Genomic DNA, 1153433 nt, shown 5'->3' with positions numbered 1-1153433 from the left:
TCCACAAGCGCTCCCACCTCAAGCACTCCCCTAGCCCCTCAAGCACTCCCCTATCTCCTCAAGTACTCCCATTTCCCCTTAAGCACTCTCATTTCCCCTTAAGTGCTCCGATCTCCCCTCAAACACTCCAATCTCCCATCAAGCGCTCTCACCTCCCCCAAGCACTCCCATCTCCCCTCAAATTATCCCATCTCTCCCAAACACTCCCCTCAAGCACTCCCATCTCCCCTCAAGCACTCCCATCTCCCCTCAAGCACTCCCATGTCCCCTCAAGCACTGCCATCTACCCTAAAATACTGCCATCTCCCCTAAAGCACTGCCATCTCCCCTGAAGCACTCCCATCTCCCCTCAAGCACTCCAATTAAGCACTCCTATCTCCCCTAAAGCTCTCCCCTACCCCTTCAAGCACTCCCATCAAGCACTCACATCTCCCCTCAAGCACTGCATCTCCCCTCAAGCACTCCCATCTCCCCTCAAGCACTCCAATTAAGCACTCCTGTCTCCCCTCAAGCTCTCCCCTGCCCCTTCAAGCACTCCCGTCAAGCACTCACATCTCCCCTCAAGCACTGCATCTCCCCTCAAGCACCCCCATCTCCTCTCAAGCACTCCCAGATCCCCTCAAGCACTCCCATCTCCCCTCAAGCACTGCCATCTCCTCTCAAGCACTCCCATCTCCCCCCTAGCACTCCCATCTCTCCCAAGCACTCCCATCTCCCCTCAAGCAAACCCATCTCCCCTCAATCACCTCAAGCACCCCATATCCCCTCAAGCCCTCCCATCTCCCCTCAAGCACTGCCATCTCCCCTCACATACTCCCATCTCCCCCAAACACTCCCATCTCCCCTCAAGCACTCACATCTACCCTCAAGTACGCCCATCTCCCCTCAAGTACGCCCATCTCCCCTCAAGCACTCCCCTCTCCCCTTACAGCACTGCCATCTCCCCTCAAGCACTCCAATTAAGCACTCCTATCTCCCCTCAAGCTCTCCCCTACCCCTTCAAGCACTCCCATCAAGCACTCACATCTCCCCTCAAGCACTGCATCTCCCCTCAAGCACTTCCATCTCCCCTCAAGCACTGCCATCTCCCCTCAAGTGCTGCCATCTCCCCTAAAGCACTGCCATCTCCCCTCAAGCACTCCCATCTCCCCTCAAGCACTCCTATCTCCCCTCAAACACTCCCATTAAGCACTCCTAGCTCCCCTCAAGCTCTCCCCTACCCCCTCAAGCACTCCCATCAAGCACTCACATCTCCCCTCAAGCACTGCATCTCCCCTCAAGCACTTCCATCTCCCCTCAAGCACTGCCATCTCCCCTCAACTGCTGCCATCTCCCCTAAAGCACTCCTATTAAGCACTCCTAGCTCCCCTCAAGCTCTCCCCTACCCCCTCAAGCACTCCCATCAAGCACTCTCATCTCCCCTCAAGCGCTCCAATCTCCCCTCAAGGGTTACCATATCCCCCCAAGCGCCTCCCATCTCCCCTCAAGCACGCCCATCTGTCCACAAGCGCTCCCACCTAAAGCACTCCCCTAGCCCCTCAAGCACTCCCCTATCTCCTCAAGTACTCCCATTTCCCCTTAAGCACTCTCATTTCCCCTTAAGTGATCCGATCTCCCCTCAAACACTCCAATCTCCCATCAAGCGCTCTCACCTCCCCCAAGCACTCCCATCTCCCCTCAAATTATCCCATCTCTCCCAAACACTCCCCTCAAGCACTCCCATCTCCCCTCAAGCACTCCCATCTCCCCTCAAGCACTCCCATGTCCCCTCAAGCACTGCATCTCTCCTCAAGCACTGCTATCTCCCCTCAAGCACTGCCATCTCCCTTCAAGTACTCCCATCTCCCCCAAAGGACTCCCATCTCCCCTGAAGCATTCCCATCTACCTTCAATCACTCACATCTCCCCTCAAGCACTACCATCTCCCCTCAAGCACTCCCCTCTCTCCTTACAGCACTGCCACCTCCCTTCAAGCACTCCCATCTCCCCTCAAGCACTCCCATCGCCTCTCAAGCACTGCCATATCCCCTCAAGCGCTAACATCTCCCCTAAAGCACTGCCATCTCCCCTCAAGCACTCCAATCTCCCCTCAAGCACTCCCTATCCCCTCAAGCACTCCGATCTCCCCCCAAGCACTCCCATCTCCCCTCAAGCACTCCCATCACCCCTCAAGCAGCCCATCACACCTCAAGCACTCCCATCTCCCCTCAATCACCTCAAGCACCGCCATCTCCCCTCAAGCACTGTCATCTCCCCTCAAGCTCTCCCATCTCCCCTCAAGCACTGCCATCTCCCCTCAAGCACCCCCCACTCCCCTCAAGCACTCCCATCTCCCCTCAAGCACTGCCATCTCCCCTCAAGCACTGCCATCTCCCCTCAAGCACTCCCATCTCCCCTCAAGCACTCCCTATCCCCTCAAGCACTCCAATCTTGCCACAGGTACTGCCATCTCCCCTCAAGCACTCCCTATCCCCTCAAGCACTCCCATCTCACCCAAGCACTCCCATCTCCCCATAAGCACTCCCATCACCCCTCAAGCAGCCCATCTCCCCTCAAGCACTCCCATCTCCCCTCAAACACTCCCATTAAGCACTCCTAGCTCCCCTCAAGCTCTCCCCTACCCCCTCAAGCACTCCCATCAAGCACTCTCATCTCCACTCAAGCGCTCCAATCTCCCCTCAAGGGCTACCATATACCCCCAAGCGCCTCCCATCTCCCCTCAAGCATGCCCATCTCTCCACAAGCGCTCCCACCTCAAGCACTCCCCTATCCCCTCAAGCACTCCCCTATCTCCTCAAGTACTCCCATTTCCCCTTAAGCACTCTCATTTCCCCTTAAGTGCTCCGATCTTCCCTCAAACACTCCAATCTCCCATCAAGCGCTCTCACCTCCCCCAAGCACTCCCATCTCCCCTCAAGCACTCCCATCTCTCCTCAACCATTCCCATCTCCCCTCAAGCACTCCCATCTCCCCTCAATCCCCTCAAGCACCCCATCTCCCCTCAAGCACTGTCATCTCCCCTCAAGCTCTCCCATCTCCCCTCAAGCACTGCCATCTCCCCTCAAGCACCCCCCACCCCCCTCAAGCACTCCCATCTCCCCTAAAGCACTCCCATCTCCCCTCAAGCACTGTCATATCCCCTCAAGCACTCCCATCTCCCCTCAAGCACCGTCATCTCCCCTCAAGCACTCCCATCTCCCCTCAAGCACTGCCTTCGCCCAATAAATACTCCCATCTCCCCTCAAGTACTCCCATCTCCCCTCAAGAACTGCCATCTCCCCTCAAGTACTTCCATCTCCCCTCAAGAACTGCCATGGCCCCTCGAGCACTCCAATCTCCCCTCAAGCACTCCCATCTCCCCTCAAGCACTGCCATCTCCCCTCAAGCACTGCTATCTCCCCATAAGCACTGCCATCTCCTCTCAAGCACTCCCATCTCTCCTCAAGCATCCCCTATCACCTCAAGCACTCCCATCTCACCTCAAGCACTGCCATCTCCCCTCAAGCACTCCCCTATCCCCTCAAGCACTCCCATCTCTCCTCAAGCACTGCCATCTCCCCTCAAGCACTCCCTTCTCCCCTCAAGCACTCCCTATCCCCTCAAGCACTCCCATCTCGCCTCAAGTACTGCCATCTCCCCTCAAGCACTCCCTATCCCCTCAAGCACTCCCATCTCCCCCCAAGCACTCCCACCTCCCCTCAAGCACTCCCATCTCCCCTCAAGCAGCCCATCTCCCCTCAAGCACTCCCATCTCCCCTCAAGCAATCTCTTCTCCCCTCAAGCAATGCCATCTCCCCTCAAGTTATCCCATCTCCCCAAACACTCTCATCTCCCCTCAAGCACTCCCATCTCCGCTCAAGCACTGCCATCTCCCCCAAGCACTGCATCTCCCCTCAAACACTCCCAGCTTCCCTCAAGCACTCCCATCTCCCCCAAGCACTTCCATCTCCCCCCAAGCACTCCCATCTCCCCTCAAGCACTCCCATCTCCCCTCAATCCCCTCAAGCACCCCATATCCCCCCAAGCACTCCCATCTCCCCTCAAGCACTCCCACCTCCCCTCAAGCACTGCCATCTCCCCTCACATACTCCCCTCTACCCTTACAGCACTGCCATCTCCCCTCAAGCACTCCAATCTCCCCTCAACCACTGCCATCTCCCCTCAAGTACTCCCATCTCCCTCCAAGCACTGCCATCTCCCTTCAAGCACTCCCATCTCCCCTCAAGCACTGTCATTTCCCCTAAAGCACTGCCATCTCCCCTAAAGCACTGCCATCTCCCCTCAAGCACTCCCATCTCCCCTCAAGCACTCCCAATAAGCACTCCTATCTCCCCTCAAGCTCTCCCCTACCCCCTCAAGCACTCCCATCAAGCACTCTCATCTCCTCTCAAGCGCTCCAATCTCCCCTCAAGGGCTCCCATCTCCCCCCAAGCGCCTCCCATCTCCCCTCGAGCACTCCCATCTCTCCTCAAGCGCTCCCACCTCAAGCACTCCCCTATCCCCTCAAGCACTCCCCTATCTCCTCAAGTACTCCCATTTCCCCTCAAGCACCCTCATCTCCCCTTAAGTGCTCCAATCTCCCCTCAAACACTCCCATCTCCACTCAAGCACTGTCATCTCCCCTCATGTACTCCCATCTCCCCCCAAGCACTGCCATCTCCCTTCAAGCACTCCCATCTCCCCTCAAGCACTCCCATCCCCCCTCAAGAACTGCCATCTCCCCTAAAACACTGCCATCTCCCCTCAAGCACTCCCACCAAGCACTCCCATTTCCCCTCAAGCACTGCAATTCCCCTCAAGCACTCCCATCTCCCCTCAAGCACTCCCAGCTCGCCTTAAGCACTCCCATCTCCCCTAAAGCATTGTCATCTCCCCTCAAGCACTGTCAACTCCTCTCAAGCACTCCCGTCTCCCCTCAAGCACTGTCATCTCCCCTCAAGCACTCCCATCTCCCCTCAAGCACTGCCATCGCCCAACAAGTACTCCCATCTCCCCTCAAGTACTCACATCTCCCCTCAAGAACTGCCATCGCCCCTCAAGCACTTCAATCTCCCCTCTAGCACTCCCATGTTCCCTCAAGCACTGCCATATCCCCTCAAGCACTGCTATCACCCCTAAAGCACTGCCATCTCCCTTCAAGTACTCCCATCTCCCCAAGCACTCCCATCTTCCCTCAAGCATTCCCATCTACCCTCAAGCACTCCCATCTCCCCTCAAGCACTACCATCTCCCCTCAAGCACTCCCCTCTCCCCTTACAGCACTGCCATCTCCCCTCAAGCGCTCCCATCTCCCCCAAGCACTGCCATCTCCCTTCAACCATTCCCATCTCCCCTCAAGCACTCCCATCTCCTCTCAAGCACTGCCATATCCCCTCAAGCACTGCCATCTCCCCTAAAGCACTCCCATTTCCCCTCAAGCACTCTCATCTCCCCTCAAGCTCTCCAATCTCCCCTCAAGGGCTCCCATCTCCCCCCAAGCACCTCCCATCTCCCCTCAAGCACTCCCATCTCCCCATAAGCACCCCCACCTCAAGCACTCCCCTATCCCCTCAAGCACTCCCCTATCTCCTCAAGTACTCCCATTTCCCCTCAAGCACTCTCATCTCCCCTTAAGTGCTCCAATCTCCCCTGAAGTACTCCCATCTCCCCCCAAGCACTGCCATCTCCCTTCAAGCACTCCCATCTCCCCTCAAGCACTCCAATTAAGCACTCCTATCTCCCCTCAAGCTCTCCCCTACCCATTCAAGCACTCCTATCAAGCACGCACATCTCCCCCCAAGCACTGCATCTCCCCTCAAGCACTCCCATCTCCCCTCAAGCACTCCAATTAAGCACTCCTATCTCCCTCAAGCTCTCCCCTGCCCCTTCAAGCACTCCTGTCAAGCACTCACATCTCCCCTCAAGCACTGCATCTCCCCTCAAGCACCCCATCTCCCCTCAAGCACTCCCAGATCTCCTCAAGCACTCCCATCTCCCCTCAAGCACTGCCATCTCCTCTCAAGCACTCCCATCTCCCCCCAAGCACTCCCATCTCCCCCAAGCACTCCCATCTCCCCTCAAGCACTCCCCCCTCCCCTCAATCACCTCAAGCACCCCATCTCCCCCCAAGCACTCCCATCTCCCCTCAAGCACTCCCATCTCCCCTCAAGCACTCCCATCTCCCCTCACATACTCCCATCTCCCCCAAGCACTCCCATCTCCCCCCAAGCACTCCCATCTACCCTCAAGTACACCCATCTCCCCTCAGGCACTGTCATCTCCCCTCAAGCACTCCCCTCTCCCCTTACAGCACTGCCATCTCCCTTCAAGCACTCCCATCTCCCCTCAAGCACTCCCATCTCCCCTCAAGCACTGCCATCTCCCCTCAAGTGCTGCCATCTCCCCTAAAGCACTGCCATCTCCCCTCAAGCACTCCCATCTCCCCTCAAGCACTCCCATTAAGCACTCTTAGCTCGCCTCAAGCTCTCCCCTACCCCCTCAAGCACTCACATCAAGCACTCTCATCTCCCCTCAAGTGCTCCAATCTCCCCTCAAGGGCTGCCATCTCCCCCCAAGCGCCTCCCATCTCCCCTCAAACACTCCCATCTCTCCTCAAGCGCTCCCAACTCAAGCACTCCCCTGTCCCTCAAGCACTCCCCTATCTCCTCAAGTACTCCCATTTCCCCTCAAGCACTCTCATCTCCCCTTAAGTGCTCCAATCTCCCCTCAAACACTCCAATATCCCCTCAAGCACTCTCACCTCCCCCAAGCACTCCCATCTCCCCTCAAGCACTCCCATCTCTCCTCAAGCACTCCCATCTCCCCTCAAATTCTCCCATCTCCCCTCAAGCACTCCCATCTCTCCTCAAGCACTCCCATCTCCCTTCAAATTCTCCCATCTCCCCTCAAGCACTCCCATCTCCCCTCAAGGATTCCTCATGCATACCCATCTCCTCCTCTTAAGCACTCCCATCTCCCCTCAAGTGCTCCTGTTAGGGTGATTTCTTGGGGTCGGCAGACCTCCAGCTCTCGGAAGGCCCTAACTCCTTCCACATCCCAAAGAAGTAGAGGGTCCACACAAGAGCAATTAGTATCTGTTTCACTTTGAGCATGTGAATGCCTGCTCATGATGTCAATCTGCTCAAGATGTCACGCCCGAGTATGTTTAATGGTGCTTGCTTTCAGTACAACAATGGCAGAGATAAACCGTGATCTCCGTCAGATAAGGAGATGTTATCAGTAAATGGAACCACTCCTCGAGCCCCAGAAAATCCCTGAGTGTGCATGGCATCGCCTGACAATTTAAAATTCCCCTCCCTGATACATGACCTAGTGGCCCCTGTGTCAACTAGGAAAGAGACTGTCTTGTCACCTATCCCCACCTTTATGTGTGGTTCCTCCGCAGGTTTAGGTGTTACCGACAGTATGGGACACAACAAGGTAGTCTGTAGGCTGTCCTATTGGGGGTATAATGATTGTCCGTTACTCGTGTAGGGGTTATGTCTCATGATCGTCTCTCCTACCACTTGTGTAATTGGTACTGTTGTGTCCATTGGTTGTTGTGAATTGCCTTGTAGTTGTGTTAGTTATTGCACTGTGTGGACATGTTGTTGTTGTACCGTCACCATTTGCTGCTGTGCCTGTTGTTGGGCAGGTTGGTGTTGTTGCACCTGTTGTGCATTAGGCATTGCGGGTGTGTGCTGTTGTGGCTGTGGCATGTTATATTGCTGTCTCATCTGCACCCGGCCAGTTTGTTGGGCGTTTTGTTGGTAGCATCCACTTGGTCCCCCTTGGTAGCCCTGTTGTCCTTGTTCGCCCCATCCCGGTTGTGCTAGCCTTGTCCTGCATGTGCGTGATATGTGTCCTACCAGCCCACATGCCCAGCATGTGGGCGTTTCCCGTGCCTGCCATGGAAATGCCTCTGTGCCGTCCCTGTATCCCTGTGGTCCTTGTTGGGGGTAGCCTCGGAAACCCTCCGCCCGAGTTTTGTGCCAGTGGCCCAAATCCCTACCTCTGTTAGACCTTTCTCTCCCTCTAGAGTGGTTTGTGTAGCCATTGCCCATGGTCATGTAACCTCCCCCATGTGTTGTGTGTATTGTTGCTGTGCTGTGTATGGGGGCGGAGGTGGTAGTTGTTGGGGCAGGGGCTGTAGTGTTTGTTGCGATATGGCTGTCTGCGCCTGTGGGGTAGAGCTTGTTATGAGTGCTCGCTCTAGGGCCTATTTTGATAGTTTCTTCGGAACCAGTTTTGCCTCGTCTGCATTCATGTCTTCCACTTTCTGTTTCATCTTTTCTTGCCATAGTCTACAGTGGTGTACTATAGTCAGTTGATTCTCTGGCCATGCCTTCGCTTCCTTCCCCACCAATATTTTCAATTGTCGTTGCACGGGTTCTGGGAGTCCCTGTATCAATCTATGATAAAAAAATAGCTCATGTTTTGTCCCAAAGCGCCACTTCTCCTGGATTTCTTGGATGTAATTAACTGGATTCTCATTGTCTCGCATCTTGCGTGACGTAATTGCCCCTATAGCTGACATGTCGGGGTACTGTAACCTTAATGCCTGCCATACCGCGTGTCTACAGTTTGCAAATGGTGACCCATCATGCAAGGTGTTATGTATAGTCACTCTAGGGAACCCAGCCCTCTTCCAGAGGTCATCTGCAGCATCACCCAAAATTGAAATCAAGAGGCCCTTCACGTCGCCCACTGCCAGCCTATGCCCTGCGGTCAATTTTTCCATTTCGTATATCCATTTCCCTGCCCCTCCACTCAGGAAGGGCAGTCTGCACTCAACGTTCTCCCTGTCTGCATGCTTCCAAGGTACATATTGTGGCATTGTCCCTCCCCTTTCCAATAAGGGCATCTGTGTGTATTCCGGCATCTCCTCCGGTGTGTGTTTATACTGTGTAGTTTGTATGTGTTCCGTGTCATCCTCCATATCGGACAACCCATCAGGGAGGTCTATTCTGTTGTGTGCATGAGTCGTGTTTCCTGTTCCCCTGTGCGCCCCCGTTGGCACAAATGTCCCTTGATGTGCGCTACCACTGACCCCTCCCTTCTGCGCCCCGGAAGATCTCTGAGTCTGTTGACATATGGAGTATGTGTGGCTGACGGTGTTGTTGTCTGCAGTTCTTCCTCCCTCCGCGTGTTTGTACCCTCCTGTCCTGTCACTTTCCCTTCTTGTGTTCTGCATTCCCATGACTTTCCTGTGCTTGTATGTGTGATGTAGAATTTGCTGAGCCCCTCCCCGTTTACATCGCCTGGTTTTCTGCACGTTTCTTCCTCATCCTCATCACTGCAGAACCCCCCTGAGAATGTAAGCTTCACGCGCGGGCGTGAGCCTCGTATTCTAACTGTTTCCAAATCTATGTCCGCGAACTTACCCGCGTCTTCGGTATCCGCCCCTACCCTGTTTTCTGCCACTAATTTACTAACGTGTTTACTTACCCTATTCCCCATGTCCCTTCCATCTCCCTTCCGAGCTCGTTCACCTGGCCACTCGTCCTGTTGTTCCATGTCCTCCCTGACCCTACTTAGTTCCCTCATTATTGCATCACTCCCTTCGCTTAGGGCCTTCGCATCCCGATCCCTTGCACTCTGGTCTTCACTGCCCCTTGCTAGTATGCTGTCTATTATCCGTCCCTCTTCGTACTTCTGTGCGCTCTCTGACATGATCTTTTTCTTCCAGAACACCATTTCTCTGTCAGCCTCCTCCGACTCTTCTTCCCTTCTTCTATTCTCCCGCTGTTCCATACGCACTGCCCCTTCTGTAATGCCCTGTGCGAGTGCTTCCTCCCGCTCCCTTTCTTCTTTCCCTTTTTGCCCTAGTTCTATCCTTTCCCCTCTTTCCCGCTTTAGCTGTACCTGTCTCTCTAGTTCCTTTAGCTCAAGCTGTTTGATGAGCATGTTTCTCCTTTCCTTTAGTTCTGCTATCTTTGCCTCCAATCTCGCTTCCTCCTCCTTCGTTAACTTCTCTTCCTCTCTGTTACTTACCTCTTTCTCCTTTCGTGCTTGTTCTGCTTCCAATCCTTCTGTTACCTTGGTTGCCCCCTCCTCTTTCCCTGTGGTCGTCCCCTGTAACTTTAATAGTACCTGTGCTGCTATACATTCATCCGGCCCTACCCCTGCTAACTCAAGCTGTGCTTTTCTTATGTCGCTGTCATCCACCTGTGTCCCTTTCATACCTATTGTGCCCTTGTTAGGTGGGGTGTTTCGGTAGTGCCCTCCCGGGATGTACAGTGGTGGGTTGTATGTAGGGTTTGAATATCCTTCTGCCGCTGTCAACTCTCGGGGCTCGGCTGCTTCCTTTAATTCTCTCATTGGGTACAATCCCTCGTCCTCCTCCTAACTCTCCTCAGCGTTGTCTGGGACACCGCTGGAAGGGGCATGAGGCAGAGCGCACCCCTCTCCCTCACCATCCTTTACTTCTTGCACGCTCATCATCCCTGGGCCATATCCCTGAAACATTTTCCAAAGCTGAAAAATGTCTAAAGAGTTTGCCAATTTCTTCCCCTTGTATGTATTGTGTAGGTATGCTAGCAATGAATGTTGATTTTCCTTGCAAAAACTACCATTAGACGGCCAAGCAATTCGTATTCTTTCGTCGGTACCCTTAGTCCATTCGACGCTGTACTTTTCTATCCTATCTGTGTAGGTGGGCAAAGTTTTACAAATATATTGGAGTGGTGTTGTCAATGTGCGGCACCCAAGCTGGGTCCTTCCCCCATAGTACGTCATTTTCAATACCTACAACCTTTACCTGGCCCCTAATTGGGGACTTTCGACTCTCCGCTGTCAGCAGGAAAGAAAAAAAATGTGCGTTATATCCTGTTAATTGCCTATTATTGCCAGTGTCTATCTTTCTGTTGTCATGCACTGGGCTGCCGTCCTCTGACACGCCCCTCTGTGCTTCTAGGGCCCCCTTCGGCCCATGGCATGCAAGGTCCCCTGCGACCCCACGCCCGGCGCGGCGTGCTCTTGGGCCACCCTGCCCTTTCAGGGTAGCCGCTGCTCGGCACTCCCTTGTTACTGTTCGAGCCCCTCCTCTCCTGTACTCCCTCACAACCTGCGCTGCGTAGCCTCGTACCGTACCGCCCACACGGGTGGCACCGCTACCCAGAACACCCCCCTCAAGGACATGCTGGCGTTCTCCATGCGCGGCCGCCTGCTCACCTGCACCCCATCTTAGCAGTTGGCTGCGGCTCCAATCTTACATGAAAAACGATATGTCCTATGCAATACTCTATGGGTGATGTCACCAACTGGCCACAAAAAGACTTACAAACATGTTACGTGTGCCAATTTCCCCGTAATAAAACCCCACAATCCCCACAGCTGTCTTCCCATTGCACCTGGAGTGGAGTATATGTCATCAATCACCTTTCTTAATATAGATGCGTCTGCACCCGCTGCATCGCCTCGCGTGTGATATATTCCCTCACTGGAGGAACTTAACCAGCCAACTATCTTCTGCAATCTGAGAGAGACTCTAGCTACCTACTGCGGGAATCCGTAATCTATTCACCAAGCTCAAACACTCAATTAATAGGAAATCCTCATCTACTCATCAAACTACAAAGCCGACTCGTAGATAAACCACACCCCCATACATGTGTTTGCTATCCAGACCAATCAGCGCGGCACTCAGTCCAACACGTGAGGACCAGTGGCCCCACCCAATATGCTCATCAACACAAGAATGGACTGCCTCAGCTCCGTTCCCTACTACAATTCACGTACCGATCACCACTGATACACCAAATTTTGTGACAATGTAAAACCACCCGTCACCCTAATTACAATTCCTCCCCCACCCGCACAACACAATATAGCTTGTTGTGTGGTCCATACTCACATTAGGCTCACATCTGCTGGTGCCGCTCGGCTGCAGACACCCCTTCCAATCGGCTCGCCTCTTCCCTTCTCCTGGACTGCGTCTGGACACTCGCCAACTGCGGGCAGGATCATTTTGAAGCCAGCTCCTGACAACCAATCTCCAGTTGCGCTGTCCGGTTGTGTCGCAGTTCCGTGATGGTCCTGCAGTCCTCCAAGGGGGCAACGGCAGAGGAGGCTGCGCTGCCAGGCCACCTTATCACAGATGATCTCGCTGGGGCCTCCAATGTGTTAGGGTGATTTCTTGGGATAGGCAGAACGGTACCTGCGGACCTCCAGCTCTCAGAAGGCCCTAACTCCTTCCGCTTCCAAAGAAGTAGAGGGTCCACACAAGAGCAATTAGTTACTGCTGTTTATTAGAAGAAACAAGTAGGGACAAATTCATGGAGCGTAGGTTCCAGGCAACTTCTCATCCGAGTCAGGCTCGTAGGCCCGTTTTCTACCTACAGGACATAATAATGTGCGTCACCTGGGAAAGCTCTTCCCCAAACCTATCGCCACTTGTTGGTTCCCCGAGTGGTAGGTTCGGTATAGGACTAATAGTGAAAGGTGTTATTGGTGGATCAGAGGTCAGGTGGTACGCTTGGTTCGTCCCCAAATATTGCTCCACAGAAAGTGATACATGGAGAGGTTTAGTGATTGGTTATGTAGTATTGTCGTCAGTGGTTAGCCCCCCGTGTCCTGGATGGTCCATCAGTGAGCCCCCAAGCCTGGGACCATCTTTATTCCCAGCCTGCGATGTACCTGGTGCTGGCAACAAAGTATGACTATGTGTCAGTGTGAGACAATGGACAGGTTCTGCTGATGCCGTTAGAGTGCTCCTTTCCCAGCGCTCACTGTGTATGGGTTGTTACAACCTTGTTGTAACTGTGGTCCCAAACGTGGGACACCAGTGCTTCTCCAGTCTCCGGGTATTGGCATTATGTCAGTTTGGCCCGGTCACGTGTTAGGAGAACATTGCTGAGGCAGAATTACGATGATTTGGTTTGTATTTCGCTTTGGATAGTCATGGCAGTGGCGAGTGTCACCTTGGCTTGGTGAGCCCGGAATGTGGATTGCAAAAATGCGACCTGGCTGAGATGGCTCCTGCCAGGTACTGGCCTGCGTGCTTAGCATCTTGTAGCTCCGGGGTCTCTGCGGGCCGTCTCCGGCCTGTCCATTTTTGTCCTGAGGCCTACTTCGGCTTGTGCTGTGGGTCCGACATAACATCCGTAGGGTAGGGGAGGGGGGTGTGGTGCTTAGTGCGGTCCCTTTGCTTCAGTCTATCTATAGAGTCCCGTCGACAGGGTTAGTAGCATAAAACCTCTGCAAGCATATACACAAACTCTTCCGGTGTCTTGTGTTTCTGCGATGGGGTCTATGACCTATGTGGAAAATAATAACGATGCAACGTCTGTGTGTGTGTGTGCAGTCCGCTAACTCATAGGCCTGAACATGTTCTTCGTGTAAATTGGTGTGTGAGTGATCCAGGTGTGCGTCGGCACATATATTTTCTGTCTAACGTGGCTATGTAGTCATGGCATCTCTAATGATGGCAGCTTTAGTTTGTCAGGGCATTTAGTTGAGCTGGGCCATGTAATCGCTTCCAGCTCCATCTTGGTTCCCGTTGCGCATCTTGGGCGGGATGCGGCCTGTTGTGAGAGGGCCTGGCTTCGCAGATGGGGCATGGTTGCGATGTGTGTTGGCGTTCGGGGCAGTGGGCAGAGGTGCAACCTTGTGCAGCCGGTAGTTCTTTAGCCGTGATGTCATCTTCCGAATGGGAGGCTTGTCCTGAGGGAAGGGACACTCCTATTTCTCCTCTTCACTCCCATCTCCCCTCAAGCACTCCCCTATCCTTTCAAGCACTCCCATCTCCCCTCAAGCGCTTCCATCTCCACTCAAGTGCTCCCATTTCCCCTCAAGCACTCCCATATCCCCTCAAGCGCTTCCATCTCCCCTCAAGTGCTCCCATCTCCCCTCAAGCGCTTCCATCTCCACTCAAGTGCTCCCATTTCCCCTCAAGCACTCCCATATCCCCTCAAGTGCTTCCATCTCCCCTCAAGTGCTCCCATCTCCCCTCAAGCACTTCCATCTCCCCTCAAGCACTCCCATCTCCCCTCAAGCGCTTCCATCTCCACTTAAGTGCTCCCATTTCCCCTCAAGCACTCCCATATCCCCTCAAGCACTCTTCAAGCACACCCATCTCCCCTCAAGCACTCCCATCTCCCCTCAAGCACTGCCATCTTCCCTCAAACACTGCAAGCACTCCCATCTCCCCTCAAGCACTGCCATCTCCCCTCAAGCACTGCCATCTCCTCTCAAGTACTCCCATCTCCCCTCAAGTACCCCCATCGCCCCTCAAGCACTGCCATTGCCCCTCAAGTACTCCCATCTCCCATCAAGTACTCCCATCGCCCCTCAAGCACTAACATCGCCCCTCAAGTACTCCCATCTCCCCTCAAGCACTCCCATCTCCCCTCAAGTACTGCCATCTCCCCTCAAGTATTCCCATCTCCCCTCAAGCACTCCCATCTCCCCTCAAGCACTCCCATCTCTCCTCAAGCACTCCTCAAGCACGCCCCTCTCCTCTCAAGCACTCCCATCTCCCCTCAAGTACTCCCATTTCCCCTCAAGCACTGCCATCTCCCCTAAAGTACTCCCAGCTCCCCTCAAGCACTGCCATCGCCCCTCAAGCACTCCCATCTCCCCTCAAGCACTGCCATCTCCCCTCAAGTACTCCCATCTCCCCTCAAGCACTCCCCTCTCCCCTCAAGCACTCCAATCTCCCCTCAAGCCCTTCCATCTCCCCTCAAGCACTCCCTTGTGCACCCCCTCCGGATCTGGGCCTGTCGTGGGTGACCTCCCTCATCCTGGACCGAACCTCCCAGGTCAAACTTGGGTCGTTTTTCTCCACCTCCTCTCTATCCACACGTGGTGCCCCCCAGGGCTCTAACTTCTCACTCTAGCTCTTCAATGTCTACCTGGCCCCTATGGCCCACCTTATCCCTACCTTCCCCTCTAAGTTTCACTGTTATGCTGATGACACCCAGCTCTCCTTCAGGCTCCCCTCAGCCTCATATCTTCTCTCCCTCCTTCCTGACTGTCTATCTGCGATTCAGGAGGGGCTCACCTTCACCAATCTCTACCTTAATGCCAGTATGACTGAGATCCTTCTCATTAGGACCCCTGCTCCCGCTTTCCCTCTCTCACTCTGGCCGCCCCCCATGGGCCCTCTTCCTACGCCTTCCTGTGAGGCAAAAAACCTTGGTGTGATCTTTGACTCCACTCTCTCCTTCTCTCCTCACATCACAGACCTTGCCAAGAAGGCCCACTACGAGCTGCACCTCCTCAGAGGTATTCTTCCTTTTCTCACTTTCCCCCAGAAGCTCACTGTCTCCAGAGCCCTGGTATTCTCTAGGCTGGTCTACTGCAACAGCCTCTTTCTCAAGCTGCCTTTTTCAGTTCCATGTGTTAATATCCCCACAAATATATCGTGATACAAAAATATCGCCATATTTTTGCTGTGATATTGAGCCATGGACCCTGCGGGGGACACCCCGGCAAACCCCGCATTATTTTTAAATGTGCGGGGGACACCCCCGCAACCCACCGCTCCCACAAATGATTCCCCCCAAAAATATTGCCTATGGCGAGACAAATGACCATATGTACGGCGATATTTTCGGTGGGTATAATATGTACGGATACCCCTTTTTCTACTCTACGCCCTCTGCAACTCATCCAGAACAGGACTGCAAGACTTATCCTTGACTTCAAGCCCAGGGACTGTATCTTTCCACCCCTGAAATCTCTCCACTGGCTCCCGGTGGCTGCAAGGATCAAGTTCAGGACCCTCTGCATTGTCCACAAGGATAGCTTTCTGGGGCCGGGGCCCGCACTACATCCAACTCTCTGTTCCTAAACACCTTCCTTCTCGAGCCCTTTGCTCAGCTACCTCCAACCCTCTGAAGGTAAGAAGCTTCTCCAGGCAGAGATAGGGGGGTAGATCTCTATCCCCTGCAGGTACCTCCCTGTGGAATGGCATTCCTGCCCCTCTGAGACTTGAGCCAGACCACCTGAAGTTTCAGAAGCAGCTCAAGACCATCCTTTTCGCTTCTGCTTTTTCTCTCTCTCTCTTTCTCTCTCTCTCTCTCTCTCTCTCTCTCTCTCTCTCTCTCCCCTGCTGACCTAGCTGTCTGTTGCACTGACTGGTTGCTTGGCTAACCTCAGAGTCTCACTGGGTACCAGGCTCCTCCATAATCTGTCTCCCCTGCACTGCCTCCGGTCCTCCGTGCACTTAGGGGCTGTACCAGAAACCCACAGTCCCCTGCCTCCTTGTACTTACCCAGAGCCGTGCTGCCCTGGCTGCACTTTCCCCTTTGCCCCACCCCACGGCACTTCTCCTCTCCCTCACCCCTGCACTTTGTGTATCGCACTTACATGATCTGAATGAGACAATGCCTAGTAAGATCAATTGTTTTGTCCTCCCTCTGTCTTCTCTCCCTTGTCTTGTCGCGCCTAGAAACACTTTGGTACAAGCACTTTATAAATGACTTATCATATCATAATGCTTCGCATGTTTTTCAGGAGACAAGTATAAAAAAAAACTCTGAATGTAAAACACAGTCGGAACGATTTGAGCGTATGGCTCTTTGGAAGGTGAATCAGGTAATGGATGGGATTACACCAGAATAATTAAACACCAGAGTCCAAATAACCGAACCAACTCAAGAAGATGGCAAAGTACTGTTTTATTAACAATTATCAGGGAGGTTAGAACGAACATCAACGGAAGTACGCTCAGTCTCTCAATGATCTCCACAAAAAATACAATTTGTATACCTGAATATACATTAGAGTGATGTCATAGTTATTGGCTGTCCTTTATCAGGTGGACAACTTATGCCTACCTCGTAACACATGTCACTTTAGAAACATTCGGTACACAGTTTTTCATTAGTCTACACGCTATAAGGTCCTTCGTTATACAGACTAAAAGAATTGGTTGGCACACGTGTGCCATTTTTGGAACATTCGGTTCATTTAGCAGCACCTAAGCCCAGACCCAGGTCCAAGGAGTTAAGGCATTTATTTATTTATTTGAATTTATAAAGCGGCCAGTGGCCCTGAGGCATCGTGGCGCTGTTACAGAATATTCACTTAATACAAGATGGCAGATATGACAGAAGCAGTGATACAAAGTAGCACCGATGATACATAGGCAGTAATATATGTTAATGACAGTTGGTGTTCCATGGTTACAGAGGAACAATGTAGGATACTGTACCCAATTAGCCCAGCATTTCTCATCACCCATGCCTTCTGCCAGGAAATTGTCTTTGTACTTGGCCTTGTAGAGTATCCTCATCTTTGGGAATGCACGGGAGTGAGGGCACTCGCTATCGTTTCTGGAACTTCAAGTTCAAGCTCTATTTCCATCCTGGGCTCACGACAGGAGACCACGGTCTTGTCCATTTTGCAGCCTTTAAATGCGCCCTGGAATGAAATGTGTGGGTTTGCGTAATGAGATGCGTGGACATGTAATTACATTTCTGGAATGTTCTGATGCCAGCCACATGGTCCTGGTACCGGCTAAAGCCAACATCCAGAATGCTGACGCTCTGCTGCACGCGACCACTCTCTGGGCCTAAGTCACACAGAGTATGTTTTCAGGCACAGATGTACTTGCGGCTACAAGGTGGTCACGTGCCATCTGTGTATATTTCACAAAGCAAAATAATTAGGGCATCTGTGGCCAGTTGCATTGAAAATTGGTGTGCACAAATAGTGCTGCAACTGCAACTTTATAGGCGGGAGGGCGAATATGACATTAAAGCACACTTTGCATATACACAATGAGTGTCTCTGGGGGAGTGATGATGGACAGTTAAGGCAAATGAGGGACAGGCCTGCAAACACACCTGGGGCAACTTGATTTACAAACAAGTGCAAGAACCACATGTCTGAGATCATGTGTCCCTGTTCCCTCCTAATGTAAGCCTAGGGATGCCATTTGGGTGTCACCAGGGGTCGCAACTGAGACCCTTGAGGTCTCCCTTGCTGTCCCTGTGGTGTCCCTTGCTATCCATAAAAAAATGTTTTACAAAAAACTTTTTTTTATATAAGCTCCTGGGCTGTGGCCAGCGCCATGTGGCTCTTTGTTTCTGCAGAGGCTGGCTTTGTTGTTCAGGCCGCTTTCAAAAAAATAAAAAACAGGGAGTTGCACAAGTCTAACACTCTGAGCAGTCACCCTAAATAAGAAATAATAGGAATAACAAATAATTTGTCTTTCTGGAATTCTATATAATATTTGCTAGACTCATTAAAAGTTTATTTCAAGCATTCTTCAGGGGGTGAGTCCCTGATTTAGTCTTTTCCTAAACACCTCAACTCAGCCTTTCATCCTTCTGATTTCGATAAATGAGTACCAACACAGGTTGGGTGATATTGGGTGTATATTTGTTCTATATAAAGTACTTAAGCGTAACTGCTTTATAATAACACATCATTATTATTTGGCCTTGGACGTCTGCATGCATTCACAATAATTTGCTAAAATGGGCCTATACGCGCTGATACATATGGTGATCCATTCTTGTATGAAATGCATATCACATTACAGTGATATCGTAACCATATGTTTTGTAGTGTACTTAGGAACAATGCTGTCATGGCCCTTCCTGTTTTGTCAAGGGGTGAAAGGTTGTGTTTCATTGCTTCCCGTGATGTCACTCCGGGGCTTGGTCAAATGACATCACTTCCGGTGATGACATCAGAGGTCAAGGGTCGTGTGATATCACTTCCGCTACTCCTGGTATTTTGGTGAAAATGACGTCCCTGTGTGAGCCGCATTTGTAACCTAGCAGTGCTTTGAATGGAAAAAAAAGTAGTTCAGGTACTCGCCAGACTAGGCTTTAAGTGGACTGGGGCTCAACAGTGGCAAGCATGTGTGGACTGTCACATTTACATCTCTCTCCATCCCACTCAACTCTGCTCCCTAGTCATGTTCTCACCCTCTCCTTCGCCGCTCTCTCTGTAAGCAGCTGCCTGGGCCTCGGTTACCTGGCACACTGCACAATAACATGGCTTCAAACATGCTCATTAAACAAGTGGCTCTGCAGAGTGTACTCAGGGCACCAGGCAATGCATGGGTTATTGGTAACAAATTCAAAAATGTTTTTCAACCATAGCAGTACTGATGTCAAAGTCATCACCCTGCACCCAGAGCACTTCTGTGCACATTTGAACCCAAGAGAGCTCCCCGGAAAAGGGAAGCTCCAGTGGCACTAGACACACCCAAAAAACACAAACTTAAGGGAAAGTGAAATATCAGTTACTTGAAATGACCAGTACTACCAATCCACAGCAGCTGTCTCAGCTCCAATGGAAACACCCCATTATTACTGGGTATGGTAAGCAGCTGAAAAGACCTCCCACTTTTCCCTCTCATACACATGAACAAGCATTGGCAATGCCAAACGTTTGGGCTGTTGTGTTGGCATGGGAAAGGCACTTGGTGGTATTTCTCTCTTTCTTTTATTTATTGGGCATTTATAATGCGCCTATACACAATGTGCCTCAAGGCGCATCAAGACAGGCGGGAGGGGGGGCAGGGGTGACAAAAACAAAAACGGCCTTACTGGGCTTTGTGACATCCGGATTGTGCAAGTGCAGTAACAAGAAGTGCAGGGAGATGAGAGGGGGGAGTGCAGGTCAGGGCGGAAGGGCCCCTCTGGGATAAGCGAGTGCCAGGGAAGACCAGGTGGGCAAAGCCAGGGGAATGCAAAGAGCGCAGGGGAAATCAGGTGCTCGTGCTAGGTGTGAGGCAGGGGGCTGGAAGGGCTCAGGGGGAGCAGGCCAGGCCAGGCTAGTGCAGGGGGAAGGGGTTGGGGTGTCAGGGGTAGACTGGACAAGGACGGCCTTGTGCCGGGGAAGATACTGGAGGAACCAGGCAGTCAGTCAAGTGGCAGACGGGGAAATTAGCTGGGATGGGGAAGAGGGAAGGAGGAAGAGAAAAGGAAGGTCTTGAGAAGCTTCCGGAACTTAAGGAGATCTGGCTCAAGTCTGAGAGCGACAGGGAGGCCATGCCAGAGGAAGGCACCTGTGGAGGACAGAGATTTACCCCCCACGTTCTGCTTTCTAAAGTGCCTGATCTGCAGAGAGTTGGAAGTGGAAGACCGAAGGGCTCTAGCAAGAAGGTATTTAGGGAGAGAGAGTTGGATGTGGCGGGGTCCCAGACTTGTGGATGATGCAAAGGGTCCTGAACTTGATCATTGCAGCAACTGGAAGCCAGTGGAGAGATTTTAGGGCTGGAGCGATGCGGTCCCTGGGCTTGAGGCCGAGGATATGCCTCGCAGTCCTGTTCTGGATTAGTTGAATGGGCGAAGGGAGGAGTTAGACAGATTGAGGAAGTCAAGCCTGTGAGGACCAGAGCTCTTGAGACATTGGGCCTCATTACAAATCAGGCGGCCCGGAAATAACGGTGGCGGTAAACCCGCCGCCACTGTTGTTTCCGGACCGCCTGATCCCGACTCCTGCAGGCGGGAGGTGATGTATCCCCATTCCCATTGAGTCCCATGGGACTCAATGGGAATGGGGATTAACACCATTCCGCCTCCGTGATTCCCGGAAAACTGGGGTTGTAATGCCCCGGTAATTCCGGGAATCACGGAGGCGGAATGGTAATACGAGTCCGGCGGTAACCAGGTGGTTTTACCGCCTCGGTTACCGCCGGACTCGTAATGAGGTCCATTGAGTTTCTAGGGAAAGGTGAGGAAAGGGAGAAAGCCTCTAATGAGGTGCAGCTGAACGTGGGCCTTCTTGGCAAGGTCTGTGATGTGAGAAGAGAAGGAGAAAGAGGAGTCGAAGATGACGCCAAGATTTTTTTGCCGCATAGGAGGGTGCAGGGAGGGGTCCCATGGAGGGTAGCCAGAGTGTGGGAGGGAAGGAGGAAGCAGGAGTCCCAATGAGAAGGATCTCTGTCTTATTGGCATTAAGGCAGAGATTGTTAGCAGTGCACCATGCTTGAATAGCAGAAAGGCAGTCAGAATGAGAGAGAAAGAGGAAGCAGAGGAGGTAAGCTTGAAGGAGGGCTGCATGCCACCTGCATAACACTGGAAGTTAGGAGAGAAGGTGGAGATCAAATGGGCTAGGGGGCCGGGTAGATGTTGAAGAGCCAAGGCAAGAGGATAGAGCCCAGAAGGACACAGCACGTGGCGAGTGAGCTGGAGGAGAGAAAAGGGCCCCGTTGATTCTGGGAAGGTCGGTCAGAGAGGAAGGAAGTCAACCAGTTCAGAGCCAGGTCTGTGATGCCAAGGTTATCACAGAGCCGATTTATAAGGGTGGCATGATTGACCTTATCAAAGGAAGAGGAAAGCTCAAGAAGGGTGAGAACGGAAGGAGTGATAGAATCGAGATTAGGGAGCAAGTCTTCACGGGTGTTCAGGGGTGCAGTTTACCTGCCTCTGGCAGCACTGAGTTTTCTGGAAGACACACGGGACCCCACACTCTAGGTTAGGGTATTAATGTAACAATTGATCACGGAAAGACATCCAGAGGATACAATTTGAAAATAGGTATAAAGGGATTTTATTAAACCTGATACAATTTAAATATATGACTCAAATCATGATTTTAATCTGCACTTAAGGCAACAATTTACATAGCAGGAAAAAACTTTAAGAACACATCTATATAATAAAATACATCCTATTCAATCGTACAGCCATTCATCGACATCCAAACATCAACCATCCAACTATTCATACAAAACTCCAAGGGATACAAAATATATCAAATCTATAAAAGACCATGACATATAATTCATCAATTGGATTATTTATAGAAAGAATGTGAAGCCAAAATGCCTGGCCACAGTAGGTAATCAAGGTGGCCAGACAATTGAGATGGGTCACAAAAATCTTCAACCACGGCCTCATCTCAAGTTTCTCTTACCGGTTTCGACGTAATACTCTATTATAGTGACGTCTAATTGTATCCTCTGGATGTCTTTCCGTGATCAACTGGTAGCACTGAAGCCAGATTGATGGCCATGGAGACAATCAACAGATTTAGTGTGGTTGTTAAGCTGGGGGATGGCCAGCTACTCCAAGCGTTTGCCCAGGAAGGGGGTAATGGAAATAGGGCGGTAGTTAGCTGCACAGGAAGGGTCGGCAGAAGACTTTTTGAGGAGCTGGTGCTCAAGGGAGTGCTTGAGGAGTAGCGGGAAGGATCCAGTGGCAAAGGAGTGATTGCAGTAATCAGCCAAGGCTGGAGCGAGGGAGACAATGTTGTCCTTGATAGTTCGGGAGGAGCAGGGGAGCACCTGTTTGGATGAGACTTTCATAGAGCGGACTTGTCTTGAAACTGCATCAGGTGATAAGGGAGAGAAAGAGGCGAGTAGGAGGCCAGGGAGTAGGGGGGGCCAAGGGAGGCCTGAGAGTGGATGAGGGAGAAGGGAGTGGTGTAGAGGAGAGCGAGGACGGGATTTCCTGAGTTTTAGTGATGAAGTGAGGGGCCAGTGCAAAGGGCCAAGGATGGAAAAGGAGAAGTGGAGACTGCAGTAGGATGGGCATGTTTCTTGCAGATTTGGAAAAGTTCTGCTGTGTTGTTAGTGGCCCCAGACATGCAGGCTTGGATATAGGCCCTGTTCTTTAAGCAGATGGAGAGTCTATATTGCCTTTGGAGCAGGCGGCAGGACAGTTTGTCAGAGGATGTGCACAATGCCTGCCACTTACACTCAGCAGCTCTGCACTTGCATTTCAGAGAGGCCAGGTCGGAGACATACCAGGTGTTGCGCTTGGAGGCAGGCCTCATGCTGATCCTCATGACAGGGGCAAGGATGTCGAGAGTGTTGGAGATGTAGAGTTGTAGGTTAGTAAGGGATGTGTGAGAGTCAGAGGAGGGAGTTGGGGGGAATGAAGGTTGCAGCAAAAGAAGCAACTGACACTTGCTTCATAGGTCAAATGACTGTCGAAGGAGACTGGCAGTGCAGGCGGGGGCTTAACCGGAGGACCATGGAGGCCCAGGTGAGAGGAAAGGAGGGTATGATCAGTCCAGGAGAGAGGAGTAGTGAGAGGGTTGGAGGTGGGGATATAAGAAGACATGAGAGCATCCAAGGTGTGTCCAGGGGGAGGAATGGAGAGGGAAAGAGTGTCACAGAGTTTGCAGAAGAGTCCAGGGCCTGCATCAGGGGAGTTAAGGTGAATATTTAAGTCTCTGAGGAGGACCCGCTTGGAGGTGGAGGCCAGGAGAGAGGAGGTGAGGGCAAATCACTCTGAGAGGAAGAGGGAGAACGGGCCAGGTGGCCTGTAGATGGTGGCCAGAGTCAGCGAGAGAATAGGAGAGAGACCAAGAATGCAGATGAGGCATAAGAAGGAGGAGTAAGACCAAGAGGGTATGATAGTAGCAGGGACCCATTCAGGAAAAATCAGGGCCACTCCACCTCCAGACCGAATTGGCCTCGGCTTGGAGAGGATCTTGTAGCCCTCTGGGAGGAAAGTGTCAAAACTCGTGACAGAGCTGGCCGTGAACCATGTCTCGGTGAGAGCGAGGATTTCGATGTCGCGATCTTCAAGGAGGTGGCAAATGTCAGAGGAGTGTTTGACAGAAGAGCGGGAATTGAGGGTAGCTAAGTGGAGCTGGTTGCCACTTTTGAAGGTCTTCCGAGGAGGGTACAGGGATGTGGTACACCTGTCGGTGGTGGCAGAGGGAACAGAGGAGAGGCAGAAGAAGGAGTGGCAGGAAAAAAGAGGATGTTGATGAGAGACAGAAGCCGCCTATCAAGAGGAAAGAGGTTGGGCTGAGAGCCGTGGACCATGACAGTGCCATTTAGGTAGACATTAATGATGGCCCTAGAGGGAAGGAAATATGCCAAGAGTACTTCCCAATGGGTGCCACCACTAATGGGAGAGGGAGGGAAAGGGGAGAGCAATGAGACCATCCAGGAATCCAAAGGTCTGGAGAGCAAATACCAAAGAGGATGTCGGTTACAGTCTGCCTGGAAGAAGTGTTGACATAGGTGTCAATGATGAGCATTCCTGGATTGGAGACCAGAAGATCTTTCTAGAACTTTTTTCTTCCAGACAGCGAATGAGCGATAGGATAGGTGATAGAGTAGCAGTTAGAGAAGATAGGGGTGGTTGAAAGCACCATGGATGGAGGGTGCAGAGAGAAGGAGGAGAGGGAGAGAGGGAGAAACTGAAGTGCACAGGATCAAACTACAATACAAAGCAGGGCAACAGTCTAGTAAAAACACCTGGATTTGACTTTCCTAGATAGAGGGGAAAAGCCTAATTTTCAAAAACAAAAGCAAATGCAAAAACACTCAGCTTTGACTTTCCAAGATAGAGGGAACTAGACCCAAGGCTAACTATGACAGTTAACCTCATGCCAGATGTGGATTACATACAACAGCAAAGTGCAGCAGACATCACTCTTAGCTAATAGGAGTAATAAGAGACGAGGGACAGTTAAATAGGGAGCAGCAATAGATGTTCCCACTGCCACACACCTTCCTTACCTTGTCAGTCACTGTTGGTTGACAGCTGCGCTGCATGCTCCCATGGCAAACACAGGCAAACACAGTCTGGAGCTGCTACGGTGGGAGCTGCCCATAGCTTTGGGGCCCTTTGTCGCTGGGAGCTGCATGGGCACTGGGGCTGCTCTGAGTGCAATAGTTAACAAGGGCCTAATGGCCAATTGGGGTCGGGCGGGCAGAGGGAGGGAGCAGGAGGAGGCACTAGAGTGGGGGCAAGCCTAACTAATGCAAGCTGCAAGGCTTCAAATTGTGATTTAGCCTTTTAAACAATTAAGTCGGAAAGATGACAAATTACCTTTAAGCGAACAACACAAGCAGAACGCTCAGTCCCTTACCGTGTGCTCAGGCCAGCAAATGAATTACACGGCACTGAGCACTACGGTGTAGTTCAAACCAGGAAGCAAGACACTGGCCAGTGCCTAATCGGGGTTAACGCCAAGCAGAGCGAGGGAGCCGGAGGAGGCACAAGGGGGAACGGGAGAGAAGCTGCACTAATGCGAGCTGCGAGACGGCAAGTTGTAATTGAACTTTTTGAACAGTTAGGCAACAAAGTGGACATATTACTTTTAAGCGAACAACACAAGGAGAACGCTCAGCCCCTTACCGTGTGCTCAGGCCAGCAGATTACTAACACTGCACTGAGCACCATGATGTAGTTCAAACCAGGAAGCAAGACACAGACCAGTGCCTGATCGTGGTCGGGAGCGGGCAGAGGGAGGGAGCAGCAGGAGGCACAAGGGGGAGGGAGCCTGTCTAATGCAGGCCGCAAGGCAGCAAGTTTTGATTTAACTTTTTAAATAATCAAGGCAGTAAGATAGACAAATTACCTTTAAGCGAACAACACAAGCAAAATGCTCAGCCCCTTACCGTGTGCTCAGGCCAGCCGATCTCAAACCAGGAAGCAAGACACAGGCCAGTGGCCAGAGGGTGAGAGAAGGAGGCGTATTAACTGCCAATGGGCACCATTTTGCACCTGCTACCATCAATGGATGGTAGCAGGTGCAAAATGGTGCCAGTTCCTGGGCATCTAATATCAGTGCCTGGTAAATGCTTAATACTTACACACAAGCCAAAACTGTTGACTTTGCCAATGCATGTTTTTAACAGGACTTCAGTGAACGACACTTATAGCGTTTATACATCAAGTGGCTGGCGGCAGACCTGGTTAAGAAATTTGTATTGCACAAGTAGCAGGTTTACAACTCCAATTAATTTGTAATTGTGTTTATTTTGTATTTATTAAGCGCTATACGAGTCTTCACATCACAGTACAATAAAAATGAACACAGTGACAATTAACCAAGAAACTAAAGGAGATGGACTTTAAGAGCAGAACCAAAAAGCCAATAAGAAGAAATAGAGCAAAGAGAAAGTGGGAGTGCGCTATAATGAAGAGGGGGAGTACAGAAAATGAATGAAATCGAGAATGGGCACATTGGGGTTGAAGGACAGCTAAGGGAAAAAGCGACTGAGAGCAGCGTGTACGAGAGGGGAAATAGAAGGACCCCGGGGAAGAGAGGTAGTGAGAGGAAAGACCATACGCGGATTTAAAAACCATACAAAGAAAATTGAATTTAAGATGATAATGAAAAGAAAGTCAACTCAGGGAAGATAACGAAGAAGAAATTGAATCACGGATCGCTAGAGAACAGAGAAGACGAATAGAAGAGATGAAGGCAGACTTAAGAGGAGTAAGACGGGCAGCCTGCAGGCCAAAGAGAATTCAGGACCAATAGCAAAGCTGGGAAAAGACGAGGGAAGAAATAAGTAGTTTAGCTGCACTGAAGGTAAGAAAGGGCCTTGGCTTACAAATAGTAAAAAGGTGGGCCTGGCAGGAACGTGAAAGTAAGGTGATATGGAGAGACAAGGAAAGTGAGTAAATAAAGACCCAGATTATGGGCAGAAGAAGACATAGATAGCAGAGAGAGAGGGAAGGAAATAGGATCAGGGGGAAGGGGAGGAGGAATAGTAGTAGTAGGATAGAAAAGAACTTCCCTTTTGGAAGAATTTAGAAAAAGATATTGGTCGGACATCTAAGATTTGATAGCCAGGAGACAATATGTTAGAGTATCATGAATAGTGAGGGGAAAAGAAGAGAAGGATAGAAATAGTTGGGTGTTGTCAGCATAGAAATGGCGAGACAACCCAAAATGAAGAAATAATTGAGGCAAGAGGAGAGGTATAAAGAGAAAAAAGGAATGGGCCCAATACTGAGCCTTGAGGAACACCATATTGAAGAGGGAAAATAGAAGAAGATTTACCAGCCCAAGAAACTGAATAAGTATGGTTCGGCAGATATGATTGAAACCAGAGAAGAACAGAACCAGAAAACCCAAAGGAAGAAAGAGAGGACAGAAGCAATGAGCGATCGACTGTGTCGAAAGCAGCAGATGAATCCAAAAGAATTAATAAAGTAGAGCCGAATGTAGAGAATCACAGACTGAAAGAAGTGTGGTCTCAGTAGAATGGTGAGAATGAAAGCCAGATTTGAAATGAGGTAGAATAGAATTAGCAGAAATAAAAAGCAAAACATGAGAATAAATAAGACGCTTCAAGAGCTTGGAAAGATATGGAAGAAGAGATATGGCCCTAAAGTTAGAGGGAAGAGAGGGGTCATGAGAAGGCTTTCTCAAGATGGGAAGAACAGTAGCATTCTTAAATGATGTAGGAAAACTTGAAGAAAGAAGAACGATATTAAAAAGAAAAGCAAGGTGGGACAGCAGAGAGGGATACACCCTAGTTATAAGCGAAGAGTGTATGGGATGTGAAGGAGCCCCACCAGGATGGGCTCTAGCCAAAAGAAGTGCAGTATTAGAAGTAGAAAGAGGAAGAAAAGAAGATAAGACAGTACATTACGGCAGGAAAGGAAGAACACAAGGTGAAGAAGGGACAATAGCAAAGCGAAGAAGAGCAACATTCAAAGAAAAGTAAAAGGCAAAATTAGAAGCCGAGAGGGAGAGAAAAGAGTAGGATCAGGAGTTGGAGGAGAAAGTATACGAGTATACGAGTGTCATGATTCCTGCCCCACATGTCCCCAGCCCTCCAAGATGTCAGGCTGGAGCCAGGCCACGGTCACCTACATGGCCCTCAGGGGCCTCTCCATCCCTCCAAAGACCCACTTGGAGTCAGACTTGGCGCTTGTGGCACCAGACTCACTCACTCCCATAGGATAACATTGGGGATTGGACTTGTAGTGCATTGATGGGGACAAGATGGATGCCCCCACATATTTCGGTTCCCAGAACTGCATATGTGGTCTAGTCTTTTGGGTGTGGTTCAGCCCAGAGAAACCTGGGATACCCAGAGACTATTTAAGCCACACCCAGGCTGAGAAACATTCTTTGCATTTTCTGCACCTGCAGTGTGACACTCACCGTGTTTTCGGATCGGTCTCCAGTAGGCCTGCATCTTTCTTCTGCGCTCAGCTCCTGCAAGAACAAGAACACCGTTAGGAACAGCAGTACCTTGCCACGCTTCTGCCCATCATTCATTGCTCCTTCTGTTCTGCGGGCATCTTCGGCGGTGTCATTCCCATCCCGGCACGCCGCTTCCCAAGGAAAAGGGAAAAGAACAGAAAAAAGGCATTAGTAAGCTGTAGTGATACACGAAATTGATCAGGGCTTTAGATGACAGCATTAGCCGCTGAAAGCCAATAGTGTATTCAAAGTATGTGCTAAAAATGCTGACAGTAGTCTGTTGTAGCACTTCCATTATGCAGTAGTGAGCTACAAGGAATATGCAGGCCTAGTATGAGATAGGTCAAATTAAGCATTGTTGATAGACAGGCAGGGAGGGCCCCTAGCCATGTAGCTAATAGGTTTTTGGAGTGTTTGGAACATCATGGCACCTATATAGCGCTTAGATAGCCAGTCTTAAGCGCTATAAACACTAAGCTATGAGTGCATGCCTTTTAGAGCTTGCAGATGGGGTTAATACATCCCTGCTTCCCTTAGAATATTCAGCCTCACTAACGTTAGCCCTGGCTCCAAGCTAATCTTCCTTTTCTCTGGGAAGGTACTGATAAGACATTCCTCAGCCAGCGCAGATGGGAACAAGGGAGGGGGTAGGAGCGAGCAGGGAGCATCTCAGAGAGAGCTGGGTTTTTTCCATGAACCAGCCTCACAGAGAAAGTTCTGGAACTATGCGTCATGGTGACTGACAGCAAGAGAGTATAAAGTATCCATGCACACATGGGATCAGGGGGAGATCGCCTGTGGACTTGATTCGTGCAGAAACAGTTGCCCGGCATTGGCTCATACGGTGTCCTTCAGCATTGTCCTCTGAGCGGGGCTTGTTTACAGCTAGCTTATGAGGGCCCAAGGTCTCCCCAGTGCTGCTTAAAGGGACATAAGACTGTGTTTCTCTATGTTTCTCTATATTTCTCTATGTTTCTCTATGTTTATCTAAGTTCCATGTTCCACTATATTTTGCATTGCTCTTTGTTTTATGCTTTGTAATATTCTCTAACTTGAATCACTGCTTAGAATAAATATGCTAATAACACTTTGAGGGTGTCATTTGTCACTAGCATGAGATCACTGCTCAGCACAATAGAACCTGTATTTTGGGCTGAATTGGGTATTTTTGCTCTCAAAGGGCTGGCCCCGAGGAAGATTTTGCCCAATATCAAGACATAAGCATTCTGCAAATCTTTGCTTATTTTTAAATACTGTACGAGCTTCAAACGCTTACCTGAATCCCAGCCGCAAAGAGGGAAAAGACACTCCAGGTTAGCGTGGAAACATCTAGAAGCACATACCACGCTTACCCACCGCATTTGTTCTTCATAACCGGCATCCACGCTGAAAACGTTGCGGCACCTAAAAGACACAGAAAAAGAACTCAGTTCAATGCAAATACAAAAGGGGTGCATCGCGCATCGCGCTCTCACTCACCTTCAGCGCTACTCATCTCAGCAGCACGCCGCCATCCCCGGACGCCGGCATTCATCTAAGGAAGGAAAGGAACGAAGTTAGAGAACTGTTCAAAAGACTCATTATACTTACCTGTCGGGCTCTTGCCAGTGAAGTAACTAGGCAGCAACGAGCCCGCATCAATCAACGCGCCCCTGCACTGAAAGCAGGACGGAGAGCACACTTTCCAAGAAAACAAGGTGAGCTGTGGATCAAAGGGAAGGGTTGGACCCCGGGGAAGAAGGGGTTCAAGCACACAGAGACAATAGGGAGTTAAACTCTACCAATCCTGTGTTTCAGGCCCAGTCACCAGTCGAATAGCCTCCAAGGAAGGGTTCGAGGTCGTAAGAGGTCATAACAGGATGAGTGACGTCCCCGTGGATACCAGGTGAGCGTTACAACGAGACAAATTAAGTCATTAACTCTCAGAAGACCGCTTTGAAAAAATACTGGTAGGCACCTCGAGTGCAAAGTTTGCTGTTAAGGCTTGATTAAAGTGAGCTTGATTAAAGTTCCCACGAGAGGAACTGGGTGGGAATGGCCATAGGGATAAGCATTTCTCCCTGGCTGTACTCGATTGCAAAGGTTTCGGCTTATAGGTGGCACAGGGTATGCCAGAGCCTCAGAAAGAGTAGGACCAAAACCAGAAACTCTTCATGGTCGACAGAAGTTAATTTCTAATTTATTTAACAGGTTCCTCGGATATGAAAGAAATATTTCATGCCATAAGGAAGGGAGATGATAAGTAATGGAAACACACTCCAGAAAATATATTAAAATCATATTTTCTCAAGTCCAGATAGACATATTATGGAATAAGAGCTCTGTACCACACTGTTGAAGTTATGATATGATATGGCATTTATAATGCGCCTATACACAAGTATTTCAAGGCGTGACAAGGCAAGGGAGGAGAAACATAGGGAAGACAGAGACAGCGATCCTACTATGCCAGGTGATATTCAGCTTGCACAAGTGCAGGGGAGGGGGAAGGGGGAAAGGTGCAGGAGGAAAGGAGAGAAGGCAGTGCAGTACATGGGATAACAGTAAAATAAATTAAGACAATAAATATTAAATAAATGTGTAGCCATCTGATGACAAGTGCAAGGGCAAGTGCAGACATCAGGTGTCAAGTGCTAGTAGGGGCTGTAGGGATACACAAACAGTCCCCGAGTGCAAGGGTTGCCAGGGGGGCAGTGCAGGTGTGCAACTGGCGGCGAGGTGATCTGGGCCAGAGATCAGAGGGTAGCCAGGTAACCAGTGCAGTTTTAGAATCAGCCAGGAGATCAGCAGGTCAGAGGAGGAGAGAAAGCAGAAGCAAAGAGGAAGGTTTTAAGGTGCTTCCGGAACTAGAGATGGTTCTCCTCAAGTTTCAGAGAGGCAGGGAGGCTGTTCCAGAGGGAGGCCCCAGCAGAAGAAAGAGATCTACCACCAACTCGCTGCTTGGAGAAGCGACTGACCCTGAGGGAGTTGTAGGCGGATGAGCGAAGAGCTAAAAAAGAAAGATATTTAGGAAGAAAGAGTTGAAGGTATTGAGGCCCCAGGCCCCAGAAGGCCTTGTGGACAATGCAGAGGGTTTTGAACTTAATCCTCGCAGCCACTGGGAGCCACTGCAGAGATTTCAGTCCTGGAGAGATACGGTGCCTGGGCTTGAGGCCAAGGACAGGTCTTGCAGTCCTGTTATGGATGAGTTGCAGCGGGCAGAGAGTAGAGGCAGGCAGATTTAGAAAGAGGCTGCTGCAGTAGTCCAGCCTGGAGAGAACCAGAGCTCTGTAGACAGTGACCTTCTGGGGGAAGGAGAGGAAAGGAAGAATAACTCTGAGGAGGTGCAGCTGGTAGTGTGACCTCTTAGAAACATCAGAGATATGAGGAGAGAAGGAAAGTGTGGAGCCGAAGATGACCCTGAGGTTTTTAGCCTCACAGGTGGAAGCAGGAAGAGGGCCAAGAGAGGCTGGCCAGAGAGTGACAGGAAAGGAGGGAGCAGGTGTGCCGATGAGGAGAATCACAGTCTTACTGGCATTGAGACAGAGATCACTGGCGGCACACCACTCCTAGATGGTGGACAGTCAGAGATGAGAGAAGGAGAAGAGGTAGCAGAAGGGAGCCTGAAAATGAGTTTAGTGTCATCCGGTTAGCACTGACAGTTGGGGCAGAGAGCAGCAATGTGGTGGGCAAGAAGTGCCAAGTATTGGTTGAACAGCCAGGGAGAGAGGTTAGACCCCTGGGGAACACCACAGGTAGAGATAGAGATAGAGGAGAGAAAGGACGCAAGCTGGACCTGGGCGGGTCGATCAGAGAGGAAGGAGGTCAGCCAAGCCAGGGCCTGATCAGTGATACCCAGGTTATCACGGAGTCGGTTGAGCAGGATGTCATGGTTGACCATGTCAAAGGCAGAAGAGAGATCAAGTAGGACGAGGACACAGGGGGTGTTGGAAACAAGGTTAGAGAACAGGTCTTCGCGGATGTTCAGGAGAACAGTTTCTGTGCTTCTGGCAGCAGATTCAGAGTGAAGATTAAGCTGGGAGATGGGGCGCTTTTCCAGGAGTTTGCCTAGGAAAGTAGTGATGGAGATTGGACGATAGTTAACCAGCAGGAAGGGTTAGCAGAGGGTTTCTTAAGAAGAGGGCGCACAAGGGAGTGCTTCAGGAGGGAGGGGAAGACTCCAGTGGCGAAGTAGTGGTTGCAGAAGTCAGCCAGAACAGGAGCCAGGGTGTCAATGTGGTCCTTGATGGTTTTGGAGGAACAGGGGTAAACCTGTTTTGACAAGACTTTTATAGATTGGACTTGTCTAGAAATCTCGTCTGAGGAGAACAGGGGAAAGTCAGAGAAGGAGGGAGGAGAGGTGGCTGAAGAAGGGCAAGAAGAAGAGCAGGGAGTAGAGGGAGGACGTTGAAGGAAGAGTGAGAGGACAGGATGTCCTGAGTTTTAGAGATGAAAAGATATCCTAGTTATCCTAGTTAAGAAGTAAATCCTTGCTTTATTCTGGGTGCGTTTTGGATGCCCGCATAACAGCAAACGGGGAATGTGTCCGAAGCACAAATGATGGGTTTTGCAGCTTTGCCCCCTTAGAAAAGAAGGATCAAGTCATGTATTTCACAAAGATGATTCGCGTATTTTGGGAGGACGGAGCGGGTATAGCGTTGGTGTGCAGCCCGCTGGCAGTGAATGTCGCTGTGTGTCCCATGAAATTCTAGTGAAATCAGAAGCTTCTGACACTTTGTAATTGTAATTGGTTATTTATAACATGCTTAATACCCAGAGGTTTCTAAGCGTGGACCAGGGTCGACCCTGTGTTGCTCCATGTCGTTTTATTTCCAAGGCTAGAATATTGCCCCTAAGCTATCCTCCCAAGACAAACCCATAAATAAGCAAAAGTGACTTGTGGTGCTTCTTGTGCAACTGCACCACTGGCAACAAGCAGTGACGTGTCCAGGGCGCTGCCTGTGGTGGCATGTGCTACCCCTCGAATCTGATTGGTCACCCCTGGTGCCACAGATTATCCAAAACTATGACCATCATGTCAATGTGTGTGCGCTCGTACTTCATGCCATCCCTGTATAAGTCAGTGCCCCACTTGGGCCACCCCAGTCAAAAGAGTCTGGACATGCCACTGGCAACAAGACTCACCAGCACGCGTCTAGGATGACATTACTCAGCCCGGACAGTCCAGCAACAGAACACAGAGCAATTTTCTTACTCAATCCCAGCAAACTCTGCTAATTCTCAGCATACTGAGAATTTCGAGAAATAACAATAATGAAATGTGGTGCATACCACGCTCTGCCAGGGTATCAGAGCTAAACCTGGACACCTGTGCAATGGGACACATGCCATACCGTCCATTGATTCATAGAGAAAACGCAAACACCCCTCTGGAGCTGCTTATTCATATGGCAGATGAGGTCCTGTATCATCATGCCACTAGACAAGGACCTTCCCTGCAGCCCCTACTACAGAGTGGAACGTTTGCGCTGCGGAAAGAGACTGAAGCCTCTTCAAAATGTCTGCCCGCGAGGGAAAGGAGTCCCTAGCAACTGAAGATCCTAACACTATCGCCGCCGCTGGCCCGGATTGGCAGGCTGTTCCAAAAGGTTATGAAATGTGCTTCCATTGGCCGTCAGGTGAAGCTGGTGTCAAACAAAGGCCGTGAGCAAAGGCCTTATCTGATCTCTGCCACTCCGCTGCAAGGCCACTACACAAGGACCTTCCCAGGGGCACTGGAGTGCCAGCCTGCAGCTCCTACTACAGAGTGAAACTTTCGCGCTGCGGAAAGAGACTGAAGCCTCTTCAAAATGTCTGCCCACGAGGGAACTGTGTCCCTAGCAACTGAAGATCACAACAATATCACCGCCGCTGGCCGGATTGGCGGCTGCTGCACAAGTAATGAAATGTGCTTCCACTGGCCGGCAGGCGAAGCCGGCATCAAGCGAAGGCCATGAGCAAAGGCCTTATGTGCTCTCTGCCGCTCTCCGCTGCTCGGTGTTGCCGTCTGCCGCCAGTCCACTCGGCGCAGCCAGCTTGCAAGGTAAGAGGCCCCCTGTCGCAAGATGTGCAGAGACACCATCCTCACAGGCTGCTGGAGTCTCCCCGGATACCAAGCCCCACGAGTCAGTCTCCCTCCCACAGGATACCAGGCTAGCACGTCTCCCTGCGTGGACCATCCCCACCTCCGTACCTCCTTCCATATGTCCCACCACGCCCGCAACTGGTGGCCATGCTTGAGGTTCAGCAACTCATCAGCAGCATTCAGCCGCCCACAGTTCCATGAGGCTCGCCACCACACGCCCATGTGCAATCCCACAAAGCCGGATGAACCAGCACACCTGTAAACCCTTGCAATCCTCCCATGACCAACTGAAGCTGATGTCCATACGAAGCAGGTTAAGGAAATCTCTGCTTCTTTCCCGTACCGAAAAAGCAGAATACCCGCCACACAGTCATGCTCCACCAATATGGTTCAATCCGCTCATCGCCCCCAGCAACCTGCCTCACTATCATGACGACCCCAACTGGTGTCCAGCCAAGAACGACCTTCCAAAAACATGCTGACGTGGTGTCCGCCGCACTCACGGTCTCCCGCAAGACACCCGTGCATGATGTTACTCCCGCGTCCACCCCGGCGACCAGCCACACAAGGGTCACCAATAGGGTGGCCAACTGTCCCGGATTTCGGGGGATTGTCCCGCAATTAGGACTCTGTCCCGTTTGCAGAGTGGCTGTGTGGGCCGCAGGTTGTCCCGACCTTTGTCGGTACAACCTGCCTCCAGCACAGCCACTCTGCAAACGGAAGTGGCCATGGACACAGCACGGTGCTGCTGCCTGCTGCTTTCTTTCTCCGGGCGGCTCTGCAGCCCTGGCTCCTTTTGAGCCTACAGGTCGAGCTGTAACGCGTGACACCTGTCTTCATTCAAATGCTAATGGTTTGTTCCTGGGGTCGTGATGGTCATGTTTGCAGTTAAAAAACGTAACTATCACCTCCCAACGACAAACCATTTGCATTTCAATTAAGCCAGGAATTAAGAGCCATTATAAAAATGTACATTTAAAAAGGGGCGGGCCAAACGTGAATTACGTTGTGACGTCATCACCGCCTTGTGGGCAAGTGTCCCGTGAAATACTATCAAAGAGTTGGCCACCCTAGTCACCAAACCACCTGCATCAACCATAAAGATCGCAGGGAGCCAACCCTTCTCCATACCTCCCCAACTCCCTCCTAACCTGCATCCTGAGTCAGGACCCACGAGGAAGCTTCTCGACCCATTCACCGCATAGGCTGCACTCACTACCAAACACGATAATACAAGGCACTCCTCTTCTTTATCTCCATCGACTGCTGAACTGTGTACCAATGTGCACGCAAATGCCCACATTGCTACATTACACTCACCAATGACACTATCACCGTATGCTGATTCCTGGTCTGCCCGACTTTCGCCCATTTGTGCCCCTGACAATTGTCGATCTTGCCATGTCTGCACCTGCTAATGCCCATGACTCTGCTATGTAGGCATCTGTGCCACCACCAACTGTTGAATCGGACGCGGGCCACCCATCCATTGGCCACACCCATCTCCTCACTAAACCAGTCAAACCCACAACCCCACCTCTCAGCTGCGCCCTCATCATTGCTCGATCGCTCCGGGCCCATGCCTTGGATGCACATGACCTAGCCACAATCTTGATCTCCTAATAATTACCGAAACCGGGCTCCATGAAGCTTCCGGCCCAGCCCTAACCCTAGCAATCCCTCCTGGATACACAATTTTCAGGCAAGACGGCCCCCACCTAAAAGGAAGTGGGGTTGCTCTCATAGCTAAAGAGTCCATGCCGATAAGAGAGGTGGACAGTGAATTTGGGAACAACAGCGACTACCTTCTCCTCAAGGTCAACTCCTCCCCTACCTGCACCATTTCCCTACACATCGTCTACTGCCCTCCAGGACCAGTCACAAACTTCCAAAATACCCTCACACACACCCTGTTCAACAATCTAAAAAAATCCACTAAGGACATCCTCCTAGCAGACCTCAACCTCATCACAACTGCCCTCTCACTATCACCGACATCTCTCCCATTTCTTGGTCAGACCACCATGCCATCGTCTTTGATCTGAACACCGCCAATTGGACCCCCAAGCTAGAGACTCCCCTCCCCCTGCCCTCACAAGGAGCTCCCGTCAGCTCACCAAAGAGAGGCTCACACCATACCTCTCAGTGCCTGCCCTCATAACCCATTTGCCAGGGACCCTGAAACTCTTGCACGTACATTCAACACCATCATCACCCAAGCCATAGACGCCATTGCCCCACTCACCCTAAGGAAAACCAAGCGCACTAAGCACACCAATGCCTGGTTCTCCCCTGAGCTTCTTGAGCTATGCACGAGAGAAAGGGCAGCTCTCTCCTCCTGGAAAGCCAACCTCAGTGACTCATCCAAACAGAGCATTCCAAAATATTTCTAAAGAATACAAATCAGCCATAATCAGAGCCAAAGCCACCTCCTTCAACAATAGGAAAGCCAATGCGAAGTCAGCCACCAAAGAAATCTTCACCTTTCTCATGGAGCTTGAAACACCCACTCCCCCTCCCCCCACCAACTCTCACCAAGGACGAAGACTGGTGCAACAGCATCCAACCCGCCATGCTAGACAAACTTAACACCTTTTGAAGCAAAATCCTCGCCCACCAACAATCCCTCAACCACCATATAGCTTACCTCCAAAACAACACCCCCTGTGACTCCCCTTCCTTCGCCTTTAAGGAAGTTAATGAGCAGGAAGTCATCTCCCTCCTTAAATCCATCAAACCGTCCAATTGTAAAGGGGACACCTGCCCTGCTCAACTCATTAAAGAGTGCGCTTCAACCCTTGCCCCTTTCTTAACGGCTTTTATCAACGCCTCCTTCACCACTGGCCACATGCCAACCTGCCTTGGGTATGCTGTCATGATGCCCGCTCCCGGGGAGCCGGTTCAAGCCCTGCTTCCCTGAAAGCGGACATCCAGTCCCCAAGGAAGGACCCAGCAACCCCATATAGGGGCCCTTTGGACAGTGTCCTGGCGCCTATGGCGCCAGGCTCATAAAAGACATCAGTCCTGGCGCCTGGGCGCCAGGCTCATTATGGGAGTGCTTGGGTGCACTTACCTGATGCAGACCATGCTGCAGGATCCCGGCCTCCTTGAGGCCTGAAAGGAACTACTTTACCTGTGGGACTAATTTACCATCCGGGCGTGGTCGGGGAAGGATACATACCTTATTGGAGGAAGGATACATACCTGGAACTTCTTCCAAGGCTATTTAAACCCCACCCGAACAGCCACACGTGCTTCGCGTTGTTCTGCATCTAGCAGCTGGACGCTCACCGTGTCTGCTCCTGCATCCTGACTTCTGCCACGCCTGCCAGCAGCCTGAATCACCTGCAAAGGAAGAGAAGAAGAGAACAGAAAAAGGAAAAGTCCTTACCTGCTAAAACCGCATCCCAGAGACATCTCGCCGACAATCCTGAAAAGGAAGACTTTTATTTAAAAGCTCATCGCGTTGATCGCTGCAGCGCCGCATTCCACTCACCTTTACAGGGCGCCTCCATGTTCAGCAGTGATCATCCGGATTCGCAGTCACGCCCCAGCGCCTTGGGAGAAAAAGACCAGAACAAAAGGTGAGAGAGAGAAGGGAATAAGGAAAGCTAAATCTCCATGTTAAGACTTACCTGTTGATTCATTCCCTCTTCATTTCGGGTCCGCGCCGCATCCTGGCATTTCCGGACCCCGGCCCCTAAGGGGAAAAAGAGACATCAGCATTAATGAGCGAGTGAAAAGACATTACCAAAAAAACACTCATTAAAGACTTAACTCATTTCTACAAGGATTTCACCTCTCATCTCGGGTCGGTGCCTGTTCCCCGGCATTCCGTACCCCCAGCCCCTATGGGGAAAAAGACACTAGCATTAGTACATTAATGCATGGACACAAGGGGAACCTCTTATCAAAAACTTACCTGGAAGCCAAGCAAGTTTGGTTTTCACCAATCCGAAAATCCAGTGAAGTAACTGGATACCAACGCGCCCCTGCATCAGAAGCAGGATGGAGAGCTCGTCCTTCCAGACCCTAAGGTGAGACGCTACGAGGAATCACAGAAGGGTTTCGAGGAGGGTGAGAGGGGAAAGTGGGAGGCCGATTGCATTACCCCGCAGACAGTTAATCCCCTATTTTTGCCTACAGAAGGATACTTCTGCGAGCCAGACAAGCCAGATTTGGGGGCCCGGTCCAGTCCGTCTTCCGAACCCTGCGCATCACCTTAGAAGAGGTCACAGCAGCGCGAACCAGGCCAACGCCTCCGTGGGAGTCAGGTGAGCGTTACAGAACGCGAAGCCTTGCTACAAATTCCCACCCAGGCGCTATGGAAAGTTCTGAGACTGATCAGTTGGCCCAATTACTGGGGGAATTACGGGCCGAAGTGCATGCCGCTCGTCAAGAGACTAATTCCCTCAGGAGGGAATTAATATCATCAAAGGAAAGAACTGATGACCTGGCCAGACAGCTTTTGCAAGGTCAAGCTGGGCAAACTCCTCTACCCGGTTCCGGAGGGAACCCCGCTCCTGTAGTTTCCAGTAACCCTGTGCAGATTAATCTACCTGTAAACATGCCGCTGGCCCCACCCGAACGCTTTGCTGGGGACCCCAAACGATTCGCCGTATTCATGAATCAGTGTCGTTTGCACTTCCTATGCAGACCTGGGGCCTTCCCTAATGATCAGACCAAGGTAGCCTTTGTATTGTCATATCTCAGCGGCTGCGCTGCCGATTGGTCAGTTCCACTGGTTACTCAAGATGACCCGATTCTCTGTGATTTTCAAAGGTTTCAAGCAAGCATGGAGGGGTTATTTGCTTGACACTCTCAGGGGCAGGCTCTGGATGATGAACTTCTATCCCTGCGACAGGGCAATCAGGACCTCCTATCCTATATTGCAACTTTTAATAGACTAATTGTGGAAACGGGATGGCCAGAGGATAAAAGAGTCACGTTGTTTTATCGAGGCCTATGCGGAGAACTTAAAGGATAGTTCCGGGACTTTTTTTTATTGTCCCTACGGTTCGGCCATGTGTTTTTAAGCATAAATCGGTAGATCGTAGAAAACTTTCCTATGGACCTTACCCGACTTTTCGTCCATTAACCCACTCGAAATCAGCCGCCATTTTGTGATAATCCTATCACTTGCCGCATCGCCCTGGCTGGCCTGCTTCTGCGGCACTAAATCAAATCCCCCGCCCCTGAGCCTGTCATCAGCAGACTGGTACCGCCCATTTCCCAACGCCAAAGCACGTTTCGTGTCAACAATCGCTGCGCCTCAGCTAATGAAGTGTCGCCATGGAAATGGCAGGACGCCTCTTTGCTCAATAAGTATAAACACACCGTTTCACAACACACAGCAGCAGATTTTCGATTCCATTACTCTCTCTTTGTTACTTTGAGTATTCTGTGACTCGTTTCTGTGCTCTGGTCAGCTACCTTCGCCGCTTCTAGGCCTTGTGAACACCTGTACCATCTCTGTAAATTATTTTACTTTCTTTACCACACAATGGCTACAATAATGCCGTATATGTACGAGCCCGAGTACACCGAGGAGGAACTACTGGAAAGGCGAAAACGATGGGGATTCGGACGGCAGTTGGGAGGACCAGTCAACGGATGAAGAGCCTGGACCATGTCGCATGGACGGCGTCTCCACCTGGTGCACGTGCAATCGGTGCGAGCTAATGCCAACTGAGGAGGAGAATTGCTGCTGCCGTGAAAATTCCGGGTGCTTGGCCTACATTTCGGAAGGCGAGCCAAGTCCGCAATGCATCGCCGAGCTGCCAGAGTTCAGGGAAGCCTGCCTCTCACGGACCGTGTTGAGGATGATGATGGTGCTTATGCACGAACTTCGCGGCACTGTTCGTCCGCGTAATCCGAGTAACGAGTAAGTATACTCTGGTTGTGATGTCAGTGATGCCACCTGGTTCCATATTGTGCATTTTCTAGATAGAATTTTTTTCAAAGCAGAATGACATTTTTTACCTGAATCGACATTGATAAGAAAGTTTTGTCATTTTAATACAGTTTGCATCTTTCTTTTTCACAGGTGGTACAGGCTGGTGGCCTATCATTGCTTCACTTGGTGGCTTCACGGGAGGCTCGGACACCGCGTTCGGAGAGTAATACCTGCCTGTGCGGTACTTGCCATTAGACAACATTTCCCCAGCGACAGTGGACAATACCGCGGATTTTCCCTGGATGTGCTGCAACCGGAACTTTACAATGTGTAATGTTTATTATTTATGTTCAATTGAAATTAAGATCTAAAATAAAACCCAACATATATTTTAACAATGGTTGTTACCACACCACTTTGTTCAAGCGTTGGCAATAAAAGGCTGTTGGATTTTATTGATACAAAACATGGTTATAGGTAAATAATCAATATGGTTGATCATAATAAATCATCCTTTTGGGCACCGGGTACAGAGATGACCCCCTCTGGCCCGTGCCGCCTAGCCACCACAGGCAAGCCTGCTGCTGACTAACTGCCTAGGCATCCAGCGTCTCCAGGGTGAACTGCACCCATATATTCTCCTGGGAGGTTGAGGTATTTATAAACTCACCACCCTGCCTTCCATGTACTAGATCCTGCAGCCTGCCTCTTACATGCAGTTAGATGGCCTCTCCTTGGTGAGGCCCTGCAGCAAACGAGTCTTGTCTGCACGACCACCGCCCCAATCCACCCCCCCGCCCTATCAAAGGCAGTTCGCACCGGGGTACTTGCGCTGGCAAGTGGAGCTGTCAGGGAGCGATAAAGGCCAAGAGGTGCCAAAGACCATGTACACTTCAAAGTGGTCTATAGAGCATGGGTTGTTGTTCCCATGTCTACCTCCAGACCCCGTGTCTCCTGCCAAGCATCCCCCCTCACGCTGGACGCCCCCCTGCAATCCACATAAGTGTGTCTCCATTCACGAGTCTTCCTGTGTCTTGTCTGCACGACCACCGCCACAATCCACCACCCCCCGCCCTATCAAAGGCAGTTCGCACCGGGGTACTTGTGCTGGCAAGTGGAGCTGTCAGGGAGCGATAAAGGCCAAGAGGTGCCAAAGACCATGTACACTTCAAAGTGGTCTATAGAGCATGGGTTGTTGTTCCCATGTCTACCTCCAGACCCCGTGTCTCCTGCCAAGCATCCCCCCTCACGCTGGACGCCCCCCTGCAAACCGCATAATGCCACGACATATACACGTCATTCACAAACACACCCCTGTTTCGAATTCTTTATAACCCACTTCATATTTCTAATGAGAACTTCTTTGCGCTTTGCTAGTCAACCCGTGAAGGTGCTGGTTATCTGCTCTTCGTCTCTGTGAACTTCCGTGACCACTTCGAGGAAACTCGTCAGTTTGCAACCTGTGAACTGCTCCCTGTTCTACGACAAGAAACTACTCTGATCCCTGCATCTAACTGTTTGTTCGTCAAGGTAAGGCCATGTACCATAATCATTTTGCGTCCAATTTTTTAATTTATATCTATTTGCTAGTAGTCATCAAATTGCATCCATGTTTTCTTTTCGTTGAAGACAGTACATGCAAGGAACTAGTCACATGTTCTGAGTTTAGTCAAATTATTTTTCTATTTTTTTAAAGTTATTCAAATACTTATCCGCATGTGAATAACGTGTATAGTTCCAAGAACCAAAACGAACCTTGCATTGAACCTTTTATGTGTCATTTAATTTTTTAACACATTGGTATTCATAGAGAATTGTTGATCTTTACTTTTCAGAACTTTCCACAATGCCTGCCTGTTCCATTGGCGGTTGCCCTTCGAAGACCCATAAAAAATCTGAAGGTACTATAATGCATGTTTTCCCTAAAACAATAGATCAGATAAGAGAATGGGTCCGATATTGCGGATATCCACCGTCTGAGCTTGAAAGTAGAGTCCTAGAAGTCTTTGCGGACAAGAGGGGTGATCGATACCGCATCTGCAGCAGGCACTTTAGCTCAGACATGTACTCCACATCATTGCTAATAAAGAAGAACACACCGCGAGTGAAGCGAAAATTGCTCTCAACCGCTATTCCCACTCTATTCGTCCACATCCCTCCACTGGTGAGTCAAGTTTATGTATTTATCTCTCGGCCTTGCGGTAGTGTGTAGCATTAGCTAACAATAATTTCCCCATTTATGTATCCACTCAATATGAAGGCGGAAGATTCTCCATCCGTGTCGTTATTGCAGTCATCAGCCACTTCAAGCGCCTATCGGGTAATCTTACTTAGCTATTCTGCCACTGACTTGTTTTAGGCATGTAAATCAATAGTTTTAATTTATCGTGTGATTATTTTACCTAATGGTACACCCTTGTACTCGTCCTCTAGTCTTTGTTTTCAGTTATAATTATTGTTATCCAAAATAATGCAAGTACTGTCTTTCAGGGAGATGCTGAGGAGTCCAACGCATTGACGACAACCGTTGATGTCACTCAGATGCTCGAGGTACGGTTCCGGACAGTTCCATCGATGTAGATCATCAGATCTTGCATTCTTGTAGCGTGATTGTTACACACAATGTTTCTTTCGTTTTTAGCCATTGATATGTCCTTCTGTCGTCGCCCTCCTATGTGTCTTCTTTTTTCAATATTGTGTTCATTACTAATGAAAGTCCTATGTTTCAGGGAGTCGATGGAGCATTAGTCCAAGAAGAAGGGGGAGCATGCAGTTACGGGTCGGCGCAACAGCTTGCAGAAGTGTGCACCGCAGTTACATCGTCCCTTGATGTTCTTATGCATTTCGAGGTATGGATACTGACAGTTCGATCAAGCGAAATCATATGACGTGATTACATCCGCTATACTTCCTTCTTTATTAACGCAAGTACTATGTTTCAGGGAGATGACGGAGCTTCTTCTACAAGAACATCACCCCTAGTAGTTGATGCAGATCTCTGGGTGGTGACACTTCCAACGATCGAGCAAATCGAATCATATTTAGATATCCATTATTTATTTTAGACAACTGATCATTTGTGCAGGTCTATTTAGATGAGCCGTTGACGCCTGCACAAAGTTTATGTTCTTTTTAACAAAATAGAAAACCATACTAATGCAATTACTGTGTTTCAGGGAGTAACTGAAGCATCATCTTCAATAATATCATCAATGGAAGTCTATGAGGAGTCCGAGGTATGGATCTTGACAGTTCCATCTAACTAGATCAACAATGCGTGAATAATTGTCGTTTGAATGTTCTACACAAAGCGTTCATTCGTGTTTTGCTATTGAGATGTACGTGGGTATTGGTCCCCAAGTACATTTTGTGTTTTCAATATTATTATACATACTAATGAAAGTTCTATGTTTCAGGGAGTCGATGGAGCGTCAGTGCGTGATGGATGTGCTTATCATGAAAATATAGTCGTTGCAGCGCAAGAGGAAGTGGAGACATGCACACACGAGTCGGAGCAACAGCGTCCTGATGTTGAAGTTCGAGGCAAGAAAGTTTCAAAGAAAAGAAAGCAAAAGAAGGTTAGTGTCCTGGTCACTATATTATGTTGTTTTTCACTGTTAATAGTTCAATACTGTAAGTTGTGTTTAAACTGAACATCCCTTTTCCAATCTGTCCTCTAGTTGCGAGTGGGTGTACGAACTAGATCTACACAGACAGTGAAGCGAACGAGAGATGTTGCTTGTCAAACCTTTTGGCAGGGACTTAAGACTGGAGATGCATCGTGCCAATCGGAAGAATATGAAGTGATTGACAACGGAGCTATACCACCACCAGCCATTGATAGTGAATGTCCTCCTGGTAGTTCGGATGCAGTCGGAGATCAATTCACAGAATCCACACCCGCAAAAACTAAGACCGCGAGAAAGTTGAAGAAATTGTTTTATTCACCCATCGCCGGAGAAGGAACAGATGTTGCAATGGAAGAGAATGAAGTGGACGACAATGAAACACCATCAATATCACTGAACATAGCGGAAGATGATATCAGAGATTCTACCTTTCATGTGAGTGACATGTCCTCAATGTTACAGGCCGAACCAGCTGGGATGCAGAGTGACAGTATAAGGAAAGAGGCCAAATTCATTGTATTCGATAGTTGTTTGATTGATATTATTATTCGGATGAAATGTGGGCATTCGGTTGGTGGGGAAGTATGTGGGGAGCCATTGATTAATGTGACTCGTGCTATTCGAGGCACTAACCTTAAAATACATGCCACCTGTACAAAATATCATCCTTTCTCATGGTCTGCACAACCCATGCTGGGGCAACTGCCAGCAGGCAATCTACTTTGTGCAGCGGCTGCACTTTTTAGTGGTTCAAGTTTTAAAAAGTTAGAGTCTTTCTTTCAGTTTGTGGGAATCCATTTCATTGCGAAAACTCAGTTCTACAAATACCAAACCGATTATCTATTTCCAGCCATTAGCGAAGCTTGGAGAATGGAAAAAATGTCTATTGATAGTACATTCGCGGGCAAACGGTTCAGGCTAGCCGGTGATGGACAGTGCGACAGCCCAGGATTTTCAGCCAAGTACTGCACCTACCGCTTTCAGGACATGGAAAGTAAGAAAATTGTGAGTTCGGTGGTCGTGCAGGTGTCACAAAGTACATCCTCAGTGGCCATGGAGAAAGTTGGCTTTGTAGCATCATTGCAAGAACTACAATCGCGGGGAATGGTGATCGACCTGATAGCCACGGACAGACACGTTTCAATTGCCAAGACAATGAGGGAAGAGTACAAAAATATAAATCACCAATTTGGCGTTTGGCATCTTGCAAAAACAATCAATAAAAAAATGTCGGCTGCAGGTAAAAAAAAAGATATGCAAGGTATTTCACAGTGCTCCAAGTCAATCAGCAACCATCTTTGGTGGAGCTCAAAAACATGTGGAGGGTCGTTGGAAATTCTACTGGAAAAATGGCGGTCAGTAATGCTACACTGTAGCAACGTTCACCGCTGGACCACAAACCAACATTTCCACAATTGTGAACATGGCCATTTGTCCACAGAGGAGGCACGGAAGAAGAAGTGGTTGATTCCTTCATCACCCACTCACCACGCCATTGAAAAGATTGTATTTGATAAAACTATAACAAGGGATTTGAGGGGACTCACAGAATTCTGCCACACAGGAGATTTGGAGGTGTTCCACAATATGTGCCTAAAGTACAGGCCAAAACGATTGCATTTTGGCATGGAGGGCATGATAAATCGGACTCTTCTAGCGGTCTTGGCACATAACCATAATGTTGGCCGTCAACAAAGTAGGACGACCGGAACTTTAGGGACGCTTCGCTACAATAAGGCCTTCACTAAAAGAAGTAAACAATGGGTGATCAAACCAGTGTTTCAGGATATGCAATATGAGTTTATTGAGAGACTTATTGTTGATGTCCTAGATAGGCACATACATGGAGTTGTGAACGAACCTGTGCAGGGGACAACTGCATTGCCACCCAACATTGCCTCTGTTCCATGTCCACCTAAAGCAGAGCTCATTGAGAAATACACATCACGGTTTAAATGATTGTAATTTGATTGTCTGTTCTCTCGAGTCTCCTCATGTTGCAGGCCCATTGAATATGTGTATCTATGTAATGTGTAAATAAAAGTGATTGCTCAGTGTACATGCAATGTGTCTATCCAACCTTGTTCATTTGCGCATTAAATTAAACCAAACAGTAATATAAATCATTTTTCAAAAAATATAGAATGTCTCCGTATTTATGGTTCTCTGGGGCTGCAAATGCACGCAGACAAAATGCAAAGATGGAGTGTAAATTTCAAGTCCTGTGAGATGGCCTTACACTGAATGTAGCTAACTAGGAATGTGTGCTCGTTCAAAGTGAAGGTCAGCTGCTTTGATTTTTTGCTGGGTGCCGGAATGGCCCACGACTCAGTATAAGGTTCTATTGTTATTTGACCTTGACAGGCCGGGACCATCCCGAAAGACTTCTTTTTGGGGGTGTGGTGCAATAACATAAACGATAATGAATATAATTTCAGAAACGAAAGCCATTTAATGTTCGTTCATTAGAAGAAATAACGTCGGCATAGAAGGAGTGGTATTTCGGGGCTGCCCTACGCACAGACACAATGGAAAATGCAAATGTAATGTAAGTAACTCTTTATATGAGTTTATACCGCAATTTAATTACTATACAGTAGCTTTAAAGACGGGTTAAGTTGTACTTGTTCGTTCTATGTGGCATATTGTTTCGTACCGCGCACTATCTTGAGGAGAACCATCTCCTTTTACGGAAGCACCTCAAAACCTTCCTCTTTGCTTCTGCTTTCTCTCTCCCTCTCCCCTGCTACAACTTGTCCACTGTCTGCGACCTCGGTCCTGGGCCCTTCCACTCTCCACCTGCACTGCCTCCCTGTCAACCCCTGCACTGGGGGACTGTCTCAGTATCCTACAGCCCCCCCTTGACGTATAATACCCAGTTGCACTGTCCTAGCTATGAAATAATTTCCCGACCTAATATATAAAATGAATAATTTTAATAAAGATCTGATGGTGAGACTAATTTAATTTTTTATGTTTTTAAAACAGGTACATCCTTCATTATTGTATGTGTCACGAGTACCAGACACCGGCGGATGGCTTCTACAACCGCCAGTTGCTTCTCCGCGTGAACAACGTTACCACCCTGACCATTTTATGGGACAATCGCCAAGTACAAGTATGCCCTTACGCGGTACTAACGGCTAGATGCAACATACAGACCGTTGTGGTGGCATAGTGCCTCGTTGTTGGAACAGCCATGCGATTATCAGTGCGACCGAAGAGCTTATTTTATCGTAAACCAACACCCTGTGTACTGCACACGAACATCGCTTGCCTCAAGACAAACTATTTTGGATCGAGAGCAAAGAAAAATGCAAATCGCTGAATATTCTCTAAACATTTGATGTCCTATAAATGTACTTTACCAAATTTACAATCTTGCGGTTTGATTTAAAAGTACAGTTTCATATTCCGAATTGTGGCGCGCTGTGTTGTGAGCTGATCTGTGTTGGTTTCCGGGTTCTGTGTGGAGTCGCGTTTGCCTACGCAGCACAGTCACGTCACGGAGAGAGGTGGGGAATATGAATGTTTTGATAAAGTCTGTTTCAGGGGCGGGGGATTTGATTTAGTGCCACAAAAGCAGGTGAGCCAGGTCGATGGGGGGAAATGATAGGATTATCACAAAATGGTGGATGATTTCGAGTGCGTTAATGGACGAAAGGTCGGGTAAGGTCCATAGGAAAGTTTTCTACGATCTACCGATTTATGCTTAAAAACACATGGTCGAACCGTAGGGGCAATAAAAAAAAAGTCCCGGAACTATCCTTTAAAGATGTCTTGGCCCAAGTTGTAAATCCGCCCCAAGAATGCACAGAGTATATAGACTTAGTGGTCCAATTGGATCACAGACTTCAAAACAGAAAAGCAGATCGGTCCAGGTTTGAGACCCGGGTGTTGGTCAAGACCCATGCTAATCCCAAGGGAGTTGATGTCTCTGAGCCTATGCAAATTGGAGGGGTTAAAGGACCCTTAACTCAAAAGGAACGTGAAAGGAGGCGGCAGTTAAAATTATGTCTTTATTGTGGGAATTCTGGACACTTTCTACGAGATTGCCTGGCAAAACCGCCCCGAAAGGCGGTAGGAGCCGCTGATAAAAACCATGAAGACTCTGTTTCGGGAAACGACTCCGCCCGACAAGTGTAGGGGTCCGCTTGCCGAGCTTGAAAACTAACTCTCAGACCTCGCATTTCATTGTGCCAATGGTTCTCGTAGATCCAGAACAGCCTAAGCGGTTGCATGCAATAAAGGCATACATCGATAGTGGGGCTATTGGAAATATTGGAAACTATGTGGATCGTGAATTGGTCTCTAGGATTAACCTCCCTCTCCGTCCTAAAACCAGCAAAGATGTCATCACCACAGTCGATGGAACTGAAATTGCCTCTGGACCGGTAACACATTCCACTACTGAGGTGACTCTTATTGGTCCCGACGGCCATCGGGAGGGTGTTGTGTTTGATGAAATCAAGGCTCCACAGTTTCAGGTTATTCTTGGAATCCCTTGGTTAGAGACACATAATCCTCGAATTGATTGGCGAGCTAAGAGAATAACCTTCCCGGATTGTACACAAACCTGCTACCCAGAAAACCTGAAGATTAATCTAGCATCTGTAACCTCTGCCTCCATGCAACTACCTCCGGAATACCAAGACTTTCAGGACGTCTTCCAAAAGGAACAGGCCAACACGTTACCTCCTCACAGATCGTACGATTGCCAAATCGATCTGGTGCCCGGTGCACAACCCCCTTGTAGCAGGATTTATGCCCTTACCGAACCTGAGAATCTGCATTTGAGACAATATTTGGATCAATACCTAGCTAATGGTTTTATTCGCCCGTCAAAGTCCCCGGCATCCTCGGCTTTGTTCTTCGTGCCCAAGAAAGAAGGCGACCTTAGAACTTGTATCGATTACCGCGCATTGAACCAGATAACGCTTAAAAACCGTTATCCTCTGCCTCTGATCCCTGAACTCCTTGACCAGGTGAAGGACGCTTGCATATACACCAAATTAGATCTCCGGGGGGCTTATCATCTGGTACGAGTAAAAGAAGGCGACGAATGGAAAACTGCCTTCCGTACTAAATACGGATTATTCGAGTACCAGATGATGCCTTTCGGATTGTGTAATGCGCCGGCTGCCTTCAAATACTTCATGAATGATGTCCTTCGGGAACTCATCGATGTTTGTGTTGTCGTATATATCAATGACATTCTGGTGTACTCCTCTTCAGAATCTGATCACAGAAAACACGTCAGGGCAGTACTTGAAAAACTGCGCCAACAAAAATTATTTGCTAAATTGGAGAAATGTGTTTTCCATACCACAGAAGTCGAGTTTCTAGGTTTCATCCTGACACCCAAAGGAGTCCGAATGGACTCAAGAAAAGTGGATGCCATCCTCAAATGGCCATCACCTAGCTCTGTAAAAGGGGTTCAAAGCATGCTCGGCTTTGCCAATTTCTATCGCAGGTTTATCCCGGAATTTTCACGCGTGGTACAACCCATTACTGCACTCTTGAGGAAAAATAAACTTTTTGAATGGTCTGAAGAAGCCGAGCAGGCCTTTCAGGATTTAAAAGCTAAGTTTACCTCCGCACCTATATTGAAACACCCGCGTCCAGATCTCCCTTATGTCGTCGAGACTGGCGCATCCAGCCTAGCCATGGGAGCTGTCCTGTCCCAAAGAGATCCCGAAACCAAACAACTGCATCCCGTAGCATTTTGGTCCAGAAAATTCTCGGCACCCGAGGTTAATTATGCAATCACGGACAAAGAACTGTTAGCCATTAAGTCTGCTTTTAAAGCCTGGCGGCATTATCTGCTTGGCGCTCGACATACCATCACAGTGATCACTGATCACCGGAATTTACAGTATTTGAAAACCGCCAAGGCTCAGTCATCACGGCAGCTCCGATGGGCTTTGTTTTTCGCTGAATTTGATTTCGTGATTACCTATCGACCTGGCTGCAAGAATGGCAAAGCAGACGCCTTATCCCGATTTGGAATGGGAGAATCTGATACAAACTCAGAACCAGTACCAATAATTCCCGAACAGAGGATTCTAGGCATGACTTCGTTACAGACGCTTGAAGACATTCAAGCCAGAGTGAAACAACTCCTGGATCCTACAACCTTACAGGATTGGATACAAAAGGGATCAGACTTTACCATAGATAATGGTTTACCTTATTTCCAAGGACGCTTATTCCTGCCACATAAGGAATTACACGAACTAGTCATTTCCGGTTATCATGATACATTAATAGAGGGACACCCCGGTATTGCCAAGACAGAGGAAAAGGTGAAACGACAATTTTGGTGGCCCTCTTGGCGAAAAGATGTTAAATCTTTTGTGATGTCCTGTGGTGTTTGCGCCCAAAATAAAAGTAAAAAGAAAAGACCAGCCGGTCTCCTTCAACCTCTACACATACCGCGAGCACCCTGGCACACCCTATCAATGGATTTTATTACGGACCTGCCTCCTTGTTCGGGGTACAATACTATTCTGGTAATTGTGGATTTGTTTTCCAAAATGGCCCACTTTATTCCTTTGAAAGGTTTACCTTCAGCTTCTGTCCTAGCCAAAGAATTCCTCGAAAATATTGTTCGGCTACATGGATTCCCATCTATACTAATCTCTGACCGGGGAAGCCAATTCATTTCCCACTTCTGGCGCAAATGTTGTCAAATGGCGCAGATTGACGTAAGATTATCGACCAGTCACCACCCTCAGACCGATGGTCAGACCGAGAGGACAAATCAGACCCTTGAGCAGTACTTACGGTGTATGTTACAGCAATCTGAAAGCAACTGGAAAGACATTCTTTGGATAGCCGAATACGCATATAATAATTCGGTACACTCTGGAACTGGCCACAGTCCTTTTTATACTTTGTTTGGGCATCACCCTCAAACCTCAAACCTTGACTCACCTTAGAACCTCGGAATGCCTGCAGTTGAACATCTGCATTCTATAATTACCCAAGCCTTTAAAGAGGCAACTACACATTTAAAACAAGCCAAGAGAAAATACAAGGAGAATTCTGATTTACATCGGAGTGAAGCACCTCCGTATCAGATTGGGGATCAAATGTGGTTAGCTCCCAGATATTTACCACTCAAAGGGCCTCGAACTTTTAACCCAAAATATCTGGGACCTTATTCTATTACGGCAATAATTAACCCAGTGGCTGTTAAACTTGATTTACCAGCTAGTATGCAAATTCACCCTGTTTTTCATGTGTCACTTCTGAAACCAGTGGTACCCGGAACCCGACTACTCAAACCTCCAGAACCTATTCTAATAGATGGGGAGCCCGAATTCGAAGTGAAGAACATTTTAGACTAAAAAATGTTTAGGTCAAAACTGTTCTACCTAATTGATTGGAAGGGGTACGGACCTCAGGAGAGGTCGTGGGAACCCAGCGACCATGTGCATGCACCTCGATTAGTCAGGAAATTCCACCGACTCTTCCCAGACAAACCAAAACCCCCGGAGGGAACAACCTTGGGAGGGGCCTTGGGGGGGAGTGCTGTCATGATGCCCGCTCCCGGGGAGCCGGTTCAAGCCCTGCATCCCCGAAAGCGGACATCCAGTCCCCAAGGAAGGACCCAGCAACCCCATATAGGGGCCCTTTGGACAGTGTCCTGGCGCCTGTGGCGCCAGACTCATAAAAGACATCAGTCCTGGCGCCATGGGCGCCAGGCTCATTATGGGAGTGCTTGGGTGCACTTACCTGATGCAGACCATGCTGCAGGATCCTGGCCTCCTTGAGGCCTGAAAGGAACTACTTTACCTGTGGGACTAATTTACCATCCGGGCGTGGTCGGGGAAGGATACATACCTGATTGGAGGAAGGATACATACCTGGAACTTCTTCCAAGGCTATTTAAACCCCACCCGAACAGCCACACGTGCTTCGCGTTTTTCTGCATCTAGCAGCTGGACGCTCACCGTGTCTGCTCCTGCATCCTGACTTCTGCCACGCCTGCCAGCATCCTGAATCACCTGCAAAGGAAGAGAAGAAGAGAACATAAGAATGAAAAGTCCTTACCTGCTAAAACCACATCCCGGAGACATCTCGCCGACAATCCTGAAAAGGAAGACTTTTATTTAAAAGCTCATTGTGTCGATCGCTGCAGCGCCGCATTCCACTCACCTTTACAGGGCGCCTCCATGTTCAGCAGCGATCATCCGGATCCGCAGTCACGCCCCAGCGCCTAGGGAGAAAAAGACCAAACCAAAAGGTGAGAGAGAGAAGGGAATAAGGAAAGCTAAATCTCCATGTTAAGACTTACCTGCTGATTCATTCCCTCTCCATTTCGGGTCCGCGCCGCATCCTGGCATTTCCGGACCCCGGCCCCTAAGGGGAAAAAGAGACATCAGCGTTAATGAGCGAATGAAAAGACATTACCAAAAAACGCTCATTAAAGACTTACCTGATTTCTACAAGGATTTCACCTCTCATCTCGGGTCGGTGCCTGTTCCCCGGCATTCCGTACCCCGGCCCCTATGGGGAAAAAGACACTAGCATTAGTACATTAATGCATGGACCCAAGGGGAACCTCTCATCAAAAACTTACCTGGAAGCCAAGCAAGTTTGGTTCTCACCAATCCGAAAATCCAGTGAAGTAACTGGATACCAACGCGCCCCTGCATCAGAAGCAGGATGGAGAGCTTGTCCTTCCAGACCCTAAGGTGAGACGCTACGAGGAATCACAGAAGGGTTTCGAGGAGGGTGAGAGGGGAAAGTGGGAGGCCGATTGCATTACCCCGCAGACAGTTAATCCCCTATTTTCGCCTACAGAAGGATACTTCTGCGAGCCAGACAAGCCAGATTTGGGGGCCCGATCCAGTCCGTCTTCCGAACCCTGCCCATCACCTTAGAAGAGGTCACAGCAGCGCGAACCAGGCCAGCGCCTCCGTGGGAGTCAGGTGAGTGTTACATATGCCCTCTCCTAAAGAAACCATCGCTCGACCCAACCAACCCAGGGAACTAAAGACCTATCACCACAGTCCCTTTTCTCTTAAAAATCCTTGACAAAGCAGCCTATCTGCAAGTACAAAAATTCCTCGAAGCTAACAACCTTCTCGGTCTCTGGCAGTCAGGCTTCCGTCCAGGTCACGGCACCGAAACCACACTATTAGACATCAAAAATCAAATGGCTGACATCAGAGACTTGGGCAAACCAGCCCTTCTTCTGCTCCTAGACCTGTCAGCGGCCTTTGATTTGGTGGACCACAAAACCCTTTGCCATCATCCCTCCTCTGCTGTAAATTTCTCACCTAAGGCTACAGCTTGAATCACCACCTTTCTCCAAGAAAAAGTTATGAATGTTTTTTTCTGACCAAGCCTGCGCCCACCCAAGCACAGTACTGCGCTTCAGTTAAAAGATGCCAGCCCAAATGCTGGCTACCCACACTCTGCACAGCGCTCCAAAGTGCTGCACTAATGTTAAAAGATGCCAGCCCAAACGCTGCCTACCCACACCTTGTACAGCGCTCAACAGTACTGCGCTACTGTTAAAAGATGCCAGCCCAAACGCTAGCTACCCACACCCTGTACAGCGCTCCATAGTACTGTGCTACTGTTAAAAGATGCCAGCCCAAAGGTTGGCTACCCACACCCTGTACAGTGATCCACAGTGCTGCGCTACTGTTAAAAGATGCCAGCCAAGCGCTGGCTACCCACACCCTGTACAGTGCTCCACAGTACTGCGTTACTGTTAAAAGATGCCAGCCCAAACGATGGCTACGCACACTCTGTACAGCGTTCCACAGTACTGCCCTACTATTAAAAGATGCCAGCCCAAATGCTGGCTACCCACACCCTGTACAGCGCTCCACAGTACTGCACTGTTAAAAGACGCCAGCCCAAACGCTGGCAACCAACACCCTGTACAGCGCTCCAAAGCGCTGCGCAACTGTTCAAAGACGCCAGCCCAAATGCTGGCTACTCACACCTTATACAGCCCTCAACAGTACTGCGCTACTGTTAAAAGATGCCAGCCCAAACGCTGGCTACCCACACCCTGTACAGCGCTCCACAGTACTGCGCTATTGTTAAAAGATGCCAGCCCAAATGCTGGCTACCCACGCCTTGTACAGCGCTCCAAAGTACAGCACTGTTAAAAGACGCCAGCCCAAATGCTGGCTAACAACAACCTGTACAGCGCTCATCAGTACTGCGCTTCTGTTAAAAGACGCCAGCCCAAACGTTGGCTACCCACACCTTGTACAGCGCTCAACAGTACTGCGCTACTGTAAAATGAGGCCAGACTAAATGCTGGCTACCTACACCCTGTACAGCGCTCCACAGTACTGCGCTACTGTTAAAAGATGCCAGCCCAAATGCTGGCTACCCACACCCTGTACAGCGCTCCACAGTACAGCACTGTTAAAAGACGCCAGCCCAAACGCTGGCTACCAACACCCTGTACAGTGCTCATCAGTACTGAGCTACTGTTAAAAGACGCCAGCCCAAACGTTGGCTACCCACACCTTGTACAGCGCTCAACAGTACTGCGCTACTGTTAAATGATGCCAGCCTAAATGCTGGCTACCCCACACCCTGTACAGCGCTCCCCAGTACTGAGCTACTGTTAAAAGATGCCAGCCCAAACGCTGGCTAGTACTGCGCTAGTGTTAAAGACGCCAGCCCAAACGCTTTCTACCCACACCATGTACAGCGCTCCACAGTACTGCAATGTAAAAAGACGCCAGCCCAAATGTTGGCTACCCACACCCTGTACAGCGCTCTGCTGCTCTCGAGCTAGGTCTGCACTTTAATCAAATAAAAAATGTAATCCAGGGAAGAGCGAAATTGCAGCCGACAAAAGACGGATGCAAATAATCCTGAGAGGTTCAAAAACAAGGTTTGATTTGATATATTTAATAACACTTTCAACAACTTGAGCCTTTCTTAATCCGCGTTAACAATTAAACTCTGAACTGTGCATGACTAAGAACAATGCAAAATTAAAAACATTATTAAAATGTACCCATTAGACACATTTCAAATGCTATCACATATTTACGACATTAATTGTGACGATGACATGGATGAGTGCGATATAAACAAAAGCCATCTACTCAGGCAGTTGCCGACCACTCAAGCAATTACCGGAAACTCAGGCAGACAGTTCCTGCTCCCAGACAGTTATCGGCCACTGAAGCAGTTACTGGCCACACAGGCAGTTATTGGCCACTCAGGTAGTTACCGGCCACTCAGGCAGTTACCGGCCACTTAGGCAGTTAGTTACTGGCCATTCGGGTAGTTACTGGCCCACTCAGATAGTTACCGGCCACTCAGGCAGTAACCGGCCACTGAGACTGTTACCGGCCACTTAGACCGTTACCTGCCACTCAGACAGTTACTGGCCATTCAAGCAGTTACGGGCCACTCAAGCAGTTACTAGCCACTCAAGCAGTTACTAGCCACTCAGGCACTTACCAGCCACTCAGGCAGTTAATTACTGGCCACTCAGGCAGTTTCTGGCCTACTCATGCAGTGACTGGCCACTCAGACAGTTATCAGCCACTCAGGCAGTTACGAGCCACTGAAGCAGTTACCTGACACTCTAGCAGTTACTGGCCACACAGGCAGTTACTGGCCGCTCAGGCAGTTAGTTACCGACCACTCAGATGTTACCAGCCATTCAGGCAGTTACTGGCCACTGGGGCAGTTACCAGCCACGCAAAATGTTACAGGCCACTCAAGCAGTTACTAGCCACTCAGGCACTTACCGGACACTCAGGCAGTTAATTACTGGCCACTTTTCTAAAGAATACAAATCACTCATAATCAGAGCCAAAGCCACCTCCTTCAACAATAGGAAAGCCAACGCGAAGTCAGCCACCAAAGAAATCTTCACCATTGTCAAGGAGCTGGAAACACCCACTCCCCCACCCCCCGCCAACTCTCACCAAGGAGGAAGACTGGTGCAACAGCATCCAATCCGCCATGCTAGACAAATTTAACACCCTTTGAAGCAAAATCCTCGCCCACCAACAATCCCTCAACCACCATATAGCTTACCTCCAAAACAACATCCCCTGTGACTCCCCTTCCTTCGCCTTTAAGGAAGTTAACGAGCAGGAAGTCATCTCCCTCCTTAAGTCCATCAAACCTTCCAATTGTAAAGGAGACGCCTGCCCTGCTCAACTCATTAAAGAGTGCGCTTCAAACCTTGCCCCTTTCTTAACGGCTTTTATCAACGCTTCCTTCACCATTGGCCACGTGCCAACCTACCATGGGTATGCCCTCTCCTAAAGAAACCATTGCTCGACCCAACCAACCCAGGGAACTACAGACCTATCACCACAGTCCCTTTTCTCTTAAAAATCCTTGACAAAGTAGTCTATCTGCAAGTACAAAAATTCCTCGAAGCTAACAACCTTCTCGGTCTCCGGCAGTCAGGCTTCCGTCCAGGTCACGGCACCGAAACCACACTATTAGACATCAAAAATCAAATGGCTGACATCAGAGACTCGGGCAAACCAACCCTTCTTCTGCTCCTAGACCTGTCAGCGGCCTTTGATTTGGTGGACCACAAAACCCTTTGCCATCATCCCTCCTCTGCTGTAAACTTCTCACCTAAGGCTACAGCTAGAATCACCACCTTTCTCCAAGAAAAAGTTATGAATGTTTTGTTCTGACGAAGCCTGCGCCCACCCGAGCCTCATCAGATGCCGAGTCCCACAGGGCTCTTGTATCTCCCCGACCCTGTACAACATTTATTTTCACAAGGCCACTGTTCAACATCCTTGACACACTAGGCATCACATACACCAAATATGCTGATGACACTCAGGTCCTCATCCCCCTCACCGGCGATTATGAGTCTGATACGGAAACCCTCAATTCCGTCTAGTTACGAGCCACTCCAATATTTACTGGCCACTCGGGCAGTTAATTGCCACTGAAGCAGTTACCTGACACTCTAGCAGTTACTGGCCACACAGGCAGTTACTGGCCGCTCAGGCAGTTAGTTACCGGCCACTCAGATGTTACCAGCCATTCAGGCAGTTACTGGCCACTCAGGCAGTTACCAGCCACTCAAACAGTTACGGGCCACTTAAGCAGTTACTAGCCACTCAGGCACTTACCGGCCACTCAGGTAGTTTCTGGCCTACTCAGGCAGTTACCAGCCACTCAGATAATTACTGCCACTCTAGCAGTTACTGGCCACTGAAGCAGTTACCGGACACTCAAGCAGTTACTGGCCACACAGAAATTACCGGCCGCTCAGGCAGTTAGTTACCGGCCACTCAGGCAGCTAGTTTACGGCCATTCAGGCAGTTACTGGCCACTCATGTAGTTAGTTACTGACCATTCAGGCAGTTACCGGCCAATCAAGCAGTTACTAGACACGCTGACAGTTACCGGCCCCTCAGGCAGTTAATTACTAGCGAATTAGGCCATCTCTGGCCCACTCAGGCAGTGACTGGCCACTCAGACAGTTATCGGCCACTTAGTCATTTTATCGGCCACTCAGGCAGTTACCGGCCACACAAGCAGTTATTTATTTATTCATTTATTTATATAGCACACTAGCAGTCCACGGGCATCGAGGCGCTGTTGCATAAGATTGTCTTAGTTACAAGAGATTGTCATAGTTACATTATGATGCTTGGCTCTTGGTTACAGTGAGCATGATACAATTCCCATGAAGGTACAGAGAGTCAGGCTAGAGAGTGCAATATTAAACGTGATTGGTTAGATGAACAAAATGGTTTTATTTAGCTTCCTAAAGGCTAAATGAGATTCAACATTTCTAACCTGGGGGGTTAAGGCGTTCCAATGAGTCGCTGCCAAAACTGGGAAAGTAGAGCCTCCTGCACGCACTCTGCGTGTTATAGGAATGGAGATCGTATTGGTATTGGCCATTCTTGTAGGTCTAGTAGGAACCGACTTCACATCTCTTTGAGCCAGGTACAATGGTGCCCTGCCCGGTTGTGGACACATTTATGTGTTAGAGCAAGAGCCTTGAAGACTACCCTCTCTTTAATGGGGAGCCAGTGAACCTGCTTCCTAGTTCCAGATATGTGTTCCCTTTTGGAGATCCCGGTGGCAGCCCTCAGGGCATTATTCTGGACCGTCTGAAGTTTGGTAATGTTCTTAATGCACATCCCCAAAAAGAGGGCATTGCAATAGTCCAGCCTAGATCCAACAATTGCTCTTGCAATGGTGAGACAGTTTTGTTCGGAAAGAAAATGTCTGGCTGCGTTTATCAGTTTGGAGTGGTAGGCGGAGGTCGATGCAATGGCGTTGACCTGCCTACTCATAGAGAGGTCTGAGTCCAGGTAGACTCCAAGGGTCTTTACAGCTTGTGATACAGGGATTGACGAGTGGTCAATACTAAAGGAGCTGTATTGTTTGTCCAGTTTCCTGAGGGTGGCAGGAGATCCAATTAGCAGAAGCTTGGTTTTGCAACTGTTAAGGCATAACCAGTTTTCTGCCATCCATGTCTGTATGGTGGAATAAATGGACCCAATGGTAGCCATATCGGCTTCATAGTCACCCATAAGGGGAATGAGGACCTGAGTAGCATCAGCAAAATTAGTATATGTGATGCCCGAGGCATCCAGGATGTGGAACAGTGGCTTGGTAAGGAGGTTGTACAGGGTGGGTGAGATGCAGGAGCCCTGTGGGACACCACATTTATGAAGCTATGTTGGGTAAAGGCTGAGTCAGAGAAGACTTTCATAACCCTTTCCTGGAGAAACAAGGTGATCCAAGCAATGGCTGAAGGGAAGAAATTAGCAGCAGAGGAGAGATGGTGGCAAAGGGTTTTATGATAACTGCCTGAGTGGCCACTCAGGCAGTTACTGGCCAGTGAAACAGTTACCGGACAATGAAACAGTTACCGGACAATCAAACAGTTACCGGTCGCTCAGGCAGTTACTGGCCACTCAGGCAGTTAGTTACTGGCCACTCAGGCAGTTACCGGCCACTCGAGCAGTTACCGGCTACTCAAGCAGTTACCGGCCACTCAAGCAGTTAGTTGCTGGCCACTCAGGCAGTTAGTTGCTGGCCACTCAGGCAGTTTAGTTGCTGGCCACTCAGTCAGTTACTGGCCATTCAGGCAGTTTGTGGCCATTCAGGCAGTTAGTTGCTGGCCACTTAAGCAATTACTGGCCACTCAGGCAGTTACCGGCCACTCAGGCAGTTAGTTACTGGCCACTCAAGCAGTTACCGGCCACTAAAGCAGTGAGCGGCCACTCAAGAAGTTACTGGCCACTCAAGCAGTTAGTAGCTGGCCACTCAGTCAGTTGGTTACTGGCCACTCAGTCAGTTAGTTACTGGCCACTCAGTCAGTTTGTGGCCATTCAGGCAGTTAGTTGCTGGCCACTTAAGCAATAACTGGCCACTCAGGCCGTTACCAGCCACTCAGGCAGTTACTGACCACTCAGGCAGTTGCCAGCCACTCAGGCAGTTACTGACCAATCAGGCAGTTAGTGGCCATTTAGGCATTTAGTGGTCATTCAGACAGATACCAGCCACTCAAGCAATTACCGCCCACTCATGCAGTTGCTGGCCTACTCAGGCAGTTAGTGGCCATTCAGACAGTTACCGGCCACTCAACTGGCCACTCAGGCAGTTAGTTACCGGCCACTCAGGCAGTTACTGGCCACTCAAGCAGTTACTGGCCACTCTGGTTGTTAGTTGTTGGCCACTCGGGCAGTTACTGGCCACTCAGGCACTTTGTGGCCACTCAGGCAGTTAGTTGCTGGCCACTCAAGCAATTACTGGCCACTCAGGCAGTTACCGGCCACTCAGGTAGTTAATTACTGGCCACTCAGGCCCATTTCTGGCCTACTCAGGCAGTTACTGGCCACTCAGACAGTTGCTGGCCACTCAGACAGTTACTGACCAATCAGGCAGTTAGTGGCCATTTAGGCATTTAGTGGCCATTCAGACAGATACCAGCCACTCAAGCAATTACCGCCCACTCATGCAGTTGCTGGCCTACTCATGCAGTTATTGGCCATTCAGACAGTTACCGGCCACTCAAGCAATTACTGGCCACTCAGGCAGTTACTGGCCACTCAGGCAGTTAGTTACTGGCCACTCAGGCAGTGGCTGGCCGACTTAGGCAATTACCGACCACTCATGCAGGTAGTTACTGGCCACTCAGGCAGTTGCTGGCCTACTTAAGCAATTACAGGCCACTCGGGCAGTTACCGGCCACTCAGGCAGTTGGTTACCGGCCACTCAAGCAGATACTGGCCACTGAAGCAGTTACTGGCCACTCAAGCAGTTACTGGCCACTCAAGCAGTTAGTTGTTGGCCACTCAGGCAGTTACTGGCCACTTAGGCACTTTGTGGCCATTCAGGCAGTTAGTTGCTGGCCACTCAGGCAGTTAGTTACTGGCCACTCAGGCAGTGGCTGGCCAACTTAGGCAATTACCGACCACTCATGCAGTTAGTTACTGGCCACTCAGGCAGTTGCTGGCCTACTTAAGCAATTACAGGCCACTCGGGCAGTTACCGGCCACTCAGGCAGTTGGTTACCAGCCACTCAAGCAGATACTGGCCACTCAAGCAGTTACTGGCCACTCAAGCAGTTACTGGCCACTCAAGCAGTTAGTTGTTGGCCACTCAGGCAGTTACTGGCCACTTAGGCACTTTGTGGCCATTCAGGCAGTTAGTTGCTGGCCACTTAAGCAATAACTGGCCACTCAGGCCGTTACCAGCCACTCAGGCAGTTACTGACCACTCAGGCAGTTGCCAGCCACTCAGGCAGTTACTGACCAATCAGGCAGTTAGTGGCCATTTAGGCATTTAGTGGTCATTCAGACAGATACCAGCCACTCAAGCAATTACCGCCCACTCATGCAGTTGCTGGCCTACTCAGGCAGTTAGTGGCCATTCAGACAGTTACCGGCCACTCAACTGGCCACTCAGGCAGTTAGTTACCGGCCACTCAGGCAGTTACTGGCCACTCAAGCAGTTACTGGCCACTCTGGTTGTTAGTTGTTGGCCACTCGGGCAGTTACTGGCCACTCAGGCACTTTGTGGCCACTCAGGCAGTTAGTTGCTGGCCACTCAAGCAATTACTGGCCACTCAGGCAGTTACCGGCCACTCAGGTAGTTAATTACTGGCCACTCAGGCCCATTTCTGGCCTACTCAGGCAGTTACTGGCCACTCAGACAGTTGCTGGCCACTCAGACAGTTACTGACCAATCAGGCAGTTAGTGGCCATTTAGGCATTTAGTGGCCATTCAGACAGATACCAGCCACTCAAGCAATTACCGCCCACTCATGCAGTTGCTGGCCTACTCATGCAGTTATTGGCCATTCAGACAGTTACCGGCCACTCAAGCAATTACTGGCCACTCAGGCAGTTACTGGCCACTCAGGCAGTTAGTTACTGGCCACTCAGGCAGTGGCTGGCCGACTTAGGCAATTACCGACCACTCATGCAGGTAGTTACTGGCCACTCAGGCAGTTGCTGGCCTACTTAAGCAATTACAGGCCACTCGGGCAGTTACCGGCCACTCAGGCAGTTGGTTACCGGCCACTCAAGCAGATACTGGCCACTGAAGCAGTTACTGGCCACTCAAGCAGTTACTGGCCACTCAAGCAGTTAGTTGTTGGCCACTCAGGCAGTTACTGGCCACTTAGGCACTTTGTGGCCATTCAGGCAGTTAGTTGCTGGCCACTCAGGCAGTTAGTTACTGGCCACTCAGGCAGTGGCTGGCCAACTTAGGCAATTACCGACCACTCATGCAGTTAGTTACTGGCCACTCAGGCAGTTGCTGGCCTACTTAAGCAATTACAGGCCACTCGGGCAGTTACCGGCCACTCAGGCAGTTGGTTACCAGCCACTCAAGCAGATACTGGCCACTCAAGCAGTTACTGGCCACTCAAGCAGTTACTGGCCACTCAAGCAGTTAGTTGTTGGCCACTCAGGCAGTTACTGGCCACTTAGGCACTTTGTGGCCATTCAGGCAGTTAGTTGCTGGCCACTCAGGCAGTTACTGGCCACTCAGGCAGTTACTGGCCACTCAGGCAAGCAGTTACTGGCCATTCAGGCAGTTGCTGGCCTACTCAGGCAGTTGCCGGCCTACTCAGGCAGTTGCCGGACACTGAAGCAGTTACTGACCACTCAGGCAGTTAGCGGCCATTCAGGCAGTTAGTGGCCATTCAGACAATTACCAGCCACTCAAGCAATTACCGCCCACTTAGGCAGTTGCTGGTCTTGTCAGGCAGTTGCTGGCCTACTCAGGCAGTTGTTGGCCTACTCAGACAGTTGCCCTCTATTCAGGCAGTTGCCGGCCACTCAGACAGTTACCGGCCACTCAAGCAATTACTGACCATTCAGGCAGTTACTGGCCACTCAGGCAGTTAGTTACTGGCCACTCAGGCAGTGGCTGGCCTAATTAGGCAATTACCGGCCACTCAAGCAGTTAGTTACTGGCCACTCAGGCAGTTGTTGGCCGAGTCAGGCAATTACTGTCCACTCAGGCAGTTAGTTACTGGCCACTCAGGTAGGAAACTGAGACCTTTCATTATGCAGCTGGGTAGGGGTGTTATATTGATCGCTATTCCCATGCAGTCCCCGTGTCCGGCTTAGGAAACCCTCATCCCAACGAGTTTGTAAGATTTTCAAATGTGCTTTCTTTCAGAGTACTTGTCCCCCTGAATTCTCCGTGTAGACATGGCACTGATTAACCAACCTTCCCACCCACTAACCAGCTGCCCACGCTCCCTCTTTCCACCTTACACTACCTACTGCAACCAGCAATCACAAACACAGCAGCAGCATGGGTGCACACACAGTGCTTCATCACACACTCGACCCTCGTCACTAAATCACTTAATCAACCCAGAGCACAACCCCCAGACGCACACATGTTTTCATTGTAAAACTCTTTAGAATACAAGAGAGCAAAACACCACCTGGGGCTCTCCTATGGCAAAACAAACCACTTGTTCCGCAGCCCAACACACCTAGAAATCCACTAGCTCACTAGCCGTGGGTACAAACGAGCTGTCGCTTTTACACCTTAGTTTTGGCATCTTGCCTTTCCCTCTGTTTCCACAAACCTGGCCCATCTATTTTGCATAAGCACAGAGGCATAGACAGGGTAGGGCCAGAGCGGGCAAGGCACGCCCAAAATGTGCAAATGGCCAATCAGCAGCAGCGCAGCGTGGGCATTTCCAGATGTTAATTCCACTGCGGTGGGCCCAACTACATTATCTCCAGGCCCCACTTGTTAGACAAGCCTGGCTAGGCCTCTGTGAACATCAAGAGCTATATAAAACCCCACACAATAATCAGAGTTCACCTTCACAGAGAATCGGAGTAGGGCCTTCCCTGACAGCACGAACCTCCAGAGTGTGTGCAGTGGAGGCCAGAGTGCTGCATGCAGATGTGCCCCTCCCCCCCACGGGGGCAGATCGGTTTTGTACGATCGGATAGAAAAAAAACGACCGACCGTACAAAACGACCGAAAAATGCTACCACCAAAGGTTCGAACCTTTGGTGGTAGCATTGCAGGTAAGTTAAAAAAAAAAATAAAAAAATGTGCGGGCTGCAGGGGTGTCCCCCGCATCACCCCGATCACTATACTGTGTGGCATAGTGAGCGGGGTGTTGCCGGGGACACCCCCGCAGCACATCTGCTAAAAAAAATAATTAAAAAAACAAAACGGGGGCTGCAGGGTTTTCCCCCGCAACACCCGCTCACTATACTCCACAGTATAGTGAGCGGGGGTGCAGCCCCCACAGAATGTAAGTGTGATCGCATGAGAAAGGTGAAAGGTGAGAACTTTTGGTAGATCGCACCTTTCCCATGCAAACATTCGGGCTGCGACAAAATCAGCCGCAACCAGATCACTTAGAATCTTTCTGGACGCCAGAGAGAAACGCCTTCCACGATTCCCCAATGGACACAGCACCCTATGTATATAGTGCAGACTCCGGCAATGTGGGTTATTACTGAGTATTATGGAAGCCTTCTCCACAACCTTGGCCTCCTTAGAGGGTCACAGTACAGCGGTACATTCTAATAATAATGTGGTGATTGTTACAGCGCTTCCTCTAGTTTCTAAGCGCTGTAGTAAGCAATGTCACCAGCATTACCCGCTCATGGTACTCAATGTATCCATCTCTGAGTCGGCCCAAGTGCAGTGTCAAAGCCATGCCGCGTCGCCCTGTCCCCAAGCGAGCGTGTTGCGATGGCGCTATCCACCCAGAACAGATGAAGGAAGCGCTTTGCTTATCCTGTGATCCTGGCATCGCAGCACTTGGGGACCCTAGGGTTATGCATTATTGAAATAGAAATTCTCATGTGGAGTCCCCGTTAGCCCGGGTTGCTGATAGGAAGGGCTAGAGCCACGCCACCTGCTGTGCTTTCCCAACACAAAATGCCGAATTCACAACTTCTACACACCCTGCGGAATTTCTAAAATGCCTCCAAACATTCTGAAAATGTCATCTTTAGTTTTCTGACACTCATTATAATCACCTATGCCAGTTTGTGATATCTGATGCCCCCATCGCCGGTGCCCAATGCCCACAATCATTTAAACAAGAGCACCCCCTGTAAGCGCTTGATTTTAATCAGGAGTCGCTATAAGGAGATAGGCGATGGTATTGAATAGGATTTTTAGCAACATATTACAATTTTAATGAAGCTTACATGCTGTTTTCTTGATGCAACGTTTGGAAATGGAGGCCACTACATTCTGAGGGGAGTGGCCTTTGGGTTTGAAAAAACGCAGGGATTGCGGCTTCAAATAAAAAATGCTCTTTCTAAGGCTTTCCTGGCTGATAACTTGAGGCCGGTTCCCCATTTGCCTGAAGAGGCTGCTTTCCACCTGGCCACGGGAGTCCGTGGGGTCCTGGCCCTCTGCCCGCTAACGGGGGGTCGCGAGTGCATTGCGCTGCGCGTGCCAGATGTGAGCGGGAAGAAGGAAACATCTGTGAGCGTGGTGCATTGTGGGTAGCGATGGGCCTGCAGGAACGGAGGGGCTGATGTGCTCCGGGTTCACAGAGCTGGATACTTCGGCGCAGAAACACAGCACCGCCGTGTTCTGTGTTCTGCGGCCAAACGCACGGCAGGGGGCGAGGGCCGCAGAGACGGAACGCGCGAAGCAAAACAGCATCTTTTCAACCTTTCCTGAAAATGTGTTGGGGTGGCCTGGAGGGGTTCAAGGAGAAACAGAGTTCCCTGGAACCTTCGAACACAGCCGCTCGCAGTGTGTGTGCAACATACAGACTTTATTAAATATTTAGCGAATCAGGGCCCAGATTACTGTAACTCTGGACCCGTGCAAGTGCACACATTGTTGAAGTACAAAAAAAACACATTCTTTCAATGCATATTTGCACGAGGGCAATGTTTGTCCTACTGTTAGTGCAGAACGCCACTAACAGTACAACAAACATTGCCATGGAAAAAACAATGTATTGAAAGAACACGTCTTTTGCACTGGGGGCATTTTCCTCCTAGTGCTAATATTACTCTGTTCTGTGACAAGTGCCCTGATGTCCACCTGTCCATGGTGCAGAGTTAAGGAATTGCTTGCCAAGTGGCGTGTACCAGGGCGGTGGCGGCAGAGGTTGCACGGTCTATGGACCATCTAGTCTAATACAACCTGGAGTGGTTATCTAAGCACTATATCCAGTATCTGGGCCCTCACGAGCAGAGGTGACACAGTGGGGGAGGGGAAACCATAAGGTGCCTAGGCATCTGCCTAGTGCGCCAGCAGCAGACGGGCATCAGGCGGCATGAATGGAGCACTAAACACATCAAATCTGGTCCCATTGCAAAGAAAGGGGGCAACGCAGCACATTGTCCAGAGCGCCAACATCCGAGCCCTGGTCCCGAGAACAAGAAAGAGGCCGCTTGGTGCCTCTTGGTCAGGGGTCTGCAGATGTTTTGGACTTTGACTCCCATGATCCCTCACCATTGACCATGCTGGTTAGGGCTGGTGGGATTTGTAGTTCAAAACATTTGGCGAGCCAATGATCGCTGACCCCTGCTCTAGGGGGTATGCTCTCTGGCTCACCTGTGCGCAGCTCAAGGTGCAAGTCTTTACCCCTTGACCTGAGCGGCCCAACACTATCTACAAACGTTTTTCTTTATGTAAATTTGAGCCACACGGAGGAGAGATTTATAAATGGAGTCAGGGCTTTGAAATTAATTTGCCTTTCTCCATGTGACCAATTCCACCTTTTCAGCACGGAGGACCTCAAGTCGAGGGTGCACGCGGGGGATGGAGTCCAGCCACTTTTTTTCAGAGGGTGGACTCAGTAGCCCCCAGCTAAAATGAGAAACATTGAATGTCCTGCTTGAATTTATGAACTAAAGCCGACCTCGTCAGGTTTGTAGGCCGGACACTTCACCACTGAACTATAGAACCTGATGAAAATAGAAAACAACTCCAGGTGAAATGTCCCATTTCGGTACTGCAGCTGCCAGGGAAAACATTTGTATTGGTTCTTGTCGTTCTAAAACATGCACACCTTTTAACGTTTTCAAAAAAACGATTAGAAGAACATAGCCTCTCTTGGTTTTGTGTGTGTGTTGATTTTATGAAAGGCAAATGCCATTTGTCCTCAGCAATTTGGTTGCTTATGCAAAGCCAATTTGATGAGCTGTGCATATTTGGTACACCGTCCAATACACCGATATTTCAACGCGAAAACTCATCATTGTTTGTAGGGGGGTTAAAAAAAATATATAGATGGGGTGTGGGTGTTCAGGGATAGTTAAATAATTAAAGGGGATGGGGGTTGCGGGGGAATCCCCCCAAAAAAACAAACACAAAAAAAGATGAGTTTTTGCGTTCAAATATCAACAGAGAAAAACCCATTGTTGTTTCATCCCGCGATGAAATGACATGGAACCGCATATTTTACCTCGATAGGCTAATTTCCGGCGACGTCACTTCCCATTGCGTTTGTTGATGAGTCCCTCCACTGTAACTCTTAGGACTTGAGCCATGAAAGAGGCGATTGATAGGCTCTCGCCTTGCTGTGCAAGTCACAATCCACGGTGGAGGCGTTGTACTGAAGCCATTGCACAGGTTTGTGTATACGTCACAGCATAAGGCGTAAATATGATCTGGGTTTGAGCGGTGAGAAGTCTTGCTACATGGGTTCAGTGGCTTTCAGATTGCAAGGGCAGGACGTGTCCTAGCCACCGAAGCTCGTAGGTAGCCTGAGTCACCAATTCCGTGTGTGTGTCAGCCCTTATGATACTGTTTCTATCCAGAGTGCGTTTTCCTTGTGTGTGACATCTGAGCAACATCATGGAATGTAACCATGCACTGAAGCTTGGCAATCTGGCAGACATATTGAAGGGAAGCGTTGGGAATGTTCCATATTTCCTGTACTGTCAATATCTTGCCACTGAGACATTCCACAGTACTGCACTCAGTAGGGTGACCAGGCGTCTGGTTTGCCGCGACTGTCCCAGTGTTTTCCGCTTGGTTGGTCCTGGTGTCCTGAGAGTTTTTAAAGTTTTAAAACCCTGTCCTGGGATTGGAGAGATGAGTGGCTACAGCCCTAGTTTTTGCCAGGAACCGACTGACAAATCCCAAAATCAGCCAGGCGCCTCTCTCCCTGATTGCTTTTCATGCCCCCATTTCCTCCCTATACCATCCTGGCCTCTCTCTGCCAATGATAGTTCCATGTCTGTTATAAGCCCCCGGAGGCCAAACCCCACATAGAAGTAAGACTACAGTTTTATCTGAGTCCTATTTGTGTTTTCGTTCTTCTTTTGTGTTTATGTCCGCTAAAAATGAAGTCATTCTTCTATGTCTATCGCCCGCCCGTTTATACTTTTTAAAAAATCTGGTCACCCTAGCACTCAGAGGCCTGATATATGGGGTGACCAGATGTCCCGGTTTTGCAGGGACTGTCTCGGTATTTGGTGCTCTGTCCCACTTTCTCAAAATTATGTTTCCATTGTAAAATGCAATGGTCACGGTTTTTGGTTGTAGGTCTTCATAGCTGGCAGCAATTTCGCTCAGAAGAAATGCTGCATTTTACAACTTAAGATGGTGTTAGTTTGTGATAAATTAATTATAATATTTATTTATTTATTTAGTTTTATAGAGCGCACTGCAGCCCAAAGGCATCGAAGTGCTGTATCAGAGCTCGAGAAGACTTGATTAAGGGTTACAAAGAAGTCGCCCTATGAAAGACTTGGTACAATTCAGAGTAGAATGTTACATAGATACAGCGATACATGTTTACACAATCAAACAAAGAGTCTTGTTTTGATGCCCTTGCGAAAGGCGAGTGTGAGTCAATGAGCGAGATGTGAGGGGGTAGTGAGTTCCAGTGGCTGGTAGCCATTGTGGGGAAACTGGAACCGCCTGCATGAGCTTTGCATGTTCTGGGAATGGATAGCAAGTTACAATAAGGAATTCTGGAGGGCCTGAGGATGATGGGTTTGGTGATTCTTTCGGCAAGGTAGAGGGGGCTGGCCATGGAGACACTTGTGTGTGAGGGCAAGAGCTTTGATAATGATCTTTTCCCTGACTGGTAGCCAGTGGGCATGTCCTCTGACCTCTGAGATGTGATCTCTATGTGAGTGGAAAACAAGAAATGGTGCCTCAGAATCTCGCCGAGACACAAATAGGTGCACTGCTAATACAGTAAATACTGCAAAAGTATTCGTTTTTATAAGTAAATATAATTAGATGTCAAACACATAAATCAAAAACATATATTGTTGTACTTCATAAATCAAATGATTCATAAAACTCTATATAAACACTTTCAAAGAGTAAACATTCACATAAAAAAACATAAAAAAACAATTCAATTCAACCTATTTTGAATAGTAAACACTGTTCAAAGTCACAGTGATATACAACATCAAACAAGTCAATGTATAAGGTAATTGCAATAGTCAATCGATGCTCAAATTTTCTCGGATTCCTTATAACTGTCAGGATATCTGGACCAGGAGTTTTGCTATAGATGTTTATTTGCACATGCTCCCCTAGTCTTGTTACTACGCGTTTCGGGCTAAATGCCCTTCTTCAGGTATTAGATATCGTTTCTTCCTATGATTAAATAAGAAAAATAAGTCTTGTCAATATATATTAGTACGGACTATATTCGTAATTATATTTGAAATCTAAAGAGATGTAAGTTTTACTAGACTTCCATACACTAACCTGTGTCTTCTATACTCTTCAACCAGGTCAATGCTCTGTTGCCTGTTGGGGGTGGCTAGCCACCCTAAAAACAAATCAATGTTTTAGGATTTAGTTCAGAGATTAACCCCAAGGCTCCATATTTTAACAAAAAAATGAATTTTCTGCACACTGTACGGGATCTGAGGCGGGACATTACGCAAAAGAGCGCGGTGTCATGCACGGTAAACAGATCCCACCATGGTGCAAGCTCTCAGTGAAATTATTTGTAATATAATGCTTTCAACCCGGGGCTCACCTCTTGTTGTTTGTCGAGCCCTTAAAGGGATATGTTGGCTTGGCCAGGTACTTCTGTGAGTTTATGGAAACTCCAACTGTGAGAGAGATATATTTAAAGGTGTCACCTTCCTGGGTTCAATTAATCTAGGTCAATCATTCAAAAAAAGAGATTATTTAAGAAGTCGCACAGAAAACATACCTGCACGGAATTCAAATCGGATCCCTGGCTTTATTTGTGGGATTATCTGCGTGTAGAAAGTGACGCTAGTGCCGTTCTGTCCAGATCTTGGCAAACTTTTTCAATCCCTATTTAGAGTGCAAGTAACGTATTGTTAATCTACTTGGAGCGGTACGCTTCTACAGAAGTTGCTGCAAAAAGTAGTTTGCAGTTAAACTTTACCTGATATTTCTAACTGCAGAAAATGCCATGTGTCCTCGCGTCGCTCGAGTCCGCTGTTCCTCTGCGCTTCCGCGATGTTATTACAAAAACTACTACAGTCCCCCGGTAGCCATGTAACGGTAAGCCGTGCCGCTTCACTTATTGCTGCCCGGAAGAAACACACTCTTTCCAGATTAGTTACCAGAGACTAGACATGTCTCCATGCTTCCGCTATGCTCCTAAATCAACACCATCTTGGAAAGAAAAATGGCGACCGCCCTCTCACGAGACACGTTCACAAGTACTTGTAAACCTGTCACTGTTTACCCGTGCGCTTCATGAATGATTATCAATCATATTACCAAGGCTTACAGTTCAAAAGCCCCTTTATTCCATCAATAGATGCCGATGTTCGAAAATAAAGTTAAAATTAAAAATCCTCTCTTAAGAAATCCCTTATCTCATTAAATTCAATTACGTGGCAGGGGGAACCTATGCATGTATTGTTGGTTAAATAAACACTCCATAACTCAATGATCCATATACCATTGACATCATCATATCTTACTAACAAGTCCCTAGGTATTCTTCGTCAGTCATAGTTGTTCTTTGATACATATGATGCCATACTATTCACAAGCCAATTCTTTAACACTCTATCATAGTGGCAAAGTGTCACTACCACTTGTCAACAGATCTTATTTGTTGTTGGACATTGCCTGGGTTTCTCATGAATTTCATAATCCTACTACAACATATTACACAATAAATAAGACCAAAAGGGTGTACATAAAATCATAACAAACAGTATCGGGATTTACAAAAAACAGTATAGATCCCATTCAAGATTCATTCCCCTCGGGTACATTGAGCCTAAACGTTCGATCCAATATGTCTCTCTCTGTTGTAGGAGTTTTTGGAGGTTCCCACCACATCTGGGTAATACCACATGTTCAAGAATGACAAATTGCAATTGAGCCACAGAATGTTTCAAGTCTTTAAAGTGTTGTGCAACTGGGGATTTCACTGAACCTGTCCTCACATTGGATTTATGTTCGACCCATCTTTGTTTAGCTTTTCTGCCCGTGAGGCCCACATAATATAGTCCACATGGGCATCTTATCCCATATATGACACTCATTGTGTCACACGTTGTAGTATGCCTAAGGGAGATCTTTTTACCATTGTGTGGGTGATGTATATAGTTGCCTTTAATGATGTTATGGCAACAACTGCAGTTATTACAGGGTAAGGTACCCCTGAATCTCATTGGTTTAACTTTTTGATATCCAAAGTCCAATTTTGTTAAATGATCTTTAATTGATTTACTTTTACTGTATGCGAACATAGGTGTAGGCGGGAAGAGTTCCTGCAATTTTGGATCCATAGTTAAAGTCTCCCAGTTTCTTTTGATAATTTTCTTGATTTGGTGGCTTTGTTGTGAATATGTGGTTACGAATACCACCTTCTCCTCCTCTACTCTTCTGTTCGTCTGTAGTGTGTCCAATCTGGACATCCCCTTTACTCTTGTCAGGTCCTGTTGAATACGCATAGGATCATATCCCCTCAGAAGGAACTTCTTTGTGAGGTCATTGGCTTTCTTATCAAATTCATCTTCTTCAGATACTATCCGCCTGTACCTCAGAGGTTGGCTCAGTGGTATGCTCTCAACTGTGTTCTTTGGATGAAAACTTGATCCCAAAAGTAAACTGTTTCTATCCGTTTGTTTTGTGTAAACGGTTGTCGCCAATCTATTACCCTCAAGGTAAACTAAAACATCCAGAAACTCTAGTGCTGTAGTACTGGTTTTATGGGTAAACTGAATCCTTGATGTCAGGTTATTCATGTATTCAAAAAAGTTCTGTAATTCCAGTTCAGTTCCGGACCAGATACCAAAAAGGTCATCAATGTATCTGACATAGAATTTCAAATGCTTCTTCCATAATTGGTTATTGAGTACCCTTGTCTCTTCCAGATATCCTATGTATACGTTAGCATAACTCGGGGCCATTGCTGCACCCATGGACGTGCCAGAAATTTGAACAAAGTATCGTCCTTCAAACATGAAAAAATTATTATTCAGTACAATTGTGAGTAACTGTATTACAAATAGCTCATCGCTGTGTATTTCATCATGGTTACTCAATAGTGCCCATTCCATAGCTTCAATCCCTGATTGGTGTGTAATATTAGTATACAGACTGGTCACATCCATTGAGAAAAGTATATCTGTGTTTGGTGCAAAGTCCACTGATTGAAGTTTCACTAAAAAGTGATTAGTATCTTTAACATATGAGAGACTGCTTTTTGAGCTAACGGTTGGATGATCTTGGCAGATGGCAGAAGGTTCACTGCGATTACAGATCACAAACCCCTCCTGCCAATCTTCATGGGCACATCCTCGCACCCACCGGCCAGAATAGCCAAATGGCTGCTACATCTCCAACAGTACAATTTTGAGTTGGCATATCAGCCGGGAAGCGGAAACACGGCAGACTTCCTCTCAAGACACCCTCGAGCGGCGACGCCACAGGAAGTTCAGATAGCCGAAGAGACCGAGGAACATATCTGCCAGGTGGTGGGGGCCATGAGGCCAAAGGCTGTCATCATCGATGACATTGCAGATGAAACACACAAGGACCTGTGTTGCGACCCGGTAAAGGATGCCATCATCTCAGGCGACTGGAGGTCCTTCATGAAGAACACCCACAACAGGACAGCAGAAGCAAAGGTGTTCCTCACAGGGATGTTCACCATACGACAGGACCTGTCGATCACAGAGCAAGGATTGCTGCTCAGGGAAATCGTATCATCATCCCGCCGTGCCTGCAGGACAGAATAGTGGCGCTCGCCCATGAAGGCCACCAAGGGATGGCTCGGACGAAGGCTCGAATCCGACACCGAGTGTGGTTTCCACATATAGATGTAAAGGTGGAAAGGCTAGTCAACACCTGTCTACCATGCCTGATAACCGGAGCCCCACCTGATCCAGAACCAATCCAGTCAGTGGAACGAGGTTCTGGCAGATGGGACGCAATAAGCATCGACTTTTGTAAACTGCAAGAAGGCCTGTACCTCCTGGTAGCCATTGATGATCACTCCCAATATCCAGAAGTCGAGGTGGTTGAATCCACGGCAGCAAAGGTGGTCATCCCGGCCATCGAGAAGATGTTTGCAATGCATGGACTGCCCACTACGATCAAGAGTGACAACGGCGCACCCTTCCAAGGGGAGGAGTTCAAACACTACCTGCAAGAACTTAATATCCGGTATCATCACATCATGCCAAGGTGGCCCCAGGTGAATGGGGATGTGGAACGGTTCATGAGAACAATTAACAAAGTGCTGAGGTTATCAAGAGCAAATCCCAGTCTGTGGAAAGTTGACCTCTACCGTTTTCTGCGAAACTACAGGGTCATCCCGCACTGCACGACTGGTGTCCCGCCCGCTGACCTCATGTTCGGCACCGCCATAAAGTCTTCCATTCCACATCACCCCAGCAGAAGCCCGGACAGATTCGACAATGAGCGCACCGAAAGAAGGAAAACAGGTGCCAATGCCCACAAGAGTGCCAAGAGGAGGTCAAAACCATCCAACCATCAGGTGGGCGACCAGGTGGTCATGCTGCGGAACCCGAAAAAGTCCAAGTTGGACTCCCGCTATGAGTCTCACCCATGGACTGTCAGCGAGACACAAGGGACCATGATAACTGTGCAAAGAGGACACCGTCAGGTGACACGAAATGCGTTGTGGTTCAAGGCTGTGCCACGCAACCTATGGACTGATGGGGACTGTCCCCAAGAAGATGAAGAATCCCAGCTGATTGAAGACGAACCCACTAACTTTCAGGGTGAAGAAGAAGCGAGTGACAGAACGTGGGAGCAGTGGAGCGAACCGGACATGGGTGAGCCGGAGATGGAAGGTGAGAGACCCGATGAGACAGTGGGGCCCAGCTCCAGGGGTGGGAGATATGGCCTAAGAACCGCCACCAAGCCGCCAGCTCGGCTCAAAGACTATGTGTGGTAGTTTGCCCCCCGAGGACTCTAAAAGCGGAAAGCACCTGGATTGTATTTTCAAGCATTTGCATAGCTGATGATGTGTGTGGTTAAATGTTAAGTTATAATAAAGGAGGAATGTTATATCTGCCCTGCGTCCCGCAACGCGGTGACACAGGGCGTCTTAATAAAAGCCCCGCCCCTGCGCATGGGAGGCAGTTCCGGCCCAAGACTCCAACAACGTGTGGCGTGTGTCATTTCCCTCTGGCCGGAGCTGCGCTACCGCGGCCTACTTCAGAGGCCTTCAACGTTCTGCCTCCGCGCGGAGCCAGAACGTAACACCGGCTGAAAGGAGAGCCTCGTTTGCAGATTCCCTGCGGGGGGGGGGGGGGGCGGCAGAGAAGGCCACGACATGTAGGTTCCCCTCCCAGATTAGGGGAGACTCAGACTGTAGGGGTTAACTTGCTGTAAAAGATGCCAGGGACATTCTGGTGGTTCGGGACGTTTGAGCCAGGGTGAAGCGAGCCCACAGGAATGTCGAGGGAGCCAGAGAACCCCGTTATTTTCAACCGCCCAGGCTTCCCCGCTATGAGTTGTTGAAACATTTCAATAAAAGACCCTGAATCTATTATCTTTGTGGATTTCTGAGGCCATCTCTGACCACATGCTCAACAAACCTTATATGTCAGTTTTATGTACGTTTAATTACTTTTAATCTTTATATAGGGACACATATGTTTTAGAATTCAACATTTGGATCTACATTTCCAGCTTTTCTTGGAGGAGGCCCCCCACCCCCAAGACCCTACTTAGATGGGTTAGTCTTGCTCGCTGCATTCGCTGGCACCGTGCAACATGGGGACACCTTGGTTCCCAGTCCAGACCTCCTGCTCACACGATGGAGGCTGCCTGTCATCGCTTCCTTTGGTGTCTGACCACAGTTACGTCATGGTATTCGTTAAAGGATCATTTGAGATGATTGGTTCATGGACACTACGGTGGAATGCTGTGAGCTGCAGCGTTATAGGTCATTGCGGTATATCTGCCGAGATACCACCTTATGGAATTACCGTTACCGCCACTTGGGCCGGCAGTATTTCTGCTGGAATACAAGTGGTGGTAGGCGTTGTTAGTCCCCATTAATTGGAGTCCATAGGACTCCATGGGGGATTTCAGTGGTAATTCCACCAGCAGTAATTCTGAAGAAATTGCCTTTTTTTGGCAGAAAGGTGACAGATTTACCTCCAACTCTGCCAAACTAATAGTTGGGCGGTGCGGTAATGCATAGGCAATGGAATTATTGACACATTTTTACAGCACCGCCCAACATTACGTTTTATGACTTGACTCACGAGCGCAAGAAACATACCATACACGGTACATAGCCACACATTCAGCAGTACTGATCAATGGAAGCTCCTGGGCTGTGGCCAGCACCATGTGGCTCTTTGTTTCTGAAGTGGTTGGCTTTCTTGTTCAGGCCTCTTAAAAAAACAGGGAGCTCCACAAGTGTAACACATTGAGCAGTGACCCCAATTAAGAAAGAATAGGAATAACAAATCGTATCTTTCTGTAATTCTATGCAATAATTGCTGGACTCATTAAAGGTTTATTTCAGGATCACTTCAGGCGGGTAGTCACTGATTTAGACTCTTCTTAAACACCTAAAATTCACAATGCTGACAAAAACGTGCAAAAAGCATTTAAAGTAGAATAAGTATTAATTTCGGAATATGTATTTTGCTTTTCGCAGGTTACATTCATAGCATGCTTTTTTCTGTCATTGTCTCTGTTACGATCATCACAACACATTCAATCTCAGTGTTCTCGGTCATGGACAAAATCCTTATCCGTCAAAGCTTGTGTACAGTGTAGAAATATTTGACCATAGCACATCAAGTGGCCCTTGATTTTTATTGTGCCACAATGAATGCTTTGTTGTAATGTGTATATCTTTCCCATCTCCCTGGCATGCTGTTCAGGATGTTTGTTTGCATGTAGGAGGTAACGAGTGCCCAGAGTACGGGATGCCGTGTGAGTGCGCTGCTTTCCCTGCACTACTCTGAATTCTTTCATACACAGTTATGAACCCTCCCAATGGTATGTATTTTGGCAACTTCTGAAGCTTGAAAAGTAGATCCACGCAGACTTGACATGCAGCCAACTTTGCACCAGACCTGCAGATGAACTGGCCTGCTGTTAAATCTCAGGTACCAGTTTATTGGTATCCACTGCAGAGTGTCATTTACTTTCTGACTTTGAGAACATTCAGACACGTAATGGCTCCTTTTAGTATAGCCGGTAAGATGGTTCAGTGGGTTGAGCTCTCGCTGCCGCAATGTGTGTGGGTGATCTGCAGGGTAGAATCCCGGCAGGGCAAACTCATCATTTCATCCATCTGAGGTCGATAAATGACTACCAACACAGGTTGGGTGATATTGTGTCTATATTTACTCTATATAAAGCGCTTAAGCGTAAATGCTACAAAATAACACGTCATTATCATTTGGTCATGGAGGTCTGCTTGCATTCACAGTAACTTTGCAATATGGGCCTATACACACTGATATTAACGATACATATGGTGGTCCATTCTTGGGTGTCCAGTCCAAGGGTCGAAAACAAAAGGATCTAATACAATAGTTGAGAGTCAAAAGGACTGGGAAAAAAAGGGTTGAATACCTTTTTTAAAATATATATATTTTTTTGGTTTCTGTTTAGGGAAAAAAAGTGTTTTTTATACGAAAAATAGGTGTTTGGGGGGACACCCCCACAAAAAGAAAAAAGCATTCAACCTTTTTTTTTTAGGTCCTTTTGACTTGAAACTATTGCATTTCGATCCTTTGGATTCGATCCTTTCACCTATAACCCCATTCTTGTATGAAATATATATCGCATTAGTGATATAACATATTTTTCGTAGTGTACTTAGGAACGATGCTATGTGATGCTACTTCCTGTTTTGTCAAGAGGTGAAAGGTCGTGTTTCATCGCTTCTTGTGATGTCATTTCGGGGTGGGGTCAAATGATATCACTTCCTGTGATGTCATCCGAGGTTAAGGCTCGTGTGATGTCACTTCCGCTACCCCTGGCATTATGGTGAAATGACATCCCTAAAAAAGTGATTATTTCCACATTTTGTTGATAGAAAAAGGAGCAAAAAAAGATGTCTACGGCGCTGAGCGTCTGCACCACTGATGCCCGTTAGAGGAAGATGGTCGCCGCCGGCTACTGGCAGAGGTTGAGCGCCGTTTGATGAGGTGGAACTTTATTTCGGGTCATGGTCAGCAAAAACTACAGCGGCTTTGCAACAATAAATCCAATTTTGGGCCTTGAAATGTGAAATTGCCTAAAAGGCATTCTGTGGCCACTCTGCTTCGGCTGAAAGATGCTCATTGTGCAGAAGTCCTCAAATTGGGCGTGAAATGAAATGCCCGCAGGGGTGAAAGCAGCACTGCACTAGAGAAAGGGGATTTGAGTTCATGTGAATGCCGTCTCTGACATCCATCCGTAGGACTCATTCAAAATCACAGAATGAGGGCAATACCTCAAAAAATAGGAAAAGGAAAATCAGAATGAAAGAACTGAGCAGCAATTTCACCACCAGCTAAAACTTGATATTTGACAACTCGGGTAAGGTTAGAGGGTCGCAAACAATTACATATGTGTTGTTCGTGGCTTTTCTAAAGTGCAATATACTCTTGTTGGCAACACAAAATGTCTCCCGTGTACATCAAATCCAGCACTGTTGTGCACTGTTGAACAGTGTCTGTCACCTTTTGACCTCACAGCGGCCATAGTGGTCACCAGTCCTGCAAGGGTATTCTCTTGACTTCCGCCCGAGTAAAGAAAGGGGAAGCTCAAAAGTGCTGCACATCCTGGACTTTTATTTGGGTGGCGGGTGCATGCATTTTTGGGACAGTGGCGAAGTTTCGGCTACAAGGGCACATTTGCAGCAATTGGAATGAGAGGGGCGCGAGCGTCGCTGTGCCTGAGGTCCAAGCACTCGCTTCATCACCGGTTACTATGCGCGTGGAGTCTCTGGGGCCACGTGTCAGACTAGTGACCTATCCACTGCACTTTTTAAGGAGTGTAACTCGATAAACAGGGTTGGGTCTATTTGACCTAATCACATTTGATCTAATTTATTTGACCCTTTCTTCGGTCTAAATCAACCTAATCTATACCCTTACGCACCCCATATATATATTTAATTAAATTTGACCAAAAAAGGTCAACACAAATTCAATCAAATGTTTCAGGTCAAATTTTTTAAGGTCAATTTTGCTAATACCGATAAACAGACCACAATGACTGACTGCCAATTAATCACTCCCAAAAAGGGCGGGTCATTTTATTAAACCAACTGGGTACAAAGGTTGCCTGTAAGCCGGATGTCTGCAACGCAGACACTTAGCGTTCTAACATCCCTCTTCATCCATAAAAAATGTTACTCCACGCGATAAAGCCTTGCTTCATCATTGAATAACCTCACATGTCGAGGGTGGTCTCCGATCTTCTTGTAGGGCCGGGAGACCCTCTTGCCCCTGCATCTGGTCTGAGCTCTGGCTCTGGAGGAGGGTCTTCTGCCACCATGAATGCATGTCCTCGTTCTTCAGCTAGGATAGACCATTGTCTGGGCGTCAGTTTCAGGCTCGGGTATGTCGACATTAGAGTCGGGAGATCCATCCTCCGGCGCTTGCAGAACCAATTTCTGTTTCACGTTATCCTGCTGACTCCTTGGTTTCCAGCGATCATGGAACGTTTTGCGACAGTAACTTCCCACGGGATCGCCTGAAATAGGAGGCTCAATGTGTGGTAAGGGGTTCGGTTATGGATCAGCCAGTCAACTGTCCTTCAAATTCCTCCTCCTGCTTTCTTTCTGGCTTGCATCCCTCTATTGTTGGCAAACCACTTCTGTATCCATGGCAGGGGCTGGTCTGGACATGCACTATTGCAGATGGAACATTTCGGCTGAGAGGCCCTTCTGCCGGGGCCACACCTGTGGAGGAGGGACGGGTTGCCCTGTAGGCCAAGCAGGCCCAGCTTCAGGAATCTTCATCTGGGTGGGTCAGGTTTGTGATCAGGGGAGCCCAACTTCCATTGGCTGTGGGTGTAGGAGTACCCTCAAAAAGTGCTGCTGTGAAGCCTGATTTCTCAGATCCGTGATCCAGCCACAAATTTCTTCCTGGATCTGGAAAAATCCATTTGCACCCAGTTTTGACTGTTATACTGCTTTAAAAGGAGCATAAGCCTGAATTCAAACCCAGGTTGCTAGGACCAGGGGTGGTACATTGAGCTGAAAGACTACTTGAATGTCTGATAAAGATGCTTTTAGGATTGCACTCTGTGGCAGATTTAAGGGAAAGGGGTTCTTGGGCAAAGCTGCCAGATGGCCCTGGGTATGTGGGGTATGGGTGCAGAGCTTATGGCGCACAAGTTAATTCCTCTCGCATGTACAACATATGTTACATGCCTTTTGAGTTGTCTTCTTCTAGTATTGCAGCTCTGTGTTTAGAGGTAGGACATTGGCTGTGAACAGTCTGTTCACCTCACCAGGTTCAGGTTGTGCTGATATAAAGTGATGTTTACAGGTTCACTCAATTTGTTCAGTTGGGAAATCTGATCTCTGCTTATCCCTTCCAAAATTCCAGGCTCTCCAGTGCCCCTTTCACAGTCCTCTGCTCTCGCCTTCCACCTGATCTTCCCTTCCAAAATGCCAGGCTCTCCAGTGCCCCTTTCACAGTCTTCTGCTCTCTTCTTCCACCTCATCACCCCTTCCAAAATCCCAGGCTCTCCAGTGCCCCTTTCACAGTCCTCTGCTCTCGCCTTCCACCTGATCATCCCTTCCAAGGTCCCAGGCTCTCCAGTGCCCCTTTCACAGTCTTCTGCTCTTGTCTTCCACCTGATCATCCCTTCCAAAATGCCAGGCTCTCCAGTGCCCCTTTCACAGTCCTCTGCTCTCGCCTTCCACCTGATCTTCCCTTCCAAAATCCCAGGCTCTCCAGTGCCCCTTTCACAGTCTTCTGCTCTCGCCTTCCACCTGATCTTCCCTTCCAAAATCACAGGCTCTTCAGTGCCCCTTTCACAGTCTTCTGCTCTCGCCTTCCACCTGAATCACTTCCAAACTCCCAGGCTCTCCAGTGCCCCTTTCACAGTCTTCTGCTCTCGCCTTCCACCTGAATCACTTCCAAACTCCCAGGCTCTCCAGTGCCCCTTTCACAGTCTTCTGCTCTCGCCTTCCACCTGAATCACTTCCAAACTCCCAGGCTCTCCAGTGCCCCTTTCACGGTCTTCTGCCCTTGCCTGCCACCTGATCTTCCCTTCCAAAATCCCATGCTCTCCAGTGCCCCTTTCACAGTCTTCTGCTCTCGCCTTCAACCTGATCATCCCTTCCAAAATCCCAGGCTCTCCAGTGCCTCTTTCACAGTCCTCTGCTCTCACCTTCCACCTGATCATCCCTTCCAAAATCCCAGGCTCTCCAGTGCCCCTTTCACAGTCTTCTGCTCTCACCTTCCACCTGATCATCCTTTTGTGCACTAGGACCCCAACCGGCCCATAAAGCTGGGGGTTGCCCAATAGCACTTTAAGATAAGGCAGCAGCACCTGTGAGATGGATGGGGATGCAGATTAATACTCTAGCATCAAATCAATAACAACAACTCAATGGTTTGGCAAAGGGAGTCTGTTTAATGACAAGTACAAAAAACGGGGAGTTCATGAACATCAGCTATTGCTTGATCTTCCTTCTCGCTTCAACAACTCCAACAAACATCATAAAAACACATAATTTATACTAAAAACTCGTCATCACTGACATGTAACGCCTAAACTGTTGCATACAATTCTATTGGTTAGTGGAAGGTAACTTTAATATAGGTGTTATATCTGTATATGGTAACTGAGTCAGGGGATTGGATAAACAGTGTCAGGTGAGGCATCTAAGCCCTTCCTTCAAAATGGCTACTGTGGACGTCACTAAAAGTATGACATCTCATTGGTTCTACTAACTATAGGACCCTAGATTAGTTGGTCCACTATGATTGGGTTGGCACCAACCCCACTCATACTTTTCCACTAGCTTAGCAGCGTGCAGAATAGTCGGCCAGGTGCAGGGTGCCCGCCTGCTCCCCCAGCCTTCCTCCAATTATTGCTACAATCAATCATCACCTCAGTGGTCATGTGTCAATTATTTCTTGGTGGTTGGCTATGAGACTGCATCTATGTCTGGAAAAGTTCAGATATCTGTGCATGACACAATGCCACGCATAGGTTTGGAAGCTTCATCTCTTCTCGCTTGGCTGGTCACATGATTCAGACACCGTGAAATTGTCTCATTGTTCATGCAATTGGTGTATTTGATTTAGTTTTGCCCACCACCTGCTTTCTGCGGCTTATATTGACCACTCTGAACAGGATATTCTGTTCTTTGCTTCATTCATTCTAGCTACTGTTGGTCTATTTCAGCCAATACGACCATGGCTTCTTGGCACGACTTGCATGTGTCTGAGTTTCTCTCTGCCTTTAGTTTTTCGATTTACGTGCCGAGGGGCTCCTCTCCTGAGACCTTTAGTAACCTTTGGTGGATTCTGCTCTTGTGCATAGTGGAAATATACTTATATAAAATGCTCCTTTTTGAGGTAGATATGTAATGGTTGGCTCTTGCGGCAATCTATCTTACTACTAAGCATAGCAAGCCGCATGATTTCCTTAGCTTTCTTGCGGTTCCAAGCATATGTACACATGTAAACTGGCTGAATATCTTCATCGTGCTCAGGGCATAAGCTTCTTACATTTGACATTGTTATTTCACTTTAGGTTCATGATGTCCCTTATCCATGGTGTTTCATCTCTTCTTGTCATTCTCAGGCCGTCATATCTTCTATATGTGAGTCAGTCCGGGTTCTTGTGACGTCAACATTCGTCTTCCTTCAGTATTTTTTTAGCTTCTTCAGTGACTATGCTCTGACATTCTTCATTTTGTTTTATTTATCGATATGGCTTTCTCAATGGATACCTTACTGTCCAGGTTTTCTTAGGCGTCTGTACTTCAACATGTGCTGTTCCTTTGATAGGTACAGGGCAGAGCCCCACTGCGGCTCTCTGCTGGTTTATTTGCTCATCATACGTCATATATTTCGGCGTGAAAGTTCCTGGTACTTCAAAATGAACGATTTGAGTATGGGTCGTGCTTGGGACCTCCTCTACACTCCCCACCCTCTGGGCAATTCATCAACCACTTTCACTTCTTTTGTATCCGTCTTTCCTGCATCCTCTGTATTAATTTTTACTGCATCTTCTGGGTCCACACATGAAGGTCTGAAGAAATGTCTCTTTGGGGTCCATATTTTTATGACTCCTTTAAAGCTTCCTGCTGTTCTCACGTGTTCATCTTTGTTCCATGTCATTAGTTGACATTGTCCATTTGGGCTGCAATAGATAAATCTTCCCACATAGTTTCTGTGTTTCCTTGGATACTGAAACTTGGTTCCTTCTGGCGCATGAATGTTGGCTTTCAGAAAGTCTCTTATTTCTTCATCAGTCAGGTCTTTGGGCTTCCATCCTGGTTCGACATCAATCATGATCTTCATCCCTATGGCCTTTTTCACAGTTTTCTGGCACTGAGAGATTATTATCTTTATAACACAGAATCCGAGCAGTATCATCACTAGCAGGGCTCCCAGAAACTTTAATGTATCTGCCATCCATTGTCGAACCCATTAGAATAGTGCTCCAAACCAACTGTCATCGTCCACTTCGTCAGTTTCATCAATCATTTGATTCTGTAGTTTTTTCAGCATACCTATGGCCTCTGTCAATGTTCCATTTTCTTCCTTGTTAGAAGGTATAAATGTGCAACATGATTATCGAATTTTTGCACAAACACCTCCATCCATAGCTGTGATCATGTCAAGGACATATCTGTTCTGGAGAGTCATTAGTCGGATTGCCCTTAACTCTTCCTTGATTGCGTTGAATCCTTTTATGGTCGTGTTGATGGTTTGCAGTAACTCCCATCTGGTTATCTGCAACCATTTAGCATTTGCTCCAACTTGAACTCTTGGCATAAAGATTGTCGTGAACACTGATGAGGTTAGGCTGAATAGTCTGTGTTCATACGGGATTGCATGAAAAGCTTCTTCTAATTTAGCCAAAAAGTAATTCCTTCTCTTTATTCTATTCATCAGTTCCACAGATCTCCTTTTCCTCAGGTGAGCATCTGCTTTCGGGGAACGGTCAATATTCAACTCACTTTTTGGAATCACTAATGCTGGAACATGGACATTCACTATTGTGCATATACCTCCCCAGTTTCTCGGCAGTCTGATATACGCTTTGGATCCACATGCCCAATAATGATTCATGATGTCATGCGCCGCCAACGTTGGGGTATATGGTCGCGGTCGAGACTGGGCTGCCATTAGCCGCCCATCACGTCCCACCATGCACCTTTAGCAGCAGTCTAGTTGTTTCCGCGGCGTCCGCCGTGGTACGCCTTTTTCTTTCTGTCCCACCCGGAAGTCTGCGCGTTGCAACCTTTTCACGTCAGGCTCCGGGTGAGACGCTTGTAGTTTTCTCCGTCCCGTGTTTTCTTCGTTCCTCCTCCACCTGCCTTCCTTACCTGTTTTTTCCCTTTGTTTTTTGTTTTCTGCTGTTTTCCCTCCTTCGGACTCCCTATGTTTTTCCCTCTTCCTGCCCCTTTCTCTGTTTAGTTTCCCAGTACCTGTTTTTTTTTCCTCCTTTAGTTTTTTCACGGCTGCCGTCACCTCTGTGCCTTCTATCATACTTGGCACATCCCTACGTACTGGACCTTCATACTTGGCACATCCCTACGTACTGAACCAACATACACCACAGTGGATTGGGTTTTTTTTATGCCATCAGGCTTTTTCCCCCAATTGGCTTGCTCCGGCAGAGAGGCCCCCACTAGACCTCTTTGTACTAGGTCAGGGTGGCTTCCTTCCGGGGTAGGCCCTATCCTCCGACAAAAAAAACGGCTTGGTGGAAGAAGAGACTTGAACAGCCCGAGGTAACCAACGCCACAGGTGAGGAGGAGGTTGGAGGGTTGGAGTTAGAAGAGGAAGAGGGTAACTCGGAGGTTGGCTCTGACAGTTTGCAACGCCCAGAAAGAACCATGGCTACCCCAGAACAGCTTCAAGAGCTGGTTCAAGCAGTTCAGGGCATGAGTGTTGAACTGCAGAATGTCAAAGCTGAAAATGCTGCACTAAGACAGATGATTACGGCTCGAGAATCAAGGGAGACCGATCTCCCCCCCATGTCTTTGTCTTCTGGTAAATATGACGGATCGCCGAAACGCCTGAAGGAGTTTCGCGAATCCTGCGCTATTGATTTTGCCTTTCGCCCACATACTTTTGCCAGCGCTCATACCAAGGTGGGGTTTATGATCTCGAATTTAACAGGTAATGCCCTGGCCTGGGCCTCCTCACTGGTGACCAGCAACAATCCGGTACTCCATGACCATGACGCCTTTGTCACCTTGTTGAAGCAGACTTTTGAACAGACTGAGATAACTCATGTGGCCGCAGAAGAGCTGCTAGACGTACAGCAGGGCAGTAGTGATCTCAGGACCTATATCTCGTCCTTTTAACGCCTAGCGGCTGAGGCCAGGTGGCCGGAACAGGCACAATTTACAATCTTCCGCCACGGCCTCAAAGAAGAATTGAAGGACGAACTGGCTCGCATAGCGCTACCTACCTCTCTATCAGATTTGATGTCTATAGCACTTCAGATAGAATTTCGCCTCAGCGAGCGACGGGCTGAAAGACGAAAGCTTCGCACCCCAGTCAACTCACCCTCCTCTGGAACCCCTCCTCATCAACAGCGCTCGGCATTATGCAAGGAAGAACCCATGCAGATAGGAGCCGCAAGAGCCCCGTTAACTCCTGAAGAACGAAGAAGACGGCGAGACACGGGACTCTGTATGTACTGCGGGTCAAATGCTCATCTCCTGCGCAATTGTCCAGAGGTCCCTCCTCGTAGGACGGGAAACAACAAACCTCGGAACTGAAGGGGACAGGTTTCCGAGGTATATCTCATTGTCCCTATGTAACCTTAGCAGTCACTCCTCAATTAGATACTATGGACTCTCATTTGATGGTAGTATCTCTACAGCTACAAACTCCTACCAGAAAGCTAACAACCCTAGCCCTCCTTGATTGCGGTGCTGCTGGAGTTTTTATGGACACCGTATGGGCTGATCGACAAGGACTCCCTTTAGTTCAGCGCGAGGATGCCCAGAAGGTAGAAGGAGTTGATGGGACCCCACTATCCTCTGGTCCTATAACTCACACTACAGAACCACTCACCGTGGTTATCCAACATCATACTGAACACTTGAAATTTGATCTCATTCGAGCAGCCCACTTCCCCGTCATACTGGGTATCCCATGGTTGAGAAGGCACAACCCCTCCATAGATTGGTACAGGAACACCATAACCTTTGAGTCTGGATTCTGTAAGGAGTACTGTATGCCTCACCGGTCGCAGGAAGTAGTGAAGGTCCTCTCACCAGAGTCAACCGCCACTTGTGACATCTGTTGCATTCCATCTGAATTAGAAGAGTTCCACGAAGTCTTCGTTAATAGAACCGTATTGGAGTTGCCCCCGCATCGTCCTGAGGACTGTGCCATAGAACTCTCCCAAGATGTATTAGTCCCATTCGGGGGGATGTTTCCGCTGTCTCTCACAGAGAAAGAAGCTCTACGAAAGTACTTGGACGCCCACATGGCCAACGGATTTATCCGACCTTCAAGATCTCCCGCAGGGGCCCCGTTGTTTTTCATCCCCAAGCGCGATTCCGCTGAGTTGAGACCTTGCATCGATTATCGGGGTCTCAACAAGGTCACGATAAGAGACAGGTATCCTATGCCTCTCATCGCCGACATCCTGGAGGCAGTGCAAGGTGCCACCATCTTTTCCAAGCTAGACCTGCGTAGTGCTTACCATCTTCTCTGAATACGCGAGGGAGATGAATGGAAGACGGCATTCCGAACACCTTTTGGGCTCTTCGAATATCGGGTCATTCCCTTTGGCTTAGTGAATGCCCCAGCTATATTTCAGCGCTTCATGGATCGATTGTTCTCAGATGTCCTTTTCATCTATGCGGTAGTCTACTTAGATGACATCCTGATTTTTTCTCGATCCTTACAAGAACACGACCAGCATCTTCGAACCATATTAGATCGCCTTCGGACCAACCGCCTTATTGTGAACCCCGAGAAGTGTGTTTTCAAGACCAACTCAATTTCCAATCTGGGATATATACTATCTAAGGAAGGAATTTCTATGGATCCAAGGAAGGTATCTGCCATACTGCAATGGCCCACACCCACCTCTTTGAAGGAAGTTCAATTGTTCCTTGGTTTGACAAATTTCTACAGGAAATTCATCAGTCATTTTTCTCGGATAGTGTTACCAATAACGGCTTTACTCAAGAAAGAAGCCGGTTCTTTTTTTTGTACTGACCAGGCGAACAACACTTTTGAGCAATTAAAGAAGTTGTTTTGTACTGCTCCAGTGCTTTGTCAACCCGATCAGGCTAAACCGTTTGTAGTGGAGGCCGACGCCTCCGCCGAAGCATTGGGGGCCGTGTTACTACAGGAACATCAGGGAATTGAGTACCCGGTGGCCTATCTCTCTAAGACCTTGTCGGTGAGTCAGAAGAATTATTCAGTTATTGAGAAGGAACTGTTAGCGCTCAAGACGGCCTGCGAGGAGTGGAGACACTGGCTACAAGGTAGCGCATCACCCTTCATTATGCGTACCGATCATAAGAATTTGAAGGTACTCCGGGGGATGGATTGTATCAATTCTAGACAAGCACGATGGGCGCACTTCTTTAGTCAATATGACTTTATCATAACTTACATCCCTGGTTCCCAAAATGGCTTCGCCGACGCACTCTCCCGGCGGAATTCCCCAGGGGCGTGTGCCACTCCGCCAGCAGAAGACCTTATCCCCCGCAATAGGATAGTGGGTATCATATCGACATTCCTGCAAGAGGTGAAATCTGCTACCAAGGGGGGTATGGAAGACCTGTTACCTCCAAATAAGAGACAAGATCTAAGAAGGACAGGAGGGCTCTTATGGTACAAAAAGAAGTTGTTTGTTCCCACGCGAGCCTTGCGATTGAAGTTTCTGGGTTGGTGTCACGTCCATGTGACAGCCGGTCACCGAGGACAGAAGGGCACTTTGGAGTTAGTGGCCCTCATTACGACCCTGGCGGAATCCGGAAAACGATGGCGGAAATGCAATACCGCCATCGAATAGCGCTCGGTGCGACTATGACCCGTCACCGCAAAGTACGATGCCATTAGCGACACCGTAGTGAACGCCAACGCCAACTGCACCAAGCACGCGCGCGCGCGCGCCATGCCAAACCGTAAACACCACCATGGCGCAAGGGTACGCCAATTCAGACCCTAGCGGACATGTACCTAACGCCATCAAGCATGGCGGAATGCACCATTCCGCCATGGTGAGAAGTACGGCATCGCGAATCAACCGTAAACGGCCCCACTGAGTGCCCGTACACCGCTCCCTGCCCACAAAGTACAACTCCCCGTAGGTGCAATGAAGTCACAATGCAACCATTGAAATGTACAAGTCACCCATGCATGCCAACAAACAAAAGAAACACAACAGGGGCCAATGGGAGCTGCAGGGCACAGATGGCACGAATACAGAAGCCATCCCAATGGACATGACCACAGTCCCCCACCAAGAAACGCACGCAAACACAGGCACCTGTGACCAGCAATATTCCGAAAATCACATCATTCCACCAGTCCACCTGGCTGACCGGCATCTGTTACACAAAACCCAATCCCCCGCCCCTGAGCATGACAACATTCAAACTGTCATATTGGCAGCCCCCATCCCTGACCTCACGGGCTTCGTAGGCAAACGCGCCCAGTACAGTACCACGCAACTAAACTCCGAAGCTGGAACCCAGTGCAGATCTCCTCACAATACATCGCCCCCCAAATAGGCATATGCCACATCACTTGCAAAGAAGAACGCTACACGGGCCAAATCAGAATAGAAATTTAATGCACATCAAAATCACCAAGCCCATACAGCCATCAGGCCATGAACTCCAAAACACATTTCACCATTGTGGGCTGCATCCGCAAGAAATGACCAGCCACTACTTGTGTGACGCCCTGTTCCCTCATGGTACACAGAGCCACATTCACGTACGAAAAGGCAACATGGAAGCGCACAGAACCGCAGGGCCGTCCCAATGGGGAGGCACTAGTCCAGCTGAAAGGCCGAAATGTTGCTCCGAGCCACCAGTACTGCGTAAGGGCATGTGGCCCATTGGCGATCGTCCCATAAGATCGTAATGCTGCTCCACTGATTAACACGAAGCAGCAGGTGTCGGGAGTAAAACCCATCTGCAGGAGTGGCATACAGATGGCAGTGGCAAAAGGGGAGGAGATACCTGTCAACCAAAAGAAAAGAAAAAGAACAGAATGGCCATCAGTACTACATTCCAACAACTCACTGCAATGATCACACTAAATCCACAGCCACATGCATGCTAGCCCACTCCAAAGGTCCATCACCACCCCAAAACCACTTGCGACTCATAACTATCTATATCGAGGTGTAAACACCATCACAAACGAGTGTACCTGTGCATGCGTCTGTGAATACAGAATCCATCTGATGGGATTGTTAACGTGCATGGACACAAGTGTCTGAAGGCGCGTCGAGACAGGGAGGGCTCAACAAGGCCAGATAGACGATGGTCCCACTATGGCAGCCCTGCATCACATAGCGCAGGGGAGGCGGACAGATTCCAAGAAGCCCTGTACATGGCAAACTCTGTATCAAATCATCTGCCCATGCATCCATTCATCATTCCCTCATCCCGGTATTAAAACGCCTGAATATTTACTCACATAACATTAGAAATATCCATTGAGTCTGTGCGTTATGCAGCCTGCAAAATCCACAGTGCCCCAGCCCGTAATTCCAGTGTAGTGAAGTAACATGTATTTGGGAACGTCCGGCCTCATCGCCCACGTCGCTATTGCGCATCCCAAACCATTCATATCAATCATTGCATTCTCGCCATGGCCCCTGTCTCAAGGACATTGTACAATAGTACGTTATATTTGCAGTCAGACCTGTGGGCATTTCCTCGCCGCTAGCTGAAAACCGAAAGCGCCGCCCTCCGAATTCCTCATTTGCAACATCACGTCGAAAAGGCATCTGTGGCCGCTTGAAATCACAAATTAATCCATCTAGTGCGGCTGTGTGTGAAAATGGCAACTGCCTTCACTCACAAATGGCACGCCCCGCCCGTCGGTGAACCTCGGTACAGTGATGCATGAGGGTCCACCGTTACTCGAGTACTACGTTCCACTGACCCTTCACAACTCTGTTCGCGACTGCACAGATAGTATGTGAAACAATGGGACCACAGCAGAATGAACATATCAACCAATGTTACACGGCCATCGGGTACAAATACATGATTGCAATAGCAAGATGCCATTCCACGAATTGCAGCGTTGTGCGCGGGACGTGCTCGGCCAAAGGGGAGAGCAGTTTGCACAGGTGGAATGAATCACCACAGGTGGAGGCCATTCAGCCTGAAAACACATAAATTGCACAGGCAGTCTCCTCCCACAACCACACCGAAATGCTACCGGCAGGACTCGCGATGTTGGCCCTGGGGGACCTGATAGCACTGCAAGTACTCCAACTCCAAGAAGAAGACGAACACCAACTACAACCGGCCGCACGGAGGAGACGCAGGAGGAGGAGGAGGCCAAGGCAGGGCCAGCAAGGGCCGCCAGCACAGCCACTACCACCACGCAGGCAGCCCGCAATCCCACGCCTCCGAGCACATCCGTTCAACCTCACTGATGAGCAGATCCACACCCTCTACCGTCTGGACCGGGACACCATAGCCGCCATTGTGGACATGACACAGGCTGACCTTGTCAGCATGATAGACAGCCCAACCGCCATCCCACCCCTACTGAAGGTGGTGTCTGTACTACACTTCCTGGCCACAGGCACCTACCAGCACACAGTCGGACAGTTGCATGGCATTTCTCAGCCACTGTTCTCACGGACACTATTGCAAGTGCTCGATGCCCTCCTGCAGCACGCAGACGACTACATCTCCCTACCACGCTCGGAGCAGGAAATTACCAACACAAAAGTGGGATTCCATGCACTTGCCGGCATACCTGGTTGCATTGGTGCCATCGACTGCACCCATGTGGAATTGGTCGTCCCACATGCCATGGAGGCCCAGTACCGCAACCGAAAACAATTTCATTCTCTGAATGTACAAATGGTGTGTGACTCCAACAGGATCATTACACATTGTTGTGCCCGATTCCCTGGATCAACCCATGATTCAATGGTCTTGAGGAACTCTACAATACCACGCTACATGGAGCGACACGCAGGGAACAGATCCTGGCTACTCGGTGAGTCTCATTACATGCATGATAATGTGGGGTATGTGATTCGGCAATGACCTGGCAGGAAGGGGGGGGGTGTGCGTACGTAGCAATGGCATTCCACATCATACGTTTCTCGTCCACATACAGGTGATGCTGGATATCCACTGAAGAGATGGCTCCTCACACCAGTCCGGAACCCACGGGACCAGCATGAGGAGGACTACAACCATGCCCACTCACGTACCCGTGTAGTCATTGAACAGGCATTCGGCCTACTGAAGGGTCGTTTCCGCTGCCTCAGCAGGTCTGGCGGGGCACTCCTGTACCGCCATGAGAAGGTTGCAAAGATGGTGATGGCATGTGTCATGCTCCACAACATGTGCGTACGTAGAAATGTGCCCATGCCCCCTGACGCAGAACTGCAAGCACCTGATGATGGTCATGATGAGGGTGGGGATGTGGCAGCACCTCAAGGAGTCTGCGAGGCACCGGAGGGCCGTGACATTCGTCAGCATCTCATTGATGTATGCTTCTAGCACTCACGCCTGGTGGCTGATACATGGACACGGGACTCGTGGCACTGTGTGTCTGGGACATGCACAATATGGACTGTATGCCTATGATGGCCTAGTACACAAAGATCAATGTCCACACATCTCATTGGTTGATCGTGCACTTTTTATGGCATATGTGATATCATGTTGTACACCCTATCGACCCGCCACCCAAGTGAGCCCAACACACCCCCTCCACCCTCCTACCTCCCCCCCGAACACCAGTGTCCAAAGATGCTCATTGTCAGTGGGCAGTCGCTATTGCAAGCCCCCTCTGCGGGTATCAGGGGCACCCCTGCCTGTGGAGCGCAGGTTCCTCCCAGATCTACGTTGGGGGCTGCCCTGGACGGAACTTGCAACGGATGATGTCTCTGCCTGCTCACGTCCATGCATGTCCCTAAGGGTTTGCGAGAGCTCAGTGAGCACACGGCGCACTGCGGCAAGTTCGGCACATACGTCCTTGGACGTCGCATGCAGTTCCCCCCTCAGGCTCTCGGTGCTTCTCTCCATTTGGACTCTCAAGCTCTCGGTGCTACTCTCCATTTGTGCCCTTAGTGTCTCTGTACTCCTCTCCATTTCTGCCCTAAGTGTCTCAGTTGATGTTTCTATGTCTGCCTTAGTGCCCCCACATTCATCGGCATGGTCCTTGAGGAGCGTGGCCAGTTGCTGCTGTTGCACGATTAACTGGTCGAGGGACTGTTGCCTCTGCTGGGCCATGGCCATTTGCGGGGGTGTCACAGAGGGGCTGTTGTCCTCATGTTGCCCTGCCACAGGGCTTGTGGGGGATGGCCAGTCGTCGTCTTGTGGGTGCCCCTGCGTGGTATCCTCATGTTGTACGGGATGGGACAGACAGGGGGATTGGGACAGGTCATGGATGGATCTGACTTCGACATCCCCGTCTTCTGTGTCGGAGCATGCTGCCATCAATGGGGTGTCACCTATGGTGCTGCTGCCACCGGAGGCAGTGCCTTCTGTGGCATCCGTTGGGGGGACCTGTGGTGGTGGTGTTGTGGGCATGCTGGCTGCTGGGGTGCCTGTTGATGTTCCCTCCTCTGTGCTGCCACCTGATTTGTGCTGCTGCCGTGTCTTGATGCGTGCAGCTGAGGTGGAGGGTCTTTGGCCGTTGGTCTTGGCCCTCTTTGCAGGTGTGCTGGTAGGGGTGTCCTGAAGCTCGTCGTTTGGATCGGACCCTGTGGTGGAGTAAAGGAGGGCGAGGGTTATTGATGGGTCTGTGGGAATTGGAATGGCATTGTATCACATGCATTGGGGTGGTACCTGAGGGTGATTTGGGTCGGGGCCTTGGAGGTGCTTTCATTTGTGTGTGGAGTGAGGGTGCAGTTGTTTGGCAGCCAGCAGTTAGGGTGTGCCTGCTGCACGTGTAGTGCGTGTTTTAGGGTTTTTTAATTATTTATGTATTTATTGTGGGTTTTAACGTGCGCTATCAGGCCGATGTGTGTGGCCGTTCTCCTGGACATGTGTTTCTGTTGCACTATGTGGACGCATGGTACTTCACATGGATAGACTTTGTGGATTTGGCATTGTTTTATTTGGGCCACCTACCTGAATCTTCGGATGTCTGCACTCCTTTCTCCATCCCTCCGACTCCCTCTATGCTCTCCATTCCGATGGTGGAGGCACAGATTTCTTCCCAGGGGGTCAACTTGATGGGTGATTCAGGACCTCCCCCGGTGGCTGTGGCAATGTTGCGGTTGGCAGAGAGTATGCTGCGGACGCGTATCCGCAGGTCGTCCCATCGCTTACGGCATTGCTGTGGGGTGCGGGGTGCGGTCCCCACCGCACTTACCCGCTGTGCCACCAGAGCCCATATGGCCTTCTTGTTTGCAAGTGCCGTCCTGGTCATTTGCGTGCAGAAGACGACGGCAGCATTCTCCTGGAGGGTCTCTGTTAGCACGGTGAGTTCCTCACGGGAGAAGTGGACCTGCCGCTTGCGGTCGCACGCTTTCTTCGCTACTTTTCCCATTTTTCTTGGTTTCGCTAGGGTGGATGACGGGTTGGGGTGTGTCTCAGGGTAGTGATTTTAGTGGTTGTGTGGTTTTAGTGGTTTTATAGGTGTACGGCGGGATGTTTCCCGTTCCGGGCCCATGTTTTAACTTCCGTTTCCGTATATTTCCGGTCACCGTACTTTCCGGTAGGCGCACACTGCGGTGTCCGCTGTGATGGGTGGCGGTATTGCACCTAGGGCGCCGTACGGCGGCGGTGTGGGCCGTTTTGGGGTCATTTCCGCCATCGCGGACTTTGCACTTCCGCCATGCCGTGGTGCTCGTGCCCGATGGGTCGGAATGGGCCGCACTTTGCTCCTTCGTGCAATGGCGGAAACGCTATTTACGCTGTGGCGATCCGGTCAGTCACTTTCCGCCAGGGTCGTAATGAGGGCCAGTGTCTCATACTTTCTTTTGGCCCTCTTTGTCTGAGGATGTCAGGAAGTATTGTAAGGCTGCCCAGTCTGCGTGCAAAGCAAGGTCTCTGTAAGTAAACCATTGGGATTACTAGAACAACCTGAAACACCATCGCGACCATGGTCCCTTATCTCAATGGACTTTATAGTGGACTTGCCCGTTTCCCAGGGCTATACTTGTCTCATGGTCACAGTTGACTCTTTCACTAAGTTAGCCCATTTCTCCCCTTTGGTTGGAATCCCTACTGCCCCGATGTTAGCTGAGGTATTCCTCAGGGATATATTCAGATTACATGGACTCCCTGAAAGGATCATTTCTGATAGGGGGAGTCAGTTCACTTCTCGATTCTGGACAGCCTTGTGTCATCGCTTAGAGATTAACAGAGCACTGTCTTCGGGGTTTCATCCCCAGACCAATGGCCAAACTGAACGGCTTAATGCCACTTTAGAGCAATATCTGAGGTGTTACATCAATCGTCACCAAGACAATTGGGTATCCCTTCTGCCCACCGCGGAATTCGCCTATAACAATTCTGTTCACACAGCTACCAACCTTAGCCCCTTTTTCTGTACTTACGGGGTTCATCCCTGGGGAATTCTTCCCTTATTCGGTTCCCCTACCAACATACCCTCAATTGAGTCTACATTAGCAGACATCTCCACCGCCCATAAGAGCGCCCAGATCAGTTTGGCCTCGGCTAGGGAAAGGTATAAGACGCAAGCCGACCATCACCGTCAGCCCTGTCCCCTGTGGAAAGAAGGTGACCACGTATGGCTATCCACTAAGTACCTGCCTCATTGGCTACACCCTACAAAATTGTCCCCCCATTTCGTGGGCCTGTTCAAGATCACACAAAGGATAAATCCAGTAACCTTTAAACTCAGGCTTCCCAAGTACATGCGACACATACACCCAGTTTTCCATTCTTCTCTCCTACGCTCTGCTGATCCCAATATCCCCAAGAACAGAAATCTACACCTCCCTACGGTTCCCGCCCCTATTCCGGAAGAATACGAAGTTTCCCACATTAGGGATTCCAGATTTAGAAAGGGAAGACTGGAATATCTAGTGGCCTGGAAGGGATATCCCCGTTCTGAGGATTCCTGGGAACCGGGGTCCTTTGTTCATGCCCCCCTTCTCACCCAGAGGTTCCATCGTTTTCACCCAGGTAAGCCTGGGTGGTCCAGGTATAGAAGGGGGCATACTGTCATGCGCCGCCAACGTTGGGGTATATGGTCGCGGTGTAGACTGGGCTGCCATTAGCCGCCCATCACGTCCCACCGCGCACCTTTAGCAGCAGTCTAGTTGTTTCCGCGGCGTCTACCGCGGTACGCCTTTTTCTTTCTGTCCCACCCAGAAGTCTGCGCATTGCAACCCTTTCGCGTCAGGCTCCGGGTGAGACGCTTGTAGTTTTCTCCGTCCCGTGTTTTCTTCGTTCCTCCTCCGCCTGCCTTCCTTACCTGTTTTTTCCCTTTGTTATTTGTTTTCTGCTCTTTTCCCTCCTTTGGACTCCCTGTGTTTTTCCCTCTTCCTGCCCCTTTCTCTGTTTAGTTTCCCAGTACCTGTTTTTTTTTTCCTCCTTTTTTTCCTCCTTTAGTTTTTTCACGGCTGCCGTCACCTCTGTGCCTTCTATCATACTTGGCACATCCCTACGTACTGGACCTTCATACTTGGCACATCCCTAAGTACTGAACCTACATACACCACAGTGGATTGGGTTTTTTTATGCCATCAGGCTTTTTCCCCCAATTGGCTTGCTCCGGCAGAGAGGCCCCCACTAGACCTCTTTGTACTAGGTCAGGATGGCTTCCTTCCGGGGTAGGCCCTATCCTCCGACAAAAAAATCGGCTTGGTGGAAGAAGAGACTTGAACAGCCCGAGGTAACCAACACCACATGTGAGGAGGAGGTTGGAGGGTTGGAGTTAGAAGAGGAAGAGGGTAACTCGGAGGTTGGCTCTGACACTTGATCACTGCAGTACCATGTACCACCATTCCTGGAGCGTCAAAAACTTGTCCACAGTTTTGATTCTCCCCCATTTTTCTTGTACCATTATTCCTGAAGCAGAATTTTTGGGCTTTCCAGTGGCACTATCTGCAAGGGTCCTCCCCTGTCTTCGACCCATGTCAGTAATTTAGCAAGTTCTGGTCATAATGGCTTGCATCCATTTCGCACTATGTTGATGGTGGGCTCGTAGGGACCGAAGACAATCCATGCTCTGCAGATCACCACTCCTTTCTCCTATCGTCTGGTGAAAGCACTGTTCCCCAAATTTGCATTTGACCTCTGTACTTCCATTTTCTGGCTTCTTCTGGAGTTTTTACTTGGACGTTTAGTTTTTGATTTGCCTCTCTTCTGATCTCCACTCCTTTGACTCCAGGCTTCTCGTATCTGATCACAAAGTGCGTTGTCTTTCCGTTGTTCATTGTAATTATTGTCCTGGACATAATCGTCTTCATTTGGATCAGTTGTTTCGGTTGCCCATTACAGTGAGGCTGCACTTCCCATGAACTGGCCTCTGCTATTGCACATTGCTACGTGTGATAGACAGTGTGCTGTCTGGATATCAATTTCTACAGCTACAAAGATCTTTGACTTTCCCATGCTGTAAGGTAGGAGTGCACAAACAAAGCATTCCTCCTCTGAATTCCGTCTTCCAACTTCTTTCATATGCTGGTACCATGTTATTTCCCAAGTGTGCTGTGCTGTCCAAGTAGTCATTTAGTTCACTGTCATCTCTTTGTATGCTTCTCTTGATTCTCAAGGTTTTCATGTAGTTTGCTATCACTACATCCTTGAACACATCTGTATGGCTTCTTCTTGCTGGAGGATTCTCAGGTATCCCAATCCATGGTGCAGCCATCTTCATCTGTGCTAGTCGAGTAGAAGAAAGTCTGGCAATTCTTTCCTTGTCCTCTTGTATTTTCCTGGCTCTGGTTATGAACGACCACATTGATTCTGCTATCATCTCTGCTTGTGAGATTTTATCTCGGCTTGCACTTGCCTCTCTCAGTGCTGGATCAGGGGTGCTTATCAATGCTGGCTCAGTTGGCTTCTTCTCCATCTCCTTTTGTCTCTTTAACAGTTGAGCTTTCTCCATTTGTCTTTTCATTTCACTTGTAGGATAGCTTCTCATCGTCGGTTGTCCAACCTTCTGCCCTTCTTTGGCCTGCGGTTCTGTAATTATTGACACTAGACCTGGTATGTGTGCACTCATCATTTGTGTGTGTGTGGTTGTCAGTAACATTATTTCATTCTTACTCTGTAGACCCTCTCTCTGGCTTGTCAACTTGTTTGTCACTGCACGTGTGTCATTGCCAATCACATCCATTTCACGTTCACTCACTCACTTTGTCAGTCCTTCGAGGAACTGGGATCACTATAAAGGGTCTGGGTGCTTTTGTGGGTGTCATGCGTACATCATTAGACGGGTGCACTGGAATCGGAACACTTTGTACACCAACGAAAAATGCAGTTTGAATCGTTTGTGGCAGTAAAACAACGATGCATACAATGCATAAATGCCCCCTGTAGATTAGGCGGCAGCACTTAGTTCTGGAGCAATAAGCACATCTCTCTTCCTGAGGGATGACGATGCTGCTGCTTTGATTTCCCATCTCTATCATCTAAGGAAAAAAGACTAACTTTTATATATTATATGCAACAATATCTCTGGATTCTGATGTCTTTGCTTGTCGGTTGCACATACTGGAACAATTGTCCTCCTTTGCCTGGACAATGGATTGTCTATTCTCTCTGGATACAGTTCCGTTTTCTATAATCAAATAAAATGTCAATTAAGGCAATAAGTTCAGCAAGTCCTTTTTCACAGTACGTGTTCAAAATACACATGCTTCCAGTCTGTTCCTCTTATCGGTTTCACTCCGGAAGACATGTTGTGTCCTTGGTAGTATAAATAAGTGTGAAGTCTCTGGCAATACTTTCTCGATCTGTCCCTCGGCGGAAAGTCTTACAGTCTCCTCCGGAAATTCTGATGATGATTAGAAAGTTCAACCTGCATCACAATACCATGCAAGAGCATGCTCATCTGTGTAGAGTTTGCTGGGTCTCTGATGAAAGTGACGACGTCAACAACGGCGGGCCTACCCACAAGTTCTGGAAAGTCCTCAATTAGCTGAAAGAAAACATTGCTAGCCAATCTGCTATCTTTTGGTGACAGGGACATTTGTCTAGTCCTTGCTAAATTCTGGAACTGCTCGGTACTCAGTGTGAGCAGCTTCTGTGATCTCAATGGGTGTGAAGAGCAACCTGAATTATGATTCCGTTCAGGATTATACTGAAATGTTCTGTGTTTGCTGGATCTCGAAGAAATGTCACAACGTCAGCGCGTCTCCCAACAAGATCTGGACAGTTTTCAATTAAGCTAAAGAATAGTACGCTGACAAGCCTATTCGCTTCTTCTTCTGCTTGGGATATTTGTTTTTTCCTCTTTGTACTCCGGAAGCAGGAGGAACTGCTCGTAGATCACGGCTAAAGGGTGACCAAAGTAATGGATCGACGTCACTGAAATAAATCAAAAGAAGAAATAAAAGGACCCCTTCCACCAGATTGGTGGATGGGTCCCAGGACGTTTCGGCTTTCAGTGGGTCACAGCCTTCTTCATGGAGCCAAGGTAAGGTATCGCCTTTCACATGACTGGGTCCTAGGTGGAGGCCCAATGGCTAAATACGTATGGGGCCCGGTATGATCCTCACGGCATTTCGAGACACAGCTTCATTACATGCTGGTTCCAGCTCCCGAACACACACGCTGACAACGACTCATGTATCCTACAGCCTGCAGATTCTTCCAAGCAGTTCGCAGCGACACCGCACTAGACGCTTCCAGCACGAATTTTGAAAACTCCAATTTCCCTGAACAGATGAGATGAGGATCATACCGGGCCCCATACGTATTTAGCCATAGGGCCTCCACCTAGGACCCAGTCATGTGAAATGGGATACCTTACCTTGGCTTCTTTTGATTTATTTCAGTGACGTCGATCCATTACTTTGGTCACCCGTTAGCCTGGCTATGTTAGACCTATCCAAGGTTATCATTTTAGAGGAATATCAAAGTCATTTTAGCTCTAATTTGGGTTAGGAAAACGTGTTTAATCCTGACTAAAATTTCATGTCGTATAATGAGGAGAAAAGAAGGCATTAGAAACAGTTTGTATACATGTCTCTCTCCAGAGTAGCCATTATGCAGCATACTCATGTATTTGATTGTTTGATTCCATGCAATGTTTGTCGTTTAGTTCCTATTCATTTTTGATTGCTAAATGTGTTGAAGGACTGCACCCTTCTATATTGTATTTGCATAAAACAAATGCTTGAATAGATGAGGGCAGCAACTTAATAAAAGCTGTACCTCCCCTCAAAAAGAGGAAAAAGTAAGCGCATGTGTATTAGTATTGTCTTTTATGTATGCAAACAAAGGGGGGTCTGGGAATCTCTCTACCAGCACGAACACAGCCCAATGACCTGTTCTTGGGTGAATAACCCCTGGGAGAGACTCTACCAAGTCTTTAGCTCACTGTCCTTTTCACAGAGAAGAAATTTCCCCGCATATCAGCCTTTGTCCTGCCCGGGGGCAGTCCAGCGCCGAAATGCTAGGCAATTCTCCTCTGAACAAGAGTACCATCAGTAACCCCATACACGTGTTTCAGCCTTGTTGGGCATCATCAGTGAGGTGAAACTGTTGCCTCTCTAGGAACAGTGAGCAAGGGGTCCACGTCTGGATTGCCCTGTTAACTTAGGGTGAAACCCAAAGTTAATGTATGCAAACAAAGGGGGGTCTGGGAATCTCTCTACCAGCACGAACACAGCCCAATGACCTGTTCTTGGGTGAATAACCCCTGGTAGAGACTCTACCAAGTCTTTAGCTCACTGTCCTTTTCACAGAGAAGAAATTTCCCCGCATATCAGCCTTTGTCCTGCCCGGGGGCAGTCCAGCGCCGAAATGCTAGGCAATTCTCCCCTGAACAAGAGTACCATCAGTAACCCCATACACGTGTTTCAGCCTTGTTGGGCATCATCAGTGAGGTGAAACTGTTGCCTCTCTAGGAACAGTGAGCAAGGGGTCCATGTCTGGATTGCCCTGTTAACTTAGGGTGAAACCCAAAATTAATGTATGCAAACAAAGGGGGGTCTGGGAATCTCTCTACCAGCACGAACACAGCCCAATGACCTGTTCTTGGGTGAATAACCCCTGGGAGAGACTGTACCAAGTCTTTAGCTCACTGTCCTTTAAACAGAGAAGAAATTTCCCCGCATATCAGCCTTTGTCCTGCCCGGGGGCAGTCCAGCGCCGAAATGCTAGGCAATTCTCCCCTGAACAAGAGTACCATCAGTAACCCCATACACGTGTTTCAGTCTTGTTGGGCATCATCAGTGAGGTGAAACTGTTGCCTCTCTAGGAACAGTGAGCAAGGGGTCCACGTCTGGATTGCCCTGTTAACTTAGGGTGAAACCCAAAGTTAATGTCTGCAAACAATGGGGGGTCTGGGAATCTCTCTACCAGCACAAACACAGCCCAATGACCTGTTCTTGGGTGAATAACCCCTGGGAGAGACTCTACCAAGTCTTTAGCTCACTGTCCTTTTCACAGAGAAGAAATTTCCCCGCATATCAGCCTTTGTCCTGCCCGGGGGCAGTCCAGCGCCGAAATGCTAGGCAATTCTCCCCTGAACAAGAGTACCATCAGTAACCCCATACACGTGTTTCAGCCTTGTTGGGCATCATCAGTGAGGTGAAACTGTTGCCACTCTAGGAACAGTGAGCAAGGGGTCCACGTCTGGATTGCCCTGTTAACTTAGGGTGAAACCCAAAGTTAATGTATGCAAACAAAGGGGGGTCTGTGAATCTCTCTACCAGCACGAACACAGCCCAATGACCTGTTCTTGGGTGAATAACCCCTGGGAGAGACTCTACCAAGTCTTTAGCTCACTGTCCTTTTCACAGAGAAGAAATTTCCCCGCATATCAGCCTTTGTCCTGCCCGGGGGCAGTCCAGCGCCGAAATGCTAGGCAATTCTCCCCTGAACAAGAGTACCATCAGTAACCCCATACACGTGTTTCAGCCTTGTTGGGCATCATCAGTGAGGTGAAACTGTTGCCTCTCTAGGAACAGTGAGCAAGGGGTCCACGTCTGGATTGCCCTGTTAACTTAGGGTGAAACCCAAAGTTAATGTATGCAAACAAAGGGGGGTCTGGGAATCTCTCTACCAGCACGAACACAGCCCAATGACCTGTTCTTGGGTGAATAACCCCTGGGAGAGACTCTACCAAGTCTTTAGCTCACTGTCCTTTTCACAGAGAAGAAATTTCCCCGCATATCAGCCTTTGTCCTGCCCGGGGGCAGTCCAGCGCCGAAATGCTAGGCAATTCTCCCCTGAACAAGAGTACCATCAGTAACCCCATACACGTGTTTCAGCCTTGTTGGGCATCATCAGTGAGGTGAAACTGTTGCCTCTCTAGGAACAGTGAGCAAGGGGTCCACGTCTGGATTGCCCTGTTAACTTAGGGTGAAACCCAAAGTTAATGTATGCAAACAAAGGGGGCTCTGGGAATCTCTCTACCAGCACAAACACAGCCCAATGACCTGTTCTTGGGTGAATAACCCCTGGGAGAGACTCTACCAAGTCTTTAGCTCACTGTCCTTTTCACAGAGAAGAAATTTCCCCGCATATCAGCCTTTGTCCTGCCCGGGGGCAGTCCAGCGCCGAAATGCTAGGCAATTCTCCCCTGAACAAGAGTACCATAAGTAACCCCATACACGTGTTTCAGCCTTGTTGGGCATCATCAGTGAGGTGAAACTGTTGCCTCTCTAGGAACAGTGAGCAAGGGGTCCATGTCTGGATTGCCCTGTTAACTTAGGGTGAAACCCAAAATTAATGTATGCAAACAAAGGGGGGTCTGGGAATCTCTCTACCAGCACAAACACAGCCCAATGACCTGTTCTTGGGTGAATAACCCCTGGGAGAGACTGTACCAAGTCTTAAGCTCACTGTCCTTTTCACAGAGAAGAAATGTCCCCGCATATCAGCCTTTGTCCTGCCCGGGGGCAGTCCAGCGCCGAAATGCTAGGCAGTAACCCCATACACGTGTTTCAGCCTTGTTGGGCATCATCAGTGAGGTGAAACTGTTGCCTCTCTTCACCCAAGAACAGGTCATTGGGCTGTGTCCGTGCTGGTAGAGAGATTCCCAGACCCCCCTTTGTTTGCATGCATTAACTTTGGGTTTCACCCTAAGTTAACAGGGCAATCCAGACGTGGACCCCTTGCTCACTGTTCTTAGAGAGGCAACAGTTTCACCTCACTGATGATGCCCAACAAGGCTGAAACACGTGTATGGGGTAACTGATGGTACTCTTGTTCAGAGGAGAATTGCCTATCATTTTGGCGCTGGACTGCCCCTGGGCAGGACAAAGGCTGATATGCGGGGACATTTCTTCTCTGTGAAAAGGGCAGTGAGCTAAAGACTTGGTAGAGTCTCTCCCAGGGGTTATTCACCCAAGAACAGGTCATTGGGCTGTGTCCGTGCTGGTAGAGAGATTCCCAGACCCCCCTTTGTTTGCATGCATTAACTTTGGGTTTCACCCTAAGTTAACAGGGCAATCCAGACGTGGACCCCTTGCTCACTGTTCTTAGAGAGGCAACAGTTTCACCTCACTGATGATGCCCAACAAGGCTGAAACACGTGTATGGGGTTACTGATGGTACTCTTGTTCAGAGGAGAATTGCCTAGCATTTCGGCGCTGGACTGCCCCTGGGCAGGACAAAGGCTGATATGCGGGGAAATTTCTTCTCTGTGAAAAGGGCAGTGAGCTAAAGACTTGGTAGAGTCTCTCCCAGGGGTTATTCACCCAAGAACAGGTCATTGGGCTGTGTCCGTGCTGGTAGAGAGATTCCCAGACCCCCCTTTGTTTGTCTTTTATGTACACCTACCTATGGATACGCATAAATAAGGCCACAAATAGGTAGTTAATACACAACAGATTTTATTTGCATTTGAATAAGTTGCAATTAGCTTAGACTGTTACAGCCAGGACAATACCTCCTTTTTTACACATTTATTTATAGCCCTTAGTCCTGGTTTTGTATTGGGCACTCCCTCCTGTTAAAATCGTGATCAAAATGTGCCATATCCTTTTCTTAACAAGGCTTCAGTGTGCCTCAGTCCAAAGTTCAAAGTTAATGACCTATGTTGTGGCTTATGCATGCAATTCTCTTCTTCACCCTGCAACTAGGATGCACAGAGTGTCCATTTTTTATGTCCGTACCCCCTTTTTTATTTTGCCTAGAGGGAATGTCCAAAATTAAGCCACAACCTTGCACAAATGTTCTTTGACTTTGCTTTGCTGGTGATGCGTCCTTCTTCCTCGTCATGGATCTCGTCTGCACGTGCTGTGGTGCTTCCCCGTCATCTGTAGTCTCTGCGCGTTGGGGTCGCGGATGGCGGCGGCCTTCTCCGATGTCGACTTGATGTCACCCAGGAAGATCGAAGATCTTCTTCCTTGTAGAGAAACAGAGGGTGGGTGAGGCGCACACTCTAATCCCCAGTGTTGAATACCTGCTGCATTTCAAGTTGCTGTTCTCCTCCAAGCACTTTCATGTCTCTAACAATCTTTAGGGAGGCTGTCTTTTCAGATGTTACAAATTAATCTCAGTTGGTCTCAAGGAATTCTGGTAGCTGTAGTCTGTTTTTGGTGACCAGGAACCAACTCCCCTCCGAAAGCACAATTTTTTCCTGGTGGGGGGAGGTGGGAAAACCAATGATGTGGCTCTCCTGGGTAGGGCATTGTGACCCCGGTGACGCTGCCTCTAACCACTGCCTCTAAAGCCCGGCACTTCTGAACCAATATGTAGAGAAACAGAGGGTGGTTGAGGCGCACACTCTAGTTCCCAGTGTTGAATACCTGCTGCATTTCAAGTTGCTGTTCTCCTCCAAGCTCTTCCATGTCTCTAACAATCTTCAGGGAGGCTGTCTTTTCAGATGTTACAAATTAATCTCAATTGGTCTCAAAGAATTCTGGTAGCTGTAGTGTGTTTTTGGTAACCAGGAACCAACTCCCCTCCAAAAGCATAGTCTGTTTTTGGTAACCAGGAACCGACTCCCCTCCAAAAGCACAATTTATTCCTGGTGGGGGGAGGGGGGAAAACCAATGACGTGGCTCTCCTGGGTAGGGCATGGTGACCCTGGTGCTGCTGCATCTAACCCCTGCCTCTAAAGCCCGGGACTTCTGAAACAATATGTAGAGAAACAGAGGGTGGGTGAGGCGTGCACTCTAGTTCCCAGTGTTGAATAACTGCTGCATTTCAAGTTGCTGTTCTCCTCCAAGCGCTTTCATGTCTCTAACAATCTTCAGGGAGGCTGTCTTTTCAGATGTTACAAATTAATCTCAATTGGTCTCAAGGAATACTTGTAGCTGTAGTCTGTTTTTGGTAACCAGGAACCAACTCCTCTCCAAAAGCACAATTGCTTCCTGGTGGGGGGAGGGGGGAAAACCAATGATGTGGCTCTCCTGGGTAGGGCATGGTGACCCCGGTGTTGCTGCCTCTAACCGCTGCCTCTAAAGCCCGGGACTTCAGAACCAATATGTAGAGAAACAGAGGGTGGGTGAGGCGTGCACTCTAGTTCCCAGTGTTGAATACCTGCTGCATTTCAAGTTGCTGTTCTCCTCCAAGAGCTTTCATGTCTCTAACAATCTTCAGGGAGGCTGTCTTTTCAGATGTTACAAATTAATCTCAATTGCACTCAAGTAATTCTGGTAGCTGTAGTCTGTTTTTGGTAACCAGGAACCAACTCCCCTCCAAAAGCACACTTTTTTCCTGGTGGGGGGAGGGGGAAAAACCAATGATGTGGCTCACCTGGGTAGGGCATGGTGACACCAGTGTCGCTGCCTCTAACCGCTGCCTCTAAAGCCCGGGACTTCTGAACCAATATGTAGAGAAACAGAGGGTGGGTGAGGCACGCACTTTAGGTCCCATTGTTGAATACCTGCTGCATTTCAAGTTGCTGTTCTCCTCCAAGTGCTTTCATGTCTCTTACAATATTCAGGGAGGCTGTTATTTCAGATGTTACAAATTAATCTCAATTGGTCTCAAGGAATTCTGGTAGCTGTAGTCTGTTTTTGGTAGCCAGGAACCAACTCCTCTCCAAAAGCACAATTTATCCTGGTGGGGGGAGGGGAAACCCAATGATGTGGCTCTCCTGGGTAGGGCATGGTGACCCCAGTGCCGCTGCCTCTAACCGCTGCCTCTAAAGCCTAGGACCTCTGAACCAATATGTAGAGAAACAGAGGGTGGGTGAGCCGCACACTCTAGTTCCCAGTGTTCAATACCTGCTGCATTTCAAGTTGCTGTTCTCCTCCAAGCGCTTTCATGTCTCTAACAATCTTCAGGGAGGCTGTCTTTTCAGATGTTACAAATTAATCTCAATTGCACTCAAGTAATTCTGGTAGCTGTAATCTGTTTTTGGTAACCAGGAACCAACTCCCCTCCAAAAGCACAATTCTTTCCTGGTGGGGGAGGGGAGAAAACCAATGATGTGGCTCTCCTTGGTACGGCATGGTGACCCCGTTGCCGCTGCCTCTAACCGCTGCCTCTAAAGCTTCCTTGTAGCTTGACTGCTGAGGGAATGACGTCTTCCACTGTGAAGGGTATGTTGAACCTTGGCTCGTCCCACTTCTTTCTCGTGTGATTTTTCACCAGGACCGTGTTTCCCGGAAAGATTGATGGTACACATAAACTCGGAATTGAGTTTGCAGTAGTATCTCCTTCTGTGTTCTGTGCTGCCCTGCACCCTTTTGTCATCGCTGCAGCTGTCCTGAAATTACAGTAAGACAATATGTCATGGTATTCAAGTAATTTTACATTTCAGACCCTAAGATTTCTCCTGTTGGCTGGGCATCACATCTAGCGCTATCTCTGGGTGTCAGTGGAGTGTGCAACCTTCTGCCTGTTGCTATTTCATGCCGCTTAAAATGATGGTCATAACCAGGCTGGTTTCTGAGTGCGTACAGTGCCAATGGAAGGCAGTGTAGCTATCCCTTCTTTCGAGTAAGCTTCAACTTGGCTATCCTTTCCTTTAACAAGCCGTTGAGCTTCTCACATATTCCATTACCTTGCGGGTGATACACAGATGAGAACTTGTGCTTTATACCAAGCAGCAAGCTGATCTGCTCAAATACTGCGTTTACAAAGCGAGGACCATTGTCTGACCTCATGACCTCACATACTCCCCACCTGGGAAATACCCCTCTCACCAGAAATTTGGCCACACAGGTAGAGTCTGGGTGTGTACATGGACCTGCTTCTATCCATCTACAGAATGGACACACCACAACAATTACATACCTTTACCCGTTACATACTTGAATCATATCGACATAATCGACATGCAAGTGCTGAAAAGGTGCATTGGGCTTTGGGATGAATCTTCTAATTACTCTTAGTGTATGCCCAGCCGTGAACTGTTGGCAGATTATACAGTTCATCATAAAAAATGCAACACGTTCTGCTAATTTCCGTATAAACCAGTCTTCAGCGATTGTTGCTGATAGATCCTCTTTTGACATGTGCGCTGGATAATGCAATTGTTCCAATGCTAATTTTAACAGGGCTATAGGCATTACTGGTTTACCAGTGCTGTCTTGTTGCCACAAGCTTTTGGAGGGGTTTAAAGAACACCCTCGCCGCTTGCAGAGGTTCTTTTCCTCCTGTGGTGCTTCCCCTTGGAGTTCCATTAACTGGGTTTGCCCCATGTTACTATAACCCTCAGGTTCACTTCGTGCAACAATCATTTTTTCATTTACATCAGTTATTTCCACATCCATTATAGTTTCGCCCTTGGATGCCATACACTTGGCCCCTGTGTCAGCTGCTTGATTTCCTCGTGAGATAAAAATCTGTCCCCTTCGTGTGGGCGGCGCATTTCACGACCGCTGTGCCCACTGGGAGCTGTAGTGCCTTAATGAGCCTATCCAATAGGGCTGCGTGCTGCACTGTACTGCCGTCCGCTTGGAGGTAGCCCCTCCTTTTCCAATAGGCCTGCGTGCACTGTAGACATCACATAGGCGGAGTCACTATACACCGTCACTTCCTGGTCTGCGTGATTCTCGATAGCGAGGATCAACGCCAATAATTCTGCAGCCTGTGATGAATAATGAGATGGTAATCGTGCATTAATGAGTACTCGAAATTCTCCATTTGCTGTGTGCTTCACCAGAGCAGTGTCTGTGTACCTTTGCCCATCATTTTGATTGTTTTATCGAGGAACCGCCAACGAAGACAATTTCCCCTCCTGCCAATGCATTTTCTTTCACTCTGGGAATTTCATCATAGAATTATTCATAGTTTGCGCAGTCATGGTTCGGCTCTCCTTCAGTGACTAGTTCTGCTATGAACATAGCTGGGTTCACTATCTTACATTGAATTATCTTAATTGATGGATTCAATATGATCACTTCATAAGCAGAAGCTTTCTGAGATGTCAATGTACCCTTTGGTTTTTCTAGAACAGCAAATAGTGCGTGCTCGACGAACAACGTCATGGAGCATCCCATCACAATGGTTGTAGCTTTCTCTATGGTGAACGCTGCGGCAGCTAAACTTTGTTCACAAGGGAAGTGGCCTCTCATCACTGGGTCCAAATTCCCACTGTAGTATGCCAGGGGCTTGTACCCCAATGTGGTTCTCTGTGTGAGTACTGCTGTCATAACGGTGCCATTCGTGTGTGAAAACAGGTAGAATTCCTCTGCATAATTGGGAATCCCTAGAACTGGTGCCATGCAAATGGCTCTCTTGAGTTCAGTAAACCCTTCTTCCATGGTCTCAGACTATTCAATTTTTTATTTTGTCACCTGTGCCTTCTTTAGGGCCTGTGACAAGGGCTTGGTATATGAGCTGTAGTCAAAGACCCATGCCCTGACATAATTGCAAAGACCTAGAAATTGCTGCATCTATTTTATCACGTGTGGCTTGGCTGTGTTCAGTATGGCTTCAGCCCTTTCAGGGGTAAAACTTTTCCCCATCATGCGAGATCAGCTGGCCTATGTACAGCACTTCTTGCTGACGATATTGTAACTTTTCTTTGTCAACTTTATATTCTTTCTCAGCCAGTATAGTCAAAGGCTGAATAGAATCGTGTCTGCAACTTTCCTCTGTCGTGCTGCAAATTATGATGTCATCCACATATTGCTAGACAACACTCTCTAATGCAACACTGCTTAAATCCATCTGCAGGACTTTGTTGAAAATTGAAGGAGACTCACAGTACCCCTGGGGTAACCTCATGCTTTTCAGATGCATCTGTCTGAACGTAAATGACGTCAAATCTTGTGAGTCTTTGTGCAATGGGATCGAGAAAAATTGATTTTTCAAGTCAATCACTGTGAAATATTGTGCCTCAACAGGTATATTACATAGGATTGTGGCCGGTTTAGGGACTAGAGGGAACTCGGCCTCTACAATATCATTTATTGGGCATAAATCTTGAATTAGTCTCCACGATCTTCCCTTTGATTTTTTAATTGGATAAACCGCGGTGTTGCATGATGACTCTGATGTCACAAAGATGCCCTGTTCCATTATAGCAGAAATTGTCTTGAAAATTCCTTCATCTGCTTCCCTAGACATGGGATATTGTCGTGCCTTGGGCAACATTTCTCCTGGTTCCAATTTAATCCTCACTTCTCCGACTCCTTTCAATAGGCCTACGTCATAGGCGCCTGTGGTCCACACTGAGACAGCCACCTGGGCCATGAGCTCATCAAAATATTCAGTACGGTTCTGTGCCAGCATCATTCCTTGGGGCACTTCTCTTTTGATCATCCTCACCCAAAAAATGAGATTTACCTGAACTGTTGGTTCCTCAACATCTGTTTGTTCGTCAAACAGATCATCATCAGTGACGTCAGTCAATCTGTACCCTTCCTCAATGGCGATTACTGTGCACCATTGTCTGCCTTCATCATCACAACCATCAATCAAAGCCATTTTCCCTCGCACTATGTCTGTGTGTATCATCAAGGGAAATACTTGTCCCTTTTCCTCGTGCATAGGTATTCTTGGCCTGAATAGAAACTCATCTAGGGTTCTCATGGTTTTGTCTGCAAGGCCTGGTAGGCCTGCTATTAGTATGCGTATCCCATACGCAAATATTTCTGGTTCCAATGGGATAGCACTCATAGCTGTTTGTCCCGCGTATGCGCTAATCATTTCGCATACGTTCAAATAATGCATTCCTGGAGTTGAACATGTTATGCTCTTCTCCGTGAACAAGATTGTCATGTTTAACTTCGTCATTAGGTCTCGTCCCAAAATATTTACTGGGGTTTGCCTTGAATATAGCAGTGGCACGTTCATGTCACATTCTCCTATAGAGACTGGAAGTTCATTTGTAAAAGGAACACAACTTGTTGCTCCTGTGAAGCCCTGAGTATTTATGGCATCGCCGGACAAGGAAAACTTGCCTTCACGTATACACGAGCGTGTTGCACCTGTGTCGACTTGTAAGGAATAATCTTTATCCCCTATAATGACATATACCCTTGGTTCCTCTTGAAGGTTAGGTGTCACTGATAGGATAGAACACATCAGGTTTCCCAGTGAGCTGTCCTAGTCCATATATAACTTTGTCCCATGCTGCGTGTATGGACTTCCTCCATCACCAGTGTTAGCTCTCATTCCAGAGCTCATGGCCTGTCCTGCACTTGTTATCTGTGATAGTTGCATCGGCGACTGTTGAGACTTTCCTTGCGGAACATTTATCAAGTTCTGAGGTTGCAAGCTTTGCTGTGCTCCTGGCGCTTGCTGTTGCACCGTGTGATTCTGTGCAACTCCATTTCCTCCTTGCTGTAAAACACAGGTGGATTCACCATCCCTACTCTTGTTCCTTGGTCCTTTTGCAGAACACTCTAGTGTTTATTTCGTATGACCCATAGACAGATGTGTTTTTTATGTCATTAGGATTTGACAAAACATTTAATTGCCAGAACGAATTAGGGCAAGCCTCTTCTCATATATCCCCTAACCCTAGATAAGCGGCACACCAGCCTAATTTAGAATCAGACACCACATGAGGGACTAGAGAGAATGGGCGGAGAGCAAGGTATGATTATGGACCAGGGTATTCACAATTACCATTATTAGAGAAAGTTGGTGAAAGGCCACAATATATTAAATGGCCACAAATGGATAAAGACAATTTAAAATGTAAATTAATGAGTTAACATCCACTGCAGGAAAGTGGATTAATGAGTTACAGAAAATGACATCAGGAATGACGTTAGCCATAGGTGACATAAAAGGCCTGTTAGCAGCTATTCTAGGGGAGAGTGCTGAAGATAGTTGGGAGCAAGCAGGATTCACAGGTGTGACTGCACAAAATACGACACATGATTGAGCACCATTTAATAATTGCAGAACAGATATACGACAGGCGCTCAGAGTACAATATCCCAATACATCAGATATGGGTGTGATTATGACTAGGAAAATGAGAGCGGATCAAGACCCTGTGGCCATTATTGAAGATATTCAAGAGAAATGGCGTCTTGAGATGATAGAACTGTGGGATAAAATGGTAGCATTATTTTAGCAAATTTTCTGTCAGGGACTGCCTGAACCAATGTAACGGCAGATGAAGAAACAGGTGGGAATGGAAGTGAAACCATGGCCAGAAATACAGTTCACGGTTGTGCCTCATTGCTGATTGTTACAGGAGAAGAATAAGAAAGCGGAAGTGGTGCGCAAGTGGTGTTGTTGGTGTTGCCGGAGGAGCCGATGGAGCCAAGTCTGGAAAATCCTTCCAACTCTAAATCTATTACACAGAGGAGCTGCACTATGGGAGAAAGGCGCCGAGCGATGAGCGACCCGAAAGACCACGAAGCTGAATTAAGGATCAAAACCAGACAACAGGTAAGGCAGCACCTTGCCTCTTGTCCAGCTCCTCAGCTCTCCCTATTGCCCTCAACACGGCAAAGAAATATTGCTCCCCCCTAAAACAATCTCGCCTCCCCTTCTCTAACAGAACTCTAGACAAAAGTGAGAAGGATCGGATGTCGGCACCCTCGGAAGAGGTGGCTGATCTTCCACCCACCGGTACCCCAGACCGCAGGGAGGAATTCTTATCCCCTTCTTATTCACCCCAAATGCCAGGAAAAAAGGAGTTGATAGAAGGAGGGAAACAGCAACGGGATGTCCAGCCCCAACAGACATCAAGTGACTGGGAGGGGGAGAGACCGGAGGTCACTATAGACCCTCCGCTCCACAAGTGATAGTGGAGATGATTCAATCCTGTATAATGGACTTGACCAAGGAAGGTCTGTCGCCGACGACCGACCGCAAAACTAATGGGCTAGAGTGTTGGCCAGTAGAGGAGTCTAGTACCTCCTCAAGTCCCCCTGAGCAGACAAACGCTCCGATAGACCCTGCCGACAAGAAAGAAACGAGGACACCACAGGGAACTCCGATTCCCTCTATCAACGTAGAAGATCCCTGAGACCTGCTTCATCCCATTACACCCCACCTTCCCTCACTATTACAAACCAAAACACCCCATGATGCTATCCTGGGTGCAGAAAGTGAAGGGGAAGGTGAAACTCGACACTAGGCAACCGCAGTAGCCTCTACATCACCGCACATCCAAGATGAAGCTAAAGTTTCTGAGCTTCTTCAGTTAACTGGGAATCAGCGGAATTTAAGCAAGCTACCGGAAAGAGGGGGCTCGCCCGCAGAAAGCTCTATGGGTGTATGTAGCATAGGCGATTTAAGTACCATTAAGATTCTGGACTGGCAGGAGGAAGCTTGGTAAGATATGTTTGACTCAGCCAAAACTCCTGCACCTACAGACTTGATAAAGGTTTCTGCTAAGGAGGGACTAGAAAGACGACCTGAAAAAGGAAGCTGGAAGGGAACTCCACACATATCCAGCATTGATAATGAGGATTCAAATCCAACAGTCCCTCCATCCCTGGCTCCCCGTAGAGGGCCACAAAACACAGTGTCACCCCCACAGAGTAATTCAACTCTAGCTAACAAGCTAATTCAAGATATCTCGAATTTCACAGGCAAAATCGTGAGTGAAAAAAATAGAAGCCTTGCATTCATTATGGGAAAAATTGCAGCATTAGATGGAGAAGTTACATTGAATCTCCATCCTAAGAACGTAAATAGAAACGGAGAAAGAGTCTCGGACAGTGAAGGGAAAAAGCAGGGGGATACACTTAGTGAGACTGCACCCCGAGAGGAAAAAGAGCCACACCAAGTGATGACTGATGAGCTCTCATTAAGAAAAATAACCAAGCTTTGTAGCAAAGGAAGAAGGGACGATTTCATCCATACCCAGAATGTTGTGATGGCAGCGCTAAACATCAACATTGCTCCCTTCCTTAAGCTATATCAGACAATCAACAATTCCGTAAACTCAGCCTACGCACTGAATCTAAATACGAATGAGCAGTTAAACAAACTCGTAACTTTGTGAAAAGACTGGATGCAAGACTTGAGAAGGAATCAGACTTACATTGCCAATGCAAAATCTCCTATGTGATCTGGCTCGTCAAGACTCAAATGACAAACAGCTACTTATGGAGGCTATCTTGGAAGATCGCAAGTGGATTAGGAAGACCAAAGCGCAAAAAGCCTCGTTTATGGCGATGCCGCATGGCAATCAGTTTCGCACACCCATATTTACACATTCTGACGACAAGCCAGCTACTGGACCCGTGATAAAGAATGCCCCGAAATGCACTGCGGGACCTTTGGTGTTGGGGAGGGGACTAACAGGCTCCAGGAAGGTCAAATCGAACTGTAACATAAATCCAGAACAAAATGAGCCAAAACAAAGCTATACAATGTTCCAAGACCCAAACCACCTGATCCAGTTGGAGGCAACAAACACGGAACCCTTTCCATCTCAAGTCCACCAAGGAAACCTTCAAAAGAGAACAAAAAACAGCCAACTAAACAAAAAGCAAATGGCTCTAGAGCCTTTCTAAGGAACATACAAACACCCCCACGAGAAGAACTGATACCACCAGCAAAGAAACCGAGCAGAGAAATGAAAGTAAGTCAAATGTCTCATGAGCAGTCCTCACTGGAATCAACCCCTGATAGAAGGAATGATCAGGACTCTGCATCTGTAGTGGATCTGGATACCTCTGACTGCTTGAGTGATCTCATCGAAATTATTAAAAACAACCAAGTGGAGGACTCGTGGGAAAACATCAGTAAGACAGACTGCCAAGTCATAGACAAATACTGTAACCCAGTGGGCAAAAAGGAAAGAATGCCAACAGACAAAAATACTTTGGGTAAGAACGAGAAAAGGACAATAGACCCAAAGAAGTGTACACAGATTAAAACAATGCTGAGGAAGGACCGAAAGATAAGTGACCTCCTACGTCAAATGGAGGACAAAAGAAGACCCTGACCTCCAGCCCAAATCGATATCCAAAGGCCATCCGTTTGGATTGATGATGGGCTTCTACCGCACACAAAAACTCAGGACCTACTAAGACGCCTGGAAGACCGAAGACAACAAAGATGCCAGGATCAAACAGAAGCCTCAAGGCAGACAAGTCGGATCGAGAAGGAGCAATCTAGATCAACAAAAAGACCTGTAGCCTGGCTCACTCGACTGGACTCTACAAGAGAAAAGAACTTAAAAACCTTCAAATTAAAATTAGAAAGGATCGCAAAAGATCATAAGAGGATCCTTCTGAACAAAGAAAATACACTAACTCTGATAGAAGATACCAGGCTAAGGACCTCTCATGAGCTCGACAAGATAAAGCTATCCATAAAGAAAAATCAGCCCATTCAAACTCATCGAAGTATCTACCAAAAGATCCATCAAACTCCCAATCCAGCAAAAATCAATGAACGAAAGAAGTCCGTACGGAGAGGTCTGATAAACAAGACCAGAGGGGAGATTGCCATAAACCTGTTGACAGTATACTGACAAAGCTAAGGTATACAGTCAACAATTCTAGATCAAAAGCGAAATAATCAGTCCAAGGAGGTATTAAACTGGTATATAATGAAAAGGGCTCAGGAACGTCAAATACCCGGTCGGGAAAAAAAAGCATTAGAGCACACAGGAAGGAGCCGAGCGAAGATCACTCCTGGCTTCATGGAATACCAGGGGTTTCGCCATTTATACTCAGGAGAAAGTGACTTCCTAGGAGAGTTCTTAATAATATGTGTGCAAGAGTCCTGGTTGGGAACTAGCCCTCTTTGTGAGGGATATCAAGCCTTTATCAACCCTGCTATCAAATGTCCTCTGGGTAGGCCTTGTAACGGACTTCTGACTCTAATTAAAGATGACTCTGATCTCCAGGTAATGGACCATCAAACGCCCAATCCATATGTCCAGATACTAAAACTGGTCAAAAATAGAGGGAGGCAGGAGACCAGACTCCTCTTAATCAATACATATTGGAGTGGCCATGACTGTGAAACGGACAAGTATCTGAGAGACATCATGGAATCTATAGACAAGTCCATGCTCGAAGAAAAAAATCAATTGATCCTAATTTGCGGTGATTTGAATCTGAGGCTCTTGGACAAAAAGGGCCACCTAAAACGAAGATCACATCTGGAAACTAATGAAAAAAGATGGATTACGGAAATGAATATCAGAGAAATTACAATCTTAAAAGGACAAACACAGGGCGATCTACCAGGAGCGGACACCTGGTTCTGTAATTTAAAGAGTGCCTTCCTAGACTAATGCTTTGTGGCTGGAAACACATTAACGTGGATAAAATCATTTACTGTAAAGAAACAGATAATCAGTGACCATGCACTGCTGAAGTGGAACTCCTGTGGAAGACCATTGAGGTGAACGAAGAAAATATATGCCCAATAGAACTATCATGGGGCAGGAACAGGCTACGAATCAAGGCACTTGCCATCCCCAAATTAGTGGCTCACCTGGGTGATAACATCAAGAGTAATAGCAATGCGGTGAAATATAGATGGTTGCTAAAGGAGTTCGAAGTCAAGAGGGACTCAAATAAAGTTACAACAATCGCAAGAAAACATGCATGTAACATAGACTTGGTGAAGAGGAGGAGGGAACACCGTGCTGATCTCCAAAGAATTCGGCAAAGTAACTTATCCGACAAAGAAGATAGAGTGAGGCAAAGTAAACAACTATATAAGAACTGGTTGAAATCCTCTAAGATCTGGAGGGCACACGCAGATGTGGAGCAAATGCTAGCAGCGATTAGCACCTGTAATGCACGGTCCCTTTGGGATATCATAAACAAAGGGGAAGATTTCCAGCCGGCCTTAACTTCTAATCAAGTCTCAAAGGAAGATTGGGTGAAACACTACACAACCCTCTTTCAAGCAACCAAAGTTACAAAGCCTACCCTGAAGAAGTGTAACCCGTCCCCCTGGGTTATTGAAATAGACTGTGAGGACATTTTATCAAGAATTAAACAACTGAGTTCCTCGAGAGCTGCGGGCCCGGGCGGCATTTTCAACTATATGCTCAAAGAAAAGGGAGAAGCATGGACTGACTTCATCCTTCCACTCTTCCAACAGATTGTGCGAACCAGAACTATCCCGCAAACCTGGAAGGAAGCCCTGATAGTTCCCATCTTTAAGAAAGGAGACCGTAAAAACCCTAGGAACTACAGGCCAATTGCCCTCCTAGACTCTATTGGGAAGCTTTTCTCCTCGATCTTGCTAAGAAACCTCAAAAGCTGGGCCATTAAGCCAGGTATACTGGATAGATGGCAGACTGCGTTCATTACCGTGGTTGGCACTTCTCTGAACCTGTTTCTCTTAAACTTGTTGAGGTTACGTGCATTGGTCTCAAAAGGGAACATGTACCTGGGATTTATAGATGTCGAACAGACCTCTGATGCAGTCAGTAGAGATCTCCTGTGGACAAAACTAAAAAAATGGAACTGCCCAGAAGACTGCCTGGAAGCAATAAAATCACTCTATACAAATACAACAATACAAATAATTGTTTCAAATGGAGGCGATACAATCGAGAAGATCTGGACCTTTAAGGGCATCAAGCAAGTCTGCGCCTTATCCCCCTTCCTATTTGCCCTTTATCTGGCGATTATAAAAGAATCCCAGGAAAAAAGTACGAGCATTTCCCCCGAAGCTAGAAGGCACCGACATATCCTGGGTCCTATATGGAGACGATGTTGTCTTTATTGACCAAACTGCTATAGGGCTCCAGAGACGAATTACGGAGTTTAAGAACTACCTGGACTGAAACATAATGAAAATCAATATAGATAAATCAATGATTCTGATCAAGAAAACTGCTCTAGGTGCTAAGAAAAAAATGTCACTTTTCACTTGGACAATTGAAAACCAGGCTTTGCAAATAGTTGATACAACAACCTACCTCGGGGTCAGAATCAATAAAAATATCAATGAACAGGCACAATACAACGTTATCAGGGAAAGAATAACCAAACTTACAAACCAGGGGAGAGCCCTGCATGGGAGATATGGAACTTACTCCATGGTCCCAATCATCTCCTTTTATAAACAAAAGGTCGTGCCTGTCCTGACCCACGGAGCGCAATCATTCTTAAACATGCCTTGGGAATCATGGGCTAAATTGGAGGCATATTTTTGGTGAAAAATCCTGAGAATCCTGATCTGTCTGCCAGTTGCAACAATTAGACATGAGTTAAGACTTCAATCCATGTTCTCGATAGTATTATGGAAGACAATCTCCTTCTATCGCATATGCATACTGGACAGCCCGCCAATCCCTTTTGAGATACTATCAAACCAAGGGGTGAATAAGGGGGACAAATTCCTACAGACTTGGAAACAGAAGTGCAGCAATCCACTACTGCATTATAACATCCAAATAGAGACGCTCAAAGATAATCCGGATAAGGCTAAGAAACTCCTTAGAGAGCAGGGCTGGATCGAAAACGACTCCCTGAAGGCACAAAACAATCATTGTCATAATATTATTAGGGAAAAGAAAAAATGTAATCACCCCCCCCGTACTTGACAAGATTTCCATCATCTCGCTACAGGGACCTGCTCCCGTCGAGGGAAGTGCAGTTACAAAGAAGACAGGTCACACTGCAAGACGCTAGTTGCCGCTTCTGTAAAAACCATGAAATCTTTGAAACAACTAGACACTTGACAATGTCCTGCCCACAACTAGTACAACTAAGGAGCAAGTACCTGGAGGGTAACACTGCTGCACTCGATGTAACTATGGAAGAGGAGTGGTGGGTGCGACTTTTGACGGTAGATAAAGTTGGCCAGACATTGAATGCCCTTAAGCTGGTGGAGCGAGTATTCACATCGCTTACGGAGGTAGATGAACTGAGAAGTGATGAACGAACTAGGCCAGGAAGAGACCACTTAAAGATGACCACTTAAAGATGTCCGAATATAAGAACGGACGCACACATTTTTGTATGTTAAAGGTTGACATTTTTGTTTAACCAATAAAACTAAAAAATAAAATTAAAAAAAATAAGAAGAAAGCTGAGAGCAAAAAGCAGGAGGAAGTGAAGTTAGTTCTGAAAAAGTTATCAAAATTACTCATTGAGTGAGCGGTATTGACGAGTAATGAGGGTGTGATGACACAGGAGATGCGACTAGAGCAGCAAAATAATGCACTGTACCCCACAGATCAGGGTGTGTACAATTCTTGGCCAAGAGGAAGCAGGAACAGGCTGAGAGGAGGAGGATGAGGTGGATTTCAGAACCCTCAGCGAGGAGGATTTAATGGCAGACAACCGCAGCAATGTTGGAATTGTGGGAGAATGGGATACATAGCCAGAAATTGTAGAAACAGAGGAGGCATGCATCAAAATTGGCAAGCTCCACGAGGGGGGATGGGCTAAGCTCCACGATCTAATACAGAACCACAGGAGTATTATGCCCAAGATCACATGCAAACACAGACATGTAAGCCGCAACCACAGCAAAAACAGCAGGCGCCATTGCAAATGCAATCACCACAAGGGCAACTTCAGGAAGTGCCTATGCAAACACAACAATTACAAACCCAACAAGTGCAGACACAACAGGCCATGATACCACAATGCAATATGAATGCAGGAATCCAGCAAGCACCTGCACCCAAATTAAGGAGCTTGGCAGTGGTAGGAGCAAATCCTTTCACAAGTATAGGGATGAATTTATATCCACAATAGGGCAGCCCACAGAGCAACCTGATGTGTTCAGTACTATCTGTGACACCAGACCCCCAAGAGGAACCAAGGGTCAAGGTGACGATAGGTGACAAGACATTTTAATTTCTTGTCGACACTGGAGCAACTCATTCCTGTGTCCGTGAGGGAAAATATTCAATGTCAGGTATTGCCATGACTGCACAGGGATTCTCTGGGGTGATCAGATTAGTTCCTTCCACAGACAAATTACCAATATCTATAGGAGAACACGATGTGTCAATGCATTATTATATTCTAAGCAGACGCCAGTGAACATATTAGGGCGACGAAACTGAACAAGATCATAATCTTTACTGATGAAGGAATAGTGTGTTCTACTCCAGGGATACATTATATGAGTGTGAGAGAGCTTATATTAGCCTTCACAGGCCAGAAGGCATTATGAGGAGTTCCTTTAGACTCAGAAGTATTTTTGTATGGATTGACTGTTCTATTATCATGGTTACCCAGCTTGATAGGTAAACTATTAAGAATACCTGATGAGTTTGTGTTTAGACCAGAAATAGCCATGGATGATGAAGAAGAGGTCTTGTCTACACGACAGATGATTTCTCACGAAGGGAGGAAAGTGACACCTGAGAGAGCAGAAGCAACTATGAAGAATTCAGAACCTAAAATGAGAGAAATGCAACAGTTTTTAGGCCTATGTAACTACTGTAGGGCCTGGGTTTTTGTTTAAAATACATATATTGAACCACTTTTAAAAGGACTTAAAGAAGCACAGGTTAGTAAGAGTAAAATAACATGGACAGAGGAGATGACTGAAGGATTTCAAGAATTAAAAAAGGCTATTAGTACGGCCCCTGTGTTAGGAATTCCAGATTATCATGAAGAAATGTATTTATTTTCCCATTCAAATGGAGAAGTCATGACAGCGGTCCTCACACAGAAAATGACATTAGGACATGGACATAAACCATTGGCCTACTGTAGCGGGATTTTAGATCCAGTTGTGAAAGGGCATTATCCCTGTGAGCAATCTTTAGCTGCTGCTACATTCGTGACTGAAAAAGCTTCAAGTATAACGATGGGGTGTTCAGTAACACTATTTGTAAAGCATGCATTATTTGCAATTTTACAGAAACCAAAACTACATTAACTACACAAAGAGCATCAGGATACGAGGTAATTTTTTTGACTCCTGCGAACAAAATTGTTAGATGCAAGACAGTGAACCCAGCAACATTTGTAGGAGGACCAGTAGGGGAGGGTGAGTATGTACATGATTGCACAATGTATACTTAATACTATGATGATATTCCCCAAGCTAGAGAAAATGGTCTTGGGAGGGGGGAAGTACTCTTTATTGATGTTTCTTCTTAAATTGACAAAACCACTGGCAAAAGGTATACTGGATCAGTGTTAGTAAAGATGAACCAGGAGGGTCAATTTGAGCTAGTGGCAAGTACGGGATTGCCTTCGCATTACTCAGCACAGGCTGCAGAATTAGTGGCACTTATCGCCACACTTCAGAGATTTAAAGATGAGGAAGTGCTGGTGTACTGTGACTCAGACTGTGTGATGTCAACTGTACACGCAGGTTTCTCACGTTGGAAATGGAAGGCCTTCCTCCATACAGACGGCACTCCAGTGCAACATGCGGCCCTATAGGATAAACTTATTGAAGCTATAGCACTCCCATTGACACTCAGTCATAAAATGCACAGCGCATTCTAAGAGGGCAGATAAAATTTCCTGCGGATGCAAAGCTGCAGATTTAGAAGCCGAAAAGGCAGCCTATTTCAAATCCATTTCTAATTTTGAAATAGAAAGTGTTAAATAAATAGCAGGACGATGCATGTTGGTAAACAAGGGTTTAAACATGCTGTCTATTGTCCAGTTAATTGAAATACAAGGTCGAGTCCTACAAGAAGAGACGGATTTATGGAGGAAACAGGGGTGTTTGTTATCCCCCAAAGAGGACATTTCGAGGCAGGATAGTACTGGAAAGCCAGTTATGTCTCTAGCATTAATGAGGGTAGCACTGGAGCAGCTTCACTACCCCTTGTATACAACTTGAGTTAGTCTTGCTGCTACAATTGCAGAAGATTGGTTTTTACCAAATATGTTGGAGCATGTGCCACAGTTGATTGTATATTGCAATGTGTGCCAGAAATGTACTGCAGGGCACACTTTGTGAACATTGAGTGGAACAATCCCCAGACTCAATGGTCCACTTCAGCACCAACAGAAAGATTATGTGGATATCCTGCAGACATGCAACGACTGCAGATATATGCTGGCCGTGGTATGTCCTTTCTCTAGAAGGAATGAGGCAGGTCCATGCATGCACCCTGATGCCACATGTGCCATCCAGTTCCTTGTGCGTCAGGTGTTTCCAAGATGGGGTGTGTGCGTGGTCTTGCGGTCTGACAATGGACCGCATTTCGTAGGCATTAAGCACATGTTTTCCTCAGCTTACCATCCAGAGGTGAATAGCATCTGTAAGAGATTAAATTAACTATTAAAAGAGAGAATTGCAAAAATAATAATGACTTTAAGGAACGGATGGCCACATTGCCTACCGCTTGCTTTATATGCTCGAAGAAATCAGCTCGGCTCAGATCACCATAAAACTCCTCATGAGTTGGTGACTGGATTCTGCATTAGAACCCCCCCTTGTCCACCAACCAGGTTAAAAACTGATGCCCATAGTGTAGCAAAGTGTCAACAGGTCAAGAACCGAAGGGAGGTGTCAAATGGTCAAGGTGTCTCAACAGGTCAAGAACCAAAGGGAGGTGACAAAGACAGTCAGCCCATTGATTCAGAGGATTTATTGAAGAAACCCAGTTTGTATCCAGGGAGCAGGTGCTGGTACAGAGGTGTGTATGCACTTGTAGTAGGCCCCATTTTGAAGGACCATATGAGGTGGAAGAGGTTACCAAGTTAAAAGGAAGAAGTTGCACAACATCAAACCATATAAAGAAGCAACCCATACCCCTCCTGCAGCTATCAACGGTGAAGCAAGAGAACAAGTTCTGAGCATTCAGACCTGTTCAATGGCCAAGAGCAAAGACAAGGAGAATGAAGAGCACAGAAGCACTTTAAATTAAGGACCAATATCTTTCAACATTTGATAAGGAATAAATAGACTTGCAGTTATCCTGGAACATTTTAGATAGGCTCAAAAGACAATGGGGCTCATTACGAGTCTGTTGGTAGCTGTGCAGGCAGAACCGGCAGGCTGCCGCCAGACCCGTATTGAATTTTCAGTGGTCCGGTAAATCCGGCACCAGCAATTCTGTGAATCCCCATTCCTGTGGAGTGCCATAGGACTCCATGGGAATGGGGACCACGGAATCACTGGCACCATGTCGTAATGGTGCCAGTGTTTCGATGCATCTATGGTGTTCTGCCCGCCAGGTCAGACCTGGTGGGCGGGACGGCACCCGCCCACAGAACTCGTAGTTTGCTGGTCTGGAAAACGGTGCTGGTACGGTTCTTCCGGCACTGTTCGTTCCGGACCTGCAAACTTGTAATGAGGACCAATGTTTTAACGTACCGGAGCGGAAAGAAATGAAGCACACTTCATCTCTTATATTACCTATTGTAATAACATTAAACTCATTCTTGTATGCTGTTTTCACATATATACTACAGTCTTATACAGCTTTAGTAAGAGGGCATGTGAATATCGTAACGTTTCCCGGCAGCCGTAAGAATAATCACATCATTTTCAGAATGATTCGAGCAATTATCTTGAAGTTCTTGATCTAAATTTGTGATCCATAAACAATTAGAGTTATATACTCGGAGTCAAAACAAAATCAGGAGGTTTCAGAGAAAAATTGATGAGTTTTCATGGAATAATAATTGTGATATAATTTTGTATTATGATTTGTCTTTTCCTCCTGATTATTATGTCATTTAGACATGTTATGTAAAACAATACAGATATGGTGGGTGACAATGAAACATTTACTATCGTCCCCAATAAAAGTACGGATAGCATTTTTTATAATATTATGAGGCACCTATTTCGATTGAAAGGGGATGTTGGGGAGGATCATGAAGATACATTTCTTCATAATTTGGCTCATTTAAAAAATAATTTATGGGATCTGCACATGAAGGAGGTGGGAGAGAGAACATCAGATGAAAGCTGCTATGTTTGTTCCTTAATACGGTAAGCCATGAACACAGCAAGGACTTTTTCTGCCAAAGAAATGTCTGCACATGATGCAAAATGTATCAGTTATCTAGCAGAGTGTACTACCAGAGGGAAATTTGAAAGAAAATGGGCAACTTTACAATAGCAATCAAGAGGAACATTTCCATATGAAGATACTTATGTGAAAACAAAAAGAATGGAAAGTGGGATGGGGTGGACAAGTTAAAAACATATGTATCCATCCCAAATTGGAGAACGAATAAAAATCGTTGAGAGGAAGAGGATGGACCGCTCAAATATGACTGAAATCTCAGGAGAACCAGGATGCTGGGAGAGATCATAGCTATTAGTGTATGGGTGTGTTGCCACCAGTACCAGATGGGAAGAAGGACTATTATCTTGCCTTTCCCATTTATTGAAGAAGGAACCAGTAAGAATAGTGCAAATAGTGAATGAGAGATACCTAGAGTCATGGGTCAAATACTCTAAGTTGCTAACGTGAGTCGAAAAGGAAGCAGGACCAAAATCTATAATACCACTAAAGAATGCAATAACAAGCTTCAAGAATGAAGGCATGGTTCTAGTTGATGAAAATAAAGGATGTGTACACACAATCGAGGTCCCAGGAATTAAAGGAGTAACTGCAGTACTGATGGACCTATTTTGGGCCTGTGGATCCAGAGATTACATGCAGTTGCCTAAGAATTTGGGAGGATTATGTTCTATTGTACTAATACATGTTCCAGCATTAGTGATTCTCCAAAGTGACCTCAATATTGATGGATTTCCCCAAAGTAATGAACACCAGAGAAGGAAGAGGTCGCTCATTCTTCGCTGGCTGAAAAGGGAGAACTATTTCTCATCAAAATCAATGAAGGCTTATGAAAGTATCCCAGATGAGCATAAACTGTCCAGTAAGACAGCAATGATAATGGCATCTATATTCATGCCAGGACTCCAGACCATAGTGCGGGCCAAGTGGCTGCAGATCACCAGGTGTGAGCTGTTACAGATGATTAATGCAATAATAAAATGATTTAATGCAATCAGAGAAGAATTGAGAGACATCATGCCGATGACTCTCCAGAGCAGGTGTGTCTTGGACCTAATTACAGCAATGGAATAAGGGGCGTGTGCGCCAAGGTTGGGCCTTCTTGCTGTACATTCACAATATCCCATGATGGAAAAAATGGAACCCTGATAGAAGCAGTAACTATGTTGACCACTCTGCATACAAAGATGGAAGATGAAGCTGATGAGACAGCAGCAGATGACTGGTTTTCACTTCTGTTGTCATGGATTCCAACCTGACTGGCGAATGCTTTCAAAATACTTGGGGCAATACTAGTGTTGGTATTGCTAGGATTTTGTCTTGTAGGGATCATCTTGGGCCAGTGCCAGAAGACAGCCAAGAAAGCCATTGGGATGAAGATAATGATTGATATAGATGCCGGAGCCGGTGAACAAGGCAAAATGAGGAAAGTAGCCATGAGAACATAAAGAAGAGTCCTCTAGCAGCTCCAGGAATTAAGTTTTATTTCCCCAAGGATCATTAAAAAAAATGTAGGATGGTGGATATTCTGTCCACAATCAGTAGAATGCTGTCACATGACCTGGAGTGTGGATGAACATATAAAGAATGCAGGTCACCTGAGGGGGGTGACAAAGATATGGATCCCTAAGAAACAACAGTATGAAGAGAAGATGAAGGAGATTGAAGAGGAGAATATGGTCCAGGATTCGACCAGAGGGGGAAATGTAGAGGAGCAGGTGGATGTGTTTCCCCTTGCTCCCGCCACCTCACCGCAATCATATTGGAACAGCAGGAGAAGACCTATATGTGGAACCCAATGTGTTGTCCCTATACCACTTAGAGTGTATGAGAAACGATATGCACTCAGGCAACCATACCGAATGTACCCTTGTACTAAACGAGCGGACGGATGTAAGCACGCACCAGTGGACATCATGGAGCGCTGAGTGAAATCTGACATGGGCAGAGTGATGTCATGAAGCAGATATATGAAGACATACTGAAAAGATATGAAAATACTTAAGAGTAACGATGCAACTGAAGTGACAAGAGAAACATGCATGAAATGATAAAGTAATCATATATAGAAAGAAGATAAAGTAACTTGCTGACCAATAAGTGTAAATATGCAGTAATGCAAGGTAGATGAGACATAGAGAAGCTTGCTATAGAGGAAAATATAACATGGCATGGACGCCCACAATAGGAAGATGGACGTCGGCTCATGTCAAGACTCATTTCAGCTATCTCAGAGACAGACCAGGGATGCAGAGTCACTAGGCTCTGGAAAACAGCTTTGTGTGCAAAAGAAAGAGGAGTCTGTGTTGGCTTGGGATCAACAGTGCTAGTTTTAGGTATAATTGCAAGGAACAAGGGGAGGCAGATGGATAAGCTGTCTACGTAAAATACATATTTCTCTTAGATTAAATAAGAAGAAATCATTTGCAAGAGCAAAGAATTGGACAATTAACAATGGATAAGGTCTATGCAAGATGGACTGAGCAAGTCACTAGGGGCCAAAAGAAGCACGAACACCCAGTATAAGTAAACCAAATAGCAGTAAATAGGAGGTAAAAATGGAAAAATGTGTGGTCTCCCCACGCGTGATTCAGAAGTCGAAAACAAGGGCTATTCATTAAGCTTCAGATTAAGATAGTGATGTGCTTACACTCCCTCAAATGTTCCAGAATAGAGAGCAGGCTACAAGGTCAACTACAGACGGGAAACTGTGGCTCATGGCCGGACTGATGAGAGATAACTCATCACATAAGGACCGACACATCAGCACGAATACTTATCATATATGTTGTAATATACGACCAAATGCAATATTTGTAACAACAGTATGATTTCTTGTAGTATTCATAATGTGTCAACAACCGCTATCATGTGTACCATGTAACTAAGTTATTGCAAGTAACAGCGCCTCAATGCCCCTGGGCTGCTTGCGCGCTATATAAATATAAATAAATAAATAAATAACTGATTAACTGGGAAAGTGGGGAGTAATCTGACGTGATTCAAGCATCTGGGTTTTGGTTACCCTATGTGCTGCTATCCAAGCCTGAAAGTCCAAGGTTGGGTGAGAATGCCAACCAATCAGAGGGTCTATGGGGCAACATGCTATACAATTTTGCATTGACCAATCTGCTGCCATTTTCTCTGCTATGATCAGCATATACGCGTTTAGAGGTAGTTTGGGGCATGCCTTACATATAAGGGGCAGCTAATAAAGTACTTACCGATATGAATACTATAGGTACATATGATCCCTTGACCAATCCTTCCTGTTAATAGGTATTGTAATTTTCCACATAGTATGATGTCATAGATGACGCATATTTGGATATATAACCTCTATATAATCAAGTTTGTGTGTGAGTGTGCAAGCATCAGTCCGATGTCTGCTAGTTTGCCCTGCTTTAATAAATTGAGAATAAAGTAGTATTTTGCCAAATTTTGTGAGTCCCTCCAGTTATTTGGTCTGAGACTAATGTTGGTAATTCCATCTAGCACAAGAGACGCATCAAGGTGCTTGAGCACAGTGTAATAATTGGCTTACACTTAAAGCGGTAAAGCTGGCAGACTATACTACCTCAAGCACTTCCTAACTCTCCCTATTCTGACTAGTTAGTGTTTTAAAGTGAATTTGGGGCAAGTACCTTGCAGACACTGTGTTAGATGTGATGTTTTCTTTCATGCTCACTCTTTCATCTCCCTCGTATGTTGCACTCTTTGCACTCCCTCTCTGCTCCTTCCACCTTTTCTCTCTATTCCTCTCTTGCGCTCCTCCAATGTCTTTCACACTTATTATATATAAACTCTCTTGGTACCGCTTCCACCCTTTGATATTACCACTCCTCATCCCTCCAAATTACTACTCTCACACTACCTCCTCTTCCCAAACAACTACTACTCTTTGCACACTATTACTCCGCCTCCCACAGTCCTACTCCTCCTCTCATACTATTACTCCAACTACAACTCCCACCTTCACACTGCCCTACTCCACCCACTTCTTTCTGGAAACACTCTTCTTTCACTCAGTATCATACACTTCACATTCACTCCTTACACTAACTCACCTGACCACACTCACTACACTAACGTGCACATTCACACTGCAGTACCACTTGTTTTCAACAATCAACACCCCCACCTGATCTAGAAAATACATTCACTGTCCACTGCTCCTTCCTTCCTCCTGCTGGTCTCTTGCTCAACCATCTCCTCATCCTCTGACCTCACCTGAATAACCCACACTTCCTGCTTCCTCTAGGGGTCTGTAATGCCCACCCATGTGCTTGTATTGGACGCCTGACTGTGGCCAAAAATACTCTGGGCCTCATTACGACCCTGGAGGTAACCATGCCGCTTTTTGCGGCATGGCTACCCGGGTCCCGCGAGCAGACCTCGTAATGAGGCGGTAGGGGGTTAATGGGGCAGGCAGCTCTACCGGCCCCGTTAACCCCCTACCGCCAGGGTTGTAATGAGGCCCTCTGTCTTCCCCACCCAGGAGCTGTTACAACATACAAAATGTATAACTGGCAGGTTAAGTCCCTCCCATTTTCTCCATGCAGGCCGGACGCAGAAATATCAATGGCAGCCCGGGAAGCTGATTGTCCCAGTTTGTATTAGAGGGCTGGTACCTGACAACCCGAAGGTAAGTTCCTCTTTGGTGTGCGTCTGTGCCCTTCTTTGGAGTCATTGGTGGTTTGGTGGAACGCTGTTAGTGGCAGGGTGTTCTGGGTGGAACCTGGAATTGCAAGGCAACTCAAGGCTCTACTGCATACTGTCCGCTCTGCTCGCATGCTTATAACAAGGTGCACCGGACGAATCAGGAGACTTGTTATTGCTGCTTGGATCTGGTCGCTTAACGCTTCTTGGAGAGTGGATGTCATTGGAGTTGATCAATCATGGAACCGCACCCCCTTATTTTTTCAATCAAAAAGGGATTATTTTCCTCAATTCTACTATTTAATTGGATGGAAAATGCCCAGCATCACTATTTTCACATTCATCCTTTTTCTACCTAACTTCAAAGCACTATCCTTAATCCTTTAAAACAAAAGCGATGCTGTTATTTCTAATGTGGGGTAATGCTTAAGAAACTAAACTTGTAGGTTCTGCTCTGAGCGTAGGCCTTAGAGATTTTTTTTTAGCAGACTTATGAAATTAAAACTACTGAAATATGAAACTTTCTGAAGATTTCTGTAGCAATGGCGGAGAGTAATGAACAAAGGTTCTTGCGCGCATCCCTTACGATAGGAAAATGGCGGAGATTGCTCATGTTAGACAGCCATGCCCATGGCAGGATACTCTTCTGACTGGCTGTCCTAATAGTCCTTCATCTGTTTCAATGATAAATGGCTCGTGAAGGCTTGCCTTGCCAATTTGCATTATATATCTATAGCCAAAGGCACTTACTGTATCTGGTACGTTTTGTCCTTCTGCTGCATAGGCCATGGCCTCTCATATGAGCTTAATGAAAGGTTTATAAAGCACTCTTGAAAAAAATTTCACTTGGAGAGTTCCAGAAGGAATCGTTTTTTTATACCGAGTGCGGCAGACTTCTCGCTGGCAAAGGATAACAAGTGTTTTCAGAAACGTTTTAATTAGCAGGCACAACAGGTTTTTAATGCCTGTCATTAAATCTCAACATTAGCGTATTAACACAAAGAGGGCCTCATTTACAAAAATCTTTTCAGTGGAACTTTCTCATGTTAAAACATTCGTGTAAATCAGGCCCAAAACATCTATGTATTATGAAAAGGACCAAAGAGACGAAGAGGTAGCTTATCTGTGTGAGAGCCAGCAATTCCCGTTTTAATTCACAGATGGGGGGAATATCAATGTTCAGACTGAGGGGAGTAGCCACGCAGTCACCACTGCACCCCAGTGAGGGGGGTATCACCATGCCGCCGATTCAAGGAGAGTGAGCAACAGAGGCCGTCTCCCTAGATGGAAATCACATCAAAACTGTAGTCAGCACTCTGGGAGGAGTCGCTAATGAGATTTTGTCAGTGTGATGAATCAGCTTCCGGGGCACCAGAGGCCCAGGGATGAATATCGGTTTCTAAACGATCAATCAGCCCCACACCTCTAGTACACCAGAAGGGATCCGAACAGATTGGAAACACAAGCAAAATGTAAACCTCCTTGTCCAATTTTGGTAACATGGACGGAACGGCAGGCTTATCTTCGAAAGGTTGTGGATCGTTGGTTAGTTGCAACACAGCGAAAATACAGTTATTACCCAATGATAAAAGCAACTGTCCAGCAAAGGTTGTATAAAAATATCTACTTTATCATTATCACAACAGACAGTTCTAGCACACCATGAAATAAAACCCACCCTGTAAAGGAATGCAAAGCACAGTTTCATAGAAGGAAAAGGGATGCACTCTGGATACCGACAGGAGGGTAGTTGGTATAATAATTAATCGCAATAGTTCAAGGATACTTGGTTTCAACACAACTGGAGCAATGGATCGTAAAATGTCACTAGGGGCCTTCGTAGGGACCAGGGAGACAGAAACAAAATATACCTTGTGCTGTAGGTGTTCTTGGTGCTCGACAGGGTCAAGTCGGTTTCAGGGCACTTTGCAGCTTCTGCGACAGAGTTCAAGATGGGCAACAGCAACGGGTATTAGGTGGCAGGCAGTTTGGGGAGCGAAGCTGTACGGACGGCAGTAGGCTGGCCGTCACAGTTGCTCGGGGTCAGGTATCATTGTCTCAGTGCTGGTTGGCGGGTCTGAAGAACTGTTCAAGACGTCTCGGACAGCTTTAGCGACTGCGACATAACAGTCAGCGGTGCAGTCGGTTGCTACTCAAGGGCCTCGACCAGCTCAGTCGGTAGATGCTCGTCAATGCACTCCGCCTACCTTCTTCACTGACCTTGCGTTGTCCATTAAGGCAGACAGCCTAAAGCTGAGGAGAGTTTTGCAGGCACCGGCCTTGTCCTTGGTTTATTTCAGAGACTCTCTGGCACTTCCCACCTAGGAAGCTTGCTGCAGAGCCTAGCGGGGCACACCGTGTGCTTGTTGGGTACCGGTTCTGGAGCTGCTGTAGGGTCCTCTGTATTCATTATCTCCCTTACTTCCCTGCGAGATGTTTAGGGGAGGGATCATTCTTTGTACTTCTGGCAAAGCCTTCAGATGATCTGCCAAAAGAGGGGTTCAGGCCTCTTTTAAAGCTAAATGGGCCAAAGGAATGGATGCAGGCTAAGCCTACGTTTATGAACCAATCCTGGGTCCCCACCAATAATCTCAAGTATGCACGAGGTCATAACCAGAGTGCTTTTCAACAGAAAATATAATGGGGTGAAAACATGTAATACTAAGTCCCAGGAGGATAGCTCAGTGGCAACGTGCGCGCCTTGGAAGCAAGACGACACAAAGCAACACAGGTTCAATCCCCGGGTCCGGGCTTAGAAACCTCTGGGTGTTTAAGCGCCACCTCGATGCCCGTGGGCTGTGTGAGCACTTTAAAAATGCTAAAAAAAATAAAAAAAATAAGTCCCAGCATCTTTCTGTCTATTGTGGATCAAAGTGTCCCTCTGGTTAATGGAGCTCTTGGTGGTTCCTGATTAAAGCGGCAGGTCTTCCTTGAAGCTGTAGCGATACCAGACTTTCCGGCTCTGCCAAACCAAATACTGGTACTTTCTGAATGAGGTCCCCCTCCGTGGATGACTATTGTAAAACACAGTCCCAGACATGACATTTCACTATCAATCAATAGTGAAGGCGGGAGCTGGCATCAGGTTGACACAGTGCATTTGAATGGGTGTTGGGGTTTCCTGTCCCCTTTGTTAGCCTCTGCAGCCAGGCCCCATGTGGACCTGATTGAATTAAACTCTGATTAGTATGTGAATGCTGCCACCAGCTACATGGCTCAACAAAAGGACAGGGCAAACCATGGAGCCTTTGTTAGCTAATTAGGCTGGCCATGGCATGGTGAAGGATTGACCCTCTTCCTTCTGGAGATGCATCATGTACTCCACCTGTCAGATCCCAACTAAATATGACAGGGGGGGGACTGCGCCTGTAGGCTGTGTCCACCCAGAGTACACAGGTCTATGCGTATGTCATGTGGTGAGCATAGGAAAATGTGTGCGGATTAGCCCCACACATTTTCCGGAGGTTGATATAACATCATTCAATTTAATTTTAAAAAAGCACAGGCGAGCGCGCATCCACTGTGCGGACGGTCGAATTCCTCCCAGTCAGGTAGTGCAAGCCCACACTCTGTGCTGGCAGCTGCGTGCCTACTGCCGCCGCTCCCTGCCAGGGACATCATTTGGGGGTGGGGATCCCCCTCTGCTGCCCCTATACCTGTCCTTGCTACCCCTGAGCCACTGGACAAAGAGGCAGTGCCAAGAGCAGATATCTGTGTTGCACCTGAAAAAGCCGGTTGTAAAGGCAGCTAAATGTGCCACAGCTTTTTTCACATGGAATCTAGATCTCGTTAGCTGGATTAATAACAGAGATGCAGGACAAACCATGAAGCCACCCTCACTAACAGGCTGGCAGTCCATTAGTGAAGAATGCCTGAATGGCATACCCAGTACTGTAGCAACAGGAAGGGGTTGGGGGCTAGGTCTAGCTAGCTGGGAATGGGTAAGAGCAGCCTGCAGTACTCAGTGACAGCACAGCATGTACACAAATCTCATCAGTGTTTCTCGTTGTCTGCTTTGCACATCCTGTGAGCCACTGGGCCTGTGATGAGAGGGGTGCGCCCCAGTGGCTTCTACCACTAATCCTGCCTGTGCACCGTTTGACCTGATCCAGATGTGCCAGACCTGCATCACAGGCCCACTGTAGATAGATGCAAGGTGAGATAATTAAGTTACATGAAGTTGCCCTCCGCCTTTGAAGTAAACCATCCGTTGCTTCCCCAAGCAACAACAAAGAGGATGCAGTGCAACATGGGTTCAGTTCCCGTTGCAGTGCTTAGAAAAAGGAGGAGGCTGGCATTATGCAAGATATAAAGGACCAAAGAAAATAAATAATAAAAAGGGCCTCTCCTATGGGTAATGTCATTGATGTCATCGATCTGATGCTGCTGTTTACATTTTAAAAGAAAAAGAGAAACTGCAATTAATGTGACCTGCAACACATTCCTCCCATCTATCTCCCATGTAACAAAAAAACAGTGGGTTACTTACCAAATAAGCAAAACAGAAAGGTGATGGCTGGAAGGTTTCAAATCATTCGCAACCATTGGCACAGCTGTGTGCAGCCCTCCAGACCATCGTTTTTCTGGTTGGACTTGTTTTGGTCAGTTGCTGTTTCCAGTCTGTGGCCAAACACTTGCCAGGCCCGGATGTCTGCGCTTTGGGGTTTAGGCCTCTTCGAGATGCTCTGTCTGTTTAAAGCTTAGCCGCAGTGATGTACACTAGTCCAGATTGTTGTGCTGTACATCTGCTTACATTTACAGTAATTTGGTAATATGGGCCTATACACATTGAAAATAACGCTACATATGGTGATCCATATGCTGATCCACCTTCAGCAACCCCCACCCTCGTTCTCTTCCTTTCCTCTTTTCTCCCCTGATGAGGTGGCTAGACAAGTCCAATCTATGAATGCCTTGTCAGTTCTTCTCAAAACATCAAGGACCACATTGATACCCTCGCTCCCGCCCTTGCCAATTTTTGCAACCTCTCCTTTGCCTCAGGATCCTTCCCCTCCCTTGTGCATCCTCTTCTCAAAAAACCCACAGCTGATCCTTCTTGTCCGGCTAACTATCGCCCAATTTCCATTACTCCGTTTCTGGATAAACTCCTGGAAAAGCAGGCCATCTCTCAGCTTAACCTTCATTCCAATTCAATTGGCTCTCTCTATGACCATCATTCAGGCTTCAGAGCTGCCAGAAGCACAGAAACTGCTCTCCTGAAAATCTGTGAAGATCTATTCTCCAACCTTGACTCTAACATTCCCTCTGTCCTTATCCTACTCGATTTCTCTTCTGCCTTCAACACATTCAACCATATCACCCTGTTCAACCATCTCTGTGATAACCTGGGTATCACCGATCAGGCTCTGGCCTGGCTGACCTCTTTCCTCTCTGATCGACCCTTGCAGGTCCAACTTGGGTCCTTCCTATCATCTATCTCCCTCTCTACCTGTGGTGTTCCCCAGGGATCTAACCTCTCACCCTGACTTTTCAACCAATACCTGGCAACTCTCGCCCACTCCATTGCAATTTTATGCTCAAATTTCCAGTGCTATGCTGATGGCACTCAACTGATTTTCGGGCTGCCCTCGGCCACCTCCTCTTCTTCACTCATCTCTGATTGCCTAACTGCCGTTCAAGATTGGTGTGTTGCCAGCGATCTTTGTCTAAATGCCAACAAGACTGAGATCCTCCTCATAAGTACACATTCACCATCTTTTCCCCTCACTCTCTGGCCAGCCTCCCTTGCCCCTGCTCCGACCCCTACCTGGGAGGCTAAGAACCTCAGGGTCATCTTCGACTTCACACTTTCCTTCTCCGCCCACATCACTGATGTACCTAAAAAGTCAAACTTCATACTGCGCCTCCTCAGAGGTACTCCGGCTTTCCTCTCCTACCCCCAGAAGCTCACTGTCTCCCAAGCTCTGGTTCTCGCTAGGTTGGACTATTGTTACAGCCTCTTTCTAAATCTACCTGCCTCTACTCTCCACCTACAACTAATCCAGAACAGGACTGCAAGACTTGTCCTTGGCCTCAAGCCCTGGGATAGTATCTCTTCAGCTCTGAAATCCCTTCATTGGCTCCCAGTGGATGCAAGGATTAAATTCAAAACCCTCTGCATTGTCCACAAGGCTTTCTGGGGCCTGGGTCCAAAATACCTTCAACTGTCCCTCTGTAAATACCTCCCCACTCGAGCTCTTCGCTCCTCTACCTCTAACTCCCTCGGGGTCAGTCGTTTTTCAAAGAAACAAGCTGGGGTAAGATCTCTATCTTCAGCTGGGGCCTCCCTTTGGAGCAGCCTCCCTGCCACTCTGAAACTTGAGGAGAACCATCAGCAGTTCTGAAAGCACCTCAAAACCTTCCTCTTTGCTTCTGCTTTGGCCCCCCTTCTCCCCTGCTGATCTGTTTCTCTCTTGGCACTGTGCACCTGGCCACCCTCTGTCCTCCAGGCCCAGGTACCTGCTCACCCTGCCACCCTCCTGCACTGCCTCCAGGCCACCCCTTGCACTGGTGTCTGTCTCTGTACCCATACAGTCCCCCACCTCTTTTCTTTTCTTTCTGCACTTATCAGACATACCCTGTCTGCTAAAGCCAGCACTGGCCACTTGCTGGCTGCACTACCACTGTTTACTGCCTTTATTATTATTTTTTTTTCATTTTTTTATTATTATTTATATGTTTCTCCTCTGCGCCGCACTTTCCACTTCTCCCCCCTTTCCATGCACTTTTCCCCTCTTCCCTTTCCCATACACTTGCGGGTTCTCAATGTCAATGGGCCTAGTAAGATTGTTGTTTTGTTCTCCCCTGTTCCCCTCCCTTGCCTCGTCGCGCTCTGAAACACTTGTGTATGAGCGCGATATAAATAAAATATCATATCCATTCTTGTATGAAATGTATATCATATTCCAGTGATACCGTAACCATGATATGATATGATATGTTCTTTATAACTCGCTTAATACCCAGAGGTTTCAAAGCGCGGACCCGGGGATCGAACCTGTGGTGCTCCATGTCGTCTTGCTTCCAAGTCGAGCACGTTGCCCCTGAGCTATCCTCCCGAGACCATATTTTTCTTAGTGTGCTGAGGAACAATGTTATGTGATGCACTTCCTGTTTTGTCAAGTGGTGAAAGGTCCTGTGCCATCACTTCCCATGATGTCACTTGGGGTGGGGTCAAATTACATCACTTCCTGTGTTGTCACCAGAGGTCAAGGGTCATGTGATGGCATTTCCTCTAACCCTGGCATTTAGGTGAAATGACATCCCTACTCCCCGCCTTCATAGCCTACTCCTATTTGTGGTGTATAAGGTTCTGCTGTATTCAGTTATAGTGCCTCATTATGGGTCTGGCGGTCTGGTAAAAATGTCGGAAAAAATGCTGGTATTACTGGCTCCGGCATTTTTACCGGACCAGCTCACTCTGAGTCTGCCTGTAGGGGCAGTGAACTACCGGCAGGCCTGCCTGGAGTTGAGGCCCCTAACGGCAGAGAAAGGACTGAATCATTGGCACCGTTGACAACAGTGCTGGTGATTCAGTAGGTCGCATCACATGGAGTCTACAGGACTCCATGAAATGTGAATTTACAGCCGTTGCGGCACCCGTAATATCCTGGTAACACCGAGATATTGGGTGTCGCTAATAGTAAGGTGAGTTTGCCGGTAACCCGCCGGTAGTGCAGGCAGGATACTGGCAAACTCGTAATGAGGACCATAGTCCCTGTACATCTCTGGAGCTCTTTTCTCCCGAGTGCGTTCCCTGGGGCTTTGTCTGACCATTGTCTTTTCTCTTTCCTCCACCACCTCAGGAGCTTCTCGCTTGCAGCTCTTTCTCATTCTCTTGCCGGGTATCCTGCCAGAATTACCAGCGGGATACAGGCAAACATATAATGACCCCCAGAGGCCTCAAGACTTTGAGAGAACACAAAAAGCAAAATCCACAGAAATACAGAGCTGTGCAGAGCCCAGACAGTAGCTGGCAATCAGTGCCAATGTTAGAAGGAGATAGGGAGGATGGGAATGGCAGAATAAAGGCATGAGATAGCATTTCCCAAGACGCAAGCAGGATATTCCAGAATTACTTAAAGGTTATAAGAATACAACCAGTGTTTGTTTACCAGGTGCAGTAAAATAGCAAGCTAACAAACTCCATGAAGAATAACTCAAGGCCCTTGTGGAAATAGAAAACACGATACACACGTTAATATTAGCTAAAATCCCAATACATAGGAGCTAATTCCATTTTATTCACGGTCCTCTAAGACATGATTTATAATTGAAAAACACTGGATATTCATTTACGGCCAGCATAAAATAGGACACCGGAAAGACTCCCTAACACACAGACATAAGCCTATTTGCAAGGTCAAGTACAACGTGATTGCCTGGTCTCAGCCTGAGGATGAGGGATGGTATGTTCTTTAAATGAACAAAGGACAGGCAAGGGGCTCTCTCCCACTACACCCTATCTGGCTCATATCTTTACAACTTGTTAAGTGTCCAAGGGTGGTTAGTACAATGCCAACCTATCACAATCCCTAGTGTCATGGTGCTCATTGAGTCATGTGCCAACCATCCCCTTAACGAAGACATAATGTAGTCTTACCTTTTTCAAAATAAGAAGCCATCAGATATGTCTTGCCCAATTAAATGCTTAACCCTTATATGATCTATATGTAGCCATACATATATTAACCAATCTCTGTAGGTTTTTGTAACTGTGATTATGTTATGATGTCAGTGATGAAGCGTTCTTAGTAGTTAAACTACTAGGAGCATGTCGAAAGTAACCTCTAAAGTACGTTTAGCCATCACATGTATCCTGGGTCACTGTTCAGAATGTAGAAAATGGATCTAACCTCTCACTCTGCATGCATAGGGAAACTAGCCGAAAGCACGGCCACCGACCTGCACGCATCAGCCATCATACACCACTTGAAGACACTTTGCACAACACCTCTGCCATAAGAATGCAATTACAGTTCACAACACAAATTCGATAAGTAGCTGCACACATAATGTCTCTCCCGCTCTCACATACCCCTCTAGACCACTTATCACTACCAATCCACATGCCAGCTCAACATGGGTGACTTGCAGGGACTTGGCCACCCCTCATATGGTACTGGCCAATATGTACACATGCATACTAGCACTCCTCAAATTTCTTCCCATACCTGGACTCTGGTCCCCCCCAAGGGCGTTCAACCTACAGCACGTTGTGACCATACGAATGGTGGATGACGTCATACAAATGACGCATTACATTACATTAAATTGCATATGCAAATTAATGGTCATTGTCTCTTCACAAATACTGAGTTCACTCCTTGTGATGTCATTTCCTGTATTTTCACTTACAGTGATGTCTATATATTTGCAAATAACTGTAAACATAACTACAACATAACCTATTTCAGCATTCTGGTTTACACACAGTTCTTTGCATAGTTCATATCTGTTTCCCATTGTCCAACCCGTTCATGTCTTTCATATTTGTTCCTTTTGACCCTTAATTCAGCCTTAGTTCGTTATAGTAAGAAAACCTTTCAGGTAGCATACTTTTGTCATCTTGCAGCATTCCCATGGAACAAAATCCCTCACATGAAAATGATAATTAGTTTAATGTACGTAGTAACCACATCATGGATTATAGCCTCATAAGTATTGGCAGAATTGTACTACAGGCCTCTATAGCCTTTCTAGTCATCACCATTCACTGGTAGTTACATTTTCTGCACACCAAAAGGAAGTAGACGATGTTGCATTCATGTTACAAGAAGACTACAGGGACAGAAGAGGGGCATGCATCTATGGCCCTTCTGCCTGAACTATTATTAGTTTCAGTAAATTAAACCTAGTTTTAGGAAAGAGTCAGCTGTGTTACTTCTGTTGAATTTGACTTGATGCACGTAATCCGTTCATTTCTTTGGTTGAGTTGGTGGGAATGGAGTGGGGGAGGGGCCGCAAGTCTATCTGTACCCGGCCCCAAAAACTGTTAAGATGGCCCTGCACCCAGTCATGCCTGAGTAAAGGCCCGAGGCCCAAAACACATTGCGCTCTCTGCCCCCCCAGTTTATTATTGTCATAAAATACCACAAATTCCAGAGAGGAAAAGAAATGAAAAAAAGAAAATGAAAACCTGCATCACGGCTTGTTTCACCATCCTTACTACACTCGAACACCTCTAGTCCCTTTTTAGTCTTCATTACCTAACCATAATGAAGACTGAAAAGAGACCACTGGGCCGGACCTGGACCAGAAACAAAGAGAAAGAACGTGACACTGTACGTTTTCTTTCTTATCTCTTGTTTTTTTTTTTTTTTAAAGTGTAGAGACATCATGAACCCTGCACATACGTGCGACTTGGCAAACGTCACATAAGGGGGCGGGACCCAGAGAGGGAGGTGCACTTAATGTGCAGTCAACGTCCAAAAACAGAAATGGATAGACACAGAGCTTCCGGCTCTCTCTTGAGCACTAAGCGCTTTGAAACACATTGTTTATAGGTGCTATATAAATAAACTATCATATCATATCAATTATGCATAGTGCTTTTCCAAATCGCTTGAATAAAGACAGGTTCACGTGCAAGATGGATGGGCTTATTTATTGACTGTAGCAGAACCTTATGCACCACAATTTGGTATCAGGGGCATCAATGCCTCACTTAGGCATCCTACAATGCTGCAGAGAGCAGAAGTGCAAAGGAGAGGGAAAAGAAATGAAATGTCACAGCAAGTAACGGCGCACCCAACATACCTACACCTAGCATGCCGTGGCAGCAATGTTCTGCAAAGCTTTAAAGTCAGGGTTTTAAGTGGGTCAGGGCTAGCTGCAGCAAAGCCCTGGCAGTCTCCAAAAAGGGCTCACCAACTTGGGCCCTGCTGGGACTCACCTCTGACTAGCCCCAGATTAGCAGACCCCTCAGGCAGACCATTTAGGCGAGCGCTACATGGTTAATGTGCTGCCTGCAGTTGTCAGCACTTTAGATTCGAAAAAAGAAGAGGCATTGAATCCGAAGCACTGACACTTGCAGGCGGCCTTTTAACCATGCATTGTTTTGGCTAGATGGGCTGCCCGCTGGGTGCTTCACTCTTTACGTAGAAACAAAAGGAGAGGCCGGGTAACCCAGCCCTCCTTGTGGTTCTGATTAAAGACCCAGCACCTAGCAGGCAGCCCTTTTTCACTCAAGCAGTCACGTGGTTAAAGGGTTGCATGCAGGGGTAAGTGAGAGCTGGGACGCACTGGTGTCATACATTTGGTGCTCCCGACCTCTCCTTTTGTTACTAAATCACAGGGCCCATGATTTGGAATAAAAAGGAGGGGGTGGGCGCACCAAAGGTAATAATGCCAGTGCACCCCAGCTCTCCTGCTCTTACTGGGCTCCCATAGGTGAGGGTGGGAGCTCTAATTAGGGGGCGTGGTCTAAGTACGCCAACATGTACCTAGGCCACGCCCTCAACTAAAGTCTTTCTCAATTTAGCCTCCACTTAAAGCACTGTTTAAAGTATATATGGAGGTATGTGGAACGCAAGAGTCCTGTGAAAAAGGAAAATATGCAATATTGCTGAATGCATGAGGCGGTAGAAGGGAAGAGTATATTTCAGACCCTGCCAACTGAAAAAGGAAAACAAAAAAGTGATGGCTGGAAGGTTTTGAATGCATCCTAACCTCTGGCATTGCTCTGGGCAACCCTCCAGACCATCCTTCTTTGCTTACCAAGCCATTACAAAAGGGAAAAGACTGTATTCAAATCAAACTTGGTCCCACCCCAAAAGGGGCAGTCCAGCCCAAACTGATAGGTCACATCCCTTCTGCACGAGAGGTTTCGGCCTTGTTGGAGCTCATCAGTGAGGAGTAGCTTGGGTCTCTAGGCCCAGCAGGCACGGGACCCACGTCTGGGAACAAGGCCGAAACATGTTTGGGGATGCCTGTGGTCTCGTGCAGAAGGGATGTGACCTAGCAGTTCGGGCTGGACTGCCCCTTTTGGGGTGGGACCAAGCCTGATGTGCATATGGTGTTTCCCATTTTGTAATGGCTCGGCAGGCGAAAAGGGTTGGCCAGAGCAATGCCAGAGGTTGAGCTGTATTCTAAACCTTCCAGCCATCATCGCTTTTGTTTTGCTATAATCATCCCGAGTGGGACGGGTATGCCCAGACATGGGTCCCTTGCCTGCTGGGCCTAGAGACCCAAGCTACTTCTCACTGATGAGGCCAAACGAGGCTGAAACATGTTTGGGGGTGCTTGTAGTCTCGTGCAGAAGGGATGTGACCTAGCAGTTCAGGCTGGACTGCCACTTCTCGGGCAGGACTAAGCCTGATTTGCATATGGTCTTTCCCCTTTTGTAATGGCTCGGAAGACAAAGAACGATGGTCTGCAGGGTTGCCCAGGGCAATGCCAGTGGTTAAGATTAATTCTAAACCTTCCAGCCATCACCTCTTTTGTTTTGCAAATGAAAAAGGAAGCAATGGTTTGGATGTAGACAGATACATATGAAGAAGAGCTGAAAAGACAGAGCAACAGGTTGGCAGCAAGAGCAATAAATTAAGACACAGAGTGCGTAACTTTCAGAGGAGACAAGGACAAAATGAACCTTACTATGGCTATCTCACAGCAGTGAGAGAGCTAGCAAAGAACTGCCGACTTGGGGAAATGCGAGACACCAAGTTGAGACTCTGGTTAGTGGTGGGCCGCCGGAGTGCCAAAATGCAAGGAAAGATGTTGAAATACAAGACTCCTACAATGGAAGAAATAATAATGACAGCACAATGTAGAGAGTGCAGAAGCAGGTGCATTACATAAGGAGAGAGCGCCAAGGCGGAGCATTTGGAAGGAGATAATGCGAGTAAACAAAGTAAGATTGAAATGAGCAATGAGAGAAGAAAAACATGAAGAGAAGACCAAGATAGTGAAGAAGAAGATATCCATGAAGAAGCAGACAAAGAAGAGATTCAGCTGTGAGATGCGAAACCAGATGGCTAACAGCAAAGAATGCTAGCACTAGAAAGAAAGTGTACCAAAGGCCAGAGAATAGGGCTATGCAAAAATGTGCAAGAGCACGACGCTGAAACACGTAGAGCAAGAAAGTGACAACAGTTCAGAAGAAGAAAGTGAAAAAAGTGTGTCAGAATACTGAAGGTGAAAATCAAGAAAGAAAAAAACATGAGGGGGAGAACCCCATATTGCAAAGATAACATAGTTGAGAAACCCATACCCACCATGGCAGATCAAGATCAGATCATATGCTGATATCCAAAGAACTGTACAAAGAACTGTGGAAAGAAGGAGACAGAAAACTCCACAGGTCAAAGATGAACCCAGGGGTATACATGGGCAAAGAGGGAAAGCAGGCACATGAGGTATTCAATTCAAAGACAAGCAAGTGAGAGACCAGGAGTGTGTCACAGAAAAGGTTGACGTCCTGGTAGGGTGGCAACACCAAGCCAACCTGAACATAACATTAGATCCAAATGCAGAGGAGCAAGTCATGGTGGAAGAGCTGGAAGGAATAATGGCAGAACATGCCAAAGTTTTCACTCCCTTCATAGGAACATTGAAGGGGTACATGCATGAAATTAAGATGAGAAGTAGCAGTACCAGTCAAACAAAAGGTCATACCAGTTCCTACAACTGCAGGCAAAGAGCTGTGCATGCTCATTGAAAACATGCTAGTAGATGGGATGGTAGAGGCAGTAGAGGCTTCTGAATGGCTGAGCCCCATAGTAGTCGCAAGGAAGAATGGATCCAGCAAACTGAGAATGTGCATAGATCTCAGTGCTCTGAACCAAGAGGAGGTGTGCAACTACTTCCCGTTACCCAACATCAAGGGGATAATACTGTCAACTACAAGATGCCAAAGTGTTTTCAAAACTAGATATCACTAGTGGTTACCACCCAATGAAACTGCACCCCAAATCAAAGCATTTAATGGCTTTCATTAGGCCATTCAGTGAATAGCAGAACAGTCGGGTGTGTTTGGGTTATGTTCAGACATCTCTAAATTCCAAAGAATAAAGACGCTGAAGTTACAAGACACAGAGAAGGAGAAGTCGTTCCAAGACCTTAATTCATGGTGCATTTAAAGAGGAACATAACACAGTCTTGAGTGAAGTAGTGAAGAGTCTGTGGAGACTGGATTCCACTTGAAGAACCAGTGCATATTCAAAAAAAAGAGATTGGACTTCCTGGGGTACTCAATCTCAGCCAAAGGAATAACACACAAGGAAAGCCTAGTAAATGGCATAGAGGAAGAACCACAGCAAGCCAATGAGGAGCAATGAAAACCTTACATAGGAAGGGCAAAGCACTACGTCAGATTTGCAGAAGGATTATCAATGACAACAGAGAGCTAAGAAAATGTATGAGAAAAGGAGAGCCGTGTGATCGGTCAGACCAGTGGGGGGGGGCGCATTCTAGGGGATAAAAAGAGCTATTGTGAATGAACTAAATCTGAAGCTATCGACGCAAGAGGCAAAACCACAACAGCAGTTGATTTCAGTGCATATGGATGGGGGGTGAGGCTGATGACAAGTGGAAAAGGAAAAATGCACATTGTATAATTTGCATCAAAAGCATGGGCAGAAACAGAACAGCAGTACTCTGTCATTGAGAGAGAAATGTTAACGTGCACATGGGCAGTTAACCCCTCCAGGAGATTTGTGTGGGTTAGGAGATGGACCACAAACCATTAGTAAACATACTGGGACCAATAAACACTGGGAGTCGGAACACCCACACCGACGCGGCTAGCATCAAACATGCAAGAGTACCATTTTCAGATTGAGAATATGGTTTGATCTGTTTGGTACTACTGTTGCAGAATATTTATGGACCAAAGTCAAAGTTATTCATGAAAAGATGATCTATAGCGTGGACATGGAAGAAACCCTATTGAATTTGTCAAGTGAAGGACTGGCCCGTGAATGTATATTCCAACATATGAGCCACCGTAGTGTTGGGGGTTACTTGATCGCGTACCCCAAGAATTGGCAGATTGTCAAATATCTTGCATAAAATGTAATATTGTAACTTCCTGGGAAGTGCTTGGGTGATGGATGGAAATTCCGAGGCACCTGCGCTGTTGTGGATTATGCGGGGTGGAGTGGCGGGATCTTGAGACTGTTCAACAGTTGGTGTTGGGATGTGAAGCATTGGACCATCTAAGAAGACCCACTTTACCAGCATGTGGTTTTGTCTCTTGCCAGCCTTAACATTTGTAAAATATGAGCTGATTATTTTGAAGGCACTGATGTTGGGGCTGATTTCTCATTTTACATAAAGGTGGGGAAAGATTGAATCTGTTTTTAAATGTCACTGAAATATCGATTTATTTTTTATCATTATTCTGTTTAATGGATTTATGCCTTTTGGTTGTACAAAAAGCTGTTATTTAGCTGTGTTGTGCTATTTTAATAAAATAATAGATTGAGAGCAGAGAATGGTGGCAGGGTCACCAGGTGGACTGTCTATCAAGGGTGCTGGTAAAAGGTAAGACACAGATGGCACATATTTGAAGGAAGAATGTGTGGTAGTCAAGGTAACCAATAGAAGCTGGGCAGTAACTCGACAAGAATGCCATTACGAGCAAAAGGTGATAGAATTCAGAGAAATAGGATAGCCCAGGGGAAAGTCACTTCCTAACAAAACGCAGAATTACTGGAGCGTATCAACAGAAATGCATGGTCACCGTGGTCTTGTGATGAGAGTGGAAGTGATAATACCCCTAGTACACTCAAAAGAACAATCATACATCTAGGGCATGAAGGACACATGGAAACCACTGTGACAAAGCGTAAGGTACAAAGACAACGCTGGTAGCCCTTGATGGACCCCGGAATAGAGAGAGAAGTAGCACATTGCTGTGAATGGCCTTTGGTTAGGGTGGGTGGCCGCTCGCCTCGTTTTTTAAAAATGAAACTTAATAATGCAATATCAACCTCTGGAAAATTTGTGGGGCTAATCCGCGCACATTTTAAGACGAGCCCAAAAGTCCCAAAAGTCCCAAGTATGCCAGAGGAACTGAAATAAATCCAAACCAGACTCAATGATGAAATAGAGAAAGCGCAAAGCAAAACCCAGCTTTATTATCATCCAAATAAAGCAGGGACAGCATTCAAGCATTACATAACGTGCAAAGTTACCATCAACATTCTTCTAGATTCCACAACTGGCTGTACTCCACGTTCTTCCAGATTCAAACCTTGGCTAACCTTCTTCATTTTGCTTAGAATCTGTATGATATGACATGATAGGTTATACGCGGACCCGGTGATTGAACCTGTGGTGCTCTGTGTCGTTTATCCTCCTGTATCCATGCTAGATGCCTCAATTAACTTAGAATCCATAACGACTATTCTGCTGTCACCTACATTCAGTGCAAAGGCTACATTCTAAGTCCACCTGGAAATAATATTGTGGCAGCATTCGGCAAGGACCTGGAATAAAGTGTTGGCTACTTTACACTAGTGCCTAGAATCAGGTCTAGAAATCAGTCTTTAAAGTTGTACAATCCATATGACAGTTGGTAGAGATCGCAAATGATCTCATGTCAGCAGTGGCATAAACCAGAGCTGGCTTCCAGATGCACATCGCAATGCATCCTGGTACTTGTAATCCTGTATTTTTAAAGGTGAACAGAAAGTCCAAATATTGTTCTAAACATGTCTATTAAAGAATATATTTTGAAACTCTATTTCAGCATATTTGTAACAAACAATAGTGCATGAAGTAGTGATACTTGGGTGGAAAAGTCGATAGTAGTGTGTCTGCCACTGCCTTTGTCATTAGGATTATAGCTTCCAAATACACTTTGTAACTTGTTCATCCTCCTTGCTTAATGGAATGAGTAGCTCTTTAGCCAAGTGGTTACATGCAGCTGGAGCCCCCCAACATCTGCAATACTGTTTGAGTGATAATAACTGATGTGGTGGAGGCACCCTGGCTCTTGCACCTGAAAGCGCTCACACAGCTCCAAAAGGCAACTGAAATCTGCATCTTCTCTCAAGGCAATTCAATCTCTCGCTCCTTTCGAAACTGTCAAGTGCATTTATGTGATGTCAGATTGCTCTTTCGGAACTTTACATTTTCTTCAGATAATGCAGAATCTAATTTTTAACATATTTCTATAAGGATGTATGTATCTGTCAGGTTGCTACATTATATATTTTTAAAAATTAGACTGATGCTGAGAAGATGTATGGTCAAGTGCCTAAATTGTAGATTTGGCTCAAACCCCAGCATCGTTACTTAACTAAAGTGTGTGACCTTGGGCAAATTATTGTCTGTCACCCAGCCATATCTGCCAAACTTGTCTGTAGAAGTGATTCAGTTTACAGTGAATGCTTTTGGAAAAAGCCACACTCAACATTTAACATACATAATTAACTTAGACGGACCTAAGAAGAGCATGTGTATTAAAGACAACACATTGTAGTTATTACCTGGCAAAGGAACGTAACTTGTTGTTATGTATAATGTGCTTCAGATGCATTGCCTCATTCAACAATCTTGCCTTCAGAAGTCAATGTCACCAAGGCATTGACTTTCAATCAGCACATACTTGCCCTTGCCCGTCTGCACCATGCCAGTTAATCTTTTAGCAGCAAACACTGTCATGAGGGCAGGCATGGAAATCAAAGAGCAACTGATGGACTGGATTTCAGCCATTCTGCTAGTGCTCTGGCACACCGCTGGTGGTGATCGTAGAGAAGCAGAGGGGGAGGAACATTGGCAAAGAGAAGGCGAGATAAACAGACATTGGGAGGATAGACAAGGAGGTTAAGACATAATAAGAGCAGGAGGGATTGAACAGGAAGGGAGAGAGAAAGCTATAGAGTGAGAAAGGGTGAGAGAAAGAGAGGGAGTGGGAGTGAGTAGGAGCGTGAGAGCGAGAGAGCGCGAGTGATAGGGAGGGTGAGAGAGGCAGAGAGAGGCGCCATTCAATAGAGAGTGGAGACAGACGTTAAAGATAATGAAGGAGAATCGGGGGGTCAGAAAAAAGGGACAAGAAAGGTGCGCAGGAAGAGCGAGGCAAACGGGATGAGGAAAAATAAGGAACAGTGAAAATGAGGCAAAGACAACAGAGAGCGCATACAACAGAAGTGGCAGTCAAAGACGGCAGACAACAGAGAGGGCACAGGTTCCAAAGGTGAGGAAGAAAATGAAGGAAGGAGTAAACACCCAGAGATATTGTAGGAAGATGCAGAGACTGTCACGGACAATGGGGGGGACGGGACACAAAGACACAAGATAAGTGAAGGGCAAAGAGGCAGGAGGCAAAGTCAAAGAAGGAGATCAGGGGTCTGGAGACAGGAGAGACAGAGCATATGGGAAAGTGATGGTGAGCCAATAATGGAAAGATGACCAGGCAGGTGGAAGACAAGGTGGGCTAGAAAGAAGTGCCACACTTCTAAAAGAGAAGTGACATAGTAGGGGAGAAACACCGAGGAGGCGGGTGGAGGGCTGAGAGATCTGAAAGGTGTGGCAGGAGTGTGAAAGAGCAGAGCAAGTGGGTACGTTTGTGAGAAAGGTTGGAGAGAGGTGGGTGGGAGATTATGGGCTGAGAAATGAAGGTGGAAATGGGGCTGTGAAAGAGGTTGCGTTGTTAGAAAGGTTATCTCTTATTATCTCCACTTCTTTTTGCGTCAGTGATGAAAACCCAGGAATGCACATTTACGGGGAAACACAGAAAGGAACACACAAGCCTCACTGAAATATTCATAAGCGTTCAGTGTTCTGTTCTGCAATTGAATACCAGGGCAAATGGGACACTCCTTCCAGTTTAGGAAGCTACACGTGACCCATGTTCAATGCAAACCTTCCCTAGACTCCAGGGATTACTATAATGCTTCCCAGACATCCTATAGGGCACAGCAGACAGTGGAAAATCAGAGAGAGTGGGGGCAGTGGTGCAGCTATTTAGGGTGCGCCAACTAAAATAGGATGCTTTGTGAAATCCACACCTATCAGACCTCTGTGAGGAGATAACATGAGGAAAAATACAGCTACATGCAGTACACAAGAGGCACTAACATAGTCAGACTTCGACAAGTGAGTTCTATTCAGTTTAACAGCCTAAAACAGATAAAAAGCTGACTCTGACTACCCGGGAATCAAACTGTTCTTACACAGTACACACCTATATCTCTCTTTAGAGCTTTTATCTGTGTGGTCTATCACAGAGAATAGAAAACTTTGCACCAAAAACCAAGGATGATTAAGTGTTATTTATATAGCGCTTTCAGCAAAGCGCTTTACATAGAACATATTTACATACAGTATAGGATAAAGGCTGAGTTGGCCTTTCCAGGATTGGAACCTGCGACGTTCAGATCACACATAGATTGCAGCAGCAAGCACTCAACCGGCTGAGCTATCTTATCGACAAATAGGTTTCTGAGTTCATAAATGGCACAGGCATATATTGCCATGGCTTGGGGACTCAGTTTCCAACAACATGTAGGCATCCTTAGCGATCGAATTACACATAATACTATTTGATTTTGTAACTTTTGTTTTTATCGGCTGCAAAATGTCATCGTAAAAACTATTCTGCTAAATATGGGTCAACCGTGTACGGCTCTTTTTTAAAATAAGCCCCCAATCCCAGCCCAGGCCCCAGTTGGAAGTGAGGCCCCAATCCCAGCTCAGGCACCAGATGGAAGTGAGGCCCCAATCCCAGCCCAGGCCCAGGCCGAGACCCGAAGTGAGGCCTCAATCCCAGCCAAGGCTCCAGTTGGAAGTGAGGCCTCAATCCCAGCTCAGGCTCCAGGCCCGAAGTGAGGCCCCAATCCCAGCTCAGGCCCAGACCCGAAGTGAGGCCCCAATCCCAGCTCAGGCCCAGACCCGAAGTGAGGCCCCAATCCCAGCTCAGGCCCAGGCCCGAAGTGAGGCCCCAATCCCAGCCCAGGCTCCAGGCCCGAAGTGAGGCCCCAATCCCAGCTCAGGCCCCAGGCCCGAAGTGAGGCCCCAATCCCAGCTCAGGCCCCAGGTCCAAAGTGAGGCCCCAATCCCAGCCCAGGCTCTAGGCCCGAAGTGAGGCCTCAATTCCAGTTCAAGCCCCAGGCTGCAGTGAGGCCCCAATCCCAGCGCAGGCCTCAGGCTCGAAGTGAGGCCCCAACCCCAGCCCAGGCCCCAGATGGAAGTGAGGCCCCAATCCCAGCCCAGGCCCCAGATGGAAGTGAGGCCCCAATCCCAGCTCAGGCCCCAGGCCCGAAGTGAGGCCTCAATTCCAGTTCAAGTCCCAGGCTGCAGTGAGGCCCCAATCCCAGCGCAGGCCTCAGGCTCGAAGTGAGGCCCCAATCCCAGTCCAGGCCCCAGGACGAAGTGAGGCCCCAATCCCAGCCCAGGCCCCAGGCTGAAGTGAGGCCCCAATCCCAGCCCAGGCCCCAGGCTGAAGTGAGGCCCCAATCCCAGCCCAGGCCCCAGTTGGAAGTGAGGCCCCAATCCCAGCTCAGGCACCAGATGGAAGTGAGGCCCCAACCCCAGCCCAGGCCCAGGCCGACACCCGAAGTGAGGCCCCAATCCCAGCCCAGGCCCCAGATGGAAGTGAGGCCCCAATCCCAGCTCAGGCCCCAGGCCCGAAGTGGGCCCCAATCCCAGCTCAGGCCCCAGGCCCGAAGTGAGGCCCCAATCCCAGCTCAGGCACCAGATGGAAGTGAGGCCCCAACCCCAGCCCAGGCCCCAGATGGAAGTGAGCCCCCAATCCCAGCCCAGGCCCCAGATGGAAGTGAGGCCCCAATCCCAGCTCAGGCACCAGATGGAAGTGAGGCCCCAATCCCAGCTCAGGCACCAGATGGAAGTGAGGCCCTAATCCCAGCCCAGGCCCCAGATGGAAGTGAGGCCCCAATCTCAGCCCAGTCCCCAGGCCCGAAGTGGGCCCCAATCCAAGCTCAGGCCCTAGGCCCGAAGTGAGGCCCCAATCCCAGCTCAGGCCCCAGGTCCAAAGTGAGGCGCCAATCCCAGTCCAGGCCCCAGGACGAAGTGAGGTCCCAATTCCTGCTCAGGCCCCAGGCTGAAGTGAGTCCCCAATCCCAGCTCAGGCCCATGGCCGAAGTGAGGCCAGAATGCCAGCTCAGGCCCCAATTCCATCCCAGGCCAAATTGAGGCCCCAATCCCAGCTCAGGCACCAAATCCGAAGTGAGGCACCAATCCCAGCTCAGGCCCCAGGCCCGAAGTGGGCCCCAATCCAAGCTCAGGCCCTAGGCCCGAAGTGAGGCCCCAATCCCAGCTCAGGCCCCAGGTCCAAAGTGAGGCGCCAATCCCAGTCCAGGCCCCAGGACGAAGTGAGGTCCCAATTCCTGCTCAGGCCCCAGGCTGAAGTGAGTCCCCAATCCCAGCTCAGGCACCAGATGGAAGTGAGGCCCCAATCCCAGCTCAGGCCCCAGGCCCGAAGTGGGCCCCAATCCAAGCTCAGGCCCTAGGCCCGAAGTGAGGCCCCAATCCCAGCTCAGGCCACAGGTCCAAAGTGAGGCGCCAATCCCAGTCCAGGCCCCAGGACGAAGTGAGGTCCCAATTCCTGCTCAGGCCCCAGGCTGAAGTGAGTCCCCAATCCCAGCTCAGGCCCATGGCCGAAGTGAGGCCCCAATCCCAGCTCAGGCACCAGGCCCGAAGTGAGGCCTCAATCCCAGCTCAGGCACCAGGCCGAAGTGAGGCCAGAATGCCAGCTCAGGCCCCAATTCCATCCCAGGCCAAATTGAGGCCCCAATCCCAGCTCAGGCACCAAATCCGAAGTGAGGCACCAATCCCAGATCAGCCCGAAGTGAGGCCCCAATCACAGCTGAAGCCCAGGGCCGAAGTGAGGCCCCAATCCCAACTCAGGCCCTAGGCCCGAAGTGAGACCCCCATTCCAGCCCAAGCCCCAGGACTAAGAGAGGCCCCATCCCAGCCCAGGCACCAGGCCTAAGTGCCTGTAAAGAAAAAAAAAGAAGCTAATCCGGAGATCTATGGTCTGTGCTATTTTACCAACTGCAGGGCAAGCAAAGCTAATGCTTGTAGAAGTTAAGCCCATAAAGGAAGCCCTGTCACTGAGCCCGCCAGTGAATTCCGACTCGCCAGGTACCGTGTGCTGCTTGCTGCCTCATAATGAAAAAGGAGCTGAATACTGGGCAAACAAATGACAACTACATTTTGCAATGGAGTATGGCAAGTATTTGGAACCCCTCCATCCTCTTGGATTTGCTGACAAATGCCCCCCCCCACCCCCCAGCGTGTTTCCCCTCCCATAAAGATGTGGGTGATCGCTTACTGGGTGGGATAGCCTGTCTTCCAGTAACGGGAACGATATGGAATGAAACCTTTGTCAACCCTCTACCATTAAGCAGAGGTTTTCCAAGCCACCACAACCAGGCAACGTCATCCATGAGCTTCATTGAATGAATTTATATTTCTAGCTGGCTGCTAATGGGAGCAAGGCAAGGCAAGCCAGGAGTAAAGCAGTTCCATATTAAATGACTTCAGCTTCAAACTTTAGGGAAATGCCCTGTATTTCAAAATGTGACCCAAAGCTCAAGACATGATGATTTAGTCAACCCAATTATCCGAAAACAGGACCATTGCGACCGTTGAGCAGAAGTCACCCCGTGCGCCTGTTGTTGATGGCAGCCGCCATGTGGAACGAGTGTCCAATCGGAGCAAGATTCTTAGAGTCGCTCCTTGGCCCGTGCAGGCGAGACCCGCAGCATGACGCTGCCGCCTAAGGCTGCTCTGTGTTTCTAGCGGGAGTCTTAGAGTCGCTCCTAGGGCCGTGCAGGCGAGACCCGCAGCATGACGCTGCCACCTAAGGCTGCTCTGTGGTTCTCGCGGGAGTATTAGAGTCGCTCCTAGGGCCGTGCAGGCGAGACCCGCAGCATGACGCTGCCGCCTAAGGCTGCTCTGTGGTTATAGCAGGAGTCTTAGAGTCGCTCCTAGGGCCATGCAGGCGAGACCCGCAGCATGACGCTGCCGCCTAAGGCTGCTCTGTGGTTCTAGCGGGAGTCTTAGAGTCGCTCCTAGGGCCGTGCAGGCGAGACCTGCAGCATGACGCTGCCACCTAAGGCTGCTCTGTGTTTCTAGCGGGAGTCTTAGAGTCGCTCCTAGGGCCGTGCAGGCGAGACCTGCAGCATGACGCTGCCGCCCTAGGCTGCTCTGTGGTTCTAGCAGGAGTCTTAGAGTCGCTCCTAGGGCCATGCAGGCGAGACCCGCAGCATGACGCTGCCGTCTAAGGCTGCTCTGTGGTTCTAGCGGGAGTCTTAGAGTCGCTCCTAGGGCCGTGCAGGCGAGACCTGCAGCATGACGCTGCCACCAAGGCTGCTCTGTGTTTCTAGCGGGAGTCTTAGAGTCGCTCCTAGGGCCGTGCAGGCGAGACCTGCAGCATGACGCTGCCGCCCTAGGCTGCTCTGTGGTTCTAGCAGGAGTCTTAGAGTCGCTCCTAGGGCCATGCAGGCGAGACCTGCAGCATGACGCTGCCGCCTAAGGCTGCTCTGTGGTTCTAGCAGGAGTCTTAGAGTCGCTCCTAGGGCCATGCAGGCGAGACCTGCAGCATGACGCTGCCGCCTAAGGCTGCTCTGTGTTTCTAGCGTGCGTCTTAGAGGCGCTCTTAGGCCCTTCAGGTGAGACTTGCAGCATGACGCTGCCACCCTAGGCTGCTCTGTGGTTCTAGCAGGAGTCTTAGAGTCGCTCCTAGGGCCATGCAGGCGAGACCCGCAGCATGACGCTGCCGTCTAAGGCTGCTCTGTGTTTCTAGCGGGAGTCTTAGAGTCGCTCCTAGGGCCGTGCAGGCGAGACCTGCAGCATGACGCTGCCGCCCTAGGCTGCTCTGTGGTTCTAGCAGGAGTCTTAGAGTCGCTCCTAGGGCCATGCAGGCGAGACCTGCAGCATGACGCTGCCGCCTAAGGCTGCTCTGTGTTTCTAGCAGGAGCCTTAGAGTCACTCCTCGGGCCATGCAGGCAAGACCTGCAGTATGACGCTACTGCCTAAGGCTGCTCTGTGTTTGTAGGCGGATTTTTAAAGTCACTCCTAGGGCCATGCAGGCGAGACCTGTAGCATGACGCTGCCGCCTAAGGCTGCTCTGTTGTTCTAGTGGGAGTCTTAGAGTCGCTCCTAGGGCTGTGCAGGTGAGACCAGCAGCATGACGCTGCTGCCCTAGGCTGCTCTGTGGTTCTAGCAGGAGTCTTAGAGTCGCTCCTAGGGCCATGCAGACGAGACCTGCATCATGATGCTGCCGCCTAAGGCCGCTCTGTGTTTCTAGCGTGCGTCTTAGAGGCGCTCTTAGGCCCTTCAGGTGAGACTTGCAGCATGACGCTAATACCTAAGGCTGCTCTGTGTTTCTAGCAGGAGTCTTAGAGTCACTCCTAGGGCCTGCAGGCGAGACCAGCAGCATGACGCTGCCGCCTAAGGCTGCTCTGTGGTTTTAGCGGGAGTCTTAGAGTCGCTGCTAGGGCCGTGCAGGCGAGACCTGCAGCATGACGCTGCCGCCTAAGGCTGCTCTGTGGATCTAGCAGGAGTCTTAGAGTCGCTCCTAGGGCCATGCAGGCGAGACCTGCAGCATAACACTGCCGCCTAAGGCTGCTTTGTGGTTCTAGCAGGAGCCTTAGAGTCACTCCTAGGGCTATGCAGGCGAGACCTGCAGTATGACGCTGCTGCCTAAGGCTGCTCTATGGTTCTAGAGGGGGTCTTAGAGTCGCTCCTGGGGCCATGCAGGCGAGACCTGCAGCAAGACGCTGCCGCCTAAGGCTGCTCTGTGTTTCTAGCAGTAGCCTCAGAGCTGCTCCTAGGGCCGTGCAGGCGAGACTGCGTGGTACTGTCACCTAAGGCTGCTCTGTGTTTCTAGCAGTAGTCTCAGAGCTGCTCCTAAGGCCGTGCAGGCGAGACCTGCAGCATGACGCTGCTGCCTAAGGTTGCTCTGTGGTTCTAGCGGGAGTCCTAGAGTCGCTCCTAGGGCCATGCAGACGAGACCTGCAGCATGACGCTGCCGCCTAAGGCTGCTCTGTGGTTCTAGCAGGAGTCTTAGAGTCGCTCCTAGGGCCATGCAGGCGAGACCTGCAGCATGATGCTGCCACCTAAGGCTGCTCTGTGGTTCTAGCAGGGGTCTTAGAGTCGCTCCTGGGGCCATGCAGGCGAGACCTGCAGCATGACGCTGCCGCCTAAGGCTGCTCTGTGTTTGTAGGCAGATTCTTAAAGTCACTCCTAGGGCCATGCAGGTGAGACCTGCAGCATGACACTGCCACCGAAGGCTGCTCTGTGTTTCTAGCAATAGTCTCAGGGCTGCTCCTAGGGCCGTGCAGGCGAGACCTGCAGCATGACGCTGCCACCTAAGGCTGCTCTGTGGTTCTAGCGGGAGTCTTAGAGTTGCTCCTAGGGCCGTGCAGGCGAGACCTGCAGCATGACGCTGCCGCCCTAGGCTGCTCTGTGGTTCTAGCAGGAGTCTTAGAGTCGCTCCTAGGGCCATGCAGGCGAGACCTGCAGCATGACGCTGCCGCCTAAGGCTGCTCTGTGGTTCTAGCAGGAGTCTTAGAGTCGCTCGTAGGGCCATGCAGGCGAGACCTGCAGCATGACGCTGCTGCCTAAGGCTGGTCTGTGGTTCTAGCAGGAGTCTTAGAGTCGCTCCTAGGGCCATGCAGGCGAGACCTGCAGCATGACACTGCCGCCTAAGGCTGCTCTGTGGTTCTAGCGGGAGTCTTAGAGTCGCTCCTAGGGCCGTGCAGGCAAGACCTGCAGCATGACGCTGCCACCCTAGGCTGCTCTGTGGTTCTAGCAGGAGTCTTAGAGTCGCTCCTAGGGCCATGCAGGCGAGACCTGCAGCATGACGCTGCCGCCTAAGGCTGCTCTGTGGTTCTAGCAGTAGCAGGAGTCTTAGAGTCGCTCCTAGGGCCATGCAGGCGAGACCTGCAGCATGACGCTGCTACCTAAGGCTGCTCTGTGGTTCTAGCGGGGGTCTTAGAGTCGCTCCTGGGGCCATGCAGGCGAGACCTGCAGCATGACGCTGCCGCCTAAGGCTGTTCTGTGTTTGTAGGTGGATTCTTAAAGTCACTCCTAGGGCCATGCAGGCAAGACCTGCAGCATGACACTGCCACCGAAGGCTGCTCTGTGTTTCTAGCAGTAGTCTCAGAGCTGCTCCTAGGGCCGTGCAGGCGAGACCTGCAGCATGACGCTGCCACCTAAGGCTGCTCTGTGTTTCTAGCAGTAGTCTCAGAGCTGCTCCTAGGGCCGTGCAGGCGAGACCTGCAGCATGACGCTGCCGCCCTAGGCTGCTCTGTGGTTCTAGCAGGAGTCTTAGAGTCGCTCCTAGGGCCATGCAGACGAGACCTGTAGCATGACGCTGCCGCCTAAGGCTGCTCTGTGTTTCTTGCGTGCGTCTTAGAGGCGCTTTTAGGCCCTTCAGGTGAGACTTGCAGCATGACGCTGCCACTAAGGCTGCTCTGTGTTTCTAGCAGGAGTCTTAGAGTCGCTCCTAGGGCTGTGCAGGCGAGACCAGCAGCATGACGCTGCCGCCTAAGGCTGCTCTGTGGTTCTAGCAGGAGTCTTAGAGTCGCTCCTAGGGCCATGCAGGCGAGACCTGCAGCATGACGTTGCCGCCTAAGGCTGCTCTGTGGTTCTAGCAGGAGTCTTAGAGTCGCTCCTAGGGCCATGCAGGCGAGACTTGCAGCATGACGCTGCCGCCTAAGGCTGCTCTGTGGTTCTAGCGGGAGTCTTAGAGTCGCTCCTAGGGCTGTGCAGGCGAGACCAGCAGCATGACGCTGCCGCCTAAGGCTGCTCTGTGGTTCTAGCAGGAGTCTTAGAGTCGCTCCTAGGGCCATGCAGGCGAGACCTGCAGCATGACGTTGCCGCCTAAGGCTGCTCTGTGGTTCTAGCAGGAGTCTTAGAGTCGCTCCAAGGGCCATGCAGGCGAGACTTGCAGCATGACGCTGCCGCCTAAGGCTGCACTATGTTTCTAGCCGGCATTTTAGAGGCGCTCCTAGGGCCATGCAGGCGAGACCTGTAGCATGACGCTGCCACCTAAGGCGGCTCTGTTGTTCTAGCGGGAGTCTTAGAGTCGCTCCTAGGGCTGTGCAGGTGAGACCAGCAGCATGACGCTGCTGCCCTAGGCTGCTCTGTGGTACTAGCAGGAGTCTTAGAGTCGCTCCTAGGACCATGCAGGCGAGACCTGCAGCATGACGCTGCCGCCTAAATCTGCTCTGTGGTTCTAGAAGGAGTCTTAGAGTCGCTCCTAGGGTCATGCAGGCGAGACCTGCAGCATGATGCTGTCGCCTAAGGCTGCTCTGTGTTTCTCGCGTGCGTCTTAGAGGCGCTCTTAGACCCTTCAGGTGAGACTTGCAGCATGACGCTGCCACCTAAGGCTGCTCTGTGTTTCTAGCAGGAGTCTTAGAGTCACTCCTAGGGCCGTGCAGGCGAGACCTGCAGCATGACGCTGCCGCCTAAGGCTGCTCTGTGGTTCTAGCAGGAGTCTTAGAGTCGCTCCTAGGGCCATGCAGGCGAGACCTGCAGCATAACACTGCCGCCTAAGGCTGCTTTGTGGTTCTAGCAGGAGTCTTAGAGTCGCTCCTAGGGCCATGCAGGCGAGACCTGAAGCATGACGCTGCCGCCTAAGGCTGCTCTGTGGTTCTAGCAGGAGTCTTAGAGTCGCTCCTAGGGCCATGCAGGCGAGACCTGCAGCATGACACTGCCACCATAGGCTGCTCTGTGGTTCTAGCAGGAGTCTTATAGTCGCTCCTAGGGCCATGCAGGCGAGACCTGCAGCATGACGCTGCCGCCTAAGGCTGCTCTGTGGTTCTAGCAGGAGTCTTAGAGTCGCTCCTAGGGCCATGCAGGCGAGACCTGCAGCATGACGCTGCCACCATAGGCTGCTCTGTGGTTCTAGCAGGAGTCTTAGAGTCGCTCCTAGGGCCATGCAGGCGAGACCTGCAGCATGACGCTGCCGCCTAAGGCTGCTCTGTGGTTCTAGCAGTAGCAGGAGTCTTAGAGTCGCTCCTAGGGCCATGCAGGCGAGACCTGCAGCATGACGCTGCTACCTAAGGCTGCTCTGTGGTTCTAGCGGGGGTCTTAGAGTCACTCCTGTGGCCATGCAGGCGAGACCTGCAGCATGACGCTGCCGCCTAAGGCTGCTCTGTGTTTGTAGGTGGATTCTTAAAGTCACTCCTAGGGCCATGCAGTCAAGACCTGCAGCATGACACTGCCACCGAAGGCTGCTCTGTGTTTCTAGCAGTAGTCTCAGAGCTGCTCCTAGGGCCGTGCAGGCGAGACCTGCAGCATGACGCTGCCACCTAAGGCTGCTCTGTGGTTCTAGCAGGAGTCTTAGAGTTGCTCCTAGGGCCGTGCAGGCGAGACCTGCAGCATAACGCTGCCGCCCTAGGCTGCTCTGTGGTTCTAGCAAGAGTCTTAGAGTCGCTCCTAGGGCCATGCACGCGAGACCTGCAGCATGACGCTGCCGCCTAAGGCTGCTCTGTCGTTCTAGCAGGAGTCTTAGAGTCGCTCCTAGGGCCATGCAGGCGAGACCTGCAGCATGACGCTGCCGCCTAAGGCTGCTCTGTGGTTCTAGCAGTAGCAGGAGTCTTAGAGTCGCTCCTAGGGCCATGCAGGCGAGACCTGCAGCATGACGCTGCTACCTAAGGCTGCTCTGTGGTTCTAGCGGGGGTCTTAGAGTCGCTCCTGTGGCCATGCAGGCGAGACCTGCAGCATGACGCTGCCGCCTAAGGCTGCTCTGTGTTTGTAGGTGGATTCTTAAAGTCACTCCTAGGGCCATGCAGGCAAGACCTGCAGCATGACACTGCCACCGAAGGCTGCTCTGTGTTTCTAGCAGTAGTCTCAGAGCTGCTCCTAGGGCCGTGCAGGCGAGACCTGCAGCATGACGCTGCCACCTAAGGCTGCTCTGTGGTTCTAGCAGGAGTCTTAGAGTTGCTCCTAGGGCCGTGCAGGCGAGACCTGCAGCATGACGCTGCCGCCCTAGGCTGCTCTGTGGTTCTAGCAGGAGTCTTAGAGTCGCTCCTAGGGCCATGCAGACGAGACCTGCAGCATGACGCTGCCGCCCTAGGCTGCTCTGTGGTTCTAGCAGGAGTCTTAGAGTCGCTCCTAGGGCCATGCAGGCGAGACCTGCAGCATGACGCTGCCGCCTAAGGCTGCTCTGTCGTTCTAGCAGGAGTCTTAGAGTCGCTCCTAGGGCCATGCAGACGAGACCTGCAGCATGACGCTGCCGCCTAAGGCTGCTCTGTGTTTCTAGCGTGCGTCTTAGAGGCGCTTTTAGGCCCTTCAGGTGAGACTTGCAGCATGACGCTGCCACCTAAGGCTGCTCTGTGTTTCTAGCAGGAGTCTTAGAGTCACTCCTAGGGCTGTGCAGGCGAGACCTGCAGCATGACGCTGCCCCCTAAGGCTGCTCTGTGGTTCTAGCGGGAGTCTTAGAGTCGCTCCTAGAGCTGTGCAGGCGAGACCAGCAGCATGACGCTGCCGCCTAAGGCTGCTCTGTGGTTCTAGCAGGAGTCTTAGAGTCGCTCCTAGGGCCATGCAGGTGAGACCTGCAGCATGACGTAGCCGCCTAAGGCTGCTTTGAGGTTCTAGCAGGAGTCTTAGAGTCGCTCCTAGGGCCATGCAGGCGAGACTTGCAGCATGACGCTGCCGCCTAAGGCTGCACTGTGTTTCTAGCCGGCGTTTTAGAGGCGCTCCCAGGGCCATGCAGGCGAGACCTGTAGCATGACGCTGCCCCCTAAGGCTGCTCTGTGGTTCTAGCAGGAGTCTTAGAGTCGCTCCTAGGGCCATGCAGGCGAGACCTGCAGCATAACACTGCCGCCTAAGGCTGCTCTGTGGTTCTAGCAGGAGTCTTAGAGTCGCTCCTAGGGCCATGCAGGCGAGACCTGCAGCATGACGCTGCCACCATAGGCTGCTCTGTGGTTCTAGCAGGAGTCTTAGAGTCGCTCCTAGGGCCATGCAGGCGAGACCTGCAGCATGACGCTGCCGCCTAAGGCTGCTCTGTGGTTCTAGCAGTAGCAGGAGTCTTAGAGTCGCTCCTAGGGCCATGCAGGCGAGACCTGCAGCATGACGCTGCCACCATAGGCTGCTCTGTGGTTCTAGCAGGAGTCTTAGAGTCGCTCCTAGGGCCATGCAGGCGAGACCTGCAGCATGACGCTGCCGCCTAAGGCTGCTCTGTGGTTCTAGCAGTAGCAGGAGTCTTAGAGTCGCTCCTAGGGCCATGCAGGCGAGACCTGCAGCATGACGCTGCTACCTAAGGCTGCTCTGTGGTTCTAGCGGGGGTCTTAGAGTCACTCCTGTGGCCATGCAGGCGAGACCTGCAGCATGACGCTGCCGCCTAAGGCTGCTCTGTGTTTGTAGGTGGATTCTTAAAGTCACTCCTAGGGCCATGCAGTCAAGACCTGCAGCATGACACTGCCACCGAAGGCTGCTCTGTGTTTCTAGCAGTAGTCTCAGAGCTGCTCCTAGGGCCGTGCAGGCGAGACCTGCAGCATGACGCTGCCACCTAAGGCTGCTCTGTGGTTCTAGCAGGAGTCTTAGAGTTGCTCCTAGGGCCGTGCAGGCGAGACCTGCAGCATAACGCTGCCGCCCTAGGCTGCTCTGTGGTTCTAGCAGGAGTCTTAGAGTTGCTCCTAGGGCCGTGCAGGCGAGACCTGCAGCATAACGCTGCCGCCCTAGGCTGCTCTGTGGTTCTAGCAGGAGTCTTAGAGTCGCTCCTAGGGCCATGCACGCGAGACCTGCAGCATGACGCTGCCGCCTAAGGCTGCTCTGTCGTTCTAGCAGGAGTCTTAGAGTCGCTCCTAGGGCCATGCAGGCGAGACCTGCAGCATGACGCTGCCGCCTAAGGCTGCTCTGTGGTTCTAGCAGTAGCAGGAGTCTTACAGTCGCTCCTAGGGCCATGCAGGCGAGACCTGCAGCATGACGCTGCTACCTAAGGCTGCTCTGTGGTTCTAGCGGGGGTCTTAGAGTCGCTCCTGTGGCCATGCAGGCGAGACCTGCAGCATGACGCTGCCGCCTAAGGCTGCTCTGTGTTTGTAGGTGGATTCTTAAAGTCACTCCTAGGGCCATGCAGGCAAGACCTGCAGCATGACACTGCCACCGAAGGCTGCTCTGTGTTTCTAGCAGTAGTCTCAGAGCTGCTCCTAGGGCCGTGCAGGCGAGACCTGCAGCATGACGCTGCCACCTAAGGCTGCTCTGTGGTTCTAGCAGGAGTCTTAGAGTTGCTCCTAGGGCCGTGCAGGCGAGACCTGCAGCATGACGCTGCCGCCCTAGGCTGCTCTGTGGTTCTAGCAGGAGTCTTAGAGTCGCTCCTAGGGCCATGCAGACGAGACCTGCAGCATGACGCTGCCGCCCTAGGCTGCTCTGTGGTTCTAGCAGGAGTCTTAGAGTCGCTCCTAGGGCCATGCAGGCGAGACCTGCAGCATGACGCTGCCGCCTAAGGCTGCTCTGTGTTTCTAGCGTGCGTCTTAGAGGCGCTTTTAGGCCCTTCAGGTGAGACTTGCAGCATGACGCTGCCACCTAAGGCTGCTCTGTGTTTCTAGCAGGAGTCTTAGAGTCACTCCTAGGGCTGTGCAGGCGAGACCTGCAGCATGACGCTGCCCCCTAAGGCTGCTCTGTGGTTCTAGCGGGAGTCTTAGAGTCGCTCCTAGAGCTGTGCAGGCGAGACCAGCAGCATGACGCTGCCGCCTAAGGCTGCTCTGTGGTTCTAGCAGGAGTCTTAGAGTCGCTCCTAGGGCCATGCAGGTGAGACCTGCAGCATGACGTAGCCGCCTAAGGCTGCTTTGTGGTTCTAGCAGGAGTCTTAGAGTCGCTCCTAGGGCCATGCAGGCGAGACTTGCAGCATGACGCTGCCGCCTAAGGCTGCACTGTGTTTCTAGCCGGCGTTTTAGAGGCGCTCCTAGGGCCATGCAGGCGAGACCTGTAGCATGACGCTGCCCCCTAAGGCTGCTCTGTGGTTCTAGCAGGAGTCTTAGAGTCGCTCCTAGGGCCATGCAGGCGAGACCTGCAGCATAACACTGCCGCCTAAGGCTGCTCTGTGGTTCTAGCAGGAGTCTTAGAGTCGCTCCTAGGGCCATGCAGGCGAGACCTGCAGCATGACGCTGCCACCATAGGCTGCTCTGTGGTTCTAGCAGGAGTCTTAGAGTCGCTCCTAGGGCCATGCAGGCGAAACCTGCAGCATGACGCTGCCGCCTAAGGCTGCTCTGTGGTTCTAGCAGTAGCAGGAGTCTTAGAGTCGCTCCTAGGGCCATGCAGGCGAGACCTGCAGCATGACGCTGCTACCTAAGGCTGCTCTGTGGTTCTAGCGGGGGTCTTAGAGTCACTCCTGTGGCCATGCAGGCGAGACCTGCAGCATGACGCTGCCGCCTAAGGCTGCTCTGTGTTTGTAGGTGGATTCTTAAAGTCACTCCTAGGGCCATGCAGTCAAGACCTGCAGCATGACACTGCCACCGAAGGCTGCTCTGTGTTTCTAGCAGTAGTCTCAGAGCTGCTCCTAGGGCCGTGCAGGCGAGACCTGCAGCATGACGCTGCCACCTAAGGCTGCTCTGTGGTTCTAGCAGGAGTCTTAGAGTTGCTCCTAGGGCCGTGCAGGCGAGACCTGCAGCATAACGCTGCCGCCCTAGGCTGCTCTGTGGTTCTAGCAGGAGTCTTAGAGTCGCTCCTAGGGCCATGCACGCGAGACCTGCAGCATGACGCTGCCGCCTAAGGCTGCTCTGTCGTTCTAGCAGGAGTCTTAGAGTCGCTCCTAGGGCCATGCAGGCGAGACCTGCAGCATGACGCTGCCGCCTAAGGCTGCTCTGTGGTTCTAGCAGTAGCAGGAGTCTTAGAGTCGCTCCTAGGGCCATGCAGGCGAGACCTGCAGCATGACGCTGCTACCTAAGGCTGCTCTGTGGTTCTAGCGGGGGTCTTAGAGTCGCTCCTGTGGCCATGCAGGCGAGACCTGCAGCATGACGCTGCCGCCTAAGGCTGCTCTGTGTTTGTAGGTGGATTCTTAAAGTCACTCCTAGGGCCATGCAGGCAAGACCTGCAGCATGACACTGCCACCGAAGGCTGCTCTGTGTTTCTAGCAGTAGTCTCAGAGCTGCTCCTAGGGCCGTGCAGGCGAGACCTGCAGCATGACGCTGCCACCTAAGGCTGCTCTGTGGTTCTAGCAGGAGTCTTAGAGTTGCTCCTAGGGCCGTGCAGGCGAGACCTGCAGCATGACGCTGCCGCCCTAGGCTGCTCTGTGGTTCTAGCAGGAGTCTTAGAGTCGCTCCTAGGGCCATGCAGACGAGACCTGCAGCATGACGCTGCCGCCCTAGGCTGCTCTGTGGTTCTAGCAGGAGTCTTAGAGTCGCTCCTAGGGCCATGCAGGCGAGACCTGCAGCATGACGCTGCCGCCTAAGGCTGCTCTGTCGTTCTAGCAGGAGTCTTAGAGTCGCTCCTAGGGCCATGCAGACGAGACCTGCAGCATGACGCTGCCGCCTAAGGCTGCTCTGTGTTTCTAGAGTGCGTCTTAGAGGCGCTTTTAGGCCCTTCAGGTGAGACTTGCAGCATGACGCTGCCACCTAAGGCTGCTCTGTGTTTCTAGCAGGAGTCTTAGAGTCACTCCTAGGGCTGTGCAGGCGAGACCTGCAGCATGACGCTGCCCCCTAAGGCTGCTCTGTGGTTCTAGCAGGAGTCTTAGAGTCGCTCCTAGGGCCATGCAGGCGAGACCTGCAGCATAACACTGCCGCCTAAGGCTGCTCTGTGGTTCTAGCAGGAGTCTTAGAGTCGCTCCTAGGGCCATGCAGGCGAGACCTGCAGCATGACGCTGCCACCATAGGCTGCTCTGTGGTTCTAGCAGGAGTCTTAGAGTCGCTCCTAGGGCCATGCAGGCGAGACCTGCAGCATGACGCTGCCGCCTAAGGCTGCTCTGTGGTTCTAGCAGTAGCAGGAGTCTTAGAGTCGCTCCTAGGGCCATGCAGGCGAGACCTGCAGCATGACGCTGCCACCATAGGCTGCTCTGTGGTTCTAGCAGGAGTCTTAGAGTCGCTCCTAGGGCCATGCAGGCGAGACCTGCAGCATGACGCTGCCGCCTAAGGCTGCTCTGTGGTTCTAGCAGTAGCAGGAGTCTTAGAGTCGCTCCTAGGGCCATGCAGGCGAGACCTGCAGCATGACGCTGCTACCTAAGGCTGCTCTGTGGTTCTAGCGGGGGTCTTAGAGTCACTCCTGTGGCCATGCAGGCGAGACCTGCAGCATGACGCTGCCGCCTAAGGCTGCTCTGTGTTTGTAGGTGGATTCTTAAAGTCACTCCTAGGGCCATGCAGTCAAGACCTGCAGCATGACACTGCCACCGAAGGCTGCTCTGTGTTTCTAGCAGTAGTCTCAGAGCTGCTCCTAGGGCCGTGCAGGCGAGACCTGCAGCATGACGCTGCCACCTAAGGCTGCTCTGTGGTTCTAGCAGGAGTCTTAGAGTTGCTCCTAGGGCCGTGCAGGCGAGACCTGCAGCATAACGCTGCCGCCCTAGGCTGCTCTGTGGTTCTAGCAGGAGTCTTAGAGTTGCTCCTAGGGCCGTGCAGGCGAGACCTGCAGCATAACGCTGCCGCCCTAGGCTGCTCTGTGGTTCTAGCAGGAGTCTTAGAGTCGCTCCTAGGGCCATGCACGCGAGACCTGCAGCATGACGCTGCCGCCTAAGGCTGCTCTGTCGTTCTAGCAGGAGTCTTAGAGTCGCTCCTAGGGCCATGCAGGCGAGACCTGCAGCATGACCCTGCCGCCTAAGGCTGCTCTGTGGTTCTAGCAGTAGCAGGAGTCTTACAGTCGCTCCTAGGGCCATGCAGGCGAGACCTGCAGCATGACGCTGCTACCTAAGGCTGCTCTGTGGTTCTAGCGGGGGTCTTAGAGTCGCTCCTGTGGCCATGCAGGCGAGACCTGCAGCATGACGCTGCCGCCTAAGGCTGCTCTGTGTTTGTAGGTGGATTCTTAAAGTCACTCCTAGGGCCATGCAGGCAAGACCTGCAGCATGACACTGCCACCGAAGGCTGCTCTGTGTTTCTAGCAGTAGTCTCAGAGCTGCTCCTAGGGCCGTGCAGGCGAGACCTGCAGCATGACGCTGCCACCTAAGGCTGCTCTGTGGTTCTAGCAGGAGTCTTAGAGTTGCTCCTAGGGCCGTGCAGGCGAGACCTGCAGCATGACGCTGCCGCCCTAGGCTGCTCTGTGGTTCTAGCAGGAGTCTTAGAGTCGCTCCTAGGGCCATGCAGACGAGACCTGCAGCATGACGCTGCCGCCCTAGGCTGCTCTGTGGTTCTAGCAGGAGTCTTAGAGTCGCTCCTAGGGCCATGCAGGCGAGACCTGCAGCATGACGCTGCCGCCTAAGGCTGCTCTGTGTTTCTAGCGTGCGTCTTAGAGGCGCTTTTAGGCCCTTCAGGTGAGACTTGCAGCATGACGCTGCCACCTAAGGCTGCTCTGTGTTTCTAGCAGGAGTCTTAGAGTCACTCCTAGGGCTGTGCAGGTGAGACCTGCAGCATGACGCTGCCCCCTAAGGCTGCTCTGTGGTTCTAGCGGGAGTCTTAGAGTCGCTCCTAGAGCTGTGCAGGCGAGACCAGCAGCATGACGCTGCCGCCTAAGGCTGCTCTGTGATTCTAGCAGGAGTCTTAGAGTCGCTCCTAGGGCCATGCAGGTGAGACCTGCAGCATGACGTAGCCGCCTAAGGCTGCTTTGTGGTTCTAGCAGGAGTCTTAGAGTCGCTCCTAGGGCCATGCAGGCGAGACTTGCAGCATGACGCTGCCGCCTAAGGCTGCACTGTGTTTCTAGCCGGCGTTTTAGAGGCGCTCCTAGGGCCATGCAGGCGAGACCTGTAGCATGACGCTGCCCCCTAAGGCTGCTCTGTGGTTCTAGCAGGAGTCTTAGAGTCGCTCCTAGGGCCATGCAGGCGAGACCTGCAGCATAACACTGCCGCCTAAGGCTGCTCTGTGGTTCTAGCAGGAGTCTTAGAGTCGCTCCTAGGGCCATGCAGGCGAGACCTGCAGCATGACGCTGCCACCATAGGCTGCTCTGTGGTTCTAGCAGGAGTCTTAGAGTCGCTCCTAGGGCCATGCAGGCGAAACCTGCAGCATGACGCTGCCGCCTAAGGCTGCTCTGTGGTTCTAGCAGTAGCAGGAGTCTTAGAGTCGCTCCTAGGGCCATGCAGGCGAGACCTGCAGCATGACGCTGCTACCTAAGGCTGCTCTGTGGTTCTAGCGGGGGTCTTAGAGTCACTCCTGTGGCCATGCAGGCGAGACCTGCAGCATGACGCTGCCGCCTAAGGCTGCTCTGTGTTTGTAGGTGGATTCTTAAAGTCACTCCTAGGGCCATGCAGTCAAGACCTGCAGCATGACACTGCCACCGAAGGCTGCTCTGTGTTTCTAGCAGTAGTCTCAGAGCTGCTCCTAGGGCCGTGCAGGCGAGACTTGCAGCATGACGCTGCCACCTAAGGCTGCTCTGTGGTTCTAGCAGGAGTCTTAGAGTTGCTCCTAGGGCCGTGCAGGCGAGACCTGCAGCATAACGCTGCCGCCCTAGGCTGCTCTGTGGTTCTAGCAGGAGTCTTAGAGTCGCTCCTAGGGCCATGCACGCGAGACCTGCAGCATGACGCTGCCGCCTAAGGCTGCTCTGTCGTTCTAGCAGGAGTCTTAGAGTCGCTCCTAGGGCCATGCAGGCGAGACCTGCAGCATGACGCTGCCGCCTAAGGCTGCTCTGTGGTTCTAGCAGTAGCAGGAGTCTTAGAGTCGCTCCTAGGGCCATGCAGGCGAGACCTGCAGCATGACGCTGCTACCTAAGGCTGCTCTGTGGTTCTAGCGGGGGTCTTAGAGTCGCTCCTGTGGCCATGCAGGCGAGACCTGCAGCATGACGCTGCCGCCTAAGGCTGCTCTGTGTTTGTAGGTGGATTCTTAAAGTCACTCTTAGGGCCATGCAGGCAAGACCTGCAGCATGACACTGCCACCGAAGGCTGCTCTGTGTTTCTAGCAGTAGTCTCAGAGCTGCTCCTAGGGCCGTGCAGGCGAGACCTGCAGCATGACGCTGCCACCTAAGGCTGCTCTGTGGTTCTAGCAGGAGTCTTAGAGTTGCTCCTAGGGCCGTGCAGGCGAGACCTGCAGCATGACGCTGCCGCCCTAGGCTGCTCTGTGGTTCTAGCAGGAGTCTTAGAGTCGCTCCTAGGGCCATGCAGACGAGACCTGCAGCATGACGATGCCGCCCTAGGCTGCTCTGTGGTTCTAGCAGGAGTCTTAGAGTCGCTCCTAGGGCCATGCAGGCGAGACCTGCAGCATGACGCTGCCGCCTAAGGCTGCTCTGTCGTTCTAGCAGGAGTCTTAGAGTCACTCCTAGGGCCATGCAGACGAGACCTGCAGCATGACGCTGCCGCCTAAGGCTGCTCTGTGTTTCTAGCGTGCGTCTTAGAGGCGCTTTTAGGCCCTTCAGGTGAGACTTGCAGCATGACGCTGCCACCTAAGGCTGCTCTGTGTTTCTAGCAGGAGTCTTAGAGTCACTCCTAGGGCTGTGCAGGCGAGACCTGCAGCATGACGCTGCCCCCTAAGGCTGCTCTGTGGTTCTAGCGGGAGTCTTAGAGTCGCTCCTAGAGCTGTGCAGGCGAGACCAGCAGCATGACGCTGCCGCCTAAGGCTGCTCTGTGGTTCTAGCAGGAGTCTTAGAGTCGCTCCTAGGGCCATGCAGGTGAGACCTGCAGCATGACGTTGCCGCCTAAGGCTGCTTTGTGGTTCTAGCAGGAGTCTTAGAGTCGCTCCTAGGGCCATGCAGGCGAGACTTGCAGCATGACGCTGCCGCCTAAGGCTGCACTGTGTTTCTAGCCGGCGTTTTAGAGGCGCTCCTAGGGCCATGCAGGCGAGACCTGTAGCATGACGCTGCCCCCTAAGGCTGCTCTGTGGTTCTAGCAGGAGTCTTAGAGTCGCTCCTAGGGCCATGCAGGCGAGACCTGCAGCATAACACTGCCGCCTAAGGCTGCTTTGTGGTTCTAGCAGGAGTCTTAGAGTCGCTCCTAGGGCCATGCACGCGAGACCTGAAGCATGACGTTGCCGCCTAAGGCTGCTTTGTGGTTCTAGCAGGAGTCTTAGAGTCGTTCCTAGGGCCATGCAGGCGAGACTTGCAGCATGACGCTGCCACCTAAGGCTGCTCTGTGTTTCTAGCAGGAGTCTTAGAGTCACTCCTAGGGCCGTGCAGGCGAGACCTGCAGCATGACGCTGCCGCCTAAGGCTGCTCTGTGGTTCTAGCAGGAGTCTTAGAGTCGCTCCTAGGGCCATGCAGGCGAGACCTGCAGCATAACACTGCTGCCTAAGGCTGCTTTGTGGTTCTAGCAGGAGTCTTAGAGTCGCTCCTAGGGCCATGCAGGCGAGACCTGAAGCATGACGCTGCCGCCTAAGGCTGCTCTGTGGTTCTAGCAGGAGTCTTAGAGTCGCTCCTAGGGCCTGCAGGCGAGACCAGCAGCATGACGCTGCCGCCTAAGGCTGCTCTGTGGTTCTAGCGGGAGTCTTAGAGTCGCTGCTAGGGCCGTGCAGGCGAGACCTGCAGCATGACGCTGCCGCCTAAGGCTGCTCTGTGGATCTAGCAGGAGTCTTAGAGTCGCTCCTAGGGCCATGCAGGCGAGACCTGCAGCATAACACTGCCGCCTAAGGCTGCTTTGTGGTTCTAGCAGGAGCCTTAGAGTCACTCCTAGGGCTATGCAGGCGAGACCTGCAGTATGACGCTGCTGCCTAAGGCTGCTCTATGGTTCTAGAGGGGGTCTTAGAGTCGCTCCTGGGGCCATGCAGGCGAGACCTGCAGCAAGACGCTGCCGCCTAAGGCTGCTCTGTGTTTCTAGCAGTAGCCTCAGAGCTGCTCCTAGGGCCGTGCAGGCGAGACTGCGTGGTACTGTCACCTAAGGCTGCTCTGTGTTTCTAGCAGTAGTCTCAGAGCTGCTCCTAAGCCCGTGCAGGCGAGACCTGCAGCATGACGCTGCTGCCTAAGGTTGCTCTGTGGTTCTAGCGGGAGTCCTAGAGTCGCTCCTAGGGCCATGCAGGCGAGACCTGCAGCATGACGCTGCCGCCTAAGGCTGCTCTGTGGTTCTAGCAGGAGTCTTAGAGTCGCTCCTAGGGCCATGCAGGCGAGACCTGCAGCATGATGCTGCCACCTAAGGCTGCTCTGTGGTTCTAGCAGGGGTCTTAGAGTCGCTCCTGGGGCCATGCAGGCGAGACCTGCAGCATGACGCTGCCGCCTAAGGCTGCTCTGTGTTTGTAGGCAGATTCTTAAAGTCACTCCTAGGGCCATGCAGGTGAGACCTGCAGCATGACACTGCCACCGAAGGCTGCTCTGTGTTTCTAGCAATAGTCTCAGGGCTGCTCCTAGGGCCGTGCAGGCGAGACCTGCAGCATGACGCTGCCACCTAAGGCTGCTCTGTGGTTCTAGCGGGAGTCTTAGAGTTGCTCCTAGGGCCGTGCAGGCGAGACCTGCAGCATGACGCTGCCGCCCTAGGCTGCTCTGTGGTTCTAGCAGGAGTCTTAGAGTCGCTCCTAGGGCCATGCAGGCGAGACCTGCAGCATGACGCTGCCGCCTAAGGCTGCTCTGTGGTTCTAGCAGGAGTCTTAGAGTCGCTCGTAGGGCCATGCAGGCGAGACCTGCAGCATGACGCTGCTGCCTAAGGCTGGTCTGTGGTTCTAGCAGGAGTCTTAGAGTCGCTCCTAGGGCCATGCAGGCGAGACCTGCAGCATGACACTGCCGCCTAAGGCTGCTCTGTGGTTCTAGCGGGAGTCTTAGAGTCGCTCCTAGGGCCGTGCAGGCAAGACCTGCAGCATGACGCTGCCACCCTAGGCTGCTCTGTGGTTCTAGCAGGAGTCTTAGAGTCGCTCCTAGGGCCATGCAGGCGAGACCTGCAGCATGACGCTGCCGCCTAAGGCTGCTCTGTGGTTCTAGCAGTAGCAGGAGTCTTAGAGTCGCTCCTAGGGCCATGCAGGCGAGACCTGCAGCATGACGCTGCTACCTAAGGCTGCTCTGTGGTTCTAGCGGGGGTCTTAGAGTCGCTCCTGGGGCCATGCAGGCGAGACCTGCAGCATGACGCTGCCGCCTAAGGCTGTTCTGTGTTTGTAGGTGGATTCTTAAAGTCACTCCTAGGGCCATGCAGGCAAGACCTGCAGCATGACACTGCCACCGAAGGCTGCTCTGTGTTTCTAGCAGTAGTCTCAGAGCTGCTCCTAGGGCCGTGCAGGCGAGACCTGCAGCATGACGCTGCCACCTAAGGCTGCTCTGTGTTTCTAGCAGTAGTCTCAGAGCTGCTCCTAGGGCCGTGCAGGCGAGACCTGCAGCATGACGCTGCCGCCCTAGGCTGCTCTGTGGTTCTAGCAGGAGTCTTAGAGTCGCTCCTAGGGCCATGCAGACGAGACCTGTAGCATGACGCTGCCGCCTAAGGCTGCTCTGTGTTTCTTGCGTGCGTCTTAGAGGCGCTTTTAGGCCCTTCAGGTGAGACTTGCAGCATGACGCTGCCACTAAGGCTGCTCTGTGTTTCTAGCAGGAGTCTTAGAGTCGCTCCTAGGGCTGTGCAGGCGAGACCAGCAGCATGACGCTGCCGCCTAAGGCTGCTCTGTGGTTCTAGCAGGAGTCTTAGAGTCGCTCCTAGGGCCATGCAGGCGAGACCTGCAGCATGACGTTGCCGCCTAAGGCTGCTCTGTGGTTCTAGCAGGAGTCTTAGAGTCGCTCCTAGGGCCATGCAGGCGAGACTTGCAGCATGACGCTGCCGCCTAAGGCTGCTCTGTGGTTCTAGCGGGAGTCTTAGAGTCGCTCCTAGGGCTGTGCAGGCGAGACCAGCAGCATGACGCTGCCGCCTAAGGCTGCTCTGTGGTTCTAGCAGGAGTCTTAGAGTCGCTCCTAGGGCCATGCAGGCGAGACCTGCAGCATGACGTTGCCGCCTAAGGCTGCTCTGTGGTTCTAGCAGGAGTCTTAGAGTCGCTCCTAGGGCCATGCAGGCGAGACTTGCAGCATGACGCTGCCGCCTAAGGCTGCACTATGTTTCTAGCCGGCGTTTTAGAGGCGCTCCTAGGGCCATGCAGGCGAGACCTGTAGCATGACGCTGCCACCTAAGGCGGCTCTGTTGTTCTAGCGGGAGTCTTAGAGTCGCTCCTAGGGCTGTGCAGGTGAGACCAGCAGCATGACGCTGCTGCCCTAGGCTGCTCTGTGGTACTAGCAGGAGTCTTAGAGTCGCTCCTAGGACCATGCAGGCGAGACCTGCAGCATGACGCTGCCGCCTAAATCTGCTCTGTGGTTCTAGAAGGAGTCTTAGAGTCGCTCCTAGGGTCATGCAGGCGAGACCTGCAGCATGATGCTGTCGCCTAAGGCTGCTCTGTGTTTCTCGCGTGCGTCTTAGAGGCGCTCTTAGACCCTTCAGGTGAGACTTGCAGCATGACGCTGCCACCTAAGGCTGCTCTGTGTTTCTAGCAGGAGTCTTAGAGTCACTCCTAGGGCCGTGCAGGCGAGACCTGCAGCATGACGCTGCCGCCTAAGGCTGCTCTGTGGTTCTAGCAGGAGTCTTAGAGTCGCTCCTAGGGCCATGCAGGCGAGACCTGCAGCATAACACTGCCGCCTAAGGCTGCTTTGTGGTTCTAGCAGGAGTCTTAGAGTCGCTCCTAGGGCCATGCAGGCGAGACCTGAAGCATGACGCTGCCGCCTAAGGCTGCTCTGTGGTTCTAGCAGGAGTCTTAGAGTCGCTCCTAGGGCCATGCAGGCGAGACCTGCAGCATGACACTGCCACCATAGGCTGCTCTGTGGTTCTAGCAGGAGTCTTATAGTCGCTCCTAGGGCCATGCAGGCGAGACCTGCAGCATGACGCTGCCGCCTAAGGCTGCTCTGTGGTTCTAGCAGGAGTCTTAGAGTCGCTCCTAGGGCCATGCAGGCGAGACCTGCAGCATGACGCTGCCACCATAGGCTGCTCTGTGGTTCTAGCAGGAGTCTTAGAGTCGCTCCTAGGGCCATGCAGGCGAGACCTGCAGCATGACGCTGCCGCCTAAGGCTGCTCTGTGGTTCTAGCAGTAGCAGGAGTCTTAGAGTCGCTCCTAGGGCCATGCAGGCGAGACCTGCAGCATGACGCTGCTACCTAAGGCTGCTCTGTGGTTCTAGCGGGGGTCTTAGAGTCACTCCTGTGGCCATGCAGGCGAGACCTGCAGCATGACGCTGCCGCCTAAGGCTGCTCTGTGTTTGTAGGTGGATTCTTAAAGTCACTCCTAGGGCCATGCAGTCAAGACCTGCAGCATGACACTGCCACCGAAGGCTGCTCTGTGTTTCTAGCAGTAGTCTCAGAGCTGCTCCTAGGGCCGTGCAGGCGAGACCTGCAGCATGACGCTGCCACCTAAGGCTGCTCTGTGGTTCTAGCAGGAGTCTTAGAGTTGCTCCTAGGGCCGTGCAGGCGAGACCTGCAGCATAACGCTGCCGCCCTAGGCTGCTCTGTGGTTCTAGCAAGAGTCTTAGAGTCGCTCCTAGGGCCATGCACGCGAGACCTGCAGCATGACGCTGCCGCCTAAGGCTGCTCTGTCGTTCTAGCAGGAGTCTTAGAGTCGCTCCTAGGGCCATGCAGGCGAGACCTGCAGCATGACGCTGCCGCCTAAGGCTGCTCTGTGGTTCTAGCAGTAGCAGGAGTCTTAGAGTCGCTCCTAGGGCCATGCAGGCGAGACCTGCAGCATGACGCTGCTACCTAAGGCTGCTCTGTGGTTCTAGCGGGGGTGTTAGAGTCGCTCCTGTGGCCATGCAGGCGAGACCTGCAGCATGACGCTGCCGCCTAAGGCTGCTCTGTGTTTGTAGGTGGATTCTTAAAGTCACTCCTAGGGCCATGCAGGCAAGACCTGCAGCATGACACTGCCACCGAAGGCTGCTCTGTGTTTCTAGCAGTAGTCTCAGAGCTGCTCCTAGGGCCGTGCAGGCGAGACCTGCAGCATGACGCTGCCACCTAAGGCTGCTCTGTGGTTCTAGCAGGAGTCTTAGAGTTGCTCCTAGGGCCGTGCAGGCGAGACCTGCAGCATGACGCTGCCGCCCTAGGCTGCTCTGTGGTTCTAGCAGGAGTCTTAGAGTCGCTCCTAGGGCCATGCAGACGAGACCTGCAGCATGACGCTGCCGCCCTAGGCTGCTCTGTGGTTCTAGCAGGAGTCTTAGAGTCGCTCCTAGGGCCATGCAGGCGAGACCTGCAGCATGACGCTGCCGCCTAAGGCTGCTCTGTCGTTCTAGCAGGAGTCTTAGAGTCGCTCCTAGGGCCATGCAGACGAGACCTGCAGCATGACGCTGCCGCCTAAGGCTGCTCTGTGTTTCTAGCGTGCGTCTTAGAGGCGCTTTTAGGCCCTTCAGGTGAGACTTGCAGCATGACGCTGCCACCTAAGGCTGCTCTGTGTTTCTAGCAGGAGTCTTAGAGTCACTCCTAGGGCTGTGCAGGCGAGACCTGCAGCATGACGCTGCCCCCTAAGGCTGCTCTGTGGTTCTAGCGGGAGTCTTAGAGTCGCTCCTAGAGCTGTGCAGGCGAGACCAGCAGCATGACGCTGCCGCCTAAGGCTGCTCTGTGGTTCTAGCAGGAGTCTTAGAGTCGCTCCTAGGGCCATGCAGGTGAGACCTGCAGCATGACGTAGCCGCCTAAGGCTGCTTTGAGGTTCTAGCAGGAGTCTTAGAGTCGCTCCTAGGGCCATGCAGGCGAGACTTGTAGCATGACGCTGCCGCCTAAGGCTGCACTGTGTTTCTAGCCGGCGTTTTAGAGGCGCTCCCAGGGCCATGCAGGCGAGACCTGTAGCATGACGCTGCCCCCTAAGGCTGCTCTGTGGTTCTAGCAGGAGTCTTAGAGTCGCTCCTAGGGCCATGCAGGCGAGACCTGCAGCATAACACTGCCGCCTAAGGCTGCTCTGTGGTTCTAGCAGGAGTCTTAGAGTCGCTCCTAGGGCCATGCAGGCGAGACCTGCAGCATGACGCTGCCACCATAGGCTGCTCTGTGGTTCTAGCAGGAGTCTTAGAGTCGCTCCTAGGGCCATGCAGGCGAGACCTGCAGCATGACGCTGCCGCCTAAGGCTGCTCTGTGGTTCTAGCAGTAGCAGGAGTCTTAGAGTCGCTCCTAGGGCCATGCAGGCGAGACCTGCAGCATGACGCTGCCACCATAGGCTGCTCTGTGGTTCTAGCAGGAGTCTTAGAGTCGCTCCTAGGGCCATGCAGGCGAGACCTGCAGCATGACGCTGCCGCCTAAGGCTGCTCTGTGGTTCTAGCAGTAGCAGGAGTCTTAGAGTCGCTCCTAGGGCCATGCAGGCGAGACCTGCAGCATGACGCTGCTACCTAAGGCTGCTCTGTGGTTCTAGCGGGGGTCTTAGAGTCACTCCTGTGGCCATGCAGGCGAGACCTGCAGCATGATGCTGCCGCCTAAGGCTGCTCTGTGTTTGTAGGTGGATTCTTAAAGTCACTCCTAGGGCCATGCAGTCAAGACCTGCAGCATGACACTGCCACCGAAGGCTGCTCTGTGTTTCTAGCAGTAGTCTCAGAGCTGCTCCTAGGGCCGTGCAGGCGAGACCTGCAGCATGACGCTGCCACCTAAGGCTGCTCTGTGGTTCTAGCAGGAGTCTTAGAGTTGCTCCTAGGGCCGTGCAGGCGAGACCTGCAGCATAACGCTGCCGCCCTAGGCTGCTCTGTGGTTCTAGCAGGAGTCTTAGAGTTGCTCCTAGGGCCGTGCAGGCGAGACCTGCAGCATAACGCTGCCGCCCTAGGCTGCTCTGTGGTTCTAGCAGGAGTCTTAGAGTCGCTCCTAGGGCCATGCACGCGAGACCTGCAGCATGACGCTGCCGCCTAAGGCTGCTCTGTCGTTCTAGCAGGAGTCTTAGAGTCGCTCCTAGGGCCATGCAGGCGAGACCTGCAGCATGACGCTGCCGCCTAAGGCTGCTCTGTGGTTCTAGCAGTAGCAGGAGTCTTACAGTCGCTCCTAGGGCCATGCAGGCGAGACCTGCAGCATGACGCTGCTACCTAAGGCTGCTCTGTGGTTCTAGCGGGGGTCTTAGAGTCGCTCCTGTGGCCATGCAGGCGAGACCTGCAGCATGACGCTGCCGCCTAAGGCTGCTCTGTGTTTGTAGGTGGATTCTTAAAGTCACTCCTAGGGCCATGCAGGCAAGACCTGCAGCATGACACTGCCACCGAAGGCTGCTCTGTGTTTCTAGCAGTAGTCTCAGAGCTGCTCCTAGGGCCGTGCAGGCGAGACCTGCAGCATGACGCTGCCACCTAAGGCTGCTCTGTGGTTCTAGCAGGAGTCTTAGAGTTGCTCCTAGGGCCGTGCAGGCGAGACCTGCAGCATGACGCTGCCGCCCTAGGCTGCTCTGTGGTTCTAGCAGGAGTCTTAGAGTCGCTCCTAGGGCCATGCAGACGAGACCTGTAGCATGACGCTGCCGCCCTAGGCTGCTCTGTGGTTCTAGCAGGAGTCTTAGAGTCGCTCCTAGGGCCATGCAGGCGAGACCTGCAGCATGACGCTGCCGCCTAAGGCTGCTCTGTGTTTCTAGCGTGCGTCTTAGAGGCGCTTTTAGGCCCTTCAGGTGAGACTTGCAGCATGACGCTGCCACCTAAGGCTGCTCTGTGTTTCTAGCAGGAGTCTTAGAGTCACTCCTAGGGCTGTGCAGGCGAGACCTGCAGCATGACGCTGCCCCCTAAGGCTGCTCTGTGGTTCTAGCGGGAGTCTTAGAGTCGCTCCTAGAGCTGTGCAGGCGAGACCAGCAGCATGACGCTGCCGCCTAAGGCTGCTCTGTGGTTCTAGCAGGAGTCTTAGAGTCGCTCCTAGGGCCATGCAGGTGAGACCTGCAGCATGACGTAGCCGCCTAAGGCTGCTTTGTGGTTCTAGCAGGAGTCTTAGAGTCGCTCCTAGGGCCATGCAGGCGAGACTTGCAGCATGACGCTGCCGCCTAAGGCTGCACTGTGTTTCTAGCCGGCGTTTTAGAGGCGCTCCTAGGGCCATGCAGGCGAGACCTGTAGCATGACGCTGCCCCCTAAGGCTGCTCTGTGGTTCTAGCAGGAGTCTTAGAGTCGCTCCTAGGGCCATGCAGGCGAGACCTGCAGCATAACACTGCCGCCTAAGGCTGCTCTGTGGTTCTAGCAGGAGTCTTAGAGTCGCTCCTAGGGCCATGCAGGCGAGACCTGCAGCATGACGCTGCCACCATAGGCTGCTCTGTGGTTCTAGCAGGAGTCTTAGAGTCGCTCCTAGGGCCATGCAGGCGAAACCTGCAGCATGACGCTGCCGCCTAAGGCTGCTCTGTGGTTCTAGCAGTAGCAGGAGTCTTAGAGTCGCTCCTAGGGCCATGCAGGCGAGACCTGCAGCATGACGCTGCTACCTAAGGCTGCTCTGTGGTTCTAGCGGGGGTCTTAGAGTCACTCCTGTGGCCATGCAGGCGAGACCTGCAGCATGACGCTGCCGCCTAAGGCTGCTCTGTGTTTGTAGGTGGATTCTTAAAGTCACTCCTAGGGCCATGCAGTCAAGACCTGCAGCATGACACTGCCACCGAAGGATGCTCTGTGTTTCTAGCAGTAGTCTCAGAGCTGCTCCTAGGGCCGTGCAGGCGAGACCTGCAGCATGACGCTGCCACCTAAGGCTGCTCTGTGGTTCTAGCAGGAGTCTTAGAGTTGCTCCTAGGGCCGTGCAGGCGAGACCTGCAGCATAACGCTGCCGCCCTAGGCTGCTCTGTGGTTCTAGCAGGAGTCTTAGAGTCGCTCCTAGGGCCATGCACGCGAGACCTGCAGCATGACGCTGCCGCCTAAGGCTGCTCTGTCGTTCTAGCAGGAGTCTTAGAGTCGCTCCTAGGGCCATGCAGGCGAGACCTGCAGCATGACGCTGCCGCCTAAGGCTGCTCTGTGGTTCTAGCAGTAGCAGGAGTCTTAGAGTCGCTCCTAGGGCCATGCAGGCGAGACCTGCAGCATGACGCTGCTACCTAAGGCTGCTCTGTGGTTCTAGCGGGGGTCTTAGAGTCGCTCCTGTGGCCATGCAGGCGAGACCTGCAGCATGACGCTGCCGCCTAAGGCTGCTCTGTGTTTGTAGGTGGATTCTTAAAGTCACTCCTAGGGCCATGCAGGCAAGACCTGCAGCATGACACTGCCACCGAAGGCTGCTCTGTGTTTCTAGCAGTAGTCTCAGAGCTGCTCCTAGGGCCGTGCAGGCGAGACCTGCAGCATGACGCTGCCACCTAAGGCTGCTCTGTGGTTCTAGCAGGAGTCTTAGAGTTGCTCCTAGGGCCGTGCAGGCGAGACCTGCAGCATGACGCTGCCGCCCTAGGCTGCTCTGTGGTTCTAGCAGGAGTCTTAGAGTCGCTCCTAGGGCCATGCAGACGAGACCTGCAGCATGACGCTGCCGCCCTAGGCTGCTCTGTGGTTCTAGCAGGAGTCTTAGAGTCACTCCTAGGGCTGTGCAGGCGAGACCTGCAGCATGACGCTGCCCCCTAAGGCTGCTCTGTGGTTCTAGCGGGAGTCTTAGAGTCGCTCCTAGAGCTGTGCAGGCGAGACCAGCAGCATGACGCTGCCGCCTAAGGCTGCTCTGTGGTTCTAGCAGGAGTCTTAGAGTCGCTCCTAGGGCCATGCAGGTGAGACCTGCAGCATGACGTAGCCGCCTAAGGCTGCTTTGAGGTTCTAGCAGGAGTCTTAGAGTCGCTCCTAGGGCCATGCAGGCGAGACTTGCAGCATGACGCTGCCGCCTAAGGCTGCACTGTGTTTCTAGCCGGCGTTTTAGAGGCGCTCCCAGGGCCATGCAGGCGAGACCTGTAGCATGACGCTGCCCCCTAAGGCTGCTCTGTGGTTCTAGCAGGAGTCTTAGAGTCGCTCCTAGGGCCATGCAGGCGAGACCTGCAGCATAACACTGCCGCCTAAGGCTGCTCTGTGGTTCTAGCAGGAGTCTTAGAGTCGCTCCTAGGGCCATGCAGGCGAGACCTGCAGCATGACGCTGCCACCATAGGCTGCTCTGTGGTTCTAGCAGGAGTCTTAGAGTCGCTCCTAGGGCCATGCAGGCGAGACCTGCAGCATGACGCTGCCGCCTAAGGCTGCTCTGTGGTTCTAGCAGTAGCAGGAGTCTTAGAGTCGCTCCTAGGGCCATGCAGGCGAGACCTGCAGCATGACGCTGCCACCATAGGCTGCTCTGTGGTTCTAGCAGGAGTCTTAGAGTCGCTCCTAGGGCCATGCAGGCGAGACCTGCAGCATGACGCTGCCGCCTAAGGCTGCTCTGTGGTTCTAGCAGTAGCAGGAGTCTTAGAGTCGCTCCTAGGGCCATGCAGGCGAGACCTGCAGCATGACGCTGCTACCTAAGGCTGCTCTGTGGTTCTAGCGGGGGTCTTAGAGTCACTCCTGTGGCCATGCAGGCGAGACCTGCAGCATGACGCTGCCGCCTAAGGCTGCTCTGTGTTTGTAGGTGGATTCTTAAAGTCACTCCTAGGGCCATGCAGTCAAGACCTGCAGCATGACACTGCCACCGAAGGCTGCTCTGTGTTTCTAGCAGTAGTCTCAGAGCTGCTCCTAGGGCCGTGCAGGCGAGACCTGCAGCATGACGCTGCCACCTAAGGCTGCTCTGTGGTTCTAGCAGGAGTCTTAGAGTTGCTCCTAGGGCCGTGCAGGCGAGACCTGCAGCATAACGCTGCCGCCCTAGGCTGCTCTGTGGTTCTAGCAGGAGTCTTAGAGTTGCTCCTAGGGCCGTGCAGGCGAGACCTGCAGCATAACGCTGCCGCCCTAGGCTGCTCTGTGGTTCTAGCAGGAGTCTTAGAGTCGCTCCTAGGGCCATGCACGCGAGACCTGCAGCATGACGCTGCCGCCTAAGGCTGCTCTGTCGTTCTAGCAGGAGTCTTAGAGTCGCTCCTAGGGCCATGCAGGCGAGACCTGCAGCATGACGCTGCCGCCTAAGGCTGCTCTGTGGTTCTAGCAGTAGCAGGAGTCTTACAGTCGCTCCTAGGGCCATGCAGGCGAGACCTGCAGCATGACGCTGCTACCTAAGGCTGCTCTGTGGTTCTAGCGGGGGTCTTAGAGTCGCTCCTGTGGCCATGCAGGCGAGACCTGCAGCATGACGCTGCCGCCTAAGGCTGCTCTGTGTTTGTAGGTGGATTCTTAAAGTCACTCCTAGGGCCATGCAGGCAAGACCTGCAGCATGACACTGCCACCGAAGGCTGCTCTGTGTTTCTAGCAGTAGTCTCAGAGCTGCTCCTAGGGCCGTGCAGGCGAGACCTGCAGCATGACGCTGCCACCTAAGGCTGCTCTGTGGTTCTAGCAGGAGTCTTAGAGTTGCTCCTAGGGCCGTGCAGGCGAGACCTGCAGCATGACGCTGCCGCCCTAGGCTGCTCTGTGGTTCTAGCAGAAGTCTTAGAGTCGCTCCTAGGGCCATGCAGACGAGACCTGCAGCATGACGCTGCCGCCCTAGGCTGCTCTGTGGTTCTAGCAGGAGTCTTAGAGTCGCTCCTAGGGCCATGCAGGCGAGACCTGCAGCATGACGCTGCCGCCTAAGGCTGCTCTGTGTTTCTAGCGTGCGTCTTAGAGGCGCTTTTAGGCCCTTCAGGTGAGACTTGCAGCATGACGCTGCCACCTAAGGCTGCTCTGTGTTTCTAGCAGGAGTCTTAGAGTCACTCCTAGGGCTGTGCAGGCGAGACCTGCAGCATGACGCTGCCCCCTAAGGCTGCTCTGTGGTTCTAGCGGGAGTCTTAGAGTCGCTCCTAGAGCTGTGCAGGCGAGACCAGCAGCATGACGCTGCCGCCTAAGGCTGCTCTGTGGTTCTAGCAGGAGTCTTAGAGTCGCTCCTAGGGCCATGCAGGTGAGACCTGCAGCATGACGTAGCCGCCTAAGGCTGCTTTGTGGTTCTAGCAGGAGTCTTAGAGTCGCTCCTAGGGCCATGCAGGCGAGACTTGCAGCATGACGCTGCCGCCTAAGGCTGCACTGTGTTTCTAGCCGGCGTTTTAGAGGCGCTCCTAGGGCCATGCAGGCGAGACCTGTAGCATGACGCTGCCCCCTAAGGCTGCTCTGTGGTTCTAGCAGGAGTCTTAGAGTCGCTCCTAGGGCCATGCAGGCGAGACCTGCAGCATAACACTGCCGCCTAAGGCTGCTCTGTGGTTCTAGCAGGAGTCTTAGAGTCGCTCCTAGGGCCATGCAGGCGAGACCTGCAGCATGACGCTGCCACCATAGGCTGCTCTGTGGTTCTAGCAGGAGTCTTAGAGTCGCTCCTAGGGCCATGCAGGCGAAACCTGCAGCATGACGCTGCCGCCTAAGGCTGCTCTGTGGTTCTAGCAGTAGCAGGAGTCTTAGAGTCGCTCCTAGGGCCATGCAGGCGAGACCTGCAGCATGACGCTGCTACCTAAGGCTGCTCTGTGGTTCTAGCGGGGGTCTTAGAGTCACTCCTGTGGCCATGCAGGCGAGACCTGCAGCATGACGCTGCCGCCTAAGGCTGCTCTGTGTTTGTAGGTGGATTCTTAAAGTCACTCCTAGGGCCATGCAGTCAAGACCTGCAGCATGACACTGCCACCGAAGGCTGCTCTGTGTTTCTAGCAGTAGTCTCAGAGCTGCTCCTAGGGCCGTGCAGGCGAGACCTGCAGCATGACGCTGCCACCTAAGGCTGCTCTGTGGTTCTAGCAGGAGTCTTAGAGTTGCTCCTAGGGCCGTGCAGGCGAGACCTGCAGCATAACGCTGCCGCCCTAGGCTGCTCTGTGGTTCTAGCAGGAGTCTTAGAGTCGCTCCTAGGGCCATGCACGCGAGACCTGCAGCATGACGCTGCCGCCTAAGGCTGCTCTGTCGTTCTAGCAGGAGTCTTAGAGTCGCTCCTAGGGCCATGCAGGCGAGACCTGCAGCATGACGCTGCCGCCTAAGGCTGCTCTGTGGTTCTAGCAGTAGCAGGAGTCTTAGAGTCGCTCCTAGGGCCATGCAGGCGAGACCTGCAGCATGACGCTGCTACCTAAGGCTGCTCTGTGGTTCTAGCGGGGGTCTTAGAGTCGCTCCTGTGGCCATGCAGGCGAGACCTGCAGCATGACGCTGCCGCCTAAGGCTGCTCTGTGTTTGTAGGTGGATTCTTAAAGTCACTCCTAGGGCCATGCAGGCAAGACCTGCAGCATGACACTGCCACCGAAGGCTGCTCTGTGTTTCTAGCAGTAGTCTCAGAGCTGCTCCTAGGGCCGTGCAGGCGAGACCTGCAGCATGACGCTGCCACCTAAGGCTGCTCTGTGGTTCTAGCAGGAGTCTTAGAGTTGCTCCTAGGGCCGTGCAGGCGAGACCTGCAGCATGACGCTGCCGCCCTAGGCTGCTCTGTGGTTCTAGCAGGAGTCTTAGAGTCGCTCCTAGGGCCATGCAGACGAGACCTGCAGCATGACGCTGCCGCCCTAGGCTGCTCTGTGGTTCTAGCAGGAGTCTTAGAGTCGCTCCTAGGGCCATGCAGGCGAGACCTGCAGCATGACGCTGCCGCCTAAGGCTGCTCTGTCGTTCTAGCAGGAGTCTTAGAGTCGCTCCTAGGGCCATGCAGACGAGACCTGCAGCATGACGCTGCCGCCTAAGGCTGCTCTGTGTTTCTAGCGTGCGTCTTAGAGGCGCTTTTAGGCCCTTCAGGTGAGACTTGCAGCATGACGCTGCCACCTAAGGCTGCTCTGTGTTTCTAGCAGGAGTCTTAGAGTCACTCCTAGGGCTGTGCAGGCGAGACCTGCAGCATGACGCTGCCCCCTAAGGCTGCTCTGTGGTTCTAGCAGGAGTCTTAGAGTCGCTCCTAGGGCCATGCAGGCGAGACCTGCAGCATAACACTGCCGCCTAAGGCTGCTCTGTGGTTCTAGCAGGAGTCTTAGAGTCGCTCCTAGGGCCATGCAGGCGAGACCTGCAGCATGACGCTGCCACCATAGGCTGCTCTGTGGTTCTAGCAGGAGTCTTAGAGTCGCTCCTAGGGCCATGCAGGCGAGACCTGCAGCATGACGCTGCCGCCTAAGGCTGCTCTGTGGTTCTAGCAGTAGCAGGAGTCTTAGAGTCGCTCCTAGGGCCATGCAGGCGAGACCTGCAGCATGACGCTGCCACCATAGGCTGCTCTGTGGTTCTAGCAGGAGTCTTAGAGTCGCTCCTAGGGCCATGCAGGCGAGACCTGCAGCATGACGCTGCCGCCTAAGGCTGCTCTGTGGTTCTAGCAGTAGCAGGAGTCTTAGAGTCGCTCCTAGGGCCATGCAGGCGAGACCTGCAGCATGACGCTGCTACCTAAGGCTGTTCTGTGGTTCTAGCGGGGGTCTTAGAGTCACTCCTGTGGCCATGCAGGCGAGACCTGCAGCATGACGCTGCCGCCTAAGGCTGCTCTGTGTTTGTAGGTGGATTCTTAAAGTCACTCCTAGGGCCATGCAGTCAAGACCTGCAGCATGACACTGCCACCGAAGGCTGCTCTGTGTTTCTAGCAGTAGTCTCAGAGCTGCTCCTAGGGCCGTGCAGGCGAGACCTGCAGCATGACGCTGCCACCTAAGGCTGCTCTGTGGTTCTAGCAGGAGTCTTAGAGTTGCTCCTAGGGCCGTGCAGGCGAGACCTGCAGCATAACGCTGCCGCCCTAGGCTGCTCTGTGGTTCTAGCAGGAGTCTTAGAGTTGCTCCTAGGGCCGTGCAGGCGAGACCTGCAGCATAACGCTGCCGCCCTAGGCTGCTCTGTGGTTCTAGCAGGAGTCTTAGAGTCGCTCCTAGGGCCATGCACGCGAGACCTGCAGCATGACGCTGCCGCCTAAGGCTGCTCTGTCGTTCTAGCAGGAGTCTTAGAGTCGCTCCTAGGGCCATGCAGGCGAGACCTGCAGCATGACGCTGCCGCCTAAGGCTGCTCTGTGGTTCTAGCAGTAGCAGGAGTCTTACAGTCGCTCCTAGGGCCATGCAGGCGAGACCTGCAGCATGACGCTGCTACCTAAGGCTGCTCTGTGGTTCTAGCGGGGGTCTTAGAGTCGCTCCTGTGGCCATGCAGGCGAGACCTGCAGCATGACGCTGCCGCCTAAGGCTGCTCTGTGTTTGTAGGTGGATTCTTAAAGTCACTCCTAGGGCCATGCAGGCAAGACCTGCAGCATGACACTGCCACCGAAGGCTGCTCTGTGTTTCTAGCAGTAGTCTCAGAGCTGCTCCTAGGGCCGTGCAGGCGAGACCTGCAGCATGACGCTGCCACCTAAGGCTGCTCTGTGGTTCTATCAGGAGTCTTAGAGTCGCTCCTAGGGCCATGCAGACGAGACCTGCAGCATGACGCTGCCGCCCTAGGCTGCTCTGTGGTTCTAGCAGGAGTCTTAGAGTCGCTCCTAGGGCCATGCAGGCGAGACCTGCAGCATGACGCTGCCGCCTAAGGCTGCTCTGTGTTTGTAGGTGGATTCTTAAAGTCACTCCTAGGGCCATGCAGGCAAGACCTGCAGCATGACACTGCCACCGAAGGCTGCTCTGTGTTTCTAGCAGTAGTCTTAGAGTTGCTCCTAGGGCCGTGCAGGCGAGACCTGCAGCATGACGCTGCCGCCCTAGGCTGCTCTGTGGTTCTAGCAGGAGTCTTAGAGTCGCTCCTAGGGCCATGCAGACGAGACCTGCAGCATGACGCTGCCGCCCTAGGCTGCTCTGTGGTTCTAGCAGGAGTCTTAGAGTCGCTCCTAGGGCCATGCAGGCGAGACCTGCAGCATGACGCTGCCGCCTAAGGCTGCTCTGTGTTTCTAGCGTGCGTCTTAGAGGCGCTTTTAGGCCCTTCAGGTGAGACTTGCAGCATGACGCTGCCACCTAAGGCTGCTCTGTGTTTCTAGCAGGAGTCTTAGAGTCACTCCTAGGGCTGTGCAGGCGAGACCTGCAGCATGACGCTGCCCCCTAAGGCTGCTCTGTGGTTCTAGCGGGAGTCTTAGAGTCGCTCCTAGATTGTGCAGGCGAGACCAGCAGCATGACGCTGCCGCCTAAGGCTGCTCTGTGGTTCTAGCAGGAGTCTTAGAGTCGCTCCTAGGGCCATGCAGGTGAGACCTGCAGCATGACGTAGCCGCCTAAGGCTGCTTTGTGGTTCTAGCAGGAGTCTTAGAGTCGCTCCTAGGGCCATGCAGGCGAGACTTGCAGCATGACGCTGCCGCCTAAGGCTGCACTGTGTTTCTAGCCGGCGTTTTAGAGGCGCTCCTAGGGCCATGCAGGCGAGACCTGTAGCATGACGCTGCCCCCTAAGGCTGCTCTGTGGTTCTAGCAGGAGTCTTAGAGTCGCTCCTAGGGCCATGCAGGCGAGACCTGCAGCATAACACTGCCGCCTAAGGCTGCTCTGTGGTTCTAGCAGGAGTCTTAGAGTCGCTCCTAGGGCCATGCAGGCGAGACCTGCAGCATGACGCTGCCACCATAGGCTGCTCTGTGGTTCTAGCAGGAGTCTTAGAGTCGCTCCTAGGGCCATGCAGGCGAAACCTGCAGCATGACGCTGCCGCCTAAGGCTGCTCTGTGGTTCTAGCAGTAGCAGGAGTCTTAGAGTCGCTCCTAGGGCCATGCAGGCGAGACCTGCAGCATGACGCTGCTACCTAAGGCTGCTCTGTGGTTCTAGCGGGGGTCTTAGAGTCACTCCTGTGGCCATGCAGGCGAGACCTGCAGCATGACGCTGCCGCCTAAGGCTGCTCTGTGTTTGTAGGTGGATTCTTAAAGTCACTCCTAGGGCCATGCAGTCAAGACCTGCAGCATGACACTGCCACCGAAGGCTGCTCTGTGTTTCTAGCAGTAGTCTCAGAGCTGCTCCTAGGGCCGTGCAGGCGAGACCTGCAGCATGACGCTGCCACCTAAGGCTGCTCTGTGGTTCTAGCAGGAGTCTTAGAGTTGCTCCTAGGGCCGTGCAGGCGAGACCTGCAGCATAACGCTGCCGCCCTAGGCTGCTCTGTGGTTCTAGCAGGAGTCTTAGAGTCGCTCCTAGGGCCATGCACGCGAGACCTGCAGCATGACGCTGCCGCCTAAGGCTGCTCTGTCGTTCTAGCAGGAGTCTTAGAGTCGCTCCTAGGGCCATGCAGGCGAGACCTGCAGCATGACGCTGCCGCCTAAGGCTGCTCTGTGGTTCTAGCAGTAGCAGGAGTCTTAGAGTCGCTCCTAGGGCCATGCAGGCGAGACCTGCAGCATGACGCTGCTACCTAAGGCTGCTCTGTGGTTCTAGCGGGGGTCTTAGAGTCGCTCCTGTGGCCATGCAGGCGAGACCTGCAGCATGACGCTGCCGCCTAAGGCTGCTCTGTGTTTGTAGGTGGATTCTTAAAGTCACTCCTAGGGCCATGCAGGCAAGACCTGCAGCATGACACTGCCACCGAAGGCTGCTCTGTGTTTCTAGCAGTAGTCTCAGAGCTGCTCCTAGGGCCGTGCAGGCGAGACCTGCAGCATGACGCTGCCACCTAAGGCTGCTCTGTGGTTCTAGCAGGAGTCTTAGAGTTGCTCCTAGGGCCGTGCAGGCGAGACCTGCAGCATGACGCTGCCGCCCTAGGCTGCTCTGTGGTTCTAGCAGGAGTCTTAGAGTCGCTCCTAGGGCCATGCAGACGAGACCTGCAGCATGACGCTGCCGCCCTAGGCTGCTCTGTGGTTCTAGCAGGAGTCTTAGAGTCGCTCCTAGGGCCATGCAGGCGAGACCTGCAGCATGACGCTGCCGCCTAAGGCTGCTCTGTCGTTCTAGCAGGAGTCTTAGAGTCGCTCCTAGGGCCATGCAGACGAGACCTGCAGCATGACGCTGCCGCCTAAGGCTGCTCTGTGTTTCTAGCGTGCGTCTTAGAGGCGCTTTTAGGCCCTTCAGGTGAGACTTGCAGCATGACGCTGCCACCTAAGGCTGCTCTGTGTTTCTAGCAGGAGTCTTAGAGTCACTCCTAGGGCTGTGCAGGCGAGACCTGCAGCATGACGCTGCCCCCTAAGGCTGCTCTGTGGTTCTAGCGGGAGTCTTAGAGTCGCTCCTAGAGCTGTGCAGGCGAGACCAGCAGCATGACGCTGCCGCCTAATGCTGCTCTGTGGTTCTAGCAGGAGTCTTAGAGTCGCTCCTAGGGCCATGCAGGTGAGACCTGCAGCATGACGTTGCCGCCTAAGGCTGCTTTGTGGTTCTAGCAGGAGTCTTAGAGTCGCTCCTAGGGCCATGCAGGCGAGACTTGCAGCATGACGCTGCCGCCTAAGGCTGCACTGTGTTTCTAGCCGGCGTTTTAGAGGCGCTCCTAGGGCCATGCAGGCGAGACCTGTAGCATGACGCTGCCCCCTAAGGCTGCTCTGTGGTTCTAGCAGGAGTCTTAGAGTCGCTCCTAGGGCCATGCAGGCGAGACCTGCAGCATAACACTGCCGCCTAAGGCTGCTTTGTGGTTCTAGCAGGAGTCTTAGAGTCGCTCCTAGGGCCATGCACGCGAGACCTGAAGCATGACGTTGCCGCCTAAGGCTGCTTTGTGGTTCTAGCAGGAGTCTTAGAGTCGTTCCTAGGGCCATGCAGGCGAGACTTGCAGCATGACGCTGCCACCTAAGGCTGCTCTGTGTTTCTAGCAGGAGTCTTAGAGTCACTCCTAGGGCCGTGCAGGCGAGACCTGCAGCATGACGCTGCCGCCTAAGGCTGCTCTGTGGTTCTAGCAGGAGTCTTAGAGTCGCTCCTAGGGCCATGCAGGCGAGACCTGCAGCATAACACTGCTGCCTAAGGCTGCTTTGTGGTTCTAGCAGGAGTCTTAGAGTCGCTCCTAGGGCCATGCAGGCGAGACCTGAAGCATGACGCTGCCGCCTAAGGCTGCTCTGTGGTTCTAGCAGGAGTCTTAGAGTCGCTCCTAGGGCCATGCAGGCGAGACCTGCAGCATGACACTGCCACCATAGGCTGCTCTGTGGTTCTAGCAGGAGTCTTAGAGTCGCTCCTAGGGCCATGCAGGCGAGACCTGCAGCATGACGCTGCCGCCTAAGGCTGCTCTGTGGTTCTAGCAGGAGTCTTAGAGTCGCTCCTAGGGCCATGCAGGCGAGACCTGCAGCATGACGCTGCCACCATAGGCTGCTCTGTGGTTCTAGCAGGAGTCTTAGAGTCGCTCCTAGGGCCATGCAGGCGAGACCTGCAGCATGACGCTGCCGCCTAAGGCTGCTCTGTGGTTCTAGCAGTAGCAGGAGTCTTAGAGTCGCTCCTAGGGCCATGCAGGTGAAACCTGCAGCATGACGCTGCTACCTAAGGCTGCTCTGTGGTTCTAGCGGGGGTCTTAGAGTCGCTCCTGTGGCCATGCAGGCGAGACCTGCAGCATGACGCTGCCGCCTAAGGCTGCTCTGTGTTTGTAGGTGGATTCTTAAAGTCACTCCTAGGGCCATGCAGGCAAGACCTGCAGCATGACACTGCCATCGAAGGCTGCTCTGTGTTTCTAGCAGTAGTCTCAGAGCTGCTCCTAGGGCCGTGCAGGCGAGACCTGCAGCATGACGCTGCCACCTAAGGCTGCTCTGTGGTTCTAGCAGGAGTCTTAGAGTTGCTCTTAGGGCCGTGCAGGCGAGACGTGCAGCATGACGCTGCCGCCCTAGGCTGCTCTGTGGTTCTAGCAGGAGTCTTAGAGTCGCTCCTAGGGCCATGCAGACGAGACCTGCAGCATGACGCTGCTGCCCTAGGCTGCTCTGTGGTTCTAGCAGGAGTCTTAGAGTCGCTCCTAGGGCCATGCAGGCGAGACCTGCAGCATGACGCTGCCGCCTAAGGCTGCTCTGTCGTTCTAGCAGGAGTCTTAGAGTCGCTCCTAGGGCCATGCAGACGAGACCTGCAGCATGACGCTGCCGCCTAAGGCTGCTCTGTGTTTCTAGCGTGCGTCTTAGAGGCGCTTTTAGGCCCTTCAGGTGAGACTTGCAGCATGACGCTGCCACCTAAGGCTGCTCTGTGTTTCTAGCAGGAGTCTTAGAGTCACTCCTAGGGCTGTGCAGGCGAGACCTGCAGCATGACGCTGCCCCCTAAGGCTGCTCTGTGGTTCTAGCGGGAGTCTTAGAGTCGCTCCTAGAGCTGTGCAGGCGAGACCAGCAGCATGACGCTGCCGCCTAAGGCTGCTCTGTGGTTCTAGCAGGAGTCTTAGAGTCGCTCCTAGGGCCATGCAGGTGAGACCTGCAGCATGACGTTGCCGCCTAAGGCTGCTTTGTGGTTCTAGCAGGAGTCTTAGAGTCGCTCCTAGGGCCATGCAGGCGAGACTTGCAGCATGACGCTGCCGCCTAAGGCTGCACTGTGTTTCTAGCCGGCGTTTTAGAGGCGCTCCTAGGGCCATGCAGGCGAGACCTGTAGCATGACGCTGCCGCCTAAATCTGCTCTGTGGTTCTAGCAGGAGTCTTAGAGTCGCTCCTAGGGCCATGCAGGTGAGACCTGCAGCATGATGCTGCCGCCTAGGGCTGCTCTGTGTTTCTAGCGTGCGTCTTAGAGGCGCTCTTAGGCCCTTCAGGTGAGACTTGCAGCATGACGCTGCCACCTAAGGCTGCTCTGTGTTTCTAGCAGGAGTCTTAGAGTCACTCCTAGGGCCGTGCAGGCGAGACCTGCAGCATGACGCTGCCGTCTAAGGCTGCTCTGTGGTTCTAGCAGGAGTCTTAGAGTCGCTCCTAGGGCCATGCAGGCGAGACCTGCAGCATAACACTGCCGCCTAAGGCTGCTTTGTGGTTCTAGCAGGAGCCTTAGAGTCACTCCAAGGGCTATGCAGGCGAGACCTGCAGTATGACGCTGCTGCCTAAGGCTGCTCTATGGTTCTAGAGGGAGTCTTAGAGTTGCTCCTGGGGCCATGCAGGCGAGACCTGCAGCAAGACGCTGCCGCCTAAGGGTGCTCTATGTTTCTAGCAGTAGTCTCAGAGCTGCTCCTAGGGCCGTGCAGGCGAGACCTGCAGCATGACGCTGGCGCCTAAGGCTGCTCTGTGTTTCTAGCGGGAGTCTTAGAGTCGCTCCTAGGGCCGTGCAGGCGAGACCTGCAGCATGACGCTGCCGCCTAAGGCTGCTCTGTGGTTCTAGCGGGAGTCCTAGAGTCGCTCCTAGGGCCGTGCAGGCGAGACCTGCCGCCTGACGCTGCCGCCTACGGCTGCTCTGTGGTTCTAGTAGGAGTCTTAGAGTCGCTCCTAGGGCCATGCAGGCGAGACTTGCAGCATGACGCTGCCGCCTAAGGCTGCACTGTGTTTCTAGCCGGCGTTTTAGAGGCGCTCCTAGGGCCATGCAGGCGAGACCTGCAGCATGATGCTGCTACCTAAGGCTGCTCTGTGGTTCTAGCAGGGGTTTTAGAGTCGCTCCTAGGGCCATGCAATCGAGACTTGCAGCATGACGCTGCCACCTAAGGCTGCTCTGTGTTTCTCTCCCTACTGATCCATATAGCGAAGGCTAGTTTTGCTCAATTACCGATTTACAGCCTCTGCGTCTGAAAGGAAGAGAAGGCTACTGTCATCCATATCAGTTATTGAGGCCAACTGCCAGTAAAATACCTCCCTAAAAAGCTGGTATTACGGTTTGACGCGCCCATCATGAAGACCGGACCCCTATGATCATTGCAAGATTCACTCCGGAGGAGGAGAAGATGGGAGAATTTTGGAGAAGGAAGGGGTTACTCCGTTGCCTTTCACCCTTATGAGGATGGTGGTGGTGATATGATGATGGTGATGCTATGATGATGATGATGATATCATGATATGATGATGATGATATCATGATGATATTGATGATTATGATATGATGACATGAAGATGATATGATGATGATACAATGATGATATTGATGATGATATAATGATGATATTGGCGATATGGATGATGATGATATCATGATATGATGATGATATGAAGATATGATATTATGATATTGGTGATGATATGATGGTAATATGAAAATGATTTGATGATGATATAATGATATTGATGATGATGAAATGATATGAAGATGATATAAGATGATGATGATATTGATGAAGATATGATGATGATATGGATGATGATATGATTATATGATATTGATGATGATGATATCATGATATTGATGATGAAATGATATGGATGATGATGATGATACTGATGATAATGATATTTACTTGCATAATAGAATAAAGAGATGGTATGAGTGCAGCCCTGTGGGCTTGCCCCCGCTCCATTATCATTAAATAATTTGGTGTTAGGCACCAAAAGTGGGGAGGGAATGTTGGACTTCTAGCAATTCACCATCTCCAATAGGACTTTGGCTCTCGTGTCTGCTTAAAAAGAAATGTGTACCCACCAACCCTTAACCACCAGCAAAATGCCAGGAGTGTTGTTGGTAGAGAGTGACCAACCCTCATACAGGGGAAAGTATTCCATAGAACCTGTAAATCGCGATGGTCATGGAAGAGGACAGTCAATGCCTGAGGCGGCTGAGGATAGGCGCGGATGTACCCACAGAGATGATGTTGGGAAATGTTGCTCCGCACCCATGCCACAGATCCTTCTTGAAGCCCACCCAATGTGGCATGATCGGCTTTCCTCTCATTATCCAGGACCCCACCTGTCTCCACCTCCTGTGGTGTGGGTCCTCAGTGAGATAGCGCTACGGTGTGGAACGTTTAGCGTGGCCGATGAGGGAAGACGTTTTTCCCCATTGTGATCAAGGACATGTGATGCATGGAAATACAGTCAGGTCATGATCACGCATTGCGTGCTGTGCATTCAACAACATGTAGACATGTAGGGCACTCTTTGCTAACTGTGGTTAAGAGTGTATAATTCTCAGTGGGTTGAAGCTATGCTTGTCCGAGCCTGGCTATAGGTGAGGAGAAGCACATACTTGCCTGAACTCTACCGGCCAGTCCCGGGAGACAGAAAATATAGGGATGTCTGGTCGAGGGGATGGGCCTATGAGTACGTGCTGCGAAAGGGATGAGCAGCCTCTAACAGGTCGAAATACTATTGAAACCTAATGGCTTAAAATGGTGTCTTCAATAAGCGAGAACACCTCCTTTGTTAGGATTGTGACGAGGAAGAGGGATGAGGGGGCAATAATAGACAATTTTATGAGCTCTGAGGAAGACCTTGTTTAGGTCGAAACACGTGTCCGCTTTTTTTGAACAATGCATTTGGCTAAATTGTAATCATATTAGGCTATGTGCCTTAAGGAGTTTTTTCAGTACAGCACTTGGGAGGAAGTGGATGTATAGGGAGATTAAGAGAGCATTTACTGTAACTAAGACGTTATCTTGTAACAGTGCCTCGATGCTCCCGGGCTGTGTGCGCGCTATATAAATGCAAATGAATAGATAAATAAATGGGTCTTAGCTTTCTGGTAGAACTGACTCTCGGTTAGCCTTGCTGGTTTCTGCGGTGTGCACCTGATAACCGACTGACTCTATCACCGCCCGAGCGGCCTATCAGATCTACCCCAAATAACTGCACGGTTCTGCGCCAAACCTAGAAGCCCAGCCCTTCCCTGCTTCCAGTGGCACCGGCCTGGTTCTCTTGGTCTCCGGCCCCCAGAGGAATGCCACCGCTTGCCCGCGCACCGGAAGCTGTGCTATGCTGATGTCGGGTCACCTGAGGTAGCGGAGCTGCAGAACAGCGCCGGGCCCATGAAACCCTGGAAAACCAGCCGGAGTCGCAGCGAGACGTGTTCAGCTGAGACAGAGGAAAAGGCGGGAAGGCAGCTCCCAAGGAATGGAATTCGTGTGCGGCGCAATGCAGTGACGTCACGCTCTGTTTATCACATGCGAGGCGTTTTGCTGATGTTTTAACTGGTGCCTCTGCTTGAGATGCATGGGAAAACACCTGACTATGTTAGCGAAGGCCAGTGAGCTGCAACGCTAAGCAAAGCTTCCTTTCATTTCGTGTCACCAGGAGAACACCTGTTCACATGGGAGCATTTATTTAATGAAGGTTTAATGCAGGTATGCCCTTTTGGGATTGCAGACGCACCATTCCAGCTAGGCTGTACTACACTGCTGACTGCCTTTAAACAAGGCGAAGCTGACAGGAGGCTTCTCTGGTCTTCTGCAAAGATGTGAGCGGGGAACATTAATGGCCGCAAACACTACCTGGACGTTAGCACATGACAAATCACGTGATCGGCTCGGGGGGCGTTTGGGTTTATAAGCCTAGGGAAATAGGGGTTTGGGGTAACCCACCAAATAAAAACAAAAACAAATGTTCAGTAGTTTTTGGGTATTTCAGTTACGTTTAAAATATGTTTTCGTTATTTCATTTTTCGTTAAGATCACATGGAACCCCCTAAGGAGGTGTCGGACCGAGCTGCTACTCCTCGTTGCAGGCCGCATCACTGCTGCCACCGCTGACCTTCCATTGCACCTCACACCACCCCTGAGTCCAGTCGATCACCTGACCCGTCACGTGTTAACATCCAGGAAGTGTCTTTGGCCAGGACTGATCCCCACTCACTTCTTCACAGAAGAACAGCAATAACCCGGGCATTTGTCCATATTTGTACCAACATGCTTGCTCATTCCATTCGCCCCTTTCGAAACCCGACCAAGGAAAACGGTGCAGAATGAGACATTCTTTCTTTGTTTCATAAAAGGCCGTAGATTTATTTTCACAACATTCTTTATAACTACCAAACTCTAAACACTGCAAACAAACTTTGTGAAAATAGTTCTGAACGCGCGGCGACCAGCCGACTGCTCCGTGTCCAAACCTTGCTTCCCCTTTCCCAACCAAGTCTACTGTAGGCCAAACCTCCCCCAACCATTCTTGTCCGAGCCCGGCCTGCCCTTGCAGATGTTACTGGGCTGGGGAGTGCCATTTTGTCGGGGAAGCCGAGCCCTCATCGATACCTCAAGCGCCCTTGCCACTTAGACCACGAAGGGGTGCTGGTCGCGAGAAGAGCGAAAACCCTTTGCGCTTTTCCATGGCTCGTTAGTAATCTGTATCTTGCCAATGGTGACAAAAACACTGCCACGTCAAAGGTGGGTCCACGCCCACCGTGGCTCCCCCTTCCTTTTCTTATAATTCCAGCAGTTTAGTGCATGCATTCCAAAATAACAGATCCATGCCTGCTGATCACATAGTATTCCGTGGATTTTAAACTGATCAGACCATGCTTGACCTGCGGGAAACCTCTGTCCCTGCAGAACTTAGCCATTGCCTGTTTAATTTCCTCCTTGATTTCTCCACTGCAGAATGGCTTTCTGCGCCCCTCTATTCATGCCTCAGAATGATCTCGGACCAGATGATCTCTGTGTCGCCCAACTGCGAGGACAATTCCTGTAAAGTGAACATCATTTCCATCATCAATGACCCCCTACCCAAGCTTGTCAGGTCATTGCCACCCAGATGGATGATCAATACGTCGGGCCTGTGCTGCTTGCCCAACAATTTGTCAATGTGCCCCTGCAACTGTGCCCATCTCATCTCGGGCACCCCATGCCACCAGATCTGGTACTCGCCAGCGGTCATCCTCGCTCTTTCTGCCGTCCAGCTGGCCCCGGCCCTAGACATGAATGAATGCCCCACTACCCAAATGGACTGTCTCCTCCTTTGGACTGTTGTTAATTGGAAGGGGGTGAGAAGGTGGTCATTAATACTACATTTTGTCTGGCCTTATGTACCTCCTGAAACAACCCGACTTCCAACCCCCAATTTTCATGATAGCCTCAGGCCCCATGCCCAGCTCGGCTGCTGATGTAGCTGCCCCGATTCTAAAGGAGTGAGTACCAAACATTCCTCCTGTTGCCCCCATTCCTTTCAAAGCCATATCCATCACGCTCCTGAACTGGAACCTGCTCAGGGCCGACCCATCCCTGTGCAAGAATAGGGGTGACCCCGCACCCGCCTGTTGCCTCTCCTGTAGGTAAGTTGACAGCCCCGCTACTGGGCACACTGTGCTCCCCTGTATGCTATAAAGAGTGACTGTCCTCCCCTTTCCCCTCTGATCGGTCTTGGATTTCCTTAGAGAAATGCACACCCGCTCCTTTGATAACTGCACCTCCTCCAACCTTAAAAAACCATAGCCCCGTCCCTCTCTATTCTCCGGAACCAGCTTGCATACACTGAAGGCTCCAAAGAAGGCCAAGGAAACGGCAGCCGTGAACAAAACCCTCTCCCCTTTTTACGGCAGACTGTATGCAGGGTTTCTATTAAACCGTGCAATTTCACAATATCAATGGGCTGCCTTGCGTCAGGCTTTTCTCTGTTTGCTTTGCCCAACCCTTCATTGTCTTTGCGATGTAATGTTCCTTGGTAGGATCAGGTCCCCCCCCCAAGCTGGTAGTAATGAGCTATTGCAAAAAAGGGTAGCAGGCGCCCCTCTCTCAAAAGAACACGGCATGATAACCTGTTCAGTGGTTATTAACCACTTTGAGAGTTCGCAGCCATCTGCTTTTTGCTCACTGTACCTTTCACAGATGGGAAATATCCATTTGCATATCAGTCTTTTTCCCGCCCACATGCGCAGTCCAGCACCGAAATGCTATGGCAATTCCTCTCTGAACAAGAGTACCAACAGCAACCCCATACATGTGTTTCAGCCTTGTTGGGCCTCATCAGTGAGGTGAAGCTGCGCCTCTCTGAGCACAGTGAGCAGGGAGTCCACGTCTGGTTGCCCCCAAGTAACTTAGGGTGACCAACCCCAAGTTCCTTTCAAAAATTCAAAAAAGGTAGCAGGCGTCCCTCTCTCGAAAAGAACGCGGCATGATAACCTATTCAGTGGTTATTAACCACTTTGAGAGTTCGCAGCCATCTGCTTTGTGCTCACTGTACCTTTCACAGATGTGAAATACCCATTTGCATATCATTCTTTGTCCTGCCCACATGGGCAGTCCAGCATCGAAATGCTATGGCAATTCCTCTCCGAGCAAGAGTACCAACAGCAACCCCATACACGTGTTTCAGCCTTGTTGGGCCTCATCAGTGAAGTGAAGCTGCGCCTTTCTGAGCACAGTGAGCAGAGAGTCCACGTCTGGTTGCCCCCAGGTAACTTAGGGTGACTAACCCCAAGTGCTTCCAAAAATGCAAAAAAGGTAGCAGTCGCCCCTCTCTTGAAAAGAACACGGCATGATAACCTGTTCAGTGGTTATTAACCACTTTGAGAGTTCGCAGCCATCTGCTTTTTATGAGCTATTGCAGCCAAATGATAAGACATCCAGGATCTGGTTATACCAGACCGCCATCCCCATCCAAGAAAGGCACGTACTCACGCTCCCCTTTGCCCTTCCGTCAAAATGTCTTCTTGAAAGGCCCGGAAATTCACCCAGCACCCCCTGTACCTCCTTGCTATACCCAGGGCGAGGGCCACGGGGATTAGATAGCTCAGATTACCCCAATCATGCCCCACCACTGTACCTTAAACAGGGCCATCCTCTTGCTCGCCTCTGGACAGTTCCCCCGAAATTTCTCCTACTGCAAACGAGAGAGAGAGTTAACCACCACATTATTTACTCCTGGAATGACATGCCCTTACCTCAGTGTTTAATTTGAGCAAGTTTGTTGTCAGCTCCCTCAGTAACCTCAGTACCCTCACATTGCTGGACTTGCCTTGATTAATGATTTGGACCACTGCCAGGTCATCTGACCACAGAATCACCCTCCTATTTGCTAATGACTTTCCCCAAAGCTTGAAAGCACCAACGATAGGAAACAGCTCCAGCAGGGTGATGTCCCTGGTAATTCCCTGCTAATGCCATGCTTCCGGCCAGGCATGCCTGCACCAGTCGCTATCCAGAATGGCCCCAAATCCTTGTGCGCCAGAAGAGTCAGCAAAAAGCTTGAGTTTCTTGCTAGTGGCCCACTGCTCCCGCCACAGTAGTACCCCATTGAACTCATCCAGGAAACCATCCCACATTTTGAGATCCTCCGTGACCTCCGCCCCCAGCCGCACATGCTGGGAAGCGTGTTGCACCCCTACAGTTTTGAGCTCAATGCTCCTGGCAAACACTTTCCCTGCCGCAATCACTTACCCGTAAAGTTAAAGTTCTCTGCCAATGATTGCAGCTCCCTCAGGGTGGCCTTACTCCTTCCCCTCAATTCCCTGATTGTCTCTTTATGCTTCACTACTTTGTCCTTCTGCAATCTACACTTTCTTTCCACAGTGTCTATCTCTATTTCCAGGAATGTAAGCCTTGTGAGTGGGCCCACTGTCTTCCCCTTTGCCAAGGGGACCCCCATCTCATCCATCAATGACTGGAACCTGCCCATGAGCACCCCACATTCATCTCTCCCTTCTTTCCCAATGAACAAGAAGTCGTTGTGGTAATGCATTAGCACCCTGCCCTGGGCCCTCTGCTTCAATGCATACTCAAGAAAGGTACTGAACTTTTCAAAATAGGTGCAAGAAGAGTCCTTTACATTGAAACCCAGCAAATGGTAGCCATACTTGCTAATCGGCAGTAGCCTGAAGGTTGACTCAATGTCGGCATTTTTTGCCTAAAACCCCTGCCATACTTTAAGCAAGCATCGCCGCCATAAGTCAGGTATGCGGTATGGACGTACTGCTCATATGCAAATAATGCCCCCCGCATCCTGAGGGAACTGTTCTATCATGATGGATGCCAGCATCCTGAAAGCCGCCAACCAATTGTTGATGTTCTCTTCTACCTTGGCCTTCTCCCTGTCCTTCTTCTCCCTCTCCTTTTCTGATAATGTGCATAAGCCCAACCCCACAGACTCCATATCTAGCAGGGAAAGGTTCTCAAAGAACTCCTTCTGCCAAATCCTCTCCTTGTAGGCCAAAGGAGTGTGCCATACGAAAGAGTTCCCAGCTGCCCGTACTGGAGCAAAGCCCAGCATTGGCCTGCCGTACTGCGTGGCATTACCCCACCCAATACCCTGCCCATGGCTGCCTTCTGGTGTTGCTATAGCCTGCTGCAGCTGGCTACCCTCCCCAATGGATGTTTACCTGGGCAGTGAGGTGGCTTGACTCATGATCATGGGGGTCAGAACACCCCCAAACCCACCAATCTCTGAACCTCACCTTGCTGATGCACGGCCTCAGCATTCCTTCCCACTTGATTGAATGCATTCACATTTCTGCACAACATTTGACAATTCCCCCCATTTCCCCATACTTGCAAGCACTGCATAAACATACCTTTCAGCTGTTCCAAGGATGCGGGTCCCTCTACTGCCACCACCGCCGAGCTGGCCACAGGCGTGCTGGGTGCACTGCTGCTACACCTTGCAACCTCCGCCGGCAAGGCCGCCGGATTGGCAACCGGCCCCTGCTCTCTCCCCCTGCCTCTTACACTGGCTGCTTTTCGCTTCTTGGCAGCCTCCGTCTGCTGTCTAATGGCCTTGGCCTTGGCGGTCATCATCCTCTTCCTCTTGGCTGCTGGTTCCTCCTCCTTGCTGGGCCTGCTGTCGTCCTCCTCTTAGGCCTGGAGCTCCTGCATAGCCTCCTCCGCTGAAAAGTTAGAAAACAATAGTGGCGACTGTGACCTGTTGCTTGGCTCTGCTGCTTCCCCATCTAGCTGTGTTGCCATCTTGTGCAACCAATTCAGTCCAAGTTTGGCGGCTACCATCCGTGCCATCCTGACAAATTGCTCCAAGTCTTTATCAGGGCAGAAGAACCCTGGAGTGCCCTGACCTGGTGTTGACATCTTCCTTGTTGCAGCGGCCTCCATGCACATGCACTGCAAGGGATTGACTAGTTGCAGCAGCCCTCCGGGCGCACACACTGCTTAGTTGAGGCTGCCTGTAATATAACTTGCTGATTCCTTGATTGCAGCTGACTGCTTGTGTTTATGGTGTCCTGGCTTGATGCAGCGGCCCACGCACAGCTCAATTGGTAATACTTCAACCAATTTAACTGACCCACAACATTTTTTGCTTTTGTCTGCCAGTTTGTGTCCGTGTTCTACAATCAATGATACAATTATTTCACCCTTACGTGGCCCAAGTTAGCCGTGCTCACCCCGAGATCTCTTAATTGTCAAATTTCGCCCCGGCCCGGATTGCACAAGATTCCAACAATATGCCAATGTCACCCGGTGTTTCACCCTTCAGTGGCCCGGACTGCTCCAGATGCAAACAATATTAGAAATGTCCCCCTGCACAATCAGTCTTTTACCCTTAAGCGGCCTGGGTTGCAGCCTTGTAAGTACTTACAACTGCACTAGTCTTCCGCCGAAGCGGCCGCCCTCCAACGATGCCGCGTTGCTGTGGCAAGGGGCCAGGTTGTCAGGTGCGCTCTCTCTCCCTCCTTCTCCCTCACTCAACTCTCAGCGCTGTTGTCCTCGGTGCCACCGACCGCTCCTCCTTCAGCAGCTCCTGCCCTACACTGCTGCTTCTCCGGCACCGTCCTCGCAAGCTTCCGTGGCTCTCCTTTGCTCGCCTCGCAGATCCTCCTCCAGCACTGCAATTCTGGTACCTCGATGCCTCCCGGCATACGCACCGCGGCTCCTCCTCAAATCTAGCGCACAGCTGCTCACGACTCCTTTCCCAGCTGGGCCAGATTCCTGAAACGCTCTTAAGTTGCTTCAAAGTAAAATAAAACAAAACGAAACTGGTCCTCCTTCCACGAACGTCCGGCGGCGTCCTTCTGCTGCAATGTCAACAAAACAAAACTGGTCCTCCTTCCACAAGCGTCCGGCGGCGTCCTTCTGCTGCAATGTCCCAGTGGCCCAAACCCGGCATCTAATATGCCCCCTGGCCCGCCCCTTACTTTTATCCTCTTTTGCTGGCATTTTCACCCATTTGGTGGGGTTTCAGCCCCTCGGGATTCCCGGGCTTGCCTGCACTCCTCCCCCTTACCCAGGAAAGGACACTGCCCCGTTATTTGGGCGCCACCTCCATTTCTTTTGTTGTCACCTCCAAAGAAGAGTGCTGGCCGCAGACACTACCTGGATGTTAACACATGACAAATCACATGATCAGCTCGGCTGGAGGAAGGGGGGCGGTATCCAGTGATAATAACAACAAAATAGTAACGAACAACATTTATAACAAATAATTTTTACCAAAAAAATACTGAATGTATTTAATATATATATATGGGTGTAGGGTAAGGGATTAAAATGGGTGGGGAGGGGTTTGGGGTGGGTATATAAACCTAGGGAAATGGGGGCTTCGGTGTGACCCACCAAATAAAAACATAAACAAATGTTCAGTATTTTTTGGGTATTTCAGGTACGTTGAAAATATTTTTGTTATTCTATTGTTCATTAAAATCACATGGAACCCCCTGAGGAGGTGTCAGACCAAGCTGCTACTCCTCGTTGCAGGCTGCATAACTGCTGCCACCACTGACCATTCATTGCACCTCACACCCCCCCCTGAGTCGAGTCGAACACCTGACCCGTCACGTGTTAACACCCAGGAAGTGTCTTTGGTCAGGACTGATCCCCACTCACTTCTTCGCAGAAGAACAGCAAAGCATGCTGTCAGCCGCTCCACAGAGGTGTTGGACCTGAGGTGCTGCTCCCTGTTGCCAGCCAAATCACAGCCACAGTCCTTCACTTGTCCTGCCAACCATCACCGAGCTGATCACATGTTCCTTCATGTGTTAACACCCAGGAAGTGCATACATGCCAACCTTTTAGATCCCTTGGGAGGGAGATTTCAGCATGAAAATCGGGAGCATGACACTTCCCTACTGAATTGCACTGGGGTTAGGGGTATTTTAGGCGGGATACAGTATAAAATAGCAAGATTGGCGACCACCAGTGGGCACAGCAGCATGGAAGCCTGATTGCCAAGCTCCCTAGCAACCTCTGGCGAAAAGCGAATCACAGGCGGTTTGCCCAGCCCGCAAAGAGCCCGGACTAATGGGCCGATACACGGAGGGACCTGGACTCTGACAGCCCCAACCAGAATCTGAATCAGCCATATAGAAACTAAGCACGCGACTCATATATCAACCCCCTTGACAACTGCTGAGGCTTCCATCAGAAGAGCGCGGTGCTCCAGATGAGTCACCTGGGGGCGCTCCGACCAGCGAGGAAAGACCCGACGCTGGAAGCAAGGATTGACTCCCTTAAACAGCGGAGGTTCTTGTCAAACGGGAAATCATATTATACCCTCTAGATCGTGTGTATATATATATATATATTGGCCTAGGCCAAGTCGCTCTGCGAGGAAATTCGTGTTGCAAGGTCCTGGCCTTAGATCTGTGTAAGCTGCCATTTTAGGTTCATCCGCCATTTTAGATTCTCTCTCTAAAGTCACCCTGTGTTCTAAGATGGTGGACAGTCTCGTTTTGAATGTAACATGGCCGTCTTCACCTCTGTGTGCAAGTTAATGTGTAAACTGCCTGCAGGCCAAATGTTAGGGTCATGTACTGAGACCTTGTCCTTTGTTGATCTCTGTATAAAGGATTAACTGTACCAACAAGATTAATCCATGAGCGTATATCGTGCACAATACTGTTTGAGCATCTTATGTGAACACTTGTTTTACAAATTGTATAAAGTTATGTGCAGAGGCTCAACGCGAAATCCAGAGACACACTGTTGCTATTGTAACTTGTTTGTTAAGGATAACCCCTAAACGTATAGTTGTATAAATTAGAAGCGAACTCGGCATGAACCCTAGATCCAAGATTCATTAACCTGTAAGGGGGTTGGACAACATGTTTTGGAGTGTATAAAAGGTGCGACTATTCTGATGTACAGCCCCACTCACTTCCCACACCGAACGGGCTGGTATTCGCTGTGGTGAACTGAGGGCCTGATAGCTATCTGATACTTTGTTTCTTTGAAAACTGTTCAGTAACTTTGAATAAAGATCTGTGTATCTTTATAACCTGCGTTTGGTGTATTTCCTTTTGAAGGTACTCAGCCTCGATATCTTCTTTTGCTTTCACAGATGGCGCCCGAATAGGGACCCTCAAGATTGATGCCAGCTCATTGAAGGTTGACGAGGCTATCGGACTGGGATCGGACGGTGACAAAAGGGGCCCCTTTCTGAATGAGAAGTGACACCTCAGCAGCGCTGCACGGCCCGATCCCTGGATGGTGAGCATGCGGTCCGAGTCGGCATCTTGACGAGGGTCCACATATCGAGGCGGGCAGATTTGCCGAAATCACCAACCACGAGGTAAAATTTGTTAGAAAAACTTTGAAATCCAATTGGACCTCCTTAGGCTTGATCAGGTGAGTCGTGACCGATTCTTAAGTATCCTGATAATTTGTTTTGGAGCATTGCACTCGCGAGTACAATTATTTATCAGGTAACACCAGTACTCTGACATGCCTGGGAAATTGTCTGCCTGCTTTAGGGCATTATTTCGCAGTGACAGACAATCTTTGGATTTTAAATGTCCGGAGCCACAGGAGGGGTCGCCGGCTTATACTATGTACTGAAAGCATGGCATTGGTAGTATGGTGTTTAATGATATTTGGCACAGACAAACTAGACATGCTTCCGAACTTCAGTGGCCAATCAATGGTAGTTTTGAAATTCCTCGTATTGAATTTATATTATTAAAGAAAAAGGCTAGACCTGCAGCATTTGACGTATTACAGAATTGGAAGAAAGAAGCTTTGCAGCAGCTTAAGAATAGAGAAGAACATGCGTGTCGTCATAAGACGAACGCCGAAAAAGTGTTGTTGTATGACCAAGATAAACAGTCCGAGTCGGCAGGAATATGGATAGGGCTTTCTCACTTGGTATCCAGAAAATCTATCCTTCTAAAGACTTTCATGTTTCCGACGAACTTATCGATAAATTGTTAAATGAACAAAGGCCTGGTGCCACTGCGCCACCTCTGTATGTTCCTCTTCCTGCTGCTTTGCCTCTCCCTGCTGTTGTTCCTCCTCCTGCGCCTCCTCTTGCTCCTATCATTCCTGCTGTCGTTCCTCTTCCTGCAGTCGTTGGTCCTCCTTTTGTTGCTGCTCCTCCGCCTGCCCCTCCACCTGCTCCTCCGCTCTTTCCTGTTTTACCAGTGATAACACCTCTGTTGAACATGCCTACTCTCTCTCTCTTCCAAGTGGTCCTGCACCGCTTGTAGTAGATCAGGGTGCGGGATCGAGGATTGTCACTCGCAATACTGTACCTCCAGAGAAGAAACGTGAATTGATTGAGTGGGCTAAGTATTGTATGGAGAAGGATGATCAAGCTAATGTTTTTGCCACACTTTCTAGTATGGACAATTTTTCTGAGAAGAATGTTTTTATTGAGGGATTAGGGATCCATTTGTGTGTAATGTGGGACAGATTAAACAATACAGATCTCCCACAAGGGTTGAGGGATCTGAACACCTTAGCGTTCCCTAGAGACACTGCAGAGAAGGTACAAGAACATGTTGAGAGGGTACTTGAGTATAGAAAAGAGTTGGAAAGGTTACAGAATAAGGATGAGGATGGAGATAGTCCGGACATTATGTATGTACAGAAACGGTTCATTCCTTGTCGTAAATCGACAAGTGAGGAAACGCGAATTTGTGCGAAAGACGCAATTAGATGGATCTCAGACTCGTCGATAACTCCAGTTGAAGTATATGACACGTGTAGTCAGTATACGCCAGAAATGCAGAGGAAAGTGATACAGGTAATGGTAGAATACCTACAGGATGAGTGTGTAAAAAGAAAGATTAGTTGTCCCGCAGAGTTATTAAGTATTTACAAGAGAGCTTTTTCATTTGACACTTCTTCGGCTGCTTTAGCGCTCGATTTGGCTCTGTTGCTTAGTAAGCGTTCGGAGTTGCCTACTTCTCAGTTGCCTATGAGAGAGGTTCCTCTGACATTTGTCCCAAAAGTTGAGATCCCCGCTAATGTTGTAGCGGGTACAGCTGCTCAGGAAATACCTGCACATTATGTGTCTCAGTTCGTTCACGTCCCGTTCTCAAGACAGAAAGTGAACACCATTAGACAATCTATTCCTGACATTAGGAAAAATCCGACAGGGTTCTATAAAGAAATAGAATCTGTTTTGCAATCCTCAGTATTCACTTTAAGTGATATTGATCTGTTATTCCCCGTACTCCTGCCCGTAGATTTGTGGAAACAGGTTAGGACTATAGATGACGTACCAAGGTTAGGAGATACATGGGCTAACATAATTAGACTCGATGGAGAAAGGCCAGATGGTGAAAGACTGCCTCAGGTGATACTAACTTTGCCTGACAGAATAGTTGCAAAATTGAAAACTATAATTCCTGAGAAGAGAATTATTTGGGACAAGCTTACCGCCTGTGTCCAAGGGAAGTCTGAGGGTGCTACCGAGTTCTTTAATCGGTTCGAACAGATATTCTCGGATTTCAGTGGACAAGATTTAGGTACAGAGTCTGGGAAAAGATTATTTGTAGACAGATTTGTGTGTGGATTGTTGCCAGACATCCAGTCCCAAATTATGTCTTCTGAGAGCGCTTGGCAGGCGAAGTCGCAATCAGAAGTACTGCACATGGCTCAGTACTATGAGAATCGTGTCAATAATGAAAAAGAAAGAGTTTTAAAGAGAAAAGGTGATTTAAAGACAAAGGTATTGTTACAGCAAATAGTTAGAGGCCCTAGAGGGGGAAATTCACAGTTTAGAGGTCTGTATGTTCCACAAGAAAATGTGCCCTTGGGTCCTGTAAACATTAACCAGTGTGCCTATTGTAGGCAAGAGGGTCATTGGCGTGCACAATGCCCGATCCTCCGACAGAGGTCAAATAACACATTTGGGAATATGGGTAGACGACCCAGAGGTCGCCTGGGTGTAGGGGGCCCTAGTAGAGGTCAGTTTTCACAAGATTCAAAGCAACCTTTTTCACAGGATAATCAGGCACCAAGTGTGGATACTAGAAACATATTTGACCATCCTTCTGCCGCTTCCTCTCTGAAGAACTTCCTTTTGACGACATTCTGTTTCGTTAGGATTGCCCGCCTATTCCCGTTGATCAGAAAGGACCCTATGTTTAAATGTTAGTGGGAAATAGGAAACATCTATTCTTGATAGATACAGGGGCACAAAAGTGTTCCATTGATCATTCTCGGGTTCCAAACATTCCACTGTCAGGGCAAACCAATGTTTCTGTAGAGTTTTCTGGCACACCAGTTGTCTGTCCGGTTTCCTCGTCGGTACCTATTTCTTTGGGTCCGTTTACGGACCATTGTCCATTCCTTTTGACTTCGAATTGTGGAGAGAATTTGCTGGGGTTGAACCTGTTCAAGGAATTAAATGCGGTAATTAATTGTTCCTCTGATGGAGTGCGTTTGACGATTTCACCACAGCAACTTTCTGTCTCTAAATCCTTGACTAGACCTTTGCCGCTGGAATTTAGTGATGTTCTGGAGTGTTTATGGGCAGTAGACAACAATGATGTCGGTGTTTTGCAAATTGAGCCTGTTAAAATAGTCTTGAAACATGGAATAAAGCTGCCATGTATTCCACAATATAAGATTTCAGTTGATGGGGAGCAAGCTTTGAAATGCATTGTCTCCGATTTGGTACATCGAGGGATGATTGAGGAAATTGCAGGTAGTTTGTGCAATAGTCTGATTTTTCCTGTGTACAAAAAAGGCGATAATGCAATTCGTTTCCGTTTCATAATTGATTTACGTGCCATCAATAAGATTGTCGCTCCACAATTTCCAATTGTGCCTGATGTGACAACGATATTAACTATGATCCCGGCTTCAGCTACTCACTTTAGTCTTGTGGATATAAAGAATGCTTTCTTTAGTATTCCTATACACAAGGACAGTAGTAGATACCTGTTCGCGTTCACCTTAGGGGGACGTTCCTTCACATTTACCCGTGCACCGCAAGGTTACACGGAAAGTCCTAGCATCTACAGTAGGGCCCTGAAAGAACAACTTGATACCCTTGAATTGCCCTCTACTTGTGCACTGCTTCAATATGTTGATGACTTGCTTTTAGCTGCTGACTCAGATAGTGCTTGTAAGGAGGGCACTGTGTTGTTGCTTATTCACCTGGCTAAACATGGACATAAAGCTTCACTTAAGAAATTGCAATATTGTTGCCAGGAGGTCGCCTATTTAGGCTATCTCCTGCCAAAGGAGGGAAGAAGATTGACGCCTGAACGGATAAAACTCATTTCTAGCATGTCTGTTCCAAATACACCGAAAGAAGTTAGAGCCTTGACAGGAATGGCTTCTTAAAGTAGGCAGTGGATCCCCAACTTTTCGTTAACGATCAAGCCGATGTTGGCTCTGATGAAGAAGGGCATTTATTTGCCATTGCCGTGGAACATGGAGCACCAGCGTGCATTTGATTTTCTTAAGACTGCATTGTGCTCGGCACCGGTTTTGGGCACACCAAATTATGAAAAGGCCTTTGTGTTGTTTGTGCATGAATGTGATGGATGTGCTTTGGCTGTATTAATGCAGGAACATGGAGGGAAGAATAGGCCGTGCGGTCACTTTTCTTCTGCCCCTGATCCTGTAGCATGCGCTTTGCCAAGATGTTTGAGAGCTGTTGCTGCTGCTGCTGCATCTGTAAAACAGAGTGAGGGAATGGTCCTAGGCCATGCTTTAACCCTGATGATACCTCACTCTGTAGATGTTCTACTAAACAGAACTCAAACGCAACACCTCACTTCCGCACGGTTGACAAGATATGAATTGATCTTGTTTGAACCACACATCCAAATTAAGAGGTGTTGTGTTCTTAATCCGGCTGAACTCTTACCTTTTCTGCAAGGTACTGCTTGCAGTGACGAAGAGTCACATGACTGTCTTTACACTACCGAACAAGAGACAAAGGCCCTCATTGCAACTCAGGCGTTAAGGGTTTAACGGCGCCGTCGGCGCCGTTAACCCTTAACGCCTGATTACAAATGTCCCTTTGCGGGTTGGTGTTTAACGCCTGCTTTTAGCAGGCGTTAAAAATCCAACCCGCAAAGGGACTTTGGAGCTAATTACGGCACCGTCATTTACGGTGCCGTAATTAGCGCCTTCCCAATTCCCATTATGCCCTATGGGGCAAAAATGGGAATGGGGAAGGGCAAATGGTGAATGGGGAATTACCGCCCCACTCACCTTGGTCCTCCGCCAAGGTTGTAATGAGGGTCAAAGGGTAGAATTGATCTAAAAGATACTCCTTTGAACAATCCACAAGGGGAGCTGTTTTGCAATGGCTCCTGCTTCAAACATCCGGATGGTACATCCACAGCTGCTTATGCAATCACTACATTGAGCACGGTTGTGGAAACCAAGAGAATCACGCATAACTCTGTGCAGGCTGCAGAGATTATAGCATTGACCCGAGCTTGCGAACTTTCCGAAGGGCTTCCCATGAATATATACACTGACAGTCAGTATGCCTTTGGGGTGGTTCACAACTTTGGGAGACTTTGGTCAGAAAGAGGGTTCTTAACTTCACATGGTACAAAGATCCAGCATGGCTCCCTGATAGTACGGCTGCTCTCAGCGCTTGCACTCCCTACTCAGCTGGCTATTGTAAAATGTGCAGCGCATCAGAAGATTGTCGATGATGTAGGAAAAGGGAATGCTTTTGCTGACCAGATAGCTAAACAGACTGCCACTGATCTCTCTTCAGACATGTATACTTCAAGGGAAGCCACAAATGTCTGTGCTATGGATGAGGGTATCGATTCCGTGAGGGATATCCAAGCCGATGCCACATTAGAAGAGTCTAACAAATGGGCTGAGGGCTTGGGGAAACTTGACGATGATGGGTGTTGGGTTGACAGAGTTGAAGGGAAATGGCTACTTCCTGACACGTATATTTTGATGATGGTTGTTATGGCTCATGGTCCCACACATATATGTGCCCGCAAGATTACAAAAATGTTGGAAAATGTATGGGTGAATGACAAAATCTCTTAGGTAGCTGAACGTTTTGTCCAAAACTGCATGATCTGTTTACAGCATAATGTGGTTAACGGGAACGCCAACTCCTAGGGGAGGTTTTGGTACACCTTCTGTCCCCTTCGAGGTTATACACTTTGATTTTATTGAAATGGAACGATGTAATAACTTGAAGTACGTGCTAGTCGTTATTTGTGCTTTTAGCAAATGGGTTGAGGCTTTTCCTGTTAAAGACGCTACAGTCATGACTACGGCAAAGACTATGTTAAAAGAATATTTCCCAAGGTTCGGGCTACCAAGAGTCATCTGGTCGGACAATGGTCCACATTTTATTGCTGCTGTAATTCTGCAGATATGTGTGGGATTACAGATCAATAAATGGTTCCATTCGGCCAGACATGCTCAGAGTGCCGGACTAGTAGAAAGTCACAACGGCATCATCAAAAACAAGCTTGCTAAGATGTGTGCCGGCACCAAACTAAAATGGCCGGACGCCTTACAGATCGTGTTGTTATCTATGCGTACAACCCCTCAAACTAAGACTGGGCTCTCTCCCTTTGAGGTGGTTATGGGGAGGCCTGCTAATATCCTGAACCTTCCGAAAAGTCGTTCTCTGCGAAATGTAGAAAATGTACTTCTTTCAGATTACTGTAGCCAGTTGACTAAAAACTTTTATTTGATTTATCACCAGGTGCAATAGGATTTACCTGTACGATATGAGGGCCCTGGTCACAGCATATGGCCAGGTGACTCGGTGGCGGGGCCCCTTCCAAGTCCTGCTGGTCACGCAGATGGCGGTGCGGGTGACTGGCTGGAAAAATTGGATCCATGCGACGCACACCAAGAAGATTCCACACCCAGTGCCATACGATACAGAAGAAACAGAACCCCTCATCAGTACTGCAACCAACGATCCCGAAGCAGTAAACAGCATCGAGAGTGCATCAGAGACTCTCCCTGAGCCTGTGGGGGCTGGGGAAACAGCCATTTTGCCTCCACACTCTCCAACAGTTTTGTTTCCGGATGTCACAAGTCTCTCCCCTTCTCACCTGTCTTTCCTGTTTGCTTGCGACCATCCTTTGTGGCTTCTTCTGCACGATCCGGGATTTGTATAAGCCTGCATGTGGGTCTTCGGATTCCAGCATGCTTTGTTCAGATTGTCCAGGAAGGAACCAGGAAGGAACAATGTCCGCACGTGGAGGCACGGAACCCGTGGCTCGTGCCGGGCGAAAATCCAGGAAAGTTTTGGGTAAGATGTGGGATGAAAGGAAAAGGAGGAGGAAAACAAGGAACCAGGAATAGAGATCAGGAAAACAGCCCCGAGCGAACTCCGGCAGCACATGTCCAGCTACGGCGAGCAGTAGCGTTGAGACACGCGGAGCCACGGGGGTGTGGCTGTTTTGTAGTACGTAGAGCGTGTAACGCAAAGACTGGTAAGCAGCGTGCCGCATCAAGCGGCCATGTTGGAAGGATTACTGAGTCCAATCCATGATGTGTCAGGGACCACGAAGTCCAGAAGGGACGCAGACGGCAGTTCATGACACCGGAAGCTGTTGTTCCGGATCTTGCATCCTCTCTTGTTCTTGTACGTCGCTTCCAACGGGAAGTGATGACACATTGTTCTCAGATCACTCAGTACCAGGAAGCACGAGGTACGATCTGCGACCTAGGAAATAGACCTACTGCACGGTTCGGCTGTGCGATCGAGGAAAATCAGCAAGGACTTGCCTTTTTGGCCCAATCTATTGTCTATACGTGGATTCTGTTGGCTAGGGTTTGTGGAAGGACTAAGAAGACGCTCTGCCTGGAGGTCGCCAGCTAAAAACATTGGCGTATTTGTTTGAAAATTACAATGCCTGCCACCTCTACCGCTCGTACAGGACTGATAAGTGAACGTGGGACCAGCTGCGAAAAAGGACAGTCTGTTTGTTTTGTTTTTTTGTTTTATTCGTATTGATATAGTGCACAACAGCCCAAGGACATCTGTAACATGGGCCCCGAAAACGTACTACTGTTTTTTGATAATGTTAATTGGTTTTATAATAGTCATTGTTTTAGGCTTCTGGTATCTAGAAGAAGTACATCCGCTTGAGAATTTGTTACCGACTGAAAATGTACCTACTGTTTCTACTCCTTTCGTGCATCTGCACACTCTATCTCCTAGGGATTCTCAGCATAGACAGAGATATCACAACAACACGCTATTACTCATCATGAATGCTACACATGCTATCCTTAATAAATCCAACTGTTGGGTCTGCTCACATTTACCGCAACAAAGGGATAAGGGGCTAGGTTGGTATATTCATCCTTTACCTTTGACAACTGCATGTTATGCGTCTCTTAGAGCACTATTCTTTGGTCGTTGGAATGATACCATCTCAGGGAACTTCGATGGGACTAATTTTAATCAGTTTGAAAAACGTGTTTTGATTCCCTTGGGATGCTCGCTTTTCGCAAATAGGAGTAAGCTCAACGTTGCTTCTATTAGGCCTTCTGATAGACTGTCGCGTCCTTTCCAATCTTTGATTTCCTTTAAAATGGCTCCTATAGGCAATAAGGATGCCACGCCTCCTTCTTACACTGTTAACCATAGCCCCGATTCAGTTTCTTTCTGCATACAGAGGAATGGTACTCGGTCAATGGGTGATTTTAAAGGTTGCGCCAACGTTGCGAATTTGACTGGGGAAGACAGACCTTTGTATGTAGGCGAACCTGTCTACTTTGTTTGCGGCAATGTAGCATTTCCATGGTTACCCAGGGATTGGCGGGGAACTTGTTATTTAGGGATCCTGTTACCTGGGGTATTCATAGCCAGTACTGTAGAGGTTTCAAAGTCTCGTCCACGGCGGGAAGAGAATGGTGACACTCCAGCACAAGTTCTGTGATATGATATGATATGATATGGCATTTGTAACGCGCCTATACACAAGTGTTTCAAGGCGCGACGAGGCAAGGGGGGCAACAAAGCGATACAGACAACGATCCTACTAGGCCAGGTGTCATTCAGATCGCGCAAGTGCAAGGGTAGAGGGGAAAGGGAGAAGTGCAAGGGGGAAAGGGAGAGGGGGAAAGTGCATTACAGGGTCAAAAGCATACAGGAAATAACAAGGGCCAGCTAGTGGCAGTGCGAGTAAGTGCAGATAAGTGCTGGGAAGGGGGGCTGTGGGATAAAGACACAGTCCCGCAGTGCAGGGGGTGCCAGGGAGGCAGTGCAGGGGAGAGTGGCTGGGCCAAGGACCGAGAAAGGCGAGTGGCCCAGTTGCAGATTCAGTGCAGTTTCAGTAACTTTAGCAGGGGAGAGGGGGAGAGAAAGCGGTGGCAAAGAGAAAGGTTTTGAGGTGCTTCCGGAACCGGAGATGGTTCTCCTCAAGTTCCATAGGGAGGCCCCTGCAGCGGAGAGAGATCTGCCACCAACTCGTTGTTTGGAGAAGCGGCTGACCCTGAGGGAGTTGGAGGCGGATGAGCAAAGAGCTTGAGAAGGAAGATATTTAGGAAGAGAGAGTTGAAGGTATTTTGGCCCAAGTCCCCAGAAGGCCTTGTGGACAATGCAGAGGGTTTTGAACTTGATCCTTGCAGTCACTGGGAGCCAGTGTAGTCATTTCAGTCCTGGAGAGATACGGTCCCTGGGCTTGAAGCCAAGGACAAGTCTCGCAGTCCTTTTCTGGGAGACGCAGTGAAATCCTTTGTGCCATTTTGTCGACAAATACTGAACTCAGAGGATATCAGGAGACTAGCGAGAGTACTGGAGAGAACCATCAACCGGACCACTGATATACTGTATAATATGACTCTAGAACAGAAAGCAATAAAGTTAGTAGCACTTCAGAACTGGATGGCATTAGATGTCATCCTGGCTGAACGTGGAGGGGTATGTAAATTAGTGGGGTCCACTTGCTGCGTTTTCGTGCCAGATTCCTCCCCAACTATCTTCAAGGCAATACAGTATCTGCATGTCCTAAGTTCAGAAGTGCATGTTCCCGAGGGAAACTGGGATCTTAGCGCTTGGTTCTGGGACTTCTTGCGATCTTAGTGTTAGAAGGTACTTTCGGTCTTGCTGATCATTTTGGGAATTCTGTTGTTCCTTTGTTGCTGTATACATTGTCTTCCTGGTATATGTTCGATGCTAGGGGGAGGTTGCGCACAGGAGATGGGTACGTTAGGACGCAAGGTATACGCCCCAGACAAAAACTCCAATGAATATGTTCTGAAAGAAATTCTGGTAACCGATCTAATGGCAATATATATCTCCGATGGTGATTCAGGGTGTGTGGACATTGAGACATGGAATTATTCGTAAAGTGATTAGAAGTAGTTTAGCGCTTGGCATAGGCCAAAAGGAGGGTTTGTCGAACGGGAAATCATATTATACCCTCTAGATCGTGTGCATATATGTATATATATTGGCCTAGGCCAAGTCGCTCTGCGAGGAAATTCACGTTGCAAGGTCCTGATCTTAGATCTTTGTAAGCCGCCATTTTAGGTTCATCCGCCATTTTAGATTCTCTCTCTAAAGTCACCCTGTGTTCTAAGATGGTGGACAGTGTCGTTTTGAATGTAACATGGCCGTCTTGACCTCTGTGTGCAAGTTAATGTGTAAACTGCCTGAAGGCCAAATGTTAGGGTCATGTACTGAGACCTTTTCCTTTGTTGACCTGTGCATAAAGGATTACCTATACCAACGAGATTAATCCATGAACGTATATCGTGCACAATACTGTTTGAGCATTTTATGTGAACACTTGTTTTACTATATTGTATAAAGTTATGTGCAGAGGCTCAACGTGAAATCCGAAGACACACTGTTGCTATTGTAACTTGTTTGCGAATATGTTAAGGATAACCCCTAAATGTATAGCTGCATAAATTAGAAGCGGACTCGGCATGAACCCTAGATCCAAGAGGCATTAACTTGCAAGTGGGTTGGACATCATGTTTTCGAGTGTATAAAAGGTGCAACTATTCTGATGTACAGCCCCACTCACTTCCCACACTGAACGGGCTGGTATTCGATGTGGTGAACTGAGGGCCTGATAGCTATCCGATACTTTGTTTCTTTGAAAACTGTTCAGATCTTTATCTGTGTATCTTTATAACCTGCGTTTGGTGTATTTCCTTCTGAAGGTACTCAGCCTCGATATCTTCTTTTGCTTTAACATTCTGAGTCCTACACTCTGGGACCATAAACCCCTCTTACCTGGGACTCCAACGGAAAAGGAGATCTAAATAATACCGGGACCTGATCTGGACCAGAATGCTGTGAGTGGTGTCTGCAGCGAACACCGGCGAATGTAAGCGCCTGAACGCTTCCCTGTGAAAGGGCATAGCCGGTTAAAGGGGTACTCTCGGGCAGCCCCGTGGAAAGACAAGCGCCAACACAGCACCGCAGGAGCGGTACAGAGAGGAGCAGCAGCCAGATCTGGAAAAGAGCGAGGAATTTGCGCCAGGTGCAGAGGAACCACAGAGTCTGATGGGAAGTACCTACGGAGACCAGGCCAAACAGCTGTGCACCCCGAGACATCCCAGGGCTCTGCAATTAATGGTGGAGTAAAATCAGAGCCCGCGTGGCGGCATAGTGCTCTCAGCCAGCCCCCCCTCGCACAGTGGAGTAAACGACACAGAGAGCTAACGAGCGCCCAGAGACTAGGAGCCCACCCGCCACACAGGAACAACCACACCACGAACTGCGTATCATGGGCCAGGATCCTTACTGTATTAGCTAAGCAGCGGGCCCTCCAGCACAGGACCTCAAAATGCACGCAAGCAGCCCGCACCCTCCCGCGCACCCCTTGCCTGAAGGGTGGTGCTCCAGACCTGTCGAGGTGTCCTACAGCCCCAGGGGATGTCCAGCAGAATCTGGCAGCAGACACGCTCTATTAGCCAGGTAAGGAGTGGGGGAACACCAAGATTGGCCAACGGATTAAAGACCTTGTCATAACGGCCTCAAAGGTGTAGTAAGCCAAACTGTACTGAATCGCTCCCGTAAAAAACTCCCTGATGCTGGAATCAGCCTCCTGGCAACAAAAGGGGAATGTAAAATAGAGGAAAGCCATGGAACTCACAAAGGCAAGAACCCCTTGCTAGCCCCTATATCCCGACCTCTGGGAGATGCGCGCACTGGCCCGGAGATAGGGCTTACCTTGAGTGACATTTCACCTAGCAGGGACAAGGGAGAGGGCCTTGCAACTGGCATCCCTACCTGTAAGGTAACCGGTTTTCCATTAGGGGGTAGACATCATACAGTCACGCTGAGGGTAATAAAAGCAGCGGCCAAGTGACTCATCTCTGGAGTTTCTAGAAAAGCTGCAAAGAGACACCTCCACCGGAAGTAGCCTAGTGGACACACACCAAATTCAGAGCTGGATGTACACACTTGACCAGAAGTCTCCCACATATCCTCTTACCCATAAAACAGGCAAATAGAACTCCTCATATGGTGTAAATGAGCAGTAGTTGGGAAACCAGGCTCCACATCACTAAACCATACTGGCAACGGCAGGTCAAGGACTACAGCTGTGACAGGGGCCTCCCAGGGTGTGAGCAGGAAATCCTTGGGAAGGAGTCAATACACGGGAGCATATTTATAACCAGAATGAGGGAAGCCAAAGCCACAGCCCTGCATGCAGCCTACCACCGCTACCTCCTCAGTCGCGAAATTACAGAAATACAGGCGAGAACCTGCACAAATGGCCGCTCCCCCCTCCCAACACCAAAGCCAAGTGGAACCACGAACTGGGGTGTGGGGTGAATCAGGCAGGATGGGATGCCAGATACAGAGCAGTATGGAATATAAGATGCACAACTGCAGGATATTAGTACAATGGCATCTAACCCCTCAACGTTTAGCAAAAATGTACCATGGCATTTCCCCCTACTGCTGGCGAGGGTGCAGACAGGTTTGCACATATTGGCATCCGTGGTGGGACTGCCCCCAGATCCATCTGTTCTGGAAAGAGATCCTGGGGCGGAGACACACAATCAAGGGCATTGAAAGGGACTTAGAACCCCTCCTGGTTCTATTTGGAGTGGAACACATCGAGGACAGATACACGCTCCTTCCACACATGCCAAGAAATGTGTTATTGGCAGCCCGTGTCTGTGTCACGATAAAATGGAAAGCATCCTCCCTCCCCACAAAAGCAGAATGGCTGGAAAAGGGCGAAAGAAATATACGAAATGGAAAGCCTTCCAGCTGTTGTGAAGTAGTCAAACACCCATATAGACCAGCAATGGCCCCCGTTCCTCCAATTCTACAGGGAAGGACAAGCCCCCCAGTTACAGCCACAGTTCTGTGACAGCATCAACCTTCTCACATATGTCACACTGTTAGTTAGCTGATCACAAAAGTCCCAGTGTGCAACGACTTGCTTCAGCTCCCCTCAGTACAGCACCCCAGATGATGCTAACATAAGAAACTGACCCCCGCATCATCCTCCCACAAAAAAAATCGAAGCTCCTCATCGTTGATGAAGCCAAGCAACCTTGATGTTCTCTGAACTCCACCATACTCAGCTAATATGATCACTGATCCTTCTGGCCAGACCCGGGGAGGGAGAGGGAAGGGGGGAGGGGATAGGGTATGGGCTATCTGTCTCACTTACTTTTTCTTTCTTCCTTTATCCTTTTTTGCGATTCTCTCTCTACCCCCCTCCTCATTCCCCCCCGCCACCACTCTCTCTAGGCTTTATGAGAGGTAGGGGTACTTTCCTTATATCTGTCTTCTTGAAAAAGGAAAATGTTCATGTGATCACATTGTTCAACATGCAAAGTGTTTTGGTTATCTTTTCTCTAGAGCCCCTCGGCCAATGTAAGTCTTGATCACAATAAAAATAGATTTTTTTTTTTAAAAGCAAGATTCTTTACAAGTAAATTGGGAGTCTCCGCCTAAATCGGGAGGGTTGGCATGTATGGAAGGAAGGTGGCCCCGAGCCCACATTGCAATATCCTTTTGTGAGAAGCAGCACATTTGAAAAGGGGAGTGATTATTGGTAGATGGCTTCAGAAAGCAATGAGTGGGTGATTGGAGTGACTACTGTCGGCTGCATCGCCTCTAATAAGCGCTAATGGTGGGTAATTGGAAAGGTGAGGGGTGCATAACAAGCAGCAGGCCGTTTGAAACAATAACTACAAGCAGGTGACCTTTAACATGTCTTTGTAGCAACTAGAACTGTTAAGCTCTACGCCCAAGTGCCTACATGTCATACTGATTTAAAATCCTGCACTTAAATCACAGTGAGATTCAATGATTTGTCAAAAATCACACACTTGGTTATCTCCTAAAATTGGGGTTAATTGGAAGCGATTCACTCGTTATATCCCCTCTCGCTCTCTCCGTTCGGTTTCTTCTTGCTGTGTCCCCGTCCCCTGTATCCGGCGTGCCCGTTTCGGAGCTCGGTCCTTCTCGGTCTGTGCTGCACAGTTATGGAACCTGCTTCCCCTTTCTTTGCGTCAGGACGCTCTTTCCTTTCGTCGCCAACTCAAGACCCTACTCTTCCCCTCTAATTAAATTTGGTGCTTTCTTTGCCTCATTTTTCTTTGCTAACCTAGAACTCTCTTTGCCTAGCGCCATGATGCCCTTGTTGGTGAATGCTGCGCTTTACAAATACCTTAACATAACATCACATTCAGTTCATGTTGTATGTAATCAAACAACCGATTGTGGATCCTAGAATATAGTGCAGCATCTACACAGCCGAAGAGGATGCCTTGTGCAGAGTGAAAAGGTGCTCTTTGATGAGACCTGTTTGCCATCCACAGAAGCCTCTCTTGTCTGCAAATGTGTTGCTCACCCTGAAGATTTTGGTTGCATTTCCAGGGCCTTTGCTGCACGTTCAGAGGAGTTCCAGTAATGATACAAATGCACTTCCGGTCTATAAAGGATGTTGAGCTTCCAATGGAGGGTAACATGATAAAAGAATAGATTATGCGGCAGCGAAGACTTTAGCGGCAGCAAAAACATCGAGAATATTCTATGTGTACATGAACAAAAACATCCGATGTTGAAAATTCATAATGTGTGTACAATATTCTTTTCTATGCTGTTGATTTAATACTTGTAAGTACTTTATAAATTAATAAAACCTGCTTTTGTTTATATTGGCAGGAGTTGAAATGCTGGACTGGCGTTTGAGGCACGGGGCCACGTATCCCAGTATTTCGCCTTGGGTGCTACATTGTCTAGACAAGGGTGGCTGCAATCGCTGACAGCACGCACCCTTGTGGTGCCCCTCAATCCTGCGTGCAAAGATTTGGTGCTGGTTGAAAGGCACTAATTGTGTACAGTAGCCCGGTCTGATTTTATTTCCATGCTAGGTTCCACATTGTAGGGAGAGGGGAGTAGCAATGGCCAGACCGGTCCTTGGAACCCCATGCCTTTCTCCAATGTCCCCTCTGGGCAGAGACTGCACCGACCTCTGGGTGGGGGTAGAGGAAAAAGCCCCCCACGTGTTGATTACATTATGGAACACTTGCCATGGGCAGAGCATTGGAAGATGTGCCAGGCTGCTCTCTTGTGCTCGCAGACTTCAAATCCGCTGCTGCAAAAGGGAAAGGACCAGAAAACAAGCCTTCTCTGCCTACGCCCCAAGACTATGGAACCTCCTCCCCGTCAGCATCAGACTCGCCCCCACGCTCCTACAATTCAGAAAAGAATTCAAGACCCACCTCTTCCAGGAGTCTCTCCTCCTCAACACCTCGGCCATCACGTCACCCCTCGCACCCGCCGTCCACCCTGTACAGCTGCGCTCCTCTGTATCCTACCCGCCACTGTATATCTGTTCTGTTGTTACCTCTGATAAGTGCTCTGTTATGCATCTGTACTGTTGTTACCTCTGTAAAGTGCTCTGTTATGCATCTGTTCTGTTGTTACCTCTGATAAGTGCTCTGTTATGCATCTGTACTGTTGTTACCTCTGTAAAGTGCTCTGTTATGCATCTGTACTGTTGTTACCTCTGTAAAGTGCTCTGTTATGCATCTGTTCTGTTGTTACCTCTGTAAAGTGCTCTGTTATGCATCTGTACTGTTGTTACCTCTGATAAGTGCTCTGTTATGCATCTGTACTGTTGTTACCTCTGTAAAGTGCTCTGTTATGCATCTGTTCTGTTGTTACCTCTGCTAAGTGCTCTGATATGCATCTGTACTGTTGTTACCTCTGATAAGTGCTCTGTTATGCATCTGTACTGTTGTTACCTCTGTAAAGTGCTCTGTTATGCATCTGTACTGTTGTTACCTCTGTAAAGTGCTCTGTTATGCATCTGTTCTGTTGTTACCTCTGCTAAGTGCTCTGATATGCATCTGTTCTGTTGTTACCTCTGATAAGTGCTCTGTTATGCATCTGTACTGTTGTTACCTCTGTAAAGTGCTCTGTTATGCATCTGTACTGTTGTTACCTCTGTAAAGTGCTCTGTTATGCATCTGTACTGTTGTTACCTCTGTAAAGTGCTCTGTTATGCATCTGTTCTGTTGTTACCTCTGATAAGTGCTCTGTTATGCATCTGTACTGTTGTTACCTCTGTAAAGTGCTCTGTTATGCATCTGTACTGCTGCACACCTCTGTAAAGTGCTCTGTTATGCATCTGTACTGTTGTTACCTCTGATAAGTGCTCTGTTATGCATCTGTACTGTTGTTACCTCTGTAAAGTGCTCTGTTATGCATCTGTTCTGTTGTTACCTCTGCTAAGTGCTCTGATATGCATCTGTACTGTTGTTACCTCTGATAAGTGCTCTGTTATGCATCTGTACTGTTGTTACCTCTGTAAAGTGCTCTGTTATGCATCTGTACTGTTGTTACCTCTGTAAAGTGCTCTGTTATGCATCTGTTCTGTTGTTACCTCTGATAAGTGCTCTGTTATGCATCTGTACTGTTGTTACCTCTGTAAAGTTCTCTGTTATGCATCTGTACTGCTGCACACCTCTGTAAAGTGCTCTGTTATGCATCTGTACTGTTGTTACCTCTGATAAGTGCTCTGTTATGCATCTGTACTGTTGTTACCTCTGTAAAGTGCTCTGTTATGCATCTGTTCTGTTGTTACCTCTGCTAAGTGCTCTGATATGCATCTGTACTGTTGTTACCTCTGATAAGTGCTCTGTTATGCATCTGTACTGTTGTTACCTCTGTAAAGTGCTCTGTTATGCATCTGTACTGTTGTTACCTCTGTAAAGTGCTCTGTTATGCATCTGTTCTGTTGTTACCTCTGCTAAGTGCTCTGATATGCATCTGTTCTGTTGTTACCTCTGATAAGTGCTCTGTTATGCATCTGTACTGTTGTTACCTCTGTAAAGTGCTCTGTTATGCATCTGTACTGTTGTTACCTCTGTAAAGTGCTCTGTTATGCATCTGTACTGTTGTTACCTCTGTAAAGTGCTCTGTTATGCATCTGTTCTGTTGTTACCTCTGATAAGTGCTCTGTTATGCATCTGTACTGTTGTTACCTCTGTAAAGTGCTCTGTTATGCATCTGTACTGTTGTTACCTCTGTAAAGTGCTCTGTTATGCATCTGTTCTGTTGTTACCTCTGATAAGTGCTCTGTTATGCATCTGTACTGTTGTTACCTCTGTAAAGTGCTCTGTTATGCATCTGTACTGCTGCACACCTCTGTAAAGTGCTCCTATGCTTCTCGAAGATTGGTCCGCGCTCAATAAATACCATAATAATGATAATAATAATAATAGCAGAAATAGCTGTCTTTTTATAGCATGTATATGTTTTAAGCAGTTCTGCAGCAAACACTTTAACCACCAATGAATGACGCGTGGGAGAAACCCTATTCTCTCATTAGTTGCAGCTCTGTTAAGTGTTAATGTTTGCAGTTTTAATCTGTTCCTCCTTCAAAGTAAGGTGCAGGAGGGTGTCAAACAATTCCTAAAAACAGGTGACTTTATCACACATGCTCTTCTGGGCTGTGCCTGTATATCCTGAAAGCATAAAAGCCTACAAGCCTGTGTGCAGCAATTTTCACTTTTTGTGATGCCTGGTTCGAGACAATATTGACTTCTGACGATGAAATGGGCTCAGTATGAAGGAGCAAGTTCACATGTGCATTGGTCTTCAGAGATCACTAGAGGTATAGAGGCATCTCTGTGCATCCCACGAGTATATGCTTAACTTAAATATACAGCAGAGCTGACTCTGCCTATTATCCTTCTGTAGTTGATAAAATGAGTACTCCTCAGGGGGTTATTTGCAAAGTCTGCCATTTACCATGATGTGTAGAAGCCAAAGCGCGATAACAAAGAGTTGGCAAAAACAAATCATTATTGTTCAAGAGGATTGTGCCACGTAGAGGATAAACATTAGACTGAAAGGATGAACCCGGGCATATGATGGATGGACACTGGAAGGTAATGATGAACCTCGGCATAGGAAGATTTTCCTGGAATATGGCGGATGCTCATTGGGACATAAGGCTGAAACTAGGCATATGGAGGTGTCACTGGCATATGACGAATGTACAGTAGAACATAAGTCTTAACCTAGGTGTACAAAGGATGTTTGAGGTTCTTCCTGGTATATGATGGCTGTACATTACAACACAAGGCTGCAACTAGGCATGTGAAGGTGGTCCTGGCATATGATGGGTGTGCATTGGAACAGAAGGCTGGACCTGGGCATATGGAGGTGTTCCTGCCAAATAGGGGGCAGACAATGGGAGATAAGGCTGAACATGGGCACATGAAGCTGTTTCTGGAATATGGTAGATGTGCATTGAAAAATAAAGCTGAAACTGGGCATATGGAAGTGTTCCTGTCAGATAGGGGTTACATGTTGGAAGATAAGGCTCAACCTGGGCATATGAAGGTGGTCCTGACATATGATGGATGTACAAGGAAATACAATGCTGAACATGGGCAGTTGAAGGTGCTCCTGCCATATAGGGGGTGAACGTTGAAAGATAAAGCTGAACCTGGGCATATGAAGGTGCTCCTGCCATATAGGGGGTGAACGTTGGAAGATACGGCTTAACCTGGGCATATGAAGGTGTTCCTGGAATGTGCTAAATGTGCATTGAAAGAAAAAGCTAAACCTGGGCATATGAAGGTGTTCCTGCCATATAGGGGGTGGACATTGGAAGATAAATCTGAACCTGGGCATATGAAGGTGTTCCTGGCATATGATGGCTATACGTTGAAAGATAAAGCTGAACCTGGGCACATGAAGGTGTTCCTGTCATATAGGGATTCGGGATTGGAAGTTAAGGGTGAACCTGGGCATATGAAGGTGTTCCTGGAACATGGTTGATATGCAGTGAAAGATAAATCTGAACCTGGGCATATGAAGGTGTTCCTGGCATATGATGGATATACGTTGAAAGATAAAGCTGAACCTGGGCATATGAAGGTGTTCCTGTCATATAGGGGGTGAACATTGGAAGATAAGCCTGAACAGGGGCATATGAATTGTTTCATGTCATATAGGGGGTGGACATTGGAAGATAAGGCTGAACCTGGGCATATGAAGGTGTTCCTGTCATATAGGGGGTGGACATTGGAAGATAAGGCTGATCCTGGGCATATGAAGGTGTTCCTGTCATATAGGGGGTGGACATTGGAAGATGAGGCTAAACCTGGGCATATGAAGGTGTTCCTGCAATATGGTTGATATGCAGTGAAAGATAAATCTGAACCTGGGCATATGTAGGTGTTCCTGGCATATGATGGCTATACGTTGAAAGATAAAGCTGCACCTGGGCACATGAAGGTGTTCCTGTCATATAGGGATTCTGGATTGGAAGTTAAGGCTGAACCTGGGCATATGAAGGTGTTCCTGTCATATAGGGGGTGAACATTGGAAGATAAGCCTGAACAGGGGCATATGAAGGGTTTCATGTCATATAGGGGGTGGACATTGGAAGATAAGGCTGAACCTGGGCATTTGAAGGTGTTTCTGCCATATAGGGGGTGAGCTTTGGATGATACAGCTGACCCTGGGCATATGAAGGTGTTCCTGGCATATGATGGATATACATTGGAAGATAAGGCTGAACCTGGACACATGAAGGTGTTCCTGGAACATGGTATATATGCATTGAAAGATAAAGCTGAACCTGGACACATGAAGGTGGTCCTGGAACATGGCATATATGCATTGAAAGATAAAGATGGACCTGGGCATATGAAGGTGTTCCTGTCATATAGGGGGTGGACATTGGAAGATGAGGCTGAACCTGGACACATGAAGGTGGTCCTGGAACATGGTATATATGCATTGAAAGATAAAGATGGACCTGGGCAGATGAAGGTGTTCCTGTCATATAGGGATTGGGGATTGGAAGTTAAGGCTGTACCTGGGCATAAGAAGGTTTTTCTTGGCATATGGTGGATATACATTGGAAGATGAGGCTGAACCTGGGCATATGAAGGTGTTTCTGTCATATAGGGGGTGAACATTGGTTCCTGACATGGGCCTATAAAGGTGCCCCTGGCATATATGGTGGTACAAGGGTATAGGGCATTTCCATTAGTAAATGACTTAATGCAAATGGTTGTCAATGTTTGTGGGAACTCCTGAGCGGGATTAGATAATCACTCAGAAGAGCTTGTTAAGTTATCCTTTGAGTCCCTCAAAAAACGGTGCCCAACGAATCCCCTGCTTCTGGGGGAGGGAGGCATTATATGGCCAATCCCGATGGGGGCAGGCATTTTGCGCATTTCCCCGGGCCTGCTTGCTTCTTTGATGGGTGCATGTGACGAAGGGAATTCTCTCCCCTGCACCAGAATCCCCCAGGCATGTGAGGCAATGCCCCTTTTGGGAGCAAAGTCAGTAACCGCGCATGGCATGTTACAGTGGGGGTCGTGCCAATGACCATTGTCCTGGCCACAGAATTTGGATAAAATAGCCCTGGGCCTCCAAATTGATCTTTTGCCAGCCATGTTCAGTGCAGCTGGCAGCTCTTGGGAGGCTGGCATGAAGCTGGCATGAAGCTCTGCGTTCCATTTTAAGTCCAGGGAGATGGACACGAATTCTACGCTCCTCCATTTAAGCATACAGTGTGCAGGCATGTTCTCTGCATAGTTAAGGAACATTTGCCTAACTATGTCCATCAGTGTGAACATACAGAAGGCTGCTAGATTCAAAGTTATGTGCTATCCAGGGAAATATGGAAGCATTTTACGTGTGGAGGTTTTGATCAATTCATACATTCTTGGTTTAGTAGTAAAGCTCCCAATCACTGTTTCTCCGTTTTGAGGCGCCATACAAAATGTTGTTAGATCTCGAAAGTCGGGGATACACAAATATCCATCTGAGCTACATACCAGGCCAAATTGGCCCTGCTGAGTTCAACTATGTGATCTTCACGGTAGGCAGAATTCTACGCAGCAGGTGCATGAACCCGCCATGCTAAATATTAGCAGCCCGTTAATGCTCGACTTCCCCTCTCTGCTCAAGCAAGGCCAACAGACTTCATTCTCCGACTCGAGGCATAATCACAGCCATTTCCAGGTCACTTGCCACTGCGAGCCCCCGGGGGCCGGGAATTAATCCAGCACCTTTCAAGCTGTGTTCCTCCAGCTCTTTCTTAGATGTGTCTGCAGACTTTTGCCCCCGCGCCGATCGATTTCCCAGCGTGCCTCCTTCCTCGCATCAGCTACTAGACTGACAGCCTGTTGTGCTTCTCGTGCAGGCCTCCCAGGTTGCCTTCGGTCTGTGTGTGAAATTAACACGGTTGCTCTGGGACATGTTTATTGACCAGGAGACGCTGCTGGGGATTGTATGGGCAATTATGCACTTTGACAGCACTTTAGCATGAAGCGCGTCCAAGCCTTTCCTCGCCCTGTGGTCTCTTCTCCTTGAAGCAGCTCAGCATCGTTCCAGGCCTTGAGAATAATGTGCACAGCAGCACAGCTCTGCTCAAGGAGCGAATCAGACGCTGGCATCAGATTGGGTCTGTGTCAAACGCATTAGCACACCTCTGAGCAAAGAAATTTCTCTGCAGCTGTGCTCCTTAATAATTTTTTCTGTGCAATACATTTAAATAGTGCATCTTATTCTCCACTGAAGTGTCTTGGAGCTCAGCCACTTAAATTCACTGGAAAACACAGCGACCTGTCGCTTTCAGGCAGGCTGATTCAGGCTCAGTCAAGGGGAGCAGGGTTTTATTTCTGAAATTTCAACAGATTGTCCCTAACTCTAATACTGCACGCTGTCACCACTGGAGTGGTCCCCTGGCGCTCTGGCGGATCTGAAAAGCAAAAGTGTAGGGTAAGTTAGTAGGAATGAGCGGGAAAAAGCGCAAGAGAGCTGTGATGTGCTGCTGGTAGCTTCAGTCCGGTTGACACCGTTCGCTGAATGTAGGAGTGATTTTTTGATCGGTAGTTGTCATGTGCCGTTGTGCGCGGCAATGTAAGGTTTGTTTTGTTGTTTCAGTGTTGTGAAGTGCTTGCGTTTTTTTGTGAAATATAGGTATGGCTGTGTTTTGTTTAGAGTTTGAGAGGTGTAAACAGCGGGATGAGTTTCTTGGTGGGTTGGTTAGTGGTGGTGCTCCATCGTACCGCCTCCATTTTGGCCACCTCTGCTACGCGTCCCTACCAGTGTTGTGTATTTTGGTGTGCTAGAGGAGGGTTCTCCCTCCTATATTCTGTGTAGGGTTGTCTGCAGGGCTATTTAGTGGTGATGCCTCCTCCACACCTTCCCCCCTTGTTCAGACTGATGGATGGCTACACCGCTTTGGCCCCTGGCATAACCTGGTGTGCCGCCGTCATCACCTTCCTGGGCTCCTTGGGCAAGAGGGACCTCTTCCCTGTGCCCTTTAGCTACCTGTGCCCTGCGCTTTATCTTCTCGGTCGCCACTCTTTCCCCTTCAACTCTTATGCCCTCTGTTTGTGGTTCAACCTAGGACGCTCCCATCTCTCCCGTTAGCCTACAGTAGGGCACTCCATGGGAACCCGGGTCTCCCTTCCACTCAGAAGTCTCTCCAACTCCCTGCACTTGTCGTGGAATGGGACGTGTGGCTATTCTTCACAATTATATCTAAGTCTGGTGCATGGCTAAACTTCCTAATTCTCTCTAAGTGTCATGCATGGTTAATCTTCACAGCTCTATCTAGAAGTGATGCATGGTTAATTTTCACAATTCTATCTAAGTCTGACACATGGCTAAACTTCATAATTCTGTGTAAGTGTGATGCATGCACAATCTTCCAATTTCACTCTAAGTGTGAGACATGGCTAAACTTCACAATTCTAAGTGTGATGCATGGTTAATCTTCACATTTCAAAGTGTGGCACATAGGTTAATCTTCACCTGGACAGAGGGTGACCTACAAAATTAGAGCCACACCAGTAAATGCAAAACACCTAGATTTGAGATATATGGATAGAGGGGGAATGCTCATGTATGGGACACAAAAGTAAAATAAAACCACCTAAATGTTGGTACACAGACGAGACAGAAATAATATTTACTAGCTGGCTAATTTTGGTATGCTATGTTATGTAGGTAAGAAGAGTGGCAGGGCTTTTTGCAATACACTGATTGCTGCACTCCACACCCACACCACATTTACCTTGTCAGTCGCTGCTGGTTGACAGCTGGCTACTAGCTTCTCAAGTGAACACTGGCAAACAGAAACTGGAGCTGCTTCTTCGGGAGCTGCCCTTTGCCTTGGGGCCCTTGGTTAAAGGGGCTGCACAGGCAAGGCTGGCCTGGAAGGGCCTCTGAAGTACAGCTGTTCCAGTCACATGTGTGTCACGGACTGAGAATCAAATGGGCAAAGAGGCACCTGACTGTTTCATCCAATGGCAAGGGGTAGGGTGAGGAGAGAAAAAGAAGCCATAAACAAACAAAATACTATACCACAGAGGCTGCATACCCTAGATGTAGACAAGCCCAAAAAACAGGGTGGGAGTCAACAAAAAACACAAAATAAACCCCACAGAAAACCACAGACTGGGCAGAAAATGATTGTAAAATACACACAAATCCCTCCACAGGCCAAAAACAGATTGAAATCAATGTAAAACTACTCACTGAGCATCAACCAGGCCACAAGTCTGATTTTCAGGTGGTCACCCTGCAGGATGCATCTGGATTACAGTCAGTAAGGCAAGGGGAAATGGCTGCCAGGAACAGAGGCAAAGAGACACCTGATGTTTCAGTCAATTGCAATAGGGTAGGGTGGGGAGAGTAAAAAAAAAGAGACAGCATATCCTAGATGCATACCAGCTCAGAAAACATGGTGGGAGTCAACAAAAACAAACCCCACAGAAAACCACAAACCAGGCAGAAAATGATTGCAAATGTCAGAATGCACCAAAGTATCAACTGAAAAGGATACAATATTCAAAAGGATACAGGAGGTAGGGTCTTCCGGATCCCTGTTCACCCGACTTGATAGTCGTGAAGTCAACAAAGACCTTCCAAATGATACAACCCTCTGGCTGATAAAACAGGCAGAGCGATGGATCACTGGAAAGGGCGTGGGTAAGGTATAGTAATCCAGCCTAGGACAAATTAAAGTATCATGAATAACTGCTCCAACCTGAGTATGATGAGTTAGATAATGACAGGAATGATCACACTGACCTGTATCTCTGGGTAGAACAATCCAGAAGTCTCTTGATGGATTTGAAATGAAGAACAAAACGACAGGGAAGGGAAAATTAGTAAGGGAGACTTATCCCGGACGGAACGAGGCTCACGCTAGATACGGGTTGAATTCACCACAGGATAGCGTCCAAAGTTCAGTTCAAAGTCACTTCCAATAATCCTTGAAAGGCTTCCTTCCCACTTAGGGATCAATCCTTCTGTTAATTCCACAGATGCAGGAGTTAGAAGAAAATAGCGTTTGAAGACAACGTGAGCGTGTGGATTTACACGCGGGCAGGAATCGCGCAGCCTGGGCCAGCCGCGTGTGAAGACAACGTGCGCGTGTGGATTTACACGCGGGCAGGGTTCGCGCAGCCTTGGCCAGCCGCACTTGAAGACGAAGAGCGCGTGTGGATTTTACACGCGGGCAGGATTCACGCAGCCTGGGCCGGCCGCACTTGAAGACGAAGAGCGCGTGTGGATGTTACACGCGGGCAGGATTTACGCAGCCTTGGCCAGCCGCGTATGAAGACAAAGAGCGCGTGTGGATTTTACACGCGGGCAGGATTCACGCAGCCTGGGCCGGCCGCACTTGAAGACGAAGAGCGCGTGTGGATTTTACACGCGGGCAGGATTCACGCAGCCTTGGCCAGCCGCGTATGAAGACAAAGAGCGCGTGTGGATTTTACATGCGGGCAGGATTCACGCAGCCTTGGCCAGCCGCGTATGAAGACAAAGAGCGCGTGTGGATTTTACACGCGGGCAGGATTCACGCAGCCTTGGCCAGCCGCGTATGAAGACAAAGAGCGCGTGTGGATTTTACACGCGGGCAGGATTCACGCAGCCTTGGCCAGCCGCGTGTGAAGACAAGGAGCGCGTGTGGATTATCACGCGAAGGGATAGCTCCAGGAATCAGCGTGTGGCGGAACACACGCTATCGAAGGCCCAAAAGTAGCTGTAGGAATATACCAGGATGTAGATCAGAGGTTCAGCTACACGACGCCAATAGAGACGATCAGAAGCAGCGAGTGAAGTTTCTACGCTGCTTAAATACGTGATACCGTAGTTCACGTGACGAAGCAAAAGTCACGTGAAGTTAGCGACGTGAAAAGTGTAAACGTCGTTTTCCCGGTAACGTATCGAATAGCCTCCATTTGGAGTAGAACGGTCTAGCTGTTCTACGAGCGTAGCGTCCAGCATGCATGACAGTGCCATCCCCCAAAGGGACAACCTCTCCCCTTCTTGTGTGGAAGCGCTTCAATAAAGCAGGAGCATGAATGTTGGAAAGAGGTTCCCAGGACCTATCTTCGGGTCCATAGCCCTTCCAGTCCACCAGATAATATGGTCTACCAGAACGGAGTTTCATATCCAGTATGTCTTGTACCTCGTATTCATCAGACCCCCGCACAGAAACAGCAACAGGCCGTACCGGCAGTCTAGTAGTGTCAGAGAATGGCTTGATGAGCGAGACGTGGAATACAGGATGCACCCGCCATCGTTGTGGCAAAGCCAGACGTACAGCAGCAGGATTAAGAACATGGAGCACAACATACGGACCGATGAATCTAGGCAACAATTTCTTTTTGCCCGGAATTCTTAAGTTCTTAGTGGATAGCCAGACTTTCATCCCAGCCTTATAGACAGGTGCGGATACCCTATGAGCATCGGCATAGAACTTGTCATGTCGTTTGGCCTGCTCCAATTGCTGCTTCACCTTTCTTTGTAATCTCTTCAGATCACGAAGCGTACGGCCTGCGGCAGGCGTGTCCAGGGATAGACCGGAATCTAGCGGTATTGATCGGGGGTGTTGTCCATAGAGAGCATAGAACGGTGAAGTGCCTATGGCACTATGATAAGAGTTGTTATAGGCGAATTCAGCCGCCGGCAGTACCGTGAGCCAATCCGATTGGTATTGCAAACACAGACACCGCAGATATTGTTCCATAGTACAATTGACCCTTTCAGTCTGTCCGTCGGTTTGAGGATGATAAGCGCTGGACATTCTATCATCAATTAGTAATGCAGATGTTAAGGCTCTCCAAAAGCGTGACGCAAACTGCGAGCCCCTGTCAGTAATGATTACTGATGGTAGACCAAAGAAACGGAATATATGTTGGATGAATAGATCAGCCAGAACAGTAGCAGTTGGTAAACCAATACAAGGAATAAATAGGGCCAATTTAGTGAAATAATCCACTACGACCCATAGGGTATCATATCCCTGATTTGGGGGGAGTTCCACCACAAAGTCCATAGATATCATGTCCCATGGTTTGGTAGGGACAGGCAGGGATTGGAGTAAGCCCACTGGTTTACCAGGAGTATTTTTACATTGGATACATACAGAACAAGAAGATACGTAGTTTATAACGTCTTTTGCCATGGATGGCCACCAGCACCACCTTTTGAGCAGGTCCAGTGTTTTTTTCTGTCCAGGATGGGCTGCAATCAAGGAATCATGATTCCATTTGAGGGCTTTATTCCGCATTGAAGGAGTTGATAGATAAAGCACCCCCTGTGTGAATGGTAAACCGTTATGCACGTCTAGATTCATATCCTGGACTACTTGTGGATTATTTTTTACCCACTCTTGTATTTCGGTTTTTAAGGACGGTTGAACCGAACAACCACAAATCACATGATCTGCCAACAGCTGGATCTGTACTTGTTTTTCTTCCTGCGCCTCTTTACTCATACGGGACAAAGCGTCCGACTTTACATGTTCTCGGGCAGGACGATAGGTGACCTGGAAATCGTATTGGGCAAAAAAGACATGCCATCTGGCCTGACGGGCCGTAAGGCATTTCATGGATTTGAATGCTTGGAGATTTCTATGGTCAGAGTACACCAACACCTGTTGTTTGGCCCCAAGAAGATGATGACGCCATTCTCGGAAGGCATCTTTGATAGCCAGTAGTTCCCGCTCAGTAACGGTGTAGTTCCGTTCATATGAGGTGAGTTTACGAGAGAAGAAAGCCACTGGGTGTTCCTCCTTGGTTTCAGTGCAGACTTGTGAGAGCACTGCGCCAATAGCGACACTGGATGCATCCGCTTCAACGACAAACTGGCGATCAGGATCCGGATGTTGAAGCACGGGTGCAGTGGTAAATGCTTCCTTCAGTTTTTCGAATGCTGCTTGGGCATGTTGGTTCCAACAGAAAGGTACTTTGGAACTAGTTAAAGCCGTCAAAGGAGCTACTGTTTTGGAAAAGGAATGGATGAATCTGCGATAGAAATTCGCAAAGCCCAAGAAAGACTGTAGCGACTTGACGTTATGTGGAATTGGCCAATTCAAGACGGCCTTTACCTTGGAACGACTCATTCGAGCACCTAGATTGGTAATGTCGTAACCAAGGAATTCCACTTCCTGCGAATGAAAGACACATTTTTCGGCTTTCACATAAAGGTGGTTCTCCCTAAGTCTTTGTAGGACTGTAGAAACATGTCTGACGTGTTCCGATAGAGATGAGGAGTAAATCAAAATGTCGTCCAGATAGACAACCACAAATCGGTCCATGATGTCTCTGAATATATCATTCATGAAGAATTGAAATGTGGCGGGAGCATTGCACAGACCAAAAGGCATCACCAAATATTCGTAAAGACCATACCGTGTCTTAAAAGCGGTCTTCCATTCGTCGCCTTCACGAATGCGAACCAAATTGTATGCACCTCGCAAGTCCAGTTTGGTGAAGTAACTGGAAGTGCCTAACTGATCCAACAGCACGTTTATTAGTGGTAAGGGGTATTGGTTTTTGATGGTGATATCATTAAGTGCCCTGTAATCAATGCATGGTCTGAGGTCTCCCTCTTTCTTAGGAACAAAGAATAGAGGAGATGCAGCAGGAGATTGCGAGGGTCGTATAAAGCCCGTGGCTAGCGCCTTGTCAATGTATTCCTTTAACACGACATCTTCTTTAGGTGTTAAAGAATAAACACGGCCTGTAGGAATTTTGGCACCCGGAATCAATTCGATAGGACAGTCGTACTGTCGATGAGGAGGTAATTGTTCTGCCTGGCCTTTATCAAAGACATCAGCATAATCAGCGTATTCGCATGGTATGATATTGTCGCATTGATGTACAACGCTGATAGTAGAATCCTCCACCACAGAGGCCAATATGTGTTGTTTATTTGACACCTCCTGACTGGTAAAGCAATGTTCGTTGCAATGAGTCGAAGGATATTGGAGCGATCCCGAAACCCAGTCAACAGTAGGATTGTGAAGGGTTAACCATGCAAGACCAAGTATGATCTCGTACTGCGGAGCAGCAATAACATCGAAGACGATTTCTTCTGAATGGTTATTTGATAACGTCATCCGAACAGGTACCGTCTCCTGGGTTACCATACCAGAAGTTAACACAGATCCGTCCACGGTATTCACCGTTTCAGGTTTTTTTTTGTTTACTAGGGGTAAGGAACGGATCTTGGCATAGGTGATGTCTATATAATTGCTGGTGGCTCCAGAATCAACCATGGCCTTGGAAACCACTTCTCGCTCATCACAATGTAACGTCACCTGAACTATTACAGGTGCATGTTTAGGAATGGTACTGGAGTCCGATGAAACACTCGACATAGGGACTCCTGCTAATGTCGAGTTTTGGCGTTTCCCGCACGCTTGACGGGTTTTTTAGGACATGTTGCCAATAAATGCTCGGAAGAACCACAATACATACATAAGTGGTTTTTTCTTCGGTTCTCCCGTTCTGCATTGGACAATCGGCCTCTCACGGCGCCTATTTGCATGGGTTCAGGGTCGTTAGAGATGACTGCTGGTGTCTCTGACCGCCCCGAGACTGGCATGAAGGGCTTTTTCTCTCCCTTTCGAGCATTCCTTCGGGCGTCGATTTGTAGAACCAAATCGAGCAGCTCTGGGAAACCCGTAGGAACCACAGGAACAGTAGATAAGGCGTCTTTCAGTTCTTCAGAAAGACCCTTGTAAAAAACAGCCGTTTTCTTGCTGTCAGGCCATTGGGTTTCCGCCGTCAGTTGATTGAACCGGGCGACGTAAGACATAAGGGGTTGGCTGCCCTGTTGTAGGTTAAGCAACTCTAAATCTGTGGCTTGAGTAGAGTAACGCATGTCAAAGACTTTACTCATAGCAGTCAAGAGATCGTCACAATCGTACAACAAAGGGCTATTAGTTTCCAACAAAGGGTTAGCCCAAGCAGCAGCCGTGCCCCCTAAATGGGAAAGCACGAAGGCTGCTTTTGTGGTTAGGTCAGGAAAAGATGTAGGACGGCAAAGGAAATGGAGTCGGCACTGGTTTACAAAGGTTCTGTAGGTTTTGGGATCACCCGTGAACCTTTCTGGAGGGGCCAAGGGAAACTGAGTGGGCATAACCACGTTAATAGTCTCCTGTGGGGGTGCCGTAATCCCAGATCCGGATGCGGTAGCCATCGGCGCTTGTGTTCCCTGAGGACTACCATGTAGGGCGTCTTGCATAACGTCCATACGGTGCCGTAACATGTCCTGTGCAGTAACCATTTCGTTTCTCAAATCGTGGATCAACTGTGTCAAAACAGTTAAAGGATCCGTACCCTCCATGGCTTCTGATTCTGTCAGAATGCACCAAAGTATCAACTGAAAAGGATACAATATTCAAAAGGATACAGGAGGTAGGGTCTTCCGGATCCCTGTTCACCCGACTTGATAGTCGTGAAGTCAACAAAGACCTTCCAAATGATACAACCCTCTGGCTGATAAAACAGGCAGAGCGATGGATCACTGGAAAGGGCGTGGGTAAGGTATAGTAATCCAGCCTAGGACAAATTAAAGTATCATGAATAACTGCTCCAACCTGAGTATGATGAGTTAGATAATGACAGGAATGATCACACTGACCTGTATCTCTGGGTAGAACAATCCAGAAGTCTCTTGATGGATTTGAAATGAAGAACAAAACGACAGGGAAGGGAAAATTAGTAAGGGAGACTTATCCCGGACGGAACGAGGCTCACGCTAGATACGGGTTGAATTCACCACAGGATAGCGTCCAAAGTTCAGTTCAAAGTCACTTCCAATAATCCTTGAAAGGCTTCCTTCCCACTTAGGGATCAATCCTTCTGTTAATTCCACAGATGCAGGAGTTAGAAGAAAATAGCGTTTGAAGACAACGTGAGCGTGTGGATTTACACGCGGGCAGGAATCGCGCAGCCTGGGCCAGCCGCGTGTGAAGACAACGTGCGCGTGTGGATTTACACGCGGGCAGGGTTCGCGCAGCCTTGGCCAGCCGCACTTGAAGACGAAGAGCGCGTGTGGATTTTACACGCGGGCAGGATTCACGCAGCCTGGGCCGGCCGCACTTGAAGACGAAGAGCGCGTGTGGATGTTACACGCGGGCAGGATTTACGCAGCCTTGGCCAGCCGCGTATGAAGACAAAGAGCGCATGTGGATTTTACACGCGGGCAGGATTCACGCAGCCTGGGCCGGCCGCACTTGAAGACGAAGAGCGCGTGTGGATTTTACACGCGGGCAGGATTCACGCAGCCTTGGCCAGCCGCGTATGAAGACAAAGAGCGCGTGTGGATTTTACACGCGGGCAGGATTCACGCAGCCTTGGCCAGCCGCGTATGAAGACAAAGAGCGCGTGTGGATTTTACACGCGGGCAGGATTCACGCAGCCTTGGCCAGCCGCGTATGAAGACAAAGAGCGCGTGTGGATTTTACACGCGGGCAGGATTCACGCAGCCTTGGCCAGCCGCGTGTGAAGACAAGGAGCGAGTGTGGATTATCACGCGAAGGGATAGCTCCAGGAATCAGCGTGTGGCGGAACACACGCTATCGAAGGCCCAAAAGTAGCTGTAGGAATATACCAGGATGTAGATCAGAGGTTCAGCTACACGACGCCAATAGAGACGATCAGAAGCAGCGAGTGAAGTTTCTACGCTGCTTAAATACGTGATACCGTAGTTCACGTGACGAAGCAAAAGTCACGTGAAGTTAGCGACGTGAAAAGTGTAAACGTCGTTTTCCCGGTAACGTATCGAATAGCCTCCATTTGGAGTAGAACGGTCTAGCTGTTCCACGAGCGTAGCGTCCAGCATGCATGACAGCAAAATACACACAAATACCTCCACAAAGGAACCTTAACTAGGCCAAAAACGAATTGAAATCAATGTAAAACTACTCACTGAGCATCAACATGTCCCTGCAGGATGCATCTGAATTACAGACCTATATGCTAGTGCAGGGGGTTCCATAGACGATCTGCCTGCTATCAGATGGCTCTGCCCCTACCCTGACAAAATCAACTTTTGAGATAAAGCTAAGGTTCATTGTGGAATTTCTCGTTCCAGGAGAGGGGATGAACCTCTCCAATTTGTTATGCACATGACATTGTGACACTAACATTACCTGGTTTATGGTAAGCGCCCTGAGACTCTCATGATCTAGAGCTCTATCGGCATCTGCTTCATTGATGTACTGCACACCTATATGAATGGGGCGCGCTTTCGCCCACATCAAGATGGTGGCCATTGGCTCTTGCGCAAAACTGCCATGGCAACCATTATATACAAGAGAAAGGCAGCCCCACGCTTATGCGTCGGACGGTTGATTCTCTACTTTCGCTGCAAGGTGAATGTTCGCCCTGCTGATCTCTTTATTATGTATCTGCCGTTGTGCAGATGTTCCTGAAGTCCAGCACGTGTGCCGATTTTGACGATGACAACACAAGTGTGATGGAGAGACGCTCTGGTGTCCCTTCATAGTTACACGACTACATGTTGCTATGGGAAGTTTCTGAATATTGGTTAATAGGAGCACAACACCATAGATTGAAACGCGGCGAGGTCTGTGTGCTTGGGATATCTGGGTGCCTGGGTGGGAAGTCCCTAGAAATGTCCTCATGAGTCACGTTGTTGGTACCTCTCACTCCCCCATAGGAGGGTTAGTTTGGAGCTTTTCATCAGTGCGGCATACCGCACGCAATACGCACTGTACCTGCTACATTCTTTTTAGAGTAATATTAAGTGACTTGGTCTTGTAAGTGACCATAGCTGCATCCAGCTATGAATATTTGTCGATCTACTCTCCTTCTATATAGGCGGGATTGTCATACAGAAATACTCTGATGTTTGGAGCCCCTGGTGACTCCCTAAAGCACATGGGTGACTGAAGGTTTAAATGGTGTGCTCAATGCACATGAGGCTGGTTTAGAGGTCCTAGTGGCCGGATGTTAATTGACAGTGAGTTTTCCCTAAATTCGGTTCTTACACCCTATCTTTTCCTCCACATAGGGTACTGGGTATCCTCAAGTTCGACATAACTCTGTTGCCGGACACAGTGAAGCACTACGGTCCTGTGAGCCGGATCCTACTACCTGACAACTTTTTGTTGCTAAGCCACGAGGTTGGTGGTCCACTCAATATTATATGTGATTTAGTTGTGTTTAAATTATAAACCCTTAGTGATTGTATTTTTTGGTATTTTTGTTACTTTTTAGAAACAAGAATTGGGGTACACTCTAAAGAGTTGGAACGAATAGCAACCATAGCCCTGAGGATGGATTCTGTAGTAATCCGAAACGCGCTGGCAACTGCTTGAACTCAATGGTGCTGTTTGGAATTGTCTAAATGGACTTTTGATGATTCCCTAAAAAAAAGTTCTAGTGTGGATGTTGTAAACACTAGCTTTTTGGAAATTGTTTTGAAGATGTTCTTCATTTCTTTTTGAAACATTTTGCAATTAATGATTCCTTGTTTTGAGTTTCTTTGTAAAGTGGAATTTAGAGATTCCAGTAACAAGCGTGGAGTACCTTTTGGACTCACTATTGTACTTCTCATGTTTTACTTTTCTGTATTAAAAATACGTTTGCTGTATATCTACGCTCTTCTTTGAAAGTCATTACAGTAAAAACATTGACCTAAATGTTAGCTTCCCAATTGCACCACTGAAACATACCCACTCTCTGCTTGAGAGTAATGCCTATTGATTGCTTGTGTAACATTTGTTCTCTAAAATAAATTGACTAGGTCAGAGTCAATACTCCCCTACACATATCCCACCATTGGGTTGGCTGGGTGGATAGACTCTTGAGTGATATCTGGGATATCTTCCCTCTTGGAGTGCATATGGGACTACCATGTGGCAACATGCGGTTTCGTTTTTCTATTCTCCAATTTGTTTCCCAGGAAATGGGACCTGCCTGAATAAAGATCCTTGGTAACCACACACAAACAACACGTTGTGATTTATTCTCTGTCTAACAGGTCACCATGTAATCTAGCAAAGGCTGAGGACAAATGGTCCCCGTGCATCAAGGTGGCAAAGGAGTCTGGCTGCGAGTTCTGAACTCGTTGCAGCCTTGCAATCTGCTAGTCGGGGAGCCCAACTGCAGAGCACTGCCATAGTCTAGCTTTGATGAGACCGATGCATTGACCATAGTCACCTTTGCTGATGCAGGGAAATATTTGAAGATACTGCAAAGAAGCATATGCTGAAAAACGCCAGCCTTGCCACAGATTTTAGTTGTGCAGATAAAGGGAACGTGGCACCCATTCTGACAACCTCGATCCAAGGTCGCATTAGGGCAAGGACCCAAACAAGAAAGCCTGAATTATTCAGAACAAACAGGGGATTTATTAGCTGAAATCTACAGCTCGTTGATTTTAGGGCCATTTAGTTTGAATCTTCTTGCACACATTGAAATTGCCAATGGCAGAAAAGCAAGTTTGAATATTCATTTTTCGGAGGTGATTTTTGACGTCAAGCCGGTTCAGGATTTGTGTATTGTCAGCATAGGTGTAAAAACAAACACCAACATATTCCACCAAATCTACCACTTTTGAAGCACACCATTTAAACCTTAAGTGTGATAAGCCAGAAATCAATATGATCAGAAGTGGTACCTCGCCTGCATCTGCTACACTACGTGGGTCGTCGAAACCCCCAGCTAGTGATGATTCTGTCCCCACACCTGGGTGGAAACCTACCTCGTGGCTGTGCAATAAATTGCTGAAATTCTGCAAAATTGTCAATTTCCGAGGGAGCAATTTTCTCACATAATTTTACCTGAGAGGAGAGTAGGGAAATGGGTTTGAAATTTGAGGAAAACCTGGGTTCAAAGAAGGGTTCTTCGAAAGTGGTTTAATCACTGTCCTTGTCTGGGATTAGGCTGGAATGTTAAGACAATTTTAGGGTGCAGCACACATCTGTGTTAATCACAGATGTTTGTAATTTTAAAAAACTGGCTGCGTAAAGGTGTGTGGAAAAAATGATACCTTATTTGGTTTAATTAGTTTTGTCAACTCTGAATCAGTTCGACTGCAGGGATGTGCAACCTGCGGCTCTCACTTGTTTTGGACTACAGCTCCTATGGTCCCTCACTATTGAATATGCTGGCTAGGGCTGGTGAGAGTTGTAGTCCAAAACATCTGCAGTTGCAAAAGTTACAGATCTCTGGGTTGCGGTTACACACTCAGTCGCGGGGCCCAGGAAATGACAGTCTTTTAATGAACAGAGAGGTCATGATCAAGAGCAGGTACATTGATGGCCAACTCAGTACTTAATAAATCAGTTTAACGGGGGAAGAATTTAGCGAGGGATACGGGGGTCGGTCGTGAGTTTGATGGAGATCGGATGATGAAGCTTATTAAGGAGGTGAAAGGCTTCCTTGAAGGATTTTCATTTCACTCTGATCTGACAGTGCTGAACTTCATAACCAGTCCAAGAGGTACAAAAAGAGGAGGACATGGATAGAAAACTCAAGTGGAGTGTGTGTCTTCATAGCCGGTCTACATAAGAAGAGTTGTAATTGTAATTGGTTATCTATAACACGCTTACTACCCAGAGGTTTCTAAGCGCAGACACCGGGATCAAACCAATGTTGCTCTGTCTTGTCTTGCTTCAAGACAAGCGCGTTGCCCCTGAACTATCCTCCCGAGACAAGAGTTCTAGGACAGACTGAACCCCTAGCGGACTGATATATGCCTACTTCTGGAATATATATGCAGCGTTTCAGGTAATCCCCAAGGCAACCAAATTCCAACATTTGGAGTTAGAAAGTGGTAGTCATTTCCAAAGATGCGCATGACCACCAAACGAGACCGGGCATTTGCCAACCTTGCCGCAGTGACTTCCAAATGGCTTCTCAGCTACATGGCCCTTTTGCTAATACCCCTTGACCAGACCTCACCAAGTTCTCTCCCACCCTTGTCTGCTTGGGTGCTGCTAGGTCTGGAAAATATCCGGGGCTATGCTAATGTGAGGACTGTCATTACTCTGGGCTAGCTAGGCTTTTGGTTGAATCCCCTGAGCTTCTATAAAGACCTGGGGCTATAATAATAATAATAATAATTTGGCATTTATATAGCGCTACGAACCCTCAGGTATCTGAGCGCTACTTATTATTACCCACGGTGTGTGGTGCTCTTTTATCGACCTCGGAAGGATGAAAGGCTGAGTTTGGCCCTGCCGGGATTTGAACCTGCGTTAGCAAACTCTGCACGGATGTCAAAGCGAGCGCTCTACTCGCTGTGCCACTTGACCGGCTATAGCCCCCTCAAACCCTTTGGCAACGCCTCTGCTTGTCTGACGTGTACTTTTGTACATTAGAGTAGCCATATGACAAGACCCCCATTAACTATAGCCTCCAGAGATCATGTGGGTATTGGCTTGAACCCTAGCCTGGCTCTAAGGATACCCACTAACTCAGGGAAACAAAGGCACACACCTTATCGCCTGTTCCTACGGTATTCGGTCAAACAACCTTTTTTAAAAAAAGGAACCAAAAAAAAGATTTAGAAAGACCGCTCTGTGACCGCTCAAAGCAGTCTTTCGAAATTGAACTGTCAGCCCCTGCAACGCACACGAGTGCGCGCAGAGGCTGACAGGAATGCCAGGACCAGGAAGTGGCCATGAGGGAGAACGGGTAAGTTCATGTGTCCATGTGTGTTTGTGTGTGTAGTGTGCATGTTTTTTTAGTGTAATTGTGGGGGGTTTTGGGAAGGGAGGGAGGCGGCAGGGGCAGAAGGAGGGGGGTCTAGCAGGTGAAACTACCCATTTTATTATTAAATGAGACAAGAGAGGGTGGGGGCAGGGGTGGGGTGAAGAAATGTTCTTTTTTCTATTTTTGTAGGCTGCCTAAAAGTGGCTGAAAAAATCTGTCTTTTGGTTAGGCAGCCTACAAAAATTGAAAAAAAATCACAGAACCCTTTCTACTGAGTCTCTAGCGTTCACAACAAGCACTGGCAAAGCCAAACATTTTGGCTTTTATGTAGGCATGGGATACGCATTTGCCAGGCAATGCCATAATGGTACTACCTGGCCATAAGATGGCAAAAGCTGGAAACTGGTGTGATTACCTGGGCATATATATTGTCAGTGCTTAGAAAGTAACTATTTTATGGAGACATAAACTGTTGTTTTTGCCAATGCTTGTTTAGTCTTAGGAACAGATATTTTTATCAAACTGTATGTATTTGTAAGCTTTTATGATCTTGTGCTGAAATAAAGCAATTTTAACTGACTCAGAAAGCATTCTGAGCATTCTGATTGGTTGAGAAGAAGTCGATAATGTAATCCATTTGCTGATTGGGCAATAATCCATGATGCCGTGACCTGTACTGGGTGTTAACAGCCCGCAGCTAAACAGAGAGGACCCTCTCCCTCTCTTGCTCTCTTTCCAGCTCTCTCACTTCTCCACACCACTCTCCTCCCCATTTTCTCCCCATTCCACCACATCTCTCTTTCACCCACATCTTCCCCCTTTCCTCCATTCTTTCATTCTCCTTGCTCCCCCTTCTCTCGTTCCGCGCTCGCTCCTTCAGTCACTTTTCCCCTCATTCAACACAAGCACGTCCCATTGTCCTCCTCCGCCCTCACTCTACGTCTACGCTGACTGCGCCTTCCAATATGCGCACATCGCGCCCATTGTGTCAGCTCTAGGGGACGCGTCTGCGGAGCTGAAGGCGCAATTGATACAAAAGGTGACCATTTTATGGATTAGTGTTGGCTCTCTGAGGGCTTTGATGACTTCTATTCAACATGGCGATTCTCCGCCGCTCACGCACACCAGAGAGTTTAGCTTGTGAATTGCGAAGAAATGGAAAAAATAAAATCAAGGCGCGTCTTGCTACGGCTGATGACAGTGGAAAGGACACGAAGTCTCCATGAAATGTTCTCTTTCCTAAGAATGAGTGCTTTTAGCTCACTGTACTTTTCACAAAGGAGGAATACCCATTTGCATATCAGTCTTTGTCTCGCCCACAAGAGCAGTCCAGCACCGAAATGCCAGGCAAACCTCCTTTGCCTCTCTGATTCTTTTGATTGTTTAAGGGACTTAGGTTTAGTCACCCTAAGTTTCCTCGGGTCATCCAGACGTGGACCCCTTGCTCACTGTGCTCAGAGAGACAAAGCTTCACCTCACTGATGAGGCCCAACAAGGCTGAAACACGTCTATGGGGTTGCTGATGGTACTCTTGTTCAGAAGGGAATTGCCATAGCATTTCGGTGCTGGACTGCCCATGTGGGCGGGACAAAGACTGATATGCAAATGGATATTTCCCATCTGTGAAAGGTACAGTGAGCTAAAGTGTGGCTGCTGACTCTCCAGCGGGTACCTTCCCAAAGAACAGGTCAATGCCGTTTTCGTTCTCGCAGAGGAGCGCCTATGGACTATTTTTTGATTATCTTATCGGATCAGCTTTGCGTGGCAGGCCGGTTGCTACCCTTAAGTCCTGGCTAAATCTGCACTGTCAGTCACCGTCTGCAGCTGGTAGCGACTCTGCTCTGCCTCTGCCCTCGCTTGTGGCGTACTGGCTCCAAGTGCCAGCAACAAACGGTAGCCTGTGTGGGCACTAAGGTGAAGCCCCAGCAGGCATAAAAAGATATTGACCTTTCCCTGTATCCGGTTTCTCAGTCAAGCTGGTGGTTGTGATGGAATTCAAACCCCACACGCCGGAAGCAGAGACAGAGAGTGGTGAAGGGAGGCGGCTTGTGTCAGGCTAATCCTTACTAAGCAGGACATGTTTTCAAACCCCGCCCAAACAGACAAATTCTATCTCAAGACCGGAGGCTTCCTATTATGCATTAATCCTCTTTATCTACTCGTCCAGCAACACAGATATGGACACTTTAAGAAACTGATCCCGTCCTGTTCATAGCACAGGGGCAATTCACTGGTTTTGGAAGCAAGACTATGCAGAGCAACAGAGGTTCGAATCCCAGATCCGCATTTAGAAACTGAACTCAGGTATGGTACTAGGTGTGTTATAAAAAAACTGTTCAATAAACAGTTGTTTTGAAAAGAAACAGCTTTGTAAGAACATAAAACAGCTCCGTAACGAGCTGGGTCTATGACTTTGTATTACCCAATTACATCCAACCACACTTCATAAAATTCTGTGCCATTAGTCCCTCTTCCTTCTTCTTTGTTGCTCGTCACAGCAGATAATTACTCTTCATTTTCGTGACATCGCAATGTTCATGCGTGTTGATTTATCGGACTGGTTTACTTATGGGTGTAATTTTATAGCAGGGTGTTTTTCAAGTTTACCAGATTTTCTTCGGCATTCTGCGTGTAGGAATCCACTCCCGGTTTAGCAAACGCTGTTCCTTTCTAGCGTAGAGGCTTTAGATTGCCAGCAAAGCTCCGGTATTAAGGCCGCTTTGCTGCGAGTCCCGCACACAGCACCACCGCGGAGCACGTCGTTTTTACAAACGATGGTGGGAGAACCTCGCTCATGGGGGAAGCTCTACTTCTTTCCGGTGTTGTAGTAGGTCCAGGTGCAACACCGGCTGATGATAACTGAGACCTTCGTTCATGGGGGTTCTCTGGGGTTCATGTATCGCGCAGGTTCCTATTAGTGACGCACCTCTTTAATCCTTTCACGCTAGCAACATCTTCCCAAGGGGAGGCCCACCGTGTCAATAAATCCCTCACTCTATTTACGACATCCAGCAGTGCTCCAGTAACCCGTATTCCCTTATTACTTTAATGAAAATACTCAGGAATTAGTGATTCAATATGCACATGTCAGGTGCCCTTTTGTGGAAAATTAAAGTAACCCTTCAGGGGTAAAGTAGGGCTACATCGCCAGTCCTCTCCTTGCTGCTTGCAAGTGTTACACCAAAGAAGTTGAGCGAATAGGATAGACGTGATTTCACCGAATCCACTTCACCTAAAGGAGAAAACGTCACATTTATTTTTCTTGGAATATTTTTTTTAGTATGTGGGGGAGGCCCCCTGCCCTCTCCATGCTTCCACATACCATATCCTATCCCCTTACCCCACCTCCATCTATTTTTTAAAATGTACCTACTTACCCAACCAATTGGATTCGATGAAATCTACGGTATCGGCGCAAATATGCACTCTGCTTGGTTGCATGTCTCTGCATACATTACATGTCATTTTAAGATGCTATTATATCCTTCCCCTTCTAAATAATCTTCCACTCAAATAATGGACTACAAAACGCTACACTCATTGTGCACTGATCTGCTCAGGAGCCTGACACGCTTTAATAATGGGATAAGGCGACTCCTATTGGCTGTGAACTGGTCACACCTTCTGCCTGCTTGGAAATTGCAGGCTATCAATAGAACAGCCACTGTTGTTCAGGTTATTAAACTGCATCTTTGGCAGATTCAACACTTGACAGTATTCCTGGAAAAGGAGTCCGTTGTCCCATTCTGAAATATATGCATGCACTGCTCCTGCCTAATGACCATACCGACTACATGCTACATCATCGGATGATTCACTAATAGCCTTATGCTTTATTCAGCGTATCAACAACCCCACGCATGTCAAAGGACGCACTCTTGACTGGTTAGATGACTTCAATTACGATACCGCAATCAAGTCTATCACTCCCTGCTTATGGTCGGACCACTACATCATCGCATTCTCAATGCCCCTGGGCTTGCACACCAAAATTCCAGCCAAGCGTGTAACGCCTTCAGTGGGTCGCAGTTCTAGGAAACTTACTAGAGAAAATCTTCTACCCTTCCTTGAGGCCCTTAACCCTGAATCCTTGACTGTATCGAATCCTCAGACCTTAGTGGATATCTACACCAGCACACCATCTGTTGACAGCAGTGCCCCGCTAGTCCCAACAAAAGCACAGTAGACCCAGGATCTTTTAAACCTGAAAACTAAAACAAGACTAGCAGAATCTAGTTGGAAAAACACCCTCAAGCAGAAATTCACTGACCTGTCCTTACAAGCCATAATAAGGTTCAAAGCCGCCACCTTCAACACCAGAATAGCCAATGCTAACTCAGACACGAGGGAATTATTTGCCATCCTTAGGGAATTGGAAGCCCCAGTCCCTCCAACCTCCACCCTTAACAAAGACTCTGTTTGGTACACCAGTATACAGAATGCTATGTTGGAAAGAATCTACTTACCAAGCAAACGAGCCTTAAACACTCCAACCAGGACCCCTATCCAACAACTCCATCACTCCCAACATCCCTGGGACCCCTTTATTTAGCTTCAATAAAAGAACTATCCAAGACACCTTAGAAATTCTAAAACATCTAAAGCCCTCAAGATGTAAAAGGGATTTCTGCCCAGCAACGCTCATCAAAGATTGCGCGTAATCTCTGGCTCTGCTGATCAGCGCATTCATCAACTCCTCCTGCGCAACAGGCATTATTCCTTCCAGCCTCAAAGAAGCCTCGGTTCTAACCCTATTGAAAAAACCTTCTCTCGACCCAACCCTCCTGAACAACTACAGACCCATCAGCACAGTACCATTCCTACTGAAGGCCTGATTCATGGAGCATTTTCTAATGAGATTGTGCCATTGTAAAACACTTCTGTGAATCAGGCACTAAATATTCTTGATAGAGCTACTTATCTCCAGATCCAACCACATCTAGAATCAAACCACATCCTAGGCCACAAACCCAGCACTCTTAGACCTCAAGAACCAGATGGATGAGATCAGAGACGAGGGAAAACCCACACTGCTGCTCCTGCTAGATCTACCGGCTGCATTTGACCTAGTTGACCATACAATACTATGCCACCACCTCAACTCCGCAGCCGCCTTTTCTCCAGAAGCGCCATCACGGATAACCTCATCCCTTGAGGGCAGAATAATGAAGGTGTTCTCTGAAAATGTTTGTGCAGCGCCCTGCCCGATTAGTTGTGGAGTCCCCAAGGGTCGTGTGTCTCACCAACACTTTAAACATCTTTTCTAAGCCTCTATTCGACCTCCTGGACTCACAAGGCATAGCGTACCCCAACTACGCTGACGACGTGCAAATTCTCCTCTCTCTCTCTCGCTGTTAACTATCCCAATGACATAATCCTACTAAACTCTACATATGACACCATCCAAGCCGGGATGGCAATCCACGGCCTCGGCCTCAATGACGAGAAGACTGAACCTCTTCTTGTGGGGGCCCTCGCAGTACTAAAAATGCTTGACCCTAAATACTTGGCCTTCACAATTGACGGCATCATGATCTCAGTCTCATCTGAGGTAAAAACTCTCAGGATTTACCTAGATGCGACCCTCTCCCTATCCCTACAAGTAAACGCAATTTCATCCTCAGCAGCACACTCTACTAAACGTCTCATTGCCGCCAGACCCTTTCTCTCGGTAGATAGCTGCCCAACTATTGCCCGGGCAGTAGTAGACGCGAGGCTAGACTACTGCAATGCCCTTTTCGCTGACACTTCTTCCCACAACATACAAAAACTCCAAATGATCGAAAATAATGCCATACATGCTGCTTTGAACCTGCCAAGGTCTGAACACGCATCTGACGCCCATAAAGCTGTACATTGGCTCCCTCTCTGGCAAACAATCCTATTCAAGACGCTGACCATCACACACAGATGCATCTCTAAACCCCCCCCCCTACTTGTCCCAAAGATTGTTAAGTAACAGGCCCACTAGATCTCCCTACACCCATAGACTTGTACAGCCCAAATTCAAGCATGCTAAAGCTGGGAGCTCTAGCTTCCTGTCACTGCCGCTAAACTGTGGAACTTGTTCCGTCCTACTGGGCCTTCGATGAGCCCTCAAAACCTGGCTGTTTGCTTAAAACCAATTGTTCTAACCCGCCTACATTATGTGTTCACCGTTCACCTATCTCTGTAAGCTATGTTATCCTGAGTATATAAGAACAACTGCCTTCGGGCTAAATGTATTGGTACCAAGCGCCCTGATGCCTGAGGGTGTGTGCGCGCTATATACATGTAAAAATAAATAAGCAAATACATAAGATGAAGGCTTCACTATGTGAGGTAGTCTCAGGGGCAATATGGTTGTCACCTGCCCATGGCCACCATCCTGCTTGGATGCAATGCTTTCTCTATATACTCGTGGCTATGCACGTGTCCGCTTGTGTGTGTGTGTGTGTGTGTGTGTGTGTGTGTGTGTGTGAATATAGAGCTAAAGGTATAGGTTGAGTTATCAGAGTGTTTTCTATTTTATCATGAATTACTAGGAGAGCAGGACCTGTTCCTTTTTGAGTGCCTGTTGGTTACACATGTATCCCTTCCCTCACCTCCCTGATCATTGTAATGTCATGGGATTTTTCAAGTCCAGTCACATGGGGATTACACAATAGGGATTTCTTTTGGTTTTGAATAAAACAGACATTGTAGTTGATAGCCACAAGTGGTAACATAGTGGGGAGGAGCTGCTCACTGTTTTATGAGAAATAAACTCAGATGTCTGGGAGTGCCTCATTTTGGTGTTGCGGGATCGCACTTGTGCCACGAGCATTGACTGGATGTGGCATAATGTTCTTCTAGCCTGAGAGGGGTTTCTTCTCCCTGTTATTGCCCATTACTTTCTTACAGTAGTTAAGGTTAATCACCAGAGCTTTATTTTCTGTTAAGGACTGCACACATGATCAACCATCCCAAGTAACAGGGCGTTGAGGGAGTAGGCTACTGTTTATAACCGTGTGGCGTCCACTCCCACTAACAGAGGACGTTAAGGTGGGTATGTGAGAGATACAGGTGTTCTGATGTTTAATTGTAGTATATTGCATAGTTGCTCCTCAATATTGTTTTTTTCTCTACCCCAGTGGATAGAATGGTAGTCTTGCCTTTATTTTTTCTGTTATTAAGAGGATGATTTTGTTGCATGCCAATGTCTTCTTTCCAGGTGCACAGTGTTTGATTTGCTCTCGTCTGTCCACAGCTGTACTGGTGTTTTATGGGCATTGTCATTGGGGTCTTTTGCCCTACATCCCCCTTACTATCCCTGGACAGTTTCAGTGGATATAAACATACGTTGGTCCAGTAACATGATTTCCACCTCCTGTAAGTGACCAGAAACAACTGTCTGGGCGATGCTGTCCCATTTCCATCTATTTATATTCATTGAGTAGGCTTTCCCGTTTGTACCAACCCAGCTGGGTTATCAGAGACAATGTTGCTAGAATGTGTTTACTGGTTTCATTATAGTCCTACGTCACAGGATTTGCAGAGACGTATCGGCTGTAGCTCATGGTTTACCCACAAACTCATGAAGCAGGACTTTGCGAGATGGCTCTGAACTTGCATAATAGGAAGCGTCCCATCTTGACATAGAATGGCTAATCCCCTCACTATCGTAAGTGAGGGTTTAGATTCTATTAAAGACACAGAGGCGAGTATTATCCCTCCCTCCCGGGTTGCTAGCATCTTGTTCATTCTGGTGATATGTTGAGATAGAGGTTTGTAGTTGCACTGGTAATGCTACCTTATAACCTGTCACATGATATTTCCCTTCCCCGCTTGCATTTTCCCACTGGCCTGGTCTGTTGGTGTAAACATTGTTGTTTTCCCATTGCTTCAGAAGTTGATCTCTCTCCCCGTTTGCTGCCTATGAGTAGTTGTAGAGGTGTTTTCTGTGTTTCGCCACTCCCAATTGGTCATTCCCAATCCCTTCCACTGCAATGGGTAGTAGCTTTCTCAGAGTCCTGTTCTCATGTCACCAGCTGGTGGCGTCCCTTGGGACGTTGGTACAATAAGAGGTATTAACTTGGTAGGTACGGGTTAACATGACCAGATAAAACCTGTGCGGTGTTGAGAGCCACATAGTGGGTGAGCAAGTTATTCCCCCCAACTCCACTTACCGCGACTCTGACGCCTGCTCGGTGCATTTCAGAGAGTCATCCGGCAGGGTGCCTTCTCGGCACGAGCCGTGTCTGGACTGACGAACCAGTCGTACACATCCACTGGCAAAGATTACATGATTCATTTATCATGATATACTATTGCCAGAGATTTCGTTACTGCCTGAGAGTGAACTCAGGATCAGTCCATGCACAGGTGTTCGTTAATAGTACGGTTCAGGAAACACATCTGTTCCTTCTCTACAGGGATAACTTTAGGATGGTAGGTACCCTTTTTTTAGTGTCCAGATTTTGGTAAGTTGACTTCAATCACCTCTTTCTTTCATCCCAGGTGATGCTTTGCCTAACACAGATGATCCTCGGTTCATGATCCTCAATGTGACATCATTTAATACTTGGTTTCAGCTCCATCCTTCGTATGCAAGATATAGAGGGGACACTTAGGTCTAACTACTCTTCTGCCCCCCTTCCCTGTCCTTTCCTTTCAGAATTGCTTTGATTTGGAAGTTTAACTCATCTTTCCTGTAAGCCGTCTTCCTAGGTCCTAGAGACCTTTTCAGGTTCAGGCAATTTGTTGTAAGGAATTCATCATTTTCAAGTACTCGTTTTCCTTTTTCCATTTGGATTGGGCTGTCTATCTAAGTATACATGTGGTTCATTTAATTATGGGGGATCTAGGTTATGTCCTAAGGGTTGCAATGTGCGCAAATCGTTAGACAAGTGTATTCTGAGAGGTGCCCCTGGTCCCCGTGAAGGCAGTCTTCTGGGAGCCTTCCTTTGCCGATATCCTTCCACCTAGGAGGGTAGCTTTCCATACTTTAGGACCTCGGCCAGTCCTTCTATAAAAGTCCCTGCAGGGAATCTCAACACCTCCTGTTATACGGTTATTCTCATTTTAACAGGGAAGAATAGTACATTTGAATTTTGCAATATGTTGTCCTGTCCACCAGGTTTGGCCTTACCCTGGTCACTAAGCTGCAGGACAATTCTTTCCTCGCGGGGCTAGCATGTTTTTTTGCATCTTATACCCACCGACGGGTTTTCTGTCTAGCACACAGATCCCAGGGTAACCATCTTTGGGCTTTGTGTGTTCTTTTAAAGGAGCTGTCTGAGCCATACAGACTGTAATGATCTACAACCTTTGGATAAATTAATTGGTGTCCTACCATAAATGTGAATGTAGATTCCCCCTTGCAAGTGTATGATGCTAAAATGACTGCCATCCCTCTTTCCCCTCACACTCCCCCCCCACAACTCTGTGCGTGCGCGAGCTCAATGACACCTGGCCTAGTAGGATCATTGTCTCTGTCCTCCCTCTGTTCCCCCTTCCTTGCCTCATCGCGCCTTGAAACACTTGTCTATAGGCGCGTTATAAATGCCATATCATATCAGTGTCCCCTGCAGTTATGCAATGTTCAGATAGTTGCTTACTGTACATTTGGGTGCACGATAATAAAGCGTGTGCTCGCTGTACTTGTCACCCACTGGGTTATTTTCTTCTATCCTCACTCAGGTACCAATGGAGAACAGACGGCCTGAAACCTCTGCTTTACCTATCAGTGAGGAACGAGTTGGAGAGTGGTCTTCCTACCAGTGACTGTCAAGATGGCTAGGGGTCTTGGAGAAAGTTTTCTTGGACTTCACATGCGATGTTGGAAGAACAGTGACTGATATCATGTGGTCAGGGGGGGTTGAGCATCTCTTTCCTGTGGACCTTGATGTGGAGATTGTTTCAAAGTAAATGCTTCTGTTCCGAGAATTAATAAAGAAGGAAGAGGGACTAATAACACAACCTTTTATGAAGTGTGATTGGCTGTGATTGGTTAATACAAAGGTCATATTAAAAAAAGAAACAATTAAAAAAATAACAAAAATGCAAAGGACATGGAGCCAGCTCGTTATGGGGGTCTTTCTGTTCTTACAAAGCTGTTTCTTTTAAAAACAAATGTTTCTCAAAGTGTACATTTCCCTGCTGCTGGGCGAGGAGATCGAGAAGATTAATGCATAATGCTTGACTCTGTGTCTTTAATAGAATCTAAACCCCCCACTCACGATAGTGATGCAGATAGGCCACTGTATAACACTGTTTCTTTGCATGCTGCAGCGGGCTCCGAAATGAAGAACTAGAGCAAGGGGAACACCAGATGGGCGCGTTCAGGAAAGTGTGTTTACATATGTGTGTGAGGGAGAGAGCGAGAGACAGGCAAGAGAAAGAGAGGTGGTTGTGCTTTTGTATGCCAGACATGTGTGAGAGAGAAGGAGTCTTGAGCACAACATGGGCCAAGGAGCTGGCACAGAGCAACATTAGAGGCAGGACTGGGCGCTGATATTGACAGGGGTAAACATGGGCTCTGTTAGAGTTGTGAGGGAAATACTAGTCACTGAGAGAAGCATGTAGCCAATGATGGGTTGCAAGAGCAACATGGAGGCAGAATTGGGCCCGGAGAGGGACCCGTGGGGGCGAACGGGTCCCAGAGAGTGACTGAAGCCAAACCCTTGCCCTGAAAGAACCTAAGGGCAATGTCTGGTCCCTGTGGAAGGCACAGGGGCAGAACAAGGTCCTGAGATCAGCATGTGGGTAGAACTGAGCTCTAAGAAGGATAATGCAGCAGAAACGAGTCATAGGTGTTCTATAATGGGCGCGGAGTGTAGCACTTGGCAGTGCAGTTTCTAGCCAACTTAGTGCCTAGGGTGAAACACCAGAATGCACCCCCCCCTGACTGGCACTCCCAAACTACACCTCTGTGTCGTGCGACAAACCCCTCCTCAATATGAATAAATAATTGCTATATAAATACAGCTGGTTTCATTACATTGTAATGCAAATGCTTTACAGAACAATTCTACAGAATTAGGATTCTACTTAGATCCCTCCCTCACCCTAGCTAAACAAGTGAACGCCACCATGTCCGGCACCTCCTACACTTGTAAGCTGATCAACTCCTGCAAACCCTTCCTCTCGCCCGACAGCTGCATCACCCTGGCAAGAGCACTAGTGCTAACTAGACTGGACTACTGTAACACACTCTACTCAGGCACTTCGTCGTACAACATCCACAAACTCCAGGTCCTTCAGAATAACGCCATCAGAGCAGCGCTCAATATTACCAGAACAGCACACATTTCAGAAACCAGACAGAAACTCCTTTGGCTACCCATTCAAGAACGTATCTGGTTCAAAATGCTCACACTGACACGCAAATGCCTCCACCGGGTAGCCCCTATCTACCTGGCAGACAAAATCTCTACAATGCAATCAGCCAGACCTACGAGAGCAGCCTACAAGCACCTCCTCGTCACCCCCAAATTCAAGCGTCAAAAAGCAGGTGGCAGCAGCTTCCCGTCAATGGCCAGCAAACTTTGGAACGCCTTGCCCATCCATCTCAGAGCCCAGGACGTCTTTTGGATCTTCCGCAAACAGCTTAAAACACACCTCTTCACACCCACACTGTGCAACTAACACATTTCATGGGTGCCCCACTTAGTCCATACCACTGTTCTAAACGCACCATTGAGATTTCTGTTAAATATTATAAAGGTGTGTAATGTAAAATAATGTAAAATACCACTATAAATGTAAAGTATTGTAAAATTGTGAATTTGACTGTATAACTGCAACCTGAGTAACAATTGTGATGTTTCCATGTAAGCAAGCGCACAGATGCCTTTGGGCTTGGGCGCTGTACAAGCAACCAAAATAAATAAATAAATGTTAATGTGAAAACACAGCTGTTGCTGCCCAAGTAAATAGGCTTTCTGTCACCTGCTCTTAGGGAAGGCCTTGCCTGAGTGCAGTTTCAAACTGGCCATGCTGGCACACTGTTGTGTGACCAGCCTACCAGGGTCTGAGGGCCCACTGACCACTTGCCCTGTTTTGTAGGTGTTCTGTTCGTACCGCCTCATTTGTATTTCGCAAGGGGAAATACTAGACTAACCATATGAATTATTTTATGATGGAGGGTTATCATTCAAAGCTAGACAGTCTGCTACACTCTTATTATGCTCTTTCAAAGTACCTCTATGAGAGTGGGAAAGGGGACAAATAGCACTGGTGAGGGTCCCTGTCTGCTTTGTATTAAATCACAGAGTATTTCAGGACTATAACAGTCATCAGAGCTCTCTATATTGGATAAACAGGTCTGTGATAAAAGGATTGTATGTGTGAATCTCTAAATTCATAACAGATGCATGGCTTGGTTCTCACATTACGGTTCACAATACTCACCCTAACATTAAAATGTTTGTAACCATGAACTATACATACTCATTTGGATAACTTAAGTTTTTGGATGTGAGTATTAAATGCCTGCAAAATCAGCCACTCAAATGGGGTACAAGGGCTCTTTTGCTTCTTGTTTCGGAAGAATTTTAGATGAGGAAGGGCTTGGTCTCAGTGTGAGCATGCCCAACCCCAATACAGAAACAGCTTTTGGGAATTATATCTATAGACCGGACAGAATACCGTAGAAGAGAGATCCAATAAATAACGCCCAGAAAGGCTGCACAGAAAGGATTGTATCTCTTACAAACTTTAGCCTCACCAGTAATAAGCCGATGAAGCGTTTTTAAACAAAATGGCTTCTAATGCATGGTAAAAGGTTCACAGTTCCTCAGTCATGACCTCCTCACTATTACGCAGGGCTCAGGGGTTATAGCTACAAAAAAGAGCAGGTCTGTGCTTTATCTAACAGAGCTAACATTAGCATTTCTTATTAGTGCTGGCCTGCAGCTAGCGAGAATCATGGCGTGGCAGTGTAGAAAGGGCGTTTGGCATAGTGGATGTACAATTTGAGGCAACTTCTTTGATTGCTTTATGCGTTTCAGCGTGGGCACATTATGGCATGCTCGTCAGAGCCAGGTACACAAATCGTTTCAGTATGTTATTGTATGGACATTGGACACATGAGACAAAAGAGGCATATGTGCTGTTACACACGGAAGCGCCACATTGCCACCATTAAGCAATAAAGTGGTGGCTTGTGCATCACACAAAACATTACTGCACACATCACTGCATTGATTTGCCATGGACTACTGTTTCTATGGTGACACACAATAAACTCTACTTTCCTAATCAAGGTGCCAAGTGACATTGAGTTGCCATCTGGTGTGCGCACTAGGCAGTGGCTGGCCTGTTTAGACAATTAAAAGACCTTTGATGCTGAGTGGATGCATTTAGTCCATGTCCCAAAGCAGCCACTAGAATACTTAATCAAGAAAATTAGAGTTAACCTTCCCAGGGATGCGCCATATATAGTAATATATATATATTTTTTTAAAAAATTTGGTGTGTCAAATAAAGAGACATGAAAATAAAGAAAACAGTTCAAAACTTTTTCTGTGTGGCACGTTCATTCTCTTTGAAGAATGCATAGGTTTGGTCAGCTAAGTGATACTTGTGCTGGCCTGGTGAATACAAATACCCCATGTTCAGTTCTTACCACTGAAATGTTAAGCACATACTGTGTAAACACAATGCTTGTTAGAGGAGCCATCAATTATAAATTGCCCCACTTGAAAGGCTATCAACACAAAGAATGAGGGGCACACGCTGTGTGACTCCAGAGCATCTCATGTTTAGAATATGAATTCCTCGGTTTGCATATTCTGAACGTATCCCACTCATCCACAAGTACTGTGCAATGTCACAATTTAGAAACTTTTTCACTCACCTCCTCGACTCCACATGAACAAAAACAGGCTTTAAATCCATTTCAATATCTGACTAATTCACATACTTTTTAGACGTACTGACACAATTGACTTAAACCACAGTTAACATATAACATAGATTTGCTCAATTTCTAGCTGCACCCCCACCCTGATCTAAATCACACTAGCCTATTCTGCTCCCCACTCACACTCTCTGCCCCCATTCCCTGAGCCCCTTTTGACTGACCTCCAAAGGAGTTATGCACACAAGAAAAGAATTTGCTAATATCTCCCGAGTCTATTCATTATACCATGCCGCGAGGGCCTAACCCTGGGCATTTTCTCTTCCTGGGCCATTTCCATCTTGGGCCAGGTAAGCGTGTGTGCGTGTTGTGTTCCTGCCCCTCCATAGCACCATCTTGGGGCTGCGAGCCCCTCACTGCCTCCCAATACCTGTGGCAGCTTCCTCCCATTTGTCCCGCCTCCCGCGACCTCCCCCTGGCTTACCTCCCCCCTTGTGCTTCCTAGCCCGCCCCATGAGCCTGATTGGCCAGGTGATTGGCTGGGTGATTACTCAAACTCACTGACCCTGGGCAGCCCTCTGCCCGGCAGTCCCTTTGGCTAAGGGCCCCAAGGCAAAGGGCGGCTCCTACAATGGCGGCTCCAAACAGTGTTGTCAGGTGTCCGCAGAGGGGGAAGCCAATGAAGCCAGCAGTTAACAGACACCAAAGAAAACTTTAAGTGTGATATGGGTGGGGTGTAGAGCAATTACTCTACACCAGAAAGCCCCCACCACTCTACCTTACCTTTCCAAAACATAGACTGCCATAGACTTAGCCCATGCATACTTAGAAAGTTTTGTGACCATCAGCTGCATTTCATCCATGATAGTATTTGAAATGTTGCCCTGCTCTGCATCCTAGCATACTAGCCAATGTTAACAAGTGTCAAAGCAGGAGGGAATTGGGGATGCCAGCCTGTGTCGCATCTAGATAGGTTTGTTATTGACGGCATCTGGCTACTTGGATGGAATTAGGAACGTTTAGCATACACCACACTAGATAGAACTCTGATTGAAATGTTAGAAATGTGAATGTAGGCATGCGCCGCACTTAGAATTCTTAGCTTTGGCCAGCCTCACACCTCGATGCGATTATGAATGTTAGCAAGCACCATACTTAGATGAAACTGTAAATGTTAGCATGTGCCACACTTAGAATTGAGAACATTAGCCTGCGCCGTATCTAGATAGGATTGTGAATGTTAGCGTGTGCCACACTTAGACGGAATTCCTAACTTTGCCCTGTGTTGCATCTCGATAGATTTGTGAATGTTAGCATATGCCACAACTAGATGGAACTAGAATGTTAGCATGTTCCACACTTAGAATTGAGAACATTAGCCTGCGCCGTAGCTAGATACGATTGTGAATGTTAGCGTGTGGCACACTTAGACGGAATTCTTAACTCTAGCCTGCGTCGCATCTAGATAGGATTATGAATGTTAGCATGTCCCACACTTAGACGGAATTCCCATCTTTGCCCTGCGTCGCATCTAGATAGAATTGTGAATGTTAGCATATGCCACACCTAGATGGAACTTGGATGTTAGCATGTGCCACACTTAGAATTGAGAACATTAGCCTGCGCCGTACCTAGATAGGATTGTGAAGGTTAGCAAGTGCCACAATTAGACGGAATTATGTAGGTTAGCAATTGCTACACTAAGACAGAACTGTGAATGCTTCCATGTTAAATGTGATATAACCCACTAACCAATATAAACTCAAACTCCCTGCATACTCATCTAAAAAAAACTCACACAACCATCTCTCGCGCAACAAGCTTCACGCACTTCACCACACTGCAACAACACATAAGCCTCACCAACAGCACACGCGGACTGACACCAATCCAATACTCGCGCCAAAGCTCAGCACCCAGTGTCTACCGAGTTGAAGCTGCCAACAGTACACCACTACTCTCACTATCCTAGTCCCTCTTCACCTTACTAACCCATCCCACCTTCTCGTTTACAGATCCGCCAGAGCGCCTGGGGACCAATTCCGTTGGTGACGGTGCGCTATATAAGTACCTTTAACATAACATAACAAGTCAGCAGAGGAGCACCCACCGGCACAGCAGGCTGCTAAATCTTTTGTCCAGCAAGATCAGAGTAAGCTTTCTGGTTGGCTCTCTTACTGCGCCCCCCTACTGACCTATTTAGTTCTGCACACTGGGCCGTTGCCCGCTCCACCTGGACCAAAAAATGGGGCTGGCACTGGGGCAAAACTGTGCTCTGAGAGCAACAACGATCAGAACTGGGCCATCAGGGGGGCATGAGGACAGGAACAGCCCTAAGAGCGAGATGGATGCAAAACTGGGCCGTAACAGCATTATTGGTTTGGAACTGGGCCCTGATATCGTCACTGGGGGAGAATTGGGTCTTTAAAGTGAAATGGGGTAGCACTGTGCCCTGAGAGTGTAATAAGGGCAGATCTGGAGACATTTTTGGGTGACATATAAGTGTGATGTAAAGTGGTTCTATTTAGGAACCAGATTGGAAGTACCCAGGTCTCGAGTTCCGATCTGCTTTCAATGGGTTTGGTGGAATAACGTGGGAGTATGTGTCCAAAGGGGAGAGCCAAAGATCTGCTAGAATACAACACTTTGAGTCTGGTCAGCTCAGTGGTCGAAGTGCGCGGGATCGGTTGAGAGCGGTGCTCCTCTACTTTTTTAAATTACCTTTTACAGCTCCTATACTTTTTTTATTTTAAAAATAAACCTTTCCGGAATGGTTTCGTTTTAAAATTAAAGTGTAGGAAGAAATTGAAACTGAACGTTCCCTTAAACAGCAGGTGCAAGTGTTGGGGGTGTGTATGGTGTGTGGGAGGGGATGTGGTGATGGGGTTTGTGGGGAGTGGGTGCAGGCCAGCAGGGAACATAGTTCCACTACTTCTTTTCGTACACTTCGACCACTGGGTCAGCTGGTGGTGTGGGTGGAGTGTAATAGGGCTAAAGAGGAGAGCTTAGTCACAGATCAATTAGTGCTGATGTGCTAACAGCTAGGCATCTGGCGGCCGTCTCTGGGGGATTTGTATGTGTAATGTACGGTGCTTGAAGATCTTGAAGGGGAGCCAGTTAGTTAAGAGGGGAGTCGTTATTGCTCGACAAAACCGCCTTGTGTCTTCCCAGCACTCATACCACTGCCCTCTTGCAGACCAGTTCACATTTAACTTTCTCACATTGGCAATGTCAATCTCTCTCTCGCTCTCTCTCTCCCTCTCTCTCTCTCAATCTCTCTCTCTCTCTTTCTCTCTCTCTCTCTCCCCCTCTCTCTCTCTTTCTTTCTCTCTCGCTCTCTCTCTCTGTCTCTCTCTCTCTCTCTCTTTCTCTCTCTCTCTCTCTCTCTCTCTCTCTCTCTCTCTCAATATCTCTCTCTCTCTCTCCCTCTCTCAATCTCTCTCTCTTTCTCTCTCTCTCTCTGTCTCTCTCTTTCGCTCTCCCTCTCTCAATCTCTCTCTCTCTCTCTCTGTCTCTCTCTCTCTCATAGATACATTGTACCCTATGGACGACAAGGATCGGTGGATTGGCAGATAAGGAAAGGGGTGCAGTCTGAAAACACTACTCAATACCATAAGCCACATGCTCAGGATTATGGGGGGCAAGAGCCTTTGCTTCGGAGGAAAGGCTGCTTGAAATATGAGGCGCCTAGACACCCTTTCACATGTATTCAGGTTCACTCTAACTTGCTCAGGTGCTGCTCGCAGTGGCCAGCCCTGGCTTTTGCTTGTCGGGGGAATAACAGTTGGGGCAGCCAACAGCATTTTTATAGCGTTTCTCAGGCGATCGGGTTGGAGGCCAGAATCCTGGGTGGTTTATCGTAGAGGTCTGCACGCGTACGATTCCTCTCACAGAAGGCACACAGCCAGAGGCCAACGTGAAATTCACCTCATCGCCCCCTGCCAACCACTCCACAGCTTCTGAGGCAGAGCCACAGCCGTATAGGGGGTCCCTCGCAATTAAATGATTGGCAGGGCAGATAAAGGAGCTGGCTGAATTCCTTGAAGAGTGGTACGAAGATAAATGAACCATCCCCAGGCCTAAGGGGCTGCTGCAGGACGGTGAGAAGGCTGCTAACCGCGAAAGAAAAGGTTTGGGTGTGGGGGGCATGGGATGATCAGTCTGGAATCTGGAATTTGCAAACTCTATGGACCCTTGTTCTGTGATGGTTTCTGCGCACGCCCCTTGGAAAGCTTTGCGAAGCAGCTACATGATGAAACCAGGGCAAAGCAGGTCTGCACTGTTCATCTTATTTTAAGGGCAGTCCTTTCAGGGATAGGAAGGGGCTGTCAGAGATTATCATATGCACAAGTTGCAACCTGTGTCCACTTCTAGAGCCTGGAATGTGGTGGTGCTGACTGATTTGTGCCCTAATATTTACACTTTTACACAATTTGGTAAGATTTCTGGGATGAGTGTCGGAATATTGTGTTAGCATAGTTTTGAAACTAGTTTCACAAGGTCCAAAAAGACCTATCGTAACCCTCTTCCCTTTAAAGGGGCATGCAAGGTACATTTAAAATAAATAAATAAATAAATAGTACAGCCTCGTATCGCCCGGGCTGCACCTTTGTTAGAAGAGACCCCCGCGCGTGCACCACACGGGGGACCCTACAGAGGAAAACAATGGTGCACGTTTTTAAGGCAAGAGTGCAGCGCCATTATTACAGTTGAAACAACCCTGGGGGTCGCTCAGCTCAGTGCCCTACAAAGTTAATACCCGGTTGATCCTGACCCACAGTGCCACATGGCCAGGTAGGGCGTTGTGCTCCTGGAGTCAATGTCGCAGCCAGGGCTCTGTATATCCAGACGACACCCCATTGCCAGGAGAAGTGCCACATCATCATTCAGTGCTGCGGCCCGACTCAACAACGAGGTGCACCGTCGCCAGTAGGGGCACCCCTACGTACATCACTGCTATGGGCTTGGTTCTTCAGTGCACAGTATTTCCCGTGTGGAGGGTGTGGTGTCTGGCTCGGGGGCACCCAGGCCAGACAGACAGTTGCTACGGGCACCCGTCAAGAGAGATTATGATGCGGTCACACGGCTTCCAGATAACAGGGGGAACACCCAGTTATGATTGGGATCATGCGATCAGACAGTCCCTGGCTCCGTGGGCACATGGGCCAGGAGAGACACACAGGCTGTGGTCACGCAGCGACATCCTGTAGGGGACAGAGTTGCCACGCAGGGGGTCTGCCATTATGAAGAGCTCTGCAGGGCAGGCCCTCTGCCTTGAAGGCACGCTGGTGCAGCGCGGCAGGAACACACAGCAGGCAGGAGTCTGGTGGAACCGACTCACGAGTGGGAAACAACTCGTCCCTTTTATTGGGATGATCACATGGTGCACGCACACGTGACACCACACGAGCCCTCAGCAGGGACTCATTATTTCTTAAAGGGGGAGTACACCATGCTCCTCCTTTTTCATAACAAATGAAACCAAGACAAGTGCCACTGGACAATAAATTGACAGTCACGATCAGGCATTCTTGGACCACTTAAGAATCATAACACCAAACAATGACCACGTACATGGGCACTCAACACATGTACTGAGCAATCTGTACAAATATTGAGGGTGAAAGTCGTGGTGCAAGGAACTGCTGGTGGCATGTTGGCAGTTCCACCACACTCAGAAACAGAACAGAACAGAAACTTCAACCACTGACTGACATCACAGTCAGCTACTGGCACCATATGGAGCATGCCGACAGTCTGCAGGAGAACAGCTTCACACACGTACCCTTAATGAGACCACCAAGTGCCAAGGACGAGTAGGCTCGTCCTTTTTACATAGACTTGCATAATAGACTGGCACTTAAGGAGTTAAGCATCTAAATAACACGCACGCTTACAGCATCAACATACATTTTTACTGAGTCCTCTTTAAGCATTTGCAGAGCTGCAGGAAAACCAGTTCACACTTGCACTAGTATCAGTCCAGGACAGTTGACAACACAGTTCAGGAGCCGGCAAAGCCGCACCCGGGGGCACCATCGGCCTAGTATATTGATGCCAGGGCAGAGCAGAGACAACACACTGGTGGCAGGGTGCCTGGGGCCACTTATTACACTCCCTGCATGCAATGGTCGTTGGCATGACACTGCCGGCAGCGGAGGGTACGCAAGCACTCACACTGAGCTGCAACCCTCATGTGCTTCTGCACTGGGCATGTGCCAGTTCAGTTCTTCCTTTCCCTTTTGCAAAACTCCTGGGGCAGAACACACACCCCTCCTTTTCCCAACGCTCTACGCAGCGAACATCTATCTCTTTTCTTCCCTTTTCTGACAATCACCGCCACTTGGCCCGGGCACACATGGAGAGTGCGGAACGGCATGGCAAGTGCAGGGGTGTACTGCCGCGGGTGTGGTGCCCACTTCTGTAAGGTGAGTGCGGGCGGCCACGCAATGTCATTACCTTTCCCTCATTGCTCAGAATCAGAGCGCACACTGCTCACCGCCCAGCCATACGGATTCATTCAGGGAGGGCTCACCTCCTAATACCAGCAGCAAACACGGACAGCCACGCAACATCTTTTCTGTTTTCTTTTTTCCCGAACCAGAGCACTTTCACATTCACCGCTGGTTGGCCTGGAGTCCCTGGGGACTGCTGGCATGGCGAACTGCAGGCTGGCAGCCAGGCCGCGCCTTCTTAGCACACAGCTCTGACCCGGAGCACATGGAACATGGCACTCTTTAAGCGCTGGCATGGCAGATAGCAGACACGCACTGCCACCGGCATGTGGCGTATTTAGGCTATCTGCTACCCTAGAACCAGCAAATTGCACGCAACCCCCTAACTTTACTCCATCCTTTGCCGACTCTCCCCTTCTTATCTTAAAGACATAGGGCCTCATTACACGGAGGGCGGTGAACCATGGCGCTATTAGCGCCATGGTTCATGCCGGTAAAATACCGGCACCGCCTTTTGTGGAAAGGGGAATTACCGCCCTATTCCAAGGTTGGCGGGGCGGTAATTCCCCCTTCCAACATTGCCCTTCCCCATTCCCATTTTTGCCCCATAGAGCTCTATGGGAATGGGGAAGGCGCTAATTACGGTACCGCAAATTGCGGTACCGTAATTAGCTCCACTGGTCCCTTTGCGGGTTGGTTTTTAACGCCTGCAAAAAGCAGGCGTTAAATTCCCCAACCCGCAAAGGGACATCGTAGTAAGGCGGTAAGGATTTACCGGTAAAATGCCGGTACCGGTAAACCCTTACCGCCATCCGTGTAATGAGGCCCATAGAAACATAAATGTTAAATTGGATTGAAAGACATGTTATGCTAACCCCTCTTTCTGTGACCATTGTGTTGTGCAGGCATCGTTCAGAGCCACTCCCTTACTCACTAACTCAAGCCCATCACACCTGTACAGCCTCTTACACTTACAACCTTCCCAACCGCACCTATAATCCCACTACACAATCACACCGCGCTCTATTCATCTCTGTAATCACATCCACACACCAATGCACAATACAAGCACATACATTCCCAAACTTTCAAACCCAAACTTTCTTTTTTCCCAACACACAGAACAGAATGCCTACTAAAAACCAACTCTGTAAAAGACAAAGAAAAAATAGAGCAGATAAGAATAAAAGCAAGCCGCATAGTCATCCACCTCTAAAACTATTTATAGAAAACATTCAACCAAAACAGCTAGCAACCTCACTCAACGTTACTAAACCAGCCACCACTAAAACAAAGTAAGGCCCCTCTTGCAATAAACTAAAAGTAAAAAAAGATGTACAAACAAAAGCAGACCTGCTAATGAACCTAACACTATATCTACCAATGTTAACATAGCCACAGTTAAACTTTCAAAAACAATAATTTTACAAAAGAATGTCCACCATGGACTCACGATCTACCCTTAAAAACTACTGCATATGACTAATCCTTGAAGCTCTAATTGACAGCGCATATCTACTAATGAGAAAGTTGTTTAGATTGATTTTAAACAGAAGGAAACCACTAAGTAAATGAATCAATACATTACCAAAAGTACTTCTAAATATGTGCAGTTTCAATGTAGAGACCTTTTCAAACTTTTGTGAATGTGAATGCATTCACAAAAGCAGCACAAAACCATATTTCAATGAAGAGGCTTATAAACAAAAACAAAAAAAAAAACAATTGCCATAGACAGTAATGGCCGAGGGTATGAAATGTTAGAAGACATCATTATGGAAAAAGAAACCCTTATATGAAAAAAAAACTTCCCCAACAAACTTTCAACCAAATGTTCCTTTTGCCCAAACAAACCATCCAGTGTACAAATGGACATGCAGCTCAATATGTTACATATGCCAACAATCCTTCAAATCTTTACAAAAATTCTTCAATCACTATGTGAAAATAAAAGACAAAAGTAGAATGAACACTTTATTACAAACCATAGACTCCTGCCCAGTGCGCAGCCACACTGGACTGCAAGGGCATTCATTAGCCTTCATTTCAAGAACTGCTTGCAAAAGCACCTTCCAGCACATCAAAATGTTAGTAATACACCATTCCACAATACAAAATCATGTGCATAGAGTGTACTATGCAAAATGTCCTGCTCTAGAACTTCCAAATTTAAATAACATTCTCCTACATGGAACAGCCAAAGAACTCCTTCGAGAAATAGAACACATCCAAAGTAAATGTTTTGGAACTAAAGTTGACTTTTAAAATTCATTAACTTCGGAAAACATTAGCAACAACCTCACAAACACCAACCTCCTACCAAACACATACAAAAAAGAAATAGCTAAGCTTCAAAACACATTTGCTGAAATACCAGACCATGCATGTGTCTGTTGTCGTAGAACTTTTTATAAAAAGAGCACAAAAATTGTAGACATGGCCTACAATATAGAGGACAATGAGGAATCCCAATAGTTCTAATTAACTTTATATCTAACAACGGAAAATAGATACAAAATAACTGACCCCTCAATAGTTTGCACATACTGCAATACAAAGCTTGACAATAACCAAATGCCACCACGTGCTATCAGTGATAATTTAGAGATATTCCCACTTCCAAGGGCTCTACAGCAACATAACTTGTATGAGATCATTATAATACAAACATTATTTCAATCTATAATACGCCTTCAAGCAAAAAAAAAATAAATAGCCAAATTGCCTCCTTCCGAGCTGCTAAAAAGAATTTGTGGCAAAGTATTATATTTCCCATTAGATTTTAAAGAAAATGAAGGATCTCTAGGGGTATAAAGGCCAGTAGATCATGTCTACCAACAAAAGACAAAATAAAGTGGCAACAACTAGTCGACTTAAACAAAGATAGACAAGCCCTACAATATCTAAAAGAAAACAATGAATACTACAAAGATATAAACATAGAGGAACACTTAAGAGAAACCACCCAAATAATTCACAGTTCACCAGCAACTGGCCAATTTGAATGTGTAGATCCTGTTACTGCAGCCAACATTTTAGACCAGTATACAATTCACCCACTACACTCCAAAGACACCATAGAAGATGAATTAGGAACATATTAAAGGCATAAAGCCAAAGGCTCTCCAATGAGCATATGGGAGAAAAGTGTAGAAGCATATTCTTTCCCTCTACTCTTTCCTACCGGAAAAGGAGGAAGATATGATGAAAGATCCACACAAATTACTGCGTCAGAATATCGCTCTTTACAAATGTATTCTGAAGACCCCAGATTCAGACAAAATGTAGAATACATTTTCCACTTCCTATTAAAAAATGAACTAGCAACTCTGTGTTACTGAGTTGCACACACATTAAAAACAGGCCCTCATTTTTTTTAAACATATCTTCTACCCAACTGCTTCAAAAGATAAAAGACAAAGATGAAGTTTTGCAGTTAAGTATCACAAATATGTTGGCAAACATGCGTGGTACAAAAGAATACTGGTTCCGACGTCACGCGGGTGTATGTTGTATGCTAAGGAACCTAGGCCCACCCACATCGTTTGTTACTTTAAGATGTCCCGAAAAGGCATGGGATGATTTGCATTGTGCACTGCAGACCAAAATAAAGAGGGAATATATATAAAAACACCAGGAGAACTCTGTTCTCTTGACTCTGTCAATGTATCAAGTTACTTTCACCATTGCTTCATTGAATGCTGCACTTCATCTGCAATAAAACTGCCCCTCCACTCGGAGAAGTGGAACACTTCTTTTGGAGAAAAGAATATCAATCCAGAAGAGCACCACACATCCACATGCTTTTGTGGATAAAAGATGCTCCCAAAGGTGGACAAGACAGTGATGCCACTGTTTTACAGTTTATTGAAAAATGCATTACCTGCAACATCCTTTCAGAAACCACACATAGCGACCTATGTACACAAATCTTACGCTTCCAAAAACGTTAGTATGGAAAATACTGCCGACGTAGATATAGAAACAAGGGTAAATACTATACCAAATGTCGCTTTGGTTTCCCTGGACCAGTTTGTGCAAAAGGACATGTAAATACCTTGATGTCTTCTGTTAGACACAGTGTACAAGGCAAACCCCCTAAAAACGCATACAACATGAAAAGGGATGAAGCATCCAAGTACATCAATGATTAAAATGCAATCATTGCTCTCTTTTTGAATGCAAATATAGACATACAATACATTGCAGACAATTCCACTGCAGTTGCAAGATGTGTCACAGCCTACCTCACCAAAGCTGAGAAAACAGAGCTAAAAGACTTCTGGGATGACAAATCATCTGACAAAACATTGTCACAAAAATTGTACAGCTTCGGTATACAGATGCTTTCCCATAGAGAATGCAGATGCTACGAAGCTGCAGACCGTTTAACAGGTACAGCCTTATATGGCAAATCTGAACACATTTGTCTGGCTAATCCTTGGTCCAGCTTCATCCCGGAAAAGAGTACTAAACTCCTACCAAGAGATAGAAGCAATAGCCACAAATGAACCCAAAAGCCAGGACATTTTAAAAAACTATTTAATTGACATATACTAACAAACAGATGTACTACTTCAGAAAACATGTGCTTGTGCGACATAGGCCAAAACTACTCTTCCAAAAACAATGTCACACCAGTTTAGACAACTGGTAAATATTCAGTCTCAACTTGTGAAGTAAGCCTAGCCAAACTTTCCAACCCCAGCCTAGTTAATAATATAAAGTTATCATATTACAGGGCCCTACTACAGCTTTTTTAACCATGGAGAAAAGAAGAAGAACTATTAGGTGAGCATTACTCATTTGAAGTTGCATTCAAAGCAAACATAGCAAATGAAAGCAGTATAACAAATGTCAGTTTCAAACAATACAAGCAAATGTGGGACAATGAACACCAACAAGAGGAAGAAATCGAAGCTCTACTAGATAAAGACACTCCTGAGCACAGTGAACCTCCCCTTACAGGAAGCCAAGAACCACTTGGGGAACCCCTAATTCCATATGAAGCAGAAATAGCCATGACTGAGGTCGAAAATACCATTAATCAATCTAAACAATCGGAAGAAGTCTGGTCAGTGCTCAAATCTTACAGCTAAATGATGAGCATCTCACCATTCATCTAGAAGTCACTGAAGCAATTGAACATGGTTTCAAACATGAAACTACAACTTGTAGCTGTAAAGATCATAAACCTCTGCTCCTTTTGTAAGTGGTGAAGCTGGTTCTGGTAAAACATTCTTAATTAAAATAATCAGCACACTTGTACAATAATTAACAAACAACAACCGTCCCACTGTTGTAACAGCCCACGCATATTTAGCTGCCTACAACATAGGAGGTGTAACAGTACACTGACTACTGCTCCTCCCAGTGGAACACCAAAACACATTAGAATACTACAAATTATCAGTAGACGCTGCTACTGAAGTACATAGCATACTGAAACAAATGAAGGTGCACCTAATGGATGATGTAAGCATGGTTTCCAACCTCATGGTGGCTTAATTCATCTCTGAAGGCAAGAAGTCCTAAAAACTGACTACGAATAACTGTTTGGAGGAAAACACGTTATTGTTTTTGGCTACCTCCTACAGTTAACACCAGTAAAAGGTCAACCTATTGTCAAAACATTAGGACACAAACAATCCCATCATACACTCAGCAACATTGGAAATGTCAATCTCTGACAACAGTTTTGCTCTAGTCATCTAAATGAAATCATGCGTCAGTCTGCAGATCTCAACTATGCTAACATTTTAAAAAGCTTAAGAACTGGTCTGCTTTAAAAAGATGCAAAATCCACCCTAAATACTAGCCTAATTCATGAACTACATGGGCATAACACATCTGCTCCTGATGTCATGGAACAATTAACTCAACAAAATATAAAATGCATGTCCTTAATGCCAACCCTTGCAAGCTGTAGTCAATTCAACGATACAATGTTGAAAAAAGAAATGCAACCCATACTGCATATCAGATCCACAGACCAACTAGATGTGCATGCCATGGCACTCCCTATGTGTCAACAAGCAACAGCACAACTAAATAGCTACGACAAATGCATCTCCAACACAGCTGGATTAGAAAAAGTATTAAGTAATTCTAAAAAGTAACCTTGACGTAGAACAAGGTTTAGTCAATAGAGAAATTGGTACAGTTGTTGGCTTTCAAACATATCCACATGACAACAACATTCAGTTTGTCATCATCCACTTTGACAAATTTGCAGAAGTTAAAATAACAGGCTGCACAATAGCATGTTGCCTTCTTTTCAAAGACATCTACGAAGGCAGAGAACAATTCTCTCTATGTCTTGCATATTCTGTCACTATTCATAAATCGCAAGGTCTAACCTTAGATCACGCATTGATTGACATTGGTTGCACACAGTCTATAAAGAAGGTATGAGTTACGTAGCACTTTCACGTCTGCGTACACTCAGTGGTCTATTCCTAGCTAACTTTGATGCAAGCAAAGTCAACGCTGACATTCGTTGTATCATGGAATACAACAGGCTACGTGCACTGTACACCCCCATCTAGATATGTATCCTGTACCTCAATAAATGAAACCTTTAAAAATAAAACTAATACAAACAGAACCTATCTGTTACTCACAGCCTGTAGGACTGGCCGGGGCATTGAGAGGAAGGAACACCAAATGGACCGGAAACCTTCTGTCACTGCTGAGTATGGTCCAGAAAAGGACCCCTCAGACCGGACTGCCTCTCTTGAGGCGGCTCTTTAAGATAATGGACCCCCTTGACTGTGTAATAATAGAACAGGCAGGTTGGTGTATTACCCAAAAGAGAGGGGAGAAACCACACCGCCACACCAAGCTGCAAAAAACACAAGATACAGATTAGAGGCAATAAATCAGAACATAAGGGAATGATGGAAATCTAGGATGTGAGCGAGTACCTGAAAAGAGGATTGGCAGCTATTAGTTTAGGAGGAATTCTAAAGAAAAGAAAGAAAAGAAAAGGCTCAAATTGGAAGTTCTAGTTAGGTGGTTAATATTGATAGGAAAGTAAGGAGAAGGTCTTACCCCCTTATGAATGAAAGGTGGTCCAAAGAAAACACAACGGAGGTATAAAATAATAAACAGGGAAGGTTAGTAGAGGTTAGCTTCCCGAACGGCACGAGGGTCGCAACTAGATTCAGTATGGTGCAAGGAATCAGCAGAGCGTCCAGCTTGCACAATGAGGTATCCACAAAGTCTATTCACAGAATACTGCATTATGTTAAGAAGACAAGTCACAATGGATGAAAATATCTTACCGTAATGAGTAAGAACTGTAATCAGGAAACAAAGGAAGCGGTAATCCGGGCAATGCTTGAATTGTAAACAGAAGAACCGGATCAACAAGTGTAACGTAATACACAACCAGCGGGAAGGAGAGACGTAGTCAAATACGGGCCAGACAACAGGCAGGTCAGAAAACATTCCGAGGTCGGGCTTCAGGTAAACTTGCAAGAAGGAGAAAAACTGGCCGTAAAGGATAACACAAGGCAGGTCCAGGGGCGTTCCGAAATCGAGTCAACAGCCGGTAATTCCAAAGGCAGACAACGGGCGCGCGAGATGCAATTCTGATAACAAGTCCGGGGTCAGGTACAGGAATAATCCAAGAGAGTACACACGAACGATGGCGAAAATAGCAACGCTAATTAGAAGTGCTGTGTCTTGCGCGACGTGTGTTTTTATTTGGCCGAAGGAGCGTCAGAGTCAGCTGATTAGGAGACGCCGCTTGTTCCTGCAGTGTGGTTTCCCTGCCAACCGCCAGCGTCTCCAGAACGGGGAAGCAAGAAAGGACACCCGACCTCTTTGAAATCGGGAGCGCCGTGAATCGAGCAAAGCCGCTCAGTGCCCATGTGTAACAGCATCCGCTCCCGCAAGAGGTCAGGCGAGTGGATGTGCGACAAGGGCTCCCAAGTCCTTTCCTCCGGGCCATAGACTTTCCAATCAACCAAATAATACAAAGAACTTCTATAGATCTTGATATCCAAGATCCGGGTGGCCTCGAATTCCTCTTCCCCGTCCACCAAAACAGGTGCTGGACAGACCTGTAGGCGGGTGTCGGGCGGACAGGGTTTCAACAGAGACACATGACCCACCGGGTGAACCCGCCATGAGGCTGGCAAAGATAGGCGTACCGCCACAGGATTAATCAGCGCCGATACCCGAAAAGGACCCACAAAACGAGGTAAGAGAGACCTTTTGCCAGGAATGCGTAAATGACGCGAAGACAGCCACACTGACATGCCCACTGTATATATCAGAGCAGGGGTGCGATGAGCATCCGCAAACCTCTTGGCCCGCAACTGGGCCCGTAACAAATGCCCCCGCACATCCTTATGCAACTGATCCATGTCCCGCACACAAATTTGAGCTGCCGAGTTGTCAATGGGCAACGTGGGATCCAGCGGCAGAGAGCGGGGATGAAAGCCATTCAAGGCATAGAAGGGTGAGACCCTAGTTGCAGAATGCATGGAATTATTATGGGCAAATTCTGCCTGAGGCAGGGCAGCCAGCCAAGTACGTTGGTATTGCAGGCATAAGCAGCGCAAATATTGCTCCATAGTGGAATTGGTACTTTCTGTAAGGCCATCGGTCTGAGGATGGTGAGAGAAGGAATACCTGCCATCAACAAGCAAAGAAGCGGTGAGTGCCCTCCAGAAGTGCGAAGTAAACTGGGATTCCCTATCGGAGATTAATATTGATGGAAGTCCAAAACGCTTGAAGATGTTGGTCACAAACAATTCCGCCAGAGCAGAAGCCGTTGGAAGACCAGTACATGGAATGAAAACGGTGTACCGGGTGAAATAATCTATAACCACCAAAATTGTGTCGAAGCCTTTGATCCTAGGCAATTCAACCACAAAGTCCATGGCAATCATTTGCCAGGGTCTGTAAGGAACCGGAAGCGGGTGTAACAACCCCATAGGTTTTGACCTGGACAACTTACATTGGGCACAAATAGAACAAGAGGCCAGATAGTCAATGACGTTGCGTGTCATGGAAGGCCACCAGGACCATCTACGCAAAGACTCAATGGTTTTCTGTTGACCAGGATGTGCTGCTACCGCTGAGTCATGAGACCATTGAAGAACAAGGGTGCGTGCTCGGCCTGGTGGAAGATAGATCCTTCCTTTGAAGTAGGGCAGCCCATGAAGTATTTCAAGCTCGTAATCTGAGATCGCTGTTGGATTGGATGTAACCCATTCTTCCAGCATAGCCCACAAAGAAGGTTGAACAGCGCATCCACATACCACATTGTCCTGTAGCAAAGGAGTTGGTTCAGGACAGTGCCGCAGAGTATTCACTGGTAATCGAGACAAAGCATCTGCTGCCGCCTGCAGAGGCGCAGGACAATATGTAATGGAAAAGTGAAATTGTGAAAAGAACAAATGCCATCGAGCCCTTCGTGCGGTCAGGCACTTCAAAGATTTGAAGGCCAAGAGACTTCTGTGATCCGAGTAGACCGTGACTGGATGTTTGGCTCCCAACAGGTGATGTCTCCACTCGACGAAGGCCTCTTTGATGGCCAGAAGTTCCCTTTCGGTAATAGCATAATTTTGTTTGTAGGTTATGAGCTTCCTCGAAAAGTAAGCTACCGGGTGGATGTGTCCGGACTGAGGACAAGCCTGAGACAGAACAGCACCAATAGCAAAACCTGATGCGTCCGCTTCAATGAAGAAGGGTAGATCCGGATTCGGATGTTGAGAACAGGGGCAGATGTAAAAGCAGCTTTCAGCCTTTCAAGTGCCATCTGGGCTTTCTCAGACCAGTGAAAGGAAACTTAGAACTGGTTAGAGCAGTAAGCGGGGCCGCCAGAGAAGAGAAGGAATGGATAAAGCACTGATAGAAATTCACAAACCCTAGGAAGGATTGCAAAGTCTTGACGGAATTTGGGACCGGCCATTTCAATACTGCCTTGACCTTAGAGGAACTCATTCGAATACCCTGGCTAGTGATGTCGAATCCAAGAAACTCAACTTCCTAAGTGTGAAACACGCATTTCTCCAGTTTGACAAAGAGCTGGTTTTCACAGAGCCGTTGGAGAACAGTGGAGACGTGTTTTATGTGTTCAGTGAGGGATGGAGAATAGATGAGGATATCATCTAAGTATATGACGACATATTGATCAAGGATGTCACGGAACACATCGTTCATGAACGCTTGAAAGGTAGCCGGGGCTTTGAAGAGACCAAAAGACATCACTAGATACTTGAAAAGGCCAAAACGAGTCTTGAATGCGATCTTCCACTGGTCTCCACTTCTGATGCGCACCAGGTTATACGCCCCGCGTAGATCCAGTTTAGAGAATTACTTAGTCTGACCCAATTGATCCAGCAACACCGAAATCAAGGGAAGAGGGTACTGATTTCTTACAGTTACCGCATTCAGGGCCCTGTAATCAATACAAGGCCTAAGGTACCCTTCCTTTTTAGGTACAAAAAAGAGGGGTGAGGCCGCCGGAGAGGTCGACGGACGTATGAAACCCATGGTTAAGGCCTTGTCTAGATATTCTTTAAGTGCTTTGTCTTCCTGTAGAGACAATGAATAGACTCTGCCCGAGGGTATTTTAGCGCCCGGAACCAACTCAATAGGGCAGTCGTAAATGCGATGAGGAGGCAGGGTCTCAGCCTTTTTTTTGTCAAACACGTCAGAAAAGGACGAGTACTCCCGAGGTATCTGTGGAGTGCTCTCGACCGACAATGCTCTGACAGAAGGTGAAAGAGTCGCCAACAATCGACTAGTAGAGCTAGAGGCAACCTCATGTGAAGTAAAACACTGACTGTTACAGAAGGCAGAAGGGAATTGGATAACCCCCAATGCCCAATCAATATGGGCGTTATGCAACAGTAACCACGGTATTCCCAGAATAATTCTGTAGGCTGGGGCTTTGATCACATCGAAGGTGATCACTTCAGAATGACCGTCCTCAGTGCTCATAGTTAATGGTTCGGTTTGCTGGGCTACCATTCCAGAGAACAATGCAGAACCGTCAACAGCAGAAACCGACTCGGGTTGGGGTTTAGCCGCCAATGTCACCCCAAAAGTTTTGGCATACTCATGGTCAATATAGTTGCCAGTGGCACCTGAATCTATGACCACGGAGGCGGAAAAGGACATGCCCAGAACCGTAGCAAAGGTAGCTGACAAGTGAAACAAGGAAGGAGGACTAACAATGCTTGAGTCCAGGGCAGATTTTCCCGACAAAGGGACTCGATCTATTGTCGGGACCTGGCATTTCCCGCCTTCCTCTTGGGTCTTTTGGTACAGTCAGGTAAGAGATGGTCTGCCGATCCACAATACATGCAGAGATTGTTTTTCCTGCGATGTTCTCATTGAGGGGGAGTTAAGGGACCCCTAATGGTGCCAATTTGCATGGGTTCCGGAGTGGACTGCATTGAAGGTATTGGTTCTGAGACCACAGGAGGTAGCGTGGGTCTCTTTTCACCCTTCCTTTCCGCTCTTCGAGCGTCGATTTGAAGCACCAAATCCAGTAGATCACTAAAACCGGTACGGACTACTGGAACGGTAGACAGAGTGTCTTTTAGCTCCTCGGAGAGGCCTTGGTAGAAGACCGCTGATCTCTTTTCTTCCGGCCAGTCGGTTTCAGCAGTCAACTAATTGAACCGGGCCAAGTATGCGAGGAGAGTGGTAGACCCTGACTGAGTTTGAAAAGTTTGAGGTCAGAAGCTTGGGTGGTATAGCGGGTATCAAACACTTTACTCATGGCGGAGAGGAGGGCACCGCAATTATAAAGAACATGGCTGTTAGATTCCAGAAGAGGGTTAGCCCAAGCGGCTGCTCTACCCCCCAAATTTGATAACCCAAAAGCAGCCTTGGTGGTGGACGTAGGACATGATGAAGGCCAACATAGAAAGTGAAGTTTGCACTGGTTAACAATAGTGCGGTATTGTTTAGGGTCCCCGGTAAAGCGCTCTGGACGAGCAAGGGGAAATGGAGTAGAGACCACTACTGGATGTGGGTCTTGAGTAGCACCAGGAAACCCTGAACCAGAAGCAGATGAGATTGTTGCTCCTGCCCCCTGTGCAGCAGATGACATTACCAGGCCTTGTAAATCATCCACCCTTTGACGAAGAGAGTCTTGAGCAGAAATCATATCTGCCCTTAAATCAGACATCATCTGCATCAATTGGGCTAGAGTGTCAGAAGGTTCCATTGGTGACCGTATATGTGGCTTCTAATTCTGTTACTCACCGCCTGTAGGACTGGCCGGGGCGTTGAGAGGAAGGAACACCAAATGGACCGGAACCTTCTGTCACTGCTGAGTATAGTCCAGAAAAGGACCCCTCAGACCGGACTGCCTCTCTTGAGGCGGCTCTTTAAGATAATGGACCCCCTTGACTGTGTAATAATAGAACAGGCAGGTTGGTGTATTACCCAAAAGAGCGGGGAGAAACCACACCGCCACACCAAGCTGCAAAAAACACAAGATACAGATTAGAGGCAATAAATCAGAACATAAGGGAATGATGGAAATCTAGGGTGTGAGCGAGTACCTGAAAAGAGGATTGGCAGCTATTAGTTTAGGAGGAATTCTAAAGAAAAGAAAGAAAAGAAAAGGCTCAAATTGGAAGTTCTAGTTAGGTGGCTAATATTGATAGGAAAGTAAGGAGAAGGTCTTACCCCTTTATGAATGAAAGGAGGTCCAAAGAGAACACAAGACGGAGGTATAAAATAATAAACAGGGAAGGTTAGTAGAGGGTAGCTTCCCGAACGGCACGAGGGTCGCAACTAAATTCGGGATGGTGCAAGGAATCAGCAGAGCGTCCATCTTATACAATGAGGTATCCACAAAGTCTATTCACAGAAAACTGCAGTATGTTAAGAAGACAAGTCACAATGGATGAAAATATCTTACTGTAATGAGTAAGAACTGTAATCAGGAAACAGAGGAAGCGGTAATCCAGCCAATGCTTGAATTGTAAACAGAAGAACCGGATCAACAAGTGTAACGTAATACACAACCAGCGGGAAGGAGAGACATAGTCAAATACGGGCGCAACAACAGGCAGGTCAGAAAGCGTTCCGAGGTCGGGCTTCAGGTAAACTTGCAAGAAGGAGAAAAACTGGCCGTAAAGGATAACACAAGGCAGGTCCAGGGGCATTCCGAAGTCGAGTCAACAGCCGGTAATTCCAAAGGCAGACAAGGGGCGCGCGAGATGCAATTCCGATAACAAGTCAGGGGTCAGGTACAGGAATAATCCATGAGAGTACACACGAACGATGCCGAAAATAGCAATGCTAATTAGACGCGCTGTGTCTTGCGCGACGTGTGTTTTTATTTGGCCGAAGGAGCGTCAGAGTCAGCTGATTAGAAGACACTGCTTGTTCCTGTGGTTTGTTTCCCTGCCAACCGCCAGCGTCTCCAGAACGGGGAAGCAAGAAAGGACACCCGACCTCTTTGAAATCGGGAGCGCCGTGAAATGAGCAAAGCCACTCGGTGCCCATGTGTAACACTATAGCAGATCTCCCAGCAATACCGCTAAAGAAACACAGAACAACTTCTGCTCCATCCAATAATACAACCACAAGACTGTCTAATCCAAGAACAACTGCACGTCCATCAGAATACAAAGAGACAAATGTCTGTTCTCAAAAAACAAACTGCAGGCCCATCAAAGCATACAGAGGCACAACTCTCTAGTCTGTTTTAATTCAGCAACACAACTGGAGTAAATTGTTATGCAAATGTAGCCATCAATCTTCTCTTAAAATTACCACCAATTGTTCAAAACATTTACTTAAACTGCTCAGACCAGTTGTGTTTGCAAATGCTCGTCATTCATTGAAATGCCACAAATAATCCTGACAGCACTTACAGTGTCTCAGGTATAAGGCAAGAATTGGACTACTGTACAGGAATTGTACATTTTACCATAAACGCACAGGAAGATCCACAATAATTCCTAATGTACTTACTATAAGTTCTAGAAAACAAAAACATCCCTATAAATGAAATCGTCTAGATTTCATACATGTGGAGACATACATGTACTCTCTGCAACTATGTTTCACAAGCACACATCCCACAGGAACGATTTGTGTATGTATCCATGCCAAATTGTGAATCCATTCCATTTTACCAGCTTCTGCAGAATGCAAATCATAGCATATAATGCCCTTTTTGTAATTCAATCGTTCCAGCATCCAAATAAACTCACATGGCCAATATGTGATACTAATGCTTCTAATGTGCAGTACAGATGGAACCAAAAATAACTGTAAGCTTATTAGCTTCACACACTGCCTAGTATCTCTTGGCCAGAAAACATTCACAACAGTGGGCATAATCTACTACACTGGTGCCACAACCACTTCAGGCCACTATACTGCATATGTCAAAAAATAAGTGGTTGGTTTGGATGTAACAACACTTCCGTTACTCCAAAACATAGGCTACCAGAAAATGTAACAAATACCTACTTAATATTCCTTCTACATCTAAAAAACACAACAGTACTACTAAAACCCAAGACAGTTAGAATACGACAACAGGTATCTAACTACTTCTAAAATACCCTTCATTGCAATACACTTCAAATATGTCATCGCAGTTATTGTTACGGGAAAGCTTCTTGTAAAGTCCATGCTACCACACAACTCTATTCTGTCACATGTACATTCTTTAAAACTATGTAAATTAGTAGGGATTTTTTGAATCCACTATGGATTTTTTCCCAATGACCCAATGATCATTTCATGTCAATAAAACAACAGTGTAGCACCCACTAATGTTGTACCAAACATAGTACATAGAATGTAAAATGTATGAGGGTCAAACAATTACATCTATATGTAAAACTGTATGCAATTAAAGGTTTTAAACTATCCTGCTTAACAAATTATACTGTTTTCACAGCAAAAGAAGCAGAGATTCCAGCTGTGTTACCATATTCAACTAAGTCCCCATATAAAGTATTATCCTATTTATTATCTTCACAAAGAAACTAATACATATTCCATAAGCACTATTCTCAATTATACTACATTCATAAACACCATATACACTACAATTACATCTGTCCACCATATTACAAATACTGTGTGCTCCCCCTGCAATAACTATCATTATTATACACATATTACTAAAGTGTGCGTGGCCAGTGGGCAGATTATTGAGGTCATGGTCTACCGCCTACTTTGTTAAAAGTATTCTATGGTTAAGTTGCACTAATAAAAACCTATGAAATTCAGTGACAAATGTTTGTTAAAGGCAAAGTATGGTTACAGGTAAAACCAAAGCCCCCCAGAAATTCATGTTATGGTAAGCTAAGCAACCATACCTCGCGCCACCACCGTGATCTGCTAAGACTAACAACCAGGACATCAAAGATAACATCACACATGTCATTAATGACATCACTAATGACATCATATATGAAATTAATTTTAATGAAAAGTCCCTACGAGGGGTTGTGTTCATAATGGTGGTAACAAGATGTCAGGGATGATCGGGAGTCATGTCATGAAGTACTTAATGTATTAAAGAACGTACTCATCTAAACAAAACATTATATTGGAGTGGTGTTGTTAATACAGGAACCTAATCATACATACACATAAGCAATGGCTGAAGCATTCACCATAGAAGTAAACTATTTTTAATCTGGTAATTTTGGATGGTAAAATAATGATTGCTACCATATCAGAGTTTTGAGTAATGTTAAACATGGAATAAATAGCTAACAATTCAAGACTTACTACACACATGTTGTTAGTACAAACAATACATATGAAGACTCCCTTCAATGTTGCCCCCTCTTGTCAGAATCCCACCAAACCTTGCAAAAACATTCATATCTGGGTCTAAAATCGTTTTTTCAAACTTTTGTGCAGATTCGTCAAACAGCACCAAATTTATAAGCCTTTCAAATATTTTGGGACCCCCCCTCTAATTTTGCACCCCTCTTGGTGAAACAGTACCAAACGTTGTGGAAACAGTCAAGGTCAGGTCTACAAATGACAGTGCAAAATTACATGCAGTTTTATTGAGTGGTGCCAAGTTATAAGCCATCAAAACACTGCATTTCACCTACCCTGTAATGCAGAAATGTGCATGATGTCCCCGAACATCTGAGATGTTGGCAGACTTCGGAGAAGAAAAAACACCCGATGTTTGGCTTGTTATGGCCATATCCCATCCCATCCTCATCACCTCTCACCTCCCCAGAGGTTGTTTCATTTGTTTGACAAATGCAATGTTGTGTTTTTTAATATGTTTTAACAGTGATGTCCGCAGACTACGGGCGCTGTGTGCGAATCCAATATGGCGTTCCTTTCAAAAGTTTTGACACGCTCATGTTTTAATTGCCCAAGCAGCGGACATATATGATGTCCGTGAACTTCATGCTGCTGTTTGATTGGTCCATGGGGTGTCAGCGGACTCCGAATCAGGAGATGAGTCCTCGGATGGGACCCAGATATTACTAATTTTTTCCCCCTACTTTTCGCCCATTTTTAAAAAAAACTACTGCACGGTTGTACATCAAATTTGCAAAAGCACGCTTTCGGGACCAATCCGTTGCTCCTCGTGCAAGTTTGGTGCAAATCCGTCCAGTGGTTTGTGCTGTAGGAGCAGGGAAAAATGGTGTTCGATTGTGTCTTTGAGGATTTCAAACATTTTGGAACCCCCCCTGTAACTTTGCCCCCCCCCTGTGATGAAACCGCAAAAAACGTTGCAGAATTGAACCGAGGAGTTATATACTTTTTTTGCAATGTTTGGTGAGGGTTCGACCGGGGGTTAGGGGGTGGCAAAGTTATAAGCCGCCCAAAATGTGCTCTAGAAATGCTCTTTCTATGAGTTAAGCACTTTTCCTATAACTAGAGGGTCGCGACAACAGGCTCTGTAATATATATATTCAATATGAAATGCTGATATCATTACAATTATTTTCTTTTGTGTGTAACACTATCCAAAAACCATAGACAGGCCTGATGGCAGGAGAGGAATAACATCATTGTATGGCATGTTACTACATGCTTTCACATGTGCATATTTACATGCAATCTATGCACCAGCGAACAGTGCAATATGCCCTTTGTTGTTACCGTTGACCATGAGGCATGAAGGCGCCGGCTTCATGCCCCATTTACCCCACTAAGCTCCATCAGCTTTTGCAGTTTCGCTATTTCACTGAATTGAACTCTGAGGAATTACACGAGAAAGTGGCAACTTTTTCATCATATTTCTACATATGTATCGTATTGATAGATGGATGCAAACAATCACAGCAACATAGCAAACCCCCCCACACACCTGGGGCCAGATTACAGAAACGTTGCACTGGTGCAAGTGCAAATTTGCACGGTATGAGCACAAGGGCAAAGTTTGCTCTATTTTTTGAAAGACTGTGACACATTGGCAAACCATTGCACTGCAACATGAGCGATTTGGCATATTAAAAGCACCAGGGCAAAAATTGCTCTAGTGCAAAAAAAGATGCTTTTTCACTGCATTTTTGCACCAGGGCAAAGTTTACGTAGTGATAATACGGAATGGTGTGGAATGGTATTAGCACTCGGGCAAACTTTGCCCTGGTGCAAAAATGTATCTTTTTTGCATTTGGGCAATTGCTGCCCTGTTGCTTTTAATATGCCAAACGGCACTTGTTGCAGTGCAATGGTTTTCTAATGTGTCCCAATGTTTTAAAATATAGGCCGATATTTGCCCTAGCGCTAATACCGTGCAACTTTGCCCTTGCACTGGTGCAAAGTTTCTGTAATCTGGCCCTTGATCGGTAAGGACTAGAGCGCTGCAGTCAAAATTTCCAAGGTGTGTCGGCGCAATAAAAGTCGCTTGAGATCAAACTTTTTAATATCAGGTAACTCCTCAGTCGGCCCCTCCCAGCTCTGCATAAGCAGGTCTTACGAAGCTAAATATGTCACTGAGATTTTTCAATTCGCTTTGATATATAAATAATTTCTGGCGCTGCCTGTCCCCAAGCAGGATTAGCAGTCTGCGAGCCAGGGCAGGGTACGGTGGCCTGTGGGTGCCGTAAAATATGCATTATCCAATAACTGTGAAAAGACATTCGAGGGCAGCCGGAGCCTGTAGGGAGGACGAGCAGCACAGTGGGGGCGGGGGTGGGCAATGAGGCCAGATATGCTGACACTGTCTGAACACGATGCGCAGGACAGTGGGAGGCACAGTCATCTTGGCTGGGCATTGTGGGGCTCGTCTCCCGCACCACAGACATGCTATACATGTGTGTGTAAAAGGTTGCTTTAATGTGACAGGCCATAAGCTTACAACACGATGCTAACCTGACTTGCAGCCTAAACAAACCATCGCCCTAACAGCAAGCCTCATGATGACCGCCCCTAGATTAGCCACCGCCCCCACCCTGTTGGAGTACTGTAGAGAGTTGTTCCAGAGTCTTTGCGGCCCTTCAGGGTTGGTAGTATTGGGGCCTGGTGGGTTAGGGTGACTTAGGCAGGAGACTTCTCCAGTGTTGGGGCTGTTAGGTTCAGCTCAACGGAGAAGCAGCGCACTCGTGTTGTGCGGCTGGTGTGTTCGGCTCCGGGCACTCAGTGAGTGCAGCGGAGTGCAGGCCGACCCATTTTTCGCATTGGGGCAGGGCCGAGGGGCTCCCCTGGACGTTACCAAACCAAAACTGAAAATAAAGAAATACATTAAATAAAAAATATAGAGTGTTCATTGGGGAGCTGATATCGGGAGTGGGGTTTTCTTTCTTCCTCTCAACCTCCCCTGGGGTGCTAGCATAGGACCCTCCATGGTGTCAGGACGGAATGTAACGGGCTTCAGTCCACAGAGCAGTGGTCAGGCCCCTGCGAGGGGTGGTGGCATAAGGACTTCCTTGTCTGTTTCAGGTGCGTTGCGTCCGTGCCCAGCAGGGGGCAGCAGGTCCTGTGCAGGCCTTTTCCTGTCACTTCGTTGGCTGGCGGCGGGGACCTGTGCGTGCAGGCGATGGGTTATTAGGAGGGTATGAGTTTACTAGGGGGTATTTATATGCATCTATATTAGGTATATACACATATATTTGGGAGGTCAGAAGAAGAGGGGGGATATTCCGTGGAGAGCGTCCAGGGGGCGAGGGCCCTTACAGGGTCAGGTGGGCATTGGGGCTCATGGGCACTAGGGGGCAAAGGAGTAAGGGGAAAACAGTTTGCAGCGGGGGCATGGCAGATAGCAGTGGGAGGAGCGAGAAAGTGGGAAGAGGGGTTGATATAGGTGAACAAGGAGAAGGGGCAGTGGGGGAAGATCCCAGCACAAGAGCGCATGGGTAAGGGGTGGGACACCATCCTCATTGGCTAGCCTCAGTGCGGGTGGAGCTAGGGCAGCTAACCCGAGGACGGAAAGTGGACAGCGGAGAGGGTGCGGTACGGCCTCCATGGCAGCAGAAGGAGGGTTAAAGGGTGGGACGCCCTTACCTGTATGCACAGTCTGGCCGGTCCCTCAAACGGCTCCCTCTGGCAGAGGATGCAGGAACATTGGGGTGGACGCCCCACGCTGGGATGAAGCGGCGGAGCAACCAGAACCGAGACGTGTGGGTGAACAGGACTGGTATACGGCAAGGGAGAGGGATTGGGGAGAGGAGGGTTGTATGTGTGAGAAGGGGCTCATGGGGAATGGGAGTAATTGGAGAGTATCGAAGAAAGAGAAGTAGTGGAGCAGGAGCTGGTGGGGAGAGAGGACAGGAGCAGGGATGTGTTAAGGAAGAGAAGGGGGAGGGTTGGCCTAGGTGTCAAGCTAATAACCAGAGTAAGTCTGCTGATGTGTTTTATGCCCACAGCAGGAGTCCTGTCGCAGGAACAGAAAGGATGATAGGAGGTGGTCCAACTAGGATGGTGCAGATTGAGGGGGCGGCATGGTCGCTAAGCGGTGAACATGGTAGAGAATGGTCAGCAGTCTGCGTAAGGTTGGGGGTGAGGAGGGGGTCTCAGGGAAGAGGGGAGAGGATCAGGCGTGGGGCAGGGGAGGGTGCACTGGTATGTATGGGGGTAAATGGGCAAAACACAGTGGAAGTACAAACAGACCAAGTAACCCAAGAGAAAGGTGGCAGACGAAAGATGGGGAGGAAAAGAAGGAGGAAGGCAAGGGTCAGGAGAAAGTAAAGAACATACCTTAGATGGGCATAACTAAACCATTAGGTGCACATCTAACGCCGTCAACGAAAGAAGAAATATGGAATGGGGATTTTGTTGACATTTTAAAGCTGCTGCATAGAGAGGTGTGGGTGAAGAAATTGTCCAAGGGGGAGGGGGAGGAGCTGGCACCAAGACCCAGGGTATCGGTGTCTATTGAGAATTGGACATCAGTATTTATTATGTACGCCAGCATATTTTGCAAGAAGTATCCAGAGGGGAGTGTAGTGCTTTTTAAGTCCATGGACGTCATTTGTGAGTTTTGGGGGGTTTGCGTGGGTGAGATTTGATGAGGAGTTTAGAGCAAGGCTGGGAGAAAAGCAGAGTGCAGTGTGTGGGGAAATTGATACGGATCTATGGCTACAATGGATGGCTACAACACGTCCGGCTCCAGCATTGCAAACGGCAATAGGCTTGCACGTGCCCTATTGGGGTGGAGGCAACCATCATCAGCGTGCTGGGCCTTCAATAAAAAGGCTTCTTTCAGGGCAATTTGTAAAATTAGACACAAGAGCAGCAATGTTACTCGTTTTGCGGCAGGAGACAGGGGTAGGGGAAGGGGTGCTGGCAGAGGTGTTATGGGAAAAGGCTCGAAGAGTGGAGAAATGGCTGAATTTCTATCCGGATAGAATAAGTGGAGCACCGTTTTCAGGAGGGATTAAGATTGGGGTATCAAGGCCCTAGGTTGAGAAAATGAGCAGAGAATTTAACATCAGCGAAATAGCGACCAGAGATAGATGAAAGGAAACTGGCAAAAGAAGTTACTGAACGGAGAGTTGTGGGCTGATTCAGGGAGTTGGAAGGGGATTTGGTAGTGTCACCACAGGGGTTGTGCCAAAGGAGACAGAAGGGGAAGTCAGTGAACTACTTCATTGTGGAAGAGGATTACACTGTGTCATTCACCAGTGTTGACCAGGCAATTGAGCTAGTAAGGGAGAGTGGCCCTGTAGCGCTCATGGTCAAAAGTGACATTAGATCTTCTTTTAGCGTACTGCTGGTGCATCCATTGGATTAGTGGCTACTTGGCATGCAGTTTGAAGACCAAGTATTAGTTGACAAGGCACTGCCCATGTGGTGTGCAATATCATGAGCTCTATTGAGTGATTTTGCTTATTTCTGCAATGGTGTTTTTCTTACTGGTTGTGTTCCCAAAGGGTGTTACATTATTTGAACGATTTTCTTTATCGGAGAACCTGGGAAGGAGGAGTACAAGGATATTTGGACTGTGTTTGAAGGGTTAATAAAGGAGTTGGGAGTTCCCCTGGCAGAGGAGAAAGCAGAAGGGCCAGCAACATTGATAACATTGATAGAGCTGACTTTGGTGAAGATGACATCCCGCTTGCCTGAGGACAAAGTCGGCAAGTTGGTGGTGATGTTACAGAGCGCAATAAGATGGAGGACGATGGTGTTGAAGGATATGCAGAAATTGCTGGGTCACTTGAATTTGTCATGCAGGCTCTTTGCTCTGGGATGCATCGTTTTGCAGGAATATGGAGCATTCCCTTTCAGGGGCTAAGCAACTGCACCTCAGAGAAGATTTCACTGCGTGGTTACAGTTTTTGGAGAGTTTCAATGTTGTGTTCATGTGGCTCCCAGGTGACCCATTGTCTTGGGAGGTGCATTTATTTTCGGGTGAATCAAGGGTGGTAGATTTTGGGGTGTACTGGTTAGGGAGGTGGTGCACAGAGGCGCGGCCAGGCCAGTGTCGGAGAGGGGGCAGGAGTATAGCATTTTTGGAATTTTTTCCACTGATGGTGACATTGGCACTGTGGGGGAGTGAACTTGAAAACAAAAACGTGTATTTTAATGAGGACAACAAAGCAATAGTGGAGATGGTGAACAAGCAGTCCTGCAGGGATGAGAGGGCGTCCAGACTATTAAGGGAGTTTGTGTTGCAGTGCTTTCAGCACAATATGTTGTTTAGAGCGAGGCATGCCCACAGAAGAGTAATGGCATTGTGATGCTTTGTTTCCTTCACAGTGGCAGAGGTTCACGGAATAAGGTACCTCCTTTAGTTATCTTCACAAACAATGCTTGCAGGTTGAGCACACATATTAGTTTGACAAGATGTTAGCTGCTACTAGACGCAGACTCTGATTTCCAATTCTTCTTTTCACTACGCGGAGCGATTTGTTTTTGCCCTCCTAGCAACTGGGTACTATTGATCCTGTGAGGAAGGGAGTTCCCAAACAAACCCATGAACCCCTCAGGGGGTTTACTTACCTTGAGCAGAGAGGGTATGTTTACAATTACTTGATGGTACTACACTCGAAATCGAGAGGGTTCATTTCACTAACTGGGTTAAGGTGTCCTCTCTCTTCTCTTCTGTCGGTGTAGGTAACACTAGGGAGTGCATTATTTCATTACTTCCCCCTTTTTCTTTTTCACAATCTCACATGAACATGGTAATGGGACTGTCTCAAGTCAAAGAGGTGACAATAGGTACACTAAGCACTCCATGTCGGTTCTTAACTAAATCCTCAGGGGTCACCCAAAAACTCTTCTTTCTTGGTCCTGAAGAAGGCGAAACTTCAATTGGCAATACCGCTGAAACATACAGCCCCATGTGAATGATTTAAGGACATATCAGAGAGGCTGCACAGCTCCTGTGACCCATATTGAGCTGGCGGTAGACCCCCAAGCCCATGAGGCAGCACTGGAAGTGCTACAGGTTGATTATGTTTAGTTAGACAGAGAGCTCTGTTTTGTACTTGGCAGGCTACCTTGGAGATTTGGGTATCTGCATCGGATTCCTACCTGTGGCATCGATTGCCATCAAGTATGATGAGGATAGTCCTCTCACTTTTGGGGCTTGGATATTTATGTGTGTTTACGTGGAACTTTGCAGTGCATTGTTCTGAACATAGTTGGATCATTAAATGTTGCAACAATATAAACACGTGTGATTCACACGCACAGTGATATGTATGTCTATGATGTATGCTCATATGTTTTAAAAGTCTAAGAATGAATGTAGAATAAAATATCCTCTTTCCATGTGCAAAGCGACTATTAATAATACATCCAGAGGAGATGTGCTGCTATATTCTTGCCTAGCTTTTAATCTCAATAACTAGGAAGCGATATATGCATTTGAATATCGACATTGAGTTAAAAAATAGGAATTCATTTCCGTTTAGAAATGTCTCTCCTGTGTGTTATTCCTGGCTAAATTACCCGGTCCGAGACAGAGTAGGGGTTCACCCTCACGCAGATTATAAATGATATGAGGTTCTGTGGGTTGGCACCGGAAGTGCATCAAGAAGGGCAGCAGGTCCAATGGACTTGTGGAGGCTAGGAGATCGGGAACTCTGCAAGGAGTGGAGAAGTCATTCGTTGCAAGTTCAAGGGCAATTTACAAGAGAGCAGGGTTGGAATTTGTAATGGGGGGCGTGTAGTTGGGCTGGGAGAGTGGATTTGGGGGGGGGAGACATGGGGCCATGGCCAACTATATCAGAAACTTGATTGAGAAAGGTTTGTCAAAGGCAACTATAGCATGGATAGCATTTCTTGGGAAATCTATGGTGGGAAATCATAGTGTTGGTAGAAATTAGTTCAGAGATTAGGACTAAGAGGTCGAAAACAGACCGGCAGAGCAGAGAGATTTGGGTTGAACTGGGCAGTGGGGGGTCGGCAGAATTGCGCCCGGTGAAAGTAGGGTGAGCATGGGAGGAGCAAAGTGGCCCATATGTGGGCCCTGTTTTTAGGCACAAGAAAGGGGAAGGAGTAACTGCAGGGCAGTTTGTGGGGTAATAAGGAAAGCTCTTGCAGCTTTGCTGGAGGAGGGGAGAGCATTTGGAACACATTGATTCAGGATAGGAGCGGTATGGGGGGGGAGAGAATGAGGATGAGTGAACAGGACATTAAGAGATTGGGGTGCTGGAAATCAGGGAAATACAGAATTTATATTGAGGACCTGGGTAAAGGGCAGAAGGGAGGGTAAGAGGCAGGGATGTGGGGGATTAGGGCGTAGATCTCACAATCTTCTTTTTTCGTTGATGTGGCAGGGAATGGAGAGGTTCCTCAGATTTGGATTTGCAGCCACTCTATGCTGAAATGGGCATGTAAACAAGCGGGGAACAGGGTGCATTGGACGCAGTTGGAGTGCAGCTATAATGATGTGCTGGTAAAACGGTCAGGATTGGGCTGTTAAGGGTGGGACCAATTGTTGCCCACGATGACGGGGCTGTGGAATAATAATGGTGAGCCGGCGGCAGTAGTGATTCACGTTGGGGAGAATGATCTTGTGAAAGAACCACGGGTGGCGCTAATAAAGAAAAGAAAAAGGGACATAAGGTTTTTGAGGAAGGACTGGCCTGAGGTTAAGCTATATTTAACAAAGCGGTTGCCAAGGGGAGTGTGGAGGGGGGCGTTTAGAGAAGGGCAGTAGAGGAAACAAGGAGGACGATTAAAAGGGCGCTAGAGAAATTCGGCTTGGTTTTGGGGGTGCACACGCTGAAGCATCCAGATATTGGCTATGAAGGGTTTCACATGTTCATAGAAGACGGTGTTCACATGACCATGACAGAGGAGTGGATAGTACATGGTGGACATTAGGCTGGCAGTGGAGGAGGTTTTGAAGGGTTTGAAGTGACGTTGGGAAAGGGGTGGGGCAGAAAGAACACCTCTGGGAAGGGTTTTCCTATACACTGGGGACTCAGTCCTTTGAAGGGTGGTTGGGGGAAGCCCACAGGGTTATTAGCACCATAAAGGAGGGGGCGAGCGCTGTTGGGATGACAGGCTAGCCCGGGGGTACAAGAATGGGGACGAGTTTTGGAAGAAGGACGGGTGTTGGCTCTGGGAGAGGATGGAGAGAAAGGTGGGAAGGATGCTGGGGGAAATTGTAGGGGGAAGGGAGGGATGAGCGGAGGCCTAAGGGAATGTTAATGAATTCATTGTATTGATATGCTATAATTGGCGCATTTGTTCATGGTTTGGTAGTCTGTAAGGCCAATGAGCCAGGTTAGTGTGGTTTTGTAAGCAGTGGCCTGTCACATTAAAGCAACCTGTTCCACTAAATGCGAGTCTGGATGTCTTGCGCACTGTAGCCCGATGATAAATTATAATATACATCCATAGACACATCACTTGGCATTCCTTTCGCTTGCGAAAGTTTACAGTTTGGTCTTGCACTTTTTTCGAATCGACCAATTTTGTATACATATACAAGTGGGGGTAGGGCAGTAGATGGGGGAGATAGGCAGGGACGGAGGATGTGAAGGAACTCCTGCCTCATGTAAAAAAAAATGTTTAAACGGTTGAATTCAGGTCGACAAAAAGTGGACAACCAAACTGCAGACTTTCAAAAGAGAGTCTTTGAAAATGCGTAGAGTCCTGCACTCAGCAAAACACCTTCTTAGGTGTATTCCTGACCACCTGCAAAGCTGCCCCTTACTGACTGACCTCCACTGCCTGTTAACCATCAAAATGGCTGGATCCTCCTCCCTCCCTCACCACTGTCACACTTATGTGCAGGGCGTGGGTAGAACCATGCCTCCCTAGAACCTTCATCTCCCGCTCTACTTACTCTTTGTGCCTGCTCTGGGGTTGGGCTATTTTCTCCTCCCCTTAGGGCCCAGTCCCACTTTCCTATCCATAGGCTACAACCCCACTCACCCCACCTTCCACGCACTCTCCTCACTGTCACCTAAATCCTCCTACATTTCAGACATCCTTGCAGACCCCAACTCACACTGTCCACTGACACCATGCTCCAACTCCACTCAGAACTTCCAATCCTTACATGTGTTGAGTATTTAGTAAGGTATTTACATCCTTATTTAATTCTTTTCTTCCTGGTTTTCTCCTCTAAAGGTCTTGAATAACTAGAACAATTCCACACCATGAAATAATTAGGTAATACGCCCCAAGCAGAAAGGACATTACGGCTTCAGCCAATGCCCCAAGGCCTATAGTTACAGGCCCGAGCGAAGCGAGGGCCTAAACATTGGCACCGGGCATTACCTGAAGCCATAATGCACCCCATGCTCTGGGTTTATTGCTATTAGTACTCCAGCCCGTGAGACTGGTGTACTGAAAGCATTTTTTTTTCAGTTGGGAAACGCTCCAGTGTTTTGCAACTGAAAAAAAAATGCCCACCTTGGAAGGGGAAACGTAGTCTGTTCTCCTTTTCTTTCCATGGTGGCCATTAAACATATATTTTTTAAAGTAAACAAACAAAATGGCCGCCACGGAATGGGAGAAGGGACCAGTCCCTTCCCCCTTTCCATGGCAGCTATTCAAAAAATAGGAAGAATTCTACCAAAAAATTGCTGCCATAGAAAGGAGAGAAGGGACTATGTGTATTCCCTTCTTCCTTTCCATGGTGGTCTGTTGCAGATAGGGAGCTTACGCACTGGGGACAGAAGTGTCCCCAGCACGTCCACTCCTGAAATGGATAGAAAAGAAGGTAAGTGGGGGTGGGGGGATTTAAGGGAAATATGTGGATGGGGGAATGGGGGAGATGGGTGAGGGGAGACCACTTACTTTGTTCCCTGTCGGGGAAGATGGCAGCCTCCAGCCGTGAGGAGGCTCAGGGTGGGCAGGATTACCGGCTGGTAAACCCTCCATTCCGAGCCTCCTCATTGGCTGGGAGGCTGCCACCCCTCCCCCCCAACTGGTTACTAATTGCCCCTATATGCAGAAGGCACGCCAAGCCCTGCCTCACCTACTACCTAAACATCACTTCCCTTGCAGGCATCAACATTTCTAGGAGCTAGTTGGCTCACGCATGTAGCCCAGAACAGCCTGGTCATCCTGACACCAACCAGAGGCCACCCCTCACTCCCCAATACATCCACATGTCAACATACTCATGTGGCAGCAACTGTGTGTGCTTCGGGGTGTGCAAGTGAAGCATCAGAGCACCCCCAGAAGACAGCCAATTCACAACAGTACATATAAAAAGGACAAAACAACATAGATTGCACCCCATGTGGGGGCCACATCTGCAGCACAGCACACACCTGCTTCTTCCCCAGAGATGGCACCTCCTCACCGGGCACTGCCCGATATCCATGAGCTGCCCTTTGCTCCTGCTCATGGGATCCTTCCTGATCCCTGCCGGTTGATCCTGCTATAACACCCGGTGTGTACAGCATGGCTCTGTTCACTTTCCTTCTCTACCTATCAATATCCTCTGGTTCTTGGCCCATTTCATACTCTCCCGGCTAGGAACGCTGGCAACACCCCTCTTGTATTTTCTTATTGGTCCCTCCTCAGCCATCGTTCCTTTTATTTGCCCTTAAAATAACTGTTTTCTTTACAGGTAATTTGCCTCTAAGAGTAATACTGACAGGCCTCATCTTCTTCCCCAAAACCAGACCATTTTACCAAGACACGGACAGCGTGACTCATTGGCTTCCCCAAAACCAGACCATCTTACCAAGACATGGACAGCGTGACTCACTGTCTTCCCCCAAAACCAGACCATCTTACCAAGACATGGACAGCGTGACTCACTGGCTTCCCCCAAAACCAGACCATTTTACCAAGACATGGACATAGTGACTCACTGGCTTCCCCCAAAACCAGACCATCTTACCAAGACATGAACAGCGTGACTCACTGTCTTCCCCCAAAACCAGACCATCTTACCAAGACATGGACAGCGTGACTCACTGTCTTCCCCCAAAACCAGACCATCTTACCAAGACATTGATAGCGTGACTCACTGGCTTCCCCAAAACCAGACCATCTTACCAAGACATGGACAGCGTGACTCACTGTCTTCCCCCAAAACCAGACCATCTTACCAAGACATGGACAGCGTGACTCACTGTCTTCCCCCAAAACCAGACCATTTTACCAAGACATGGACAGCGTGACTCACTGTCTTCCCCCAAAACCAGACCATCTTCCCAAGACATGGACAGCGTGACTCACTGTCTTCCCCCAAAACCAGACCATCTTACCAAGACATGGACAGCGTGACTCACTGTCTTCCCCCAAAACCAGACCATTTTACCAAGACATGGACAGCGTGACTCACTGTCTTCCCCCAAAACCAGACCATCTTACCAAGACATGGACAGCGTGACTCACTGTCTTCCCCAAAACCAGACCATCTTACCAAGACATGGACAGCGTGACTCACTGTCTTCCCCCAAAACCAGACCATTTTACCAAGACATGAACAGCGTGACTCACTGGCTTCCCCAAAACCAGACCATCTTACCAAGACATGGACAGCGTGACTCACTGTCTTCCCCCAAAACCAGACCATTTTACCAAGACATGGACAGCGTGACTCACTGTCTTCCCCCAAAACCAGACCATTTTACCAAGACATGGACAGCGTGACTCACTGTCTTCCCCCAAAACCAGACCATTTTACCAAGACATGGGGCCTCATTCCGAGTATGGCGGTAAGGGATAGCGGCCACCGGTAACGAGACCGGTGGCGGTGATCCCTTACCGCCATACTCCGAGTTCCCTCTGCGCGCTCGCCCTTAACGCCTGCTTTGAGCAGGTGTTAAAGTCGAGGGCGCAAAGGGGCCTCCAAGCCAATAACGGTGACCGTAATGAACGGTGACCGTTATTTGCATCTTCCCCATTCCCATTGAGCCCTATGGGGGCTCATTTGGGAATGGGGAAGAGCCTTGGTGAATGGGGAATTACCGCCCCGCCAACCTTGGAATGGGGCGGTAATTCCGCCATCCACCAAGGCGCTGCCGGTCCGGGTACGGCGTCAACCAAGGCGTTAATAGCGCCATTGGTTAGCGCCTACTCGGAATGAGGCCCATGGACAGCGTGGCTCACTGTCTTCCCCCAAAACCAGACCATCTTACCAAGACATGGACAGCGTGACTCACTGTCTTCCCTCAAAACCAGACCATTTTACCAAGACATGGACAGCGTGACTCACTGGCTTCCCCAAAACCAGACCATCTTACCAAGACATGGACAGCGTGATTCACTGTCTTCCCCCAAAAACAGATCATCTCACCAAGGCATGGACAGCGTGATTCACTGTCTTCCCCCCAAAACAGATCATCTTGCCAAGGCATGGGCAGCGTGACTCACTGTCTTCCCCCAAAATCAGACCATCTTACCAAGACATGGACAGCGTGACTCACTGTCTACCCCCAAACCCAGACCATTTTACCAAGACATGGACAGCGTGACTCACTGGCTTCCCCAAAAACAGACCATCTTACCAAGACATGGACAGCGTGATTCACTGTCTTCCCCCAAAAACAGATCATCTTACCAAGGCATGGACAGCGTGACTCACTGTCTTCCCCCCAAAACAGATCATTTTACCAAGGCATGGGCAGCGTGACTCACTGTCTTCCCCCAAAATCAGACCATTTTACCAAGACATGGACAGCGTGACTCACTGTCTTCCCCCAAAACCAGACCATTTTACCAAGACAAGGACAGAGTGACTCACTGGCTTCCCCAAAACCAGACCATTTTACCAAGACATGGACAGCGTGATTCACTGTCTTCCCCCCAAAACAGATCATCTTACTAAGACATGGGCAGCATGACTCACTGTCTTCCCCCAAAACCAGACCATTTTACCAAGACATGGACAGCGTGACTCACTGGCTTCCCCAAAACCAGACCATCTTACCAATACATGGACAGCGTGATTCACTGTTTTCCCCCCAAAACAGATCATCTTACCACGACATGGGCAGCGTGACTCACTGGCATCCCCAAAACCAGACCATTTTACCAAGACAGGGACAGCGTGATTCACTGTCTTCCCCCAAAACCAGACCATTTTAGCAAGACATGGACAGCGTGACTCACTGTCTTCCCCCAAAACCAGACCATCTTACCAAGACATGGACAGCGTGATTCACTGTCTCCCTTACCAATGGCCACCATGTACTACCCGCCGGTTGTCCCATTGCCGGGCTCTAGGCCTGTTATTCCCATGCACATCCGCTGGACCTGCAAGAGAAAGTGAAACATTTCAGGTAAGGAGCGGGGGAGGAGTGTAAGGCAAATAAAGGGACGTGGCATCGGACATGATAACAAGAATTCCACAGCTCCCCTGCAGTGTTCACCTTACCAAAAACTTGTAATTCATGCAGGCGCTGAACGCAACCCCCTCCCATACCTCTCCTTAGGTTTCCCAAAACATGTCGAGCCTTCAACATGGCAACCTTTGACCTCCCACACTGTTCCCCTCTATTCACCTAGATCCCGCTCGGAGGACCCTAAAAAACATCCCCAATCCCTTTCCCACATCATGCCACCTCAGCCTTCACCCCACTGTGTGTCCACTGCTTCAGATACCCTCAACAACACAACACTTGCCACCTGAAACACAGACCGGACAATCGAACCTCTACCAGCTGTGCGCCCACCACGAGCAAGCGGCCCGTAAGTGCTCTCATCAGCAGGACCTCAGCCCTCTCCTACCCCCTTCCCTTGCACCGCACTCCCTCCTCCACCGTCAAGTGACTCCCAGTTACAAAATGCTGGCCAGTAAAGACATGCCCACCATTGCCATGCCATTGGTGCTTGGGCAACATCTTCCCCACCAATGGCCAAGGAAGCTCGGGCACACAATTCGGTTCTATGCTGTTTCATCCCCACAGTTTTTAAAGTGCACCGGTTGGTTGTTCCAATTTCAGCTTGGCCCTATAACCGTCTTATTCATTCATATAGTGGCTCGGTCCCCCATAACCCACCGGCCCACCCACTCTCTCCTTTCCCTCATCCCTGCATACCCTCGCCCTCCCAATCCATGTCTATCGATTATGTCGAGGTGATCAAATTGTCACGACCAAACAGTTCACTACAACATGTGTGTAGATGAAACCACTGCCGATCCCACAATTCCCGCAGTTGGTCATTGGCACAGGCACCCCCTGCCTTTTCTTTTTAATAATACGGCCCCCGCCAAGGACTGCGACAGTGATTGCCCAATCACCGCAAAGCTCTCTTTCATCCACGTCCCAACTCTTCTTTGGAGACCCTGTCTGCAACTTGCAGACTCAAGGCCGCTCCACGTCCTCTCTCCATGTGAGCAGGACGCATTACTTTCATCCAAACATATTGCTTTCCTGCCCGCCCTCTTTTTCCCCTCCTCCACTACCGTCTCTCTCTTTCCTGTTTCCCCTTCCCCTGACATCAGATTTACCCCCAGGGTCCCTACATTGAAAGCGGTGGTCAGTCGCTACTGCCACTCTCTGCAGCGTTACTCTGCCCTAACCAAGCCCCCACCCCCACCCACCCACATGTTATACCAACACGTGCATGTACTGTGCATAATAATTATATGGTCATTGTGTTCTGTCCACAGTCCAGGTCCCCACCTGGCCCAGCACCTGCTCACTTATCAATGTGACTTGCTGTAGCGCACCCTTCAGAAGAATTGTGCCGCTCTCAGCTAGTGTCCTGTTTCATTGCAGTGTTCGCTTTACTGCCCAATAAATACAAATACTGCACGAGGATAAAAAAAAGAAAATTATATTTATACAGTGCTTTGATCCAAAGAGCTTTACATAGTACATATTTACTTACATACATTATTAATAACAATAATAAGGAATGGCCAATATGGTCAGGGACGTCATTTGGGGGTTGCTAGGGGTCGCACCTGCGACCCATGTGGTCTCAGGTGCAACGCCGGCGGTCTCACTTGCGACCCTTATTATAATAATTTTTTAACACAAAAATAAAAACAGAAGCTCTGGCCAGCGCCATGCGGCTCTCTGTTTCTGGAGTTGGGCATCAGCTACTGTCTCAGTTCGCAAGGTACATTAATTGACGCGTGGGTTCGTATCTCGTAAGTGTATTGCAGTTTCTTTTTGTATTTCCTGTATAAAGATCAAATACTTGACCAATTGCAGACACGAACGGCGAGAGAGAAGTAGTGTTCTACAGAAAATAAACACTTACAGCATTGAGAAAAAAAAAAGAGGTTGAGCCATCGGTAGACGGCTGCGGAAAGAGTACAGGGAATAGGAAGAACCCTCCCCTTACATGGAAGACATTATATTTGCAAAAATAAAGAAAGCAGCGCTCCACTGCATATAAGAAATTAATTTGTAAGAACTAAGAAGCTCAATTCTGACTGCTTAAGAAAACAGTGTCTGTGCGAGAACATCACTGAAGGGGTTCTGTGTTTTTTTTTCGCAATTTTCAAGAAATACGCTTGTCCTGAAGATGGCCATAACGCAAAGGAAAGCCGCTAAGGATAGCGTCTAATGTATTTTTGAAGGCCGAAACATATGTAGACAACTCCATTGGTTTTGAATTTGAAAAACCTTATATAACTGGAGACCAGAATAAAGGCCCCTATAAAAAAAAGATCTTGAGGGGCCATAACAGAACAGAATTCCATATCAGTTGAATCTACTCTCATACCTCTGTTGTGAAAGTGCAGATAGCTAATTGAAGCGTACAGAAGAACTGTGCCACGTACTAACCCCACTTTTGGTAAAATATTTGTACAAGTTGTTGATGATTCATAAAAGCTCACAATGCTTTACTAACAAGGAGGGGGGTTACAAATTCTGCTACAGATATTATATGACCCCGGTCCAAATCAACAGAGCCAACCCAGCGCTATCGGATCACTGTTGGCGAGGGTACGTCACTCCAGGATCTCTATTTCACATGGCATGGACCTGCCCAAAGGCGGAGACATACTGGAGGCAGGTGATTAAACACATCAAAGACATCACTGGACTCACTATACTTTGGGATCCGGGGATTATTCTCCTAGGGGAAACAGGGGGCGGAGCACTGCCAATCTCAGGTAACTTACCTCGATTGTGTACGCACTTACTCCTCGCAGCGAAAATCGCCATGGCCCGCCTGTGGAAACATGTGGAAAGACCCTCAATAGCTTTCTGGTGGTCCAAATTCTGGGACCTTGCAGTGGCAGAAAAGGTAACCGCGATCTGAAACAATTTTCTCACCAAAACCATGAACATCTAGGATCCTTTCATAGACTTTGCAGCGAGGTTCCCGGCTCTGTCCAGAAGACCACCACTAACTAGGTGGTTACAAAGCAGCCCCCTCTATTGACCAACCTATATTCCCCATTTCCACCCCATCTGCAGCGGTTGCCACCTCCACCAAACTCAAATGTCACATCGAACAACGGAGGTCGGCCTAACGCCAACTAACTCCTTACCCTCCCCAAAAACTTTTGATGCTGGATGTTGCTGTTACTGAACACAATGCTGTCGTTGATGTCTGATTGATATGCATATTCTAACAAAATGTTGTTATGAAAAAAAAACGTGCCTTGTGGAAAGTGCATATGAAGAACCTTAATTGTTTTTATGTTGTTGCTTTAGAATATGAATACAATTTGTTTTAATTTGAAAGAGTTTGGAAAAACATGTGCCATTGATCGACTGGTCTAGCGATAATGAAAATCTGAGGAATTGACCGAAATTAAGCGGATTTAGAGAGGAGTAATTGTTTTCACTTTCTCATTGTTCCATATATACCCTTACCGGTGTGAAACCCTTCCCTGTAAAACAAAAATTGGGAAGAACCCAGATAGTATTACCACTACTTTCCTGTAGAACTCCACACCACTGACGTGGTTAAGCCTTGGGCACAGTCACACTACCCGTTGGAGAGCAGAGGGTATATTAAGAAGGCGTGGTTTCCTCTGGTAACATCATGTACTCCGGACCAGTGTGTTGTGGAAGCTTAGATACCATCAAAGTCACATGGTAATATTGGGCAGCCCTGTGGCATTGGGTCAACTGAATCGGAATTGTCTAAAAGGATAATGCTTGGATCAGGTAGATTTGGGGTAATGGCAAGAAAGATTGTTAACAACTTGGAAGGACAGCATGCAGAGGAACAAACAGAGGGAGAGACAGAAGCAGACTCAAGGAGAAGAGTGGGCTGTCTGAATGCACAGTGCCATCACAATCGATACATTGTGCAAAGGTCCCAGGGAGGAGTGTTAGTTCTCCATGAGATCCAAGCGGAGCCCCCATCCGCGAAGCGAACTGAAGCTGTGAGTTCAGAAAATAACTATAAATCCTGTGTTTGCCCCAATATTTGTGTGCCAGTTGTTATGGAAATGGGACTACCAATCACAGGCAAACAATACTTAGAGAAATCTCCCATGCTTTTCAAATGGCTGCCATTGTTCACGGCTTGCTGAGACAAGCTGTCCCGTCCACGGGTGCAGCCCAGCGTTTAGCAGCAGGGGGAAAGTGCACACTGTAACTTGTGCACCTGTGCACATTAAACAACCATGGGATTATGGGTCAACAACTTCACTGCACTGTGCACAATCCAGGAAGCCCCCCATGCTACTCTCCAGAACATGAAGGAGACATGGTCCTTTCTTTGTCCACTTTAATGATCTGCGACTTTGGCACTCGCGTCGCTTCGTGCTTAGAAACGCACTAGGCATGTATGGAAACATGGCTATGGTCTGCATTTTAAATACTTCTGCAGTTTCTACAGCGAGCAGGACAGCACAAATATGAAAGACTATCGTACATTAACGGCGATGAGCCACCCATTCTAATGGGAGGTCTACGCTTCCGGCACTCGCTAAAAAAAAGGTAACGGTTACATCCATGAGTCTTGATGCTAGAATGACAGGCGGAACACGGTAGCACCGCACACAGAAGGGGGTACCATTACTACTGCAGGAAGTCTGCCAACCATATTCTTATGCGGCTCACGTGCAAAACACTACTCATAGACCCCCCCTGCTGTGTATGCGCAAGGCAAAGATTGTGTACTGCCACACAGTGTTGGAATGTAGGAGTGCGGAGTGGGGAAGGGCCCACATCAAGTGGAAGGGAACTTCTTGGAATGCCACAATTGACCCTATACCAAGTGCACGCCAGCCTCCAGCAAAGGTTGCCTGGCAACACCCCTTTAATGAAATCCCTGTGCCCTCACATGTGTTTCTGTTGCAGGCATGGCCAACCACTCTCCAAATCCTTCTGACAGACAGGAGCCTCTGAGATAACAATGACTGACCTTGGAAAACGTAAAGGGGAAGTTTACTCAAAAATTGTATTGTCTCAAAAGATGGGCCATAATCAAAAATATATATTAAACATATTTTCAAAGAAAGTTCCTATGTAGAATTTTTAGGAAATGAGGCTCAAAGTTTCACATGGGGCATCCATTTTGTGAAATGAAGCAGCCTCCCTTGTTCATATTAATGCTCTGCTCTAGCAGCAATAATCAAGAAAAAGCGCCCTACTGGGAGCTTTTGCTTACTTCTGCCAGAGAGCAGAGCTTAGCATAAAGAGACAAGGCCTCCACAGTAATTGCCTTGACTTTCATTTGCTGTTTTCGGTGCTCCCCAAGCCCAGGGAAGCACAGAAAATGTAAAATGAAAGGCACAGCGTACACTTATAAATGCTTCGCCGGCTGCCGGCTGAGTTTTCATAATTTCTGTGACTTTCTTTTCTAGTTTCCCGAGCACGGGAAACTGAAAACTAAAGTCGCTGCAATTATGAATACTCAGCCGGCGGCCAGCAAAGTATTTTCTTTTTAAGTCTACCCGGCTGCCCCACTCTCGGGGGAGCCTGGGAGGCTTAAAACAAAAGATGCAACAATTATAAATACAACGCCGCTGTATTTATGATTGCTGTGCCTTTCTTTTTAAGTCTTTCTGGCTTCCATGAGCCAGGGAGCCAAGAAGACTTAAAACAGAAAGCCACAGCAATCATAAATACACCAATGTGGTATTTATAATTGCCAGTACTTTCACTTTAAGTCTCCGGGGCTCCGGCTTGGGGTAGCTCGGGGGACTTGAAATGAAAGGCATGGCAAACATAAATAAAACAATGTCATATTTATAATTGCCTGGACTTTTGCTTTAAGTTTCTCATGCTCTCCCAGCTCAGGGGAGCACGGGAAAGCAGGAAAAAGGAAAATAAGAAGCACTTACCAGCAGCACAGGACAGGGAGGAGCCTGACAGCATTCGCTGCTCTATGGCTGTAATAAGCAAAATCTCCCACTAGGGGGCTTTTGCTTCATTATTGCCGCAAGAGCAGAGCTAAACACAAGCACAAGAGGCGCATTCATTTCACAAAATGGATACCTTCTAGTGCTTGAAATTTTGGACGTTGAGCCTCATTACCTCCAAATTTTACTTAGGAACTTTCTTAAAAATATTATGGCCCATCTTTTGAGACAATGGGCCTCATCACGACTTGGGCGGTAACGGTAACGCTATTAGCGCGGGCGGTATTAGCCCTACCGCCGAACTCCCCCGCGCTAATAGCGCCGGATCACGAGTTCGGTGCTAATGTAAGTCCCCATTCCCCACTGAGCCCATTCGGGAATGCTCCATTCCCCATTGGGCTTAATGGGGAATCTTCGCACTAATACCGCTGGCGGATTTACCGCTGGCGGTAATAGCACAAATTTTCAGCGGATTTCCCCCCAGCTCAGAGCAGGGGCGAAATCCGCCAAAGCCCTGATTCGGCGAACCCTTAAATCTGGCGGTAATAGCGCTACCACTGGATTTAAGGGTTACCGCCAAAGTCGTGATGAGGCCCAATATCATTTTTGAGTGAACTTCACCTTTAAAGTAAACAAAGCTTAAAAGGTGTAAGAGTTGTTTGTATAAATGCATGAGCTTTTTTTCAAATTGTGTGTGTTTCCCCAATGTGTGTTTTTTGTTGTGTTGTTCATACATTGAAATACAATTCCCAGTGCCTGTGTTGTTCTATCTCGTTTCCGTTTACGCCCTCCTTTCCATTTCTTGATTTCTGCGATTTCATTTAATTTGTAAACACAACCGGTTCTGGGTCTGCTGGGTAAATACCGGTTACAGCATAATTCCTTATCCATTTGGTTCGCTTCGGCACATCAGCTGGGGGAATAAGTGGTCGTGTTCACATCATACATGTTTGCTTTGCGAGGTGCCAAACGGCAGGGGACATGCATTCCCAGGCAGTCCTTTGTTGGCTGTTTCTAAGCGTAACTGCTTGGCCAAGAGCCAGAGGCCAGTGAAAACGTGCACATGCTTCCCTGAGCCTGTATTGCATCTGAAGAGCGCAGTTTGAGTTAGAATCTCACAGGTACCTCCCAATGCGGTCACAGGATCAATCTATCCGTCTGATGTTTCTTTTTCTGTTCGTGTGGTTTAGGGCTGACACTCCTCCCGAATCGGGTGCACGGGGCCATAACAGAGCACGGTATGCCACCATCTTTGCTGGCAGGTAACCTTCCCCTGAGGCTTTGTGTCTTTGCATGGACATGTGGTATGGGAGAGGCACTTGTGCAGTGAGGAGTGGCCTCCCTCTCTTCCTGGTGTTCTGGGGAACAGGCATGGGGAACTTGTGTGGCAAGGGCAGGACTCCATCCCATGCCTGTACTCCTTGGGACGGGCACAAGGTGCGAGGGAAGCGATTGTGTGATGAGGTGCTAACTCCATACCAGGCTGGAGACCTGTCTGTGCACTGTCACAGTGGGAAGGCAGTGCATATCCTTTGCGGGACCTCAGTCTCGAGTCTAGTGAGCCTCACCTGTGCAGTTGGGGGAGGGTCTGTATGACCCCTCTTACGTTGGTGAAAACCTGAGAAGGATGCCAGGCTGAACACACTGGTCTACTTACCTTTATCCTGACCCCCTGATGAGACAAGCAGCCTCATCATGAGTTGGGTGGTAACCCTTAAATGCGGCGGTAACGCTATTACTGCCGCATTTAAGGGTCCGCTCAATCACGAGTTAGGCAGCATTTACACCGAGCTCCAATCTGGAGGTAAATGCACTGTAAACATTCCCATTTTCTGGCGCAATTAGCGTTGCGCTATTAGCACACGCTAATTGCGCTGAAAATTCCACATTGGGTACAAAGGAAGCAATGGGGAATTACAGTCACCGCCCAACCCTTGATCTGGTGCTAATAGTGAAGCACCGGATGGCGGTAACGCTATTAGTGAGGGCAGTAACCTGGCGGTAATACTGTCGGTTTACGGCCCAACTCATGATGAGGCCCAAAGTCTTCAATGACCTGAGGGGGGTGATTTTTCAAAGTGTTTCTCACGCTGCACGCATCTAAGAAAAAGGGATCAATCTGTGCCACGTCTGTGATGGGCCAAGGCAAAACAGGCAAAGGTTGTGCGAGTCATCAGAGTACAACCCGTACAACATTTTAACCCTTTGGGCATGAGAAACACAGTTTTTTTTACCCAATTTGAGCCTCCCTCTGTGCCTCAGTTCTTATATATGGAAGAAATGAGAGTGCCTGGAAACGCAGGTGTTAGATGCATCTGAAGGTTCTGTGTCATCACTTCTCGTGATGTCACTTGTGGGTGGGGTCAAATGGCATCACTTCATGTGATGTCATCAGAGGTGAAGGGTTGGGTGATGTCACTTCCGCTTACCCCTGGCATTTTGGTAAAATGATGTTCCTGAAGAGGGTGTCCTGTCTAGCGGAGTGAGAAGTGGTCCAAAGCATGGTCCAAAGGTCAGCATAGAATGTGGCCCAGCCAGTCAAAGCTGGAGTGGTGAGCCAGCCTGCAGGCGGTGGGTCAGGATCGCATGTACTCAGCATAGTGCAACCCTGTGCAGTGCACACATATGTGTGGTGTTTCATACAAGCTTTGTTAGTTACCATCCCTCTAAATGACAATTTCCGCTCCAGCATTCTCCTAAAATGTGTGCTCTTTTTTCTGTGATAAATCTACAATTAGATTGTACCTAGTCTTTCTTTAACTGCTGTGAATTGCTATTTAACATGGCTTTCACGCCCTGGCGGCTGGCCGGACATGGACGGTAATGGTATAGGGCTGAGGGCTGTTACCAGCCATGTCCAACCCCTGCCAGGGCATGAAAGCCATTCGCACCCCGGGGTTTATCCGGGTGTGAATGGCATTCTATTTTTCACCCTGGGAGATTTGTGCTGCTTGTGCAGCCAATCTCCTGAGGGGGCAGAAAAAATTAAAACGTTTTGGCCACCGCCATAGGGAAAAAGGGCATTTCCATGACAGTCACCGGAGAGGGCGGTGAGGCAGACTGGAGCTTAAAGCTCCAGTCCCCCAGGTACGTGCGGAGGGTTGGAGGGGGTGGGGCTGAGGTTTTGTTTGGTTTGGGTGGGGTGGTTAGGTTGGGGAGGCAACAAGTAGAGGCTCCCTGTTGCCTCCACACATTAAAAAGACTAAAAACCAATGGCGCCATCTGGGGAAGGGCCTCGGGTGGCTGGAACAGCGGGTGGAGAATGTATATTCTAGCCCCCTATTCTGGCAAGCTGATTGGCCAATGGCCCATCCCTGCGTGCAAATGCGTTATCCAATCCAGAGAGATACTGTGCCTTACAAATTTGGCCCATGCTACCCTTTCATTTTCAGAAGAAACTCTGAAATAAAGTGCAATCAGATGGTACCTCCTGTTGCAATGCACGTTCAGGTCCCATGTCCCCCCAAATGATTTACATTGAGGCAAATAATGTGCAAGGAAATGCGTACGCATGACTGCTGGGGGCGTGGGGCACCCAATGCGGGCATAACAAATGTAGTGTTTTTAAATAGTCATGGAAACGTCGGTAGGACCCAGCATAGGGCAGGAGTAATGTTAGAGAATAAGAGGGTAAATGTAGTGTATAGCAAAGTAAACGTAGGTCCTGGTCCGCGCCATCGGAAATACCAAGGTACCACCATATTTAGAGCGAGGCCTAGGTTTTGCCGCAAGCCATGGTGAAAGTAGCAGCATGACATGGCAATGAGTTTCCAATCATTTTCTCATCCCAAGCCCCAGCAGGGGAACCGCACATAGAGGTCGATAGGCAAGACATATAAAATACAATTGTCTCGTGTTACAGGACTGCGAAACCCGAAAGGAATGTGAATGCCCGTGCACAGACAGGATAAGCACATGCGAGCCGGGCAGAGGTTTCAAAATGCCAAAGGCCCAGTCTGGATTTAGGAACCTAGCAATCCCCAGAATAATGACCATCCCCTTTGATCTGCTAGATGCCCACAAACGAGATTCCTAAATCCTTCAGAATGTGGCTAATTAGTGGGGTCTCCAAGAGGCCCATGAGAAGCTCCCAGGAACGGCAGACGACAAGGGGGAGCCAGGAGTGAAACATCCTGTGATTTGTTCCATGAGGAGCGTGAGGTGAGGCCAACAAATGTAGTCCTGCGACGGGGAGGCATGATGTGGGCGACATGTGTCTGGGATCAAGAGTCGCTCTTATTTATTCTAAAGGGTCAATTTGACCTCAAGAGTATCCGCTGAGCTCATGTTAAGGACCAGGTACACGCCATGTGACTATGCCCACAGGGAGGGTATAATATCATGCAATCCTCCAATCAAGTAGCGGAGAACCCAGTTGACGGAGTAGAAGACAATTGGCCTCATTACGACGAAGGTGGTAGAGGGTTAACGGTGCTGGTACAGCTGCCGGCACCGTTAACCCTCTACCGCCTCATTACGAGGTCTGCTTGTGGGTCCCGCTAAGGATGTCTGGTAAAACCAGGCTTTTTTAGCAGAACCCGCTAGCATCCTCCCCATTCCCATTGAGCCCTATGGGGGCTCAATGGGAATGGGGATGTACCGGGTCCGGGTCCCAGGAAAGGGAATTACCGGGCCCTCCAAGGTTGGAACGGGCCAGTAATTCCCTATATCTGGAACCCGGACCCGGTAACCGGTATGGGGGTAGCTAGGCTGCTAAAAGCGGCATGGCTACCTCCATATTCGTAATGAGGCCCAATGTGTTACAGGGTTGGGGCAGTTCTAGATGTGGCCAATCAATCAAGGGACTATAGGAGACTGATAGTATGTATATAGGTGGCAGCCAATAAGGGAAGTGGGATAACACTGTATATTGTCTACGACACAAGTAACGTCTATTTGCTATTTAACTGTCTGCATTCACTGAACTAACCCGGTGACCTCATTGGCAGTTGGGTTCTTTGGCACCCTCTGTCACTTTCTTCCATTCGGTATACAGAATAAATCTTGTTTTCCTTGCAAAGAGGCGCACCAAGCTTTTTTTGTTAGAGGATTGTTTTTTTCTTGGTTTGGTTGTCTGGAGGATTACCTTACAAAATTGGTGACCCCACCGCGATCCCAGCATCTCTGCAGAGAGAGAGGATCCCTGGATGCACATCCAGAGGGACTGCACCCACCTGCAGCAACCAGCCCCATTGTGCACAAATCAAAGAGGTTTACAGTAGCTGCTTTGTCTGAATTCCTGTCTGCTCTTTGGAGTGGGGTGCCACTCCAGGATTGTGCAGGCCTTTGTTGGGACCACATACCAGAGGAACTCAAGAGAACATGTAGATGTAAGTGCACCTTTGTAGTTGAAAACAATACGTGTGGGGTATGAGTGTGTGTGTTGGAGAAGTATGGAGTCAAGTGTTGGCGTGGTGACAGCGGTGCGATTGTGGACTGCAAAGACCACATGTGATGGTGTATTTTTTTACTTTTCTTTTTTCTTATACGGAGTAAAGAGGAACAGGCTCCTTACTGACTGAGGGAAGAAGACAGCGCTGTGTTATTTAAGAGGTATAAAGGTAGAGGCTCTGTCTATTGAGTGGGCATGGAATCTCCCCAGCCAAAGTAAAGGGGGCATGAGAAGTACTAAATCATACTCTATCGTTCATAAAGCTCTTAAAACACAGCTCTTCTCCTAACCTGCACCCGCTCACACTCATCCCACAGACCTGTAAATATTATCAGCACTCTCCTCACCAACATGCATGATACTATTTCTCTTCTATGTAACTGACCTATTGCTCTCATAACTGACATAATCAGCTAACTGTATGACAAAGTGCGCTTCCTTGACTTGTACCTGCAATGCTGCCTCAATGCCACTGTGTTGTTTATGCACTCTACAAATGAAATAAATAAATAAATAAACAAACAAAGTAGCCTGAGTAGATGCTCCATTTGGGCCTGGGATCTCCCGGCCTGATATAAATTGCCAAAGAGGAGGAAATATTTGAGTAAGATAACAGCCATTATTGCCTAAGCCAAAGAAAGGCCATTAGAAATAAAACAGGATACCATTTCCCTAATAGTCTACAAAGAAGGAGATTTCCTGAAAGGGAAGATGACAACCAGCATTGCCTAAGCCAAAAAAGGGCAATTATAAGTAGAAGGGGAAACAGCTTTCCTAAAGAGAGAAACTTGAACAAGAGGCATTACCAGTAGTTAGCTTGTGGATAGGCACATTATAAATGCCATATCATATCAAATCCTATCAACCCAAAGGTGGCAGGAGAGAAGCCATCCTTATAGAAATTATCAAGGGGTAGAGGAACATAACCTGCATTGCATGTGGTAAATAAATCAGTGGAACAAACAGCATCAATGTGTATTGTACCCATATGGAAGAAGTTGTGAATCCTAATATGTCAAATGAAAGACTTTTGCTGTGAAAATAGCTTTGCGTTGTGTTTGAAGCAGAACTTGGCTATTGAAAAGAACTTTCTGGATTTGAACTTTGGTTTGGAAAATCCTGAACTAATCCTGGGGAAAGGGATCAGACCCCTGGTCACAAGGCTACCTGTTTGCAGAGTTTTTGTTTGAACATGCCTGTTATGTTATTGAGTTTAACCAGCCATATGATACCTGTATGATTTTGTTGTATGTATAAGTGTAAGGGACAGATACATTTTGATATTAGAGTGTTTTCCTTTATTCTTAGATTAACGGACAGGGTAATCCTTGTTAGGTTAGGGAAAGTGAGGCGTTTATCCAACCTTTATTTTTTAATAAAATAGCTACTGGTGAAAAACCTTTATCTACTTGTCCGCCTCGCATTTCAGATCCCTCACAATACCCACCACAGCAACCTAGTTCACGGTTATTTATTTGAAGAATGCTTTCTTCTCTGTCCAATTGCACCTTGATTCTCAATACCTCATTGTGTTTACCTATGGGGGAGGGGGATTCCAACACACTCATTAACCACAAGGGTACTGTGAGCCCCACAGTATTTTTAACAGGTTTTTGCATCAGGATCTGGGCAACATATATGTGCTGAGTATCATTATTCAGTACGCTGATGATTTTCTAGTGTGCAGCACCAATGAGCAGCAGTGCAGGGAGGACTCCATTACATTGTTGAGATTACTGGCCGAGCTGCAGTATTATCAGCAAGAAGTATTGCATTTAGGACAGCTAATTTCTGTTAATAGCAAAAAGGTAACCCCAGAGCATGCTGCAGCACTGTGCAGAACCCCCGACCAGTGACGGTTAAAGACATGCAACTGTTTCTGGGTTATTGTAATTGCTGAAGGGCCTGGATATTTGACCACACTACATACACACGACCATTACAGTAAGCACTCAACGAGGCCCAGAACACTAAGAGTATCTCTACATGGACGGAGGAATGATCACTAGTTTCCAAGAATTGAAGGATGTAATTGCTACTGCCTCAATGTTTGCAACACCTGACTATGAGTTTTATCTCTTTTCATACTAAAACAGGCAAATGATGACAGCTGTTGTGACACCGAAGAGTACTATTGGCCACAAATCCTTAGAGTACTACAGCGGCATGTTGGACTTAGTAATGCAAGGCCAGTTTCCCTGTGAACAGGCTCTGGCTGCAGTGCCTTTTCCCATCGGGAAGTCTGACTCTATTATGATGGGATGTTCAATAACACTGTGAACTGGATGATCTCCAAACAGCCCTTTAAGATGAGTAGCAGTACCCTCAAGATAGATGGGAATGTAGATTCATACTCATGCATCAAATAATTAAGACAACTCATTAGGTTGGCAAAGTGAGTCCGTTTAATAACAAGTTCATAAAACAGGGAGTACAACGAACATCAGCAATCGCTCGATCTTCTCGCTCTCTTTACTTTTAGAAAAAACACAATATTTATAGCAAAAACTTGTCATTGCTGATGTACAACCTGCGCACATACTAACGTCATCCTACGTGGCAATCTTAAAAACCTACCATGCAATGTGATTGGTTATAGGAAGGTAACTTAACATAGGTGCTATATCTGTATATGGTAACAGGGAGAGGGGATTGGATAATAAGTGTCAGATGGGGCAACTAAGCCCTCCCTTCAAAATGGCCACTATGAACGTCACTAAAGGTATAACGTCCCATTGGCTCTACTCACTATATGAATTTAGATTACATGATTGGGTTGGCATCAACCCCACTCATACTTTTCCACCTACGTCTAGCAGCACACAGAAAGAACATCCAGGTGCAGAGAAGCTCGTCTGCACCCCAGCTTCCTACCAATTATGCTACAATCAATCACCAACTCAGTGATCATGTGTCAATTACTGCTTTGTAGTTTGGCCTCGTGTCTATTCTGTGCTCTGAGAATTGGTAAGGAGTACGGGTGGGGATCCATGCGTAGGTGTGAATGTTTCTTTCTTTCAGCCTGCCTTTGTCATGTGACTGGACACCGTGAAATCGGCTTTTCTCCGTGCCTTTTCGTATCTTTGATTTAATTCTACCAGTTCTCTGACATCTGTGGCTTATCTTGACTTTTCTGAGCAGGATCCTCTGTTCTCTTCTCTCCTTAATTGTATCCACTCTTGGCTTATTCCAGCCATATAAAACCTCGGCTTCTTGGCATGGTCATCCTTAGCTGAGTTTTGCTCTGTCTTGATTCTCGATTTTCTTACTGTGACACACCCCGACACACTCCATCTAAGGCCTTATGTAACCTTTGTTCAATTCTGCTCATATGTGTAGTGGACTTGCATTCATACATAAAGTGCTTCTTGAGCTATATACTTGTAAACCTTGGCGCTTGACGCAATCTATCGACTATTAAGCTTAAGCAAGCTTCACAATTTCTTTGCCTCTTGCACTCACTTGCATCTGTACACGTTTAAATGAACTATCATGTATGTGGCATAAGTTTCTTCATTTTGACATACACTTCTTCACCTTGGGCTCAAGATGTCACTTATCCATGGTATCATCTTTATATTTCGTCTCTTGTCAGTATGCTTAGGCAGTTATATCTTCTATATGTGCGTCAGTCCAATTTCTTATGACGTCACCATTCATCTTCCTTCATTATCTTCTTTGCTTCTTCGGGTATTTTATTCAAACAACCGTCATATTGTTTAGAATGTAGGTATGGCTTTTTTTAATGGATACCTTACTGACCAGGTTTTCTTAGGTGTCGGTGTATTAATAGGTGCTGTGATCCTGATAGGTACTGGGCAGAGCCCATGTGCTGCTGTCTGCTGATTTAACTGGTCTTCATATGTCACATACTTTGGTGTGAACTCAATAGGTAATGGGAGGGGGGTAACTGGAGTGGGGACGATACTCGACACTTCCTCTTCAACTGTATGTAATGCATGCAGTATTTGCTATCCTAGAAAGGTCCAAATCCACACTGGCGACACAGTCAGTGGGTCTCATCACGAGTTGGGCTGTAGTCCTTAAATGCGGTGGTAACGGTATTACCGCGGCATTTAAGGGCTGGCCCTATCACGAGTTGGGCGCTAAATCGGCTGTTTTACCTCCAGCTTTTTTCTGGAGGTTAAAATCCCTGTTTTCGGCTGTATTACAGCCGGCTGTATTAGCACACAGTATTAGCACCGAAAATTCCCCATTGGATCCAATGGACCCATTCAGGAATGGAGATTTACCGTTAAGGCCCAACCCGTGATCCGGTGGTAATACCGCCGGACCGGTCGGCGCTAGGGCTATTACAGTCGGCGGTATTACAGCCGGGAATACAGCCCAACTTGCGATGAGTCCCAGTGTCTGCATACAAAATAATACTGTCAATCCATTCCTATTGTACGGTGTAAGACAGTAAACCCAGTCACATTTATAACTGAACCGATCACTGATGCTGATGACGTGCACGACTTTGTCACATATGAGGGTCCTGACGATGATATACCAAAAGCTAGGGACTCTGCTCTTGAGAATGGCATGGTACTCTTTGTTGATGGTTCAACAACCATTCATCAGGAGACAGGTAAGAGACACACATGTGTTGCAGTAGTAAGTCTAGTGGATGGAGAATATGAAGTGCTAGTGAAGAAAAGGTTACCCAAGCACTATCCAGCCCAAGCTGCAGAGCTTATTGCTCTGATAGAAGCGTCCCAAGGGTGGCGTTTTGCCAATTACTCTGTTTCAGCGTATGTTACCACTATCATTCACTCAGGGTTGGCACAATGGCGGAGGAGTGGGTTATGGAGGGCAGATGGATCCCCAGTGCAACAAGCTGCTCTTTTGGAGAGACTAATATATGCTATTTTGTGGCATACACTTGTCACAGTAGTCAAGTGTGCCACCCATAATAACAACACAGACCCAATCTCTCTTGGTAATAAAGCAGCAGACCAGGCAGCCAAGTTAGCTGCCTATCTCCCAGTATCGATATCGCAGAGTACCCACAAGTAGTTAGCATACAGCTACAATTGGAAGTTCCCTATACTGCTGTACCAGTCACCCAAGTTATTGAGTTGCAGGGGCAGGCACCTAAGGATGAAGAGTTCTTATGGCAGAAAAGGGGGTGTGAACAATCTCCCACTGATTTTATATGGAGGCAGGTTATCAAAGGTAAGGTGGTAATGCCCCAGGAGTTGCTGAAGGTGGCTTTGGAACACTGCTGCAAGGAACTCATGGTGACAACAGTAAATACAGATGCAAGTGATCACATTTCAAGGGTGGTTATTAAACAGTATAATGGGGGAGAAAAATGCCTAATCCAAACCTAAATCTAAGATGGGAGCAGGCTACGACCATCAAATAATAATAAGGCAGTCCTAGTGGTGTCTTCTCAAATAAAAAGAGCCTATACTAAATAACGAACTATTGCCAATCCTTACAACTAAATTACAAGAAAAGAAAGAAGTGCTCACCAAATGATAAATCAGGATGGTAGGGCTGGGGTATCCCTTCCCCACGTTTTTAGCACAGGACAAGGCAGGACCTTCTGGGGATAAGTCTCTTTCCTGAAAAGTCTCTTACATTAGAAGGCCTGCTGTACCATAAAAAATAAACAAACAAAAGTTCCTTTGGTAATCTTTAATATTGGGTGATTGCTCTTTACCTCTTGCAACACCCTCAGCCGTGCTCTTATCCTTCTTGTAAAGTTTGCCTCCTTCAATCGGGTTCACTATGGTCTTTCACTCAAAATCGTACCATTCAAACAATCTCAATGTCCTTTTGAACAATTATCCATTGTGGACATCTCTCAGCCGGGTTCACACTTATCACAATGCTCACAGGTATTTCCCTGTTTACCCTCAATTCACAGACACCCCTCTGTCGGGTCCACATTTGCCAGTTTTACAGTTCGATCAGTTTTCTCCAATATTTCAAAGACTTTGGAGTGTACGAGGGGTTTTGCTCAACCCTCATAGGACCACTTTAAACACTTCACTTCAGCCTCTCTTAAGGCCTCTTGGCTTTTGTAGTTTCAACAAAAAAAACACAACCGAAAAAGGCTTCAGTTGGAGTCCTTCGAATGAGCGTCCGTGAAGCCTGACCACTCTGCTTCTGAACCTTTTTCTGGGGTTTCTTTAAAGTTTATTTACACAAGTTCTTTGTTCAACAAGGTCACCGCCTGCAACCTTGTTCCCAGCACAGTTTGGTTTTGTTATCTGCTTCTTCGACTCGCCGGGTGTGATGAACTGTCAGATTTTTCTGGTCTTGGGAGTGAAGGATGGCACCATGGCCGTAAGCACTTGCCCCCCCCTTTGGCTATCAGCACGGGGGAGCCCCATGTGCCGTTGACACATTTCACACCACACACTAGCGGGACTTCCCGGTCTTCCGATTGCCCTTTCAGAGGCTTCGCAGGTTTGAGTTGAAAAGGTTAAGGGCAGTTACCCCTTCATCGTCCATCCAGTTCTCGCCGCCTTTATCCTCTGTTTGAACTGCCGGTCTGGTGTAGCTGTTTTCTTGTGCGTTTGGTCTTGCTCAAAGTGTGCTCTTGTGCTCTGCCTTTTATCCCTGTTGGGAAGGGAAAGTGCCAATCAGGTCTGCATTGTTATTGTAAATTGTCTGACTCTGCCTGACCCTTGTGTTCAGACATGCCAGGCTCTGGTGTTAATCTGTTGTCTTTCACGGTGTAGGAAAGTGTTTGTGTCTGGTAGAATGGGGAAAAGGGGTTAGAAGGAAGGGGGTACCACGTCTTGCCCATCGGTGTCCCACAATCAACTCCCTGAAGACCCCCATCCAGGTGATCCTCCCCACTAGTCCACCCCCAGGAACTGGATCCAATAGTGATGGCCATGTCCTGGCCACCTGGATGATAGATCTCCAGGGACTAGCGGGTGAAACACCTTCAGATTTCTCACATACCCTTGCCCTATGTGATGCAGCCGCATTTGCTTCACAAGGGAACCATAGAAGGAAGTTTACATTCCCCTGGTCTTTTCCTTTTCGGAGTTCCACAGTGAAGCAGTAGGGTTGTAGGTCTAGAAACCATAGCACGACCAGAGGATTGGAATCTTTGTGTTGGCTAATCCAAATTAGGGGCGAGTGGTCTGTAACTAGTGTGAATAGGTATTATCTAAGATGGATAGTGGCCCACTTGATGACCAGGGCCTCTAGTTCCAACACGAAGTAATTCTCTTCACGTGAGAAGGCTTGCAACTTGCAAATAGGATAGGGTGTTCTAATCTGTTGCAAACCTGGGACAGTACTGCTCCTAAGCCTACAAGGGAGGTGTCTATCTGTAATATAAACTCTTTAGAGAAGTGTACTACCTTCAGGATTGAGTTCTGGCACTGGGTTTGTTTTAGAGAATATCATCCTCGTCATTCCATTGAAGTTTCTGAGGTTTGGCATTCTTGAGTCTGTCTGTCAGCCTAGCTGTTTTGTCTGAAAAGTTAGCGATAAACCTAAAGAAATATCCTATTAACCTGAGAAAGGCTCCAAGATCTCTTTTGGTCTTTGGTGTGGGTGTATCTATGACAGCTTTCGTCTTCTCATGTTGAGGCTGTACACTCTCATTCCCTACAAAGAAGCCAAGGTATTTTACAGCTGACCAGGCTAGTCTGCATTTGGATGAATTGGCAGTTTGGTGGGCCTCTCTGAGGACTTTAATGATGGTATAAAGATACAAGAGATGGTCTTCCCAGGTCTTAATACAAATGATGATCTTGCCACTTTAAGCCCCACAGAAATCAGAATAGGGTTGCAGGATTTCATCCATGAGGTGCTGGAACATGGCTGGCATGCTGTGTGAGCCAAAAGGGAGGACAATTGAAACAGTCCTAGGGGCGCTGAAAATGCAGTCTTTTCCTTATCTGGCCCGTTTACTGGAACTTGGCAGTACCCTTTTTTTAAATCTAGGGTGGATAAAAAGGTGGCTGCTCCGAGTTCATCAATTAGGTCATTGATGCATGGCATGGGATAGGCATCAAAGTCAGAAATGGCATTAACTTGACGGAAATCTTTACAGAATCTTAAGGAACGTTCATAATGGGGCATTCTCAAGTAATGTTTTAAACATGGAGCAAACTTGGGTAGTGGATAAAGGCACATGGCACTGGACGTCTTGAGTGATAAATTGGGTTGAGAAGGAAACAGAGTACGACCAGTATAAAGGGGATGTACTGGATACAATGGCTGATGTGCACCATCCAGAATTGACTAATCTATGGTATAGTCGCATGCGCTCAGTGTGGAAGCAGAGGTCAAATGGGAGCTGCAGTGTCTGCTCTCTCATCTGCCATGCAGCAGGGGCACCCAAAATGTTAATACTCGAGGAGATGCACCCTCAGGAAGCCCAGTGATTGGTTCATTTGGCACTGTGTCAGTTTGGAGTAAGTTCAAGGGGCACGATGTACAAGTTGCACTGATGAATAAAAACGAAAAGAAGTGTGCAAAGAACTGAAAAGACCCGGGGTACAAAGTGCACCCACTGCTAAGAGTGAACAGACTGTTGTACGGCTCAAACAGATGGGAGCAGGCAGTAGTGCACTACACAGCAGGGTGGTTGGCAGGGTTCAAAGAAGACGTAATATGGACCATCAACAAGAACTGTCTTCCTATATGGTCCAGGTATCTCTTGAAATTAACATGGTCCGAGGCCAAAGAAGCTCCAGTGAGAGTTCAAATAGTGGATGAATACAAATTCTGTTTTCGTGGGCATGGAACTGTTCGAGTGGGAGCCAAGAGCAAATGTAATAAGACATTGTATATCGCTGATTTCAGCAAGGGTACTGCAGTCCTGATGGACGTCTTCTGGGTGTGCGGTCAGCGGGCAGACATGCATCTCCTACCATCAATGAGAGGCACATGTTCGTTAAAGACTTTGCATTCAGCCATCCTTGTGCTTCCTGAGGCCCACCAGACCATAGCACGTAGGTCTGTCACAACACTGTTCAAAAGGCCCCAGTTGCAACCCCCACACGGGAAGAGAAAGAAGCACTCACTGAGAAAATGGCAGAAGATATCCAATTATTTGAGAGTCCCTAAAACTGCTGAAAGAAATTCCAGGCAAATACGGCCTGCATTCCAAAACAGAGGTATTCTGTTACCAGGGGTTTAGCCCACAGCTAACGCCAAGTGGATACTGGTAATGAAGTGGGAAATGATCCAGCTGGAGAATGATATGGAGCAATGGCTGAACACGATCAAGACTGAGCTGCACGCAAACCGGTTGATGACTCTCCAGAACTAGTATGCCCTGGACGTGTTAACAGCCATGGAAGGGGGCATATGTAAACTAATTGGACTGTCATGTTGCACATACTTCTCCCCAAACAATGCAGAAAACGGGTCCCTGTCACAAATCATAGGGGCCCTTCAGAAGCTAAAGACCAGCATCGAAACTGAAGCAGGAGTGGAAGCTGAAGATTGGTTCGATACACTGTTCTCGTGGGTGCCAACATGGCGCGGAGCTGTGGTGAAGATATTGGTTCCTATCATGGTGATCTTGCTGGTGATGTTCTGCACGTGGCAAATGATACTCAGGTGCTGCATAAAGACACTCCCAAAAAGTGCCATGATGATGGTCTCAATAGGGACAGGTAGAGCTCCTCTCAGTACAAAGAAGGAGCATGCTCAAATAGATGATTCACAAAAAAAGCACATGGTGAGAGTAAAAGAATCTATACATCCCTCAGGAACCTTAACTTCACCCCCACCATACCCAGAAAATGATGTAGAGCTCTAGGTTTACCTAGCTCGAGATAGCGACTAACTTAATCTCACATATACCCGGAGAAGAATGCCCGAAATGGGGATAGTTTACGTCACGTGTGCAGGGTGTGGGTACCCAAGGATGACAATTATCGAGCATGAGAAGCAGCGGTGTTGGTTAATGGAGAATAAACTAAAGGGGGGAATGTTGGGATGCATGTTCAGGACCCATATACCACCAAATGATTTATATTGAGGCAAATATAATAATGTGCGAGGAAATGCATGTGCCTGAATGCAGGGTGGTGGGGCAAACAATGCAGGCATAACAAATTGAGTGTTTTTAAATATTCATGGAAACGTGGGTAGGCCCCAGCATAGGGCAGGAGTAATGTTAGAGTATAAGAAGGGAAATGTAGTGCATAACAACTTAAACCTAGGTCCTGGTCCCTGCCGCGAGAAATACTAAGGTACCACCATATTTAGAGCTATGGCAAAAGTACCAGCGTGACATGACAATGAGTTTCCAATTATTTTCCCATCCAGAGTCCCAGCAGGGTAACCGCACGTAGCAACGAGAGGCTGCACACATAAAATACAATTGTCTCGTGGCCTGCAAAACCTAAAAGTAATGTGAATGGCTGTACACATACAAGGCTGCACCAGTCCCTGAAGGACCAGCCCATGGAAGCTGGGGCAGAGGTTTCGAGCTGTCAAACATCCGGTGTGGATTTAGGATGCTAGCACCCGCCCTGAATGATGACCATTCCTTTTGAGCTGCCAGATGCTTTCAAAGAAGATCCCTAAATCGTTCAGAATGTGGCAGATTAGTGGGGTCTCCAAGAGGCCCAGGAGGAGCATCTAGAAAGGACTGCCGGCAAGGTGGGAGCCAGGAGTGAATCATCCTGTTATTTGTACTACGAGGAGCGCAAGGTGAGGCCAACAAATGTAGTCTTGTGACAGGGAAACATGATGGGGGCGCCCGTGTGTCTGGGATCAAGAGACACTCTTATTTATTGTAAAGGGCCCATTTGATCTCAAGAGTATCCGCTGAGCTCATGTTAATGACTAGGTACATGCCATGTGACTATTCTCATAGAGAGGGTACCATATCACGCAACCCTCCAATCAAATAGTAGTGAACCCAGGTGACGGAGTACAAGACCACGTGTTATAGGATCAGGGTGGTTCTAGATGTGGCCAATTGGTCAAGGGACTATAGGAGACTGGTAGCATGTATATAGGTGGTAGCCAATGAGGGTGGTGGGATAACACTGTATATTGTTTGTGTCACAAGTGACCACTATTTGCTATTTAACTGTCTGCACTGTCTGCATTCATTGAACTAACCTGGTGGGCTCTGTGGCAGTTCGGCTCTATGGCACCCTCTGACACCTTTTGCCTTTCGGTATACAGAATAAATCCGGTTTTCGTTGCAAAGAGGTGCACCAAGCTCTTTTCCGTACAGTGTTTTTTTTGTTGAATGGTTGTCTAGAAAGGCAGAGACCCTCATTGTAGCGTCCCCAGGATGTTCCCACCGGGAAGCGAAATCACAGATTTCAATTGAAATACAATAAATGGTTGTTGCAGAATAAAATCATAAATAGCAACATGCCCTTTAAGCATAAGCTGCTTTCGTGCGTGTTATGCTTCAGCGCCTCCGTGACAGAATGACTCATCTACCGGGCTAACGCTCAGGGCGGCTTTGGAATTGATGTTCTGTTCCTTTACTGTATTCAATGCAATGGAACTGGGAAGTACGTGTACCGATATTTTTGGAATAATGAAAACAGTTTTTGCAACTCATGTCCTATATCCAGTGATTAATTTGCGGGGTGCGTGAAAGGGAAGAGCCCCGGGACTTTTTTCTGATCACCCGCACTTATTGTCTCAGACTCAGTTAAAAAAAATCAAGTTGCCAAAACTACAAACAATGATGGAACTGTCAGTAAGTCTTAGTTCAGAACAGTGTAGAGCCCTGCCGGTGCTGCTGTGCTAGTGACACAGTTTCATAAATGAGAATGTGCTGCCAGGTGGCAGCGGTGGGCGCCCAATCCAGCACAATGATCTGATTAGCTCAACTGGACTTAGGTGGCACTCGGCTGCTACAATAACTGGCAGCTCTGCTGCAGCCTGGTGGCTGGCTCACAAGTGTGGTGGGGGCAGCAGCCAGGCAGATGCCGTACCGGGTGTATCTCACTAGTTAAGGGGGGTAGACAGGCATGCAGGTGTACATGTGCCAGTGCCAGTGTGACTGGCAGGGGCAATCAAGGATCACATGAAGGCACTTGTTAAGCAGGACACTTATCCTTTTTCTTCTGGTATACAGTCAACATGGGGGGCACCAATGGGCAAGCCAGTTAAGAGAAGAAAGTTAAGACAATAAAATCATGATGATGATTTTTATTTATTTATTTTGTGTGCTATGTTATGTAAGTTTGCTTGGCATTTGTAGATCGCACATCTGCCAGGGGTCGTGCACACATCATCCCCACTGAGGACTTTCAGCTGCAACCACAAACATGTTGACACAGTGGCAGGCAACAGTGGGCGGGCACAGGCCGGATAGACTAGAACCTCAGAGTTATTTACAAACTAAGCGCTGCCTGTAGCCTGGTCTCTGCGTATCTCTTCTGAACGATGGGGCATGGACAAGGGACCACATGCCTGCCTAAGCGGAATCCCACACTGGCCTTTGATCAGGGAAAGGATCCACTCAAAAGTCATGTGATTGGACAGTGGTACTCAAACTTTTTGACACAATTGGAGCACCCCCCTCATCCCCCGCGGGGGGTGCCAGCCCCACAGTTTGAAGTTCTCTGCAACGGGGGATTGGCCTCCTTTTTTGTGAACCAACGTTCATCCCAACCAGCCTGTCGTAAGCCTCCATTCCTGCCACCAAGGAAGGATATCTCAGGGGCAAGGCGTTTGTCTTGAACGCATGACAACGCACCACAACACAGGTTCGAATCCTGATCCACGCTTAGAAACCGCTGGCTGGTATTAAGCGAGTTATAAAAGAACAATTATAATTGTATTGGACACTTGCTTCTTCATGGCTGTGGTTGGAGGAGGCACTATTTTTCTCTCTCTAGGGAGTTCCCCTCTTGTGTTCTCAATCTATTAAGAGCCAAATGACCTTTAGGGAGATTCAGACGCTTCCTTCTTCACCTGGTTAGACTAGTGTGCCCCTTCTTCACCTGGTTAGACTAGTGTGCCCCTTCTTCACCTGGTTAGACTAGTGCGGCCCCTTCTTCACCTTGTTAGACTAGTGCGCCCCCTTCTTCACCTGGTTAGACTAGTGCGGCCCCTTCTTCACCTGGTTAGACTAGTGCGGCCCCTTCTTCACCTGGTTAGACTAGTGCGGCCCCTTCTTCACCTGGTTAGACTAGTGTGGCCCCTTCTTCACCTGGTTAGACTAGTGCGGCCCCTTCTTCACCTGGTTAGACTAGTGCGGCCCTGGTTAGACTAGTGTGGCCCCTTTTTCACCTGGTTAGACTAGTGCGGCCCCTTCTTCACCTGGTTAGACTAGTGCGGCCCCTTCTTCACCTGGTTAGACTAGTGCGGCCCTGGTTAGACTAGTGTGGCCCCTTCTTCACCTGGTTAGACTAGTGCGGCCCCTTCTTCACCTGGTTAGACTAGTCCGGCCCCTTCTTCACCTGGTTAGACTAGCGCGGCCCTGGTTAGACTAGTGTGGCCCCTTCTTCACCTGGTTAGACTAGTGCGGCCCCTTCTTCACCTGGTTAGACTAGTGCGGCCCCTTCTTCACCTGGTTAGACTAGTGCGGCCCCTTCTTCACCTGGTTAGACTAGTGTGGCCCCTTCTTCACCTTGTTAGATTAGTGTGGCCCTGGTTAGACTAGTGTGGCCCCTTCTTCACCTGGTTAGACTGGTGCGGCCCTTTCTTCACCTGGTTAGACTAGTGCGGCCCCTTCTTCCCCTGGTTAGACTAGTGCGGCCTGGTTCGACTAGTGTGGCCCCTTCTTCACCTGGTTAGACTAGTGCGGCCCCTTCTTCACCTGGTTAGACTAGTGCGGCCCCTTCTTCACGTGGTTAGACTAGTGTGGCCCCTTCTTCACCTGGTTAGACTAGTGCAGCCCCTTCTTCACCTGGTTAGACTAGTGAGGCCCCTTCTTCACCTGGTTAGACTAGTGCGGCCCCTTCTTCACCTGGTTAGACTAGTGCGGCCCCTTATTCACCTTGTTAGACTAGTACGGCCCCTTCTTCACCTGGTTGGACTAGTACGGACCCTTCTTCACCTTGTTAGACTAGTGTGCCCCTTCTTCACCTAGTTAGACTAGTGCGGCCCCTTCTTCACCTGGTTGAACTAGTACGGCCCCTTCTTCACCTCGTTAGACTAGTACAGACCCTTCTTCACCTTCTTAGACTAGTGTGCCCCTTCATCACCTAGTTAGACCAGTGCGGCCCCTTCTTCACCTTGTTAGAGTTAGACTAGTGCGGCCCCTTCTTCACCTGGTTAGACTAGTGCGGCCCCTTCTTCACCTGGTTACACTACTGCAGCCCCTTCTTCACCTGGTTAGACTAGTGCGGCCCCTTCTTCACCTTGTTAGACTAGTGCTGCCCCTTCTTCACCTGGTTAGATTAGTGCGGCCCCTTCTTCACCTGGTTAGACTAGTGCGGCCCCTTCTTCACCTTGTTAGACTAGTGCGGCCCCTTCTTCACCTGGTTAGACTAGTGCGACCCCTTCTTCACCTGTTTAGACTAGTACGGCCCCTTCTTCACCTGGTTAGACTAGTACAGTTCCTTCTTCACCTTGTTAGACTAGTGTGGCCCCTTCTTCACCTAGTTAGTCTAGTGTGGCCCCTTCTTCACCTGGTTAGACTAGTGCGGCCCCTTCTTCACCTGGTTAGACTAGTGTGGCCCCTTCTTCACCTGGTTAGACTAGTGCGGCCCCTTCTTCTCCTGGTTAGACTAGTGCGGCCCCTTCTTCACCTGGTTAGACTAGTGCGGCCCCTTCTTCACCTGGTTAGACTAGTGCGGCCCCTTCTTCACCTTGTTAGACTAGTGCGGCCCCTTCTTCACCTGGTTAGACTAGTGCAGCCCCTTCATCACCTTGTTAGACTAGTGTGGCCCCTTCTTCACCTGGTTAGACTAGTGCAGACCTTTCTTTTTCCAGTTGTGCCACAGTGTGCCAGGCCGTCTTACTGCAGCATTCTTTTTTCTCTTACCTTTTTCGGCCCTGGGACACAAAGAGTTGGCCCGGGGGACTCCAAAAAGGGGGCAGGAGCAGATATAGCAAGCTGAGGGGGCGGGGGCATGAGAATAATGCCGCTGTCAAATGACCATGAGACACGCCATAGCGCCAAGACACCACCGATGGTGTGCATTGGTCACCAGTGAGGTGACAGTGGTGGTCCTCTCTTCTCCTCCCACTTCTTTAAAAAGTAAAAAGTAGCACTCCATGAGGGGCAAAGGAGCGTCGCCTTCAATAAACTATGACTGCAAACGTTTGCGAAAGGTCTTTAGTCACCAAGGCCAGGAGCATCACACAAGTTACCTAAATTAAAGAGAAGAAAACACGAGAATACAAAGGTAAAATCAAGGTGTCGTGAAAGGGTGGGATAATACTCATTGCTGTGTCTTTAATAACATCACAACCTTCTCCCAAGAAAAGTAATCATTTTATTGCAAGAGCAAAAGTGCATATAATAGACATTTCAAGCACAACATTATTAAGCACACTGCAAATTGGTGTGTAATATACAAGTTATGATGACAATCAGTCGTGAGAAAAGTGTAACTTTACTGAAGCAAACAGTAAACACGAATTGCACCAAGCAACTGAGTGAAGCTGAGAAGGCTGACTCGTTCTCATCTCCATGATGAGGTGGGGAATTACAAAATACAATATGGCGCTCGTATGCCTGGTAGGTGTGGTGTGTGACCCTCCCAAGTGTGCTGCCCTTTTAATGTGAAATGTCCCTTCCATGTGTATTACCCTTTTAGCTAATAAAAGGGCCCCCTGCAGGCACGTGCATCTGAACAGCTACAGACTCACAAAGGGGAACGACTGAGTCCGTCTCTCATTTAGGCCTGCAGGCCCACACTGTGTGAGGACGGGCCTACAGGCCATGATGCTGTGGGGCCCTCCTGCCAGCAAGGTGGCAAGGGTCTGCATGGTCAGGGTATGGCCTGCCCTGCCCCACCTAAGACCGGGTGTTTCCTGGCAACTCCCTGAGGCACTGGACCTCCAGGGTGCTGGTGTCCCATATCACTCATAGGGGCCGGGTTGATGCCAATAGCTGGACCCCCTAACAATGGCAACAAAGGCGAGGAACCCCGTGGTGTAGTCGGTTGCCCGCAGGGAAAGGAGGAGAAGGTGGCATCCATCGCCGCGAGAAGTGAAATGAGGGAGTGAGCTGTTCCCCACTGGGGGGAAAGAAGCGGCTGGACCGGTATCACCACCTAGCTTGGCAGTAGCGCTCCACCTGGTGGAGGAGGGAGTCCCACTGTGCAACCATCGTCACCCCGGCCGCGGCCCTCAAGGAGGGTGCTTGTGCTGCTGGTGTGGATGTGAACCTGCAGCCCCTGAGGCATCCGTTGTCCCCGCAGCATTCACTGCCACGTCAATAGAGGTACTCCCACAGGAGGGAAGAATGGGCCCGGCTCCATCACTGGAGCTCCCAAGGAAAAGGAAGAGGGTGTGTGTCAAGCCTGCCCCACAAGCCTGCCCCGGCCAAAGCTCTGGGAAGGACTTGGGCCACTGGTAGTGCAGTGCGGTAGGAGAACCGCTCAAGGCCGGTGCCCCAGCAAACCCCGGGCCGGGCGGTGAGAGTCGGCTGCGCCTCAGCGCAGTGGAAATGGGTGGGCCCCCTAACAGTGATCCTGGGCCGCCCGGCGATGGAATTGAAGGGGCTCCATGTCAGAGCGAATCAGGAGGAACACCCGGACCCGAAAGGCGGTGAGCTGTCACAACAAAGTGTTCCAAGTCAGAGCATGCACAGGAGAATGTTCAGACCCCTGAGCCCATCGGTGGTGGAAAGAAACGAAGCTCCCCATGCCGGAGCACTGAACATACAATGGAGATGAGCTTCTGAAGACACCCGGGCCCAGCTGGTGGTGAAAGCTAAAAAAGGCTCCATGTCCGAGAAGCGAAAAGGCAAGGAGCTCGCTTTTCATGGGGTACGCCGGAGGCAGGGCAGGAGAGAACTGGGACATCACCTGCCCAATTGGAAGAAGGACTGGGCAGGATTACTGCTCCATCAACAGTAGCGACTCCTACCTGGAGGAGGAAAAGGAATGGCCCGGACACCCGTCACCTGTGTCTGACCAACCAACGGCATGCGCCCCTGACACCCGCCACCAAGAGGAAGTGCAACAGGCAAGTGAGGGTTGCAGCTCTGCACAAGTGCTTGTGCGCTCTCCTGTACCACTGTAATAAAGTAACACTCCTACCTGTGGGAGCGTGACCAAGAAAAAGGGGGGTGAGTAACATGTTGTCACCCCATGCCCTGCCTACATCATGTGGCACAGCCTAGACGCGCTGCTACCCACCTCTCGCTGCCTGCCCCAACATGAAGGGGCTAAGTTGATGTGGCTCCTGGTACCCCCAGGTGCGGCTTTTCCGGTTTGTGAACTGTACCACCAACGGACCTGGAACCGTGGCAATGACTATCCTGAACGGATACTGAAGCAAAGTGAACTGGTCTCCTGCAATTCTACAAGGGCTCAGAGAAGACGCAGTAAACATGTGTTTAGATGCTGTGAGCCTGCATGTAGCTTATGTGCTTTAAGTGGTCCCAGTTAAATGGATGTGAAGCTGTGCTCCATAGTTTGTAGGCATGCTTTAAATGGTGCCAGCAGCGAACAACAACGTCATTCAGATGTGGAAGTCCCACTTACCCCAGGTTAATAAAGGGTCTTGTGAGAGGTGGTACAACTGCCAACATTCCACTGGCCATTCGCCAACCACGGCTGTAACCTGCTGATTATATTTAAGTGTGTTGATATGTGTCTTATGTCTTTTTAGCGGTTATTTTCAAACCATTTTCCCTCACATACATTTGTAGAGTGTCCAGTTGTCTCTGTAGACCAACACATGAGCTGGAGTTGTTTAGGATCTGGCTTAATTACCAAGATCCATATATAAATGTGGTCATGGTACATGACTCAAACGCCTTACCTTTCCTGGACTTAACAATAAGGAAGAACACAGAAGGTAAACTAGAAAAAACCCTGATTTGGAAACCGACAAAAACACCTTGCTACATTTTGAGAGCTATCACCGAGTCAATTTAAGAACAAATCTACCATATGGTGAGTTTTTACAGGTTAGAAGGAATTGCTCTACAGTACAACACTATGAAGAGCACGCAGAAGATCTAACTGCATGCTTGAAGCAAAGGGGTTACCCACGGAGGGTGGTTAAGAATGCAAGGAAAAGAGAGAGGAATACACCACGGCAAGTATGTCTAAGGAAACAAACGAAACCGATTCAGGAAAGGATCACATGTGTGACGACATATAGTCCGATTCGCAATGCCATAAAGAAGAGCATTTAAAAAAATGGTCCCCTGGTTAACACACCAGGCTTTAACCCAATAAGACCAAGGTTTGCTTTCAAGAACACTAAGAACTTAAAACAAATGCTTGTGCACACCTTTGAAGAACGAATTTACAACAATGAGCGACATACCAACCTATGGGGCCTACTACCGGTAGTGGGACATTTTAAATGTGGCCAGTGCTCAGTTTGTGGACTCACCAGCAATATGAAGACCATTGCTCTTAAAAACATCAAATGGGAGGTCAAAGAGTTTACAAACTGTAAAACTACGTGGGCTGTATATGGGATTAATTGTCCATGTGGCCTTATTTATATTGGAAAGACCAAGAGGGAAATTCGACAATGAATATGTGAACATAGATCTTGCTTAAAAAACAAAGTAGCGGACAAACCGATGGTGGACCACTATGTCACCAAGAAGCACAGTCACACAGACCTACATTGGTTTGTGATACAGCCAGTTAAAGCAACACAAAGAGGGAGAGACAGGGATCTGGCACTAAGGAAATTACAGCAGAAATGGATACAGAAACTGGACAGTGTAAGGGACGGTCTAAACACAAACATAGAATGGGGCCTGTTCTTTTGAATCAGGAATAGGGTGGCGACTGACTTTTGATAAACAAGCTAGCACTGCTACTCATTAAGTCTAGCCAAAAACTGGAAGAACCCAGGGAATTCTGATACCTGATATTGTATATAAGGTCGACGATATAAATGGTAAGGTGAGTTGTAAGAGACATCACAAGTATCAACAGCAAGGATAACAACAGGAATAGGGGGGCAGTAGTGTCTAACACATAAATAATGAAGATCCTAACTCGGAAGTTAACTCATACGTTTTTGGAAAATTGAACACAATGGGCCTCATTAGGACCCTGGCGGAGAGGGTATTACGCCAGCGTAGTGCATGGCGTACCTCTCCGCCATACTACGAGTTCCCGTAGCGCCATGGAGGTTTTCTCCGCCTGGTTTTACCAGCCGGAGAAAACCATGGCGCTACGGGACCTCGTTGTTAATTACGCCACCGTATTTTACGGTGGCGTAATTAACTCCTTCCCCACTCCCATTATACCCTATGGGGCGAAAATGGGAATGGGGAAGGGCAGAATGGGGATTGGGGATTTACCGCTCCGCCGAGGTCGGAATGGGGCGGTAAATCCGCCAACCCCCATGGCGCTATCGGCGGCTTTCCGCCATGCTTCGCGGTGCATTTAGCACCGCGAAGTCCGCCTGGGTCGTAATGAGGCCCAATATGAAGATCTTGATGACAACATGCATATATAAGGGTTAACAAAAAAATTATTTATAATAACTGTACGAAGTGTACTAATAGAAAGGGAGACTGAGAATTCGAAGGAGTAGGAACATCCACAGAAAAATTGAAAAAACATAAAAGTGATAGATCCAAAAGAATGAAAGGCCAGAACCCCCTATTTGAAACACATCAAGTTGGGGCATATACAGTAACAATGCAGATTACACTAGGGTTCAAAACGGGGAACTACTGATCCTAAAATGGTCACTGAGTGAGACAACAGTCCTTTGTCTATTTCCATCCTGCATGGCATCTCAGATGAACATTTTGAAAAGAAAGACCAGTGGTTCTGAAACATATAAATAATATGAAAATGGTAGGCCCTGGACCATGCACAATTGTACTGGTAGTACATTGGGGTAGGCATGTTAGAATGGCGCAGAGTTAATTTGAGAACAAAGTTCAGCCCTCTTTTCTAACAGAAATAACTGACCTAAAAATGGCCACCAAGAGTGACATACAGTTCGATAAACAGGGGAGAAGGTCCTCTCTCCATTTCGATTGCACGAAAGCCTTCCATGTAAAAATAAACATGGCAAGAAGAGGCGAGCGGTGATGGCAGAGCAGACAGAGGAAGGATACTTGTTGCAGGAGTTGCCGGGTACAAGGACGGTAAGGGACCTACCGCCTCGATGTTTGTTTAGCCTTGTTTTCTTGGATTCAAGGACAGTTAATTGCAGGGAGATAGTAGCATTGAAAGGACTTTGCAATCTTTGGAGACAGAATGACTAAGAGACGGGATATCCCGTTGTTGGAACAGGGACATGAGAGATTTATAAACTTAGACTCATGATCTGATAATAAAAGGGTAAAAGCCCATTACGTTGATACATTGCATAGGGCATTTTGCTTGTAGAATAAAATAAAAAAAGACAAAGGGCCTCGTTCTGACCTTACCGGTCCGGAAACAATGGTCTCGGTAAGCTTTCCGGCACTGTTGTTTCTAGACTGGCAAAGTACAAGTCTGCCGGGCAGGTGCCCTCCAGTCCGGCAGGTCAGACTTGCATGGTGGAACGGCACCCTCGCGCACAAAGTTTCACGGAAGCACCGGCACCATTATTAATGGTGCCAGTGTTTCCGCGGTCCCCACTTCCATGGAGTCCTATGGGACTCTATAGGAATGGGGAACAACATTTTATCGGCACCTGACTTCCCGGCCGCTGGGGTTGTAATCCTCAGTGTTAACGGCAAGTCAGGTGCCGGTAACTGTTTACGGGTCCGGCGGCAACTGGCCAGTATTACTGCAACGGTTACCGCAGGATCCGTAATTAGGCCCAATGTCAGATATTTGTCTTATAGGTGTGCGGAAAGAACTTGGGAAAGAAAAATTCTGGTGACAAACTGTAACCACACGCACAAGGCCTGCGCATAGCGGTCAGAGGTAAAATCTATATAATGATATAAACAAAGTGCGAAATGAAGACTTCTGATGAAAATATACATATAAAGTTTGGGAGGTTTCCCTGATTAGGCCTTTGTGATTTACCACATGAAGAAACGCTCTAAAATTACAAGTAACAGGAGAAAGGGGTAGTCTGTGATTCCTGTGAGTATAGTGTGGATCTTGTCAGAAGATCAAGCGCCATTTCCTGGTACGTGGCCTGGCTTCTGCCTCACCGCACAGTTCATCTTGAAGCATTATGTGGGATAGTTCTAATTACAAGAGATCAGTGGAACCCCCTGAATGAGTGGGGTAGGCTTCAGTCGGAGCAGCTGTGTGGCCCCTTCAGACGGCTGCAGTAAAGAACAAATACCCTCAACATTTCCACCTGAATAGGTGTTGCAGAGGCACCGTCCAGTTGCCGGCTCTGGCTATTACATAGGTTTGCCTCTGCAGTCCAGCTTCTGCAGATGGTTGGAAGGGAGTTGGGGATGGGACTGACCATATTTCAGGCACTGTAGGCATGGGTACAGTGGGGGCAGGTCTTCTGGGGGCATACTTAATGCCACTTCTAGTTCCTTGTATTGGCTCTGGTTCGAGGTGGGGGAAACAGCGTGGATATGTGGACTCGTTTCCATCTGATGAATGTTTCTCAGGGAACAGGTGTGCATTGTACTCCACATGCCCAGCAGGCTGGAGGGGCTGGGGCCTGCACACCCTGTGCAAAGTTGCCATTGGGTAGCTGCCTTGCTTCACAAATGGTACACTTGGCATTACGGGCGGCTGGCATCACTACACACAGCTGTGTCATCTGTGAATATTAAAATGGCGGATGCGCAGGACACCATATTTCCAGACACACAAAAACAACAATGCAAAAGCTCAGGACATTACTGCCTAATGCAACACTTCTTGATTGTTCAGGCTGTTACTTTTTAGGCCATGGGAGCAGCAGGCTGACTTTTGTATGCAGACGTATGAACTGCTAGGCCACATGCCTGCTGTATGGCCCATCAGACTAATAAAGATCTCTTGATCTAAGGAAGGGTATACTGTTGTTATGGAGGACAAATTGTTGCACCCAGAGCATACAGCTTATTGCTGTGAGGGTTTACGACTGTTGCCTCACGGGCACACCAATTATTACCATGGTGGTATATCACCGGCTGTGCCAAGTCCCTCGGGTTCCACATCGACAAACACCTCTCCATCAAGACACACATAGCTAAGAAAACTCAGACAGCTTAGTATCAGCTCTCCCTCCTATGGAAAGTGGAGCCCTTCCCCCCTCCGGACAGCTCTAGATCCACAGTTCAAGCACAGGTCTTATCCCACCTGGATAGAGCAATGCACTCCTCGAAGTCCTCCCGTTGTCATCCTTTGTGCCCCTTAAAAGTGTCCCACACGCAGCCACATATCTCATCAAGGGTCTAAGAAGATACGACCACATCACCCCAGCCCTCATCGACCTTCACTGGCTCCCACTGCACGCACAAATCACCTTCAAGTCTTGCTGCATCATCTATAAGGAGGTCGCCCTCAAGTCACCCAGCTACCTCACAGAGAAATTCAGTATCTGCGGTGCACTGCCCACCACCAGAAGCCAGGACAGGTGCACATTTGAAATCTGCTGCTGCAAAAAGGAAAGGAACAGAAAACAAGCCTTCTCTGCTTATGCCCCAAGACTATGGAACCTCCTCCCCGTCAGCAACAAACTCGTCCCCAGACTCCTATAATTCAGAAAAGAACTCAAGAGCCACCTCTTCAAGGAGTCTGTCCCCCTCAACACCTAAGCCATCACGTTGCCCCTCATGCCACCTGGCTCACTAGACGCTGTTGGCCCCTATCCTCCCTGCCACCCGTTACAGCTGTACTCCTCCTCTGTGCCCCTCTGTATCCTACCCCCGCAGTATGTATGTTCTATTGTTACCTCTGAAAGGCGCACCGTTATGTATCTGTATTGCTTTATTCCTCCGTAAAGTGCTCCTATGCTTCTCAAAGCTAGGTCCGCGCTCAATAAATACCATAATAATAATAATAATAATAATACATTGTTGCTCTGTTTGATAGTTTCTCGCTTTGAGGGTATACAGATTGTTGCCTGAGGGTATATCCATTGTTCCGCTTTTGGATATATTTCTGCTTTGACGGTCTACCGATTGTTGCTCTGATAGACCAATTGTTACTCCAAGGGCATACTGATTTTTGCTCTCAGGGTATTTCAATTGTTGCCTCGAGGGTACATCGATTGTTGCTCTGAAGTTATATCAATTGTTGCTCTGATGGATGATTGTTACTCAAAGGGCATATTGATTGTTGCTGTGAGGGTATACCAATTGTTGCCTGAAGGTATATCGATTGGTGTTCTTTTCGATGGAGGGTCTACCAATTGTTCTGAAGAAGCAATTGTTACCCCGAGGGCATACCGATTATGACTCTGAGGGTATACCATTTATTTCATCGAGGATACCCCGATTGTTGCTTTGGGGATATACTGATTGCTACTCTGATGGACCGATTGTTACACCAGGGCATACTGATTGCTGCTGTGAGGGTATAATGTATGTTACCTGATAGTATAGCGATCGTTGCTTTGAGGGTATACCAATTGTTGCCCCTCAAGAGTACATCAATTGTTACTCTGAGGGTACATCAATTGTTGCTCTGATGGACTGATAGTTTCCTAATTGGCATACTGATTGTTGCTGTGAGGCTATACTGATTTTTACCCACGAAGATATTGATTGTTGCTCTGTTGGGTGGATTGTTGCTTTGAGGGTAATCCAATTGTTTCTCTGATAGACCAATTGCTACTTCAAATGTTTACTGGTTCAGGGTATATTGTTTGTTGCCTCAAAGGCCCATAGATTGGTACTATGAGGGTATATTGATTGTCACTCTGAAGGATAGATTATTGCTTTCAGGGTATGCCCGTTGTTCTGATGGACTGATTGTTGCTCTGAGGGCATAACAGGTTATTGGGTTGTATACCATGCCCTGGCACCATTTGCATGGGCTCTTGGCGTGATGGGATCTGCAGGAAAAGTGTGTATTTACATAGCGCCTTCATCCAAAGCCCTGAACAGAATTTCAAGCACTACAAATAAAAGTAAAATGACAATATAAATATAGAAAAAAGTTGACAATCCATTAACTATGAAGTAACTCTAATAGTAACACAATAAGACCAAAAACAGCATCATGTGGGAAAGCACTGTGCAAACAACAGACTTGAAGAAGCTTCTGGAACTGATTTAAGTTCGAGCAGGAGCGAATGTCCAGGGGAAGAGCGCTCCATGTTTTGGGAATAAGGAGTTGGAAGGAACAAAAATGGGAATAAGCTCAATGGGGGCATTGAACAGGAAGGAAGGATTGTGAGTCAGAGCGAAGAATCCTAGGAGGATGACCTAAAGGATCCAAGACCCAGAGGTAAGTAACCAGGAGCCAAAAAGGAACCCATTTAAAAATCATACAGAAAAAGGACCCACATCTTGAAGTAACAGGTTGCCAGCATGAATGGGCTAAAGAAGGGGAGATCCTAGATGTGGAATTCAAACAAAACAGAATTCTAACAGTTGCAAGTGAGGCAGGATGAAGGGAAGACCCATATGTACAGAGAGCAGCAGTGATTGAGAAGCAATAGAACAATGGTTTGCAGTAGAACTTGGAGGAAGAAAAATTAAAGAAATGAAAGATTGTCTTGAAGTTATAGAGTTGAAAATGGCAGGACTGAAGCACAGAAGCATTTGGGACCGAAAAAGAAGAGGAAGAATCAAAAATGAAACCCAAGTTACAGGAATGAGGCCCAAATGAGAGTTGGGCTGGAGGAAAGGAAATAGAAGGCAAAATAGATGGGGAGCAGGACCAAACTAAATCTCTGTCTTCTTAGGGTTAAGACGAAGAACACGGGGGACACCCAGGATTTAACAGCCAGGAGACACACACAGAAAGAAACTGATTATGAGAATCAGTAAATGATGGGCCTGGAACCCATGTGATCAAATCAACAAAGCCAGCGGTGAGGCATATAAAGTAAAAAGAAGAAGATCAAGAACTGAAGGAGAGGACCCAGGAGTGACCTTCTAGGAACACTAGGAGAAAGAGGACTCAGAACTGAACCTCTAGGAACACTAGGAGGAAGAAGACCCAGGACTGAACCTCTAGGAACAGCAAGAGGAAGAAGAACCAGGGCTGAACCTCTAGGAACACTAAGAGGAGGAGGACCCAGGACTGAACCTCTAGGAGCACCAGGAGGAGGACCAATGACTGAACCTCTAGGAACATAAGGAGGAAGACAACTCAGAACTGAACCTCTAGGAACACCAGGCAGAAGAAGACCCAGGACTGAACCTCTAGGAACAGCAAGAGGATGAAGACCCAGGTGTTATGCTCACCTGGATCCCACAGGGGCGTCGATCGGACCCGGACAGCTGCGGTCTCCACCAACATGATGCGTAGTGCCGAGATGACTGTCTGGACTGGCCCGCCTAATCTCGTCTGCTTGATCCGTAGAAGTATTCTCCTGCAAGTGGAGAAAGGGATTTAGCCACCCGTGGATTTTAGTGATGTCCCCCTCCCACTATTCTCTTTCTCCCCTCTTGTTACTTCCGATATGCCCTTTTAGTTACCTCACCTTATGTTTTTAAATGGTGAGCTCTCCATCCTGCATGGCATGCAGGGGCGCGTAGATACCAGTTACTTCGCTGGTTTGAAGGTGCTGGAGGAGTTCCGGAGGAATATTGACTCCAGGGTTTATAAAGTTCAAAGAGTTCAATATGTCCGATGATCACTCTTATTCCATTCCCTTGTTGAATTGCAACCGGTTCAAAAGAATATTGCCTGGAGACAGCTGCTGGCGTTCAGGTAAGAGTCTGTATTACCCAACACTGTCCGGTAAAAGTTGCATGAGTTTAACTTGTTGTTTTCTCCCTTTATAGGTGCGGCAAATGAAGATGAGGCGTATTAAAGGGTAATGCCTCCGGTGGTAAATTGGTGGTAAATTGAATCCTGTGGTGGGTAGTTGAAAAAATCAAAGGGGGCCCTGATATTCAAAATTGCCTCCTTAGAAGGGAGTCAAGGTGGATTCATCGCCTTGACACCTATCACAAGGGCCTAAACGAGATTTTTCAACCTTTAATTTAACCTACATTCTCTAGTAGGGCGGCTGCATTTGTCAACTCCCCGCTCCCAGATCTAGATATGGACATGGGCGTAACGCTTGTGGTTCTTAGATCAGAATTTTTCTCTAGGAACACCAAGAGGAAGAGCACCAAGGACTGAACCTCTAGGAACACCAGGAGGAAGAGGGCCCATGACTAAACCTCTAGGAACACTAAGAGGAAGAGGACCAAGGACTGAACCACTAGAAACACCATGAGGATGAGGACCCAGGACTGAACTTCTAGGAACACCAGGAAGAAGAGAACCCAGGACTGGACCTCTAAAATCACCAGAAGGAAGAGGAGCAAGGACTGAACCTCTGGGAACACCTGAAGGAAGAAGACCCAGTTTTGAACCTCTAGGAACACCAGGAGGATGAGGAAGCAGGGTTGAACCTATAGGAACACCTTGAGGGTGAGGACCCAGGACTGCACCTCTAGGAAAACCAGGAGGAAGAAGACCCAGGACAGAACCTCTAGGACCACCAGGAAGAAGCGTACCCTGGACTGAACCTCTAGAAACGCCAGGACGAATAAGATCCATGACTAATCCTCTGGAAACACCAGGATGAAGAGGACCCAGGCCTGAACTTCGAGGAACACTAGGAGGAAGAAAACTCATGGCTGCACTTATAGGGACACCAGGAGGAAGAAGACCCATGACTGAACCTCTAGGAACACCAGGAGGAAGAGGACCCAGGACTGAACCTCTAGGAACACCAGGAAGAAGAGAACCCAGGACTGGACCTCTAAAAACACCAGAAGGAAGAGGAGCAAGGACTGAACCTCTGGGAACAACTGAAGGAAGAAGACCCACTATTGAACCTCTAGGAACACCAGGAGGATGAGGAAGAAGGGTTGAACCTCTAGGAGCACCTTGAGGGTGAGGACCCAGGACTGCACCTCTAGGAACACCAGGAGGAAGACGACCCAGGACAGAACCTCTAGACCACCAGGAAGAAGCGTCCCCTGGACTGAACCTCTAGAAACACCAGGACGAATAAGATCCATGACTAAACCTCTAGAAACACCAGGATGAAGAGGACCCAGGCCTGAACACCAGGAGGAAGAAGACCCATGGCTGCACTCATAGGAACACCAGTAGGAAGAAGACCCCATGACTGAACCTCTAGGAACACCAGGAGGAAGAGGACCCAGGATTGAATCTCTAGGAACACCGGGAGGAAGAGGACCCAGGCCTGAAACTCTACGACCACCAGGAGGAAGAGGACCCAGGACTAAACCTCTAAGAACACCAAGAGGACCAAGGACTGAACCACTAGGAACATCAGGAAGAAGAACACCCATGACTGAACCTCTAGGAACATCAGGAAAAAGAGGACCAAGGGTTGAACCTCTAAGAACACCAGGAATGAGAGGGATCAGGACTGAACCTCTAGAAACACATGGAGGAATAGGACCAATGACTGAACCTCTCGGAACACCAAGAAGAAGAGGACCCAGTACTGAACCTCTTGAAACACCAGGAGGAAGAGGACCCAAGACTGAACCTCTAGGAAGACCAGGAGGAACAAGACCCAGGGCTGAACCTTTAGGGACACCCGATGGAGGAGGACCCAGGACTGAACCTCTAGGACCACCAGGACGAAGAAGACCTAGGGATGAACCTCTAGGAACACCTGGAGGAAGAGGACCCATGATTGAAACTCTAGAAACACCAGAAAGAAGAGGACCCAGGACTGAACATCTAGGACCACCAAGAGGAAGAAGACCCAGGACTGAACAACTAGGAAAACAAGGAGGAAGAGGGCCCAGGACTGAACCTCTAGGACCACCCAGAGGAAGAGGACAAAGGAATGATCCTCTAGGAACACCAGGAGGAATATAACCCAGGACTGAACCTCTAGGAACACCAAGAGGGAGAGGACCGAGGACTGAACCTCTAGGAACATCAGGAGGAAGAGGGCCCATGACTAAACCTCTAGGAACACTAAGAGGAAGAGGACCAAGAACTGAAGCACTAGAAACACCAGGAGGAAGAGGACCCGTGACTGAACCTCTAGGAACACCAGGAAGAAGAGGACCCAGGACTAAACCTCTAGAAACACCAGAAAGAAGAGGAGCAAGGACTGAACCTCTGGGAACACCAGAAGGAAGAGGACCCAGTATTGAACCTCTAGGAACACCAGGAGGATGAGGAAGCAGGGTTGTACCTCTAGGAACACCATGGGGGAGAGAACCCAGGACTGAACTTCTAGGAACACCACGAGGAAGAAGACCCAGGACAGAACCTCTAGGAATACCAGGAAGAAGAGTACCCTGGACTGAACCTCTAGAAACACCAGGACGAATAAGATCCATGACTAAACCTCTAGAAACACCAGGAGGAAGAGGACCCAGGACTGAACATCGAGGAACACCAGGAGGAAGATGACCCATGGCGGCACCTATAGGAACACCAGGGGGAAGAAGACCCATGAATGAACCGCTAGGAACACGCGGATGAAGAGGACCCAGGATTGAATCTCTAGGAACACCAGAAGGAAGTGGACCCAGGCCTGAACCTCTACGACCACCGGGAGTATGAAGACCCAGGGCTGAACCTCTAGGACCACCCAGAGAAAAAGGACCCAGGACTAAACCTCTAAGAACGCCAAGAGGAAGAGGACCAAGGACTGAACCACTAGGAACATCAGGAGGAAGAACAACCCTTAACTGAACCTCTAGGAACACCAGGAAAAGAGGACCCAGTACTGAACCTCTAGAAACACCAAGAGGAAGAGGACCAAGGGCCAAACCTCTAAGAACACCAGGAGGAGGAGAACCCAGTACTGAACCTCTAGAAACACCAGGAGGAAGAGTGCCAAGAACTGAACCTCTAAGAACACCAGGTGGAAGAGGGCCCCAGACTATACGTCTTGGAACACCAGGAGGAAAAGGACTTAGGATTGAACATCTGGGAACACCAGGAAAGAAAGGGATCAGGACGGAACCTCTAGAAACACATGGAGGAAGAGGACCAATGACTGAACCTCTAGGAACACCACGTGGAAGTAGACCAAGGACTGAATCTCTAGGAACACCAGGAGGAAGAAGACCAAAGACAGAACCTCTTGGAACACTAGGCGAAAGAGGACCCAGAACTAACCCTCTCGAAACACCAGGAGGAAGAGGACCAAGGACTGAACCTCTAGGAACACTAGGCGAAAGAGGCCCAAGAACTAACCCTCTTGAAACACCAGGAGGAAGAGGACCAAGGACTGAACCTCTAGGAACACTAGGCGAAAGAGGACCGATAACTAACCCTCTCGAAACACCAGGAGGAAGAGGACCAAGGGCTGAACCTCTAGGAACATCGGGAGGAAGATGATCAGAGCCAGAAGAAAAAACTTTGCAAGAAACAATGAAGGAACGATTGTTCAAATAACAAGAATACCACTGACAAGTTAAACCAGAAATCCCCAAATATGGCAGTCTAGAGAGGTGATCCACAGCATCAAAGTCAGTATTGAGAGATCAAAAACAACCAGAATAGATGACAATGTAAGATTTGTAGCATGAAGAATATAAGTACAGACTGATAAAGAGCTCTCTCAGTGGAGCATTCTGGATTAAAAAACAGATTGAAAAGAAGGGAAATGATTATGTGAATTAAGAAAACATGTGAGCAACAAATAAACAATATGTTCCAAACATTTAGGTAAATAAGCGTGATGAGGTTCACCACAATAACCACTCCGGAGGCTTCAGGTCATGATTCAATTGTGTTTATTTGGAGTATTACAACCACATTGGCTGATCAATAGTGTTGAGGATTTTTAGGGCCAACCGAGACTTTGAAGAATTTGGCACCTCGGCCATCCCTCTCTAACTCAATTCCCGCTGGTCTCACCAGACCCTCCCCTACACTGGGTCCCATGATGTTCTCCCCCCAACTCTACTATCCCTCCAATGTTACTCTCCACCTTCCTACCTCCACCCTTTGATGTTACTTCACTTTCTACTCCTTATCTCACTACTACTACCACTCGACTCCCCCTCCACTTTATTTTCTACTCCCTCCTTCCTCCTACTCTACCTTCTTGCTACTACTGCCTCCCCTCTATTACTACAACCTCCCCACTCTTACCACTGCTCCTACTCCATTACTGCTTATCACCTACCACTACTGCCTCTCCCTACTGCTACTCCCTCTCTCCCGCTACTACTACTTCTCTACAACTACGACTACTAGCTCCTCTCTCTCTCTCTCTCACTACCACCCTCTACTACCACAACTTCCACTACTGCCTACTATTACCTCCTCTTACTCCTACTCTACTCCCATTACACTCACTCCTCACTCCCAGGCACAAACACTCCACAGACCCCCCTCTCCACACTCCTTCAACACTCTTTTTCTCTGGTCTCTTGGATGTTCTCCTCCATCTCCTGTCCTCCCCCAACTAAGTCACCCCATTGCATTCCCAAACTACCTTTAATATTCCCCCCTCCCAGGATTGGTCCCTTACCATAGCCAATGACTTACCTGATCTCCAGGGGGTGTGGCAGGGGAGGGCTGGGAGTGTGTAAGCTCCGCCCCATTTCATGTGGTGAGGCTGCTTTTCTAATATGAGTCACACCATGGGCCATAGGAAGAAGTAGCCCCAGATTATCAGGGCATATTTCTATATCTTTTAATGTAAAGGAACTCCCTGGTGGTTTAGTGGGTTTACTTTCCTTATGCGTGGGCTCTATCTGAGGATCCCTGCTGGAGCCATGCTCAACATCAAGCCACAGTACCAGCTTACCGCCAGTGGCGTAGCTACTGTGGGGCCAGGGGGGCACTGGACTCCCCTGCAAAACGGTGTGCCCGCCTGTGTGTCCCCCTACCCAGGGACAGGTGAAGGCCTGCCCTGGGAGTGTTGCCAAGTCCGCTTAAAATGGGCTTGTTGACTTTGCAGCAAAGCCCATTACATCTCGCAGCTGAAGAGGGTTCCTTAACTGGCCTTCACGCAGCCCTACCCTATATCCTAACAGCTGGCTCACCTAGTAGTGGGTGTAAACTTAAGAAATATTTAAAGTCACACAAGAAAGCTTACTTTTTCAAGGTTAGTAATTAAGTCTACTATTTTAACATGGAAAAATCAGATTGCTTCATAGGGAGAGTTAAATGTTCTTAAAATGTTGCACAACAAGCTGGATGTTTGTAATACATGTAATCATTATCCTAGTGAATTTGCTGCAAAATATTTTTTAGTGATTCCTAAAGTGAGAGCTGCATAAAAGGAAGGGTTTTTTCGGGCTTTATTTTGCATTCTGTGAATTCAATTTTTCCTTTCAGGATGTGGAAAATAAATTTACAACAATATTCTTTTGGCTTAACATGTTTCACTAAGGATTTACATATTGTAAGTTTACTTTAATTTGAGATTTTGCAAGTAAACTATCAGAACTCTCAAGCTTCAAGTGGCCAGGCATGAGAAGGCAATGCAGTCCTGTTTTCCCCCTCTGGATCCTGGGACTTGTATTTTTTCGAACCCATTCGAAATATAGGAAAACTGCATGTCTCACAATTACATGCATAAACAGGACTGGGTCGCCTTCTCACGCATGGCCATGGGAAACTTGAGCACTCTGCTCTATCAGGCAGTATTATTGTATGTTTTGAAATCCAAAATGTACATATGTGTAGCAAGTTGAGCTTGAAAGTTGTGTTCAAATGCCTAAACAGTAGATTGGGTTAAAATCCTAGTTTTACTGTTTAACCAAAGTGTGTGATCCTGGGCAAGTAATGCAATCTCTTCAAGTATAGTGGACTGATCTCAGCAAAGCCAACAATGATTTCTTCCTCTATTGCTGCCAGGCACCAAACTGGCATGGACCATCCATAGTAGGGCCTCACAGGAGAATGAGTGAACATGTCGCTATGTCCTGTTATGCCATGTCATGGCCCTACAGGAGAATGAGTGAAACATGTCGCTATGTCCTGTTATGCCATGTCATGGCACTACAGGAGAATGAGTGAAACATTTTGCTATGCCCTGCTATGCCACGTTATTCAGTTTTGTATAGACTAATGAAGAAGCAGGGCAAGGTTGCTTTTTTGCAATGTCGATGTGTTCATGATCTGAAAGGGATTATTCTCTGTGGTGTGCAACTTTTATATATTTAGTGTGTTGTCTGATATGATAGGTTATTTATAACGCGCTTAATACCCAGAGGTTTCTAAGCGCGGCCACGGGGATCAAACCTGTGTTACTCCATGTCGCCTTGCTTCCAGGCGAGCACGTTACCCATGAGCTGTCCTCCCGAGCAGTTGGTAATGTGTGCTCCAGGTTGGTAACTTAAATAGTTTATCTGATGATTGGGTCTGTTTGTGTGGTGTTTAGGGGTGTGGGGAGCTGCATTGGTGTATCTGTGGTAGGTTAGTGTGCTAATAAGGTATTTTCTGCAGGTGCTATGTGTTCTATTGTGTAATTCGTATTGATTCAATGAGGAGTAGTATGTGAAGAGGGGTTGTTTGTTAGAGGGTGTAGAATTATTTGCTGGTAGTTACTGTTACCATACATTGCTCAACAGACCACCTGATAAGAACTGGCAGCAAACCTTTTTCACGTTGGAAAGATCACTGTTAGGCTTGTGTTCGGGCCTCTGGCTGTTGAGGAGGCAGGATGCCAGGTGTGGGGCTTGCGTTCTGGTGGTGGGGCAGCAGAATGGCAGGTATGGGGCCTGGGTAATGGGGACACATAGACTTGTGTTCTAGGTGTTGGGGAGCTGCCAGGTATGGGGCCTGGGCTCTGGTCATGGGAAGGCAGGATACCTGCTATGCAGCCTGGGCTCTGATTCGGGGGGTGGAAGGATGACAGGTATGTGGCCTGGACCCTGGGTGGTGGGGGTTTAAAGGATGCCAGGTATGGTGCTTGGGTTCTGGGGAGGCAGGATGCCAGGGCCTGGGCTCTGCATGGTGGGGGTAGGATGCCAGGTAAGGGGTCTGGGCTGTGGCGGTAATGAGGTAGGATGCCAGGTATGGTGCTTGGGTTCTGGGGAGGCAGGATGCCAGGTATGGGGTCTGGGCTCTGGGAGGCATGGTGCCAGGGGCCTGGGCTCTGCATGGTGGGGGTAGAAGGATACCAGGTAAGGGGTCTGGGTTCTGGTGGTAGGGAGGCAGACTGCCAGGTATGGAGCCTGGGCTCTGGGGAGGCAAGGTGCCAGGGGCCTGGGCTCTGCATGGTGGGGGTAGGATGCCAGGTAAGGGGTCTGGGCTGTGGCAGTAACGAGGCAGGATGCCAGGTTGGTGCTTGGGTTCTGGGGAGGCAGGATGCCAGGTATGGGGTTTGGGCTCTGGTGGTGGGGAGGCAGAATGCCAGGTATGGAGCCTGGGCTCTGGGGAGTCATGGTGCCAGGGGCCTGGGCTCTGCATGGTGGGGGTAGAAGGATACCAGGTAAGGGGTCTGGGTTCTGGTGGTGGGGAGGCAGAATGCCAGGTATTCAGCCTGGGCTCTGGGGAGGCAAGGTGCCAGGGGCTGGGCTCTGCATGGTGGGGGTAGGATGCCAGGTAAGGGGTCTGGGCTGTGGCAGTAACGAGGCAGGATGCCAGGTATGGTGCTTGGGTTCTGGGGAGGCAGGATGCCAGGTATGGGGCCTGGGCTCTGGGAGGCATGGTGCCACGGGCCTGGTCTCTGCATGGTGGGGGTAGAAGGATACCAGATAAGGGGTCTGGGTTCTGGTGGTGGGGAGGCAGAATACCAGGTATGGAGCCTGGGCTCTGGGGAGGCAGGGTTCCAGGGGCCTGGGCTCTGCATGGTGGAGGTAGAAGGATACCAGGTAAGGGGTCTGGGTTCTGGTGGTGGGGAGGCAGAATGCCAGGCATGGAGCCTGGGCTCTGGGGAGGCAAGGTGCCAGGGGGATGGGCTCTGCATGGTGGGGGTAGGATGCCAGGTAAGGGGTCTGGGCTGTGGCAGTAACGAGGCAGGATACCAGGTATGGTGCTTGGGTTCTGGGGAGGCAGGATGCCAGGTATGGGGTCTGGGCTCTGGGAGGCATGGTGCCAGGGGCCTGGGCTCTGCATGGTGGGGGTAGAAGGATACCAGGTAAGGGGTCTGGGTTCTGGTGGTGGGGAGGCAGAATGCCAGGTATGGAGCCTGGGCTCTGGGGAGGCAAGGTGGGTCTGGGTTCTGGTGGTGGGGAGGCAGAATGCCAGGTATGGAGCCTGGGCTCTGGGGAGGCAAGGTGCCAGGGGGCTGGGCTCTGCATGGTGAGGGTAGGATGCCAGGTAAGGGGTCTGGGCTGTGGCAGTAACGAGGCAGGATGCCAGGTATGGTGCTTGGGTTCTGGGGAGGCAGGATGCCAGGTATGGGGCCTGGACTCTGGGAGGCATGGTGCCAGGGGCCTGGGCTCTGCATGGTGGGGGTAGAAGGATACCAGATAAGGGGTCTGGGTTCTGGTGGTGGGGAGGCAGAATACCAGGTATGGAGCCTGGGCTCTGGGGAGGCAGGGTGCCAGGGGCCTGGGCTCTGCATGGTGGAGGTAGAAGGATACCAGGTAAGGGGTCTGGGTTCTGGTGATGGGGAGGCAGTATGCCAGGTATGGAGCCTGGGCTCTGGGGAGGCAAGGTGCCAGGGGCCTGGGCTCTGCATGGTGGGGGTAGGATGCCAGGTAAGGGGTCTGGGCTGTGGCAGTAACGAGGCAGGATGCCAGGTATGGTGCTTGGGTTCTGGGGAGGCAGGATGCCAGGTATGGGGTCTGGGCTCTGGTGTTGGGGAGGCAGAATGCCAGGTATGGAGCCTGGGCTCTGGGGAGGCATGGTGCCAGGGGCCTGGGCTCTGCATGGTGGGGGTAGAAGGATACCAGGTAAGGGGTCTGGGTTCTGGTGGTGGGGAGGCAGAATGCCAGGTATGGAGCCTGGGCTCTGGGGAGGCAAGGTGCCAGGGGGCTGGGCTCTGCATGGTGGGGGTAGGATGCCAGGTAAGGGGTCTGGGCTGTGGCAGTAACGAGGCAGGATGCCAGGTATGGTGCTTGGGTTCTGGGGAGGCAGGATGCCAGGTATGGGGCCTGGGCTCTGGGAGGCAGGGTGCCAGGGGCCTGGGCTCTGCATGGTGGGGGTAGAAGGATGCCAGGTAAGGGGTCTGGGTTCTGGTGGTGGGGAGGCAGAATACCAGGTATGGAGCCTGTGCTCTGGGGAGGCAGGGTGCCAGGGGCCTGGGCTCTGCATGGTGGAGGTAAGATCAGTGGAGTCGCTAGCAGGGTGTTTGGGGGGGCCGGGGCCCGCCCTGTGAAACCCTGTCCCCCGCTTGTGCCACCCCTACCTAAGACGGGCAGTGAACATGTTCTCCCCCTACTTTTGTCTGTGCCCCCTACTTTTGTCTTTGACCCCCTCTGTGCCCCTCCTAAATTTGATTCCTGGCGATGCCACTGGGTAGGATGCCAGGTAAGGGGTCTGGGCTGTGGCGGTAATGAGGCAGGATGCCAGGTATGGTGCTTGGGTTCTGGGGAGGCAGGATGCCAGGTATTGGGTCTGGGCTCTGGGAGGCAGTGTGCCAGGGGGCTGGGCTCTTCATGGTGGGGGTAGAAGGATGCCAGGTATGGGGCCTGGGTTCTGGAGGTGGGGAGCCAGGATGGCAGGTATGGGGCCTGGGCTCTGGTGGTAGGGAGGCAGAATGTCAGGTATGTTGCTTGGGTTCTGGTGGTGGGGAGGCAGGATACCAGGTATGGGGCCTAGGCTCTGGGAGGCCGGGTGCCAGGGGCCTGGGATCTGCATGGTGGGGGTAGAAGGAGACCAGGTAAGGGGCCTGGGTTCTGGTGGTAGGGAGGCAGAATGCCAGGTATGGGGCCTGAGTGTAACGCTCACCTGGTATCCACGGGGACGTCACTCAGCCTGTTCTGACCTCTTACGACCTTGAACCCTTCCCTGGAGTCTACTCGACTGGAGACTGGGCCTTGTTTTCTTGGAAAGTGTGCTCTCCTTCCTGTTTTCAGTGCAGGGGCGTGTTGATTGATGCAGGCTCGTTGCTGCCTAGTTACTTCACTGGAAAGAGTCCGACAGGTAAGTATAATGAGTCTTTTGAACAGTTCTCTAACTTTGTTCCTTTTCTTCCTTAGATGATGGCCGGCGTCCGGGAATGACGACGTGCTGCTGAGATGAGTAGCGCTGAAGGTGAGTGAGAGCGCGATGCGACCCTTGTATTGAACTGAGTTCTTTTTCTGTGTCTTTTAGGTGCCGCGACGTTTTCAGCGTGGATGCCGGTTATGAAGAAGAAATGCAGTGAGTAAGCACGGTATGCAGCGCCTCTAGATGTTTCCACGCTAACCTGGAGTGTCTTTTCCCTCTTGCAGATGGATGAGAAGTTCCGGAGACAGAGCTCCCCCAGAGCGGCTGGGATTCAGGTAAGCGTTTGAAGCTCGTACAGTCTTTAAAAATAAGCGAAGATTTGCTGAATGCTTACTAATGCCTTTTTTCTGTTCTTTTCCCTTTTCCTTAGGAAGCAGCGTGCCGGGATGGGAATGACACCGCCGAAGATCAGAGGTCGAACTGGGCGGGAGCGGTGCTCCTATACTTTTTATTTTTAAGTTTTACCGTTCCTATACTTTTATTTTAAAAAGAAACCGTTCTGGAACGGTTTAGTTTTAAAATAAAAGTGTAGGGAGAAGTTGAAGCTTGAACTTCAGTGCACTGCACTGAACATTCCCTTAAATAACAGCTGTGTTTGTTTGGGGGTTTGGATTGTGTGTGGGTGGGGCGCAGCGATGGGGTTTGTGGAGAGCGGGCAAGACCGGCAGGTAACATAGCTCCACTACTTCTTTTCGTACACTTCGACCACCGCCGAAGATGCCTGCAGAACAGAAGGAGCGATAAATGATGGGCAGAAGTGCCGCAAGGTACGGCTGTTCCTAACAGTGTTCTCGTTCTTGCAGGAACTGAGCGCAGAAGAAAGATGCAGTTCTACTACTGGCAACCGATCCAAACACAGTGAGTGTCACGCTGCAGGTGCAGAAAACACAAAGCATGTTTCTCAGCCTGGGCGTGGCTTAAATAGTCTCTGGGTATCCCAGGTGTCTCTGGGCTGAACCACACCCAAAAGACTAGACTGCACATGCAGTTCAGGGAACCGAAATATGTGGGGGCATCCATCTTGTCCCCATCAATGCACTACAAGTCCAATCCCCAATGTTATCCTATGGGAGTGAGTGAGTCTGGTGCCACAAGCGCCAGGTCTGACTCCAAGTGAGTCTTTGGAGGGATGGAGAGGCCCTTGAGGGCCATGTAGGTGACCGTGGCCTGGCTCCAGCCTGACATCTTGGAGGGCTGGGGACATGTGGGGCAGGAATCATGACACTGAGCTCTGGTGGATGGGGGACAGGATGCCAGGAATAGGGCCTGGGTTCTGGGTGGTGCGAGGAAGTATGCCAGGTGTGGGCACGTGTCCATTTGCAAAAGCATACTAATAGCCCTTTTAAAGGCGACCCCCCCCTGCTTTTGCCTGTGGCCCCTTCTGTGCCCCCCGTAAATACATTTGATTCCTGGAGGCGCCACTACTAGCCACTCCCTGGCGGCGGTCCATATAAGACTGGCTCTGCCCCCACCTCCTGGCCTGGAGCAGCTGCACACGTCCCCCTCCTCAGTGGTGTTCATTGGAGCTTGCTGGGCCGGGTTGGCTTGTGTGGCCTGGTCTCCCTGCGTCCTGCTGCAACTTCTCTGCAGCACCCTGCTGCAGGGCAGACGTCTCCTCCCCACCAGTCACCCCCCCCCCAACCCCAGTCACCCCACATAGCCGAAACCACGCCCCTGTCACCTAAGGAGGGAGGAATGGAATGAATAAAGGAATGAGGGTAGCAACCTGAATAGGATCAGGAAGTCTACCAGACCATAGAGAGAGATTGAAAAGTAGCGCAAGGGTTAACTCAGGTCTAATCAAAGAAGCAGGAGGAGGGTCAGGAGCAGATGCAGGAGGATGAGAGGGGAAGTAGAGAACACATCACTTTCTCAGCCAGAAGGGCAAAGGCCATTGGATGCAGAAACGAACACCTCCGAGGGACTTAATGATCACCTAATACCTTGAAACTATTTTGAAATAATTGGCAAAGTCCTCAGATACAAAACTAGAAGTAAAAGAAATGGGCAGTAGAGGGGAAAGGTGAACATTTTATTCAGAGAAGAAAAAAGATGCCTGTAGAAGAGGCCTGAGACTGAGCAAGGAAGCGATACGACCAACTTGCTCAAGTGAATTAGAATAAAGAAGTGTAGAGAGAGACTGGCAATTAGCACCAGATGTGACTGTCATCCATCTACCTGGGCCCTGAGAAGCAAGATGCCAGACAGCTTGGGATGGGGGGCTCCCTTTAGGGGAGAAAGCTTGCAAGCCTGGTGGGGGCACTGACATATGTTTATGGTACGCATCCTCGCCCCCAAAAACGTGGCAAAGGGCTGCTTTTTCCACTTGAAATCGAGGAGACGCGCTTCCTGGATTGTCAAGGAAAGGGGTGCTGTTTTTTCCTCCCTCTGCGTGTTTTCGGTGTTTATGGTTGGAGGGGTCACATACCATTTAAAAAGTGAATCCACGTGTGCATCCTCCGTAATAATGTGTACATTTCACCCGAATTCAAAAGCCACGCTTCTTATTTTAATGGCTGTCCCTGAAAATGATGCCACATGCCCACTCCAGCAGGGGGCGCACGATTATGCGCATGCGCTGCCATCCTCAGAAAAAGCACCAGCTTAACCATGTGTACCACAAGTGTATGCCCTCCTCCTTTAATACTTCTGGGTGAAAGCACCGTGAAAATGTCTGCCTCATCAAGCACCCCAAGTGCACAAAAGCCCACCTCCTCAAACCGCCTACCCCCCTTTGAAACCGGCCCCCTTCCGCTCTTAATCACTTCTCTTGAGACCCGGGTCTATAGCCCCCTCAGCCCCCCCCCCCCCACACACGCCCCCATTCCCCTAGCAACGCCTCTTATATCCCACATAAAACGCGTGTCACTACACAAACCCACACCCTCACCATACCCTCCCCGCCAGAATTCACTCAACCATTGCGCCATCCATGTATATTTCGGGGGGGGGGGGGGGCAGGGGGAATGCCGGTCCTATGGGTCAAAGGTAAGTGCAGATCGGGGTGCATGCCCCTGGCTGGGGTGTCTAAGAATGCTGACAGTCCGGAGAAAGTTGCAAGTTTCGTGGGGTCTGAGGAGCACCGCGGGTCATGCGGGGGCCAGTGTGGCAAGATGCATGCCCCCGGGCCCCTCCCGAGTTTCGTATGGCAGGCCTGAGGAGACGCAGCTTCTGGTGGTAGGGTGGGGGTGGGGGATGGGGGTGGTGGCAGGGCGTGGTTCTTCTACCCTCTACTGGGGCACTGCCTGGCTGTGCTCACAGACTCAGGCATGCACTGCGCTTTATTGGCGCACCACCTGCAGCCGGCTAATGGAGGAGAACAGAAGAGTCTATCCCAGAGAAGAGGCGCCCCGTACGGTACTCGCGACGATAGCTCAGCAGCAACGTGCTCACCTTGGAAGCAAGGCGACGCTGAGCAACACAGGTTCCATCCCCGGGTCCTCGCTTAGAAACTTCTGGGAATTAAGCGCATTATAAATAACCTATCATATCATATCACTCTGACCTGCCCAGGTGGTGTGCCTTCGCCTTCACTATGTTTACAGTCGTATCCAGTCGCCAAAGACCCTCATTGATGGACAGACCCCTGACTCCACATTGGGGTTCAGTGGCTGCTCATTGAATCACCCCTGTTTATGGGCATATAGTATACAGGCAAAGATAGAGACAATGCAAGCCAGGAACCCATCATTTCCACATGCCAGTTCCTGCTTTGGTTGCCCCATATCCTGGCCACCTTTCTGATGAGTGGTTGTGTGGAGGAAGCATTTGTGATGTTGAAAGTGCAGTACTTGTTTCGTCAATGAGGTAAGCTTACATTTCTACTGGCAAGGGAAGCTTGCAATTCTACTGCCCATGTATCCCTGCTGTAAGGGAAGCTGGCACATCTGCGTCCCAGCTGTACCTAAACAAGGTGCGATTGAAGCTTGCACTCCTTATGCCAATGTCTGTTGGGTGGGTGCTTTTTGTGTGTTCGGGGGCCGTCCGTCGGCCGTTACACAAGCATACATCCACACGCACCCATGCATGCATAGAACACACGCCGGAGACGTGTGATGGCTCCGGTCTCCGGCGCAAACTGCCGGGCACCGCCTTTATTCTTCAAACGCGCATGCGCGAGCTCCGTAGAGGCTCGCGCATGCGTACCTCGTGTACGCAGTACACAACATCCCTCCTTTTCCCCAGAAACAAACAATTAACAATTAACTGCAGAAACAACAACAATTAACAATTAACTGCAGAAAGACAACCTGGTTCCTTCTTCGGATTTACGACGACAGATTTCCCCGCCTATGGTGCAGAGTCCATGATAAAGTCTCGGAACCTCTGTGGAAGTCGTCGTCCGGCCCTGCTCGGGTATCGTGGTGCCGCATCACCAGGGGCCTCCGATGTCTCGGGATCTGCAGGTGGAGTGGCTTCCTCCGTCCCGGTCTCTTCCCCTTGTTCCGGGACCTGTTCTGCTGTTGCCTCGCCACCAGCGGCCTTGATGCGCTTGAAGAATGACACATTTCTGGTGATGGTTCCTCTGGCATTGGCTGCGGTGACCATTGTACCTTTCACGTTTGTTACACCCAGTGGTTGGGTCTCGTAAGTTGTCGACAACTTTCCTTCTGCTCTTCTGTTTCGTACCAACACGGTATCTCCAACTGCAATCTGTTTTTCCGGCAGTCTTCTCCGCGCTGTTTCATTATCGTTTCTCCATGACCTTTCTAACTGTACTTGGTCATTGTCGATCACTCCTGGTTGTCTCCCTTCTGATTCAGGTATGAGTCCTCTTGGGATCCTCTTGAAAAGTGCTTCCGCAGGGGCTATTCCAGTTGATCGATGAGGTGTTGTGCGATACTCCCGGAGAAATTCGAATACATTTCGTCGGAGGTCTTCACCTCCATTTTCGGATATGCGAAACACCTTCTTTAGTGTGCGCATGAAACACTCTACTTCTCCATTGGCTCTTGGCCATAGTGGGGTAACTTTTCAGTGTTTTATCCCTCTCTCTTCACAGTATCGAGCAAACGATTGCCCTTGAAAAGGTGACCCATTGTCAGAACATAACTCGATGGGAAAACCGTGGGTAGCAAATATCTTGTCCATGGCCAGGGTGGTGTGGTTGGTGGCCTGGGACTCGACCAGTTCCACCTCTGGATATCGGGACCACTGGTCAGTTACTACTAGGAAGTGTAGTTCTCTTCTGGTAGAGCCAAAGTCGGCATGTACTGTCCCCAGGGTAAATCACTCCTTGTCATGGTCTGAATCGCTGGTCCTTTCTCCGCCGGGCTCGTGGCTTGGCACGGGATGCATGCCCTCACAAAATCTTCCACTCTCTTTTCCAATTCGGGGAACCAGACTTTGAGTCGGAGACGTGCCTTCATTCTGGTCATCCCTTGGTGTCCGTTGTGTGCCAGCTGAAGGACCTTCGGCACGAGTGACCTGGGGATCACAATCCGGTGCCCTCTCAGCAGGAGACCATCGGCAGTTACTAACAGTTCGTGTCGTGCACTCCAGAGCAATTGCAAATCCCTTTGCGTTTCTGCATGTCTCTGGGCATTGTTCAAGAGGAGCTCCCGCCATGCTCCTGTGGCTACCGCACCTTTCACTCTCAGAAATGCTTCATCCGAGTTCGATTCGTTGGCAATTTCTTGTCTTGTCAAGGCAATGGGAAGTGCGGACTCGACGACCATGTGAATGGTGTCCACACAATTTGCAACCTCCGTAGTATCTCTGGATCGTCCTGCGCCGGGGTGATGAGACAAATAGTCTGCAGGGTTGTGCGTACCTGGGCGGTATACCAGCTTCACCCCGTACTCCATGAGGGATAGCATCCACCTTTCTATCCGAGGTGGCGGTTTGGAAGAAGCGCCTGCCAGAATGGGAATTAGGGGCTTATGGTCCGTCACCACTACAACAGGTTTCCCCAGGATATATAGTCTAAAATGTTTACAGCCCCATAGTATTGCGAGGGCTTCGTGTTCAATTTGAGAGTATCTTCTCTCTGTGTCTGTGAGTGCCTTGCTGGCGTATGCAACGGGTCGCATGGATCCCTGTTGATCTGCCTGCATGAGAACCGCCCCAAGTCCCACTGGACTGGCATCCACTATAATTTCAGACTCCCGGGCTGGGTTGAAATATGCCATGGTATCTTGTTCAGACAGAGCATCCTTGATGGCCGTGAATGCTCTCTGTTCCTTTCCAGTCCACGTCCATGCCACTTCATTCCTAGTGAGCGCTCTCAGGGGTTCAGAAAGGGATGCTAAATCTCGAATAAAACGCCCACAATAGTTCACCATCCCTAAAAAGCTGCGGACTTCTGCCGGGGACGTGGGAGGTGACGCCTCTCGAATGTCTTTCACCTTCTCAGGATCTGGGGATATGCTTCCCGCATGGAAGACAAATCCAAAAAACTCTAGGCTGTCCTTCAGGAATTCGCACTTTTCTTGGTGCAGCGTCAGCCCGAGGCTGTGGAGTCTGTGAAAAGTGTTTTCCAGACGCTTGATATGCTCTGCTTCAGATTTGGCAAAAACTAGGATATCGTCTGACATGTTTATCACTCCTTTTAGTCCGGACAGAGCCCCCCTGATAGCATTTTGGAAGACTTCTGCCGCCAAGGATATTCCAAAACTGAGTCTTTTATATTGATGCAGTCCTTCGTGGGTTGTAAAGGTCGTAATATATCTAGACTCTGGGTGGAGCTCCAACTGGTGGTAACCTGCTCTCAGGTCTAGTTTCGAAAAGAATTTCGCACCCTGAAGTTCTCCAACAATGTCGTCTAGAGTGGGAGTGAGATGACGTTCTCTTTTTATAGCCAGATTAAGAAGTCTCATGTCTACGCAAATGTGTACAGCCACAGGCTGTTTGGGCTTTGGGGCCACTACAATTGGAGAGACCCACGGGGTGGGTCCTTCCACTTTTTCAATGATGTCTCGTTCCACTAAGTCTTGCAGCTCCTTTTCCACCTGAGCCCTCAGATGAAACGGTATGCGACGATGTTTCAGCTCCGTTGGTCTGACTGACTCATCAATGTGGAGCCTTATTGGCTCAGCCTTCAGTTTCCCTATGCCTCTGAAGAGCCTCTCAAAGCGTGTCAGCAGGCTGTCCAGATCTGTATGATATACAGCAAAAGTGAAATGAACAAGGTTGAGTGCTTCAGATGCCGCACAGCTTAAAAGAGAGTGCGGGCTTACGCTGGTAACAAAAACCTCGCTTTGATGCTGTTCTGGTCATGGGTCACTGGGGCTACGAATACCCCTTGGATGGGTAGGGGAGTATCTTCACCAAAAGCGTATATTTGAGTCTTGGAGGGCGACAGGGTTGGTGGGCCTGCAAGTGCGTTGTAATGTCTGTCCGCCAGTACGCAGACTGAAGCTTCCGTTTCGATGAGGACTGGAGTGGGAATTTCTCCAATGTCTACAGTACATATGGGTCTTCGTCGAGTTCCAGGGCCATTTGCGATGCTGGAAATGAAGACAATTTCTTCCTCCTCTTCTTCCTCTTCTTCGGCAATGTGTAGGTCATGCACGTCCTGTTCAAGGGATGATATGCCCCTCACGGTGTGAGCGCCACCTCTACCGGCCCTCTCTGGTTCTCTACTTGCTGCCACGGGTATGGCGGCCCTACACATTCTAGCGTAATGCCCAGGTATCCCACACCTGCCGCATGTTCGTGATTTGGCTGAGCATTCACCTCTGTGTGGGAGGTCATATCCACAGTAAGAGCACGACTGAGGGGTACCTGATGTCGTGGGTCCTTCTCCCCTCTTCGGTGTCCATCTGGCCTTCCCAGGTGTGAAACGTCCGACTGCAAGTGCCTCCTCCTCATTCTTGGGATGCGTGGCTGCGTCCATTTTCGATCCTCTGGCCTCCGCCACTTCGTACGCTCTTCCCATGTCTAGGATTTGCCGGAGAGTCAGCCCTGGTTCCCTCAGGACTTGCCTCCTGAGTTTTCCTGAGCAGCATCCTTCCAGCAATTGGTTACGGACCATTTCCTCATCGTTGACCCACCTGCAGGAGCTCGCTAGGTGTCTCAAACGGGCACAAAACTGGTCCAGTGACTCTTCGCTCCATTGTTTTTTCTGCCCCCATGACGAACCTGTCGAAGTCAACATTCGCTAAGGGTAGGAAGTGATCCCGAAGTGCTTGTTCGACAGCGTCATATGTCGCCACTGGAATGTCGAGGGAGTCATATATTTTCTGGACTTCAGTGCCTGCGGAGTACATCATGATGGCGATCTTTGCCTCGTCCTCTGTCTCCCCCGAGGCTCTGAACATCATTTCCAGTCTTTTGACCCATATGAGCCATTTTGGCCAAGTTTCGATGGGGCCCCGTGGTATCAAATTCAGGCATGGGAGCCAGAGTGGTGCGCACTCTGCGTGGTATTGGGGCTACGGCGCCCTCATCATCTGTTTCTTCACCCATCACAATAGGTACTCACAGTATTTTCTTGGCAAGTTGATGGGTGATCCGGCTCCCAACTGTGGCAGTCTTCCTGCTGGCTCTTCTGCCACTTCCTGTGTCACAGCCCTGCACCAGCTGGGCTGTGGAGTGTCCAAAAATTGTTGCAGCTGCTTGCAACGGGCATATGGCGCAGGAGCACCCAAAACAGGCCGCAACCACTGCGTGTGTTGTAGTGAACGAGCACTCAAAATGGCCGCCGGCTGTTAGAGCGGGTCCGCGACTGCGGAGTTGTATTCCGTTTCGCCGATGTCGTCGGAAACGGGAAGACAGCTCTGATCCCGCCTCGTCGGCAGTTTTGTGTGTTCGGGGGCCGTCCGTCGGCCGTTACACAAGCATACATCCACACGCACCCATGCATGCATAGAACACACGCCGGAGACGTGTCATGGCTCCGGTCTCCGGCGCGAACTGCCGGGCACCGCCTTTATTCTTCAAACGCGCATGCGCGAGCTCCGTAGAGGCTCGCGCATGCGTACCGCGTGTACACAGTACACAACAGTGCTCGCCCTTCTGCTGCCTATGTGGTCCCTGCTCTTTTGTGTAAGGAAATCTTATGCTGGTGATGCAGGGGCTGTCCCTTGTTGTGTGAATATGACTGGTGTCCGCCTGCCCAGGAACACGTGATGCACTCTTACTGTAGTTTAGCAACTCCATGCGATACTATGACACGATTATGCTTTCCGTGCCCTATCCTTGCAGGGGTTCTGAGTGTGAACAGCCCTGGGGGATTCTGGATCTAAACATGTCAGAGCAGGCCAGTCGTGTTCCCTTTGCAGTGGCTGTCAATGGAGGCCTAAGTTACAGCTCTCAAGTGGATCCCTCTGAATGAGGAGGGCTGGCCTTTGCAGACCACTCGATCCTTCGATCATTATATCCGGTGGGCAGTGTGATATGTCTCGGAGGTGACCATGAAGCCCGGAGCTAAAGTCCTCCTGCTGGACTTCCACTAGTATTCTCTGTGGGACTAATCTGCACGGATGACATTTTAATCGAGATTAAAAGGGCAAGGCTTCATAGAAAGACAGGAGGAGATGGAAGTTGTGGGGGAGAGGGAGGTAAGAGATTCGAGGTTCGGATGGAAGAAGAGGGTAGGTCTGGGGAGCTGGGCAAGGCTTCATAGAAAGACAGGAGGAGATGGAAGTTGTGGGGGAGAGGGAGGTAAGAGATTCGAGGTTCGGATGGAAGAAGAGGGTAGGTCTGGGGAGCTGGGCAAGGCTTCATAGAAAGACAGGAAGAGATGGAAGTTGTGGGGGAGAGGGAGGTAAGAAATTCGAGGTTCGGATGGAAGAAGAGGGTAGGTCTGGGGAGCTGGGCAAGGCTTCATAGAAAGACAGGAAGAGATGGAAGTTGTGGGGGGGAGGGAGGTAAGAGATTCGAGGTTCGAATTGAAGAAGAGGGTAGGTCTGGGGAGCATTGTCACAAATTAAGGGGCATTAGGCAAAGATGCGAAACAAGTATTGAGGGCTGAAAGACAAAAGAATGAGGCGAGGGGTTTAGCAAGGAACAGGATGGTGAGGGAGTGGTTATAAGAGTTAGTGGGCGAGAGTGGAAGAGGGGATGGTGTGCGCAAGAGGATTGGAAGGGAGCTGGTGAAAGAGAGTACACAGGGGTGCCAAAGAAGTAGACTCGCCAACATCACCCAGAATAGTCGGCAATGCTTTGTAATTTTATTGTTAAGAAAGGAAGAGAGTTCGGGAAGGGTGGTGTGGCAAGGCTGGTGTGGAAGTAGAGAGGTGTGGCACCTGAGGGAGGGGGGCAGCTGGAGGCATGCAAGGAAACAAGGGGAGTGAGATATGTGTTGGGGAGAAGGAATAAAAAGGGTGGCAAAAGCGAAGAGAGGGTGGCAAGAGAAAACAGGATGGGTGGGACACAGGTGAGCAGAAGTGAGGAACCTAGGAGTTTTGGCGACTGCCAGAGGTTGGAGAGAGGATGCGAGTAGATGGAAGAAAAGGGTGGCGGGAAATGTAGCATGCACCAAGAAGGGAGGGTGACTGATATGACGAAATGGAGAGAAAGAGAATGACTACACTTAAATGGAGGAGGTGATAAGTGATATGTTGAGACTCACCCATCACACCCTGAAAACGGCACCTCCGGCAGGCTTATTCCATGACCAGTGAGTGAAGGGAGGTGTCTGGGCGCATCATTAATTGGAGGGGGGGTTAATTCCAAGGTGGTGTCCCCAAGGTTATCACTGTGTGCTTGGGTTGGCTTAGTGCATGGTGAGTCCAGAAGGCGGCGTGCTACACAAAAGCACATAGTTAAACGAACAAGACCTGCCTTTTCCTCCTGCACTGAGGTTAGACAGTGGTTGTATTAGGAGGAAAAAGCAGGTGTTTAAAAGGCTCTTCCTGCAGAGTGAGGGTGGGAGAGCCATGCTGTGCCCTGTGTGCAAGCCAGTCAGCACATTTAGATTCCGTTCCAGACCAGTACCAGGACACTCCTACCCTCTCTTGCCAGGGTTGGGATGGATTGCTAGTTGCACTTGCTTCTTTGCTGAAACATGAGGGCACTTTGAGGCCGCATACTCTGTGGGACTATTGGAGGGTGCAGCTCACCTGGCGAGCCAAAGGTAGCTCCTGATAGTTGCTGGTATCAAACGAACTAGGCTATTGAAGGCTAGACGCCGGCGCTACATAGCTCCCTGCTCCCCTCAATTCCGAACCCCGTGTCAGGGTTTAATTGTTAGCTGTGCCAATGTATGGATTCCCTTGTGTTGTATATTGTTAGGTTGATTTAGAAAATGACTACCTACTTATGTATCCTCGAATAACCAACATATGAAACCTTTGCATGTAATTCACATTCCATTTATTCATAGGGCCAAATGTAAAGTTCCCTGCTAACACCTGCCACTTTCTCAGCCAGGCAAAAATTATCACACCCTGTAGATACAGATTGTATTGCACAAATTCTCACTTTAAAGCAGTTTACCAAATACAATAAAGTGGAACCATTTGTGCAGTTTTGTATTCCTATGTAAGGCCCAGTCTATGGAAAACCAAAGGTGAACACAGTTTTCAGTGGGACAAAACCAATGCAATAAATTAGACATTAGTAGGCAAAACATAGGGATATGTGTTTAGCCAAGAGGACATTATTGGGCTGAGGCTCCCGATCCCATCTAGAAGGGAAAATGACACAGGCCCCGCGCCGCATGAAATGCGGGACGATAGAGGGTCTGGGAGTTTAGACGCAGGGTGGGGCAAAACGGCACGAAAGCGTGGGGAGGGGCGTCCGAATAGCGCCATAGGAAACAAAAGCCCAGGAAAGGCAGGAAACAGCACCTGGGTAGGTGCGAATTGTAACAGCAAGGGGTCAGGGGGGGGGCAACCCAGCCACCTCCAGGAAGGAACAAAAGGCCGGGGGGGTATAAGTAAGCCTGGAAAAGGAGAGCACCTGGGTAGGTGCGAATTGTAACAGCAAGGGGTCAGGGGGTGTAACCCGGCCACCCCCAGGAAGGAACAAAAGGCCAGGGGGGTATAAGTAAGCCTGGAAAAGGAGAGGCGGCACAAACCAGGTAAGAGCTCACCTCTCTCGGGTAGGCCCTTGGTACCTGGAGAAAGGGAAGGAAAACCGTTTGCCACCCAACCCACCCTACAAGAAAAACGGAAGAAGAGGGGTGCAGGCAGGAGCCAGTACGCCGAGTACTCTCTCGGTACACGGTCCAAAAAAGAAGGAGCAAGCAGAAGTAGGAACGCCGAGTACTCTTTCGGTACACAGTCCAAGACATGTCGTAGGTGGCATGTGCCCAGGAACGAAGGCCCAGGGATAACAAGGACGACTCAGGAGGAGCCTTGGGCAACTTCGGGACTGGACACAATGTGCCCAAAAGCATATGGCAGTGTAATTATTTTGTTGTGTTGTATTTTCTGTAAGAAAATAAAATGCCTACGGCCTACAACTTTTCCATACACATAAGTTGTCTGTGATCCATTACTTAGGTAGGGATCTGGTAAGAGAAGCAAAGTGAACCCACACTACTCAGCCTATGCACATGCCTATATCACACTCAAAAATGACACTTTTCAGTAAAAGGAATCAAAGGAAAGGAGGCTGGTAGGCCTATCAGTAAGACCAATCTGTATATTACTAAGAAAAGGGAATCTTAAAGAATAATTGGTGGCAATCTGCATCTCCAAGCATAAGGGTGGTGGAACGGACGCTACCCTCCGGCTCCTTGTTTTTGGAAATAAGGGTGGGGCGGTAAAATTAAGGTTCAAAAACAAGGAAAGGAGGTGTTTTCAAAAAATGGGGTCGAGCATGGGTACAACGTTAGGCCGAGAGTGCCACCACTGGGCTTGCAAGCGACATACTGAGTCATGAGACGCATGGAGAGCTGAATGCAAGCCACCCACAGGAGAAGGAACACAGCATGCGTGCAGATCAGAAGAATCCGGGCTCTGCGTACAGGCGGGGGGGTTGTGTGGGGTTGTCAGGCACACTTACCGTACCTCCCGCCACATAAATGCTTTCGGTTTCCATAGTGCGAGGCAACGTGGGCTGGGAGGGACTGTGGGATGCATGGTGCGAGGGGTGGGGTGGGGTGGGGTGGAGGTGCCGATGCAGTCTGTGGGGGGCTTAGTAGATGTGCGTTGCATGGTGCAGAGTAGCAATTTGAGCTGGTTAGTGAGGGATACATGCAGTCGAGACTTTAGGTATCATAACTAATGCAACAGTGCTAGCATTCTAGTGGAGGAACCACCGTGGGCAGCACCTATGCATAAAGTTAGTGGTGGGACACCCAGGAGCAACATTAAGGGTGGGGGAATGACTGCCAGCAGAGTTACAATGGGGAAGACCTAGGCATAATGTTACAGTGGTGGGACACTCAGGGGCAACACGAAGGGTGGGGAAATGCCTGGCATCAGAGTTACAGTGGGCCAACACCTAGGCATAAAGTTAGTGGTGGGACACCCAGGAACATTAAAGGTGTGGAAATGCCTGGCAGCAGAGTTACAGTGGGGCAACACCTAGGCATAAATTTACAGTGGTCGGACACCAAGGAACATTAAGGGTGTGGAAATGCCTGGCAGCAGAGTTACAGCGTGGAAACACCCAGGCATAAAGTTACTGGTGGGACACCCAGGAGCAACATTAAGGGTGCGGAAATGCCTGGCAGCAGTTACAGTGGGGCAACACTGTGGAATAAAGTTAGTGGTGGGACACCCAGGAGCAACATTAAGGGTGTGGAAATGCCTGGCAGCAATTACAGTGGGACAACACTGTGGCATAGCGTTAGTGGTGGGACACCCAGGAGCAACATTAAGGGTGTGTAAATGCCTGGCAGCAGAGTTGCAGTGGGGCAACACCTAGGCATAAAGTTAGTGGTGGGGCACCGTGGAGCAACATTAAGGGTGTGGAAATGCCTGGCAGCAGAGTTGCAGTGGGGCAACACTGTGGCATAGCATTACTGGTGGGACACCATGGAGCAACATTAAGGGTGTGGAAATGCCTGGCAGCAGAGTTGCAGTGGGGCAACTTTGTGTCATATCGTTAGTGGTGGGACACCCAGGAGCAGCATTAAGGGTGTGGAAATGCCTGGCAGCAGTTACAGTGGGGCAACACTGTGGCATAGTGTTAGTGGTGGGACACCCAGGAGCAACATTAAGGGTGTGGAAATGCCTGGCAGCAATTACAGTGGGACACCACTGTGGCATAGCGTTAGTGGTGGGACACCCAGGAGCAACATTAAGGGTGTGTAAATGCCTGGCAGCAGAGTTGCAGTGGGGCAACACCTAGGCATAAAGTTAGTGGTGGGACACCGTGGAGCAACATTAAGGGTGTGGAAATGGCTGGCAGCAGAGTTGCAGTGGGGCAACACTGTGGCATAGCATTACTGGTGGGACACCATGGAGCAACATTAAGGGTGTGGAAATGCCTGGCAGCAGAGTTGCAGTGGGGCAACACCTAGGCATAAAGTTAGTGGTGGGACACCGTGGAGCAACATTAAGGGTGTGGAAATGCCTGGCAGCAGTTACAGTGGGGCAACACTGTGGCATAGTGTTAGTGGTGGGACGGTGGGACACCGTGGAGCAACATTAAGGGTGTGGAAATGCCTGGCAGCAGAGTTGCAGTGGGGCAACACTGTGGCATAGCATTACTGGTGGGACACCGTGGAGCAACATTAAGGGTGTGGAAATGCCTGGCAGCAGTTACAGTGGGGCAACACTGTGGCATAGCGTTACTGGTGGGACACCATGGAGCAACATTAAGGGTGTGGAAATGCCTGGCAGCAGAGCTGCAATGGGGAACCTCTCCCAGGGGCCACTTACCTCCTCACTCTGCAGCAGGCCCCTCGAGGCGCTTCTTTGCAGCGTCTATCATTGTGCAGGTGCCAGGGGAGCCTCTTGAAGCTGATATTCTGCTTGTGATAGGGTTGATCCCTCGGGGGGATTTGCAGTGGACCCTACTGGGGGGGGGGGGCTCAAGGCCGTGGTGCATTGGCTGGATCTGTGCACCTGTGCCACAGTGAGGGTGAACCCTCAAGGTGTAGTTTTGCTTTTGGGGGTACACTCATTTCTGATCTGTGGGTACACTCATTGCCACGCAAGTATTTAAGGTGCTTTGACTCACACATGTTCACCATGTCCTGATACTGGCGTGCGGGGGGCGGGGGCGCTTGCTTCACAGTACCTAAGGGCTGGGAATGCTGGTTTAGGTTTGGGGGTTTGAGATCATGTTATCAGCACCCCCACTCGGAAAGGGCACCCAATGCCACTGGACAGCGGTGTGCACCTTTCTTTCTATGGCAAGGGTCTGACACGTCACCTTAAAGTATAGGGCGACACCAACGACATGTGTCTGCTGAGCCTTTTGGTGCAGAGGCCATGGGTCCTAGCAACCAGTGCCTGGCGCTCTTTTTGAAGTGTTGTCAGCAGAAACGTAGAAGGTGATTGGCACCCTATTGGTAACTAAGTGTAATAGTCCCCCCCCCCCCCCGCCCCGCCCCGCCCCGCCCCGCCCCAACCCCCAGCGTCCCATTGATGGATGCCCTCCTGAGAAGGTGTTTCCAGGTGAAGGTTAGGCGGCCTGAGTTTGGGGGCAGTGCAGGCAAATCAAGGAGCCTCTGGGGAGCTCTTGTACTGGGAACCCCACTCTGGACGGAACCCTTGGCATAAAATACCAGTGTCGGGACCGCATGAAGCACCATGAAAGTTCTACTATGCAGTCTCTGACCCGGGTCATGTCCAGCCACTCCGGTTCCTACAACCATTCCGGGAGCACACACACTCCCCCCCTGCACGTGGTCCCCGGGTGTGAGGGTGGGGTGCTCACCGTGAAGAGCGGCGTGCGTGTGTTGGCTCAGGGATGTGTGTGTGACGAGATGGGCACCTGGGCTGCTGTTTGCAGGCACTCGGCAGCAGCACTGCCCTGCAAAGATGCCAGGTCGGGGAACCTCTCCTGCCACAGCCCCTGGTGTCTTGCACCAATGGATTTGTGTATCTGTATTTTATTGAATTTGTATATATGACAGGAATTAGACTGACAGTAATCATAGATTAGGATCATGTGATATGATAGGATATTTATAACGCGCTTAATACCCAGAGGTTTCTAAGCGCAGACCCGGGGATCGAACCCGTGTTGCTCCGTGATATCTTGCTTCCAAGGCGAGCACGTTGCCCCTGAGCTATCTTTCCGATGTCAATGAAAGTAAATGTCTTTTCAGGGCAGCACGGAGAAGGGGAAAAGAGGTAGCAGAGAACATAGTGCAAGGAAGAAAGGGAGTGGAAGATCGGGAGTGGAAGATCGGGAAAGGAAGAGGATGTAACTTGTGCGGGCAGACTGCCGGCAGTAAAACTTCTCGCCCCCGTTTTGACCGTTCATTGAAAACGGGACCTGAGCAATTTTTGGCCCCCATCTCCATGGTTAAGGGTGAACCCCCGAGGACACAGATACTTGAACGTGAGGAGCGGGGGACACCCCCGCAACCCCCACTCCTCATGTTCAAGTAAAACGGTCAAAAAGTAAAACAGTCAAAAGTAAGACCTATAATTAGGTCAAAATGACCCAATGACCAAACGTAAAGGGTCAGATTGGGTGATTCCAAAGAGGATAGGGAGCAGAGGATGGGCAGAGGGAGATAGGGAGAGGAAGATGGGGAGAGGAAGATAGGGAGAGGAAGCTAGGGAGAGGAAGATGGGGAGAGCAAGATAGGGAGAGGAAGATGGGGAGAGGAAGATGAGGAGATGAAGATGGGGAGAGGAAGATGGGGAGAGGAAGATGGGGAGAGCAAGATAGGGAGAGGAAGATGGGGAGATGAAGATCGGGAGAGGAAGATAGGGAGAGGAAGATGGGGAGAGGAAGATGGGGAGAGGAAGATAGGGAGAGCAAGATGGGGAGAGGAAGATAGGGAGAGGAAGATGGGGAGAGGAAGATGGGGAGAGCAAGATAGGGAGAGGGAGATAGGGAGAGGAAGATGGGGAGAGGAAGATAGGGAGAGGGAGATAGGGAGCGGAAGATGGGGAGAGCGAGATAGGGAGCGGAAGATAGGGAGCGGAAGATTGGGAGAGCAAGATAGGGAGAGGAAGATTGGGAGAGGGAGATAGGGAGCGGAAGATGGGGAGAGGAAGATAGGGAGCGGAAGATGGGGAGAGGAAGATAGGGAGCGGAAGATAGGGAGCGGAAGATTGGGAGAGCAAGATAGGGAGAGGAAGATAGGGAGAGGGAGATAGGGAGCGGAAGATGGGGAGAGGAAGATAGGGAGCGGAAGATGGGGAGAGGAAGATAGGGAGCGGAAGATGGGGAGAGGGAGATAGGGAGAGGGAGATAGGGAGCGGAAGATGGGGAGAGCAAGATAGGGAGAGGAAGATAGGGAGAGGGAGATAGGGAGCGGAAGATAGGGAGAGCAAGATAGGGAGAGGAAGATGGGGAGAGGAAGATAGGGAGAGGGAGATAGGGAGCGGAAGATGGGGAGAGCGAGATAGGGAGCGGAAGATAGGGAGCGGAAGATTGGGAGAGGAAGATAGGGAGAGGAAGATAGGGAGAGGAAGATGGGGAGAGGAAGATGGGGAGAGGAAGATAGGGAGAGGAAGATGGGGAGAGGAAGATGGGGAGAGGAAGATAGGGAGAGGGAGATAGGGAGAGGAAGATGGGGAGAGGAAGATAGGGAGAGGGAGATAGGGAGCGGAAGATGGGGAGAGCGAGATAGGGAGCGGAAGATAGGGAGCGGAAGATTGGGAGAGCAAGATAGGGAGAGGAAGATAGGGAGAGGGAGATAGGGAGCGGAAGATGGGGAGAGGAAGATAGGGAGCGGAAGATGGGGAGAGGAAGATAGGGAGCGGAAGATAGGGAGCGGAAGATTGGGAGAGCAAGATAGGGAGAGGAAGATAGGGAGAGGGAGATAGGGAGCGGAAGATGGGGAGAGGAAGATAGGGAGCGGAAGATGGGGAGAGGGAGATAGGGAGAGGGAGATAGGGAGCGGAAGATGGGGAGAGCAAGATAGGGAGAGGAAGATAGGGAGAGGGAGATAGGGAGCGGAAGATGGGGAGAGGAAGATAGGGAGAGGGAGATAGGGAGCGGAAGATGGGGAGAGCGAGATAGGGAGCGGAAGATAGGGAGCGGAAGATTGGGAGAGCAAGATAGGGAGAGGAAGATAGGGAGCAGAAGATTGGGAGAGGAAGATAGGGAGAGGAAGATGGGGAGAGGAAGATAGGGAGAGGAAGATGGGGAGAGGAAGATAGGGAGAGGAAGATGGGGAGAGGAAAATAGGGAGCAGAAGATAGGGAGCAGAAGATGGGAGCGGAAGATGGGGAGAGGAAGATAGGGAGCGGAAGATTGGGAGAGGAAAATAGGGAGCAGAAGATAGGGAGCAGAAGATGGGAGCGGAAGATGGGGAGAGGAAGATAGGGAGAGGAAGATGGGTAGAGGGAGATAGGGAGCGGAAGATAGGGAGCAGAAAATAGGGAGCAGAAGATAGGGAGCGGAAGATAGGGAGCAGAAAATAGGGAGCAGAAGATAGGGAGCGGAAGATGGGAGCAGAAGGTGGGACCAGAAGATAGGGAGCGGAAGATGGGAGCAGAAGGTGGGAGCAGAAGATAGGGAGCGGAAGATAGGGAGCGGAAGATTGGGAGAGCAAGATAGGGAGAGGAAGATAGGGAGAGGAAGCTAGGGAGAGGAAGATGGGGTGAGGAAGATAGGGAGAGGGAGATAGGGAGAGGAAGATGGGGTGAGGAAGATAGGGAGAGGAAGCTAGGGAGAGGAAGATGGGGAGAGGAAGATAGGGAGAGGAAGATGGGAAGAGGAAGATGGGGAGAGGAAGATGGGGAGAGGAAAATAGGGAGCAGAAGATAGGGAGCAGAAGATGGGAGCGGAAGATTGGGAGAGCAAGATAGGGAGAGGAAGATAGGGAGAGGAAGATAGGGAGAGCAAAATACGGAGAGGAAGATGGGGAGAGGGAGATAGGGAGTGGAAGATGGGGAGAGCGAGATAGGGAGTGGAAGATAGAGAGAGGAAGATTGGGAGAGCAAGATAGGGAGAGGAAGATAGGGAGAGGAAAATAGGGAGAGGAAAATAGGGAGAGGAAGATGGGGAGAGGAAGATGGGGAGAGGGAGATGGGGAGAGGAAGATGGGGAGAGGGAGATAGGGAGCGGAAGATAGGGAGCAGAAAATAAGGAGCAGAAGATAAGGAGCGGAAGATGGGAGCGGAAGATGGGGAGAGCAAGATAGGGAGCGGAAGATAGGGAGCGGAAGATTGGGAGCGGAAGATTGGGAGAGCAAGATAGGGAGAGGAAGATGGGTAGAGGGAGATAGGGAGCGGAAGATAGGGAGCAGAAAATAGGGAGCAGAAGATAGGGAGCGGAAGATAGGGAGCAGAAAATAGGGAGCAGAAGATAGGGAGCGGAAGATGGGAGCAGAAGATAGGGAGCGGAAGATGGGAGCAGAAGGTGGGGAGCGGAAGATGGGGAGAGCGAGATAGGGAGCGGAAGATAGGGAGCGGAAGATGGGGAGTGCGAGATAGGGAGTGGAACATAGGGAGAGGAAAATAGGGAGTGGAAGATGGGGAGAGCGAGGGAGCTCGAGAGTTAAGGAGCAAGTAATGAAAAAAAATCAGAACCAGGATGAAGCACGTGGGGTTTAGGGGCAGAGATGGGTACAGTGTTGGGATGGGAGAACGGGTAGAGGTGTAGAAAGAGACAAGAGAGGCAGGATACAAAGGGGTGATACGAGAAGGCAAAATAGAAATCAGGAGTCAAACAAGAGAAGGAAAGCAGAGCATAGCTGAGGGGTGATACAGGGATGAGTGAGGGGAGGGAACACAAGACGAAAATGCAAGAAAGTGTTCCTCCATGAAGGAGGAACACTTTACTTACAAACACAATATTCTAATGAAGAAAGAATGTGACGTAGGGACATGAAAGCTTCTGCTTTTGCATGAGCCTGATTTATGGCTTGACAACAGCCTTAGCAACCATCAGGAATGCAGGGCAGCCCTAGCAACCATCAGGAATGCATGGCAGCCACATGCAGCGGCTTCTCATCCCAGCAGCGCTGGTTTAGCATGAGATAAAAAGGAGCAAAATTACGGTACCTTTGAGATGCCGTTAAACTCCACTGCACTCTTTTTCCCTTTATGAACAATGCATTTCCTAGACCGCAGCACCACTTTTCTAGTTTAATGAAAGTTTAAGAAAACGTTCTTAAATTAGAAAAGTGGCAGTATTTTAAGAAATACTCGCTATGTCACTGCAGCACACGTTTCCCCCACAACGTGGGATTTGAGCAGCTTTTGCTGCTGGAAAGCATGACATCTTCCCTCCAATATTTCCACCCACCTCAGAATGATGGTGCTGGAAACTGGAGGGGAGAATGTCGTATTTCTGCACACTTTTTATCACAAGCTCAGAATCGGACCCTGAGTGGAGCGGGCCAAGATGGGAGGTCAGAAGGCCACAAGAAGCGAGGAGCAGTAGTCAGGTTGGGAAAAGACAAGAGAGAAAAGAAGACGTTTAGTACGTTTTAGGGTTAATTATTGATAGCGGAAGTGATTAGTCCATGCAGACGCCCAGAGTTCTGGTGGACCATGGCTCAGGCTATGTGTCTAATGTTTCAGGAAAAAGGGTATACTTCAGTGGAGCTGGCATCTGTGCATGGGGGGTACAATGTGAACTTGGAGTGAACTGAGGCAGAGCGTCCAGGGTGGATGACTAACCCCCCTAGCACATTTCTCTCCCCCCTCTACCCTATTGACACCACTAGGCCCACCTCTCTGGTAACTCCCTCCAAAATAGGACCCTGGAAAAGGGACGCAGGGATAGTGTGGACCTCCATTGACTGCTAGAAGCAGCTTATCGATAGGCAAAGCCTTGACGTGCTGACCGTGCCTGCTGCATAAGAGTGATAGGTGGTGAGCACCCATGGGTGCTTGATTACTATAAGCGGCGGAGTAGTACTCTCGTAGTGTCCCCAGACTCTGCGCCGTAATACCGAGCGTAGGCCCCAGGCCTGGCAGAGAGAGCATAAGACAGCAGGTCCCATCCAGGCGCTCTCAATCTCAGTCTCTCTTGCTCTGTCTCTCTCTCTCTCAGTTCAGTAGTGTCCCCAACTCCCCGGTATTCCTGTGCCAGAAAAACGTCTACTCCCTTTCGCCGGGTGACTGGCAGGAAGCTCGCACCGCTAGTGAAAGGGCCAAAAGCTCTTACCCAATGGCTGCTGCTGTGACGTCAATGAGTGCCCTCCCACTTCCTGCTGACCTTCCAGTCAGGGAAACAGCAGCTGGTATGAGTCAGCAACCGAGGAATCCAATGATACTAACGAAGAACATTTTACCGAAAAAATACCAAATGTTTTAGAAATATATATATGGGGATGGGGTAAGGGGTTAAAATGGGTGGGGAAGGGGTTGGAGTGGGGTTATAAACAAAAGGGAAACATGAGGTGTTGGGGGAAACCCCCAAATTGAAAAAGAAAATTCTGTATTCTTTCACTAAAAATGGTTTGTTAAAATGTTTTCGTCATTTATTGATTCATTAATAACACAATGAACCAACCAGCGGGTGTCATGAGTGACTGTGTTAGGTCTCCAATCCCCAGAGGATGTGATTGGCACTGGTTCATGGCCACAGGATAGGGATGGATGGATGGGATTTATGAAGTGCAAACCCAGCTGGAAAGCAACAGAGCAATGTGATAGAGGATGCACCCCCAGGGTTAAAAGAAACGGTGGAGGGGTCCCCTAGGAGCTGGGATGGATGGATGGGGGAGCACGGGACTTCTCTGGGGGTTGAAGCTCCTTTAACACCAGAAACCATCTCCTGTGGCACAGGAGGCTTGCCACTCTCTCGCCATCCTCTGGAGGGCTTGAAGAGGCTGGCATCCACACTAAGGAGGCCCTAACTCTACCAGGTTGCTTTGCCCTCAGCAGCTGCCTGCCCTGTCCCAGGCGTCCCAAGCATATTGGGTGCTCATATGGGAACCCATCAGCCAATTTTGCAGCTGGAGGCTCATATACTAGGGGAGTGCCACCATCACCATGGCGTGCTTAGTGCACAAGGACATTTACGAAGCTATGTGGATAGCTCGCCGTACTCCAATGCTTGTCAACTCATGATCACCTTTACTACATGCATACTGGGATATACCTGCCCCCCGCTCCTCCAACTTGTTCCAGGCTGAGGATCAAAGGCAGTTTACTGCTCCTCTCTTGGCAGAGCGGAGAACTGCCCAAGGCACTCCAAGCTCTCCTGGGATACACCAGGATTACTAAAGAGGCGTGTCCCTACTAAGATGCAGTGATTGTGGCCTAGGCCGCAGGCTAGAGCCATTCAGCAGTCTGCACCTCCACATGGCCGACCAAGAGTTGAGATGAGTCCAAGCACCACTCTAAGGTAAATCTGGATCCCTGGAAGCCAACCTGGGCGAGCTTCCAACCCCACAGAACAGTCATGAAATGAAAGATATGGAGGCTTGGCGGGAAACAGCCTCCCTGGCTTTTCCCCAGCCCTGCATTCCTGCAGCCCTGCAGGAACACTATGGCTGATATGCGCACCGCATGCACCTGCCTAGTCTGCTGAGACCTGAGGGTATGTATTCTCACTCCTAGCCCCCTCGGATCCTCTGCGCAGGTGGGCAGGCAAAGGCCATTGCTCTTGGGTCTGGACCCTGGGGGCAGAGAAGCGAGGGAGGATCACCTGGGTGGAGGATCCTTGGGGACTGGGAGTGGGGTGCACTTGGGCGAGACATGGTATCCCCCTTTCCCTATTGACAACCAACCCAACCCTTCCTCAACCTTCATAGGCTGTCATAAGCCAGTTCCCCTCATTTCTCCTCAATTGACGCTTGACAGTACTCGGATGAGAAAAAGGCAACTAGTGTTGAAGGAGTATTGACAGCAACTTGTGTAAAAGCTACAAACTATAGGAACAAATATTTGAAACAACATTCACTGAACTGTGGAACTTAAAATATAGAAGACATGGATACTTTGTATTTGAACTGTGTTTCTCAAATCTTGGGCAAGGGAAACCCGAGTCCAAGCCCAGAGTTCTGCTTAAGACTATCTTGTTTTATGTCAAAGGAAGGTAATTTTGAGACCTTTGCGGAATTGTTTTTTCACTTTGGGAAGGGAGCTGAAAGGAAGCTGCGAGCTGGAAGAAGCTCAGACATTTGTGCTAAACACTGTTTTCTTTTGGTTGCTGACATCCTTACACATTGTATAGATTAGTTGTGAGGGCATGTATAGGTTTTGGACACAGACAGATTCCTAAGTTGAACTCTTTGACTCAGACATTCCTTCATTTTATTTAGGTAAGGAAATCCATCCTTAGTATAGGGAAAGTTAGGCCTTTAAACATCCTGACTTTAAGTTAATAAAGTATTTGATTTTTGACTTCTGAATTGGTTCTCAGTGTCTTGCTTCTTGGCACCTTAACACGGGTCACTTCAGAGTGACTAAGGCATCAGACTGATTGCACAATTTTACTGGCCGCATTCTGCATAAAAGTTAAGGAATTTGTCCAGTCCTGCCCGACTTCTCAAGGTTCTGGAGAGTGATGTGGTGCTACAAAGGCCCACTTAATTCCACTACCCGTGGTTGGGCGGCCTTTCGAGAGAATAGGCATGGATATTGTGGGTCCTTTGGATCCTCAAACCAGCTCAGGGAAAAGATACATCTTGGTGGTGGTAGACCACGCCACTAGGTACCCTGAGGTTGCAAAGGCTATGACTGGGATATTCTCCCATGTTGGATTCCCCAAGGAAGTCGTTTCTGACAGGGTATCAAACTTCATATCCACATACATGAAGGCTGTGTGGGAAGAGTGTGCAGTCACCTACCGGTTCTCTATATCCTTCCATTCACAAATGGGCTTTGTGAGCGGTTCAACAAAACCCTGAAAGTCATGATAGGTGGCTTGGAAGAGCACCTGAGGAGAACATGGGATATTCTCCTGCCATTCTTTCTGTTCGCCTACAGGGAGGTGCCACAGAACGGAGTGGGGTTTAGCCCCTTTGAGCTTCAGTTTGGACACTCTGTACAAGGTCCCTTCAGTCTACTGAAAGAGAGATGAGAGTGCAACCACTCGTTCCCCACGCGAGATGTGGTGCACTATGTACTTGGCCTTCGGTCTAGAATAACAAAGTACATGGAACAGTCGATGAAAAACCTAAAGGCCAGTCAGGAGCTGATAAAGCACTGTCTTGACCAGAAGGCCACAGTGATAGTCTATTCTCCAGGCCAGTGGGTGTGGATTATGGAGCCTGTCAAACCCAGTGCCCTTCAGGACAAGTGGACTGGGCCATACTGTGTGCTGGAAAAGGTCAGTGCAGTGAATGATCACATTGATGTAAAAAGACCTAAACAGATGTGCAGGGTCTTTCATATCAACCAGTTAAAATTCTAGAATAGCCGGGATGACTTGGTCATGGCATTAGTGAATGGCGGAGAGACTGAGAAGCAAACCGATCCCCTCCCAGACGTCCTGCACACTGAAGCCACAGATCGGTCAGTTGAAATTGTCAACCTTGTAATAGACCTGTCAGGACAGCAACTGACAGACTATCACAGTTTACTGGGACAGTTTGCGGGTCTGTTTTTGATGACTTCAGGTCACGCAGATTGGTTCACCCATGATGTGGACACTGGAGACAGTAAGCTGGTGAAGAGAAGGATTCACCGGATGTCCGATAAGGTCAGGGACACCATCAAGGAGGACATTTCCAAGATGTTCTCCCTAGGAGTGATAGAGCCTCCCACAGCCGCTGGGCTAGCCCAGTGGTACTGGTCCCTAAAGAAACCAGTGGTGGGAAGGCTGAAGTCTGCTTTGTATGGACTACAAGGGGCTCAGTTCTGTCCTTGGGCAGATGAACTCATTCACAAGCTCGGCATTGCCAAGTACATGAGAACCTTTCGACCTCACGGCGGGGTATTGGCAGGTTGGCTTGAAAGATGGAACGAGAGAGAGGTCAGCATTCTCAAGCCCAGAATGACATTCCTAGTTCACTGTGATGCCCTTTGGATTGAAGAATGCCCCTGCCACTTTTCAATGGATGTTTAACCAGGTTTTGTCTGGTCTGTAAAACTTCATTGTCATCTATTTAGACGACATCACTGTGTTCAGTCACACCTGGGAGAATCACTTATCCCACCTGAAACAAGTGCTTCAGGTGCTGCAGAACGCAGGTCTGACGATCAAGGCCAGGAAGTGCCAGATAGCACAGGGCACCGTGACTTACCTAGGCCACCTGGTCAGTGGAGGTAAGAAACAACCTTTCGAAGCAACGGTATAAGCTGTAAAGGATTGGGATATCCCCACCACACTGACACTGGTGTGAGCCTTTCTAGGTTTTACCAGTACTACCATTCGTTCATCAAGGGGTATGGGACCATTGCCATGCCCCTAAATTATATAATTTCCAGGAAAATGCTGAAGAAGGTAACTTGCACCCCACCTGTCAAACCTCCTTTCAGGGTTTAAAGGATGGATTGTGCAGGGCCAGAGTTCTGAAAGTGCAAGACTATGACAAGGAGTTCATTATCCAGACAGACGTCTGCAATTTTGAGACTGGAGCAGTGTTAGCGCAGCTGAATTCTCAAGGGTTAGAGCAACCTGTCGTCTAAATTAGCCGTCATTGAAAAAGAGGCTTACACAGTCGTGTGGGCCATAAAGAAGCTGAAACCCTACATCTTTGGGTCGCACTTTACAATCCAGATAGACCACCGGCCTTTTTGATGGTTAATGGCCATGCAAGGGGAGAACCCTAAACTTTTGCGTTGGGCCATATCCCTACAGGGAATAGATATGGACATCAAGCACAAGCCAGATTCCCAGCATGGCAGATGGCCTCAGCCGGTACTTTTGCCTTAATGATAAACTGAGGCCCTTAGTAGTGTGGAGGTTCACATGTTGAGGCTGAGGGGCATGTGAGGAATTCGACCACCTGCACGGTGGGTCTGCACCCGCATGGGCTTTTAAAATTTGAATAATGAAATTGAATGATGGCAGATTAACCTCCAGAAAATGTGTGGGGCTAATCCACACACATTTTCCTATGCTCACTGCACGACATATGCATAGACCCATGTAATCTGGGTGGACACAGCCTAGAGATGCAGTGACCCCTTTCATATTTATTTGGGATCTGACAGGTCGAGTACACAATGCATCTCCAGAAGGGGGAGGAACAAACCTCCCCCCTGCCATGGCCAGCCTAATCAACTAACAAAGGCTCCATGGATCTGTGCCCTGTCCTTTTGTTGAGCCCTTTAGCTGGAGGCAGCATTCACATACTAATCAGAGTTTAATTCAAACCGGCCCACATGGGGCCTGGCTGTAGATGCTAACATAGGAGACAGGAAACCCCAACACCCTTTTATGTGGAACTGTGTCAACCTGATGCCAGCTCCCACCCTTAGTATCGATTGACAGTGAAATGTAATGTCTGGGACTGCATGTTTACAGTAGTCTTCCCGACGGGGGACCCCATTCAGTAAGTACGAGTGTGGTTTGGCTGAGCCAGAAAGCCTGGTCCCGTTGCAGCTTCAAGGGAGATATGCCGCTTTAATCAGGAACCGCAGAGGGCTCCATTAACCAGAGCAACCTTTTTACCCACAACAGACAGGAAGATGGGTGGAACTTGGTAATACATGTATTTCATCCCTTTACCTTTTTTGTTACAGAGCACTCTGGTTATGACCTCATGCATACTTGAGATTGTTGGTGGGGACTGTGAGAAATGCATGGTATCAAGAGATGACACAGACAACAGATTTCAAGTTTCAAAGAATGTTTTATTTAAATGTCAGGATGGAGTAAGGCTTAACTTGCCCCATGGTAGGGATTTCTCCTGCCTAAAAGAAAACTAAGGGAAGTCTGTCTGTGTAAAACAATCTATGCTTATCCTCACATCTAGAGCAAATATGGTGTGGGGTTTTAGCCAACAAATGAGTGCACAAAAATAAAGTCTCAGCAGTTCTTAGCTTCAGAGTTCTTCTTGGGTTCCATTCCACAAGTTCAATGCAGTCTAGTTCACACAAAACAGATTCTTCTTCGGTCTGTGAGAAACCAAAGGGTGTCTCACTGACTAGTCCCTTGGGATCTGTCATCCAGGTGGCCAGGGCACGGCCATTGCTGTTGGATCCAGACCCATGGGGTGGACCAGTGCAGGAGGTTCACCTGGATGGGGCGTCCCTGGGGAGTGGAAGTTGGACACACAGATGAAAGACGTGGTGTCCCTACGCCCATTTCCCTGTAGAACACCCTCATTCTAGATAATATTGTGGAACCTTATCCCCCCCTTTCCTACACACACTCTGCTGCATGGACAAAGCGCTTCAGAGAAAGACAGACTCACACACAACCAGTCTGTTTGACATGTCCCAATATCAGGGTCAGGCAGAGTCAGGCACTTAATCTTGATGACTCGCACCTGAATCCTGTTTCCTTTGTCCACTGGGATAAAAGGCAGAGCATGAGAGCACCTGAGAGGCAAGGCAAGAAATACGAGCAGAACCAGCAAAGCGGCAGGAGAACAACTCCTGTGAAATTGGAGTGACTATGGAATCAGGGCAGAAGGGGCCAAGAAGTGAGAGAAGGGCTGGGTCCGGCCAGCTGCAAAGTGAAGGTCGCACAGACTTTTCAAAGAAAACATCCCTGCTAATGCACACGGTGAAAGCAGGCTCTCCTTCGGGTGAACGATGGATTTGTGAGGAGGCACGCCGTGCTGTGCCGATAGCCTTGGCTTCAAGGAAACGCTGGATGAATGGTATCAGGCACTACTGGTGAGTGAACGATGAGACCGGCTGGCATTATCGAGTGAAAGATACCAAAGCATTTGATGAGGCTTGCAGGGTTTCGTGAAACCGCAAGTGAAAGTACATTGTAGCCAGAACAATGAATGCAGAAGCTGTGCATGTCATAGAAACCGTGAGGGAAGCCTGCAACATTGTGCATGTGTTTAAGACTGAAATATGCTAAGAATAACGGAGTGGTCCGGTAATAGAATATTACATTCTCAAAAGGTTGCGCTTCCTGAGTGAAACTGTTAGATTGAAAGTAAGATGCCACACCAAAAATCTGTTTAAAAAGACATTAAGACTTCCGGAGTGTTATAAGATAGTAGAAATGATGAAGTTAACAAGCTGTGAATCATAGGCAATAATGAACCCGGCAGAGGGATGCCAAATGAAAGCAAGGGAAAGTGAATCACACATTTTGTTAAAGTGACTTAACCGTGATGTAAAACAAAGGTGAACCCAACGAAGGGGGTATCACGAGGAAGCAAGGGAAGAGGAGAATCTCGCGTGGTGAGAGCTTGGGAAAGTTTTGTGATGCCAAGCAAAAGTCATTGATTCGAGGGATCCTGCCTTTTCTGAAGAAACTGCTTCCTGATATCTATAGGCCCAAGGGGGGATCACAGTCATGCCCCTGTTCCACCTTGTCCCGTGATGTAACGTGGAGAAGGGAGTGCACTAGTTCAGCAGTCCTGAACTATTTAAACCCTTATGGACATTTCAGTTTGTACTACACTCTTTTGTTATACATATCATTGTTCTGCACCCTTTCCTTATATAGATTAAGGATTTGGAAATAGGTTTTTTAGTATAGGCCACAAGGACAGCGTTTTCTTTATTTTGAAGGTTGTAGCTTGCTCCCATCTTAGATTTAGGCTTAGCTTAGGAATGTTTCTCACCTTTAAACTGTTTCATAAACACCCTTAGATTATACTCCTTGTGTCTGTCGTGCTTCTGATAACCATGCCTTCCTTGCATATTGTGTCAGAGTGCGATATGACTCCATTGATAAAAATTGAGAACCCATGTTAGTGATAGTTATACCACCATAGGGGGGAAACAGAATGATTGAAATTAACGATTCCAATCACATTTTTACCCTTAAAGAAATCTTGTGTGTCCAATTACATATCCCAGTTAACCGACAATCCTTATTTTTCAAAGCTCAGGTCCTTTTGGATACTCTATTGGTCTCAAACTATAACATCCAGCAGTGGTATCGGATAGTCCTAAGAATCAGACCATATCAGGACTTTATTAGACCCGGCGCATTAAGTCCTTCCTTTCCTGAACCTTTTTTCTTTGGGGCTAACCCTACCATGAACCACAGAAAACTTGACATAGAAATTAACCAAGCTAGAACTTCTCCTGCTCAAGACGTAGACTCAGAAGAGTCGGACGATTTTGAGACCTTCTCAGAAAAGGTTGAACTTTTTTTCTGAATCCAGAACACCTCTGGGGAAACCTTTAACCCTTCCAAATAGGGGGGCGTGGCTAGGCAGCCATGGAATAGGCTGCCTCTCCTGAGGGCTCTGTGATCCGAAAAACGATCCGTGGAAGCGCGTGCAGCCTGACTGCAGAGTCCAGTCCCAAAAGAGCACCAAATGTGCTTAAACGTGCAGAGACCGAGAAACACGAACCAGCTGGAGGATTGGAACAGTGTGGCAGGAGATATGATACTTTGTATCTGGGGTCACGAGCCGTGAAACCGACAACAAGATGGCGGTGACCCGAGACAAACTGACCCTCTGAAGTGACAATAGCAGCAGAGGAGCGGGCCGCCGAGAAAGAAGGAGCCGGCACGTCGCTGTGGGGAGCTTGTCAGCTGTAACAGCGTTACAGCACTGGCCCGTGAGCAGACAGGAACACGTTGTGAAAAGACCCGCAGCGTGAAGCCGGCAGCACTGGCTGCACGGAACTGCTGGAGGAGCATTCAGAGGCCCCCTGCCGTGTGCATTTTGTATACGCGCTGCGGGTGGAGGACGGCCCGGCGTGTGGAGCTGCGGGTCCGGCCCCAGAGGTCCGGGCGGAACAGAAGCAATCCGATGGTTGGCCACCCCAGGAGTAAGACTGCCCATAAGTGTGGGGAGCGCACGCACACAGGCATAAGGCGGCGACATTTGTGAGGACACCAGCGGGACCTGAGCTTGCGGTCCTGCCATGGTGGGTGCATCGCCACGGAAGTGTAGCCGGAGCTGAGAGCCCCACTGCACAACATACCTGGCAGGACAAAACAGCCCTAGTGGGACAACACGCACACGGCCTGGGGCGGTAACTTTATCTGGAAGCTGCAGGGGCAGCTTAACACAGTGGAGGTGGAAGAGCAGAGCACTCCTTGCAGTGCACAAACAACGGACTGCAGGGAAAACAGTGCAAGCAATACCGAAAACAAGCCACAGCACAATAGACAGGCCTAGCAACGGTGTGACCTCAACAGGGGAGCCCGTGGGCCAAACCCCAAGTGACTCAGGGTAACCCCAGGAGGCGAAGGCAACATAATGCACGCTATGTGAAGGAGACACTCCAGGCAGGGTTGAAGGAGGAACGGAGAAACCTTCAGCGAGCAGCAAGACTGCAACTTAAAGGCTGCCCCACATATTGCCAAGAGACACCAGGCCTGAGACTAGCCTGCCCCCAAATAAGGGTAGACTGGTGGTAGGACCGCATGAAGTAAACAGCCACACGCTAATGATTGGCAGACACTGCATCTTATGGAGAGGCTGTGCAGGGATCACTGAGGCCAGAGTCCGCAATTGAGAAGAGTTGTAGCCAAGAACTGGACACCAGAAGTACCTAAGCGCATCAAGGGGAAGTGCGCACATACAGATTTATGCACACCAGGCATGTGATCAGTCCCCAGCAGGGACGTACCCGAATCATGCAAAAGTGAGGCGGGGAGCATTATTATCAGGAGCCCGCGGCGGAGGGAGTGAAGCAGCGCAACGCTACGAGAACCGAGGCGATAAGGCATACGGTGACGCCCACACAATGGCCCAAAAGGGAAGCAAAAGCAGAGTGAAACAGTCGACAATGGACATATTCACCAAAGCACAGCAGCCCCCAATTACGGCAACACAGGGCTTGACCACGACGTAAGAGAGTGCGAGCTCGCCAAGAGACGATGAACGGATCCTCGCAGCTATCACAGAACTAAAATCCTCGTGGGGGACGGCGATGGCTGAACTGAAAGAGGCACTGGAATCGAAGATAAATACTGTGGGAATTGATGTCACTTTACTAAGGGAAGATGTGAGGGCATTGGCAGGCCAAACAAGTGGCTTGGAGAGTGACGTTAAGACAAATACAGAGGTTAGCACCGCCAATACAAGAGAGGTCCATATATTGAAACAACAGGTGGACAAGCTGGAAAACCGAGCAGAAGAAGCGGAGGGATGCGCGAGACGCAGTGACATACGAGTGGAAGGCCTACCGGAAGGAGAAGAAGGCACGGACCCCAGGGATTACGTCGAGAACATGAAACTCCAAGAAATAGGAGCTGATAAACTCTCACAGGGGTTCACGGTTGAACGGGCACACAGGGCCCAGACGAGAAGACCTCAACCAGGGGCCCTGCCCCGCGCCATCATTACCAAAATATTGAACTATAGAGTCCGAGAAAAGATCCTAGAATTTTTCCGGAAAGGCGGAACAATAACTTGAGCGTCAGCAACGATCATGGCCTACCCGGATTACATCATGTTAGTACAGAGACAGCGATACAACTACGTGGCAGTCAAAAGAAGATTGTACAAAGCTGGGTTGAAATATATGATCCTCTACCCAGCGAAATTGAAAGTCTTGCACAAAGGTAAAGCCCACTTTTTCGAGACCCCAGAGGAAGCGGCAAACTGGCTGGACACACAAGGGTGCCAAGAGACGGAGGAAGACCAGGACCGAGAGACACAGGCTAAGTGACCCGACAACATGGGGGCTAAAGGTGGGGGAGAGAGACATTGCAGGGGTAAAAAACGTAGAGATGGTTAAGGTTGGGGGTAGAAGAGGGGGAACCACCTGTTATACACGCTCACCAAGTGAACAATGTGGACTGGAATATAGAGGCGAGTAGATTAGACACGTAATGCACAGCGCGGCGACTCATAGTTATGTCGGAGCCGCAGGACACATTTGTTCTATCCCCATTAGGTGTATTAGTAGGTGCGCTGATAGGGCAGCATCTCCCAACTGGGTCCCAAGTACAGGCAGTGCAGAGAAAGGGGCCAGATGTGGGGGAGCCTGAGATCCAGGGATGGAGCTGAGCAACAGTTGGGAGGGGAATGGGAGGTTGGGAAGTTGGGAGTTCAGTTGGGGTTGGGAAAGGTGGAGGGAGGGAGGTGGGGGAAAGGGCAGTTGGGCGGGAGGGGGGAGGTGAGGGAGTTTGGGAGTTTGAAGTGATAGTGGTTAGGGAACAAGCATGCACCCGCGCGCCTCTGCGCATAACCCAGATTACGCATTCTCGGGCTAATGATCATGGAGTGAGAGATGGGGGAAAGGACTGGTAGGGCGATGGGTGACCTCAGAATAATAACCTGGAATGTCAGGGGCCTCAACTCCTACTTGAAGAGAAATAAAGTGATGATGTACCTGAGGAGGCAAAAAATAGACATAGCCCTGCTGCAAGAGACTCACCTCACCAAGGAGAAACAGGAGGTAATTAAAAAAAGGTGGAAAGGCACTACTATAGATGCAACATATTCAGCATATGCTAGGGGGGTGATCATTTGGGTGGCACCACAGGTGCCTTTCCAGATATTACAGACCATGGTGGAACCAGATGGGAGGATGGTAGCGCTCCGAGGGCTGTTGGAGAATAGGGAACTAAGCATTATAAACACATATTCCCCCAACCAAGATACAGTGGCCAACTATAAAATGTTATATAAAAAAATTAGCCCCCTTACGGGTGGGGCGATCATGTGAGGGGGGCTTCAATTGTACGCTAGACCCCAAACTAGACAGCTCGGATATGGAATTAGATAAACCTACCCCCGCAGCGAGAGCGTTACGGGCCCTTCTGAGAGACTTTGGGCTTGATGATATCTGAGGAGGCAGCACCCGACAGCAAGACCCTACTCACACTATGAGGCCCCATCTAACTTATATATGAGGCTGGATTATGTGTTCACCACCCCCGGAATAGCGGGAGAAATAGCGAGCTCAGAATACAAAGCCAGGATATTATCAGACCACTCCCCTTTGGTCCTGGAGTGGCGACACCAGCCCCCAAGAGCCAGAATTCCAACATGGAGACTTAGAGCTGAGGCACTGAGGGACACCACATTCCGAGAGGATCTACGGGAAGAGATAATAAGCTATTTCGAGCACAGCACGGGAAGTTTGGAATCGGAGGGATCCCTATGGGAGGCCTTCAGGGTGATAATAAGAGGAGCGGCCATATCTAAATCTAAAGGGCTTCAGGGGGGTATAGAGCGGGAGCTGCACGATATATAAAAGAGGCTGGAAATAATAATGGGAAAAGAGGGGACCTCGCAGGAGCAAGCGGTCGGGGTGAGCCAGTTGCAATTGGCTGGCGGGGAGCTATGGGAGAGGTTAAGCAACCTGAATTACAAGAAATATATCGAACGACAACAGTCTGGAGGGGATAAACCGGGGAGTCTACTAGCATGGCTAATTAAAAACGAGGCACCAAGGCCCGCCATTAGAGAAATAGTGGGAGAGGCGGGACAAGTCTGGAATACCCAGGAAACGGTGAACGAGAACTTCCTTAGATTTTATAAACAGATCTACTCAGACAAGGGGGAGAACATGGAGAAGGAAATGCAGGAGATCCTGGAAGACATAGGATTGCCCAAACTAAGTGCAGAGGATAGAGAGAACTTAGACGCTCCAGTTACACTGGAGGAACTGGAAGCAGTGGTGATGCATCTACCCACTTGCAAAGCTCCAGGTACGGATGGGCTCCCCAGCGAGTTTTATAAAACATATAGACAGGAGATCCTTCCCCCGCTACTGGCAATGCTGAATGAGGCATATGAGAAAGGGAGACTGCCGGAACCTCTGAGAGAGGCGGTAATCATTCCCCTCCTTAAACCAGACAAGCCCAGTGCAGATTGTGGGTCGTATAGACCGCTATCCATGCTGAACCAAGACAGCAAAAGCCTTACAGCAGTACTCGCAAATAGACTCAAGCTGGTGATAAACAAACTAATACACCCATATCTGATAACCATAGGAGGCTCCACCACATCATAGAGCAGACAGAGGGCGACCCAAATGAAATAGCAGTAGTCTCGCTAGATGCAGTCAAGGCCTTTGACTCGGTTCGGTGGCCATGGCTGATGGCGGCTTTAAAGGAATATGTGATGGGACCTGGGTACTTGCGATGGGTGAAAATGCTCTATAGTTCCCCCACAGCTAGAGTAAAAACGGGAGCGATCATCTCAGAGAGATGGCAAATAAGCAGAGGCACGAGACAAGGGTGCCCATGGTCTCCGATGCTGTACATCCTCGCACTTGAGGCACTAGCAATCTATCTAAGACAGCAATACAGTGAGGTAGGGGTGCGCACCAAAGGGGGACCGCACTTGATATCATCATATGCAGACAATATGCTCCCGTATCTGCGTTACCCGGAGGAGAACCTACATTACATCCTAGAAGTGATGGATCGCTATGCGGCTCTATCAGAAATAACGGTCCACCCCAAGAAATCGAGCATGTTCCCCCTGGGTAGATACAGAGGCATACCACAGACACCCTACCCACCCTTCAGATAGCCTGGCAGATCAAAAAGTTCAGATACCTGGGGATCAGCATTTACCATACGGTGGCGGCGGAGCACAAGCACAATACAGAGAAAGCAGAGGAGGGTGTCAAGGACAGCATGGAGTTCTGGGCAAAGCTCCCCCTAGCCATGGTAGGGAGGGCGGCCCTGTTGAAAATGGTGGTCATACCTAGACCATTGCACTTCTTCACTAACATCCCATACATGGTGCCCAGGTGCTTTTTCACTAAAATACACAGCATGTGCAGAGGTTTCTTGTGGCACAACACAAGAAACAGAGTGGCCCTGTGGAAACTGCAGAAAACGTACGACAGAGGGGGGATACATTTACCAAACTTTGAGATATACCACCTAGTGCCGCAATTACAATACATAGCCAGGTGGCTGGCGGAGGACGAGACAGCAGAATCCAGGCTGCTGAAGGATGAGAGTGCCCCATACTTCCTACGAGAACTAATATGGCTGCCCAAGTCAGAGATGCAGGGTAAGCCGAGATTGGAAACACTGGGCTGGGAGGTCTGGCACAAGGGGTGCCGGACCATAGGAGGCCCGACCCCGTGCTCCCCGCAGGTGCCACTCGTGGCGCTATGTTGAGCAGATGACCAACTAAGAAAAGCGATCCGGAAATATTGGGAGCCAGTGGGCCTAGCTACCCTAGGGGATATCTGGCAGGAGGGGGAGGCTATGGATTTCGAAACAATAATGGACGGAACTGGAGTACAAGCGGGACAGCAGATCACATATAGAAGAATAGTCAAAAGGGTGGAAGAAACGTGGTCCAAAATAGAGCTAGCGGAGTCACCGGATACTGCCATTGAAACGATGTATGACATCTCGGAGGGAGGGCATGAAATATCCAGAATATACGAATTAACTATGTCAAGAGTGGGAAAGGAGCCGCTCAAATTGCCGCGGGATTGGGAGGAGAAGGCGGAAGAGGCCATGCAAGATGGGCAATGGGAGAGGGCCTAAAGATATCACAAGAAGATGTCCAGAAATGCCAGGTTGACAAGGGGGGTCCTGGGAGGCTCTCTGCCAGACATTAGTCCTGGTTACGAGAGACATACCCAGAGTCTTTAGCTCACTATCTTTCACAGAGAAGAAATATCCCAAACATATCAGTCTTTGTCCTGCCCTGGGGCAGTCCAGCACCGAAATGCTAGGCAATTCTCCTCTGAACAAGAGTACCAACAGCATCCCCAGACACGTGTTTCGGTCTGGTTGGACCTCATCAGTAGGGAGGAGCTGTGCCTCTCTAAGAATAGTGAGCAAGGGGTCCACGTCTGGATTCCCCTAGTAACTTAGGGTGAGACCCAAAGTTACTTGAATATGCAAATTGACAAGGGGGGTCCTGGGAGTCTCTCTGCCAGACATTAGTCCTGGTTACGAGAGACTTACCCAGAGTCTTTAGCTCACTATCTTTCACAGAGAAGAAATATCCCAAACATATCAGTCTTTTTTTCCTGCCCTGGGGCAGTCCAGCACAGAAATGCCAGGCAATTCTCCTCTGAACAAGAGTACCAACTCCCAGGACCCCTCTTGTTAATTTGCAGAAATGCCAGGTTACAACAGATCCAACTATATGTCACCCACAGAGCATACATGACCCCCCAAATTATAGCAAAATTCGGAACGCAGAGGCACAAAAATGCCCCAAGTGTGGAGAGGAGGGAGCAGGGATGATCAACATGTTCTGGGCGTGCCCGGAGGTTGGGAAGTTCTGGGGGAAATTAAACACAAGCTATCTGATAAGGGAATTAAACTAGACGTGGACTCCATATGGGCATGCATGCTGGGGGGTTTCACCAGGCTGCGTAACTTGAGACACGTATGTAAACTCAAAGACATAGCATACATCCTGGGCAAGAGGAGGATTGCCATGAGCTGGAAAGCCGCTCATTGACCTAGACTAGAGATGTGGTGGAAGGACCTCTTAAAGTGGGCAGATGCAGAGACAGTGGCGTGGTACGAGGCGGCAAACAGGGGGGAGGGGGAGGAAGTGGGACCATTGATAGAATGGAGACAAATGATAGCCTCGTTGCATGGGTACACTCCAAGTAACCCCAGTGATGATGACCTGCCCGAGAACCAGGAAGAGAACTGATCCTGAGCAACGAGAGCCAGAGGTACAGGTGGGGAGAGCTCGAGTTAATGGGGAAGAGAGGGGGGAGGACATTAAGGAGAAAACATGTAAGGAATGCTATGATGCTTGTAACTGAAAATGTCGGGAGTGTAATTTATGTTTTGTTTGTTATAAAAATCAATAAAATTACTTTTTTTTTAAAAAAAAACCTTCCAAAGAGATGGCCGACCTAGATGCCCTCATAACCCACTTGGCTGCCCATCAGATGCTGGTGGAAGCACTTCTACAAGAGAACTTGACAAAATGAGTTGAACTACAAGCTTGTCACGCCTCCCGACTAGTCAACCCCACCCCAGATCCAGTAGCGCTTTTCCATCACGGCGTTTGCGCCATTTATTACAGCATCGAGCCGCTGGTAGCCCCGGTTAACCATGCTGGAAGCTGTTTGGCATGTTGCCATGGCAGTGTGGTGCTTACACAAGACGCACTCTGACAGCACCGCATTCCAGAGCCCTTCACGGTCACGTGATGTGGAACTTGGCATCGCCTGGACAACGCTGTATCACAGGCACCCATAAATCTGAGCCTATCACGCCGTCGGATGCTTCTGATTGAAGTTACTCCGTGTTCTTTGTTCCTGTTTCCGTGACTCTTATTGCTTGATATACTGCTGCCGACCTTGCCTGTTTCTGGAGTTTACTTGTCTCCGTCTTTTTTCCTGTCATTGTCAGCCTCCTTGTTACGACCATTGGCCTATCCCCGGATTCCTCCTGCTTGCTGTTTATGTCTTGGATCCTGACCGCACGTTGATGACCACAGCCCGCATTGGACTTCGCTGCTGCTTTCTCTTGGTGGACGATTCCACACCGCCGCTGTTGCAGTAAGTTACCTCCCACTTCTCCCCACTGTTACCTATCCAGGGAATTCCCTGTTTGCTTACCAGTGTGTGTAGCTTTCGCTCTAATTGGACTACCTTCTTTGCTATGCACTTTTACCTGTGCTCTCAGCCTACGTTGGCAGCTCCTGTTGCTTTCCTTCTACATTGCCTCTGCTCTCCTCTCCACTTCCTCTGCTGAACACTGCCTGATTCCCCTCACACTGTACCTGTGCACTTGACTTTTGGACGTCCTGCAGTATCATACTACGTGCATCAACCCGACCCTAGTGCGTCCCTCATGTCGTACGGGATAGTCTCTAACTACCCTTCCCCTTCCTCGTTCCCTTCTTCCGTCTACTCCACCTGGACCCTAAATTCGGACAACTGAACCAGCTAAGGTGAAATGCCATACCAATTTAGCTTCCAGAGATTTGGAACATTGGGTGGGGGGAGGACAGGGGTAGCCCACGGTCCCTTCTAATACTTACCTTGTCTTCTCAGAGATCGTTCCCAGAAGGAGAACCCTTCGAGTCCTTAACCGTAGTCCTGGATACATCCACATCCAGGTTAGTGAATCTCGCTACGGGGGTTACAGTGATCTATCTTAGAAGATTACTGACCTGTACCTCCTCTTTGCTTTCAGCCTGACATTCCGGTGGTCTTAAACCCACGCCCTTTCGGTGATTTGCTCCTCTAGCTATCCTTACATAACAGCTAGTGAGGTGAATCACTGGGAAGGTCTTTTTTTCTACTAAAAGGAGACCCGAGTCCCTCGGAGCTCAGGCGCCATAACGACATGAGCAACCGCTGACTCCTGCGCATTCTAATAGAAACCATCACTCGGACGGAGTAACCTTCCTTGGTGAGTACTCTGTGTAACCTACCTTACTGCATAGTGACAAAGCTAGAGCTCTACTACTACAGGGGGTACTCCAGCCTTATCAGGAAGGTGAAGATTTAGGGAATTTTTTCCTTAATTTTGAAAGACTGGTCAAACAGCTGGGATGGGAGGAAAATCTAAAGAAATGTTATTTGGGGCCCCTCCTAAAGGGAGAATGGCAAACTACCTACCAATTACTTAACCTAACCATAGGGGCTACCTTTATATCTATAAAAGAAGGTCTTCTCAGAAGAGTCGGGCAGACTAGAATTTGTACTGCTAGTAGTTACGAAATATCAGACTTAATCCTGCTTAAATGCCCCTTGAACTTGGAGAGCGAATTAAAAACACTACCTCTTTATGGATTAACAATAAAACCATCAAAGAATTAATAGAGATGATTATGCTAGAATAATGTATCAACTCTCTACCTCCTTATTTACAAAAAACGTCCTACAGCTAAACACACACACTCTCACATTATCCATTGAAATGGCCCAAAACCATTCGGATGCAGTGAAGCATTTTCAATTTATGCACCGAAGTGAAGAGCTAAAAGATCAGAAACCCATACACCGCTCCTAAACCACAATCATGGATAGAGGGGGAAGGTGTTCCAAATTCAGAGAGTGGGACCCCGAAGAAAAACCAGCAGGCAAGAGATCTGATCGAAGGGGTAGAGAAGAAGCTAAAAAGAAAGAAGTAAAAGGGGTGAAACCATCAGCTCTCCATATGTTTCTCCTGTAGGGAAACAGGCCATCTAACTAGACACTACGCCAAAAATATCAAAGAGGAACCTATGGAGATTGGATGTATAAAAGGTGATGAGTGGGACGGCCCAGAGTGAGATATTGAAACTCTTAGTATGTGTTTGTGTCAAACTTCAGTTGACTTCTCATGTGAGAATGTCCTGGTGAATGGGAGGTCGTTGAGAGCCCTGCTCGATTGAGGTAGCCGCCAAACGGCCATAAGGGCTGATCCAATTTCTACCCTAGATCTAGAAAATGCATTCCTAGTAAGAATTACATGTGTGCACAGGGATAATGAGATTTATACCAAAATGCCCGTGCACATTAATGTTCGAGGATAATCTAGAATAGTACCGTTTGCAGTTGTCCCGGGACTCCCTAAAGAAGTCATCTTGGGCAGAGACGTTCCCCACTTTTTCCACCCTTCAGAAAGAGATACCTAGTTCCTCTAGAGATTTTCTACCTCAGAAAAATTGGCAGAACGATCACTATCTTCAAGACTCTCCAGTGTGGGACTGGACAGAGACAGATTCTTATGACCCTGTACTCTATCAAGGGTTGACTCAGGAATGCACAGAACCGATTCTCCACCCCACAATCTATAGGGTACACCCAAGAGACTAATATGAACAGAGTACTTCAGCAACACCAAAACAAAGTTATGAGAGACCCCGTAGACATATCTATCCTTCGTTTCCCCCAGAATCCAATGGGAGTATGACACTGGAGGAAACCAGGTATGTCTACCTCGCAAAGAGGAAGGGTATGTGAGAAACCAAAGGGTGTCTCACCGACTAGTACTTGGGATCTGTCATCCAGGTGGCCGGGGCACGGCCATCACTGTTGGATCCAGACCCCAGGGGTGGACCAGTGGGGGAGGATCACCTGGATAGGGAGTCCCTGGGGAGTCGGAGCTGGGCACCCGGAGGAAAGATACTGTATCCCTACACCGATTTCCCTGTAGAACACCATCATTCTATGTACTATCTAGGAACCTTATCCTCCCCACTTTCCTACACACACTCTGCTGCACGGACAAAGCCTTCTTGTACACAACCAGTCCGTTTGACATGTCACAATATCAGGGTCAGGCAGAGTCAGGCACTTAATCTTGATGACTCGCACCCGAATCCTGTTCTCTTTCCTCAGTGGGATAAAAGGCAGAGCATGAGAGCACCTGAGAGGCAAGGCGAGAAAGGCGACCAGAACCAGCAAAGCGGCAGGAGATCAGATCCCATGAAATTGGAGCGACTATGGAAGCAGGGTAGAAGGGGCCAAGAAGTGAAAGAAGGGCCGTGGTCCAGCCAGCTGCAGAGTGAAGGTTGTGCAGACTTTTCAAAGGAAACCTCCCTGCTAATGCACAAGGTGAGGGGGCCCTCCTTCGGGTGAACCACCGAGTTGGGAGGAGGCGAGCTGTACTTTGCCAATAGCCTTGGCTTCCAAGGAAATGCTAGACGAATGGTATTGAGCACTACCGGTGAGTGAACTATGAGACCAGCTGGCGTTATCGAGTGAAAGACACCAAAGCGTTTGATGACGCTTTCAGGGTTTCGTGAAACCGTTAGCGAAAGTACATTGTAACCAGAAAAATGGATGCAGAAGCTAAGCAAGTCATTGAAAACCGCAAGGGAAGCCTGCAAATTACAAATGTGTTTAAGATAGGGTGACCAGACGTCCCGGTTTTCCCGGGACAGTCTGGGGAAATCACCCTCTGTCCTGGGGTCCCGGGAGTTTTTTCATTTTAGAAACCTCCTCTGGGGTTTGCAGGGTTGGGTGGCTACGGTAATTAGAATTTTACTTTTTTTTCACAACACTTTCAGAATTTTGAAGTTGGAGCATTGGCTCGAAGCCCCAACCTCTTAGGTACAAGTCCCAACACTTACTGACTGTGCCACAGAGACTGGCTTTGAAACAAGTGTACAGCAAACCATGTTATATCCATTAGAGAAAATGTCTGTCTCGGATTAACATGCCAAGATTCACAGACAAAACTGCATAAATGAGATCATATACAGTTTATAGAAATAGAAGTGCTGAAAATATGATTGTGTGGTGGTTGCAGGGGCGTGTTGGGGGAGAGGCGGTAATTGGTGGGCTGCGATGGGATAGTCCCTCTTTTATGTTGTTGGTCGTCCCGGTTTTTCGTTTTTGGAAATCTGGTCACCTTAGTTTAAGACTGAAATATGTTAAAAATAACGGCGTGATCCGGTAATAGAATATTAACTTCTCGAAAGGCTTGGCATCCAGAGTGGAACTATTAGATTGAAAGTAAGATAACTGGAAAGACTGTGATTACCAGACAGCCTTAGGAGAGGCCAACCCAAGTAAAAGAAAGTCAAAGTGGTCATACAAAGATGCAAGCAAAATCCACGTACAATCAAAAGTCTTTGACAAGTGGGCAACGAAGTGAACCATTGTACAGTAAAGCTAGGTGAACTATGTTATAAAGTGTGAACCTGATGGTGGGATGGCAACAAAGTGAAGGGGAGCTAATCCTGCATTGTGATGGAGTTGCAAAGGCAAGTTTGAACCCGATGGAGGGATGCCGAGAGAGCGAGGGGAGCAAATCCTGCTTTGTGATAAAGTTGCAAAGGAAAGTGTGAACCACAAGGAGGGATGCCGAGAGAGAGAGAGAGGGGAGTGAATCCCGCATTGTGATGAAGTTGCAATGGCAAGTTTGAACCTGACGGAGGGATGCTGAGAGAGCGAGGGTAGCAAATCCTGCATTGTGATCAAGTTGCAAAGGCAGGTGTGAACCCGATGGAGGGCTGCCACACCAAATATCTGTTTAAAAAGATATTAAGACTTCCGCCGTCTTATAAGCTAGTAGAGCTGAAGTTAATAAGCTGTGATTCTAAGGCAATAATGAACCCGACGGAGGGATGCCAAATGAAAGCAAGGGAAAGTGAATCCCGCATTTTGTTAAAGTGACTGAACAGTGGTGTAAAAACTAAGGTGAACCCAACAAAGGCGGTATTATGAGGAAGCCAGGGAAGAGGGGAATCCCGCATGGTGAGAGCTTGGGAAAGTCTTGTGATGCCAAGCAAAATACATTGATTCGAGGGATCCTGCCTTTTCTGATGAAACTGCTTCCGGATATCTATAGGCCCAAGGGGGGCTCACAGTCATGCCACTGTTCTGCCTTGTCCCGTGATGTAACGTGGGGAAGGGAGTACACTAGTTCAGCAGACCTGAACTATCGAGACCCTTATGGACATTTCAGTTTGTACTACACTCTTTGGTTATACATATCATTGTTCTGCACCCTTTCCTTATATAGATTAAGGATTTGGCAATAGTTTTTTTTAGAATAGGCCACAAGGACAGCGTTTTCTTTATTTTGATGGTTGTAGCTTGCTCCCATCTTATATTTAGGTTTGGATTAGGCATGTTCTAACCCTTAAACTGTTTAATAACACCCTTAGATTATAGTGCTTGTGTCTGTCGTGCTTCTGATAACCATGTCTTCCTTACAGTTCCCATCTCCAAGTTCAATATAGCACAGTTCACACAAAAAGGCGGTCTTGAGGTTCCCTTCCCCAAGACAGTGTTGCTTAGTTCTTTCAATTCTTAGGATTCCCTTCCCCAAGAATTCACTGCAACGCTTATACTGCTTTCATCGACTCAATGTTCAGTATAAGAAAACAAGGTCTACTTGATCCGCCTTCTGACTGGCTTACCAATTGTTTCACAGTTCTTCATGAATCCTTTCCAGTATCCTTCGCTTCTTACCATTTAGGGCTCTCTGGTCGAGGCGCAGTTGTCAGACCACACGGTCCACCCATTACGGGTCAGCCAACCAGGAACCCTCAGCTTCTCCTTGACTTGATTTGTGATGTCTGTGGACTTCACAGTGGGGAACTCCCTGGTCTTGGCGCAGTTGTCAGAGCACGCAGTCCACCCATTACAGGTCGCGCAACTATGTGTTCCCTTAACTTTGTTTGGCCCCTTTTTAGGCTCTTCTGCCTCAGGCTTCTGTCGACTCACACTTGTATGCACTTTAGTTATGTGTAACACTCTTCTGGGAATGTGACACTCTTCTGCATCAGTCTTTTGTTTTACCGTAGACTTATGGGGTTTTCTCACACTGATTGTTAGAATACTTAAATGATTGCTCGATATTCCATATGCTTTCATTTTGCCCACAGTGCTGCTTACATACAGTCTGACATTCAGTGAGTCTGTTTGACTTCAAATGTTCGGTCAATGTTTATATGCTGTGATCTTACTTAAATAGCACTTTCCATTCATGTCAGTGTTCAATAGACTCAATTAGTAGTTTCAATTCACTTCAGTATTCAATATAGGTCACATACACTTGGACCGTCACTTGCCTGCAGTCCCGGCAGCACGACGGTCTCTTTGTGTCCTCTGGCACTCACCAGAACCTGGTGTTCCTCCACCGGCTGCTACTGTTGGTATCGCTCGCATCCTCTGCAGCAGGGAAGCAGACCACCACGTTCGCTGGGCACGTCCCAACTGTACTTCCCGGCTTCACAATAGGCGCAGACCGGTCTCCCTTGAACATGGCTGCTTTTGCAGCTCCAGCTGCCTCCAGGTGCTTGGTATGTTCGGCGTCTCTCTCTCTCTCTCTCCCTCTCTTCAGTTTGGCAGCCTCAGCTGTCCGCCTTCCAGTTCGAAGGTTCCAGTTGCAGCACCCACCAGCTGCCAGTCCCCCGGCATCGAGGTAGGTGTCCAGACTTCTGAGTCTCTTCCAAACACGGCGGGTCACCTTCTCGTTCTCCTTCTCCTCTTGTATACACCTGTGCCCTATTAAGGGGCCTCAGGTGTGGGTTGCTGGCTTGTCTTGTCTGACCATACTTAATCCAATCAATGGGACATGCCTGTCCTTCAGTATTGGATGTCTTCGTACCCCTCTTCTTCGTCCCAGTACTAGAGTGGTGTTTCTAATAGGAAGTGTGTATTCCTCTTCTCAGTACTTGGTGGGTGCTTACAGGGTAAGACAGGGCATAAATGAAAGCAACACATGAAGGTTAAGTGAGGAGAGGGTAAGTCAGGGTTAGGGGAGGGGATACCATGTCTCGCCATCCTGCCCTCTCTCCCCAATCCCCAAGGACCCTCCACCCAGGTGATCCTCCCTCGCATGTCCAGCCCCAGGGTTGGGATCCAAAAGCGATGGCCCTTCCCTGGCCACCTACACAGAAGATCCCTGGGGAGCGGTTGTGAGGGTACCTTCAGTTTTCTCACATGGCCCAGGATTGGTTCATTTAGGTAGGTGTAGCCTACACCAATCCCTGTGGCTTATTTGGCTTTTGTCGGATCATCTGAAGGCTTCACCAGAAGCAGAAATATGAACTCATCATTGGACCCTGGCTGAAGGTACACTCTGCCTTACATCTTCCACCAGTGAAGGAAGGCCAGGACCTCCAAGAGGGCAAGATCCCTCCCCTAAACATCTCCCAGGGAAGATACAGAGATACCAAGCCCAGAGGACCCTCCAGCACCTCCAGAACCGGTACCCAGCCAGCACACCGCGTGCCCTGCTAGGCTCTGCAGCAAGCTTACTAGGTTGAAAGTGCCAGAGAGTCTCTGAACCAAACCAAGGACAAGGCAGCTGCCTGCAACACTCTGCTCAACTTTGGGCTGTCCACCTTAAAGGATGACGCAAGCCCAGTAAAGAAGCTAGGAGCAGAGCACTGACAAGCAGCTACCGACGTCTGCCTTAAAGGACATTTTCGAGCCCGTCGAGCGTCTTGAGTTGCAACCAACTGCACCACTGACTGTTGTTACACTACAGTTGTTAAAGCCGTCCGAGGCATCTCGACTAGTGCCTCAAAACTGCCAACCAGAACTGTGACAATGATTTCTGACCCCGAGCTGTTGTGTAGGCCAGCCTGCAGCCGTCTGTCCAGCTTCGCTCGCCGAACAGCTGTCTCCCATCTTGAACTCTGTTGCAGAAGCTGCAAAGTGCCTTGAAACTGATGCAACACTGTCAAGCACCAAGAACTCCTACAGCCCAAGGTACATTCGTGGTTCGGTCCCCCTGGTCCTTCTCCAAAGGCCCCTGGTGACATTTTACGACCCACTGCTCCTTTTGTGTTCAAACCAAGTATCCTTGAACTATTCAGATGAATTACTATACCGACTACCCTCCTATGAAACTGTCTGTCCTCTGCATTCCTTAACTGGGTGGGTTAAGGAACACTATTTTGTAGTGTGCCAGAACTGACTGTTGTGATCATAATTAAGTAGAAATGTGTATACAACCTTGACTGGACTGGCCCTTTTATCATTGGGTAATAATTATTTTTGCTATGTTCCAACTAACCAATGATCCACGACCTTTCACGGATAAGCCTGCCGTTCCACCCACGTTACCAAAATTCAACAAGGAGGTTTATAATTTGCTTGTGTTTCCAATCTGTTCAGATCCCTTCTGGTTTACTAGAGATATGTGCTTATTGATGGTTTAGAAACCAATATTCATCCCTGGACCAGTGGTGGTACAGAAGTAGATTTGTCACACAGTGACATTGCCTTTTTTTTTACTGGAATTATGGGCAAAACCAACATAATGAGTTTTCTTATGAGGGTACTGACCTACATTGGTGCAGTCAGTATGGACATGTTGCCTTACAGTAGAATGACATTTTTAACTGCCAGTATGGACAAACCCATCATGGTGAGTGTTTTTACATGGTTATAATTGCCTACATTGGTGAACCCAATATGGAGATTTGCATGGCATTTCTATTTTCACTAGGATTATAGGCAAAACCATCTTGAAGAGTATTGTTGAGTGGTGATGCTGATCTACATTAGGGCAGCCAGTATGAACATGTTTTTTAAACTGGTATGGCATTCATGGGCGTCATTACAAGTTTGCCGTTAGCCTTGCCGCTAAAACTGGCAGGCTGGCGCCAAACTTGTGAATTTTTCCAGTCTCTGGCAGTGGGGAAATACAGGGCCATTACAACCCTGGCAGACCCTGTATTTCCCCATTGCAGGGGCAGGAAATGTGTACTCCCCATGGGGAGGCCAGTAGCACCGGCACCATTCAGAATGGTGCCGGTGCTACCGGCAGTGTCTGCACGCGGGTGCTGGCATGCCTGCCAGGTCAGACCTGGCGGGCGGGAAGGCACCCGCGAGCAGAACTCGTAATTTGCCGGTCCGAGAACAACGGTACCAGCAAGCTTACCAGTACCGTTGTTACCGGACCCGAAAACTCATAATGAGGCCCATTATGAGTGTTCTTACACTGCAATATTGGCCCACATTGGTGCAGGCTGTATGGACAGGTTTTCTTGCAGTGGTATGGCATTTATAACCAACCAACATTATGAGTGTTCTTACACTGCAATATTGGCCCACATTGGTGCAGGCAGTATGGACAGGTTTTCTTACAGTGGTATGGCACATTTTACTGGCATCATCAGCCAAGCAAACAGGGGTATGTCTTATGTAGGAATATTGCCATACATTAGGAAAGCCAGCAGGGGCATGTTTTCTTACGGTGTAATTACTAGTTTTATGGGCAAAGCAATATGTGTATATTCTTATATGGAAATACTGGCATATATTGGTGAAGCCAGCGTGGACATGTATGGTCGTAGCAAGCTTGTTGGAAATGTGTTGGAAAATGCTCCTGTCACACTTTTGGTGATTTGATATCTATTGGATTTTTAAATGTGTTACACTACAAAACTGATTGAAAACGGTGTGGCTTTTTGCCTGATTTTTCACAGAAAATATGCTGTAAAGCATACCATTTTAGCCCATTAGCAAAAAACAAAAATCTCTCTGGGACAATCCCAGATCCCACCTTAATTTCGGACTCCATCGCTAGGCTCAGGCGCTTTCGCATATTCATGGGAAGTGTTGATGCTCCTCCTATTAAAAATCGTCGCCAGATGCCACTGGAAGCCGTGCAGATCTCCGAACTGCACTTCAGTGAAAGATTAGTTATGTAGGTCTGTGCGCTTAATGTAACTTATGTCAATGCCCAGAGGGTCACAGGATAAAATTCAGATGGGAGCCACTGGGCTGTACCTGTTCCAAGATTGATCAAAAGAGAATTCTTCACAAGGTTAATAGAGACAGCTAGTAGCGCCTAGAAATGATAAAGTCTCATGTTCGCGCTATAATAATGTCCAGTGTCATTATTTGAAGAGGTACGGGTTTGAATCTCTTCGGAAATGTAACACTGGCAGCCTCTGGCAGCAGCCGCCATCTCCAGCTCCTCGACACTCCCAAAGCGCCGCTTTCTTTCCTTCCCCATTTTCAACGCTATTCAAATTGCTGCATCCGGAAAAACAAAAGCAGCAGAGAGTGAGCGGGGGACAGAGAGTCCCCTTCGCTTGAGAGATGCGAAGAGCGCCTGTTCCTTCCACGCTAATTACATCTTCAGTGGGAGCCGGAGAACATCAGGCCGCGCGTCCTTCCCTGATGAGCAGCTCAGGCGCGCCTCTGCAGGCCGCTGGCTCCAAGAGTGGAGGGCAGCACAAGTCTTTGAAACTGGGGATTTTAATGTAATCATTTTCTGCTACAGAGAACTGAATAAAGTGCCTGGGGCTCATTACGGGTTTAGCCATATTTCCACATAAATACCGCCAACCCGTACACACATCAGGCCTCATTCCAAGTTTGATGGTATTCTGGCGGTAAATCGGCTGGAATACCAGCAAACGGAATTGCTGTAACCAGCACTTGTCTCCCGGAATTACCAGCAGATTACAAGTGGCGGTAAGGGCGGTAAATCCCCATTCCATGGAGTCTGTTAATATCGGCCGGTAATATGGGAGGTTTTTGCCAGTGGGGGTCAGATTTACCTCCAGCTAACCTTAACCCCTGCTGGCAAAGTTGTAATTGGCCGACTGGAATTCAAACCTGTGTTGCTCTGCTTCCAAGACAATGGGCCTCATTACAAGTACTCCGGTCCGGAATTAACACTGCCGATAAAACCATACCAGCACCGTTTCCATGTCCGTCCAATCATGACCCGCGGCCCCGGTAATAGCACCACCCTCAACCGCCACCGCGGAAATAGGGGTCCCGTTAAGTCCATCTGCACGGAAACCCCTCCGTTACCGTCAACACGAAACACCGTGAGCATCACAACTAGCGCGGACACGGAAATACCGGCAAAAAAATGGCGTAAATACCGTGATCACGGTAGCGGAACCGCCGCCACCGCGAACATGGCGTTATACACTGCCTGCTGAACTGAATCAGGGTACAGGTGCACCAAATCCGCCCAGCTGGACCTAGAAGGCCACTGGGAGCCTACAAAAGGGCCACACCCAGCCCAACACAACATAGAACCATGCAGGCAGCAGGTCTAGTAGCACTGGGACTGGGCCTACTCAACCAACAGGTAGCACTGCACATGGTGGCAGTAATGGCGCAGAGGAGGAGGCGTAGGCGGAGGAGGCGCAGGCGGCAACCAGCCAACCCTGCAGCTATGGCAAACCCCATTGCCCAGCCAGCCCGACCCCGCCGCCAGCCAGCAATACCACGCATCAGGGCCTCACCCTGGAACCTCACCCCAGGACAGATCCACACACTATACCGGCTGGACCGTGCAACAATCCTGCACATCACCGCCATGATTGAGGATAACATCAGCAGCCAAATTGACACCCCCACCGCCATCCCCCCCCTCTTGAAGGTTGTCTCAGTACTGCATTTCCTTGGCACTGGCACCTATCAACACACGGTTGGTGAGCTGCACGGCATATCACAACCCTGTTTCTCAAAAATCCTGGTACAGGTACTGGATGCCCTGTTGCGCCATGTGTCGGAACACGTAGCCCTTCCCCGCACCCTCCCCGAGGTCATTGCCACCAAGTTGGCCTTCCATGCCATAGCAGGCATGCCAAATTGCTTAGGCGCAGTTGACTGCACCCACGTTGAGCTGACAGTACCACAAGCAATTGAGGCAGTGTTCCGCAATAGGAAACAGTATCACTCACTGAATGTACAGATGGTATGTGATGCCACGCTACTGATTACACACTGCTGCGCACGTTTCCCAGGCTCATCACATGACTCAATGGTACTGCGGAATTCCACGTTGCCACGGTACATGGAACGCTATGCCGGACAAAGCACATGGCTATTGGGTGAGTACAGCTGACGATGCTACAGCCCTGTCGAAGTGGTGTGTGTGTGTCCAGGCCAATGAGCATTGTGAGTGTGCCGCTGTGACCGCACATGCATCACCCCCCTTCCATCTACCAAATACACAGCGGATGCCAAACATCATGAAGGAAGACATGACAGGGCACCACAATGTGCCCGTGCACACGCTGGCACAGCCAATCCCGTCACTGTCCCATGAACCTTGTGCCACTGCAGACACCCACCCTCAATTGAAACACTGCCTCAAAAGGCACGAGAGGTGTGTAAATGAGACGACGTGTATTTACTACTTCCGTACAGTGAAGTCACTCTGCCATGTGTGGACAGCACTGCACCGTGACATGCACACAAACAAATGTTACCCCCAGGGCACAGTAAACATGCAAGTTAATGTGTAGGCCCATATCCAGTTAGCGACATACATCGTGATGCCCAAAACATACCTCCATACACTGCATGGTACATATGCATGAATGAATGATGATACAAGAATGCACAGCAGCAGATGAGGACATGATGCCACAAACACTGACATGTTCCCCCATCTACATCCCATGTAGGTGATGCGGGATATGCACTCACGCCATGGATGATGACACCTGTACGGAGACCAAGGAACAGGCATGAAGAGGCATACAATAGGGCACATATCCGCACACGTGGAATGATTGAGAGGACATTCGGACTGCTGAAGGCCCGTTTCCGCTGTCTGAGCAGATCTGGCGGATCACTGCTGTACAGCCCAGTGAAGACGGGTAAAATCACGCTCGTATGTGCCATGCTGCACAATATATGCCTGCGCAGGAACATCCCAATGCCACCAGACGCAGATGAGGAAGATGGGGATGGGGATGGAGATGGCGATGGCGATGGCGATGGAGATGGGGATGGGATGGCACCGCCTCCCCCTGGGGGTCCACATGACGGCCAGAGAGCACGGGATGCCCTGATTCGCATTTACTTTTGAGTCACAGCACATTCACAGAAATGCACGAACATGGTGACGACAATGAATTAATAGTTGCACTGCAAAATAAATGATCAATGTCCACACATGTATGTCTTGATTCGAAATGGTGATGTATTGATGTAATAACAACAGGGAAGGAGGTGCATTGGTTAGGGAAGCTGTACACCCGGGGCCACCCACCACCCAAACGTGCCCACCCCTCTCACACCCTTGTAGTCCACATGTGTCCTGCACTGCCCCACACACATGCCATCACTTCTGTGTGCGCTTCTGTGCCTGTGCAACCTTGCCCGAGGGACCCGTTAGCCTACTCGAGCGCCTCCTTGGACTGGCAGTAGTGGAGCTGGATGGGGTGGTTGTGTTTGATTGCGCAGAATCTGGGATTGAGGGCATCCGTGCCAGATTTGCCTGTTGGCCAACCAACATGGCCTCTACAAGCCTGGAGGTGTGGTCGTTGCCCTCCCGCACATGGCGTGCAAGGGTTACTATAGTGCTCGCAAAGCTTCCGATGGACCTCGACAGGCGACGCACTGAGGCGCTGTAGCTCTCCCTCTGCAGCCTGGATTCCTCTAGCTGCCTCTCCACCAGCTGGGTGATGGTAGCCTGCTGCTCCTCCATCCGCTGCATGCGGGCATTCAGTTCGGCCATGGATGGGGTGGGCGACCTCATGGGACTCCTCAGTGATGTGGGGCTGAACTCCAGCTCATGGAAGGAGCCCAGGTCTTCCAATGTGGCCATCTCCCCCTGTGGCCCCGTTTCAGAGTGCTCTTGCGGAGCACTGTAATCACTGCAGGCCGCCCCCTCTGCAGTGCTGCTGCCTTCGGTGTTGTGTTGGGTGGCCATGATAGGTTCCCGTGGCACCTGTCTAGACTCAGGCAGTGTGGAGACGGTGGGGATGTCGGTGGTGGTGGTGGGCGGCACATCTGTAGTGGCTGGTAATGTGGCCAGAGGTGCAGAACTGCCGGCAGCATCCTCCTGTGTGGTGGCGGTGGCTTGTGTACTTGCCGGTGCAGATTGGCTGGCCTGTTGTGCAGTATCACTGTCACTTGAAACGGCTGTGGGGACACAAAGGGCATGCAATTAGTGTTGTTGTGGTGGCAGATGGGTGCATCACATGCGTCATTAAGATTGTACATTGAATAGTGTTAGTCACATGCATCTGATTGCTGGTGTATGCATTCTGTGATATTGGTTGCCATACGGATCATGATGGGTCCTTTGGCCCACACATGCACTGCCTGGGCAGGGGGTTGTTAATGGGTCCTTTGGCCCACACATGCACTGCCTGGGGGGGGTTGTTAATGGGTCCTTTGGCCCAGTACTCACAACTGCATATTTTCATGTGGCATTCATGTTTGGGCACTTACCGGCATCTGCAGGTGGGCTCACTCCTGCCTCAGCCTCCCCGATCCCATGGATTCCCTCTAGGTGGAGGACGCTGCTGCAACGCTCCTCCCATGCTTGCAGCCTCAGTGGGGAAGGGGGTCCTCCGCCTGTCCCACTGCTGCGTTGGCGGTGCGTGGAAATGAGGTTGCGTACCCTCAGCCTCAGGTCGTCCCACCGCTTGTGGCAGTCCTTCACGCTCCTCACTGTCACGCCCACAGCGGTGCACTTGCGTGCAGCTTCGGCCCACACCTCCTTCCTCCGCTGCTGTGTGGCACGCCGTTGGTCGGCGCTGAACAGCATCTCTGCATTGTCCACAATGTGCTCCACCAAGACGGTTAGCTCCGCCTCGCTGAAGCGCTGTTTGCGCTGCCTCTGAGCAGGAATCCTGGCAGACATGCTGGTGGTCCCTTTTGGCTTCTCAGAGTTAGGATTGTGCTTGTGCTGACTCTGGATGGCAATGGATTGTGCTTTTATATGATGGCCGCCTCTCTGTTTCCTGTTTTGGCGATCATGGTATTTCCGGTTCTGTGTCTGTGGCGGCGGAGGCGGACACGGGTTTTGCACCACTTGTGGCTGCGTTATTTCCATTTCCGTGGGGTTTTCCGTGACGGCGGTAACAACGTTTCCGAGTCCGTGTGGTGCGCACGACCGACAGCGTGTAATCGGACGGTTTTTCTGCAAACTTGCGGACACGGAAACGTTTTTACCGCCGTCACGGATTTTGCACGGTCCCGGACTGGCAGGTTGTAATGAGGCCCAATGTTGCCCCTAAGCTATCCTCCCGAGCCTGATTTTAGCAGAATATTATCAGCTCTTACATAACTCCCACTTCAAACCTATAGGATAGGGTATGAATTCAATAAGTATTTGGGTGTCATATAAGTTCTTATAAAGTTTGTATTATTGTTCCCAAAATCACACTAATTTCTAACAAGTAAGTCTATAAACTACTTATATACGTAACTTCTTGTTACCACCAGCGTTACCCTTAATTTGTGTGAAGGGTTTACCACCAGATTGAAGTTATTTCCAATTCCTAGAGTCCCCGGGGGACATGGACGAATTACCACACGTGGTAATTTCACCTGCAGCTATTTGTCCGGGTTCTGCTGGTTAAGCAGAGGAGATGCATCGCCTCCATTTTATTTCAGGACTCATAATTCAGTGCTGCAGAAAAGTGGCAGCAGCAAAATGACTGTCACTTAACTGCCACCTTTTTCCACACAGCCAAACTTGAGAGAATTGCCTTCAATGATTGATGCAGTGTTGCGCCCGATTAATAGCGCACACTATGGCTAAGCCACGAAGCCAGGCAAGTACTTCAACAAGGCACACCCCCAGAATCGTAAACCTGGAGGTGCAAGGCCTTCTACCAGGGGCCTCCAGGGTGGGGAGAAGAAGCAGGTGACTCTTCCTTAGTGAGGTCGTCCCTGGGCCCCTTACCTGAAAGAAGGGCTCCAGAAAAGATTTTTAAGTGGGAATATTTTGCAACCTGTTTTTTGATGTTAGGAGTAATTGTTTTGGCGGCATAAACTTGATATGCACCCGGGAAGTGCTATTAGCCAATCAGGTGGCTGGAACAAAGGGTGAGAATATACATTCTCCGTCCACTGTTCCAGCCAACCAAGGCCCTTTTCCACGTGGCGGCATCTTTTATTTTCTGAATGTGGGGAGGCAACAGGGAGCCTCTCCCTGTTGCCTTCTCCCTGTTGCCTTCCCACCCCCCGTAACAAACCCAACCCCTTCTCCACCCCCTTACTCCCTCCCCACTTATCTGCTTGACTGGCTCCGGTCCCAGCGCTCGTCCCGCTCGCAGCTGCCATAGAAACAGAAAATGTGCATTGCTGAGCTCCATCATTCCAGAATGAGCAAAACACTATCCAGTCTTTGGTACTATTTTGTAATAAATGTGTACATAGAAATGTGCTGCTATAGAAATAGAAAAGGAACTTAGTCCCTTTTCCCTATGATGGTGGCCATCTTTTTATTTGACTTTTCTTTGGGAGATTGGCTGTGCAAGACACGCCAGTCTCCCGAGGGCAAAAAGAAAACCTTAGAACCCCGGATAAACCCTGGGGTGCGAATTACTTTCACCCACTATGGGGTGCGTGGGCATGGCCTTCAACAGCCCCCAGACCTCGTAGAGGCCCTTGCAGGTGGGCCGTGAGGGGCTACAGGGGCCGTAAAGGCCATGCAGCCCCCCTCCACGGCGCGGGTGGAAGCCATATATTGTTTTGTAATCAATGCACCTTTACTACTGTGTATTTACACTAGTTAAAGGTGCATTTTTACCTTAATATTCCTTTTCCTGTCTGGCAATATGAGAGCCTCTCGCTGGGATACTGACATGCTGGGAACTCTGATCAAACCTATCCGTGGTGCTGTGTGAATGGAAGCAGAGGGCAGGCTCCAATGTGCCCATTAGTCACTATGTTTTGGTCAGAGTATTTCCCTGATTTTAGTAAAAGTGCCCTGTGCGTCCTTTCGTTATCTGCAGGGATTGCTGAAAGTGAAAGCCTCTCTCTGTATGTCACCTCAAAAGTGACAGGTGACCACGCCCCCACGTGACTGCAGCCCACAATGGCCTGTGCCCAATACCTGACAACAACCTCAGAGTCAGGCCTGCGCCCTCTCCCTGACAGCAACCTCAGAGCCAGGCCTGCGCCCGATCCCTGATAACAACCTCAGAGTCAGGCCTGTGCCCGATCCCTGACAACAACCTCAGAATAAAACCTGCACCCGATCCCTGACAACAACCTCAGAGTCAGGCCTGCGCCCAATCCCTGGCAACAACCTCAGAATAAAACCTGCGCCCGATCCCTGGCAACAACCTCAGAATAAAAACTGCGCCCGATCCCTGACAACAACCTCAGAATAAAACCTGCGCCCGATCCCTGACAACAACCTCAGAGTCAGGCCTGTGCCCAATCCCTGGCAACAACCTCAGAATAAAACCTGCGCCCGATCCCTGGCAACAACCTCAGAATAAAACCTGAGCCCGATCCCTGACAACAACCTCAGAATAAAACCTGCGCCCGATCCCTGACAACAACCTCAGAGTCAGCTGTGCCCAATCCCTGACGACAACCTCAGAATAAAACCTGCGCCCGATCCCTGACAACAACCTCAGAGTCAGGCCTGCGCCCAATCCCTGGCAACAACCTCAGAATAAAACCTGCGCCCGATCCCTGGCAACAACCTCAGAATAAAACCTGCGCCCGATCCCTGACAACAACCTCAGAGTCAGGCCTGCGCCCGATCCCTGGCAACAACCTCAGAATAAAACCTGCGCCCGATCCCTGACAACAACCTCAGAGTCAGGCCTGTGCCCAATCCCTGACGACAACCTCAAAATAAAACCTGCGCCCGATCCCTGACAACAACCTCAGAGTCAGGCCTGCGCCCGATCCCTGGCAACAACCTCAGAATAAAACCTGTGCCCAATCCCTGACAACAACCTCAGAATAAAACCTGCGCCCGATCCCTGACAACAACCTCAGAGTCAGGCCTTCGCCCGATCCCTGGCAACAACCTCAGAATAAAACCTGCGCCCGATCCCTGACAACAACCTCAGAGTCAGGCCTGTGCCCAATCCCTGATGACAACCTCAGAATAAAACCTGCTCCCGATCCCTGACGACAACCTCAGAATAAAACCTGCGCCCGATCCCTGACAACAACCTCAGAGTCAGGCCTATGCCTGATCCCTGACAACAACCTCAGAATAAAACCTGCGCCCGATCCCTGACAACAACCTCAGAATCAGGCCTGCACACTATCCCTGACAACAACCTCAGAGTCAGGCCTGAGTCCGATCCTTGACAAAAACCTCATAATCAGACCCAAGCCCTATTTCTGACAGCACCCTCAGATTCAGGCCTTAGCCCTATACCTGACAACACCTTCAGAATCAGGCCTATGCCCTATTCCTGACAACTCCCCAGAATAAGCCAAATCCCCATCCCTGACAGCACCCTCAGAATCAGGCCCACACTGAATCACTGAAAACTTCCAAAGAATCAGACCTAAACCCTCCCCCTGACAACTCCCTCAGAATGAGGCCTGATCCCAATTCCTGAAAACACCCTCAGAATCAGGCCTACGCCCTCTCCCTTATAACTCCCTCAGAACGAGGTCTGAGCCCTTTTCCGGACAACACCCTCAAAATCAGACCTAAGCCCTCTCCCTGACAACTCCCTCAGAATGAAGCCTGAGCCCTATTTCTGACAGCACCCTCAGGATTGGGCCTATGCCCTCTCTCTGCCAACTCCCTCAGAATGCGGTCCAAGCCCTTTCCCCGACAGCACCCTCAGAATCAGGCCTACTCCCTCTGCCTTACAACTCCCTCAAAATGAGGTCTGAGCCCTTTCCCAGACAACACCCTCAGAATCAGACCTAAGCCCTCTCCCTGACAGCTCCCTCAGAACCAGGCCTGAGCCCTAATTCTGACAACACCCTCAGAATCAGACCTAAGCCCTCTCCCTGACAACTCCATCAGAATCAGGCATGAGCCCACTACCAGACAACTCTCTGTATTGACCCCTTTATTTTTACGGGGTTCAGTTGCTTTCAAACAGGTTAAACATATAAAAATCCCACACCTACGCAAGTAGACTGAAAACCTGCTCCAATACAATGTTCCTGCAAGCACCACCCCTAAGATCAGGGTTGTCCAATTCCTGGCCCCGAGGGCTGGAAACATTGTCAGATTTATTTAGGACACCCCTCATTAATATTCACAAGACACATTTGCATGCAGGTTAACCCCTGCAAGGTCCCGTGGGCCTCCAGTGAGTTGTACATTTTATTTTCTTTATTTTAAAATTGTTCGCGCTCCGAGCGTGTTGTACTCCCTCCCTCCTCCCTCCCCCTGCAGCCACTTCCTGGTCCTCCACTCCCTCCACACCCGCTCCCCTCTAGTTCCTCTCCTCCTACTGGGTGTCTTCTGTCTTATTACTGACCTTCCTGGGCAGCCCCCCTGCCCGGCAGCCCCCTCGGCTAAGGGCCCCTTAGGCAAAGGGCGGCTCCTACGGTTGCGGCTCCTGTTGTGTCTCCAGGTGTCCACAGGGGACGCCAGGCACCAGTAATCACCATTGTTAGCTCCACCTGTTCTCCCGGCCCACCCCGCCTACACCCGTGTTACTTAACACGCCTTGTACCAACATTTATTGTTGTTTGTTTCACTGTGGTGAACTAGGCCTTTTTTCCCCCCCTCTCAGGATTCTCAAACTTAGCTGGCTTCTCCCTGGTTCCATATTGAGCACTGCGAGATCTTTAACCCTGAGAGTCTGTCCTACTGCACAACTGGATTGCCGCTCGCTATCTTGTCCATTTGCTCTCGTCTCTCATCCCCCCTCCCTCCCTTCCCCCCTCCTCTCCCACCTATTCTATGGTGCTCTCTATCTCGCCTATCTTCTCTAACTGCTTCTCCGTTGACTATCCTGCTCTCCTCACTAAATCTGGTGGAAAAAGTTTAAAAAAGACATCCTGGTCTCCAACGCAGGCCTCCCTATCGCTGACACCTACACCAGTGCCTCCTCCAAGGAAACTCTCACCGACATCCTCTTTGTCGTTCCTTCGCCAAACCTATGGACCTTTCATATGGTCTCTGTGCTCGCTCCTTTCTCCTCTTCTCCCATTAATGGTGGGACCCTTTGGGATGTCCTCTTGGCCTCCTTCCACTCCTCTAAGGCCATCATTAATGTCTACTCTAATGGGACCGTCTTGGTCCAAGTCCCTCAGGCTAACCTTCACCTCTTTGACAGACGTTTCCTGTGCCTCATCAACTTCCTTTCTTCTCCTGCTGTCCCCCCTCCTCTGTCCTCGGCTACCTTGCCCTCCCCCTCCCTCTCTGTCCCCTCTTGTGCTCCTTCTACACCTCCGCGGGGCGTACCTCTGATCTGTTCCCCTCCCCGGAAGTCCTTCAAGTCCTTCTCCACATTGCCACTCTTAACTCTCGCTCTGCTGTCAAACATTCCACTGATATCTGCCGCCTTCTTGAGGCACTGACCTCAATGTCCTTGGTCTCACTGAGACATGGTTCTCGGCCAGCTCTGTCACCAGCTTTGACATACTCCTACCTGACGGCTACAAGATCCTCTCCGTGCCCAGGCCCAACCGTGGTGGGGATGTTGCCCTTATCTTCCCTGAGTGGATTCCTGCCTCTGTCACTCCTACGCAGACCTACTCCTCTTTTGAATGCCTTGTCTGCCGACTCTCTCTCTCTTCTAGCCATTCCCTTACTGTTGCTACTATCTATCGGCCACCTGGTCAGATTTCTTCCTTCCTCTCCGAGTGGGCGGACCTCTCCTCCTCATTCTTTTTTTTTAATAAAGTATTTTATTATTATCATAGTATTACAACAATCACAAAAACAAAAACAATCAACATAAGGACTATCATGGTCAGTCTGAATCAACAAAGGCAGTACACATATCAGCTGTGGTCAAGAGTCTTCCTTAGTACATATATCGGCGTGTAGTACATAATACCCATTGCACGCTCCCCAGCATGCAGGAGGGAGTCTTAGATCGCTTCTTCTTCCCACCTATCCCAAATTTTCGAGGCTTTGTTGGGACAACCCCTTGCCAAGTAGATCCTATGCTCCATCATGGCGCACACGTCCATATTCAGTTTCCATTGATCCATTGTCGGGGGGTCAGGGGCTTCCCATTTCTGCGCTATATTACGCTTGACCAGCCCTGCTGCCGTGTGTAAGAGCAATCTCTCCCACTTGTTGGCTTCGATTTCATTAGGTATTCCCAGGAGTAGGGCTTTTGGGTCCAGTGGTATGGTCCGACCCAGGACCCTGGAGAGCTCCCCACAGCGTGCATTCCAAAAGGCTTGTATCCGGGGACATGCCCACAAGATGTGAAAGAAGGTTCCCTCCTCCTCCCCGCAGCGGAGACAGTTTGGGTTTAGGGCCCTTTTCCAGCCGTATAGTCGCGTCCTGGGGTAGTATACCCGGTGCAGTATCTTCAACTGCACCAGTCGGAGCCTAGAGGAGATAGCAATTTCTCGAGGGTGCATGAGGACTTGTATCCAGTCCTCCGGATCTATTTCTCCCACATCCGCTTCCCATTTCGCCTTGAGCTCATTCAGTTCGGGGGTAGCAAAGGAGGATATGGCGTTATATAAGATGGAAGTGCATTTGGTGGGGATATAGGTTGGTAGGATGTTGCGCTCTATGGGGGTGTAGTCCGGCAGCCTTGTGTCAGCTGTTAAGTGGGTTCGTAAAGTGTGGGCTAGTTGTATGTAATGATACCGTTCCGTACTTGGGATCTGGAAGTGTGACTGTAGATCTTCAAATGAGGCCAGTTTCCCATTTGTGAGCATATCCCCCACTCGCGTGACCCCTGCTTTCATCCAGTTGGGCTATGGCTCTAGTTCACGGGACGCAGCTAGATTATTATTTTGCCAGAGAGGTTGTGCGATGGTAACTTTATTATCCCACCCAACGAACCGGTGTGCCTGTCTCCAGACCATAGTGAGGTGCGTTGTAGTTGTGGGTGGGGGGGTTCTCGGGAGGGGCTGATAAAGAATGGTCAGCGGGTCTGCATTCTGTATAGTGGCCATCTCAGCGCGAATGTGAAGTAGGTCCCGATTCCCGTGAAGCAGATCGTTAACCACAGCCAATTGTGATGCCCAATAGTAGGTTTGGAGACGGGGACTCCCACTCCCCCCTCCCAGATCGATCTCTGAAGGGTGGTTAACGCTATTCGTGGTTGACCTCCCCCCCATATAAGGTCCCTAAGAAGTGTCTCTGCTAGGTGAAACTCTGAGTCTGGAATTCTATGTGGGGCATTTTGAAGGACAAAGAGGAATCTGGGAAGAGTCATCATTTTAAAGAGTGCCGCTCTACCCATAAGGGTCAGGGGGAGAAGTTTCCAGTGTTGGACATCGATAATGAACCGGTCTGTGATCGGTCGGAGATTGTGTTCTACATAGCTTGTCAGGTCCCCGGATATCCAGATTCCCAAGTATCGAAAGCCTTGTCGTTCAACTCAGTACGGGCACTCCTGGGGGATGACCTGCTCTCCACCCTTCACAGGGAAGAAAACTGATTTATCCCAATTGATTCTGAGTCCGCAAAATTTACCAAAGCGGATGAGCAGCTGTGTTACGATGGGACAGGATCGAGGCGGGTCTCCCAGGTATATAAGGAGGTCGTCTGCATAAAGAGATGTACGGTCCTCATAGCCCTCTGGCCAACTAAACCCGGTCCAGGCTGTGTTTTGGCAAAGCCAAATAGCGAGTGGTTCGATTGCAAGGGCAAACAAAAGGGGGGAGAGCGGGCATCCTTGCCGCGTACCTCGGCCCAAGGGGAAGGATCGAGAGGACCATCCATTTACGCTTACCTCCGCTTGGATGTTAGTATAGAGTAATTGTACCCATCCTATAAAGACTTCCCCAAATCCCATACGGCGCATAATCTCCCAAAGGCTATCCCATCGAATTGAATCGAATGCTTTTTCAAAATCGATTGCCAGCAGGGCCAAAGGTCCGATTATAATCGGAGATCTCTCCATTGCCAAATGGAGACGGCGTAGATTCATCCGGGTCGATTTGTGGGGCAGAAATCCGCATTGGTCCGGGTGAATCAGGGTGGATGTAAACAGTTGTAACCGGTTCGCCAGGAGTTTTGCGAGGACCTTGGCCTCTCCATTAATCAATGATATAGGTCTGTAGGAAGCACATTTGTGTAGAGGTTTGTCAGGTTTGCGTATGACCACGATGGTCGCTTTACATAGGTCTGGTGGGAGAGTCCCTTGTTCCCTGGCGGCAAGAAACATTCTGTGCAGGGGGGCCGCCATTTTGTCTGCTCCTAGCTTTTGCCAGGTTTCAACAGGGAATCCGTTCGGGCCCGGTGTTTTCCCCGACTGGAGCTGAGATAGTGCCTCTGAAATCTCGGCCTCTGATATGGCGGAGTCCAGATGCTCCCTCTGCTGCACGGAGAGCTTCGGCAACGATAGTTCGGCTAAGAGGGATGGGTCTAGTGGAGAGGCTGGGGCTCGGTACAAGTCTGCGTAGAACATCGAGAAGGCCTCAGCAATCTCAGCGTCAGAGTGATAGCTGTCGCCCTGTGGTGTGACTATTTCCCGGACATGGCGTTGTCCTTCGTCTCTCTTCTGCAGGCAGGCGAGCATTTTGTCCGCTTTGTCCCCTAGTTCGTATATTCTCGCTTTAGCCTGCCAATGGCCTGCTTAGCGCCATCCATTGCTCTGTTCCGAAGACGCTCTTGGGCGCGTTGGAGGGAACGATGGGTGTCAGGCGTGGGGTCGGAAATATGTTTAGTCTCCCTGTCACTCACTTCCTTCTCGGCATCTATTATCTTTTGGAGCCGGGTGTTCCTTTTATGTGTCGTCCAGGAGAGGATGTCGCCCCTAAGCACTGCTTTGTTTGCCTCCCATACTGTCATGGGGTTATCTACCGATCCTTCATTAATTTAATTTCGAAGTATTCGGCGGATATTTCCTCTAGGCGATCTATCAGCTCCGGGAACCCCAGGTAGTAGCTATTAAGTCTCCACGTTCTGGGGGGGAGGGCGCCCTGCATACATATTTCCATCGAGAACGGTGAATGGTCCAAGATGCCCCGAGGGAGCACTCCTCCTCATTCTTGGCCTCAACCACTCAACTCCTCTTTCTTGGAGACTTCAACATCCACCTGGATGCCTCCTGTCCCCCATCCGGACAATTTCGCGACCTCTGCGACTCTCTCTCACTCTGCATTCTCCCGTCTGGCCCAACTCATTCTGCAGGGCACATTCTCGATGCTCTGATCTCCTCTGACCTTCCCCTCTCTGTCCCTCTCTCCACTCCTCTCTCCTGGAGTGATCACTTTCTCCTATCCGCCCTCCTCACCCTTCCTTGCCCTCAGGCCAAGCCACTTCATCACTGCCACCCACCTTCGCGGTCATCCGACCCATGAAGCGCGTGTCAGTTGAGGCTTTCGCCGCCACCTTCTCATCCCCCTCCCCCTTCAGCTGACTCCCACCCTGACACAGCCCTCTCCACTGTCCACTCTGCCAGATCTGATACTCTTGATATCCTTGCCCCTGTCATGAGAATCCACCTGAAGCCTAAAGCCAAGTGTAACTCCTGGTATGACTCAGATCTCGTCAACCTAAAACGCAAGTGCAGGGTGGCCGAGAGGAAATGGCGTGCTTCATGTTCATCCCCTGACAAACTGGCCTGCCACCTGCTCCAAAGGCAATACCAGCTCTTCGTTCTCACCAAGAAGAGAGCCCATATCCAAGTCTGCATCTCTGCGGCATCTAACAACTTGGCTTAACTCTTTAAAATCTGCAAGGAACTGGCCAACCCTGCCGCAGTCTCTACCTCTCCTGTCCCCTCTCAGGCCCTCTGCAGGCACTGGCTTCTCACTTCATTTCAAAAACTCAGGACATCCTGTCCTCACTCTCCTCTTATCACCTCCCTCCCTCTATTCCCTGCTCTTCTTCTGGCCCTTCTGCAGCCACCCCTCCTCCCTCCTTCTCTGCCTTTCCCATTTTCTCTGCTGACAAGGTTTCCAGACAAGTCGATCTATGAAACTCTCGTCGAAACAGGTTCACCCCTGTTCCTCCAAAACTATCAAGGACCACATCGACTCCCTGGCTCCTGCCCTGCCTGACTTCTGCAATCACTCCTTTGCCACTGGAGTCTTCCCCTACCCCCTTAAGCACTCCCTTGTGAACCCTCTTCTTAAGAAACCCTCTTCCGACCCCTCCTGCCTGGCTAACTATCGCCCAATCTCCATCACTCCCTTCCTGGGCAAGCTCCTGGAGAAACTGGCCATCTCCCAGCTTAATCTCCATGCTGAATCTGTGGGTTGTCTTCATGACCATCAGTCTGGCTTCAGAGCTGCCAGAAGCATGGAAACTGCTCTCCTGAATATCTGTGAAGACCTGCTCTCCAACCTTGACTCTAACACTCCGTGTGTTCTCATCTTGCTGGATCTCTCTTCTGCCTTTGATGCTGTCAACCATGCCATCCTGCTCAACCGTCTCCGTGATAACCTGGGTATCACTGGTCAGGCTCTGGCGTGGCTGACTTCTTTCCTCTCCAATCGACCCTCCCAGGTCCAACTTGGGTCCTTCCTCTCTGATATGTTTTTCTCTACCTGTGGTGTCCCCCAGGGATCTAACCTGTCTCCCTGGCTGTTAAACCAATACCTGGCACTCCTCACCCACCGTATCGCCGCTCTCTGCCCCAACTTTCAGTGCTATGCGGATGATACCCAGCTCATTTTCAGGCTACCCTCAGCCTCCTCCTCTCCTTCCCTCATCTCTGATTGTCTGTCTGCTATCCAGGAGTGGTGTGCCGCCAATGACCTCTGCTTTAATGCCAGAAAGACCGTTATTCTACTCATCAGCACACCCACTCCCTCCTTCCCTGCAGCTCTCTGGCCGGCCTCTCTTGGCCCTCTTCCTGCTCCTGCCTGCCAGGCAAAAAACCTTGGGGTAATCTTTGACTCCACACTCTCCTTCTCTCCTCACATTTCTGACGTCTCAAAGAAGTCACACTACCAGCTGCACCTCCTCAGAGGTATTCTTCCTTTCCTCTCCTTCCCCCAGAAGCTCACTGTCTCCTGAGCGCTGGTTCTCTCTAAGCAGGACTACTGTAACAGCCTCTATCTAAATCTGTCTGCCTCTACTCTCCTCCCTCTGCAACTCATCCAGAACAGGACTGCAAGACTTGTCCTTGGCCTCAAGCCCAGGGATCGTAGCTCTTCAGGACTGAAATCTCTGCACTGGCTCCCAGTGGCTGCGAGGATTAAGTTCAAAACCCTCTGCATTGTCCACAAGGCCTTCTGAGGTCTGGAGCCAAAATACCTCCAACTCTCTCTTCCTAAATATCTTCCTTCTCGAGCTCTTCGCTCATCCGCCTCCAACTCCCTCAGGGTCAGCCGCTTCTCCAAGCAACGAGTTGGGGTAGATCCCTCTCCGCGGCAGGGTCCTCCCTCTGGAACAGCCTTCCTGTCTCCCTGAAACTTGAGGAGAACCATCTCCGGTTCCGGAAGCACCTCAAAACCTTCCTCTTTGCTTCTGCTTTCTCTCCCCCTCCCCCCTGCTAAATTCCTGATTCAAACTGCACTGAATCTGCATTCGGCCAGTCTCACTGATCTCGGTCCCTGGCCCAGCCACTTGCCCCCTGGACTGCCTCCCTGGCAACCCCTGCACTACGGGACTGTCTCTGCATCCCTACAGCCCCCCTCCCAGCATTTGTCTGCATTTACCTTGCACTTGCCACCAGCTGGCCCTTTATTATTTATCTTGTTATTCTACTACCCCTGTACTGCACTTTCCCCTCTCCCTTTCCCCTTGCACTTTCTCTTCCCATGCACTTGCGCGATCTGAATGACACCTGGCCTAGTAAGATTGTTATCTCTGTCTTCTCTCTGTTCCCCCTCCCATGTCTCGTCGCACCTTGAAACACTTGTGTATAGGCGCGTTACAAATGCCATATCATATCATACAATGATTCTAAATGCATGCACATTTTCTCTCATGAATATTAATGAGGGATATCCTGAAAACCTGTCAGGATTATGGCCCTCGAGGCCTGGAGTTGGAGAACCCTGCCTTTAAATGTGAAAGCCCACCCTGAGCAGAATTTCCCAATTTCAAAGCCAAAACCTCATGTGTTTGGCCAACAGCATGAGCAAAAAACATTCTGGAAGAATTAATTTTACCAGGACACCCAGACAAAAGGGTTAACAGGAACTCCCTAAAGCCAATGTATGATCATCATGTCCTGTCCAATATTCCCTTTTTAAATTATTTTTTTTTCTCCATATTTGTCCCCTTCATCCTCCGACTCGTTGGCAAGTTTTCTCTTTGGGGTCGGCGGCCACGCAAATCTATGTAACACTTTCTGCAAACTGAGGGCCTCCCATTACTGGAGGGAGCCTTTTAAATACCTTGTGTGAGACTATAAATGATAACCTCCAGGCCTCAGCGCCATCCATACCATTGTATACGGAGGATGTGGCCCACATTGGCCTCAATGTATGTACATGCAGTAGCAGTGAAACAGACTTGACCCTCCTTCTCATTAATATGCACCTTGACATTGCAATAATACTCGTATTCACTATACTGATAATGGATGCTTTAATGTTTTATGGGAGTGTTTTATTTGTTGTGTACTGTAATGTATGTTGTATTTCAATTTAAATGTGGGTACATTTTGTTAAATGTTGATATTGTATTAACCAGATACAAAATAAATAAATACATTAATTTATAAATAATACTCCTACGAATAATGGGCTGGGAAACATCGCACCTCGATGTCTTGGTAGAAACAAGTTTTGCCCAGATACTTTCTACAGAAAAGATGTATTCAATGGCATTACAATAAATCAGCCTGGCTGCATCAGTGCACAGTTACATTCCTTGCATGTGGATTCTTCTGATCGTTGCACAGGTTTTAGACTAGCCACTAGCCCGCCTCATCCAGAGTTGATCCAGTCACAACCCATCAGACCTATTGGGGTAGCGTAGGGGGCGACAGGGGTTTGTAATGTTTTCTTAAATGGCTAAATAGATATGAGCGAGCCTCCTTCGTGTCCAAGAACTTGTCATGTGATCGAGCCACGGTGTGAAGACTCCAGCAGTCCCTCCCTACATCTTGCCTCCCCAAGCCACTGCCTGAGGGGTTATGAGGGCTACTGTAACTGTGGTCTTTGAGTGAACTTTAAAATCTCTGAAAATAGCTTTGCATTCAAGCAAAGGAACTTGATTTTCTTTCACCAATTTTAAAATCTCTGCACTAGCTTCCTTTTACAATCATGTTTGCTTTTTAATTTAGGCGGTCAAACGTTCAAAGCTCTACTGACTAGGCTACCCTGCCTGTATTGCACCCAAGCTTCAATTATCGAGAAGATTTTAATATAATCTAAACCAAGAAAAAAAGGTTCTCATTATCCTCGAAATCATGAAAGCACAGACTTGGAGAAAGGCATTTTGACTGGCTGCTCCAACCTTTTGGAACAGCTTGCCAATGGTCATCGCACTGCTCCCACCTTCCTGCAATTTGGAAAGTGTCTGAAAACTCATCTTTTTCCAAAATGAAATGCTGTTATTCTTTTAAGTTTTGATTACATAATGTTCTAGATTGTTCTTATTAGCTGCTGTTAAGGTGGCCCCAAGATCCCAAATAGGCCAGAGGAATCGGAATCAGGCCAAATCAGACTCAATGATGGAGTATACTTAGTGTACAGCAAAAAAAAAAAAAAAGCTCGGACAGCATACAAACATTGACATCTGGAGAATTGTGGAAGGGGAAAGTGACCAAAATGGGATGCGCTCAAACTTTCTTTTGATGTGAGTAGTTTGCTGCTGCAAATACTACACAGGAGATACCCCTAACTACCTCCAGTGGTTATTGACATAGGATTGGTGGGTGTGTAGTACTACTGCGCAAGGGACACCAAGTTCAAATTCTCAAGTCGCAATATTATACAGTGTTCAAAGGAATGACCATCCAGATTTGTGAATGGAGATTTTTAATTGTGTTTTCAGCCGACACGTGTTTCAACCCAAGGGGTCGTCCTCAAGGCAAGAAGTAATGGGGATAAATCCCTCTACAGAAACAGTTACTGCATGGTTCCAGGAATACAACTGGGTGTCTCCTAGACTCTAACCAATTGGGTGCGCTGTGTGGCCCCCATGGATTCAACGAAATTGGTCTTTCAAAGGGTTCAGTGAGATGATTCAGTTGTAGAGTCAATAGTAGGCATCAATACCTGTGGTCGTCTATATATGGGTTAAATGCCCAAATACTGCAGGAGCGTGTGGTCCTGGCCACTGCTGCAGTGTGAATCTGGTCGCTCTCGACATGCTTATCGAAACAAATTGTTTAAGTACTACAAATGCGTCATCAATGACGCCATAACATGATATCAGCATACAGAAGTTATGGGGGCTAGGGATTGGTTAAAGTATCTGATGGATTCACCTGGAACCACCACTATAGCGATAAAGGTAAAAATACATCATCTCTTCCGTCAAGTGGTTGAATGGCGTGCTACTTGATGGGCGGCATGACACTAAGGATTTTGATAGGTTGCCATATTGCTAACCAACCTTGGACACTTGACAGGTCGTAAAGCTGTGAGCCAGGGGGTAGAGTAGGTGGAGAGAGGCCCTTGGAACGTTATTGCTTCAATTAAGAGGTACCATCCCTGATTCTCAGGCCATGAGACTGGGAAATCGCTTTGCACTTGTCCTTGTGTGGCGTCTCGTGTCAATGTGTGTGTGTAGGGAGTATTGCAGGTGTTCTATCTATGTTTGTTTCTAATGAATAGCCAATGTTCTCCCATTATGGGCCAAGTGTGATGGGACCATAGTAGTAGTGGAAAGGGCCCCCCCTGTTGCGCAATATTAAACATTGACAGGTGGACAGACCCCCTACCTCTGCTCTTAGTCCCCGCCCCCTTTGATGTGCTTTGATATAAACTTAATATAAATTTCATATACATTTGATATTTAAAAAAAATTGATATCGAATGTATATCAAATGTATTTTGGCTATAAAGTGTTTTATAATTTATATCAGTTTTGATATAAAGTGAATATACATTTTATATAAAATCTATATAAAGATGGGAGAGGTTGGGAGTGGCGCTCGCCAATTTTGCTTGGCCGAGCACCAAGAGCAAAGTGAGCTCTAAAGACAGGGACTGTGAATCTAGGGTGTCGCCGGAGTGATGCAGTGATGACCACATCGAGGGGTTCTACCTCAGGGGTGATAGGAAGCCGAAATACATTTGATATCAAATTGATAAGCCCCCACATTTCTGATAACAATTTTATTGAACCCCAATCATTTTTAAATGAACTTTATAGGAAGCAGGAAATACCAAGCAATTTTGATATATTTTTAATATAAAAATGTATTTACACATATTTTTGGATACCTACATTTATATAAATCAATATTAAAAATCACATTTTTGATATGGAGGTTTATATAAAACATAATATTAAAATCATATTTTCAATATAGAAATGCATATGAAAAAAATTGTATTGATGTACAAAATTCATTACAATTTTTTATATAAACGTCCCCGAAAATGATGATATAAAAAATGTTTGATATGAATTTTGATATAAAAATGTACACCCGTCTTATATAAACTGGTTTTGATACAGAGTGTAAATAATGAAAAGCAGTTTACTTTATAAGTAAAGTGTGCTTCCCAGAGCATGTACAAAAGTCAAGCTATTGTTTACTATATTAAGACAAATGTTTGAAAGGAGTTTGTAGCATCATCTGTGAAAATAGAAAAAGGCCAGCATCTGGAACAGCAGCAGATACTCTGTGTCTTAATTAACAACGTGTGATTAAAAACATAGAAACGGTTTCTCTACCCGTATCGGATTGCTGATCCCCACCACATCCTAGCGTTACACCTAGATGAATTTAAAGGTAGAGACGGCAGGGACGCTGTGAAATAGTAAGGGGTTTGAAACCTAGAGGACAATGCTTCACACTTAAAAACTGTTGTGGCATCCGACACACCCCATCACTGCCAGTTGAGGTTCAATACCATTATTTATAGCGTTCCATGATTGATCCCTGGTTGCTGCGCTGTCCCAAATGTATAACCCCCTTGTGACAACAGAGCAGCGGATTCCATGGCAGTTCCTTGGGCCTGCATCCATAAGCCTAGACACCCCGCGTGACGCCGCTTACCGAGCTCCATTAAGAAATTAAAAAAAACAATCTCCATCTTTGAACTGCCCCAGCCGTTCACCCATATTAAGTGACACCATAGGACATTCTGAAACTGGGGGCAGACCCCCATCATCCCTTGGGTCTTGCTGGCTCAAGAAACAGATGGGGAATGTTACGTTAGATTAATCAATCACCATAAATCCAATGGCTGCCGGTTGTTGGTTGCCACAATCCACATTCAGAAACTCTGCTGTCTGTGCCGTCCATCTGTTGGTGTACACAATGTCACTAAAATATAAGAAAAAAAATAGAGTCAGTATAAAGCATCTTTTACACAGTGAGCATCAGCGCATTACACTATTCACCAACAATATTACAAATGTAGCACCACACAATGTGTTGCAATGTCAGCGTCAACATACTTAAGCCATTGCAACAACCAAGTACAGGGCCCCTAAGAAATTAAAATTTCAATCTATTTATATGAAATAAGCTCCTTTGCACCACTCCATCAAAGGTGTGATATCTGGCAAAAATGTGAGTTGCACAGTGCCTGATCTGCCAAAATTGGGCATTCGCATTGCACGCATTGTCAAGATTGCATAAAACACTGCAAAAGTTAGAACCATATTTTAAAAGTCCTTGTACGTTTCTACTTCACAATTGTGTTTTAAAGCAGACCTTGCAATTTGCACATGTAAAGATGTGGGGCAACACTCTGCGCTTCCCTTGTAGACAGAGATAAGACACATTTTGTTTTACTTTGTGCCGCTGTGCATTCAGAATAAAATGCAGCGCCTACTTGAAAGTACAAGACGAATCCGGAACAATCTAAAACATGCACTGGCACAGTCGATAAATACATAACACATCCACAAACATATCAAGTAAGATGTAGCACCCTGACCCTCGCCACCCTTAAAAATCTATCATGCCGACAGTTTGTACAAAATAAATCTCGGGCTATAGCCTTTGTGCGACATGTGTGATCTTTGGCAAAAACTCAAATACTCAAATACCCAAATACTAACTTCACATTGCACACATATATTTCATCAACTTTATCGGCACTATGAAGCTGAGACAAGGCATTGTGGGCGTGCAAATATGTCACATCACAAAATGACAAGTATACCAAAAGTGGGGTCAGAGTCTACTTAATGTTTGATTTAAGGTTTGGAATGGCAATAAGGGCTGCGGGTTCCAAGCTTTAATTTTGAAGTGTCTGAATGATTGTGTAGTGGTGCTATAAACACTAAACACTTACAAAAACCTCTACACATTTTCAACTTCTTACAAAGCGCTGTAGTCAACATCTCAAAAACAGTTCTCAAACATAAGCTCTGTGTCAATGTGATACCACACACACACAGAAATAAATTCTGGCGCTACCAAAATATATATGCACTATCCTAATTAATATGCAAAACCGCAGAGCATCTTAAGCAAACTATACTTTTTCAAACACGTCATGAAACGCATATAGCTGTTTAGATTAAAAATGCACAGCCTGTCTCAAAAAGGACCTGTCTCAGAAAGGGCCTGCCTCATGTCCTCTCTCAAAAAGGACTTCCCATCGATAAATACAGTGACAAAAAGCCATATCAAGCTTGAATATAACCTCATAAATTGTAAAAACCACAGACACAATACATTAAAGTATTGAATAACAGTACTAGAACATGTGTTCCACGCATAGAAATAGAATCTGACATGCCCAATATCTATGCACTATCCTAGGCGACATGCAAAACCACAGAGCATTCTAAGCAAACTATACATTTTCAAACAGGTCATTGAAAGTACATCGCTGTTTAGTTTAAAATTGTCCGGCCTTTCTCAAAAAGGGACTGTCTCAGAAAAGGCCTGCATCATGGCCTGTCTCAAAAAGGACTGCCTATTGAAAAATACAGTAAAAAGGCTTATCAAGCTTGAATAAAGCCACATACATTGTAAAAAACCATAAAAACAATACACCAAAGTATTGAAATATCGACCAAACTCACCTTTTTGCTGTTGTTGAAATAAAACTCTGAATACACAGCAGGCCCAGATTCCAATCAGCTGGCTTTGCAGGAGTTCTCCCAGTGTATGAAACTTATAAGGGAATAGGGGTCTCAATCCCCTCTTCCGAACCACAGAAGCCAAATAGATTGACCCCTCCCACCGTAGTTGGCACGGGCGCATGAAAACTGATATCACAGGAAGCCACGTGGCAGCCAATGGGGGGAAGATGGAGTTAGGGAAAAGGGGATGGAGTGACAAAGGAAAGGAGGGGAACATACACAAGCAAATACATACAATACAGCAATATTCCTGAACCTGTACCTCTATTTCCTGAACACCTAGCCTGACCTCCTATACCTGTAATGACCTTGCTACATACGAACCATAGGAGCTCTCTAAACTCCACTTTGCACCTCACAGAACATAAGCGGATAACCTAGAACATGGACTTTGGACATAACATAGGGCTTGAACATAACGTAGGACTTGGACAGTCATTTCTTGAACACACATAGATTGGCTTACAAGCTAAATGGCACAAACAAAGGGGTGTCCCTTTTTATGAAGACACGAGACACATGGCCCGTCGGGCACAATGAAGCCACAAACAATGATTTAGGAAAAAAGACACACAAGAACATGCCCTTGCACTGTGTGGACCCATACGTGTGCTTTGAATAGTCTCTATATCTTTCCCAGTGCCCTGTTTTATCCGTTCAGAGCTTTATAGCATGTTTTCTCCACATGGCGTGTCTAATGATTGGCATATATCTTAGGACGTGTTACATCACACACCCACTGTCGCATTTAAGTAATCAATTAATAAACAAAGTAAGCATATAGCAACTCCAGAATATGAACACTGGGGTCAAAAACACTTAACTGATGGTCCGGATGCCTCACAAGGACATCCGGACCCTGAAGAGTGATGCCCGAAGCTTTTGGGAGCCCGCTTCACCGCCGCGGCCTGTGTTTATTCAGCTGTTTGTCACCGTCGCAGCCCGGGGAAGCTCCATCAGTCCTTCGGCATCTGAGAATTTCCGCATGCCTGCTCCTAAACTGCCACCGCCCGTGCTGAGAATCATTAATTACCTGCACCAAGGCACGGGCGGCGGCGAGGCTTAACAGTTGCTGCTAATGAGCAGCTGTTGTAGCGCGCGATAGGAGAACTACACACTTCCCAACGCCTCATGGGAAATGTAGTTTATCGCCTCTTGCAAAGCAAGAAGCGCCAACCTGTGCCTTTCCTCAGATTCCTGACACAGTGTTTACAGACACATGATCAAATCCAGCCGGAAAGCAAGGCACCCCCGGGCAGAGCTGCAATCACCTCTTCCAAGTCAATTAGCTGCCACTGCAGGGGATCTTCAGACAGGTGTTCTGACACTGGGGTTGCCACTAACCCTGCTTCAGTCAAAGAACCCCTTTTAAATGGATGAAAGCTCAATGTTGTTTAATTATCAACAATGCAGAGATTTATGTATTCCTTTTTAGTTTTCAGAAATGGGTTTCTTATCAACAGAAGCAGAGCATTCTATTTCATGCATACTGCTTCCTATGTGTTATAGCAACATCCGAAATTAAGTTCAGCTTGCAGCTACTTCCTGTGCCGACCTTCAGTCATAAGTTAAAAATAGTTTTGCTAAAGACCATTAGTTTTAGTTGGTAAACATTGTTCATGTGTTTTCACATGGACGGTTTGTATATACAGCTGGCACAAACACACTGTATTCCGACACTCTAAATATAAACCCGATCTGTGCTTTCTGCCGATGCGGCTATTTTAATTGTTATTGGTTATTTATAATGAGCTTAATACCCAGAGACTTCTAAGCACGGACCCGGGGTCTTAAACCTGTGTTGCTATGTGTTGCCATGCTTCAATGGCGGGCGTGTTGCCGCTGAGCTATCCTCCTGAGTGCCTCTTGCTAGAATATCTCTCTATGAGTCACCACATTCCTAGGATTCACCAGGCCTTGTTGTGATATAAAACCCCTGCAGTGTTGATTCACAGGTCTTTGCCGGGTCGCAGAGGGACTCATGTATGCCACCCATGAGATGCTGTAGACCCCTTAGAAACAATAGTTTGACTTTTGTATGGGCTCTGGGAAGCACACTTTACATATAAAGTAAACTGCTTTTCATTATTTACACTCTGAATCAAAGCCAGTTCATATAAGATTGGTACACATTTTTATATCAACATTGATATCAAAAACGTTTGATAACATTTTTCAGGGAAGTTTTTATAACTAACTTAAATGAATATTCTATAACAAAACATATAGATGTTTATAGAATGTTCTATATTGAAAAATATCTTTAATATTTTTTATATAACATTCCATATCAAAAATATGATTTTTAATATTGCTTTTTATATAAATGTATATATCCACACTTTTTAAAATTAAACAGGTACTAAATTACTTGATATCATTTTCTGCTTCCTGATTGGGTTCAATAAAATTGCTATCCAAAACTTTTGGGGGCTTATCAATTTGATATAAAATGTATCCCCGCTTCCTATCACCCCCGGGCAGAACCCCTCTGTGAGTTCATCACTGCATCATGCTGCAAAACCCTACATTCAGAGTCCCTGTCTTTAGAGCTGATTTCGCTCTCAGTGCTCGACTGAGCAACATCGGCGAGCATTGCTCCCAGCCGCTCCCATCTATATATAGATTTTATATAAAATGTATATTCACTTTATATCAAAACTGATATAAATTATAAAACACTTCATAGCCAATATACATTTGATATAAAATCGATATCCAACATTTTTTATATCCTTTGTATACTAAAAGGTTTATATCAAAGCACATCAAAAGGGGGTAGGACGAATACCTGTTGATTAGAAAGCAGGACAGTGGCTATGCAAGTCAAAATAAGGAGTGTGTAATCACTGGCCTGCCGAATCATATAGCCCTGAAAAAGGATAGCACTGGATGGTCAGGGCCATACCCATTCACCAACAGGGCAAAGCTATAATTAGTTGGAAAGCTGATGTGGTGTGTATGGAAGCCAGAGGTGAGGCCTTGGTGGAGCTGCTGCAGGTGCAGATAATGGTGGGAGTAGCAAATAGTTCAGACAGCATTAGTGCCAGTCTGCATATGCTTTCTTAATGTGGCATGGCATTTGTTACTTGGCACCAAGGGTAAAGCAAATACAGTGAGTGTCATGACATAGGTAGACTGGCCTACACTAGTAGTTCCATGCTGCATTTATTTTCTTAATGTGGCATGGCATTTTTGCATCAAGGGTAAAGCAAATATCAGTGTTATTATGTGTCCAGACTGGCCTACATTGGTGGATCCAGTTGTGATGCTGGAAATGCATCAGAGGGACAGGGCCTCTGAATCCTTGTCCTTTACTGCTTTTTATCGTGTGTTCTGTCATGTTTTCTGCCCAGGAGTCCATGTGGGACTCCTGGCAGTGCAGCTCTCGCTTTTGGTTTGGTGAACAGACCCATGGGATACCCTTATGGCACCCATGGGTAGGGGTACAACCCTGTACCTCTAGTGTATGTTTTTGGGCACCTGTGGGTGGCCCACAGAGCAGGGTATGGGCTGGTGGCAGCTCCATGCTGAATTTGACAGGTGCTCTGGGTGTCCTCCATTTTGGGATACCCAGGCCCTGCCATTGGGATCAGTTGATTCCTGATAGGAAACAAGATGGCCCCTGTGGCCTCTTGCTTTCTATTGCCTGTTACCTTGTTCCCCAAAGTCCTGGGAAGCCCTGACTCTGTCCCTTCCCCCTGACTGGCTGTTGGGTGGAAGTTCCATATATGGTGTTGTTGTGAAGGCCCAGCTAGACTGACTGGAGCCTTCCCAGTGACTGTATGTTGTGGGTACCTCCTGTGGGTGGGACCTGGGTGAATGGAGTGTGTGACCAATATACACTCCTTGTTGTGGTTGTCTGGTTTCTGGCATGAGAGACAAAGACTGAGACAGCCCTGCCCGAAACTGGCCTGAATGCAGTGTGTAGTGTTGAATGGCTGGGTACTTGTCCCAATCCACATTCCTTGATGTGAGTGTCTGAAAGGGAGGAGTGTGGCCTGAATGCACTGTGTGCCTGATTGGATGACTGACTGCATGAATGCCCTTCTGTATGATTGGCTGCTGAGTGTGTGCCAGCAGTGTGGATGAGAGACAGAATAGTATATCTGGGGACCTCTCACCACTGATAATAGGTTCAGAAAGGTTCAGAAGCATTCAGAAGCGTTCTGGAGTTGAGTCTCCACTCTAAGAGTAACTGGAACTGCTGATCCTCGACGTCCAGCTGGAAGAAGAAGACTTGCTGTTGCATTTGCTTCGACCGATACGAAGGCTGCCGAAATCGTCAAAGACTGACCCGAGAGAGGACCTGGTAAGGCGCCCTCTTCCCGTGCTCCGAGGGACCATCGAGCACCGCTCCATCTTCGCCGAAGCGCCCTGGAAGACAGACCCTCGAAAGGCTGCCGACCCGATACGGGACCGCCGAGGAGATCGAAGTGAAGCACCCGGACATCACCGCCGTCGAAGTCCATTGCCGTCGACCAGGGTTCGCAGGTTTGTGTAACCGCTGGAGGCCCGTCGAAGTTGTGTTGCCCAGCCGTGGGGACCACTTGACGCCGTGCCGCCGACGACCGGAGCCGCCCGCTCCTTTGCCTAAGAACATTCGAATCGAAGGACTCCCTCGTCCGCACCGTCGACCGCTTTATCCTGCCGGAGAAAGTCGAGGATGACCAATGCGCCGAGGAGAAACCTGCCGGTGGGTTTCCCGCCACCCGAAGACCACAAAGACTCGAACGACTCGACGCCCTTGCTGGGCCTCCGTCTCCACAGTCTTTGCGGTCCAGAACTATTGTCACCGAGGTGCCCCGCACGCCTCTGCCTTGCAGGACGCCGACGCTCCGACGCCGACGAGCACCGCTCGGACGAAGCTGCCGCCTCATCGACGCCGTTCTACCCTGTTTGTTGTCGGACGTTCGACGCCCCGTGTCTCCCGCTTGAAAGGGAAGGTATTCAAGAAGGGCCGTCGATTCCCTGACGCCGAACGCCGAGTTCCTCGACGGACGTTCAACGCCCCGTGTCTCCCGCTTGAAAGGGAAGGCATTCAAGAAGGGCCGTCGATTCCCCGTCGCCGAACGCCGAGTTCCTCGACGCTTCTCGACGCCTCTCGACGATCCGTGACTCCCGCTTGAAAGGGGGTCGCTCAAGAAGGTTCTGTCGACGCCTCTTCGAAGAACTCGACTCCACCAGGTACATTGGGGGGGTAAAAACATTATAGGAGGGAATAAGACTTGCAGAACAATATATGGACTGGGCTTGTGCTATATCTTTATTTTACAGGTTGCCCAGGTGGGGGGATCTCCACACAGAACTGTGTCTAGTGGTAGGGGCCAGTATTCTGCCTATTGCTCAACCATCTTATTTTCTCTCCTCTCTCTATTGCTGGTTGCACTCTATTGATCTGTGTGACATTGTTACAGTATTGTTGATGCACTTTAATGAGATCTAATACAAAGTGTGGTACCACTTTAGAATTGTATATATTTGCCATTGTTGATTTTCCTAAGTACAAAGTGAGTTATTATGATAAGTGTACATGACCTTGAATATTGATTATATAAAGACTGTGTTCTAACCAATACAGTGTGTGGACATTCCTTTGTGGGGGCTTGGGGACTACACTGTACTTAAGAACCAGCCTGCATCACCTCCTGAGAAGCTAGGCCTTGATTGCTCGTCCATTGCTACCGTAATAGAGAATCTTGGCTGGGGTCTTCTGTGCCTCTCTTCTACCATATAGAGAGCAGAAATACAGACACCCCCTACCAGTCTTTACAGCTGGTGGCAGCGGTGGGATGCTTATGGTTTTAAGAATCAGTGTATAACCGTGCCACTTACAAAATATCTGCACTTTATTAAATTAAGGTTTAGTTGTGTACAAGATAACTGCATTACAAACAATGGAGTCTATTGCAAATGGCAAATTGACTCGGATGAGCTTGGAGGCTCTCCAGAGTGCTTGTGAAGCCAGGGAGTTAGACTTTGTGGATAAGTCTAGGGCTGAGCTGTTAGCTGCCCTGGTGGACTACCAGACTGATGGTGAAACTCTTGATGAGGGGGGGAATGCAACCAATGAGGACTCTGCCCCTGGGGTTTCTGCTGAATCTGTTTCTGGGACTGCCGTCATTCCTGCTGCCTCTGTTCCAAACCCCAGCAATTCCTTGGAGCTTGAGTTATTAAGGATGAAATTGGCCTTTCAATACCGCAAGTTGGAAATAGATGCTGAACTTAAGAAAGAGGAGTTGGCTCAACAAGTGGAGCTCAAGAATAGGGATCTTGAACTCAGAAATAAGGACCTTGAACTCAAGAGCCAGGACACTGAATGTCAGAGAATCCAGCTAGAGAAAGCTAGAGTGGAGACTTCAGCTAAAACCAGTGAGAGTGTCAGGTCCCCAGCCACCAAGTTTATGAAAGATTTGGTTGGTGTATTTGTGGAGGGTTCAGATATCCTCCAATGGATTGAAGCGTTTGAAATGGCTTGTGCGATTCATGATGTTGATAAAAGAGATTGGGCTAAGTGTTTGTTAAGCAGAGTGCCTCAAACTGGATATGACTGTATTCTGAAGCTGAGTGTGGAAGAAAGGGGTCAGTATGAGTGTATGAAGTCTGCTTTGATTGCCAAGTTTGGCAAGACACCTACCCAATACCTTAGAAGGTTCAGGGATTTTAAGAAAAGAGAGAATGTGTCTTGGGTTGACTGGGTGAGTGCCGCGCACATGAACATGATGGGGTGGATCGATGGATACAAGGTTAAGACTTTTGTTGAATTGTCCCACCTCTTGTTTTTTGAGCATTTTTCTGAAGCCTGTTCACCAGAGCTGCGTCAGTATGTGGCTGACCAGAACATTTTGGACCCCTTTAAGCTGGCTAGGTTGGCTGACAAGTGGGTCTCCCAACGGGTGTCCCCTAAGGACTCCAGTGGGAAGGACAAGGACAAAGAAAAGGGGGCCTCTCAGAAAGCTGAGGAGTCCCACAAGCAGTCACAGTCGGGTAAACCTAAACCTTCCTCTCCCAAGACCCAAAAATCTAGTGGGGATAAGTCATCTGTGGGTGGGAATAAGAGTAGTGGTCCACCTGCTGCACAGCAGGCTCCCAGTGGTTCCAGTACCGTACCCCGCACTCCTGGCGCTTGTTGGGACTGTGGGGCTCTGGATCACAAAAGGGGTGACTCCAAGTGTAAAGGTAAGGCACTTGGAGTACAGGCTGTCAGCCTGACCTACCCTTACCCCGTGTCTGAGGTGGAGGCCACTGTCCTCCCCTCCTCTACCGGGATCACATTTGGTGCTCCAGTAGAGATTTCCTTAGTGTCCCTTGGGGCCTGGGACCAGTATGCAGAAGTACTGGCGACTATCCCACAGAACACCCGTAGGTTTTTGAGAAGTGTCCTCCTGAATGGCCAGACTTCTACTGGTTTGAGAGACACTGGGGCAAGAATGACAGTGGTGGACAGGACCCTGCTCAAGCCAGAGGACTATGTAGGTGCTCCTCTGAGAACCACCAGGTTAGCTGGTGGGCCTCCCAAATTATCGCCTGTAGCCTTAGTCACACTCATGATTGGAGACAAGACAGCAAAGCTTCCTGTCCTGGTTCAGGACAATGTCCCTGCTAACATTCTGTTAGGAAATGATCTAGTAGAGTTGGGGTTGATCTCGGATGGTCTTCCCATGACTGCTGCTGCAGTCACTAGGTCACAGGTGACACCGGGTCTGGCTGTGAGTCAGGTACCCGAGCCAAAGGCGAGGCCTAAGGCAAGAAGAAGGAAGACCAAGAAGGCCACCTCTGTGGAGGGAACACCTTCTCTTCCTGCTGTTCCGACAGCACCCATTGGGATCCATGCTCCGGACGGGCTGGGTCCAGTGGAAAACCCAAACTCAACTCCTTTGGGAGAAGAGACAGAAGACTCTCCTGTGGGAGAGGTTCTCAACCCAGAGGATCATCCCGACCTTCAATGCTTGTTAGCTGAAGGGGGACCCTCCCGGGCAGACTTCTGTAAGGGACAGAGAGAGTGCCACTCTCTCTCTCTCTCGAGGGACTGAGGAAACAGGCCCTGTCCCAGGCACAAGGAGAAGTGCCTAGGACGTTCCGGATTTATTGGGAGGGTGAGCTCCTTGTTAGTGAGCCCACTAAGCCTGAACCTGGTGCCCTCAAGAGGTTGGTGGTACCCCAGGTTTACAGGCCCTTCCTACTGCAGTTGGCGCATGAGGTGCCCTTGGCTGGTCATCTTGGGACCAAGAAGACTAAGCAGAGGCTCTCTGCCCATTTCTACTGGCCACGGGTGGTAGTAGAGGTGGAGTCCCACTGCAGGACCTGCCCAACTTGTCAGTTGTCTGGCAAGACTGAAGGCAGTGTCATTGCCCCACTGCAGCCATTGCCAGTGGTTGGCCCACCATTTGAGAGGGTGGGCATCGACATCGTCGGTCCCCTTGACCCTCCCACTTCAGGTGGACATCGGTTCATCCTGGTCTTGGTAGATCATGCCACCAGGTACCCTGAGGCAATACCCCTTCGGACTGTTACTGCCAAGGTGGTTGCCAGGGCTCTCCTGGGCATTTTCACCCGTGTTGGATTCCCCAAGGAGGTTGTCTCTGACAGAGGATCCAACTTCATGTCTAGTTACATGAAAACCATGTGGAAAGAGTGTGGGGTAACCTACAAGTTCTCCACCTCTTACCACCCCCAGACCAATGGTCTGGTTGAGAGATTTAATAAAACTCTCAAGAGCATGTTAGGGGCTTTGGAAGAACCCCTAAGGAGGAAATGGGATCTCCTCCTGCCAAGCCTGCTGTTTGCCCAGAGAGGTACCTCAAGAGGGTGTTGGTTTCAGCCCCTTTGAGTTACTCTTTGGACATCCCGTGAGGGGGCCCCTCGCCTTGATCAGAGAAGGCTTGGAAGCCACCCCTCCAGGTCCCGCCAAGCAAGTGGGGGACTATGTGTTAGGCCTCAGACGGAGGATGACACAGATGATGGGTCAGGCAACAGCAAATCTCAAGGCCAGCCAGGAATTGAATAAGTACTGGCATGACCTTAAAGCCTTGCAAGTGGATTGGACTCCGGGACAGGAAATCCTTGTGATGGAGCCTACCAAGCCTAGAGCTTTGGCAGACAAGTGGACTGGACCCTTCAGGATCATCTCCAAGATGGGCGAAGTCAATTATCTGGTTGACATGGGAGCCTCTGGGGTAGCCCCTCAGATATTCCATGTCAACCGGCTCAAGCCTTTCCACCAGCGAGCAGAAGTCTCATGTCTCTTGCTAGCTTCAGGGCAACAAGAGGATGAGAGTGAGCCCCTTCCTGATTTGCTGCATAGAAACCCTCAGGATGGCTCAGTGGAGGGAGTACATCTCTCTCCGCATTTGACAACAGAGCAACAGAGGGCCTGCAGGGCTTTGCTCCAACAGTATGCCTCTCTGTTTTCACTGACACCAGGCCTTACACCGTGGTGTAGGCATGAAATTGACACTGGTGACAGTGTGCCTGTCAAAAGCAGGTGCTACCGTATGTCAGATACCATCAAGAACCACATCCAGGCTGAGGTCGCCAAGATGTTGGATCTGGGTGTTATTGAACCCTCAACCAGTCCCTGGTCCAGTCCAGTGGTCCTTGTCCCCAAGGCAAGCTCCCAGGCGGGTACCAAGGATTGGAGGTTCTGTGTGGACTACCGAGGAGTCAATGGCGTCACCAAAACTGACGCGCACCCATTGCCCAGGGTTGATGAGCTCGTGGACACCATAGGTGCTGCCAAATTTGTGAGCACCTTTGACCTTACCTCAGGCTATTGGCAAATAGCTCTGACGGACCATGCCAAGGAAAAGACGGCCTTCTCAACACCTGAGGGACTCTACCAGTTTAGGGTCATGCCTTTTGGGTTGAAGAATGCCCCTGCCACCTTCCAGATATTGGTCAACCATGCGCTCAGTGGGCTGGAAGCCTTTTGTGTGGCTTACTTAGATGACATTGCCGTCTACAGTTCCACCTGGGAAGAGCATTTGACACATCTGGATAAGGTGTTGCAGGCCTTGAAAAGGGCTAACCTCACTATCAAGGCCACCAAGTGCCAGATAGCTAAGGGGAAAGTTACCTATCTTGGTCATGAGGTAGGAGGGGGTCAAATCCAACCTCTCTCCAGTAAAGTACAGGATGTACAGAACTGGGAGACTCCCACTACTCAAACCCAGGTGAGAGCCTTTTTGGGCCTCACTGGGTACTATCGCAATTTCATGGCAGACTATGGAACCATAGCTGCACCCCTGACAGCTCTAACCTCACCCAAACAGCGTAGGAAGTTTAATTGGACCGAAGACTGTCAGAGGGCCTTTGATGGCTTGAAAGAAAGTCTGTGTAGGGCACCTGTGTTGTGTGCGCCTGACTACAGCCGACCCTTTATCGTCCAGACGGATGCCTGCGACACCGGAATTGGAGCTGTCTTGTCCCAGTTAGATGACACAGGTGCGAGAACATCCTATCATATTCATCAGTAGACAACTCAAGGGTAGAGAACTTAGGTGGGCTACTGTTGAAAAGGAGTGTTTTAGCATAGTTTGGAGCCTTAGGCGTTTTAGGCCCTACCTTACGGGGTCTACCTTCAAGGTCCAAACAGATCATAAGCCCCTGAAGTGGCTTATGCAGATGAAGGGTGAGAATCCAAAATTGCTCAGGTGGTCCATTAGCCTGCAAGGGCTAGACTTCACCATAGAGCACAGACCAGGGAAGAGTCACGATAATGCAGATGGCCTTTCCAGAAGGTATGTTGACCGTCTGGATGAGGGTGTCTATCCCGTGGGAGATTAGACACCCCACACCTCAGTCTGGGGGGGGCGACTGTGATGCTGGAAATGCATCAGAGGGACAGGGCCTCTGAATCCTTGTACTTTACTGCTTTTTATCGTGTGTTCTGTCATGTTTTCTGCCCAGGAGTCCATGTGGGACTCCTGGCAGTGCAGCTCTCGCTTTTGGTTTGGTGAACAGACCCATGGGATACCCTTATGACACCCATGGGTAGGGGTACAACCCTGTACCTCTAGTGTATGTTTTTGGGCACCTGTGGGTGGCCCACAGAGCAGGGTATGGGCTGGTGGCAGCTCCATGCTGAATTTGACAGGTGCTCTGGGTGTCCTCCATTTTGGGATACCCAGGCCCTGCCATTGGGATCAGTTGATTCCTGATAGGAAACAAGATGGCCCCTGTGGCCTCTTGCTTTCTATTGCCTGTTACCTTGTTTCCCAAAGTCCTGGGAAGCCCTGACTCTGTCCCTTCCCCCTGACTGGCTGTTGGGTGGAAGTTCCATATATGGTGTTGTTGTGAAGGCCCAGCTAGACTGACTGGAGCCTTCCCAGTGACTGTATGTTGTGGGTACCTCCTGTGGGTGGGACCTGGGTGAATGGAGTGTGTGACCAATATACACTCCTTGTTGTGGTTGTCTGGTTTCTGGCATGGGAGACAAAGACTGAGACAGCCCTGCCCGAAACTGGCCTGAATGCAGTGTGTAGTGTTGAATGGCTGGGTACTTGTCCCAATCCACATTCCTTGTTGTGAGTGTCTGAAAGGGAGGAGTGTGGCCTGAATGCACTGTGTGCCTGATTGGCTGACTGACTGCATGAATGCCCTTCTGCATGATTGGCTGCTGAGTGTGTGCCAGCAGTGTGGATGAGAGACAGAATAGTATATCTGGGGACCTCTCACCACTGGTAATAGGTTCAGAAAGGTTCAGAAGCGTTCAGAAGCGTTCTGGAGTTGAGTCTCCACTCTAAGAGTAACTGGAACTGCTGATCCTCGACATCCAGCTGGAAGAAGACTTGCTGTTGCATTTGCTTCGACCGATCCGAAGGCTGCCGAAATCGTCGAAGACTGACCCGAGAGAGGACCTGGTAAGGCGCCCTCTTCCCGTGCTCCGAGGGACCATCGAGCACCGCTCCATCTTCGCCGAAGCGCCCTGGAAGACAGACCCTCGAAAGGCTGCCGACCCGAGACGGGACCGCCGAGGAGATCGAAGTGAAGCACCCAGACATCGCCGCCGTTGAAGTCCATTGCCGTCGACCAGGGTTCGCAGGTTTGTGTAACCGCTGGAGGCCCGTCGAAGTTGTGTTGCCCAGCAGTGGGGACCACTTGACGCCGTGCCGCCGACGACCGGAGCCGCCCGCTCCTTTGCCTAAGAACATTCGAATCGAAGGACTCCCTCGTCCGCACCGTCGACCGCTTTATCCTGCCGGAGAAAGTCGAGGATGACCAACGCGCCGAGGAGAAACCTGCCGGTGGGTTTCCCGCCACCCGAAGACCACAAAGACTCGAACGACTCGACGCCCTTGCTGGGCCTCCGTCTCCACAATCTTTGCGGTCCAGAACTATTGTCACCAAGATGCCCCGCACACCTCTGCCTTGCAGGACGCCGACGCTCCGACGCCGATGAGCACCGCTCGGACAAAGCTGCAGCCTCATCGACGCCGTTCTACCCTGTTTGTTGTCGGACGTTCGACGCCCCTTGTCTCCCGCTTGAAAGGGAAGACATTCAAGAAGGGCCGTCGATTCCCCGACGCCGAACGCCGAGTTCCTCGACGCTTCTCGATGCCTCTCGACGATCCGTGACTCCCGCTTGAAAGGGGGTCGCTCAAGAAGGATCTGTCGACGCCTCTTCGAAGAACTCGACTCCACCAGGTACATTGGGGGGGTAAAAACATTATAGGAGGGAATAAGACTTGCAGAACAATATATGGACTGGGCTTGTGCTATATCTTTATTTTACAGGTTGCCCAGGTGGGGGGATCTCCACACAGAACTGTGTCTAGTGGTAGGGGCTAGTATTCTGCCTATTGCTCAACCATCTTATTTTCTCTCCTCTCTCTATTGCTGGTTTCACTCTATTGATCTGTGTGACATTGTTACAGTATTGTTGATGCACTTTAATGAGATCTAATACAAAGTGTGGTACCACTTTAGAATTGTATATATTTGCCATTGTTGATTTTCCTAAGTACAAAGTGAGTTATTATGATAAGTGTACATGACCTTGAATATTGATTATATAAAGACTGTGTTCTAACCAATACAGTGTGTGGACATTCCTTTGTGGGGGCTTGGGGACTACACTGTACTTAAGAACCAGCCTGCATCACCTCCTGAGAAGCTAGGCCTTGATTGCTCGTCCAGTGCTACCGTAATAGAGAATCTTGGCTGGGGTCTTCTGTGCCTCTCTTCTACCATATAGAGAGCAGAAGTACAGACACCCCCTACCAGTCTTTACACCAGTCTGGCCATCTATTAATATTGTGTCATTACATTTTTTTACTGGGCAATACGGGCAAAAGCATACATAAGTGTGATTACGTGGTACACTGGCCTATGTTGGTGCAGCCAGTCTGGATATTCTTTTTTCCGTGAGATGGCATTTATTTACTGGCTGTGAGTCCTTATATGTTAATACTGGCATATTTTGGCACAGCCTGCATGGACATGTATGTGCACAGCCAGCAGGAAAATATGTTATATACTGGCATATGTTGTGGGTAAACTGCATCATGAACATGCATTGGAAAATGGTCCTGTGCACTGTTGGTAGCTTGCATCTATTGTTTTTTTTTCATGTGCTACAATACAAAACCAACGGCAAACTTTGTCGTAGAAAGTGCTGTAAAATGCGCCATTTTAACCCATTATTACAAAACTGTTCTTGGGTGAGGGGAATCCCCCAGAACCAACACTGCACTCTGTCGCACCCTCAAATTCTGCGCAAACATTGATGCCCCTACAGTACAAAAATTCACCACAGCCACTGAACATCACCTCCTGTCACTGTGTATGATGTGTGCTTTCATGCACACGCAGCAGGCACCTTAATGCTGGCGTCATGCATCGGATGCCGTCATGAGGTTTTATATAGATATTCATGATGACACTCTTCAGTAGAGGAACAGGACTTTGCTTCACTTGATTTGCAGTCCATGTAATACCCCAAATTAGGGTTCCATAAAGTGAAGGGGAGATTCCTCATGTCTTCTGTTAGCGCCGCTGCCATTGGCCCATTGCTACAAATTTTAAGGGGGGCCTCACCAAATTGTTTGCACCTGGCCTCACCACACCCGGTGACAGCCATGCCCCATGCAGAATTCCACTGGGCCTGGTGCAGTCCTGGATTGACAGCCTCATAAATCGACTTGCCCCACTCTAGAATGTGGATGCTCCATTTTGTACTGTGGCAAATCCACACCCACATACTGTGCACACGTGAATGTGTTGTGGCATGAGCATTGTGTTACTACGAGACAATGGGCCTCATTACACGGTAGGCGGAGAACCATGGCGCAATTAGCGCCATGGTTCATGCCGGTAAAATACCGGCACCGCCTTGGTGGAAAGGGGAATTACCGCCCCAATCCAAGGTTGGAGAGGCGGTAATTCCCCCTTCCACCATTGCCCTTCCCCATTCCCATTTTTGCCCCGTAGGGCATAATGGGAATGGGGAAGGCTGTAATTACGGCACCGCAAATTGCGGTACCGTAATTAGCTCCCTGGGTCCCTTTGCGGGTTGATTTTTAGCACCTGCAAAAAGCAGGCGTTAAAATCCCCAACCCGCAAAGGGACCTCGTAGTAAGGTGGTAAGGATTTACCGGTACCGGTAAAATATCGGTACCGGTAAACCCTTACCGCCTACCGTGTAATGAGGCCCAATGACACGTGCTGGCATGCTGTGCGCATTTGCCTCTTGAACCACCTCAGAGCTGTGCTGGGTGGTACATGTGAAACTGCAGCATGATGAGAAGTGCCCTGAGACTTTCTTTGTGCGCGCCTGTGTGTGTAGGTTGATGGGTGTGTGTGTGTGCTGTAATACTAGACACCTTGCAGATTTCTGCGGTTACAAGGGTTAGAGACAGAGTATATAGCCATACATGTGCATTAATAACACCTGTGCCAACAGCAGTTTTGGGGGGTTTCTACTTGGTGCATGAAACAGAGTGAGTGGGTCACAAACGTGCCACATGTGATTATCTGCTATCAGCGCCATGGTTCATGCCGGTAAAATACCGGCACCGCCTTGGCGGAAAGGGGAATTACCGCCCCATTCCAAGGTTGGCGGGGCGGTAATTCCCCCTTCCACCATTGCCCTTCCCCATTCCCATTATTGCCCCATAGGGCTCAATGGGAATGGGGAAGGCGCAAATTGCGGTACCGTAATTAGCTCCCTGGGTCCCTTTGCGGGTTGGTTTTTAACGCCTGCAAAAAGACCTCGTAGTAAGGCGGTAAGGATTTACCGGTACCGGTATTTTACAATGGCACAAGCGCAATGATGTGCAGTATGGGAAGCAGCTACAGGACCTTTGACCTTGGTGCATGTCACTGTTGGGTACAGGTTTTAGCATGCAATGGGAATGTACCAGTGCATCATAATGTACTCGAGCAAAGTGGACACCATCCCTCTAAGATGCTGCCGCCCCCTTGACCCCCCAGCCTTATCTGCAGTCACCACCAGGAGGACAGGACTATAATGATCAAGCTGGCCTAAGGCACCACAAGGATGCCACAAGGACGGTTACCAGGACCTATTGCTGGAGAGGCAGGTCTGTGTATGGTTTTAGAAAAACATGTAAGAAAAATTGACTAATTTCCTTTTTTATCAACCTCTGTTGTTGCGGATATACACCATTTTGTTTCTTAAAATGTCCTGCCATTTTGGAAAGGGTCAGACTGAGATCAAAAGCCATGACCCGTTTCTTCTGGAAGCACCAGGGTGATGTGTCATTTTGCATGCTGGCCACTTAGTGGTTGGCAGCGCTCCTAAACGCCACCCATTGGTTAAGCCTGCTGATCAGGGCAAGGGAATCATTCTATGTCCAAGATATGCAACAACACCTTTAATTCTCTCATGGCCTGACTTGTCCTTAGGCAAATAAGGTAAAGACTGGGGAAATCGCTGTCACAACTTGCTTTTGCACTTTGTCAAAAAGTGTAAATGCCGCCTGCCATTTACATAAGGCTGGCAGCAATTACAATGGTTTCCTACTGTCACTGCGTGCTTTTAGCAGGTGTAGAAAGCAGGTGGATTCCGTGGTACCATTAGTTTTACATCACAACGTAAATCTCAGGGTGGCGTAAAACCCCTGAGGCATTACGGTGCGGGGAGGAATACGCAGCGGAAATTTTTTTTTTTCCGTTCCGTGCCCCTCTTCCGGCCCCAAATGGTTTTAACATCCCACAGAGTAAACAATTAAGGAGTAAACCACCTGCGCATTGGTATTACATCTTACCTTTACACTCCGAGGACCCAGGAAAGACCACGTATGAGCTCTGCTACTAAGTGAATCTATTAGAAAAATCCTGCCAGTAGGGTCTGTGACTCAGTGACTAATGCTTCCACTACAGGGGCCTCGTTTGACCTCATGGTCACCGGTTTCAATCCCAGCAGGTCCCATTTCCTGGCACGCCATCACCTATCTACCCGTCCATGCGAACCCTTCCTCCTGCACACCTGCACAGAGGTGTCGCAGGGCGGGGGTTGAGGGGCTATAGCCCTGGGTCTTTTGGTTGTAGCCCTGGATAGAAGCTTAAGGGTGAAAACGAAATGGCTAGCTAGCCCTGACTCCCGACAGTTCCGGCATTACCTAGCTCCGAGTCCCGACAGTTCCGACATTAGCTAGCTCCGAGTCCCGACAGGTCCGACATTAGCTAGCTCCGAGTCCCGACAGATCCGACATTAGCTAGCTACGAGTCCCGACAGTTCCGACATTAGCTAGCTCCAAGTCCCGACAGGTCCGACATTGGCTATCTCCGAGTCCCGACAGATCCGACATTAGCTATCTCCGAGTCCCGACAGTCCCGACATTAGCTAGCTCCGAGTCCGACAGTTCCGACATTAGCTAGCTCCGAGTCCTGACAGGTCCGACATTAGCTATCTCCGAGTCCTGACAGTTCCGACATTAGCTATCTCCGAGTCCTGACAGTTCCGACATTAGCTAGCTCCGAGTCCCCACAGTTCCGACATTATGGAGTCCCGACAGGTCCGACAATAGCTATCTCCGAGTCCCGACAGTTCCGACATTAGCATCAGAGGTCTAGACAGGGTAGGGCCTGGGCGAGCAAGGCCCACCCAAAATCTATAAATGCCAACTCTGCAGTGCAGTGTGGGCATTTACAGATGTTAATGTGACTGTGGTGGGGCCAACTAGATTAGATAAAGGCCCCACTTGTTAGACAATACTGGCCACGCCTCTGATTAGCGTAACCCCAGATCTTTTCCAGACCTATCAACACCCGTACCCCTAGTTGTGTTAGGTTATAGAGCTTTTATGCTGTGCCTCTCATTTCCATATAAGTCTTCAAGTGCACCATAAAAGTGCTGTCACGCCATTTATTATGCAAAGGAAGTGCATGTTGACAACTTACCTTAACCCCTAATATCCTTGTGCCTTTTCCTTGACTCATATAAATGTATCTAGGGCGGCGCTTGTGTTTCTGCAGCAGGCGCCATGTCCGGCTGGGCTGCGCTTGTGTTTCTGCAGCAGGCGCCATGTCAGGCTGGGCGGCGCTTGTTTTTCTGCAGCAGGCGCCATGTCAGGCTGATCGCCGCTTGTTCTTCTGCAGTTGGCGCCATGTCAGGCTGAGTGGCACTTGTGTTTCTGCAGCGAGCGCCATGTCGCGCCATTTCAGGCTCGGCAGCGCTTGTGTTTCTGCAGCGGGCGCCATGTCAGGCTGGTTGACGCTTGTTCTTCTGCAGCGGGCGCCATGTAAGGCTGATCGTCGTTTGTGTTTCTGCAGCAGGCACCATGTCAGGCTGGGCGGCGCTTGTTCTTCTGCAGCAGGCGCCATGTCAGGCTGAGCGGAGCTTGTTCTTCTGCAGCAGGCGCCATGTCAGGCTGATCGGCGTTTGTGTTTCTGCAGCAGGCACCATGTCAGGCTGGGCAGCGCTTGTTCTTCTGCAGCAGGCGCCATGTCAGGCTGAGCGGAGCTTGTTCTTCTGCAGCGGGCACCATGTCAGGCTGGGCGGCGCTTGTGTTTCTACAGTGGGCGCTATGTCGCACCATGTCAGGCTGGGCAGCGCTTGTGTTTCTGCAGCGGGCGCCATGTCAGGCTGGGCGGCGCTTGTGTTTCTGGAGCGGGCGCCATGTCAGGCTGAGTGGCACTTGTGTTTCTGCAGCGGGCGCCATGTTGCGCCATATCAGGCTGGGCAGTGCTTGTGTTTCTGCAGCAGGCGCCATGTCAGGCTGAGCGGCGCTTGTTCTTCTGCAGCGGGCGCCATGTCGCGCCATGTCAGGCTGGCTGGTGCTTGTGTTTCTGCAGCGGGCGCCATGTCGTGCCATTTCAGGCTAGGCAGCACTTGTGTTTCTGCAGCGGGCGCCATGTCGCGCCATGTTAGGCTGGGCGGCGCTTGTGTTTTTCCAGCGGGCGCCATGTCAGGCTGGGCAGCGCTTGTGTTTCTGCAGCAGGCGCCAAGTCAGGCTGAGCGGCGCTTGTTCTTCTGCAGCGGGCTCCATGTCAGGCTGGGCAGCACTTGTGTTTTTCCAGCGGGCACCATGTCAGGCTGGGCAGCGCTTGTGTTTCTGCAGCATGCGCCATGTCAGGCTGAGCAGCGCTTGTTCTTCTGCAGCAGGCGCCATGTCAGGCTGGGCAGCACTTGTGTTTCTGCAGCGGGCGCCATGTCGCGCCATGTTAGGCTGGCCGGCGTTTGTGTTTTTCGAGCGGGCGCCATGTTAGGCTGGGCAGGGCTTGTGTTTCTGCAGCAGGCGCCATGCAAGGCTTGACAACGCTTGTGTTTCTGCAGCGGGCGCCATGTCAGGCTGGGCGGCGCTTGTGTTTCTGCAGCAGGCACCATGTCAGGCTTGACGTCGCTTGTGTTTCTGCAGCGGGCGCCATGTCAGGCTGGGCGGCGCTTGTTCATCTGCAGCAGGCGCCATGTCAGGCTGATCGGCGCTTGTTCTTCTGCAGCGGGCGCCATGTCAGGCTGGGCAGCGCTTGTGTTTCTGCAGCGGGCGCCATGTCGCGCCATGTCAGGCTGGCTTGTTCTTCTGCAGCAGGCGCCATGTCAGGCTGAGCAGCGCTTGTTCTTCTGCAGCGTGCGCCATGTCAGGCTGGGCGGCGCTTTTGTTTCTGCAGCAGGCGCCATGTCAGGCTTGACGGCGCTTGTGTTTCTGCAGCGGGCGCCATGTCAGGCTGGGCGGCGCTTGTTCTTCTGCAGCGGGCGCCATGTCAGGCCGGGCGGCGCTTGTGTTTCTGCAGAGAGCGCCATGTCGCGCCATTTCAGGCTGGGCAGCGCTTGTGTTTCTGCAGCGGACGCCATGTCAGGCTGGTCGACGCTTGTTCTTCTGCAGCGGGCGCCATGTCAGGCTGATCGGCGTTTGTGTTTCTGCAGCAGGCACCATGTCAGGCTGGGCAGCGCTTGTTCTTCTGCTGCAGGCGCCATGTCAGGCTGAGCGGAGCTTGTTCTTCTGCAGCAGGCGCCATGTCAGGCTGATCGGCGTTTGTGTTTCTGCAGCAGGCACCATGTCAGGCTGGGCAGCGCTTGTTCTTCTGCAGCAGGCGCCATGTCAGGCTGAGCGGAGCTTGTTCTTCTGCAGCGGGCGCCATGTCAGGCTGGGCGGCGCTTGTGTTTCTACAGTGGGCGCTATGTCGCACCATGTCAGGCTGGGCAGCGCTTGTGTTTCTGCAGCGGGCGCCATGTCAGGCTGGGCGGCGCTTGTGTTTCTGCAGCGGGCGCCATGTCAGGCTGGGCGGCGCTTGTGTTTCTGCAGCGGGCGCCATGTCACGCCATGTCAGGCTGGGCAGCGCTTTTGTTTCTGCAGCGGGCGCCATGTCGCGTCATGTCAGGCTGGGCAGCACTTGTGTTTCTGCATCGGGCGCCATCAGCCTGAGCTCTGCTTTCGGTGCTTTGGTTTAGTCCTGCCTCTCCCACCCTCGCTGAGCTCGAAGTCCCCCGCGGCATCTGTGAACAGTGAGCCGCCGTGCCCATACCAGTGCGCTGGCTGGCTGGCAGGCCTCCCCCGCGGCCTGGCATATGGGCGCCTTTGCATGCCGTCTCCGCAGAGCCTCGCGTTACCACCTTGTCAAGCCTCGCGCAACACTCTGCCCCTGAAACCACTCGCAGACAGACTTTTGGAGGGCTGCTGCTCGGGGAGCCCACTGAGAGCTCGCCGAAAATGAGACGGTTCTTATTCCGAGCCCTAAAAAAAAATTCCTTTCGCTGCATTAAAAAAAAAACATCAAACTTTACTGCAGATTCCGAACTACGCTTCTGCAGCAGCAACACAGTAGGAGGCATTCGGAGATTGGTACCAAAGTAGAGGGTTTAATTAACCTCAAACATCTAGCCGGAGGCAAACCCTCTCCCTTGCCTCCAAAAATCGGCGGATTTATCTTAATGAAATTACCACGAGTGGCAAATCTGACAAATCCCCAGGCAGACTAATGTGGACTCAAAAGGGCCTTGCCCACACTCGTACCCCGGCAGTGAACCCCCAGGCCGGCTGGCCATAACAGTAAACCAGTTACGCTGTAATTCTGTAGAAACATCACAAATATACCACAAAACTCTTAGCAAACCCCAATATAGAAGCCCCCCTGTCTAGGAGCTCGTCGTCGTCTGCAACAGTCTTATGGTCCAGTCTGCTGGCCCCTGGTTTTTTCTACCCCCGAAAGATGGCGGTGAAGTTGTTCTGAGAATGTCCCGTTGTACACTCAGGGCGCGCCATTGACTGAGCCACGACAAGCCGAGGACTCTTAGTTTTTCAACAGTTCTGCACAGGGCTCGAGTGGAGGGTGCACGCGGGTGGACGGAGTCCCCCCACTTTTTTCAGAGGGTACCTTAATATGCTTATTTCTGGCAATGCCACATGCCACATTCTGCAATGCCCAGTCCCCGCACTTTTCTTTTTAGGACTCGACCCCTATGCACAACCACCTTGGTTGTCTCGCAGGGATCTAGAAAGGTATGTGAGGCAGGGACGCTACTCGCACATCTCAGGAAAGTGGGAGTAACGGCACCCGTGAGTGAAGCTGGCAGCTGTCTAGCACGGGCATAAACTATACGCATATAACAGCAGGGTCGCCCCTTTCATTTGCCGGGGCGTTGCAGAACATGGTTGCAGAGCTTGATGTATAGGTTCCGCTATGTAACTAGAAGCCTTGCTCTAGTGTCAGCTTTTCTGTACATTATCTGGGGGGGAGGGGGAGGGGGTAGTGCTGCTCAAGAGAAGCCTTAGCGGCCATAGCGCCCTGGGCGCCAAAAAAAAGATTAGGGGCCCTCCCTCAAGGGCACCACTGGTCATGGGGGACGCCACATCTTTCAATAGGCACGGATGTTTCGCGCCAGCTCCCTATTGTTATTAAATGCGATCCACTCCCGAGAGCGGAGCACATTTAATTTCAATAGGGCATCTGCCACCCCGCATTCTCCCACCACCTTGAAAGACTCCCCCGATCTGGCGTGGTGGGGGGCTGATGGCAGTGCGCCCCGGGCAGTCGCCAGGGTGGCCCACCACTAAGGCGGGCCCTAGTCCTGCTATTTAGGATTCTGGGTGTTGGGGCATATCTGCTGCCACAGCGATGGGCCAAAAGACCACCCAACGCAAACTTCACTTTCATACAATTCCAAATGCCTTTAAAATGAGCCATGAGCACCGACACATTCAGATGGGCCCTCTATACAGCAGTACAATGACTCACTGAAAGGGTCGGAGAGCCAAACTGGTATATGCCATGTTTTTGTTACTGGGACTCATGCCATGCACGGCTGGCACTGGCATGACCCTCTGCCGGATCTGAAAGCGAGGGGGTCGGAGGAAGGCAGGGTTATTGGGGAGGGAAGGAAAATGCAAGATAGCTGCAGTTCGGAGGTACTTGTCTACTGTATGCCGGTGTGTTCATAGGGCGACTGTGTCGAGGGCACAGAGGTATTTGTGCCCATTTGGGATCCTTGTGTGACATAGAGGCTACGGTGCATTGGCCAGCGCAGTGGTATGTAGGCTTATTGTGGAGGTGAGTCGTGCTCATTCATAGCTATAGGAGGCGGATTGTAAATTGCTATATACTACTGGCACAGCTGATCAGTGCCACAATGTTTGTGCTGTGACGTCAGCGTGGTTCCTAAACAAGAGCATAGGCCTCATTACAAGTGAGGCGTTATGGGGTTAACGGCGCCGGTAAAGGTGCCGGTGCCGTTAACCCCGTACCGCCTCATTACGAGGTCCCCTTGCGGGACCTGCTCTGATGTCTGGTCAGATCAGACGTCCTTTGCGGGTCCCGCGAGGGGACCAGCATGCTAACAATGGGCCCGTCATTAATGGGCCCGTTGTTACCATGCTCCCCATTCCCATTGAGCCCTATGCGGGCTCAAATGGGAATGGGGATGGTCCGGGTTCCCTGAATGGGGAAATCCCGGGCCCTCCATGGTCGGAATGGCCTGGTATTTCCCCATTCTGGGACCACGGACCCGGACCCGAGTTTGGAGACAGCCATGCCCTTATTGTCAAGGAAGGGATCATCTTTAAAAAACTTTATTCATCAAACACAGATGCCTGTCCAACTCCGACCAGCCTTACCTATCTCAAAGATTCCAGAAAGCCCAGTCCACTAGACCTATACGACTGGCTTAAACCCACAGATTTGTCCAACCTAAGTTCAAACGGGTGAGAAGTGAGGGCGCAAGCTTCCATTCTGTGGCAGGAAAACCAGTGTAACTCTCTCCCTCCACACTTAAGAGCTGAACAATCCTACTGGACCTTTAGAAGGGCTTTGAAAGCCTGATTGTTCACCTAAGCCTTTACCTGACTTTACCCGACCTTTTCCATCTATAATTGTACTTGACCGTAACTGGTTGTAACAGCGCCTTAATGCCTAAGGGTTTTGTGTGCTTAATAAATGTAAAAATAAATACATAAGATAGCCATGCTCCCTTTTGGACATCACAGGGTCTGGGCACGTCAGTCAGATGGTCACCAGCTTTCATTCCTCATCTGGCTCTCCTTTAGAATCAAGGCCTAGTCAGCTGTTGGCCTCCCCAGTTTGTCTCTCCCTGGCAAAGGTTAAGGCCTCTACACCCAAGATGGTTTTAGGTAGCTGTCTCAGGATACCCCCAGGTGGGTTAAGGGCATTACTCCTTCAAGATGTTTAGCAGCTCTCCCTTTTCTCCTTCTCTGTGTTTCCTTGTCTGTCCCCTCTCTGCATAGAGCAAGTGCTTTTTAATCCCAAGCCCCTCCCACAAGATAAGATCAGGAGAAGTCAACTTATTAGCCTCAAATTTCCCTAGGACCACTACAGTGCTCCCCTCCTTCCAAGGTTCCACCCCTGTCTGCCTGTAGGCCCGGGGAGTTCCATGATTGAAGTGAAGTGGAGAGGAATACACCTTCTATCGTTTACATTTTTTTAGCTAGCTGCATTTTTCCACTCAAAAAGTCCCACCATGGCAAATTTTAGTAACTGACTGATACATGCCACAATACATAGATATTAATGTTCCCCTAACCATTACACATCTGTGGAGGTTACTTTCATTTTGGCACATTATAGTATGGGCGTGCTATGGTTTTTCACCCTTAATTCAAGCACTAACATTGTTGGGAATATGAAACTTCATACTCAAATAACTAACTTAACTGGCCAGTAGCCCCCCGACTTTCAGACTTCTAAAACCTTTGGGGGAACTGGAAACACTTTTAAGGTTGCCACTGGGTTATAAATAATCAAATTCAGATACAACTGCCATCAACACTGTTGCCTTGACAGAAGCTTTCAAATGAGATCTGTCAGGAGTCTTTTAGTATTATTATCACAAAGTTATTTAATGCAGGGTCATTTTCAATGAAAGTCAATGATCATATACCTATACATATAAGTAACAGTTTCATTTTTGGTTCTTGGTCTCATTTCCCTGAAAGCATGCGGTTCAGAGGCTCTCCAGTCTCTGGCTGAATGCTGATTGAAGGCTGCGGTAAATACATTAGCCCTTTAATCTTAGAGCACCATTAGGCTGTAGAGATTGCTATCCTGCAGCAGAAGATGCACCTCTGCCTTCTGACATCATGAGGCCATGCTGGCATTTTCCATTTTGTCCTTGTAATCCCTGATTACCCTGAAACCTCTCTCCTCTTCAGTGTCTTACTCAGGGTTCAGAGGGGAGCCTGAACCCTCTCTCCTCTTCATTGTCTGTTTCAGGTTTCAGAGAGGACCTGAACCCTCTCTCCTCTTCAGTGTCTGCCTTAGGTTTCAGAAGGGACCCTGAACGCTCTCTCCTCTCCAGTGCCTGTCTCGGGTTTCAGAGGGGAACCTGAACACTCTCTTCTCTTCAGTGTCTGTCTCAGGTTTCAGAGAGGACCTGAACCCTCTCTCCTCTTCAGTGTCTGCCTTAGGTTTCAGAGGGGACCCTGAATGCTCTCTCCTCTCCAGTGCTTGTCTCAGGTTTCAGAGGGGAACCTGAACACTCTCTTCTCTTCAGTGTCTGTCTCAGGTTTCAGAGGTGACCCCGAACCCTCTCTCCTCTTCAGGGTCTGTCTCAGGTTTCAGAGGGGACCCTGAATCCTCTCTCCTCTTCACTGTCTGCTTCCGATTTTTAGAGGGTATCCTGGACCCTCTCTCCTCTTCAATGTATTGAAGGTTTCAGAGGGGACCCTGGATCCTCTTTCCTGCTCAGTGTCTGCCTCAGGTTTCAGAGGGGTTTCTGTAAACTTTCTTCTTTTCAGTGCCTCCTTCAGGATTCAGGGGGAACCTGAACCCTCTCTCCACTTCAGTGTCTTCTTCTGGTTTCTGAGGGGACCCTGAACCCGCTCTTCTCTTCAGTGTCTGCCTCAGGTTTTGGAGGGGACCCTGAACCCTCACTCCTCTTCAGTGTCTGCCTCAGGTTTCGGAGGGCACCCTGAACCCTCTCTCCTCTCCATTGTCTGCTTCAGGTTTCAGAGGGGACCCTAAACCTCTCTCCTCTTCAGTGTCTTACTCAGGTTTGAGAGGGGACCCTGAACCTCTCTCCTCTTCAGTGTCTGCCCAAGGTTTCAGAGGGGACCCTGAATCCTTTCTCCTATTCAGTGTCTGTCTCAGGTTTCAGAGGGGGCCCTGAACCCTCCCTCCTCTGCAATGTCTGCCTCAGGTTTCAGGGGTGACACAGAACACTCTCTCCTCTGCAATGTCTGCCTCAGGTTTCAGAGGTGACACAGAACCCTCCCTCGTCTGCAATGTCTGCCTCAGGTTTCAGAGGGGAACCTGAAAGCTCTCTCCTCTCCAGTGTCTGTCTCAGGTTTCAGAGGGGAACCTGAACACTCTCTTCTTTTCAGTGTCTGTCTCAGGTTTCAGAGAGGACCTGAACCCTCTCTCCTCTTCAGTGTCTGCCTCAGGTTTCAGAGGTGACACAGAACCCTCCCTCCTCTGCAATGTCTGCCTCAGGTTTCAGCAGAACACACGATAAAAAGCAGTATGGGCTGGTGGCAGCTCCATGCTGAATTTGACAGGTGCTCTGGGTGTCCTCCATTTTGGGATACCCAGGCCCTGCCATTGGGATCAGTTGATTCCTGATAGGAAACAAGATGGCCCCTGTGGCCTCTTGCTTTCTATTGCCTGTTACCTTGTTCCCCAAAGTCCTGGGAAGCCCTGACTCTGTCCCTTCCCCCTGACTGGCTGTTGGGTGGAAGTTCCATATATGGTGTTGTTGTGAAGGCCCAGCTAGACTGACTGGAGCCTTCCCAGTGACTGTATGTTGTGGGTACCTCCTGTGGGTGGGACCTGGGTGAATGGAGTGTGTGACCAATATACACTCCTTGTTGTGGTTGTCTGGTTTCTGGCATGAGAGACAAAGACTGAGACAGCCCTGCCCGAAACTGGCCTGAATGCAGTGTGTAGTGTTGAATGGCTGGGTACTTGTCCCAATCCACATTCCTTGATGTGAGTGTCTGAAAGGGAGGAGTGTGGCCTGAATGCACTGTGTGCCTGATTGGCTGACTGACTGCATGAATGCCCTTCTGTATGATTGGCTGCTGAGTGTGTGCCAGCAGTGTGGATGAGAGACAGAATAGTATATCTGGGGACCTCTCACCACTGATAATAGGTTCAGAAAGGTTCAGAAGCATTCAGAAGCGTTCTGGAGTTGAGTCTCCACTCTAAGAGTAACTGGAACTGCTGATCCTCGACGTCCAGCTGGAAGAAGAAGACTTGCTGTTGCATTTGCTTCGACCGATACGAAGGCTGCCGAAATCGTCAAAGACTGACCCGAGAGAGGACCTGGTAAGGCGCCCTCTTCCCGTGCTCCGAGGGACCATCGAGCACCGCTCCATCTTCGCCGAAGCGCCCTGGAAGACAGACCCTCGAAAGGCTGCCGACCCGATACGGGACCGCCGAGGAGATCGAAGTGAAGCACCCGGACATCACCGCCGTCGAAGTCCATTGCCGTCGACCAGGGTTCGCAGGTTTGTGTAACCGCTGGAGGCCCGTCGAAGTTGTGTTGCCCAGCCGTGGGGACCACTTGACGCCGTGCCGCCGACGACCGGAGCCGCCCGCTCCTTTGCCTAAGAACATTCGAATCGAAGGACTCCCTCGTCCGCACCGTCGACCGCTTTATCCTGCCGGCGAAAGTCGAGGATGACCAACGCGCCGAGGAGAAACCTGCCGGTGGGTTTCCCGCCACCCGAAGACCACAAAGACTCGAACGACTCGACGCCCTTGCTGGGCCTCCGTCTCCACAGTCTTTGCGGTCCAGAACTATTGTCACCGAGGTGCCCCGCACGCCTCTGCCTTGCAGGACGCCGACGCTCCGACGCCGACGAGCACCGCTCGGACGAAGCTGCCGCCTCATCGACGCCGTTCTACCCTGTTTGTTGTCGGACGTTCGACGCCCCGTGTCTCCCGCTTGAAAGGGAAGGTATTCAAGAAGGGCCGTCGATTCCCTGACGCCGAACGCCGAGTTCCTCGACGGACGTTCAACGCCCCGTGTCTCCCGCTTGAAAGGGAAGGCATTCAAGAAGGGCCGTCGATTCCCCGTCGCCGAACGCCGAGTTCCTCGACGCTTCTCGACGCCTCTCGACGATCCGTGACTCCCGCTTGAAAGGGGGTCGCTCAAGAAGGATCTGTCGACGCCTCTTCGAAGAACTCGACTCCACCAGGTACATTGGGGGGGTAAAAACATTATAGGAGGGAATAAGACTTGCAGAACAATATATGGACTGGGCTTGTGCTATATCTTTATTTTACAGGTTGCCCAGGTGGGGGGATCTCCACACAGAACTGTGTCTAGTGGTAGGGGCCAGTATTCTGCCTATTGCTCAACCATCTTATTTTCTCTCCTCTCTCTATTGCTGGTTGCACTCTATTGATCTGTGTGACATTGTTACAGTATTGTTGATGCACTTTAATGAGATCTAATACAAAGTGTGGTACCACTTTAGAATTGTATATATTTGCCATTGTTGATTTTCCTAAGTACAAAGTGAGTTATTATGATAAGTGTACATGACCTTGAATATTGATTATATAAAGACTGTGTTCTAACCAATACAGTGTGTGGACATTCCTTTGTGGGGGCTTGGGGACTACACTGTACTTAAGAACCAGCCTGCATCACCTCCTGAGAAGCTAGGCCTTGATTGCTCGTCCATTGCTACCGTAATAGAGAATCTTGGCTGGGGTCTTCTGTGCCTCTCTTCTACCATATAGAGAGCAGAAGTACAGACACCCCCTACCAGTCTTTACAGCTGGTGGCAGCGGTGGGATGCTTATGGTTTTAAGAATCAGTGTATAACCGTGCCACTTACAAAATATCTGCACTTTATTAAATTAAGGTTTAGTTGTGTACAAGATAACTGCATTACAAACAATGGAGTCTATTGCAAATGGCAAATTGACTCGGATGAGCTTGGAGGCTCTCCAGAGTGCTTGTGAAGCCAGGGAGTTAGACTTTGTGGATAAGTCTAGGGCTGAGCTGTTAGCTGCCCTGGTGGACTACCAGACTGATGGTGAAACTCTTGATGAGGGGGGGAATGCAACCAATGAGGACTCTGCCCCTGGGGTTTCTGCTGAATCTGTTTCTGGGACTGCCGTCATTCCTGCTGCCTCTGTTCCAAACCCCAGCAATTCCTTGGAGCTTGAGTTATTAAGGATGAAATTGGCCTTTCAATACCGCAAGTTGGAAATAGATGCTGAACTTAAGAAAGAGGAGTTGGCTCAACAAGTGGAGCTCAAGAATAGGGATCTTGAACTCAGAAATAAGGACCTTGAACTCAAGAGCCAGGACACTGAATGTCAGAGAATCCAGCTAGAGAAAGCTAGAGTGGAGACTTCAGCTAAAACCAGTGAGAGTGTCAGGTCCCCAGCCACCAAGTTTATGAAAGATTTGGTTGGTGTATTTGTGGAGGGTTCAGATATCCTCCAATGGATTGAAGCGTTTGAAATGGCTTGTGCGATTCATGATGTTGATAAAAGAGATTGGGCTAAGTGTTTGTTAAGCAGAGTGCCTCAAACTGGATATGACTGTATTCTGAAGCTGAGTGTGGAAGAAAGGGGTCAGTATGAGTGTATGAAGTCTGCTTTGATTGCCAAGTTTGGCAAGACACCTACCCAATACCTTAGAACGTTCAGGGATTTTAAGAAAAGAGAGAATGTGTCTTGGGTTGACTGGGTGAGTGCCGCGCACATGAACATGATGGGGTGGATCGATGGATACAAGGTTAAGACTTTTGTTGAATTGTCCCACCTCTTGTTTTTTGAGCATTTTTCTGAAGCCTGTTCACCAGAGCTGCGTCAGTATGTGGCTGACCAGAACATTTTGGACCCCTTTAAGCTGGCTAGGTTGGCTGACAAGTGGGTCTCCCAACGGGTGTCCCCTAAGGACTCCAGTGGGAAGGACAAGGACAAAGAAAAGGGGGCCTCTCAGAAAGCTGAGGAGTCCCACAAGCAGTCACAGTCGGGTAAACCTAAACCTTCCTCTCCCAAGACCCAAAAATCTAGTGGGGATAAGTCATCTGTGGGTGGGAATAAGAGTAGTGGTCCACCTGCTGCACAGCAGGCTCCCAGTGGTTCCAGTACCGTACCCCGCACTCCTGGCGCTTGTTGGGACTGTGGGGCTCTGGATCACAAAAGGGGTGACTCCAAGTGTAAAGGTAAGGCACTTGGAGCACAGGCTGTCAGCCTGACCTACCCTTACCCCGTGTCTGAGGTGGAGGCCACTGTCCTCCCCTCCTCTACCGGGATCACATTTGGTGCTCCAGTAGAGATTTCCTTAGTGTCCCTTGGGGCCTGGGACCAGTATGCAGAAGTACTGGCGACTATCCCACAGAACACCCGTAGGTTTTTGAGAAGTGTCCTCTTGAATGGCCAGACTTCTACTGGTTTGAGAGACACTGGGGCAAGAATGACAGTGGTGGACAGGACCCTGCTCAAGCCAGAGGACTATGTAGGTGCTCCTCTGAGAACCACCAGGTTAGCTGGTGGGCCTCCCAAATTATCGCCTGTAGCCTTAGTCACACTCATGATTGGAGACAAGACAGCAAAGCTTCCTGTCCTGGTTCAGGACAATGTCCCTGCTAACATTCTGTTAGGAAATGATCTAGTAGAGTTGGGGTTGATCTCGGATGGTTTTCCCATGACTGCTGCTGCAGTCACTAGGTCACAGGTGACACCGGGTCTGGCTGTGAGTCAGGTACCCGAGCCAAAGGCGAGGCCTAAGGCAAGAAGAAGGAAGACCAAGAAGGCCACCTCTGTGGAGGGAACACCTTCTCTTCCTGCTGTTCCGACAGCACCCATTGGGATCCATGCTCCGGACGGGCTGGGTCCAGTGGAAAACCCAAACTCAACTCCTGTGGGAGAAGAGACAGAAGACTCTCCTGTGGGAGAGGTTCTCAACCCGGAGGATCATCCCGACCTTCAATGCTTGTTAGCTGAAGGGGGACCCTCCCGGGCAGACTTCTGTAAGGGACAGAGAGAGTGCCACTCTCTCTCTCGAGGGACTGAGGAAACAGGCCCTGTCCCAGGCACAAGGAGAAGTGCCTAGGACGTTCCGGATTTATTGGGAGGGTGAGCTCCTTGTTAGTGAGCCCACTAAGCCTGAACCTGGTGCCCTCAATAGGTTGGTGGTACCCCAGGTTTACAGGCCCTTCCTACTGCAGTTGGCGCATGAGGTGCCCTTGGCTGGTCATCTTGGGACCAAGAAGACTAAGCAGAGGCTCTCTGCCCATTTCTACTGGCCACGGGTGGTAGTAGAGGTGGAGTCCCACTGCAGGACCTGCCCAACTTGTCAGTTGTCTGGCAAGACTGAAGGCAGTGTCATTGCCCCACTGCAGCCATTGCCAGTGGTTGGCCCACCATTTGAGAGGGTGGGCATCGACATCGTCGGTCCCCTTGACCCTCCCACTTCAGGTGGACATCGGTTCATCCTGGTCTTGGTAGATCATGCCACCAGGTACCCTGAGGCAATACCCCTTCGGACTGTTACTGCCAAGGTGGTTGCCAGGGCTCTCCTGGGCATTTTCACCCATGTTGGATTCCCCAAGGAGGTTGTCTCAGACAGAGGATCCAACTTCATGTCTAGTTACATGAAAACCATGTGGAAAGAGTGTGGGGTAACCTACAAGTTCTCCACCTCTTACCACCCCCAGACCAATGGTCTGGTTGAGAGATTTAATAAAACTCTCAAGAGCATGTTAGGGGCTTTGGAAGAACCCCTAAGGAGGAAATGGGATCTCCTCCTGCCAAGCCTGCTGTTTGCCCAGAGAGGTACCTCAAGAGGGTGTTGGTTTCAGCCCCTTTGAGTTACTCTTTGGACATCCCGTGAGGGGGCCCCTCGCCTTGATCAGAGAAGGCTTGGAAGCCACCCCTCCAGGTCCCGCCAAGCAAGTGGGGGACTATGTGTTAGGCCTCAGACGGAGGATGACACAGATGATGGGTCAGGCAACAGCAAATCTCAAGGCCAGCCAGGAATTGAATAAGTACTGGCATGACCTTAAAGCCTTGCAAGTGGATTGGACTCCGGGACAGGAAATCCTTGTGATGGAGCCTACCAAGCCTAGAGCTTTGGCAGACAAGTGGACTGGACCCTTCAGGATCATCTCCAAGATGGGCGAAGTCAATTATCTGGTTGACATGGGAGCCTCTGGGGTAGCCCCTCAGATATTCCATGTCAACCGGCTCAAGCCTTTCCACCAGCGAGCAGAAGTCTCATGTCTCTTGCTAGCTTCAGGGCAACAAGAGGATGAGAGTGAGCCCCTTCCTGATTTGCTGCATAGAAACCCTCAGGATGGCTCAGTGGAGGGAGTACATCTCTCTCCGCATTTGACAACAGAGCAACAGAGGGCCTGCAGGGCTTTGCTCCAACAGTATGCTTCTCTGTTTTCACTGACGCCAGGCCTTACACCGTGGTGTAGGCATGAAATTGACACTGGTGACAGTGTGCCTGTCAAAAGCAGGTGCTACCGTATGTCAGATACCATCAAGAACCACATCCAGGCTGAGGTCGCCAAGATGTTGGATCTGGGTGTTATTGAACCCTCAACCAGTCCCTGGTCCAGTCCAGTGGTCCTTGTCCCCAAGGCAAGCTCCCAGGCGGGTACCAAGGATTGGAGGTTCTGTGTGGACTACCGAGGAGTCAATGGCGTCACCAAAACTGACGCGCACCCATTGCCCAGGGTTGATGAGCTCGTGGACACCATAGGTGCTGCCAAATTTGTGAGCACCTTTGACCTTACCTCAGGCTATTGGCAAATAGCTCTGACGGACCATGCCAAGGAAAAGACGGCCTTCTCAACACCTGAGGGACTCTACCAGTTTAGGGTCATGCCTTTTGGGTTGAAGAATGCCCCTGCCACCTTCCAGATATTGGTCAACCATGCGCTCAGTGGGCTGGAAGCCTTTTGTGTGGCTTACTTAGATGACATTGCCGTCTACAGTTCCACCTGGGAAGAGCATTTGACACATCTGGATAAGGTGTTGCAGGCCTTGAAAAGGGCTAACCTCACTATCAAGGCCACCAAGTGCCAGATAGCTAAGGGGAAAGTTACCTATCTTGGTCATGAGGTAGGAGGGGGTCAAATCCAACCTCTCTCCAGTAAAGTACAGGATGTACAGAACTGGGAGACTCCCACTACTCAAACCCAGGTGAGAGCCTTTTTGGGCCTCACTGGGTACTATCACAATTTCATGGCAGACTATGGAACCATAGCTGCACCCCTGACAGCTCTAACCTCACCCAAACAGCGTAGGAAGTTTAATTGGACCGAAGACTGTCAGCGGGCCTTTGATGGCTTGAAAGAAAGTCTGTGTAGGGCACCTGTGTTGTGTGCGCCTGACTACAGCCGACCCTTTATCGTCCAGACGGATGCCTGCGACACCGGAATTGGAGCTGTCTTGTCCCAGTTAGATGACACAGGTGCGAGAACATCCTATCATATTCATCAGTAGACAACTCAAGGGTAGAGAACTTAGGTGGGCTACTGTTGAAAAGGAGTGTTTTAGCATAGTTTGGAGCCTTAGGCGTTTTAGGCCCTACCTTACGGGGTCTACCTTCAAGGTCCAAACAGATCATAAGCCCCTGAAGTGGCTTATGCAGATGAAGGGTGAGAATCCAAAATTGCTCAGGTGGTCCATTAGCCTGCAAGGGCTAGACTTCACCATAGAGCACAGACCAGGGAAGAGTCACGATAATGCAGATGGCCTTTCCAGAAGGTATGTTGACCGTCTGGATGAGGGTGTCTATCCCGTGGGAGATTAGACACCCCACACCTCAGTCTGGGGGGGGGCGACTGTGATGCTGGAAATGCATCAGAGGGACAGGGCCTCTGAATCCTTGTACTTTACTGCTTTTTATCGTGTGTTCTGTCATGTTTTCTGCCCAGGAGTCCATGTGGGACTCCTGGCAGTGCAGCTCTCGCTTTTGGTTTGGTGAACAGACCCATGGGATACCCTTATGACACCCATGGGTAGGGGTACAACCCTGTACCTCTAGTGTATGTTTTTGGGCACCTGTGGGTGGCCCACAGAGCAGGGTATGGGCTGGTGGCAGCTCCATGCTGAATTTGACAGGTGCTCTGGGTGTCCTCCATTTTGGGATACCCAGGCCCTGCCATTGGGATCAGTTGATTCCTGATAGGAAACAAGATGGCCCCTGTGGCCTCTTGCTTTCTATTGCCTGTTACCTTGTTTCCCAAAGTCCTGGGAAGCCCTGACTCTGTCCCTTCCCCCTGACTGGCTGTTGGGTGGAAGTTCCACATATGGTGTTGTTGTGAAGGCCCAGCTAGACTGACTGGAGCCTTCCCAGTGACTGTATGTTGTGGGTACCTCCTGTGGGTGGGACCTGGGTGAATGGAGTGTGTGACCAATATACACTCCTTGTTGTGGTTGTCTGGTTTCTGGCATGGGAGACAAAGACTGAGACAGCCCTGCCCGAAAATGGCCTGAATGCAGTGTGTAGTGTTGAATGGCTGGGTACTTGTCCCAATCCACATTCCTTGTTGTGAGTGTCTGAAAGGGAGGAGTGTGGCCTGAATGCACTGTGTGCCTGATTGGCTGACTGACTGCATGAATGCCCTTCTGCATGATTGGCTGCTGAGTGTGTGCCAGCAGTGTGGATGAGAGACAGAATAGTATATCTGGGGACCTCTCACCACTGGTAATAGGTTCAGAAAGGTTCAGAAGCGTTCAGAAGCGTTCTGGAGTTGAGTCTCCACTCTAAGAGTAACTGGAACTGCTGATCCTCGACATCCAGCTGGAAGAAGACTTGCTGTTGCATTTGCTTCGACCGATCCGAAGGCTGCCGAAATCGTCGAAGACTGACCCGAGAGAGGACCTGGTAAGGCGCCCTCTTCCCGTGCTCCGAGGGACCATCGAGCACCGCTCCATCTTCGCCGAAGCGCCCTGGAAGACAGACCCTCGAAAGGCTGCCGACCCGAGACGGGACCGCCGAGGAGATCGAAGTGAAGCACCCAGACATCGCCGCCGTTGAAGTCCATTGCCGTCGACCAGGGTTCGCAGGTTTGTGTAACCGCTGGAGGCCCGTCGAAGTTGTGTTGCCCAGCAGTGGGGACCACTTGACGCCGTGCCGCCGACGACCGGAGCCGCCCGCTCCTTTGCCTAAGAACATTCGAATCGAAGGACTCCCTCGTCCGCACCGTCGACCGCTTTATCCTGCCGGAGAAAGTCGAGGATGACCAACGCGCCGAGGAGAAACCTGCCGGTGGGTTTCCCGCCACCCGAAGACCACAAAGACTCGAACGACTCGACGCCCTTGCTGGGCCTCCGTCTCCACAATCTTTGCGGTCCAGAACTATTGTCACCAAGATGCCCCGCACACCTCTGCCTTGCAGGACGCCGACGCTCCGACGCCGATGAGCACCGCTCGGACAAAGCTGCCGCCTCATCGACGCCGTTCTACCCTGTTTGTTGTCGGACGTTCGACGCCCCTTGTCTCCCGCTTGAAAGGGAAGACATTCAAGAAGGGCCGTCGATTCCCCGACGCCGAACGCCGAGTTCCTCGACGCTTCTCGATGCCTCTCGACGATCCGTGACTCCCGCTTGAAAGGGGGTCGCTCAAGAAGGATCTGTCGACGCCTCTTCGAAGAACTCGACTCCACCAGGTACATTGGGGGGGTAAAAACATTATAGGAGGGAATAAGACTTGCAGAACAATATATGGACTGGGCTTGTGCTATATCTTTATTTTACAGGTTGCCCAGGTGGGGGGATCTCCACACAGAACTGTGTCTAGTGGTAGGGGCCAGTATTCTGCCTATTGCTCAACCATCTTATTTTCTCTCCTCTCTCTATTGCTGGTTTCACTCTATTGATCTGTGTGACATTGTTACAGTATTGTTGATGCACTTTAATGAGATCTAATACAAAGTGTGGTACCACTTTAGAATTGTATATATTTGCCATTGTTGATTTTCCTAAGTACAAAGTGAGTTATTATGATAAGTGTACATGACCTTGAATATTGATTATATAAAGACTGTGTTCTAACCAATACAGTGTGTGGACATTCCTTTGTGGGGGCTTGGGGACTACACTGTACTTAAGAACCAGCCTGCATCTCCTCCTGAGAAGCTAGGCCTTGATTGCTCGTCCAGTGCTACCGTAATAGAGAATCTTGGCTGGGGTCTTCTGTGCCTCTCTTCTACCATATAGAGAGCAGAAGTACAGACACCCCCTACCAGTCTTTACACCAGTCTGGCCATCTATTAATATTGTGTCATTACATTTTTTTACTGGGCAATACGGGCAAAAGCATACATAAGTGTGATTACGTGGTACACTGGCCTATGTTGGTGCAGCCAGTCTGGATATTCTTTTTTCCGTGAGATGGCATTTATTTACTGGCTGTGAGTCCTTATATGTTAATACTGGCATATTTTGGCACAGCCTGCATGGACATGTATGTGCACAGCCAGCAGGAAAATATGTTATATACTGGCATATGTTGTGGGTAAACTGCATCATGAACATGCATTGGAAAATGGTCCTGTGCACTGTTGGTAGCTTGCATCTATTGTTTTTTTTTCATGTGCTACAATACAAAACCAACGACAAACTTTGTCGTAGAAAGTGCTGTAAAATGCGCCATTTTAACCCATTATTACAAAACTGTTCTTGGGTGAGGGGAATCCCCCAGAACCAACACTGCACTCTGTCGCACCCTCAAATTCTGCGCAAACATTGATGCCCCTACAGTACAAAAATTCACCACAGCCACTGAACATCACCTCCTGTCACTGTGTATGATGTGTGCTTTCATGCACACGCAGCAGGCACCTTAATGCTGGCGTCATGCATCGGATGCCGTCATGAGGTTTTATATAGATATTCATGATGACACTCTTCAGTAGAGGAACAGGACTTTGCTTCACTTGATTTGCAGTCCATGTAATACCCCAAATTAGGGTTCCATAAAGTGAAGGGGAGATTCCTCATGCCTTCTGTTAGCGCCGCTGCCATTGGCCCATTGCTACAAATTTTAAGGGGGGCCTCACCAAATTGTTTGCACCTGGCCTCACCACACCCGGTGACAGCCATGCCCCATGCAGAATTCCACTGGGCCTGGTGCAGTCCTGGATTGACAGCCTCATAAATCGACTTGCCCCACTCTAGAATGTGGATGCTCCATTTTGTACTGTGGCAAATCCACACCCACATACTGTGCACACGTGAATGTGTTGTGGCATGAGCATTGTGTTACTACGAGACAATGGGCCTCATTACACGGTAGGCGGAGAACCATGGCGCAATTAGCGCCATGGTTCATGCCGGTAAAATACCGGCACCGCCTTGGTGGAAAGGGGAATTACCGCCCCAATCCAAGGTTGGAGAGGCGGTAATTCCCCCTTCCACCATTGCCCTTCCCCATTCCCATTTTTGCCCCGTAGGGCATAATGGGAATGGGGAAGGCTGTAATTACGGCACCGCAAATTGCGGTACCGTAATTAGCTCCCTGGGTCCCTTTGCGGGTTGATTTTTAGCACCTGCAAAAAGCAGGCGTTAAAATCCCCAACCCGCAAAGGGACCTCGTAGTAAGGTGGTAAGGATTTACCGGTACCGGTAAAATATCGGTACCGGTAAACCCTTACCGCCTACCGTGTAATGAGGCCCAATGACACGTGCTGGCATGCTGTGCGCATTTGCCTCTTGAACCACCTCAGAGCTGTGCTGGGTGGTACATGTGAAACTGCAGCATGATGAGAAGTGCCCTGAGACTTTCTTTGTGCGCGCCTGTGTGTGTAGGTTGATGGGTGTGTGTGTGTGCTGTAATACTAGACACCTTGCAGATTTCTGCGGTTACAAGGGTTAGAGACAGAGTATATAGCCATACATGTGCATTAATAACACCTGTGCCAACAGCAGTTTTGGGGGGTTTCTACTTGGTGCATGAAACAGAGTGAGTGGGTCACAAACGTGCCACATGTAATTATCTGCTATCAGCGCCATGGTTCATGCCGGTAAAATACCGGCACCCCCTTGGCGGAAAGGGGAATTACCGCCCCATTCCAAGGTTGGCGGGGCGGTAATTCCCCCTTCCACCATTGCCCTTCCCCATTCCCATTATTGCCCCATAGGGCTCAATGGGAATGGGGAAGGCGCAAATTGCGGTACCGTAATTAGCTCCCTGGGTCCCTTTGCGGGTTGGTTTTTAACGCCTGCAAAAAGACCTCGTAGTAAGGCGGTAAGGATTTACCGGTACCGGTATTTTACAATGGCACAAGCGCAATGATGTGCAGTATGGGAAGCAGCTACAGGACCTTTGACCTTGGTGCATGTCACTGTTGGGTACAGGTTTTAGCATGCAATGGGAATGTACCAGTGCATCATAATGTACTCGAGCAAAGTGGACACCATCCCTCTAAGATGCTGCCGCCCCCTTGACCCCCCAGCCTTATCTGCAGTCACCACCAGGAGGACAGGACTATAATGATCAAGCTGGCCTAAGGCACCAGAAGGATGCCACAAGGACGGTTACCAGGACCTATTGCTGGAGAGGCAGGTCTGTGTATGGTTTTAGAAAAACATGTAAGAAAAATTGACTAATTTCCTTTTTTATCAACCTCTGTTGTTGCGGATATACACCATTTTGTTTCTTAAAATGTCCTGCCATTTTGGAAAGGGTCAGACTGAGATCAAAAGCCATGACCCGTTTCTTCTGGAAGCACCAGGGTGATGTGTCATTTTGCATGCTGGCCACTTAGTGGTTGGCAGCGCTCCTAAACGCCACCCATTGGTTAATGTTCTGACTTGAGTGTCGTGTAGACCGATGAGACCTCCGTCCCCAAGTGACGCACAGGGGAACTAAATAGAAACCCGCTGTACGACCTTTGAGGCCACAGGTGAGAGATGTCTTCTCGGATCCACGGAGCCTCTTGGAACACCGATGCTGCTGTCAAGAAGGAATGAGGTTAAGTACCAGGCAAGCACAATACAATGAGGTAAACAAGTAACTAAAGTGTCTTACCTATCTGGTGTAATGGAGACCCAGGTGACCTAGTAGGGAGGTTCGAGGCTCATTAGATGCGGCGATCACTGGAATGGTAGAACCGCAGGTTCAGCGTGGATGAAGAGTAGCCACCTGTGGGAGTCAGGGCTTGACTTGAATCCCCAGTAGGGAAAAGGCGTAGAAGATCAGCAAGGTACCAAGGGATGATCCAAAGACAAGTCGAGGTGCAGTCCAAATATCCGGCAACAGGTAAAGAGTTCCAAGCAAAAGTACCAAGGGGTGTCCGAGGGAGTCCGAGATAGAGTTCCGTGATCAAGGTAACAAGGAGCAAGTTGTAACGCCAAACAGTGTCCGAAGCCAGCTGAGAAGCAATGAGCGTTCTGTCTCTCAGACCTTTATACTGATCGCCCCTGGGTCACGTGACTTCTCTGGATCATGTGACGTCCGCCAAGATCACATGGGGAACGCCGTAGTGTATCACGTGACTGGCGTGAGGACGTAAGGCCGCCCTTTCTGCTATACGTTCTCCAAGGCAGTTGCCAATGCAGAAAGGGTTGCAATCGAGCCCGTACACTGGTACGGAGTTTTCGGTTCTGTGGATTCACCGAATCACTTGAGCCTCGAAGCTTGGGAGGAGATGTTGGGGGAATGTGGGCAGTGTTCTGATGTGTCGTGGCCTGGTGTGCAGAGGATCGCCTAACATAGCCCCCCCCCAATGGCCCACGACCCCGTGGGCAGGACGGATGATCCCTATGGAAGCGGGCTACCAACCGCGGGGCGTTCAAATCAGATGCGGAAACCCACGAACGCTCCTCCGGGCCGTAACCCGTCCAATCCACCAGATACTGGAGCCTACCCCTAAACCACCTAGAACCCAAAATTGCCGACACCTCAAAAACATCAGGAGAGGTCAAGGACACCGGCGCAACAGGGGTACGAAGACGGACTGAGTCGGGACAGGGTTTGAGGAGGGAGACATGAAACACAGGATGGATACGCCAAGAGCTGGGGAGTACTAAACGGAAAGCCACCGGATTAACAACCTGTGAGATCACATACGGCCCGACAAAGCGAGGCAGCAACTTTCGACAACCCACTAGGCGAAGATGCCGGGAAGATAACCAGACCCTAGAACCCACCACCAGAGGGGGAGCAGCACGACGCTTGCCATCCACACGGGCCTTCATAGAGGCCTTTGCTTCAGTGAGATGAACCACTGTACTTGCATGAATAGCCGAAAGATCCCTAAGACATGTCGTGGCCGCAGGATTCAAAGAACCAGAGGCATCAGGGACCGGCAAAACCTTGGGATGTTGACCATAGAGGGCGTAAAAAGGAGAATAACCAGTAGCTGAATGAGCCGCGTTGTTATACGCGAACTCTGCAAGTCGCAAAACGGCCAACCAAGAGGACTGATGTTGCAATATGAGGCAACGAAGGTATTGTTCCATCGATTGATTCGTCCTTTCGGTCTGGCCATCGGTCTCCGGATGATAGGCCGAAGAATACCTCGTATCGATGCCCAACAGTTTCGTCAAGGACCTCCAAAACCGAGAGGTGAACTGTGAACCTCGATCGGAAACAATGACCGAAGGGAGGCCGAATAGCATAAACACATGTTCAAAGAACAAGTCCGCCAAGACAGGGGCCGAAGGGATACCCCTACAAGGAACAAAACGGGCCATTTTAGTGAACGTGTCCACCACTACCCAGACGGTGTCAAAGCCTTTGGACTTGGGGAGATCGGTAACGAAATCCATTGTTAACGTATGCCAGGGCCTGGGAGGTACCGGAAGCGGAAGCAACAATCCAACCGGTCGACCCCTTTGATGTTTAGCCTGAGCACATAACGCACAAGATCTGACATAACACTCTACATCGCGCTTCATAGAAGGCCACCAACACCAACGCTTGAGAAGATCCAAAGTGCGCTCTTGTCCGGGATGGGCATTAAAGGGAGCGTCATGAGACCACTCAAGGGCTAGATTACGTGTATCAGGTGTAGGAAGAAACAGGCGTTCATGTACGAAAGGTAAACCATCAGAATATACAGGATCCCATTCTCGCAACTGGTCAGAATGATTGCTAGTCCAGGACCGGATCGAATCTAATAGTGACAATGAGGGTGTACAGAGACAAATCACATGGCTTTTACCGAGAACAGTGTCGGGGAATGTAGGCAACTGGACCCCTCCCGGGGAACGTGACAAGGCATCCGCCTTCCCATGTGAAGTGCCAGGACGGTGCATGATATGGAAATCAAAGGCGGAAAAGAAAAGATGCCATCGGACCTGTCTGCTATTGATGCATTTCAAAGAAGCCAGATCCTGTAGGTTCCGATGATCGGAGTATACCGTGACGGGATGCCTAGCCCCCAGAAGATGATGACGCCAGACACGGAAAGCATCCATGACAGCCAAGAGTTCTTTCTCCGTGACGGTATAATGAGACTCAGTACTGGAAAACTTACGGGAATGATATGCAACTGGATGTAATTTGCCTGTATTTGGACATGTTTGTGATAATACCGCACCGAGGGCAAAGGAAGAGGCATCCGCCTCTACTATGAACGGAAGATCAGGATTAGGATGTTGGAGTACCGGTGCGGTAGTAAAGGCGGTTTTCAAAGCCTCAAAAGCCTCCTGCTGTTCTCTCTGCCATTGATAAGATACCTGAGGACTAGTCAGGGCCGTAAGCGGGGCTACAATTGTGGAAAAGGAAGAAATGAAACGTCTGTAGAAGTTGGCGAACCCTAAAAAAGCCTGCAAGGATTTGAGTGTACGAGGTACTGGCCAATCTAATACTGCTTTGACCTTAGATTCATTCATGGATAACGCCCCAGGGGTGATGTGAAAACCCAAAAACTCGACCGTTGTCTTATGGAACTGACATTTCTCAGGTTTGGCAAACAAGGAATGTTCTCTCAAACGGGTCAATATTTCTCGGACATGATTCACGTGTTCATCAAGATCACGAGAAAAGATTAGGATATCGTCCAAGTACACAACCATATATACATCCAGTATATCCCTGAATATGTCGTTCATGAATCGTTGGAAAGTGGCCGGGGCGTTACATAGGCCAAAGGGCATGACCAGATATTCGTACAAGCCATACCGAGTGCAGAAAGCGGTCTTCCACTCGTCTCCCTCGCGGACGCGTACTAAGTTGTATGCGCCGCGTAGGTCAAGCTTAGTGAAAACGGAAGCGTGTGTTAAATGGTCTAGAAGTGGAGTGATTAACGCGATGGGATACCTATCCTTTTTAGTGATAGCGTTAAGACGCCGATAATCTACACAAGGGCGTAAATCCCCCTCCTTCTTGGGTACAAAGAAGATAGGACTTGCCGCGGGTGAAGTGGAGGGGCGGATGTGTCCTAATCGTAGGGCGTTCTGTACATAGTCTTTCAACGCCAGTTCCTCCGAAGGGGACAAAGAATAGATCCTGCCCGAAGGAATATTGGAATCGGGAAGCAGTTCGATTGGGCAGTCATATGGTCTGTGTGGAGGGAGTACCTCAGACGAGCCCCGGTCGAACACTGATTCGAATTCACTGTATTCTGGCGGAATCCCAGATACCAACCCCCCAACAGTATGTGTATGCACAAGCTCCGGATCGTCGACAGTCAGTGTGAGTTGGGCTAAGGCCCCCAAGGCCCGGGAAGGTGTGTCAGGGGCTTGATGGACCGGAAGACAATAATTCTGACAGATATCAGACTCAAAGACTACAGTACCTGACTGCCAATTGATCAATGGATTATGTTCATGTAACCATGGAATCCCTAGGATGATGCCGAATTGGGGTGTGGTGATCAAATCAAAACTCAGGGTTTCGGTGTGTACTTCTTGTATGGTTAACAAGAGGGGTGCGGTTTGCTGTCTGACAGGACCAGAAACCAGTGCAGAGCCATCTACGGCTTGGACATGTTCCGGTCGAGTTTTCACCACTAAAGGTAGGTTGAGGGAATGGGCCAAATCAATATCTATGTAATTACCGGTGGCACCTGAATCAATAACGATATTGACTGCATGAAGAAGGCCTGTAGAGGGACATAGGGTAGCCTTTACAGAAATGGGTTGAACACGAGTAAAGGCAAGGGAGGTAACCGGAGAAGATGACGGAACACTCGACCTGTTCTCCGGTTCTGAGGTCGAGCCGTCCTAAAAACCTGACTCTTCCTGGGCCGTCGAGGACAATCTTTCACGAAATGTCCAGTGGTACCACAATAAAAGCATGCATTATCCACCCTTCTACGTTCTCTCTCAGATGTTGTAATAGGACTGCGTAACCCTCCCACTTGCATAGGTTCTTCGGTACTGGAAGCAGGAGTGCCAACAAGAGTGGGAGAGGAAGTGGCCCCCAATTCAGCTCTACGCTCCGATCGTCGTGCATCTACCTGCAAGACCAGATCAACCAATTCCTGATACTGAGTAGGCATAGAAGGGATCACTGCTAATGCATCTTTCATGGTGTTACTCAACCCCCTATAGAAAACCACCGCCCTCTTGTTTTCTGGCCATGATGTTTCCGCAACTAGCTGATTGAATCGGGTGATGTAATCTATCAGAGACCTTTTACCCTGAGTCAATTCCAACAACTCCAAATCCCTAGACTGTACCTTGTGTCGGGTATCGAATACTCGGGCCATTTCTAGGACTAACAAATCAAAGTCATAAAGAACTGGGCTATTGTTCTCTAACAGGGGATTAGCCCAAGCAGCTGCTGTTCCGGCCAAATGGGAAAGGGCGAAGGCAGCTTTAGCAGTGGTGGTGGAAAAAGCCAAAGGTCTGCATAGGAAATGTAACTTGCACTGATTAATAAAGGTTCTGAACTTCTTGGGATCCCCTTGATAGCGTTCAGGAGCAGCTAGGGGGGAAGGGGTTGGGAGTATCATCGGAGTTGGGACTACAGGAGCAGTAACGGGAGAGGGTGTAGTGGAGGAGCTGGTATCGCCAAACTCAGGGTCTGCAGGAAGGGAATGTTGAACACTTTGTATGGAATCTAACCTTTGATGGATCACAGTGTTTGCGGCGGCCATATCTGCCCTTAATATTGTAATTGCCTGAACCAAAGCAGCTATGGGTTCATCCGTGGATCCCTGCATCGTCTGACACGACTATACGGCTTCTCAGTCTGTTCTGACTTGAGTGTCGTGTAGACCGATGAGACCTCCGTCCCCAAGTGACGCACAGGGGAACTAAATAGAAACCCGCTGTACGACCTTTGAGGCCACAGGTGAGAGATGTCTTCTCGGATCCACGGAGCCTCTTGGAACACCGATGCTGCTGTCAAGAAGGAATGAGGTTAAGTACCAGGCAAGCACAATACAATGAGGTAAACAAGTAACTAAAGTGTCTTACCTATCTGGTGTAATGGAGACCCAGGTGACCTAGTAGGGAGGTTCGAGGCTCATTAGATGCGGCGATCACTGGAATGGTAGAACCGCAGGTTCAGCGTGGATGAAGAGTAGCCACCTGTGGGAGTCAGGGCTTGACTTGAATCCCCAGTAGGGAAAAGGCGTAGAAGATCAGCAAGGTACCAAGGGATGATCCAAAGACAAGTCGAGGTGCAGTCCAAATATCCGGCAACAGGTAAAGAGTTCCAAGCAAAAGTACCAAGGGGTGTCCGAGGGAGTCCGAGATAGAGTTCCGTGATCAAGGTAACAAGGAGCAAGTTGTAACGCCAAACAGTGTCCGAAGCCAGCTGAGAAGCAATGAGCGTTCTGTCTCTCAGACCTTTATACTGATCGCCCCTGGGTCACGTGACTTCTCTGGATCATGTGACGTCCGCCAAGATCACATGGGGAACGCCGTAGTGTATCACGTGACTGGCGTGAGGACGTAAGGCCGCCCTTTCTGCTATACGTTCTCCAAGGCAGTTGCCAATGCAGAAAGGGTTGCAATCGAGCCCGTACACTGGTACGGAGTTTTCGGTTCTGTGGATTCACCGAATCACTTGAGCCTCGAAGCTTGGGAGGAGATGTTGGGGGAATGTGGGCAGTGTTCTGATGTGTCGTGGCCTGGTGTGCAGAGGATCGCCTAACAGTTAAGCCTGCTGATCAGGGCAAGGGAATCATTCTATGTCCAAGATATGCAACAACACCTTTAATTCTCTCATGGCCTGACTTGTCCTTAGGCAAATAAGGTAAAGACTGGGGAAATCGCTGTCACAACTTGCTTTTGCACTTTGTCAAAAAGTGTAAATGCCGCCTGCCATTTACATAAGGCTGGCAGCAATTACAATGGTTTCCTACTGTCACTGCGTGCTTTTAGCAGGTGTAGAAAGCAGGTGGATTCCGTGGTACCATTAGTTTTACATCACAACGTAAATCTCAGGGTGGCGTAAAACCCCTGAGGCATTACGGTGCGGGGAGGAATACGCAGCGGAAATTTTTTTTTTTCCGTTCCGTGCCCCTCTTCCGGCCCCAAATGGTTTTAACATCCCACAGAGTAAACAATTAAGGAGTAAACCACCTGCGCATTGGTATTACATCTTATCTTTACACTCCGAGGACCCAGGAAAGACCACGTATGAGCTCTGCTACTAAGTGAATCTATTAGAAAAATCCTGCCAGTAGGGTCTGTGACTCAGTGACTAATGCTTCCACTACAGGGGCCTCGTTTGACCTCATGGTCACCGGTTTCAATCCCAGCAGGTCCCATTTCCTGGCACGCCATCACCTATCTACCCGTCCATGCGAACCCTTCCTCCTGCACACCTGCACAGAGGTGTCGCAGGGCGGGGGTTGAGGGACTATAGCCCTGGGTCTTTTGGTTGTAGCCCTGGATAGAAGCTTAAGGGTGAAAACGAAATGGCTAGCTAGCCCTGACTCCCGACAGTTCCGGCATTACCTAGCTCCGAGTCCCGACAGTTCCGACATTAGCTAGCTCCGAGTCCCGACAGGTCCGACATTAGCTAGCTCCGAGTCCCGACAGATCCGACATTAGCTAGCTACGAGTCCCGACAGTTCCGACATTAGCTAGCTCCAAGTCCCGACAGGTCCGACATTGGCTATCTCCGAGTCCCGACAGATCCGACATTAGCTATCTCCGAGTCCCGACAGTCCCGACAGTCCCGACATTAGCTAGCTCCGAGTCCGACAGTTCCGACATTAGCTAGCTCCGAGTCCTGACAGGTCCGACATTAGCTATCTCCGAGTCCTGACAGTTCCGACATTAGCTATCTCCGAGTCCTGACAGTTCCGACATTAGCTAGCTCCGAGTCCCCACAGTTCCGACATTAGGGAGTCCCGACAGGTCCGACAATAGCTATCTCCGAGTCCCGACAGTTCCGACATTAGCATCAGAGGTCTAGACAGGGTAGGGCCTGGGCGAGCAAGGCCCACCCAAAATCTATAAATGCCAACTCTGCAGTGCAGTGTGGGCATTTACAGATGTTAATGTGACTGTGGTGGGGCCAACTAGATTAGATAAAGGCCCCACTTGTTAGACAATACTGGCCACGCCTCTGATTAGCGTAACCCCAGATCTTTTCCAGACCTATCAACACCCGTACCCCTAGTTGTGTTAGGTTATAGAGCTTTTATGCTGTGCCTCTCATTTCCATATAAGTCTTCAAGTGCACCATAAAAGTGCTGTCACACCATTTATTATGCAAAGGAAGTGCATGTTGACAACTTACCTTAACCCCTAATATCCTTGTGCCTTTTCCTTGACTTATATAAATGTATCTAGGGCGGCGCTTGTGTTTCTGCAGCAGGCGCCATGTCCGGCTGGGCTGCGCTTGTGTTTCTGCAGCAGGCGCCATGTCAGGCTGGGCGGCGCTTGTTTTTCTGCAGCAGGCGCCATGTCAGGCTGATCGCCGCTTGTTCTTCTGCAGTTGGCGCCATGTCAGGCTGAGTGGCACTTGTGTTTCTGCAGCGAGCGCCATGTCGCGCCATTTCAGGCTGGGCAGCGCTTGTGTTTCTGCAGCGGGCGCCATGTCAGGCTGGTTGACGCTTGTTCTTCTGCAGCGGGCGCCATGTAAGGCTGATCGTCGTTTGTGTTTCTGCAGCAGGCACCATGTCAGGCTGGGCGGCGCTTGTTCTTCTGCAGCAGGCGCCATGTCAGGCTGAGCGGAGCTTGTTCTTCTGCAGCAGGCGCCATGTCAGGCTGATCGGCGTTTGTGTTTCTGCAGCAGGCACCATGTCAGGCTGGGCAGCGCTTGTTCTTCTGCAGCAGGCGCCATGTCAGGCTGAGCGGAGCTTGTTCTTCTGCAGCGGGCACCATGTCAGGCTGGGCGGCGCTTGTGTTTCTACAGTGGGCGCTATGTCGCACCATGTCAGGCTGGGCAGCGCTTGTGTTTCTGCAGCGGGCGCCATGTCAGGCTGGGCGGCGCTTGTGTTTCTGCAGCGGGCGCCATGTCAGGCTTAGTGGCACTTGTGTTTCTGCAGCGGGCGCCATGTTGCGCCATATCAGGCTGGGCAGTGCTTGTGTTTCTGCAGCAGGCGCCATGTCAGGCTGAGCGGCGCTTGTTCTTCTGCAGCGGGCGCCATGTCGCGCCATGTCAGGCTGGCTGGTGCTTGTGTTTCTGCAGCGGGCGCCATGTCGTGCCATTTCAGGCTGGGCAGCACTTGTGTTTCTGCAGCGGGCGCCATGTCGCGCCATGTTAGGCTGGGCGGCGCTTGTGTTTTTCCAGCGGGCGCCATGTCAGGCTGGGCAGCGCTTGTGTTTCTGCAGCAGGCGCCAAGTCAGGCTGAGCGGCGCTTGTTCTTCTGCAGCGGGCTCCATGTCAGGCTGGGCAGCACTTGTGTTTTTCCAGCGGGCACCATGTCAGGCTGGGCAGCGCTTGTGTTTCTGCAGCATGCGCCATGTCAGGCTGAGCAGCGCTTGTTCTTCTGCAGCAGGCGCCATGTCAGGCTGGGCAGCACTTGTGTTTCTGCAGCGGGCGCCATGTCGCGCCATGTTAGGCTGGCCGGCGTTTGTGTTTTTCGAGCGGGCGCCATGTTAGGCTGGGCAGGGCTTGTGTTTCTGCAGCAGGCGCCATGCAAGGCTTGACAACGCTTGTGTTTCTGCAGCGGGCGCCATGTCAGGCTGGGCGGCGCTTGTGTTTCTGCAGCAGGCACCATGTCAGGCTTGACGTCGCTTGTGTTTCTGCAGCGGGCGCCATGTCAGGCTGGGCGGCGCTTGTTCATCTGCAGCAGGCGCCATGTCAGGCTGATCGGCGCTTGTTCTTCTGCAGCGGGCGCCATGTCAGGCTGGGCAGCGCTTGTGTTTCTGCAGCGGGCGCCATGTCGCGCCATGTCAGGCTGGCTTGTTCTTCTGCAGCAGGCGCCATGTCAGGCTGAGCAGCGCTTGTTCTTCTGCAGCGTGCGCCATGTCAGGCTGGGCGGCGCTTTTGTTTCTGCAGCAGGCGCCATGTCAGGCTTGACGGCGCTTGTGTTTCTGCAGCGGGCGCCATGTCAGGCTGGGCGGTGCTTGTTCTTCTGCATCGGGCGCCATGTCAGGCCGGGCGGCGCTTGTGTTTCTGCAGAGAGCGCCACGTCGCGCCATTTCAGGCTGGGCAGCGCTTGTGTTTCTGCAGCGGACGCCATGTCAGGCTGGTCGACGCTTGTTCTTCTGCAGCGGGCGCCATGTCAGGCTGATCGGCGTTTGTGTTTCTGCAGCAGGCACCATGTCAGGCTGGGCAGCGCTTGTTCTTCTGCTGCAGGCGCCATGTCAGGCTGAGCGGAGCTTGTTCTTCTGCAGCAGGCGCCATGTCAGGCTGATCGGCGTTTGTGTTTCTGCAGCAGGCACCATGTCAGGCTGGGCAGCGCTTGTTCTTCTGCAGCAGGCGCCATGTCAGGCTGAGCGGAGCTTGTTCTTCTGCAGCGGGCGCCATGTCAGGCTGGGCGGCGCTTGTGTTTCTACAGTGGGCGCTATGTCGCACCATGTCAGGCTGGGCAGCGCTTGTGTTTCTGCAGCGGGCGCCATGTCAGGCTGGGCAGCGCTTGTTCTTCTGCAGCAGGCGCCATGTCAGGCTGAGCGGAGCTTGTTCTTCTGCAGCGGGCGCCATGTCAGGCTGGGCGGCGCTTGTGTTTCTACAGTGGGCGCTATGTCGCACCATGTCAGGCTGGGCAGCGCTTGTGTTTCTGCAGCGGGCGCCATGTCAGGCTGGGCGGCGCTTGTGTTTCTGCAGCGGGCGCCATGTCAGGCTGGGCGGCGCTTGTGTTTCTGCAGCGGGCGCCATGTCGCGCCATGTCAGGCTGGGCGGCGCTTGTTCTTCTGCAGCGGGCGCCATGTCAGGCCGGGCGGCACTTTTGTTTCTGCAGCGGGCGCCATGTCAGGCTGGGCGGCGCTTGTGTTTCTACAGTGGGCGCTATGTCGCACCATGTCAGGCTGGGCAGCGCTTGTGTTTCTGCAGCGGGCGCCATGTCAGGCTGGGCGGCGCTTGTGTTTCTGCAGCGGGCGCCATGTCAGGCTGGGCGGCGCTTGTGTTTCTGCAGCGGGCGCCATGTCACGCCATGTCAGGCTGGGCAGCGCTTTTGTTTCTGCAGCGGGCGCCATGTCGCGCCATGTCAGGCTGGGCAGCACTTGTGTTTCTGCAGCGGGCGCCATCAGCCTGAGCTCTGCTTTCGGTGCTTTGGTTTAGTCCTGCCTCTCCCCCCCTCGCTGAGCTCGAAGTCCCCCGCGGCATCTGTGAACAGTGAGCCGCCGTGCCCATACCAGTGCGCTGGCTGGCTGGCAGGCCTCCCCCGCGGCCTGGCATATGGGCGCCTTTGCATGCCGTCTCCGCAGAGCCTCGCGTTACCACCTTGTCAAGCCTCGCGCAACACTCTGCCCCTGAAACCACTCGCAGACAGACTTTTGGAGGGCTGCTGCTCGGGGAGCCCACTGAGAGCTCGCCGAAAATGAGACGGTTCTTATTCCCAGCCCTAAAAAAAATTCCTTTCGCTGCATTAAAAAAAAACCATCAAACTTTACTGCAGATTCCGAACTACGCTTCTGCAGCAGCAACACAGTAGGAGGCATTCGGAGATTGGTACCAAAGTAGAGGGTTTAATTAACCTCAAACATCTAGCCGGAGGCAAACCCTCTCCCTTGCCTCCAAAAATCTGCGGATTTATCTTAATGGAATTACCACGAGTGGCAAATCTGACAAATCCCCAGGCAGACTAATGGGGACTCAACAGGGCCTTGCCCACACTCGTACCCCGGCAGTGAACCCCCAGGCCGGCTGGCCATAACAGTAAACCAGTTACGCTGTAATTCTGTAGAAACATCACAAATATACCACAAAACTCTTAGCAAGCCCCAATATAGAAGCCCCCCTGTCTAGGAGCTCGTCGTCGTCTGCAACAGTCTTATGGTCCCGTCTGCTGGCCCCTGGTTTTTTCTACCCCCGAAAGATGACGGTGAAGTTGTTCTGAGAATGTCCCGTTGTACACTCAGGGCGCGCCATTGACTGAGCCACAAGCCGAGGACTCCTATTTTTTCAACAGTTCTGCACAGGGCTCGAGTGGAGGGTGCACGCGGGTGGACGGAGTCCCCCCACTTTTTTCAGAGGGTACCTTAATATGCTTATTTCTGGCAATGCCACATGCCACATTCTGCAATGCCCAGTCCCCGCACTTTTCTTTTTAGGGCTCGACCCCTATGCACAACCACCTTGGTTGTCTCGCAGGGATCTAGAAAGGTATGTGAGGCAGGGACGCTACTCGCACATCTCAGGAAAGTGGGAGTAACGGCACCCGTGAGTGAAGCTGGCAGCTGTCTAGCACGGGCATAAACTATACGCATATAACAGCAGGGTCGCCCCTTTCATTTGCCGGGGCGTTGCAGAACATGGTTGCTGAGCTTGATGTATAGGTTCCGCTATGTAACTAGAAGCCTTGCTCCAGTGTCAGCTTTTCTGTACATTATCTGGGGGGGAGGGGGAGGGGGTAGTGCTGCTCAAGAGAAGCCTTAGCGGCCATAGCGCCCTGGGCGCCAAAAAAAAGATTAGGGGCCCTCCCTCAAGGGCACCACTGGTCATGGGGGACGCCACATCTTTCAATAGGCACGGATGTTTCGCGCCAGCTCCCTATTGTTATTAAATGCGATCCACTCCCGAGAGCGGAGCACATTTAATTTCAATAGGGCATCTGCCACCCCGCATTCTCCCACCACCTTGAAAGACTCCCCCGATCTGGCGTGGTGGGGGGCTGATGGCAGTGCGCCCCGGGCAGTCGCCAGGGTGGCCCACCACTAAGGCGGGCCCTAGTCCTGCTATTTAGGATTCTGGGTGTTGGGGCATATCTGCTGCCACAGCGTTGGGCCAAAAGACCACCCAACGCAAACTTCACTTTCATACAATTCCAAATGCCTTTAAAATGAGCCATGAGCACCGACACATTCAGATGGGCCCTCTATACAGCAGTACAATGACTCACTGAAAGGGTCGGAGGGCCAAACTGGTATATGCCATGTTTTTGTTACTGGGACTCATGCCATGCACCGCTGACACTGGCATGACCCTCTGCCGGATCTGAAAGCGAGGGGGTCGGAGGAAGGCAGGGTTATTGGGGAGGGAAGGAAAATGCAAGATAGCTGCAGTTCGGAGGTACTTGTCTACCGTATGCCGGTGTGTTCATAGGGCGACTGTGTCGAGGGCACAGAGGTATTTGTGCCCATTTGGGATCCTTGTGTGACATAGAGGCTACGGTGCATTGGCCAGCGCAGTGGTATGTAGGCTTATTGTGGAGGTGAGTCGTGCTCATTCATAGCTATAGGAGGCGGATTGTAAATTGCTATATACTACTGGCACAGCTGATCAGTGCCACAATGTTTGTGCTGTGACGTCAGCGTGGTTCCTAAACAAGAGCATAGGCCTCATTACAAGTGAGGCGTTATGGGGTTAACGGCGCCGGTAAAGGTGCCGGTGCCGTTAACCCCGTACCGCCTCATTACGAGGTCCCCTTGCGGGACCTGCTCTGATGTCTGGTCAGATCAGACGTCCTTTGCGGGTCCCGCGAGGGGACCAGCATGCTAACAATGGGCCCGTCATTAATGGCCCCGTTGTTACCATGCTCCCCATTCCCATTGAGCCCTATGCAGGCTCAAATGGGAATGGGGATGGTCCGGGTTCCCTGAATGGGGAAATCCCGGGCCCTCCATGGTCGGAATGGCCCGGTATTTCCCCATTCTGGGACCACGGACCCGGACCCGAGTTTGGAGACAGCCATGCCCTTATTGTCAAGGAAGGGATCATCTTTAAAACTTTATTCATCAAACACAGATGCCTGTCCAACTCCGACCAGCCTTACCTATCTCAAAGATTCCAGAAAGCCCAGTCCACTAGACCTATACGACTGGCTTAAACCCACAGATTTGTCCAACCTAAGTTCAAACGGGTGAGAAGTGAGGGCGTAAGCTTCTACTCTGTGGCAGGAAAACCAGTGTAACTCTCTCCCTCCCCACTTAAGAGCTGAACAATCCTACTGGACCTTTAGAAGGGCTTTGAAAACCTGATTGTTCACCTAAGCCTTTACCTGACTTTACCTGACCTTTTCCATCTATAATTGTACTTGACCGTAACTGGTTGTAACAGCGCCTTAATGCCTAAGGGTTTTGTGTGCTTAATAAATGTAAAAATAAATACATAAGATAGCCATGCTCCCTTTTGGACATCACAGGGTCTGGGCACGTCAGTCAGATGGTCACCAGCTTTCATTCCTCATCTGGCTCTCCTTTAGAATCAAGGCCTAGTCAGCTGTTGGCCTCCCCAGTTTGTCTCTCCCTGGCAAAGGTTAAGGCCTCTACACCCAAGATGGTTTTAGGTAGCTGTCTCAGGATACCCCCAGGTGGGTTAAGGGCATTACTCCTTCAAGATGTTTAGCAGCTCTCCCTTTTCTCCTTCTCTGTGTTTCCTTGTCTGTCCCCTCTCTGCATAGAGCAAGTGCTTTTTAATCCCAAGCCCCTCCCACAAGATAAGATCAGGAGAAGTCAACTTATTAGCCTCAAATTTCCCTAGGACCACTACAGTGCTCCCCTCCTTCCAAGGTTCCACCCCTGTCTGCCAATAGGCCCGGGGAGTTCCATGATTGAAGTGAAGTGGAGAGGATTACACCTTCTATCGTTTACATTTTTTTAGCTGCATTTTTCCACTCAAAAAGTCCCACCATGGCAAATTTTAGTAACTGACTGATACATGCCACAATACATAGATATTAATGTTCCCCTAACCATTACACATCTGTGGAGGTTACTTTCATTTTGGCACATTAGAGTATGGGCGTGCTATGGTTTTTCACCCTTAATTCAAGCACTAACATTGTTGGGAATATGAAACTTCATACTCAAATAACTAACTTAACTGGCCAGTAGCCCCCCGACTTTCAGACTTCTAAAACCTTTGGGGGAACTAGAAACACTTTTAAGGTTGCCACTGGGTTATAAATAATCAAATTCAGATACAACTGCCATCAACACTGTTGCCTTGACAGAAGCTTTCAAATGAGATCTGTCAGGAGTCTTTTAGTATTATTATCACAAAGTTATTTAATGCAGGGTCATTTTCAATGAAAGTCAATGATCATATACCTATACATATAAGTAACAGTTTCATTTTTTGGTTCTTGGTCTCATTTCCCTGAAAGCATGTGGTTCAGAGGCTCTCCAGTCTCTGGCTGAATGCTGATTGAAGGCTGCGGTAAATACATTAGCCCTTTAATCTTAGAGCACCATTAGGCTGTAGAGATTGCTATCCTGCAGCAGAAGATGCACCTCTGCCTTCTGACATCATGAGGCCATGCTGGCAATTTCCATTTTGTCCTTGTAATCCCTGATTACCCTGAAACCTCTCTCCTCTTCAGTTTCTTACTCAGGGTTCAGAGGGGAGCCTGAACCCTCTCTCCTCTTCATTGTCTGTTTCAGGTTTCAGAGAGGACCTGAACCCTCTCTCCTCTTCAGTGTCTGCCTTAGGTTTCAGAGGGGACCCTGAACGCTCTCTCCTCTCCAGTGCCTGTCTCGGGTTTCAGAGGGGAACCTGAACACTCTCTTCTCTTCAGTGTCTGTCTCAGGTTTCAGAGAGGACCTGAACCCTCTCTCCTCTTCACTGTCTGCTTCCGGTTTTAGAGGGTATCCTGGACCCTCTCTCCTCTTCAATGTATTGAAGGTTTCAGAGGGGACCCTGGATCCTCTTTCCTGCTCAGTGTCTGCCTCAGGTTTCAGAGGGGTTTCTGTAAACTTTCTTCTTTTCAGTGCCTCCTTCAGGATTCAGGGGGAACCTGAACCCTCTCTCCACTTCAGTGTCTTCTTCTGGTTTCTGAAGGGACCCTGAACCCGCTCTTCTCTTCAGTGTCTGCCTCAGGTTTTGGAGGGGACCCTGAACCCTCACTCCTCTTCAGTGTCTGCCTCAGGTTTCGGAGGGCACCCTGAACCCTCTCTCCTCTCCATTGTCTGCTTCAGGTTTCAGAGGGGACCCTAAACCTCTCTCCTCTTCAGTGTCTTACTCAGGTTTGAGAGGGGACCCTAAACCTCTCTCCTCTTCAGTGTCTGCCCCAGGTTTCAGAGGGGACCCTGAATCCTTTCTCCTCTGCAATGTCTGCCTCAGGTTTCAGAGGTGACACAGAACACTCTCTCCTCTGCAATGTCTGCCTCAGGTTTCAGAGGTGACATAGAACCCTCCCTCCTCTGCAATGTCTTCCTCAGGTTTCAGAGGGGAACCTGAACGCTCTCTCCTCTCCAGTGTCTGTCTCAGGTTTCAGAGGGGAACCTGAACACTCTCTTCTTTTCAGTGTCTGTCTCAGGTTTCAGAGGTGACACAGAACCCTCCCTCCTCTGCAATGTCTGCCTCAGGTTTCAGAGGTGACACAGAACCCTCCCTCCTCTGCAATGTCTGCCTTAGGTTTCAGAGGTGACACAGAACCCTCCCTCCTCTGCAATGTCTTCCTCAGGTTTCAGAGGGGAACCTGAACGCTCTCTCCTCTCCAGTGTCTGTCTCAGGTTTCAGAGGGGAACCTGAACACTCTCTTCTTTTCAGTGTCTGTCTCAGGTTTCAGAGGTGACACAGAACCCTCCCTCCTCTTCAGTGTCTGCCTCAGGTTTCAGAGGTGACACAGAACCCTCCCTCCTCTGCAATGTCTGCCTCAGGTTTCAGAGGTGACACAGAACCCTCCCTCCTCTGCAATGTCTGCCTTAGGTTTCAGAGGGGAACCAGAACGTTCTCTCCTCTCCAGTGTCTGTCTCAGGTTTCAGAGAGGACCTGAACCCTCTCTCCTCTTCAGTGTCTGCCTCAGGTTTCAGAGGTGACACAGAACCCTCCCTCCTCTGCAATGTCTGCCTCAGGTTTCAGAGGTGACACAGAACCCTCCCTCCTCTGCAATGTCTGCCTCAGGTTTCAGAGGGGAACCAGAACGTTCTCTCCTCTCCAGTGTCTGTCTCAGGTTTCAGAGGGGAACCTGAACACTCTCTTCTTTTCAGTGTCTGTCTCAGGTTTCAGAGAGGACCTGAACCCTCTCTCCTCTTCAGTGTCTGCCTTAGGTTTCAGAGGGGACCCTGAACGCTCTCTCCTCTCCAGTGCCTGTCTCAGGTTTCAGAGGGGAACCTGAACACTCTCTTCTCTTCAGTGTCTGTCTCAGGTTTCAGAGGTGACCCTGAACCCTCTCTCCTCTTCAGTGTCTGTCTCAGGTTTCAGAGGAGACCCTGAACCCTCTCTCCTCTTCACTGTCTGCTTCCGGTTTTAGAGGGTATCCCGGACCCTCTCTCCTCTTCAATGTATTGAAGGTTTCAGAGGGGACCCTGGACCCTCTTTCCTGTTCAGTGTCTGCCTCAGGTTTCAGAGGGGTTTCTCTAAACTTTCTTCTTTTCAGTGCCTCATTCAGGATTCAAGGGGAACCTGAACCCTCTCTCCACTTCAGTGTCTTCTTCTGGTTTCTGAGGGGACCCTACACCGCTCTTCTCTTCAGTGTCTGCCTCAGGTTTTGGAGGGGACCCTGAACCCTCACTCCTCTTCAGTGTCTGCTTCAGGTTTCAGAGGGGACCCTAAACCTCTCTCCTCTTCAGTGTCTTACTCAGGTTTTAGAGGGGACCCTGAATCCTTTCTCCTCTTCAGTGTCTGTCTCAGGTTTCAGAGGGGGCCCTGAACCCTCCCTCCTCTGCAATGTCTGCCTCAGGTTTCAGAGAGGACCCTAAACCCTCTCTCCTCTTTAGTGCCTGTCTCAGGTTTCAGAGGGGATCCTGAACCATCTCTCCCCTTCAGGGTCTGCTTCAGGTTTCAGGGGGGACCCCAAACCCTCTCTCCTCTTCAGTGTCTGCTTCAGGTTTCAGAGGGGACCATGGACCCTCTCTCCTCTTCAATGTCTGCCTCAGGTTTCAGAGGGGACCATGGACCCTCTCTTCTCTTCAATGTCTGCCTCAGGTTTCAGAGGGGACCCTGGACCCTCTCTCCTGTCCAGTGTCCGCTTCAGGTTTTGGAGGGGTTTCTGGAATCTCTCTCCACTTCAGTGTCTGCTTCCGGTTGCAGAGGGACCCTGAACCCTCTCTCCTCTGCAATGCCTGCTTCAGGTATCAGAGGGGATTCTGGACCCTCTCGACCCGTCAATGTCTGATTCAGGTTTCAGAGGGGACCCTGAACCCTCTCCTCTCTTCAGTGTCTGATCAGGTTTCAGAGGAGACCCTGAACCCTCTCTTCTCTTCAGTGTCTGATCAAGTTTCAGAGCGGACCCTGAACCCTCTTTCCCCTCAGTGTCTTGTTCAGGTTCCAGAGGGGACCCTGAACCCTCTTTCCCCTTCAGTGTCTTGTGCAGGTTTCAGAGGGGACACTGAACCCTCTCTTCTCTTCAATGCCTGCTTCAGGTATCAGAGGGGACCCTGAACACTCTCTTTTCTCCATTGTCTTACTCAGGTTTCAGAGGTGACCCTGAACCCGCTCTCCCATGCAATGTCTGCTACAGGTTTCATTGGGGATCCTGTATCCTCTTTCCTCTGCAATGTCTGCTACAGGTTTCGGAGGGGACCCTGAACCCTCTTTCCCCGTCAGTGTCTTGTTCAGGTTCCAGAGGGGACCCTGAACCCTCTTTCCCCTTCAGTGTCTTGTGCAGGTTTCAGAGGGGACACTGAACCCTCTCTTCTCTTCAATGCCTGCTTCAGGTATCAGAGGGGACCCTGAACACTCTCTCTTCTCCATTGTCTTACTCAGGTTTCAGAGGTGACCCTGAACCCGCTCTCCCATGCAATGTCTGCTACAGGTTTCATTGGGGATCCTGTATCCTCTTTCCTCTGCAATGTCTGCTACAGGTTTCGGAGGGGACCCTGAACCATGCTGTCCCAAGATTCCAACTTTTACATGGTTACCTTGATCTTCATGACCCTGAATCTGGGAGGAGTTGGCTCGTGTGCCAAGTATAAGTATGAAGGAGGATTGCTCTCTCTCCCGGACTAAGTTCTATGAACCTGCATGTCACTCATCCTCAGTGCTTAGGTCCCAGCCATCCCTCATCCCTCTCTGAACTCCATTTCCTCCCTGCCCTGTGCTCCTTTCTTCTCTGTCACCTGAACAAGGCCCACCAGGCCTGCTGGAACCTTCTTGGGCTACCTGCTGGTAGGGCCACTCTCGCAACCTTCTTCATCTGTCTCCACCCTCCTTCTGCTCTCTACCACCCCCCACCCCTTTATTTTCCTCCAACTCATCACCCTCCTCCTGTGCCCCTCCTCCTTTCTTTCCCTCTGAGCATCTGCTGTTGGTTTATAGCTTCCTCCGGTCTTACTACTACCATCTCCTCTTTTCAACACCACCACCGCCAACCTTCTTTCTCCAACCATCACGTGATGTTACCCCCTCCTCCTATTGTTCCCACCTCCTAATTAATTATCCAACAGCCTTCTGATGTTCCCAGCTCTTTCTTAGTTCTCCTATCACCTACTTCTGCATTCTCTTCAACCTCCTACGTGTACCCTCTGCGAAGGCCATAATGCGTATATCCTATATGTCTTAGTAGAAGCCCAGCACACTCAAGGGCCTGTTCACCCATGACAAAGGCATGATTCAACATGTTGGTAATTCCAATGCATAAGTAACTGTAATAAGGACAATGGGACAGAGCGAGTCATTTACTTCTAACGAACTGTATACTGCGAACTCCGTGATAAAGGGGTCAAAAGGACCAAAAAGTGCATTTAAGAAAAAGATACATTGATCCTAAGTTAAATGAAATATGTGTTTAACAGATAAAGACAATATAAAATCTAGAATGTTGTCCAACATGAAACTAATCTACGAGGTCAAGGAGGAACCCTGATGGGACTTACCAATGGGGTCTGGTAATGATATTGAAGAGGCACAAGAGAAGCTGTTTACTTCCTCCAATTACACAGTCATGAAATGCAAACTCCTAGTAAGAAGGTATTCTCGCAAATTACTTTTGATGAGCAGGAAATAGATGGAATGAGGATCCTGTCACTTACTGGTACCTTGGATTGGTGTCTGTAGCAACCAGTTCATGTTGAAACCAAGAATGGGAGATTATTGAGGTGCTTGGATGTCTCATTGAAGTCAGGGAACCCCGAATAGGTGTCTGTGATGTTGAAAAGACAGACAAAGAAATCAGCAACTCCAAAGAGGAGGTTAAGGCCAGACATTATGACTATGGCAGTATAATATGGTATTTGTTGTCACTGTTAGGATTTGGAGAGTGGGAACACTGAATGCACTTATGGTGGTAAGAATCACGGTGTGACGAGCCAACCTACCCCCCTAAACCCCCTCCCGCACCCACCGCCCCACCGCCGCACCCACCCAGGCCAGCCACCCATCAGAAGTCAGAACAATCCTGCAGCTACAAAAAATATAGAACTAAGAAAAAACAGACCAGAAAACACCCCTTTCTCCATCTTAGTGCAGTGCTAACGTGCAGCAACGAGCAAAGGAATGACACTATGTGCTCACAATGGCCCTTCCTCGCCTGCTCCCACTCCTCAAGACAGCACTCACGATGGGCAATAAGAGAGAGAAATGAGGCAACCGTAGCCGTGCCCGAAGGGGGTATTTACGTGCAACCTTACGATACAGAAAGGGGTAACATGCACCCAACCCCAGAGGCAGTGCTCTAACAAAACACACGACACGTGCTTTTAAAGTGCGTGTGACCTCCTAGGGAATGCCTGGGGACAGAGGCGGATCACTGCTCCGCAGGGCTCTTTTAGGGAAATGGGGAACACAGGCTCGCGCATCAGTGCAGGGGTCCCATGTAGCTATAAGAAAGTGGGGTTATAACAGCGCCCCCACATTCTTCTCTTACCGCAATCAAAAAGAGAAATGACCTAAAAAGGCACCCCCCGCCCCTCAGCTCCACGCAGCACTGGGAAAGAAAAGTGAGTACAACCTAAATGCCCTTCAAGGCAGTGCACCTGTGCAGCAACACGAAAGAGAAAGCAGGGAAATGTACCCGCCCCTTGTGGCAGTGTCCCTGGGCATCAGTAAGAAAAACATTAAGAAAACCATGGCCTCCCATGAAGACAGCTCTCCCGTAGAGCAAGAAGAAAGGGAAGGCAACAAGGGTACCCACCCCTCAAGGCAGTGTTCCCATACTGCAGCACGTAACTGAATGTGGCTTTCATGCCCCAGCGGCGGGCCGGACATGGAATTTAACTAGGGTGACCAGATTTAAAAAGCAATAAACCGGGACAAGGCAACTAACATAAAGGTAGGACTAACTCTTGAAAGTGGCTGTCAAGGCACTACGCTTCAGTAGCGGTTGGAGGAGAAGGGGATTTAAGAGTTACTGTTCAAATAAACACATATTATAATTAACATATCACAAACTAACAGTATCTTAAATTGAAAAATGCAGTATTTCTTCTGTGCGAGATTGTGCTTTCCTGCCTGCCAGCTAAGAAGACCTACTACCAAAAAAACGGGGAACACTGCAGTTTCCAATGGAAACATAATCTTGAGAAAGGGGGACAGAGCACCACATTCCGAGGCAGTCCTGGTAAAATCGGGACATCTGGTCACCCTAGATTTAGCGTTTTTCTAGCCTGAGATTTGTAGGCCTGAGGGAAGCGAGGGCCTCAGCTTGGGCTGCTGGCCGTTAAATCCCATGTCCGCCCCGCCGATGGGGCGTGAAAGCTATTTGCACCCGGGATGTACAAGGGTGCGAATATTTTTCATTTTTGTTTCCTTCTGACGGGAGATGAGCTCAGTGCGAGCCCATCTCTCACCGGAGGAAAAAAAATGTACAAATAAATGGCCACCGCCATAAAAATAGAAAAAGGATTTGCTCCCTTTTCGGATGACGGCAGCCATGGAAAACATGCTCCAGAATGGTCACCGTCATCCGAAAAAGGACATAGTCCCTTTTCTATGTTAATGGCGGCCATTTTTTTTGACATTTTTGTTTTCACCTCAGGCAGTGGATGCCGAATCGCGCTGGGAAAGGCGGATTGTGATTGGTCAATCAGCCTTTACAGGGTCCGAATGCCCAGCTCCAAGGCAGAGGACCCCTACAGCCCCAAGAAAGATAAATGACAGTCCATATTAAAATTACTCTTTCCCTTCTGAGGGAAACACTCTCTCCCTGCTGGGTGCTACTTTTTGCAGTAGATGCAGTAAAGTGCACAGCACCAAATGTGCAGCCAGTTCTGTTATGCTTCTGTGGCAGCTGACTGCGTACATAATGACTGCGTCCTAAGGGTGTGCTATTGACATTAAAAGCAATAGGGGAATACCGTAAATACCGTGATGGTCTTCCTCATTGCGGGCGAGCATTGCCACTGTTAGGAGGCTGCATGTTGGAGTGCGGGATGTGGGCAGGTGAACGCAGATATGTTGTTCATTTTAAACATAAACAACTATTTTTAAGCAATTGCCTAATAGCAAAGATTGTTCTGCCTCGCCTATCTGGTATGAATTCGAGTTCCAGGACTAGTTTTGGCCTTAAAGACAAGGACTATTCCTTATCTGGGGTGGACTTGCTTTACAATTGGTTTTGCAAGCAAATGTGCTTGTTATGTGGGTGGGACTTCCATCAAGCCTTGGGTGGACTGGGCTTCCCCAGAGCCACCTTGAATATTGCATAACACCGACCACTATCCCCGCCAGCCAATCTGCTGGTGTGTCATTGAGACGTTGGGAGTTGGGGCTAGTGACCAGTTGAGTTGTTGTTTTGTGTTGTTTTCCCCATCTGTCTGTCTTAGCATCATCACAGATACCAAATGGGTCTTTCCCAGATTGGATAAAATATTCAAATATCATATGCCACTTTCCTTAATAATCTATCAAGTCTCGGTTCAATATTGCCTGATTGCTGTGGATATGTCTCTAATACCATTGCCCTCTTTTGGCCCATTTTCTAGCAGGGACAACCCTGTCCACTGGTTTCTGTGAAAAGGCCTTCTTGCTAAGATATTGGCATGATAAGTGACCAACTACAGAAGCTCTACTTGTTACCTGGGTATTGCACAGGTGGGTTAATGCTGGGCAGGGTGATCTTGACCAAAGATTACATTTGATTGGCGACATGTGATATATTGAACTGGACAGCACTTCCTGTTTGTGCAGCTGCAGTGTTCCTTTTCCTGTTTCTCTGGTTTTAAACACTTTTCTTGTATTCAAGGCGCTTTACATGGCCAGCATCCAGTCCCTCATATTTGCACTCACAGCCCAAGTCTGTGTGCTGGTGCAGACATTTCAATGGTACATATTTGGAAGTTATAACAAGGATGAAAAAAGATGGCATTGTGTGAGTGTGTGTGTGTGTGTGTTTGTATTGGGTGCAAAAGCTGCACCAAATACACACGGGCAGTGGATGGTTGCCAGAGTTATACTGTAATAAAGTCTTTAAGATGCCAGCATTACATTGTTCAAGCTTTTTGATAACGGGACAGCCTAGAGAAAAGGTGAGCAGCAGGAGTGTGTGAAGACTTGCCAGCAAAGCTACCCATACAGGCCTAGGGTCTCCAGCTCTTCTGTGAAAATAGCATTCCTTGCTGCTCTACCACTAGAACATGACTGCAAAGGTTCCATTTCTACTGGGAAATAGCAACTATAGTCTCCAGCTCTGTCGGGAAAATATATGGGGCCTCATTACGAGTTTGGAGGTAGCCATGGTGCTATTAGCACCATGGCTGCTTCCAAACCGGGCTCCATTACTGGGTTCATGCAATGGGGACTTACCGGCTCATTCCGACATAGGAGGACCTGGAAATTCCTCCTTGCAGGAACCATTCCCCATTCCCATTTGACCCCCCATAGGGCTCAATGGGAATGGGGAGGGAGGTAATAACGGGCACATTACAAGTGGCCTCTTCTGGTTTTACCAGATGTCTGATCCGGGTCCCGCAAAGGGAACCTCGTAATCGGCGCTCCCGTAATGAAGGGGGCCGGTCCCGTACCGGCCCCCTTCATTCCGTCAGCGCCAGGGTTGTAATGAGGCCCATGGTCTTCATCCAGGTTTATGTATCGGCAAAGGGGAACAAAAAATGAAGGTTAAAGTGGGTCTTTGAGGGTAATCCTCAGCAGGTGAAGGAATAACATCAAGTTGTGAAAAAGGGACTACTATACAGGAGTGGGGGAATGAACCCAGCTGCCTTGGCAGCCATCATTGCCCTATTATATGGCAAGGAGTTGGGGGCAGTATTAGGGTCCCTCCCTAGTAGCAATGGAATATAATGAATGTGGGTGACACAGGGAAGGCGAAGGAGGGGGACTCACTGGAGTCCCCTCTGTCAAGGCCTAAGAGAGAAAATTGAGCTCCCAGGGTGGCTTTTCCCACTGCTAAAAAGAGGAAGGGGGTAGGACAGTGGCTGCCCCCACACCGAGGGTAGTGAGTGGGCCACCTGTCCCCATGCAGGCAGCAGGTAGTGGGAGTGGGGCAGCTAACGCCTGCAATACCAGAGCAGAGGACGTTGGGGGACAGGAGCCTCATATAGCCAATACACTACTGCCAGCTACAGCTAGGACAAGCGGGCTCCTGGGGGACGAACAATGGTCAGGAGACGAGCTTCAGGTGGGGAAACTCATCAACTGGTCCTCAAGGAGGTGGGATGGGTTACCTCCCCCCCCACCCCAGAGAATTATGGAAATTGGCAGGGGGGCCTTCAACACGGCTGGGCAGCTCCAGGCAGGTCAGACTGGCCCCAGGAACAACACCTGAGGGGGAAGCATGGCCCAAAGGAGCATACCATGGGGGGGTCAACTCCGGCCCACTGGGGGCTGCAGGAGGGGCATGCAACTCCATGGGAGCAGCGATGACTACACAGGGCAGTGCAGGATAGCCAAGAACGGGTGAAACCCCACTGGTGAGGGGGATTGTGCAAAATAATGAAGGGGGGAAAAGACAGCAGGTACAACGTATGCAGGCGTGGGAACCATGCTCGGGGGTGGGAGGGTGGGCAGGCAGGGCAAGCCTCTGCCCCAATACAGGCGGCAGTACCAGGTGTGCTTACCTGGCATGTGCTCTGGAAACAAAGGAAACTATATGGAAAGAGATATATATTGACATATTCTCACTCCTAGATTATAGAATGGTAGATTCATCCGAACACACGCAGCCACCCAATCCTGCCCGAAGCCCGCCAATTCTTCTGCTTGCCAACTCTTCCCACCAATCGTCACCCACCCCCTCCCTCCCCAGCTTCCTCTCTCTCCACCACTACCCCCTCCACCCCAACACCGAGACCAACCTCACATGCAGATGTGAACTTTATCCTATTTAATGCCCGATCCGTAGCAAAAAACAGATTCTCCATCTTTGACCTTCTCACCTCTGACAATCCAGACCTGGTTTTCATCACCGAAACTTGGTTCTCTGACGACTTTGCTCCAATCGCCAGTGAAGCCTTCCCCCCGGACTACTCCCTCATCCCACTGAACCGTCCCTCTAAAGGTGGGGGAGTCGCATTCGTCTACAAGTCCCTCTTCCACGCCTCAATTATCGACAACCAACCTTCCATTCCCTCCTGCGAATCACTCCTCGTTAAACTATCCCTCTCCCCGTGGCTCTCGCACAGCTTCCTAATAATCTACAGGCCCCCAGGCTACGATAGACAATTCGCAAACAACCTCTGTGACTCAATTGCCACCCTTCAACTAAACCATCCCAACCTCACCCTTCTTGGAGACTTCAACATATGGCTTGGCATCCCCACCAACCCTATGACACACTCTCTGGTTGATGGCTTAGACACAATTAACCTTCAACCCCACATAAATGGCCTGACTCACTATAATGGACATACTCTTGATGCTATCTTTAGCTCCAACACCCGGATTAATTTAAACCCCCCACCCCCATCATCTGGTCCGATCACTTCATTCTCTCTTTCACCATTCACTCACCCGACCCCACTCCCGTACTCGAATCTGAACCACCAAATCTACGCAAATGCTGGAAAAAACGAATAATCGTCCCGGACCTAGCCAACGCACTCCTCCAATCTCCACCACCTACCTGCCAACTGACTAATCAACGAACCCCCGATGCCTTTGACTCATGGCTCAATGCATCTCTGATGCGGCTCACACCCCCTTGTAAACCATCATCCCGCCGTGGCCTTTCCCCCAGATGGTTCACTCCTGAGTTGAAGACCACTAAACAACTATATAAATACCTAGAACGCAAATGGCAGAAAGACAAAACCAAGGAGAACAGGGCCATCTTGGCCCGTCACTTCTATCAGTACAAGGCCGAAATCCGGAAAGCAAAAATAGCCCACTACAACTCCCGAATCCTAAACTGCAAAAACCCAAGCAAGGAACTCCACAAAATCATCTCTGAATTCACCAAACCGGCTTGCACCGCGACTGTCCCGACCCCCTCACAATCACTGTGCAACTCACTCTCCCTCCACTTTTACACCACGGCTCTCGAAAGAACAAATACTCTGGCCACCAAACTGGCTCTCTTACATCCACCAGGCAATACTCCCCACTTAGAGGCCAGCCCACCAGCTGCGACCCCCACGCAACCAACGTTCGAAGCCTTTAGTCCAATATCACCAGAACAATTTCTCAAACTTCTATCTGCCCGCAAACCATCTGGCTCCCCGCTGGACCCCTGCCCGGCCACAACCCTCAAAGAAATTTTCGCTTCCACCTGCGCAGGAGAACACGCAAGATCCATCATAAATGCCTCCCTTTCCTCTGGTATCTTTCCCGATGCATTCAAAACGGTTCATGTCAAACCACTAATTAAAAAACCTTCCCTCGACCCTCTCCAGCCCAAAAACTACCGTCCAATCTCAAACAACAGATTCCTTGCAAAACTCATTGACCGAACCGCCTACTCCCAACTAAATGCCTTTGTTGAAGCCAACAATCTCCTAGACCCTGCACAATCAGGTTTCAGAGCCCGTCACGGAACCGAAACCACCCTAACCTCAATCTGGGATGACCTTAAAATGACGGCAGACTCCGCGGGATGCGCGGCACTAATCCTTCTTGAACTTTCCGCCGCCTTTGACACAATCAATCACTCAATCCTCCTAGACCGCCTCCACTCCCTAGGAATTTGTGGAACTGCTCTTGAATGGATAGCTTCATTACTCAAAGATAGGTACCAAATAACGATACTCTCCACCTATACCTCCCAAGCCCGACCAGTCGACACGGGAGTCCCACAAGGAGCATGCCTATCTGCCCTCCTGTTCAATCTCTACTTGATCACCCTCCCTCCAATAGCTCGTTCACACAACATCCTGTGTTACAACTACGCCGAAGACACTCAACTAATTCTAAAACTAATGACCTCAAACCCCAACTCCCGACCTGACCTGGCCTGCTGCCTCCTCGACATAGAGCTCTGGATGACCCAAAGTCACCTCCTGTTAAACCACTCCAAAACGGAAATCATGGTATGTGGCAACTCCGAGCTTCTTCCGCAACCACTACCCTGGCCACCCGCCATGGGCAGCTCACTGACCCTCTGTAAATCAATGAAAAATCTTGGATGCATCCTTGGCTCTGACCTAACACTCTCGCGCCAAGTCAACAATGTCTCAAAATCCTGCCACTACCACCTTAAAACCCCTAGGCGCATCTTTCCATGTCTCTCCTTTCCTAACAGACTCTCTGCGGTCCAATCAAAAGTTATGTCAAGACTGGACTATGAAAACCCCCTATACCTCGGAATACACGCGTACCAACTGAATAAACTCCAAAGGGCACAAAACGCGGCAGCCAAATTGCTACTTGCGCTCGGCCCAAGAGACCACATCTCCCCAGTCCTTAAGACACTGCACTGGCTTCCAGTGGCCCGAAGGGTGACTTTCAAAACCTTATGCATCTCCCATTGAGCACTGCATAAAACCGGACCTCAATATCTTCAAAACAAACTAAAACCCTATCACCCCCCTCGGACCCTAAGATCAAGCTCAGCCAGCCTCCTAGTCATACCTAAGACAAACTCAGTCAGATAAGGCAGATCATCATTCTCAGCCTTGGCCCCCACCCTGTGGAACTCACTCCCACCCCACATCCGCCAAACTGAGGATTTAACATCTTTCCGCAAACTGCTGAAAATCTGACTCTTCCCCTAAAACCAACCGGTAACCAAAATAACCCAAACGGACAAACAGCATCTCAATGACACCAAACCAACAACTACCTGAGGTGAGAAATGGACAGCTAATAACCCCGAATATAAACTAGAAAGACAAACAGAATTAAACGAGTAAAGTAGATCAAAACAGTGAAGTGGATAATAAGAATAAATCATAATGAAACAGTAAGGAGTTGTAAACTGCTGTAATGCACATAATGCATGAGGAGGGAACGAAATTAATGGCGTCGATGAATTAGTTAGAATGGATGAAGCGTGTTGAAACAGATGAATGCACTGAATGAAATGAATGCATGAGTGGAAGAACAGATGACTATATAGATTGAATAAGTGTGTATATAGAATGAGTACGTACATCGGATAAGTGTATAGAATGGATGAACATGTTACGCGGCTGAGTGTGTAGAGTGGTTGAGTGTAAACAGTTGAATGCACTGAGTGGAAGAATGCATGAGTGGAGGAACAGATGACTACATAGGTCGAATGAGTGTGTAAATTGAATGAGTATGTAGATCGGATGAAGGTATAGAATGAATGAACATGTTAAGCGAATGAGCGTGTAGAGTGTTTGGGTATGTAGATCGGACGAGTGCGTGTGGCGGATGAGGGCATAAATACAGAGAAACGAATGTAGAACTGATGATTGTACAGAACGTATGAGCCTGTAGAGTGGAGGAGCGTGTAGAGTGGAGGAGCGTGTAGAGCGGATGAGCGTGTAGATGAGGTCATAGAGCGGACGAGGTTATAGAGCGGACGAGGTTAGAGAGTGGATGAGGTTAGAGAGCGGATGAGGTTAGAGAGCGGATGAGGTTAGAGAGCGGATGAAGTTAGAGAGCAAATGAGTGTAGAGAACAAATGAGTGTAGAGAGCAAATTAATTTATAGAACAGGATTACTGCATATTAACGAATGACTCTAAGGGGTTGATGAGTGCATACTAATGTTGAATGCGGGGAAAGCATGAGTGCATAGAGCGGATGAGTGTGCAGAGCTGGTGAGTGCAGGGAGCTGGTGAGTGCGGGGAGTGGGTGAATGCGGGGAGCGGGTGACTGCGCACGATGGGTGAATGAGAAGTACAGGCGCAGACAGGGTGCATGCGAGGAGCAGACTGGAGTGCATGCGTGGGGCAGTCTGGAGCGCGGAGGGCAGATTGGAATGCATGAGTGCGTCGAGCAGACCGGAGTGTGTAGCACTGACGGACGCATGGAATGAATAAAAGTCCGTTGAGCAGACTGGAGCGCATAGAACTGCGTGACATACATAGTATGGTCTGGAACGCAGAGAACGTTTGAAAGAGCATGTAACCCATCATATCACACCCCACGCTTACTCTCTTCTTTACACCACCACTCAACTAGAACACAGAGATACTATGACACCATTCAGTATAACTTCTCATACCAACACCTCCCGCTCACTCCCCATCACTCTAAGTAAACACTGCTGGTTACACACCCTCCAGCCAGGCATTCGCCTCAGGCCTAACGCAGCCACAGTCGGTCTGGATAAATCCTGCCAGAATGAACACATACCCCTGATCTCAACCACCACACCTACCGCTAAGAAGCAGCTATTTAACGAATACCGCACCAGCTGCACACATACCCGGTGCGCACACGCGCCGTTGACTCTCCCTACTCTCTCTACTGACCTAAACTTCGGTTCCAAAGGGCGTTCAACCTACCAGCACCTTCAGACCATACCAATGGTATATAAGGCGCTATATAAGTGCAAAATAACATAACATAACATAACATAACATAACATAACATAGATGAAAGTAAGGAGGGTAAGAGTGAGGGGAAAGAACTAATTATTTGTGGAAAGATCTCTTGCCAACTGGGTAACTGGGTTTGCAATATTTACAGCCATATTTCCGGAAGAATGTCCTGAGCTGCATCAATAGCTGTGGTTGTACCCCCTTTTGGTTTTGACAATGTATAATGATTGTTTATTTGGCACTTGGTTGGTATATGATGAGAGATTTAGGAGTGCAAAAGCAGGAAATGTTATATTGGACTGGGGTTGTAGGGCCACAGATTTGTGGGCAATTTGCATCCCTGCACGACTATCCAGCAGCAAATGTTTCTCAGCTGCGAGGCTCAGCCCTATCGGGGCGGCGAGAGAGGTGGGGACAGATAAGGGGCATGTTGGGCATACAACAAATCCTCTTGTGCGAGGCCGTTCTGTACATTCAAGCATGTGTGCTCATTCTGCGTGATGTCGGGGCATGGGGAAGCCAAATGCATCAAACTTAGCAAGGAGCACAAATAGGAGCGGGTCGCGGGGTTCCACTGGCGGGCCTACCCTCGCCCATGCTTGTGGATGGGTTGAGGGCTTGGGCAATCGGGTACCCAGGTGGAGGAGACGCAATATTGTTAGTGGAAGGATTTTCACAGGGTTTCTGGATACCCAGAGGTCGGCCCGGACACAACCAATGATATTGATGGACAAAGTGGCCAGGGAGAGTACATTGGAAGGTTTGCAGGTCCATTCGCTTCACCACCACTGAGGGGGCTGGTTTGTTCCCCCATGGGCATTGTTCCAAAAAAGGAACCAGAGAAGAATAGGTTGATCCATAACTGCTCAGTTCCAAAGGGGGCTTCAGTAGATGCTGCTATCAATGAGGACCGGTGTTCGGTGAGGTACCCCTCTTTTGATTCCGCAATAACACGGTTTCAGGTGGATGGGGAGGGGGGCGTTGCTGGCAAAAGCAGACATCAAGGCAGGCTTACGGCTCCTGACGGTTCACCCAGAAGACGATCATTCACTGGGGTTTCAGGTGGAAGGGAAAATCTATTATGACAAGTGCTTGTCTCATGTGGTTACTTCAAGACGTTCACTACGTTTCTGGAATGGGTGACAAAGAAGGAATGTAAGGGGGCACATGTCCTACATTACTGGATGATTTCCTCTTTATGGGGCAAAGAGGTACAGATGAATGCAAAAAGGCGCTAAAAACATTTCAGGCGCAGGCTGAAAAAATGGGGGTACCACTGGCAGAAGAGAAGACAGAGAGCCCCACTAGTTTTATGTGTTTTCTGGGCATTGAAATTGACTGTGCAATGGCTGAATGCCGCCTTCCGGGGGATAAGGTGCGAGGCTAGGTAGCCACTTGTCTGGGGGCTAAGAAGGTGACTTTGGGGCAGCTTTAGAGTCTGGTGGGACAACTGAACTTTGCACGCAGAATTATTACTATTGGGAGACCCTTCTCTCGGTCCATCGCAGGGGCTATGTCAGGGCTGACAAAAACCCTTCACCACACTGGGCTGTCTAAAGAGCAAAAGCAGGACCCAATAGTGTGGGATACTTTTTTGAAGGATTTCAACGGAATACAGGTTTGGCCAAAGGAAATGGGGAACAACAGCCAGTTGGGCTTGTTCACTGACGCATTATTGAGTGTAGCATTCAGGGACGTCCTGGGCAAAAAATTGTGTGCCAACAGTAGCCGACAGCTGGAAGGAGGAGGCCTGTGCAGAAACATAACAATTTGAGCTTTTTCCAATAATAGTGGCATTAACTATCTGGGGTGATGGGTTGAGGGGCAGAGATGTCGTTTTTTGGGCAGACAGTATGTTTGCTCAATCAACACCCAGAGGGCGGCTTGCCCAATGGGGCTGAGATTACTGCGATCAGTGGTACTGTGTTTAAAAGGAATATGCGCTTTCAGCCTAAGCATGTACCAGGTGTACTTAATAATGCGGCTGATGCTTTGTCCCATTTCAAACTACAGGAGCTCCAGCGATGGCTACAAGGGGAGGATCTAGGAATGTCTTCATTCCAGAGGCACTATGGGAACTTGGTACCCAGAATTAGCCTCTATAATAGGGGTGTCAGTGTCGCAAAAGACTCAGGCCCCGATTCTCATCAAGGTGTTGAGTACCGAAAAGGATCTTCAAAGGGTTAACAACCTTTTCGGTACTTAAGACCTATTCTGAAGGTGGCGCATTCTTCTGAAGTCGGAAGGAATGCGCCACTTTCAGAATACATGTGGCGGTTGCTAGGATGGGTTGGAAACCAATTTAGCAACCTCCACATTTGTAAACTGGCTTTTTGGAAGCCTATTCTTGTGGCACTCCTCCAGTTTAATATGTGCGCTAAACTAGCGCACATATACGGTACCCTTTTGGTGCTGTTAAACTGGAGGAGTGCCACAAGAAGCCTTGTTTGGTGTAAATGGAAGTGTCCAAATACACCCGTGTTGTATATGGACACTTTCCTGTACACCAAAGTAAGCAGCTTCAACATCCTGCAATGTTGAAGCTGCTCGCTTTGGTGTATCGGCAGCATTTTAGTTAAATAACGATTCCCTCGTTATTTAACGAAAATGCTGCTCAGATTCTTCAATCCGCCTGTTTCCATTAGAAACAGGCGGATTACAGCGAAATAACTGTCGTGCTTTGCGAAGACGCCCAGGCCCACATGAGAATAGCAGTGGTGCCTGGGCGTCAAGAAATGGTGCGGTGAGTCGTGCTATTTAGGACGCTCACTGCGCCAAGATGAGAATCGGGCCCTCAGAGGGCTCACGAAAGAGCGTTTGGGGGAATTCAGGGAATTATGTGAGGGACAGGGTCTGGAAGACATTTTCCATAGAAATGCAATGGTAAAATTCCTAGTTCTGCCGCATACAGAGGGGATAACAATGGGGGTGGCCAGAACAAAGATGGCGACCATCGGGTTTTTTGCAGGATTGCAAGGAAGGTCCCCGCCATCTGCCGATTTTGTCAATAAAGAAGGCATTATGGGGCCGGAAGAGGACAGCAATAGTACGGGACTGGCGGAGATATGCAGAGACGATTGGGAAATTGCTCTGTTCAGGGCTGTCTTTGTCACAGCATTTTGTGGTGCTTTCAGGATTGGGGAGCTGGTGGAAGCCGCCACAACCAACCTTGTGAGAGGGCTGGCCAGGGATGACTTGTCATTTGCAAGGGACGGACTGACCCACATATGCTCGAAGGAAGTCAAAAACGGATCAGGAGGGAAAAGGGGCCAGGGTGACCATGTTGGTACATGCCATAGCAGACAACTGCCCCAAGGGGAGGTTACGGATATACCTGGGATTCAGGGGGGGGGCAGGTAGGGCTGCTGTTTGTACACATGGATAGGTTGTGCCTGTCCAGGTACCAGTTCAGGAAGATTTTTCAGAAAGAACTGGAAAAAGCAAGACTTGGGGGGTGGGGGGTGGGTGTTATTTGTCCCGCACTCTTTCGGAATTGGGACAGCCACCATGGCCGCAGGTTATGGGTACGGTGAAGGACAGATCAAGGCAAAGGTGTGTTGAAAATCTCATGCTTATAAGAGCTACATCAGGTCACACCTATTGTGTTAGAACAGCGAGGGGGAGAGCAAGGGAGATGATTATGTTAAAAGAAAGGTAAACAAGTAGGTGGTTTGCCATGAGATGGCTAACGTTTTGTTCTTTTGTTAATTTTTGACGAAGGAGATGGCAAAACCGGTTGTGTGGCCCGTAGAACACTCTTTCATAAGGAGGATGGAGGCGAGGCTGCTGGATGTCATGACACTCTTTGATACCCACTGGAGTTATCGCAGGGGGTCGCAAGTGGGCCAGATGCCTTCATTGGTGGAAGGATGGATGATCTTGTACATTGGGGGTACGGATCTGATGTGGCTGGGAAGAAAGGAGGTGATCAGGAATGTGTTGTCCGTACTTTGCTGGTTGGGACGGGCTCGCCCTGTGGCAGTGCTCACCTGTTCCCAGATTATCCCTAGATTGCACGCCCATTAAACATGTCGGCACAAAAACCTAACACTGATCTGGCTTGGATGGCCACGAGCCGGGAACTTGGCAACTCTACAACATGCATTTATCCCCGCATGCGACGGAAATGGTACTGCACAATATTTTCAGTAATAATAAGAACATTTGTGCATTTTGGGGAAGGGGGTCATGGACCGGTGGGTCCGTGCCCCTGTGGCAGGTGGGGGAGGACCATGGGGACACTGAGACGCCTTTCTGGGGGTCTCCGGAGTGGGAATGAGGCACAGCACCCAGCGGGCAGCTGGGCCATGTGAGAAAGGGGGCTGCTTCACAGTAATGACTACTGAGTAGGGCATGGTGGGGAGGGGACAGGGCCTCACCACCCTGTGGCACCCCGGCAGGGTGTAGAACCATGGGGAATTACCCAATCCGACCATTTCGAATTGATCGTATGGTACATCTGTCCGAATTCGACCAGTACCATTCGATCGATTCAAAACGATCTGATTGGGTAATCATTACCAAACATGGGGAGCAAGAGTTGCGGGGGCGTCCCCACTCCCTATGTTTGGGAGTGATGGCCTTTGGGGGTAGCAGGGGTGTCCCCCACTTCTGGAGGATTGGAGGCAGGGGATGGGGAAAAAAGAAAAGTGGACGGATGCGACGCACGTAGGAGGGATGGAACTGACGCTGCAGGGTCAGAAGATAAGCGGATGCCAAAAAGCTAAGTAGGGGGTCGGTGGGGGGATGTTTTGGGGGATGTGGGAGGTTTAAGTTTAGCCAGATTTGGCCGTGGCAAAATTGTCTTCACTGAAAAATTGACCACGGTCAATTAACGGTTTATATTTGAAAATTGCCACAGTTTTGGGGGGCATTTATGTATGCTGTGATAGGAAAATGTGCTGGTTTGGCATCCAAAGAGATACTTGTGTAGTGTGCTCAGCCCACTGCTTTGGCAGTGACATAGTGTGCAGACGTCTGTCACTGGGGTCAAGCAATGACCATGCAGAAATATTGAGATTTTCTGACAGATTATTAGCTGCTGGTAAAAATCAGATGCTTGGTATCTCAGAGGCTGAGAGACGTGAGGCAGAGAAAGTCACAAGTGCCATGGATGTTCCCTGACTGTGGGCGCTCACATGGATCTGTGCTGACAAAGAACTGAAAGAAATCACAGTGGTGGGCCCATAAGAATCGATTCCAAAGGGTTTGGAAGAAGTGTAACTGTGCCCCTCTCTCTGGTGCAAGGGGCAGCTGAAATCAATGTGGGGAGCTGATGGGAACAAGGGGAAAAGGATACAAAGCAGAGAATCAGGATTGCATTTGTAACATGCAAATGCAATCATGATAAAGCCATGCCCATGTTCAGGTGGGCAAAGGGAGGTTCCTGCCCTCATTGACCCCGAGGCATCTGGGCCTAGGGCTGACTCTCTGCAGCCATCAATCGCTGCAGAGCACTTTCCCAAAGTTGAAGGGTGACAAACTGAAGTTTGAAATTAGGTGCAAAGCAAACACCTGTGGGTGACTCGTTTCTGTGAAGTCCTTCATGGGTTCAGGTGAACTGCATTTCCTGCAATCAGGCATGTTGGAGTTGTAGCCTGATGGTGGCACTTACTGTATTTTGGGGTGGAAATCTGCACCCCCTAAAATGGAAACTGTAGTCTCGGGGGGAGGGGCGGGGAGGGGGATCTGCCTCCTTGGCTTTCTATTGAATGGTTTCGGGTTTTGTGTTCTCTGTTTGTACTATTGTGTTGAGGATAACGGTTCCCACTCAGAGACTAGGTTCCTATCAGGAAGAGCACAGGGGGAGAGCTCTGCTCCTGTGTGTGTTATTTGTTGTCTTGCATTTTAAGCATAAAGAGAGAAAGAGAGTGGAACAGGGCCTCCTCTTAAAATACATATTTTTTAACACCCCAACATTTAAAACGGGAAGTGATTAACTAGAGACACAGCTGTGTAAGAGGGACAAATAAGTGATTGTGAATGTTGGTGGGAAAGTCCTGTAAAATGCGTTAATATTGTTTGATTTCCACACGCTGGTGTCCATATTGTGCGTTTTGTTTCACTTTGTGTCTTTTGTAGCTAGAAGTAAAATCGAGTATCCTGTGTCACAAGCACTTGACCAATGATGAGCGTGGGCATCAAGATGAAGGCTGTTTAATACCTCAACAGCTGTAACTGGTAATAAAGCCCTAGCTTTGGAAATATTGTTTTTTGAATTTAAAACAGTATATTTTTATACTGGGGCACTTCTGTCATTTACTAGTGTTGCCATTGCTAGGATTCTGTCTTATAAGGATCATTTTAGGACAAACCAAGAAGACGGCCAAGAAAGCTATAGGGATGAAGATAATGATCGATATGAATGGGGAACATATAGCATAGACACGACATCACCTATGAGAACCTGAAGAAGAGTTTGCTGGCACACCCAGGGTTGACGTTTTATTAGCCAAAGTATCATAAGAACTATATTGGACATTGGGAATTCTGCCAACTGACTGGAGAATGCTGTCACACGACCTGGAGTGTGCATGAGCATCTAAAGAATGCCGGTGACCTAAGCGGGGTGACAAAAGTATGGATTGCAAAGAAGCCAAAGTATGAAAAGAAGGTGAAGAAGATAAAAGAAGAGTAGGAGGTGGTTGAGGATTCAACCGGGGGGGAATGTAGAAGAGCAGGTGGACACATCATCCTCAGCTCCCGCACCCTCACCTCCATCATCCTGAATCCTGCATTGTGTGTCGCAGATACCCAGGGCCCTCCTGCATCAATAATCAAGGTGGGGAGAAGCAGCAGCCGCTGTGGTACCATCCTTGGCTCCAAAAACAAAGCAGCGTCCTAGAAATCAACACAGCCAGTGATTTTGGGAGACCAATACAACACCGGTCTGTGTTGAAGCCAAGGTTGCAAGCAGCAACATTTTATGGCGAGCGCTGGAACGAATATTGTTAAAATGCGTGTGATAAGAGACACAAGTAAAATTGAACTTCTGACGAGTGATTGAACTTTAAAAGCAAGATATAATACGTTTGACAGAGTGGTCCGGCACCGCGTGGGTGTTCAATCGAAGGTCTCTATAAATTATCCAGCTGAGAATTGGCAAAAGTGAAAGCGAGAAAAAGATTATATCAAGAAGAGAATGAGTACTTGTGAATTGAAGTGTTCCTGTGATGGGTCGAGTAAAATCCAGCACACAGTCGAAAGTCTTTGATTTTGATGAAGTAAAGATAGTTTGGAAAAGTAGATACATTTGGTCCCAGCCCGGCAGAGGGAGACCAATTGAAGGTTTTGTGTTAAAGTGGGTCTTAGACCAGCGCAGGGGGACCCGGGGTGAACAGTAAATCACCTGAGAGGTTGTATATGTGAAATCCGAAGAAGAAAGGAACTTTATTTTTTGTTGTGTTACATCAGGCCCTCTGAAATAAGAGACTTGGAATGGCAAAGAGACTTTGGCGCAGAAGGCCCCGATGTCGAGGTTTTGAACCGCATCCTCGTGCTAGAGAAACGAGTGAGTGTGCTAAGCTCAAGTGTGCCACCTTGTCCCATGCTGAAAACGTGCGTAAGGGAAGCCAACGGCTGGAATATGCTGACATAATATTTCTTGAACACTTTTCTTTTGCATGACATTGTTTCCTGCACTATTTGTATTTAGAAGTAAGGATTGTCAATGGGTTTATTAGTATGGGCCCTTTTATTTTGACAGAGATTTGACTAGGACTTCGTTATTATTATTTGATGGTTGTAGCTTGCTCCCATCTTTAGATTTAGGATTAGATAGGCATTTTTCAAACCCAATTGAAGTGCAATAAACACCCTTGAACTGTGATCACTTGTGTCGTTCTTACTGTTTTATACCAAGCCTTCCTTACACCCGGTACTGAGAGGTTGGAAGGATGCCTGCCCACACCATTGGGTATCAAAGAGCTCTAAGCGAAATATGATGAGAGTAGAGTGACGTAATGAGGGAAAGAGACGAAGACACTCTGAAACAATATGCAAATACTTAAAGGATAAAGATGTAACTGAAGTTATAAGAGAAACATATATGAAGAAATCATATATACAAAGAAAATAAGTAACTAAATGAGTAGTGAATGTAAATGTATGCAGAAACACAAGGTAGCTGAGACATATAGAAGCCTGCTGCAGAAGACAACATAACGTGGCTAAGGCGGCCATGATGGGAATATGGACTCTGGACTTGTGTTAAAACCAATCAAGCAACCTCAGAGACAGACCAGGGCTGCAGAGGCAGGAGATGCTGGAAAAACAGCTTTGTGCAAGGAATAAAGAGGAGTCTATTGGCCTGGGATCAAGGATGCCACACCAAGGAATAATTGCAAGGCACATAGGGAATCAAAAGAATAAGCCATGGACGTAAGACATATTTCTCTTTGATTAAGCAAAGAAGAAAACATCTGCAAGTGCCAAGTATTAGACAATTAAAGATGTGAAAAGCATATGCAAGGTGGAGTGATCAAGTCTCTGGAGACCAAGAGGAGTAATGACACCCAAATTAATTAAACCAAATAGCAGTAAATAAAAGGTTGAAATTGACAAAATTGTGGTCTCCTCACACGTGACTCAGAAGTTGAAAACAAGGGCTATTCATGAAGCTCTATACTAAGATAATGGCGTACCTACGCTCCCTTGAATGTCCAAGAACAGAGAACAGGCTTCAGGGTCAACTATAAAGAAAAAGCCTTGGCTTGGGGGCACACTGATGAGAGATGATGGACTAATTGGGGAAGTGGGTAGTAGTCTGACTTTGCTCCCTGCACCTGATTTTCGTTTTGCTTACGTCCTCTAACAAGCCGAAAGTCCAAGGTTGGGAGAGAATACCATCCAATCAGAAGGCCTATGTAGCAGCATGCTATACAATGTTGCACAGGCCAAACCACTGCTGTTATTCTGCTATAATCTGTATTATACGCACTTAGAGGTGATTTGAGTTATGCCTAATAGATAAGGGGCATTCAGTAATACTTCTAATCCTTATATGATATATAGGTACACATGTTCCCTTAACCAATCCCTCCCTGCAATAGGTTTTACAGTTTGCCACAAAGGATGATGTCATAGGTGACGTACATCGAGGTTTAAACCTTTGTGCAATCATAATTGAAGTGTGAGAGCTTGGACTACAGTTTGTTGTTCGCCAGATTACCGTACTTTATTTGAGCTGCCAATAAAGTAGTAATTTGCCATATTCTTCGAGTCTTCCCAGTTATTTGGGTCTGAGATCATTATTGGTAATCCCATCTAGCACAAGAGACGCTTCAAGGTGCTAGAGCACATATTAGCCATGCATAAAAGTAGTTTACTTAGAGACATGGATTTAGAAGATTTCTTGCAAAAGTCAGGAAAGAGTATCCCTTGAAATAACAATTACTCAATGGGGAGGTTTTGTTTCAACATATGCATGCAACCCATGTCAACAAACGCCGGAGACGGCATCAGGGCCTTTCAACTTTTTCAAATTAAAGGGGCCTCGAGCCTCAGGGGGCCAACAGCAACTTCCCCCATGTTGCCAGTCATCATTCTTGTCACACAGCAATATATTTATTTCTCTATTTTCGTTCTGGGGCTTAAAATAAACACTGCGGAGCGTTGGCATTGCAAGCTGCGTTTTCCCATCCCATGGGAGATACAGAAGTGTTATCACCTCATTGTCTTCTAGCACTGGTTCTTCCACATCAGCCACTTGCTGACAAAGAAGGGTTTAGAGCTCATCAGTGGGCATTTAGTGTTTAAGCTCCCTGCTGGCTGGCCGTCTCGTGATAATCGGCAGCTTTTAAACTCATCTTTGTCACCATTGTAATGAATGCACCCCACGGTGTCTCAGTCTTTTTCCGCTCTAAGCAGGGGGCCCCCAACCATCATGTTGAAATGGACCCCACACATCTTCAGCAAGGCCTGACAAACCCCCATATGCAGACTTTTGCGCCAACAGGGGTTTTTGGACAGTCGGCTCATCACTGCACATTAATGATAACAAATTGCTGTGTCTGTGCTTACAGATGTCTGATTTCCCACCTCCTTCTCCAGCAGCTCCATCTGGTAGGACTGACATTCACTCATTGGAGTTCATTCATTGGAATGTCTGTCAGAGATCTATGATATATTTCTCAATGAAACCATCAGGCCAACTGCGTGCTGCCTGAAAGTCTGAAGCTCATAAGACATAAGGATAGGTGGTTCAGTTGCCTCTGTCCCATAGGGAGGGGCCTGGGATAGCACATGCTACCCCGGGAATCTGACTGGCCAACCCAGGTGCCATCTCACTATATTATGTGTGTGTGTGGGTGTGCGCACGCGCACACACTCGTACTTCATGCCACCCCTGCATAAGTCAGTCGCTCACTTGGGCCACCCCAGTCAAAAGATTCTGGACACGCCACTGCTCTGTCCGTGACCGGTTTCAGGAACTTCACGCCAAAATTATGAAGATAGAAGCAAGCCAATTATTGCTAACACCCAAAGACATGGCTACTGTCCAACTAAAGCAACAGCAAACTTTGATCATTCCTTCACGTGGTGGGAGTCCTGGTAGCATAAGTTCACGTGCATGTTAATTTTAGGATAAGGTCAGCCAGTTCCACTTTACACCGCAAGAGGGAGCCAGTGCATCACGATTAAAAAGAGGCTCGGTGTGAGTGTTTTATTTTTTCACAATTCATATTTCTATTAGAAGGAACATATGTTCCTGTCAACATCAGCAGAGATTTAACTGATTTAATTTCATTGATCTTCTATAAAGCCTCTATGCGAGTGCCCACGTTTCGACCGATGTGTTGCTTGTCTTGCTTCCAAGAAAATCACTTTGCCTTTGAGCTATTCTCCAGGACCAAAAATCCATGAACCTAGCTGTGAAGCGCCTGGGAGGTGACAGTCCCAAGTGTTACAGCTGGGTCCAGGTGTGGCAGAGGAGCTGGGTTGGGTTAGGATGGCAGATTGGGGGTGGAACGGGGGGGGGCAGAAAATTGGACTGGAGCGATCAGAGATTGGTGAAATGTTCTTTGAAGAGTATGGTCCTCAGATCCGCCCTGAAGTTTATGATGGGGGATCTGTGCTGTAAACTTCCAGAGACAGGGTGCTGATCACCCCAGGAGGGCGGCAGCGGGTGAGAAGCTTGGTCAGATTCCTAATGCACAGGCCCAGGTAGTGCCTCGCCTCCTGATACCATGTTCTAGAGCTATAATTGGCCAGGCCTGCTCAGTGGAGTAACTTTGCTGAAAATGTTGGGGGGGACACCATGATAACTGAAAGAAAGGGCCGGGGTGGAGTGGGCAGTCGTTGGCACTGAGGGATAAGAATAAACTACTACACAACAAGAGTCCATTGCCGACGTGCTCAGTTATAACTTTTAGAATACTGATGGGTATCTTTAAAATTCAATTCTAAAGACACGCCAGTCTTCTGAAACTTATAACACCACAGTTAGTCTTTAGAATTCACTGCATCGACAACAGAAAAAAGCCTGCTCCACCTTTACCTAAAGCGGGTCTGCAAGCAGGCTGAAGGGAGCTGGTGTTTGATTATTGCCACCAAGGCACTGACTCAAACATGCAAATAGACATAATATAGAATGGATGCCTGCAAGATTTTAAAACAGCGCATTAGGTTGCTTATTATGATTTCATTAATTACTTGCAACATCTTTTATTTGATTTGTTTTAGATGAAGCAACACTTTGCACAAACAGTGTGTAACCCTGATTATTTGCATTTTATTTTATGTATAGAGCAGTAAACGTCAAAGTATTTAACAAGTCTCGGGAGGATAGCTCAGGGGAAACATGCTCGCCTTGGAAGCAAGATGACCCGGAGCAACACAGGTTCGATCCCCGGATCCCTGCTTAGAAACCTCTGGGTATTAAGCGCGTTATAAATAACCAATTATAAAAAATTAAAATTATCAGAAGTAAATACTTCTTGTACTTCAGCCAGTGCAGGAACGTAAAGAATGTTGCTGTACTAGGCATTCTTGAATTCTGGCATGGAAATACATATTTTCCCTCTAAGGTCTTGGACCTGCTATGGTGGGGTTTGCATAGCCAAATGACTGTCCAATATCCACTTTATTCCTAAGGGCTTTTTCTATAAACCAGCAGGCGAGGACAATGCTACTCGATTAGGTACAGGCTTGGCTACAGACCGTTCCAGACCACTTTGGGTAAAGATAGGATGTCAGCTGGCACTTCCACACGTTCTGGGGGACTGTCACTGGGTGTTTTGCTCCAGATCTCACAATGTCGAGTGATCTCACAATTTTGAGTAGATTTAATTGTCTAAGGGATTTGAAGGAGATTGACTGGCAGGAGGCCCAACTTAAAGATGGTCTGCCACTGGTGGCCCTTTAAAGAACCAACGGTAACCAAATGCATAGTGAAGGCTCAGAATTTGCTGGGGGGACTGAGGCGGGCTTAATGATTTAAAGGGGAGTGCTATTCATATCGCAAAGCCCATTTCCAAATGACCCTAGCACCTGCTGACCGATGTCTCGGGATGATATCTCACAACACAGGTTCTATCCCCGGGTCCACACTTAAAAACCTCTGAACAGACAGACAGCCCGAACCACGAAGGACATGAGCCCACAATTCTCTAAGCAGAACCCCCTGAGCTGAGAAAGGTGCATACCGGAGCTTGCCAAATGATTAAGGGTCGAAAGATTGCACATGGTGCATTCTTACAAGGAGGCTCAGAGTGAACTCAGGACCAAACATACATCACACATGAGGGAAAGATCCAGAGTGGAGGTCATGCAAGAAGCCACATGGACACAGTGATAGATTCCACTCATGAAAGATGGCTGCTCCATGCATGCACATACACACAACACGAGTGGGCAGATGTGAACAACACTTACACCAAATAGAGCTGGTGCACACATTAAATCACTAGACAATGCCCAACGCAGGCCTATTGTACATGCAAAGATATAAACATTAAAGCTCACACACATTAACGATACATGTCGTTCTCACAGAAATGCTTACACACACAGTCCGGGATGCACGGTTAAGACGACTCCCATCCACACACCGTCATACAATGGCACCCACTGTCCAGCACATACAAACGGACAAAGCCAGTAAAGGCAAAGGGCATTCATGGAATTTTATGCACGGTTCAAAGTGACTTTGCACTGCCAACACAAACCCTGATCCATGGAACTGAGCTAAGTTTATTTTTGCAGGGCAAAGTCAGTTCAAAGTCATTTTTGGAGTACAAAAAGAACTTTGCACTGACTTTGCTCTGCAAAAATACATTTTGCACAGTTCCATGAATCAGGGTTTGTGTCGGCAGTGCAAAGTCACTTTGAACCGTGCAAAAAATTCCATGAATGGGGCCCAAAGCTCCTTCACACACACAGAGTACAGCACAGACGGGTTGACACACACAAGGTAAAGAAAAAATGGCCTAAAAACACATGGTCCTGCTCACACGTCCTCTCAGAACTTTACAGACATGCTCGGAAAACTTAACACACACTCCAGGACAGTCTCAGTGAAGTCAAAGCATCACAGGTGCAGTCCTACACACAGTCTCAGAGTGCATGGCTGACAGACTCAAGTAAAGCCACAGCTCGTTCACTTTGAGAACCCCATACACACCTGAAACACGGACACGCACTACCAAGGACAGACAGACAGACACACACACAAGAGGGCTTACTGCAGACACACACATCAGACAACAATGAACCTCAACACATTTGAGACAAAGCGAAACTCACTAGACAGCCCACTCGCAAACACATGGGACAGGCAGGCATGTTGACTTGCCCTGACAGGTGCGTGCACCAGCACACAGATTAAACAGGCGGGAATGCAGACAACTAAACACAACACATGTTAATCTGTTCACTCGCAAAAATCACTTGTTGGCAGATCACACTGGGTGTCAGGGGTGATGTGCGATGTGCAGGTCATAACAATACCCCAATTTGTCTCACACCCCATCCAGACAACACCAAAGAGGCATTCTGGAGACCCTGTTTTTGATGCTTAATGACGAAGATGCAGTGATGGGTAAAAGGAAGGGGGTTCTTTATTTTAATATAAAGGGTCTCTCCAGTAAATGGTGTCACGACAGGTCAAAACGCAACAAGATGAATTCAAATAAAGGAAAATGGTGGTTGGGGGTGGCGACTTTTCACTATCTACGCCCACGTCTAAAAGGAATATTCCCTGCACCCCAGGGGACTTGAAGCCTGCCGAATACAACATTTCGCCTTTTATTTTAAGGCAACAAGTGAATGCATGCAACCTTCAACAAACTGATACATTGTGCCAACTTTAGTTCAAATGAAAAGGACGAGGACTGCAGGGCCTTTTCTCACAGCATCAAGGGTTTGTGGGTGTTTAAAGTTTCAAGTGATGACGAGCAGAGGAGATGCAGAACTCTGGACTGAAGGGCCAGACCATTCGGGAGCGTTGGGGGGGGGGTGGGAGGGGTGTGGGGGAGACTAGGTCAGGGTAACAGGCAGCTGAAAGATGAAGGCTGCACATCTGGCACACTGGACTCAGAGACAGGCCTAGCTCAGAAAACCTGAAAGAGGCGATGTGCAGTTTGAGGCAGCTCTGTGCTTCGCCTCTCCAGCTCCACGGGCTCCCCCTCGTCTCCCCAGTCACTGGCCCTCCTGCCAAAAGATGGGGGTGCAAAAAGGCATGCCACAAAAGTTGGGGGGGGACAAAACCCCCTGTTCCCCCCTATAATTACGCCCATGGGCCTGCTGCTTACTTCCCATCGATTCTGCGGGAGCGTAGTTCTCAATACCTGTCGTTAATCTTAAGGGCCCAGAGGATTTCAGTTTATTTTAAAGAACTGTACACATTTTGTTTTGTGTCAAAGAGTGAAATTAATTTCTATACAGCACATATGATAATGATTCCCGTCTAGGCACTTGCAAAGATTGACAGGATTGTTTGGTGCTGTTGAACGATGCGGACTTCGAGCATTCAGGGTTTACATCGCCCAGGCCACTGCTGTGGCCTAACTGACCCAGTGTTAGGTGCTGACCGGGACAGTATCGGAAACTTAAACTAAAAGGTCCAAAGGGTGGTGTGCGTCCTAGGGGAGGACTCGCTACTGCTTTATCTTGTCGTGCTTTCAAACACTTCAGAAAGTGCTAACCAATGCATTTAAAAAGGTGTTTGTAATGCTTTGGAAGCTCCACCGAGACTTGCTCAAGGCTGGAATTGAATTTGCACTTTGGTTTTCGGAGTTCCTTTGGGATCTAGCGGAACTCCCCGGCAGACAGGATTGGATCCCAAATCTGTCCCGCAGCTTCAAGCAAATAGCATATTCTTCGGTAGGCCAATCAGTCATTGAATCACGCCGCAAGATTCAGCGGGCTGCGGGGTGGGTGTGGCAGCACTCTGAGAGGGCCTCATCCCTTCCACCTTCTCTACATGGGGCTGTAGAACCAGCGATTTAGAGGGCAAGCCCACAACTTGTGGTTTAGAGGAGGTTTAGTAGGTTTCGTAGGAATTTGGGGATTGGTCTGCACAGTGCATTTTGGCCTGTATTTGCCCCTATGCATGTGTGCATGTGTATTTGGCCTCCTGCGTCATCTTCCCTTGTAACCCTTACATTTCCTCATTAAAATACACCCAAAATGTGTTCTGTGTCCTTTCACCTACTCTTTTTGAAAACGTTTAAAGCAGCAGGCAAAATAGGCCTCTTTCCCTCTTCTGTTCCTAACAGCATGTGGGTGGTTGTTCTACTAGGACCATGTGCGACTTTGGGAGGTTTAATGGCAGCCCAAGGAGCAAATTAACAGAAAGGCCTCTGTTAGGCCCTAATGTGCTGAAATACTTTATTTTCATGGAAAGGCACAGTGGCAGAATGAAAAGCCAGCCTCCAAACTTTAACACAGCCAATGTGCCTAGTGAATTCAAGCTGTGTGTATGTCTGCAGTTGAAATATGGAATATGCGGGGGGAAAACAAGACTGCAGAAAGGAACTGGAAAGCCACATTGTTTGTGAGCTGGCAACCAAAATGAACAGCAGCATTTTACTTGCATATGCCACACAGGGTTGGACTGGGACAAGAAATAGGCCCAGACACTCAAATAAAAGTGGCCCACCCCTCGCCTCAAAAAGATGGCCCACCCCTCACCTCACGACCCTTGACCTCTGTCATTTGACCCCACCCCAAAGGGACATCTAGGGAAGCGATGAAACACGACCTTTCGCCTCTTGACAAAACAGGAAGTGGCATAAAATAGCATTGTTCCTAAGTACACTACAAAAAATATGGTTATGATTTCACTAATGTGATATACATTTCATACAAGAATGGACCACCATATGTACCATTAATATTTGTGTGTATAAATCCATATTGTCAAATTACTGTGAATGCAAGCAGACGTCCAAGGCCAAATGATAATGTTATTGTATAGCACTTACGCTTAAGATCTTTTTTTATAGAACAAATAATCATACAATATCACCCAGCCTGTGTTGGTACTCATTTATCAACCTCAGAAGGATGAAAGGCTGAGATGGCCTTGGTGGGATTCGAACCTGCAGATCACACAAACATCGCAGCAGCGAGCTCTCAACCCACTGAGCTATCATATTGGCTATAGTAAAATGAGCAATTATTCTGTAGTGGATACCATTAAACTGGTAGCTGAGATTTAACAGCAGACTAGTTAAGTTCATCTGCAGGTCTGGTGCAAAGTTGGCCGCATGTCAAGCCTGCATGCATCCACTTTCGAGCTTCAGAGGTTGGAAAAATAGGGAAAGCAGTGCACTCAAAGGGCATCCCATACTCTAAGTACTCATTACCTGATACATGCAAACAAACATCTTGATCAGCATGCCATGGGAAAGATAGACACATTACAACAAAGCATTAATTGTGGCAGTCGTGGGCAGAAACCGTCCCCACTCCCCAGGGGTCAATCTGACCCTGCTGCTACATTAAAAAGGCCATTTCTAAATAAAGCGATATACACTTTAAGATTGGGCCTTGCATGTGATGCAGCTGAGATAATAAACACATGGGGTTAGAATTTACCTTGCCAAAAATGAACATGTCATGATGGGAAAGGAACATTGTTGGTTTTATGCAAGTATATTAAGAATAAACAGAAGTCCTCATGTGCCCAAAAAAATTTAACTTTCCCAGATATAAGTGTCTGTTACTAGAAGCATAAATGTAAGTTTCTATTTCCTGAAAGATGACCTCAAGTTTCAGCTGCAGACGACATGACTTTACGTTTCTATTTCCTGAGAAGGGCTGTGTCTGTTCAGAACACTCGAGCAATGAGCAAGGGATTTAATGAGAGACTGTTCTCTCAGATAAGCAATAAAAGGACCATTAGCCCCAAACAGAAAGGCTAGTAAACAATGAGGCCAGATAGCATGGAAACGATGCTCAAACAAGAACAGAAACTTAAATAGTGAAATGGAACTCAGAATTATATGTCTGTAAATATGTGGTCATAGGTTCATACTAGGAATTACATTTTCCTAATTTACATTTTCCTAATTAACCTTTGAACCGTACTACTTACAGAATTGGGACAAGTATCATTTTGAAGCTTATTATGAGCATGTGATATTCGCTGAATGTGACTCAGAAACAGACTTTTGGAAACCCTGTTACAACCTAAAATTCATTTCTAGCTCCCCAGAAAATGTTATGAAGCCAAAGGTTGGGGAGCTGGTGGCTTATTGAGCAGATATCGGTGTCGAAAATGTCAGGTTGATAACTGTTATAATTGTTATGCAAAGTGCTAAAAATTGGGATTTGAACCTGCAACCTCCTGCCAGGGCAGGAGTCATCTTGATAGGTCTGGCATGAGTAGGGGAATCGGAACATATATACGTTTTTATGTTTATTTGTAAAACCTACATTTTTGTCACTTAGGACTTTTTCAGTGCAAAATGACATGTGTAAAAAAAATGAAAACACCAGTAGGTGTGTTCCTCCCATCAATTCAACTTCATAACTCCAAGGGGCCTGTAGGCAGAGAGGGGATGGACCTTTGGGGAGGAGAAGGGAATAAAAGTCCAATGAAAAGACAGAAGCCATAAACTGGCCCATTCTGCAATTTAATATTTTGGAGGTGTGGCGTCAATGTTAAAAAGTGGCTGCACAAGCCAGACAGGGAGAACTGGCTTAAAATCATCTGGGTGAAATACTGAAATAAAGTGGCAGAATGTAACCTTGCCAGGACAGCTGCCTACACATTATCCAGGTGCAACTATTGAAAGCTGGATGGAGATTTTACATTGCAATGGAGACTGCAATTGGGAAGGGCTAAAAGCTGACTGGGCCTGTGACCAAGGAGACACAAATAAAGGGATGAATGCTGGAGGCTATCCATGACCGAAGTACCTGACCAGATGTGTTTGCTTCTCCAAGAGAGGGTCCTGAGTGCCAAACTCAGAGGAATCCAATCAAAGTAGCGTGTCCAACAGAACCAACTGTGGGGGATTTGTTGGATTTAATACCTTCCCCTTAGTTAATGGGTGGGGGTATGGAAGCAGACCCTTAGTATATTTGATAAATAATAATTAAATGTATCCCCCCCCTGAGTGGAAGAAATTCCAATGAACAGGGTATTTGACCCATGTTCTTTCTCAATAGAGGGGCTCCCACATTAGTTTGCAATTTTTTAAATCTTGGGGTTTCACCATAAGTAACCGGGGGTAATCCAGACATGGACCCCTTGCTCACTGTGCCTTAGAGATGCTCAGCTTCACCTCACTGAGGAGGCCCAACAAGGCTGTGACACATGTCTGTGGTCGCTGATGGTACTCTTGTTCAGAGGAGAGTTGCTAGGTCTTTCAGGGCAGGACTGCCCTTATGGATGGGACAAAGACTGATATGAAAATGGATATTTCTCCTCTGTGAAGGGTGCAGTGAGCTGAAACGTGGTTGTAGACCCTCCTGAGTAGAGCAAATTCCATAGAACAGGGTATTTGACCATATTCATTCTCAATAGAGGGGCTCCCACACTACTTTGTAATAGTATCAAAAGTGTGCTGTAATTTCAAAACCACTAGCATTTTCCAGTGTTCAGGGAAACTAAACATACAAAGTGCACTGTGTGAAATTGCTTTGCAAACTGAAAATGTTGTAATTGATTTAAATCTGAACCTTATCAAGGGAGTGCTAATACTCATAATCTGGTAATGTTCCAAGGTATGATTTCATTTTGATGAAAAAGGGGTTTGTGGGGCAAGACCGTGGAGCAGTTTATTTATTTAGCCTGTGTTCTGTGGACAAAAGTGAAATTCAACAGTAACATCCCCAAAAGGGAGTGGCTGTATTGAAGCTTTGTTTTGGGCCACTGGGAAGGTGGCGTGTGTATCATTCAGTGCAAATATTCATTGAACCTTTTATTTAATAAACATACAGGGGGTCATTACAAGGTGGGCGGTAAGGGATACCGGGCACCGGTAAGGAGACCGGTGCCGGTAATCCCTTACCGCCCGATTCTGAGGTCCCTTAGCGGGAGCCTCAAAGAACATGTGGTCTGACCACATGTCCTTAACAGGTCCCGCTAAGGGACCAGGGCGCTAATAACGGTACCGCAAATTGCGGTACCGTTATTAGCTACTTCCCCATTCCCATTGAGCCCTATGGGGGCTCAAATGGGAATGGGGAATAGTTTGTTCAATGGGGATTTACCGGTCCCCCCAGGGCCGGAATGCACTGGTAAGTCCCCATTGAACAAGACCGGTGCCGGACCCGGTATTGGAGGCAGCCATGGCGCAAATAGCGACATGGCTGCCTCCAATCTCAGAATGAGGCCCATAGTCTTTCTGTACTTATTGGTGGCACAGGGGGAGGCATCAACGTGGCTCTATATGAGTCATAGACAGGGCTGGGCTTCAACAAATTAAATTATCTATTGTGTGAAGCCTTGATTGGGGGTGGGGCAGGAACTTCCCATGTTATGGGTGGTCTCTCAATATATTGTTACAACATGTCCCATTTCCGTGCCTTGCCTGTCACTCCAAAAAATGAAGTACAGAGAATATAAACATTGCACTCTGTATCCCTGCTGTTTCATGAGACCTAAAAAGACATCCTATTGATTTGTGAACCTTCCCATTTTAGTCAAATTCCTTTACGTGTCTTAGAACCCAGTGTGTGCAAGCCAATCACTTGCGTTTATTCTAATTGCAGCGCTGGTTCAAGGTGGGCTCAGGGGGTGTGGCCACACAAGCCCACCGCCGCAGGGCAGCAAATAAAGGGCACCTTGCCTCCAGCTCAGTGTCATGGAAACGTAAGTATCGGTCTGGCCCAGCATCTATTAAATAAGCACACAGCGCCGGGTGCAACCCTTAACACACACTTTACAAGAACATCAAGGGGCTCAGTTCTGTTGTTCGGCTGATAATTGATGCCATGAACTCTGAGGGCTTCACATCCAAGCTCACTTCCCGTGCCATGTCGATCGGGTTCCATATCGACAAACGCCTCTCCTTCAAGAGTCACATAGCTAAGAAAACTCAGCCAGCTTAGTATCAGCTCTCCCTCCTGCGGAAAGTCAAGGCCTTCCTCCAACCGGACAGCTCTAGAACCACAGTTTAAGCAGTGGTCCTATACCACCTGGATGGGGCAATGCTCTCCTCAAAGGCCTCCCATCGTCCTTCCTTGTGCCCCTGAGAAGTGTCCTACACACGGCTGCACACCTCATCAAGGTTTGACGCATATAAAACCACATCATCCTGGCCCTCATCGACCTTCACTGGCTCCCACTGCATGCACAAATCACCTTCAAGTCTTGCTGCATCATAAATAAGGCAGTCGCCCTCAAGCCACCCAGCTACCTCACAGTGAAACTCAGCATCTCTGGCAGACAGCACACCACCAGAATCCAGGACACGTGCAGACTTGAAAACCACTGCTGCAAAAAGGAAAGGATGAGAAAACTAACCTTCTCTGCCTACGCCTCAAGACTATGGAACCTCCTCCCTGTCAGCATCAGACTCGCCCCCACGCTCCCACAATTCAGAAAAGAACTCAAGACCCACCTCTTCAAGCAGTCTCTCCTCCTCAACACCCAGGCCACCTGACTAGCTAGATACCACCCACTCCTCTCCTCCCCACCACTGGGTACAGCTGTAACCCTCATCTGTGCCCCTCTAAATCCTACGCCCCACTGTATATCTGTTCTGTTGTCACCTCTGAAAAGTGTTCTGTTATGCACCTGTATTGTATACCTCTGAAGAGCGCTCTGTTGCTTATTTCGAGTCCCCTGCTGTTCTGCATTTGTAGTGGGTTGGTGCAATTAGTGACAGAGTCCTCCCTGCCCCCCCAAACAGACACTTTCATCGTTAGGGTACAGGCGGCACCTTCCTAAAGCATACCTGTGAAAGTAGGATGGCAGGTTAACATGTCGGCTGCCGAGATCTCCGCTCCACCTGCAGTTCACGCATTGCCCGAACCGCAGTAATATAGCTTGGTGGATTCATGCACCTGTGACTGAGATCTTCACAGGCTGGAGTGAGAATGTTGACGAGGGTGGGGCAGGGTGGGGAGGGCGCCGGCAGACCTGTGGCCAGCACTGTCTCAGTGTCTAGGTTGTTGGCCCTGGATAAGAAGGAAGGCAATAACATGATAGACCGGTCAGGGATTTGGAGACTGCCTTCATGCGAGACAAGGACAGCCATTGCCGGGTGGAGGAATGGGGGGTCCATTAAGTTCATCGGCCCCGGGGTGGGGGGGGCAGTCCCCTTTGCCCAGAGCAGGGTTTTCTAAAATGGGAGAACCATTGGCGGAAAGCTGAAGAAGCTGAGAGGAGACCCAGCTCATTAAGGGTTGGTCACTGCTACGGGGCGAGTTAGAGGAGAGGGAAGGGCTAGCAAAAAGGGAGGGGTTGCCCCTGCCCCAGGAGGAGCTGGGGCAACAGGCAGGGCTGTTGAGCTGCGCACATTTTACTGCGTTGCCTGTGGCATTTGCAGCTCTTGGACCAGAGCACAATTAAAATGATGCTGTCTACCACAGTTTGATAACCCAGGAGGTGTATTTATATAACATGTAAGGGGTGAGTGGAGCATGCTGACCTGTTTGTATCTTGGTATTCTGGTACTTGTAGTTTTGTCGTCCCTTAAAAGGAAACGTGACAGCTCAGGGTGTGCTATTCTGAGGTTTTACACTAAAGTGGGCTCAATTGAGTCAATATCGGATGTCAAGCAAGTTTTAAAGGTTAAAGTTGTGTTCACTAAGGCACTCCAGTGTGCCAGTGTGTTATGTCAGCCATAATCCACGTGAGGACGGGTATTAGCAACAGAACATGTGAGGCAAATTGGGCCTGCGAGTGGAGTAACACTAGAACATTAATGAACGTTTCACATTTAAATGTTCTTTGGCATCAAATGATGAACCAATTGAACTGAATTGGTGGTAGTCATGGCGCTATTAGCGCCATGACTAGCACCAATAACGGTACCGCCGCCGACTTGGTGATATGGGGACTTACCGGTCCATCCCGATATTAGCGGGCCCGTTAAGTGCCCATTTGTAAAGCCATTCCCCATTCCCATTTGGGAAGGGGAAAGCGTCAATAACGGTACCGCAAATTGCGGTGCCGTTATTGACCCCGGTATCCCTTAATGGGTCCCGTCCATAGCGCCTGGTAAAACCAGACGTTAAGGGAGGGACCTGCAAAGGGACCTCGGAATAGGGCGCAAAGGGGTTACCGGCACCGGTGTCATTACTGGTGCCCGATATCCCTTTGCGCCCAGGTCGTAATGGCAATAAGCAACTTGCTGCAGCGGTAAGGTCCCTTGCGCAGGGGAAGTCTCCGCTCTTTCCGGGCTTGACATGTTTATATAGGTTTTCGCCAGGTCGCTCTCTTCCTGGTCTCATGGTGCACTCTGGCGGTCAGTAACAGAACTGCAGGCATGCCCATTATGTCAAGCTCTGCATTGGTCAGGCAGTACAGACCTTAGGGCACCCAGAAGCCATGTCTCACCTCAAAGGAACCCCTCAAAAAACTGTCCGTTAAATGACATATTTACGGCAAAGGCGTTACTGTTAAAGTGTCGAAAGGCAGGCCACACCGAGTTAGCATTTATGTTTCTTTAATGTACACAGTAAACTATTCATTATTAGAACCCGGCGAGGGCGCAATCATAATGAAAGAGCCATTCTGATTGGCCCTCGCCAAGTCATTACCAGGCCGGGAATCCCTCTGTCGGGATTTCACAGCCTTTGTCCCCGGCGGGGGGCGTGGCAGCCCCTCGGCCAATGAGGATGCTCGAAGCGGGACCATAACTGCTCCAAGCCTCTGCACGGCGGAGAGGCTACCTTCGCCCCCCGCCGGGGACAGAGGTGAGCCTTTTTTTCCCTCTTTTCTCCCTCAGCCCACCTCCCTGCCCTCGCCACCCCACTTACCTTCTATGCCTTGGTCCCCGGCAGGAGATGATGGCAGCCTCCTGCCGTGTGGAGCTTCGTTAAGGCCCTCGCTTCGCTCGTGCCTATAACTATGGCCCTGGGGCATTACCTGAGTCGGTAATGCCCCCGCCATTCGGGGCATATTGCTTTATTAATGTATGGAAGTTTTAATGTAAAACACAACATGCATCTAAGAACATATTGTCTTGATGGGACAGAGTGGTATGCACAGAACACAAACTTAACTCAGAAATTCAAATGTTATTGTCTTTATTCAGTTTTCAGGGAGGCTTCCGGCTGGTCTTCAGGGTTCATTGTGACCCACATTTCTCCAGGGCTCTCAGGCAAGTCTTTCTCATTAAAGTTTCTTTCAATGAGGATGTTAGTCCCACCAGCCCTTGCCCCCAACCATCTTCCTGCATATGTACCACTTGCTTCTCCGCCTCTCATGGGGCAGGTTACGGCACTTTACATTTTTCCATCACGCCTTCATTTTTATCCTTATCCCACCTTTGCTAGCACAGGGGTTCTGGGCTTTCCTTCTTCTCACTTTTTGTAGGGGTGAGGGGAGGGGGCGCACATCCTAGTATCGTCTTAGTGCTTTCTGCGGCTTGTAGGCTTTAGTACCTTTGTGACTTCTCGGAGGCACTTAGGATTAAGTGCTTCTTACTGTTCACTGCACTTCTTAGACTCAGGTCCTGCATCACCGCACATGGTCAAAGGCTTCTAGGATCCAAGTTTTGCTCTGAACCTTAAGAAACCTTTCTTCTTCGTAAATCTTACCTCAGCAGCCTCCATGAGTTCTTGGGTCAGTCATTAGATATGGAACAAAGTACCTGCTCGTGCGGGTTATAAGGATGTGGCAAGAGACTTAGGAGGCCTGTGAGCAAGTAGAGGAACGAGGCTTGAGGCTGAGTTCCTCTATAAGGTCACCAAGCGCGGAGGTGACTTGCATGAGCCTTTTAGGTATCATAGGAGATATGTTATTGCCTATAATAGATGGCCATACAATGTCATCCTCGTTACCTCCCGGCATCTTGCTTAAATGCATTGTAAGAGATCTTCCAGTTGCTGAGAGATGTAATCAATGCAAGATCTGTTTGGATTATTACAAAAATAATAATATGCAATATATGTGTTGCAGTTAAATAGTTTAAGCAGTTTAATACAATGCACTTGAAAAGTTTTGTGTTTTAAAATAAGCAACAGCATGCAGTTCCTTACCCTCTTGTGTTAAATTCCAAAAGTGCACAAAATAAACATATTACCATAAGCAGTTCCTTATCCGTTAATGGCTGTAAAGTGCACAGAAAGAGATTTTACAAGGAAATGATTTCATTCATTGATTGATTGATTGATTGATGTATAGAGTGCTTTACACCAAAGTGCTGCATTGCTCATCACAGCTTTGATGTGTTGCTGCAGAGATGCTGGAATTGTGTTCTGCGTTGGCTCAAGCTACAGGCATTATGCCACAGCTGAAGCGTAATAACTTATTACAGGGCTGTAGTGATGCCAGGACTGGCCTGTAATGGGAAAACGATGCACACGCCTTTATACTGGCATGTCAGGCTGCCATAAACCCGGACTAGTTCATCCTCTAGGTAGGTCCTTCCTCTGGTCCCCTTCACTGGGAATGGTGCCTTCAAAATGGGTCATCCCCTCAGCTCTAGGAGAACAGGAACTTCACAAGGGGCCTCTGACAGCTTGTCTCTGACTCCTTGTCCTTGAAGGCACTGGCCAGGGGTCAGCCATTTTCCCTGCTCCACATATTCCCGAGGCCAGTCTTCTGCCAGCAAGTGGTGCCTTTCCGTGGACAATGGAAACAATTTAGGACTGGCCCTTGAATGCCGGGAAGGCTGCCAGTAAGCTTGGCGCAAGCAGCCGCTTCGCTACCATTGAACATTTTAAAGTCCATTGCAAAAGGTGTGACTACCCAGAGACTGGCAAACTCAAAGCTGTTATTTTATGCTCCTAATGATGTAGCCTTTTCTTTGACGATGTTGTTGTTGACATATTTTATTTATGTGCTGATCTGCACATTGCCGCGATTCCCCTGGACTGGGAAATGTAAAAAGCATTTGCCTGTCACTGTTCCGTGAGAGCTGGTGAACGTTTGCATCCTTCCAAATGCTTTCCGGGCCTGTTGATGCTTTTTGTGGCTGCTTTGAACATTATATGTTGGCCTTTGCCCGCTGGCATACTAGACTAGATACCCTCATGCCTGAGCCACCAATCCTTTCCCATGGAAAAAACCTATACCCATCTGACCTGCAGCATTTATATTATTAATTTATAAGCATCACAGGGAGGGAAATGCATTTTTTGCACAAAAACGCATACAGAATTTACCATTGATAACAGAGCGGAGGACATGTGTCCTTTACAATGAGATGATAGAATGTGCCTTGAAGACCAGATGTTTCCAGGGAAGGAGAAACCCCAAACCGTGGCCAAGGACAGGGCAGAATGAGGTTGGAACGGGGTGGTGGAAGAAGTGCTGTAGGGTTTTCCATGAAGGGTAGGAAGAGAGGAAAACAAGGTGATGTAGTAACATTCAGTGCTAGGAAACAGGTTCTACAGAAAGCGTTGAAGTTGTATTTAAATCGTGGTAGAGGTGGAGTATTGATTGATATTTTATTTCTATCGCGCTCATACACAAGTGTTTCAGAGCGCGACAAGGCAAGGGAGGGGAACAGGGGAGAACAAAACAGCGATCTTACTAGGCCCAGTGACATTGAGAACGCGCAAGTGCATGGGAGAGGGGGGAGGGGAAAAGTCCATGGAAGGGGGGAGAGGTGGAAAGTGCGAAGCAGAGGAGAAACAGATAAATAACAATAAATAAATAATAAAGGCAACAAACAGTGGTAATGCAGCCAGCAATTTGCAAGTGCTAGGTTTAAGGCAGCAGACAGGGTAGGTCTGATAAGTGCAGGAAGAAAAAGGGGGGGCTGAATGGGTACAGATACAGACCCCAGTGCAAGGGGTGGCCCGGAGGCAGTGCGGGAGGGTGGCAGGATGAGCAGGTACCTGGGCACAAAAGACAGAGGGTGGCCAGGTGCACGGTGCCAAGAGAACACAGATCAGCAGGGGAGAGGGGGAGCAAAGGCAGAAGAAAAGAGGAAGGTCTTCAGGTACTTCTGGAACCGGAGATGGTTCTCCTCAAGTTTTAGAGTGGCAGGGAGGCTGTTCCAGAGGGATGCCCCAGCCGAAGACAGAGATCTACCCCCAGCTCGTTTCTTAGAAAAACGACTGACCCTGAGTGATTTGAGGTAGAGGAGCGAAGAGCTCGAGAGGGGAGGTATTTGCAGAGGGATAGCTGAAGGTATTTTGGACCCAGGCCCCAGAAAGCCTTGTGGACAATGCAGAGGGTTTTGAATTTAATCCTTGCATCCACTGGGAGCCAGTGGAGAGATTTCAGAGCTGGAGAGATACGATCCCAGGGCTTGAGGCCAAGGACAAGTCTCGCAGTCCTGTTCTGGATTAGTTGCAGAGGGCAGAGAGTAGAGGCAGGTAGATTTAGAAGGAGGCTGTTACAATAATCTAAGCTAGAGAGAACCAGAGCTTGAGATACAATGAGCTTCTGGGGGAAGGAGAGAAAAGGAAGAGTACCTCTGAGAAGGTGCAGTCGGAAATTTGACTTTTTAGAGACCTCAGAGATGTGGGCGGAGAAGGAAAAGGGTGGAGTCAAAGATGACCCCGAGGTTCTTAGCCTCGCAGGTGGGGATAGGAGGAGGGCCAAGGGAGGCCGGCCAGAGAGTGAGGGGGAAGGATGGTGAAGGTGTAGGAGTAGAACCGAGAGGTAGTGTAAGAGCATTCCAGAGAAGGGGAGCAAGGAGAGCGAGAGAGCAGAAACCAGAGGGAGCACAGGGAGCTCGAGTGGTGGCAAGGATGTGAGCTGAGGATGATCTGAATGAGCGAGGGGGAGAGTAGGGAGTAAGATGAGCGGATTGATAGGGTGGGGCGAGTCCATGGATAGATTTGAAGATGATGAGAAGAAGTTTATACTTAGCCCTTTGTTTCATAGATAGCTAGACAATCTGGCAACGGGCAGAGGATTCAGAGGTAAAGCGAGAAAGTTCAAAAAGTGTGCCAACCATGAAGTTGATGACTTTGTCTAGAGGTGAAAAAGCATAGTTGGGAAGGCCAAAGAGGAGCCTGGCACAGTAGTCAGATCAAGAAAGAACTAAAGAGGGGGATCAGCTGTTTAGCAGTATCAAAAGGTAGAAGATGACAGACTTTTCTGATATTGAGGAGGTTGAGTCTTCCTGCAGTGGCAGATTTGGAGATGAAGAACGAGAAGTTGTGTGATGGGTTGTAGATGACACCAAGGTTACGAGTGGAAGTGGAGTAAGGAAGGTAGGCAGGAGAGGAGAGAAGAAGAGGAGTAGAGGGCGGGGTAGCCTGTTTGGCTGGGAAGTAGAGAAAGTCAGTCATAGTGGAGTTGAGCATGAGCAAGTGAGGCGCCACCCAATATTTGATGGCAGAGAGACAGTTCAACATTTTTGAGAACAGCTTGTCAGATAAGGAGTGAAAGGAGAAGAAGAGAGTGTCGTCAAGCGAAGAGTTGATAGGAGGAGCGGTAAGTGGAGATTAGGGCGCCAAGAGCTGAAGTATAGAGAGTGACGAGAAGTGGACCAAGGACAGACCCAAGGGGAACTCCATGAGTAAGGGGGTGAGTAGGGAGGTAAGGCTGTTGCAGGACACCTGTGTCTAGGGGCAAAATGACTTCACGCTCCAAAACACTCACTTATCCAAAAATAATGGAGCGGACCAAAATGCACAAAGAATCTGCTTTAATTACTTGATTCATAAAGTAATTCATCCAGAAGAAGTTACAAGATGTTCTCAAAAAGTGACTGTTATATCAGGGGTTATAAACCAAACACAATACAATGGCATAATTCTAAAAAAATAATATTGCAGCCTGCTGATTGAATATTAGGATGCAAATACCTGTATTATTCTATATATTATAAATGATTATTGGTCAATCCCTAATCTCTGGATCCACTCTGGTCCTTCCCCCTAGATGAGACGTCACTTTAAAAACATCATCAGGACCATTTTTGATTGGCTGGCACCACAATTTGCTGACACTATTACAAAACTGGTGCACCATTGGTCAGTTGTTACTCATATTGCCCCGAATGCTGCACTTATCCACAACAACCCAATTATATTTTAATGTGCAGGGCGAGATCGAAACATTACAGCGGGCATAAATAACAAACTTACTCCCATTTCGCTTTCTTACGCTGGGCCCCAATGTCCCAGACAGCTTGCTAGCCTTGGAGAGTTTGTCATGTCCTCCCTCGCAGCACATACTGTCGCTTGCAGGTGCATGATATAATTGAATCAGAATGGTTACTTTATGGTGGTGCGGGGCCAATGTGCAAGGCCTATTTCTCTCATTTATTAATCTTGCTAGCTACAGTGTATTCTGTGTGCACACTAACCCTCTTCTACCATGGGGGGGAGGGCGCTGTGTATTCATCCTGCTAGAGTATCTTTGGCAATGTTACTGTGAGCAGCTGGCGATCAAAGCTTTGTGTGTTTTACTCTGCCATCAATAGAAACAAACTAATTGCTGCATATGTAGGCTGAAACCCTGGGATGGCTAATTTATGCAGTTTCAGCTCCCTATCGCGTCCTGCCATCGTTCTGAACCTTACATCCTCAGCCTTTCAGACACTGCCGTGAACCAACAGAATCTATATTCAGAAATGTAACCTGCTGTGTATTGTTTGCTAGGAATCCTGCAGGGCCTTGCTCACTGAGAATGTCAATCCTCTTGTCCTGTTCAATATTCTCGTATGTACCTTACCCAGCTACGCCTGCTGCCATTTCCTACATTCCATCTTGGTGGAATCAGCCACCCCACACTCCCTGTATCATAACACTACTTCCATACAGTGGGGCAAAAAGAACTCTATCCTACTTGTGTTATATTTCGCTAAACAATCATGGCTGCTGTAGCAAACTATTCCAACGTCCTTATTCTATATGTCCTTTCTCGTTGGGGCATGACCTTGTGCATCACTGGTCTTATCTGTACCATCACAAAGGTATGAAGCAAACCAAGCGAGGGTCTTATCTCTGATGTGAAGCAGAGATAGTGTAGAGAGAAGGTCAGAATGGTCAACAGTATCGAAGGCAGCAGAGAGGTCGAGAAGAATAAGACTAGATGAAAGGTTTGGGTGCCGAGTGGAAAGGATGAAGTTGCTGACATTGAGGAGAGCTGTCTCAGTAGAATGAAGAGGTCGGAAGCCAGATTGAAGAGGGGCCCGCCGGTTGTGAGTGTCAAGGAACTCAGTGATTTGAATGAATACTACTCGCTCTAGGTTTTTGGAATAGTGAGGTAGAAGAGAGACAGGGCAAAGTTGGCAGGAGTGCCAAAGTTGGCAGGAGAGTTAGGATCTAGAGCAGGTTTCTTAAGGAGAGGGATGACAGTAGCTGTCTTAAGGGAAAAAAGGAAAAAGTGGCCTTGTCAAGAGGGGGTAGGATGATGTGGAGCAACACTGGGAGCTGTGTGCTTCACAATGTCTAGGGACAGTGGGGGTACAGGAAGCGTTAGCCTTGAGGGATAGCGAAATAGTCTCATCGGGGTTGGTGGGGGCAAAGGAAGACATAGTAGAGGGAGAGGAGGGTAGGGGTGGCAGAGCAATGTGAGCAGGAGGAGGGGATAGAAGATGATTAGCAGGGGTAGAAGAGATGGAGGTGGGTTTAGGAGGTGAGAGGATTGAGGTGAGAGATTTTTTAAGGTGCCTAGGTTGGGAGGATTGAGACGAAATGAGAGGGATGGAAGTCACGTTTGGCAGAGTCAAGAGTAGAGCAATAGTTTTGAAGAGCAATGAGATAGAGTTGGAGATCAGAGGAGTGACTAGACCTTTGCCAAGTGTGAAGTTTTTTCCGCATTGTTTTCAAGGTGTGGGTGAGAGGTGCAATCCAGGGCTGTGGAGAGGAGAAATTAGGAGTGAGTGAAGTGTGATGAATCCAATGGTGTAATCACTCCGTTCGCAGCAGTGCCCTCGCCCCATGTGGCCAGGGGACGACAGCCGCTACCCGATCCTGAACCTGGGGTGGCTATATGAGGGGGGAATAAGATAGGGGGAGGCATCCCTCTGGGGAGTGACATGACATCATTGGACGAGACATGGTGTAATGCATTTAAAAATGTTTACTTCTTTGATTCCAATATGGAGTCTAGATGAAATGCCTTGTGGTAACACAAGTGAACATTTGACTCCAAGCTGAAATAAAAGTCAATTTCTGAGCATAGTCTGCGTTTGCTGAAGCCATGGAAAGAGAGCTTGTTTTTATTTTCAGACCAAGTTTGTTGTGCAGTCCACAAGAAGCCAAAGGCAAGGCTTGGCGGCTCTCATGAGAAACCAGGAGTTGTTTACAAAGCAGTGAGGTTCGATGGCTGCACCGGCCGAGCAGCTGCGTAATTTTACTGACAGTGAACTTCTCTGAAAAAATACTAGGTTGGCATTAGAGTGAAAGACATCAGACAGACATCAAAGTAAAATCAAGGCACTCTCTTCTGAACTTCGGCTGGGCGGACAGAAACAGACGTGCTCCTTCAGCCTGTACCCGTTGCAGAGTGGCTTTCTTCCAACCTGGGGTTTCCAGTGAAGTGCTTGGCAGAGATGAGGTGTTTTAGAGGTGCTCTAACAGTGAAGTATTCCTGCTTTATTTCTATCTGTATTTTGCTTTTGTAACATTTATAAGAGATAATATAAAGGGCCAGATAAGCGCCTATTTCAAGATCTAAATGGAGTGTGAATGTATTCTTGTGTTCCAAAATCCACATTGCCTTCCTGCCTTATTAAGGGCATTGGGGAACCCCATAAGTGCAGAATATATCTAAATTAATGAGATTGGGGAGTGAAAAACACAGTATCCCCCTTTTTTCTTTTGAGGATACCACATTCATTCCCAGTGCCTTTTGGTTTATTGTCATACCCCCCCGCCCTCCCCGTCCACCTAGGAAGACTCATGAAAGCACCTTCCCATACTCTGTATACAAGTCATCAAGAACTGACTTCTATTTTCCTAAATACGAAAGTACTGGGATGAAAAAGATGAGCCGAGTAATGAAGATCACTGGAGGCCAAGACCACAAGCTGCACTCTAGTTGTTGTGTCATTCCTGATGCCGGGAGATTTAAACTGGGAAACCAGTTGACAAGCAGATGCTGGCTGGAGAACGCAAGCCCTCTCGGTATTGACCAAGGGACTGCAGCGCTGGTGCGAGGTCCGTGGTACCAATCAGCTCACTGAAGAGGCCAAGGAGAGCTGACAGAGGGGTACGGTACACTGCGAGGATGCCCATAACAGGAAAAAGGCTCCAGAGTGTCCGTACGTACCGTGAAGCAGCCACCACACTGCACAAGCCTGGAGAGACACCCAGCAGACAAGCTGGAGCTGCGAGAGATGCAGAAGCTAAAGCGCAGAGGCGGCAGAAGGGAGCAGAATGCCAAATAAGCCACCACAGGCATACCGCAGAAGAACCTACATGCGCAATCAAGAACTGATGAGTCCACCAAGGGAAGCAGGGACATCAGAGCGCATTGGCAACCATGCCAAAAGCAAATAATGATGAATGCAATATATAAGAAAGAAAGTGCAAGTGAATGTCACTTAAACAGACAGAACAAAGCAAATATAAAATACTTTCAAGTTTGTAAATGTTTAAAGTGCATAGATGAAAAATGTCGTGGCAAGAGCATATACCAGGCAGATTCAAATTACAAGAGAAAAGCCCTTGCAAGAGAAAATACATGGCATATTTAAGTCACAAAAGGAAAGCCCTGGCAATAGTATACCAGGCGGTTGCAAGTTTGTTCATATAAGAAGGACCTGGCAGGAGAGTATACCAGGCAGTTGCAATTGTGTTCATTGAAGAAAGCCCTGGCAGGAGAGTATACCAGGCAGTTGCAAGTGTGGTCATATTAGAAAGTCCTGGCAGGAGAGTTTACCCAGAAAGTTGCAAGTGTGTTGAAACAAGAAAGCCCTGGAAGGGAAGCACACCAGGCATGTACAAGTTGAACAGTGTACGAAGAATACATCACCTAAAGAGGTCCCGAGAAGGATACATAAGGACTATTAAAAGGCTGTGTTAAAACATATTGAAAAGGAGTGAAAACCTGGCAGGAGGGCAGAAGAGTACACCAAGATACAGACTAACAGCTAAGTTGTTTTGTGTACCAGTTGTGTTGTTGATCAAGAGGATCTTAAGGACATAATATTCTTGGAAGTATAAAACAGAGTGAAGAGAAATCCTGGGGAAAGGAATCACCCTCTGGAGCAAGAAACTCTATCCTTCTGGAACTTTTGTGCTGGAGTTACATATTTCCTTTCTGAACATGTGTGCACTACTACTCAAAGCCAAATAAATGTTCCCTTTCACCTTAGAGTTGATTTTTTGAATGTGACCACCAGAATAGTACTTTGGACACAGGACGGTTTTGCTTTGGAATTCTGACATCTGACTGACCCTTAGTTTTGTTTGAGGCGGGGAAACACGTCTTAGTGCCGGGACAGAGAGGTATTTTCCAACCTCCCTTTTGTTTGTCAATAAAAGTTATTGGCCAAAACCATGAACCCCCTGTGTTCGCGTCTCATTCCTGGCTCCTCACAATAGTAAGAGGGTAACAGAGCTTAATGATCAGCGTTAACATTTGTGAATGGAATGCGGGTTCAGCATAGTATTACTTCACTAATAAATGTTCATTCACACTTACCGAGAAATAAAAATATTTTGAAAGTAAAATATTTCTTAAATCGTTATTGCGTTATATTTATCAGCCTATTAATAGACTCTGCTTCATTATATTTATTGTCATAATATTTGTTGTTCCGTGCACCATTCAAAATCTTGCTAAAGGTTGTATTATTTATTTATTTTTTTAAACGTCCCTAGGTTATTGGTCTTTTAATCATCCCCGGTAAAAACACCTTTTCAAATAAATAACAGAACTTCAATTTACTTTACAAAAATAACGTGGAAGCGGTTTTATCATGAATAAGCTCATATCACATAGTTTCTCTGTCATGTTGCGCCATCTAGTGAACTTTTATGGCCTAACAAGACAGTTAAACAATCTGTAGGATCTCATTTCCCCACATATTGTCATTAAAACCTGTCACAGGCGGTAAAGCCCCAGTGATCCTGATGGGTGATTTTAATCTCTGGGCAAATGTGCCCACAGATAGGGTCATTCAGTCCTTGGTGGCTGTTCTTGCTGCCATTGGCTATGTAGAACAAGTCTCTGAGCCTCTGCATATCGGGGCCATATCCTAGATTGAGTTCTGCTACATAGAGTTTCTGCTTTTATTCCAGCCATCAAGCTACCCCCTGGTCCGACCACTCCCAGCTCACTTTCTCCATCACATTGCCCGCTGCGTCGGCGAGAGTTGATGCCAACCCTAGACAATCGATTAGGGTCAGATTGTTTAAAAAACGTACGCCTCAGAGGTTGTCACAAGAGCTTGAAAATAGACAGGGAAATATGCAGAACTTTGATAGCTTGGCGGCCATCGCAGCCCATATGAAATCTACTCTTGAGTCAATCATTGAGGATCTTGCCCCTCTTACCTCTAGGCCAGGGGTGCACAACTGATTTTGACAGAGGGCCGAAAGTACCTTACATGAGGGTTATAGTGGGCCGAAAAGTAAATGTGGGCGGGGCGGTAGGCGGGGCGTGGCAGGAGGCTTTTTAAACCCCCAATTTGTACTAAACACATGGAAAAAGAATGTTTTTGAGGGGTAACGATTTTTATTTGCATTTCAAACTTACATTTTGTACTACACATTTTCCATTGTTACAATTTATTTCTATTTAGTTATTGTATCTCGCATGTTTAATTAACTTATATATATTTTATTGACCCTAGATTGGACATGCCATTATTTTGGACTGCTACAGTTTGCTATTTGGGTTGCCCAAGAGGAGTATGGCCTTCGTTGAGTCAGGTTTCCTCAAAAAGCCAAAGATGAACATCTCCTAACTGTGCCTGTTTTAGCTTTATTATTGGGTTCACTCTTGGAGTGCAACACTATGCCCCATGTCCCTCACCCCCAACCAAACACTATGCCCCATGTCCCTCACCCCCAACCAAACACTATGCCCCATGGCCCCCTTACACCCAACCAAACACAATGCCCTATGGCCCCCTCACCCCCAACCAAACACTATGCCCCATGGCCCCCTCACCCCCAACCAAACACTGTGCCCCATGTCCCTCACCCCCAACCAAACACAATGCCCCATGGCACCCTCACCCCCAACCAAACACTATGCCCCAGGGCCCCCTTACCCCCAACCAAACACTATGCCCCATGTCCCTCACCCCCAACCAAACACTATGCCCCATGTCCCTCACCCCAACCAAACACTATGCTCCATGGCCCCCTCACCCCAACCAAACACTATGCCCCATGGGCCCCTCATCCCCAACCAAACACTATGCCCCATGGCCCCCTTACACCCAATCAAACATTATGCCCCATTGCACCCTCACCCCCAACCAAACACTATGCCCCATGGCCCCCTTACCCACAACCAAACACTATGCCCCATGGCCCCCTCACCCTCAACCAAACACTATGCCCCATGTCCCTCACCCCCAACCAACCACTATGCCCCATGGCCCCCTTACACCCAACCAAACACAATGCCCCATGGCACCCTCACCCCCAACCAAACACTATGCCCCAGGGCCCCCTTACCCCCAACCAAACACTATGCCCCATGTCCCTCACCCCCAACCAAACACTATGCCCCATGTCCCTCACCCCAACCAAACACTATGCCCCATGGCCCTCTCACCCCCAACCAAACAATGTCCCATGGCCCCCTCACCCCCAACCAAACACTATGCCCCATGGCCCCCTCACCCCCAACCAAACACTATGCTCCATGGCCCCCTCACCCCAACCAAACACTATGCCCCATGGGCCCCTCATCCCCAACCAAACACTATGCCCCATGGCCCCCTTACACCCAATCAAACATTATGCCCCATTGCACCCTCACCCCCAACCAAACACTATGCCCCATGGCCCCCTTACCCACAACCAAACACTATGCCCCATGGCCCCCTCACCCTCAACCAAACACTATGCCCCATGTCCCTCACCCCCAACCAAACACTATGCCCCCTGGCCCCCTCACCCCCAACCAAACACTGTGCCCCATGTCCCTCACACCCAACCAAACACAATGCCCCATGGCACCCTCACCCCCAACCAAACACTATGCCCCAGGGCCCCCTTACCCCCAACCAAACACTATGTCCCTCACCCCCAACCAAACACTATGCCCCATGTCCCTCACCCCAACCAAACACTATGCCCCATGGCCCTCTCACCCCCAACCAAACAATGTCCCATGGCCCCCTCACCCCCAACCAAACACTATGCCCCATGGCCCCCTCACCCCCAACCAAACACTATGCTCCATGGCCCCCTCACCCCAACCAAACACTATGCCCCATGGGCCCCTCATCCCCAACCAAACACTATGCCCCATGGCCCCCTTACACCCAATCAAACATTATGCCCCATTGCACCCTCACCCCCAACCAAACACTATGCCCCATGGCCCCCTTACCCACAACCAAACACTATGCCCCATGGCCCCCTCACCCTCAACCAAACACTATGCCCCATGTCCCTCACCCCCAACCAAACACTATGCCCCATGGCCCCCTTTCACCCAACCAAAAATTATGCCCCATGGCACCCTCACCCCCAACCAAACACTATGCCCCATGGCCTCCTCACCCCCAACCAAACCCCCCACCCCATGGCCCCCTCACCCCCAACCAAACCCCCCACCCCCCCAAATCAGCACACACAACCAGCAACAATACAGACACGAACCCCCACCCCCCAACTCAGCATACACACAAACATGCACCCATAAAGACCCAAACCCCCCCAAACCCCCCAACTCAGCACACACACAAACATGCACCCATAAAGACCCGAACCCCCCACTCCCCCAACTCCAAACCCCCCACCCCCCAACTCAGCACACTCACTCTCAAGCATGCACCCATACAGACCCGAACCCCCCACCCCCCAACTCAGCACACACACAAACATGCACCCACACAGACCCGAATCCCCACCCCCCAACTCAGCACACAAAAAACATTCAAATCAAAACATTCATACACATCCGACAACCCCCCCACCCCCGCATCTCAACATACACTCAAAATACATTCAAACACAAACATTCATACACATCCGACACACCCCCACCCCCACATCTCAACATACACACAAAAAACATTAAAATCCAAACATTCATACACATCCGACACCCCCCCACCCCCGCATCTCAACATACACACAAGATACATTCAAATCCAAACATTCATACACATCCGACACACACCCCCCACCCCAACATACACACACAAACATAAAGCAAAACAAACCTGACACACAAACACAAACAGACCACTTACCGGAGACGTGCTGGAAGGCAGGTAAGCGGCAGGTAAACTGGAACACTGGAATCCTACTACGGCTGGCGTGGTCCAAGGCTGAAATGCCTTCCAGCATCAAGCCTTATGGACCACGCCAGCCGTAGTGCTGGCCCTCCATTGGTGCAGCACACATGCATTACGTGGCTCGTAGGAGCGACGTGGTGCGTGTGTGTGCTGAGCCAATGAGCGCCAGTGTTTTGTCCGGCCCGGAAGACCACAAAGACTTTCCTAATGGAGGGCGGCTGCGGGCCGCCCTCCATTAGGAAAGTCTTTGTGGCTCGCGGGCCGGACAAAAGAGCATGGCGGGCCGAAACTCGCCCGCGGGCCATATGTTGTGCACCCATGCTCTAGGCGTATTAAGCCAGAAACCTTGACTAAGCCTTTGTTTAATGAGGATATTCTTATCCTCAGGCATGGTAGGCGAGCAGCAGAGCGCGCTTGGCGGAAGCAACCGTCTCCAGCGCTTTTGGCCGTGTATAAATGCGCAGTTAAAAAATTCAAGGCCATTGTTATTCTCGCTAAATCCTCATACTACAATAAACAAATTCGCGAAGTCGAGTTCAAAAGAGCTGTTCTCTATCCTTCGGGACTTTAATTCCAACACAGAGACTAATATCAAGGCACCGCAAGACTCTACATGGTGTCAAACGATACATGGCGGCTTTTCCACGAAAGTTGCCTCTCATTTGGAGGTTAGTGCCTCATCTCTGACTAATGGCACGCAGGCTGCAACGATTTCAGCACTCTCGCAGGTGTCTTGTTCTTCTGGCAATGGTTCCTTATCTCAACAACCTAGCTCTAGTTGACGTTACCAGCAGTTTCACAACTGGTTTCTGCTCCGCTGGTCGTCATTCCAGAGTCTTCCACCCCTAAAATGTCTTCTTCCTTCACCCCCTGCACAGTGGCTGAAGTAACCAAGATTATTCTTGATATGAAGCCAAGTACATGCAAGGGTGATGCCTGTCCTTCCAGGCTATTGGTGCAGTGCCTCGATACTATTGACCCTTGGGTGACCAAACTGATTAATCAGTCTTTCCTTGAGGGTCGGGTACCAATGGATCTCAAAGAAGCATGGATCACAAAGCTTCTTAAGAAGGACAATCTTGACCCGCTTCTGCCCAAACACTACCGCCTGATCACGAACGTTCCATTCTTGCTAAAGATGATGGATCGGGTGGCTTACCTTCAATTACAAAGATTCATCAAGGAAAATTCCATCCTGGGGCCTCGCCAAATCAATCCGGCTATTGTGCCAGACACGCCACTGAGACAGCCATGATTGATTTAAAGTCCAACCTGGAGGCCATTATCGATTGCGGTCATCCAGCACTCCTTATGTTGCTGGGTCTCTCGGCCGCTTTCCATTCAGTCGACCACGAGCTATTGGCAGCCAGGCTCCAATCCCTGGTTGGCTGTACTGACTTAACTACACAATGGTTGGTCTCCTTTCTAGGCCCTCGTAATTCTTGCGTTGTTATTCACGATGCCCCATCCTCTCCCGCTCTTAACACGGGGTGTTCCTCAGGGTCCCTCCCTGTCACCGACACTTTTCAATATATATATTCTTCCTTTGCTTTTGCTGCTCAATGACCTGGGTGTCCTGTATACTAATTATGCTGATGACACCCAGGTCATCCTTGAACTGTCGGGCGTGTATTCTGTGGACTCAGATACTACTAATGCCATCTACACTTTCATTCATTCCTGGATGACTCAGAACTCCATGGCCTTGAAGACAGATAAAACGGAGATTCTTATCGCCGCCTCTAGCCATATGCTAAAAATCTCTCTTCTGAATATACAGCATTCTTGATTTCTAACGTGTCTATTCCCGTGGTTCAGACCGTTAAAATGCTTGGTGTTACCATTGATGCAGAACTTACCATGAGACCTCATGTGGCCAAGACCCGTGCCTCATGCGGTTGGATTAATAGGCTGCTTGGCTCTTTGCATCCTTTTTTGTCTGTTAGCAATATGTCCATCCTAGCCTCGGCGTTGGTCAACTCAAGGCTAGATTACTGTAACAGTCTCTTAGCAGGCACCGCTCCATCCAACATGCCCACCCTTCAGATTACACAAAATGGCACGGTCAGAGCAGTGCTGCGTCTTCCAAGACGGCATTCTATTACTGAAGCCAGACAAAAGCTGCACTGAGTGCCCATCAAGCGCCAGATTTCTTTCAAGATCCTTACACTTACTTTTAAGTGTTTGAACGCTGAAGCCCCCAGCTACCTCACTGAGCGCATTCAGCGCTACGTACCGGCACAACCCCTTAGGTCACTGGAACAGGCTGGGCTTAGGCAGCCCAGATTCCCACCTTGCCAAATTTGGGAAAACAGGTTTGATGTTGTGGCCCCTGTTATGTCCATTTCACTTGTTGACTTCAAAAAGAAGCTGAAGACCTTTCTCTTTACGGCCCCTTAGAGTTTCATCTTATGTTCTGGATTCCTGCGCTCTCTTTTTTTGACTGTCTGTCTGTTCTATGTTTTGTGTGTGCCCTTGAGGCCTACGGGCGATTTGGCGTGTTAAGAAGAATTGAAATAAATAAATAAATAAATACATCAGTTTAATGTATTAGATGTATATAATTGTTTTCATTTACGGGGGGTGGTCCACCCCACTTACTGCCCCTTCCCTCCCCACAAACCCGCCACTCTACACCTTTACTTTAGAAGGGTATCTGGGAATATTGTCACTGTGAAACATTTCAATATGACTTTTTTTTCTAAACGAAATTTAAACAAAACTTTTTTTTTTGCTCTCTGTTTTTCAAAACGAAGTTTTCCCCAACAAAAATATAACTGTGTGCAGCATGCCTACACGTTACATGCCGTTTTAATTTACGTACCTTTTACAAACTATTGAAAACCTTAATTTCCCCTCTCCAAACCACTTGCACTTCCAGGGAGCCTCGCCAGTTCTATGTCACTGGCCCCACACGCTTCACGAGGAGCCTCACTCATTCCCCTGTCACTCACCCCAGACACAGCAATTACACCTTCTCCATTCCTGCCTCAGTGACCTCGTGTGCTTCTGTCGTGTCGCACGTGTTCCGACATCAATGAGGAAATGATAAATACATCACAGGCCCTTATTCACTGCAATGGACCCCCTCTTGCTCCTACAGGATTGGACGTATACATGTCACTCGATCCTCACTCATTTCCAGCATACTCACTATCCACATTTAAGTGGAGTGTCACTGAGGTCCCATTGCTGGCCTCTTACTCTGCAGTAGACTCACTTTTCACATAATGGCTGACCTCGGTGGAGGCACACTCATTTCCCACTCAGTGGAGGCACACTCATTTCCCACTTCTGACCTCATACAATTCAATAGTCGCGTGCATTTTGCACCGCCGGTCTCCCACAGTTCAAATTCAGTCTCACTCATTACCATGCCACTGATTGCATGCACTTCAACAGAGTCCCTCATCTTTACAGCAAGGGCCTCATGGAGTCAGACTCGTTAGCACAGCATTGCCCTCATACATCTAAACATGTCTAGTAACTTGACGCTCACCCTTGCCCATGTCTCTGCTCTCCTGCACTCCAGTGAGCTTTGCATATTTCTGCATTCTTGTGTGAGCTTTGCATATTTCTGCATTCTTGTGTGAGCTTTGCATATTTCTGCATTATTGACTTCATACACTTCACTAGAGTCACTCTCAATCCCTGCAAATGAGTCACTGAGTCTGCCACTATCTTGTATCCCTGACCTGAGAGTATTAAACCATGCTGTTTCTCAACTGTTAGCACCCTGGAAAGCATGCTGGGGTGCAAATAGCTATGAACCCCCATGTGTGTGGACATTATCAGCTTTTTGCTGTTAAAAGCTCCCGCGGGCGTCTTGAATGACAAAAGGCACCATTAGGCCCCCACCACGCCAGCTCGGGGGAGTCTTTCAAGGGATCCCCCGAGCTGGCGTAGTGTTAGAAGGCGTGGCAGGCGCCTCATTGTCATTAAATGCCCCTGCGGCGGTGGAGTGCATACAACAACGATAGGGTGCCCTACTCATATCATCACCTCTCCTCGCTGGAGTGAGGAGGTTAAAAAAAAAAGGGGGGGCCCTCCTGGCCCGACCCCCTGTTGAAAAGGGTCGTGCGGTGGGTGAGGGGGGGTGCCAATTCGCCCAGAGCGCTTCTGCCCTTAAGGCCGGCCCTGAATGTGAGGGTCCGAAATGGAGAGTTTCATCCCCCTCTCCTGTCTCCTCACTCTCACCCCTTACCACACCTATACACCTCGCCTTGCCAGACGGCCTGACCACGAAACAGAGCGAACAGAATGAGAGAACACCGACACTCACACATACACTCGTCTTTGCCCATAAACTCAGACCTGGAATTTTAGCTGCTACAAACCAGGCCAACTCACACTAACACCCAAGATTTGCAAGAGGCCTCAACGCCTGTCCACCTAAGCCAATGAGCCCAGGTTAGGGTGTTGGAGAAGCTGCAACGCTGCCCCACTCCCCACCTGCCCAACTTGCAACTGTAGGGTGATGAAGGGGTATCGAGGGTGGGGGGGGCTGAAATCACACAGAGAAAATGGAAACAATACAAGTCTTTCATGTAAGCAATGTCTGGTACTTATACCTGTGGAAGCTAGTACTGTAACCATCCTGATTAAGAAAAAGCGCCCAGAAGCCAAAGAAGGAAAGAATGAGAGAGAGAAAGAAAGGAGATAGGGAGGGGGGAGTGGTAGCACCCATGTGACAGCTTCTTGCCGTCTGAGCTCGAATTGAGTGTCACAGCAGAGTGATGACTGCTGCCTCAAAGTGGGAGGGCCTCAGCCCTGACAAGCCCAAGCCTGGCACTGCCCATGTCGGGAATACAGGTAGAATCCATCAGTAGCCACCCACATTCTCTCGTCCACCAGTGTCTCACGCGTGGGCATACACCATTGTTTTCCTTTTCAGTGGAGCCCAGGCCCCCGCCCCATGTCATTTCCCCCCTTCCATTGGGCCAAGCACCCCCATTCTCCAGCACCCTCACTGAAACCCCACACCACATTATTAATCCCCCAGTCCTACATTTACCTGTTTTGCCGTTCTTCTGCACGTGCTCCCTTCAGATGGCCCCATGGAAATAGAAAAGGGACTTACATGCTGCAAACAGACCTGGACATTTTTGATTGATGACACAAATGTGTCCCATTTATGGACAAGTCTTTCAATGTTTGGCAAGTGGCGGATACTAACAATGCCATTGTTGGTTTTGCAGCAACCACCAAAAAACTCACCATTTAAGCATTCTCCCAATTAAAAACAATTCATAAAATTGTAGCTGTCCGGATTCTGTCTTGTAGTGAAAGTTACTCAAAATGCATTGTTTTTTGTGTTTTTTTGTTATGTGTAAAGCACTTCCACCAAAGCGCTTAGGGAAAAAAGGTAGACTAATCCAAAGAAAACGAGAATGAAAATATAAAATTGTAAGGATGACACATAAGCTGATCGAATAAAAGACATTTAAGGAGAGAACGGAACATATCAAGAGGGGGGAAGCACGAGGCCGAGGTGGAAGACAGAGAGAAACCAAAGAAACAAGATACTGAGGAGCCACGAGGGCGCTTGGAAACAATCCAGAAGAAATGGAAAAGGAGTTGGGAGTCAAAAGTAAGCCAGCCGATGATCCAAGAGAGGGATGAATACAAGTACGAGGAACTGATGCCATCCAGGTCAAGGGCCATGTGACATCACGTCCTGTGATGTCATTGGGTGCGTGATGTCACTTCCTAGCAGAATTATAAATGGAGCAGAGAGGAGAAAGCTGATAGGCGGGCAGACTAAATAGGAGAGCCGAGCCGTAGTCCAGACGTGAGAAAATAAAAGAGAGAAGAAGCTCAGTAGCATGAAAGGAAAGGAAAGAGTGAGCTCGGCACTAGCAATATGCGTGTGGAAGGAAATAGTGGGACCAAAGGGGACACCGAGATTCCTTCTGGAGCCAGAGAAGGGGATAGACTAGAGCAGGGGTCTCCAAACTTTACGTTAGTAAGAGCTACTTGGAGTCAAAGGCCAGAAGTCGAGAGCTACTAGCAAGAACATTCGGGATCAGATGTTCATAAGCAAGGGACCGGTGCTCTGTGATCTGGTGTGTAGCTTGAAACAGCAACTCGGATGGTGTCACTCAGATGCTCATCTGTCAGACGGGTGCAACATTTTGATTTGAGGAAGTTCTGCTATGAAAAGGCAGCTTCACAGAGACAGTTGAAGCCAAATAGAGAAGTCCCTTTTAATGCTGTGCAAATGTTACTGAACTGTACTGCTTGCAATCACCAAGGCTCCAGAAATTGGTGTGAGATTGTTGACACATTTGTGTAAGCACACAAGGCCCTGGTGCTGTGGGAGTAACGAGGCACACGAGGGCTCAGTTCTGCCAGAGTGAACGGAGCCCACATGGTCCTGATTTTGTCTGCACCAGGTCAGGTGTTTGCAAGGACAGAGCGCCGGGTATTATCGCCCGGTCAGCTCTACTTAACTTTGATTGATGAAGGCAATGGGCCGGCAAGCGCTGGCTGTGGCCTAAGTCCGGACGCTGCAACAGACCGGCAGCAAGCAGAGGGATCACTCGGAGTGAGGCAGTCCAGGTGCTGCTGGAGTCGAGGTGAGGAAGTGACGTGTTGGTGCCCTGCTCCACGATTGGCAGCAACGGGTTGGAAATGCCCGACTGAGAGAAGCTGCCTGCCCATGCTCCCCCATCAGAAAGTACAGCACAACACCATTAAGTTAACAAGTCATCATTAGTGAATGTGCGCGGTACGTTCTGAATGGAGGGGCCGGGCCTGGGAGAACAGGAGTTAGTGTGTTTTTCTTCTTTTGTTAAGTTATGAGTTAACAAGCACTGCAGTGCTTATTTTTGTCTCTGATGGGAGCGAGTGACTGGTAATCTTCAGGCGAGCCACCAGTCGCTCACGATCGACATTTTGGAGAGACTGGGACTAGAGGAAAGCGGAAAGGCTAGAAAATGATGCTGTAGTCTGGCTCCCCCCACAGGTCATTTACGGCACTGCAAGCACGGGAGAGGCAGGAGGACCTGCTGTGCTGCTATCCTCATTACATGGCCGGCAACTAGCATTAGACCGAAGCAGCAGGAGGCCACCAGATCCTGTTTAGCTCCAGAATGAAATCAAACATGAAGCGGACATGGTAATTCAAAAACAAATAGGAGGGAGAGAGAGAAAAACGCATACTAATGCACAATTAAGAACAAAATAAGATTTTTACTTCAGAGTATTTTACTCCCTATTTTTTTAAGTTGGGAGAAAAATGATTCGTTAGGGAGTAAAAAGGTTAATTCCCAATTGCAATGAATCCATCGTGCGCATGATGAATTAGGTCCCAAGGCAGCACCCAGCAGCATGCCAAGTGGGTGCTCACTGGACAGGGGTGCTAGCATCAAAAAAATGGCCAAGGTTTCAAAGTCCAAAAACTCCCCATTCTCCTGTTCAGGGACCCATGGAGCTGGGGGCCAAAGGGAGAAGATAAAGGTGGGTGGGTTCTACATACAGCAACGGAAACCCCAAAATATGCAGGAGGTGAAGGCGATGCACATTGATATACCCCAACCTAAGAGAAGCGCTGCTGAAAGAGGGGGCGTCTGCAAAACTGAACAGTGGTGGCTGGAAGGTTTCAAATTAATCATAAACTCTGTCATTGCTCTGGGCAACCACCCAGACCATCACTTTGCAGCCAGCCCTGCCATCACAGAAGGAGAGCGTCTGCATCCAAATGCAAAGCAGGGAGTGGACAGGGGTAAAGCACAGAGGCTTTCCATGAAGAGAACCCCCCATATCAATGGGCTAGGCCAGAAGCGGAGGGGAGGGGGCTGAAATCACTCACCTCTGCTACTCTCCTCAGCTGTGTAGGTAACAGTACCTGAGATGGTTCCCCTCCTGAAGAGTCTCAATTTCAGGGGGGTGGGGCGGTTACCTCGCCTAATATTGGAACCAGAGGCTACAAAAGGAGGAGACCGGGCTTTACCAGCAAAGAGGCTGCTTTTGGATCCTGTTTAAAGCCAACCAAGGTCCTACCCCCGTCTCTTATTGAGGACTTAGCACCGACTAAAGCAAGCATTGGTAAACAATACTGTTGTCTATTCTGTAGGCATAGAATAGGCATTTGCCAGGCACTGCCCGAAGAGTGCTTCCGGACTATAAAATGGCAAGAGCTAGAAATGTGTGACTACCTGGGCATTTGATAGCAGTGCCTGGAATATGGCTATCTGATGTCTGAACACGAGCCAAAACCGTTGGCTTTGCCACTGCTTGTTGTTCGAAAGACTTCAGTACAATGAACTGGTGCAAGGACACACATACTGTTCATAAATCAAGTGGCTAAAGTCACAGGTATTTAAGACATTTTGATTACACCAAGAGCTCATTTCCAACTGCAACTAAGTCATTGAGGGCCCAATTACAAGCTTGCCAGTGTGCTGGCGGTAAATCCAACGGAATACCGCTAAACAGGATTACCGTTACTGCCATTCGGTCTGGCGGAATTACTAGTGGTGGTATGGCAGTGTTAGTGCCTGTTTATGGGGACTTCGGTGGAATTTCCGCCGGCAGGAATTCTGCCGATTTGGCTGCTTTTTGGCAGTAAGGCAGCGGATTTACCGTCAGTATTTTTCTCACCAGTGTTGTACTAAGGCAATGCAGTAATGCAGTGGTAACAGAGTTACTGCCATTTTATACTGTACTCGGAATGAGGCCCGAACGCTAAGCAGTCTACTTACAAATAACATTGGCAGGCCAAAATGTGGTGTTGCTGCTTCAAAGAGTGAGCTTAAGGAGATCCAGGGACAGTGCGTTTAGGGTGGGCAGGGGCAGGTAGTGGGGGAGAATGGCTGCAAGGATTAACATGGCCATGGGCAGTCAGTTGGTGGTTAAAAAGCCAGGCAACACCCACAAGCCGTGTGTCCCTTCTCACATGTTGTCGCCCGAATTGCAGTACACCAATTCAATAGTTACACATTATAGGAGGCATTGAAGAGCCGCCTAATAACCGAAACTAAACGTATGGGCATGTGCCCAGTGTCTGGTGTGAGGTCTCTTGCCCGCAGGCTGTGGCATGGTCTCATGGAAAGTGTGTCTTTGCATTTCCAACCATCCGGACATCCTCTGATCCCGAGAGTATCCAGTAGACGTTGGCCATCCCTTTCTGCATTGTGCCCATCAAGAGTCTGGGGACCTCTGTCTTGGGAACCCTTCTAGAGTTTGTCTTTTTAGTAATGTGTTGCCCCCCCCCCCCTCCTTTTAGAGCCCAGCTAGTGGCCACAGGTGACCTCGGAGATTCTAGGAGCGGAATCAGGAAGGCTGAACAATGGGCTTCCTACTTGTTCAACATGTTCCTGCTGCCTTGGCCCCCAGGGCATTCTCTGGTTCTGGCATGGGACATCCCATTGATACTTAAAGGGCTTTCATTTTCCCACCTTTGAGCCTCTGGTGGAAGTGCACTTCAGGTCCTCATCTCACAAAGAAATTTCTTTGGCAGTGATGACTTGGGAGAATTGTGGGCTCTTGCGTCCGCTGTGTCCACCAGGACTGTTTTGTCATGCTCCATCTCCCAAGCGGATTCCTAAGGCCATGTCATTCTATGTCAAGACGGAGGCGAGCATTATGCTTTTCCTTTCATTTATTCCTGTCTCCAGCAGTTTCAACAATAAACAAACTTTTTGTAACTTTCCTTTTTAGAAAACATTTTTTTTCTTTTACTACACTTCCTTTTGTTCCAGGCCCCACTGTAGTCCCAGTGTCCTGTTCACGTGGTCTTAGTCCTTCCACTTCCTGCTCTCTCCCTCTTCTTTTCCTGCTCTCCATGCAGATAAGTATTGTTAAATTTTGCCTGCGTAATACATGCTTATATTGGCATAATAATAGATGTTAGACCGCTAATTACCGTATTAGAAGCGCGCGCAACAGACCAATAATAGTCTTATTCATGAGCGCGCGACGAAATTTCATTAACAGTAATATTAGTTAACATTTCAGAGATGGCGGACCCGTGCCGCATTCATGGCACACTTGGGACTCGCCGTCCTCCTCACACACACAGAGATTCGGCCCTCTCTCTTGGGGAGGAGGAGCTAAACTTGTGCGGTCAGCACAAGCCTTCGATAGTAGCCCCCACGTTTGGAGGGGCGGATCCGGGCTCGCATGAGCCTGATAGATGCACTCAGCAATGTGACAGAGCGAAGAGCTCATTGGAAGGAGAGGAGCCCCCCACCCTTGGAAAGGAGGGGCTTCCTCACAGCAAGAGCTTAGTGCGAGATTGCAATCACACGCTTCACACCGGAGAAGGATATCTTCACGATAGATGTACATCTTGCCCGCGGAGCGAGTTTAGAGCGCAATACCTGATAGCAAAGGAATAACTGCAGAGCTCACACCAGAGACAGGCTGAATACTAGTGCACATAGAATATTCTTAAGACGCCTGCTCAGCAGGACAAAGGGACAAAGGACAAAGGGTGCACCCTCGATACGTAGGCGTAGGCATACAGTGAGACAGTGGACGTGCCACTACACCGTAACGGGTATTGAAGGCACATTACAGCACTAAAGAAATGGCAGAATTTGATTGGAGCGAGGAGGAGCAAGAGGCATCCTTTTCTGAGGATCTGGCCTATAGCTTCAAGGAAGTGCTGGGAGACTCACTGATAGAGGCAGTGGCTCAAGGGGTGAAACCCCTTCAGGAAAGGCTAGAAACGATTGAAACATATCTGAGCCAGAAAGAAGCAAGCATCATACCGAAAGTAAGCACGTCCACAAGGGTCACACCCGAGGACCCACAGGGGTGTAAGAAGACCCAGAAGAGAAAGAACTCTTCTGACCACCCAGGTCACCCACACTGGGCAGATCTGAAGGCCCCGGAGGCTACCGACGCATTCATAAAACTGCGAAATACATTAATACAGAAGTCAGAAGTGCCGAGCCTCATGACCCACTACCCAGGGGAAGAAAATATGGGCAATGAAGGGAGAGACTCTGAAGAGGAGCCGCAGGAACCCCGCGATCCTCTCAGGAGGCAGACAATAAAGGGGATGACGAGGAGGTGCAACCTCCACCTAGGAAAAAGTTGAGGAAAATCAACAATACGGAGGACGAAGAGGGAATATCAGATATGTTCGAGCCAGAGGTCATGCGTAACCCCAAGTCCTCGGACTGGTTGCCATCACAGAGGGTCACAAAATACATGACCCACGGATTACGTAAAGCCCTGGAGAAAGAAGCTAGATAGAGAATGCGGGCAGAATGCCCTATACTGGAACTACCAGGGAAGGTGGCAGAAGCACCAGAGCTTGATCCAAAGATGCTGGCCTTGGTTTCAAAGACCACCAGAGATCAGAGAAAAGGGATAGACAGATCCTGGTGAACTTGCCAGGAAAAGGTGCCCGATTTAGCAGGTCCACTCGCAAAGATAATGGACTTAGCAGAACGAGCAAGAGATATTGGAGAAGAGGTGGACCAGGAGGTAGCTAACTGGACTCAAAGGGAGGTATGGCTCCTGGGCAACGCTAATTGCACCATTTCTTCAGAATGCAGAAGAGGACTGCTCTTGAAAATAGATCCCAAGTTAAGGGATCTGGCATCTTCCAAATCAGTGGAAGCTGCTCACGGACTACTATTTGGAGAGACCTTCGGGAAGGAAATGGGAAGGTTTATGGGCACCTACACCTCCTTGGAGAAAGCTCAAGCCTCAATAAGGAAAATATTCCCCAGAAGGGTTTTCGCTGGGACCGGTCGGTATCGAGGCGGAGCGACCAGACGCTACCAGGTCACAAGAAGACCTCAGAACAACAAGGCCCAATATTGGGAAAGCCGGCAACAGGACGCCTTTTTTACCCCGAGAGCACGCTTCCCGAGAGGAGGGAGCAACAGAGGACAGGGAAGAGGCCAGAACTTCCCCACAGGTGAAACAGAACTCTTATCCACCAGTGGGGGGGGGGGACATTGCTATTCTGGGAGAACCTGCGTGCGCTTTCCAGAGATGCCTGGGTATTGCAGACAGTCAAAGGGCTGCAGCTAGAGTTCTGACAGATACCCATGCAACCCCACCACTCTCGGCCCTTGCACTCAGCACAGTTTGAAAGGAGATCTTAAACGCAGAGCTGCAAAGCTTAACACTCAAAGGGGCAATAGAGCCTTGCACCATAACACCGAAGTTCATAAGCAACATGTTCCTAGTACACAGGAAGGACAAAGTAAGACCGGTAATACATTGGAGAGACATGAACACCTGGGTGATTTACCACCATTTCAAGATGGAGGGAATCCACCAGCTCAGAGATAACCTCAGACAAGGGGACTGGTTTATGAGAATCGATCTGTAAGACGCGTATCTTACGCTACCATTCCAAGAGGAATATCGCCCGTTTCTAGCCTTCGAGTGGAGTGAGCAGTTTTGGCAATTTCCCACAATGCCGTTTGGACTACCCTCAGCACCATGGGCATTCACGAAACTCATGAGGCCGATAGCAACGGCAATCAGAGAGAAAGGGATAAGAATGATAATATATCTGGACGACATTCTGCTGATGGCAGACAGCAGAGAAACGCTCGGATATCAGACGAAGTGGGTAGCAGACCTCCTGACGTCCCTAGGGAACCTAGTGAATCAAGAAAAATCAGAAGTGATACCAATGAGAAGAATAGAATTCCTAGGTTTCGTCATAGACACCAGGACTGAGAAAATAAGGGACAATAGCCTGAGTAGTGGGTTTGCTAGCAGCGTCGATCCAAGCGATAGTGCAGAGGCCCCAGAACTATCGAGCCCTCCAACGACTGAAGATAAAAGCACTTACAACAGGGTCTGCAATGCCATCAGCTAGTGCCCCTAGAGTAGACTCGAGGACGGAACTAGAGTGGTGGCTACATAATATGGACGCCTGGAACGGCAAAGCCATATTCTGAGATTGGCCCGATATGGTGATAGAATCAGACGCCAGCAGGGAAGGCTGGGGAGCTCGCTGCGGAGAGCTAGAGACAGGGGGCAAGTGGAGTTCATAGGAACTAAAGTAAAACATCAATTGGTTAGAACTACTAGCCGGGCAATTTGCGATCAAGGCATTTACAAAAGACAAGGTAAATTCTTGTATCCTCCTGAAAATGGACATTTCTACAGTCTGATATATCAATCATCTAGGAGGGACGAGGTCCAAATTATTAGCGGAACTAGCCAAGGTCTTCTGGCACTCCTACCTAGAGTCAGGGACCGCAGTGGTAGCATAATATCTCCCAGGTTTGCTCAATGGAGTAGCGGACTGGAACTCCAGATATCTAACAGACTCCAGCGATTGGATGTTAGACAAGACTATCTTTCAGCAGATAGAGGAGCTTTGGGGTCCAGTGCACACAGACCAGTTTGCATCCAGACTGAACGCACAGAAAAGCAGATATTTCAGCTGGAGACTGGACCCTATGGCAGCCGGGGTGGATGCCTTTCTCCAGGACTGGAGAGGAGAAATGCACTACGCCTTCCCGCCATTCCTTATGATGAACAGGGTGCTAACGAAAGTTCACAGAGAGAAAGCGACAATTATAGTAATAGCTCTGATCTGGAAGTCGCAGGTATGGTTTCTGACATTGATGGAATTAGTGAGCGATCACCCAAGAGCATTGCCCTCAGGAAACAACCTTCTCACAGACCCAGTTGGGTCATATCATCCTCTGAGAGTGAGAGGGACTCTCCTGCTGATGGTGTGCAGGATAGCAGGAGACGCTGGAACCACCCTGGGATTTCGGCACAGGCTGCTCGTCTCATCACAGAGTCGTGGGCGCCATTGACTAGAAGGAGCTATGATGCAGCTTGGAGTAGATGGTCACAGTGGTGCAAAGGGAGAACTCTTCATCCCGTTTCAGCCCCTCTAGTAAAACATGTAAACTTCTTAGAAGAGCTACTCCAAGACGGGAAAGCGTACAGAACGATTGGAGTACACAGATCTGCAATATCAGCAGGTCACCTACCCATAGAGGGATTGCCCGTAGTGGAGAACATAACAGTAGTCTGACTCCTTAAAGGATTTAGGAAGCCACCAAAGCCAAAATACGACACTTTATGGGACGTTTAGGTAATACTGAGACTATTAGCCATCTGGCTAGAGAACAGATAGCTCTCCCTGAAACAGCTCTCCCTGAAACAGCTGTCGGGGAAACTGGCGATGCTTTTGTGCCTAGTGTCATGCAGGAGAGTGGCAGATGTCAAAGTCCTAGACGTGAATAGGTAGGTGTATGGGCCAGAGGGCGTAATCTTCACACTAGTTAGAAGAACTAAGACAGAGTCTGGAACAATAGTGTACCCCTAACCGCAGGAACACCCCACGTGGTGCATAGCAGCCTGCATAAAAGAATATGAGCTTAGGACCGCGGAGATGAGATCGATTGGGACAACTCAATTACTTATAGTGTGTAGAAAACACGACAAAGCAGTGACAACGGCCACCATAGCTAGATGGGTGAGTGAAATAATGCAAGAAGCAGGAATAGAGATGGCTAAGTTTGGAACGCATTCAGTAAGGGGCACAATGGCTTATAAGGTGCTAGCACAGGGTGCGATGTTGCAAGATATTCTACATGCGGCCGACTGGGCCAGTGATGCTACCTTTAGAACATTTTACTTTAAACCTGTATAATCAGTGTAAACGACAATGATGACAAGCTTTGAACAAGCATAATGCTCGCCTCCGTCTTGACATAGAATGAAGATTACCCCTGCTAATAGCACAGGGAGTCTTGATTCTATCAAAGACAGGGAGGCTAGCATTACTTTCCCGCCCTAGATACACGGGAGAGTTAATGTTGATACATAATGATGTACTTACGATTAATCGTCTCCTGGAATATGGTGAGTATCCGCCTCCATAAGGTTCAATTTAATGTCCTCCGATTAGGAGATGATCAGAAGTACAGCTGACCCAGGTTGGGTGACAGGAGCTGTTTGAGAGCAAGGCTGCCAGTTTAATGCTGGGACTAGTTCAAGAGTGCAGTTCAAGTGGGAGTGCAGTTGAGAGCATTCAAGAAGAGGGAGAGAACAGGAAGTGGAAGGACTAAGACCACGTGGACAGGACACTGGAACTACAGTGGGGTCTGGAACAAAGGGAAATGTAGTTTTTGGGTTAAAAAGGAAGCAAAATGTTTTCCCAAAAGTAAAAATACAAAACGTTTGTTTATTGTTGAAACTGCTGGAGACAGGAATAAATGGAAGATGAAGCACAATGCTTGCCTCCTTGTCTTTAATACAATAAAGACTCCCTGCGCTATTAGCAGGGGTAATCTTCATTCTTCCACTTATCTCCAGAACTAACCGTTCCTACCTTCTGTACGACTCCTTCCTCCGATGATCATCTGGCCTACTAATCAGATATGGGGAGGATGGCCCATATATATCTTGAGAGCGATGCTTCATTGCCTGCCTCTGGAGCTATCAGTGACCTTAAGGGCCTGGAACAAGAAAGGAAGCATTGAACAGATGGGTCAGGCAAACTATCATCTTAACCACTGAACAACAGCAGGTTCCGCTGCCCAAATTTGTCTAAAGGTACTCCACTGTAGGGATAACTGCAGCGCTTTAAGGGGGATGTCATTTCGGCCTGGGGGTGGGCTCTAACAAAGGGGTGTGGGCTAGCTTCTGGGCATGACCTAAATGGTGCAGGGCATGGTCTAAAGAGGGTGTCGTCTGACACAAATATTACATCATGAGACATGAATTATGGGTCACTTAGCATAGTCTTGGGTAGTATTGTTTGCATCAAGTCTGCATATTGTAAATGAATGTCTCAACCTTGGTATGTAAATAAATTGCGGCCTTATTTTGTACATAAATCACTTATGAGAAAGAGGAGGGGAACAAATAGCTCCAAAGTGGGTTTCTGGCTGCTTTGCATAGACTCAAGGAGTATTTTGGGATCATAAGAATGACAACAGATTCTTACCTTTGACAAATATGCCAGTAATAGTGTCACAAAACTCATCCTGACAATAACATATCTGCAAACCGCGAGGCATATCAACTCAAGCGGACAGCCTCAGCTTCCGGGGTGGAGGCTTTGGCTGCTCTGCTTGAGCGGCAGTCAACTAAGTCGGTCACTCGCCTCCAATTCTCAATGAAGGGAGGCAAGAGTCTCCTGGAGTGCCCTTCCAGACCGGTGCTGGCTCGGTCATGAGGGCGTCTGGGGCGCAGCCCCTCCTTTTCCCTTCCCTGCTCGTATCATATGCTAATGCCATTGCCAACAACGTAACTTCAATCAAGAGGCTTTGCCAGTCTGCATGGCAGATTGGCAGAGCCTCGCCCATTTCACTGACTCTGTACGGGCTGGAAGGGCGCTTTTCTGAACAGCCCCCCACCTGCTCCACATGCATCAATCAGATGGATGGGTTAGAAGTGCAAAGTCACGTCTTAGTGGGGCGATTGAATGCCTCGTGCCATGCTGACGGAGGAGACGTTGACTCCGCCCACTGTCCTTGCCTATCATTGGTTGGGGCGGGGTCGGGAGCTGCTGATCCCACCCCAAATAATGATAGGGAAGGATACAGGGTGGGTTTAATGTAATATATCGGCACGCCTTCTGTGCCGTCAACTCCACGAGGGTGCTGAAGGAGGCCGCAGGCCGGAGCCGACAGGTCTAGCTGCTATGTGACCGTGACCGCCCGGGGCCCAGTGCCAGTGGTCGAAGTGGGTGGGAGCGGTCTGGAGCGGTGCTCCTCTACTTCTTTTAATTACGTTTTACCGTTCCTATACTTTTATTTGAAAAAGAAACCGTTCCGGAACGGTTTCGTTTTAAAATAAAAGTGTAGGAAGAAGTTGAAGCTTGCACTTTCAGTGCCCTGCACTGGACGTTCCCATAAACTGCAGGCACGTGTGTTTTGTGGTTTGTATTGTGCATGGGAGGGGGTGTGATGATGGGGTTTGTGGGTAGTGGTGCAAACCAGTAGGGAACATAGTTCCACTACTTCTAATCGTTCACTTCGACCAGTGCCCACCACACTATCCTTATCGCCCCCGGCTGCTGCCGCTCCAGCGAAGCTCAGCTAACAGTGAATTTATGAAATATATCAGCGCGCGTGTGTTACTTTCATATATTTATGGTCACATGCGCTGATATATTTCATACTCTGTTATTTGAATTTTGTGTTATTATTTTTAGGCATTTTAACAAATACTTTCTGAATTTAGATTTTAAAATACCATTGTTGGGGGCATTTTACTTGAATTGCGCCGTTATTGCAGATAACTTCGGACAAATTGTTTCGCCTCTTAGCAACTTGCAGCTTTAGGAGGGAAGCTTGCAGTCGACATTTATTGGCCGATTCGTTCCGTTCCACATACTACATTTCCCAGCAGCCTTGTTGTCCTCCGGAATACTTTTTTAGCGAATCAGGAACAGGAGCGCCGGCGGGGGAGCAAGAAGCCAGTCTGTGCCAGTCCGCGCCTCCGCGTTCGGCGTCGGCCACAGACTTTGGCTACTCCGGCCTACAGCTTATCCACCCCGGTACTTGGGTGCCATCAGGTATGGAGCCCAATACATCTCTTTCCTCTTCATTCATTGCACGACAACAAACAAGGCAGCGCATAGTTAATAAATATTGACAGATGTATTCTGATGACCTAGAAAGGCATAATACCAATGGGGCACACAGCTCCTCTAGCGAGCCCTCTACTACGAGTACCGATGTAACTGCCGGAAATATAGTCGAAGGGTAATGAGGCCAATTGTACCTGAGAGAGAAGGGATCCGAGTAGAGGATAATTGTATACCCAACAAACACGGGGCACTATGCCCTGCACCAGGGCATAAACCCTTGGCGGTATCATTCTGTAATAGCGCTGATGTCGCTTATGCTAAAAGGTTAAATAAAACCATCGGGGGATCCACTTTGGTAAATGGAAGGACACTAAAAGTTGCCCTTCTCAACAGTAGATCCTTGGGAGAATCAGCCATAGATGTCCACGACTATATCCTGGAGAACGATATAGATATCATGGCTTTAGCAGAAACCTGGCTGAAAGACTCCAGTGGACCCATCATCGATCTAGCCACACCCAGGGGTTTCTCGTTCTTTGGACAGAACAGAGAGTCGGGTAATGGAGGGGGAGTGGCACTTGGTGCCAGAGAGGCATCGTGCCTCTTTCAAACCCCATCCACCTTTGAGGGCTGCGAACTGCTACTCCTCAAAATGAGCTCCTCTCGAGTCCATTGTACTCATTTTATTGTAATTTATCGGCCCCAAATTAAATGCCTAACTTCAATGAGGTGTGCTTGGGCTTACTAAAAGGCTTTAACACCCCCAATACATCCACCCCGCTGATATATTGATGTTATTGTCCACAACAATGAGGGGACACATGTTATGGGCAAAGTCCTGGACTGGGTCGCGGCCAGGACTAGCAGGTTGACTCCATTTGTACTACTCCCTGTGTTTGGTCCGACCATTCGATCAAACGCTTTAAAATAACGCCACCTGGGAAGCAGGTCCAGCAAGGAAAACCACTTAAACATGTGACTAGTAGGACTCTAAATAAAATTGGGCGGGATGATCTTAATAACTGCCTTCATTTCATTGTGGCAAACACATGAGACTTGGATCCCCCAGAACAGCTGGCCTTAAAATATGACCTCGCCATGACAGATGCTTAACAGCACAGCATCTGTCAAGACTATGAGGGTCAGGGACAGGCAGAACCATCGTAACTGGCTCTCTGCAGAACTATTGAAGCAGGAGAAGAGGACAGCAGAACATCATTGGAATAAAAACAAGACGGATGATAATACAATTATTTGGAAGAATATAGAAAAACAGTATAGGGTGACATCTTCAAAAGCTAAGAAAACGAATTTTAACACTGAAAGTGAGGGATCCTCCAACAGTACTTGGAAAATGTTTCAAATTTTAAAAACTCTGGAGAAGTCCCGTTTGAGGTATGATTTGTCCTCCCCTACAATGGGCGACTGCTCTAAAACACAACAAGCTTTTATAGACTAAAGTACAGCTGCGCACGCAAAAATTGTGGCAGGTCCGGCCTCGGCTATGCAGGCTAAGAACATTGAGGAGACTCCGAGTGAGGATACCCACCCGTTTAACTGCTCTGCCATTTCAATTCAGACCACGGAGAAGGTTCTCGGGAAAATGCGCTTTACGTCATGTAACAGAGACACCCTAGCGGCTAAAATCATCCTGTACAATATCAGCACTTTTGCACCATTCCTCGCACGGTTCACTAATGCCACTTTCCGGCACAGTTCTATTCCGGAGGATGTCAAGCAGGTGGTAGTCACAGCCCTAGACTCAAAAAAAGTTAGTAACTATAGACCTATCACCAATGTCCTGTTTCTTCTAAAGGTTGTGGATCGGGTAGCGACTATGCAGCTGCAAAAATATCTTGAGGAGGCCCATATCCTTCTTCTGAGACAGTCTGGATTCCGAGAACATAATGGCACTGAGAGTGCTTTAGTCGATCTCCGGAGCCAAATGCTGGACTGTATGGACAGGAGTAAGCCAGGCCTGCCGATGCTGCTTGACTTATCAGCAGTGTTGGACCTGCTGCACCATGAGAAATTACTGGCCACTCTTATCTTCCATGGACCATTATTCCCCACCAGCTGTGAAGCAGATGAAGTCTCTTTTGTCGGGCAGGATGTCGAGAGTCTGCTGAGGCCAGGCTTCTTCCACTCACAGACCATCTGTGGAGTTCCTCATTAGTAATGTAGGATAGTCTGAACATGCCAAACAGTAGCACTGTTGATTGGGAAGTTTTCAGGGCACATTGTTCACATCTGCTTTTCATGTAGGACTGCATATTGCTTTGCCCCTAATGAAATAAAAGCAATGAAAGAATATGGGAATGTTTGAGTATTTTTGGACAGTATTACAGAAAGTCACACAACCCCCCCATGTGGTGCCCACTGTCTAGAGTGCTACTACAGGCCCGCCACGAGCTTTGCCATCCTTGACATCTAGGCCCCAGTGCGGTGCCCACTGCCTAGAGTGCTACTACTGGCCCGCCACGAGCTTTGCCATCCTTGACATCTAGGCCCCAGTGCGGTGCCCACTGCCTAGAGTGCTACTACTGGCCCGGCACGAGCTTTGCCATCCTTGACATCTAGGCCCCAGTGCGGTGCCCACTGCCTAGAGTGCTACTACTGGCCCGCCACGAGCTTTTCCATCCTTGACATCTAGGCCCCAGTGCGGTGCCCACTGCCTAGAGTGCTACTACTGGCCCGCCACGAGCTTTGCCATCCTTGACATCTAGGCCCCAGTGCGGTGCCCACTGCCTAGAGTGCTACTAATGGCCCGGCACGAGCTTTGCCATCCTTGACATCTAGGCCCCAGTGCGGTGCCCACTGCCTAGAGTGGTACTACTGGCCCGGCACAAGCTTTGCCATCCTTGACATCTAGGCCCCAGTGTGGTGCCCACTGCCTAGAGTGCTACTACTGGCCCGGCACGAGCTTTGCCATCCTTGACATCTAGGCCCCAGTGTGGTGCCCACTGCCTAGAGTGCTACTACTGGCCCGGCACGAGCTTTGCCATCCTTGACATCTAGGCCCCAGTGTGGTGCCCACTGCCTAGAGTGCTACTACTGGCCCGGCAAAGCCATCCTTGACATCTAGGCCCCAGTGTGGTACCACTGCCTAGAGTGCTACTACTGGCCCGGCACGAGCTTTGCCATCCTTGACATCTAGGCCCCAGTGTGGTGCCCACTGCCCAGAGTGCTACTACTGGCCCGGCACAAGCTTTGCCATCCTTGACATCTAGGCCCCAGTGTGGTGCCCACTGCCTAGAGTGCTACTACTGGCCCAGCACAAGCTTTGCCATCCTTGACAACTAGGCCCCAGTGTGGTTACTGGCCTGCCATGAGCTTTGCCTTCCTTGAACTCTAGGCATCAGATACGGCTTAATTTTTACACTCCTTTTCATTGCGCAATCAGGTGCAGGAATTGTTTGCCTTCCATTCTCAAGCCGGTGAATGAGGGTATTATGGGCTTGTCACATGGCTCCTTGAAAGAAACGGCATAGCCTGAACAGGAACGCGCTTGGCATTAACTGTTCAAATTCTGGCGTTTCATATCCTGCTGGCATAACCAGTGCTGGACTTCCCTGCCAAGACCTACCTTAACAGTGAGGTATCTGCCCTTTAGGTGTCCCTAAAAACAATATGTTTTGCTTAGTTTCACCCCTTAGTTTATTTGATGGCTTTTAAAAACAGTATGTTCTTATATGGGAATACTAGGGTATAATGTTGCAGTCATTGGAAAGTATGGGCACAGCTAGGGTGAAAATGTTTCAAACTGGCAAATATTGTGGGCAAAGGCATCATGAAAATGTGTTGGGAAATGCACCTGTGCGCCGTTGGGGACTTGCATCTATTTAATTTGTTCATGAGTTACCCTACAAAACCAATTGCAAACTGTTTGGCTTTTTACCCAATTTTTTCTAAACAAAATGGTGCTCTAAAATGCACCATGTTAACCCATTATTTAAAACAAATTCTCTGGGGGGGGACCCCCCCTTGAGTGGCTCAGGCCGCCTTGTTACGCCTGGTCGCTATGGCATATCTGTGAGAAATATTTACGCCCCTCGAGTTAAAACATTCACCAGCCCCACTGTTCCAGACACACACATTTATTTATTTATTTGTACATTTGTAAAGCGTGTGTAGCCCATATGCATCTAGGCGCTGGAGCTTAAGACATTGGTTACAGTTTTTGTGGTTACAATTTGGGGACTTCATTAATACATCATTATTACAGTTGTAGGTTAGTTACAATTTATGGTACTTTGCTAATACAGTTGCAGAAAGGTTCATACATATATACGTACTTTATTCATCGCTTCCTTAGTGGTAAATATACACAGCAGTTACGTTAAGTAAGCAAAGTATACATGATGGTGGTGCTTTCGTCGGACAGGCATAGCATATGGTACTGAAGGGCCTGGTGTCTATTGTTGGGAGTTTTTAGGCTTTTTCGGAAAGACCATAGGGAGGTATCGTTTCTTAGCTGAGTGGGGAGGGTGTGCCACAGTTTAGCTGCTATTCCGGGGAAGCTCCAGCCGCCTGCTTTCTGTCATCTGTATCTTGGGGTCACAATAAGATTGGTGTACGAGGACCCTGTAGGTCTCCTGCATTGGGATTTGCTGATCTGGTTGCTGAGGTGGGCTGCTGCATTATTAGTGAGACAGTTGTGTGTAAGAGTAGGAATTTTGAATTTGATCCTGTCTTGGACTGGATCACACATGGTTGCCTGTTAGTGAACAACAGTCAACAAAGGGAACCCCACCCGCATCTTGGCTCGGGAATCGCTTTTGGAGAGTGGCGGAGCTCTGCCTGGCTAGCGCCGACTATCTCAAAAGGCGTGCATAGCTAACCCCTGCGTAGAGATGAAACATGGTTTCCAGAGGCATTGGCAAGGAGCTGAGGGGGCGATAGCCCCGGGTCTTTTGGTTGTAGCCCCGGATAGAAGTTCAGGAGCTACAACCAAAAGGCTATAGCGAGCCCCGAGTACCGACAGTCCCGACATTAGTGTAGCCCCGGATCTTTTCCAGACCTAGCAACAGCCCTACAGGTTTCCACGACCGAAATTTGAAAGTGCAAAACTAGACTGAAACTTTGGGGGGTAGAGGGGTGTTACACGTAAATATTACAGAATTTGGGGACAAAATGCAAATTTCTAGTGGTGCCTGCAGCACAATATTGCTGTGGTTGTGGTGTGCTTGACTTTGTCAGCTGCTAGTTCCTTGTGCCTGTCTAGCTGTATTGTACTCTAATCCTATTGTAGTAGAGGTGGCTCTGTGCTTGGTGTGTCTTTGAGGTGTCAGGTGGCAGTCGGAAGGGAGGCCCCAGGCAACAGACTGCAAATTATGGGCTCTGTTGCCCCTGCCGATTGTAACCTGGCATAGCAGGACTTAGCCGAACATCCCATAATGTGGCATAAAGCATTGAAGCTGGAGAAATAGTGTTTGCATGGAAATAAACAAATAAATGTGACCAACTGTGATGTTTCCAAAGTGAAGAAAGTGTGTCCCCATTAATTCTTGGGTGGTCTGCTGGGCAAGAGATCTCAACCACAACTACCTTCAAATCATTCTACCCCCCACTCTAACTGAAGAGGCATCTTGAAACAACTCCAGCAGCGGAAAACAACACAGGTTAATGGGACGGACACCACTGGAGACCCATGGGGCTATACAAAATGTCCCTAAACACCACAGACACATCAACACAACTCTCCGCACACTCCTTAACCACACACTGCACCCATGCCACACACCAAAGACAACCACATACTGCACATGGTCAGCCTGGAACGCACATCAATGGTTCTTTGGCAGCAGGGTGCTAATGTCGTTGAGACAGGAATTAAAAAGGCAACGATAAGAAGGTTGCTGGATACTGCAGGGGAGTGTGTGTGGGCCGGGGGGGTTGTGACAGCCTAAGGGCACCAGCAGAGACACGTGTAATGTCCTAAATTAAAAGGAATCTGTTTTGGTTGCATAAGACTGCCAACATGGGGCAGCTGCTCGGGGGTACTGGGCCCTATTTTTCAAGTGAAAAGCTTGAAAGGACCCGCCGCCGTCCCTGAAATCGCACCAGACAACTCACCAAATATACACACAGCTGTATTTTCCACATCCTGAATGGAAATGCAAACCCCTATTTTTTCCATGTGAAAGGAGTTGACATCGTGGATATAAACGGAGTTTTAAAAAGTCGCTCCATTTTCTGAGCACTTTCTTGCTCTGCCTTTCTCACACGCAGAACTGGGAAACTTGAGAGCTCATTATATTGTGCTCAGAAATATCTGCCAGGCCTTTCTTAATGCACTGGCGTGCAGCGCCAGGCACCGGTCATCCTCTGCGCCCGGTCCTGCCCATGGCATCTTTGCAAGCGAGCAAGGTACAGTCAGCAACTGCCCAGAATTTCAGGGGCGAAGGGACTGAAGCCCACTACACCCACCTGTCTCAAGAGCAAATCCTTTTTTGACATGCATGTGTGGCATCAGTGTCATGTGGAAATTTGATTTGTGCAAAGTCTGGATTCTGGGGTTTTCCGCATGGGATGAAGGTGGGGCGAGGCAGTGTTGGAAATGGAAAACATTTACTGGGGGAAGCCTCTCTTCATTTGGGAGGCGGGCCGAGGAGCATGGTCCAGGACAACATGGTATCTCTTCATATAGACCAAGCCCTTCCATTTACATAAAACAAAGAGCATTATGGGAACATTAGACTGCCCACAATTTCAACCTTGAAACATGTCTGATAGTGATTCAGAAAGAAACCCTTTTGAGTGAATAATGGAAGTTGGACTCGGCTTTTTTCATTGGTCACCCTACTCACCCTAACAAAAAGTCTGTGAATTGATGGACATATGTACACCAATCTGGAGAGCTGATAAACAGTATGTTAGACTGTGGCGCTTTCTGCGGTCAATGTTCCGCAAGCTCGGCTTGAGGCTATAGCCGGGGGTTCTCTGTTTTGTTCGTTAACCTGACAAGCTGGTGTGGTTGGGTCTCTGGTGGCCTGGAATCTAGGTGTCCTTGTGCACAGCAGGATGGGAGAGGGAGAACGTTACCTGGCACTGCTCACACAGTCTGTATATCCAGCAGCTGGTCCCATGCCAGGAGGGTCACCTTCTTCTGTATTTCGCATTCGGTTAAGGCCAGATGCAGCACCTCCTGTCCGGGTCTGTGGGCCAAGCCGAACACCACAGCCACAGAACAAAGGTACGTGATGTCTGGCAATGCTAGTATCTGCACGTCGTTTCTGCCAAATGTATTACCGCACTACTCAGCAATTCGCCCTACAGTCTTTCTCCCGCCACTCACCTACCCTTATCTGAGGCATAGACAGGGTAGGGCCTGGGCGAGCAAGGCCCACCCAAAATCTGTAAATGCCCACTGACTAGCACTGTATCAGCATTTACAGATGTTAATGTCACTGTGGTGGGCCCAACTACATTAGCTTCAGGCCCCACTTGTTAGACAATCCTTGTTATTCCTCTCACCGTCATGTTCTTGTACCCTTGAGCCATACACCGTTCGGCAGGCACACTAATGAGCTAGTCCTCCCGCCAATCGTTCTGTCTCAGGCACCAGCATTGGGCCTTCACAGAATTGTGCGCCTATACTGGCGCTTCCATTTTACCCTCATCGCTCCGCTACCCACGCAAATAAAAATAATTGACTTAGATGTCGCACTCGACACTCGGTTCACACATTCGCAGGAGGCCCCTTTTCTGGCCCCTGCCTCACTCACCACTGCCATCGGGACGCCAACGAGCACGCCATTAGAGAGGGGCCACAGGCAGCTGCCTGCCCCGAGGATCAATGTGAGTCGCAACAGTCATCGGAGACCTGCCTCAGCACCAGCCAGCCATAATAGGAGAGCGCCCAGCCCAGGCCGCCACGAAGATAAAGATGAGGTATGCCCCCAGATCTGTAATTATACTGCAAGCCCCACCACAAGTCACTCTACCCCAAGCCACCATGAAGAAGAGGCAAGCCACCAGAACAGCTAACGTACTTCCCGCCGCGCTCTCCACCAATATATCCTCACTGAGACTCTGCGCCATGAAGGGTATCTCACCGCTACTACCGCCACTCTCTCGTGATCACTGCCATATACCCTGCCATGGACCTTCACGGGGGGAACGAGGCCACACTCAAACCCAGCATTACGGCACTGACACCCCCCGCCCCACTAGAAAACTTGGCATCCACACTTCCTAAGCAATCTATAGCTGACTCAACAATCACCAAGATCGCTGCCACCTCCAGCACCAGACAACATACTCCTCAGGCGCGGCTCCAGCAGGGGGGCTAGGCCCCGCCAGAGACAGCCCCTGTCCCCCCCTAAAAAGGAGGCCATGTCAGTGGTGTTATACACCACTGGTAACCAAGTGAGTGGCTGGTGGATGTCACTCTAAACGTGCTGCAGCAACCTCAGAGACATCATTCTGAGAGGCTGAATTGCAGGTGGTCTGGCCAGGATTTGTTTTCTTGCCCTAGACAATGATTTATGCCCCACAGCCATAAAAGTACAAATGACCAGAGAGATGGAGGACCATTCACACCTCCTAGTGAGGTATCACACGTATTCAAGCAGGCTGTCTACTATTTTCTCAAACTTTAAATCACAATTTTTAAAGTATGTTTATTTTGTGTGGGAATATAGTGGTTATTCACATCATGCTTAACTATATAAAACAATATAAATGACAGGTAAAGTTGCTTGAACACAGATTTCCGCAGAAGCTGCGTCAACTGACTGGGGGCCCTTACAAATTACATTCAAAGTATATATTGTGCTGCATTAACTACGTGAGTATAAGTAAAAGGATAAAGTCGGTAATAACATACATTTAATTCTGGAGTGGAGAGTAGTAAAATCAAAAAGTGATAGATGCAAGGCTTTGAATTAAACATTACCACTACCGTTGGTCTGCACAACATTCCATGCCATAACTCTGTAGTATGTCTGTGCCATTAGAGAAGGGGACAAGCCATTAGCAAATGACTTTTGGTGCTGCCACCAAAAGGTGCAGTTGAAACTCAATTGCTAGGCCGTGTTCCATCTGCACTGGAACACAAGCAACCACATGGATTTTTAGGCCCTGTGGACTAGCAGTTTGGGACAGGCTTCTGTTATTAGTGACAGGACCAAGGCTAATATGCAAACAATAGAATGGAAGGCCGTCCAGAGCAATGACTGTGGTTCTAATTTATTCAGAGACTTTTTTTTACTTATTAGGTACAACCAGAACGCATGCAGTGGGACACAGATAGGATGGCAATATCATGTGAGAGAAACACACATCTGCTCTGGTCATTTACCCACCTAACGACTAGCCATGGCTGTGTTAAAGCCTCACCACCAAAACCTAACCTTTCTAGAACGCTTTGAGCAAGCTCTATCACAAAGTAACACCAAACATGGTGCTGTATAGGGCCTGCTAGTGTTACATCTAAGCATTTTTTGTGTGTGTTTAATTACTTAATTGCCTCTGTAAAGGAGCTCCTGGTGTAATCAAATTATCTTAATGTGGGTCTTCAACCAGTTGATTTTATAAGCAATATATTTGTCAATGCCTCTGTGACTTGCACTGAAGTCCTGATTTAAACAAGCAATCACAAAGCCATCAGTTTTGGCTTGCGTATATGTGTTAGCAGACATTTGCCAAGCAATGCCATACACATGCCCAGTTACTGGCACCATTTTCCAGCTGTTCTCATTTTTTGGCCAGGTGGTACCCTTATGGCAGTGTCTGGCAAATTCCTATCAATGCCTAATCAGAAGCCCAAGCTGTTGGCTTTGCCAATGCATGTTGGCTTCCGTTTGCCTCCCTTAGTGAATGTTTATATGCCCAGATGTGGGTGTCTTGCTTGCTACGCCTAGGGAATCCAGCTGCACCTCACTGAGCTGGTCCAACAATGTCCTACCTGAAAATGATAAGGCTAGGTTGGCAAGTATTCAGATCTTCTCACGCATACTTACCAGTTGGGCTCCAACCTAAATAGAATGTATCTTTGTTTGGAAGCCTAGTCTACTCTGCCAGAACGTTTCATGATTCAGACTGATAAGTACTGACTTCATAACTTCATTCTGTTTGAGTAACTTTACAGAGTTTGCATGCAGACAGAATATGTCAAGCATGTTGTGGGATTTGTTTGGAAAGTATGGTGTCAATTCTGGGGGCTGGGTGTTTAGGCAGTGCCAGAAATGAAACATGAACACCCGTAAAATAACAAAAAAGAAGAGCGTTTTCTATAATGTTGCGGGCAAAGTATAAAAGGTGTACATCTTTTATAACTAAAAAGCAGTATTTAAATATTTTCTAAAGAGTGCAATCAGAGGTGGATTTAACATTTGGACAAGGGACAAATGCCAATGTCCCCCGCCCCTGCTCTCCCCTCTGTCCTCAAATACAAACAGCAGGGCTGAACAATTTTGAGATTGTATCTTTTTAATGTGTCTCAGAGGCAGATTATTTACAACAGGAAGTGCCATGCCAACTCTGCTGATGATGCTCAGTGTCTTTTCCCTTTATCAGGTGACCACTCCAAAGACGCTGAGGTCATTAATGCCACACACAACCAAATCCCGCTCTGGATGCTGTATAAAGGCCTATCTCTGAATAACTCGAAAACTGAGATTATTATCCAGGGCACCGGCCCCAAGTTGTGCCAGCTTCATCAGTCCTACTCATTCTTTCAAATCGCAGACTGTCTGCTCCCCACCTTGAAAAAAGTAAAAACCTTGGGAGTCACTATTGACCAAGAGCTCTCAACGAGGTCCCATATCAGCGGCCTAGAGTCTAACTCAACATACTACATTACACTTTTGGCACAAATCAGACCATTCCTTGAGGCCTCCAGTTGTGCCGCCCTAGCCACGGCGATCATTGGGAGTCGCCTGGACTACCGTGCCAGCAGTCAACTTGGGGTAGGCAAAGGAGAACTCAATCATCTGCAAGTGGTCCAGAACAACCCAGTGAGGGTCGTTACGGGTATGCATGAAACAGATCATATCTCAACAGCATGCAGACCTTTACATTGGCTCCCCATTACAAAGAGAATCAAGTTTCGTGCCCTTCTTATATGGCAGCACAGTTGAAGTGGCTATCTAACAGGCGTAATCTAAGATCCAATAACACAGGGTTACTTTTCACCCCAAAGGCCAAACTGGCACAGGTGCAAAATGGATGCTTCTCAGCCGCAATTCCTCACTTGTGGAATACTCTTCCGCCTGATTTGAGGCTTTTTATGAGCTGCAGGATTTTGGATGATTTGACATGAAATTAATAATAAGCATGAAATATATTTAACAAGAGGGGCCTTAAAAAGGTTCCCCTGCCAAATCCGATTGGTATTCCAGCAGCATGCATTTTTACGTTGGTGGAAAACCGATGGATTCCTGTGGGATCTGCCTGACTTTTACACCTGGTAAAAGCGGGCAGAGTCAAAAGGAATCCATCGTGGATGGCTCCTACAATTGTTAATTGTGGAAGTGAGTTACACTTTTCCAGACATGTAGTGGTAAAGTAAAGAGCAAAGGCAATTTTCGCCTGTGTTTTACTCTTTACTTTTCCAGTACTTGAATGATGAATACATTGTCAGGTTGGTTTATCATTTGATTTGTGCATTTTTTTTAAAGTAATCTGTATAGAATGGAGTACTATTTCAGCTACTCAAAGCCAAACTTCAACACATATTTGTACCTACTTGAGCTCGGGCCATGTGTGTTCAAGTATCTTAATTTCAGGCTAAGCTGAAATTATGGCTTTACCACTTCACCAAAGTGTGTGATCCTGAGCATATTTTTTAATGTCATGCCTTGCCTGTTAAAATTAGGTGCCCCCAGAAGGGATTCAGTTCATATTATAAGCTATTCCAAAAAGCTTCACTCATGGTTTAATAGATGGCCAGCACAGGCATTAGGAGACAAACACGCACACACACATCTAACTTTGAAAATATCTTGGCCACATTTATTGAACAAAATTTTGTCATATCAAATCAAAGTAAACACATCAAACAAAGAGGCATCCTGGACAATTTCATATTATAACCAGTTTAATAATAATAATATTATTATAATAATAATAATATTATAACCGCCCGGCTAGATCTAAAAAATCAAATCACCCAAATCTTGGACAAAGGTAAGCCTGCCCACCTCCTCCTCTTAGACCTCTCATTGCCGTTCGATCTTGTGGATCACAAAACGCTCACCTCACACCTCACGCATGCAGCGCATTTCTCCGACCAACCAGATTCCTGGATCACCTCCTTCTTAGAAGGTAGAGCAATGAAAGTCTTCTCTAACATAGCAAACGCAGCCCCTACCACCATTCACTGTGGTGTCCCACAGGGATCCTGTACAGCCCCAAAGCTATACAATTTAGTCACCAAGCCACTCTTCGACAAACTAGACGCACTTGGGATCGCATACACAAACTAGGCGGGTGCTTGTCAGGTGCTCCTTCCCCTATCAGGTTCATATCATCAAGATGCTACAGCCCTACGGCAAATCTACTCCACCATCCAAGCCTGGATGGCCACAAATGGCCTATGTCTTAACGGAGCCAAGACTGAGATTCTCATTCTTGGCCAAAAGTCCACTCTACCAAAGCTAGACTGTCTCAATTCCAATTTTAACATTGATAATTGCATCATCCCAGTCCTATCTTCGGTTAAGACTTTAGGGGTTCACATTGACGCAACACTATCCATGAATAAGCAAGTTAGCGCTATTGTCTCTGCTTCTGCCTTAAGTACCAAACTCATTAACACCATAAAACCCTTCCTTACAAAGGACAACTGTCTCTCAATAGCCAGAGTCACCATAGGGGCCAAGCTTAACTACTGCAATACGCTCCTAGCCGGCACCTCCGCAAAAAACATAAGCAGACTCCAAATCCCCCAAAATAACTCAATAAGAGCAGCCTTAAGTATTCCAAAAAGAGACCATAACTCACAAACGAGAATGACTGTCAACTGGCTCCCAGTCAAACACTGCATCACATTCAAAATTCTCACCACGACACACAAATGCATCACCCTTACAGCACCACTCTACCTTTCAGACACACTCTCCAGATCCAGTTCAACCAGGCCTACCAGAACATTCTACTCTAACCAACTCACCATACCGCGCATCAACAGGGCCAATGCAGGAGGGATAGGTTTCCCATATCTTGCCCCGAAGCTCTGGAATGCGCTCCCCTCTACTGTCAGAGCAGAAACCTCTCTCCCTGCCTTTCGAAAAAACCTTAAAACCTCCCTCTTTAACTAACCTCTCTCGACTTTCCACCCTTTCTAAGCCTCCACGTTGTCTATCAGCCTTACCAAATGCTTTATACAATTTGTACTTTAAGTCTGTCTGTTTTTTATATGCAACTAAGCTTTGATCACTCTCTGTAACAAGCGCCACGATGCGCTCGGGCTGTTGCCCACTTTACAAATATGAATAAATAAATAAATAAATAAAATAAAGTATGTAAACAGTATGTACCAGACAGTGATGTACAGGGGCATGGCAGGGGAGCAAGGCCCTCTCCTTCATGCCACGCCCCACCAGGAGGTATACCAGGAGGCCAGAAACCCCGCAACTAGCACCGTCTGCCTCCTGGTGCAGCCCTTACAGCCCCAGAACTGACTTGCACTCTCAACTCAATTAAATTGTGCTGCAAAAATGCAACAAAAAATAACATTTTGTGTTTAAAATGTAATTTTGGACATGAACCATTGATGGGAGACATTCAGAGTGGGACTACTGTAGGGGTTCAGTTGGAAAGGATGGGGGTTGTGGAATGGGTGGGTGAAGGGAGGATTGTATACATGTGTATGTTATTGGAGGATATGCTGTTGTGCTCAAAATATTGATAAGATCAACAAGACTACCTGTATTGATTGGGCATGGTATGTTCTGTTCTTGAAATAAAAAGAAGTTTGAAAAAATGCAATTTCGTAGGAAACAAAATCTCATATTCCTTGCTTCAGTATTCTGGGGGGGTCTATATTTCACAACAAGATGGAGGGAGAACAAGGGCCTGCTGGGAGTAGCCACAGTGCTCTGGAAGGTAGTGTTGGGCAGACACCATCTGAGATGGTAGAAAGACTGAGGGCCTCACTGCTCAGCCCTCTCAGAGGAGGAGGCATCACCCACAATACTCCCACTCCAGGCCAGGAAAGGCATGCTGGGTGCTGCTGTGAATGGGTGGGAGGGGAGGTAAATGGGAACGGGGTTAGGGCAGCTCAAGGAAGGTGTCTGGATGGTGAAAGGGGAAGGAGGATCGGATATAACAGAAAGGGGAGAGCAGATGGGAAGGGAAGATCAGTAGATTGATGTTGCAACACTATTTTCCTTGCTTCTCTTTTGCTATGTACTGTTTTTATAGGAGGGGTGCAAATGTTTTTTTGCAGATCTGGGAAAGAAATGTGCTGGATCACGGATCTGGGAAATCTGGATAAACTAGAGCACTTTGTTTAGGGTATTCCTACAGCCACACCCACTGGAATGTGGGCCCCCCCTGATCACAACCCTGGGCCACCCAGATGAAAATTCCTGGAGCCAGGCCTGATACTCCTCATAGCACAACACTACTGTGCGCTCTGAATAACCCTTTAAGAGTCAACCCTGGCTGCGATACTAAACGCATGCCTCAAATTGCACCAGCCCCGTCCCCCACTCTGCACTCTAATCAATGCCAGATCCATCCAAGCCCACCCCCAAGATATCCATGAGTTTATCACGGCCAATAACCTGGATATTCTAGCCATAACGGAAACCTGGCTTCAGACTGCCTCAGGCCCTGCCTTGTCAATTGCTCTGCCACGAGGCTTCACCATCCTCACGAGCGACAGACTTGACTCCAGCGGCGGTGGGGTAGCATTGATAGCAAAAGACACCTTAGCCCTCAGACAATCTAACACCTCGCCACCACCAAACTGTGACACGCTCACCGCCACACTATCCCTATCCCACACAACTATTACCCTGCATGTAATCTTCTGCCCGTCTGGCCATGTCCTAACCTTTGTAGAAGACCTCCTCCACAATATGAGCCTTAACATCAGGCCTACATCCCAAACCATCCTCTTGGGTGGTCTTAACCTAGGTCTCAATGACCCGGATGAGATGAATGCCTAGCGCTCTAGGTTTCTGCAACTGCATCATAAACCCCACACACTCCAAAGGATGTACCTTGGATTGGGCACCCGACAAACAGCCAAATATCCATCCTCGCCAATCAGCCTTGCCCGTGGACGGACCACCATCTCATCACACATATCGCCCCAGTAATGCCACCAACAGTTGCACGCAGCTCACGCGTTCTCACGAAAGCCCGAATCCTGCATCTTCTAGGCATTCTTCAGTCTGAGCAGCTACCTCACACAGATGCTAACCTCCTGGCAGACATATATTCCAAAACCATGACACAAGCAGCTGATTCTGTCGCCCCCCGCTTTCACTATTGAAAACCAAACCCACATCACACATCAACTCATGGCTCACTCCAGACCTTATTGATCGCTGCACCAAAAAAAGTGTGGCTGAGTCCAAATGGGGAAAAAACACCACCTGATGCCTACAAACAGCTATTTACAACCTCAGCCAAGCTGTACAAACAAGCCATCCATCGGGTCAAGGCTAGCACTTTCAACACTAGAATCACCTACGCAAAATCAAACACATGTGAGATCTTCGCTATCCTCAGAGGATTGGAAACCCCTTCCACCCCTCCACCTAACCACCTAACCCCACCTAACCAACCCCTTCCACCCCTCCACCTAAACCCACCTACCAACCCCTTCCACCTCTCCACCTAACCTAACCTAACCCCACCTAACTAACCCCATCCACCCCTCCACCGAACCGCATCTAACCCCACCTAGCCAACCCCTTCCACTCCTCCGCCTAACCACCTACCCCCACCTAACCAACCCCTTCCACCTCTCGACATAACCACCTAACCCAACCTAACCAACCCCTTCAACCCCTACACCTAACCCCACTTAACCCCACCCAACCAAACCCTTCCACCCCTCCACCTAACCCACCTAACCAACCCCTTCCAACCCTCCACCTAACCTCACTTAACCCCACCTAACCAAACCCTTCCACCCCTCCACCTATCTCACCTACCAACCCGTTCCCCCCCTCCACCTAACCATCTAACCCCACCTAACCAACCCCTTCCATCCCTCCACCTAACCTCACCAAAGATGAGACCTGGTCACCAACATACAAAATGCCCTCCTTGAGAAAATGGCCACCCTTCACAAAATAAAACATGCCAATGACCATCAATACCCATCCACAAACTTCTCTCCTCACCCAGCCCCCCCATACTTGTGCTAGAACATCCACCTTTTCAGTTTAACTCTGTCACTCAAGGGGAGGTTGCGTCCATTCCGTCCATTCTGAAAGGCCTGAAACCGTCTAGATGTAAAGGGCACATCTGCCCAGCTACTATCATTAAGGACTGTTCAGACGCCTTGAAACCTTTCATCACCACTTTCATCAACGCCTCCTTCGCCTCCTGCTGCGTCCCCGCTACTCTCACGGAAAGTTGGGTATTACCACTACTCAGTAAATGTCTCTGGACTCCACTACCCGCACCAACGTCCGGCCTTATCACTACAGTCCTCTTCCTCCTCAAGATTCTTGACCGAGATGCATACCTTCAAATCCAGCACTACCTGCAATCAAAGCACATCCTAGGGCCGCGGTAATCAGGATCCCACCCGAGGCACGGCACTGAATCAGCCTTGCTTGAATTAAAGAACTAGCTGGACGAGATCAAGGACACGGTTAAACCAGCCTTGATCTCTCGGCCGCGTTTGACCTGGCAGACCACAAGATGCTCTGCCATCACCTCATTTCGGTAGCCAACTTCTCGCCAGCAGCAACAAGTTGGATTGCGTCCATCCTCAGGGGCAGATCTATTAGAGTCTCTGCGGTTAACGATAGCGCCCTGGCACATATTTCCTGCGGAGTTCACCAATGTTTCTGCACCCCCTCCACCTTGTATAACATCTTTCCCAAACCTCTCATTGACCTCTTAGCCTTAATTGGCATCTCCGACACAAATTACGTGGATAATATCCAAGTCCTCCTTCCCCTCTCTGGCAATCACATTGGTGACTCTGCCACCATCAACGCAGTCTACCAAACCATCCAGGCCGCAATGGCGATGCTCAAAAACCTTGACCAGCTTTATGCCACCTTCACCATCGACAGCATCTCGATCGCTGTCTCCTCTTCTGTAAAGACACTTGGAGTGTACCTGGACGCTTCACTCTCTCTCACGCGTCGAGTTAACGCTGTCGCATCCTCCGCAACTCACACTACCAAACTCATTAACGCATGCAGGCCATTCCTCCCAACTAACAGATGCCACACTATTGCCCGGACCCTCTTAGGCTCCAGACTAGATCACGGCAGTGCCCTCTTTGCAGGCACCTCAACCTGCAACATAAAATGCGAATCATTCTAGAACAATGCACTTCATGCAGCACTTATTATTCCAAGCCAAGCGCACATCAGCACCGCAAGAAAAAACACTCACTGGCTCCCCATAAGAGACGGGATCACCTTTAAAACGCTTGTGATCACCCACAGGTGTCTTTCCAACTCTGCACTACCACATCCGTCACAGAAATCAATAAACCCCACGCTAAGAGACGAACCAGAACTGTTTACGCTCACCGCCTCCTCGTGCCGAAATTCAGGCTAAGGCTGGCGGTGCCAGCTTCCCAGTAATAGCAGAAAAACATACCATGAGAGCCGAACAATCCTACCGAGACTTTCGAAAAAACGCTTGAAAACCTGGCTCTTCACGGCGCGTAACGTCTGAGCTGCTCGAAGAATTTGTTTCCTTTCAACATTACACCTGTCCCTGTAACTTGTAGTGCAACAGCACCTTGCTGCCCTTCGGTTTATTGCTCTGTATAAATGTAAAAATACATTTGAAAAAATACATTCTCAGAGCTGCAGTTTCCCTTGTTCCATTGTGAGAATTGCTGGTGACAGGCCTACAAGTCCCAGCATGCAAAGGGCCGGCTAAAGCGATAGAATTGGCTGTAGCTGACCCTGCCTATTACCAGCTGTACCTGTTTTTTGAATCCATGGACGTTGGCATAGCTGTCAATCTTGAAACGTACACAGGAACCTCCTGAGAGTGGGACAAAAGCTTGCACGCCCAATGGGGTTTCTGCTCACCAGGGACGTCATTTAGGGGTCACCAGAGGTCGCAACTGCGACCTCTAAAGTTTCCCTTGCGACCTCTGTGGTCTCCCTTGCGACCTCTTAAAAAAAATTCAATTAAATGTATTATTCTTTTTTTTTTATATAATGCAAGCTCATGGGCTGTGGCCAGCACCATGTGGTGCTTTACTTCTGGAGTGGCTGGCTTTCTTGTTCAGACCCCTCAAAAGAAAAAAGAAAAATAAGAACAGGAGTACCACAAGTCTAACACTTTCAACACTGACCCTAAATAAGAAAGAATAGGAATACCAAATAATGTGTCTTTCTGGAATTCTATACCATAATTGCCAAACTCATTAAAGGTTTATTTCCAGGCACTTCAAGGAGTGAGTCACTGATTTAGTCTGTTCTTAAACACCTCAACTGAGCCTTTCATCCTTCCGAGGTCGATAAATGAGTACCAACACAGGTTGGGTGATAGTGGGTGTATATTTTTTCTATATAAAGCACTTAAGCGTAAGTGCTATATAATAACACGTCATTATCATTTGGTCTTGGAGGTCTGTTTGGATTCACAGTAATTTGGTAATGTGGGCCTATACACACTGATCTTAACAATACATATGGCGATCCATTCTTGTATGAAATGTACATCACATTATAGTGATATCGTAACCATATTTTTTGTAGTGTACAATACTATGTGATGCCACTTCCTGTTTTGTCAAAGGGTGAAAGGTCGTGTTCCATCGCTTCCCGCGATATCACTTTGGGGTGGGGTCAAATGACATCACTTCCTGTGATGTCATCAGGGGGTCATGGGTCGTGTGATGTCACTTCCGCTACCCCAGGCATTTTGGTGAAATGACGCGCCTGCTGCTCACCTTGGCACAACATAGGTGACCTGCTCTACCTCTGCCCTCTCGCGCTGAACGCTCGCTTGCGACAGCGCTCGCAAGTTTCCCCTTGACATGCGTGGGAAAGTCATCCAGACTTGTTATTTTTCTAGAGAGTTTTGGGACTTGTAGTTTTCCTAAATTTAAAATGGGAACGAAAAAACTACAAGTCCCAGAATTCAAAGGGAAAACAGTATTAAATACGCTTCTAACCATGGCAAGAGAGACCTGCCTCGCTAGTTGTAAATGGTACTATGTGCAGAGGGTTACATTAAAAAAATGGTACAAAAAATAGAGAACTCTTGATGCAAACGTGTGGGCACGTGACGTGTGACTGATTGCGAGCACTGCTACTCTCTCTCCCACCCACTAGCAAAGGTTTAAAATCACAGCGGTATTTACAGCAGATAACGTGGTGTTTCCTCTCACAGGCGTGTAGTTTCAAAAAGCGGCATAAGGCGGCGGGTGTTTTAATCTCCTAGCATAATGGTCCTCCTTTTATCGATTTTAAGGGGATGAAAGACTGAGAAGAACCACAGGGATCCAAACATACACGACGGTTGCAGGCTGATCCCTGCAGAAAGAGCCCAACCCATTGAGCTATCTTCCCAAACATGCTTTTGCGAAAGGATTCCTACTCTTGGGGTAGCGGGGCGCCTTTTATAGTAACGCCGGCCTGCGCAATACTCCGGGAACAGGCTGGCATCTCAGGGTGGCAGTTACTGCCCCAGAACCACCTTCCCTTCCTGTCGCCGGCTACTTCCTGGTCTGTCTCTTTGACGACAGAAATGCAGCAGTTTTTTTTGGGGCGTGGACAGGGACATCTCGAGCCGTCGACATCTGATCTCACCTCCAGTCCGGACAGCGAGGCAGAGTCAGGGGGTAGTGGGCACAGGTGGACCCCGCGGAAGGCCTGGCACGGGTAAGACTGATCTTGAATCGCTGGCAGCTGCTGCCCTGCCTGTGGGCTGTGAATATAGCGCGAGGGGTTGTGAAAGAAGCAATGCCAGCCAGGGCACACCCAGGAAGTGTGTGACTGCAGGCAGGGCGCAGGCCAGCTGCACCTGTTGCCTCCACAGTGGGAGGCTTCGCCTATAGCTAGCGCCCAGAGCGCGGGTACCCAAGCACTGTACTCGCAGACGCTGCAATCACTGCCCCTGTTCTGCTTATGTAGAGGGTAAAAAGCGGAGTCGACACTGATGGGCGACTTTTTGAACTGTGGGTTACAAACACACACCCCCTCCCCTCTACAGAAAGGGCTTCATCTCGACAGAGCAGTGTGCATGCGGTGTTTGCCATAGGATTTGCAGGGTCCGGGGCGGCAAAGGATGTGTACGACCCCCTAATTTGCATAAATAGTGACATCAGAGATATCACAGAATGAGTCTTTAGTAAGCAAAGGTATTATGGGAAGTTACATTAAAAACATGTTGCCATGAGTAATCCAGGAGACATACTGTAACGTCCAGTATATGAATTGTCAATATTAATATTTACCTAGGGGGTAATATCAGGAGTGAGATATATATTTTTTTAAGTAGCAGACAGCTGAATGAATGCCATGTACAGACTTGTAATTTTGGCAGATAAGGCACAGTGTGATAAAAAGATTTGTCCGGGAGCACACACTTTGGTTAAGTAGAGAAGCCGGGATCTGAGACCAGTCTACAATTCAGAAAATTGAACACATCTCGTCCCAGATGCAATTGATAGAAATACTGTTTGCAAAAAGTCTTTTGAAACTTTGTTTTAAAAACAAAGCATTGTAGAAAGCATTGCAAAAATATGGTGATTGTGTTTTGCCAACTGCTGTTTTTTCAGAAGTTTCACAAATGGTTTCATTTTTATTGTGTGTATATTTGGGCAATACTAGCGCCTAGAAGACTACGGGCATAGTGCGCTTTACAAATGCAACAATAAATATTGTACAAATTAGCAATATGCTTTTATTTCGGAAGCTACAGATAAGGATTAGTTGGACTGTCAAAAATAAAATCGCAAATAATAAGTACGTTTATCAAGTGCTGCTCACTACAAAATGAGTCTGGAGCTTTATTAATGTACCCCCCGAGACTTGATTGGAGGGGGTGAGCAGGCCAAACTCTTTGCCGGTGTAGAATAGCAGAGGATCCTATAGCAGAAAGTTGCAAAGGCAACTGAGCAGGTTTGGAGACTGTTGCTGAGATGTTATATGTTTAGACCTTCCTGTAAATCATATGTCTTCTTTCCTATTCCTGCGGCAACATGTGCTGTAAAATGTGGTGTTTTGACTGGGGATGAGCACGGCTCCAACGCTTCACTCAGTGTGGGAACTTTTGCCCCCACAGTGAAAATAAAAAGCTGGCCCCCAGGAATACACACGCACAGTAAGTGAACAAATCCCCAAGTGAAAGATACACATTTAGTTCGATTGACCTTTCCTCTTAGAAGAAAGTGCACCAGACAAAAGAACATTGGCCTTTCAAAACCAGTAATCAACATCAGAAAAATATCCTGACAGGGGGCATTTTCCAATAAATACGCTGGGAAAGCATAAAAGCTGCTCAGCTTTTAACCCAGCAATTGTAGTGAAATGTTCCCTAGAAAACAAAATCCCAATACGAGCATGGGCTTTGATATTAATTGTATGTGTCTGCACTGGAAACATGAACACCTGGGTGAAATCTTGGTAGCCAAATGCTTGAGCAGGCTTGCCGACCTCAAAAACACCCAAGGGGGTTGTGTCCGCTATCTGAAAAATGTACCACTGTCCACCCACATGTATCCTTTTACTTGTGCTCTGAATAGCAGCACATGGCCACAATTAGGGGGAAATAACTGCACCGGTCTCCAGGATTGCAACCTCTCTTGCCACATTCTGGGCAAATATTCAGGACTCACTTGCCCTCTCATCATTTGCCCCTCGTCAACCCCATGCCTGGCTGTCAACCAATACTCTGCTTTATGAAGATGACTTGAAAAGTACACATACCATAGTAAGGTACCCACTCAAGTATATAAATCCTGACAGAAATATGTTCAGAAAAATGTGTACAATTGTGGCCTTATTCCCCCATCTTGAGTGGGAGACTACAAATACCAGAATGCAATTCAGCCAAAGACAAAAAAAATCCTTTTTATTTTCAAGACGTGTAACATGGTTGTATGTGTTCGACAAATGCAGGCTTATATATGATGTCATGAAAACATCACATTCTACCACAAATAAACTGTTTATGGTGCGTTTAAATCTGAAAATCTGAAAGTCATATAGCTAATTTAAAACTGTTTTCTGTGATTTATTGTAATTGATGTGGAGGAGAGCTTAGATTTAGGCAGCTAACTGGTGCTTTGTGTGTGTGCTTTCAGAAGAAAAATGCCTATTTGCATTTCTTAACACAGAAACGTTACGAACTTCTCCTTCAAAACAATGGTCTCTTAAATGGTCCATCATTTTTAAATCTCCCCCACTTTAATGCGCTGCTTGAAGAAAGAAAGTGATAAGCACTCATTAAAGGGCCTGCAGTGTGTGATGGGCCGCTGCGAGTGGGTGTTGGTCTCTTGAGCGTCACAGGAGGTTGGGAGGAAACAATGTGGCCTCACCCAAGCTTAGTACATTGATCCCGCACAGCCCCCCCATAAAACAACATTCTTGGTATAGTTGAGGCAGGCACTGGTGCCTTCGTGGCCCCCGCAGACAACGGGCCCCGGGCCACTGCACAGACTACACATGCCTCGGGCCGGCTCTGGGAACAAAGTGAGACTGGTTTGTGAGTTTTGCATCCACTGCAGAGGTATCTGGGTGTGTGTTACTTGGAAGGTAAAATGTCTGTGCCCACTGCTTCCCTGAAACTTGAGGAGAACCATCTCCGGTTCCGGAAGCACCTCAAAACCTTCCTCTTGCGCTTCTGCTTTCTCTCTCCCTCTCCCCTGCTAATTCTTCGCTGAATCTGCACCAAATCTGCAACTGGGCCACTTGCACCGACCTCGGTCCTGGGCCCAGCCACTTGCACTGCCTCCCTGGCAACCCCTGCACTGCGGGACTGTCTCTGTATCCCTACAGCCCCCGTTCCCAGCACTTGTCTGCACTTACCTTGCGCTTGCCACCAGCTGGCCCTTTATTTATTTTATTCTACTTACCTTGTACTGCACTTCCCCCCCTCCCCTTGCACTTTTCCCATTCCCCTCTACCCCTGCACTTGTGCGATCTGAATGACACCTGGCCTAGTAGGATCGTTGTCTGTCTTCCCTCTGTTCCCCTCCCATGCCCCGTCGCGCCTTGAAACACTTGTGTATAGGCGCGTTACAAATGCCATATCATATCATATCACTGTCCCCCAGCCCACTGTCCCCCCAGCCTTTCATCTCTTGGGAGGCGTTGTGATGGGGACCGTAAACTGGGTAATAAACACGAGAAATGATATCTGAAGCGCTACCCTGAAATGACAATAATTATAATTATTTGTTCAGGTGAAGGGGGATGGGCGTTTGACTCCACATACTACAGAAAAAATGTAGAACCGAATTGCAAACAGCCTTTAAGTGCCCTGTGTCTATAGCGTTGGTTTGTAGACATGATTTTTTTTAAAGTCATTTTTGCTGACAAAATTACTATGAAAAAAGGAATTGAAATATATAGGGGGGCAAGGGGTAAAAAGGGGTGGGGTTGGAGTAGGGGCAATAGCATAGGGAAAGGAGTGGCTTTGGGGGGTACCCCCCAAAATAAAAATAAAAAATGTGATGGAGTTTTTTTGTATTCATTTTGTCAGTAAAAAGTACTTAAAAATATCATGTCGGCAAAGGGGCCGCTAGAACCGTCTACAAAACCAACGGTTGGCTCTTAGTTGGGGGTGAGGAGAGGTCTCCTGCTGAAAGTGACAGTAGACACACAGTTCTCCTGTTCGTAAGGGTGCCACTTTGCATGGTCTGTAGATCTGAACAAGGGCCCCGTGTGAGGAAAAAGCAAGCGGCCCTTGCCCAGATAACCGCGGCAGAGCTGAGAACCCCAGGGCAGAGGCTCCGCCCTTAAGTGTCAGACACAGGCATCATGGCATGGCTTAGTATCCAAATGCATTAACTGTGTGTGACCTGATAACTCCAAGCAAACATTCAGAGTCGCATGACAACAAGGCTCTTCTTTCATAAAGGGGAAGGCCCCATTTGTCATGGCTCTGGCTGCACAGAGCAGGAGTCCGTCTGGGAGAGGAGCTCTAGGGCTCATTGTGCATGAGTGCAGGCATTTGATAAACGTTCCCTTAAGTTTGGTTGTTTTCTAGAACAGTTCTCTTTTATTTGTTCTGCATATGAGTTGCCCTGAGAGCTTTGCTGCTTGTTGACCTTTCAAGGGACCCCCTCTGAGATGCTGCGAGCCCTGATGGGATTAATAGGTTTATAGATGGGGGGCGTGTAACCTATCTGGTGATTGAGACAGGAGGTGAAGAGTCCTTGACTTTGTGGAATCCAGGCCCTTCTCACAGATAAGGGGTGAATCTGGGTGTCATCCATGTACGTTTTTGGAACCTCACGTGATGCTGTTCTAGGTACTGCGCTCATCTGCTCCCTCTGGAAGGTGTTCGTAGGTTTGACGAGGCGGATATAGGGAGGGGGGTGCCAGTGCTCCGAGAAGAAAGCAGTCAGGGTTTTAGGTAGGCCATGGTTAGCTGAGGGCCGGCCTCATCAGGGCTCTGACGGGGCTCCGCGATATGATTGTGCAGTGCTAGAAAGAAACTCAAACTTGAGAGAGAATACTGCTCTTGCCCAGTAGATGTCCCTATCACCCCATGTTTAGACGCATATCATCGGTTTCAGACTTTTAGCGTAGCATTATTTGTTTTGGTAACACTCTGAAGGGATAATACAGTAGATAATGTTGTTTGATTTTTTGCAACATATTATATTGATGTCTTGTGATTAGAATGATTTAATACATTACTTAATACATAAGAATCAGGGATTCATGAACTGCCAATTCAGATGAGGCCTGGTTTCCCAGCACTGACAGCCTTAAGGACTCGCCGGTTTCCCCCTCACAATGAGGAAAAGTGCAGTGGAGTGAAACCGAAGGCTTCTCTTCACTGTAAAAAAGTAGCATAGAGTACAAAAGAAAAGCAAAAAGTGTGGGGGTCCAAAGAAATGGAAGGAACGTTGCTAAAAAGAGAAAATGTTGCTAAACCTCAATGACAACATCATCCCAAGGTATGCAATCACTGCCAATGTTTTCACATTCCAAACTAGAGAGCACGCCCTGTCTGGACTACTTTTGTGTTGGCAGCCATTGTCAAATTGTATCTTGGCTGGCCCGTCCTGGTTTTTGATTTTCAAAGTCTGGTCACCCTATACAGACTGGGCTCCCTTCTCAGCGCCTCCATTCCAAAGGTCAGCGAGGTCCCTCACCACACACCCCACACCCCACACCACAGTGAATTACTAAAACATAGCGAGGCTGTCTGGGGAGCTACAGGCCCACTCCTATGCGCAGTCGCTCTTTCCCGCTCCGACGCGCAGTCGCTCTTTCCCGCTCCTACGCACAGTCTCTCTTTCCTGCTCCTACGCGCCGTCCCTCTTTCCTGCTCCTACGCGCCGTCCCTCTTTCCTGCTCCTACACGCCGTCCCTCTTTCCTGCTCCTACGCACAGTCTCTCTTTCCTGCTCCTACGCGCTGTCCCTCTTTCCCTGGCATATCGGCATGCCTTCTGTGGGATGTGGAGTACAGTGCAGCTCTCGCACTGAAGTGCAGACAGTGGGAGTGGACGAGCTATGGATAGTGAGTGAGCGTGTGTGCGAGAAAGAAAGCGAGTGCAAACTCAGTGTATGATACTCTGGATTCATACAAACCATTGTGGGCGCGAAGACCGACTACTGTGGCATCTATTATAGGGCACAGTAAAAGGGAATCTGATCAAGCTGCAGACTCTTCAAATGAGTGCTGCTAGAAGAGTGCATCGAAGCAAGTGCCGGAATCATGTGACAGAGGCTCGAGGCGCCTTACACTGGCTAGCAGTCAGAGAGCACCATTCCATTACAATTCTTACTCTTGCCAATAAGGGACTGTATGGGAAAGGCCCACTATATTTAAAATCAAGGCGGCCCCGTAACACTTGCGCTGCATTGCTTAGTGCGGACACCCCGCACCAGGGGCCCGTCCCCACATATTCCATAGTCATACACCCCATTCTCTCTCCCCTCTCCCCCGTATGGTATCCCCCCCCCCCCGACCCTCCCAAATCCCCAATTAAGAGGCAGGACCAGTTGGCTGAGTGGAAGTTGAAATTGCATCAGAGCCGGGGGACCGGCTTGGGATTCGCCGCCTCCTTCCCTCTGGAATAGCCTGCCATTAGATCTCAGAGAAATACCTTCCTTGTCACTTTTCAAGAAGGCGCTCCAGACATACTTTTTTCTATAAAGTCTCTGTTGAGGTGATGTTTATTGCTTTATGGCTTGTTCCTGCACTGCAATGTCTGTTTTGCTGTCCTTCTTTAATGTCTATGAGCCCCTGGCACATTATACATGAATACACATAAGGCTTTTGCTGCTCCAAGTGAAAGTGACCACGTTCCTCCTTGCCCCCCACGCGCCTCCATGCACTTGACCCACCCTCTACAATATGACATCGCAGCAAGTTGCTGCTTAGAAATCGCTGGGTCTGAACACCAACTGCTTCCTACAAAAACGGATTCTCTCAGAAAAGCAGAGCTTAAAGGAGAAGACCAACCTATGAATCCAGTCTTTCCGCCAAGGCTGTCAGTGCACAGAGACAGCCTTGCTGCCTCTCCCAGACGCCCCCACAGGAGAAGTCAGGCGCAGATCATTTCTGGTACTACAATCACAAAACTCATTGAATTCATCCTCACGCATGAGCCACGCATGATAGGGGCTGTGGACAGATCCATGGGAATGTTTAAGGCTAAACCAGTTGCCATGGCCCTGAAAATCTACAAGGGCATGGCGGTCTCAGTTGCAAGGTTTGGGGTGGAGTTGTGGGGCTATAGGAATGTAAACCCACTCCACATAGTGGAAAATGATTTTCTCATACAAATGTTGGGTCTCTCCCGCTCTGCCTCTAACTATGGAGTTCCTGTGGAACTGGGCTGCAAGTTCATTGCAGCCATTATTTTATCGCAGCCCTTATTTCACTGGACCCGTCTATGGAGTCATGATAAGGCCAAGGGGACACGTGATCTTAATAGGTTTTTAGTCTCAATGGATTTGAAAGGCCGGGTGCCATGGTTGGCATTCATAAAGTCTGAAATGATGGACTTTAATGCTGTCTCATATTTCCACTTGCTAGATATTAGGTTTTCTAGCATGGAAACAGATTTAAAATCTAGACTCTGTTCCCCTATATCTAAGACAAGGGACTCGTTGGAGATGCTGCAACACTTTGATAGGAGGCATGCGATTATAGCTGCCCATTGCACTCAAAAATGTTTATTGTGGGCAGTGAATCCCTTCCAGCGAATTCTGATAACTAGGGCATCCTCCGATGGGTTGCCTCTTAGCACCAATACAGCTCGGGAGGATAGCTCAGTGGCAACGTGCTTGCCTTGGAAGCAAGACGACATGGAGCAGCACAAGTTCGATTGCCGGGTCCGCGCTTCGCAACCTCTGGGTATTAAGCGCATTATAAGTAACCAATGAATAAATACAGTGCTCTGGGGTGGGGGTCAGCAACTATCAGTCCTGCTTGTTGTCTTATGCTGACCGGGAGGACTTGGCTCACTTTTTGTTGTTTTACCCATCCTCTCTGGGATAAGAGCAAGGGGCTTAATGCCGTTACTTTGTGAGCTTTCGTTCATGCAGTACACACCTGCTTTGCTCTATTGGTTGTCGGTTGAGTCTGCCAAAGTGGGTTCGGCATTTTTATCTTTCTTGAGGCAACCCGTGTATAAAAGGGAATTTTGACTGAAATCATAGATGTTTGTATCATGCTAACAGTTTATTTTTTATGTGAATCATCTGTTTTAACTTATCTTTTTTATTGTTCTTATTTGGCATTTTATGTTTTGAAATGACTTTTTTTGTATGTACTTATGTTTTTATGGAAATCTTTGTAATTTCCAAAATAAACTTTATTGATGACGTTGAGACTAACTTTCTGCCCATCAAGGGAACAGCTATGGGCACAAAACTGGCATCTTAATATGCAAACCACTTCATGGCAGAATTGAAAGGCAAGTTCTTGAAACAAAAACAATGCAAGCCACTGCTACATTTCCATGGCGGACATATTCTCATTGGTAAAGAATTGAGTCATTCTTTGTAGATGTTAACTTTCACCCTTAAACCAAAACCACCTTCTAAAGAATCTGTGCAATTGTCTGGACTCAGCAGTGCTGCTGAAATAGGATCGACTGGCAGGAGCACCCCTTAACCACCAACCTGCAGGCAGATAATTGCACAACTGTTTTCACCACACACTCCCAAAATATCTGGGGTCTGCAGCCTGTCCATCAGATGAAGAATATCTTCTGATAAAGATGCAATGGATCGCATGACCTGAAACTCTGTCCCCCAGGCAAAGCCCACCCCAGCACTGCCACCTTCCTTCTCAGTCCTTCGGCCCATGAAACATGTGTCAGTGGATGCCTTGGCCGCCACTTTCTCTGCTCCTCCTACTCCGGCAGTGGACTCACACTCTGACACAGCCCTCTCTAACCTGCATCTTTCTATCTCCAACACTCTGGATATCTTTGCCCCTGTCATGAGAATCCACCTGAAGTCTACCTCCAAGTGCAACTCTTGGTATGACTCTGACCTCGACCGCCCTGAAAAGCAAGTGCAGGGTGGCTGAGAGGAAGTGGAGGGCCTCAGGCGCATCCTCGGACAAACTAGCCTGCTTCGTGCTCAAAAGCTAATACAGACTCTCTGTATTGTCCAAGAAGAGAGCCCAGATCCAAACCCATGTCTGTGGCCTCTAGCAACACGGCCAAACTCTTTAAAACCTCAAAGGAGCTGGCCAATCCTGCAGTTTCCACCTCTCCTGTTCCCACCCAGGACCTCTGAATGGCTCTGGCCTCTCACTTCACCACTAAAACTCAGGACATCCTGTCCTCACTCTCCTCATCCTCTCCCTCTACCTCTCGCGGCCCGCCTCTGGCTGCCTCTCCCTCTCCTCCTCCTCCTCCTTTCTCTTCTTTCTCTCTGACAACACCTGACAAGGTTTCTATACAAGTCCAATCTATGAATGTGTCGTCCAAACAGGTGCTCCCCTGCTCCTCCAGAACCATCAAGGACCACATTGACACCCTTGCTCCAGCCTTGGCCAATTTCTGCAATCACTCTTTTACCACTAGATCTTTCCCCTCTCTCCTCAAGCACTCCCTTGTGCACCCCCTTCTCAAAAAACCTTCTGCCGATCCTACCTATCCGGCAAACTACCGTCCGAACTCTATCACTCCTTTCCTGGGCAAACTCCTGGAAAAGCTGGCCATCTCCCATCTTACTCTCCACACTGAATCCTTTGGTTGTCTCCATGACCATCAGTCTGGCTTCAGAGCAGCCAGAGGCATGGAATCTGCTCTACTGAGCATCTGTGAAGCTCTGCTTGCTATCCTTGACTCCAGCCTTCCTTCTGTCCTACATCCTCCTCGACCTTTCCTCTGCTTTTGCAACGGTTAACCACTCCATCCCGATCAAGCGACTCCGTGAGAACCTTGGCCTCATTGATCAGGCTCTGGAGTGGCTGAGCTCCTTCCTCATGGACCGACCCTCCCTGGTAAAACTTAGGTCCTTTCTCTCTGCTGCCTCTATCTCCACTTGTGGCGTTCCCCAGGGCTTTAACCTCTCACCCTGGCTCTTCAATGCCTACTTGGCCCCCTTGGCCCACCCGATTTCTACCTTCTCTAAATTTCAGCCTCCTCTCTCACTCATTCCGGACTTTCTATCTGCAATCCACATTTGGTGCACCTCCATCGACCTCTGCCTTAATGCCAGTAAGACGGAGATCCTTCTCACAGGAACCCATGCTCCTGCTTTCTCTCTTTCACTCTGGCCGCCCTCCTTGGGCCCTCTTCCTTCACCTTCCTGTGAGACAAAAACTTTGGTGTCATCTTTGACTCCACTTTCGCCTTCTCTCTGCACATCACAGACTTGCCAAGAAGACCCACTACCAGCTGCACTTCCTCAGAGGTATTCTTCCCTTTCTCATTTTCCTCAGAATCTCACTGCCTCTCAAGCCCTGGTTCTCTCTAGGCTGGACTACTGCAACATCCTCTTTCTCAATCTTCCTTCCTCTACTCTCCGCCCTCTGCAACTAATCCAGAACAAGACTGCAAGAATTATCCTTGGCCTCAAGCCCACAGACTGTATCTCTCCAGCCCTGAAATCTCTCCACTGGCTCCTGGTGGGTGCAAGGATCAAGTTCAAGACCCTCTGCATCATCCACAAGGCTTTCTGGGGCTGGGGCCTTCACTATATCCAACTCTCTCTGCCTAAACGCCTTCCTTCTAGAGCCCTTCGCTCAGCTACCTCCACCTCAGAGAGTCAGCCGCTTATCCAGGCAGAGTGTGGGGGGTCGATATCTCTCCTCTGCAGGCGCCTCCCTCTGGAATGGCCTCACTGCCCCTCTCAAACTTGAGCCGGACCACCTGAAGTTCCAGAAGCAGCCCAAGACCTTCTTATTCTCCTCTGCTCTCTCCCTCCCCTGCTGACCTACCTGCCTGCTGCACCGGCTGGTTGCTTGGCTACCTTCATAATCTTACTGGGTACCAGGCTCCGCCATGATCAGTCTGCCCTGCACTGCCTCCGGTCCTAACAGGCACTGGGGGCTGTAACTGTAACCTCTACAGTACGCTGCCTCCTTTCAGGGGTGGACTAGGAACCAAAAGAGTCCCTGGAAGTTTAGTTTATTATTTGTATTGCACACCTAACCCTGAGGTAACTGGGCGCTGAGAACTTGTGAAAGAGTTATAGGCATTGCATAGGATAACATCAGGCTAGACGACCAAGGGTTACAGGTAGGTCGATTAGCAAATAAATACAGGTAAGAGCATAACGATGTTGCCAAGGGTTACAGTTGGACGACAGTGCAAAGACAGACAATGATGCATACATTGAGGCAGAATGAAGGTAGAAGGTGGGAGGTGGCCCGACAACTCAGTGTTTCTTACCAGAGAGCCAGCTCTTTACTTTGGCTCTGAAGGACCAGAAGAGGGTTCTATTCTGATGGTCAGAGGTAGAGAGTTCCAGCATTTTGCGGCAAGTACTGGGAAGCTCGCTCCTCCTGCTGTTTTTAGTTTATACCTCGGGATAGTGAGGCAATGTTAATAGACGGGTCTAGTCGGTTTGTCTGATTGGTGTTTGGAGAACTTGTCAGACAAGTATTTGGGGGCAGAGTTTGACAAGCATTTATGGGTGATGACTAATGTGCACAGTGCAATTCTGTCACGCACCGGGAGCCAGTGGGCATCCCGTCTGAGACTAGAGATATGGCTGGACCTGTTTAACGCCGATTTCAAGGCATTATTTTGTAAGACCTGTAACCTGTTGAGCTTCCTTTCAGAGGAGCCTAGGCAGAGAGTCTTACAGTAATCGAGCTTTGACGGCAGTAGGGCCCTGGCTAACGTAATGCAGCTGTTGGGGGATAGGTATGATTTGCAAGCATTGATCAGCTTGTTGGTATAGGCAGTTGTAGAGGTGGTGGCACTCACCTGTTTCTTGAGCGAAAGGGTAGAGTCTAGATAGACTCCCAAGGTTTTGATTTCCTTTGCTACTTTGATGGAATTACCGTTGATGTTGAAGAACATGTATCGAGGGTCCAGCTTGTTTAGACGTGCTTGGGATCTGACGATCAAGAGCTCCGTCTTCTCGTCATTAAGGCAGAGGCTATAGGCTGCCATCCATGCCTGGATCTCCAAGTACATTTTGTTAATTAGGTTGGAGTCATCTTCATAGCACCCAGTCAGAGTAATGAGAACCTGGGTGTCATCTGCGTAATTTGTGTAGGTGACAGCCATGTTATCAAGATGATCAAAGAGGAGCTTTGTGAAGATGTTATAAAGCATCGGAGAGACGCACAAGCCCTGTGGCACACCACAGTGTATAGGGTCAGCTGAGGCAGAGGGAAAGAAGACCCTAGGAGTTAGATTGGATAAAAATGATTGGATCCAGTTGGAGGCATAAGTGGAAAAAGCAGCCGCTGTGGTGAAATGTTCTGTGAGTATCTGATGATCGACGACATCAAATTCTGCAGAGAGGTCTAACAGCAGAAGAATGGCCAGGTTGCCTTTATCCTTGGCCTCATCCATTTGGATTTTGAGGTCCAGGAGGGCCGTCTCTGTGCCGTGCCTTGGATGAAAGCCAGACTGTCGAAGACCAAGTCGATTGTTATCCTCCAGGTGTTTTTGGATTTGGAGGTAGGCCACTCTGTCCAGTATTTTTAAGAGGAACGGGACAGTAGTGATAGGCCTGTAATTGGTCGGTATATTGGGATCTAGGTTCATTTGTTTTAGAAGAGGCATAACCCACGTCTCCTTGAGGTTTTTAGGGACTGAACTGGTGTTGAACAAGGAATTTATCACAGTAGCAATGAATTGAGCCAAATCTTTGGTTCCTTCCTCAATGATTGGGGCAGGTCAGACATCTTCTTGGCACCTTGAGGGTTGAAGGCCTCGGATGATATTTTCCGCTTCTTTCAGTGAGACTGGAGAGAATGAGAAAGGACATGGAGGGGCGTGATGGTCTGGTGAGGGATTAGTGTTGGAGCTATTGGCAAGGCTATTCTTTTTTTCCTCTATTTTAGTTTGTAGTGAAGAGATGTTGCCGGCTAGAGCTGTCTGTATTTTGGCACACCAATCTGCATCCTTCACGCAAGCGTCTGTTGGTGGGGCTGGGGACTCCAGTTCCCGTAGGATACTGAAGAGGTCCTTAGTCTCAGATTTAGCATTTAGGATTCTATTGTTGTAGGTCTCTTTTTTTGGTGTTAGGGACGGCAGATTTCTGGGCACCAGCCGGCGAGGCAAACAACATCTTGTTGAGAGTGGAGGGCAATTTTCTCCAAGTAGTTTCGGCTGCTCTTTTGGCATTCCTGAGGGTTTTTAGTTCAGTTATGAACTATTTATTGAGGTGGGCAATTGGGTTGCCTTTTTTTTTTTTGATGGGCGCAATATTCTTAATGGTTTACTCTAGGGTGCCATTGTAGAGGTTGACTAGTTTATTTGAATCTAAGTCCTTGTAGTTGGTTGAGTCCAGGATACCGTGGATCAGGGGATGCAAATTCTGACGCATTATATTCTGGATATTTCTAGCTAGAATCTGGGGGGCGATGGTGGAACTAGGATTAGGGAGTGTATCCTCCTGGGTGGCCAAGGATATGCAATGATGGTCCGACCATGCGGTGGGCTCATTCGGGTGGATTGTGGTTAGACAGTTGTGGTCTGCCAGCCAGTCCAGCGTTCATCCCTTGTTATGTGTAGGCTCCAAGATATGGTGATTAAAATCAAGCTGGGAAATAGAGTTTTCCAGAGAGGTAGCGTTGGGGTCATGGAGTCCTAAATTCAAATCTCCAAGCAGGATGATTGGCGAGCCTGGTTTGGTATTGTTCGATAGTAGGTCTGTAATACCTTCCTCAGAGGAGGAGATGGGGCCTGGTGGTCAGTAGATAAGATGAACAAGGATTGTTTGAGTTGCTGATATGGGAGATTTAGCTGACAGGAGTTCCGCCGAAGGTAAACGGGCATGGGAGGTGGCTCTGAGGCCTAAGTGGGTTTTAGCTATAAAGGCTAGTCCACCTCCTTCACCTGAATCTCAGTCCGATCTGATAATGGTATAACCCTTGGGGAGGGCTAGGGATGATACTGGGCCTGCTGCCTGGTGTAGCCAGGTTTCAGTGATGGCGAGGAAGTCTAGGCAATTAGTTGAAATGAGGTCGGCAATGTCAAGTGCATGGGCGACCAAGGACCGTGCATTGATGAGTGCTCCTTTGATGGTGAGACGAGATGAGGGAAGATCTCCAGAATGCTGGGAGGTAGGTAGCGATAGGCTAGGTGTTTCAATGATCTCATATTGAAGTAACTTTCAAAGAGGCCCTTTATTGCATATTTTCAGCAAGCCAAACCCTTTTCCATTGGGAACATTTGGAAGTACCACACAAAAGAGGACCAGGGTGCAGAGGCCTACCGGGAAATCTCCAGAGTTCCCTATAGGCTAGCCCACCCCTGCCTCCTTGCACTTACCCCGAGCCACGCTGCCCTGGCTGCATTTACTCGGAGCATTCTGTCATAATTGCACTTCCCCATTCCCTCTCCCTGGCACTTCTCCCTCTCCCATCCCCCTGCTCTTGGCGTTGCCTCACTTGCACTCACGATCTGAATGACACAAGGCCCAGTAAGATCGTTGTTTTGTCTTCCCTCCCTGGTGTTGTCGTGCCTAGAAACACTTGTGTACAGGCGTGTTATAAATTACTCATCATATCATATCTTGTCCCTGCGCAAAAATGTGCCCAACACGACCCATCTTTCTGGCACCACGAATAGCCAAAGGCGGCCTTCTGTGATACAAGGAAGAGCGGCAGGTTGGGCGCCCCACGGGTAAAGACCACGTGGGGCATTGCGCCACTGAAACTCGTCATCAAGAAACTACCATGGCAAGAGCACACCACATCCCCTGACCTCTCCGTTGGGCACCTTGATGTACATGCAGAAAAAGGGCCGCCCTTGCGTGTAAATCAAGGCAGCGAAGCTTGCATGCATGCACGCTGGTGCACACACCGCCGCCACAGTGCACAGTCCCGCCATCACGAGCAGTCCACGGCGGGGCCAGGCGTGGCCCCTGCTGGTAACCAGGCACATGCCTTGTTTCTAGGTTTTGCATTCTAACTATAATACACCTTGAAGGAGCGTGTCACGTGCACATTTTAGGTTTGGGTTTCTGTCAGTAGACACACACACACACACACACACTCACACTCACACACTCGCTCCTTCCCTCCCTCTGGCAGGAAGACCAGTCAGGGAGGACACAAATAGCGCCGCCATTAGGGCACCCACATATTGCTGTGCCTGAAAGGCCGTTAATGCTTGCACTGGTCCTCCCAAGCCTCAGGCATGTGTAGGCCCCTCTGCACACAATCTAGTAGTGATGCAAAGGTCTACAAAACCAGCTGGATTGCAACAGAAGCAGACTCCCTCGTAGTGAGGTTTCCTGACAGGCGTGTACTTCTGAAAGATAAACGGGGCTGGGGAAGAGTCAGTCACTTGTAGGAATACCATCGGCTGATCTGACTAGCACACGTGATGTCAACTTATATGTACCCCACTACCTTCAAGTGCCCTGCATTTATGCGTGATGCTAGTTTGCGTGTTTAGTTTGCTGTGGTGCCCCAGCAGTCCAAAGTTCCCGGAAGTGTAATGAGGCGCTATTTAAACATCAATAAACCAACCAAACCCCGAATAAACTGTACTGGACGGTTCCAGGCACTGGGCTGGCTAGTGGTCGTCACGTGACTTACTTCAGCCCATCCTATGTGTGCGGAGTGGCCTCCCTGGGCACACAGCCTGCCTGCTCCCGCTCTGTGGCATCTAGGCTGAGAAGGCTGGATGGGTTTCGAGGTTAGTCTCGGAGGCGCCAGATTTCACATGGGCCGGGGCAGGAGAGAGCCAGGCCTGCCTGGATTAGGAAGGCAAACAGAAAGCTTGCGCAAAGCTGTGTCCACACCCCCTCCCTGCTGTGCACATACTTCCGTAGCTTCACAACTCCACACTGATAACCTGCTCTGTTAACGTTTTCCCGGCCGCGTCTTTTGCCGCTTTGTGGCGCTGTCAACACCTGGGGTTCTTATTGTATCAACCTTAGAAAGTGGGTGAAGGGTTGAGTGGGCACGCCAGGAATTCGAACCTGTGACCTGCAGGGTAAATAACGCCCAAATGTATTGAAATCCCACCGGGGCGGCTGTTAAGAAGAATTCTCCAAATGTGCTAACTTCCCTGACCTTTTGAGACCCCCAGCAACTTTGCTGGATTTCTAGGATTTGATTTTTTTTACCTGGGAAGAGTGTGAGCCTTTTTTTCCCACTCTTCCATGTATTTTTTGTGTGCTTTACTTTTGTGTTCTTTGGTTATGGAGTTTTTAAACAACTCCAGTGGCACCATCTTGTTCTGTGTGTCACACAGCACCTTCAGTGCAGTGGCACAGGGGTGTCTTTTCAGACTCCCCAAAGGTTGAAATACCTTCCCTGAGAATGACTACTGTCTCTCAGGGCATGTAAAGTTAAATTGACTTTACTAGTCTCTTTAAATGTACTGACCCAGCAAATCCTATCTTACTATAGAGTGCTGGAGGGGTTGCTTAGCTTCCCCTGCGTCAAAACACTCATGTAACAGTAAAATATTACCTTTCCTATTTTGAATGGCTGGTGGCAGTGTTTTAGATCAACTACCGTGATTTTTCGCGACCGCTAACAACGGTAGCTCTAAATCAGGGTTAGCCATGTTTTTCAATATGGCGCCCCAGACCTATCTGTAAAAACAGACTCTTTTTTTCACCATTTCTTTTAGGAAAAGTCCTTCTAGCGTTTGTCTCTGCGTGCCAAACCAGGTTTGGTCCCTTTGTTCGTGCCCTTTGGCCGGCTTCTGTGCTGAAGCCCTCCTCTATTGCCAGACTGTCTGGGGTGGACAGGATGTGAGGGAGGTGCCTGAAACTCCCTGTGCTTAGTCTCCTAGGAGAACTGAATGCACTCTGGTATGATTGGCCGGCTGGCTGTCCAGCAAGGAGAGCCAACCTGCTGGGTGAGTGACAGCGAGGCTGAATGAATGTGGGGAAAACTGCTTAAAAGCAGGTCTCTGGGAATTGGAAAGCAGAGTTGACCACTAGAATGAAAAAACTAAGAGGAGAGGAAGGAAGAGGACTGCTGCAACTCCTGGACGACCGGTGAAGCCCTGCTGCAGGTCCGAATTGCCTGAAACTCCGACTACAGAGAAGCCCTTCAAGGTTAACTTCTTCCCTTGAGTTTGGTGGGAGCAACCAACTCGCAAGACACCTGGACACCGTCCTATTCTGGTCGAATTTTCTTCAGAGTGCTGTTGAAAACCGGATAGCCAGAGGGAAGGAAACCAGGGGGACTTTAAGGCACTCACACCTTAAACCGACGTCTTGCTACAGCTTTTGGCCTCTTCCCTGGGCAGTGCAGGAACCTCCCAACATTGTCCTTCTTGTCCCCATGACTGAAGCACAGGAACAGCGAGATCTGCTCGAACTGCCAGGAACAACTGCCTCAGCTACAGCATTCTTCATTAAAAAGGTCCTGTGCAAACACGGTCCGGAAACCTTTTTGGCCATCGAGAAAGTGCGTGAAACTTTCCTCAACTACAAAGGCTTGTCCTTCCCTAAACATTCGTCAAACTTTTCGCCTAGCCAAATCCTTTAAAAATCCATGGCAAAGACTTAACCGTTACATACCAGAACTGTGCTATCCTATACAAGAGACTCTGAACCATTGACTTTGGCCCAGGCCGATTGAGAAGAATTGCTGGTTGTATTTAACTTGAACCCTTTTCCCTGCCTATGATTGTATTTGGGCTGTCTATTCTTATAACCTTGTCTTTTCCTCCCTTTTCTACGTATCTGAAGTGCCATTTTGCTCACACTTCATTTTTTTGCTCAACTTGTTTAGTTACTTACCGATTGGATTTTTGTGGGGTATTAGTGTGTGATATTGAGCTGCTTGTGCTAGTGTAATGTTTTATAAATGACTGAGTAAATAAATGTATATTCTTTTACTGAGAAACCTTGAGTAAGTGTTTATTTGAATCACTGTATTGGTTGGTCCTTTGTGTAACTTGTTCTACTGCTCACTTAAACTCTTGAGATAAGTCTGGCTGCTCAGCCATCACTGCCACTTTACTGTGTAGTACAGGCTTGTACAAAGGTGAAATTGTGCTTACACTTGTGGTCCTAATTACCTGTAGTGTTCCCAAAGGGCACTGCAGGTGATTCTGCCTAACAGCGGCCAATCGGATGCAAGCCGTTGAAACCCCTTTTGGTGCAGAGGAGTGTGACTGCAGAAGTGTAGCGGGGGAGGGCAGGGACGTCATTTCACCAAAATGCCAGGGTTAGCGGAAGTGACGTCACACGACCCATGACCTCTGATGACATCACAGAAAGTGATGTCATTTTACCCCACCTCGAAGTAATATCATGGGAAGCGATAGAACACGACCTTTCACCCCTTGACAAAACAGGAAGTGGCATCACATAGCAATGTTCCTAAGTACACTACAGAAATATGGTTACGATATCACTATAATGTGATATACATTTCATACAAGAATGGATCACCATATGTATCGTTGATATCAGTGTGTATAGGACCATATTACCAAATTACTGTGAATACAAGCAGACGTCCAAGGCCAAATGATAATGACGTGTTATTATAAAGCACTTACGCTTAAGCACTTTATGTAGAACAAATATACATACAATAACACCCAGCCTGTGTTGGTACTCATTTATCAACCTGCGAAGGATTAAAGGCTGAGTTGAGGTGTTTAAGAATAGATTAAATCGGTAACACCCCCCCCTGAATTGTGCCTGAAATAAACCGTTAATGAGTCTACCAATTATTGTATGGAATTCCGGAAAAACAAATTATTTGGTATTCCTATTCTTTTTTATTTACGGTCAGTGCTGAAAGTGTTATACTTGTGAAACCCCTGTTCTTTTTTTTGTCTTTTTAAGAGGTCTGAACAAGAAAGCCAGCCACTACAGAAGCAAAGAGACACATGGCGCTGGCCACAGCCTAGGAGCTTGCTTTAAAAAAAAAAAAAGAATTAAAAAAAAACTTTTTTTATTTTTTAGGGGTAGCAAGGGAGACCACATGGGTAGCAAGGGAGACCTCAGGGGTCGCATTTGCGACCCCTGGCAACCCTTAAATGACGTCACTGGGGGAGAGGCGAAGGAGAGTCTGTCCCTCCCCCTTTCTTGTCTAGCTTGGGTGAGAGTCAGTATTTAGTAAACTAGGTTCATTGACTGGCTACTTTATTAAAAGGTTTTCAGGAAATTAAAAACTCGGACATAAGCTGGCGCTACCAACACTGCCAGGCAAGTTGGGGGAGTTCCCTGGAACGGCATCAGTCTGATGGCAGGGGCAACCATGAGGGTTTATCCCCTGCTCACTGCAGGCCAGAAGTAATGGGGGAATCCGCAGGAGGCCAGCTTTTCTTTGCCTGTGCCACATTCCTGTTCTATACAAGACTGCCTGTGCATTTCTCAAAGCGCCCCAATAAACGCAGACTCATTGTCCACTACAGACAGAAAGACATCTGGCATCTTGTGCCTGATACCCCAAATTTCCCTACGAGTGACCCCTGAACTTGTGAGATGATGAAGGGGGTGGACGGAGGGGGTGGCTGCACAAAGGGACGCACGGCCAGCACATCCGCACCTAGTCACGTGTGGTGCGTTTATGGTACTTGAATATGTATTATTTTACTAAAGCCATGTGGTGGGTGACGGCCGGGGAGGGGCCCCATCCACAGGGGGTCAAAGAACCCATTTGCGGCGAGTGACTGTGAATACCGCTTGTACATTTCCTCTTTCACTTGGGCTGTGGAAATGGAAGCAAACAATAGAAATGCTTGTGTCGAGCCCGAGCGCTTCTATTTTCAGCAGGTCAAAACTGACGGGGTTATTTGCAGACCCCTCCCAGCAATACCCTTTCCATGTGTGCACTTGCACGCTCTGAATGTGTTTTTTTTTTTATGTGTTTATATGGCGCATAAAAATGTGCTGGGCCTCCTGCGACAGGGTCCCCCAGGGATGGAGACTCAGATCCGACTGCATGGCACAGTGAAACCTGTGTTTTGAATTCATGTGCACATGGCAGCAATTGCGTACAGATGGTGAGTTTTGGTGAGGCAATATTGGATGGTGGAGCGCGGGGATCTCGCCCCCTAAATTTTGCAGCAAAAAACTGTAAAAGAAACCCTGTAAAAATGGTTTGATAAAAACAAAGAAGAGACACAACAAAAAAGTGAGTCTAGACTCGTAATACTTTCCCGTGCCCTCTCTGGATGCAGCTCACAGCCTCAGCACTAGTCACTCGAGGCGCTGAGTTTGCTACTGCGTTCCACGGGGATCCTGGGGGGTCCCTTTGCACACGTCCTATGCAGGAGTTCACTGCAGCAAGCCTTTTTCCGCACAGGCTTCAGGGACTGTCGCAACACGAGCCATTTCTTTGTTTTGGCTATTAGATGGTGCTTAAGTGTCACTTATAAACCCAAAATGTCACATGAGAGTACAGCTATGAAGGAGATGGCTTGTGAAAAAGCATTTAGTTATTTACCCACCCAATGACTGCCCGGTGCCATGCTAATCACTATAGCCGTTCACACCCGCCACCTGCCCCTCCCCACCCATACCATCAGGGCATCCATTTGAGCTGGCTCTTTCAAGCAGTAACATAAAATTCTAGGCCACACCAGTGCTATTTCTAAGCAGTCGTCTGAGAGTTATTGGCTTAATTTCAGTTTTAAATGTGCTCCTAATGCCAACAAACTCTTAACCAGGTATGTCTTCAGCCACTTCATTTGCAAGTAATGTGTGTCCTCTCATCCATTCCATGCACTGAATTACTGTTAAAAACAAACATTGGCACATTCAACATTTTGTACTTGTGTAGAGATGGGCCTTAGCCGTGTCCTGCTGTGGCATGCCCAGGTATTTGCACCATTTAACCTGCAGTCCGGACCTCCAATTCCTGGTGAGCTACTGACACATGTGTGCTTGCTGTGATGGGCCCGTAGTGACCTCGCATCACCCCGAGAAGGTGCACTGTTTGATTTCCAAAACAAATAACGTGACAACATTAACCCCTAAGCTTGACTTCTGTTCTTCACTTGTTCGCATATGAGTTGAGAGCAGAAGGCAGCAGGTGCACACCGATGGTTAGAGAGGCCAGAGAGCACACAGCGATGTGATCCTGGGCATTTTGAAGCCAAGGCACAATTGGTAGTGTGGGCATGCGCACTGGGCGATCACTGGCGGCCTCGCTTGTAGCCCTCTCTGTAAATCTGCCCTTTGCCCCCTCCCACACCCCCAACACGCGGTGGCTCGCTCTGCCTCTGAAGCTGGCCGGTGCAAATGAGAGGCGCTGATTGGCATCACCTGGGAACTGGGCACTGGGCCCAGGCGGTATGAGATTACCACTCAGTTTCCAAACTCACACATAAACGATCCCCTTCCTCACAAACCACTGTGAACGGCTCTGCACCAAGGAGCAGTGAACGTGCGCGACACTGCTGAACTGGCGGTCACCAGGTCGTGGGTTCATGCCCTCTCTCAGAAAATGTGCAAAGGTAATGGGCACCAGCCATGGTCAAAATAATCCTAACTGATTATGCAGGTGCTAATATTAGCCATTGTAATGGTACACAATTTACTCATCCTGAAGGATGAGAAACTGAGCTGGCCCTTCCAAGACTCTAACAAGTGGCCTACACTGTGAACCTCAGCAGCGAGCACCTAATCCACTGAGCTGCCTGACCTATTACTCAGCATTGCTGAGGACAAGCCATTTATATAGAATGATGGCAGTGTGAGGCTGCAGATCGCGTTGCAGTGTGTCATTTTGTTATGTTCTGTTAGTGTGATGTATACAGCGCACCGCTGCCCTTTTCAGGGCCTCCAGGCGCTCCTGCTACTAACATGTAATTCTATTGTTTTGTCTCCGTTAAGGTAGCCCATGACTTGATGGAGGAGGGAGGCGGGTGTGCTTCACATGTTGGGAGCGAGCCTTCAACCTGCCCTGGAGGGTGCAGGGCAGCCAGGGTTGCGCCCCTTCCGTCTAGTGGCCAATCCACTCCCGGGCCATGCCTGGCACCCTTCACGATGGCCAAACAATGCTTTCTTAGTCTGAGGCTTTCCACTACAATGCGAGCAAAGTGCCCACACTCAGTGTGCCGCACACACCTATAACAACTGGCCACATTTCCATTTCTAATCACAGGACTCGAATAGGCGACTCCCTGAGTTGGGGAATCCTAAGTAGTAATTGCAGCTGTTATTTAAAGTTCATCTTGAAAATATATTTCATGAGAATTTGGACAAAAGAATCACCTTTACTGTAGTCTTGTAACCCAATAAACGGATAATCTGTGTATTTTAATTATTTAGAAAAAAATAATTATTTCATTATTCAAACATCAAAACATTAATTGCAACTGTTCATAACAAACAGATCAATGAACACAGTCCAATGTTTAACAGCTCAACGTGTTTCGGGGAGAATCCCCTTCGTCAGGAGCTATTAATTGATTCTTCCTATTGCGATAATATCTGAAAGACATATTTACATTATGTTAAGGACTTGTGCCACTTTTCAATTCATCATATTATTTAAGCTTCGCTCTGACCTGTAACTATGCACCCGGGGCATTACCTGACTCGGTAATGCCCTCGTGGCTCGGGTCTTATTGCTATTAGTACCTGGCCCGCAAGACCAGGGTACTAATAGCATTTGTTTCCTGTTTCGAAATGCAGCCGCGTTCAGAACAGAAGAAAAAAAAAAGTTTAAAAAATGGCTGCCGAGAAAGGGAAAACTGAGTCAGTTTTCCCTTTCCATGGCAGCCATCGGGAGCGGACGCTCTGGAGACAGAAGTGTTCCCAGCATGTTTGCTCCTGAAAAAGGAGAAAAAAGAAGGTAACTGGGGTTGGGAGGGTGGGCAGGGGATTGTTCGCAGGCGAGGGGGAGAAGAAAGAAAACACTTACCTGAATCCCCGGCAGGGGAGGATGGCAGTCTCCAGCCGTGTGGAGGCTCGGAGCGTGGATTGCCCCATTTCGAGCCACCTCATTGGCTGAGGGGCTCCCACCCCGACCCCCTGCGAGGGATGAAGATTCGAGGGATTCTGCGTGGCAGTATGGACCGGGCAAGAGCCAATCAGATTGCATCTAACAACCTGATTGACTATCGCCAGGTACTAATAATGCTAATTTATTTTGGCTGTCATGATTTGTATGGAACTTATTTGACTGGCGAGGGTCCAGGATAGAACATGTGTCAATGGTCGTCTAGGCCGCCACTCTCGCGAAGCCTCTAGGAGGCAGACAGGTACCTTGTTAAATGTAAGTGTGCTCATGTTCAGGATCTGTCAAAAAAAATCGCTCTAAAGGCACCTTTAACTAAATGACTCGTAACTGTCTCGAGACTCGTACCTAGCTCCAGATGTTGCGCTAATGTCAGTGTTAGACTCACTGGAGGTTGTCTGTGGTTGCTGGCCTTAACGCTCGATCACAAACCCCATTCTGAAATGTAAATAGGAGTGTAATTCAGTAAGTATACGTCACGCACGTGTTCATCCTAACAGCCTCAGTGACTTTTAATCGCGGTGTGAATCAGCTGGCCACATGCTGTGGGAGAAAAGATGACCTGATGTATGCACGATGTAGTCGTGAGTGTTTTTCCGTTCGCAGGCGTCTGCGACCGTCATGCGCAGTTCTGCAGGACGTTAGTGTTGCTATGACATCTCGTTAACAGGAACGCTTACGTATGTTCTGTGTTGTAAACCATGCCCGTAACGTGCATTCGCTTGTGGTTCTTCCCAATGTGCTATCCCAAGCAAGGGCGCTCAGTGAGGACCTCACTGTTAAACAAAAATCGGTAAAGTGCTGTTAATTAAACGTCGTGAGCCATAGATGGTTAAGTGGCTAAATAGCAGCGTGTTACTGCTATGAAGAGTCAATGAATGGATACACCCCATTAAGTGGATCTCAACATTGTATGATCGCCTTGGACTATCAATACCTGCATGTAATGTAGACTGTAGTCTATGTAGACTCGGTTTATGTGTAATTCATTGGCTAAAGTTGTAATGGCCTAGATGTATAGGGGTCACTAATGGACACTACCTCTAGATTACAAAAGGTTGCACAGGATTTGTGTTAGCACTACAATGTGGTATATGCCATTCCAGTTCTGTTGTTTTTAGCCCTCTCCACCTAAGTCCATGTCAGATCATGCTCCCATTGTATTGGTTCAAACGGTGGCGGCTAATGTCCATAGTAGCTTGATGAACATGTTAAGTATGGGCTTACATCTATTCCAATGATCAACCACATTAAACATTTATGTTGACAACATCCAGGAAGGAAACATGTTCTACTCTGTTAGCCACATAGTGACTTTCCTAAATAGCAGTTTGGCATTCAAATGATTACAGAAGGGCACCCAAATGGAAATCCGCATTCATCCTGTTTTGGGGTAAGGCTGTCTCATTTCTCTATCCAGTAAAGCTCCCTCTGATTTAATTTTTTACAGATGCCCCTTCCCCCCCAGCTCTTGGTGGTCTACCGACCAATTCCAGTGTGATGAATTTCAGCAGTGATATGTTGTCTCGTATTAATAAAATGCTGTGCTATAGGAGACATGCTGTTTCTTGTGCGGATATTACTTTTTTGCTCATTCACAAATTGTTTGGCCTTATATGTTGTCTGTCCCACATAGTAAATCCCACATGGGCAGCTGAGTCCATAGATTAGTGAACTCGAATCGCACGTGAGCGTGGGTGTTTGACATAGTTTCCCTTCATACCGTTATTGCAGTTACTGCATTGAAGACACGGGAAAGTGCCACTCCTCTTCTTCCCCAATGTGAGTTGAATATCTTTTCGTCGTCTTTCGGCTTGTACCAATTGTTCATGCACATTTCTGCCCTTTTTGTAGGCAATCAGGGGTGGTTGTGGGAAGAGTTTGTGTAACACAGGATCTAGTTCGATCAGCCTCCAATTCTTCTTGATTAGTCTTGTAATTTGATGACTTTGACTAGAGAACTTTAATATGTATAGGAAAGGTATTTTGCTCTCTCTTTTCTTAGTAATCAGAAGATCCTCTCTCCTGAGATTAGCACTGTTGGCTGTAGAGCAGATTGTTCTTCAGATGTCAGGGATGTTGTCTTAGGTAGTGGAGGGAGTTGTTCACGTCAGTGGGTTTGTGAAATATGTCGGTTATTATTTCCCCATCTTTTAGTTCTAGCTCCACATCCAAAAAGTGCAATTTGGGTAGTCCCACCTCCATTGTAAACTTGATGCGGCCATGTCTCGGGAGGATAGCTCATGAGCAACGTGCTCGCCTTGGAAGCAAGAAAACTCTGCATATTAAGCGCATTATAAATAACCTATCATATATCATATCACGTATGCCATTGATGAAAGTCAAGAATTCCTTCAACAAGTCTCTCCTCCCTCTCCAAATTACAAAAATATCGTCTATGTAACGCTTTCGTTGTACCAATTTGGATGTCCAGTCTGGGTGTTGTGATTATATAGTTTCTGTTTCCAGATGGAACATAAAAAGATTTGCATAAGCTGGGGCCCTGGACGACAGCATTGAAGTGCCTGATGCTTGCAGGAAAAACTGTTTTTCATATCGAAAAAACTATTGTGTAGTATGATTTTCGTAAGTTCAAGGATGAATTCCTTAGGGGCCTGGCAACACTCCTCCCTCAATAATGCCCACTTGTTGTGCTTTTACCCGGCCATGTAGAGGATCACCTCTGATTTACCTGTCCCCGGCCCTTACCGCACAATGAACTGTTGGACTCAGACAGGCAAAAATAAGACACATAACAGCCAATAACTGTAATTATAAAAGGCTTGTTATAGGCCGTTTATTTTCCAACACAGGTATAGAAATCTATTGATGTGTATATATATATATAGATATGAATATAAAACACCAAATAAACATATAGTTGGTTATACAAGAACATAGAAAAGAAACATCATCACCATCAATGCTGCTGCAAAAGACACCGTCATCTTGGCCACTACGACACTGCTTAGTCCCAGAGCAGGTAGGCAAAGAGATCACACGCACTAACAGGATCTGGAGCGGAGCGTCCTCCCAACCAGCGAGACTACATCACCCAGGGATCCAAGTTCTGACTGACTTTTTTGGTTTACAAGCCTCTTCTCTTTATGGGGGCATATCCCCGCCTCTTTCAGTTATGGCTGTCCTCGGCCGAAGAGCAGATCACAAGTAAATGTGGCAAAGAGTGGAAAAAAACAGCCAGAAGTGGAAAAACCCAGCTTTCCTATCCTTGCATTCATTCCCAGGAACCCTTATCACTGCACCTGCATTGCTCTCCGACTCCCTTTTTAGTTTGTCCTTCAGCGGACAATACCGTAGCTATTCTCCACAATAAGTTCATTCAGCAACCATACTTACGTGACCTTGCTTTGCCTTTGCTACCAAGCTGCATGTCTACTCTGCTGAGCTTACGAAAAACATAGGCTTTATTACAGTGATGGGAGCTGAATGTCCAAGATGGATGTGCACTGGCGCCATGTTATATTTTCTCAGATCTTCGTACAAGCATTACACCACTCTAACTCCTCAATGCCCCATAATGAGGTATTGAGGTGTAGAGGCTCTGCACATCGAATAAACCAAGATGTCATTGTTTGTCAAAGGGCCGATCTCTTACAGAATGGTGAGAAAATGGGCTGTGTCTCTGATGATTGTGGTGGTTTTCTGCACTATGGGCTGTAAAACTTTATCTAAGTAGATAGCCAACGGGCCAAAAATGCTGTCCGTCCCTGCTACTATGGGTCGACGTGGGGATGTCTATTGTTTTCATGGATTTTTGGGAGACCGTAGAAGACCAGAGTAATTGGGAAATCTTTTGTTAGAAATCTGTGTGTTTTTGTCCGTTATCCATCCATTGTCACGTGTTGTCGCTAAAGTACCTTCAATGAGTGTCCTGATCGTATTGGTCAGATCTTTGTCTATCTTGATATAGGTGTCTGTGTCATTCAATACGCTCATGCACTGGGTATTATAGAGCTGAGTATGCATAATGACAATGGCCTCTCCTTTTCGGCTGTCTTTATTATGAGTGTCCTGTCGTCTGCAATAACTTTGATAAGTCTACCTTGGTGTTTCCTGATATTATAATGTTTGATTTTCTGAAAATGTATTTTCTTCAGGTCCCTCGTCATTTGATTTTCAAAAAGGTTCAAAGCAATGTTATTGATAAGTACTCTTAGTTTTAAGTTCTAGATAGTCGAAGGACATCGCCAGCTCTTCTTGTGGGGGTTGCAGGTCGAAAAACACCTTCAATTGCATTTTCAGCACAAGTCTATAGATGGTAGTTCTTTCTTCTCATAAGGTAGACCCTTGTGTGGGTACAAATGACAACCCCAAATTGAACACTTCTATCTGGTTCTGTGTCAACTGTTTTGAGGAGATATTAAACACTAACTGTTGATTGTCTTGTTTTTGCACCGTAGATTTCTGGATACCTCTTCTTATTGCCTTCTTTTTTCAACAACAAAAAAACGCAGGTATTCCACTGGAAGTACTTGCTGTTTGTGAGAAATGTAGGCCGACGGGAGTCGTACCCCCGTCCTATTAATTTGACCTACTGAGGTTCTTGTTTCACCTGTCTCCTCAGTATTCCCCACTTGGAGGTGTCTCACTACTGATGTCGCTGTTATCTTGCCTGGGAGTCTTCGATTGTGGTTTATCGGCTCGTATAGGTCTGGTGTTCTGGTAAAATTCTTGCCATTTACAAAAAATATCCTTGGAATAATCCAATGTGTCTCTTCTAAACTTCCATACCTTACGTTGTTCAATGTCCGTTTTTAAATGGCTCCTGACGTAGGGGATTCTCCCTGAAACACGTTGAGCTGTTAAAAATTGGACTGTGTTCATTGATCTATTTGTTATGAACAGTTTCAATTAATTACATTTTTTTAAACATTTTATTTAATTGTATAATAGTTCAAAACGGAACTTTTACAATATTTACAATAACTGTCATTTAACACACATGAGTCAAATTATCGCAATTAATAGAACGCATTCAAGTATTTAAAATGTATATAAATGAAAAATAAAATATCACATTACTAAAGTACGAAGTAATTGATCACATTACCCTGGTCCCCGACTTTTTAGACCCATAACTCTATCCCTCCCAGCAGATAAGCTTACCTCGGGAATACCAATCTTCAAGTAACCTACGCGAAATAAAGGGCTCGCCGTCGGGGAGAACTCCATTTTTACTTCAACCAGGTGGCTTCCACAAAACCTTACCAAAAACATACTAGACCAAGAACTGAATTATACTCCTGCAGACCCTGCACAGGGCCAATAACACTGACATTGAGGTAGTGTTTACACAGAACACCCAAAAATCATCACTTTTAATTGCGTCTAGGTTATGATGCACAAGATGTCCCAGTGCAACCATGTAGAGGGGTCCCAATCTCCGGCATTCCGTCAGGACATACTTCGCAGTCTCAGGCTTAGAAACAAATTGGCATATCCTGGAATATATAGCTTCACGGGGGAGCTTCTTTTTAGGACCACATATCGATAGAACCGGCGATTGGTTGGCACGCAGCCGTAGATGGAATTCGTGGGCTTTTTCGGGTCAGGGCAACACTCCAAACACCGTTCTGGCTTCATGTAACGGTGTACAACTCGCGCTATACTCCGATAGCTCTTGATGAATGAGAGAGGGTCATAATTACAAACCCAGTCATGTTTAAGTAGCCTACGCTTGAATGCGCCCTTCAAGGTTTCAAAGATGGAGCAGTGTTTAAAGTCGGGAAACCATCCCAACTCCCCCCATAAGTCATGAAATAATTGAGTATAGGGGAGATGCTTTTCCCACTCGTCTCTAGCTCATAACTTGCTCTCACCATGCCTAGGAGAGTGCAGGTAGGGGTCGTTTTGGCTTTCAGGTGGGTTTCTTTGTAAACGTTTCTGAAGATTCATTGAATGCACAAAAGCTTTAAGACTCCTAAAAATGCTCCTCTTCATGGGATTCCAATTCGCCGTATAGATACGCATAATTAGTGAAGGTATTCGATTGATTTGAAAACATGGGAACTGTTCTTAAAAGGCTATAAACATTTGATAAATTGGTATTTTTTGGAAACCTAATGAACATTTATTAAAGTTGAGATTTAAAGAATTTAAAATGTTTGTGTGAAAAATGTACAATGTTGCAAATGTAAAAGTAATCCATCCATGTAGCGGTATGACCGTCAGACGTGCCTTGTTAATGTGCCTGCCTTTCCTAGATTTGCAGAAATGTCCCAAACTGGAGATAATGAGGAATTCCGCCCCGTGGAGCTGGGCGATGCAGCAAAGCCGGACCCACCGGCTCTTGCAGCAGAAAAGGGAGATGAAGCAGCTTCCGGGGATCAATGGGACCAGAAGAATCCGGAAGGAAGTTCACTGGCAACTCTCGACCCTGACATCAAAGACCGTCAGTACCTTCTCCGGAAGTTCTTTGTCGCTCGGGTGAGACACTGTCTTGTTACTTTTTAAAGTTGTTGAATTTATTGGATCATAATCTGCTCTGTGTAGATTGTCACAACTCTGCGATGGTCACTGTGGAATCGCTGGCGTCTTAGGCAGTAGATGTGCCAGCACTCTAGAACCAGCTTGTCCCTCTCCGCTCTAGTCTTTTTCAAGATGGCACAGACGTCTCTGGCTTTGCATTTAGTCTGCGGAGTTCGCCTACGCCGCGCATTGCAACCATTTCGACTCTTGGGTAAGACGCTGCAGTTGATTTCTCCTTCTTGCTATGTACCCACCTTCCCTTCTGATTTCCACTCTTGCTGAATCCTGCCTTGCCACCTGCTCCCTTCGATCCTCTCTTGTTCGTCACCTACGCTGCTGACCCCTTCTTCTCCTGCTTTCGATCATCGGTCCTGGTTAACCATCTCGGATTGTTGTCTTCTGGATCACTCTCGGTCTACACCGCCAGCCAATTTCCATCAAGGGTTTTTTTTGGCCTTTCTGGATTTTCCCCCTTTTAGGGTCTGCCCCTCCTACTCGTCCCAAATGTCTTTTCCTGTCACCTGAGGTGACACTGTGACGACGGGTAGGGATCGACCATGTCTCTTCAGTGACCGATTAGGAGGAAAGCTGAAAGATGTCAGGAAGGAACAAAAGGATCGATCGAGAGAGGACGACTTTGGCACAGCGGGCGAGATAGATATTGATTTATTTGGCATGGATTCTTTTGAACAATACGTTGGAAAATGATCTGAAAGTTTAGCGTTGATGTTACTGTGGGAAGAAATACCATCCCAGTCCCACACGATACCACTTCCATTAACCCCCATCCTCTTAGCTGCTTCTGCAGACTAAGCTCTGGATACCCCTCACAGGGGCCAAAAACTCTGCTACTGTGAGGATTTGGTGCAGTATTAAAATTACTAACATGACCTATCGCATCCACACTAAGTGGTTATTGCGTGATCTTGAAATTTCAGTTTTAAGCTCTGTGCTGTATTTTGATTTATTTTTATTTGTTCCACGGCTTTCATGAATTGCCCGCAAGATCAGTTTGGGTGTTGGAGCGAAGCAGTTATCCTTGAGATCAAACAATCGAATTATCGCTCACAACTGGAGCTGGTTTTATCGACCCGAAATAAATATGAATAGTTTTTTTAGATATTCATAGTGAAGATGTATTTTTTAAAAATGCACATTTTAAGAGATTTTTGTCTTTCATTTTTCTTACTCGGTCTGAAACCGGACTGGATTTTTCAGTTCCGCAGACCAATGGTCCAGCCCTGTTATACACATGCTGGCCCAAAATGGGTGGCTAGTATGGGCCTGGCCTCCACTTCATAGCTTCGTACTGGCTGTCATGCGCACACGCATACTAGCACCTCTCCAATTTTCCCCTACTTGCACTTCAGTTCCCCAGGGGTGTTCAACATACAGCGTGTTGGGACCATACTAATGGTGAAAGGCGCTATACAAATGTTACGATACCAGCGGATGCATTAGGACACAGTTGGAGAGTGTGGTTTTACATTCTACGTGGCTGGAGTACAGGAGCGGAAACTGGCAAGGGAGGCAAAGGGGAAATTGCACCCCAGGCTGGCTGGACTGTTGTCCCATGAGCCCTAGCTCCAAAATGTAAAGAAAACAATTGAAAAAAATGAAATCTTTCAGAATCTTGATTGCCACAGAGGAACCGAGTGCTGCAATTCTGTGTAAATGGGCGCGGCATTTGTTGTGATTTTAGCAGCGTTGCAGATGTGCCTGGGTGGCCCCCACAGATGGCCCTGCCCAGTGAGTGAGAGGGAGAGGAGGCTAGGCTGCAGACGCAGGTTCATTCCGCCCTGTGGCAATGTAGGCAGTTAAATAACTGATTCCGTGTCTCTGGATGGCGATGTTGGCACCACTGCTCCCCATACACCATTGGTCTGTTGCAATCCACAGCAGCTTATCACAATGCCTACTTGCCAGGGAAGTCAGGGACCTTATCTTATCAGAGAGTGTCCCCGGTTGGATTCTGCTCTGGGGAATTTCTTGATCACAAGTATGATCATACAAAAGGAGTTTAATGGCACCCTCAATAGCACCCATGGATGCTACATATGTAGGGGTTATAGAAATAGCTGTTGGACTGTTTGTGTTGCTCACTTTTGGACACAGTGGAAGAATACACATATAGATTTAATATTCAGGTATTCACTTTTGGAAAGACTACAAACTCAGGGTGTCCTTCAGAGTTTAAAGGAAGGAAATTGATGTAATATCAGAAGCCAGCACTAACAAAGAAATCCCAATATATCTCCAACCAGCATAACTATACGTTAAAAATCCCTCCTGAAGATCCTTGCCAACACAAGCAAGGTGAAACACGTGTAGAGGGTGAACCTTATAACCCTCACAACTGAGGAACAATGTATTGAATCAACTGAGGGTGAACCTTATAACCCTCACAACTGAGGAACAATGTATTGAATCAACTGAGGGTGAACCTTATAACCCTCACAACTGAGAAACTATGTATTGAATCAACTGAGGGTGAACCTTATAACCCTCACAACCGAGAAACAATGTATTGAATCAACTGAGGGTGAACCTTATAACCCTCACAACTGAGAAACAATGTATTGAATCAACTGAGGGTGAACCTTATAACCCTCACAACTGAGAAACAATGTATTGAATCAACTGTGTAATCAATCAAATAAAATGTATATTTGGAGCGCAAAAGTGGAAGTCTGGTATTTTTCCAAGGAATTCATTCATGACATTGGGCAGCCGCAATGTCCCAAGCTCCACATGCTGCAAACAAATAGCACAATATCAGTGCAGTGACCTCTCACAAAACAGCATCAAGGTAGCTCGCAACAGCTGTTCAGGCTGAACGCACTCTCAATAATCGCTTGAAGAGGTAGATCACTGCACTGATCATTAGTTCATATCGGGGACTCTGTAGCCGGTGATGGGGTTCGCCCTTCTGTCTCGAAATTGGGTTAGACAGAGATTGGATAGAACCTGGGTCACACGGGTGCTGGGTCAGTGGTTATATCTATTGGAAAGTGTCCTCCGTTCTCAAAGAAATTCAGTACATTCTTGATAGTGGGTTAGGTGGTGATTTTCATTACAAAGTTTATCTAATGATAATGTCACTGTGAAAATGGCCACCAGGTGGCAACATTTCTCTAAAAATGCACCCTCCAGACACTCAAACACTTTCACCAAATATTCTAGGATTGGAGGTGTAATATATAATTATATACCTCCTAGAATATTTGGAGAAAGAATTAAGGGGTCAGGAAAAAAAAGCCGCCTGCATGGTGCCTTTTTCACACCGCCATTATCACATGGAACCCTCTGAATGACCCCCTAAGTGTGTGATCGTTTTTCCTTGTCTTGTCCAAAACACTCTTAACGTATGTGACCAACAAAAGACACACATGCAAATCAACACCAGATTCAGATATAGAGATACAAAGTCACATGGACACAAATGCATCCTTGCACCTACACTTTACCCTGTCACAAATACTCACCCCAGTCACAGAAACAAACACACACACACACTCCACTTTATTTGAAAACATACATAAATATAATAGACCACTCTTGCTCCCTCTCCAACCAGGTCCAAGGCGTATTCCCCTTGCAGTTCTATCTGTTTCAATGGGTTGAAATATGGAGCCGACTTTCCAAGGAAGTGCAACTTGAGAGCACACAATGTCACCCCCTTGCCGTCTTTCACTCTGCATCGTCCAAGTGCAGAAAACATAGCAACAATTGCCAGCAAACCCCCAACCATGGCTCCTTGTCGTGTCTGGCAGAGGCTGAAAGGCAAATCAAGATGGTCTACTGCCCATCTTTAAGCCGGGAAAATGGAAGGTGGTGAGGGGCAAGGAATGGATTGCCATGATGGGCAATTAAAGCGCTTAGTGACAATGAATTGGTGACTGAGCAATGTGGGCAAGGGAAGGGGATTGAGTTAATAGTTAAAGGATGGACCAAAGGGGTAATGAGGTCTGAAAGGTAATTGGGGTGCATTGAGAATGTGGTGCATGGGAAGGACACCAGAGGGTGATGGGTGAATGAGATGGTACACATCTGGAATAGGAGGGCAGCAGGTCGACTGTTACTGAGATCTATGTCTGGTCTGCCTGCCACTGCACCTGTTTGTAGGACTCCCTTGAGAGGATCTGAATGAAACTCAGAAGAGGCGGGAGAAACTGTCTGTTAAAGGCAAAAGTCCCCAGGTGATTGGACTGAAGCTAGGCTGACTTAGTGGTCCAATTCCTGCTCTTGAACGGAGTGGACTTTGCCCTTCTGATGTCACACCCAAAGTGCTTTGCTCCAGAGGAAGGGGAGGGGACAGGAAAGAGAAAGAGAGACAGAGAGAAACAAGATGGTGGAAGTCTCCTTCCATTGGCCCGTGCCTGCTGCCTACTCTAATCCCACCCCTTCCCTTCCCACTAAGCACAGAGGCCCTTAGACATGCAGCACCCGGATGTGAGGCTACTCTTTTTGAATGGGTGTTTTCCTTTGATGCCCGGGCCCAGGATAGCTGCCTCTGGTGTAGGGTGTTACCTGGCAGAAGAGACCCGGTCCTCCATGTTCCTGTCCTGCCATTTGGCGGTCTCCACCCGACTGCCGGAATACACATCCCCTTCCACATCTGAGCATGCTCACTGGAGCTGGCACATGTGCGATATCAATCGGGATGTGGCAGCCTTGATCATAAGTAGTGCCATGCACTATGCCTAAACTCGGGGACAGCTTCATTTTAGAGATTATCCTGCCATGATCATGGTCTACTTATATTAGCATCATAGTTTTGGTACAGGGGTGCATATCTTAAATGCAGCCGCTTTGCAGCAGAGACTTGGCAGTCGCTGCAGCTGTCAAGAGAGCACCTGTGACCTCTGACCCTGCTCCATGCCACTGGTAGAGCAGGCGCTGTGAATCAGGATACTGATACAGCCGGGCACAAGTACACACTTTGCTTTTGGCACAGAACTTATGAAAGGGGTTTCTGATCAGCAGATTTACCTGTCAGAGATGGAATTACCTCCATCCTTTTATTAGCCAATGAAAGAAATTCAAAATCCAAGGCTTTGCACCCTTGCCAGGTTGTAATTCCTCACAGAGACATAACCTGGGGTCCCAGGACTGCTCGGAAAAGCAACCTCATTTGTCAGCAAGGGTTTTTGCCAACACAATGGCCGTCAATTAGCAGGGCACAATTGTTAATGGACATGGCAACTTTTGAAAGCTAATGTAAGCGTTGAAGTGAGGGGGTCCGCGTTGTTCGGGTCTCGGCGCAATCCGTGGACAGAGTCCTCTCGTGGCAGCGCCCGAACCTTCCTCCTTTTGATGTCTGGCTTTCCAGGATCCTGCTCTACCTGTGGGGAGTGGCACCACACCTGCTACTAAACGTGGCAATCAGCAATCCCTCTGCAGGTAAGGGTCAGCAGAGAAAGCACAGTAAGTGGCATCGGATTTATTAATACTTGTTAGGTTTAATGTGTGCGCTCTCTGTCACCATAAACTTGTCATGATCTTGAGTGGAGTGTGGGTATGAGATTACGAGATGCAGCTCGGGTGGGTAAGTACCTGTGGGTAATTTTCAACAAGAATCACGTCACGGATCAGCACATACCATTGCTAAGGAACTAATCCAAAGTATTGTCTCCAGTTCTGGAAGCCACATCTGGAGAATTGCAGTGGGGGGGGGAATCCCGCTGTGGTGCCTCCGGGCTCACATGTTCCTGCAAGCTAGGTCTTGCACATAGAAAAGGCTGGGGTTCAATAAGGACTGGGAAACCTCTAGAGCTTCCACTAGGGGGCTGATTACCTGACCTTCCTTACTGTGTTCCATTTGCCACCTAACTGTCTCAGGGTCCTGGCTCTGCCCCCTGAGACCCTAACCTTGTCTTCCTCCTCGGGGGCTCTGAGCCGCTGTGTTCTTAAAGGGACGTCTCCTATTCCTGCTCTCTACTCCCCGGTCTGTTCTTGATATCACGTTCAACCTCCGCCTGATTACCCTGCCAACCTCTTCCTTAGTCTTTTCTGACCCTCTCATTTGGGTGTCCACCTTCCTCCTGATACCTCCTCCACCTCCTACCTCACAACCCCTCCCACCTCCACTTTGAGGTTATGTTCACCCTCTTCCTTTGGACCCCGGCCAACCTACTCCAGAAACTCTATTACAAACTCCTCTTCAGTGTTCCCTCCACAGGTTCCTCTCAAGTCTCCCTCTTTTGTTCCTCGACCTTTGTCCCTCCAGCCTTCTTTCTTCACATTACTTCCCCCCCCCATCCTCCTACCACAACTAGCTCTCTACCTCCCCTCCTTCTCTGTCCATTTCCTACTGTCTGTTTCTCACTCGCCCACTTCACCGCCTGAGGCTTTTTTTCTATACTAGCCCCCTCCCTCTAGGCCGTCTTCCCTCAGAGTGGTGAAATCTGTGCTGTGTAATTGGGACTCGGAAAGAATTGCAAAACACGTTTGTTTTTCTCCGGCTCTACCAGAAATGTCGTCAGGCCTAGTACGGAAGTTGCCTGTCTGTTTCCATTTTCTTCCCACTCTCCCCCTCCCTTCCTTATCTATGTATTAGCTCTTGCACTATCTGAAATGTCGTCAGGCCGAGTACGATAGTTAATTTCACATCCTTACTGTTCATAGCCTGTAAGAATGTCATTGTATTTTCCCTTGTTCCCTCCCTTGCCTTGAAGCACTTTGAAACACATTGTGTATGGGCGCTATGTAAATAAACTATCATATCACGTGGTGTAGTGGGCCCTCGCGCTTTAGAGCCCATGCCGACAATAAGGGTCCACAGGGTTGTGCAGTACCATGGACTTAGCGTGGGTGAGTATTGGCAGTCTACTTGAAATGCATGGGCCTAGTCCCAACATTTCTGGACAGAACGCTTTTGTGCTGGGTCGGCTCGCGTGTTAGGGCTGATTTGCACGCTGCAGTGGCAGATTTAAGCCAACGGGCCCGTAGGCAAGATTGTCAGAGGGCCGTCGGTAGGCGGAGCTTAGGGTGGAAAGTTAATGGCTATCACAAGTGTGACATTTATGAACTTTAGGGACAAATGTTCTATGTTTTGTAACCTGTCGACATCACTAATCGCCTTCCATTGTAAATAGTGTGCTTGCTGAGCCTGTTAAAAGGAGAAGATCTCAGTGGGAGGCCCTGGCAGTCCGGGCTGTTTCCCTTTGATGTAGGAAAGGCAGGGCAGGGGGTCGCGTGGGCATGTGTCCCTTGTCCGAGTGTTAAATCTACCTCTGGTACTCTGTCCATTCTCTTTCCTCCATGCCACCCTCCACTCACACCAGGACTGACCAGCATCGCCATAAAATATACTGCAAGCTACAACCTGGGTGGTCACTTAAGGGGGCATGCATAGCATGGGCATGTGTGATGTCACAGTCCTCTGGGGCATGGAGGGGTGGGCCAAGCGATACGCCATGTGCCCAGCATCAGACTGCACGTGGTGGCATCCGACCCCTCTGGCCACCCTACCCAAAACCCTAGATACCGGCAGAGAACCGAAAAACGTCTTGCTCGCTTTGCTGTTTTCTTTGGTACTCCATGCAACCCCTTCCCTGAAGAAAATGCAAGCATTGCTTGCTCAGGGTGCAAGAAATGCAAGCATTGCTTGCACACGCTGCAGAAGATGCCAGAATTGCTTGCACGGGCTGCAGAAAATGCAAGCATTGTTTGCAAAGGGTGCAGAAAATGCAAGTATTGCTTGCACAGGCTGCAGAAAATGCACGCATTGCTTGCACAGGCTGCAGAAGATGCCAGCATTGCTTGCACGGGCTGCAGAAAATGCAAGCATTGTTTGCAAAGGGTGCAGAAAATGCAAGTATTGCTTGCACAGGCTGCAGAAAATGCACGCATTGCTTGCACAGGCTGCAGAAGATGCCAGCATTGCTTGCCCACGCTGCAGAAGATGCAAGCATTGCTTGCACAGGCTGCACTTAGTTCCCCAACCAATTATTTAAACTTGTCTATGCCCCATATTTCACGCTAACCCTATCCCTCGAAGCAAAGACATGTTGGTACATCTGTCCAGTAGACCAGTAGGCCGAAAAGCCAGGTGGGCGGAAAATGCGGCCACTCAGCCCTCTCTGGTGGCAGCAGGTCCTCTCCGCCTGAGGGCGCGTGCATGTCATTCCCAAAGCAAGTAGCATTGTCATTGTCATTGCAGGTCCATATGATTGAGAGCAAAGTGACCCCTTGCCCATGTTGACGTAAAGCATTGCAGTGGGATTGTCTGTGCAGTCCAGAATGGGCGCAGAACTTGGAAGGACTGGGCGCCTTCAGAGCCAACACTATAGCGTTTAGCTTCAGCGACTGATGTGAACCACCTTGGCCGTGTACACGTGCACTTGGGTGGCGCCCTCCTTCACTCGGCACAGCCAGAAGCCGCAGGGATCTTAGGTTCCGCAACAGAGAAAAGTGTGTCTGACATTCAGGTTTCACGGCCAGGACCCTGTTAGGAGGCCTTGCCATGATTTGGAATACTATGCCATGCTATGCCATGTGTTGCATTACTATGCCATTTCATTCTATAACATACTAGGTTAAAGTATTCCATAAAATAACATGAAATCATACAACAGTATACAAAAGCTGCCACATGCTATCATACTACCATGGGCACTGCTGTGACTTTATTTGATCACGTATCATACATGCCACATGTTAGGCAGGGGTTGTCACCCAGTCACGTTGTATTGACTTCTTTGCATTCTGGGACTTGAAGTGATGGCTTTATAATGGGTGAAGCAAAACTACAAGTCCAAGTACAATGAAAAGAAAACACTGGACTGGATGGGTATCTTCCAAATTCCATGGGTCAATGTTGGCACATATGATGTACTGGCATATCTAGTCCAGGTGTGGGCTTGTGTGGCAATGTACTGCCATCATATACTGGAGAAAGGCCTTAGGCCCTGCAGCAGTCCTGCAGCACCCGTTACAGGCTCCCAATGGGCCTCTAGTGGGTCTGTACTGCATTGCCCTGCCCTTGAGTATGGGGGGGTGATTCTTGTTGCCATCAGAACTGTTAAAACCTATAGAGGTCTACAGGGCCATCCTGTTTCATTTTGGGGTGGGGAGGTAGGGGTAGCGGGTGAAGAAAAGCAGGAAAAGAAGGAAGTGGGAAAGAGCCAGAGAAAAGGAAGTGGCATGGAAGGCACAAGAGGCACACATGGGGGTGGGCGGGACGGGGCATATACAGGTTTTATTTATTTAATATAACTTAGCCAATGCGGCTTTTTCTACTATTATCATACTGAGCGTGCTGAGGCCTTTGAGAAATTATTTATTTAAGAAATAATGAATAAGAAGAAATAAAAATGATGCAAATATTTGGTATAAAGGGTTTAAGAAGGGCACAAGGCTGCCAGCGGAGTGTTGGCAGGGGAGACCGGGTGAGCATGAGCGGGTCAGTAGGAGGTGGGGCAGATGATAGTTGGGGCGTAAGAAAGGTAATGGGGTTGGCAAGGCAGGAACCATGTGCAATGTTTTGCAAGCTTTTTATGGAAGGCAGAAGCGCCATCGGAAATCCTAGTCTTTGCCAGGACAGCCAGCGCAAGCTCACACGTCTCTGATAAGCTTGGATATGGATTTAGGGGGGCTGTCCTGGGAACCCCAGCTGATAGGGTTGGCTTCTGCTGCCTCCACCGCTGGCTGGTTGCTGATTGTGAGAGAATACAGGTGACCTTTACATGTTCGCAGAAGGGACATGAGAAGCACTGGGGCAGCGAGGCTTGGACTTGGATCCTAGGCTCCGAGTCTTGAAGAAAAGCTTCAACTTTATAAAGATTTGAGAGTTGAGAATGTTGAGACATATTCTGAAATTCTGGAAAAGTGATACTGCGCCTTCTGTTGATGATTGGCTGCTGAGTTTGTCGCTTCTCTCTGAAAGGGAGGGCGTGACTTTCCATGGAGATGCTCTGACCGTGTTTAACGACCTTAATGCCTCTGCCCTAAGGTTTCTTTATTCTGACCCCCCACTTGCATCGGTGTGTTGTGTCTTTTCTTCTTTCCTTTTCTCTCTCTTCTTCTGCTCCGTTTTTTATTTCGACTCTTTTTCCGTTATGACTATGATGGTTGAGATACATTCATATCTGTTTTATATTTATATACAAAGAAATGACTGTTCTATATTATTTTCTCATGTGCCATTTAAAATAATAAACAATAATTTGAAGGAAAAAAGCATTTTGTATTGATCTATATATATTTATTTTTTTAAATTGAGGCTCCTGGGCTGTGGCCAGCAGGGTGCGACTCTTTGTTTATGGAAGGGCTGGTTGTCTCATAGCTATAGCTGGTTAGATAGTTCAGTGGGTAGAGCACTCGCTACTGCAATGTGTGTGTGGTCTGCAGGTCGCAGGTTTGACTCCCGGCCAGGTCAACTCAGCCTTTCATCCTGCTGAGGTTGATAAATGAGTACCAACACAGGTTTGGTTTTGGTGATATTGTATGTTTGTTTGTTTGTTTATTTATAGGGCGCCAGAAAACCCTTGGGTAGCTGGGCGCACAGAATAACAAGAATGCTTAGAACTTGGTTACAGGTTGCAGCTATACAGATAACATAAATTGTGTGCAGTAATTACATTATATACATTCTTTACATGTAAAGGTAGCATCTTCTATACAGTAAATACATTATGTGCATTATACATGTGAGAGTAGGGGGTACGAATGTCATCAAGTCACAATGCTCAGGGTCACCGGTCTGAGGTCATTGCGTTGAAGCCAGGTGCAGGTATGGTGCCTGAAGCTGTTGTAGGGCTGGTCCCTTTTTAGTTCAAATGGTAGGCCGTTCCAGTACTGAGCTGCTTGCACAGGGAAGCTATTGCCTCCTGTTTTTTTCTTTTGTCAGAATCTAGGGGTTTGGAGGCAGAAAGAGTTGGCAGTTCTGGTTGGTCGTGCAGCAGTTTTTCTTATTATTCTATCCCTATGGTGGGGGGGCTGCATTGTGCAGGCATTTGAATGTTAGTGTGACAATTTTGAAGGTGATCCTATCGCTGATTTTTAGCCAGTTGTAGTTTCTCCGCACATTCGAAATGTGCTCTCTGGCTGCGAGGTTCAGGGCCGTTCTGAGCGCGTTGTTTTGTAGGGTTTGAAGTTTATTGATGATGTATTTATTTGCGCCTGCATGAAGTGCATTGCAGTAATCCAGTTTTGAGAGGATTAGTGCATTGGCTAGGATAATGCAGCTAGCTGGTGAGAGGAAGGGTCTGCATGCTTTAATACGTTTACCGGTATAGGCTCTGGATGAGGCCAGGGAGTTCACTTGTTTCCTTAGGGACAAAGTGGAGTCCAAATAGAAACCAAGGGTTTTCATCTCTTTGGCGATGGGGATTATGTTACTGTTGATATTGAAGGAGCTGTAGCTGGGGTCGAGTTTTTTTAGGTTATTGGGTGAGCCTAGAATAAGGACCTCTGTTTTTTCGTCATTCAGGCAGAGGCCATGGGTTGCCATCCATGCCTGAATGAGGGTGTACATTTTGTTTACTAAAGCTGTATCCGTAGTGAAATTGTCCGAAAGGGGGATGAGGATCTGGGTGTCGTCTGCATAATTTGTGTATGTGACACCCAGTCTGTCCAATTCGTCGAATAGAGGTTTAGTAAAGATATTATACATCGTTGGCTAGACACAAGAGCCCTGTGGGACTCCACATGTTGTCTGGATAGGGTCTGCAGAGTTTAAGGTGGAGAAGACTTGCATGCTTCTGTTGTCCAGAAAGGATTGGACGCAGGCTATGGCTTCACTTGAGAAGTGGGCGGCTGACGCTAGGTGTTTGCAGAGTACTGCGTGGTCCACTAGGTCAAAAGCCGCCGACAGATCAAGGAGGAGTAGCATAGCTGTGTTTCCTTTATCGTTAAGCTCGTCGATTTGTGCTTTCTGATCTATAAGAGCGGTCTCAGTGCCATGCTGCGGGCTGAAGCCTGATTGACGAGTGCCGAGGAGTTGGTTAGTCTCCAGGTATTTTTGGATTTGCAGATAGGCCACTCTGTCAATTATCTTCAGGATGAAAGGGACAGTGGTGATGGACCTATAGTTGGTGGGGATGGAGGGATCTAAGGTTCGAAGCACTTAAGCGTAATTACTATATAATAACACATCACTATCATTTGGCCTTGGACGTCTCCTTGCATTGACAGTTATTTGGCAATATGGGCCCATACAGACTGATATTAAAAATACATATGGTGATCTATTCTTGTATGAAATGTATGTCACATTACAATGATATTGCAACCATATGTTTCGTAGTGTACTTAGAAACAATGCCATGTGATGCCACTTACTGTTTTGTCAACAGGTGAAGGGTCGTGTTCCATCGATTCCTGTGATGTCATTTTGGAGTGGGGTCAAATGACCTCACTTCCTATGATGTCATCAGAAGTCAAGGGCCATGGATGTCACTTCCACTACCCCTGTCACCACAAGCCCCCTTGTTTCCCCATGTTTAATAACTCACCCCAACCCCCTTCCCACCAGATTTAACCCCTTACCCCACTCCCACATACCTTATTTTATTTTTTTATGTTTTTTATTTGGTATTTTATTCTCTATTTTCTGTTAGGTAAAATCACTGGGTAGCGTGGAGATCGCACTAGCATGTAGTTTCCTACACAGGTGCTAATGGTGTCTTTTTTGTGTGTGTAAATAAGTCGGTTTTCACGTTGATGACATCACAGTCATCAACACTGAAAACGGACTTCAGGGACACCAGAACTCTGCGGTGCCGAGCCACGCAGGCAAGGTAAAATGCATTTGTTTTAATTCTAAAAAATACACCATTAGCACCCGTGTAGGGAACTACAAGGGTGCTACTGGCGATATTAAACAAGGTGCCCTCTGTGCGCTCGGGGCCTTAACTTCGCCAACGGCCCGTTACCGACAGAGTTGGCCCGCCGCTTCGTTAAATATCGCCTAAACATGTATCATTGGACAGACTTCATTTTTAATATTACCTCTATAATAAAGCATTAACCTGCACCAGAGTAGCCAAACTACCCCAAGCTCCAGAAGAGACATTTTACTTAAGTGAGGGACTCCTGTCCACACCACCAAAGTCCTTCTGACGCTCCATCCCCCGTTGCCCCCCCATTGTCCCCAGAAGAAGTGCTAGGTGTCCCTTCCCTAGAGTCAGCGGCAACATTCGTTTTTTGGGGGGAGAAGAATACAATCTGAAACAAAACGACCCAGTTAAACCCTAACATATAGTGCTAAAATGACACTGGAATGCGCCTTGCAGCAGCTAACTAGAGGGCAAAGAATACCGACGACTGAAAAAATGCTGTAAAACCATAACTGATTGATTCATAGCGGGCAGGATCCTCTGGCTAAGGCTCCAGCTACAATTCTGTGTCATGTTTGTTTTATTTGAACATTTCATGAAGCGCTGCGCTTGACCTTGCAGTCACTTCGCAGCACTACGTTACGCAATAGCAGCTCAGCCATCGTATTGGCAGGCTCTCATTGGATGGTCTTTGTGGCAAGAGGCTGATTATAAAGTCTTCGCTCTTAATCGAGCTGTGAGTGAGCGACGGAATGCGTGGGAGAGTGAGTGAATGGGCACTCAAGCGACTGGGAGAGTGAGTAAATGAGTCTCTCCTTATACCCCCTTTTTTTTGCAGCACCAGTTCCGGCTTTGAAGTCAATGATGTTTGCTTCCGTGACCCATTGTTTGGTCCTATATGACCAGTCTACACCATAGATCCCGGTTCAAAAGTCACACACCAGACGTAGATCGCGAGGTTGCCGTGTCTAGTGTCTCACACTGCAAGTCACTGATGAAGCCCGCTGAGGCCGAAGCATGTGTGGGGTTGCTTGTGTTCTCGTGCAGAAGGGTTAGGACCTAGTGGTCTTGGCTGGGCTGTGCCTTTTGTGTTGGGGCCAGGCCTGGGGTGTATTTGGTCTTTCTCCTCCTTTCAGGGCACATCAGGCTAAACAATGATGGTTCGGGTGTTTGCCCAGGGTAGTTCCAGTGGCTATGATTTATTCAAATCCTCCTCCCCGCCTTCCTACCCCCATCACTCGCCAGGTTTGACGTAAGGTACCCTGTCTGGGATGGGACTGGCCACGCATGGGTCCTGCGCTTGATTTGTCTATGGCTGAAACATATATGGGGTTGCTTGGTGTCTCGTTTAGAAGCGAAGTGGACCATTAGTTCAGGCTAGACTGTATTTTTTGGGGGTCGAACTAAGCCTGATTTGCATATGCTCTTGCCCCTCCTGTACAGCCAGGGCAGGCTGAAAAACGATGGAATGTACAGTGGGTCAGAACAATGCCAGTGGTTATGATCCATTCACAACCTCCCATCTCTCTTTAGTTTTGATACATTCCCTGTGCACCATTTCTGCCCAGTGCAGAATTGGCATGACATGCTTTATAAAATACCAATATTTTTGATTTTTATTATTATGTGGGATTTTTTGTTCTGAAAACGTCATTGGTGCGCCCCCAATGTTTTTTTATACATAAAAAAACAAGTGGGGGGGGGGCACAGACGGTAAATAAGTTTTCCACGCAGTGCACATAAACGGTGTGACATTTTAAAGTTAAGTGCTTGTTCCCCGCCACCTGTCTGGAGCCCGCCTTATGCTGTAGGCAGCAGGCGCTGTGAAGCTTGCCGATGGCACCCGGGGAGTATTTTGAGATCTAAATGTGTGTCCTGGAAGCACATTAATCTCGAAGTGCCAGACTCTCAGCATGTACTAAAAATATGAAAATCATTAAGTCGCGCGACAGTTGGTGGCGCGCGCTTCTTACAGCTTACAAGAAAAATCAAATGCGGCACTCATCACGATTTCAGCAAAAAATTACTGCTTATTTATTTATTTATTTCAGTTCTTGCAAGGCGCCACATGCCCGTAGGCCTCACCGCGCAGATAGATACTGGGGGAAAGTGCATGTATATGTGTGAATATGCATATGTGTGGCGTAGCTGGGAAGCAACAGAGTGCTGTACATCGGGGACGCACCCAGGTGGCTATTAGTCGGGTGCGGGGGTACCAGGGCTTGCCAGGATGCAGCGGTCGAAGTATAAAAAGAAAACGAGCATTGGCAATTCCAATAGTTTGGGCGTTTACTGTTCTTTGCATTTTGCATTTATAGGCACCAGGGGGCAAGGAGGAGGGTGCAAGGTTTTAAAGGAGGATGAGATAAGGGGTGCAGGTGTGCAATGGCATGAGAAGGGAAATAGAGCAACGGAGGAAGCCATTGATAGAGGGTGCCGAGGATGAGCAAAAGGAAATCTGAGTGAGACAGGCTAAGAGAAAAAATGAGTGTGAGAGGAAGGATGATAGAAAAAGTAAGCGCTGAAAGCAAAGGTGAGAGTTGGAGAAAGCCATTAGTTGCAGCTTTAAACCCTCTCCTGGTGTATTCAGATTGTGTCTGTTTATTGCCATTGTTTGTTTTATTTATGGTATCAATTTGGGGGAAATGCTGGCCTCCTTGATTAGCCTACTACTTGATTGCATGACTCCACTCCTGTCTCCACCCACGGCACACAGTAAGCCCCCAGCGTATATTTGTTTTTCATTTCCAGAACTGCATTTCGACTACCATTTTAAATCTGGGGTCGATGTTGTCCCTATCTCCACGCAAGTAATTGACACAAAAACAGTAACTGTTCCACAGCAAGGTGTCCACCAAAAGGTCTTTTGCTGCAGCCTTCCCTTGTTCCTGGCACTCCCCACTCACTCATTCCCTAGAGAACATACTCTTTCTCTCGGCAGACACACGGTTCACTTGCCTGATCATAACAGTCTAGACTGCTAGTAGCACAATAGCAACTATCCACCTGTATGACTAGCCATGATTACAGTTTTAAAGAGAAGGTATTTCACACTGTTCATGAAGAGTCTGTAGGGACACACTCTAGAAACATGCAACAAAGAAATCAGAGTTCCCCATGACCTCCCCCAACATATACATCCAACAGAAGAAATGCTGTATTTACATTGCAATAGCCAACGGCCGGTCATCACCATTAAAATGTCTCTTGCAAGTGCAACAACGTTGTTTAAAACTCCCTAATCACTACAGTATCTACCTGTGACTTCCCAAGCCAACGCCGACGCTGAACTCCTTTGACTAACTTTCAACTATGTGCCAGCAGCGGCTTAACAACATTGCAATCTGCGGCATGCACATATTTGCAACGTTAGTAAAACGAAGTGCAAGTCGGCAGCGGCATCAATAAACCCAAGCCGCCAACAACATTACATTTGTTGTACTAACGTTGCAAATATGTGTCGGCAGCGGGTTAACAACAATAATCCACCCGCCACAGATTTCTTACGTTAGTAAAACAAATTAACGTCAGAAAACAAATCCCAGCCGGCAGCAGCTTCACATCGAGGAAATCAAACCACTGCTGGCTCTGAATTAATTACACTAACATTGCAAAACTATTACATCACTAACTGCATAACCAATCAGGTGTGCTTTACATCAAAAACACTGACCAATAACCCACACGTCACTGGATGTACAGTTTCAGAGCCATTTTAAAACAAAATGTAACTATTACACTACCTTGTTTATTTTTAATAACAAATGCTGTGAAATGTGTAACATACGTTGAAAGCTGCAATAAATATATTCTAAAGCATCAATCAAGTCAAATAACTTTTAAACAACATTAACAGATGGCTACCATCATTTTGGAAGTTAAAATGGCTGACGCATTCACTGCACAATACAAATTCAGCCAAAGAGTGCAAAAAGAGGTGTGGCTGGAGGGAAAATGGGTGGGGTTGGGAGGAACATTTTATAGATTTCACTTAGCAATGGCTGTTAAATGGGTGGGACTCATAGCCAAACTACATGAATCCATCCTCATATGTTTGTTTGTTTAATCATTTATAATGATCACCAGACCCGGAAGATATCAGAGCGCAGCAGTTACAAGGATATGCGAGGCTTTGGTACACAGGTTACAGTGCATGTACAGGCAATAGATAAGTCAGGGAATACAGCATGGTGAGTATAGACAAACATAGATACAGAACATATCTATGAATAATGCAGGTAAGTGCAAAAGTGTGGGTCAAATGTAGGCGGTCTATATATATATATAGGGTTGGTCTTCTCTGATAGGGTGTGGCAGGGAGTTCCATAGTTGGGCCGCTTTGACGGGGAAACTACATCCACCAACTTTGGAGAGCTTAAATCTTGGTATGGTGAGGCAATTAGAGTTGGGTAGTCCCGTGGGTCTAGTGGATGTTCTCCTGTGGAATCTGTCCGTGAGATAGTTAGGGGCCGCATTATTCAATACTTTATGGATGAGGGATGCAGTATTAAGCTGGATTTTGTTGTGTGTTGAAAGGCAGTTATTTTGGCCCCTAATTGCAGATATGTGTGCTCTTCTGGACACGCCAAGTGCCGCTCTTAGGGCATTGTTTTGAAGGATTTGTATCCTCCGGATAATGGGCTTATTGGCACCGATATACATGGCATTGCAATAGTCTAGCCTAGAGAATATAAGGGCTCTGGCCAGAATAATGCAATTGTCATCGGATAAAAAGGGTTTGCCCGTTCTAACGAGTTTACAAGTATAGGCCGTGGCAGAGGCCATGGAGTTCACTTGTTTGGCAAAGGAGAGCGTGGCATTGAGGTAGAACCTGAGAGTCTTTACCTCCTTAGCCACCTTGATACAGTTGCCGTCTATTGTGAAGGCTGAGTATTCCTGACATAGTTTCTTGAGCTTGGTTGGGGTACCCAAGATAATGAGCTTGGCTTTATCATCATTCAGGCATAGACCGTGGGTCGCCATCCATGCCTGGAGGATGAGATACACTCTATTCACCAGCGCCACGTCCTTAACCTAATCCCCGGAAAGTCGGAGGAGAATCTGAGTATCATCTGCATAGTTCATGTAGATGATACCAATATGGTCCAGATCATCGAAAAGGGGCTTAGTGAATATGTTGTATAATGTCGGGGAGACACAGGAGCCCTGGGGTACTCCACATGTGATAGGGATAGGGTCCGCTGCTGCAAAGGGGGAGAAGACCCTCATAGTCCTGTCGCTCAGGAAAGACTCAATCCATAATATGGCCTCTTTAGAGAAGTGGGTGGCTAAGTCAAGGTGGCTGCATAAGACATGTGGTCCACGAGGTTGAATGCAGGTCAAGCAGTAAGAGGAGGGCTGTTTTCCCTTTGTCTCTTAATTCATCGATCTGTGTCTTCAGATCGATGAGGGCAGTCTCTGTTCCGTGTTGACGGAATCCTGATTGTCGAGCTCCTAGAAGTTTCTGGCGTTCCAGGTATTTTTGGATTTGAAGGTAGGCAACCCTATCGAGTATTGAGGGGGGCAGGGGTTTGCTTTTTTAACAATGGTAACACCCAGGATTGTTTGGGGTTAGTGGGGCTGGTGCCGGAAGTAAAAGAGGCATTGACAAGCTTGGAGATAAAAGGGGCAATATCTTTTACTGCACCCTTTATAAGCTGGGCTGGGCATAGGTCACCCTGGCAGTTGGAAGGCTTGAGTGAGAGAATGACTTTTTCTATCTCAAGAGTGGAGGTTTTGGTGAAGTTGAATCAGGCAGGGGAGGCAAGTAATGTGTCCTTAATTTGGGGGGGGGGCGCAAGGATGGCATTATTGAGGTGCGTTGGGGGAGGCTTTTTGTAAGGCTATTTTGTTTTGGAGGTTGGTAACCTTGTTAGAGAGAGAATGTTGTACATCTGAGCACCATATGATATGTCATCTGCATTGAAACGCATTACAAACCTACATTCAAAGCCCCTATTTCAAGCTCTATTTTGAAGTTCTTATTTTAATGACAATAGTTTTGGCTTTAAAGGTGGTACTTCTTTCAGTGCCACCTAATGGCCAAAACTAAAAAGGAGTGAAACGCTGTTCTCTCTGCACTGCCCCCTTTTCTGACCCACCCCTTTTTATGTTTCCTCCAAGCCCCCATTCTTATTGTCACTCAGGCCCTCCAGCCCAAATTCAAACCCCCAGTGCCTGAGTCCTTCCTTTCCTCCACTCCACCCATCTACTCTGTGTTTCACTACAGTTCTAAAAAGACTAAAGAAAACGCGCGGAAAGAACATGCAATGAATTGGCCCCCATTAGTGTGTCATTGTCTCTCTCCCTCAGCATGCATCTTTTAGCAGCCTCCCCCTCCAATCACCCCCAATTCACACCTCTGAAGGGACATGCCCAGGACTATAGCCACTGGCGCCGCCCTCCCATTACCTGCGAGCGCTGCTGCACCTACAGCAATTCACAGATCGAAGCTGAGCTGAGCTTTTTGGCTGTTTGGGAATGGGTTTTATGTCCCAAGCAGTCTATTGAAATAAAGCCACTCCAGCACCTGTGAGATAGCTCAATGAGATGTGGCACTGGATTGTGGTGGCAGGGCCTAGGTTTGAATCCCCAGCAGGGTAGCAGTAGAACTCTGCCAGGAGTTGGATGCAGTGATCACAGTGTTTCATCTGCACGTTCACCTGGCACTTCAGAACTCTGCTCCATTCAGCACGACACTCATACCCTTAGTCAAGCATGCACTTAGCTAGATTTAGCTACCGTTAACCAGGCTGGACAGTGCACATCTTTAGAAGACTGGGAAGAAGAGCTGGGGTTTTCATTACATGGCAAACATGTTGGCACGTTTTATTGTATGCCAAGTTAAAGCTGGTAAAAGGATCCACTTTCATGTGCATTAGAAAATTAGCACTGCGCTTTGTGTGATTTATCTCACATGGGCCTGCAACCTGCAGCTCTCTAGATGTTTTGGGGTAAGACTCCTATGTCCCTCCCCCTTTGACTGTGCTGCCTTGGGCTGATGGGAGTTGTAGTCTAAACCATCTGGGCAGCCAAAGGTTGCAGATCTCTGCTCTAGAACAAGCGCACATGTAGAACCTGTGAAATTGCAATTCCTCACCCAGGGAATGTCATATGATGGAAGGGGTGTCTGTCACTTTAAAGGGGGAACGCAAGCCAATGACAGCACCGGTCCAAGATCTGGACAAACGCCCACTAGACTTCTCTGGCATCTGGCAGGTTAACAAGAACGTTTTTTGGTGACTGGTTGAATGTTGGCTGAAAGCTGCTTTTATCATATGATATGATCAGTGGCGGCTGGTGAGTTTTAAAGCTGGTGGGGCGTAAAGTTCCCAGGTGGAATTTGGGAGCGAGCGCGTGCAGCGCGCAAGCCCACACCAGCCACGGAGAGTGTGGGAGGGTTCTCCCCCGCAAAACATTTTGAAAAATGGCCTCCAAAATGTGCTATTTACTGTCCAAAACCCACCGAAAAATGACATAAAAAGCATTAGGTTTTACCTACTAATGGTGGTACATTATTATTACGTGTGCAAGTGTGATGGTGTATTTTACAGCAGCTTGTATTAAGAATTGCTGGTACTACGATGTATGCATAAAGAAATTCATCATTATATAGTCAGTAAGGATGGAAAAATATCATTTTGTCATGCTGTTACTGGCATTCATATGCGTTCATCCTCTCACTTCTCAGGCCTCTTCTACTCCTCCTACTCCTCCTGTTCTCTGTGGCCCCGGGCCTCTATTTCTCAGGCCTATTACATTCCTAGCCCTCCCCTTTTCTGTAACCCCTGTCCTCTACCTTTCAGGCCTCTTCCACTCCTAGCCCCCACACCCCCTTCACTGTACCCACGTACTGTACCTCCTAGCCCTATGTACCCGCGTCCTCTTTCACCTGGCTCTGAAGTAGCCCATAAGGCGGGCGAAGCTGCACTCAACAAAAGCACTTAAATAATTCAAAGATGTGTTGGAAACAGATATATCTGCTTAAAAGTGTGCTTTTGCTTTAACAAACACTTTTGCAATTTGATTCCCATTTTTCTTAAAATGAGCAAAAGTGTCGATAGAATGCATTTTCCTAACCAAGACACCATTTCATCAAAAAATAAACCTCAAACTTGCGTTGCATTTCTGGTCTTCCAATGAATCGATGTGAGCAGTCGCCTCCCAGTCCCGACCCTAACCCAGGAAACCGTGAACCCCCATTTGTCTGCATCAACAAAATCTGGGTTCATCCCGCCGTGAGAAAGAGGGGCTCACAGGGGAGGAGGGGTAAGCAAACCCTTCACAAACTACATCCTCTACAAAAGATCATAAAACAGCATATGGAGAACAGAAGAATAACTCATCTAAATAAAATTCAAGTCAACAGGGGCTCTGACCGTTCTGTCAAGCACAAGAGACACCACAAGCTATGTCTGCCAAGAACTTATTAGATATAGTTCAAATAAGCAAAAAACATATGTTCCCAATAGTTTCCCTCTGTCGGGTATGGCTATTACACTAAACCCTATTAAATTATACTGGCTATAATGTAGATGATACATTGTTATCATTAATGATGATGTGGGATCTGGGGCAGATTAGAAAGCGTTTTGTGCACTTCTTAGGGGCTTCAGTGGCAGTGCAGGGTTTGCATCACTTACTCATAGCTGCAGCAGCGACCTGAAAGGTGCGACGGGAGTTGCTTGGCGGGATTCGGGAAGGCCCACCCTGCCTATGTGCTACTGCTACCTGGGTCACTTCGGTGACAGTCTAGAGCACACGGAAGAGACCCAGGATAGCCGCTGAGCCGCTAAACGACATTCAAGGCCTCGACAACATGATAGGTGTCTATTACTCGGGAGGACACACAGCCTACATCTCTCACTGAGGGTCAGGTAGAGGTAGGCCAAGTGTCCCGTGGCTGCCATTAAGTTTTAGTTAAGGAAACTGTCTTCTTAGAAGACTAATAGTTTCCTTAACTGAAACCTAATGGCGGCTGCGGGACACTCAGCCTACATCTTAGTTTTAGTTAAGGAAACTCTTAGTCTTCTTCGCCAATGTGGCATGGAAGACTAAGAGTTCACTTAACTAAGAAGCCAACACAAACACAATTTATATGCTCACTTACCTGGGGCTGCAGCAGCACATGTCCGTCCGTGGATGGGCCTGGTTCTGGGCTGCTGGGCCTGGGTCACTGCGACGAGTCCTCCACCACCACACCAGCAAGCAACTAGGATCAGATAGAAAGAATGAGAAGAAGGTGAGGCACACTGTGTGCCCATGACCGTCACCCGACTCCACCCACACAGATTGTCATTGGCTGGTAGAAAGCCAATGACAATCCAACACATCCTGTTGCTATGCTCCTGCATGGCCTGCAATGCTAGCACAGGAATCAGGTTTCCTCTACTGCTGCGCTGTTTGCGCAGAATACCGACAGTGAGGGGCCACCACTCCACCACCCCGACAGCCTCCCAAATGTGGGAATGGGATACGTAAAGTGCGTCGAGCTCACAGCTCCAAGCACTCTACATGGTAGAATATGGACGTAGTCTACGTAGATCCGGACGCGCCCCGCTGCTCTAGGTTGGGCAGGAGCAGGCCTGGCAGCCCAGCATACTACAGACATAGCGGCAGATTAATAAATAAATAATTAATCTGCCGCTCTGCAAAAATTAATTTAATTAATTCCAGCACAGCAAAAAGAGTTGTCTCTTCTTCTCTCTGTGGCGGGGAGGGGGGGCAGCGCCCCCCCGCCCTATGTAAGCAGCCACCACTGGATATGATATGATAGTTTATTTATATAGCTCTTATACACAATGTGTTTCAAAGCGCTTCAAGGCAAGGGAGGAAACAAGGGAAAATACAATGACTTACTTACAGGCCATGAACAGTAAGGATGTGAAATTAACTATCGTACTCGGCCTGACAACATCACCAATAGTGCAAGAGCTAAGACATAGATAAGGAAGGAAGGGAGGGGGAGAGTGGGAAGGAAATGGAAACAGACAGGCGACTACGTACTAGGCCTGATGACATTTCTGGTAGAGCCGGAGAAAACTAAAGGTGAGGGAGGGGGGGCAGAAAGGGTGGGGGAAGGACAAAACAAGCGAGTATCGTACTAGGCCTGACAACATTTCAGATAGTGCTGGAAGGGGGTGGGTGGAAGAAGTAAGGGGTGGGGGAGGAGTCAGATGAGGTTGGTATCATACTGGGTCTAGGGACAATTCTGATAGAGTAAGTGCATAGAAGAAAGTAAGGGGAGGGGGGGAGGAGATGGGAAAAGGGAGCAAGGGAGAGGAGAAGAGAACAGAGAGTAAGCAGTCAAAAGGAGTGGAGAAGCAAGAGGGGAGAGCGAATACAATTGCAGAAGTCCGTAGTAACACATAATGTTGCAAGCCAGGATACAAGATGACCATGTGACCTGCTGATGAACATGCCACCTTCATGCAGTCATCTTGGTCATTTCTGAAAGCTGATCAGAGAGGTGTAGAGTGTGGTAGCGAGACAAGGGTCATATTTGCTGGGAGAGCAGACCTGCTGACAACTAGGGGTCACTTCGGCTAGTAATCTGGGGGGGTGGCAGTGGGCTATAAATGTAAGATTCTATCAGAAGACCGTTTAAAACCAGCATTGGCCAAGACCATATTTTTGCCTGCTTATGGACAACCTCACAGAGAGATTGGGATTGCAGCCTGCATCGCCAAAGGAATGTTCGGTCCCTGTACTGCCCGGGCTCATATAACTCCCCGCGTTTGCTCTCTGTGGCTTGGCACATTCCACATCCCTATAGCAGTGTTGTTTCTTCGGTTTGGTGGTAAAGTGCCAACCTTCAGCCACAACTGATTGTGCTGGTAAAGCACATCATATACTCCAAATATAATAGTGGTGCTGAAGTACCACTTGTGAGCCAAAACTATGTAGCCTCACTAGGTGGCGCTAACACACCATCTAAGAGCCACACAATTGATGTCAGTAAAGCACCACTTGTTATCCAAAAGTAATGGTGCAGGATAAGGAGCTACATGTGAGCCAAAAATACGTAGCCTCACTAGGTGGCGCTACGGCACCACCTGTGAACCAAAACCAAGAGTGGCACTGAAGCACAAGCTTAGCCTCGCCCTCTGGTGCTAGTGTAGTGCCACCTGCGTACCAAAAATGTAAAGTTGCACTAAAGCCTTCACTAATGGGGGTCCTAAAGTGGCATCTCTGGTGGCACTCATGTGCCACCTGATTCTAAATGAATGGTGATATGGTGACAGAGTTCTGTTTATAGAGGGCTGTTCACTATCGGTCATAGGAAATATTACCTCTAGTCTCTCTTAAGTTTATTGTGATATTAAGCACCACCTCAACTAAAACAAATCAACCTAATGACATCCGGAAACGTTTTCTGCCCCCAAAAGGGCCATCCTTTTCTCTACAGGTTCTTTGATAAAGCAATATGTTGCCCTCTCTAGTGTAACCTCATGAGCTGTGCCTGGCAGTGAGAGAACTATGATTTGTTTCCAAATGTTATTTTTTTTTAGTGTTTGCATTACAGACATGTTATGTTGTGTTACAGTATGAGGATTTATACTGCGCTGCACTGCCATTTGCATGGTCTCCAGACACCCTGGCGGATCTAAATGAGTGTGTGCTGAGTGAGGGAAGAGCGGGGGAAATGTAAGACAGCTTTGCTGTTGAGTTAATGCTTTCAGGCCGGAAGTGCCCTGACCTCTGCGTGCAGGTTACTTTCTAGGTGTTCTGTGTTAACAGCATATAGGCGTTTGGGTCTGAAGGCGATCCTTGTGTGCCTGTGGTGCTGGGTACATTTGCCTGGGGTGTGGTATGTAAGTTGGATGTAGAGGTGTGGTGTACTTGTGGTGTAGAGGAAAGGTAGATGAGGTATCATGATGAGGCACGTCATGACACAGTGTACTAAATAAGAAGGGAGGACTGCCCACCAAAATGTTTGCAGTGCCTGTGACCCAGTAATCCAGCATACGTGTAGTTTATTCTGTGGCACGGCCGGCACAATACAAGGCTAGGCCATTGCCACATCACACTGGCGGTGAAGGAAGTTGCACACCCATGCCTACCAGCACAGGTGCACAGCCCTGTCAGCGGGGCTGCACACCACATTGGGAACGAACCTGTGGCCCGAGCGATGATAAACTAAGCAAGTCTTGCTTCTGGATCGGCAACAGTGAGAGGGACGGTCTCGCCTTTGTGTTGTTTTATATCACTTAAATGAAGCCAAGTTCGCCTGCCTTGGACATTTACTGCTCATGGGGTTATATGTTCAACACAAAAGGGGCCATGGAAACGTGGCTCGTGCCACTTTCGGGTAAAGTTCTCTATTACTATGGAGTCACCAATAAACAATTTAGGTGCCGATAGAAGTCCGAGTGATCCGGTTGCTGGATTGTCTTCATCCGTGTTCTGAGACTGACCCCCTGACGCTTGAGTTGGTTTGAAATTAGAGAGATGCTGGAAGTCATACATGTCAAATAGTTATTCAGTTCATCATTTAACAATTTAGCTGTACTCTGGGCATCACTTACTCCTCGATGGAGGTCTAAGAGGCGTTCTCATTCACCTCCCTGTCACTAGTTCATGTGGGGTTAGGTGATGGTCTGAACCAGGCTAATTCCGAAGGGCATATCAAGTTAAGGGTAGGCAATCTAGCCATCCGTTCTTCAAAATAAATTTGATTTTGGCAAACCTTTCTTCAAGGAGGCTGTTGAGTCTCTCACATATCCCGTGTGCTTGCAGGTGATAAGCAGAAGAAACATATGCTTAATATTCAATAGCAGCTCTATCTGTTCAAACAACTCATTAACAAAATGTGGCACATTATTGGATCTCAGCACTTCATACAAACCCCGTCTCGGAAAGACTTTGCGTACTAGAAACTTCCCCTCCAAGTGGCATCAGGGTGTGTACACGGATCTTCCTCGATCCACCTAGAGAAGGGACACACCACCACTGTCAGATACCTATATCCATGACATGCTTGCAGCATATCAACATAATCAATACGTAAATGCTGAAAAGGACCACTTGGTCGAGGTATTACTCCTCTAATCATTCTTAGTGTTTGCTCAGCAGTAAACCATTGACATACAATGCAGTTCACTATAAAGAATGCAACATATTCTAACAAATTTGGAATAAACCAGTCTTCCGCAATCGTTGCAGCAAGACTCTCACTAGTTACATGCGCAGGGTAAAGCACGGTTCAAGCGCTATCTTTAATAATGCTACTGGCAACAACTTCAAATTCCCCATTCAATCTATGCTTCACTACCTGCGCCAGAATGAGAAAACAAGGAATGAGGATCTGGTTTTGTTGGGCCAGATAAATGGATTTATTGGTAAATTATGATTGCTTTTTCATCAATATTTCAATACAGCTTGTTCAATCCCCTACTTCTCATTTATGCACAATTTTTCAATCGTGCTCATTTAGTCCCTTCATAATATTTCAATAGTGCTCATTTAATCCCCTCAACACGTGTTTCTTCATCTTTCATGCAGATGGTTAATCAGGAGGGTTAGAATTGGAATCTCAGTGTAAATAACTATTAGTCGAAGTTCTTGCGCTCTTACAGAGATATGTCAAATATGTTCCCTCTCCTTCTATTCTGTTTAATTGAGTTGGAGTTTCCTCTTGTCATTCAAAAGGTTTCCCCAAAAACGCTGGTTTCCTCGTGGTACAATTGCTGTACCAGAATGCCTTTCCCAACTCATCTAATCAATTTTTGAAGAACCATCAATAAAGAGAATTCCCCCCCCAAACAAATCATTTTCCTTCACACAGGGTATATCATCATAAAGTTCAACATAATTAGCACAGTCATGCACTTGATCGCCTTCTGCCATTGGCTCCGCTACAAATGTGGCAGGATTCACTATTTAACATCTGACCATTTTATCGCTGGTTTCAAATTCATTACTTCATAGCCTGAGGCTCTCTGAGATGTCAATGTACCTTTGGCTTCTCCAAAATGGCAAACAGAGCATGCTCCATGAAGAGGGTCAAGGAGCAGCCCATGACAATACTTGTAGATTTCTCAATTGTGAACGCAGCGGCTGCCAATTACTGTTTGCAAGGAAAGTGTCCTTTCATAACTGGGTCTAAAATCCCACTGCAATATGCTAATGGCTAGTACGCCAATGTAGTGCTCTGTGTAAGCACTGCTGGCATGACTGTCCCATTTGTGTGCAAGAATAAATAAAACTTCTCAGCATAATTGGGGATTCCCAAACGGGGATGTGCAAATTGCTTTTTTCAAATCTTCAAACCGTTCCTCCATTTCCTCAGTCCATTCTATTTTTACTTTGTACACCTGTGGTTTCTTTAAAGCCTGCAAGACAGATCTCGTATAAGCACTGTAGTTAAAACACCCAACGTAAAACACAGTACGTGCACATACAACCGCACGTCACAGAAAGACGCATGACATCACCGCGTCATTACGCGATGATGTCACCGCAACAACGTCACCGTGATGACATTGACAAACATGAAGGCGGCCATTTTATGGCATCTATCCGTGAGCGGCCGCTACATTGGGACGCAGCTGACATTTGGATGAGACCAGACCGCGATAACTCAGGTAAAATATAACATTGGGACTCTTTAATGATGAAGTCAACTATAATAACCGGCATATCACCTTAGGATATGGTATATCTAAAAATAGTATTTACTTTTTACAGTGGCAACCAGAAAATACTAAGAACCCCAGGAGGGATCCATACCAACCAACCACAAGGGCAGAGGAAATCAATTACAGCCTATGGGGGTAAGAAACCTCATCTATACACAGTCACCACAAGTTAAAAGCTAGTTAATCAAGGCATGAAATATTCATATACAACAATGGATTCTATATTAACCTTGCAGAGAATTAAAGGGATAGCTAGCGGTGAAGAGATAGTCCCCCCAGAATTATCACGGATATTAGGTCCATGAGACATTGAGGAGGAAATGTCCACAAACGGACGAGAAGTGAATCTAAGGTGAATACTTAATACACTATGAGATGAGATAGACTTTAAACACCCAAATAGGTGTTTTCAACTGGAAGTAACTGGGAATTGGTTGAGTGAACCTTCTTTATACTATATTTTATGTTTTTGTCTTTTACCGGAAGCATTTCTAGCCCATTGATGAATAATATATACTGAATAGAATACACTCAGGTAATTATGAGATTTTGAACAGTGTGACAGAAATTAACACAAGTAGTGTGGAAAACTAAAATAATAATTACTTATTGTCGATGGAATATAAGACTTATTGAAGCAAGTAGACAGCTCCTGAAGAAGGGGACAAACAAACCCTGAAACACGTAGAGACACAAGTCAACGATTGAACATTTGATAAGAAATTGCTCTTATGGGTTATTATTGAATGCTCTAATGACATGCAAATCAAGACTTGTAATTGTCTATTCAATTGTATAATGGTCAACAAAGTGTTGAACTCTGAAGTTAGAAGTTTGGGAAATTGGGTACACTATATGATTGTGTGAAACAATATTTTTAAGTAGAAATATCCTTATAAAAACTATCTATGTATGAAGAGTGTAACTATTGAATTTTGAAATTGAATATTTAAACATTATATATTAATTGTTTGTTTATACAATACAAATCTGGGTGTGCAGGGGACGGGAGAGATCCACAAGTTTGTGGTCATCTGTTGTTTGTTTCACTGCAGCATTATTGCTATTCGCAGTGGAATTTCCCTCTTCTCAATATGTGATGCTCCTAAAGAACACTGCTTCGTCATCTGTTCGGTCTTCTCTAAACATGTCTTCATCAGCAATGTCAGTCAACCTGTACCCTTCTTCGAGAGCTATTACTGTCCTCCATAGTCTACCCTCATCATCTATTCCTTCGAGCATCGCCATTTGCCTTCGTACTATGGCTGCTTCTTGCTCTATAGGGATTGTCTGTCCCCCCCTCTTCGTCCATAGGTATCTGTGGTGTAAAGAAAAACTCATCAGGTATTCTCACAGTTTTTCCCACTAAGCCAGGTAGCCATGTCAGTAGAATGCTCACCCCATAAAGGAAATCCTGTGGCTCTACTGGAACGCCTCACAGAGCCACTTGCCCTGTAAACACCAGTATACATTCACCCACATTTAAGTAGTGTATTCCTGGAGTGGAACAGACTATCCCTTCGTCAGTAAATTAAATCGACATGTTAAGTTTTGTCATCAAATCTCTTCCCAAAATATTAACTGGTGTCTGTTCTGAATATAACAAAGGAACAGACATGTCACACTCTCCTATAGAGACTGGTAATTTGTCAGTAAAAGGAACTCAACTCCTAGCTCCAGAGAATCCTTGAGCATTCATGGCAATTCCTAACACTGGATATTTTCCCTCTCGTATACATGAACGAGTAGCCCCAGCATCTACTAAAAAAGAAAAAGATTTGCCTCCTATCATTACATCGACCCTTGGTTCCTCTTGGGGGTCTGGTGTTACAGATGGTACTGAACACATCAAGTCACCCTGTGGGCTGTCCTATTGTGGGTATAGGCATATCCCTGTTCCTGTATAAGGATTTCCTCTTACAACAGTGGCACCTCCTATCCTAGGTGTCAGTAAGTGTCCTGTGTTTGCATACTGTTGTGTCTGCATGGGGGCCTGTTGCGACTGCCGTTGTGGTGGGTGCATTTGCACCTGCTGTGGTTGCAGGGCCTATTGAACTTGTGGCACTTGTGGCACTTGTGTCTTATACACTGTCTGATCTTGGGCAAACCCTTCCCTAGTTTGTGTGCTATATGGTGGAGGATAAGCTGTCCCACCTCTTGAAAATTGCCCATTCTGTACATTCCCTTGGCTCCCACATATGCTTGCAATGTGCCTTGTCATCCCACAAGTCCAACACACAGGGGGAACCTGCCTCACTAATCCCCCTTGGTTAAATCCTCTTTGTGTGTTCTGATACTCATTCTGCGCATTTTGAAACCCATCTTGATAATTTTGCAATCCACCTCTTCCTCTATACCCCATACCTCTGCCTTGTGGCATGAACCCATATCCTCCTTGGTCCATTGGGTGCTGATTATTCGCCTGTGATGCACCCACTGCTTCCTGCATTCATAGTCCTTCTCCACTTGTCAATACCGCCGCTTCTATGGCAATTTTTGACAGTTTCTTCTGAACTAACTTGGTTTCCTCAATTTTCCTATTCTCATCTTTTTTCTCTTGTAACAACCGACAGTGATGCACTATCGTCAGCTGTATCTCAGCCCATGGCTTTGCTTTAATTCCTACTTATTTCTTCGTCTGCCTCTGTACTGGCTCGTGCAACCCCTGATATAGAATGTGGTAAAATAATGCCACTGTCTTTTCCCACAGCTGACACGTTTCTACTTGTCATCGCTCTTGGATATCCTGAATGTAAGCAATAGGGTCTTCATCTTCCTTCATCTTACATGTCATACTTGCACTCATATCTGATGTATCAGGATATTGTACCCTGAGAGCCCTCCACACATCTGTTCTGAAATTATTAAATGGCGCTCCATCATGCACTGTGCTTTGTGCTGTCAAACTTGAATACCCTGCTCTCCTCCCTATGTCATCAGCTCTTTCCACAAGAATAAATGCCAAGAGACCTTTAATATTGCCTATTTGTTTCCTCCTGTCATTTTCTCTAACTCGTATACTATTTCCCAGCACTCAAAGTCAAACTTGGGAGCTTGCACCTTAAATTATCCTTATCCATCTGCGGGCATAGGATATACTGTTGTCTTGATCCCCCTTTTTCCAATAAGGGATACTCCGTAAACCCTAACCCGCAGTCGGCTCCCATCAGCAGCCTATCCATGGCAGGGACAATCGTCCCTGTCCGTCTCCTCACTGGCATTGACCTTAACCTGCTCACATATAGCGGTGATTCACCCCTCTCACTACACGATCGTCCTCGTGGACACTCGGGTTATGCTATGGTATCTGGCGTCCTACCCTTAGGTTGCTCCAGATCTAACCATCTTACTTCCTTGTCTGTCTGCACGCTTCCCTCGGGGCACACGCACTCCCTCCCTCTTTCTCAAGGAAGGATTCTCTTTCCTCGTCTGACATGTCTAGTCCCCAACTAGTGTGACTTTCATCCCCTTCACCCTCATCCAGGTTCAGGCTGCTTAAGGACAGGTTTTGTGTTTGAGACTAAATGGATTTTCTTCTTCCCTTCGTGATTGAAATGCTAGGGATTGATCCCCCTTCCCTCCACTTCCAGATTTGCTACCTTCCTTTAATTCTTGAAAGGCTTTATCGATCCTGTCTCTGATACTTCCCATATCAACGTTTTCTTCTTCTAATACTACTATAGATAGCTCTGACGTTGCTCCCTTTAACGGAAGGGACACTTCTATTCTGTCCCATCATATTGCTGGGCTTGCCATACTGGTTCCTTACGAATTAGGCTAATATCAAGGTCATGCGGTCTCCTTTTTCTTTATAATTCCTCATCTAATTCCCTTCATTTTCTCACCTCTCTTCTAATTCTCTCCTCCTCTTGTCTTTGCTCTTCTCTCCTCACTCCTGCCCTTCTTTCTTCCTCCTCTGTATTCTTTTGTCCCTTAATTTCTGCGCTTCCACCTCCTTTCTTTGCCTTTTATCCCTATCTTCTATTGCTTTCTGCCTATTGTCATACTTTCTTTGCTCTTCTGCCCGCACCTCTTTTTTTCTCTTGCTCTTCCTGATACATCTGTTCTTGTTGTTCGCTGCTTTTTCTTTTATGCTAGTCTTCCTTCAATCTCTTCTCTCGCTCCTGATCTTTTCTATCCTGTCGTCCTTATCTTCTCTTTGCCTTACTAACTCTATGCTTTTCCCATCTAGCTTGAGTAATATTTGTCCTCCCATCCATTTGTTCTGCATGAGCGTTAACTCGTCAGTTTTATCCTTCCCCCTTTCCATCTCTTAATTTCTCTTTCTAATTCTGTTGATGCATTCAATAGCTCACTCTTCTCTTCCTTATCTTATATGATCTTAAAGATCTCCTCTTTTCTCTTATTCTCCTCTGGACTATCGTCACTGCTATAAGCGGCCGGTTCGTATATATGATTACTATACCGTGTTGCTGCTTTGAGTTCCTTTAAAGGATACAACCCTACTTCTTCCGTACAAGCGCCTTTCACTTCAGACGAGGCAAGGGGAGCAGAGGGCTCGACACCTTCCTTGTCACACTGGCTAAGCATCCACTCCTCAGGTGGTGGATCTTCCCTCTTTACCTCGTACATTTTCCAGAGCTCTAGGATTGCTAATCTTTTCTCCAATGTCTTCCCCGTGTACGCAGCGTGCAAGTATGTGGCCATGTGTTGCAATACCGCTTTTGACAGTGATCCCCCTAGTGGCCATGGCATGAACATCTTATCTGCCGTGCCTTTCACCCATTCCGCACTATAATATTTGGGCATGTGCTTTGGCAGTGTCTTACATACATGCATCAGAGGAGTGTCTCCCATTGTAAAAAGTCTCAATTGACTGTCGATACTTACCAGACTTCATAAAATACTCTCACCACTTTTCAATACTTTTAAAACAACAAATATGAGCGCAACCCAACAATCGCCGCTCAAGCCTCTACATTTTTTATTTGATATGTCTACCTCTGGATTGGTAACAACCACTTCACTAGATTGTCCCTATAACTCCTTAAGTTTGTCTCAAATGATTATCTCAAATCATTAACAACTTTTATCACTTCAATACCTTTACTCAACACATAAATACACAAACTAGTTGACTTTACACATTTAAACACCCTGTGACAACTTTTTTCTCCTTTCATAGGTTTTAAAATGTCTCCTAATGAGAAGCTTTTCGCACGTTGCCTAGTTTACTCCCGTTAAAGTTTGAGACGTTTTCCTCGGGACTCCCTTGAGTACGGCTTCTAGGCGCTACTATCTCTTCACACAATATTTCCTGTTACTTAAAATTGTTACAACCCTGTCCCCTTAATTTGCCATTCCCCTTAGTCTACTCACCATTCGTTCGTTAATCGACTCAAGGCCTTCGGTATCGTCTCCTCCAATCGACCACTTTCGCCTTCTATCTGCAGAACACCTTGGGAAACTGGGCAGGGATTTCATCAAAGAGGGACCTGCCCACCGTCTCGGCTCTTCTTGCAAGATTTCTATTTGGCCGCTCTCCACAGGAAACCCTGCAATCTTCCGGCTAGATGGTGGAGGATGCCCGATCATCCGAAAGACTGGGGACAAACTAATTTGGATCTTTTGGACCCATCCGACACTGCTACCACGTGAACATAAGGTACTTTGGGTAGCATATCATGCAGTGGATGGGAAGCAGAGTAACCTTTACACCAAATAACGGAACCAACTCAGGAAGATGGCAAGGTTTATCTGTTTTATTATCAATTGTCTAAAACAGGGAGTTACAATGGACATCAACGGATGTCGCACAATCTCTCTCGGTGCATCATACAAATAATTACACTTATATAGTAAACATTTGTCAAACGTGATGTCATGCTACGTGGCAAACAAGAAAAACCTACTTGGGGGTTGTGATACGTTCAAGGGGAACAACAAAGTATACTTTCTATAAGGTGTTGGCTTGTGATTGGACATTAACTGTCAGGTGAACAACTCATGTCCACCCTAGTGCATGTCATATTCAACAATTATTAGATACACGGTATATCATTGGCCCTCAAAATATAAGGCCCTTCATTATATGGCCCTCTATAATTGGTTGGCACGCTCGTGCCAGTCTAGAACATTCGGCTCACTAGCAGCACGTAAGCTCATACCCCAGTTGTCAGGAGGTGGACTTGACTGTACCTCCCCACCCAATTAGCACAACATCTCTCATCACCCATGCCTTCTGCCATGAAGATTGTCTTTGGACTTGGCCTTGCAAAGCATCCTTGTCTCTGGGAATATAAGGGAGTGCGGGCGTGCACTATCTTCATTGTAGAACTCCTCGCCCAAATCTATTTCCATCCTTGGCTCACATGAATGGAGACCACACTTTGGTCCATTTTGCAGCATTTAATTGTCCTAAATGAATTAAACTTGGCACTCATGGTGTTCTTTCTTTGCACCTTAAAAAGGGATGATTCAGCATCTCACGTTCACTGCCTTCAAGAATAGATAACCAGTCTTGGCTGCTTTAGCCTTGACACCAGGCAAGGCAGCCCTTCCAAGCTCCTCCACGATCTTGGCTATTCTTTTTGGCCCTTCTCTCCATGGGTTTGAACTTACTAAAGTTGTGACAACGATGTCCAGCTTCTATATAATGGTGGCTTCGCCTGCAGTCTATTCACTACTGTTAAGATGGCTTTCTGAACTCTGACCTGGAGGGGCAGATGTTCAGAAGGCCAGCCTAGTTTCTTGGAACAGGGTAACCTCTGGACAAGCCAGACCAATCAGGGTAGCTATGGCAGGTGGTCGAGACTAAGTCTCAGGAGGGGTGAGGGTGACTGAAGGACCTCAATGAGCACACAAAGCAAGGACACTTACAAATTACTCCAGACAGCTGTTATATCAATAATATAGACACATTTATTACAAGGCCTTTGTAACATAGACCATAGCAAAAGAATCACAGTAACACTAAGTAAACCAACACAACACTATCAATACAATGTATATACAAGACCATTTGGGTCTAAAGGGTTAAATGCACAAAATATATTGACAACCTAGAGGGGAAGGAAACCGGCAGTGCAGATAGTCTTTAGGCCCAGTTCGACATCGACAATACACCTAACTAAGAGGCAGTCCAAGCCCTAAGAAGAGGGGAGCCTTGTGTTCAATAGTACATGCAATGCTAGCGCACGCGGTTGTTCCAATGGACAAAATAGGGTCTCTTCAGGAGTCTCTAGCAGCTCAGGAAGGTGGATGAGGTGATGCAGAACAAGTTCCCACTATTCAGGAAGGACCTCCACTTGAAGGCAGAGGCAGTTTGAAAGTTTGGGAAGGAGTCGCTATTTCGCAATAGCAGTGGAAAGGAGACAGGCCCCCAGGGGCCACTCATGCATAAAAATGGGCCTTTGCACTAGGGGCCACCAGTTTGGGTATGGACTACTCACCAGCCCCCGACGCAAGCGGACCCAAACTTCGCCAGTTCAGTCCACTTCGCTTGCAGGTTCCAATGCGGCAAAAAGGACGTCTCCGCACGTTTCAGTTCCTGAGATACAGCGATGATTCCCAAACAGGATAGTGGTGATTTCCCCACTCTGGGTGGATGAATCACCCCAGTTTCACTGCAGCAGGCTTCAGGGGCAAGATGGTCACAAATGCAGTGGACTTGCAAAAGACGTTGCCGCGGCAGGGCAACACGGTAACCGCGTTCACTCCAGTCCAGGCGCACTCGTCTCACTTCAGACCTGGGAATGCCAAGTGTACGAAATTCGGTGTGAGGGTGCCGAGGACAAAGAGCTAGCAGTATACCAAGTTTCGAGGGCCTCCTCAAAACAGCGGCGGTGACAGAGCAAAGTGACTGGGTAAGCTGGTCAGTCCACTGGTTGGCCCAGGGACACTTCCGAGAAAGCTTACTTGCAGGGTTTGATGAAGCGTCTTCTCAGACCTTCTAGGATGACCAGATGAAGAGGAGCCCCACAGGACGACAGCGGACTCAGGGTGCCAAACCTTCCAGCGGGTTACCGGCAGTTCCTCCACTCAGCTTCATAGTTGCACAATGCTTGGATCCTATCCTATGTTCAGTGAGAACTCTGGAGATCGACATGGTATGGGTGTTTTTGGCCTCCTCTTATCCAAAGTTCCCTTCACGCCAAAACGAAGAGGATCCAATGGGAGATCTACTCACAAACACACACTCCATACGTGGACCAATCATGGACCACAGTGATCCCAGTCATTCATGGCACTCCAGACTCTCTGGCACCCACGATGTGTATTGGAACCAGACGTTCCAGCCCACATCCTGGAGGCACACACGCAAGGCATGCAGAAGCCCGCAAAAGCATTGCATTTCGTGGGAAAGTGCATGACCAAATAAGGACTGACCTGGGTCGACTCGACCTGGGGAAGGTGAAGGGGCAAGATGGCTCTAGGACAGGACAAACAACCTCGTGGCATGGCCATTTTGGGCCAGGCCACCTATTCGCGCCAAACGCGGTTAACGTGGTTGACATGGCAGTAAAGGGTTAAAAATAATGCGAAAAGATAGCTGCCACCAGTCCTGTCCATGACACATCTGCACAGTTCATAAAACGTCCAGCGAGAGTATCTAGAGCCTTTGGAAATGACTATAGACCCAAGTGTGCTGTATGGTAAGACACATTGCACACTTGATACATGTTGCACAAAAGTTGCAACACAGGAAACAGACAAAGGGAAACAAAGGCTCCCAGTACTGACAGTCTTAAGGGCATGTCAGTTTCCCCATAAAAGTGAGCGAAAGCCCAGAGGAGTGCAGCTGAGGGCTGTGCTTCTCTGGCAAAGTCAGTCAATGGTGTTAAAACAGCAGCAAAATGTTTGGGGGTTGACACATGGAGGGAAAATAACATACAATTATGAAATCTTTCCTAACACCTACGTATAGCCAGCTTCTATGATCACTTAATATACTTGCATTACTGCATCTGTACAGTCATTCAATGATTTTCATTTTCTGCAGCGCTCTTCACACGCACAATCTTTGTTTCGCATAAGGAAGTTTACTCGATTCTTTACTTCGTCATCAGTTTCTATAAGGTCCATGCACTCTTCTCTTTAGCCAGTCTTCTCCGTGCATCACCCTCATTTCTTGTGACGTTGCCAGCTCCTTTTCTTGCTCTTTTTCATGTTCCTTCTGGGATTTCCTCCATTAAATTGTCATCCCTTCGGGTGTACATCTGATGGGGTTTTCTTAGTGGATACCTTCTATTGAAGATTTGCAGCAGAAAGGTCACAACCGCTGGTGTCAAGCATAGCGCAATTTCAGGCTTCCAGCATACAGGTGGGGGGTGGGGGGGCTTCATGCAAAGGCATTTGGATGCTCCTATACACAGCAGATGGTATCCCTCCTCACCATTCCCTACAGCATAGCCCCTGAGATGTGGATCGGTCCACCTCCTAATGGTCTCCAAGCAGATGTAATGACAAATTGACATTCCTCTCTGAAACAGGGTTTAGATCACTCCGCATCACTCAGCGACACTCCCTTGAGACACAAGCATGAATGCTGTGAGGAAAGCAACCTGGACTCTGACATTTGAAACTCTGAAAAAGCAGGTTGATGTGAGAAACACCTCTCAGCTTCTATATTTGGATCTCAAACACACTCGCATTTGAAATGATTGTGTGCGCTTATTGCGAGCACGCATATTGTGATGTAGCAAATGCTTAAATATATCTGAAATCCCTTGGGGAGGGAACTTCGCTGTCCGCTGCTACTACTGTGGTAAGATCTAAGTGAAGACACCCCCCCCAAAAAAAGATTACAGACCATCAACTATTTCAAAGTCATACAAGCCTCCTGGACACTACCTCAGAAAGCAAAACACCTCACCATGGCAGCGAGGGACTCCCATTCGCTGCCTGCAGGACAAAGAATTGCCTTTAAACTCCTCTGCATCCCTCTTGGAACCTACTGGGCTATTGGGCCGAAGTATCGAATGAAAGGTCTAAGGCTCTTCACTCTCGCGAGGAACATAGTGTCAGGCCAAAAAGGGAGACTTTGCTCTGCAAGATTCAACACAGCATGGTGCGGAAGACACCCTGATGGGGGTGTTGGATCCACAATTATGCAACCACCTACCCCAGGACCTTGGACAGACCTTATATGTAGGAACACTGCTGAGGCTCTTCCTGGTCCAGCAGCCGAGAAAGATGGAAGAACTCCCTACCAACCTTTCGTCCTCAAGTCCTCATGCACCCACCCCCTTGGTTCCTCCTGGGGGTCTTAAAGCAGTGGCAGCACACCTCGCGCGAGTCATCAATAAACAAATACATTTCATTGTAGACCTTGGGTGGAGGCTGTGGAGTTAACAAGCAGGGTAGAGACAGGTGACAGCTTTCCATTGCTGAGGGGGTCAAAATAAGATGTGGAAAAAGTCTGGGGTACACAAACAGAGGTTCACAGAATCATAACACTGCACGTCATGACCCCTCCAGCGCAGGTGTAGACTAAAGAGAAGATGTGAACTCTGCATCAGGTGGGAGGGGATTAGCGGCCAAGGGGTGACTATAGGAGGTGCTCCCCCCCCTAAATCATTGTTACAAAAAGGTGCACAACATCCTTTTTAAGAAACCTCTCGATCTGTCGGCCAAAATATTTTCTTAAGAGCAAGCTGCAAATTGGAGAACAGAAATGCTCTCAGCCCGCAGTGCTTCGATGGCATGGCATGGCATGGCATGACAGTGGCAGAGGTGGGCCCCCTGCAGATGACAAGTAACCTATCATATTTGCTGTGGCTGGTGGATTGTACGTATGAGGGTACTGGTGACTTGTATGGGGTACTGGTGACTTGTATGGAGTACTGGTGACTTGCATCGAACCAATGTCGATATCGTTCGTTATCCTTTTGGGACACCGTACAAACTACTTGCACTGTTGAAGTTTCAGTTGTATTTCCCTTGTGGGTTATACTTATTTCTTTCTGTGAATTTATATAGCAAAATAACTCTCAACATAGATTCTTGAAATTGGACCACAAAACGGTATTGTTTTCAGATCCCTTGCTCGTCTCCCTCCTATGTCACGGGAGGATAGCTCAGGGGCAACGTGCTCGCCTTGGAAGCAAGACAACACAACGCCTTGGAAGCAAGACGACACGGAGCAACAGAGGTTTGTTCCCTCGGTCCGCGCTTAGAATCCTCTGGGTATTAAGTGCGTTATAAATAACCAATCATGTCATATCTCCTTCTTAGGATGCACCTCTGCTTTCCCCACATTCTATAAACTCCGCCTGCCGCGGTAGCCCAGGCTGTGTTCTCTTGATAGATGGCTATGTATTAACCTCATTACTAAAGGTAGTTTTGTTCTCTACATTCCACTCTGCAACAATTTTGTCTATCTAATACTGCATTAACCCGATGTTACAGACAAGAGGACATGCATTGAATGTATCTTTGACGTAACATTGACGTATGTGACAATTGTGCATGCAATTTGCATGTGACATTTTTTTTAATTTCACATTTATAAAGCGCTCACACAGCCCGCAGGCATCGAGGCGCTGTTACAGGAATTGTCTTTTTTGTTTTTCTTAGTTGCGTAATTGTGTGTGTGTTTTTTTTTTTTCTTAGTTACGTATTTATAACGCGCTTAAACACCCAAAGGTTTCTAAGCGCGGACCCGGGGATCGAACCTGTTGTTGCTCCGTGTCGTCTTGCTTCCAAGACGCGCACGCTGCCGCTGAGCTATCCTCCCGGGACATCATCTTGTTAGTCAGTGCGCATGTGTCCTACATGTAAAATATAGCAGAGCCCTCAACTGTAGACAGTTGCTCTGGAGACTATTTTATAATACGGTTCCCCTTTTTCACTGCAACCCATAGAGCACAGCGGAGCCCCACGAACAATTCAGCTCAGCTGTCACATAGTCATTGCCATAGCAGTCAACTGTGGGCCTGAACACACTGCTTTGCAAGGTTTTCATAATGTTTTAAACAAGTCATCTCTGCTAGTGATGTATAGTAGTCTAATTGCTAATTCCTGTTTGCATGCAATGTAATGCTCTTTTATTTTCAAGTTTGCTCAGATCACAGATTTCTGATGGGTCTTCCATCCCACAACACTTCAAAGCCATCACAATGGCAGTAGGTGCTACATACAATTCTAATAACATAACATGTTGCCCTCAATCGCTGCATGTGCAATGAGTGTAAAAGGTGCATTGAGGAGTGTTCAAAGAGGGTGTCCTTAGCCAAGTACTCTCCAGTTCCAGTTGGTGCCCCATTTCCATCCAAACCAACCAGAAAGAAAACAAGCATTGACAAAGCCAACAGTTTGGGCTTTGTGTAGGTATGTAATTGTAATTGGTTATTTATGACGCACTTAATACCCAATAGTTTGTAAGCACGGACCCGAGCATCGACACCTGTGTTGCCCTGCCTCGTCTCGCTTCTAAGGCGAACGCGTTGCCCCTGAGCTATCCTCCCGAGAGTAGGAGTATGGACTAGGCATTTGCCAGGGACAGATATAAAGGTACTGCCTGGCCATAAGATCGCAACAGCTGAAAAATGGAGTGGGAACCTGGGCATATGGTTTGAGCACCTGGCAAATGCCTATCTGATATCTCAAGCCACAACTGTTGGCTTTGTCATTGCTTGTTTTTAACATGACTTCAGTGCAAGAGACAGATATAAATCACGTGGCTAGAGGCGCACTTGGTTAAGACTTTTAGTGCACCAGTAACCATTTATTTTTGTAATTAAGCCATTCACTCTCAGCAGACAGCTTAGAAAAACACCCGCTGGCTCAAGCTTGATTTTACTGCTTAATAAAGCGAGCTCAAAGAGATCCAAGGGGGTTCCGCTTTGGCTGGGGCGGGGTAATTAGTGGTTGGGAATAGTCGTGGGGCGGGGTAATTAGTGGGAGGGAATAGCCATGGGGATTAGCATGACCCTGGGCAGTCAATGGGTGGGTAAATAACCAAACAATACCCACAAGCTGTGTGCCCCTCCTCACATGTCATTTCTCTCACACCTGTACTCAAATGCAATAGTTTTGGCTTCTAGGGGGCGCTTAAGCGCCACCTAACAATCCAAACTAATAAGGGACACCGCACGGTGGAAGAGCAACGTATCGATCCGGCACTATTGAGCCCTGGCTGGACCTGAAGTTTTTCTTGGCTGTTAATAGGTCTTTGCTTTGATTACTTGGTTTCTCAGATGGGGGGGTTGACAAAGTCCATTGTTTTCTGCACTTTGTTTTTGTGTTTACTTACTATTAAGGCGGCCATTCCATACCGAGGATACATTACACATTGGGGAGGCAGTCCCTGGGTTAGCTGCCTTTACAGATTAAGATGGCTGTCTCAATAAGTGAGGCCAGGCAACAGAGGGTTAATGGCCACTGGGGGCAGAACAGAAATAATGCAGACATTCAAGGGCGGTATTAACAAGGATGCAATGCACACATTCACATACTTGAGCAGACTCAGATTGGCCTGTATGTTATGTTATGAGACTTTATTAAGTGCACGTTCACCCGTGGGTATCATGGTAATGGCGAAGGAGAGGGGGCAGCCTTGCCTAAAGTTGGCATCTGGTCTTTCCATCTAATGCCATTGCATCGAATTTTTTCCATCTAAAAACTTTGCAACGTTTTCAAGGCCTTTCTAAAGCCAGGGAATGCCCTGGCTGGTGGCATTCCTGTGGCACAGGTGTGCCATGTTTTCCTGTGTAGTCGGCTCTTCTGTAGAGGAGCAAATAATGTCTTGTTTACTTTAGAAGCTCTTTGATATAACCCAAGAATGGCCACCCTGTTAACTGAATACAGGACACCAGGGTGGTGACACCCTCATGACCTCACTCTTACAGAAGCGCTTAGATGGTGCAGACCAATCAGCATAAAGAGCAAAGGCCCCTCCCCCCAGTCTAAGAAAACCACTTGAGTTGTAATCTTTTGCACAGCCAAAGGAGAGCAGGTCCTTTTATGCTCTGTGTCATGACGTGGCCCAGCAGTGAATCAGTCCTAAAGGTAAAGGTAACTCAGGCAGAAGGCCAATAGAAGAACCCTGCCCCTTTATGGGTGGCATGGGCCAAGCCCGGGCTGTACTCTTCATAGATGCCAGTCAGCAGCACACGCCTCCAAACCACAACAGTGCACCATGTCCAAGTACGGTTCCATGACAATATGCACTTTACTCAAACACAAATAACAACCATGAACATTAAGAAACCACCCCTGCAAGGAAAACACACACATAATGTAAACTAGAAGTGTATATAGTGAAAGGAGGCGAGCACAGGGGCAACGACTGGTCTTGGAAGCACGACCACGCAGAGCAACAGAGTTTCGAATCCCGGATCCACGCTTTGAAACCGAACTCAGGTATTTAGCGCATTATAAAAAAATAAAAAATAAATAAAAATAGACTGTACACTCTAGGTATTATACTACGAGGGGGGAGGCTGCAGGCAACATTAATAAAAATAAAAACACAAACGATTACAGTTATAATGTCATGGGTAGGGTAGGAAAGAGGTACTAACCAGTCTCTAGGACCCAGGGAAAGGACAGGTGGTAAGAGTACCTAGGAATGCTTGCGAAGGGGCACATAGTCCACAATTCATGATCTCATACGCTTTAGAGCACTTGACTGCATCAAACAGGTCTTCTTGGCACTTCTGTGTTTAGCAGGCGATTCAGTCTAGGTGTCTTGTTGTGGCAACTTGCCTGTAAAGGCTTGATTTGCAGGGACCATTTCCACTGGCTCTCTGGGTCGGCTCAGTGAGCGCAGCGGGGGCGGGCACAAAACATGATCAGGTGCATAAGGCCTCTGGCAACTCATCTGGGAGTCTGCATGTGTCCCCCTGTTTGAAATGTCCTTGAATAAAGGCTGCGGGCTGGTGGTCCAGTACAATAACCGTACCAAAGTGGAGCTCTTTACTACACTCCCCACACAAGTCCCCCTAAAGGTGCGCAATCATAACCCAGGTTACTTGGATTTCCTGGTCAAAGAGTCTTTAATGCAGGCAAGCTTTGATGTTCCTCTAGCTTGAGAGTCTATAATGCAGGCAAGCTTTAATGTTCCTCTAGCTTGAGAGTCTATAATGCAGGCAAGCTTTGATGTTCTTCTAGCTTGAGAGTCTATAATGCAGACAAGCTTTGATGTTCTTCTAGCTTGAGAGTCTATAATGCAGGCAAGCTTTGATGTTCTTCTAGCTTGAGAGTCTTTAATGCAGACAAGCATTGGGGTTCTTCTAGCTTGAGAGTCTTTAATGCAGGCAAGCATTGGGGTACTTCTAGCTTGAGAGTTTTTAATGCAGGAAAGCATTGGGGTTCTTCTAGTTTGAGAGTCTTTAATAATGCAGAAAAGCATTGGGGTTCTTCTAGTTTGAGAGTCTTTAATAATGCAGAAAAGCATTGGGGTTCTTCTAGCTTGAGAGTCTTTAATACAGGCAAGCTTTGATGTTCTTCTAGCTTGAGAGTCTTTAATGGAGGCAATCATTGGGGTTCATCTAGCTTGAGAGTCTTTAATACAGGCAAGCATTGGGGTTCTTCTAGCTTGAGAGTCTTTACTGCAGGAAAGCTTTGATGTTCTTCTAGCTTGAGAGTCTTTAATACAGGCAAGCATTGGGGTTCTTCTAACTTTCGAGTCTTTAATGCAGGCAAGCTTTGATGTTCTTCTAGCTTGAGAGTCTTTAATACAGGCAAGCATTGGGGTTCTTCTAGCTTGAGAGTCTTTAATGCAGGCAAGCATTGGGGTACTTCTAGCTTGAGAGTTTTTAATGCAGGAAAGCATTGGGGTTCTTCTAGTTTGAGAGTCTTTAATAATGCAGAAAAGCATTGGGGTTCTTCTAGTTTGAGAGTCTTTAATAATGCAGAAAAGCATTGGGGTTCTTCTAGCTTGAGAGTCTTTAATACAGGCAAGCTTTGATGTTCTTCTAGCTTGAGAGTCTTTAATGGAGGCAATCATTGGGGTTCTTCTAGTTTGAGAGTCTTTAATAATGCAGAAAAGCATTGGGGTTCTTCTAGCTTGAGAGTCTTTAATGCAGGCAAGCATTGGGGTTCTTCTAGCTTGAGAGTCTTTACTGCAGGAAAGCTTTGATGTTCTTCTAGCTTGAGAGTCTTTAATACAGGCAAGCATTGGGGTTCTTCTAGCTTGAGAGTCTTTAATACAGGCAAGCATTGGGGTTCTTCTAGCTTGAGAGTCTTTACTGCAGGAAAGCTTTGATGTTCTTCTAGCTTGAGAGTCTTTAATACAGGCAAGCATTGGGGTTCTTCTAACTTTCGAGTCTTTAATGCAGGCAAGCTTTGATGTTCTTCTAGCTTGAGAGTCTTTAATACAGGCAAGCATTGGGGTTATTCTAGCTTGAGAGTCTTTAATGCAGGCAAGCATTGGGGTACTTCTAGCTTGAGAGTCTTTAATGCAGGAAAGCATTGGGGTTCTTCTAGTTTGAGAGTCTTTAATAATGCAGAAAAGCATTGGGGTTCTTCTAGTTTGAGAGTCTTTAATAATGCAGAAAAGCATTGGGGTTCTTCTAGCTTGAGAGTCTTTAATACAGGCAAGCTTTGATGTTCTTCTAGCTAGAGATTTTTTAATGGAGGCAATCATTGGGGTTCTTCTAGTTTGAGAGTCTTTAATAATGCAGAAAAGCATTGGGGTTCTTCTAGCTTGAGAGTCTTTAATAACGCAGAAAAGCATTGGGGTACTTCTAGCTTGAGAGTCTTTAATGCAGGAAAGCATTGGGGTTCTTCTAGCTTGAGAGTCTTTAATAACGCAGAAAAGCATTGGGGTACTTCTAGCTTGAGAGTCTTTAATGCAGAAAAGCATTGGGGTTCTTCTAGCTTGAGAGTCTTTAATGCAGGCAAGCATTGGGGTACTTCTAGCTGGAGAGTCTAATGCAGGAAAGCATTGGGGTTCTTCTAGCTTGAGAGTCTTTAATGCAGGCAAGCATTGGGGTTCTTCTAGCTTGAGAGTCTTTAATGCAGGCAAGCTTTGGGGTTCTTCTAGCTTGAGATTCACAACACCCTCTCAGCATTGAGGCATCGTCAGAGTTCTCCCTCCTTTGATAGAGCACCTCGCCCCATTGAGCACCGCGCCCCATTGAGCACCGCGCCCCATTGAGCACCGTGCCCCATTGAGCACCGTGCCCCATTGAGCTGTCCACACCTCCAGCAAGAGGAGAGTCCTAGCAGGGGACTGGTGCATTGAAGCATCTTGTACTGCAGTTCAGGTGCCTCTTTTTCCGGTGGAGTCGCTTGAGGACAGAGCTAAACATGCAGTGAGATTTAATATTTCCCTGGACATTCCCCTGCTATCTGAGCTCCACTCATGTCTAGCCTCCAGGAGAACAAACGGTCTCTGCCTCCATTCCCTTCTTTTGTAGGTTCTCCCCCAGGAAGAGCCGCCTCAACAAACTGGTTTAAAGGCTCAGCCCAACATTAAGAACACAGCCTCTCCCAGCTTATAACGTGCCCAAGCCTCACTTGAAGCAGGACAACGTTTCCTGGGTGGGACTAAACCTCGAGGCCTGCTGGTCGGAAGCAGGACCTGGTCCTTAGCAGCCAGTTATGTACTCTCATTAGCCAATGAGGGTGAGGCGAGCTGTGGTAACTTAAAATCAGAAAAACTGGAATTAGTGCGAAGTTCATTTCTTTCCAAGCTGCCCTAATCTCCTTCCATAGAAACCAGCTTTAAATTCGGGTCTGTGGCTCAGTGGACTAATGCATCCACTACAGGGACCTGCGTTTGACCTCGTGGTCACAGGTTCGAATCCCAGCAGGTCCACTCAGCCCTTCATCCTTCAGAGGTCGATAAAATGAGTACCATTAAGTTGGGTAGCAATAAACCTCTGTTTTAGCGCCAAGATGGCCCTTTGGGGGTGAACGTGCGCGCTACAAGTATGCCTGTTATTTTACATCTAATTTTGCTTGTCAGCCAACGTGTAGGATGCTAGGACATGGCCAGCAGACGTGAGAAGCATTGGAAATGCTAATGTTTGTTACCTTTGGGCTTTAGAATTTGCAAGGTAAATTCCCATTTCTGTCAGTCTAATACATCCCATAGCAGATGTAATTAATTGAATAGCACACTTTCAAGAACTCTATCGTACACTGATCGTGTTAGAGGGGCCAGTATCTTTCTGATGTTAGTAGATGCGCCTTTCTCCCTCTGCTAGACGCCATCTTTACCTTTTCTTTTTTTTTTTAAAGGGATTCTTGCTTGTAAAGCGCTCTCTGCGCTTCCCACCTGCCTGCCTGCTCCGCCCCTCCTGCCCTCCGCCCGTGATTGGCTTAGTGAGCGGGTCACGGGACCCGGAATGTAATACCATCGAGGACCCCCTCACTTACACCTTTACAGCCTCCCCAAGTCACCCAACCAGTGACGTTCTTTTTCAACCTATCTTACAACACACCTTGCACCGACACCAGACACCACCGCCCCCAGCTCCTCTAGAAGTAAGCCCTCAGACCCCGTCACCGACATTAGAAGAAATTCACCTGACCTTTCCCCCGCAACAGGAAACCATTATGTCTTCCACATTCACTGCCTGGCACACCCACTCAGCCTGTTCACTATCCCAGTACCCTCATACCTTTCCATGTCTCAGAACAGGGCTTCCACCCTGCAACCCCCACACTCCCTCCCACCTCCTTTAACCGCAATACCTGCCAAAACCGAAAGGACACTAACCTTGCGAGCTCTCTTCACACACACCATCAATACACAATACACCTATTCCCCCCTACCACCACCCGAAACAGACAATGGGCTCAACCCTAGAAACCTCTCACCCCCCAATAATCACCTTCCACTGCCCCACCCGCCCTCTCAAACCCTCCTTCACATTACACCCCGGTCACCCCCGAGTAGATCTCAGTTCCAGCCTTCGCCTACCTCTAGCCCACACCTTTGCACTACTCACCTGGGAGCAGCCACCATCTGTCGCCCCCATAATCCTCCTCTCCCTGTAGCTAACGCCCAACCTGGCAACGGACTAATGTGATCCTAATCCACGCCAGACCTCTTTCAGAAAAATGCCACAACATCTGACTTATTATCCTCTGAACGCCCCAACACACTCTTCATCACAGAAACCTGGCTCTCCCAGCACTTCCGGCCCATCGCACACAAGGCCTTCCCTCTAGGCGACACCCTTATTGTGCATAACAGGAGCAGAGGGCTGGCAGAATTTCCCTCTTCTACAAATCCCACCTCACCATTTCACACTCCGAGGAACAAGCCTGCAACACAGACTGAAAATCTCTCCTAGTGAGATTTCCCATCACCCCTACTCTTACTCACATCTTCCTAGTCATATACAGAAATGTTGCTGAAAACCTCAGGCTACAGGATTTCAATATCTGGTTCGACGTCCCTCATAACCCCATGACATGTCCCATCCTGGACAACCTGGAATCCCTTCATCTGATGCAACTAGTATCTGCCCCCCCGCAATCTGCAGGACACACACACACCCTTGATGCAATGTTCAGCTCGTCTGAACTGATCGCCACACTCGCACCTCAGCCACTATTCTGGATGGAGCGTGCAGCCATCTTCTTCACCCTCTCGACTGCAGTTACTTAATCTGCTCCGTGTACCCCAGGACCCGCCACCGTTTAACTCCCCTGTAGGGAACAAAGTCAAAGAAACCCTGGACTTGAACTATTCCCTACGTGCATCCCACCCTCTATGCCACACCTGTTGGGTCGGCTCTCCATCAGCAAATTTGACCAATGGCTCCCTCAAGCTCTTAGCCCTCTCACCTCTATCAGACCCTTCTCCAACAAACAAGGCCCCTCCCCCAGAGGGTTCACTCAAGCTCCCAGATATCCCAAAATCCACATCCTTGAACACAGATGGCAGGCAGACCCTTTGCCACAGAAGATCTTACACCCAGCAAATCAAAGCCTACAAAGCCTGCAAGTCCAAAAAATCCTTTTACTGGAGCAGAATCTCCATTGCCCCTAACACCGACAGGGAACTCCACAATACCATCTCAGAATTCAGGGCCCTAATATGCACCACCTCCTCCTCAACCCACCTGCAAGCGCTCTGTGACTCCCTCTCTGGCCACTTCCACAACATAGCCGTGGAAAGAAACCTCAACATTGGTGCTAAACTATCTTCACTCATGCCCCACCCCCCTTGCATCCATGTCCGGGCTCTCAGACCCACCAGCGAGCCGCCTACTCTTCGTACCTTCTTTCCCATCCTGAATTCCTTAAACTACTAGCCAGAAGCTGCCCCCTAGGATATCCTGGAGACCCCTGCCTTCCATCTCTTCTAAAAGATATCCGTTCCTCAACCTGTGCCGGCAGCATCGCAAGATCTATCATTGACACCTCCCTCACTTTAGGCACATTCCCAGCAGCTTTCAAGACACCCCACATCGAACCATTGCTCAATAAACCCTCCAGTGAAGCCCTTCTACCAGCCAACTACAGACCTATCTCAAACAACACTTTCTTAGCCAGCATTAACGTGGATATCCTCCTTCCTCTCCAACAGATCCCAAAGTAAACAAATGCCTTTCTTCTCCCAGACTCTGCATGCTGTCACCAATGGAGTACCACAGGGTGCCTCTCTATCACCTCTGCTCTTTAACCTCTACCTGAGCCCCCTCCCAGCACTTATCTGTTCTCACGCCCTGACTTGCTACCACTACGCAGATGACACCCAATCATCTTTTAAGATCCCAAAGGACACCCCTTACCCCTCCCCGACCTCGCTGCATGCATCCGATATCGACCACTGAATGATGTCTAACCACCTCCTACTAATCCCAGAAAAACTGAAATCATGATCTGAGAGAAGACCGCCCTCTTCCCCATACCCACCCTTAGCCGTCTTCCCTAGGCCCTCCCCGCCTACCTCCAGCAGAGTGAAGAACCCTGGATGCACTATGGACGCAGATCTGACACTATCACATCAACGATGTGTCAAAATCCTGCTATCTACACCCCCGCATCCTCTGACGCATCTTCCCCTCCCTCACTGAGTCGCCACAATCATGACCATTGTCCTCTCTTGCCTAGACTATGCCAACACCCTATTCCGGGATGCCACGCATCTGATCTTAGAAAGCTCTAACAGGTCCAAAACACTGGTGTGAGGCTTCTTCTTGCACTGGGCCTCAGAGAACACATCACTCCTGCCCTCTGTGTCCTTCACTGGCTGCCGATCGGATGTCGGTCCACCTTCAAGTCTATGTGCATCACTCACTGTGCTCTGCACAACCCCAACCCAGAATATCAACAACACAAGCTCGCCCCCTACAGGCCCAGCAGAAACCTGAGATCAGGCACTGCACTCCTCCTTGTCATCCCATTCACCAGATCGACCAGAATAGGGGAACCCTCCTTCTCCGTCCAAGCCCCCACCATATGTAACTCTATACCTCTTAGTATCCGCTGCATGAAGGATCACCTCGCCTTCCGGAAGGCACTTGAAACCTGGCTTTTTTGTTCTGCATCTCAACAGACCTAGTCCACCTAATGGGTGAACTATCACCCCCAGACAGGCAGGTGGGGCCTTCGACGAATCACGTGAGGAGACAACAATACAGTACAGAGCAGGCACAGAAAGGAATCCAGTCGATCCGCATGATATGATCTGCATTCACTCATTGCAACCACACCAGCCATGAAGCCCAGGTGCGTATCGCATTCCATCTCAATACAGTAATCCACTACTCGTACTCACATCGCACATCACCTCCACCACTAGAATGCAGCTAAATCCCACGAAACAATGCAGTCTAGCAGGGCACATAGTCAGTCTCCTGGAATGGCATCCTCTCCCGGTTGCCCATCACAGCACCCATCCACTAGCCAGATCTCCATGGGTCACTAGCGGGGACCTAGCCTCTCCTGACAGCCCATCGCAGCACCCATCCAGTAGCCAGATCTACATGGGTCGGTAGCAGGGAACTAGCCTCTCCTGACAGCCCATCGCAGCACCCATCCAGTAGCCAGATCTCCATGGGTCGCTAGCGGGGACCTAGCCTCTCCAGACAGCCCATAGCAGCACCCATCCACTAGCCAGATCTCCATGGGTCGCTAACGGGGACCTAGCCTCTCCTGACAGCCCATCACAGCACCCATTACTAGCCAGATCTCCATGGGTCGCCAGCAGGGACCTAGCCTCTCCAGACAGCCCTTCACAGCACCCATCCACTAGCCAGATCTCCATGGGTCGCTAGCAGGGACCTAGCCTCTCCACTATCCAGATCTCCATGGTTCGCTAGCAGGGACCTAGCCTCTCCAGACAACCCATCGCAGCACCTATCCACTAGCCAGATCTCCATGGGTCGTTAGCAGGGACCTAGCCTCTCCAGACAGCCCATCGCAGCACCCATCCACTAGCCAGATCTCCATGGGTCGCTAGCGGGACCTAGCCTCTCCTGACAGCCCATCACAGCACCCATTACTAGCCAGATCTCCATGGGTCGCCAGAAGGGACCTAGCCTCTCCAGACAGCCCTTCACAGCACCCATCCACTAGCCAGATCTCCATGGGTCGCTAGCAGGGACCTAGCCTCTCCACTATCCAGATCTCCATGGTTCGCTAGCAGGGACCTAGCCTCTCCAGACAACCCATTGCAGCACCCATTCACTAGTCAGATCTCCATGGTTCGCTAGCAGGGACCTAGCCTCTCCAGACAACCCATCGCAGCACCTATCCACTAGCCAGATCTCCATGGGTCTTTAGCAGGGACCTAGCCTCTCCAGACAGCCCATTGCAGCACCCATCCACTAGCCAGATCTCCATGGATCGCTAGCAGGGACCTAGCCTCTCCAGACAGCCCATTGCAGCACCCATCCACTAGCCAGATCTCTATGGGTCGCTAGCACGGACTTAGCCTCTCCAGACAGCCCATCGCAGCACCCATCCACTAGCCAGATCTCCATGGGTCTCCAGCGGGGACCTAGCCTCTCCAGACAAGCCATCGCAGCACCCATCCACTAGCCAGATCTCCATGTGTCGCTAGCGGGGACCTAGCCTCTCCTGACAGCCCATCGCAGCACCCATCCAATAGCCAGATCTCCATGGGTCGCTAGCAGGGACCTAGCCTCTCCAGACAGCCCATCGCAGCACCCATCCACTAGCCAGGTCATCATGGGTCGCTAGCACGGACTTAGCCTCTCCAGACAGCCCATCGCAGCACCCATCCACTAGCCAGATTTCCATGGGTCTCCAGCAGGGACCTAGCCTCTCCAGACAGCCCATTGCAGCACCCATCCACTAGCCAGATCTCCATGGGTCGCTAGCAGGGTCCTAGCCTCTCCAGACAGCCCATCACAGCACCCATCCACTAGCTAGATCTCCATGGGTCGCTAGCAGGGACCTAGCCTCTCCACTATCCAGATCTCCATGGGTCGCTAGCACGGATTTAGCCTCTCCAGACAGCCCATCGCAGCACCCATCCACTAGCCAGATTTCCATGGGTCTCCAGCAGGGACCTAGCCTCTCCAGACAGCCCATTGCAGCACCCATCCACTAGCCAGATCTCCATGGGTCGCTAGCAGGGTCCTAGCCTCTCCAGACAGCCCATCACAGCACCCATCCACTAGCTAGATCTCCATGGGTCGCTAGCAGGGACCTAGCCTCTCCACTATCCAGATCTCCATGGGTCGCTAGCAGGGACCTAGCCTCTCCAGACAACCGATCGCAGCACCTATCCACTAGCCAGATCTCCATGGGTCGTTAGCAGGGACCTAGCCTCTCCAGACAGCCCATCGCAGCACCCATCCACTAGCCAGATCTCCATGGATCGCTAGCAGGGACCTAGCCTCTCCAGACAGCCCATCGCAGCACCCATCCACTAGCCAGATCTCCATTGATCGCTAGCGGGGATTTAGCCGCCCTTACCTGCCTCTGTACTGCACTAAAATGCACACATGCATTCTAAATCCCTCTTACTAAGACAAAGGCTGCCATCTGACTGCTCCACAGCAGAGAAGACAAAGGCTGCCACGTGACTGCTCCACAGCGGAGAAGACAAAGGCTGCCATGTTACTGCTCCACAGCGGAGAAGACAAAGGCTGCCATGTGACTGCTCCACAGCAGAGAAGACAAAGGCTGCCACCTGACTGCTCCACAGCAGGGAAGACAAAGGTTGCCACGTGACTGCTACACAGCGGAGAAGACAAAGGCTGCCACGTGACTGCTACACAGCGGAGCAGACAAAGGCTGCCACGTGATTGCTCCACAGCAGAGAAGACAAAGGCTGCCATGTGACTGCTGCACAGCGGAGAAGACAAAGGCTGCCACGTGATTGCTCCACAGCAAGAGAAGACGCAGGCTGCCACATGACTGCTCCACAGCAGAGAAGACAAAGGCTGCCATGTGACTGCTCCACAGCAGAGAAGACAAAGGCTGCCACGTGATTGCTCCACAGTGAGAGAAAACGCAGGCTGCAACATGGCTGCTCCACAGCAGAGAAGACAAAGGCTGCCACGTGATTGCTCCACAGTAAGAGAAAACGCAGGCTGCAACGTGACTGCTCCACAGCAGAGAAGACAAGGCTGCCACGTGACTGCTCCACAGTGGAGAAGAGCAAGGCTGCCATGTGACAGCTGCACAGCAGAGAAGACAAAGGCTGCCACGTGACTGCTCCACAGCAGGGAAGACAAAGGCTGCCACGTGACTGCTACACAGCGGAGAAGACAAAGGCTGCCACGTGATTGCTCCACAGCAGAGAAGACAAAGGCTGCCATGTGACTGCTCCACAGCGGAGAAGACAAAGGCTGCCACGTGATTGCTCCACAGCAAGAGAAGACGCAGGCTGCCACATGACTGCTCCACATCAGAGAAGACAAAGGCTGCCATGTCACTGCTCCACAGCAGAGAAGACAAAGGCTGCCACGTGATTGCTCCACAGTGAGAGAAAACGCAGGCTGCAACATGACTGCTCCACAGCAGAGAAGACAAAGGCTGCCACGTGACAGCTGCACAGCAGAGAAGATAAAGGCTGCCACGTGACTGCTCCACAGTGGAGAAGACAAAGGCTGCCCTCTGACTGCTCCACAGCAGAGAAACAAAGGCTGCCACGTGACTGCTCCACAGCGGAGAAGACAAAGGCTGCCACGTGACTGCTCCACAGCGGAGAAGACAAAGGCTGCCCTCTGACTGCTCCACAGCAGAGAAGACAAAGGCTGCCACGTGATTGCTCCACAGTAAGAGAAAACACAGGCTGCCACGTGACTGCTCCACAGCGGAGAAGACCAAGGCTGCCACGTGACAGCTGCACAGCAGAGAAGACAAAGGCTGCCATGTGACTGCTCCACAGCGGAGAAGACAAAGGCTGCCTCGTGACTGCTCCACAGCACAGAAGACAAAGGCTGCCACGTGACTGCTCCACAGCAGAGAAGACAATCACAGCCATGTAACTGCTGCACAGCGGAGAAGTCACAGGCTGCCAAGTGCCTCTGCACAGCAGAGAAGACAAAGGCTGCCACGTGACTGCTGCACAGAAGAGAAAGGCTGCCACGTGACTGCTGCACAGTGGAGAAGACAGGCTTCCACGTGACTGCTGCACAGCGGAGAAGACAGAGGCTGCCACGTGACTGCTCCACAGCGGAGAAGACCAAGGCTGCCACGTGACCACTGCACAGCGGAGAAGACAGAGGCTGCCACATGACTGCTGCACAGCGGAGAAGACAGAGGCTGCCACGTGACTGCTGCACAGAAGAGAAAGGCTGCCACGTGACTGCTCCACAGTGAGAAGACAAAGGCTGCCACGTGTTTGCTCCACAGCAGAGAAGACAAAGGCTGCCACATGACTGCTGCACAGTGGAGAAGACAGAGGCTGCCACGTGACTGCTGCACAGTGGAGAAGACAGAGGCTGCCACGTGACTGCTCCACAGTAGAGAAGACAAAGGCTGCCACGTGACTGCTCCACAGCGGAGAAGACCAAGGCTGCCACTTGACTGCTGCACAGCGGAGAAGACAGAGGCTGCCACATGACTGCTCCACAGTGGAGAAGACAGAGGCTGCCACGTGACTGCTCCACAGCAGAGAAGACATAGGCTGCCACGTGACTGCTCCACAGCAGAGAAGACATAGGCTGCCATGTGACTGCTCCACAGCAGAGAAGACAAAGGCTGCCACGTGACTGCTGCATAGCGAAGAAGACAGAGGCTGCCACGTGACTGCTCCACAGCAGAGAAGACATAGGCTGCGACGTGACTGCTCCACAGCGGAGAAGACCAAGGCTGCAACGTGACTGCTGCACAGCAGAGAAGACAAAGGCTGCCACGTGACTGCTGCACAGCGGAGAAGATTAAAAAAAAGGCTGCCATGTGACTGCTGCACAGAAGAGAAAGGCTGCCACGTGACTGCTCCACAGTGAGAAGACAAAGGCTGCCACGTGATTGCTCCACAGCAGAGAAGACAAAGGCTGCTCCACAGCAGAGAAGACAAAGGCTGCCACGTGACTGCTGCACAGTGGAGAAGACAGCGGCTGCTACGTGACTGCTGTACAGCGGAGAAGACCAAGGCTGCCACGTGACTGCTCCACAGCAGAGAAGACAAAAGCTGCCATGTGACTGCTGCACAGCGGAGAAGACAAAGGCTGCCATGTGACTGCTACACAGAAGAGAAAGGCTTGCACGTGACTGCTCCACAGTGAGAAGACAAAGGCTGCCATGTGACTGCTACACAGAAGAGAAAGGCTGGCACGTGACTGCTCCACAGTGAGAAGACAAAGGCTGCCACTTGACTGCTGCACAGTGGAGAAGACAGAGGCTGCCACGTGACTGCTGCACAGCGGAGAAGACAGAGGCTGCCACGTGACTGCTCCACAGTAGAGAAGACAAAGGCTGCCACGTGACTGCTCCACAGCGGGGAAGACCAAGGCTGCCACATGACTTCTGCACAGCAGAGAAGACAGAGGCTGCCACGTGACTGCTCCACAGCAGATAAGACATAGGCTGCCACGTGACTGTTCCACAGCGGAGAAGACCAAGGATGCCAAGTGACTGCTGCACAGAAGAGAAAGGCTGCCACGTGACTGCTCCAGAGAAGAGAGAGGCTGCCACGTGACTGCTGCGCAGAAGAGAAAGGCTGCCACATGACTGCTGCACAGCAGAGAAGAGAGAGGCTGCCACGTGACTGCTGCACAGCGGATAAGACAAAGGCTGCCACGTGGTTAGATGAACTTCTGGCCTCAACAGCCAGCTCCATTGGAGGGGAATCCCAGCGAAGACAGGAAGGGGGACAAGTCAGTTTGAGACTGAAATAGGTTTGGTCCTGTAGGCGGAGGGGCTGGCGTTGTTTTCAGTGGCAAAGCTGGCAATTGAACTCTGCTCAAAGGACATTTTCAAAATAATGGTTTTAAAATGGTGAAATTGCTTTCATGCTGCTTCTTTCCAAACTCCACACTATACATCAATTCCACTTTAAGTCACTTCCATGGCAGTGGTGCACTCAAAATACTGTTGTTAATGCAGTGATTTTTAGTACATTAGGGGATCCATAGACACACTTTTACAGTAGACGTCTACCAGGGTAGCTCAGCAGGTTGAGAGACCGTTGCTGAGATGTTACATTCTAAAAACTGGTTGTTAATCGTATGACTTTTTGCAATTCCTTATAAAAAAACAAGTACTAAAATGTGTTTGACCAGAGCATGGGTTTGGCTGGTCACTTGCTTATATTCAGGGCGGAGGTGGGGGTATTTTTGCTCCTGTAGTGAAAATCAAAAGTTGGCACCCATGAAACCACAGTGTAATTTCCTAATAACTGCTGTCAGCACAACAGAAGCATGTATTTGTGATTAAGCCGCTTGACAAGCATATTGCATCTTTATAAACAATGCCTGTGATAAAACACAAAGGAAGGCCTCAAAAAAGACAGGATATTTGTGTGGTAGTCCAACAAAAAAATTAACTTTTCAAAGAAAACTAGTGAATAGAAGTTTGAGCTGCTTTTTTGAGTTTAGAAATGACTTTTTTTTTTCTTGTGAAAGTGTAAGATGCACATTTGGAAAACAAATTTGCGCCCAACATGTAGAGAGCCTGCTTTTAACCACGGTGGCCCCCACCCCAGTGATAGTCATGGCCGATTAATTCCCGCAGTGTCTGTTATGGGGCCGGAGGTGCCAGCCCCACTGTAGCCCGGCTGCAATGATAGACACAGAGCCTGGGCTACTGGGGCAGGAACTGCCGAGCGGGAAACCTCTCGGCCCTTTAATTAATAACGGTCACTCACATGCACCCATGCACATGTGACTCAGCACGCACCTCGTGGTGTCGTGCTGAGGTCACAACATCTCACGCCATGGGTAAAGACAAGCAAATGATCAACATTTAAGATGGCATGTGTTATAACAACTACTAACGCTCACACTGACCTTGTGGGTCATTTTAGAACACAGATATATATATATTCTTAGTTAGGCATGCTACTGTGCACACCATCTACATGGGTGCATTACCAGGGATTGGACAGTTCAGTTCATTGTCTCGTGATGGCTGATGTTAACTCCCTTTACCGCTTGAGGTTCTGGCCAACAATGATGCCAAGCCGTTCTACCGGCCCTACTTTACACATATATCACTTCTGCGGTGTTACTTTGGTCTGGTATAAACTTGGCACATAGATATACTGAGGTGTGACACACTTATGGGGATTTGTTACTACAAACCTTTAGTCCAATATGGAAGTGGGGATGGCCCCACTGGCCTTAAAAGCCGCAACGGGGTTTCCAGGCCACATTGGCAGATGGTTACAGGGAAGTGCCCCTGTGTCAGCTCAACCATGATGGAAAGCGATTCACTAGCTGGCAAAGCCGCGCCCAGGGACATCGGGGGCCACATCATCTGTCATCTTGCCAGCAGGTCTCTGGCCCGTCTGCTGTAGACTGGTCCTCCAGCGGGCCTGCGTGTTCTTTGTCCCTTGCAGCTGACCGTAGTCTGGAGTCTCTCTGGCCTCTCTTTCCCCCCATGTGGATAGGGGTAAGGGGAGGACGCTCTCCTAGCTTCACTCACTATGTTAGGAACCGCTGATCGGCAGCGGTCAGAGCCATTCCCAGGGTCCCTCGTCAGGCAGGAGTTTTCAGTCCCTTCCTGTTGAGGTTTCTTCTGCTTCAGTCAGCGCGTACTTCTGTTGCCATGGCGGTGGCTAATCCAGTCAGGAGTTCTTCCTGGCTTGCCTTTTGCCTGGCCGCACAAGCACTCTCTTTGGGGAGAGCCGCGGCTTGGCTGAGGCTGTTGTCTACTTGTGGCCTTCCCCAGGCAAGAGGGCTTTCTGGCTCACCTCAGGTATACGGAGACTGTGGTGGCAGAGCTTGCCACCCCACTCTCCGGTGTTGGTGTGTAAGGGATTTCAATCAGGCACACACCCAAGTCTCGCCTAGCATTTAGTGCGCAAATGAAACCCTTATTTTATTTTTGTCTATAAGTTCAATATTCTGAATGATATACCACTTATATCACACCCTCCTCAAAATAACCCCCAGGTCACACTAAACCAGGAATCAGGCTAGTTTGTAAAGGTAAATATTTATTTATTTATTTAATATTCAAATCACACATAAGTGTAATATATATAGATATGTGGTGCAGCAATCACCCACAGGGTGACCATACAATTCAAAAATAAGCAAAGCAATTGAATTCACTTATAATGATGCAGGAAAAAGAACAGTTTTGTGTTGTGCGCAGATAGCATTTAGGTTAATGTGCCCCCTGCAAAGTTTTGTTTAAATACAAATGAGCAATCCCACACCAATATGAGTAATCAGCAGGTACTCAGGAGTAAAAGTGAAAACCTTGTTTTGGCAAATGACACTTTGAAATTGACAAGTGAAATGGCTTTGTAAATACTGCAAAAGGGTGCAAAAATACTTAAATGGAGACAAGTTGTAAAGAAAGCAACACTAATCAGGTCCTAACATACATGAGCTATAATATAAACAACAATACACACTTCAGATCAGGATGGGGTGGAAAAAGCTCTTTAAAATGGGGAAATGACACGTGTGAACTTGTGAATTTTTCAAATTCGCGGCAAACTTTTACTATGTGATATTGAAGAAATACTAGTCAAATACACTGTTCTGCAATGTTTTTAGGAGTGGGTGTAGCTAAGGATGTTAGGTATCAGTGAGAGTTGCAATTTCGTTTCTATCTTTAAAACTGAAGAGATTATAGAGGTTTTAGTGTGAGGCTTTTTTGCAAAATAGGCACGAAAATGAAAACAGAAATGCGCTTTTGAAAATGACAGATGGGTTTGATTACACTATATTATGACTATGAAAAAGAGAATGCCACATATGGATCTTACAGTCACTTGATCAGCGTAACCCGTCCCGTTGTACTCTACTTCTTCCTGGGATTTACTTTAGTTATTCAAAATCACTAGGAGTTATGGTTTTGGAACACAGGTGAGGCAATCGGTGCAAGAAGGATTCTAAAAATACTAGAGTTCTGAATTAAAGATGGGATGGGTTGAGATAGGAATAATACAATACAGTTATACTATGCGTCACTGTTCTTCCTGTTAATACTTACAGAAGAAGTTATTAAATTGGACCGTCAGCTCTGGTCCATGAATTGGATCTGGTCTACCGGCAGCAGGGCACCTCTAGCGGCATTGGATCAGCAAGGCAGTTCTGGTCAATTTGGACGGCACCTTAGACTGTATTTGGATGGGCCCCTTCTGGTTACTGGACACGGTAGATAGCAGGATGCAAGTTTTCAGCGGGCAAGCCTTAATGGTAGCAAGCCCAACTGAATCAGAATTAAATCCCTTCAAGTTTGGGATGTTTGCAATTGGGTCAGGCTAGCAATAATTTTACAATGCTAGAGTCTGGATTCTGCAAAGAAATCTGGATCTTTCAAAGAATTCTGGAGTCAGCTACAAGACGAGGATTTCTGCAATGAGGTGCTGAGCGGACATCTGGATAGGTTCTGGAAGCAGTGTGTCTAGAAGCAGTGTTCTGGAAACAGTCTTTATGTGTAGTGAAACTCCTATATTTATCATTACAAAGTTTATGGCCTGGTCAAAACTTCAAAACACACCGCCATGGTTGTGAGCATGTGCCTTGTTTTGGTTGGTAGACTGAACAGAGCTGCCATCTTATGACAGGATTCAGGAACTCCCACCTGGATTTTTTTACCCAAAACATACTTTTGCACAACTGTACATTTCTACCATTATGTACCCTCTTATAATTGGACACATATACTTTATATTCGATTGTCTACATTTACATTCCCTTCCCATCTTTGTGAGATCTGTATTGGTCATTCTATGGATTTTTATCAATTATACCCATAACACTTTGGATTAATCATTTCTAATTTGATACATCTCTGGGCGCTTATCAGTGGATCGTGTACATTCAATTGTAAGTTTACAGCATTAAAAGTTTTGCCACAATCAGACATTTTTCATAACTTTGGTCCTTAAATGGTATGAGTTTCCTCAATGTCTTCAAATCACAAGGCTGAAATTGGTTTAATGTCTACCAAGTTTCAGATTTATCCCTCTTTAGTTTACTCAGTTAATGTTCTGTCTTGATGGTTGTGCAGATTATGAGAACCTCCGCCCCCAAGTACCACACGAAGAGATAGTAATACAGCTACCTGTGCGATCCTTGAGGCCACAGGTGTTGAGTGCCAAGAAACAGGAACCAGGAACGCCGGAAACTCCCCTGACCGCTGTAAGGCAAGCAAGAGTTAAATATAAGACAATGGCAATGCAGTTGATACTCAGAACATAGGATGTGAACCACAACAAGGCTTACCTAGGCGGGAGAGGAGTGGGTGTTAACCATACCCTGAGTAGGGACAAATGGGCAGGAGCTTGTGGGTATCCGGCAGCAGCAAGAGGCGTAAGAAGCCCTGTGTAGCACTCCAGATGGAACACACTATGTACATTTAAAGGCAGTGAGGGTCAATGATCAGGTTTCAAAGTGGGGTAATCTGTGAGCAGTCCAAAGAACGATCCGAGATCAGAAACCAGAGGATGATAACAAATCCAGGGGAAGTCCAGATCAAAACCAGTTAGCAATGCCAGAAGTCGGTAGTCCAAAAATAAACACGAGGTAGTCCGTGATCCAAGGAAGAAGTACAGGAATCCGTTAACTTTCCGTAGTCAAGAGCCGTGAATAGAAGATGCGGGAAACGCCAAACAGTACTTGAAACGAAGCAGCTGTGAAGCACTGTGTCAGCGCGTACTTGCTGTTTTTAACTGCACCGATGAGTTAGCTGACAAACGTCATGTGGCACGTTTTTCCAGATGCTTCCGCGTCACGTGTTCCGTGATAATATCAGGTGATTGCCTCTTCCTGATCACGTGATGCAGAACCGGGCTGAGCAGGCGGCCACGGCACACCGTTGAACAACGCCACGGCAATTGCCAATGAAGGAACGGTCGCAACGACCTCGGGTGGCTGTCCAGCTTCACCTTCCTCCGGGTGTGCCAAGTTTGATTGCCATACTGCTGCTGCCGGGTGAGCAGAGCTGTCATCTTATGACAGGATTTAGGAACTCCCACCTGGATTTTTTACCCAAAACATACTTTTGCACAAATGTGCATTGCTACCATTATGTACCCTCATAAAATTGGACACATATACTTTATATTTTATTGTCGACATTTACATTCACTTCCCATCTTTGTGAGAGGTGTATTGGTCATTCTGTGGATTTTTATCAATTTTACCCATTACACTTTGGATTAATCATTTCTAATTTGATACATCTCTGGGCGCTTATCAGTGGATCGTGTACATACAATTGTAAGTTTACAACATTAATAGTTTTGCCACAATCAGACATTTTTCATAACTTTGGTCCCTTAAATGGTATGAGTTTCCTCTATGTCTTCAAATCACGAGGCTGATATTGGTTTAATGTCTACCAAGTTTCAGATGTATCCCTCTTTAGGTAGCTCAGTTAAAGAGTTTTAAACTATAATAAAAAATAAGGATTTCACACCAAAGTCTTCCTGTGTAACCTCCCCTTTTCAGGCAGCAGCTGTCCAGTCCTTTGAAGTTCACTGAGAAGCATCCTCCACATCCAGCCCCTCCTAGCAGAGGTCAATGCTCAACCTGTCCTTTGTTCTTTGGTCAGCCAGCAGATGAATGTCTAATGCGGCCCCATTGAGTGGCTTGTTGGCATTATGCGGGAACCATTAACAGCCATTAGCCTTCCTGTCCTCAAGGAAGTGTCCAGCAGAGATGTCAGTTCTTCCAGGCCAGGCTGTCAGATCAGAATTACATAACGGATTGGCCACAGGCTGGGATCCTTGAAATGAAAGTCTTTTCATTTAAAAAATAAAATGTAAGCACAGTTTATAAAGGATTTAAACATTTTAAAAGAATTAGCCCTTCACAAACATGCTTGAAATAGTGGATTTTGCAATTTCTCAGGAAAAAGAAAATACAATTAAACTGAGTTTGACAGCCAATTTCCTTAGGCAGCTGTCAGGCAGTGATGCCTGGATTCCTCTGACTGCCTTCAGAATCCATGGTTTCAGCACACTTTCCTTTCCATAATTCTATGGGGAAATGACTGACGTTTTAACAGCCTTTTCAGATTAGGCCCTTCTGTGGCCTTGTTTCAGGTGACAGATGACAGCAGTGAATCCTGTTTATACACCAACTTTGCCTGTGTGTATGGCAGGGTGTGCAGCTCTTTTGACGGTTTATGAACTCTGTGCAATTTTGCAGATTTAGTGCGCACAGGGGTTATTGCCTCCATTTTTGGCAGTTTTCTTTCCCCAATGGCAAAGGGGTGCAGTGTGGCGCATTGGTGTGGATAAAAATACTCCACAAGTGGTGGCTGCGACATGCCCCGCTGAGTGCCCCACTCCTGGCTCGTGCGCTGCAAGGATCGGCAGAGTCACTGTGGTGGCTTGTGGGAAGCCGTGGCGGCACCAGTTGTTACTGCCCTTGTCTTCTCTCCCAGGCAGGTGCTAACAGCAGCCTGTTTGGTTCAGGCTTGCTTTCGTGCTCACCTTCTGCCTAACTGCACAAGCACTCTCCACTGGGAGAGCCGCACGCATGCCAGCCTTATAGCAGGGACTTGTGGTGCATGGGTGCAGGATGGGCAGCTGTCCATGTCGTGCCATCTGTGGGCTCCCTTCCAGGCGGGAGTGTTAACTCACTGTCGTGTGCTCTGGGGTACAGCCACTGCGGCGACAGGTCTTGCCACGCCGCTCTTCTCCCATTGAGTGTTGGGGACTTGTCCAAATGCATGACCTTCTGCTGGCCCATTGGCCGCAAGTATAGGCAGGGTTACAGTGGTGGATTCCTGCGAAAGCCACTGCGGCACCAGGTCTTGCAGAGTCAGGCGTCTTCTCTGCAGCCTTTCCTCCAGGCCAGAGTTGCATTAGGCCGCACACTTCTCCCCCTGATGGGAGCACCTTGTTTGAGGCAGTGAACGCTCCCTCTCGGAGCGCCTGCTTCCAGTGTCCAGTGGGCCAGGGTGCTCCTCTGGCTTGTTAGCCAGGCAGGGGCCTGTAGCAATGTCACAGTGTGGCCGTCTGTTCTCCAATATCCAAGAGCCGTCGCATTGCTGGAGCAGCATTGGCTGCTCTTCTCCTCCCAGGCAGGATTTCCCAGACATACCGTTGCAGCACAGGCCTCTGTCGTCCCCGAGGCAGGAGTGTGTCCTTTTGCTGGAGCAGCACTAGCTGCTCCTTCCTCAGGCAGGAGTCTTCAGAGTCTGTGCGGCAGGATGGGCTGCCTGCTCTCGCCCAGGCAGGAGCATTCAGTACGATGGAGCTGCAGGCCCCAGCCAGGCTGCCCTCTCCTTCAGGCAGGAGTTCATTATTGCATAAGGTGGCAAGCGCACCGCATTCCCTCTCCCAGGCGGCCGAAACATATTTCTTTTTTTTTTTGCTGCTGGGGCTACGCACCTCCTACTCGCACCCTCCCCATGTGAGAGCGGATGTTGGTGGAGCTGCTCGGTGGTGCGAGGACCAAGCACTGTGTTTGGATAGCGGCTCCCATGCCACGCTGGACGCTGCCCAGCTGCCTCCACCGAATCACCTTCCTTTTTTGGTTCTTTATGGTGACCGGCTGCACGCAGGGGCCCGGTATTCGTCGCCAAATGTCATGGGACCAGGGGTGCCATCCCCACTGTAGTGAAGGTGCCTTGCGATGTAGGGCAGCCTAACTGGGCCATGACTCAGCCGATACAGCCCGGCTGCAATGATAGACACAGAGCCTGGGTTACCTTTTATGAATAAGTCACTCACACGTGACCATTCATATGTGACTCAGCATGCACCTCGTGGTGTCATGCTGAGGTCACAACAGCGTCCCTTTCAGGCCAGAAGAAAGAAAACAGGCTAGGCAAATAAGATTTGTAAACATGTGAATGACGGCTGGTCAAAGGAGCACAGAGCAGATTAGATCACCGAGCCCCCAGCTTCCCTGGCGAAGCTGGGGGCTCAGTAAAGCCTTGTCGGGGGCAGGCTGGGTCCGAGATCCAGGGAGACATCTGATGCCGGATCTCGGACAGAGTGGGCTGTTTTGGATTATTCCAGAGGTCTATGCGGGATACTCCAAGGTAGGGCAGTCCCACTGAGAGTGGGATGAGGCACGCTGATACCCCAGATATGTGTGGCTTGGATTAATCCATCACGATGTCTTCACTCATCACCAAAGAAAAATGTGGCAAACCTGAGCTCCTGGGATCTGAGGGCCGGGTGGACCAGCTTCGGGTGGTCTTTCCAGAGCAGTGCGGTTGCTGTTGGCTTTACTAGAAGCACTTCACCGGGCAACTCTCCATGTGCAGAAATCTCTGGGGGCGAGAGAGGGGGGTCCTTGGCCTCGAGTATGTGTGTGGCTGAAAATACATTATAGCCGCAGGTGCACTCTCCAGTCAATCTGAATTTGGTACATGTCAACATCATACGTTTTACACCCCTGTGATGCCAGAAAGCAAATGTGGAAATGGGCATAGCTAGCCAACCCTCAGGTTTGGGGGCTGTCCGCTGACATGGAAAGAGAGGTGGCCCTCTAGAAGAAGAGGAGACGCATCTCGCTGCACCACCAAAATACCCCCACTGGCTCTTGCAAGTGAGTGACTTTCCTTGGCTGTCTCCCAGAGTATGTCCCTCCTACTCCTTACAGCCACTGCTGGAAATGAGGGGGGAAATACTCTGGGATCAAATGATGGGGGATGGGCTGGAGGTGAGGGCGTGCCAATGAGGGGTGGAGGCACAATAGCCACTCCTACTCATTCGCCACTGCCGTGGCTGCAGCAATTTAACGTTCACTTCACTTTTATGCCCTTAATTTGAAAGCAAAGTAAACCAAAAAATAAGAGCAGACCAGACCGAACAGAGCTCTTCTGAGCTTGGAATAGCTGATCATTGCGGGCGCACTGCATTGCAGTGTCTCAGCAGTGCCTTGCAGTGTCTGGGCAGTACGTTGCAGTGTCTCAGCAGTCTCTCAGCAGTGCATTGCAGTGTCTCAGGAGTGCCTTGGTGTGGCTCAGCAGTGCCTTGCTGTGGCTCAGCAGTGCATTGCAGTGTCTCTGCATTGCAGTGTCTGGCCAGTACGTTGCAGTGTCTCAGCAGTCTCTCAGCAGTGCATTGCAGTGTCTCAGGAGTGCCTTGGTGTGGCTCAGCAGTGCATTGCAGTGGCTCAGCAGTGGCGCAGCTGTTTGTTTTCACGGTATCCGTTGAGATATTTTTGGACAGATTCCGAATCCAGCAAATTGCTACCCAGTTCCAACACTGCTTACCGCTAAATTAGGACTTTACCAATACATTTTCCAACCGTGTCCCCCATTTACCTCTGACTTAAAAAGCCGAAGCCGGGAGAGTTCTAACTGTTTCCTTCCCAAACTATTGACCGCCTCTTTTTATTTATTTTCTGGAACCCAAACCAAACGTGGAAACATTTTAACTTGCAATGAGTTCCGCGTTGTTAGGGTTGAAATGTTGGGACTTGCTCTCCTGAAGCGCTTGTTTCCCTGCTTCGTGTTTCCCTGGTTTCTGCCATGTTCATGTTTTGAAGGGTGAGTCGTAAATTGAGGGTGAGCTGCGTCGTGCTCACCCTCCTCCCCCCCAGAGGAGTTGAGTTGGTACATTCTCAGACCGCCTGGCGCACAGGGTTGAGCGCATTCCTGCGGCTTGTCAGGCGCTTTGCTCTCTGCATTGAATTACGCACCACGAGCCAATGGCGGCGATTGGCACAGTATGAAAGCTGCAGAACATATGGCCTCATTACGATTTTGGTGGCCTTCTAGCAGAATACCGCCAAATGTATTTACCGTACTGCCACTTGATCCTGTGGAATTGCAAGTGGCGGTAGGCAGGGCAAGGCCCCTTTTTTTGTAGTCCTTCGGACTCCATGGGGATTTCGATGGAATTATTGCGGGCGGTAATTCTGACGATTTTGCCGATATTTATTTATTTATTTATTTTTATTTTGGCACTAAGGTGACAGATTTCCCTCCAGCTTTTTGCTCACCTGTAGTGTGGCGGTGCGGTAATGCAGTGGTAACTTACTGCCATTTTTTACCACACACTTGTAAAGTGGCCCGTAATCTGACCTTAGATGGCAGAGCTGCCAGCCCAATGCATTTCACCAGCGTTTGAACGGCCAGTATACGGGGATATGACATGACATCGAGGGCACTTCTGAGCTAGTGCGTTGGCCCCGAGAGTCCATCGCTTTAAACTTCTCCAGGGGTCTCTATGTATCTGGGAAATGAGAGGGCTAGCCGCTTCAAGCCCGCGTCTTCTCTGCCGCTCAGCGTCTGGCACTGGCAGCTAGGCTGCCCACACCAGGCATGGATGCTACATTTCTGCATATGCCAGCGTTCAAATTGTGTGACTTCGTCGTGATGCTAGGGAATTAAAGCCTAAAATTGATAAAAGTGCTTAACAAGTTGTCAGTTTGAGGTTTCTGTAATGGCACGCGGGGGAGGCTGGGTGCCACATCTCACAGACGTCTGCCTCAAAAAAATAAGACTCATGAAAAATAACAACATACAGGGCTCCAGCTCCAGCCTGCAGGCGCTTGGGAGGCTTTCCGTCAAACTCCACAAAAGCAGCTTTTTAAACTTATAGGGCATTGAGCTGACCTTGGCTGGACTGGCATACAGTGAAATTGGGCACTTGCCCCTTAAGGGGTGGCAAAGCCAGTTCATGTCTTTGTGCCACCTTTATGTTTATTTATTTATTTGTATTTTTAAAGCGCTCCCGTGGCCCACGGTGTTACAGGAATAGTTTTTTATTTTTTTAGATCCGTAATTGTTTTTTTTTTTGTCTTAGTTGCGTATTTATAACGCGCTTAAATACCCAGAGGTTTCTAAGCGCGGACCCGGGAATCGAACCTGTGTTGCTTCGTGTCGTCTTTTTTCCAAGGCGAACACGTTGCCGTTGAGCTATCCTCTAGGGACGCGATACTAAGCAGAGAACTTTGGTGATATCCTTACAGTCTTCAAATTATCAAGAAAAATATACTTCAAGTCCCCATGACATTGAGGTTTATAAAATGGCCTCTGCATGGGGGGGGGGGGGTGGGGGCTAGTCCAGGAAAGTAAGCAGGCAGCCTATTCTACTGATTCAAATGAAAATCCCAACCTAGGTAGAAAACAAGACTATTTTAAGTCATTTCCCCATTAAAGTAGAGCCTAAAAATTAAACTACCCCTCAGTGCTGACAACTCTGCTTAAATGCAGTGTTTAGTGAGAAAATGCAGAACGATTTCAGATTCTTCAGATTGAATTGAGAAGAAGGGGTGCTGATGGCTGTGTCCTCGATTCCGGGGGATTCCAGCAAATGGAGGTCTTCCTGGAAATGCTGTTTGTGCAGGACTGTGGCCGGTTAGACATGCTCATGCTCTTCACCACTGGAACTGCCCGTGGGGTCCGGAAAGGTAAACTTGTGGACTCCTGGATTGCGTCAAGCGGTCCCTCGTAGAGTCAACATGTCTGATACCTCCAAGATAATCACGGGAGTCGACCTGGCATTGGTTTCACATGCACCAAATGTTTCGGTCTGACCGAGTGGATGATGAAGCGCAGGGAACTTCTGCAGGAGATGAAACACAGGGAACTTCTGTAGAAGATGAAGCACAGGGATTGTATGCAGAAGATGAAGCACAGGGAACTTCTGCAGGAGATGAAGCACAGCCTGCACAGGGAACTTCTGCAGAAGATGAAGCACAGGGAACTTCTGTAGAAGATGAAGCACAGGGATTGTATGCAGAAGATGAAGCACAGGGAACTTCTGCAGAAGATGAAGCACAGCCTGCACAGGGAACTTCTGCAGAAGATGAAGCACAGGGAACTTCTGCAGAAGATGAAGCACATCCTGCACAGGGAATTTCTGCAGAAGATGAAGGACAGGGAACTTCTGCAGGAGATGAAGCACATCCTGCACAGGGAACTTCTGCAGAAGATGAAGCACCGGGAACTTCTGCAGAAGATGAAGCACCGGGAACTTCTGCAGAAGATGAAGCACCGGGAACTTCTGCAGAAGATGAAGCACAGCCTGCACAGGAACTTCTGCAGAAGATGACGCACCAGGAACTTCTGCAGAAGATGAAGCGCAGCCTGCACAGGGAATTTCTGCAGAAGATGAAGCACATCCTGCACAGGGAACTTCTGCAGAAGATGAAGCACAGGGAACGTCTGCAGAAGATAAAGCACCGGGAACTTCTGCAGAAGATGAAGCACAGCCTGCACAGGGAACTTCTGCAGAAGATGAAGCACAGGGAACTTATGCACCACTTTATGTATTGAGCTCCTCGGCTGACCCCCTCCCCCGCCCTCGCCCACCCCTGCATAGGCTCACTGCAGCTGCGCCTTTCTTCGCGTTCTTCCTGTTTATGTACTAGTGTTGAGTGTAATGTTAATAAGAGATCACGTGGCACTCAGATGTAGTGTGCAGCTTGTTGTAGTTCTATTGTACACTGGTTACTACTCATGTGTGCAGGGTTGTGGTTAGGTCCGGTCCGAAAGAAATGAAAAAGAACAGGAGATTTAAACGCAGCGAAAATGGGTGTTGCGTGAAAGGGGGGACGGGGTTGCTCCTTTTTCTCAAAAATGGTGAACATTTTCTTTGCAGTTGCCTTGACTCGAGAGATATTGGGCCCGATTTATGGAATGATTTGCACGCTTCAAAGTGAATTTGCACTACCGACACACACCCGGATTATGGAACCGTGCAAAGTGTATTTTTGCAGTGAAAAAGTCCGGGCAAAGGCAGCGCATAGTCATTTTTTGCAGTACAAAATGACTTTGCACGGCGAAAATACACTTTGCACAGTTCCAAGAATTAGGGTTTTTGTAGGCAGTGCAAAGTCACTTTTTAGCAGCGCAAAATTTACTTTCAACCGGGCAAATATTCCATGAATCGGGCGCTAAATTCTCACAGCTGTTTTTTAGACGGCCGTTGAAAAATCCAGCTATTGGTAGAATGCATTACTGCTTCCATCCTATAAGGCGGAGTTTAGGGGCCATTGCTTGTAAATGTGGGTGATTGAGCCCGTCAATGGCCCAGACTTTTCATGGTATTCATAAATTCTTTTCATTGGAATATCTGAGTCCTAAATGCAAATGTTTGTGTTAAAGTTGCAGAACACTTGCATGGGATGCTAGGCCCAAAATAACCTCAGGCAGTGTTTACAAGCTGTGCAGGTGCAACCGGTCCACTTGTGCGACAGGCTTGGCTAGTATTGCAGGACTCAGACCTCTGCATTCATAGACATGCCCCTTAACCCGGATCTTCTTGTTCCCTGCAGCCCGGGGCGTTGGAGCAGGCCATCGAAGACTTGAAAATCCATGTGACGGCCAAGGAGGGCGAGACCGTGCTGAGCTTCTGGCTTCTGGCGGAGTGAGTACAGGAGTTAACGCCAAGTTTTGAAAATCTTTGCCTGCATTTGGTGGTCTGGGGGCAATGCTATGCAATCTCTGATATGTTGCGCTCTGTACCGAGGATGAATGTTTGATTGAGATGATATGCCCTGTATAACGTTCCTGTACACGAGTGTTTCTAGGCGCCACAAGACAAGGGATCCTACTAGGCCATGTGTCATTCTGATCATGCGAGTGCGACAACGAGAAGTGTAGGGGGACGGGAGAGGGAGAAAGTGCACGGTAGAGGGTACAGGGAAGTGAGATCCGGGCAACATGGCTCTGGGTAAGTGCATCCAGGGCAGCACGGCTCTGGGTAAGTGCAAGGAGGCAGGGGACTGTAGGGTTCCAGTTACAGCCCCTAAGTGCAAGGAGGCAGGGGACTGTAGGGTTCCAGTTACAGCCCCTAAGTGCAAGGAGGCAGGGGACTGTAGGGTTCCAGTTACAGCCCCTAAGTGCAAGGAGGCAGGGGACAGTAGGGTTACAGTTACAGCCCCTAAGTGCAAGGAGGCAAAGGACTGTAGGGTTCCAGTTACAGCCCCTAAGTGCAAGGAGGCAGGGGACGGTAGGGTTACAGTTACAGCCCCTAAGTGCAAGGAGGCAGGGGACTGTAGGGTTCCAGTTACAGCCCCTAAGTGCAAGGAATCAGGGGACAGTAGGGTTACAGTTACAGCCCCTAAGTGCAAGGAGGCAAGGGACTGTAGGGTTCCAGTTACAGCCCCTAAGTGCAAGGAGGCAGGGGACTGTAGGTTTACAGTTACATCCCCTAAGTGCACGGAGGCCCGAAGGCAGTGCAGGGGAGACTGATCATGGAGGAGCCTGGTATCCAGTGAGACTCTGAGGGTAGCCAAGCAGCCAGTCGGTGCAGCAGACAGGTTAGTTATCAAGAAAGCAAGAGAGAGCCGGCATAGGAGAAATGGAGGGTCATCAGCTGCTTCCGGAACTTCAGGTGGTCCGGCTCAAGTCTGAGAGGGGCAGGGAGGCCGTTCCAGAGGGAGGCACCTGCTGAGGAGAGAGCTGTACCCCCCGCTCTCTGCCTGGAGAAGCGTCTAACCCTTAGAGAGTTGGAGGTAGCAGAGCAAAAAGCTCTAGAGGGAAGGTATTTCTGAAAAGAGAGTTGGAGGTAGTGCAGGCCCTGTCCCCAGAAAGCCTTGTGGACGGTCCAGAGGGTCTTGAACTTGATCCTTGCAGACACCGGGAATCAGTGGAGAGATTTCAGGGCTGGAGAGATACGATCCCTGGGCTTGAGGCCAGGGATAAGTCTTGCAGTCCTGTTCTGGATTAGTTGTGGAGAGTAGAGGAAGGCAGATTGAGAAAGAGGCTTTTGCAGTAGTCCAGCCTAGAGAGAACCAGTGCTTCTGGGAGAAAGTGAGGGAGGGAAGAGTCCCTTTGAAGAGGTGAAGCTGGAAGTAGACCTTTTTGGCAAGATCCATGGTGTGAGGAGAGAAGGAGAGAGTGGAATTGAAGGTGACGCTAAGGTTTTTTGCCTCACAGGAAGGGGAGGGTAGAGGACCCAAGGAGGGCGGCCAGAGTGAGAGAGGGAAAGCGGGCACAGGGGTACCAATGAGAAGGATCTCTGCCTTATTGGCATTAAGGCAAAGATCGCTGGAGGTGCACCAATCCTGAATCACAGAAAGACGGTCAGGAATGAGTGAGGGAAGATAGGAGGCTGAGGGAAGTCTGAACTAGAGCTGAGAGTCATCCGCATAGCACTGAAGGTTAGAGGAGAAGGTGGAGATCAGGTGGGGAAAAGGGGCCAGACAGACATTGAAGAGGATAGAGCCCTGGGGGACACCACATGTGGAGAGAGAGGTGGTCGAGAGAAAGGACCCAAGTTGGACCTGGGAGGGTTGGCCCAGGAGGAAGGAGGGTCAGCCAAGCCAGGGCCTGATGTGTGATGGTTGTTCATTATATGTTTACAAGAAAATCTAAAACTGGTATTCATGTTTTAAATGTCAAATGGTGGTTTAAGCAAGTCCGGCTTAATACTAAGGTAAGGGTCACATTGTAGGGGTCAGCTGTTGGTGCTGGGTCCAGGATGAGGAAGATGGGCAGGTGGCACCGAAGGCCAGCAGATGTGTGCCAGCATCTGTCTAATGCCTATTGGTCTTAAAGGGGCCCCGACATCCCAATAGGATATCCAACCCTGCTGGTGAGGACTGCACTCAATGCACTGGTGAATGGCTTGCAAGTAGACCTCACCCATAACTCTGACACTTCCCCCTCACTCTGTGATGACTCAGAGTCAGGATTAGGGACCTAGAAAGAGCGAGTGAACATGCCTCCAGTTAATATTGAGTTCCATAGAAGGTCTATAGAAGAGAAGATGAACCGGGGTCTTCTGGGCTGTCATATCACACTATTTATAAGTGACATATCACGCACTCAACTGCCTCCAGGAGGCACAATCGAGGAAGAAGGACTAGCTTCTTTCCGCCCGCCTCGTTCCAGGTAAGAATTCATCAGAACAGGTCCACTCCTGGAGTTTTCGGGAATGGGAGCAGAGCTAGGAGATGGTTTTCGGGTTCACAGGCCTAGGCCACAAAGTGGCGGTGGCAAGTGGGGGGCGCAAGTCTATAGATGGGGTGGGCTAGAAGAAGTGCCTCGTGTTGAGAAGCAGAGAGCAAACCCTGACAAGCATTTGGTTTTTTAGGAAGAAGTGGTTGACCACTAAGTGTCAGATGAGCTTGGTGGGGTTTAAGAAGGGGGTCGCTAAGGTTGGGAATGCATAGTTTCAGTTCACGAGGGGTGCTGGCGCAGACCGTCTGTGGGAGGTCTGAAGGTTAAGGTTCGGCCTGCACCCCCATCCTGAATATTAGAAGGAGTGCACAGGAGGATCTGCACAACTGTTGGGGCTCCAAAGCTTCTTTTCCAGCAGGATTTTACCTGGAGCCCCACATGCGCAACTTACCATCCAGATGAGCTCCTGGGGCCCGGTGTTGGGAAGTGCTGGGACGCGTTAGCCAATTGTTGCAACGCAAGTTGAGGGGTTGCAACGATGAGCCAGGAGACCAGGTTGGGTTAAGAGACTTTAGTGGGTTTGTGGTACATAAGTCACAGGTAATAGGTTACAGGCAGGATAAGTACATAAGGGAGGGAAGCATCCACCGGTCCCCCTCTGTTCAGCTCATGTTCCAACTGAACAGGGAGAACTTTGGCACTCACACCAAAACATTCTAGATGGAACACTATAATACAAGCATTCCAGGCACAGGCTCACATATACTTAGGAAACAGCTAATGAACCAGGATAGGTAAGACATAACACATCTCCCCCTTACATGACAATACAATGAAGGAAGGAAACAGAAGGAAAAGTCATAAATGGACAATATATCTAAAAAAAACTATCCTTCGATATCCCATCCAGCAAACCACTAATAGTCATATGCTATTCCCTTCCAATTCCATGATATAGCTAAAAATAGCTAATCCACTACAAGACACTCACCAGAACCATAATGGACATTTATGGAACTCAGCTACAGGGAACCAGCCCACTATCTAATAAACAAACCTGACCACCTACATCATATCATTAACCCTGTTACAACATTCTCCAACACCAAAAGCTTCCTGAAAGAAACTACAGGGTTAATATCCTCTATCTGCCTAATGCATATCATTTAGAGACACAAATTGCCTCCACATAACATCCTGCTGAGCACCAACCACATTAACAGTGACAAATAGCACCAATGTTGATACCCAACCAAATGATCAATCATTAACTAACGAACACATTGACACAAAAATGTGCCAACATAAAACCAGGTCTGTAACCTAGCTAATAACCTTGAAACACCAATGCTCACCACTGAGCACATTAACATTTGAACCTATGTAAGTTCACTACCTGAACAAGAGAATGCTCGCCACAACTAAGCATATTAAACATAGGCATGCTTAAAGGTCAAGGAACTAACCTATTACTAGACAATGAGCAAACCATGCTCTCATACTGGCAAACAGACGTTCACACAACCACAATCACACAGCTGACTTATTAATAACCTACACAGTTTGTTAAATAAACTAATGAACAAATTCAGCTTGAAAAATTTGGGAATATAAAACGTTTTAAGTTACACCACCATAGCGAGTCCCAAGAATCATGCTGGCAAAGTTCAGTTTTGACATATACCTGTGGAAAAATTGTTAGGTTAATAAAAACATTGTCAAAGTGAACATATCAAAGAAATGCAGTAGTTCTATGGCACTCACAATATCCACACAAAAACAACAAGACGAATTCAGCATAACAAATTTTGATAATCCGAAAATTAGGTGCGCCACAATAAAAATTCAAAATGTTATGCCTGCAGAGTCTTTGTTGATATGTAACTGTGGGTTAGTTACTGCAAACTACACTATACATTTTATTACCTGCCATTTCTTTTGGTTGCATTAATTCCATTCCATTACCACTTAAAACCTGCTAAAAACATTGGTGACATAGCCATTTCCAATTAAAACTTGCCAATAACCAACATTGGCACCATAACTTTAGGTCCAATGCAATTACTAAAACACTTGCCAAACAAAACACATTGGCACCATAATAAAATACTGCTTATTGGCACATAGCCACCATATGGCTCCAAAAAATAATTCAATTGCCCACCCTTGGGTAACACTCATGCTTACAGTTTGGCACACACCAATAACTATATTCACACCAATAAAGAGACCCACAGCACATGGCCACTGTAAATCAACACTCCTGCCAACGCTATTGGCACAAAAAAACAGGAAACTCCTTTCCCAGAAGCATGTTATAGAATGCCATATAACAAACCATAAAAACTACACCACAATGCCTGCAAAATGTGACCCATGTTTTCATATATCACATTCCCAAAGTGATGCATTGCCTTCATTTTCATTTTCCAAACAACATTTTAGCATGTGATGGCCTTTGCATTTACAATATAAAGAAACGTTGCATGGGTACATTGCATGTTGCTTTCAACTCTTCAATATCAGCTCAATAAAATGGCAATGTCACAAAAAAAATTGCAATGTACATAAGGCAAAACATTTTGAGTTCGAACATTACACTTTCAAGAAAATCGAAAGGCAGAAGCACTTTCCTGAAGATCCGACCAGACAAAATGGAAATGCTAATAGAAAATAAATGCCTGCCACTTTCATTTTGATAGCCTTGAAATGCATCCTCCAGTCATTGCAGTACATGTAACGTTCCAGTAATGCCGAAGGTAATGAACAGTCAATCCAGCTGCGCCTTTAACTCCTACTCAGTGTTAATATGACTTGCAGCCGCTCCTTTTTACAGTATGTTCAAACGCAGCTTGTAAAAGTATTATGAAGGTGGGCGTGATGTCAAATGCCCGGCTACTTCTATGCGCATTATCGCTGGAGCCACTTGCACTGCTGATAAGCAGAGTCTCTCTTTTGTTCCCCCGACCCCTTGCTCTGCCAATAACACGCCATTGACTTCTTGTGAAGCGCCAAACTAAAAATGCGCCTATGCCTTCATATATTAAGAAGCCATTGCTGTGGCAGATGCAGAACAAATGAAAGTGAGCAGCGCTGCCCCCCAAAATCACTATAAATGTCCCTCACTAATCAGTTATGCAGGACATGGGGCACGCTCACCTTGGGTCCGGGGGGTGGGGGAGGGGGTGGATGCTTCTGGTTCCTCACTCCTTTTTGGTGGGCAACTTCCTTTGCACCATATTCCTTCTGGCACAAGTTTGCTTCTTTTCTGTCCTTTCTTGCTGCTTTTCAGCCCCAGGTACACCTCAATCACCAAAATCCTCGTCGCCAGTGTTACAACGCAAGTTGAGGGGTTGCAATGATGAGCCAGGAGACCAGGTTGGGTTAAGAGACTTTAGTGGGTTCGTGGTACATAAGTCACAGGTAATAAGTTACAGGCAGGATAAGTACATAAGGGAGGGAAGCATCCACCGGTCCCCCCTCTGTTCAGCTCATTTTCCAACTGAACAGGGAGAACCTTGGCACTCACACCAAAACATTCTAGATGGAACACTATAATACAAGCATTCCAGGCACAGGCTCACATATACTTAGGAAACAGCTAATGAACCAGGATAGGTAAGACATAACACCAATCCCTCTGCAGGAAGAAGTGTTGCTAGTTCACAACAGGCATCTGCTTGTGCACCTTCGTGCCTTTCCCCTATCTGTGCACAATTGCACAAAGCAGGGGACTGAAGGGGGCGTGTTTGTGCATTTCGAAGCGCATCCCCAATTCCCAGATGGGAGGCACTTTCACCTGCGCAGTAAGAAGACATTCCCGCGTGCCTATTTGGACAGGCGCAGAGGAAGGCACAATGCACGAGAAGCCCAGTTCTGGCCCTCAGATGTTAAGCGGAACAGCCACAGTAGGAAGGAAGTGTCCCACGTGCAACTCTGGTCCATTTCACGCTAATCTTATTTCATCTGTGACTTCTCTGCTTTGTGTCGTTTGGGTCTACCTGATTGGCTGAAGCTTTTCATCCAATCTGATTGGCCGAAAAGCAGGACGCTTGATAATGATCTCATGTTAGCCTCTTCCTGCCTCCGTGGAACCTGCACAGACTCAGAACATTTTACTCCTCGGACGCGTGTAAAAGAACCCGACCCAGCCCTGTGAACTTTAGCAAAACGACTCTGAAAGCCAAATGAACACGTTTTCATCGTGGCTATAAAGCGCTCTACCCTGAAATGTGGTGTGAACTGGGAGGTTGTAAATGACCCCCAGCTGCCCCCGCCCCTCCCTGACACCCCCATCTGCCGTTCGCCCCCCCCCCCCCCCCAGCTCAAGTAGCATTGCCATGGCCAGACTGGCCGCAGCTGCCTTCACCAGCAGGCAAAGTCCAGGGTGTGTCAGGAATTGTTCCGGCGACCACAAAGGTCAGGGTGCGGCGAACCAGCATCACAGGAACGAACAAAGACCTCTCTCTTCCTAAAATGCAAAGCGGCAGGTTACATCAAGCCCAAGTCCCTCAAACAAGAAAATCCAGCTCACCACTTACACACGCTCTCTATTGGCTGTAGCTGCAGAATACTGGGACCTTCGCACTATATGTTCAGCAGCAGAAATGCTGGGAACATTCTAGTGGTCAAATGAAAAAATGTCAGAGGAAGCCAATGGGCGCTGTTACACTCCAAACTCTAGTTTTAGGGTGCAACTGTGATCAACAGGAACCGTCTCCACAGCAGTCTGTCCAGAAATCCATATTCTAGCAACCGGATGCAGGAAGCAGCTGCTTTTCAAGTTGAAGGCTTCGGTTTGCAACACATGAGCCCTTGTTTTGGTGATATGGGGCAGCAGAGGCCTTCTTTCATCAAGGGCAGGAATCGCGTCTCTCTCTCTCTCTTTCTTTCCAAGTGCTACTCGAAGGTGGTATAAGCCGAATCCCACAGATTCCCTCCACACTCGACAAACCCTTGTGCGACCCGGCTTCCATGCCACACGCCCGTATAATATGGAAATGGGGAAGGGAGGAGGGTCCCTTGGCATCCTATTCAGAAATGTTACATCTATCTCCCTTTGAAGAATGTGTCCATCCGCACAGGGAGAGTGCGCTCTCCTGGGCTTTTTTGATTTTTTAATAATGAAAATGAATGATGGGAGATCAGCCTCAGAGAAATGTGTGAGGCCATTCCGCACACGTTTCATCTGCTTCCCGCACAAAATGCATAGTCACATGTACTCCGGGAAGACACAGCCTACAGGCGCTGTCTTCCCCTGTCCTATTCAGCTGGAATGTGACAGCCCCGGGTACATCAAAGCATCTCAGGAAGGAGGAAAGGCACACCTTCCTCCAGCCACGGGCAGCCTACTTGAAATATCAAAGGCTCCATGGATCTGCTTTCCTTTTGTCTAATCTGGCTGGTGGCAGTGCATACTAACGAGATATTGGAAGCAAGCCCACTCACGGGGCTTGGTTGCCAGACAGACAATAGGAAAGGTGTGGCTAGTACCCGTTTGGTATGCAATGTGTTGGCTTGAAGCTTGTTCCCACCTCTTTGTATGAAAGCCAGTGAATGGTCTGTCTGGGTCCAGCAATTACCACAGGTGTCCCTGCAGAGCAGAGCCCTTTCAGAGGGACAAAGGGTGTGATTTGGGAGGGACAGGAAGTCTGCTCCCATCACAAACTTCAAGGGAGACATGCCCATTATTCAAGAGTCACAGAGGGCTCAGTTAACCAGAGAGACACTTTAATCTACAACAGACAGGAAGATGGGTGGAATTTAGGTATATGTTGTCACCCCTTGCCTGTCCTGTTGCATAGCACTCTGGTCCTGACCTCATGCATAACAGAAGATTGTTGGTGGGAACCCAGGATTGGTTCATTAAGGTGGACTTAGCCTGCGCCAATCACTGAGACCCATTTGGCTTTAAGAGAGGGCTGAACCCCTCACTTGACAGATCATCCGACGACTTCGAAAGGAGTAAGAAGGACGCATTTGGACCCGGGCTGAAGGTACAGTCTACCTTACATCTTCCGCCAGTGAAGGAAGGCCAGGTGTTCCCAGAGGGACAACAATTCTTGGCCCCGAGCTGCCGCGCCGGACAGCCTACAGACGTCCGTCCAGCCTCGCTTGCCGAACTGCCTGCCATCTGGAACCCGCAGCTATCTCCTGCCACTAACTCTGTCTCAAGGGCTTCAAAGCACCCTGGAACCGCCTCAACTCCGTTGAGCACCAAGAACTTCTTCAGCACCAGGTACATTGTGGTTCTGCCCCCCTGGTCCTTCTCCGAAGGCCCCTAGAGACAGTTAAGACCCTTTTCCCCCTGGTGCTGGAACTGAATAACCTTGAACAGTAAGACTGATTACTTTCATCTACCCTCCTGTCAGTATCCAGAGTGCATCCTTTTCCTTTGTGAAACTGTCTGTCCTCTGTGTTCCTTTACAGTGTGGGTTGTATTTTGTAGTGTGCTAGAACTGTCCGTTGTAGTAATAAAGTAGATATTTTTATACAACCTTAACTGGACAGTCCCTTTTATCATTGGGTAATAATTGTATTTTCACTGTGTTGCAACTAACCAACGATCCACAACCTTGCAGACGTAAGCCTGCCGTTCCATCCACGTTACCAAAATTGGACAAGGAGGTCTTATAATTTACTTGTATTCCAATCTGTTTGGATTCCTTCTGGTGTACTAGAGGTGTGGGGTTGATTGATGGTTTAGAAACCAATATTCATCCCTGGACCACGGGAGCCCCGGAGGTCCATGCGTCACACTCACCTCCCCCCTTCATTCCCTGATAAAAGTGCAGCCACCTGGAGAGAGCCGATTTCCATACACAGTGCTTGCCCCATGCACAGTGGCGGAGGCAGATTTTGGTGCCGGGGGATGGGGGGAGCTGTGATTGGGTGCCAGCGGCATGCTGGGGCGTGCAAGGGGGACAGCAAGGGGGTGGGTGGCTGGGTTCCCTTTCCCCACCCTGGCTCCACCACTGCCCGTACGCTGCCTGTTCAGGGAACCCCCCACATATCGGATGCCGGGTGAACCCAAAGGAAGAGGCACAGGTGCTTTTACAGAAACCGTGCCGCTTTTGACACAAGCGTCATGGTTGATCTTGCAGCAGCTTGGAGAAGAAGCCTTATTTGTGCCAGTTCGGTGGCTTAGCTCGCTGGGGAATTGTAGGGTGTACTGAAAGCTGTAGCGTGGAGCCACACCGAGGACCAGACTTTTCTATCTGACTTCAAAATGGCAGACCAGGGTTTTAAATCCTTGGTCATCACCAGAAGGGGAGATCAGCAGCTGAAGAAAAGGTGACCAGTAAGAGATGAGACGCCTTAGAGAAGAGCAGGAAACACTCTGGGAAACCCAGAGGAACATGAGTGTGTCCAATCAGAAAACCCCGAGGGAATGAGGCGGGAAGGGCTCCTATCAGAACCCTGCGCAGATGATCAGAGTAATCAGTGGGGGGTGGGGGGATATAGAAAAATCCATCAAGCCACCAGCAGTAACACAGTACAGACTACGGACCAGTAGGCAGGGGTGCTAGGAAGGGGACAGACGGAAAGGGTCCTGGACACCTACTGAGAGCTATATTTCAGAACTTGGAGAGACCAGATCAAGAGAGATATCACCAGACATTGGGCCAGGCCTGGACCAAAGGAGAGCACAGCGATGTGAACCTACTGAGGGCTATAGGTCAGACCCTGACAGGAAGTGGAAACCAACAAGGAAAGGCGCAAGCCTCAAGGAGTACGCTGGACACTCTATCCCTGAGACGGAGCAGTCAAGGAGTGAGCTGAGAACGGATTCCGTAGAACTGCAGGAAGCATGCTGGGCACTTTAACCCCGAGACTGCTCAGTCAACAAATAAACTGGGCAAGGTAACCCTGAGACTGCGCAGTCAACGAATAAACTGGGCACTTTATGCCCTGACTGTGAAGATAAGAATCAAAACTGTTTGGGGACTTAGAAGTCAAGAAGGCAACTGGGTACTATATCCCTGTGAGTGAGCAGTCAAGAAGCAAACTGGGCGCTATAACCCTGAGACTGCGAGTTTTAACTCACAGAGTGACTAGGCACCGGGCCTGGCCTTAAAGGGGGGGCGAGCCAGGCGACCGGCTGGGGCGCTGCACCCCCCAGGGTGCCCTTAGCCCCCGCCATGCCAGTTCGGGGAGTCTTTCAAGGGATCCCCCGAGCTGTCGTATTAGGAAAAGGCGCAGCAGGCCGGCGCATTCAATGTCAATCGAGTGCTCAGCACTCGATTGTCACCAAATGCGCCCCTCCGCCGCGGGCACCTTCACCAACAAAAGGCACCGTTAGCCCCCCGCCACGCCAGCTCGGGGGAGTCTTTCAAGGGCTCCCCCGAGCCGGCATAGTGGTGGCAGGCGCCTCATTGTTAGTAAATGCGCCCGCGGCAGCGGAGAGCATTTAGGAACAATAGGGTGCTGATGCACCCCATTCATATAATTACCTCCTCGCCGGAGCGAGGAGGTTTAAATTTAAAAAAAAGTGACACTCCGTGGCCACACCTCCTGTTTACCAGGGGTGCGCGAGGAAGATCGGGGTGCCAATTCGCCCAGGGCGCTGCTGCCCCTAAGGCCAGCCCTGCTAGGCGGTATATCCTGAAGACTATGGGCCTCATTTCAAGTTTGCCGGTCCAGTAGCAACAGTGCCGGTAAGCTACCGGCTCTGTTGCTACCGGACCACCATACTATGAGTTCTGTGGGTACGCGCCCTCCCGCCCGGCAGGTCTAACCAGGCGGGCAGAACGGCACCCGCCCACAGACACAGACCGTAGCACCGGCACCATTGTGAATGGTGCCAGTGCTACCGTGCTCCCCATTCCCATTGAGCCCCCATTGAGCCCTATGGGGCTCAAATGGGAATGGGGAGCATTTTTTTCTGGTGCCTGTGAAAGGGCAATTACTGGGTCCGGGGGGACGTAATTACCTAGTAATTACCCATTCGTGCGTGCTGGAAAAAGAATGATACTGGCGGCAGCCGTGCCGGTATATACCGGCACGGCTGCCGCCATGGTCATAATGACCCCCTATGAGTCGGGCCACAGATTCTTAAACGCCCCAGTGGTTCTTGTGTCTGCCTTTCCACCCTTTTGTAGTTTGTAGTTGTCCATCCTAGCTGCTTTAGCAATCATGTACGTCCCTTGAGCAAACTGTCCCAAAGACGTGGAATACGTGAGAGCCCCTGTCTGGTGCAAGGCTTCTATCAGACCCCTGAGCTATCCACCCTGACACCTTTAGAACAGTGTGACCCTTTTGAGGTCTACTTGCAACCTCTAGACCCTCTGTTGCGTGGAACTAAAGGCGTGTTCTGTGGATCCTTCGTCACAGATGGCAGTAGACCTGTCCCTACCCCTCAGAAGACCCCAAGGCGGAAACTCTACGATCAAGGGTGGAGTTCAGACCAAGAATGACGCAAGGTGTGGGGAGAAGGTGTGGGGGCAGAGCCAATGGTCTAACAATATGGGACGGCCACAAGTTTAGAGACATGTCACTTGAGGACACAGGCTCCCATCCGGTCCACAATTTGTTAAATCCCTCTGTACCATGTTTGCAGGAGGCCCTCTAGAGCATGTTTACATATGGGTTGGAGCGCATGCAGTCGGGGTGGACTGGCCTACGGGGAACTCTGGAGATTTCCCGGTAGGCTTCTGCACCCTGGGCCTCTTTTGTGTGGTATTTCCAAATGTTCTCATAGGAAAAGGGTTGGGTTTCCTGAAAATGTGTAATATGTGGCCACTTTGAAAATTATTTACAGGGCCTGTTTTGGTTCCCAGTAATTATTTTCAGGGCCTCTATTGATTCCCAGTCCACCCTTGGCATGCAGACTATAGTTACCCAAAATTCTCATTTGAACAACTGTTAAAAAAAAATCAAATAAGTGTCCAAGAGGTTATTTAAAAATTTGGTTTTGCATTTGATTAACTGAAAAGGCCTCTAAGCGCGGCGTCCAACCACCGCTAGAAGAAAAAGGAAGCTTGCAAAAGCAATCTTAATTTTCTTCCCAACTAAATGGAGATCTTCTGTGTGACAGATCTCCTCTGGAAGCCTATTCCAGTGTCTGGCGGACAGTACAGAGAAAGACCTGCCAAACGCCTGTGCTCGTTCATGGCGTATAATGACGGCAGTCCGGCAAGTTCTCGCTTGCTGAGTCCTATTGGATGTAAACCATTCTAGGTTTTTTTTGGATACCTGGAAGCTTGGCCATTAAGGGCTTTCTTTGTGACGGTGAACAGCCTGAAGGCAGCCCATGCCTTGACTGGAAGCCTTCACAATGTCCTCAACACAGGGGAGATGTGCTTCTGTCTGGGTCTTTCCATGACTATCATTGCAGCTGCATTTTTCATAGTTTGTAGACAATAGAGGGTGTGTGATTGATTCCCACAAAAAGGGCATTTAAACAATCAAGCTTCACTCCCACAATGACATCCCACAAAAAGAGCATTTAAACAATCAAGCTTCCCACCAACAATGACATCCCACAAAAAGGGCATTTAAACAATCAAGCTTCACTCCCACAATGACATCCCACAAAAAGAGTATTTAAACAATCAAGCTTCACTCCAACAATGACATCCCACAAAAAGAGCATTTAAACAATCAAGCTTCACTCCGACAATGACATCCCACAAAAAGAGAATTTAAACAATCAAGCTTCACTCCAACAATGACATCCCACAAAAAGGGAATTTAAACAATCAAGCTTCACTCCAACAATGACATCCCACAAAAAGGGAATTTAAACAATCAAGCTTCACTCCAACAATGACATCCCACAAAAAGGGAATTTAAACAATCAAGCTTCACTCCAATAATGACATCCCACAAAAAGAGAATTTAAACAATCAAGCTTCACTCCAACCATGACACCCCACAAAAAGAGCATTTAAACAATCAAGCTTCACTCCAACAATGACATCCCACAAAAAGAGAATTTAAACAATCAAGCTTCACTCCAACAATTATACAAGCAACAGTAGCGTAGAGAGATTCTGAAAAGAGGTTGTACATTTTCTTCATAACATGAAATAAAAATGTGCAGAACGAGAAACCTAGTTTACCTTCAATTCCTTGGATAGAGTCACTTCCAAATGGCACACCCAGGTATTCCCCTTCCACTGTACTGAAATTGCAAAGCTTGATTGAGGGATATCGGAACAATATTGAGGCTTTAGGTAGGGTGTGGATTGACGAGACAATGTGAATCGCGGTTTTCTCTTGAGTTAGTCCAAGTCAATTGTCCTTTATTTCTCCACCTGGCCAGAAATAATGTGTAAAAAGGCAAGATTATTTTCTGTTTTGAGGTTGATCGCAAAGCTAATTTACGTGGCCAAGGCAACCAACAGCTAATGAATACACGTAATCTGAATATTAAAGTGAAGGGCGTATTCACGATCCCCTGTGCAAAGCCACCGTGCATAATTTCAAATGAAGACTAAGGCGTCCTGGGTTACCCCTTAATCTCCCGTTCTCCAGAAATGATGCAATCTGATTGGATGCACTCGCCAACATCCTCACCACTCCCTCATGCGCTGGATAAAGAGCGACAGGTTGTGAGGGTGTTGAAGGCAGCAGACCAGTCCAATAACGTGAGCAGTGCCATTTTGCTCTGGTCGAAGATCTGCAGTAAGTGTCCCTTCACACAGAGAAATACCGGTTCTGTACTATGGTACCAATCGCCCAAAAAGGGGTGCCCATCTTCAGACATCTGCGGCTGTATAGTTACAGTCGTAACTAAGATTTTAAGTGCCATGACTTGCTAACAGTAGGCCTGGGTCTGCAGAACGTGTTTAATAAGTGGACGCCCCCCCACACTTTCTTCCTTCTCCCAAGGGTCATTTCCTTGAGATTGCAGATCTTCTTCCTAAGTCTCCTATCCAGGAGCTTCTTGCAGAGCTTCTTCCTAAGTGTCCTATCCAGGAGCTTCTTGCAGAGCTTCTTCCTAAGTGTCTATCTGGGAGCTCCTTGCAGAGCTTCTTCTTAAGTGTTCTATCCGGGAGCTTCGTGCAGAGCTTCTTCCTAAGTATCCTATCCAGGAGCTTCGTGCAGAGCTTCTTCCTAAGAATCCTATCCAGGAGCTTTGTGCAGATCTTCTTCCTAAGTATCCTATCCAGGAGCTTCGTGCAGAGCTTCTTCCTAAGTATCCTATCCAGGAGCTTCGTGCAGAGCTTCTTCCTAAGTATCCTATCCAGGAGCTTCGTGCAGAGCTTCGTCCTAAGTATCCTATCCAGGAGCTTCGTACAGAGCTTCTTCCTAAGTGTCTATCCAGGAGCTTCTTGCAGAGCTTCTTCCTAAGTGTCCTATCCAGGAGCTTCTTGCAGACCTTCTTCCTAAGTGTCCTATCCAGGAGCTTTTTGCAGAGCTTCTTCCTAAGTGTCCTATCCAGGAGCTCCTTGCAGAGCTTCTTCCTAAGTGTCTATCCTGGAGCACCCTGCAGAGCTTCTTCCTAAGTGTCCTATCCTGGAGCTTCTTGCAGAGCTTCGTCCTAAGTGTCTTATCCGGGAGCTTCTTGGAGAGCTTCTTCCTAATTGTCCTATCAGGAGCTTCTTGCAGAGCTTTTTCCTAAGTGTCCTATCCAGGAGCTTCTTGCAGAGCTTCTTCCTAAGTGTCCTATCAGGAGCTTCTTGCAGAGCTTCTTCCTAAGTGTCCTTTCCGGGTGCTCTTTGCAGAGCTTCTTCCTAAGTGTCATATCCGGGTGCTTTTTGCAGAGCTTCTTCCTAAGTGTCCTATCCGGGTGCATTTTGCAGAGCTTCTCCCTAAGTGTCCTATCCGAGAGCTTCTTGCAGAGCTTCTTCCTAAGTATCCTATCCAGGAGCTTCTTGCAGAGCTTCTTCCTAAGTGTCCTATCCAGGAGCTTCTTAAGAACTGATATTCAAGGTACGTCCTCGTGCCCAAGATGCTGTGAGACTTAGATCCAGTTATTTGAACCCTGTTCCTTCTCAGTAGAGGGGCTCCCACACTTTTGTACATATTGTAAAACTTTGGCCTTTACCCTTTGTTACTCAGGGTAATCCAGGTGTGGGCCCCTTACTCACTGTGCCTAAAAAGCCCAGCTTCACCTCACTGAGGAAGCCCAACATGTCTGAAACGTGTCTGGGGCTGTTGATGGTGTTCATGTTCCGAGGAGAATTGCCTGGCATTTCGGAGCTGTACTGCCCAGGTGAGTGAGACCAGGCTGATATGTAAATGGATATTTCTCCTCTGTGAGGGTACAGTGAGCTAAAACGTGGCTGTGGACCCCCCTGAGTGGGACACATCCAATAGATCAGTCTATTTGAGCCATGTTCATTCTCAGTAGAGGGATGCCCACACTTTTGTAAGTTGTGTACTGGGGCTGTAATATGCAAAATGGCATTTTTCTGCTAATCAGGGCGGCGTGCTGACGGCAGCCTGGGCACCAACCTGTTTAACACAGGAGCAGCCGACTGTGGAGTGGCTGGCGGGGCAGGCCGTTTCCCCTTCTGCTCCCTTTGACTTGTCAGGACCAATTGGTTCCCCGCTGACTTCTGTCACCTTAGCGTGTTGCGGAGCAGACACAGCTGCGCGCTTCCTGTCATCGGTTTCGGCTTTTGGCATACCGAACACTGCCACAGTGGCTTGTTAAGCAGCAGCTTGGTAAGCAGCGTGCAGCCGGGGAGGTTTTGCGGCCTAGAAGCTTGAAAACCACCTGCTTGCTAGCTTGCAGGTATCGCTGGTGGCATCTTTGTAGAAAATAGTGAAATCAGTGAACACAGTGAACCTTGGGAGCCCAGCGAATGAGCCGTGATCTGCAGTGAACCGCAACGGACCATGGAGTGTAAGGAGTGTAAGGGCCGGACTAGGAGCTGCACTGACCTGGTCCTGAGGTTTGTCGCCACATTCTTTATCCCTGTATGTAGCTCAGGCTGTAATCTCTGGTGGTGGGGTGCAATTGCTGCGACCAGTGTGACTGATGGGATTGTATTGGTCTGGTCTTCTTTTTCTACTGGTAATATTGGAACTACAAAACCTTTACATGGGGGTACAGGGGGGAGTTGGACTCTGGCAGCCTCATGAGCTGTCGGCCGTTCCTCGCCCCGTGTGCACCTTAAAGCAAATGCTTCATGGACTTCTGCCCCATTTGGACCTAAGATTTCTTGTTCTGGTTTTCATCTAGGATAATTGGTCCTTTGTGATTTTATCTGATTTGACTTGATTTTAGGTCCTGCCTGTGTGCTCATTGCACAATTAAATATCTTTGCCCATATTTTGGACTAGGACCTTGTCTGTCAGGAAAACTTGGATGGCTGCACTTAATCAAATCTTGTACGGTTAAGCTCTGGACTGCTGCTCCTAGACAGTGCCTTAATGAGGTGCCCCCGTACCTCGGAAGTAACAATGACATTATGCTGGCACTTCTGGTTGGCGCATGTCCTTATAATTCAAATCCATCATGATTCTATTAAGATAATAGTGAGTCTTAGTTGATTGGTTGACATTTTGATTTATTTGTCCAAATTAGGTTCTCATACAAAGTGCCAATATGTCCATACCCATTCTGCCGACACATGTTTCGATCAGTACTTGGTCTTTCTCTAGACTGGGCTAAATGACATACACGGTCTTGTAGAATAGTGAACTGTTTGGTTTGCTACTTTGATTAACCATTTATAGTGTTAATACATCACCCATTAAATATGTACAAAGAAAACTAAATAATATGGAACAAAATAGATGGACATGTTCATCGATTTAGCAAACAGTAATAGAGGATTATAGAGGGTTGGGATGGGAGAGATTGTATAAGGGTTGTTGTAAAAATAAAATTAAAAGAAAAAAGAACAATTATGCCGCCCCCGTTTAACCGAAGGAAAGCATTGGCGCTCCGTGGTGTCAGACAGCACAATCATCAATAACCTGGAGACTAAGGTAATGGATATATCATGAATGGATAGATCATGAATCGATATATCGATATATCATGAATCGATATATCATGAATCAATGTATCATGAATCGATATATCATGAATCGATATATCGATATATTGATATATCTTGAATGGATATATGATGAATCAATGTATCATGAATCAATATATCATGAATCAATGTATCGTGAATCGATATATCATGAATGGATATATCATGAATCGATGTATCATGAATCGAGCGATGGCTAATACATTGAAGATGTTATAGAAATATGACCCAGGTTATTATAGTTTTAGGAGCAGTATAACACGATTGCTACGCGCTATAGACCATTAAAGGAACAGATTTCTATGAGGTGATGGTCACTTTAATAACATATAATCATGACACGTGACACCAAGGTGTTGAGATATCTGTTCTCTGGTGTCATCTGGATGCGTAGATATCGTTGCAATCTTTGACTAAACGGTCACAAGGGGCGCTTAGCCACTTACTGGGGACACTAATTAACATATCAAGGGCCATGGTGAAACAATAGTGGAAAATAACAACATGGTCACGGGTTGCACCATATACAATGTGTTTTTATGTTAAACACAATTTAGGCCCCATACACACAATAGAATGTGACAAAGACACAAATGTATTTAGCGGCTTACCATTGCACTGTATAATGCCAATGTAACTTGCATGTTATGACTATCTCCCGCAACTCTTACTGAATAATCCTGTATGGGTTCTAAACGCACAGCCAATGAGGTGCATGGCATGGGGCCAATAACTGTGTCAAAACGGCCCAGAATGCTCAGAATGGCAGAAGGGGGTGTGGAGGGTTGGGGACTCAGCTATCCAAGCCATCCCATGATGCAATGCTTGCATGTTAAATGTCACATAACCCACTAACCAATATAAACTCAAACTCTCTGCACACTTAAAAAACTCACACAACCATCTCTCGCACAACAAGCTGCACGCACTTCACCACACTGCAACAACACATAAGTCGTACCAACAGCACACGCGGACTGACACCCATCCAATACTCGCACCGAAGCTCAGCACCCGGTGTCTACCGAGTTGAAGCTGCCAACAGTACACCACTCCTCTCACTATCCTACTCCCTCTTCACCTTACTAACCCATCCCACCTTCTCATTTACAGATCCTCCAGAGCGCCTGGTGACCAATTCCATTGGTGACGGTGCGCTATATAAGTACCGTTAACAGAACATAAGATAACATATCTGAAAGTGATGACTGGAAGATTGAGGAGCACATTATGGTCACTGAATATGCAATTGAAGCAGCAACTTTAAGGGGAAATGAGGGTGGTTGTCCTCCTTTTGGCGCACTCATTGGCTCGCCGGGGCAGAAAGACCCACGGGCCACAGAGGCAATTGACAGTTCTGTCCTCACAGAAATGACAATGGGCTCAGTTAATTCTGCACGCACTGGTAAGATTTTCATGCCAGCTCCTAATGACCAACCAACATTACCAGCACCAGATGAGGTCACTATACTTGGTGTGTCAACCCAGGAAAGCATTGATTCTGTGTGTAAAGAGTTGACGCATTTAGAGGATATGTTGGAGGAAAAACTGCAGCAGCATAAAGGGGGACCTAATGCTTGGATCTATACAATACAGGAGACCACAAGATGGACTAGAGCGAAACAAATTAAATGTACTCTCTATTACTTAAACATTTATTAATATTCTTATCAAAAACAAATAGGGTAAAAATAAATACTGGTAAGTAATGTGAATGTTTTTCTTACGCTCAATACCTGCTCAAATACTAAAACACGAAATCACAGAGACAACATTGCGCATAATAATGATTTTTGTATCACAGCAAATCGATCAAATATTTTACATAAAGTGCTGAGCGTAATCATTCAATTTTGTTACATTTAGTCTTTTAATTTAAGACTCATTTTCACCCAACATGTTTCGTTCCTGTTACAAAAATACTACACCGTTTTAGGAGCTTCTTCAGGGGATTTTCAATCTGTGTTCACTTGTCTCGTATTTACCGAAACCTCATTTAGTAATGTACATCAATTAATGTCACAAATCCCTTTTGTCGTTGTGGTATCCTATAATCTCTATTATGAGTGGGTCTTTGCGAGAAGCTTGATTTCTCATTTATCGCTCTACTTCATTTCATAATGAAACTTTGAATACTGTGAATTATTCTAAATCGGATGTGTCATGGGTCATCTATTGCTTGTAGAGCTGGTGAGGATTTGTGTTTACTATGCGGGGCATTGATGTTCTTCTCGGTGATCGTCAGTGATATCCTTGTGGTCTGATCTTAGATCATCATATTCACCCATTCTGAACTGATTATTGCTATTGTAGTTAAAAGTTCAGGGTCAGAGTCAATGGCTCTTCAATGTGTACGTCCAGTCGTTTAGTGCGCTGAGTTCATCGGTCCTCTCGCCCGCGTCCGACTACAAATTGCAGCCAGTGCTGAATTCATTACTCCCATTTAAAAAAGCAGTGATGGATTCTCTAGCCATCATCGTCAACTCAATTAGGTCGATCAAATAGGGTCTTTTAGAGTTGAATTCAATGGCTCAGGTCACTGACTCAAGGGGGCAGAGCATGGTATATGGGATAGGAGCAGGTGTTCAATCTATATTGAGGGACACTCCTCAGGTCCAATGACACAGTTCTCTGTGAAGGCACACATTCCCCCCACTTTACAGTCTGGTGGCATCTGGCAGGGTTCAGAAATGGGTGCCAGGGCAAGTAAGGTTGAGGACCTGCTCTTCCAGGTACCTGTGTGTAATCTGGGCAAGCGTGAGGTTCTGGATCTTCCCCCTGAGGCTGCCCCTGTGATAGAAACAATAGTGGGCGTCCCTGTGATACTAATGGGCCAGATAGAACCCACAGTTGCCCTGTTGAATAAGGCCAGCCATTGGATAAATCACCACCTTCAGGGGCCCAAGTTGATCCACAGTCCATCTTAATGGCTAGGAGAGTAGGGTGGGTGGGGCGCTCGAGGGAGATTGTGTGGTCATTACTTTAGATAGATCCTCACTGCTGTCCTGTCTGACCATCTCAAACCTCGCTAGAAGGCAGATCCCCTTAAGTGTAGAATTTCAGAGCTGCTTCTTGCCTTTGTCCTATTTCTATTCCCACTGACACACTTCTTAACCTGCACTTAGATCCTATTACTCCATCCAGCAGGGAGAGGAGGGCATGTGATGAGAGAGGGCAGTCTTTACCCAATTTAGCACACTCCATGACCCCCTTTATGCCTATGCCTATCCCTTCCATGCCTAAACCCTTGGTACAGAACATGGTCAAGAACCGATAGGAGATCTTGTTGACCATCGAGGAGATATACTGACTGAACTCCGGCCGGCCCAGGGACCACAGTGTGTGCCAGATGAGGATGCCAGGCACAGACCCCATGGCGGGAGGGGCGTGCCCCGTGAAAATTGGTATTGATGGACTAAATGTGATGTCATGGAATATAGCCTGTAAGAGGATTCAATTCAACACTACAGCTAAGTCAATACCTAGTCTGGGATACTGAATGGAAACCCTTATTAATATATCTTTATGTCCAGTTCATGCGTTCTGGATGACTACCCCTATATAACACCCCTCTCTTGGAATCCCCCTGACCCCACTGAGCCAAGAAGTAGTTCTGTTTTGCAAGTTAAAAGGTTTATTTGGGAATTTAAACAATATATATATATATATCACACTTTATAATAAATTAATAATTGAATATCACACTTAATCTGAGCAGTAATCAATAATGGATAGTCTGGCACTAGCACACTTGTGAATAGGAACAGAAGAATAAGGTGGTAGAGAATGCTTTATATAAGTTCAGATGGATGCAATGTTGAATGAAAATGCAATAAAGAAAATACTCAATATGATTTCAACAAAACAATGTAATCACTTTTCTCTGGCAATCCGCTCCCCCCTTTATGCAATGCAAGGAAATGGAAGGAAAGCACACAGGTAAATAGGGACAGAACAAAAATGTAATAGAGAGTTCCAGTTTCCCAGCAAGCTTAGAGGAGAATAGATATGAGTTTTACACAGGCTCAAAATGCTTTAAAATGTGATAGCAATATATTGGAAAATGTGCTAAAATGATTTTAATTCCCTCTGGAGGTTCAGGTTGAGGATTAGTTGGTTTAAATTAGTTCAGGCTTACTTTAGCAATGTTCTAGGAATGATTGGCAGGTTAAACGAATTTTTGGCAAATGAAAGCAAGGAAGCTGCTGTTTTCACACGTGGAGAAATTTGCAAATCGCGGCAAATTCGCGAGTGCGTTTTTCGCGATTGCGGCAAAAGTATAGGCAGTAGGAATGCGGTTCTAGGTTCGTTGAAAAGCCACGATTCCACGATTCCCAGCTTTGCAAGTCTCTAAGACAAACGGTCACGGAGATATGAGCGATATGGTAAAGGTAGTTTTTCAGATTTGAAATTTTAAAAGTTCAAAATGACAAGTTACAGCTAGCAACTAGAAATGACAGGTGACAGCTTTGCAAATGACAGGTGACAGTTAGGAGACAGTTCTGGTTAGATTAAAATAGATTGAATTATATTATTTTAACTAAGAGATTGGTTCTGCACAGTTCTGCTAGGTACTCACAATATATTTAGAAATAGAATGGGCCTCGCCACGGATCTGGTCAGGTTTTCTTCACTCGCCACGGACGGTCTCTGCGCACAGCGTCGGGGTCAGCTCTACTCTGCTGGTCTGGTCTGGGTCTCTGGTTCTGATCAGCTCTGTGGGTCCGGATACAGCGGTCTCCGGTTCAGCTGGTCTCTCTCTGGATACAACACTGCTTTCTGGCAAATGGCAAGAGTTCTTGCAAGAATTCAAACAACTCGCCTGGCTGTGAATAGTGGCAATGATTTGAGGCCTGCTAAAGAGGGATTTAGCTTGTAGTTGACCTCTCTGCTACAAATTCTGAAGTAAAGTCTTGGTCTCTGAAGGTGGATAGATTGAAGTCTCTATGTTCTGGAGGTTGATGGAGGTAAAGTATGGATTTTCCCGGCAGAGCGTCCCGCAGCAGATGGAATTGAATCTCTCTATCTGTCCTGACTGTCTGCTTTTATGTGTTTTGAAAGTGGGTGGAGAGGCTAGCTTCCTAGGCCCTACCCCTCTCCACTTGTCATTGGCCACTTCATCCTCTTCCCCTTGATTGGGGGAATGAAATGAAGTGTCATCATGATGAGGTCTGTTTATGATACAGAGAACCCACCCCTGTCAACTTTACACACAATCTGTATTTGACCTAAAGACATATTTGCACAGGTACACAGTTGTTTAAAATTACATGCACCCATCACATATCACATGAGGTATCCCCTGTTCCAACTCTGCTCTTTCTGGGGGCTTGCGTTCAAAAATGGCAATGTTGTGCTTTTTAGTGGTTTTGCAACGTCGGATTTTTCTCCAGATTTGTACACATGTACACGGCCTGTCCATACATACTCCAGTAAATTACCATGTCCCTAGCTTAAACACAGAGTCTGTAGTATACATAAATAGCAGGGTTTTGCCCCAGAACATCACACAAATTGGAGTTTGGGCTTGAATTGAAGGTACATTTTTTAAATGAAGGCTCTCAAAGTTATACATTACTGTCATTTGATTACAAAGAGTTATCAGTGTTTCTGTAACATATATATTTTGCTTTCAATTCAGTTCTCAGAGTGTTGGAGTCCGCCTCCAAGACTTGGGTGGGTCAGTCACATGTGTCTTCTGGCAGGCAGGCCTTTGTTGACAGGAAACAGTCAAAATCAACATATCCTATTCAATTGCAAGAGCCTATTGTGTGGTCTCCAGGAGGCTCCCCGCCAGTCTGCCTTCTATCAATCAAGAGGTCATGTGAGATTCTAACTCCTGGTGTGAATCTCTGGAGGTGAGAGGGTTTCCCAGGCTTCAGGCCTCTGGGAACAGCAGGTGGCTAATTTTTAATTAAAATGCAGCCTTTTAAGTCAGCTAAGTCAAATCCCTTTGTCAGCAACTGCACTCAGTTCTCCTGTCAGAGTTTAGACCGCTAGCGCCGCCTTGAGGATTTTGTTGGTACTGCATGCAATTTTGGGATCTTTCTTGGATTAATGCATTCTAAACAGGAATGGTTCTTACATGGTAGTAAATAATCCTTGCTTAACATTGTTTTGATGGGGCTCCTTACAGTAAGATGGTTATGTGGAACCCCACAAAAGGGTTGAATCTTTAAAGTGGTCCGGTGAGCCACGATTTCAGCAACTTTTTGACATCAATAACAGTGGATTTTGTTAACAAAGATCTTTCTTTACACTGGTGGGTGGCAAGTGAGGTAACCATTTTGGTGTGCGCACAAACTGCGTGGTTCTCCTGGATTCTGGCGCACTTGTGGGCTTTTTGGCCATCTTGGATTTTCTAAGCCCACAGCACCAAATGTTGCAGCATGATAGCTCAAACGTGGGTCAGGACACCCAACAAGCCGGTGCAAAGACAACATTCCAGGAGCCTGATACCATCCTGTTTCTAAAACCCTTTGATGTCGTGCTCCTACAGGAAACCTGGATTGAATTGGAGGGCAAGCTCTATGTGGATGGCTTTTGATCTGCCCCAGTTGGCGCCTGTAAGAACAAACACTGGTGATGTTATAGGGGTATGAAGGTGGTGAGGGTTCAGAATATTTTTTTTAACAGATTATTTATTTTACCAATAACCTTAAAATATCAACAAAGTTATACACCAGGATAATAACTCAAACACAACTCAATCAGAACAATTTAGAAGTAATAAGCACAGGAAAAACAGCATTAACAATAAAAGAAATATCCACAGGTAATTTGAATGTCAAACAGAACTTTGATAGAATATCATCAAAAGTACAAATAATGCAAACACAAACACAAGACATTAGACACAACAAACATCAACCCCTCCACCCCCTACCCTACATCCCACCCCATCTTAAAGAGTAATACATAATCAAACCTGCTCTGGTCAAGTCTCAAGTATAAAACTCATTAAATACACTCCATTGTTCATTATAAGCTTCATCTCTATGCAATTTACCAAATGTAATCTTCTAAAAGTGTGAAAGGAGCTGCACATGTACCAACCATTCTGCAACGCATGGCTTTTTCCTAGTTTTCCAGAGACGTACTATTTGTCTAGTAGCCTCCAGAAGAACTTTTTTGACCCAACACAACATCACATAATCAAGGTGCTGAACACAACTTAGAGATTTCAAAAGTACGGCTAATGGCGTTCTTGGAAAGACAGTATTCCATACCATGTGAACCCTGTCTAGGACATTGTTCCAAAAACCCTTTACCTTTGTACAATTCCACAACAAATGCAACATGGTGCCCTTTTCCTTCAAACAACCCCAACACTTATCACTATCACTCAGTCCAAATCTACTCATTCTATCCGGAGTCCAAAAATGACACCCCAAAGTCCTCCGTTGGATATAGCATAGATTCAGGTCCGCTTTTGCCTTAAGCGGAACCTTCCACATGCTTTCCCATTCTTTCATTGATATAACCACTCCCAATTCCTCAGACCATGCAAGTCCCAAATTATCCCATTATAATACGGAATGACTCTGAACCGGGAAAAGTTCCGAAAAACTCGACACTTTATGGGGAGCAACCATAAGAAAATCACACCTCTCAGGGCTCTGTATTAGAGGTGTGGCCAGCATCTGTCGCCTCTTGGACAGCAACGCCTTTAACAAATCATACCTTCTTAGCTCCCGTTATTTTAAACCAAACTTTCTCTGCAAAAATTCAAAAGTTGGCATCCCTCCGTCACACCAGATTATCTTCCACCAATAATATGCCCCTATTGATCCAGCGCCTCCAACATAACATCTTATTATTCAGATGGAGGCCTCCTTGTATATACACAATCCCTGCCCACCACCCAATATCAGCGAGGTGATAGCATCTTTAGTGGCAATCACTGCTTGCAAATTAGCTCTTGCCTCGGTACCTTACCAAAAGGGTACAAACTTTCATTACGAAACGGCCTTATTATGTATTCTTCAATCCAAGCCCAAAGTGGAACCCCTAGCCCATTCATGGTGAAATAGGTAACCAATTTTCTTGACAAAAAAACCTTTATAGTAGTTTTCTAAGAATGGGATAACCGAATCCCACATCATGTACACTCCGAACCATAAGAAACCGTGGTATCCTAGGTCTTTTCCCTTTACCCCATAAAAAAATCTTGAAAAACTTTATCCAGACAGCCCAGAAACTTTTTTTGTGAATCTTAAAGGAAGTTATTGAATAATGTATAGAATCTTAGGCAAGAGTACCTTCTTGGTGGCATTAACATTAGCCCAAATAGACAATGGGAGCCTCCCCCACATAAGAATTTCTTTCCGAAGAGTTTCTATATCTCTATCCAGATTAAACCCAGCCATTCCTTTTACATCCCATGTGAGATATACCCCTAAATATTTCACATATCCATTTTCCCATTTACAGTTCCAGTCCATCAACTGATTAAGCACAGAAGCATCTCGAACCGGAAATACTACTGTTTTCTCCCAGTTTATTTTGTAACCTGAGAGCCTGCCCACCTCCTCAACCATATTTTGCAACATAGTACCCCCTCCTCAAGATTACCAAGACCAATCGTAACAACGTCTACTACATAGCGCAGCTCTTTAATTTCGATCTCCCCTACTCTGAACCCCAAAAGACACTGAGTCTGTCGAATATAAATAAAAAATGGCTCTAATGCTAGATTAAAAAGGTAAGGCGATAAAGGACACCCCTGACGTGTGCCCCTAAAAAGCTGAAAAGAAGCCAACAGGTCTTCGACAGGTCTCCGTTTACCCAGACTCTGGCACTGATATCTGAATGCAACGCTCCAACCGCATTAATGATTAATGGACCAAAGCCCATCATCACGAGAGTGAAATTTAAGAAGGTCCAGATTACACTATAAAAAGCCTTCTTGGTGTCTAAAAAAAATAAGAAGTAGGCCATCTGTTTCCGAGACTGACAGTTTCAAAATATCTAGGAGGGTTCTAATGTTATCATAACCACAGCCCTGTTTCATAAATCCCACTTGAGTTCCATCTATAAGTTCACCCATATACTTATCCAATCTGATTGTCAGCATTTTCGTAAATATCTTCACATCCTCATTAAGAAGAGATATAGGGCGAGATATAGGGCGATAGTTGCAGTTAGATGTACCTTTCCCTACTTTGGGAATCACAGTTACAACAGCTTCTTTCATCGAGGGACACACCGAACCCCCCATTACAAATCAGTTATAAAGAGCACATACTTGTACTTTTGACATGTAGGTGTACCACTAGGTACCACCCTCAAGAGTGTGGAGGGTGCAAGCCTTCTGATGGTGCAAGATTTCTTAGATACACAGTTAACAAGGGTTTACAACACAAGAGTGAATGCAGCCCAGGACCTCAGTTGGTCCATGGGTATTGTCATAGGCAAAAAAAGACAACAACAGGTGTGTACAAGTATGCAAGTGGTGGAGTTGTGTCATAGATCGACACTGTAGTCGGCCACAGGGTATGAAGACTGGACGTAGGTGACTGGGATGGCCTTCTTCAGGATGGAGGTGAAGGGATGAAACACTGTCCGTGGGGTATTGTGAGCCGACAAGCGGTGCAGCGGTTAGGGCTTCTGAGAGTCTTCGACCATGCGGGAAGTCAGGTGAAGGCGGTGGCCCGGTGGCCACTGTTGCTGATGGAATTAGTCCAAACAACCGTATCTGGAACAGGAGTCTACAGATGGCGGTAGCGTCAATCAATGGCGCCAGCAATTGGTTACCGGAGCAGAAGCTTCTAGCTAGCCCTTACCGCCCAGGTCCTGGGCTGCATTCACTCTTGTGTTGTAAACCCTTGTTAACTGTGTATCCAAGAGATCTTGCACCATCAGAAGGCTTGCACCCTCCACACTCTTGAAGGTGGTACCTAGTGGTACACCTACATGTCAAAAGCACAACTGTCCGTCTGTCTGTTATCATGCTAACAATTGATATATTATATGTATCATCACCAAAATTCAGAGATTAAACTAAAATTATCCTGAATCTCAAAAGTGTGGGTCTGCCATCCTGGTTTTTTGTTTGAATATACGTTCACCCTCCTGGGCATATCAGGACCTAGCCAGGCGCCCTGTATTATTACCAGAAGGCACATGGCTGCATCATTTCTCAGGACTTTATTTGGGTGATCCCGAGCCGGTGGTAGCTTTGTCTCCCATACTGTCTCTTGTCTGCTCTGCAAATGAGGTCTCACGAGCCGTGGATAACAAAAAAGCACACAACCGGGCCTCGGGACCTGATGCCACACCTTCCGATCTGTTTCAGTCTTGGGGGTGATTTGTGGGCCGCGCTGCTGACATGTACGTTCAATGCAATTCTGGTATCGGGGGTTATACTGCCCTCCAACGGAAAAAACTCATAATTTACCTGATCTTTAAGCAAGGCGACCAGGCCTCCCCCAGTGCTTATAGACCCATTTCTTCAAGATTTTTGGTAGGGTCATTTTGGGACACGTGGAGCGACGGCTTTCGTCCTGTAATGTCTTGTTGGACATACAATTAGGTTTTAGGCCAGGGGTTGGCACAGCCGAACAGGCTCTAAATCTGGACCTATTGGTGGTCAAGTCTATTTTTGTTTGCAGGGAGACGATCTACTTGGCTTTTATGGACCCGAGTACGGCCTTCGATAAGGTGAACTGGGTGAAGCTGTAGGCTGTGCTCAGGTCCTTAAACTGTCCTGAGGAACTGATCCAGGTGTTGAAATTGGTGTATAATGGGAATCAGGCTTGTGTAAGATTTGGTGACCAGCTCTTAGTTGGAGGTAAATCCTTAACCCCTACCGGCAAAGTTGTAGTTGACCAGTCAGGTAAAATTGCTGGTAAATGTAACTAGCAGCACTTTTACCGTGCACCAGCCAACACGTAATGAGGCCCATCAATGTCTGTTCTTTAATAAGCATTATTTGTCCTGGTGTGGACTTCTTACCGGTCCTTCAGTCAGGGCACAGCGTTTCATGAGGCATTTTGGACTGCACTTGGTATGTGACAGCCACAATCTGTTGGCTTTGCCAATGCTTGTTTGCTGGTGACTTTTCTCACATTCATTTCATCTCCGGCTACCAACACCCAGTTGTTGAAGAAGTGCCATTCTTCATATAGTCCATCTTAGTGCACATGTGTCCCGAGGTGGAGGCGGAACACGACACTGACATGGACTGAAGCTCTGGGTACTATGCTGTTGATTTGTCGCTGTATAAAACATGTCAGCATAACGTGCACCAATTTCTTGGGTTATAGGTCACCATGCATGCACCAATGCTCTGCCCCGCAGCTAACAATGAGTGCACGATGCATTTATCAAGACTGTATTCCCTACACCCTGTGACGGAGGGAGCGCTATCCTTCTGCAGGGATGACAGTTCAGTCTTCGTGGTTCATGACCACTTTCTCTTTAGTTTGCAGGTCTGGGAGAGAGGAAGGAGACATTACAATGAAACAAAGATGCGAGGCCTTACTGTGGCTGAAGACCACATTTCAGTGGCTACGATTCATCTTCTCAGACCTTCATGGCCACGCCAGTTGATCTTCTCAGTGCTTCATGGCCACGCCGGTTGATCTTCTCAGTGCTTCATGGCCACGCCGGTTGATCATCTCAGTGCTTCATGGACATGCCGGTTGATCTTCTCAGTGCTTCATGGCCACGCAAGTTGATCTTCTCAGTGCTTCATAGCCACGCCGGTTGATCTTCAGTACTTCATGGCCACGCCGGTTGAAGCCCTTCCTTTGACAGATAAGGAAACCACCATCAAGTCTGCAAAGATGCGTCTAAAACTAAACTCCTTGAGGGAAGAGCTCACTCGGACCAGGACTATCCCCACCCAGTGGTGAGAAGACCTGAGCTTCAGATGGAAGCACTAGGTTTCCAGGCTGAGATCCTTGAAGCAGCAAGCGCTGTTTCTCCTGCCCAGGTGGACCCTCAATGACGTCCTCGCACCAGTTCACTCTCAGCTCAGTTCCCATATCCTCGCCTCACAGACCTTCATGCTGAACGCAGTCCCCAGTTGCATTTTGGGGTTCACCGTTAACAAACCCCACACACTCACTTTGGTATTTGTCTCCTTGTTCGGCGTCCAGGGGCGTCGACACCAGGAACCGGGTTTTCTGAGTCAAGCGGTCGAGAGGTCACAGCACCGGGCCAGGGGATACTTTACGCGGGACAGTTGAGTTTGTGTCCTGTAATAAGGGGCAGGTCACCACTTTGTTCTTGACTCTGCCTTGTCCCCTGGGTTAGTAGCTTAGATGGGTACGCAAGGGTGTAAAAGCATTCCTTTCCTGCTTTCTGGGGCTTGCGAGTTCACAGGATTACTTGCTCCTCTTGCGGTGTGATTCATACATGAAGAGATGGGGAGAGTCCCAAAAGCAACAGTGGAATGGGACATAGGACAAGAACAAAAACATTGAAGTCCACTGTGCTAAGAGCAAAGTTCAAGCATTATTTAGAAACTCTGAATATTGTGTGTATCTTTTGTGATATCACCAGGACTGCAATTTAAGCCATCTTGAATTCTGAAAGCAATCTGAGTGACCATATCATAAAAAATTGTAATTTATTCGAGGTCAAAGTGAAATTGCAAAATGATATTTAACATTGCAGAAGCAGAATAATTGCCTGAAAAACGTGTGTTTTTAAAAAGAAACACATGTTAGAACAGTTTTTCAAATTTAAGATAAAAGATGGAGCAAAAAAGGGAAGGTCATTGAACATTAAATCAATACATTCTAAACTTAGAAGTAATTAATAAAGAACTCCACCTTTCTTTGACAGCTCCACTTCTATTTACGTCCTGTTACACCCACCAACTTGTGCCAGGCTGGGTGATTGGAAAAAGCCCCCTGGGGGTAGGGCCCGGACACCCCAACCGCCCATGGTTACTCATTATGTGGCCCTGCACATGTTTTGGACTACAACTCCCATCATCCTTCAGCAATGAGTGTGCTGTTAGGGCTGATGGGAGTTGTAGTCCAAGGGAGTAACCCTGAACGTGACCAAGGCTAAAGCCAATGAAACACCATATTTTGAGGGTGGGGGGGTATCCATCCTCCATGGGTCCCAGCATTCCCTCGCCTGGCTATCGATGGCCGGTCGCATCTGACCAGTTGTTGACTCTTCCATTTAGGCGTGTGGCACACAGCTGTGTATGGTGATCCCCTCTGAGGCCCACACCTAGCAAGGGCCAGAGAGACTGCAAACCTGAGATTGCATTGCTGTCCATCCCTTTCCTTCATTCTCAAAATGCCTGCCTGCCTGCCATTGCCAAAGCTGCTGTTCACCATCCTGCAGCCGCTACACCACCCCCCACCCAACCCCTTTAGGCCAAGGTGCTGCACGTTTTGAGCAATGCACACCACCAACTTCTGTCTTTCTGCTCCTCATTTCATCACGAAGAGCCCTCACAGGTTTGCAGCATCGCTCTGATACCCAAGTCCTGGTGCCGTGTCAAACCCTGGGGAGATGAGGCCATTGGGGGCGAGGGGGGGTTCATTTTTGACCATGCAGTTATAGTTTGGGGCTTGCATCAGAGGGCAGGCCTCGATTTAAAAGAGCGGGGCTTCTGGCCCCTGCCCCAACCAATGCATGCCTGACTCACACCGTGCCCTCCCTCGGATGGCACTGCCCTCTGCGGGCAAAAGTCCCAGCCGGCCTCTGGACAGGCACCTGAACGTGTTAGAGGGAGGTTTGAGACATTCCTCGGCGTGCCAGTCAACATGCTAAGGAAGGCAAAATGGGGGACTGTGGCCCCCACGTGTCTGAAGCAAACATTATGGCAATGTCTGCACTTTCCACACGGCTGCTTTCCCTCCACTGCCAACTCACAGGTGTTTCGTTTTTTGTTCTTCATGGGATACTAAATATCTATTTAAGGGAGAAGGAGGGAGGAGGAGGGAGAGAGAGAGGAAGGAAAAGAGGGATGGGAGAGAGGGATGGGAAATAGGGAAGGGAGGGGGAGAGAGAGAGGGATGGAATAGAGGGAAGGGAGGGAAAGGAGGGGGAGAGAGACAGAGGGGGAAGAGAAGGAGGGAATGTAGAGAGAGGGGTGGAAGAGAGGGAAGGGGCAATGGAGTGAGAGAAAGCGAGCGACAGAGAGGGAAGGGAGAGAGGGAAGGGCGAGAGAGATGGAAAGAGAGGGATAGGAGAGAGGGATGGGAGAGGGGGAAGGGGAGGGGAGAGAGAGAGAGAGAGGGGAGCGGGATGGGAGAGAGAGAGGGAAGCGGAGGGGAGGGGTGAGAGAGGGAGGGAAGGGGGAGGGGAATGGAAGAGAGGGATGGAAAGAGAGGGATGAGAGAGAGGGATGGGAGAGGGGGAAGGGGAGGGGAGAGAGAGAGAGGAACGGGAGCGGGATGGAGAGAGGGATGGCAGAGAGGGAAGGGGAGGGGAGAGAGGGAGAGGGAAGGGAGAGGGGAATGGAAGAGAGGGATGGGAGAGGCAGAGGGCGAAGGCAGGGGTGGTAGAGCGGGATGGCAGAGAGGGAAGGGAGAGAGGAATGGAAGAGAGGGATAGGAGGGAGGGAAGTGAGAGAGGGCAGGGAGAGTAGGAAGAAAGAGCGGGATGGCAGAGAGGGAAGGGAGAGGGGGGGAGAGAGAGAGAACACTAGGCATCACATGCTCCCTACCCATTGACTATGATGGCTAGGGCTGATGGGAGACGAAGGCCAAAACATCTGGACAGCTGCAGGTTGTCCAGGGCTCAGGGGGAAGAAGGACATGGTTAAAAAGAAGCAAGGAAAGAAAGTTGCAAAACAAGTGTTGAAAGCTTTGTTCCGAGCATAGAGTTACCCAAAGAAGACTGGAGTTGAGGGAAAACAATAGTTGAGTTTTACACAGGGAAAAGGCGAGAAGGGTGGCCCTGTTCTGAAGCAGAACAAGACGAATGTTAACAACCTGTCAATGCCGGAGAAGGGAACTGTTTTGCAAGTACTAAGGGAGCAGACAAAATCCCCAGAGTCTGCCCCCAAATGACCCAGAAAAGGAAAAGGAGGCTTTTGGTAGGACTTGGGCATAAGGGTAATGTGGGTAGTGCTGCTCCCAACACCTAAACTATGAATTTGGCGGAACCCTGGGTACAGCGCTTGGACCAGTTGCGAGTGGGCAGGGCGCTTGGAGCTTAATGACTAAGGGGTGATGGCAGGCAGTCAGGAGTCCAGGGCAAGCAGGTGATGGGCGTGTAGAAGCACATGAACTAGAGATTCACACACACATGTCTAAAACCTGCGACGCTGTTCCAGGTAGTACTAGCCTAGCTCAGAAGATCGGCGGAACAACTAACAAGAAAAGGAGGGAAGCTCAAAAGGGATAACCGGGTGGCTAAGCGGGGGGATAACCAGGGGATAGCCCAATGAGTGCGTTGAGCTCTGGAGACGAGGCTAATATCTACCAGAGTGAAGTGGGGGACACTGGGGCACCTAGCAACTTTCTAGGTGCAACTGAAGAGAGTAACCTTCCTGACAACCAGCTTTTTGATAAACCATTGGATATTATGTAGATATTTCCTTGTCATCGGAAAAATAAGCCAAGTCGTTTTTGGAATTTCTGCACAGAATCCTGCAGTCCAGGGTGATAGGTTCCCAGGATACTGAGTTGGTTTCTTTACAAAATGACTCCACTGGGACATTAGGGGTGGTTTTGCTTAATACCTTTTGATATCCTGGATGAGTGTAATTGATTGAGGGGCGAGGGAATGGAAAGTGCTGCACCAGGCGGTATCCAAAACAAATAGCCATCAAAGTGCTGGCCCATCTCACAAGGATCAACATTTCAAGGAGAGGAAGAGACGGTCTCTTGGCTGTACCTTAACTCTTACCTCCTCGAAAGATGGAGACTGGATCACGAAGTTGGGGGTCGAGGGGGGGGGCCCTAGGCTGCGGTTTTGTTTAATTGGTCATGGTTCCCAGACATGTTACAGCCACGTTTATTTGGAGATTGCGGGTCGAGGAGCCAGTGAGACTGAACGTTCTTTCTTGTAATGTGAGGGGTTTGAAAGGGCTTATCCGAGACCTTTAATGTTAAAGGGTTTCATTGAACATTTTATAGACTTCAAGAAATCTGGCTGTGTGGGAGGGCATGGGGCTGTTAATGGGAGGTTAGACAGGGGTTGAGAGTGACAGCCAATCCCCGGCTAGACCTTGCTGAGATCCTCTAGCCGTTTTAATTTCATAGGTGAGGGTTAATATCAACTCTGTGAACCTGACACTTATAAACATTGGCGACCACTCGGGGCTGGCTGGGACTTAAACATAGGGCCTGCATTGGTGGAAGCCCAGGTGCTACCGTTTTGATCCATGGTAATTTTAATTCAAAATGGCCCATTCTGGGATTGAGACAGGAGCTGGGGAATCCAGGAGGTGGTGCTGCAGTGAAGAGCTTTGCGCGGACTTGAGGGCGGATAATGCCCGCGGCCCGGGTGCTCTCCCGGGACCTATACTTGATTTTTGAACGTATATTAAGCAGATACTTAAATTGACCGCCTACTGCGAGGTGATTGGTTCATGGTGACTCCACGAGAAGGTAGGTAATCGACATGTTCCTCTGAGCCAGCTGTGTGAATGATCATTTCGTGATGGATTCTGTACCCAATTCTGTCAAAATGCGCTAATGTGGGACGACGCTAACGTGCGTGCCCTCACCTTATTGCATATATACAATATCTCGGATCGATTGGAAAGTGTTCACAGGATAACTTGAGAGGAGATTAAAGTCATGGCATGCGTGACTTTGTAGAGTGGTGATCTTTAAATTGCCATGACCGACGGGAAGAGCTTCATCCTGCAATTTATGAACAGTGTGTAAGCTGCGGGTTTAAAATGCAAAGATTATAACAGTGTTTTTTTAATTAATTTACATTTTTTTATGTTTTATTTTTTTATTTCAACGTTAAAGAGGTCTATGGAATATTGCCTTTGTTTATATTAGAGCCTAAATACCTACTATAAGTATCGCACCTGTGCAAAAAAACCAGAAACAGCTGACATCATGACTGAATCCTTGGCTGCAAGTCAAGACTCCCAGGTGTTGAAGACTTGATTGTGATCAGATGTGCAAGGCTGGGCTGCAACCAGATGTGCAGAACGGGGCTGCAACCAGATGTGCACGACTGGGCTGTGACCAGATGAGCCAGACTGGGCTGCGCCCAGATGTGCTAGGCTAGGCGGTGACCAGACCAGATGTGCAAGACTGGTCTGTGCCCAGATGTGCAAGGCTGGTCTGTGCCCAGATGGGCAAGACTGGTCTGCGACTAGATGTGCTAGGCTAGGCTGTGACCAGATGTGCAAAACTGGTCTGTGCCCAGATGTGCTAGGCTAGGCTGTGACCAGATGTACTAGGCTGGGGTGTGACCAGATGTGAACGGCTGGTCTGTGCCCAGATGTGCTAGGCTGGGGTGTGATCTCTTTTTCTCATTTGTTGTGGAAACTTGTGAATGTTTGATGACGAATATTGGAACTTTTGGGATGTTTGGTATAAAAAAGGGCTTGTTTAAGCCAGATAGCTGGAGTCTAAATTTTTGCCAGAAGTACAAAGGCGACGCCATTTTCCCTGCAATTGACGTTGCAAGACAAGTGAGGCTCTATTGCAGAAATCTCCTGGGGATTTGCTCTTTCATGAGCCCTCCGGGGTGGGGCATGGCCCCAGCTCCAGTGTAGATCAGTTGGGCAGGAAGAAGCCAGCCTCGCTACAGCAGCTGAGGTTCATTGTGAGGCGTAGAGATATTGAGGCAAATGCAGAGCTAGCTTTAATGTGAAGTAAGAACCTCTTAACAGGCAGTAACATGAAGTGATGGGAAAAGTCCACCTGAGGATGTCCAATGGCAAGTCTAGGAAAATGTGGCAAGTTTTTAATAACTTCATGACAATTAATCGTGAGGGAGGTCAAATGTCGCTTAAGAGCAGTGTATGTCCCAAACTGTTGTGATGGAAAGAAACATAGCGCTTCAACATCCAATGAAAAGGCAAAAGGGCGTTGCTGAATTTCAGGTCTGATTCTGGCCTGCATTAATGGAAAGCCTCACATGCCCCCGAGCAGTTGCTTTGATAGTCTTTAAAGATGTGATGCTGAAAAGCAACCGTATATCACAGAGCGAGGCGCTGGCACACTTGTATCGTGAGTTTGAAGAGATTGGGTGGTCCATAGAGGGCGGAGAGAGAGCATTTGTGCCTCTGTTGACCAAATAGGCCAATCCCACCAGTGGCAATTTAGCAGCATCTTTGATGGTGCTGGAAGCCCCTTTGCCAACCCTTGCCTGAACCGACTGAAGGAGTAAAGCAACAGGATTTGATATCTAATATTAATCGCACAGGCTGAAATTTAGCGGACAATTGTGAAGCGTGAACTTTGACAAAACAGTCCTTGAACAGAGCCGCGGATCCGCTCTGTGTGGCCTTCCCTGACTCAACAATGGCCTTTGCCAAGGTACTGTCTGCCTGGAAGCGGCAGGAGCAATCGCTAGGAAAATTGATAGGCGGGTTAGAATAAAACAATGCTGTGTCCATATCCCTCGCTTTTTACTGTTACCGCCAACCATATTCTGCGAACTCTTCGTACATGGCAAGAGTTTCCCACTTCCTTCGGCCGCTGCACATTTCCAGCTGCCGTGGCGTGCTGGTGATATTGCGCCTGTGGACGTGCCTCTGATTGAGATCCAGGTGTCATTGGGTGCCTTGGTCTCCAGTCGTGTACATATTGAGTTTCGTAGGAATTGCTCTAAGACTCATGTGATTACCTTTGGGGAGACCGCGAGAAGCAGATGGTGAAAAGTGGCGGCTCAACCGATGGAGGAGGTGCAGGAGTTCTGCTGGTGAGGATGGAATTTTCATGAGAAATTGAGGTGTTGCTTCAGGTCTCCTCTGGGCAAGTAAGGTGCACCTTGAGATATGTGTATGAGCTGTGTTGGCTGCTGGCAGCACTGCATTTAAATTTTGATGAGGGATGGAATTTGAGGAGTGCTTGGGTTTAGCAGAAATGATTTCCCTGGAATTGGACCACTTCTTAGTAGAGAGCTATGCAATAGGTGGACATTTCAATTTTGTTGCCAGAATTCTGCTCATAGACTAACAAGAATTAATGAGCATTTTAAAAATAGATTTCTTTTATTTTGCTTAAGAATGGGCAGAATCAGTGTTTTGCCGATCCATCTGAAAAAAATACTAGCCAAAATGAATTTGAAGAACTCTGAATCCTATTCTGTGTTCAAAGCTACATTACAAAAAGCAGCTATTAAAGACAGAGTATACAGGATGTAGGATTTCTGGCCACTAAAAGATGTGTCCTGGCCACAGCCCCAAACTAATATCATTGCTCTACCTTAAAGTAACAGGCCTATAGATTTTATGAAATTTCAAATCTAGCCAGTGGAAACATTGGAAGTCACTGTTTCCTGTAAAAGGTTCATAAGGATTGATCGCCATAGTAGGCCCTGTGCTAGAGAACTCGAGAACTTGAAGCGTCTAGCTGCGCATGTCGCGTGTTGGGCGAGCGCAAGCTGTTTCCTGAAACAGCTAACGACTACAGGTTCTGTGTCTAGTCATGACTGCATTTATACTTTGTAACTTTGTAAGTAAATTGTAATAAATCGAGCTATTTGTTGAGTTGTGATATCTTTTGCTTTTTTGCTTTTTCATTCTGTTTCTAATTCATTCTTTTTACGGTAGGTAAAGATTTGTGTATGAAGTAATAATATATAGGATTTACTTTACATGGAAAATTAAAGGAACTGGTTTCAGAAATAACCAGGGTAGTGTTCTTTCCCTCTCCAGATTTCAGTGATGGTGATGATGCCAAGCAGTGGACATAGCACTTATTTCATAATTTCACAAAAGCACTTGCACATTTCGCAAGGCTCGCAGTGTGTCTGGTCCTATGAATTTAAGATGGTGCTCCCAAAATGGGAACCATCACCGGGGCTTTCGGTGGCTTCTTTTACAATATGTATTGATTTGTATTTTAGACACACCTGTTCCTCCTTTACTCAGTAGCCTTGTGTTTCATATTCACACCCAGGAAGACCTCCAAGCCAATCAGGGGCTCGGACTGCGAGCTTTCCCTCATGGATGGGTCCACACTCTAAGGTCCCTCGGGTGCTGAACCATCATCTGTTGTCCCGGGCTACAGCCCCGGTTAGCCTCGGGCCCACCACACGTTCACCACAGCCCCTGGCACACCCCCATCACACCCCCATCACACCCCCATCACACTCTACTTCATCCACTTCCCCAGTTTCAATGACCAGTCCACCGCTCTCCTTTCCTCTTTCCTCACCAAGCCTTCCAGTTTTCAGCTCCTGGACGTACACACCCTGAGACCAAAGGCCACCATGGAAACAGAGAAGGGACTTGGAGTAGTTCACTTCTCAGTTTCTATGAAAAACTTTGAAATGGCACAGTCGCTATTGTTAAATGGCCAATGTGCCATTTGACAATTTTAAATGGGCATCCCAGAAAGCATGACGGACATGGTGGGGCATTTCCACCAAGGTGATCCCGCTAATGCTCGCGTTAAGGCATAATTTGGGCCCCGTGCAATCTTCTGGGCAGTAGTGACCGTCAGGTCGGGCATTATTCCTTAAGTTTGACTCATCTATGGAAGACTTCCCTAAAGTCATCTTTTCCGTTTTTCGGAGCATCCATTTTCAGGCTCTGTATGAATTCCACCAAATCGATATCTTTAATTCCGGGAGCAATCCTGGCAGCAAGAATATGTCGGAGCGATGTAAGTTGTCCACCACTCTGTTGTAAACAGCGGGATACTCGAGGGATCCTCTGCCTGCTCCTAGGGTTGGCCTCCTTGTGTGTGAAAGTTTGGTTTGTGGTGACCTCTTCTGATCTTAGGTGTGTTCTTGCAAGACTTTTTGTGAAGTGATGTTCTTCAATTTCCTTTAAACTTCATTTTGAGTTGGATAACTGTTTTGTTTGGGATTTGGAATTCTGGGAATCCACTATGAGGGCCAGGAAGGCATTAACATTTCTTCTCAGGGATAGCTCGACCATGATAGGGTCGATTGGGGTCCAATAAATGTATGTGTTTCGGGGTGGCCGTAACTTCTGCATCCTTGGTTTGAGGTTGTGGATTTCAAAACTCTTAGGTCTGGTGATTCCATGTACCATCACATTATGCTCTGTTGTATGTTACTGATCATTGCATAGTACTGCGATGATGTTTTAATTGAATGATTGATGGAACCCTACTACAATAAAGACAGTGATTTGGTTCTAATTGTATCGTGGTGTAATTCTGAGTCATTCTCATTTCGTTCATTCTTTGAGGTTCAAAAGCTATTTGCTGTAGTTTCATTGGTGATTTCCTTTTCACCGCTGAGGGACCCGACATTTTGTTGACAGTCACATTTCTTGCAGAATTTTCTAATACATCTGTGTTGGACTCTTGCTTAGACAACGCTCCTGGGTTAATGTCCAACCAATCACATAGTTGGTGATTGGCATTTTTATCAAGTTTGTTCTCCTTTTTGTTGGCAGGAAGTGCCTGTTTCCTTCCCCTTTTTATTGGGGGGGGGAAGTGCCTGTTTTCTTCCTCTTTTTGCTGGGGGTGAGGAAGTGCCTACTAGCACCTGCTGTGCTTGTCCTTCACCAGCTCTTTCTTGTCCAATAATTGATCATGTGCTAATGTTATCAGAGTGTACGTATATCCCTTGGTTACAGCTTGTTTGAGATTTGTGCTTGAAGAGTATTTGTTCAATGTATACTTGAGCACTTTGGTCATGTCTTGGAGGCCTCAGGTTTGAGGGGTTTTAATCATATCGCTGTTTTCCTTTAATATTTCTGATTTCATTTGAACAGTGTTCATCAAAGATTTCATTACATCAAGGCTTTGTTGGAGCATGCTAATAAGTGCATTTGAGCTGACAGGATCTCTCATTTTAGGCGACGAGAAAACTCTGTTGGGCTATGTAGTGTTGAGTGTGAGAAACCAAAGGGTATCTCACTTACTAGTCGCCGGAGGGGGTCTCTCTCTCAGGTGGCCAGGGCATGGCCATCGCCTTTGGATACAGACCCACAGGGTGGACCAGTGCGGGAGGATCACCTGGGTGAGGGATCTTTGGGGGGTGGAGGGACGCGGTATCCCCCCCTTTCTTGTGCCCATACCCCATCCTATTTTATAGGATTCTCTGACTTTCCAACTCCCCCCCGCAATCTACACAAACGCTGGGCTGAGGAAAAAGAGGACTGAGACTAAAAAGGCTAACATTTGCATATCTCATTGGACATGTCCCGTTAATAAGGTCAGGCAAAGTCAGGCATTTGACCTTAATCCCATACATCTGATACCCATTAGCTCCCTCCACATGGAGAAAAGGTGGAATATTGAGACACACTCTGAGCAAGGTGAGACACGAGAAGGAGATCTTCCGGGTCAAATGCGAACCCACTGGAGCAGGACGACCGATCGAGGGGTAGAGAAACCCTGAAGATCCCTGCAGGAGGTAGTTGCTTTCGGGAAACCCTGAAGGATACTCAGAAAAAGCCAAATCCCAGGCAAGAAGAAGCCTGCATTGTGTTTCAAGGACGACAGCGACCCTCCCGGGTGAACGGCAGAGTTGGGGAGACGAGACCAAGCCTGTGGTATCAACCTTGATATGTGAATCAAAGCCGCAGAAAAAAAAAGGAATGCACACACCCGGTGAGTTAGCGAAAGACGTGAAAGGCCGGTTTGCGTCAAGGAAAGATTGAAGCAACAACAGTGTATCTTACAATTGAATGTTGCGCGCGTGCTGATGAGACGCGAAAGAAAGCAAACCGGTGGTGAAATTTAAAATTACTGATAACTTTGAAGCCAGTGATACAGAGTGGCGCAGTGGTCCGGCATAAGGAAATGGCCCACTCGATAGTCTCTGCGAAATGTTTGATGTCTTGTTAAAAAGCGACAAAATGAACAAACTCTGAAATGCGCAATGGTCAGGATTAATCCTGTTGAAAGGGGAAGTTAGAAGGTGATTACTTTTATGAGAAAGAATTCTTTGAAATGTTCTGATTCTGCTGTGGAACTACCAAGACCGAGAGACATTGGGGTAAATACCATAAGGGAGAGCTGAAGTGAAAGTCGAAGTGGTCCTAAGGAGGTCTATGGAAAAAGCTGTGCACACTCGAAAGTCTTCGACATCAGTGAAAGGTTCGAGCCTGACTGAGGGAGACCTGGAATATTAAATAAATTAGGGCAGGGGAACCCTTAATGACTGAATAAAGCTCGGGCAAGGGAACCTCTGCAAGTGATTGTGAGGTCCGAGCCCGGCTGAAGGAGATCTACATTGAATCAGGTGCTTTTTGTTGAGTGGTCCGAGCCCCACTGAGGGAGACCTGCGTGAACTGTTGATGCCTTGGGAGATCCGAGCTTGACAGAAGGAGACCTACGTACACTTTTGTTGAACTGTGAAAGAACTTTTGTTGGAGTCAAAAAAGTGACTTTAACGTGTAAGGCCAAACGGGCCTCGACCAAAGTTTTGAACTGCCTTTATTAATAACCTATGACCCTGAGTGTGTCATCCTGTCTACGGGGACCGCCTTACTCTGTGCTGTGCAACATTGGGAGGAGAGCTGACTCAGCCACCTTGAGCCTTTGTTATGGCACTGACTTTCCTTTGCATACACATTCCGTTTCACACACTTTTTGTATAAAACATAGGGCAGGCATTCGTTATTTTTTGGTATAGGCCATTTTGATTTGACATAGACTGACTAGGACTGTGCTTTCTTTATTTTTTGATGGTAGAAACTACTCCCATCACAGCCATAGGTCAAAGTAGGAGTGTTTTCAAACCCCAAGAATGTGATAAAGGTTTTGAAACATGTAGCTCTTGTGTCAGTGCCATACTTGTGATACCATGCCTCCCTTACATGAGCGATCCGGTTTGTGACATCATGGCTCATGTCACCAGTAGAAGGTTCGTGTGCATCTTCTGCGCTGGAGTTCCAAGAGTGCCAATTGAAGAAAGGAGACTTGTCTGGGTGGTGGGCACTGGTATCTCTGTAAGATCCTAGCCTGTCCCTTGGGAATTGCAGCCAATACAGACTCACTGCTACCACAACGGAGTGACTGCCTCTGTTTGACTCCCTTCTACATCTCATGAAGTATACCCTGGCACAGGCTCAGGGGACATCCTAGCAGGTTACTTTGGTGTACTGTGGTTCACATCCCAGCAAAGTCATGCATGTTTTCAATAGGCATTTGTAGTAAGTTAAGCAGATCACACCCTCTAATAAACAGTTAGTAGTTGGTAGCTTTTCGGACACCTCACATGTCAGCTGAGAAGCACCCCAATCCTCTTCTCTCTGATTCCTAGTCCTTGTTGACCAATCGCTTTTGTCCTTGCTCCTTAAATGCTCTTTCCTTCAGCCACCCTTCCTCTTTCTGATCAAAACCACACAAAAAAACAACACCTCCCTTACCAGTAAAACCAGTAACCCCATCCCGGGTAGTATAAGAGCAACACAGGTTCAAATCCTGGGTCCGCGCTGAAAAACCTCTTCGGTATTAAGCGCTTTATAAAAAAAACAATTATTATATAATCATGCACAGAATCCATCTGATCGTTTCCAAAAATCTGTTGAAGCCAGACAAGACATCAGAAGAACTGCTGGCCAGTGAATGTGCTGGCCAGAGAATGTGTTGGCCACTGAATGTGTTGGCCAGTGAATAGGGAAGACAACATCAGGGTGAGATGGGAGGGATAATACTACCCCCTGTACCATTAACAGAATCCCCACTCTGTAACGTTCTGCGGCATGGCATGCGGACTTCCTATTGAGCAATTTCCAAGCCTTTCACAGAGAAGGCAGCACGAACAAAAGGTTTACAGTAGAACCTGTGAACCCATTGAATCAGACTTGAGAATGGCTTCCAGTCTGGCACCAGAACAGAATGCCTTGGAAGCCATAAGCACCTGTACAAGAATGTGCTCCAAAGCAAAAACAAAGAGCTGATGACTGGACGATTTAGAATTAATCTTAAACTTCTGGCAATTGCTCTGGGAAACCCTCCAGACCATCATTCTTCGCCTGCCAAGCCATTACAGAAAGGGGAAAAACCATATGCAAATCATGCTTGGTCCCACCCCAAAAGGGGCAGTCCAGCCCGAACTGCTTGGTCACATCCCCAGACATGTTTCGGCCTCATTGGGCTTGGGTCTCTAGGGCCAGCAGCCACAGGATCCACGTCGGGGCATATGCGTCCCACTCAGGGTTACAAAGCAAAAACAAAGAGTTGATGAGTCCGAGATGTCAGCCCCCGCTAGAGCTATAATGGATCAAATCCACCCAGTTGGATAGAGTGGGAGACAGTACTGGATTATAAAGCTTGCTGAAAGAAATAGTGTTGGTCATGTCACCGATGGCCTCAATAATGCACAGGCAAAGGGAGTAGATTTAAGGTGTCTTATTGAAGTTTTAAGTAACTGGTCTTGCAAGACTGAGACCGTTTAAATCTGTGGGGGTTCCTACTGTTCTCTCAACCTCCCCCTGGGCTCCTCCCACCCTAGCCTTGGTATCCCCCAGAATCTCCCAGGCGTACCCTAAAGCACAGTAACCCCTACGATCCTAGCATTTCTAATCTTGACAGGGAAACCTAAAGGTCATGACCTTTTCTATCTATCATCCTGTGGGACTTTCTAAAGGATACTTCTGGTCTGTTTGACTGCCCAAAGTCACCAGGAGTTCTCTTGTAGTATTTGTCATGTACTTACCTGCCCCACGCCCCCGGAGATGCGCTCCTCAAATATGCGCGCTCCGGGCCGGGGGTTCCTCCTCCTTTTCACGATTGCTGCGATCCTCACAGGGTTGGTGCGGGTCCCCCGCTCCTCCGACCCGCGGCAATTGTTCTTTTTTCTGCCTTCCGGCACAGCGTTCCCTGCACTCTTGGAGGTTGCCGTGGCACCTCCATGACATCAGAGCGCGGGGACGTCACGCTGATCACGTCACGTGACCGAACCAGGAAGGGGAGTATAAAAGCCCTGCCGTAATGCACAACGTTGCTTCTCAATGTTTCCTGTGAGCGGCTTGATACTTTGTTACTCTGTTTCCCAGCTCTTGTGATTTTTGACCCTTTGGATGTGCTTTTTCGGATTGCTTATTGGATGACCCTCCTGTTGTGAAGACTCTGTGCCTTGACCTCCTGCTTAACTGGCTTTTTGACGCCGGCTCCACGTATTGGGATTTGCACCTGGATTTCTCCCCAGCTTTGGCGCATTGGATTTCCTCCTGGACTTTTTGGACAATGAGAAGTTTTTTTGTTGTTTGGCTATTTTTTTGTTTTCCTGGGTTTTGCCCTTGGATCTGTCTCTTTGCTAGGAACATTGCCTCTGGACATCTTTGGAAGCCCCTCTCCCGGAATTGTGTCCATCAAGGAACTGTGACCCTCAACATTCTCCTCCTATCTGAGGCGGTTACATCATCGTTTGGTCTGCAGTTGGAGCTCCCATTAGGTAGGTCCCTATCCTTGGTTTCTTCTCTAGTTGCTGGGGATCTGCTGCTGCAGTTCCAGTACCCACCTGTGGCCTCAATGACCGGTTAGGGAGTTTGTATTCTCTCGCTGACTGGTGCTAGGGAACAGAGGTATAGCCCACTTGGGAGTCACCTTGCTGTATCTTGACAGTATATCACTCTCTCTCTCTCTATCACTCTGTCTCTATCGCCACTCTCCTCCCTCTGTGATCTTCTCTCTACCTGTACCCCTTTCCTTTTTCCTCTCGCTTCTCTCCCTGCCCTTCTACCTGCTCCCCATCCTTTTCTTTTCCCCTCTTTTCAGCCCTCCTTGCACTACCTACACCTCTCTGCTCTGCCCTCTTCTTCCTCTTCCTGCCTTCACTGCTCTCCCACTCCCTTCTCTTCATTCTCCCCTCTCCCCTTTGTGCCTCCCTTCTCCCTCGTGTCTCCCTTCTCCCTCTCCACTTGCAATTCCCTCTCTACGCCTGCGTGTCCTACTCTTACCACACTTTGTCTGCCTATCTCTTCCAACTACCTCCCTCCTTGCTTCGCTCACCTACCATACACCCTATTTATCACTCTCTCTCTCTCTAATTCCTCCTACACCTCTTCTACCATTTCTCTCCTTATCACTCACCATTTACACCCCCCTTCTCACGCTACACTGCATACAACTGGTACCAGTCTCTTTCACAACTAATACCTCACCTTCAATCTGCCTCTTCACTACAACAGCCTCCGCCGCCTCCTTCTACACCTGGCACACCCTCCTCGGTGGCCTCTTGAACCACAACTTCTGCTCCTGACCTCAAAAGCTTCCAAACTCCTTGTTGCTGGCTGGCCTTTTATGCCCTATCCTTCCCTCTTCCAACACTCTTCCTGACTCTCATTGGTCCCCTTGGTGACATGCTCCCCTTTGCCAACCTCTGGCTACTCTTTCCCTAGGGGCTGGGTTACACAGGGGTAAAGCTTTCAACTCCCTCCTACGCTTGCTCCTTTCTCGATCTCTATTGGCAGGGTAACAGCCAGGTGCCCGCTCACACTGCTCATTTTCCTTTTGGCTTTCTTCATGTCCTGTTGAATTTTGCTTCCAATGTGGCCAGGGGAGGATTTCTGTGTTTCTCCTACTCCTCTGTTGTCTCTTCTCACTCTTAGTTCATTTTCTGTTTCCCCACCATTTGGCTGGGGTCTGGGTAGGGTTGGTAGGTCGAGTGCCTCATCTTTGGCTAAAATGTTTCCAGTCCATTCCATTTCTCTTCTCGATTCCATTCCCCTCTGTTCTGGTCAGGGTTTTCTTGGTTGAGCTCAGTTGCAATCTGGGAGTTGCTGTTCTAAATAATACAAGAGAACTCTGGTTTGAAGAGCGGTTAGCAAGCATTGTGGAAGGGGCAGTGGTTCCAACAGTCATACACAGACATTGCACAAGGGGAGTACGGACTCCCCCTGCCCCCCGCCCCCAACTCCCTCAGACCACCTTTGGGGTAGGACTGTCTCTGGCATATGCTCTGATAGGCCAGCCGTCCGAGGTAGGGAGGGAGGGCACCCTGTTCCACCCCTACTGGGTCAGGACCCTGCCACAGTCATCGGACACTCTCAAGTCTTCCACAAGGCCCTCCTCCTATTCCTTAGGACAATGAACCATGCAGAAACATGGGACATCATGCAAATAGGAAATCCAGTACTGGTGGACACAGTCTCAGTCCTGTGGGACACCCTGAACTGCACTGGCAAATTCAGAGCATGTGCACCAGACACTCTTGTAAAGGAGATGGAACCCATTAACATCATTAGTTAATCTGATTGCTCTTGCATAGACAGACTCCCATTATCCGGCCGGTCCCACGTCTTTACCACTGCACCCACTGTGCCAGCACGCTCTTCCTTGCAGCGTTGGCATGCCTTTCACATCGGTTGCCCCTCTCTTCCGCTGTCTCTCCCTTGCTCTTTTCTACGGCCTGTTCTTTATCTGCTGATTGGGGGAAAGGGCAATAACCTGCACCTAACAATCCTTAGCCCCGCTCCCGCTGCATCCTTCATGGTCCCTTCACCCCTCACATTGTCCCCCTCTCACCTTCCAGATGTGCACCATTTCCCTAGATGTTTCGCTTACTGCCACCAATGCCTCTGTACACAATTGCCCCTATTTCTGTTGCCACGCGTGCAATGCGTGTTTCTGCTGCAGCCCCTTAGTGTGGCACAGTGCTCACCTTCGGTTCCGGCCACATGACAGCCCCCCTGCCCCCGCTGCAGTGTTTGCTTCACGATGCACATTGTGTGGCGGAGTGCGAGGTGCAGCACAAGTGTTGCAATGTCTCAGCATTGTGAATTGGCTGCTGTATGGCCAATGCGTATGGGTGCCATCTCCAGCTGGTTAAAGCTGGCATCTGACTGTTGAGGCTTGACCCAAAGATGTCCACTTGGAATGGTCCTCCAAAGAAAGTGCCCTTGCATCAACTTGCCAACACTGACCTCAAAGTGCACCAATATGCAGATGACAGGTTGCTTTACCTAGCGATCAATTGCACCCATGGCAGCCGTCGACTCAATCCTAACCCACCTGAAGCTGCAGAATTGGTTGATGGCCGTGAAGCTTGATGGGTCCATGCTCTCCCCCAGTGCTGAATAGCTTGGCTTTATCATCAACTGCGACCTCTCATTCTGAGCACAGGCGGCCTTGCACCAAGTTTCAGAACAGATGTCCAAGACCTGGCCATCTGCTGTCTTAAAGGTCTCAACACCCTACGTGCTGGAGGCCCAGGTGCCTCCTTGACCCCTCTCCAAGCCCCCACCACAGCACTATGAACATTCACCCACATCGCCCCAATCCACAAAGAGCTGTATTATGTTCAAGACCGCCTGCATCACCTGCAAAGCAGTGACAAAACACTGGCCACAAACCTCACCACCTCTGGAGGCCAACACAACACCAGAAACCAATAAGCATAGCACCAAACTGGAAACAAAACGTAGGAAACAGGCCTTTTGCTGCTACACACACTGCTCTGGAACAAGTTATCGCGCAGATGAGACGGGCCCTGTCCATCCTACACTTCAGGAAGGACCCGAAGAACCTTCTCTTCAACGAGCATCTCGCCCATCGCTGATCGAGCCACTCAATCCTGTTTCTCCTCCTCTAGAGCCCCCCCTCTGCTGTCCCCCCCATCGCTGATCGAGCCACTCAATCATGTTTCCCCTCCTCTAGAGCCCCCCTCTGCTCTCCCCACCCACCCCTGTGCCTCTGCTTCCCCCAATACAGACCTCTAACTCCCTGGGTGCCCCTGTGTACATCACTCTGTTGTCCCCCAGCTAGGTTTATGACTTATGAATCCCATACATGGAAGAACCTCTAAAGAGTTTATGTGCCACAGAGATGCCGGAGGTGAGCATGGCCTCCCAGTCAGGACTGCACTACACAGTGCACCCCAACCCCAAAGGCTTGCATCATATTCCATTTGAAGATCTGGGGCAGAGGAATACATTGATCTTTTGCATCTGTGGAAAGAGGGAGCAGGTTTGAATAGTCTTGGCCATTTCCTATTGCCTTTGTCATCCATTGGTGGGCCCTGTAATGATGGTGATCTGGAAGTATAACCTCAGTGGATGAGTCCAACAGTCCAAAGATCTGGCTAGATAGGTTAGTGTGCTTATTTGGAACGGTAACACCCTCTACAATTACCCCTTCATGGGTATAACCCTGGAGGGAGGGAGGCAAAGAATGGGTGACCTGAGGTTGATCCCAAACCCTAGAAACTGCAGTGTCTGGGATGGGGTTGTGAGTCGGGTCGGGCCGGGAGGATAGCCCAGGGGCACTACATTTGTCTTGGAAGCAAGACAACGCAGAGAGTCACGGGTTCAAATCCCGGTCCCACGCTTATAGGGGCTGGTCTCCAGCATGAAGCGCGGTATAAAAGTTCAATTTAATTTTTTTTTATGACGCCTTCCAATTCATACTAAATCCCAACTGCACGAAAAAGGTTCACCTTCACCTGGAGATGGGATAAAAATCTCAACCTAGGACTCTTAGTAGGATATCATCGGGATAAATCAGTGCGAGTGCCCCCTTCTTCCAAGAATGGCCACCACTGGGAAAAGGAGCTTTTTGAAGCTCCATGCAGCTGATGCCAGCCAGAACGGGAGTGTAGAGAATTGTACATCGCCCTCTCCCTGTAAACTGAAGTAAATGCCTGTCCAAGGACGTGACATACTGTTTACTATGGATGTAACCTCCTTATACACGAATATTGGACATGAAGCAGGGATGGAAAACCATGGAATGGCTTTTACGGTCCACTGACACTTGTAAGGCCAATACGGTGTTTCTTATGACTCTGTTAAAATTGATGCTGGCCAACCATTTTTATTAGGTTTAATGATCACCATTTTGTTCAGATATCTGGCACAAGTATGGGGGCAACAGTGGCACCCAGTTATGCAAACACCTATATGCTTTACTTGGACACAGAGTTTGCCCTTTACTCCAAAGGATGGCAAGAACACCTGGAACTATACACCTGATATGTAGATGATGTATTTGGCATATGGAAAGGCCCAGCGGAAGAACTAGAGAACTTTTACAAAGAAATTCACGCCATGCACCCTCGTATCCAGTCCACAACAAACCAAAGTTACACCAATGTTTATTTCTTGGATGTAGAAGTGTAGGCAGAGGAGAACATGCTTAAAACCAGGATTTTCATTAAGAGTACTGACAGGAACAGCTTGCTTCTTGCAACAAGTTTACATCTGAAAAGGACACTTGACAGTGTCCTGATTAGCCAGTACATGAAATACAGGCGTAACATTGCATCGACTGAAGAGTACAACAAACAGGACAGCAATTTGAAGGCTACATTCATTCAGAGGAGATGTGATGCAGGACTAATTGAATCAGTTTAAATAAAAGGTAGAACCCATCCCAAGATAATACTTACTTAAATCAAAAGCTACCAAAATAAATCCTTTACTGGTTTAGGTTACCACATATTCAGTGCAAAGCCGGAAAATCAAAGGCATAATTCAACAGAAATGGGACATTTTAAGACTCGGCAGCACCTTAGAAAGACTGTTCCCAGCCCCTCCAGTATTTGCCTACAAGATAAGCATGGCACTGAGAAACATGTTGGTCAAATCAGAGTACAAAGAACACCACAATAAGATAGCCATTACCTAAGAGTTTATAGTCACAATTGGTACTGCGGTACTGGTGACGTGTTTTATGTAAGTAAGTGGCTTGAAAAACCCCTCGACCAAAAACAAAATGCATACTCCTGGGAGGGCCAAAATGCAGATTTGGGCAGGAAGGATGGCCAGAAAGGATAATGTACAGCATACAGACACACTCGAAATACCAGCACAAGATGGCAGCCGTGTTACCGGGTTGGGCGCCTCGGTTTCACTGGGGATGGTAACCATGGCTACGGCTATAAATGTAAGCCTACGATTTCCTCTGATGCTCTCCATATTTAGCTTTGGGTCCCAGGCCCTTCACTGATGGTCAGTGGGTCTCTCTTTCCCACTATGCCAAGGAGGATTTCCTCTGATGCTCTCCATATTTAGCTTTGGGTCCCAGACCTCTCAGTGGTGGTCACTTGGTCTCTCTTTCCCACTATGCTGAGGTTGATTTCCTCTGATGTTCTCCATATTTAGCTTTGGGTCCCAGACCCTTCACTGATGGTCAGTGGGTCTCTCTTTCCCACTATGCCGGGGAAGATTTCCTCTGATGCGCTTCGTATTTAGCTTTGGGTCCCAGACCCTTCACTGATGGTCAGTGGGTCTCTTTCCCACTATGCCGAGGAAGATTTCCTCTGATACTCTCTGTATTTAGCTTTGGGTCCCAGATCCTTCACTGATGGTCAGTGGGTCTCTCTTTCCCACTATGGCGAGGAAGATTTCCTCTGATGCGCTTCGTATTTAGCTTTGGGTCCCAGACCCTTCACTGATGGTCAGTGGGTCTCTCTTTCCCACTATGGCGAGGAAGATTTCCTCTGATGCGCTTCGTATTTAGCTTTGGGTCCCAGACCACTCACTGGTGGTCAGTGGTCGTCTTTATCCCAGTGTAGCAAAGAAGATTTCCTCTGCTTTCCGTCTCCAATCTTGGTTCCCAGACCCTTCTCTTGTATACAATGGTCTTATGCACCAATTCATCAGATGCGTCCTCTGTCAGCGGTCCACTTTGAGTCCCCATCGGGCCCCCCATGCCCCTGTTTACCTTCACGCAGGGTCAGGCACTCCTCTGGTTATTCCAGAGATGGGTTTCCCGCTCTGCTGCTTCCCGGCATCTTCTTCGGCCGACGGAATTCACAGCATTCTCGAAGATCCCCCACCTTTGCCGTCTCTGTGGAACACTGTCCACTGGGCCAAGGTTACGCCACCGTTCTTCATTCCCGGTCTGCCAGAGGGGACTGCTCTAATAGAGCCCTGGGTTGTCTCGCCAGAGTCTGCTGCTCCGCCTGCTTCCCTCAGGATTTGAATCTCCCAATTTCCTCACTCCTAGAAGACAAACTCGAGTCCGTCTTCAGTCTTCTGTATGTAGGACGGTCCAGCCTCCACCTATCGTCACTATGACAATAGTACATACATTTGCTTCCTTAGGAAGGATTAGAGGTGGCGTGTAGGACTAGTTCATGTGTGTGGGTGATGGGATTGCCAGGGCTGCACCCCAGAGGTGGAGTCCCTCCCCATGAGGTTCTCCCACATTAAACCATCCCTATGGGGACCATTAGGTAGCAGCCTCAGCTCCATAGTCTCATGAGAAGGGCCTCCCCCTTGAGCAGAAATGACAGCACCTTCTGAAACGTCACACTGTGTAAAAGCTGTTCTCCCTTTTCCACACCAGAAAAATGTTGCATACCAGAGCCCATGGGCCTGTTCCACTGCCCGATTGCTCAACATCTCTTTCAGACTCTGAGTGATCAGTGTGTGATCGCAGCACTCTCCGTGGTGAGTGTTGTAGATAGGGCTCAACAAATTCCAGCGCAACACCCTGCACTGTCTGAGGTATCCCAGGGCCTTAAGAAATGAGTGACCAATTTCAAAACATCTCAGAATTCTCCCCTCCCCCACTGAGTAAAGCCATGCTCTACATCTAGGGAATGACTTACCTTGAGTACATTTTTTACTATGAACTCCGTATTCTAATGAAATCTACTCTCTGCAGGAAGGTGGGGCTGGAACTTTGGGTGTCCTGTTGAAATTTTCTGGGTAATGAGTCAAAACCTGAATTCCAGGAAAATCATCTGCTTCTGCCACTGCATCCCCATTGGAAACTGGGGAGTACATATTTTGCGCAGGGAAGTTTGGGTGTTGGCCAATGATGCAAAGGTATTAAGATCCTTTTCCCCAATCCTTCAGCAATGTGTCACCAATGAAGGGCTCCCCAGAAAGCCCTTATTCGTCGACCTCTGGCCACCCAGTTAATGTCTGCCTTTTCTTAATGTTGCTTTTCTACACTTATGAGATGTCCACTCATTGACCACTGCAGGAAAGGTTAAGGCCCTCTGTGTCTAGTTTCTAATCTCCACACGGTATATATTGTGTCCCAAAAGTGTTCCCTCTTCGGACGAATCCAAAATGTTTATTAATGAGCCGGAGGTACTACGTGCCCTATCAGTGCCCGCCTTGGGGTCTGTCCGTAGACAGAGAAGAATAGCTATATATGTGTGTCCTATTGCTGGTGAAGAAGTGGGTTGTGTGAGGGCTCTTGGAACAAGGGCAATTCCACTCACACCTTGCTCTTTGCTCAGGAGTCCAGCGTGTGCCTTAAGTATGTGACCATATACTCCCCAACCCTCTCTAATGGTATCCATTCTCAGGAATTCATTAAGCAATAAGCCACAAGCTAGGGGGGCGTTACCACTTCAGTTATTGCCCCAGGGCCCATAGTTACAGGCCTGGGGCATTACCAGAAGCCTTAATACCCCCCCCCCCAGCAAGGGGCTTATTGCTATTAGTACCCTGGCCTGTTGGACTGCTAGACTAATAGAATATTTTCAGGAGTTGTGAAACGGTTCACAACTCCCTGGAAAAAAAGAAGAAAAACAAAAGATGGCCACCATGGAACGGGAGAAGGGTAGTCCCTCATCCTCCTCCGCCCACTATCATCAACACCCACCAATCATCGTCATCCTCATCCCTCCAGCCCTCATCCAAGCTTTCTGACCTAAATCTCAATCCTCCCCAGGAGCAAAGATGGGGGGGTCTTCTCACCCATCCCCTGGTTGATGGGTCTGGAGTTCTGTCGTGTTATCCTCCTGTCTAGATGGTCCCATTCATGCCCGAAGCACTTCTCACAGCAACCGCCCCATATTTGCCAAAGCCCTGTGGTTGGTGGGATGGAGAAATGCACTATGCACTGTCTCTCCAGGTTCCAAAGTCCCCCTCAAAGAGGGAGTAAACCCTGCATCACTGGCACGGGCCCTCGTCTCACCTCAAGGCCATCCCAGAGCAACGTTGGTGGAAGGAAACCTCTGCTGATGGCCTTAGTGACAGATAAATCAATGGCGATTGTGCCTTTTGTTGAGAAAGGTTTCCCCGCTGAAGAGGCCGCAGTGAATGTGATATTTCCAGGTTCTTTTCTTGAGAATGATCTGTTGTGATATTTCGGTTTCTGGAGTTTGGTCCTTATTCCATGAATTCTCCATCTGAAAGGAGTCTTTCTAGTCACGTCTTCCTACACTTGCGCGTGCCGGAAGCATGGGTGTGATTGTGGAGCAGTACTGGTCTTTATTTACATTGACCTCTGACCGTTCTTCCCTTTTTGGGTGCAATTGGGGCAGGATCTGGAGCATTGCAAGGATGCTATTCAGACGCTGCTGCATGTTGCAAGGTGTTTTCCTCCGACACCGACGACCAGCGCGGCAGCACCCGTGCTATTTGGAGAAAAACTGCACATGCTAGATTTGTAATTTAAAACAAATCTGATGTTATGTTCTGTTATCCAATATTTATACTGTGCCCATCACCACCATAGTGGTCTTACGGCGCCTGGCCTTATCCGAAAGGTGGCATATTGTGACTCTGCCAGGGTGCCGCCAGACATTAGTCTGTGGAAAGGCAGGGGAGTTTTGAGGAGGACGTGATAGGAAAGAGAAACTGGACAATAGAATGACCAAAATCAGAGAGGAAAGGCAATTGGGATTAGTGGGTACAGCGCGAGGGTACAGCTCGGCTTAGAGCAGAGTTTCATCGTGATGGTAATATCTAGACTAGAAACATTGAACTAGATGTAGTTAGTTGGCGAGTGGTTGCATTACCGACTCCAGATGTGCTCAAGCGGGCCCTGGTAGTGTGGAGGCTTTCACCAGATTAGTTTGTAAAGCGCAATCCATATGTCAAGGGAGAGCACTGGGTTTGCCTGCCAGCTGACGGGAGTGTTGGCACCAAGATACACCTCTCTTCATCTTCCATCTAGACTGACACTGCACCAATTTGCACCAGCACCAAACCTCAAAGAGTGAGAACTCTGGACTCGGGATGCCATGCGGGAGCCATGCGAGAGCCATGCGGGAGCCGTGCGGGAGCCGTGCAGGAGCCGTGCGGGAACCATGCAGGAACCATGCGGGAGCCGTGCGGGAGCCGTGTGGAAACCATGCGGAGTCATGCGGGAGCAGTAAGAAAAGAGGAGCAGTGATTGGAGGAAAGAGCATTTATGAAATAAGGGTAATAGAGTTTAGGACACTGAGAAAAAAGGATTGTTGTGATGGTAGTTTGATTTTTAAAAAATCACTGTGGTGTTTCACAATTCCTAGTGCTTCAGAATAAATGGAAAAGCGGTGCTGCATGATACTCGCTGCTGTGCCATGCCACAGGATTGTATCATGTCTATTGTATTGTATTTGGTTATTTATATAGCGCTATTTCCCCATTTCAATGGCCTCAATGCGCTTTGTGGTTGGAACGCCCTCGGTGATCGTAGTCCAGGTGCTGGAGGTTCTAAGAGGTTTAGATTTGGAGATACATGTGTGCATTTTCGCCGGTCTAGGACTTAGGTGGCTGGCTAGGCTCGAGTAAGCAGAGTCTGGTGGGCGAGGCAGGCTTCTGTGGTCGCCATTCATTGTAGCCATAGCCCAGAGGACGGGTCGTGTACCTAAACCCCACGCCTTGCATTTGACTGCCAACAGGCTACAAGCGGGTGGTCTTGGGCTCGACTGCCTTCCTGTTGTTCCCCATGGATGCAGCTGTGCCATAAGCCGGCTCTGCAGAAATGGTCATAAATTAGGAACAATTGCATATTCCTGGCAGCTGTGAGCCTTATGGAAGGCCAGGTGCCCGATCAATTGGTTGATGGGGGTAAGTGGCGCTTGGTGGGACACTAGGGGAGGCGGGATCTAGGCTGTACCTCACTTTCATTCGTGATAGGCAGGGATGCTGCCCAATGCTTGCTCAAGCCTGTTTCTTAAGGGCTAAGACTGTCACCAACCTTAAACATAATAATATTGATGTGCCCTGATATAGTGACTCATGCCAGACTCATCCAGCTTCCAAGCGCTACTATAATGTTATCATGAACTCATTTTGAATGGTACTGGAATTATGGGATGAAAGACTACGTGGCCCCTGTCGCGTGACTGGAACTTGCGGAGAGCAAGCTGTCCCCATGTACGGGAGCGGCGCTTTACTCGTGGCGCTATCCACCGCGGGACTGTGCCCCTTTGATACTCGTGCAGTACTGAAATCACATGGGCGGCTAGTGGTACACTCTGCGCCCATACCCCCGAATTCAGCCCGTGCAGGAGACGGGCGAATCAACACTTGAATTCATCACTTTGAAAAGAAGGTTGAGCCTAGCAGATCCACTGAAAAGCAAAATCCAGTCCCGTTTTCAGAGTGACCACAAACACATGCAAGTGATCACAGCTGGGAAACATGCACCGCCAGCATGTAGAGTGGTGAGGTCCTGGGCGCGGGCGGGATCTTCCTGCTCCATGTGTGCAAAGCCCTCGCTGGAATGAAGAAGCACTTCGCTTGCAGGGGTGCTGCTAGGTCTGGAAGAGATCCGGGGCTACGCTAATGTGTAGACTGTCAGGACTCGGGGTGAGAGGGGGGGGGGGGTGAATTGGTAAGCTCGCCATTCGGTTTTAGCCTCTGAGCTTCTATCCAGGGCTACAACCAAAATACCCGGGGCTCTAACCCACTTAGCCCACCCCACCCCCCACCAATCCCATGCAATGCCTCTGCTCGCTTGTTTCTGTGCCTATCCTTCTTGCAATTTCGCTGACACTGGTGCAGAGTTTGAGGGTTCTGGAGCCACCTTGAAACGCAATTTTTTAGAGTTCGTTGATTGGTAGCAGAGCCACGTGCATGGCGATGAAGTGAGCGTCCCCCACAATGCCCGCCGCAGTCTCTCAGAAGTGCTGCATCCCAACCATTCCATGACGTGTCTACTCTTCTGCCTGCAAAGTAGTGCATTGCAAAAGGGAAAACACGGATCCTGGAATGCTCCATGGGGCAGGGGAGAGCACCAATGCCCGCTCATCTCTCACTGTTACAGCAGAACAGAAGCACATTACCTCCACGTCCACTCTTCCTCGTCCCAGTACTTACTTCATGAGGCCCCTGCCTCCGACACAGGACCTTCTTCTATTTCTTTAAATTCCTATAACTCCTCCCCCACATCCACGTCACTCAGTTTAATTTTTCCTGCCTCCGGCAGGTTGGACTTTTTCTTCCCGGTGCGGGGCACTGGGGAGCACCGATCGCTGGCCCCCTGGGGGGGGGCTGCATGGCGGGGCCCTCTGCTCCCTCAGGTGCGGCGCTGCTCCTTGGCCACCTGCGGGGCTTGGGGTCACAGTTGAGCGGGATCGCCTCGCTCAGTTCTTTGCTGGGCTCCGGACCGCAGCGTGAGCATTGTGTCCCGGGTCCTGCACCTCTGTCGGCTGGGGGGGCCCTGGTCTGCTTGACTTCTGGGCTGTCCTGTATCTTCCTTTTGATAAATCGGATCTTTTTGTGGGCTGACAAGCATGCATTGTGGCGCAGGCATGCTTCAACATCCTGTGATTTTCCTCTGGTGCAAGTGCAGTGACTGGCGGTTTTCCCTGGCTCCTCGTCTCTATCTTCTCTGAGGTGTATGGGACCGGTGGGGTTCGGCTTCCTGGGTAATGGGCTCCTTCCGGAGGGTGGTATCGGTTGCAGTTCCTGTCTCCTCCTGTCCAGGTTTGCATGGTTAGGACTTTGGTACCCAGCTCACGGTCCAAGTAGTTGGCCATGGGATCCGTTCTCTAGGAAGGATTGTTGTGGGTTACCGTCTTGCCCGTTCCTCTCCCTGTTCAGGGTCAAGTTTTCTACTTGCGGGTGTTCCTGGTCCCTATGCCTTCTAGGATGTGTCAACTGCTTATGGGTCTCAAGACCCTGCACTGCTTGTCCGGACGTCTGGGGAGAGTGTACTCTGGATGTTGTGCAGGGGGGCCGCTTGCTGGCTGGTCTGGGTTCTCAGAAGGCAGTGTGTCTCGGCTCGCCTGTTGCTGAAGTTACGGGGCACGTGGCGTCATGCGTTTTTTCGGTTCCTTGAGCCAGTCTTCGGTTATGTCCCCTGGTGTCTTATACTCTCTCCCACTGGTTTCCGACGTCTCGGCTTTCGTAGTTGTGTTTTCGGTGTCCCCAGCGCTGCGAGTCTCCCTGCTGTGGTGGCGGGGGGTTTCAGGTCTACAGGCTGAGGTGTGCATGGTCCATCCTCCTGTGGCCTCTCTTACTACCGACGCCAGCAGAAAGGGTCTACATTGGGGGTCCTCTCAGCTCAAGGGTTGTGAGATCTGGGGAGAGCCGGCGATCATCCAATTGGCAAGAGTTGTGCCATTGTCCAAGCTCTGGTGTACTACAAGGAGTTGCTGGACGGTCGGCGGTTTTGATCCGATCAGACAATACGACGGTCTTGGCATATGTCAACTGCAAAAGGGGTTCCGGCTGTTCCTTGAATGCTCTGGCAGCGCTGATAGGCACCTGGGAGAAATCTCATCTGGTGTCTCTGGTGGCCTCACGTATCAGAAGGGTGGACAATGTTCAAGCAGATCTTCTTAGACGCCGGTTTTCACTCCTCGGCGGAACTGGTCCTGTTGGCCCAGGTCTTTGCAGTGACCTGTGTCAGATTAGGGTCCCCGGTTCTAGACCTGTTTGCATCCCCCGCCTCAGCAGAAGTTCCCCTCTTCTGCTCTCGGTTTCAGGCCGGGGGGATTGGGGAATGGACGCTCTGTACAGTGGCCTTGGGGTTTTCCTTTATGCCTTTCCGCCTATTCCCCTTCTGCCCCGGGTGGTTTGGCGCATCAGAGTGTCCAGGGTGACTGTGTTGTTGTTAGCTCAGTTCTGGTCCTGCCGGAGTTGGCTCCCCTCTCTGTTGGAGCTTCGGTCCTAGGAACCTTGGCTGATTCCGAGGTGGCCGTGTCCCCTTCAAGGGGACCTGCGGTTGGAATTCCACTGGATGCAATGGGCAGTGTGGCTATTGCTCAGTCTAGGTTGATATCTCAGGGGTGCTCAGATCCTGTAGTTGAGTACATAATGGATGCTCTTAGACCCTCCACTCTGATGGTGTTCTGATAAAGGGCTTCCCCCTTGGGATCTCCCTCTTGTATTACGGTTCCTTCAAGGGCCTCCTTTTGAGCCCTTTTCCGAGATTGATATCAAACATCTTACACTGAAATCTGCTTTTCTTATTGCCTTCGCTTCTGCCCGTAGGCTTGGGGAGATTGGGGCTCTCTTATGTCACCCTCCTTTCCTGAGGGTGCTGCCAGACTCGGTGCTGCTGAGGTGTGGTCCGAAGTTCCTCCCTTAAGTTGTATCTCGGTTTTCATACCTCTCAGGATCTGGTTCTCCCTGACTTCTTTCATGATCTGAGAATGCATGAGGAGGTGGCTCGGCTTAACATTATGTCCGGTGGGACGTGTTGGAGTATTTGGCTAGGTTTGCTTTTTCCCACCAATCTGATAGTCTTCTGATTGCTTGTGGTCCGGCTGGGGCTGGGCAAAACGCATCTGTGGTTTCCATTTTCCGATGGTTCCGGGTTGTGATCTCCAGGGCCTATGTGGCTTTTGGCTTGCCTGTGCCTGCGCACGATCAGGGGCGGTCCGCCAGGGCTTTGGCGGCTTCCTGGGCCGATGCAAGGAGGGTTTTTCTCTGCAAGAGATTTGTATGGCTGCCGCTTGGATGGTCTAGGGATTTCCATCAACCGCTATGGGTTGAGTTTCTCCCACTCGGGGGGTTGGTTCCTTCGTGGTTGGAGTTTTATCTGTGGGGATGTGAATTAAGAGTTATTGTGGGTGTGTTTGCTGCACTGTTTTTAGCTATGTTTCTCATTGGGACCTTTTCCCCGTTGCTGCTTTGGTATACCTCATGAAGTAAGTACTGGGACGAGGAAGAGTGGACGTGGAGGTAATGCTCTGATTACTTACCGGTAATCTTCATTACTCCTAGTCCTACTCTTCCTCGTCACAGTACTGACGACCCTCCTCACCCTCCCTGCGGGGAAGGTCCCATGCTCTGGCTTGGTAATATGAAACTGAGTGACCTGGATGTGGGGGAGGAGTTATAGGAATTTAAAGAAATAGAAGAAGGTCCTGTGTCGGAGGCAGGGGCCTCATGAAGTAAGTACTGTGATGAGGAAGAGTAGGACTAGGAGTAATGAAGATTACCGGTAAGTAATCAGAGCATGTCCCTGCTCTCACCTAGTTCTGGCAGCTCTCCTACTCGTGTTTGCAGGCCCACGATATACAACAGGTGTCGACTGAGGACTGGGGATGCAAATTCTTACACAATTCCTACCAAAATGCCAGGTCTATTGGCTGTGTCAATGCGTGCTCATATAGGTGCTGCTACTGCAGCTTTTGATATTCTGTAGTGCTCTAAGCAACGGCTGTTACTCTTGCTCGAATTAATATAGCCTTATTGACTGAGGGAGCAGGCATTAACTCGAGATAATGACCTGCCACCAAGTTATGACCCGAGGGTAGCTGAGGGCCATAAGCTGTTGAAGGGTGTTTATCCCAAGGGATAATGACCCCTCCCTAGGTCTTCCTGCTATTAGCACGTGGTGGGAGCAGCAATACAAGTTTAGGAGTTTTGCGGCAAAGTAACAAACGTTTCTGTAAGAGTGAGTTACTAAATTAAATGTTTTATTTTGTAGTATTTAAATAACATGATTGTCTTTGTAAGTGAAGCATTTCATTTGCAAGCTCGGATTAAATGGAACAGGTTTAACACGAGCATGCACGCGGGGTCATGGAAAAGTAAATGGTTTCTCTATATGAAAGAAAAGGCTTTTTCCAATATTTTAGCTTTCCTTTGTGTTTATTAAATAGCATATTACAGCAAAAAAAAGGTTTTCCAAGAGAGAATGTGTGTTGTTGAAAAATATCTTTGCTTGAAGTTGCATCGTTTCCCTGTCTGCTTCTCAAGACAGAATGTTCAGAACGCGGTCAATACCAGTGGTTATTGACTGCACTCTGAACATTCTGATTGGCTGAGAGGAGGTCAATAATGCACGCATAATACCACTTAATGTATCCATGGTACAGTGATACCTCAGGGGCACGTTTGCCATGGATGAAGCTCGGCACCCAGGAATGTGGTGACGGGGGAAGCTAAGGTGTCACGCATTCTATTCGGGGATTGCATTGGCATTCATCGAAAAGCCGCGACAGCTGTCTGAAAAGTGCATTTACAGACAGAAAACGTGCGCAGGCGCTCTGAAACTGGGTAATGCTATCCCCAAACAACCTGTATTACCTTCTGTAGGCGTGACCGACATAAAATGTGCAGGCTTGACTTGATTGTCAAATATTGGTTACTGCCGCCACCTATTGGACAAATGAAGTAATAACACCGTGCTACATTTACCTGTTTACAACAAATCTTGCGTTCCATAGTTTTCGTACTTGACATTTGAAGGGTAGAAGTCCTGTTTTTCACACTGTAACTAAGAATTGGGGTTTGCCCATTTTCAAGCAATTCAAAATTCGTGAATAAGTAAACTAGACGAAAAGGCCATAAAGGGGTTTGCACCAGGGGTCGAAGTGTACCCCCTTTCACACACAGAACCCATACTCACCATCACTCCGCGCCTCCCCGCCCCCACACCAACAATTCAAATCCTATACCTGGGTCCCTGCTTTCCTCCACTCCATCACAAGTAACAAATCAAATAAACAAAACACAGGTGGCCTCCCCTCCCGCCCTGGTAACAAAAGTAAGGGAACGATGACGGATGCGGTCGAAAAGTAAGGCAACGCTGTAACCTTTCGTTCCCGCCCACTTTGACCCCCGGTTCGCACAGAAGCACAAAGTGGCCCAAAATCAATCAGCGCCCGTAAACTCTCAGAAGAACAAAAAACCAGCAAATCAGCCGCCAGAGCACACCCTGGCAGGAAAATGCAGCATGGGAGGCTGCTCGGTTTTGCTTATTGAAAAATCGCGTAGAATTTTGTGGCGAAACAAATGTATTTATTTATTTATTTACATTTATATAGCGCACACCGGTCCTGGGGCATCGTGGCGCTTGTTACAGAAAGCTCCGGATTACATCTTACACATGCAACACTTGGTCAACATTCCCAAGGAGTAGGACACAGCTGTATGTTCCTTGGTTACAGTGGAACAATGAGTTTAAAGCGTATGCAGACAATTACAGTGTTTTGTAAATTGGGACCAATGTCTTTGAGTTGAATGTGGGGGTTGAACCCTTGGCTGGCTCCTCAAATAATTTCCTGTAAATTCATATTCGTGTCAGAGGCCGATGGGAACGGTGGTGGAGCACCCCTTTGTGGGGTGACTATTCACCTATATGGATACAGCTCTCTGCAGCGTAAAACCGCTACAGTACTAACGTGCCTGGCATACAAAGACAAACACCACACAATAACCAGTGGTGGAAATGGAAAATATGTGGTGGGGATCCCACAACACAACGGCCGGGGCAGGGAGTAGTTTGGGGGGGTGGGTCAAGGTGCGTGGTCTAGAGGGGGCAGGGCTCGTAGTGGACATCCAGCAAAGCTGGAAGACTTAAAAAAAAAATAGCACCCGCGACATCAGCATTGACTTTTACCGCCGGCTTTGGCGGCACTGGTGTGTAATGCACAATGCTCGCTACATGTACAACTGAAAGGAATCAGTTGTACATGTAGCGAGCATTGTGCATTACAAACCAGGAATCAGTTGTACATGTAGCGAGCATTGTGCATTACAAACCAGGAATCAGTGTACATGTAGTGAGCATTGTGCATTACAAACCAGGAATCAGTTGTACATGTAGCGAGCATTGTGCATTACACACCAGGAATCAGTTGTACATGTAGCGAGCATTGTGCATTACACACCAGGAATCAGTTGTACATGTAGCGAGCATTGTGCATTACACACCAGGAATCAGTTGTACATGTAGTGAGCATTGTGCATTACACACCAGGAATCAGTGTACATGTAGCGAGCATTGTGCATTACAAACCAGGAATCAGTTGTACATGTAGCGAGCATTGTGCATTACACACCAGGAATCAGTTGTACATGTAGCGAGCATTGTGCATTACACACCAGTGCCAAAGCCAGCGGTAAAAGTCAATGCTGCCGTTGCGGGCGCTAGTCTTTCTTTTTTTTGTTTTAAACTATTCCAGCGCGGTTCATCTGCTTGAGCGGCTGACTCTGGCCGCATCCCGAGATCGGCTCCATATCTGGTGCCGGATCTCGGATCCGTCGAGAGCCGGCCCAATGACCAGCACTGAAAATAACACATTGCATGATTCCAAAAGCAGTGACTGTGTTTGCAGAGGCCAGATTTGATCCGTCCGCTCTTGTGTGATAAAGGTGACGCTTGGCTTCGCCTCTTATTGGAAAAGCATGTGATGGCGAAGTGGTCCCTTGTCAAGCTGGATCCACAGAAACCTCACAAACTGCCAATTAGAACCTCTGGCAGGAGTCCTGGCAAGCTGGTCCCACAGAAACCTCACACACTGCCAATCAGAACCTCTGGCAGGAGTCCTGGCAAGCTGGTCCCACAGAAACCTCACAAACTGCCAATCAGAACCTCTGGCAGGAGTCCTGGCAAGCTGGTCCCACAGAAACCTCACAAACTGCCAATCAGAACCTCTGGCAGGAGTCCTGGCAAGCTGGTCCCACAGAAACCTCACAAACTGCCAATCAGAACCTCTGGCAGGAGTCCTGGCAAGCTGGTCCCACAGAAACCTCACACACTGCCAATCAGAACCTCTGGCAGGAGTCCTGGCAAGCTGGCCCCACAGAAACCTCACAAACTGCCAATCAGAACCTCTGGCAGGAGTCCTGATGGAGGAATTAACACCGCCAGTCTGCAATCAAACAATAAGTGAGCACAGCTGCTACACAACTCTCTCATGAGCAACTGTCAAGGCAAATAAGACTGGTGTGTCGCAAAACTGAAGGAAGGCCGAGTATTATGGGAACACAACCACAACTGGCAGCGCAAGCATAGCGAGGGTGAGTGTATCCACAGGCTACCCAGAAAAACCGAGGCATACCATGCACTCAAAGGCCTCAACCTCCTTCAGGAGCCTCGGAAGATAGCTCAGCGGGTTCATGTCATTACTGCAAAGACCTGCACACAACTCAATGGCCAAAGATTCAAATCCAAAGAGGACTAACTCCACTTGCCGTTCTCCTGCATTTAAGAACGCGCGTTCCAGGGAGTTTGGTATTGATGCTTATCATCTATGATATGGCATTTATAACGCGCCTATACACAAGTGTTTCAAGGCGCAACGAGACAAGGGAGGGGAACAAAGGGAGGACGGACAACGATCCTACTAGGCCAGGTGACGTTCAGATCGCGCAAGTGCGTGGCAAGGGGGAAGGGACAGTGCAGTACATGGCAAAGATGATAACAATAAGTAAGTAGCGGCCAGCAAGTGGCAAGTGCATGGTAAGTGCAGACATCAGCTGTCAAGGGCTGGGAGGGAGACTGTAGGGATAAAGAAACAGTCCCCAAGTGCAGGGGTTGCCAGGTGGGCAGTGCAGGTGTGAGACACTGGCGGGGGAAGGACCTGGTCCCGAGATCAGAGGGTGTCCAGGTAGCCAATGCAAGTTACAGTTACAGCTAGGATGTCAGCAGAGGAGAGGTGGGGAAAAGGCAGAAGCAAAGAGAAAGGTTTTGAGGTGCTTCCGGAACCGGAGATGGTTCTCCTCAAGTTTAAGGGAGACAGGGAGGCTGTACCAGAGGGAAGCACCAGCCGAGGAAAGAGATATACCACCAACTCATTGCTTGGAGAAGCGACTGACCCTGAGAGAGATGGAGGTGGATGAGCGAAGAGCTCGAGAAGGAAGATATTTATGAAGAGAGAGTTGAAGGTATTCAGGCCCCAGGCCCCAGAAGGCCTTGTGGACAATGCAGAGGGTTTTGAACTTAATCCTTGCAGCCACTGGGAGCCAGTGCAGAGATTTCAGTCTACACTTTGAGACCCTCCTAAGTTTGTGGTACATACATTGTCCATGTTTCATTTTTAAATTTATTGTATTTGGTTATTTATATAGAACTCTTTCCCCACTTTAGTGGCCTCAATGCGCTTTCTGGTGGGAATGCCCTTGGTGACCGTAGTCAATATGGTGAAAATTCAAAGGGGTTTAGTTTAGGAGATGAGTGTGTGCATTTTGCCGTTCTAGGAATTAGGCCGGCGGCTGGGCTCTACTAAGCAGCTCAAAGAGAGGACAGGTGTGTTGGTGGGCGCTGTTGAGGGTTTGCAATAGATTGCTAATGTATAGACAGTCGATGTATGGACAGCTATATCAAGTTCCTTGTCGATGGCAGTCGTTATGTGCTAGTGGCAGGGTTGTTGAAGTACGTCGGGTGTTTCAGTCTGGACGGCTGTGTGTTGCAAGAACGGAAGTGCTTAGCCATAGCAGTATTCTACGGTGTATGGTCGCATGGCCGTGCCTGCGGCCTGTGTCATCACTGGTGGTGTGAGATATACGTACTGTAAGATGCGAAATTTTTTGGTTGGTGCGATATTTGTCCATGTCTAGAATTTAGAGTCCTATACCAATGTACCTGGCTTTCACCATGTAGCAGGTTTAAGCGTATATTAAACAGAGATGGAGGCTACACCTAGATTTGAGAATCCTGCTGCCTACCATAATTGGGAAATCTGTGTGACTACATGGAGCAGTTACCAATCCAGATAACACCGACCCCCACCACCCTACACTTCAGGAAGGACCTGAAGACACTACTTTTCAAAGAGCATCCCACCAATCGCTGATCGGGTCACTGAATCCTAATTCTCCCCCTTCCAGAACTCCCACCCTCCTCTGTACCCCTATGCAGCCCTGCTTCTATACTGCCCCTGCACCCTACTTTTAACCCCTGGGTGTGTCCCCTTTGCACTGTGTGTCGTTGCTTCCCATCTCGGTGTGTGTTTTATAAATGGCAAGCAATATTCAAACCATATCTTTTCAGTCTGGTTCCCTCAATAAGCAAGACGGGTTTGTTGATCCGGTTGCATTTTTAATAAAGCATAATATATATGTCCCTCCAATCCAGATGAAATAACATTGAACTATCAGCAAATTAATCTTCCATGCAACTGCCACACCGGCTGCACACATATCCGGTGCACCCACGCACCCTATGACTCTCTCTCTACTGACTTGAACTACGGTTCCCAAGGGCGTTCAACCTACCAGCGCTTTGAGATCATACCAATGATACATAAGGCACTATATAAATGCCAAATAACATACCGACCTAAATCCTTCTTGAAACCAATTAATATCCAGAAGAGACTGCATCACCCCAGCCCTAAAAACACTGCACTGGCTCTCAGTCAAACATTGCATCACCTTCAAAACCATGTGCATAACACACAGGGCAATCAGTGGACAAGGAGCTGAATTCCTAAAAAAGAAAATAACAATCTACAAGCCAACGAGACTCCTCAGATCAAGCAACGAAATCCGTCTGGAAGAAAAACCATATCTTAAGAAAAAACTTGGAGGCTCCTCCTTCTCCCACTTAGCTGCAAAAATCTGGAACAACATCCCAAAAGAAATAAGAGACACCAAAGACCACCGACAATTCAGAAAACTACTAAAAACCAGGCTCTTCAACATCACAGATTCAAACTGAAAAAACCAAAACCACCAAACGGGAAAGACAATGAAAGTGATGACAAATATAGGACTACAATGACAACATCTAGAACCGAATAAAGGAACCCCTACTACAACAAGAGAGATGACACTAAGTCGAATAGGACACAAGCGACACCCATAGCGACAGAATTCAACATCCCTAGCCAACTCCCAGCGACCAACCTTCACCCACTCGATAAACACCACTATAGATCATACCTGTATAAAGTTGGTGAACGTTAGCACTTGCCAGACTAACTAAGATGTAGATAATGGCAGGGGCATGGACCGGAGAGAGCTGGGAATGAAGACGGACACCGCCCCTGGACATAATTGCAAGCGTTAACATTGCCACGTCCCAAAGGGGGTGGGAGCAATAACATGAATGAGCAACCAAATAAAATGATGAATTCCAAGCAGGCCCAACACATGGGGGGAGTAAACCCGAGTTTACCGATGCCGCCCTCCTACTAGACTGGGAATGCTTTCCAGGCTAGTCTGCAAGGGACGCACAATCACCTGTCCACCCAGCATACAAACAGGGGTCACGTAGGCGGATTATGCATGTGAATGGATGCCATATGGGAAAGGGGCCGTGAGTATCGTACAGCCCCGATCTGGACGTAGACACCGAGATGCCCACACACCCCACCTGATCAGAAACACGGAAATTTAGCACCTCACTTCAAGACAGCAATGCCAATTAACCAACCCACTAACAACTTCACCCTCTGCATACACCTCTCAAATTCTAACAAAACAGAACCACAAACCTACAACACAACAATCCGCACAAACTTCACTACATTGCAACAACAAAGCAAAGCACACATAGACCCGCACAACAGCACACAACGTCTTCCGACAGTATAAAACCCCAAGCCCAGCCAACGGAATTCCAGGCTGAGACCACCAACAGCACATCACTGCTCTCTTGCACTTCTCCAGCTGATTCCCACTAACTCCCCCCACCCATGCCTTTTTTCAGAGCCGCCAGAGCGCCAGGGGACCACGCCGGTGGTGATAATGCGCAGTACAAATATCCTTTAACATTAACATTAACAATTAGACATTTTAGTAGTCCCACATGTACCAATGTTAGCCCACCTGCATCACAGAAAAAATGGTTAATGAATTCAATGTTTTCTTTTCGGAAGAAATTGACTTGATTCGGACCAATAGTGATGTTCAGTCCATTGGTTCTTAATCCAATCCGATCACTGAGGGAGCACCCTTTGAGACGCAGGCCCCCTCTCCTAAATGTGTTTTTCTACCGGTACGCCAAGAAAGCGTTGCTATCTTGAGAGGTAAACTTAAACCCACTGGCTTTAGCTATGACCCCATTCCTGCCTATTTGCCTTTGCAGAATGCACATGCTCTCCGTGGGATTATTCAGGCTTTGGGAAACGCCTCTCTAGCCCCGGGCCGTGTGTTACACCGGAGCTGAAAAAATTCTATTTTACGCCTCTTCTAAAGAAACCAACATTAGATCACTAAATATTGTCCAACTATCATCCAATTGCTGGTCTCCTGTGGCCTGCAAACATTTTGGAAAACATTGTGAGCATGCAGCGAGAGAACTTCCTGGAGGAACACAACATCCCAGACTTGTATCAGTCAGGATTCATACCGGGTCACGCCACTGAGACGGCACTTACGGCCGTCTGGAATGACTTGCTCGATTCAAGACTATTGCTATTGGCACAGATATCTGATGACGTCCTCAAATGGTTCACCTTGTTTTTGACAGACCGCTCTCAGCAGGTCAAAGCAGGTCCATATCTGTCTGATCCATTACCCGTCACCTCGGGAGTGCCCCAGGACTCCTCTCTGTCTCCAATGTTGTTTAACGTCTATAACTGCCCATTCCTTAACATCTTCTCCCAGTTTGACTTACGTCATCATTCATATGCTGATTACACCCAGATCTATGTCCGCCGAAAGCAAGCACTGGAGGCAATGGAGCGAGTGCTAACGTGTAGATTGAATACAAAGCTGGATACTGGAAGAAAAAGCGCACAATCCAGCCTCCAGAGTAAAGGCGTCCAATATCTCTTGGCGAAGGGATACAGGACAACAAGGGGCCAGAAATACAGGCAGCGCCAGAGCAAGACCTCTTACCATCCAAAGCTAATTCTAGGGCTGCGCCCGCCCCCATAGGTGGCGGTTTCGATGATGGGTGTTCTCCCGTGCTGATAGGTGGCGTTTGCCACGCCCCTCTAGGTAGGCCTACGCCATTGTTATGGTGGTAATGGTAAAAGCATGTACTGTTTTAAAAGCACCTAATTATAGGGTGGATTGCATGGGGTTTTACTGCAAAGGGTGAACAGACTGTACCGGTTAAAGAACCCACATTTAACCCTGGTGGAACCGGCCATGTCTCCGATATGGCACATTTCCCCTATGATCCCAGCTCGTAACTAGGTGGCATTTTAAAAGCAGTTGGTATTTGGAATACCACATTTTTAGTGTTCTCCTTGTACTCCCGGCATCAGGCGCCCCTCTGGCAGCTGTGCTTTCTTGGGCTGCCCTTCTAGGGCACTGGTAGTCAAACTTTTTCATACACCCCATCTCCTTGAGTAAAAACATGGGTTCTGGGCCCCCCACCCACCCCCCGAGGAGACCCTTAGGATGCCCACAGTGGTGCAGACTCTTTTAAAAAGATGCAGATTGCCTTATGCTTATACTTACTATTAAAAGCAGTCCCCGTAATCCTTTTTTATTTTAACAACAGTCATCGTAACCCCTTTTGAAAGAGTCTGGGCTCCCCTGCACAGCATCATCAATGTATCCTTTTCTCTTGGTCTCCAGCAAAACTCAGTAATATTACTTTGTGCCCTATCCCCTTTCAAAACCAGAAGCGATACCGCGCAATGCCACCCATCGAAAGACCGATGTAACGCAGGACAGAGGGTTGGGTGCCCTTCCTGGCCACCCTCTAATTCCCCCTGCCACCCATTATACATCACCAATTCCTGTCCCTGTCAGCGCTTACTTTCCCCTAGGCACCCAAAGTATTTCTTCTATGTCAACACTTCATTATTGTCCGGGGAGGATATCTGTGCGGCAACGTACTCGCCTTGGAAACAAGACGTCACAAAGCAAAACAGGTTCGATCCCCGGGTCCGCGTTTAGAAACCTCTGGGTATTAAGCGCCTTATAAATACGCAGCTAAGACATATTCCTGTAACGGTGCCTCGATGCCCCGGGCTGTGTGAGCGCTTTAAAAAGGCAAATAAAAAATAAAAAAACATTAATAGACAACGAGGGGTGTAGCCTTCCTCCAGTAACACAAATCTACCCATTAGAAAGCACAGGGTGCCCATGTTATATAGGAAGCCAGGTGTCTTCCTATACAGAAAAAGGTACTGGGGTAAAGCAATCTCTGGCAGTCTCATGGTACGAGTTCTGAAATGCACAACTGCATCAGTAGACAAACACACCTTTTCCTAACTGGCAAAAGCAACGGAGGGCAGGAAAACACGTGAGCATGACTGCCCTCTGTCTATGGGTGATGTTCGTTGGAGACTGAAACGGCATCTACCAAAGGAGCTTTTTTTAGTTTTGGATAATTGGTGGCACAGCTGCCAATTGTCCACATGTGCATGAAGGGGGTTGCAGCACAAGGAGATGTTGTGAAGGATGGCAGAGGTGAAGGATAGAAAGCGTAGGAAAAACTGGGTGTCGGCAGCACAGCGGGGGTAGCATAGAACGTGAAGAGGAGAGGGCCAAGGACCGATGCATAGGGGACACCCACAGTCTATTTGATGGAGTTTGAAGACTTTCCGGAGATGGCGATCGAGATCGTGGATAGGTGGGGGCAGCCCATCCAGTGCAGTGCCCTGAAAGGAAAGGAAGCAGTGCGCTTGGTGGCGGGAGGGGTTGGGCTCAGTGTCGGAGGCCACAGGGAGATAGAGTAGGACTCAAATGACTTCAGTCTCGTTCTCCTACCACCTGACGCACACCAAGGATCTGCCTACACGCCTACACAATGCCACATTAAAAAAGCAGTGACACTACCCACATCTCTAGTTCCTTCACACACTCCCACAATAGCAGATAACCAGGAATGAACCTGGATTCAATTCAACAAGTGTGAGCAGCGGAGCAGGACGTTTTGGTGCATGTGTTTTGGCGCTCCCAGTGGCACGCAGATCCCGTTTTGGCGTACACTGTTTGCCGCAGCCAGCACGGCGCTGGGACCTTTGGGTGCCAGGATGTTTTGGCGCACCCCCTGGAGGGAGACATGGTTTCTTCCAGTGTGTGTGTGTGTGTGTGTGTTTGTGTGTGTCTTGGTCACATGGTTTCCCCATGTGACCAAGTTAATAAAAAGTACGAGCTGCTTCCGGCTCGTCAGTCAAGACCAAACTGACTCCGGTGTCGTTCATGTTATGTGCCATGCTGGCGCCACACCGCACGCTGTAGGCCCGAGGACGGGGCGCAACTCGAGGATGGTGCCACTGCTGGGCAACGCCGTCCCAGGGTGATCCCAAGGCCATGTGACCATGGCTACTGGTGCGATCCCGGCCTGGGTGCCCCCAGAGCCGGGGCTGCTGTGTACAGGATGCACCCCGCCACGTGGGCCGCTCCGGTAATCCGCAGTGGGTGGGGGGATCCCCACCCCTACATCCGCGGCATTAGCGCCGCACTGAGGAAGACTGTAGGGTGATCCCAAAATGTGTATGGGACCAGCCCGGTGCTCAGTGCAGACCCCCCCCCAACAATGGCGACGGCGGGAAGGGGCCCTGCGTGCCCCGAAGGATGGTGTGGAGCTGCCCTCCCCACTGCAGGAGGCAAGCGGCATCCGCCACATGGGAGCGGGCGGTGGAGTCTGCTGGAAAAGGGGGGCCGCCGAACAGCTGAGGCAGCCCCGAGCCACGAGCGGCGTCGGCCGCAGCACTGAAGGAGTGCTGGGGCCGGCAAACAGCTGAGGCAGCCCCCAGGGAGAGTGGATCTGCAGTCTTTCCCCCAGGGGAGAGGGAACATGCTGGCAGCTGCGCCGCAACGCGGTGGTGCTGCGCCTCCCCCACCATGGAGGCGGCCTCTGCCGCAACAACGGAGCGAGAATGGCCCGTGGCGTCGGCTGCAAAGAGAAGGGACTGCCCCTCCCCCACCCGCAAGCTGCGGAAACAAAGAGTGGCAAACATTGCCGCAAGAATAACAATGAGGCGGGCCCAAATCCAACTGGGCCCGCAAAGGCAACAAGGATGGAGCTGCTGCCCGCCCCCGTGTGAGGGAGGGGCGGAGTCGGCCACAAAGAGATGCCCGGCGGCCCCCTAGCCGCAGCAAGTTGAAGATGCCTCCTCCCCCACTGAAGCGGCTGACACGCGGCATCCGCCGCAGAGAGGGGAACAGCCTGACCCCCAGAGGAGGAGGTTCACCACGGCGTCGGACATGACGGGGGCCCGCACCGCGAGGGTGTGCCTGCTTCGAGGAGAAGGACAGGAAGCTGAAGTAAGTGGGGGTCGCCGAACAGTTGAGGCAGCCCCGGTCCAAGAGCCGTGCAGGGGCCGCCCAACAGCGAAGTGGCCCCCCCATCGGGAGGCGGGCCCATTACCACCGGGGCCCGCTATTAAAGACATGTGCTCCGGTGCGGAGCGAAAAAAAATAAATACCCCACGAGGAAAACGTGCCCAGAGGCAGCCCTGATCAAACAAAGGAAAGGGGCATGGCCTAAACAACCAGGGCCCGCGGCGGTGAAAAGGAAACATAACACGCTACACAACAGTTGGGAGGCAGCTACCGAGCAACAAATAAAAATGGGCACACCACGAGTACCCTGCCACACAGCGAGTGTCCAGCCCACATTGTTAGTTAGGAGAACACAATGCTTGCACCACCTCCTCCTTATGCCATCATGGGGAGTGAGGCCAGGATCAATCAGGGTGGGGGGACACCCAATGAACAGGTGTGCAGGCAAGCCGTGGGCACCCGGTAGAGGGTTGGCTGATAGCTCTGGGGGGCCACTAGCAGCAAGGAGGATGACCCATCAGTTCACTCCTCGATGTCACCAGGTGGACCCGGGCAGAGGAGCGACTCCATAAGGAGTTCAGGTGCGCCCCGACACCCTGTCATCAGGATTACCTCACCAGCAGCCCCACAAGAGGAGGGGAAGCGAAAGGAGTGGCTGGTCAGCCGGGCCCCTGCAACTTTGAGCCTTCCGACTCACCCCATCGAGATACATGGCCCCTGGTGCCCCCAGATGTGGTCCTACCGGCCGGTGAACACTGAACTGCCCTTAAAAGTTGCCAAAGGAAGTCGGAGTGTTACCTCCACCAGAATGTGGACTTGGCCGATGTGGCCCCTGGGCCTCCCCAGGTGCGGCTTTGCCGGGCTCCGTAACTGTGGTGACTGTTCGAAGTGAACACCGGAGACATCCCCATGAAGGCGGGGAGCTGTCAGAAGTGGACAATGTCGAGTGGTGAAGGCCCGGGTATCGGGAATGTTTTATTTGGTACCAGGATTCCTCAGTGGTGCCGTCCAGTGATATGAGACCCACTCACCCAGGTTAATAAAGGGTGCATGTGTGTGGAAGTTATGGGTTGTAGAGTTAGTGTGTGAATTATGTCATGGTGTTCCATTTATTTCGTTATGAAAAAGGAGGAGTGGTACATGTCACCCCCTGGAGGGAGACATGGTTTCTCCCAGTGTGTGTGTGTGTGTGTGTGTGTGTGTGTGTGTGTGTGTGTGTGTGTGTGTCTTGGTCACATGGTTTCCCCATGTGACCAAGTTAATAAAAAGTACGAGCTGCTTCCGGCTCGTCAGTCAAGACCAAACTGACTCCGGTGTCGTTCATGTTCTGTGCCATGCTGGCGCCACACCGCACGCTGTAGGCCCGAGGACGGGGCGCAACTCGAGGATGGTGCCACTGCTGGGCAACGCCGTCCCAGGGTGATCCCAAGGCCATGTGACCATGGCTACTGGTGCGATCCCGGCCTGGGTGCCCCCAGAGCCGGGGCTGCTGTGTACAGGATGCACCCCGCCACGTGGGCCGCTCCGGTAATCCGCAGTGGGTGGGGGGATCCCCACCCCTACATCCGCGGCATTAGCGCCGCACTGAGGAAGACTGTAGGGTGATCCCAAAATGTGTATGGGACCAGCCCGGTGCTCAGTGCAGACCCCCCCCCAACAATGGCGACGGCGGGAAGGGGCCCTGCGTGCCCCGAAGGATGGTGTGGAGCTGCCCTCCCCACTGCAGGAGGCAAGCGGCATCCGCCACATGGGAGCGGGCGGTGGAGTCTGCTGGAAAAGGGGGGCCGCCGAACAGCTGAGGCAGCCCCGAGCCACGAGCGGCGTCGGCCGCAGCACTGAAGGAGTGCTGGGGCCGGCAAACAGCTGAGGCAGCCCCCAGGGAGAGTGGATCTGCAGTCTTTCCCCCAGGGGAGAGGGAACATGCTGGCAGCTGCGCCGCAACGCGGTGGTGCTGCGCCTCCCCCACCATGGAGGCGGCCTCTGCCGCAACAACGGAGCGAGAATGGCCCGTGGCGTCGGCTGCAAAGAGAAGGGACTGCCCCTCCCCCACCCGCAAGCTGCGGAAACAAAGAGTGGCAAACATTGCCGCAAGAATAACAATGAGGCGGGCCCAAATCCAACTGGGCCCGCAAAGGCAACAAGGATGGAGCTGCTGCCCGCCCCCGTGTGAGGGAGGGGCGGAGTCGGCCACAAAGAGATGCCCGGCGGCCCCCTAGCCGCAGCAAGTTGAAGATGCCTCCTCCCCCACTGAAGCGGCTGACACGCGGCATCCGCCGCAGAGAGGGGAACAGCCTGACCCCCAGAGGAGGAGGTTCACCACGGCGTCGGACATGACGGGGGCCCTCACCGCGAGGGTGTGCCTGCTTCGAGGAGAAGGACAGGAAGCTGAAGTAAGTGGGGGTCGCCGAACAGTTGAGGCAGCCCCGGTCCAAGAGCCGTGCAGGGGCCGCCCAACAGCGAAGTGGCCCCCCCATCGGGAGGCGGGCCCATTACCACCGGGGCCCGCTATTAAAGACATGTGCTCCGGTGCGGAGCGAAAAAAAATAAATACCCCACGAGGAAAACGTGCCCAGAGGCAGCCCTGATCAAACAAAGGAAAGGGGCATGGCCTAAACAACCAGGGCCCGCGGCGGTGAAAAGGAAACATAACACGCTACACAACAGTTGGGAGGCAGCTACCGAGCAACAAATAAAAATGGGCACACCACGAGTACCCTGCCACACAGCGAGTGTCCAGCCCACATTGTTAGTTAGGAGAACACAATGCTTGCACCACCTCCTCCTTATGCCATCATGGGGAGTGAGGCCAGGATCAATCAGGGTGGGGGGACACCCAATGAACAGGTGTGCAGGCAAGCCGTGGGCACCCGGTAGAGGGTTGGCTGATAGCTCTGGGGGGCCACTAGCAGCAAGGAGGATGACCCATCAGTTCACTCCTCGATGTCACCAGGTGGACCCGGGCAGAGGAGCGACTCCATAAGGAGTTCAGGTGCGCCCCGACACCCTGTCATCAGGATTACCTCGCCAGCAGCCCCACAAGAGGAGGGGAAGCGAAAGGAGTGGCTGGTCAGCCGGGCCCCTGCAACTTTGAGCCTTCCGACTCACCCCATCGAGATACATGGCCCCTGGTGCCCCCAGATGTGGTCCTACCGGCCGGTGAACACTGAACTGCCCTTAAAAGTTGCCAAAGGAAGTCGGAGTGTTACCTCCACCAGAATGTGGACTTGGCCGATGTGGCCCCTGGGCCTCCCCAGGTGCGGCTTTGCCGGGCTCCGTAACTGTGGTGACTGTTCGAAGTGAACACCGGAGACATCCCCATGAAGGCGGGGAGCTGTCAGAAGTGGACAATGTCGAGTGGTGAAGGCCCGGGTATCGGGAATGTTTTATTTGGTACCAGGATTCCTCAGTGGTGCCGTCCAGTGATATGAGACCCACTCACCCAGGTTAATAAAGGGTGCATGTGTGTGGAAGTTATGGGTTGTAGAGTTAGTGTGTGAATTATGTCATGGTGTTCCATTTATTTCGTTATGAAAAAGGAGGAGTGGTACATGTCACCCCCTGGAGGGAGACATGGTTTCTCCCAGTGTGTGTGTGTGTGTGTGTGTGTGTGTGTGTCTTGGTCACATGGTTTCCCCATGTGACCAAGTTAATAAAAAGTACGAGCTGCTTTCGGCTTGTCAGTCAAGACCAAACTGACTCGGGTGTCGGTCATGTTCTGTGCCATGCTGGCACCACACTGCACGCTGTAGGCCCAAGGACGGGGCGCAGCTTGAGGATGGTGCCCCTGCTGGGCAACACCGTCCCAGGGTGATCCCAAGGCCATGTGACCATGGCTACTGGTGCAACCCCGGCCTGGGTGCCCCCAGAGCCGGGGCCGCTGTGTGCTGGGTGCACCCGGCCACGTGGGCCGCTCCGGTGATCCGGAGCGGGTGGGGTGACCCCTGCCCCTACATCCATGGCGTGAGCACCGCACTGAGGAAGCCCGTCGGGTGATCCCGACAAGTGTATGGGGCCTGCCCGGTGCTCAGGGCAGACTCCCCCAACAGCCGGGACCTTTGGGTGCCAGGATGTTTTGGCACACCTGCACCTGTAACAGGAATGAGCTGCAACCTCCGCTTTATGTGTATTTCAATACTATCCCCCCCTCCCTGACCACGCCACAGGAGCCTTTTCGACCTGTCAGAAGGTGGCGCTGTTTTCATGCACTGCAATACACAAACTCACTGCTGAACCCAGGCCTGTCACATGAATGAGTTACTGGTGCAGGTTCATAAATGAAAAAAACACCCCTACCCCAACCTACACAATATATAAACATTACCAGCAAAATGGAAAAATTACAAAAAACAAATGCGACACAAGACCTTGCCTGCCACCTCTCGAGGCCCAGCACTTAACCACATGGCCACAGAGAGGTTATTGTTTCAATGGGCACAAGTTTAATGTTTAGCCTGCAGTGGAATAGTACATAGATTGTGTGCATGAACCCCAGATCCACATCTTCTGCGGCACTGCCTTGTGGCGACGCAATAGTGTCTTCGGCAATGGTGTAGCAAGACTGCTGCGTGTGGAAAGTGTCTGGTCTAAAAGTGTGGAGGGGGGTTGCTATAAGAGCTGAATCACAGGAGCGGTGCACGTGCATGGGTGCACGTGCATATGGCTACTCGCCCTAATCGAGCATAATACTGATTATTATTATTTTAATACCACCCTTTCATGTGTGAAATAAATCTTCTAGAGGGAATGAGCATGTGTGCTATACCACAGCTGTTATTAATCGCCGAGGGGATTTACCATTTGGAACAACACACATTGGCAATGCAAACACTTCGGGTTTTTGTGTAGGCATGGGAAAGCGCTTGCCAGGCACAGCCCCTGTGGTATTAATTACCCATTGTTGGTAGCAAGCCCAGGGGATAAAGGTTCGTTTCTACCATTACTTTTTACCCTCAAATGATTACTTATACATTACTATATTACTATAATACAGCAATATCCATAGTAAAATGGAAAACTACGGCCGCAGCGCTGTGCCAAAAGAGGCGCTACGGCCAAAATGCAGCACCAAACCGTCCGGCACTGAAATGGTTGCGCCAAATTACAAAAATGACATTAGACCCTGCCCAACCAAACAACTACCGACCCATCACAACCGTCCCATTTCTCCTTAAAATCCTACATAAGGCCGCACACATGCAGATCCAACTATACCTTGAAAATAACTCTATTTTAGGAAAGGGACAGTCAGGCTTCCGTAAACGGCACGGTACTGAAACCGCTTTACTAGACCTGAAGAACCAAATCACTCAGATCCTAGACAACGGCAAGCCTGCCCTCCTTCTCGTCCTAGACCTCTCAGTGGCGTTTGACTTGGTTGATCACAACACCCTCACCAACCACCTCACGCATGCTGCGCACTTCTCCAATCAAGCTGCTACATGGATCACCTCCTTCCTCGAAGGAAGAGTGATGAAAGTGTTCTCCACTATGGCAAATGCAGAGCCTACCATCATCCACTGTGGCGTCCCACAGGGATCTTGTACGGCACCACCCTTTATAATCTTTTCAATAAACCACTCTTTGACAAGCTGGACGCACTTGGGATCACATATACAAACTATGCAGATGATACCCAAGTGCTCCTTCCCCTTACAGGGTTTTATCACGAAGATGCTGTTACACTACAGCATATCTACTCCACCATCCAAGCCTGGAAGGCCTCCAATGGTCTCTGCCTCAATGGGGACAAGACCGAAATCCACATCCTTGGTCAAAAGTCCACACTTGCCAATCTCGACTCGCTGTACTCCAATTTCAGCATCGACAACTGCGTCATCCCAGTTTTATCCTGTCAAAACTCTAGGAGTCAACATGGACGCCACACTGTCTATGGACAAGCAAGTCAGCGCTATCGTCTCTGCCTCTGCTCTTAGCACTAAACTTATTAATGCCATTAAACCGTTCTTAACTAAGGCTAACTGCCTTTCTATTGCCAGAGCTACGATTGGAGCCAAACTAAATTATTGCAATGCGCTCCTGGCTGGCACCTCAAAAAAAAACCTAACTAGACTCCAAACCACCCAAAACAGCGCACTCAGAGCAGCCCTCAATATACCTTAAAGAGACCACATCTCGCAAGCTAGAAAGACGGCTCACTGGCTCCCAGTTAAAGACTGTATCACATTTAAATTTCTTACAACCACACCTAAATGTATCAACCACTCAGCCCCCTCATACTTTTCCGACACTCTCACCAGAACACACTCCACCAGGCCTACTAGACAGTGCTACTCCAACCAACTCAGGGTACCACGCATCAAAAGAGCCAAAGCCGGAGGAATACGCTTCCCCTATCTTGCCCCTGAGCTATGGAACGCACTACCCAATGCTCTCAGATCCGAAACGTCTCTCTCTGCCTTCCGCAAAAACCTGAAAACGGCCCTCTTCAGCTGACCTTCGACGCACTGTTATGTATTCTCTCCCAATATTAGCACACCATGTATTCCTATCATGCATCGCTATCTGCTTTCTTGTAACTAAGCAATGACATTTCCTGTATGTATCTAAGTCATTATCAACCTCTGTAACAAGCGCCACGATGCCCCTGGGCTGCCTGTGCGCTCAACATATGTGAATACATAAATAAATAAAATAAAGGTTGTACCGTGTGAGCAGTTGTTCATTCTTGAATAATGTGCTTGTGCTGCCACCTGGTGGATATGTGTAGTCTTACCTGACACACGTTGCAGATTTGGATACCTTTTATTGAACGAACTGAAAAATCTAGGCAGAGATGGAAGAAAACATTAGCTTAAGAAGTCCCACAGACCTGGTCATGAGATGCTGCAGAGTGAAATGACTTGTAAAGGAAAGTTACAGCACAGATCATTCTCAAAATGAAAAAAACAAGAGCATTTCATTGTCTCGAGCAACAGAATGAATAGAATGTGGGCCTGGAATTGCTTTCTTATCTAAAAGGCCATAAACACTCCTGGAAGTAGGAGACACAAGGGATTGGAAATAGTACACATTCTGAGAGTTGCACTTAACAGAAGAAAAAGAGAAAAACAGATCCTTTTCAGATGTAACCATTAAGTTAGGAGCAAGCACTGTTAAGGTGGGCCCTGCTAGTTTCCTAAAATTACTGATGTTATTTTAAAAGGCCTTTTGGAGTGAGAGGTTTCAAAATACATAATTGGGAAATGGGGTGATTTTTGTATTTTAATCACACAGTCTAGAAACATGTTTTGTAGCCTCGAAGTAGCGTCCGGGTGTTGGTGATTCCAATGTAGCAGCTAAGGCTTCCTGGCTGGAATACAATTTGGCGCTACAGAAATGTGCTCTAAGCTTTAACTGATGCAGCATCCAATGTTAGTGCACTACACCCGAAGCCTCCCTGTGGTTTCCTGGCTTGCACACAGTGTGGCAAATGAAATAAAAGTTACCCATTTCTGGACGTTGCAGTGTCCGCTGCATTAGTCTTACCTTAGGAGGCTCACATTTTTAGAACCAAAATGCTTTTCTTTGTTACTCATTGTCCCACTAGTGACTCCCCTTCCTTTTGTCTTACAGAGTGACACCCATACACCACCAAAAGTGGCACAAAGGCGCTGTACAAGATCACTCACATTAAATTACATTAAGCAATATTAGCCCTTTGCCAGGGCTGTACCGGTTGGTAAAGGCCACGGACCACAGTTTATTAGGCTCAAGTGAAGTGAGGGCCTTTAGAGGGGGTTTCCAGGCTGTTACCACCTGGTGCAGACCTTGGAACTTGGTATTATTGCTGTTAGCATCCCAGAACCAACCATGAGAGCGCTAATCACTTTTTACGTGTTTATTATAGTTGTGAATTGCTACAGTGGCCATTTTTACAAGTTAAAGAAAATAGAATTACAAAAGAAAATGCCACTTCTTGCATACCTAGACATGCTGTGGGTCTTCCAGACTCATGGACCGTGAACCTAGACATGCTGTGGGTCTTGCATTCTCATGGACCGTGAACCTAGACGTGCTGTGGGTCTTGCATTCTCATGGACCGTGAACCTGGACATGCTGTGGGTCTTGCATTCTCATGGACCGTGAACCTGGACATGCTGTGGGTCTTGCATTCTCATGGACCGTGAACCTAGACATGCTGAGGGTCTTGCATTCTCATGGACTGTGAACCTAGACATGCTGTGGGTCTTGCATTCTCATGGATTGTGAACCTAGACATGCTTTGGGTCTTGCATTCTCATGGACCGGGAACCTTGACATTCTCATGGACCGTGAACATAGACATGCTGTGGGTCTTGCATTCTCATGGACCGTGAACCAAGACATGCTCTGGGTCTTGCATTCTCACGGACCGTGAACCTAGATATGCTGCGGGTCTTGCATTCTCATGCACCGGGAACCTTGATATTCTCATGGACCGTGAACCTGGACCGTCACCCTTGACATGCTGAGGGTCTTGCATTCTCATGGACCGAAAACCTAGACATGCTGTGGGTCTTGCATTCTCATGGACCGTGAACCTAGACATGCTGAGGGTCTTGCATTCTCATGGACCGTGATCCTAGACATGCTGTGGGTCTTGCATTCTCATGGACCGTGAACCTAGACATGCTGTGGGTCTTGCATTCTCATGGACTGTGAACCTAGACATGCTGTGGGTCTTGCATTCTCATGGACCGTGAACCTAGACATGCTGTGGGTCTTGCATTCTCATGGACCGGGAACCTTGACATGCTGTGGGTCTTGCATTCTCACGGACCGTGAACCTGGACATTTTGTGGGTCTTGCATTCTCATGGACCGTGAACCTGGACATGCTGAGGGTCTTGCATTCTCATGGACTGTGAACCTGGACATGCTGTGGGTCTTGCATTCTCACGGACCGTGAACCTGGACATGTTGTGGGTCTTGCATTCTCATGGACCGGGAACCTTGACATGCTGAGGGTCTTGAATTCTCATGGACTGTGAACCTAGACATGCTGTGGGTCTCATGGACCGTGAACCGTGACATGCTTTGGGTCTTGCATTCTCATGGACCGTGAACCTAGACATGCTGTGGGTCTTGCATTCTCATGGACCGTGAACTTTGACATGCTGTGGGTCTTGCATTCTCATAGACCGTGAACCTTGACATGCTGTGGGTCTTGCATTCTCATGGACCGTGAACCTTGACATGCTGTGGGTCTTGTATTCTCATGGACCGTGAACCTGGACATGCTGTGGGTCTTGCATTCTCATGGACCGTGAACCTAGACATGCTGAGGGTCTTGCATTCTCATGGACCGTGAACCTAGACATGCTGTGGGTCTTGCATTCTCATGGACCGTGAACCTAGACATGCTGTGGGTCTTGCATTCTCATGGATTGTAAACCTAGACATGCTGAGGGTCTTGCATTCTCATGGACTTTGAACCTAGACATGCTGAGGGTCTTTCAGTCTCATGGACCGTGAACCTAGACATGCTGTGGGTCTTGCATTCTCACGGACCGTGAACCTGGACATGCTGTGGGTCTTGCATTCTCATGGACCGTGAACCTGGACATGCTGTGGGTCTTGCATTCTCACGGACCGTGAACCTGGACATGCTGTGGGTCTTGCATTCTCATGGACCGTGAACCTAGACATGCTGTGGGTCTTGCATTCTCATGGACCATGAACCTGGACATGCTGTGGGTCTTGCATTCTCACGGACCGTGAACCTGGACATGCTGTGGGTCTTGCAGTGTCATGGACCGTGAACCTGGACATGCTGTGGGTCTTGCAGTGTCATGGACCGTGAACCTAGACATGCTGTGGGTCTTGCATTCTCATGGACCGTGAACCTAGACATGCTGTGGGTCTTGCATTCTCATGGACCGTGAACCTGGACATGCTGTGGGTCTTGCATTCTCATGGACCATGAACCTAGACATGCGGTGGGGCTTGCATTCTCATGGACTGTGAACCTGGACATGCTTTGTGTCTTGCCTTCTTACGGACCGTGAACCTTGACATGCTGTGGGTCTTGCATTCTCATGGACTGTGAACCTAGACATGCTGTGAGTCTTGCAGTCTCATGGACCAGGAACCTTGACATGCTGTGGGTCTTTCATTCTCATGGACTGTGAACCTGGACATGCTGTGGGTCTTGCATTCTCATGTACTGTGAACCTAGACATGCTGTGCGTCTTGCATTCTCATGGACCATGAACCTTGACATGCTGTGTGTCTTGCATTCTTATGGACCGTGAACCTGGACATGCTGTGAGTCTTGCATTCTCATGGACCGTGAACCTGGAGATGCAGTGGGTCTTGCATTCTCATGGACTTGAACCTAGACATGCTGTGGGTCTTGCATTCTCATGGACCGGGAACCTTGACATGTTGTGGGTCTTGCATTCTCATGGACCGGGAACCTTGACATGCTGTGGGTCTTGCATTCTCATGGACTGCAAACCTTGACATGCTGAGGGTCTTGCATTCTCATGGACCGTGAAACTAGACATGCTGTGGGTCTTGCATTCTCATGGACTGGGAACCTTGACATTCTCATGGACCGTGAACCTAGACATGCTGTGAGTCTTGCATTCTCACGGACTGTGAACCTAGATATGCTGCGGGTCTTGCATCCTCATGGACCGGGAACCTTGATATTCTCATGGACCGTGAACCTGGACCGTCAACCTTGACATGCTGAGGGTCTTGCATTCTCATGGACCGTAAACCTAGACATGCTGTGGGTCTTGCATTCTCATGGACCGTGAACCTAGACATGCTGTGGGTCTTGCATTCTCATGGACCGTGAACCTATACATGCTGAGGGTCTTGCATTCTCATGGACTGTGAACCTAGACATGCTGTGGGTCTTGCATTCTCATGGACCGTGAACCTAGACATGCTGTGAGTCTTGCATTCTCACGGACTGTGAACCTAGATATGCTGCGGGTCTTGCATCCTCATGGACCCGGAACCTTGATATTCTCATGGACCGTGAACCTGGACCGTCAACCTTGACATGCTGAGGGTCTTGCATTCTCATGGACCGTAAACCTAGACATGCTGTGGGTCTTGCATTCTCATGGACCGTGAACCTAGACATGCTGTGGGTCTTGCATTCTCATGGACCGTGAACCTATACATGCTGAGGGTCTTGCATTCTCATGGACTGTGAACCTAGACATGCTGTGGGTCTTGCATTCTCATGGACCGTGAACCTAGACATGCTGTGGGTCTGGCATTCTCATGGACTGTGAACCTAGACATGCTGTGCGACTTGCATTCTCCTGGACCGTGAACCTAGACATGCTGTGGGTCTTGCATTCTCATGGACCGTGAACCTAGACATGCTGTGGGTCTTGCATTCTCATGGACCGTGAACCTAGACATGCTGAGGGTCTTGCATTCTCATGGGCCGTGAACCTAGACATGCTGTGGGTCTTGCATTCTCATGGACCGGGAACCTTGACATGCTGTGGGTCTTGCATTCTCACGGACCGTGAACCTGGACATGTTGTGGGTCTTGCATTCTCATGGACTGTGAACCTGGACATGCTGAGGGTCTTGCATTCTCATGGACTGTGAACCTGGACATGCTGTGGGTCTTGCATTCTCACGGACCGTGAACCTGGACATGTTGTGGGTCTTGCATTCTCATGGACCGGGAACCTTGACATGCTGAGGGTCTTGCATTCTCATGGACTGTGAACCTAGACATGCTGTGGGTCTCATGGACTGTGAACCTTGACATGCTGTGGGTCTTGCATTCTCATGGACCGTGAACCTAGACATGCTGTGGGTCTTGCATTCTCATGGACGTGAACCTTGACATGCTGTGGGTCTTGCATTCTCATGGACCGTGAACCTTGACATGCTGTGGGTCTTGCATTCTCATGGACCGTGAACCTTGACATGCTGTGGGTCTTGTATTCTCATGGACCGTGAACCTTGACATGCTGTGGGTCTTGCATTCTCACGGACCGTGAACCTGGACATGCTGTGGGTCTTGCATTCTCACGGACCGTGAACCTGGACATGCTGTGGGTCTTGCATTCTCATGGACCGTGAACATGCTGTGGGTCTTGCATTCTCATGGACCGTGAACCTAGACATGCAGTGGGTCTTGCATTCTCATGGACCGTGAACCTAGACATGCTGAGGGTCTTGCATTCTCATGGACTTTGAACCTAGACGTGCTGTGGGTCTTGCAGTCTCATGGACCGTGAACCTGGACATGCTGTGGGTCTTGCATTCTCATGGACCGTGAACCTGGACATGCTGTGGGTCTTGCATTCTCATGGACCGTGAACCTGGACATGCTGTGGGTCTTGCATTCTCATGGACCGTGAACCTAGACATGCTGTGGGTCTTGCATTCTCATGGACCGTAAACCTGGACATGCTGTGGGTCTTGCATTCTCATGGACCGTGAACCTAGACATGCTGTGGGTCTTGCATTCTCACGGACCGTGAACCTGGACATGCTGTGGGTCTTGCATTCTCACGGACCGTGAACCTGGACATGCTGTGGGTCTTGCATTCTCATGGACTCTGAACCTGGACATGCTGTGGGTCTTGCAGTCTCATGGACCGTGAACCTAGACATGCTGTGGGTCTTGCATTCTCATGGACTGTGAACCTAGACATGCTGTGGGTCTTGCATTCTCATGGACTGTGAACCTGGACATGCTGTGGGTCTTGCATTCTCATGGACCGTGAACCTAGACATGCTGTGGGTCTTGCATTCTCATGGACTGTGAACCTGGACATGCTTTGTGTCTTGCCTTCTTACGGACCGTGAACCTTGACATGCTGTGGGTCTTGCATTCTCATGGACCGTGAACCTAGACATGCTGTGGGACTTGCATTCTCATGGACCGTGAACCTAGACATGCTGTGGGTCTTGCATTCTCATGGACCGTGAACCTAGACATGCTGTGGGTCTTGCATTCTCATGGACCGTGAACCTAGACATGCTGTGGGTCTTGCATTCTCATGGACCGGGAACCTTGACATGCTGTGGGTCTTGCATTCTCACGGACCGTGAACCTGGACATGTTGTGGGTCTTGCATTCTCATGGACTGTGAACCTGGACATGCTGTGGGTTTTGCATTCTCACGGACCGTGAACCTGGACATGTTGTGGGTCTTGCATTCTCATGGACCGGGAACCTTGACATGCTGAGGGTCTTGCATTCTCATGGACTGTGAACCTAGACATGCTGTGGGTCTCATGGACCGTGAACCTTGACATGCTGTGGGTCTTGCATTCTCATGGACCGTGAACCTAGACATGCTGTGGGTCTTGCATTCTCATGGACCGTGAACCTTGACATGCTGTGGGTCTTGCATTCTCATGGACCGTGAACCTTGACATGATGTGGGTCTTGCATTCTCATGGACCGTGAACCTTGACATGCTGTGGGTCTTGTATTCTCATGGACCGTGAACCTTGACATGCTGTGGGTCTTGCATTCTCACGGACCGTGAACCTGGACATGCTGTGGGTCTTGCATTCTCACAGACCGTGAACCTGGACATGCTGTGGGTCTTGCATTCTCATGGACCGTGAACCTGGACATGCTGCGGGTCTTGCATTCTCATGGACCGTGAACCTAGACATGCTGTGGGTCTTGCATTCTCATGGACCGTGAACCTAGACATGCAGTGGTTCTTGCATTCTCATGGACCGTGAACCTGGACATGCTGTGGGTCTTGCATTCTCATGGACCGTGAACCTTGACATGCTATGGGTCTTGCATTCTCATGGACCGTGAACCTGGACATGCTGTGGGTCTTGCATTCTCATGGACCGTGAACCTTGATATTCTCAAGGACCGTGAACCTTGACATGCTGTGGGTCTTGCATTCTCACGGACCGTGAACCTGGACATGCTGTGGGTCTTGCATTCTCACGGACCGTGAACGTGGACATGCTGTGGGTCTTGCATTGAACCTGGACATGCTGTGGGTCTTGCATTCTCACGGACCATGAACCTGGACATGCTGTGGGTCTTGCATTCTCATGGACTGTGAACCTGGACATGCTGTGGGTCTTGCAGTCTCATGGACCGTGAACCTAGACATGCTGTGGGTCTTGCATTCTCATGGACTGTGAACCTAGACATGCTGTGGGTCTTGCATTCTCATGGACTGTGAACCTGGACATGCTGTGGGTCTTGCATTCTCATGGACCGTGAACCTAGACATGCTGTGGGTCTTGCATTCTCATGGACTGTGAAGCTGGACATGCTTTGTGTCTTGCCTTCTTACGGACCGTGAACCTTGACATGCTGTGGGTCTTGCATTCTCATGGACCGTGAACCTAGACATGCTGTGGGACTTGCATTCTCATGGACCGTGAACCTAGACATGCTGTGGGTCTTGCATTCTCATGGACCGTGAACCTAGACATGCTGTGGGTCTTGCATTCTCATGGATCGGGAACCTTGACATGCTGTGGGTCTTGCATTCTCACGGACCGTGAACCTGGACATGTTGTGGGTCTTGCATTCTCATGGACTGTGAACCTGGACATGCTGTGGGTCTTGCATTCTCACGGACCGTGAACCTGGACATGTTGTGGGTCTTGCATTCTCATGGACCGGGAACCTTGACATGCTGAGGGTCTTGCATTCTCATGGACTGTGAACCTAGACATGCTGTGGGTCTCATGGACCGTGAACCTTGACATGCTGTGGGTCTTGCATTCTCATGGACCGTGAACCTAGACATGCTGTGGGTCTTGCATTCTCATGGAACGTGAACCTTGACATGCTGTGGGTCTTGCATTCTCATGGACCGTGAACCTTGACATGATGTGGGTCTTGCATTCTCATGGACCGTGAACCTTGACATGCTGTGGGTCTTGTATTCTCATGGACCGTGAACCTTGACATGCTGTGGGTCTTGCATTCTCACGGACCGTGAACCTGGACATGCTGTGGGTCTTGCATTCTCACAGACCGTGAACCTGGACATGCTGTGGGTCTTGCATTCTCATGGACCGTGAACCTGGACATGCTGCGGGTCTTGCATTATCATGGACCGTGAACCTAGACATGCTGTGGGTCTTGCATTCTCATGGACCGTGAACCTAGACATGCAGTGGGTCTTGCATTCTCATGGACCGTGAACCTGGACATGCTGTGGGTCTTGCATTCTCATGGACCGTGAACCTTGACATGCTATGGGTCTTGCATTCTCATGGACCGTGAACCTGGACATGCTGTGGGTCTTGCATTCTCATGGACCGTGAACCTTGATATTCTCAAGGACCGTGAACCTTGACATGCTGTGGGTCTTGCATTCTCATGGACCATGAACCTGGACATGCTGTGGGTCTTGCATTCTCATGGACCGTGAACCTGGACATGCTGTGGGACTTGCATTCTCACGGACCAGCAACCTTGACATGCTGTGGGTCTTGCATTCTCACGGACCGTGAACCTTGACATGTTGTGGGTCTTGCATTCTCATGGACCATGAACCTTGACATTCTCATGGACCATGAACCTTGACACGGTGTGGGTCTTGCATTCTCATGGACCGGGAACCTTGACATGCTGAGGGTCTTGCATTCTTATGGACCATGAACCTAGAAATGCTGTGGGTCTTGCATTCTCATGGAGTGTAAACCTAGACATGCTGAGGGTCTTGCATTCTCATGGACTGCAAACCTAGACATGCTGAGGGTCTTGCAATCTCATGGACTGCAAACCTAGACATGCTGAGGGACTTGCATTCTCATGGAGTGTAAACCTAGACATGCTGGGGGTCTTGCATTCTCATGGAGTGTAAACCTAGACATGCTGAGGGTCTTTCATTCTCATGGACTGCAAACCTAGCCAGGCTGTAGATATTGCATGATCCTGCATTCACTTTGGTGCAGTTTTGAAGGAGGGAGAAATATCACTGTTTGTTGAATCACCTGTGGTCTTATCAATTCCTTTCAGTCAATTTCCTTATCAACTACAGCTCAGAGAGCCCTTGTGTGTAGGTCCCTCCCACTACCCCAACACATTGCAGCAATGTGAAGAGAAAAACATCGACTTCACCAATTATGCAAATGATACACCATGTGTCATTCCTGTGTCTGGTAATTATGCTGCAGATAAGAAAACTATCAACAGGGTCTATGGACTGACCCAAATGTGGATGCGTAATAATGGACTTGCTGTGACCACTGGAAAAACAGAGCTGATGATGGGGAGCACTGAGGCCAAAATCCGAAAGATGGGAACCGAATATTCCCAGTTTCAAATTGACAGTCGTGATATAAAATCAGAAAATAGAGTTAAAACCCTCGGGGTCCTTCTTGATTGTATTCTTAATATGAAGGCCCATGTTGGCAGCATGGTGTCTTCAGCCTCATACTATATCAAACTGCTTGTACAACTATGCCCTTTTAGTTTAAGAGCCAACCGTGAGACAATAAAGAGCAATAATTGGCTCTAGGATTGATTATTGTAGCAGTCTGCTCGCAGGTCTAGCTAGGTCTGAGTCTTATCGGCTTCAGTTTACACAGAACAACGCAGTAAGAGTAATCATGGACCTTAAAAGGAGGGATCATCTGTCGAGAGGCCTGGCGCAGCCTGCACTGGTTTCCTATAGAAGCCAGAATTGATTTTCGCCTTCTCTTAATAAAACATAAGTGCGTGATGGGATCGTCCCCAGTGTACCCGAGTGAAGCGCTGGAAACAAAATAGAGTGTGTGCAATCTCAGATCTAATAACACTAATGGGTTGAGAATTCAGGTGATGAAAGGTCTGTTCTTTGTAGCGGCCACCACTCTCTGGAACGTTATTCCACCGGACATTAGGGAAATAAGATCAACTGCTCTGTTCAGGAAAAGATTAAAGTCCTTTTTGTTCAGATAGCCACTTTATGACTAGTAACTGCTTCGCTCTATGATTGATCTGTTTGTTGGATGGGTATCCTATTGCCTTGTTTGTTTTGTCATTTTTTGGTTTGCACCCTTAAGCCTCCGGGTCAGTGGTGCACAGTATAAATGTAATAATGTAATATAATGTGATAATGTTAACACTAGGGTTCTGTTTCATTTTGAACTCTGTCCATCTGATCACCTATCTGAACAAAGTGCTAAGCTTTGCTACACACACACGGTCACAACCTTCCTGGTTCCCCACCAAACTACCCACAACTTTGCTAACCGCACTCTCTGCAGCATATGCAGATCCTCCCCCACGTCTACCTACCAACGCCATGCTGGTCGGCTCTCCTTGCGCAGCTGCTCTCCTTGCAAGTTCCTTCCCCATGTTCACAAAGCTATCAATGGTCTTGCTCCTCAGTACCAGTCTGATTTCTGTGTTTCTATCTAGTCACCCTCTCGATCCTTCTCTGCATTCACAATCACTGTCCCTTGCCCCCGCTCAAATCCCCCGTGCCTCCTCTTGCTTCTGCTCTTTCTCCCTATACGTCCCGCTCCATTTGAACTTGCTGACCATAACAATCGAAGCCAGCGCAGCTGTGGATCTCTTCAAAGCTGGGCTAAAACTTCACTTACTGGGCACAGAGGGAGCTCCCCCTGCCCTCTTCCCCATCTTCCCTACCGTACCCCACCACTCCCTCCAGTGCTGCGTAATAATTTAATTCTCTTCGTTTGTACAGTACCCAGTCTGAAGCACTTGACCCTTAGGTTAATATTACTCTTGTAAGTCACCTGTTCCTTATTCTCTTACCTTGTCTTTCTGGTCTTTGCCCCACTGTGTACACACCCCCATAAAAGGTGTCACCACATGTTCTCATCTTTGTGCTGTTGTACAGGCACCCCCAGCACCCCCCCCCTCCCACCCTCCGTAGAATAATTCCCATCGGTAAATAGGCTCCTGTTAAGTCATTTCTGGTCATAAAGAAATCCATGTTCTTGAAATAAATAGAAACACACATGCAAGTACCCCTGTACCATACTTGCCCCTTCCTCCATCCCATCGACTCCCCAACCTGTTTCTCCACTATATGAGGGGTACACCGGCATGCCGCTGCTGGCATTTTTACTGCCCCCATTTGACGGATCCAATTACTGCTCTCAAAGAGGTCCTTGTCTACACGTGGGCTGGACCCTATCACCTAACTTGGTGTCTCTATTCCCAGCTACTCTCCTTCCTGTGTGCTCCTCTTCCAAGCTCTTCTCAATGCAAATGACCCCCTGTCACCGTGCAGCACCCCTCATTTTCCCTCCTTAGCCCCCTTATCGCTGGTGAACGATACCCCGAATGCACCCATACCACCAGTCTACCACACCTGATCCAATGGCGACTGGTGGACTGCTAAAATGTACATTTCTGGATTGTTTTGCAGCTAAGGTAAATATGTTCTAATGTTCTGTCCTGAATTGTCCCATTTTTCTTATGTAAATCCCCTCCCTATCACACCTGGGTTATACAACACCCGACTTGCAATGACCCTACATACAAAGTTCATGCTAACGGGGCTTCTCCACCTGTTAATAGCCCTTGTGTGCAGTATTTCTTCCCTCCCGCAAATAGCTACAAACAAGGCTTCATCATGGCGTGACCAACATCCTACGACTTGTCTGCAGACTCTCAAACAGTGGCACAAGGATGCGGCAAGAAAGCATACCTGGGCTCAGGTGTGGGCCTATGTCTTCCTCACGCCCATCACAAGGTGCATTTGCACATTAAACAGCACCAGGACTGAGTGGCGGGCTGGGTTTAGGTAGCACATGTCGGAAATTTATAAACTCAAGTAACACCTTTTTTTTTTTTCTTTTTTTACAAATTCTCAGTTCAACAGAAGGATTTTGGGGGGCTCTGGGCTCATACCGCAGACATTCCACATGTCTAGGGGACCGTACCTTTTGATGATAAAAAGTGCAGCGCTTCATTTCAGCTGCGTGGATTTATTGGGGACCATCTTGATCAATGTCATTGACCAACATCTCCTTGCACATTGGCCAAGTCTACTAACCTCACTCTGTGCTGTAGACTTTGAAGTGATAACAATGACCTGAAAAACATCTTCAAATAGGTGCTCCATTCTGATGGCACTTAATCCCCTTGGCAAGATGGTCTGGCCTGCCTGGAGTCAATCCTGCTGGGATGAAACTTTGGCTTTTTTTGTTATTCTTTGAATCTTTGAAAGAGAATCGTACTGTGCTGCGCGTCTATCGGGGTGAGCGATATTTGCCCCATGTGGCCGATTCATGATCTCCATCAGGGTTTAGGAGGCCCTGGATGACTCCCCATGGACTAACGGGTTCTCCCTAAGGCTCCTTGGGGTATGCTGTATTTGTCCAAATTCCTGAAACTTTACATTGGGAGATCCGGCTTTGTTGAATGCTTCCCCTGTAAAGACACTCTGTGTTGATCCCTCAGTTGCACCTCGGTATGCGTTGGAGTGTGGGTACACCCCTACTCTGGGCTAAAAAGCATATAATCTCCCTCATTCCGTGGGCTAAATTTGCTGATTGCATGCATAACGAGGGAGTTGATCGCAATTCCCCCTACTTGTACACAAGCGACTCTTTCTTGCCCCACAACCTCTCTCTGCAGTCTGAGCCTCGTATAACCTCAGTGGCATTTTGTGGTGCCTGCCATATAATGGCATGTGCGTTACTTTCTCGGTCAGGCACCAGCTGTCTTCTGTGAGCGACTCGCTGTCTGCGGGTTCTCCCGTGCCACATTGTTGCTTTCTGTCCTTTGGCTGTGCTGCTGAACTCCTCTTTCATCCTTTCTTGCATTACGCACTTCCGTGAAATGGCAACTTCCTCTTCAGCACTAAATGACACTGCCCCCTACTGGGCACCTCAGACCATCATATCCTTTCATATGTTTGGCTGCCACTGTCAGTCTGCCTGGCTGCTGGCCAATCACAAAGCGTGGATTTTTGCTTTTTCATCGGCTTGTGTCTGCTCTGCATCCGCTCTTTGCCATCATTGTCTTACCGAAGAGGACCCCAAAGCCCTTGAATTAACAGAAGTTGAATGAAGGACCAGGAAAGCCACCGGGTGTCTGTGGACGTATTCAGATCCGGGCTGCTTCAAAACGATTGCAAGCCTTCTTTTGAGTGGTGGCCGTCCTCTTCACTTTGCTCCAGCCTCCGGCATTTCTATGCTAAGGTTAGAACCAATACTGGAGCTCTTCCATTTCTTCTCAGGATTTACAAATTCTTCAACATCTGAGGTTTCTGACCTAGGCCATCCTGAGACCTTGGAACCGTAAGTATGGCTCGATATTGTGAGAAACCTGAGGCGTTTCTCCAAGTCTATTCCTAGGATCCTTTGTTCAGGTGGCCAGGGGAGGGCCATGGCTGTTGGATCCCAACCCTGGGGGCGGAAATGCGAGCGAGGGAGCATCACCTGCGCAGGGGGTTCTTGGGGACTATGGGAGACTCGCCCTCGGGCGAGACATGGTATTCCTCCTGTTCTGATACACCCCTACCCGACATCCCCTCAGTTGTCCTGCGATATTGTCAACAGAGTCCCATCACACCCCAGTACCTTCTGTAAGGAAAATGCAAAACCATCAAGGAGAACAAAGACCATCCCTAAATTCCAACATGAGTTTTACCCCTTTTTCCTCGAAACCCACTTTTCAACAACCCTACATTCAAACCCCTTTTCCTGACAAAAATCCACAACATTTTTATCTCTTTTTTTGTAGAACACCACAATTCCCATAATCCCGTTCTCCTGTTGAAAAACCCATGGACTGGGACGAAGATGTGGCAGAGGGGGGTCAATAGGATTACCCATAGGAATCCATGGGAGGTGGATTCCTATGGTCAGTTTCCATGTTGTCCCAATAATGAGCGCAGGCAGAGTCAGGCAGGGAGGGAAAACTACTCACACCTGACTCCAATCAACTCTAGCTGGGAGTATAAAAACAGCAGCCAGATACCACATTTTGAGTGAGCTGGGGAGGCTGGAGGGTGCCAGAAAGAATTATGAAAAAGGGCACCTGGCTAGGTCCTGATATGCCCAGGTGGGTATACAATATTATATCACAAATAATCAGGGTGTGAGATCACACATAAAATCCTTTGATTTACACACTACACACTGGCAACATGCGGGAACTATTACTGTTGGGTCTTTGACCCTATATTATTTATTAAATATATACATTTCTTTAATAATATTCATTAAAACCCAAAACAGGACATTGTGTCAATTTCAAAACATGGCAGTACCAATGCGTACTATCCAATTGAATCCAAAGGATTTAACTCACACAAAGCATGTTTCCACGGGCCCTGTGCCGAGGGGTTCTGCTGGAGAGCTCTCCGCCCTTGCTCCTCGTGCAGGCTCCCTCTGGCTCGGGTGCTTTAGCGAGGCGCCCAGGCCTGGCTCTCTTCAGAAGCAGTCAAAAACGTGCAGCCTCACTACCAGGACCGGTGCCAGAAAGAGACCCAAGGAGCTGAGAGGAACCTAGAAGGCCTTGAGGTGTAAGGAGTACCCAGACACAGAGCCTGACTCTGCAGGGGAGGCTGCAGTGTGGAGTAAAAGCTGTGCATCCAGGAAGCCTAAACCAGGGGCAGCTGGGATTGCCTGATGGCACCCACTAAAGAACTCCTCCCCTGGGCAAAAAAGGAGAGCCCAGGCATCTGCGGGGCAGCTGACAAGACCCTGACCCCAGGTAAACACCCCAAGTGCCCTTGCTGCTCCTGAAACCATGAGAATGCCGTTTTGCGGAGCGGAGGAAATGTGAGCAGAATATCTGGAAGTGCACTCACGACTGGAGGAGGAAGACCCTTGTAAGCAAACAATCATATCCAGTGTCACAAGGCTAACGGCTGCCCTCCCAGGTGAACGGCCGAGTTGGGGTGAAACGTAAGTCTCCCGAGAAAGAATGTCTTATTCTGCAAACATTGTATTAAGAGGATCTGAGCCCAGCTGAGGGGGATCCACAGGGAACAGTGAACTGCCTGAGAAATTGAGGACTGTGAAAATCTGAAAGAGGAAAATAACTTGTTTGTTTGTTGCATCAGGCCCTCTGGATCAAGATACTTTGAAAGGCAAAGAGACTTGGGCACAGAAGGCCCTGATGCTAATGCTTGAACTGCACCCCTGTGCTAAAGAAGCAAGCAACTGTGCTAAGTTCGAGTTTGCCGCCTTGTCCCGTGCTGAAAACGCAGGGAAAGGATGCCAACGGCCTGAATAGCCTGACACATCATTTTGTAAACACTTTCTTTTTCGTAACATTTTTTTCCACACGATTTGAATTTAGCGGTAAGGATTGGCAATAGGTATTTCTTACTAGGACTGCGTTATTATTATTTGATGGTCATAGCTTGCTCCCGTTGGTAGATTTAGCATTAGATAGGTGTTTATCACACCTTTTTTAAGTCATTAAACACCCTTGAACTGTTGTCACTTGTGTCTGTCGTCTTACTGTTGATACCATGGTTACCTCACAATATGAATCGCGATTGTGCGCTCCATGGCCACAATGGTGTCTGAGATTCTTTTCTTTGTTGTTGCGCCCAGCCACTGCTATGCCACCCTTGCGTAAAATGACCACATCGAAACCCTGGCACTGTATCTGAACGTCCTTGGTTAATACTCGCAGAGCTGTGTATGGGGATCCCTCCAACCCTACTTGTCCTCTCCTCTCCTCTCCCCTGAGCTTCATCTCTCTGAGCCTCCTGCCTCATTGTGCACCCGCTGAACCCCAACCCCTGGCAGAGCATTCTTCTGCACCCGCCTGATGTTCTGATCACCCTCTGCAAATGTTCTAGAAAGACTGATGGGGTCCATTTGTCTTCACAACGGCTAGTCCCTGACATATACACGCCATCAAATTAGCATAATATATTCATACCTTCTTTCAAAATACAGACCTGGACCCAATGGAGACTGAGGGTCACTGGCACCGAAGAAATCCACAGTGGGGGCAACTGCTACCCACCCCTATCAGATGGCATCAGATGGTTGCCTTGCGGCTACTTCCACTCTTCCTTCACCATTTCCCCAATTATCCGCCACCTCTCCTCTTGCCAATCCTTCCTTCCTGGGGTGGACTGGCCTTTAGGGAACTGTGGAGATTTCCAGTTGGACCTCTGCACCTTGAGCCTCTTTTGTGGTTACCCATTTTCTTTAAAATTCTCTTGAGAGAGAACCCCAGCAAACTCTTCTTAAGGGGGTTGGGCTTGCTCACACAGTGTAATAACTGTTCACTTCGAAAAACATTGCCATGCCCACCTTTTGGTTCCGCGACCACCCCAGCTTCCTCCCGCCAGCTCTTTCACTACCAGTCACTTCTCCCACTACTTAAGTCTTAATGATACAGGCCAGTCAGGTACCCATGAACAAATCCTCTTTTCTGTGTTGCTTTTTCTTTCTGGCTCCCCTCCCACCATTGCCCCAGTTGTCATAGCGCCTCGTCGCCAATCAATGCCCTTTTCTTTCTGCCAATTTGCCTGTTCACCAAACTATTAGGGCTTTTTGCAGCTTTCAGTTGTTAAACCAGATTTCTGAACTTGGCGGCGGTCAAGACTAAGTCTCAGGAGGGGTGAGGGTGACTGAAAGACCTCAATGAGCACACAGAGTAAAGGACACTGACAAATCACTCCCAGTCAGGTGTAGATATATTTAAAATACAAATACATTTATTACAGGTCTTTGAGTTTCAACACACAAATAAAATCACAGTAATACTTCTAAGACAACACAATCCAATCACTATACATATATTCAAGACCAAGGGGGTCTAAAGGGTTAATGCATGAAATGGGTCCACAACCTAAAAAGGGAAGAAAGCAGGCAGTGCAAATAGTCTTTAGGCCCTTCTGCATCAAACACAATCCTAATTGAGAGGCAGTCCAATCCCTAAAATGAGGGGAGCCTAGTGCTCAAATGTACTTGCAATGCTGGCGCACGCGGTAATGCAGATGGGCAAAATGGGGTCTTTTGTAGGGGCTGTAGCAGCTCAGCAAGGCAGGTGATGTGATGCAGAATAGGTTCCCACTATTCGTGGAGGGTCTCCCCTTGAGGAAAGAGCCAGTTCCAAGAGTTGGGAATAGGGTGCTAGTAGAAATGGATGGATGCGCTAGGAGCCACCGGTAAGGGTTGCAATTACACACTAACCCCCGGCGCACTCCGGACCAAACTTCGGCCGGCGAGTCCACTTCGGTTGCAGGTTCAAATGCGGCAATCTCACAGCTCTGCGGCGTTCAGCGATAAAGTTACAGCATTGATTCCCAAATGGGACGGTGGCGATTTCTCTGCTCCTGGTGGATGGATCAGGCCAGTTCCACTGTAGCGGGCTTCAGGGCACAGTGGGGCACAGCTGCAGGGAGTTTGCAAGGTTCATCACCATGGCTGGGCGACACAGTAACCACGTGTACTCTGGTTCGGGTGCTCTCTCTTTATTCCAGACCTGGGCAGGCCAAGTGTACACAATTCAATGCGAGTGTGCCGTGAACAGAGAGCTTACAGGGTACCAAGTTTCAAGGGCCTCCTCGAAACGGTGGCGGTATCAGAGCAAAGGTCCTGCACAAGCTGGTCAGCCCACTAGTTGGCCCAGGGACACTTCCGAAAAGGCTTACTTGCAGGTTTTGATGAAGGTGCCAAGAATAGTTGGTCCCACTATTCCAATGGGTCGAAGCGTCTTCGCAGACTTCTAGGACGACCAGATGCAGAGGGGTTCAGCGGGACGACAGCGGGCTCAGGGTGCCAAACCTTCCTGCGGGTCACCAGCGGTTCCTCAACTCAGCTTCTTAGTTTCAGGATACTTGGATCCTATCCTTCGTTCAGTGAGAACTCCAGAGATCGACATGGTATGGGTGTTTGGAGTCTTCTCTTATCCAAAAATCTCCTTTGTGCCAAAATAAAGAGGACCCAATGGGAGATCTGCTCACACACAGACATACCATACACAGACCAATCATGGACCACTGTGGTCCCAGGCATTCACATCACACCAGACTCTCTGGCAGCCAGGATGTGTATTGGAACCAGACAGTCCAGCCCACATCGTGGAAGCACACACACAAGGGATGCAGAAGCCTGCGAAAGCTTGGTGTTTCGTGGGAGAATGCATGCCCAAATAAGGACAGAGCCGGTGGCATGGCCCTTTTGGAGCCAGGCCACCTATTTGTGCCAAACGCGGTAAACACGGTTTGCATGGCAGGAAAGGGTTCAAAATATATCAATAGATACGCTGCCACCAGCTCTGGCCAAGGCACATCTGCACTTCTAAAAAATCCTTCGAGAGTATCTAGGACCTTTAGAAATGACAGGAAGACCCAAGTGCATTATATTGGAAGGTACATTGTGCACTTGTAACAGGTTGCAGAAAAGTTTCAACATATACAAGGACTAAGGGAAGCAAAGTCTCCCAGTACTGACTGTCTGTAAGGGCATGTCAGTCTCCCCATAAAAAAGTGAGCGAAAGCCCAGAGGAGTGCAGCTGAAGGCTGTGCTCCTCTGGTAAAGCCTGACTATGGTGTTTAAACAGAGCAAAAAGTTGGGGGGTACACAAATGGATGGAAAATTACACATGAAATGGAAATCTTTCCTAACACCAGTGACCCTGTTCTTCTTAACCTACATGGCCAGGTATTTTTTACTGCTGCGCTGCCTTACTGGCTGATTACGTCACATTGCATGATCTTAGCCCATGTTGTATCCAACATGCATTGTTTTTGATGCATTTCTCTTTGCATTCTCATCATGCCTTTGCCTTTTTTCACATCTGGCAGTACATTGCATGCCCTCGCCTGGTCTTGTTTGCCCTAGTGACAAATACTGCTCTTACCAACTACACCGGCCTCAATGCTCTTCACCCCCATCACTGGCATTTGGTGTAGTTTTGGGAGTGTGTCAGACGCTGTCTTGGGTTATGCAATGCCTGCTGCCTCTGCCCATTCCCTGGCACATCCCTGTATGGCTGTGGCAGTCCCAACGGCATTGCCTGCCACCCAACCACTCTGCCCGCTGTTCACCTCTACACCACGACCCTACGTTTCCAATGGGCAAGTTCCCTTCTTTTAGTCCATCCATGGGCATATATGCGCCTTGCAAGCATATGGGCAATGTATGCCCATTCTTCCCCCATTTCCCGGTCAAATCTCTCCTGGGTGCTGCTGACGGTCACCAATCGTACTGATCGGTCACGCGCAACTAGCCAACTTCGCTCGGCGCGTACGCACCTACCCAGCACACCTTTCTGTACAAAATCTGTACTTTTCACACCTTCCTGGTGGCACACCCCTGTTTGGATGAGTGCTAAAAACGTGAAGGTCTGTGTTCTGGGGCATTCACAGCGGTAACAGCCGGTACCATCTTTGCTCAGGCCAAGGGCAATTATCACATGGCTTAGCCCTCGCAACATGGGCAGCGCCAGGATGTAGCCCTCCCACTTTGAGGCGGAAGGTATCACTCTGCTGTGACACCCAGCACGTGACTCTGACAAATAGTTCACCTGGGAGAGCGGTGTGTTTACTTACTTTTAAGCAGTCATTAATGTGACCGCAGAGAAGGACCAATAAAATAGCAGAGGGCAATATCCATGTACCGTAGGATGACGACAAAGCTTTCCATAGCCAGTGGTGACTGCGAAACTTGGGGTGAAAGAGGCACCTAATGAGCCAAAGGAGGGTGTCATGTCTATTCAGCCGCCTGTTCTCAGAAAAAGGGCGTGGTGGGTCAACAGCACAATGGGTGGAATGGCCTCACTCACTGTCAACTTTCAAAACTGTCACCCAGACCCCTCACCCCAAAACATTATGAGGCTGGCCCCACAACCTTGGGATGCAGTATTACTGCTTAAATTAGCAATGCCTAGCAGAGACCTCTGTGTGCTGGGCAAGCAAGGGGTGTTGCTAATATCGGTTACTTCACACCCTGGAGGATAGCCCAGGGGCAACGTGCTCGCCTTGGAAGCAAGATGACACGGAGCAACACAGGTGCGATCCCCGGGTCCCGGCTTAGAAACCTCTGGGTATTAAGCACGTTATAAATAACCAATCATATAACATATCACTAACCTCTATATTCCTCAAGACAGACGCCCCCTTCAGCTTTCTTTTTTTAAGCCTGTAATATTGGTTTCGCACTTACTGGCTGTATACTTTGTACCTTGCAGCCAGTGGATGTTGGTAAATGTTTACATTTTTTAATCCCATAAATATGGCACAGAAACCAAGCGACGTGAGGGAGCCTGGAACATCCTAGAGACCTTTGGGGATTCCCCCCAAGAACTTTTTTTTAAACATTGGTTTAAAATGGTGCAATATACAGCACACTTTCTGTGAAAACCTGGGCAAAAGCCATAAAGTTTGCAATTGGTTTTGCAGGGTAACTACAATTTATAAATGCAATAGATGCGAATCACCAACAGTGCACTGGAGCATTTGCCAACACATTTCCATGATGCCTGTGTCCACTATATATGCCAGCATAAAACATTTTCATGCTGGCTGTGCCCGTACATTTCTATGCTGGCTGCACCAATATGTGCCACGATTCCTATATAAGAACATACGCATGTGTGCTTTGAACATACTGCCAGTAATCCTATGATAAGAAGACATGTCCACACTGGCTCTGCCAATATAAGGCAGTATCCCCACAAAAGAACATACTCCTGTTGGCTTTGCCTTTAAAAATGCCATGCCACAATAAGAAAACCTTCCCAAACTGGCTGTGTGATGTAGTCCAGTCTATACACAAACTAACAATTACCATGTTTGATTTATCCTTGATGTCTACTCAAAGGTGCCATGCCGCAGCAAGAAATAGACAGACTGGCTGAACCAAAATGCTAGTCTAGCCACATAATAGCACTTAACAGGCTTGCTTTATCATAGATGCCCAGAATAAAATACCATAGCACAGTTAGAAAGGGCTAGACTAGATTTCCCAAAATGCCAGTCTAGCCAAATAATAACACTGAACATGCTTGCTCTGTCATGGATATTCAGTAAAAATAAAATGCCATACCACAGAAAGAAATGTCTAAACTGGCTTCCCCAAAATACCAGTCTAGCCAAGTAGTAATACATATCATGCTTGGTTTATCAAAGCTAGGCAGCAAAAGAATGTCATGCCAGAGTAAGAAATGGCCAGACTGGCTGTCCCAAAATGCCACTCTAGCCACATAATAACACATACTTTCTTTTATCAACCTCTGGTCCGGATCATCTTTTACTGAGCATCTATTATAGATGCCCAGTAAAAATAATTGCTGTTACCGCACGTCGACTCCCACCTGCTCCCTGGCACAGCACAAACACACATGTGTGCAATTCACACAACAGATACACACACAGTATTGAAACACTCATTCATACCCACCCATACATCATACACCCACATTTTACATTAAAAAAAATACAAATTTTACCTGCACTCAGCTCCAGATTCAGCTCTGCTGTGGCCTTTTCTCCCAGGTTCTGCTTGCGAACTGCATGATAGGAACCAGGATCCAGAGCACTTTCTGGTTCCTGCTCATGTGCGAACAGGAGCCGGAGCGCTGATGACACGCCACCCAGCTTCGTTTGCATGCTCAGGGAGGCACAGGAATGCTCCTTCACACATACACATATGTAGTACCCCAGCCTGCCTTTCCAATGAGCCATTCAAGGCTGGGGAAGCAAAACACGCCCAGCATGGCCCAGGAGCAGAACTGTCAATCCAGCCCAAGAGCGCGGCCTCAGCTGCAAAAAGCAGCGGAAGCAGCGGTCCTGGGCTGCAGGGCTCGTCCATGATGAACGAGGGTTTTGGTGGGTCGACGACCCCTCATCTATTATGGACAAGCCGCCCCTGCTTGCAGCCCACCTAATGGATAAGATGAGGTCACCTGGCTCAGTTTGGACTGTGTTTAGATGATCTCTTACTGGGTATGTCAACTTAACTCACCTCCTTGGGAGGAACTGACCTTACCATGTAGTGACTAGGGGACCGGCCTGCACCGGAAGTGGAAATCACAGCCCAGAGATCAGAAAAGGTGAGCGCACAGCAAACAAAACTGACCTCCCGCAAAATGTAGGAACGCGCTGAAAGAAGCCGCTAGATGAGAAGCAGGGGGAGGGCCTGGGGGGGGGGGCATGCCAGAACTAACTGAGCTGCACACCCTGAAGCCAACCCAGCAAATGCCTCCCTGCTGAAGTACCATGAGACCAACTCTCAGGCCTGTTTTTTGGAAACCCATAGCAGCAGACCTGGCCCTTCCCAGAGGGGTGATGCCTGTGAACGGGCCTCCCAAGGGAATCCCCTCCTCTTTACTGTCACAAGTACTCCACTGAAAAAGTACTCACTCAGCACACCTGCTCCTCTGACCCCACCCCTCCAGTACTGATAAGGGCACAGCAAGCTACACATGGCCCAAGTGGCTGCACTCTCATCTCTCCATCGCCCACCCATACCACATGCTATTCCTCTTACCCATCCTGCACTGGCAAAGTGGCAGGACCGCCCCTTTGGCACATGAGGACATGCTATGCCACCGCCCCATACCATGCCTGAGACTGTTTTAAGCTGCGTTTCATCCTGCACTGCTCCCTGGTGCATTACGCTGTGCTATGCCTCACACACTGAGCTATGCTGCACAACACAACCCGCCTACCTCACACACTGAGCTATGCTGCACAACCCAACCCGCCTACCTCACACACTGTGCTATGCCACACAACCCAACCCTGCCTGCCTCACACACTGTGCTATGCCACACAACCCACCCTCCCTCACACACTGAGCTATGCCACACAACCCACCCTGCCTACCTCACACACTGTGCTATGCCACACAACCCAACCCTGCCTGCCTCACACACTGAGCTATGCCACACAACCCACCCTGCCTACCTCACACACTGTGCTATGCCACACAACCCAACCCTGCCTGCCTCACACACTGTGCTATGCCACACAACCCACCCTCCCTGCCTCACACACTGAGCTATGCCACACAACCCACCCTGCCTACCTCACACACTGTGCTATGCCACACAACCCAACCCTGCCTGCCTCACACACTGAGCTATGCCACACAACCCACCCTGCCTACCTCACACACTGTGCTATGCCACACAACCCAACCCTGCCTGCCTCACACACTGAGCTATGCCACACAACCCACCCTGCCTACCTCACACACTGTGCTATGCCACACAACCCACCCTGCCTACCTCACACACTGTGCTATGCCACACAACCCACCCTGCCTACCTCACACATTGTGCTATGCCACACAACCCAACCCTGCCTGCCTCACACACTGTGCTATGCCACACAACCCAACCTTGCCTGCCTCACACACTGAGCTATGCCACACAACCCACCCTGCCTACCTCACACACTGTGCTATGCCACACAACCCAACCCTGCCTGCCTCACACACTGAGCTATGCCACACAACCCACCCTGCCTACCTCACACACTGTGCTATGCCACACAACCCACCCTGCCTACCTCACACACTGTGCTATGCCACACAACCCACCCTGCCTACCTCACACATTGTGCTATGCCACACAACCCAACCCTGCCTGCCTCACACACTGTGCTATGCCACACAACCCAACCCTGCCTGCCTCACACACTGTGCTATGCCACACAACCCACCCTCCCTACCTCACACACTGAGCTATGCCACACAACCCACCCTGCCTACCTCACACACTGAGCTATGCCACACAACCCACCCTCCCTACCTCACACACTGAGCTATGCCACACAACCCACCCTGCCTACCTCACACACTGTGCTATGCTGCACAACCCAACACCTCCTGCCTCACACACTGTGCTATGCCACACAACCCAACCCTGCCTGCCTCACACACTGTGCTATGCCACACAACCCACCCTCCCTACCTCACACACTGAGCTATGCCACACAACCCACCCTGCCTACCTCACACACTGTGCTATGCCACACAACCCAACCCTGCCTGCCTCACACACTGTGCTATGCCACACAACCCACCCTCCCTACCTCACACACTGAGCTATGCCACACAACCCACCCTGCCTACCTCACACACTGAGCTATGCCACACAACCCACCCTCCCTACCTCACACACTGAGCTATGCCACACAACCCACCCTGCCTACCTCACACACTGTGCTATGCTGCACAACCCAACACCTCCTGTTAAGACGGATTTCTGAACTCTGTCCTGGTGGCGCAGAAGTTCAGAAGGCCAACCTAATTACTTGGAACAGGGTAACCTCTGGACAAGCCAGACCAATCAAGGTAGCGATCGCGGCGGTCAAGACTAGGTCTCAAGAGGGGTGAGGGTGACTGAAAGCCCGCAGTGAGCACACAAAGCAAGAGCGCGTACAAACTACTCCAAACAGTTGTTTATATCAAAAATAGATACACATTTATTATAAGGCCTTGAAACTAATAACCACAGTAAAAGCAGCAATATACAACGATATTAAACCAACACATACACTATCCACCCAATATATATACAGAATACACAGTTTCACAGCATTAGCAGCACGAAATATGTTATCCACCTGCAGGGGAAGAAAAACAGGCAGTGCGAACCAATGCGTGTGATATGTCCGCCTTCTGAGGCCCCTGACTAGATGGTAGTCCAATCCCTACGAAGAGTGGAGCCTAGCGCTCAAAAGTACCTGCACACGCCGGTGCCAATGGGCAGAAGGTGAAGCTCTTCGGAGGACGTTGGACAGCTCTGTAGGGTTCCCTAATGAAGGGGAACACGGTCCGCGACTCTAGCGCAGCCTCCACTGTGAGGCAGAAGTAGGGCGCGAGTACGGACAAGGGGTGCTGTATTTACAGCGGGGAAAAGCAAGGGGCACTGCAGGAGGGCGACCAGATCCTAGCTAATCTACTCACCGGTCCCCGAAGCAAGCAGGCCCGAGCTTCTCCTCGATAGATGCAGCTTCTGGCAGGTTCTGAAGAGCAGGGAACGTCTCGTCGTCGTGCAGAGTAAAAAGACGTCCCGATCGAAGAATCCTGCACAGTTTTGTCGCCACGGCAGGGCAACGGAACGGCCGGGTGTATTCAAGCCAAACGAGCACCGTTCACCTCTAGCTTAGGGTTGCTAAGCAAACGAAGCGTGTGAGCGTGCCCCGGACTCAGAATACCACCCAACCTGTCGGCGATTACAGAGCAGGACTCCTTAGTAAGCTGGTCAGTCAACTGGATGGCCCAGAGACACTTCCGAAGGCTTACGGCAGGAGTTGATGAAGGTGCCGGGAATAGCTGGTCCTGCTATTCCAATAGGTCGAAGCGCCAGTACAGGCCTTCTTGTTCGATCTTAGGTGGAAAGGGCTTCACCGGACGACAGCAATGAGGAGCAGAAGTTCTTCAGGGGGTCACCAGCGATTCCTCGGTCCAGCCTCGTGTTCGCAGGATACTTGGCTCCTGTATCCCTGGGTTCGTAAGAACTCAGGAGATCGACATGGTAGTGGTGTTTCCAGCTCCCTCTTATCCACGGTTCCCTTCGCGCCAAAACGGAGGGGAGCCAATGGGAGATCCGCTCATCAACACACATACCATACGTGGACCAATCACGGACCACAGTGGTCCCAGGCATTCACACCACCCTAGACTCTCTGGCACCCAGGATGTGTATTGGGACCAGACAGCCCAGCCCACATCCTGGGGGCACTCAAACGACATGTAGAAGCCCGCGAAAGCAACCGTGTTTCGCGGGAAACTACATGCCCAAATAAGGAAGGCCCCGGGTCGCCTGACCCGGGGGAAGGTAAAGGGAGCAAGACGGACAGTGGACGAGACAAAGGAGCCTCGTGGTCCGGCCATTTTGGGTAGCCGGGCCACCCTTTTGTGTTCGCGGCAAAAAGGTGCTCAGAACGGCAAAAGGAGCTCAAAATAAACCAAATGATCGCTGCCACCAGCCCAGTCCCTGAATGACTTGCACCGATCCAAAAACCATCCTACAAGAGTGTCTAGGGTCTGTAGAAGGCTAGAGACCCAAGAGAGCTGTAACTTAGCTTACAGTGCCCTCTTGTGTCGTGTTGCACTAAAATGGCGACATGATAAAAGAAACTACGGGAAACAGCGTTCCCCGGTACTGACTGTCTTAAGGGCATGTCAGTTTCCCCGTAAGAAAGGAGCGAAAGCCCAGAGGAGTACGGCAGAAGGCTGCACTTCTCTGGCAAAGTCAAGAAAACAGGTTGAAAACAATAGCAAAAAGTTTAGGGGTTGCCACATGGAAGGAAAGTTCCCTACAATAACGAAATCTTTCCTAACACTCGCCCCTCCCAGACTATGGACAGGGGGAACTAATCCACCCCTGGATGAGTCTCTTGTTCAGGTCGGTAAAACATTCTGGACAACCCATCAGCATTGCTATGTTGGACACCTGGCCTATGCTCAATAGTGAAGTCGAAGCCTTGTAGACTTATGGACCACCTAAGCAACTTTGGATTCTCCCCCTTCATGTTCATTAGCCACTTTAACGGCTTATGGTCAGTCTGCACAGTGAAGTGGGTCCCATAGAGGTAGGGCCTCAGCTTCCTTAGGGCCCACACAACAGAGAAACATTCTTTCTCTACCGTGGACCATCTGAGCTCTCTGTCCTTAAGCTGGCGACTAATAAAACCGATAGGGTGTTCCTTACCCTTCTCATCTACTTGTGATAGTACAGCTCCTATCCCAGTGTCAGAGGCATCTGTCTGCACGATAAAAGGTCTTTGATAATCAGGGGCCCTGAGCACAGGGGCCTGGCACAAGGAGTCTTTCAAGCCATTGAAGGCCTTCTCACACTCGTCAGTCCAAGTTACCTTCTTGGGTTTCTTCGGAGTTGTGAGGGCAGTCAGAGGAGCAGCTATGGTGCCATAGTCTGCCATAAAATTGCGGTAATAACCCGTGAGTCCTAAGAAGGCTCTCACTTGGGTTTGTGTAGTGGGGGTAGGCCAGTCTTGTACTGCTTGTACTTTACTGGGGAGAGGCTGTATCCTTCCTCCACCTACTTCATGCCCAAGGTAAACCACTGAGCCTTGTCCAATCTGGCATTTACTCGCCTTTATGGTCAAGTGGGCTTTCTGAAGAGCCTGGAGCACAATCCCGAGGTGTTTCACATGGTCTTCCCAGGTGGCACTGAAAACTGCTATATCGTCCAGATATGCAAGACAGAATTCGTCCAACCCATTCAACACATGATTCACAAGCCTCTGGAAAGTGGCAGGTGCATTCTTCAATCCGAACGGCATTACCCGGAATTGGTAAAGCCCGTCGGGAGTTGAAAATGCTGTCTTCTCCTTGGCATGTTCTGCTAAAGCTATTTGCCAATAGCCCGCAGTCAGGTCAAACGTGCTGAGGTACTTGGAGGCACCCAAGGTATCCACCAGCTCGTCAGTTCGAGGCAAGGGGTGAGCGTCTGTCTTGGTGACAGCATTCAGAGCCCTGTAATCCACGCAGAACCTCAATTCAGAAGTGCCTGCCTTTGGAACCAATACCACAGGACTGGACCAAGGACTACTAGAGGGTTCAATCACCCCAAGGTCTAACATCTTGTTGACCTCGGTCTTGATATAAGACCGTACTTTATCCGACATCCTGTATCCCCTACTTTTGGTAGGTACACTGTCTCCTGTGTCAATGTTATGTTTGCACCAAGGTGTCAAACCAGGCGACTGTGAAAACAGGGGGGAAAACTGCCTAAGCAAACTTTTCACCTCAGCCTGCTGATCAGAAGTCAGGTGAGGGGCCACTCGGACACCCTCAACGGAGCTATCTGAAGGACCGCTTTGGAACAGGTCGGGAAGAGGTTCTGACTCCTCTTCCTCAACGTCTGACGCCAGTAGCAGTGCTGCGATTTCGACTCTTGGGACGAAAGCCTTCAGCCTATTTACGTGGAACACTTTTGGAGCCTGTCCAGGCCTTCCAAGGTCCACTAAATAGTTCACCTCACCCAGGGGCTCCACCACTGTGTAAGGGCCTGACCATTTGTCCTGTAAAGCGCGAGGCCTTATAGGGTTCATGATCAGGACTTGCTGACCAGGGGTAAAGTGAATTAAGGAAGCTTTCTGGTCGTACCAATGTTTCACCAGCGCTTGTCCTGCCTTCAACTTTTCACTAGCCAAGCCCATCAGGAGTACCATCCGTTTTCTGAGCCCTAGCACATAGTCAACTACATTGGTAGTAACAGGGGGAGTGGGCATCTCCCATCCCTCTTTGACGATGGCTAAGGGTCCCCGTACGGGATGACCGAACAGAAGTTCGAAGGGGCTGAAGCCAACACCCTCCTGTGGTACCTCTCTGTAGGCAAACAGCAAGCATGGTAAAAGAAGATCCCATTTTCTTCTCTGGGGCTCCTCCAGAGCCCCAATCATGCTCTTTAACGTTCTGTTGAAACGTTCCACCAGACCATTGGTCTGGGGGTGATATGCAGAAGAGAACTTGTAGGTGACCCCACATTCTTTCCACATAGCCTGCATATACTTCGACATAAAGTTGCTGCCACGATCTGACACAACTTCTTTAGGGAAGCCAACCCTAGTAAATATGCCGAGTAAAGCTTTTGCAACTGACTTGGCAGTTACAGTCTTTAATGGGATGGCCTCAGGATACCTGGTTGCATGGTCGACCAGCACCAGGATAAACCTATTGCCTGAGGATGTTTGCGGGTCAAGGGGACCAACGATGTCGATCCCTACCCTTTCAAATGGTACCCCCACAACTGGGAGCGGTACCAACGGAGCTTGGATTGTCGCGCCAACCTTACCAGACAACTGGCAGGAGGCACAACTCCTGCAGTGACTTTCTACTTGCACCCCCATCTTGGGCCAGTAGAAGTGCATAGATAACCTTTGCTTGGTCCTCTTCATTCCAAGGTGACCAGCAAGGGGAACTTCATGCGCCAACTGCAGGAGGAAGGGTCTAACAGCAAGGGGAACCACCAACCTCCTATGGTCTCCTTCTGTAGACTCTGTGGGCTCACTGTACAGGAGTCCACCTTCCCAATAAATCCGATGCTTCCCAGGAGGTTCACCCTCAAGCTGGGAGCAGGCCTGTCTCCTTAGGCCTTCCAGAGATGGGCACTCACGTTGGCCCTTACTGAAGTCGTCCCTATCAGGACCTCCTTCAACTAACAAGTCTTTTAGTTCAGGATGGTCGTTGGGGTCGAACACTTCAGGCATCGCCACCTCCTCGTCAGGCTCGGGCGATTGACCAACTCCCTCCACCGCAGTGGTAGGCGAGCTCGGGGGAATATTCTCTTTCCCCCGTCGGGACTTGTTGACTCCTTTCGCCTTGGGTTTCCCCTTCGGCTGGGGCGGCGTATTGGACTTGGCCAATGCTGCCCGTGCTTGAGACCGTGTGTAGGGTCTTTCGGCAGTGTCTCCTACGAGCCCTAGAGCTCTGAGATCATTGCCCAACAAGACCTTTCCCGGGACGTTTCTCTGAATGCTCACTGGAATCCTAACTGCTGTACCATTTAAAGTTAGATTAACAGGGATCACGGGAAACATACGGAGGGGGCCGTCAGCCAACTTAGTGGGCATCAGAGGAGCTCTGGCAACTTCCTCTGAGTCTACCAAGGTAGAATCCACTACAGTTCGACTGCACCCACTATCCCTAAGAGCTGGAGTATCCACTCCATTGATCAGCACACTGTCTTTAAAGTAGTGCTTGGTATTATCCGGAATCCTAGCATACGCCTCTGCGACTTTAGGCTCCCAGGAACCCAGGGACACTAAAACTACCTCAGCCTCGATCCCGCTGGGAAACGAGTCTGAGGAGAAGGACGCTCCTGTAATCTCTTCTTCCTCGTAGGAGGAGAAGGCCAGATTAGCGGAGTGGACCCCCAAAGGTTTAACCTTACACCGGGGATCCCCCTTCACATGGTCAGTTGCTCCACAAGAAAAACAAGCCCCATTGGGTCTGTTTACGTAGGGAGGCTTATTATAACCAGAGTTCTGTTTCGGAGGCGAACCTCCGCTACCCTGTGAGTTCTCGTATGGCTTACCCTTATTTTTCTTTTTGTGGCCCTTATGGGAAGAAGATTTAGCAGATTCCCCACCCTCCATATCTTTGGACTTTTTCCCTTCCTCCTGCTTACCAGGATGAGTTTTGTCCTTATGGGACACTCGATGTGACACCCATAAGTCTGCTGCAATGGCCAGCTTCTTAGGATCTATCTCCTTCGAATCGGCCAAATGCTGCTTAAGCTCCGGGGAAGAAGAAGCAAAAATGTGTTCCAGCATGACCAGATTGATCATGCCTTCGAAGGTAGAAACCTTATAACCTTCAACCCAGCCAGTCAAGTTTTTCAGGGACTCAGCTACATACGACACCCAAGTACCACCTTCCTTTTTCTTATACTCTCTAAACCTTTTCAAATATTGGGTCGGAGTCTTCCCAAACTTTAAAATGAGAGTCTGCTTCAACATTGCAAAATCAGCGCGCTCAGCCTTCGACATTTCCATAATGGCACTGCAACCAGAATGGGGCAGTCTGCTGAGTAACCATGCAATCTTATCCGCATTATCAACCTCTTGAACCTCGCATGCATACTCAAACGCATTTAACCAGTCCATAATGTCATTTCGTTCCTCATACACACTGAGCAGATCTTTTGGAAACCGTGGATGAGAGGAAGCCCCAGAACCATGTCCAGGACCCTTGGACCCATTTGCGAACTGAAGCTTGGCCAGTTCCAACTGGTGATCCCTGTCTTTTTGTTTTTCTGCCTGGTCGATTTTCAGTTTGGCTATGCTGAATTCAAGCTCCTGCTGCCTAAACCGCAGCTCTTGCTTCTTGAATTCAAGCATAGCCTCCCCATCAACACTGGCAGAGGAAACGTTAGACATTACATCCTCCCTGTCCTCGTGGTCGTGATGGATCAGTGCAGCGGCAGAACCGTCGGTTCTGCCAGTGAGAGCAGCCCCACCACCTTCTGCACTGTCCTCGGAAGTTATAGCGTCAAGCTGCGCTTCTTGCCACGCCACGATTCTCTGGATCATTTCCAATTTAGTGCCTTGAGAGGAAACCCCTCTCTCCGCACACATCTTCTTCAATGTTTCAGATTTCGAAGCATTTAAGGTTAATAAAGTATTCGTTTCCATACTGTTGATAGGACTATGGCCTTTTTAACGTTATATTCAATACTTTACTGCGTGTCCTGGTTGGAATAACCTGAAAACGCCTTAGCTCGTGCGCAACACTGGATACCTTCAGTCGTATCCCACCGCTGTACACCAATTTGTTAAGACGGATTTCTGAACTCTGTCCTGGTGGCGCAGAAGTTCAGAAGGCCAACCTAATTACTTGGAACAGGGTAACCTCTGGACAAGCCAGACCAATCAAGGTAGCGATCGCGGCGGTCAAGACTAGGTCTCAAGAGGGGTGAGGGTGACTGAAAGCCCGCAGTGAGCACACAAAGCAAGAGCGCGTACAAACTACTCCAAACAGTTGTTTATATCAAAAATAGATACACATTTATTATAAGGCCTTGAAACTAATAACCACAGTAAAAGCAGCAATATACAACGATATTAAACCAACACATACACTATCCACCCAATATATATACAGAATACACAGTTTCACAGCATTAGCAGCACGAAATATGTTATCCACCTGCAGGGGAAGAAAAACAGGCAGTGCGAACCAATGCGTGTGATATGTCCGCCTTCTGAGGCCCCTGACTAGATGGTAGTCCAATCCCTACGAAGAGTGGAGCCTAGCGCTCAAAAGTACCTGCACACGCCGGTGCCAATGGGCAGAAGGTGAAGCTCTTCGGAGGACGTTGGACAGCTCTGTAGGGTTCCCTAATGAAGGGGAACACGGTCCGCGACTCTAGCGCAGCCTCCACTGTGAGGCAGAAGTAGGGCGCGAGTACGGACAAGGGGTGCTGTATTTACAGCGGGGAAAAGCAAGGGGCACTGCAGGAGGGCGACCAGATCCTAGCTAATCTACTCACCGGTCCCCGAAGCAAGCAGGCCCGAGCTTCTCCTCGATAGATGCAGCTTCTGGCAGGTTCTGAAGAGCAGGGAACGTCTCGTCGTCGTGCAGAGTAAAAAGACGTCCCGATCGAAGAATCCTGCACAGTTTTGTCGCCACGGCAGGGCAACGGAACGGCCGGGTGTATTCAAGCCAAACGAGCACCGTTCACCTCTAGCTTAGGGTTGCTAAGCAAACGAAGCGTGTGAGCGTGCCCCGGACTCAGAATACCACCCAACCTGTCGGCGATTACAGAGCAGGACTCCTTAGTAAGCTGGTCAGTCAACTGGATGGCCCAGAGACACTTCCGAAGGCTTACGGCAGGAGTTGATGAAGGTGCCGGGAATAGCTGGTCCTGCTATTCCAATAGGTCGAAGCGCCAGTACAGGCCTTCTTGTTCGATCTTAGGTGGAAAGGGCTTCACCGGACGACAGCAATGAGGAGCAGAAGTTCTTCAGGGGGTCACCAGCGATTCCTCGGTCCAGCCTCGTGTTCGCAGGATACTTGGCTCCTGTATCCCTGGGTTCGTAAGAACTCAGGAGATCGACATGGTAGTGGTGTTTCCAGCTCCCTCTTATCCACGGTTCCCTTCGCGCCAAAACGGAGGGGAGCCAATGGGAGATCCGCTCATCAACACACATACCATACGTGGACCAATCACGGACCACAGTGGTCCCAGGCATTCACACCACCCTAGACTCTCTGGCACCCAGGATGTGTATTGGGACCAGACAGCCCAGCCCACATCCTGGGGGCACTCAAACGACATGTAGAAGCCCGCGAAAGCAACCGTGTTTCGCGGGAAACTACATGCCCAAATAAGGAAGGCCCCGGGTCGCCTGACCCGGGGGAAGGTAAAGGGAGCAAGACGGACAGTGGACGAGACAAAGGAGCCTCGTGGTCCGGCCATTTTGGGTAGCCGGGCCACCCTTTTGTGTTCGCGGCAAAAAGGTGCTCAGAACGGCAAAAGGAGCTCAAAATAAACCAAATGATCGCTGCCACCAGCCCAGTCCCTGAATGACTTGCACCGATCCAAAAACCATCCTACAAGAGTGTCTAGGGTCTGTAGAAGGCTAGAGACCCAAGAGAGCTGTAACTTAGCTTACAGTGCCCTCTTGTGTCGTGTTGCACTAAAATGGCGACATGATAAAAGAAACTACGGGAAACAGCGTTCCCCGGTACTGACTGTCTTAAGGGCATGTCAGTTTCCCCGTAAGAAAGGAGCGAAAGCCCAGAGGAGTACGGCAAAGGCTGCACTTCTCTGGCAAAGTCAAGAAAACAGGTTGAAAACAATAGCAAAAAGTTTAGGGGTTGCCACATGGAAGGAAAGTTCCCTACAATAACGAAATCTTTCCTAACACCTCCTGCCTCACACACTGTGCTATGCCACACAACCCAACCCTGCCTGCCTCACACACTGTGCTATGCCACACAACCCACCCTCCCTGCCTCACACACTGAGCTATGCCACACAACCCAACCCTGCCTGCCTCACACACTGTGCTATGCCACACAACCCACCCTCCCTACCTCACACACTGAGCTATGCCACACAACCCACCCTGCCTACCTCACACACTGTGCTATGCCACACAACCCAACCCTGCCTGCCTCACACACTGTGCTATGCCACACAACCCACCCTCCCTATCTCACACACTGAGCTATGCCACACAACCCACCCTGCCTACCTCACACACTGTGCTATGCCACACAACCCACCCTCCCTACCTCACACACTGTGCTATGCAACACAACCCAACCCTGCCTGCCTCACACACTGTGCTATGCCACACAACCCAACCCTGCCTGCCTCACACACTGTGATATGCCACACAACCCAACCCGCCTACCTCACACACTGTGCTATGCCACACAACCCACCCTCCCTACCTCACACACTGAGCTATGCCACACAACCCACCCTGCCTACCTCACACACTGAGCTATGCCACACAACCCAACCCTGCCTGCCTCACACACTGTGCTATGCCACACAACCCAACCTCGGCTGCCTCACACACTGTGCTATGCCACACAACACAACCCTGCCTGCCTCACACACTGTGCTATGCCACACAACCCAACCCTGCCTGCCTCACACATTGTGCTATGCCACACAACCCACCCTGCCTGCCTCACACACTGTGCTATGCCACACAACACAACCCTGCCTGCCTCACACATTGTGCTATGCCACACAACCCACCCTGCCTGCCTCACACACTGTGCTTTGCTACACAACCCAACCCCGCCTGCCTCTCACACTGAGCTATGCCACACAACCCAACCTCGCCTGCCTCACACACTGAGCTATGCCACACAACCCAACCCCGCCTGCCTCTCACACTGAGCTATGCTACACAACCCTATCCCGCCTGCCTCACACACTGTGATTTGCTACACAACCAACCCCGTCTGTTTCACACACTGCGCTACACAATTCCATTGGATGAGAGAGGTTTTTGTTTGGCTATGCGTCACCCTGCGTAGGCAATGTTAGACTTGGCAACTCCTGGGACACACCACATCACAATAGGCCTAAGAACGCGAACTATCCAATATTCTGATCATGCCAGGACAAGGGATAGGTCACATTGTGTGTTTATGGAATAAGTCACACTATGTGGTAACACACTGATGTATGGTATGGCCTCGCAGACTGAGCCGAGGCTCATGATTAGTGCCATGCGGGGGGGCCCGTGCGACCTTCTGAGAGGTTTGCAGCACTGACCTGTGGATACCACCTAATTCTGAACCTCCTACCCTCAGAAACAACCACCCAATTCAGCAGCAGCACCTCGCAGAAATCAAGCACAGGCTGCACCTGGCAATCCTGCTCTTTCTGCACTCTCACCCTATCCAGGCCCAGCTGCCAGCAGGCAACGTTGAACTTCTGCCTCAAACTGCCTCTGCACCCCATAATTCACCCTTAACCCCGTCTTTCTCCTTACAGTACCTGCAGCTCCTAGAAGCCACACAAGTACCAAAGACTGCGCTATAGCAAGATGCAGTCACATAGCCCACTAGAGCGTCGCCACGTTCCTGCTACCTCCAATTTACGGTGACACTGCCAACATCCATTGGTTTAGCTCCTATCTGTCTAATAGAACTTTCTCTGTCTCATGGGCAGGTAAGACCTCTCCGTCTTTCCCCCTTTATCACGGAGTACCCCAAGGGTCAGTCCTAGGCTCCTTCTTTTTTTCATTATTTACCTCACAACTCGCTGCCATTATCTCCTCTTTTGGCCTTTCACATTGCTTCTATGCGGACGATACTCAACTTTTTCTATTCTTCTCTTCCTTCACTTCTGATATTCACCACACCCACACAGCTTGCCTTACTGCTATTAAATCCTAGATGTCATCTCACATTCTCACTGTTAATGCAGGGAAGAAGGAGGTCCAGTTCTTCCATGCTAACACTCTTCCTCCTCATCCTCCACCCCGTTCATATCTTTTCCTCCCTCTAATCTCCTAATCTCTACTACAGCTCGCAACCTTTGCCTTCACTTTGACTCAAATCTTTCCTTTACTCATCAAATCTCTCTCACCTCTCGTTCCTGTCGTTTCCACCGTCACAATATCCATAAAGCTTGCCTCTTCTTCACTTTCCAAGCATCTAAACTTCTAATTTCCTCACTGATCTTTTCCCGACTTATCTACTGTTCTACCACTCTGTTTGGTCTTCCAAGCTCTCGTCTTGCCCCTCTAAGATCCGTCTATAATTCTTCCATTCGTCTACTTTGTCTTTTTCTCTATCGGGGTTCTATTCCCTCGTCTCTCACTACACGTGGTTGGCTACCCTTTCATTCCCAAATTACATTTCACTTCCTTTGCCTTGTCTTCAAATCCCTCTATGGACTTGCTCCCAGTTATCCTGCTGTGCTTTTATCCTTCTATACTCCGTCTCGCTCTCTCAGGTCTTCCTCTATCTTCAGACTTAAAGTTCCCCATCCTCCATGTGCACAGTCTCGTTTCCGATCATTTCCCCTTCTTGCTCCTCTTCACTGGAACACTCTTCCACTATCTCTTCGTACTATTACTGTTTACTTTTCTCTTTCGAGCTTCCTTGAAAACCTACCTTCTTCAACATGCTTGAATGATTGCTACTTGGATTTGATTGTTTAACTGATCACCATTTGTTGTACTGTATCTTGTTTTTAAAATGTACAGAGCTTTGGCTTAAGGCGCTTTATAAGACACAAATAAAATACAAATACAAGGCTGTCAGCTGAAACACAAAACAATCAAAGAAAATATGTATTTTTGAGCAGTGGTTGAGGTAACTCTTGGTATTACACTGGTAAGTACCATTTAATTACTTGGCACACAACAGGGGTGCACTGTGAACTGAAAGGGGGCACAGAAGAGGGCTGACTCTCCCACCCCAGCACCTGCCCCTGCTCTGCTAGTCTTTATTTGCTGTGCTTGTCTACTGTTCTTGTAAGTGCTCATTTATTAAAGACCTCTATTTTGAGGTGCTGCAACCTGTATAAACTAGCAGACCATTGTTTTTATAAAATAATTGATTACATTTCTTTCCTATCTGAAATTATCCACTGTGTGAAAGCCTCGTGGCCCCGGCCCGCCTGGGCCATTATTTAGCCTTCACTTCCTCCAGTGCTATTGTAATGCCAACTCCTTGACAGTCATTGTCGTTCTTCCCTTCTCTCCTCAGGGTGGATCACTGGAACAACGAGAAGGAGCGAGTGGTCATGATCACAGAGAAGCACCTGTTGATCTGCAAGTATGACTTCATCATGCTGGCGAGCCAGCAGATCCAGAAGATCCCCCTGAACTACATCGACAGGATCTGCCGTGGACAGTTCACATTCCCCCAAAAGTCTCTGGACAAGTGAGTAAAGGAGGCCTCAGTACACTCTTTTGTCAGGCTGTGTACTAGTGACTGGGCCATTCTCAGTCTTCATTCGATCCACAGTGCTCACATGGCGCAAGGTAGATCAGGCTGTCTACTGGTGATTCGGCCATTCTCAGGCTTCATTCGATCCACAGTGCTCACACGGCGCAAGGTAGATCAGACTGTCTACTGGTGATTCGGCCATTCTCAGGCTTCGTTCGATCCACAGTGCTCACATGGCGCAAGGTAGATCAGGCTGTCTACTGGTGATTTGGCCATTCTCAGGCTTCATTCGATCCACAGTGCTCACATGGCGCAGGGTAGATCAGGCTGTCTACTAGTGACTCAGCCATTCTCAGGCTTCATTCGATCCACAGTGCTCACATGGCACATGGTAGATCAGGCTGTCTACTAGTGACTCGGCCATTCTCACGCTTCATTCGATCCACATGGCGCAAGGTGGAAAGTCCAACTTGTTGCACATGTCCGGTCTCCTCTGGTGATTTGGAGCTCAGAAAAGCTTGTGGTTTTCACATGTACTCAGACACAATTCAATGCAGCTGCTTCACCATTTTACAGTTCATATTCTGTTTACAAGCTTGTGGAATGGACACTCTGTTATTCTAGAGAAGTTAGACAAGACAATTAGGAGCAGAATATTTTGTTGTCTCTTCATTCTGTCTTATGGTGGCTGTGGTTAATAAAAAAGAACAGGCACGAGGACAGCATGGCAATTCTGCTGCATACCAGTTAGGCTATGACGCTCTCCTCTTACCATTTGAATTACAAATGCGGATTAGTTCTTCAACATAGTTTTACAAACTTTTAATGATTCATTTATTTCTGTACCTGTTGGTTATTTGCACTTTGTTGCACACACACAATAACTGCTTCTGAGTGGCAGGTGACATCTTGAGGTTAGTTTTTAATTCTTTATCATGCAAGAGCTGTCATTTCTATTATTGTTATTTATAATAATTGTCATTAGCTTGAACAGCCCCAGATAATAGCCACTTGATTGTTTTTCTATGGGAATTGCCCCTCATCCCATAACACTGATTCGCGTCAGTGGCTGTTCTTCTGGCAGGCTGCCTCAGCATGGCAGTGTCAGTGTTAACAACACAACCACATTAGACTAGTGAAGGTGATTGTGGTTGCTATTGATATTGATCTGGCTGGTGTTCTGACCTAATCACAGCAGTGAACTACTGTATCTGCATGCTTTACACTAAGGTAAGATCCATCTATTGACATTGACAATTAGTGGCATCTATTAAAATTATCTGGTTTATTGGTTTTTCTTAATAATTATATTTAAGAAACCGTTACATTTTCTGCAAAAATGGCCAACAGGCGTGTCAATGATCTGATACGCGTGATGTTAGCATTGTGCGCTTAAGCAAATCAATTTAATGGGGGTAGGTGACAATGTCTGCACTGTGTCCTAGCGGGGTTGCCGTCTTTGTGATGATGGACTGCAGCTATCATCAGAGTTGCTCAGTGAGATAATAAAGCAGTGGTGTTTTGACTATAAGGATTGTTAAAATGTGATCTGCTGTTGGATTTCTGAAGCGCTAAACGTAAGATATAAGTGGCCGCTCGAGACAGGATCTAAATGGCCCAGCTTGCAAGACCAGATTTGACTCTTTTTGTGTTAAGAACCTGTTTTTTATGCATTTCCTGAACCACAGAAGGTCCTCCTTTTCTCTTCTGCCCTGATGTCCAGCTCCATAGTTTTCAGGGCTAACCCAAAAGCCCCTTGTAACTAATTAGGTGGTCACTCCTCACTTTATAATGTATATATAAACGTGTTGTCTATGGTTGAAATATAGTTTCAGTCAGTGCTCCAGATGAGGTTTTGAAGCGGGAGTTTTTTACTCAGTATTTTTTTAAGTTGGGAGTAGAATTATTTTTTAGGTAGTTAAAATATGAGTCCATTTCCCAATGAGAGTAAAAATGTTTCAACTGGGAAACGGAAATGTTTTTGTAATAATTATTTCTTTGCACCTGGTTATTTATTCACATTAAACGATACATGTTTACTTCCTCCGATCGGGCAGTCATTATAGCAATGTCTTCCTGTGGTACTGCGTATCCTGCTGGCCCAAGCATATCCATGGAGCACAAAGGCATATGTGTCTGTTTCCCATTTTTTGTTGGGAGTATTTTTAGTCCCCATCTTTATTTTTGGGAGTGTTTGCCTATTTTTAGAGAGGAAAAAAGTGACCAATTCATCCCTTGTCTGTAGGACTGGTTTCAGTGTTTCTATTTATATGTGTGGAAAGGCACAAATACCTAAAGTTATCTTAGTGCACAACCAACAGCCTACCAAACTCTCATTGTTGGGCTTTGTGTCTGTTGAATTTACACGTGCATTATTTAATGTGAGCAATTTCGGTGGCCTCTGTGTGTATGCAATTTCCTCTACGTATTTTTAACTGTCTGAACTTATTCCAGCAGTGTAATATTCCATCAGATTTCAAGTGTTCACCTTTGAACTTTGTAAATGCTGCTTTCAGGTCATCGTACCCTGGCCAGAGTAAGATGCTGTTATTTCGCCTTTCTGTATAACCTTTGCATTGCCTGCATGGTATTCTGCCATGCTGGCATGTGCATTGCCTGCACGTTATCCTGCCATGCTGGCATGTGCATTGCCTGCATGGTATTCTGCCATGCTGGATATGAGGTACATTGCCTGGCTGCATGGTATTCTGCCATGCTGGCATATGCATTGCCTGCATGGTATTCTGCCATGCTGGCATGTGCATTGCCTGCGCGTTATCCTGCCATGCTGGCATGTGCATTGCCTGCATGGTATTCTGCCATGCTGGCATGTGCATTGCCTGCACGTTATCCTGCCATGCTGGCATGTGCATTGCCTGCATGGTATTCTGCAATGCTGGATATGAGGTACATTGCCTGGCTGCATTGTATTCTGCCATGCTGGCATATGCATTGCCTGCATGGTATTCTGCCATGCTGGCATGTGCATTGCCTGCATGGTATTCTGCCATGCTGCCATGTGCATTGCCTGCACGGTATTCTGCCATGTGCATTGCCTGCATGGTATTCTGCCATGCTGGCATGTGCATTGCCTGCACGGTATTCTGCCATGCTGGCATATGCATTGCCTGCATGGTATTCTGCCATGCTGGCATGTGCATTGCCTGCATGGTATTCTGCCATGCTGGATATGAGGTACATTGCCTGGCTGCATGGTATTCTGCCCTGCTGGCATATGCATTGCCTGCATGGTATTCTGCCATGCTGGCATGTGCATTGCCTGCATGGTATTCTGCCATGCTGGCATGTGCATTGCCTGCACGGTATTCTGCCATGCTGGCATGTGCATTGCCTGCACGGCACGGTAATCTGCCATGCTGGCATGTGCATTGCCTGCACGGTATTCTGCCATGCTGGCATGTGCATTGCCTGCACGTTATCCTGCCATGCTGGCATGTGCATTGCCTGCACGGTATTCTGCCATGCTGGCATGTGCATTGCCTGTATGGTATTCTGCCATGCTGGCATGTGCATTGCCTGCACGTTATCCTGCCATGCTGGCATGTGCATTGCCTGCATGGTATTCTGCCATGCTGGCATGTGCATTGCCTGTATGGTATTCTGCCATGCTGGCATATGCATTGCCTGCATGGTATTCTGCCATGCTGGCATGTGCATTGCCTACATGCTATCCTGCCATGCTGGCATGTGCATTGGCTGCATGGTATTCTGCCATGCTGGCATGTGTATTGCCTGTATGGTATTCTGCCATGCTGCCATGTGCATTGCCTGCACGTTATCCTGCCATGCTGGCATGTGCATTGCCTGCATGGTATTCTGCCATGCTGGCATATGCATTGCCTGCACGGTATTCTGCCATGCTGGCATGTGCATTGCCTACATGCTATTCTGCCATGCTGGCATGTGCATTGGCTGCACGGTATTCTGCCATGCTGGCATGTGCATTGCCTGCATGCTATCCTGCCATGCTGGATAAGATGTGCATTGCCTGCATGGTATTCTGCCATGCTGGATAAGATGTGCATTGCCTGCATGGTATTCTGCCATGCTGGATAAGATTTGCATTGCCTGCATGGTATTCTGCCATGCTGGCATGGGCATTGCCTGCATGGTATTCTGCCATGCTGGCATGTGTATTGCCTGCATGGTATTCTGCCATGCTGGCATGTGCATTACCTGCATGCTATTCTGCCATGCTGGCATGTGCATTGCCTGCATGGTATTCTGCCATGCTGGCATGTGCATTGCCTGCATGTTATCCTGCCATGCTGGCATGTGCATTGCCTGCATGGTATTCTGCCATGCTGGCATGTGCATTGCCTGCATGGTATTCTGCCATGCTGGCATGTGCATTGGCTGCACGGTATTCTGCCATGCTGGCATGTGCATTGCCTGCATGGTATTCTGCCATGCTGGCATGTGCATTGCCTACATGGTATTCTGCCATGCTGGCATGGGCATTGCCTGCATGGTATTCTGCCATGCTGGATAAGATGTGCATTGCCTGCATGGTATTCTATAAAATGTGCATTGCCTGCATGGTATTCTGCCATTCTGGATAAGATTTGCATTGCCTGCATGGTATTCTGTGCCATGCTGGATAAGTTTTGCATTGGTTGGCTGCATGGTATTCTGCCATGCTGGATAAGATTTGCATTGCCTGCATGGTATTCTGCCATGCTGGATTAGATGTGCATTGCCTGCATGGTATTCTGCCATGCTGGATAAGATTTGCATTGCCTGCATGGTAATCTGCATTGCTGGATAAGATTTACATTGCCTGCATGTTATTCTGCATGCTGGATAAAATGTGCATTGCCTGCATGGTATTCTGCCATGCTGGATAAGATGTGCATTGCCTGCATGGTATTCTGCCATGCTGGATATGAGGTAAGTTGCCTGGCTGCATGGTATTCTGCCATGCTGGATAAGATTTGCATTGCCTGCATGGTATTCTGTCATGCTGGATAAGATTTGCATTGCCTGCATGGTATTCTGCCATGCTGGATAAAATTTGCATTGCCTGCATTGTATTCTGCCATGCTGGATATGAGGTACATTGCCTGGCTGCATGGTATTCTGCCATGCTGGATAAGATTTGCATTGCCTGCATGGTATTCTGTCATGCTGGATAAGATGTGCATTGCCTGCATGGTATTCTGCATGCTGGATAAAATGTGCATTGCCTGCATGGTATTGTGCCATGCTGGATAAGTTGTGCATTGCCTGCATGGTATTCTGCCGTGCTGGATACGATTTGCATTGCCTGCATGGTATTCTGCCATGCTGGATACGAGGTGCATTGCCTGCATGTTTTCCTGCCATGCTGGATAAGATTTGCATTGCCTGCATGGTATTCTGCCATGCTGGATAAGTTTAGCGTTATTCTGCCATGCGGGATAAGATTTGCATTGCCTGCATGGTATTCTGCCATGCTGGATAAGATTTGCATTGCCTGCATGTTATTTGCATTGCCTGCATGGTATTCTGCCATGCTGGATAAGTTTAGCGTTATTCTGCCATGCGGGATAAGATTTGCATTGCCTGCATGGTATTCTGCCATGCTGGATAAGATTTGCATTGCCTGCATGTTATTTGCATTGCCTGCATGTTATTCTGGCATGCTGGATAAGATTTGCATTGCCTGCATGTTATTTGCATTGCCTGCATGTTATTCTGGCATGCTGGATAAGATTTGCATTGCCTGCATGTTATTTGCATTGCCTGCATGTTATTCTGGCATGCTGGATAAGAGTTCTGTTAACCTTTCATTGTATTTTGTGAATTCATGTTTGCTGACGCTCAGTTCTGATGGCCACCCCCAGCGTCAGTCATCCCTGCCTTGGCTCTGCAGTCCTTCTTAGGTCAATATCACGTCCCCGCCATGACCTCGTGTCACTCTGAATGAGTTTCATCTGCTACCGTCATTTCACACAGGTTCTTCATGGCCCCTTGTATTACTGATTCTGCACCATGCCCCTCCCCAACCCCCCCTCCCCCAGCCGTCAGCAGCCCCATCTCCAGGCATTCCCATTGGCGAGGTTCACACAGTAGCGATCCCACCCACCTTGTGTATTCAAACTAAGGAACATGTGTTTTGCAGAGACACTCCAGTGAGAACCCTGGTTGGTCCAGTCCCTCAACCATGTGAGGGTCGTTCGAGGAATCTTCACACTTAACGTAAAGTCCTGTTGCAGTGGACCCACCCTCCTGTACAGTTATGGGGTTCAAGAGAGCATGACCCACTTTACCCAGAGTCAGACCTTTTATCTTGCGGGAGTCTTCTGGTCTGAGCCGTCCTGTCCAGCAGGAGCTCCACAGAAGGGAATCCCACCAGGACTTCAAATGCCCAGAACAGCAGAATGTTTGAACCCAACTTTCCACACAGCAGCCACTATTTAAGAGATCTTGGAGGGCTACGCTTGACCCCCACTACCCTCCTTCTGCCACTCCCCAACCCACCGCCAGCCCCCAGGCCTGAGGCAGCTTTTGGGTTACCACCAATCCTGGAATTCATGGGGCAATCCTGAGTTCATATTTTGTCCTGGGTCCTTACTCCTAGAAAGTGGAACTGTAAAACCTGCTGCTGCTGCTGTTGCTGCTGCTGCTGCTGTTGCTGTTGCTGTTGCTGCTGCCTCACTGTTGGCTGCTGCTGCCGCCTCACTCTTGGCTGTCGCACTTCCTTTTTCAAAAAGAATGGTGTGCATGGGAGTAGGCGGAACAGTGGCAGATGCAAATACCACAGGGTAGCTTGGCATCCACACTGAGATCTGGCCCCTGTGCTCCACGCGTTCTTCCATGCTGCTGCGGTGCTAGCGCTGCTGCGGCGTTGCCCTACCTAGAACAGTTCATGGAAAGAGAAGATGGCCTCATGTAATGGCATGTTTGAAAACAGTGTGTCTCTGTGTCTGTCTGTGTGTGTCTGCGTTGTATGCTCCTGTGTTCTGATGGTGGAATGGCATCTGGTGGATTTTTCCATATCTTACCCTAGAGTACCAGTTATGAACTGTAGGTCTTAGTACCCCATTTTTCTCAAAACGTGTGCAGTGAAATACACAATTTTAAGCTGTTATTTAAAAAAAGAGTCTCAACTTCGCCTCCCTCCAAGCACCCCTCTTCATTAGTTGGAGCTCCCTTGCTACGCTCGGTTGCTCACACTAATTTGGTGGAGAGGGTAATACCCCCCACTGAAAGTATTGACCAGCCGCCATTAGCTCCGAATCATTTGAAAGGATGGTTTCTCTCCTGGTGCCAAATGCTGCCACCACCATTTTCTGGGACAGCTGGAGCACTTCCAGATGCCCGAAGCACAAGTGAGCTGAGCGACCGAGCAGAGTCTGGCAAGAGATTCCAGGCACCAATCCTGATCTCCTCACCAATCCTGGCCACAGGCCTCCCGACCAATCCTGGCCACAGGCCTCCCGACCAATCCTGGCCACAGGCCTCCCGACCAATCCTGGCCACAGGCCTCCCGACCAATCCTGGCCACAGACCTCCAGACCAATCCTGGCCACAGACCTCCAGACCAATCCTGGCCACAGACCTCCTCACCAATCCTGGCCACAAAACTCCTCACTAATCCTGGCCACAGACCTTCACCCTAATCCTGTCCTATGGTGGGGTCTCTCAACCAATCCATTTTTAACCAACGTTCCTGGACAATTTGGTCCCGTTCTGTCAAAAAAAACTCCCAATCCCCCTTTTAAAGGGCTACATTTGCTCACTTAGTGACTGTTTTAGAAACATCATGTCATGGGTCCTGAGGGTTTTCCTGGAGATGTAGTAACCTTAGAGCGCAGGGGGACCCCGAGATGTGCTGGGAAGCAGCTAAACCTGACCTCATGCTGAAGTTGCCAGCAGATCACGTGGGGAACTGAGTTGGTGCCAGTATTTGAAATCTTGTAGAAATGTAGTGCAGTGGACTTGGGGGTAGGTAGGTGACTCGTTATAGAGCGCAACGTATCACCTAGGAGGAGGTATCATGGCGCTGAGCTCTTGGGGTGCCCTTTTCAGCCTGCACACCTCCTATCCTGCCACCTTCACACACCCTGAATGTGAGAGAATCTGATGTCACCTTCACACACCCTGAATGCGAGAGAATCTGATGTCATCTTCACACACCCTGAATGTGAGAGAATCTGATGTCGCCTTCACACACCCTGTGTGAATGTGAGGGAATCTGATGTCATCTTCACACACCCTGAATGTGAGAGAATCTGATATCACCTTCACACACCCTGAATGCGAGAGAATCTGATGTCATCTTCACACACCCTGAATTTGAAAGAATCTGATGTCACCTTCACACACCCTGTGTGAATGTGAGGGAATCTGATGTCATCTTCACACTCCCTGAATGTGAGGGAATCTGATGTCACCTTCACACACCCTGAATGTGAGGGAATCTGATGTCATCTTCACACACCCTGAATGTGAGAGAATCTGATGTCACCTTCACACACCCTGAATGTGAGGGAATCTGATGTCATCTTCACACACCCTGAATGCGAGAGAATCTGATGTCATCTTCACACACCTTGAATGTGAAAGAATCTGATGTCACCTTCACATACCCTGTGTGAATGTGAGGGAATCTGATGTCATCTTCACACTCCCTGAATGTGAGAGAATCTGATGTCACCTTCACACACCCTGAATGTGAGGGAATCTGATGTCACCTTCACACACCCTGAATGCGAGAGAATCTGATGTCATCTTCACACACCATGAATGTGAAAGAATCTGATGTCACCTTCGCACACCCTGTGTGAATGTGAGGGAATCTGATGTCATCTTCACACTCCCTGAATGTGAGAGAATCTGATGTCACCTTCACACACCCTGAATGTGAGGGAATCTGATGTCACCTTCACACACCCTGAATGTGAGAGAATCTGATGTCACCTTCACACACCCTTTGTGAATGTGAGGGAATATGATGTCACCTTCACACACCCTGAATGCAAGAGAATCTGATGTCATCTTCACACACCCTGAATGTGAGAGAATCTGATGTCGCCTTCACACACCCTGAATGTGAGGGAATCTGATGTCACCTTCACACACCCTGAATGTGAGAGAATCTGATGTCACCTTCACACACCCTGTGTGAATGTGAGGGAATCTGATGTCATCTTCACACACCCTGAATGTGAGAGAATTTGATGTCATCTTCACACACCCTGAATGTGAAAGAATCTGATGTCACCTTCACACACCCTGAATGTGAGGGAATCTGATGTCACCTTCACACACCCTGAATGTGAGAGAATCTGATGTCACCTTCACACACCATGTGTGAATGTGAGGGAATCTGATGTCATCTTCACACACCCTGAATGCGAGAGAGTCTGATGTCATCTTCACACACCCTGAATGTGAAAGAATCTGATGTCACCTTCACACACCCTGAATGTGAGGGAATCTGATGTCACCTTCGCACACCCTGAATGTGAGAGAATCTGATGTCACCTTCACACACCCTGAATGTGAGAGAATCTGATGTCACCTTCACACACCCTCCTTCACACACCCTGAATGTGAGAGAATCTGAATCTGATGTCACTGCTCATCAGAACTGGTTGCACCCCAGAGCATCTGCAATGCTGAAATTATCTAGAAAGCTTAATAAATATACATAAATAGTGGTGATATTTTCAGGTTTTTAATGATCGATTCAAACATCAGTGCAGGTGTTGAGACAGATGTGCATTGCGCCAATGCATTTCAGACCCCTGGTCCTACACCAGGGCTCCTCTAAAGGACATGTATGGACCACACATTAGTGTTTATCAATGAACACCAATATAGTCTGAATAGAATAAACACATACCTGTGCTGGTGTCTACCTACAGGTGATGAGAAAATACGAAAAATAAAAAATAGAAACAAAAATAGTCATTCAAACGTCATAGAGCAAAAATATACAAAATGCACATAAATATACATCTAACCATGTAAACCTAATTCTAAACAACCATTGTTGCATCCTCAAAACCAGAATGACGAGCAGAAATACTCATGCCTTGAGTGTGAGATCATAAAAATGGAAGACTTATGTCACAGCTTTACCAGCAAACACAATGCTCAATCCACGTGACAGAATTCCTGTTACATTGATCAGAGGTTTGGTGTCATCTATGGTATAACCCTATATAGCAGAGGGATTAAAAGGTAAATGCAACCTACCACCCATACCTGCCTAATCCCTGGGTTTAGCCCAGAGACTCTGGATTTTTACACTCTTATCTTTGTCACCGGGGAAAAGTGTGGAGTCTGTGTGAATGTGAGAGAATCTGATGTCACCTTCACACACCCTGAATGTGAGGGAATCTGATGTCATATTCACACACCCTGAATGTGAAAGAATCTGATGTCACCTTCACACACCCTGTGTGAATGTGAGGGAATCTGATGTCATCTTCACACTCCCTGAATGTGAGAGAATCTGATGTCACCTTCACACACCCTGAATGTGAGGGAATCTGATGTCACCTTCACACACCCTGAATGTGAGAGAATCTGATGTCATCTTCACACACCCTGAATGTGAGAGAATGTGATGTCACCTTCACAGACCCTGAATGCGAGAGAATCTGATGTCATCTTCACACACCCTGAATGTGAAAGAATCTGATGTCACCTTCACACACCCTGTGTGAATGTGAGGGAATCTGACGTCACCTTCACACACCCTGAATGTGAGAGAATCTGATGTCATCTTCACACACCCTGAATGTGAGAGAATGTGATGTCACCTTCACAGACCCTGAATGCGAGAGAATCTGATGTCATCTTCACACACCCTGAATGTGAAAGAATCTGATGTCACCTTCACACACCCTGTGTGAATGTGAGGGAATCTGACGTCACCTTCACACACCCTGAATGCGAGAGAATCTGATGTCATCTTCACACACCCTGAATGTGAAAGAATCTGATGTCACCTTCACACACCCTGTGTGAATGTGAGGGAATCTGATGTCATCTTCACACTCCCTGAATGTGAGAGAATCTGATGTCCCCTTCAGACACCCTGTGTGAATGTGAGGGAATCTGATGTCACCTTCACACACCCTGAATGTGAGGGAATATGATGTCACCTTCACACACCCTGAATGTGAGAGAATCTGATGTCCCCTTCAGACACCCTGTGTGAATGTGAGGGAATCTGATGTCATCTTCACACACCCTGAATGTGAGAGAATCTGATGTCGCCTTCACACACCCTGAATGTGCGAGAATCTGATGTCACCTTCACACACCTTGAATGCAAGAGAATCTGATGTCATCTTCACACACCCTGAATGTGAGAGAATCTGATGTCGCCTTCACACACCCTGAATGTGAGGGAATCTGATGTCGCCTTCACACACCCTGAATGTGGGAGAATCTATGTCACCTTCACACACCCTGAATGCAAGAGAATCTGATGTCACCTTCACACGCCCCGAATGTGAGAGAATCTGATGTCACCTTCACACACCCTCCTTCACACACCCTGAATGTGAGAGAATCTGAATCTGATGTCACCTTCACACGCCCCGAATGTGAGAGAATCTGATGTCACCTTCACACACCCTCCTTCACACACCCTGAATGTGAGAGAATCTGAATCTGATGTCACTGCTCATCAGAACTGGTTGCACCCCAGAGCATCTGCAATGCTGAAATTATCCAGAAAGCTTAATAAATATACATAAATAGTGGTGATATTTTCAGGTTTTTAATGATCGATTCAAACATCAGTGCAGGTGTTGAGACAGATGTGCATTGCGCCAATGCATTTCAGACCCCTGGTCCTACATCAGGGCTGCTCTAAAGGACATGTATGGACCAAACATTAGTGTTTATCAATGAACACCAATATAGTCTGAATAGAATAAACACATACCTGTGCTGGTGTCTACCTACAGGTGATGAGAAAATACGAAAAATAAAAAATAGAAACAAAAATAGTCATTCAAAAGTCATAGAGCAAAAATATACAAAATGCACATAAATATACATCTAACCATGTAAACCTAATTCTAAACAACCATTGTTGCATCCTCAAAACCAGAATGACGAGCAGAAATACTCATGCCTTGAGTGTGAGATCATAAAAATGGAAGACCTATGTCACAGCTTTACCAGCAAACACAATGCTCAATCCACGTGACAGAATTCCTGTTACATTGATCAGAGGTTTGGTGTCATCTATGGTATAACCCTATATAGCAGAGGGATTAAAAGGTAAATGCAACCTACCACCCATACCTGCCTAATCCCCGGGTTTAGCCCAGAGACTCTGGATTTTTACGCTCTTATCTTTGTCACCGGGGAAGAGTGTGGAGTCTGTGGGTTTTTCGCAGACAGGGTCCACACTGTGTTGAACTCGGCTCTCCAGCTCATCTTTGGCCGGCCTTGTAAATGAAGCGCGCGTGCAGAGGACGGATGCCACTCGCAGCAGCCACCCGTTGCTCCGGTATTTCCTCTGACTCAAGTTGCTCTGCCTGACCTTGATATGGCAGCCGTCAGTGCACAGCCTTTATTTTTTAGCAAAATCAGCCCGCCGGAGGTCCTGCTGACTGACATGTTTGGTTGCAGGCCGCAGAAGGTGTAGATAGTTACAGAAGGGTCTAAGTTGCAACCAGTGTCAGCCCCTACTTAACAGCAAAGCCAGGATTCCGCCGGCATGTGTATATTGTTTTTTAAAAAACATTTTTAAACATGTGGGCAGAGTCTTCAGGAAGTGTGGACATGCTGTCGGGTGACGTCAATCTTTGTTTTTTTTTAATTTAAAATGTAGGCATGTATGCTATCAACTAGTAATTCTCTGAACGCTGCTGGCCGTGTGCTATTGCATTGAAAACTACGGCCTGTCTTTTCCACGTTTGTCTTTTTCACTTAAAACAAAATGGAGGTCACGCGCGTGTGATGACGTTATCGCGTGCGATGCAGTGACGTTATCCGCCGTCGTCACGCCTCGAGTGAGTGTCATTGAAAAAAAGAATAACAAGCAGGCCTGCTTTATACAAAATCAGTATAAGTGTATAAGTGAAACACTTGTGTATAGGCGCGCTATAAATAAAATATATATTGAGATTGATGTGAAATCTGCGGCAGCATCATCATGTGAACAAAAGATCTGGTCTACCACAAATAGAGGTTCTGGCTCGAATGCCCTGAATGAATGCTTCTGATTGAAAGGGAGCGCTGACTGACCTGGCTCGCTCTATGCAAAGTCTCTATACATGTACATGTCCAAACAGATGTGAAATGTGCCGCATCAGCAGGGAAATGATGGTGGCTCAAGGGTCTGGTCTAATATAGAAGATCACTTGAATACCCTTAGCAGTTGTAGTGCAAGTATATGGTTTCTTTGAAGTACATAGCACCTCTACAGTCCACATGTACAAATATACACGCAAGTATTGCTGCATATACATCTCTCTCAGTAAAAACAATACTAAACTCAGCTCTTGCAAATCCTTGTCCATGTAATACAAACATGTCATCTCAGTGAGAGACAAGGTGACACTTAACAATGTGTAGACAAAAGATACACTATCCAGAATTCATAATAAAGGGTGCATATTTGGTTGAAATATGTAAGGCAAAAGTTCAATTTACAATACAGCCGATTTACATAAGTTATCAATATAACCATCCTTCAAATAAGTCCATGAATGAGGCTAAACATCTGATTATAGAGTGAATTCTAAACTGATGATGTAACTCACGTATCAGAAACATTTCCCCCTCCTGATTATAGATAATGATGTAAAGTGCACTCTTCGTTCATACCACCAGGTATGACTGAGTCTAACTTATCAATCCAAAAAGCTTCTCTCTGTAGAGTCTCTTATAAATGTCTCTATTGTTCACACTATGTTCCACAACCTCTAATATTTGAAGTTTTATCTGACTGATCTGGTGCCTCCTTTCTTGAAAATGTCTTGCAATGGATGAGTGAACATCATTAGTCTTCATGTTAGATCCCTGTTCTTTGTATCATAGATCTGACATACGGACTAATAATATTAACTTCAATATTGGATGAACATGGAATACGTTTGTATGTATACTTTAGGGTGGTGCCCAGTATATCTCATTTTTCCTACCTTCACCCACCCTGCAATAGAGCAGAAAAGAGATGAGCAGCGCCACGACTGACATTGAGAGAAAAGGCAGGTAATAATAGCATTGCCAGGAGTGGAGGCTGGCATGCCACAGCTCATAGAAGACAGCTATCAGCACTGAGTCATTAACACAGGCCTAATCTATGTCTTCAAAAATAAATGTTCATACACATATTGGATGAAACCAGGTGTCCTGCTCTGAAAATCCACCAGGAGATTGCACTCAAAGGCCTCAGAATGTCACCCATAGGATCCTACTCCAGCAGGAGTTAATTTACTGTACGCCCTGGTACCCTCTTTCTTACTCATCATGGGAAATACAGCCATACAGGCTTCTAGGGGGAAGGACATACCAGCTGTTCCTTCAGTGCACATGGCCTTCTCCAGGGAAGGACATACCAGCTGTTCCTTCAGTGCACGTGGCCTTCTCCAGGGAAGGACATACCAGCTGTTCCTTCAGTGCACGTGGCCTTCTCCAGGGAAGGACATACCAGATGTTACTCCTTCAGTGCATGTGGCCTTCTCCAGGGAAGGACATACTGTTCCTTCAGTGCACGTGGCCTTCTCCAGGGAAGGACATACCAGCTGTTCCTTCAGTGCACGTGGCCTTCTCCAGGGAAGGACATACAAGACACTTTGATTCAAAAGGTATAACTTTTGTTGATTTTGTATATCTCGGTATTCAAAATTATAGTTACTGATTTCACTCACACGCGAGTGACACTACCTGCTTTGAACACCCAGACGGGGTCGGAGAGCTCCGGAGTCACTTGCAATCTTTGTACTCACCAGGTAAGTTGCTCGATCACGCTCCGCTTGGTGTTCACAGGTCTTCTGTGCTTGTGGCTCTTCGCTGGCAGGGTGGATACTCTCATCTGGTCATCCTTTGCTCATCCCACTGAGAAATGGAGCTTCCTCTGCTCCGGAGAGGGTCAGGTGCAACCCAGTCACGTGGAACCTGTAAAGAGGGTACACTTCCCACGATACTGCAGCTTCCCACTGCGCGAACTCTGCACAACGAATTTTCACTAGGTAAGCATCTTTTCCGTACGCTTCCCGCTGTGCAACCTCTGCAACAGGGAGAGCTCGAGGTAAAGCCGCTCTCAGGCCGGGCAACTGCTTCAGGCATTACAATGGTCCTGGTGTCTTCTTTTGTCTCCAGCGTCACTTTCAGCTGCATACAGCGCCCACGCTGTTTCCTCTGCTTCTGCTGCTCCTTTCTCACTGCCTACACCTGAGGGGATCTTTAAGCCTCCCAGTGTCCCTCAGGTATAGGTCAACTACACTAGTTAGCTGGCCGCTCCCACAGCAGTGGTCCTCTGCATCCCTTTTTCTTGTCCCAGTACTGAGGGAATTATGGGACTTGAAGTCCTTGTCAACAAAGTTAGTTTTTCCTAACTCTTTCTGCTTTAATGATTTGGTTTCTGCTCTCTACAACATTAATTGAAGGATTATCATACAAAATCATGTGTCAGTCTTGTTTGGAAAGAGGAATAAGGCTGTCTAGGTTTTTGGCGGATAATATTTACACGCTTCCTTCCGTTTCCCCCTTTTGAGTTGGGGGAGTTTCTAGCTCCATGGGCTTGAGAAGGGGTTTAATTCACTTTTATACCACAGGAGTTCTGGCTGATCTCACCCACATTTAGGTGCTCAACAGATGGAGCAGTTGGATTATTCTGGCAATGGGCGATTATGTATCTTGGTAGTTGTGATATCTCTTCCTCAGAGAAAGGCAAATACCGTGTCTCACCCCACTGGGTTCTCCCGCTTCCCTGGGCCTGTTCTCCTCCCGGGTGATCCTCCCGCAGGTCACCACCCCCAAGGTCAGGAAGTGTCTGCCTTCCCCTGGCCACCTGGGTGGAGACTTTAGGCAGCGATTTAGTGAGGGATCTGCAGGATTCATCACAATTCCCAGGGGGAGGACATGCCAGTTGTGACTCCAGTGGGTATGGACTTCCAGGGGGAGGACATGACAGTTGTGACTCCAGTGGGTATGGACTTCCAGGGGGAGGACATGCCAGTTGTGACTCCAGTGGGTATGGACTTCCAGGGGGGGAGGACATGACAGTTGTGACTCAAGTGGGTATGGACTTCCAGGGGGAGGACATGCCAGTTGTGACTCCAGTGGGTATGGACTTCCAGGGGGAGGACATGCCAGTTGTGACTCCAGTGGGTATGGACTTCCAGGGGGAGGACATGACAGTTGTGACTCCAGTGGGTATGGACTTCCAGGGGGAGGACATGCCAGTTGTGACTCCAGTGGGTATGGACTTCCAGGGGGAGGACATGCCAGTTGTGACTCCAGTGGGTATGGACTTCCAGGGGGAGGACATGCCAGTTGTGACTCCAGTGGATATGGACTTCCAGGGGAAGGACATGACAGTTGTGACTCCAGTGGTTATGGACTTCTAGGGGAAGGACATGACAGTTGTGACTCCAGTGGGTAATGACTTTCAGGGGGAGGACATGCCAGTTGTGACTCCAGTGGGTATGGACTTTCAGGGGGAGGACATGCCAGTTGTGACTCCAGTGGGTATGGACTTCCAGAAGGAAGGACATGACAGTTGTGACTCCAGTGACTCCAGTGGGTATGGACTTTCAGGCGGGAGGACATGACAGTTGTGACTCCAGTGGGTATGGACTTCTAGGGGAAGGACATGACAGTTGTGACTCCAGTGGGTATGGACTTCCAGGGGGAAGGACATGCCAGTTGTGACTCCAGTGGGTATGGACTTCCAGGGGGAGGACATGCCAGTTGTGACTCCAGTGGGTATGGACTTCCAGGGGGAGGACATGCCAGTTGTGACTCCAGTGGGTATGGACTTCCAGGGGAAGGACATGACAGTTGTGACTCCAGTGGGTATGGACTTCTAGGGGAAGGACATGACAGTTGTGACTCCAGTGGGTATGGACTTCCAGGGGGAGGACATGCCAGTTGTGACTCCAGTGGGTATGGACTTCTAGGGGAAGGACATGACAGTTGTGACTCCAGTGGGTATGGACTTCCAGGGGAAGGACATGACAGTTGTGACTCCAGTGGGTATGGACTTCTAGGGGAAGGACATGACAGTTGTGACTCCAGTGGGTATGGACTTCTAGGGGAAGGACATGACAGTTGTGACTCCAGTGGGTCTGGACTTCTAGGGGAAGGACATGACAGTTGTGACATCAGTGGGTAAGGACTTCCAGGGGGAAGGACATGCCAGTTGTGACTCCAGTGGGTATGGACTTCCAGGGGGAGGACATGCCAGTTGTGACTCCAGTGGGTATGGACTTCCAGGGGGAGGACATGCCAGTTGTGACTCCAGTGGGTATGGACTTCTAGGGGAAGGACATGACAGTTGTGACTCCAGTGGGTAAGGACTTCTAAGGGAAGGACATGACAGTTGTGACTCCAGTGGGTAAGGACTTCCAGGGGGAGGACATGCCAGTTGTGACTCCAGTGGGTATGGACTTCCAGGGGGAGGACATGCCAGTTGTGACTCCAGTGGGTATGGACTTCCAGGGGAAGGACATGCCAGTTGTGACTCCAGTGGGTATGGACTTCTAGGGGAAGGACATGACAGTTGTGACTCCAGTGGGTATGGACTTCTAGGGGAAGGACATGACAGTTGTGACTCCAGTGGGTAAGGACTTCTAGGGGAAGGACATGACAGTTGTGACTCCAGTGGGTAAGGACTTCCAGGGGGAAGGACATGCCAGTTGTGACTCCAGTGGGTATGGACTTCCAGAAGGAAGGACATGACAGTTGTGACTCCAGTGACTCCAGTGGGTATGGACTTTCAGGCGGGAGGACATGACAGTTGTGACTCCAGTGGGTATGGACTTCCAGGGGGAGGACATGCCAGTTGTGACTCCAATGGGTATGGACTTCCAGGCGGGAGGACATGACAGTTGTGACTCCAGTGGGTATGGACTTCCAGGCGGGAGGACATGACAGTTGTGACTCCAGTGGGTATGGACTTCCAGGGGGAGGACATGACAGTTCTGACTCCAGTGGGTATGGACTTCTAGGGGAAGGACATGACAGTTGGGACTCCAGTGGGTATGGACTTCCAGAAGGAAGGACATGACAGTTGTGACTCCAGTGGGTATGGACTTCCAGGGGAAGGACATGACAGTTGTGACTCCAGTGGGTAAGGACTTCCAGGGGAAGGACATGCCAGTTGTGACTCCAGTGGGTATGGACTTCTAGGGGAAGGACATGACAGTTGTGACTCCAGTGGGTAAGGACTTCTAGGGGAAGGACATGACAGTTGTGACTCCAGTGGGTAAGGACTTCCAGGGGGAAGGACATGCCAGTTGTGACTCCAGTGGGTATGGACTTCCAGGGGGAGGACATGCCAGTTGTGACTCTAGTGGGTATGGACTTCCAGGGGGAGGACATGCCAGTTGTGACTCCAGTGGGTATGGACTTCCAGGGGAAGGACATGACAGTTGTGACTCCAGTGGGTATGGACTTCCAGGGGAAGGACATGACAGTTGTGACTCCAGTGGGTATGGACTTCCAGGGGGAGGACATGCCAGTTGTGACTCCAGTGGGTATGGACTTCTAGGGGAAGGACATGCCAGTTGTGACTCCAGTGGGTATGGACTTCTAGGGGAAGGACATGACAGTTGTGACTCCAGTGGGTAAGGACTTCCAGGGGGAAGGACATGCCAGTTGTGACTCCAGTGGGTATGGACTTCCAGGGGGAGGACATGCCAGTTGTGACTCCAGTGGGTATGGACTTCCAGGGGGAGGACATGCCAGTTGTGACTCCAGTGGGTATGGACTTTCAGGGGCAGGACATGCCAGTTGTGACTCCAGTGGGTATGGACTTCCAGAAGGAAGGACATGACAGTTGTGACTCCAGTGACTCCAGTGGGTATGGACTTTCAGGCGGGAGGACATGACAGTTGTGACTCCAGTGGGTATGGACTTCCAGGGGGAGGACATGCCAGTTGTGACTCCAATGGGTATGGACTTCCAGGCGGGAGGACATGACAGTTGTGACTCCAGTGGGTATGGACTTCCAGGCGGGAGGACATGACAGTTGTGACTCCAGTGGGTATGGACTTCCAGGGGGAGGACATGACAGTTCTGACACCAGTGGGTATTGATTTCTAGGGGAAGGACATGACAGTTGGGACTCCAGTGGGTATGGACTTCCAGAAGGAAGGACATGACAGTTGTGACTCCAGTGGGTATGGACTTCCAGGTGGGAGGACATGACAGTTGGGACTCCAGTGGGTATGGACTTCCAGAAGGAAGGACATGACAGTTGTGACTCCAGTGGGTATGGACTTCCAGGTGGGAGGACATGACAGTTGGGACTCCAGTGGGTATGGACTTCCAGAAGGAAGGACATGACAGTTGTGACTCCAGTGGGTATGGACTTCCAGGCGGGAGGACATGACAGTTGTGACTCCAGTGGGTATGGACTTCCAGGTGGGAGGACATGACAGTTGGGACTCCAGTGGGTATGGACTTCCAGAAGGAAGGACATGACAGTTGTGACTTCAGTGGATATGGACTTCTAGGGGAAGGACATGACAGTTGTGACTCCAGTGGGGATGGACTTCCAGGCGGGAGGACATGACAGTTTTCACTTCAGTGGATATGGACTCCTAGGGGAAGGACATAACAGTTGTGACTTCAGTGGGTATGGACTTCTAGGGGAAGGACATGACAGTTGTGACTCCAGTGGGGATGGACTTCCAGGCGGGAGGACATGACAGTTTTCACTTCAGTGGATATGGACTCCTAGGGGAAGGACATAACAGTTGGGACTCCAGTGGGTATGGACTTCCAGAAGGAAGGACATGACAGTTCTGACTCCAGTGGATGTGGACTTTCGGGGGGCAGGACGGACCAGTTGTGACTTCATTGGATGTGGATGCTGGCGGGGAAGATATGCCACTTGTGACATAGTTGGTCTCTTGTTGATCCGGTTACAAAACAAGCCCGATCTACACCCCCCACCATCATAGATTAGGAATGAACGCTGTTCCATGATGAGTCTGGCTTCTCACCCATGCAGACCTACAACACTTGGAAACCAACTTGAAGATATGCTAACAACCGGCTTTGCTCCGTTCTGGTCGGTTGGGGTTGAGCAAGGAGTGATCCTTAGCGAATGTCAAACCATAGGTATTTCTCTTGTACATCTCAGTGATGTTCTTGTACCAGGATTTACCATATAAGGCTTTCCATAGCCCCATATGAATGATACATTATGCTAATGCAGGCATCTGTTGCTACAGTGTACATTCAATTTTGCACATATTCCTTTTTGGGGGCCTGGGGTATTTTCGCAGATCAACCTTTCTAGTGATTCAGTCATGCCGGTAAAGGTCGTGATCACCATTAAGGGTGGCCCACCTCCCGCCAACATGAGCTACCCGCGTCTGCGAGCTGGCTGTGCGTGGAATGGAGTATGTTTCATGTGTACAGTAATTTATTAGCTTTTAAGATGTTTATGAAGCACTAATGGAGGCCTTGGAGTCCATGATCCAGAGCTGAGTAACTGTGATTATAAAGTACAGCTCCCCCAGACAGCCTGAGCCCCAGGCTAGGGTGGTGTTGGACTGTCTCAGGAGCTTTCATCATGAGAACACGGGGCATGAAAAAAAGAGTCAAGCAACTAATTCAATAACAAATGCCAAGTAACGTTAGACAACGCCTTCCCCTATACGCCTAAAATCAGCGTGTTGGGTTCGACCCCGCCGGCAGGTGTTATCCGAGTATTGCGCAGTGCGCAGCGCACGTGCATTTCAGGACTCTAAGCACTACCAAATCAATAAATATCCAAAATGTATTTTGGGTATGTCCTCCCTGATACGGTTGTCTGTGTCGATGCCCGTTCGACAGCACGGCAAAGCGAAGCATTTGCCACGGCAGGGTACTACAACCTTTGGCGCCCCAGATGTTTTTGGATCATAATTCCAGCGAGCCTAGTCAGCATAGCTAGTGGTTAGGGATCATGGGAGTTGGAGTCCAAAACATCTGAAGTTGTTACAGATTTGTAGCCTAGTGCCACCAGAAATAGGAACCCATGGGCAACAAAGGAGCGTTACAAAGAGGAACTCTGACACCGTTGCAGGGGCGGTGGCAAAAAAGACTCTGACCTAGAGGCATAAATCCATGAAGTGACCTTCCAACCAGGACCCACATATTTTATCCCTAGTTTCAAACCTTAAGCTCCCTTACTCCGCACCATTGTTCTTCCTGGACTACTCTTTCCTCAATTCTTCACTCCTGCGGGTCGGTTTCTGTGGACTCAGCCTTGCTCCCCCCCTCACTCCTCTATACCAGATCTGGGCCACTCCTTATCATTGTGCCTTTCGCTTCTCCCTGAGATTGTGGCTTTCACAGGTACTCTAATAAGAGCTGGAGGGTGTTACCACTCCTCGTGTTTGGGCTTAGTACCAACAGGTCCTCTTGCTCACTGCAATCAGACTGTGCATTGCTTGTAGTATAAATCAATGATAGGTTCATGGAGGAAGCAGTACTAAGGCGCTAAAGTGACCCCCACACTGACTCTCGATTGATGGTTTGGAGCTATGTGGAGCATTTTCAATATCTTGATGCCCACGAAGACCGCTCAAAGTGTTAAACAAACCTATATATGTATATAACACACGAGAGATTTACTTTGCATAGATTAACGTGCACCTAAAACAGCTCCAAGACAGCAGCAAACTACTGCAACTGAAAAAGGCACCAAAGTTGTTTCACAAAATCTTTTCCCCCACAGCTGGAGATAACTCTGTTTATTCCGCTAGGAAGCGATCTCTCGCCCCATGAATGGATGGAAATCAGTTGGATACTCTGGGAACTGATCTCTCTGCCCATGATTGGATGGAAATCGGTTGAATATCTGGGAACTGATCTCTCTCCCCACGATTGAATGGAAATCGGTTGAATGCTCTGGGAACTGATCTCTCTCCCCATGATTGGATGGAAATCGGTTGAATACTCTGGGAACTGATCTCTCTCTCCCCATGATTGGATGGAAATCGGTTGAATACTCTGGGAACTGATCTCTCTCCCCATGATTGGATGGAAATCGGTTGAATATCTAGGAACTGATCTCTCTCCCCATGATTGGATGGAAATCGGTTGAATACTCTGGGAACTGATCTCTCTCTCCCCATGATTGGATGGAAATCGGTTGAATACTCTAGGAACTGATCTCTCTCCCCATGATTGGATGGAAATCGGTTGAATACTCTGGGAACTGATCTCTCTCTCTCCCCATGATTGGTTGGAAATCGGTTGAATATCTGGGAAGGGATCTCATTAGCCGTGATTAGACGCAAATATGTGTATTCCTGTGGTGCGTGATCTCATTCCTCACATTTGCAGATGAACTTGTTGATTCTTCTGGGGAGTGATCGCTTTCCCTTTGGTTGACGGTAGACCTGTGGATCCCCCTATCGAACCCCAGACATGTTATCCTGATGTGTCCCGGTCAAGGCAACTATATTCCGCACAACGGTCTCGTGATGCGACATGTGAACTTAACACGGTACATTGTTTCTGGTCTCTGTGTTGATTTTGAATCCACTTTTTTGTTTTGGCAGATGTTTTTTGCATAGCGATGACCATACACAGTTGAAATGGCAGAGTTCGATATATTTCCCAAATTACATTTTAATACAAAATACACTGATACAATGAAGTCTCACCTTTCATTCAACATGAAATACAATCATTTTAAGAAGGAGTTTTTCGTGAAAAGCAGTATACAGTCTTTATAACGAAAATGTTATGTAGACATGCACATATAACAAAACTTTTTAACGAAAAACATAACGAAAGTGTATGTGTGGGAGGGGTAAAGGATTAAATCTAGTGGGGAAACGGTTGGGGTGGATTTTTAGGTGTGGGAACCGGGAGTTTGGGAGGGGCGCCCCCCAAAAAAAGAAAATAAAATGTGTTATGTTTTTTCGTTGTAACATTTTCGGTATGTGTGCAATCTACATAAAATGTGTCGTTATAAAGATATGTGACCCAGCGAAGCGACTCAAGCATAAATGTGATGTTGCTGATGTGGGGACAGTATGTCCACCGCCATCGTGCACTATCGTCCGGACAAGGACCGCTGCATAGCGCTCGCCGCTGTCGCATAGACGGTCGCGTTCTATGATTTATTGCCGCCAGGGCACTTAACCTTCGAACGATCGTGCAGCAGATTAGATTATCACAATCTGGAAGTTGGGGGCCGGTGCGGTCCACAGATATTAATTTCACAAAATGTAAGTTAAGAATCACTGAAAGAAATTCTTTTATACATCGATATATGGTGCTATGCTGATGTCCTTTCGATTGGTCGATTTAAACACGCCAGGGCACCCCCCTCGTTTAATAAGCCTACACCATTACAAGGGCTCTGAAATGGGCTTTAGAAATAACCTTGTACAATCAGAATTGAGCTGATCAAGGTGCTGCGCAGGCAGTCGCTGCAACTACCACTGAAGCATCATTCATCAAAAGCAAATAAACAAGAATTATCAATTTTCCAGTCGCTCCATCTTACGGAGTCTCTCCTCATTTCCGCTGTTGATTGGCTACACCGTTAAGCAACGACAGTCAATTTCCCTTTATTGCATCATAGACCATCCAAGGCTCATCTCGCCGTCCTCCTCCAAGCTAGGCTGCAGCCTTCCCGATCTATATGCAGCCCATCATTCCTAAGTGGAGCCTCCGCCCATGCCCACACAGCGGGTAGGGTTGAGTATAATCTCCAGCACAGCACTGTGTTTGGCTCACTTGCCCTCACTACCCCCAAACGCAGGGAGAACCAGGTTTCTTGCAGCTCATCCACTAGCTGCCAATGGCCATGCCCATTGTGATCAGTATCATTGGCCGACACAGGATCTCCCCATGGGAATGTACTCCGGCACGCCACCACACACTGCCCGTGTTTCATTGCACAGTGGCCAGGCCAGCTCCAATATATCACCAATCACTAGCACCCCCTGGACTCTTCCAATCCCTCTTTTCAGATATCTAGATCACACTATTGATATCCCACAAGGCATCCCTTCCTTCAAGCCTATCTATTCCTCCACATCCCCATTGACCTTGGCATGCTGACATTCCCACCATTGCCTTCAGTGCTAATTCTTCCTCAGTGCTAATTCTGCCTCATCTCCATTGACCTTGGCATGCTGAAATTCCCACCATTGCCTTCAGTGCTAATTCTTCCTCAGTGCTAATTCTGCCTCATCTCCATTGACCTTGGCATGCTGAAATTCCCACCATTGCCTTGAGTGCTAATTCTTCCACGTCTCCATTGACCTTGGCTGACCTTGGCATGCTGAAATTCCCACCATTGCCTTCAGTGCTAATTCTTCCTCCATGCTAATTCTGGCTCATCTCCATTGACCTTGGCATGCTGACATTCCCACCATTGCCTTCAGCGCTAATTTATCCCCGTCTCCATTGACCTTGTCATGCTGATATTCCCGCCATTGCCTTCAGTGCTAATTCTTCCACGTCTCCATTGACCTTGGCATGCTGAAATTCCCACCATTGCCTTCAGTGCTAATTTGTCCACGTCTCCATTGACCTTGGCATGCTGAAAATCCCACCATTGCCTTCAGTGCTAATTCTTCCTCCGTGCTAATTGTGCCTCATCTCCATTGACCTTGGCATGCTGACATTCCCACCGTTGCCTTCAGCGCTAATTTATCCACGTCTCCATTGACCTTGTCATGCTGATATTCCCGCCATTGCCTTCAGTGCTAATTCTTCCACGTCTCCATTGACCTTGGCATGCTGCCATTCCCACCATTGCCTTCAGCGCTAATTTATCCCCGTCTCCATTGACCTTGTCATGCTGAAATTCCCACCATTGCCTTCAGTGCTAATTCGTCCACGTCTCCATTGACCTTGGCATGCTGAAATTCCCACCATTGCCTTCAGTGCTAATTCGTCCACGTCTCCATTGACCTTGGCATGCTGAAAATCCCACCATTGCCTTCAGTGCTAATTCTTCCTCCGTGCTAATTGTGCCTCATCTCCATTGACCTTGGCATGCTGACATTCTCACCGTTGCCTTCAGCGCTAATTTATCCACGTCTCCATTGACCTTGTCATGCTGATATTCCCGCCATTGCCTTCAGTGCTAATTCTTCCACGTCTCCATTGACCTTGGCATGCTGCCATTCCCACCATTGCCTTCAGCGCTAATTTATCCCCGTCTCCATTGACCTTGTCATGCTGAAATTCCCACCATTGCCTTCAGTGCTAATTCGTCCACGTCTCCATTGACCTTGGCATGCTGAAAATCCCACCATTGCCTTCAGTGCTATACGTCCCCCTTTTCTTCTCTACACTTCATTTGTTATGGACAGTGTATTGGTCAGCTCTATAACACACAAATCAGTCATTGAAACTCACACCATTCAGGAATTAAAGGGTGGGTCCTGTATGTCTTTTCATTTAGCATCTTATGCATATTTTTGGAATCCTGTTCTTCATTATGCATTGTCACAGAATCAGCTTACACATTAGCGCTCTGGGCTGAGGTACCAGCCAATCATTTCTCAAGGAGCCGAGGCTTTACTCATCGGGGAAGGCCTGCGCTGCAAGTTGGCTCCTGCTATTTTCAACAAGGTGGTTCCCTAACGGTTTTTTTTTGTTAATTAAATCACTTCCACCATTATTCACAACCATGTTCCATTAAAAAAGTCCTTTAAAGTAACCAGATTATAGAAAAATAAAATTCTTAATTTAATAAAAAGGATATTTTTACAAAACCAAGTGTGTAATTGCACACATCCAGTTGTGCAAAATATAAATCCACATCATATGACAAAACCAAGTATAACAGGAAATACACATCGGATAAACAATATAACAAAATGACAAATATTGAAATATACCAGTATTTATAGACTTTACACAAAGATAAACATATACAGTTCATTGCTATGTTTCGTTATGCCCCCCCCCACCCCTTTTATTTGTACAGGAATCCACTGTTCTTACTTGTGTACAATAAAATCTACCGTGGCAGAAAATGGTGACTTGTTTCGGCTAAGAGGTATTTTACCATTATAAGTTACCCAGCCTTCCCCAGGGCAATAACGCCTTTACATCTACATTCTTTCAAGCACCGCACAACCGGATTACATTTTTTTTCAACGTAGGTTCCTTAGATACACATGTGCACATTTCTCTGCATGGTATATAGTTCATGTAAAAAAATGGGTTCCTGGGGCTGGAAATTTCCCGGGGCTCTCCTGAGGGAACAAGTTGCCCAGGAGGAGATAGGTAGTAAGATTCAAGACTTCTTTCAGCAGAATAACAGCGTAGACACGAGCCTCGAGATTAGGTGGGATGCCTTTTAAGCCACCCTGAGGGGAGAATTGATTGCTTTACAGGTGAAAAGAAATAAGCTGCTAAGAGAGCTTGAAGCGCAATTGGAAGGCGAGGTGGAGGCCGCCAGGGTACGTTTGGGGGAGAATCCCACTAGAAGAGTGTATAGGGAGTATAGGGAGGCAGAGGGCCAATTGAGGATTCTTAGGACAAAAAAGGCAGAGGGGGCTATGCTCAGGGTCAGGCAAAGGTTTTATGCGAAGGCCAACAAGGCAGATTCGCTCCTGGATCGCCTACCGAGAGGGGACAGGGAACGTAATACTATTTTGGCTATGAGGGGGAAGGAGGGCGAAAGACTCACTCGGACAGACGAGATAAAGGGGAGGCTGGCTGAGTTCTATGAAGAATTATACGCATCACAGAATCACTTGACCACTCGCCGCAGTCTCCATAACACCTACTCAACTGAAGGATCCCGTTCCATGAACCCTTTGTAAAAGGAACTCCAGGAGCATCTTTTGCCATTACCAAGGTGGCAATTGTTGCCAAAACAAAGTCCTGCCTAATGTCCCTTCCCTCTGTTCCACTATTGCTGCTTTCTTGTTTTCCCTTTTCTCTCTACCATCACAAAGTCGCGGGATTCTTATGCCCTTACTGTCTCCGCAACTCTACCACTGATCACTGGTTCTACGCAACTCTACCACTGATCGCCGGTTCTACACAACTGTACCACTGATTGCCGGTTCTACGCAACTCTACCACTGATCGCCAGTTCTATGCAACTCTATCACTGATCGCCGGTTCTACGCAACTCTACCACTGATCGCCAGTTCTACGCAACTCTACCACTGATCGCCGGTTCTACGCAACTCTACCACTGATCGCTGGTTCTAAGCAACTCTTTCACTGATCGCTGGTTCTACGCAACTCTACCACTGATCGCCGGTTCTATGCAACTCTACCACTGATCGCCGGTTCTACGCAACTCTACCACTGATCGCCGGTTCTACGCAACTCTACCACTGATCGCCAGTTCTACGCAACTCTACTACTGATCGCTGGTTTCAGACATGCACAAATTCATGTGTCTCTGAATGGTCTTAGATTCAATCCTGGAGTGGCTTACTCCGCATTCTATCCATCTAACCTCAATAATAGCACCATTGTCCGTTTTCCCAAACTTTGTACTATTGTGAAATGTGGAAGTGTATAATTCCGAAAGTACACTCCATTTGACCCAATAGTTATTATTACTCCCTTAGTGAAGTTAGACAATACCTTCATATCTGCTTGAATAAGTAGTATTAAATGCTTGAATTTCTAGACAAAGCCTCATATTGTAAGATGATGCACCCTTAATGCTCCTGCTCAACCTGCTGTTGCAGCGGTGGTTGTTCCTCAATAGTGAGGGTGAGTTAAACCAGCGTTGGTCTTTTTGCTCCAGGATTTCATGCCCTTTGGTTTTTTTGTTACTCTTTTGGAAAGTGTATTCTTGTAGTGAATTCTTAGTGGATGCTTTTGCACCATAACCAAGCTATGTCACGACATTTCAGAAGATCTAACTTTTGAATAGTTATTGTGACGTACGATAATACAATATTGGCACCCGCTTCAGCTCATTTGAGACTAAATGTTCCTTTTTGGAATATCTTGTTATCGTCGCCTTTGTTTGTCTGGGTGTTTTATATAGTGCTTACATGTTGTCTTCCAGGGGCTTTCAAGCTAAAACATGCTCCGATGCTGGAAAAGGCCACGACTCGGACAGCCCCTGTAAGCAAAGTGAGAAGGCGCGCCGCACAGGGGCTGCACTGGGTCCCCGGACCCTGGGCCTGTGTGAGGGCCCGCCCCATCCCCCCCCCCGAGCGCCCGCTATGTAGGGGGATGTGCCTTCTTCTTGAACTCCTCAGTTTTGCAATCCCACCCCGCTCTTGCGTCGCATGCACTTTGTGCTTCGTAACCCGCCTCTTAATTACTGCAACGCTGGTGTTTTCTTTTTGCAATGAGCATGGCTTTGTGTTAACCATCAAATGTTTCTTTTGGTGATATCTGTTGTGTTTTCTTGTTCTGCCCTGTCGCAATAAATATTGTTTCTGCAAAGTTGGTTTTTGCAGCGTACATCTCAGGTCTCGCTTCTGTTTAGTTTGCAGGAGGTGCTTTGTGCTAATTCTGTTTTTCAAACAACAGTTCAGTGTGTGTAATGTTATTCCTAGCGAGGGAGGGGAATTGCTATGAACGTTTCTTTCAGACTGGTTAATTACTTGGAGCAAGAGGTGGGCCATAATTATTTCTAGACCTTTCTCTTGGTCTCTCCAAAAAGGCTGAAGCCTTAGCCAATAGCGAATTCCACTTCTATCCCCGTCAACTTCTGCCACTTTCCCCTGCTCAGCCCAGGAACTGTGCGTTCTGCCTCCCAGGGACCCATATATTTCCCCAACTCTTGATAACATTTGAGAGTGTTCATATGATGGCAATCGAAAGGGGACCCAGCGTTCATTACACTAACTGCAACAGGTGCAAGGCAATCCTGTGCAGTATGGCATACCCTAAAACTACACGTACTGCAACTCCTGTGCAGTGTGACATACCCTAAGACTACACGTACTGCAACTCCTGTGCAGTGTGGCATACCCTAAGACTACACGTACTGCAATTGAGGCCAGACACTCCTGTAGCATGTGGCATGGCTCAGCATTACACTAACTGCAACCGAAGCCAGACACTCCTGTAGCATGTGGCATGGCTCAGCATTACACTAACTGCAACCGAAGCCAGACACTCCGGTAGCATGTGGCATGGCTCAGCATTATACTAACTGCAACCGAAGCCAGACACTCCTGTAGCATGTGGCATGGCTCAGCATTATACTAACTGCAACCGAAGCCAGACACTCCTGTAGAATGCGGCATGGCTCAGCATTATACTAACTGCAACCGAAGCCAGACACTCCTGTAGAATGCGGCATGGCTCGGCATTACAGTAACTGCAACCGAAGCCAGACACTCCTGTAGAATGCGGCATGGCTCAGCATTACACTAACTGCAACCGAAGCCAGACACTCCTGTAGCATGCGGCATGGCTCAGCATTATACTAACTGCAACTGAAGCGAAACACTCCTGTAGCATGTGGCATGGCTCAGCATTATACTAACTGCAACTGAAGCCAGACACTCCTGTAGAATGCGGCATGGCTCAGCACACTGCTTACTACAACTTTACCTAGCGAGCATGGTACTGTGTGGCATGAGTCACCATTAAAGTAACTTCAACTCCAGCTAGAGAGTCCTGTAGAGTGTGGCTTACCTCAGCATTACACTTACTGGAACTGAAGCCAGACACTCCTGTAGAATGTGGCATGGCTCAGCATTACACTAACTACAACCCAAGCAAGTGAGTATGGTAGTGTGTGGCACGAGTTAGCATTAAATAACTTCGACCCCATCTAGAGAGTCTGGTAGAGTGTGGCATGACTCAGCATTACACTAACGGCAACCACAGCTAGTGAGTACCGTAGGATATGGCATGACTCAGCATTATACTAATGGCAACTACAACTAGTGAGTACCATAGCATATGGCATGACTCAGCATTACATTAACTGCAACCAAAGCTAGTGAGTACTGTAGCATATGGCATGACTCAGCATTACATTAACTGCAACCAAAGCTAGTGAGTACCGTCCAATGTGACATGATTCTATCATTAGAGTAACTTCAACTCAACTCAAGCTGGAGAGTCCTATAGAGCAGTGGTCGAAGTGTACGAAAACAAGTAGTGGAACTATGTTCTGCTGGTCTGCCCCCCCACTCCCCACAAACCTCAACGCCACGCCCCTTCCTAAGCTCAACCAAAACCCCTCAAACATACATATTTGCTGTTTGAGAAATGTTCAGTGCAGTGTACTAAAGTGGAAATTTCTACTTTTTCCTACGCTTTTATTCTTAAAGTAAACCATTCCGGAACGGTTTCTTTTTAAAGTAGAAGTATAAGAACAAGTGGAGGCGCTCTGCTCCCGACCGCTCCTACCCACTTCGACCACTACTCTAGAGAGTGGCCTGGTTCTGAATTACACTCATTGAAATCAGAGCTGGAGAGTCCGGTCTTCCATGACCCACTAAGCATAAGGCAAGATGTGGGGGGGGGGAGTCCTATGGCGTGTAGCATGACTCATTGAAGCTGAAAGGTCCCGTAGAGGGTGGCATGGCTATGTATTACACCAACTACAGCCACAGCTAGATAGCCATGTAGAGCATGGCATGAATAAGCATTTCGCTAACGGAAACCCAAGGTAGAGAGCTCCTGCAGAGTCTGGCATGGCTCCCTAATTACAACACCAACGAGAGAGAACATTAAAATGTGGCATGGCTCAGCATTCAATCACCTGCAGGGCAGGCTGGATAGTCCGATAGGGCGCGTCATTACTCAACATTGCATTAACTTCAAATGTATCCTAAAGGTCCAGGTGGGGGTTGACATGAGTCAGCATTTGACTAACTGCAGCCCGAATTAGAGTGTCGGGTACAGTGTGGAATGACTGCATTACACTAACTGCAAGAGCATCCTATATAGCTTGGCGTGACTCATCATTATTACAACTGCAACACCAGCTAGACTAGAGCATCCTGGATAGCTTGGCGTGACTCATCATCTTACCAACTGCAAAACCAGCTAGAGCATCCTATATAGCTTGGCGTGACTCATCATTATTACAACTGCAACACCAGCTAGACTTGAGCATCCTGGATAGCTTGGCGTGACTCATCATCTTACCAACGGCAACACCAGCTAGAGCATCCTGGATAGCTTGGCGTGACTCATCTTACCAACAGCAACACCATGCTAGAGCATCCTATATAGCTTGGCGTGACTCATCATTATTACAACTGCAACACCAGCTAGACTAGAGCATCCTGGATAGCTTGGCGTGACTCATCATCTTACCAACGGCAACACCAGCTAGAGCATCCTATATAGCTTGGCGTGACTCATCATTATTACAACTGCAACACCAGCTAGACTAGAGCATCCTGGATAGCTTGGCGTGACTCATCATCTTACCAATGGCAACACCAGCTAGAGCATCCTGTATAGCTTGGCGTGACTCATCAATATACCAACTGCAACACCAGCTAGAGCATCCTGTATAGCTTGGCGTGACTCATCATTATACCAAATGCAACACCAGCTAGAGCATCCTGCATAGCTTGGCGTGACAAATTATACCAACTTCAACACCAGCTAGAGCATCCTGGATAGCTTGGCATGACTCATTATACCAACTGCAACACTAGCTAGAGCATCCTGCATAGCTTGGCATGACTCATTATACCAACTGCAACACCAGCTAGAGCATCCTGTATAGCTTGGCGTCGCTCATCATTATACCAACTGCAACACCAGCTAGAGCATCCTGTATAGCTTGGCGTCACTCATCATTATACCAACTGCAACACCAGCTAGAGCATCCTGCATAGCTTGGCATGACTCATTGTACCAACTGCAACACCAGCTAGAGCATCCTGGATAGCTTGGCGTGACTCATCATTATACCAACTGCAACACCAGCTAGAGCATCCTGTATAGCTTGGCGTGACTCATCATTATACCAACTGCAACACCAGCTAGAGCATCATGCATAGCTTGGCATGACTCATTGTACCAACTGCAACACCAGCTAGAGCATCCTGCATACCTTGGCATGACTCATTGTACCAACTGCAACACCAGCTAGAGCATCCTGGATAGCTTGGCGTGACTCATCATTATACCAACTGCAACACCAACTAGAGTATCCTGTATAGCTTGGCGTGACTCATCATTATACCAACTGCAACACCAGCTAGAGCATCATGCAGAGCTTGGCATGACTCATTGTACCAACTGCAACACCAGCTAGAGCATCCTGTATAGCTTGGCATGACTCATTGTACCAACTGCTATACCAGCTAGAGCATCCTGTATAGCTTGGCGTGGCTCATCATTATACCAACTGCAACACCAGCTAGAGCATCGTGCATAGCTTGGCATGACTTGTACCAACTGCAACACCAGCTAGAGCATCCTGTATAGTTTGGCATGACTCATTGTACCAACTGCAACACCAGCTAGAGCATCCTGTATAGCTTGGCATGACTCATTGTACCAACTGCAACACCAGCTAGAGCATCCTGTATAGCTTGGCATGACTCATTGGACCAACTGCTACACCAGCTAGAGCATCCTGGATAGCTTGGCATGACTCATTATACCAACTGCAACACCAGCTAGGGCATCCTGCATAGCTTGGCGTGACTCATTATACCAACTGCAACACCAGCTAGAGCATCCTGTATAGCCTGGCGTGACTCATCATCTTACCAACTGCAACACCAGCTAGAGCATCCTGCATAGCTTGGCATGACTCATTGTACCAACTGCAACACCAGCTAGAGCATCCTGGATAGCTTGGTGTGACTCATCATCTTACCAACTGCAACACCAGCTAGAGCATCCTGTATGGCTTGGCGTGACTCATTGTACCAACTGCAACACCAGCTAGAGCATCCTGGATAGCTTGGTGTGAATCATCATCTTACCAACTGCAATACCAGCTAGAGCATCCTGTATAGCTTGGCGTGACACATTATACCAACTTCAACACCAGCTAGAGCATCCTGGATAGCTTGGCATGACTCATTATACCAACTGCAACACCAGCTAAAGCATCCTGTATAGCTTGGCGTGACACATTATACCAACTTCAACACCAGCTAGAGCATCCTGGATAGCTTGGCATGACTCATTATACCAACTGCAACACTAGCTAGAACATCCTGGATAGCTTGGCGTGACTCATCATCTTACCCACGGCAACACCATCTAGAGCATCCTGTATAGCTTGGTGTGACTCATCAATATACCAACTGCAACACCAGCTAGAGGATCCTGTATAGCGTGGCATGACTCATCAATATACCAACTGCAACACCAGCTAGAGCATCCTGTATAGCTTGGCGTGACTCATCATTATACCAACTGCAACACCAGCTAGAGCATCCTGCATAGCTTGGCGTGACACATTATACCAACTTCAACACCAGCTAGAGCATCCTGGATAGCTTGGCATGACTCATTATACCAACTGCAACACTAGCTAGAGCATCCTGCATAGCTTGGCGTGACTCATAATTATACCAACTGAAACACCAGCTAGAGCATCCTGTATAGCTTGGCGTGACTCATCATTATACCAACTGCAACACCAGCTAGAGCATCCTGTATAGCTTGGCGTCGCTCATCATTATACCAACTGCAACACCAGCTAGAGCATCCTGTATAGCTTGGCGTGACTCATCATTATACCAACTGCAACACCAGCTAGAGCATCATGCATAGCTTGGCATGACTCTGTACCAACTGCAACACCAGCTAGAGCATCCTGCATAGCTTGGCATGACTCATTGTACCAACTGCAACACCAGCTAGAGCATCCTGGAATAGCTTGGCGTGACTCATCATTATACCAACTGCAACACCAGCTAGAGCATCCTGTATTGCTTGCCGTGACTCATCATCATACCAACTGCAACACCAGCTAGAGCATCATGCATAGCTTGGCATGACTCATTGTACCAACTGCAACACCAGCTAGAGCATCCTGTATAGCTTGGCATGACTCATTGTACCACCTGCTATACCAGCTAGAGCATCCTGTATAGCTTGGCGTGACTCATCATTATACCAACTGCAACACCAGCTAGAGCATCGTGCATAGCTTGGCATAACTTGTACCAACAGCAACACCAGCTAGAGCATCCTGTATAGTTTGGCATGACTCATTGTACCAACTGCAACACCAGCTAGAGCATCCTGTATAGCTTGGCATGACTCATTGTACCAAATGCAACACCAGCTAGAGCATCCTTTATAGCTTGGCATGACTCATTGTACCAACTGCTACACCAGCTAGAGCATCCTGGATAGCTTGGCATGACTCATCATTATACCAACTGCAACACCAGCTAGGGCATCCTGCATAGCTTGGCGTGACTCATTATACCAACTGCAACACCAGCTAGAGCATCCTGTATAGCTTGGCGTGACTCATCATCTTACCAACTGCAACACCAGCTAGAGCATCCTGGATAGCTTGGCATGACTCATTATACCAACTGCAACACTAGCTAGAGCATCCTGCATAGCTTGGCGTGACTCATCATTATACCAACTGCAACACCAGCTAAAGCATCCTGTATAGCTTGGCGTGACACATTATACCAGCTTCAACACCAGCTAGAGCATCCTGGATAGCTTGGCATGACTCATTATACCAACTGCAACACTAGCTAGAGCATCCTGCATAGCTTGGCGTGACTCATCATTGTACCAACTGCAACACCAGCTAAAGCATCCTGGATAGTATTGCGTGACTCAACATTGTACCAACTGCAGCACCAGCTAGAGCATCCTGTATAGCTGGGCGTGACTCATCATTATACCAACTGCAACACCAGCTAGAGCATCCTGTATAGCTTGGCGTGACTCATCATTATACCAACTCCAACACCAGCTAGAGCATCCTGCATAGCTTGGTGTCACTCATCATTATACCAACTCCAACACCAGCTAGAGCATCCTGTATAGCTTGGCGTCACTCATCATTATACCAACTCCAACACCAGCTAGAGCATCCTGCATAGCTTGGCGTCACTCATCATTATACCAACTCCAACACCAGCTAGAGCATCCTGCAGAGCTTGGCGTGACTCATCATTATACCAACTGCAACACCGGCTAGAGCATCCTGGATAGCTTGGCGTGACTCATCATTATACCAACTGCAACACCAGCTAAAGCATCCTGCATAGCTTGGCATGACTCATTGTAGCAACTGCAACACCAGCTAGAGCATCCTGGATAGCTTGGCGTGACTCATCATTATACCAACTGCAACACCAGCTAGAGCATCCTAGATAGCTTGGCGTGACTCATCATTATATCAACTGCAACACCAGCTAAAGCATCCTGCATAGCTTGGCATGACTCCTCATTATACCAACGGCAACACCAGCTAGAGCATCCTGCATAGCTTGGCATGACTCATTGTACCAACTGCAACACCAGCTAGAGCATCCTGTATAGCTTGGCATGCCTCATTGTACCAACTGCTATACCAGCTAGAGCATCCTGCATAGCTTGGCGTGACTCATCATTATACCAACTGCAACACCAGCTAGAGCATCCTGTATAGCTTGGCGTGACTCCTCAATATACCAACTGCAACACCAGCTAGAGCATCCTGCATAGCTTGGCATGACTCATTGTACCAACTGCAACACCAGCTAGAGCATCCTGGATAGCTTGGCGTGACTCATCATTATACCAACTGCAACACCAGCTAGAGCATCCTAGATAGCTTGGCGTGACTCATCATTATACCAACTGCAACACCAGCTAAAGCATCCTGCATAGCTTGGCATGACTCCTCATTATACCAACGGCAACACCAGCTAGAGCATCCTGTATAGCTTGGCATGCCTCATTGTACCAACTGCTATACCAGCTAGAGCATCCTGTATAGCTTGGCATGCCTCATTGTACCAACTGCAACACCAACTAGAGCATCCTGTATAGCTTGGCCTGCCTCATTGTACCAACTGCAACACCAGCTAGAGCATCCTGTATAGCTTGGCGTGACTCATCATTATACCAACTGCAACACCAGCTAGAGCATCATGCATAGCTTGGCATGACTCATTATACCAACTGCAACACCAGCTAGAGCATCCTGTATAGCTTGGCGTGACTCCTCAATATACCAACTGCAACACCAACTAGAGCATCCTGTATAGCTTGGCATGCCTCATTGTACCAACTGCAACACCAGCTAGAGCATCCTGTATAGCTTGGCGTGACTCATCATTATACCAACTGCAACACCAGCTAGAGCATCATGCATAGCTTGGCATGACTCATTGTACCAACTGCTATACCACCTAGAGCATCCTGTATAGCTTGGCATGACTCAGTGTACAAACTGCAACACCAGCTAGAGCATCCTGTATAGCTTGGCGTGACTCATTGTACCAACTGCTATACCAGCTAGAGCATCCTGTATAGCTTGCCGTGACTCATCATGATACCAACTGCAACACCAGCTAGAGCATCATGCATAGCTTGGCATGACTCATTGTACCAACTGCTATACCAGCTAGAGCATCCTGCATAGCTTGAGGTGACTCATCATTATACCAACTGCAACACCAGCTAGAGCATCCTGCATAGCTTGAGGTGACTCATCATTATACCAACTGCAACACCAGCTAGAGCATCCTGCATAGCTTGAGGTGACTCATCATTATACCAACTGCAACACCAGCTAGAGCATCCTGCATAGCTTGAGGTGACTCATCATTATACCAACTGCAACACCAGCTAGAGCATCGTGCATAGCTCGGCATGTCTTGTACCAACTGCAACACCAGCTAGAGCATCCTGTATAGTTTGGCATGACTCATTGTACCAACTGCAACACCAGCTAGAGCATCCTGTATAGCTTGGCATGACTCATTGTACCAACTGCAACACCAGCTAGAGCATCCTGTATAGCTTGGCATGACTCATTGTACCAACTGCTACGCCAGCTAGAGCATCCTGGATAGCTTGGCATGACTCATCATTATACCAACTGCAACACCAGCTAGGGCATCCTGCATAGCTTGGCGTGACTCATTATACCAACTGCAACACCAGCTAGAGCATCCTGTATAGCTTGGCGTGACTCATCTTACCAACTGCAACACCAGCTAGAGCATCCTGTATAGCTTGGCATGACTCATTGTACCAACTGCAACACCATCTAGAGCATCCTGTATAGCTTGGCATGACTCATTGTACCAACTGCAACACCAGCTAGAGCATCCTGTATAGCTTGGTGTGACTCATCATTTTACTAACTGCAACACCAGCTAGAGCATCCTGTATGGCTTGGTGTGACTCATTGTACCAACTGCAACACTAGCTAGAGCATCCTGGATAGCTTGGCGTGACTCATCATTATACCAACTGCAACACCAGCTAGAGCATCCTGTATAGCTTGGCGTGACACATTATACCAACTTCAACACCAGCTAGAGCATCCTAGATAGCTTGGCATGACTCATTATACCAACTGCAACACTAGCTAGAGCATCCTGCATAGCTTGGCGTGACTCATCATTATACCAACTGCAACACCAGCTAAAGCATCCTGGATAGTATTGCGTGACTCAACATTATACCAACTGCAACACCAGCTAGAGCATCCTGCATAGCTTGGTGTGACTCGTCATTATACCAACTGCAACACCAGCTAGAGCATCCTGCATAGCTTGGCGTAACTCATCATTATACCACCTGCAACACCAGCTAGAGCATCCTGCATAGCTTGGCGTGACTCATCATTATACCAACTGCAACACCAGCTAGAGCATCCTGTATAGCTTGGCGTGACTCATTGTACCAACTGCAACACCAGCTAGAGCATCCTGGATAGCTTGGCGTGACTCATTGTACCAACTGCAACACCAGTTTGAGCATCCTGTATAGCTTGGCATGACTCATTGTTCCAACTGCTACACCAGCTAGAGCATCCTGCATAGCTTGGCGTGACTCATTATACCAACTTCAACACCAGCTAGAGCATCCTGCATAGGTTGGCGTGACTCATCATTATACCAACTGCAACACCAGCTAGAGCATCCTGTATAGCTTGGCGTGACTCATTGTACCAACTGCAACACCAGCTAGAGCATTCTGGATAGCTTGGCGTGACTCATTGTATCAACTGCAACACCAGTTAGAGCATCCTGCATAGCTTGGCATGACTCATTGTACCAACTGCTACACCAGCTAGAGCATCCTGCATAGCTTGGCGTGACTCATTATACCAACTTCAACACCAGCTAGAGCATCCTGCATAGCTTGGCGTGACTCATCATTATACCAACTGCAACACCAGCTAGAGCATCCTGTATAGCTTGGCGTGACTCATTGTACCAACTGCAACACCAGCTAGAGCATCCTGGATAGCTTGGCGTGACTCATTGTACCAACTGCAATACCAGTTAGAGCATCCTGCATAGCTTGGCATGACTCATTGTACCAACTGCTACACCAGCTAGAGCATACTGTATAGCTTGGCGTGACTGATCATCTTACCAACTGCAACACCAGCTAGAGCATCCTGTATAGCTTGGCGTGACTCATTGTACCAACTGCAACACCAGCTAGAGCATCCTGGATAGCTTGGCGTGACTCATTGTACCAACTGCAACACCAGTTAGAGCATCCTGCATAGCTTGGCATGACTCATTGTACCAACTGCTACACCAGGTAGAGCATCCTGTATAGCTTGGCGTGACTCATTGTACCAACTGCAACACCAGCTACAGCATCCACGTGACAGTGACAGGTAAAGTGTGGCACTGGCTACAGCACAAGATTGAGCGTCTCGTAGAGAAAGGATTAACTCTGCATTAAACTATTTCGCAGCTCTCAAATTTCCCCGTTCCATGCATGAGAAAGCAATCCGTCCTGTTTTTTACTTGGAATTCCGGGAATTATAGTTATGTCTTTTCCATTTGACTGTAGAATTACACATCCCAGAATTCCAAGAAAACGGGACTGGGTGGCTTTCTCACACATGGAATCGGAACACTTGAGAGCACTGCTGGCTGTAACCCAAGAAAGAGTGTTCTGTAGAGTGCGGCATTACTGAGCATTATATCAACTGAAACCCATCCTCGAAATTCCTTTAGAGCAGGGTTGTCCAACTCCAGGCCTTGATGGCCAGATCCATGTCGAGTATTCAGGATACACCTTATTAATATTCATGAGATAAATTAGCATACAATGATTCTAAAGGTCCAGAGACCCTGCTTTAGAGTGTGTCCTGACTCAGCATTATACTAACTGCAGCCTAACTGCAGCCTAGAGTAGAGAGTCCTGTATAATGGACATGGCTCTGCATTTCACTAACTTCAATCCAAGCTGGAGCATCCCGTGAAGCATGGCATGGCTCAACATTACACTAATTTCAATCCAAGCTGGAGCATCCCGTGAAGCATGGCATGGTTCAGCATTACACTAACTTCCATCCAAGCTGGGGCATCCCATGAAGCATGGCATGACTCAGCATTTCACTAATTTCAATCCAAGCTGGAGCATCCCGTGAAGCATGGCATGGCTCAGCATTACACTAACTTCCATCCAAGCTGGAGCATCCCATGAAGCTTGGCATGACTCAGCATTTCACTAATTTCAATCCAAGCTGGAGCATCCTGTGAAGCATGGCATGGCCCAGCATTACACTAACTTCAATCCAAGATAAAGCATCCTGTGAAGCGTGGCATGGCCCAGCATTACACTATCTTCAATCCAAGCTGGAGTTTCCGGTGAAGCCTGGCATGGCTCAGAATTACACCAACTGCAACACAAGCTGGAGCTATCTATGAAGCGTGGCATGGCTCAGCATTACACCACCTGAAACTCAAGCTTGGGCATCCTGTGAAGCATGGCATGGCTCAGCATTACACTAACTTCAGTCCAAGCTGAAGCATCCTGCGAATCATGGAATTACTCAGCATTACACTAACTTCAATCCCAGCTGGAGCATCCCGTGAAGCGTGGCGTGGCTCAGCATTACACTAACTTCAGTCCAAGCTGAAGCATCCTGTGAAGCGCGACATGGCTCAGCATTACACTAACTTCAATCCCAGCTGGAGCATCCTGTGAAGAGTGGCATGGCTCAGCATCACACTATCTTCAATCCAAGCTGGAGCATCCCGTGAAGCCTGGCATCACTCAGCATTACACCAACTGCAACAAAAGCTGGAGCATCCTGTGAAGCATGGCCTGGTTTAGCATTTCACTAACTTCAATCCAAGCTTGAGCGTCCTGTGAAGTGTGGCATGGCTCAGCATTACACCAACTGCAACAAAAGCTGGAGCATCCTGTGAAGCATGGCCTGGTTTACCATTTCACTAACTTCAATCCAAGCTGGAGCATCCTGTGAAGCATGGCATGGCTCAGCATTACCCTAACTTCAATCCAAGCTGGAGCATCCTGTGAAGCATGGCATGGTTCAGCATTACAGTAACTTCAATCCAAGCTGGAGCATTCTGTGAAGCCTGGCATCGCTCAGCATTACACCAACTGCAACAAAAGCTGGAGCATCCTGTGAAACATGGCCTGGCTTAGCATTTCACTAACTTCAATCAGAGCTTGAGCGCCCTGTGAAGTGTGGTATGGCTCAGCATTACACTAACTTCAATCCAAGCTGGTACATCCTGTGAAATGTGGCATGGCTCACCATTACACTAACTTCAATCCAAGCTGGAGCATCCTGTGAAGCATGGCATGGCTCAGCATTACAGTAATTTCAATCCAAGCTGGAGCATCCCGTGAAGCCTGGCATGGCTCAGCATTACACTAACTTCAATCCAAGCTGGTACATCCTGTGAAATGTGGCATGGCTCACCATTACACTAACTTCAATCCAAGCTGGAGCATCCTGTGAAGCATGGCATGGCTCACCATTACACTAACTTCAATCCAAGCTGGAGAATCCTGTGAAGCATGGCATGGCTCAGCATTACAGTAATTTCAATCCAAGCTGGAGCATCCTGTTAAGCGTGGCGTTGCTCAGCATTACACTAACTTCAGACCCAGCTGGTGCATCCTGTGAAGCGTGGGATGGCTCAGCACTACACTAACTTCAATCCAAGCTGGAGCATCCTGTGAAGCGTGACATGGCTCAGCATCACACTATCTTCAATCCAAGCTGGAGCATCCCGTGAAGCCTGGCATCGCTCAGCATTACACCAACTGCAACAAAAGATGGAGCATCCTGTGAAGCATGGTCTGGTTTAGCATTTCGATAACTTCAATCCAAGCTTGAGCGTCCTGTGAAGTGTGGCATGGCTCAGCATTACACCAACTGCAACAAAAGCTGGAGCATCCTGTGAAGCATGGCCTGGTTTAGCATTTCACTAACTTCAATCCAAGCTTGAGCGTCCTGTGAAGCGTGACATGGCTCAGCATTACCCTAACTTCAATCCAAGCTGGAGCATCCTGTGAAGCATGGGATGGCTCAGCATTACAGTAACTTCAATCCAAGCTGGAGCATCCTGTCAAGTGTGGTATGGCTCAGCATTACACTATCTTCCATCCAAGCTTGAGTATCCTGTGAAGCCTGGCATCGCTCAGCATTACACCGACTGCAACAAAAGCTGGAGCATCCTGTGAAGCATGGCCTGGTTTAGCATTTCACTAACTTCAATCCAAGCTTGAGCGTCCTGTGAAGTGTGGCATGGCACAGCATTACACTAACTTCAATCCAAGCTGGAGCATCCTGTGAAGCATGGCATGGCTCAGCATTACACTAACTTCAATTCAAGCTGGAACATCCTGTGAAGTGTGGCATGGCTCAGCATTACAGTAACTTCAATCCAAGCTGTAGCATACTGTCAAGCGTGGCATGGCTCAGCATTACAGTAACTTCAATCCAAGCTGGAGCATCCTGTCAAGCGTGGCATGGCTCAGCATTACACTATCTTCAATCCAAGCTGGAGCATCCTGTGAAGCGTGGCATGGCTCAGCATTACAGTAACTTCAATCCAAGCTGGAGCATCCTGTGAAGCGTGGCATGGCTCAGCATTACAGTAACTTCAATCCAAGCTGGAGCATCCTGTCAAGCGTGGCATGGCTCAGCATTACACTATCTTCAATCCAAGCTGGAGCATCCTGTGAAGCGTGGCATGGCTCAGCATTAAAGTAACTTCATTCCAAGCTGGAGCATCCTGTCAAGCGTGGCATGGCTCAGCATTACAGTAACTTCAATCCAAGCTGGAGCATCCTGTCAAGCGTGGCATGGCTCAGCATTACAGTAACTTCAATCCAAGCTGGAGCATCCTGTCAAGCGTGGCATGGCTCAGCATTACACTATCTTCATTCCAAGCTGGAGCATCCTGTGAAGCCTGGCATCGCTCAGCATTACACCAACTGCAACAAAAGCTGGAGCATCCTGTGAAGCATGGCCTGGCTTAGCATTTCACTAACTTCAATCCAAGCTTGGGCGTCCTGTGAAGTGTGGCATGGCTCAGCATTACACCAACTTCAATCCAAGCTTGAGCATCCTGTGAAACATGGCATGGCTCAGCAATTCGCTAACTTAAATCCAAGCTGTGAAGCATGGCATGGCTCAGCATCACACTAACTGCAACTTAAGGTGGAGCATCCTGTCAAGTGTGGCATGGCTCAGCATTACAGTAACTTCAATCCAAGCTGGAGCATCCTGTCAAGGGTGGCATGGCTCAGCATTACAGTAACTTCAATCCAAGCTGGAGCATCCTGTCAAGCGTGGCATGGCTCAGCATTACACTATCTTCATTCCAAGCTGGAGCATCCTGTGAAGCCTGGCATCGCTCAGCATTACACCAACTGCAACAAAAGCTGGAGCATCCTGTGAAGCATGGCCTGGCTTAGCATTTCACTAACTTCAATCCAAGCTTGGGCATCCTGTGAAGTGTGGCATGGCTCAGCATTACACCAACTTCAATCCAAGCTTGAGCATCCTGTGAAACATGGCATGGCTCAGCAATTCGCTAACTTAAATCCAAGCTGTGAAGCATGGCATGGCTCAGCATCACACTAACTTCAACTTAAGGTGGAGCATCCTGTCAAGCGTGGCATGGCTCAGCATTACACTATCTTCAATCCAAGCTGGAGCATCCTGTCAAGCGTGGCATGGCTCAGCATTACAGTAACTTCAATCCAAGCTGGAGCATCCTGTCAAGCGTGGCATGGCTCAGCATTACACTAACTTCAATCCAAGCTGGAGCATCCTGTCAAGTGTGGCCTGGCTCAGCATTACACCAACTTCAATCCAAGCTGGAGCATCCTGTCAAGTGTGGCATGGCTCAGCATTACACCAACTTCAATCCAAGCTTGAGCATCCTGTGAAACATGGCATGGCTCAGCAATTCGCTAACTTAAATCCAAGCTGTGAAGCATGGCATGGCTCAGCATCACACTAACTGCAACTTAAGGTGGAGCATCCTGCGAAGCGAGGCAATGGCTCAGAACTCCACCAATTGCAACTTAAGGTGGAGCATCCTGTCAAGTGTGGCATGGATCAGCATTACGCCAACTTCAATCCAAGCTGGAGCATCCTGTGAAGCGTGGCCTGGCTCAGCATTACACTTTCTTCAATCCAAGCTGGAGCATCCTGTGAACCAAAAGTGATCTGAACAGATTGCAAGCACAAGCAAATTAAAATCATTCTTGTCCAATTTTGGTAACGTGGAGGGAACTGCAAGGTCGTGGATCATTGGTTAGTTGCAATACAGTGAAAATACAATTATTACCCAATGATAAAAGGGACTGTCCAGTCAAAACTGTGCAAAAATATCTACTTTATTATTATCACAACAGACAGTTCTAGCAACACTACAAAATAAACCCCACCCTGTAAAGGAATGCAGAGGACAGACAGTTTGAAGAAAGAAAAGGGATGCACTCTGGATACTGACAGGAGGGTAGTCGGTAAAATAATTAATCCCAATAGTTCAAGGATACATGGCTTCAGCACAAAGGGAGCAATGGGTCATACAATATCACTATGGGCCTTCGGAGAAGGACCAGGGGGAAAGAACGACAATGTAACTTGTGCTTGTAGAATTCCTTGGTGCCCGACAGTGTAGAGTCGGTTTCAGGGCGCTTTGCAGCTTCTGCGACAGAGTTCAAGACAGGAGGCAGCTGCGGGTATCAGGCGGTAAGCAGTTCGGTGAGCAAGGCTGGACAGACGGCTGCAGGCTGGCCTACACATCGGCTCGGAGTCAGTAATTGTCTCAGTGCTGGTTGGTGGACCCGAAGCACTGGTTAAGGCGTCTCAGATGACGTTAGCCACTGCGGCGTGACAACAGTCAGTGGTGCAGTCAATTGCAGCTCGAGGGGCTCGACTGGCTTGAATATGTCATTTAAGGTGGATGCTGGTTGATGGTTGTCGATGCACTCCTCCTAGCTTCTTCACTGGGCTTGTGTCCTTTAAGGCGGGCAGCCCGAAGCTAAGGAGAGTGTTGCAGGCAACAATCTTGTCCTTGGTTTTGGTTCAGAGACTCTCTAGCACTTCCCACCTAGGAAGCTTGCTGCAGAGCCTACCAGGGCATGCTCTGTACTGGCTGGGTACTGGTTCTGGAGCTGCCCGAGGGTCCTCTGGATTCCGCATCTCTCTCTGTTCCCTGTGCGATGTTTAGGGGGGGGATCTTTCTTCTCTCTTGGAAATCCTTGCCTTCCTTCACTGGCGGAAGCTGTAAGGCAGACTGTACCTTCAGTCAGGGTCCAAATGATTAATTCTTGTTACTCCTTGCAAAGTCTTCAGATGATCTGCCAAAAGAGGCGCTTAACCCTCTTTTAAAGCCAAATGGGCCCCAGTGATTGGTATGGGCTAGGCCTACCTTAATGAACCAATCCTGGGTCCCCACCAACAATCTTCTGTTATGCGTGGGGTCATAACCAGAGTGCTTTGCAACAGGAAAGGTAGAGGGGTGAAAACATGCACTACTAAGTCCCACCAATCTTCCTGTCTGTTGTGGATCAAAGGGTGATTAGATGGATTGTTTTCAACCAAATCCACTTCCTCCGTGCCCCTCTTCCATACATCCAAGAGAGGCGTGTGTTTGGCCTAGTGACTAACCAGGCAAATTCCTCTGCCTCCCTCCCACCATCCAATTATGGGAGAAATGGGGATCCTAGAAAGAGCTGAGTAGTGAGTTTGGGCAGGGAGAGAGGGAGAGCTCACAAACCAGCCTGACAATGGGAGGGAGAATTGGCACTAGAGGATGCGTAGTTCATGCTCAGGGGTACTAGGGGGGCTACACATCACCTGGCACATCGGGTAGCTGTGGGAGAAGAGACCTGGGCCACTGAAGCCCTTCGCCGCCAAACCTTAGGGTGCTCCATTACTGACAATGGTGCTCCAAAGCTTCCTGTGTTTTTATAAGAGACCAATCAAAAATAACTCGAAACTACGTGAGCGTAGTGTTGCAGACTCATTCTTCGTTGCCTTTTCTCATGGCTCTGTGCAGTTAGAGGTGTAGGCATTTGAAGTCATTGTCTGGTACGGCCCAGCCTGGACCCATATCCCAAGGCAAAAGAAAGCAGCTGGAGGTATTGCTCATTGTCTGACTCAGCATGGATGAGCCATGAGACAGGAGTTGCGTCTATGTGCAGTTGTGCCTCAGTGGTGGACCCTGCCAAGCCTCATGTCCTGAGTCACTGGAAAGGAGCGGTGCATCTGTTTGTGGAGTGACTTCATGGTGAACCACCACTGCTCTCTGGTTCCTATGTGTTTTTACTGCACTGTGGGAGACCACCCAAACCCTTCCAGCCCCCAATTCAACTACCAACTACCACCCTATAATGTCTTACTCAAACACCTTCACAACCCCACCCCATGCATTTTGCGGTAAAAAAGGACAACAGCAGTAAAACATTACTGTGGTAAAAAAATACACCACAAAAAGACTGGGTACCCTGCTCAGGTAGATAATCGGGGCCTTTCTCCTGAGGGCAAGAATTGAAGGATGTTGAGGGCATACCTTTCAACTATTGAAAAGCAATGATGATGGCATGCACATGGTCCTGAGGTCCATATCAGGGAACTCAATGTGTGACCCTGGCTTTAAGGGACTTTATCCCAAACTCTGACTTAAGTTTGTTAATGGAGGTTTGTTAACCTGGTCCTTGTTTCTTGGGAGCTAAAATGCATATTGTGTTTTGTTTGCGGCTGCCATTTCTTAATTTGAGCTGAATGGCAACAAAGCGGGCCTGTTCGCGCTTTCTGTATTTGGGCGCTCATCCAGGCTGGGTGGGCGGTGCTAGTGGAGTGGACGCGCTAGAACTCAGGGTATCTGTTCTCTAGAGCTCAGGGCATCTGTTCTCTAGAGCTCAGGGCATCTGTTCTCTAGAGCTCAGGGCATCTGTTCTCTAGAGCTCAGGGCATCTGTTCTCTAGAGCTCGGGAATCTGTTCTCTAGAGCTCAGGGCATCTGTTCTCTAGAGCTTGGGGAATCTGTTCTCTAGAGCTCAGGGCCTCTGTTCTCTAGAGCTCAGGGCCTCTGTTCTCTAGAGCTCAGGGCATCTGTTCTCTAGAGCTCTGGCAATCTGTTCTCTAGAGCTCAGGGCATATGTTCTCTAGAGCTCAGGGAATCTGTTCTCTAGAGCTCAGGGAATCTGTTCTTTAGAGCTCAGGGTATCTGTTCTCTAGAGGTCAGAGCATCTGTTCTCTAGAGCTCAGGGCATCCGTTCCCTATAGCCGGGAGGGAGGTGGGGAACGTGAACCCAGGAAGTCTGCAACAAACTCAGTGTCTCCTCCTCTGGTGGCATACATGTAGGCCCAGCCATTTTGTGGTTCTTCTTTCCAGGTGCTGTTGCGCAGTTTCTGTTACCGCAGTTCCTTCACCATTTCCAGAGCCCCAACCCCTTAGAAAGTCTGTGGATCATTCTACTGGCTTTGCATCAAATGGTTTACTCCCATTCAGACATCCACTCTCTATCGTAAAGGCGCTTCGAATCTCCCGGGCATCTCCTTCTGACTGGATTTCTCCTCCTTTATTTATGACGTGTAGCTCTGCCTTCCTCGGCAAAGCGTCCAATTCCTTTCTCTCTGTTGTCTGAGTACTCTGCATTACTCGGGCAATCTTCTTCTTCACAGTATTGTACTCATTTTCTTTCTCATATGGACTTAAGGTTTCTACACCACAGTAACATGCATTAACTGGTTCTTCATGTCTTCTTTATATATAAGTTGTTTCAGGAGGGGTGTGGGTGAGTAAAGGGGGTCTTTGTCCACAAGGGAGGAGTCCCGGTGAGGTCCTGCTTGTCTCTACCCCTAGGGAGGATATAACATACTGGGCTCACCTCCCTAGCCTCACAGCGAAAGGCTCCCCCCGGGGGGGAGAGGGGAAGTGACTGAATCCCACGATTCGTTGCACCATTTTATGATTATCAGTTTGCAACCTTGCGACTACGTTGATCCTTGGCCCCGAAAACATGAATAAGAGTGAGCGTCTTGATTGGCCGTCTGAACTAACCTATAACATGGTCTCTAAATTCCTTAAACAATTAAGCATTTTATTGGTGTAATATTGTGAAACACTTGGTTCTATTGTGTGTCCTTGGTTACTGGAACGCATCCTTGGTCTACTGCAAAATGAAAAGTTGAATCACATTCTCTCCCTTTCTTCAACCGCTTTTGTTTATGCCTCCCCCCACCGGCCCCCAGATGCATCCCCACCAATACTTTGGATGCAAAACTGCACTACATAAATAAGCTTGTTAATACATCAATAGGCTCCCGATATGGAATATTTTATAGAGAGTTCATCGTCATCCATTGTTACAATTAAGTACATGTTATTGTTTAGGTGACCCTACTATTTCGATTTGGCTATTAGGTGGAGCTTTAGAACCACTATACGCCGTAACTGCTGGAACCATATGCATGCCAAATGCCATAACCGATCCACCCACCCTGCATAGTGAGTTAGACCACACAGTTTGCAAGTGTTGGCAATAAAAAGCCGTAGGATTTTGTTGTTACAGATATGGTTATGAAATAATAACAATAATCACATATCCATATGAGACATACTTTTGGGTACCGGGTCCAGACGTAGCCCCCTCTGGCCCGTGCCGCCACACATGGGTAGGTTCTCGGATGCCTGTGTTCCCCCAAAAGTGATTATCTGCAGCCCCTGTTGGCTAGGGTGGAGGAGATTTCGCTGAAGAAATGTTCCATGCCTGGTCCTGACAGGTGTGTGCCGTCCTTGAGAAATAGGTCAGGATCTCCTAACGTGATGACCGGGTGTTTTATGAACCCTATGCCCCTGGCTATGCAGAATTTTTCTATTCCTCTGTTAAGTTTTCTTCTGGAAATGTCAATAGATTTGTAACAGGTGGCCCCCTGCCATTTTCGTCTGGACAGGAGGGCTGAAAAATAGATTTCAGTATCTTTCCAACTATGTGAGATGCCTGCTAGAGAGGCACACATTTCCTCGAGTAAGCTTCTTCTTCCTGTGGACACCAGATCATTGCCACCTAAATGTATTATCAAAAATTCAGGAGGGTCCCTGTAGGCGACCAGTTCCGCAAACTTGTCATGTATGTCTGCCCATTGGAGGCCTCTGGAACCCCATCAGGATGCAATGGTATTCTTAAATGGTGGGCCCTTCTTGGTTTCTTCTGCCCAGCGCCCTGTCCTGAAAACGAACGAGTGGACGATTATCCATGCTGACCGGAGGGGGTTGGTCCACTTGGCTGGAGGTTCTGGTGGGAGTAAAAGAAAGGGGGGGTTTGGGAGGACTATATTAGTTCTGGTCTGATGTATCTTTTGTAACAGTCTGACTTCCATCCCCCTATGTTTTTTACTTGTTGGGGGGCGAGTCCCCCTTGCCATGCTGTGGTTGCGGCCCGATTCTAAACAAGTGGGTCCCGAAATCCTTGGGGTCCCATCCTGCCTTGCTTCCTTGATGGTTTTTGATAGAACCCCTTTGAATTGGTAGCGGCTTAGTGCCGAGACATCCCTGTGAATTAGGAACCTCCCTCCTACCTTTGACCTCTGTGGTTGGTGATGCACACTGGGCAGTTTGTTGCATCGTCGATGCAGCAAATGCTGATGGTTCTTCTGGCCCCCGTTTTGGACTGTTGTGTCTCTATGGTGACACTGTCCTGTCTAACCCTGGTTTCCATTATGCCTAGACCGTTGCTGGCTTTGGTGGTGGAGGCGATGAGTTCTCCAATGCGGAAAGCCCTAAAATATGTCAAGGAGAAAGCGGTTCTAAATAAAAGGCCTTCAAATGGATGATGGCAAATGTTTTCCAGTTGGCTTGTTATTTTTGCTAATTTGTCAAAATCAAGGGGGCGGCGGGTGTCTACGTGGGGTCCCTCTGTTTTGCCCCAGCCCTTCATGGCATAAGTGATAAGTGCGCTCTGGGTGGGGTCTGTGTCCCCCCGGAGTTTGGAGTAGTGGGATATTGCGACTAGGTGTCTTCTTGCCAAATCCCTTTTGTACCCTTTGGCATGCGCCCATTTAAAAACATTTCTATCTCCTTTACTGTTATTAATTCAACGTGGTTTAAACCTGTTGTTTTAAACACATTTTGTAAGCACTTACTGTATTGTGCTGTAGTAGTGCTTGCCAGCGCTTTCTCTGCCATTTCTGTAAGGAACCCTGTACCAGGGTTCGTGATCTCTGCGAGCAGAGTGTAATTGGCACCCGTATTTGAGGTGCCTGATTTTTCTTGTACATCCCGGCCTTGGCTCTCTGGCGGCAGCGTTGATGTACTCTCTTTTATTTTCCCATTATCTCCCAGCAGTCGCTGGTATTAATGTCATCAATTCTTGGGCGTGCGGCGCTAGCTCCCGGAATCTTGTCCACTCTAAACGAGATAAAGCACCTGCAATGTTATTATCCGTTCCGATGATGTGTTTGGCTTTTACCATGATGTTTTGTTGTTGCGAGACCGTGGTAATGGCTCTTAGGACTTTTAGCACTAAGTGGCATTTGGTGGTTCTTCTGTTTATGATGCCTACCACTGCCATGTTGTCACACCAAACCAAGACTTCTGTGTTTGCTAGCTGCCTGCCCCAGATGCGTATTGTTAGCCAGATGGGAAATATTTCTAAAAGTGTGATGTTTTTTGTCCATCCTGCCGACTGCCATGTTTTTGGCCATTGCCCGGCCACCCATTCTGTGCCCAGGATGGCACCAAAACCTTTGCTCCCGGCTGCGTCTGTGAAGAGGACTCTCTTGGCCCATGCATTCATTGTTGTGCGCCACAGGATGCTCCCGTTAAAATGTTTAAGGAAGTTCTCCCAGATTTTTAGGTCCTCTTTTACTTCTTTGCCTAGCTGGATATGTTGATGGGGTTTGGTGCAGGATTTGGTTTTGAACTTGAGACTCCTGGAAAAAACCTTCCCTTGTGGGATGATTCTGGCTGCGAAGTTGACGCTGCCTGCCAGTGATTGCAATTCTTTTACTGTGCCCTTGTCTTTTGTGCTTAAAGTTTGGATTTTTTCTAGTAGTTCTGGGGATTTTTGTGCTGGGGATTCTGCAAATACCCCTGGCTGAGTCTATCTCAGTGCCCAGGAAGATTATGTTGGTGGATGGCTTGGTTGACTTTTCCTTGGCCGGGGGGTGCCCCATATGGTGGCCATCTGTTCCAGCTCTGCTGATGCCAGTTTACATTCTCCTGACTCTGAGGGGGCCATGACCATGAAGTCGTCTAGGTAGTGTACTATTTTTGCCCCGAGGCGCTGCTTCTGAAAAGCCCATTGAAAAAAGGAGCTGAACTGTTCGAATGGGGCGCAGGAGACTGCGCAACCCATGGGGAGGCATCTATCAACATAACATTTTTTCTCAAAGGTAAAGCCCAGCCATTGTTGGGATTTAGGGTGGACCGGCAAGAGTCTGAAAGCAGATTCGATGTCCAACTTGGCCATTAGAGTGTTCTTGCAGCATTCTTGTATGAGTCTTACTGCCTCCTGGAATTGGGTATATGAAACTGCTGATTCATCCTGCAGAATGCCGTCATTCAGCGAGTGGCCCTTTGGGTAGGACAGGTGGTGAATTAGCCTCATTTTGTCTGGTTCCTTTTTGGGAACCAGGCCTAGCGGTAAGACTAGGAAGTCATGGAATGGCATGGTGTCCCAGGGGCCCGCTATTCTGCCCAGGTTTAGCTCTTTTTTCAACTTGCATTTCACTGATTCTGGGTTGTCCCTGGCAGATTTTAGGTTTTTGGGGATGTTGGGAGACCCTGTTCCTTTAAATGGTATGATAAAACCTTTTTTGAAACCTTGTAGAATTGCAGCCGTGTTTCCCTGTCCGGGTAATCCCCTAGTGCTTTGCTGAAATTGCTGGGGTTGATGGGTGTTCTGCCTGGTGCTAATATTGTTTGCTCTTTTGGCTGGCCTGGGTGTTTGTTAATCCTTTGTATTTTTGGCGGGGAGTCTGGTGCAGTTGCTGACCGGGTGGTCGCCACTGCAGTTTGTACAGTTGTGTTTGTACCAACACTCTTTGCCCCATGTGCATGAGTTTTTTGCAAAATTCCTGCATAGAATATTGGCTTTGGGCCCGTGTTGGTTTTTTTCTGTCCGTGGGCATTAGATTTAGCCCCCCAGGGCTGGTTTTTCCAAAAGTGCTGCTCCCCTTTTTTGTTTTTCTCATTATCTGTGCCCTTGTTGCCCTGCAAAATTTTGTTGGGTTTGGTTGTTGTTTGTGTGACTTCTTCCTCAGATGGAAGTTCGGCGTTCAAAATGTATAAGTCATTTTGAGCCTCATCCCATTCTATGGCTGGCCTCTCTGACAAACTCCGTCTGAATCTGATGTCGTAGGCCAACCAGATTCTGCGTTTTTGGGCGATTTTTACCTCTCTAACTTTATCCATGTAGGCCCATAGTTTGGCCACATCCCCGGGAATTTTTTCCAAGTATATGGTACTAAAATGCCGAAGGACTTTAGCCAGTTGTCCCAGTTCTCTTCTACTTGGGCATTAATGGCTATTGCTTTTTCTTCAATTTTCTTGGGATCCCTAAAGGCATCCCTCCCCTTTCTTTGGGCTTCAATTAGTGAGAAGATTTCAATAAATTATTTTGCCCATATGGCTTCTTTGATTGTGGTGTCGATGTACCATGCTAGCCATCTTTTGTATCTATTCAAAATTTCTGTTTGGAAAGATTTAACTTTTGGTCTAGTTGAGCACTGGTGATCACTACCATCTCTGGTTCGCCACTTTTGCTTGTATCTGCTTGCCCAGGTGTGCTGGCATTGGGGGTTGCCCATGCCTTTAATGCACCATCTTGGTTGGGTGTGGCTGTTGTTGTGAGCCTAATTGTGCTTGGATCAGTTGTGCTGATGAGTGACGGGTGTGTTGTTGATGCTGCCTGGTCCAACGTTGCTGTTGCTGGTGTGCGCAGGTGGGGTGCAGGCGGTATTATGATAACTGATGGCTCAAAGGGGGTGTTGTGGTTTCCTGAGTCATTTGAGTTTGCAGGGGACTGTTGTTTGCTTCTAAAATCTAACATCATTTGTTGTATGTCCCTCATGTTTTCGCATCTATTTTGACAAAATATTACTTTTGTTACCTTTGCCTGATCCTTCGCTTGACTTCTTCTTCTTTGGGGGTGGTAAGGTCGCCCCCAACTCGGGTAGGCCGTATAGGTTTTCCCTGACCCAGGCCCAACCCTAGTGTTCAGCTGCCTCAATTGCTGCAAGCAGGTTAGGTAATTTGGCTTTTGGTGGTGGGGTTGTAGTTCCCTGTGATTTTCTTTTGGGAGCCATCTGCCTGTTGAGTGGAGAAAAACAAATTTTATTCTGTGATAAAACATTAACTAGTGGCTTGTTTCTGCGCATTTATGCCGGTTATCTTGGAAAAACGGGGCGTGTTTACTAGACAGAAAAAAGGGGGGGGTTCTTGATTTGTTAAAAGATTTCTCCACCACTCTTTGCTGAGAACATTTTCGTTTTTGTATTGTAGCCGAAAAGACCCCCATGATTGGCTCTTGCAAAGCTGTGTTGCTTTGTGTCGTCTTGCTTCCAAGCGAAGTGTTGTTGATTTAAGAACGAGTAAAAAAACCCTGCTGGGCGCGCGCGTGGCACCGTACTCTGTTTACTGAGTGCGGTCCGTGCCTTGTGTAGGCAGTAAAATTCTTTGTTAAATATAGTCTTTGTTAGTATTTTTGTTAGCGAACGCGTTCCAAGCTTATTTCTTTTCAAAGGTTGTCACCTTTCCTTGCACGCACCCTGTTGGTCACACTGTTTCGTGACGGCGAGATTTGGGGCAGGGATTGATGTAAGCGTGCGCTAAAACGAGAAGCTGCACTCTGTTTGAGATCGTGCAAACTGGCCAGCGTGTGGCCTGCTGCTGTGCAACCCGGAGCTGGGGGCTCGACTTACTTGAAAATGTAGCGAGTATGCCGCCGGCGCCGGGCTGCTACTTTGTTTGTTCTCCCTCTTCGATTCGTGCCGCGGACACCGCTGGAGCTCCTGGCCTTCTGCGACTCCTCGCTCTGCAATTTTTTTGAACAGTACGATGTTCAATAGAAAACGGGGGAAAAAAGACGCCGCGAGTGCAGTGAACTTTTGTATAGGGAGAAAGTAAAGCCTCAAGAAGATGCCAGGTAACAGCAAACTTCAAAAGGCGGAAGACATGGAGGACAATGAGTTCACAGTGTACCTCCAGCGTATTTGAGTCCCCATTCAGGGTCTACAAACAGATTGTGATTTTCTGTTGAGCTGGAAGCTCCAGGCCGGCAGAGCCAACTGTCTGTCCCCCCAGGCAGCGGGGGGGTGTTCCTGCTCTCTCAGCCTGCCTATGTTAGATCCTTAGGGCGCTTAGCACCCTGCTGCTTATTGGAAGGGTGAGGTGATTTTCTCACCTCACCCTTCCTTTGCTTTGTCCTGGAGGGAGACTGCTGTCTCCTGACTAAGTTGTGGAGTGGAGAGGGGCCAGGTCCGGATAGTGGGGTGAGCTGGCCCTCTCTCAGGCTTGCTGGATGGTACCAGCAGTTACCCTGCCTCGCTTTGGGAGGCCCTACAGCATTGCCCAAAACTATTGCATTAGAATACAGCTAGGGAGAAATGGCGTATGAGGAGGGATACAAAGCTTGCAGGTGTTGTTTAGTTATTTACTCACCCATTGACTACTCGTGGTTATTCCCACCCACATTCTGCCCCTCCATGCCAAAACGCATTCATGAGCACTTTGCTTCACTGAAGTCCCGTTAAAAACAAGCATTGGAAAAGTCAACCGTTTTGGATTGTGTATAATGTTTAGGCATTCGCCAGGCACTGCAATTATGTGCCCAGGTACTCGGATCATTTTGCACCTGCTACCAGCAGTGTCCCCTTACTACCACTATGGTAGTGCCTGGCAAGGGCCTTTCCATGCCTACACCCACGCCCAAACTGTTGTCATTGCCAATGCTTGTTTTATTATTGCCGCTGTATCTTCATTTAAAAAGGGCATCACCTCTACAGAACGTTTAGGGGCAAAGTCTATGCAAATCGAGGGAGGCGTTAGATTTGGAAGAATGCCTCAGTCGATGGAGTGGACCGGATGCATGATTATCCTTATGTGTACTTTATGGAGCATAAGGAACGCTGGGATTTTTCAATATTGTTCTTTCTGTTCCTGAGGCTTTCTTTAGTCATTGTGTGCTTCGTGTCCTGAAACTTTGGTCAAGGACCATGGTTGGATTTTAGTAGCGAACCGGAATCTTGAGAATTGTGTTTGGCTGGCTGTCCTAGATCGTGGTATACAAAATAGCGATTCCATCGCCCTCAACTGGCGGTTTTGTACTGACGTCATTTTTGCTCACCTTTCCTCCATGGCCATGTTCCAGGTGTTTGGTTGTACCTTCTGTGTAGGTCAATGCATCAATTAAGTACCAACTTTTCAAGATTAGAAGCTCTAGCTTTATATTGGCAGATGGAACTTCACATTTTGAGGGTCAATGTGGGTCTCTCGATCTGGTAGTCCCCCATAGACGACGTGCTGTAAGTCCATTTGTCGGGAAAATGTCATCACCTCGATGCAAGTGTAAAGTATCTCCCGCCAATCGGAGGCGTCCAGACCCACTAATATTCCAACAGGTTTACAGCCAAGCCCTTGAGTAGCATCGCGAGAGACACATTAGGGCTATCATCATTTCATAGCGCCTTCGTGTCACAGGGAATGATCGTGAATGATCATCATCTGGAATGATCATGAATGGTCATCATCTGGCGGACGCCCGGCTTTTCAAGACCCCTGAAAAGATTAGGGGAGATCTGCTTGGGGCGTACTGAAAGGGGGGTTAAACCCGAGGAGTGAGAAGTGCTGGGACGCGGCTTCATGTGCTTTCACATTGTTCTGGCATGTTCTCTGCCCTCCAGGGTGTGCACCATGTGCTGAAACCTTGGTGTAGGACCATGGTTGGATCCTCATCTGGAGGTCAAGGGCTTCTCTTGGCTCCATCTGTCGGATGCCTGGCTTCTCCATACTCCTGCAGAGCTAGCGGCGTATTCCAGAAAGATCTGCTTGCCGTTTCTACCCATCTCCCCGGGTGCTTCTAACACCACACAGTCATTATTATGAAATATTCAAGCCATCATTATGTAAACCACCTATCCTTTTCCGAGATTTCTTTATAAAGACTGACAGTTGGCTCCATTATAGAGCTGCATTATAGAACTGAGGCATGTATATAACCCATTACTGAACCGCATCCTGATGAAGGCCTCGTGCCAGCAACATTATACAACGGAACCTTTGTCGACAGCATTTTTTATCCAGTCTCAGATGAAGGATCTGATAATATCCTCCTACATTGCTCTTCAAAGCTCAGATTAATCTTCACTTACCAACTACGCAGCGTCCATATACGAGGAGGTGAGGGGGGCATGGGTAGGTTCTATGGGGGGGTGCTGGTGTTCTGTAAGCCCTTGTAAGGGACCAGACAACTGGGCTGCAGGATATACAACTGCATGTATTTACTATTTTTGTTCGTTTTTAATGCTTGTGCATACTGTAACACATGCATGGGTTCAAAGGCACTAACAACCAATCAGTGGCCAGCATGAACAATGAAACATCGCCTTGGTGCTCAGAGAAGAAACAGATCATTGGTTTTACTCTGAGGACAACCCTTTCCAAGAAGGAAGGACATTTTGAGAGACAAAATTGTGTGTTTGCTGAAGAAAAGAAATGATTCCAAAGTGAACTGTAGTTGTTGCAACACTGTGAACTGGATCTTTTTAAAAGTGTGCAATGTTCTTTTGTAATTATTACTTCCAGTATGTACTGTAGTCATACTAAGAATTGTATACGTATCTTTGAGCAAAGCACGTTATCAAAAATATATAAATAACTTGCTCTTGAGCTATTTGAAAAGGGAGGGGGCAAATAGCACCAATGAGATTTCCTGGCTGGTTTGCATAAAATCAAAGAGCATTAACAATGTATTCTCCTTGAAACAGCCTCAGGATTTGGATGTGGGGATCAAATTGCTGTGACGTGTGTCATTTTTGAAGAGTGGGGGTAAGGCGGGTCTTAGTGAGAATGTCTACGGGCGTACATGACCCGTCCCCAGTGCACAGACATCCTTGGAGAATTATATATATATATATATATATATATATATATATATATATGGCAAAAGTCTATACAACAAACATTTTAGTGCTTTCAGAATGTAGAGGGGATGTCAGTTTTTATGCACAAATGTTATAAAGAAATAGGGTTGTGAGCAGAGTGTCTGTATTACACATTCTGTTTTCTGTATTAAAAGCATCTGCTGGTTAACCTCTTCAAGTCTCTTACTGCGACCAAATGTAATAATACTAATTCTACAAAGGCTGAGTTGATGAAAGACTGAGCATTAGGAAACATTACATGAGCAATGCACAAGGTCCTGCAGCAGGTGCACTATCCCACTGAGCAATCTCACCGATGCAACATCGGAGACAGCCAGAAGTAACTAGAGTGTATAAAGCGTCCCTTCTGCCAGGTGAAAGCATCCTTGTCCATGGGGTTAGCCCGCATAGGGCAGTGGCGCAGTGCAGTATCTTGTCAACTATTTCAAGACACTCCAAAAACATCTGTCTAGACAACCTAATTATAATCAGGGTGGGTGCTGCCTGCCGCCCTGGAGGGGGCGTCGCCGAGTACAACTGGTGCAGTGTTTCCTTGCTTGCACAGTGGCTGTGCTGCTGTAGCTGAAATCCGGAGCTAAACAGATTAGCAGTCTAGTTACCGGCTGTAATCTCTTAAATTTGGAGCAGGGAAGGTGTGCCTGGGTCCACATGTCCTTGGACCGTGTATTCTCACGAAGGCTGTGCAGTCTCACCTGGCGGTGGTGTTGTGGTGATTGGACAATGAATGTCACGTGCCTTTAGCAGTGCACCCAGAGCCAAAGACAGGCCAGCCAATCATATCCTCACTGTTAGTTACAGGTAGGCTGATTAAGCAACTGGAACCCCCCCAAAACTGCTACCCCCAGCCAATCTATTCGATGCAGTAAAACTCCAAAACCACAGAGCAGAAATGTTTAATACCGTGGTGAATAAATCCGCCGACGGGTAAGGAATGGAAATTGGATAGAGTCGGATTCTCACATGCGTGTGCCTTGCTAAGGGAAGAGAAACACAGTAATCCAAGATGGCTGCCGTGTGAATTACACAGCATGCTGTGGCATAGTGATATTGCTGGCTTGCCAAATGGTTCTGTGTGTGACAGGGTGGTGAATTTGATGGAGAAGGCAGACGGGAAGAACTTGTCTCTTCCGGTCGCCCACTAAGACCAGTTTGCCATTGCCTGCCTCGCATGGGATGCGTCATGGATTTTTTGCAACTGCACTTCATGGCCAACATATAACAAAGCAGCACCAAATGACTCGATTATAGACTAATATCCTGTATTCCATCTTTATTCTTCTGGAAAGAGCCCCAGGTTCTCGGAACTATCAGTCTTCATCCAGCATTTGGATCTTTTCTCGGGCCTCCTCCCTTGTGTCCCCAGTTTTTGCCACTGTGACGTATATTGTGGGTAATGGGTTGCCGCTGTGCACTCCAGGTTATAGGACGCATTTCCTAGGGTTGAACCAGTTTGTCATCTTTTAGGCAATGTTTTTAGAGGCTCCTTACGGGGCCTTTACTCAGCGATAGGCAGGTGGAGGCGATGAAGATCTCTGTTAAGCCTGGAGCGGTTACACTTACTTCCGGGTTTCCTCCTCCCATGCAGATTTGTCTGTCAGAAGACTCGTGTCGCTGTGAAGTCTTTTGATGGCCTAAGAACGGGGAGCATTCCTGGTCCTCGATTCAAGTGATTGGCGTCTCAGATCAAGCTCAAGTGTTGCGAATGGCGTAGATTGGCAGCGTTTCTCCAAAGGGCGCCGCTCCAGGATCCCAGTTGGGGCTGTGTTGGCCAAAAGTCCCCAGGTTTCGGCCCACAGAAAGGCAACCCTCCAAGTTTATCAGGAGAAATCCCGTCTCGGTTGGAAGGTTTGCTGCTTCCTAACTCCTGGCGATGCAGTGTTTCTTTACAGGGGACTTCTGCTTTCATGACTGAATAATTAAGATGTGATCTCCAGCTTATGACATCTGCAACAGTCACGATCTCCATGTTATGTTTTTTGCAACAGTAACAATATCCTGCTTGTTATCTGCAACAGTCAAGCTCTCCATTTTATGTCATCTGCAAGTCACGATATCCAGCTTATTTTATCTGCAACAGTCAAGATCTCCGGTTTATGTCATTTGCAAAAGTCACGATATCCAAATTATGTTATCTGCAACAGTCAAGATCTCTAGTTTGTCATCTGCAACAGTCACGATCTCCAGCTTATGCTATCTGCAACAGTCAAGATCTCAGGTTTATGTCATATGCAACAGTCATGATCTCCATTTTATGTCATATGCAACAGTCATGATATCCAGGTTATGTTATCTTCCACCGTCACAACCAGGTACATAGCGTTTCTTATTGTGGTTCCAGAGGCCCTTCAACTCTGTAAAGATGAAGATTTATAGAATTTCGTAACTTTTATTTCCTTTCCCCTGTCTTATGCAATTGGTCCTTTTTAGGCATGACCCATCTCTTTCAAGCCAAGGCCTCTAACCTCCACAGACGTTGAAATGGACAGTTGATGATCAAAGTCCTGAGACATCCAGAAGGACTGCCCATGTCAAAGTCACATTTCAGAGTGGTCCGCCACGTCCGCCTGTATCGAGAAGAGCCACCGAGGAGCTTGGCTGTGAGCCTTGCTTATGCTTGGAATGTTCTGTGGATGCTAGAGGATGCCACCGCTGTCAACCCCTGGCTTGGTTCCCCCTATCCCATCCACCCTATTGATGAAACAGTGTCTTGAAGGATCCAAGTACTTGGCGACTAGATCTACACCACAAAACTCAGAGTGGCAGTCCCCCTCTATCCATTCCTCACAGCCAAGTGTGCGGAAAGTTCAAGAAAGAGAGTCCAAGCTCCAGGATTAGAGAGTTAGGCCCCGATGCGAGAACCCCACATGATAAATGAAGATCTGGGAAGAGAGACTCTAGGGAAGGAGACATGTCAGGAGTTGCCTCCAATTGAGCGTTACACCTGAGGTCGGTGGCAGTGAACGTAGCTCGGGGGCAAAGAGGTGCTTACATTTAGCTCCACCCACTGTAATAAGCGATGGCTTGCGACCAGCATGTAAATTCGCCCTCGCTCACGTAGGAAACAAGCTGCATGCCAACTCACTCACTCAGACGTTCTGACTCTGACCAATGCTCTCAAACAGCGAAAAGCCGAGCAGCCCACCAACTACATGCAGCCATGGGGAGGACAGGGAGAGACAGGGAGTGCTACTGGCTTGCAGACACTCCAGGTGCAATGTTTGTCCTGCTTGACCCCACAATGGCGGTTAAACTTTTTAGCCCCTTGTCTTCCTATCCAAACAGTTAATTACTCAACCTGACAAGAGGGTGAGTGCACAACACATGATTCTAAGCAGAAAAGGTGCAGATACACAGGGGAGACATGTGAAATCAGTGAAATCAGAAAAGGCAAACCAATGCTGTGACTCAGAGTTCATTAGAAAATGGTCCAGGAAATCACGCGTTGTCCTGAGACAACCAGCACCAGCCACACAACACAAAAGGAGGAAGAAACAAAAGGAAGGAAGAGAGTCATAGTGACAGAGCTACTGGGTCTCCAGAAAGACATCAGGGGACTGGCGAGCAAGAAGAGGTGTTAGCTAAGCTGTGCAGCTCAGTCCTTGATCCTGCCAGGGTAGCACCTTGCATAGATCCTGCTGGGGACCAGTGCCCAGAGCTTGGCAAGGGCCTGATACCCCTGAGAAGCCGCCAGCCTGCAGAGGGCCACATACTTGCATGCTGGAAGGCGGCTCCGTGATCTGAAGAAGAAATTTCTAGTCTAATGGTTCTGTTGACCCACATCCCGGTGGAAGCCATAGGCCACCAGAACTGATGGGTTAGCCTGCTGGGTGTGACATACCCTGACCTGGGGAGAAACCAGAACCTGAGGCAAACCCAGATTCTGAGAATGACCCAAAAGCCTGTGGTAGGCTCACACCCGGAGAGAAGAAGCCCAGGAGCCTTTAGTGGGTTGCAGCCCGGGATGGTGACCATTAGATGTTTTTTACACTTCACAAACAAGCTCACAATGATGGAATAGAATGCTCCCTATGAAAAATTGCCACAAACATGCGCAAATCACGCAGTACACTGAGCTTGGGGCTCATCTAATTTCTCTAAGGAAGGCATGGTATCAAACAGTGAAGACAGACACAAGTGATCACAATTCCTGGGTGTTTATTGAACTTCAATGGGTTGATTGAACCCCCATCTAAACCTAAATCTAAGGATGGGAGCAAGCTACGACCGTCAAATAATAATAACGCAGTCCTCGTGGAGTCTGTCAAAATAAAAGGGCCTATACTAATAAACCTATTGCCAATCCTTACCTCTATATACAAATACTGTGGGAAACAACGTATGCAAAAGAAAAGTGTTCAAGAAAGAATATGTCAAGACAGTTGAGGAGTTGGCTCCCCTTCCCCGATTTTTCAGCATGGGGCAAGGCAACACTTGCGAGCTTCTCACACACTCTGGCTTCTTGGCCATGAGGTAACAGTTCAACACACAAGCATCATGGCCTTCCGCCAAAGTCTCTCTTCCAATGACTGTCTCTTATTGCAGAGGGCCTGCTGTAACAAACAAAACACAAAAGTTTCTTTCCTTTCTCAGTGTTGTCACATTCACAAGTTCACAACTGGTCTCCCTCTTTCGGGCTTGGACCACGGGTTCCCCCCTTGTTCAGGCTCAGACCCCTTTTCCACAATGTTCACAATTAGTCTCCCTTGTTCAGGATCAGACACAGATCCTCCTCGTTCAGGCTCAGACCCCTTTTCCACAATGTTCGCAATTGGTCTCCCTCGTGCAGGCTCAGACCATGGATCCCCCTCGTTCGGGCTCTGACCCCTTTTCCACAATGTTCAGAATTGGTCTCCCTCATTCGGGCTCAGACCATGGATCCCCAGGTTTGGGCTCAGACCCTCTTGATATGGATCTCCCTCGTCCAGGGTTGTATCCTCTTTATATCAGAATCAAAGACTTTCAAATGAATGAAAGATGGGTTTTGCTTAAACCATGGCCGGACCACTTTGGGTCACTTCACACAATTGTATTTCACATCAATCTTCTACTTTAGTTTCTCTTGGCAGGGTATCTTACAGAGACCTTCGATTTAGCACATTCACAGTCCCTGACCACTCTGTCAACGGTATTGTATCTTTCCTTTTCAAGTTCAGACATTCATCAGCAGTTTAGCTTTACTTGCGTGTTTCATCAAACGCGTTTAACAATGTTCGATCCAGCGCTCGTTATACAATGTTACCGCTTGCAACCTTGACTTCAACAGAGACTGGTTTTGCTTCGGTGTCCCCAACTCACCCGATGTTTTGATCTCCTTGTCACTTCTTTGTTCTTGGAGCCAAGGACGATACCAGGGCATCTTCTGCTCCTCCCCGCCTTAGTCAGTTACGCGGCAGGGCCTTCAGTATCTTTGATACACAATGCAGGATTCTTCAGTCTGGATTCCTGGCCTTACACTTTCTGCCTTGAAGGATTCTTGAAAGTAACAGAATTTTGCTGAAAAGGTCAAGGGTGCTTCCCTTCCTATGATCCCTTTGGGGTTTGCCATCTTTCTCTCCTTGTTGAGCTGCGGACCCGAAATTGCTGTACCTTTGTGTGCTTTGCCTCACTCAGAGTGTGCTCTGCCTTTTATCTGTGAGGGGAAGTTTAATGGCAGTCAGGTGTGAGTGATTGTCAGTAATTGCCTGACCTTGTCTGACCATAGTAGTGGGACATGTCAGGTACACAGCTCAGGTGCGAGTCTCTTTTCTCCCAGAGCAGGCTGTCCGTGTGAAAGTGTTTGTGTGGGAAAAGAGGTGCGGGGGTAGAGTTTCCATATAGTCTACCTGGTAGGATGGGGTAAGTATTTGGCACAGAAGAGAGGGATACCGCGTCTCACGATCGGGCGTCCCACTCCCCGCAGACCCCTCACCCAGGTGATCCTCCCGCACTGGTCCACCCCCAGGAACTGGATCCAAAAGCGATGGCTATCTGGATGACAGATCCCCGGGGACTAGCGGGTGAGACACCTTCTGGTTTCTCACATTTCTCACAACACTCACCCTAAAATTGAAGGGTTTGTAACAGTGAACCATAGTATTATTATTATTATTATTGTATTTATTGAGCGTGGACCTGGCTTTGACAAGCAACAGAGTGTTTACAGAGGTATACAACAATAAAGATACAAAATGGAGCACCTTACAGAGGTATACAACAGTACAGATGCATAACAGAAAGCTTTCCAGAGATAACAACAGAACAAATATACAGCCGGGGTAGGATACAGAGGGCCACAGAGGAGGGGTACAGCTGTACAGGGTGGCGGGGAGGAGAGGGGCGGACAGCATCTAGCAAATCAGGTGGTGCGAGGGGTGCTGTGAGGGCCAATGTGTTGAGGAGAGACTCCTTGAAGAGGCGGATCTTGAGTTCTTTTCTGAATTGTAGGAGTGTGGGGGCGAGTCTGATGCTGATGGGGAGGAGGTTCCATAGTCTTGGGGCGTAGGCAGACAGGGCTTGTTTTCTGGTCCTTTCCTTTTTGCAGCGGAAGATTTCAGATCTCTTTGTGTCCTGGCTTCTGGTGGTGCGCTGTCCACCAGAGATGGTGAGTTTCTCAGTAAGGTAACAGGGAGACTTGAGGGTGATTGCTTTATAGATGATGCAGCAAGACTTGAAGGTGATTTGTGTGTGCACTGGGAGCCAGTGAAGGTCGATGAGGGCTAGGGTGTTGTGGCCGTATCTGTGTAGACCCTTGATGAGGCATGTGGCCGCGTGTAGGACACGTCTTCGGGGCACAGGGGAGGTCGATGGGAGGCCTTCCAGGAGGGCATTGCCCTCATCCAGGTGGGATAGGACCGGTGCTTGAAAGATGGATCTAAAGCTGTCCGGAGGGAGGCGGGAAGGGGCTTGACTTTCCCGGGAGAGAGAGCTGTTACCAAGCTGTTTGAGTTTTCTTAGCTATGTGTGTCTTGAAGGAGAGGTGTTTGTCAAAGTGGAACCTGAGGGATTTGTCGCAGGAGGTGAAGCCTCCTGAGGGTTCATGGTTGATAGACAGATCTGCATGTCTGAGTGTTCAGAGTTGTTGGTGAGGAGTAGAAATTCAGTCTTGGAGGGGATTGAGCTTCAAGTGTGCACTGAACATCCAAGACTGGATCAGAGAGTTGCAAGTTTTGAGCCTATGGATGTCCCTGATGGAGTTGATCTTGAGGTATAGATGTGTATTGTCGGCGTATGGTGGATGCGGATGTTGTGTCTGGCTAGAAGGGCTCCCAGCGGCTCCATGTATAGATTGAAGATCACTGGGAAGAGGATGGAACCCTGCAGGACTCCACAGGTGGCAGGTAGCATAGGCAATCTAGAGGAGTCCATCTGAACAAACTACTGACTGTTGGTGAGGTAGGACTTGAATCAGCATAGGGCAAAGTCGCTGATCCACAGGCACTGATGTAGGATGTGCGTAAGCGCCTCGTGGTCTACTGTGTTGAAAGCAGCCAAGAGGTCGCGTAGAACCAGAAAGCAGGGGTGTCCATCACCAAGAATGCCGAGGGCGTCGTCGTCCCCCTGTATGGTTGCTCTCACCATTCTGCATCTGGGTCTGAACTTGGATTGGTAGGTTTCGAGGGGATTGTTGGTGTCAATGTGTTGCTGCAGTTGCGCGGCTACCGCTTTATCAATGATCTTACCTAGGAAGGGAAGTAGGATGATAGTTACCGTGGTTGTCAGGATCAAGAGTGGGTTTCTTTAGTAGAGGGAGGATTTGTTGTGTATTTAGGGTCGATGGGAAGGTTGTGAGGAGAGGGGAATGAGAGGCGGACACAGAGGACTTTTATTTCCCTACCTCAACCAAAATCTAAGGTGTCTGTCCATTGTCAAGCTGTTCAAAGTAAAATGTACGTCCTGTGTCTGACATCCTATTCTGGCCCTCACGCACTACAAAGTAACTCTAAGGTGCAAAGGATATTCTCGCCGGCTCTCAAGATGCACAAAAGTTCCATTCAAATGAAAAGTTATAACTTCAACAAAAGGTTCCAAATTGACAATGTTCACAGCACCAGGGAACGATTCTCTTCCCCAGATTCCTGTTCTCAATATGTACGTTTCTTATAGCCCAAGAGAGTGGCTTCTCCCTCGTGGCACTGTGATGAATCCAAGGATGACATCACTCCTTTCCCTATATAGCCAGAGTACGGCAGCCGCTACCTGACCCTGGGGATGGCTTTAGAGGGAGGACCACCTGAGGGGAGGACCACCTAGGGGGAGGTGACTCTCAGGGAGACCCGATGACATCAGTGGAAGAAATCACATACCCTCCTTTTTCCTTAAAGGATACTTCCACCCCCCCCCAGTGCAGACCACTGAGAAGACGGGAAGAGGGGGAGTAGTGAATGTCACTCCTCCTGTAGTTCGGTATCCATTCCCTCTGAGTGATCTGAAACCGAATTTGTCATTTAGAACTGTTGAGACTACTTCTTCAAACTCTACATGCAAATCATCAAAATTGTCCATTAAAACTGCTAAAACTCTTTCTTCAAACTCACCATACAAATCATCAAGTTCGTCATGTAAAACTACTGATGATACTTCTTTAGACTTTGCCTACAAGTTGTTGCAAACTAACGTCACTTTTACCAATGAAAGAAATACTGCCACGAGGAAGCTGAACTGAGTAATGGAGATCATTAATGACCGAGAACGCAAGCAGCACCGCTGGCAGAACATTTAAACTGGGAAACCAGCTGACACAGGAGAGCTGACTGGAGAGGTCCAGTACTCTCTGTACTGACCGAGGGACTGCTGGGTGTGTACAAAGTCTGAGGAGCCAACCGGCTCACGAGAGAAACAAAAGAAGGCAGATTGTGGAGGTTGCTACACCGCGCGATTGCCAGAGGAGGAAGGATAACCTGATGCACAGCGGTACCGAGAAGTCACCTCCGCACCAACGCAGCCCAGGGGAGTGTGGAAAAGGAAAGCGAAAGCCGCGAGAGAGACGGGAACCACAAGGCAGAGGCAGCGAATCCGAAGGAGGAAAGCGGGACGCCAGCAAGCCGCTGCAGGTTCAGCATGGGGGAAAGCCATACCTGCTACAGCAGACCAGTGAGTCCACGTGAGGGAGAAGGGAACACCCGGGCATTTCGGCATTGGAACCGAAAGCAAATAATGATGACTGAAGCAAATGAGATGGAATGAAAGTTGCCATATTCTTTAAAGAGACAGATCAGAACGAACATAAGAGATTGTCAAATTTTTGAGTCTGTGTGAGACGTATATAAGAAAGCCCTGGCAGGAGAGTATACCAAGCATTTCAACCCACACATATTTTGCATATGAGAAGTGTTTATTTATAAAGAAAGCCCTGGCAGGAGATTATACCAGCCATTTCAAGTGATAAGAGTTTGTGTATGAGAAAAGCAAATATTTACATAAGAGAATGCCGGCAGGAGAGTATACCAGGTAAGAACAGATTGAACAATCTATAGAATATGCTGAATGAGAACATCCTTACAAGGATACATCAGGAAAAAGTCAAAGTGGGTAATTGAGATTTCAAGGAGTAAGAAGAAACCTGGCAGGAGAGTACGCAAGGTAGTCTATCAAGAACCAGACTGTCAGCCAAGCCACTTTGTATTTTACGTTTATTTTGATTGAATGGAACGTAAGCAACCAGCATGAAGCTGAGTGAAGCGAAAACCAGGAAAAGGGAACTATCCTCTGGATATGTGAACTTTATTCGCATGGAACTTTTGTTTTAGAGTCAAGCAATTTTCTTTTGGAACATTTGTACACTTTCCAATGCCAAAGACGTTTCCCTTTTCACCTTATAGTTGTTTTTTAGAATGCGAGTGTCAGAATAGTACTTTGGATACAGGCCAATTTGCTTTGGACATCTTGACAAAGGACCGACCCATGCGTTTTGTTTTAGGGAAGGAAAATACCTCTTAGATCAGGGACAGAGAGGCATTTTCCAAACACATTTCTGTTTAATAAAAGTCTGTGGCCAAAACCATGAATCACCTCTGTCCGTGTTTCATTCCTGACTCCTCACAGCGCACACACAGTTCCTGGGAAAAAATAGCTCTTTTACCCAAGTTCCTTCTCCAAGTACGTTCAAAACAAAGGATTCAAAATAGTTCCAGATCCTCGGGCATGTGACTTCCTTAAGGATTCTGCTGAACTTAACGCACATTTTATTTGCCTGGTATATTCTTCTCTCAGGACTGATTTATGGTCTTTTACACATTTCTCTTCACCTGGTATACTCCCCTGCCAGGACTTTTATATCACAACTTTATTACAATTCTCTTGTACCCATGAACTAATGTTAGCCCAATGTTGACGTATTACTTATTTTATGGTTCTCTCCTTCATATATATATATATATAGGGCTTTTGTCCCTCTCTCAAGTTCACGCGCTTTCACTTGGCTTTCTTTACTTCCCTTTAAGTGTTGGGTTCAGCAATTCATTCATAGAATAACTTCTGGGTCTCCTGGCCTCTTTGCATACTTCACTCTGTTCACAAGTGTTATGGCTTTTATATTGTTTAGCTTATTCACATATGTTTTTTGGTTTACTTGGCAACCCATTCCATTCCCCTGGGCTTCACTGGTGCTCCAAGTGTCTCTTGCGCCTCTCTGCTTTGGTTTTAATCCACTTCTGGGCTTGTCGTGCAACCTCTCTGCGCTGTGCCCCCACCTTGTCAGTGTTCGTTCTTTCATTGGCTTCTCTCCTTTTCGTGCGACCTGTCATCTGCTGTGCCTCTGCTGTGACTGTCTTCGTTTCCCCGCTGCCTTTCCCCCGTGGGCAGCATGTCCTCTCCCCCGCAGGCCGCACGTCCTCTGCATTCTGGCTCCTTCTCCTGCTGGGCAGACCAGCCTCAACAGCATTTCCTGCAGTGTCTTCCTCCCCAATGTTTGTTGGGGAACACTTGTGTACGAGCATGATACTAATAAAATACCATATCATATCATAACGTTTCAGCCAGTACATGTGCAGGTAACCGGGCAGCTCAGCGTCTGAAGCTCTCTCGCCTTGCTGTCAGCTGACCGCATTTTAAATCTCCTGGTCTGATTAAAGAGTTTCCAAAGACTAGACTGCAGTATAGGCTTCCTGGTCTTAGTGGTCCTGACTGATCTTTGGCTCTTCCTCATCTCAGTAGTTGATGGAAGTGTATGTATGTATTGTTGAAAAAGCTGCTATGGGACTTTCTTAGGCGTAATCATTATTACTCCCTGCCTCTTCCTCATGTCAGTAGTTAATGTCTCACTTTGATTGTCCTATTGGGGAACATTAATGATGTCTCTAGTATATGGATGAGGATGAGAGGTGCAATAAGCCATTAGGCCTTGAGGAAATGAGGGAATGTCCACACAAGTGAATGGGGGGTATGTGACTTTTACCAATGGCGCACTTCCTTCTGCCTAAGGGCCTCCGCCCCCCAGGTGGTGTTCACTCATATAGCCACCCCAGGGTCAGGCCTGGGTAGTACTGCCATCCCCTGGCCACATGAGGATAGACTGTCCCCGGGAAAGGAGCGATGACATAGCCAGATTCATCAAAGTGCCTTGAGTTAAGGAGCTGTTGATGATCTCCAGGTAGGGAAGGAGAGCTTCTGCGGGGAGGGTCTTGAGGATGGATGTGGGAGGATGTCGTCTGTATGTGTTGTGGCTTTGAGGGCAGCCAGGGATTCCACAAGGTACTCTGTAGAGAGTGTCTTGAATGTGCAGGCTAGGGAAGTGGGTTGACGCAGTGCTTGACCGTTTTGAAGAGGGCTCTGGTTTGAACCATATACACTCATTCGAACAGCCTTGGTAGCTGGGTGTGAAGATAAAAATGCTGTGACATCTGTCACTCCTTTGGGGTCCAATGGCAACGCTCCTTCACACTTCCAGTGACATTTCGTCTCTAACTAAACAAGAGCCTTAATCAATTATAGAAGAGGGACAGAGAGAGAAAGGGGAGTCTCGGGGTAAGAATGTGTGTGTGTGTGTGTGTGTACGTACACAAGCACACCTAGAAAATTACATATTTATAGTAGGTTGTCGCTCACAATGTTATCCAATAACAACTAGGCTGCCATCTGCTGGCAGACTGAGTAAAATCATGCAAAGGTCTTCACTTGTTCACTTGTTAGACATTTGTGAATGTGTTCAAAGTCAGACAAAGCCAAAAAACATCTAAACCTAGGTGACAGGAAGTCAAAGATAGATCACAGTGTTTTGAACAATCCCTTCCAGCTGTGATGCTTCAACCTCCCTCTAGTATCCCTGATCGCCTTTTTTGCACATCTGATTGGCTGCTCCCGCTTCTATTTTGTTCTGAGACTTTTAAACGGCGAACAAAAATCTCCCTCCTTATTGCTGACATCCATGTTATTTATGTCAGACAGGTGATTCACTCCCTAGGTTTTAAGCATCTCAAAAACATTCAATTCCATCTTTGTTGGCAAAGAATTTCATGACTTTCTTCCTCTCACAAAAAATAAATACAGAGATTTTTTACAGTAGAGTTCCGCAAACTTGCGCTCTCCAGATGCTTTTAACTACATCTCCCATCGGCCTTAGCCAGCATAGTCAATGGTGAGAGAGCATGGGAGTCGTAGTCCAGAACATCTGGAGAGCTATGGATGCAGACCCCTGTCCTAGGTGGTTACGTGCTGTTTAAGAAAAAAGCACACCTGGGTTTAGGCACCCTGTTTGTCGTCAAACGACATTGCAAAAAAATTTAAAAAAACGTTTCTGCCTGAAGGGGGTGCCTTTTCTTTTGTGGGAGCAGTTGGACCTGCAGAGGTTTAACTTTATGCAAGGTCAGGGATTCTGCAGTTTCAAAGAAGGTTATTATAATTTCTCATTTTTATATAGTGCTTCATGCCAGATTCACGTGCCTTCAAAGCACTATAGTAATTTCTCTTTTTGCCCAAATTAACGACGCTAATCAGGTTTGCTGGTTGTGTATTCTTGTCCCAAGGACTGCCTTTATTTATTTATTTATTTATTTTGCCATTTGTAAAGCGCACCGAACCCGAGGACAACTGGACGCTGGCAACAGTAAAAGCAAGGTACAGACAAACAATAATAGTACATAAGAACAGATAACGCATGAGAGTATTTCAGACGTGGAGGAGCGTGGTAGCTTCACAAAGTTGGGATTCTTGCTTGAAAAGTCATGTTTTGAGGCCTTTATGGAAGGACCAGAATGAAGATTCGGATCTTAGGGGGTTGGAGATGTTCCAGTGTTTTGCAGTCACGACTGGGAAGCTGCAGTGCCCCTGCTCTTTGGAGCTTAAATCTGCGGAGAACAAGGAGGTCCGCTTGTGCGGGCCGGGTAGCTCTGTTGGATTGTGATTTTAAGAATTTTCTAGATAAGTATCTATGAGCCGTGTTTGACAAGCATTTGTGCATTAGAGTATTTTGAACAAAATGTGTTTGCGAACAGGTAGCCAGTGGGCATTACGCCTTATAGGAAAAATGTGCTCTTTTTTGCAATGTGTAAGGCTGCTCTCAGAGCATTATTTTGAATGATCTGTACTTTGTTTATATTCTGAGTGGTTGAGCCTGAGAAGAGGGCAGTGCAGTACTCTATCCTGGATAGAATAAGGGCTCTGGCGATCTTGATACAGCTTTCAGGGGTCAGGAAAGGGCTGCAGGCATGGATAAGTTTAGAGGTGTGTACTGCTGCAGAGGCATTGGCGTTTACATGTCTCGTTAGGGGAAGCGAGGAGTCCAGGTAGACTCCCAGAGTGTTTACTTCTTTTGAGACTGGGATGATATTGCCATCAATGACAAAAAATGTATAAGCTTTGTTAAGTTTATTTAGATGCGTTTGTGAACCTATGAGCAGCGGCTCCGTTTTCTCGTCATTTAGGCATAGCGCATGTTGTGCCATCCACGCCTGGATGGTTTGGTAGATTTCGGTTAGTGCGTTAGAGTCAGTGTTGTCGTTGCCTGAAATGAGCAGGAGGATCTGGGTGTCATCCGCATAGTTGGTGTAGAAAACACCTAGATTGTCCAGGAGGTCGAACAGAGGTTTCGTGAATATATTATAAACCGTCGGGGAGACATACCAGACTTGGGGATCTCTGCATGTGACCGGGGCTGGTGGGGCAGCTGCAGAGGTGGAATAAACCTTCATTGTTTGGTTAGATAAGGACACAATCCAATCTATCGCTGTGGTGGAAAAGTGGCTGCACAGGACAGGTGGTGACATAGGGTTTTATGGTCTACCAAGTCAAAGGCCGCAGAGAGGTCGAGCAAGAGGAGGATGGCAAGATTGACATTGTCTTCGAACTCGTCCATTTGGATTTTTAAATTGAATCGATAGATGTAAACTTGCTTTAGGAAGCACCAGTAAAGGGAGGTGGGCACGTCCCAGAGATGGTACCTTGACTTAGACCTCTGAATGAGGGCAGCTGCGCAAGAGTCCGTTTTGCCATGGCGCTGATGCAACCAAATGTGTCCCCATTCGACGAAGAGCAGGGATGGGTCATGGCTGCGACTCTCTTTGGCCTGTTTGTAAATTACCTGGATAGACATCGGATTGGGGCCCACACTGATATCCCAAAGATGGGGAGCCACCCCACTGTCCGTTCCCCTCCTCACAGAGGATGTGGTCACATTGGCTAGAGCACAGGGTGCCCGTAGCTCCTGGAAGCCACAAAAATGAAACTTCAATGCGCACAAAGGTCACATTGGGTCCAGAGAGGTGAAAAGCCAAGAACAAGTCTACGCTTAGCAGAGACCCCGTTCCACAACAGGGAGGAGATTTCTTCAAGCCTATTGGGTGAAGGTCAGAAAACCCACAGGTGTCAAATCCACAAGTGTCAGAGTACCCCAAGAAACCACCAGGGACATTTTGAAGTTTAACTCTTACTTTGGAAAGTGGACAGTGGTGAGTCGCATTAATTGACTGAGAGTGGAAAAGATGGCCCAAGCAGCCTTACGAGCCAAGCTCTTGGGTTCTGCCAGTTTCCAGCCTTTGTGTTTGATGGAAAACCAGTTCCTAATATCATTTCTATGAACTGGGCAGGGGATTCCAGTTGTCTTCTTGATGTGCGTAGGTGATGTTGAGGTAGTTGCAATGGAATTTGGCCAAATCCCCGCCGGAAGCGCGTTCCTCCCGATATCTGGGAAGCCAGATCTCTGGATCACACTCTTTTTCCTCAGTTCTGGGACTGACCGAAGAGTGCATACTCGTGTATATATCTGTGGATTGCACCTGAATGCATCATGCAGAGGCACACCTCATTGTTAAGAGCTAGTTTTACGAAACTAGGGGTGCCCCCTGTTTGCGCAGGATAAGAGGCATTGCTGTTTTTAGGAGGCTACAGTATTTTGGACGCAGATACCTACAGGATTTAACAAAGGCGTGGGAGCCCCTCTACCGAGAACAAACATGGGACGGATACCCTGGTCTATGGCATTTCTATCACGTTTCAGCTCACTGACCTTTCACAGAGGAGAAATATCCATTTACATATCAGACTGGTACCATCCACGGGGCAGTGCAACACCAAAATGCCAGGCAATTCTCCTCTGAACCAGAGTACCGTCAGCAACCCCAGACACATGTTTCGGCCTTGTCGGGCCTCATCAGTGAGATGAAAGCTGGGCCTCTCTAAGCACAGTGAAGATGGTGTCCATGTCTGGATTGCCTTGGTTGCTTAGCATGAAACCCCAAGTTTTACAAATTTAACAGGGAAGGGGAGCCCCTCTACTGAGAGCAAACATTGTTCAAATAACCTGTTCTATGGACTTTCTTCCACTCAAGAGGGCCTGCAGCCACGAAATAATCTGTGAAGTGAGGCTGAGGCTGCGGACCTTGTATCTGTAATTTAGACTGGACTGTCTTCGGCCAATGACAGTGACAGGCCGCTGGGCCTCCTAGCCTAGGGTTCATGCACTGGCCAGTGACAGGCCGCTGGGCCTCCTAGCCTAGGGTTCATGCACTGGCCAGTGACAGAACGCTGGACCTCCTAGCCTAGGGTTCGTGCACTGGCCAGTGACAGAACGCTGGACCTCCTAGCCTAGGGTTCGTGCACTGGCCAGTGACAGAACGCTGGACCTCCTAGCCTAGGGTTCGTGCACTCCCCATATCACATCTGTGCGACATCAACTTTAGAAACCGGTAGCCACTTCGTTTCTACTATTTGTAGACCCCTACAGTGATCTTCAGCATTTCGCTCATCAGATGTTTTGAACCACATCTCCCATCATCCCTAGCCAGTTAAGTCAGTGAGGAGGGTTTGTGGGGGGTCCACATTTGCAAACATCTGGAGGAACCATGTGCTCATTGGGGAGAACCGCCAGCCAGGCAAGGCTGGGTATGCAGCCGCCTAGGTCTTGGCAAGAGCATGTGACCAAAGGGTGAGGTTGGTGGGCATTGGGTGGGGGCTGAATGATGGAGGGTGGGGACGTGTATTTGTGATACTACAGGTTTGATGGTCATTGCTCGTTCTTATTGACGATGGACATGTTTTTTGGTATAATCTGTATATTTTGTGTTTTACTGCATTCATTGTAATATTTCTATTGGTGAAGTGGCAATGCCTCCAATAAAGATTTCTTACTACTCAATGCACTGCCCTCAGAGGGATGGGAAGCCAGTCAGCATGGCCGGATACAAACCTGTGCCCTAGCTGCTGGCGCGAGCACTTCTCCTGCCGAGCTACGCCGCTGCATGCACAAGCACTTCTCCTGCTGAGCTACACTGCTGCATGCACAAGCACTTCTCCTGCCGAGCTACGCCGCTGCATGCGCAAGCACTTCTCCTGCTGAGCTACACTGCTGCATGCACAAGCACTTCTCCTGCTGAGCCACACCGCTGCATGCGCGAGCACATCTCCTGCTGAGCCACACCGCTGCATGTGCAAGCACTTCTCCTGCTGAGCTACCCGCTGCATGCGCAACCACTTCTCTTGCTGAGCTACACTGCTGCATGCACAAGCACTTCTCCTGCTGAGCTACACCGCTGCATGTGCAAGCACTTCTCTTGCTGAGCTACACTGCTGCATGCGCAAGCACTTCTCCTGCTGAGCTACACTGCTGCATGCGCAAGCACTTCTCTTGCTGAGCTACACTGCTGCATGCGCAAGCACTTCTCCTGCTGAGCTACACTGCTGCATGCGCAAGCACTTCTCCTGCTGAGCTACACTGCTGCATGCGCAAGCACTTCTCCTGCTGAGCTACACTGCTGCATGCGCAAGCACTTCTCCTGCTGAGCTACACTGCTGCATGCGCAAGCACTTCTCCTGCTGAGCTACACTGCTGCATGCGCAAGCACTTCTCCTGCTGAGCCACACCGCTGCATGCGCAAGCACTTCTCTTGCTGAGCTACACTGCTGCATGCGCGAGCACTTCTCCTGCCGAGCTACGCCGCTGCATGCACAAGCACTTTTCCTGCTGAGCCACACCGCTGCATGCGCAAGCACTTCTCTTGCTGAGCTACACTGCTGCATGCGCAAGCACTTCTCCTGCTGAGCTACACTGCTGCATGCGCAAGCACTTCTCCTGCTGAGCTACACTGCTGCATGCACAAGCACTTCTCCTGCTGAGCTACACCGCTGCATGCGCAAGCACTTCTCCTGCTGAGCCACACCGCTGCATGTGCAAGCACTTCTCCTGCTGAGCTACCCGCTGCATGCGCAAGCACTTCTCCTGCTGAGCCACACCGCTGCATGTGCAAGCACTTCTCCTGCTGAGCTACACTGCTGCATTCGCAAGCACTTCTCCTGCTGAGCTACACTGCTGCATTCGCAAGCACTTCTCCTGCTTAGCCACACCGCTGCATGCGCGAGCACTACTCCTGCTGAGTCACACTGCTGCATGCGCGAGCACTTCTCCTGCTGAGCTAGACGCTGCATGCACAAGCACTTCTCCTGCTGAGCTGCACGCTGCATGCCCAAGCACTTCTCCTGCTGAGCTACACCGCTGCATGCGCGAGCACTTCTCCTGCTGAGCTACACCGCTGCATGGCTTCATCTAGTGCTGAATGATGCACCAGTTGGTCGCCACTTACCTGTCTTCTGGGGGAAGTGAGGGGGTCATTCAGCACTGTGGGGTGCTAGTAGAGGGAGAATGGTTCTGCAGTCACATTTTAAATAAGAAGAAGAGAATTGGGTGCACAGTTCACAGTATTCAGGAACCTAAGTGCCTGTCAATTCTCTTTGTTTTTATTAAGCACTTACCGCCAGAGATGGTCCTCTTTATTGGCGGGTTGGCGGATTTGCCCAGGATCACACACCGTGGTTAAGCAGGGATTGTATATCACACCTCCTGGTTCTATAGATGAACCACCTTAAATGAGACCCCCGCCTCTGCCCTGGCCTATTATCCACTGAGCTCTACCTGGTAGTAGAGGGAACAGACATCAACGCCTGCCACAACTGCGCCAGCTCCCGCTGCCTCCTTTGCCTCTATCTGCCACATCGTCCACTCTTATGCCTACATGTGCTCCAAAATGGCGCAGCCAGACTGATCCCCACAGAGTGGCCAAAAGACTCCAAGTTTTCACCTTTTAATAAAGCATGCAGCCAAAGGCCTGGGCATACAAGAGCACATACAAAATATTTAAAGAGACCTAAGAACTACACAAGTATAAAAAAGGCAGTATTCATTCAAACGTTATCAGGAGCAGAAGGGCAAAGTTCAAAGGGGTGGGGGCTGGAGGAAGTGAAGGACAAAAGAAAAGGACTTCAACTGGGATGATTTTCCCTGTCCTTGGGTGGTGGGGAGGTTTATCTCAAGGGAGGGGACCCCCCCGCCCCTGCCCATGAGGGGCAGTGACAGGTTCCAGGCTGTACCTTTGCCTGGCATTTGGGTGTAAAGTGAATCAATCAGCCAGGTAGGGGATCAAACAGTGAGGTCAGGGTCCCAGCAGAAGGGTTGTTTGGGGTTCAGTCTTTCGTCTGCACCGATGCGAAGCAATGGCACTTGGGGTATCTTCCTTCACACAGACTCGGTCCATATGTTGGAGAAATTGACCAGTTTTCGTTAATCTGGCTAGTTTCTGGACTTCGGGGCATGTTTCGGCCTTGTTGGCGGTTGGGCTACCTCATTTGGGCTGTTTCTATATCTAAGTACTGAGGGGCCTCCAGCGGAGTTTTGGAACGCTCCTGGTAACTTCTGGTGGAGTTCGCCCGGCAGGTGCAGGAGGTGTTGGTTGCGGCTGCATCTGCCCTCTGCATCTCGTACCTCGGGTACTGCAGCGCGACATCTTCTGAATTGTCTATATCCTTCACATAACACAGATTCTCGAGGAAGTGGCCCAACAAGGGAAGCCAAACTGGTAACCACAAACCGACTCGGGGATCCCCGACACACAGGGGAGGACTGGCAACTTTTGGCCTGGGGGTGGGGAGGCAATGCAATTTAATGGACCATTCTGCTCAATCCCACAATGTGGCAGTCCTAACTTCCAGACCGCGGAACACCACCCTCTCCAATACCCACATACCCCCACACATCTACAAACACTACATATATAGATATATTAATGTTGTAGTTTCTTGGGGCCCTAGAGTCCGGGCCCCAAGGAACCTCCGCTACACACCAAATGTAGTGCAAGGATTTCACAAGGATAATATCATTTGGTGAAATTGGAACGATGGGATTCGAGGCCGCGTTTCCTGGTGTCCCAGTTGGCAATTTGACAGCAGGTTACATCACCTCCCACCCCATTCCACCCTTGGTTTAAATGAACGTGGAGATATTTAATTGGTGCAGCCGAGCCATGTGCTCTGACCTCACTCAAAAAGCCAAACATGAGACATCATGGCAAAAGACAGACGCAATGCTGGGAGCTAAGCTACTGGGGTTGGGGGGGGCTATAGCCCCAGATCTTTTGGCTGTAGCCCTGTATTGAAGCTCAGGGGCTACAACCAAAAGGCTGGCTAGCCCCAAGTCCCGACAGTCCTGACATTAGCACAGCCCTGGATCTTTTCCAGACCTAGCAACACCCCTGTCAAAAGACCAAAATCCAATATACAACTTCCACACCACACAACACAAACCCTGTACCTGGCACCCTCTCTAACCACCTCCCACAACCTAAGACCCTCACTTGGCATCCAGCCTCCCCACAACACAAGAGGTTCGCCTGGCGACACGCCTCCCCATCAGTAAACATTATGTGAATGATGAATATTATAATTATTTAAAGCAACACTATATATTATAAAACCATGAGAGAGAGCCTTTTCCTACATCAGTCACAGAACATCGTAATTTTGTCAGTTAAGAAAAATAAGGCCCAGTCGGGTAAAGCGATCTACTCGTGATCACAATGTGTGGCGCGTGGAATGTGGGACCCGAGCCCTGGGATCTGCTTTGGTAGTTTATGATTTAACCAGCAAAGGAGGCTTCAGTTTCTCTTAATCCACTTAGAACCAACAAGACTCTTTCTGCAAATTTATAATTCAAAGCGAAACGAGGTACATTGTTCAGTCAATCTGACATTCACACTGTTGAAAACAGCTGGCTTTCAAACGTCAAGTCACATGATAAAGCAATCGGACAAAATATAAGCACCATCTTACTAGAAAGAAAAAGCAACACACAAACCTTTACAACTACCACACACGTACATCTCACAAACACCACACTCTCTCTCTATCTCTCTCTCTATTGCACAGCCAGAGTGGATCATGCTTGCCTGTGAACTTTTCTGTGCTTTTAGTCCCATTATCTGGCCTTTGAGGCCTGTTCGCAGGCCTGTCATGTCGAAAGTGTATTCACGTGCCAGTTGCCTTAAGAAGCATTTTCTGGAAGGCCTTCCTTCCTTCCTTCAGTGCCCCCAGAGCTTTACCAAACTGGTTTTGGGAGTTGCTGGTGTGATTAACCGGCGTAGGAGCCCACACCTGCGCCTTTCTTCGCCCTAAAGCCGCGAGCCTCTGGTGGAAACCCTCCTTTTCTCTCTGCTGGCAGCGCGGGCTGGGAGGAGCCGGGAGGGATCGTGACAGAGCGATGATAATTGATATTTCTCAGCAAGGGCTGGGAGGGCGCCCTGCTCGAGTCGCCCACTCTGTTCGAGGGAAGCCTGGCGTGTCTGGGCCCATCTCCCCAGTGACGCAGCGGCTCTGGAATCTCTGCTTCATTACAAGGAAGTGCGCGTCCAGGTTTTTTTAAGGGGAAGCTTTCTCCACACCCACACATAGCTAAATCGTGTGGGTATTAGTTCACTTTTATGTTGGCTGACGGGGTTTCCCGACCTATGAATGCAAACAGATTCGAAATGGGGCAGTTTTAGGAGAAGACCGGACTAATTCACAAGGCCTACGACTAGCGCCCGGACCACCCCCAGATGCCTTCAGCAAATCTCTGCGAGCCCCATTTGCACACAAGCCTCTCACAGATTCGCCAGGCAGCCCCAGATGTGCCCTTTGCAACTAAACTATAAAGAGAAACACAGAGCTGCTCGACCCGCCTCGAGATTGCCTCCCCGATGCCTATGGGTTAGGTGCGCTATACAAATAAATAAATAAATAATCCCAGACTGTGTAGACAGATACACAGAAGCAAAGGAAATGTGGAGTGCATCCCCTGGTGTCCCGCCCACTTGTAGGCTTTGCGACTGATGCGTAAGGAGCAAGGCTAAAATGGCGGCAGCGTCTCCAGATGTGTTCCACATTAGGATGTGCCAGCAGGCATAAGTGAGTCAGACCCGTTGAGAGGCAAGGCAGGCGAGGCTGTACGGAAAGCGAAAGGGTCGATACAGGCCGGTGTGCTGGAGAAGATTTGGGTCGAGCGACAGGACTAGCTCAACATTGACATGAAGTCATCAACAGGGGATGCAAGCGCTGCCCCCGGAAGTGAGCTGATGAAAGGAGGTGCCCGGGTCACCTGGTCCAGTATAGGGAAGGATAGCCTAATCAGGTGCACTGGGACACACGCGCCAGCACCCTCTCTCTCAGTCACAGACACCCCAGGAGCATTCAGAGAGAAGCATGTTCGCCACATTGCAACGGGGACATCACACACACCAGGACAGAGTAGATCAGGAAAGGCAACACACAGCGCGAGCCAATGTCATAGCATGACTCTATGAACTGTAAAAGACAAAAGCACACCTTTGTAGTGGAATCCATTTTTTTAAAAATCCTTTTATTTTGTTTTACTTTAGTTTAAAAGAAAAGAAATCGTGATCCGATGTATTGAGCCAGTGCGGCCTGATATTTTCTGAAAAGCGTTTCATTAAGTCATTGTTTTGTTAGTAAACACCTTCCAGTGTTTTAGAGCTGAGTCGAGCTTTTCATTTTAATGTCATGTTTATATTATTTTTCTGCTAGAAACAGGCATTTAGCAATTTCTAAACAAACATTTTTATCAGTTTAAATTGTAATTAGTTTATTGTGCAGGTGATTTTCTTTTTCCATTTATTTAAAGCCCCAATACCTTGATCACTGGAAAAAATTATAATACCACATAAAACCTAATTCTCCAGGGCTGGTACTGCCTAGCAAAGTGTAAAAGAAGGGAGAGAAAAGCTATCACCATGTTTGAGAGAGCAGCTTTTCTGTAATAGGCAGCCATTTTAATTTTTGGGAGAGCGACTTTTCTGTGATGGAGAGCCAGGGTATTTATTCAGAGAGCATTCTCGTCTGCAAGGCAGAGCTATAACACACCAGTGTAATTCCACTCAAGCAAGTCAATGGACTTTCCACCTATACAGAAAACCAATCACCCTCGTGTTTCTCACCCTGCGCCACCCCAAATTGTATGTTACTAACACCTTCAATTCCTTCAGTTTGCTTCCTTTAATAGTCCACATACAAACATTGTTTCTAACAGCAAAGGTGTCGGAAGCATGTTGATCCATTTGTGGCTTGGAATTGAACAGCCCAAACTCCATGCGCTTCCGAGTGGAACATGCTGGAGGCGAGTTCAATCACCTACCAAAGATGGATGCTCGCATGTTGGAGGCGTCCGGGCTGTGTTTACCAATATAGCAAAAGCATTTCTTGGGGTGGTCTCCAGATGTGGGTGGTGCAGTATTATCTGGTTCATTGGGGCTGATTGCGAGTTTGGTGGTATTTCTGGTGGCAATACTGGCACAGTCATTCAGCGTTACCGGCACGTAATCTGCTAGAATGACCACCAGATCATGAGAGTGGTGACAGAGGTGTGTGTTTCCAAACTCCAGAGGCCACAGGACTCCATGGCGATTTTGGAGGAAATACAATGCTGGGATTCTGCCTCTATTTTACATGCTAGTGGGTGGGTGGGAGGGGGGGGGGGTTATCTCTAGGACCTGACCACGGGGATTTCCTGCTCTTTAACAACAAACCTGGCATTTGGCAGTGCAGTCAAATTGGCAGTAGCTCATTAGCACCAAAGAAAATGGGGGTTACAGAATTAAGTCATTTCTTACCCCACCACTAAACCCCAATTGTGCCCCATTAAGCCCGTGCTCAGACGGCAAACTGCCTTTTTTTTCTGTCGCGTGTCTTCATTTCTGAACGTTGTCGATAAACGGCATTTTTTCATGCTTTCAGTTTCTCCTTCTAGGTCCAGTGGGCAAAGTGGGCGGGAGCGGCGCTCCTCTACTTTTTAAATTAAGCTTTACAGTCATTATACTTGTATTTTAAAAAGAAACTGTTCCGGAATAGTTTTGTTTTAAAATAAAAATGTAGGAATATGTTGAAACGTGTGCTAAGTTCCCTTAAACAGCGGGCCCATATGTCTTGGCGTTTGCCTTACTGGGGATTGGAACCCGGGGCCAGCTGGATGATAGAACAGCTGGGTTGCTTTATTTTTTCAGTAGCCTGCTTGGAGCAAAGCCCACTGCCAAGCCCCATCGTAGCCCGGCTCCCACAGTAATCAGATGTTGTCTTTTGTATTTAAGCAACTTAACGTGAAAATACTGCAGGCACGGCTGTGCGTGCAGTTACTGGCGAGGTGGGAGGGGTGGCATTAAACTTTAGTATGCCCCATAAGCGGGGAGAATGGTGGGTGATTAGAAAGGGCATGGTGCCTAAAGCTGCATGCTGTGGTGGACAATAAATAAACGTAATGGGGGGTTGTTTAAAATGTATTTTACATTTTCTTTCGGCCTTTACACAGGGTTAGGGGTGGAATGGAGGCGAGGCAAGGCGGGACGCTGTTATGGGGTTTGCATTTCACGTGGATGGGGGCGAGGCGATGGGGTTTGTGGGGAGAGGGCGCGGGCCAGCAGGGAACATAGTTCCACTACTTATTTTTGTGCACTTCGACCACTGACTAAGTTTCGAACACAACAAATCCATAGTTTCTTATCATTCGAAAAGACTGAGCGGCTTTAATTAAGTTTCTATTGTGCATAAAAGTATGGACGCAATTCAAACCATAGTGAGCTATTGGCTTGAAGTGGATTGAGCCAATAAGAGCTGCGTTAGACTCTAGTTGATGCCACTTGTGAGCTACCTACCTCTATGGAGGATCAAATGGCTCGAGTTGAATCGCGCCATTACTCGGCCGGCATTAGAGTCCCGCCCTTTAAGGCTCGCCTATGCGGACTGTCCTTAGTTCAGAGTGCACTAAGGCCATCACAGGGATGAGGGTGCCCTGCTGGACCAGGACCAATCATAATTAAGAGTCTCAATGCCAGTCAATAGCGAATGGGCTTGAGGGGGTTTAAATAATAGACACTCGAGGGATTTAGGGCTGGATGGTGCAGTCGATGAGACCAATTTCAGATGCTGGCCACAGCTCCGGCATAACACAACAATTCTCCACACATTCACAAACTATTCTCCCTAAAGCAACCATAACTCTGCCACCATCATCCTGAGGCAACCATAACCCTGCCACCGCCATCCTTGGGCATCCATAACCCTGCCACCACCATTCTTAGGCAAACATAACCCTGCCACCATCATCCTTAGGCAACCATAACTCTGCCACCACCATCCATAGGCATCCATTATCCTGCCAAGACCATGCGTAGGCAACCAAAACCTGCCACCACCATCCTCGGGCAACCATAACCCTGCCACCACCATCCTTAGGCAACCAAAACCTGCCACCACCATCCTTGGACATCCATAACCCTGCCACCACCATTCTTAGGCAACCATAACCCTGCCACCATCATCCTAAGGCAACCATAACTCTGCCACCACCATTCTCAGGCAACCATAACCCTGCCACCACCATCCTTGGGCATCCATAACCCTGCCACCACCATCCTTAGGCAACCATAACCCTGCCACCACCATCCTTAGGCAACCAACACCTGCCACCACCATCCTCGGGCAACCAAACCCTGCCACCACCATCCTTGGGCAACCATAACCCTGTCACCATCACCCCTAGGCAACCATAACCCTGCCACCAGCACCCTTGGGCATCCATAACCCTGCCATCACCATCCTTGGGCAACCATAACTCTGCCATCACCGTCCATAGGCATCCATTACCCTGCCAAGACCATCCTTAGGCAACCATAACCCTGCCAAGACCATCATTAGACAACCTTAACTCTGCCACCACCATCCTTAGGCAACCATAACCCTTCCACCACCGTCCTCAGGCATCCCTAACATTGCCAGCATCATCCTTAGGAAACCATAACCCTGCCGCCACCACCCTTAGACAACCATTACCCTGCCAAGACCATCCTTAGGCAACCATAACCCTGCCAAGACCATCATTAGACAACCCTAACTCTGCCACCACCATCCTTAGGCAACCATAACCCTGCCACCCCCATCCTTAGGCAACCCTAACTCTGCCACGACCATCATTAGGTAACCATAACCCTGCCACCACCATCCTCGGGCAACCCTAACTCTGCTACCATCCTTAAGCAACCATAACCCTGCCACCGCCACCCTTAGGCAACCCTAACTCTGCCACCACCATCCTTAGGCAACTATAACCCTGCCACCACCATCCTCAGGCAACCCTAATTCTGCCACCACCATCCTCAGGCAACCTTAACTCTGCCATCACCATTCTTCGGCAACCATAACCCTGCCACCGCCACCCTTAGGCAACCATTACCCTGCCAAGACCATCCTTAGGCAACCATAACCCTGCCAAGACCATCATTAGACAACCCTAACTCTGCTACCACCATCCATAGGCAACCACAACCATGCCACCACCATCCTCCGGCAACCCTAACTCTGCCACCACCATCCTTAGGCAACCCTAACTCTGCCAAGACCATCATTAGACAACCCTAACTTTGCCACCACCATCCTAAGGCAACCATAACCCTGCCACCAGCATCCTCAGGCAACCCTAACTCTGCCACCGCCATCCTTAGGCAACCTTAATTCTGCCAGCACCATCCTTAGGCAACCATCACTCTGCCACCACCATGCACTGCACATGGAAAACCTGCTTTGCATCTTTACAGTCCGTTTGTATTCATGTGTGTTGGCCCTCAAATCAAGTTAAGTGGCCCCAAGCAATAGAGGCACTATTGTTTTTTCATTGGTTGTTTTGTACGGTATGTCCTGTAAACTTGTGCGCTGATGCATGTCATTTTTGCTGGTATATGTGTTGTCATGAAGAGTGCATGGTAGTGGCTGTGTCATATTAACATTGGGACGACTGTGGCCCAGTCCTAGTTGCTTTAGGAACCGTAACTAGTATGTTTTTAAGGTTTTGTTGTTTTTCACAGCAATCATAAAATACCTTTCACAAACTTTTATAATAGAATTTAGTTTCGCAAGGCAAAGGTAATCATAATGTCCCTTAAACCAACGTGTTTTTTTGTGTGAGTGTCAATGCTTTTTCATTTTCTTAAATAATAGACCATATCAACTCTACAGGACCCACGGGGCATTGTCACATTTGGGCACTGTGTGCACTGTGCCGGGGGCATGGCCGTGCTCTGGGAAACCCTAACCACCCCAGAGTCATACACTGTGCCCAGGAGCCATGCCCTAGGCACCCCTGAGCCACCCAGCACTAACACTGGGCATGACCCATGCCCGAAGGTCACTTTGTCTGGGCAGTACTTTGGCCCAACCCGGTACACTTACAGCCACCCGATTGGTTCACTGGCATTGTCTGTGGCTTTGGCCAGTGGCCACCTTGCCTGTGACAGTGTATTTGACTTCTTCCATGGAATCCCCCCAGATCGCACAGGGCCACCCAGAGGGCATGGCGTGTGACCATTAACAGTGACCTCAGTGCCTGTCGTTCATGCCAAGCAACACACTGCACACACTTGGCATGGCCACAGTGGGTACCTTGTTAGCGACTCAAGTGACCACTGCACATGGCTGTAGGTGCAGCAGCAGGCAGTGGCCCCTTCGGTCAGAGTATGGCCTTTGGCCATGCCCCAGACCCCCCAACCCACCCAAAGTGGCCATTGGCCATGATGACTCTCCCTGGGGCAAATCCTTTGTCATTGCCCGGCCTCGCTAGGCCACTTGAACTGGCCACTGACCATGGCATAGGATCATAGCCCCTGGATCTCCACACCATTCAAAGTAGCGGCTGGTCAATGCCTATGGCCATGACCATTGGGTTTTCTGCCTAGGCATGAACCTTTGCCAATTCCTGCCCCAAGCCATCTGAACGAGATGTTCCTGGCAAAGTAGCTACTGGGCAAAATGGGAACTTGGTGTTTTGACCATGTTTGGGGAATATTCCACCCTCTGGGACGTGTGCTCACCCTACCTAGGGCGGAAGGGCCTGGGAGTTTTGGACCCTGCTCGAGAATCTCAAACCTGTGGACCTAGCTGCACCCCACAGGCCATGACAGCGGAGCTAGCGGTAGCTTTTGGATTTGCCATGACCACTGAGGGTAACTGGGCAATGTCCTGCAGTGGAGGGCCAGTGCAGGTGGCTGACCAGGTCTGCAGGATAGTGGTAGCTGTAGGCCTGGAATGGCCTGCAGCTATCCCATGATCTGTGCCCATGCCCGGTGGCCATTTTGTGTGATTTTGTGTGGCTTGGGAGAATCTGTGCATGGCCAAAGGCCATTGCTAGGGCAAGGGGGAAAATGGGCACTGGGAATGACTTCCTAGTGCCCAGGGCAAAAATCAAGATCCATGAAACTGGCCATGCACAGTGGCCACAACGGGTGGGTGGTGATATCCTGGGCAACGTCAAACGTCTAGTAGGCCTTGGGCAAAGGTGTCATGGCCATGGCCCTAGTCCATGCCTAGAGGTCTTATTAAAGCTATGGGAGGAGCCCTTCAGCCAATCCCCAGACAAAGTGGCCATAGGCCACGCCCACTGATGACAGGGGGTGGGGAGGGGTGTCTGGGGCATGGTATTGCCGAGGGAAAGTGGCAATAGGCCACGCCCACTGATGACAGACGGTCGGGAGGGGTGTCTGGGGAATGGTCTTCCCCAGGAAAAGTGGCCATAGGCTGCGCCCACTGATGACGGGGGAGGATAGGGGTGCCTGGGGCATGGTCTTCCCCAGGAAAAGTGGCCATAGGCCACGCCCACTGTTGACAGGGAAGGGGAGGGGTTTCTGGGGTGTGGTATTCCCCAGGAAAAGTGTATCCTAGACATGGCCCCAGGCAACAGACAGGGTGCCACGAGAATGACCACAGATTCCCCACTAAAGGATCCTGTGAACATAGGTGTATTGCCAGCTGAGTGGAGGGTGTTTTTATTGAGTTGGCCCTTTAATCCACTGACCCTTCCAATTTGTCTGTGATTCCTCCCATTTCCGTTCCTGCCTTTCCTTCTTTTTGTTTTTCATTTCCTCGCTGCTCTCAAGAGCAGTGTCATTGTTCGTGATTATGCAGGGGTGAATAAGATGGATGCCTTCCGGTTTTCATATGTTAATTTCTCAACCTGTCCAATGTCACCACTCGCGATATTCACAAACATTTGGTTGCCTCTTTATATACTGTGATGGATCCTGAGGTGTCGTCACTACTTTAGATGGGGAAGCCCCTTTCCATGAGGTCAGGGAGGTGAAGCCGCTACCCAAAAGTCCCCCTGGGGGTTGTACTCAGCAGGAGGATCTCATGGGGTGGGAGGACTCCATTGAGAGTGGTGGTCATGTTGGGACAATAGAGTATCCTTTCCCCTCTCCCAACTTCCCTCGCAACTCCTTCAATTCCCCATCACCCAGTCCCCCCATGTGTCTTTGTAATATATCCCCAGTAGAAACTACTGAGACGAGGAAACGGACACGAGGAATGCAGATCAATGACGAGAACGAGCATACCCACTCTAGTCCTTCGGATGATCTTATTATTCAGCATCATTCAAAGACAAGGACACCGGAGAAGCAGAGAGGTTCTCGCCAGTGACTGGGGCTGCTCAAGTGCAGGAAAACAACTGCCGAACTGCAGAGACAAAGCGTATAGAACCCGAGAATCAACTGGTGAACCAGAGAGGCCGCCAAAGTCCCTGGGAGACCTGCGAACAACCGGAGGGTGAAGGCCGGAACCCTGCACGTACAGGGGTGGCTAAACCCAGGGTTGGGGAGACCCAAAGGGGGCATGAGGCTGAACCTTAAGCACAGAAGGGATTTTCACAAGGGCAGAGACTCCAAGTAAAGGGGGTCTGGGACCCATATTGGGAAAACGCATCCTGAACAGCAATTAAGAAGAACACAACATTTTCATGTGCAAGAAATGCTCACAGGCCTTGGCAGGGGAGAAACCAAGGCTGTTGTTTGAAGAAAAAGCAGATAAGGCGAATTGTGGACCCAACCAAGTGAAGGGGGTCTGGGACCCAGATTGTGAAGGAATATCCCAAACTGCAGATGAGTGAAATATGAACTTTGTACACACAAATGGTACTTACTGACCTTGCCAGGAGAGTAAACCAAGGCTGAGGGTTGACAAGGAGCACTGTGAGAGAAACCAAGTGAAGGGGTCTGGGACCCATGTTGGGGAGACGTACCCCGAACTGCAATAAAGAGGAATCCAACGTGTGCAAGCACAACTGACCCTCAGAGACCTTGGCAGGAGAGTAAACCAAGGCTGTGGGTGAAAGTGGACTGTGAAAGTAAGAGCGGGGAGTACCCCACCTGGCAGGAGAGTGGACGAAGAGGAGAGTTACTGGGAATAGGGTCAGGGACCCTTCGAAATTGAAGAGAATATCCTTAGTAGAGCCTGGGAGACAGAGCCAGGCTCAGATCTGCTCACAAAGGCGGCTTTGAAAAAGCATCCAGGCCATTATTCTGAGTTGCAGGGCCTGGGAGCCAGGCCTGCCAAGCAAAGATCAGGATTTATCCGAACCATTAAAGACACAGCGGCAAGTTTGAACAAAGTGGAAAGACTTAGGGGAAAGGGAGCCAACCCCTTGTCCTGTGGAACTTTTATTTGCTTTAATGCACCCTTTTGGATCTTTTGTTTTGACCTGAAAAGCTGGGTTGCCGGCTGACAGCCAAGAGTCATTTCCCCTTTCACCTTATATTGAGTTTAGCTTGTGAGGCACAGGTTAGGATTTGGACTCAGGACAGGGGACTGCACTTTGGACATTCTGACACAGACCGTTTCATTAGCTAGTTTTGTTGAGGCAGGGGAATCCCCTCTTAGAGCTAGGGGTTAGTTACAATTTCCTCCAACCCCCCCTGTTTTTGTTAAAAAAGTCTTTGCCCATCAATATGCCACCCTTGTGTCTGACTCACACTTTGGCACACTCACAACACCATCATGGAATGTTGGCATGCTCTCGGTTTACAAAAATGTCGCATACACACCTAAAGGCAAAATCTGGGTTTTGTGGAGATAAATTGCGGGATCAGAGATTTCCAAACCTACAGCTAACCTTCAAAGAAGACCAGCCGGCTCTGTCCCCTAAATCTAGCGACATTTTGTTTGGATGTTTCTATCGGCGCATTCTGAAAAGTCCCTCTAGAGGTTAAAAAGGAAAGCCCACTTTTGGACCCAATTTAGAAGTTTGCTAGAGCCCCCCCCAATATCAATCTACCCCCAGTAATGAGACTTTAATGAGCTTGAAACTAGTAAGAATGACCTTCTAAGGTCCTGTGCTTCTTTGCTGTTCGTTAGATTGGTGACGCGCCGCGTTGCCCTTACGCAGCTGAAGATCATTGCTTCTCTGATTCTGGTCAGGCCTCTGCCCAATTCTGAATGTTTGGAATGAGGTCTATACCAGAGATTCTGCAAAGGAAGCATTCATTACCCTGGTGATCCGTGGTACAAGGAAAGCGGACTCCCTGATCACGCAGGATGGACAGGTATCCCCCAGACAAGAGGTGGCTTTCATGCCAGCTAGGGTAGGCTGAACCTCACTCTCTGAGACCTGTGAAAAGGCAAACAAAGGTTGGTCTTCCAGCAGTGGAGTGGATAGTATAACTGGTAGTGGGGCATGGAGGCACTCTGGGGTCCGTCGCTGTGCTTTTATAGATTGCTGACGACCTGAAACCTTTTTTATCAGTTTGCTTGGCACCAGGAGTCACTTTTGGCAATCATGGGTCTCTTGTCTTTCTCTTCAAGCTCCTGTAGGATGAAAAAGAGCTTCCTGGAGCTGGCTTTGGCTTGGCAGATTCTATTATTATAGCCAGTGTGTTTAGCTGTCAAAATGGCCCGCTTGTATAAGAGAACAGATTCCTTGTATCTGCAAAGAGTATTGGGACAAGTTATTTTTCCGCCATAGCCATTCACTGGTTTGTGGGTGTTTTCTGGCTTCGATGATATCTGTATTAAACCAAAATGTCTTCTGTTTTATTGTGTGCAGTTTTTTCTCATAGAGGGGCTAGGGTTTCTACCGCCTTCCCAGCTGCCAGTTGGAAGGTAGATACCAGTTAATCAACACCCCCAAGGGGTGAGGTCTTAACCAGGTAAGGGATGACAGTGCCTGCTAGTGTCTCAGGAGTAATGTTCCTAAGCTTTCGGACTAGTTTAGTTCCTGAGTTTGCTTGGGTAGATGTGACGAACTTACTGGTGGTAGTAGGTCAAAAGAGATTGCATGATGGGCCGACCAAGGGCAGATATCGATCATCAGCCAGGAAATATTGATGTTAAAAGTCAGAAACAAGTCAAGAACATTGTCGCCGTGGTGGATGGGGGTCTTGACTTGTTGGATAAGTTCTAGCACTTCAAGGGCATGGGTAAGAGATGTGGTGTCGGAATCGAGGCCATTTTCAGCTATTAGGTTGAAGTCGCCAATGAGTATGCAATGGCCTGAGATTTTCAGTATGTCGTTGCAACAGGCTAAGAGTTGCTCCTCAAAATGGGGCATCTCACATGGAGGTCTATAAAGGACCAGGAGACTAATGGACGCATGACAGTCCAAGCTAAGTTTGGCAAGAAGGACCTCACAGTTTTCTATAGCCGGCGTCTTGGAGTTATGCACGTTAAGTGTATTTTTAAAGAAGAGTGCCACTCCACCCCCTCTAGCATCAACCTAGTAAACACTAGATACTTTTTATAGCCCTCTGGGGTAGCGAGGATGGAAGCTTGAGCTGCCTACTTGTGAAGCCAGGTTGCATTTACTGCAAGGAGGTCTACGCTAGAATCAATGATATACTCACTCAGTTCCACTGCGTGTTTCGCAAGGGAACGGGTGTTCAATAATGCAACCTTCAAGGCAGCTAATTCTGGGTCCTTGTGTTTAACATTGTGGGGGGGGGGGGCTTAGGTTTTAAGTGGGAAGGTGGGGAATTACCACTATCATTGGCTGAGAAGTTGAAAATATCAAGAGTCAGTTGGAGGGGCTCGTCAAGTGCTACAGTAGAATAGGGTGTGTGCCCTAGCCTTTTTATTGGAGACTCATCATTAAGAAGGAGCTTTGGAACCACATCTGTGGAAAAGGGGCCAATCGTCCCCTCGTACAGGGGGGTTGAATTGGTACGGGCATCTTGAACTGTTGTGGTTAGAGCCTCTAATTTTTCCCTGGAGTTACATAAAGGCGCGCAGTCCAAGTCAGTGACCAACCGGGGTAAGGCATTTTTCGGTATGGAATTAGGACTCCGGCAATCTCTGAAATTCATGGCCAGGTAACGTGCCAGAATCTCAGCTCTTTTAGGGGGCAACCCCGCATCAACACAGGCCCATTTCACTTGCAGTGTGCAAGGAGAGGCAAACACCAAGTCCACAAGCACGCAAGGATAGAAGGTGGAAGACGTGGGCAAAATCAGTACTGAGACAGAGTAGAAACAAAGTATCGAGAAAATGTGTTGTGAGGAGTCAGAAATGAAAGACTTTAATTTTAAATTAAAAGGGGTTGGGAACATTCCTCTATGACCCTATTTCTAAAGAGGAGTTTCCCTACCTAAAAACCAAAACTAAGAAACTGTTTGTGGCAGGATGTCAATAACTGAAAATCTGTCCTTGTGCCCAAAACGTCCTATGCTGACTCTCACACCATAAACAAAACAATAAAATGTGAAAGGAAATGTCTTCAACCTGATATTGGCAAAAAGAAGTGTTCACAGCTAAAAGTTAAAAATGTTCCAACATAAATGTTCTCGAAGTTGAAAGACCTTGGACCCAGAGAGTAGTTCCCCTTCCCCTGGATTCTTGAAATGGGCTGGCAATGTCTATTTTACTAACAGTTCCTTTGTGTCTCTCCTAGATTCACAATGTTCCAGTCCTGCAACACTCTTTCTTTCACACAAGCACTTATTTTGTTCAATAAACACTGAACTTTCTTAGTTTTCCTTGTAGTTTTGCAACTCGCCTGGCGTACTCCCCTGCCAGGACATGTTATGCTTTTCAACTTCCTGGTATCCTTCTCTTGCTAGGACTTCTCATGCGTTTCATAGTTTCTATGTATCACCAAAACTGCTCATACCGTGGTGCACTCTGTATATGTGCTGTGATATTTGTTCAGACTGTGCCCCCAACTTGCCTCTCATGCATTTGTATCTCATTGGGCCTTGCCTCTGTACTCAAACAAACTGCTTATTGGAGTTTGATTCTGTACATCGCCTTTTCTGTGTTCAAATAAACTTCTTGTATTTTTGGTGTCAGTACTCTCAAATCATTCAAATTGTTGTTGGTGCGGTTTCCAGAACGCCCAGGTCCCTACTTGCTTCGGGTTGACTCACTGGTTATCTGCAGCGTCTCTGGCCTGCTTGCGCTTCTGTGGCATGGCTCTGCCGTTCACTTTCCACTCTGGATGCGGCAGATGTCCTTCCAGCTTCCTTTGCGGCACCGCAGCCACATTTCTGCTTTCCTTCAGGTCCCGATCTGGAGAACGCTGCCCTGTCGAGCTGCCGAGCACCCTGGAACTCTCTTGCGTCTCCCGGCGGCTCCACAGCACTTCCTGCTCTTGCTCTGCGTTTCTCCTTCTGCGGATGCCTCTGCTCTGCCATACGAGTACGTGTCTCCCGCACATGAAAGTCTTCTCTTTGAATCCAATGTCTTTTCCTGAACTGCAACGCTCAGTAGTGTGGTTGCCTTTAAATGTCCCGCACACAGGTAATTTGAAAAGACAACTAGACTGTATGTTGTGCTTTGAGCTCTTGATACCTTGTACAAACTCCATCATCCTCCTGGTCTCCACACATGGGTGATTCTGGGAGTTTAAATTCATAGGTTTCATTGGACACATGGGGGTTCATTATAAGTTTGCCGGTCCGGTAGTAACAGCGCCGGTAAGCTACCAGTGCCGTTACTACCAGACCGGAAAACCACGAGTTCTGCTCGCAGGTGCCTTTTTGCCCACCATGTCTGACCAGGCGAGTGTACCGGGACCCGCGAGCATAGCATGTCGGATGCACCGGCACAATTCACGAATGGTGCTGGTGCATCCGGCTTCCCCATTCCCATTGAGTCCTATGGGGCTCAAATGGGAATGGGGAAGAATATTTTCCAGCGCCTGCGAGTGGGCAATTACCGGGCCGTAATGACCCGGTAATTGCCCATTCGTGGGTGCCGGAAAAAAAAATGCTACCAGCGCCAGCCGTGCTGATTTTACCGGCACGACTACCGCCAGTATCATAATGGTCTTTTAACATTTCTTCTTAGTGGTTTTACATAAAGGTACTTCAGTGGCAAAAGTGTTATGTTGGAGCTGTGTGTGTTTAGGTCATAGGTGGGAGCTTGACTAGAAAAAGATGAGGTTTCTCTACTTCCTCTACAAATAGGCCATAAAGGTTTGGGTAGTAGGGGGTCTTCCTCATGGGAAAGGGGGAGATGATGCTTCTCGTCCAATGAAGTCATAACATCTCATCGGTAGTGGTCTGCTCTCATGTGATCCTTCCTCATATAGCCGCCCCCAGCGTCAGGACCAGGTAGTGGCTGCCGTCCTCTGGCCATATGCACTCGTAATGGGAAAATTTAAAACTGGAACCCACTGGTGGTGGCATTATCGATCATTAGATTCCCATAAAGCCAACTTTCTAGTGAAGGGGTCGATTCATGGAATTACACACAGAAATCGTGCAATGACCGCGTGCCAAAATGCCACTGCGCGAGCCTGCGCATTTTAGAAAATCTGCACGCAACGGGTATTCATGAAATTGTTTGAGCAAAGTAACTGTATTCGCAAGTCATGGCTGGAACGCCCACGACACACCCACATGCAAAGCATGAAACTGCCAGGTCAGCGCCCCCCCCTGAGTGCGAAAACATGCACCCTTCAAACAGTGTGTGGGGTCCCCCATAAGCAGGCCTGTGACTCGGGGAGCCTGGGCAGTGTCCCCGTAACTATATCTGGCACCCGACAACATGCATATGAAAAATCGTAACTCACCAGTAACTCGGGAAATGTGCGTGCGGGCCCATGTAAAACATAGCTGCACCCCGCTACACAGTGTACATGCACCCTACGTAACATTGGATCCCGATTGAGTACACACACCCCGAAATCCAATATGCAATCCCACCTGCGCGATGGAAATCCTACGCGCAAGTTGAAATAAGGTAGCCTTCCAGTCTGCTTGGTAAGTTCTTCTTAGCTTTATAAGCATCTTCTTAAGTTACAATTACATAGGACACATAGAACAGACACTGGCACCCATCACCCAGGCAGGGCTCTTTCTAACTGCCTGGGCTTGGAACCCTCCACACCAACATGCTCTCATCCACACAATAACATTCTACATGACATCACAAGCTTCCGCCCACACTCACAAGCACATTACAACACAAGGGTACTTACGTCAACCTTCGGATGGCGGATCCTATGAAGGACCTGTGTGGCCATTTCCCAGCCGAGACGTTGCGCGATCGATTCCATGAATACGTCTCTTTTCGTGCAAAAGTGGGTGTGCGAGGGATTGCTTGCAGGCCGTCCCTCAGAACACCCACTTCTTTTGCAACTTATTCCCCATTTTGAGTGTTGCGCCCCCTTCCTAGCCCTGTGCGCAAGCCACGCACACCCTCTGCTCGGAGTCTCGTGCAAAGTCCACGACAGCTCGCACAGGTGTGCCAGGCCAGCACGAAATCCACGCAAGTCCAGGAAAAGTGCTGCGCTTTCGATTCCATGAATCTTCAGAGGTGCGCGCGCAGATTTCACGCAAGTAGCCTATTTTCTGCGCAATAAATTCCATGAATCGGCCCGAAAAAAGTCCATGCATTCTGCTCCTCTCGCAAGCGCAGAAACCTTTAGCTTCCGTGGGCAGTGAGCGAAAGGCACGTTAAAGGGTGAAATAGGGTGTGGGAGGCCTGTGGTGCAGGTGTGCTCTGCTGCCTTGTCGTAGCAATAAGGCACGGTGCCCGGAGGATGATGGCGCGGGACTGGGGCCGCCGGCACACACTCTGAGGCAGACTAGGTGTGTGGTGGCAGCAGCAGCGGACTGGGGCAGCGCAGTGAATGAGGTTGGCAGTCTGCGGAGGATAACAAGTGGGGAGGGGGTGTCTGGAGGCGAATCTGGGGGGAGTACAAGTTGGAGATGGACGGCAAGGGGCAGGTGAGCCTGGCATGAGCGGCGGGTTCAGAACACCTGAGAAGAAAGCAGAATTCTGGGCAGCTAGCGGTCAATGCCCAGGATGCCCCCTTCCTGATTGGTCAGGGCAGACTGATCATCAGTAATGCCCAGGATGCCCCCTTCCTGATTGGTCAGGGCAGACTGATCATCAGTAATGCCCAGGATGCCCCCTTCCTGATTGGTCAGGGCAAACTGATCATCAGTAATGCCCAGGATGCCCCCTTCCTGATTGGTCAGGGCAGACTGATCATCAGTAATGCCCAGGATGCCCGCTTCCTGATTGGTCAGGGCAGACTGATCATCAGTAATGTCCAGGATGCCCCCTTCCTGATTGGTCAGGGCAGACTGATCATTTGGATAAAAGGTGATGATAAGAACTTGAATACACCTGATTGCATTTGATATGATGTAATGATGTACAAACAAGTTCAGCTGCAGTGTAGGGATCACATCACACCCTTGAACAGGGGCAGAGCCCCGGCCCCAAGCCTCTAGCGACGTGGACCCCCCCAGACCCCCAGTGGGGCACGAGTTATCCCCCTGCCAGGGCTGGACTGGGAACCAAAAGTGGCCCTGGATTTTTTTTTCAAAGAGGCCCCATATTTCGTCGAAGGGGCGAGCATAGCGCGTGAGACCAACCCTTCTATGAGGGGACTGCGAGTATCCCCCAAGAAGATGTTGAATAAAATTAGTCCAAATTAGGGCATTTAAACCATGTTATAATCATATATGGATTTTAAAAATTCATGTTTTAAGTAAGTTTATGATCTCATAAAGTATATCTTCAATGATAGATGGACAAACCACGAGTGCAATATCAGTCTCAATAAACATAAGAAACCTATCAAATAATAAATGGATTGTATTAAATGTTCTTATTAAGTAACAGAACAAGATGCACATATAGGGGCACATTCTTAAAAACGAATGCAAATAAAACAGCTGAGATAATGCACTTTTTTATTTGCATTAGTTTGGGAAATGGGCAGGTCACCATATTCTCAAATGCATCTCATTCTCAAAGGTATCTCATCACTTGTGCCAACATATGTACTGACAATCTGACCGAGTCTCCAAAGGGCCCGGGCAGAGCTTTATAATGCACATACTGGGCTTTCCTAAAACATGCAGGGGCCTTCGAACACATAGATAGTGGCCCCACATCTCAAAACAGTGCATCTAAGGCCTCCTGGGGGCCCAATCACATACAAGGACTGCCCAACACATATAGGGTCCATCAGCACTACAGGAGACTCTGCATTACACAGGAGTCCCTCAGAACACACAGGGGCCACTCAGCACGCACTATGCGCCCTCCATACATGGCCTTATTCACATGCAGGGGTTGGCCCCTCGGCACATAAAATGTTGATCAGTCCATTTATGGGGTCCATCAGCGCATGCAGGACTCATCAACACTTTCAAAGAGTGCTTCGGTACATGAAAGGCCCCTGCATATACAAGCCCCCCTCAGCAACTACAGACCCATCAGCACACAGTGGAGCACCACTCATACAGGCAGGTATAGGCCCTTGCCACACTGATAGAGGCGCATAGATGGGGCGGCGTTACCCCATACTGCAAAACAATACCAGGGTGCGAAAGGGGACAGGACAGCGTTGGGGGAGCAGTGGTAAGTGGCGACATGGGAGGGAATAGGCAGGTAGGCAGGGAATGGTCTGGGAAGTGGAGGGTTCAGGTAAGGAGAGGGTGGATGAGTTATGGAAGTTCCACGTGGTGCTCCCAGATAATGAAAGCGGGGAGGCCTGTGAAATATTGGTGGGCGCTGGTGGTGTCCCCCAGAGAGTTAGCAAGTGGGATAGGTGGGTGGGAGAACAGGGAAAGGAGGGTGATCTTTTCTCCAACTCCAGTTGCACAAACATTTAAGCACAATGGATCTTTTTTCACCCATCACATAGAACCGAATGGGAAACCATGCATAGAGGGGCCCAAAGCACACATTGGGCCCCATGAAATACAGGAGCCACTCCGCATGCACAGAATCTCCTCACAACATTCAAAGGTCTGCCAGCACATAAAGGGGCCCCTCAGCACAAAAAGGGTCTCAGCACACACACACACAGGGGCCTCTTGGCACACATCGGGCACCTTAGCACAAGCAGTGCCCCATCTCATATACTGTGCATATTCAGGCTACACAGCACAACGAGAGCTGATCAGCACACACACACACACACAGGGGCCTCTTGGCACACATCAGGCCCCTTAGCACAAGCAGTGCCCCATCTCATATACTGTGCTTATTCAGGCTACACAGCACAATGAAGGCCTCTTCTGCCCGTAAGAGCTGATCAGCACACATGCAGGTCCTCATTGCACACGCATGACACCTCCACACAGCAGAGTGTGACTCATTGCACCCCGCCCCCATAGCACATACAGTACCAAACTCCACACAAAGGGCCCCTTAGCAGCTACCTCAGCAGACAGAGACCTTCCAGTAAAGGGGTGAGTTACTCTGTAATCCAAAGAACAATGAGGGAGGATACACAAATAATAACAAATTGCTCTTTTATTCTCTCTCCCTATCACACTCCATCTCCCTCTCTCTAATATAGTCCCACCTGTCTACTTCACTCACTGTCTACCATTCTCTCCCTCTCTCTCTACTGCACTCCCTCTTTAACACACTCCCTCTGCCTCTAGCCCACTCTCTGTAACCGGTCTTCTTTATGTGTACCTCGCTCTCTTCACCACACACTCTACACCAATCGCTCTCACCTCACACCCTCTTCCTCTCCTGCACCCTACTTACCTCTCACTCACCCTTGTATACATCGTGCCACACACCCTGAATTTATTTTCATCCTCTCAAAAATGCACATTCATACGCCATTTGCTTGCAGAACCCTTGTTGTGACAGCCCCCTTGCTCCCTGTCTCTCTTACCACCTTGCACAGAGCCCATGATATCATCTGATGATAAAGCATTTATAATGCGGCTATACACAAGTGTTTCAAGACACGACCAGGCAAAGGGGGGAACAGAGGGAAGACGGAGACAGTGATCTTATTACCATCCTATGCACTCTATTTTTTTCTCTAACCCTGTTGACATTTGAACCTTGGGTCTTTTTCACCATTGCAGGTAAAGCTCTCTTTTGTACCTTAGCTCTAACTCGCATACACTCAACAATTCATAAGAAACAGTCAACATATTTCATATAGTAAACTCAGTCACTCGGCGTGTTACACAAATCAAAGAAATAAAATAAGTCAATAAATTAAGCTCGGTTATACCCACACGACAACATTCATAATAGCAACGCCAACTTATCATTTCCAATTGTAAACGCTGGATATTCAGAGCCCCCCGAAACATACGATGTCCAAAAGCATTTGATAGAACGCTAGAATGACAGTGGATGGACATAAGCCAGAATACAACCAGAGCACACGACGACTCAGGAACATGCCGCACATCTCAAAAACAGCGGACAGATCAAAGCAAAGCAGAATTGCAGCTGGTCTCCCAAGGCAATGCAGGGCCTGGTAGCATACCTCGCTCTGACCAGGCAGGCTTGCATTGAAACTCGTTCCTTCCCTAATGCCACCCACCCTTCCCTCAACAGAAGGCCATGTGCCATATAATGCCAAATGCAGGCCCCGGCAGCAAAACTCGGTCTGACATCATTCCTTCCCTAGTGCCACCCACCCTTCACTCGAAAGGAGACCAAATGTAGGCTGTCACTACTTGTACTCAAGCAGTGGGGCCAGAAGGTGCTGTCACTGATTGATGCCAAGACATATGGACATATGCTGTGGAAATGAGGTGACTACTTTAGTTTAAGAGCCATTTTACTGCCACTGGGTAGAAACGTTTGCAGCAGGTAAAACGTGAGTGTGCCAGGCACGCACCAACAAAATGATATGTACATTGCTGCCGGGCAAGCATACACACCAACTCCTCCTTATTTGGGAAGGAGACTCACGATTTTGCAGACACAAATGTTTTTCCCATAAAGTTTTACCTTTTAAAATCCCTCGCCCCATTCAAGTCTATAGGCAAACTAAATTCTACTTATTTCCGTCTCATAATCTCCCACTTGTGAAGGGGGAGGGAGGGGTCTCATTATGGAACCATCCATATTTCGTGCCTTATGTCTTAAAAACGTTGGTCTTGGGACACATCGGAGCAAAGCGCCTATTGCACTCAAAAGCTTAGATTGCTACGAACACTGCATGGTGATGCTCCCTATACGTTCCATACCCGGAACACAATAAGAAATTAACATATTTATCAACATGAAATCATTGAGAGCCATGCTAGACTCACGCAAGCAGTCTAATCACTGCACCAGGCCAGCTACTGCTCGTTGAGGATTCTGTGCGTCACTGGCAGTCACAACCTTTAAAAGAAAACAAGCGATAGCCCCCATCTCGCGTGCGCTGCCATTGCCCTACATTCCCCAGGGCAAGGCACCTGGACGGACAGTCCTGGAGAGCTCTGTCCTGGGGAATGATTTGAGGGACTGGCTGCCGCTGCAAATAATGCACGATTCAGGAAAAATATCATTTTGTTCAGTTAAGTAACTTGACTTGCAGGCTTTAAGTTAAGTTACTTAACTGAACAAAATCATGCATTTCATCAGCAGTAGCAGTGAGTGACCATCACAGACCAGAGGAGATTTGAAACTTCTCCGAACGTGAAAAGGTCGCAAGGTGTGCCGGAGTGCATGTGCTGCACCCCGTGGTGACCCTTGCAGTGTGCACGCGATGCCCCTGTTGTGCTCCGTGCAGTGTGCATGTGGAGGGCACGTGGTGCCATGGGTCCCATTCTGTGTGCAAGGTGCATATGTTATGTACTGGGTCTTATATAGCGCTCTTTTTGTCATTTGCATGGCCACCTCTTGGCGCCTTATGATGTGCTTGGTGGTGCGATAAGGGAACCCCACGTGGCCTTTGGAGGGGTGGAGTGAGGTGACTCTCGCCACAGCCACGCGGACTGGAGGACGTGTCATGGGTACACAACCTTTGGAGTGTTGTGGTGACGTGCACAGATGATGCCACCTGAGACAGTCTGGGCTGAGACGAGCCACTTGCAGACACCGGCCGGAGTCTGACCTGGTGCAGGGGTCGCCTGGGGTATAACATTATCTCGAGCACCTTGAACAAGTGGCCCACAGTTGCAAGTGGCAATTCATTGCTTTTGTGACGGACTGTTTGAGTAGCACCCAAGGGCGAGGCTTTTAAAATGTGATGCAAATTGTGCAATTTAAACAAAATGTATTCAGCAACACTGGTCAAAACTACTAGCTGCAGAGCGAAGTAACTTGTCAAACCGGTCCCCATTGACCAAAAGAGTGTCCCACTTTGATTAAAAAAACGGGCCCAAACTAGCATTCTGTTGTGTTTTTGGTTCGGGCATTGCCTTATTGCCCTACCAGCAGAGACAGGCCGGGGTAGGTCCTGCTGCATCGACGCTCGGCTGGCCTCTCCCTCACGCAGTTGCTGAACCCACACCAGCCGAGCATCGATGTGCCTACCCAGTCTGGCCTAGACGGTTCTATGGCCCAATAACAGGGCTCTGGGGAATGATTTCAGGCAGCCACTGCAAGTTAACTTTACTTACGTGGACAATCTCGAGTCGAGACTCGAGATACATATCATCAACGTGCAGTGTGTCTCGCTAGTCGCTTCTCACCTGACAATTGATCGATCTTGTGGCTTGCAATGCCAGGCCTCATGCAGCCTGGACCAGCTGCCTGCCTGCTAATGTGTGCATTGTATGCGCAGGCGCAGCCTGGGCTGCAGGTAGGGCACATGCAGTTCCAATCTGGTGCCCAGCCCAGTAGGCCCTGCACAGGTGCGGGACCAGCCCAGATGCTGGGGATAAAAAAAAATGACGGTGCCTCTGCCTCGGTCAGTGGTGGCAGCCAATTCAAGGCAAACCACCCAGACGGAGCCGAGGAAAAATCACGCGATGTGTTTATGCTAACACATGTGTATCCTTCCGCTCAAAAAGAGGCCCTACAGGCCAGAGGCCTAACGGGGGATGTCCCGGTGTCCCGGTGGGGCAGTCCAGCCCTGCCCCTGACCCACCACACACTAGTGCCCGCATGGCCACTATCGGTTGTGCCTTCTCTGTGTGCGCTCTGGCTTCGATGACCCTCACACGTAAACTGGCCTTTTCCTCCCAACTGTCTTCAAACTTACTGAGGAATGAGGGTGAAACACAGGGGCCAGTGGGATAAGTGACTTCTGCTGGCGATCACCAGGAGCTGCAGATGGCTGCAGTAGGTGCGTTACCCCATTGCACTGTCTCCTTCCCTGCCCCCTTTCTCTGAGCCCAGGAGACCGGATGTCTATTGGGGGGGCACCGGTAGGATGTCAGCAGCCCAGCGGGGTGGCCAGAATTCTCGGTGAATATACGGTTTGAAGTGGGCGATGGCACAGGACAGGAGCCAGGCTTACGCAACTCTCTGGTACATTCTGCTGCGCCCATCCATGTGTTGGGCGTGGTGGGAGTGCGGCCTAGTGGTCTCGGTGCCCGTGCAAGCCGGGCACCTGAATTCTCACCCAGCCTGTGCCTTGCCCCGCACCCTTTAGCTGTTGGTTCTTTAGTTTTCCAATTTCCGCAAAAGATGGGCGCGTTTAAATAGAGGCTCGGAAGCGTTATAGAGCGTGCACAGGGTGAGGTCAGCATGTGTGGGAACGCTCTCCTTGCACAGGCTTGGAGGTGTGTCTGGGGAGACTTCTCTCTGTCATGTAAACAGTTCTCTTGCCCCGGGGGCCTGCTTACACATTCCAAAATTGGGTAGGGCTGTGTGGCTCGCATTAACTCCTGCTGTGCACACACCATTTCTTAAGTACAAAGTGGAAAAGTGAGCTGAAATTGCCAATATGTGTTGCAGTGATGCGCATTGCATCCCACCAAATCCTGTCACCCGTGACAGACTTCATAGCCAGTGCCCTTTGCAGGCAATCCTCCTCTGTCACCAGTGACAGACTTCATAGCCAGCTCTCCTTGCAGGCAACCATACCTTGTCACCAGTGATGTACTTCATAGCCAATGCCCGTTGCAGGCAACCATACCCTGTCGCCAGTGACAGGCTTCATAGCCAGTGTCCCTTGCAGGTAACCATACCCTGTCACCTGTGACAGACTTTGTAGCCAGCTCCCCTTACAGGCAACCATACCCTGTCACCAGTGATGTACTTCTTAGCCAGTGCCCCTGGCAGGAAACCGTACACAGTCTTAAGAGTTGTACTCCGGTGTGGTGGTCCCTTGCAGGTCAGTGTGCTGACCCCAAAGGTCAGAGATTCTCTTCACCGCAGCCCACCAGGCAATTACACGTGAGATGCATCGGCGGTTTCAATTGAATGCATTTTACTTCTGCTGTGTTTGGGAATTGTGTAGAAAAACGCCAATCCTTTAATTTTCTGCAGGAAATGCCCCAAATCCCTCTGCTTTCCCCACAAACAAGTCACACTTTGAAGTGGCTGAAATGTGTTATTTAAGACTTTGTAAAGCAATTGCATACAGAAATTGTACAATTTTTGTATTATTTCTCTTTGCAAAATTTCTTTAAACAATGTGGAGATGAGGGGAATTGAGACGAGGGTACAGCGTGTGGGCAAGTTAAAAATTGTTGATGGGACGGGGGGGGGGGGAGAGGGCTATGAGCTGGTACTGTCGAAACCAAAAAAGGACTCGTACAGGAACTCGGATCACACATCAGTACATGGCCATCAGATTTGGCATCCATGATGAATCGCCATCTGGCACGGGGGTGAAAGCCCAGGCCTTTTGACTTTTATTAAATAATAAAATGACGCTGGTAATTCCATCTCAGAAAGGGAAATCTGCTAATCGGATTCCCCTTTTATAAGCTCCAGGCCAAAAGCATAGTGTATACTTGTGCCCTGCTGCATCAATATCCGGATTTACAGCACCTGCTCTACCAGTGGCACAAAGCAGGTTCAGAGGTCACAGGTGCACTCTTGACAGCTGCAGTGACACCAAGTCTCTATAGCGCAGGGGCATTTAAAATATTCACCCCGTTCCAAAAACTGCATACCTCTGGGGATCCTGTCCTGGCGGCACATCGCACTGTAAATCTAAGCCATACCTGGGCAGGCCGACGAACTGCCCTCTGGGCCAAGTTCAGCTCTGGAAGGATTATGTGTATTCCTCCCAGGCAAGGCCCACCCCTGTCCACTGACAGGACTGTAACCTTGGGGGAGTGCTTCTCTTTGTTCCTTTGTAAGGGCAGAGAACACCCTTCCTCCCAGGTTAGCCACTCCACAGGATGCAGGCCTGGGATGAGAAACCACGCAGCACGCCCACTCAGAGAGAGTTGGACCTCACGCCAGGGGGCTGCATTTCTAAAGTCCTCTGATCCTATTGAGTAGGAAAGGGGTGGCGTTAGTATAGCCAAATAGGGATCTGTACATTTTTGGGAAGGTTCTGCCATCTTGATTCTCCCTGCCTCTCTTTCTCTTTCCTGCCCCCTCCACTTCCTCTGGAGCAAAGCACTTTGGGTGTGACATCACCTAAAACCGGCTGTTTTGATGTCCCATGAACCGGCTCATATCGCCAAGATGCTACAGCTCTTAGGCAAATATACTCCACTATCCAAGCGTGGATGGCCACAAATGGCCTATGCCTTAATGGGGACAAGACGCAGATTCTCATTCTTGGTCAGAAAGCCACCCTAGCCAAGCTAGACAGTCTTTACTCCAATTTCAACATCGACAACTGCATCATCCCAGTCTTATCCTCAGTTAAAACTTTAGGGGTTCACATTATTGCTACCTTGTCCATGAGCAAGCAAGTCAGCGCTATCGTCTCTGCCTCGGCGCTGAGTACTAAACGCATCAACGCCATAAAACCCCTCCTAACCAAGGAAAACTGTCTCTCAATAGCCAGAGCCGCCATAGGAGCCAAGCTCGACTGTTGCAACGTGCTCCTAGCTGGCACCTCTGCAAAAAATATAAACAGACTCCAAATCACCTAAAACAACTCACTAAGAGCGGCCTTGAGCATTCCAAGAAGAGATCACATATCTCAAATAAGAAAGTCTGTTCACTGGCTCCCAGTCAAAGACTGCATCACATTCAAAATTCTCACAACCACACATAAATGCATTAACCTCACAGCTCCGCCCTACCTACCAGACACTCTATCCAAATCCACATATAGTAGACCAACCAGAACAAACTACACCAACCAACTCACTGTACTGCACTTTAACAGGGCCAAAGCAGGAGGGAAGGCTTCCCATACATAGGCCCAAAGCTATGGAATGCGCTCCCGACTGCCCTCAGAGCAGAAACCTCTCTACCCTCCTTTTGAAAAAACCTTTAAACTGTTCTCTTTAACTAACCTATCACGCTCCTTTTCCACCTTCTCTCACCCCATCTCTGTCTACAAGTATCATGAACTGTTTTTATGCAAAGTTTTACAGTTACCATGCTTGTATGTTTCTCCCATATGTAACTAATTATTATTTTCTGTAACAAGTGCCACGATGCCCCTGAGCTGCAGTGTGCTATAGAAATGTGAATAAATAAATAAATAAATAAAAATCATAAGGGCAAGGTCCACACATTTCAAGAGCAGGGATGGGACCCACTAAGCAGGCTAGCTTTAGTCCAATCATCTGGGGAACTTTGCCTATAAAAAAAGGTGTCTCCCACCATTTCTTTGAATCATCTTGGAGATCATCTTGAAGCATCTTTGGATCATAACTTGAGAGGTTTTCACTGGACACTACTGAGATAGCAGTCCTTTGTAGTCTTCAGTTGTTAGGTGAAGGCAGGTGTTAGAAGGCAGAGATGAGCTCTGTCGCTAACCATTCGCAGGGATCATTGTGGGTGAACGTTGCTTCTAGATCATAAGCCTGCCTCTATGCCAGTAACCCTGTTACCTAGGACCTTACCATGTTGCAGGTTCCCTGAAGGTGTGTGCAAGCCTCCCCTGTGCTTGGGAGCCCAAGGAAAGGACTGACATTGGCCCTTGAGACCCTGGAGTGGGACTCGCAGCACCTGGAAGCCAGAACAGCCAAGACCCCTGTTGGCGGCGACACAGACTCGCTCTGAGCCGTGACTCAAGTGCGCTTGACACCGTGCAATCTAGCAGGACACTTCAACGCTGCTATTTGGTGTCCATTTTTCTCTAAACCGATGTCCGTTGTTCGACTCTGCTCGCCACCACACTGTGTCAGAAAAAGCACGTTGTTGCTGCAGCTCGAACCATAAGATACCACTGCCTTGCCTTGCTCGAGCTGCCGTCCGAAACACCAGCTACTTCATCGCCGCTCCTTCAAGTCGATCGACCCAACCCCGGTATTCTGTAACAGTGACCTCCAAGCCGCAGCATAGAATCCACTAGCCTGTGCATCCTGGTACCAGCTTGCCGCTGTCGAACTGCGACCATCGACTGAACCTGGGGACTCCCCGATCCATGCAGTGTGAGTAGACAATTCGAGACCACAGTCACCTTCCATTCAACCCCAACTGCACACCAGCTTGCCGCTGGGTCATCGCGACTGCTGCATACCCGACCCAGGCTGACACCACACTTGATGCCGAGAAGTCTGGATCAGTGCTGCCAAACCACACAGAACTGCAAAGAAGGTACTGTTGAGTGGTAACTTCCCCCTTGGTCCATTTTTGGGCCGTAGTTTGAACCCTTTTTACTCATATGTACATATCCTTTTTCAGGAATATTGTTGCTTTTGCTTGTCCTTCACCCCTAATTCATTCCCAGAGAGAGTGCTGCATCTACTATCTTTGCTTATCCTGTATTCTTTCCTCTGGGGTGGGTTTTGTGTAGTGTTTTTCTAGTTAGTTCTTATTGTACATGGTGTGTTTAACTAAAGTCTATGGGCCTGATTCACAGAGCGCTCTCCTATGGGATCACGCAATTATAAAACGCTTCTGTGAATCAAGCCCAATATATTTATATAGAACCTTGATCGGACATTCCATTATTTTGGACTGTAATACTTTGCTTTTGGATTGCTGCTGAACCACATTCACACACCTCTTAAGAGTATAGCCTTCCATAAGCCCCCATTACCACAAAAGGTGAAGGAGGTATATCTCTTGACTGTGCCTGTTTATCTTTTATGATTGTGTTGGCTCTTGGCTTCTATTAGTATTAGTGGGAGGGCTGAGTGGGTGTTTTAGCCTCTACTCAACCTTGTGCTCCTTCAGGGCATAAGCTAATTCCTCACAGTATCCCATCCCTGTGCATGTGTACAGGAATTCTAGATCACACACTGTGCATGTCTGCAGTGATTTGAAATCATGCAAGGCACCTGTTTACAGTAATTTTGAATCACACGCAGCGCATGTCTACAGGAATTTGAATTGCACAGTGGCATCTCTATAGAGATTTGGAATCACACACAGTGCCTGTCTATAGGGATTTGGAATCACAAACAGTGCATGTCTGTAGGAATCTGAAAGCACACGCAGTGCATTTCTATAGGGATTTGGAACCACATGCAGTGCATGTCTACAGGGATTTGGAGTTGCACACAGCGCATGTCTATATGGATTCAGAATCACGCACAATGCATGTCTACAGGGATTTGGAATCACACACAGTGCATGTCTACAGGGATTTGGAATCACACACAGTGCATGTCTACAGAGATTTGGAATCGCACAGTGTATGTTTACAGGGTTTTGGATTCACACACAGTGAATTTCTACAGGAATTCGAATCTTGAAGCACATGCAGTGCATGTCTATAGGGATTTGTATTCATCCACAATCTATAAGGATTTAGGATCGCACACAGTGCATGTCTACAGGGATTTGAAATCACACACATTGCATGTCTAAAGGGATTTGGAATCGCACACATTGCATGTCTACAGGGATTTTAAATTGCACACTGTGCATGTCTATAGGGATTTAGAATCACACACAGTGCATGTCTTTAGGAATCTGGAAGCACACGCAGTGATTGTCTATATGGATTTGGATTAATCCACAATGCATGTCTATAGGGATTTGGAATTGCACACGGTTCATGTCTATAGGAATCTGGAAGCACATGCAGTGCATGTCTACAGGGATTCAGATTCACACACAGTGCATGTCTATAGGGATTTGGAAGCACACACAGTGCACATCTATAGGGATTTGGAATCGCAAACAGTGCATGTCTATATGGATTTGGAATCGCAAATTGTGCATGTTTATAGGAATCTGGAAGCACACGCAGTGCATTCCTATGGGAATTTGGAATCACACACAGTGCATGTCTGCAGGAAACTGGAAGCACACGCAGTGCATGCCTAATGGAATTTGGATTCACACATAGTCTACGTCTACAGATATTTGGAGGCATACACGATTTGTGTATAGGGATTTTTGACCGCACAGAGTGTATGTTTATAGTGTAAGGGAGGCATGGTATCACAAGTATGACACTGACACAAAAAGTGCAATTTGTAAAACCTTTATTGAAGTTTCAATGGGGTTGGAGAAACTCCTACTTTGCACTATAGCTAAGATGGGAGCAGTCTCAACCATTAAATAATAATTAGAACAGTCTTAGTTGAGTATTTCAAATCAAAATGGGCTATAACAAAAACATAATGCCTGCCCTACCTCTTGTACAAAAAAAGTGGAAAACGAAGATATGTATGCAAAAGAATGTCAACGTTCAAATATAATGAATAAATGTGGCTGAGTCAGCTCTCCTCCCCACGTTGGACAGCACAGAATAAGGTGATCCCTGTAGGCAAGATGACACACTGTGGCTCAGGCTCTTAACACAATAGGCAGTTCAAAATGTGGTACGAGGTCCACCTGGCTTTCCACATTAAAGTCTTACTTTTCAATTTCCAAAACACAGTTCACCAAAAAGTTCACGTCGGTCCACGTCTGTTGGGCTCAGACCTCTTCAAGCAAAATTTCACATGGGTCTCCCTCATTCGGGCTTAGACCTTTCACAGCAAAACAAAACACTTGCAGGAGTTCCATTCCCCAAGCTTAATTCACCTTCTTTAGGGGGTTCCCTTCCCCTAACTTATCACACCTTTGGTCTCCCTCAATCGGGCTCGGACTGATTCCTTATGTCGAAGACTTTCGAATGTGCGTGACTTTCTTCTACAGACCGCCGCAGGATCACTTTGACTTTCCAGCTTTCAACTCAATCCTATGTTATTTGCCCCAGTGCTTCCTGGTCTGTGTAGTTCACTGTATTATGCAACAAAGTTCAACGTTCAGCTTTTTACTCTCCCCTTTTCTCTGGGTTCATTTCAATCAACCCGCTTTTACAGTTCATTCACTTTATCACTACAAACCTTTCACCTTTTACTGAGGCTTTTGAGTGGGCTACTTCCTTTCGTCGGACCACTCTGTTACTCATTCTGTTGACTTTACAGCTATCGTTACTTCAAGGTTAATTCGCAGGAATGCCTTTCTTCACGTTTCATTCACCCGCATGCAGCCTTCAATTGTGCAATATAATGTTGCCACTTCAATCTTTCTTTAGCACACACCGGTCTCTCATGTTGCTTGCCAACTCACCGGCTGTGTGCCTTTCTTTCTTGTCTTTCAGTTTACGTGTCAAGGTTAGTACCACATGCTTGGCCTCGCCTCCCCAACTCTGCCGTTCACCCAGGAGGGTTGCTGGCATTCTTGAAACACAATGCAGCCTTCTTGTTTGGGATTCGGCCTTCTTCACATGTCTTTCATAGCATTTTGGAGGCAACAACCTCCTGCAGGGAACTCCTGGGGCTCTCCACCCGTGGCTCTCATCCCTCGGTCCGTTGCTCTGCTCCAGTAGGTTTGCCTTCGCCCGGGAGGTTCTGCTCTTGCGTGTGGTACACCTTGCTCAGAGTGTGTCTTTATGTTCCACCTTTTATCCGTGTAGGGAGACCTAATTGGTATCAGATGTATGCACTTAGTCAAGTGCCTGACTTTGCCTGATCCAATTAGCGGGACATGTCCAATGAGATGTGTAAGAGTTGCCATTGTTACTCTTAGTCGCCCTCTGCCTCGGCCCAGTGTTTGTGTAGAAAGGGTGGGAGCTGGAACATTGGAGAATCCTATGAAATAGGAGGGCTCAAAGGTACGGCAAAGGGAGGAATACTGCATCTCGCCTTCGGCTGTCTCACCCACACTCCCTGAAGACCCCCCCCCCAGGGTCTGTATCCAAAGGCTATGGCCGTGCCCTGTCCACCTGAGAGATCGATCCCCGGGGACTAGCAGGTGAGTCACCCTTTGGTTTCTTAATATGCAGATTTGGAATCTGTGGCAGGGTCCCAACAAGGACGTGGACACTGATTCTTCATCTTACTGATGATTTTATTAACTTAAAGAAGAAATGCCTATCTTTTCCTATGCTATGGGTTTCCCTACCTAACAGAATTAACTACGGTGCTCAACAGTGAGAGTGATTGTGGAATTATCCTGGATGTGTGCAGTAAGTTGTTTTGAAAGTTGGATGGGTGAAAAATGAATAGGTTACTTTTCTTTTCCTTGTCCTTGATTTTGTGTGTGGTCATTGTGTATTTTTTACCTGAAACTAATTGTGCTATCCTAGATTCATTGATGATTATTCATTCATCTAATCATGTTGTATCAATCTAAATAAATATCTTTGATACTTTTAAAAATAAATTATGTCCTCCGGTGCGTCCATTCAGAAACGTTCCAATTGTTGATTCCACGCTACAGAGAGTTGAGATCCCCTGCTATTTTCAGTATAAAAGCAACTTCCAAACTAACCTGTCCTAATCCTACCACTATTATAAAAACTAAAACCAGGAGAAGGTCTCCCTTCTCCTGAACACTGGAGTTTCCAGACAGTTCACTTCAGTAGTGTATTTTTATGTAGTTCTGCATAACTGTATTTATCTGTTCATGTGTTCTCTTATAGTTTGGTTCAACTTTTGACTCTTCTCTCTAAAATATTTGTTCTTCTTTTCTGTTTTCTTCTTCTCTTGGCTTATCTCATTTGTATGTATCTCTCTATTCTTCCAAGGTAACTTTATCTGCGGTTTAGTGCTCTTTATCTGGGTTATGACATGTCTGACTGTTCAAATAATGATTCTCTTTTACTTCATGCAATATGAATACTTTGTCCAACTGTGGCGAGTAGAACTTTCCAATAATGATTTGTGGCCCACCTCGCTGGTCTTCCCAGTTTTCCCTGTTATCTGTTGTATTCAGGGATAACGTCACTGGGTTTGTAGTTTGGCTGGCACCTTCTCTCCGGTTCATCAGAATGTCTTCCTGTGACTTCTCGTTTACTTTCCTTTCAGTTAGCCATTCACGCAAACCCTTCGGCTTCTTGGTCGCCGGTAGCATGCGTTCAAGTTATGCAAAGCGGTATTGGTGATATTCTCAGGTCTCCAGGTCCACCATACTTAGGTTGTGGTTGCGCCACCACTCTGTTCCTCTTTGGGATAAGGAAGCCTTGTGTCTGCATTGGTTTCTCTTCCTTCTCGGATTCGTCACGTCGATAATTCAATTCAGGAATTTCCTTGCTTGCCCATGAGATGCTACGTGTCCTCTCTTATCAGTGTACAAGCCAGAAAGTAACTTTGCATCTCACGGGCTACCTCTGTCTGTCCTGCCTCCTCCCCTTGTCTTTATGACGTAGTCATAGGAGTCCCCAGGCAGAATCCCTTTTTCCTTCTTCTCTGTTTATTTTACATTCTCTATTCCTCCATAGATGATCTTCATCTCAGTAAGAAGGTTATTTTTTTTCTCAAAGGAGTGTTCAAAGCCCCTCGACAATAGTAACACATTTTGGTGCTTTCTTTTCACCTTCCTTTCCTGGAAGTGCTTGAAGATATATTACTAGAAGGTTTTTTAGGGAGCTCCTCATAGGAACGGGAGACCTTGTCCCCGAAGGGGGACTCTCACCCAGTGTGATCCCACTTGCCTTGATCCCTAGGGAGGGTGTCTCGGATATTCATCACAAATTACACACAGTGCATGTCTGTAGGGATTAGGAATCCCACACAGTGCATATCTCTAAGGATCAGGAATCGCACACATTCCATGTCTATAGGAATCTGCAATCGCACACAGTGCATGTGTGTAGGGATTAGGAATCACACACATTGCATGCAAATAGCAATCTGCAATCGCACACAGTGCATGTCTGTAGGGATTAGGAACCACACAAAGTGAATGTCTCTAGGGATCTGGAAGCACACACAGTGTATGTTGTAAGGAACACATGGTGGCAACAGTAAAGACAGACACAAGTGATCACAGTTCAAGGGTGTTTATTGAACAATGAATGCAGGGTGCAAAAATGCCTAAACTAAACCTAAATCTAAAATGGGAGCAAGCGTCGACCATCAAATGAAAAATAAGGCAGTCCGTGTGGCGTTGTGTCAAAATAAAAGGGCCTATACTAAGAAAAACCTATTGCCAATTCCTTACAACTAATTATAGAAAGAGTGTGGGATAGGGTCTCAATAAAGAATAATAAGTCAGGATGTGATTGACAGGGGTCTTCCTTGCCCACGTTTTCAGCACGGGACAAGGTAGGACCTTGGAGCACAGTACACGCTTGAGCTTTCTCAGCACGATCTGACAATTCAATTGCAGCTCTCAGGTTCTTCGATGGTAAAGTCTCTTTTCATTAAAAAGTCTCTTGCCTTCAAGGCCTGATGTATCCAACAAACAAACACAAACAAAAAGTTATTTTCCACTGTTCACGTTGAGTGACGGCTTCACCCCTGGGTCCCCCTCTTCCAGGCGCTGACCCCTCACTTATCGTATTCAACCATTCCATTGAACAGTTCCTTTCTCAATGAACATTGGGTGATGACTTTTCACCCCAAGATCTCCCTCAACCGGGCTCTGACCCACTTGATAAGGGGGACAATTCACTTCCCCTGGTCTTCCAATACCTCTTACTTTTATGAGTCTTAATGTCCTTTTAAACAGTACTTCAGCCTTCGTCTCTGATGGTTGGCTTTCCTCTTCTGGGTTCACTTTCGCCAACTTCTGCAAACAGTTCACTGTACTGCAGGACTTTGGACTTCACCCCTTTCTGTTAGCATCCCTCCGCCGGGTTCACTCTTGCCAACCTTTTACTAAACAGTTCACTATGGGACTTTAGACTTCATCCCGTCTCGCTAGCATCCCTCCGCCGGGTTCACTCTTGCCAACCTTTTACTAAACAGTTCACTATGGGACTTTAGACTTCATCCCGTCTCGCTAGCATCCCTCCGCCGGGTTCACTCTTGCCAACCTTTTACTAAACAGTTCACTATGGGACTTTAGACTTCATCCCGTCTCGCTAGCATCCCTCCGCCGGGTTCACTCTTGCCAACCTTTTACTAAACAGTTCACTATGGGACTTTAGACTTCATCCCGTCTCGCTAGCATCCCTCCGCCGGGTTCACTCTTGCCAACCTTTTACTAAACAGTTCACTATGGGACTTTAGACTTCATCCCGTCTCGCTAGCATCCCTCCGCCGGGTTCACTCTTGCCAACCTTTTACTAAACAGTTCACTATGGGACTTTAGACTTCATCCCGTCTCGCTAGCATCCCTCCGCCGGGTTCACTCTTGCCAACCTTTTACTAAACAGTTCACTATGGGACTTTAGACTTCATCCCGTCTCGCTAGCATCCCTCCGCCGGGTTCACTCCTGCCAACCTTTTACTAAACAGTTCACTATGGGACTTTAGACTTCATCCCGTCTCGCTAGCATCCCTCCGCCGGGTTCACTCTTGCCAACCTTTTACTAAACAGTTCACTATGGGACTTTAGACTTCATCCCGTCTCGCTAGCATCCCTCCGCCGGGTTCACTCTTGCCAACCTTTTACTAAACAGTTCACTATGGGACTTTAGACTTCATCCCGTCTCGCTAGCATCCCTCCGCCGGGTTCACTCTTGCCAACCTTTTACTAAACAGTTCACTATGGGACTTTAGACTTCATCCCGTCTCGCTAGCATCCCTCCGCCGGGTTCACTCTTGCCAACCTTTTACTAAACAGTTCACTATGGGACTTTAGACTTCATCCCGTCTCGCTAGCATCCCTCCGCCGGGTTCACTCTTGCCAACCTTTTACTAAACAGTTCACTATGGGACTTTAGACTTCATCCCGTCTCGCTAGCATCCCTCCGCCGGGTTCACTCTTGCCAACCTTTTACTAAACAGTTCACTCTGGGACTTTAGACTTCATCCCGTCTCGCTAGCATCCCTCCGCCGGGTTCACTCTTGCCAACCTTTTACTAAACAGTTCACTCTGGGACTTTAGACTTCATCCCGTCTCGCTAGCATCCCTCCGCCGGGTTCACTCTTGCCAACCTTTTACTAAACAGTTCACTCTGGGACTTTAGACTTCATCCCGTCTCGCTAGCATCCCTCCGCCGGGTTCACTCTTGCCAACCTTTTACTAAACAGTTCACTATGGGACTTTAGACTTCATCCCGTCTCGCTAGCATCCCTCCGCCGGGTTCACGTCTTGTCAACTTTAACACACTATTCATACGCTCATTTCACCAAGCAGGATTCATTTCCCTTAGCTTTGCAATCATCTGCCGGTCAAAGACTTCAGACGGTACAGAGGATTTTACAAGACCCCTGTATGACCACTTTGACCTAATTTCACCTCTTCCCAAGGGCTTCTGGTTACAGCAGTCTTTCTACCATCTGGTAATCGCCCAGACTTTCCTGCCTGAGAGATAGTTCTTTGTGTGTGGATGCACGGTCTCATGACCTATGGAAACAGTTCCTCTCAAAAATGCGGCCCCAAGATCCTCTGAGACACTAACTCTGAGCCTTACCCCCAGATGGGTAGAAGACCCTAGCACCCCATGCCTAAGGACAGAATCCCACACGCGTTACGAGTGCTACCTCAGAAGAAATTATATTTGAGGCCACACATTGAATGGTACCAAAATAACGAATAGTCTCCACGCTGAAATAAGTGGACATCACAAAGTGTTCCTGTGTGTGAAAAAATAAGTTCAAAATAACACTTCAGGTTGAACTATGAACTACAATTTTACCTCTCCTGGTTCGGCTTGTTTGTAATAACCCAGTAATTGTGTGTTATTGCTTCTTGTGAAATGTGGTATGCAGATATGGTAGTAAGGGAATATATTTTGTGAGATAGTTCTTTGTGTGTGGATGCACGTTTTATGTTGTTGCACCTAATGTATGTATGAGAGCTAGTTAAATTGTAATGTGGGCTTTCAGAATGTAGTGTTTTATTGACATGTATCTTGGTATGTTTTGTGTATGTTGTAAAGGGATATACATCTGATGTTACTATTTATTTGTGAGGGTGAGTTGAGTTCTAAAACAATTCGTTTTTATTTTATGCTTAGTGTTTAATAACAACTACACAGCTTAGTTAGCATTGGCATTCTTAGTGTTTGTAGACCACCTTTTTATGGGGAAAAACCTTAACTCTGTGTTTGTTTTTGTTTTCCACTGATTTCTTGGATTTATTTACTTATTTGTTTTTAAGGTATCATTGTATAATTTGTATGTGAGCGATGTTGATAGACTTCTGTGGCGAGACAAGGGGCCCGATTCATGGAATGTAGAGAGAGTCCTCACCCTACAGTTAAGGTAACCACTACGAATCATTGGCCTACCCTAATACATGTGGACTCGTTTGATGTATCCATACGGATGTTTCCTGGCCCTTGCCGCCAAATTGTAAGTTTTGTGCAAGTTCGTGCACTGGTTTAAAATGTATAAAGCATTTAAAAAAGATGTGTTGTTCACCTTTTTTCATTGGTTTTCCCATAGGTTAAAATGCGCCTTCATTACACAAGTGCGCCACATAAAATGATTGGCTTCCAATTTGAAACAAGTTCGGCACAAAGATGCGTAGATGTGCTTTTTTCCTTATTTGGTGCAAATCCATCCAGTCGTTTTTTTTTAAAACTTGGTGAACGGGATGCACACACCTCCAAAATATGCTATATATCCTCCATGGCGCATTGCAGCAACTGAAAGGGTTTGGTGGCACCTCTTTTGATGTTCAGGGCCCCCAGGCCTGGAGCGCACTCCTTCCTGACCTGAGAAAGATTACTTTTTTGAATGATTTCATGAAAAAATACGCACCTCTTCAATATGGCTTAAGGTATCCCCCTGTTCTGTTCTTTGATTCCAGTCCTTCTGTCTGTCTTTTCTGTGTGCACCCTGAGACCTAAAGGTGAGTGACGCGTTATAAAAATTCAAATAAATAAATATATAAAATAAATAAGTGAGGCAGAAAGGAAAAGCCTCCATTTTTGTGTGTCCAATGCAAGGTGTTCTTGTGTGAATTCCCTTGGTAGTGGAAAAGAGGAACCTGCTTTAAATTATATCAGAAGGGGGGGCAAGAGAATGGTGTCCCCCGGCTAGATGAGGGGAGGATGAAACAGGGCCACATTGTGACAAATCAACTTCCGAAGCACCAGTGGTCCAGGGATGAATATCGGTTTCTAAACCATCAATCAGCCCCACACCTCTAGTACACCAGAAGGGATCTGAACAGATTGGAAGCAAGCAAATTATAAACCTCTGTGTCCAGGCTTATTTCTGCAAGGTCGTGGATCATTGGTTAGTTCCAACACAGCGAGGTAAGGATTGGCAATAGGTTTATTAGTATAGGCCCTTTTATTCTGACAGACTTGACTAGGACTGCGTTATTACTATTTGAAGGTCGTAGCTTGCTCCCATCTGTAGATTTAGTATTAGATATGCATTTTTCAAACCCAATTGAAGTTCAGTAAACACCCTTGGACTGTGATCACTTGTGTCTGTCTTACTGTTTGATACCATGCCTTCCTTACAGGGGACACACACAGCCTGTGGATGTTTAGCTTTTTACCTACCCACTGGGCTTTGGCTAAAATATTTGGAGAAAAAAAAAACAGAATGCGTGATTTGGCCAAATTTCGGCCGTTCGAAAAATCTGTACGGCCGAAAAATGTGACCAAATCACACATTTGGTGCTGGGGGCTGCAGGTTGTCCCCTGCACCCCTGCTCACTATATTGTGAGCAGGGGTTGCGGGGGTGTCCCCTGCAGCCATCCCAAAAAAAAGAAAGGGCTGCGGGGGTATCCCTCACACCCCTACTAACTATATTGTGAGCGGAGGTTGCGGGGACACCTCTGCCGCTGTCCCAAAAAAAAAGAGGAAAGCACCCTGCGGCACCGGTTCCCGATCACGGAAGTGAAAGGGAACAGGTGTCTCAGGACCCAGCGAGTTGGAAGAAAGGTAAGTAGAGGTGTTGCTGTGGGTGGGCAGGGGTGTGGCTAGGGGTGTGGGCCATGTCAGAAATGTTTAGGGGAGAAAAGACTGAAGGTTATTTCGAAAGAATTATCTTCAGTATTTTCTGCTTCGAACATTCCTACCTCGTTGTTTCAACCCCAATTCACACATTGAACGCCCATGGCCGTTCTAGTCATGACAAACTATTCCCATCTAGCACCTGCCCCTGCCAGCGCAAGACCTTCCCCCTGCTACGCACCCAGCTTCACATGGAGCTAGCTCTGTGCTTTTAATGGTATGCCAATGTTATTTCTGAGACGTCTTCTAAAAGGCAATGGCTTCATTTCAGCTGTGAACCAGCTGCTGGAATAATATAAATGTCTTACCCAAGAGGGATTTGAGTCACTTGAATGATAAGAAATATGTGTATCCGAGCATTTGTTCCTTGCAATGAGGCAAGGGGGGGACAAAGGGAGGACAAGACAAACAATCTTACTAGGCCATGTGTCATTGAGATCGTGCAAGTGCGCAGCAAGAAGTGCAGGAGGGAGGCTACAGGGTGAAGTGCACCCAGAGCAACAAGGCCCTGAGGTAAGTGCAAGGAAGGCTGGGGCTATAGGGGTAATCCCAGCCCAGTAGTGCAAGGTTAGCCGGTGGCAGTGCAAGGTGTTCCAGGCAGCTAGTGCAGGTGGACTGGTCGGGGGATCGAGGGGGCTGGTGCCTGTAAGGCTCAGAGGACACCAAGCAGCCAGTCAATAGACGCAGCAGGAGCAAGGGAAAGTTAGCAGGGGAGAGGGAGCGAGAAAGAAGAGAAGAAAAGGAAGGTCTTGAGGAGCTTCCAGAACTTAAGGAGATTCGGCTCAAGGCAGAGAGAGGCAGGGAGGCCATTACAGAGGGGGGCATCTGCAGAGGAGAGAGATCTACCCCCATCTTCTGCTTGGAGAAGCGACTCACCCGCAGAGAATTAGAAGTAGACGAGCAGAGGGCTCTAGGAGGAAGGTACTTGGGAAGAGAGACTTCAAGGTAGTGAGGGCCACAGCCCCAGAAAGCCTTGTGGACGATACAGAGGGTCTTAAACTTAATCCTTGCAGCCACCGGGAGCAGGTGGAGGGATTTCAGGGTCGAAGAGATGCAGTCCCTGGGCTTGAGGCCAAGGTTAAGTCTTGCCGTCCTGTTCTGGATTTGTTGAAGAGGGCAAAGAGTAGAGTTCGGCAGATTGAGAAAGAGGCTGTTGCAATAGTCCAGCATAGAGAGAACCAGGGCTCTGGATACAGTGAGCTTCTGAGGGAAGGTGAGAAAGGGGAGAATACCTCTGAGGAGGTACAGCTGGAAATGGGCCTTCTTGGCAAGGTCTATGATGGTGGAGAGAAGGAGAGAGGGGAGTTGAAGATGACCCCAGGGTTTTTTGCCTCACACAAGGGTGAGGGCAGAGAGTCCAAGGAGGACGGCCAGAGTGAGAGAGGAAAAGCGGGAGCAGGCGTCCCAATGAGAAGGATCTCAGTGTTATTGGCATTAAAGCAAAGATTGTTAGAGGCACACCATGCCTGAATAGCTTATAGACAGTCAGGGATGAGCGAGGACGAGGCAGAGGGTAGCCTGAAAGAGAGCAGCGTGTCATCCGCATAACACTGAAAAATAGAGGAAAAGGTAGAGATCAGGAGGACCAGAGGGGCCAGGTAGACATTGAAGAGCCAGGCAGAGAGGATAGAACCCTGGGGAACACCACATGTGGAGTGAGAGAGGTGGTGGAGAAAAAGACCCAAGCTGCACCTGGGAGGGTCAGTCCAGGAGGAAGGAGGTTAGCCACGCCAGAGCCAGATCCGTAATGCCCAGGGTCTTGCAGAGAAGAGTAATCAGGATGTTGTAGTTCACTGTGTCAAATGCAGAGCAAAGGTCTAGGACAATGAGGACAGAGGGAGAGCTAAAGTCAAGGTCAGAGAGCAGATCTTCACATGTGTTCAGGAGTGCAGTTTCCGTGCCTCTAGCAGCACTGAAGCCAAACTGATGGTCATGGAGACAACCAACAGATTCATGGTGAGCTGGGAGATAGCCAACTTCTCCAGGGGTTTGCCCAGGAAAAGAGTGATAGAGCTCGGGCGGTAGTTTGCCGGGATGGAGAGGTTGGTAGAAGGCTTTTTTTAATAGTGAGTGCACAAGGGAGTGCTTGAGAAGAGGGGGGAAAGATCCAGTGGCGAAGGAGTGATTACAGAAATCGGCCAAGAAATATCCCCTGACAAACATATTTATTGCCTATGATTTGTAAACGTCTCCTCTCTCTCCACCCCCTACTGTACTTATACACTAGGGAAATGTAAATTCCAATGGCATATTTCTCCTTTTCTCTGTGATGTACCCTCGCAGGGGGTTGAGGGGCAGCTCCCCCCCTCCCCCAGTGGCTCTTTTAGAGCCAGGCTGGGACATTTGGCAGTGGGACACCATTCCTGTTCGGCACCCTATGAGGCACCCGCTGGCAGTACAATGAGGGTGCTGAGCACAGTGTTCCTGCTCAGCAACCTCTTTGTCCTGACACAGCATTGCAATGGGAGCCATCAGACATTGATGGGAGGGAGGGGGGACTATTAGCAGGGACTTTTGTCCCTTAAGAAATGTGAATGGGAGTGATCAGAAGTGAGAAGGGTGCATACTGCCGCATGCTTTAGGAAATAATGACTATGGCTTTAAAACCCAAGGGGGATTTGTTAGGCTCACATTAATCTGCATGATGCTATTGTGACTTTGCATGCAGGATGGGGAGAATAAAACTATAGTGTATAGCTGGTTTATTATGAAAGACTAGTTTACTATGTAATGTGGTTTGCTTCCAAGGCATTGCTATAAATAAAGTATTATTTAAGCACATAAAATGCAAAGTAAAACCTTAATAAATATCTATATCAACTAAACCTGGGAAGATGTGTTCAGTTACTTAAATTGCCCACATCCCGGTTTCACCATTAACCAAAGTGTGTGATCCCGGGCAAATCCTTTAATCGAACTGTGTCTCATCTGCAGCTCTGTACGTGATTCTCTTCATAGCTTTATATCAGGCTGTTATAAAATAAAGCCTAATGACTATAGAGTTGCTCCATATATAATAATAGTGCAATTTAGGTATTTTGCACCACAGAGTTATTTAACGTCATTTCCCAAAGTGCCTCCAAGTATCAAAGACTGATGATGCTCCTTGGAATTTCCTTTTCTGTGAGGTCACTTTTGTTGGTGCAATCCATGTGCAAATTAGGAGGCGTGCATGTATTTTGCCCCACAGAGCCTGGACAGGTAGATTAGTTTCCTGCATCGGTGATGGTCCTGTAGTTTTTTGTGCTTTCTTATGTGTATGCATTAAAATGCCATCTGCCAATAAAAGCGTTATATAAATGACAAGTTATTATTATAAAATTATTACTCCAGGTATTTAAATGCCTCTTTCTAATGTCCCCTCTCGATCCCCGAATGTACCCATCCCCCAGATTATGCAAATACCACTTTAACATGCCCCCTGCCATACTGAATGAATTCCTCTTGGTACTTAAATGCCTGTCTTATATCTCCCCTCCCTCATCTCCAGTGGTCATATACTTACATGGTTTTTAAACGCTGATCTTGGTGTGCCCTTCTCATGCCTTCCCTGCCCCTCATATCTTCCAGACTATGCATATTTAAGTCCACGCCCCTCTGCTTATATGATTTCTGCAGCAGACCTGCAGCTGGTCTCCCTCTGGCCTCGGTATAAACATGAAGGAAGGACTGCAGAGCTCTGCTCTCCATCCACCGGCTCGTGTAGAAGCAGCTGGGCTTCCGTCCTGCAGAGGGCGCTCTTTACACGCGCTTCTGCCTCGCCGCGCTTGCCGCCCTCCCGCCTTTATTTACTGTCTCTTGCTGACATTCGGCACTGCTACTTCCGAGGGGAATTGCAGCAATATAGCGCGTGCCTGCAGGGGGGTTCCGCTGCCCTCCCCTCGTCGTGAAAGGTGCATTTATTCACTGCACTGACTGCCCTCCATCAGTGGCCAGAAGCCAGGGCAGTGCCGAGTTCCTGTGCGCCCTGGTGGGGCAGGGTCAAAGCACAGCGCCTATAGCACCAAACGTAAGTGTCTAACATTCCCGAATACCTTTTCAAAAGTAATGAAAAAATGCGGGAAATGGATTTTAAAGCGCTTCGGTCTGGTAACTGATGGGTCGGAAAGAGTCTGACACGATGAGAACATGATCCAACACAAAAAAGGCCTAAGTTTCCATATCGCTGAAGGGACTGCCCAACCCATCGAAAGAAACTAAAGAATCAGTTGCCAGGAAGTCCAAAGCAAAAAGTCCTCCGTCCAAACTAACTCTATCTGACCTGAGCACCATATTAAACGAGCAAGAGAATGTCTCATCTTCGCCTGGTCTGTTCCTCTGTCTTCCAATAAGCTTTTGTTAACAGTCTTTCTCTGTGGTAGGGACATTTCTCTGCATAATCTCCTTGGATAGTCTCTGAGATCAATTCTTGTGATATATGATATGATGGGTTTTTTATAACGCGCTTAATACCCAGAGGTTTCTAAGCGCGAACCCGAGGATCGAACCTGTGGTGCACCATGTCGTCTTGTTTCCAAGGCGAGCACGTTGTCCCTAAGCTATCCTCCCGAGCTATCCTTTCTCACACTCTCGTTATCACATGTAGATTCTTTCCTCTCTTTACATTCAGGCTTCCGATATAAGTCTAATTACTAATTCTTAATATCAGTTTCTCGTTCTTAAGACTGGGACGAGTTTCCTCTCGACTATAACGATGCCCCGGCGGCCTCCCACTTCTCCCGGTTCCCCGGCACCTCTTTGCCGGGGACCGCGGTGGGGCTGGGCTCTCGTTCCATTCTCTCATTGTACTCCTCTTCCAGGTTCCTCGTCGGGTTACTGCTCTGCACTCGTGCTGGCAGTCTGAAGCTTTCCACGCTTCCCGTACCGGCAGTCTCAGCATCCTGCCCACCATGCTGCACCTGTGGTCACGCCACCACCTGATAGCTTGTTCCTCTTCCTTTCTGCACGATGCCTTTCTCGCCTCGGCACATGCCGGGCCTTCAGCGTCTTTTTCTGGCATTCTCTGCCTTTCTGAAAGTCGCAGGCTCTGCGACTTACCTTTGCTCCACCTCCACAAAGCCTCATGGTGTCAGTGGGCTTCCCCTGCAAAACGAGTTCTCTCTCTTCTCCCCTTATCGTCCCAGTTAGAAATCCATCTCTTGTTAAAGAGACATCTTCCTTTTCTTTCACAAATGGATATCTTTTGGGATTGCCTTCGGCCAACAGTAAAAATGTGACATTACTTGTTCCAAGAGGTAGGCCCATGTATGCGGCTACAGTAGATGGCATAGGGAGTTCCTCACAGGAGTCCTTGTCCCCAAAGGAGGGGTCTCTCCCGGTGAAGCCTCACTTGCCTCAACCTCTAGGGAGGGTCTTGCGGAGTGGACTCATCTCCCTAGCCTCACGAGCAGCCTGCAATTCGTCACATAACATTGTTTCAAACTACCAGCTGCACAGGACACTAAATCATTAAAAGGATCAACGTTGGCCCAGACATCTGGTCCACTCTGGACTTTTCGGCCAGCACTTCAGGCATTTCCCTTTTTCACCTGAATGGCCAGTCCCAGCCCTGTGTGAGTCCTGCGATACTTAAGAGGAGTTGCAACAGTGTACTCCTGTGCGTGCCTGTGGCCCACTTTCATCATCTGTGGAGTTTAGGGGGTCGGCTTTTAGTCTCTGTGGTCATTCCCTGTGGCATAGACAGGGTCCAGCATGAGGGGCCTGGTACACCCTCATTGCCCTGAGGCCCAAACTGCAAATCTTCCCACCGCTTAGCTTTGTTCGAAGCATACTAGCGGCAACCCACCCTTCCCCTCTGCAAGAACTCATGGAGCATGCGTAACCCCATTATTGCTCTGTATCCTCTTCCGACCGCCTCCCTGAGTCTGTCCTCCATCCTCACTCCCCAAAATTCCATCACCTCAACCAACCGGACAAAAGAAACTGACAATTGATGTGTGGGAAGTAAAACGCCCACAGACTGCTTTATTAGGCAGGATCTAATTTACAGGTGCTCTGTGAAATGACGTCACAGTCTACGCTGCTCTGCCGTCCTGGATGTGCCATGCAAAGAAGTTTGCGGCCTCCTCATCCGGTCACTTGGGCAACAGCCCTAAGGTCGACTGCTAGAGCACTCCCTTTGGTTAGAGGAAGCTCCCCTCAGGAACCGCTGACCATCCCCTTCCTTCACTGACATTTCTAACTCAAATATCCCTCCCTTCCCACCTTCCCCCTTCCCCTTTTCCCTTTTATTTATTTGGCCCTCATTCCTTTCCATGTACCAGTGTACCTGTTATCTGCCAGCTTGGCCCTGCAACCTTAAGCGGTCTCTTGTCACAATTGGGACATGGGAAAATCCTATGAAATAGGATGGATTAGGTGTCCGGGAAAGGGGGAATACCACGTCACACCATAGGCTGTCTCACCCAGGTGATGCTCCCGCACTGGTCCACCTCCAAAGTCTGCATCCAAAGGCAATGGGCGTGCCCTAGCCACCTGAGAGAGAGATCCCGGGGATTAACAGGTGGGACACCTCCTGATTTCTCACATAGGGCTCCCTTACTTTCAGTTCTAAATCTTGCATTGTGAACGCTTTCAATACTGGGGTTCACAAACAGTGCAAAAGGATCCCACCACATATTTAGTTTGGGCTATTGGGTGGCGATTTTGTGCCACCTAAAAGCCAAAACTATTGCATTAGAGTGCAGATAAGGAGACATGACGTATGAGGAGGGGCACACAGCTTGTAGATGTTGTCTGGTTATTTGTCCACCCATTGACTGCCCATGCCATGCTAATCTCTGTGGCCTTCCCCACCCTGGCCAAAACACCACCTCATGGGAACTCTTTGAGCTTACTTACCATCAAACCTTGCACTCAAAGTGCCTGCCAGTATTTCTTCAAAGCAGTCTTCTGAGAGTTCACAACTTAATTGGAATTGTAAACCTGCCACTGGTGTAATATAAATGTCTTAACCAGGTCTGCCTTCAGCCACTCGATTTATAAGCTCTATGCATATCTTAAATCCTGTTAAAAGCAAGCATTGGAAAAGCCAACATTGTTGGCTTGTGTATAAGTATTAGACATTTGCCAGGCACTGATACTAGATGCCCAGGTACTCGCACCATTGTGCACCTGCTACCATTAATGGCAAGTTAATACCACTATGGCAGCGCCTGGCAAATGCCTTTCCCATGCCTACACAAAAGCCCAAACCGTTGGCATTGCCACTGCTTGTTCTAACAAGTCTTCCAGATTCCATAAATTGAAACACTGGCTTCAGCTTGTCCCATCATTTCCAACATCACAAAACATCTGTGTGTATGTATTTCTCACGTATGTATTTCTTCCCTTTTATGAAGCTGGGGAAGGTGGTATTGTTGCCCCTTGTTCAATATCAAAGGCTGATTTTTTTTTTTCTGTGATTTTCCACCGGGCCACACTGCCCCCTGGTGGATGGCATATTGTTGCTACTGGCCTAACGCTGCCCCTTGTGGACAAGACTTGCATTCAAAGCCCCTGTTCTGAGGGTGAGTGTGGAGTATATGCACATACACTACACATGAAGAGGCGTATTAGAGTAGCTCATGTTTCAGTTTGACCCGAAGTCTTATTAGGAACCGCGTCCTGGCACAGGACGGCGTGGAATGTTCCCCTGGCACAGGGCTGAGGGGAATGTTCTGTACCGCGGCCTGACGCAGGTAGGGATTGTCTGAATGGGGAGCAAAGGTTGTACTCTCTTTCATTTCCTGTGAAACTTCTTGTCCGTGCCTGTCTTTCCTTGAAAAGGGAAAGGATCGGTTGCAAGACTTGAGCGGCGGTCGGATCAGAGCTGGGCTTGTTGCCGATAAATCGGTGTAGGATCTGGCGCTGCTTGTTCCGGTCACTCGTTACTAGTGGCAACAGTCACCCTGTCCGCCGCCAGTGCAGACAGGAAGCTTCCATGCTTGATCGCTAGGGGAGGCCATAGCCGTTGGCCGCGCACTCCACATCCCAAGCTGGCCATTTAATAACAGGCAGGGTGCTATTACCGAAACCTTGCACTGGTGCCAGTGCAATTAGTGCAAAAAACACGTTCTTTCAAAGCATTTTTCCACCAGCGCAATGTTTGCTCTAGTCCTTGTCCTTTCCCTGGTGCAAAAAATACATTAAACAAATACGATTTCTGCACTTGGGCAATTTTTGCCCCATTGCTAATTACACTTGTAAATGTTTTGTAGTGCAGCGCATAGTAATTTATCTAATTCACAGGCACTATATAAAATCTGGTAGCATCAGGACCCATTTTGTGGACCAGAGAGCAGGGATTAGGTAGAAGCGTGCATAGTCTGATAACTAGGGGGGGGGGGGGCAAGTGTGCCAGGTGGCTGGTAGAAGGCATGAGGGGTTGCCTTGAGGGCGATGCTTGATAATCTGAGTGGCGCTTTTATTCTTGGCCAAAAGCCACATTTTATTTCAGAAAGTGGGATCAGTGTTTGACCGCCTCAATGATCTCATTGTAGTGGTTTCCGGAGCTGTGAGCCCGGAGTGGCTGCGGTCCAGCTTTCAAAGTAAACCGTCCTCTAATGCAGAAGGATAACCAGGATGCATTTTTCCTCTCTACCCCAAACTCCCCACCCCCCAGCCCGCCCAGGCCCAAGCGTGCTCTCTGGAACATCTTGTGTACAGGTGTTACCTTGGAAACAGAATGAATAACTCTAGGCGTGCAGTGGTTGGTGGATTGTGTTGGTTTGGCCAGATGGACAGGGCCTTATGCCACATAAATGAACTGAGTAAAAGTTGCCCTTTCTCCTAGACGGGCAGCCAGTGCTGTAATGTGTTCCCACTATTAATGGGTTTTTGACCCCAATATTCACATTTTACAATAACACAGTTGTGTTTCCCTAGCCTCAAGCTTAGCATTCCAGCAATAACTAAAAGTGCCAGGAATTTGTAGTATTTCGTTATTGTTTTCTTTTTTCCAACTCTAATTATCTGTACCGAAATAGTATCAACCTTCTCCAAAGTGTAAAAAAGAATTCCCTGAGCTACAATTGCAACATAGTGTTCTAAATTCTGGGCTGGCTGCCAGAAAGGCCCCCATGAAAACGTTAAAACTGCATTCTTTATCAGGGAAATGTGCCTGGAACATTCCCAGAACTGCCAACCGTGCCCCCTAATGAAATGGGCCACAGAGGGCCAAAAGAGCCTCCCAACCCACAGAGCTGCTTCCATGGTTTTATTGAAATGTTATGCAGGGGGCTCGGGCCGTCCCTCACTCTAGTCGAATTGAAGCATTTACCTCCCTAGCCCAGGCGCCCCTGTCCCCCAGTTGCCCCCTACTCTCTATGTTCTACGTCACTTGCAGTGAGGCCCAGAAGGCAATCGCCTTCTCAACCTACGCTCCCTCTGGAACCTTCCAAACTGGGCTACGCTAACCACAATCTACATTTCAAAGCGAGTGTAGTTTTGTGTTTTACACTCAATCCCACTCTGGCCTCTTCCTCTCATGCTTTGATGTTCCTCTCCCTATCGCCCGCCCCTTCCTTCCTAATACTCCTTCTGTCTAGCCCTCCAATGTCGCCTGCTCTCCTCCTACCCCCAGCCTTCACCCTTTGATGTTACTCCCTCTCTACAATGCTACCCCCTCCCCAAAACTAATACTCACACCTCTACACGACTACTCACCCACCTCACTATTACTCCACCTTCTCCTCAATACTACTCCCTCCTCCACACTACTACTCCCTACTCCACACTACTACTCCATCCTCCGCACTGCTTCTCCACCTTCTCCACACTACCACTCCCTCCTCCACACTACTACTCCCTACTCCACACTACTACTCCATCCTCCGCACTGCTTCTCCACCTTCTCCACACTACCAGTCCCTTCTCCACACTGCTACTATTGTCACACTAAAACTCACCCACCACACCACTACTTCACCTTCTGCAGACTACCACTTCCTTCTCCACACTACTACTCCACCCTCTCCTCACTACCACTCCCTTATCCACACTACTACTCCCTCCACCACACTACTACTCCATCTTCTCCTCACTACCACTCCCTACTCCTCACTACCACTCCCTACTCCGCACTACTACTCCATCCTCCGCACTACTACTCCATCCTCCGCACTACTACTCAGCCCCTCTCCTTTTACTCTTCCAAATGCTACAATTCACTGCCTACATTCTTCGTAGCACTCTCACTCACCTGGCGTACACGCAGTATCACTTGCCCTCACCAACCAATACCTCACCTTCTCTTTCAGTGGCCTCCAGACTCCAGTCCACTTCTCCCTCCTCCTGCTGATGGATTTATCTGCCACCTCCTCCTCCTCCCCGGACTTCACCTAAACAGCCCACACCTTCCTGCTTCCTACCCCTCTACTTACCCCGCTACCCTCTCCTTGTTATCCCGACGAATCGAACTCTGTTTTATCCACCCAGGTGGTGTGACAATAGTCAAAGGTTACAAATGGGGGTCTAAGCCCCACTCAAGGTGCTGCCATTTTGTAATAATGTCAGCCCAAATTTCAGACTGTCTGAGTTCGTATCATGGGACAACTTGGCAGTGAAACTCATACACCAGGTAAGTAATAGTCCCCACTCTGTGGCTGGGGCGTGCTTTCCTGTTTGCATCAGTGCCGCCACGGGTGTCAGCGTGCTGCGTGCTCCAGTTCCGGGATGCCGCGCGGTGCATCTCAGGCAGCGGTGCAAGCTCCCTGATATCTTGTCCCCCCACCCCCCTCTCTCTTTAGTATTGCCCACTGTATGACTGGAAACTCCTGCCATGAGGCACTGGTTGGGTGCTGTCTAGCGGGCGGTCTGCCCATACTTTAGTTTCGCCTTGAATGGGTCTGCAAGAAGGAGAAAGGCACTGTCCAGCATACTTCTCAAGAGGTGTGGGGCGAGCCAAGATGGGACTGTCAAGAAACACACAGGCACTTGGGAACTGGGGCACTCCCAACTGACACCTTGCCCCCTCTGGGGTCTGAATGGCGTTGCCATTCGCCCTGGTAGTCCTCCCACCCCAGGGGTCCCTGCCCGACTTTGAGAAGGTCGGGTTTCTGATCTTTCCACAAATGCAAAGAAAGACTTGCTTCCCCAGAGGGAGCTATAGTGGCTTATTGTAGGTTTTTGCAGGCAACTTCAATGGGTTTCAAGGCTTCCTTAGTATTTTAGCATTGTCATCTTGAATTGTGAGTTAGTGAATTGGTGTGAATATCGCCAGTGTCTAGTGTTTTAGAAACCTGAAAGTTGATGGCAGACAGGGAGTGATCTTTATGCACGGGTTCTCCTGCTCTACACATCCGTGGGTTCTCCTGCTCTACACATCCGTAGGTGGGTTCTCCTGCTCTACACATCCGTGGGTTCTCCAGCTCTACACATCCGTGGGTGGGTTCTCCTGCTCTACACATCCGTGGGTTCTCCAGCTCTACACATCCGTGGGTAGGTTCTCCTGCTCTACACATCCGTGGGTTCTCCAGCTCTACACATCCGTTGGTTCTCCTGCCCTACACATTCGTGGGTGGGTTATCCTGCTCTACACATCCGTGGGTCTCCAGCTCTACACATCTGTGGGTTCTCCTGCTCTACACGTTCGTGGGTTCTCCTGCTCTACACATCCGTGGGTTCTCTTGCTCTACACATCCGTGGGTGGGTTCTCCTGCTCTACACATCCGTGGGTCTCCAGCTCTACACGTCCGTGGGTTCTCCTGCTCTACACGTCCGTGGGTTCTCCTGCTCTACACATCCGTGGGTAGGTTCTCCTGCTCTACACATCCGTGGGTTCTCCAGCTCTACACATCCCTGGGTTCTCCTGCTCTACACATTCGTGGGTGGGTTCTCCTGCTCTACACATCCGTGGGTCTCCAGCTCTACACACCCGTGGGTTCTCCTGCTCTACACATTCGTGGGTTCTCCTGCTCTACACATCGGTGGGTGGGTTCTCCTGCTCTACACATCCGTGGGCTCTCCTGCTCTACACGTCCGTGGGTTCTCCTGCTCTACACGTCCGTGGGTTCTCCTGCTCTACACGTCCGTGGGTTCTCCTGCTCTACACGTCCGTGGATTATCCTGCTCTACACATCCGTGGTTAGTCTGGGCTATATATGTCATCTCCACACACGCCACCACTCTTTTCCAGGTCATACCTTCCCCGGCATCATCAAAAACTCTGCATGGTGCCTAGCAAAGGTTTATAGTATGTGAACAGTAAAGGGCACACGGTCTCTTGGCTCCAGTGGTCGGTGACCGATAGGATCACCCTTTGCGTCGCACCCCCTACCCCTATTATGCCTTCTCCAGGTTAGAGAAGCAGCCGCGTGGCTGATAGGCCCTTAGGGCCCAGCAAGTGAAGAGTCGCTCCTTGACCCACATCCAGGATAGTAGAGGGTTCAGGTTTGCTGTGTCGGCCACCGAGGGGTTCCATGGATAAACCCCAGGAAGAGAATCGGTGCCCCCAGCCCTCCCCCGGGAAGGAGTCTATAGTGTGGCGTTTGTGCGCCTGTCCTGCCTCTGGCCTGCTCTCCATCGCCAGCTGTACATGTTTCACCCCTGAGGGACCACTGGACTGTGCAATGGGCAATGGCCTGGTCTTACATTGAGTAAAGCACGAGTCCATCTTGCTCCCCAGAGAGGACATGTGGGAACTCAGTGCTCACCCTCGCACTTGGGGGGCACAGAGAAAGGATCGCCTGTCTCTTCTTTTAGGGGTCCCTCGTGCTGAGACATTTCTACTGCACCAGCATAGTGCGAAGTTGGAGGAAGAAGGGGCAGCACTTGCTTGGAGGCTTGTCCCCACGTTGCCCCCCACTTCCCCCCATCAATGGAGGATGTAGAGTGGGCGGAATTACCCCATCACTAAATCCTGTAAAACCCATGGCATCCTGTGGGATTCTACACCCAGAGAAAGGGCAGGCGTTGGGGGGGTGGGGTAGAGGGCGGAAACATGAAAACAAAGTTGTATGCATAAATATACAATGAATTATGCTTTAAACAATCAATTACGTAAGTATATGTTTATGTTGGGTGTAGAGAGGGCGCAGAGGGATATAGTGTGGGGGCAGGAAGAGGGTGGAAGAGGCGCCTTCTATGGCCAGTCTCCAAGAGGCAGAAGATGGCTTTATTCATCGACTCGTTGTTTTGAAGGGCGTCTTCTGCAATTTCAATCGCTTCTTAGCACCTCAGGTGGCACGGCAGACAATGAGATATGATGTGATATGATATTTATAATGCGCTTAACGCCCAGAGGTTTCTAAGCGCGGACGCGGGGATCGAACCTGTGTTGCTCCGTGTCATCTTGGTTTCAAGGCGAGCACGTTGCCACTGAGCTATCCTCCCGAGATCGTACAGTAATAGGGGGGGTCTGATCCTGCCAAGACTTGGAACCTTCAGGAATAGTTAAGAGGTTGGATGCGGGGGAGGGGTCCTTTCCTTGGCACAAAATGGTGTCAGAGCCAAGAACATTGCCCATCCCGAGACCCTGGGAGAACTGCGTGTGAAGATTTCTCTGCCGGAAGTAGCCTGGTCCAGCTCCCAAGTATGCTCCATGGATGATGGGCTAATGGAAAAGTAACCAGTGCAAGGATGTGTGGCTGGCGTGATAGGCCAAGCCCAGGATCAGCCCACCACCTTCGTTGCGGATCACTTGCAACTGTTGCATCAAGCCATTGGGAAGATCCAACACAAACATCACAATGTCACAATGACCGAAGCGGCAGTGGACCAAAGCTCTAGCCGCCTCCATTTCATGGGACATGGTGGCAACATGCAGCCTGGTAGGTTTCAACATTTGGAGGTGACGGCGCCATTTCCTGGTAATGTCCTGAATTTGAGGGACAAATGAGAGCGGCCGCCCAGGGTGATGTCTACGTTTTTAGAGAAGCAGAGGATGGCGGAAGGATAAATGAAAGGCAGTGCAGCGGGTGTGGGAGAGCTGAGATCAATGAAGTGTGTGTAGGACGTGAACATGAGCAATGGCCCATCTCCCAGACATTGAGGTTAGAAAGACGAGTGGATACTGAGAGTCCGTCTTGAGTGGGATTACAGAGAACGAAGGGAACCCGGATGTCTTCAGCGGAAGTCGAGAAGGAAGCAGAGTGGCGCACCAGCAGAGGTCAGCCAGTGGTTTGAGGTAGGAATTAAAAAGCCATGGTGAAGTGGCTGACTCTTAGGGCACATCACAACTCGGGACAGCAGCCTCAAAGGAAAAGAGCCAGACCTCGGTTCTAGGCCCATCTAGGAGGAATGATGCAATGCACAAAACTTGATGTCGCTGAGGCAGGTAAACAGGGTGGCGTGGTTCAGAGCAAACACTGCAGATAAGTCAAGGTGGGTGAGGACCACTGTGCTGCTTTTTTTCCAGAGCAGGCAGCCGCTCAGCCTGCGTTAAAATTCAGTTCCCCTGCAAGGCTGTTATCCAGACTGAATGCCATCAACAGCCATGTCTACTAGAGAAAGAGGCTGTTGCAATAGTCCAGATACATAGAAAAGGTACACTTGGGGCATGGCCAAACGCCGTTACGGGATGGACACGTGACGGGCAAGCTCCCGCTCCAGACAATATTTCTACTAACTTTAATAGTATGGCGAACGTAAATTATATATAAAAATCTTCTGCTTACTTGTCCTTGTATCCCTGGTGGTCTGTGGGAAATTTCTGTCCGGCATTCTCCATGACTGAGGTGAGACGCGTATGGAGTGGGCAAAGCCGTGAAGTCGAGTGACACGCCTCCCGACGCTCCAATCAGCTGATCGGGTACGTGCAGCGAGAGGACTCGGTCTAACAAAGGGACCTGGGTTTCTTTCATAACACGGGCCCGGCACCATTGATGCACGCAGGAAGACCATATTCGTGAACATTTGAAGGTACAAACTGACTTTTTATGTGCTTATGCCTGTGAAGAAAGAATAGGAAAAAAGGAAAAGAAATGAAATAGCTAATTCAGGAATAGTCACCCCTCAAGGCCCTTAAAGCCTAGTCTCCTATATGTGGTAACTCCTAAATGAAACATTAACATAAACAGGTGAAAAACCAATTAATAAGAAGAGAAAGCGAGGGTAAAAGAAGGTGCTTTTGCCTTGAAATATGTAACTCAGTCTTTGGGTGATAATTGTGCTTAATAATCCGAAGTTTCTAAGAATTTGTAGCTAACATTTGGAGTCTTTAGCTTTACTATATCTTTATATAATTAGTACGTGTGCTTTTTGAGTTACGTCTACTGTCTCTGAACAAAAACCTTGGATTTAAGTGCCATTCTTCTGGAGAACGTGCCACATTCTCAGACAAGGACATATCTCATTAATTCTTCACTATGATGTCTAAAAAGACTCCAATTAAGGAAACTTCAGTGTCTACTTCCACAATAAGAGACCAAAGAGTGAATCTCCAACACCAAAAGAAGACACATCAGAAGCTACCATGCGAGCTATACTTGACGCGATCAAAGCTCTGAAGCCTTTATGGAGGCAACAAATGCAAAACTTCAGCAAATAGATGATAAATGGTCTACCTTTGAGGCAAGAATTTTGGAAGTAGAACAGAGGGTAGGCAACGTAGAGGACATCACTGGAAGAGTCCAAGAACTCGAAAGCATGGTCAAGTCCCTATAGAAACACACTGAAAACCTTGAAAATCGTAATAGAAGGAACAACACACAAATTGTTGGCCTTCAAGAAGGTGTTGAAGGAGAAGACCCAACATCTTTCGTAAACACCCTTCTAATGAAGCTTCTAGAAATTCCACCATCAATTAAATTCAATATCTAAAGAGCCCATCGAATTGGACCTCCTAAATCTGCACAGCCCTCTAGTAGCCTCAACAGTGGTACATCCAGAACAATGATCTTTGCACTATTAGATGACACTCACATGCTCATTATAAGAGAGAAAGTAAAACTGTCAAAACATCTTACGTGGAATGGCAGAAAACTCTTCATCACCCAAGATGTATCAAATGCCACTGCAGCCAGAAGGAAATAACTCCTTGCCTTTAGACCAGCCCTTAAACAAATAAATGCAAGATATGGAATCATACATCCGGCTAGCCTTAAAGTGACCCTCTATGGGCGCACATCTTCATTTCAAGATCCTCTTAACTTAAGAAATTTCATTCAAAATCAAAGAAGAGAAGACATGGACACGTCCAGACCTTTTACCTAGGGATCCACCTCTCAAGTTGTTATCTGTTCCAATGAATTTCGTCATAAACCTTATTTTTCGGAGCGGTGTGCTTGGTTAGCCATCTTCCCCGAGGCTCTTCCTCCGCCATTTTCTTTTCTTTTTGCTCAGCATGAATTGGAGTGGCCGCTTCCTGTTAGCCACTGCTGTAGTTCAAGTTTTTCTTTATCCAGGTCCAATATTCTTCATGCTGATCCTGTTAGTCTCCCCTTTTCCCTTTCCTATCCTCCCTTATGTGTCTATACTGAGTGCTTACTTGATGTTTCTCTTTTCTCAACTGATAACATATTTATTCTGGCTTTGTGTGGTGTCTAATTTATCTGAGCTATAATGCATAGTACTTAGATATTTAAGTTCTGTTAGATATTATTTTGATCTCCTAGACTCAATATAACAACATGGAATGTTAAAGGGTTACACAACCCTGTAAAAAGACAGAAGGTTCTATCTCATCTAAATAGAACCAAACCCTGCATTGCCTGCATTCAAGAGTCTCACCTTTCCAATATTAAAGTAGCTAAACTCAAGCGTCATTGGGCTGGTGAAGTCTTCTGTAGTGCAGCCGTTGGGAAGAAAAATGGTGTCATAATTCTGATCAATAAAAGGTTTGATTGTCAAATATTAGCAAATGAATCTGACGATACAGGCATATGGGTAATGATCAAACTTCTTGTAGATTCCATCGAATGTACTGTTCTCAATGTATATGGACCCACCTCCCCGGATCCTTCCTTCTGGTCTAACCTTAAAAACCATGTCTTCCTCTTTAATCCCAGCAATTTCATTGTTTGTGGGGACTGCAATGAGATTGTAGATCCAGATCTAGATAGGAAATCTAGTGTTCGTTATAAACCCACAAAGTCCCATACACACTTTATCAAATTTCTATCCGAATTAGGCCTTATAGACTCTTGCCGTATGACTCACCCTACAGACTCTGAATGTACGTTTTTTTCTAACCCTCATAAAACCCTTTCTAGATTAGATTATATATTCATCTCTAAATCTCTCAGAGGTCATCTTAATAATACTAAAACTGGTTGTATAGCAATCTCGGATCATGCCCCGGTTTACTTACAATTATCTTCACTACAGAAATCTAGAACTCCTGGCAGATGGAGATTCAACACTGCTCTGCTCAAAGAGACCTTTACTTCCTTTATTACACAACAACATGATTACTACTTCTCAGAGAACTCAAGTCAGGACACCTCAATAACTAACAACTGGGATTGTTATAAAGCAGTCCTTCTGGGACATATTATTTCCTTCATGGCCAAAAAAAGAAAGAGCTCAAATTACAGTCAGAACATTTTCTAAAAGAGCTCAAAGCTCTTGAATCTCAATTTTCACGCACCAACTGAGTGTCAACTCTAAATTCTATCACAAAATTAAGATTTCAGTATAATAAAATTGTTACCCAATATTCATGTGACAACCTTCTTAAATATAAAGCTAAGACATATCAACTTTCCAATAAATCAAATAGGTCTTTGGCAGCCTATCTACGACTTAAAAAAGATACAAATAAAATTACAGTAATAAAAAACGACTTGGGTAAAAGAAAGTTTTCAGACAAAGATATTCTAAAAGTTTTCTCAGATTTCTATACAAAATTATACTCTTCAGAAATTTCCCCCAATGACGACCACATCAAAAACTTCCTAGATGCGGCTCTACATTCTTCATACCCAGTAACTAATCTCCAGCCACTTAATGCTGCTATTTCTATCAGGGAAATCCTTAATAAAAGGTAAAGCTCCTGGCCCAGATGGCTTTTCCAGTGACTCTTATGCGCATTTCACTAATATCATAGCACCCAAGCATAATTAACTTTTCTCTCAATTTATCATAAATGGTGAAGTGCGTGGTGTAACGCTCACCTGACTCCCACGGGGGCGCTGGCCTGGTTCGCGCTGCTGTGACCTCGTCTAAGGTGATGCGCAGGGTTCGGAAGACGGACTGGACCGGGCCCCAGATCTGGCTTGTCTGACTCACAGAAGTATCCTTCTGTAGGTGAGAATAGGGGGTTAACTGTCTGCGGGGTAATGCAATCGGCCTCCCACTTACCCCTCTCACCCTCCTCAAAACCCTTCTGTGCTTCCCCATACCGTCTCACCTTAGGGCCTGGAAGGACGAGCTCTCCATCCTGCTTCTGATGCAGGGGCGCGTTGGTATCCAGTTACGTCACTGGATTTTCGGATGGGTGAGAACCAAACTTGCTTGGCTTACAGGTAAGTTTTTCTATACGTGGTTCCCCTTGTGTCCATGCATTAATGTTCTAATGCTAGTGTCTTTTTCCCCATAGGGGCCGGGGTACGGAATGCCGGGGAACAGGCACCGACCCGAGGTGAGAGGTGAAATCCTTGTGGAAATCAGGTAAGTCTTTAATGAGTGTTTTGGTAATGTCTTTTCATTCACTCATTAACGCTGATGTCTTTTTCCCCTTAGGGGCCGGGGTCCGAAAATGCCTGGATGCAGCGTGGACCCGAAATGAAAAGGGAATGACCCAACAGGTAAGTCTTGACATGGAGTTTTAGCTTCCCTTTTCCCTTCTTTCTCTCACCTTTGTTCTTGTCTTTTTCTCCCTAGGCGCGGGGGCGCGACTGCGAATCCGGATGGTCGCTGCTGAACATGGAGGCGCCCTGTAAAGGTGAGTAGAATGCGGCACTGCAGCGATCGATGCGATGTGCTTTTAAAAATAAATGTCTTCCTTTTCAGGATTGTCGGCGAAATGTCTCTGGGATGCAGATTTAGCAGGTGAGGCCTTTTCCTTCTTCTGTTCTCTTGTTCCCTTCCTTTGCAGGTGATTCAGGATGCTGGCAGGTGTGGCAGAAGTCAAGATGCAGGAGCAGACACAGTGAGCGTCCAGCTGCTAGATGCAGAACAACGCGAAGCACGTGTGGCTGATCGGGTGTGGTTTAAATAGCCTTGGAAGAAGTTCCTAGAATGTGTCCTTCCTCCAATCAGGTATGTATCCTTCCCCGACCACGCCCGGGTGGTAAATGAGTCCCACAGGTAAAGTAGTTCCTTTCAGGCCTCAAGGAGGCCGGGGTTCTGCAGCATGGTCTGCATCAGGTAAGTGCACCCAAACACTTTCATAATGAGCCTGGCGCCTATGGCGCCAGGACTGACGTTTTCTATGAGCCTGGCGCCATAGGCGCCAGGACGCTGTCCAAAGGGCCCCTATAAGGGGTTGCTGGGACCTTCCCCGGGGACTTGATGTCCGCTTTCGGGGACGCAGGGCCTGAGCCGGCTCCCCGAGAGCGGGCATCGTGACACGTGGATCATTTCTATAAGCAACGCTTATAGTATTCCACAAAGATGGTAAAGATCCTGCGCTCCCCCAGAGCTATAGACCCATTTCCCTTATTAATACAGACTGCAAAATGTTTGCGAAGATACTGGCCAACAGACTAATATCAGTAATGCCCAAACTGGTGAAACAAGATCAAGTCCGCTATATCAAAAGCAGACTCTCCTCTTCTAATATACATTTAATTTTAAATTCCATAGACCATATTAAGAACTCTAAAGACCCATATGCTGCGGCCGCCCTTGATGCTGAGAAAGCTTTCGACCGAGTGGAATGGAAATTCATGTTTGAAGCCCTTAAGTGGCACGGGCTGGAGCCCCCCCCCCTTCCTTAATATGGTAAAAGTACTCTATTCTAATCCGAGAACCTCCATTTTTATCAATGCTCAGATATCCCCTTTATTCGCCCTTTTTAGAGGCACCCGTCAAGGTTGCCCCCTCTCTCCGCTCTTATTCATTTTAGCACTAGAACCCTTTTTGGGGAGAATAAAACTCAATACCAACATAAAGGGTATACATTGTGGTGATGTACATATTAATTTAGCAGCATACGCCGATGACATATTATTATATGAAAACTATCCTCTTCACATAAGGCCTCGCACACTAGCATGAATACTCACCACATGACACAATGCATACGTTGTAACACAATGACCAAGTGCAATGGCTGTAACAACAGTATGATGTTCTGTAGTATTCACTATGTATCAACAACCGCCACTATGCCTGTACCTGTGTAACTAAGTTTTTTGCAAGTAACAGCGCCTCAATGCCCTTGGGCTGCTTGCGCGCTATATAAATATAAATAAATAAATAAATAAATAAATTATTGCTTAAAGACCCAAACTCTTCCATGCCTCACATATTATATATTATCTCTGAATTCTCTGACATATCAGGATATAAATTAAACACAAACAAGTCCTCCCTCTTAATGTTCACTGCGTCAACCATCATATTCTGACCACAGGCATGAAATGGTGCCCAAACGGTTTCAAATATCTAGGAATTCATATTTCTGCTTCCATTAAAGACATAATTAAGCACAACACTGATGCCCTTTTATTAAGAATACAAGAAATGACTGATTCCTGGTGTGATGCTGGAAATGCATCGCAGGGACAGGGCCTCCGTATCCTTGTCCTTTACTGCTTTTTATCGTGTGTTCTGTCGTGTTTTCCGCGCAGGAGTTCAAGTGGGACTCCTGGCGGTGCAGCTCTCTTTCTTTTGGTTTGGTGAACAGACCTGTGGGATACTCTTATGGCACCCATGGGTGGGGGTACAACCCTGTGCCCCTAGTGTATGTTTTTGGGCACCTGTGGGTGGCCCGCAGAGCAGGGTATGGGCTGGTGGCAGCTCCATGCGGAATTTGACAGGTGCGCGGAGTATCCTCCATTTTGGGATACCCCGGCCCTGCCATTGGGATCAGTTGATTCCTGATGGAAAACAAGATGGCCCCGGTGGCCTCTTGCTTTCTATTACCCATTACCTTGTTTTCCCAAAGTCCTGGGAAGCACTGACTCCGTCCCTTCCCCCTGACTGGTTGTTGGGTGGAAATGCCATATATGGTGTTGTTGTGAAGGCCCGGTCAGACTAGCTGGAGCCTTCCCGGTGATGTATGTTGTGGGTACCTCCTGTGGGTGGGACCTGGGTGAATAGAGGGTGTGACGAAAATGCATTCTGTGTTGTGGGTGTCTAGTATCTGGTGGTTGACACAATGACTGAGACAACCCTGCCCGAAACCGGTATGAATGCAGCTTGGAGTGTTGAATGGCTCGGTACTTGTCCCAATACACATAACTTGTTGTGAGTGTCTGGAGAGAAGTGAATGGCCAGAATACCTCGTGTGCCTGATTGGCTGCCTGCCTGCATGAATGCCGTAGTCGTGATTGGATGCTTGAGTGTGACCCAGCGGAATGAATGGGCGATCAACAGTATATCTGGGGACCTCTCACTGATAGGAACCGTGTTCAGAAGCTGAAGTCCACTACGACGAGTAACTGGATTAACTGACGCTTGACCTTGAAGCCCTGCTGTATGAGAAGAATTGCTGTTGCTCTCCTTCACAATCTGAAAGCTGCTGTGCCTCCAAGGACTGACCCAGAGAGGACCTGGTAAGGCGCCCTCTTCCCGAGCTACGAGGGACCATCGTGCACAGCTGATCTTTGCCAAAGCTCCCTGGTAGACAGACCTACGACAGGCTGCCGACCCGATATGGGGACTGCTGCCGAACTCCAAGGAGAAGCACTCGGGCTGTTGTCCGCCACTGTCGACGACCGCCGCTGCCGACCGGAGCCGCCGTGCTCCCGTTTTCCTAAGAACTTTCATTGATCATCGGACGCTCTTGCCTGCATCGTCATCTGCTTGTCTCCCGCTGGAGAAGGCCCGACCTTCGACGCGCCGAGGAGCATCCACCGGTGGGTTTCCCGCTACCTAAGGACCACAGAGACACCGACGACTTGACGCCCTTGCTGGGCCACAGTTCTTCATCATCTCTTTGCGGTCCAGAACTATCGTCACCAAGGTGCCCCGCACGCCTCTTCCTTGCAGGACGCCAACGCTCTGTCGTCGACGAACACCGCTAGGAACGAAGCTGCCACTTCACTGCCATAGTTCCACCTGTTCACCGTCGGATGTTCGACGACCCGTGACTCCCGCCTTAAAGGGAGGGCACGCAAGAAAGGCCGTCGATACCGCAACACCGAACGCCAAGTTACCCGACACCTTTCGACGATCCGTGGCTCCTGCCTGAAAGGGAGGCACTCAAGGAGGATCGGTCTCTACTGCACCAGGTATATTGTGGGGGTAAAAACCTTAATAGGAAGAAGTGAGACTATTGAACATGTGGACTGGGCTTGTGCGATATATCTTAATTTTTTACAGGTTGCCCAGGTGGGGGGATCTCCACACAGAACTGTGTCTAGGGTACGGGGCCAGTATTCTGCCTACTGTTTCAACCATCTTGCGTTCCTTCCTATCTCTATTGCTGGTTTCTCGTTATTAATCTGTGTGACATTTTAACCGTACAGTTGAGGCACTTTAATGAGATTTGATAAACATTGGTGGTACCACTTTAGGATTGTATATATTAATCATTATTGACTTCCAAGTACAAAGTGCGTTATTGTGATCGTGTACATACCCTTGAATATTAATTATATAAAGACTGTGTTTTCAGTAATACAGTGTGTGGACATTCCTTTGTGGGGGTTCGGGGACTACACTGTACTTAAGAACCAGCCTGCATCACCTCCTGAGAAGCTAGGCCTTGATTGCTCGTCCATTGCTACTTTAAAAAGAATCTTGGCTGGGGTCTCCTGTGCCTCCCCTCTACCATATAGAGAGCGGAAGTACAGACACCCCTACCAGTCTTTACACCTGGTCCCCCCTATACCTCTCCTGGTGGGGTAGGTTAGAATCCATTAAGATGATGATAACGCCCATTATCCTATACCTTCTATATATGTTACCAGTTTCTCTTCCATCTCATTTCTATAAAGCCATTGACTCCTGTCTAAACAAATTCCTCTGGAAGAAAAAGAGGCATAGACTATCCCTTCATAAACTCAAACTCTCACGGACAATGGATGGAGTGGGATTCCCAGATGATAGGAAATTTTATATTGCTTTCGTTTTGAAACAAACTCAACTGTGGTTTACCCATGAATCCTGTGATGATCTACCCCAGTGGTTATGTTTGGAGAGAGCGATGGTATCCCCCCTCAATTCACCTGACTGTCTCCATATTAGAACAAAAACAAAATGTATCAAGTGCACAGCTTCCATACTATCCAGGGACTATCAAAGACATTTTTTATGTCCCTCTGTTTATGCATCTAATCAATTTATTTCATCCTATATTTGGTTTAATCCCCTAATCAAAATCAATAATAAGTCACTTTTTTGGAGGCCATGGCTCTCTCGAAACATTAAATACTTTGATCAATTGATTATTCAAGGCGCACCTATTCATTTTAATGTACTTATGGAAAGATTTAAAGTTCCTCGTTCCTTTTTTACAACAGTTTTTGTCTATTATTAATGCTATTGTCGAACATTATGACGCTCTTATTAATAGAAACTCGCTCCCTAACACTGAAAGACTACACTCCCTTTGCAAATCAACATGTTGGGCCGCCTCTTTACAAGATTCTCTCTCATAATTCATTCTGTGACATTTTGCAAGACTGCCTCCTGGCTTGGCAACAAGACTATGCAACAGCAACTGACCAACTTGAATGGCCCAAAGTCTGGTACCATATATCTAAAATTACTCCTTCAGCAAGTATAATGCAAACAGTGTTCTTTTTTCATCACAGAATTTTCAATACTCCTGCAACTCTTTTCAAATATAGCCTATTGTTATACGACACATGCTGGAGCTGCCTTCTTTCCCCAGGATCCTTTAAACATATGTTCCTAGATTGCAAATTTGTTTCGGCGTTCTGGACAGATGTTTGGAAAATCATCAAAAACATGTTTATTGTTTCGCTGGACTTCGGTCCTCAGATTCTCTTTGAAGCCAGTACTATTGTTCCAAGTATCACATGCAAATATGGTAAGCTATCGTTTGATTTACTTATTATGTTAGCCATAAGAACAATGACATCTAATTCTAAAAATCTAGATAAACTAAATCATAAAATATGGTGAAATGTATTATGCAATACCCATAGATTAGAATGTTGTAATGCCTCCACTACATCTCTATTGTGTAAGCATAAGCTCAAATGGAAACCCCTATGACGTTTCTTGCTAACCCACCAACAGTGTAACCAACTTTTTATATTAGTATGTTATGCACTCTCCTTTTTTCCTCCACCCGTCCCCTCTCGGAAACCTAACACTCCCTTTCTGGATGTCTTGTTTATGTATGTCATGTCTTGTCCACTTATATTCCCCCCTCTAAGCCCTCCCCCCGCATCTAAAAATTAAAGTATTATGACCATATCCTCATACTAGTCCTTATTATAATGTATCATACAAACTAAGTATTATGCTGTTACTCTTCAATGTTTTAGGTACACATTACTTATAAATGGTTGTTGTTATGCCATGTCTGATTATATCATAATTAAAAATCTTTAAACACAAGAAAAGGTACACTTGGCAACAAGGGGGCATACCTACATATGGTCTACAAGATGTTACCGGTTACAGGCAGGGATGTCATTTGGAGGGCGCCAGGGGTCACATCTGTGACCCCTGTGGTCTCCCTTGCTACCCCTTGGTCTCCCTTGATAACCTTAAAAAAAGATATAAAAACATTTTTTTTTGTTTAAATGGAAGCTCCTGGGCTGTGGCCAGTGCCATGTGGCTCTTTGTTTCTGGAGTGGCTGGCTTTCTTCTTCATACCTCTTAAAACAGACAGGGGGTTCCACAAGTCTAACACTTTGAGCAGAGACCCTCAATGAGAAAGAATAGGAATAACAAATAATTTCTCTGTCTGGGATTCTATACAATAATTGCTAGATGCATTAAAGGTTTCTTTCAGGCACACTTCAGGGGGTGAGTCACTGATTTAGTCTGTTGTGAAACTACTCAAATGTGCAATGCAGACGAAAACCTCCAAAAGCATTTAGAGTAGAATAAGCATCCATTTCAGACTATGTATTTAGCTTTTTGCAAGTTGCAGCAATAGCAGGTTTTTTTCTGCCGTTGTCTCAGTTACCATCATCAAAAGACATTCCATTTCGGTGTCCTCGGTCACTTGGCAAAATCCTTGTGCCTAAAAGCTTGTCTACAGTGTAGAAATGTTTGACGATATTACATAAAATGACCATTGACTTTATTATGCCACAATGAATGCTTTGTTGTAATGTGTCTATCTTTCCCATCGCACTGGCATGCTGTTCAGGATGTTTGTTTTCATGTATGAGGTAACAAGTGCACAGAGTACAAAGATGCTGTGTTAGTGCACTGCTTTCCCCTCGCTACTCTAAATTCTTTAATATACACAGTTGGTATGTATTTTTACAACCTCTGAAGCCTGAAAAGAGATCCAAGCAGGCTTGGCATGTGGCCAACTTTGCACCAGACCTGCAGATGAACTGGCCTGCTGTTAAATCTCAGTTACAAGTTTAATGGTATCCACTACAGAGTGTAATTTGCTTTCTGACTTTGAGAACATTCAGACATGTAATTGCTTATTTTACCATAGCCGGTAAGATAGCTCAGTGGGTTGAGCGCTCACTGCTGCGATGTGTGTGTGATGTTTCAACCGGACATTGGAACTCCCTGCCACTTCTCTCAGAGCTGGCCCTCTCACTATAGGGTCAGAATGCTCTCAAAACATGGGTCTTCACCTAAAACCATGTATAGGCCCTCCTCTCTCTCACCCCACTCCTGGTACCATGTAACTATGTATAGCCTTTACCCTAAATTTTGCAAGCATTCGATTGAGAGTAGAGCGCACCTAAGTGTGAGATTGAGGTGGACTGGAAGTTACAAACTCCTCTGTAATGATGTGAATGTGTCGAGCTTTAGCTTGGGACCTTGGCGGCAAACACTGGACCTTGCCACATCCGCTGCTTGCGTCTTGATTCCTTTAGCAAACCTAGTCCAGCCCTTCCCATGAGTGTTTAGTGTATGAATGATCTGGTGGATGTTGAAACGGACGTCATGTCATGGGTGTGCGTGAGAGCCCTTCAGGGGGATTGACATGCAGGTGGGCATTTGCTCAGCATTTCTCATGTCTGCGGTTACTTTTGCGTGTGGAGAGGAGGTGGCCTAGGGGCTCGGACTGGAACACTCCCATTGGTGGCAGGATTTGTAAATATGTACCCCTCCATAATAGCCCAAATGCACCGAAAAATTATGGACTGGAAGTTGCCCATAGGAATCCGACGATTTAAAACTTTCCATTGTTTAGTTTGGGCAATTAGGTAGCGCTTGCGCTACCTATAATGATATGATATGATATGATAAGTCATTTATAACGCGCCTGTACACAAGTATTTCTAGGCACGACAAGACGGGGGGGGGGGGCAGAGGGAGGACAAGACAAACGATCTTACTAGGCCTTGGGTCATTCAGATCGTGTGAGAACGAGAAGTGCAAAGGGAAAGGGGGGAAGTGCAAGGGAGAGGGGAGGGGAAAACAGGGCAGCGCGGCTCTGGGTAGTGCGAGGAAAACAAGGGACTGTGGTGTTACAGTTACAGCCCCTATGTGCTTGGTAGGCCCAGAGGCAGTGCAAGGGTGACTGATCAAGAAAGAGCCTGGTACCCAGTGAGACTCTGAGGGTAGCCAAGCAACCAGTCGGTCCAGCAGACGGGTAGGTCAGCGGGGAGGGAGAGAGAGAAAGCAGAGGGGAAGAGGAAAGTTTTGAGCTGCTTCCGGAACTTCATTTGGTCCGGCTCAAGTTTGCGAGGGGCAGGGAGGCCATTCCTGAGGGAGGCACCTGCAGAAGAGAGAGATCTACCCCCCACTCTCTGCCTGGAGAAGCGTCTAACCCTTAGAGAGTTGGAGGTAGCTGAGCGAAGGACTCGAGAAGGCAGGTATTTTGGAAGAGAGCATTGGATGTAGTGCTGGCCCCGGCCCCAGAAAGCCTTGTGGACCATGCAAAGGGTCTTGAATGTGATCCTTGCAGTCACCGGCAGCCAGTGGAGAGATTTCAGAGCTGAGAGTTGCGGTCCCTGGGCTTGAGGCCAAGGATACGTCTCGCAGTCCTGTTCTGGATGAGTTGCTGAGGGCGGGGAGTAGTGGAAGGCAGATTGAGAAAGAGGCTGCTGCAGTAGTCCAGCCTGGAGAGGACCAGGGCTCTGGAGACAGTGAGCTTCTGGGGAAAGTGAGAAAAGGAGGAATACCTCCTGAGGAGGTGCAGCTGGTAGTGCGCTTCCTTGGCAAGTCCTGTGATGTGTGGAGAGAAGGAGAGGGTGGAGTTGAAGAGGACGCCAAGGTTTTTTGCCTCACAGGAAGGCGAAGGAAGAGGGCCCAAGGCGTCCGGCCAGAGCGAGAGAGGGAAAGCAGGGTCCCAATGAGAAGGATCTCCGTCTTACTGGCATTAAGGCTTATAAGCCGAAACAACTGCATTAGACTAGAGATGGGGAGAAAGGGCTTATGCGGAGGGGCACTCAGCTTGCAGGTGTTGTTTGGAAATTTGACTGCCCATGCTAATCCGTGTGCCAATTCCCACCCAGCTCCTGCCCCTCCTCCTGGACACTCTTTCAGCAGGCTTTAATCAAGCCTTACTATCACCTTTGCCCTCAAAGAGCCTGCCATTGTTTTTTCAAAGCAGTCTTCTGGTAGTGAATGAATTAATTGGAGCTGAAAAAGACTTCTGAAGTGATAAAAATGCCTTAACTAGGTCTGCCTTCAGCCACTCGTTTATAAGCACTATGTGTGTCCGTCACTGAAGTCCTGTTAAAAACCAGCATGGGAAAAGCCAACAGTTTTGGCTTGTATACAAGTATGAGGCATTTGCCAGGCACTGCTATTAGATGCCCAAGTAGTCACACTATTTTGCACCTGCTGCCATCAATGTGCAGTTAATACCACAGCAGCAGCGCCTGGCAAGTGCCTTTCCTATGCCTACACAAAAGCCCAATCTCATGGCAATGCCAATGCTTGTTTATTTTTTTTTCAGTGGGCACTAAGGAAACTCTGCGAGATGGTAAAGGCCGAGATCTGTCCCATTCCTGCCACTGACGTCCTATGTACTCTCCCAAAGAGAGCAAGCAAAGAGTTAACCAGGAGAAGGCCAAAGCCAAAGCCGAGAGGATTCTGGGAGTGCGCCAGGTGAAGGCAGCACCTGCCTGTGGGTTTCGCGGGGCCTGAGGGCAGGGATAGAGTGCAGACACTCGGAGAGCTGATTGTCTGACTCTCTGCCAGCGTCTTCTTGGTTTTAGTCATGGAAAAATGGTTCTACTGAGGTCACTCAGTCAGCAAATGAGCACCGCAGCCCTTAAGCAGCCTGCGCCTGCCAGCCTGTGATACCCCTTTGTATTGATAAATAAACAAGGGAGAGAGAGAAGAGTTTCCGGTGCCAAGAAGAGCTGTACTTCCTATCGGGGCATTGAGTTTGCTTCTTGCAGGCGGAGGGAACGTCTCCCTTCTCCGCCTCTGCTCCTTCTCCCTCCCCCCCCCTCTCCTTACCTCTCCCCGCCGCACATTCCGTCCCTCGCTGCTCACACCTTTGTTTCGAGACAGAATGTCAGTGCCTTAACATCTCTTTGCTTAGGGCTACGTTTTTTAAAAGTAATATGAAGTTCTCAATTTCACATCACGAAATGCGTGCACTGATGGACAAAGCCGCTCCAAGTCGGGTGCATTTCATGAGCGTTAAAGGGAAGGGGTGGCACGTGTCCCAATTCTGTCATTTACTCCATTGCAGGGACCAGGGAGCCCGTCGCAGAATAGGCTTCTTCTGGAGTTCGGTGTCTACTTCTGGAGGCCACATCTGGAGCGCTCGTTTTGTTGAGGCCACAGCTCTGGGGTATTAGTTCCTTTTCTGGAGGCCAGATCTGAACCCCTCTTCTGTTGGTACTAGGTACTGTTCTGGAGGCCATATTTGGGCCCCTCTCGTGTTGTAGAGACCACACCTGGGGTACTAGGTACTGTTCTGGGTGATAGATCTGGAACCCTCTTGTGTTCTAGAGGCCACACCTGTGGTACTAGTTCCTTTTCTGGAAGCCAGATCTGGACCCCTCTTGTGTTGTAGAGACCACACCTGGGGTACTAGTTCCTTTTCTGAAAGCCAGATTTGGACCCCTCTTGTGTTGCAGAGACCACACCTGGGGTACTAGGTACTGTTCTGGAGGCCAGATATGGACCCCTCTTGTGTTCTGGAGGCCACACCTTGGGTACTAGGTACTGTTCTGGAGGACAGATCTGGACGCCTCTTGTGTTCTAGATGCCACACCTGGGGTACTAGTTCCTTTTCTGGAAGCCAGGTCTGGACCCCTCTTGTGTTGTAGAGGCCACACCTGGGGTACTAGGTACTGTTCTGGAGGACAGATCTGGATGCCTCTTGTGTTCTAGAGGCCACACCTGGGGTACTAGTTCCTTTTCTGGAAGCCAGGTCTGGACCCCTCTTGTGTTGTAGAGGCCACACCTGGGGTGCTAAGTACTGCTTTGGAGGCCAGATCAGGACCCCTCTTATGTTCTAGAGGCCACACTTGGGGTACTAGGTACTGTTCTGGAGGCCAGATCTGAATCCCTCTTGTGTTCTAGAGGCCACGCTTGGGGTGTTATTTCCAATTGGGACTTTACAGAATATTTGCTATCGATTAAATACCCATGTTTGATTGCAGCTAGCGGACAATGTATTGCAATGTATTGTGGTACGTTCTGGAGGCCACATGTAGAGTGTTGCTCACATCTGGAAGCCTCGCGCAGGCACTGTTAACTGTAGCCGAGTGTGTGAGGAATGTCAAAGCAAGAACACCCAAGGGATCCAACATTAGGTGTCATGCTTGCCATAACGTGAAGAAGTCAAATTGCATCGTTCCAACCTCAGAGACCCACTAGATCCCACAGGAACAGAGAACTGAAGATCAGGTTGTGGAAGCCTGGCTTCCCAACGTAGATCAGCTGTACCAATCACGTAGGTCCCGGACTCTCCAGGTCCTTGGGCCCAGAGCCTGGGGTGCTACTCAATCTACCAGTCTACCACCATGGATGAGTGCCCTGAAAACGACCTTTTCAAGGAAGCACTTGACTCCCTCCTAGACGTTAAAGAGATCCTCCAGACACCGCCAGTCCGGGCACAGCCAATTTCTAACCCCATGGCAATCGATGGCAGACGAGAGGGACTACTAATTAAGTGTGCAATACCCTTTTCCTCACCTGCGCAGAGGCGTTGCTAGGGGGGAGATGAGGGGGTTGTAGCCCCGGATAGTAGCTTTGGGGATACAACCAAATGGCTAGCTAGCCCCCAGTCCCGACAGTCCCAACATTAGCATAGCCCCAGATCTTTTCCAGACCTACCAACTAGGGCTGTACCGAATAGCATATTCAGTATTCGGCCGAATACCGAATAGTTTGTCAACTATTTGGCCGAAGCCGAATATGAAGCCGAATAGTTGCTTTATTTAATAAATCATGTTCCAAACTTGACCACACACCTATTAAAACAATAAAATAAAGCATCACTTTAAATGCATTCTATACTTTTATTTCTCTTCATTGTAATTAATGTAGCATCTTTATTTAAAGCATAAAAGCCAGAAATAATGCAGATTTAACCAAAATGAAGGGACCAAATGTACAGAGGATTGTTGCATATTCAGTGCCAGTTAAAGTAGGAGGCTTCACAAATGCAAAAGGACTGCCTGTGTGAATCAGATGCATTGCATTCTCTATCCAGTTGCAAAGTCGATGCGTCGAGTTTCGAATGTTCTTTGCAGCTCACATAGAAATGTACAAAATGGTTCATGTCGGCTCATGCAGTGCACAAGTCAAGAGGAAATCTGAAATGCATGAACTCCATCTCACAACTATTCACCCCTCCCAAACAAATGCTGCTCACTTTTCACTTATCTTAGCCGCTCCTTTCTCGTCAATATACAAACATATGCAACTTATCATTCCTGATAAAATATCAGATAATGTTAAACTCAGGACTCAAGTCCTTAAAAAAAGCAAAGGGGGGGGGGGACTATGACGTACACAGTGGGGCGTGACATGACAGGAACTGAAAGTATCTATGCACATTTATTTCAGGTTTTCTTTTCCAACTGAAAAAAGTGCACATTGCATATAATTGTTTGCCAAAAGAAAAGATGTCCCTGTATTGTTGCAGGCTAAGTATAAAAGATGAGCACCTTTCATATCTAGGAATCTGTAACAAAACATGCCCTAAAGAGCATATTACAATATAAGATATTTTTCAGCTGTGTGATAGCAATGTGTCTGGTCTAATTCTATTCAGTTTTGCAAACTGAAGTCTATATTTTCCTTTCTGAGTTCATGTTGCATTGTATTCATATGAGAATGTCAAAGTATTCAGCAAGAGCCGAATACCTAGAAACTATTTGGCAGGAGCCGAATAGCTTTTTTTCAGCCGGAATTCGGCCGAATACGTACTCGAAGCCGAAGTTCGGTACACCTCTACTACCAACACCCCTGCGTGACCTGCATCTGGCAGACAATCTTGCACAGGAAAGTGATTGCAAGGTGACACGCTGCTACTGCATGCTATAGGGTGGCAATCGCTGCCCTATAGTCAAGATAACCTCAATTTGCATTGACTTTTCCCAACATTCTATTGCTAATAACTTTTGACTCGGTTGGTGGATTTAGCAGACGTTTTCCTAAATAAATGTCTATCATGCCCCACCCCCAAACTGGACATTTTCAGGAAAATTCGTTAAATGACTCAAAGTAATTAAGAAAACAAACAAAGGTTGATTTCTGCGTCCTTCCATTCATTTCCCCCAAAAGAGAAAATTGCTTCCTTTGAACACCTTTAGGGCAAAAAACATTGGACGAATTTGCACCAAATAAGAAACAACTTTGGCATTGGTGGTTGTACAATATCCAAAGAGTTCAATTATCATCAACACCACGGCAGAGCTAAGTTAAGCTTAGCATCGTGGGCTGGTTAAAGCAACGTTACCCACCTTTTCATGTGGCTGGACAAAAATTTGTCACTATAAATGATATTTGAAGCCATTAACTTGTACCTGAATTTCGGACACCAACGAGATGATGTATATAGGATGTGACCTTTGCAAGGACCTACATAAGAGCTACTCTTGTGCTCCTTAGAATCAGGTCGCTAATCCCAACAAAGACAAATCTGGAGTATTAGGTACATCATCTGACCCGTATGGCCATCTGCACTGCTCATGTGATGCGTTCAGGGGTAATGGGTATGCATGTGCCTGGCGTGTTATGCCATCTGCACTGCTCAGGTGATGCGTTCAGGGGTAATGGGTATGCATGTGCCAGGCGTGTTATGCCATCTGCACTGCTCAGGTGATGCGTTCAGGGGTAATGGGTATGCATGTGCCAGGCGTGTTATGCCATCTGCACTGCTCAGGTGATGCGTTCAGGGGTAATGGGTATGCATGTGCCTGGCGTTTTATGCCATCTGCACTGCTCAGGTGATGCGTTCAGGGGTAATGGGTATGCATGTGCCTGGCATGTTATTCCGGGAGATAGCCTACTGGTGGACTCTTGCGAAGAACAACTTACAGAGAGGCAAGGAGAGCTACCAAGGCCATCAGGGTAAACCTTGCCTGGAAACCTGGGAGCCCTATCTGGGATAGGCCTATCCGGGCGGATCTGGCTGTGGGAGAGGTCTGGTGTGAGCTGCCTACTAAAAGAGGGTCCTAAAAATCCGGCTGGCTTCCTGAGCAAAGAGCAGAGAGTCCCCAGGTAAGTAGATCCATCCCAAAAAAGCAATCCATTGTGTGGGAGCTACCTGCCCTTATACCTTTCCATTAGTGGGTTAAAGGGGGGGGGGTGACGCTGGGTAGTCCCTTTGCACACATTTCTTGAATATCACTTAAACTATTTCCCCATAGAAAACCACCCCTCTGTTGACATTGTATTGTCTTGGGAACAGCCCACCTTAATCCTTCAATTAAACTGTGAGGGAAGGGGGAGGCACTGTGTAGATCCTAAGCACATTTGATAAAGTAAATCAATTAATTCCCATATAGAAAATCACGGGTTTTGAGTATTGTTAGAATGCGAAACTAACAAAGTGTATGCCTCGTGTGTTGAGCCGGTATAGCCCATAAAGACTTGGTTGACTGTTTTCTGAATCCCTTGACTTCCGGTCCCGATTGGGGGGTGTTCATAATCCCAAAATAGGTCACCCTGAACGCTACCTTTCAAGTGAATGTAGAGGATGCAAAAACGAAATTTCCCATTTGTCCCCAATCATTTAAAATCAGAATTACAGGGCATTGCATCTCATCGGTATGTGTGTTGCAAAACGAAATTTACCCTGTGTTCCCATTTTTCCCTGACCCAAATTACAAAGCATTGATTTCATTTCATGTGTGTTGAAAACATTATTTTCCCTCTGTATTCCTTTCCATAAAATAGCATTTCTAGTAACAAGTCCAAAACGATTTTCGACATCGAGCTTCTTTCCCAAACCTTGCTTTTCAAATTAAAGCCAAAACGAGTTTCCCATTCTGTTTCCACTCACCGCACCTTGCCTTCCAATCAGAGGGGTCATATTTAATTGATGCCTAGAGGGTGGGGGTTGCTGCAAGAAAGAATCTTGCAACTAAATAAGTTTCACTGTGTGTTATATTTGTATGGATTCAATTGCTAGAAATCTGCTGTAAATTGTGACTGCATATCTCAAAATTCTACCTGTGCTGTTGTAATCACGGAGTGCCATTGTGATTTATGATATTGTGCAGTGCCACGACATTGGTGGTTGATGTTTGTGATCATTCTCCTATTTTGGTAAAAACCTTAATGTATATTCTTTCTATACACCAGCCTGGTTCCTAGTCCATTGGTGACACAGGGTAATTGGGTGGGTGCGAGAAGGGTTGGAGGCCTCCCCAAAATTGAATCCGTAAAGCGCTTTGTGCACCACCTTGTTTGGGCCGGGGGGGAAGGAACTCCCTGATTTGAGTGTGACCGCCTAATAAACTGCGACAGAATGAAAGATTATCTCAAGATGCAGGCAGATGTTAAGGATAGAATTGAAGGAAATGGACAGAGGGCATTGGAGGTGGAAAAACAAGAACTCTGTTTTCGAAGGTTTAATGTGAAGGAAAGTACTCGACAGCCAGGACACAATAGCGAGTAGACGGGCAGAAAAAGTGGAGTGAAGAGAATCGGTGAAAAGGGAAATGAGAAAAAGATATGGCAGTTGTCAGCATAGAAATTGTGAGAAAGACCAAATAAAGAAATGATGGGGCAGAGGGAGAACAGCACAAACCCTTCAAAAGTCCCATAATGCAGTGGGATAGTCCAGGACTTTTTACCAGCCCAGGTGACAGAATAGGTATGAGGATGGACTGAAACCAGTTGAGAACAGACCTCCGAAAGCCAAGACGAGAGGGGAAGGAACACCAAGGTGGACCACAGGGTCAAAAGAAGTACAAAGGTCTCATAGGACGAGGAGTGGCGAGTGTTTAGCATAGCACACACACAGGTGAGACATGGAAACTTAGAGGAATGCTGTTTCAGTGGAGTGGAGGGGACGAAAACCAGACTGATGCAAGGGCTGGCCTGAGAAGTGATTTAGAGAATCAGACACTTGGACGCGAAGCACATGTTCAGGAAGCTTAGAGGTGACGGGAAGAAGATAAATATTTCAGAAGTTTGATGGTAAAGAGAGGCCAAGTGACTTTCTTTTCTGAATGGGAAAATGGAAGCATCTTTAAATTCAGTAGGACAAGTTATTGATGGATAAAGAGCTATTGCACAGAATACTTATGGGTACAGAGAAAGATGGCTTTCAGGAATCAAAGAGGAAGGACGGGGATCGGAAGGAGCAGCTGTAGAGGTGACACTGAGATGGATATGTAGCACACTGTCTGAGACATAGCAAGGAAGTGTAGGTGGCGGAAGAGGATGAGCAGAAGAATCGGAAGATGGAGTAGAAGTACGAAGAAGCTCTGTCTTCGAGATGAACCCCCTGAAAGCCACATTTCCAAGCACTGAAAGTCCTTGCATGTAACTCTCCATCCCATATGTACGTGCGTGTGTCTGCCTACAGTACACCTGTGTATAACGTGTTCTAGACTTTTTAGGTTATAACTCCAGGATTCTATTAACTTTGCTCGGCTAGGTGTGGTTTTAGCACACATTGTAGCTAAGGGCTACATAGGCTGCTCTAGTATCAGCCGGCATGATATTATTTGGTTTGACGGCTGCAAAATGAGCATTATACAGGAAGCTCAAAGCACGCGGCCACATGCCATGTCCCACTACTGGTCTTCCAAAAGCTGGTTGAACAACAGAGCAACCCAAAGCTGACTCTTGTGTGGCTTGGGTCCAATGCTTCTGCCCTGTGGCCTCGGGCGGGCCTGAACACCTCAGAGAAAGTGCTTGTCAAACGGCTTTGTAAGAACTGATAGGACTCGGGTTAAAAATGGGCTTCTCCGTTGATCGGATCAACAGTAATTCCCTGTTCAGCGAACAACTTTATTTCAGTGATGTTAAGGTGCCAATTTAAGGCAACAAAACCGATTCGATTCAGCAGGTGTTGGAAGCTACATCTCCTTAACAATGAGCCCCTCGTTGCGCATCCCCTAAGCACACTGATGACATCAAATATAACATGACCTATGACATCATTGGAAGTGCTAACCCAATGTGGATCCAGTGCTATGGGTTTTGAAAAAGTGCAAGTTGGGGTTGTTTTCTGAGAGCAGGATATGGGACGGGGTTCCACAGATATCCATGAAAGATGGATGATTTTACCACCATACCTATGACTGCCTTGTCGAAGGCTTTTTGCGTTAGTTCTTCAAAGCCTTGACTTAGCAGCTTCAATCAATGACCTGGAATCTTCGGCTCTTGCCAGCTCAAATAGGAACTTAGGTGTTTGGAGCTATAGACTATACGCCTGTGGCTAGATGAGTGCTGAACCCTGCACCCTAGCATAGTGGTCCCCGAAGAGTGTGTATTGAGGAGCCAAACTTGGAGTGCACCCAATAGAAGCATATTCCAACCAAAAAATTATCCACAAAACCACTAGGGGCCTCATTACATTTATGGCAGTTCTTAGGAACCAAGAATAAGACGAGGACACAGTGGATTCATCGTGATTGGTACAAACTTTTATTTAAAGAATAAAGGAGTTGCAAAAGGCCTCACTGTGCCTTATCTAGGAGGTGTTTTCCTACCTCAACCAAAACTAAAGGTCTGTCCCGTGTCAAGATGTCCAAAGCAAAATTGTCCTGTGTCCAAAATCCTATCGTAGCCCTCTCATTCAAAGATATCTCTAAGGTGCTTTGGGTATTGTCTTTGGCTCTGAAAGTGCACAAATGTTCAATGAAAAGATACACATCATACAAAAGTTCCAACAGGATAATGGTCACAGTTACAGGGAATGACCCCCTTCCCCAGGTTCCTCTTTGCCAAAACAAAAGTTCAAAAGAATATGTTGTTTTTAACCCAAGAGGATAACTCCCTCCACTTTGTGTAGTAAGCCACTCCTGGGGAAATGACCACCTTCCCCAGGTCTTTTCCATATTTAATGTAATTCAAAATCCTAAAGTCTTCCTTGGGATTCTCTTTTCACTTTCAATGCAACTGAAAATCCTAAAGGCATGCATCTTCCGTGTGATGCTCTTTTCAAGATACCACAATTTGGGTGCAGGTTTCAGACTTGCAGAATACCTGGTATACTCTCCTGCCAGGTTCTCGTTCACCTTTAATGCAACTCAAAATCCTGCATGAATCTTCCTTGGGATTCTCTTTTACAGTTCATTCCACACACTTGATTTCACTTGGCTTTGACTGGTACACTCTCCTTCCAAGACTTGGTCACAGTTCCAAAATGCACATCTCTCCCTTTGGTTTACCTTAGGAGGAATGATCCTCTTCTTGTATCTCTCCACATTAGGGCCAGTGCCCTTTTAGTAGCAAAGTTTGTACTTGGCTTCCCTTTGCCGTCTAACAAGGCTTCTAACACCCTTGTTCAACACTGTTTGTTCCTTCATTCTTGAAATGGCATTCACCCCTAGGTGCTGCGGTTCACCAATCGCTCTCTATGGGCCCACTATGTGGTTTGGATGGTCCTTGTCTGTCCTTCCTCCATCTTCACTGGCTTGGCAGGTGTCCAGTAAGCCAGTTGGCTTTTGCACCGCCTTCATCTGCTTTTGGCTGCTTCGTCTGCCTGAGGAAATTCAACACGGTGCTCTCGTCGGCTCGGTCACTATGCTCAGTCTCAGGGAAAGCCTTTGTGCTGCGTTCCCCAGTTTGCCTGTTTTTACGGGATTCTGACCGGTGCCAGAATAAAGTTGTGAGGTTCTCTCCCTCGCGACAGCTTTGCCGCTGTCTTTCTCCACGTCTCTGCCTTTCATGTTCCGCTCATCATCTGCATACGTTACAGAGTGTCTCTCTCAGCTGTGTCCACTTTATTTATTCATTTATTTATCCATTTGTATAGCGCTATAGCCCGCGGGCATCAGAGCGCATTCCAAAAAGACAAGACATGTGAAGACAGAAAACGGGACAGTGGTATAACCACACATGTAAGACATTTTAAGCAGTGTGCTGGGATTTAATGTTTGTCTGGCCAGGAGTTTATTTGAATAGCAAAGTCTTTAGTTTCTTTCTGAAGTGTATGTAATTTGTTTCCAACTTCAGGGTCACGGGTAGCTCGTTCCATTTAAGGATGCTTCTGCTCGAGAATGCCTTGTCAAGACCATTTAGCTTTTTAGCTGGAATAGTTTGAAGGAGGCCTTTAAAGGATCTTAGGTTTCTGATTGGTTCGTGCCATTTGAAATGCTTTTTTAGGTATGCAGGGGCTTTGCCATATAGGCATCGATGGACCAGTGTGAGGGACTTGAATATAATTCTCTCCTCAATGGCCAGCCAGTGCAAGTCTCTTCTGTCGCTTGTAATATGTTCCCTTCTAGACTTGCCCGTGATAGTCCTAATGGCATTATTCTGAATCACCTGGCATTGCTTCAGGCATTTGTTGTTTGCGCCTAAGAGCAGAGACTTGCCATTGTCTAGTCGAGAGAGTATTGTGGCTCTGGCTATGGTGGTGCTGTTTTTCTGATTGAGCATTGGCTTGCCGTTTCTGGCTCTCTCCATTACTCCATCCCTCTTCCTTGTCTCAGTACTTAGAAAGGATGGGTATTGAAAGATACCATCAGCAGACTTGGCAAATTGTTGAAGGGGATTACTACAATGTGCCATCATGGCATGAGGAATGGAGGGAATATCCCTAAAAGGGAAAAGGGGATATCATATCTCATCTGATGATGCCTGTCCACCCCCCTGAGGGTCACCTCCCCTCATGTGATCCGCCCTGGCATAGCCACCACCAGGGTCAGGATCAAGTGGCCGGCACTGGCCCCTGGCCCCATGACGAGAGGCTGCTTCTGGGAAAGTAGTGATGGTATCATCTGACATGTCACACAGTGTGGTTAAAAAAAACTGGCATCATCTTAATTGGCACGCATTTAACCGCACTGCCTAATACAAGCTAAGTTATGGAAATTGCACTTAGCTGGTGGTATTTCTTCCACTTTTCTACCCAAAACTGCAGGACTTACCACTGGCAGATTTACCACCTGCGGTAATTCCTCCAAACCCCAATGGAATCCTGTGTAACACTATAACAGGGACTAACATCACTGTGGAATATGGGGATTTCCCCTCCACTTCTCAGGCGGTATTGAGGTGGTAATAACAGATTGTGGTGGATTCACCTTTGGTACACCCATGATAGTCACAATTAGACCCTAAGACTGACGAACTTTCACCACAAGCAGGCTGATGACCTCATGAAGCCCATTCGTGTAAGTCGGGGTTCTGTCAGGTGCCCCAGACACAGGCATCAATCGGAGGGCTTTGCATCCTGCTTCCGGCTGTGGGAGGACAATGCCTGCGGCATTTGCTTCTCCGGGCGTCTTCGTTACCAGCACCTATCAAGGCAGCCCAAGACTTCTCAGACATTGCCTGCGACCATCTCCTGGTCTGGAGACCTACTGCAAAGCGGGCCCTCTTCCAGGCAGAGCCCAGCCTATGAACGGGACTAATTGCAGCGCCAAGCACTCCATGCAGTGTGTATCATTGATCGTGCAATACAGCACGTTGCAAGGGATGCACACAGCCAGACCCGTTTCTTGGCCCGGGTGAGACGGGCAGCTGCCCGGGGCACAATAGCCCTGGGGGGGCACAATTGCCCCGGTCCCTGGAGCCGATGCAGGGGGTAAAATTCCCCAGTTTGTGGGGCGGTGCATTGCCGTGGGGAAAGTTCTGCGGGTCAGGTGCTGGCGCTGCCCCTTCCAACTGTAATGTCACGTAGTTCATACGTACTACGTGACATTACAGAAGTCGGAGGCTCCCTCTGACCACTTTCGCGCCACTTGGGGTGGGTGGGGTGGGGGCATAAGCACAACAATTAAAACACTTCAGCTCCCCCTGCAGCTAAGACCAGCCCCTCTCATCACAATGCCGGCAGGAAACTGCTAATGGTGGGCCATTAGTCACTGAATGGTTTCGTGCTGGCATTGGGATGGGAGGGGAGGTGCAGTGGGGAGTGGGGAATGGGTGTGCATTGTAGGCAGCTTTGCCTCTCCCAAAATAATAGTTTAAAGCGGCGCTATTTCTTTCATGCTGCTTCTTTTCCAAACTATATATCAATTAGACTTTAAACCACTTCCATGGCACTGGTGATGAGTTACTTCATTATGCTGACAATAGCTTTGACCAGTGTTGCTGAGTAAATATTATTTAAGCCACGACCACGTTTATTTATTTATTTATTTATTTATTTATGCAATGTTTGTCGTATACTTGTATCCGACAATCATTGCATAAATAAATAAATAAATAAATATGCAGGTACCCGACAAACATTGCATGAATAAATAAATAATCTGGGTCCATGTATCCTTATAGCAAATCAACAGTCAGACTTGACTGTATCAAAGCATACACTTGATTCCCATTCAAAGAATTTTAAAGTGATTGTTTATTGGGTTCAGGTGTCTCCTTGTCATTGCCCTTTTGGCTTAGGTTGCCTCCAAACCCCCTTCAGCATCTTGTGTTCTTTGTTGGTTGTATATACTGCATCCTGTGCCATATTCATGGTCTCGTGGGGTGCCCAGTCCTCATTATCTAGAGCCTAAGTGGGACTGGGGCATACAATTGTCTTGGGCACTAATGAAAAAGTTGCCCACTGTTGCAAATGGCTATTTATTCCTTGTGTGACAAACTGTTTGAATTTGGGTAGGAGTCCCTTTACTGTTGTAGTTTGGGAGTGGTGTGCGGTGTGCGTGGAGTTGGCGCGCGGGGTTCAATGGGGTTGGCATGCGGGGTGCAGTGGGGTTGGCACGCGGGGGGTTGGCAAACGGTGTGCAGTGGAGTGGCGCGCGGGGTGCGGTGGGAGTGGCGCGTGGGACAGGGTTTGGGGGCGCGTTCCTAGTGTTTCGCCCTGGGCGCCAAATGGACTAGAAACTGCCCTGCACACAGCGTTCTCACTGAGGGAGGTAGACTACAGGGTGCGCTTCCAGGATAGAGGCGGTGTGGTGCGCTGTGGGCGGCTGTGGAGGCATGCTTTCACTTCACACTCCCGCTTTTCTGCACCAGACCAGAGGTGTGCATGCGGGGACCATTTCAATGCACAGCTTGCCTTTGCAGTTGGGAGAGTTCCTGGGCTTGTGGTGGCAGAACCTGTCCATGGTGCAAGTTCCTGGCCTGTTGCTAACAATGGCTAGTATGTGGTATCAGTACTCTTAAATCATGCGAGTACCAAAGCAAAGTATGGTAGTACCTACATATGACTGGAAAATGGAGAATGTCTGGCGAATTGCTATACAAGGACCATACAAATGCCACAACATCGCCCTGTTCTTATGCCAGACTGCCTCACCACACAGGGTAACACACTGTGGCATGTTCTGTTATTGTGGGTGGTGTAGTGATAACTCCATGAGACGGTTCTTTCTCTTGTTTCCTGTCTGACAGCTAAGTTCAAGGGTCGCATAGAGTTCTTTGGGGCTCGAGGGGGGTTCCCACATTCCTGTGCTGGAAATCCATTCTGCGGTAACCGCTGTGTACATTAACCTCTTGCCTCGTGCCAAAGACTCTAGTAAAGGAACACTGTCTGCCGCCCTCGCCGCTTCCCCGCATAATTGCGGACTTGTTGCTGCCCGTGCAAAGTGTACCTTTTGCCTGAATGTTTGTTTACACCGGCTTTTGTTCGACGCTAATGCGATGTACAGCCAGTGGAATTTCATGCACAACTTGCATTGTGCAAACTACCACGGTGCCATATTTTAGAAAAAAGAGATGGGACATGTGGAAAGGAAAATAATAGTCATGTTTGGTGGTTTTAACTTGGACCCCTGATTGCTCCCAAGCACCTGCTGCCAATTTATACATTCCAGAATTGGGCTCATATAGCAAGCAGCACGTGCCACATGGCTTGACTTCAAAGCACCATCATGTAGACGATTGAAAAGGGTAATGTAGGATACAGCCAGGGGCGAGTAACCACCCCTGGGCTCTCATTATGGAAAGGGGGTGGGAGGGTATTTATACCGCCGGTTGTGATTGAATAGTATCAACCGCAGAATGGGAAAATACCACCCAGACATCAAAGCTACTCCATCTAGTTACTTCTGGTGGTAAATGGTGCTTTTAGGCAGGGCTTTAAGTGGGGTAAGAAATCGAGGGGGGGGGGTCCTCATTTGGGGGCGTGGCTTGTGGGAGGGGCGTGGCCTAAAAGGTACGCAAATCGTAGGGTATGCACACAAATATATATAAATGTTATATATTTGTGTGCGTACCTTACTATGGTTTGTGTACTTTGCAAGCCAAAGCCATCTTTTCTAAACATAGAAATATGTAACATATTTCTACGTTTATAAAAGATGGCTTGCAAAATACAAAAACCATAGTAAGGTACGCACACACATATATAACATTAATATATATTTGTGTGCATACCCTACGGTTTGCCTAGTTTTCAGGCCATCTTTTTTAAACATTTCAGGTTTATAAAAGATGGCTTTGAAAGTACACAATTCAAGCCATCTTTTATAAAGCTTTGACTACGGACAAAATTGTCCGTCGGCAAAGCTTCATAAAAGATGGCTTGAAATGTGTACTTTCAAAGCCATCTTTCATAAACCTCGAAAAATGTCGAGGAATCCCCACGTTCGCCGAGGGTTAACTTAAAGGCGACCTGGGGAAACAAAGGGACAGTAACTCCCTCTGGTGAACTCTCGCGCAAGGGGTCACCAGACGCAGTTACTACGACTGACGGATGTGGCAGCCAGTCACAGCGTCGCTGTGGCTGGCTGCCACTTCTGTCAGCTTGCCTGACTTCATTGCAGGCGCATCTCCCGTCGCACGCAGATTCGCCAGAAGAATAAAAACTACAAGCAGAAAATATGTGCATGAAAATAGGGTTCTATGTCATTTCATCGACGGGTGTAATTTTTTTTTTTTTATATTTCAAAACTTTATTTGTTTTTAGTCAAAAAATAGACCTTACAAATAATTTGTGATTCTTTCAGACAATACAAAATTGTTAAAATCAGACACCATAAAACATTATGGTATGAACACAATCGATATGACATGTTGAACATAAAAATATCAAATTCATAAATTAAGATTTGTACAAGAGTACACTAGATTTAAGCACCATCAATTCTCAACATTCATTAGTTCTCTAAGGTCGCGATGCATTTTCTAGTTCTTTCTCAATTATATTTACAAAGTTCGTTGTTTTTACTACAGAAGTATCTGTTGATCCCCACATACATTTAGACCAAATCCACTCTCTAGCTAGATTCGTATTAGCTTTTATAAAGGACTTTATAAGAATGCATCGTACATTTTCAAAGTAACAGCAATATAAGAACAGATGTTTTAAAGTCTCCAAAGCTTGATTACAAAAACGACATACCTCGTTAGAGTGAGCCAATGTTTCTTTAGACCAGTATTTCGTTCTAGATTGAGTGTGAATTAAATCTAGCCTGAAGCGCATAAAAGTGTGACGGACCTTAGAACAGGGGCAAAGTGTTAAATAAGACATGCGTGGTTTCTGCTTGTGTATAAATTTGCAATATTCTGCACAAGAAGGGTAAATTTCCATTGTCGTACAGGTATCGCCCCAATCCTGTGACAGTAATTTCTTCTTGATTTTCTCTTGAAAAAGTTCCAGATCTTCCATTGGGAGATTGATCTTATCCAGTAGGGTTAGCATGCGTTCTTTAAATTTCACCATAGAGGGAGGGTTGTTATCTATTAACATTCTGTTTAGCCCTATGTAGAGCGAATTTCTAATGGGAAATAATATTTTAGCAAAATTGTTTAACATGCGCCAATTGTATCTGGAGGAGAGGGAGTTAATCCCCAACTCATGTCTTATCACAACATTAGGCATTGATGAGGGTAAGCCTAATACATCTTTCCAAATCTGCCCTTGAGGTTGGTCCAATAATGGCCTTAGATCATGTAAGGTAAGTTCAGCTCCGTATAGTAGAATGGCTTCAACTTTTTTTGAATAAAATTCCAATAGTGGCAATAGAGAAAATTTGTAAATTTTCTTTAGCAGAGTTTTCATTTGGCATTTTAATGGAGAACTTTTCGCAATCAATTGTTCTTTCATGAATTTATAGGAGATATTCTTAAAGAGAATCAATCCTAAGTACGGTACAGTGGGGCTAATGGAGACACCAATTTTCCATACAAACTTACGTACTTTTTTCTTATTTGAAAAGATAATAATGTTAGATTTTTGAGGATTGACTACCAAATTATTAGAGTTACAATATTGCATGAAGCAATCTAGTTTAGCTTGAAGGCCTGACTGAGTCCGATCAAAAAATAAGATGTCGTCAGCGTACGCTAACCAGGACAATGTAAAGGCTCCAATGCAAATAGCAAACGACTTCTTAGCATTCCATAGATCTTCTATATCTTGTAGATAGAGATTAAATAGTATCGCTGCTAAGTTACAGCCTTGTTTAACACCTGTAAACGATGGAATAGCTTGGGTTAGTGAGCCTTCCCTGTTAATTCTAACTTTGAAATTAGTTTTAAAGTGCAACATTTGAATAAGAATAATGAGGTATTGGGGGAATTTTGCTTTCCGCAATTTTTCCCATATTATGCTCCTAATAACCCCATCAAACGCAGCTTTCAGATCTAAGGAGGCAACAAAGACGGGGCCATGAGACGGGCATGTGGCATGAGATATAATATGAGCCATCAAACACGCATTAAGGGGGGTTCCCATCCCTTTGCGAAAACCCACTTGCGAAGAACACAAAGAATCGTGGTTGCGTGCAAATATTTCAAGCTCTTGTAGAATTAAAGAGGCAAATATTTTCGCAGCGACATCAATAATCGCTATAGGACGATAATTGTTTGGGTCTTCAATTGAGCCTTTTTTGTGTAAAGGAATGATAATAGAAGTAAGCCAAGACTCCGGTATCTTTTTGGATTTGAATATCTCTTGGAAGATCGTAAGAAAGAAAGGGGCCCAAAATAAAGGATCATCCTTTATTAAACAAGGAGGGAGTCCATCAGGACCTGCACATTTAGAGCTTTTTAGTTTCTGAATAGCCCCAAGTATGTCATTCTTTCCCCACAGATTAGCCAGAAGAATAAAAACTACAAGCAGAAAATATGCGCATGAAAATAGGGTTCTATGTCATTTCATCGACGGGTGTAATTTCAATGTTTTTTTTCACGAACATTTCTTACCGAAAAAACTCATAAAAATGAATTTATTTTAATTTTTGGGGGTTTACCCCCCAAACCTCCCATCCGCCATTGATTTTTACCTATTCCCGACCCTCCACCCCTTATATACACTTTTCCAACCCCCCTAGTTTTTTCTGTAAAATATACCCGTGTAAAAAATAAACATTGAAATGACACCTGTCGATGAAAGAACGTTCTACCGAAAATAGAAAAGGGACTCTTTTCTATTATACAGGCATGCGTCCAAGGAAAGCCTCCGCCATCTGTAAATGCATTATTTTAAGACATCCCTGTTCTTTAAATAAAAAACAATATAGAAGTACTATGAGACTGGGTTTTATGCCGCATCCCGATGCCGCATTCCACATCCATTTGCATATTTTCCAGGTGCCCCAGCGAATCGGAAAGACGGGGCATTGGCCAATGTTACGGGGGAGAGAGGGAAAATGCAAGATAGCTTTGCTGTTGTTTGATGCGTGCAGACAGAAGCACCCAGAGCTCTGTGTGTGCGTCAGTTTCTCGGTGTTCTGTGTCGGAGGGTAACCTTGTGAGCCTGTGGTGCTAGGGTCATCGGCCCGAGGTATACTATGTAAGATGGTTGTAGAGGTGTAGTTGATGTCTGTTGGGAGGGGTCTTCACTTGCTCGTGCGCGAGGCATAGCTAGTAAGCGTGTTTGTTGGAACGCAGAATTTGGGCATGTTTGTGCAGGGAGCCGACAGAGACCTTGACGGGCAGACGAACCTGGAACTATTGATATAGCAGATCATAACATGGCATGCAAAAAGGAGTACATGTCTTTATAACGAATGCACACATAACAAAAATGATATAACCACAAAACATAACGATTTTTCTTTTTTTATTGGGGGGGGGGTCCCTCCCAAACCCCTCTTTCCCACCCCTAAAAATCCACGCAACCGTTTCCCCACAAGACTTAACTCTTTACCCCACCCCACATACATTTTCGTTATGTTTTTCGTTATATAATTTTCGGTATTTATTCAATCAATAAACGTTTTTCTTAATAAAGACTGTATACCTGCAAAAAGGCATGAAGGTCATCACAAAACATTAGAAGTCACAGAAAAACATGGACACGTCCTTTAAACCTGGTGTCCTAATATGAGCCTCAGCAGTCCCATGTCACTTTCTTTCATTGCCACACACTCTCGCTCTCTTGCATTGCCACACACTCTCACTCTCTTGCATTGCCACACACTCTCACTCTCTCGCATTGCCACACACTCTCGCTCTCTCGCATCGTCACACACTCTCGCTCTCTGGCATTGCCACACACTCTCACTCTCTCGCATTGCCACACACTCTCGCTCTCTCGCATCGTCACACACTCTCGCTCTCTGGCATTGCCACACACTCTCGCATTGTGACACACTCTCCCTCTCTCGCATTGCCACACACTCTCTCGCATTGCCACACACTCTCGCTCTCCCGCATTTCCACACACTCTCACTGTCTCACATTGCCACACACTCTCGCTGTTTCACATTTCCACACACTCTCACTATCTCACATTGCCACACACTCTCACTCTCTCACATTGCCACACACTCTCGCTGTTTCACATTTCCACACACTCTCGCTCTCTCACATTGCCACACACTCTCTCACATTGCCACACACTCTCGCTCTCTCACATTGCCACACTCTCGCTCTCTCGCATTGCCACACACTCTCGTTGTTTCACATTGCCACACACTCTCGCTCTCTCGCATTGCCACACACTCTCGCTCTCTCGCATTGCCACACACTCTCGCTCTCTCGCATTTCCACACACTCTCGCTCTCTCACATTGCCACACACTCTCACTCTCTCACATTGCCACACACTCTCGCTCTCTCACATTGCCTCACACTCTCTCACATTGCCACACACTCTCGCTATCTCACATTGCCACACACTCTCGTTCTCTCACATTGCCACACACTCTCGCTCTCTCACATTGCCACACACTCTCGCTCTCTCGCATTGCCACACACTCTCGCTCTCTCGCATTTCCACACACTCTCGCTCTCTCGCATTTCCACACACTCTCACTCTCCCACATTGCCACACACTCTCGCTCTCTCGCATTTCCCCCTTTGTGCCACAAGGATCTGGGAATTGGCAGCTGTGGGACCGCGGCAATATGAACACTCCACTCTTTACCAAAAGTGTAATGCTTATGGGAGGCAAAGACCTTTAGTTCGGAGTAAACAGCTGCTTGAGTTACGAAGACCCGAGGCATCCCTTTCAACTGCCTCACTCTAACTTGCTCAGGTGCTGTGCTCAGCGCCCAGCTGCAGCTTTTGCCCATCAGGCCAAAGACCATTGGGGCATAGGATGATGTTTATCAGGCATCCATCAGGCCATTGGGGCAGAGGTCAGAATCCCTGTTTGTTTCTCAAGGAAGTCTACCCCAGTGTCTCCCACAAGCCTCAACCTCCTCTCACACAGTGAACACAGCCACAGGCCAACATTAACTTGAATGCCCCACAAGCCCGTCAGCTGGTGCTGCGACCGGTCAATGCCTTCAGTATCAGGATGATGCAGAAACCTTGGCATGGGTTGTTCATGGTGAAAGGAAAGCAGGAAAGAGAAAAAGTGCAGTCTGGATTCCTCTAAGGTTCTCATTAAACTGGGTACACCTATTTGAGGTACACAAGGAGGGTCAGAGGGAGGGGGTTGCAGGTATGAAGCAAGGAGACTTTGACTGATTTGCAACCTAATATTTACACTTTTACACAAACTGATATGATTTCTGGGATGAATATCAAGGATTGAGCTGGCATACCTTTGAAGTAATTTCCAAAAGATAGACAAACAGATATGTTTTTCTATGGATGCTTCTTCTGGTTGTGTTGCCACTTTATGAAACATGTGACCTCCATATTTCCCAGGTTGCCCTTGTCGGACTATTGCTGGTCCTTCCCCTCTGCATATGTTCCTTCATCTCCTGACACATCAGACCAATGTGGTCTCCAGCTTTACCCTCACCTCTTCAGTGCCTTCTCCTTTTTGGTGGACATGCTCTGGTTTCTAGTGACACCTATGCCCACCCTGGTCTCCAGCTTTGCCCATGCCTTTTCAGTATACTTTCTCTCTTTTGTCTGTGCGTGTTCTCCCTTCCTGCGACATGCCAGCCCCTGTGTGAGGAAAGCTTGTCCTGCTATGGCCAGTGCTGTAACACTGTGTAAGTGTAGCTTGCCCTGCTGTGGCTCATGTTCTACCCATTCTGTTTGAGGGGAGCTTGTCCTGCTGTGGCCAGTCTCATTACATTGGGTGAGTGAAGCTTGCCCTCCTGTGTCCCGGGCTGCACCAGTTCTGTGTAAGTGACGCTTGCCCTGCTGGGCCCAGGCTCCACCAGTTCTGTGTAAGTGACGCTTGCCCTGCTGGGCCCAGGCTGCACCAGTTTTGTGCAAGTGAAGTTTGCACTCTGTGGCACATACAGTATTTGTTCTGTGTAAGTAAAGCTTGCCCTACTGTGGACCACGCTGCACCTCTTCTGTGTCAGTGACGCTTGCCCTGCTGTGGCACACACAGTATTTGCTCTGTGTAAGTGAAGCTTGCCCTCCTGTGGCCCAGGCTGCACCTCTTCTGTGTCAGTGGCGCTTGCCCTGCTGGGCCCAGGCTGCACCAGTTCTGTGTAAGTGAAGCTTGCCCTCCTTTGGCCCAGGCTGCACCAGTTCAGTGTGAGTGACGCTTGCCCTCCTGTGTCCCGGGCTGCACCATTTCTGTGTAAGTGACACTTGCGCTGCTGGACCCAGGCTGCACCAGTTCTGTGTAAGTGAAGCTTGCCCTCCAGTGTCCCGGGCTTCACCAGTTCTGTGTAAGTGACGCTTGCCCTGCTGGGCCCAGGCTGCACCAGTTCTGTGTAAGTGAAGCTTGCCCTCCTGTGTCCCGGGCTGCACCAGTTCTGTGTAAGTGAAGCTGCCCTGCTGGGCCCAGGTTGCACCAGTTCTGTGTACTGAATCTTGCCCTTCTGTGGCCCAGGCTGCACCTCTTCTGTGTAAGTGACGCTTGCCCTGCTGGGCCCAGGCTGCACCAGTTCTGTGTACTGAAGCTTCCCCTCCTGTGGCCCAGGCTGCACCTCTTCTGTGTAAGTGACGCTTGCCCTGCTGGGCCCAGGCTGCACCAGTTCTGTGTACTGAAGCTTCCCCTCCTGTGGCCCAGGCTGCACCTCTTCTGTGTAAGTGACGCTTGCCCTGCTGGGCCCAGGCTGCACCAGTTCTGTGTAAGTGACAATTGCTCTGCTGTGGCACACACAGTATTTGTTCTGTGTAATTGACGCTTGCCCTGCTGGGCCCAGGCTATGTTCATTCTGTGAGAAGGAAGCTTGCCCGCCTGTGGGCCAGGCTGCACCAGTTCTGTGTGAAGGAAGCTTGCCCGCCCGTCGCCCAGGCTGCACCAGTTCTATGTAAGTGAAGCTTGCCCTCCTGTGTCCCGGGCTGCACCAGTTCTGTGTACGGAAGCTTGCCCTGCTGGGCCCAGGCTGCACCAGTTCTGTGTACTGATGCTTGCCCTCCTGTGGCCCAGGCAGCACCAGTTCTGTGTAAGTGAAGCTTGCCCTCCTGTGGCCCGGGCTGCGCCAGTTCAGTGTAAGTGAAGCTTGCCCTCCTGTGGCCCGGGCTGCACCAGTTCTGTGTAAGTGAAGCTTGCCCTCCTGTGTCCCGGGCTGCACCAGTTCTGTGTAAGTGACGCTTGCACTGCTGGGCCCAGGCTGCACCAGTTCTGTGTAAGTGACGCTTGCCCTGCTGGGCCCAGGCTGCACCAGTTCTGTGTAAGTGAAGCTGCCCTGCTGGGCCCAGGCTGCACCAGTTCTGTGTACTGAAGCTTGCCCTTCTGTGGCCCAGGCTGCACCTCTTCTGTGTAAGTGACGCTTGCCCTGCTGGGCCCAGGCTGCACCAGTTCTGTGTACTGAAGCTTGCCCTCCTGTGGCCCAGGCTGCACCTCTTCTGTGTAAGGGACACTTGCCCTGCTGGGCCCAGGCTGCACCAGTTCTGTGTAAGTGAAGCTTGCCCTGCTGTGGCACATACAGTATTTGTTCTGTGTAAGCAAAGCTTGCCCTCCTGTGGCCCAGGCTGCACCTCTTCTGTGTCAGTGACACTTGCTCTGCTGTGGCACACACAGTATTTGTTCTGTGTAATTGATGCTTGCCCTGCTGGGCCCAGGCTATGTTCGTTCTGTGAGAAGGAAGCTTGCCCGCCTGTGGGCCAGGCTGCACCAGTTCTGTGTGAAGGAAGCTTGCCCGCCCGTGGCCCAGGCTGCACCAGTTCTATGTAAGTGAAGCTTGCCCTCCTGTGTCCCGGGCTGCACCAGTTCTGTGTACGGAAGCTTGCCCTGCTGGGCCCAGGCTGCACCAGTTCTGTGTACTGACGCTTGCCCTCCTGTTGCCCAGGCTGCACCAGTTCTGTGTAAGTGAAGCTTGCCCTCCTGTGGCCCGGGCTGCACCAGTTCAGTGTAAGTGAAGCTTGCCCTCCTGTGGCTTGGGCTGCACCAGTTCTGTGTAAGTGAAGCTTGCCCTCCTGTGTCCCGGGCTGCACCAGTTCTGTGTAAGTGAAGCTTGCCCTCCTGTGTCCCGGGCTGCACCAGTTCTGTGTAAGTGAAGCTTGCCCTCCTGTGGCCCAGGCTGCACCAGTTCAGTGTAAGTGAAGCTTGCCCTCCTGTGGGCCAGGCTGCACCAGTTCAGTGTAAGTGAAGCTTGCCCTCCTATGGCCCAGGCTGCACCAGTTCAGTGTAAGTGAAGCTTGCCCTGCTGGTCCCAGGCTATGTTCATTATGTGTGAAGGAAGCTTGTCCTCCTGTGTCCCGGGCTGCACCAGTTCAGTGTAAGTGAAGCTTGCCCTCCTGTGGCCCAGGCTACACCTCTTCTGTGTAATTGGCGCTTGCCCTGCTGGGCCCAGGCTATGTTCGTTCTGTGTGAAGGAAGCTTGCCCGCCTGTGGCCCAGGCTGCACCAGTTCTGTGTAAGTGAAGCTTGCCCTCCTGTGGCCCAGGCTGCACCAGTTCTGTGTAAGTGAAGTTTGCCCTCCTGTGGCACAGGCTGCACCAGTTCTGTGTAAGTGAAGCTTGCCCTCCTGTGTCCCGGGTTGCACCAGTTCTGTGTAAGTGAAGCTTGCCCTCCTGTGGCCCAGGCTGCACCAGTTCTGTGTAAGTGAAGTTTGCCCTCCTGTGGCCCAGGCTGCACCAGTTCAGTGTAAGTGAAGCTTGCCCTGCTGGTCCCAGGGTGTGTTCGTTCTGTGTGAAGGAAGCTTGTCCTCCTGTGTCCTGGGCTGCACCAGTTCAGTGTAAGTGAAGCTTGCCCTGCTGGTCCCAGGGTGTGTTCGTTCTGTGTGAAGGAAGCTTGTCCTCCTGTGTCCTGGGCTGCACTAGTTCTGTGTACTGAAGCTTGCCCTTCTGTGGCCCAGGCTGCACCTCTTCTGTGTAAGTGACGCTTGCCATGCTGGGCCCAGGCTGCACCAGTTCTGTGTACTGAAGCTTGCCCTCCTGTGGCCCAGGCTGCACCTCTTCTGTGAAAGGGACACTTGCCCTGCTGGGCCCAGGCTGCACCAGTTCTGTGTAAGTGAAGCTTGCCCTGCTGTGGCACATACAGTATTTGTTCTGTGTAAGCAAAGCTTGCCCTCCTGTGGCCCAGGCTGCACCTCTTCTGTGTCAGTGACACTTGCTCTGCTGTGGCACACACAGTATTTGTTCTGTGTAATTGACGCTTGCCCTGCTGGGCCCAGGCTATGTTCGTTCTGTGAGAAGGAAGCTTGCCCGCCTGTGGCCCAGGCTGCACCAGTTCTGTGTAAGTGAAGCTTGCCCTCCTGTGGCCCAGGCTGCACCAGTTCTGTGTAAGTGAAGCTTGCCCTCCTGTGTCCCGGGCTGCACCAGTTCTGTGTAAGTGAAGCTTGCCCTCCCGTGGCCCAGGCTGCACCAGTTCTGTGTAAGTGAAGTTTGCCCTCCTGTGGCCCAGGCTGCACCAGTTCAGTGTAAGTGAAGCTTGCCCTGCTGGTCCCAGGGTGTGTTCGTTCTGTGTGAAGGAAGCTTGCTCAAAGCTTCTTCTTCTTTCACTCCTTCCATGGCTGGTTTCCGATTTCCACATCAACCAGGCCGTGTGGCTCTTAATCTTCTTTCTATTAGCTATAGTCCTGCCTAGAAGAATCGACGAATGCATGAAGGATGCACACCTCTGCGCTTCTCTGGTTACACCAGAACTCACTGCAGGGCAGTAGCGCCTCCCGGGGAAGGCGGTTAGAAACGCAGTGTGTCTGCCTGCATAGCGCTGGCAGTGCACGCTGCACGTGGCAGGCCCTCGAGCCCTCAGCCCCGGGAGAGGGGGTGTCCTCATGCCACTGGACCCAGCTGGCCTGCAACATTCTGCCGCCTGTGGGGACCTCAGTGTCGCACACCGACCAACAGTGGCCGTTTCTGGCGATAACGCTCACTACAGAGACAACACACACTGTGTAATGCAGCAAAACTGTGAAGCAGCACACATACCTGTGCCAAGCAGAATGGAAACAATGCAAGCTCTGGAAAGCTGCATTCAGCAACGATCCCCCTTGAAACGTAGCTCCCTCTAAACCTGAGCTTTTACCATACTGCCCTAGTTCCACACCACTGAGTAGCTGAGAGATATCAGGGACCCCTCTGATATGCGTCCCCCAGAGCTCTCACAGAGAGCTAAGCCTCTCGCTAGCAAAGCCTAAAAGGAAAATGATGTGTGTACTGAGAGACTTGTCTACTGACACATAATGATTCAATGTAAAGTTCTGAAGTGTCCCTTTCCTTCTGACATAAGTTAGTGTGCAGGCCCTGGTGAGAGGGGCTGGGGTGGAAGGAGCCAGTGGGACTCAATAACCGCACAGAGCCTGTCATCTCCAGACGACACCAGGAAAAGCCGGAAGCCAAGGAGCAGAAAAGCCAGCACCGTACATAGGCTAGGATGGAGGCCCGCACAGCACAATTCCTGTCTGGCCCATGAGTCATCTTTAGGCAAGCATGGCGAGGTCGGCTTTCACGTGGAACACTGCAGCAGAACAGCCCAGCCTCCTGCAAGCGCCTGCGTTGTGTCGGCTGGGATGGCTGCACTGCACAAGGGATCTGCACAATAGCCACGCGCACACAGGGGTCGAGAAACTTGGCTTTCTTTGACACATCCAGATGCTGCGTAAGACGGTGTGGCTAGCTCACAAGTTGAGCGCTCGCCCCAGACATGAGGACAGCCTGCACTTTGCAAGTTCGCGTCACATGAAATTGAGTAGAACCTTTTATGAAAGGTCTGTGACAGGGCCTGTGTCCTGACCAGGTCAAGGGGCCATAGGGAACCCTCTCGGAGTGGGGGCCTAACAGGCCTAACAGGCCCAATAAGCATCACCGGCCCTGTCCCAAAATCAGGGTGAGAGACTGGGGAACCCAAGACCCATAAACACCCTTTGATGCCACCAGTGTTGATGTGGGTACCACCCTCGAGCACATGATTCCACCCAGTACCTTCTGTGGCCAGAGTTCTCGTTCATCTCTTTCAGTACTACAACACCCAAAGTGCACCTGGATGCCACCAAGGAAACCTGGAACGGTGTGAATGGAATCAAGAGCTAAAATGGAATGAACTAGGATTTCCCCTGCCCTACTGAGAGAGAGGAGATACCCAACACCCAACCTACCAACCCTAGATGGACCCAGGAGGCTGGAGGAGTGAAGGTACTACAAAGGGGCAGGACAAACACAGACCTCTTCCCAAGGTCCAATTGGCTACAGAAAGCAGTGCCACATGAAGGAAGCCGAAAGGAAAGTGAGCAGGGCACCAAATCCCTGGGAGGGTGAGCAGGGCACCATATCCCTCAAGGGTGACCAGAGCACCATATCCCTGGAGGGTGAGCCGGGCACCATATCCCTGGGTGGGTGAGCATGGCACCATATCCCTGGGTGGGTGAGCATGGCACCATATCCCTGGGAGGGTGAGCAGGGCACCATATCCCTGGAGGGTGAGCTGGGCACCATATCCCTGGGTGGGTGAGCAGGGCACCATATCCCTGGGAGGATGAGCAGGGCACCATATCCCTGGAGGGTGAGCAGGGCATCATATCTCTGGGAGGGTGAGCAGGGCGCCATATCCCTGGTAAGGTGAGCAGGGCACTATATCCCTGGGGGGTGAGCAGGACACCATATCGCTGGGATAGTGAGCAGGGCACCATATCTCCAGAGGGTGAGCAGGGCATCATATCCCTTGAAGGGTGAGCATGGCACCATATCCCTGGTCGGGTGAGCAGGGCACCATATCCCTGGAGGGTGAGCAGGGCACCCTATCCCTGGAGGGTGAGCAGGGCACCATATCCCTGGAGGGTGAGCAGGGCACCCTATCCCTGGAGCATGAGCAGGGCACCATATCCCTGGCGCGTGAGCAGGGCACCATATCCCTGGAGTGTGAGCAGAGCACCATATCCCGGGAGGGTGAGCATGGCACATTATCCCTGGTAGGGTGATCAGGGCACTATAACCCTGGAGGGTGAGCAGGGCACCATATTGCTGGGATAGTGAGCAGGGCACCATATTGCCAGAGGGTGAGCAGGGCATCATATCCCTGGAGGGCGAGCAGGACACTGTTTCCCTGGAGGGTGAGCAGGGCATCATATCCCTGGAAGGGTGAGCATGGCACCATATCCCGGGTTGGGTGAGCAGGGCACCATATCCCTGGAGGGTGAGCAGGGCACCATATCCCTGGGCGGGTGAGCAGAGCACCATATCCCGGAAGGGTGAGCAGGGCACCATATCCGTGGGCAGGTGAGCAGAGCACCATATCCCGGGAGGGTGAGCAGGGCACCATATCCCTGGCAGGGTGATCAGGGCACCATATCTGTGGATGTTGAGCAGGGCACTATAGCTTTGAGTAGAGAAGGGGAGTGAGAAGAGAAGATGCAAGAACGGGTGAAAGTGTGAACATTTAACAATCGTCTTCAGTCTTCCTCTGAATCCATCACTGATCCCATTATAGTGCTTAATGGCCTGGCAAGCACGTGCATATTTGGGACTGTTCCCATTCAGTTAATCAGTGATCAACTTGTACTTCATTGCTATGGCCTGAAAGTCCAGAAAGCATTGCGGATGAGCAACCATCCATTGTGGGAACAGGCCACCACTATTACTAAGGCTGTCAAACATTTGATTCCCTGCTAGAAGGAGTCCATGAAACAAAGCTCTACAAGCTTCATGCGCCACACGGTCCAGATATTTTATCTGCAGCTTATGGTGGATGCAGGTTCCTTCTCCTGCGTTTCCTTCCATCATCGTTTGCCGTGCTTCTTGTTGCCCTGGGTGGGGCTAATCAAGGTTCACTAGCGATCAAACTCGACCACTATTCTGCCAAGTAGGTCTGGTCAGTGGTGTGATGAACCAGGAAGGAGACTCGGACACAAGGGGTTCATGTTTTTGGTCAAAGACTTTTATTAAAATAAAATGGATGGGAAATGCCACCCTGGGCCTGCACTAGAAGTGTTTCCCTACCTAAAACCTAAGGATCTGTCAGTTAAGCAAAAACTGCCCCTGTCCAAAGTTCTACTCTGGTCCTCACATTCTAACAAAATAAACTCTAAGGTAAAAGGGTAATGTCTTTGGCCTTGAGTGGTTTATAAATGTTCAAATAGGAAAAGGTATAACTCCAATACAAAAGTTCCAGAATGATAGAGTTCTTTATTCCAGAGGGTGGTACCCATGCCCAGGATTTCTCTTCCTTCTGTTTTAGATTCAAAGATTGCAGTTCCTTGAGTTTCTCTTGTTCCACAACACAATTGACACATAAAACAACTTGGCTCTTTGGCTTTTTCTTATCAGAAAACCCAGTGTACTCTCCTATCAGGTTTTCACTCCTCTTCTCTTTTTGATGTCACACATCCATGTTACTATTCCCGATTTACCCATCTCAGGACACCTTTTGTTTAATGTGTTTCCTACACTCTACAGTTTGTCCTTGCTTGGTATACGCTCCTGCCAGGGCTTTCTCAAATGCATTCACTTGCAACTGCCTGGTGTGCTTCTCCTGCCAGGACTTTCTCAAATGCCCTCACTTGCAACTGCCTGGTATACTCTCCTGCCAGGGCTTTCTCAAATGCACTGTCTTGTAACTTCCCGGTATAATCTCCTGCCAGGGCCTTCTCAAATGCACTCACTTGCAACTTTGTGGTATACACTCCTGCCAGGGCTTTCTCAAATGCACTCTATTGCAACTGCCTGGTATACTCTCTTGCCAGGGCTTTCTCTAATGCACTCTCTTGCAACTGCCTGGTGTACTCTACTTCCAGGACTTTTCTCATGTGGGCTCCGCACCCACTCCCAAAGGTAAGATGGTCTTATGTTTGCTTTATCTGACACTGTGTCTGCCTGGTCTACTATCTTGCCAGGGCTTTTCTCATATGTGTATTGCATGCACTCATCAATTTGAAAGTTCCTTTCTTTCGTTCTGTTTTCCCCATTAAAGAAATGCTCACTCTTTCTTTCTCTTTTATATACTTCACTTCGAGGGGATTGGGTCCTCCGACGTATTCCATATCTATGACAGTAATCACCACAGCTGTGCTGCTTCGGAAAATCTTCCGGCGTCTGCGTCCTGCGTCGATGACGTCGATACGCCGCCCTCGAGGACCTCCTCCGACGGCCGATATCACCAGATGTTATAAGTAGAACGCACGACGTTTGTAGCCTCCGTTCTGGAATCTCGGTGCGCCTCGACTCTTTGGAGTTTCTGTTGTTATCTCGGTTCTTCGAACCTGTTAGTTTTGTGAAGTTTCTTCTTCGTGAAGGATGTCTACCTCGTCTTCCACCCTGCGTCCGGGCTTTAAGAAGTGCGGGGACTGTGGGTCCAAGATGTCGGTGACGAACTCGCACGACGCCTGCCTTTGGTGCCTCGGGGAGGACCATGACACGGATGACTGTGTCGACTGCCAGCCGCTCACGTCCAAAGCCTTGAGGGAGCGCAAGAAGAAGTTGTCAGTAGGTAAGGTGTCCAAGCCACAGAAGTCGAGGTCTGTGGGGCTTTCGACGGACGATTCGAGGGGAGACTCTCCACATCGTCGTCGGAAGTCCAGTGGGTCTCGGTCCCGGAGTCGGTCTCGCTACTCCTCTGCCTCTGCCTTCCCCGTCCTCATCTGAGGACTCCGCCCGTCGGCGGTCGCTTATCCCACCAAGCATGCGATGTCAGAGGAATGGGCTTCCTTCGGGAAGAAAATGTTAGCGATTCTCAAATCGCAGGGCACCGGTCCGTCCACGCATCCGAGTGGGGTCGGTCGTGATCGGTCGAGAGACAGCGCTCAAACATTTTGGGCTCGGGTGGTCGGCACGATTCGCGGGAGAGGTCCCGTCGGACAAGGGGAATCGTTCTCGTCATGCCCGGTCCAGCTCCCGGTCCTCGACGCGCTCGAGACCTTGTGAACCTGTGGTGTCTTCGAGGAAGACGTCGACGCCGGTGGCGCCGAGGTCGTCAACAGACTCGGCGCCCAGGCTGTCGAGGGACACACTCTGGGCTCCGGCCTCGAGACCTGTGTCGACGCCATCGATGCTGTTGGCGCCGCGTTCGCGTCAACGCCGATTCACTCGACGCCTTTCGAGGCTGTGTCGACGGGGGTACCCTGGGGCTCGATAGAACCCCATAGAAAGTCTCTGGCCAAGGTCAAGCATGGCTTTGGTTCACAGTCTGTGCCTTCTTACCGCCATCTTGAGTTTATTTCAGAGGTGGATGAAGGCTCTGATGATGGCATGGTTCCTAATGCGGTGCCTGACGAGATTCTGTCAGGCCATAGCCAATTTGAGGACCTGAGGCAGTCCCTGCAGGATGCTAGTGGGCTGGACACCTCTCCAGAGGTGGAGTTTTGTAGGCCTGAGCCTGGCGCTCATGCCGACTCCTCGTACCGGCGCCTTATGTCTAGGGTCACTGAGTACTTGGGATGGTCTGCTCCCCCAGGGGAGTTTCTTCAGGATGACCTTACGGATATCCTCGACCTTGGTCCACCAACTGACCCGGCACTGTCGTTTCATATGGCTCTACAGAGGAGGGTGGTGGCGGCCTGGACTGCTCCGGAGAGTCTCCCGGCAGTGGGCAAGTCTTTGCTGCGAAAATACCGCCCAGCCAGTAGCGACCTCTGCTACTTGTCCAAGCACCCTACTCCGGAGAGGTTGGTGGTGCAGGTGGCTACGGCTCCGGCAAAGCAGGCGTCTTATCCTACCATCTCTCCTGATAGGGACGACAAGCGTTTTGACGGCTGGGCGAAGAAAGTGTTTTCGGCAGGGGGTATGGCGCTTCAGGCGGCCAACTCCATATGTGCCTTGTCACGTTTCATGCACACTCTATGGAACTGTGTTTCCTTAGCGGCTGAACATATTCCCGAAGGGGACGAACGGGATGGTTCCTTGCCATGGTTCAGGATGGGAAGGATGCCATGTGTGAGGCCGTTAAGTCGGATTTGGACATGGCAGATTGCATCAGCGGGTCCATGGCAGCGAGCACCGTGATACGCAGGTTTGCGTGGTGCGGAAGTCAGGGTTTGCTCCTGATGTGCAGGCTGGCTCCTCAACATGCCCTTTGACAGGGAACATCTTTTTGGCAGCAAGGCTGACGAGAGCCTTGAGAGGTTGCAGACCTCCAAACCTGCAGCGAAGTCATTGGGTGCTGCAGTTGGACAACCTCTGCCTTTTCGTCCTAGGGGACAGCAGTGGAGGGGAGTTTCCTTTCGTTATTACTCATCCTTTGGTAAAGCGAGAGGAGCTGCCAGTCAAAAGGGCCACCGTAGGAGTGCCAGAGGTGGAAAACAGGGTACTCGAGGTGCCAAGGCCACTCGGGCAGTTGCCTCTTCGCCTTCAGGCAATGCCGCAGCCGCTTCAGCTCAGTCATGAGGCCATGTCCCATGGTTTGCCGGTTGGGGGAAGGCTGGCGCAGCATCTTGCAGAGTGGCGCGCCATTACTTCAGATATGTGGGTTCTGGAGATCATAACCCACGGCTACTGTCTTCCTTTCCGGCAGAGACCTCAAGACAATCCACCGGGGAATCTCTCTTTGAAGAGTCCGGATCCGCTCCTTGCGCAGGAAATTCAATCCCTGCTGGAGAAAGGTGCCATAGAACTGGTGCCTGTAGCGGAGAGGAACAAGGGATGGTATTCCCCTTATTTTTTGATTTCCAAGAAAGACGGGGGTTTGAGACCCATCATGGACTTGCGCGGTTTGAACAAACTCCTCAGGAAGGACAAGTTCAAGATGGTTACTCTCTCTCAAGTCCTCCAGGCCCTTCAACTTCAGGACTGGTTGGTGTCTCTCGACCTCAAGGACACTTATTTTCATGTGCCGATCCATCCAAAGCACAAGAGGTACCTGAGGTTCGCGGTTGGCGACTCGCATTTTCAGTTTCGGGTCCTGCCGTTCAGATTGACCTCCGACCCGAGGGTCTTCACCAAGCTCATGGTAGTAGTGGCAGCGCATCTCAGGAAAGGGGGGATTCACGTCTACCCCTACCTGGACGATTGGTTGATCAAGGCGCGCTCTCCCGAGCAAGTCCTGGATCATCTGTCCGTCACCTGCCACTCCCTCCACAAGCTGGGCTTCTCCCTCAACTTAAAGAAGTCCCATTTGACACCAACTCAGAGGCTCCAGTACATCGGAGCAGTGCTCGACATGTCCCTGGGGCAGTGTTTTCCTCCCCAGGTGAGGGCTCATCACAATCAGCAGATGGTGCACAAGTTTCAACTTGCCCAGAGTCTCCCAGCGTTACAGTTTTTGAGACTGCTCAGCTTCATGGTATCCTGCATTCTTCTGGTGCCAGAGGCCAGGTTGCAGATGAGATCTTTGCAATGGGCACTCAAGCTCCAGTGGTCTCAGTCCTACTGCAGGATGTTGAACCATGTTCAGGTGCCGTCCTCGGTCGCCCAGGACCTTCTGTGGTGGGCCGACGAAGGCAATCTGATGAGGTGGGCTCCATTTTGGCTGCCCTGGCCAGAGGTGACGATCGTGACGGACGCATCCCTCATGGGATGGGGAGCTCATGCCAATGAGTTGACAGTCAGTGGTCGTTGGTCTCTGTCGGAGTCCAGACTCCATATCAATCTGTTGGAGCTGAGGGCCGTCAGGCTAGCCCTGAAGGCTTTTCTGCCAACTGTGCGAGGAAAGAATGTCCTGATCCTGACGGACAACACGGTGGCGATGCACTACCTCAACAAAAAGGGGGGGCAGGGTCACTTCCTCTGTACAGGGAGGCAATGCAGCTCTGGTTCTGGGCAATCCAGCAGGAAGTTTCGATCTCGGCAGTTCATCTGGCCGGAGACAAAAACGAGATGGCGTACGCTCTGAGCAGGCAGAGCGCAATCTCTCACGAGTGGGAGTTGGCTCAGGCGATTCTCCTGGAGATCTTCGCCCTTTGGGGGACCCCTCAAGTGGATCTCTTCGCCTCCAGTGCCAACCGGAAGTGCGAGAGGTTCTGCTTGCGGGAATTTCCTCCAAAAGGAGCCTTAGGAGACGCGTTCATGGTGGAGTGGTCATTCCCACTGCTGTACGCGTTTCCTCCAGTCCCCGTCATCCCGCAAGTACTGCGGAGGTTACGGAGGTTCGGTTCCCGGATGATCCTCATTGCTCCGGCGTGGGCCCTGAGGACATGGTACCTGGACCTTCTCGACTTGTCCATCTGCCCTCCACGTCGTCTTCCCTACCGAGACGATCTGCTCTCACGGGAGGGGGGTCAGGTTCTCCATCCAGAGGTCAGATCCTTCAACCTTCACGCTTGGCTTCTGAAAGGTTGAGGTATAAGGATTGGGACCTCCCTGAAGACGTGATGGAGGTGTAGCTTTCGGCCAGACGGCCAGCAACAAAGTCCCTGTACCGTTGCCGTTGGCGTAAGTTCTGCGACTGGTGCAGGGTTAAGAATGTGGATCTTTTTGCATGTGACATTCCCATGGTTCTGTCTTTTTTGCTTTCTTTGGCCCACAGGGGCTTGCAAGTGGGTACCATTAAAGGTTACCTGGTGGCGCTGTCCATATTTAAGCGCTCGTCTGAAGAGTGTTCTTATTTTAAAATTCCTTTAATTTCTCAGTTTCTGAAAGGGCTCACTAATGTGTTCCCTCTGTCACCTTTCTGGGTGCCCGGCTGGGATTTGAACCTTGTTCTCAAGTTTCTGATGGGTGCTCCATTTGAGCCTTTGCATTCATGCCCTTTGAGACTGTTGGTTCTTAAAACTGTATTTTTGGTTGCGGTCGCTTCCGCTCGCAGAGTGAGTGTTGCAGGCACTTTCAGTTAAGCCACCCTTCACTGTGTTTCAGAAGGACAGGGTTGTCCTTAGAGTTTGTCCTTCTTCCGAAGGTGGTGTCTGAATTTCATTCAGGCCAGAAGGTTGTTCTTCCGGCGTTTTACCCTCCTCCACAGCCTGGTAAGGAAGAGGAGAGGCTCCATAGGCTTGATCCTAGGAGAGCATTAAGCTTTTATATTTCACACATGTCCCGGGTCAGAGTGGACGATCAACTCTTCATTGGTTACGCTGGAAAGCGTTTGGGACAAGCTGTGACGAAACAGACTTTGTCTCGCTGGATTATTTTGGCTTTCTCTGAGTGTTACCGCTTGGTGGGTAAGGACCCACCGGTCGGTTTACGGGCCCATTCTACCAGGGGTATGGCTGCCTCTACTGCCCTTCAGAGGGGTGTTCCTATTCGCAACATCTGTGATGCAGCCGCCTGGGCTTTGGTACATACTTTTGTACGTCACTATTCCCTCCATTCCATCCGGGCGCAGGATCTGGCCTTTGGCAAGGCGGTCCTTTTACTCCGCAATTCGGTTGGCCATGCTAAATTTCTGTTTTCTAAATTCTTTTCCCACCTCCTTGCATTGGTACTGCTTTGGGAGCCTGTCATAGATATGGAATACGTCGGAGGACCCAATCCCCTCGAAGAACACGTTACTCTTACCTGGTAACGTTCTTTCGATGGGATGGTCCAACGACGTATTCCATATCGCTCCCTCCCTACCTTCCCCGCTACAGAATTTCTTATGCGATTGCAGCTTGCATTTCCGCAAGGCTTTGTGTGTCAGACTGGCAGAAGACTGGTGGCACACGTTCTGGGAAAAAACTACAACTGAGGCTACGGGCGTCGTGCGTCCTACTTATAACATCCAGTGACGTCGGCTGTCGGAGGAGGTCCTCGAGGGCGCGTATCGACGTCATCGACGCAGGACGCAGATGCCGAAGATTTTCCGAAGCAGCACAGCTGTGGTGATTACTGTCATAGATATGGAATATGTCGTCGGGCCATCCCATCGAAAGAACGTTACCTGGTAAGAGAGTAACTTGTTCTTTGCAATCATTTGCATTTGGCATGATTGCCAATACGCCCCGGTGTCCATGCTTCCCTTTCTTGAAGTCACTGGCTCTTGCTTGAGTGCTTCCTTTCTCTCACAGGAAGCTGGTGGCGGACGCTCAGTGGTTCCTCCCATCCTGCGGCCTTCGTTTGGCTTCTCTGCCCCTCACGGTTCCTGCTGGGCTCCTCTGCTTCTTGCTGAGTGTTGGGAAGCTAAACACAGCCTTGTAACACCTGTGAATGCCCAGGAGCCCTGCATTGGCTTCTGGCGTTCCCACAGTGTGTTTTCCATTTCGACCAGCCTTCCTTTTCTTCCCTCCATGTGTCGATTGGCTCCACAACACCTTTTGCAAGCCCACGGTTTCTCAGTCTGTTCTGAGAGAAGCAGTTTTCTCTCTCCAGCAGCGCACTTCTCTCTTGCTGTCGCAGCCTCGCTCTGCATGCCACTCTCCTGGTTCCCAACTCAAACCAGGAGGAAGTCTCATCTTCTTTTCCCGCCAGCCTTTTGAATGGATTTGAGCCATTCGGATAATGGGAAACACTATACCGTGCTCTCTGGTTCTGACAAGCACTCTTTTCACTTCTCGGCTCTTCCTCGTCTTCATCCCAGAATTCTTAGTCAATCTTAAACAAGGAGAGAACGGGATTTTATTGGTGTTTATGCATAAAGAGTCATGTTTGACTTTACAGCATGTCATGTATTATTGTGGGATTACTGGGAAGTTATGATCTTCATAAAGGCATCCAATCTTGATATTACCATAGAATTTAGAGGGGAGGGATGTTGGACCTATGTTGTTCTTTTCATCTGGGTAAGTTGTATACCACAACCCATCTGGCAAGTCCCCCTTACTTCCATGAGGGTCACCTCTCTCTGTGATCCTCCCTCAAATAGCCACCCACAGGGTTTGGATCAGAGAGCTTCTGATTCACCCTGGCCCCATTAGGGTAGTTTCCCCCCAAGGAAGCAGTGATGACATGGCCAGATTCATCCCTGTAGCTTCCTCCTCATATCAAGACATTGTTTAAAGATTTGTGTCCAGGAACAAAGCAGGACTGTTCAAACACGACTTGCACAAGAGCAAGATAAAATCGGGCGCTGTTCTCATTAAGCAAAAGGTTCACTCCATGCCCCTGGCAGCCCACAAAGAACTACCAGAACTGTTTTGCACACTCATGGATGATCACATCATCAAACCTGTGGAAAGAAAGTAGTGGCTCAGGCCAGTGGTGCTCACCTGAAAACCAAATGTCTAAGTGCTGCGCCTCTGTGTTGACCTCAGAAGATTCTATGCCAACATATTCTCTGAAACTTTTCATTTGCAAAATTGACAAATGCAAGATCCTTCACAAAATCTGAGGAAAGCCTGCAATCATGTACATTTACTGCCATTATCCAAAGCACGTCTAGCATTAGCAGCACCTGATGAAGTTTTTTCATGGTACTGCTGATGCCCCTTATACTCTACTTGGGAAGCCAGGATAATCTCAAGGTCTCTTGCCTTAAACCCTTTCGTCCTGAAGCCTTTACCACCACTACAGTTGTTGCCAATGCTAATATCCTTGCAGAAGTCCAGGTGCAATGCTACTAGTCAGTGGACCATGTGGTTCAGTTTGCTTCCCGTTTCCTCACAGCTCCAGAAACAAACAAGTAATTTTTCGGTACTTTGGTCAACAGATTTATTTCTGCTTTTCTGAATGTAGGTATTTATGTATTTTTCTGCCCCACTCTGAGCTGCACCTCCACTTGTTGATGGGTGTTTATTGTCAACTGCTGTCTGTGCTGTGGTATGCGTCAGTCATGGGTGCATTTCTTCCTGCACGCCCTCGATTTGTCCGGGGAGAGCTGATGTACCAGTGGCTGGGTGTCTTTGGGCGGGAGTTGGGGTCGCAGCTTGCATTTCCTCCTTGGTTGGTGGTGTGGCTACACAGTGTATGTCCTACTCTGCATCCCCACAGCTGATCATACCAGGGTGTGGTCTCCTAAAAAGGCTTTCCCACATCTTCCCATTCCTGCATGAACTTCTACAATGGCTGTATGCCCACCCCAGAGCAGGTGAAACGCAGTTGAACTGGATGGTCTCCAGCCAGCCCTCTGACTGGGGATCTCCAAACAGCCCTTTAAGATGAGTAGCAGCACCCTCGAGATAGATTGGGATGCACATTTGTACTCATGCATCAAATGACTATAACAACTCAATAGTTTGGCAAAGGGAGTCCGTTTAATGACAAGTACATAAAACGGGCAGTTCATTGAACATCAGCAACCGCTCGATCTTCTCTCTCTCTTCCAACTCCAACTCAATTTCAGAAAAAACACTGTATTTATAGAAAAAACTCATCATCACTGATGCGCAATCTTGAAAACCTAACATGCAAAGTGATTGGTTATAGGAAGGTAACTTTATCATAGGTACTATATCTGTATGTGGTAACGGGGAGAGGGGATTGGAAAATCAATGTCAGGTGGGGCAACTAAGACCTTCCTTCAAAATGGCCACTATGAACGTCACTAAAATTACAACATCCCATTGGCTCTACTCACTATAGGACCCTAGATTACACGGTCCACTGTGATTGGGTTGGCATCAACCCCATTCATACTTTTCCACTTACGTCAAGCAGCATGTAGAAAGACCAGCCAGGTGCAGGGAGTTAGTCTGCACCCCATCTTCCTGCCAATTATGTTACAATCAATCATCGCCTACGTGGCCATGTGTCAATTACTTCTTTGTAGTTTGGACGTGAGTCTGCTTCTTGGTCTGAGATTTTTTAAGGAGTATGGGTATGGCAGAGATCCATGAGTAGGTGTGAAAGTCTCATCCTTTGCTGCCTGCCGTGCCACATGGCTAGGACACCGTGAAATGGGCCTCCTCTTCTTGCATTTTCTTGTATTTGATTTAATTCTGCCAGTCTCTACCATCTGTGGCTTATCTTGACCTTTCAGAACAGAATACTCTATTCTTGTCTCCTTAATTGTATCCACTGTTGACCTTTTCCAACCAGATACGACCTTGGCTTCTTTGCATGGTTACCTTCAGCTGAGTTTCGCTCTGTCTTAATTCTCGATTTGTTTGCTGCGACACTCTCCTCTTGAGACCTTTAGTAACCTTTGTTTAATTCTGCTCATGTGCGTAGTGGATTTACATTAATCGAAAAAGTGCTTTGGGGGTATACATATGTATATGTTGGCGCTTGCAGCAATCTATTTGCTACTAAGCATAAGCAAGCTTAACGGTTTCTTTGCTTCTTGCGGTTTCTTGCATCTGTACATGTTTAAACTAACTGAATATCTTCATCGTGCATATGGCATACGTTTCTGCATCTTGACATCAACTTCTTCACCTTAGGCTCAAGATGTCACTTATGCATAGTATTTCATCTCTTTGTCAGTATTCTCAGGTCGTTATATCTTCTGTAGGTGCGTCAGTCCGATTTCTTATGTCACCATTCGTCTTGCTTTATCTTCTTGGCTTCTTCAGGTATTCCATTCTGACAACCGTCATTCTGTCTTGACTGTAGATATGGTTTTCTCAATAGATACCTTAGTGTCCATGTTTTCTTAGGTGTCGGTACTTCAATAGGTGCTGTTACTCTGATGGGCACTGGGCAGAGCCCAACCGCTGCTCTTTGCTGGTTATTTGTTCATCATACCTCACATTCTTTGGCGTGAAAGTACTGGTTACTAGGAAGGGGGTGGCTGGAGTGTGGATGATACTTGGCACTTCCTCTTCACAGTACTAGGGTCCGCTCCTGCCTAGTGGATGACAAGATGCTGCCCTACCTCCAGTTATAGAGGAGGAGGGAGCGCTGCAGGCCCAGTGAAAGCTGAGCATGCCCTCTGCTGCATCAGACAGTTGAGGTCATGCTTCGGTGCCAATGTTGTGGTACACTTGCCCATGCAGCGCCCCCAACCCCTGCATTTTCAGTGGGCCATGCATGGCAGAGGGTGTTTTGCTCTCACAGCCCATTGGGCATGCTGCCTGTAGTTTTGCATGGCCAGTGTATGTAGGGGAACGCGTGTGTGTTGCTGTGTGTGGGCTGCTACTTGTGGGTAGTTAAGGGGCGATGGTGGAATTTTGCAAAAGAGAGGCAGCGGGAGTAGACCAACCTTTGGGTCAGTGCTGGCAGGTTTATTTCAATCCTACCTTTCATTTGACCTTCGTCCTCGAAAGTGCCAATGCTGGCCTGAACAGGCACAGCCCTCACGAGTTTGTACTTATAATGGCAATAGTGGCATTATTAGGCACAGCCACCACTTGTTTCTACTTATAATAGCAATACCGGCATTATTAGTCCATCCTTAAAGTGGCAATACTGGCCTGAACAGGCACAGCCCTCACGAGTTTGTACTTATAATGGCAATAGTGGCATTATTAGGCACAGCCACCACTTGTGTCTACTTATAATAGCAATACCGGCATTATTAGTCCATCCTTAAAGTGGCAATACTGGCATTATTAGGCACAGCCACCACTTGTGTCTACTTATAATAGCAATACCGGCATTATTAGTCCATCCTTAAAGTGGCAATACTGGCATTATTAGGCACAGCCACCACTTGTGTCTACTTATAATAGCAATACTGGCATTATTAGTCCATCCTTAAAGTGGCAATACTGGCATTATTAGGCACAGCCCTCACAACTGTCTACTTATAATAGCAATACCGGCATTATTAGTCCATCCTTAAAGTGGCAATACTGGCATTATTAGGCACAGCCACCACTTGTGTCTACTTATAATAGCAATACCGGCATTATTAGTCCATCCTTAAAGTGGCAATACTGGCATTATTAGGCACAGCCACCACTTGTGTCTACTTATAATAGCAATACCGGCATTATTAGTCCATCCTTAAAGTGGCAATACTGGCATTATTAGGCACAGCCACAACTTGTGTCTACTTATAATAGCAATACCGGCATTATTAGTCCATCCTTAAAGTGGCAATATTGGCATTATTAGGCACAGCCACCACTTGTGTCTACTTATAATAGCAATACCGGCATTATTAGTCCATCCTTAAAGTGACAATACTGGCCTGAACAGGCACAGCCCTCACGAGTTTTTACTTATAATGGCAATAGTGGCATTATTAGGCACAGCCACCACTTGTGTCTACTTATAATAGCAATACCGGCATTATTAGTCCATCCTTAAAGTGGCAATACTGGCATTATTAGGCACAGCCACCACTTGTGTCTACTTATAATAGCAATACCGGCATTATTAGTCCATCCTTATAGTGGCAATATTGGCCTGAACAGGCACAGCCTTCACGAGTTTGTACTTATAATGGCAATAGTGGCATTATTAGGCACATCCCTCACAACTGTCTACTTATAATAGAAATACCGGCATTATTAGTCCAACCTTAAAGTGACAATAGAGGCATTATTAGGCACAGCCCTCACAACTGTCTACTTATAATAGCAATACCGGCATTATTAGTCCATCCTTAAAGTGGCAATACTGGCATTATTAGGCACAGCCACCACTTGTGTCTACTTATAATAGCAATACCGGCATTATTAGTCCATCCTTAAAGTGACAATAGAGGCATTATTAGGCACAGCCACCACTTGTGTCTACTTATAATAGCAATACCGGCATTATTAGTCCATCCTTAAAGTGGCAATACTGGCATTATTAGGCACAGCCACCACTTGTGTCTACTTATAATAGCAATACCGGCATTATTAGTCCATCCTTAAAGTGGCAATACTGGCATTATTAGGCACAGCCACCACTTGTGTCTACTTATAATAGCAATACCGGCATTATTAGTCCATCCTTAAAGTGGCAATACTGGCATTATTAGGCACAGCCCTCACAACTGTCTACTTATAATAGCAATACCGGCTTTATTAGTCCATCCTTAAAGTGGCAATACTGGCATTATTAGGCACAGCCACCACTTGTGCTACTTATAATAGCAATACCGGCATTATTAGTCCATCCTTAAAGTGGCAATACTGGCATTATTAGGCACAGCCCTCACAACTGTCTACTTATAATAGCAATACCGGCATTATTAGTCCATCCTTAAAGTGGCAATACTGGCATTATTAGGCACAGCCACCACTTGTGTCTACTTATAATAGCAATACCGGCGTTATTAGTCCATCCTTAAAGTGACAATAGAGGCATTATTAGGCACAGCCACCACTTGTGTCTACTTATAATAGCAATACCAGCATTATTAGTCCATCCTTAAAGTGGCAATACTGGCATTATTAGGCACAGCCACCACTTGTGTCTACTTATAATAGCAATACCGGCATTATTAGTCCATCCTTAAAGTGGCAATACTGGCATTATTAGGCACAGCCACCACTTGTGTCTACTTATAATAGCAATTGCGGCATTATTAGTCCATCCTTAAAGTGGCAATACTGGCATTATTAGGCACAGCCACCACTTGTGTCTACTTATAATAGCAATACCGGCATTATTAGTCCATCCTTAAAGTGGCAATACTGGCATTATTAGGCACAGCCACCACTTGTGTCTACTTATAATAGCAATACCGGCATTATTAGTCCATCCTTAAAGTGGCAATACTGGCATTATTAGGCACAGCCCTCACAACTGTCTACTTATAATAGCAATACCGGCATTATTAGTCAATCCTTAAAGTGGCAATACTGGCATTATTAGGCACAGCCACCACTTGTGTCTACTTATAATAGCAATACCGGCATTATTAGTCCATCCTTAAAGTGGCAATACTGGCCTGAACAGGCACAGCCCTCACGAGTTTGTACTTATAATGGCAATAGTGGCATTATTAGGCACAGCCACCACTTGTGTCTACTTATAATAGCAATACCGGCATTATTAGTCCATCCTTAAAGTGGCAATACTGGCATTATTAGGCACAGCCACCACTTGTGTCTACTTATAATAGCAATACCGGCATTATTAGTCCATCCTTAAAGTGGCAATACTGGCATTATTAGGCACAGCCACCACTTGTGTCTACTTATAATAGCAATACCGGCATTATTAGTCCATCCTTAAAGTGGCAATACTGGCATTATTAGGCACAGCCCTCACAACTGTCTACTTATAATAGCAATACCGGCTTTATTAGTCCATCCTTAAAGTGGCAATACTGGCATTATTAGGCACAGCCACCACTTGTGCTACTTATAATAGCAATACCGGCATTATTAGTCCATCCTTAAAGTGGCAATACTGGCATTATTAGGCCCAGCCACCACTTGTGTCTACTTATAATAGCAATACCGGCATTATTAGTCCATCCTTAAAGTGGCAATACTGGCATTATTAGGCACAGCCACCACTTGTGTCTACTTATAATAGCAATACCGGCATTATTAGTCCATCCTTAAAGTGGCAATACTGGCATTATTAGGCACAGCCACCACTTGTGTCTACTTATAATAGCAATACTGGCATTATTAGTCCATCCTTAAAGTGGCAATACTGGCATTATTAGGCACAGCCCTCACAACTGTCTACTTATAATAGCAATACCGGCATTATTAGTCCATCCTTAAAGTGGCAATACTGGCATTATTAGGCACAGCCACCACTTGTGTCTACTTATAATAGCAATACCGGCATTATTAGTCCATCCTTAAAGTGGCAATACTGGCATTATTAGGCACAGCCACCACTTGTGTCTACTTATAATAGCAATACCGGCATTATTAGTCCATCCTTAAAGTGGCAATACTGGCATTATTAGGCACAGCCACAACTTGTGTCTACTTATAATAGCAATACCGGCATTATTAGTCCATCCTTAAAGTGGCAATATTGGCATTATTAGGCACAGCCACCACTTGTGTCTACTTATAATAGCAATACCGGCATTATTAGTCCATCCTTAAAGTGACAATACTGGCCTGAACAGGCACAGCCCTCACGAGTTTTTACTTATAATGGCAATAGTGGCATTATTAGGCACAGCCACCACTTGTGTCTACTTATAATAGCAATACCGGCATTATTAGTCCATCCTTAAAGTGGCAATACTGGCATTATTAGGCACAGCCACCACTTGTGTCTACTTATAATAGCAATACCGGCATTATTAGTCCATCCTTATAGTGGCAATATTGGCCTGAACAGGCACAGCCTTCACGAGTTTGTACTTATAATGGCAATAGTGGCATTATTAGGCACATCCCTCACAACTGTCTACTTATAATAGAAATACCGGCATTATTAGTCCAACCTTAAAGTGACAATAGAGGCATTATTAGGCACAGCCCTCACAACTGTCTACTTATAATAGCAATACCGGCATTATTAGTCCATCCTTAAAGTGGCAATACTGGCATTATTAGGCACAGCCACCACTTGTGTCTACTTATAATAGCAATACCGGCATTATTAGTCCATCCTTAAAGTGACAATAGAGGCATTATTAGGCACAGCCACCACTTGTGTCTACTTATAATAGCAATACCGGCATTATTAGTCCATCCTTAAAGTGGCAATACTGGCATTATTAGGCACAGCCACCACTTGTGTCTACTTATAATAGCAATACCGGCATTATTAGTCCATCCTTAAAGTGGCAATACTGGCATTATTAGGCACAGCCACCACTTGTGTCTACTTATAATAGCAATACCGGCATTATTAGTCCATCCTTAAAGTGGCAATACTGGCATTATTAGGCACAGCCCTCACAACTGTCTACTTATAATAGCAATACCGGCTTTATTAGTCCATCCTTAAAGTGGCAATACTGGCATTATTAGGCACAGCCACCACTTGTGCTACTTATAATAGCAATACCGGCATTATTAGTCCATCCTTAAAGTGGCAATACTGGCATTATTAGGCACAGCCCTCACAACTGTCTACTTATAATAGCAATACCGGCATTATTAGTCCATCCTTAAAGTGGCAATACTGGCATTATTAGGCACAGCCACCACTTGTGTCTACTTATAATAGCAATACCGGCGTTATTAGTCCATCCTTAAAGTGACAATAGAGGCATTATTAGGCACAGCCACCACTTGTGTCTACTTATAATAGCAATACCAGCATTATTAGTCCATCCTTAAAGTGGCAATACTGGCATTATTAGGCACAGCCACCACTTGTGTCTACTTATAATAGCAATACCGGCATTATTAGTCCATCCTTAAAGTGGCAATACTGGCATTATTAGGCACAGCCACCACTTGTGTCTACTTATAATAGCAATTGCGGCATTATTAGTCCATCCTTAAAGTGGCAATACTGGCATTATTAGGCACAGCCACCACTTGTGTCTACTTATAATAGCAATACCGGCATTATTAGTCCATCCTTAAAGTGGCAATACTGGCATTATTAGGCACAGCCACCACTTGTGTCTACTTATAATAGCAATACCGGCATTATTAGTCCATCCTTAAAGTGGCAATACTGGCATTATTAGGCACAGCCCTCACAACTGTCTACTTATAATAGCAATACCGGCATTATTAGTCAATCCTTAAAGTGGCAATACTGGCATTATTAGGCACAGCCACCACTTGTGTCTACTTATAATAGCAATACCGGCATTATTAGTCCATCCTTAAAGTGGCAATACTGGCCTGAACAGGCACAGCCCTCACGAGTTTGTACTTATAATGGCAATAGTGGCATTATTAGGCACAGCCACCACTTGTGTCTACTTATAATAGCAATACCGGCATTATTAGTCCATCCTTAAAGTGGCAATACTGGCATTATTAGGCACAGCCACCACTTGTGTCTACTTATAATAGCAATACCGGCATTATTAGTCCATCCTTAAAGTGGCAATACTGGCATTATTAGGCACAGCCACCACTTGTGTCTACTTATAATAGCAATACCGGCATTATTAGTCCATCCTTAAAGTGGCAATACTGGCATTATTAGGCACAGCCCTCACAACTGTCTACTTATAATAGCAATACCGGCTTTATTAGTCCATCCTTAAAGTGGCAATACTGGCATTATTAGGCACAGCCACCACTTGTGCTACTTATAATAGCAATACCGGCATTATTAGTCCATCCTTAAAGTGGCAATACTGGCATTATTAGGCCCAGCCACCACTTGTGTCTACTTATAATAGCAATACCGGCATTATTAGTCCATCCTTAAAGTGGCAATACTGGCCTGAACAGGCACAGCCCTCACGAGTTTGTACTTATAATGGCAATAGTGGCATTATTAGGCACAGCCACCACTTGTGTCTACTTTTTATAGCATTACCGGCATTATTAGTCCATCCTTAAAGTGACAATAGAGGCATTATTAGGCAGAGCCACCACTTGTGTCTACTTATAATAGCAATACCGGCATTATTAGTCCATCCTTAAAGTGGCAATACTGGCATTATTAGGCACAGCCACCACTTGTGTCTACTTATAATAGCAATACCGGCATTATTAGTCCATCCTTAAAGTGGCAATACTGGCATTATTAGGCACAGCCACCACTTGTGTCTACTTATAATAGCAATACCGGCATTATTAGTCCATCCTTAAAGTGGCAAAACTGGCATTATTAGGCACAGCCACCACTTGTGTCTACTTATAATAGCAATACCGGCGTTATTAGTCCATCCTTAAAGTGGCAATACTGGCATTATTAGGCACAGCCACCACTTGCGTCTACTTATAATAGCAATACCGGCGTTATTAGTCCATCCTTAAAGTGACAATAGAGGCATTATTAGGCACAGCCACCACTTGTGTCTACTTATAATAGCAATACCGGCATTATTAGTCCATCCTTAAAGTGGCAATACTGGCATTATTAGGCACAGCCACCACTTGTGTCTACTTATAATAGCAATACCGGCCTTATTAGTCCATCCTTAAAGTGGCAATACTGGCATTATTAGGCACAGCCATCACTTGTGTCTTCTTATAATAGCAATACCGGCATTATTAGTCTATTCTTAAAGTGGCAATACTGGCATTATTAGGCACAGCCCTCACAACTGTCTACTTATAATAGCAATACCGGCATTATTAGTCCATCCTTAAAGTGGCAATACTGGCATTATTAGGCACAGCCACCACTTGTGTCTACTTATAATAGCAATACCGGCATTATTAGTCCATCCTTAAAGTGGCAATACTGGCATTATTAGGCACAGCCCTCACAACTGTCTACTTATAATAGCAATACCGGCATTATTAGTCCATCCTTAAAGTGGCAATACTGGCATTATTAGGCACAGCCACCACTTGTGTCTACTTATAATAGCAATACCGGCATTATTAGTCCATCCTTAAAGTGGCAATACTGGCATTATTAGGCACAGCCACCACTTGTGTCTACTTATAATAGCAATACCGGCATTATTAGTCCATCCTTAAAGTGGCAATACTGGCATTATTAGGCACAGCCACAACTTGTGTCTACTTATAATAGCAATACCGGCATTATTAGTCCATCCTTAAAGTGGCAATACTGGCATTATTAGGCACAGCCACCACTTGTGTCTACTTATAATAGCAATACCGGCATTATTAGTCCATCCTCAAAGTGGCAATACTGGCCTGAACAGGCACAGCCCTCACGAGTTTTTACTTATAATGGCAATAGTGGCATTATTAGGCACAGCCACCACTTGTGTCTACTTATAATAGCAATACCGGCATTATTAGTCCATCCTTAAAGTGGCAATACTGGCATTATTAGGCACAGCCACCACTTGTGTCTACTTATAATAGCAATACCGGCATTATTAGTCCATCCTTATAGTGGCAATACTGGCCTGAACAGGCACAGCCTTCACGAGTTTGTACTTATAATGGCAATAGTGGCATTATTAGGCACAGCCCTCACAACTGTCTACTTATAATAGCAATACCGGCATTATTAGTCCATCCTTAAAGTGACAATAGAGGCATTATTAGGCACAGCCCTCACAACTGTCTACTTATAATAGCAATACCGGCATTATTAGTCCATCCTTAAAGTGGCAATACTGGCATTATTAGGCACAGCCACCACTTGTGTCTACTTATAATAGCAATACCGGCATTATTAGTCCATCCTTAAAGTGACAATAGAGGAATTATTAGGCACAGCCACCACTTGTGTCTACTTATAATAGCAATACTGGCATTATTAGTCCATCCTTAAAGTGGCAATACTGGCATTATTAGGCACAGCCACCACTTGTGTCTACTTATAATAGCAATACCGGCATTATAAGTCCATCCTTAAAGTGGCAATACTGGCATTATTAGGCACAGCCACCACTTGTGTCTACTTATAATAGCAATACCGGCATTATTAGTCCATCCTTAAAGTGGCAATACTGGCATTATTAGGCACAGCCCTCACAACTGTCTACTTATAATAGCAATACCGGCATTATTAGTCCATCCTTAAAGTGGCAATACTGGCATTATTAGGCACAGCCACCACTTGTGTCTACTTATAATAGCAATACCGGCGTTATTAGTCCATCCTTAAAGTGACAATAGAGGCATTATTAGGCACAGCCACCACTTGTGTCTACTTATAATAGCAATACCGGCATTATTAGTCCATCCTTAAAGTGGCAATACTGGCATTATTAGGCACAGCCACCACTTGTGTCTACTTATAATAGCAATACCGGCATTATTAGTCCATCCTTAAAGTGGCAATACTGGCATTATTAGGCACAGCCACCACTTGTGTCTACTTATAATAGCAATACCAGCATTATTAGTCCATCCTTAAAGTGGCAATACTGGCATTATTAGGCAGAGCCACCACTTGTGTCTACTTATAATAGCAATACCGGCATTATTAGTCCATCCTTAAAGTGGCAATACTGGCCTGAACAGGCACAGCCCTCACGAGTTTGTACTTATAATGGCAATAGTGGCATTATTAGGCACAGCCACCACTTGTGTCTACTTTTTATAGCATTACCGGCATTATTAGTCCATCCTTAAAGTGACAATAGAGGCATTATTAGGCAGAGCCACCACTTGTGTCTACTTATAATAGCAATACCGGCATTATTAGTCCATCCTTAAAGTGGCAATACTGGCATTATTAGGCACAGCCACCACTTGTGTCTACTTATAATAGCCATACCGGCATTATTAGTCCATCCTTAAAGTGGCAATACTGGCATTATTAGGCACAGCCACCACTTGTGTCTACTTATAATAGCAATACCGGCATTATTAGTCCATCCTTAAAGTGGCAAAACTGGCATTATTAGGCACAGCCACCACTTGTGTCTACTTATAATAGCAATACCGGCATTATTAGTCCATCCTTAAAGTGGCAATACTGGCATTATTAGGCACAGCCACCACTTGCGTCTACTTATAATAGCAATACCGGCATTATTAGTCCATCCTTAAAGTGGCAATACTGGCATTATTAGGCACAGCCATCACTTGTGTCTTCTTATAATAGCAATACCGGCATTATTAGTCCATTCTTAAAGTGGCAATACTGGCATTATTAGGCACAGCCCTCACAACTGTCTACTTATAATAGCAATACCGGCATTATTAGTCCATCCTTAAAATGGCAATACTGGCATTATTAGGCACAGCCACCAATTGTGTCTACTTATAATAGCAATACCGGCATTATTAGTCCATCCTTAAAGTGGCAATACTGGCATTATTAGGCACAGCCACCACTTGTGTCTACTTATAATAGCAATACCGGCATTATTAGTCCATCCTTAAAGTGGCCATACTGGCATTATTAGGCACAGCCACCACTTGTGTCTACTTATAATAGCAATACCGGCATTATTAGTCCATCCTTAAAGTGGCAATACTGGCCTGAACAGGCACAGCCCTCACGAGTTTGTACTTATAATGGCAATAGTGGCATTATTAGGCACAGCCACCACTTGTGTCTACTTTTAATAGCAATACCCGCATTATTAGTCCATCCTTAAAGAGACAATAGAGGCATTATTAGGCACAGCCACCACTTATGTCTACTTATAATAGCAATACCGGCATTATTAGTCCATCCTTAAAGTGGCAATACTGGCATTATTAGGCACAGCCACCACTTGTGTCTACTTATAATAGCAATACCGGCATTATTAGTCCATCCTTAAAGTGACAATACTGGCATTATAAGTCACAGGGCCTCATTACACGGACGGCGGTAAGGGTTAACGGTCACCGTTAATGGTACTGGTGACCGTTAACCCTTACCGCCTTACTACGAGGTCCCTGCTTTTTGCAGGCGTTAAAAACCAACCCGCAAAGGGACCAGAGAGCTAATTACGGTATCGCAATTTGCAGTGCCGTATTTAGCACCTTCCCCATTCCCATTATGCCCTATGGGGCAAAAATGGGAATGGGGAAGGGCCATGGGGGAAGGGGGAATTACCGCCCCACCAACCTTGGAATAGGGCGGTAATTCCCCTTTCCTCCAAGGCGGTGCCGGTATTTTACCGGCATGGACCAAGGTGCTAATAGCACCTTGGTCCACCGCCGTCTGTGTAATGAGGCCCTCAGTCTCAATGGTGATTTTGTTGTTGGCATGTTGCTTGCCTGTTTTGGCAGTCCACAGCACGCTCTTCGTAGGACCATCAGTGTATAGGGCGATGTTGGTTGGCAGATATATTGTGGGTCTGATCGGCCTGCTGGTGACCATAAGTCATGGCCCATGCAGCCGGAGAGGGTGGGATGACTCTGAGGAGCACCGCAGCGGCCATTTTACCTGCCACAGCTGCAAGCCTATTTGGTCTCTTCATTCATCTGCTGGTCTTGCGGGTTATGTAAATCTGATGGGTAAGGCGTGGCCAAGCATTTAATGTGATCTTTATCACAGTCGTTTGTGGGACATTTCCTTATGCATTCAGAAAGTGTTTGCTCTTTCAATATATAATTATACGTTTTGCGTGCTCCTTCAGGGGCTAACAGCGGCAACTTCCGGTGTGAAAGCCACTTTCTACACACATTCCTTTATCTTATCAATTTGCATAAAGTGTGTTTATGTTTGTGCTTGATACCTTTGGGACGTCGGGTGACTCACTGTTTGTGTAGGAGTGCGGTCCGCACTGTGGTCCCATTGTAGCATGTTGCTTACTTTGAACTTGCGCGGTGTGTTTTTTGTGTTGTAGGCCGTTCTCATGCTGGTGGAGGTAGTCATGGTGATGTGTTGACCATGTATGAGGTTTTGTGAGTTGGCCTTTTGTTTCCTGCTATATTTGTGGACGCGTGCTGGAGGCTGTGCCGCAGTGGCGTAGTCACCATGCTGTGTTCCTTTTCGGTCCCTGTTCCTTAGTTGCAGTGGACAATATTTTCTTGGTTGTGTGAGTGCTGTTGAAGACGTCTTTGTCTACTCACATGATTCATGTTTTAGATTTCCCCAAATTAGACCTACCAAATTGTGTGTATTATTCCATCTCTGCCCCCTTTTCTCTTGCAGGATTTTGAGCGGCTTTCTCGAGATTCATGGCTGCAGAATCCTAATTTTCTCCAGAATCATTATTTTCCTGGTCTGAAGGAAGGGGCACGATCAGGGCAGTCGGGAGGGGACATGCCTAAGTGCCAGCGTGACCTGCCAGAGTGAGGCCACTTTTCTGGGCCAATGAGGGCCACTTTACTTCCTTAGTGCAAGTGCAGCGGGGGGGGGGGGGGGGGGGGGGGCTTTAACCAAAATTACCCTCCCAATGAACTTGAGGATGCACCGTATCCAACACGTCACTGCTAAATATGCTTCAATAAGTCAGAATTTATCCTTTGGGAGTTGGGCTACTTAGTTCCCCGGGATTATTTGTTGGTCCCAGTCTAACCCTGGACACGATGCTCCTGCATGCTGCACACGATGCTCCTGCATGCTGCACACGATGCTCCTGCATGCTGCTCCACTCGTAGCCCACATCAAACTGAACCGGTTTTGCAAATGCTGTGATATTGATTTACCAGCGTTCTTCCTGATTTATGTTTGATTTTATTCCTTTGCAAAAAGGGACTCATTTTGCGCATGCAGCGGGAGGGGGGGGGGTCCCCACTCATGTTTATAGTTATTAATTAATTAAAGTTTAGTAATTCATCTTTTATAATGCTGAGTGCGGGACCTGGATTCGAACTTGTATTGCTCTGAATTGTCTTGATTCTGTTGCTCTGCATTGTCTTGGTTCTGTTGCTCGGCATTGTCTTGATTAAGTTGCTCTGCGGTGTCTTGATTCCGAGACAAACTCATTGCCCCTGAGCTATCCTTCCGACCATAGTTATGTTATTAGGATTTGTACCATGCGCTGCTGCCATTTGCATGGTCTCTGGCACTTTCGTGGATCTGAAAGGGAGTGGATGGGTTTGGTTACCTTGGAGAGGGAAAAGGCAAGATTGTGGTGCATGTGTGGATGGTGCAAATCTGGAGTACCGTGAGCCCTGCATGCGAGACGGCGTCAGGGACATTGAGGGCTTTCTGTCCAGAGAGGAAACCTTGCTGTGTGGCTGTGCATTGGCCGGAGGCTGCATGGGTTGGTTGGTATTGGAGGTGTAGAGTTGTGTTGTTTGGGGTCTGGGAAGAGGGCCTTTTGCATGCTGTTTGTGAGGGGTTAGTTTGAGTTGGCGTTGGTGAGTCAGGTGGAGAAATTGAAGGTCGTTTGATAGTCTGTGGTTGGCTCCTGCAGGCTTCTGTGTCTGGTGCAAGCTTATCCCCCCAGTGATAGTGACGTCATGACTAAAGGTCTTGGGCTTCTTTGTGGTCGTAGTATGCTAATGTCCTGTTAAAGCAAAGTGTGGGGTGTTCTCTTGGGGATGTAGTGGTACCCGGAGGCGGTGGTCTACTCTAGTCCCGGGTATTGTTCCGAGAGTCATAAGTCATTGTGGAACAAAGTAGTCGGGAGCTGGAATGTCGTTGGCTTAGGGTATGTTTGTGGGTTGGAGTGGATCGATTAGGAGGTGCTGTTTCCACTGCCTGTTGAGTGTTGGTTAATTTCCATTGATTATGGATTGGAAAGCTAGGTTACCATGGAAGCAGAGTATTCTTATCGCAGGTGGCGCTTCAGAGCTGAAAGTCGCGCATGTGCACAGACTGTGGCTTTGAGTGGCGCCATCTGGTGCCAGTGAAACCAGTTCTGCAGTATCCGGGGGCCATTGCTTAGGAAAATGATGCCCCTCTAGGCAATGGTGGGCCCCCAGGATACAGGATGTGGCACAGCAAGAAGGAAGGACCCGTACCAGAGCCTGATTACTGGGTAGTAGGAACAATGGAAGGGGGGTGTCGCAATTCATGCACGTGCCACATAGGGGCTATGGACATAGATGAGCATTTTTTTCATGGAGATTATCTGTGTTTTTCTGTAAATTCCTTCATTTCAGCAAATCGTTTGCAGAAAACCACACTTCTGTAATCAGTAGGGAAACCGGAGACAATGGACCACAATTCTGGTGCAAGGGATGTGTTACGCTGTGTGGCTAAGGCAGCGCCAATGCCACCATAAAAATAAGGTGCCCTGTGTGGTTGAAGTTTGGCACGTGCCAAATCCAGCATGTTTCTGTCTGGGGTGGAAAATGTTACATTTGTGAGAAATAGCAACTCTACCACACACACTGCATATTGTGAAATGTGTTCCTTGTTGGGAAGGCCCTGGATGCGAAGTTGTAGTGTATACAACCTTCTGTGTTATACTCACCTGCACACAGCATTGCCCTCAACCACGAGTCCAACGATCAACACTTCACAACGTGGGTGGAGGCGGGGCAGAAACCAATTGATAGCTGAATGTTCTGTGAATGAGTTCAGCGTGGGCTTAGACGAATAGTCCAAGAACCTTGGCCGTGGCTGACTCGGCACCAGGCTCCTGGCATGTAGCTGACTCTCCACCAGCCACCAAGCCATAAAGCTCCTGGCATGTGACTGACTCTCCACCAGCCACCAGCCTCCTGACATGTGGCTGACTCTCCACCAGCCACCAAGCCATAAAGCTCCTGGCATGTGACTGACTCTCCACCAGCCACCAAGCTCCTGACATGTGACTGACTGTCCACTAGCTACCAAGCTCCTGGCATGTGACTGATTCCCCACCAGCCACCAAGCTCCTGGCACGTGGCTGACTCGCCACCAGGCTACTGACATGTGGCTGACTCTCCACCAACCACCAAGCTCCTGGCATGTGACTGACTCTCCACCAACCACCAAGCGCCTGGCATGTGACGGACTCGCCACCAGGCTCCTGGCATGTGACGGACTCTCCACCAGGCTCCTGGCATGTGACTGACTCTCCACCAGCCAATAGGCTCCTGGCATGTGACTGACTCTCCGCCAGCCACCAAGCTCCTGGCATGTGACTGACTCTCGGCCAGCCACCAAGCTCCTGCCATGTGGCTGACTGTCCACTAGCCACCAAGCTCCTGACATGTGACTGACTGTCCACTAGCTACCAGGCTCCTGGCATGTGACTGATTCCCCACCAGCCACCAAGCTCCTGGCATGTGGCTGACTCTCCACCAACCACCAAGCTCCTGGCATGTGACTGACTCTCCACCAACCACCAAGCGCCTGGCATGTGACGGACTCGCCAGCAGGCTCCTGGCATGTGACAGACTCTCCACCAGGCTCCTGGCATGTGACTGACTCTCCACCAGCCAACAGGCTCCTGGCATGTGACTGAATCTCTGCCAGCCACCAAGCTCCTGGCATGTGACTGACTCTCGGCCAGCCACCAAGCTCCTGCCATGTGGCTGACTGTCCACTAGCCACCAAGCTCCTGACATGTGACTGACTGTCCACTAGCTACCAAGCTCCTGGCATGTGACTGATTCCCCACCAGCCACCAGGCTCCTGGCATGTGGCTGACTCGTCACCAGGCTCCTGACATGTGGCTGACTCTCCACCAACCACCAAGCTCCTGGCATGTGACTGACTCTCCACCAACCACCAAGCTCCTGGCATGTGACTGACTCTCCACCAACCACCAAGCGCCTGGCATGTGGCTGACTCATCACCAGGCTCCTGGCATGTGACGGACTCTCCACCAGGCTCCTGGCATGTGACTGATCTCCACCAGCCAACAGGCTCCTGGCATGTGACTGACTCTCCGCCAGCCACCAAGCTCCTGGCATGTGACTGACTCTCCACCAGCCACCAAGCTCCTGACATGTGACTGACTCTCCGCCAGCCACCAAGCTCCTGGCATGTGGCTGACTCTCCGCCAGGTCCTTTTTTTGGTTGCCACTGGGTACTTCTCATTTACAGGAACCTATCCCAATAGCGCAGCTCTTTCTTCTACACAGAAGAACCCCCCCCCCCCACCACCACCACCTTAAATCCTGAACGTTGACTCGCCTCAGCCTCCTGGCCAGCTATTGAGTTATTGTCAATTGAATGTGGTCTTGAGTTTTAAAGGCGGTTTGCCTCCTGAGTAGCACTGGCTGTAACACTCCCCCTTTGTTTTGCAGAAGGGAGGGTGAAGGCGTGCGCCTCTACTGGGATAAGCTGCGTGAAGCGTCGGTGGTGTCCCGCTGGAACCCCTGGTCCACAGATCTTCCCTACACGACGTTCACCGACCACCCGGTGAAGAGCTGCAGCGAGCGCTTCGCCATCATCTGCCAGGTAGGAACAAGGCGCCTTCATAGCGCCAATGCCATCAAAGCCAAGGGCGCCCGGAAGCAGTCTTCTGTGAGCCACGCGAGGTGGGTCAGCCACGTGCCACTGGATTAACTGCAGGAAGCATCTTATTCCAGTGCCTCCACTTCCGGTGCAGACATGGGTCTGGCGGAAGTGAGGGTCCACCCTGCTCAATGCAGTTTACCTTCAATAACTCAGGAGTCCGGATGCTCCTTGAGAAAAGGCAGCGCCATCCACCTCTATGAGCAAACATCACTGCTATGCAAAGTATATGCGGGGCTGGCAGTTTTGTGAGCATTCCAGCAGCGCAATCTCCCCATTATCTAAATGATTGTCATGTGTGTGTGATTTAATACAGTCTTGTCTTTTTGCAAGGAATAGCTGCCCACAATCCAATGGGTTAAATTGCTGCCAATCAGCCAGCTAATCTGCATCCATATTCTTGTCGCCTTTAGTGGATTTAAAACAAACATTTCAAAAATGTCTGTCTTGATAGTAATGTGTACGATTCCGCAATCAAGTAGCAGCTGGCGAATAAAACGCCTTAGGCAGGCGTTCCTTCGGCCTCGGCATTTCTAAGCAGTGCTGCGTCCAGCTCACAGCCCTGAGTGAAGCTACACAGACGGTGTCGAAAATACAAAGAATACTAGTTACATGTTGGTATTGTGGATGTTAGTATGAACGAATGGTAAAGGCCGATAGCAATGCGTTAGCAACTTTATTCGGATAGTTTGTAGAACACTGTAATACAAAAGTGTAATATTAAAATTACCTGAATAAGGGGAAACCTGTTTGCCTCTAGAAAAGCCCAAACGATTGGCTTTGCCAATGCATGTTTCTGATGAGTTCCCTGTACGATGGGTTTTGTGCATTTCAGTAGCATATGGAATGGGCGCTTTGCTAGTGCGGTATGGAGGGCAGTCAGTGCTTCAAGTGAGGTAAGAAATTGAGGAGGGGCCCTCGTTTGGGGGCGTGGCATCCACTGTGGGCGTGGCCTAAAAGTGCACTAATCATAGTAGGGTGCACAAACAAATATATACATGTATGTGAGCATTTATATGTTTGTATGCGTACTACTATGGTTTGTGTATTTTTCAAGCCTTCTTTTATAAACATAGCAATGTTACATAGTACATAATGCACAAACCATAGTAAGTTAGGCACACTTGTGTGCTTACCTTACTATGGTTTGTGTACTTTTCAAGCCACCCTTTATAAACATAGACATTTGTAACATATTTCCACGTTTATAAAAGATGGCTTGAAACGTACACAGTTCAAGGCATCTTTCATGATCTAATGTACATATTAGATCGTGGAGCCAGCCTGCAGGTTCACAGAGGGTCAGTGACCTGGCGAGGGCAAACAGGAACTGTAACTTCCCTGATGACCCCTCAGATGAGGGGTCATCAGGGAAGTTACAGTAACTGACAGAAGTGCCAGCCAGCCTCAGCGACACTGTGGCTGGCTGGCACTTCTGTCTACTTGCCTAATGTTAAACTGGCGGGCGCATCTCCCATCGCGTCTGCGGCCGTGGCGGGATAATGCGTCCTGCCATGGCGTGGTGGGACTGGCGGGCCCAGCAGGGCCCCGGCTCAGCCCCACTTTTTGGAGACTGGCGGAGCCCGGCCCCGGCAGGCCCCGGCCCACTTAAAGCACTGAGGCCAGTTATTCGCAGGAAGGCTTTGCTGTAATCTCTGAGGTCAAGGTGCTTGAAGGCAGTGGCAGGCAACACGCGGCCCTCCAGGCGTTTTGACCTGGGACTCCCATAATCTCGCAGCATTGACTCCACTGATTAGGGTTCATCGGGGTGGTAGGCCAACGCCTCTGGAGGGCTGCAGGTTTCCCACCATTCCTTTAAAGGATAGATGGGGAGTTTGGCCTCAAGGGGAAGGAAGTTCTACTGCTAGACCCTGGTCCTGCTGCTAGACCCCAGTCCTGTTGCTAGATCCTGGTCCTGCTGCTAGACTCCGGGCCTGCTGCTAGACTCCGGTCCTGCTGCTACACCCTGGTTCTGCTGCTAGACCCCGGTCCCGCTGCTAGACCAAGGTCCTGCTGCTACACCCCGGTCCTGCTGCTAGATCCTGCTCCTGCTGCTAGATCCTGGGCCTGCTGCTACATCCTGGCCCTGCTGCTACATCCTGGTCCTGCTGCAAGACCCTGGTCCTGCTGCTGCTACATCCTGGTCCTGCTGCTAGACCCTGGTCCAGCTGCTAGACCCTGGTACGGCTGCTAGAAAACTGCTCCTGCTGCTAGACCCTGGTCCTGCTGCTAGATCCCGGTCCTGCTGCTAGATCCCGGTCCTGCTGCTGGACCCCGGTCCTGCTGCTGGACCCCGGTCCTGCTGCTGGACCCCGGTCCTGATGCTAGACCCTGGTCCTGCTGCTAGACCCTGGTCCTGAGGCTAGACCCTGGTCCTGCTGCTAGACCCTGGTCCTGCTGCTAGATCCTGGTCCTGCTGCTAGATCCTGGTCCTGCTGCTACATCCTGGTCCTGCTGCTAGACCCTGGTCCTGCTGCTAGACCCTGGTCCTGCTGCTAGACCGTGGTCCTGCTGCTAGACCCTGGTCCTGCTGCTAGAAAACTGGTCCCGCTTTTCAAGCCTTCTTTTATAAACATAGCAATGTTACATACTACATAATGCACAAACCATAGTAAGTTACGCACACTTGTGTGCTTACCTTACAAGAAAACTGGTCCCGCTGCTAGTCCCTGGTCCCGCTGCTTGACCCTGGTCCCGCAGCTAGACCCCTGTCCTGCTGCTAGATCCCGATCCTGCTGCTAGACCCCGGTCCTGCTGCTAGACCCCGGTCCTGCTGCTAGACCCCGGTCCTGCTGCTAGACCCCGGTACTGATGCTAGACCCCGGTACTGATGCTAGATCCTGGTCCTGCTGCTAGACCCTGCTCCGGCTGCTAGATCCCGGTCCTGCTGCTAGACCCTGCTCTGGCTGCTAGACCTCGGTCCCGCTGCTAGACCCCAGTCCTGCTGCTAGAAAACTGGTCCCGCTGCTTGACCCTGGTCCCGCTGCTTGACCCTGGTCCCGCAGCTAGACCCCTGTCCTGCTGCTAGACCCCGGTCCTGCTGCTAGACCCCGGTCCTGATGCTAGACCCCGGTCCTACTGCTAGACCCCGGTCCTGCTGCTAGATCCCGGTCCTGCTGCTAGACCCTGCTCTGGCTGCTAGACCTCGGTCCCGCTGCTAGACCCCGGTCCTGCTGCTAGACCCCGGTCCTGCTGCTAGACCCCGGTCCTGCTGCTAGATCCCGGTCCTGCTGCTAGACCCTGGTCTTGCTGCTAGACCACGTTTCTACCCTGTGATCCTAAATGGGCTCTTGTTTGCAAATTTAGCCCAAAACCTAGGGGCCTAAAACAGGAGATGATTTCTGTTGGGGAGGTTTTTCATACAGACTCTGGCCTGCTGAGGTGTTTCAGGAGAATAACCTGTAGTGTCAAAAGGGGGTGTCCATCAAGTGCAAGCTCTCTCAATTGGCAGTCTGACAGAGCATTGAGTGTGCCCTCTTAGGAGGGCATGGGCTGGCATCAAAATACAAGTCTGCACACGCACATACACACACACATACACACACACACACACACACTCTCTCTCTCCATGACATATACTGAACACATATATACTACTACTTTTTAAGTATTGCATAGGGTAAAAGATTCTGCCAAATTGCCACTATATGTAGAAATATACAAACAGCACACAATGCTTATAAGACAGGAAAGGGATGTAATATTTCCTGCTCACTCCAAACCCGATGCCAAAGGTAAAACCCAAGAGGAAAGTGACATATACATCATAGGAAAAAAGGGGTGAATCGAATGAGTATATAACCAGCATACCGTAGTGCGCACCACAATTCTAGTAGCAACAGACTCATGCCAGGCACAGTGGGCTTCATTATGGATCTCCATTGCATTCTATGGTACTAGTCATGTATGTAGCGCCTTTCCCCATTGCTGTGCTCTCAACGCGCTTATGGTGGGAACGCCCTCAGGGACCGCAGTCCAGAGTATGAGAAATTCTCATAAAAGGCTTATGGTGCGTGTGTGCATTTTGGCCAAGATAAAGAAGTAGGTGGGTTGGCCGTGCTCCTATAAGCAACCGAGAGATCAGGCATGTTGATGAGTGGGTGTTAAGGGAGGTCGTTAGAGTGCAAGAGACTCTTTAGATGTCCAGCTGGAACGAATTTTGTCATAGGTCATCACTGTATACTGAAGCCAGAGTTGTTGAGGCTTGGGACGAAAGCGTTATGTGCCCAGCTAGAACACATTTCTCGCAGGTGGTAGGTTGTTGCTGCATTCTGGTGCATGCGTGCAGGTAGCCATGTCCGTGGCAGATGTCCACCAAAGTGGTGTGCGTTTATACGTAACTTGAGGCTCGGGTAGAGCTTTGTTATTAATGCCACTGTTTAATCAGGTTGTCCATGTGAGAGGGTCCTCTAGGCGCACTGGCCGGGATATCGTAATAGGTTTTCTAAGTGTCATGAAAGAGGTATCATAATGCATCTTCTAAGTCTGATCGACCGGTTGTCCTACTGTCTTCTAGGTGCAATATCGAGGCCACTCACTTATCATTCAATGCAATTCGCTCGCAATTGTCATACATATAAGTGCAGTAGACGGGCTAAAATCAAGGGTCTTCTGGGTGTAATGGCAGAAGTGTGGAGGACAGGCTATCCTAATTCTGAGTTCAATGTAAGAGAAGGAAGGGTGTCTTAAGACTTAGAATGCTTGTGAGCTTAGGCTGAGATAAGGAGTTGGCAGACTGACTGTGCAACAATAAGCTTCCTAAGAGTTCTGACATGTGGAAGGGTGTTGAGGAGGAAAGGAGTGTATGCAATAGGGGTGGGTTCGTTTATACGTTTATTTTACTTGTGGACATATTAGAAGTTTATAGGCTGCAGATGTGCATTGTGTAATTAGAGGAATGCTGGTGTCCCTAGGCGGGGCCAACCGCGATTGCGGCCAGCTTCCACCTTGTGGATCGTGACCATGTTCCTCATGCAATTGCGGGCTGCCGCAATTACGGCAAGCGCTGCCTGGTGGTGTTGGATCATGCACATGGGTAGAGTTTTACAATAGTGTTGCTGGGAGGATGGAGTTGACCAAGCTGATCAGTGTTGTGCTACACCTTGCAGAATAACAGGTTGTGGTTGCGTAGAAAAGATCTATTTCAGAGCGGCGTCTCTGATGCCTAGTGTCTAAAGCCTATCCATGACAATTGCGTGGTCAATGGTTTCAAAATCAGCTGATTGATTGAGGAGGATGAGTGCAGAGCATCCTTCTGAGTCAGCTTTTCTTTTTAGATCGTCCCAGATGGACATAAGAGTGGATATGGTTCCTCGAAGGGGCCTGAAGCCCAACTGGGCTGGGTCGAGGAGCCTGCTGGCTTCTGTGAATCAGCAGAGCTGGTTGTAAGCAGTGAGGTCTAGGAGTTTGGCAATGAAGCAGGTGTTAGAGATAGGGCGGTAGTTTGAAGGAAGGAGTGGTTGAAGAGAGGGTTTTCTGAGAAGGGGATTGACATGCATGGTTTGAAGGCCTCTGGGAAGATACCAGATGAGAGAGAATTGTTAATAATGGACTGAGCCAAGTTACCAGCACACCTTGTAGTTAGAATGTTGTCAAGAAATGAAGCGGGACGGGGACCTCCAGGGGAGTCTGAGGTCTGGCTTACTGCTATTCAGAGTGGGAAATAGGTGTGAACGAGGACTGGCTGAGTGGGCAGGACAGGGAAAGGTTAGGACAGGGAAAAGGGCAGGAGGAAGGGGTGGTGATGGCCAAAGCTAGATTGGAGTGGATGGAGCAGTATCTATCAATTACGATGTTGTGAAAGTGGTCAGATAGTGTGTTGCAGAAATATTGGGAGTGTGGTGAGGGAGGAGTTAAGCAGCCCGGAGTCTTGAATTCAGTGATGATTTTGTGGAGTTTCCTGCTCGGGTTACTGGCGTTAGAGATTCGGTTTCCATAGAAGGTTATTTTGGCTTTTCTGATTTTGGTCCGGTAGGCCCTATTCAATCTTGCAAAGGCGTTTTTATTTTGAGGTGTGGGGTTTGTCCTCCAAGTAGGCTCTAGGTGATGCTTAAAGGCTTTAAGGGATTTGAGGGAGGGAGTGTACCACTTCGAATTTGGGCCTGATCTCTGAGACGTGTGTCTAGTCGGAGTGAGGGAGATCAGGGTGCTGTAGAGCCAAAGATCAAAAAGATCAAGGGAAGGGTGGTGTCCTTCCTGGAGAGGGAGATCTGGAAGTGTGTTTAGAAGGGAATTGGCCAGATCAGTGTTTATGATTACTTTATTCCAGAGAGGGACAGCTGGGGGAGGGGTTGAGGAGGAGTTGGCAGGGTGGGGGGATAGGGAAGGATGCACGAGGGAGAAGTGTATAGCATAGTGATCCGTCCAGATTAGAGGACGAGGAGGGATGGTAGAGATTAGGTCCGATGTGCTGAATAAGGCATTGAGAGTGTTCCCTGCGGTGTGAGTCGGGAAGGAAATCAGCTGTGTCAAGCTGAGAGCTTCCAAGTTGTCAGTGAGAGAACGGGTCATCAGGTTGGTGGGTACGTCAAACCAGACGTTAAAGTCTCCTAATATGGTGAGAGATGGATGCTGGATTAAGGTGGCTGACAGATAGTCACTGTTCCTGTTACAGACTGGAGACCTATAACGAGTTGGGAGCTGTGGGTGAAGGAGCGGTGGAGGCGGATCTTTACTAGTAGCGACCGGCATTCAGTGGAACAGGGTAGATTCTTGGTGGAAATGACAGAGGTGTTTGTGGAGGATGGCTAGTCCTCCTGCTCTGATGGACCACTTTATACGATCAGGGAGTATTCAGGGGGGAAGGCCTTGTGTGCGATGAGTTCGTCGTCATCAGTGAACCAGGTTACCGTGATAAAGAGGATGTCCGTATTTTCATTGGAAAATTAGGTTGGAAATGTTGTATTTGTTTTGGAGATAGATCTGGCATAAATGAGTATTCAGGATAGCTGGTGTACTTTCTGGTGTAGTGTAGGAGTGGGCATGGGAGGAGTGGTTGGTGTGGGAGTGGAGAAAGGTGATGGGGCAGGAGGATTGTCTGGGGAGGTCAGAGGGGTGAGCAGTTGTAGTGCTGGAAGAAGGGAGTGGGAGTAGGTAATTGGGGGCAGATGCGGCGGGAAGCAGAGGGATGGATGGATGGATGGATGGATGGATGGATGGATGGATGGGTTTCTCGTGGGGGGCTATGTGGGATGCTGATTGGGGATGGGGGATTTAGCAGGGAGGTGAGGAGAGCCAGGACAGGGTTGGGAGTGGGAGAAGAGGGCTGGGGGAATAAAGAGCGGTGTGGGGTGGAATCCTGGGCAGAGCTGAGGAGAGGAGTGTGGGAGTGAAGTCCTATGGTGCATGAGGCCCGTGCGGTTGGGGGCAAAGGGGTGTGGGTGAGTGTGGGAGGTGATGTTGACCATGGCATGATGACCAGGGCAGCCCGTGCTGCACTTATCAAGGTGAAGTGCAAGTACCAGGTACTGGGAGCTGGTGGGAGGGGAGGTGGGGTGATGGGTTGAGAAGGGAGGAAGGGTGCCAGGGGTGAGTGAGGGAGAGTGTGGTTAATGAGAACATGGACTGTGGGCGGTAGATAGTGCTGATGTTTTGGACAGTAGAGAGCCAGCATCCAGCCCTATTTATAGAGGTGTGAGGGGCACAGGGGGAGTGGGTGTTACAGGAAGTAGGGTAAGGAGGAAGGGGGAAGGGGAGTGTGTGAAAGCGAGGAGGGTAGACTGTGGAAAGCGGGAGTCAGTGGCTAGGTCTTTGGAGCACCAGCTTGCAGCTTTGATTTGGTCAGAGTGAGGTATGGTGACGAAGGTGCGTCCTTAACGTTTGGTAGTTGGATAGGATTGGGTAGAGTTTGGGAGAGGGTGGCGGTGCTGTGAGATCTGGTCAGCGCAGTCTGAGAAGCTCAGAACTCTGAGTGTTGCAACTAGGATCGGTATGAACAGTGACTGAGATGTCTAGATTCAAAACATCAGTTGAGTGAGGTGGTGCCTGGATTCAAAACAATAGTGGTGCAACAAAATGCCTAGATTCAAAACATTAACAGTGTGACAAAATGCCTAGATTCAAAACATTAACAGTGTGAGGAAATGCCTAGATTCAAAACAATAGTAGTGTGACAAAATGCCTAGATTCAAAACATTAACAGTGCAATGAAATACCTAAACTCAAAAGATTAGCAGTGGGACGAAATGCCTAGATTCAGAACATTAGCAGTGTGACGAAATGCCTATATTCAGAACATCAGCAGAGTGATAGAATGCCTAGATTCAAAACAATAGCAGTGAAATGAAATGCCTAGATTCAAAACAATAACAGTGTGATAAAATGCCTAGGATCTGAACAGTGCAAGTGCAACCAAGTGCCTAGATTGAAGCATGTACAGTGCCTGAAAGTTGTCCAAATTCAGCACCCGAAAGGCACTTAGAAAATGGTCTAGATACGACACCTGAACAGCACCCGGAAAACTGTCTAGATACAAAACCCGAACAGTGCCTAGAAACTGTCTAGATACGACACCGGAACAGCACCTGGAAAACTGTCTAGATACGAAACCCGAACAGCGCCTAGAAACTGTCTAGATACGACACCTGAACAGCACCTGGAAAACTGTCTAGATACAATACTTGAGCCGTACCCCAAGATAGGGGGTTTTGCCTAGGAGGCAGGGAGGGAGCATAGCCAGGCACAGTGCAATGAAAGTTTCAGCATACATCCAAGCCCGTGTCTCTGTGGCATCTAACAACTCAGCTGAACTCTTTAAGTTCTGCATTGAACTGGCCATTCCTGCCGCAGTCTCTACCTCTTCTGTCCCTTCCCAGGCCCTCTGCACAGCACAGCATTCTCATTTCATCTCTAAACCACAGGACATCCTGTCCTCTCTCTCCTCTCCCCTTCCCCCCTCTACTCCCAGCTCTTCCTCTGACCCTTCTTCGACCACCTCTCCCCCCTCCTTCTCTGCCGTTCCCATGTTCTCCCTAGACAACGTTTCTAGGCTAGTCCGATCTATGAAAGTCTCGTCGAGGTTTCTAGACTAGTCCGATCTATGAAAGTCTCATCAAAACAACTTCATCCCAGCTCTTCCAAAACCATCAAGGACCACATTGACTCCCTGGCTCCTGCTCTGGCTGACTTCTGCAACCACTCCTTCACCAGTGGAGTCTTCCCTCCCCCCCTTAAGCACTCCCTTGTGTACCCTCTTCTTAAAAAACCCTCTGCTGGCCCTTCCTGCCCGGCTAACTATCGCCCAATCTCCATCACTTCTAAAACTTCTAAATTCTCAGGCACACCAATATATTTGTAGAGTGGGAATTTTGGAACCAATCAAGTATAAACTGGATTAAACCCAAACTAATGATGCCTTTTGGGGCTCAAGACAAGACTCCACCAGCAATGTGGGCACGTTTGCATCCACAAGCTCAGAGATTCGGCTGCAAGCCAGACTGAAGAAATGCTTTGACACCAAAGAACCAGTATATATGTGCATTGGGTTATTAATACGGTACATAGCTACAGGCGTGCTGTAGCCTAAACGAAATCCCCCAGCTGGCATCAGCGTTTACCGCAAACCACATTGTGGGTGATGGAATTACCCAGGGAGAAAAATGGGGTGCGTAAAACTTACCCCTGTTCTGATGGCCATATGGGCTACCATCGGCCACACATCCAACATGAGCTGTGGTTTTAGACAGACTTAAGTAGATGACAAAAATAAAGTTTAAAATCCATAAAAGCTAGCAACAAGTTTGGAGAAATTGCACAGTGAAAAGAGGCACACCCCCAAAATGGAATTCTGCTCTAACAATTCCATAATGAGTACACACTCAACTAAAAACCCTTTTTATGGCCCGGGAAGCTCTGCAGGGTCCGCCCACCGAGTGTCTCGTCCACTAAGCAACTGTAGTGTTGCGACGCCATACTTCGTTACGCCTCCGGTCCTCAAACTCTGATCTAGAGTGATTCTAAAAAGACCAAAAGGCACCAGTATGCCACACTGGACCTCTTAAGAACACAGGGACAATCCGACACCTCCCAGATAGCCACCCCCTCATGATGGGGGAGGGGGCAGGGAACAGCCACCAGCTGCCTGCTGGGTATTTGAGAGTGCTGCATTTAGTGGAGGGTTCACTGGCCCCAAAATTGCAGGCAGCATACAGGAGAGCCCGGTTGGAGTTTCTGGGAGGGGAAGGTGCAGTTGGAAGGGTAGAGAGAATACAGAGGAGAGAAGGATGGAGGATGTGATCCACTTTATACTGGCCCGTGTGAGGAGAGGTTGGTCCAGGGTAACGATAGCTGTGAAGCTGGCGGGCATCACATTTTATGGAAAGAGGTTCTGGGGATTTCAGTCTAGCAGGGGAGAGATGGCATGCAGCATGTTGGAAGGATGGGCAAGGAAACAGGCGAAGGTAAAGGACGGCAGTGTCAGCGGGCCTGTTGGGTAGGTTGTGCCAGGTTCTGGAGGACATATGCTGGTCTACATGGGAAAGTGACATGCTTTTGGCCTGTTTAATATAGTTGTTTTTTGGCGCATTCCGAGTGTTGGAAGTGGTACAGAAGTTGGGAGGGAATGGAGATCTGATGTGGAGGGATATCTGTTTGTCTGAAGACAATGGGCCTCATTATGACCCTGGTGCTGACGGAATGAAGGGGACCAGTATGGGACCAGCCCCCTTCATTCCGTCACGGCTGATTACAAGGTTCCTTTGCGGGACCCGGATCAGACATCTGGTAAAACCAGACGTCTTTTCCGGGTCCCGCGAGGGGAAGAGGGAGGTAACAACGGGACTCTTGTAATGTGCCCGTTGTTATCTCCTTCCCCATTCCCATTGAGCCTTATGGGGGCTCAAATGGGAATGGGGAATGGTTCCTGCAAGGAGGATTTACCGGGTCCTCCTATGTCGTAATGACCTGGTAGGTCCCCATTGCAGGAACCCGGTAATGGAACCCGGTTTGGAGGCAGCCATGGTGCTGTTAGCACCATGGCTACCTCCGAACTCGTAATGAGGCCCAATGTGTTTATCAGAATTTGTAAATCAAAGATGGATCATTTGGGTAAGGGGTGTTGGGTGCACCTGGGCAGGGGAAGCGGGGATTTGTGTCTGGTGATGGCTGGGTTGGTATAGCAGAAGAGATGTATGGGAATGTATGGTTTGGTTTTCCAGCATGAGAACGGGGAAAGGGTGATATCTGTGCAGGTTTTGGGGGTAATGAGGAGGGCCCTGCTAGATTTGGGCGAGAAGGCAGAGGATTTTGGGACCCATTCCTTCAGGATGGGTGTGGCTTCCGAAGGGAACAGGTTAGGTTTGTCTGAGTAGACTGTGAAAAGAATAGGGCGCTGGAAATCAACAAGGTTTAAAGGGTACATCAGAGACCTGGGGGAGGTGAGCTCATTGGAAGGGGGATGCAGGGGTGGGAAGGGGGGGGGGGTGAGGGGAGCTAGTAGGAAGAGGGGGGCGGTGGAAGGAAGGGGTTTGCAGATGGTAGGCTCATTCCTTTTCTTTTTCAGATACAGCTCGAAGGAGCAGTGATGTGCCTCCACTCCATAGTGAAATAGACAGGAAAAGCTGCGGCTAAAAGGGTTTTTGGTACCCAGCTGGGGTGTAGCTATGAGTTGGCCTTGGTGAGATGGTCTGGGGTGGGAGAGCTCAGGTAGGACCAATTGTTGCTGATGCTGGCAGGTATGAGAGAGCTCCATGGGGTGCCGGCGGCGCTGGTGATACATGCAGTAGGATGATCTGGTTAAGGAGACAGGTGTGGTGTTAAAGAAAATGAAGAGGGACCTCAGTTGGTTGAGGGAGATTTTGGCAGGGGTTGTTTCAGTTTGGACCGAGTTGATGCCAAGGAGGGTATGGAGGGGAGCCGCAAAGGAGGGGGCGATGGAGCAGATGTGGATGAAGATTAACAGGGAGATGTTGACGGATTGCAGGTCTTGGGGGGGGGGTGGCAGATGCTGACGCATCCATACATCAAATATGAGGCTTTCGATGTATTGCAGAAGGATGGGGTTCATTTTGTCATTTATGGGGAATCAATAATATTTGTTGGATGTTAGGTTGACGGTTGAAGCCATCATAAAGGAATGGAGGTAAAAGGGAAGTGGGGAGGGTGGATGGGTCTGAAAAAACACCTCAGCGGAGGGTTTTTCTGGTGCCGGGGACATGGCCCTTTGGAGGATGGTTGGAGAAGCAAAAAAGGGGTAGTAGCGCGGTAAAAGACGAGCGGTGGCGCTTTTTGCACGAACAGGTTAGCCTGGAGGGTACAAAAAGGGGGAAGAGGTATTGAAGGAGGGGCGTGGCCTTGGGGAGACGATGGGGGAGACAGAGGGAATTAAGGTTCAGAGGAATCGAAGGGGAGGGAATAAGGGTCAGGAAGTGATTAATTGATTAATTAGGTGTTTTGGTGATGTTAATTTATTTGTAGTCTGTAAAGCCAAGAAGCCAAGTTAGCATTTATTTGTAAACTGTGGCCTGACACAATAAAGCAAACTTTTCCACTTCAAGCGAGTCTGGGTTTTTGTGCAGTTAGCCCAAAGGGGCACCCCAGGGGTTACATGTGCCCGCTGCACAGGGTAGTGCGTCCTTGGTTCTGTTGCATAAAAAAAGCAGGGAAGGTTCAGGAGCAAGCAACGGTTGGTGGCTTTGGTCGCGTACCATTCCCTCCGGCCCTGTATGTTGTTTTTTTTCGCTGAAGGATGTGCCAGGTTTTTCTGGGTGGTTAGGTTGTTTTTATTTCCTTTTTCGGGGGAGGCTGCTGGTTGTGATGGTGGTCTTGTAAATTGGGGGATATTGGTGTTGGTGTGATAGGCTGGGGCATTAAGGGGTTTTTCTTGGATGTTAAAATGGTTCATGTTGTTGGTGATGTGTCAGGTCAAATGGGCTGTCCGGCCAAGAGTAGGATTGAATGAGTTTGGTGTTGAGGGGAGCCCGGTGGGGGAGGTCTATAAGGGGCCGGGGGTGCAGTGGACATGGCCCTTTTGGAGGATGGTTGGGGGAAGCAAATGGGGTATTAGCGTGGTGAAGGAGGGGGTAGCGCTGTTTGCACAGACAAGCTAGCCTGGGGGGCACAAACAGGGGGAAGAGGTATTGAAGGCAGAGGGGCGTGGCTTCGGGGAGAAGATGGGAAGACAACAGGAATTAAGGTTCAGAGGAATTGAAGGGGAGGGAATAAAGGGCAGGAAGTGATGAATTGTTTAATTGTTTTGTGATTGATAATTGATTTGAAGTCTGTAAGGCCAAGGAGCCAGGTTCGTATTTATTTGTAAGCTGTGGCCTGTCGCATTAAAGCAACCTTTTCCTTTTAACACACCTCAGCCACTTCTTTCTGCAGCTTCGCCCTCACCACATCTAGTTTTTCATGCACCGACTTCACGTTCTCTGACCACCGCGCACCCTCGAGCCCTGGTACCCCAACCTAAAACCCTCCCAAAAACCCACACCCAAAATGCTTGCCCCCCTCCCTAGTCGGGTAAAAACAATCATTCTTCCAGCACATCCAGTTTAACTGGAACATAGGTCTTTCCCCACAGCGCTTCCGATCACTGGCTAGGGCTCAAGAAATGAAAAGGTTCTGACAGGGTTTATAGTGATTATTTCGAATTACATTATTTCGAATGCAAAAATGTTGAAAAAATTTTACCGAAAAAAAAATGTCGAATGTCTTTTTTTTTTGTTTTTAGTTTCTCACGAAACAAAAAAAAACATGTAAATAAAAAAAGAATACAGTCAGAAAAAAAATGTCGGTAACATTTTTTTTACATTTTTGTCATTTCAAATTTTTTTTAGTTATATTAACTGGATACCTTCTGACGGACTGTTACTGGCCTAAAATATGGTTGTTACTCCCTTAGCTTTGTCTTTCACTTCCATTTGTCTCCTTGCTTCTTCCTCTACCTCCATCTGTCTATCTTGCCCGTCCTTTTTCTCATCACACTGTTTACTTTCATCGCGTGTTGACATATATTTGCATTCTCTGCTTTTGCTCTCTTCAATATTGTCCTCGCTGTTATAAGCGGGGGTATCGTATGTCAGGTTAACGTACCCCACTGCTGATTTCAATTCCTTTAAAGGATAAAATCCTTGCTCCTCAGTGTCTGCGCTCTTGTTCTCAGAAGGGGAAAGAGGAGCTGAAGGCATTATATCCCCCCCTTTATGCTGACTAAGCATCAGCTCCTTCTCAGTTGGATCTTCTTCCTCTCTCTGGTACAACTTCCACAACTCTAAAATGGCCAACCTTTTATGTAACTTCATCCCCTTATATGTAGCATGCAAATATGTTGTCATATGTAGCAATACTGTTTTGGACAATGAATCTTCTTGACTCCACGGCATGAGTGTTTTATCAGTTGTGCCTCTTACCCACGGCATGTGATCCTGTCTTATCTTGGGTGTGTATCTAAGCAGTATCTTGCAAAAGTGTAAAAGAGGTGTGTGCCCCATGATGGCAAGTCGATCTCGACTGTCAATACTTACCAGATTTTGTATTCTTTTATTTATTTTATGAAGTATACCACACTGATTAATTTGAGCCGGCACCATCAATTGTTGCTTATTATCAAAAACATTTTTTTAACTACTTTAAAAATCTATGCAATGATGTTCTTTTTGTTCCTTCGTTTATACTTTCTATCAATTTTAGCCCTCTTGTTGTTTCATTATTGATATTTTTTAATCTCTTTATTTATTAATCTCCTTTGATTTTTACCATCCTGATTGACTCTAATCTCTTGATTTAAAAATCTACTAATCACTTTAATTTTTTACTGTCCTTTTATATCTCTTAATCTAGACACAATAAAAGTTTTATACTAATATATTTATAACCCCATACACAAATGCACTTTTTAATTTTCTGCGTACGTCTTCCTTTACTATGTTTAGTAAATGTATCTAATCTCTCTTTTTATCCCATTTTGGAGTTTGATATGCACTCTGCTTTTTGGCCTTGCCTCAGGAATCCTTAATACCCTTACTTAGAGTCTTTTTTAGAGCGTACCCTTTTGCCCCTCTTGGAACCAGGAAAACGAGGACTTTGGAGTGTAGGTACACAATTATCTACGTCCGGAGCTTAATGAATAGCCCTTGTTTTTGACTTTTGAATCACGTGTGAGGAGACCACGAATTTGTCCATTTTGACCTTCTATTTACTGCTATTTCATTCAATTATGCTGGGTGTCTTTACTCCTCTCTGCCTCTAGAAACTTGCTCACTCCACCCTTGCCTAAGCTTTCCACACTTTTAATTGTCCAATACTTGGCTCTTGCAGATGTTTTCTTCTTTGCTTAATCTAAGAGAAATATGTCTTAAATACATGGCTTATCCTTTTGACTCCCTTTGTGCCTTGCAATTATTCCCTGAAATAGCATTGTTGATTCCAGACCAATGGGCTCCTCCTTATTCCTCACACAAAGCTTTTTTCAGCCCTGGTCTATCTCTGAGGTAGCTTGTTGGGTTTCAATACGAGTCCCATGTCCATCTTTCTGAGCTTATGGCTGTCCGATATCAAGTGGACAACTTATGCCTACCTCTTCATACACGTCATTCAAGAAAAATCAGTTACACAGTGTTTCATTGGTTTCTCAAACTATAAGGTCCTTTGTTATATGGACTAATACAATTAGGTTGGCACGCTTGTGCCATATCTGGAACATTTGGTTCAATTAGCAGCATGTAATCCAAGACCCAGGTGCAAGTAGATAGGACATGAGGCTGCCCTACCACCCAATTAGCCCAACATCTCTCATCACCCATGCCTTCTGCCATGAAATTCTCTTTGTACTTGGCCTTCCAGAGTATTCTTGTCCTGGGAATGCCACAGGATTGAGGGCACTTGTGTTTAAGCACTTAATAAATAAACAAACAATTACAATTTCCAGCCTTGACTCGCGTGATACAAGGTCACGATTCTGTGCATTCTGCAAGCTTTTAAATGCTTTAAATTAATTAAGACTTGGCATCCTTTGTGTTCTTTCTTGCACCTTAACGTAAGAAGATTCATCCTCCGCACACACATTCCTCTTCAGCGTAGATAGCTGACCTCGACTTCTCAGTTCTTGACTCCAGGCCAGATATCCTCCCAACGCAGCTCCAATGACCTGTTATTCTACTGCAACACAGCCTTCCACTTTCTCTTCATGATTCTTGGCTTATTATTATATCATACCAATGTCCAGTTTCTGTACAATGGCAGCTCTGCCTGCATTCTATTCACTACTTGTAGCTAGCCTATACAATGATTTGATCTATCTCACGTTTCAGCATATGTACATTCTTTATACTTCTGATTTCTGTAGCACTTTTTACTGTGTAATCTTCTTCGTTTACACTTTAAAGTTCACTTGATTCTTTACTTTGCCATTTCTTCTCTAGGATACATACATCGTGTTCATTCAGTATTCCAGGATGTCGTGCACGCTTTCTTATGATGTCAACAGTCCATTTTCTTAACTCTTTCTCATATTCCTTCAGGGAGATCTTCCTGTAGGCTGTCATCAACTCGCAGGTACCTTTGATATGGTCGTCTTAATGGGTACCGTCTTCCATATTCTCGCTGCGGGATTGGTACAATAGCTGGTTTTGGACAGGGCATGGTCTCATGGCTCCAATACAGGGGAAGTAGGGGTGTAGGATCTCCTACGGGTATGTAGGTCTGATCCTCTACATTCCCCCTCTGGTCGAGTCCTCGACCACCTCCTCAAGTTTTCCTGCTTCTTTGAATCTTCTTTTGAAGAAAGGTTTCTTTCTTATCCATTTCTTCGTCAACCCTCTCAGGGTGCCAGCATATTTTATGTGTTCGACTGCACTCCAGGTCATGTAATTACGTTCTCCACTCGGGGTACAGAAGACCCAACGTCCCATGTAATTCTTAGGATCTCTTGGATACAGTAACTTTGTTCCCTCAGGTGCCACAATACTTGCATTTATGCAGTCTCTAATGGTAGTTTCAGTCTGCGTGTTGTCTTCTGTTTCACCCTTCATATCAATCATAATCTTCATTCCCACGCCTTTTTTTGCTTTTTTCTGGCATTGTCCAATTACTATCCTTATAACACAGAATCTGAACATTATTATCACCAACATTTCTTCACAGAACTTGAATATACTCGCCATCCAGTCGGGAATCCATGCAAAAAGGTATGAGAACCAATCGTCATCTCTAATAGCCTCTGTCTCCTCCTCCATTTTCATGTGCAATTCTGTCAACATGGTTATAACATCCGTCAGAATCCCGTTCTCACCGTCATGAGATGGTATGAAAGTACAGCAAGAATGCCCAACCTTGGCGCAAACACCTCCTTCCATTGCAGTAATCATGTCAAGGGCATACCTGTTCTGGAGGGTCATTAACCTTATGGCCCCCAATTCTTCTTTTATGGCGTTAAATCCTTTTTTAGTGGCATTGATTGCCTGTAACAGCTCCCACCTTGTAAACCGCAGCCATTTGACATTCGCTCTGTTTGGAGTCCAGGCATGAATATAGATGTCATTAGCATAGCAGTCTTGCTGAACAACTTGTGTTCATAAGGAATGTCTACAAAAGCCTTCATTGACTTAATTGAAAAATAGTCCTCTCTTTTCATCCACCAGAGTACAAGTCACCTTCTTTTTCTTAAGTGCTCATCCTATTTTGGAACTGCCTTGATATTCAGGTCACTCTAGGGAATCACCAGGCTGGAACATGAATGAGTACGATGGAACACACTCCTCCCCAGTTTCTGGGCAACTTCATATATGCTCTGGATCCACAGGACCAATATCAATCCATTAAAACAGCAGTCCCTCTCTTCTTTCCTGGGGTATCAATTATGTTGTTGCACCCTTTATTTTCTCCACCTTGGACTTTACCTTTTGCTTCGAAAGCACATTGTCGCATTAATCAATGGAACTACAGCCATTGGTCCTGATTTGTCGTCCACCCATGTCAGCAGTTTAGAGTTTTTGGCCCATGACTTTAGACCCTCATCATTCACTATTTGCACCTTGTGCACTGGTACCTTCCTTAGTAGATGAGCTGCACATTAAATCATCCCATCTTCCCATCCTTTGGTCGTAATCACTCGTCCATAGATTAACAGCTGTGAGCGCTCCCAGCATCCAGGCATTCCAGTCTTTTCAGTTTTGTCAGAGCAATTCATCCTCTTAATTTCTTCAATTATTACTGTGTCTTGTCCCACGGACAGATACACAAGCATCTTGTCTGTCCATCCAGGCTCTTTTTCCATGTGTGCTGTCTTGATATAATCATCCAGGTATGGGAATGTCTGGATCGCCACCGCAGGGTTGCCCGGCTCCCTTGGAACTGTCCTCTGATAGTACATGCTGCTAGAGGGCTGAGGCACTTTGCATAATGTGCCGGCATGTCTTTTGAAATTAATGGCCTTATTGTACTCATGGCGTAGGGGATCAGAGAGCAGACATAACAGTCCTCATCAGATGCTCTAATTCCCACTTTATTCATATGTTGGTACCACATATTATTCCCCAAGTGAGCCGAATTACCAAGATAGGTATTTATCCCCTGGTTATCTTCTTCTGCATCCCTCTTATGTCATGTGACATGGCCAAATAGGTCAAAGAAATTATCATCATTTGTTCTTATACTGGGAAGATCACGTGTCGCGTTTACAGTTGAACCATCAGAATGATAAAGACTTTGGTATGTAAGGTACAGAAAGAAAATGGAGAAAGCACATGCATATGTATACCAGGCATAAACGAGTTTAGAAAGTAAATGTTTTGTATGCCATGCCCTTTCTCATTGAATTGCGAGTCTTCCTGCAATTGCATATTCTTCTTCCTGAATCATTGTTAATACAATTACACAAATCACATTCACAGTTGCAGAATCTGCTCAATTATTGCAATCAAAAGCCTTCTTATTACTGGGCTGTTCTTTGGATCGTGGAGAAAAGTGAGAATATTGACATCTCTCCTAACAAGGGTAGGGTATGACTGAAGTATAAACACCAAAACTGCTACCACAAACCTAAGTGTGTCACTATCGGCTGGTGTCATATGTTATTCTTAATATAGATATCTTCCCAAAAATGAATCTGGGTATTGAGCTCTTTTCCAATTTTTAAGAATGAATTGGCGCTTGGGCATAGTGCTGATATGCTTTTAACTTTTTCAAAGAATCTCTAAAAAGTATGTGTAAGCTTTGGAATTCTCTGCAAGTCCATGCACTTCCTGCTAATATTTTTAAGGATTGTCCAATGAATTCCATTCCAAAAGCAATGTTTTAATCACACACTGTTTTATCGTCCTTTGTCCTGGTCATCGAACAAGTCTGCACACGCAGCAATTATGCTTCTTGTCTTGCTTCCCAGTAAGCGGGTACTAGAGGGAGGGTTTCGCCTTTGTATATCGTCGCCCAAATGTAACCAAGCTCTTCTGCCAGCCACCCAAACTGCAGCAGGGGAAACATCCTCTGCTTGAATAGGTCCATTAAATCTTGGCTCATACCATCTACGGATGAAAGTTTTGATAAGCACTTGAACTCCAACATACAACTTTGGTGGTGGCAATAATTTGCTTGGATCAGCTACTAGGCAGTCCTCTTCCGTGTTCCTCAAACCCTCCCTCCGATGCTTGACTTGATCTGAAATGAAAGAAACACTGGTAGTCATACATGTCAAATAGTCGTGCATCTCATCACCTACAGTTTGCGCTACCCTCTGGGCATCACTCCTGACTGTAGATGGGAGTGTAAGGGGTGTCCTCATGCGGTATCCTGTTACTAGTTCATGGGGCGTAAGGTGATGATTTGAACCTGGCTGATTTGGAAGGGCATACAAGGCTAGGGGTAGGCAATATAGCCATCCCTTTTTCAAAGTTAATCTGATCTTTGCTATTCTTTCCTTTAGGAGGCTGATGAGCCTCTCAGATATCCCATTTGCTTGTGGGTGATATGAAAATGTATGCTTTATGCACAACAAAAGCCCTATTTGTTCAAACAGCTCATTGACAAAATGTGGCCCATTATCTGACCTTAATACGTCGCACACACCCGATCTTGGGAATACTTTGCACACTAGGAACTTTGCTGTGCAGGTGGCATCAGGGTGTGTACAAGGACCAGCTTGGATCCATAGATAAAAGGGACACACCACCACTAGTAGATACATATAGCCATTACATATCTGCAGCATATCGACTTAGTCGATATGTAAATGCTGAAATGGGCCATTTGGATGGGGTATTACTCCTCTGATTCTTCTTATTATATGTTCAGCTGTAAACTTCTGACACACAATGCAATTTACAATGAACTGGGCAACATGTTCCAAAAAATTGGGAACAAACCAGTCATCTACAATGGTGGCAGCAAGACTTTGTCTGGTTATATGTGCGGGGTAATGCAGCTGCTCAAGTGCGACTTTCAGTAATGCCACTGGCATCACTGGCTTTCCAGTGATTTCCTGTCTCTGTAATCCTTCCATGGGGGATAACGAACACCCCCTATGTCTCCATAGCTCCTGCTCTTCCTGTGGGGAACTACCCTGTATCTCTATTAGTTGTGTAATTGACAGCATATTAAATCTCTCTATTGCCAGCATGCTTCTATTCAATACTTTTTGAACATTCCCGTTTCAAAACTTGACATTTCTGAGGAATATGCAACCCTTTTGGCTTCTAAGTCTGTGCCTTCATTTCTGCAAGAGATAAAGTCTGTTTAGTATTCGTTGCACATTTTACGCCAAAGGTTTATACCCTAGTGTTCTTTGTGTGAGTACTGATGTCATTACTGACCCATTAGTGTGTGAAAACAAATACAATTCTTCAATATAATTTGGGATTCCCAAAACTGGAGCTGTACAAATTGCTCTTTTTAATTCCTCAAATCCTTCCTCCATTTCTTCAGTCCATTCTATCGTTGTCTTACGAACTTGTGCTTCTTAAGTGCTTGCAAACGCGGTTTTGTGTATGTGCTGTAGTTGAACACCCAGGCCCTGCAATAATTGCATAAGCCCAGAAATTGCTGCATTTGTCTCACTGTATTTGGCTTTGGTGTTTTCATGATCGCCTCAGCTCTCTCCGGTGTCACTTTCTTTCCTTCATGTGATATTAACTGACCTATGTACTACACCTTGTACTACACCTCTTCTTGGACATACTGTCATTTCTCATTATCTACTTAGTATCCCTTGTTTGCTAATACAGTCATTAACTGAACAGAGTCCTGCCTACATTCATCCGCTGTTTCACTACAGATTAATAGTCATCTACGTACTGAATTACCACACTGTTGAGCTCAATGTTACCCAAATCCACCTGTAGGACCCTATTAAAGATTGATGGGGGCTCACAGTACCCTTAAGGCAATTGAGTTTGTTTTAGTCTATTTTGTCTGAAGGTAAAGGAAGTAAGGTTTTGTGAGTCTTGTGCAAGGGGATCGAGAAAAACACTTTTTTCAAATCAGTCACCGTGAAGTACTTAGCTTCAACTGGGAAGCTACACAATATTGCTGCAGGATTCAGAACTAATGTAAACTCTGCTTCTACAATCTGATTAAGTGGGCACAAGTCCTGGATAAATCTCCAGGACCCCCCCTTTAGATTGTTTAATCAGATACACTGCAGTATTGCATGAGGATTTTGATGGCACTAAGATTCCCTGATTCATCAACGCTGAAATAGTGTTAAATATGCCTTCCTCAGCTTCTCAAGACCTGGGGTACTGTTTTGCTTGGAGTAAAATTGCTCCTGACTTGAGTTTTATTTTAACCTCCCCTATTCCCTTCAATAGACTTACGCCATATGCGCCCGTAGTCCAAAGGACACTTGGCACCTTTTCTATGTCTTCTTGAAAGAACACTGGTCTTTGCTGCATCAGTGCCATTTGCTGTGGGACTTTCCTTTTCTTGTTCTTTATCCAATATGTAATGCTCATAAAAAACCCTACCTCATCACTTATTTGGTCATCTCTTAACATATCTTCATCTGTTATGTCAGTTAATCTGTAGCCCTCCTCAAGAGCTATCACTGCTCTCCTTGCTCTGCCTTCGTCATCTACTCCTTCAAGCATTGCTATTTCCCCTTGTACTATTGCTGCTTCCAGTTCTATATTAATAGTCTGCCCTTCTTCCTCATCCATAGGTACTTGTGTTCTAAATAAAAATTCATCAGTTATCCTCACATGTGTCCCTACTAATCCAGGTAGCCATGTTAATAAAATGCTCACCCCATACATGATGACTTCCGGATCTACCAGAACTCCTCGTAGAGCCACTTGTCCTGTAAATGCCAGTATGAACTCTCATACCTTCAAATAGTGTATTCCTGGAGTGGAGCACTCTATTCCTTGAACAGTGAATAAAATAGTCATGTTAAGTTTTGTCATCAAATCTCTACCCAGAATGTTAGTTAACTGGAGTTTGTTGCAAATATAACAAGGAGACATACATGTCACATTCTCCTATAGAAACAGGTAATTTATCAGTAAAAGGAACTACATTTGAAGCTCCAGAGACCCCTTGAGCATTCATGGCAATACCTGCATTAGGTATTTTCCCTCCCTTATACAGGAGCAAGTCGTCCCCGTGTCTACAAGAAAAGAAATAGATTTGCCTCCTATCGTCACCTCGACCCTTGGTTCCTCTTGGGGGTCTGGTGTTACTGATAGTACTGATCACATCAAGTCACACTGTGAGCTGTCCTATTGAGGGTACAAATTCATCCCTGTCCCCGTAAAAGGGATCCCTCCTACCACAGTGACACCCCTATCCTAGGTGTTAGTATTTGCCCTGTATTCGCATTCTTTTGTGTCTGCATAGGTGCTTGTGGCGATTGCCCTTGCTGTGGGTGCATTTGCACTGACCCGTGCTGCTGTGCCTTCTTTGCTTGTGGTGCCTGTGTCTGATGGGATTTGTTATCCTGGGGATGGCCTTCTTGTGTTTGTGTGCTGTACCCAGGTAGAGGACCTGACTGACCCCCTCTTGAATTTTGTTCATTTTGTGGCATGCTTCCTCAGCTTCTACATACATGCGCAATATGCCCTGTTATCACACAATTCTAAACGCACTGGCCCTCTGGCAAACCCACCATTATATCCTTGCTGAGTATTATGACTTCCACCCTGGGCATTTTGAAATCCATCTTTGGTGTTCTTAAATCCGCCTCCTCTTCCTCTAAATCATCCACTTCTTCCTTGCGGCCAAAAAACAAACCCACTTTGATCCACTGGGTGTACATTATTCACCTGCGATGCACCCGGTATTTCTTGCGTTCCTACTCATTCTCCACTTGTCAACACTGCCCCTTCTATAGCAAATGTTGACACTTTCTTCTGAACTGACTTGGCTTCCTCAATCTTTATGTTCTCATCTTTCTTTCTATTCTTCTCTTGTAATAATCGGCAAAGATGCACGATAGTCAACTTTATCTCAGCCCATGGCTCCGCTTCCATTCCTACTTGTTTTTTCATTTGTCTCTGTACTTGATCTGGCAATCCCTGAAACAAAATATGCTAGAATAGTGCCACCGTTTTTCCCCAAGGCTCATGCGTCTCAAGCTGCCATCTCTCTTGAATATCCTGACTATAAGCAATAGGGTCTTCATTTTCTTTCATTTTACGTGTCATAATTGCACCCATATCTGATGTATGGGGTTACTGGACCCTAAGAGCCCTTCAAACATCCGCCCTACGATTATTAAATGGCGCTCTATCATGCGCTGTCTTTTATGCTTTCACACTCGCATATTCCTCTAATCTCCAAATGTCATCAGCTCTCTCTCCAAGAATAGCTGTCAATAGACCTTTTATGTCCTGTATGGCCAATGTATTTTCCCCTGTCATGTTCTCTAATTTGTAGATCGATTTTACAGCCCCTGAAGTCAAACTGGGTAACTTGCATTTTAAGTTATCCTTATCTATCTGGGGCCATGGAATATATTGTTGTCTTGCCCCCCCCACACTTCTCTAGCAAGGGGAACTGTGAGAACCCTACCCCATAACTGGACCCCATTATTAGTTTACCCAATGCAGGGGTAATCATCCCTATTCATCTTTCTGCTGGTAATTACCTTAACCTACTCACATAAGGTGGATATTCTTCTCTCTCACTACACAATCGTCTTTGAGTAAGTTCGGGATATGGTTTAGGATCTAGTGTTCTTTCCTTAGGGTGCTCCAGATCTGACCATCTTACTTACCTCCTTATCCAGGTTTTGACTTCCCAAGAGGACGCATGTACTCGCCCCTCCTATCTCATGACCTGACTCCCTTTTTTCACCTGACATTGCTCTACCCAAACTGGTGTGACTATCATCCTCCCCTTCTGTATCTAAATCTAGTCTACTCAAATACAATGCTCTGCGGTCATCACTAAACATGTTTTCCTCCTCATCCCGTGGTTTTGGTATCAGGGATAATGTTCTGCTCCCTTGAGTCACATACTCACTGTTCTGCCCTAATTGCTGATATATCTTAACAACCCTCTCTCCAATACTTTCTGCATCATATGTTTCCTCTTCTTGTGCTACTTTAGGTATTTCCTGAACCATTTCTCTCATTGGGAAAATGTCACTTTTCGTTTCCCATTGCCCCTGTATTTTGTAACGTGGTCTTATTCGTTCTTTAAGAATTAGACTGGCATCAACATCTCACCGCCTTCTATTCTGTTTTATTCCTTCTTCCACTTCCCTTTGTTTATCCTTTTCTCCTTTCCATCTCTTAATTTCTCGGTCTATATATGTTGATATATTCGATCTCTAGCCTCGTTCCTCTTTATCTCTTATGAACGTACACGCATCTTCCTTCTTTTGGCTCCCTTCTGGACTTTCATCACTAACATAAGCGGGGGGTGCATATGTCGGGTTACTATACCCTGCCGCTGCTTTTAATTCTTTTGAAGGATAAAATCTGTGTCTTCTATATCTACATTCTTAGTTTCAAGCGGAGTAAAAGGAGCTGAGGGCTTGATGCCCTCCCCTTTATGCTGATTAAGCACTCACTCCTCTTGTGTTGGTCTTCTTTCTCCTCTTGATACATTTTCCAGAGTTCTAAAACTGCTAGTCTTTTCTCTAATTTCTTTCCCGTGTACGCAGCGTGCACATATGTGGTCATGTGTTGTAATACTGCTTTTGACAAAGATTCCCCGTGCGGCCGTGGCATGAACATTTTATCAGCTGTGCCCTTAATCCATTCTGCACTGTACTATTTGAGCTTAGGCGCATGCCGTGGTAATGTTTTACAAAGGTGCATAAGAGGAGTGTCCTCCTTAATGACAAGTCACAATTAACTGTTGATACCAGATCGTTATCTTGTTATATTGAATAAATCTCTACGTATCTCAAAGTTTATTCCTCAACTGATTTAATCTCAAAACCAATAAATATGAGCAAACACCATCAATAGCCGCTCAATCCTCTTTTGTCTCAATAACCTGTCTGTCTTCTGACTGGCGCCAATCGTTTACTACACTTAACTCAAACCAACTTCACTTCCATCTTTCACAATGTATCACTTTTCAGAACTTCATAAATCAAATAACAATCAGAATAATAACACAATACACGTTAATAACCCCTGTGATCACCTTCTCTTTTCCCTATAATCATTTATAATAAGAGGTAATCTTTCTTTGCCTCGAATTATATTACCCCGTCACCTTCCACAGTCCTGACCATGTGTATTCTCTCTCTTAATATTCCGACTGGAATTTGAGACGTCTTCTTCTATCTCCCTTGAAATAGGATTATCTAGGTGTTCCTTTCTCCACACATAATTTCCTGTTACCCACTTATTTTCATAAAATATCACAATCCTGCCCCTTTATATTGCCATTTCCCTTAGTCTACTTACATCCATTTAATCGACTTGAGGCCTTCGCTATCGACTCCTCCTCCAATCCGACCACTTCGCCTTCCGTCCTCAGAGTGCCCATGGAAACCGAGCAGGGATTTCTTCAATGAGGGACCTACCCACTGTCATCAATTTTTCTTGCAAGTTTATTTCTATTGGCCGCTCTCCACAGGAAACTCCACGATCTTCCAGCTAATGGTGGAGAATGCCCGATCATCCGAAACGCTGAAGTCAAACTAGTTTAAATCTGAAACCATCTGCACCGCGGCCACAAAGGCTTATGGCCTTTGGAACGTGCATCTATCACTGGATGGGATTACACCAGAGTAATTCTGAGTCCAAATAACTGGACAAAATTAAAAAGATGTCAAGTTGCTGTTGTATTAGCAATGGTCTAAAACAGGGAGTTTACAACGAACATCAACGGACATAAACTCATTCTCAGCAATTTCCACAAAAAATACAATGATATACTTCTTTATGCGTCAGAATGACGTCATGCTACGTGGCAATAGTGAAAAACCTATTAAGGGTTGGGATTGGTTAAGGGACATATCTAGATATACAATCATACAGGAGCTAGGTTTGTTATTGGCTGTCCGATATCAGGTGGACAACTTATGCCTACCTCTTCAAAGGTGTCATTTAAGAAAAATCAGTTACAAAGTGTTTCATTGGTTTCTCAAACTATAAGCTCCTTTGTTATATGGACTAATACAATTGGTTTGGCACGCTTGTGCCATATCTGGAACGTTCGGTTCAATTAGCAGCACGTAAGCCAAGACCCAGGTGTAAGTAGATAGGACATGAGGCTGACCTACAACCCAATTAGCCCAACATCTCTCATCACCCATGCTTTCTGCCATGAAATTCTCTTTGTACTTGGCCTTGGAGAGTATTCGTGTCCGGGGAATGCAACGGGAGTGAGGGCACTCCCTATCGTATCTGGAACACCAAATTCAAGTCCTATATCCAGCCTTGGCTCACATGACAAGAGACCATGATTCTGTTAATTCTACAAGCTTTTAAATGCGTAATTGGCATCCTTTGTGTTCTTTCTTGCTCCGTAATGTGAGAGGATTCATCCTCTGCACACACGTTCCTCTTCAGCGTAGATAGCTGACTTTGACTTCTCAGTTCTTGACTTCAGGCCAGGCAGCCCCCCAACACAGCTCCAAAAACCTGCTATTCTACTGCGACACAGCCTTCCATTTTCTCTCTATAATTCTTGGTTTATTATTTCATGATACCAATGTCCAGTTTCTGTACAAATGCGGCTCCGCCTGCAGTCTATTCACTACTTGTAGCTAGCCTATACGATGACTTGATCTATCTTGCGTTTCAGCGTATGTACATTCTTTATACTTCTGATTTCTGCAGCACTTTTTACTGTTTAATCTTTTTCTTTTACACTTTAAGGTTCACTTGCTTTCTCCTCTAGGATCCATACATTGTGTTCATTCAGTATTCCAGGACGTCGTGCACTCTTTCTTATGATGTCATCAGTCCATTTTCTTAGCTATTTCTCATATTCCTTCAGGTAGCTCCTCCTGTAGGCTTTCATCAACTCGAGGGTACATTCGATATGGTCGTCTTAATGGATACCGTCTTCCATATACTCGCTGCGGTATTGGTACAATAGCTGGTGTTATACAGGGCCACAGTCTCATGGCTCCATACAGGGGAGCTAGGGGGTAGGATCTCCTGTAGATATGTACGTCTGCTCCTCTGCGTTTCCATCATGGCTTTTTTACTATCCTTTTATATCTTTTAAACTAGACACAATAAACGTTTTATACTAACATATTTATAACCCCATACACATGTGCACTTTTTAATTTTCTATGTACGCCTTCCTTTACTATGTTCAGTAAATGTATCCAATCTCTCGTTTTACCCCATTTTTGAGTTTGATGCAGACTCTTATTTTTGGCTTTGCCTCAGTAATCCTTAATACCCCTACTTAGAGTTTTTTTAGTGCTTACCCTTGCGTCCCCTCTTGGAACCAGGAAAACAAGGACTTTGGAGTGTAGGTACACCTTTATCTACATCTGGAACTTAATGAATAGCCCTTGTTTTTGACTTCTGAATCACGTGTGAGGAGACCACGAATGTGTCCATATCGACCTTCTATTTACCGCTGTTTGATTCAATTATTCTGGGTGTCATTACTCCTCTCGGCCTCTGGAGACTTGCTCACTCCACCCTTGCCTAGGCTTTCCACACTTTTAATTGTCCAATACTTGACGCTTGCAGATGTTTTCTTCTTTGCTTAATCTAAGATAACTATGTCTTACATGCAAGGCTTATCCTTTTGACTTACTTTGTGCCTTGCAATTATTCCTTGAAGTAGCATCCTTGATTCCAGGCCAATGGGCTCCTCCTTATTCCTCACACAAAGCTGTTTTGCTAGCGTCTCCCGACTCGCAGCCCTGGCCTATCTCTGAGGTAACTTGATGGGTTTCAATACGAGTCTGGCGTCCATCTTTCCATCATGGCCACTGTTAGGCAGAATTATATGCAGTACCCTTTGGGACCACCACACACAATTAAGACTACAACTGACAGTACAAGTTCACCTTTGGTACAAGCCTCTACTACACAGTAAAGTGGTAGCGATGGCTGAGCAGCCAGACTTATCTCAAGGGTAAGTGAGCAGTATCAAATAGTTACACAAAGGACAGCAATTACTATGATTCAGGCAAACACTGACTCAAGGTTTTCAAGTAAAAGAATATACATTTATTTCACTCTTCAGTTGTATAACATTACACCATTATAAGCAGTTTAAAAAGCACACTCTTAATACACCACACCACTTCCCTTAAATTCCGGACAAGTTAAGCTCACAAAATGAAGTGGGAGCAAAATGGCACTCCAGCAATTTAAAAGGGAGGGAAAGACAAAGTTAATAAAAATTAACCACACCAACAGGTAAGTACTCAGGACAATAGAGCAAGAGGAACTACGGTGATAGAATCAGGTAGAAAAGGCTTAGGGCCAAAGTCAATAGGACAAAAGTCTTTTGCTCAAGATCACATAGTTCAGGGTAGTTTGTGGTAAAGTTCGTGCCACGGATTTCAGACGAGGTTGGTTGGTAGAAAAGTTAGTTCAAAGAGAAGAGAAGGACAAGCCCTCGGATTGGAGAGAGATTTCACACACTTTCCCTGCAGCTGAACGAAACGAGCAGCCGGGTTTGCACAGTACCTTAAAACGGAGAGGAAGCTGTAGCTGAGGCGGACGTTCCTGGTAGTTCCTGCAGGCTCACGGTTCCTGAAGCGACTGTCGGACTGACATAACGTAGGAAGACTGGAGAGTCCTGCACTACCCAGGGAATAAACCAGCAGCAGAGCAAAGCAACAAATAAAAGGTGCGCTCCTTAAAACCCAAGCAGGGTCCGACCTTCCTGGCTATGCGGCCCACTGTAGCTCTGTACAGCGAATTCAACCAGAGGAGGGGTCCTGGATTGCAGTTTGGGCGAACTGGTTGGTCCCACCAGCTCAAGGGAAGACGTTTCCTGGTGGATCTTCTCTGCCGTCAAGATTCGGAAGAAATTGGACCTGCAGCAGGGCTTCACCGGGCGGTTTAGTCGTTGAAGGGGTCCTCTTCCATCAGCTCCTCATTGGTTCTTTCGTTCCAGTGGTGACTCTGCCTTTCTAGTCCCAAAGACCTGCTTTTTATGCAGTTTTCCCCCATTCATACAGCCTGGCTGTCAATCACACAGCAGGGTGGCTGTCCTGGCAAGGACAGTCCCCTTAGCCAATCAAACAGGAGTGCGACTTGGGTTACCAAGGGAACCCATGGCAGGGGTCCGAAGACCCCTCCCTCACATCCTGCCTACCCAGACTTTCAGGCGCCTTAAGGAGGGCGTCTGTGCAGAAGCCCGCGAAAAGACGGCAAACAAAGGAATCAACCCCGGTTTGGCACGCAGAGAAGAACACGAGAAAGACTTTTACAAAAAGAAATGGCAAATAAACCCAGCCGGAGCCAAAATAAAATGTATTTGGTCAAGCGGATTTATGTTCGAGGCTAATATAATAGCCTAAAACAATACCATGGTTATATAAGATAACCGCGGTAGAAAAGTTAGGGTAGTTACCACTGCCAACAGCCATGTCTTGATGTAAAGGGAGCGAAACAGTGCTCCAAGAGACTCAGACAAAAAGGGATAGGAATTAACCCTTTCCAATACTTCATGTAAGATGGGGTGTACTGGGTCTGTAGTTTAAAGAGACTACATAAAGTTAATGGCAACTTTACATGTTTCTGGGAGACAGTAGTCAGTCCCAGAAAAACGGAGTCAGTGGGAAGTCTACAAGACAACCCTTTGTCACTGCACTGAAGGTGCTGTGTAACACACAAAAAAATGATGCTCATGGAGTAGGTGAGGCTCCAGAGCCCAAGATCACACAAATGTGAAAAAACACACACAGCAAAACACATGTAAGAGTGGGGAAAAAGGCTCACACTGTTACCAGGTGAAAAAGATAAATCCTAGAAATCCAGCAAAGCTGGTGAGGGACTCAGTAGGTAAGGGAAATTAGCCATTTATGAGAATTCTCCCTAACAGCCACTCTAGCCACGTAATTTGTCCTCTGCAGCAAGCTTCTATATGTCTCGTCTCCCTTGCTTTTCTACGTATATATACACTTACTAGTCAGCAGGCTGCTTTATCTTCTTTACATGTATAATTTCTTCATATCGATTGCATGTTTCTTTTGTTGCTTCACTTACATCTTTATTCTTAAGTATTTTTATATCGTTTCATTACGTCTACATGTCTGCCCTTCATGGTGTCCCTCTGCCCTCCTCAGATTTCCCTTATAGCTCTATGGTGTCCAATGGCGTGTGCCGACATCCTTCCACCCTTTCAGGTCGCATTCGATATGGTTGTCTGGGTGCATATCTTCTCTCATGCACGCAATGTGGTATTGGGATGCTGCCTGGTGCCCCACATAGCGCTCTTCTCCCGCTATTCCAGTATGGCGGAGGTGAGGGGGTGGAAGCTAGCAATGTCGTGTCCACCTGTTCTTCTACAGCCTTATAAATAGCAAGCAAAATAAATGTCTCACCATTAAATAGTGGTCGTAGGGTAGACTGCTACATCTGATGGTCATTTCTCCACTGAGCATAAAGGACATTCAGGAGAAGTTTCTTTGAGGTTTGAAACTCTAAAAGTGAATTAAGACATGAATCTTAGCTAGTGGGATGTGAGGTAACAGATATAATGTAAATGTATCTAATATGAAAACAGAATCTGCAGCCGGATAGGCATGGGGGACATGTCTGCAAGTGAGGCAGTTTGATGTCGAAGGGGATGCAACGCTGTACTATGGGGACCAGACTAAACAAAAGACCCATCATTAGTCGGGTAAGTGGACAACAAAAGTAGTTGAACAAGTTACAACTGCCTGACTTTTCAGAGAACCCAGTCCATTAGACTTACTTGAGCAGTGAACGCATGGAAGATTCACAACAGCAACATCAATGCCAGCAAGGAAACCTACTTACTAAAATGTGCCGGTAAATAACGGGGCACGCATGTTTGTGATGACGTCATCGCGCAGCGCCGATGCGTAGTAGCGTCACAACATCCGTCCACAGCAATGCAAAATAAATACAAAACAAGTGGTCAACTAGACCTCAAAAAATTTTGATTTCTAACTAGGAAAACCCTAAATGGAAAGGAATAGAACAAATGTGCATGAACTAAAGAAAAAACAAAAATATTTTACCGCAAGTTTGAATTGGAGGAGAGCTGTCTCAAACAAACCTGTGATGTTAATGTTAAAGGAAATTTGTACCGCGCACTATCACCACAGGAGTGGTCCCCTGGCGCTCTGGTGGCTCTGAAAAAGGGGAAGGGGGTGGGTTAGGGGGATTAAGCTGGAAAAGTGCAAGAGAGCCATGATGTGCTGTTGGCGGCCTCAGCCCGGCGGGTCCATTGGCTGGGCTTGGGATATTTTACGGACAGTAGTCATCCTGTAGGGAGAGGGGAGACTTTTCCCAAAAGAAGAGCGAGGGGAGACATTTCCCAAAAGATGGGAGAGTGGAGACGTTTCCCAAAAGAAGGTAGAGCTGAGACATTTCCCAAAAGAAGGGAGCGGGGAGACATTTCCATAAAGAAGGGAGTGGGGAGACATTTCACAAAAAAAAGGAGAGGGGAGACATTTCATAAAAGAAGGGAAAGGGGAGACATTTCCCAAAAGAAGGGAGTGTGGAGACATCTCCCAAAAGAAGGGAGCGTGGAAGCATTTCCCAAAAGAACAGAGAGGGGAGACATTTCCCAACAGTAGGGAGAGCTGAGACATTTCCCAAAAGAAGGGAGAGGGGAGACATTTCCATGAAATCAACGTGCCTCGGGGAGAAAGGCAAGTGCCAGGCATTGGGGAACCACATAGACGTTGTGTTAAGAATGTCCTTAGGGGTCCCTACAGGGCGCTACCCAGGAGGGGTGCCCCCCGAGCTGGGAGAGATTATGAACGTCAGGGTGAACCCCGAGACCACTGGGATAGCCCGACACTTTTCAGTTGGACCCCACATGTATTACTTCGCCTTCACGCTGTAATAACTGCAATACATTACATGCAATGTAAGCTCTTGCGCATCGCTCGGCTCCTGGAGGCCCGCATGCACAAGGCCTTTTGGAGTAGGCTTGTTTCTGATGATAAGGTCAGGTATTCTCCTTACATGTATCACAATGTTGAATATTATTTATCTTAGAAGTCAGTAGGTGGTCATGAAGCATCGCTATTCCTGTGCTGCCTGTCAGTACCTTTATCACCAGAGGTCAGGAAACTGCCAGTTGTGCGTAAAATGAAGCAGCTTTGAAAGTCTTGAAGGGTCTGGTGCAGAAATTCAGTTGGTGGTTTGAAGCGGAATACCCCCGGGCACTGTGAAGACTTACCACAAACCACAAGCAGTGCTTTGAGGAAGCCAGAGCGGCAACAGTGTGTGGAGGGGAGGGGGGGCATTCAGGCGATGGAACCGATCGGTTTCAGTAACTCTTTCACTTGGCTGACCGCAGGGCGCACTCGACAAAACCGCCCCCAGACACAATTCTATTTAATCGGAGGTAGTGAATGGAGGCGATTTTATATTGCAAGGTATGTGGAGTTGCAGCAAGTGGCCAGATTGTGACGCTATCTGAACTGACATTTGCTGAAAAGCACGACTCCTAGAGCAACCGGCATATGTGGGTTTGTTACACACTAGTCCACCAGTATGTGGCAGCGTCGTATCACAGTAAAGCACACGTCTGCAACCTCTGATTACCCCAATGGTTTGGACTACAATGCCCATGATACTGCATTTTTGGCTCTGCTGTTTAGGGCTGATGGGAGTTGTAGTCCAAAATATCTAGAGAGCCAAAGGTTGCAGACAGGGCCGGCGCTAGGCGTGTGCAGCATGTGAACCACTGAATCTTGTTGACGAGTCTCAACTGTCCCTAAGGGACTCAGTGCCCATCACCCGAATTTGGCTCAAGTCCGGCCATCGGAAACCGCCCACGGTCGAAACTGCTGCGTCACACTCCTCCCTGGCTAGGACTGCCCCGAACTCTGCCTGTGACAGAAATGAAAAAATTAATAGATGGTACAAACAGTAAAACAAGCAAAACAAGCACCAGAAAATGATGACGCAAAATTCGCTGAAACAAAAGTAAATAGCTGTATAACCTGACCGAGTAGGTCCACTTACGGTAGAAGAAACCTACACCACTTCCATACCACATTACTTCAATAGCTGGTATAAACACTCAAAACCAACCGAACCTGCACCTAGTGACTTACAACCACGAGATCCGCTGAAAAACAAATTATTAACATAGCTGTACATACTGGTAAATTGATTCTATAATGGAGAAAAGAAACCTACCCAACGCCTTACCCTGTGCAATCCCTGCCTGCTCTAACTTAGACCCAAAAAGGTGAGGGTGGGCCGGACTTCAGGCGGGGGGCACTGGAAAGAGAATAAGCTACCAGTTCCCCTCCCCCCCTTATATTCAGCCCCGCAGTGGCGGGCACGGAATGTGCTTGTCCCTGGGGATGCCCCCTTCCTCCTGGAGGGGGCAAAGTGGGAGTTCCCTGCAAAGGGGGTGGGGGTGTGACCAGAGGGGACTCCACTGCAGCCACCTGTACACTGCTGGTAAGAAGGAGTGCCACCTCATACCTGATGCCCCGTTCCAAACCACCTTGTTCTTTTCAAATCCTAGATTAGGGTCCAGGGGCCATCAGCAAGCCGCAAACTCAGCCCGAGTTACAAATGAATGGCCCACAATCCATACCGCCTCATCTGTTGATAAAAAATGGTATGGGTGAGAAACATATTGGAAAACATAAGCTGCCGTCACCATCAATTCCGTCCGTTCTGACATGCAGAGATCGCCCACTAAGTGCACCCTGAGCCGGACTCAGGCGCCTCCTGTGGCCTCAGATACAGCAGAAAGCGGTTTGACTGCCATCTCCATATCTTTGGAATTGCGGGTGCTGGCATGCCCTGCAAAAAGGCAGCTGTGGCGACACCAATCCAGAAACTGTGGGAGGACCATCCCTTTCCCTGAATCCCCACTGCACCCGGCGTGGTTGACAGAATCTTCCTAAACTGAAAGTGGTCAGCGGGGCTCTGCTAGAATGTATAAGGAGGGTGCCTGGCTGCTGGGACCTCAAGGCCAAGTAAACCCATACCAATGCCACTGGACAACTCTCGCTCGCCGTGGGTGGACTGCTGAAGCACCACCCACTTCCCTTTGCCCCCTTGATCAGTTTTGCACTGGTGCAATTTAATGGTCAATGGAACTGCACATCCCCAAAGGCCAGAGCCTACCGGAGAGATCCTCTATACCTGCTGCCACCAATGCACTGATCCTGAAAGCCCCAAAAAATGCCAGTGAGAATGCAGCCCTGAGCAGTGCCACCTCAAAACCATCAAAGCATATCCCGGGCAAGGCGCCTAGCAGTTTCTGCAGTAATTCAAAGTCGATGGGTTTCCGAATGTTCCGCTTGGGTCCCTCAGCCCAGCCCATCCTTTCAAAGCCATGCATAACAAGAACTCTTTGGTTGGGTCCCCAACCCCTTTAATTTGTAATGGAATGCTATGGCCGCAAGGTGACCCACTGCCCAGCTCCTGCTCTTACCAATATCATGTGCCCACACAACAAATGCACGCACCTGCTCCTCTATGAACATCCTGTTCTTTGCAGTGTTTCTATCATGTTCACAAACTTACCGTAGCCATGCCGGTACCTGGATCTAATGCCTGGTGTGAGCGATCACTTCCCCAAGTTCCAGAGCGCCTGGTCCACGTCACCAGCTGCCACCACTCGCTCCGGAACAACATCCCTTCCTTCCTACCTTGCAGTTGGATGTGCCTCCCGAAACTTTCGCCACTGAAAACGAGAAAGAGCATCGGCGGCCCTGAACTTGATATTTCCTTGCAAGCACACCTCCACCAATCCCCTCAAAAGGCTCAGAACCACCAGGCATGAGGCGGACTGCATCTTTATGGCCTGAACCACGGCCTTGTTGTCACACCAGAAACACACACTCTTGTTCCCTAGTTCCTTGGGCCATTATGTGAGTGCCAAGACAATGGGAAATAGTTCTAATGCCATTACATTCTTTGTCCTGCCCTTCTTGTGCCACTGTGCCAGCCATTTCTGGGTGCGCCAATCCTGTCCCAGTATTACCCCAAAACCTTCACTCCCTGAGGCGTCAGAATATAACTGCAATTCACCACTGGTCTGACAAGAGCTTCTCCATACTAGCACCCCATTAAATTCATAGAGGAATGCCAGCCACATGCGCAAATCATCTTTTAAACCCGCCCTATGGCAGATGTGGTGGTGGCCCTGTGACACTCCAGCTGTTGCCTTTGCCAACCTGCGGGCGAACACCCGGCCCGCCGGGATGACTTTGGCTGCAAAATTCAATTTCCCCAACAATTGTTGCACTCCCTCCAAGGTGGTCCTGTCTTTAGCCAAAGTACTCTTTATCTCCCTAATCAATTCAGACACCTTCCCCTGTGGCAACCTGCAAGACCCCTTTATAGTATCTATCTCAATACCTAGAAAGGTCAGCACCTCAGTGGGTCCTTGGGTTTTTCTGATGCCAGTGGGATCCTCATTCTGGCCACCAAGTTTGTAAAAGAAGATAGTGCAAGGCTACAGTCCCTGACCCTTTCTGTCCCATGAACATAAAGTCATCCAAATAATGGATGATGTCCCCCCCACCGTGATGCCACCCTGCGTGCAGCCCACTCCAGGAATGTGCTAAAGGCCTCAAACAAAGCACAAGACACAGAGCAACCGATTGGCATGCTTGTGCCAATGTAGAAACTGCCCTTCCAATGAAACCCCACAGGTGAAAACTGTCGGGGTGTACTGGCAAGAGTCAGAATGCGGACTCTATGTCCACTTTAGCCAAAAGAGCCCGTCTCCTCATGGCCGGGACCATCAACATGGCCTGGTCATATGAGGCATAATGCACTGAACAGCGGTCCTGGTCCAGCCAATCATTAACAGAATCCCCGTTAGGGTAGGACAGGAGGTGAATCAACCTAAACGTGCCCTTCTCTTTCTTGGGCGATCCCCAAGGGAGAGACGATGCAATTGGGAAGGGGTGTAAGGGGGCGGTTGGAAAGGGGCCTGACCGCCCTACCAAGCTCCACTTCCTTGTCTATCTTCTGTCTTACCAGCTGAGGCTGCTGGAGGGCTGAAGGGAGGTTCCTCGCCATCCGACCTGTCATTGGCTCCTCAAAGGGGATTTTAAACCCCTCATCAAAGCCCTCCCACCATAAATCCCTATCCTTCAACCTCGGTAATCCTGTAGGAATTCCAGCGACACAACCTTGTCCACTGGAGATGGGCCTTTCTCCCATACCCCATTACTGGCCCCCTTTGCGCTGGCCTCTGCCCCTAGAGCCCCCTTCATTTTTAAAACAGGTTATAATTGGGTGGCTCCCCCACACTTGGAGCATTGATGTGGGAACTTACACCTTGTCCCCCATGTACATGAACCTTTTGTTAAACGATCTACACGCCTTACCTGCCATGGAGCCCCTTTGCGCACGGTCATTCCCCTTCTGTCCTGAGGGGGCCAACTGAAAGGGCCGCCAATCACTCTGTTGGTTCTGCTAATTCTTACAGTACCATGGTTTCTTTGCACCTCTGTGCACCTCGCCATTCGGCCTACGAGTAATATCCTTACCTTCCATGAATGTCACCCAACCTTCCATATCTTTCTCATCCCAGGTCATCTCGGCTACCAGGGCCATTTTAGTCCTAAACTCCCTGTCGTAATCAATCCATCCCGTGGAGCCATACTTTTTATGTTCCATGATCACTGCCTTATATTTCCACAAAGCCGGACACTGGCTTGGATCCTTTTCCATCCAGATTGAATGCTAACTGCCAATTGTGTATGTCCTCAGGCTTACTCCTCCTGGGCCTCTTCTTGTCCTCCTCCTTGCTAATATTATTGTCAGGGTGCACTGTTTCTATCCCTAACAGTGAGAATATATCAAAATACTCCCTCGTCCAGATCCTTCTTTTTATATGCATCGGGATATGCCATGCTGTGGTGAATCTGCCAGATTATAAGGGTGTTATCGTTACAAGTGGGAGGGCCAACTCACCTTCTCCTCCACCTACAGTGCTAACCGTGGTGGTTAACCCCGCTACTCCTCCAGCTGGCTGGGTGGGCTGCCATGCCGGTGTTACAAATGATGGGGGCAACCACACCATCCCAACCCCTGTAGTGCTAACCATGGTGGTGGTTCCCACTAATCCCCCAGCCTGCTGGGCAGGCTGCTGCCCTGCTTGCTCAGACCCAGAGGTAGCCAGCCCCTTATCAGACAGGAATTGCACCCCCTGCCCTCGAAAACTGGTTCTGCAGAGCTAGAGGATAGGGTGAGACGCCTCCCCTACTGTACCTGAAACCTCTGCGGCGGCAGCTGGCTCTGGGAGGGCTCCCCACACTTCTCTAATGGCTGTGCTGCGTGCCACAGGAGGCACCAGCACAGATCCCCGCAATCATTTCAACATCTCACATGGAATCTCATTCAATTTCTCACTCGTCAGTGCAACTACTGCTGGCAGTGAACCCAACACACTACTACTGGATTGTTCATCACTGGGTGAAATAGCATCAGTAACAGTACTCCCCAAAATGACTGAAGTACGCCTCTGTGTGCCTATGGGAGCAACCACCCCACCTGCAGGGGCTTGTGGCGGGACCACCTCTAGAGACATGACAACTGTTTCCTTACCCTTTGTCTTTCCCGCAGCCCATTTCTTTTGTGTTGGTGTCCCAAGGTCAGACCCCCAAGTGGTAACACACCCCCAACTGGCAATACAGACACAGCCTTACCCTTTGGAACCCTGGGTGTCACAGCAGTAGGTATCTGGGTTGCCGGCGCAGTGTCAGAAACTGGGGCTGCACACACCTGCGCCTAAACAATTTGTAGATGAAGGAGCAGTTCTTTCTCGTCCTACAACATCTTTTCTGCCCAGTCCTTCCCCCTTTTGCGCATCTTTTCCTGAAAACGTGCCAACATCATGGCCTCTTCATCGTCCCCACAAGAACTATTCAGAACAACATCTATTCCTGAAAACATGTCTGGGGACCCTAATTGAGACATGTTGTGCATCCTGTATCTGGGTACAAAACAATCTATTCATCTTTGCGTTATTTAATGCTCAACTGCCGAACTTCCCCAACTACTAGATCATTGCAGTTGCTAAACCAGCTTCCCACTTATCCTGGGGCCAAACTAAGGAGATTAATTGTTTTAAGGCAACCTTACTGATCCTTCCGTTCTCTTCTACCATACCTTGTCCCAATCACAAGTAATCCTTTCAGTAACCTAAACCTGTTTGTGGTACAAAATTCACACAATTATTAACTACATAGGTTCATTGAAATCCTTCTAGCCAATCAGTGTTTGTGCCATTTATCATGTATCCACTTAACTGGCTAGCAGCTATGTAATCCAAAAATCTTAAAATTGCGAGCCTTACGTGTGGCCCACAGATGGTAATACACAACCCTGAAACCACAAGTCGCGGGTTAAAAGCACCGCATTGCTCAGTGTTGCCCTGCTACAAAGACCAGCGCCATTGCCCATTTTGCAATCTTTTAACTGTAAACCGCCTGCTACCTGGATGAAGTTCCGCCGCCCCAACCATACTTTTGAAATGATCTTAGCCACTGTGGCGTGCAAGCAGAAAAAATGTCCGACTGGGGAACATGTGCGCCTAATACCAAAAAGGATGTTTAAATGTGTCGGTATCTTAATGAAATTCTACTGGATGTCGGCGGGAAAGTAGTGCGATTGAACCCAACTAAACCCTTTGTATAAATGAAATACAGAACACCCTCCCACCAACATGCAGTTTCACGTAATAGCAAGCCGCAAACAGCCCATGCGGCCGGCGGCCACCGAGGCCCCTTAAATAAGTAAATTGTAGACCGTTGCCGCACGCGGTGTTATATCCGCCCTGCGCCCCGCAACGTGATGACGCAGGGTGTCTGAATAAAAGCCCCGCCCCCGCGCAAAGGCGGCAGTTCCGGGCACAGACTCTGGCGTGTTTCATTTCACTCCGGCCGAAGCTGCGCCACTGCGGCCTACCTCAGAGGCCTTCAACGTTCTGCCTCCGCGCGGAGCCAGAACGTAACACTGGCGACGAGGGAAACGGGACCCAGCGCACGTGCTCGGTGCCCTACCATGTCATTCCTCCTGCAACGCACGACCCATCGGAATCCAGGGGCCACTGGCACCGCGCCTGGTCGTGTGAGCCCACCGCACACGCAGTGCGCATGTGCGATCACGGCAGCGGGCACCTGGAATGTGGCTGCGGCCCCATCCGCCAACACTTCGTAGGTCGACCCCAAAAGGGACCGCCAAGTGACGTCGACACCCCACCATGGCGACCGGCACGTCCGCCCCCGGGCCCAGCACGCCATCTAGACTTGCGGCGAATCTGTCGATGTCATCACCGCCAGCTCGCCCACAAAGCAGCTCCTCCACAATGAGTCAGCCATTTGACCCATTCACGGATCCATCTTCGGTTGGCCTCGGGTGGCAGCTATGGCTCCAAAAATTTGAGATGGCAATGGAGTGCAAAGACGTAACCTCTGCCAGGAAAATGAGATCGCACCTATTATTGAATGTCGGGGACGAGGTGCTACGAATCTTCAACTCGCTAACCATTGCGGATGGCAAGGACATTTACCAAATATCGAAAGACTCTTTTACGGCTCATTTTCTCCCGCAACTCAACCCTGATTATGAGACTTTCATATTCTGCACCACATTTCAGGCAGAAGAGGAGACCTTGGATGCCTACCACACCCGGCTCAGGAAGCTGGCGATGTCATATGAGTTCACGGATGTCAAGAAAGAAATCCGGAGACAACTTATTAACGGCATCCAATCGGAGAAACTAAGAAGGATGGTGTTGGGTGAGAGGGGCATCTCCCTAACATGCATTCTGGAGCTGGCTCATCAAAGGGAACTGGCACATGCCAGGGCTGCCAACATGGGCATGACTCTGCAAAACGGCAACCTGCCCTCGCGTCATCCATGGTGGCCCATGTCACCAATAGACAGTCCACTAGAGATGGATCTGGTGGCAACTACTCACCGACCAGATGGCAGCCACGGATCCCGGGACCCACGGAGTGTGGATGGTGTGGTGGATCGCGTCCTGGGAGGCGAAACTGCCCAGCGCAAGGTGCAACGTGTGGGGCATGTGGCAGAAAGGACCACTATGCCAAGGTGTCCCGATCATCGGGCGCTCCATTAGCGCCTCCGCAGAACCACCAGGAGAAGAGTGGAACAAAGAAAAAGAAGCAGGCAACCACAAGGCGAGTCGAAACGACCAACTTGTCGACCGAGGAAGAAGGGGATGACATCACAGGGACTCAACAGGACCCCGGTAGAGAGCAGCGGACAAAAGGGAGGAAAGTCTACTTGGTGTCAGCCCTGGATAGTGGGCACGCTACGAAGAAGAAAGGGCTCCGGAGGCGCAAATGCCAGGTCACCCTCCAAAACCAGCAGGTATGGATGACCATAGACACGGGAGCCTCGGTGAACGTCATGCCCATGAGCACCTTCCAAACACTGCAACCACGACCAGCCCTCAAGAACACAGACACTCTCCTGTTTGCATATGGCTGCAGAAAGCCGTTACCGGTGGTTGGCAGATTCCGCACCACCCTCAGCCATGGTGAAAACAGGCTCCAGTCCAAAATATACGTAGTGAATGCGGGGATTGAATGCCTTCTGAGTGGCGATGCGGCTGAGGATCTAGGGCTGTTACAGTTTGTCAGTCAAGTCAAGGAAGCCCAAGAGGTCGAGAACATCCTTGCACAGTATCCCAACCTACAAAACGGGATTGGGTGTCTGAAAGGAAAGACGATCAAGCTCCACATTGATAAGTCGGTCCAGCCAAAGGCCGTCAGACACCGAAGGACCCCCTTCCACATGCGCGAACAGGTGGAGATAGAACTTAAAGCGCTGGAAGAATCTGGCATTATAGAGGAGGTGACGGGGCCGACACCATGGGTGTCCCCGATGGTGGTTACAAAGAAACCTAAACAGCCGGGAAAGGTCCGCATTTGCATAGACATGTGCCTCCCGAACACTGCCATCAAGAGGGAGCGCCACATCACGCCAACCCTCGACGAAATTGTGGCTGACCTCACAGGATCGAGAGTCTTCTCGAAGGTTGACTTGAAAGCAGGATACCACCAGCTGAAGCTGCACCGAGACTCTCGGTACATAACCACATTTTCCACACATTTTGGGCTGCGAAGGTACAAGCGGCTAAGCTTTGGGATATCTTCAGAGGACGAAGTCTTCCAACAGACCATTCAAGAAGTCATCCGGGGCATACCTGGTGTCCTGAATGTGAGTGACGACATCCTCATCCATGCCCAGGACAAAGGTGAACACTCGAGAAGACTACAGATGCTTCTGGGCCGATTAGAAGATGCGGGCCTAACCATCCACAAGGAGAAATGTGAGTTTTTCAAGACAGAGTTATCGTTTTTTGGCTACAAGTTTAGCAGCACTGGCATCTCACCGGATCCCTAGAAGGTGGCTGACATACAGGCCGCGAGTCCGCCCATGCCACCCACTGACGTCCACAGCTTCCTGGGGATGGCCACGTACGGTGGGAGATTCATCCGGAACCTGGCCACACTGTCGGAACCCCTTCGTGAACTTACCAAGCTCAACGCGAAGTGGGAATGGGGGAAAGAGTGCCAGGAAGCCTTCGAAAGTATCAAAGAGTCGCTTCCGTGGATATGAAAATGGCGTACTACGACACAGCGCTTCCGACTGAACTTTATGTGGATGCCAGCCCTGTCGGCCTGGAGGCCATCCTCATGCAGGTCACCAAAGAGGGCGAGAAGAGACCCATCGCCTATGCGTCACGAGCTCTCACGGTGACGGAGCAGCGATACTCTCAAATTGAGAAGGAGGCAATCGCCATACTGTGGGGGTGCTGCCATTTCCACCTCTATCTGTACGGCCGCAGGTTAACGGCGATCACGGATCACAAACCCCTCCTAGCGATCTTCATGGGCACCTCCTCGCACCCGCCGGCCAGAATAGCCAAATGGCTGCTCCATCTCCAGCAGTATAATTTCGAGTTGACGTATCAGCCGGGAAGCGGCAACCCGGCGGACTTCCTCTCAAGGCACCCTCGGGCAGCGACGCCACAGGAGGTTCAGGTGGCCGAGGAGACCGAGGAGCACATCTGCCAGGTGGTGCGGGCCATGAGACCGAAGGCTGTCAGCATTGATGACATCGCAGAAGAAACATGCAATGACCCCTGTTGCGACTTGGTAAAGGATGCCATAATTTCAGGTGACTGGAGGTCCTTCATGAAAAACATGCACAACAGGACGGAAGAAGCAAAGGCGTTCCTCACAGGGATGGTCACCATCCGCCAGGATCTGTCGATAACAGAGCAAGGTCTGCTGCTCCGCGGAAATCGCATCGTCATCCCGCCAGGCCTGCACGACCGAATAGTGGCCCTCGCCCATGAGGGCCACCAAGGGATGGCTCGAACGAAGGCTCGAATTCGACACTGAGTGTGGTTTCCACGGATAGATGAAAAAGTGGAAAAACTAGTCAACACCTGCCTACCATGCCTGATAACCGGAGCCCCACCGGATCCAGAACCTATCCAGTCGGCGGTACGAGGCTCTGGCAGGTGGGTTGCAATAAGCATTGACTTCTGCAAACTACGAGAGGGCCTGTACCTCCTGGTGGCCATCGACGATCACTCCCGATACCCCGAAGTCGAGGTGGTCGAATCCACGGCGGCGGAAGTGGTCATCCCGGCCCTCGAGAAGATGTTCGACACATGGACTACCCACCACGATCAAAAGTGACAACGGCGCACCCTTCCAAGGGGAGGAGTTCAAACACTAGCTGCAAGATCTTAACATCCGGTATCACCACATCATGCCAAGGTGGCCCCAGGCGAATGGGGATGTGGAACGGTTCATGAGAACAATCAATAAAGTGTTGAGGTTATCAAAAGCAAATGCCAGTCCGTGGAAAGTTGACCTCTATCGTTTCCTGAGAAACTACAGGGTCACCCCGCACTGCACAACTGGTGTCCCCCCAGCTCATGTTCGGCGCCGTTATAAAGTCGTCCATTCCACATCACCCCAGCAGAAGACCGGACGAGCTCGACAATGGGCGCACCGAAAGAAGGAGGACAGATGCCAATGCCCACATGAGTGCCAAGAGGAGGTCCAAACCATCCAACCACCAGGTGGGCGACCAGGTGGTCATGTTACGGAACCCGACGAAGTCCAAGATGGACTCCCGCTATGAGACTCTCCCATGGACCGTCCGCGAGACGCAAGGGACCATGATAACCGTGCAAAGAGGCCACGGTCAGGTGACGCGCAATGCGTCGTGGTTCAAGGCGGTGCCGCGCAACCTTTGGACTGATGGGGACTGTCCCCAAGAAGATGAGGGCTCCCCGCTGGTCGACGACGAACCTGACAATCTTCAGGGAGGAAGAAAATGCAGGTGACAGAACGTGGGAGCAGTGAAGTGAACCGGACCTGGGTGAGCCGGAGGTGGAAGGTGAGAGATCAGATGAGACGGTGGAGCCCAGCTCCCGGGGTGGGAGATATGGACTAAGAACCGCCTCTCAGCCGCCAGCTCGGCTCAAGGACTATGTGTGGTAGTTTGCACCACGGGAACTGTTAAAGTGAAAAGTGTCGGTAGTTGTTGTGTTCACAAGCATGGGAATATTCATGTGGGTGTTTTTAGTTGTTATGCTTATTTATAATAAAGGAGGAATGTTATATCTGCCCTGCGCCCCGCAACGCGATGACGCAGGGTGTCTGAATAAAAGCCCCGCCCCCACGCAAGGGCGGCAGTTCCGGGCACAGACTCTAACAACGTGTGGCGTGTTTCATTTAGCTCCGGCCGAAGCTGCGCCACTGCGGCCTACCTCAGAGGCCTTCAACGTTCTGCCTCCGCGCGGAGCCAGAACGTAACACGCGGCACAGTGGCCATTCCCCACAGCTTGCCTTCAAAGAGCATTTTACAATTGTCCCGCGTGAGAAAAGCAGACTCAATTCACAAACTCCTTTCATTTCTACTGTGCAATCGTAAACGTACTACCCTGTGCCAGCCAAATAAAGGAATAATAATCCGTGCCTCTTGTAACGTAATCGCCTGTAATTGCAAGAAATCCCATGTATGCTGACTGAATCGACATTACTATTACTGAAGCACGAGGGAACCGTTTTAGTTGAAAACATCCTTGTCACATTTAACCGGTAGATAACCACGTAGCGATTAGCCATCCAAATGAAATATATCATAGTTACATCAACACAGCCCATGTGGCACGGCAGCCAACCCGGAGCTCGTGCATCCACAGTAATATCTCACCTGGCACTGCAGCCGATCGTATGAATGAAACAAGCGAAAATGCTGTGTCTACTCATATCCTCTGCACAGCATATATTTTTAAACAAAATGCAATATCACACGTGGCACAAAAGCCGATCTTAGCATTGAAAACAAATGAAGAATTTAGAAAACAGTAATCTCCCACGTGGCACGGCGGCCGATCGTGGAAATCACAATGGAAAAATGCATTTTCTTGTGGAGCATACAACGAACAGCAATCTCACTGCGTAATATGGTGTCTGTGAGAAGGGAATCAAACGAAACCGCTTTGTCTGGGAAAATCCCTTGTATAAAACAGCCCCAAGTGCGACCCCCACCGCCTACAGCTTATGGTGCGAAGCCATAAGCCTGGAAGTGTTTTTGAGCTGGGGAGTGGCATGCGGGTCACAGGTGTCATGGATGACAAGTATGACATGACAGGAAAGACAGTAATGACAGTTGCAGGAATGAGGAGACTGAAAACCAGGATGTGAGATGGAAAAACTTTGGCCACAAGCTTTATTTTAGTACCAGCCATGGTGCAAAAGAAAAACCAACCATAACCTCACATAAGAAGGATAGCAATGATATATTTTGGGGACAGAGGGATCAGGTGAGCGGCGGGCCCTAATCCCAATTAGGGCCCGCTCGAGGCTGATCCCCGCCGCCATTCATATGAAATCTTGTGACAATTGTTTGGGCAGAGCGTGTGAGCTGTGACTTGTTCATAATTTGCTTGTCTTTTAGAGCAGGTTCTGCCTGCTTTCTGTTGTCCTTTCCATGTGAGGTGGGGAGGTGTGCGCTTATGCGCCTTTCATTGATGTTAAATGTTAAATGTTAAAAGTATTTGTACCGCGCACCGTCACCAACGGAATTGGTCCCCAGGTGCTCTGGCGGATCTGTAAACGATAAGGTGGGATGGGTTAGTAAGGTGATGTCCAACCTGACCAGGTTTGGCATTTGCGCCCTCGCTTGTTCACAGGGTGATTTTCACTGAAGTTATGGCTCTTGGTCCGCTTTTCTTGACAAAACAACCCCCCCTTGTGAAACCTTTCACTTGATACTCCTCGGGGTGGGTTTTAGAGCCATTAGATTTCTTTGGTCATGTGTTTTGTAGTTTTCCACGGATGGGGGCGTTTTAGCCTCTTGGTGTAATCTTTGTAGATGAATTTGGCATTTTCTACTCACATGATCCACTTGCCACCAACTTGGTTCCTCAGAGGTGGGTTCTTGTGTTTCCACCTGCAGCCAACCTGATTCCTCAGAGGTGGGTTCTTGTGTTTGCACCTGCGGCCAACCTGATTCCTCAGAGGTGGGTTCTTGCCATGCTAGGTTTTTGCCCTGCTCCCGATCCACTTGTGTTGTGGACCCCCACAGAGCTTTAGGTTGCTTGTTTTCCAGCCGGGGCGGGTTCAAGGCTGCTATCCTGCTGCTGTCAGAGATGGCGGGGAGAAAGAATGAGAGGGGCCACCTTGCCCCTGCCAGATAAAGGCAAAATTCTGCCTGGGGGCAAGGCGGCCCCTCTTTGAACTTCAAAGGTCCCCATTCCGCATTCGCCAGGATGGGAAGGGGGGACCTTTGAAGTTGGCGAGCAAGGTGACAGGGGCCAGGGACTACCTGTCATCACCTGCCCCCCTCACCTCGCTCTCCTGCACTTGTCTTGGGGACCCAGCTGCCCGCCCTCACCATGTGCATGCTGAGTGGGGGCAGAGGTGCCCCACCGGACATCGCACAAACCCCCCACCTCCCAGTTTACGGCCCCGGGCCTCCCATCCGGGGGCAGCCCGGGTGTATTAAAGTTCGAAGAATGAACCCGCCCATGCGGCAGTGTGGCCGAACCCTAGCATACCCAGAAATCAATTAAGCCCTTCTGCTAAATAAGCCTTAAAACTGTGGTACGCAGCCGCAGCCGCACCCTCAACCCCACACAGTCAGAAGGGAAACCAGGAGGCGCTCAAAAGCAGCCGCCCCCCCCAACCGCTGGTGATGGAAAACATGGCTGATTAGTGTCACTCTGCCTTCATGGGGTGGACCGTTTTGGAGGCATACCTTAAGTTACCTCTACAAACCGTAAGTAAGTAAATTTCTTCCTCCTTGACGACGACGTTGAGTCAATGACGTGACACAAAATGATGACTTCAGGCGGGGGGGCACTGGAAAGAGAATGAGCTACCAGTCCCCCTGCCTTATATTCCGTACCGCAGTGGCGTGCACCGGATGTGCTTGTCCTTGGGCATGCCTCCTTCCTCCCGGAGGGGGCAAGGTGGGAGTTCCCTTCCCGGGTCGTGGGTGGCCAGGGGTGTGGCCCACTATGCAGGCTGTCCCTCTAGCCCCCCTTTGGGGGGTCTGGACAGCCCTGAACGTTTAAAGTGGGTGTGATTTACTAGTGATGGCCTATTTAGGAGACCATTGTTATGTTAAGAACTGCAAAGGGGCATTTTTATTTTGAAAGCACATGCAAAGCAGCAGATAGTTGCCTAAAATCTGTGCCTTCCTCCAGCACAATTAATCATATTGCACAAAACTATTTTACCAATTTGCCTTATTTCCACGTTTATATTTACCAAGCCAAAAAGCATTTAATTCGAATTTAACATTTTCCTCCCATTGTATATGAAGCCTGCAAGTGAGCCATGAATATTTACCAAGGATCTCACACGAGAGGTTATCATCCTGGAGACTGGAGGGGATATTTTCTCTGGTTCTGGCCCTGTACTGATTTTGAGGGCACACGTCGATACATGTGGGTGGACAACGTCCACCCATTTTTTTCCACGGCTTGACGCAACCCCGGTTCTGTGTTTTTGAGGCCAGCATTACAAAAAAGTTTGCTTGCTCAAGTGTTCAGCTACTAGGATTTCACACCAGGTTGTCCTGTGTCCAATGCAGGCGCTTACCCACAAGAACACATAAAAGTGCCATTAAAGCGCACGCCTCATGTTTGGATTTTGTTTTCTTTGGAATATTTCTTTGTAAATTGTTTGGCTTAAAATGTGGGCACCTTTTATACTTAGCTAGTGTAGTTATTGGTCCAGGGGGGGGAAAGATATAGGGGGGGTCTCAAAATTTCTTTTTTTCCCATTGACATAATGGGAAAAAAACTTTGCTCACACCTACAGCCCAAACCGCTGGACGGATTTTCACCAAATTTGCGGCAGGAGCGGCGGCTTATTCCAAAAGCGTGCTTTTGTTAATTTGGTTACAAATCCATCCAGTAATTTTCATTTAAATGACCAAAACGTAAGGCAAAAAAAATTGTGATGTCTATGTCAGCTCCGCAACACACTTCCCTGTTCGCTCCGCGGACAGGACACCAATTGGCTAATAGACTTGCGTCATGTCCGCGGACACACAACATGTTCGCTGATTGGTTGGCGTGAGGTGTGTCAGATTTTTGGCCGGTGTCCGCGGACATCGCGGTAAAAACAGATTAAAAAACACAGCATTGCACTTGTCAAATTTATCAAATAATCCCTGGGGAGGTGAGGGGTGATGAGGATGGGATGGAATATGCCTGCAAAAAGCAAAAAACTGGCGGTTTTTCCCGCGAAAGTCCGTGAACAGTTCAGATGTCCGCGAACAGTCCTGAGAAGTTCGGGGCCACTTCAGATGTTTGGGGCCACTCCAGATGTTTGGGGCCAGTTTTTGGATGGCTTATAACTTTGGTGTTACTTAATAAAAATGCATGAAATTAAGCAATTATATTCCTGACCTGATCCTGAATGCGTTTGCAAAGTTTGGTGGGATTCTGTCAGGAGGGGTAAAAACTAGAGGGGGGTCCCAAAATTATATAAAGGCTTATAAATGAGGTGCCATTCGACAAATCTACACTTAATTTGGCAAACTGATAATAGATCTAGATATAAATGTGTTTGCGAAGTTTGGTAGGATTTTGTCAAGAGGCAGCAGAATTAGAGGGGGGGTCCTAAAATATTGTAAAGGCTTATAAATGTGGTGCCATTTGACAAATCTATACAAAGGAAGGCAAAGAGATTATAGATCTAGATATAAATGTTTTCGTAAAGTCTGAATGGATTTTGTCAAGTGGGGGCTAGGTTGTATGACAATTGTATGTGCATACATTTGACACTTTTGAAAAATCCACCCATCGAGCAAACTTGTGTAAGAAGCATTGGCAAGAACATGAAAGCATGGTTTTGCAAATGTGCCCGTGTTTTATTTTTTTAAAAAGTGTCTAATGTAGGTACAAAAATTAGTGATATACCTTTGGTGACTGAGGTGTCCAGGTCATGGAATAAGGTCATGATCCGGACAATCTGGCTACTGGCCATTACCACGAGGGACAACATATGGGGTTAAAGTGGCCATGTCTACCTGGGACTGGCTTTGTGGTAAAGCTATTCCAAATTGGGATAGGTTTGAAAGGGAAGAAAAATGTGCTCGTGGTAATAAGGTCATAGGGTTCTCTTTTCGCCTTCTACAGGCTTCCATGGAAAGCGAAGAGGGGCCCTTTATGGAACCCTGCCTTCCCTTTCGATGGTGGCCATCTTGGAAACAGGCTTCCATGGAAAGCGAAGAGGGGTCCTGTAATGAACCCTGCCTTCCCTTTCAATGGTGGCCATCTTGGAGAAGGATTTTCCTTCCTCCACCGGGATGCCTTTGGCGTCCCGTTGTAGGGAGAAAAATCCTTTTTTCAGCACCCCGGGCTCCCGCTTTGGAGGACATCAGTGATGTCATCATTGATATTTGTGATGTCGTCTTTGATGTCCTGGGTGTTAGTCTTAGCAGTGCACGGTGGTGGCGCGAGTTATGGTTGATTAGCTTACCATAACTGGCGCATTTCAGGGGTTTTTTGATTTTACTTGTAACCATAATGTCCTTTTAGCAACGTTTTTTTACTGAATTTCATAGGTTTTTAGTAGCGCAACTCAACCATAACGTTCCTTTTAACAAAGTTATTTCATTGAAAATATATACATATATATATATTTCTGTTTACCATGTTTCGCTGCTGCCTACATACGTAGTTGTCATTATCTTGTGTTGTCACTTCTTGTGATGTCATTTCCTGTGATGTTATCAAATGCAAATTAAAGAACCCTGCACTTAATTTGCTGCACTTGTCCCCACAAAACCTAGGGCCGGCCCTGGTTGCAGATCCCTGCGGTAAAGTCTACTTACACTGTACAGCACTTGCTTGTAAAGCTCTGCCTGGAATGGGGTGTTGTGCGATGTCCTAGCTCGGCGTGTACGGTATTTGACCAAGCCAAAGCTTTAATCTTTCACTAAAGCACAGACATTTCAGAAGACAAAATAAGAGTATGTCTACACTTGATTGACGTGCTGCGCTTGGAATGCTTGCAGCCTAAAGGGGAAACTTAGCCAGAGTTTCCTTTCCTGGTTTATACATAAATAATGCACTCTTTTATGGTTCAGAGTATTTGGGTTTCAGAGGTGCTAGGTGCCCTGCTCCTTGAACTATACCCCGGGGGCTCCTTGAAACCTCACAAAGAGCAGAGCAGTCAACATACAATATTAGCACAAAGATACATGCACAGAAAAGGAAATGTATTGTCAGTCAAGACATGTAACCTATCTATCAAATACTTAGTTGATGAAAAACAAGCAAATAGCAACAGAGAATATAAATAAGCAAAATAGTTTTTTTTAACCAAAAATAGTTTTTTTTAATTAACGCAGAAGTACAATTCATAAAAAGAAAAACAGCAAAAGTTCATAGCTGCATACACCCGATAGAATCTTCCAGATTCATCCATTCATGCATCAGTCCAGTATCTCTACAGATTCATCACGAGCACAGCTGTGTGCTGCTCCTGTCTGGACTGAGCTACACTGCTCCGATGTGCCTGAAAGGAGATCACTTAGGTAGGTGCAAGGAGCAGATTGCCAGTGTGTGACTGTTTTGACGGATGCTTCATTCACTCTGCACCTCCTTTTGGCGTGAACTTGCAAGATTTCTTAGCCTCGTGCCACAAGAACGTTGTCAATTTTCCTTGTGTGTGGCTGATGGCAAAATGCTGATGCTAGAGTGTAAGGTGCATGGTGTAATTGCTTTCCTGCCAGTGAAGTTTTTGTAATGCAGCATCTGGCTTGAAACTGATCCTCAGCTTTTGTATGTGACCAAAAGATGTGTACATGTTGGGTGCAAATTTGATCAAATTGAGGCAAATACCAATATATGCTACCTACCTCTCCCGTTTGGGTATTTTTTATTTTAAAAAAAGCATGTGTTTCATCTATTGTGGCCTAAGGAGCGTGCTCATGAGATGCTCCTTGCCCGTAACATAACACTGTGGTGCCAGGCCCCCCCTTTCCTTAATAACCACTCAGGAGTCGTTTGAGTCGTCACTCTGCATCGGCTCGTGCTCTCTAAGGAATCACGTAGCGTAACGCGCCTTTATTTATCCGACGCTCTGACGTGCCTGACACGTCGTCTTAAAGGCATCATAACACTCCTCCTTTATCATAATAATAACAATTATAACCACATTTACCAACTGAGCAGACCATTCTTCAACATGTGCTCTTACACAGTCCTATTCAGGCCTCTTCTATGTATCCACAACGTAATCATCCAACTACTTTGGCCGATGTCTAGCGATCCTTTGCGGGTATCGGCGGGTAGGACCAACTCCAGCAGAAGAGTCTCTATTGGAGTTTGCTGGTGCTCTGCCTCACCATTCTCCATACCTTTAGCCACGTGTGCGCTGTGGGGTGGGTAACATTTCTTCTTGATCTACGTCCATGGGAATCGTTGGCACTTCAGTGTTGCCCACTGACTTGCCATCATCACCACGGTCAATCATGGATTCTGCAAACTTCTTAGAGAACCTGGAGTTTCGTGTCACGGTTTCCTGTCCATCCGACACTGTCAACATTGACCCGTTTTTTGTTAACAACATGAAATAGGTGAGGCTCATACGGGAGTCTCAACTTGCCAGCCGATTGGCGGGTCCTTACTAATAACGAAACAGCAATTGCAAGTTTGTGACTGTGCAATCCTCGCCTTTGGCTTTCTTGATTTCTTTCCCGTCTCACTCTGTCGTCATCGGATGTCATAGGACCTTGAGACTCATGATGAGGAATCGGTCCTCGTGGACATAGTTGAAACAGCGCCCCAGCCAGCGCAACACCCATGGAAGAATTAGGGGTTGAGCAATAATCCAACAGGAATCAATACAAAGCACGATACAAACTCGCACCCTGACCAGGAGCGATTCGGAAAACATTGTGCAAAGTGTGCATGAATCGCTCAGAGTCTCCATTACCGCTTAGCAAAAAGGAGGCAATTTTCCTGTGGTGAATGCCACATTCCCCTGAACTTGGGGAAGAAAGATGTCACCTTGAAACGGCAGGCCATTCTCAGAACATACCTCAGTGGGATAGCTGTGGGTCGCAAACACTTTTTTCAGGATAGGTTTCACCTCAGCGGCAACCGTTGATGACACAAATTCTACCTCTGGATAGCATGACCGCTGATCAGTCATCACTAGAAAATTTTCCTGAGTACTTGTTGATCCAAAATCAATGTGGAACTTCTCCCACGGCTTACAGCTTATGGGCATTGACCGAATTGGGGGAGCTTTTAATTATGGGGACAACGCCTGACACCTTAGGGAGTTCTTGACATAGTCATCTGCTTTTCTCTGAATCTGTGAAACCCAACCTTTAGCCTAAGACATGCCTTTGTCTTTTCCGCACCCTGATGTCGATGGTGAGCAATCCCTATAACTTTGGGTATTCATTTGGTTGGGATGGCCATTTGTGCGTCACAGAGTAACAGGCCACCTGACACAAATGTGAGTTCACGTTTTACTTTCCAAAATGTTTCAAGAATGAGCTTGGCCTCCTGGGTTCTTTTGACTAAGTGATGAAGGACCTGATTACAGTCCCCATTCATAATGGCTAGCCCTATGATCTAGAAACATTCATTGTCACTGGAGCCTTGTTTTATCTTATCCACTGACATGGCCTTAGGATGGGCCGCTTCTATTATTAAACACACACAGACCTCCATGTCACCTTCCTCTTTCAGTGGGTCTGAATTTCAAGGAGATGGATGTCTCGACAGGTAGTCTACGGATTGTCGTCATCTGGGCGATAGGAGAGTCTTACATTGTAGTCTTGCAGGGAAGCAATCACTTTTCTATACTTGCAGGAGGCCTAACGATGACCCTGACATGATCGGTAAGAGAGACTTGTCATCCGTGACTACCAGGATAGGTTTTCCATAGATGAATCGGTGATAATGGCAACAACCCCAAACAACAGCGAGTGCTTTGTGCTCAATCTGTGAGTACTGTTGCTCAGTGTCTGGCAGTACTCGACTAGCATATGCAACTGTTTTCACATCCCCTTTAGAATCTGCCTGTAATAGGACAGCGCTTAGGCCAAAAGGACTTGCAGCCACTACCAGCTGTGAGCGTGTTAAAAAAAAACCATTGTGGTGTCAGATGTGAAAGTAGCTTTTATGTTGATAAACGCAGCTTCTTCAAATGAAGGACACTGCCAACGAGAGTCTTTCTTGGTCAGGTGTCTGCAAGGTTCTGATAGTTGCTAAACCTGCCACAATATGTGACCATTCCCAGAAAACCTCTGACTTCAGACACATTAGCAGGGGCCTGGGCATTGCGGATGTCATTCATGTTCTTAGGATCAGAAGATATGTCTTCTTCTTGGAATATAGACCCATCATTTGTATTCTTTCTAGGGCATTTTCCACGCATTCTAGGTGCTCCACCTTTGTTTTGACAAACACCAGTATGTCATCAGGATATTTATTGTGCCTCTCATGGCATGGTGGAAACCCCCCGCCACCGAGGAGACCCTGAAACTCTGCCTCTTGTATTGATATACCCATTTGTGGGTAGTGAAGGTGGTGATGTACCTTGAGGATGGATGCAGGACCAGCTGGTGGTATGCGACCCTTAGGACCAGTTTTGAAAAGAATGCTGTTCCTTTAAGCTCCCAAACAATGTCATCTATTGTAAGCGTTGGATGCATTTCTTATTTGATAGCTTCATACGGTAACCGCATGTCCACACAGATTCTAACTGAATCAGGTTGCTTTGGTTCTTCAGCAACCACTATTGGGGAGACCCATGGAGTAGGCCCTTCAACCCGTTTTATGATATCCAAGACCACTAGCTTATCTAGCTCCTCCTTTACCTTACATTTGAGGTGGAACGGCATTCTTAAATGTTTTAGAGCAACAGACGGGACTGTGTCGTACATGTGTAATTAGATTAGTTCAACTTTCATACATGAAATTCCTTCAGAAGATGAGCCAAATCATCCAGTTAGGGATTGAACATCTTCTACGTAGACTTCAAAAGCAAAATTGTACTGCCTCCGCTGCGGCACAGCCAATTAGGATATTTTCCTTACTGTGGTCACATGGAAACTCGCTTGCATCTGCTGATCTCCACGCAAACGAAGTTTCACCCCCCACCCCCAAAAGCTAAAATGCACACCTGAATAAGTAGCATTGGGAATTGATTGTGCAGCTTGTTACAATGGGACAAGGCCATCACATTGACAAGTGCACCAGTGTCTTTAAGTACAGGAGTGTTATTTCCATGTATGCAAACTACACATCTGGGCTGGTGTTTATGTTTCCTGTCTGCATTTAGGACACTCGAGATGAAAACCACATCCCCGTCTTCTTCATTTGCCGCTCTTGTGTCTCTTTCTGGAATAGACAGATCAACTTGGGCCACTTTTTGTTTCCTTTTCACAAACTGTTGTTTGGACGTCCTTCTGGATGGCAATGGTGGTAGTTGAGCTTGGCACAACTTTGCAGAATGGTTGGTGTGACCACAACTAGCACAAGTGTGTCCTTTTGTAGAGCAGTCACTTGTATGAGGCAAGGTGTGCCTGCAATATGGACAGATGCCTGAGTATTCGGGTGACTTTTTTTGTTTTCACAGCACCCCCTTTTTTGGAATGATCTTGACAGTTGCTTATGAATAATATATGCCGCTTCCTGTTTAATTGCTATCAAAGCGGAATCCATTTTGGATGCTCTTGCTTCTGCAAACTCATGAGATCACCCCAGTTCTAGTATTCTCTTGGTTCTCGTAGTATCTGCTTTCTTAGTTTGACCGAGAAACAGCCCTGGATCACTCAAGCTTGTATTTCGTGTTCTTTATTTAGGAGAACACACGTGAAAGCAAGTTGGCTCATCCTCTCGTGGCAATCATCAAGTGTCTCATCCTCTTCCTGATTTGTGTCCCGGAGAAAGAAGCGTTAGTGGTCAGCATCGACCATCGGACTGAAATAATTGAGTGGGGCTGTTGCTGCCTCCGTATAAGATCTATCTACAGGGCTCAGAGGCTTGAAGATTCTGTGAACTGCAGGACCAGCTGAGTAAAGAAGTGTTGCTTTATTTTTTTGTCCTGTCATTCAGCTCACCCTTGACATCAAACAGTTCTCGAGGCTTTCTACCCATAGAGCCCACCTGCATCCTTGGCTGGTTGGTGCTCCTAAAATATAAAATTCTGTCAAAGGAGCCAGCGATCTCTATCGTCTGAGAGGCCTCATCGAACCCTGAGCGCCTTCCTGATCAGCAGCCATTTCCTTGATGTGGTCTGTGATCCTCTATCACCCTCCAGTTGCAGAGCACTACGAGGCACACACGCACTCCCCAGGGAGTCGCAACTACTTATGCCAGCATAGACACCCTCACCGTACTGTGTACTGCGGGCACACGTAGCAGGAACATTCGCCAAGAAATGCCACCTTGTGTCTGAAGCATCGTCGAATGTGTGCATGTGGGGCGCGGTATGTCATAGCTTCCTCACGGTCTGTGGAGCACTTTTCCGTGTGGGACCCTATGCCCCTTCCCAGGAGCGCAGAGTACCGGCTTTGTCACCGGTTTTGCGGGCTAAGGAGCGTGCTCATGAGATGTACCTTGCCCGTAGTATGATACTGTGGTGCCAGGCCCCCCTTTCCTTAATAACCACACAGGGGTCCATTTGGGTCCTCACTCCGCATCAACTTATGCTCTCTAAGGAATCATGTAGCATGACGCACCTTTATTTATTTAAATTTTTATAACACACCACTTGCCCGTGGGCCTCAGGGCACACCGAAAACAGAGGCAGGACTGACAACAGAAAGAAAGGGGGTAGACAGGAAAAGGTAGGGGCTCAATTAAAGAAATGTTCAGCCTGGTTTGAGGCTGAAAAGGTGGGACTTGGTCATTGTCTTGAATTCTTTTAGAGAAGCTTAAACCTGGGCGGCACCAGCTTGTGTGAGTCTTGAGACTGTAGAATGCGAATTGGGTGGGATATTTTGAGGGGATCTGCAATGTATTGAGGAGCCTTGCTATTCCCACATTTGTAAGTCAGGGAGAGAAGTTTGTGGGTGATTCGATGTTTTATAGGGAGCCAGTGAAGCTCCCTCCTGGCATTGGTAACATGGTCTCTCCGGTATAGCCCATGGAATGCCTGCACAGCTCCATTTTGGGTGACTTGATGTTGGCTATGCAATGTGCCTAGCAGCAAGCTATTGTAGTAGTCTAGTCTAGGGGCGTTTACCAAAGCTGTACCAAGCACAGATCTATTGCTGAATGAGATGCAGGGGAGAATGTAATTCAAGAGTGTTGTGACGTACCCACAGGTAGCCCGAGTCTGAGCGACCTGTGCCATCATTGTGAGCTCAGAGTCTAAAATGACGCCCATAGTCTTCTTACTCTTAGCCACTGCAATTCTGCTGCCCGAGATGGTAAAACTCTCAAAGTCTGGGTGGAGTTTTCTCTGTTTTTGCCCTGAGGCGATGATAAGTAAATAAGGGCAAGGGAATTGGTTAGTATCCAAGCCTGGATTGACTCCTAGATTGAGTTGACGGATAGGGCGTCCTGAGCATAGATGCCTGACAACTGAAAGATGACCCGAGTGTCATCAGCGTAGTTGGTATACTGAACACCCAGGTCATCAAGGAGAGAGAGTAGGGGCGTGATTTAAATATTTAACATCAGGGAAATACATGACACCTGTGGAACCCTGCAGGTAATGGAAGTGAGTAGGGAGCTGGCACCTTCCATGGCCACTCTGGCATTCGGCGGTCCAAGGAAGAATGAGCCTGCTCTTTTAACCTGGTCACCAACAAATAGTGGTCGACCAGGACAAAGGCCACTGAGAGGTCCAAAAGAATACAGGGGCTAGATGGCCTTTGTCCACGATGCTTGGAAGATTGGATTTGAGGCTCAGCATGGCAGTCTCAGTGCCATGTCAGGCTCTGAAGCCTGATTGTGGAGATTACTTTCGATGAACTCCTGCAGTTGGATGTATGCTACGTGGTCCAGGATCTTCAGTAAGAAGGGAACGTGCGTTATTGGGTGGTAATGTTCGGCAATTGAAGGATCAAGATTGTTCTTCTTGAGAAGTGGAGTAATCCAGGCCTCCTTTAATATGTGGGGAACTCTCCCTTCAGTGAAGGAATGATCAGTTTGGTTACCCAAGTGACCAGAACATCCATACAATCCTTGAACGCACTTGAGGGGCAACTGTCACTGAGGCAAGAGGTTGGTTTCAATCCAGCTATGATCTTGCAAATACCATTCTAGCTCTGGTGCAGTGTTTAAATTCAAATTCTGCTGATTATTTATTTTGCATGGCTCGGGTGCCTTCAGAAGGGTAGGGGCAATTCCCGGCATCAAGAAACCTTCCTATTTGGGCCAGGATCGCCTGTTGATGACCTGTGGTTTTGGAGGAAAATGTGTTGTGAACAATCTGACACAGCGCAGAAACTTTGCTTAGTGCAGGTTTACTGACCGATTTGCCCTCAAATTCTTTCAGGATTGAGAACAACTCCCTTGAGCTGGACTTGGCAAGAGTGATCCTGCAGTTAAAACGTGTTTATTTGTGCCTCAACAATGACAAATTTGAAATGTTTTATTAATTGTTTATATAGCAAGCGGGTATGAGGGGAGGGGTGTTTCCGCCAGTCTCTCTCTGCGGACATTTTGGCCTGTCTGAGTAGCAGAATGGTTTAATGAAACCATGAATTTTTGTTGGTTTCAGGTTTGACTAATTTGGATCTTACTGGGGCAAGCCCCTCGATAACAGAATTTATGGCCGTAGTTAGGTGTGAGATGAGGTCGTTGAAATTCGCAAAGGATTTGAGTGGGGATAACTTAGCCCGGAGTTCAGTGGACAGTTTCTCTGATGTAATGTTTTTGATGTTTCTGGTCATTTTAAACTCTCTTGGTACAGTGTCCCATCTCAATGGGGTTTCTGGGGGGAAGGACAACAGTATTTACTATAGAATGATCAGAGGGACATTGCGCGACAGTGGTGTTTATGACCGAGAGATGGTGCCCAGTGAATTGTGTGTACGCCTATATGGGTGGGGTCGCTAACCCTTTGTGAAAATCTGATGATATCCAGAGCGGTAAGAAGGGAGGTGGCTTTTTTATCCTGTGGATTATTGACCCACAGATTGAAGTCTCCTAGAACAATGACAGGATAGTTTGATTTTCTGATGTTACTAAGCAGACTTGTTCCTCAAAGGAGGGCATATCTCTGGGCGGCCTCCTATGGACTATCCAGATTTATTTCTACTATCCAAAGCAATCAGACCACACACTAATCAGTGCTGGTCTTTTCCTAGCCCTGATGAAAGTGGTCTCAAAAACTTTTTTACCACTGAAACCGGTAGGCTTGTTGTATGCCCTGGCTATATGAAGATGGACAAATGAAACCCACAAGTCAGGCTGCAATCTTTTCCCATTCCTAATAACCAATAGGAGGGATTATGTACTAAAATCTGAGGATTGGAGCTGCAAGAAGATACAGATCTCCGAATCCCAAAGAATAGGAGTTGTCTTTGATCAGCCTTGGTCCAGTACTCCAAATTTTGTTCTCAAATATTCCTTGTAACAAACACACACGTGAACTAAGTTTGTTTCTCGACTTATTTTTTCCAAGCCGAGGTACATCTCACTACCACCTTTGTTTTAACTAGTTGCATTCCATGAAACCTAAATAAAATTGATGTTGATGTGGAAAACAACAACGAAATATCCTGGGTATATAGAATATCCAAGGAAAAGGATTATAGGAAAACAAAAATAAGGATCCAATCCGGAATGAAAAGCAATATCCAAATAGAATTGACTTGAATCCAACTGCGCTCTACAACGACCATGCATCATGAAAGCACAACGCAGGATTCCTGTAGCAATGTTTCGCATTTAGTCTCCTCTACACGAAGCACATTACACAGCACTGCATGGATCCTCTGCAGAGCTGCCCAGGTAACTGCAGCATTAAAACGTCCACAGCTTGGCACTCACTTCACTGTTAGCACTCACAGAATATTGCAATCTGTAATTCAAATCCTTTTCTTAGGCAAACTACAAAGTCAATTTCAAGTCAGACGGTAAACATAGAATATCCTGCTCTCCTCTATGCAGACGATGCACTCCTGTTATATACCACACCATGGATGTTGAAAATTTGCTTGTCAATCTTTTGGAAAAAATGTGGTGATCTCGACCTAAGCTTACATTTTGGCAAGAAGAAAGTGATGGTATTCAAGCCAAAATTCACTAAGCAACGTAAACTGAATATTGAAGAGGAAGGCATCTCTTAGAACAAGTGAACTTTTATGATTATTTGCTTATTCGGTTTAATAAAAATGGTCATTGGTCCTCACAGCTAGAGAAGGCACGTACTACATTGGGGAAATTTGGTGGAGCAGCATTATCTTTTTTCAACAGACACGGGAGAGGGGCAGGCCCCCGGCTATTGAGCTTTATGGCAAACAGGCTATCGTTGCTACCTCTTAAGGCTCAGAGCTATGGGCTAATATAAACACCTTTAGCCTCGCCAGGGAGAACAATACATTCATGAAGCAACTGTTACAGCTCCCTAGTTCTACCTCTAATGGCCTTATACATGTGAAATTTGATGAATGCCCACTTGGTGACCAGGCTTCTCTCTACCCAACATTGTATTGGGTGAGGCTCTGGAGCTCTAAAGACATGGGGAAGTATCCAGATGCCTTGAAACATCTCTTGGGCCTTGAGGGTGGTAAAAGCCTTCCTTGGGTGGCCAAGGTGAAAAGAATGTGTTTGAACTCAATGAGGCCAGACTGTGGGAGGAGCTGTAAAATATAGACAAGGCGGCCTATAAAAGAATTAAGAAAGCAGTCATTGTCATCTCAAGGAAAAAGATGGTTGAAAACTCAGGTAGACTTTATTGTGGCTATCTTTGCTCTAACTTTGAATTTGGTCTAGAAAGTTATCTTAACTACTTATCCCCCGCATATGCAAGATCGCTCTTTGTAAGACTGCGGTTTGGGACTTTACCGATGGCTACTTTAGCTAACCGCTGGGCTGGGGGTGGTCCAAAGGTCGGCCCTGTATGTGGTTTCAGAGACAGGACAGTGACTCACTTTCTGTTTTTGTGTGCCGTTTCAAAACCACTGATAGTGAGATATCTATACCCTTTGCTCAGGGAAGCTGCTGTTCCACCATTGAGGCACTGGAACTATGTAAAGTAACCACAAACCCATATATGGTAAACTGTGTTACCCAATATGTCCATAGACCCTGGCCTTTAAGAGGAAAATGGATGAGGCCAGCAATAGAGGAAAGTTGACCTAGAATGTATTTGATCTTGAAACACCAGTATAATCGATTGATGTGATGAATTGACACGGACACTAATCATTGCTACTGTCACGAGGCAGCAGGGCTGCTATTATAATCTCCCCACTGGACTCTAAAAATGTATTTATTTATTTGCATTTTTAAAGACGCTCACACAGCCCACGGGCATCGAGGTGCTGTTACAGGAATTGTTTTTTGTTGTTGTCTTAGTTGCGTATTTATAATGCGCTTAAGCACCCAGTGGTTTTTATGCGTGGACCCGGGGATCGAACCTGTGTTGCTTCGTGTCGTCTTGCTTCCAATGCGAGCACGTTGCTGTGTTGCTTCGTGTCGTCTTGCTTCCAATGCGAGCACGTTGCTGTGTTGCTTCGTGTCGTCTTGCTTCCAATGCGAGCACGTTGCTGTGTTGCTTCGTGTCGTCTTGCTTCTAAGGAACGCACGTTGCCGTTGAGCTATCCTCCGGGGATAAAAAGAGACTTGATCTACTTTGCTGTTCTTTTTATTGGTCACTTTGGACTTTTACTATATGTATTCTTTTTTGACTTGTAAGGAGTTTTGGTTGATTGTGTTTTAATCATTTTATTCATGTATGTTTTTATCTTTGTGACTTTTATGGCACTCTTGCCGAATACATTTTTTGATTGATTGGTAACTATGGAAGAAAATTAACCCATTGATGCTTAAAAAGGGCAATTGTAAAAACCTGAAACCTAAAGAGCTGCTAAGACTAAATGCCCCCATGTTCAATAAATATCAAAATCACCCAGCGGGGCCCTCTATGAACGATCTCCCAGATGTATCTACGGCATTCGAATTATGGAAATAGTGGTGGGAATCTTGGGGGCCCTCGGAGTACATTTTTGTAATACCACCGTGCTCACAATGCCTCCCTCCACGCATAATGCAAATCAAGGTTCTTATAGGCCAAGTGCCCTGCATCAGAAAACAAGGTGTTAAGACAGGCGTCAAGCATTAACGCCCCTTACACCTTTTAGCCCGATCTAGGAGACTTGGAGACACAGTGCACTGCCTCCTGGCAACCCTTGCACCTGGGTCTGTATCTGCAACCCTACAGTCCCCCTACCTGCACTTATTAGACACCCGTTTTCTGTGCCTTATTCTTGCACTTGCCACCTGCTGGACGCACTACCTGTCGTTGTTGATCACATGTTCAGCACTTTTCCACTCCTCCCCTGCACCTTGCTCTTTCCCCCTCCCTCTCCCCCGCACCTTGCACTTTCCCCCTCCCTCTCCCCCGCACCTTGCACTTTCCCCCTCCCTCTCCCCCGCACCTTGCACTTTCCCCCTCCCTCTCCCCCGCACCTTGCACTTTCCTCCTCCCTCTCCCCCGCACCTTGCACTTTCCCCCTCCCTCTCCCCCGCACCTTGCACTTTCCCCCTCCCTCTCCCCCGCACCTTGCACTTTCCCCCTCCCTCTCCCCCGCACCTTGCACTTTCCCCCTCCCTCTCCCCCGCACCTTGCACTTTCCCCCTCCCTCTCCCCCGCACCTTGCACTTTCCCCCTCCCTCTCCCCCGCACCTTGCACTTTCCTCCTCCCTCTCCCCCGCACCTTGCACTTTCCCCCTCCCTCTCCCCCGCACCTTGCACTTTCCCTCTCCCTCTCCCCCGCACCTTGCACTTTCCTCCTCCCTCTCCCCCGCACCTTGCACTTTCCCCCTCCCTCTCCCCCGCACCTTGCACTTTCCTCCTCCCTCTCCCCCGCACCTTGCACTTTCCCCCTCCCTCTCCCCCGCACCTTGCACTTTCCCCCTCCCTCTCCCCCGCACCTTGCACTTTCCCCCTCCCTCTCCCCCGCACCTTGCACTTTCCTCCTCCCTCTCCCCCGCACCTTGCACTTTCCTCCTCCCTCTCCCCCGCACCTTGCACTTTCCCCCTCCCTCTCCCCCGCACCTTGCACTTTCCTCCTCCCTCTCCCCCGCACCTTGCACTTTCCCCCTCCCTCTCCCCCGCACCTTGCACTTTCCTCCTCCCTCTCCCCCGCACCTTGCACTTTCCCCCTCCCTCTCCCCCGCACCTTGCACTTTCCCCCTCCCTCTCCCCCGCACCTTGCACTTTCCTCCTCCCTCTCCCCCGCACCTTGCACTTTCCCCCTCCCTCTCCCCCGCACCTTGCACTTTCCTCCTCCCTCTCCCCCGCACCTTGCACTTTCCCCCTCCCTCTCCCCCGCACCTTGCACTTTCCCCCTCCCTCTCCCCCGCACCTTGCACTTTCCCCCTCCCTCTCCCCCGCACCTTGCACTTTCCTCCTCCCTCTCCCCCGCACCTTGCACTTTCCTCCTCCCTCTCCCCCGCACCTTGCACTTTCCCCCTCCCTCTCCCCCGCACCTTGCACTTTCCTCCTCCCTCTCCCCCGCACCTTGCACTTTCCCCCTCCCTCTCCCCCGCACCTTGCACTTTCCTCCTCCCTCTCCCCCGCACCTTGCACTTTCCCCCTCCCTCTCCCCCGCACTTGCAAGCTCTCAATGCCAATGAGCCTAGTAAGATTCTTGTCTTCTTTCTCCCTTGTGCCCATTCCTTGCCTCGTTGCACCCTGAAACACTTGTGTATGGGCGCGATATAAATAAAATATCATATCATGTCAGTTGTGCATCCCCACTCATGCCCAGGACACCACACGGTTTAACGCTGGCATGTGTTTCCATTAAGAGCAGGAGGGTTCCAGGGGATTGCAAATACCTCCAGCAGGCACTCCTTGCACGAGGCATTTACACTTTTTTTCAACACCTAGTGAAAAAAGCAAAGTGTAAAGGTGATTCTGCCTGTTTTTAAACTTTTATTTTACAAAACATTTTAGAAATAATTAAAATATTACAATTACACAGGGGGGTCTTTATATGGAGGTGTAATCTTAAGTGGTCCACTCTTTGCAGTGTACTGATTAAATTAAAATGAACCCCTCAAAGAGTACTTGCATCATTTTAATTTATTCTCATTTCATGTCCTTTGGGATTACCAGCAGAGACCCTCCAGTAAGAGACTCAAGTGAAACCAAAGTTCTGATCACCTGCCTTTTTCATGCTTCATCGCCAGCCCCCACTTTAATCCACATTTCCATTTCATAATGTTTTTGTATGTCCTTACTAGACATAGAGAAGAATGAGGTGTGGATGGGAGAATGGGTGTGGTATGGTGGTAGGAGGCAAGGGAAAGAGATAGGGGCATGTTCGTGTGCCCCCATACAGAGGATGCCAACTGACCTGTCCAAGGGTACAACAACTCCAAGGTCCTCTTGGATGTTTGGCAGCATCTAATCACCAAGACATAGAGTGGCTGCTTTCTGCACATTCAACAGCTTCTTTGCAAATATGGGCTACAAAGTGCTTACCTTTATGCATGGGTGAAGGAGACAAGAAATGTTTAAGGTATATTGGTAGGAAGGTGGACTACTTCTCATAGTTAGTACTGTGACGAGGATGAGTATGACTAGGAGTTATGATGATTACCAGCAGGTAATCCAGGCAATCTTTAGTCCTTGTCCATTTTAGTAAGTAGTGTAACTCAGTTCAGATTTAAGATCAACTCTGTAACTACCCCAGGAATATTTTATGATACAGTCTTGGGAGATCTCCAACTGGTGACCCTCCCTAGGGCAAGCATTACCTCCTCCTTGTATCTTAAACTATTCACCTTTGCCGCCTGTTTCAGGTTAGACGAGCGCAGCTTGCAGGTTGTTACATAGATATGGGCCCTGACTTACTGCCATGAACACAATAATAGTACTTTCTGATTTGACCCGTTTTTTCACCAGAACCTCCAGTTAACCACATGGGTCACCCATGACCAGTTTAGCATGACTCTGGCTTCATAGAGTACAGGTGACAGAGAGTCCAGGAGCATGATGCAAGCACTGCCCCAGCACGCTCCTTCGCCCATGCTCTGCAAAAGCATTGCCCCACCTCACAAAGACACAAAAGTGGCAATCGATCGCTGTGACATAGCCAAAAGATGTGATGGGTGGAAAGCTCAGCCATTTCACGTCCTTTCCTCATTAGCTAATTGGTCATCTATTCATTCATTCCGATCTGATTCTGGGTAGGGAGATTAACGAGGCACAAACGATGCCTACAAATTGTGCTAATGCTTGTCCCTTGTCTCTTTCTCCAGGTCGATGCTTTCACAGCAGAGTTGGTGCAGACTGTTCAGAAAGCCCACAAGATGGATCCGGTACCGGGCAGAGCCAATGGAGCCGTGGTCTTAAACCAACCAATCCTGATTGAGACCTATGCGGGATTCATGTCTTTCATTGGAAACCGGAACAAGCTGGGCTACTCGCTGGCCCGTGGGAGCGTGGGCTTCTGAATTCAAATCCTTCTCAATTTGCCATTATTTTACATTGCCTGAATTTTGGGAGGGTGGGTTGGGAGGCAAAAAAGGGAATAACCGTAAAGGTTAGTTCCAGTGTGAGTTGTGCGCATGCACTCATCTGAAGGCCTGTCAAATGGGAATATAGAACCTTAAATTCAAATCCTGTATGGATGTATTGCACTATTTTTTATATTATTGTCTTGATCGAAAATATATTCCTGCCAAAAAATGTTTGCATTCTTGACTCTGATTGGCTAGAAAGTTCATAGAAGAGTGGGTACTGAATGTCAATACTATGCCTGGACTGCAGCAGAAAGACTTCACCGTCCTTCTCAGGTCAATATTCGCTTCCTTCAGCCCCTTTCCACCACACAGCATTTTGTTGGATAATACCATTGTGTGTTATTCATTTATTTTTGATCAGAACGCTTCTGTGTCACTTCTAATATCAGCAAAGAACGTTCATGGGAATCAAGGTGCCCGGTGACTAGAACGATGACAACCCAACCAGCGGACGCTTGGCACATCACTTTCCTCAAAGCAAGCAGTGATGGATTTTGAGGGTGTTGCACGAACATAGGCCCATGTGTTGGCTCTTCCACATACCAGAAGGGGTACACATTTGAAAACACATTTTATTCAATCAGTTTTTCAAAAAAATGAAAACCACAATTTCGGCACCATCACAGCAACTTTTGTTCGACTTTCTCAAGGCATCATCACTGTATTAAAGAGTCATCACTCCTTTTAGCACCACAGCTCCCTGGATATTTAATAGTACGCACACGTCATAGTGGAATATTGTTGCATAGATGCATACTGTTTTACATTGTCTCATCCCCATTCCCAGATTATACATAATTCCCACATAATGATTGACAGCCCAGGAATAATGTCTTCATTGTGTATGCATCACAGAGGTAAACACAAACACAAGAGGGAAGTCCTGCATCTTAACAGTCAGATATTCATGATCAGAATGTGTAATGCTGATAATTAAAGTGCATTTCCATATTCTCCATATTCCAATACATCATATCTATAGTTCAAAGGTAAACTCATTGTGCATGAGATAAAGTGCACAGCAACAATAAGGATCAAACCACTAAGAAAATGCGTGCTGCATACAATTATAATAATTAGTGCATTGCATTAAAAGGGATCCACACTGATGATGAAGTGCAAGGTGCCATAAATTGCAGTGTAGATCCTCCCGACACTGTTATTAAAGTGCATAGTGCCTTTGAATACAAAGAACTGCAAATGCAAATCTCTCACTCATGGATGTGGATCCGGAATGGGAATCTAAAGATCTCATTCATAGATTCCATCCTGTGTACTCACACAGGGACACACTTTCTTCACAATCACACCAATCATATGTTTATACAAATGTATGTATGTAAACCTAAAATAAAAAAATGGATCTATCAAAAAACGGCACACAAATATTAATCTAGTAATGAAGGACTACATATCTCTCAATGCAGCATTAAAAATTGCAACAGAGTTGCAACTTTTGAGATGGCAGCACCTAAGATGTTCTTATCCGGATGCAATACAAGGCTTCCATGTAATGGAGTAATCTTGTTTACAGACTGAGCAATAAGAGACTCATAGGAATACAGGATGGTCTTCCACTAACTTATGGGGAATGGGAAAGAGAGGATCAAGTTTCAATATTAATCCTGTTTCAAATGGATGCAATTTGTGTTTTCTTTTATGTCCTCTTGGATTCGTAACCACCAGTTATAATAACATGATCATTAAATGGTCTACATTGCATCAGGTACCTCATGAAAATGTAGAGCTATCGGATAATGATTAACCTTTTCTATGGTAGTATCCGTCCATAGTCATTGTTATAGGGGTAGGATAGTGGATAGAGGCAACATTTGAGGTTGCAATTAAAAGAAATTGTTGTATCATTACTTTTAAATCACATTTTAAACTCAAATTCATTGTACCATTTTTTCAAAATGTGCAAATAGGACATTGGCCAGAGCTAAGACTATCTGCTCATGTGTTACTCGTAGGTTGTATCTAGTTTCTGTTTGAAACTCATGTGCCTTCAGTTTGTTCACAGTAACCAGAGAATTATACATCTCTCTGTGCTGGTGCTCTATGCCATGTCATCTTAGGCAAGTGGTTTTTCAAACTCAATTTAAACTGGCTAACATCAGGATTCACTGAGAATGCACTTCAATGTTTTAAAATAATCTTCCTTATGCCTGTGTTTTTTTTTTATTGTATCTTGTTATAAACTGGACATTGGTAGTTGCCAGATTTTGTTTGATCTTTGCTTTCACCCAACAACAGGGAATTGTGGTTTAACTTAATTTTCTTTCTTCGTCTCTAGCCAAATGTCCATTGAGGGTATACGTGTTTTTAAAAAAAAATGTATGCATGTTATATGTGTCTTTCTTTACATCTTGTCTAGACTATATTTCCATCTAGCACGACAATTATCATCATGCAAGCTATTCCACATTATATTGACACTTTACTCTACATGCTGGAATTGCACATAGTCACACATGGTCTTTTTTGATACAGTTGTTTCTAAATTGTCATGCCCATCTTAATTAGAATATCCTATCAATTGTCATATGTAGGTTTATGATTGACCCTATTGGTATTCAGATAATCTACATATTGCTTACGGGTTTGTTCTTTCCCATTCTATACCAAAAACACGTCATCAATGTAATGTAACCATGAATAGTCATGGTCCAATATGGTCGCTATAGGGCCTGTTTTCTCCTAATAACCAGCAAATAGTTTGTCATGGAAGGAGCAAACCATCCGCCCATTGCTGTGCCTTGTATCAGCGTATGGTGTGGACAGTTGTGAAATATATGATAATTACTTTTTCTATACGTCAGTACCATTTTCAAAATCATTTTGGGTCTATTTAAATAACTAATGAATCTATCTTAAACAAACTTCTCAGATCGCCATAAGGAGTCCACATTGTGCTATATAAACCTTTACAAAGGAGTCACATCTAAGGAGACTAGCAGAAAGTTAGCTTCCCAAGATATATTGTTCATACGGGAAAGGGCGTCTCTGGCGTTGGACATGTCACACAGAAATAAAGTCATGAACCCAGGTAACAATCATATCACAGATTGCACCCTGTGATGAGACAATGGGTCTTCTTGGAGTCGGGATGTCCAGGAAAGCTGTAATAGAGAAAATAATTACCAATGTATCTTTATCCTCACTTCTCATAGACCCAGGTTCTACCATTAATCTACTTCTTCACATAATTTACTTTTTGCCTCAGTCATAATCTGGTGTGCCACTATTTTATAACATTGGCTGTCGGACAGATGCCTCCTGATTTCATTCTGGTAGATGCACTTAGAAAATAATAATCTCACTATTACACAGGAGTTTAGTAATTATACCCTTATATTATCACTTTGAGTAGTTTTATTTTTAACTATCTTACAAATATCATACATGACAAACACCCTTAAACCGAAATGTTGTTTTAATTTAGCTGAGACAATCTAGTTAACATCTACCCCCTGACTCAACCAATTCAATGCATCAATATCATCTGTACCTGCTTCATCATGCACCGATTGCCATATAATATTTAAAGTGAATAAGTCCCGTTCGGTGTGTGTTTCTGGAATAAATACTTTCTCATTGTGTGCTCCCATTTGTTTGGGACATGAGTTTCCTCGCAGCAAGCAGCGATTAATTCAGGGGGTGGTGAATTAATACACTGGCACATGTTGGGATGTTATTTAAGCAATAACCCCCAAAGGTTGTTGGCATTACCACATGTTAATGGCCTAGAGACCTTGTTTCCTTAACGAGGGTCCCAGAACCACAACCAGTCGGAAATGCCCAACACAAGGGGGTTAGAACTATTAGCATCTCGCCATTCTGCGCTGGGTGCCATTTTTATTTGTTATTTAACTTGTTAAGTTGTGAAATGGCACGGCAGCCATTTCACAAGTAAACCTACAATAAATGGCTGCGATGAAAAAATGAGAAGGGATCTACTCTGAGCATTCAACAAAGAGATATTTTCTCCTAGAATAACATATCGCCTAATGGAATGGGGTATCCGACTGAGTGGTTTTCCATGGATGCATCACATCTCTATTGAACAGGTGTTAAACCAATAGTTTCTCCTGACACAACAAGATCACCACTTTTTCAAAGTATGGCAATCTAGAATACCTTTTCCATGCATTTCACTTCTATAACACTCTAAGGTGCCTAGTTGTCATAAGGTGCTGTTAGGTCTCTGCCGCTTGCACAGAACTGGGCCCAATACCTCCAGGAGTTCATTATTGTCCTATGAGGAAAATGTACCCATCTTAGCATCCCACGAGTACAAATACACACTGGTGTAGTCTGCTCATTATTTCATTGTGCATAGGGGGAGTTGACAAGGGCACATGGAGGCTAGGGGGAGAGGGCTGGTATTCCGTGGGGGCTAGAGGCTATCACCCAGTCTTTAATGTTAGCCTCAGATGTGGTATATGGGGGAACACCCAAGGCCCCCATCCTAAAGTGTCTCCTACTCACATAGGAACCGCGGCATGGTCAACAGATCAGGTCCCCTGTCATGCCCTAACGCCTCCATTGTGGTTCAATGAGTATAACACGGGATAGAAAAACAGGCTGTAAGAGTACAGAATGAGCCAATCACAAACCAGCTACTCTGAGGCTCTGTGAGCTGACTGTAAGTAGTAGTGAGTCCTATCCGTGATGAATCTGCTGGGATCATCACCAACTTCCCCTTTGTGATCCCCTTCCCTGTGGCCAGGGAACGGCAGCAGCTACCTGATCCTGACCCTTGGGGTGGCTAAATGAGGGCGGAGAAGACTGCTGGGGGGGAGGTGGTGACTCCATTGGATGAGACAAGTTATTCCCCCCTTCCTCTAGAGGAGGACTTCATAATACCCAAGACCCTAATGTCGTATTGTCATGTAACAGTTTCACCCTGTAGTAAAAATCACGCTAGTCAAAACCCCACTTAAGACTTATTGCACAACTTATGGCACAACTCATATGTAACATCTTATGGTTCTGATGTATCTTTATGTAAAGCTTTTGAACAACCACATAAAGAAGAAGTCCATTTATTACATCTATGGACTTCAACTCCCATAACTCCTCAAGTACTCAGTCGAGGAAGAGGAGGAAGGAGTTCATGCATATCAAGTTGTGTTGGACCCAAAGTAAGCCGGACATTTAAAGATGGCAGAAGCAGTATAGAACACTGCTGTTGGACAGGAGAGAACAAGGAATTGCGAGCTGGAGCTCCTGGCCGCGAGGTATCCAGATCAGTGTGACAAGACGGAAAACAGAGCGCTGAGGATAGCAAGCTGTGGCGAGGCTGGAGACCGCACAGAGACTCCACGGAACACGACCACACTGATGAACAACGTTCTCTGGTCCAGGGAAGCCTGCAGTTGCTCGTGGAGCCGCCTAAGATGCTGTCAGAGCATCTGCACAATCCCGAAGGGGTGGAAACATCACTGCGGAAGCGTGAGCAAAGGCGAAGCCGCACACAAGACCCGATGAGTCTTACCACACACACACCAGTGAATGTTTGAACTGTATGAAGTTGCAAGTGACAGAAAGACACCACGCTTAGTTAATTGCAATCAAGGAAAAATCACAGGTTCAAATGCCAATGAAACCAACGAAACAAAGGGCCACACCAAGCCCCAAGTAAAATCAGTTTCATGAGATGCCAATGTGGGGGAAAGTGGAAACAAGTACTTCGAAAGGCAAATATGTTGAACATCTTAAGACATTTGCTACTTGTACGGTGAAAAGAACAGTTGGGAAGCAAAGCCAGTGAGTGGGAAAGAGGGGAGGAGAAAGGAAACCCCTTACCTTGTGACCCTTTGCAGAAGCCCTGGCAGAAGAATACTAGGAAATTAGGAAGCAATGCCTGTTAGAAGGAAAGGGGGAAGAAAGGAAACCTTTACCTCGTGAAGGTTTGCAAAGGTCCTGGCAGGGAAGTATAACAGGTACCTGAAGTTGTGTATTGACATTGTGGGAAGGAAAGCCTGTGAGAGGGAAAGGGGGGAGAAAGGAAACCCTTTACCTCATTCGTGAACATTTACAGAGGTCCTGGCAGGGGAGTATACCAGGTACCTGAAGTTATTGAGATTGTGCGAAACAAAGCCTCTGAGAGGGAAAGGGGGGAGAAAGTAAACCCTATACCTCATTCGTGAACATTTACAGAGGTTCTGGCAGGGGGGTATACCAGGTACCTGAAGTTATGTAAAGAGGTGTGAGGCAAGATACCTGGCAGGGGAGTATACAAGGACATCTGAACACCCCATAGCGGATTCTTGGCAAGAGACTATACCAGGCAATCCACAACAGTAAAGAAAGACTATTGTGGAATGTATTGTTTGGAGTTAAAGAAAGACTACTAAGGAATGTATTGTTTGAACAAGAACTTTTTGTAACCAGTACCAGAGGCACAGAGAAACTGTTAGATAAAGAAATACTTTTTGCCATCTTACCTGAGAATCCAAGGGAAGGGAACCACTCTCTGGCTCTGGGTCTAATGGTTTCTCCTTGGAAATATCCTTCAATGGACTTGTTGGATAAAGAGACTCCTTTTGCCACCCTGCCTGAGAATCCGGGATAAGGGAACCAGCCTCGGGGTCTAATGGTTTCTACTTGGAACACCTTTTTGTTGGAATTATACTTATACGTTTGGTTGTGAACACTTTTTACTAATATTAAATCAAAGACATTTACCTGCACTTTTTGTTGTTTTGTTTCTAGTGTGAGGGTCTGCTTAGAATGTTCTGCACACAAGGAATGTTTTTTTAAGTTACTGTCTGCTTGGCACAGACAGATCCTTAGTTTAGTTTTCAGGTAGGCAGAATCCTCTTTATAATACGGCTAGAGGGGCATTTGTTAAGCCTATTTCTGTTTAATAAAATGTCTGACTTAGAGAATTACATACCTTTGTGTGAGCCTCTCATTTCTGACTCCTCACATATCTCTGAGAGAAAAACGTGCTTGAGAGTGCCACTCGCAGAAATCACTACGAGCTCAGACTGCATCAGATTGCAGAGACCTGCTGTCATTTGGGAGAAAACAGATTTTGTACTGTAGGAACAATCTGGCAGCGAGCCACAGCAGGAACATCATGGATTCAGGTGGCTTGGACGAACGTGCTGTCTGATTTGCAAGATGGAGGAGACATTTTTCAACATCGTGCACAGAGCCACAGGGCGTTCAGATGGAAAATGAACCTCACCTGGGGAACTTGTAGCATGCACAGGCCTGCACCAATCATCAGGCTGGCTCTTGACTTGCACACAGCCACTGCACATGGTCCACTCTATGCCCTGCAAGTGTATAAAAAAAGAAGTGAGGCAGCAGGGAATTGTGAGCATTGGGAGATGTTTGAGTGCAAGGCAAAGGAGAGCAGAAGGAGAGGTCAATGTCTAAGAATAGATAGAGAAAAGAGTGTGGAGGAAGGAACAGGGGAAGCAATAAAGGAAGGTGTAGAGAGGGGCCAAATTCGCAATAGTATAAAAAATGTTACTCAATAGTGGAGTACTCAAAAAGCACAACAAAACACAGCTTTATTGAAAACATAGAATATCTGCCGGGATAGCATACAAGTAGCTCTCTGCATACAATGAGGGTGAGCAGATTCTATACTAAAAATACATAAGCAATGATGTCATAATACAATATTAATTACAAACGTATAAGTGGTTAGGACTGGTTAATACTTTCAAATATATATGGAATACATACGTGTTAATTTCCTCATTGGCTTATAACTCTCTGTTGGCTACTCCTGAGCCCCACCCATCATAGATAATAGTTTTGCTACATCATTACATTGGCCACTAATTGGCTGAAGATATTTATCATGGGGGTGTGGCAAGAGGTATTTCTATTGGTTGGCCCCTGTACGGAACTCATGGTATCAAACAGTAAGACAGACACAAGTGATCACAGTTCAAGGGTGTTTATTGAACTTCAAGTGAGTTTCAATAACACATATCTAAACCTAAATCTAAAGATGGGAGCATGCTACGACCATCACAGTAAAAATAACAGTCCTAGTCGTGTCTGTCAAAATAAAAGGGCCTATACTAATAAACATATTGGCAATCCTTACTTCTAAATACAAATAGTGTGGAAAACAATGTTATTGTTCAGGAAATTATATGTCAGGATATTCAAGCCGTTGGCTTCGCTTCCAAATGATATAAGCACGGGACGAGGCAGCACACTCGAGCTTAGCACATACTCTGACTTTTCTAGCCCGAGGATGCAGTTCAAGTCTCAGTATCAGGGCCTTCTGTGCCAAAGTCTATTTTAACATTCAAAGTCTCTTACTTCAGTGGGCCTGATGCACCAGACAAACATTCAAAAGGTCCTTTCTCCTTAGGATTCTCATGTACAACTTCTTGGGTGCTTTACTGTTAACCCCCCCCCTGCTGGGCTCAGACCCATTTTAACACAAAGTTTTCAATTGATCTCCCTCCGCCAGTTTCGGATCAACTTTCTCTACTTTTCCAAGCTTTCTTTACTTCAGATTTTGAAGACTTTGAAATGTACACAGGATTTTGCTCAACCCATCGCAGGATCACTTCAATTCACAATTACTCACTCGCTTCTTGATATGCTATCTTTATCACTTTCCCTTTGCCGTTTCTCAGCTGGATACCTTACAGAGACCTTCGACTGAGCACCCACGCGGTGCTGGACCAATCTGTCAAGTGTATTTTATCTTGCATTAAAAGTTAAATCTCTCATCAGCAGTTCAACTTTGCTTGCGTTCTTCTATCACACACGTTTTGACAATGTCCTTTGCAGAGCTTGCCATACAATGTTGCTGCTTGCAACCTTGGCTTCAACACAGACCGTTCTTGTATCGGTCTCCCCAACGGCTGTGTTGATTTTACTGATGCTGCTTTGTTGTTGGAAACAAGGCCAGTACCACAGCAGCTGGCGATCCTCCCTACCTTGATTATTGACATGGGAGGGCCCCCGGATACCTCTGACACACAATACAGGATTCTTCAGCCTGGTTTCCTGGTCTTACACTTTCTATTCTTGAGGTTTCATGAAAGTAACTGTTCCTTGTCAAAAAGGTCAAGGGCACTTCACTCCTTGCGATCCTCTTCTATTTTGCCATCTTTCTTCTCTCGTTAAACTGCCATTTCGGAACTGCTGTTTCCTAGTGTGCCTTGCCTCGCTCAGAGTATGCTCTTGTGCTCCGCCTGGAAAATGAATTTCTTCCTATTTGCAGAGCTTTTTGCTAATTCTAACGTGCATGTTGTACTCTTTGTGACCACTCGAGACACCCTTCATCTATCCCCAATAGAGTCTTTGGACATACTGATCTCATGCATCTGGACATCAATGATGGCTGTTTGTGCTCTTATTGTACTTTAATTAGCTTGGGAGTTTTGAGGGGTCAGAAATGAAAGCCAGACCCCTCAAAACTCCCAAGCTATTGGTTATAGACTTTAATTGAATTTATAATGGGTTGTGAAAATGCCTCTCTGGCCCTATTCTAAAGAGGAGTTTCCCCACCTAGGAACCATAAATGAAGGATCTGTCTTTGTCAGCATGTCATAAATCAAAAAAGCCGCCCTTGTGTCCAAACATTCTATCCTGACCCTCACACTAAAACAAAATAATAAAGTGTCTATAATCTGCTATTTGCAAAAATTGTTCTTAAATAAAAGTAGAATAACTCTACTGTAAATGTTCTCCAAAATGGAAAAGACCTTAATTCCAGAAGATGATTCCCTTCCCCTGGATTCTTCACTGGTATCACAAATGTCTCTGTGTCTAACAGTTCTTCATGCCTTCCTTGGTCCACAAAAACCCTGTTACATGAACAAAGTTCAACCTTGTAAGTTCTTCTGTAACAAAAGTTCCTTCTTTTAACACACGTTCTTTGTTTGACAAACACTGTTTCTGCTTGACACTCCATGTAGGTTTGCAATTTACCTGCTATACTCCCCTGTCGGGACTCTATGCACTTCCAGCTGCCTGGTGTACTATCCTGTCAGGACTTCACTCGCACACACAACTGCCTGGTGTACTCTCCTGCCAGGACTTCTCTTGTATTCAGAAGTGACTGGTGCACTCCCCTGCCAAGACTTCACATGTAGTTATAGTTCCTTTTTATACTGAAGTAGCATATACCTTTCTTGTTGGCTTGGCATATCTACTTGACAAACAATCTTCTTATTACTTAACTTTCCATAATTTCACAATGTTCTAATTCTCTCTGGTGCAGTTGCCAAAAATGCCCTGAGGTACCCACTCTGCTCTGGCAGACTCAATGGCTCTCTGTAGAGTTTTGGGCTTGCTCGCACTTATGTGGTGTACGTTAGCTGCTTGCGTCCCCCCTGGGCAGCTCAGGCATCTCTCCAGGCTCTCCCGCGGCTCCGCTCCTGCACGCTGGCTTCTCTTCAACTCCTGGTAAAGACAACACTGCTTCTCTTGGCTGCCGGATGCCCAGGGACCCTCTTGGGTGTTCCTAGCGTCTCCATTGCATGCCTCGCTTGCTCCACGTTTTTCCTTCTCTGCCAGCAAGCTCCTTTGCTCCTCCACTCTGGCTTGTACCTCCAGCTTCTGCACACCGGCTAGTGCCTCCAGCTTCCACCCACCGGCTCATGCATCCAGCCTCTGTCAGCCTTCCCTGAAGTCACGTCTTCTCCTGAGCTCTCTCTCACCATTCGGTTCACATTTTTAAAGGTTTCACGCACAGGTGATTTCATCCAACAACTAGCACGTTCATCATGCTTGATGCTCCGGCTGCTCTGCATAAATTACTTCATCCTCCTTGTCTCAGTATTTAGGTGGTTGTGGGATTTGAAGTCGACTGGAGATGATTTAGGTGGTTGTGGGAATTGAAGTCCATTAATGGTGTCTGATGCATATGTTTGGAGAGTCTTTCTTAATGATGCCATATGAAGGATCAATTCTTTTTTAGTTTTTAGAAAAGACATTCTTAGAGCCATTAGACAAGGTATTCTTTGGGCTGTTCGTTTTTAGACCAAGAATGGGAGGTTGATTTGAAGGGGGTTGGGAAAAGGTTCTTCTACATTCCCTAAAGGGGGTTGGGGGGGACAGACAAATGGCAATAGGCCATTAGGGTATTTGGTAACAGGCGGTCTTCCTCATGGAAAAATGGGGGGATACCATGCTTCATCCAATGAAGTCATGATATCCCCCAGTAGTTGTCTCCTCCCATGTGATCCTCCCTCATATAGCCGTGCCCAGGGTCAGGATCAGGTAGCGGCTGCCGCGGCGGGGTCAGGATCAGGTAGCGGCTGCCGCGCCGAGGGTCAGGATCAGGTAGCGGCTGCCACGGCCAGGGTCAGGATCAGGTAGGGGCTGCCTTCCCCTGGCCACATGGGAGGAGGTCATCAACAGGGAATTCATGATGACTCCATTGGACTCATCACAGTCTAATGTTTCTCGTCCTAGGAGCTGTTCTCTCATCCCTGCATTCTGCACATCCATGACTCCCTTCCGTGCATCTGACCCTGGAGCTTGCTACGAACTACTGTCTGGGCAGCTTCAAAGCTTCTAAATTAAATGTGTTTCTTTATAAATCAAGCATCTTGCCTGGGGCCTTGCTAACTCCTAGGCCTGCTGCTGGTGCCTCTGTGCTAGGAAGATGGCAGTAATTCTGTGCCTCTGGCCTCCATATTGATGACTTATATATGTGTCTGTTCATGTTACATTCACCTTGTGCATCTGCCAGACGTTGGTGTCTATTCTGCCTATGATGCCATCTGCCCTATCGGTGTAGTGGGCCCCTCTCTTAGTATTCTGGAATCCTCCTCCCTTCTATGCTATCTACAGCGCACTACTTGGGCTTTCTGTTATCTAACTATAATCCCTACTAGTATAGCACAACATAACTAATTCTTTATGGGTGAAGCATATTCATTGATTGTTTAAAGTATTGCTTCTTGGAATCTGTCTTAGTTTGTCTTGTCTTTCACCCCTAGATTCATGTTGCCATAGGGCTGCCTCAGTTGGTACCATTTTTCACCTGCACAGTTATGGTAGTAAGGGCAGGAATTGGTACTTGTAGGTTTATCTGAGATGGGGCAGTAGGTGAACCCTGCATATTTATCTGCTCTATCACAAAGGAGTAGAGTAAAGACCAGAGGTAGGGAGAAAACAAGGTGCAGAGGAGGAACATGAATAGGGAAGAGAGGAGGAAGAGATGACACAGAGCGAGCAAAGGAAGGAGGTAGAAGGCAACCACTGGAATGGACAGAACCATTGGGTCCAACTGCACAGGCTGCGTCTGATGTCTTACCCCATCAGGTAGCCTAAGGGTGCCAGGTGGGGGTGGTGCCTGCTAGCTGAGTCCACTAGAAGGACTGCAAAAACCATACAACTACTGCAATAGCCAATAAGAGACAGGGTACAGAAAGAAGCGGTTGGGACTTTCTAATAATTGGAACCTGCGAGTGACTGTTTGAGCCGCCATGGTGGTGGCCCTGAACCAAATGGAGAGAGGGAAGGAGAGAGGACCACGCTTAAAAAAAGAAGCTGGGATTTTGATTGGGTGGTAGACTCCTACACACATTTCAACGCCACCACTTTTGGTTCAGTCAAACATCATCCCTTTTAGTGATCAGAATAAAGCAATTACTAGGCACCAGGTTGAGTTTGAGGAGTCTGATCGACAAATGCCCTTTCGGGACCCTCTGCTCCTCAACAATAACCACTAAAAGGGGTCTAGTCCAGGATTTGCTACTTCTCCATCATTACCAAGTCTCCTTTCTTCACCCTCCTCATCCTCCACTCCCCTCACAGTCTAGACCTGCCCCTATAGTGTTCACCCCCCACCTAAATTCCATTCAAGAACCCTCCACAGCGTTAGAGCTTTCATTTTACAGGATTCAGTATGTGAACCCTTGAGGGTTATATAGGCTGTCATCCACACACTCCATTTAATAAAGACCAACACAAGTGCTGCCCCTGAATTACAATCCGCACATCTTCAAGAAGTGGACTACAAAAATTACATCCAGGCATAATGGTGCCATTTGAACAGTGTGAAATGTTGAAAACATGTTACACCTCACCTTTATACCACACTTTGTAACAACTGGCATGTATTAAAGCCTGGATGACCAATATTGGTTGCATAATCATTGTGTATGAAGGTATGTGTCTTTTCTGGGAGGTTGTTGGTGTAGTTTCACCAGTACAATTGTCAAATAAAAGGATGATTTCAAATATATTCTACAGCAAAATCAAAAAGGAAATGTGTGTAACCATATACATTTTGCTAAATAATACAATACTTAGAAGAATGGCGGTTCCTCGTCTACCACGACACATCACAGCAAATGCATCGAAACATAATGACAACATTATGGAATACAGGGAGTATTTAAGGCCTATGGCCAACAGAAATCAACCGTATTGGCTTTATACCCAAGCGTAGAATGTGCTTCTGGCAAGTAATTTTGTGCTATTTCAAAATCGGCTCCTGATAGTTTCCCCAAAGAGAAGAAAGGCTGCACGTATGGATAGGGGCTATGTGAGCCATGTTAAGTTACAGACTGCAGGAAGAGTTCAGGGACAGATTAAGAGGCGAAACCTCTCAGTGGGCTCAGACGATAGCAGAATGGGTCCCTTGCCACACTCGGCATCTGCCAATGCCACTCTCCCTCACCCTTTCCCTTTCCTCCCCAGATTAATTGTTCACAGTGACAGGTAAACACAGTGCTATTGCCTTCACTACCAGTATTTGCCAAGTAGAAGTGTTTTACGCAAGATAAACCTCCTTTTGTGCTATTCTTGTTATTCTTGAAGTTTTTATGCTGTGCCAGCTCCCCATTATAGAAGTCTCGAAGCACGTAATCCCAGAGTACTCCAATGAATGATTTAGTTTACAGTTACCGGCATTATGGCGCTTTGGGTGTGACTATAATGCAAATAGAGCAAGTCTATGCATCCCACTCCGCACCGGGTTAGACGCACATCACTTAAGCTCTGCACACGTGATTAATCTAGAGAAGGGCTGTGGCATAAATCTGATGATGTCATCACTCTGTTCCCGTAGGTACCCTCTCCTCATGTGGCCAGGGAACAGCAGCCGCTACCCGATCCTGACCCAGTGAGTGGCTATGCAAGGGAGGATATCATGATGGGTAGCTACCATCAAGGGGGAGGACACGCATCATCAGATGAGACATGGTATCCCCTTTCCCTTTTAGGGATACTCCCTCCATTCCTCATGCCATGATGGAATATTGTAGTAATTTGCTTCAACAATTTGCCAGAACTGCTGATATCTTTCAATATCCATCCTTTGAAGCACTGAAAAGAGGAGGAGGAATGGAGTAGTGAGAACCAGAAACGGCAAGCCAACGCAGCGGTCTAGTGTTTGGAAGCTATTGAGCAGTACTGGGAAGTTTAAAATGGACACAGCTGAGAGAGAAAGAGAGACACTCTGAAAGGTATGGTGACGCCGAACGGAACACGAAAGACGGAGAGGTGGAGAAAGACAGCGTTGAGGCTGCTGCAAGGGAGAAAACCTTGCAGCTTTATTCTGACACTGGGGAACACAGCACAACGGCTCTCACTGGAACTGAGCACAGTGACCGAGCTGACGGAAGTGCTGTGTTGACTGCCCACAGGCAGGCGAGGCAGCCAAAAGCAAAGAAAGGTGCTGCAAAGGCCAACTAGCTAACTGGACACCCCCCGAGCTGGTAAATGGTGAAGGAGGAGGAAGGGCAGATGCGAGGAGCACCTGAGCCACACAGTGAGACCATAGAGAGTGAGTGGGGAACTGCAGCGCATAGTGGCGAATTCCGCAACGAGATTGAAGGAACGAACAGTGATGAACAAGGGCCAAGGACCAGCTTGATAGAAGCCAAGTACAAACTTTGTTACAAAAAGGGCATTGGCCCTAATGTGGAGAGATATAAAGATATGGTTGAGAGAAAGAGTGAAGCAGAAGAGAGTAAGCCTTTGACTCGGGAGGACAGGAGGATAGCTCAGGGGCAACATGCTCGCCTTGGAAGCAAGATGACACGGAGCAACACAGGTTCGATCCCAGGCTCCACATTTAGAAACCTCTGGGTATTAAGCGCGTTATAAATAACCTATCATATCATATCAGCCTGGTGACCTGGGCTGTGTAAGATTGGGAGTGAACCAGGAGACGAGAATCATTCCTCCTACGGAAAACTAAAGGGAGGAATGTACATTTTGGAACTGTGACAAAGTCCTGGCAGGAGAGTATACCTGGCAAAGCCAAGTGAAAACAAGTGTGTGGACTGAACTGCAAAAGAGAATCCTAAGAAATAATCATGCCCTTAGGATTATGAGTTGTATTGAAAGAGGAAAAGAGTATCCCAAGGAAGATTTATGCGCTTAGAATTTTGAGTTGCATTAAACGTGGAAAAGACCTGAGGGAGGGAGTCATTTGCCCAGGAGTGGATTGCTAGCCAAAGAGGATGGGGTTATCCTCTTGGCTTATACAGAACTTGGTTATTCTTTTGAACTGCGAAAGGAATCTGGGGAAGGTAGTCATTCACTGGAACTGTGAACATGATCCCATTCGAACTTTTGTTAGATGTATACCTTTTTGTTGAACTTGAATATTTGTGCACTTTCAGAACCAAAGACAATACCCTTAATACCTTAGAGTTACTTTTAGAAAGAGAGGGCTAGGATATGATTTCAGACAGAAGACATTTTTGCTTTGGACATCTTGACACGGGAAAGACCCTTAATTTTTGGTTGAGGTAGGGAAATGCCTCCTAGGTTAGGGACAGTGTGGCATTTTCCAACCCCTTTTATTCTTTAAATAAAGGTGTATGCCAATCACCATGAGTCCTCTGTGTCCGTGTCTCATTCCTGGTTCCGCACAGCTGCCTTTCTGCACCAAACATACTCTCTGCTATGGGCAGAGCACACTCCGACTATGCCCTGGCCTCCTGAGATGCAGCGGAGTGCAGGTCAGTGGTAGTGGTGTGCTATGGGTACTTCCATTTGACATGGGACAACTTGAGAGCCTTGAGTCACCCTTAAGATATCCTGTTTAGCAGAGGCGTGTCTGATCGCAGAGGCAGAATGACTCTCATTTGCAGACATGTGTTGCATTGTTGTATGTATCTGACGTTGTTCAAAGGGATGAGAACATTATGCCACCGGCAGGTTAAACTGCACATTGATGAGGACATCCCACCAGTGGTGCAACATTACAGAGGAATCCCCGTCAACATACAACAGAAAGTAGAAGAACTACACCTATTAGTCGAACAAGATATTATTGAGCCCACAACCGGGCCCACGACGTGGGTATCCCCATCGTCCCTGTCCCCAAGCAGGGGTTGGATGCCATCCACCTGTGTGTTGACATGAGGAGGCCAAATAAGGCTATAAAAAAAGTTAGGCACCTGGTGCCACGCATCACTGACATGATACACCTCCTCAATGGGGCCAAGGTGTCCTCCAAATTAGACTCAAAAAATGGGCTCCTGGTTATGGACCTATTCTACCCAGGAGGGTTACTTTAAGACAAAAATTACAATTGAATAAGTACAAAGAAGAGTGCTCTAATGAAAACACACTGTTTCACCCCTTATTACCCTCTGCATTAAAGGAGAAAAAGAAAGAAACTCACTTTCTTTGTTGTTTGGAGAAAATAATAGTTTGTTTATCTATGCAGTTGAAAAAATCAACATAGAGTGAACAGTTCTCCAAACAGCATAACATCACACGGTTTAATAAAACCAACCGTACAGGCTTATAGGATATATTTACAAACACATGGGGTCACATAGTTTGACACAACAGTCGTGTAGGTAACGCAAACTCAATCAACATACATAGTTTGTTATGGTGATTCATATACTTCAGTATAAAACAACACAATTAGACAAAGTAAGCAACAACACAAAAAAAAAAATAAAAAAAAAAAAAAGGGGTTCGTGAATTGACAATTGGTAGTGGACAGTGACAATGCACTGCTGCACGGGGTGGAATAGGTGCGGATCTTGGAGTGGGATGGACTCTGATTTTAAATATGCGGTCCTCGCTATGCCGCCAGGCCCCTTTCGAGCCCCGGAGTGAGTCAGCACATGTCTACAGCGCTCTCCACTGGCCCGCTATTCGTGATTCATGCACAAAGGTTTCCGCGCGAGGACCGCATATTTAAAATCAGAGTCCATCCCACTCCAAGATCCTCACAAGTGAGGATTACACTAAGATCCTTCCCACGCCTGGCATAATACTAGAAATTCGTGCCAGTGGAAATAATTATCCACAGCACCTATTCCACCCTGTGCAGCACTTCGTCCTGATGAAGGCCGTACTTATGCTGGGACATAATTGGTCCACCTAAACGGCCGAAACACCTTGGTGTAGACGCACCCCGAACAACAGTGCATTGTCACTGTCCACTACCAATTGTCAATTCACGAACCCCTTTTTTTTTTTTTTTTTTTCTGTTGTTGCTTACTTTGTCTAATTGTGTTGTTTTATACTGAAGTATATGAATCACCATAACAAACTATGTATTTTGATTGAGTTTGCGTTACCTACGCGACTGTTGTGTCAAACTATGTGACCCCATGTGTTTGTAAATATATCCTATAAGCCTGTACGGTTGGTTTTATTAAACCGTGTGATGTTATGCTGTTTGGAGAACTGTTCACTCTATGTTGATTTTTTCAACTGCATAGATAAACTATTATTTTCTCCAAACAACAAAGAAAGTGAGTTTCTTTCTTTTTCTCCTTTAATGCAGAGGGTAATAAGGGGTGAAACAGTGTGTTTTCATTAGAGCACTCTTCTTTGTACCTATTCAATTGTAATTTTTGTCTCCAAATTAGACTTACAAAAAGGGTAGAGTCAACTGGTACTAAGTCCAGAGAGCAGGAACATCATAAGCTTCGTGACACACTTAGGTCTATACAAATACTTTTAGTTATTTTTTTCTTTATTTTTTCATTTATTTGCAGTGCACAAAACCCTCAGGTATCTAGGCGCTAGTTACAGAAAGTGCTTGGAAAAGAACACGCAATGTAAAACATACTGGAAAGCTTCTCTTGTTACAGGGAGCTACATCAGACATGCATACAGGACATAGGCGTAAAATATACATAGTGGAAAGCCTCTCCTCTTGTTGCGGGGAGCTACATCAGACATGCATACAGGACATAGGCGTAAAATATACATAGTGGAAAGCCTCTCCTCTTGTTGCGGGGAGCTACATCAGACATGCATACAGGATAATGCTGTCACGTCTAAACTAACAAGAATGTGGAAGAAGTCTTAAAATTGGTATTCCCGGAGTGTGGTTAAAGGGGGCATAAGGGAGAGGGGCGCATGACTGTCACCCTGGGGAAGAGGCATTTCCTGACAGCAGTGATGCACCTGGGGGGTTGGGAGGAGGGGGGCAGGGGAGAACGGGGGGCATGACTTTAACCCTTGTTAAGCGACTGTATCAGTGAGGCGGCCTGGGGGTGGGGGGATCTGGGGTCCTACACTAGACACAAGTCTGTCCTTCCCCAGAGCCTGAGGTAGGGGTGCAGGGCCACGGTGAAGGTGGCACTGGTGAAGGTGTAGAGCTCCTCCAGGGTGTCAACATTATAGAGGGACAGCCGCCCCCCCCTTGTAGTCCAGGTACACCCCCAGGTTCAGGGGGCACCGACGGGGGGGGAGAGAGGGGTGCGAGGGGAGGTGAGAGTCTGGTACTGACCACAAGTCCCCCGCTGCAGTGCCGAGACCCCCCCTTCGGGTTACTCTGTGACCGCCTCCTTCCTGCACAGAGACTCCCGTGCGACCCCCACACTCCATCATCCCCCCTCCTACAGTACCTCCACTACCCAGTAATGTCTCCCAGAGGAGAAGCTCCCCCTCCCCAGCACAGACTCGAAGGGAGTGAATCTCCTGGGATGGTCCGGTGGAGGCCGGGGCGGCTTTCCCCATGTGCAGTTCATGCTTCCCCCGCTCAGACAGGGTCAGGCTTCTATGCGCTGTGTCTGGATCTTGATCAAGTCTTCAAGCTTCTCACTTGTCAACTTTACATGTTCACACCTGCTCAGGGTGCTTCTGACATCCTTCAGGAGTTCCTCCGCCGACTGCTCACACTTTATCTCTATCTCACTTATCAGGGCACTACGAAATGAGATGTGGTGCGAATTCTTTTTATATATTTGCATTTTCGGTCGTGGTAATTCTACCCTCCATTTCCTCCAGTCTCTGCAGTATTTCCTGCTCTTGTTCCTTCAGGAGTTGCTGCTTTCTCTGAAACTCAGCCACAGTTTTCTGCTTCTCGGTTTCCAACTTGTCCATCATTGCTTTGGAGGTCTCTTCTTCTTTCAGTTTTGATGCCAGTAGCTCATCCTTCTCTTTACTCAGAGGCAGCAGCCATTTCTGGAGTTTATCCTTGCAACTGCCATATGAAGACTCCCAGCCTTATCCCACAAAAAGACGTCTCAATCAAGGAGCATTAATACAAAAGATTAGGCTTCGGAGTGTCGTCCACGGCTGAAATATTTCAAGCGGAGATACACAACGTTATTAAACACATCCCGAACTGTATAACTTACAGCGATGACATTCTGATATTTGGCACGGATGTGGAAAAGCATGATGACACGTTATTCAGGGTGTGCATGGCCATCAAATCCGCCAACCTCACCTTAAACAAGGACAAATGCGTGTTCTGAAAAAGACCACTCTGGTTCTTTGGACACATCTTTCCAGAGAACGGCATGGCCCCAGACCCAGACAAGGTAACAGCGCTCAACGTGGCAGTACCACCATCAAGTGTCTCAGAGATCTGATCATTTCTAGGGCGCTCAAGCTATTGCACCGGGTACATAAAGACTTTGCCACCATTATGAACCGCTCAGAGCTCTGACTAAACAGCATGGAACATTCAACTGGTCGGAGGAATGTCAAGGTTCCGCGATCATCCGCACTTGCGTTGCACAAGCAGAGGACATGGCCTATTTTGACACTTATCGCGAGTCGGAATTGATGGTGGATGCAAAAAGCCCGAAAGGATAAGGACAACTCGGCCCAGAGGCACATTGTGGCATACGCAAGCCGCAGCCTATCGGCAACAGAGCAGCCAACTCGCAAACCGAGAAAGAGAGCTTGGCAGTTGTATGGGCTTGCAAGCACTTCTACTTATTTTTGTACGGTAAACCATTTAACATCGTCACAGATCACCAGGCCCTACTAGTCGTATACGACAACCCACACGTGAAGATGCCACACCGCCTCGTCCGGTCGGGACTCCGAATACAGGACTATGCATTTGACATTATCCACAGAACTGGGAAAGAAGAAAACCCGACAGACTTCCTGTCAAGACACCCAAGGCCAGGGAATTCGCCGGAGCCATTGGTCGCAGACCATTACATTAGATATCTGGTACAACAGGCTGTTTCCCAAGGAATAAATCCAACAAGACTGACAAAGGAGGTCGAGAACAACATCGCCTGCCAAACCGTCATTGAAGGAGTAAGATCAGATTAGTGGCGGAGGGCGAAGGAAAGGAGTAGGCTAGAGAATGATAAAGTGAAAAAGGAGTTCAGTGAGTACATGGGATTGCAGCATCGAAAAATTACTTCTGTCTGGCCACAGGCCAACGGGATGATCGAACGCATCGCCAACCTAAAACGAGCACTCCAGGTAGCACACCTCACCGGACAGCCATATGACCAGGTACTCCATCAGTTGCCACAGGACTATAGGAGCACCCCGCATAGCTCCACGGGGAAAGGCCCAGTGGAAGTAATATTCGGGAGGAATGTTCGCACATGGTTGCCACAATGTGAATCCGCGAGCTGTGGCCACCCTGCTGATGAGGAGCTGAGAGAGAGAAAGAGACACTCAAGCAAAACAGAAGATGAAAGAGTATGCGGACACGAGAAGAAGGGCCAGGGACTCATCCCTAACAGTAGGGAAAGTGGTGATGGTCAAGAAAGCCCCAGGCCAGCAACCACATGGCCACATTCCATGAAGATCCACTCATCATAACAGCCCGGAAAGGGTTGATGATCACGGCAGAAGGGGAACAACGACACTTAACAAGAAACTCCTCAAATTTCAAATGAGTGACCATGAATGAACTGCCCCGGTCACGCCAGTGTCGCAAAAGAGAGGGCTGCTACTCCTCGAATGACTCATTCCAAGGAGATGGAGAAGAGTCTGGCATAGCCCAGAGAGTAGAACCTGTATATGAAGAACCCCCGGGGATTGGAGAAGGGGAGAGCTAACGGCTATGGCGAGCCAGGACCAAACCACTACGACTCACGCAACTATTTAATTTGGGGGATGTCATGTTGGGTATTGTAGTTCCGGGGAAAGGGGCGGGAAGTGACGTGAAGGGGGGAGGGTCAGTCTAGTGTGAACGTCTGTTCAATAAAGAAGTGTTGTGCAGACACTCTGGCTCTGCGCCTTATTCACGGCCAGCACGAGTGAAACATCAACCGATGAGAACCACGTTCCTTTAGGTGCTGCCCTTGGGAATCTAGCAGAGAGGGGGCAGCAGTGCTCTCCCATTACATGGAGGCAAGAGAGGCTGAGCAGAGCCACACCGCATGAGCTTGGCCCAAGTTTGTGAGTGCATCTAGAGACGCTGCATGCCCATGCTTCATGTGAGCTGGTTTGCAGGGTTGCATTGTGTGTCACCCCTCCTGGGAGCATGGTAGCTCCCAAGACTTGTGTAATGTCACATGGTGCTAACCATGTGACCAAGCTTATAAAATGGGCAAGCCGCTTCCAGCTCGTCAGTCGAACAAAGAACTGACTCTGGTGTAGTGAATTGGAGCACCATGCTGGTGCTACACCGAGTGCAGCAGGCCCAATGGCAGGGCACTGCCCACCCAATGGGTCTTGGCCGTGTGACCACAGCTGTTGGAGCTACACCGGCCTGGGTGTCCCCAGCCCAAGTGTCCCGCTCCGGTGATCCGGAGTCAGCCGGGTGACCCCTGCTGTGTCTACGCTGCGTGGACGCAGCTTTATGGTACCATGTCGGGTGATCCCGGCATCAGCTGTGGCCCGCTCCGGTGATCCGGTAGTGGGCCACAACAGCTTGCAAGCTTTGCCTGCAGTCATGATGCCAGTGCACAGGCAGGCCCATTAGAGTCCTTGAAGCAGCCTGAGTGTCACAGCCCCATTACCCGCACATGCCTGGGGCTGGGAAGCTGCCTCCTTGCAGGCCTGCTAAGATGCACAGAAGAGGCACAGCGCAAGGCAAGGGGTTGGTTGACAAACCTCTCTTTGCACCCGATGTCCTGCATGTAGAACCGGGAGCCTCTGCAGGGAGGCCACACGAGGGTAGGGAACTGTTTCAGAGGTAGGCTGGTGATGGACAGAGTGTGAGTGTATGTTTAGGTGCGCAAGGCTAGGTCTGGGCTTCCCGGGGCGATGTAGCGACCAATATAACAATGTGCCCGGGGCTACACAGGTTGGGCATTGCTGACACCACATCGCACCTTTCTAGTGTCAAAGTAGCATGTCAATGTGATTACCTGGGCCAACGCTAATGTGGTTGCATGCAGATGATGTGGGTGCATACAGAGGATGTGGGTACATGCAGATGATGTGGGTGCATGCAGATGATGCGGGTGCATGTAGAGGATGTGGGTGCATGCAGATGATGTGGGTGCATGCAGAGGATGTGGGTGCATGCAGATGATGTGGGTGCATGCAGATGATGTGGGTGCATGTAGAGGATGTGGGTACATGTAGAGGATGTGGGTACATGCAGATGATGTGGGTACATGCAGATGATGTGGGTACATGCAGATGATGTGGGTGCATGCAGATGATGTGGGTACATGCAGATGATGTGGGTGCATGCAGATTATGTGTGTGCATGCAGATTATGTGGGTGCATGTAGAGGATGTGGGTACATGCAGATGATGTGGGTGCATGCAGATGATGTGGGTGCATGTAGAGGATGTGGGTGCATGCAGATTATGTGGGTGCATGCAGAGGATGTGGGTGCATGCAGAGGATGTGGGTGCATGCAGATGATGTGGGTACATGCAGATGATGTGGGTACATGCAGATGATGTGGGTGCATGCAGAGGATGTGGGTGCATGTAGAGGATGTGGGTGCATACAGAGGATGTGGGTGCATGCAGATGATGTGGGTACATGCAGATGATGTGGGTGCATGCAGATTATGTGGGTGCATGTAGAGGATGTGGGTACATGCAGATGATGTGGGTGCATGCAGATGATGTGGGTGCATGTAGAGGATGAGGGTGCATGCAGATGATGTGGGTGCATGCAGATGATGTGGGTGCATGTAGAGGATGTGGGTACGTGCAGATGATGTGGGTACGTGCAGAGGATGTGGGTACATGCAGATGATGTGGGTGCATGCAGATTATATGGGTGCATGCAGATTATGTGGGTGCATGCAGATTATGTGGGTGCATGCAGAGGATGTGGGTGCATGCAGAGGATGTGGGTGCATGCAGAGGATGTAGGTGCATGCAGATGATGTAGGTGCATGCAGATGATGTGGGTGCATGCAGAGGATGTGGGTGCATGCAGAGGATGTGGGTGCATACAGAGGATGTGGGTGCATACAGAGGATGTGGGTGCATGCACAGGATGTGGGTACATGCAGATGATGTGGGTGCATGTAGAGGACGTGGGTACATGCAGATGATGTGGGTGCATGCAGATGATCTGGGTGCATGTAGAGGACGTGGGTACATGCAGATGATGTGGGTGCATGCAGAGGATGTGGGTGCATGCAGAGGATGTGGGTGCATGCAGATGATGTGGGTGCATGTAGAGGATGTGGGTACATGCAGATGATGTGGGTGCATGTAGAGGACCTGGGTACATTCAGATGATGTGGGTGCATGTAGATAATGTGGGTACATAATGTAGGTGCATGCAGATGTGTGTATATGCAGAGGATGTGGGTGCTTGCAGATGCTAGTATGATGTGTTTTGCTGGGGCAACACTTGCATGTCTTTGCTGAAATTGGCATCACAATTTTCAGGGGGCAAGGTGGGCAAAAACATGAAAATATAATTAACTGACCAACAATGGCATGGGATTGCAGGGACTGCCATCACAATTGTCTGTAGGCTTAGATGTTGACAGCATGTCAATGGGCCTCATTACACGTTAGGCGGTAAGGGTTTACCGGTAAGGGGTTTTACCAGCCATTAAAGTAGGGTGCCGCAAAGGGGCCTCGGTGCTAATTACGGTACTGCAATTTGCGGTACCGTAATTAGCTCCTTCCCCATTCCCATTATGCCCTATGGGGGCAAAAATGGGAAAGGGGAAGTGCCTTGGTGAATGGGGAATTACCGCCCCCGCTCACCTGGGAGTAGGGCGGTAAGTACGCCATCCACCAAGGCGGACAAGGTAAAATACCGGCGGCAACCATGGCGCTAATAGCGCCATGGTTACCACCTACCGTGTAATGAGGCCCTATGTGTTTTACAACCCTGTCATGTATCGCCACAGGTCGCAAGCGACCATGCAGCCATCATATGCCCAGGGTAGTGTCTTCCACTTGATTAGTGGAGAGATGACCTGGCCCTCGGGGTAAAGATCTCAGTGTGCCTCTTGTGTAAAAGTGCAGGATGGAACTGTGTTCGTGCAAGGCCATAGCAATGCCCCGACCTTTCAATAGCCAATACAGTGGTAAGTGCTGCAGGTCTGCTTTGCACCGTTGCTTACTCCAACAAGCACTTCAAAAGATGAATTAAAAATGGTGCCACTCAATGGAAAATCGACAAATTCAATACAAAAAAAATACACTCCATATCCAGGATTTAAAAACAAGCCGGCACGTGTTAAATCACCTACGGTGTCTAATACATTCTTGACACCAGAGTCCTAATGTCATGGACCCTGGCATGGCCTATTTAAGAACTGGGGCAATGCAGTATGGCTACGTTGAGACTGGCATTACAATCGTTTGGGGGCAATATATTTCCAGCACGATGGTGTGTCTATCTGGGGCTACACTGGCATGGCACTGCAGATAATAGTATCATATTTTCTGGGGCAAGATAGATGCCAGTATGTTAGTGTTTTACTGTGGAATTACTGGCACATATTTGTTTAGACTGGCCTTACATTGATCTTTGGGCAGCCTAATCTCTGCCTTAATGCCAGTCAGACTGAGATCCTTCTCATTGGGAGGGACCGGCTCCCTCTTTCCCTCTCTCTCACTCTGCCCTCCATGGGCCCTCTTCCTGGTCCCACCTGTGAGGCTAAAAACCGCGGGGTCATCTTCGCCTGCACACTCTCCTTCTCTCCTTACAGAAGTCACACTACCTGCTGCACCTCCTCAGAGATATTCGTCCTTTCCTCTCCTTCCCCCAGAAGCTCACTGTCTGCAGAACCCTGGTTCTCTCTAGGCTGGACTACTGCAACAGCCTCTTTCTCAATCTGCCTTTCACCACTCTCCGCAACTAATCCAGAACAGGACTGCGAGACTCATCATTGGCCTCAAGCCCAGTGACCATCTCTCTCCAGCCCAGAAATCTCTCCACTGGTTCCCGATGGCTGCAAGGATCATGTTCAAGACCCTCTGCATCGTTCACAAGGAGTTCTGGGGACGGGGCTCACACTACATCCAACTCTCTCTTTAAAAATACCTTCCTTCTTGAGCCCTTTGCGCAGCTACCTCCAATTCTCTGAGGGTCAGACCCTTCTCCCTTCTCCTCTGCAGGTGCCTCCCTCTGGAATGGCATCTCTGCCCCTTTCAAACGTGAGCCAGACCACCTGAAGGTCTGAAAGCAACTCAAGACCTTGCTTTTCTCCTCTGCTTTCTCTCTCTCTCCCTCCCCTGCTGATGACCTGTCTGAGGCGCCGAATGGTTGCTTGGTTACCCTCCAAGTCACTGTGTACCAGGCTTCTCCATGATCAGTCTCCCCTGCACTGCATCCGGCCCTACCATGCACTTAGGGGCTGTAACTGTAACCCTACAGTCCCCTGCCTCCTTGCACATACCCAGAGCCGCGCTGCTCTGGCTGCACTTCTCAGAGCAATGCTCCCATGATTGCACTCCCCCCTCCCTCTCCCTAGCACTTCCCCCTCTCCCTGCCCCCTGCGTTGTCGCACCTGCACGATCTGAATGAGACAAGGCGTAATAAGATCGGTGGTCTTGTCCTCCCTGTGTCTCCCCTCCCTTGTCTTGTTGCGCCTAGAAACACAGTGTACAGGCGCGTTATACATGACATAGATCATATCATAAACACCAGTATGGCAATGTCTTTCACTGGGGCAAGGCTGGCATGGCATAGCTGTGACTCGCAATAACACATTTCACGTGGTGTAAAGTGTTCCCCACCGACTAACAAGGAGAGTTGGAAACTGGCAGGCAGGTCTATCAATATGAATCCGGAATATTTGAGAGTGCAGTGATGTATTTGGGCATCATTTCTGCCAGGCTGGCACACTGGGTATCCTACTGGTAGCAATAGCCTGGGATATTTGAGAAATGTGCAACGCCCAGGTACACTGGAGCAACTTGGCAAGCTGTGGCAACACCTTTTCAGCATATTGTGATTTGTGGTTTAAGTTATAGCAATTCTGATGGTATTTGATGATGTGCCTTACGTGGGAACACTCTGATCAGCATATTAGAGAAACTGCTGCAATTTCTAATGGCAAAACATCTGATTAGCATCGGTTTTTTCCCCAGGTGGCAGCGGCTCACTGCATCAGTCACTCTTTCTTTTATTGAGGTTGCACAAATATTTCTTTGCCGAATGGGCATCAATCGCAGGTTTTCTGGTGGCATTTGCCTGATTTGTCCTGGCACACTCGGCACATGAAGCGTTGGAATGGGTTTTCCTTCAGGGCTGCCTTTAATAACTTATTTTCCAATTTCTCCCATAAAATTATACTGCCAAATGTACCATTTCAACCCATTATCAGGGCCAGGGCCGGACTGGGAACCAAAAGAGGCCCTGGAAAATGTTGTCAAAGTGGACCAATATTTTGCTGAACGAGCGAGCATAGCGCGTGAGCCCAACACACTGTGCATTAGACAGGCCACGAGACACCTGGTCCCGCACCAAAAGGGTGTTAGGAAACCTGCTATTATTAAGAGTAGGAGATTGAAATTAACAGGAAGAAGGAACACCTGCCCTCCCCTGCTTCCAAGATGGTGCCAACTGAAGGGTATTTCTAGGCACTTCAAAAGGGCTAGGGTCAATCCCCAGGCCATGAATGAGTCCGGTGTTTGTCTTCCCCCGGACCTTCCTCTGGTTCTGTGTTAACTGACTCGTAGCTTGGGTCCTTTGTTGGGCCAAAGCACAGGTAGGCAAATACGAGCTGAGGCTGTTAGGGAAAATGGGCACTGTGAAATCAATGCCAACTGCTTAGTGCTTCTGGGGCCCCTGACCATGGCACGGTTGTCCCCCATCCCATCTCCAAGCCTAGCCCTGGGCTCTGGCAGATGTAGGCCCCCAGGGTGTGTGGTAGTCACTAGTCAAATTCTGTGAAGATTTTCATTGGATCTGCTATTTGCTGTCACTCTAACTGGCTTTGTGAGGGAAGATGAAAACTCTGTACACTTTTCCCTGCACATGCTTTCTGTGCCCCAATGTGTGCAAACAGATAGGAACTATGTGAACATGATTCTGAGGGTCCTCTCAATGGGTTAACGTGTGCAGGGGAGAGGAGCTATGTGTAAAGGCTTCTGAGAGTGCTATCAATAGCACAGGGTGTGCACAGAGGTAGAGGCTGCGTGTACAGGCCCCTGAGAGCACTCATACAACAGTACCATGTGTACAGGGTGATGGGGGCTATGTGTAGGCATCTGAGAGCACTCTCAATAGCCCTGGGTTAGTAGGGAGGTAAGCGCTATGTGTGCTCCCCTGAGAACGCTCTCAATGGCCGTGTGTCTTTATAGAGGTAGGTGCTATGTTCACAGGCATGAGAGAGAGCTCTCAAGTGATCTGTATGAATGTAGGAGCTATGCACACATGTAAGTGCTCTTGTGGGTGAAGGGAGGTAGTAGACATGCATAGAGGTGTGGGACTGCTTGCATGGGGTCTGGGTATGAAGGGATGTAAACAGAGTCCTGGGGTGGTTTCCTAGTGACCCTGTGTGTGCACGCTTGTAGGAGTCATGTGCACAGGCCACTAATAACTCTGTGTTGTGGGGTATGCATGGCAGTAGGTGCTATGTACACAGCAGGACAGCTGCTTGAACACATTGTACCCTAGAGGCAGGCAGACCAAGGGCCAGTGCCACGCCTGTTTGCCCACAATCCACAGTGCACAACGTGCAGGAAACTGGTATGAAACACACATGACGTGATTTAGGCTTGGTGCCCCAGCGAGCTCCTGAGGGTGTTTGGGGGGAGCTTCTGTGCTATTAATTCCCACCAGGCGTTGTGTATGTGCTGCAGAGGCAGGGCACTGGGCACGTGCATTAGACAGGTCCCTGGATTTGAAACACAGCAGGCAAAGTTTGTGTGACAGGGCAGTGTGCAAAGAACAGGCAGACAATGTGCACAAAGGCCTGCCTCAGGGCACGCAATGCAAAGTGCATGGGAGGGAAACTAAAGTGCAATTATGCAATCCTCACTGTGCAAGGATTGGTCAAAGTGATCACACTGTGGAAAGAAAGATGTAGGGACACTGAGTAGGTCATTGGTACAGGAAACGTAACCAAATGTGTAAAGTGCATCCACTGCATACATACTATGTTCAAGGGCCAAGAAGAATTTGGGCCTGTACCCATTAAAAAACGTGATGAATCATTCCCTTTGCGTAATAAACAGACTTTGGGACACTGTGTAATGCTAATGCCCACCCATTACTTAGTTATGTGATGCCAACGCATGAATTGCAAAATATACACGCAGGGGGCGCGCCTCCCGTGATTTGCACCATGCACACAGTGGAAATACACTCCTCCCATATAATCTGCAAAATGTGCATTTCGGAAACACACTTAGTAAGTGCATATGATATGACTGGTGATATACACGGACTTCAGGAATACACGGACACCACACCCTCATGGCCAGTTGCACCCACATGCCCTAGTTTCACTGGACCAAGTTGGTACATTTTACTGTTGGCTCTAGAAAATAGACTGTGGGGGCATGGGAAGGATCCAGAAGAAAGGAGGGCAGGTAAGCCAGGAGAGGAGAGGAAAGAAGGAGGTAAAAGTACCAGAGAAGAACTAGCAAGTGAGGGTCACTCAGCAGTGTTACCCAAAATACTCATCCGAGTCTATCTGTCGTCCCCACTGCGACCTTGGCATGAACAGGCGTGTGCTCCTTCAAGGAGCTGACTTTGACACTCCCTTCTGACAGCTGTGGCTCTCCTCTGCCCCATTTCAAAATGTGCTCTGCGGAACCTCTTTCAATAACTCTAACAACTCAAGGACACCACTACAACACGTGGCTGTGTGGATTGCAAGTTAGAGCCACGAAAATTGTCTACCAAACCCCGACTAACAATATAACATTATGTCAAAAAACGAAAGTCAGGAAAACACAGCCAAAATGTGCACATCAGTGAAAACCACAAACAAGTAAAAATGAACCTACAAGTACGTTTTAACTATTATTTTACATTGGATAACATGGCAATGCCCCCATTCATTTAACAAAGAATGTATGCGAGGATCAATCTAACCTGGTGTGATACCTCAGTCAAGCAAATGGTGGCCTGATTCGAATCGGTGTCAGTGAATTGGCCATTGTGGATACAGGTGATGTATCCACAATGATGCTGAAGCAAGATAAGCAGATATTATGCATATTTCAAGCTCGTTAACATGTCTCCACGAATAACAGCAGCTGTACACTTATGTTTCCCATGTGCTTAGGTTTGTGTTAAGTGTAAATGGTCTGGGTATTCCATGTACTTGTGTTGTAGGTTCTTTTGTGAAGGGTGTGGTTGATTACTTTTCTCCATGTGGAAAGTAGGTCTTGTTTAAAGTGTTCTTAATGTGACACCAGCCTTGTTTCAATCAGTGACATCGTCGGGGGGCTTCATTGAACTCTCAACCTTAATTACACTCGTCCAGAGTTCGAAAATGTAACGTCCAGTCACTTATGTGAAGTATTGACTCGGATTAGTGTTTTTTAGATTTCAGTTTTTTTTTTCTTCCCTTTTTTAGCCAGTGCTTCAGTGAAACGGGCCATTCAGTAAGTTACACTACATCCATATCCATAGCGTTAAGCCTGCGGGCACTGGCATTACATTGCCCCTTGTGCGCAACTACACTCAGCAGAAGATACAATGGGAGAGTGGGGCACTCAGCACGCAAAAAATAATTCTTACCGTTCAGTCGGCAGTCTGGCTGCTGCCCTCAGCCACAGTCTCCCTCGAGTCGCCTCCTGCTTCTGCTATCTGCTGATGGTTTAGGGTGACCAGATTTCCAAAACGAAAAACTGGGACGACCAACAACATAAAAGAGGGAGTAACACGTTGCAGCCCACCAATTACCGCCCCTCCCCAACCAGTGGCATAACACATGGTCTGGGGGCCCCCCTGCAAGCCATGCTGAGGGCCCCCCCAAACTCGGCAACAAATCACGGGTCGCGCCACACGCTGGGCCGGCCTAGATTACCACGCTTGCGCAATACGCACAAACGTGTTGATGAAGGGATATACCACACACTGCACTAGAAGAAAGATATAAATATGTGTTTTAATGCTATATACAGCACACTTTCCGAGAAAAATTGGCTAAAAAGCCACAGTGTTTGGTATTGTTGTGTAGGGTAACAGCAATCCAATACATGCAAGTCACCAACAGTGCACATGAACATTAATGCTTTGCTATTAAAAATGCCATGCCACAATCAAATCATGTCCAACTGGCTGCACAATGTAGACCAGTGTAGACACGTAATAACATTACAGTAAAGCATGCCAGGCCACATTAAGACATGCCTAGACTGGTTGCACCAAAATTCCAGTCGAAGCAATAAGACTCATAAAGAAGAGAGCACACATTCAAGCCTGCGTCTCTGCGGCCTCTAACAACACAGCCAAACTCTTTAAAATCTGCAAGGAACTGGCCAATCCTGTTGCGGTTTCTACCTCTCCTGTTCCCTCAACAGGTCCTCTGTACAGCTTTGGCCTCTCGCTTCTCTGCTAAAACTCAGAACATCCTGTCCACTATCTCCTCTTCCTCTCCCTCTTCCTCTCTCGGCCCCCTTTGCCCATCTCTCCCTCTCCTCCTCCTTTCTCCTCTTTCTCTCTAACACCTGACTAGGTTTCTAGACAAGTCCCACCTATGGAAGTGTCGGCGAAACAGGTGCTCGCCTGCTCCTCCAGAACCATTAAGGACCACATTGACACCCTTGATCCATTTCTGTAATCATACTTTTGCCACCGGAACTTTCCCCTCTCCCAAACTCTTGGAAAAGCTGGCCAACTGCCAGTTTACACTCCAAACTGAATCTGTTGGTTGTCTCCATGACCATCAGTCTGGCTTAAGAGCTGCCAGAGAACTGCTGCTGCTCTCCTGAACACCTGTGAAGATCTGATCTCTAACCTTGATTCAGGCATTCCTTCTGTCCTCATTATCCTGGAACTTTCCTCTGCTTTCGACACGGTCAACCATGCCATCCTGATCAATTGACTCTGTGAGATCCTGGGCATCATGGATCAGACCCTGGAGTGGCTGACCTCCTTCCTCTTGGACCGCCCCTCCCAGGTCCAACTTGGTCCCTTTCACTCCGTCACCTCTCTCTACATGTAGCATTCTCCAGGGCTTTATCCTCTCACCCTGGTTTTTCAACCTCTACTTGGCCCCTTTGACCCACCTAATCACTACCTTGTCCTCTAATTTACAGTGTTATGCGGATGACACTCAGCTTTCCTTCAGGCTCCCCTCAGCCTCTCCTCTCTCGCTCATTCCTGGTGTCATCTTAACTCCACTCTCTCTCTCCTCACATCTCGGACGTAACCATGAAATCCCACTACCAGCTGCACCTCCTCAACAGGACTCTTACATTTTTCACTTTCCCCCAGAAGCTCACTGTCTCCAGAGCTCTGGTTCTCTCTAGGGTGGACTACTGCAACAGCCACTTTCTCAATCTGCCTTCCTCTACTCTCCGCCCTCTGCAACTAATCCAGAACAGGACTGCGAGACTTATCCTTGGCCTCAAGCCCAGGGACTGTATCTCTCCAGCCATGAAATCTCTCCACTGGCTCTCGGTGGCTGCAAGGATCAAGTTCAAGACCCTTTTCATTGTCCACAAGGCTTTCTGGGGCTGGGATATGCACTACATCCAACGCTATCTGCCAAAATACCTTCCTTCTCGAGCCCTAAGGGTTAGATGCTTCAGAGTGGGGGGGGGGTAGATCCTTCTCCCCTGCAGGTGCCTCCCTCTGAAATGGCCTCCCTGACCCTCCCAAACTTGAGCCAGACCACCTGACGCTCTGGAAGCAGCTCAAAACGTTCCTCTTCTCCTCTGCTTTCTCTCTCTCCCCCCCTGCTGACCTACCTGTCCGCTGTACCAACTGGTTGCTTGGCTACCCTCTGTCTCACTGAGTCCAGGCTCTTTCTTGATCAGTCACCCTTGCACTGCCTCCAGGCCTACCACGCATTTAGGGGATGTAACTTTAACCCTACAGTCCCTTGTTCTCCTTGCACTACCCAGAGCCACGCTGCCCTGGCGGCACTTACTCCGAGCATTGCTGCCGTGTTTTCCCCTCCCCTCTCATTTGCACCTCCCCCCTCCCTTTCCCCTTGCACTTCTCGTTCTCACACTTGCACGATCTGAATGACACAAGGCTTAGTAAGATCATTTGTCTTGTCCTCCCTCAGTTTTCCTTCCCTTGTCTTGCCGTGCCTAAAAACACTTGTGTACAGGTGTGTTATATATGACTTATCATATCATAACATATCATTTTATCACAGATGCCCAGAAAAATATACAGTGCCGCAGTAAGAAACGGCTAGACTGGCAGAACCCAAATGTATGTCTAGCCAGGAATTACACTTAGCAGGACTGCTCTATCAGAAATGCCCAGTTAAAAAAAAGTCATACCAAACTGAGGAATGACTAGACTGGCTTCACCAAAATGCCTCTCTAGCCACTAATGCCACATATCATGCCTGCATAGCATGGACATGGGCGACCATTATGATTTATTGCACAACTCCACGCCCCACACAGCCCTTCTCCCTCCCATCCCCTACCCCAACCTTCAAATTCAGCTCATTGGCCCAGAATTACCTGCATGTCCCTCTTCCTTGTCCCAGTGCTTACGTATGAGGCTCCTTGCCTCACTGGTAAGTACTGGGATGGGGCAGAGTGGGACTAGGAGTAATGAAGATTACAGGTAGCTAAGTCAGGCATTACCTTCATGTACATCTACCTTATCCCAGTACTTGTGCATGAGGCATAGTGCCTCATACACAAGTACTGGAATGAGGAAGAATAGGCATAGGTGAAAGATGATTACCAATAATTAATTAATTAATCAAGGCATTAAACACAAGTAGTGGTGCAACACCATTGAGCTGACTGGGTTTCAGCACTCCCTCCCCCCACTGAAATTGTGGGCTATGTTGACTTGACCTGGCTGACCTACAGAGCAGTTGCCGGACAGAAAAGGACACAGATGTTAAACGGCACCTGGGTTTTGCCATTAACAGGGGCCCGGCCCAGCAATTACCAATGTACAGCATTTCACTGTTAGTACCTACATTCAAATACCAATTTTTTAAGCAATTGAAATTGCGATGTGGGTTTAGTACTTGCTTGCCAGGGGAGTGATTGGAAGGGTAGAGAGGAAACAGGAGACCAGTCATTCTCACAGCAGCCCATAAGTGGGTGCTTTCAGACCTAAAGGAGAGATTTAACTGCTTGTAACATTGAAGCTGCACTAGAATAGTCTCATTAAAATGCGTAAAGAAGTTAGATTCCGCCACATAAATACGTTTTCTCCTCCCCACCACACGTGAAGTTAGCGCCTCTCCCAACATTTGAAGGGTTAGCCTCCCTGAAATGTAGGTTTTGTTGTGCCCCTGAACACAAACACACACACCATTCACCATATATACACACACACACACCCAGCAATCCATATATTTAAGAGTGCACTCTTTCACCATACAAGCACACCGAGGCAGCCACCCGTACATTTAAGTGTTCTCCCTTTCACCACACAGCCACACACACCCAGCCACCTGCCCATACATTTAAGTGTGCACCCTTTCACCATACAGGCACACCCAGGCAGCCACCCATACATTTAAGTGTAAGTGTGCATCCTTTCACCATAGATGCACACCCAGCCACCCATTCATTTGTGTGCACCCTTTCACCATACACTCACACAGGCAGCTACCTATACATTTAAGTGTGCACCCTTTCAGCATACCCTCACACAGTCAACTATACATTTAAGTGTGGACACTTTCACCATACAGGCACACCCAGGCAGCCACCCATACATTTAAGTGTACATACTTTCACTGTACACACACACACACACGCATAACCAGCCACCCATACATTTGTGTGCACTCTTTCACCATACACTCACACATGCACACGTCATGGGTTGAGGGGAGCCATAATGCTTCAAAAATTCATTTGGCCTCATTAGGACCCTGGCGGTGACGGTATGAACGGTGGCGGTAGGGCACCGGCACAGTTCATACTGTCCCGCCGCATTATGAGTTCTGCTTGCAGGTTCCCGACCTGTGTGGCACCAGCGAGCATAACTCGTAATTGCGCCGTCACCGTTAACAACGGTGCCGACACAACCATGCTCCCCACCCCCATTCTGCCCTATAGGGGGATCGTGAGCCCGGCAATACCGCCACCTGCGAAAGGGAAATTACCGGCCCATTCAGCTTGTAATGGGCCGGTTATTGCCTATTCGCAGGAGGTGGTGCCATGCTCGTAATGAGGCCGATTGTTTCTTTTTGAAGTCACTCTGACTTCATAAAGAAATTATTTCTGTTAAGGACTAAACCATAATGGAAATAATTTCTTTATGAAGGCAGAGTGACTTCAAAAATAAACTATTTATTTTTGAAGTCATAGGCTTCCCCCACCCCATGACATGGAGGCCTCCAGCCTAGGGTCTTCATGTCATGGGGTGGGGGTAGCCACCAGAATTTTTGTATTCACTCTGCCCTTCATGCAGAGTGAATTAAAAAGAAATGTAAAAAAAAAAAGGTAGACTTTTTTTTTTAACATAAGTGGGGCCCCCTTCCGGAACATGTGGTCACGGGGCCCCCCGCACCGCGGGGGGCGCAGGGGCCCCTGTTACGCCAGTGTCCCCAACACGCCCCCACAACCACCACCCAATCATATTTCCAGCACTTCTCGTTTTTATAAACTGTATATGATCTAATTTGTGCCGTTTTGTCTGTGAATCTTGGCATGTTAATTCAAAACAAGCGTTTACTCTCATTGATATTATATGGCTTTCTGTACAGCCATTTCCAAGGCAGTCTCTGTGGCACAGTCAATAAGTGCTGTGACTTGTACCTGGAAGTTTGGGGGTTCGAGCCAATCCTCCAGCTCCAACATTCTGAAGTGGTAACTACAATTCTAATTACCATTGTCACGGCGCTTCCGCGCCAAAGAGGCCCTGCAGACAGAGGCCTACCGGGGGATGTCCCGGTGTCCCGGTGGGGCAGTCCAGCCCTGATCAGGGCCGGTTTTACAACAGATTGCACCCCAGGCAGGAAGCATTGTTGGTTTCCCCCTCCCCCGACCTGTGATCTCATGCATGTGTCATGGGCTGAGCAGCGGGAGTGGGGACTATGAGTTAACAAAATTGTCAATGCTGGCATCTGATGAATTTCATGAACCTCAGAAAATAGCAATAAGAGGGTCAAACCCGAACAGGCCTGGTTATGTTAGTCTGCTTTTGCTCTTCATTTTTAGTAACAATGACCAGTTTGCTGCTGTGACTCAGGTCAGAGAATCGACAATTTCAGATCTACACTAATGTCATTCGTATGACCTCAAACATTTAGCCACTCTTAAAAGGTGATGAACTGGTCTTGAACAGTGTTACTCAAACCTCCAAGAACAAGCACCGGCAACAAACCCACCGATAGCTGTACAAGCCTGTCTATCTCAGCATTAAAATACATGCATTTATGCAATATCTATTGCATCAAATATTTCACCGGAAGTTAAATATATTTAGGAGGGACACAAATAAACAATATCACTACTCCATGTGAGTGGTAAAGTCTACTTTAAACATATACAGAGAGTTAACATGCATGTACAATTCAACATAGCTCCCAACGTTAATGTTGGAGAGGTGGCGTTCTAAAATTATGACATTACAATGTGGACTTTACATTAAACCACACTGCAGTGCATTACCACGGCAGAGAAATGGCAGTTTGAGTATTGGGGTTTGTTTCGCTCATGCTCGTGAACTCCCAAAATTCTTAAATGTTTCCTTCGTGATCACTCATTTTGGCTCCCGACAGCACCATGAAACTGTAAGATCACAAAGAAAAATGATGTCCACCATCCCAACATAAAAACAAAAACAATCAAATTCTTATAGGGTGCAAGGCAACCTTTTCTTGGGACTCGTTAAGTTTACTTTTTGCAAATTACTAGTCGCGTGCTGCTTGAATAACAGCGGCCCTTGCACATTGTGCAGTGTATAGACGAATTTCATTTCAAGAGACTTGGAGTACTGCGGGTATCAGAGGAAGCATCTCCAGTGTACCCCAAGCATAGTGCACTTTTCCCTCCACCCCCAACCCCCAGCCTTGCGCTTTTTCACATTCTCCATTATGGTAAAGAACATTGTCCCGAGCTTGGGAGAGAAATGGACTATGCAGAAGGAGCTGCCTCCCCAGGGTGTGTTTAGCTTCTGGTGTACCAAATGCAGAGATGGGTGGCATCAAGAGCCCCACGCTCTGAAACATCTTTTGCTCACTGGTTGGTCACACGACAAAAAGTTTGAGCAGGTGATTCCCCAACACTTGAACCATTCTTTGGAGACCTGGCTTTGATTAATGTGGCTTGAGCTAGTCATGGCCATATCCCAGCATTTGTGTTAAAGGAGATTGGAAGCTGCACCGTGCAGGGTATTTTAAAGGCCATGAATTGATGCTACAGCATGTCTCCCCCAATGGAACAAAGAAAGTGAAGCATGAATTCTGCAAGTCTCTGTATTTGCATTATACGGAAGACGGGCCAACCGTCCACGGAGACGGTTTCTACTGTAGTTGCTGAGTCGCTTTCCCAAGCCAGCTGCTGTGCAGACTTCGCTCAGATTTTGGTCCAGCGCCTGCATCCATCCTTCACACCATCATTCACAAGGCGCGTTCGTGTAGGTGTTTGTTTATCTCGTTAGACTAGCGTGATTGCTATTCCAAACAAAAGAAGCACAACGGCAAAGAAGAGTATAAAACAAGTCTGACGGAACAGTGAAATGTATGAAACTCTTGCACTAAAATAAAGTCAGCAGTGCATGCCCAGGAAAGAGGGAACGATGAACAATATGCTCAGGAGCGGGAACTAGGGGGGCATAGTAACCCCCAAACCGGCCCAAGCGTGGTACCGGCCCCCAGGGCCTCGCCCTCAAAGTGATTTCGGACCAGCCAACGGACCGACCAATCCAACCCCGCTGGAACGTGCAACTGTCTAAGATCTGCTGACGGTGACACTCTGCCCAGGTCTTCTGAGAACCAGCCTTTTGATCTCCTGAGGAGAGTCCACCACCAGTGCTCGCTTCCTTTTTCATGACTACTTGAGCCTTGACAAACATGTATAGCTTTGTGGCCTCCAGAGGCTGTTCTTGGATGGCCCAGTCATCTCTCCAATACCATTTTTAAATAAATAAAACACCTATGCAGCAATAGGCCTCACCTGCGAGGACGGGAGCAGGAGGAAAGAAGTGTGCTTGCCTCGCCAGGCTGTAGTTACAGCCGGGTTTCCTGAAACAAGGCCAATCAGCGAGGGCAGGATGCAGCAACTGTTTGTATTTGCTGATTCTGCTGCAGCTTGGCAGTGTGTGCTTGTGATGGGAACAACTTCAGGATTTAGTGACCCACTCGCTCCTCTTTCTGTAATGGCCGGGGCGGACAACACCAGCCAGCCCCAATCGATCCACACTTCAGTGTCAGTGCGCGCCCATAGCCTGGAGGAGGGCACACTGCACGTGCGCCCATGGGCCTGGCTGGCGCCAGCAGCGCCGGCGCCACCCGGGGCCGAGGGAAGGTAATAAAGCAACAAATGTTGCTAATTTATTTGCCAATTGCCCTACCCTGCCTGAGGGCCGAGGCCAGGTCCGTTTCTTGGCCCGAACGAGGCGGGCAACTGCCCGGGGCGCAATAGCCCCGGGGGGCGCAATTGCCCTGGTCCCTGGAGCCGCTGGAGGGGATGGAATTCCCCAGTTTGTGGGGCGGCGCATTGACGTGGGGAAAGTTCCGCAGGTCAGGTGCTGGTGCTGCCCCTTCCGACTTTAATGTCGCGTAGTACAAAAGTACTACGTGACATTACAGAAGTCATAGGCTCCCTCTGACCACTTTTGCGCCACTTGTGGTGGGGGGCATAAGCACACCAATAAAAACACTTTAGGTCCCCCTGCAACTAAGACCAGTCCCTTCCATCACAATGCCAGCAGGAAACTGCTAATGGTGGCCCATTAGTCACTAAATGATTTCGCGCTGGCATTGAGATGGGAGGGGAGGTGCAGTGGGCTGTGGGGAGAGGGCGTGCCTTGCAAGGACACACCGTGGGCCCCGACACGGTACAAACGGAGACCCGTTTGGGCCCATGGTGTGTCCCTGCAAGACCAGAAAATGGGAAAAATAATAGTTTAAAGCAGTGCTATTTCTTTCATGCTGCTTCTTTTCCAAACTATATATCAATTACACTTTAAACCACTTCCATGGCACTGGTGATGAGTTACTCCACTATGCGGATAATAGTTTTGACCAGTGTTGCTGAGTAAATATTTTTTAAGCTACGGACCGGTTTATTTATTTATTTATGCAATGTTTGTCAGGTACATGGAGACGGATAATTTATTTATGCAATGTTTGTCGGATACCTGTATCCGACACACATTGCATAAATAAATAAATATGCAGGTACCCGACAAACATTTCATGAATAAATAAATAATCCTGGTCCATGTATCCTTATAACAAGTCAACAGACAGACTTTACTGTATCAAAGCATACACTTGATTCCCATTCAAAGAATGTTAAAGTGATTGTTTATTGGGTTCAGGTGTCTCCTTGTCATTGCCCTTTTGGCTTAGGTTGCCTCCAAACCCCCTTCAGCATCTTGTGTTCTTTGTTGGTTGTATATACTGCATCCTGTGGCATATTCATGGTCTCTTGGTTGGTGTGCTCAGTCCTCATTATCTGCAGCCTAAGTGGGACTGGGGCATAAAATTGTCTTAGGCACCAGTGAAAAAGTGGCCCACTGTTGCAAATGGCAATTAATTCCTTGTGTGACGGACTGTTTGACTTTGGGTAGGAGTTCCTTAACTGTGTCATTTGGGAATGGCGCGCAGGGTGCAGTGGGAGTGGTGCATTGGGGTGCGGTGGGAGTGGTGCGCGGGGTGCGGCAGGAGTGGAGCGCGGAGTGCGGTGGGAGTGGCGCATGAGATGAGGTGCGGGGGGGTGCATTCCTAGTGTTTTGCCCTGGGCACTAAATGGACTAGAAACTGCCCTGGCCGAGGCCACAGCCTGCAGCAGTGCCAGTGGTAGAATACACGTGTAACACGTTTGTTTCCCTAACATTATAAAAATGAACAGGCACATTCATTTTTATAATGTTAGGAAACGAACGTGTTACACGTGTATTCTAGCACTGTGGACTGCTGGTGCAGCGCCCCCTAGAGGCTGACTGACGTCAGGCAGCCGCCTGGGCTGCCTGGCACAAAAACCGGCCCTGCCCATTATTATTTTTTGTTTTCAAAGAAAATGTTGGTGAACTCTGAGGGAGAGTTCTTGAAGGGGTGGAGCCAGCAGTGCTTAAGGGATGGTGGGATCAGAGTGGGATGAGAGAACCTCAGGAGGGTAAAGGTGATGGTGGCATGGGTAGGAGGAGGAGTCCCCCAGGGTGACGGATGAGAAAGAATACGTGAAGGGATGGACGTGAGATGGCACAGGTTTTCAACAAGAGAATGTGTGAGGCAGGGACGTCATTTCACCAAAATACCAGGGGTAGCAGAAGCAGTGGCGTAAAACAAGATCTGGGGGCCCCCCTGCAAGCCATGCTGAGGGAGCCCCCCCAACTCGGCAACAAATCACGAGTAGTGCCACACTCTGGGCCGCCCTAGATTACCACGCTTGCGCAATACGCACAAACGTGTTGCGGAAGGGGTATGCCACACACTGCACTAGGAGAAAGATATAAATATGTGTTTTAATGCAATATACAGCACACTTTCTGAGATAAATTGGCTAAAATGTCACAGTGTTTGCTATTGTTGTGTAGGGTAACAGCAATCCAATACATGCAAGTCACCAATAGTGCACATGAACATTAATGCTTTGCTATTAAAATGTCATGCCACAATGAAAACATGTCCAACTGGCTGCACAATGTAAACCAGTGTAGACACATAATAACATTACAGTAAAGCATGCCAGGCCACATTAAGAGATGGCTAGATTGGTTGCACCAAAATGCCAGTCGAAGCAATAAGACACATCAAGAAGAGAGCACACATTCAAGCCTGCGTCTCTGCGGCCTCTAACAACACAGCCAAACTCTTTAAAATCTGCAAGGAACTGGTCAATCCTGTTGCGGTTTCTACCTCTCCTGTTCCCTCAACAGGCCCTCTGTACAGCTTTGGCCCCTCGCTTCTCTGCTAAAACTCAGGACATCCTGACCACTATCTCCTCTTCCTCTCCCTCTTCCTCTCTCGGCCCCCTTTGCCCATCTCTCCCTCTCCTCCTCCTTTCTCCACTTTCTTTCTAACACCTGACAAGGTTTCTAGACAAGTCCCATCTATGGAAGTGTCGTCGAAACAGGTGCTCGCCTGCTCCTCCAGAACCATCAAGGACCACATTGACACCCTTGATCCAGCCTTGGCCGATTTCTGTAATCATTCTTTTGCCACTGGAACTTTCCCCTCTCCCAAACTCTTGGAAAAGCTGGCCAACTGCCAGCTTACTCTCCACACTGAATCTGTTGGTTGTCTCCATGACCATCAGTCTGGTTTAAGAGCTGCCAGAGGCACGGAAACTGCTCTCCTGAACACCTCTGAAGATCTGACCTCTAACCTTGATTCCAGCATTCCTTCGGTCTTCATCATCCTTTCCTCTGTTTTCGACACGGTCAACCTGTTAGGCAGAAAATGGGGGTTTGCTGCATAAAAGCAGGGCTTTGGGGACTGGAACTTCAGAAGTCTCAGTCTCAGACTCAGTCGGTTCACTGTAGAAGAGGCCATCTTCCCAGTGTAACCTATACTTCCCAGGCTCTTGCCCATCAGCCTGAGAAGCTGCCTGGTGGCGGAGACCTTCCAGAGTTGGACATTCTCTTTGCCCCTTACGAAAAGCTGCCCTGCTAGGCCCACCTTCTGCCAGTAAAGACTGCAGCTCAGGATGGTCCTCAGGGTCCAAATCTCCAATAAGGTTGGGGCCTCCTTCTAGCTCTTCCTCAGAGTCTAGCTCAACCACACAGGGTTGTACCTCCCTCTCAGCCTCAGCTGGAGGTGGAGTTACAGGTGTAACTTTGGACAACCTAGGGGAAGTCCTTGTTGGAAGCACTGGAGTGCTTGCTGCTGGCTTTTTCCTAGGAGTCTTGGGTTGCCCCTTTGCTCCTGATCTGGTTGTTACTGCAGTAAGTTGCTCCAGTGGGAGAGGAGTGATTTCTGTCATCATCTCCTGAGATAACCCTCTCAGGGTTTTCTCTCTTGCAGGTTTTGTGAGCTCCTGTAACCTTTTGCTAGGGGGTCTGGGGGTATGTGATACAACTCCAAGAGCTTTGAGGTCATTACCCAACAGAACCCTACCTGGCACTTCACATTGTACACTGACAGGTATTTTTACAGCCATATCATTACATTGGATGAGAACTGGTAACTGGGGACACATCTGCACAGGCCCACCAGCTAACTTGGTGAGGCATTTGGGTGCCTTAGCAACATCCTCTGCCTTGTAAAATGATTCATCCACCACAGTTATGCTGGCTCCAGTGTCCCTAATGGCAGGAGTCTCCTGACCATTCACCTGGACACTGTCCTTATAATACTCTTTAGTATTATCTGGGATAGAGTTATAGACATCTAAATTCTGTTGTTCCCACAACCCCAGAGAGACTAAAGAAACACTAGCTGAGACTCCAGTGGGTTCATCAGCTAGTAATAGAAAGTTTCCACTTGCCATATGTACTTCCTCTTCTGGAGCGAAGGCTAAGGAGGCAAGCTGGACCCCTGAAGGTTTACCCTTACATCTGGGATCTCCTTTCACATGGTCAGTAGCCTTACAAACAAAGCATGAGCCAAAGGCCCGCTGGAATGGGGGCTTGTTCTGACCTCCTTCTGGTCTGGGACCAGGAGGTACACTAGCCTGATTTGGTTTCCCTTGTGGCTTACCCTTATAGTTTTGTTTGGGGCCCTCTTTGGAATTTGTAGTAGTAGAATTCTCCTTGGAGTCCTTTTTAGGCTGTTTCTCCCCATCCTTCTTCTGAGTGACCCCAGAATCCTTGTGAGTGGCCCTGTTGGCAACCCACAAGTCAGCAGCCTTAGCTAGTTTCCGGGAATCTAATTCCCTGGAATCAGCCAAGTGTTGTCTGAGCTCAGGAGAGCAGGCATCATAAATAGTCTCCAACATAAACAAATTCTTCATACCTTCATAAGTGTTCACCTTGTAACCCTTAATCCATCCCTCTAAGTTTTTCAAACATTCACTCACCCAGGTAGCCCAAGGGGTACCATCATGCTTTTTGAGGCTCCTAAACCTCTTAAGATACTGGGAAGGGGTCTTCCCAAACCTAGCTATCAAAGCTAGTTTCACACATTCATAGTCCTTCCTATCCTCCTCCCCCATCTCCATTACCACATCAGTTGCAACAGGGGGAAGCCTAGAGAACAACCAGGTGAGTAAGTCATTTCCTGTGATGTTCTGGAGCCCATGATTATATTCAAACAGAGACAACCAATCCAACACATCCAACTTAGGCTCATACATACCAATCAATTCTTTAGGCATCCGGGGTCTTTTAGGACTGGAACTTCTAGAGGAGCCAGAGAGAGAAACATTCTCAACAGATAATTTCTTCATTTCTAAGTCATACTTGAGCTCCATTTCCCTTAGCCTTAGTTCTTTGTCAGTTTGAGCATTAAGTTTCTTATACTCCAATTCTAGTTTCATTTTCTCCAGTTCAAAGTACTGAGGACTAAATGTGGGACCTGGTAAAGGTCCAATAGGTACATCAGGTAGAGCAGGCAGAGGCCTAGGGGGGACAGTTACAACAGCCTCACCCTCCTCTTCTGACTCTTCCTCAGAATCATCAACATTTTGCTCCATGTTAACTTCAATACTGTCATCTACAGTTGCTGGAGTGGTAGGTTCCTCTGAACCATCACCCAGACTTTGGTTAGCTAACAATCTTTCAATCAGCTCCATTTTCTTGCCCTTAGTCAGGAGATCCTTATGTTTACAGAGCACTCTTAAACAGTCAGCAGTTTTGGCTGCAAGGGACTCTTGACTATAGCTTTCTATAACTGACATGTTAAGTGCTAAGCTTTGTGGTTAGTTGCACTAAGGTATTCAAAGTACAATAAAATGTATACTCAATACAAATCCCACCGCTGTACACCAGTGTTAGGCAGAAACCTGTGCAGTTCCCTTGGGGAACACTGCAAAAGATTTAAGACCACAGGTATAGCAGTAAACCCACTTGGTAGCAGTCTGCACCACCCAGATTTACCTGGTAGCTGTGGCTGAGCAGTCAGACTTCCCTCAAGAAGAGTTAGGCAGTATGCAAAGTATACACAATATGTACTCAGACACAATAGCACAAGCAAACACTGACCAGAGCTTGGTTTCAAAAGTATATAGTTATTTATTTTCAAGAACATATAAGTTGAAAACACTCTAGCAAAAATATAGTAAAACACTCTAAACACAGTTATATGGAAAGCAGTCCCAATCCTTATTCCTATCTAGACAACTCTAGGTTAACACCACATAATTCAAACAGAGGTGAGCGCTTAACGTTAGATGACACTCTAGTAGGTAAAAAGAAGGGAGAAGGAGCAGAATTAGGTTAAACACACCACTCTAAGGTCCAGAACACTTGCAATAGGCTCAAAGAAGTACCAAGTCACAGGTGAGCAGAAGTCACTAGGCAGGGCCCACTCTTAGAGTAGCCGGAGCGAAAAATGTGCCCAAGATCACACTGTTATTAGGGATTCAAAGTCTTGCAAAGAGTTAGAAAGAGTTTAGAGTGGCTTAGAAAGTTTAGCCAGGGTGTCCCAGGCACTCCCAGGTTCGAAAGCCGGGGGCTAAATCTACCCCGTACAGTCGGTGGCAAGGGAAGCCAGGCGGAACACGGTACCTTAAGCGGAAAGGGTCCTCCAGCGGTGGCAGTTGTTCCAGGCAGTGGCAGCAAGGCTCGACGTCGGTCAGGGGAGAAGAAGTTCTCGCTGAAGAGCAGAAGAAGAAGGTCGTTGCACTGCCCGGGAAGAAACCAACCGCGGAGTCCTCCGGTTAAAGGGTTGTACCGACTTTCGCGGTTAGGGGTAAAAATGTGGTATTCCGGTTGCCGGGGTGCTTGGCACGGGCAAGGCGGCCACGGGATACCTCGAGAAGCGAAAAGAAGGTGAAAACTGGTTGTCCCCACCAGTCAAGGGAAGGAGCCACTCCGTTAAGAGTTCTCCTCGGTCGTCGGGAAAAGTGGTGAGACGGTTCAGCAGGGCTCCACCGGGTGGTGTCGTCGAAGCAGGTCGGCTCAGCTCTTCCCTCGTCGGATTCTTGGTCCTGTGGCGACTTCTGAAGTTCCAGTCCCCAAAGCCCTGCTTTTATGCAGCAAACCCCCATTCACCCAGCCTAGCTGTCACTCAAACATGCTAAGTGGTGAGCCGGCCGGCTCACCACTTGGGCCAATCAGGACGGAGTGCGACTTGAGTTACCAAGGTAACTCAGTCCAGGGTGCCTAAATCCCCCTCCACCCCTCCTAAGTACCCCAGACAGAGTGGCACCACTTTGGAGGGCTTCTGTGGAGAAGCCCGCCAAAAGTGGAACAAAGGGCTCCACTTTGGGTCAGAGTTACAGAGGCGAACGCCAACGCCATTTTAGGATCAAGTTTTGGCAAAAAGTCCCAACCGGAGTTATAATAATAAATATATAAACCGGCGGTATGTTTAAGGCTACCGTAAATAAATAATTAAATGTGTTAGCCTAAAACAATGGGAAATCCCATAGGAAAATATTCGCGGTCGAATATAAAAAGTAGTTTCCACTGCCACCAGCCAAAACTCGATCAGGAGGGACGGAGACGTGCCCCCTCGACTAACAGACCCTGGGGCAATCGAATTGCCCCAGCCAGTACGTCCACAATATGATGGTTTGTACTGGTTCTGTTCAGGATTCAAGACTAGCAAAGTCTTTGGTGACTTTACATGCCCTGGGAGACAGTAGTCAGTCCCAGGGTATGGAGTCTATGTTGGGGAGTCCCTAGGACCCCCCTGGGTCACGGCACAGAGGGTGCTGTGTAACCCACATCACAAAAATACATGAGGCCCTATGGAGTAAAAGACCCCATAGCCCATTCAACACAAGGTTTAACCAAGAAAACACACTTCAACATGTCCAAGAGTGAGGGTAAAAGAGTCTCACTCTTGGCAGGAGAAAAAAAAGAAACCCCAGAAATCCAGCAAAGCTGCTGGGGGACTCACTAGGTAGGGAAATTCAGCCTAAACAGAGAATTCTCCCTAACACAACCACGCCATCCTGATCAATTGACTCTGTGAGAACCTGGGCATCATGGATCAGGCCCTGGAGTGGCTGACCTCCTTCCTCTTGGACTGCCCCTCCTAGGTCCAACTTGGTCCCTTTCACTCTGCCACCTGCCTCTACATGTAGCGTTCTCCGGGCTCTATCCTCTCACCCTGGTTTTTCAACCTCTAATTGGCCCCTTTGAGCCACCTGATCTCTACCTTCTCTAATTTACAGTGTTATGCGGATGACACTCAGCTTTCCTTCAGGCTCCCCTCAGCCTACTCTCCTCTCTCGCTCATTCTTGGTGTCATCTTCAACTCCACTCTCTCTCTTTCTCTCCTCACATCTCGGACGTCGACAAGAAGTCCCACTACCAGCTGCACCTCCTCAAAGGGACTGTTCCATTTCTCAATTTCCTCCAAAAGCTCACTGTCTCCAGAGCTCTGGTTCTCTCTAGGCTGGACTACTGCAACATCCATTTTCTCAATCTGCCTTCCTCTACTCTCTTCCCTCTGCAACTAATCCAGAACAGGACTGTGAGACTTATCCTTGGCCTCAAGCCCAGGGACTGTATCTCTCGAGCCATGAAATCTCTCCACTGGCTCTCGGTGGCTGCAAGGATCAAGTTCAAGACCCTTTTCATTGTCCACAAGGCTTTCTGGGGCTGGGATCTGCACTACATCCAACGCTATCTTCCAAAATACCTTACTTCTCGAGCCCTAAGGGTTAGATTCTTCACCAGGCAGAGAGTGGGGGGGGGTAGATCCTAGTCCCCTGCAGGTGCCTCCCTCTGAAATGGCCTCCCTGACCCTCCGAACTTGAGCCAGACCACCTGAAGTTCCAAAAGCTGCTCAAAACGTTCCTCTTCTCCTCTGCTTTCTCACTCTCCCTCCCCTGCTGACCTACCTGTCCGCTGTACCAACTGGTTGCTTGCCTACCCACTGTCTCACTGATTCCAGGCTCTTTCTTGAACAGTCATCCTTGCACTGCCTCCAGGCCTACCACGCAGTTAGGGGCTGTAACTGTAACCCTACAGTCCCTTATTCTCCTTGCACTACCCAGAGCCGTGCTGCCATGGCTGCACTTACTCAGAGCATTGATGCCCTGTTTTCCCCTCCCCTCTCCCTTGCACTTCTCGTTCTCGCACTTGCACGATCTGAATGACACAAGGCTTAGTCAGATCATTTGTCTTGTCCTCCCTCAGTTTTCCTTCCCTTGTCTTGCCGTGCCTAAAAACACTTGTGTACAGGTGTGTTATATATGACTTATCATATCATAACATACAATTTTATCACAGATGCCCAGAAAAATATATTGTGCCTCAGTAAGAAATGGCTAGACTGCCAGAACCCAAATGCCAGTCTAGCTAGGTAATTACACTTAGCAGGACTGCTTTATCAGAAATGCCCAGTTAAAAAAAAGTCATACCAAACTGAGGAATTACTAGACTGGCTGCACCAAAACGCCTCTCTAGCCACTAATACCACATATCATCCCTGCTTAGCATGGACATGGACGACCATTATGATTTATTGCACAACCCCACCCCCCCACACATCCATTCTCCCTTCCACCCCCTTCCCCAACTTCCAAAATCAGCTCATTGGCCCCGAATTACCCCCATGTCCCTCTTCCTTGTCCCAGTGCTTACGTATGAGGTTCCTTGCCTCACTGGTAAGTACTGGGATGAGGAGGAGTGGGACTAGGAGTAATGAAGATTACAGGTAGCTAAGTCAGGCATTACCTTCATGTAGCTCTACCTTATCTCAGTACTTGTGTATGAGGCATGCTGCCTCATACACAAGTACTGGGCTGAGGAAGAATCGGGCTAGGTGTAAATAAGATTACCAATAATTAATCAAGGCATTAAACACAAGTAGTGGTGCAACACCATTGAGCTGACTGGGCTTCAGCACTCCACCCCCCCATTGAAATTGTGGGCTATGTTGACTTGACCTGGCTGACCTACAGGGCAGTTGCTGGACAGAAAAGGACACAGATGTTAAACGGCACCTGGTTTTTGCCGTTAACAAGGGCCCGGCCCAGCAATTACTAATGTACAGCATTTCACTGTTAGTACCTGCATTCACATGACACATTTTTTAGGCACTTGAAATTGTGATGTGGGTTTAGTACTTGCATTCCAGGGGAGTGATTGGAAGGGTAGAGAGGGAACAGGAGACCAGTCATTCTCACAGCCCATAAGTGGGTGCTTTCAGACTTAAAGGAGAGAGTTAACTGCGTGTAACATTGAAACTGCACTAGAATAGTGTAATTGAAATGCATAAAGAAGTTAGATGCCTCCACACAAATAAGTTTGCTCCTCCCCACCACCTGTGAAGTTAGCGCCTCTCCCAACATTTGAAGGGTTAGCCTCCCTGAAATGTAGGTTTTGTTGCGCCCTTGAACACATATGCACACACAACATTCACCATATATACACACGCACACCCAGCCATCCATATATTTAAGAGTGCTATCTTTCACCATACAGGCACACCCAGGCAGCCACCCGTACATTTAAGTGTGCAACCTTTCACCACACAGGCACACACACCCAGTCACCTACCCATACATTTAAGTATGCACCCTTTCACCATACAGGCACACCCAGGCAGCCACCCATACATTTAAGTTTGCATGCTTTCACCTTACACGCACACCCAGCCACCCATACATTTGTATCCACCCGTTCACCATACATTCACACAGGCAGCCACCTATACATTTAAATGTGCACCCTTTCACCATACCCTCACACAGACAGTCACCTATACATTTAAGTGTGGGCACTTTCACCATACAGGCACACCCAGGCAGCCACCCATACATTTAAGTGTGCATCCTTTCACCGTACATGCACACATGCATACCCAGCCACCCATACATTTGTGTGCACTCTTTCACCATACACTCACACACATGTCATGGGGTTGAGGGGAGCCATAATACTTAAAAAATACATCGGGCCTCATTAGGACCCTCGCGGTGATGGTATGAACGGTGGCGGTAAGGCACCGGCACCGTTTATACCGTCCCGCCGCATTACGAGTTCTGCCCGCGGGTTCCTGACAGCCCGCCGGGTCTTACCTGCCGGGCTTTGCGGCACCAGCGTGCATAACCTGTAATTACGCCGGCACTGCTATCAACGGTGCTGGCGCAACCACGCTCCCCACCCCAATTCTGCCCTATGGGACAGAATAGGGATCGGGAGCCCGGCAATGCCGCCACCCGCGAATGGGCAATTACCAGCCCATTGATCTCATAATGGGCCGGTTATTGCCCAATCATGGGAGGCGGTGCCGGTAGCGAGCATGGGGATAGCCATGTCTGCCATACAGGCACGGCTACCGCCATGCTCGTAATGAGGCCCATTCTTTCTTTTTGAAGTCACTCTGACTTCATAAAGAAATTATTTCCATTAAGGGCTGAACCATAACGGAAATCATTTCTTTATGAAGGCAGAGTGACTTCAAAAATAAACTATTTATTTTTGAAGCCATAGGGCTTCGCCCACCCCATGACATGGAGGCCTCCAGCCTAGGGTCTTCATATCATGGGGTGGGGGTAGCCACCGGACATTTTGTATTCACTCTGCCTTCATAAAGAAATTATTTTTACTCAAAGTGGGGTCCCTTCCAGACCATGTGGCCAGTGAGCGGAAGCGACATCTCACAACCCTTGACCTCTGATGACATGACAGGAAGTGGTGTCATTTGACCCTTCTCCAAAGTGACATCACGGGAAGCGATGGAATACAACCTTTCACCCCTTGACAAAACAGGAAGTGGCATCACATAGCATTGTTTCTAAGTACACTACGAATAATATGGTTACGATATCACTGTAAAGTGATTTAAATTTCATACAAGAATGGATCACTATATGTATTGTTAGTAGTAGTGCTTATAGGGCCCAAATTACCATAGCTCTCAACTCACACGCTTTTGGTGGGTGTCACCCGCCTTGTAAAGGGCTGACTCACCCGCCAAGCCTCCTGCACGCCTATTCATTCCAATGGGCGTCTCACCCGCCAAAAACAAAATCGGGTGATTTCACCCGCCTTTGCACTACAAATGGTTGAGAGCTATGAATTACTGTGAATGCAAGCAGACGTCCAAGGCCAAACGAAATGATGTGTTATTATATAGCGCTTACGCTTAAGCACTTCATATAGAACAAATATTCCTACAATATCACCCAACCTGTGTAACTACTCATTTATCCACCGCAGCAGGATCAAAGTATGAGTTGACCTTGTCGGGAGTCAAACCTGCAACCTGCAGATCAGACAAACATTGCAGCAGCTAGTGCTCAACCCACTGAGCTATCTTACCAGCTATAGCTTTCCGAAAAACCAGCCACTCCAGAAACAAAGAGCCACATGCTGCTGGCCACAGCCCATGAGCCCCAATTTAGGGGTAGCAAGGGAGACCTCAGGGGTTGCAGTTGCGACCCTTAAATGACGTCCATGGTATGAGGGAAGCTGTTTCATGGACTTCACTCACTTACATTTTGATGGTGTGATTACCCTGGCATATGGCAGCACAGCCTGGAAAACGCCTATCTAATACCTATACCCAAGCCGCAACGGTCGTCTTTGTCAATGCTCGTTTTTAACAAGACTTCAGTGCAAGTAACAGATATAATTCAAGTACCTGAAGGCACACTTGGTTAAGAAATGTTTATTATACAAGTAGCCCATTTACAGCTGCAACTAAGTCGAGGCAGACTGCTTAGAAATCCCACTGGCAGGCCAAAGTTTGATGTTACTGTTTGATAGTGCTAGCTCAAAGGGATCCCAGATGAATGTGCTTTGGGTGAGGAGGGGCAGGTAGTGGGTGTGAATGGCTGTAGGGATTAGCAGGGCTATGGGCAGTCAATGGGTGCGTAAATAACCACAAGCTTCCTCCTAGCTGTACTTCAATGCAATAGTTTTGTCTTACAGTTGGCACTTAGGTGCCACCTAAAAGCAAAAACTAAAAAGAGGAGGATTTTGCAGAAATGACGAAACAGCAAAGACGCAATACTATGCTTGGTTTGCGATAACCTGCATACTTGCCAAAATTACAGGTATAGGCAGTATATTACTGCTTTTTAAGCATTTCTAGTACCAGAACCGACAACATTACAGTAAATACAAGGATAACACAAAGGGGCTAATTCATGGATTATTTGCGCCGAAAAAAAAAACAGATTTGTGCACCGTTCTGCCCACAAATCCCCATTTGTTAAACAGGGATTTGCAGGCAGAATGGTGCACAAATCTCGCCAGCAGCTCCGAATTCGTCGAAGGAGGGGCTGCGGTGCGCAAAAACAGAGTTTGCGGGGATAGGAGCGGAAGAATGGATAGCTGCACAGATTCTTCTCAAATTAAAGGGAAGAACACCGGGGGGGGCCAAAGGGGCAACGAAAGCAATAGAGAACTTGGAACTGGGACGTGGATGCCGCAGAAGCGGAGCGCAGGGGGAGGCGGAGGAGCAACAACGAAAGAATGAGGTGGTACGACTAGAAAGTGAGGACAGGGAGCGGAGGAAGGAAATAGAAAAGGAAGTGGAACTACGGGAACAGGGACAGAAAAAGCACTTGGCAATGTTATAGAGGGAATTTAGAGACATAATGGAGCGGGATCAGAAGGAGACAAGACAAAAGGAAGTGTGGGAGAAAAAGAGGGAAGAATGGGAAAAGGAAGGGAGAAGAGGAGAAGGAGGTAGAGATGGAACTATGGAGGAAGAAAATATTACTGCAGGAAACACGTAAGTATGAAGTGAAATGTCTAAAACAGTTAAGGTTGCAAAGGATGATAAGGGAGCGAGACAGAGAGGATGAGGATTCACGGGTGCTACGGCAGGTAAGCAAACAAATTACACTAGCACTTGAAAGGAAATGGCAAGATGAGGTGAGGCAAAGAGAAAAGGAAGGCACAGGTGTACCACAGTGAGAGTCAGCAGGAAGTGGCAATGCACGGCTGGGGGTGCGACGGGATGAGAACACATGTAAATTAACAGACATCCACCTCCATGCACAGCGCAGCCTGTCAAGGGTTTTGACCCATGTTGAATTATTAGGCGACAACAAAAACTGAACCAATAGACTGGGTAGATGTGGGGATGAGCTGTCGCCGCCCATCATTCTATCCCAGAACAAAACTAAATCAATTGACTGGGTAGATGTGGGGATTGAGCTGTCGCCGCCCATCATTCTATCCCAGAACCAGGAGAACCGCGCAGTTTTGCGCACACCAATATGGTCGCCTAACCTGCCACCCACCAGTGCAAGTGTGATGGACCGGAAGCGCCAGGGGTGAAAGGTGGTGCCAAAGGAAAAATAGCATTGCCTGTTAGATCAAAAGCAACTTGAAATCATCTCTCTTTCTCTGAAGTGCAAGCTCAAAATGTCCATTTCAAACATTGCAAGATAGCTAATACAGGAGGCCCTTTGTTCAAAATCCGTTTTTAATTGATGTCAAAAAGTTGCTAAAATCATGGGCACAAGGCCACTCTAAAGATTCAACCTTCTTGTGGGGCGTTCCACATCACCACTCTACTGTAAGGATGCCCATCAAAACAATGGCAGCAAGGATTAGAGCTGTCAAGCAAAATTCTCCTGTCAAATTCAAGACAACTCCTAAAAAAATGGGTGCAGTACCAGCTTTGGACACAAGCCGGCGCTAGCGGTCTAAACTCTGACAGTAGAACTGTATCTCAGGAGTGCAAGAGGATCCTGAGCTAACTGGGAATTCAAAGGTTTGTTCCCAGGTGGCAGGCTGACTCAATTAACAGTTGAAAGGGCCTCTGTCCATGGGAAGCATTCACACCAGCCCTTACCAGCAACAGCCCAGGAGATCACATGGATATGCTAACCAAATGCAGAGTGGCCCCCTGGCCTGCTGACATCAGCCGACACAGTAGACTCTTTCCATTGAATAGGATATGCTGATTTGGGTGTTGACTGTAAACAGAGCTCTGCCTGGTAGGAGAGACATGTGATCCCTGACTCTCCCAGTTCCTAGGGGCGGGCCAGACTGGAGTGTGAATTCATATTGCAGCAAATGTATGTTTGATTAAATTGCTTATAAAATCTTGTATTAAGCTCACAGAAATGTGCAATTTGGGGGTCCACAAAATGGAAAAAGGCCCTCACGATTTGAGACCAAACTCCAATTTGTGCGGTGTTCTAGGACCGAACCCCGCTAATTATTAATACTGCAGACACTGTGCTTATGCTAGAGACCTAGTAAATTACTGGAATATGTGTAGAAGGGGGGTGTACATTTGTGTAATTTTTGGTAAAGATTTAACATTGGTAAACCAACTAAAAACGAAAATAAGTTGCCATTTTTGAATGCAAGCCCCCAGGAAGATCGGAGTTGGGCCAGAATGTACCTTAAGTCATCTGCAATCTGTACATGTAATGTCAACCACTTGTGCGTTTGGGAAATATGTTTAGTTATGAGAATGATTTTCTAAAGCAAAAGCAAAGGGGCGTTTCTTCAATAGATTGTAAATGGCAGCATCACTCTGACTCACAACTAAGTTCCACCAATCAAGGGAGAGAGGAGGAACTGGCCAATGATAAGTTGAGAGGGTTGGGCATGCAGAATGAGCTGACCCACCCACTTTCTAAACACATAAAAGGAGACTGTGCAGGACAGGTAGGGACATTCAATTTCCATTTCCTTGCGGAGCACGCTGACAGACGACTTTGCATCCAGAGATCCGGACTGACTCCAGCAAGACAGAGACTAGAACTTAGAACTCTGACTCCAGAACTTAAAGCAAAGGCTTAACCCACAAGCTGAGTTCTCTTCAGCAGGCCTCAAAACCTAACCAAACTATTCACAGTAACAGCGAGCTGTTTGAATTCTTTGCCAAGAACTTTTGCCAGAACCGGTAGCAGACCAAGAAAGCAGTGCTGTATCCAGAGAGACCAGAGGTCCAGAGATCCGTACAGTGCCGAGTGCCAGACCAGCAGAGCAGAGCTGACCCAGATCGCTGTGCGCAGAACCAGTACGAAGTGGCGAGAGAACCGCAGCCAATCCTGATCCGATCCGTGACGAAGTCGCATTCCTGTCCAAAATATAGTGTGAGTACTCAGCCAGAACTGTGCAAAACCCAATCTCTTAGTTTAATATAATCTAATTCAAACTATTTTAACCTATTGAGAACTGCATCCTAGAAATCGTGTCATTCTGTCATTCTAAAGCTGCAAAACTGTCATTTGTCGTTCTGAGCTTTATTTTAATTTCGAGAATCTACCTTCACAAAATCGTCTGTATCTCCGGAACCGTTTGTCTTAGGAACGAAATTTAACTTTCATCTTAAAGCTAAGATTGTAAGCTTTCCAGCGAGTCTAAAACCTTTCTACTCTTTATACTTCCTCCGTAATTGCGCTCAACGCACACGACTAAATTGCTGCGATTTGAAATTTTGCTTCATTCCAGCCACATGTAAAAACATTTATCTTTTGCTTCCATCATTGAATTCTGTTTTCAACTTGATAACCACCCCTGAATCATTGATAGGGCTAGCCTGAACTGATTTAAATTATCTCTCACTCACCCTGAACCTCTTATAGGGAATTAAAAGCAATTTGAGTATATTTTGCACTTCATTGCCACCACATTTAAAAGGATTTTACCTGTGTTTAAAATCATACCTGTTTTACTCTAAGCTCGCTGGGGGGAACTGGAACTTTGTATTGCATTTGTGTGTATTCCTGAGAATCGAGTGTGTTACTTCCATCTCCTTACATTGCATAAGGGGTGAGTGAATTGTCAAAGAAAAAGTGATCACATTATCTTTTGCTGAAATCATATCAAGTTTATTTCTGTACTGCCTTTTATTCATCTTTGCATCAGGGGGATTCTAAGAGAGGGGTGTTATATAAGGGTTGTCATCCAGAGTACACGAACTGGACATAAAAATATATAAATAAGGGCTTCCCTTGGGCATCCCAGACGAGGCACTGACTTAGTGGGATTGCTTGATTGGAGTCATTTAACAGAGTGGGGGCTCGTCCGGGATATTCTGGATTAGATCTATCACTTGTGCAGATTAATACAGTGTGCCAGCTGACAGGATACATATCCGGTTAGATCACCACGCTGTGTTACGCTGTAAAGCACTCCTCAAAGGAACGCTCTAAGGAAATGGTCTGTTTTGCAAAATAAAATACAAACGTCTGTAAGTCAGGAAGGAAATCAATCTCCAGAATGACGACCTTGGTAGATATGAAGATAGCTAGGGAGCACCTCTTACATAAACTGTTTGTGAGAGGTGAATGGTCTGAACAGGACCAAAATGTATGGTTGCAGGCGATCACACAACAGGTCACTACAACTGGGTCAGATAACTGAAGAGATCAGGGTCCCTTACATGTGGCCCTGAGTGAACTATATATGACTCCTAAGGCCAAAGATGAACACAATAAGATTGCCAGGATAGCGGCATATTTGTATCTATATATGGGAGCCATGCAGGACAAATGTGCTGAAGGCCAAGATCGGGCAAATAGGGAACAGATGTTGTTAGAAAAGGCCCAATCTGACCTGGTCTCTTCTGAGCAGAGGCTGCACAGAAACCAGGAGTCAGAAAACGAGAGTAGACAATACATCATTAAAATGAAGGAGGATATGGATATCCTGCAACAGGAAAAGGCTGACCAGGATACCAGAATTCTGGCTTTGCAGAAGGAGCACCAAGACAATTTGGACTCCTTACTGCAGAGCCAGAAAAAGCTGGAGCAACAGATAGATTTCAACAGGGCATGCACAAAGCAGGTAGCCACCCTGCAAAGCCAATTGGATAGAGAAAAAGAGGAGAGCAATAAACTGATTCTGAAAGACCTGGACACCCAGACAGAATTTCAGGAAGAGCGCCAGAAAGCTGGTGCTTTTCAAAGGCAGAGGGACGACCTGGCGGCACAGATGCAGGCTCTTAGTCAGGAAAGGGACACCTTAGGCCAGGAAGTCTGCCAATTAAAAGAAAAAATTGAAGAAAATCACCTGGCCCTCCAGGGCCTGGGTGACCTCCAAAAAGAGCATCACGACTTGCTAGAGCACACCAGGAGGGTGGAAGATGCTTAACCTCAGGAGCCCTAGTACCAGAGGCCTTCATCTCTCCCAGTCCCTGCACTCTGCCACCCCCATGTCCTCTGGCACACATGAGCACAGGGCCACAGGGATGGCAGATTACTATCCAGCCAAAAGGATGGGGCTCATAGGCCACTACCACCCATGAATGGATGGGCGGGCATCCGGGTATGGGCACCCAAGCACAGTGCAATTTAGTGGGGAACCCCAGGAGAGTAGGCCCACTAAGGGCATCCTGAAAACCTCTGCCCAGTTAGGTCAGTGGGGGGGTACCCAGCAAATCCTGGTAGCAAGGAGGGATCTGAAGACTCCTCTGAGCATCACAGGACACAGGAGACCAGGTACCCACATTCTGCCAGCCATTCCCAGGCTCTCAGAATCTTGAAAAACCTGGAAGATCAGACGGGCACCTCTGGGAGCAGTGCTTTTGAGTCGGAGGATGAATGGACTAGGGTTACCCGAACCAAAAAGGCCAATAAGGCAAAAAGGGCCTTGCTTAAGGACCCCTTAAAACAGATTAAGGCAATCAGGAGTGTCATCACGCCTTATCACAAGAACTCCAAGTATTCCGTGTGGGAACACTTGGATCTCTTTGAGCAAATGATGGAGACCTTCCATTTGAAGGACAGCAGTAGCTGCATCCAGTACGTCAAATGGACATTCTCCCCAGAATACTCCAGTTTCTTTGTGGGGCTGGAGGACCAAAATCATTCAAGATGGTCCACCTATAGGGCGGCCATCTTGAAACACTTTTCTGTGCATAGAAATCCCCAAGAGGCTCGCAAGGCAGCCTACAATTTGCAATGTGGGGAGGATCAGGCCCCACAAGAATTCGTGCAAGAATTGAAGCGTGCCTTTGCGCAGACCACCAGAAGGGTGCGCACGGACAGCAGAGAATTCATCAACACATTTTTCCATGCTCTCCCCAAATACATAATGACCCAGCTCGTGAGAGATTTTCACGAGAAAAGATCTTTAGGCTGGGTCATTGAGGAAGCCACCCGTATCTATGAGGTGCAGAAACTGGTGGAAAACAAGAATCAGCCAAAAAAAAAAAAAACCAACAGCACCCCTGCTGCTGCCAAGGTGGCAGAGGTAAAGGTTGCCCCCGTTTTAGATTTGGAGATGGGGGGCCTAAAAACCTGCCTGCACAAAATAATTCTAATCCCAGAAGGCCCTCTGGCCAGTCACAGACAAGGAGTCAAGGAGGTAGTCCCACAAATGGGGTCTCCCGCTCCCCTGACTATGTAAGTCCCCGCTATAAGGTACACAGTCCAATCCTGGGTTATGTGTGGACTCCTCTGGCCCAAAGGGGGGGGATCCAACCAAGCGCCCAACCCAGGGAACTTCCCTCCACACTTCCCCCAGGAGGGCAGAAATTCACCAAATCCTGGGCAGAACTTGTTCCCCAAGTATCCACCCAACTTCCAGCCCCAAAATCATCCATCCTTCTTTCCCCACTTCCCTGAGCCCAGACAACCTAATCCGGGAGAGGGGAGGCCAAGGGTGGAGGGGTACCCAAATCTTCCCAACCCAGGGCATTACCAGAGAAGGGATAGCTACCTTTCCTGGGATCAGCCCAGGGGAGAAAGCAGAACCCCGTATCAGCCTAAGCGGGTTTCCCAACTTGAGCGCCAGGTCCAAAATATGGCACGGGATCTGGGTCACATACTGAGGGCTCAACAGAACCCTCAGATGAGCATGCCACCGCAGAATGCCCCAAACTCTGGGCCTGGTGCTCCAGAACATTGACGGGGGCAGCACCCCGATAACCCACCGGTTCCCAGGTGGGAGGCACAAGGCGAAGGGGGGTGTAAAGCCTTGGAGGAGCTTCCTTCCCAATTTGTAAACAGCCCCTGGAAAACCAGGAACCGGAAACAAAATCTCCTACCCCTGGAGGTCTGCCACCCAAGGAGCAGAGAGGAGGTAGGAGAAACAAAGGACCCAAACAGACCCATTTTGTGGAGGAGGAACAGGTCTGCCAATTTGAGGGAGAGGGATCCTCCGAGGATCCTGGGAAAAGGATCTTCTCCTTCAGAGATGGGGGAACTCCTCCCAATGAAAAATGGATCCCAAGGGATTCCAACCCAGACTGGGTAGATGTGGGGATTGAGCTGTCGCCGCCCATCATTCTATCCCAGAACCAACAAGACCGAAAACCCCTGGTTCAAACCCATCCTGATGACTGCCTCCAAAAACGGGGGGCGACCCAGAACCGGAACCAGGGGAACCCGAAACCATTTCCAGTTGCCAACTTTTTCTTTCAGATTCCCAAGGCTCTCCACAGAATTCTGCCCAAATGTCTTCTCTCTCAATGTCCAAAACCATAAAATTAGCCCACCAGTTGTCCAAAAATGTGCATTATCTGTGCCCCCTTGAGGAGAAGGAGGGAAGATACTATGCCCCGGTACAAGTACAGGGGCAGGGTACAATTTTGGCACTGGTGGACACTGGATCCCAAGCTACCCTTCTGTCCAAAAGGGCCTTTGATTAATTAAATGCAGGAAGGGGGGAGAATTACTTTATTCCTCTCACCTCTCTCCCTGGACAACTGCAGAACTTTGACGAGAAGGAAATTCCCGTCAAGGGGACTGCAGATTTGTACATCAAAATTGGGCGACACAAGGTGAAACACCCGGTCATAGTAGTGACTCCAGAGCGCACCCCTTGTTTACTAGGGAATGACCTCCTGAGAAGGTTGTCACCCCTAATAGATTGTGTAAACAAGGTCCTCTGGACCCAGACTAGCCGACCAATAAAATTAAAGCAGAGTGTCAACCATGTTAGTTTAAACGGCACCTGCCACATGGTTGAACAAAAATCTGACCAAGTAGAATTTCACTTCCAGAACAACCAAATTCCAGACGTGACAGTAATAGCAGTAGGACAACAGACTGGTGATGGGGGGTCCCCTCTATTTCTGAAAATCAACCTTCCTTCCAGTTTAAGGTGGTATTCCACACTGGAAGGAAACACTCTGAAATTCTTTACCAAACCACAATCAGACACTCCCACTCCGACAGTCCAGAAAGATGTGAAATCAGCTCAGAGCCTGGCTGATATTCAGCAAATTGGAGAGCAGTTGTTCATCCCTGTTCAGTTAAATGATGGGAAGGACTCTGTTCTCGCCCGATTGTGTGTGAACAACGGTAAGAGCTTTATCAGCGAAGCCATGTTCCGCCAACTCCCAAAAGATCCAGCCATTCCCACATTCAAACTGATAGACAAATGGGAAATGGACCTGGAAGCACCCAATTCCAAACATCTCCTGCCAAGCAGGTGTATGCTCAAAATCTCCATTGGCAACAAGAGCATAGTCCATAATTGTTGGGTCGTGCGAGACGTCACTGCCGCCTTTTACTTAGGCAGTGACATTCTCAATCGCTTTGCTATTAGTTTGGACCTAATAAACTTCGAAGCTTGGTCCTGATTAGCGGATAATCCCATGGGCTTTGATGATCCAGAAAAAGCATTTAGGTCAGCCCAATTGCTACCTTATGCAGTTGAAATTCAGATTAACGAGGAAGTCACCATCCCAGAAAGGACCCAACAATTCTCCCTGGAAGTGAATGTTAAAAGAGGACAAAAATTGAAAAACCCTGATGCTTATATACATCTAAATGCTTCTCTCCAACAGCAAGGGTTGGGGGTAAACCCAACACCATTAGTCAATATAGAGCATGACACCATTCCAAAAGAGGTGGATAACAGCGACTTAAAGAGTATCACTCTAGCCGCAGGCACCATTATTGGAATGGCGGTTGATGACCGACATTTCTCCATTGATCTAGGAAGTGAACTGTTAGGACCGATCCCCAAGGACTGTTTTGAGAGTGACAGTGATGACAATACAACACCAGACAGGATCTTCACCCGGCATGGGGGGAACTTCCTGGTGTACACTTCCTGCCCTTATGATAAGGAGGATGTGACTTGTGACTTCAGAAGGGATGAGGTGATTTTCTAGGTCCATGAGGGCTGCCTTTCCCACCGGAAGCCCCCTAGTCCAAATCAGCACACTGACCAGGGACTTCTCCACCCAGCTGGAGGAGGCCGCGGAGATAGCAAAACCAGAAGTCTTTCCAGGCTTCAGGCAGATGGTGGAAGAGAGAGTCAACCTAGCTGATGCCTGCGTGACTCTGGAACAGAAGCAAAAGTTGAAACAAGTTTTCTTGGATTTCCAAGATCTCTTTGCGGTAGACTCATATGACTGTGGTCGCACCGACATCCACACAACAACAATTCCCACGGATCCGGGCATGACTCCAGTGTTTGTGAAGCAATATCGCTTGCCTCTCGCATCCATGAAGTCCCTTACTGAAATAATTAAGAACCTTGAGTCCCGGGGAATAATTCGTCCAGTACACAGCACCTTCAATAATCCGGTGCTGGGAATATTGAAGCCAAACGGCCAGTGGAGACTCTGCGCCGACCTTAGGGAGCTCAACAAACGGGTCCATACTTCCCGATGGCCTCTTCCTTACATTGACCAAGGGCTGGCCCAGATCCAGGGTTCACAGGTATTCACTGCAATAGACCTGACCAATGGATACTGGACCGTGCCTGTCAGTAGGGAGGACCAATACAAACTGGCTTTTACCTTTGGGGGCCAGCAGTACACATGGACCCGGACTCCCTTCGGATACCTCAACTCCGGCAATGAATTCAACATTTTCCTACACAAGGCCATGCCCGACCTGGGTGCGCGGGGTAACCTGGCTTATGTAGATGATGTCCTCATCAAAAGTTCATCTGTGGAGGAACACATAGCGGAGATCCGTTATGTTCTGACACAGTTGAGGGCCACCGGAGCAAAACTTTCCTTTCAGAAAGCACAGTGCTGTAGAACCCGTGTTAATTTCTTGGGGCATGAGATTACTCCTCAGGTTCTCTGTCCCCAGGAAAAGAAAGTGGAAGCACTTCAGAAACTAAAAGACCCCACAACTCTGCGGGAACTAAGGAGCCTTCTTGGACTGACTAATTACAGCAGAAAGTTCATTGAGGGCTACGCAGAGATCACTAGACCCCTGATTCATCTTTTGAAGGGGGGTCAAGTGGGAATGGGGTCCAGAACAATCTAAGGCAGTAAGACAGCTCAAAAGAAGCCTCTCACAAGCACCTTGCCTAGCTTAACCTGTCAGAAACAAGGAGTTCTTCCTGGATACAGGGTTCTCTAATACGTGCTTGACGGCAGTATTATACCAAAAGCATGACAAGGTCAATAAGGCAATCTTCTATGCGAGCAATACTTTATCCTCTGTGGAGGAAAAATTCAACGATTGTGAGAAGGCATTCCTGGAAACGGTGTGGGAATTGAAGAATTACCGCCCGTTCATCCAGGGGGAACACATCATAGTGGAGACTCCACACCAGCCTCTGCAATATCTCCAAAGTGACAGAATCCGGGCCGGAAATGTGAGTAATTCCCGAATTACTTCCTGGATTCTGTCAATGCAAGGCTTTCCTGTGGAGGTCAGATATGGCCAAAACAAGAAGAGTCCCCTTGCGCAAGGTCTGGCTGACTTGCATGATTGTGCCAGAGAAAACTGTCTCGAGGACGAAAGTCTAAAAATCAAGGACAACATGGAGGCATACCTTAATTCCCCACACAAAGTCTTTATAGAGGACAAGTGTGAGGAAATGCCCACTGTCTATGTGGATGGATGCTCTTACCATGTTGACAACAACGGGGAAAAAGAACTGGTGGCCGGCGTAGGGAATGCATGGGTGAAGGAGTTCCCAGAACCCTCCGCTGGGTGCAAAATTGGTCCCCGAAGTAGTCAGGTGGCAGAGTTGATGGCTGTGCATCAGGCCATCCTCGCTGCTGTCCAACATCAACTCCACAAACTGGTCATAATCATAGATTCGGATTATGTATGGAACGGGTTCGTGGAGCACCGGGTTAATTGGAAAACCAGAGGCATGTTATGTGCTAATAACAAACCCTTGAAACATGGGAAGTTAATCCAAAACATTGACGATCTGGTCACCTCGAACGGGATGACCATCTACTGGAAAAAGATCAAGGGTCATTCCAAAGTAGAGGGATTAGACAAAACTGGAAATGACGTAGCTGATCAGCTGGCCAAAACCGGGGCCATCCAAGGGGATCTTATAGAAACAGAGCCCCTGTTGGGGGAAATCCAGGTCACTGCTATCACTAGGTCCCAGACAAATGCTCACAATGATCTTTCAACTGCACAATGGAGTAAGGAGACCCCTGATGCTGATTTAATTACAGCTCAGAAGGGGGATCCAATCATTGGTAAGTTTTACCAACACCTTGAGGACCCTGAGAACTTTCCCCTGATGGATACCGATTACATTGGGAAAGAGGACCTAAGAGTGTTGATGAAATGTCCAAAAATGTTCCGAATCCAAGACGGTTTGTTGGTAAGGAAATCCAAAGCTGGCCATGATCAGTGGGTGGTTCCTACCTCATTCCGAAGCCTGATGTTAAGTCACGCCCATGATGCGGCCACAGCCGGTCATAGGGGGTTTCACACAACACTGGAAATCTTAAGAGAGGTTGCATACAGGCCACACATGGGGCAGGACCTCGACCAATACTTGAAAGGGTGTCTTGTGTGTGCACAATTTCAGCCGACGTCCCTCACACACAGTGCGCCTCTCCAAAAGAGGGGGATGACACTGCCATGGTCAGATTTGCAAATCGACTTCATAGGCCCTGTGATTCGCTCCTCTCGAGGAAATAAGTACATGTTGACGGTCACATGCTTGTTTAGCAAGTGGGTGGAATGTCTCCCAGCCCCAAATTGCAAGGCAGAAACTGCAGCTGCCCTGATGATCAATCACATCTTTTCACGTTTTGGACTACCCCAAAGGATTGAGTCTGACAGAGGTAGTCATTTCACCAGTGAAGTGATGACAAAGATGTGGGAGATACTGGGGGTCAAAAGGAAGCTACATATTGCTTACCGGCCACCTCTTCTGGAGCAGTAGAGAGATACAACCGAACCATTGTGAGCATATTAAAAAAGTGTGTGGCAGATTCTGGGCCAAGTTGGGATATCCGATTACCTCTGGTCCTAATGGCCATCAGATCTACCCCTTCATCTGCAACCAAAATGTCACCATTTGAGTTGATGACTGGACGCAAGATGGTGCTTCCCCAGCATTTGCTCTACAGGACCCAAGAGCAGAAGTTGATCAATGCCTCCACAACTCATGAGTATGTAGAGAATTTGAGGAAACACCTCCAACATGCTTTTGCCTATGCTCAGCGGAATCTAGAAAGATCAGCCGATAGCATGAAAACGCACTGATGCAATGATTTGAAAACTACCCGAAAAGAATATAATGTGGGAGACCGGGTCTATCTATACAATTTCCAAAGGAACCAGGCCAAACAGCGAACATTTTTGCCTACATGGAAGGGACCCTTTGAAATTATAGACAAGATCTCCCCAGTTGCATACAAGATCTGCATCCCCAGAGGCAGTTTGACGGAAGGGGAAGACAAGTGGGTCCATATCAATCAGCTAAAGTGTTGCCATCCCAGGCACACTCTGCAGCAACTGGAGGAGTCCTCTGCAATACCAGAGGGGGCCGCTCCAGAGTAATTCAGTTCCAACCCTAAAATATCCCACATATAGTCTCTAAAATATTATGATTCTTGAAGGAAAATGTATCATGAGTATATCTTGTTTTTTAAAAATAAGAATGTAAATGTCTATTGAAGTATAAAATGTATATGCCGCCCCACTATATCAATAGTGGGGGAGAAATGTCTACGAATAGGTATTGCCACTTTGCTTTGTCATCCTAGGAGAAAGAAAACCTGGAGACTGGCCAAGGAGAACGACCCAGGGACCGGGAGCAAAGATCCGAGGGGCCCGGGGTACCGCCCAATATTCCCATCAGGACCGGCGAGGAGAACCGATTGATCCAACTGGATGGAGGAAAAGATGCTGAACTGTGCCATCTACGGAATTGGAAGAAGATGATGCAGACATACCAGCGCGTGGATCAAAACATCCTTTGCACCCGACTCCCCCTCGACTCGAAATCAAAGCTCAGTCGGGCGGGGGGGCTTGTCAAGGGTTTTGACCCATGTTGAATTATTAGGCGACAACAAAAACTGAATCAATAGACTGGGTAGATGTGGGGATGAGCTGTCGCCGCTCATCATTCTATCCCAGAACAAAACTAAATCAATAGACTGGGTAGATGTGGGGATTGAGCTGTCGCCGCCCATCATTCTATCCCAGAACCAGGAGAACCACGCAGTTTTGCACACACCAAAATGGTCGCCTAACCTGCCACCCACCAGTGCAAGCGTGATGGACCGGAAGCACCGGGGTGAAAGGTGGTGCCAAAGGAAAAATAGCAGTGCCTGTTAGATCAAAAGCGCCTTGAAATCACCTCTGTTTCTCTGAAGTGCAAGCTCAAAATGTCCATTTCAAACATTGCAAGATAGCTAATACAGGAGACCCTTTGTTCAAAATCCGTTTTTAATTGATGTCAAAAAGTTGCTTAAATCATGGGCACAAGACCCCTCTAAAGATTCAACCTTCTTGTGGGGGGTTCCACATCACCACTCTACTGTAAGGATGCCCATCAAAACAATGGCAGCAAGGATTAGAGCTGTCAAGCAAAATCCTCCTGTCAAATTCAAGACAACTCCTAAAAAAATGGGTGCAGTACCAGCTTTGGACACAAGCCAGCGCTAGCGGTCTAAACTCTGACAGTAGAACTGTATCTCAGGAGTGCAAGAGGATCCTGAGCTAACTGGGACTTCAAAGGTTTGTTCCCAGGAGGCAGGCCGATTCAATTAACAGTTCAAAGGGCCTCTGTCCATGGGAAGCATTCATACCAGCCCTTACCAGCAACAGTCCAGGAGATCACATGGACATGCTAACCAAATGCAGAGCGGCCCCCTGGCCTGCTGACCCCAGCCGACGCAATAGACTCTTTCCATTGAATAGGATATGCTGATTTGTGGCCGACTGTAAACAGAGCTCTGCCTGGTAGGTGAGACATGTGATCCCTGACTCTCCCAGTTCCTAGGGGCGGGCCAGACTGGAGTGTGAATTCATATTGCAGCAAAAGTATGTTTGATTAAATTGCTTATAAAATCTTGTATTAAGCTCACAGATTTGTGCAATTTGGGGGTCCACAAAATGGAAAAAGGCCCTCACGATTTGAGACCAAACTCCAATTTGTGCGGTGTTCTAGGACCGAACCGCGCTAATTATTAATACTGCAGACACTGTGCTTATGCTAGAGACCTAGTAAATTACTGGAATATGTGTAGAAGGGGGGTGTACATTTGTGTAATTTTTGGTAAAGATTTAACATTGGTAAACCAACTAAAAACGAAAATAAGTTGCCATTTTTGAATGCAAGCCCCCAGGAAGATCGGAGTTGGGCCAGAATGTACCTTAAGTCATCTGCAATCTGTACATGTAATGTCAACCACTTGTGCGTTTGGGAAATATGTTTAGTTATGAGAATGATTTTCTAAAGCAAAAGCAAAAGGGCGTTTCTTCAATAGATTGTAAATGGCAGCATCACTCTGACTCACAACTCAGTTCCCCCAATCAAGGGAGAGAGGAGGAACTGGCCAATGATAAGTTGAGAGGGTTGGGCATGCAGAATGAGCCAGCCCACCCACTTTCTAAACACATAAAAGGAGACTGTGCAGGACAGGTAGGGACATTCAATTTCCATTTTCTTGCGCAGCACGCTGACAGACGACTTCACATCCAGAGATCCGGACTGACTCCAGGAAGACAGAGACTAGAACTTAGACCTCTGACTCCAGAATTTAAAGCAAAGGCCTAACCCACAAGCTGAGTTCTCTTCAGCAGGCCTCAAAACCTACCCAAACTATTCACAGCCGGGCGAGCTGTTTGAATTCTTTGCCAAGAACTTTTGCCAGAACCAGTAGCAGACCCAGAAAGCAGTGCTGTATCCAGAGAGACCAGAGATCCAGAGATCCGTACAGTGCCGAGTGCCAGACCAGCAGAGCAGAGCTAACCCAGATCGCTGTGCGCAAAACCAGTACCAAGTGGCGAGAGAACCGCAGCCAATCCTGACCCAATCCGTGACGAAGTCGCATTCCTGTCCAAAATATAGTGTGAGTACTCAGCCAGAACTGTGCAAAACCCAATCTCTTAGTTTAATATAATCCAATTCAAACTATTTTAACCTATTGAGAACTGCATCCTAGAAATCGTGTCATTCTGTCATTCTAAAGCTGCAAAACTGTCATTTGTCGTTCTGAGCTTTATTTTAATTTCGAGAATCTACCTTCACGAAATCGTCTGTATCTCCGGAACTGTTTGTCCTAGGAACGAAATTTCATCTTAAAGCTAAGATTCTAAGCTTTCCAATGAGCCTAAATTACCCTTATACGTCCTCCGTAATTGTGCTTGACGCACGCGACTAAACTGCCGCGATTTGACATTTTGCTTCATTCCAGCCACGTGTAAAAACATTTGTCTTTTGCTTCCATCACAGAATTCTGTTTTCAACTTGACAACCATCCCTGAATCATTGATAGGGCTGGCCTGAACTGATTTAAATTATCTCTCACTCACCCTGAACCTCTTATAGGGAATTAAAAGCAATTTGAGTATATTTTGCACTTCATTGCCACCACATTTAAAAGGATTTTGCCTGTTTTTAAAATCATACCTGTTTTACTCTAAGCTCGCTGGGGGAACTGGAACTTTGTATTGCATTTGTGTGTATTCCTGAGAAGTGTGTGTGTTACTTCCATCTCCTTACATTGCATAGGGGGGGAGTGAATTGTCAAAGAAAAAGTGATCACATTATCTTTTGATGAAATCATATCAAGTTTATTTCTGTACTGCCTTTTATTCATCTTTGCATCTCCTTGAAACCATAAAGCATTCTCTGATACCTTATTCCCCCGTTCCTAGTCATAAGTCACCAGAACTGTGCTATTGTAGGATTACCTATTGCTGATTACTGCTCATATTCACAAGTGTGATATCAATTATTAATTTATTATAAAAGTGTGATATATATATATATATATATATTGTTTAATTCTCAAATAAACCTTTTAAATTTGCAAAACAAACTTACTTCTTGGCTCAGTGGGGTCAGGGGGATTCTAAGAGAGGGGTGTTATATAAGGGTTGTCATCCAGAGTACACATACTGGACATAAAAATATATAAATAAGGGCTTCCCTTGGGCATCCCAGACCAGGCACTGACTTAGTGGGATTGCTTGATTGGAGTCATTTAACAAGCCCCAACCAAATAACACGAAAAATAGACTTTTCAAATGGGTTTTGTAGTCACATGGACGAAAATTCTGACTAAGACGAAACCCACAGTGACGATGAGAGGGAGGGGCCGAACAAACTCTACCTCACGAGGACAGGTGAAGGGACAGCATGGGAGTGCAGGTTACAAGAAGGAAGGGGAAGGGGACACAACATTGATCAACCAACACAAGACACAGCTTACAGGGCAACACCATACTTTTGGACCTCCTAGGGTGTAGGAGAGATGGGGCGATGGTTACACAGTTCAGGGGGCACTCCTGCTCCAGGGGACGACTGCCTAGGTCGCGTGACCAACTACCACAGACACCTCCAGTAGAACCAATTGACATGTGCACAGATGTTCAGGGCGAAAGAGGGCCCATCCAGGTTAGGCAGCACAGACAGACACCAGAAGAAAGAGCAGCATATTCACAGGTGCCTTTACTAGAGTGGGAGGGGCAAGGCCACAATACGTGCCCTAGAAGCACACAGACAAGGACAATGTCAAGTGCCGGTTACCCTCATTAAGTGCCGGGGCGGGGAAGTGGATATGTGAAATGGAGAAATTGACTGCATGACACAGGCTGGCAGTGGGTGATGTCAAAGGCTTGCTGATTTCAATATTGGGTGACGCAGCTGATGACATCTGGAAGAGGGCACGGTTCCCAGGGGTGACCATCCACACCACAGAACACGGCGGGCACCATTTGCAAATTGCAGGGCAGAAGTATGGCAGGCCCTATGGACACAATATTCCAACATATCAGAAATAGGAGCTATTACGTCATGCAAGATGTGTGATGACGAGGACCCTGTTACTTATATCCAAGACATTCAAGAGCTTTGGCACCTCAAAACACGAGAGCTGTGGGACAAAACGATAGCAATCTTTTATCACATCTTGATACAGGGATTACAAAAATCGGCACAGAAATGTTTGAAAGAATTAGTGGGGAAGGAGGCAAAAGGTTGGCCAGAAATACAACTCACCATAGTGCATCATTGCAGGCTATGGCAGGAGAAGGTAAAACAGAAGGCAAAGGAAAGAAAAAAAAAAGATGAAATAAAATGAGCTCAAAGGAAATTGTCGAAATATGCACTAGAAGGAGCATGAATAACAAGCTGTAACCCACAGACACAAGCAATGACAGCTCACCAACAGCCTCAGTACCAACAACGGATGCCATACACCCACACGCAACAATATACACCACCCATGGGAGGAGGGTACATGGGAAGGGGTGGATACAAACACAATTACAGAGAGAGGGGAGGATTCCATAGGGGGCGAGGTTTCAGACCACAATCCCATCAAGCCACGGGGGGATTTAGGGGACACACACAACAAATGCAACAAGGACCAGGAGAAGGAGGGGGGGGATTCCCATGGCAAGTGAGAGAACCACCCCAATGCTGGACCTGCGGGCAGCTAGGACACATTTCCTGTGCATGCAGAAACAGAGGGGTACCACAGGGGTGGGGAGAGCAGAGGCAGCAGGGCTACCCAGGGATACAGGATGGGTACTACCCCCAACACATACAGCCACACGGACAGCCACAGAATATTCAACAACAAGCCACACATCCAGTACAGACACAGCCTCAGGCTGCACCAACAGCCCAACCAATCGCACCGCAAATGCCAACAGCACAACAGCTAGCACAGATAAAGGACCGTCACTCCCCAGGGCCCGTGGACATGATGGCAACGGTCCCTGTAAGATGGAAGGGAGGAGTTACCATAGTGGGGAAGAACCCTTACACAGGGAATGGATTGTCACTGTTCCCACAATAGGACAGCACACAGACAAACTTGTTGTGTCCCATCCTATCAGTCACACCTAATCCTGCGGAGGAACCTTGCATAAGTGTGGCGATCGGTGACAAAACGTTTTCCTTTCTTGTTTACACTGAAGCGACTAGGTCATGCATCCGGGAAGGGACATTTGCATTGTCAGGCGATGCCAGGAACACTCAAGGATTGTATGGGGCTCGAGAAGTGGTTCGCTTTGCTGATAACATCTCCCTATCTATAGGATATCACAATGTATCTTCACCCTTACTATACTCCAAACAAGCACCTGTAAACATATTGAGATGCAACATAATGAGCAGACTGAACATGACCATCTCATTCACAGACAAGGGCATAGTATGCTCCACACCAGGGATACACATGCTTACTGTAAAACAGATTGTTCAAGCATATTATGGAAATACAGTACAGAGGGGGGAACCAGCAGACCCTGAGAAGTTCCAGTACGGGACTGACATGGCCTTTGCATGGATGCCAGGAATAGCAGGGAAGGTATGGAGGAGACCAGGTGAGTACCTATTCAGACCAGAGACAGCACTAGATGAGGAGGAGGGAGCAATTGTATCTATAGACATCGAGGGAGTAGTGGCAAGAGAGGATTGGGTTCCAGTGCACGCGAATTGATGACCAAGGGAAGGCATGGAGTGCAATCATTGCAGTGGCAGAGGGATGCAGGTTAACACATTTAACAGATGAGGAGCTATTTTCAGACGACAGAGGGGAGACAGAGATGATTTTGGAGTTTAGAGTGCGTTTCTGGTTCAGTATCACATGCAGAGAGGTTACACAGAGGATGGCAATGGCACTAGAAGTGCCACCACTGTTTTGGGAGGAGGATCTGGCCAGGGTACCCGACACACTATGGACCACAAGTCCCTATAATGTGGGGTGCATAAAGAGCATAGGAGTGAAGATAGAGCTAAAAAACTGAGCAATCCTACCACGGGAAAAGCAATACCCCCTGAATAAAGAAGCAGATGAGGGCATGTATGAGACTATCAATGCCCTCACTGAGCGAGGCATTCCGGTACCATCAGAATCTCCATCAGAATCTCCATGCAACACCACTGTTTACCCTGTGTGCAAGGCCAACGGGGGGTCATGGCATTTCATACAAGATTTACGCCCTCTTAACCACATTGTAGAGGCAGAGTATCCTGTAGCAGCAAACCCTGCAATGATCTTCTGTGAGATCCCAGCAGAGGCCACCTGTTTCATTGTCATTGATCTTAAGAATGCTTTTTTCTTGATACCATTACACCCAGATTCACAAGATTTGACAAGCTTTATGTACTCAAGGTGATGGCATCAGGAGAACTGAGGCTGCTGTAGTGAAGCTGAAGGAAGATGGGACAAGTGAAGTAGTAGTGAAAGCTCAATTACCTCCCCATTACTCAGCACAAGCAGCCGAATTAGTAGCACCAATACTGGCTCTGTAAAATAGTGTAGGAAAGAGTGTGACAATCTACTCAGACAGCGCTTATGTAACATAAACAGTGCATTCAGGGTTGGCCAGATGGCTGAGGAGAGGATTCAGGAGAGCTGATGGGACTCTAGTACAGCATGCCCTGCTGTTAGGAGAACTCAGAAGTAATAACATACCCACAGGAACTAGCATTAGTGAAGTGCCAGGCACACACTAATGGTGAGGACGCAATTTCAAGAGGGAATGAAGCTGCAGATCATGAAGTGAAGTGTGCATCATATTTTGGGGAAATGTGGGAACTGAAGGAGACACAAAAAGAAAGAGGAAGGGTGAGGCAGATGCTGTTAAGAGAAGGTTATAATCACCTCCCAGAAACGCAGATTATGGAACTGCAGGGAGCTGTACCCAGGGATGAGAAGGAACTCTGGGTAAAGAGAGGGTGCTCAATGTCTCCTACAGACGCCCTATGGCACCAGAACAACACAGGTATTAATGAAGACCGCACTAACGCAGTTACATCACCCTACACACACAGGAAAAGAAGTCATTGCTGCACGCATTGGAGAATCATGGTTCTGTCCCAATATCAATGAACATGTGGCACACTTTATTAGTAATTGTTTGACCTGCCAGCAGTTAACCGCTGGGCACACCCTAAGAGTTGTGGGAGGAGCCGTACCTAGACCTGAAGGCCCATTCCCGCACCTCCATGTTGACTACGTGGACATGATCCAACTATGTCAAGGATACCGCTACATGATAGTTGTTGACTGCCCCTTCTCAAGATGGGTGGAGGCTGGACCCTGTTCCCATGCTCACGCCCTCCGAACTGCAAAATTTCTGGTCCAGGAAATATTCCCAAGATGGGGCGTTTGTGAGGTCCTGTGGTCTGACAACAGCCCTCACTTCGCCAATCCAATGTTCCAATGCATCACCACCCTGCTAGGAATAAAACACAAATTTGCATGTGCGTACCACCCGCAAGCAAATGGAGTGTGTGAATGCCTCAATGGACTCCTGAAGGAACAAATTGCAAAGACTCAACAAAGCACCAAGAAAAACGGGTTGCATTGTTTGCCGTTGGCTCTATTCGAAACTGTGCAATAAACCAGGGTCCGACCACCATTTAATGCCCCACGAGGTGGTCACTGGACGGCACATGCACCTCCCATTGGCTCCTCCCACTAGGGCACTGAAGGATTGCGAAAATGTGGCTGATGTATTGGGACACGAAATGTATGATTACATAACTTCACTGGTTTCGAGTGCTTCTTTTCTCTTTGCCAGATACAGCGAACACAGGGCAGGCCTGAATACAACGTACAAGAAGACACAAATGCCCCGGAATGGGAAACACACCAGGAACAACTTGTGCAAGTAGTAGATTTAGTACTTCTCAAGAATTTTTTCCGGCGCTGGAATGCGCCCCTCTTCATCAGCCCACACATCGTTGAAGCCATTAGAGATAGAGCAGTGAAGCTGCAAGGGATTTCAGTCTGGAACCATATTCAGGACGTTAAGCCCTACAAAGTATCAGCCTCGCCCCAAAGCAGAATTGCAGAGATCGACAGGGCCAATGCTACCACTGATGATCTACGAGAAAGCACAAATGTGCCAAACACACCTGAACTAGAGACTACTGGCCACCCAATGGTCAGACGCTCCCAAGCCACCGACATCCCCACAGCAACGTTGGTACAACTAGACTAATGAGCAACACCATCCACTTCCAACAAGAGGACACTTAACCACTGAAATAAAATTGTCCATTCCCTTGTCCCAATATACCCCTCCAGAAGAATCAACAAAGACAAGTACACATTGAAAGCAGTAACATGATTTAACATTTCCCTTTTTCGCACACGCAGGTCGTGCACCAGCTACAGCAGTAACACTCTCTTAACATTTCTCTTTTCTCGCACATGCATGTTGTTGTGACTGTGATATAAATATTAGAGAGGACTTTCTGATGTTACCTACTATTGACTGCCCGAAGAATTTTCCAACCAATTCATCCATGCTATAAGAAGACCCTGCCATTTTAGAGCACGTTCCCCTGAAATGTACTTCCTAGCATTCATAGAGTATTTGGCCCAAGCATATCCACGGCTTGAACACAGTGCATATCCTGTCCTTCCAACGTTGCGACAATTTGGGAAGATATCTTTTCATGGGCACTCCTTGATTATTTAGTACGCAGAGCTTAAATACTACTCACAAATACTAATACAATAACGCATCTTTTCTCAATTTTCAGGTGGGCAACTTTATCATCTCATCAGCTGCTCAATAGCGGCGTAAGTAATTATGGTACAAATAATAAAGTCTGTTATGGTTATTGTGTGGTTCTTGTTATACACTGGGCTCTTAGATACTGCCCTGTGGCAGTTATACTTTGCTTTGCATGTCACTGCTGTCTCCCACACTAACACCTCCCCAACCCAAGCAGCATGGACTGCCGTGTCAGGTGGAATAGAAGACACTGCTGATAAGGTAAGAAGAGGTAAGCGCAATGTTGCAACAGACATGAAGGGAGTTAGCACATATCTCACGGAACCAGCACATGTAACAAACAATATGTGGTAAAAACACATGTCTACAATTGGCAGGGACACAACCGGGGAGAGCTGTTATGTCTGTTCATTAATCCACTATGCTATAAACGCCTACAGAACCTTTGTAGCAACAGAAATACCTGCAGCAACAGTGCAATGTCTGACGTATCTAGCAATATTCCAAACATGAGGAAGCTTCCAATGGAGAACAGTCACATTAAGATGGATGTCAAAGGCAACCTTTCCATACGAGGACAATTATCTTAAGACGTTACCTATTATGAATAATAACTGGCAACTAAGTGAGTGGCTGCAGTGCATAACCGAAGGACCTGAGAAGAGAGAAACAAAGACAATCACACTACAATACCTGCCATGTAAATGGAGAGCAAGGGAGGTAGGAGGGGAGCCAGGGTGCTGGGAGAGGCCACAGATACTGATCTATGGACAAGTATACATAAATGATGGCTGGGAGGATGGAGTGATAGGAAGTAAGGCACTGACTTTGGCAAAGGCAGCAGCGAATAAGGTACAAGAAGAAAACAATAAGTGCCTTAAAGAGTGGGACAAAAGCGCAAAGCTGGAAAGCTGGTGACATAGGTGGACACCGAAGCCGGACCCATGATGATAATTCCCCTAACTACACCAGCAGTATGCTAACAGCACAATGGAGAAGAGGAAGTAGGGAAAAGCGTTGGATGCAAGAGAATAGAAACAATACCTGAAGTGGGTGCAGGAAGAGCAGTGCTGATGGATCACTATTGGGCTTGCAGAGCAAAGACATATCACAAACTACCACCAAACTGGGGAGGGGTATGCTCCCTAGCACACATCAACGTGCCTTCTTTAGTGGTGCCGAGGAAGGACGTCAAGCTCGATGAGTTCCCAAAAATGCAGACAGACAAGAGAAAGAAAAGAACACTGAACACTGCAGCAACCGTCCAACTGAATAATGACAACCTACCAAAAACTAAGCAGGGTGAAGAGAGAAGGAAATTACTCATGGGGAAAATCGGAAGCAACATCGGATGAAGAACCGGCATCACACAGATTAATCAGCAGGACACAAATGTTCTTTGCATCACTAATACCTGGAATACAGACATATGCAAACGGCAAGTGGTTGCAGATTACCCGCTGGGAGCTGATGGTAACTATAAACCCAACAGTGAATGGGTTAAACGCAATCAAAGAAGAGCTCAGAGCAATAAGGTTGGTGGCACTCCAGAACAGATATGTTCTGGACATCCTCACAGCTATGGAAGGATGAGTATGCACTAAGATAGGAAGTTCCTGTTGCCCATTCATACCTGCCAGCGACAAAGACAACGGAACACTCTCAGATGCAGTTGCCCAGCTAGCTCAGATGCACGCAAAAATGGAAGACGAGGCAAAGAGAACAGGGAAGGACGAGAGCTGGTTCGCCTATCCCTGGTCATGTATGCCGTCCTAGCTGGCCGATGGACTGAAGATAATTGTTGGAGGACTAATACTGGTAGAAATGGACCCCTGGGATGGATAGGGAATGCCACTTCTAATACATGAAGTACTAGCATCACACAGATTAATCAGCAGGACACAAATGTTCTTTGCATCACTAATACCTGGAATACAGACATATGCAAACGCCAAGTGGTTGCAGATTACCCGCTGGGAGCTGATGGTAACTATAAACTCAACAGTGAATGGGTTCAACACAATCAAAGAAGAGCTCAGAGCAATAAGGTTGGTGGCGCTCCAGAACAGATATGTTCTGGACATCCTCACAGCTATCGAAGGATGAGTATGCACTAAGATAGGAAGTTCCTGTTGCACATTCATACCTGCCAACGCCGAAGACAACGGAACACTCTCAGATGCAGTTGCCCAGCTAGCTCAGATGCACGCAAAAATGGAAGAGGAGGCAAAGAGGACAGGGAAGGACGAGAGCTGGTTCACCTATCCCTGGTCATGTATGCCGTCCTGGCTGGCTGATGGACTGAAGATAAATGTTGGAGGACTAATACTGGTAGAAATGGACCCCTGGGATGGATAGGGAATGCCACTTCTAATACATTTATCTTTTCAATTATACCAATGAATGTCACAATGTAGTATCAAATTATTTTTATTATTTTCATATACACATATAGAATATCAGTTCATAAAAACAATATCTCCATAATTCATACACAATTCACCTCACATACAATCACTCCGACCATCCACTCAAACATCACTTTCATAAAAGACGTACATATCACACCTGTCTCTGTGACCACTTGGTCAACAATATATGTAACTGCACTGTAAAGTGCCCTCAAATAGACTCTTAGATGGTTCAGCCTATGTATAATCAATTACACAGATCTAGTTGTTGACACGTGTTTCGGCTGTCTTTTTGGACTTCAACATATTTGTCCATTTGGTAAAGCAGCCTTCATCAGGACCGAAATGGGGAATTCAGTCATTCCCATTTAACTGAGTAGGGTGAATTACACCAACTACAAAACAATAAAATACAATACAATACCATTAACACTCTAAAATCAAGCCATTGCCTGCTTATTCATTTAACACATTTAATGTGAAAGAACATGATTCTCAAAAGTAATCATTGAATCACCATTTTGAATGTTATTTCTTGACATTACAAACTGCTGATACCTTGGACAAAATCCTTTTCATAACCATGTGTGAAAGCAATCACATTTACCCTCACCTCAAGGATGCAAAAAAACTCCATTACCTGTTTCATTTAGGTTGTAATTAGGACTCTAAATGAATTAAATACTCACTCAAAAACATATAACACAACGTTCTTGGTATCACCTTCAAAGCGTTGCAACGTTTCTTCACTTAATCAGAAAGGATTCTTTCTTTACCGAATACTCTGGTCATATATTTCTTGTCACCCTATAATGAAAAATGATATAATGGGCTATATATATCCATGTCTGCCCTAGCCATTACCATCACCTCAATGCATCAGGATACTTACATTCAAAGTGAAAGAATGAAGTCCATTGAAAACTAATTCTTGATTGTCTAGGCCGGCTCCCAGAGTTGGTATTCCTTGCCTCAAACTTTTATGGCGTGAGCCGCCATCAACTTCCTGGCGTGACATCAAATAAGAGCATACATTATGGAACACTCTCTTGTGTCTTCATCATAAGGACATTCCCATATAATGCCGGAATATACTTTCCCCTACAGTTCCATAGGGCAATTCTATTTAGTATTAGCATCTCGCTCGATATCTCGCTTCATCGAGAGCCGCCGTGTACACGAAAGACAAGTCCCTGCATACTATTTATCATATTACGGCACTTGATAACACGTTCATTTTGGCTCGTAGTTCCTACTGAAGTCTAGTCAAATGTACTCTGTACGCATATCCGCAAGCTAACCGAATAACGGCATGCATACTGAGAAATGACTTGTTGTTCCCGTGTCTGTGCATTAAATAACATCACCCTTTATTTGTATTGATATAGGCCCCTAGAGGCTTCACAATCAAGCCTATCAATCATACCTCATGTACTTACCTCTCAAAGCGTAGGAACGCTGCTCCCAAGTGCTCGCCTCGCCAGGTACCGAATCTTTCCCCTCTCCGTATACCATCGCGTAAAGATTACAAGCAGTGCTTCACTACCTGACTGCTTTATACAGTGCATCATGGAGGTAGAGAGAGGACTCGAGTCACGTGTATTTCTCTCCCTTCTACTTCCAAGAATGCACTATCCAAAAAAAGCTCGGTCAACATCAGTTCTCAAAATGCTTATAACGCAACACCATTTGCATATATCATACCCATTGACATAAAATTGAAGCCAGAAATGTACCTAACAAAACACCACATGTGTTTCTTATGGCTAACTCGTAGTGCCGCCTGAAAAGCAGATGGACAAAGAGGCCGCTCAATCATATTGCGACACAGGTTCCTGAACATTTCTTGCAATCTTTTTCCATATTCATATGCTGTCGCCAAATACAGGCAGGAAAGTGAATATTGAGAGGCCTCATATCACACGTCTTTCTCTTCTTATGCCTCCAGTAATGTGCTTTCCCCACTGCTCGGTAGACATTAGTTCACAAACCCATGAAGGGCACCCCGTGTGCATATACTATGCCGAATGGCATAGAATTAGAGCCTGTGGTTTACCTAAAAGAACACAAAGTGTGTTTCTTATTCCTACCACATAGTCCTACCTCATAGGCAGATAGGCAGATGCCTCTAAGTCGTATTATAGCGCAGACTCCCAAACCTTTCTCTTGCTCTTAATTCAGTTTTCTATGCTATCACCCACTCAAACAGAATAGGTCAGTACTATTAAATCATATGTCTTGTACCATTTTACATACAATACACTCATTTCTGTTTGGCTTCTTAGGGATGGAATGCCTCAAGGGCCACTCAAAAGACAAACCAGGCCTACGTCTACTAGCTATTATATATTGGAAAAAAGGCGAAAGCATCTCTACTGTACTACAACCCAATAATCTCGGCTATAATTATGTGATGAAAACAATTAATCAGGCTCTCGTATGCTACCCATATGCAGGCAACATGTAGATACATTTGGAAAAATATCTGGCAGTTAGTGGGTTATAAGTGCATTCCAATATATAATAGTTAGTAGACGTAGGTCTGGTTTGTCTTTTGAGTGGCCCTTGAGGCATTCCATCCCTAAGAAGCCAAACATAAATTAGTGTAATGTATGTAAAATGGTACATTTTTGAGTGAGTATTTAATTCATTTTGAGTGAGAATTTAATTCATTTAGAGTCCTAATTACAACCTGAATGAAACAGGTTATAGCGTTTTTTTTGCATCCTTGAGGTGAGGCTAAATGTGATTGCTTTCACACATGGTTGTGAATGGGATGTTTTCCAAGGTATCAGCAGTTTGTAATGTCAAGAAATAACATTCAAAAAGGTGATTCAATGATTACTTTTGAGAATCATGTTCTTTCACATTAAATGTGTTAAATGAATAAGCAGGGAATGGCCTGATTTTAGAGTGTTAATGGTATTTTATGGTAGGTCAATAGGACCCCCCACCCACTACATGTCCCACCCTGGTTAAGACCCATGACTCGTCGGCAGCCCCCGGCCTCCCGGGCCCAGGCGGTGGGGTGGCTGCAGGCCGACACGTGGGGCTGCACCACCACGTTATGTGGCAGACAATAGACGCCATCTTGTATTAAGCCATCCCCATCTTGCTAGAAACATGCATATCTAACCCAAGGCAGAAACACTGAACGCTGCAGAGTGACCCCCACTTGACCGCGCTCACAGAGGCCCACACTTCCCCCACCTCCCACTGCATGGCAGATCCGCTGAAGACTCGTTCTCACGAGTCACCAGACGCGAGCGAACAACAAAATAAAACACTGTAGCTGTTAACCTTCCGCAGTACATCGTTGCCCCAGCTATAAATGAGAACACTAGGATGTAACTGAGATCAGCCCAAACCCTGCAGCCCCTGACCCCTGTACTGAGCCCCCCGGCTATAGACGGCATGGCGCCTCGCACCCATACCCACCCCGAAAGCCCTTGCAACGTGTAGAAACTATTTATGTAATATGTGCCTTGTTGACTAACGTTTGCTGCTAATGTAAAGGAGAATGGGTAAAGAGAAAACTGTGCAACCGATATTACATGTAATGAAGAGATATACAAAGACTGGACAGCTGATAACTGTGAACAATAACTTGTGTTGCTCTCTTTATACACTCTTTATACACACCTGCCTGACACCTCATGTTCGTATGTCAACTTTAGATGGGAAATGCTATGTAAAAGAGTATGATCCTCAGTTAGTATCCCATGTAAATACAAATACATGAGTGCTTTTAGAAACCCCATGTGTTATTAGTCGCCCCTCACCCATACTACAGTAAAACCGCCTCGTGCAAGATGCCACGCACGGAGCTGCAAGGCCATTTCCCCCTCCTCCTGCCCAGGCCCTCTCGAGATAGACGTGTTCAAACGGCACAGCCCTGCCTTCGCTCCTGACCCTGCTGGACCCGTTTCAAGCATCCGCCACCCTCCCCCGTGTCAGAGGCCGCCACAGCCTGACTCCATAACTTACGAGCTACCTGGTCCTAAATCCCACCGCCTTTCAGGCACCAGTCACATGCCCCCCACGGGTCAGTAGTACCTCCATCGACCCTGAGTTAATGACCCTAGAAAGGGGGGCGCCCACACGTGTACCAACAGATCATAATACCATCCTTCACCGAAATTGCCAAGGATGGTTAGTCAAGCACCTCCGCCCATGCCCCTGACTACGCCCATGAAACCTGATTGCTTGAACCTAATGTTCCTCCCAAACTGATGTATTAAGACACTCCAGATCGCATATCAATCTTCCTGGCCATGTATTGATCTAAGGTCAGCGCTTCCAAGAGTTGCAAGTCAACAGGACACATGAAGTGTGATGAATGGGTGGGAATATGTGGCCAAAAGGGCAAATGTTAGTTTAGCTATCAATCGTTGTTACAAGGTATGTCCGGCCCAGCGCTACACCCCGACGAGCCCAGCTGACCTCCCACCCCGCGTGGCGCAGCACCAACGTCCGCCAATCCTGGAGAAACAACTGTATACATTGTTTACTGTCTAGCCATCACCACCCAATCCCAGAGACTCTGTGGCCCCTATAGCTTACCTCATGCATGACGTGTATTTGTAATATAACTGACTGTCTTTGCTATTGTCAGACAGAGCGCTCTCGCAGTTTGCAGAGTCCTTTGCATGCCCTATATTGAATTATATAAAGCTCTTTTGATTTCACCCGCACTTGGTCCTGGCCTCATTCCCCTTCTGGGGTGTGTCCATTATTGCCTCTCACTAAGGGGGGTGCGTTTCTGGGGACACTTGCATTCAGTGGTGACCCCATAGACGTGATTTGTTTTGTTAACTTTAAAACTGTCCCCTTGGCACGAGACGACCCCGGCTGCAATGGAGACGCATCGCGCGCCCGCTCAACTGAGCCGCCCACCTATGGCAACTGGTACGCAGAGACGTGCGCACGCAGTTAGGGCGAGAGGGTATGGGTCCAGTTTAAAAAAAACCCTTAGTACCGCTCGCCGGAGCCGGGTGGGGCCATTGAGTGCGAGGCCGCGCTGCTTGGACGGACCAAATCCGGAGAGTCGGATCAAGACAGGCACGTGAGTATTAAGTGCGAGTGATATTAAAGGGGAGCATTTTTAGTTTTTTTTTTTTCAAGGACAAGGAGAAACGCGAAAAAGGGAGTGGGGAATATAAGGGGAGCTATCTTACTTCTAATACTTTCTCTTTCTTTGCATATGGCCATTAGGATACTAAAGTGAAAAGGGAAAAGAGGACGGGAACCTAACTCTGTAAGGGAGTAGAAGGCGGCGCCGCGTAGTGCTATCTCGAAAAGTGCTGGGAATAAGTGAAACTGTGATGGTGTCTAAGTGAAGAGACATGGAAAATACGTTAGAAATAGCTTTTCTTCTTACTCTTCTCTAAATTCCTCTCAATCCAGGGTAGAGATAAGGTCTTAAAAATTTTTTTAAAAAAAAATAATACATACATATATATATATATATATACACAGACAAAGGAAGTTGTGTGAGGGACAGAGGGGGTCGCTGTAGAAGGCGAAGGGCAAGACAGGGAGGGTATATGCTATATGCGTATGCTGAGGTATGATGAATGTCAGCGGTGTGTTGTGCACATTGTATGGTTGTGATCTTCTGTAATTACGTGACACTATACAATTGCACTGTTTTTATGCACTTTTCCAGGGGGGAATAGTCATTGTAAGTGTGGCCTGGTAAGATTTGACAAACCAGCATCTTTTCATTGAACAAAGTGAGTTGTTTATTATAACGTGAAAGGGGTTGAAGCCACATGTACACAGTAACACACACATAGTGACAGAACAGACTAGTACAGGAGAACAGAGTAACACTGACTTAGGCATGGGAGCGGAGACACCCCTAGCGCACATCTGTAAGAGTTTACCAGGTCATGCAGATAGAATAACTAAGTACCATGACCAATGGGTAACGGAACTGAAGGGGGAGGGTCTCCCCCAGGTCTGGCCACAACGAGGGCCCTTTGATAAAAGCGTTCTGGACATGGTAGCCACCTGTATATTCCTAAAATACAAGGGGAAACAATTTCATAATAGGAGGGAGATACTAGATCTATGGCGATTATTCGAGGAAATACCTACACCAAAGAAAATAGACACCACACTTGATCAACCCGCCCTCACGGCTACCCCATCAGCATGAGCAGAGGGTAGCAAGGAGGACGAGGGAAAAGAGGGAGTCATAGAGGTGACTTTATTGTACCCACTTCTAAACAAACCCCCACCCGCTGAAGGTTACAGTGATCCCACATACGTGCCCACTAGCACCCCCACACCCACAGCAAGACCAACTGCACCACCGCCATACGAGTGCCCCCGATCAAATAGGCAGGTGAGTACCCCCTCGGTAAACATATGTGAATTGCCAGAAGATTTAGACGCCAGACTCTCAATAGCAAGGGAAGAGTTGTCAAGGAACAAAGCCTATGTGAACAAGGTGAGCCAAATACAACAAGGTCAGAACGATTGTCCCGGTCCCACCCCATAGATAAGACAAATGAGGAAGGGTGGAAGAAAGGGGAGATACTATTCAGAATACAAAAGGAGCCCACCCAGATAGTAGAACTAGGAGCGAACAATATGGGAGAAAGTGTAGAGGGAGAAGGAGTGGAAGGTGATGGGAGAGAGGAGCTGTGGTGTAACCTAGATGAAGATGAGCAGGAAGCTGGGAGATTGGGAATAGCGGCAGGTGGAAGTTTAGTGGAATTAGAGGGAACACCACCGGGGAGGACACTAGAGCAAGAATGGACAGGGAGGTTAAGAAACAGGACGGGAAAGGTAGCCAGGGTAGGAAAGAAGGGAACAAAGGTGAGTATTGGGAGAGGATGTAAGGGGCGACTACAACTCCCACTAATACATCGGGGGCGGGGAGACCGAATTACATACCTTGGGCACAGATGGATAAAGCAAACTTATTGAAATTGCTGCCCCCGCTATCAGGTGGAGCTAGCAAATGGATATATGCCTTTGAGAAACACACTGCAGGGGTGCCCCTGGCAAATGGAGATATAAAGAGTTTACTCGTGTCAGCAGTGGGGGACCAATCAGACAGGGTGTGGACAAAAGCAGGTTTCCCGGGAATAACGTTGGATAGTGACAGACATGATGGCGCTGCGGTCAATACCGTGCGGGCGCGCGTTTGGTACGCATTGAGGGAAACATTCCCAGACACACCACATTTACAGTCAGTAATGCAATGCACTATGAATGATGGGGAAGAAGTTACGGATTACATTTTTCGGGTACAGGAGATGTGGAGAGCTGAAATGGGTACACCATATGACCAATCAACATTGCTGTTTTACTTCATATTAAAGAGAGGGCTCCCAAAAGAAGTGAAAAAAGCGCTTGACAAAATAGCAGGGATCGAAGCGAAAGGATGGCCAGAGATACAGAGCATAATAGTGCACCATTGCAAAAGAATTAAGGAACGAGAAAAGGAGGTGGCACAAAAGAGGTTGGCAGACGAGGCCAAGTTAGTACAATCGAAACTGGTGAAGGTCGCAGCAGCTGTAGCAACACTCCCACACGACAGAGACCCGGAGGAGGAGGAGGGGGGTTAGTAGCAATACAGGGGAGGATGGCTGCAAACTGGGCAGACAACGGGCAGAGGCAGTGGAATGGACAGGAGGAGTACGGAGGACTGCAGTGGCAAGCGTGGCACCCCAACAACAGAAGAGGTGGGTAAAGGGAGCGAAGAGGGGGTGGACAGGGATATGGAGGTAATGGCGGAAATGGGAGACCAGGACCCAGAGGGGGTGTCATGCCTGCGCCATGGGCGCATTCATTGGCGATCAATATGGACTAATTATTATTCATTTATCTGCGGAGAACTCTTGGATCAACCGTTGTTCACTTTTTGGACCTTGTTTCCCATTTATGAGACTTTGGTGCTTTTCTATTTTTCCCAACAAACTACATTTACCACAATGCACTTGGCTAGAACTATCTATTCCTGGCCATTCCTATTTGTCATCTTTGGAACTACTATCCCCAGAAGCCCAAGGGATCTCCTCTGCTTCCACCAGCTCAGGAACAGAGAGGGAGGTGGCCGATTGTCTGCAGGTGTGCTGATCCAGGTGCGACCAATTAGCCTTCCTCTGTGCTGGGCTGGGCGGTATAAAAGCTGCTGCCTGCAGGGGCTCAGTCTCTTGCATTTAGGAGTCTTTCTGGCACCTCTTTTGCTTCGAGCTACGGATCTTGTATGCGGTTCCTCCTTACTCCGGTTTTGGATCCAGTGCCCTGCCAGGCTCGCTACATTGCAGCCGATCACACTCTCCTGCTTCCCAGCCTCTGACTTTGCCCTTCCGGGTATCTGCCTTGCAGCCGATCACGCTCCGCTGCTACCTTCCGCCATTGTCATCCAGGCTCCTGCCTTGCAGCCGATCATGCTCCGCTGCCTTCAACCTACAGCCTTCGTCCGCTGGGCTTCCAGCCTAGCAGTCCTACAGTACTTGGCAGCCTTCTACAGTCAGCGGCCCTGTTCCTCTGAGCTTACTCCTTGCTGCCGGTCCTTCTGGCTCCTTGCCGCGCAGCCTGCTTCTCTCCGCTGCCAACAGCCCTTGTCCTCGGGCTTCCTACCTTTCAGCCGATCTCGCTCCACTGCTTGCTACCCACAACCTTTGTCCGCTGGGTTCTCAGCCTAGCAGCCCTCTACAGTCCTTTGCAGCCTTCTACAGTCAGCGGCCCTGCTCCTCTGGGCTCACTCCTTACTGACCAGTCCTTCTGGGCTCCTTGCCGTGCAGACTGCTTCACTCCGCTGCCCTAAGCCCTTTCCCTCTGGGCTCCCTTCCTTACAGCCCTGCTCCTTTGGGCTTGCTCATTGCTTTCCTGCTCCTCTGAGCTTTCAACCTTGTACCCTACAGTCCTTTGCTATCCTCAAAAGTTCACCTACTTATTTTCTATCAGTTATTGCAGTCCTCCTGTTTCCTGACTGCTGCTCCCTTGCTTTCTTCCTTGTTTTCAACCCTCTGTTCTTTATCCCTATCCAATCCTGTTATACGACTTTCCCTTCATTTCCTTCTGTTAGTTTGCTATCGACTTACTTTTTCCTGGATTTGTCTGTTAGTGTCTTCTCTTGTTCTGTTTGTAGAACCCTTGTACAGAGCTTGTCTGTTGGTTTCCGTCAGGCAACCTCTGCCCTTTCCCTTGTCTCGTTTCTATGTTACAGACACCTATAGCTGTTGTTCCAAGCCATGAGCAATCAGCGTGGGCCTCTGTTATAGCAAACTGTGCAGAAGGCTAGAGTTTTCCTAAGGTCCATGGAATACTCTTTTTCTATATCTGCATACACCCCTAGAGGGAATCCATTCTGTTGTACCTTATTTCCTTGCTACACTTGCTTACTCTTCGTTCTCAGTACTTTCAGATGTGTGTGTACTTATCTGTCCACCTTATTTCGGCACACCCACCCAAAACCCTTCCTCAGTGTCCTGTGCCACTCTTTCCAGAGTGCCATCCGTGACAGGGGGGCAAGGACATTTTTGGAATTGTGGGAGGTGAGGACATTTCTCGCGCGAATGCAGGAGCAGGCCTAACCCGAGTTACCAAGATGATCAGTATTACGGGCACCCCCATCCGGGGAGCCCATACGGGTTGCCCCGGGACTGAGGACGAGAACAGCAAGACCAAAGAGGGCAAGAACAATACAGGGAAAGAACACACCACACTCAACAACATCCACAAAGCAGTGAACACATACCATACACAAAAAACAACCCATTCACTACGACATCCAACGGCGCGCCTGCCCCATATGGAGGAGTAGCAGTAGTTTCAGGTAACGTTTTCAGCCAAGGGGGAACAACTAGGCATCCAGAATAGGACATCCCACAGACAGCACTTGCATGTCCAATCCTATCGACAACCTTCAATGCAAGCGAGGAACCATTGATAGGAGCAGAGATAGGAAACAGACAATTCATCTTTATGGTAGATTCGGGAGCTGAAAAATCGTGCATACGCGAGGGCCGGTTTCCGCTATCCAATCGTAAATTGGAGACGCATGGGTTCTCTGGGGCGGTGGTCGAAGTTCCTCACACTGAAGATTTGGACATAACAGTGGGGGGAAAAACAGTGAGGGCACCCCTATTGTATTATGAGCAATCACCCGTGAACCTGCTGGGAAGGGATCTCCTCAGTAAGTTGAACATGACTATCTTGCTCACAAAAAGGGGAGGGATTGTGTGCTCAACCCCAGGGATGTGTTCTATGCGTGCGATGTTAGTGATATATTCAAGAGCAACGTGCCCAGAGGTGCGCGGCATACCCGTGGACCCAGATATGTTCATTCATGGGCTAAAAACATTAGCTAGGGTGGTCCCGGAGTTGAAAAAGCTAGAATGGAGAGTACCAGCAGAATTTGTTTTTCGCCCAATAGCCAGCCCCGAGAACAGTGATGTCATTGGACATACATGCCGTACAAATCACAGCCAAAAGAATAGTTGTAATTGCAATGGATATGCACGGCTGCGAGTGGCGCACAATATTGTGCATAAAAGCTGACATTGCACTCCAAGATCTGTCAGACGAAGAGCTTTTCACAGATTCAGAGAGTGAAGGAGAAATAATCATGGAAATAGCCATCCCTTGTGAAATAATGATACAGCAAAGACAGGTGCCAATACAGCTGATGGCAGTGGTAGGCGCCCCACCTTCATTCTTTAATGACGACATGCAGTCAGTGCCCTGGCAATTGTGGACGACGGGTCCACATGACGTAGGGCTACTACACGGGGTCACACCAGTAAAAATCAAGCTCAAGCCTGGAGCAATTCTGCCCCGGGTCAAACAATACCCCCTGTCCCGGGAAGCAGAGGAAGGTATAAAAGAAACAATAAATGCTCTACTCGCACAGGTAATAATAGTACCCTCGAACTCCCCGTGCAATACATGTATTTACCCAATCAAAAAAACAAAAGGAGGGGCCTGGAGGATGATCCAGGACTTACGCCCACTAAATGACGTCATCCAGAAAGAGTTCCCTTTGGTCCCAAATCCGGCATCCATCCTATGCAGCATACCAAAAGGCGCATCTCACTTCACTGTAGTGGATTTAAAAAACGCATTTTTCTCAATACCACTCGCAGAAGAGTGCAGATACTTGACAGCATTCACCCTAGGGGGGAGGAGGTACGAACACTGCAGGTTGCCCCAGGGATATTGCGAAAGCCCCAGCATATTCAATAGAATATTGCATGAAGATCTTGGAAACATGACTGCCGACAGCACAATAATACAGTATGTGGACGATTTATTGATTTGCAACAAAAACGAGGGAGAGTGTAGAAAATATTCCATAGCCCTTTTAACATTGCTATCCCAAAAGGGGTACAAAGTGGACAAAGAAAAGTTACAATACTGTCAACGTGAAGTGCTGTACCTAGGACAATTGATATCAAAAGATGGCAAAAGAATAATCCCAGACAGAGTAGCGGCTATTTCAGCGGTGGGAAGACCAAAGACAGTGAAAGACATGCAAAAATTCCTAGGGATGTCCAACTATTGTCGGGCCTGGATATTAGACTATGCTGCATACACACGCCCATTGCTCCAGGCACTCAAAGAGGCACAAAAGGAAAAAACAGAAATACAGTGGGACTCAGAGATATGCGATGCATTCACATCACTCAAAGAACTCATTTCAAGCGCACCAGTACTCGCGACCCCAGATTATGAACGCGAGTTCTACCTATTCTCACACTGTAAGGGGGCACTCATGACCGCAGTCCTAACACACAAAACGTCACTAGGCCACAAGCCTTTGGCATACTACAGTGGTACACTGGACGCTGTAATGCAAGGGCATTTCGCATGCGAACAGGCTCTCGCAGCCGCCGCGTTCGCAATTGAGAAAAGCGCTACCATAGTAATGGGATGCTCACTGACACTGTATGTAGAAAATTCATTGTTCGCCATGCTCGAGCGATCAAAAAGCACATTAACCACACAGAGAGCCACTGCATATGAGGTCATACTATCAAGTGCTAACATACATGTGGTAAGATGCAAGGTGGTTAACCCCGCAAGATTCATCTCGGAGCCATGCACTGTAGAGGATATCCAGGCACATGATTGCGCAACATATCAGGGCGAGGACAATGGCACAACTGTGGTAAGCGAGAACACACTGACGGAAGGAGAGGTATTTTTCAGAGATGGGTCAGCTTCCATAAATTCAGAAACTGGAGAAAAACACGTGGGAGTGGCAGTCCTGCAAATGGAAGAAGGTGAGTACGAGGTCCTTATACAGCGGCGACTACCGGCTCATTTCTCAGCGCAAGCAGCAGAACTGGTAGCATTAATTGAAGCATTACGAGTAGCAAAAGGATGCGCAGTAACGATTCACACGGATTCAGCATATATGGCCACAACGGTACATGGAGGGCTTGCCAGGTGGGGAAGAAGAGGGTTCAACAGGGCAGATGGTTCACCTGTACAACATGCAGAACTGTTAAGGGAACTCATAGAGGCATTGAAAGAACCCACCACGGTAGCAATAGTAAAATGCCAGGCCCATACCAATAACACTGACTTTGTCTCTTTGGGAAACACGGCAGCAGACGCGGCTGCCAAGGAGGCGTCCTATTTGAGAAAAGAAAGCACAGGTGAGTACTTAATACGAAGAGAAACGGAGGAAAGTGTCCCGGACGGGTACAATGCCATGCCAGTGTCTCAAATACTGGATCTCCAGGAAGAGGCACCTGAGGACGAAAAAGAGTTGTGGACAAAAAGAGGATGCAGCCAGTCGGCAACTGATTTATTATGGCGGCAAAACAACACAGGTAAAGTAGTGATGCCAGCTAACTTATTAGAAGTAGCATTCCAGCAACAACACTTCCCAGCACACAATGCAAAGCAGCACATTGCAGCCGAGATACAGGAAAACTGGTTTATTCCAGGATTACAGGAACTACTCTCCAAGCTAACAATGAATTGCACAACGTGTCAAATATACAACACAGGGATGACTTTGAGAACACTAAGAGGAACGATACCCTAGCCAATAGGACATTTTAGAGAGCTGCATATCGACTATGCAGATATGGGTGATAGATGCAATGGAGTGAGGTACATGATAGTGGTAGTTTGCCCCTTTTCACGCTGGGTAGAGGCAGGTCCCTGTGCCCATCCAGATGTGAAGTGCGCTGCAAAGTTTCTCGTGCGTGAAGTATTCCCCCGCTGGGGAATTTGCGACGTAATTCGCTCTGACAACGGCACACATTTTGTGAACGATCTCTTTAAAGAAGTGACATCATTGCTAGGGATAAAGCATAAAGGGTGCTTGATTTATCACCCGCAAAGTAACGGGATGGTAGAAAAGATCAACGGATTACTAAAAGGCAGACTCTCAAAACTATGCTTCACGCTTAAGAAAAATTGGGTGCACTGTCTCCCCTTGGCCCTTTTTGAGCTGAGGAATCAGCCAAGCAAGGACCACCATTTGTCGCCCCACAAGATCGTGACAGGGAGACGAATGCACACAGCACACTCACCCCTCTGTCGACATTCAGATGCACACAGAAGTGCAACTGTACTGGGAGAAGAATTTAATGACTACCTGACTAAACTTACTAAGACAGCACGAATGATAGCGAGACAACTTGCACCACCATTCATAAGTGATGGGGAGGATGAAACGCACACTCCAGAGAAAGAAAGCCCAACAGGTCAGCTGGAACAAGGGGAGATGATATACGTCAGGAGCTTTGTGCGTAGGTGGAATGCTCCAAGATTTCATGGCCCATGCGAGGTGGTGTTTTGCACACCCACAGCCAGGGGAGTTGCTAGGTCTGGAAAAGACCCGGGCTAAGCTGATGTCGGAACTGTTGGGACTGGGGGCTAGCTAGTCTTTTGGCTGTAGATCCTGAGATTCTATCCGGGGCTACAACCAAAAGATCAGGGGCTATAGCCCCCCTAGCCACCCCCTAGCAACGCCCCTGCCCACAGCGGTGAAAGTGAAGGGCCTGGGATATTGGATACATTTGACAGACGTCCGAAAAGCCTATGACAGTGTGGGATCAGTAGAAGGTGCAGAGGGCACTGACGGGGTAAATGTGCATGAATAAAAAAATGTTTTTTAAAAAGGCATGCAAAATGTATTGAACTGATAACTGTATTATAATAATGCTTAGGACAGCGTGTGAATTAGCATAAAATGATCTCTCTCTAACTCTAAAAGACTATTGAAAGGTGGAAAATGCAAGAATAATTGTACTGTATGCTTAATGCGCCCTTTTCTATGTTTCAACATATAGGCGTAACCATGGCAACGAAGGGGCAGCCTGCAACGATTAGCAATAGGGACACTAGGAGTAGACATTTTTTGATTTAAGAACATACTCATACGAATGTGGGTTGACTGTCTGTGCTATTATATATTAATATGGGATGGCTTTCAGCTGGTATGGGGGTATGGCCCACATCCAGACCAGGCCAAACGTCAGAACGATACTGATAACAAGCCGACCATCCATTTGAAGGCCCAAAGCCACACCACAAATTTTAGTGTACATGAACTAAATGATCGACACCCATCTGTTATATCATGGTTATATGGCACCACTGCTACCCCGCCCACAACGACAATCAGTCCTCCCAGAGAAAAAGACTACACCACAGAGAGAATGAAGAAAAATATTGAAATGGCTAACAAATTCATTACTCTGTATGAGGAATGGGAGAAGGAGGGGGCCGGGGAGAGGGAGTTCCTGTTGCACGCAGCCAGGCATGCTAAAACATTCCTTAAAAACAGGAAGAAAAGGGAAACAGGGAGGAAGAGATATGACGAATTCTATGGCCTGGGACTTGACACGATAGAGGATCCCAGGCACCCACACCAGTCGAATAAATGGTATGCAGACATGAGCTCCACAGCCAAACAAACAACTAATGAAAGTTGTTACATGTGCTCCCTGATCCCTCATGCCTCAGGCACACCTAAAGTTTTAATGCCGCAAGAATTGCCCCTTGCAGACGCCCGTGTCTCCTCCATCTCACTCTGTGCAGAATTAAGAACACCTTCCAGGCACACACGGTATCTTTTGAAATGCTGCAGAACGAAAAAACGTGCTACTCAAGACCAAAGGGAGTGGTATGCTTAAAAGAACCATTTTTAGTAATAAAAGGAACACTATTTTCAGAAAACGAATGGAAAGATGATGTGGTAACGCGCAAAGCTGAAGCACTGCGAGGGCTGCCAACCGAAAAACGACAATGGATTGCAAAGACGTGTGCCGCGGTGTGGTCAGAACATGTGGCAAAATTGACCTGGGTGAGCACTATAGAAAAAGCATTGAAACTGCAGAAAGAAATCTCAAATGAACTTTGCTTCCTAGGAGAAGGGAAAATCGACATGGGAAGAAACACGAACTGCAGCAAGGGCCTAATGATCCCAGACATGAAGAAAGGAACAGCAGCCCTGATGGACACTTACTGGGTCTGTGGCAAGCGGGCATACATGCACCTCCCACCATCATGGAGGGGCACGTGTTCCCTAGCGACACTGCACTCAGCGTTAAAGGTAATACCGGAGAGCCACCTCGGCCAGGGGGGGCCGGAAAACGACTCAAGTTACAACCAACGCCTCACCTACTGAAGAGCCACCGCTGTACGCCCTATCAGAAGGAACCGCCGACGAAATCATGTCCAGAAAATGTAGGTCGTCAAACTATATCTCAAAGGACTCCTCAGAACTCTTGGCACAGATCCCAGACAGGTACAGGTTATTCAGCTCAGCGGAAAGCTTCTTCGCCTCACTCATTCCAAGCATTCAGGCCCGAGCAAATGCAAAATGGCTTCAGATCACGCGGTGGGAGCTGATTCAATTGGCCAACGACACTGAAGAAGGGTTCAACGTGATCAAAGTGGAACTAAGGGCACTGAGACTAATGACAATGCAAAACAGATATGTCCTAGACCTGTTAACAGCGATGGACGGAGGTGTTTGCCGAAAAATCGGGAGTGCCTGTTGCACTTTTGTACCTGCTGAAGTTGCTGATAACAGGACACTATCACACGTCATCACCACAGTCCACAACCTGGGGGAACGAATGAAGACAGAAGGTGGCACTGACCCAAGCATGTGGTTCGACAACCTTTTCTCCTGGGTACCTTCCTGGTTGGGGCTCGCTGTGAAACTACTAATGCCCCTCACCGTGTTTTTACTTGTGATTTTTTGTGTGTGCCAGTTGGGTCTTCGATGCTGCGCAAATGCAGTCCCCAATGGAGCAATGATGATGGTGACAATGGGCAACGCCGGAGGAAGGGCACGGGCGCAACAGGAAGCACACCTACAAACTGGAGAGGTTTCAGAATCCAAGTATAGAATGGTGCCCAAATATTATGACGGGGGTATAGTGGACAGGCTATATCATACCACAATAAAGGAACCCTGGGAGCTAGAGTGGTACACGGAGGTATGGGTGGACCTGGAGAGAGATATGGGATGTATATATATATATATGTCTTGCACCCCCGATGAGTATGCCAGAAGGGGGAAAAGCCTCCGGGGGGTGTGCAGAGCCTGGATGCCAATAAAAGGAACGTCAGCCTGGGAAGAGGCAGTGTTGGCTGAGAAAGAGAGCGAACGACTGGGGGAGCTAAGGTATTCGTTACTTAAGTAACGAAAGGGGGGAAATGTAGGGAAGGGTAGGTCAATAAGACCCCCCTCCCACTACATGTCCCACCCTGGTTAAGACCCATGACTTGTCGGCAGCCCCCGGCCTACTGGGCCCAGGCGGCGGGGTGGCTGCAGGCTGATACGTGGGGCTGCACCACCACGTTATGTGGCAGAGAATAGACGCCATCTTGTATTAAGCCATCCCCATCTTGCTAGAAACATGCATATCTAACCAAAGGCAGAAACACTGAACGCTACAGAGTGATCCCACTTGACTGCGCTCACAGAGGCCCACACTTCCCCCACCTCCCACTGCATGGCAGATCTGCTGAAGACTCGTTCTCACGAGTCACCAGACGCGAGCGAACAACAAAATAAAACACTGTAGCTGTTAACCTTCCACAGTACATCATTGCCTAGCTATGAACGAGAACACTAGGATGTAACTGAGATCAGCCCAAACCCTGCAGGCCCTGACCCCTGTACCAAGCCCCCCAGCTATAGGCGGCATGGCGCTTCGCACCCATACCCACCCCGAAAGCCCTTGCAATGTGTAGAAACCATTTATGTAATATGTGCCTTGTTGACTAACGTTCGCTGCTAATGGAAAGGAAAATGGGTAAAGAGAAAACTGTGCAACCGATATTACATGTAATGAAGAGATATACAAAGACTGGACAGCTGATAACTGTGAACAATAACTTCTGTTGCTCTCTTTATACACTCTTTATACACACCTGCCTGACACTACCTCATGTTCGTATGTCAACTTTAGATGTGAAATGCTATGTAAAAAAGTATGATCCTCAGCTAGTATCCCATGTAAGTACAAATACATATGAGTGCTTTTAGAAACCCCATGTGTTATTAGTCGCCCCTCACCCATACTACAGTAAAACCGCCTTGTGCAAGATGCCACGCACGGAGCTGCAAGGCCATTTCCCCCTCCTGCCCAGGCCCTCTCGAGATAGACGGTGTTCAAACGGCACAGCCCTGCCTTCCCTCCCAACCCTGCTGGACCCGTTTCAAGCATTTGCCACCCTCCCCTGTGTCAGAGGCCGCCACAGCCTGACTCCATAACTTACGAGCTACCTGGTCCTAAATCCCACCGCCTTTCAGGCACCAGTCACATGCCCCCCACGGGTCAGTAGTACCTCCATCGACCCCGACTTAATGACCCTAGAAAGGGTGGCGCCCACACGTGTACCAACAGATCATAATACCATCCCTCACCGAAATTGCCAAGGATGGTTAGTCAAGCACCCCCGCCCATGCCCCTGACTACGCCCATGGGACCTGATTGCTTGAACCTAAGGTGCCTCCCAAACTGATGTATTAAGACACTCCAGATCGCATTTCAATGTTCCTGGCCATGTATTGATCTAAGGTCAGCGCTTCCAAGAGTTGCAACTCAACAGGACACATGAAGTGTGATAAATGGGTGGGAATGTGTGGCCAAAAGGGCAAATGTTAGTTTAGCTATCAATCGTTGTTACAAGACATGTCTGGCCCAGCGCTACACCCCGTCGAGCCCAGCTGACCTCCCACCCCACGTGGCGCAGCACCAACGTCTGCCAATCCTGGAGAAGCAACTGTATACATTGTATACTGTCTAGCCATCACCACCCAATCCTTGAGACTCTGTGGCCCCTATAGCTTACCTCATGCATGACGTGTATTTGTAATATGACTGACTGTCTTTGCTATTGTCAGACAGAGCGCTCTCAGAGTTTGCACAGTCCTTTGCATGCCCTATATTGAATTATATAAAGCTCTTTTGATTTCACCCGCACTTGGTCCTGGCCTCATTCCCCTTCTGGGGTGTGTCCATTATTGCCTCTCACTAAGGGGGGTGCGTTTCTGGGGACACTTGCATTCAACGGCTACATGGACAAAATCAACTAAGGAGCTCAGAAGCCATGCTTCAAGTCGTTAGAGACACCACAATGACATAGATGCGTCAGACATGAAGTGCACATGCCATCTGAACATCCGGGACACTCACACACCCAACTACATGAAGAACACACGTATACAGTTGTTTGTGTTAGAGGACAGTGACAGGCACATGCTGTCTGCATGTTTATTATTTTTGTCATTAACTTGCCGCAGGAATGCAAGAAGTAAGGAGGGAATGTGTAAATGCTTGCAAATGCGTATATGCAAATAACCCTATGGCATGACAGGAGCACTCGAGGGACTTGACAGTCATAACACACTAGTCTAGGGACACTTTGGAAGCATATACAGTAGAAGCCAGACCATGGCTTAGGAAATCATAGTAGGCCATAACCATTTTAGGAAAACTTGAAGCCGCACAGAGTGCCGTGCAAGCAGAACCAGTGTGGCGGGAACAAAGCCACTGCCAAGGTCACAATGTTGCAAGTGACATTCCACACCTGCAGAAGAGGCCATTACCTGTAAAATACAGAATAATCCAGAGCTCCTAAACTCACAAATGTGGTCTCCAGCACATGATCTGGCCAAGCTGATGAGGGGCCAAGATTTGGTGGCCAGGAAGAGCCAACCGTTTCACGGACCAGACAATGGTTGCAACAAATTTGTTACACTCAAGCTACAGTTTTGCGCTGGGAACAGAGTGCGCTCACAGCAATGATGGTCCACACACGGTTATGACGCTGACACATAGTTGCACTTTACGGACACATAGTTAAACATGCACCGAGAACAGGTGTCCTGCGAGCTGGGAACTGAGTTTGTCCCAATCTTGGGGGCCCACAGGTCCACCAATCCAAATTCATGGCTCTAGGGGTGGGTAGCCGGAATCACTAACCAATCATGGGGTGTGGACACTGTAACAATTATGCAGTAGCAATTTTGGGGGATAGTCCAAGCCTGACACCTGACGTGGCCTGGTCCAATGGATAACCCTCTCTATGGGCTCCTATGGGGGAACACCACTCAACAGTCAGTCTATCCTGAGTGGAGTTAGGTTTTTGGGAAAGGGCCTGGAATGTGACGTAAGTGTGATGCCACACGCCATCAAAACTGGCCTGCGAGCCAGAATTAGTGGAGAGGTGCCCGGAATGGCTGCCTTGCATGATATCCCTGTGGGTTGTTGGCTGTAATAAACCCCAGTTATACCTTGCTACTTGTCTGGACCTTAAGTTCTTTTGGGCTGGGAATGAGTTAGGCCTTCCATGAGTTCTGCACCTGCAGACTCCTAGCAAAGGCTCTGCCTGCCTGGGGGTCCACCCTAACACAACAGCACCGTTATTCACCTTGCCGGTGTTTCCGTGGTCCCCATTCCCATATTATCCCATAGGACTCCATGGGAATGGGGACTTACAATTTGCTGGTGCCTGACTTCACGGACCGCCGGGGTTGTAATCCCCCAGTGTTACCGGGAAGTCAGGCACCGGTAAATTGTTACGGGTCCGGCCGCAACCTGCCGGTAGCACCGGCACGGTTACCGGCAGACCCGTAAAGAGGCCCCATAAGATTCCATGGATATTTTTGGCAGATTTACTGCATGGGAAATTGCCACACGATAAATAGGCAGATTTTTGGCGGTAAAGTGGCAAAAACACCTCTAGATTTTTGCTGGAGGTAAATCCTTCACCTCACCTCCAAATGTATGATTTGTTGGTGTGGGAAAGACCTTTTACATCACCATCAACAAAAATGACGGTAACGGAATTACTGCTTTTTTTCCCACGCTTGCAAACTTGTAACGAGGTGGCACCAGGCTCACTCCGTCTACTCCGAAAGCAGTAGTCATGCCTGTTTCTCTGTAGTACTGCATAGTTGGTGTTTTCACTTAGCTGTATTTACGCGGTGTCTACTTGAAAGTACATTTCTGGTTGGAAGGAAACTCTGGAGGTACTCTGCCTTTCCTCTCCTTCCCTCAGAAGCTCATGGTATCCCAAGCTCTGGTTCTCTCTAGGTTGGAGTATTGTAACAGCCTCTTCCTAAATCTACCTGCCTCTACTCTCTGCCCTCTGCAACTAATCCAGAACAGGACTGCAAGACTTGTCCGTGGCCTCAAGCCCTGGGATCGTATCTCTCCAGCTCTGAAATCTCTACATTGGCTCCCAGTGGATGCAAGGATTAAATTCAAAACCCTCTGCATTGTTCACAAGGCTTTCTGGGGCCTGGGTCCAAAATACCTTCAGCTATCCCTCCCCAAATACCTCCCCTCTCGAGTTCTTCGCTCCTCTACCTCTAACTCCCTCAGGGTCTGTCGTTTTTCAAAGAAACAAGCTGGGGGTAGATCTCTGTCTTCGGCTGGGGCCTCCCTCTGGAACAGCCTCCCTGCCACTCTAAAACTTGAGGAGACCCATCTCCGGTTCCGGAAGCACCTCAAGACCTTCCTCTTTTCTTCTGCCTTCGCTCCCCCTCTGCCCTGCTGATCTGTGTTCTCTTGGCACCGTGCACCTGGCCACCCTCTGTCTTTTGGGCCCAGGTACCTGCTCCTCCTGCCACCCTCCCGCACTGCCTCCGGGCCACCCCTTGCACTGGGGTCTGTATCTGTTCCCATTCAGCCCCCCCTTTTTCTTCCTGCACTTATCAGACCTACCCTGTCTGCTGCCTTAAACCCAGCACTTGCCAATTGCTGGCTGCACTACCACTGTTTGTCGCCTTTATTATTTATTTATTTATTTATTATTTATCTGTTTCTCCTCTGCTTTGCACTTTCCACTTCTCCCCCCTTCCCATGGACTTTTCCCTCCCATCTCCCATGCACTTGTGCGTTTTCAATGTCACTGTGCCTAGTAAGATCGCTGTTTTGTTTTCCCTTGTGCCCCTCCCTTGCCTTGTCGCGCTCTGAAACACTTGTGTACGAGCGCGATCGAAATAAAATATCAATATCAATATCAGGAAAGGGGTTGCGAAAGAGAAAGGCGTCTGTTGTTGTTTTCTCCTGGTGACTGGTCTACTTCTGAAGAGATTTCTGGGATCAGAGGAGTCTCCTCTGATCAAAATGCCATGACATAGGGTCAAAGGTCATCAGATATAATTTACTGTGATGTCAAACGTATGCTAATTACGATTTTTGAAACAGGAAACATCCGGCTTCTTTTTGGTTTAAAGTTGGCAAGTACATCTCATACAAAGGCAGAAAAATGGCGGCCGCCCTGCCCGTGGGAGACACAGGCAGACGGTCTGCGAAAGCCTTTGCAGGGCATACCCTCTAAAACCCTGTCCTCCCTAATCTGTGGCATGTGTGTTTTGCCTTCCCTGGCTCGAGTGCCCTGTGGTGACGGTGGCGCAGCACAATGGCTTCTCTGTGTGGCCGCACCGGCTCGGGTGTCTGCTGCGGATGGGGGCTGACACTTGGCTGCATCTCTGCCTGGGGTGTCCAGGAGGGGATGTGAGCTTCCTTCCAAGATACACTCTGTGAGGAGAGGAGAAAGGGCACTGGCAGAGCTGCAAAAGCGCAGACCGACGCCAGATCCAGAAAACAAGGCTTCCTCACACAGGCCCACCCTGGCACACGCAGGCCCTGACCTTACTAGAGGTGTCCTGTGCTGTCCTCCAAGGACCCGCATTATGCATGAAAACCTGAACTTTTCTGAGACAAAATGACGTATTCTCCCTCGGCCTGGCGTCGCCTGGGGGCATCAGGAAATGGGGAAACGGAGGAAGAGGAGCGGTTGATGCAATCCTGGGAAGGAAACCCGTCCGCCGGCCATGCCCGCGTGAGGAGGTGGAGGGGCGCACCTCGTCTTCGCTGTTATGACTTCAGCCCCCTTTGGAGATGATGCTGGCGTGACTCACCTGGCCCGGTGCTGCAATGTTCCCTGGTCCCTGTCTCCATGGCAACTGGGATGGGCTGCTGGTGTCCTCCGCCCTGCCCTGAGACAGCATCCGGTGCCTCCAGGGCAGGCCTCTCGCCTCACTCACCCTCTGGGGGCGGCAGGGTACAGAAGGGAAAACAAGTCTAGTCTAGGGATGACCATGCTAGCCAGTGAGAAAGGAAAAACGTTGGGTTTAAAATGATTACATTTTATAACATTTATAACATGATTTTAGGTACTAGATTTCGAGGCCACATTTGTATGTTTATTTGTATTTATTTTGATCAAAAATGAATTACAAATTAGGCAATAACAGCGCAGAGGCAGTCTTGGGGTAGGTTTGGATAGCAGGGTGGGGTGGGGGACGGGGGCTCCTTCCATCGCTAGCAGGCGGAGTTTGAACCTTGTTTTGAAGCATTCCACTGAAGAGGTGGCTGATCGGCGGGGGGGGGGGGGGGCATTGGGGGGAGCACTCCAGCAGAGTGCGGCAAGTAGGAGAGAGGAGCAAAAGCCGTCGGAAGCACAGGTGGGCGCGGTAAGGATAGGTTGTATAGACACACGAGACTTCCAGGGAGAGCACCGCGAGATGCAATCTGCGAGTGAATGGTGGGCAACACCATAGAAGGATTTCTAGGTCAGTACCTGGAATTTACAGTTAGCCATTTTGCTTGAAAAGTCATCCAGCTTGGTGACGGTAGGTAATTGTAATTAGTTATTTATAACACGCTTAATACCCAGAGGTTTCTAAGCGCGGACCCGGGGATCGAACCTCGGTTGCTCCACTTCGTTTTGCTTCCAAAGCGAGCATGTTGCCTCTGAGCTATCCTTCCAAGGAGAGACAGGCGAGGATCCGGCCAGGTTGGAAAGAATGCGTGTCACAAAGCTGGGGACTTAGTAGAAGGGCACCAAAGAGTAGAGGGGTGGGCCAACAAGTAGGCTGGCACACTAGTCCAGTTTGCTCGCACAACAATAGAAATGTGTTTTAGATGAGTGCAGCCTGAGCTGTGGGCAGATTGATGTAATGTTTAGGAGGGTGTATGGCTGTGGTGGCCATAATAAACTGGGGGAGTTTCAGGTGACTGATAAGGAGCACCCCAAGGTTGAGGGGAGAGCAGGCCCGGCTGAAGATGTGTGGGGGCCCATTTGAACATGATGGATGGGGGCCCACCTTCTTACAGCAAAAACAGTCAGAAGTACACATGGGGTGCATACATTACAATGGCGACAAAGATAAGGTTAATAGCCGCCAATTATCACGAGCCGGCCAGGCAACAGGTAGCTTAAACACTAAGGCCCTGATTCATGGAATTATTTGTGTTTAAAACAGGGATTTGCATGCCATTCTGCCCACAAATCCCTGTTTGATGAATGGGGATTCGGGGGCAGAATGGCACACAAATCTCTGATTTACACGCAAATAATTCCATGAATAAGGTACTAAATGCCCACTGGTGATCTATAAACCCTTCTTTGTCAGCAAGTGGCTGATGTGGAGGAACCCGTTTTAGAAGGCAATGAGGTGATAACACTTCTGTATATCCTGTGGTAAATTACAGCCAGAAGGGCTCCAGGAAACACAGCTTGTAATGCGATTGCTGCAAAGCACACATTTTAAGCCCCAGAACAAAAATAGAGAAAGGAATATATTGCTGTGTTACAAGACTGCTGACTTGTAACATGGGGGCAGTTGCTGGTGGTCCCCCTGAGGCTCGAGGCCCCTTTAATTTAAAAGAGTCGAAAGGCCCCGACGCCGTACCTCAGGGAGGGAGAAAGGGGGCAGAGGACATGGGAGAGGGTCTCGTCCTGTGGTATGCCAAATGCATTTTGCTGCATGCTTGAGGTAAATGCAGATCAGTAAAGTAGTTGTCCGTGCGCCACTGTTTGTTAGGTTCAGTTGCCCTTCAGAGTAGAGGACTGTCAAGGAGGGCTAGTGATGACCAAATGGTCCTTTGGTGAAAAAGTAATTTCAATAACAAGCGGAAAGTCCTTCTCAATAGGAAAGAGGATTTGATTTAATGCCGTCGCATTGATGATCTGTAGAGAATTTGGTATAGCGTTGTGCACTCTGGAAGAAGTTCCATATCTGTGTTCCCTGCTTTGCTTGTAAATTGTCTGATGGCTCAGGGAGGCAGTTGGGAATATAGGGGGCTCATGTTAAATAGGTGGACTTTAAATCATGTGTCTTAAAATGTTCTCCCGTCCCTCTGCGATTTGAGGTTAGGCAACTGCTCTGAATCTAGCAAACAGCGATTCACTTCCTGTACACAAGCACATCAAGAGAAACAAGCAGCCCTTAAGGAGCCAGAGATACCAGTGCTCTACACAAGCACTGCAAGAGAAACAAGCAGCCAGAGATATCAGTGCTCTACACAAGCACTGCAAGAGAAACAAGCAGCCCTTAAGCAGCCAGAGATACCAGTGCTCTACACAAGCACTGCAAGAGAAACAAGCAGCCAGAGATATCAGTGCTCTACACAAGCACTGCAAGAGAAACAAGTAGCCAGAGATATCAGTGCTCTACACAAGCACTGCAAGAGAAACAAGCAGCCCTTAAGCAGCGAAAGATATCAGTGCTCTACACAAGCACTGCAAGAGAAACAAGCAGCCCTTAAGCAGCCAGAGATACCAGTGCTCTACACAAGCACTGCAAGAGAAACAAGCAGCAAGAGATATCAGTGCTCTACACAAGCACTGCAAGACAAACAAGCAGCCCTTAAGCAGCAAAAGATATCAGTGCTCTACACAAGCACTGCAAGAGAAACAAGCAGCCCTTAAGCAGCCAGAGATATCAGTGCTCTACACAAGCACTGCAAGAGAAACAAGCAACCCTTAAGCGGCCAGAGATATCAGTGCTCTACATAAGCACTGCAAGAGAAGCAAGCAGCCCTTAAGCAGCCAGAGATATCTGTGCTCTACACAAGCACTGCAAGAGAAACAAGCATCCCTTAAGCAGCCATAGATATCAGCCAGCCTCTGCAAGAACTTGGGATGGTTTTTAAAATTCCAGTGATCTTTTAGTAGTGCACCTGACAAAAAGAAATTGCACCCTACTCTACCTGCAAACAGAAAGTTTCTGAGCTAACTATTTCAATTTAAGCTTCTAATCTGGGATACTCAAAGAAGAAGAAGCCCAAGTAGTAAAAAGGGCGAGCTGTTGTCTGCTGTGCGGCTGCTACCTTTGGAAAAGACTTAGTTCGTGTAAAGAACTGGGAAACACTTGCCTTGTGGACAGGAGGAGGATTGATTTGAAAACACCCGCTCCAAATTGCGTAAGACTCCCAGCTCAGCTGCGAGCAGTTTGAAGTGAGCGGCATCCCCCTGCAACACGTGATTCGCGTCACGTGACTTTTGGAAGCCACTCCCCGTGCTTCAGCCTCATAAGCAGAACAGCTCGACCCTTGCGGCGAGAAGCCCGAGTGGTGAAAAGGGCGAGCTGTTGTCTGCTGTGCGGCTGCTACCTTTGGAAAATACTTTGTTTGTGTAAAGAACTGGGAAACACTTGCCTTGTGGTCAGTAGGAGAATTGATTTGAAAACACCCGCTCCAAATCGCGTAAGACTCCCAGCTCAGCTGCGAGCAGTTTGAAGTGAGCGGCATCCCCCTGCAACACGTGACCCGCATCACATGACTTTCGGAAGCCACTCCCCCTACTTCAGCCTCATAAGCAGAACAGCTCGACCCTTGCGGCAAGAAGCCCGAGTGGTGAAAAGGGCAAGCTGTTGTCTGCTGTTTGCGGCTGGAGGCGGCTAAAAGGCTAGGTAATATACTAATTTCATATAACGCTTGGTACTTTAAAGTGACCGCTTGTTCATAAACTTAATTCGAAAAAGATGGATAATGCAAAACCTCGTACAAGACTCCAAGAAAAAGTGGAAGAAACGTTAGCATTGAACGACAAAGGCAGAGTACAGTACAGTATTAAACCTCAACTAATTAACACGCATATAGAGGAGAAACCAAGACCAACTAAAATCAAAGCAAATACTGTATTGAAACACGACCTAAAACACACCAGCAGTGACTTAACACAAAAAAACTTGCTTACTATAGAGGACACTGTAAATACTGAAACACATTATCCAAACAGAACCTTGACAGATCCGGTATACCCTTTAACAGTTGAAATTGTAAATCAACAGAAGCCAACAGATGCCATTCTGGCTCATGTCGAAGAGACACCAACCCAAGGTGATGCGGAGCCCAATCAACTACAAAAAATAAGATCAGATGATTCTTGCTTTACACCATCCTTAAAAGAGAGAGCATGGATTGCTAAACAACAGTGGCAGACAACATATCGTCCGACTCACTCTCTTTGTGATAACAATATACAGGCTCTCCCCCTTAGGATAGCCCGATTGTCACTGGATATAACAGAGATAGATGCTCTAATGGATTGTCAAGACAAAAGACAAGAGGTATTTAATGGGAAAGGTCCAACTGTCCTTACGAAACAAATAAATACCTCTACGCCAAATAACCACAAAGATAGCAAAACAACAGTAAAAACATGTACGAATGAAGTAAAAAGCTATGTGAAAAATACAAAATCTGAGACTGAGGAATCCACATCGATAAGTATGAACTCAGATGGCATAAGGGACTTGATTAATTCTCCATTGAGAATACCTGCCACAATGTTGGACTTGCAAAACACTTTAACTGCAGTTTTGTCAAATGCAATGATTCCATTCTTGAAAATACAGGCGTCAATGGTCGATGCTACAAAAGATCAAGTAACGCTATTAGCGATGATCATGACAAAACAATCCCACTTTGAATCTCTTACAGGAAAGAATGAAATACGAGGCAGAAACGTCGAGGACATGGCAATCACGCTTAGCAGTCATGGCAAGAGTGGAGCATATTGAAAAACAGAATCTAATGGAAACAGTGTCAATTATAACACAAAGACTAGTAGACGAAAAAGCAAAAAAACATTCACAAATAACACCTCATCTTAACATATTAACATAAGAAACTCAAACTAAAGAAAAAGGTTGCCCAAATAAAAATAACATCGATCAAACAACACAGTATGAGTTGCAACCATTGATGATCGAAATAAACTCACAGCTAAAACCAATGACAATAGATACTAATGAAGCTCCAACGTGCACACCCTTTGACATATTTGATCTTACAAAACGTGGATCAATAGGACAGGATAACCTGACAAAACCAACTCACAAAAAAGCGACTAAAAAATCGCAAACGGGTTCCCGTGCATTTTTGAGAAATATACAAAGGGTGCAAAAATCAATAAATGACAAAATACCACAAACTAAGCAGACTAGCAACAAAACATTCAGAGCTCAAAGCCCCAACTCTGGCTTTGGCTAATACATCCAGCTCCAAACCAATTTCCCAAATAGCTAAACAAGCATCAAAGGAACCATTGGACGACCTATTAATTGAGATCAACCGTCATAACAACAAGCAGACAACAAGCCAGGGCTCAGCTACAATTGGACACAATAAGAACTTGAAAATAAGTTCAGTAATAGCAATAGAGCCTCCAATAATTGGGGATTCATCAGAAGATACCTCTATCATTGCCAATGATCAAGAGGAGGAGTTGATTGTTATTATATGTTAATGACTCAATATTGTCCTCAACGACAAACTTGCAGGAATCGACAATCGAAGGGGGAAATTAATCCTTCAATTATTCTGCGGTTTCGAGCAATGAAACATGGTCCTCTACAGGAACATCACAGAATTCAAAAAACGACGATAAGCAGAGCCCTACCCGAGATTCTCCCATTATGAGACCTAAGTTTCAGAATCCTTTGAGTAGTACGTATGCCTATAGAGTGGCCCTCTTTCAACTATCGCCAAATTCAGAAGATCTGGTGACTTTAAACAGATCCAACATTCTCTGACTGTTGAAAGCAATCCCACAACTGGGAGATATGATTACATCGATGTTGTTCGTTTTTATCTTTCCAAATAAGAAACACATGGAGGAAGCCCACATTGACTTCTACTCAGAAGAAATCATGCACCGTGTCTTAGCAGCAAACAATCTATTAAAAAAACTTGGCTTCAAGACAGAAGAAATATACGTAACCAGACTGTTGGCTAGCAAAAAATCTACGAATATTACACTGCTCGACCAAAGGCTGAAAAATAACAAAAAGAATGAGCTAAATCAAAATAACGCCCAAAGTAATCATTCGAATACTCCAACGCAAGCAAATGTAGCGGAAAAAGTTAACAATTCCAGACAACCAAGGAAAACATACTTATAACAACCAAAGGACAAATTAAACGAGGCACATAAAATATCCCTAATGTCCTGGAACACAAGGGGTTACAAACATCTCTTGAGAAACCAATCCACAATGTTAGCAAAACCAGAAATAATCTGCCTACAAGAGACCTGGTTAACCGAGGAGATCCTATGTGAAGGTTATATAACCTGGTTGAACCCCGCAATGCCGTCGAAGACAGACAGACCGTCTTCAGGTTAATTCTGATGCAAATAAATGTGACATGGTCTATAACCGCTAGAATGAACATTAATCCTTGATGTCAGTATATTACCATTAGCATGCCAGCATACAATCCTGAACACAATGATAAGAACAAGACATGCAGAATGGAACATAGGAGTATCTCAATCTTTAACATTTATTGGGACCCGCTTGCAATCAATGGCAATAAGTTAATCGATGCTGTATGCAAAGAAATTGATTCCATCATACAAGCTAACAATCGAAACGAATTTATCATAGCTGGTGATTTCAATATGCATCTGCTTGATAAAGAGGGTGATAAATACATGTTACAAGAAATGTCACCACAGGCAAGGAAATGGATGAAAGAGCTAAGAATTTGCAATATTTCCTTAACCAAACAATCAATGAATGCAAAGGGGATACCATGCCCGACTTGGACACGACAAACTTCCACCTCAGTAATCGACTACATATTTGCATCTGACACTTTACAACAATTTATAACCGGAACCAATAACTTCCCAAACGAAGAAAGTGATCACCATCAAATCTCAATCTCATGGCTTGCTCACAAAACTACTTATGACCAAATAAATTTACCTGAACTAGAAGTATACAACGGGATGAATAAACTAAGAATAAGAAACCATCAAGCCAGGGAAATACTTTCAACTTTTCAAGTGGCCTCTCGGGAAGATCAAGAAAAACTGGACTATGGATGGATATTAGAAAAATATAAATATCCACAAACAAAATCAAAGAGTACTCCCAAAATCTCTCACAGCCATCAATACAATCAAAGAATCAAACAAGAAAAACAAGAACACCAAAAGAGAATACGGCATTTGAAAGCAAAGAAGGATCCAGACCTCAAAAAACAGATACAAAAAGAAAAACAAAGATAATCTAATTTTCTAAAAAGCAACAAGGTGATGATGAAACAACATGATGCTGAAACAATCTTGAGTGCTTTACAAAACAAAAACACAAGAAATCTGTGGTCAATGAGGAATGATAAACCTACCCAACAAACTTTAATACAAGAAGTCGAGCCACACACATGGGTAAATCATTATCAAGAAATATACAACAGCAAAACATCCATTTTGACTACAAACGGAGAAAAAGATGAGTGTACTTGGAAATTTGACTGGGACATCGAGGATATAACAAAAAAAATCAAATCCTTGAACTTGTCACGAGCCCCTGGCCCGGATGGGCTTTCAAATGCAGTCCTCAAAGCAACACCAGAAGTATGGGCTCAATTTTTCTTTCATCTGTTGGAACTTATAGTGAAAAGAAAAGAAATCCCTCTCACTTGGACAGTTGCAATCTTGATCCCAATCTACAAAACAGGAGACCGAAAGACGCCAAGTAACTGCAGACCTATAGCCCTTCTAGACCCATTGGGAAAACTATTTGCAAGCTACCTACAACAACAATTGAACATCTGGGCAGCAAGGAATGGAAAACATGCGAAAAGGCAAACTGGCTTTGTGACAAAAATTGGAACAAACGTAAACTTACTGTTACTGAATATGATAAAAGTAGAAGCAAGTATCAAAAACCAACAGGTATATGCCTTGTTCATAGACCTGAAAATGGCATTCGATTCAGTAAACAGACAGAAGCTCTGGAGCAAATTAACAGCATGGGGTTGCCCCACTTACATCTTAAACCCAATCATCCAATTATACTCAAATACCTCGATTCGAGTTCGACTGACAAATGCTGGTTTGGTCACAGAAGCCATTCCTACTTGGAATGGGTTGAAACAAGCCTGCCCATTAGCCTCTTCTTTATATAACCTGTACACTAACGATTTTGAAGAACAGATTGAAAACACGAAAGCAAATCCCCCAAGAATTAACAACGAATCGATTCATGCACTAATCTATGCTGACGACATTATTATACTAGATAAAACGACATCCAGACTACAAGAATCTTTGAATAAACACAAGATTACATGTATGCAAATGATCTCCAAATCAATACGTGTAAAACAAAGATCATGAAACGTATCAGTCAGAAGCGGAAAAAACAACATCCCACAAAAATCTTGCATGATAATAAAGAAATGATGATCACAAAAACAATAAAATATCTGGGCGCTCTCATAAATCCTTCAAACAATGAAAAAGAATGGTACAAAAACATTGAAGAAAAGGCTAGATCATTGGCCAGACAAGGTAGATTCTTTCATTTAAAGTATGGTACATACTCAGCGAAGGCCACAATGTTACTATTCAGGCAAAAGGTCGTCCCAATCATAACCTATGCTAGTGAATCCTTAATCAATGAGAAGGTCATTAACTGGTCCGTCCTAGAAGGTCTATATTGGCGGAAAATGTTAGCTCTCCCCAAATTATTTCCGATTGCTACGATCCGTTTTGAATTAGGTTTACAATCAATTGAATCTATAGTCACATGGAAACAGATGGACCTTTATAGAAAAATCATTTTGGATGATCTGATTCCATCACTGGAAATATTAAAAAGAAAAGAACAAGCATTTCAAACGACAGCTCTTTCGAAATGGACAACAACAATAAAAAGAAAAATGCAAGCGGAAGAAATCACTGAAGAAATGTTGACAAAGAGACCACAGCAAGCGAAAATAAAACTAAAAACAAATGACTGGATAAAAACAATAGACAAACAAAAAATCTATAAGCAATTTCTTAAATGTGACACAGAAGTCAGAGCCTTAAATGAACTATCAGAATACCTAAGTCATTTTCCGGATAAGACGATTTGTGATTTATTTTTAAGATTTCGACTGAATATACTACCAACCAGGGACTATCTAGCTACATTTGATAAAACTGGGTCTCCCTCTGTGAACTGTAGATTTTGCAAAGAACTGCAAACACCAGAAACTTTATTCCATCTAATTATGGTGTGTCCAATGTTGAAATAAAAAAGAGAACTATTCAGAAGCTTCTTTAGAATCTCGAATAAAGCAATGACGACAGAAGAAAGATGGGCTAATCTTCTAAGAGGAAATGATCAGTGGCTGATAATTACAATGATCAAATTCTGGACTGAGATTATAAAATGAGTAGAAATGCACAGAGCAAATGAACATTTTTTTCTCTTTTGTTTTTTATTCTTTTTAAAAAAATATGAAAGTGAAAAAGAATTTAATGTAAAGTTTGTAAAATCAAACCAAACATTTTAATTAAAAAAAAAAAAGGAAAGTAAAATCTATGGGGCACGTGTGGTGCAGACCAGCGCCCTGTGTCACCTTGCGCATGCTATTGCTACCTGGGAAACGCTCCAACTGCGCGTTCCCTTGCTGAGCTTCGCTCATTGATGCTCTCAAGCTTGCAGGTCCATATGTTGGTGCTCACATGTAAAATGCATGTGCATGTAGGAAGGCCTCTGCCATCTCTGAGCCTACCCATGCAAACGTGGTTTATGAGATTTGTAGAAGCAGCTTATATGCCCACGTGGGGAACTAGTGGAGTTCCGGGAACAATGATAAGAGCTTTATAAGCATGTTTGACACTGAAATACTTATTGAATTCTTATAAAATAGTATAAGTCTGAAGGAGGATTTATCTGAGATCTAACATGATTCTGATAAGATCCTTGTAAGAGAATCAATAAGAAATGATTGTATGGACAGTCTGCCTAATCCTTTGTGTGTGTTCATGTTTGTGATAGTGTGTTTTCTATGTGTGTTTAACAGGCTGCAGGCTCTTCACAATGCATTGGTGCCCGCAGACCAGGAGGCGCAGAAGTATGGCCAAGATGCTCTATTCTAAGGACCATCCATGGTTCTGCGAAGTTCCTGTTGGAGTAAAAACATTTACTGCGATCATAATACTTTCACAAGGTGGGTGGATGGATTGATGGATGGCTAGTATTACTAGTAAACAAATGTATTAAGTGCAAACCAATTATCAGCCAAGCCAGTTTCTAGGCACCATACGCCTACAACTACAGAACAGTAGGCAGACATCAAAACAGGCACAATCATTTTGCAAAAAACAGAACATTAAATCCTCACACAGAATCCGGCCAAGTAACTAAAAGATAAAACCCCAAAGTGACAAACCCTCCCCGAGGCAGACTGATCGTTCTTCATCCTGCTTATGAAAATGTATCAATGATGGACCATTCTTGGTAGCCAGAGCCAGAACCTTCTAAAGACAGCGCCCCAAAACCTTCAGCGAATCCCTACCTAGGAGAACTCGTTGATATTTGCTCCCAGTCAGACCAGCTAAAATACCTGCACAAGGATTCAACCTGGTGCACACCCTTCAACAACATTAGTAAGACAGTCAGGTCCGTCCCATTGAGAATTTTCCAAATGTGGGTCAAACCCCCAGCTATAATTTGTGCTTCCATTATAAGCCAGTCCAGGGCAAGTCGAGATTTAGACAGACTCACATTTCGACAGCAGAACAATTACAAAAGCAGCCTCATTTTGAACTGCCTCTAATGTTCCCAGTGATTTTGTAGTGGGGCCGAAATAAATGGCCACAAGCACTGGAGTGTGGACATTACCACTCCCTGCACCTTCGCTTGTGGTGGCAACTCTTGCTCATGGCCAGAAAGTGTCATTGGTCTGCTTTTACAATTGCATCAGCCTGGGGCTAGAAGAACAAATGACTGTCGCCTATGACCCCCAGATTCATGACCGACTCGACCGGAGTCAGCGGTGGGCCAATGAAAGGGCAGGATGCCGCGGGGTGGTGGGGTAGGACTTCCGCTTGATCACCATTTGGGAGCATCCAGTTGCACGGGCAGCTTTCCACCCCTATTGCTGGTAGGTGGGTGGGTAGATGCAGGAAGGATTCCTGGTGGAAGCATTGATGGATGGGTTGGGTGGATGCGGTGATCACTGGCTTAGGATGAACAGACATCCTGGTTTTCCGGGGACAGTCAGGAGAAATCGCCCTCCGTCCGAGGACCTGAGATTGTTTTCATTTAATGAACCCCGTCTCGGGATTGGATAGGCAGGTGGCTGCGGTCCCGTTTTTTGCTGGGAACTGATTCTGAACTCTTGAAATCAGGGGCCCGGTGCAACTCTTCCTGGCTGAAGGCTTTTCACGCCCCCATTTCCTCACCCTTCCCCTCTCTGGTTGCTCTCCTCCAATGAGAGGAGTGTGCCTGGAACACACCCCCTGCAACAGCCCACGGACATAGAAGTAGTCCTGTTTGTGTTTACTGTAGTCCTACGTCTATGTCTATGGCCTGTCCCGGTTTTAGTTTTTAAAATCTGGTCACCCTACACTGGCTAGATGGAAGCCTTCAAGCCACAGCATCCTGCCGCCCGGTCTCCAGCTCTAGTTCTGCAGTCACACCAGCTCTACACGCGAGCCACTGACAATGTAAATAGATCTCTCTCCTTAAGGGTTGCCATATTCACATATTCGTTTGGCATTCGAGGACTCTAGTTGTAGTGCCATCAGTATGGTCTCGTCACCGATCCCAATGCACACAGAGTGTGCTGCGTGTTCGCATAATTGGGTCTCGTTGATTCCCAAGAGACTATACACTCGTAACCCCACCATGGTGGAGGAGGGCGGAAGGGGGGTGGTGAGGTTCGTCTGGTTGTTCGACAGGACCCCAACCTTGTTTTACCAGTTGCTCAGTCATTCTCCGGTTCACCTACCTCTTCATCAACAACTTCCAGACACCCCACACATCAACATTGCCATCTCCTCGCAGACGCCATATCTCCTTCGTCTGTTATCAATTGGCACACACACACAATTGCTTTGAGATGCTTCTTTAGTAGAAATGTACAACCCAAGCAGAAGCTCATTAATTGCACACAAACACAAACCCCACAATGCAGGAAAAAGGGATATGGTCCCAGCACCTTTTAGGCATAGGTGAGGGGGGCACTAATGATACATAGCATACCGACTTTCAAGCACCATCTTCTGCTCATCTCTGCTCTTATTAGACGGCACTATGAGCGGGGGTCATACAGAAGATGGACCGGTCTATACAGGCTGGGGGAAGGGCGAGGAATCTTATTTTATTCATTTGTTTATTTTGCATTTATTTCAGCGCACAAAACCCAGAAGCATCTAAGCGCTAGCTACAGAAAGTGCATGGTACAGTTAAAAGTGCAGAACATGCATAGGAGTTACAGGGTGAGTGCACAGTCTGCTGAAGCCTCGCCTCATCGTATGGGGGCTATGTCAGGTGTTTGCCCGTGGTTATGATTAATTCAAAACCTTCCAGCCATCACCTTTCTGTTTTGCTAAAGTCACCCCGAGTGGGACAGCTTGGCCCAGGCGTGGGTCCCGAGTCTGCCGGGCCTAGAGACTCAAGCTACTCCTCACTGATGACGCCCAACAAGGCTGAAACATGTCTGGGATGCTTGTGGTCTCGTGCAGAAGGGATGTGACCTAGCAGTTCGGGTTGGACTGCCCCTTTTGGCGTAGGACCAAGCCTGATTTGCATATGGTTTTTCCCCTTCTGTAATGGCTTGGCAGGCTGAAAAATGATGGTCTGGAGGGTTGCCCAGAGCTTTGCCAGTGGTTATGATTAATTCAAAACCTTCCAGCCATCACCTTTCTGTTTTGCTAAGGTGTGCAAACAGGCATAAGGACAAAATCAGTGGGTGTGCAGAGTCTGGTAAAGCCTCTTCTGATGATATGAGGGTCTACATCATGTGTTCAAACAATTATAAGGATAAAATCAGTGGGTGTGCACAGTCTGGTAAAGCATCAGCTGATGGTACAGGGGCTACATCAGGTGTGCAAGTGGTCAAAGAAGAACAACGGTAGAAACAGCAAGTGGTAAAGAAGACAACATTTGAAGTGACAGGTGACAGAGGTGCTGAGGGCATGGCTATCCCCCGGGGTTGGAGACTTGTAGGGGACATGTTAGGAGGACTTACACAGTAAAATTAGAGTAGCATGGTGAGGTACATAATGAGGGTACATAATGGTCACCAGAAGCTGATAATTCAAGAAGCAGAGTAGGCGAGCAAGATTAAACTAAACTCAGATGTGACAGACTCAGATCTGACAGATGTATATTAAACGCTTAGAGGAAGTTCGGAAAAGTATCACTCAAAGGGCCAAGGGCAGGCTCAGTAGGGGAAGCAGTAACGCAACCACTTCTAGATGCACTCCAGGGTTCATTGCGAGAGCAGGCAGCACAATCAAGGTGTATATAGTAGGAGCTTGAGTTAGGGTGGCCAACTGTCCCGTATTTTGCCGGATTGACCCCTAATTGGGCACTCTGTCCCGCAGTTTGCCGAGTGGCTCTGCAGGACGTGGGTTGTCTCGACTTGTTCTGTTCGAGCACAATTAGGCATGCTGTGGGCTGGGGCCAGCCGCACATGTCACAGCTAATTGCTGTGCATGCATCCATGTCGCACAGATTAGCGGTCACTTGCCAGCCACTGTTATTCTTATTTGTGGGAAATGTATGTATATGACCCCCTCCCCGCTCCTATAGGGGCTGATGTACATACATTTCCCACTCCATACAGCGCCATTATTGGAGTTTAAGGCTAGGATGAACTGCGAGCGGTCCCGCTTTCAGCATGACTGCAGACTGATGTCCTGTTGCATTGTTATCAATCAGGATAGGATGTTTTCATCTTGTTTTGGGCTCCATTCTATGACTGTAGGGTCAGCGCTTGTGTCCCTATGATTTGTACAGACTGACCCGAAGGAGTGATTTCCAGAATGTTCTTGCACTCTGCGCAGGTTTGTTTGCACGCATCAGTGATGTGGACCCACATCGGCCCAGGTCACTCTTGATGGGGAGGTTGATGTATGTGTACGCAGAGCCGTTTAACTTTCCGACAGGCCAGAGGTGGTAATGGACGGGACCTACTACATTCGGTTAAAAAGCATGATCAACTCAACAGGGAGAAAGATAAACACTGACTGGTTGGGATGGGCAGAAACAGGGGCGTTGCTAGGGGGGCTAAGGGGGATATAGCCCCTGATCTTTTGGTTGTAGCCCCGGATAGAATCTCAGGAGCTAGAGCCAAAAGACTAGCTAGCCCCCGTCCCAACAGTTCCGACATCAGCAGAGCCCCGGGTCTTTTCCAGACCTAGCAACTCCCCTGGGCAGAAACGTGCACAATGATAGGATCACAAGTGAGTGGTCTCTGCAGCTGGGAGTGCCACCTGCCACCACTGTCCTGAATAAATTGAAACCGGCTGCATGTCTTTACAATGCAGCATCTACATGCTCCGAAGCTCACTGTGCACGCTCTACAAAACCGCACATGCAGGTCAACATATGACATGAATCATGGCACATATGAGGCTTCCTTTTCAGAAGTGACACGTTACAAGATTACAGCCTGACTAAGAGTCGAACCAATAGTATTTCCATATGCTCCCTCCCGCTCCAATGGGCCAAAGTAACCCAATGTATCTGCCAAGGTTAGGTGCCCTGCTTACCTAGTTCCCACCAAGGGCTCGAACGGTGGTAAGTTCAGTGGTGGGAAAGAGGAACTAGTGCTACTCTGCTGTAATTAAAAGGGAGGGAAGTTGGATGGTGGGACAGAGGGTGAAGTGTGGGGGGCGTGGGGTACAGGTGTCTAGTTGGTGAGGGGTGACCAGGATCACACACTTAGGCTCAAATTGTTGGATTTCAACATTAAAGTCGTATGGAGTTCAATTACACAAAAACACACATTGTATAATAAAGTCACATGACAACATGTACATCCTTATTGCAATATGTTAAGGCAAAAGAAACCATTGTGGCTTTAATTTTCTCATCCTGAAGGGTAAACTATTATGTGCCAGAATGCAAGATAATGCCAAACTGAAAAATATAGTTCACCCCACTGTACTTTTCAGTGATTTAAGATAGGTAATAAAAGAAGTTGTGTAATAAACAAAGATAGAACAGTCATATGTAAACACAAGTATCCATATGTTGGTGCGAAGAAATGGCGCTGTATAAAATCTTGCGCGCTACAAACCATTTTTGAGCCTCTGTGCGTAAAGTGTCCTGCAAAGCCATTTTGAAAAGTTGGCCACCCTAGTTTGAGTAGATGCACGAGGGGGCTGTGAGCGCAAAACAAACGTGGAGCGCAGCGTCAACGTCCAGGTCTGGGAAGGCCGCACTCATGTGCAGTGGGCTACTTCGGACGAGGGAGGCAAAGTATAGCAGTCACGGCGGCAAGTTGTAGGATGGCGATGCGATTCTGGCACCTCAAGGAAGAGGCTCCATGATAGGAGATGCGGGAGGAATGGAGTCAGAGGGGGTAGGTAGGGTAACGGGCACTCTGAGCTAAGGCAAGAACAAACAGTTGCGAGCGCACATATGAGAAGGTGTGGAAAGCTCACCTGCTTTAGCTGCAGCAGCAACATAGCAGTGGGTATCCAAAGGATGGCGGGAGTGAGCCACGGCAGAGCTGCTCTGTCGGCTCGCCGGGCAATCAAAAGCATTGATGACTGGGAACTCAACGGCAGGCTGATGAGCAGAGGTGCTCGGCGAGCCCTCAGCAGCTGATCTGAGGCGGCGGTGAGGTGCCAGGGTCCATGGTTTCTGGGCGATGAGGTCACAATTACCGGCTGCCCGGCACAGTCAGGCCGCGGAATGAGGGGGCACCCCCATGAAGCTAAAGGGCACGGGCCCTTAAGCTTGGGGAGCTGCCCACAGGGGCACAGAGGAGGGAAAGGGGGGGAAGGGGTGGCAGCCATAAGGTGCGCCTGCTTCCTCCTTCCTCCCACCTGCTCCAGGCATCCCAAGGGAGAGCCTGACACGGAGGGGACCCACACAGCAGAAGGTGCTAACTGGCGGGGGCCGGGGGGGGGGGTACCAGCACTATTGGCAACAGTGTTCTCCCCCCCTCTTCAAAGGGGGGGAGAAGAATAAAACAAAAGGGGAAGGGAAGAGGCCGGAAGCCACGCACATCGGTGCTAAGTGACTGTCGGCACAGGCGGCCTTTTTTTGGTGCCCAGGAGCCATGGACATGGCATGGCCACAGGGCATTTTAGCCCTATAAAGACATGACTGCTGGTGCAGCCCTGCAGAATGAACACTCTGGTCTGAGTGTAACTGGACTATGTGTTCGCAGACCCAGCTTCTTCTTTGCAGCCTTTTTATTGCCGACACAAAACAAGTTTCTGCGCATTGGTTTTATGTATATACGGTACGATTTATATGACGCATAAGGCTAGCGGTTTCCTAGCTTCGCCTCCTAGCTCCTGGAGGGAATGTCATTAAAACTGGGTGAAGCCCAATCGGATTCCTGCATCTTGCTGTGTGCCTTCACACCAGGATGGAAGCTGATCTGCACTGCTGACCACGGCAGCCATCTTGGACCAAGACTGCTTTGGTGTCACATTGAGGTGGTGCTGGCCATTTGGAAATGTACATTTTGGCACACAGCGAGACAAAACAACATAAGACCTGCAAGTGGTGATGTTAGTCAGGAGAGTAAAAGCAATAGATATAGAAGAAATACTGCTAAAATAATTTGGTTTCCAAATACAATTTGCTGACAAAGGTGAACCCTTTTGCATTAGGCTCACAATGCTTTTGTTTCACTCCTTCGTTAAAAGTCCAAAAGTGGGTACCCAATGAATAACTGACATCAAACATCAAAATAGAGATGAACAGGTAACTATGCATCTTCATTGCATCACCAGAAAGTTATATATACAGCACCATTCAAAGGGAAGGGCCTGAGCAACAGCCTGCCATGATACTATAGGAATACACTAGCCACATCCATCATGTCACCCTTCATAGATAAAAATGACTTAAAAGGTTGAGAGACATCTTGACACAAAACGTCATGTCTTATGTCTACTGCAAAGAATAAGCATACCTGATACAATACAGCTGCAAGTAGCCTAGTGCACAGGGGCTACAGCTGTCTGCATCTAATCAAATGCTTACATACATGTGCCATTGCTGCACCAGTCTCCCGACAACTGCAACAGCTGCTCTTCAGTGGCACAGGGCAGGTTGAAAGGTCACAAGTGCATGCCTGACATCTGTGGTGACCCATAGTCACTGAAGCCTAAGTTGAAATTGAAAACCCTGAGCTTCTGAATCAAAATGTAACAATTATTGCCTTATCAGTCTGGTGGCAGGTTAATCTCTAAAAATAAAAGGCATACCCAGTTATAGCATGGTGAATGATAAGAGCACACAGTTGTTAAAGCCACACCAATTTAATTTCATACAAGTGTCAGCTCTGTGAGCCCAGACTAGCTGTGAGGGGGCAGTTTGTATTCAGAGTAGCCTGGTTGTCTGCACTGCTCAAAGTGAGACAATAGCCAGGATACTGTCTTCCTTTGATTCCCGGGGATGAAAGACAACACCTCCCTTCAGGCATAGGAACTCTAACCAGGAGATCTTCTGGGAACCATGCTTTCAATGGGACACTTGCAATAAAGAAATCCAGATTCACACTGGGGTGTTGCACTCCAAAGGGCTGTTCACGTGCAGGCTTTGGAAGGTGGGGAGAAATAAGGTAGCAAGAGTGACAGAAATGGACCCAGAGGTGAAGACAGGTGCCATATTGGGGGGCAAGCTGCTGTGGACCAAGACCTGCCCTTTTTCCAGATGTTCTGCAACCAGGCTCCTCCCTGTAGGTGAAGAAATTTCTGTAGGTGCCTGTTAAAACGGATTTCTGAACTCTGACTTGGTGGGCAGAGGTTCAGAAGGCCAGCCTAGTTACTTGCAACAGGGGAGCCTTCTGGACAAGCCAGACCAATTAAGGCAGCATTGGTGGCAGTCAAGACTAGGTCTTAGGAGGGGTGAGGGTGACTGAAAGACCTCAATGAGCACACAGAGTAAAGGACACTTACAAATCACTCCCTGTCAGGTGTATTTTTATCAAAAATCCAACACATTTATTTCAAGGCCTTTGAGTTTCAACACACAAATAAAATGACAGTAATACTTCTAAGCCAACACAATCCTATCAATATACATATATACAAGACCAATGGGGTCTAAAGGGGTAATGCACAAAATGGGTCCACAACCTAAAAAGGGAAGGAAGCAGGCAGTGCAAATAGTCTTTAGGCCCTTCTGCATCAAACACAATCCTATCTGAAAGGCAGTCCAATCCCTAAAATGAGGGGAGCCTAGTGCTCAAATGTACTTGCGATGCTGGTGCACGCTCTAGTTCAAATGGGCAAAGCAGGGTCTTTTGTAGGGGTTGTAGCAGCTCAGGAAGGCAGGAGAGGTGATGCAGAATAGGTTCCCACTATTCGGTTCCAAGAGTTGGGAATAGTTTGCTAGTTCGCACTAGCAGTGGAAAGGAGAGGGGCCCTCAGGGGCCACTCAAGTGTAAAAATGAATGGATACACTAGGGGACACTGGTAAGGGTTGCAATTACTCACCGACCCACGCCTCACTCCAGACCAAACTTCGGCAGTCGAGTCCACTTCAGTTGCAGGTTCAAATGCGGCAATCTCCCAGCACTGCAGCTTTCAGCGACGAAGCTACAGCGATGATTCCCAAACGGGACAGTGGTGATTTCTCCGCTCCTGGTGGATGAATCAGGCCAGTTCCACTGTAGAAGGCTTCAGGGCACAGAGGGGCACAGCTGCGATGAACTTGCAAAGTTCATCACCACGGCTTGGCGACACAGTAACTACATATACCCAGTTCAGGCGCTCTCTCTTTACTCCAGATTTAGTGTGAGAGTGCCGTGAACACTGAGCATGCAATGTACCAAGTTTCCTGGGCCTCTGTGAAACAGCGGCGGTATCAGTGCAAAACTCCTACGCAAGCTGGTCAGCCCAGTGGTTGGCCCAGAGACACTTCCGAAGAGGCTAACTTGCAGGTTTTGATGAAGGTGCTGAAAATAGTTGGTCCCACTATTCCAATGGGTAAAAGCGTCTTCGCAGACCTTCTAGGATGACCAGATGCAGAGGGGTCCAGCAGGACGACAGTGGGCTGAGGGTGCCAAACCTTCCAGCAGGTCACCAGTGGTTCCTCGACTCGGCTTCTTAGTTTCAGGATACTTGGATCCTATCCTTTGTTCAGTGAGAACTCCAGAAGTCGACATGGTATGGGTGTTCGGAGCCTTCTCTTATCCAAAATCTCCTTTGTGCCAAAATGAAGAGGACCCAATGGGGGATCTGCTCACATACAGGCACACCATACGTGGACCAATCATGGACCACGGTGGTCCCAGGCATTCAAAGCACACCAGACTCTCTGGTACCCAGGATGTGTATTGGAACTAGACTGTCCAGACCACATCCTGGAGGCAGACACACAAGGCATGCAGAAGCCCGTGAGAGCTTGATGTTTCAAGGGAGAATGCATGCCCAAATAAGGACTGATCCGGGTTGGCTCGACCTGGGGAAGGTGCAGGGGCAAGATGGCCAAAGGACAGGACAAAAAACATTGTGGCATGGCCATTTTGGAGCCCGGTCACCTAACCGTGCCAAACGCGGTAAACGTGGTTTACCTGGCAGGAAAGGGTTAGAAATACACTAATAGATAAACTGCCACCAGCCCTGTTCGAGGTACATCTGCACTTCTCCTAAAAAATCCTTCGAGAGTAACTAGGGCCTTTAGAAATGACAGGAAAACCCAAGTGCACTGTACTGGAAGGTACATTGTGCACTTGCAACATGTTGCAGAAAAGTTGCAACATTGACAAGGACTAAGGGAAACAAAGTCTCCCAGTACTGACTTTCTTTAAGGGCATGTCAGTTTCCCCATAAAAGTGAGCAAAAGTCCAGAGGAGTGCAGCTGAAGGCTGTGCTCCTCTGGTAAAGTCGACTATGGTGTTTAAACAAAGCAAAAAGTTGAGGGGGTACATAACCGGATGGAAAATTACACAGGAAATTGAAATCTTTCCTAACAGTGCCAGGCAAATTCTCTGGACTGGTAAGGCAGAGCAAGAAGGACTCACCTGGTCCTAAAACCCCTGAAATGAGAGAGCACTCTGAGGAGTCCAAATTATGCTGGACCTGTGTTTTGCTGCTTCAAGCCTTCTTGGACCCTGATTTGACCATACACACTGCCTACAGACCAATCTTGGACCCCAGTACTCTTTATGGCACTCTTCTACACCTTTGAATCGCTGGTTGCAACCTTTGCACCGGTTCATCCCCTCATCGCCCCAGCATCACTCATCCCCCCCCTATTTGAACACCAGTTTACCACTGCATACCCCTTTGACTCACTGCTTCTTTGAGCACTGCATCGAACCAACAGGTCCTTGACTCACCCTGCCTCAAACCACGGATCCTAACCTGTTGGACCCCGAGAACCGCAATGCATCAAACGCTGCATCAAACTGTGCAGAGCCCTGCCCTCAAGCTGACTCGATGCTGCCCTCGCTGCCTGGATCAACTCAACTCACTGCATCTTGAACCTGGTTGACCACAAGGACAGCAGAGAGAAGCCTGGCTTGACACTATCAAGCCTCCCAGGAACAAGGTGCTATTGAGAGGCCCTGTACCCTGGGCCTCCTTTTAGGAGCATAGTGACTGATAAGCACCTTTGAGGCTAGTGTGTCAAACCAACATTTTGCCAAATATGAAACACAGATGATCTACTCTGACCAACAAAAAAACATCCGAGCATGTAATTTTTTGCCTTTGCGAAGATACGTTCTCAATGGGTTCATCATTGGGACAGCTACGACTTATAATCATCTTGAATTTCATACATTGTTAAACTCATGAGACCCTCTAGAAATTCAACAGCCACCAACACAACAAAACAATTCCATTACTGGACTTTTGGTAAAAACAGATGTTATGAATACGAAAACCACATATCGGATCTTCCTCCTACAATAGGACAATTTCCATCCTCAAGCCATTAAACGTTGCTGTGTGGTAGTCTTACAAGTTACGGAGAAACAGTACGCACAAGAATTCTCAATACCAGGGTCTTTTGGTATCAGTAGTAAGTCAAGTGCTCGAGCAAAGACTGCTTGAATTTTATGTGCTCAAATTATTTCAAACAAATTTTACCCGCAAAATTTAGATGGTGGAGTTGGGGTCAGGCAGTATTGGTGGAGGTTGGGTGGGGAAAGCCAGGACAGTGGTGAGGTTGTGGGGTGTCTCCCCCTGCATTCTGTGGCAAAAAAGTGCAAGGACTTTTTTTCGATCATTAGGCAAACAACCTGTGTAAACAGTGTCGCAAATCCAAGTGGTGCTCAATGAGAGACATGCATTAGAGCTTAGGGGTTTCATCATAGGTTTGTTTTGATCACACAAATGGTATACATTTTGATTGAAAATAGCAGAGCCTCTTCTTGAAGGACAAAACAGGCAAACCAAAAAAAGGTTCCTGGACTTTGAGGGATCTTCCAATCCGGACTCGCTCATGGGTAATAATTGGGCGTTTTTGTCTCTCAGTGTCTGCGCTGTATAAGGGTTCCCTGGACTTCTTTACTTGCCTCCTGTAGCCGTTCATTTTCCTTTCTCTTTAGGATCCTCTTTATGTCCCATACGTTGTCGCCATTCAGATCAGGGTGTCTATTGGGAAGAGGATGAAGGCCAACAAGCTCAGGCTTCAATCTGTCCCTCTTGGACTTCTCTGGTTAGACTGGCTGGAGGGAGGCTCTTCTAGCTCTGGTCAAGGATGCCTCCGATTCCCACACCCCTGCTCACTAATCTCGCTGCACCTCCACAAGCATCTCTTTGCTCAGGAATACTCCTCTACTCCCTGCCTCTTCTGCTCCTTGGCTATGTCTCACTCCTGTCTCCTCTCATCTTCTCACCACATCACTGCATGCGCAATCCTTCTCCCCTCCACCACTGTGGTCCACCAGTTGGGTTACTTTCCTTTCTGTCCTCCCCACCCCAGACCTCTCCTCCTCTCCTCTTGCTTCACTTGCACCTTCACCACTTCCTATTCCTGGTCTGTCCTTACCTCACCCTGTTGATGTCTCTCACCACTTCTCCTGTTGCCGCACCACCTCTGCCTCCTGATGTCTCACCACTAACTCCTGCTGACATCTCACTGAATCCTTCAATTCACATGGTTCTATTTCCTCCTTCTGGTGGCCCGCAATCTCTCTCTACTGATATCTCACCACCCCCTTCTGGTGTCTCTCCACCTCTCACTCCTGAGATCTCACTGATTCCCCCTGCCTCACCCCACCACTCCCTTCTTTGTTTCCACATCCTCCTCTATGCAATGTTTGAAACATCCTTATTCCCTCCTCTGGCATTCTTCAAACCAGACTCCACCTCTCAGTACCTCCCATCTCCACGACCCTTCATGTCCACTCTTTTGCCCCCTCCAGATGCTCCTATCATTCTGCCAACTCCCATCCCCTTTTAGATGCCTGTCCCTGAATATCCATAGGTCAGCGTAGGGTTTTCTATCAGCAAATGTAATTGGTTTGAATCCCCAGTTCTTTAATTTCTTCATTTGCTCTGTCCCTCACACTTGCAGGACTTCGGGCTGAGACAATGGGCCTCATCACAAGTCCGGCGGTAACCGTGCCAGTAAAACCTGCAGGTTGCCGCCGGACTCGCAACCTTTACGGGCGCCTGGCTTGCCAGAAACACTGGGGAACTACAACCCTGGCGTTCCGGGAAGTCAGGCGCCGGTAATTGTAATTCCCCATTCCCATTGAGTCCTAGGGAATGGGGAGCACAGAAGCACCGGCACCGTTACAAACGGTGCAGGTGCTTCCGTGAAACTCTGCGGGCGGGTGCCGTTCCGCCTGCTAGGTCTGACCCTGACGGGCTGGACGGCATCCGCCTGCAGTGTCATACTATACCGGTCCGGTAACAACGGTGCTGGTAGGCCTACCAGCACCGTTGTTACCGGACAGGCATGGTCGTAATGATGCCCAATATCTTTGCCAGCACCACCTTGGAATCATTGTGCCAGCCTGGGCTCTATTTGCCTCGCCAAGTATTCCAAATTTGCATGTTGCTGGGCTCGCAAACAGGGCTCACCACTTCAGGTTTCCTTCTGCCTGAGATACTTTGCACTGCAGCAGCTGGTGCGGTGTCTCTCCATTGCTCAGAAGTTGTTCTGGTGATGTTGGAGTTCCTTAAAGGGACAGAACACATTAGTGATGCCCAGTGATAAGTCCCTGCCAAGTGACAAGGGAAAGGTGGGGTGGACAAGTGTGGTCCTCCCACAACGCCCCTGGTCCTGCATAACTTGGTGGTACACGGACCCCATGGTCGTGCCATGCCCTACTCTTGGAAGCGCTTCAGAGCGTGTCTCTGATCCTGAAGGAATGCATTTTGTTACAGTTAGGTCTGTGGCCGCGACTTGATGCGTATGCTGCGCCAATTAACAATGATGATGACTGACTCTAGTCAGACCAGGGTGCCTGCGCTGCATCACCTGAGAAGGGAAATCTACTATGCCTGCACGTGATGTCACAACTAAGGTAAATATTGGATGCTCCTCGCCTCTTTGAACCCATACTTGCCCTGAAGAAGGATTGGCCATAGAAGTAGTTTTGGCCATTAGTAAGCCGAAACTCGAGTTGGCCGTTTGTTTGGGTTCCTATTATTTCTTCAAAAGTTATGCAGCATTATCAGCTTTCAGCAGGAAGCACTATTTTGCATTGAGCCAACACACAAGTGTGGCTTGCGGTGTAAAACCCAATAAGGGATTCTGTTTGAATCCATTATCCCTATTTCTTTCATTGTATCTCTTCTTCTTCTCACTAGCCTTCTTGGCACCACAGGTCGGTGTTTTGGTTTGTTCCAAACAGCACACACTGTCACAGGTGTTTCCTCTGGCAAACAATGCCCAGGGTTTCACTCAGTTGTGTCTTTTTAATGCTGAGTATTTACATACAATTTGCTTTTGATTTGTTTTGTACAATGAAAATGCTGTGTTATTAAATATAGAGATATTTTTGTAACAAAAACAATCCTTTGATTACTTCTTCATTAAGTGCATATTTGTAATGCACCTGCCTTTTGTTTGCCTTTTTGTGTGTTGTGTACCCTTGGAAGCAGGCACGGAACTTCATCACAGCAGCAAGGTACAATCTCATTACCCATCCAAGATTGCCAAAGGGGATACAAAAAAGGAAAATGTTATGTACCATTGGACAGAGAGGGCTGTCGCTGGTTCGCGATGCCTTGTGTCTATGTCAACGGTCAGTCCTGTTTTAAGCTCTTGGAAGAAACTTATCAAAATAAATTGGCACTTAATTGAACCATGTTATCAGACTTGCAAACCCCCATCTTTGCATTTCGTAAAGACTGCAACTTCTGACAGTTCTTGATGATAGCATATTGAGATGAAGCAGACTTGTCGCGTCTCCCAGGGCACATCCCCGATCATGCCCAACCAAATCTCTGTCCAGTCCCACACTCATCACCCGCCGAGCTCCCTGCAATTCCCGCACTCAACCATGTAAGCCACGACAGCAACTCACTGTGCAGGGGAGGCTTCCGGCTCGCAATCAAAGATCCTTGCGCCCCTTTTTGCACTGGCACCTGCCATGGCGCTTTCCATATGTGCGGCGCTGCCATACGAGCACACAGAGATCCACACATCACGTGACCAAGCGTCCACAACTGTGTCCGTCAACATCGCAGGTCACGTGACACAGTGTTCGCGTTTCCCAGGTCACGTGACACAGTGTTCGCGTTTCCTGGTGATCCACGTCACATTACCACCTGATGCAGTCAAAAGGAATAGGGAAACACAGAAACAACGCTTCACAGCTACTTCTCTCGAGTACTGTCAGCGCCTGGTTATTTTTTGGATTCTTTCAAGATACTACGACCTCGGAACGTATTACGGACTGCCTTGCCTTTTTCCTTTGGATTTCCGCCGCCTGGATATTTTTGGATTCCTCAAATTTACTACGACCTCGGAACATATCACGGACTGCCTTGCCTTTCCCTTGGATTTGCTATTATTGGTTCTCGACCTTGGATTTGTCTAAAGGACTGCTTAAGGATCACCTCGTGTACTGTATCTTTGGCCCAGGTGTTTACTTCATCCAGAGTGCTGCTACAGACCCTGCCAGTCTTCCATTGCCATTGGCCCCTCTGATTCTCCTGACCCGCCAAGTCCTTGTTGTTATCACACATCGGCAAGCCCCTTGTGATATTCCTGTTACACTGTATCATTGTCCACTGCTATTGTCAGTTGTTACTGCGTATGTGTAACCATTCCTTGCATTGCAGCGGTCAAGGGGTCCTTCCGGTGTTCCTGGTTCCAGACTGACGGCACTCAGCACCTGTGGCCTCAAAGATTGCATGGGTAGTGGTTTTACTTTCTGCCCGTGTGGTACTTGGGGACGGAGGTAACATTAATCTACATGACCAACAAGTTCAGAACAAGAATCCACTCTGTGGGGGCTCTTCCTCGGAATAGGCCATAGCAGGTGTAGTAATTGCACAGCTTGTACCTTCATCAAAACCAGCACAATTTACCGTGGCCAGATATAGCCTTTCTAAATGTCATTTTACTTATGTGATTTATTAGAATGCTTTTGGCAGTAGAATTGGCATTGAGCATACAACCAGGAAATTGAGTGTCAGAATATCAGTTGCGGAATAGAACTGGCATGCTACCAACCAAATGGGTACAACACTTTTTGGACAGCTCCTATTCAGTTATGGAGATTATTTGAGGTGCACTACAAAAGACTACATTTTAATAAAGAGTTGGTGATGATGATTCCATGTTTCAGAACAGAAAGCAAAGGTGGATCATTACTCTTGATACTGTCAGGTCTGGATTGAACAAGGCCCGGAAATTGTAAAGAGTTGATGAGAAGCATTTCGGTTTCAACCTTCACAGTCTTTTTGCAGTTGTTTGCAGCTGATCCGTGCTTTCCACATATTTGCATACTTTAGACCTTTTAGTCTTAACGATTTGCTAAACATATTTGGGAACTCTTGTAAACTTGGCAATAGAAGTGCCACCCATGTTTTCTCAAGTGCATTCTTCTTTTTCCGCAGAGCCCTGGATACCACCACATACCGGCTCATTTCACAGTCTTGTACTCTTTAATGCCCTTCTCACTTGGAATATAGATTTTGCCATTTAGATTCATAAATATTGAATGCTGAAAAGGGTTTCGAACTTTCAAAGATGTTCTTGCTCTTGTGCTTCATACCATGGGATTTTTCATGCCTCGTGTTTAATTCTTAGTCTTCTCTCTTAATACGTAATGATGATGTTTGTATATTAGCAAGTATATGTTGCAATTTGAAGTTATCAGGTAGTTTGTCCATATTATGCAGCAACAATTGTTTAGAGTTTCCCAAGAAACCACATAGGATCAATTGTAAACATTAATAATGAAATGTGAAAATCATCATAAAATATGAATTCAACTGAAATGGCTTAGCAGTATTTCATGAACTGCAAACCTCAAATGCAAGATATTTGCTTTAATAGTTAATAAAGCATGGCGGCGGCATTACAAAGAAGAAACATGCCAAAACATTGACAAATCAATAAGAATAACAAAAGTGAATTGTCCAAACACATCTACATTTTCTTTAAAACAAATTGCCCAATAGGCTGAGGATAACATTATGTGCACAGCTACACATTGACAAAACTGATCACACAACTTTGAAACGTTCAAAAAATGTACGTTTCATGGTGAAAAGATGTTTTACAAAACAATTATTCATTTTTGATAGCCATAGCCGAATAACCCTTTAAAGCCTGACGCTGACCAGTAAAGACTAAGGCCTGATATTCGATGGCCTCATTATTATTTGGAACAAACTAGTTTCAATGACACAACCCCTTATGAACAGGTTCTCGTCTTCTTCAGGGCCATGAAGCACATTTGTTACAAAACAACATCAAATACAGAAAAGCAACTCAGGAAAATAAATATTAAATAAACACTCGACATAACTCAATCTAAATGATCAGGACAAGTGTGTTAGGGAGATTTATCATTATTATGCTTCATCCCCTCTCCTAGTGAGACCCCCAGCACTTTTCTGCTGGACCTCCGGACCTTTTTCTTTCAATCCTGAATGAGTGGAGCCTTTTTCCACTCATTCATTCCTCTGGGCTCTGTCCTTTGGAACTCTATTCTTTGATTGTTATCTGCACTATAGAGTTTATTTTCTTCCATAACTCTTAACAGCATCTGTGTTTTACTAATGCAGCACACAGCTCCTGACGGGCCGTGTTTCTGGGAACCCTTTGGGTCTTCCATATATTATTTTCTTTATCCTAGAGTAACTATAGTTGTTAAGTATAGAGAAATGCTTAGTATCTCTCCAAAAACGTTATAGTCTGAGAGAGTAGCACACACGACCTTATGTGGAGTGCCAAAGGGATACCTAGTATCCCCCTTCTCTCTGCTCCTGTGACCTTTTTCGTCACAAGACAATCTCCTAGTTATGGCTGGTGGCAGTGGACGTGTTCTACTAACTATTGTGTAATTTTTCTACCGCCGACTATATCCATAGCCGCAGTAATTCACAACAGGGGCACCCAACCACTAACTTGAGGCCTCCCTTCTTGTTTGCCATTACTACCATGGTTGTCCTTTGTCAGCCCTTCTTCTACCGTTCTTGGAGGGAGAGGCCTGAATGTGTGTTTTGTTTTTGGAGGGAACCATTGGGTGTCCCTGCCTAGGCTCCAGAGTATTTGGATAGGCAGGACGAGGGAGAGGAGTTTTCCACACATCTGTCCTTTGTCTGCCATAGTGCCTGAATGAGACCAGCTCCCACAGAGGGTCACACTGTCCTTGTGGACAGTCAAACACCCCTTTCTGTAAACTGCTGAGGAAGATTGCAAAGGAGCGAGTGCTGGAACTTATAAAAGGTGAGGCTCCTGGAGTGAAAAGCAAGTCGACCACTGGAAGCTGTAGTAAGCAAAGAAGAAGACGACCAGAGACGCCTGTAGACCCTTTGCAACACAGTGAAGCGATGACTGCTGTCCTGACACCGATTTCTGTGCAACAGAGGAACTCCAAAAAGGATGACTCCTTCCCTTTAACTGGTGGGAACAACCAGACGCAAGACAAACTTTGTTTTCAGCCATCTCACAAGGTCTTGTGAGTTTCCAGAGCTGCAGAACCCCAATACCAGGAGACATGCTGCCCATTTCGAGTGCATCGTCATGCAAAGGGTGAATTCATCCAAGTCTTTGCTGAGCCCTCAAGGATACTCCAGAGACCCAATCAAACTCATTCAGACCCCCTCATCAGAGTGGGACTGCAGAATCCAAAGAAAATTGACCGGGCGGATTGCGTCCATTGTTGGTGCTGCAGAAAAGATGCCAAAACCGCAGAGTGACCAAAGAAGTCGATGAAAGCTGTTCCAGAGGTCCTCCCTCCAGACTGCTGCTGAAAGATCCCATCCATTTTCGTGCCTCAAGTCATCAGACCAAGGAATCCAGAGGTCGGGTCTAGAGCTTCAACATCGCGGAGCATCCACCACAAACGTTTTCTTCTAACCTAAGGTACTGTGGGGAAAAAGGTATTGCTTACCTTATTCCAGAAAGTAGCTCCAGAGCATTGGAGTGCATGTAGAGGTGTCCAGGGCAACCCCCTCTTAACTCCGACTCAAGTCGCTGCTTGTGTCCCTTTAGCAAGTCTTTTAACAGGGTCTCCAATGTTGGTTAAGTTTTCTTGTATCCTCTTTCCTAGAGACTAGAAAGTATCCACAGGAACGTTTGACTTCTGCTGCTTTTCAAGAATTTAAGCCTCTATGAACTGCCTTTTAGCTAGGATTGCGTTTTGGACTTTAAAAGACTTGCTGTGCAGGGAAACAACTGCCTCTACAACCTGAAGCTCTGCTATGGTAACCCTGACCAACTGTTTTTCTTCTCAAAAATCACTATCTTATATGTGTGGCTGAGTAAATGCAATTACTGTATTACATTGTGGGTGCGCGTTATTACTGATAGTATGGTAGACCTGTCAAACTCCTGTAACAATTGTGCGCATTCAGCAACTACCAACTAAGAAGTGGCCTTTTGAAAGAATTGTAAAGTATACCTATGTGTGTTGGTTTATTGTGCTAAGTATTTAACAGTGACTCTATAATAAGTCTATATTTTAATATAAACGTATGTGTAAGTGTTTCTTTGATGTGCATTACTAACTGAGTACAATGTATTTACCTACAGCTCACATCTTCCTGTTAAAATAAGTCTGACTACTCTGCCACTCTACCAAGGTTCCTGAGTAGGACAGACTGATACTCAGAGTTGGGGATCTACAAACCACTGGGGTAGCTTACTAAAGTCTTACCGCCAAGTGGGACTTTAGGAAAACTCCCTTACCAAAGTGCAGCTAAAATCACCATGAATGATTGAAAACCTTCCATCACTGCTTGATGGCCACAATCTGGCAATAAATTGCAGATTCTGATCAAGCACTTCATTGTTAGCCTCAATCCTGTGCTAACCAGGAGGCCCAGTGTGTATGCTACCCTCACACACATGCCTTTTCTAAGTTGTGTCTATTTCTCAAGAGAATCTCTTACTTGCCATCATCAAAGGTGTAATTCAATGTGATGTATCGCCTGCTAAGGCTTGAATTAACCATATTTGATTTATTAAATGATAGCACAAAAGCACGCTGGAAGAAGAGCAGCTTAACAAGCTTCACAGGGGCTTGAGAATACTTCCCAAAATGGTGTTTATTCTTAAGGTACTGAAAACATCCAGGCTCACTGGGGGTTCATTCAACTCCATGATTTTTTCGAAAAGGCACGTGGTTAACCACATATCTTTGTCTGGATTCTATGCAATGATACAGAATTCAATGCCATGTTTGCAATGGAGCTGGCAACGCCAAATATTTGATTGCGGCGGGATCCTGTAAAAGCACATGATATCTTAGATGCAACATTACACATTCCTTTTTCCTGTGTAATTAACCAATCTGCTATCTTAGACTGGAATACTCAAGAACTAAATCATCAATGAGTAGAAGAATTGGTCTCAAATATTAGTATATATTAAAATCATGTCTGTTGGTGCCTATCATTATTATTTAACACAACCCAGGAGTGCCATTCTACCTGATCATTTAGTCCTTTTTCACATGAGTCTAAGCGGTACTTCCATGGGTGTTCTCTTTTAGCATGACACATGACCATTTACACCTCTGTAGGAGTACACAGAGTAATACTTGACTTCAAGTTCTAGAATGCAATGTGGCGTGCAAAGAATGGGTGAACATCTCATGCATGACACATGACCATTTACGCCTCTGTAGGGGTACACAGAGTAATACATGACTTCAAGTTCCAGAATGCAATGTGGTGTGCAAAGAATGGGTGAACATCTCATGCCTATCACAGGACCATTTACGCCTTTGTAGGAGTACACAGAGTAATACTTGACTTCAAGTTCCAGAATGCAATGTGGCATGTAAAGAATGGGTAAACATCTCATGCATGGCACATGACCATTTACGCCTCTGTAGGAGTACACATGCTGGCATTTGGTGGGATATCCTTGGCACCAGAGACCCCTGGCCCGTTCCAGCTTGCTTCAAAGCATGCTGTCCCTCAAGAGGTCTTTAGTTCTCAAGATTTCTAGGCCTAGCCATGTAGCAGTTTAGCAATGCAACACGCCAGAGTTTGCACATTTGCAGTAGAGGCTCAAGTCCTGGCGATTGCTCCCCAACTTCATCTCTCATCTCGGATATGACGTTTGCTTTTACTATTGAGCCTACTGCCTACTCCCTTTTCCAGTTGTAACAAGCTACACTGTCCCCTCTACCTCTGTAGCCTACACCCCCCTCCCTTGCCCCTCCTCTTCAGGCATCATGTATGATCCTCATGCCATCACGTGCTCGGAAGGGACATGCTATTCCCCACAAGCTTTTGGCAAATGTCCTGCAGAGCAATCATGAAAGAGAGGTTCTACCTAGCACATGAGGCTGTTTCTAGCATATGGCTGTGTCTATGCATATTAGCCTGGACCAGGGCCTAGTCTAGTTTCATGTGCCTGCAGACCCCACTGTGCTGTGAGGTTATGTATCCCAGTCCAGAGTGAAGCCCTTGTTCTCGGGTCCTGTAATGTGCCTATGCATATTAGCCTGGACCGGGGCCTAGTATCATGAGCCCACAGGCCCCCCCTGTGCTGTGAGGTTATGTATCACAGTCCAGAGTGCAGCACTTGTTCTCAGGTCCTGTAATTTAAAGGCCATGTAGCAGCACTGAATCTGCATCAATGTGCAGTGAGAGGTGTGTCTTCATTCAAGCCCAGGCCTGATCATGTAATGGCTCTAGGGGGGTGTATTTAGCTTTGCTTGGCATAATAAGGTCATCTAGGAGACTAGTCGGAACCAGGACATTACATATTTTCAAAATACAATATTGCACGTTTTCGTTTACACATTTTACACTCATTCCTGTTTTTTTTAGTGGGGGGGGGGTGTCTCCCTACACTCCCTTTATCTGCCCGGCACACCTACTTCCAAGTTCAACCACCTCTTTGCACCCCCTCTTTTTTTAGTCCTTAATCATGGAATGCAATATTATAATAAAGGGAGAGTTTTCGCCCTTTATTCTTTTTTCTTCACACTGATCTCACAAGTCCAATAATGACTGTATGGGCTGAAACGGCTGCATAAGCCACCTGACGGCAATAACTGAGCATGCAAAGCTGTTCCTGAGCATGCAATGGAAGAAGCTGGATATATGAGGCTGCGGTCAGCATTTATTAAAGCCAGGCCTACTAGCACGGCCAATGCTTGTTATTTCATTAAACCTGAAATTGCAGTCAATAATGTCAATGTTTGCATATCCGCCTTTGCACATGAAAGTAGGCCAGATTCACAGAAAAACGAAGAAATGTAACACTGTGAGGTGAAAAGTAAAGAAAAAAAACATTTTTATCAAAAATGATTTCCAAAGGTCTCATAAGACCTTGGGCAAACATGTTAAAAGAAAATTCAAATCCATTTGAAAGTTCATTTAGGAGTAGAATTATACAGACTGTATCCCATAAAACATATACATAAATTAACACCTAAAAAGAATTGCATAATTGAGACATAGATAAAATAAACTTAGTACAAATACATCAGAGAAGTACATTTCCTTTTAAATAATGATCATAACTCATTTTCCCAGAAGTATAATTTTGCCATTTATTGCTCCGACTATTTTAGCCTTTGTTGACAGTGAAACAATTGGGACACATAAGAAAGGTGAAAAATATAGGTGTGCTTTTGATTTCCCTAAATTTGAAATTATTTGTTGTCCGGTCAACTATGAAGAACACCCTGTTAAGTGATTTAAAACATTGAAAAACATACATCAATCAGCAGTGAACACAGCGATTTGAGTGTTTGAACATTTTCTAGTACATATCAAAACACCCATTCTTGAGGTTGGAAACATTTTCGTTGCATACACACCACACAAAATCACCAATGGCAACATTCGAGGAAATCTCACTCTGTACGGATAGCAAAGCAGCAAAGCAAAGCAGAGCGGCACAGTTTCTATAAAAGTTGCATAGACCTGGGACCTTGTCTAAGGATGAACCTAAAAGAATTCTCTAAAACAATTGGAACACCTGATGAAAAGACAAGTGAACATTACCATGCATGCTCCCACAAGGGCCTAATACCATCAAATTGAGAGAATACCACGTGGATTACACATTCTTCTACAGGGCCCCTCTGTCGACAGAACAAAGGGTTTTGGCTAAAATGGAGGATGATTCTGAACAAATGCTCCTTAGATTTATTATTATTAACTGTCAAAGAATTATCCGTGGACATTGACAAAATAGAAATCAAAATTGCTGAGACCAAACTGATACTGGATTAACAGTCACGCAGCAAGGATCTTACGGGGGCACTAAAAAACATTGACCCCTTATTGGAGGAATAGCAAAGTGACTTAATTAAATTGCACAAATTTAAGAGCGACACCGTGGACTACCAGTTTGACTGAGTTTACACTTCATTGTGTGACAGACCAGAAAATAGACGAAACCATTTCTTCAAACAAAACACCCAACAAACCTAGACTTCAACCAACCCTTCGAGCTCTTCAATGGAAATGGAAGAAGACGATCTAATTGTGTCAGAAGCTAGACCAACAACATCCGGCACAAACATTGTGTCGACGGTACCTTTTTTAGACAAAGGCCTACCAGAAGAGGTCAAAAGAAAGACAGACACAGAGAAACGGAATCTCTGGTCCAAGAAATCCTAGTTATACATTTATCAGACCAACCAGTGACTCCAGAAATCACACGGATACTACAAAAAGGCATGTTTTGTACCAGTTACTTACAATTCTAGCTTTCATACATTCATAGAGATATTAAACATTTTGAGACAATGACCCTTAAACTACAATTCCAAAATCAAATGGAAGAGGCTACAGACATCTTTCTCTACAAAGAACAATGTGGGAAAAGTAAATACATTCCGACTGCACAATGAAGCACACTGTCCACCTTAAAAAAATGAGACCTTGAGCATTTGAAGAAAAAGAAGTTTTGTCAGAAATTACATAACGCCAATATCTCAACAAAAAGAACTATACAATTATTGAGAGCCAACAAAAATGTGATGATAAAACCTGCGGCTAAAGGAGGAGCGATCATCATAATAAACATCTCTACATATAGGGCTGAGTACAAGGGACAACTTCAAGATCATCGCCGCACATATAAACCTTTGTCAGAAGACCCGACATGGGGAATTCAGAAAGATTGGGGGCACATTTCGGAAGAGGCTGAAAAAACTAGCTACATCAGTGAAGCAACACACAGAGCACTTTACAAAAGTGATCCAACCATTCCAGTCTTCTATTGTCTTCCTAAAATCCACAAGGACTTATACAATGCACCAGGCCATCCCATTGTGGCACAGAATGATTCACTGTTTGTGGAAATGTGTATATACATTGACCGTACGCTGCAACCGCTGGTTTGGACAATTGTCATCATGTAAAGGACTGAAAAATACACATGAGGGGTATGGGTTGCTTAGCAGAAATTATTGTGGGTTATGCCCAAGCACTATATAGTAACACGAAAAGGGGGAGGGGCTGCCTACCACCCTTTTTCGTGTTACTATATCATGTAAAGGGCAAAACCAATGTCTTCACACCACTAGAACACACAACTGTATCATTGGACACATGTTGCCTAGTCACACTTTATGTAGCAAGCCTTTACACCAAAATTCCACATGAGGAAGGAATCGAGGCTGTAGCCGTGGCATTGGAAAGGAGACAAATAATGGATGTAAACCATTGTTTACTGTGTGACCTTCTGAGATGTGTATTAACTAACAGTTACTTCAAGTTTGGGAAAGAATTCTATCAACAAGTGAAAGGTACTTCAATGGGGGCCAGATTTTCACCGCATATGCAAACCTGTTCATGAAACATTTTGAAAATGCAAAGATCTTAACTACAGAAGCATGGCAAAAGGTTGGCAAAATATGGCTACGGTACATAGACAATTGTTTCTGTCTACAGGGGGGTACATCATGTTATTTGGCTGAATTTCTGACTCACATCATTGCCATAGATGACACAATTGAATGTACTTCAAGACAGTGTCAACATATGGTGAATCTTTTGGATACCAAACTCATAGTATAAAAGCACTGTACAGTTTGTTTCACAGTTTTCCATAAAAGTACTGATCGCAACTCATTGTTACACTGGAATTTCAATCACCCAAGACAGCTGTTCCGGAATCTCCCATACTCTCAATTTTTGATACTAGGAAGAAATAATATCAAGGAACAAGATTTTGAGAAAGAAGCCACAATGCTAGCAAACAAGTTAACAGAGCGCGGATACCCAGATCAAGTCATTAAGATGGCAAGAGAGAAGGCGTGACTTAATAGTCAGAAAGACTTGTTAACATATAGCATACACAAAGGTGAAACGTTTAACAAACTTATTTTACCATTGACATTTGCACCCAACACTAATAGAGTCATCACACAATTGAAAAGACATTGGCCCATTCTAAGAACAGATCCAGCTTTTAGTTTGCTTGTTTGTTTATTTATTTGTAGGGTGCACCTCACCCGAAGGTATCTTGGCACAACAGTTACAAGGATACTTTAGGCATAGGTTACAAGTTACAACACGGTATACAAGATGTTGCAAAGGAAATTATATTAAATTACATATCTGTGCTATCTGCAGGGAATTCCCGGCAATAGCTTATAAAAGACAACAGAATCTGAGGGACAAGTTAGTACGATCAGACATTGGACAGAAAGCATCCCAACAAGCCTACCTACATACTCCAAAACGTGGAACCTTCCCCTGTCTCAACTGTGTATATTGTAACAACTTTATTCAAGGTAACATCATGTACCACCCTCAAACTGGAGAAAAGATAACCTTGAAACAATTCACAACATGTCTGACAAAGTATTCTGTATACACTATAAAGTGTCCATGTGGGAAAATGTACGTAGGTGAAACAACCAGAATGACCACGGATAGGATTGTCGAACACAAAGGAGCCATCAGAAATGGTAACATGAAATCTCCAACTGCAAGACATATATTTGAAATGGGACTTCAAGTGATGCTATTGAAATTTCATATCTTTGAAACAATAGTCCCGCATCCCAGAGGAGGGAGTTTGGGAAAGGAGACTTCTACAATGTGCAGCATTCTCAATTTTCAAATGACAGGCAATGGATCCATTGGGGATGAACGAGGAATGGTCATTAGGAGCATTTTCATGAATATGTTTGTAATATAAGGCTCGCCTGGCTTTATCACCAGCCAATCCGCAAGCCGGCAGGCGCCGCCGGCCTCCTGCAACAAGTCCGACTGCAGTAAGGCTCTCCACCTGTCCCAGCCTGTGATCCACACATCACCAGGCATCGAGGGAGCAGGAGCCCCAAACACTGCTAAAGCAGTGCACCGCCACATCATGGCAGAAAAGCAGGAGCTTCTCCCCACACATTAGAGGTAGGCCCATGTGCTCGCCTCTACCTGCGCCAAAAAAGCTGAAAATAATGCCAATAGCGCCGCTTGAAACGCGCACTATCCCGTGTGATGCTGAATCCCTACAACCGATGCCTTAAAGCTCTATAATCCGCGTTATCCCTGCAACTTCGAAAAATCTATATTGATGTGCAGCCACGAACGCCATTCCAAGATGGCTGCCCGAAATCCCCAGCCCGGCTACTTCCTGGCCTGAGTGTCCATCAGGCTGCAGTCTTGCCCCATTGGCTCGCCTGCCTTTATCACCAGCCAATCCACAAGCCGGCAGGCGTCGCCGGCCTCCTGCAACAAGGCCGACTGCAGTAAGGCTCTCCACCTGTCCCAGCCTGTCCATGCCGTTCCCAGCCGTCGGCCGGTCACTCTGTTCGTCGGACCCAAAACTCAAGGTACCCCCTAACAACTACTCTCAGCAAATGTCCACACCAGAATATGCAGACCTGACTTGCCTCGTACAATTACGCTCACTTATTAACACTGAAGTGATGCCTGCTACCTAATTGCACGCTCTGCCTATTAACGCCGCTCCTAAGCGCCTCCTTAAATGATCTGAACACATGTACTAATCAAACATCTTTAAATGATCTGAACACATGTACTAATCAAACATGCAAAGTGATCTACTCCACTAGTGCAGATGTATCTGCTCTAGACTGCAGCGTTCTATCTGACCTTATTACAAGTGTGTTCTTTTGACTTGCAATCTAAACTGAAGCACTATATTCTGATGTTAGCACCGTGAAATGCTCACATGTAGCTTCTAGTACATCTAGACTCTGTATGCCACTGCATTCCTATAACACTAATGTATCGAATGTCAGTATACTGTATCCCCTAGTCACTAGGGTCTTAGCCCTTTTGTGCTTTCCAGTCACCAGTGTCTTAGGCCTCCTGTGCTAAAATCGAATCTAGATGCTTGAACACCCTCATTGCATTTCTACAATTTAAATGTACTATATGTTACTGTTACTGTCAGCTTACTGTACCTAGTCACTAGTGTCTTAGCCCTTTTGTGCTCGCCAGTCATCAGTGTTTTAGGCCTCTTGCGCTAAAATCGAATCTAGTTGCCAGTATGCTTGAACATTCCCATTGTTTTTCTACAATTTAAATGTACTATATGTTAGCTTACTGCACCCCTAGCCACTGGTGTCTTAGCCCTTTTGTGCTCTCCAGCCATCAGTGTTTTAGGCCTCTTGTGCTAAAATCGAATCCTGTTGCCAGTATGCTTGAACATTCTCATTGCATTTCTACAACTCAAATGTACTGAATGCTAGCTTACTGTACTCCCGAGTCATTAGTGTCCTAGGCAGTAGCATTTAAGACATAACACGGTACGCATCTGCGACCTAAACTAAAATACCCAGACGCCAGCACACAGGATGCCCCTGGCTTAGACAGAAATGTCCCCTACCTACCTCATCAAAGTCACCTTGACCCTAATACTCATCAACGCTATACTTAGCATAATGGCCTTTACTATCAAAACCAGCCCTCCCAAGGATAGCAACTTTAGACTCAGGTCCAGACTGCCCAGCTTTAATGAACCTGTAAGTAACCACTCGAATAATGCCAATAGACGTACCAAGACCCAGCCAAAAAACTTGTCTCGATTAGTCAAGCAATCCACTTATACCGGCGTTCAAACCCCTACTAAAGTACTCACAACGCTAGATACCATACCACCGAAAACTTGTCAAACAACTAAACACAATCATTCTCTGACCCTAATAGGATCCCTTATTAACGCAAGATCAGCGGTGGCCCACGCCACAGAAATTGCTGACATCCTAAACAATGACAACCTGGACCTACTGGCCATACTTGAGACTTGGCTTCACGAGGCTGCAGGTCCAACACTAATGCTAGCAGTGCCCGATAAATACCAAATTCTCAGAGCTGACAGGCCAAATGCCAGAGGCGGCGGACTAGCCATCATATTCAAATCTACCCATCCCATCAGACCTGCCACATCAGCCACCTACTCTTCCTATGAAACACTCACAGCCAAAATGTCCCTTTCTAACAATCGCACGCTCTCAATCCACCTGATATATAGACCTCCGGGGCCGCTAGGCACCTTTGAAGATGATCTAACTAGCCTTATAGCCAACAACACCAAAGATCACTCCCAGACCCTACTGCTGGGAGACTTCAACCTTGGCTTTAATGAAACCGACAATAAACATGCAGAGTCAGTTGCAGCCCTGATCAAGGACCACGGGCTTGATCAAAAAGTCCTCTCCCCAACCCACATCAAAGGAAGGACCCTCGACTGGATCTGAACTGAATTGCAATATCAATGTTACAGACATTGCTCCTCAAACATGGACTAATCATTATCTAATAACTTTCCCCGCCACACTAGGGCCCTCATTACAACTCGGACGTTAAGGGTTAACGCCATCGTTAACCCTTAACGCCTGATTCTGATTTTAACGCCTGCTTTTAGCAGGCGTTAAAATCCATGGCGCTAACCCGCCATGGTGCTAATTACGGCGCCGTAAATTACGGCGGCGTAATTAGCGCCTTCCCCACTCCCATTATGCCCTAAGGGGCAAAAATGGGAATGGGGAAGGGAAAATGGGAAATGGGGATTTACCGCCCCACTCACCTTGGAATGGGGCGGTAAATCCGCCATCCACCATGGTGTAAACGGAGTTTACACCATGGTGGTAAAGTTGGTGCACTTAGCACCAAGGTTGTAATGACTGCCTAGATCTCCTGAGCCCCATAATCAACAACATGGTTCCTCCTCTCCCGACTAGAAGCAAGAAGGATATGACTGCTGAAAAATATCATCCCTCTCCTCCTTCCAGCCATATCTGGATTGGAAAGTAACAACCCTCAAGTCTTAGTAAACACTTTCAATGATGCTATGATCAAAGCTCTAGACGCTATGGCCCCAATCAAACTGCGCAAAGCAAAACAGGAAGCCCACCTAAATGCCTGGTTTACGCCCCACCTCAAATCTCTAAGACTACAAAAAAGAAAGCTCCAATCTATCTGGCGCCACTCACCCACTGAAAACAACAAAAAAATCTAACTGAATTCGCCAAAGTTTACAAAAAAGAAATAATCAAAACCAAGAAGAACACCTTTAACGATAGGATTGCGAAAGCTAACTCTAATACTAAAGAGCCATTCGCCATCCTCCGCAAATTGGAATTCCTCATTCAACCTACAGACAATGCCCCCAAAAATAAAGATTGGTGCACCAGCATACAAAATGCCCTCTCTAACAAAATGTCCTTGCTTCAATGCAAAATCGCAAAAAAAAGACCACACTGTCACCTTTCGGACCAACAAACACCCCAACCTCAGGAGAATAGGTCTACCGCACCCTTCAGATTCAAGACCATCTCCATAATCGACACAGAAAAAATAATACTGTCCCTCAAACCGTCAAACTGCAAGGGAGACTCCTGCCCTGCACACATAATAAAGGACGCAGCCAGGGATCTAGCTCCCTTCATTACCAAGCTCATAAACTCCTCCTTCAAATCCAACACAGTACCCACCAACCGTAAAGAATCATGGGTCCTCCCACTACTGAAAAAACAAACCTTGGACCCCACTATCCCCACCAACTACAGACCTATCACCATTGTCCCATTTCTAATTAAGATCCTAGACAGAGCTGCCTACTTACAAATCCAGGATTACCTAGAAGCCCACCACCTGCTTGGCTCACGACAATCTGGCTTCCGCCCACTCCGTGGTACGGAAACAGCTCTGTTAGACCTCAAGACTCAAATTGAGGAACTAAAGGACAATGGAAAAACAGCCCTGCTCCTCCTACTGGACTTGTCAGCAGCGTTTGACTTGGTAGATCATGCAGTCCTATGCAACCACCTCTAATCTGCCGCCAACTTCACCGGAGATGCCATAGCTTGGGTCCAATCATTCTTAGCCAATCGCACTATGCGAGTCTTCTCCACATCCGACTCTGCAGACCCTATCAAAATAACCTGTGGTGTCCCACAAGGATCCTGTGTCTCCCCCACCATGTATAACATCTTCAGCAAGCCTTTGTTTGACAAGTTGGACAGACTGGGTGTCACCTACACGAACTACGCAGATGACACCCAGATCCTCATACCCCTTTCGGGTGACTACGAGACAGACTCAGCCTTGGTGAACAAGATATACACCCTCATTCAGGCATGGATGGCCTCACATGGCCTCTGCCTGAATGATGATAAAACGAGATACTAATCCTAGGCTCTGAAGCTAATATCCAAAAACTAAGCCCAAACCACACATCCTTCAGCATTGATAACAACCCTATCAAGGTGATGCCTGTGGTTAAAACCCTTGGATTCTATCTGGACTCCTCCCTCACACTCAAGAAGCAGGTCAACTCCCTCGCCTCCTCCACCACTTACACCTGCAAACTCATCCGCGCATCCAGACCGTACCTCTCCAGTGCTAGCTGCATCACTCTAGCCAATGCGCTCATCATGTCTAGGTTAGACTATTGCAATGCCCTGTACTCAGGAGCTAACAAATACATAACAGACAAAGCAGAATAATGCCTTGAGAGCAGCACTAAACATCCCCCACAGAGAGCACGTCACCAAATTCAGGAAAGAGGTTAATTGGCTAAAAATAACGGACAGAATCCTACTCAAAGCAGCATCCCTCACCTCTGAATGTCTGAATAACTTAGCCCCCCCGTACCTCATGGAAAAAATCACAACGAAAACTTCTATGCGACCCACAAGATCTGCTAACACCTTTAAACTAGAAACTCCTCGGTTTAAACGCTCGACCGCGGGAGGAACTAGCTTCCCTGTCAAAGCTGCTCACTGCTGGAACAAGTTACCACTCGAACTCAGAACTGAACAACCATACCCTAAATTCAGACACAGGATAATTAACTGGTTGCGAGCCAATGACTAACACCCAACTACAGATATACGATAGACAGTCTTGCTAGAGTGCTTCGAACTTTTCTAAGTCATAACTTGCACACATGTTTGTATATATTCCTGCATATATTTCTTTTTGCCTATGTGTTCGTTATATTCATGCCAAATACTGTAATAAGCTTAAGATTTCTTGTACACTGCTG

The 1153433-nt window shown here is 48.2% G+C and overlaps 1 protein-coding gene across 2 annotated transcripts; it reads left to right on the top strand.

The window, feature by feature from the left end:
* The first annotated feature begins 314242 nt into the window (after nt 1-314242).
* Nucleotides 314243-1014760, top strand: TPRG1 (tumor protein p63 regulated 1). 2 transcript variants are annotated; one of them, XM_069617465.1, is made up of 7 exons: nt 314243-314323; nt 367539-367687; nt 571025-571247; nt 639381-639472; nt 753411-753587; nt 949682-949835; nt 1014339-1014759. In XM_069617465.1, exons 1-7 carry the CDS (start codon nt 314267-314269, stop codon nt 1014531-1014533), a joined length of 1047 nt encoding a protein of 348 aa, XP_069473566.1. In that variant the 5' UTR covers nt 314243-314266; the 3' UTR covers nt 1014534-1014759. The 2 variants fall into 2 exon arrangements, with proteins under 2 accessions (XP_069473566.1, XP_069473567.1); XM_069617466.1 differs by lacking the exons at nt 314243-314323; nt 367539-367687 and adding an exon at nt 541793-541947 and having other exon boundaries at nt 1014339-1014760.
* The last annotated feature ends 138673 nt before the right edge of the window (nt 1014761-1153433 follow it).

Source organism: Ambystoma mexicanum, chromosome 10 (genome assembly GCF_040938575.1).
Source record: "Ambystoma mexicanum isolate Mex_15411 chromosome 10, UKY_AmexF1_1, whole genome shotgun sequence".
Taxonomy (NCBI): Eukaryota; Metazoa; Chordata; class Amphibia; order Caudata; family Ambystomatidae; genus Ambystoma; species Ambystoma mexicanum.
Note: the sequence above shows the minus strand (reverse complement) of the source record. Positions and strands in the feature narration are given on the sequence as shown.

Coding starts and splice junctions, on each gene's coding strand:
- TPRG1 (XM_069617465.1), top strand. CDS start 314,267: ATGGCAGAGCAGACAGAGGAAGGATACTTGTTGCAGGAGTTGCCGGGT. Junction 314,324..367,538: donor AGTTGCCGGGTACAAGGACG/GTAAGGGACCTA, acceptor TGTCATTGTCAG/CCTCCTTGTTACGACCATTG. Junction 367,688..571,024: donor TCCACACCGCCGCTGTTGCA/GTAAGTTACCTC, acceptor TGCCTTTCCTAG/ATTTGCAGAAATGTCCCAAA.